The sequence below is a fragment of the Bos indicus genome, chromosome 27, assembly GCF_029378745.1.
Source record: "Bos indicus isolate NIAB-ARS_2022 breed Sahiwal x Tharparkar chromosome 27, NIAB-ARS_B.indTharparkar_mat_pri_1.0, whole genome shotgun sequence".
Taxonomy (NCBI): domain Eukaryota; kingdom Metazoa; phylum Chordata; class Mammalia; order Artiodactyla; family Bovidae; genus Bos; species Bos indicus.
Window position 1 is genome coordinate 41,305,332 of NC_091786.1, and position 1,029,911 is coordinate 42,335,242.

General features: G+C 45.2%; 5 protein-coding genes and 3 long non-coding RNA genes across 20 annotated transcripts; 3 read left to right on the top strand and 5 right to left on the bottom strand.

Moving 5' to 3' along the window:
• Nucleotides 1-168,554: 168,554 nt before the first annotated feature.
• Nucleotides 168,555-605,022, top strand: THRB (thyroid hormone receptor beta). Of its 4 annotated transcripts, XM_070781684.1 has the most exons (10): nucleotides 168,556-168,821; nucleotides 354,231-354,302; nucleotides 488,602-488,665; nucleotides 525,341-525,595; nucleotides 576,439-576,539; nucleotides 582,013-582,160; nucleotides 585,134-585,339; nucleotides 590,543-590,689; nucleotides 595,867-596,125; nucleotides 600,221-605,022. In XM_070781684.1, exons 3-10 carry the CDS (start codon nucleotides 488,644-488,646, stop codon nucleotides 600,460-600,462), a joined length of 1,380 nt encoding a protein of 459 aa, XP_070637785.1. In that variant the 5' UTR covers nucleotides 168,556-168,821; nucleotides 354,231-354,302; nucleotides 488,602-488,643; the 3' UTR covers nucleotides 600,463-605,022. The 4 variants fall into 4 exon arrangements, with proteins under 4 accessions (XP_070637786.1, XP_070637785.1, XP_070637783.1 ...); XM_070781685.1 differs by lacking the exon at nucleotides 525,341-525,595 and having other exon boundaries at nucleotides 168,555-168,821; XM_070781682.1 differs by lacking the exons at nucleotides 168,556-168,821; nucleotides 354,231-354,302; nucleotides 488,602-488,665 and adding an exon at nucleotides 522,268-522,300.
• Nucleotides 581,691-720,419, bottom strand: NR1D2 (nuclear receptor subfamily 1 group D member 2). 3 transcript variants are annotated; one of them, XM_070781680.1, is made up of 9 exons: nucleotides 720,118-720,419; nucleotides 711,343-711,609; nucleotides 710,418-710,506; nucleotides 708,500-708,644; nucleotides 706,095-706,720; nucleotides 704,000-704,185; nucleotides 701,681-701,891; nucleotides 584,136-584,183; nucleotides 581,691-582,059 (listed from the first exon to the last, which is right to left on the bottom strand). In XM_070781680.1, the coding sequence occupies exons 1-8, from the start codon at nucleotides 720,131-720,133 to the stop codon at nucleotides 584,146-584,148; spliced, it is 1,578 nt and encodes a 525-aa protein (XP_070637781.1). In that variant the 5' UTR covers nucleotides 720,134-720,419; the 3' UTR covers nucleotides 581,691-582,059; nucleotides 584,136-584,145. The 3 variants fall into 3 exon arrangements, with proteins under 3 accessions (XP_070637781.1, XP_070637782.1, XP_070637780.1); XM_070781681.1 differs by having other exon boundaries at nucleotides 584,119-584,183; XM_070781679.1 differs by lacking the exons at nucleotides 581,691-582,059; nucleotides 584,136-584,183 and adding an exon at nucleotides 691,640-695,013 and having other exon boundaries at nucleotides 720,118-720,417.
• Nucleotides 720,420-721,808: 1,389 nt separating this feature from the next.
• LOC139180144 (uncharacterized) lies at nucleotides 721,809-724,261 on the top strand. The gene is made up of 2 exons (XR_011564450.1): nucleotides 721,809-723,421; nucleotides 723,909-724,261. It is a non-coding gene; the product is annotated as an uncharacterized lncRNA (long non-coding RNA).
• A 35,058-nt stretch (nucleotides 724,262-759,319) lies between these two features.
• Nucleotides 759,320-761,850, bottom strand: RPL15 (ribosomal protein L15). Its single transcript, XM_019953401.2, has 4 exons — nucleotides 761,746-761,850; nucleotides 761,152-761,334; nucleotides 760,891-761,027; nucleotides 759,320-759,674 (listed from the first exon to the last, which is right to left on the bottom strand). The coding sequence occupies exons 2-4, from the start codon at nucleotides 761,321-761,323 to the stop codon at nucleotides 759,369-759,371; spliced, it is 615 nt and encodes a 204-aa protein (XP_019808960.1). The 5' UTR covers nucleotides 761,324-761,334; nucleotides 761,746-761,850; the 3' UTR covers nucleotides 759,320-759,368.
• A 99-nt stretch (nucleotides 761,851-761,949) lies between these two features.
• NKIRAS1 (NFKB inhibitor interacting Ras like 1) lies at nucleotides 761,950-781,771 on the top strand. Of its 7 annotated transcripts, XM_019953390.2 has the most exons (7): nucleotides 762,395-765,775; nucleotides 765,923-765,961; nucleotides 766,256-766,313; nucleotides 767,544-768,163; nucleotides 770,119-770,229; nucleotides 775,918-776,159; nucleotides 781,269-781,771. In XM_019953390.2, exons 4-7 carry the CDS (start codon nucleotides 768,025-768,027, stop codon nucleotides 781,509-781,511), a joined length of 735 nt encoding a protein of 244 aa, XP_019808949.1. In that variant the 5' UTR covers nucleotides 762,395-765,775; nucleotides 765,923-765,961; nucleotides 766,256-766,313; nucleotides 767,544-768,024; the 3' UTR covers nucleotides 781,512-781,771. The 7 variants fall into 7 exon arrangements, with proteins under 7 accessions (XP_019808954.1, XP_019808958.1, XP_019808956.1 ...); XM_019953397.2 differs by lacking the exon at nucleotides 767,544-768,163 and having other exon boundaries at nucleotides 762,394-765,775; XM_019953391.2 differs by lacking the exon at nucleotides 765,923-765,961.
• LOC139180146 (uncharacterized) lies at nucleotides 766,876-777,686 on the bottom strand. The gene is made up of 2 exons (XR_011564451.1): nucleotides 776,585-777,686; nucleotides 766,876-776,495 (listed from the first exon to the last, which is right to left on the bottom strand). It is a non-coding gene; the product is annotated as an uncharacterized lncRNA (long non-coding RNA).
• Nucleotides 781,772-785,233: 3,462 nt separating the features above from the next.
• UBE2E1 (ubiquitin conjugating enzyme E2 E1) lies at nucleotides 785,234-846,453 on the bottom strand. Of its 2 annotated transcripts, XM_070781547.1 has the most exons (6): nucleotides 846,301-846,451; nucleotides 845,216-845,400; nucleotides 841,627-841,677; nucleotides 788,486-788,618; nucleotides 786,956-787,103; nucleotides 785,234-786,025 (listed from the first exon to the last, which is right to left on the bottom strand). In XM_070781547.1, the coding sequence occupies exons 2-6, from the start codon at nucleotides 845,365-845,367 to the stop codon at nucleotides 785,928-785,930; spliced, it is 582 nt and encodes a 193-aa protein (XP_070637648.1). In that variant the 5' UTR covers nucleotides 845,368-845,400; nucleotides 846,301-846,451; the 3' UTR covers nucleotides 785,234-785,927. The 2 variants fall into 2 exon arrangements, with proteins under 2 accessions (XP_070637648.1, XP_070637649.1); XM_070781548.1 differs by lacking the exon at nucleotides 841,627-841,677 and having other exon boundaries at nucleotides 846,301-846,453.
• Nucleotides 846,454-912,533: 66,080 nt separating this feature from the next.
• On the bottom strand, nucleotides 912,534-923,792 carry LOC139180147 (uncharacterized). The gene is made up of 3 exons (XR_011564452.1): nucleotides 923,632-923,792; nucleotides 913,868-914,003; nucleotides 912,534-912,736 (listed from the first exon to the last, which is right to left on the bottom strand). It is a non-coding gene; the product is annotated as an uncharacterized lncRNA (long non-coding RNA).
• Nucleotides 923,793-1,029,911: the final 106,119 nt, after the last annotated feature.

Genomic DNA, 1,029,911 nt, shown 5'->3' on the forward strand with positions numbered 1-1,029,911 from the left:
AAGTCAGATGGTAGCTGCCTGGTGCTGGAGGGAGGCAGAGTGGGGAGCTACGGTTTAGTGGCCACAGGGTCTCAGGTTTACATCATTTCTCGAGATGAAGAGAGGTCTGGAGACAGATGGTGGTGGTGGCGGTACAGCTTTATGGGCATATGTCACACCACTGACATGTCCGCTTCAAAGTGGCTAGGATGGCAAATTTTATGTGTATTTTATCACAATAAAAATGGGAAAGAAAACCTCATAGACCTAAAGTCTCAAGTAACCTGTGCCAGTAAATAAGGATCTGCTTGTTGATTTTCAATGTTGTTATTAATATCAGTGCCTCAGCTATATTTTACATTTCAGGTTGTTATTTATATATTCTGCCATAAATATACATACATATTTATATATGTATACCTACCTGAATGGAATCATTGAGTAGTACCAAAATAAAGTTTACAAGTGCCTTATATGTCACGAAACATTATGTAACCACTGGGAATGTTTACCTTTCAAAAGCAATAGACAAACACTACACAGAGAAAACTATGCTAATTATATTTAGTAATCCTTAATGGAAAGTCCACTAGACTAGAAATTAATCACTGTTAATATTAAGTCAGTTCAAATGTTTCAAATTCTAAGATAAAATATTTTTCCTGATGTAAAATAGAAAATTTTGTATAGAATCAGAAAACAGAAAATGGTATGATATTAAAGAGAAGAATGAAAAGTAATAGTTGTATTAAATACATTCGGGGGAAATATCTGGAAAGCAAAAACAAAAAAAGAAATTACAACAATTACAGCTAATTTCTATTCATTAATTTCCAGAATTTTTATTTTTAGAGCTAAAAGCTTACAGTTACATCATTAATGGAGTAAATACCAATTTATTTTCTAACTGAATCTCAAGGAAAACTGTTCAAGAAAAAAAAAAAAGACCCCATTAAAAATCAGCGTTCTTTCTGCTTATTGAAGTACATGACAGTGACCTCTCGTTGACTGCTATTCACTTCAAGCATGAAATTTTAATTTTCCGAAAGACAGAATTAGATAAAAAAAATCAGAAAACATATTAAATAAATATACTTCTAAGAATTCTATGTGCTAAATTTTGGGGGGGATTAAAAAAAGACAAGTTTTGGCAGCAGTATTTATCATATATTCTTGGTAAAATGAAGAGTCCAAGTGGTCTACGGTTAACAATCTGCCCGTCGGTGCAGGGGACTCAGGTTTAATCTCTGGTTGGGGAACTAAGATCTCACATGGCGTGGAGCAGCCAAGCCCGCGTGCCACAGCTGAGACCCGATGCAGCTAAACACATAGAAACATATGTTTAAATTTATGCTAACATTTAAAGTAGAATTTTAAAATATCTATTAATGCTACAGAACAAGAAAGGTAAAAATCATACTGTGCGCTGCTGCTAAGCCTGATTCCGTTTTGTTGTTGCTGTTATACATATAATCTATATTTTACCATCTCACCCATTTTTAAGTATGCAGTTCATAGTATTAAGTATATTCATTGTGTTTTGCAACTGTCTTAGAATAAGGTCAAAAACTACAAGTATTTCTATATATCATTCTCAACATATGTCATCAACAGTATAAAACAGACAAAAATTACTGGCAGAGCTGTGGTTTCTCCAAGAGATAAATATTTCATTCTGTGAACACTTGGGGGATTTTGTGCAGCAGAACAGCATGATCATACACACATAATAGTAGATGATTTTTATAACCAAATCTAAACAAAATAATCTATGTTTCCAGAGATACAAAGTGCCACAAATGTATGTGGAAAACATAAGAACTTGTAACAAAAAATCCTAAAAAAAAAAAAACAAAAAAAACAATGAAAGAAAAAACCCTATAGGAAATTATTTCTTCATTTTCTGTACAATTCAAAAGTGAACAAGAAATCAAAAGTCTCGGCACCACTCAGTTTTTATAGCTTCTACCAACTGTACACCATGATGTATGAGCTGTGCTAAGTCTTTGGAGTATATTGAATGAAAGTACTGATTTAAACACTTACGAAACATACCTTTGAAACGGTTACCAAATACACAATGAAACTTCAACTAGCGACATGAGCACTGCTTTTTCTTTACAAATTTTTGATGTTATTTAAAAAGTATAGATAGTAGGCGGAGAAGGCAATGGCACCCCACTCTAGTACTCTTGCCTGGAAAATCCCATGGATGGAGGAGCCTGGAAGGCTGCAGTCCATGGGGTCGCTGAGGGTCATGACTGAGCAACTTCACTTTCACTTTTCACTTTCATGCATTGGAGAAGGAAATGGCAACCCACTCCAGTGTTCTTGCCTGGAGAATCCCACGGACGGGGAAGCCTGGTGGGCTGCCGTCTATGGGGTCACACAGAGTCGGACACGACTGAAGTGACTTAGCAATTAGCAATAGATAGTAGAATGAATACTTTAGAAAACATGACTGTATTCCTTTTTAAATTTAACTCCTTGGGACTAATTTGGCATAATGACCAAGCATTATACACAAATGATGGAAGAATAAGAGTTCAGTATACCTAAATACCTTGAATATATCAAAGAGTTAAGAAATTATTCAAAGAAAAAATAAAGCTATAAGAGTATATTACTGATGATATAGTGGGCTCCACCCTGTACTCCGTCAGCTGTTAGGGTAGGGATCTACCAGACAACAGCTGTCAGCTATCAGGCCCCTCCCTGAAATGCCTTTGCTGAAGGGACCCACCTTATCTAAGCACAGACTTCCTTCCTGAGGCAGCCGGCACTCCAGCTTTGATCAACAGAGGGCTATAATCACTTCAATTCAGTTCAGTCACTCAGTCGTGTCCGACACTTTACAACCCCATGAATCGCAGCATGCCAGGCCTCCCTGTCCATCACCAACTCCCAGAGTCCACCCAAACCCATGTCCATCAAGTTGGTGATGCCATCCAAGCATCTCATCTTCTGTTGTCCCCTTCTCCTCCTGCCCTTAATCTTTCCCAGCATAAGGGTCTTTTCCAGTGAGTCAGCTGTTCCCATCAGGTGGCCAAAGTATTGGAGTTTCAGCTTCAAAATCAGTCCTTCCAATGAACACCCAGGACTGATCTCCTTTAGGATGGACTGGTTGGATCTCCTTGCAGTCCAAGGGACTCTCAAGTCTTCTCCAACACCACAGTTCAAAAGCATCAGTTCTTCAGTGCTCAGCTTTCTTCATAGTTCAACTCTCACATCCATACATGACCACAGGAAAAACTTAACATTCAGAAAACTAAGATCATGGCATCTAGTCCCATCACTTCATGGCAAATAGATGGGGAAACAGTGGAAACAGTGGCAGAGTTTATTTTGGGGGGGTTCCAAAATCACTGCAGATGGTGACCGCAGCCATGCAATTAAAAGACACTTACTCCTTGGAAGACAAGTTATGACCAACCTAGACAGCTAATTAAAAACCAGAGACATTACTTTGCCAACAAAGGTCCGTCTAGTCAAAGTATGGTTTTTCCAGTAGTCATGTATGGATGCGAGGGTTGGACTCTTAAAGAAAGCTGAACACCAAAGAATAGATGCTTTTGAACTGTGGTGTTGGAGAAGACTCTTGAGAGTCCCTTGGACAGCAAGGAGATCCAACCAGTGCATCCTAAAGGAAATCAGTCCTGAATATTCATTGGAAGGACTGATGCTGAAGCTGAAAGTCCAATATTTTGGCCACCTGATGGCAAGAACTGACTCATTGGAAAAGACCCTGATGCCAGGAAAGATTGAAGGTAGGAGGAGAAGGGGACGACAGAGGATGAGATGGTTGGATGGCATCACTGACTCGATGGACCATGAGTTTGAGTAAAGTCCGGGAGTTGGCGACGGACAGGGAAGCCTGGTGTGCTGTAGTCCATGGGGTCACAAAGAGCTGGAGACGACTGAGCGAGGGAACTGAACTGAACTGATTACTTTACAAGAAAGACTGGTGTATCTAGTCACTTCAGATGTTAGAGTAAATAAATTCTGAAACTATCATAAGGAAATTTTATTTCCATGAAAGTAAGACATGTAGATGTTTTATAACAAATTGTCAAATCATAAGACTTTGAATGCCTAATTGTGACTAAAATTTTGCATTTTATGATCAGTTCGTGTTTAATGATTTGGTCTATATAATTCATATATAATAACATTGTGTGTTTTCTAGTTATTATTGGTAATGTGCCAATATTTTCAGGTGTTTGGGACTAATAGTGATCTTGGTAATTACTAAGTATTTGAGAATTTTTAAGGGGCTAATTTGAAATCTTATTCCGAATGAAGTACTTAAATTGGTTAAATTTTTAAAAGATAAAAAATTAATTCCCACAAATCATACAACTCCAAGCCATGTTATCAATGGCAAACTTCATTCTGATACAAGCAAATAATGTCACAGAAGTTGAGACAAGTTAACTGCAATGGATTGCTAACATATGAATCACAAAACTTCAAGACCTTTTGTTCATTTAGTCCTCACTCACATATTTATTTAGCACTGAATCAGGTATCTATTAGTGCTTAATAAATTACCCCAAATGCAGCAGTTTAACTCAACAAGTATTTATTACCACACAGTTTCTGGGGATCAGAATGAAGACCCTGAGTCAGGGTCCCTCCAGAGGATACAATTAGTGGTCAGCCTCCAGTCTTCTCAACTTTCAACTTAGGCTAGAGAGTTCAGCTCTCAACTCTCTCCAGCGGCCAGGCCTCAGGTTCTTGCCACATGGGCCTCTGCACAGGGCCTCTCACAACATGGCAGCTGGCTTTTCACAGAGAAGAGGGAAGAAGTGAGAGCCCAAGGCAGCAACCGCAGTGCCTCAGCCTCTGATTTCCACAGGGACATACCATGACCCCAGCAATATTATACTGGTCACACAGACCAAGTCTGCCACGTGTGAGAGAGGATTGGCCAGGATGTGGATGCCCGCAGACACGGAGCCTGGGGGATCCTGGAGGGTGGGTCACACATCCCTTCCTATGGCCGAGCAATGCAGGAGGTCTAGAGAACAAAGCCATGAGCCTGTAGGGGAGCAAAACCTGCCCCCTTACAGTGTCTCGTTACTGTGAGAGTTAGTCTAGGATGATTACAGTTAAGAAGCAGAAAATTCAAGACGTTTTTCTTGTTACCTCCTCTTTAACTGTCTAAGAGAATTTAGATAGAGGGCCTCTTCCCAGAATAGAGCTACCACCAGAGACAGCTGCAAAGAATATGGGCTAGGTGTCCTGGGGACATGGCCCAGAAAACTTTTGTTTACCAAACATTTGTTTTTCCATCTCCATATGAACTTCCTCCCTCCCCTTTAAAGTCCCCCAACATCCTCTTTTGTCTTTACCTGAAGATGACACTTCAGGTGAGAATTTCAGCCACTTTGGTGACTTACTCACGTTCCCTGGGTCTCTTCCATGTATACACATAATAAAACTTCTGTTTGCTTTTCTCCTGCTAATCTGCCTCATGTCAATTTAATTATTAGACCAGCCAGAAGATCCAAGCAGGGTAGAGGAAGAATTCTTGCTCCCTGACAAATCTTTCTTTCATGAGGTTTCTGTTTTGAAAGCAGAAGTGATCTTAAACAAATTATTATGGTTCTACTATTATAGAACTTATCTGAAAGAATGAGCTTATGGTCCCATAGGCAAGTATGACAGGGAAATCACTCAAGGCTTCACTGAGGAAGTGTCATCTCAACTAAGCCCTGTAGGATAAACAGGAATAGCTGGGAAGAAGCTTTAAAAGCAGTATGAGGAAGTAAGTCAGAAAAACTATCGTATATTAATGCATATATCTGGAAGCCAGGAGAATGGCACTGATGAATCTATTTGCAGGACAGGAATAGAGCCTCAGGCATGGAGAGCAGACTTGTGGACACATGGGGGAAGGAGGAGTGGGACAAACTGGGAGAGTAGCTTTGAAACATACGCATTAACATGTGTAAACCGGGAAACTGGTGGGAAGCTGCTGTAGAGCACAGGAAACTCAGAAAGGGATGGGACTGGGTTAGGAGAGAGCTTCAGGTGGGCGAGGATTTACGGACATGTCTGGCTGATTCACACTGATAAATCCAGAAACCAACACGGCACTGTACAGCGATTACCCTCCAATTAAATAAAAGTTTAAAAAAATAAGTAGGAAGATTACATTATGAAATGTTTTTTAAAAAGGAATATGAGGGATTTAGTTTTGAGGGAAGATGGTGTTGAAATGAGCTTCAAAGCTGAGAGAACATAGAAGGAAAGGTTCTATGCTCTTCTTTAGAAAAATATGGGATGAAAAATAGTTTCTCTACTAAGAATGGAAGCCAATTTCTGAACTATAAAGAATTTGGGAGCTAGATTCTGAAGGCTGAGAGACTCAGAGCAGCTACAGGTCTGATCTGAATAAATTTGCTCATCTCAAGCTCTGGACTCCCAAGGACAAGAATTTTCCCAGTGCCAATAAACCTGTAAATTTACGATCTCCCTACACACCTTAAGGCCCTCGATATAACCAGTTGTTTAAAATGGTTGTGAAACATTGTTTAGTTAATTACTTGAGTCATAAAGCAACAGCTATTGTGAAAATTAATGATGGGTTAAAAGCTGTAGCTGTGTTGTAAATGATTCACAAGTAAGCTTACTCATCTGTTTCTAAAGGTGTGTTACACGCAAAGGCTATAAAGAGAATTTGCAACTATGGCATAAAAGAACTATGCTATAGTTCTTGCTACAGCAGAAATTTTTTATAAGGTAATTTCTAAAATCTTTTTATCTACAAAATTGAGACTTGATGCTGGGTGAGGGGTGGGGAGGGTGAGAAAATTTTTTCTTAACATATAAATCTTGGCAGTTTTTCATATTAAGTATTACTATACTTTTAAAATTTATATCTGACCTCCTGAACTCTCCAACCACGTGAAAATTCTGCCCTGTGCGCACGTGTGTGTGTGTGTGTGTGGCACTGAGAGAAAGCAATAGTTTTCAAAGCACGATCCTAGGCCACCAGCAACAACCTGGGAATTTATTAAAAATGCAAGTTCTCAGACTCATCCCAAACTTACTCAGAAACCTTGGTGGGGAGCGCAGGGGTCTGGCTTTTAACAAGCAAGGTGATTCTAACGCACTGTGCTGTGCTCTATCGCTCAGTCGTGTCCGACTCTTGGCGACCCCACGGCCTGTAGCCCGCCAGGCTCCTCTCCAGTCCATGGGATTCTCCAGGCCAGAAGCCTGGAGTGGGTGGCCATTTCCTTCTGCCATTTCCTTCTCCCTCCTTCTTCTAATGCACTAAAGTGTGGGAATCGCTTTAAAGTGGCAGTGCAGTGCCACTTACTGCTGTCAACTCTGTGCTCACGTCGGTGACTCACCAGGGCAGCTGTGACTCAGCAGCTCAGGGACTCACACCCTCCCCAAGGGCAGGCTCAGGGAGTCAGGAGCAGCGGGCCTCCCCGTCTCCTGGGGCCCCGTCCATGTACACCGGCCATACATGTGTTAGCAAACGGCAGCTTGTTTTCCTCTCCAAAAAAGGTGATAAAAATAGCAGAAATAGACTCACAGACAGTGACAACAAACACGGCTGCCAAAGGAGAAAGGGGGATAAACTAGGAGCTTGGGACAAACAGCCACACACTATTATATATACAACAGACAAACAACAAAGCCCTACTATATAGCACAGATACACTCACTATCTTGTAATAACCTATAGTGGCAAAGAATCTGAAGAGGAATATATATATAATCATGTATATATGTGTGTGCACATATATATACATATGAAGAGCTTCGCTGCATACCTGAAATTAACACAACACTGTAAACCAACTCTACTTCACTTTAAAAAAAAAAGAGCAGAGATGTGCTAACAACAAAGGATTATTCATGACTCTCCCATGCCTTTCACATATTTAGCGTTAAATTTGGGGAAAATACCATTTCTCACACATGATGATTTAATCAATGTTTCCAGCCTTGGAAGCAAGGGAACTGAAGAGGAGCCTCCGGGCTGATGGCCAGGCCCTCTGGACAGGCGAAGGGGGACCCTGACTCCACAACTCGGGAGGGCCCTGTGCAGTCCTCCTCTGAAGGCCACCGTTTAGATGGCTGCATTTCATTTAAATATTCCTATTTGATTCTGAGCTTATTCCAAATTCATATCAATTTTTCTAAGGACCTTTAATTTTAAAAGGAGGGGATTTGTTTTGTTGTTTTATTTTTTAAAGCTATAGATTGAATTAAAATTAAGGCAGATGGTGACTGCAGCCATGAAATTAAAAGACGCTTACTCCTTGGAAGGAAAGTTATGTCCAACCTAGATAGCATATTGAAAAGCAGAGACATTACTTTGCCAACAGAGGTTCGTCTAGTCCAGGCTATGGTTTTTCCTGTGGTCATGTATGGATGTGAGAGTTGGACTGTGAAGAAGGCTGAGTGCCAAAGAATTGATGCTTTTGAACTATGGTGTTAGAGAAGACTCTTGAGAGTCCCTTGGACTGCAAGGAGATCCAACCAGTCCATTCTGAAGATCAGCCCTGGGATTTCTTTGGAAGGAATGATGCTAAAGCTGAAACTCCAGTACTTTGGCCACCTCATGCGAAGAGTTGACTCTTTGGAAAAGACTCTGATGCTGGGAGGGATTGGGGGCAGGAGGAGAAGGGGATGACAGAGGATGAGATGGCTGGATGGCATCACTGACTTGACGGATGTGAGTCTGAGTGAACTCCGGGAGTTGGTGATGGACAGGGAGGCCTGGCGTGCTGCGATTCATGGGGTCGCAAAGAGTCAGACACGACTGAGCGACTGAACTGACTGAAGGCCATTTCAGCACTGAACCTTTAAGGCTCAATATTTAAACTTAAATATAACATTAAAAAAATCATATTTAGATTTGGTAACAGTAGCGTGACTTTTTATGACTGTCTTCTCCAGTCAGTTTGGAAATTAAGCCCTATTCTACCAAGGAGTGTTCATGATAATCGCTTCAGATCAGATCAGATCAGATCAGTTACTCAGTTGTGTCCGACTCTTTGCAACCCCATGAACTATAGCCCACCAGGTGCCTCTGTCCATGGAATTCTGCAGGCAAGAATACTGGAATGGGTTGCCATTTTCTTCTCCAATACACATAGATATTAGGGTGACTAGCCTCCTGGTTGGCCCTGATGCCCCCCGTTTTGGTACTAAAAGTCCTGAGTGTGAGGGTGACCCCATCAATATATTTGACTGTTGAGGAATATGATCTTAAGTTTTGAGCTGAAAGTTCTCTTTTTTTTTTAAAATTCCAATTAGCTAATTATGGTCACTTTCCCTTTAGTTAATTAGACTTTAAACTAGATAGAGTGGAACGAAAATGTTAAACACTATGACTCAGAAGAGTGGTTTTGGAATGCTTCTCTTACTCACAATCTTTGACTGCAGTCAGAAAACTCTACACTGTTGGTGGGAATGTAAACTGGTGCAGCCACTCCGGAGATTTCTTAAAAAACTAAAAATACAACTACCAATGATCCAGCAGTTTCACACCTGGGCATATATCCAGAGAAAACCATAATTTGAAAAGATATGTGCATCTCAGTGTTCACTGAAGCATTGTTTACAATAGCCAAGACATGGAAGCAAGTCAAATGTCCATTGTCAGAGGAACGGATAAAGCAGACATGGTGTATATATATATATACACATATATATATTAATTAATATAAATAAATTAAAATAAAGTAATATAAAATAAACATATAAATATATAATAACACATTAATATAGTATTACATTATTTTATATTATATATTATTTATATTATCTTTATTATAATAAAATATAATGTATTATATAATATATAATATATGAATAAATATAATTATATTATATAATATTTAATATATTTATTATATTCAATATATTATAATAAATGTAATAATATAGAAATAATATATAATGTAATATACATATTTATATTATATTATATATTATTATAATATATAATATTTAATATATTTATTATATAATATTTAATCTATATTATAATAATATATAACATATTATATATTATAGTTACTCATAATAAAATAAATATATAAATATTTATTATAAACATATTATAAAATATATAAAATATATTTTGGGTTATTTTATTATATATATTGTTATTATATTATATACATTATATACATTAATACATATGTTCTATATAGTATACATATTAAATTATGTATATTATATAATATAAATTAAATTATATAATATATGATTTTATATATTATATAATATATATTTTAATATATATTATCTGGAGAAGGAAATGGCAACCCACTCCAGTACTCTAGCCTAGAAAAATCCATGGATGGAGGAGCCTGGTGGGCTACAGTCCATGGAGTCGCAGTCAGACACGACTGAGCGACTTCACTTTCACTTTATAATATATATTATAGAATATAATTATATAAATATGTATAATTATATAATTATACAAAAATATTATATATTTTTGTATATATTTCTATAATTTATATATTTTATAATATATATAATATACATATTTATAATTTATTATATGTATAATATAGATTTATAAATTTATATAGGATTTATATAATATATAAATTTATATAATTATACATTATAGACATACTATATAATACTATTTAATATTATATATTTTATAATTTATAATTATTATTTTTGCATATTAGATATAAAATACATTTATATACTTATATATTATTTTATTATATAATTATATGTAATACAAAATATATTTATATAAAATATACTTATATATTTTATATATTACACATAATATATAATGTATAGTATATAAAATTATATATAATATATTATATTATATTATATATATATTATATTATATATATATATATATAATATATTATATATTATTTCATAATATAAAAATAATATTATGTATAGTATATAATATATAAACATATATAACATATTATATAATATAGTATAACATATTATATATTATATGTTATATATATATATATATATAATATATATATAACATATAATATATATATATATATTATATATATATATATATTATATATATATAACATATTATATAATATATAATAACATATTATATATTATATGTTATATATATTATATATTATATATTACACATATTTATATAATATTAATTTTGTAATATATTTATACATAATTTATACAATTAATTTATACAATTTATATACTTATTATACAATAATTCATATATATTTATTATATATATGGTGGAATATTACTCCGACAAAAAAACAGATGAAATAACGCCATTTGCAGCAACATGGATGGACCTGGAGATGATCAAACTAAGTGAAGTGAGCCAGACAGAGAGAGACAAATACCATGTGATATTGCTTATATGCAGAACCTAAAAAATGATGCAAATGAACTTACTTGCAGAACAGAAACAGATCCATAGTCAGACAAAACAAACCTGTAGTTTCTAAAGGGGAAAAGTGTGGAGGGGTATAAATTAAGTGCTTGATTAACATATACACACTGCTGCTGTTGCTGCTAAGTCACTTCAGTCGTGTCCGATTCTGTGCGACCCCATAGACGGCAGCCCACCAGGCTCCACCGTCCATGGGATTCTCCAGGCAAGAACACTGGAGTGGGTTGCCATTTCCTTCTCCAATACATGAAAGTGAAAAGTGAAAGTGAAGTTGCTCAGTCGTGTCCAAGTCTTAGCAACCCCATGGACTGCAGCCTACCAGGTTCCTCCATCCATGGGATTTTCCAGGCAAGAGTACTGGAGTGGGGTGCCATTGCCTTCTCCAATATACACACTACTATATATAAAATCAGAGAAGGCAATGGCAACCCACTCCAGTATTCTTTCCTGGGAAATCCTGTGGACAGAGGAGCCTAGCAGGCTACAGTCCGTGGAGTCACAAAGAGTCAGACACAACTTAGTGACTAAATAATATATATTAATAAAATAGATAAGAAGGACCTACCATATAGTACATGGAACTATACTCCATATCTTGCAAAACATATAATGTAAGAGAATGTAAAAATATTATATATATATATATATATATATATATAAAACTGAATCACTTTGCAACATACCTGAAACTAATACAACATTGTAAATTACAGTTCAACCAAAAATTTTAAAATATGTGATAAATCAAATAAAAAGTGAGACCCAGGGAGAAAGGAAGAGAGGCTGATACCAACACCCAGGCTGCCTGCAGAAGGTCCCAGCAGCTTGGTCTCAACTGTCAGGAGCGTTGGGGTCCACAGCTCTCAGAAGTGGAGATACTGCTTGGTGCTGGCCCATCTTGGGTGGCCTGCTTAAAGTTTTATTTCTTAATGGAGACACGTAATCAAATGCTCCAAACCCTGAGCTCAGTGGTAAAATTCCTAGTTCCCAAGAGTTGGGGTGCCATATGATGTAGGTTTCATCTTGGCTGTATGGCAGCTGTTTATTCCTACTTTTGGTCGTTTCTAAAATGAGTGTGTCTTTCTTTCCCATGTACTCTGACCATGTAAATAAATTTCTGCATTCAGTTTCCAATTATTCATAATGTTCACAGACTGTATTCAACCCTCATAATAAACCCTTTTAAATCGACGGTGAAATTAGTGCATGGCTCTGTGAATAGCTGGAGGAGATCCTGGTTGTGGTAATTTCTTCACAAACTGCCTTCCTCACAGCACTACACCCAGTGCCGGGTATTTTTAGTGAAGCACTGCTTCAATTATGCTAATGGATGAGTCATCTAATTTAAACTGGGCATGACAACTGATAGCTGGCCTGGTAGAAAGAACACTTAACTCACAGATCTGAGGTTTTATTCTGATTTTTCAGGTCATTTAGCCAGTTTACATTGGCAAGTCATTTCATCTCACTGGGTTTCAGCCTATTATTACAAAATATTAAAATTAATCTTTGCTTTCATGCCCAGATATTATAGTATGAATTGGAGGATATATACTAGAAACAGTATAAACATTAGGAAATTATTAAAACTTAGAATGATTCCAAGCAAGGAAATTTAAGATTATTGTGTTCCTTTTGTATATGCAGAAGTCCTAATCTTTAGAAGTAAGGCAAAATAATCTGTTACTATTTGATGGGTTTTCTAAAATCTAGCTAATTGGCTCTACTCCAATACTGCTCCTACAGAATGAAGTTCCAGTGTCAACTTGGACAGAATATTCTTGTTTGAGCATCTCTTTGAGGTAGAGGAAAAAAATGCACATCGCTGGTGCCTATCCACTCTGTTCCCAATTTCTTCTGGTTCATTATTCCTCAAGGCAGTACCTATAGCTTAGCCCATGTTATTTTAAAGTCTGCAGCTCTAATTTAATAGAGGCCATGTATATTGGGAAGGGGGAACCTCACTCAGTAAAAAGCTCACTGATGTGTCTGTTCCTTATCGTCAGCACTGACACGTGTTCAGCCTCCCTTGACTTAATTGCTCTATCTATTTCGGGTTAAAGTTTCCACTTGAAGGTGCAGCCACCCCTGTTTTTACGTGGTAAGCACTTACTAAGACTGGAAATAACTACAGTTTATTCTGTTGCTGTGGAACTGAGCCTGAGCTTCAAGCGAGGTTCCCCCACTACGGTTAAGTCCCCTACATGCGAACTTTCAAGCTGTGAACCTTATGATGTGAACGTGCGTTCATATGTCCAGTCACAGGCGTGAGTTCAGGGGTCTGGCGTGCATTGTCGCGTGCGTGCATCCTCCGCAAGCAGTTGTGCGTCTGTGTCCTTCTGTGCAGTCCTGTGTGAAGTACAGTAAGGCAGTCTCTTTGTTCCAAGCCCAGGATGTCCAGCAGCAAGGGTAAAAGTAGCCATGATGTAGCTGGTACTGGTGTACTTTTCAAGGTACGTACTGTAAGACTTAAAATGTTTTACTTGTTTTTGTGTTTGCTTTCTATGTATTACTTATGCAGAAAGCATTGTAACCTATTACAGTACAGTACTATATAGTCGGTTGTGATAGCTAGGTACTTGGGATAACTTTGTTGGACTCAATGAACTTGCTCTCGGAATGGACCTCCTTCATATGCAGGGGACTTACTGTACCTGGAGAAGGTAAAGTAGGACTTCAGAAGTTTCTCTCAGGACTGGACCGGGTTGGGAAGGGAAATAGTCAGGTAGGTACAGCCCACGACTCCTCCAGAACCATGGCAACTTCAGACTCTGCCGTGCCAGGTAACCCAGCCCTGACTACCTCTCTCCTTGTGTGTCTCCACTCAGGAGTCTCATTCCAGACAGAGGCCATACGGTTGGTGGGGTGGTGTGGTGAGAGGCTGGGAACTGTGGACGGCAGCCCCACATGACTGACAGCGGGGTGAGATGGGATGGAGGTGCCGTTGCTCTAAGCAGGGTATGATAGAGAAGTTTTACCAAGTTTCAACGCTCACTTTCCACTCTCAGATTATTCAGCAAAACATGAGATAAGAGACAAGCATGCAGACCCTCCCAGGCAATCCTGGATCCCAGATCTTGAACCTCAGTTGCAAAAGGGAGAAAAGTCATCATTCTTATTTCCTTCAAGGACTCTGTCGTTAATTTTGGTAGATAAAAGTAAAAGAGGAAAACTTCTTGGTGAATTTCAGGAAAAAAAAAACAAACACATAGATCATTCTTTACAGAATACAAAGGATGAGAAAAAAGTTAACACAGATTTCGAGAGGAGAAATACTAAGGATGCTGACACCGAATGGTTTCCATTTTCACATTAAACTAAGAAGTGATTCTTCAGCTGGGACGGAGGTGTGATGAGATGAGTGAAGAACATTTGTAAGACCTACTATTTTCCACCAGGAATATCATTAAGCCTTTGTCCAAGCGTTGGAAAGGACAGAACATTCAAATTTAGAAATATGCATTCTAATGGGCCTAATTATCCACAGGCACGTAATGGTTAGTTGAAATCTGGGATTTATGCTTGAAATAATTTCTGTTTACTTCATTTCTGATTACAAAATTAGTATGTGTCCTCTCTAAGAAATTAGGAAAATACAAAGTCCTAATGCTAAGAAGTAACTATCATTACCATTTTGTCTTATATCCTTTCAAGATTTTTATTCATATGTGCAAATATTAAAATTTAAAATACCTGTTTTTATTTCATGCTACTATATTCCCATCGTCTAAAAATCAGAAAAACACCAAAACACAGATAGTATAAAATAGACAACACTCACCATCCAACACTTAATGTGTAGACAGGGGGTTTTCTCAAATAGAAAGAGGATCACGGTGTGCAAGCTGTTCTGTGACCTGCTTTTCCCGCTTACGGATATCTTCTCACTTATAAACTATCATCTGTCGCTCCTCCAGTGGGTCTCAACCAATGTGATTTTGTCTGGGGAACGTCTGGCGATATTGGAGACCCTTCTGCTGTCACACTGTACTGGCAGCTAGGGGAGAGAGACCAGAGATGCTGTGGCATATCCCACAATGCTCAGGGAAGCACCCACAATGCTCAGGGAAGCCCCCCACCACTGTTGAGAGAAAAGAATTACTCCCTCAAAAATGTCAACAGTGCCTATGTTCTCCTCTAGGAGTTTTATAGTTTCTGGTCTTACATTTAGATCTTTAATCCATTTTGAGTTTATTTTTGTGTAAGGTGTTAGAAAGTGTTCTAGTTTCATTCTTTTACAAGTGGTTGACCAGTTTTCCCAGCACCACTTGTTAAAGAGATTGTCTTTAATCCATTGTATATTCTTGCCTCCTTTGTCAAAGATAAGGTGTCCATATGTGTGTGGATTTATCTCTGGGCTTTCTATTTTGTTCCATTGATCAATACTTCTGTCCTTGTGCCAGTACCATACTGTCTTGATAACTGTGGCTTTGTAATAGAGCCTGAAGTCAGGTAGGTTGATTCCTCCAGTTCCATTCTTCTTTCTCAAGATAGCTTTGGCTATTCGAGGTTTTTTGTATTTCCATACAAATTGCGAAATTATTTGTTCTAGCTCTGTGAAGAATACCGTTGGTAGCTTGATAGGGATTGCATTGAATCTATAAATTGCTTTGGGTAGTATACTCATTTTCACTATATTGATTCTTCCAATCCATGAACATGGTATATTTCTCCATCTATTAGTGTCCTCTTTGATTTCTTTCACCAGTGTTTTATAGTTTTCTATATATAGATCTTTAGTTTCTTTAGGTAGATATATTCCTAAGTATTTTATTCTTTCCGTTGCAATGGTGAATGGAATTGTTTCCTTAATTTCTCTTTCAGTTTTCTCATTATTAGTGTATAGGAATGCAAGGGATTTCTGTGTGTTGATTTTATATATCCTGCAACTTTACTACCTGTGGCAGATTCATTTCGATATTTGGCAAAACTAATACAATATTGTAAAGTTTAAAAATAAAATAAAATTTAAAAAAAATGTCAACAGTGCCGAGGTTGAGAAATCCTGCCCTGTTCCCCGAGGGCTCCCTCTTTTCAGGTTACAAGGTATCAGGGAACCGTTCTAGCTGAAGGGTCAGGATACATACATATATATATCTCTGAATCACTTCACTACACACCAGAAACGAACGCAACACTGTAAACCAACTACAATTTAAAACAAAAGGCAGCAGGGAAAAGAGTATCGGACTTGAAAGGGCAATTCATGGTAGAAAAAACTCAGATTACCAAAAGCCAGCTGGTTACCAATAACTCAATAAATAACACGCTATGCTATGCTTTACTAGTATTCTCAGGGAGACAGAACCTAAAACCGCCTGGCGCACTAAGTCGCTTCAGTCGTGTCCGACTCCGTGACTCCATAGACTGTAGCCCCCCAGGCTCCTCTGTCCCTGGGATTCTCCAGGCAAGAACACTGGAGGGGGCTGCCATGACCTTCTCCAAAAAAACCACCTGGAGAGACCACTGTAAACACCAGCAAGTGTACGTCAGAAGGCAGGGCTCTCCCTCACTGTACCTTTATCACTGAGAAGTGGTACAACCACTTGACAAAACAATTTAGCATCCCTCGAACCTTGCAGTCCTACCATCAGGCATCTGTACAAACACATGTGCATGTGTCCACATGGAGCCGCACTCCAAATGTCCACAGCAGCCTTACGTGCAATAAGCCAAGTACTAGAAACCAACCCCGGCTTCATCAACACTAGAAGAGACAGTCACACAATAGCATGTGTGACTACCATGCAGTGAAAAACACATGAATTACGACCACATGCACACATTTCACAAGGTGGTGATTTTAGTCCCTAAGTCATGTCTGACTCTTGTGACCTCATAGACTGTATAGCCCTCCAGGCTCCTCTGTCCATGGGATTTCCCAGGCAAGGACACTGGAGTGCGTTTCCATTTCCTTCTCCAGAGGATCCTCCCAACCCAGGAATTGAACCCATGTCTCCTGCATCGCAGGTGGATTCTTACTACTACTGAGCTACCAGGGATTTACATAACATTATGCAAAAGATACACAAAGGAAGAACATGATGTGTTTATTATATAAAGTATAAAAATAGGAAAAATGAAATAGTATTTTTAGATATACATATATAGATGATAAACTATAAAGAAAAGCAAAAGAATGATTATGGACTATTCCTAAAAAAAGTAGAATGCTAGTTATTCTTAAAGGAGAATAAGAGGAAAGCACTGCAAGACAGACATGGGGCTCGTAGACTATCGGTCATATTCTTCAGGCTCATTTTCAGCAATAGTGAGGTGCATGTTCACTTTTTTATAATTCTTTAATGGCCAAATACATTTTACGTGCTTTCCTGTATATGTATTACATTTTGCAATTTTTTTACCGAGAAAAATCAAAGTACCCAGCCCACCACAACCTTCTCCAAGCATCTCATCAGATGGGAGGCATCTGTTTCTTCCACCTTCTCCTTCACACATGGAGTCAGAATTTTCAATCTAATATAGAAGAAAAAACAACACCCCAAATAATTAATGCCTAAATCTGGGTAGTGTATGCATGGTTTAAAGAAAGGCAATGGGAAGAGGACTGGCATCTCCAAAGCAAGTATCTCCTGGGCCCATAAACTTTTCAGATTTGGGGAACACAAGATATTTGTAGCAAGACTATTTATTTATTCTCAGTGAAAGGCTTCTAGAGCTCTGGATACAGGTCCCTCAGTCACTCCATAGGACAGCTTCTGAGGGTCCTTTTGAGGTCCCAGGAAAGATCTCTAGTTCAAGGCCTGCCTCCCCCAGAGGCAGTTTTAGCATCTTAGACCTCTTCTGTCCGATTAAGTTTATTCATGACATAGACCAGCTAGAATAAGCCAAAATATTTCCACTTCCCATATACATAAACAAAGGCCATGGGTGTTTTCTTACTTGGGATTCTTATTTGCAAGCCTCAGAGGCTGCCTCTGGTTTATATAACAGCAACGGAGTTCATGAAAACATACTGGATCTCCCAGCATCCTTGTCAGGAATGGAGACCCACATCCGAGCTAAGCTTCCAGGATCAGCGCCCAAAAGGCTGCAGCAGAGCTGGCCTGGTGAGGAGCGCAGGACCCCTCCAGGGCCACCGGTCAGTGCTACCCCATGGACGGAAACTCAGGCTCACAGTTCCGGCCACCCCAAAGCCGGAAGCCGCTGCTGTCTCCACGGCGGAGCGAGATGGCATTGCCTCCTCGAGACCCTCACTCCCAGGTGGAGGTCTCATATTCAACGCCTCTGACTGGTGGCACGGAAGCACGTACACCAGCCATGACGGAAGCTAAGAAAGAACGTTCTGGGTTCCCCCGATGGCCTACACATTCAGAAATCGTAACGATGTCTGCTTGATGGTCTGTGGTGTTTTGCTTAAGGAACTTTCTGTCTGGTAATGACTTATGGAATCTCAGAACTTCAGTGACTGCCAATTTCTAAGTACATGATTGATGATATTTTTAACTCTCCAGAAAAAAGCATGAAATTGCACCATCTGCTTTGCTCTTTTGTCCCTGGTGGGCAATCACAGAGTCCCCGTGATTCAGAGGAGACAGAGGTGGGGTCTTTTTCTGAGGCTGCCTATTTTATATCCACTTCCCACATCACTTAGAAGGCGTTGGGTCACCAGCAATGTCCCATTCAGCCATTTGAAGGAAGAGGTTGGTGTAGAAGAGCCGTGCTATGGTGAAAACCCACTTTCCAGGGATTCTCAGGTCCTGGAGTCTCGAGGGGAGGGTTCTTGGGGAAAGGTCACAGGCTTGATTGGACGCCAGGTGGGTGACGACAGCCATGTTGCTCCCGCACCAGCTGCTGTGTTCCGAAGCTGTCTTCAGAGAATTTCTACTACATTGGAGAGGGATTTGAGAGCGTGAAGTCAGGCTAGTTTTTTTTTTCCTCTTCTTGTTAGCAATTTGCGACATTTGCTTTCTACCCTGGGACCTTCAGCTTCAGAGCACACCATCTCTCTGCACACTTAAAATCTATTTTTACGTAGGAACCTTAAGATACCTGGTGGGAGTGAGGTGGGTGGTAAGTGGCAGGGGGAAGAGAGAGAAAGCTGTGGGGATTTTTTTTTTCTTCCTTGAAAACAATTTAAAGCAATTTTATTCATCTTGGGGCATATTACTATTATCATCATTATTACCAATATTACACTTTTTTTTTTTTTTTACCTTAGAAACTGGAGTTCAGAGGTGATCATCAATTTAAGTTGTAAGATGTTTTTCACAGGAGGGCTTCAGATACTTGGGGAATTTTTGCTTTATTCCTGATTTAACTAAGCTTATTTTTTGTGGGCTCCTTACATTCTGTCATGTCTGATTGATAGGGGACAGCTGGACCAGGGTGGGTTGTATGGGTGGCTGAGAGGACTTGTGGGATGCACAAGACTTCAGATGCAGATCAGGGACCAATACGATTAGGGTAGGCCTGGATGCAGGAAGGGAGAAGACAGATGGAATGAGGGGTTTGACAGAAGAGACGCTGCCCTGCCACTCATTTTCCTAAGAGGAAATCTCCCTGTCTTCCTTTTTCAGAACACTGACATGGAAAGTCAATGTTTATCCGAAGTTACAGGGAAGTAGAGGGCTTTGCGCAAAACATATGTTTACATTCCTAAGAAATACACTGAATCCAGATGGAAATGAGAAAATGTGTTACCTAATGAGGCCATCCATGAAACAGGAGTTAGGAGTCGGAATAAGCTTCTACTCTGGAGACTTTTAAGAGGAGGAAGCTACCAAATGAGCCGCTGAACTGATGGGTGGCACACGAAGAGCTCAAGATTGTATCCTATGATATTTAGGAACTTAGTACATGATAAATCTACTATTCCAATTCATTGGTTATTACACTAGATGCCTATCCATCTGGAAGAAATAAAAGTATACCCCTTCCTTACACCACATGTGTACTAAAATAACAGACAGGTTAAAGATCTAATATTTTAAAATGAAAGTATAAAGAGAAAGCATAGACAACAAGGTGAGTGACACAGAAATAATACAAAAACAAGACTTCACAGAAGAAGCTGACTAGTGCACATCAAAATGAAAAACTACACAGCAAAGACACTATAAACAGAAATGTTCAAATGCTGGATAGGAGAAACTATTTGCCACCTGTATGATCAATACTCCTGATACATTAAAAGCTGCGATATATTGATAAGCAAAATATAAAAATGAGCAAAAGGTATGCAATACAAATAATGACTAAGCCTACAAAAAATGCTCAGTGTTACTCTAGTTTGGGAAATTAAAAAAAAAAAACAACAACAACAATATGATGAGACGTTTTACAAGGAAAAAAAAAGCAAATTATGGCTTTTTACTTTTTAGTATAATATTTTTTCAAGAAAGGAAGGCAGGTCCAATCTATAGGCATAAATATGTTTTGAAGGATAAGGATACTGAGGAAATACTGAACCAAAAGACAAGAGATTTGATTTTTCTGTTCATGTATCTTTGCAGTGTTTTACTTATACTGATGAGGACATTACTTTTGCGATATAAAAAAGTCCAACAATGAAGCATTGTCTTAAAATTAACTGTTTAAATGAATTAGGACAAATAAAGAGTCAAGAAATATTTCTAGACTCTGGTCTGGCCAATTGATCCACTATGTTGTAACTTTCGTTGACATAAAGACATTTTCAGTGACAATAAATAAACATTTCCACATAATAAATACTTGTTTGTTTATACTAAAAGTAAATATCAGCTTACAGGCTAAGATTCAATAAACGTTCATTTCTTTCAAATCAAAGTAATTTTGACTGTGAGTTCTTCCTCACATGAGGTGTGGGGATATTCTGTCTCCGTTACGATTGGGCCCTGATCTCACCCAAGGTCTCTCCAGACACTTGAGAAATGGCAGCAGTCTGGAGACAGAAGATGTGGGTTGAGATCAGTCTTCCACCCTTTGATGACCCCGGGCATGCAGATGCCATTCTTTGAGCCTTGGGTTCCTCATCTACAATATAGGGTTGGTATCATTGTTCTGGGGGGTTCACAGAGGCATCATGGGATCATGGCTCTTTAATTCAAACCCCAGGGTCCTCATGATCTGGTGAAAATGCTCTGTGCTGAAGCTCAGGGTAACCTAGAACTTGGTGGAATGATCGCCAACTGCAATGTGTGAAGAAAGCCAAGTCTTTGAGAGGATAATGTGTTTACAGTTAAATTTTAGAGAATGGAGCAAGCTGAAGGAAGTGGGGAGGAAAGAGTCACCTGGAATTCAGGTCTCAGCAAGTTAAAGCATCAAACACGTCAGCAGACCTTCCTGGGACAAGATCTCCAAATATCTAAGTCAGCGCTTTCTCCAACAAAACTGTTGGATGGAATGGTTTAATTTATGGTTTTAAATTAAATGATCCTTGCTTTTTGTGCTCATCACAGAAAAATTCTTGCAGAATGACTAAAGACTTCATTAAATATCTTGGATAGCTCTTTAGAGACATGTTTTTCATCCAGATACTTGTCGCAAAAGTCTGAGAAAACAGGGAGATGGTTTATGAAATGTTTAATGAATGTCTGTAACAGCAACGGGTGTGTTTACAGCCACGAATCCATGTCGTTCAGCGAGTGTTTCCTGGATGAGGGGCACCTGGCTACAGTACTTGAATACTGCTTTGTCTATCCTACGGGGACGTGATGTCAGGGGAAGGTAATGTGCTGTTTAGGAAATAAGAGGCTGGTTTTCTCCTAAATCGGTCATTGAACCAGTGACTTTCCCTAGGCCTTTGTTTACTCTCATGGTAAATAAGGCAATTCTACAACCTGACCTGGCATTCAGATCATTAGTTCCTGTTGTCACGTGATAATTGAAGGCGCCAGCTCGTAGAGAGATTTTGGCTTTTGAATTGATTGTCTAGGTGTTGCATTTTGTGTTTCTTGGCAACTTTCAATTTCTGTGTTTCATGGTTTGATTTCAATATCCATGAAATGTAACTTCGTATTGTATGTATTAGAGAATCATTGCTTTTAAACTGAAACTAAACCAATTATCCTAATGATTAACATTTACCTCCTTGATTAGTAATGACTAATAATAAGGATAGCTGAAACATATCCTAAGCTATACTAATCAGCAAGTTGCTTTACTTGAAGCCCTCTTACTCACTGTGACCCCCTAGTGCAAAGGTCAGAAAACCATGCCCCATGGGCCATATCTAATAAGACACTTGTTTTGTGGACAAAGTTTTATCAGAACACAGCCACACTCATTTCTTGACATACTGTCTATAGCTGTGTTCATGCTACATCAACAAATGCGTCACTGAGACAGAGACCTGATGGCCCCCAAAGTCTGAAATATTTCCTATTTGACCCTTTACAGAGAAAGTTTGCCAAACCCTGGACTAATGTATTTCTCACCTTAGTTGGAAGGCCTGCTCTATAGGGGAAAGACTGTATCTCCTGGGCTGACATTTGGGGCCTGACTGGCTCAGCCAATGATGTTCCATTTTCTTCTTCTGTGAAGACTCTATTCCATCCAGTCCATCCCAGTCGCTTGTCTATTCCTTGCAGGTGAAGTATCCTCACCTCCCCACTCCTTGGCTTAAGCATACAGCCAGCAAAGTGGCTACATTAATTCAGAGTCCTTGCCTCTCGAAGTACAGTCCATGAAACAGCAGCACTGATATCATCTGGACATTTGCTAGAATTACAGAATCTCAGGCCCCAACCCAGACGGACTGGATAAGAATTTGTATTTTAATGAGATCCTCAGATGACTTGATACGCTGACCTAGAGCAGTGCTAGCCAACAGAACCTTCTGTGGTGATGGAAATGTTCCCTCTCTGCAATATCCAACATCACAGCCCCTTGTGACCCTTGGGCAACTTACTTGTGGCTAGTTCAACTCAGAGACTCCATTTTTAACTTTTACTTATATTAATTCAGGTTTATAAAGCAGGAAGCCACAGGCAGCTGGTGGCTACCACATGGTAGAGTACAGCTCTAAACCATACCCTGAGAAAAGGATCCCAGGGGGACAGTGGTAGTTCATTTCCGTCAGCCTCCAAAGTCACCTGGAGCATTCCAACACTGGTCTGAGCCTGGAAGAGGAGACGCCTAGAGGGATGTCCCGCAAGGCCCCTGTGGGGTTCTTACGGCTGAACTGCTCAAAGGGTCCCCCAAAGCCTGAGACAGGCAGGGTCATTGACTATGCCTGGAAACTTCAAGGGCCAAATCCTCCCAAGACAACTGTTGGTCCCAGTTAGTAGTTGAGATGTGGAGAGGATCAAGCCTGAGGATTGATCCCAGGGAGGTGGTAGAGGAGGAAATACTTCCATTCAACCATCGTATCCAGCTGAGGGAACCCGTCCAGGAGACAAAGGCTTGCAGGCTCAGACCTGACTCTCCCCTTATCCTAAACACACAGGCCTAAGGACCAGAAGGCTGCAACCACAAGGACCTTTAGAGCTTATCTTACGCAATCTTTTTAATACACGGTTACTACTGCCGAGGCCCTTAGAGGGTGGGCAGGAAGGACGTGCAGGGACTCAGTGAGGGCTGAACTCAGGCCATCTTTTCAGTCTCACAGTTCAGCATGTCCACCTTAAGTAGGAGCAAAGACCCTTCCATCCAGTCTTCTCAGAGTCTGTATCATCACCGATCCTGAGGCCTCCTATCCACCTGATCCCAGGGCTCATTGCCTCATGCCCTTTTCCTCTGAGTCTGGGGTTGCTATTAAAGAAGGAAGAAGGCTTCCTATCTCTCCCAAGAAGAGCCCTGACTGTCATAACCCCAACATTTAGTTTCTTAGAACTTCCTTAACAGATTACCATAAACGTCTTGGCTTAAAACAGCAGAATTGCATTCATCATGGTTCTGGATGTCAAAAGTCCAAAATCAAAGGCTGTGCTTTCCATCAAGTTGCTTCAGGAGATCCTGCCCTTTCTCCCAGCTTCTGGTGTTCCTTGGCTCGTGGTAGCAAAACTCTGCTTCTATCTTCATGGGTCTTCTTCCCCGTGACTCTCTGTATTCTTCTTTCCCACCTCTTAAAGGCTTCTTAGAGTGAACTTAGGACTTATCCGAATGAAAGATAATCTTGTCTTGAGATCCCTGCCTTACTTACACCTGCAAAGATCATATTCAAAGGTAACAGAGTTTAGAACATGGACATTTCTTTCTAAAGCCATGATTCAACTCACTATATCCAGTGTAGGATCCTTTCCAGACAGTCTTCACGCCTTCCCTCATGTGGGTTTCAGCCTCGTTCTCTTCTGTGCTGTCCTGTCTGTCCTGCAAACACCCTGCAGAGGCTCGACAAAGCTTGCTCCCTGGAGCAGGGAAGCTGGAGCGCCCTGAAAGTGCTCTCTGGTTTCCTTTGCTGTGCAAAAGCTTGTAAGTTTGATTAGGTCCCATTTGTTTATTTTTGTCTTTATTTCTATTGCCTTGGGAGACTAACCTAAGAAAGCATTGGTACAATTAGTGTCAGAAAATGTTTTGCCTATGTTCCCTCCTAGGAGTTTTATGGTGTCGTGTCTTGATTTAAGTCTTTGAGCCATTTTGAGTTATTTTTGTGCATTGTATGAGGGTGTGTTATAACTGCGTTGATTTACATGCAGTTGTCTAACTTTCCCAGCACCACTTGTTGAAGAGACTGTGTATTCCCATTACTCCTTGCCTCCTTTGTTGAAGATTAATTGACGGCAGGTGTGTGGGTTTACCTCTCTATTGTGCTCCACTGACTCGTGTGTCTGTTTTATACAATACCACACTGCTCTGATTACTATAGTTTGAGTCTAGGAGAGTTATGCCCCCAGCTTTGTTTTTTTCCCCCCCTCAGTATTACTTGGCAATTCTGATCGTTTCATGGTGCTCTATAAATTTTTGGATTATTTGTCCTAGTTCTGTGAAAATGAAAGATTTCTCTGAATGCTGGTGTTCACTTTATCTGTACACCTTAGAGGCAGGGGAACCTCCAGGGTTCCGCCCCCTCTTTCCTGCTCTGCCTCCCCGCCATATGCCTCTGTGGCACAGTGTCATGTGGAAGCCATCCCTCCCACTGCCCCCTCAGTTTGGTCCTGGTCCCACAGCCCCCACACAGAAAGCGTCTGTACCCACCAGGAGGATGCTGAGAGGATGCCGCATAGTCACCAACGTGATAGGTGCCCTTCCACCGCCCCCCACCTGCACTCCCGGCATTCATAGAACATCTCCAGCCTCTAGAGCTCAGGCCCAGGGAGGGCACACTGACTGTGATTGGGCCAGACTTACACACTCAGCCTTGGGAAACAGCCATAGATTGAGCCAAAGACCTTTCAAGAAGATACGAATTCTGAAGCCTAGAGACAGCAGACTGAGTGGGAAGGGACACTGCCACTGGCCATGAAGCTTTGCCGCTTCTGAGCTGGTGATCCTGTAAGGGTGGCTGCCATGTGGGGCTGCATGCAAGCAAGACAAGCCCGATTACCCAGGACCAACGTGCGGAGGGCTGTGGACATGAGGCCGTGTGGTCTGAGAGCTCAAGAACAAGAGGGAGGCGCCTCATCAGTTGCCACTTTCCTTAGTTCCTACACTGCACTTTGGAAGGTGTCTGTCAGTTTCCCAGTAATCCCCTTTTAAAGTCTGCAAGCTTGAGTGGGTTTCTGCTCTTTGTGACCGATAATCTTCCCCCAAACTTGTCTGGGTTTAAAATCTGTTACACTGTGAAAACCAGCATGGTGGGAAGAGTATCTTATAAGAAAGTTACTCAATTAGTTTGCTATTGAAAGACTAAAGGGCAAAAAGCAACAAGATCCAACGAGCAAATTCTTTCCGGGCCACTGTAATTAAACAGATTGGCATTATGATTTATAAATCAATTGCTTGTGCGTTTTTGTCAATGCAAATTATTCTTCCCCTCCAGAACCTGATCCTTTGTGGATAAGTTGATAAAGTTGTGCTTTTGAATCTGAAATTTGAGGTGACAGCCACAACAATCACAAGGACTTGATTAAGCATCTTGGCAACTCTGCACATTCTCAGTACATCTGCTGCTGGCAGCTTTGCCAGAGCACAGATGAAAACCGGGAGGAAAGAAAGACAGAACGTGCTTGATCCTGGATGAAACTGACCTACCGAAGGCTCAGGCTTAGACTTTTACATTTGGATTATTATTTGGGTTTTGAGGATGCAGGGGGGTTTAGATGCCCCGGCAATATTTTGTCTGTTCGTCATCCTCCTCGGAGCAGAAGATTCAAGGGAGATACTCGGCCATAGTAATGGTAGATATACAAGAGCTCATACTGTACATTTTTTTAACGAAAGAGATTGAATGTCAGAGAAAAATGGCTTGAATTTTTCTTTTCTATAAGTTAGAAAGCATGTGGAGAAGACGGAAATGCCCATTCCGCCTCTTTGTGCCCTCTTTATAAAGTTCACCCACTGGGCAGGTAGCAAGGAGGAGAGAAGGTCTGATACTGCAGTTCTGGCTTTTTCAGGGTGATGTTATGTAAGCAAGTAAGATACATTAAGCTTTCCCTCAGGGCAAATGTATAGCACTTGAGGGAATTTACTCAGCCTTAAATAAATCTTCTAAAAATGGAAGATTTTTAGCCTAACCACTAGAATTGAATTTTCTTTTCCTTTGCTCTCACAATAGTTATGAACATCTTTCTATGAAAAATCTTTGATCTCACTAAAAGTCTTAAAGAAATCTGAACTGATGAGAAAAGCAAAGAGTTAAAAATCCTAAAGACATGAATTCAACTCTTAGTGTTAAACTGAATGTCAGTTTTTTGATATACAAAACTGTAAGGGGAAAGCCTTACTAAGGTGATGAAAATGAAATGAGGTAGCTTTTATCTGTGGTTCCCAATCTCAGGTTCTCATTACAATCACAATTTAAATATAAGAATGCCTGTTCCTGTTCCTGCCCAGTTGACACAGACTTTGTGAGACTAGGCCTGGGAATCAATATATACTTTTAAAACATTTTGGGTTTTAGAATGTTCAGGCAGCCAGTACAGGGCAAGAACAAGGAACCAGTGTTTAAATCATCTTTAACTTGAGATTTTTTTAGAAAAAAAAAAGTGTATGTGTGTGTGTATAGTCTTTCTTGATTAGTTAACCCATACTGAGGGAACAGGCTGCCAGGGCCTACCAGTGGATGAATGTGGGAGTACTTTATCCCATTCACATGTTCTGCTAGCAAGATTGTATCAGGTGGTAATCTCAGCTGACACAGAATATAATGAATGATGTAATTTCAGGTTGGTCCAGTTCAATTCCCATAAAATTACATCAGGAAACTAGAACATTATGACACATTTCTGACTAAACAACAATAGATGGGACTGCAAGAAGATCCAACCAGTCAACCCTGAAGGAAATCCACCCTGAATATTCATTGGAAAGATTGATGCTAAAGCTCCAATACTTGGGCCACCTGATTCAAAGAGCTGAGTCACTGGAAAAGACCCTGATGCTGGGAAAGATTGAAGGCAGGAGAAGGGGGTAGCAGAGAATGAGAAGGTCGGAGGCATCACGGACTGAACTGGAGCAAACTCCGGAAGATAGTGAAGGACAGGGAAGCCTGCAGTCCATGGGGTCACAAAGAGTCTGAAAAGACTTAGTGACTGAACAACAACAAGAAAACTCTTAGGGATACTTCATTTCCATTTGTAAGCAGCTTTTGGCAGGGAAGAGCTCTCTGCAGCAAGCCCCTTTGTCTTGTCACCAACCTTAAACCAGGCACCCTCCACTCATCTCTGGCCCTAGCACACATATTCAATCTTTTGATCACACAATACTTGGCTTAACGTGTTAATTCTTCCTGTAGATCCAACAGAACTAGAACAGAAGTAGACATTTCAAATAGAAATGAACTTCAAGTAGCAATTAACAGGTGACCAGATCTCTTCCCCAGCTCCCCCTTTAGTAATCTTGTGAACAAACTGTGTGAACAAGACATCTAAAGAAAGATCACAAGAAGTGGACCTGCCTGCCTGCAGTTGGGGTGGCGATGACTCGACCACTCATCTCAATGATTAACTTGGATTACTTCCCTTTTTACTTTTGAAAATTTCCATGGCTGAGCAGAATCTTTGAAGATGGTTCTTGGGGGCCATTGAATCCACTATCTCCCCAGGTTGCTCATATTCTGATCAAAAGCAACTTTCCTTTCTACCAACATCTTTGCAAGCAGAGAAGGCAATGGCACCCCACTCCAGTACTCTTGCCTGGAAAATCCTATGGATGGAGGAACCTGGTGGGCTGCAGTCCATGGGGTCGCAAAGAGTCGAACATGACTGAGCGGCTTCACTTTCACTTTTCACTTTCACGCATTGGAGAAGGAAATGGCAACCCACTCCAGTGTTCTTGCCTGGAGAATCCCAGGGACGGGGGAGCCTGCTGGGCTGCCATCTATGGGGTCGCAAAGAGCTGGACATGACTGAAGCGACTTAGCAGCAGCAGTAGCAGACATGCTTCAGTAACACACTGAGGTCATGGGTTGTATTTCTTCACTAAATATGGGATCCTTTTAACACCATAATGTGTGTATGTGTGCTAAGTTGCTTCAATCCTGTCCGGCTCTCTACGACCCCATGGACTATAGCCCACCAGGCTCCTCTTGGATTCTCCAGGCAAGAATACTGGAGTGGGTAGCCATTCCCTTCTCCAGGGGATCTTCCCAACCCAGGTCTCCCACATTGCAGGTGGACTCTTCACGAGATGAGCCACAGTGGCCAGTTTAAAATCTCATGCAGCTCATGCACAGGTGGATTTCTGATCCTATGAAGTCTGCTGACAGTGGGTAGAGCCCCCAGGTTAGACATGAAACGTTTGATGCCATGTTGTTCTTTGCCACACAGTCTTTGACCTCGTATAAAGCAACAGATACACTCATCATGGACCTGAGAAGGGCTATCTGGGGGCTCTAAGTCTAGTTACTCATCACCAGAACTGTATGAGGTCCAACCCAGAGTCATCTTGGTTTGTGATTTCTCTGAACCTTCAAGACCTATAGTTCGCAAGGTGTCCCTAGAACATAGATTACACAGAAAGGAACTGAACTGTGGATCTTGATGAAGTTCTTGTTTTTTCTCTATTACCAAGTTTTAGATGTTTCTGAAGCTTTTTTTTTTTCTCTTTCTCATTTTTACCAAGCCAATAGATTTTTCTTTTTAATACCCTGGGGGGAAAAGCACAGTCATTGTCTTCAGGAATACTGAACTTCTGCATGCACTCTGGCACAGAAATGATTCCAAAAGCAAAGCACAGACTTAAAACTTGCTCATGTCCTGCACATCACACATGATTCACTAATGGTATTTTTGAAGCTTGAAAATTTTAAAAGGAAATTCAAAAACAAAAATAAAATTATTGCCAGAGATATCCATCCATTACTAACAGCTAGTCAGTATACTTACAGGACAATTTGATTCAAGTGAAAAAAGATTTAATTTCATAAATCTATTGTCACCATTCAAGGGATATAAAATACCAGAGCTTGAATTTTCTAAAACAAATAGTTTTATAATTTCAGTTGCTAGGATAAGACTGTGTTTATACAGCCACTTATTACCTCAAAGCAACCTGCAAGTTATTTTACAGCTCTGTTAGTGAATGGATCTGATTAAAAACTCACTGTCATGATAAACACTCCATATTATTCTCACATTTATTTACTGAAGGTGTTACTAGCAAATTACCTAATCGAAACTCCTGTTCCTCTATAAACATCACCTGTGCCTTGACCCTTATCCCAGTGCTTGTAAAATGATTCCATTCTCATGAGCAGTATAGTAATTGCTAAAGGAAAGAAAGAAGGAAGGGAGGGGGTACACAGAGGAAAAGGTGGAAGGGAATGAAAAAGGAGAAAGAGAGAGAAAGAGAGAAAAGGGTAATTGCTGTATTTTCTCAGTTACCTCTTCTAATAACTTGTTAACTTATCTCTAACTTTGTAGTCTCTTTGGTGAACTCTTCAGAAAACACCTTTCTTCCTTACATCTTTGTCCGTGTGACTTTGTTTTTATTCTCTGCCTGATAACATCTCTCAGCGTTCTACACCATCTCCATCTTACATCCAAGGCTTTTTGCTGCCTTTTCCCCCCTGATTTCTATTCAACACTTTCCATTATTAAGTCCTCTTAGCTCCACTACTTGCCCTCAATAAATGACATAATTAATAGACAATCAAACACAAACTCAGGGTAGTCCATCTGACAACGGTATCAGCCTCAGTGATGAATTCCTCAGTTCCTGTGCCCAAATACTTGATATTAAAATACTCAATGTCACAATAGTTTGCAGGTATTTCTAAGACACTGGTCAGCAACAGTCATCTTGTATGACTGTTGGGTTAAAAGCTTAATATCTGAAGCTTAGGCAAAAATGTTTAATGAAACATTATTATGTGCTTACAGAGACCAGACACCCTGCTAGGAGGTGGGAAACGGTGGCAAATAAGAAAGATCCAGACTTTACTCTCAGGAAGTTAACAACCAAGTGTAGGAGACAGACTTTAAGAACCAATTCCTTGATACAGTTATGGGGGTGCAGTTATGGGGGTGCAGTTATGGGGGTTCTGGGCAAACGACAATGCCATGAAAGCTTGTAACCTGACAGCCAAGCCTCCGCTGGTATCATGGAATGTTGCTCCAAGAAACTGCCATTTACACCAAGCCCTGAAGGACAGTTACCAAGTGAAAAGTGAGAAAAGAAGGGTTCCATCTGGAAGAATAGCAAGCCCCCAGGTCCTGTTGAAAGTTAGGAAGGAAGGGATGGTGGATTGGACTATGTGGGAACTGTAGAAACAAAAAGAAATAGAGTATTCAGGAGATGTTTAGGAAATGAAATAAGCAGAAGCAAGTGGCAAATATTTGATTTATTTTCTGAGCTTCTCTGATAGCTCAGTTGGTAAAGAATCCACCTGCAATGCAGAAGACCTGGGTTTGATCCTGGGCTGGGAAGATACCCTGAAGAAGGGAAAGGCTACCCACTCCAGGATTCTGGCCTGGAGAATCCCATGGACTGTATGGTCCATGGAGTCACAGTCAGATGCAACTTTCACTCTTTTTCTTACAGAAATCTTTGTCCACTTTTTATTATTTTTTTCTGTGTTTTATTAAATTTAAATTTTATTTTCTATTGGAGTATAGTTGATTTATAATGCTATGTTAATAGTTTCAAGTGTACGGCAAAGTGATTCAGTTATACATATATATGTATCTATTCTTTTCAGATTCTTCTGAAGTACTCTCTTTTATCAAAGACATATAAACTATGGATTGCCAGCTTTCCAAGAATAAGCACATAACGAAATGTGGAATTTAAGTACTCCTGGAATACTAGAGAACACAGAGATACCTTTTTCTCACCATAGGATCTTGGAAAAATTACTTTTAATTTCTCAGAACACCATTTTTCTTCATCTGTAATGTGAGGATAAAACAATCTATTTCTTTCTGCTACTTAGTAGAATCCTCCTGCTACTTAAACAAGATGGGATGAAAGTGAAGAGAAGTGAAAGTCACCCTGTCATGTCCCACTCTTTGTGGCCCCATGGACCAAACAGTCCATGGATTCTCCAGGCGAGAATACTGGAGTGGGTAGCCTTTCCCTTCTCCAGGGTATCTTCCCAACCCAGGGATCAAAACAGGATCTCCTGCGTTGCAGGCAGATTATTTATCAACTGAGCCACAAGGAAAGCCCAAATAAGATGGTATATTACACTAGAAATGATATTAAGACTTCTGGAATACAATAGGTATAAAAGAAAAGTTAGCTAAGACTTTTATCCTGAGAGTCATCACTGTGAATATAATTATCACATTATAATTTTCCAAGCTGCTTAGGAGCTCCAGGTGGCTAAATGTTGGATCCCCCAGCTTTCGTGTGTGTGCGTGTGTGCACGTGCAAGCTCAGTCGCTCAGTCGTATCTAATTCTTTATGACCCCATGGACTGTAGCCCACCAGGCTCCTCTGTCCATGGGGTTCTCCAAGCAAGAATACTGGTGTGGGTAGCCATTTCCTCCTCCAGGGGAGTTTCCTGACGCAGGGATCGAGCCCCAGTCTCCTGCGGCTTCTGCACTGGCGGGCAGATTCTTTACCACTGAGTCACCTGGGAAGTCCCCAGCATTTATCACATACATTTTCATCCCTGACTCTGGTATTTGGGAATAACTAATTTTGGGAAACTAGAAATCCGGTTGTTTAAAGCCAAGTTTGTGATACATTATTGCGAGCACAACATACGAAATGCTTGGCTGGATGACTCACAAGCTGGAATCAAGACTGTTGAGAGAAATGTCAACAACCTCAGATACGCAGATGATACCACTTTAATGGCAGAAAGTGGAACTAAAGAGTCTCTTGATGAAAGTGGAAGAGGAGAGTGAAAAGCTGGCTTAAAACTCAACATTCAAAAAACGAAGATCTTTGTGCCTGGTCCCATCACTTCATGGCAAATAGATGGGGAAACAATGGAAACAGTGTCAGATTTCATTCTTTTGGTCTCCAAAATCAATGCAGATGAAGACCGCAGCCATCAAATTAAAAGACGCTTGCTCCTTGAAAGAAAAGCTATGACAAACGTAGACAATGTATTAAAAAACAGAGATATCACTTTGCCAGCAGAAGTCCATCTAGTCAGTTTTTCCAGTAGTTATGTACGGATGTGAGAGTTAGACCATAAAGAAGGCTGAGTGCAGAAGAATTGATGCTTTTGAACTGTGGTGTTAGAGAAGACTCTTGAGAGTCCCTTGGACTGCAAGGAGATCCAACCAGTCAATCCTAAAGGAAATCAGTCCTGAATATTCATTAGAAGTACTGATGGTGAAGCTGAAACTCCAATACTTTGGCCACCCGATGCAAAGAACTGACTCATTGGAAAAGATTCTGATGCTGGGAAAGGTTGTGGGCAAAAGAAGGGGATGACAGAGGATGAGATGGTTGGATGGCATCACTGACTTAATGGACATGAGTTTGAGCAAAATCAGGGAGATACTGAAGGACAGGGAAGCCTGGTGTGCTGCAGTTCATGGTGTTCCAAAGAGTCAGACATGACTTAGCCACTAAACAACAATAACAACAACAATATTTGTGAATTCTGGTACATCCCCACATTTTCCTAAAGCATCCGTAGAATTTTGATTTTCATCTTTGCATTTTCAGTCGATGTCAAAAGCTACCAAACATCACAATTTATGGAACTTGTGTAGTGCTAAAAATGTTTCCACTAGAAATTATGCTACTGAATGGGGTTCTTCTTAAAAGATGTAACAGGTCTGAACAAAAAATTTTCAGGATGTATTACTATATTTGGGACTTCCTCAGTCCCAGCAGTAAAGAATCCACCTGTAATACAGGAAATACAGATTTGATCCCTGGTTCAGGAAGATCTCTTAGAGGATACCATGGCAACCCACTACAGTATTCTTGCTGGGAGAATCACATGGACAGATGAGCTTGGCAGGCTACATACAGTCCATAGAGTTGCAAAGAGTTGGGCATGACTCAAGTGACTGAGTACACATTACTATATCTAATGTAAAGATTATGTATACATAATATATGTCACTAGTCTGCTTACATAGTCAAGAGGACAGCTTATGAGAGTTTAAACCAATATACATAGTTTATACTCTTTAAAAGCCATATATATATATAAAATAGTTATGTTTTAATAGGGCTTCTCAGGTGGTACTAGTGGTAAATAACCTACCTGCCAAAGCAGAAGACATAAGAGATGCAGGTTTGATCCCTGGGTAGAAAAGATCCCCTGGAGGAGGGCATGGTAACCCACTCCAGTATTCTTGCCTGAAGAATCCCATGGACAGAGGAGCCTGGCAGCCTATAGTCCATGGAATTGCAAAGAGTCAGTCACAACTGTGGTGACTTAACACAGTACAGCATATATACTTAATAGCACACATTTAGCTATGAAACATTAAACTATCTCATACAGTTACTAAATTATTAAATTATAAGTATTTCATGTATTTTATTTGTAGAAATAAAAACAATAATCACAACTTATATTGGTATTTTATATTCTGAAATTTAATGTTTGAAGTCAGATTCAAGTAAATAAATGCATTTTTGAAATTGAAGAATATACAAAAATTTGTGAATATCCTTTAAAACCAGTGTCTACTACATTATTTTTTCATGCTTTTCTCTACAATGGCCATTTTCACTCCTTTGATTATAGAAAACATATAGCATAATAAAAATAATATATAATTCAATTTAAGAGAGGGGTAAAAATAAACTGGAATACATAAATGTTTATAAAATCATTTGGCTAGGTGAGGATTACCCAACAAAATAATACACTCATTTTGAATATAAGCTATTTCCACAAAACAATAAATTCTGTCTCCTTGCTACGTTTGTAAGCATCCTCCTATGTCCTGTCCACCCAACCCTGCTGCCCAAGCCTATTTTTTTCACAGGTGACCGAGACCTCACCTCTAATTCCCCACAGGCATCAAAAAGCCCATGTTCCACTCAGCCATAAAGAAAAGAACAAAATAATGCCATTTGCAGCAAAATGAATATAATCAGAGATTATCTTCCTAAGTGAAGTCAAAAACAGAAAGACAAACACCATATGACATCACTTACATGTGAACTCTAAAATGTGGCGCAAACGAACCTATCCACGAAGCAGAAAGAGACTCACACAGAGAACAGACTCGTGGTGGCCAGGGGAATGTGGGAAGGAGAGGGACGGATCAGAAGAGTGGGGCTAGTAGTTGCTAACTATTGCATCAGTTCAGTTCAGTCACTCAGTCGTGTCCAATTCTTTGTGACCCCATGGACTGTAGCACGCCAGGCCTCCCTGTCCATCACCAACTCCCAGAGTTTACTCAAACTCATGTCCATTGAGTCGGTGATGTCATCCAACTATCTCATCCTCTGTTGTCCCCTGCTCCTCCCGCCTTCAATCTTTCCCAGCATCAGGGTCTTTTCCATTGAGTCAGGTCTTCGCATCAGGTGGCCAAAGTATTGGTGGCTTTGGCCAATACATCAGGTGGCTGAAGTATCAGCTTCAGCATCAGTCCTTCCAATGAATATTCAGGACTGATTTCCTTTAGGATGGACTGGTTGGATCTCCTCGCAGTCCAAGGGACTCTCAAGAGACTTCTCCAACACCACAGTCAAAAGCATCAATTTTTCCGTGCTCAGCTTTCTTTATAGTCCAACTCTCATGTCAAGAAAGAATAAATAACTTAATGAACAGCACAGAGAAATACATCCAATCTCCTGGGAGAAACCATAATGGAAAAGAAGAGCAAAAAAGAATGTGTGTATAACTGAGTCACTTAGCTGTACAGCAGAAATTAGTACAACATTGTAAACCAGCTATATTTCAATTAAAAAAAAAAATCCCATGTTCCATGCTCACAAGATTCTGGCCTGGGAGGCAGTGGGTGGCGATGGTTATTAATCAGGTAAATGTGTTCCTTACGTAAGATGCATCAGCCAGCTAACATGTGACCCCTCCCAGGTGGCAACATGCACACTCCTCTTTGGGAGAATTCTAAGACATGAAGCTGACGTCACTTTCAGATAATGGGGCAGGCCACAGAAAGAAACACCTGGAGTCACGTAAGTGACAGTCTGGTTCCGGAGAATACTTTGCCTTCTCTTGGAATCTGCATGAGTCTTTGCCATCTTTAGGCCTGAACTGGCTGCCTTCTCCCCTAAGCTCAACCTGCAGGCATCCGCTATTCCCCAGACCACAGACATTCTCTTATGAGCGTGATCCCCAATCCTTATCTCTAAGTTTACCTTCCAGTATGTTCCAGTCTCCAATTTCTTACCACTTGCTGAATATTTCCACATACGTGTCCTACTGGCATTTCAAACCCAGTACGTCTAAAATGGAACAGCCCTTCATTTCCTCATCTTCATTTATTTTGTATTAACAGTATCTCAAGTTTCTAGACAGTTAAGCTCACGTGGTGCGACCACTATGGAAAACAGTATAGAGGTTCCTTTAAAAAGCAACCTCGATGCCCATCAGCAGATGAATGGATAAGAAAGCTGTGGTACATATACACAATGGAGTATTACTCAGCCATTAAAAAGAATACATTTGAATCAGTTCTAATGAGGTGGATGAAACTGGAGCCTATTATACAGAGTGAAGTAAGCCAGAAAGAAAAACACCAATACAGTATACTAACCCATATATATGGAATTTAGAAAGATGGTAACGATAACCCTGTGTACGAGACAGCAAAAGAGACACTGACGTATAGATCAGTCTTATGGACTCTGTGGGAGAGGGAGAGGGTGGGATGATTTGGGAGAATGGCATTGAAACATGTATAATATCATGTATGAAACGAGTCGCCAGTCCAGGTTCGATGCACGATACTGGATGCTTGGGGCTGGTGCACTGGGACAACCCAGAGGGATGGTATGGGGAGGGAGGAGGGTGGAGGGTTCAGGATGGGGAACACATGTATACCTGTGACGGATTCATTTCTATATTTGGCAAAACTGATACAATATTGTAAAGTTTTAAAAATAAAATAAAATAAAAACCACTAAAAACAGAGTTGCCATATGATCTAGCAATTCCACTATTGGGAAAAGAGAGAAACTCTAATTTGAAAAGATATGTGCACCCCAGTGTTCATAGCAGCACAGTTTACAATAGCCAGGATGTGGAAACAACCTCAACACCCATTGACAGATGCATGGATAAAGGAGATGTGCTACATACATGAGCGGAATACGACTCAGTCATAAAAAAGAACAAAATACTGCCATTTGCAGCAGCGTGGATAGACTTAGAGAGTATCATACTAAGTGAAGTAGGTCAAACAGAGAGAGACGAATACCACATATCATTTATATATAGAATCGAAAAAGAAAAAATGATACAAATGAACTTATTTACGAGACAGAAGTGGATTCACAGGCTTTGAAAACAAAGTTACGGTTACCAAAGAGGAAAAGAGGGGGGAGGGGGGATAAATTAGGAGGTTAGGATTAACAAACACACACATTGCTTTATAAGGAAGGAAGCAACAGGGCCCTACTGTATCACACAAGGGGCTGTGTTTAATGCCCTAAAGTACGCCATAATGGGAAAGAATACGAGAAAGAAGACTCGTGTGTGTGTGTGTGTGTGTGTGTGTGTGTGTGCATGTCTGAATCACTTTGCTGTACAGCAGAGACTAACACAACATTGTAAATCAACTACACTCCATTTTCTGAAAAGATTACACATTTATTGCTTCCTCCCTTTCCCCCCTTTTTTTTCTCTCCCACATACATTCAACTGCCAAGAGCATTAATGAAGTTACACACATAGGGGATAGAAAAACACCACCTTAATAAACTCTGGACTGGGAGAGCCTATATGGAATTCTGTGTCTGATTCTAGGTACCTTATTTTAGGTAGATTATGCACAAATGAGAAAGCATCTAGAGATTGGTAAAAATTCAGAGACCATATTACATGGAAACAAGATGCTTATCACAGAGAAGAGAAACACAGAGATGCACTGCGGTTCATGAGATACCAAATTTAGTTTTGAGCACAGCCACCAACATGTAAATTTTCAAAAGAAATATCTGGAACTGGTTACAGGATATACGGCCCTTCACCCAGACTGAGAATGTAAAGGAGTTCAATTATTGACTAAGGATAGAGGAATTGTGAAGCAATTTCTTACAAGAGAGTTATTCTGTCAGTTTTAACCACTCCTTCCAATCCTAAGCCTAGTGTGTGATTTTCAACAGCTCCACGGGGAGACCCCTACATGCACTCCCTACATCTGGGGGGCAGGGGGGTGGTACCTGCCCCCTTCATGGAAAGCTACAGTCCTCTGGGGCTGAGAGGCAGATGTCTAGGAAGTTAACTGTATTCATGGTGAAACGAAGGTCAGAGGTAGGTATGCAAAACCGAACCTGATGACATATTGAAAGGTATTCTGACCAGGGGGGTGATCTATCACTTCCCCAGTAGTCAAAGGCAGCGGTTTTTTAAAAGCAAAGGAGTAAAAGCCCCAACCAGGGGCTATAGCTGAAAGAGAGTTACTGAATTCAAGGAATCACATTAATTAGCTGCATCAAATGAATTGCAGGGGAATCTCTAAATCCTTGTTACTCAAAATATGGTCCATAGCTTAGCATCATCTGTGTCGCCTGGGAGCTTATTAGAAATGCAGAGGCTTAGAGGTCACCCTAGGCCTACTGACTCAGAATCCTGATTTTAATGAGCTCCCCCTGTGATTCATGGGCTCATTAAACTTTGAGACTTAGTAAAAAAAAAAAAAAAAAAAACAAGGACCTACTCCACAGCACGGGGGACTCTGTTAAATATCCTGTGATAAACCATACTGGAAAAGAACATTAGAAAGAATGTGGGGACTTCGCTGGTGGTCCAGTCGTTAAGAATTCACCTTCCAATGCAGGGGATACAGGTTCAAACCCTGGTCAGGGAACTAAGATCCTACATGCCACAGGGCAACTAAGCCCACTCACGGCAAGTACTAAAGCCCGGGCGCCCCGGAGCCCAAGCTCACAACTGGAGAGAAGCCCACAGGCCCAAACAAAAGATCTCACGTGCCACCATGAAGCGCCCGCATGCCGCAACTAAAATCCCATGCAGCCAAATAGATATTTTTTAAAGAATATACATGTATGCATAACTGAGTCACTTTGCTGTACAGCTGAAATTAACACAACACTGTACATAAAGTATATTTGAATAAAAAGCCAAAAACAAACCAAAAAAAAAAACCACCCCCAAATCTTTGAGACTTAGGAGCCAGTATAGGGTGGCACCTGTCAAGTAAGAATGCTCCTGTCTCCCTTAACTTTTCTTCCTCTCCCTGCTTAGAGCTGCTGGTCTGGAAACACCAGGTACACATCGGGGAGGTGAAGACAGAGGAAGAGCCACTCCTCCCAGGCAGGAGATGGGAGGGCGGACTGGAAGACTTCCTTCCAGTGGAAACTGAAGGACCGACGAACTGACTTGACTGGACGCTGTTCCTCTGTTTACAGCTTAACAAGAAGGGGGCAAAAGAGGATGAGACAGTTGGATGGCATCCCTGGCTCAATAAACTTGAGTCTGAGCAAACTCTGGGAAATGTTGAAGCACAGGGAAGCCTGGCGCGCTGCAGAGTCCATGGGGCCCAAAGAGTCAGATACGACAACAGCAGCAACATGCCAAAAAGCTCTGAACAGTGGACAGCTGGCAGCCATGGCTCCGAGACTTTGCTGAACAGAGTATAAGAATCTTCTGTAAATGCCAACAGCTTCTAATCCGAAAAAAGATGTGCATCGTCACGCTCCTAAAATGGTTCCTGTAGACACAGGAGTGACCCTCTGGTCCGGGATGTTACATGGATGCTTTGTCCTTTAGGCGGGAGATGGCGTTTACCTTGACTCCTAGGGCTACGCATTGTGCTGTAATACAGTCATGCCTTCAAGAACCAGTGGAGTCTGGGACTGTCTGCCCCTACGTTAGTGACCAAAACAATGACTGCCGCTTCTTGACTTCTACACCTCGGGCTCTCTTTACATCGTCCCATCTCGTCCCTTGAAGTCAGCTTGTGAGCTATGAGATCTCACTTGCTTCCCAGTCATTCCTGACATGTTTTTAATCGTGTGTGGGCTGCAGAAACATATGGCCCAGCTGGAGAGAATTGTATACAAACAAAGTCAACCAGGATCTGCATATTACATCTTTTTTTTATTTTTTATTTTTCCAGAGAATTAGTGTCATCTACCTGGTCACTCAGAGATCTTCTCTGCTTGCCCACTGGTTCTACTGACCTCATTCAGTGGGCAAAGCATGTAACTGGAGAAGGCAATTGATCATCTACCTGTACATTCAGCAAACCTGGGGGGAAGTAAATGGTAGATTAAACTCCATCAGGCATCCTTGAGGTCCAAGTAGTTGAGCATATGAATCACCCATCTTTGGATGCAAATTCAGATTCCGCTCATTGTAGCTGACAGAGGAGTTCCTTAATCTCCAGGGCTTTATTTTTTTCCATTTCTAAAACAGAGGTAATAATACTTAGTTTGCAGGATTGTGGTAACTAAATGAACCAATGTTTGTGGCGCACTTGGCATACTTAGGGGCCCAGTAGCTTTCAGGTCTCTTTCCCCACTCCACCTCACCTTTTCTTTAACTCTTGACACCCCACTGCCTGTGGGAGAGAACTCAACCAAGTACTTAACAGAGAGAGAGGTGCAAAACCGTGGCATGTGAACAGCAATTCAAAGACCTGGAGAGACTTTCTTGGTTGCCCAGCAGTTAAGACTTCTTCCAGGGCAGAGGTTGTGGGTTTGTTCCCTGGTTGGAGAGCAAGATCCCACAGGCCTTGTGGCCAGGAAACCAAAACATAAAATAGAAGCAACATTGTAACAACTCAATGAAGACTTTAAAAAGGTCTACATAAAAAAAAATTTTTTTTTAACAAAACAAATTTTAAAAAGACCTGGAAGTGTTTGCTCTAACTACAACTCAGCAAAGAACCGTTGTCTTCAAAAGGTTTGAGGGAGAAGTTGGTGGCGCAGAGAAAAGAATTTCCTCCTCTTGTTTTTGGACTCTGTCCTGAGCTGTCCCCCAGCCACCACCTCCTGGCACCACCTGGCATCACTGCGTCTCCGCTGGGCCACCGCAGCCGCCTGCACCCTGGTCTCCCCAGCTCTACGTTGGCCCCGTCTCATCCTCCACACTCCAGCCAGAGGAACCTCTTGAAAGCACCAAGCTGGCTGTGTTTTTCCTCCATCTAAAATTCTTCAGGCCCCTTTGACACAAGCCGAGCTCCCTAGCACTCACGGGGCATCCAGATCTGTCCTTTGGGTTCCGACCCACCTAATGTTCAGCACTCCCCTCCACCCCGCCTACTGCTTACATTCACCAAGACCAAACCACATGAGTTTCCTTAAGAGAGGTTTATACGTCTCAGTGTTTTCATGTCTGTCTGCCTGGAACAGCTTCTTACTTGCCCACAGGGTGAAATTCTTAAAATCCAGTCATCTTCTCTGGGAAGCCGTCCTCTGCCCCACCTTCCACCCACAGAACGACCTGTGCTTCTGTCCGACTGTATCTCTGCTGGCAACGGTGTGTGGCATGTGTACAAAGACCGGCGTGTCTCTTCTCTGCCCATGAACTGCCTCACCACACACCCACCACGCTCCACTCCCGGCACCAGGCGGTCACTTCGTCAGCACCGTTGCACTTAAAACCTTGAGCACAGTCTGAGCTGCCAGCAGGATGCCCCGCAGTAAATGCAGCCATCCTGGTGCTTCTGCCTTGGGGATTCACTGTCTTCCAATTATCACGGTATTTTCTTTGTTGTTGTCTAGTCACTAAGTTGTGGCCGACTCTTTGCAGCCCTACAGACTGTAACCCGCCAGGCTCCTCTGCCAATGGAATTTTCCAAGCAAGAATACTGTACTGGTTGCCACTTCCTACTCCAGGGGACCTTCCCAACCCAGGGATCTCACCCACGTCTCCTGCATCGGCAAGCAGGTTCTTTACCACTGAGCCACCAGGGAAGCCCAGTATTTTTAGATACCATAATTTATAAAACCGAAGTCTGAGTTCATTTTCTTTGGAAATTCTACCAGAAGGTGGAAGGACTAGGTCAGAATTGAGTTTCTCAACTTCAGTGTGCACAAGGTTCACCTAGAAGTTTTGTTAAACGGCAGCTGCTGGTTCTGCGGGGCGGGTGAGGCCCGAGACACCGCATCTCTACCAAGTTCCAGGCGAGGCTGATGCTGTGTGCTTATACAGTTGGGTTCAGGAAAAAATTAAAGCAGAAAAACTGACAGTCATTTTAAAAAGCCAAGCCAAACAAGATCAGTTCAATGACAATATCCATGATAGAGAAATGGAAACTGCTTTCCAAAAATGGTGTTTTAATGCAACATTTCAGAAATCCAAATATTGTGTGTGACATAAAATTTAAAACATGTATATATAATCTGTAAACTTGTTGCAAAGGCACTTTTGATTGATTGAGTAAAATATTCCTTTCTCAGGAGTTGGAAGACTGTAGAGGTGAAAGTTCAAAGAGACAAAAAGCTGGGAAAAAAAATAAGTTACTAAATGATAATTTTCAACTATTAAAGCCGTTCATTTGACTAGAAAAGATGTTAAGTGAATTATTTGTTTTTAAAAAGAAATGAAGCTGCCTCTCCTCCAGAGGTTTCTATGGTTTCATTTAATACTTTGACTATTAATAAACACATAAAAAGGGTTTTTAAACACAATGGACACTAATTAGGCAGAGTGTAACAAAAGGTTTAAATGATTTAAAACTGAAAAACTGGTTTATGCTCCTGGGGTCAATGACTCATACACAGAAAAGCTGTGCAAAATAGTATTCATTCATGTTGCCAGGTATTCAAGTGATGAAGAAGCATTTCCAGATCTTCTGTCTTGGAAAATGTTTCAGTTCACTTCAGTTCAGTCTCTCAGTCGTGTCCAACTCTTTGCGACCCCATGAATTGCAGCACACCAGGCCTCCCTGTCCATCACCAACTCCCGGAGTTCACTCAGACTCACGTCCATCGAATCGGTGATGCCATCCAGCCATCTCATCCTCTGTCATCCCCTTCTCCTCCTGCACCGAAACCCTCCCAGCATCAGAGTCTTTTCCAATGAGTCAACTCTTCGCATGAGGTGGCCAAAGTGTTTGGCTAGGTATAAAGAAACCAAGAATCAGAGACTAAAGAGTGTATAACTTGCCAGGCTAGAAAGACAGTGGCATTAATAAAACCATTCAGAGTACAAGAGTCTACAGGACGTTCATCAACCACATTTCTATTAATGAACTCTTACAGCAAACACCTCTCATATGGAACCAGGGCTGACACAAGAGGTTGGTCAGTAATACCGAACCACAAGGAACACCATCTGGGATGTCCTTACAAGGATGTAATAACACCCTAAAATACCCAAAGAACAATGCCAAGCACTTGATGGGGAAATGCCACAGGCTGCCACCAACCGTGAGCAGCAGACGTGAACTTCTTCATCAGAAGACGTGTACTTTGAACACTGCTCTGAAAGCTGAGAGTTTTTAAAAGACATTGCTATTGTTCTGGTCTTTTTCAGATCAACAAAGCCCACAACAGCTCTCTGTTCCAGGAAGAAGAGATTTGTTTACTCACTAGAGTCATGTATGTCTTCTCAAATGGTCTGCTGACATCCACAAACACATTCACTATTGGATTCTAAAGAAAAATCCTTCTTCCTTGAGTTCAGCTCTACTCTGTGCCCATAATGAATCCCTTCACCACAATGTCAAGTGGGATTCTATGCCAAATATCTGTCTTCTACTTTGAAAACCCTTCCAAATCCTGGGCCAGGAAACAATGATTATTTCTAAAGAGACTGAATTTACTTAATAGTGTCTTGACAGATAGAAAAGCCAAGAATGTTTACATAAGACCACATGAGATTTGAAGTGCAGATATCACCAAAAACACTGATTTTAGAAAAAAATTGAAAATAATATTTCTTTCCAACACAAACGCAAACAACTCTTCCTGATTTTTGCCCATCATCTAAGTCCGGAAACTAGAACATTGTTCCTCAAACATCTGCTCCCAAAGGTACAGTCGATGGGAATTGGGAGCCCTGTTTCTGCCACCTAGAGTGTTATGCTTACCCAGGTCATGTTTTTCCCATTAGAAAACTCGAGTGCATTTTGTTCTTTGAAAACTATGTTTTCATCTTTCCAGCAGAAGGGATTAGGTTGAGTCTTTGTCACTCCTTAGAATAAGTGCTTATTAGCTAAGTTAGCGAGAGCCAGATGATGAGCTCAACACTGTGGAGAGTCCTGGGAGAGGCAAGGAAAACTTACATTCAACCTTTGTAACCTAAACTCTCCTGCCAAATTTGAACACCCAAACCTGCTGTTCTCAAGCTTCTGTACCTAGGAATCACTGGGCCTCTCCCCAAAGTTGCACTGAATCAGTCAGTGGCGATCTGATTTTCAAACACCATCCCACAGGGTGCTAATGCAGGTAGTCTAGGACCTTGCTCTGGAAAATTCTGCAAAGTCATTGATCTGTTCAAAATGACATGTGCTGGGCACACGAATGACTGAGGAAGAGTAAATACAGTTCACAGCAAAGCTATGGTCCCCGTTGAACAAGAAGTTTGAAGAATGATCAGCTTAGAGTACAAACAACATGTAGGATAAATCAGAACAAGATAGCTCTTGATTTACATCCAAAAGTACCTGCTTAGAAATGAATTATATACTCTTTCTACCCAGTTCTTTGCCTTGGAGACTTTTCCAATTAGAGAACCCAGAGAAAGCTGTCAGTTTTGTTCGGAATTACAGCAGTTGGTTTAAGCGTCAGGCCTCCACAGTTCCAGGAACTGGTGGGCTAGAGGTATTTATAGAAAGTAATCACAGAAGCAATATATCAGAATTGTAAAAGCAAAGTATTTTAAACAGTTTATTATCTTCGAGTCAGGGGAAGAGTGGGTGGTGGATGTAGAATCAGAGACTTGCTCTGCTTACTTTTATCAAAGCTGCAACAATCCGAGGAAATGTCTGGGTTTCCGGATGTTCCTCAGAAATCCTGGGCTGAGGATGGGAAAGGTGCATAGCGACTTCCTACATCCAACCTGTCTTTCCAGCTGCTATTTTATCAGTTTAGCTTCGTTTGTTTAGAGCAAAAATTAGCAATTCTTTTCATCCTCTCCAGGAGGAGTGTGGGCTTACAGGTGGGGGATTAGGAATTGGGTCCAGGGAGGGAAGGACGAGGGAGTGGGTTTCAAGTGGGACTGCGGTGAACACGAGCTAAAAGAGAGAGGGCAGCCAAGGGCTCTGTTTTACCTTACGCTCCCGAGATGACTGGAGCGGGGACACAGGTGGTGGAATGGGTGAAATTGGGCCTTGTATGGATATCTTAGGTTGCATTCCCCAAAACCATGTCCTGAGACAAGGCACAAGAGTTGATTCAGCAGGTAGCCCCAGATTAACAGGGCAGAGAACAAGAGACCAGTCCTTTGGGGAATTCTCACCATGCTGACTCCCACCAGCACCATTCTAACCAGGGAGCCAGGCAGTGGGGTTATTTTCCCACCAGCCTTCCTCAGTCACTGGATGAGGGTGGCTCCAGAAAGCGTTACCTCCTAGGCATTTCTAGTCGGGCTTGATCAGAGATTAGGTAGACCCTTGTGGCTGGACAAAACCCCCAAGTAAGGAGTCTCAGGAGTGCTCAAAAATGTGAGAGCTGAGGCTATGTGGGCAGAACAACAATGGTGCCTGCTACTGCAGAAGATACTGGATGGATTGTGCATCAAAGATCGAACAAGCCAGAGAGGGTATGCCATTTGCCTGCTGCTGCTGCTGCTGCTGCTAAGTCGCTTCAGTCATGTCCGACTCTGTGTGACCCCATAGACGGCAGCCAACCAGGCTCCTCTGTCCCTGGGATTCTCCAGGCAAGAACACTGGAGTGGGTTGCCATTTCCTTCTCCAAAGCATGAAAGTGAAAAGTGAAAGTCAAGCCACTCAGTCATGTCCAACTCTTTGCGACCCCATGGACTGCAGCCTACCAGGCTCCTCCGCCCATGGGATTTTCCAGGCAAGAGTACTGGAGTGGGGTGCCATTGCCTTCTCCGATTCCATTTGCCTAGAAAGGCCCAATAATGTCATTTGTTGAAAGTAGGTTTTCAGGTTAAATTCATTTTTTTCCCACTAATTTTTTTTTCCTTAGAAATAGAAAATACTTTCTATGGTCAACCTGCCCTCATAGTTTTCCCTTGGTGAAATTCTGCAGCCAGCCATATAATTTTAATATGGTATAAACTATCATACTACAATACTAACATAGTGTGATATTTCATTACCTGCTGCCATGACAGAAAATGAAAGCCACATTATTTTGTTGTTTGACTGACATAGCTCCTTTATTACCACCATCATTTAAAAAGCTATGTGGATGACAGTAATATTTGATAACAAGTTAAATTATTATTTAATGACAAGTTTCAAAAACTAGCTGAGGACATCCTCCTGGTAGTTTCCTGGTAGAGAGGCATTGCTTCCTCCTAGAATGGCTGCCTAGTAATCGTTTTCATGTTTCATGTTTCCTTCTTTCTTCTTTTATTTATTTGTTTTTATTTGCTTTTAGGTTGAAGGTGTTGGGGAATTGGAAATCTTTGGAAATTCAAGTCATCTTTGAATTTCTCTGGGTTTCTGGTTTAAGTCTGGGTTTGCAATGCAGATGCTATTCCAGGACTTCAGCCTTTTTCACTGGCCTCCTTGGACTGTTGATGAGTTTCCTGACTGCTATTATATGACTCATTTCTAACAGGTGTATGTAAGGTGCTGAGGGGAGCAAAGCTGGCCACTCCGGTGACTGCTGGGAGTTTTGTGTAGACTGTAGAAAAGAGACTGTTTCTGGAAGCATCCCTAGACCTTGTTACCAAACTGTCTGCCAGAGTAGCTTCATGGCTGAGATGGGCAGAGGGGAGATGAGCCCAAGGACAGGACTCACATCACGCCGCCCCACAATGAGAGGACCCCAGAGGATGCGATGAAGGCAAGAAATCACACCAGATCCTGCTAAGTGGGCATCTCCCAAAGGATTTCATTTATCACTAACTGCTTGGGTCCCCTGGAAACTCCCCAAGACACTGAGGGGCTTGATGGACGGCCATATCAATTGGAGGGAAAGATTTTAGAGGGATGAAGGACCCTGTCGTCAAAGCCAGATCTCAGTAGTTCCTATAACTCCTTGCAAAATCCAGAATGTTGAAAAGATGAAATGGTTATGATGACTCCAACTTTTCCCTGGGTGCCCAGGTATAAAGCAGCCTTGATGAGCCAAGTGTATTGAGATTCAGTTATTCCGTATCATTTCTTTTTTTTTCTTCTTACAATTTTTTTGTTCTGTTTCAACACTTTACATTTTTTTTCATTTGCTTCTCAATAAAAATCTCAAGGGTAGACATTCATGTCATTTCAGTGCTTAGAATGGATCATTCTGTACATATTTTTCACCATCTAGTACTTTTGATGCAATTAGACAAGTCGACCTGCATGTTAGATTCTGAATAAACACCACAATCAGCTTCTTATGCATGGTTATTTCTTTCACACTCTAAACTCTAGGCAATTCAGGATTGTCATGAGTAAGGATGCAAGGAATTGGGGTTTTGCTGTGGTAATGTGGTCCTTCGTTGATTTATCCTTGCTTATGAACTATGTTAGACATGATTTTAAGAGTTTTTCACTTGCTCACTGCTTCCTGATCAGGTCCTGATCAGGTGCCTCAACGGCGAGGCTCTGACTTTATTGTTGGTGGTGCCTCTGTCGCTTCACAGGCTTTTCTCTGGCTGCAGTGAGCGGGGCTCCTCTCTGGTTGTGGGGCATGGACTCCTCATTGCAGTGGCTTCTCCTGCTGGGGGAAGGGCTTTAGGCATGTGGGCTCAGTAATTGTGGCTCCCAGGCTCCGAGCACAGGTTCAGTGGTGTGGCCGTGGGCTTAGCCACTTTGCAGCACGCGGAATCTTCTCTGACCAGGGATTGAACCTGTCTCCTACAAGCAGATTCTCAGCCATTGGACCATCAGGGAAGCCCAATGCTCGGAACTGAGTTCAGCACCACAAATGTGTCCTGAACGTCTGCTTGCCGGGCACTGAGCTCATCCCTCCCTGCCTGCCCGTCTCATAGTGCTTGGTCTCTTGGGGTTTCTGCACGTGTGACAGGCACACGCGTGAACCATCTGCACCGTCCCACAGCGTCAGCGACTTGTCACGCTGTTTCTTTCACGTTCACTTCTGAACATCTCCCCAGGCCCAAACATGGCCCAGACCGCTCTTCCGTTCTCTGCTACAGAGGTCAGCATTTTCAACTTTTAAACATGGTGACGCTTTTGGATGCCCAGGATTAATGGCAGCCCCAGAGGAATCTGTCTGCATTGCCCAGTGAAACCGTGGAGGCACATGGGTGTGAATGCTCCAGAGGAAGGAAATGTTTGGTCCCTTTTATAATGTCCTCTGGTGCAAAGGTGGGGTAACCAGTATTGAGTCAAACTTTTTAAACTTTTTTTTTAATATAAATTTATTTATTTTAATTGGAGGCTAATTACTTTACAATATTGTATTGGTTTTGCCATACATTATAAACACGAATCCACCACGGGTGTACATGTGTCCCCCATCCTGAACCCCCCTTAAAAACTTAGGCAAATGTTTCTTTTATCCCTTATTCTCTAAAACTAATGTTAAAACTGTGAGTCAGTATTGTATCATAAACTCACAAAGTATAGCAAGCTCTCTTCTCTGAATTACGCATGAAATTCTTTTGAGAAGAGGCATTCAGACTCCCTTAGCAATAGGTGAGAACATAATAAATCCATCTCTGCCCCAGGGAAAGGAAGAATAAACACATGGGCCATATTATAAAACCCCTTTACCTGTAAAGGGTGTTTTCAAGAGTTTTCACAGTTATAAATCAATCATGTGGAACTTGAAACATATTTTCCTATAAATTAAGTACAAACAGCAGTGGTTTCAGGTAGGAATTCCTTCCCAGAATTTCAGGAGAATGGTTTTACAAGTTCCAAAGTTAAAAAAAAAAAATAGTTGAGAAATTGGGAGAAATAATTATAATTCTCCTGTGAGAATTAAATCTTAATAATCAAGGCAAAAACCTTATTGGTTCTGAAAGGAGTCAAGATGGCAGATGAGTAGGTAGATGTGAGGTACAATTCTCTCCACAGATGTATCAGGAATATATCTTCAGATGCAGAAGATCTTGCAGAGCACCAGCCAAGAGCTGGCAGGAGTCCCTGACCATTGGAATGGAAACACACACTGGCTGGAAGCTGGAGGGTAGAGATTGGAGAGCAATCCCAGGATGAGGACTACTGTTGACTGCAGGGAAATGGTCCAAGCAGACAAGAGGGAGGAGACTGCTGTGGGGAATGCCTTTGGAGGAAAGCCAGGCAGCCATGGAGGCAGGGTGCTACTGCTGAGTCACACAGGGTGGAGGGTGGAGCCACCACGGTAGTCTCTCTCCCCACGTGGCAGGGCCTGCAGCCTACAAACAGAGAAAGACTCCAGAGAGGGCAGCCCTTTGAGTGGCTGATGTGCCAAGCAATAGAGAAGGACCCCAGCCAGGGGTGCCCTTTGAACACTTGGCATGCCAAGCAGTAGAGAAGGACCAGCCAGTGAGGCCCTTTGAATGCCAGGTGTCAGAGGTAGAAAAAGATTCTAATAGTGCCAGATCTTCTGCACCCGTGGCTTCTGGCTTCCCTGCACACTTGCTGCCACCAGGGTCCCTGCAATCCAAGCAGCTATGCCAACTCCTCGCTTGGTCCTAACCAGGGAGAACAGCCAAGAGTTACCAAAAACCCTAGTAGCGCCATACCTCCTGCACTGCTGGCCACTGGCTTCCCTGCACACCTGGTGCCGTGGGGCTCCATGCGATCCAAGCAGCTGCACCACCTTCACACCTGGTCTTCTCGGAAGCAGACTCAAGTCCTCCAGGGCTGCCTCAGGAGCAGACTCCTGTGGATGACCCATCAGCAGAGGTGGGGATAAAACCACAGTTGAGCTCCACAGGCAGAGTGGCTAAGGAAGGGGATTGAAAACATTTCCACCAGCTGTACAAGCTGGAGATTAAAGTCACACGATCAACTACGTAGACTCTGTGTCCGTGGAATATATAAAAGGAGAATGAGTGTTCCCACAAAAGAAAACACTCTCCCTCTGGCAGCCATGGACACTGGAGGCAAGAACACTCAGGAGCAGGGCCAGATCAGTCTGAGCTGTCCCCACAACAGGTCCAGAGATGAGCACACACACACACACCCCGCAGGTATCGGAGGGTCTCCTAGGGAGGCACAGGTGGGCTGTGAATCACGGTGGGGAGAAGATGCTGACAGCTGAGACCTGAGAAAAACATTTATTGTTATTCTTGTATTTTGATTTGTTCTGTAGTTGATTCTGGACTTTTTCCCTCTTCTTTTTTTCTCTGTTGCTGTGGTTATTGTCATCATCATTATTATTATATATTATTATATCTATTTAAGCTTCTAAGAATGGTTTTAAATCTCAATTTTCATTTTCTTTATATACCTGTACCTCTACATTGGCAGTTCCATGGGGGGGTTTTGGGTGCATTTTTTTTTTTGGTATTTTTGTTTTTATTATTTTTTTCATTGCTCTTTTCTTGGTGTAGTTATTTTTTAATATACATAAAAATATTTTTATGTACTTCTATTTAACTTAGCTTTTCTATTTTTTTTCTTTATTTTTTTCACCATGTTTGTTAGTTTCTTTTGTTTTCTTTGCATCATTTCCTCGTTGGCTCTCTGCTTTGGTCTTGTTTTCTATTTTGGGTTTTAGTGTTGTTTTTAATTGGTTGATACCATTTTTGGTTTCCTTTGCTTACCAGATCAGTCTCTTATACTTTGTTTACTTTGGACTGTTTTGGTTTTGTGTGTGTGTGTGTGTGTGTGTGTGTGTGTGTGTGTGTGTTCCTTTGCTTTTACTACTATATGACTGATTTTGCATTTACCATTTGCCAGGGGTTCATTTTTTTCCCCTAGGTTTCTGTTTGTTTTTTCTTTTTAGAGTGTTCATTTTAATCCTCTTTATTGCCATAACAAATGCTTGTGGGATCTTGGTTCCCTGATGAGAGATCAGTCCTGAACCTCTGGGGGTTGCAGCACTCAGTCCAGGACACTGGACTGCTGGAGAATTCCTGACCCAAGGGAATATTAGTGAGAAGTCCCGTGCAGGCTTCCACCTGTATCCAAGACCTGGCACCACCCAGCTGTCAGCAGCACCCAGCACAGGATGCCTCACCCAAACAACAAGCAAGATGAGAACACAAACCCAATCATTAGCATAAAGGCTTCCCACGGAAACCCCAAAATGCAACACCTCACACAACCCTACCCATCAGAGGCCAAAAAAAAACACCTCCTCCTCCTCCCAGGAGAACATAGGCACCAGTCCCTCCCAACACAAACCTACACAAGCCACTGTACCAACTCCATTTAGCAAGGGCAAGACCAAAAACAACTGGAACTGTGACCCTATAGATGGGGGAAAGGAGACCTCAAACACAGAAAGTTAGATGAGATGAAAAGGCAGAGAAATAGTGTGCAAATGAAGGAACAAGGTAAAAATCCACAAGACCAAATAAGAGGAAATAGGCAAACTACCTGAAAAAGAACTCAGGATAATGATAGTAAAGGCCTTCCAAAAATCTCAAAAATAGAATGGATAAAATTCAAGAATCATTTCACATATATAATGAGGACAGAGAAGAAATAAAGAATAAACAGTGATAAACAACACAATCACTGAAATTAAAAATACTCTAGAAAGAATCAATAGCAGGATAACTGAGGCAGAAGAATGAATAAGTGAGCTGGAAGACAGGAAGATGAAAATAACTGCTGAAGAAGAGAGTAAAGAAAAAAAGACTGAAAAGAATTGAGGATCATCTCAGAGCTGCTGGGAAAATATTAAATGCACCAACATTTGAATGTCCCCCCCAGAAAAAGAAGAGAAAAAAAAAAGAACTGAGAAAACTTTTGAGGAGATTATAGTCGAAAACTTCTGTAATAAGGGAAAAGACATAGTCAAGGCCAAGAAGCACAGAGAATCCCAAACTGGATAAACCCAAGGAGAAACATGCCAAGACACATATTAATCAAACCAACAAAAATTAAACACAAGGAAAAAATATTAAAATCAGCAAAGGAAAAGCAACAAATAACATACTAGGGAAATCCCATATGGTTAACAGCTGACCTCTGCAGGCCTTAAGGGAACGGCAGGAAATAGTTAAAGTAAGGAAAGGGAGAAATATACAATCAAGATTACTCTATCCAACAAATCTCATTCAAAGTTGATGGGGAAATCAAAAGCTTTACAGACAAACAAAAGTTAAGAGAATTCAGCATCACCAAACCAGCTTTACAACAAGCGCTAAAGGGGCTTCTATAGGCAGGAAACACAGGAGATGGAAAAGACCTAAAAAGGCAAACCAAAAACAAGAAAAAGACAATAGGAACACATATATCAATGATTACTTTAAATGTAAATGGATTAAATGCTGCAACCAAAGGACATGGACTGTCTGAATGGACACAAAACAGGACCCATATATACGCTGTCTACAAGAGACTCACTTCAGATAGAGACACATACAGACGGGAAGTGAGAGGATGGGAAAAGATACTCCATGCAAATGAAAATCATAAGAAAGAGTAACAGTTTAACAGTTCTTCTATCAGACAAAATAGGCCTTAAAATAAAGGATACTACAAGAGATAGGGATACAACATAATAATCAAGGGATCAATCCAAGAAGAAGACATAACAATTGTAAATATTAATGCACTCAACACAGGAGCATCTCAATACATAAGTCAAACACTGACATTCATAAAAGGGGAAATTGGCAGTAACAATAATAGCAAGGGACTTTAACACCCCACTTACGCCAGTGGACAGATCATCAAAACAGAAAATTAATAAGGAAACACAAGCCTTGAGAGACACAGTAGACCAGACGGACAAGATATGTTCAGGACATTCCATTCAAATGCAGAAAACAATTTCTTCTCAAGTACACACAAACATTCTCCAGGATAGATCACATCTTGGCTCACAAATCAAGCCTTGGTAAGTTTAAGAAAACTGAAATAATATCAAGCTTCTTTTCTGACCAAGACACTATCAGATTAGATATCAATTACATGAAAAAAGCTGTAAAAATACCATGAGATGGAGATTAAACAATACATTTCTAAATAATAAGCAGGTTACTGAAGAAACAAAAGGCAAAATCCTAAAATACCTAGAAACAACTGACAATGAAAACATGATGACTCAAAACCTATGGATTCATTTTGATATTTGGCAAAACTAATACAATTATGTAAAGTTTAAAAATTAAATAAAATTTTAAAAAAAAGAACTAAAAAAAAAAAAACCTATGGACTGCAGCAGTTTATAGCAATAGAATCCTACCTCAAGCAAGAAGAAAAACACCACATAGACAACCTAACCTTACACATAAAGTAACTGGAAAAAGATGGAAAAAAAAAAAAAACCCCAAAGTTAGCAGAAGAAAAGAAATCATAAAGATCATAGCAGAAATAAATGAAAAAGAAATGAAGGAAACAATAGTGAAGATCAATAAAACTAAAAGCTACTTCTTTGAGAAGATAAAATTGACAAGTCATTAGTCAGACTCATCAAGAAAAAAATGGACTCAAATCAACAAAATTGGAAATGAAAAAGGAGAGGTTGCAAGAGATAACACAAATACAAAGGATCATAAGAGACTATTATGAGCAAGTATATGTCAATGAAATGGACAACCTGGACAAAATGGACAGATGCTTAGAAAAGTTCAACCTTCTAAGACTGAACCAGGAAGAAACAGGAATTTTGAACAAGCCAATCACAAGCACTAACATGGAAACTGTGAACAAAAATCTCCCCAAAAGATGAAAACCCAGTGCCAGATGGCTCCACAGATAACTTCTATCAAACATCTTGAAAACTGCTAATACGTATCCTTCTCCAACTCTTTCAAAAATAGCAGAGGAAGGAGCACTTCCAAACTCATTCTATTAGGTCACCAACACCCTGACACCAAAACCAGACAGTTCAGTGAGGTTTAGTTATTCAGTCATGTCCGACTCTGCGACTCCTTGGGCTGCAGCATGCCAGGCCTCCCTGTCCATCACCAACTCCTGGAGTTTATTCAAACTCATGTCTGTTGAGTCGGTGATGCCATCCAATCATCTCATCCTCTGTCATCCTCTTCTCCTCTCACCTTCAATCTTTCCCAGCATCAGTGTCTTTTCAAATGAGTCAGTTCTTTGCATCAGGTGGCTAAATTATTAGAGTTTCAGCTTCAGCATCTGGCCTTCCAATGAATGTTCAGGACTAATTTCCTTTAGGATTGACTGGTTGGATCTCCTTGCTGTCCAAGGGATTCTCAAGAGTCTTCTCCCAAGACTCTTCAATGATTACTTTAAATGTAAATGGATTAAATGCTGCAACCAAAGGACATGGACTGTCTGAATGGACACAAAACAGGACCCATATATACGCTGTCTACAAGAGACTCACTTCAGACATAGAGACACATACAGACGGGAAGTGAGAGGATGGAAAAGATACTCCATGCAAATGAAAATCATAAGAAAGAGTAACAGTTCAAAAGCGTCAATTCTTCAGCACTCAGCTTTCTTTACAGTCCAACTCTCACATCCATACATGACTACTGGAAAAACCATAGCTTTCACTAGATGGACCTTTGTTGGCAAAATAATGCCTCTGTTTTTTAAAATGCTGTCTAGGTTGGTCATAACTTTTCTTCCAAGGAGCAAGCGTCTTTTAATTTCATGGCTGCAGATACCATCTGCAGTGTTTTTGGAGCCTAAAAAAATAAAGTCTGTCACTGTTTCCACTGTTTCCCCATCTATTTCCCATGAAGTGATGGGACCAGATGCCCTGATCTTGGTTTTCTGAATGTTGAGTTTTAAGCCAATTTTTTCACTCTCCTCTTTCACTTTCATCAAGAGGCTCTTTAAGTTCTTCTTTGCTTTCTGCCATAAAGGTGGTGTCATCTGCATATCTGAGGTTATTGAAACCAGGAAAAAACATCACAAAAATAGAAAATCACAGGCTAGCATCACTGATGAACATAAATATAAAATCCTCAATGAATTTCTAGCAGATAGAATCCCACAACTTATTAAAATGATCATACAGAATGATTAAGTCAGGTTTATCCAAGGATGCAAAGATTCTACAAGATATGCAAATCAATCAATGTGGTATGCCGTATTAGCAAATTAAAAGATACAATCATATGACAATCTCAGTAGATGCAGAAAAAGCTTTTGACAACATTCAGTACCTATTAATTAAAAAAAAAAAATTCTCCAGAATATCAGCATAAAAGGAACCTACCTCAGCATAGCTCAATATTAGAAAAACAAACAACGCAATCAAACAATGGGCAGAAAACCTCAACAGATAGCTCTCCAAAGAAGACATCTGGATGGCTAATAAACACATGAAAAAACGCTCCACATCATTTAATTAATAGAGAAATGCAAATAACTGCCGCAATAAGATATCACCTCACACTGGTCAGAACGGCCGTCAAGATCTACAAACAATAAATGTTGGAGAGGACGTGCAGGAAAGGGAGCCAAGCCTCTTGCACTGTTGGTGGAAACGTAAACTGATGCAGTCGCTATGGAGAACAGTGTGAAAATCCCTTAAAAAAAAAAACAAAAACCTAGAAATATAAACAACCATATGACCCAGCAACCCCACTACTGGTCATATACCCTGAGAAAACCATAACTGAAAAAGGCACATGTACCCCAGTGTTCACTGCAGCCCTGTTTACAACAGCCAGGACATGGAAGCAACCTAGACGTCCACTGACTGACCGATGGATAAAGGAGTGTGGTACATACGTACAGTGGACTATTACTATTACTCAGTCTTAGAAAGGAACACATTTGAGTCAGTTCGAGTGAGGTGGATGAACCTACAGCCTGTTATGCCAAGTGAAGAAAGTCAGAAAGGGAAAAAACAAATGTTGTATATTAACGCATATATTTGGAATCTAAGAAAACAGTACTGATGAGCCTATTTGCAGGGCAGGAATAGAGAGTCAGATGTAGAGAACAGACTTATGGGTATAGAGGGAGCAGGAGAGAGTGGGCCGAATTGAGAGAGTAGCACTGGAATACACACATTACCATATGTAGAATAGGTGGCTAATGGAAGTGGCTGTATGACACAAGGAGCTCAACCTGGCGCTGTCTGACAACCTAGAGAGGCGGGGGTGGGGGGGAGGCGGCTGGCGGGGAGGCAGGTTCAAGACGGAGGGAGCATGTGTGTGCCTGCGCCTGATTCATGCTGATGCTTGGCAGGAACCAACACAGCACTGTAAGGCAGTTATCCCCCAGTCAAAAGTAAATGGAAAGAAAAGAACGCTTACTGGTTCTAAGAGATTCACAGACGTGAAGTTGATTTACAGATACCAAGTTGAAAGCAAGAGAAGTCAGAGCTTACACTTATAAGTCAAGGTTGGCTTTTCCAGGAACAAGGACATTCGCATTAAAAAAATATACCAGTCTAGGGCTTCCCTGGTGGTCCAGGGACTAAGGGTCCACCTGCCAACGCAGGGTATATGGGTTCGGCCCGTGGCCTGGATTCCACATGCCACGGGGCAACTAGGGCTGTGTGCCATAACTACTGGGGCCCACGCACCGAGAGCCCGTGCTCTGCAATAAGAGGAACCTCCACAGTGAGAGGCAGAAGGCAATGGCACCCCACTCCAGTACTCTTGCCTGGAAAATCCCATGGACGGAGGAGCCTGGTGGGCTGCAGTCCATGGGGTCGCTAAGAGTCGGACACATCTGAGCAACTTCGCTTTCACTTTTCACTTTCATGCATTGGAGGAGGAAATGGCAACCCACTCCAGTGTTCTTGCCTGGAGAATCCCAGGGACCGGGGAGCCTGGTGGGCTGCCATCTATGGGGTCGCACAGAGTCGGACACGACTGAAGCGACTTAGCAGCAGCAGCAGCCACAGTGAGAAGACCACACACCAGAGAACAGCCTCCACTCACCACAGCTAGAGAAAGCCTGCGTGCAGCAACAATGACCCACTGAAGTAAAAAAAAAATCAGTCTACTCAGTCACTCTGGCTCGTATCTGTTGATAGATTACATGTTCACAGCCTATATGCACAGGGTACTTACAGCTTCTCTGGAAGGAGTCCCAAAGAACAATAAGTACAAGAAACAAAACAAGGCCTTAATTTACAATTCAGGCATGTGATTTAGTGGGCTTGGTAGCCTTGCTAGAAGATCTGGATGTTACGTTATTGGAATGCTGTGTTGTGCTTCACCGCTCAGTCGTGTCCAACTCTTTATGACCCCACAGACTGTAGCCCACCAGGCTCCTCTGGCCCGGAATTCTCCAGGCAAGAATATTGGAATGGGTTGCTATTTCCTTCTCCAAGGGATCTTCCCAACCCAGGGATCCAACCCAGGTCTTCCACACTGCAGGCGGATTTCTTTACTATCTGGGCCACGAGGGAAGCCCAACGTTATTGGAATACTACCTAATAATGCTTGCTAGCATTTTCCAGTGTTTATATATTCACTGCAGGCTATGATTCTTGGTAAATAGCTTCCCAGCTTAATTTCTTATTAATCTCAAGTATTTTAGATATCTATAATAATGAGTTTTAAGATATGAAGAACTTTGGATGTATTTTTAGAATAATTTATAATTTTGGAAATTCCCAAGAATTGTAAATTCTTTTCGTGAATCCAAATATTAATATAAATCTGGAACTTGGAAACCATAGTGGTTTGCTTTACAGGCATCACAAATAGACATTTATAATATCATGTGCCCATCACTCCTGCCCTCACCTGGGAGATGCCCTTCTTCCCACCTCCATCATGTGGCCATAGTGGAAGCTGCCCCGTCTGTCCCAGGACCACAGGTAACTGGTCCAGAAATGATAGCTGAATTCTTCTCTGAGCTCTTCCGGATTGCCACTGGGAAACAGTCTATCGCTGCCTGATGGCAAAAGCTGTACATGACATAAAGAGCACAGAGAAACCACTAGGAAAGGCATGGAGAGGAAGGGAAAGAGGAACACAGCCAGGGACTGAGCTCCTGACGTCTGTGAATCTGCCTCCACCTCTGTCTTTCCCTTGGGTTGATGGTCCAACCTTGTTCGTGGGTCCATGGTTTCCTCCTCTTTGCTTAAACAGTTCAGGCTGGATTCTGTTTCTTACAACCACAGGAAGTTCCAATTAACATAGAGAGTGAATTTATTTAATCACAATGTAGTTGGTATATTTGACCTCTGAAAAGAGGTAATCATAATAGCTAACCTAATAATAATAGTGATTTGTTTAATAGCAATGCCTGTGGGAGCTGAAACACAGTGACACCAAGTATTAACGCCTTGGGGTAAAGTATTAGAGCTTGGGGTTAGCAGGGTAAGCTCCAGGTTCCCTGAGCATTCTGTCTTTCTTCTTCAAAATAGGACTTGGAGCCAAGTTAGACGTTGGATTTACAGCTCTCACCTCCAACGCTGTATCCCCAGGGTCTCACACAGTGTTGGACACACTGCAGTTGCTCCGTAAATATTTCTGGAGTGAACACAATTAAACACACGAGCACAGAAAAGTGTGAGGGGTCCAGCATGTGAACAGGGGAGAGGTGGAACTGGAGACTGGACTTGACCCAGATATCTGATTGGAAAGGGGACGGAAGCAGGCCTGTGCACTGATCAAACTGAGCCAAAGCTCAGACAGCCAGACAATATCAGCTGCCTGAGACCCAAGGTCCATGGTCTTGAAAGAAGAGATGAGAGCGCTGCCCAGAGAGCTGTCCCCGACTCCACAGCCATCTGGACAGGCCCCTGGGTCCAGGCCACTGGGTGTCCAGATGACTGTGGGTCCAGGCCACTGTAGGGTCCAGACCATGGTGGGGTCCAGGCCACTGGGGGTCTAGACCACTGGGGGTCCAGACCACTGGGGGTCCAGGCCACGGGGGGTCCAGGCCTCTGTGGGTCCAGGCCACTGGGGGTCCAGACCACGGTGGGGTCCGGGCCACTGGGGGTCCAGACCACTGGGGGTCCAGGCCTCTGTGGATCCAGACCATGGTGGGGTCCGGGCCACTGTGGGTCCAGGCCACTGTGGGCTCCAGTAAATCCCCTTTGGGGAGGTGGAGGAGCTCTTCCCTCAGCTCCCGACTCCAAACCACTGCACGTTGAACTGGACCAAGGGATCCAACAGAAGGGCAAACAAATTCTGCCAACAAATCCCCTTGGATTCATTTGAAAGCAAAAGCCATGGGAGGGCAGGATGGATGCTGAGGTTGGAATCAGCTGCCTAGTGGCCTCTTAGTGACAGAATGAGGAGGGCTGACAAAAAAATGTCTGGTAATTTTAAATATGGGATTTCAGCTTAAGTGAACTTTCTTTTCACACATGTTAAAGCTGATTGGCTTAGGTTGGAGGGTGTAGAAAATAGATAAGCAGGTTCAGCAGATTGGAGATGAAGGAAGATATGTTTTAAGGCTGAGACCTAGAGAGAGGCTGGGTCAGTGTATGCCACTCTAGGGGGTGTGTACCTTATCCCCTACAAATCTCCTACTGAAAATGTGGTAGGGGCAAGCAAGAACACAACCATCTCTCAAAATATAGGGGCCCAGACCTACTGAACCAGAATCTGCACTTCACAGTAGCCTCAGAGTATTTGAATTCACATTAAACTTGGAGAAGCGATGTTCTAAGAAATATGGACTTGTTAAAATTTTGTATGGGCAAGTGCCATAAATACACATGTGCTTCATAAAGGTGGGGGGCGGGGGGAAGATTAGAGAACTACTAAGGAAGCAAAGACGAGTTATAAAAAAAAATGATGATGGTTTAGGCATGAAATGACCTGGGCTTGACCATCAAGATAAGATGAAATAAACCATCTAGAATTAATATATATTTTAGAGTAGAATCAGTGGAGCTTGGTGATACATCAGATAAGGGATTTGGAAGTGAGAGAGGGAGGAGATGAGGTGGGTTGGTAGGTAGGTTGTCTCCCAGGCAGGCGGATGGAGCAAGTGCTGATTCACCCCTCTCTAAGCTCAAGAATACTGAGACAAATAAAAAAGCACAGAAAGGAAGAATCATCATTTTAGCTTTGAACATACTGACACCGAAGTGTACTGTGAAGAAAGTGGAAAAGTGGTTGGAGAACTTCACAGATCACCATGAAAGCTAAATAAAGTATTGCAGCAAAAAGACATGGAAAGCTATAAAACACTATATAAATTTAGTAAATAGTTCTTAAACAAATTGTAGCTTTTCCATCTTGGTGCTTTCTTTTATTATTATTATTCTGATTTTGTCAAGGTAAGAAATGAATTCAGAGGGATAATTATTGTCCTTGTGAAATCCTCATTTGGAGCCTAACAGTGGATATGAAATTGAAAGAGCAGCGATGAAGGCAAGAAGTAAGAAACCTGGAAGATGGGGAACAGCAGATGGATGGTTTAGTGATGACTGAGAGGCAATGTGAACGCAACCGCAAGTCACTGATAGTGTGCAGTACAGACCTACACTGCTCAGCACGGTAGCAACCAGCTACCTGTGGTTAAAGTATACGAAGTGTCATCAAACTGAGATGTGATGTGAATAAAAAAATATGTGCTGGAATCCAAAGACTTGATGTTAAATAAAGAATGCAGCATATTGTTAATACTATCTCACCTGTAGCATTCTGTGTATGTAGCTTGCATTCAGGTTTTGTGTTATATTTCCACTCGACAGCACTGGTGTAGAACATGACTATGGGCCTTCCCCAGTGGTCCAGTGGTTACGAATCCCCCTTCCAAAGCAGGGCGTGTCGGTTTGACACCTGGTCAGAGGAACTAAGACTCCACGTGCTATGGGGCAAGTAAAGTGATGCACTACAACTGCAGTCCACGAGCCACGTCGAAAAGATTCCTGTATGCTGCCACCAAGGTCCTGCATGCTGCAACACAGCCAGATACACAAACACACATTCAAAAAGAAAAGAATACGACTAGGAAACTGCCTGATACTGAGCCCTTGGTTCTTGCCCCTCATTTACACACACTTCCTCTGTGTCACGTGGACTGGCTCTCCAGACACTCCTGGTTCCACCTTGACCCCCCTTTTGCTCATTGCTTAACACGAGAAAGCAGGGTAAGTAACGGAAGGAGCTGGTCTCTAAATGCATGATTCTTTTGGACAGATCTTCCCACACAGCCTGTCCTTTGCCACGAGTGGTCTCTTGAAACTGGTTCCAGATGCTAGGATTGGAAGTAAACCTGAAGATAATCCAACCCGACACCTTTCATTTATGAATAAAAAAATCCAGAGGTCCAGAAATGCCAGTAAGTACACCTAAATTACGTTTTTTCCACTACCCAACACTTTCCCTCCAGAGGGGCTCGCGGACCTAAAGCCGAGTTTTATCTTCAGAAACATATATTTGCACAAAGATGTGAGAGGAGATACAATGCCAATTTGAACTCTTCCTCGAAGATGATAAGAGAAGAGTTGAAGGGATTCATTTTATAAAAATGAGTAGGAAGACAAGTCATCTGGAATCAGTTTGCTTGAAAGAGGATAAACTAATAATTTGCAGAGCATAAAAGACACTTAGGGAAAAAACGTAGGAAAATGGAAAAGGATTCAACAAGAGATGAACCAGGTTTCCAGGCGGCAATGAAGGCTTTGTCTCTAACCATACATTATGGTGAGTAGGTGTCCAAATAGAAAATATTATCAAAAGAAGCATGCGGAAGGCTTACAGTCCTGTGTTCCCACCTCTAAAAAAAATTGTTCATGGCTGGTAAAAATTAATTTGGTTACAGGCTTGGAAAATATGTGATACTTCTGAGATCCATCAATAGTTCAGTTTCATAATCTGACCATCTTTCCTCTGGCCAGATGGGACTTTTTAAATACAGGATGTATTAGGTTTCTGGAGCTGCTGTAACAAAGTACCACAGGCTGGGTGACCTAAAACCACAGAAATCAATCGTCTCACAGCTCTGGAGGCTGGACTCTCAGATCAAGGTGTTGGCAGGGCTGCGTTCCCTCTGAAACCTGAAAGGGACAGTCCTTCCTCGTGTCTTCCTGCCTCTCGTGGTTCACTGGTGTCCGTGGCATCCCTTGACTCGCAGCTACAACACTCTAGTCTCCGCCGTGTTGTCACTTAACGTTCTCCCCTGACGTGTCTACGCCTCTGTGTCTCTCCCCCCTTCTCAGTGACCCCAGTCATACCCTGACATGTCTACGCCTCTGTGTCTCTCCCCTCTTCTCAGTGACCCCAGTCATACTGGATTAAGGGCTCGCCTACTCCTGTAGGACCTCATTGTAAGTGATGTAACTGCAACACACCCATTTCCAAATAAGGTCACATTTTGAAGCGCTGGGGGTTAGGCTTTTAAGAATACTTGAGGAGGATAAAATTGAACCATAATATTAGGTATTCCTTCTTTGCATACACAGTACATTTGAATTAAATGTTTACCTAAAACTTTGGGTCCAAGCAAGATGTCGTAAAGCCATGTCTCTCTGCTCCTCCCTGCCTAGTAAAATTATAAACTCTGAAGATAACAAAAAGAGGCAACAAAAGCAGAACTCTACAAGGTGACAAGAAGAAGGCAAGCCGGTTTGGGGCCCAGAACCTGGAGGAAAAACACAGCAGCAGCACGTCTCACATTCCTCCACCCAGAAGAGGATGATGCAGACTCAGCATTCCCTGACCTCAACTAGCACAGGAAGACAGTCTAGGTAGGCTTATTCCTCCTGAGGTCAAAGACCCTCTGACAACACCAGCTGAACCTCCGGCCCCTCTAGAGCGGGGAACCGGTTGAGAGCTCCACTCACAATCAATGGCCAGGACGAATGCTCTCCTTTTTGGTGGGGCCTTACCTCCCCCAGCCAAAAGATGCTGAGGGCGTCCAGCAGCTCAAAGACGGGTCTCAACACAACAAGCCTGGCCAGAAGTCTCACTGTCTCCCCAGGCCTGAGACTCCCTCCCCTGCCCAGAGACACAGGGGTGGCCAGTGGGCCCCATTAGGGGAGATCCTGCCACAACAAGCTTCTGGCCCGAGAAATGTTCTGCATCTCCCACAGCAGAAATTTTAATGCTGTCACTGCAGGAGTCTGGCCAGGGAAGCCTCTTTGATACGAACCCGAGACTCCATCCCCTACTAAGAGAAACCTCAGGGCCCAGTACGGAGAAACCTTTTCCACTCCTTAGGCAGTATCAGTAGGGGCGCAGGGGGTCCCAGTGGCACCAGATAAGCCAGAAGACCAAAACAACACCACAAACGCCTTAAAAATTAAACTGTCATTGGGACCACAGCCCACAGATGTAGGCGGGCTCTACAAATCAACCTAACCAGAGTGACTGCATGAGAAATTAAAAGAGTTGAACAGGACCCACAGCTTCTTGACATAATAGACAAAATGTCCAGGATACAATAAAATAAAATTACTTGTCATACCAAGAACCAAGAAAATTGCAACTTGAATGAGAAATGACAGTCAGATGATGCCAACACTGAGATAAACTGGATGCTGGGATAATCTGACAAGGGTTTTAAAGCAGCTGACATAAAAATGCTTCCATAATCACGTACAAATTTTCTTGGCCTGAATAAAAAATTAGAAATGATCATCCAAGAAAGAGAAGTTATTTTAAAAAGTATCAACTGTAAATCACAGAACTGAAAAATACAATAACAATTTTTTTTTTAATCTGCATGGATTTAATAGTGGAGCAGAGATGACAGAGAACAGAATCTATGGATTTGTGGACAAAAAAACCCCTGAATTTTGCAATCTGACCACACAAAGAAAGAAAAATGAAGAGAACCTAGAAATCTGTGGGTCAATAAGAAAATATTCACATCTGCATCCTCAGAGTTCAAGAAGGAAAAGAGAAAGAGAGTGAAGGTGAAGAAATATCCAAAAAGAGACTGAAATCTTTCCTAACTTAGTGAAAGACACAAACCTGTAGATTCCGGAAGTTGAGCAAATCCGAAATAACATTTCTTTCCCAAAGAAATCCATGCCAAGGCATCATTATTAAATTTCTGAAAACTAAAAACAAGGGGAAAAAAATCTTAAAAGCAGCTGAAAGCAACATATTATCAATAGAGAAAAGCCTATTTGAATAACAACAGATTTCTCATCTGAACCCATGGAAGCCAGAAGGAAGTGCTGCAACAATTTCTATACAATGAAAAAAAGAACTGCCAACTACGAAATTTTTATTTGGCTATATTAGGTCACTAGGGAAGCTGTATTAAACTGAGTGGTTTACAACAGAAACTTATCCCTTGCAGTTCTGGAGGGCAGAAGGCCAAAATCAAGACGTAGATAAGGCTGCACAGCCTCTGAGTTCTAGAGGAGAACTCACTCTTTGCTTCTCCCAATTTCTGGTGGTGCCAGGCGTTCCTAAGCTGCAGCCTCTTCCTCTATCTTCACATCTGTCCCTCTGCCCCTATTCTGTCTCTTATAAGAATAACTGTCATTGAAGGTAGGTTTCACTCGAATGATTTCATCTCACAATGCTTACCTCAATTATTAATAATCTGTAAAACATTTTCTTCCAAATTGGGCGACATTCACAGATGCTGGGTATTAGAACATAAACACCTTGTGAGGACCGCCATTCAACCCGCCGCACTGGCAAAACCACCCTTCATGGATAAAGGGGAAATAATGACATTCTCAGAAGAAAAAAAAATTAAAATATTTTGTTACTAGCAGATCTATCCTTAAAGATCAAAGGACATTCTTCAAACAAAACTGAAATTAGAAAATGAACAAAGTTTTCTTCTTCGTCAGAGGCAAGAACCACAGAGACAAGAAATATAGGTACATACAGTAAGCTATCATTTACTTCATGAATTTTATGAACTATATTTGATGATTAAAACAAAACACCCAAACCACCTGATATTTAATGTAATGATATTTAAAAGGAAGGAAGGAAAATGAACCTAAATGCGAGTGAGCTCCCCACACGTCTCTGACAGTGGTAGAGTGTTGGCACCAGTAGCTGTTACCAATCACATACATATCATATTGTACCCAGAGCAGCCTTCTGAAAGCTCCACAAAGACACCCAAAAACACTATAAGTAAGTATAAAAAAAATTAGTTCTAAATATGTTCAAGTTACTTATAAGAAGGCAAAAAAAGAGAAACATGGGAATGGGAACTAGAGGCAAAAACCAAAGGGGAAAAAAAGTAAATAAAACACTGGGCAATTCTATCATATCACTAACTACTGGGATGTCAAGTATTTAAATACATCAATCAAAAAACAGAGAGTAAATAGTTGATTTAAAAAATAACCCAACTTTATGCTGTTTACAAAAAACTCACTTCAAATTCAATACAGGTCAGTTGAAATTTTTAAAAAATAGCAAAAGATATCAGGCAAACATCAATTTAAACAGTAATAAAAGAGCAGGGGTGACTTTATATATGTGATAAAATTGTACAGAAGTAAACATACACATAAAAAATCCAAGTACAAGCTGAGGAATCTGAGTAAGGCAGGTGGGCCACAGCCATAATCAATACCCGGGTTGTGGTATTGAACTAGAGTTTTGCAAAGTATCTTCATTAGGAGAAAGAAATTAATAAAAGACGCACAAGTTCATTCTATAATTTCCTACTGCTGTATGTGAATCTACAATTATCTCCATGAAATTGTCAATTAGGAAAAAAGTTTCCCTCGAAATAAAACAAACCTACAGAACTGAAATGAGCATTCTTCTAGCTCAAGTTTAGAGCAAAAATGGCGAGAGTGAGTGTTTACTTTCTCTCCCTTTATTTAAAAAGTCACACAAATCATATGGAGTCAACATTTATCTGTTGCTTATATGCAGCATCACTAAGAAAACATTTTTACTTTAAAAGTAAGCCTCTTGATAAAATAACAATGACTTTATAAACAATAACTGTCTTTGTGAGCTAGATAAGTTACAGTGACATTATTAATAAACAGACCCAGAAAGAGAGACTGAAAAGAAGCCCAGTCTGTGAGGATTTCTCAGGTTCCTAGCACATCACTAATTTTGTTTTAAAGGATTCAGACCAAAACTTGCTACCTAGACATGATAAGGAGTGAAAGATTAATATCTGCTTCTGTGTAATGCACTGAAATACAGATATCCATTTTTTATTCATGACATGAACCCAGTCCTGTTTTTTCTCCAGGCATAATTCATGATTGAGCACCATCTTCACTTCAAATCAAAATTAATGGGAAGCTAGTGATAGTTTTGCTTATGAATATTGACACAATCTGTTCTACATGGCAAGTAGTTACACCTATAGTATCACTTTATGGATTTTGTTTCTTTAAATTATTACCCTATTTAAATTACAGTATTAACACGGGCACATAACTAAAAATACTCTAAAGATGTAAATAAAATAAACCCTGAGAAAAATATGTGCTGTCATTACTAATGAGAGAGCCTGCCTTTGGGAAATGTTATTTACAACAATGCACAGAATGAATGAGAGACAGTGAACAAGGAAATAATCCCACATAGGCCTCACTAGAAGGACATGTGCAGTGGGTCAGGGAGTCCCCACCCCAAAGCTATGGACTCAACACAGGCTGAAACTGCTCCACAGCCATGAAACAGGACTGTCCAAGGGACAGATGGCAAGTCTGCATTTTGCTTTTCTTAATTTTGATGTATATGTTCTACTGAGAAAATTAGAGAAATCAGCATACTAAATCAGAGTCAGCAAAGTTTTTTCTGGAAAAGTACAGACAGTTCCTATTTTGAGAATTGGGGTCAAATGATCCCCTAGCGATCAATGCCAAGAAATAGAGGAAAACAACAGAATGGGAAAGACTAGAGATCTCTTCAAGAAAATTAGAGATACCAAGGGAACATTTCATGCAAAGATGGGCTTGATAAAGGGCAGAAATGGTATGGACCTAACAGAAGCAGAAGATATTAAGAAGAGGTGGCAAGAATACACAGAAGAACTGTACAAAAAAGATCTTCATGACCCAGATAATCATGATGGTGTGATTACTGACCTAGAGCCAGACATCCTGGAATGTGAAGTCAAGTGGGCCTTAGAAAGCATTACTATGAACAAAGCTAATGGAGGTGATGGAATTCCAGTGGAGCTATTTCAAATCCTGAAAGATGATGCTGTGAAAGTGCTGCACTCAACATGCCAGCAAATCTGGAAAACTCAGCAGTGGCCACAGGACTAGAAAAGGTCAGTTTTCAGTCCAATCCCAAAGAAAGGCAATGCCAAAGAATGCTCAAACTACCGCACAATTGCACTCATCTCACACGCTAGTAAAGTAATGCTCAAAATTCTCCAAGCCAGGCTTCAGCAATACGTGAACCATGAACTTCCTGATGTTCAAGCTGGTTTTAGAAAAGGCAGAAGAACCAGAGATCAAATTGCCAGCATCCGCTGGATCATGGAAAAAGCAAGAGAGTTCCAGAAAAACATCTACTTCTGCATTATTGACTATGCCAAAGCCTTTGACTGTGTGGATCACAATAAACTGTGGAAAATTCTGAAAGAGATGGGAATACCAGACCATCTGATCTGCCTCTTGAGAAATTTGTATGCAGGTCAGGAAGCAACAGTTAGAACTGGACATGGAACAACAGACTGGTTCAAAACAGGAAAAGGAGTTCGTCAAGGCTGTATATTGTCACCCTGCTTATTTAACTTCTATGCAGAGTACATCATGAGAAACGCTGGACAGGAAGAAACACAAGCTGGAATCAAGATTGCCGGGAGAAATATTAATAACCTCAGATATGCAGATGACACCATCCTTATGGCAGAAAGTGAAGAGGAACTCAAAAGCCTCTTGATGAAAGTGAAAGTGGAGAGTGAAAAAGTTGGCTTAAAGCTCAACATTCAGAAAACGAAGATCATGGCATCTGGTCCCATCACTTCATGGGAAATAGATGGGAAAACAGTGGAAACAGTGTCAGACTTTATTTTTCTGGGCTCCAAAATCACTGCAGATGGTGACTGCAGCCATGAAATTCAAAGACACTTACTCCTTGGAAGGAAAGTTATGACCAACCTAGACAGCATATTGAAAAGCAGAGACATTACTTTGCCAACAAAGGTCCATCTAGTCAAGGCTATGGTTTTTCCTGTGGTCATGTATGGATGTGAGATTTGGACTGTGAAGAAGGCTGAGCGCCGAAGAATTGATGCTTTTGAACTGTGGTGTTGGAGAAGACTCTTGAGAGTCCCTTGGCCTGCAAGGACATCCAACCAGTCCATTCTGAAAGAGATCAGCCCTGGGATTTCTTTAGAAGGAATGATGCTAAAGCTGAAACTCCAGTACTTTGGCCACCTCATGGGAAGAGTTAACTCATTGGAAGAGACTCTGATGTTGGGAGGGATTGGGGGCAGGAGGAGAAGGGGACGACAGAGGATGAGATGGCTGGATGGCATCACTGACTTGATGGACGTGAGTCTGGGTGACCTCTGGGAGTTGGTGATGGACAGGGAGGCCTAGCGTGCTGTGATTCAAGGTGTCGCAAAGAGTCGGACACGACTGAGCGACTGAACTGAACTGAACCCTCTTGACACTATTCAACTCTACATGAAAGCTGCCACAAAAGTGAAAGTGTCAGTTGCTCAGTCATCTCCAACTCTTTGGGACACCATGGATTGTAGCCCACCAGGCTCCTTTGTACATAGAACTCTCCAGGCAAGAATACTGGAGTGGGTAGCCATTCCCTTCTCCAGGGGATCTTCCTAACCCAGGGATCAAACCTGGGTCTACCACATTGCAGGCAAATCCCTTACCATCCGAGCCACCATGAAAGCTGCCATAGATAATGTGTAAACAAGCAGTTGAGACTGTATCCAATGAAACTTTATTTACAGATGCTGAAATTTGAATTTCATATAATGTGCACGTCATGAAATGTGCTCCATTTGATTTTTTCCAGTCATTAAAAAATAAAAAACACTGTTAGGTCTCAGACTGAACAAAAATAAGTTGTAGGCAGGTCTGTCCTGCAACCTAGATTTGCCGACTCCTGTGCGAAATTATCAATGATATTAATAATTAATATTTCCTTCATGAGTAATGATGATAATTTATTTAATATTGCTTCAGATCAACCAGAAGAACTCAGTATCCATTATAACTTTTTCCCCCCTTTTTGAGTTAATATTGTCAAAATAGCTCAAAATCCTGTGTAACTTGAAAGTTAAAGATAGAAAAGATTGAAATAAATCTGTCTACATAAATGTTGATTCCCGAACTCCCTAATTATGAATGGTTAACTAACAAGGACTTACTGTAGAGCACAGGGAACTCTGCTCAAAGTTATGTGGCAGCTTGGATGGGAGCAGGTTTTGGGCGAGATTGGATATATGTATAAGTATGGCTGAGTTACTCTGCTGTGCATGTGAAGCTATCACAACATTATCAATTGGCTATGATCTAATATAAAATAAAGAGCTTTAAAAACAAACGAAATGAAAAAAAATAAAGAAAAAATTTTTAATAACTAAGAAATCTGTCTATACACGCAGCATGGCCTACCCAGGCAGTATCTGAAGTCTCTGAATGACAAATAAGAGGTACTTAGTGGGTAACTCAACCAATTTAAGGAACTTCACTGACAAATTTTTTTAATTCTATTCAGTTGATTGTATTTGTATGAAGTTACTACATAATGTATGATGGCCTATTTTATGTAATGGAACTTTAAATGGTGTTGGTGTAATTTGAGTAGCTTTTTAATTAAAATAAACCAACATTTGCTGCTTTATTGCCTAACAAAATTAATTGAGAGTGAGCATTATGCATGAATATGAAAATATGGATAATTTAAAGATAACTCAAGATCTTCTCCCATATATTTTCTCTTCCACAAATGAGGCTTTGAACTGTTCTGTATAACCATGGAGTAGGGCTTAAGCTATCTCTTTATGCTACTATAGGTAAATATTTGGGCTCCTCAGGTGGCACCAGTGATAAAGAATCCGCCTGCCATTGCAGGATATGCAGGAGATGCAGGTTCAATCCCTGGGTCAGGAAGATTCCCTGGAGAAGGGCATGGCAACCCACTCCAGTATTCTTGCCTGGAGAATCCCACGGACAGAGGAACCTAGGAGGCTACAGTCCATGGTGTCACAAAGAGTCTGACATGACTAAAGTGACTCAGCACGCACGCAACGCAGGTAAATATTTAACCTTGAAGAAGGAATTCACATCACCAGTGCACTCTCATCTGCAGCTAAATGGCCTAGATAAATTAAAAATCCCAACAAGTAGCGGACGACAGAAGATGAGATGGCTGGATGGCATCACTGACCCAGTGGACATGAGTTTGAGCAGGCTCAGGGAGTTGGTGATGGACAGGGAGGCCCTCTGTGCTGCAGTCTGTGGGGTCGCAAAGAGTCAGACATGACTGAGCAACTGAACTGACTGAGGGGACTTGTAATCATTGAAAAGCCATTTGGTTTTTGTTAACAGAATTCATATTATTAAATCCGAAAAGGTATTCGACAAGCACTTTTTGAATGCCCACTATGATTCGGACAGAGTTACAACACAGCTGAGCTCTCTCCATATAGATATTCCATTCTAGTCTAGAAAGAGGCAGATAACAAGCAACAATCAAATAGACAGCTTATCATACGGTGATAAATATTATTGAGAGGGGTAAGGTAATATGGTATAGAGATGGCCACTATTTTCTATAGAATAGTCAAGAAACAGATTCTGCAGAAGTGATGCTTGAATGTAAATGAAGTGAGGGAGCAAGCTGTGTGAACATTTGGGAGAAGAGCATTCCCAAACAGAGAGAGCAACAGACACGAAGGCCAGAGACGGGAAGACGCTTAGAAGGCTTCAGGAACAGCAAGGAGACCACTGTGGATAGAGAATTGTGAGCGGGAGTGGCGGAACTCCACAAAGACAAGCGTTTTTCTTCACTCCGGTCACTTATTCTCTGCACACGAGACAGTGCCTAGCACACAGTAGGCATTAAGTACATACTTGCTGAATGAATGGACGAATGAACAAATATATAAGAACAGGGAGCGAGAAAGCAGGTGTACATCACATCAGGCATCATAAATCATTGTAAGAATGCTGGGTTTTACTAAAGTAAGAAGAGTAGACACCAATGGGCTCCAGGTAGAGAAGTGTCATAGTCTGAGGGATTTTTAAAGGATCACTTGATTTCCAGTTGACTAAACTGTAGAAGGAAGGGCAGAAGCAGGAAGAGGAGTATTTCAATAATAAATAGCACTGACAGAAGTATCAGCAGATGTTGTGCAACAGTTACTTAAGATCTGAGTTACACAGGGACGCATAAAACTGGAGTGGTGTTACAGGATTAAACACGTGGTCCAATGGCTCCCCACTCCAGTACTCTTGCCTGGAACATCCCATGGACACAGGAGCCTGGTAGGCTGCAGTCCATGGGGTCGCTAAGAGTCGGACACGACTGAGCGACTTCACTTTCACTTTTCACTTTCATGCATTGGAGAAGGAAACGGCAACCCAGTGTTCTTGCCTGGAGAATCCCAGGGACGGGGAAGCCTGGTGGGCTGCCGTCTATGGGGTCGCACAGAGTCGGACACGACTGAAGTGACGCAGCAGCAGAGCTGTATAGTGAAGAACTGGGCCAGCTGAGAATTCCAAGCAGATTTCTACCGAAGTGGGAGTGCAGCGGGTGAGCTGAGATTCAGAGTGTGAATGTAGATTCTTAATCAGTCACACATGGCAAAGACTCGAACTCAGGTTAACCAAGTTCCCACTGAGAAGACTGTCGACATACCTTGCAGCAGCCAGTATGGGTTATCAGCATGAGGAGAGCCTGAGTAAGGAGGAGGCCAACCAGGAGGTTTCTAAGGTGCCAACTGATAAGGGCTGCAAAAGCATCACTGGGATTACAGCAGGATTGAAACAATTGTTTTCATCTAACTCCTCTCAGAGAGACTAGTCTCTAAGGACACTTAGTGAACCGTGCCCTCCCAGTTCATGATCTTGTGTATTCATCCACCCTTTCTTTAGATCCGGACTGGGCCTGTGACTCGCTTTTTACTAATAAAGTTGCTGCTGCTGCTTAGTCGCTCCAGTCATGTCCGACTCTGTGCAACCCCATAGAGCCCACCAGGCTCCCCAATCCCGGGATTCTCCAGGCAAGAACACTGGAGTGGGTTGCCATTTCCTTCTCCAGTGCATGAAAGTGAAAAGTGAAAGTGAAGTCGCTCAGTCACGTCCTACTCTTAGCGACCCCATGGACTGCAGCCTACCAGGCTCCTCCATCCATGGGATTTTCCAGGCAAGAGTACTGGAGTGGGGTGCCATTGCCTTCTCTGACTAATAAAGTTAAGTGGAAATAATCCTGGGTGACTTCAGGGACCGGGTCAGAAGTCTGCCTCTTTCTTTCTTCTTGTCTCAGAACATTCACTCTGGGGAAGCATCAAGTATGTAAGAAGTCCGTCTACCCTCCATAGTGACCACGTGGAGGGCTTAGCAGGACCGCTCTGCTAAGGCAGCTGGCATTCTTAGACCCTCAAGGCCACCAAGTGACTCTAGTCAAGTATCAGCTCAGAAGCTTCCCTGCTGGTCCAGTAGTTAAGAATCCTCCTTATTTTATCCCTATGTTTAGGGGACGTGGATTTGACCTCTGGTTGGGGAAATTAAGCCCTTACATGCTGTGGAGCAACCAAGTCTGCACCACAACCAGAGAGACCCAGCACCACAACAGAAGACACAAGGCAGCCAAATAAATAAACAAATATCTTAAAATAAGAATCAGCTCTCTCAGTCCTGCCTACATTTCTGGCTCATAAAAGTCATGAAAGAAAAAAGGGTCATTGTTTTCAGTTTTGATGTAATTTGTTACACAGCGACAGCTAACCAGAATAATAGTATATGTAGTTGATAGGAATAGTTTAATAAACCCCTTTAGTAGAGGTGGGCTTCCCTGATAGCTCAGTTGGTAAAGAATCCGCCTGCAACGCAGGGGACCCTGGTTCGATTCCTGGGTCAGAAAGATCCGCTGGAGAATGGATAGGCGTCCCTAGTGGCTCAGCTGGTAAAGAATCTGCCTGCAATGCAGGAGACCTGGGTTCAATCCCTGGGTTGGGAAGATCCCCTGGAGAAGGGAAAGGCTACCCACTCCAGTATTCTGGCCTGGAGAATTCCATGGATTCGATAGTCCATGGGGTTGCAAAGAGTCGGACACAACTGAGCCACTTTCACTTGAGTAGCAGTAATACCCCTGTGGGCATAATCAAATGGCCACTGAGGACCATTAACCAACTTCTGATGGAGAGGGCTGGGTGCAGCACCTACACACAGGGCGGCAGAAGAAAGGAGACTCACCACCAGCAGTCTTCACGCACCTTCCTTCACAGCACTGAGTGTCCTCCAGCGAGGGTCTCACCCAGGGCCTCCGCCCCTGCTCCCCAGTCAGGAGACCCGTGCAGAAGAAAAATAAACCAGGTATCAGAATGCCGCTCTTGGAAGAATGGATTAGCACAGGGAGAGTAGATGTCTCTACAGAATAATTCCTCCATTTAGTCATCTGAGGTCGAAACTAGACGTTTGAGATGGAAACATGATCTTTGAAACTGCTGGAAGGACAAAATTCTGACTTCTCTTTAACAAGAGCTTATATCATGTTTTTTCTTATTGGTTTAAGATGGAAAATACTAAGAAATGGCTATTGGTTCCCATACCCGAATGCTGCACGTACTTCCATTCTCAATACAGGAAACATAACACGATCACAATGTGATGTGGTAATCTTCCTCTAAGACTTCAAGAAGCACGCGTGTTTTACGATTTTCTAAGTCCCTTCCAAGACATCCTTCAGCAAAACTAGTTAAGCTTTGCTTTTTTTCCCTCACTTATGGGCTCCAGTGTATAGAAATGTTATTAGTATATACAATCATTTGGTTTGGAAAATGCTATTTTAGAAGATAAAAAGTAAAAATTTGATTTAATCTTTGTTCACAAGGACAGTAATACTTAACAGTAGCCATCTTTTAAGGAATGTTCGTTTATGGCAAGCACAATGCCAAATAAGTCTTGTAAATACTGTATGAACACTATAAGGTAGGTTTTACTATAATTTACATTTTATGTATAACAACACTAAAATTTAGAAAGCTTTAGTTATTCACTCAAGGTTAAAGAGAAGTGCCTGATTCCAAATCTTTGTTCTTAAAACACTATACTATATATCATTGCATGCTTGCGTGCTAAGTCGCTTCAGTCATGCCCGACTCTTTGCAGCCCTGTGGACTGTAGCCCACCAGACTCCTCTGTCCATGGGATTCTCCAGGCAAGAATCCTGGAGTGGGTTGCCATGCCCTCCTCCAGGGGATCTTCCAGACCCAGGGACTGAACTTGAGTCTCCTGCAGCTCTGCACTGCAGGCAGATTCTTTACAGCTGAGCCACAGGGAAACCCACCATGGGTCATGACAATAAGGCAAGTCCTTCCGCACTACAAGAGTTTATCAAGAGAAATTTCGAACTCTAAAAAGATGGAGCTTTTTCAGTTTAGAGAAACACTATCTCAGTCTTCAAAATATGAAAGATAAAATCCATTTATATAAATTGTTTATTATCAACACTAGAAACTATGGAAATAATAATTTTGTAATAGATTGCCGTCACAAAATACCATATGTAATTGAAGAAGAATTTCTATTGATCAAAACCACAAAAGAGTTCACTATCCAGAAAGCATTTAACAGAACTATTGTACTCTTGAGATAAATAGAGAAAAACACTAAAATCTTGAAAAACATCCAAACCCATTTCAATATAATTTGTGATTCTGGCAGACTTCTCTTCATTTATTTGGCCTGTAGAATTTTCACAGTACTGATGACATACCCACAAAAAAGAAAAAAAAATAGCTATGATTGAAAATATGGATTTTATTTAAACACTCATAAAAATTCCTATTTCAACACCCAGTATCCTGGGTATTTTGTTTTGAGATTTTTTTTGTGTGTGGCCAAAAAACATAAATTTACTTCATATGAAAATGGGTAAATTTGGGCATTTCCATTTAAAAGGGTGTTGAGCTAGCCCCTTCGCCTTCCAACTAAATATCTTTGAAGTTAGAAAAGCTTACAACAATGCTGAAAATGAATACAACTGATTTAAGCCCAGCATCTGGAAGAAGTTCCTAACCATAAAGCTGATGGAACTGGATGGGGAAAAACCAGAGTGTGATCAACTGATGCTTTGCCCTGTGAGAGAGAGCAATCTCTTCCTGCTAAAAGAGTAGAAAGAGTGGCATGAACACTTAATCTGTTTTCCACTTTTCCCAACTGGGGCTGGAGCAGTAAGAAAAATGAGCAAAATTCTCCTGCCCTGTCCTGCACTTTTGGGTTTCAAAAGGAATATCCTTCAAGCACTTTCACAACCATACTGAAATGGAGCTGCCACAGCGTGGTAGGATGAGGACAAGAAGGAGTTCAGCTGGGGGAGCGAGTCGTGGCTGGGCGGGCTGTGCTGCCTTTTATCTCTAGTTCCAAGGAACAAAGAGCTACCAGGGGAAGAGCTTGGGATGCTGTGGCCTGAACTGTGTTCCCCAAACCCATATGCGGAAGCCCCAGAGTCCACGGTGGTTACATTTGAAGACAGGGCTTTTATGGAGATAATTCAGTTTAAATGAGATCATAAGAGAGGGGCTGTGATCCCAGAGGATTAGTTTCCTTTTTTTCTCTCTCCCTCCCTCCCACTCCATCCCTCTTCTCCCTCCCTCCCACTCCATCCCTCTTCTCCCTCCCCTCCTTCCTTCTCTCCCTGCCCACCACAGGCATAAGAAGGCAGCTGTTCGAAAGCTAGGAAGAGAGCTTTCACCAGAAATCAAATCAGCTGGCACCTCTGTCTTGAACTTGTAGCCTCCAAAAAAGGAAAGGAAACAAGCTTTTGTTGTTAAGCCACCCAGTCTATGATATTCATTATGGCAGCTCAAGCTGACTAAGGCACACTGTATATAGGGGGTCATCTTGTAGTGTGTTTATCACTGTAGCCCTACAAAAATTAGGCATTGATGGCAGGAACAGCTCAGTACCCTAAGTGATGATTCCTGGTATGCAAAGAATTACAGAAATTTAGTGAATAACATTAGAGAGGACCGCAGCACATGAGGAAAACAGTCACGTGCATGAACACAAGACGCAGTGCTGTCAGCGTGTTAGTCTGAGGCATTCCGAAAAGGAGCCCACAAGACTTTCTATAGTTCAACAAGCTTTTTCTAAAACTTATATGGCAGAACAAAGGATCAAGATACAAAGAACGTTCAGGAGGTAAAAAAAAAAAACAAGGAGGACTTGCTGTACATGATATTAAGACTCGCTATAAAACTAGTAAGTAAGACCAATGTATTTGGAGCAAAGACAGACAAACAGAAGTGAACAGGAATCCCAGAACCAGTACAACATGCGTATGGGAACGTGTTATTAAATAGAGCTGACATTTCAGATGAGTGACGGAAAGAGCAGACGGCTGACTCGGTGGAGAAAGTATGAAATTAGGTCCCTATATCACACTATATGTAAGTATCAATGCCAGATGGATTGATGATTTACATGTAAAAGGCAGAATTTCACAACTGTTAGAACCAGTGTAGGAGAGTACCTTTATGAAGATTAGTTTTATCAAGATTAATAAAGCAGAGAGCAAGTCAAATGAAAGCCTGAGTAGCAATGTTAATATTAGACAAAATAAAGGTCAAAGCATAAAAGATAAAGAACAAAAACATGTGGTAGAAAAAGGAAAAACATGAACATATGCACCTAAGAATATAGACTCAAAAAATGTAGAGCAACAACTGTGAAAAGAACAGGAAAAATAGATACAACTGGAATTGCACCTGGAATTGAAGATTTCAACATGTCTCTCTCAGACCAAATAAATAAAACAGCAAAAATGGGGGAAACTGCTATAAAACTAATTTATAGATCTATACAAAAATTGACACAGATTTCTTGTAATAGACAACAGTCACAAGTTAACTATATCAAGTAACAAAATGAAAACCTCCGTAAATTAAAAAAATTAGTATCAGGACATGAAAGGGATGAGTGAAATAGGTGAGAGAAATTAAGGGGTACACACCCCCTGTTACAAAATAGTCACTGAAATGAAATGTACCTCATGAGGGATATAGTCAGGTCAGTTCAGTTCAGTCGCTCGGTCGTGTCCGACTCTTTGCAACCCCATGAATCGCAGCACGCCAGGCCTCCCTGTCCAGCACCAACTCCCAGAGTTCACCCAGACTCACGTCCATCGAGTCAGTGATGCCATCCAACCATCTCATCCTCTGTCCCCTTCTCCTCCTGCCCCCAATCCCTCCCAGCATCAGAGTCTTTTCCAATGAGTCAACTCTTCGCATGAGGTGGCCAAAGTACTGGAGTTTCAGCTTTAGCATCATTCTTTCCAAAGAAATCCCAAGGCTGATCTCCTTCAGAATGGACTGGTTGGATCTCCTTGAAGGCCAAGGGACTCTCAAGAGTCTTCTCTAACACCACAGTTCAAAAGCATCAATTCTTCGGCGCTTAGCTTTCTTCACAGTCCAACTCTCATATCCATACATGACCACAGGAAAAACCATAGCCTTGACTAGACGGACCTTTGTTGGCAAAGTAATGTCTCTGCTTTTGAATATGCTATCTAGGTTGGTCATAACTTTCCTACCAAGGAGTAAGTGTCTCTGAATTTCATGGCTGCAGTCACCATCTGCAGTGATTTTGGAGCCCAGAAAAATAAAGTCTGACACTGTTTCCACTGTTTCCCCATCTATTTCCCATGAAGTGATGGGACCAGGTGCCATGATCTTCGTTTTCTGAATGTTGAGCTTTAAGCCAACTTTTTCACTCCCCACTTTCACTTTCATCAAGAGGCTTTTGAGTTCCTCTTCACTTTCTGCCATAAGGGTGGTGTCATCTGCATATCTGAGGTTATTGATATTTCTCCCGGCAATCTTGATTCCAGCTTGTGTTTCTTCCAGTCCAGCGTTTCTCATGATGTACTCTGCACAGAAGTTAAATAAGCAGGGTGACAATATACAGCCTTGACGTACTCCTTTTCCTATTTGGAACCAGTCTGTTGTTCCATGTCCAGTTCTAACTGTTGCTTCCTGACCTGCATACAGGTTTCTCAAGAGGCAGGTCAGGTGGTCTGGTATTCCCATCTCTTTCAGAATTTTCCACAGTTTATTGTGATCCACACAGTCAAAGGCTTTGGCATAGTCAATAAAGCAGAAATAGATGTTTTTCTGGAACTCTCTTGCTTTTTCCATGATCCAGTGGATGTTGGCAATTTGATCTCTGGTTCCTCTGCCTTTTCTAAAACCAGCTTGAACATCTGCAAGTTCACGGTTCACATATTGCTGAAGCCTGGCTTGGAGAATTTTGAACATCACTTCACTAGAGTGTGAGATGAGTGCAATTGTGCGGTAGTTTGAGCATTCTTTGGCATTGGAATGAAAACTGACCTTTTCTAGTCCTGTGGCCACTGCTGAGTTTTCCAGATTTGCTGGCATATTGAGTGCAGCACTTTCGCAGTATCATCTTTCAGGATTTGAAATAGCTCCACTGGAATTCCATCACCTCCATTAGCTTTGTTCGTAGTGATGCTTTCTTTCTTTTTTTTTTTTTTTTTCTCTTTTTTTTTATTTTATTTATTTTTTTTTTATAAATTTTATTCCTTTATTTCTCATGTGTTCCCCATCCTGAACCCTCCTCCCTCCTCCCTCCCCATACCATCCCTCTGGGTCGTCCCAGTGCACCAGCCCCAAGCATCCAGCATCGTGCATTGAACCTGGACTGGCATCTCGTTTCATACATGACATTTCACATGTTTCAATGCCGTTCCCCCAAATCTTCCCACCCTCTCCCTCTCCCACAGAGTCCATAAGCCTGTTCTATACATCAGTGTCTCTTTTGCTGTCTCGTATACAGGGTTATCGTTACCATCTTTCTAAATTCCATATATATGCGTTAGTATACTGTATTGGTGTTTTCCTTCTGGCTTACTTCACTCTGTATAATAGGCTCCAGTTTCATCCACCTCATTAGAACTGATTCAAATGTATTCTTTTTAATGGCTGAGTAATACTCCATTGTGTATATGTACCACTGCTTTCTTATCCATTCATCTGCTGATGGACATCTAGGTTGCTTCCATGTCCTGGCTATTATAAACAGTGTTGTGATGAACATTGGGGTACACGTGTCTCTTTCCCTTCTGGTTTCCTCAGTGTGTATGCCCAGCAGTGGGATTGCTGGATCATAAGGCAGTTCTATTTCCAGTTTTTTAAGGAATCTCCACACTGTTCTCCATAGTGGCTGTACTAGTTTGCATTCCCACCAACAGTGTAAGAGGGTTCCCTTTTCTCCACACCCTCTCCAGCATTTATTATTTGTAGACTTTTGGATCGCAGCCATTCTGACTGGTGTGAAATGGTATCTCATAGTGGTTTTGATTTGCATTTCTCTGATAATGAGTGATGTTGAGCATCTTTTCATGTGTTTGTTAGCCATCTGTATGTCTTCTTTGGAGAAATGTCTATTTAGATCTTTGGCCCATTTTTTGATTGGGTCATTTATTTTTCTGGAGTTGAGCTGTAGGAGTTGCTTGTATATTTTTGAGATTAGTTGTTTGTCGGTTGCTTCATTTGCTATTATTTTCTCCCATTCTGAAGGCTGTCTTTTCACCTTGCTAATAGTTTCCTTTGATGTGCAGAAGCTTTTAAGGTTAATTAGGTCCCATTTGTTTATTTTTGCTTTTATTTCCAATATTCTGGGAGGTGGGTCATAGAGGATCCTGCTGTGATGTATGTCGGAGAGTGTTTTGCCTATGTTCTCCTCTAGGAGTTTTATAGTTTCTGGTCTTACGTTGAGATCTTTAATCCATTTTGAGTTTATTTCTGTGTATGGTGTTAGAAAGTGGTCTAGTTTCATTCTTTTACAAGTGGTTGACCAGATTTCCCAGCACCACTTGTTAAAGAGATTGTCTTTAATCCATTGTATATTCTTGCCTCCTTTGTCAAAGATAAGGTGTCCATATGTGCGTGGATTTATCTCTGGGCTTTCTATTTTGTTCCATTGATCTATATTTCCATCTTTGTGCCAGTACCATACTGTCTTGATAACTGTGGCTTTGTAGTAGAGCCTGAAGTCAGGTAGTTTGATTCCTCCAGTTCCATTTTTCTTTCTCAAGATCGCTTTGGCTATTCGAGGTTTTTTGTATTTCCATACAAATTGTGAAATTATTTGTTCTAGCTCTGTGAAGAATACTGTTGGTAGCTTGATAGGGATTGCATTGAATCTATAAATTGCTTTGGGTAGTATACTCATTTTCACTATATTGATTCTTCCAATCCATGAACATGGTATATTTCTCCATCTATTAGTGTCCTCTTTGATTTCTTTCACCAGTGTTTTATAGTTTTCTATATATAGGTCTTTAGTTTCTTTAGGTAGATATATTCCTAAGTATTTTATTCTTTCCATTGCAATGGTGAATGGAATTGTTTCCTTAATTTCTCTTTCTGTTTTCTCATTATTAGTGTATAGGAATGCAAGGGATTTCTGTGTGTTGATTTTATATCCTGCAACTTTACTATAATCATTGATTAGTTCTAGTAATTTTCTGGTGGAGTCTTTAGGGTTTTCTATGTAGAGGATCATGTCATCTGCAAATAGTGAGAGTTTTACTTCTTCTTTTCCAATTTGGATTCCTTTTATTTCTTTTTCTGCTCTGATTGCTGTGGCCAAAACTTCCAACGTAGTGATGCTTTCTAAGGCCCACTTGACTACACGTTCCAGGATTCTGGCTCTAGGTCAGTGATCACACCATCATGATTATCTGGGTAGTGAAGATCTTTTTTGTAAAGTTCTTCTGTGTATTCTTGCCATCTCTTCTTAATATCTTCTGCTTCTGTTAGGTCCATACCATTTCTGTCCTTTATCGAGCTCATCTTTGCATGAAATGTTCCTTTGGTATCTCTGATTTTCTTGAAGAGATCCCTAGTCTTTCCCATTCTGTTGTTTTGCTCTATTGCTTTGCATTGATTGCTGAGGAAGGCTTTCTTATCTCTTCTTGCTATTCTTTGGAACTCTGCATTCAGATGCTTATATCTTTCCTTTTCTCCTTTGCTTTTCGCTTCTCTTCTTTTCACAGCTATTTGTAAGGCCTCCCCAGACAGCCATTTGATATAGTCAATCACATTGTAATAACCGGTGACACGTGGTAAGCAGGCATATTGTGGTCATCATTTTGTAATGTATAGAAATATTGAATCACTGCACTGTACACCTGAAACTAACATAGCGTTTTAGGTCAATTATACTTCAACAACAAAAAAATGTAACTATATGAGGTCGTGGATGTGCTAATTAACTTGATTGTGGCAATCATTTCACAATACATACATACATACATTAAATCACGTTGTACGCCTTTAAAAATCACATTGTACAACTAAGTATAAACAATTTACTTGTCAACAATACCTCATTAAAGCTAGAAAAATTAAATTTAAAAGATTAATATCTTACCTATTGTATTATCTGGACATTAGGGGAAAACCGGAGAACAATAACAGAATAAGTTTAAAAGCCATATGAATGTACAGAAACGAAATAATTTGTTACTGAATAGCCCCTTCAAAGGAAAAGAATCCTAAGGGAAATGTAAACCCACTAAGAGGTGGAGAACTATGTAAACACTTAATAAAAACGTCTGCGTCATTAAAGCAATAAGCAGTGGGAAATTAATAGCCGTAAATGCACACAGCAGAAAACAAAAAAGTATTTTAAAAAATTAACACTGAAGGAAGTTGGGAAAAGAACAGCAAAGAAAACCCAATGACACTAGAAGGAAGGCAATAGTTAAAAATAAGTTAAATGATAAATAAAAATACACCAAAAGAATCATAAAGATTAATAAAGTCAAAAGCTAGAATTTTGAAAACTTTAATAAGATAGGATGCAAGATAATTAAACATTTCATTCACTTATGAACATGGAACCAAAGTTAATTAAATAGATGACAGAACAAAACCTTCTGGCTAATGTGATCAACAATATTATAAAAAGAAAGTCATGCATAAGTAGGGTTTATTCCAGTAATGCAAGAATGTTTCATATCAGGAAATCTATCAATGCAATATACCATAGCACCATAGTGAGGAATTGAAGAAGGAAAATTACATGATTATTTCAATAGATGCTAAAAAGTAATGGTAAATGCCTATTACCAATTTTTTATTAAAACAGCCAAAAAGCTAGAAATAGATAGAAATTTCCTAAATTTGTAAATATCTATATATTTTTAAAACTGTAACAAGCATTATACCAAAATGGAAAAACCATAGACCATAGACACATTTTAATTAAGACGGTAATTAAAAAAGAATGCTATTACCACAACTGTCAAACATAGGACTAAAGTCTTATCCAACGGTACACGCAGAGCAAAAGCAATAAGAAGTGTAAGCATTGTTTCAGACGATTGTTTCTATTGAAAACACAGATGAATCAACAAACACTTAAATTAGTAACAGAGTACAGCCAGGTTGGTAGATATAATGTCATTCTTCTAACTCTTTTATACTGTTGATGGGAATGTAAATTCGTGCAGCTACTGTGGAAAACAGTACGGTTGTTTCTCAAAAATCTAAAATAGAACTACCACAGGACCCAGAAATTCCACTCTGGGGTATATATCCAAAAACACAAACACGCTAATTTGAAAAGATACAGGCACCTCCATGGCTCAGAGCAGCACTATTTACAACAGCCAAGACATGGAAGCAACCTAAGTGTCCATCTGCAGATGAATGGGAAAAGACGCGGTGCACGCATACAATGGAACGTTACTCAGCCATCAAAAAGAACGACATCGTGCCATTTGCAGCAACACAGATGGACTCAGAGGGCATTGCGTTAAGTGAGATCAGTCAGACAGAGAGAGACAGGCACTGTGTGGTGTCACTTACATGAGGAATCTGAAGTGAGATCAGTCAGACAGAGAGACAGGCACTGTGTGGTGTCACTTACATGAGGAATCTGAAAAATACAACAGAGTACTAACTAGTGATTATAACAAAAGAAGAAGCAGACTCACAGATACAGATGACGAACTAGTGCTTACCAGAGGAGGAGAAATTTAAGGGTAGGGGAAGGGGACGTGCAAACTATCAGCTATAAGATAGGACCAAGGATTATTGTACAACACAGGGAACATGGCCAATATTTATAATAACTGTAAATAGAAAGTAACCTTTAAAAACTGTATAAAAAATTTAAAAATTCAAGTCATTCCTCTACACCAGCAATAACCAAATAGATAACGATACAGACTCTAAATAGTGCAAGGAAAAATAAGACATCTGTTCGAAATAGCAATTAAAAGTATACAGTATCTATCAAGATCCAACAGGGAAAGACAATTTTTCATTTTTTAAATAGAGAGGATGAAAGCTGTGGGCTGGTTTCAAAAGTGATGGAAGAGCTGAAGAGGACCAGGGTGCAGTGAGCTACTCAGAGACCAGCGTGAGAAAGAGCCCACGCCCCCGCTGAGTGGGGGAGGGGTGGCCCACCAGGCAGCAGCTGCGGCCAGAAGGGCCCACCCAGAGGGAACTGCAGCCTCAAGGGGACAGACGGACTCACTGGGGCTTCTCCCTGCTCTCTCCGTCAATTTCCCACACTGCGTCAGGTCCCCCTATCCGAGCAGGAGGCCAGCTGACACCAGAGCTGAGAAAACACCTCTTCTAGCACTGGGAGCCACCTCACGAGGCTTGCCTCCCTGGTCATCTCCAGCTTCCTCTGATCGCCCAGGTCACGGCAGGCTTCCAGCTCCTGCCAGTATCTTGCTGCTGCTGCTGCTGTTGTTGTTCAGTTGCTCAGTCGTGTCCAGTGCTTTGTGACCTCGTGGACTGCAGCAAGCCAGGCCTCCTTGTCCATCACCAACTCCCGGAGCTTGCTCAAACTCATGTCCATTGAGTCGGAGATGCCACCCAACCATCTCATCCTCTGTCGTCCCCTTCTCCTCCTGCCTTCAATCTTTCCCAGCATCAGGGACTTTTCCAATGAGTCAGCTGTTCACATCAGATGACGAAATACTGGAGTTTCAGCTTCAGCATCAGTCCTTCCAACAAGTATTCAGGGTTGATTTCCTGTAAGGTTGACTGGTTGGATCTCCTTGCAGTCCAAGGGACTCTCAGGAGGCTCTCTAGTTCTTCTTCACTTTCTGCCATTAATGGCAGAAAGTGAAAAAGAACTAAAGAGCCTCTTGATGAGGGCGAAGGAGGAGAGTGAAAGAGCCAGCTTAAAACTGAATATTTAAAAAACTAAGATCATGGCATCGGCCCTATTACTTCATGGCAAATAGAAGGGAAAAGGTGGAAGCAGTGACAGAGCTCCTCTTCTTGTCTCTAAAATCACAGCAGACAGTGATGGCAGCCATGGAATCAGAAGAGATCGCTTCTTGGCAGGAGCGATGACAAACCCAGACAGTGTTTGGAAAACAGAGATATTACTCTGCTGACAAAGGTCCTTAAAGCCAAGGCTATGGTCTTCCCCGTGGTCATACATGGTTGTGAGAGTTGGACTGTAAAGAAGGCGGAGCTCTGAAGAATAGATGCCTTTGAACTGTGGTGCTGGAGAAGACTCCTGAGAGTCACCTGGTCACCTCCAGCTTCCTCTGATCGCCCAGGTCAGGGCAGGCACACCTGAGGTTGTTGATGTTTCTCCCTCCTATCTTGGTTCCAGCTTGTCACTCACCCAGCCCAGCATTTCTCATGATGTGCTCAGTGTATAGATTAAACAGACAGGGTGACAGCAGACAGCCCTGTTGTATTCCTTTCCCGATCTTGAACCAATCATTTGTTCCATACAGGGTTCTAACTATTGCTTCTTGAACCACATACAGGTTTCTCAGAAGACAGGTAAGATGGTCTTGTATTCCCATTTCTTAAAGAGCTTTCCGCAGGTCATTATGATCCACACAGTCAAAGGCTTTGGCATAGTCAATGAAACAGAGGTAGATGTTTTTCTGGAATTTCCTAGCTTTCTCTATGATCCAGAAAAGTTGGCTTGATGCTTCCCATATCTCTTTTGGTTTTCCTTAACCCTGTCTGCATTCATGCTAAGTCACTTCAGTTGTGTCTAACTCTGTGCGACCCTATGGACTGCAGCCTGCCAGGCTCCTCTGTCCATGGGATTCTCCAGTCAAGAATACTGGAGTGGGTTGATATGTCCATCTCCAGGGGATCTTCCCAACCCAGGAACTGAACCCATGTCTCTCTCCTGCATTGGCAGGGGACAATGGAAGGTGCTTCCAGAGGAAAACACAGTTTGGGGGCACAGTGCAAGGAGACTGTGATTTATTAGTGGAGTATGTGTTAGCTAACTTTTCTTACTTAGCATCTGTAAGTCAGGATGGCACCCTTAGAGGGTTTAACTGAAAAGTTTAATGAAGGGGCAGAAAAAAAAAATGTATACCCCAGATGAACAATGAGAGGATTCGTTCCTAAAATTTGAAATAAGATACAGTTTAATCTATTAAAAATGCAACTCTCATTTCAAATCTTCTTCCTCCAGTTAGGAAAGTACTTCAACAGCAGTTTGACACTTGTGTTTCCTTAAGTAGCCTGGAGGGGGTGAAGAGCTTTAAAACCAACCAAAAAATAAAATTTAAAAAGCCCTTTGTAGGATACACTATACAAAGTGCTTCCAGTCACTGGTTTCCAATAACTATCAAACAAGAATTCTATTTAAGTTCTTTCTTTTTCTTTTTTTATCTTCTTGATGCTGATTTTTTTTAAAAAAATGAATAATTTAGAGAGAGCTGAAGTTGTCATTAGTAAATTTTATTGTTTCTTGTTAAATAACTATACTACTTGGAATAAGTGCATTCATAATAGATATTTTGATTTCACTATAGATATTCTCAATTTCTGAACAAATGCCTTGAAAAGAGTCATGTGTCAATTTCACAGAAGACACTGTGAATTAAATCATTTCTATATGCAGGAAAAAATCCAAATCTACTAATATTAATGCTGTTAGTAGCAGTATTAGAACTCTACTCCTATTCTTGAACTATTTCCTTCTCTATTCTCAAAATCTTGATACTAACCCAGTCAGGTTCCTTGTCTAAATTTACTTTCTACCTGTATCATTGGCTATTATATTGATTTTCAATTTAGAAAAAAAATGAAATTAATTTTATAGAGTTTGGTGGTACCTGTTCAGGCTTTTCCTGACAGAACTTTCATTATATACTCTCTTGGTGAGACTTAAAGTTACTTGGGTCGTAAGAAGGACAGAGAAAGTCTCTGGATCCCTTGTGAGTCTCTTTATTTCCTTTAAGGAATACTCTCAAATGCCTTTTTCATTGAAAAAAATAATAAATTGATCATTATTTTTTTTTAAAAAAACTAATGCAGTATCTTCATTAAATGTTGTAAAATGTCTAAACTCCAAGCCACACTCCTCATCACAAGCTGTGTTCTCATACTGGAGACGGGCTTCCCAGGTGTTGCAGTGGGAAAGAACCCCCCCCCCTCCCCCGGCCAGTGCAGGAGACCCTACACCGATCCCTGAGTCAGGAAGATGCCCTGGAAAAGGAAATGGCAAGCTGAACATTTCTTTTAAATATGTTGAATAATTCAACCTTGCAAGTTACTCTCCATCATTATGATGAAAAATTTTACCCAAGATTTCCCCTTATGATATTTCATTACTTTTCCTCCAAGAAGGAAAATAATTCAATTCTGACTTGAGAGATTGCAAGTAACTCCTTCAACTGTCTCTGCTAGTTACAGAATACAGGAAGAAGTTAAGGTTATTTTCTATTTTACTAGAAATGTGTTGTTTTGTGTGTGTCTCAGAGTATCCTACTCTAAGACAGAGAAGCAAATGTTTTGGACAAGGTGTCTCCTTGAATGGTGCCATATCCACTGATGTTTTCAAGGGCACCACAGCCTCGTGTGGGGAATCACACCCACAGTAAAGCTTTACAGATCTCACCGTATCTGTATAAGCAATCTATTTTTTACTTGATTCTATTATTTCTGGAAAATATGCATATATTGTAAAAAGTTATGCGATTGGACTTCAAATACATCTTTAATAATGTTCACTTCAAATAGCTATAGCCTGGTGTTTCTCAACACAAAAATCAGCAAGGATAATTTTTTATCTACCATACTTAAACAAATGTTTAAATATGTATCTAAGTTCAAGGTCAAGTGTTCCCAGATGCTTCATTCACTTCCAAGCTCATTGTGATGAGCTCAGGGGAAAACTGATTCTGTTAAAGATCTTAATAATTTTGGGTGAGTCATAATTTTCATCATCATCATGTGTTATTCAGTGATATGAGTGGAAATTAAGGGAACTAAGCCAACAAGCATTGACTTTCATCCTAGAAGATGATGAAAAAGTAGGAGACAGAGGAAGGAAAAACTCAAAGAAGTAAACACAGTCATAAAAGCATTTGAGTTTCCTGGAGGGGCAAAACTTTGGTTTAAATTAGGCTTAGAGCAAGGTTCTTCCACTATGGCCCTAGTGACATTTTGGGCTGGGTGGTTCTTTGCCAGGGGCATCTTGCCCTGGACACTGTAGAATGTTGAACAGGATCCCTGGTCTCTAGTCAATAGGAGACAATAGCACCCCACGCTACAGGTTGTAACACAAACACACCTCCACTCGTTGCCAAATATCTCCTGGAAGAACGGCTCACTCCACATAGGGAATCACTGGCTTAGAGAACAGAATATTTCCTTAGATAAAGGAGTAGGTAAATCCAAGAAGCTGACCATGAAAGAAAAGTAAGAGGTGGAGCAGGGTTAAAAACATGCAGATGAGAGCAAAAGTGCTCGTACAGGAACTCAAAACTGATAGAATGATAGAGGAACAGAGACAGAAGGGAGAGGACAGGAGGATAAGGGAAGAGGTTTTAGATGAGACAGGAAGAAGCAACTTCTTACTTGAGAAAAGCAGACACAGGGGGCCCAGGTGGGAATCAGGACTTGAGATAGGCGTCGCCCTCCTGGAAAATAAGGAGGAAAAGGAGAAATAACTGTCGAATAGGTCATGGCTCCATGAAAACATGGAGGCTCTCAGGAGTCGATCAGGAAAAACTAATTTACCCTCTTGGGATGCTCAGCCAATCATAACTGTCCTGTCACCGTCTCCAGAAAAAACTCAGCTTTGAGACACACAGCTAACAGAACTTGTTTTGTTATTCACCAGAAATTGGGAATTAGCAAAGATCAAAAGCCAGAAAGTCAAAGGAGAAACTATTTCTGTATAGCTATTGCAACACTGCAGAGAAGCAGCAAGGCTCAGGTAAGCAAGGCAGTGGTGGAAAATGAGGGCGGAAAGGTTTCTCAGTGAGAGAGAAGGGCAGGTCCTGAACAAGTAACAGTGAGAGACAGAAATGGACATCATGGTCCAAACACCGGATTTCAGAGCTAGGAATCTTTACCAGTTCCAGATGAAACTAAAAGCAGAGAAGCTGTTAGAAAAATGAGGAGGAGTCACCATATTGGAAAAGCCATGAATACTGACATTAAAATAACCAACCAACCAAACAAACAAACAAAACATTAGGGAAAGAAGGGCAGAAATATTCCAAGTAAACAAATATAAGTGATAATAATAAAAACAGTGCCCTTAATTCAAGAATCTTTTAAATTTTCAAATCATTAACTACATTGACTTTCAAAAGAAGGAATTTTAATCCATCATCTGTATCCAAAAACACTAAATCAAAATGTTCTATAAAGTTCCCGCAAAATAAATTACTCAAACTTTAAATACACTTAACAATTTTTCTTCAAATTTGGCTTCCTTTTCCCTTCTCATTAAGAGCTGAAATTCTGCCAAAGTTGAAATGTATAGTTTTACCTATTTTTAGTTGAAGTTTAAAAGATATTTTAATGTTTTCTTTCATTATCTCCCCATGCAAAGAAAGATTTTGGATAACCTGTTCAAGGTTCCCTCAAGCAGGCAGGATTTTGTGAAAGCAGGAAAATTTTAACCTCACATCTATTCTTGAGTTAATTTTTCCAGTAAAAATGTTTCATTATTTCTGACCCTTTTCATCAGTGAAGAGGAGCAATATGGGAAAAACAGTCTAATCTACTTCTTTAAACTTACTCCTTTACATTTAGGTTAAACTACTTAGTCTTTTAACTACTTCTAATGCAACATTAAAGACTAGGTTTGGATGAGACTTAGCTTATAGAGGAAAGAACTGATCTCTAAAACTAGGCAGGTGGAAAGGAAGCTAGTCTGATATTTCTCTTTAAACTGTGTCTATAAATGGCAAACTCATACTCATACTTCAAACTCATACTTGGGCCACCTCATGCGAAGAGCTGACTCATTGGAAAAGACTCTGATGCTGGGAGAGATTGGAGGCAGGAGGAGAAGGGGACGACAGAGGATGAGATGGCTGGATGGCATCACTGACTCGATGGACGTGAGTTTGAGTGAACTCCGGGAGTTGGTGATGGACAGGGAGGTCTGGCATGCTGTGATTCATGGGGTCACAAAGAGTCGGACACGACTGAGCAACCAAACTGAAGTTAGGCTCTCTCACTCTTAAGAAATGATTCCAATGTTTACTTTCTACAGTTTGTTAGAAAAACAGTCTATTGACTATGCTTTTTAAAGCTAAATATTTTCCTCCCCTTATTCTGAATCTTCGTTATTAGCTGTCTAATGTCCTTATTTAACTTATATGCAGAGTACATCATGAGAAATGCTGGGCTGGATGAAGCACAAGCTGGAATCAAGATTGCCAGGAGAAATATCAATAACCTCAGATATGCAGATGACACCAACCTTGGGCAGAAAGCAAAGAACTTAAGAGCCTATTGATGAAAGTGAAAGAGGAGAGTGAAAAAGTTGGCTTAAAGTTTAACATTCAGAAAACTAAGATCATGGTATCTGGTCCCAGCACTTCATGGCAAATAGATGGGGAAACAGTGGCAGATTTTAGTTTGGGGGGCTCCAAAATCACTGCAGATGGTGACTGCAGCCATGAAATTAAAAGATGCTTATTTATTGGCAGGAAAGTTATGACCAACCTAGATAGCATATTCAAAAGCAGAGACATTACTTTGCCGACAAAGGTCCATCTAGTCAAAGCTATGGTTTTTCCAGTACTCATGTATGGATGTGAGAATTGGGCTCTAAAGAAAGCTGAGCATTGAAGAATTGATGCTTTTGAATTGTGGTGTTGGAGAAGACTCTTGAGAGTCCCTTGGACTGCAAGGAGATCAAACCAGTCCATCCTAAAGGAGATCAGTCCTGAGTGTTCACTGGAAGGACTGATGTTGAAGCTGAAACTCCAATACTTTGGCCACCTGATGCAAAGAACTGACTTCTTGGAAAAGACGCTGATGCTGGGAAAGATTGAAGGTGGGAGGAGAAGGGGATGACAGAGGATGAGATGGTTGGATGGCATCACCAACTCAATGGACATGAGTTTGGGAGTTGGTGACAGACAGGGAGGCCTGGTGTGCTGCAGTCCATGGAGTCACAAAAAGTCAGATACGACTGAGTGACTGAACTGAACTGAACAGTCCTGAACACTCATCATGTTAAATGTAGTCTTTTGTAATCCTTTCCATTTTTTCAATTTTGATAAATACCAATTAGTCACTAATAGATTGAGGTCATATCTCTAAGAAATAACTCAAGCTGGTCATTACTACAATCAAAATATGGAAAAAAAACAAATTATCCAAACTGACATAGAGTTTTGCTGAAGGTATGTTGACTATAATATGACCCAGAAATTGCACTCAGAGGTATATATCTGAGATAATGAGTATCTATGTCCACCAAAAAGCATATTCAAAAATGTTCATAGTAGTATTATACAGAATATTCAAAAACTGAAAAGAACCCAAATGCATATTTTTTCCAGCAGTAAAAATATTGAATAATAAATTCAGCAGTGTGGCAGGATATAAGAAAAATATTTTTCAAAATCTGATAAGGCATTAATAACCAAAAGATACATGTTGACATCAAAATCAACAACCCAATTTTAAAATGGGCAGAGGATCTGAATAGACATTTTTCTAAAGAACAAATGGCCTAAAAGCACATGAGAAGATTTCAACATCACCAATCATAAGGGAAATACAAATCAAAGCTGCAAAGAACACTCATATCTGATGAAATGGCCCTTCAAAAAAACAATGAAAAACAAGCGCTGGTGGGGGTGTGAGAAAAGGAAATCATCACAGTTAGTAGGACTGTAAACTGGTGCAGCCCGGAGAACAGTATGGAACTTCCTCAAACAATTAAAAATAGAACTATTATACAAAGTAGCAATTTCATACATGTACAGCCTTGACCGTACTCCTTTCCCAATTTGGAACCAGACTGTTGTTCCTTGTCCAGTTCTAACTGCTGCTTCTTGACCTGCATACAGATTTCTTAGGAGGCAGGTCAGGTGGTCTGATATTCCCACCTCTTTAAGAATTTTCCACAGTTTGTTGTGATCCAAACAGTCAAAAGCTTTGGTGTAGCCAATAAAGCAGAAGTAGATGTTTCTCTGGAATTCTCTTGCTTTCTCAATGATCCAACAGATGTTGACAATTTGACCTCTGGTTCCTCTGCCTTTTATAAATCCAGCTTGAACATCTGCAAGTTCATGGTTCATGTACTGTTGAAGCCTGGCTTGGAGAATTTTGAGCATTACTGTGCTAATATGTGCGATGAATGCAATTGTGCAGTAGTTTGAGCATTCTTTGGCATTGCCTTTCTTTGGGATTGGAATGAAAACTGATTATTTCCCAGTCTTGTGGCCACTGCTGAGTTTTCCAAGTTTCCTGGCATATTGAGTGCAGCACTTTCACAGCATCATCTTTCAGGATTTGAAATGGCTTAACTGGAATTCCATCACCTCCACTAGCTTTGTTCACAGTGATGCTTCCTAAGGCCCATTTAACTTCACATTCCAGGATGTCTGGCTCTAGGTGAGTGAACACACCATCATGATTATCTGGGTCTTTAAGATTGTTTTTGTATAGTTCTTCTGTGTATTCTTGCTACCTCTTCTTAATATCTTCTGCTTTTGTTAGGTTCATACCATTTCTGTCCTTTATTGAGCCCATCTTTGCATGACATGTTTCCTTGGTATCTCAAATGTTCCCTTGGTTTTCTTGAAGAAGAGATCTCTAGTCTTTCCCATCCTATTGTTTTCCTGTATTTCTTTGCATTGATTGCTGAGGAAGGCTTTCTTATCTCTCTTTGATATTCTTTGGAACCTTGCATTCACATGGGTATATCTTTCTTTTCCTCCTTTGTTTTTAGCTTCCCTTCTTTTCTTAGCTATTTGTAAAGACTCCTCAGACAACCATCTTCCCTTTTTGCATTTCTTTTTCTTGGGGATGGTCTTGATCACTGCCTCCTGTACAATGTCATGAATCTCTGTCCATAGTTCTTCAGGCACTCTGTCTATCAGATCTAGTCCCTTGAATCTATTTGTCACTTCTACTGTATAATTATAAGGGATTTGATTTATGTCATACCAGAACAGTCTAGTGGTTTTCCCTGCTGCTGCTGCTGTTGTTGCTGCTGCCACTAAGTCGCTTCAGTCGTGTCCGACTCTGTGCGACCCCATATACGGCAGCCCACCAGGCTCCCCCGTCCCTGGGATTCTCCAGGCAAGAACACTGGAGTGGGTTGCCATTTCCTTCTCCAATGCATGAAAGTGAAAAGTGAAAGTGAAGTCGCTCAGTCGTGCCAGACTCTTAGCGACCCCATGGACTGCAGCCTACCAGGCTCCTCTGTCCATGGGATTTTCCAGGCAAGTGTACTGGAGTGGGCTGCCATTGCCTTCTCCTAGAGTTCCTGCTCTGAGCCACAGTCAGCTCCCGGGCTTGTTACTGCTGACTGTATAGAGCTTCTCCATCATTGGCTGCAAAGAATATAATAAATCTTATTTCGGTATTGACCATTTGATGATGTCCATTTGAAGAGTCTTCTCTTATTTTGTTGGAAGAGGGTGTTTGCTATATGCAGAGTATATCATGCAAAATGGCAGGCTGGATGAAGCACAAGCTGGAATCAAGATTCCTGGGAGAAATATCAATAACCACAGAAATTCAGAGGACACCACCCTTATGGCAGAAAGTGAAGAGGAACTAAAGAGCCTCTTGATAAAAGTGAAAGAGGAGAGTGAAAAATTTAGCTTAAAACTCAACATTCAGAAAACTAAGAGCATGGCATCCTATCCCATCACTTCATGGCAAATAGATGGGGAAACAATTACAGACATTATTTTGTGCTCCAAAATCACTGCAGATGGTGAGTGCAGCCATGAAATTAAAAGACACTTGCTGCTTGGAAGAAAAACTGACCAAAGTTAGATAGCATATTAAAAAGCAGAGACATTACTTTGCCGACAAAGGTCCATCTAGTCAAAGCTATGGTTTTTCCAGTACTCATGTATGGATGTGAGAGTTGGACTATAAAGAAAGCTGAGCGTTGAAGAATTGATGCTTTTGAACTCTGGTGTTGGATAAGGTTCTTGAGAGTCCCTTGGACTGCAAGGAGATCAAACCAGTCCATTGTAAAGGAACTCAGTCCTGAATATTCATTGGAAGGACTGATTCTGAAGCTATAGCTCTAATACTTTGGCCACCTGATGCGAAGAACTGACTCACTGGAAAAAGATCCTGATGCTGGGAAGGATTGAAGGGGGTAGAAGAAAGGGACAACAGAAGATGAGATGGTTGGATGGCATCACTGACTCAATGGACATGAGTTTGAGAAAACTCTGGGAGTTGGTGATGGACAAGGAGGCTGGGAGTGCTGCAGTCCATGGGGTTCCAAAGTGTCAGACACGACGGAGCAGCTGAACTGAACTGAACTGATATTATGCTACAATAAGGATGAATCTTGAAAGCATGATGGTAAGTGAAAAAAGCCAGTCACAAAGGACAACATTATATGTACATCCATTCTATCGAAATATGCAGAATGGGCGTAACTATAGAGATGGAAAGCAGATAGATTCATGGGTTTGGGGGCTTTGCAGGCTTGGGAGGGGAATGGGGAATGACTGCTGATGTGTATGGGATTTCTTTGATGATGTTAAAAATGTTTAAAGGTAGATTTTGGTGATAGCTGCATAACTCTTTGAATATACTAGAAAATGCTGAACCGTGTACTTTAAAGGATGAACTGTATCCTTTGCAGAATAAATGTCAATAAAGCTGTTTTTTAAAAAAGAACAAGACCTTGCAATGATATACACAACATTATAAGTGAATCTCACAGACATTTTTATGAGCAAAAAAAGCCAGACATAAAAGAGTATACATAGTATGAGTCTATCTACATAATGCTCAAGACCTGATCAAGTTGATAATAATATAAGCCAGAATATTGGTGATGTCTGGGAGAATAGTGGAGAAGGAAATGGCAACCCACTCCAGCATTCTTGCCTAGAGAATCCTGTGGACGGGGGAGCCTGGTGGGCTGCCGTCTATGGGGTCGCACAGAGTCGGAGACGGCTGAAGCGACTTAGCATGCATGCATGCATTGGAGAAGGAAATGGCAACCCATTCCGGAATTCTTGCCTGGAGAATCCCAGAGACAGAGGAGCCTGGTGGGCTTCAGTCTATGGGGTTGCACAGAGTCGGACGCGTCTGAAGCAACTTAGCCGCAGCAGCAGCAGCAGCAGCAGTAGCTGGGAGAATAAATGTTGACCAAGAAAGGGCACGAAAGAAGCTACTGGGCTACTGGAAATATTCTGTATCTTGATTTGGATGGTTGCTACACAGTCACAGCCAGATATAGTTCATCAGTCTCTACTGAGTCCACATTATGCTCTTCACAGTTTATTAAATGTTAAAAGGAATAAACAACTGTGTTAGCATTTTCTTGGTCACCTAGATGTAGCTAATGGAGACTGGTAAGTTGTTAAGAAGACAATATCTAGAGTTAAAAGTTCTTTATTCCAATATTGGTTTCTCATTTCTTGGCTAGGATATCTTGTGTGAATTATTTAATATGCATGATTCTCTGTGTTAAAAAGATGATGATAGTGACAACACCCACTGGAAAGTTGCCTTAGTAGAGAATGCATGTGAAACAAAGTATTTTGTAAGCTGCAAATATTGGTAGATTTATTATAACCTCACAGAGAATGAAAAATTCACATATTTTTAAACAAATATGTAGAAGGGTTTTCTAGAATTTTCTTAATTTAGACTCCTAGTATAACACTCTTACTAAATTATACTTTGCGCTAACACAGTTGGACTATAGTAAAGACGTAAGAAAAAGTAGTCCAATGGAACTCACTCTTGTATTTTCTTTAAGAGAAAGTCAAAGTGTAATGTTTACATAATTCTCTTTGTTTATTTCTGGCCGTGCTGGGTCTTCGTTGCCACACGGGGCTTTCTCCAGTTGCTGTGAGTGTGTTTCTTGCTGTGCTGGCTTCTCTTGTCACAGAGCACGAACTCTAGAGCGCAGGCTCCGCAGCTGCGGCACAGGAGCTTGGCTGCTCTGAGGCACGTGGGATCTTCCCTGAGCAGGGATCAAACCCGCGGCTCCTGCACTGGCAGGCAGATTCTTTATCACTGAGCCACCAGGGAATCCCTGTGGTTTTTTGTTTTTCAGTAAGGAAGTTTTTCACTCCATTTCTTAATGAAGATCCTTTTGTGAAGATCCACAGGCGAAACTTCCATATTTTATGTGCGTGAGTGCTAAGCTGCTTCAGTCGTGTCCGACTCTGTATGACTGTATGGACTGCAGCCCCCAGGCTCCTCCGCCCGTGGGATTCTCCAGGCAAGAAGACTGGAGTGGGTTGCCACGCCCTCCCCTCCCCCAGGGGATCTTCCCCACCCAGGGATCGAACTGGTGACTCAGGTCTTCTGAACTGACAGGCAGGGTCTTTACCACCAGTGCCACCTGGGAAGTGCCTATATCACCTGATAACTGATTTTTTTGACTTCTGGAAATCAGTGATGTTTTTCCTTTAAAATACCAAAAGAAATAGAGGGAAATTCGTAGTCTGTGCCTAACGAGGAATGGGTCTTGTCTGCATTTTGTTCATTGTTGTCAGTCTTGGCTTTATTCTATTTTCCTGTTTGTATTCTCCCTCTGCTTCAGTTCTCTGACTTTAACTTTTTTTTAATCACCTTTGTATGTACCTTGGAAGCCTATTTCAAGTCATCTTTAGAAGTGGATGTTATAATCAACACACAATAGCAACAACAGGAAAATTTAAATAAATCTGAATACAATGTTAATCTCGCTGCTACAGAAGTCAAAAACACAGATACAAGAAGAAATACCCACAGGTATAAGCACAGGTGCCCTATTTCACAGAATTTACTGAAGGAGTTTTTGGTGCCCTTTATGTTGGTTTTGATATCAGAAGCCTGCTGCCTGGCATGGAATCCTCAGAGGGCCAGGGATCTGGGTCCATTCTGTTTCAGAACAGTGCCTGCCTCACGGTTAACTCTCAATTAAGGCTTGTTAAATTAATTAGTACTGCCTCTAAAATGTATTCTTTCACTTCCTCAGAGGCATGGTGACAATTACGCCAAATTTCTTTCTAACTACCATGAAGACCTAAGTTATAAATGCACGGTTTATGTGAGAGGCAGAATGGAGAGAAAAGTGGCTCACTGGTATTGGGTAAACCAGACACTCTTTTAGTTCTTTATTTTTTTCACTGCAGATAATAAAACCATATTACTATTCCATCTGCTTCCATATGGAATTTTCCATGTGAAATGCTTGTTACTTTAAAGCCTACAAATGAAATGCCTGATTATTCTTCCCTTACATAAGTATAAAGTATTACTAAAATGTAATATATAACTTAACTTTTTATAAAATAAGTCATTCCTTTAAATCAGTGATCTTGATATTTCAATTTCACATGAAGTATCCTCGCTGTACTTTATGGAAAAGATGAAGAGGTTTCTCACAAACACATGTAGGAATGGAAGAACAAGAGAAGGGAGGATAACAATAAAAATATTGCATGCCTGGAAGCAGATGGCTGAGCAGTCACTAGTTTAGCAGGACTGGAGCCTGATTGGCAGCGGGGAACACTGAGAACCCACTTTATCCCTGCACAGAGTTCTCAAAGGACTCAGACACTGGTAGCAACAGGCACTTCTGGAGCTGGGGGAGAGAGAGAGGCTCCAAATTAAAACGCCCACGGAAGGGGACTGAAAGAAGCAGTCACACACCTCAGGGGAGACCCTACCCCTCCGGAGGGAGAGTCCTTCCCTCGTCCTGGTGGAAGACATCAATCGATTCTCAAGAGAGGGTAAATGTACCAGGGATGCTAGGCAAAAAACGAGGAATCAAAAAATGGGGATTAAGTGGAAATATGTGTACTGATGTTCCTGAAATCCCCAACCTCCAGAGCACTGGCAGCCAGAACACTATGGTCTAGACAGATTAGAGAACTCTTCTCTGAGGCATCAATCAGCCCAAGAGTAAAGATATGAAATATTTATAATGGGCTGTCCCTGTAAACAACCAAGACTACCTTTCACTGAAGCTGAATGTCACCCAGTCCCTTTCATGCAAAAAGGGTACGGTCAGCTTTCAGTACATAAAAATGCCATTTTTTGTACATTGACATTTGACCCTATAACCCCTCTAAATTAGTTTAATAGTTGCAGATAGCAGTTGTTTATAGATTTCTTGTAATAGTCTACATAGTCAATCATGACTTCTTCAAGAAGAGATAGTTTTACTTACTTTTCAGATATTTTTGCATTTTATTTCCCTTCGTGCTTAGTTGTGAAGGCTACGCTTTCTGGTAAAATGTTGAACATAAGGGGTGCTAATGATCACCCTTGCCTTGTTCCTGATCTCAGGGAGAAAGCATTTAATTTTGAAACATTACGTATAATATTAGCAATAAGTTTTTCATATGTACCCTTTATCAGAACGAGGAAGTCCCCTTTTAACTTGATTAAATGTTTTATCATGAATGAATATTTTCAAACATTTTTCTACATTGATTGAAATGATAATTTTTTCCTTTATTAAGTGAATTATACTGATTGATTTTCAAATATTAAATCAACTTTGCCTTCCTGGATTTATTTGTTAGCATTTTGTTAAAAATCTTTGGGTCTCACGAGGATTACTAGTATGGATGGATGGATTTTTAGTGCTTTTCTCTGGCCTCATATTTGGGTGATACTGACCTCAAAAAATGAGTTTAGTAGAACCATCATTCTCTATATTCTGAAAGACTGTGTATAAAATAGTGTATTATTTCTTTTTTAAATGTTCAATAGAATTCACCAATTGAATCATCTGGGCCTGAGTTTTCTAGTCAATTTTCCAGTCTTCCTTGCTTAAACAGACCCAGATATAGAGACATCCAAGGGCTGACTCATTTGAAAAGACTCTGATGCTGGGAAAGATTGAGGGCAGGAGGAGAAGGGGATGACAGAGGATGAGATGGTTGGATGGCATAACCAACTCAATGGACATGAGTTTGGGTGGACTCTGGGAGCTGGTGATGGACAGGGAGGCCTGGCGTGCTGTGGTACATGGGGTCGCAAAGAGTCAGACACGACTGAGCAACTGAACTGAACTGAACTGAACTGAAGGATTCCCCAGATCTGAACAGAGATCAACTAGTAAGCTTTGAAGAAATATGTCCCAATAGCAGAGGTTTGGATTTTATTCATCTGTGGTCCTGAGCATCAGTATTTTTTTAAAGCCCTCTAGGTGTCTTTGGTTATATTCAGAGTTGAGAACCTTGGCTACAATATAAAAGGCAAAAACAAAAACAATCAGAAAAAAGTGGAAAAAATGGAGACTGTAAAAGGAAATGATAATTCTAAAGAAACTAATAGTGATATTATCAAAGACATCAGAGATGACATTGAGACCATAAAACAACAAAAAATAAATTTAAAAAAACAGCTTGTTAGGACTAAGAAGTTAAACAGAACTGATTTCAAACACTGGATCTCCATATCTACTGGCTTTGTGAAAAGTGAAAGTGATAGTCACTCAGTCGTGTTTGACTCTTTGAGACCTCACGAAGTGTAGCTTGCCAGGGTCCTCTGTCCCTGGAATTCTCCAGGCCAGAATACTGGAGTGGGTAGCCTTTCCCTTCTCCAGGGGATCTTCCCAATCCAGGGAATGAACCCAGGTGTCCAACATTGCAGGTGGATTCTCTACCATCTGAGCCACCAGGAAAGCCCAGGTTACTGGCTTTGTTCATTGAGCTATTCACTTAAGTTCTTGGAGACACTATTTCCTCATCTCCAAAACAGCAATAACAACATAGCACCTTCCTCATGCTTTCCTGTGAACAGTAAGATGATACTCGGAAAGTAGTTAGGAGAATGCCTGCCATGTGAATTAACTAGTCCATAGCAGTCATTCTATTAGGAACTCTTTCCATTGTTATCTGTTATACTCAGTCAATATACTGAGTCAATAGCCATTGACAGCATTCAATTAAATAAGCTATCGAAGTAGGAAAATTAATATCCAGATCTGAAAAGCAGACAATGCATCAGTCAGTGGAGAAGAGTGGAATCAGGGGAAAGGGTGTAAATTTAAATTAGTTTAATGTAGTGACTATTCATTTCTAAAAAGTGTCTTCATTTATAAAAATTAGCTTGGAAATGCTTGCACACATTTCCTCAACGTTTGGTACAGGTTCAAATGTTCACAGAACCATGGACCCTTGACGGCATCTGTGCAGGAAATCAGCACAAACTAGAAGGGTGGCTCTACAGGCGCTTTTCTCAAGCTTTAGTCTGGCTCCATTTTCAGGATTCTCTAATTCAGTAATATTTCAGTTTTAAAATAAACCACCATTAAACCTAAAATTCTCTGCTTCTGCTACAGATTATTTAGACTTCTCAAAACTACGAGGATTAAATAACAGTACATTGATTAATAACAGTTTGACTATACCCTCAATAAATGTTAATTGACATCATCAGCATCAACATTACAATTCAGGGTAAGACTAGCTAATGATGAACTTAAAATCCCTCTCAGGGAATGTGAGAATGTTAGCTTAGAACAGCTCTGTAACTCCTCACCTCAAGAATAGGACTAAGAACCTGACAGTGACTTATTCTCGGATATATTCTGTTTATGGCCTCTCAGTAGCATTCATTGTGTTACCAAATGCAAGCTCACATGCCTGATGCACAGTGAGGCCAAATAAATCGAAATGCTGGAGCCTGGAGCAGAGGAAGGTTTTTGCAGAGCTGAGCAAGGAGAAAGCGTGGCTTGTGCTCAAAAACGCCCAAACCCCTTGAACAGTTCTGGCAAAGCATTTTTAAAAATATTTAGTTTTATTTGTGTATTTATTTGGCTGTTCTGGGTCTTAGATGAGGCACACAGGATCTTCTAACTTCACTGTGGCCTGTGGGATTTTAGTTACGGCAGGTGGGATCCAGATCCCTTACCCAGGGCTTGAACACAATCCCCTTGCCCTGGGAGCATGGCTTCTTAGCCACTGGACCACCAGAGAAGCCTCAGCAAAGCATTTTTTAAAGCCACATTGAGGGAGGGGCATCGAGGATATGTGATCAGCTCACGCACAGCTCTCTGATCAATCCTTAGCCACAGGAAGTTCTGGGAGCTACCTGCCCATGATCATCAGGTAGTTAATTTCTTCCATTTGGTGGTAGTTTTAGCAGCTGAAAAACTGGGAAATGCACACGGGATACTGTTATTCGGGTCCTTCAGAGAGGAGCAAAAAGCAGGAGAGACGGGGAAGGCGTCTGTCCCCGGAACGCCCCTGTGGGACCCTGCTCAGTTACAGTTGCACTGATGAATGCAGTTTGGGGCCAGAATCATTTGGTCACTCCCCATTCGCTACTTCAACATTTTGCTTTTGGAAACAGCAAAAATGTGAAAAATAGCTTGTTCAAGAGTGAGCTCAACCAAGAGAACAGATTCTTAAACAGACTTAAATGGCAAGGTGCTTCCCTGGCAGTGTTTAATCTACTGAAACTTTGGGGATGAGAAGAATCAATTTCCCAAGGTGGCATGAGTCTCGGCGCTGGTGTCATCTCACTTAAATTGACTACTTTCTCAGGAATCTACGTACGGCCTCTCATCTCTCCACGGGATGTTAGACAGATTAGACATCAGTAAAGCTCCATAAAGCTCAGAAAGAGACTTGACTGTCAATACACCTCATTTGGAATTTTCAGACCTGAAATTAATAGTGCTTAGATAATCAACAAAATGTGTTTCAGAATCGTCTTTCCCAGAAATTGGTAATAAAGGAAAATAATATCTCAGGGTACAAAATACTAACAGGAAATGGCCCACTTTTCACGCTCCAACAACTATGACTTGGGAGAACACATAAAGTCTAGAAATTGTCTGTTCTAAATAATCTCTGCTGGCAATCAAATAAAATTGTCGCTCACAAAGAGACGTATTCTTAAAATCTTGGTTAGTGCCACTTACAGGAGGTGCCATCAGTTTAGCAGAAGCACCTTCAAAAGGCTAAAATGACCAGTGGAGCGAGGTCATTACACAACAGGTATCTGGGCAAGTGAAGGAAATTTTCATCTTTTCTTTATCTTTGTATTCTTAGGAGCACCTGGCCTGTTTAGAAAAAGTAAAACAAAAATAACACCAGGAATATAACAATCATTCTAACATCAGGTGAAAGGCCTGAAACAATATTTTTAGAGCTACTCAAATGAAAAATGCAATTGCACCTTTTCACATCAAGAACCCTAACTTTGAGACTGCATTTCTACTTAGGAAATGTCTCTTTGGTGACTCAGATTTCTCCTTCTTTGGAGGGAGACTTGTTAACTTCAGATCCAGCACTTTCCATTCGTGGACCCCCTCCCAATGCTTTTGGAGGCCAAACAGTTCCTGCAAGGGCTCCCAGGGGGATATGCCCACCAAGATTTATCCAAAACACTGGAAAGTTCAAGAACCACTGTTTTCACCCAAAGGTTAAAAACTGTATGACTATTTTTTCCCTTCTACTCCTGTGGTGCTTTATTTATTCCTTCTGTGCTTTCCTTTCCTCAGAGAATCTCTAAGGAGAGATTTCACCAAGATGAGTGATTGCCCGGCCATTTGGAAGATTCCTTCCCAGTGGGGAGGGAAGACCAAATCTGGGCAAAATCCGTGGCTTGCATGACTTCTCTCATTGATAGCGCTTTCCCTGGAAAATCAGTAAGTAGATGACTTGATCCTTTGTACCGTGGATACATCAAACATTGCCATACTTTCAGTTGTCCAAGAAGAAGAAAAATCTTAATAGAAAACTCAGAAGGTGTTTGTTGCTTTAAACACTAGTGGTTTTGTACAGGGGCTGTAAATCATCATGTAAAATGATTCTTAATGGGCGGTTCCTTGCAGAATGACTTCCTGTTTTGCTCTTCAGATAAATAGCAACTGTGTTTCACATGGGCTTGGCCAACAGTGCAAGGATTCCTTATGCCACTGGATTCTACTTTGTTTCTTCCACACTTGCTACTCACAGATACCTCTGAGACTCACCAAAATGACAAACTAATTTCCAAAAACAGGCTTATAGTTTAGAGGAGTAATTTTTTAATTTTTATTTTTAGAGAAGACAGAAGGGCATACTCCCACCTAAAGAGAGGTCAGCTGGCCTGAAAATTAGCCAACTGCTGTTGTATAATGGAAAGTGACCCTGGCTCAGAAGGCTCACTTGGAGGTTTCCAGCAAGATTTCATCACTACATGGGTTGTGGCATTTAAAGGGATGGGCTGGTTTAATGAGCTGTTTCACCAGCTTAACTTTCATTGCAAGTATTTCTCCAGAAGCCAAAGCCTCCAGTCCCCTCATTTTGTGGACCTGAAGTATTAATTAGGGCTTAGATTCTATAAAAAACAAGTGGGAGAGTCATAAACTTCTGGGTCTCTTGGCTCCATAATTGCTCAGCCATGACTGTTTTTTAACGCTGTTAGCCCCAGTTAGCAGTGCACTCAGTGTTTAGAAACTCAACACAATCTGTGTTGAAGTTTTCTGTGATCAAGTTCCTCACAGGTCCGTTTGTGTCCTTTGACAATACATGCCCCTGGTTCAGGTTCAGGTTTAAGGCACCGTGAGGAGGAAATGAATTACTCTGTGTGCAGAGACCGAATATATCTCCAGTCTCTATTCAAGTCACCTGAAGGTGACTTTTATGTCAAACTATTTTTGTGACTTGTTGTTTTAAAATTTGTATGTCAAACATTTATTCCTTTTATTAAAAGAAATAAACAAGAAGTGTTTTACCATCTTGCCCCAATTATATGAAAATAAAGTTTTTTCCTAAACCTCCATTGTTACATATTTATGCTCATAATCACTGTGTCCTTACTATATGATTGCTATTTATTATTTAGCAGAGTTTTCTGTGTATCTCTAAAGTCCACATATTGTCAGATTTATAGGTAATAAAATGTTTTACTGATATACCACAGTTAACTAACTCACTTCCCAGTATTTGGGCATTTGTCATGATTTTTAAATAATCATGACTGCTCTATGATTATGACACGTGGTCAGTTCTTAGGGCTGCTGTAACAAAGCGCCACAAGTCGGTTGGCTTAAGACACAGAAGTGTATTCCCTCCCTGTTCTGGAGACCTGAAGTCTGAAATCAAGTTGCCGGCAGGGCCATGATCCCTCTGAGCCCCCGGAGAAGGCTCTTTCGTTGCCTCTTCCAGCTTTGGCATCCCTGGGCATTCTGAGACTAGTGACATCTTAATTCCACTCCCTACCTTGGTCTTCACGTGGCCACCATCCTTCTGCGTCTCTTCTCTTCTTTTTATCAGGACACCGATCATAGGAAGTAAGGACTCACCCTATCTACAGCTTAACTAATTATATTTACAACCACCCTGTCTCCAAACGATGTCTCACTTGGAAGTTCCTGGAAAGACATCAAATTTGGGGGGACACTTTCCATCCCAGTGCAGGTACCCTAAACCATTATTTAAACCTATGTAACAGTCTCCATTTCTAAGGGACAGGAAAATAAAATGCTCTCACACTTTCAAAATACATGATTTAAAAAAAAAAAAACGTTATGCATATGTGTGTGTTATTTGTCTTAACTCTCCAATCTGTAATTTCCAAGAGAAAATGAATTCTACTTTTCATATTATTTCTCAAAATCCTGATTACCCCACAAGCACAAAAATTCAACACTATATATTTGAGGAAATAAAAATGTTTTATAGAGATCATGAATTTACTTTCATGTCCTATTTCTTCCCAGAGACAACAAATTTCCCCACAGAGTCCTATCTTTGTGAGGCTTTCTAGCAAAACAAATAGCTTTCTATTCCTCAAAGTCTATAGAGGGGATCCCACATCCCCAAAGAGAAGAGGAGCTTACAAACAGAAGAACAGAAAAGGGCTTCCCTAGTGGTCCAATGGGTAAGACTCCAGGCTTCCACTGCAGGGGGTGTGGGTTCGATCCCTGGTCAGGAAACTAAGATCCCGCATGCTGCACAGAGTAGCCAAGAACAAAACAAACAAGAACCTGTGGAAAAAACATTTGTGTTTCACCCTTCGCCATTATTCAGCATTCAGTGGTATTTCTTGATCTTTAAGTAACCCCCACGCACACTTGTCAGGAAAGGGAACATCTGTGTAAGAAGAGGCAGCAGACTCTTCAATGTGGAGTCTGACAAGGTGAAGTGCCCAAGCCCTATCAGCTGTGCAAGCATCCCATGAGAAAGTAGGTCCACCACATGTACTTCCGTTCAGTTCAGCTCAGTCGCTCAGGCGTGTCTGACCCTTTGTGACCCCATGGACTACAGCACGCCAGGCCTCCCTGTCCATCACCAACTCCTGGAGTTTACTCAAACTCATGTCCATCCAGTCAGTGATGCCGTCCAACCATCTCATCCTCTGTCGTCCCCTTCTCCTCCTGCCCTCAATCTTTCCCAGCATCAGGGTCTCTTCCAATAAGTCGGCTCTTCACATCAGGTGGCCAAAGTATTGGAGTTTCAGCTTCAACATCAGTCCTTCCAATGAATATTCAGGACTGATCTCCTTTAGAATGGACTGGTTGAATCTCCTGCAGTCCAAGGGACTCTCAAGAGTCTTCTCCAACACCACAGTTCAAAAGCATCAATTCTTCCATGCTCAGCTTTCTTTATAGTCCAACCCTCACATCCATACATGACCACTGGAAAAACCATAGCCTTGACTGTCTTTAAAAAGGAGCAGACATGGAACACCCCCATTCCTTTCTCCCCGACTCATCCCCTGTCAACACATCAGAACACGTTTTCAAGGGTCTGGAAGGAGCACAGGACGCTGTATGAGGGAAAGGAAGAATGACATCATAGTTACTCTGAAGATCAGATCACTGGTAAAATATTACGTTTGTTGGGTTGTTTAATTAAGACTTTATTCATTCAGCTGAGCCAGGTCTTCCTTGCAGCATGCAAACTCTTAGTTGCAGCATGAAGGATCTAGTTCCCTGATCAGGGATCTAATACGGGCCCCCTGCATTGGCAGCACAGAGTCTTAGCCATGGGATCACCAGGGAAATCCCAAGACTTTACTTTTATAAAGCAGTTTAAGGTCCCTGCAAATCTGAGGCGCAGATACAGAGAGTCTCCTGTACCCATTGTGCATCCATGCACAGCCTCCCATGGTCAGCATCGCCCACCAGACAGGACATTTGTTACAACTGATAAACCTACCTTGTCACCTCACAGTCGCCCAGAGTTCATAGTTTATACTAGGGTTCGCTTTTGATATTATATTATACATCCTATGCTTTGGACAAATGTATAATGACACGAATCCATCATTGTGGCATCACTCAGGCTGCTTTCTGCCCTAAAATCCTCTATGCCCTGCCTATTCATCCCTTCTCGCACCCTCCAATCCCTGAAGCCGCTGGTCTTTTCACTGTCTCCTTAGTTTTGCCTTCTCCAGAATATATCATGGTTGGAATCAGATGGTAGCTCACCTCTTCCAACTGGCTTCTTTCACTCAGGAATACGCATTTTAAAGTTTCCTCCACATACTTCCACATCTTTCTTTTTTTTTTGGCCATGCCACGTGGTATGTTGGGTCTTAGTTCCCCAACCAGGGGTTGAACCCAGGGCAGAGTCCTAAGTGCTGGACCACCAGGGGACTCCTCTGTCCATGCCTTGATAGTTCATGTCTTCTCAGCACTAAGTAACATCCCATCGTCTGGATGTGTCACAACCACTCACCTGAAGAACGTTTAATTGTTTCCAACTTTTGGCAATGTTGAATAAAGCTGCTATCATCACCTCTGTGTAGGTGTTTTGGTGGATAAACCTTCTCAGTTCCTTTGGGTAAATACCAAGGAGCATGACTCCCAGATCCTATGGCAATAGGAGGTCGAAATTGTAACATTAAGCCCGTGGCTTGCTCTGACCACACTGGGAAAGGAATACCCCCCACCCCCGGCATGGGAGCATATTCATGTCTTCACAGCAGCTGTTTCCCAGATAATGCTAATGATGTGTCAAAGAGGATTACATCCTATAGCTTTAAGCTGTCCTTCTTCCAAAAAGAGGACTTCCTTAGTGGCTCAGAAGGTAAAGCGTCTGCCTACAATGCAGGAGACCCAGGTTCGATCCCTGGGTTAGAAAGATCCTCTGTAGAAGGCAGTGGCACCCCACTCTAGTACTCTTGCCTGGAAAATCCCATGGACAGAGGAGCATGGTAGGCTACAGTCCATGGGGTTGCAAAGAGTCGGACACGACTGAGTGACTTCACTTCACTTTTCCAAAGAAATAAAGTTCTCCCATAGCCGTGTATAATCACTGTGCATATGCTTGTTCTACATATCTTATTCCCAGGAAGCCCCACATGTGAAACATATATGATGCTCATAATACTTTCGATTTCAAAATAATGGAATAACTTTCACCGGAAGACATTTTTTTAAATGCATTTTAAAATGTACCCTTCCCCAAGGGACACCCGTGACACTTCCAAAGACAGGGCACTTTTAGAATGAGAGGTCAAGATAAGACCTGCTGCTCTACAAGGAACTGGAAAAATGAAGCTCTGCACAGTTATTCGGGAATCTGGCTCTCCAAGAACAAACAGCCAGTCTCTTTTTATTTTCCCGTCTCAATGAGGAAAGGGAATGCTCGGCTTTGAGGTATACAATGTTCCTTTTGTTCTGGAGGAGTTAATGTAAACTTTCCACAGTTGCATTGCTAAGATGAAATAGAAAAATAGGAATCAAGAGTTCACCAGTAAATAGACTGCTTACAATCAGAATTCTATAAAGCTCAGAAGTAACTGTTTTCCTAATATGTCAGACCAATATGGAGCCCTTTTCTTAAATTATGGGGGGTAAAAATGTATTCTTGAGTTATTCTGGTCAATTTACTAGTTCAGCTGGATCCAGTGTAATAGTGAAATAAATAGTGAAATAAATCACTTTCTGATCAGCAATTATGGTGGCCAAAAAATTCAAAGAACCAAAAAGCAAGTTTCTTCAGCCAAGAATGTGAGGTCCTGCCTTCCCCTCTCGTTTTGTGGAAGATCGTCTCTCCACTCTGACACCACTTAAGTTACGACGTCAGTCTCTGGTTCTCTTCACTTTATTTTGAGACTTTTTCCTTTCCTGTCAATTTGGTTTCCCACCGTTCTCTTCAAACTGCTCTTAAAAGATACCAGGGTCCTGGGATTCTCAAAGATGCCCCGTCACTGATGCCTGCCCCTCCTGAAAGCTCCCTTCTCTCCCAGCTCAGTGCGTCCTCTTCAGATTTCCCTGAGGACTTTCCCTGTGTGCTCTGCTGAGGACTGGGTTCCTAGGCCCACGTTTCTTGGGTTTATTTCTTCATGCATTCCACACATTAACTGTCCAGTGCCTTTTAAGTGCCTGGCAATGTCTTAAGGTTCTGACTTTAGCTCCATTTTCTCCCTTACAGCATTTTCTCTGTGTAGCTTCTCCCTCTGCATGTCAGCCAGCCTCCAGGCTTCATCCGCCCTCCTCACCCTTCCCTTTGGGGCCACTGCTTTAATATACATTCTTTTTGTCTCTTTCCTGAACTTTGACAAATCTGCCTAGATAATCTTTCTGCTGACAATTATATTAACTACCACTCATCATACAGAAAGTATCTTTCCCCTGTCTTTCCTTCATTGACTTCTCTTATATTTAATATAAAATGTTTCAAAATTTCCCCAAATTTAGATAACTAGGAAGATGAGAAAAATGGATGATAAGCCCACACCCAAAGTCAACCATTTCACCTTTACTGCGCTTTCTGCCAGAATTTTTGCAGGTACACTTTTTTTTTTATAAAGGAGTTGAGAGGGTAGAAAAATTATTTCAACCTTCAAAAGTTACCAAAACATGAAGAAGAAATCTTTCAAATACCTTTCCTGAAGCCCGCAAAATGCTGAAAAGAAACTTGATATAGATATCTCACTCTCCAAAAATTAGAAAGAAAAACCAAATAAAGATCAGTCTCACTTCTAGAAAGTATGCAGCGACTTCACTTTCATTTTTCACTTTTCACTTTCATGCACTGGAGAAGGAAATGGCAAACCACTCCAGTGTTCTTGCCTGGAGAATCCCAGGGACAGGGAGCCTGGTGGGCTGCCGTCTATGGGGTCGCACAGAGTCGCACACGACTGAAGCGACTTAGCAGCAGCAGCAGCAATAAATAAAACATAAGCAAATATAATATAGTAGAAAAATTAAAAATGGTAAATAAAATACTGAAAAAATACCTAAATAGTAATAACTTTATTGTATTAAAATGGCATGTTACAAGGACAAGGATAAATTTTAATCACTTATTCAAATAATGCCGAATTTGACTTCTGATAAAATTCAAATTGCACTTCTAACTTAAAAGAAATTTGAGTAAAAATAGGAACAAATGATATGTTCTTGACATGATACTAATTTCATTTCAGCTTAATAGTTAAAAATGAGAAAAACTTCCCTTGATAAGGGAAACAATAAAAGAAATTTCAATTTATTCTTGTTTGCAAAACACCAGACAATGCATTTAGAAAAGAGAAATATAAGGTATAAATACAAGAAATAAAGTAAACCTATGGCTATTTGCAGATGATTTGCTAATATCCATGGAAAACTTAAGATTATCAACTAAAGGAAAGTAATAGAAACATAAGCTCTTATTCAGTATTTTTTGCATAAATTTCACAAAAAAGACTATAGGTTTCCTTCAGAGGAGCAATCTATGAAATAGTGCTTGCTGGCATTGCAAATAGAATTTGGAAGTGATTCTTCTTTTTATTTTGAAGCCATTCAAATAAACTGAATTTATCTGATCTTTGAAGGTTGAACAATTAACATGTTAAAAATGAAAAAAACAAAATCCTACGTCTGGTAAAAAGTTTGGTGGGAAGCTAGTAAAGTAGTTACAAAACAACTATACAAAAGACAATAGCTTTTTAATAAATAAAAATTATTAAAATTTTATTTAATAAATAAATAACAATTGCCTTTTAATAAAAACAATAAGCAGACAATAGAGTACATTTAAGGATACTATCTATAATAGCAAAAGATGTACAGATAAATTTAAAATGACAAATGCAGAGTGTAAAAAAGAAAATAAAACTTTAAGATTCTGCTGAGATCCATAAAGGTCATGAATAAATAGAAAAGCATATCTTAATATTGGATAGAAAATGTCAAAAATAATAAAGAATGCTAATAATTGAATTTCTAAATTTGATGGGACCCTAAGGAAAACTACCGAGAAGCCTGGGGAACAGCAGGGCTTTAAAAATACTGGGTGTGCAAACAAGATGTCTGATGGGGGTCCCTGTCTAAAAACATATATCATACAACTTAATAGCAAAAAACTATATATAGTTAACCCTTGAACAACATGGATTTGAACTGCACAGGTCCACTTACACTCAGATTTTTTCCAATGTTGCTACTGCTAAGTCGCTTCAGTCGTGTCCGACTCTGTGTGACCCCATAGACAGCAGCCCACCAGGCTCCCCTCTCCCTGGGATTCTCCAGGCAAGAACACTGGAGTGGGTTGCCATTTCCTTCTCCAATGCATGAAAGTGAAAAGTGAAAGTGAAGTCGCTCAGTCGTGTCCAACTCCTAGCCACCTCATGGACTGCAGCCCACCAGGCTCCTCCATTCATGGGATTTTCCAGGCAAGAGTACTGGAGTGGGGTGCCATCACCTTCTCCGTTTTCCAATAAATACTACTATAATACTACACAATCTATGGTTGGTTGAATCCAAGGATGCAGAACAGCAGATATGGAGGGCCAACTGTTAAGTTACACATGAATCTTCATCTGTGTAGGAGTCTGTGTCCTTAACCTTCTTGTTGTTTCAAAGGTCAACTGTCATCTAATTAAAAATTACACAGAAGATCTGAATAGACATTTTTCCAAAGAAGTCATACAAATGGCCAACAGGTATATGAAAAAGGGCCCAACACTGCCAACCATAGAGAAATACGAAGCAAAACCCCAGTGAGGTATCAAGTCTCACACCTGTTAGGACAGCTTTTATCAAAACATCTAGAGGTAACACATTTTGGCCAAGATGCAGAAAGAAGAAAGCCCTCGTGCACTGTTGTTGGGAATGTTCATTGGTGTATCCTATATGGAAAACACTAGAGAGACTACTCAAACAATTTAAAAGAAAAAAATAAAAGACCTACCATGTGATACAGGAATCCCACATCCAGGTATATATCTGAAGCAAACAAAATCAGTAAGTACCTCAAGAGATAGCTGAGCTCCCCTGTTCATTGAGGCATTACTCAAATAGCCAAGATAATTTAACAACCTGTCTATTGATGGATGAATGGTTAAAGAAAATATGAAATATGCATACGATGGAATATTCAATCCAGTTCAGTTCAGTTGCTCAGTCATGTCCGACTCTTTGCGACCCCATGAATCGCAGCACACCAGGCCTCCCTGTCCATCACCATCTCCCGGAGTTCACTCAGACTCACGTCCATCGAGTCAGTGATGCCATCCAACCATCTCATCCTCTGTCGTTCCCTTCTCCTCCTGCCCCCAATCCCTCCCAGCATCAGAGGAATATTATTCTGCCTTAAAAAGATCCTGCATTTTGTAACAATATAGATGAACCTGGAGGGTATTATGCTAGGTGAAATAAGCCAGAAGGAAAAAGATAAACACTACATAATCCCTCTCATATGTAGGAGGGAAAAAAGCCTAACTCATAGAAATGGAAAATAAAGTGGTGGTTGCCAGGGGCTAGGAGTGAGCAATATGGGAAGATATTGGTCAGAATCCTTTAAGTTGTTAAGATGATTAAATTCTGAGGGTCTAATGTATAACACAAGGACTGTAGTCAATGAGACTATATTGCAAACTTGAAATTTGCTAAGACAGTAAATGTTAAGCATTCTGACCACACAAAAAATAAATAAAGAGGTAATTATGTGAGGTGACAGGTATGTTACTTTTAACATGACTATGGTAAATAATTCACAATGTATATTTGCATAGTATCATCACATTGTCCACTTTAAATATATGCAATTTTATTTATCAGTATACCTTTAAAAAACTGGAAAAAAGAAGAAATTTTTTTCAATTTTAAAAATAAAAATACTAAATTACTCTGAAATTCATTTGGAAAAAAATGAATATGTTAGAGTAGCTAAGAGAAACCAGAAAAGATAGGAGTGATGATGAAATAATAGATATGAAACTATAGATAGGTAGATAACTGAATCACTTCTGCTGTACACTAGAGACTAACACGACATTGTAAATCAACTATACTTAAAGTTGAAAAAAGACAGGAGTGATAAGAAAAGACAAGCACCGTCAGCATTTTAAAATCTTTAAAATCATAATATTCAAAATAGCATTACACAGGTGGAGGGGTGAGCAGACACAGCAATGAAACAGAATCCAGAAATGGATACAAATGCATCGGGTGATTTTGTGAGTAAAGACAGAATTTTTAGTTAACGGAGAAAAGATGAATTATTTAATAAAAGGTGTTTGAAAATAGGCTAACCGTTGGAAAACTTAACTGGATCACTGCTCAATTCCTTATAAAAAATTAAATCTAGAAAAATAAAATTTTCAACATTTAAAAAAAAAATAAGACTTTAAAATATCTAGAAGAAAACTGGTGAATACCCAAGAGTCACATAGGCTGGCTGTTCTATTTGATTAAAAAAAACACATTTTATCATTTTTTCAGGCAAAAATGACAGTAAACAAAGTCAAATGACAAACGAAAAGTCATTGTCTTTATAATACATCCAGCGGAGCACTAGCTGTAAAGATCTATTTGACAAAGTGCCATTTTAATAGAAAAAAATGCTATTTTTGTTTGAACTTTCATTCTGTAATTATGAGTGAACTTGAACTTCTCTCCATGTGTTTACTGGCCATTCGCATGTTTGACCTGTTCTGATAACTGGCCCACTTTATGCCGTATATTTTTACTGCTGTGCAGGAGCTCTCTGATTGTCAGCGGTACTGTTGGTCTGCTAGATTTAAGTGCTTGTCTTTCTGTACCAGCGTATAACAGTACAGAACTGTAAATTCTATCAAATCTACAATCTCTTTCCTCATGGATTCTAGATTTCATACCTGTTTTAAAAGGCATCTCTTCCTATCCAAGTTAACAATATAATATTATAGCAGATGTGTGATATACATGCAATAAATTTATGTGTCTTGTGATGTAGGAAGGTCTACATTTATTTTCTTTGCAAAAAGCCAAGCATCCTAATACAATTTACTGAATTATCTGCCCTTGCTTCACTACAGGCAAACTTTTGATATATTCAGTTGCTACACATCCTTAGATCTGTGTAGGACTCTTAATACTGTTGCATGAAATTATTTGTCTGTTTTCATGCCATCATTATAAACACCAAATTACAATAACTTTTTGTTTTCTATACTGTCCAAGAGGACAAGTGCCATATGCATTCTTATTTTTCAAAATATTCTGGTCTATTTTCACACAGGTTTGCTATTGGAGTTTTTTTCTTGTTGTTTGGTTTTTGCAAATAAATATTTGAATCAGTTTGACAGATTCTCCCAAAATTCCACTGAAATGTCATTGGATTTAAGAGTTTAATTGAGAAGACTGACATTGGCCCAATATGGTCTTCCTAACTGGAAGCATCACTTGTCTATGCATTTACTCAGCTCTTCTTTTACATCTCTCTGTAATGTTTTATAGTATTTTTTTTCCCAGAAAGGTCTGGTACCTTAAATTAATTCATACATATTTGGTGCTTTTGTGGTCAATACAAATGAGCTAATTTTCATTTCATTTTCTGAGCATTTATTCCAAGCACAGAAGGAAGCCTATAATTTTGTATATTTAGATTATGCCCCTTTAGGGAATTGCCTAGTTTTAAATAAATTATCCTACCAACATCTTGTATACAGTGTGTGGGTGCTTATCAGTTGCTTCAGTCGTGTCTGGCCCTTTGTGATCCCCCAGACTGCAGCTTGCCAGGCTCCTCTGTCCAAGGGATTTTTCAGACAAGAAGACTGGAGAGAGTTATCATGCTCTTCTCCAGGGGATCTTCCCAACCCAGGGATCAAACCAACACCTCTTCTGTCTCCTGCACTGCAGGCAGATTCTTTACTGATGAGCCACCAGGGAAGTTTCTTGTATTCAGTATATTACAACAATTAAACAAGTATATTGATCTATCTGTAATATTTCTGTGTCTTCCACAAATAATGTCTGATTTGCCATTGTGTTAGTAACACACAGAGCTGTTAAATAAATATTGGTTTAATGGGTAGTGCTTCCTGAATATATATTCCAATCCTGTCCATAAGTTGCAGACTGAATTTCCAACAGCGTGCTGAACATCTTCATACTGGTTTTCCTCTGGCACCTCACACTCAACGACTGTCACTAGACATCTCAACATCCTCTTTTCTTCTCTCTTCCTACCTCCTCTCTCACATTCAATCATTTATTACAGCTTCAAAGTTCTACTTCTGGACTTCCCTGGTGGCTCGATAGTAAAGAATCCACCTGCCAGTGCAGGAGACCCTGGTTCCAACTCTCATCTGGGAAGACCCCACGTGCCACGGAGCAATTAAGCCCGTGAGCCACAACTACTGAGCCTGTGCTCTAGAGCCCGGGACTCGAAACTGCAGAGCCCACGAGCTGCAACTACGGAAACCCTTGCTTCCTAGAGCCCACGTTCCGCGGTGAGAAGCCCAAGCACAGCAATTCGAGAGCGGCCCCTGCTCGCCGCAACTAGAGAAAGACCCGAAAAGCAACGAAGACCCCACAGCCAAAAATAAAACATAAAAAAAAGTTACATTGCTGCAGTGTTTTCACCTCATTTTCATATAAAAGAAGCAAGTCCCCCTCCTATTTAAAAACCTTCCGTGGTCAGTTCCCCACTGCCTAAACAAAACCTAAACTCAGGACGCAATCCGAGACCCTCCCCACGCTGGTTCCGCCTACTTGCCAATTCCATCCATGTTCACTCTGACTGCCTATAAGCAGAGACTGAGACGGGGGCTCAGATGGATTGGGGAGCTGGTGCTCCCAGGGAAAACGAATGACGGGAAGTAGGATGGGGAAGGAAGGGAACTAAGCTCGGGCGTGGCCTAGCTGGAGTCTGTGTCCGCCGCGTCCCTAGGCTGCTCCCGACCAGAAAATTCAGTTGGTCCCCCTGAAAGGGGCTTGCTCTTTGGTACCCTGTGCCAGTCAGTCACATGAGCCGAAGATGCAGCAGAGGTGCAGGTGATATCTCTCTTGAGGGGCGTTCCGTTCACCAGAGGGTGATTCTCTGAACAAGGGCAGACCTGTGGCCTCATTAGAGCTGGGAGAGGGGTGACCTGCCAGCAGGGATGTGGGAAGGGCAGCAACAGCATCTCTGGCCAGCTCGAAACTGTGTCCCCTTGCTGCCCTGAGCTCCAGCCACTCAAGAACACTCATGTTTCCTAAATATGTCCAGCACCTCCATCATTCCACATTATTCCAGGTTGTTTCCTGGAACAACCTTTCTACCTTGTCCAACTATCAAAGACCTATTCAGATTGCAACATATTCCAAACCCTTTTTCATCTGCGATAATCTCGTGTCTCCTCTCAATTCATTAGACTTGTGTCTTCCTTGGAAGTTTCTTTGTACCTCTCCTGTAGCATTTATTTGTGTGCTTTTTAATATAGTTTAATGTTCACAATTTTTTTTCCTCCAAATCAATGTAGAAGTCATTCATTTTACCTGCTCTCATTTTATCCTCCTGCTTGTAACAAATAATTAGAAGCATCTGCTTCCTCAAATTTTATAAGTGCCTTTGGTGTGAAAATACTCAAAGCCATCTTTTTTCTTTTTTTTTCATTTTGTAAGTACCTAGCGTGAAACCAAAGAAATGTTGAATTGAGTTGAATCCAGAATAATATAAAAATAAATAAATAAAAAGCAACCTTTTTTCTTTGTGCCCCACCTGGCAAGGAAATAAAGAGACTTGTTTGTGGCCTTTCTTTTCATTCTGCTTCTCTCCTCCGTTTTATGACTCTACTAAACCTTCACTATAAACATTTATTCACTGTCTAGATTTTTTATGTACTGATAAATATCATAATGCAATTGACTACCTTCTATTATACGTCAATCTTTTCTATCTTTTAATGGTGATAATTGAGAAATCAAAGGTTTTGTGTTCTGTTTTTTGAGTTTCACCATCAATTTCCTTTATTATGTTGAGATCACTTTCTCTCTCAGAAAAATATGTGGTTCAAAACATTGTTCGAAAAGCATTATCTTTTCAAGGACCTCTTATATTAGGCATTTGACACTGGCTTTTGATATAGATACAGACTTGAATCCTCATGTAAAAAGTAGACTCATTTATTAGAGACAATCGATGCCATTGTTTCCAACATGCTCATCCTATAGTCAGGGAAATGGAGATTCAGAGGTTACGATCAAGTTTCACAATCGCTTAAAATCCTTTAATAGCTTTCCAAGGCCACAGGATAAAGTGAAGACATCTCAATATGACATGCAAGGCCCTCCATGACTTGATTAATGATGCAGTATAATTCCAGCCAAAAAAAAAAAAACTTATATTCTGCCAAAGTGTGCTCTGAGCCTCTCCCCAATCTTGAAACACACGTCAGCGCTCTCACTTCTATCCCATCAACCAGTGAGCTCCTACTGATCCTTCAGCTCTTTAGCAAGATACGACTTCCTCCGTGCAGTCTTCCCAGACACCCCTGGATGGTTTTAGGTGACCCTTCTTCTTCAGATGCTCAATATACTCTCAACTTATACACATCATGCTGAGCTATAATGCCTGCTTCCTGGTCTACGACTCAACTCTGTGCCTCCCTCACCCAGCATTATCCAGCCTCCTTACTGTGTTCTATTTATTTATTTTTAATGCTCATTTTATTCTATTTTTCCCCTCTTTTGATCAAACCAAAAGGTATGTGAGATCTCAGTTCCCCAACCAGGGATTGAACCCACTACCCCTGTACTGGAAGCATGGAATCTTAACAACTGGACCTCCAGGGAAGTGCTTCTATTATTTCTTTCATAATACTACCTTCTAACATCCATCTCTAGTCTTTCCAATTCTGTTGTTTTCCTCTATGCACAAAGACTTAGGTGTGCAGGACAGGGTACTGGAGAAGAGGGAGCTCTGCAGAGAAGGAGCTCCCTGAGGTCCCAGGCAGAGACGGGGACGACAGAGGATGAGATGGCTGGATGGCATCACCAACTCGATGGACATGAGTTTGAGTAAGCTCCTGGAGTTGGTGATGGACAGGGAGGCCTGGCATGCTGCAGTCCATGGGGTCGCAAAGAGTCGGACACGACTGAGCGACTGAACATACCATCTAATTACTCAGTGTTTACTGCTGGTTATGATAGAGTAACTCATATTGAATTAGCACTACTGACATAAACAGTTAGAAAACTGGAAAAAATATTACACAAATATGTTCAGATATTGGACAACAGGCAGTACTGGGTTATGGTCCCTGGGAGAAGGAGAATTCCAAAGCAGGCCCCACAATAGCCCTGGCTTTCTGCCTGGAGTCACTGTCCAGACTGCAGTGCAAGTGGGGTGCAGCCCAAGCAGACCTTGGGGGTCTTGCTGACCTGAGGAGAGAGATTAGACGTCAGGGCTGCTGAGGGGACTTGGGTTTGCAGGACAGAGTACTGGAGAAGAGGGAGCTATGCAGAGAAGGAGCTCCATAAAGTTCCAGGCATTTCCAGCAGTCATAAATTGAATACTAGGCTGTGCATGTGAGGACAAGACCCCACAAAGCTTGGAATAAAGAAGCGTGCAAGCGATGAGCTGAGCACAGCCTGCAGAGCAGCACAGCACTGGGTGTCACAGGGATTCTGCCAGCAAGTGGCCCCTGCGAAACAGCAGCCAGGCAAGCATACCTGCCAACAGGTCTGCAGAAGAAAAGGAAGAATGAGGACAAAAAAGCTTTTCAGAAAAAACAATGGCTCAGAAAAAAGTGTTGCTGTTGTTTAGTTGCGAAGTCATATCTGACTCTTTTGTAACCCCACGGCCTGTAGCCTGCCAGGCTGCTCTGTCTGGGATTTCCCAGGCAAGAATACTGCAGTGGGTTGCCATTTGCTTCTCCAGGGCATCTTTCCTACACAGAGATCAAACTTGAGTCTCCTTAAGTATTGGTAGGAGGATTCTTTACTGCTGAGCTACCTGGGAAGCCAAGAATAAAAAAACACAAAGCTACCAAAACAAAAAGCTCAGCTAATCCTAAGCAATATTTTTAAAAATAAGAAGAAACAAAGAAGAACAAAAACTACATCCAGGCACATTCTACTCCAATGTTCAAACCAATGCAAAAAGAAAAATCTTTAAAAGTAGCCAGAAGGAGGGACAAAGACACATGTCAAACAGAAACAACGTAAGGCAGAAGACAATGGGACGGCATGGATAAAGTGCTGAAAAGAAAAGGCTGTCACCCGGGAATTGTCTAGTGGCTCAGACAGTAAAGAATCTGGCAGCAATGTGGGAGACCTGGGTTCCATCCCTGGGTTGGGAAGATCCCCTGGAGAAGAGCACGGCAACCCACTCCAGTATTCTTGCCTGGAGAATTCCATGGGCAGAGGAGCCTGGCGAGCCATAGTCCATGGGGTCGCAAAGAGTCAGACAAGACTCAGCGACTCACACTTTCACTTGCTCACCAGAAACAGAGCAAGGCAGAAGACACGGCGGCGACATCAATGAAATGCCAGAGGAGAAGGCTGTCACCTGTGCATCATCTATCTAGAAAAAAAGCCCTCCCAAACGAAAGCAGAGTAAAAATATTTCAAGATGAACAGATGCTGAGAGAATTTACTACCATCAAATCTGTTCTACAAAAAATTTTAAAAGAAGACTTTTCAGGCTGTAGGAAAGTGATGGTGTGCAGAAACTCAGCTCTGCAAAAAGGAAGGAAGAGCACTGGAGACTGCGTGACTGTGACGCAAGTGGGAGGAGGCCCCAGAGGAGCTGACCCTAGGATGTGAGCTCAGCGGCTGAGTGAAAGACGAAGAATCCAGGACAAGAAAAGCACGGTTCCCAAGACTGGACAGAAGAAAAAACAGACAGACTTGGAACTTTTTGTCGTACCAAAATCAAGGACATGGTCAAAGAAAGATGGGGACATGTCAAAAGGACCCAGAAGCCAACTAGAAAGTCAACAAAATAATTCTTAGTGGCAAATGAATCATGGCAAACATTAATTGTATCCTGTTGATTAAAATGTGAAGCCATGAGTCCATACTGATATAAAGAAAAGAACGAATGAATTCAAAGTTTATGAAGAGATGGAGAGCTGCTTAATGCAAAAGTACATCCTTGTAAGATGCTTTTGAATCATGAAGGAGACAAAGTATAACTTCACATAGCCGCCAGACATCATCATAATCAGGTAACCAATGCGAACGTCACCAGTAAGGGACAAACTGAAATTGTGTGCCACTTGATATAATACAGTCAGAACATAGCATCGCCTCTTTGGTATTCTTGCCTAAGATGCATAATCTGAACCATAAGAGAAAACGTAAGGAAAAAAATCAAATAGCAAGTCTACAAAATAAACATAACGACCTTTCCTCTTCAAAAGTGTCAAGGTCACAGAAATCAAGGAAAGACATAAAAACTAAAGACAACAGATGATACTGAAGGGAAACTTCTGCTCTATATAGAGGATACTATTAGAACAACTAGGAAAACTTGATTGAGGTGTGAAGGTTAGGTGGCAGTAATAAATCAGTGTTAACTTCCTGATTCTGATGGTGGTATTGTAGTGTGTAGGAGGATGTCCTGGTTTGTAGGAAATGTGCAATAATGGAAAGTATAATTGTACTAAACCCTCCTAAAGGTAGAGATTGTCATTCAAGATAAAAAACCAAGATCCTGCTATACCCTACGGACTAGAAACACACTTTAATATAAATAATGCCTTCCAATATTATGTTCACTGTTAGCTTTCCCCCAGTATTTTGTAAAGCTCATGAAGACAGGGATTTGGCACATAGTAGTCACTTTAAAAAGAAGTTTGTCATATGAATAATTAAGTACTCCTCTAGGACTGTACACTTGAGGACACAGCCCATGTTTCTGGAATCACTGTTTCTCCATGGCCTGGCAAACAGAAAGCCCTCAATAAACACTGGTGGAATTGTAACTGAAAGTGAGGTCCAGATGCTTGCTGCCCAGAAGCCAGTGAAGAGGTAAGGTTGGTGGAAAGGAGAGTTTGTTTTATTTCGGAGGTGATAACCTGGGGCAGAGGGGGGACGCTGCTCCAAAGGCTGACTCCTCCCACCCCCACTGTCCCCAGCCACTGACAATCAGGGGGCAAGAGCTTTTAGTGGAGGTGTACTGCCTGCAGCAGCCATGCAGTCAGCTCTGACAGTCATCTTGAAACTGGTCATGTGATGGTCTGACCAGCATCATCGTGAGTGTTTCAAGTTCAGCTAGTCTTTAGTTCCAAAGCTGATGTGCTCCCATTTCTGTGAAGCCAGCTATTGAAATTGAGGCAGCTCATGTCATGGATAGAGTCTGGTCATTATATAGTTAACTTCCTCCATCTGGTAGGGGTTTCAGTATCTAGAAGACAGCTCAAAGGATACGGCTCAGGATACTTTCCATAGCCCTTGAGAAGGGACTAAAAGTCCTTGACTTTTCTTAATCACTAAACCATAATTATTTAGTCTTGTTGGAGAGTTTACCCTTGCTTCTGCCTTTTCTCATTTCTTTGGTTAAGCTCATGATTTTGCAAAATTTTTTCATGACAAAAGCAGGGCTGAGGACGTGGAGGGAAGGACCATATGGCCCTGCTCGGTTTCACTCCCCACTTTTCTTTGATACTCCTTAATCTTGAAGAGGGACAGGTACCAAACAAGAGAGGGAATAAAGTTTTGCATAAAGGTTAGTCATGAACTTGGCAGAGAACTTGGCTTCTGTTTCATTGCTATTCCAATTTCCCCCAGTTATTTGAGAGAATGGTGCTCATGTGACAACTGCTGGCTACTTTCTATGGAAGCAGGGCATGGTCCTGCCTAACTGGGGAATGGACCCAGAGTTGGAAATAGTTTCAAGTTCCAAGCTTAGCATCAATATTTTATATTATGAAAATATTATCTCTCTCTGATTACTTTGTCATAGATGACTTGGACAAATATTTGAAAACTAGTAGACATACTGCAGTGAGAATAATCATCAAAATGTGTTCCCCCCCCCCCCATAATGGTCAAAGTAGGTGTACAATGTTTAATAGGCCACAAACAGGCTATCTTTGTTATCTTAAAATTCAAATTAAATCATATATATGCCAGAACGACTTCCCCATGCCTCAATATGTGAACATTTCTTCCATCATTTGCCCCTTTTAATTGCAAATCTTTCCACAGAAAGCATTGATAATATATTTTCCAGTGTTGCCAGAGTGGCTTGTTGCCTACTCTGAGTTCACTGATGGCCCTTGGTGCTAGGCTTACTACTTGTTCGTACACTGGCCTTGTTATCCACACTGCAGGAAGACTAATCAGACACAGCAAGCAAGTCCAGAGGTGTGCTGATGGGGACACGCTTGTACAGGCTGTTCACTTTATCACGTATGCACACACGCCACACAAGCACTGAACATGTGCTTTTAGTTCACTTTATCACGTATGCCACACGTCACATAAGCACTGAACGTGTGCTTTTAGCAGTAACCTTAAAGCCAGCAGTGATACATAAGTCATTATATTTTGTGATAACTTTACTAGACATTTTTCTCCATCTGAACTCTGGAGTCAAAAATAGTCCAAAGCAAAACAATAGATTTCCATTAGAAATTTTTAAAATTTTTTAACCAGTTCAGCAGTATGACCTGAAAGTTCTCAGATGTTTTCCATGTAAATTAAAACACCAAATAATCCTAGTTACTTTCATATTTCTTCCAAGATGCCTAGGGGCTGTTTGAAACGCTCAGAGTTAGCTCAAGAGAGAAACTTACAATCTGTTACCAAAAGCAGCTTAATATTCCAGGAAAATTTTATTCTCTTGACAGGAAGAAATAAAACCAAACTCCAGTCTTGTACCAGCTTACTATTAATAACAAAGTTCATTTACCTAATTAAATCCAATCTAATTTTAATCACTCCTGACAATATACAAAGTTTTTTTCTCAAAGTTCCCTTTACTTTCACAGACTTTTTATCACTTTCTGGATATTAATTTGTTTATTATTTTCCCCCAAACACAAGCAACCAGCTCTAGGATAAAATTATTCTCCTTTTTTTCCTCAATAAAAATATCTCCAGTCTTTTTTACCTCTCTTGCCAACAAAACATATCCCACTTGCTTTACATACTGAAATGTTTCCCTTATAATTCTAGTAGTTTTAATTACATATCACAATAATTGTCCTTTAAAAGACCCTAATAAGTGCTAACTGACAAAGGATTAACTTCCAAAATACATAAGCATCTCATACATCTCAATATTAGGAGAACAAAAACCCAACCAAAAAATGGGCAGAAGACCTAAACAGACATTTCTCCAAAAACATATAGAGATGGCCAGTTAACACATGAAAAGATGCTCAGCATCACTCATCAGAGAGACTCAAATCAAAACTACAGTGAGGTGCCACCTCACACCAATCAGAATGGCCATCATCAAAAAACTACACGCTGGAGCGGATGTGGAGGAAAGGGAGTCCTCTTGCATTGCTGGTAGGAGTGCACACTGGCACTGCCAGCATGGAGAACACTCTGGAGACTTCTTAACAAAGTAGGACTAAACCACCACGCTGCCGCTGTTTAGTCCCCAGGTTGTTCCTCTTTGCAGCCCCATGGACTGCAGCGCGCCAGGCCTCCTGTCCCTCACCATCTTTTTCTCAGAGTATATCTGCATCAGTGGGACTGCTGGGTCATAGGGCAGTTGTTGGTGTTTTTTTTACAGGTTTTTTCTTTTAACTGTATATAAAAAAACTACCACATGGCACAGCAACCCCACTAATGAGGATATACTCTGAGAAAACCACAATTCAAACAGGCACATGTACCTCAATGTTTATAGCAGCACTATTTACAACAGTCAGGACATGGAAGCAATCTAGATGCCCATCGACAGATGAATGGATAAAGAAGTGGTACCTATATACAATGGAATGTGTTACTCAGCCATAAAAAGGAACAGATTTGAGTCAGTTATAATGAGGTGGATGAACCTAGAGCCTGTTATACAGAGTGAAGTAAGTCAGAAAGAGAAAAACAAATATCATATATTAATGCATATGTCAGAGAAGGCAATGGCACCCTACTCTGGTACTCCTGCCTGGAAAATCCCATGGATGGAGGAGCCTGGTGGGCTGCAGTCCATGAGGTCGAGAACAGTCAAAACACGACTGAGCGACTTCACTTTCACTTTTCACTTTCATGCATTGGAGAAGGAAATGGCAACCCACTCCAGTGTTCTTGCCTGGAGAACCGCAGGGACAGGGAAGCCTTGTGGGCTGCCGTCTATGGGGTCGCACCGAGTCGGACATGACTGAAGTGACTTAGCAGCAGCAGCAGCAATGCATATGTATGGAATCTAGAAAAATGGTGCTGATGAACCTATTTGCAGGGAAGGAAGGGAGACGCACACAGAGAATGGACTGTGTACACAGGGTGAGGAAGGCGAGGGCAGGACGACTGAGACAGTGACACCGGCGCACGCACACGGTCACGTGTGAAATAGCGAGCGGGGCGCTGCCAACAGAGGCCCCGCCTGGTGCTCTCTGATGACTCAGGGGGGTGGATGAAGCTTGGAGAGAAGGTCAAGAGGGAGCGGATATATATAATTATGGCTGATTTGCACTGTTGTATAGCAGAAGCCAACACAACATTGTAAAGCAATTATCCTCCAATTAAAAAATACATAAATAAAAATATATTAAAAAGTAAAAGTCCTTAACTAAACCAAGAAACAAGCAATTGCACTGTTATACCAGTATTTTCTGAGTGGCAAACTTAAGAACACGCTCTATAACCTCTAAAAACATACATTTCTTTCATAGCACAAATTCTCTTTAATGGGTACAAGATGCATGTTTAGTAAACCCAAACACCTTTTAAACTTCTACTAATTAACCCAAAGCTGATGTCTCAAGCAAAGTGGCCTGTGTTTGTGTTTCAAGGACATGATAAGAGTTAACTTCAAGCTTTCTCATAAGCATATTTTTGTTCTATTGGGGTCAAAATTCAGAAAGCAGTTTTATCAAGTTAGCTTTCTCCAAATGCATATGCAAAAAGATCTAGTTTGGGAATTTCAAGAGTTTCACCTTAAGCAATTTTCTCTGGAGAATACTGTTGCCATACATTGTTTTAAAAAAAATCTTTTTCCCTAATCATAATTGCGTAACTCTGCATCCAGTTGGGTATATTCTTCCCTCTCTCTTTTGCCTTTTGCTTTTCTTCTTTTCTCAACTTTTTGTAAGCCCTCCTCAGACAACCATGTAGGCTTCTGTCATTTCTTTTTCTTGGGGGTGGTCTTGGTCACCACCTCCTGTGCAGTGTTACTAACCTCCGTCCATAGTTCTTCAGGCACTCTGCCTACCATATCTAATCCTTTGAATCTATTTGTCACCTCCACTGTAAAATGATAAGGGATTTGATTTAGGTCATACTGGAGTGGGTAGCCTATCCCTTCTCCAGGGGATCTTACCGACCCAGGAATTGAACTGGGGTCTCCTGCATTCCAGGCAGATTCTTTACCAACTGAGTTATCAGGGAAGCCTCATACCTGAATTGCCTAGTGGTTTTCCCTACTTTCTTCAATTTAAGTCTGAATTTTGCAATAAGGGGCTGATAATCTGAGCTACAGTCAGCTCCAGGTCTTGTTTTTGCTGACTGTATAGAGCTTCTCCATCTTCAGAGGCAAAGAATATAATCAATCTGATTTCGGTATTGACCATCTGGTGATGTTCATATGTAGAGCCATCTCCTGTATTGTTGGGAAAGGGTGTTTGCTGTGAGCAGTGTGTTCTCTTGGCAAAACTGTTAGCCTTTGCTCTGCTTCATTTCGCATTCCAAGGCCAAATCTGCCTGTTACTCCAAGTATCTCTTGACTTCCCACTTTGACATTCCAATCCCCTATGATGAGAAAGGAGATTATGTTCAAAATCCTTCAAGCTAGGCTTCATCAGTACATGAACCGAGAACCTGTGGATGTACAAACTAGATTTAGAAAAAGCAGAGGAACCAGAGATCAAATTGCCAATACCTTTTGGATCACAGAAAAAGCAAGGGAATTAATTCTGCTTCATTGATTACGCTAAAGCCTTTGACTGTGTGGATCAAACAATCTGTGGAAAAGTCTTACCAGACCACTTTACCTATTTCCTGAAAAGCCTGTATGCAGGACAAGAAGCAACAGTTGGAACGGGACATGGAAAAATTGATTGGTTCAAAATTGGGAAAGAAGTACATCAAGGCTCTATATTATCCTGCTCATTTAACTTATATGCAGAGTATATCATACCAGGCTGGATGAGTCACAAGCTGAATCAAGATTGCTGAGAGAAACAGCCACAACCTCATGGCATCTGGTCCCATCACTTTATGGCAAATAGAAGGGAAGAAGTGCTAACAGTGACATATTATTTTCTTGGGCTCCAAAATCACTGCGGATGGTGACTGCAGCCATGGAATTAAAAGAGGCTTGCTTCTTGGAAGAAAGACCATGACAAACCTAGGTAGCATATTGAAAAGCAGAAACATCACTTTAGCAACAAAGGTCCATCTAGTCAAAGTCGTAGTTTTCCCAGGAGTCATGTATGGATGTGAGAGTTGGACTACAAAGAAGGCTGAGCACTGAAGAATTGATGCTTCTCTACCTGGTGTTGGAGAAGACTCCCGAGAATCCGTTGGACCACAAGGGAATCCAAGGAGTCCATCCTAAAGGAAATCAGTCCTGAATATTCATTGGAAGGACTGTTACTGAAGCTGAAGCTCTAGTACTTTGGCCACCTGATGCAAAGAGCTGACTCATTAGAAAAGATCCTGATGCTGGGAAAGATTGAAGGCGGGAGAAGGGGGCAACAGAGGATGATGTGGCTGGATGGCATCAATGACTCAATGGACATGGGTTTGCATAAACTCCAGGAGATGGTGAAGGACAGGGAGGCCTGGCGTGCTGCAGTCCATGGGGTCGCAAAGAGTCAGATACAACTTAATGACTGAACAACAACAACTTGAATAGCTAAAATTTTTCTAATGAATTGAACCTGAATCTCCCATTTTACAAAAGACGACAAAGTTACCAACCCTACAAATGGAACGGGCGCTCACAGAAGACAGACCTGCCATAAATCTCCCAAGAGGGTGAGTGACAGGGTCCTAAGCAAACATGTCCCAACACAAATGGCCCTCGAAGTCAGAGACATAATCAGAACCAGCAAGCAAAAACGCCCGAACAGCACTTTGTGCCCCAAAGAGAAGTTTGCCAGCGTGCATACCAGAGGACTTGCTGGGCCTCCTCTCCTCAGCTCGTCCAGACGCATGTTTCCATTCCACCAAGGAAAAGCGTCAGCGGGCAGCCAGTGCCAAGCAGGGGAGACACGGGGATGATCCCTGAGACAAGTGGTTGAGGCAGCTGCTCGGAACAGGCCGCCCAGCCCTCCGCTCAGGGCGAGCGAGCCACCAGCGTCGGGACCCTCGCAGCATCCCGGCCAGCGGTAGTAACGCCGAGGCTCTGCTGCTGGGGGTGGGGTGGGGGACTCGGGAGCCAGGTATCGCGAGAGTGCGGCGGCCTCGCGTTGGGCACCAAAAAGACCGTCACGAACAGTGGGGGTCCATCTGCCTGTAGTTTTGAAGCCAATACAGAGGCAAGGTTGGTGGAAAGGGAAGTCTGTTTTATTTCAGAGGCTAGCAACCAGAGACGGAGAAGGCAATGACACCCCACTCCAGTACTCTTGCCTGGAAAATCCCATGGATGGAGGAGTCTGGTGGGCTGCAGTCCATGGGGTCGCTAAGAGTTGGACACGACTGAGCGACTTCACTTTCACTTTTCACGCACTGGAGAAGGAAATGGCAACTCACTCCAGTGTTCTTGCCTGGAGAATCCCAGGGACAGGGGAGCCTGGTGGGCTGCCCTCTATGGGGTTGCACACAGTCGGACACAACTAAAGTGACTTAGCAGCAGCAGCAACCAGAGGGCGGGGGGAAGGGGGGGCGGGGGGGAGCGGGAGGGTCTCCATCCAAAGATTCACTCCCCTCGACCCGCCCCCACTGACAATCAGGGGACAAGAGCTTTTATAGATGGAGGCTACATGCAGAAACGGCGCAGTCGGCTCTTACAGTCATCTCGATATCGGTCATGTGGTGGTCTGATCAATATTATCTCGATTTTAGGTGCAACATGCAGGATCTTGGTTCACTGACCAGAGATGGAACCCAGGCGCCTTATACTGGAAGCATGGAGTCTTCACCACTGGACCACGAGGAAAGTCCCAACTGTTGTTTGTTTAAAGTGCAGTCAGTCTTTAGTTTCAGGGTCCGTTTTTTCCCATTTCTTTGAGGCCAGTTCTCAGAACTGTGGCAGCTCAGGTCATGGCTACAGTCTGGTCGTCATATAGTTAACTTCTTCCACCTGGTGGGGGTTTTAGCATCTATAAGACAGCTCACAGGACATGGCTCAGAATATTATCTACAGCCCTTGAAAAGGAACTGAAGGCCCTTGATTGTGCTCGATGAGCACATTATTATTATTTGGTATCCTTTGACTGTTTCTCTTTGTTTTTACTTTTTCTCACTTCTCCGATTAAACTTATTCTTTGGCTAAAATTTTTCTATGGACAAAAGACAGGCTGACGACACAGAGGGGAAGAACCATAGTGTCCTGCTCCATTTCTCAATGAATATACAGAGGGGAAGAACCATAGCGTCCTGCTCCATTTCTCAATGAATACACAAATTAAGAACTAAGTCATCTGCGTCAACGCTATGGAATGAGGCTAAATTCACATGGAATTTCTTGCCATTAAAAAAAAAAAAAAGAAACTAAATTAAAAAATTAACTTAAGCCATTATTTATTAAAAACTGTAAGGCTCCTGAACCATGAAGACATACATTTACTAAGTTATCTATTATCTACTGCCACCTCTCAAGAAAAAAAAAAAATCCTATAAATGGAAACATTTTACCAAGGTTTTTATTTCTGCTGGAGTAGATATCCCAGGTATTCATTACCAGATGGTCATGATAACGGCTGTGAAATTTCATTACCACTAAAAGTGCTGGGCCCAGCAAAACCTTGCTCACAGAGGTTTTAGGTTTCTTATACGATATACTGATAACATGAATTAAAATATCTTCTTTTATTTTTGCCCTGATTTTATTCTTGCCTGGACTTTCATGCATGAGAAAAAAGGATTCACTTTCCCACTGCAATCCAATATATATTAAACCATTTTCCTTCCATAGAAAATGCAACTGTTTTAAAAACCAAAATAGGAAATAATCTCAATTTGTATTTTGTCACTACAAAGCTAATATTTGACTCAAAAATGCTTCACCCACATTCATATTTATTTACCACTCTTCTTTCTGGTATTGATTCAGATACTGAGAAATAGAGTAGTTAAATCAGACTATAATAAAAGCATTCACACCAGGGCTCAGCAAAGTGACCAGCAACACTTCACAGAGACTTTGTCTCCATTATAAACCATTCTACCTGAAAATGATGGCAGACCCATCACATGATACTTTGTCAACCCTCTGGATACTTCATTGCTATCCGGTGTTAGATTTGAAGCTGGTTCTTTGCAGCAAGAACTATTTCTCCGTGTATCACTCAACATATACACTCTACTGGGCCATCTCTTTCACTCAGCTGTCACTGATACTATGGAGTTGTACAGATTACAAGTTCTGCCTAAAGCCCCAGTCAGCTCTTACCCAGTAATTGGATAGACAGATTTGGCCCAGCTCAGCAAGTCTGTACTTCTGAATGCAGAAGCAGCCCTGAATTGAAATGCAGCAGCCTTGCCGGTTCAGGATAAACAGACTTCCGTGAGGGAATTTAGAAAATCGCCTTAAAGAGCACATTGAGTCCCCTTTCTACATCTTTACCAGTTGAATTTCATAATTTACGAATACATATGCACCCTTACATATTAAAATAATAATCCAGAACATCAACTTTGTTGAAAAGGATTTCTAAACTTTAAATTTCAAAATGTTGGCTTAATTAAAAGTAGATGTTTTCTAACTTTCTGCATCCAGGTGTGTACAGACTTGAAGCTGATTTTCACACCATGATTTTTTGTTGCTGTTTTCAGGACAAAGCATTGCTATAAAAGAGAAGCAAATTACATGGACGCTGCAAGCCACTATTTAATTTCAAGAATCTACAGTTAATGTGATCATAGCACGCTTGCTCCATAATGAAGCTTAAATCTGGGCTATTCTAAGTAATACATTTATGTTCAGTATGGGTACACCAGCACTTTGGCCACCTCATCGAAGAGTTGACTCATCGGAAAAGACTCTGATGCTGGGAGGGATTGGGGGCAGGAGGAGAAGGGGACGACAGAGGACGAGATGGCTGGATGGCATCACTGACTCGACGGACGTGAGTCTGGGTGAACTCCGGGAGTTGGTGATGGACAGGGAGGCCTGGCGTGCTGCGATTCATGGGGACGCAAAGAGTCGGACACGACTGAGCGACTGAACTGAACTGAACTGATGACACCATGAAAAACTCCACTTTTTCACTTCATAAATATACTGCTATATTGATCCTAATATAAGGTTCTGTAAGGCTGCCTTAATTTTCAAAAGAGGGGAAAATTTCAACTTGCAAAATAAACTCTTGTCACATAAAACTTTCCATTTCTAGCGGGTAGGCAATGGAAGGAGGGGAAATGTGTCCTGACACCCCTTCCTTCCTTCTGCTTTAGGTGGTTCCAGCCAGCGTTACTGATACTGAAATTTAAATACAATTGATACCTTAGCTTGCCAGTCAGTCTGTTAGAAGCTGCATTCTGTTTCTCTCAGTTCAGTTCAGGGGTAAGGTCTCTCACAGAGTCAAGTATTGTTAGAAACAGAAAGCCTTTGGAAACGGAGATCTTAGAACAGATTTAAGGTGATTTAATCACCTCTCTCCTCAGAGTCTCCAGGGGGAGGCTTGGTGAGGAAGGGAGAGGGAACAAGTCTTTGCAAAAGTGGGGAAGGCATTTGTGAGCTGTTGTTTTTTGCTCCCTGTCCATGTCAAATCTTTAGCTTGAAGAAGAATCCTGACCCTCTAGACAGGCACCATGTTAAGTGTGAATCCTGGCTTTCCACTGACTGTGCAGCTTTAAGTTCTCTAACCTCTCTAAACCAGTTTCATCATCTGTAAAATGGGATTACTGCTCCCTACTTTACAGGCTTGTTGTGAGGATTAGGTGAAAAAAATGTATATGAAACAACCTTTCCCTCAGGAGAAGCACTAAGTCGTATTAGCTATTATGACTACGATATCTGAAAGGACACGGAAGTGTATCCCAGGCTTTACTGTCCACTGCAACTCCATTTCCTCTTCTCCACCACACAGCTAGGCTGTTTATCCGAGGCTTCCCACAGGAGGAGGGCGCATGGCTGAGTTCTAGGAAAGATGTAAACAAAAGGAACATGTGCCTTTAGCTCAAAGCTTTAGGTCCCTAGCTCCCTACCGGAAAAATGCTGGAGGAGCCCGGTTGAAAGACACTGAGGCTTGTTCAGCTGAAAGATGCTCAGTGGTTAGGGAGGAGGCTGACCTGATGTCTTTCCTCAAATTAGCTACCTTGAAAATCACTTGTTGGGATAAAAGTGAAAATATTACACGTGAGTTGTCGGCTCCAGAAAAGGGACATCACCTTCCAGCCGACAATGGCTTTTCCAGGCAACTGAGAAATTAGCAAGAGTGGTGAAGATAAGTCCTCGCCGCTTCCAGCCATCCCTGTAGAGAAACTCACCCATTTTTATCTTAAAAACTTGCTCTGCCAGGTACACAAGTAAGAACTGGTCACTCCATGATCTGAGCACCTACAGTGGTCTCATACAACCAGAATCAAAACACACGAAAGGAGCTGAAACAATTTTAAGGTAAAAACCTAGAGGATTTAAGTTCATGAGCAGCATACTGGCCCACCACACAACTTCACTAGTGAATTTTATCCCAGACAAATTCAACTTTAAAATGGGAAATAAATCTCTAACAGAAATGAGGGGCATCAGAAAATTAGCCTATAGCTAACATCCTGGCCAGATTCATATAAATATATATATATAGATGGAGCTCTTTTTTGCAAGTACCCACTTCATTGGGAATTAAAGGAAACCTTGCCCTGAAAATGACTAAGATGGGGCTCTTATTGCATATGCAGTAAAGTGGGAGAATGCCAGCTTGATAAAAGATCTTTTCAGAATTCTGACCTTAAAGAAGCAAAGCTCTTCCTGGGAACTTGCACCATTTCTCTTCATGTGTCTGAGATGTAAATGCTCTACTAGATCTTCTGCATTTTGTCTATGTATGTGCGCTTTGAGAGCTTGGTCTGTTCCATCTGGAAGGCACACGCATGGTGTTCATTTGGCAGCCAATCAAATAAGCTGGGGCTCTGAGCAATCTTCTGTCTGATTATAACAATTCTCAGGGGCTGTTTACCATCTTAACCTTCTTTGCATCAGCTTGTGCAACAAAGGCCTTTACTTTCTTAGACTATTTTGGGGAGCAAACTTTCTAGATCTTTGAAAACTACATCCTTCACACTCTGTGGTAGGAAGACTCTTGGAACTTACTGGTTTGAGTCACTATTAAGATATACTTTATCAATGACCAGAGGATAGATCCTTTATATTGGAGAAACTCCTAAATTAGTAAATGTTTGAGAGCTTTCATTATCAACAGCTGTTTTATTGGTAACCATGGGGGCGAATATAGCTTGTCTTTTTCCACCTTCTAGCTGGTTTGTCCCCATAGAGTTACCATAAAACAGCTGTTGATAATGAAAGCTCTCTTTTCTCAGGGGATAAAAGAAAGGAAAGCTTCTAGGACTCTTTGAAAAATCAAGACTTGTTGGTTGGGTCCTAATGAAAACCAAAGTCAAAGGTATAAAACTTGACAGAACTGAGATGAACATTTATAAAAATTGGTATATATAAATGGACTTTGTATAAGATGGTTACATCTCTTTGGCTTAATTATATTAGGAAATAGATATGCTTTGCTGGGAAATATTTCCCCTGCCTGGCATTATAAGACAGGGTATATATGTGTCTCAGGAAATATACTTTACAATATAAAGTAAAACTGGGGACTAACATTCAGGGGTTAATAAAGGTAATAATGGAGATTTTGCTCTGGGTCTAACCTGTGCACTCAGAAAGAGGGCCTTTGTTGAAATGCCAGCATTTGAAGGCATGATAAATCCTAAAGTTCTAGAACACGGAACTCTTAAGTTTCAGTTTAGTTGGAAATCTCACTGATATAAAAAAGCAAATTAAGGAAAATCTGATACACTAAATCAATCTTTTAATATCATTTAAGTGACAAAAGAGTTCTATGGAGAATTAAAAGCAACTACCTTTGTCTTGCTAATCTCTCCAAATCAGAAATGTAAATATAAACCACAATAACCTGAGACTGAGCCTAATTAGCTCAATCAGGTAAAACCTGAAACCAAGAGGGGAAAAAAAAGAGAGAGAGAGAGAGAGAAAGGCCTTTTAAAACTCAAATTGCTGAAAAGGCTCCTTCACCCAAAATCTTCCATAACCTCCTTAGGGGGTTTATCAAGGAAAAATACAAATCTTAAAACTCTTTTCCACAGCTAGTAGAGCCTTAGTCATCTGAGCAAATAAAGTTAACTTATTCCAACTTTCAAAATAACTAGTAAGTTTATATTGTAATATATTATAATTCTATAATTCTATTTAAGAATAACTTAAAAAGTTATATGTCACAAGAATATCCAAGTTTTTTGTAAACTGCATTGTAATCAGATCTCTAACCATGTCATTTTAAGCCTTCTGTCATTTATAGACAGTTTACTAATTTAGTAACTGTTTGGTGCAGGAGACGGAAAGGCAAGCAAAAGGCAAGCACACATCTCCAGGAGCTGTGCGGTGTAGATAGTATTGGAGGAAAATTCAGCTCAGGAGAGGAACTACATGGAGATGCAAATGTGGAAACCAGACCTTTCATGAATTGAAAATTTCTTATTTGTTTTATAAATAATAATAATTTATTTGTTTAAACTTTTTTTAGTAAATTGTTTTACCCTGATGCTTTCATACAATGAAGATATTTAAGAAGGTTTGTAAAAAGGACTTCTTGACAAATACAAGTTTCTGATAGCTTTTAGAAAATACCACTGACCTGGGTAAAAAATTACAAAACTCTACTGGAAAACCTGATGACTTCATCCAGATTAACAGAGATTAACTTCATGGGACTGAATGAACTGATAAAAATAATTTACAATTTTATGACTTTTTCTGAAATATCCTGGCTTTAATCTTTGTTTTCCAGAAAAACCTTTCTTCTTACATTCTGACCTACAAGTTCAAGCATACCTTTGTGAATAAAGATAAGACATTTATCTTTTTCTCTTTACCTGATCCTTCCATATCCTGGCTTCTGCAGCTGGCTCCCCTGCAGACCTGAAGTCTTACTGTGACCAGATTACAACTAAATTATACATTAGTATTGTTTTAATTTGCTCTCTCTTGTTGCTTTCGAATTATTTATGCTTTGTGTATCTCTCCTCTGCACTATGATTTTATTAATGTTACTAGCTGTATTACTTATACCCTGTTTTATAAGACTGTTTCTTATATACCCAAATGTAACCACGTCTTTGACAAAATTTATGATGACTTGATGTTTTCAAACTGTGGTGCTGGAGAAGACTCTTGAGAGTCCCTTGGACAACAAGGATCAGCTGATCCTAAAAGAAATCAGTCCTCAATAGTCATTGGAAGGACTGTTCTGAAGCTGAAGTTCCAATATTTTGGCCACCTGATGCAAAGAGCTGACTCACTGGAAAAGACCCTGATGCTGGGAAAGATGGAGGGCAAGAGGAGAAGGGGACAACAGAGGATGAGATGGTTGGATGGCATCACCGACTCAGTGAACATGGGTTTGAGTAAACTCTGGGGGACAGTGAAGAACAGGGAAGCCTGGCGTGCTGCAGTTCATGGGGTCACAAAGAGTCAGACGCAGCTTAGAGACTACACAACAACAAGTGTTTTGAGACAGTTGATCATACAAATAACTCTACATAGACTAGCCGTTAACAGGGCAACTCTAGATATGGAAAGAAGCAACAAGGGAAAATATTGTCTGGATTATAATAGACTAGTGAAACAGGTGATCCAAGAATTTTGGATTATCTATAGGACCTGGTCCAAAAATTAACACACTGAGTGGCCTATCGGTAGAATCTTCACATGATCTAGGAATGAGTCTTCCTAGCACAGTGGGACAAAATTGGTCATGAAATGCCTCACAAGTATCAAAGTTATGAGCAAAAGGAGGCACTGCCATATCAATAAACAAAGGCTATTGAGGCCATCAAGGCAGGAGCCACTGCAGCAGACCCCAGACTGTGCGCCCTGAGGGTATGCAGAATGGACAAAACAGGTCTGGCCCTAGATAGTTGAGTTCCATGTCAAAGAAATGATTTCAATGAACTCAAACTTTGTATCTTCCCATACACAGAAAGGCACTAAATTCATTTACTTAATATGTCTAGTTTTCTTTAATTTATAGTAATCTTTTGACGTTCTAACTACCTGGGATTTTTTTGTTATTGTTTGATTGCAAAAACTCCTATATATCCTGGATCCTCCCTTTCCTCTTCAGAGTGGTCCTTCAGAGTGATCTGAGAGATTCTTTTCTGGGCTACGTTCTCAGAAAATCTGCCAAATAAAACATAATTCCCAATTCTTAGGCTGTGCATTTTTGCCACTGGACAAAAGTTAGTGCCCCCTCCACTCTGCTTTCTCCTTCCACCTGGTTGTAGCTGTTCAGTCACTCAGTTGTGTCCGACTCTTTGTGACCCCATGGACTGCAGTACCCCAGGCCTCCCTGTCCTTCACTATCTCCCGGAGTTTGCTCAAAATCATGTCCACTGAGTCAGTGATGCTATTTAACCATCACATCATCTGCTGCCGCCTTCTCCTTTTGCCTTCCATCCTTCCTGGCATCAGTGCAAAAACATATAAGCCCCTAGGACATAAAGAAGCCACAAGAGGCAGAAGCCAGAGTCGCAGAATAACTGCGTGAAGGATTACAGCCACTATTACACTGCAGCCAAGGCTGCACTGCTCTTTTGTGCCATGATTTGGGGATCTATGTGTTACTACAACTTACCTTGATGACTAAAACAGCTACCTTCACATTTAAAACACTCTTCATCTGGTGGGTCAGGAGTTCTCACTATAAAACAAATAAAATTTCAATTAATAAAAGCCAGCTTAGCCTTTCACCTTCACATGTCCATGTAGTTTCTATACCCTTCATCAAAATGTCAACCTTCTTGGCCATAAAACAAAAAATTGTCAGTGGTGGAACTGTTCAGCCTGACTAGAGATTAATAAGTATCAACTATTTAGCAATCACAAGCCTTAAGTGAAATGTAAGAACTCAAACAGTATGGTATTTCTGTAGCATGTCATCAATGACAATGCTAAATCAAGGTTGCTTTTTCAGTGTAAAATACTTTGGAGCAAAATAGCAAAAGCTGAATTTCATTACCCAAGGCAAATGCTCCTGTCCTCAGCCTTTTAGAAAAGTTAAGATTTCCCAAATGCCAGATGTGGTAGATACAAATGGCCTCTGAGCCCATGCATAGCTGTGCCAGTGATTTGAAGATAGCAGAGTGAGGCAGTCCACAATCAACAGAAAATTCAAATTTGAAGGCAAGTTTGGATGCTTTAAGCAATTGCCCAAGACCAATCTGAAAGCCACTTAGGCTTTAGTATATTTCTAGGCTCAATGGAAAAGAACCTGCCTGCCAGTGCAGGAGACACAGGAGACACTGGTTTGATCCATGGGTCAGGAAGATCCCCTAGAGTAGGAAATAGCAACCCACTCCACTTTTCCTGCCTGGATAAATGCCATGGACAGAGGAGCCCTTGCAAGTTACAGTCCATGGGGTCACCAAGAGTCAGACACAACTGAGTGCACACACACAGACACACACACAGCAACAGCAAGCTAAGATCACAACCCAATTTGCAAAAAAACCCAGTAGCTTTCTAATGTGCTATTAACATCCAGGAATAAAACCCTGAAAGCACATAACCAACAACATGGAGGAAGCCATTATCTGAGGTTTTTTAATTATGCATCATGGGCAAACTGTGATTGTGTCCTTGCCAGTATTTATTAGCATGTCAATTCAACTGCATTACATCCCATGGGAAAGATTAGCAAGGATTTTAGCACGGATGTGTGAAAGTGTTGCTGTGCTCAAGCCAACTTTTTAAAGTTGTGTGCTAATTAGAGTGAAAATGGAAAGAGAAGTGTGAGTGTCTCAGGTCCAAGAAATCTATAGCCGCTCTTTCCACCATTCCACCGTTCCGTGGTAATTCTCACTGTGTTTGCAAATGGTGCAAACTGAACACAAAGCCTGCCAGACATCAGCACTGCACTGTGAGCATTAGGAGGGGATAAGAGGGATTTCAGGATGAGGAAATGTATGTTCAGACATCTACTCCTCAGCTTAAAGTGGAGAGGGAATTAAATATTAAGCCATACACCTGGTGGAAATTCATTTGAATCAATTCTTTTAATCTCTCTCAAGAGAAACTTGGAATCTGGGGTCACCTGTGGTAACACCCATATTTTACTAAAGAAACAGAAGCAGAGAAAACGGGATCACCTGACAAGTGAATGAGTGGCAGAGAAAAGGGCTCAGATCCCCCCAGAGTCACTCCAGGACCTTTCTTTTCTACCATCATTACAGTAGTTTCTGGAAGAGAAAAGGGCTCAGATCCCCCCAGAGTCACTCCGGGACCTTTCTTTTCTACCATCATTACAGTCGTTTCTGGAAGAGAAAAGGGCTCAGATCCCCCCAGAGTCACTCCGGGACCTTTCTTTTCTACCATCATTACAGTAGTTTCTGGAAGAGAAAAGGGCTCAGATCCCCACAGAGTCACTCCGGGACCTTTCTTTTCTACCATCATTACAGTAGTTTCTGGACGGGGCACCAACACTTTACATTTTGTCTTTTTTTTTTTTTTTTTTTGAAACCTGTAATTAGGGGGGAAATCTGAGTACATAATACAGGCAGATGAGTATTTTTTCTTGGCCTATTTTCAAGTAAAAATAGGACCAAGTAAAGGAAATGGGTAAAAATAAGGGAGGGATGTATTGGTATACTCTTTTTTTCCCCCTCCACCAGACCAAACAATGCTTATAGGTTCAGTTCACTTCAGTCCAGTCGCTCAGTCGTGTCTGACTCTTTGCGACCCCATGAATCGCAGCAAGCCAGGCCTCTCTGTCCATCACCAACTCCCGGAGTTCACTCAAAACTCGAGGTTACTCATCCTCAAAAACTGGCTGAGCCAGTCCCTAGGAAAAGGCTGTGAGCCTCTCTACCTGCCGCCCTCCACCTCCTGCAGGCTTCTCTGATTTTAATCTTTGGTATCTTCAGGAGTTGTCCCTGGCTGCCCAGATGAAAATTATAATCAATTGAGAAAAACTCGAGTAAAGAATCCCGCCTGCAATGCGGGAAACCCGGGTTTGATCCCTGGGTTGGGAAGATCCCCTGGAGAAGGGAAAGGCTACCCACTCCAGTCTTCTGGCCTGGATAACTGCATGATCTGTATAGTCCATGGGGTCGGGTCGCAAAGAGCTGGCCACGACTGAGCGACTTTCACTTTCTGTTACTTTCAAAATAGGATCCCCTCCTTTGTGATGACTGGGACATAAATGGCCCTTTAATGATGCCTTCACAATTAAGTAGACACACCAGAACCGGCGACCTCGGCGGACCACCCGGCCTCTGCACTCTCCCCTCGTACTGACCCCGGGAGAGAGGGAAATCTGGTCGGTGGAGGGGAGGTTGGCCCAGCGAAAGAGAAGCTTCCCTGTAGAAAGAAACTCGGGGTGTGCCATTGTTCAGGCCGCGAGCTCCAGCAATTCCCTCCGTCCGCCCCCAGCTCCCCGCCCGCGCCCCCGGACCGCGGTCCCCAGCCTGAAGCACAGGTGAGGGCCTCTCGCCCCGCGCCGGGCCCAGCGAAGGACCAGGTAAAGGGCAGATGGGCACAGCGGGGTCGGGCCGGCCGCGCGCGGACGAAGTCAGGCCCTCGGAGAGGATCAGGGCTCCGGAGCCCGCGCAGACGCCGCTCGCCCACCGGCGGCCGCGGCTTCGGGAAGCCTGGGGGCATTAAAGCCCAACTTGGCAACGCAGGGACTCTCCGCGCGACAGACTCCCGGCCGGCCCCTCCTCCCCGTCCCTGGCCACGCCACCCCGACTCCGGGTTCCATAGGTTCACCTTTCCCTCCCACCCAGCCCCTGGTCTCCAGCCCGCGGGGTCCCCCAGTCCCGCAACCACCCTCCCTGATGGGCTAGAGGAGCGCTCTCCCCAGACGTCCCGCGCAGTCCAGTCCTAGGCCTGGGCTCCGGGGAGCCACCCACCCTTTCACCCGCCAGCGCCGGTCTATGGGGCCCTCACCCCCGGGCCGTCCCCGCAGCCCCGCGCCCGCCCGTCCTCCGCCGCGGGGTCACGCGGGGCCAGGCGCCGCCCGGCCCTCCTGCGGCCGAGCGGGGTCCAGCCCGAACGCCGGGCGACCCCGGCGCCGACCGCCGGCCCTGGGGAGAGCAGATCCCTGGGCCCCGACTAGGTGGAGGGGAGCGCGGGGCACGTGGCTCCCCGGACGCCGGGGGCGGGGCCGGGGTTCGAGGCCGAGAAGCACGCGGCTCCGAAGGGCGCGCATCCCGGGCAGGCTTGCCCCGAAGCCCCCGGGGCCCCCCGCGCGCCCTGCAGCCCCTGGAGGCTCAGCATCTCTGTCCCCGGGCGCTTGGGCCGCCCTGAGCGCAGGCCGCCGGGAGCAGCCAGGGCCCGCCGGGCGGACGGACCCACCCGCCCTGAGCGAGACCCGACTCCAGGGCTCCAAGCCCCGGGCACTTTTTAAAAAGTAGTTATTATTGATTGCTCCCACACTCTCCCGGGCAGTCCCCCTGCGATCGTTTCAGTGTCGATTCCATTCTCTTCTGGACTGTGTGAAAGGCGCACAGTGCGCAGCTGGACCGACGTTCCCGAAGTGCACACACCGGTGTGAATAGCCGCCAGACCAAGACACAGCAAGACCAGCACCTCTGACACCTCGTCATCTCCTCCTACTCCTCCCCCATCCATCCATCCCCCGCGGCGGCGACCTCTCTCCTGATTTCTAAGGCTGAGAGTTTTGCCAGGTTTTGTACTTTACATACACGTGATCCTAGACTGTGGGTTCTGCTGTGTCTGGTTTCTGCTCGTTCAACAGCACATCATCTTGTTAGTGGGAGTTATGCCTGGTTTTGCTCTGGTTGAGGGCTCTCATTTCTGTATAGTATTTCTTTGTATGGATGTACCACAATTTGTTCATCTATTCTGTCTGCATGGAAATTTGGGCAGCTTCCAGTTCGTGGTTCTTAGGGAAAGTGATACTGTGAACATTCTGGTAAGTGCCTTTTGGTGACACATTTGCACTCTGGTGGATGCACACCTCGGAATGGAATTGCTGAGTCTTGAGAAGGCTTGTGTTGGGCGTTACTAAACGTGGCCAAAGGGATTTCCGAGGAGTTGTACCTCCCACCAGCAACGTGTGAAAATTCCTAGGGCTCCAAGACCAGGGATTTATGGAAGACCTGTTACAGCACAAATAGAAATGAGTCAGCAGCCTTTGGCACATACCAGCCAAACAGGCCTGTGAGAGTTAAACAGTCTTGGTTTTTCTTTACCTCTTACTGCTAACAAACACTTATAGCTGGACTTGTCCTTCAAAAACATAGTTACTCTCTGACTCCATATAGATTATACTCTGCACCTGGCATTCTCCTCCCCCACACACTCCTTTGTAAGATTCTGCATTTCAGAAGGAAGGTCACAGGCTGATAACTTCAGGGATACCAAAGCAGGTTGCTGAGCCACCTGAAGCCAGCTTTTCACTCTCAACTTGCTTAAAAAAATGCAAGACCTTCATGAGGATATAAAACCTCTCCGTATTTATGAGAGAGGGGAGCACAGTTCTTGAGGCACTAGTCTGCTGTTTGCCTTTTGCCTGGCAAAAATAATAAAGCTACTCTTTTCTATTTCCTCCAAACTTTGTCTCCTTCTTCCTATTTGGCATCAGTGGTCAGGGAGCCAAGATTTTGGCCACAGACCTACTGTGTGCAGTGAGCGGAATACACTGAGCCCCTATGCTGAAGGAGTTCTAGCAGAGAGAAACAGTGCCCACATTGACAACTACCTGGACAAGCTAGTGCCAATGGTTAAGTGCTGAGAAAACAGTAAAACTGGGCCATGCCATCGGACAGGGCACTTAAGATGGGCTTGTCAGAGAGGCCTCTGTGAGGAGGTGACAACTGAATCCAGACCTCAAAGCCGAGAAGCAGCTCTGCGTGGAGACAGGCCACAGGCATCAGGCACACAAACTCCCTCCTTTTTCTGCTTCCAGGTGAGTCCACCAGGCTTGGGGAGCCCAGGTTGCAGTTTCCAGGGGCCTCATGTTCACAGTGCTGCTATTTGGGCAGGAAAGTCCCAGGAAAGGCCCTGGCTGGACCACCCATCTCTCCTGGCCTCTGAACTCCCAGCTGCTTCTCTCCTATGGCAGTTCCACCCTCGGTTGTACAATTAATGCTCATTATGCTTTATGCTTGCACTCTGGTTTTTGCCAAGGACTTTACCACTTGAAAAATATTTCTGCCTTCCAGTCATTGATGAGGCAGTCGGCTGTTAGACACACACGGAGTTCCCACAAAGGAAGGAGACGGAGCAAAAACATTAACATGCCCAAGGCCAAAGGGCAAGTCAGGGAAAGATCAAAGCCTGCTCTGGGCAGTTCAGCCCATGCCCCAGGCGCTGTGCGGAGTGCTCTTTAATTCCCACAACACACCCGCCACGTGAGCAGCAGTAGCTCCTTTTATCACAAAAGGAAACTGAAGCATTTACCTAACTCACCTGTAGTCCCTGAGTTCATTAGCAGAATCCAGTTATAGCCCCAGAACTGTCTGATTCGGAAATCCAGTGTCTCAAGTCTAGAAACAGTCTGTGACCATGATTCTGGTTGAAGCAATTTTTGTGCAAAGAGCTTTCAAGAGAAGAGGAACACCATTGATGGGAAAGTAAGTTGGTAAAGCCACTATGGAAAATAGTATTTGATGGTTCCTCAAAAAACTAAAAATGGAGCTATGCAGCAGTCCACTCCTGGGCACACGTCCTGATGAAAATACAACTGAAAACCATGCAGGTGCCTCTATGTTCACAGCAGCACTCTCTGCAGTAGGCAAGACATGGGAAGAACCTAAAGGTCCATCAACAGATGAATGGATAAAGAAGAAGTAGTGTGGGGTGTGTGTGTGTGTGTGTGTGTGTGTGATGGAATATTACTCAGCCATTCAAAAGAACAAAATAATGCCATTTGCAGAAACGTGGATGACCTAGAAATCATCATACTAAGTGAAGTCAGAGAAAGACAAAAACCATATGATATTGCTTCTATGTAGAATCTAAAATATGACACATAAGAACATATTTACAAAGCAAAAACAGACTCACAGACATAGAGAACAGACGTGATTGCCACGGGTGGGGGTGGGGGAGGGTTGGATTGGGAGTTCGGTATTAGCAGATGCAAGCTGTTACATATAGAATGGATACCATAAAAGTCCTACTCCTGTATAGCACAGGGAACTATATTCAATATCCTGAGATGAACCATAATGAAAAAGATATAGAAAAGAGAATGTATATATGTATAACTGAGGCAGTTTGCCGTACAGCAGAAATTAACACAACACTGTAAGTCAAGCAAAAGTCAATGAAATAAATTTTTAAATGTTAGAACAGTGGGAAAATGTCAGCTTTCTATGGTTGTTTGAATTAACCATGTGGTCTGAAAAATGTTAGAAATAAGTATCACTTTTTTTTAAGGAGACAGACAAAACAAACACTTCTTCAACTACAGATCTTAATTAGCCACATTTTTAATGGTGAGTAGAAAATCAGAAATTATTCAACATTGTAAACACCCCCAAATCCATCTGATTTTAGACAGTTGGGTGGCAGGTAAGGTTGTCTACTCTGCTTTTTTGGTCTGCCTGTCCTAATAGTGTTTATTGTTCCGTGTAACAGTGGTTAACTCCAGTTTTTAGGCCGAATCCCCTAAAGTAATAGTAGAAGATAACCTATTAAAGTATTCGGATTTATAATTGGCCCAAGATACACCACAAAGTAGATAATTTTTAATGCAAGTTATCCAGCCCTGACCTTGGTCCATAGACTCTTCATAAATCTAGCTGGCCATAGAAAATAGCCAAATGATAACACTGACTCTAATTCCAATTTTCTATTGAATTAATTGAGTTAGTATTAGAGCACGATATTTCCCATTTAATTTGTATGCAAAACTTTTCTGATTTGATTTGCTGCAATTAAACACTTCCAAGAACTGTTGGCATAAAATAGCGTTCTACCTGTTTCCCATCAATTAGTGGTTAATTCTGTTAAAATTTGCTTAAGGAATATTAAAAAGAAGGCATTGAAAGTATAAATTTTATGAAAGCACTGTTTAAATTATGAGACACATTTCCTGTTAAATTTATTTAAATACCAAATTTAGCAAACAAGGTACCTATTCTTTAGAAGTATCTTTTCTCCTCAAATAAGAGTGATTTGAAAATTAGCAGAAGACATATTTTCAAATTTACCTCTCTTCATTGCTTCTCAACCTAAAATTCAGGCAAAAGGCTTTTAATACAAGTGTGTGTGTGTGTGTTGTGTATGTATATATATAAAGCGATAGAAATGTAAATATTTTCACCTATTTTCCTGCATAAGGTTATTTTCACTGTAAGAAAGCATGGTTTATATCAATTTGACCTTTGAAATAACTTTTAAAATGAGATAATTTGAATACAGCTGGTTTAAAAACTGTTACCTTTCTGATAACTTCACCAATGCAGTAGCAGATGATATATTTTATGAAGTACAAGTTGTCAACTTTTAAGATATGGGTTGAACTTGCTTGTTCAGATTGGGGCATAGATAAGAAACCCAAATGTTTAAGCAAGACCTACTCCAGTTTTACAGTTGCTCAGAGATTTATAGAAGGCGGGATGATTGTCTATTGCAGCTCATAATAATGCTCTTAAATTTAGAGCTCCAAATACCCCCACTCACCAGTCGGCATGCTTCTCAAAGCTTCCAGACTGAGAAACTGCAGCTGTGTTTATGCAGTAATTTAGAGCCCCTATTACATATGCAAGCAGCCAGTCTCCATGGCTCAATCACAATGCATTCAATTTGCTTTTTTTGTACCAAAGAAATAAAATCAGAGAACTATATAGCATTATGACCAGCTTTAAAAAAAAATCACAAAAATCAGGAGATTGAAAATTATAGTCTCACAAAAAAAAAAACACCAATCCTTTCCACTCCCTATTAAGTTCACAACAGAAATTCCTGATATGAGTAGCTAAGGTGTGGTAGTCAGCTCAGCAAACATTTATTAAGGCAAAAAACCCATGTTACAGTCATGAGAAAAATTAAAGCACGAATAAGGCAGGCCTCTTACCTTGAGGGTCTTGGAGCCTAACATAAGATACTTGGAATTAAATACTGTGTGTGTGTGTTCATGCATGAAAATCTCCATAAAGGCAATATTCTTTATGGAAAACACCAATAAACAGACTAATTTCATTTCCAGATATAAATAAAATTCTGGACTATTTTCCTTTGCGGATATTACAGATCTGTGCGATTGCACTACTTTCGGATTCATAGAGCTACAATTTCTAAAGTGTCTGTTTACTATCTAGATGCACAGTGACCCTAGAACAAATATATGCAGTTCATTTCACTATACGGGGCAGCCCTGTTGGCTCAGCAGTACATAATCCACCTGCCAATGCAGGAGACGTGAGTTTGATCCCTGGGTTGGGAAGATCCCCTGGAGAAAGAAATGGCAACCCACTCCAGTATTCTTGCTTGGGAAACCTCGTGGACATAGGAGCCAAATTCTGAAAAGTTGTGTAAAATGTGCTTTTGCATAGATAACATGCTATTTTAACAATGCTTAATGATTAAATCAAATTTAAATTTTTAAAAATCATTCTAATTTAGATATTTTTCTAAATCCATGCTTTCTTATATTATTTTTGCTTACCCAATATATGTGTGCATGGAATGAGATGAATGCATTGGCTTAGTGCAAGAAAAATTTTATTCTGAAACATTCAAATACTTGTTTAAAGGTGCTCTGGAGAAGTGAAACTTTTATAATTATATTAGAATGTCACAAAGAGTGTTTCCAGTTTACTCTTGGGTTACATTTCAGATGTGAAGATGATTGAAATACAGAAGTTTCTACTGGAAACAACCTTTTGCACGCTGGCTTTTCAAGAAAACCACACAAAAGCAATTCATTTATCTAAGATCCTCAGTGGTGTGTGACAGTTTGTGACCCCATGGACTGTAGCCCGCCAGGCTCCTCTGCTCATGGGGCACTTTCAGGCAAGAATACTGGAGTGGGTTGCCATTTCCTCCTCCAAGGGAATCTTCCCAACCTAGGAATCAAACCCTTGTCTCCTATACTCTTGCATTGGCAGGCGAATTCTCTACCACTGAGCCACCTGGGAAGCCCAGTTTATATAAGGTATCAGTACAGTTCAGTTCAGTTTCTCAGTCGTGTCTGACTCTTCACGACCCCTTGGACTGCAGGACACCAGGCTTCCCTGTCCATCACCAAATCCCAGAGTTTACCCAAACTCATGCCCATTGAGTCGGTGATGCCATCCAACCATCTCATCCTCTGTCATCCCCTTCTCCTCCCACCTTCGATCTTTCCCAGCATCAGGGTCTTTTCAAATGAGTCAGTTCTTCACATCAGGTGGCCAAAGTATTGGAGTTTTAGCTTCAGCATCAGTCCTTCCAGTGTATGTTCAGCACTGATTTCCTTTAGGATGGACTGGTTTGATCTCCTTGCAGTCCAAGGGACTCTCAAGAGTCTTCTCCAACACCGCAGTTCAAAAGCATCAGTTCTTTGGTGCTCAGCTTTCTTTATAGTCCAACTGTCGCATCCATACATGACTCCTGGAAAAACCATAGCTTTGACTTGACTGTCTAAGGTCCGGCTCAGTAATGACTGTCCTCAGTCCTTGTTTTCTTCAACATTTGAGTGCTCTGGGGAGGGAGATGGATCCACTTCTTATTCCTCCACTTTACTTGTCAGGGGTGTCACAACCTCTTAAGTGCACAGAACTCGAAGCCAAAGCTCCTAAAGTGGTGAGAGAGGTGATAGGGAAGAGATCTGAGAGGTAGGACAACTGAGCTGCAGGGCCTGGAAGGATGGTCAATAGTAAGGGAACTTTTGCTGGCTTTTCCAAGTAGCTATTGAACTTATTGTTACCAAATTGGTCTGGTCAAACCTGCGCTGGGGTCCTAGCCCAGCCCAAAGCCCCTCATCTTGGCCAGCGAGGTTCTTTTCCCAATCAGATTTGCACAGCCAGTAATGAAACTGATGCTGAGACAGGAACAGCACAAGCTTTATTCAGTGGCCAGAGAATGGAGAAGCGGGAACCTAGTTCACAGATGAACTTCTCAACCCAATTCAGGTGAAGGCACCAAATCTCGAGGAGAGTTAAGGTAAAGGGGAGGGATTTGGAAAGAGTGGGAGGAATAGTCATGAGTTATCCAAGAACAGGGGTGTGGTTTTGACCTGGAACTAATGCAGCTCTCCTTTTCAGTCCTTGTAAGGGCTTTTCCAGTTGTTGTCATGGCAACAACTGTCAACTGTCTTGGTGCTGGTGGGTGTGTCATTTAGCTAATGAATTTCAATGAATAAATATATCATGAGACTCAGGGTCCACTGGAAGTCAAATCCTCCACCCCCTTGGGTCTGGTAGGTTCTAGCTAGTTCTTATTTTTTTCTCTTTGCACTTTCCTTCTGAAACTTAAATAGGAGTGATTGGTTTCTATTTAAGGGAGGGGCTGGGATATGATTCTGGGGTGACAGGCTTGGTAACACTATCACTGAGATTAATGAAATTAAAGAGACATCAAGCAGAATGCCTCCGTCTTACACACTTTCTGATCTTCAAACAACTAATGGATGATGAAGAAGATAATGATGGTAGAGTGATAGATGGATGATGGCAAGGCAGAAGCTTTGTGACTCAGAGGAAAAGACAGGGTATACATGCAGTATATATCTGACAGCTACAAGCCTGATTTCAAAGTCGGACTATGTGAATTCTAATCTCTGATTCACTACTTGGAAGTTGCATGATTTGGGACAAGTACTTAAACCTCTTTGGGTTTCTGGTTCCCAATCAGGAAAAAAAAAAAAGCAAAGCTGCTACTGAACTCTCAGGATGTGGTAAAGGATCAAATGAGATACTCCATGTAAAGTGATGAGCACGCGTTCAGAACCTAGGAAGATCTCAATAATCAGAGCGGCAGCGGCAGCAATAGGGTTGGCATAGAGTTGAAGGCTGCAGGGATCTGGAGAAAAGCAGATTTCTTTTAACAGGATCAGATCCGATTTAACTAGATTTGTGACCCTGCCTAGGTCATTCAATTTCCTTGGGTCTTGGTTTCCTCAGGTCAAATAAGGGGGTATTTCTAAATAAACCAGTGCGCCTCGGATTTCAGTGTGCGTAGAATCAGCTGAGAATCTTGTGAAAATGTAGATTTTGGTTCAGCAGGGGTTGGGGTGGGGTTTAAGATCCTGCACTTGTGAGAAGCTTCCAGAATGAGACGCTACTGGCCTGCATATCGTGCATGTGCGTGCTAAGTCGCTTCAGTTTTGTCCGACTCTTTTGCGACCCTGTAGACTGTAGCCCACCAGGCTCCTCTGTCTATGGGATTCTCCAGGCAAGAATACTGGAGTGGGTTGCCACGCCCTCCTCCAAGGGATCTTTCCGACTCAGGGATTGAGCCTGACCCGTTTTCCTATGTCTCCTGCATGGGCAGGCTCTTTGCCACCAGTTAGTGCCTGGGAAGCCCACACGGTTATCATCCTTGGTAGCAAAGGTGTAGGCGGTACCCAGCAGAGTCTCCTCTAGCTTCAGAACTGTAGTTTATAATCGTGATAGTGGCTTGTTTGTACGTAAAGAAGGGATAAAGCTCTGGGTTCATTTGAGGGGAAAACCAGTCTCAGTTTATTCTGGGTGTTATGTCGTTAGACTTCCAGTGGATCTTGGAAAGAAGGGATGGGCAGAACAAAGCTGAGGGGCTGGCTGGGGGTGGCTGCTGAGAAAGGGTTTTCCTGATGTGGCCCTCAGGATAGACGTCGTAGGAAGTGGAGGTAAAGAGGGAGAGAAGCTTGAGGGAGCTGAAGTTGGGAGAGGCATCATGGCATGCAAGTGAAGAGTGAGAACTTGGTGTGTGTGTGTGTGTGTGTGTGTGTGTGTGTGTGTGTGTGATCAACCAGACTTGGGCTAGTACCCCAGGTCTGCAACTAATGGCTACCCTGGGGAAAACTACTTAACTTTTCTTGACTTCATTCTCTCATCTGTACAATGGGATAATAATACTTTATTGAGGTTTTGGGAGAATTAAAAAAGATAGCACCAGGCTTCAATGCACAGAAGTGAAAGAAAGGATTACTTGCTCAGTCATGTCTGACTCTTGGGACCTCATGGCCTATAGGCTGCTGGGCTCCTCTGTCCATGGAATTCTCCAGGCCAGAATACTGGAGTTGGTAGCCAGATAAACCCAGGTCTCCTGCATTGCAGGCAGATTCTTTACCATCTGAACCACCAGGGAAGCCCTTCAATGCACAGAAAGTGTTCACAAAAGGTTATCTATTAAAACTGCCATCATCATCACCATTTTCATTAAGTCAGGTGCCCTGGAAGGCTGAGCTTTACTATCCTAATTCTGTTTTCTTTTCTAAGGCAGTGGTTCTCAAACTTCAGCACACTGCAGAATCAACCAGAGGGCTTGTTATAACACAGATTACAGGACTGTACCCTGCAGAAACTCTGATCTAGTAGCAAGGTCTTGGGGGCACCTTTCTAACATGTCTGAAAACAAACATTTCTAACATATCTGAAAACCACTGATCTACAGAATTACTTCCTGTACCTGGCGTAATAAGCAGATGAAGAATCCCTGGCAAGTGAATTTTCCATGTAAATGAAGCCGACCTCACATGGGATGCGTTCTTACTTCTACCCATTTCTGATGAAAGTTTTTTTTTTTTTAAGTGTCATTTTTATCTTATCTTTCTGAGCAAGGGCTGTTACATACAAGTTAAATTTTCCTTTTGACCAAAGTCATCAAGTAGTTCATCTGGATTTCAGAAGGGATGAGAAAAGTGTGGCCTTTGACTTATGAGCATAAAATGAACCTGAGCGTTTCTAGAGTGTGTTTCTGAAGGAACAGTCATAGATGATCCCTTAAAGAGACAGTGGCATTGCTTATCAATCAGCATGAGTTCCCAAAGAGGAAGTATCTCAGGCTAACCTTATTTCCTTTCTTGTTGTGACTGCTAGGTTGGCAAATTGAACAAGTGGTGCAGGTGTAGAAACTGGACTAGCCAGTAATATCAGCTGATACCAATGTGATTTGAGGCAAAAGAGTATGGTTCTGAGCAGATGTTCCTCGGAGAGTACCAGCCAATTCTGTCCTCCACCTTTCCTTGTTGTTATCATCATTGTTGTTTAATCACTAAGTCGTGTCCGACTCTTTTGAGACCACGTGGACTATAGCCGGGCTCCTCTGTCTGTGGAATTCTCTGGGCAAGAATACTGGAGTGGGTTGTTACCATTTCCTTCTCCAGGGGATCTTCCCGACCCAGGGATTGAACCCACGTCTCCTGCATTGCAGGCAGATTCTTTACTACTGAGTCACCAGGGAAGCCCTCGCCTTGCCTTACTCTTTCTCAATTAGATTAAACAATTCTGAGCCAGATTATAACATATTACCATTCCCCATGGGGTTAAAACATTGAGGAGAAAACTGACGGGAGCAATGAAGGGTTTGAAAGTCTGGAAGGGGAGGGCAGGGTAGACTTTGAGTCCCCTTCCCCTCCACCCCACCCAGAAGTCTGTGATTCTCTGATAGTCAGGATCGCTTCTCACAGTGACTGTGGCATAATATCCAGTGGTAGGCCACCGCCTCAGAGTATGTGGTCTTTGTTGACAGCACGATAGCAAATGAACTCTAATCCCTGGTAACAGCCTCCTTGCTGCCTGCAGTTTTTACCCCTCACACATGCCTTCTCTCTTCAGCCTGTTCTTAGATTGCTCTTCCCACTCTACAGAGGTCTGTGAACCCAGCAACAAAACTTGATAAGAAATGTAAGTACAGTGAGAGGAAGCAGACCAATGAAGAGTGTAAGTGACCATTTGTGGGGTTTGGCTTGAGGGTCTCAGAGGGTGTTTTCCCTTCTGGGTCTGTTCCAGAGGAAAGAAACTACCCAGACCTTGGCCTCCAGAGCCATCCTGTGTCACCATGAGACTCGGCCGGCTGGTCAGTGGTCAGTCACATTTCAGAGATGACTGTGTTCATTGTATTCAAAGGTGACTCTGAAAAGGTTGCTGCAAACGAACAGAAGGTGAAATAGCATAATGCTATATATTCTGCTTGAATACATTTGTTGTTCAGTTCAATTCAGTTACAGGACTTCCCTGGAGGTTCAGTGGTTAAGACTCCAGGTTTCCAACGCAGACAGCACAGGTTCGATACCTGGTTGGGGAGCTAGGATGCACATGCTGAGCGACATGGCCGAAAAATAAAAAAAAGAATAAAGAATTTAAAAAATTAAATTTGGCTAAAGCTCAGTGTTAAGCCAATGTGTACATATATGTGTACACACCCTACAGTCCCAGTCTCTCATTTGCTATTGCCAAGGAGTTGACTCCTAATGACAGATGGGAAGGTGTTTTAATTAGAGAAGAGTTCAGAAAACAAACACTAACAAGGCGTTACTGTAAAGCACACAGCACCCTATTCAATATTCTGTAAAAGCTGTATGAGAAGAGAATCTGAAAAAGAATGGAGATGCATGTACATGCAGAACTGACTCACTTGGCTGTACTCCTGGAACTAAGACAGCATTGTAAATCACCTGCTGCTGCTGCTGCTGAGTCACTTCAGTCGTGTCCGACTCTGTGCGACCCCATAGACGGCAGCCCACCAGGCTCCCCCGTCCCTGGGATTCTCCAACTACATGCCAATAAAAATTAAAAAAAAAAAAGAAAGGAAAAGAGTTCAAAGGAAACAAGTAAATCATTCGCATTTGATTGACTGCTTTGATCCCCTTCTGCTTCCCCTGGGCGGCACCCTGTCAGTCAGGACCCCCTTAACCATGCGTCAGCTTTCACTGGTGGCTTGTCTGCTGGCACTTATGTCCTTTGGTCAAGGAGTGTCTTCAGTCAAGGCTAGGTTGGGGTCTGATGGGTCTTTATTCCTAGTGACCTGTGGAGTAGCTGCCTGACCTGGGCTTTTATTTCTGGGGTAAACAGTTTGCTAACTAGCCATCGGTCATGTGGGCACTTGATAACTCCCTCCTTGTTTATCCTAATTGGGCAGCCGCCCTGCACTGGGTGAACCACGTCCTTTGCGCCCTCGTGATTTTGTGATGTCGGTCAGCGCTAGCGACGAGTATGCCTCACTTTCTCTAATCCACAGCCTGAGAAAAGGAACTTCTTTGTAGAGTCCCTCGAGTAGGTTATTTATCTGCTGATGTATTCTGAAAAGATGAATTGTTTTATGTTGCAGTGTTTCCACCGAGTAATGGGGTAGCATGTGAGCAAGGCAAGAGAAAGTCTAGAATGACAAATTTGAATGCACAGTTTCTGTATTCAGAGTCATCTATGCAAGGGGGTAAGATATTCAGATCCATTCTGGGGGTGGTGCGTATTTCCTAGGTTATTAATTTTCTTTCCTACATTTTTAGGAACTTACTGTCAAACAAAAGAATTGCAGGTGATTATAATTAGTGAATGTGCTTTTTTTCAAAAACGTTGTGGCAACATTTGTAAAATCGTATCATTTTTTGCTATGTTTATTTCTGTCTGTTGGGCAGTTTGTGAGACATATATTAGTTAAAAGTGTCAGCTTGCTGATTTTTTATTTTCCCGTATTTTGAGGAAAACGTTAAGTTTTTGAGTCAACTAAATGGCTTTAGGATGGAAATGGATTAAATAATATGTTCTTAGTAAACTTCGCATTTTCTCTCTTCTCTATCATGCCAGTAAGCAGTTTCTTAATCTAGAAAATCATTTCAGCAGTGGTCAAACTTTCTGACAATAAGGGAGAAAAATAGCTCTCAGCTGGGAATGAGTCTGCTCCCTAGGGCACCTGTGGCAAAGTCTAGAAGACAGTCTTCATGGCACAGCCTGGGGAGGGGCAGGGAAGGGAGGATAAGGCAGATGGATACTCTGCTGGCATCAAGGGAGTTCAGGCTAAGGCCGCCTCTCTGCTCCCAACAGTGCAAGGCATGAGAAAGGTTCGCCAACCCAGAACATTGCTGAGACTGAGAAAGCCTGGCTGCAAATCTTGTTTTAAATGTAACAGCAACGGAAAACCGTTGAGAGGGTTTGAACTTGACATGCTGGATCACGATCCTTTTTGAAGGGGAGGATGTAGCAACCCTAAAGGTGGAACTCAGTCTTGGAGATAAGAAGGAGACTTCTATTCCTTTGGGTTCAACTAAATGGCTTTAGGCTGTAAATGGATTAAATAATATGAGATATTTTTAATATCTCATTAAAAAATGCAAGTGCGTGAACATTTCCATAACACTGAACCATGACCACTTGTTCATTTAGTTCCTATAAATCATTTTATTTGTTATTCCCAACTTTAAGGTTCTGTAAAATCGGGGTACGGCATAATCCCACACCAGGAAATTTGTTTTTTCCTTTTCTAACGTTGAATAAATGTATGGTTAAATATGGTCTTGCACTTATAAAAGTATATGCTACCCTTCTGTTTTTTTATCCTGTTTATGGAGCACAGAGTTTAAAACAGGGTGATAGTTAAAAGCAAGTGTTCCTCTAAATTATGTTTTGTTCAAATCCAGCAATGTTATAAAACAAACAAACAAATAAACAAAACCAGGGAAACCTTGATGGGGCTTCAGGATAAAGGGTTCTACATACAGCACAATGATTTGAGTGTTGGTTCTCTTCTTTTTCAGGATACTTCCTGGAGGATTCTCTTGCCATTTCCTTCTGTCTTACCCATTGCTTTACCCTGACTCACTCCTGGTTTCTCATATTATATGTTATACATGTATTCTACTATGCCTGATAGCCTTTCCTTAACATGTCCTCCCACTGCTGCTGCTGCTAAGTCGCTTCAGTTGTGTCCGACTCTGTGCGACCCCACAGATGGCAGCCCACCAGGCTCCCCCGTCCCTGGGATTCTCCAGGCAAGAACACTGGGGTGGGTTGCCGTTTCCTTCTCCAATGCATGAAAGTGAAAAGTGAAAGTGAAGTCGCTCAGTCGTGTCCGACTCTTCTCGACCCCATGGACTGCAGCCTACCAGGCTCCTCTGTCCATGGGATTTTCCAGGCAAGAGTACTGGAGTGGGGTGCCATTGCCTTCTCCTTCCTCCCACTAGATACTGCCATATATTATAAAACCCTTTCTTATAGCTTAGAGATTAAGCAAATTATCTTAGGCAGTTTGCTTAATTTCTTACAAGTTTCAATTTTCCCATCTGTAAAATGGGAATAATACTCTCTCTCTAAGAGGGTTGTTGTGTATAATAAGTGGGAGCTTAGAAGGTGTCTGGCACATAATAGATGCTCAGTAAGTAATAGCTTTTATTCCTCTTTTAAGAAATCAGAGCAGGATTGTGAAACCATATAGTCACCAAATATGTAGTAAACCTTTTCCTTGGGTTTGGCCCTGTGCTAGGTGCTTGGGATATGTTAGAAAACTTACAAACCCTGCAGTCATGGAACTTAGACACACGCACACCCAAAAGCAAACACACACACATGTAAAAACACACACACACATGATGATATAAACCCCCAGTGGCTCTTCCCTTACTCATTTTAGACCCTTACTGAAAGTAAACACCCCCTCCAGTGGGCCAAAATGGCACGCTGAAGAGCAATTACAGAATTCTAAAGAAAAGCCCTTCTTTCGAATATCGTTTCCTTCAGATTTTAAAGACGCTAAAGGCATATTTCAAAAAATGAACATGGCCTGTCTTGAGAAGAATATCACACAAAATGCAGTCAGTACAAGGCCATAGGGAAGTGGAGGGAGAAGATTATTCAGATACTATTTCAATTGTTCCAAGAAAGATTGAAGAAGAAATGTATCCACAGAAGATCTACTTACTACTTTTGAACGTGAAAATTAACAATTCCTAGACGGCAGACCAAGTGAATGATGGTGCAGCACAATTGCTAAAAAATATATGAAAAGGGAATAAAACCTCATCAAACAATCTCTGAGCCTCCCGTAACTCCTGGTAGGCTCCTTTTTTTCTGCCCGGGAGCTCTGCTATCCCTTTGCCTGGAATGCTTCCCCACCTGCCTTCACACTGCTGCCCTCTGCCCACCCCTCCTCTCTGAACCGAAAAGTCCTCGGAGAAGCCTTTCCTGGCCACCCCGGGTACATTAAGTGCCTTCATCTATCATCCTTTTTTATGCAGCCTTCTGTTTTTCTTTGCTTATCTATCTATGTGTCTATTTATCATCTATCTATCTAACCAAGTAGGGAAGCCTGGCGTGGTGCAGTCCATGGGGTTGCAAAGAGTCAGACACGATTGAGCAACTGAACTGAACTGAACCCAACTATCTATCTGTCTGTCTATATGTACACCTACCATATATCTATGTCTGTCTATATATCTGTCTATATCTATCTATATGTCTATTATCTATCTATATCTGTCTGTTTACAGGTCTGTATCCATCTATCTATATGCCTATCTATCTGTCATCTATATTTATTTGTCTATCTAACTATCATCTGTCTACATCTATTCATCTGTTAAGTCTGACTCTCTACCTATCTGTGTCTATCTAACTATCTGGATATATTTTTCTACTCCACTTGACTCAAAGTTCCATGAAAGGAAAGATTATCTTACTTCCTTCACTGTGATCTTTAAAAGCCCAGTTCCTGATCCCAACTTTGCCCTCAATGAATGTTTATAGGTGAGATAAAAAGCTATGCACTCAAGGCATATTGACTGCTATTGACGAGAGCCTGTCTTTCAGGCTATAGTCTTCAGTTCAGTTCTAATGAAACCATTTTCTATTTTTATTATATATTGTTGATTATTTTCTATAATAAAAATAGAAAATAATTTCATTTGAACCAAACAGAAGACTATAGCCTGAAAGACAGCCTCTCTGATTACTCCGAGGAACTTCTGCAGAGAAACACGGTTTTCAGCACAGTTTTATATCTTGTCATAATAAAGGACATCAAAGAAGTCAGGCAGATATCCCTTCAAGGTTTCAAAAACTAGACCAGCACACACACAGTGGGTCAGTGTGGGCTCAGCATCTGAGAAGCGAGCCTTCTCATCAAAGGAGGACCAGCATTGGCATCCCAGAAAGAGAGGTGTGTCATCTTTAACATGGACATTTGTTACTTCTGGTCAGTGGGCCCTTTTCTTTTATCGTTAAAGCAAGAGAAGGCAATGGCACCCCACTCCAGTATTCTTGCCTGGAAGATCCCACGGACAGAGGAGCCTGGTGGGCTACAGTCCATGGGGTTGCTAAGAGTCGGACACGACTGAGTGACTTCACTTTCACTTTTCACAACGTACATTTGATAGACCACAAACAGGGTGTTTTAGTGAGCATAAAATTCAAGTTAACTTTATGAATTTTTGCCTAGCTAAAAAATGTATGACAGTTTGATTCCACTTGTTTGCTTTAGTATGAATAGAATGCTGCTGCTGCTGCTAAGTCGCTTCAGTTGCTAATTTTTAAAAAATAGATATTCAACAAGCAACAGCAGCACAGGGAGCTATAGACAGTATCGTGTAATTACCTATAATGGAAAATAATCTGAAAAGTAATATACGTTTGTACATATAACTGGATCACTTTGCTGTGCACCTGGAACATTGTAAGTCAACTATGCCTCAATAAAATATTTATGTGAAGGGAAAATAAAGAAAAACAAATCCTAAAGGAAATCAACCCTGAATATTCATTGGAAGGACTGATGCTGAAGCTGAAGCTCCAGTACTTTAGCTACCTGATGTGAAGCACCAACTCATTGGAAAAGACCCTGATTCTGGAAAAGACTGAAGGCAAAAGGAGAAGAGGGTGGCAGAGAATGTGATGGTTAGATAGCATCACCGACTCAATGGACATGAACTTGAGCAAATTCCAGGAGATAGCTAAGGTCAGGGAAGCCTGGCATGCAGCAGTCCATGGGGTTGCAAAAGAAGGACATGACTTAGCAACTGAACAACAGTAAGTCCTGCTCTTGGGGGAACGCTGATAGCAGGGGAGGCTGTGCTTGTGTAGGGGTAGAGAGGTGTGGGGCCCCTTTTTCTGTTTTGATCAATTTTTTCTGTCAACTTAAAACTGTTCTAAAAAATAAAGTCTATTTTAAATGGGGGGGGGGAAATTTCAAGTTAACTCACGCATAAGCCAGAATGACGTTCCTGTACTTCTGTATGTGAACATTTCTCTCATCGCTGCTAAGAGCACTGAGATTGTCACAGGAGGCTTCCTCCCTTCAGCTGTGATGAGGTGAACACACACGACCACCTTGTTCTGTGTGCAGATACATAACATTATTTGACCTTGGTTTATTTTCTCCTGTGTGTGTGTGTAGCTTAAACTGAGGGGGAGCTCTGACCTGTGGAATGTGGCACAGTTAAGATTGGTTCACAACTCCACACACAGTGACCTTTGCTCTTGGCTTTTGGTATCAATCTCTGAAGCCATGTGGGAAAAATTTGGCTCATCTTGATACAGAAAAACTCCTGGCATGGTGCCCTAAGCAAAGCAAAGAAGCAGGGATAGGTTAGGGCCCTTTGAAGATGTTGCTCAGTTACAAGGGGAAAATGAAAGGAACCTGTGATTATTCTCGTTTAAAACTTCTCAAGCCAGACACTTGGCTCTGCGCCTCTGAGTGTCAACCATTGGCCTCAGTTACATCCTAGAAGAATGACCCTGCCCATCACCTGCTTCAACAGGTAGAGCCTGCTTTTCCTTCCCTCCAGTCCAAAGTGAACAAAGAGCGCGTTTAAAGTGGGATTTGAGTTAGTCGCTTCGGCATCGAGGTTTTTTTTTTTTCCATCTTGTAGGTCAAAATAACTGAGACACAGGAAGTTAACTGATGAGTCTGACGGCAATCATATGAGTGCCTCAGCATCGATTCTCACAACTGGCATTTCCTCACCAGCCACAAAACCTTCTTTCAGACACCCCACTAAAGCCTGAGGGAAGAACCAGGAAGCAGGGACACACGGGGCAGTATTGAGACCCTCCTGACAGGACAGTTTCATGGCAGTCAGTCCAGAAGTCACGCTCCTGGTGGCTCAGATCAGTCAGTCCAGCAAGTCACTCCTATGCTCCTGGTGGCTCAGATGGTGGAGTGTCTTCCTGCCGTGCAGGAGACCTGGGTTCGACCTCTGGGTCAGGAAGATCCCCTGGAGAAGGGAAAGGCAACCCACTCCAGTATTCTTGCCTGGAGAATCCCATGGACAGAGGAGCCTGGAGGGCTACAGTCTGTGGGGTCTCAAAGAGTCAGACACAACTGAGCGACTAACACTTTGGCACTTTTCAAAACGGATTTGAGAATTAACCTAAAGGGAATGACCACCACCTGCTTTTAAAAAAAACTCAAATGTCCTCATTATCATTATTAATGTAATTAAACCTTTATTTCTAGAGTAGTCTTAGGTTCACAACAGAATTAAGGGGACAGTACAACGTTCCCCATACACCACCTGCCCCGAAACACGCACACCCCTCCCGCATCGTCCCCATTCCCCACCAGAGTGGGACGCCGGCTACCATCAATGAACTCGCACTGATGTAACCAAAGTCCACAGTTAAAATTAGGGCTCATTCTTGGTGCTGTACCTTCTGTGGGTTTGGGCAAATGTATGATGACATGTTAGAGAAGAAAATGGCAACCCACTCCAGTGTTCTTGCCTGGAGAATCCCAGGGACGGGGGAGCCTGGTGGGCTGCCGTCTCTTGGGTTGCACAGAGTCGGACATGACTGAAGTGACTTAGCAGCAGCAGCAGCAGCATGATGACATGTATCTATCATGATAGTATCACCGGGGGAAATTTCACTGCCCTAAAGTCCCCTGTGCTCTGCCTGTTCATCCCCTTCCCAACTGCCGGTTCTTGGCAACCCCAGATCTTTTGACTGCCTCCATAGTTTTGCCTTTTCCAGAATGTCGTATACTTAGAATCATACAGTAAGTAGCCTTTACTAACTGTCTTCTTTCACTTAGTAATATGCATTTAAGTTTTCCCCAGGTCTTCCTGTGGCTTGGTAGCTCATTTCTTTTTAGTGCTGAATACTATTCCATTGTCTGGATGGACCACTGTTTATCTTTTCCCCTACTGAAGGCCATTTGGTTGCTTCCAAATTTTGGCAATTATGAATAAAGCGACTATAAACAATTGTGTGTGGTTTTGTGTGTGTGTGTGTGTGGACTTAAGTTTTCAACTCCTTCGGGTAAATACCAAGGAGCACAATGGCTGGATAATATCTTACAAATATGTTTAGTTTTGTAAGAAACCACTACTTTGTCTTCCAAAGGAGCTGTACCATTTTGCATTCCCACCAGAACTGAGTGAGTTCCCGTTGCTCCACATCCTTGTCAGCATTCGATGTTGTCAGTGTTCTGGATTTCGGCCATTCTGACAAGCGTGCCATGGTTGTTTTAATTTGCTTCTTCCTGATGACAGAAGATGTGGAGCATCTTTTCACATGTTTATTTAGGTGTCTGTTAGGGTCCTTGGCCCCCTTTTTAATTGGGTTGTTTGTTTTCTCATTGTTGACTTTTAAGAGCTCTTTGTATATTTTGAATAACAGTCTTTTATCAGATATGTCTTTTGCAAACATTTTCTTCCAGTCTGTGGCTAGTCATCTCATTCTCTTGACATTGTCTTTGGCAAGGCAAGAGTTTTTAATTTCAACGAAGTTCAGCTTATCAGTTCTTTCTTTTGTGAATTATACCTTTGACGTTATAAAAAAGTTATGGGTCAGTTAGGTTTTCTCCTGTTATCTTTTGGAGTGTTATAATTTTGTGTTCTACATTTAGATTTGGGACTCATTTCAAGTTAATTTTTGGGAAGGGTGTAAGGTTTCTGTCTAGATTCTTTTCTTTTTTTTTTGCATATGGATGTCCAGTTGTTCTAGCACCCTTTGCTTTTAAATTTTTTTTTGTTGTTGTTATTTAAAAAAAAACCTTTTATTTATTTGGCTGTGTTGGGTCTTAGTTACAGCACGTGAAATCATCCTTGCTGCACATGGAATTTTTTAAATATATTTATTTATTTATTTTTGGCTTTGTTAGGTCTTCATTGCTTGCATGGGCTTCCTCTAGTTGCAGCAAGCAGGGGCTACTCTTTAGTTGAGATGCATGGGCGTCTCACTGCCATTGTTTCTCTTGCTCCGGCCTCTAGAGCACAGGCTCGGTAGTTGTGGAGCACAGGCTTGGCTGCACTGAGACTTGTGGGATCCTCCCGGACCCAGGATCCAGCTCACGTTCCCCGCACTGCGAGGTGGCGTCTCAACCACTGGCCCAGTCCTGGTTACTCTTCAATAAAAGATGTTATTTATTTTTAATTGGAATAAATTGCCTTACAATGTTGTGTTGATTTCTGCCATACAGCAACGTGAATTAGCCCTAAGTATACATATATGCCCTCCCTCTGGAACCTCCCTGCCACCCCCAGGTGGTCACGGAGTAGCAGCTGAGCCCCCTGTGTTTTACAGCAACTTTGCACTATTTGTTAAAGAGACTATCTTTGCTCCGTTCTACTGCCTCTGTAACTTTGTCAAAGGTCAGTTGACTACATTTATGAGGATTTCCTTCTGGGCTCTCTGTTCTGTTCAGTCGATCTATTTGTCTGCTTTTGCCAGTACCCCTGCCTTGACTACTGCAGTTCACTATAGTCTTGGTGTTGGGTGATGTCAGCTCTCCAACCTTGTTCTGTTCCTCCCCTATTTTATTGGCTATTCTGGGCATTTTGCCCCTCCATATAAACTTTAGAATTAGTTTGCATTGAATCGACAGGTCTATTTGGGAAGAACGGACATCTTAGCAACACTAAGTCTTCCTATCCATCAGCATGGGCTATCTCTCCATTTATTTAGTTCTCTGATTTGGTTCATCATCGTCATTTTTTAATGTCATGAACGAGTACCAGAATGAGTAAGAATCGTTGAAAGAAATGCCAGAAAAGAACATTTGATGATCTAAATTTTTAGATTCTCTTGCCATTAAGTAAACCAAACTGTGATGCCAAATTCACCCTGATTTTACCCAAACAAGCAAATAAAGCTGCCTGCCATTTGTCTTACACGTCTAATGGAAAATGCCATTATGACAATCGAGATAAAGAAGCTTCTTTTCTCTTTCCCTCATCAAGTGGAGGACAGTATCGGATTCTGCTTTAAAAAGTTAAATTTCCCAGTTTAATGAGTACAAAAATATTGTTAAGAAAAAGTAAAGTGCTTTCCATAAAATAAAGGTCTTTCTCTGGTCATTAAATGGGGATGAAAGTGCATTCACTTTTAGAAATTAAGTGCTGGGATGGATTTTAGGAATTGCGTATTCCAATCCCTTGCATGTCTTTATGTGAGTGGAATGACCGGAAAAGACACAAATGAGTGGGTCGAGGTAACACAAATAATTATAATTACGGCTCAGGTAGATCAGCTCAGTGCCAGACCCAGCATTTGGAGATTTGTGAATGACTGCATTTTCACCTATTGGGAAAAAAAAAGCCCAATCATCCTAGAAACTGGATAAGTTAGAGAAAGGTATTTTAACTTCAGAGTTTAGTTGCAGCTAGGAAATGCTATGGGAAAAAAATATTCACGAAAAGATTTTTCTGAGAACTGAGTCATTTCCCTTAAAATATCATCATTAAAGGCTAGAACTGGTAGATCAGCAAAGAAGTCTGTCGCCAGAAGCCATTCTCTCTGCAAGTCTGAATTCAGCCGTGTATCTGGTTTGTGCTTAGTCTTTGCCAAGACAGGAGCGTTCCTCCTCCTTCAGAGAATTTACATCCTGCTCAATGAAGTTCAGCCCCGCAAGGGGAGGAGGGGCTGGACTACCCTGCTGACTGCTCTCTCTCCAGAGCCCATAATAGTGCCAGCCCAAGCCAGGGGCAGCTTGGAAGCAGTGTTACTAATTTTTGTTGAGTTAATAAGCTTATGAAGAGAAGATTTTTAGCATTTGGCATTTTTCTGAGTTTTTCCAATAACATCAATTTATTTTTTTTCCAAAATAACAGATCATACTCCGTGACCACCTGCTGTGTGCCAAGCTCTGTGTACAGCACATTACTTTCACCATCCCTCACGCCGTCCCTACCAAGCAGGCATGCTTACTTTCCCCACTGTTACAGGTGAGGAAGCGGAGACACACAGGAGCTCACTAACCTGACCAAAGGGTTCAGAAAAGACATAGACCTAAAGCTCATACCTCAAGCCCATTATCTGGCATGATCACAGAAGAAGGTTTTGCTCTAAATCTGTATAAATGGTAATTCATGTGGCAAATTTGGGCTAAGACAAGTTTATTGTGAAAGAGAGCTATGATAATGGAAATAGAAAGCAACGATAAGACCTGTGCTGCCCTTAAACTGAGCATCTCTTTTAAACTGACAAAGACAAATAAATTCAAAGTTATGACATTCACAGCAGGTATGACTCGGGGATTTTAAGAATCTGAAAATAACCCTTAATACTAAGCATTGTATTATATGAGTTATTATTTACAGATGAATTAGAGTTGATTTCCATGGAAATGAATAAGATTCACTTTATTCCCTTCCTAAATAGAAATAATATTTTCACTGAATTTTTTAAAATTACATTTCCACTTTTGATAGATATAAACAGAACTCAAAGAAAGTACACTTAACTGACATGTTTGGGGATGATGTGTCTTAAACCCTAGATTTCCTCTGTGACTGACAAAGAATTTAACACCACAGCATATTTTTGTGTGCTCACAATGAACATAGGTTATTACAGCCCAATTAGCAATTACTCAGCTCATCTTAAATTGACCTTTCAGATAGCTGAAAAATCAAGATTTAACATAGAAGTGTTTTGGTATTCTTACCTTCCTTTCCCTACTCACCTTTTTTCCAAATGCACTTTAATTAATCAGCATCTTCATTTATGCATACTTAGGTTTTTAGTGGCTTAGTTCATAGGAAATAATTCAGTTCAGTTCAGTTCAGTTCAGTCGCTCAGTCATGTCCGACTCTTTGTGACCCCCTGGACTGCAGCACGCCAGGCCTCCCTGTCCATTACCAACTCTCAGAGTTGACTCAATGGACATGAGTTTGAGTAAACTCTGGGAGATAGGAAATGATTGGTGGCTGCAAACAGAGCTTGTAATTGGTATATAAGGTACTGCTAGTTTCGAATATTATGTTGAGTGTTTTCATACTTGTGATACTATTTGTTCATTCAATTTAGACTTCACATGATTCTATTTGAATATTTTATTTGTGATAACTGTAAGAATGAACCGAAGTCAGCAAATGCTAATTGCCCATCTACTTGTCCATCACTGTGCTAGAGCCTCAGAGACCCTTAACGGAATGATTAAGAAATGATATACGACCAGCAATTCCACTCCTAAGCATATTCCCAAGAGGGATGAGTGCATGTATCCACAAAAAGAATTGTTCAAACACAGATGCTTTATTTGTAATAGCTCCAAACTGGAAACAACCCATATGTTCATCAATTGTGAAATGATCACACATGTTTATGAAAAATAGAAAACTTTTCTCATTCACACCCATAGTGTGAATTGAGCTCAAAAGCTTTACCTTGAGTAAAAGAAAACAGGTATGATGTGATCCTCTTTGTGTGGAGTCCAAGAACTGGCAAAGCTCATAACTGATGACAGGATTCAAAATAACATTTCCTCTAGAAGGGAAGGGTTGTCAAGAGAGAAAAAACACAGAGAAACTTTCTGACTTGCTGGAAACATTTTTTATCTTGTCTGCATGTTGATTACACAAGGATAGAAAAATATGAAACTTCATTCAACTGAAAACTGAAGATCTGTCTATTTTACTATTATGTAAGTGTTAGTTGATTCACTCCTGTCTGACTCTTTGCAACCCCATGGACTATAGCCCACCAGGCTCCTCTGTCCATGGGATTCTCCAGGCCAGAACACTAGAGTGGGTTGCCATGCTCTCCTCCAGGGGATCTTCCCGACCCAGGGATCCGACCCAAGTCTCCTACATTGCAGGCAGATTCTTTACCATCTGAGCTACCAGGGAAGTCCTAATTAAATGAAATTTGAATTGAAATTACATGAATTTGATTGAAATTATATAACTCAGTTGATAAAGAATCTGCATGCAATGCAGGAGACCCAGGTTTGATTCCTGGGTCAGGAGGATCCCCTGGAGCAGGAAATGGCAACCCACTCCAGTATTCTTGCCTGGAGAATCCTGTGGACAGAGGAGCCTTGCAGGCTACAGTCAATGGGGTCACAAGAGTGGGATACAACTTAGCGACAAAACCACCACCATATTTCAATTAAAAAGTTATCGCTAAACTTTTTCAACACAACATTTTATTGTAGGGCTTTATGCATGTTGAAGTACCTAGGCCTGTTTCACTCTTTGCACTGTATCTGTTTACAGCAAAGATGGTTTATGTTCTCGTGGAGTTTGGCTTGGCTGATGGGTGTGTTGGGATAACACTAAGTTACTGCAACAAATAAAGCTTCACTTTTCAGCAGCTTCATACAACAGAAGTGGATGACTCAGATACCACCCAGGTCAGGGTGAATGTTCTCAGATTCCTCTGGACGGTGATGCAGGGACCCAGGCTCCTTCCAGCTTGTGGCTTACAGCTTCCTGCCCAGGAGCCTCAGAATTTGCTACCGCCAGTTGGAAAACAAGGAGAGACAACGTAGCCAGGGAATTTTCTAGGTTACTGCTGGTAACAGGCATGTGCTATTTAGGCCTCTTCTGGATGTCCCAGAGAACAACCCCTCACAGGAGGAACTAGAGAGCCGTCTCCTGACTCCCAGAACACGTGCATGTTTTCTCCACCCAGGAGCCTGCCCACCGCTTCCTCTCCTGCATACATGGAGCAGGATGGGCTGGTTAAGGGTGCAGCCTCGGCCAGTAGTGTCTGGGCTCAAGCAGACGACGTATTCTTCCAGTGTCTTAGCTCCCACATCTGAAAAGTGGAGTGCAGAAGAATACTACTCCTCAGAGCTCTAGGGCAAACTTTAAAAGGGTTTGAAGCATTTAGGACAATACCTGGAACACAATACGAGTTTAATAAATGTCAACTGTATCACACACTCCTTGCTATAACCAGCCATTTCAGAAGTTCTGCTTACTCTCCAGCACGCCCTAGGCTCCTCCCAGAGCAATCAAGTCCTCTCCCCCAGCCAGCTTCACGGGCATGGAATTTGTGCAGTCACACGGGGCCCCATGCTTGGGGCCTGGCAGTTAATTTAACACTCTGACTGTACCATTTTGAAACTACTAGTAATTTCTCTCTGAATTGTGTTTTGTAAATGAAGTCTGGAGCAGCGGAGATCCACACAAGGTACAGGCCCACGGTGGTCTTCCCCGCCCCGCTCGCGTGCGGCAGTCTTGGTGCCCCTTGAACACAGAATTCTGGTGGCTTCACGATGTCTGGGAGGTGAGCAGAGCTCAAGTCAGGTACCAGGCAAGCGAGTCACATCTGTAACTAAGTGGGACACCCCACGAGGCCAAGCTTCCTATTCCAAACAGAACATGTTCTAAATGCAAAAAAAAAAAAAAAAGACAACAACCAAGAAAACCTACCATGTCTTTCTTACTTGTGTTCCTTCCCTCTTTTAACTAACTGAAGACAGAGAAGAAAAGGGCAACCCAGAATTTGTTTTCTTATCAGTTCTTCTTAATTCATCAGTAAGTCAAAGATGGAGTATGGATAGAATGGGCATATATAAAGAAGCTAAGACGTGGAAGCAACCTAAATGTCCATTGACAGAGGAAGGGATAAAGAAGACGCGGTACATATATATAATGGAATATTAGTCGTTGGAAAGAATGAGACAATGTCATTTGCAGCAATACAGGTAAACCTAGAGATTATCACTCTCAATGAAGTCAGTCAGACAAAGACAGGTATCATATAATAGCAGGTATTTGTGGAATCTAAAAAATGATACAAACGAACTTATTTACAGAACAGAACACATACAGACATAGAAAACAAATTTATGGTTACCAAAGGGAAAAGGGATGGGAAGGATAAGTTAGGAGTTCGGGATTAGCCAAGTACTATACCTGAAACAAACAAGGTCCTTCTGTATCGCACAAAGAACGTACTCAGTACCTTGCAATAAATTATAATGGAAAGAATATATGTGTGTGTGTATTATAACTGAGTCATTTTTCTGTACACCAGAAACTAACACAACATTGCAAATCAACTATACTTCAATTAAAAAAAAAAAGTGTTGAGTCAGTTTTGTGCTGTGTTTCAACAGTTCTGGCGAGAACAAAACATATCTGCATATGCAAACCACAAAGTATCTGCACAGACTTGCTACAAAATACAGATTGAGTAATTGTGTTGATTTTGCAATGAGTTAAATGCTCCTATATTTTCCCTTAAAACTAGCATTGCACGATCTAAAAATGAGCAGTAAAATTGATGCTAGTCACTTAAAATGCTTGTTTTCCTTTACTTAGAATGATATTAAATAGCAAATAAAAAATACCATAATCATTCCAAAGAGAGAACATGTAACAAAAGAGAGAGCTTTATATATTTTTGTCTTTAGTGTGGCACTTTTTTTTTTCCTGCTTCTTGAATAAAGGGCTCTGCATTTTCATTTTCCACCGGGTCCTGCTAATAATACAGCTGGCGACATCCTTTCTTTACTCCAGCTTCTCCCCACAAGTGTCACCCAGGACCTTCTACAGAAAGTCTCACCAGATCACCCCAGTCTTCCTCACCGGCAGCTACCTAGTAATTTACATTTATATATTTCTCATTGCACCTTGACTTTTAGCATTAACTTTGAGCATGGTATCTCCCTATTAAGTCTGTCTTTTCTCTGAAGGGCAGGGACAGATTTGGCATTCTTATTTGCTGGCCATGAACCAGAATCACTGGGGCCCTCATAGCCAAAGTACATTCCAGGAACTGACAATCAACAGAATCAAGAGCTCCAGGGTTTGCTCCAGGTAATTTGGTTGCACAGTGAACTTGAGAAGCAGCTGTTGAACGAACAAGCAAAAACCACTGGTTCTGGGACCTACAATGGTACTTCTGGTTCCAGCACTTCATGGTGAAATCTGGTCCGTCCTCAACAGACTGGTTTACGAGCAGCCCTGTTCAGTGAAATCTCCCAATTTTTCCATCCCCACACACCTGTATTTCTAAACCTGACATCAAGTTCCTTTGTTGCTGCTAGTTACTAAGTCGTGTCCGACCCCCATGGACTGTAGCCTGCCAGGCTTCTCTGTCCATGGGGTTTCCCAGGCAAGCATTCTGGAGTAGGTTTCCGTTTCCTTCTCCAGGGGATCTTTCCGACTCAGAGATCAAACCAGTGTCTCCTGCTTGGCAGGCAGATTCGTTACCACTGAGCCACCTGGAAAGCCCTGAGGTTCCTTACCATATACTAATTATCTTAAATACTAATACAGTTTAAATTGAAATTTACTTCTCTGATTAGACTCTGCTAACACTGAGGTCACAGCAGAGGGAGCCCAGGATGAGATAAATGAGGCTCTTGCTTCATTTTGAGGGCAACATTTAAAAGACCATAAAAAACTCAGTAGTTGAGAGACAATATTTTAATGCCTTATTGTAAACATCAAAATGAATGCAACAATTATCCAAGATGAACAGTGCATGAAAATTTTCAGTAGAGAGGCTTGGATGCTGTTTGGCACCACCGGCCCCGTGGCCTTCAGTGTAACCCCAGCCCCGCTGGCTGCTGTGTCTTATTTGTCTTCTTACCCCAGCAGTTGATGAATACATGAATATATGAATGATTGGCTTCCTTGAACCAAGCCACCAGCCTGAAATTTGTAGACCCTGCTAATGATGGTGGCTACGGTGAAAGGTGAGCCTAGGTCACGAGAACAGCGTTGGCGTGCCGTCTCAGATTGGGACATAGGAGCCTGTGGTCTACAATTTGAATACGAGTTTCTGCCTTCAATCAGGTACCTATAAAATTCTCCTCCAATGTACCCCCGTGTGCAAAATTAGAAAAACAAACAGCATGTCCTGTTGGTAACCCTTCCTCACTGTGACGCAGCCTGGAAGACTCAGTGGGCTGATTTCCAATGGAAGCACGCTGTCTCAACACTGCACAGCACTGCCCTAGCCTGGGGCCTTCCCTGGAGGCCCAGTGGTGAAGACTCTGAGCTCCCAACGCAGGGCACAGGGGATGATTGGTCCGGAAACTAAGATCCCACGTGCCAGTGTGGCCAAAACAATAAATAAATAAATAAAATTACCCTCACTTATTGTTATATAACATTGCTTCATTAATTGCTTGAATAATGCCACATTGTTTATTTAGCTTTCATTTACTCTTTATTTCAGAAGTTTCCAGGCCAAATGAGATCAGAAAAACAAAGTCAGGGAACAAAGGGAAGCAACAGCTTTTATTCCGTTCTCTGTATGATGTTTCCTACTTAAGAAGGAAGCGAGCTCCCAGTTATACTAGGGAAGAGGATGTAAACTACAGGCTAGATAAACATAAGGTCCTGCATAGAGAACTATATTCAATATCTTATGATAAACCACAATAGAAAAGAGTATAAAAAAGCGTTTATATGTGTAAAACCGAATCTCTTTGCTGTACAGCAAAAATTAAACACAATATTTTACATATGTATACTTCAATTAAAAAAAAAAAAGCCCCAGCGGATTAGAACCTAGCACCCACCTCCTGTCCATTCAAAGCAGTTCTAGGGGCTCCAGGGCCCCCGAGAAGGCCAGCTGTCAACCGTGCTGGCCTCTCAGGGCAGGCTTTTCCCTCCGTGGCCAGCTTCTCGCCCACAGTTAGCCACCAGAGGGCCGCCTGTTTGGTTCAAATGGTGCAGACGCCACAGCTTTCCTCCAAACCAACCAAAACATCCCGGGCTGCTTTGGAGCAAAGCCCAGGAACTTCCCTGCAAAAGGAGAACAAACCCTGCAAGTCCTAGGGTGCCGCCTTGTTCAGCGTGAAGGAAAAAAAAAAAAAAAAAGCTCGGATTTCTTGCCAAGGACCCAGGGGGAAAGTGGGTCCGCGGACTCTGAAGCGAGAGGTCCCTCCATCTCTCCAGGGAATCCTGGGGTCTGCAACGATGCGCCCCGGAGCAGGGCAGTTTCTGAATTCTTGACAGTTCTGTCAAGAGGCTTCTCATCCCTGTCCCCGGAACGCTCACAAGAATTGGGACTAAAACACACGTCACTGGCTGCAGATCTAGAAAACTCTCCAATAAATCATCGTTCAGACAGTTGAGGCTAAAAAAAGGTCAAAGCTCTGTCAAAACAGTTGGTTATGTTAATACATGTGTACATTGAATAATGAAGTCGGAATTATTTTAATATTATCTGTAAGAAAATCATTATACCCTGACGTCCAAATAGCTTTCTGGCAACCCGAGCTTCTGACCGATGACATTTTCGTTTTCTGGGTACCGAGGATTTTCACAAGCACGCTTCTAGCCCAGAACCGCAGAAGCCTGCTTCCTCTTGTCCCAGCCTGGACCCTCGGCCTTCAGGACTAGGGTGGGGAGTGGATTTTAGAAGTGCGTATCTGACTCGGGCAGGACTTTTCAGGAGTATAAATTATTTTTGTCTTCCGGGTTTTATTTGGACGTGTCCCGGGCAAAGACAAACGATCCAGGCGGTCTTTCTGGACCCGTGCGGGGTCTGCACCCCGCGCCGGGCTCCCAGGATGTGCGGGGTGGTGCAGAGAGGTGTCTCCCTCAAGCGCAAGCCAGGTATTTTCCAAAACTTCCAGTCCCGGGGTTGGCGATGGGGGGGACCGCCAGACGCCCGGCGGGAGCGAGGCCCCAGGAGGAGCCAGAGCGCCGCGTCTGCCCCGACACGCGCCACAAGTGGTTTGGAGGAGGAGGCAGGAGCGCGGCGGCCGGGGCCCGGCGGAGCCCGGGCTTCTGGAAGTCACCCCTCCCGGCCCGTGTCCCCGTCCCCCGTCCCTTCCTCTCTGCCGACTAGAGGAATGACGCCCGAGCCCGAACCTCCCTGCGCACGCAGCCGGGTGGGTGGACGCGCGGCCACCAAAACGGCCGCGACATCGCCGCCGGGGGGAGGACTCCGGGGTGGAGGGCACGGCCGGGACGGGGCCCGGGGCGCCCGCACCTGGGGCGGCAGGTGCGGAGGCGGTGAGCCGGGCGGCGCGGGCCGGGCGCGCGGGGCTGGGGGGCGCGGGCCGGGCGCGGCGGGCGCGTCGGGGGCGGGGGCGTCGGGGGCCGGCGGGCGCCCGGGAGGCCATTTCCTCGCGGCGCCCCGGGAGGATCCGGGCCGGCCTGCTCCGGGCCGCCGCCGCCGCCGCCGCCGCCGGGCGGGCCGGAGGGGAAACCAGGTCACCGGCTGGCAGACGCGGCGCGGGCGCCGGGGCCGGAGGAGGGCAGCGGCCCGGAGCGGGCCGGGCGCGCGGGCCCGAGAGGCGGGGACTCGGCGGCCGGGCCGCGCTCGCCGCCCGCGCCTATAAAAGTGGAGCGGCCCCGGCGGGCGGCGCGGCCCCGGCCCGGCCGCCCCTCTCCGCCCGGGGAGTTGACATTTTGCAGGACGCGCTCCCGGGACCCCGCCGCCGGGAGGAGGGGGCGGAGGAGGGTGGAGACTGCGGGGCTCGGCCAAGGCGGGCGCGCGTCCTCGGGCGGGCGGCCGTGACGCGGCGGGGATTAACTTTGCATGAATAAGGCGAGTGCGCCGGGGAAGCGGCCCTCCAGCTCCGGGCTCGGGCAGCGCCCGCAGGCTGCCTCCCCCAGCGGGGGCGCCCCACCCGGCCGGCTCCAGCGCCCCGGTAATTCGGCGAGAGGACGGCGCGGAGGCGGGGGTGCGGGGGCGACAGTCCCGGCTGTCCGGAGGGCGGGCGGGCGGGGGTGTCGCGGGAACCCCTCGGGGTGCGAGCGGCGACGCCGAGCGCGCGGGCGGGCGGGCGTGGGTGGGGTGTCAGCCGCCGGGCGCCCGCCCCCGGGGCTCCGCGCCCCGCCGCGGGGAGGAGGTGCCCTCCGGCTCGGGCACCCTCGGGGAGCCGCGGCGTGGGCAGCGGCGGAGCGGGGCGGCTGGGGCGGCCGTGGCCCTCGGACCCCGAGCCCCGGCTGGTTGCCAGCCTCCTTGTGACCCGGAGTTTGGCATCCTCGGCGCCGAACCCAGTGGAAGTTTCCATGATGAGGAAGTTCTATGACACGAGGGTTCGGAAAAGGTTGGCAGACAGCGGGGCTGAGGGGTGGGGGCGGGGGGGGGGGTGGCGGCGGAGCCGGTTTAAAGGGACGGCGGGTCCCCCAGCCCCTGTTCTGCTGCCCCGCAGCTCAGGGCTTTGCAGGCGGCACGGACCCCGCGGGTGGCGTGCGCCGGTGCCCGCGCCTGGCGACTTGGCGTCTGCCCACCTCCTCGGGGATTTGCGGATGATTTCGCTTGCCTCCGGGTCGCGCTTCTTGCTTCGCTTCTCTTGACGCAGCATCTTCCCCTGGGCCATCTCGAGTCGGTTCCGATCCGCGCAGTGGTGCCAGCTGCGCGCTTTCCCCCACCCCCGCCACCCCTCAGAGAAGGTCTCATTTGGGGGAGTTTTTACTCCTGGTGGATGTGGTGCTTTTTATTTCCCAGCGACCATCATCAGGTTCTTATTACTGTTAAATCTTAAGTCTTCTGATTTGTTTTCAGTGGAGGTGGGGTGAGTGTTTTGGGTCTGGAAGGTTCAATGTAGAATTTTCCCCAAATGGGAAATGTTCAAGGTGGGGTCTGGAAGCATTACAGTTTCGTCAAGTGAAGCGAAGGAAGAGAGGAGCGTTTACCTGAGCAGACATCCGCCCTTCTCACACACAGAATTTGTGAAGATTCAAACACTAAGCCTAGTAAATACATGAAACAAAGTCTTCTCCTTAGCATGTTATTGATCCTAGGTGCTTGTGAGAGTCAGTCAAAGACCTGTTTTGAAGTTCAAGAAATTCAGCATTCCTTGGACAGTGTATTAATAACAGAGCACAGCAGTTTCTAATAGTATCAGTATATTGGGTAATGTAGACCTTTGGGGCAATAATTTTATTTGACCTTCTTTTAGTATGAATATTTACATTGCAGTAATATATAGCATGCTCTGGATTGCACAGTGATACAAATTGCATGTTAGTCAAAATATTTCACGGATTCATTCTGGATATTCACAGTGACAGATCAGCTCCCTGATTCACTGCTGCTTGCCTCTCCGATTCTGAAACAAGGCAGGGACTAGGAAACAGGAAATAAAAAGGTGTTTTAATGAAAGTTATTCTAAGCAGTGGATGTTTTCAGGAGTTTTCATGCCAGCTAGCTAAGCGTTTTAATTGACTTCGACAGAAATTCAATATCAAGCAACTTATTCAAGATGAGATATGTGAAGGCTTTGGTGAACAGTCACTTATTATTTGTGCATGTTGAATAGATATCATCAGAATCTTAATGAATTTCAAAGTTTAATTGTGTGTTGAAGTTGTGTCATCTGCTAGTAAATGTGATTTGCTTCTATTTTTCAACAAGTGAAAGCAAATGATACTGAATTTAGCCATAGACTTTTCCTAAATAAAGCAATTCCTGTTGGCATTACAATGCAAAGGCATAATTTTATTGACATTGAAAAATGCTTTTTATAAAGTAACTGACATTAAAAGAGAAATTAGCATTCCATTTACCCCTCTTTAGACTCTTTGTAGCAAATTTAGCTATAGAGGCAAATTAAGAAAGATCCCTTTTAATTTAGCAACTTTGGGAAAAGGAGGTTTCTTGAACTTTCCTTCCCAGTGGAGAAAGTCATGGATCCTTTTCCTTTCCTGGGAATTTTGCAGTTGCTGAAACATGGTGTGTGGAGCCACAAATGACATTGCACATTTCGTTTTAGTATGCTCATCTTTTTGAAGGAAATCAGAGTAAAGATGATTGGTTTCTTGAGCTCCTTTTTGTCATTGTACTGTAAGACTATGTGTTGCTTCTTTTAAGAGCGCTTCCCTGATGTTGGAGCAAAGGCAGGCTCCCATTGCTTCTCAGAACCCTTGCATTGTTTTTGCTTACCTTTATCCCTCTTCCGTGGTGTTATTTGGTATATGAATTGTTCATTTCAGTTGCTACTTGTTGAGTACTTGTCTCCCCTGTCTAGAATATAGAGTCCATGAGAAAAAGAGTCTTGACTACCTTGTTTACTCATAATTATCTAGCATCTTGACCGGTGCTTAGCACACAAGTAGGTGCTGGATAAATCTTTGTTGAGTAAATAAATGGTTGTGCCCAAACCCCGTGTTCCCACAAATACTTAAGTAAGCATCTGAGTGAGTGTGGATGGGGTGTGCCAAGGTCTGTACCTGTGTGTGCGCCACGTGTAAATGGCTCAGTTTCTCTCCTTTGATATGAAAGCTGGCCCTGTTTTGTGTTGTGACAACTCAGAGTTATTTCTGTGAGCTCTTCCTGGGGGCATTTGCCTTGAGTGCCTGGAAACCCTCAGCAGCGGTTTGTCTTACATGTTACCTTCATTCCCTGAAGACACTGACCTTCAGCTCCCTGGGTTTCAGCAGACGCTTATGAGTTCCAGAGGCATTGTCAGTGCTGAGAGTGAGATTCCAGGGAACAGACATCGCTGGATGATCGCAGTGCCTTCTCACTCAGCGAGTTCTGGCAGCGCCTTTGGCCTTGGCAGCCCCAAGGGGCCCAAGGGCATGTGGTGGTGTCACTGGTCTGCAAAAGTAGCTGTAGGGGAAGGGGCGAATGGGACTTTCAAGACCCAGCACACAATACAAGTATCCCCTTGCTGGTAGATCAGGAAATACCCTGGGCCGCTACCCTGCACGTAAGTTCAGTCAGTCAGCCTCTTTCCTGTCTCCTTGCCCCGTTTCATAAACAGATTCTGAACCTGATAATTACGGCAAATATTACACTATCTGAGTTTCCAAGTGACGGAGGTATGATACCCAAGGGGGCGTCTTCAAATTAGCTATTCATGAAAACTCTTGTGACAGTTGAGACTAAAAGGAGATTACAATGGATGGTTCTGGTCATTTATTTTTGTTGACAGAGTATTGACTTCCAGAAACGTGTATCAGTAAATGCAGAGTAAAAAAAAGCCCACAAAGTGATGAGACCAGTAAAAAATGATGAAGGAAGAGAGATCAACATCTTAGGCATAAATTAAACTGAAATAAGTGCTTATTGCGTTTCAGTTTTTAATTTAGCTCTGAACTTCTGTGTCCAAGTTAACAGAAAAGAAAAGGCGGGGAGGGGGCCACTGAGGTGGCAAGTATGTACAGAACCTGTGAGGATAAATCAGATAACATTTGTAAAGGGTTACCTCTACACGCATGCCAACCAGTTATACTCCCATGAAATATCCTGTCACGTAACTTGAACTTCATTTCTACAGAAAATGAAGTAAAGCTCTTTATATGGTAAAGTCTTTTGCCAACCTGCAAGAGAAAAAACGATGCAGAAAGTATAGTAATGGAAAGTCACCTGGTGGGACTTTATTTGTGGGGGCCTGAGCTCCGATGCTCAGTGGTGGAGATTTTGGACGCTGTCTCTAGTGCAGAAATAGAGCTCAGACCTAGAGGAATGAATGGTTAACATGTTCTTTAAGCTGACTTTCTCAAATATCCAGTGTCTCAGCCAAGCTTTTGAACTGGAGCAGTCTGAGAGGGCGGTTCAGGTCCAGGTTCTGGAAGATGGCCCTGCGGCTATAAACCTCTCTCAGCAGGTGGCCCTGATGCTTTGTGCGTTAGTCTGTATTGCCAGGCGGTGCAGTGACAGAGAACCTGCCTGCCAGTGTAGGAGACACAAGAGACGCAGGGTCGATCCCTGGGTGGGGGAGATCGCCTGGCCTAGGAAATGGCAACCCCCTCCAGTATTCTTGCCTGGAGAACCCCATGGACAGAGGAACCTGGCGGGCTACAGTCCATGGCGTTGCAGAGGGTCAGACGTGACTAAGCGCACACCTGCAGGACAGTTTGTTTGTTTCTGTCTGTTTCATCTCTGTCTTCCCCTCTGAACCGTGATGATGGGTTGTGGGTTTCCTCATCCTTGACTCATAGCGCATCTAGCCATGGCTCTGACATCTGGGCTCAGGGAGATGCTCCTTTGGAAGAATGAATGGGAGGGGCAGAAGGGAACGTGTTTCTCTGTCCTGTCTGGTACTGTGTCTGATGTCATCTTCTGACTTAGTTTTGTTCAAGTGAATGTTTGCTGCCTGGCTTACATTGTATGTCCATATCACAGCAGAGAATTTTGCTGCTGCTGCTGCTGCTAAGTCGCTTCAGTCATGTCCAACTCTGTGCGACCCCATAGACGGAAGCCCACCAGGCTCCCCTGTCCTTGGGATTCTCCAGGCAAGCACACTGGAGTGGGTTGCCATTTCCTTCTCCAATGCAGGAAAGTGAAAAGTGAAAGGGAAGTCGCTCAGTTGCTGAGAATTTTGCTAGAAGAGTTTATTCTCGTGTCTGAGCTGCTTGAACGACAGACGGCAGGTGAACTCCTTGCTTTATTTAAATTCATTTTAATTACCTGACTTGATTTCTCTTTTAGGCTACAAAGATTTGTGTACCTACTGTGTGCCTGGCCCCTCTAGCTGCTCTGCAGCTCAGCATGCAGCCTAGTGAACTGTGAGACACTAGGTGATGTTCATGCGGAGAGACTCTGAAGTGGTCTCCACTGTGATGGAATGGAATGCCTGTCGGGGTCCCTCACGTGGCCCCCTAAATAAAATAAACTTCTATTAATCTGAGGAGGTGATGGTTTTGTGAGGTTTCCCACCCATGTGTATTAGTGTAAGTTGCAGCACGATTCACCCAGGACTCTCTTGGGATCCATGTGGTCTGGGATTGAATACATTTAGGCTGGTGCATCTCTGATTAAGGATGCTCACTCTCCACCTTAAGGGCCTAAAGTGTTAGTCACTTGTGACATTTAGGCCAGTGCGGGCGAGAGGGAATGTGCACATTACCGAGTCACAAATAGTATTTCCACGTCTTCTCAGGAATCTGCCCAACTGACAGCTAGAATCGTGATCTACATTTAATGCTCATGTTGTTTGGTCCTGCTGCTGCTGCTAAGTCGCTTCTGTCGTGTCCGACTTTTCGAGACCCCGTGACTGCAGCCTACCAGGCTCCTCCGCCCATGGGATTTTCCAGGCAAGAGTACTGGAGTGGGATGCCATTGCCTTCTCCGTTGTTTGGTCCATACTGTCCTAATTTCAAGGCACTTTGGAGACTTTATGTCCTGGCAGCTCTTCTTCTGTGGTACTATTTTTATTGAGTGAGAAACTGAGCTCTGCTCTGAACTTAAGTATCCTTTTCAAGTGACAAGTCAGGAGACCCAAGAATTAGGACCCAGGAGCTTGGCTGTCTCCCAGGAAGCATACTGTAGCTTTTCCTTCATGACAGATGCTCTGACATACACATATACATGTATGGATATGTATAGGTGTATACACGGCATACAGTAATATTTGTATTATTTGCATTGTGTAGATAACTGTATGTAATATGTGTAATAACATATGCATGTGTGTTCCTGCATGTGTGTGTGTGTATGCCAAAACTGGACTGTAGACGGGGCACATATAACAATTAGGAAAGGACTGAACTGAACTAATTACTCAACTTCCTAGTTTAAAAAAAAAAAGAGCTTTCAGGTATCATGGCTTCTCCTCTGTGATCAAGAATGCAGGGTTTTTTATTCAGAAAGTCATGAATGATGAGCTGATGAAAGCAAAAGCTTGGACAGATACGCTGATCGACCGCAGGTGTATCTTCTTCATTTGAGAAGTACGCTGTCTGACTCCTCTGGAGGCCCAGGAGTGTCTGTGTTGAGGAGAGTGGAGAAGACAGCCCTTGTTTGGATGGCAGGCTGTGTGATCGTCGTCTTCGGAGCCCATTGCGTCTTCTGACACTTGTGATGTAGGTTGTTCAGTGGTTCCCGGGAAGGTCCTGATACGCTCCTCCTTTCTTTCGTTTGTCTCAAGACTGTTTCCCCAGATTTAAGCCCTGGTTGTTCAGAACAGCTGCTCAGCAGTTCATGATTGAGGTTAGCGATCGTGACATTTTTGGGCTCGGGTCAGCGTTTTCCTTTCTCTCTCCCGTCTGCATCAGTATCTCCCCACTTGCATGTCCGTACTCGCAGAGGCTCCTCTGACAAGTCTGTGTCCTGTTCTCACGTACAGCGAGAAAGGCACTGCTCGTCTCTGGCTGCAGCCGCGGTTCCCACAGAGAGAGACGCCACAGCCCTGCTGATGTCCCCAGCTGCAAAGCCTGTCATCAATTTCCGTCCTCCTCCACGCTCCTGAATGTCTGGGCACATCCTGATTTTAGTTTATACTGGTTACTCTATGGGAAGTCCTCAGGTTAACAACTTAATGCAAGTGTTTCCAGAGCCTGCTTTTTATGCTCGTATACAGGGGCAGCATGTACCAAAACGTATTTGATCACCATATTCTCATGTGTGTGTGTGGCCACAAATGGCCAAAGTTGGATGCAAAAGGTTGTGAGGAATAATTCATGGTGTTAGTCACTCAGTCGTGCCCGACTCTTTGCGACCCCATGGACTGCAGCCCACCATGCTCCTCTGTCCTTGAGATTTTCCACGCAAGGATACTGGAGTGGGTTGCCATTTCCTTCTCCAGGGGATCTTCCCAACCCAGGGATCGAACCCGGGTCACCTGCACTGCAGACAGATTCTTTACCGAAAAAATAGTCCCATCTGCTTTAGAGCATGAGAACCCACTCCAGTACTCCTGCCTGGAGAATGCCATGGACAGAGGAGCCTGGGGAGCTGTAGTCCATGGGGTCTCAGAGTTGGACATGGCTGTGGTGGATTAGCAGGCAGGCTTTAACTTCTGCTACATTTTTTAATTAAAATTACTTAGTTATTTTTGGCTGTGCTGGGTATTTGTTGCTGCCGGGACTTTCTCTGGCAGTGGCAAGTGGGGGCCACCCTCTCGTTGCCATGCACAGGCTGCTCACGGCAGTGGCTTCTCTGGGTGCAGAGCACATGGGCTCCAGGCACATGGGCTCAGAGGTTGTGGCTCCCAGGCCTCATTACTCCTCTGCACGTGGGCTCTTCCAAGATCAGGGATAAAACCCATGTCTTCTGCATTGGCAGGCGGATACTTTACAACTGAGCCACCAGGGACGCCCCTTCTACTGCATTTTATGACAAGCGATCACTCACAGTGAACCTTTATGCTCTTCTGTAGAAAAATCTATCAGTTTGTATTCAATAGTATTTAATGCTGCCACTGTGATGATATAAAGATTAGGCTAAATTGCTGTTACTTTAAAAATGTTATAACCGTAAAATATCTTTTCTTGACTTCATTTCTGGTATTTAGATAAATTAATTGACTCCAGGCATAGAATGGTTTATTTCTGCCTTATATATTTTTGTTTACTTTTCTGAATTTCGCCTCAGCTTCATTGTAATTTCTCCTCCTTATTTTACTCCCAGCATCTGGAAACCTAGAATAATGTATTTATATCTGAATTGTAGTTACAACAGGAGGAAGCATACAGTTGTATATCTTTGTATTATTTGTGTTTTTTTTTTTTAAAGATACCAGGGGAACCTTATACAGGAAATCTAAAAAAAAACCAATGTAAATTATGGCCTGTGTGGATGATGAACATATCAATTTATCCTGTAGTATAGTACCTGTGAGGGATTCTTGAAAGATACTCCTAGGCCCTTAGCTTGTTAATGTGATCTCACACTACAGATTCATACACGTGAGGTATTGCTAAGGCTAAGGCATCCTCTGGAATGTACTCTATATGAATTCATTTACTGTTAATTAAAAATGTGTTTTCCAATTTATTTTTATTTCAGATGCCACAGAACCAAGCCTTAAAAACGTCACCTTGTTTCTTTTCTCCTGAAATCTATCCATTCCTCAATCCAGCCCTCTATCTCTACATCCACCCCCATCCACGCACCCATCCATCCATTAATCCCTCCATTCCTGCATTCATCCGTCCACCCATCCATCCTATATGCACTGGGCATCTACTGGGTACCAGGCTCTGTGGTGGATCCCCATGGTGAACATTTAAAGATCCTTGCTATAAAGATGCTCAGTCTCCTGCGTCAGTCTACAGGCATTAATTTAGCATAGAGCAGAACACTCCAGTGTTCTTGCCTGGAGAATCCCAGGGACGGGGGAGCCTGGTGGGCTGCCGTCTATGGGGTCGCACAGAGTCAGACACGACTGAAGCGACTTAGCAGCAGCATCAGCAGTGTTTCTCAGCCTCTGAATCATCGACATTTGGGACTGAACAATTCTTTCCTATGAGGAGCTGTGCTGTGTATTATAGGATATTTAGCAGCATTACTGGCCTCTTACCCCACTAGATACTTGCAGCCATTGAAAAATGTCTCCAGATATTGCCAGGTGTCTCATGGGAGCAAAATCACCTCCACTGAAAACCCCTGGTGTAGAATTAAGAACCTGGCTAAGAGTGGTGATGTGTGGGTTCCTGTCTTGTCTTCCCCTGACTCTGTTGCTTGTGCCCCATCTCCTCTATAACACAGTGAAGATTAAATGAAGTAACGTAGCACTGGACCTGCAGTGAGGTGTTAAATATTAACTGCTCCCACAGAGGTAGAATTAGTGCTTCCACAGTTACAATCAATTACAATATAAGTAAGTTCTGTGATGGAGTAAGTACAGTGTATGGGGGGTGGGGAGAGTTCTAGGAGTAGGAAAACCATCTGCAAGTGTATGAAATGGGATAGAAGTATGACACATTCGGGGATTGCAAGGAGCTTACTTGGATGTGCAGAGGACCGTAAATGAGGCCATGGGGGCAGGTGGGAGCCACATGATGAAGGCTTTCGAAGCCAAATAAGGAAAGTGGGTTTTATCTTGAAGAGACTAAGGGTTAGTGTATGAGAGTTTTATTTTGAAAGGGTTTTTTTGGAGTAGGTCTTGAGTGGGATGGAGACTGGAAATGGCGAGCCCAGTGAACGGTTCTAGAATAATATACTGACATGAGGGTAGCTGCTAGAACGAGGCAGTTATATGTTGCTGTGAAGTCTTGGGGAACAGATTTCACTTTCTCCAAGATGTGGCAAATTTTTAACATTTAATTCCAATAAGGAATATTTTTAGCAAGCTGGCTCTACGTTTGGGGTAATTTCAAGTTTAATTTGAAAGCAGATTACATGATAGGTTCTCTTTAAAGTATTTTCAAATGAAGCTTAATTTAAAAACTATCTTACAGCCTATTTGTTGCTCAATATTACTCAAGGGTTCCTCTGCTATTACGTGTTGATTTTCTGATAGGGATTTTATTACTTTAATGATGAAAATTAGAGATGGGTGGAGAGTATGAATCAGTGAGTGAATGAATGATAATGACCTTATGGAAATACCACTTAATTTAGAGTAAAAATATTTTGGACAAGTCTCTTCACTTATCTGAGCTTTAATTTCCTTAGTCATGAAGTAGTTAGAGTAGGTGAATTAGGCAATTTCAAAATTATTCTTTATCTGGGTATTATCAGGATTAAGTTCTTCATATTGCAAATTTTAATTTTCAAAAATATTGCAAATATTTTACAAGGACAACCCTTGTAAGTCAAGGACAGCCCTACCTAGGCTGATACAAAGACAAACAATGATTTCTTTTCCTTCTCTATGTCCTTAGCATGATACTTCTTATCATTGGTCTTATTTCTTAGTAACCCAAAACAGATCTTCTACAAACACTTTGTATAATAAGCCATTATAATACAAATGTTGAGCTTTTCAGGACTACTCTGAGAGTCCTACTTTTCAGCTACTCTGTAGTGGAAAAGCAGCCACAGGTAGTATGTAAATAGTCATGGCTCTGTACCAATAAAGCTTTATTTATAAAAACAGTGACATGTAATTTGCTGACACCTACTCTCCCAGCAGGAGTCCAATAGAAATATAAAGTGAACCACGTATGTAGTTTAAAATCTTCTAGTAGCCACATTATAAATTAGTAAAAAAGCAACCAGTGTGTTTGATTTCAACAGTATATTTTATTTCATCTAATATATTCAAAAATTACTGACATAATATGAAATAATAATGAGATTTTTACTTTTTTGTATTAAACCTTCAGTATCTGGTATATATTTTACACTTGTAGCAGATCTCAGCCTCAGCTAGCCACATTTCAAGTTTTCAATTGCCATTGGTGGCCAGTAGCTGCTAGAATTGGGCTGTACAACTTTAGCCTTAAAAATCTATGATTCTATCAAATTCCATGCACAAAGAAACTCTATGCATTATTTCAAGTGATTGAGACACTTACCTTTTCTCTCCATATGTGTTGGTTAGGAAAACATCAAGCTTTGGAAAAAAAAAAAAAACGGGCAGGGGCTAAAGAAAGTAAAATTGTATCTTTCATTGCTGTTCCGGATTCACTGGGGGCTCTGCTCTGTGTGAATTTCGGAGACTCCGGATTTCCTGGGTCTTGGTCCCTCCGTCTCCAGCTCAAGGCTTCCGAGGTCACGTCCTCACTGTGTCAGACCCCTAGAAGGGAAGAGACGGGGCAGAACGGGCCTCTTCCCTGCCTCGGCTTGGAAGGGACACAGCATCGTTTTGCTCCACTTCCACCAGCGACAGCGATCGCCTGCCCACACCTGGTGAAGTGGGAGGGGACATGCAGCCCCGCCTCCCGGACGGCCCTGGGCTGGGGCGGGAGTCATCTGCCCCTCTCTGCCACTCTTTTTCAGTTCTTGGGAGGCTCTCCTCAGAGAGCTGTCTTGGTGCGTTTGGAGGCATTGCTGCTGCTGCTGCTAGGTCACTTCAGTCGTGTCCGACTCTGTGCGATCCCAGAGATGGCAGCCCACCAGGCGTTACGTGGTGGAAACCTCTCCATAGTGACGAGGTAACCCACATCTGGGTTTTAGTGCAGGATCGCCCTCCTAGCTGACCCAGATCTGTTTTCTCCCTTCCTGCTCGCTCTTACGGGGTCACTTTTAATCTGCCTACACCTGCCTTTTCCTTGGAGTCTTTGACTGTCATCTGGAACTTCTTAATAAATCTGTGTGGGTCATAATATGTATATAGTGTTGGGAGTTTACCGATCAAGCCTGGTGTAACTGGCACATTACTAATGATGCTGACACATTCTAAAATTTTTCACTGGAGAAGAGTTGCTTACAATATTGTGTTAGTTTCTGCTGTACAGCAAAGTAAATCAGCCTTACATATACATAAGGCCTTCCCTGGTGGCTCAGATGGTAAAGAGTCTGCCTGCAAAGCGGAAGACCTGGGTTCAATCCCTGGATCAGGAAGATCTCCTGGAAAAGGCAATGGCAACCCTGTCCAGTGTTCTTGCCTGGAGAACTCCGTGGACAGAGGAAGCTGGTGGGGCTGGGCTACAGTCCACAGGGTCACAAGGAGTTGAATACGACTCAGTGACTGACAGATAGGTACATACATACATCCACTCTTTCTTGGATTTCCTTGGCATTTAGGTCACCACAGAGCACTGAGTAGAGTTCCCTGTGCTATACAGGAGGTCCTCATTTGTGCTGGCATTTTTTTTAAAGGAAACTAAAATGAAAAGTGGAGCTATCAGGAAGCAGAGGGCAGAGCTGATTCTTGGTGTGCTGACAGAGGAGTTGAAGCCATTTTCCTGGAATCGTTTTACAGAGCTTTAGACAGTTTAAATAAATGACTCATTACATAATATCTTGACTAAAAATAGCAAGTTTCCTAGTATTTATTCTATTTATCATTCCTTACTACAATGGAGAAGCCCAATGTTTTTTAGTCAAAAAGGATATTTGCTTGTTTTCTTCCCAAATTATAAATGTATTAATGTGTTTGATCAGATATTCAGCCTGTTCTGTAGAAATGCATCTGGTGAAGGAAGTGGAAGAGAGAAATGAATAATAAAAGTGAGGTCAGTGAAGAGAACAAAGAAGCTCTTTCCTTCTGACTCTGCATATTTTACCTTTTTGAAAACTTATCGTTTAATTATTATTAAAATGTCTTCTTCTGAGAGTAAGGGACCTGTACTTCATTAAGAACTGGGACCAACCAGTGATCAGAGGTATCATGCTAAAGACATGTAAAAAGTAAAAAAAGAATCATTTGCCTTTATATTACCCTAAGCAGGGCTGTCTTTGATGGCACAGTCTATTTTTGTGAAATATTTTTCAGTAGTTATGAAAATTAAAACTTGCAATATGAAGAAGTTAATCCTGATAAGTGCCTCTCAAGTACAGAATCCAGCTAAGACTTTTTTTTTCATTGAAATATAGTTGGTTTACGAGGCTGTGTTAATTCCTACTGTACATAAAAGCGATTCAGTTATATATATATTTATTTATTTAAAATATTCTTTTCCACTGTGGTTTATCATAGGATATTGAGTGTAATTCGCTGTGCTCTAGAGTAGGACCTTATTATTTATCCGTCTATATAGTAGCTTGCATCTGCCAATCCCAAACTCCCAATCCATCCCTCATCCGACCCCATCCTTCTTGGCAGCCACAGCCTGTTCTCTGTGTCAGTGATTCTGTTTCATAGACAGGTTCATTTGTTCCGTATTCTTGATTCCACATGTAAGCGGTATCGTATGGTATTTGTCTTTCTCTTTCTGACTTACTTCACCTAGTCTGATAATCTCTAGTTGCATCCATGTTGCTGCAAATGGCGTTAGTTCATTCTTTGTTATGGCTGAGCAGTATTCCATCGTATATATGTATGACATCTTCTTTGTCCATTCCTCTGAAGGTGAATATTTAGGTTATTTCTGTGTCTTGGCTGTTGTGAGTAGTATTGCTTTTGGGGTGCATGTATCTTTTTGAATCCAGCTACTCCTTGCTATCCCGTCACAAGAAAAAACTACTTCTCTCAGTCACGCCCCACTGGTTACTGCCCCTCACTAGGATCCCTGGGGCAAAGGGTAGCCTGCAGTGTGGGCACCAGGAATGTCCTATTTTAAAGTCCTGTCACAGAGCAGGTAGGAGAGACATCCCCCTTCTCTGAGAGACAAAGTGCGAATTGCAGGGAGGGTGGAAACGGGGGGCCTGGGGTCCTGGCCTGGTTGAGAGCCGGGGCGCTGGGGGGAGATCAGGAGTTATGGGTAGAGGGGTGGCATCACTCAGGCACTGAGTTGGATGCCAGCTTTGCCACCTTCTAGCTTGCGGTCTCTCTGACAAGTTACTTAACCACTTTGAACTCCAGCCACCCCATCTGTACAATAAAAATAGTATTGATACTTCACAGCCTTGTTGAGGACACTAAATGAGATTGTGGTTATGAACTGTGTAGCCAGTCCAGAGTGCCTGGGAGGGCGCGGTACATGGGGAAACAGTCTTATCGTTATCTTATTATTTCAGAAGTTGTAAAATTGATTGTGTTACGTCAACCTGCACCCTAGAAGTATGGAGCCTGATTGTTCCAAAGGCAGGAAATCAAATTTCCTTGATCACTTTGTATTATTAGTTACTCTTTTTTCAGTTCTAAATCATTAGGATGCATTTACTGGTAACAGTCTCCTTTTTATAGTCACAGCGTTTGTCACTCAGTCGTGTCTGCTGCTTTGCGACCTCATGGACTTAAGCCCACCAGGTTGCTCCATCCATGGGCTTTTCCAGGCAAGAATACTGGAGTGGGTTGCCATTTTCTTCTCTACTTTTTAGAGATGTCCTGGAATTTTTCAGCCTCAAGAGATATGTTCTGTGGTCAGTCGTTGAACTCAGGGAACCCTCAGGGTTTGCATAAAATAAAAATAATAGATGGTCAGTTACCTGCCCAGGGCTCCAGGCTCTTGAACACAAAGTTGGTTCTCCCACTTGGACTGAGTGTGATGCTGAAGCTGACTAACGTACTGACTTTTTTTGTAGCATCTACTCTTGCTTCTTGCTCTGATGTTTTTCTGCTGTCCAAAAACAAACTTCTGTCCCTTGTCTGTGTGTGCTAAGTCATGTCCAGCTCTTTCCGACTGTAGCCTGTCAGGCTCCTCTGTCCATGGGATTTTCCAGGCAAGAATACTGGAGTGGGTTGCCATTTCCTTCTCCAGGGGATCTTCCTGACCCAGGGATGGAACTTGGGTCTGCCGCACTGTAGGTGGATTCTTTACCATCTGAGCCGCCAAGGAAGCCCTCTGTCCCTTACAGTCTAGCATATATTTTTTCCTGCTTCTGTTTCAACCCAGCTTCCAAATATCCTTCATGCAGGGAGCTCCCCAGGCCTGCCCTGGTTCATTAGGATTGTGATCCAAATGATCTCTGTTTCTTCCTTGCTGAAACGTACCCCTTTAATGACAGTTTCCTTCAACCCTTTGTCCAAAGGTGATAGTACATGTTAAGTCTCTTACTATATGGATTTCCTCACTGTTCATTGCCCAGACCTCACATTGGTCAATGAGGTGGCGATTTCTCTGCTGGATTTGAAGTTCTAAGAGGGCAGGGGCTGTGTGCTAAAGAAGTTTAGTGGAGTCTAGATGGCAGGCTCAGAAGGTAGGTGCTGAGTAATGCTGTCCTGCTGTTTTGACCAACCACATGCAGGCTGTTTTTGTATAATTAGGATGAATCTAATTTTAAAATGAACAACCGTGTGTCCTCAGATGAACCAGAATATACACTTACAAGGCGCTGCTGTCCTGCATTATAAATAAGGGAATAGATTGCCCGGCAGAAAAGCTCTGCTGTTCTTTTCCCTTTTTTAAAGAAAAGAGAAAGAAGGAAAGAAAAAAAAGCTCTACACAGCTAAGAACTGAGATAGAAGATCTCCTGTCCCCCCCACCTACGCTGGCGAGAAATCAGGGCCCCAAAGTGGATGTTCTCAGCAGAGATGAAACCCAGCCGGCACCCACAATCAGAGAAGACTGGCTTCAGAGGACTCATAAAGAGCCACCCTTAGGAGTGGCTTCCTGTGGACAGACCCTGAGCTGCACGCCGGTCCTCAGAGACTGTGGGACCCCCTCAGGGCAGGGCTCGGTCCCCGAGGAGTCAGAGTCCTTGGAAGGCGTCGGGTGCATCGCTGTCTACTGGCCTGCTGCTGGTGGCGTGGGGAGCCCTCGATACACTGCCGCCATCACATGCCTCAAGCGCCGAGCATTTTCTTGAGATTCCTTAGCATCTCGGATGCCCGCTGTAGGGAAGATGAGTGATTTAGCATCGCCCCGAGGGGGCTTACAGTTCACGTCTCTCCTTTGTCTCGCAGGGGTTTGAAACGGCTGATCCATGTTGCTGTTCTGTGGTTTTCGGTCCCCCCTGGTAATCCGTCCAAGTTCGTTTGACCCTCGGCCGCCCTTGTTTCCAGCTTTGCCTGTTCCCGGCACTAGAGTAAGACCTCCCTCCCAGAGTCAAGTGTTACTTATTTAAGTTCTTGCAGAGGTTTGACTTCAGGGGCACTTGAGACTTGTAGGGATTGTGCTTGGGTTCCCTGCCAGCCTCAAGCTAACGATGTGGGAGAGACTGGAATGTACTTGGCATGAGCCGCGTTTCTGATGGTCTGAAAGGAGTAAGTCTAGAGCCCGTGGCTCAGCAGATCCCGGGATTCTGTTCTCAGGACCAGGGGGTGGGAAGGTCGGACCCTCTGAGAGAGGGCGACTGAGAACCCAGAGATCTCCCACATCCGAGGAACCTGAGGATCAAGTGACCGACACCCCCAGTGTCCCTTCCAAAGACTTGCCATTAGAGTTTGGGTTTCCCAGAAGCAGACCCTGAGCTGAGAATTGAAATGCAAATTATTTTAGGGGGACGGTAAAGAAAGCACCCATATGAGAGTGGGGGGAAGGGGGGCAGGACAGGAACAGCAGCCAGTGAGGGGGTGTTGCCAAGCACCTCGCCACTGTGGGCACACTGCAGAGCCCTGGGAGGCAGTGTGAAGCGGGTCTGCTGGTTGCCCAACCCAGAGGCAAGGGGGCCGGGACCTATTCATCCAGACCTGCCTGGCATTGGTGCAGGGCTGCCTGCAGAGGCAGTTGATTTCCTGGCATTTCAGGACTGCCACTTGGGCAGCCAAGAGCACGCCTCAAGGCAAAGGAATGCAGTTTCTGGCAGTTGGAAGCCCAGCCGATGGGCGCCGTGGCGGGGTCCACACCCACCGCAGGGGAGCCTTTCTCGCCAGAGGTGCGTCACCCCACAGGGCAGCCCATGGTGTGTTTCCACCCGAGGGTGGCTGCCTTCTCTCCAGCCTGTGCTTGGGAAGAGGCGTAGGCTGCCTTCAGCGGGAGCAGCGGAACCGAGCCCACTGGCGATTGACTGGGGATCCAGTGGAAGGGGCGGGTAGCCGATGCCGGACCCCCTTCTTGAGCTCATCTCCATCCACACTGTCTCCCTCTCTCTCGCCCAGTGCCCTAAATAGCCCAATGGGCCTGCTGAGTGCATTGTCTTTCCTAGTAGCTTCTCCTCTGGCTCCTGTCAGGCTTACCTTTGTACCCCTGGGTCATGGTCTCAACCTGGGCACTGCAGACATCTGGGGGCTGCCAGTTCTTTGCTGTAGGGGCTGCCCTGAGCTTTGTAGAATGTTGGGCAGCCTCCCTACCCTCCACCCGCCGGAAGCCCTGTATTCCACTCCTGAGTGATGAAGGTGAAAAATGTCTCCGGACCTTGGATGCCAGTTGTCCCTGGGAGGCATAATTTCCACCACCAGCCCCCCCGCCAGAAAACCACTGCCTTAGACCTCAGTTCCAACCCTCATCCCCTCTCTCCCCCAAACTCCGCATTAATTGTCATTACCCTTCATGAAGATGCTGCTCCTCACGGGGGTGGGAAGAGGCATCCGCAGTCAGCTGCCTCTTCCGCCTGCCACCCCATCCCCCGGGGGTCAGGGATCGCTGCCCTGCTCTGTCTGTCTGTCTCTCTCTTTTGCCTCCCCTCCCCTCCCTTCTCCCTTTCCGCATCGTGAACACATGTGATTTGGAAGGTGCCATTCTTCATTTCTGCCTCCCTCTTATTAAAGCGCCCTGCTCAATTCAAGAAAGCAAATGCTGTAATGAGAAATCAGCTAATAAAGTAAGTTGTCCCATTTAAAAAATCACACTCATAAGTTCACGTTTTTAATCAAATGTGTATGTGCCAGGTACATGCTTGGGTGCAGTGGGTGAGCCCACTCCCCGTCCCTCCAGATAGGTGCACAAAATGATTCCACAAAAGACAGCCTCACCAAAATTAAGACTATTTTCATTTTATCAATGCACGTATCCTCCGAATTCTGGAGGCGGAGGTGCAGAAAGCCAGTATGGTACCAGGAACAGTAACAGTGACCATCAGTGTTTCCTAGTGTGGGGATTCTGACTCCGTGGCTTAGAATTATGAAATCATGCTTTGAAAGCCAGGACTTCCTGCCGTCACATTCAGAAGTGTGTTATGAGTGTGTCCACCTTGATGAGCAGGTTACACAGTTTAACAGGTGCCTGAAACGAAAGGTTAGTAAGTCACACTCTGGTTGGCCGGCATCATCTTTGGTGCCCCTGCTTTGCTGAGACAGACAAAGTAATTGTCCACAATTTGGGGTGATCCCATCCAGAAGGCTTCCCGGCAGTCACCAAAAGAGTGGCCTTGTCCCTGCTTGTTTTGGCGGAGGTTGGTTCTGGAGGAAGGACACAAGAGTCCAGATCACAGAAGAGAAGATGAAAGCGTAAGGGGGCCTCCTCTGCAGTGAACGCAGGCCACCCCCACCCCGCTTGGAGGCAGCAGGGCTGTGTGGTGGTGGGGAGGTGTTTCACACCGCCCTGCTCCTCTGCACCCCCTCTTCTTAGCCTGCTACCCCCAGACTGGTCCATCCATACCTCCCCAGGCACAAAGGCAGAATCTCGCACCCCAGTCCAGCCCAAGCAGACTCTGCGTTTCAGTACAGGCCCCCGGGGGCTCACTGCAGTAGGAGAGGAACTTCTGTTCTGCCTGCATCTTGTCTATGAAAACACATGGGGTGCAAGCATAGAAAAGAGTTACAGGGTGACCCCGGTGGGCATTGACTAACTTGTTATACCTAGTCTGTTGTTTTTCAGACTTGATAATCGATACGTTAATGGGCCCTGAATTCACATAATGAGTCACAAGCAACAAATGTTGTTAAGTAAAACAGACTAGAAGAGAAGGTCTTAGAGGAAGCCACAGTTTACAAAACATCTATTTCATTAAAAAAATACGGACACACACACCCCATCTTTATATGTATGTTCTGATAGGTGAATAAGAATTCTGGCTGGGGTTATGGTTAAGAAACAAACAAGCAAAGAAATCCTCCTAAAATGAATGTATCACTTTATATATGTAGATCAGTGTTGTAAAAACTAAAATCTAACATACGCATCTGATGAAAGGTGGTCACTTGACTCTTCCCCAAAGGTAGTGCGATTACATTCCCTAAATCAGATTCCTGAACTGGGGAAACGTTAATAGCATATAGGAATAGTAAAGTGATCTCAGTGGCATATGCATGACAACAGCTTTTACATTTCACACTCAAGTTCAAGAAAACAATGCTCTGTCAGAGAATATTACCTCAAAATCTTGAAAAAGAAACCAAAGACAAGCTCACTTTAAATCAAGAGAAGACAGCTGTAGAGTGATGGAAGGACATCGGTTAACTGGAAGGGAGTAATTTAGAGCCCCAGAGAAACTCGCCAGGTTATGAGAGGTCCAGGGTGTCTCAAAAGTAGCGGTGCTATTTAAGTGTCAGCGTCTCCAGAAGCGTGAATGCTGCTGCCGCTAAGTCGCTTCAGTCGTGTCCGACTCTGTGCGACCCCATGGACGGCAGCCCACCAGGCTCCCCCGTCCCTGGGATTCTCCAGACAAGAACACTGGAGTGGGTTGCCATTTCCTCCGCCAATGCATGAAAGTGAAAAGTGAAAGTGAAGTTGCTCAGACGTGTCCGACTCTTTGAAAAAAAAATATATATATATATGTTCAAATTATATAATTTGAGTATATATGAGCATATGTATTTTGAGCATATGTTGAATATATATTAAATATATATCATTGGAAACCAATATGAGAAACGATATTACAGATATTATAAATGGGAGCACCTTATAACAATCTCTTATATTTTATTTCTGAATGGAATAAATTGCAGTTCCTCAACATTGGGGTTTGATGTTTTTCCATAAATTGTATTTTTACTTAAAAAAATAAAATATTAATTTGAATAATATGAACTTGAAGATATTCGTATTTGTCATAATGTATTGTTTGCAATTTTCTGCTCCTTTGAGAAGAAATCCGGTACTTCAGGCTCTCCGTGTTGCGTGATGGTTAGAATTGTATAAAGTACCACTGTTGCCCTCAAGACTAATGAGAACGTGACAAATTTTGAGGTCCGTGCCAAAAGAACATTTTGTTTTTAGAACATTAGCTGTAGAAAACCACATATTAGTGTCATGGCTTTCCTGTGTGATTTATCATAGATGTTGTGTTTTTTTCAGTTGAAAAGCACAGCTCATTGTATTAAGCCATTCTTCTATGCATAGCATTTTAGACAGCTTTCATATGTACCGTTTTCAAATCAGTAAGAAAGGTAAAGGTTTCAGCACGCCCTGGTCTGATACAGATCCACCCGGTTGAATCAGCCGTGCCCATCTGTAAGTGTCTGAGGCTTGATTCCCTCCAGTTCCATGGTCAGCTATGCAGAGCATGCATGGTCTGCCCAGTCCTTGGTTCTATCCAGAAATCAGAGACATTTTTCCTGTGAAGTATCAGAGAATCTTTGCTGGATATGTTTGAATTACTGTAGCCTTCTCTTTTTCACATAAGAAACCTTAACTATCAGAGCAGCCATTCATCCTGCCCCAGAGTCAGGGTCAAGTAGCTCTGTGCCAACTGAAATAGGTTGTGGTGGCTGACGTGTCTGAGCTTGGCAGTAGTGTGTGATTGATTAGTAATACCTGCTGTGGGCTAATTAGGAGTAATGGCCTGAGTGTCAGGTATCGTTTTTTATCCTTGTCCATACCTGCTGCCGCTAAGTCGCTTCAGTCGTGTCTGACTCTGTGCGACCCCATAGACGGCAGCCCACCAGGCTCCCCCGTCCCTGGGATTCTCCAGGCAAGAACACTGGAGTGGGTTGCCATTTCCTTCTCCAACGCATGAAGGTGAAAAGTGGAAGTGAAGTCGCTCAGTCGTGTCCGACTCTTCTCGACCCCATGGACTGCAGCCCACCAGGCTCCTCCGTCCATGGGATTTTCCAGGCAAGAGTACTGGAGTGGGGTGCCATTGCCTTCTGCGAAGGAGGATTGAATCTGCAAGACATTTTCCCATTGTGTGGACTTGGACTTTAGTCTCCCTTCAATGGAGACTGTATTTATTCTGAAGATTTGTTCATTTTCTAGTCAATGTTAAATGAGAAAACTCATTTGTAAGTCAGGGAGCCTATGTAAGAGTGTTTCCATATTGGCAAGTTTATTGTGATATCACAAAACAAAGCACAAGGTGAACTTTTGTTTTTTAATTGTCTCTTTGGTTTTCTGAGTCTTGACACTCAAATATTTAAATATATTATTAATGCTACTTTAAAACTGAAATATCAAAATTGTTGGAACTCTTTTGAGAAGATGCTAAGTTCTCAGAATTGAAGACAGTATTTTCTATTATATTTTAAAATGGCAAAAATGTGTGTATGTAATTTGTCATTTGAACTTCATGGTCTATTTACTTTCTCAATTATAATATCATCCTCTCAGAAGGATTTGGCCAGCCCCTTAACATGGAGAACAGGAAGGAAATTGATTGTATATGAGAAGATAAAGCAGGTGGGTGATCCCAGTGAAGCTTCTGCTGGGTCTACCAACCTAGGAAGATGGAAAGTCTGGGACTTGAGCCCAATAGTGCAAAACTGAAGTTGGAAGGTCAACAGAGTGTGTGTTTCTTATTCCAAGTAAAACTGAGTCTTTGCTAATTAGTTTGATTGGACTCGTTGAAATCTCCCCGTGAGAAGACCTGAATAGTCTTTCCTTCCATTATTACTCACCTACCAAATTTCCAGGTCTACCAAACCTGGAAGGTCGTAATTGCTTACATTACATGAAGTGATTATAACGTCCTCGGGAATTGATGTAAAGAAAGAAATCTTTTGTACACGTGGTGTCGGCATTCTTTGGAGAGAGAGATGAATCATTTTCTTCAACAAGTCCAGGCCTTGACTTTGTGAAGACTGGCAGAGAGGGCAGTGGGGGACAGCTGGCTTTGCACAGCTGCCTTTCCTTTGTAGGGGCTGGTGTTCTTCAGGATGAAATGGCCTGTGGCTAGATATGTCTTCATAGGGCTTCCCTCATGGCTCAACAGTAAAGAATCCGCTGGCAATCCAGGAGATGCAGGTTCGATGCCTGGGTTGGGAAGATTCCCTGGAGGAGGGCATGGCAACCCACTCCAGTATTCTTGCCTGGAGAATCCCATGGACAGAGGAGCCTGGTGGGCTACAGTCCATGGGGTCCCAGAGTCAGACACGACTGAGTGACTGAGCACGCACACGTGCACATGTGTTCATACCTTAGAGGATTCTTGTAGAAGGGAACCAAGTGCGAGGTCCCCGTGGATGTTTTAAGATGTCACCTTCTGGGCAGCTGTGATATGTGTTATTTTGACCATCAGTAATTGAGTTTAATATTCTCTGGAACAAATGGTGGGTTAAGAGGGTCTCAAAAATCACAATGAACATCTTTTTAAAGTTCCCTGCCATTTTCAGCCACAATAGTTTTAATGTAACATAGCAGGTATGATATGAACCTTGGACAGACCTGAATATAAATATGAATGTTCCCACTCAGCTAGCTGATACGGCATTAGGAAAAATTTATTAACTTCCAATTCTATAAAAATATTAAAAAAGAAAGCCTGCCATGTAGGACTATGGTAGAGTAGAAATATCTGGAAAAGAAATTCTTAGTGTAAAATGAAAGGAAAAGCAGAGCTTTGCATTTAATATGAAAGCTTTGAGATGTGCCTGCTTCCAGGCCAATCCTTGTTGGGGGAGAAGAAGGAGTAGAAAAAATTAAACTTAAGAAGCCTACCAAAAAGCTGTTCTGTTCATCAGGAATTTTTTTTTTTTAAGCTTTTATTCAGGGTTTTAAAGCAAAGCTAGTCTCTCGTGGTTTTCTGTTGGGCGAAGTGGAGATACGCAGGTTGATAATAGGAAATTTCACAAGTTGAACAACCATATGAACTGATGTTCCCGGGGATCAATGTCAGGCCAGCAGAGGGAGGAGGGTCTGCCAAGGACGCCCAGCCTTCTGCCCCACCTCTGGGTGGATGCTGTGGGTGACACCGTGGAGACACAAGCGGCACGCTCATCAGATGTTCAGAGTCACAGCTGGAGGCGAGAGCCAGGAAGCCCACCCCAGAGTGTGGATTCAGAGAGATCTTGAGGGGCTGGAGAAGTCAGATGTTCAGAGTCACAGCTGGAGGCGAGAGCCAGGAAGCCCACCCGAGTGTGGATTCAGAGAGATCTTGAGGGGCTGGAGAAGTCAGATGTTCAGAGTCACAGCTGGAGGCGAGAGCCAGGAAGCCCACCTGAGTGTGGATTCAGAGAGATCTTGAGGGGCTGGAGAAGTCAGATGTTCAGAGTCACAGAGCTGGAGGCGAGAACCAGGAAGCCCACCCCGGAGTGTGGATTCAGAGAGATCTTGAGGGGCTGGAGAAGCAGCTCCGGATCAAGAAGACCCAAAGGAGGGTTAAAAGCACAACACTACATTAAATACAGGTTGGGGGCCCAAATTCCTGGAGACCACCCATCGTCAGTTTAGTAGGAGCTGACAAGCAGTGTGATGTCTCAACTTCTACCATGGTCATAAGTTTGATGAATACAATGGTTCTTATCACCTGGAGGGCTTATTGACATAAGACTGCTGGGCCCATCGCTAGGGTTTCTGATTCAGTTGGTCTACACTGGAGCTGGAGAGGCCATGTTTTGAGCGAGATCCCAGGTGGTGCTGAGAAACTACTGCTGCTGCTGCTGCTGCTAAGTCACTTCAGTCGTGTCCGACTCTTAGCGACCCCATAGACAGCAGCCCACCAGGCTCCTCTGTCCCTGGGATTCTCCAGGCAAGAACACTGGAGTGGGTTGCCATTTCCTTCTCCAATGCATGAAAGTGAAAAGTCAAAGTGAAGTCGCTCAGTCATGTCCAACTCTTAGCGACCCCATGGACTGCAGCCTACCAGGCTCCTGTGTCCATGGGATGCTCCAGGCAAGAGTACTGGAGTGGGGTGCCATTGCCTTCTCTGGAGAAACTACTGAGTTAGAAGAAAAACCTTGCTCAGATCTGGGAAGATGGCTGTCATCTCCTGAAGTATGGAAGCAATTTTGCATTTCATTCTTTCAGTTAGGTCAAAAGCCAGAAGGATGAAAAGAATTCTGGCAACCAGGTAATATTAGGGGCCACGGAGGACAGCAGAGTATATGGAGAAGAGAAAAACTTCAGGGATGTAGTTAGTCCTACCTTCCAACCCTTGAGAGATTAACATGCTGAAGAGTCTTGGTTGAGTGTATACGTTGGAACCGGATAAACCTGGATTTGATTGAGAATTCTGCCATCCTTTTCTGCATTTAACAAATACTTCTATGGGGCTAAGTACCAGGCACTGTTGCAAATGAAGTGAAAGTCGCTCAGTGGTGTCTGACTCTTTGCGACCCCATGGAATTCTCCTGGACGGAATACTGCAATGGGCAGCCTTTCCCTTCTCCAGGGGATCTTCCCAATCCAGGGATGGAACCCAGGTCTCCTGCATTGCAGGTGGATTCTTTACCAGCTGAGCCACAAGGGAATTCCCTTTTCACATAAAAGCTTATTTAATCCTCATCACACACACACAAAAGAATCTCATGAAGTAGGTTCAGAGAGGCTGAGCAATGTTCCTAAGGTCACAAAGCTCGGGAGTGGTAGGGCCGGGCTTCAGATTCAGGCAGCCGCTTCGGAGCCCATGTTCCTAACTAATGCACGACGCTGTGCCTCTTCTCTTCCCTCCTCTCCAGTTAGTGACTGTGAGTCCTTAGTGACATCCCCGACTCCTCATGACTGAGTTCCTTCATCTTTGAAACAGACACACTCCTTTTCTCATAGGGTTTTCCAAAGAGCCGAAAGGAGTAGTGTTTGTAGAGCATCTTGCTTGGGTCTGGTGTGTGGACTTTTGTGATACTCAAAACTAGGAGCAGTGGGTAAAGTTAGGATGGGTCACACTGTGACTTGGGAGTATTAAAACCTATCTTATCAGTTCCTGGGTTCAGCTTTGGTGGGGGACAGTCTTAGGACCCAGATGGCCCTCCAGTGGGACCATCAGCAATAGCATTCACACCTTGATGGGGAGGCTGGACTAACGGATACTCTGGCTTTAAAAAAATTCTATGACTGTGGAAAACATTGACTTCTTTCATTGGAAGTATCAGCCTTCGTCAGATGGTTTGGTTATTTCCCCTTTGCTCACTGAAAGACTTATGTAGATTCTCCAAGATTCTGCCTGTCACAGATAAGGTGGTTATAAAAGTCAGTTACCCAAACTATTTCCTATTTTCAGCCATATCTCATCTTTACCAGCACAGAACCTGCTCATAGATTGTTGCTCTTCAACACTTTCTTCTAAGTGTCAACAATACGTACTAATATCTAGTAGCTATTTCTTGCCTGATTTCTTTGTACCTCAGTTTTCCTTAGTAACAATGCAGTTTGATTTTTTTGCATGCACCTGAAACCTTCATATTTTAAAGCACTAGTGATTATTTTCAGATCCTAAGAAGTAGGTTGAATGCTTTCCCTGAGATACATGTACAAATATGATAAGGAATACAAGACAACCGAGAGAAAAAGCTTATCTGGGCGCCATGTTCTGTCGGGGAATTGCACAGCAAAGGGGTAGTACTAATGTTGATGCCCAAGGTTTGTGACAGTGGCGTTTACCTGAGGTCCTTTCCTGCCTCCCGTGTGGCTCCTGCATGTAAGAGCAGCTCCCTTAACTGGGCTGCCTCCAGAATTAATTTAATAACATAAATCTATCAGGTTTATTAAATACTAGTCACTGTGCCAAGAGCACAGTGTTCTGTGCTATAGTTCTGTGACCATAGTTCTATCTGTAATTGGATAGAACTGATTTTGGAGAAGGACAGATACCTAACTAGACAATTACAGAGGCAGGGGGATACCTGCGAAGATAGAGGGAAACTCTGGTTCTGTGAGCTAGCTCAGACTGGGTGTCTACTAGGAAGATCATGGAGACATTCCCAGAGGAGGTACTGCTGGGTCTGTTTTGAAGAATTAGTAGTAGTAAGACTGGGAAAGTCATGGGCGTCTGTGTGTGTGTGTGTAGATTGGGTAAATGTATGCATACTGGACACATGACTCTCAGGCCTCCTACCCCACTAGGTTTCCAGAATCCTAGAAGCTGGGCCTTCACTCTTCAGGCAGCAGTTTGAAAAAAGCATTTTTCTGGGAAATCTGAGCTGCCCAGAACCAAGGATCTAAAGATATTGAACCAGGGGTACCTGAATCTGCCTGCAAAGCAGGAGACCTCAGTTTGATTCCTGGCTCAGGAAGATCCCCTGGAGAAGGGATAGGCTACCCACTCCAGTATTCTTGGGCTTCCCTTGTGGCTCAGCTGGTAAAGAACCCACCTGCAATGCAGGAGACCTAGGTTCAATCCCTGGGTTGGGAAGATCCCCTGGAGAAGGGAACGGCTACCCACTCCAGTATTCTGGCCTGGAGAATTCCATGAATTATATAGTCCATGGGGTCATAAAGAGTCAGACATGACTGAGAAACTTTCAATTTCTTCTTTTCACCCTGAATCATGCTCAGCCTTATGAATCTTCAAAGTAAAAGATAAAATTCAGAAAATCTCCTTGAAGGGAGAAGAAAAGGATGCTGGTGGTAAATAGAAGAAAGAAAATAAATGAAGGGTCAGTTTTGTAAGTCCAACATCTTAAGAGATGTATCAGAAAGAGAAAACAGGAAAAATGAACAGAAGGAACCCACTAACAAGCTAACTCAAAAGAGTCTACAAGGGCACAGAGATAGGGGAGCTGACTCTCATCCTCTCTGATGGTAAAGAAATAGGTGCTGCCTGAAACTGAAATGTTGGGTGGTAACATTCATGCCTTCAGGAACATGGAGGTTAAAGCCTTCTTTTCCATGAGTACGTGAAAGCGCTCAGGGTGGTTATCCCTAGGGATAGTGGAGGAGATGGGAGGAGGAGTTGGGAGAGAAGTTTTCCATAGTATGTCTTATAAAACTATTTGATACTTTATGTGGAAGTATACATTTGACAAAAATAAAAACCAAAAAACTTTCTAAAAATGTCTGGTGAAAGAACAGACTGAACACAGATGTGGGGAAAAAAATGACTGAGCTTGAAGATAGCTTGAAGATGAAGTTGCCCAGCATACAGGTAGGATGTGGCAGTTCAAACTAAAAGACAACTCTGAGTCCTGGACAGGATAACTGAAAGTGAACCACACGGAGACTCATCCTGATGAGAAGGCATCTGGTCAAATGTAAAGGGAGTGGGGATGACATTACTTGCAAAGTAACCATCCTCAAACAGCCAGGTAACCTCCTCCCAGCAATAGCAGTGGCTGGATAGCAGCAGAATGTGATTTTCAAAATGCTGAGCAAAGTTATCAACCCCGAATTCTGGGCTGGCTAAGGGAGAACTCAAAACTGAGGGCAAATTAAAAACCTGTCAAAATAAATCAGACCAGGCTAATTAACCATGCGGAAAGAACTGTTAAGAGATACACTTGAAGGAGAAGAAAATTAAGCAAGAATAACGGGGAGAACAATGAGCAAAGAAACTGGTAAATATTGTGGGAAATTTACGGAAAAGGCACTGGCACCCCACTCCAGTGCTCTTGCCTGGAAAATCCCATGGATGGAGGAACCTGATAGGCTGCAGTCCATGGGGTCGCACAGAGTCAGACACGACTGAGTGCCTTCACTTTCACTTTTCACTTTCATGCATTGGAGAAGGAAATGGCAACCCACTCCAGTGTTCTTGCCTGGAGAATCCCAGGGACGGGGGAGCCTGGTGGGCTGCCATCTATGGGGTCGCACAGAGTCGGACACGACTGAAGCGACTTAGCGGCAGCAGCATGGGAAATTTAAATAAGCACTGTTGGTAAAACAATTGCAACAACAGTATTAGTAAGATTTTTTGATGAGTGTTTGTAAAAAATAATAGAGAACTTAACTGTTGCACCATAATAGCATGAAGTGAAGGGGAAATGGAAGTAGTAACTTCCACATTCCATCTATTATTTTAGAGAAGAATAGAGACAGTGATTCTCTTTAGATTTTGGTTGGTATACAGATTTGGGGATGAACTCCATAGAAATAGAATAACTTATAAACCAGAGGTAGGGAATAAAGAAAATTTAATCAATTCAATAGATAGCAGAAGAGAAGAGGGGAAAGGACCAAGAAAGAAGCATGGCCAATAGAAAATAACATCAAGAAATAGGTCCAAAGAAATAGGTCCAGTTGGAATAGGTCCAGATATATATTTAACCACAGTAAAAAGGAGGAAGAACTGAACTCTCCATCTTGAAGACAAAGGTGGCCAGAGTGCAGAAAAATTTGAGCTCCAGCTGTATATATCCTGTTACAAACATCATGCCTAAAACACAGTCTCAAAAACTTTGAGCATAATGGGATGGACGTTGATATATCAGATAAATAGGAATTAAAGCTAAAGTAACAATATTATGTTAAGTAAAATATTAAGGTGAGACTTAAAAGACTCTGTTATTACCATTGATCATTTGGACCAAAATTTAATGACATAGATTTATCTTTATTTGTGTTGAAAAGCACCATATTTACCAAGTTAATTCAGCCATTTCTCAGGGATGTTCTTGGACACTTTAAAAGTGTCAGCAGTTCTTTCATGAAAGATACCATTGAACAGATCACCTCACTGGCCTCCTATGTGGTGGTGGTAGCTGCCTGAATGTGACCTACACGAGTAGTTCTGCATCCACGTTTGTTCATTATGTGTGTGTGTGTGTGTGTGTGTGTGCGTTCAACTCTTTGTGACCCTACGGACTGTGGCTCGCCAGGCTCCTCTGTCCTTGGAATTTCCCAGGTAAAATTACTGAAGTGGGTGCCATGTTCTATTCCAGGGGATCTTCCTGACCCAGGAATCAAATCTGCATCTCTTGGGTCTCCTGTGTTGCCAGGCAGATTCTTTACGACTAGCGCCACCTGGGAAGCCCATCCATATACGTATATCCACTCTTTTTCAGATTCTTTCCCCACACAGGTTGTTACAGAGTACTGGGTAGAGTTCCCTGTGCTATATGTAGGTCCTTACTAGTTATCTTCAAGAAGACAAGGGCAACCCACTCCAGTACTCTTGCCTAGAGAATTCCGTGGACAGACAAGCCTGGTGGGCTGCTGTCCATGGGGTCGCACAGAGTCTGTCATGACTGAAGCGACTTTGCATGCATGCATCCATTGGAGAAGGAAATGGCAACCCGCTCCAGTGTTCTTGCCTGAGAATACCAGGGACGGAGGAGCCTGGTGGGCTGCCTTCAGGGGGTCACATGGAGTTGGATATGACTGAAGCGACTTAGCAGCATCAGCAGCATTAGTGATCTATTTTATATACAGTGCAGTAAGTTCCCTGCATGTGAACCTTCAAGTTGTGTACATTCAAAGATGGGAGCTGTGTTCGCGTGTCCAGTCACATGCTGGTTCACGTGTCTGGTATGCATTGTTCTGTGCGTGGCTGTGTGTGTGTGCACTTTACTGTACTGTATACAGTACGATAGTGCGGTATCTTTGTTCCAAGCCCAGGGCGGTCGGAAGCAAGTGTAAAAGCCGCGGTGATGTAGTGTGCTTTTCAAGGTACTCTACTGTAAGATTAGAAATGTTTTTTTGTTGTGTTTGTTTTTATGTATTGTTTGTGTTAGACGTATTATAAACCTATCGCAGTACAGCATTACATAGCTGATTGTGTTAGCTGGGCCTAGGCTGACTTTATGGGACTTACATGCCCTGGAAACAGAACTCATTCGTCTGTAGGGGAGCTACTGTAGCTGGTAGCGTACTTGACTTTTAAGCTTCCTTCATGCAGCAGTAACGTAATTACCTGTGCCTTTAAAATGATGATTATCAAATTTTAAAATGAGATGGGTAAAGAGAGCTCTTTCCCACCTCCTTCAAAACACTTGTTCTACTAACAAAGTTATGCAGAAATCTTAATCCGTTTAACATTCTGTTAAGGTTTCAGCTACTTCTTCCTCCCCTCATAAGGAGCCCTTGCTACAGAAATCAGGCCCAAGTTCTTACTAATCAGGCCAAGGCAATCTCTTTGTCAGTCGCTGAGCCCCAGCAGATCCTGTGGACGAGCACCCCTCCTCTGTCCAGGAGGGAAGCCAGGTTGTGTAACCCGACTCCCCGGCGGGAGCGGGGTTACCGACGACGTGGGTGGAAAAAGCTTCTTGCTCCTGCACAGAAGCAGATCAGCTTTGGGGACTAGCGCCACTGGGCTAGGTGCCTTGTCCAGAAGGGGGTAGGGCTGGTAGCCTGAGAAACTGGGTATTTTTCCCAGGCTTCTGGGTCACCGCTACCGCCTTTCAATGCCCTTTAAAAAGCACCTCGAGGAAACTTCTCGTTGGCAGCCGAGGAGCCCACTAGTTCCAGGGGAACAATCTGAGCAGGAGGAAAGAAGAAGCGTCTCCCCTCTCTGTCTTGCAGGCTCCTGAAAAGTGGGATGTTGCACATTTGTTTTAGACCCGGGACGGAAAGCAGCAGTTGAGAACGTGTTTTGTTCTGTTTGGATTCTGAGGCTTCGAGTAATCTGATTTCCTTGCTACTTATTTCTGTGAAACCATTTTAATCATGTAGGTATTTCCCTGACATTTAATAGTTTGGACTGGGTTGTGCTCTTACTGATACCTTGCTCCCAAAATGCTTCAGGCGACAGTTCTGTTTGTTTCAAAGGACTTCACGTCTGAGACTTTTCTCAAGAAGACCATCTCCTGCGCATAACCGTCTATTCTGTTTGACATGAGTCACTTATTCCAGGACTGTGGCTGTCACTTGTGTGACTTTTTGGTTTTTTTGCATTGATTTGTTTAGATCAAATAAAACGTTAACCCTTGGCAAAGGTACAATACCGTGTACCAATTGCTCAGCTTGTTTGTAAACACGTATTTATGCTGAGCCCCTGACCCATTTCAAATATTTTTTTTTTACCTTTTATTGTTCTTAATTATCAAAGGAATAATTCTTATTATTTAAAAAAAAAAAACAATACTGGAAATGTTGAAAAACAAGAGGGCTTCATCCCAGGCTCACCGTGTGGCACTATTTAGCATCTGTGGGCTGGCTCTAATACAGGCCAGGGTCCCTGACCATTCCCAGTCGACGAACATCGACCAGACGCCAAACAAGAAATTCAGGCAAGGTTTTGTTGGGGCTCCTCCTGCATGGGCGCAACAGGAACAAGTAACAGGTTCCCTTACCCGCTCCCCGAGGGGACGGTGAGCTTGTGCTTTGTAGAGGGTGAGGGTAGGGTGTGTCTCGGGGGGAGCTGGAGGGGTGCCTTAGGTGGTCCGCCTTTCCCTTTGCGGATGTTGAGTGCAGGGGGCATGTGCAGTACCCTGCTTTTGCCCCTGACTCTTCGGAAGTTGGGCTTTCTTGGTCTTTTTGTCTCTTTTGTCCGTACTTTGCCCCAACTGCACACGCACTCATTTAGTTTCAGTCCCTTGTAGGTTCTTTGTATTTTGTTGCTGGAGGAAAGGTCTGTCCAGGTAAAACTGCTGCAGCAAAGGGTCCCAGCCTGTCTCAGCTTGAAAACAAAAAAGTTTTATGCAACATGTGGTCACACATCCAGAATGCTAGAATGTCAGACTGGAAAGATGGAGGTTATTTGTTCAAAGCATCTCAATTTCAAGGAACAATATTTGGCCCCTAAATGGGGAGGTGGTTTTGTTTGAGGTCATCATTTTAATGTGTCAGGGCCTTGGCCTTTAAAACCTAGTCCCTGACACTTAGGATCCTTTCTGGCTATCACACTGCTGACAGGGTTTTAACTTGTAATCATTCACTTTTAAGACCTTTTATTATTATTCTGATCACAAAAGTAAGAAATGCTCTTCATGAATACTCATCTGTCATCTCCCCACCCACCACTGAAATGGTGGAGTCTTTTCTTCCAGGAATTTTTCTGTATCATATGTGTACAAAAATGGGATCAGACTTCCCATAATTTTCTACACTGCCTTATTGTCTTAATATATGATGAATTTATTCCATGTCTTCAAACAGAATTCCTTAAAACTATCCTTAATAATTGCAATGGCAGTCTGTCCTATAGATTACCATAACATCTAAGAAGTCCCATTCAGAGCCATTTGAGAAGGTACCCTTTCTTCAACAGAAAGATGTTGTCTTGAACCCAGCTGAATGTAAATCCTTCCTTATTTTGCAGGCTGTCTAGAAACCCCTGAGCATAAAAACCATAGTTGGTCTATAATTTAGGAAATTCTTGGAGGGCTAGTGAATTGCTAAAACCCAAAGTTACTTCATGTCACTAGATTAGATACCTTTTATTTAAAGTAAATAAAATCAGATCTCTTTAGAGAACAAATCTATTAACTCTGACTTGGTCAAAGATGACTTCAGTTCAGTTCAGTTCAGTCGCTCAGTCGTGTCCAACTCTTTGCGACCCAATAGACTGTAGCACAGCAGGCCTCCCTGTCCATCACCAAATCCCAGAGTTCACTCAAAGCCGTGCCCATTGAGTCAGTGATGCCATCCAACCATCTCATCCTCTGTCGTCCCCTTCTCCTCCTGCCTTCAATCTTTTCCCAGCATCAGGGTCTTTTCCAATGAGTCACCTCTTCGCATCATGTGGCCAAAGTATTGGAGTTTCAGCTTCAGCATCAGTCCTTTCAATGAATATTCAGGTCTGATTTCCTTTAGGACAGACTGGTTGGATCTCCTTGCAGTCCAAGGGACTCTCAAGAGTCTTCTCCAACATCACAGTTCAAAAGCATCAATTCTTTGGCACTCAGCTTTCTTTGAAGTCCAACTCTCACATCCATACATGACTACTGGAAAAACCATAGCCTTGGCTAGACAGACCTTTGTTGGCAAAGTAATGTCTCTGCTTTTTAATATGCTGTCTAGGTTGGTCATAGCTTTTCTTCCAATGAGTAAGTGTCTTTTAATTTCATGCCTGCAGTCACCATCTGGAGTGATTTTGGAGCCCCCCAAAATAAAGTCTGCCTCTGTTTCCACTGTTTCCCTGTCTATCTGCCATGAAGTGATGGGACCAGATGCCATGATCTTCGTTTTCTGAATGTTGAGCTTTAAGCCAACTTTTTCACACTTCTCTTTCACTTTCATCAAGAGGTTCTTTAGTTCTTTTTCACTTTCTGCCCTAAGGGTGGTGTCATCTGAGGTTATTGATATTTCTTCCGGCAATCTTGATTCCAGCTTGTGCTTCTTCCAGCCCAGTGTTTCTCATGATGTACTCTGCATAGAAGTTAAATAAGCAGGGTGACAATATACAGCCCTGATGTACTCCTTTCCCAATTTGGAACCAGTCTGTTGTTCCATGTCCAGTTTTATCTGTTGTTTCTTGACCTGCATACAGATTTCTCAGGAGGCAGGTCAGGTGGTCTGGTATTCCCATCTCTTAAAGAATTTTCCACAGTTTGTTGTGATCCACACAGTCAAAGGCTTTGACATAATCAATAAAGCAGAAATAGATGATTTTCTGGAACTCTCTTGCTTTTTCAATGATCCAACAGATGTTGGCAATTTGATCTCTGGTTCCTCTGCCTTTTCTAAATCTAGTTTGAACATCTGGAAGTTCACAGTTCACATACTGTCGAAGCCTGGCTTGGAGAATTTTGAGCATTACTTGAATCCCACGGATGGAGGAGCCTGGTAGGCTACAGTCCTTTGGGTTGAAAAGAGTCAGACATGACTGAGTGACTTCACTTTCACTTCACTAGCATGAGATGAGTGCAGTTGTGCGGTAGTTTGAGCATTCTTTGGCATTGCCTTTCTTTGGGATTGGAATGAAAACTGACCTTTTCCAGTCCTGTGGCCACTGCTGAATTTTCCAAATTGGCTGGCATATTGAGTGCAGCACGTTCACAGCATCATCTTTTAGGGTTTGAACTAGCTCAATTGGAATCCCATCACCTGCACTAGCTTTGTTCGTAGTGATGCTTCCTAAGGCCCACTTCACTTCTCATTCCAAGATGTCTGGCTCTAGGTGAGTGATCATACCATCGTGATTATCTCAGCCGTGAAGATCTTTTTTGTATAGTTCTTCTGAGTATTCCTGCCACCTCTTCTTAATATCTTCTGTTTCTGTTAGGTCCATACCATTTCTGTCCTTTATCGAGCCCATCTTTGCATGAAATATTCCCTTGGTATCTCTAATTTTTTTGAAGAGATCTCTAGTCTTTTACATTCTATTGTTTTCCTCTATTTCTTTACACTGATCACGGAGGAAGGCGTTCTTATCTCTCCCTGCTATTTTTTGGAACCCTGAATTCAAATGGGTATATCTTTCTTTTTCTCCTGATTTTCAATTCTTTTCTTTTCACAGCTATTTGTAAGGCCTCCTCAGACAGCCATTTTGCTTTTTTGCATTTCTTTTTCTTGGGGATATTCTTGATTGCCTCCTGTACAATGTCACGAACCTCTGTCCATAGTTCTTCAGGCACTCTGTCTATCCCTTGAATCTGTTCTTCACTTCCACTGTGTAATCGTAAGGGAGTTATTTTAGGTCATACCTGAATGGTCTAGTGGTTTTCCCTTTCTTCAATTTAAGTCTGAATTTGGCAATAAGGAGTTCATGATCTGAGCCACAGTCAGCTCCCAGTCTTGTTTTTGCATAATCATTGTTTATTAGCCACGTGTCTGTCTTATTAGCCAACTGCAAGAAGGTTTAGAATAATATGCCTCATTGCTTGGTAGATAAAGCCTCTGTCTTCAGAGTGTTATTTTACAATGCTAATAAAGCAAATAATAGTAATTATAGTAACAGCTAAAGAGATCCAACCAGTCCATCCTAAAGGAAATCAGTCCTGAATATTCATTGGAAGGACTGATGTTGAAGCTGAAACTCCAGTACTTTGGCCACCTGTAACCAAGAACTGACTCATTGGAAAAGACCCTGATGCCGGGAAAGGTTGAAAGCAGGAGGAGAAGGGAACAACAGAGGATGAGATGGCTGGATGGCATCACGGACTCAATGGACATGAGTTTGGGTAAACTCTGGGAGTTGGCGATGAGCAGGGAGGCCTGGCGTGGTGCAGTCCATGGGGTCACAAAGAGTCAGACACGACTGAGTGACTGAACTGAACTGAACTATTTCTTGAGCATATGCAGTATAATAGCTAGGTTGCAAGTTCTTTACAAACATTATACTCAGTCTTCATAAGGACCCAGCAAAGTAGGCACTAGTCTTATCCCACTTTATAGAGAAAGAAACTTTAGCCCAGAGAGGTTAAGTAACTTGCCTGAGGTGGTACAGTATATGAGAGGCAGAATGCAGACTGGAAGCCAGGACTGCCTCACTCCAAAACCCAAGATTGGGGTCAACTTCTCCAAAGCAGTTCTGGGAATTAGTTTTTTTGTGATGATTTAAATTCCTTTCTTAGCAGTGGTTTTTAACCTTTTGAAGATTGTAGAGCCATTTGAAAATCTGTACCGTTGCCTAGAAAATGGTCTATTTGAAAAGATTGTTGCTGTTGCTGTTGTTTAGTTGCTAAGTCACGTCCAACTCTTTGTGACCCCTTGAACTGTAACCTGCTAAGCTCCTCTGTCGGTGGGATTCTCCAGACAAAAAATACTTGAGTGGGTGGCTGTGCCCTCCTCCAGGGGATCGTCCTGACCCAGGAATCGAACCCCTGTCTCCTGCATTGGCAGGCAAGTTCTCACAATTATTTAGTGAAATATGAAGTAAAACCTTCATGTTCTCCCTGCTTAGTTTGATTAGGGTAGGTTAAAGGAACAGGGGCCAATTATTTAAATATTAGTCTGTTTGACCTGTTAAGAAAATGAAAAAAAAATCTGGTGCAAAAGAAAATCATGAGCATTATAAAACCAACACAACGGTTTAAACATTTTCTATGCCACTACTCCCCACATTAATGCATATAATTGAGAGTAAATTGTTTTTTAGTGCAATTTTTCTGATCATCTCTGAACTCTCTGATGCTCCTGATGATGTTAGCTTTAGATTTTAAACCAGTAGACTTATTTTCTTAGTGTGCAAGAAAACAAGAAATAGTAACTTCAGCTTAATTTTAGATAGGTAAGTCACAGATGGATAAGCCTGTCATTTTAACTTGCCTATATATTTTGCTCTTCAAATGACAGAGTGCACCATGTAATACATTCTAAAATGCCACTGAGATAATGTGCTCAATGAAATCTGTTTAAATTCCGGGGAAGTAGTAGCAAAGTTGTGGGACAGCCGGTAAGGTGTTAGGCAGAAGCTCTCTGGTGTATGCGAAATGACTTCTTAGACTTGAAAGCCTAAAATTTAACTCTTCTGCCCTATTGACTTCAATGTATTTTGAAAGTAAAATGTGATATTGAGCTTCTCAGAATGCAAATAAGTATGTTCTCAGTTAATATTTGCATTATAAGTACTTGTCTAAAAACTAGGTACAGGGACTTCCCTGGTGGCCCAGTGGTTAGGGCTCTGCACTTCCACTGCAGGCGGCACGATTCAATAGCTTGTCAGGCCCCAGGTGGCACAGTGGTGAAGACCCGGCCTGCCAATGCAAGAGATGTAAGAGACGCAGGTTCAATCCCTGGGTCAGGAAGATCCCCTAGAGGAGGGCATGGCAACCCATTGGAGTATTCTTGCCTGGAGAATCCCATGGATAGAGGAGCCTGACAGGCTATAGTCCGTGGGGTCACAAAGAGTCAGACACGACTGAAGCAACTTAGCACACACACATGCAAAGATCCCACATGCTGTGTGGCATGGCAGAAAAAAGAAGTTAATAGAAACAAAAAAGAAAAATTGAAAAATATTACTTGCAAGAATTCTTTTCCCTTTAGCATATGTATATTCTAAAGAGGATTAAAGGCCATGCCACATGGGTATCTGAGGCTCTATCTAAACATCACCTTGTGTTACTGTGGGTTCGGAGTTGGGTTTTTCTTGTTGAACAGTGTGAGTCTGATTCTCCGTAGACTCAAGTCATGGCTCGGCCATCAGTTGGATGTTCTTTCAGGCTACTGATACAAGATTTACTGCAGTGTGAGGGAAGGAGAGGACTCTTGACTTAGTCAATTTTGCCGTTTGTAATAGGTTTGATAGAGGAAATTGAAAGCAAGAACTAAATTATTAGCAGCCAATGCATGAACTGGTACCCTACTGAGTGGCCTGAAAGAGTTGAAAATATTTAACTTACTGAGAGTTAATGAGATTGCAGTTGGGGAGAAGGAAGTTGTTCTTGTTCTTCTTTTTTTTAATGCCCAAAAGCAATTGAATGTAAAGTAAAGACCATCATTTCAGCCTTCTGTCAAAGTTATAGGGTCTGGAGCCTGGGAAACCAGCTGACCAGAGCTCCAAAGCCATCAACCAGACACAGCCACTGCCTCTTTTAGGGACAGAAAAATGACGCCCAAATACATTATCAACCCAAAACGACCACTGTCACTTAGTCTCACAGTTTTCTTTTCTTGTATCTTGCTCCATTTCTTTAGAACCCCACTCTTCAGATGTGGGCCCTGGCCCAGCCCCGTCGACAGCCCTCTGAGCTTGTTAGACGTGCAGAGTCTCAGCCCCCCACCCAGTCCTGCTGGCCCGGGGCCTGCATTTGACGGGACGCCCTGGGCACGTGTTAAAGTCCACCAGGCTTTGCTGTGAACGAGGGAAGCAGTGAGTGAATCGCTGCTCTAAAGAGTTCTTGGAGCTTCCAGATGGTCCCTGCTCTTCTTTCAACGTGGTGTCCTCCGCAGGTGGAGAGGGTGGACTTGTACACGCGGAGCGGGGAGCAGGATGAATGGAGAAAGTGGTGTCCGTGCGTATACGCTGTCGGGTGTGAGACGGACAGCTGGTGAGAAGCCGCCTGTAGCACAGGACGCCCAGTCTGATGACCCGGAGGGCTGGGGTGAGGGCGGGCGGCAGGGGTTAGGGAAGGAGGGGACCCACGTACAGTTATGGCTGCTCTGGGCTGTTGTATGGCAGAAACCACAGCATTGTAAAATTTAAAAATATATATATTTAAATTAAAAATAAAAATAATTAAGAAAAAGGAAAGCCATGTCCTCACCAGGAAGCCCGACCTCTGGCCTAGAGAGATGTGAGGCCAGAAAGCTCCTTTCCACCAGGAATTCCTTCCCTGCCCCCCTCACGTCTATCCAAAGAATGTGTAGTCCATCAAAGCCTAGTCAATCCCACAGATAGGTGAAATTGCCAATTTGTGACACTAAAAAACTGGAACCCCACATTTTTTTAGTTTTATCCTCTTTCCCCAAAACTACTTCTAGAAGGACCAGCTTTGCAAATCACCACCTTTGCCCCCTCACTGTCAACCAAGGATAAATGCTAACTAATGGCTCAATGAATACAAAGTCTGAAAGAGCCTTGTTAAATGAACCTGGAGAGTATACAGGCTGGTTACTGAAGGAGGAAAGCGGGTGAACGCTTCTATTACTACCATGTACAAAACTGTTTCAGAGGTTGGGGTTGACACACACACTGTGTATAAAGTAGGTGACTAATGAGAACCTGCTGTTTAGCACCTGCCTCAGTGCTCCGCGGTGACCTAAATGGGAAGGAAATCCGAAAGAGAGGGGATATATGTGTACATAGAGCTGACTCACTTTACTGTACAGTAGAAGTTAACACAACATTGTAAAGCAACTATACTCCAGTTTTTAAAAAAAGAAAACAAACCTCTATCTCACAGTCCCACAAGGTGCAGAGAAAACTTGTTTTCTTTTCCTTTTTTAAATTTTTACTGGAGTATAGTTGCTTTACAATGTTGTGTTAGTTTCAGCAAAGTTTCAGTGTACAGCAAAGTGAATCAGCTTATACGTATCTCCACTCTTCTTTATATTCTTTTCCCGTATTGGCCATTACAGAGTGTTGAGTAGAGTTCCTGTGTTCTACAGTTCAGTTCAGTTCAGTCGCTCAGTCGTGTCCGACTCTTTGCGACCCCATGAATCGCAGCACGCCAGGCCTCCCTGTCCATCACCAACTCCCACAGTTCACTCAGACTCACGTCCATCGAGTCAGTGATGCCATCCAGCCATCTCATCCTCTGTCATCCCCTTCTCCTCTTGCCCCCAATCCCTCCAAGCATCAGAGTCTTTTCCAATGAGTCAACTCTTCGCATGAGGTGGCCAAAGTACTGGAGTTTCAGCTTTAGCATCATTCCTTCCAAAGAAATCCCAGGACTGATCTCCTTTAGAATGGACTGGTTGGATCTCCTTGCAGTAGGTCCTTATTGTCTATTTTATACATAGCAGTGTGTATGTGTCTGTCGGAACCTCTTTTTCTTTGAAGGCAGTTTCTATCCGGTGACAGCCAAGACAGATGGAATGAACGCATTCCTATAAGCTTCAAAAATTCTTTCAACTTATTTTTAAATGACTTGTTTTGAGAGTCTAAAGGGCCATGTACTTTCTTACCAACTTATGTGAGAAGATAATAGTTTACAGAGAAATTCAGTGAAGCAGTTAAAAAAAAGCTTAAAAAAATTTTTTTAAAGAGTAGAGCAGTAATAGTGATGTCAAACAGTATCCCTGAGTTTCCACTCCCACTTAAACCAGCCCCAGGCCCAGCATGGCCGTTTCTCCTCGTCAGCCAGAAGGAACAGGAGAGTGAAAATCAGTCCTGTATTTCACTGACTCTTAGACACACTTCTCTTCACCACCTGTTAATAAAATATCCCCTTGGAAGGGAGCCAGTCTTCTCTCAGGCAGTTCAGACTTTCTGAAATAGAGGAAAATTGCAAAGGGAAGGTAGCAGAGGAATATAGAAGTAAAAAATTAACTTTGGGGGGTCAAAAATTCTTTTCTAGACAGATTGGCTTGATTATTTTTTTAAAGCATTGTGTTCATACCAGTGTTTAAATTGAATCACGGGTAATGATTTAACTGCAGTTATGCTGCGTCGTCAACTCTCAGGGACACGGGGAAACAAAACCAGTTCTGAATGCACATTTCTCAAAAAAAAAAAAAAGAATGAATGCACATTTCTCAGGGACAGAAGATCACAGGTGTCTCTGAAGGCCTCCGTTGGGTGAGATCGCTCAGGGTCTCAAAGGCAAGGGTCTGGGGGAGAGGGGAAGGTGGGAACAGACGGGTTTGCTGAGTAGGTTGAAGAGAGGAATCAGAGTCAATTTCAACACCCCATTTGCTTCTGTCTCTGCTTAGGACCTGGGTAATGGAGGCTGGGCTTCCCTGGTGGCTCAATGGGTAAAGAATCTGCCTTCAGTGCAGGAGACCCAGGTTTGACCCCTGGGTCAGGAAGATCCCCTGGAGAAGGGAATGGCAACCCACTCCAGTATTCTGGCGTGGAGAATCCCATGGACAGAGGACCCTGGTGAGCTACAGTCCACAGGGTCACAAGAGTCAGCCAAGACTTAGCAACTAAACCACCATCAATGGAGGTGCCCAGCCCAGGAGATCAACATCATGACAGCCTAACTCTTCATATTTAGAGACCCCAGATCTAAATTTCCCAGTTTTCTTCTGTCTTAAAAAAAAAAAAAAATGTGTGTGTCTTTATTCCCACAGTGCCTAGGGTGTGGCTGGGAGCTCTGCAGTGCTTACTGAAGGCATGAGCCTCATGCCTGTCCTTCTCAGACTTTGAATGGGATCTCCTTTCCATGCAGGAGACTCAGTTGTGCAGAGCTCTGGGCTGGGGCCACCTTGGAAAATGCCACTCACGGCTCTCCATTCTGTATGGTGCTGCCGCAGAATAAAAACAAACCTTTGGCCTGGCAACCTCTGATTCTCCTTCTCCTTACCTTTCTGATCTTGGAGAAGGTATTTATTCTCTCTGGAGCTTAACTTCCTTCCCCTAAAATGATCATTTCTTCATCTCGTCCCACTCTCAGTTCAGTTCAGTCGCTAAGTCTTATCTGCCTCTGAGACTCCATGGACTGCAGCACGCCAGGCCTCCCTGTCCATCACCCACTCCTGGAGTTTACTCAAACTCATGTCCTTAGAGTCGGTGATGCCATCCAACCATCTCATCCTTAGTCATCCCCTTCTCTTCCTACCTTCAATCTTTCCCAGCATCAGGGTCTTTTCCAATGAGTCAGTTCTTCACATCAGGTAGCCAAAGTATTGGAGTTTCAGCTTCCCACTCTAACATTCTATTAACCTGGCCCTGTGTTTCAAGTCTGTCTCTAAACAAGGACAAAGGTAGGAAACTAGGAATGATGAGAAGCGAGGGAGACCATAATTTCTTCGTGAGAACATTTCATCTAAAACTCATCTGTGCTTGAAAGTAAATTATACTCTTTAGTTAAGTCACACCTACTGTTGTAAATGCCAAACATTGGTCCAGCTTTAAAGTGTTATAAAAACTGTATTCCATCAGTTTTATAACAACTTTATTGAGATGTAATTTACATGCCAATGCAGTTCACTCATTTCACGTGAATTAAAGTTCTTCAGAGTTGTGTAACCATCACTGTCTCGTTTTAGGTCATTTGTATCTCCTCCAAAAGAAACCTGGTACTGATTACCCATGGTGCCTCATTCTGCCTCCAGCCTTAGGCAACCACCAATCATCTTTCTGTCTCTATGAATTTACTTGTGAACATTTCATATCTGTGGGATCACACAATATGTGGTCTTTTGTGGCTGGCTTTTTTTTGCTCAGTGTTTTCATGGTTTATTCATGCTGTAGCATGTATCAGTACTTCATTTCTTTTTACTGCTGAATAATATTCTATTATGTAGATGTGTTGTGCTGTGCTAAGTTGTTTCAATCATGTCTGAGTCTTTGCAACCCTCTGGACTGTAGCCCTCCAGGCTCCTCTGTCCATGGGATTCTCCAGGCAAGAATACTGGAGTGGATTGCCATGCCCTCCTCCAGGGGATCTTCCAAACCCAGGGATCAAACCTGTGACTCCTGCAGCTCCTGTACTGCAGGCAGATTCTTTACAGCTGAGCCACCAGGGAAGCCCATTACTTGGATATATGATAGTTTATTTTGCATTCATTAGTTGATGAATGTTTGGGTTGCTCCATCTTTGGCTATTATGCATAAATGCTGCTATGAACATTTGTGTGCAAGTTTTTGTATGTTTTTATACGTTTGCATTACTCTTAGGTGTATAGCTAGGAGTAAAATTGCTTGTCATATGGTAAGTTTTCCAAAGTGCTACAACATTTTACATTCCCCTCAGCAGTGTATAAGGGTTCTAACTTCTCCACATCCTCTCCAATAATTAATATTTTCCTCTTTTTCCTGGATTGTTACTATCCTAATGGATATGAAGTGATATTTGTTGTGGTTTTAGGTTTGCATTTCCCTTATGGCCGAGGATGTTGAGCATCTTTTCATATGTTTATTGGCTATTTTTATATCTATCTTGGAGAAATGTCATCAAATTCTTTGCTTATTTTTAAATTGTGTTGTCTTCATATTATTGAATTCTTTTTATATTCTAGATGCACATCTCTTATCAGATATATGATTAGCAAAATTTTTATCATAGTTCATAATCAATTTTTTGGATTCATTCATTTTCTTTTTAGAAGTATTGAAATCTGAAAGAACAGGCCTTAATCGCAAACCAAATGATTATCTATTATATAGAGAAAAGAAGTATCTGTATATATTCCTAGAACTTCTGTGACACAGCAGAACAGTAGAAAAATCGCATGCAGTGAATGGTTTGCTGTTTCCTGATAAAAGATTTGGCAGCAATGGGAAGTCAGCCTCTAAAGTATGAAGGGAAATAAGTTGTCAAAAGATACGTGATTGAAATCGCTCATCACTTAGCATTAATATATATTTATGGAACACCACTCTGTATTGGGATTAAATAAGAACAGTCAGGAGTTTGATCCTCATCTTATTGGGATGGACAGTCACGATGACAACACAAGAACTTTTTAAAGGCCTAGATGTCCTGTAAGACTTTTAACAAAATAATTCTTTAGAAATGTCCTTTTTTGTTTGCTTCTGTGCCTTTTCCAAAATTGAATATTTGATTTAAGAATTTTTGTTCACATATAGGAAATAAAAAATATATCATACATACATATATTTGTTCTTTTTGAGACTCAATGATGTTTATTAAAGAGCCTTCTTCGGTTAATGTGTAGAAACCTTTAAAATATTTAAAGATCTTTAAAAGAGCTGCCCCAGAATTAATTTATTCTCTGAATGAGTAATTACACTGTTTATATTCATAGCTCTGGAAAAAGGGACAGGGAGTAAAGTGGTGGATGAAACACCTTGATAGTACCTCTTGGAGCTCACAGGCAATCAACAGGTAAAAAATACAAGTAAATGTAGAGTTAATACATTTTAGGATTGCTGTGAGGGAAAAGGAGAGGGTGCTGAGAGAGAATAATGTGGAGATGTCTTTAGGCTGAGGGGTCAAGGAAGTAGGCTAGGATACATGGAGGGTTAGACAGACCAGCCAGAGAAGGAAGAAGGCCCTGCAGGAAAGAACGTCCCAGGGCATGGGAGTGCAAGAAGGCTGCTCAGTCAGATAGAAAGGTAGGAAGTGGCGAGGTCTGGGAAGAGCCAGTCCATAGAGGAGGTCATAGCCCACACTGAGGAATTTGAATTTCATTCAGAAAGTAGTGAAATGGTGTTGAGGGTTCTAGCAGAGGAAATGACATGACCTGACATAAACTTGAAAAAGACCATGTCGGATGCTTCATGAAGACTGATGAGTAGCGATGAGGTAGAAGTGGAATCTCGGTGACCCTTTAAGAGGGATTTGCAGGTGTCTGAGTGAGTGATGATGGTGGCGTGGACGGGGCTGTGGGAAACCAAAAAGGTGAATGCATTTGAGATTATGTTGGAGACAGGATGTCATGGTTAAGAGTGTGAGTTCTAAAGCCAGACAAACTGGTTAGAATACCAGTTCCCCCTCTTACTCGCTGTGTGACCATGAGCAAACAAGCTTCTCTATAATAGGAATCCTTTCACAGAGTCATTATGAAGACTGAGTGAGTTATTTATTCTCTCCAGGCATAAGAGTACACGCAGAGTGAATGCGTTAGTAAATGCTGTTGTGGATATTGTTTTGGTTTTTAAATGGACAGGTGTCGGTCACAGCTTAAATGGGGAGTTGGCAACGGGTGGTGTCAAAGGCAGCTGCCAGGTTTCTGGTCTGAGTGCCCACCTGGTGTGGATGGTGCCAGGTCCTGAGATGGAGGAAACCCAAGAGAAGCAGAGTTGGAGGGAAGGCAGGACAAGAAGCCCGTTTTGAATGTTTTAGTTTCAGACATGCCTGAAATCCTCAAGTGGAAACATCGGGCATTTGGAATCTGGTGCTCAGAGCAGTGTCCTGGGCCAGAGATAGAGCTTATATTTTAGATTATGCTCCTTGCCATGCGTAAATTTGTAGAACAGTCAGCACTTGGAAATAATTTGACCTTCTCCTGGACGGGCCCACCCAGGACCAAGATACTGAAACAGTGTAGTGACCCTGACTACTTTCCTTGAAGAAGTAGCAGATAGGGGGAAAGGGGTGTGGAGATTGTCATCAAACAGGCCATCTTTTGATGTTTACTCCTCCACTTACTATGTAGATGACCATGAACAGTTACAGGTGTTGGCGACGAATTCATCGAATCACAGAGGAGGAATGATGGACATCTCCCAGGATCCTGTCTTCAGTATCAGGTACCTGGTAGGTCCAGTCCCCGAGAGGGAAGAAAGTGGAAAGGAAGACTGCTTCTCAAAGCCTCCACTTCCTCAGCTGGAGATTAGTATACTTTCCTCTTAGGTAAGGACCCAAAGAATGTACCTAAGACGCCTCGCATAGTACCTGGCACACAGGAGATGCTTCGGGCTCTTCCTCTCTTATCTCACCTGCAAGCATTGCAACCTTCTTGCATGAATCTGCTTCCATTTCCAGGTTAAGATGTAAATGAGAGCAGTGTGGTGACAGAGCTTGGCCAGGAACAGGGTGAGGTGAATGACACCCTCAATGAAGGCACCAAAAAAAAAGAAAAAGAAAAAAAATGAAGTAATTAGGATAAATTTTTCAATGCAATATTTTGAAAAATGAAAACACATGCCCCAGATCCATGATGACTAAGATCTATTTTTAATAAAGCCCAGGGGAAGTAGTCCTGATTTCTCCTTTTGCCTGAAGCTCCAGCACCCCACTGAGCTTCCCTCGTAGCTCAGTTGGTAAAGAATCTGCTTGCAATGCAGGAGACCTGGGTTCGATTCCTGGGTCAGAAAGATTCCCTGGAGAAGGAAACTGGCAGCCCACTCCAGTGTTCTTGCCTAGAGAATCCCCATAGACAGAGGAGCCTGGTGGGCTGCAGTCCATGGGGTCACAAGAGTCAGACACGATTTAGCGACTCAACCACCACCACCACTCAGTATGGAATAATACTTTGACTAGGTAAAAGCAAAGAAAACAAAGCTTTGGTTCCTGGGCCCGTAGGACTCTTTTTCTCCTTTCTTCCAAAGTTGGTGGCTAAGAGTCCGTCAGCTGACTTGTGTACTCCCAAGATCTCTCTCTCTCTCTCTCTCTATGGATAGCAGGTGTGGGGCCTCTGCTAGCCCAGCCCCCAGCCCTGCTTGGTCAGGGCCATGTGGGAGCTGGAGCCTGGCTCCTGGGTTCGCCCCACCTCGGTACACGCAGACCCTGCTGACCCGGAATGTTTGGGCAAACACGGAGTGCTCTATTAGAGGCTGGGGTTTAAAGGTCAGCTCTGTGCTTATCGGGTGAGTCTGATTCACTCTCTCAGTGACTCTCAGGGAGTCTGATGCTTGCAGTGTGGACCGAGGAGGTAGATGAGCCTTTCCATGCAGAGCGGGGAGCTGTTTGCTTTGCAAGGAGCTGTCTCTGCCCACAGGAAGTCCGCAGGTCAGCCGCAGGTGGGAGACGCGCGGAGGTCCCCTGTGTCGCACGCTTCCTTCTGACACGGACTTAGAAAGCGCGAGGTACCTGTGGTCGTTGGTGGCTTGTGGCTTTCAGCTTTTTCCTGTGAAAATCAGAAGATTTCCAACTGAGACAATTTGGTGATTTCAACATGGTCAGCAGGCAGGCAGTGAGTGAGGAAAAGACAGATTTGTCCAAGCCCATATCTACCATGCAGAGACCAATGGTGGACGTTTTGAGCCTTTGGGTCACTTTAACAAAAAGCTGGGAATGAGAATATAATTTTAAAAAGTTATATTCAGGATTTTTATTTCAAAGTAAGGAAAAGAATGTTCCTAATTTTTTAAATGTTTTACTGTAAATGTAGCATACCCTTGTCATGTATGAATGATTTGGGCTAAGACAGTAATTAGCAAAGGGGAAGATTGTTCCAAGCTGCTACTGGACAGTCTGCATGTCAATGGCACTTTAAGATTGCAACATTTTGTTTGGTGACCTTCATACCAGTTGACTGCATGCCCCTTAATCTCTCGCTCTCAAAAAAAGCTGAGCCTGCTATAGATTTGGTCAGTTGTGTGGTTTTCTTTTTTTTGGTTTGTTTAACCCAGTTTTTCATTTACCTACTGCTTTATGACTCCTGGTTTAATTTGTACAAAAGGATGAAGTTCATTATTACATAACTCTGAAACTCATCTTTAGGGAAAATAAGTGCAAGGGTTGCCATGGATTGAGACTGAAAACCTTCTGTATGTGTTGGGGGTACACTTTTAAGAGTGTAAGAATGCTTTGGAACAGCTGTCCGCTAGGTACACAAATGCACAGGGGGAGAAGAAATGCCGTGTGGGGGGAGTAAAGTATCTTCCAGGCTTGAACCTACAGCTGCAAGTTCAAAAGCAGAGGGAATGTGGGGACTTTAAGCTTTGGTGAGGGCTGTTAACTTGTAAATATGGCTTCTGTGTAGATAGATCTCTCTCACTGTGCAGTTCCGTGTCCCTCTGTTTCTTGAGCATCTTGTCTTTATTTGTCAAGAATTAATGCAAAGACTTTTCAGACTATAAATAAACAGTACATGGTCCCAAACAAGATTTTCAGTTGTCTACAGATATTAGGTAATTGAGTTGTGATACTTGTTCAAGGGGGTCTAATGTCATCCCTTTATTCTTCCCTCCCTTCCTCTTCTCTCCCTTCCTCTCTCCTCCCTTCTTTTCTTGGCTCATTTATTCTTATCATGTCTACTGGAGTGCTTAGATTATCTTACTTCTATCTCTGTGAGTATTAGTTTTAAGTCAAAGCTATTAGTTCCACCAAGAACCTGAAAGCCAAGTGAATATCTTTTTTTAACCTACTATTTTTCATCTAAACGTCTTCTCTCTTGCCCTGCGATTACAGTTCAGTTCAGTTCAGTTCAGGCGCTCAGTTCTGTCAGACTCTCTGTGACCCCATGGACTGCGGCACGCCAGGCCTCCCTGTCCATCACCAACTCCTGGAGCTTGCTCAAACTCATGTCTGTCGAATCGGTGATGCCATCCAACCATCTCATCCTCTGTCATCCCCTTCTTCTCCCGCCTTCAACCCTTCCCAGCATCAGGGTCTTTTCCAATGAGTCAGTTCTTCACTCAGGTAGCCAAAGTATTGGAGCTTCAGCTTCAATATCAGTCCTTCCAATGAATAGTCAGGACAGATTTCCTTTAGGATGGACTGGTTGGATCTCCTTGCAGTCCAAGGGACTCTCTCAAGAGTCTTCTTCAACACCACAGTTCAAAAGCATCAATTCTCCGGCCCTATTATTACAGTAGTTACTAAATCTAGCATTTGGACAGAAAGTCACACCTCCTTTGGGTAAATTGCCTCCTTTGGGTTCAGGTATTCTCATATGTATACTATTCAGCTAAAAGATAAGGATAATAAGCTATAAACTGGCTACCCTATTTTGAAAAATCTTCACTTACCTCTCTAAACCAAATATGGATAGTCATAGAATTTGTGGACAATAGTATGCAGAAAACCTTTAACATGACATTCAGTTTTCAGGAGAAAACGTCAAAAATTCCACTACAAATTGGAGCTGTTGGACTAAACATTGACCTGTTAATAATCAGGGAGAATGATCTGACTACTTTCCTGCTGGGCTAAAATGCAGTGCTGCCATGCTTTCTCCCATGGTGCCCCCAGCGTGGGTTAGTTACTTGCTCCTGGGAATTTCCGGTCGATAAGCGCATTTCTGTCCATCAGCCGTCACCTGTTCCTGGGAATGGCTAACGGCAGTGGTATGGCATGCTGAATTTTAATGTGCGAGTGGCCCTCTCTGGTTCAGAAATGGGTCCCGCAAATATGAACCCATTAAAACCTTTGGGAGCAGTTTTAGAGTCAGGAAAATTCATCATACCTGGTATAGACAGCGTTCACCATGCTGCTACTGACACACGTCCGTAAGTAACTTGCGTTCAGGAATAGGAAACCCTCATTTCTAAAGAACTTGAGGTTTCTCTTTATCCTTCCTTTACTTTTCGTTGACCATCTTTGCAGCCACCGCTCTGTCCCCACTAACTGACTGGGTACCTGCCCACTGCTGGTATTAAATTCAGAATTGGACCCAGGCCTTCAGACTCAAGCCTTTCGGCCCTTACTTCTCGTGCCTTACGCGTGTCCTTGACCTTAATTTGGCTGGTTGGTTTGCCGTTCTCCACACTCGTCCCTCCCTGGCCTTTGTGTGGGCTCCTCTGTCATTTATTTTTAACTGGTGGCACGTGGCCCTTCTCTGTCACCCGCCAGCCTGTAGTCTCCCCTCCTCCAGAGCCAGCCCAGGTCTTGTCTTCTCTGGAAAGACCTTCCTGTATCTGAATCTAGATTGTGTACCCAGGACTTGCTCACAGTTTTATGTGTGTGTGTGTTTAAGAAATTAAAAAAAAAATTGAAGTATAGTGTTGATTTTTATATAATCTCTATATAATTAATTTTTATATAATCTATAATGTTAATATCGCCAGTATTCTGGCCTGGAGAATTCCATGGACAGACGAGCCTGGTGGGCTGCTGTCCATGGGGTCGCACAGAGTCAGACACAACTGAAGCAACTTAGCATGCATGCACGCATTGGAGAAGGAAACGGCACCCCACTCCAGTATTCTTGCCTGGAAAATCCCAGGGACGGGGGAGCCTGGTGGGCTACAGTCCATGGGGTCGCTAAGAGTCGGACACGACTGAGCAACTTCACTTTCACTTTTCACTTTCATGCATTGGAGAAGGAAATGGCAGCCCACTCCAGTGTTCTTGCCTGGAGAATCCCAGGGATGGGGGAGCCTGGTGGGCTGCCGTCTGTGGGGTCGCACAGAGTCGGACATGACTGAAGCGACTTAGCACCGGCAGCAGCAGCAGCATAATATTAATGTATAAAAATGTTAATTTGTATATAATCTATAATGTGTTAATTTTGGCTGTGCAGCAGTGATTCAGCTATACACTAAATGCACTCCTTTTCATGTTCTTTTCCACTACCGTCTATCAGAGAATATTGAACATGGTTTCCTGCTAACAACCTTAGAACCTTCTCGTCTCTCCATCCTGTATGTAACAGTTTGCCTCTGCTCATCCCAGACTCCCAGTCTTTCATCCCCCCTCCCCCACCTCTTGGCAACCACCAATCTGTTCCCTCAAGCAGGGATCCCCAACCTCTGGGATCTAATGCCTGATGATTTGCAGTGGAGCTGACGTAATAATAACAGAAATAAAGTGCACAATAAACGTATTGTCCGAATCATCCGAAACCATCTCCTCCTTCCCAGTCCATGGAAAATTTGTCTTCCACGAAGCTGGTCCCTGGTGTTGGGGCCCACTGCCCTGTAGGACTTGCAAACTCTTGACCATCCAAATACATATGTCGTCAAACAACCTGAATCTGTTGAAAATATTCAAAGACTGAGACTCTCAGACTTCGTTTTGTGTGGTAATCTCATGGCAGGTACTTTGTAGAGTGTGTCTCAGCCTAAGAAATGAACCTCCAGCTGATGGCCCTGGCAAAATGGGAGGTAACCAAGTCTGTTTCAATAAAGATCCATCTCTAAAGGCTGCTTTTTGATGGAACAAGCCAGAGAAAGAACTGCTTATCTGTGTATTTTAGTTTTCCTAATTGCTAACAGTTGTCTCTGGAAAATTGCTCACATGGTTATCCAAGGTGATCATTAATATTCTTAACATTGTAAATTTCATTGTCTAATCTCTTTGGAAGTTTTTATTGCCTTGCTCAGAGTTAATCAATAACAGTTTTGCTAAGGGAAACTTTTTTCCCCCTATCTTAACCATTTTTAAGCATACAGTTAAATGCTATATGCGTTTATGCTGACTATTTCACATGCGCAGGTCTTGTTTTTTGTCGTTATTAGGTTATAGCCCTTTGATCACTGAAGTTAGATTATGAAACTATTAACTTGATTTTCCTTAAATCCTCAAAGTCCTAAGACATTCACAATTAATAGTAATTTTCTATTTTATTATAAATAGGACAAGATACATTTCATATCTTTCAGGGAGAAAAGATTTTGTTTAAAAAATTGCTATTTTTAATCACCAAAATGTAGATTACATTAGTCACATTTCAGAATTAGACACATTTTAGGCATTTACAAAAATATAAAATCATTTTAAAACATACGAATAAAATGTTTTCATTATTAAAATAATCATATTACAAAACACTTGAAAAGGCACTATAGAAAGCCTAGAAAAATTCCATCTCTTAAATATAAATTAGAATTTTAGAGTCTTCCCTCTAGTCTTGTTTGCTTGCACATATTTCTATTTCAGTTCAGTTCAGTCTCTCAGTCGTGTCTGACTCTCTGCGACCCCATGGACTGCAGCACGCCAGGCCTCCCTGTCCATCACCAACTCGCCGAACTTACTCTTGTCCCTCGAGTCGGTGATGCCTTCCAACCGTCTCATCCTCTGTCGTCCCCTTCTCCTCCCGCTTTCAATCTTCCCCAGCATCAGGGTCTTTTCAAATGAGTCGGCTCTTCGCATCAGGTGGCCAAAGTAGGTTTACATGGTTTCAATCGTGGTATGTTATTAAATGCCTTTGTATCACTAAGAAGGAAAAGCTGTCCAACAGAAATCAAGGCAGCTTCACAAAAGGCATGAGCACTTGTTCGACTGAACTCAGAAGTTCAGCGTGAGAGAAGGTCAAGCACTGTGGGACAAGCGCAGTTACGGCGCGTGTTTGGACACCGGGCTCCTTGCGTGGGGAGTGACGACCGGGTGGGGCTCTGCTGGGGCTGGTGGGGCCTCGCTGTGACTGGCCGCGTTGATGGGAAACGCTGTCTGCCGCTGCGGAGGGAGACAGACGGGGACGCGGCCGAGCAGAGCGGGTAACGGGAGACCCTGCGGGCATCGGGGCAGCACGGAGCTCCCGGCTCCTGCCGCCCTTCCTCAGGGACTTCGGGCGCCCGAGGACCCTCCGGTCTTCTCATTAGCATTTGAACATCGAGGTTCTGTTTCTTTTCACTGAAAGAAACTTGACTGGTGCATCCGTGGTCCTGTTTGTGTCTTCTGAGTGATTTACTGGCTTCAGACGCCTCGAGCTGGTGCCCTGCTCGGTGGTGAAGCGCACCCAGCAAGCGGACCGGCACGCTTTCCCTGGGCCTCTGTGACCGGGGCCTAGAAGGCCCTCAGGAGATGCTTACTAAATGAAGCGGTCCTGTTTTCATTTGTTCTTTTAAATGCCGTCGAGTTGATATGGAGAATGATACCATATAAAATTAATTTTTAAAATAATTTCGATGAGAACTTAAGTGAGAAGGTTATGGCAAAAATTCAATTTTTATAAAGTTTAAATATAAAATTAAATACTAAAATGTGGAATTTTTAAATACCCAAATCTGGATATTAGTTACTTCCTATTGAAGAAGAGTCAGGGAATCATAAAATGGTATGTATTCAGGACTCATTAAGTGCATTGTCATATTTTTTTTTTAATTTTTTAAAAATTTTAATTGAAATATAGTTAATTTGGGCTTCCCTGAGAATCTGCCTGCAGCGCAGGAGACCTGGGTTCGATCCCTGGGTCAGGAAGATCCCCTGGAGAAGGGAATGGCAACCTACTCCAGTATTCTTGACTGGAGAATCCCATGGATAAAGGAGCCTGGCGGACTGTAGTTCGTGGGGTCACAAAGAGTCAGACATGACTGAGTGAGTAACACACACACACATAGTTAATTTACAATGGTGTGTTAGTTTCTGGTGTACAGCAACACGATTCAGTTATACACATATATGTATATATACACGTGTGTGTGTGTGTGTGTGTGTGTATTTCACGTTCTTCTCCATTATAGGTTATTATCAGATATTGAATATTGTTTCCTGTGCTGTACAGTAGGACCTTTATTGGTGATCTGTTTTGTGTACGGTAGTGTGGTGATATTAATCCCGAACCCCTGACACCCTGTCCATCCCCTCTGATAACCATTGATCTGTGTTCTCTGTCTGTGAGTCTGTTTCTGTTCTGTAAATAAGTCCATTTGCATGATATCAATAAACTTCACGTATACGTAATATCCTATGGTATTTGTCTTTGAATGAAGTAATTTTGATGGCAAATATACCCATTCCTTAAAACCTGTAGCTATCTTGTTGGGCACCAAGAAGCAACTACTTGTGTTTTCATCGTTCAAAATCTTGTGATACCAGTAGGTGACCACTGAATATGAATCCTTCTTTCCACATCTCCTGTTTGCAGAGCACTGACTCCTGACAGATTCTAAGCACAGAAGTGATCAGATTCTTGACTTTCGTTGGTGACTCATCATCTAGCCCCCGCCCACTCCTTTTATTTTTTTTAATTTATTTTTTTAATGAAGGATAATTGCTTTACAGTGTTTTGTGGCTTTCTGTCATACATCAGTGAGAATCAGCCGTGGGTACACCCATGTCCCCTCCCTCCCCATCCCACCCTTCTAGATTGTCACAGAGCACTCGGTCCTTAGATGTGTGGTGTCTAGGACTTTAAATTCACATTGGGGTGACCACCGTGGTTCACCCTGAGAGGAGGGTCCTCGAATCACTGATTATACACAGGATAAGTAGAAATAAATCAGAAGAAGTAAAGATATCCTTGTGTCATAACAGCTGAAAAGTGAACTTGGAATTAATATATTAACAGGACAAAATAAAACAAAGCATACTCCCTCTGGGATCATACCTTATTACTGCGAAGAAGGGCATGGCATGAGACAGCTCTCTCCCTAGGTTTACTGCAGCTTCACTTAGACTTGTGTTGTTGAAATTAAGTTCAGGAGTTAACTTTTTTCTTATGGCTAAACCTAGTTGTTACAGGCTGGTGGATTGCATAGAATACTCAACAATACATAAAAAGCCCTGATGTAGATTTTTCTCATGCTAGTTTATTATAACATTTATTAAATGTTTCAGAGCTTTTCCTACTTGAGTTTAAAAATAAATAGTTCTTTGAAATGTCATTGATTTGAGTTGAAAATTAGTTGGAAATAGGGTACTATACTTGCTAATTTTGTAATTAAAATATACATTGCTGAAAAGTTTTCGTCTACTTTTGTTTTAAAATTACTTGATTTCTTATTAAAAAAAATACAGAGTCTGTATTTGCATAAGTGTGTTCCCTATAATGATGGGAGACTGGAAAGCTGCAAAAAATACTTTGCAGGGAGAACAAGAGGGTCAGTCATTGGCAGCTGGACTGGCAACCCACAACAGTATTCTTGCCTGGAGAATCCCATGGACAGAGGAGCCTGGTGGGCTACAGCCCATGGGGTTGCAAGGGTTGGACACGACTTAGCGACCACCAGAGAGAATGTAGAGTATGTTGAACTATTGCTTAGTCCCTTTTGGAAAATAGAGGAGTAATTAATACCCTAACAATATTATTACTTGATGTAGTGATGATCCCAAACAGCCAACTGTACCACTACAATAATTTATAAATCAATGAAATATTGATACTTATGAAGGTTCTTGGCCTTTCCCAGTCAATAGAAACTGATCAGAGGCCAGACAAGAAATTCAGGCAAGGCATTACAGGGACCCCTGCTGCAGCAGGAGGGAACAAAGACAAGGATTCGGTTTCCTTGCTTGCTCCTGAAGCGGGTGAGCTGGTTCCTTAAACGGAGTGAGGGTAGGGGCGGGTCCAGCGGTTGGGCTGGAGGCGTGGCTTAGGTGGTTTGCCCGCCTCTTTGTGGTAGTGTGTGCAGGGGGCCTGTGCTGCTGCTGCTGCTAAGTCGCTTCAGTCGTGTCCGACTCTGTGCGACCCCATAGACGGCAGCCCACCAGGCTCCCCCGTCCCTGGGATTCTCCAGGCAAGAACACTGGAGTGGTTTGCCATTTCCTTCTCCAGTGCACGAAGGTGAAAAGTGAAAGTGAAGTCCCTCAGTCGTGTCCGACCCTCAGCGACCCCATGGACTGCAGCCCACCAGGCTCTTCCCTCCATGGGATTTTCCAGGCAAGAATACTGGAGTGGGGTGCCATTGCCTTCTCCAGGGGGCATGTGCAGTACCCTGCTTTTGCTCCTGATGCCGTGTTTTTGTTTTTTTGCTTTGGCTCTTCAGAAGTGGCGGTTGGGTTTTTTGTTTGTATCTTTTGGTCTAGAATTTGCCCTAACTGTGCACGCGTGCGGTTATTTTTAGTCCTTAGAGCTTCCTTGTATTTTGTAGCTCAAGGAGAGGTATGTCCAAGTGCAGGCACTGCAGCCAAGGGTCCCAGGTCCCAGCCTGTCTAATATCACTTCAGGACTTCAGACTTTAAGATCAGAAGGAAAAGAGGGCCATGCAGTGAAGGAGGAGAATGTATCTGTATACTCTGGGTTACATCAAGCTAGATATCAAAAATCTATTTGCCTTCCCAAAATGTCTGTTTTTCATATGAATACATGCATGTCCTATCAACTGGAATGTGAGCTCCCTGTGGAAAGATGCTACAGAAGATGGGTTTGTAAAGACATACACTTACCCTCTGGGAACTTAACTTCCTGATGGGTGGGTAAAAATCCCACCTATGAAGACAGCTAAAAATACAGCATGTTTTAAGTGTCATAGAGATTGATAGAGTCTACCAGTTTGTTAAACTTGTTTCAGTTACAGGAAGTAGTTTAATCACTGGATTCATCCCTATAGCCTAAGGCTCAGGGATGCAAAACAATTTGCTGCCATTAATGTTAATATAAACAGATGTTGAAAAGTTTCTATGGTCAAATAAGTTTAGAGAATTTTGGATTAATCATAGTGAAGAGTATTCAGTCTTTAAGATACTAAAGTACATTGTGACTTTCCAAAAGGGTGACACAGTGTATTCATCTGCCTAGAGAACACTTTAAAATTGTGCAGTGGCTTGTAGAACTTGCATTCACTGTAACACAGTTTGGGAAATTCTGGCAAAAATAAGAAATAAGAAAAATAAGGCGATACATGTTCAATGTGGAGTCTATAGCTTTCATTGAATATCACTTGTTCACTGGCTGTTGCTGTTATAACAAATTACCAGCAATTCAGTAGCTTAAAACAAATTTCTTATCTTATAGTTCTGGAAATAAAAGTTCAAAATAGGTCAGCCAGGTTTTGTTCCTTCTGGCTACTGTGTGGGAGAATCCGTTTCCTTGCCTTTCCAGCTCTTAGCGATCGCCTGTATTCCTTGGCTTGTGGCCCCGAGTCACCTGACTTCTACATCTTACATCACGTCTTCTGATCCTCCTGCCTCTTTCCCTTATAGCAACCTCTGTGGTTATCCCTGTCTCAAGATCCTTACCTTAATCACATCTGTAAAATCCCTTTCGCCATGTAATATAATATATTCACATGTTCCAAGCTGAAGGTGTGGACATCTCTGCAAACTATTATTCCCCAGACCCACACCCACATTATGTTTCCCAGAACCCTAGATGGTACCCAGGCTTCCCTGGTGGCTCAGCTGGTAAAGAATCCGCCTGTGATACAGGAGGCCTGGGTTCAATCCCTGGGTTGGGAAGATCCCCTGGGGAAGGGAAAGGCTATACCCAGTCCAGTATTCTGACCTGGAGAACTTCATGGACTGTATAGTCCATGGGGTCACAAAGAGTCGGACACGACTGAACCACTTTCACTTTCAATAGTTGGCACCCAGTAAATATATGGTGAATATCCTTCATTAAGAGACCAATTCAATGATTTTAGTAAAGCTCCCTGAATTATGCTGCTGAAGGAGAAATGGACTTCTGGCATCATCATTGCAAATAGATTTTACAAGAATTTTTAAGAGCGTGGGTTTTTTTTGTGTGTGTGAAAAGTCCTCCCAATGTAGAGAGTGTTATGAAATGATGATTTAGCAGAGGCAGACTGCATTTCTGCAGAAACACACATCATTCCCTCAGTAATCACTCAGCATGCTGACCTCCCTCCAGACCTGCTTCCTGTGTTGCGACTGTTTTGTTGTGGCCAGACTTTGAGTGGGAAGAAGATGGAGGTTGGCAGAGTCTAGGGGGAGGCGGCCAGAGAAGGAATTAGCCAGATCTGATGGAGAGATGGTTTCTGGGATGCCTTTGAGAAGAGGAGGTGGCTTATGACGCACTTGCTTCAGCATTTCCTTAAGATAGAAGGACAGAAAAGACAGTCGTCTTCATTTCCTTAGAAGGCTATTTCCAATACGCCTGGCTTCTTATTTTTCTTGTCAATCATTGGTTTGTTTTTATTCTTTCAGAAATAAATTTTATCCTGATATTTATCGTAGAAAATAAAAGTTACCTAGTCGAATGCTCAGAGATAAGCCCTGTAACATTTTATAACATTTTCTTCCAAGTTTTTCCTGTATGTATTGTTACTTTATAAAATCAGGACTGTGGTCTAGATACAGTTTTGTATCTTATTTATGTTAACTTGACCAGGAGCATCTTCTTGTGGCATTAAATAGTCTTCAAAACATGATTAATTAATAACTATATAATATTGTACTTAGGAGTGTATAAGCGTAGTTGAATGCTCACGCTTCGCATTCATCTTTTGCCATTTTCTTAATTGTTTCTGCATGATAGTAGATGTAATCAAAGGGCATGAACATGTTTATACTTCTTAGACGTGGCCGAAGGTATTTGTTCATTTGCATTCCAGCTGGCAGTGTATGAGACTGTCTTCGGGTCCTCCCATTCAGCAGCAATAAGCATTAATCATTTAAAATTTTTGAATGTTAATCGGATGTGTATAACAATTCTTTTGTAACTTGTTGATCCATGTTCTTTGCCCATTTATCCACCGAGGTGTTAATATTTTGCTTATGAACTTTCATGGCAACCCACTCCAGTATTCTTGCCTGGAGAATCCCATGGACGGAGGAGCCTGGTGGGCTACAGTCCACAGGGTCACAAAGAGTCGGACACGACTGAGCAACTTCACTTTCACTATGAACTTTCTATTAAAGAGCCTTTCTATGCCACTTCTCTGGACATTATTTTCCTAGTTTGGTGTTTGCGTTTTAATCCGAGTGTTGTGCTATCAGATGTGATTTTTTTCATGTTTATTGCTACAGTTAAATCTATTACTACTTTCTGATATACTCTACTACTTCTGTGTTTAGAAATTGTTTGGCCCAGTATCTAATAAATAGCCACCTATATTTTTCATAATCTTTTATAATTTTATTTTTAAATTTAGTATGTAATCCATCTGTAGTTCAGTTTGACATGTTGTATGAAGGAGATATGTAATTTTTTAACTATTCAAATAGTTACTTCAGTATCATTTATTGGGTAATCCCTTTATTGTATGTTGAGATGTGATTAGATCTATGTTAATTAAATTAGTATATACATTTTGGTACCTGGGGTCTTCATTCTATTTCTTTAATACCTATTGGTTATGGAAGCAGAACCATATTATATTTTGTATGGCGTTTTCCATTTCTGATATAATAATCCCTAACCCCTTCACTATTCCATATTTTAAATGTACCTTAGCCAGTTATCATCTGAGCATTCTTCCAGCTGAATGTTGGAATTCATTTTCAAATAAAAAATTCTGATGTATCTGCATGGAATTATGTACAAACTATGAAATATTTTGGAAGAGTTTGCATCTTTACAATTTTTGATCATTTCATAATCTGCCTGTTTTTTAAGTCTAATTAGATACAACAGAAAAATTATTTCTTCACACAAGTTCTGCATATTTATAAAGGTTATTCCTAGGTATTATATGCTCTTTATTTAATGGTACTTGGTATTTTTCTCGTGTTTTCTAACTGGTAGTTACAGTTATATAAAAGCTGTTGATTTTTTCTTACTAACTGAAGTATAGCTGAGTTACAGCATTGCAAATGTACAGCAAAGTGACTCAGTCATATAGCTGTTTGTTTATCTTGGAAATTTGCATATACTTTCTCCCATTCTGCAGGTTGTCTTTTAGTTTTATTTATGGTTCCTTTACTGTGCATAAGAAAAAGAGATGAATCCAAATTGGAAAGGAAGGAGTAAGACTGTAACTGTTTGCAGATGACATGATATTATAGATAGAAAATCCTAAAGACATCACCAGAGAACTACTAGAGCTCATCAATGAATTCACTTAAAGTTATTGGTTTTATATATTGGTTTTGATTCTGTTTATTAATGATAATCATTTTTTCATTTAGTTCTCCTGAGATTTCTTAGCAAAAGTTATAATATACAGAAGAATGATTCTAATACCTTTCTAAAGAGGCTATTTCTTATTCTAGAACTATGTCTTATACCATTAGCCCGAATTTCCACAGCAGTGTTAAATATATTTAATGATATTATCTTGCTTTTTAATAGCTAGGATAGAATTTTCCAACCATGTTAAAGAAACTTCATTGCACTCCTAATATGCTGAGAGTATTTTTAGTCAAAAAGGAGTTTTGAAATGCTATAAAATGTCTTCATTATTTTGGTAGATTCAGTCCCTGGGTTGGGAAGATCCCCTGGAGAAGGGAACAGCCAGCTACCCACTCTAGTATTGTGGTCTGGAGAATTCCATGGACAGAGGAGCCTGGCAGGCTACAGTCCACGGGGTCGCCAAGAGTCAGACACGACTTAGCGACTTTCACTTTCACTTTTTCATCCTCTGTGAGGAGAGCATCACGAGGAGATCAGATCATAGAATTTATGACCAGACAGACCTGGGATCACAGTGCACCTCTTCCTCTTAAATTGTTTATCACTCCATGAGTTATTTGTTGTCTTCCAGCTTCAGCTTCTTACGCTGTTAAATGAGGATAGAGTATTTTGTAAAGATACTGTGAGTATCCAATGAGAATTGTTTACAATTCACCAGATTTGATACAGAGTATCATATTCTTTTTGAAAATTATTGTGTAATTTTTGCCTTTGATCTGTTAAAATGGTGTAATATAATATAAAACTTCTTAGTATTTACTTATTTTTTTTATTCTTGGAGTAAAGCCTACTTGGTGTGATGAAATATTTTCTTAACTCACTGCTGTATTCAATGTTTGTTCCAGATTATTGCATCAATTTTTACAATAAGTTGGTCTTTGGATGAATGTTATATTGTCTTTCTAGTTTTGACACCAACATGTTAAGTTCTTATAATGATCAGAACTTGTTAATCTTTTTTTGTGCTTTGGACCTATGGGGATTATATTTTCTTTGAGAATGCAAAAGAAGTTCCCTGTGGAATTCTCTATACCTGGGTTAGTTTTTGAACCAGATAATGCATTTACAACTTTTTACATTATTTTTAAATTTGTAGTTTATTTTCTTTAATCATTTTGTCTGTTCCGTGTGTCTGTTTAAGCTTGTGCCATTTTAGTAATTCAAACTATATCTAAAAATTATCTTTTGTTAGTATTTTTAAATAATAACATTGAACACAGTACTCACTCATAATTTCTAAAATTTTAGTATCTGTGCTTCTCTTTTTCTTGTTTGTTTGTTTGTTTTGTATAATCCTGGGTTTTATTTGGCTTGTTTTAAAGAACTACCTCTTGGATTTATTATTTTTTGTACCCCTCACATCTGTAACATAATCTCACAGTGATTACTTTAATTATTATACAGTTTTGACTCTGCCACCTCAAAAGTCATCACTTATTAAGTGGTCAGCAATCATTTATCAAGTACCTCCAAGGCCCCCCCTTCATAGAGGAGCTGGCGTCTGTTTTCACCCCAAGGCTGGGAACTGTGGCAGAACATTCTGTCTAGGTTCAGGGCCAAGCTCCCCTGCTAACCACCTATGTAATCGCCAAGCTACTTCAACTTTCCGTGCCATGGTTTCCTCACCTGAGTATGAGGATATGAAGCTCTGAGAACAGTCTCTGGCATGTAGTCAGTAGCTTTTAGTTAGCTCTTGTCATTATTATATTTTAGAATAAACACTGTGATTGTCCTCAAGGTTACAGCGTATAGACAGAGTTGCCAATGGAACTCAAAGACAAATGGAACATACAGGGTTTTCACTTGTAATATTTGGAAAGATTTTAGCCTTCAGAAGAACCAGAAGTGAGTAAGAACGGTGAGTAAAGGTTACAGCAGACCATGACGTTCTAGTTCATCCGTTCAAAATCCATATTGGTGGAAAAACGGCAATTCCTCACATGCTTATCCCATCTGTGTGGGTCCTCACATGTCTGCTGACTGCTGTCCAAAAGTCAGAGATAAACGTGTTTTCTTTTTTAAAAAGTTTTTATTAGAGTATAGATGATTTACAACGTCGTGTTAGTTCCAGGTGTACAGCAAAGTCCACCAGTTATGCATATACGTGTGTCCACTCTTTCTCAGATTCTTTTCCCACATAGGTCATTATGGAGTACCGAGCAGAGTCCCTGTGCTGTGCAGTAGGGCCTTATCAGTTATCTCTTTTATATATAGTAGTGTATGTATCGGAGAAGGCAATGGCACCCCACTCCAGTACTCTTGCCTGGAAAATCCCATGGGTGGAGGAGCCTGGTGGGCTGCAGTCCATGGGGTCGTGAAGAGTCGGACACGACTGAGTGCCTTCACTTTCACTTTTCACTTTCATGCATTGGAGAAGGAAATGGCAACCCACTCCAGTGTTCTTGCCTGGAGAATCCCAGGGATGGGGGAGCCTGGTGGGCGGCCGTCTATGGGGTCACAGAGTCGGACACGACTGAAGTGACTTAGCAGCAGCAGCAGCAGTGTGTGTATGTCAATCCCAATCTCCTAATTTAACTGCCTCCCCAGAAGTTTGTTTTCTATATCAGTGACTATTTCTGTTTTTAAATGTGTTTTTTAAACAATATTTATTTTTGGCTGTGCTGGATCTCCAGTGCAGCACCAGGGCTTTCTCTAGTTGCAGCACACAGGGGGCTGCTCTCCAGTCACGGGGTGCGGGCTTCTCACTGTGGTGGCTTCCCTTGCTGCCGAGCTCAGGTGCGGGCGTCTCTCTGTGGTGGCTTCCCTTGTTGCCGAGCTCAGGTGCGGGCGTCTCTCTGTGGTGGCTTCCCTTGCTGCCGAGCTCAGGTGCGGGCGTCTCTCTGCGGTGGCTTCCCTTGCTGCCGAGCTCAGGCTCCAGGGCGCTCAGGCTTCAGTAGTTGTGGTGCAGGGTCTTGGGTGCCCCACAGCATGTGGGATCTTCCGGGACCAGGTATCAAACTGGTGTCCCTTGCGGTGCAAGGTGGATTCTTAACCACTGGACCAACAGGGAAGCCCCTTAAAGGTGTTTTCTTGAGGGAGCCAGCAAGTTAAAGAAATAGGCTCAAGTCTTAAAAAAGAATTTTTTTTTAAATTTTAGGGATTTGCGTTAGAATGTTTCTGTTTGGAGAGGGCTCTCTAGTGATGTAAGTTACTTGTGTTCTTTCCTGTCTGGTGTATGAAGGGCACACTTCATCCTAACAGCAGCACAGCAAAGCACCGTGTACCTTTCTCACATTGTCGGGTAGGCAAGCGAGGGGATCAGTTACAAGCAGGCGATTCACGTGTGTATGTAGATGATACTGTGCTTTCCGTGCATTGCCTCAGCTCATTGCATGGTGTCTCTGGCACTGCTGTGCTTCCTAGAATACCGTTCTAAGCCCCGCCACCTACGACATTTTCCGGCACCTTCTCGAAGGCACAGGTGTCCGTCAACACGCCCGCACTGCTTTCAGGAGAAAGCTGAAACTGCAGCAGGGCACCGGGGGCCTCTCCAGCCTGTGTCCTGCTCCTGACGGTCCCTGCGGCTCCCTGAGTTAATCACTGTTGGGGGGAGGTCTTAGGGGGCTCCAGGATTCCCACGCCCTGCTGGGATCCCCCTTTATTCGCCGAGGACTGGACCTGGGAATATGATGGGATTGTCACTCTCTGGGCCACTTTACACGGGACCGCACCCCAGCGGAAGGCAGAGAGAGAGATTCTGCCGCTGGCCTTGAAGCAGAGTGCCATACAGGGGCCACGGTGGAGGCAGGGGCTGCAGGAGCCTGCAGGAAAGTGCAGATCTCAGTTTTGCAACACGAGGAACTGCATTCCACAGCCAGCCAGTGAGCTTGGAAGAGGACCTGAAACCTCAGCCAACACCTTGGTTTTGACCTGATGAGGTCTGAGCCGGGGCTGGGCTAACCTGGCCCATGGGACTGACCCACGGAAACTACGGGATAACAGATTTGGTTGTTTGAAGCTACTACATTTGTGGTCATTGGCTAAGGAAAGAAGTGAAAGTGAAAGTCGCTCAGTTGTGTCCGACTCTTTGCGACCCCGTGGACTATACGGTGCATGGAATTCTCCACGCCAGAATACTGGAGTGGGTAGCCATTCGTTTCCCCAGGGGCCATCTTCCCAACCCAGGGGTCGAACTCAAGTAAGCAGATTCTTTACCAGCTGAGCCACCAGGGAAGCTATGGGGCATTAGAGAAATAATGCAGTTGGTTAGTCTTGTCACCTGCTTTCCTTGGATCAGGTGCGTTCCACGTGCCCCCAGCCAGGGCTCCCCACGGCCCCTCCCAGACTCAGCATCCTCTTCTCCATGGGAGAAAACAATGTTTAAATTCTAAAATCATCTCCTTGGATTATTTTCAATCATCAAATGAGTACCAGCTTGATATCCTATTTTTCTATGGAATGAAGTACAAATATTTTATTGGAAATTAATTATCCTTTGAAACTCAGCATATCAGAATATATATCTGAAAGAGTCAGTTGACGGTCAGATTTAGACTGGGTCTGGGAACAGGCATGAACGAAGCTGTGGGAGAACTACAGTGGTCCTGGGAGGGAGTCATTAACAGTGGGCTTTGAGAATCCACTCTTAGTCCTATCAAAGTGTTCCTTTAACAAGTCATTTTTTGGAGACTGACTTACCTGGTTTTGGCTGTGCTGGGTCCTTGGTGCTGCGTGGGCTCCTCTCCAGCTTCGGTGGCTCCTCGTGTTGTGGAGCATGGGCTCTAGGGCACGCAGGCTTCAGGAAGCGCTGCCTGGGCTCGCTTGCCTCGCATCATGTGGAATCTTCCCGGACCAGGGATCAAACCCGTGTCTCCTGTACTGGCAGGCAGATTCTTAACCACTGGAATGCCTGGGAAGCCCAAAGTGTTGTTTTATATCAACAAGTTTAGTGAAGATACAGACTGCATATTTATCAAAGTTGTGGTGGACGTAAGGCCTTAAAGCACAGCATGTACTTTGAGTAACACAATTAGGATCCAAAGAGATCATTTCAGGTCGAAATGACGGTGGGCCAACTCATCCAAGATGGACTTTAAGCTAAATAGGTGTCAAAGTCTGTAGTTAAGTTAAAGGACATCAATCTAGAAAGTAGGCATGGGGTGAGACAGACAGTATGTGCAAAAATATTCACACGAGTTGTTTACAAGTTGGCATAAATCAGTGATATACTGGGCATGTCATGGAGCTTATTCGAATCATGAAGTTAATTTTTGAAACTCTGTTAACTGAACGGCTGTGTGCAGAACAAGAAGACTAGTTCTCCTTTGCTCATGGGGGTCAACGGCACTCCTGGAGGGTTGGGTAGTTCTGGGCACCTGTTTAATGTGGTCAAAGACAAACTGGAATTTCTCCAGTGGGCCGGAACCAGAAGAGTAAAGAGATCTGAAATCACACATGATATAGTGGGACAATCTGAGCATGGACATTTACCTAAGGATTAGACTCCCTGTCCATGACTTTGGCAAATGTAAGTTACAAGGGAATAGATTCTTTGCTTACATTGAAGACATAATCATTGACATGCTTTGAAACTTCATACCAAAATATACCGGGCTGCCTTTGGGACTTATTGACCCCTCCATCCCTGAGAGGCACGCTCAGAGGCTGGGGCAGAGGAAACCAGATGCATGGAGTCTTGTGCGCGCACTGTCACCACGTGACCACGATGAACCAAAATCACCCACACAGTTAGAGGCTACAAAGTATCATGAAAGGTAGAACACAGAAACTTACGTTGATGGTTTTCTAAAGTCAGAGGTTAACTCAGCCTGTTTCTGGGCAGAGGATTGGCTCCCTGAGGCTGCCCAAATCCCCCACGAAAGGGCAACAACCTGTTCATCAAGCCAGTCTTCTAGGCATGAGAAGCTGCCTGTAACAGGTATGATCAGTGGGCCCCCAGGCCCCATCACTAGGCTGGCATGCCCATCCTCCAGTGGCTGCCAGCTCCTCGCCCTGCCATCCTCCCCTGTAGCACTGCCCTTGGCTGATGACACCTGTCTCATCTGAAGTCGCCTGGGAGGTGGTGGCCCCATCCCTGGGGACAGCCCTCAGGCCCTGCCTGGCATCCTCTGTCGTCCCTTTCTCCTCTGGCCCTCAATCTTTCCCAGCATCAGGGTCTTTTCCAATGAGTCAGTTCTTGGCATCAAGTGGCCAAAGTATTGGAGTTTCAGCATCAGTCCTTCCAATGAATATTCAGGACCGATCTCCTTTAGGATGGACTGGTTGGATCTCCTTGCAGTCCAAGGGATTCTCAAGAGTCTTCTCCAACACCACAGTTCAAAAGCATCAATTCTTCGTGGCTCAGCTTTGTTTATAGTCCAACTCTCACATCCATACATGACTACTGGGAAAACCATAGCTTTCACTAGATGGACCTTTGTTGGTAAAGTAATGTCTCTGCTTTTGAATATGCTGTCTAGGTTGGTTATAACTTTTCTTCCAGTGAGCGTCTTTTAATTTCATGGCTGCAGTCACCATCTGCAGTGATTTTAGAGCCAAAAAAATAAAATCTGTCACTCTTTCCACTGTTTCCCCTTCTATTTCCCATGAAGTGATGGGACCAGATACCAGGATCTTTGTTTTCTGATGTTGAGTTTTAAGCCAACTTTTTTAGTCTCCTCTTTCATTTTCATCAAGAGGCTCTTTAGTTCTTCTTCACTTTCTGCCATAAGGGTGGTGTCATCTGTGTATCTGAGGTTATTGATTCCAGCTTGTGCTTCATCCAACCTGGCATTTTGCATGATGTACTCTGCATATAAGTTAAATAAGCAGGGTGACAATATACAGCCTTGATGTACTACTTTTCCTATTTGGAATCAGTCTGTTGTTCTCTGTTCAGTTCTAACTGTTGCTTCTTGACCTGCATACAGATTTCCCAGGAGGCAGGTCAGGTGGTCGGTAGTCCCATCTCTTGAAGAATTTTCCACAGTTTGTTGTGATCCACAGAGTCAAAGGCTTTGGCATAGTGAATAAGACAAAAGTAGATGTTTTTCTGGAACTATGCAGACCTTTGTCGGCAAAGTGATGTCTTCGCTTTTTAACACACTGTCTAGGTTTATTATAGCTTCCCTACCAAGAAGTAGTTGTCTTCTAATTTCATGGCTCCTCATAGCAAAATTCAGGCTTAAACTAAAGAAAGCAAAGGCATCTTAGTAGAGTGTAAAGTCCATGAAAACACAAGCTGTTATTCAGATATTACATTAAAATGCAGTCCTGCTCATGTACAGCTTGCCAAATATTGGTTTGGCCAAACAGTTCTTTCGGGCTTTTCATAAGATCTTCGAAGCTCTGAGGTATGAACATAGATAAGAACTGTTTAAGGTGGGGATGGTTTGCTCCCTCAGGGAGGGCCAGAGCTCTGTAGGAGTTCAGAGGAAGATGAGCCCATTTCCTGTTGAACATTTGTTCTTGGGGCCCAAAAGCATGTTTGTCTTCTTTCCTGCAATCCCCTTCTGGCTTCGGGTATGAAGACAGCAGGACCTTGCATAAATTCAGAGAAATAAAAAAGATCATTTACCCTATTCGATGCTTCATGGAGCAAAAGGGCCTGGGCCACATACACAGGATCGCTGTAGGGATGGAGTCATCTCTTTAGAATTAACCCTGTGTTATGATATTTAAGGATGTTCCCTTTCCAGTGGATTTTATTAGACCAGTCAGATGTGAGAACTTGACATTTTGTATATGGATCTTTGTTTTTAGTATTGATTAGCAATGGCACCCCACTCCGGTATTCTTGCCTAGAAAATCCCATGGACGGAGGAGCCTGGAAGACTGCACTCCATGGGATCCCTGAGGGTCGGACACGACTGAGCGACTTCACTTTCACTTTTCACTTTCATGCATTGGAGAAGGAAATGGCAACCCACTCCAGTGTTCTTGCCTGGAGAATCCCAGGGACGGGGGAGCCTGGTGGGCTGCCGTCTATGGGGTCGCACAGAATCGGACACGACTGAACCGACTTAGCAGCAACAGCAGCAGCAGAGTTCCTGGAGCAGCTGAAAGAAGCTGGACAGACACAGTGAGAAGCACGTGATCGTCCAGGCCACCCATTCGGGGAATAGTGGATGCTCTAAGCTTGGAACAACAACCTCAGCGAATCAGTGCCCCATGGTGGTACCAGATGCCTGACACATAGAATGCTTTTCTGATAACCAGTATTCTGACAGCCAAACTCAGGGTGAAACTAAAAAATACTAATTGCTGTCATTGATCTTCTAATTTACTCAAGCAGAGTAAATATAAACTCAAAATACAGAGATGGAAGATTTAAGAAACCTGACCCTTGAGTTCTGACTCTGCCTTTCCTAGTCCAGCAGTGGGTCAAGCCTGTGTCTGTCACTGATGCCATGTGTTCAGACAGGCCACGTTCCTGACCTGAAGGCCCGGGTGAAACACTTTCATGGTGCCTGCGGCCCTCCAGCCTCCTCTCCCACAGCACCCGCCCTTCCTCTCTGCATCACCCAGGCTCAGTACATCAGTGTGGTTTTTCGTCTCTCCCCAGCCCTTGCTCTTAAAAGGCATATTTAATGATTATTGTGTCCGTAAGTATTACTGTAGTTCTTTGATTTCTCTAGTCATTTAGGCTGTAATTAAATGAACTGATTCACAAAACGGAAATAGACTCACAGACAGAAAACAAACCTATAGTTACCAAAGGGAGAAGACGGGGAGAGAGAAATTAGGAGCTCGGGATTAACATATACATATTACTATGTATAAAAAGATAAACAATAAGGACCTACTGCATAGCCCAGGGGCCTATAGTTAATATCTTATAATAACCCACAAGAGAAAAGAATCTGAAACAGAATAGCCATATATGGGTAACTGAGTCACTTTGCAACTAACACAAGTAAATCAACCATACTTGAATAAAATGTACTTCTACGTTTATGCAAGACAACAGTTGTGCATAGGCCTGGCTGTCTGCTCTTCTGAACAGCTTGGAGAGGTGAGGCGCGCACGGCTGCGGGCGTCACGGTCACTCCTGGGCCCGGATGCTGTTTCCCATCTTGCTGGCTCAGTACTTCAGGCGCGAGTTCGATGTTCACTATTTCAGCGGTTGCGGCTGGAGCTTGGCTGTGCTCCTGGTGTCCTGAGAGCCTGGGAAACCTCAGTCCCCGCGGCTCCGAAGGCAAACATGGCGAGCTCGGAGCTAACGCGGGGAAATAGGGCATTGGGGAGAAACCCGAGTCCCAGAGAGAAGGGCCCGCCCCGCGCACGCGCAGAGGCCGGGCTCTGGGTGCGCCGCTGTCCTGCCTCCGGGTTGCCCTTGATGCCTGGACGCCGCGCTCGTCCGGCACCGCTGACCCGCCCGGCTCCCTGCCCGCTCAGTTCCCTTCCTTCTTATCTCTGCGCCCCTGCCCACGCGTTTCCGGTCTCCTTTGCCTCACTTGGCCCCGGTGGCTCTGTTGTCTACTTTTCTGAGTCCTCACCTCGCATCTGTGCGGTGTCCTCCGCGTAATGTCTGTGGCCCCGGACTGTGCTCTCTCCCTCTGCTCTCGTTTCCAGTGACTGGCTGGTGATGTCGCCCAGTACGTGCTGAGCCAAGCCAGAAACCCCCAGGCCATCTCTGACTTCTCCCCAACATCCACGTCTTTCATGACAAGTTCCACCCACGCAGCCCCTTAGGTGCCTCCCACCGCAGAGCCCTCATCCAGGACTGGACTCCTCCAGCATCCTGGAATTGTCTACCGTTTTTTTATTTTCCAAAAAAAAACCCCAATCTGAACATGCCACCTCCTGGATGATAGCTGTTCGTTTCATGGCAGAACTCTCTGTAAGAACACTCGCAAGCCCAGCGTGGACCTCGGCCCCCTCTCCTGCTGCTGTCTGTCCCTCCGCACTGCATGCCAGACACACCAACTTCTTACTATGTTTAGAGGAGGCTTTTCTGCTTTTGCACATACCATTTTTTTTCTCCCCAAAATGTCCTTCTCATTTTCTCTAGCTAAGATCTATTCTTATTTTGCAACTGTTTTATCAAGTTTTCTGGATTTTCTCAAGTTGAAGTCACTGCGCCTCTGTGTGCCCAGCTAAATATTGGCTGTGTCTCTATCATGACATCTAACCCCACACTGAGTTTAAAAAAAAAAAAAAATGCTTTGCATGACAGAATAATTTATAAATGGCAAAGCATTTTTCACAGACTTTCTCTCCATGGTGAGTTGGAAAACGCAGAGATATGAAAGAGCTTGTGTTCCAGGGCACTTCGGTGGTGGTTCTATTTTGGTCATTTTTGATCCCCATGTACAGCTATCTACACCTTTAGCAACAAGGAAAGTGTGTCAAACGTCCTGCCACTTCGGAGGATAAGAGCCTGGGCAGGGTGCTTGATGAGAATGGACGGCCAACTCTGTTCTCCAAAGTGAGAGCCTTGAATTAAAGACAGAAGGGCCCCGGACTCTTGGAGCTACGATTTTTTTTTTTTTTGCTAGGAACAGTCTTTGTGAACCATTGAATACCTTTTTTTTTTTTTGAATACCTTTTTTTAAGTATAAATTTAAGCTAGGAACTGCTTGACCTCTTTTTGTCTTTTTGTTTTATTAATCGCAGAATTAGGCCTGCCTGGTTAATCAGTGTCCTGAGCAAAGATAAGCTAGGGGCAGTTGGCACTAGATAATTCAGCCACTGGCTACAGGTTCGACCAGAAGGTGGGGGGTTGGGAGGGGTGGACTCAGGAAGAATGTATTAGGCTACCTAAGTGAGCATATAATTCTTCATTTTTGAGCTTGAAAGGATCTAGCCTCTACTGATGGCTGAGGAATGAGGCCTGGAAAAGTCCAGCATCCAGCCGGACCCTCACCATTAATGGCTGTTGAACGCCTGACTCTTGTCCAGAATCTCTTCTCAGCTTCCTCAGTATACAGGAAGATATAACCATGGCTTATGAAGGTGGATAACTGAGGGTACACTAATACAGCGGACTGTGAGACTGAGCCTTCCCTGGGGGCAAATTAGATGGATGATAGCGGTAATAGATGCCAAGAACTTTTACTGAATTATCTCATTGGGGCCTCACCATAATCCTGTGACACAATGAGTTTGCATCTTATTGCTGCTGTAACAAATTACCACAATGATGTGTTTAGTGACTTTAAACAACTCCGCTGGATCATCTCAGAGTGCGGAGATCAGAATTCTGAAATGTGTCCCGTGGTACTGAAGTCAAGGGGTCGGCACACCTGGTTCCTTCTGAAGGCCGTAGGGGAGAATCCATTTCCTTGACTGTTTATAGCTTCTAGTGGCCGCTCCTTTTCTTTGGCTTACGGGCCCTACCACCATCTTCAAAGGATATCCTTCCGATCTCTGCCCCCATCATCGCCCAATCTTCTCCTTGTCTCTCATCCCGCTGCATCCCTCTTCTAAAGAACTTGGGCCTTTGTGATTGTATTGGTCCAGTTGAATATTCCTGGATGATCTCCTCTTCATGAAATTCTTAATCCCATTTACAAAAATATGGTACTGTACTCACAGGTCCCTGGGACTAGAATGTGGATGGATTTGTGGGGCAGTTGTGCAGAGGGGTACTGCTCTACAACTGAGGAAACTGAAAGTCAAAGAGGTTAAGTAGCTTCCGTAGAGCAAGATGGTTACTGAGGACCAAAGTCACTTATCCTTTGCCATTGTCCCTGGAACTGGATTACAGGGAGTGAAAGATAAATGATGCAACTGAGCTCACAGTAAACATGATCTACTCTTATTAAAAATTTAGACCAAAAGCATACTATAAGCCTGCAGTCTGGATTATAAAATATAATCCATTATAAGGGAAAAGGTTCTAAGCTTTGTTTTCCTCCTTTTCGAGCATAACATTCCATAACAGCTCTAGGTAATTCTTGGACTCTAATAGCCACCCTCTACTTAGTCATCTTGCTCGCAGCTGTGAGCTGATATTTTAATTTTCAAAGCTTAAGCAGGCTTCAATACATTTCTATCCATTGGTAGTAGGTGGCCATTCTGCAGGCAGAATAAAGCTGAAAATGTTTATACCTGACAGCGTTTCTTCTTCATTTTTGAAGTCATCTGCCTCATTTCTCTTAATTCCTGTTTCCTCTCAGTTGAGTGACTCAAGTTCAAATTTAGTTAGCCATTCATCTGAAATGGATATCTGACAGCCTCATGTCTACATTAGCTTTCCCGAGAAACTGCCTAGTTTGTCTAATACTTCTCACAAAATATAGCTCCAAGATGATACACAGCTGCAGTGAAATAGCACCAAGTACTGCTGAGATGCTCCCTTCTCTTAACTACGAAGTGTGCCGCTGGAGCATTGCCCTGCTGACAGAATTAGTGGAAAGTTGGGCAGACCAGCTCATTTCCAGAAAGACAGAAAGAAAGCTTTTTAAACTGTCATTTGACTGATAACCCACTTGAAATCCAAAGAAAGCAGCAAAACCTTCCTTTACACCTTGACCCCCTGGAAGTGATGCCTGGTCAGCTTTGATGCAGTTAAGAAGGCCCACTTTCCTTGGTGTGTGTATGTGTCGCTCTGCTGTTTTCCTTATAATTACTTACATGTTATACCATGTATGTAGGCTGTGAAACTTAGTCATGAAGTAAGACTTCCATGGAACTAATGCCCAATTTAAGGAGTCGAACATCACAGTATGGTTGCTATTGAATATATATAGAATGTTCCTTGCTCTTCCTAAATCTTGCTTCCTTCCCCTGAGATATACTTTATAAGTATAATATTTATCATTAGGAACTTTTTAAAGTTTTATGATGTGTGTTTATCTCCCTAAATAATAAATATCTTAAATTTGTGCTTGTCTGTCGGCTTTGTAAAAATAGTAGCATGCTGTATCTAATGTGCTGTAACTTGCTTTTTTGTTCACAATTGTATTCCTAAGTTTTATCTACCTACTCCTTAAGGCTGGGATTTGCTCACTTACCCCTGCTGTATAGTATTCTGTTGGGTGAACATATCACCGTATTTGTCCTTCTGTGGATGGACCCTGGGGTTATTTCCTGTTTGAGGAGTTCATTTCCAGTGATTTGCTGATACAAACAACGCTGCTATGTGAATTTTCTTGCACACGTCTCTAGGTGCACATGAGTGAGGGTATCCCTAGGAGCAGAATTGCTGGGTCAGAGAGCAAATGCATTTTTTACTAATTCGAAATTATTTTTCAAAGAGATTGAACCTGTTGACACTCCCCCTAGGTTGTGTTAGAGTTTTGTTGCCCCGTGTGCTTGACAGTACTTGGTAAGGTGACCTCGTGCATTTTACCACCTAAAGTGTATCTAATCGTGGCCTCAGAAGGCACTGTCTTTCTAAGGAGGTTGAATGTCTTTTCATACTTATTTACCACTGATGCTTCCTTTTGTGAAATGCTCATTTCATCCCTCCATTTGGCTTTTAGTTCATAAGTGTGTGTGTGTGTGTGTATAATGTGGTCAGATATATTAATCTCTTCTTTTATACCAAGTGATTTTTAAATTTTGCTTAATAAATCCTTCCATCCATATTCTTCATTGTTTCTAAATATTTTTTCTTCATTTTACCTTCATATTTTAAGTCTACAGTGCATCCTGGAATGGATTTTTCTCTTCGATGGCATGAGATAGGGATTCAATTTCATTTTTTTTCATGTGAAAAACAATTATACTAGTGTGATTTCCCCCCTTCATCTTCAGTGCTAAGGATTTCGTGAATTAAAATGTTGATTCCGTGGGACTTCTTTTGGTCTTTCCTGTTTCGTTGGACGGTCGGCTTCTGTGTCAGCACCTCATCCTTCTCTCCTCGCCCCCTTTGGTTGTCCATTCTTCTGCCTTCCTCGAAGGACCTTGGATCTTTCATTCTGTAATTCACTACATCGAAGGTCAGTCAGTTTCTTAGGAGTGTCCCGACAGATGCCTTGGTGGATCGATAACAAAATGAACAGGGCTGTCTCTTGCCCATGGTGATTTCCCATCAGAGCACAGACCAGAAGGTTATCAAGTCCCCATTGCACCCAGGGTGACCATGGAAAACGGGAGGAAGGGGAGCAAGAATATGTTCTGTCACTCCTTCTCTAAGATTGCACTTGACTTTCTTTCTCATAGTTGCCACCAGATCACTCTGTTGACTTAATTTGTTTCTTCTATACAGCCGTCATCCAAGGCTGCCCTAACTCAGCACCATGCAACTTCCTATTTACACTTTATATTAAATGCAGAACTCAAAAAAATAAAAATAAAAATAAATGCAGAACTCTATATTGTGCTCTCTAAATTTTATCTGACTTTTCATCAGATCATCTTATATACATGATTATGTTATCTCCACTATTCATAACCATTCAATGATGGTAATCCACTCTGTCTTCATCCAAATCAATACAGTTTTTTCACAGGAAAAACCTCAGTAGCTCAGTTGACATTAATGAATTAACTAACAGTTGTTCAATTCATGTATTCATTCTTTGCCATTCAGGTCATATTCTACTATCTCACCCCAGGATACCTTATAAGACTTTGTCAAGCATCTTGCTAAAATAGGTCTATGATGCCATTGGTATGTTTGTGATTATTCAGTTGCTAAGTTGTGTCCAACTCATTGCAACCCCATGGACTGCAGCATGCCAGGCTCCCTCCACTATCTCCTGGGAGTTTATGTCCATTGAGTTGGTGATGCTGCCTAACCTTCTTATCCTCTGCCACTGCCTTCTCCTCCCACCTTCAACCTTGCCCAGCATTAGGGTCATTTCCAGTGAATCCACTCTTCGCATCAGGTGGCCAAAGTGTTGGAGCGTCAGCTTCAGCATCAGTCCTTCCAATGAATATTCAGGGTTGATTTCCTTTAGGACTGATTGGTTTCATTTCCTTGCAGTCCAAAGGACTCTTGAGAGTCTTCTCCAGCACCACAATTCAAAAGTATCAATTCTTCAGCGCTCAGCCTTCTTTATGATTCAACTCTCACATCCATACATGACTACTAGAAAAACAATAGCATTGAGTGTATGAACTTTTGTGGGCAAAATGATGTCTCTAGGCTTACCATAGCCTTCCTCCAAGGAGGAAGCATCTTTAAATTGCATGACTGCAGTCACCATCCACAGTGATTTTGGAGCCCAAGAAAATTAAATCTATCACTGCTTCCACTTTTTCTCCATCTGTTTGCCATGAAGTGATGAGACCGGATGCCATGATCTTAGTTTTTGGAATGTTGCGTTTCAAGCCAGCTTTTTCACTCTCCCCTTTTCATGCTCCTCAAGAGGCTCTTTAGTTCCTCTTCACTTTCTGCCATTAGAGTGGTATATCATCTGCATATCTGAGGTTGTTGATATCCATATACCTTGATATAAATGCACATAAAATATAATTTGATGTATTTGTTGTATCATATTGTCAAATAGCATGTATGATGTATCATATATTTGTTTATGTCATATGTCCTGTATCATTTATTTGTTTATGTCTCCTCTCAAACCCATTGCTACTCTTCATTGATTACCTCGTTTACTTTCTTTCAATAGTATTCATAAACCATGAATTTACATATAACTTCTGGAAATGTAGGTTTGCCTACAGTTGTGGGAGATAATGGGATGCCGTTATTTCCCACAGCCCCATTTCTCCCCTTGCTGCCCTCAGATCCCTTTTTCAATAATCAAGACAAAATCTACTTTCCTGATCTGCAACAACAAGGAAAGCTTTGTGTGCTGTTGGTTTGTTTCTCTCCATTACTTCTGAGGACCTGATGCATCTGAGCCTGGAAACCTCAACACAATTAGGTACTCACTTTCAGTCTTCTCATTTTTCCAGTCTACTGCTAACATTAACGGGCTTCCTTGGCAGCTCAGGCAGTAAAGAATCTGCCTGCAATGCAGGAGACCCAGGTTTGATTCTTGGGTCGGGAAGATCCCCTGGAGAAGGGAATGGCTACCCACACCAGTATTCTCGCCTGGGAAATCCCATGGACAGAGGAGTCTGGCGGGCTACTGTCCACAGGGTCACAAAAAATCAGACATGACTGAGCAACTAACACTTTCACTAACATTAACCATTTCAGATCTCTTCTTTACAGTTTGAAGACCATTCTTCCTGATGAAAATTACAAAAGCCACAAGGAGAGGGACTGTTTTCCTTCCTCCTTGTCATATGCTAACATTGCACCATCTGGCTCAAGCCAGGGGTCTAGCCCTTCCTGTTCTTCTTGCCCTGAACATAATCAAAATGCATTTTTACTTACTCAGCGTTTTCTCAGCAAGCTTCAGTTCATCCTTGACTTCAGCTTTATTGATGTCATTCGGACATGTGACTGTGCTGCCAACAAGCAAATTATGCTTGGAAAAGTGGGGGGGGAAAGCTTGTCCAGACTTAGTGAAGCTGAACCTCAAACAAACACCAATATTGTTAGTGAATCTGGTAATTATTTTTGCTGAGAGCTTGTTCCCAAAGGGGGACTGGGGACTAAGAGATGGGTTTGATTACTTGAGATCGAGACACCCATCCACTCTATATGTGGTGCAGCTACCATATGGCAAAGAACATTCTTTGCAATATCTGTGGGATGTCTCTGAAATAACAGCTGTGTCTAAGAATAGCAATACTGTCCATTGTGTTGATTTTCAGTAGCCATTGCCAAGCACATAGTAGTCCTCAACAGAATTTTATTGGCAAAATGAGAACAATACAAATCGGAGGAGAGGAAAGAAAGATTATTTCCTTCAAGTCACCTGATGGACTAAAATTGATAATGTGGATTTAATTTCTTTTATTACCTTTGGACTGACCTGACATTTTTCACTGTAAGATTCTGGCCACTTTGATCCACAGGGAAACATTAGTGGTGAAAACATGGAATCTGCTTCTTGGAAAATTCTTTGCTTCAACAGATTAGAGACATACAAGCTAGAGGGAATATGCAAATCTTCCTTGTTTGAATGGAAAGGAAAGGAAGCAATAGAAAGAATTAATAGAAATTTTCAAATCTGGGTCTCTTTCTGATATTTTTGATAAAAGCCTCTGGGAGTGAGTCAAGAAGAAAGAAGACTGACAAAGTCTTCTGGGCTAGAGATATTTTAATACTAATGATGCAAGTTCAAAACATCCCAAAACAACTAATATTTTCTCTTGAATATCAGTAATTTAAACTGTTTACTGAGAGTACTCAGTTAACCCTCTGTGTTAAGTTTGCAGAAAAGTGTGTATATGTGTAGACATATGGGAGAGAGAATCATTTTTCTTTTCCTAGGGTTCCATGTATTCCAGAGCTTTGCAAAACTTAGCTTGTTTAACAACTCCTGGTTCCATGTGTAATAATCTCTTAAGTTTGTTCAAATCCTTTTGGCAGAAATGATAGATTACTAATCAGTCCCCTGCATATTTATATTGATTCTGTATCTCACTGGGCTTCTCTGATAGCTCAGTTGGTAAAGAATCCGCCTGCAAAGTAGGAGACCCCAGTTTCATTCCTGGGTTGGGAAGATCTCCTGGAGAAGGAATAGGCTACCCACTCCAGTATTCTTGGGCTTCCCTTGTGGCTCAGCTGGTAAAGAATCTGCCTGCAATGCGGGAGACAGTCCCTGGGGTGGGAAGATCTGCTGGAGAAGGGAAAAGCTAACTCACTCCAGTATTCTTGCCTGGAGAATTCCATGGACTGTATAGATCCATGGAGTCCCACAGAGTCGGACACGACTGAGCAACTTTCACTTCACTGTATCTCACTGTTCATACTTGCTTGAACATTCATTTAAACAGAGACCCTTTTTTGGTTAAAAACAAAAAAAAAAGTACTCAATGATGTGAACTATGTTAACCGGTGACTAGCTGGAAGGAAGAGGTTTTCCTCAGTCACAGATCCAACTTCAGTGCAGGGTTTGCTATTTTTAATCACAGAACTTTGAAGCATAATTCAGTTAAAGAGGGAGGAAGTTGTCAGGGGAGGGTAGCTAAAAGTTCATGCTAAATTTGCTTAGAACCAGATTGCGTTCATTAATATTTATACATCTCTGGTTGGGAAGGGCGATTATGCTCCTTTAAAAACATTGGGTATTCATTTTCCGCGTATTGCGTGGCCTTCTGATCGGGGAAGGTGGGTTTTCATTGTACGATCAATGGAGATACAGATGGGAACCATCTGGCGCCTCATCCCTCGTCTGTCAAAGCCTTGTCTTGTCTCTCACATGTCAATGATGAATGGAAGGATTTCAATCTCGAGCTGAACAATGCAGCTTGAATCCCTCAGCTAGCCAAGGGGTTTTTTGGCAAGCGCTGATGGGCTTAATATTTTAAAGAAACCAGCAATCATTTTAATTCATTAGTTGAGGCCTGTTGTTCTCGGCAGTGTTTTTGATTTGTATTTTGGGCATTGGCTTTGTTTTTGACTCACAAGCGTATTCCATATGGGTGTAGCTTCTTTTATACGGTGCGACTCATGGGGACAGAAGTGGGAATTTTATCAGATAAAATGACCAAAATGCTGAGAGTTTCTTTGAATCATCTTCTGTATTATGATTCATATTATGAGTTACCAAAAATCTCCTTGTTAGCTGAGAGCATAAATCAGAGAACACAGAATTTAATTAACCCAACTACAGACAATGCGTCTAAAAATCCATGTCTCTGCTCTGCCTTGAGGTAGGAAACTTGGTGCCTACCTGTCTGAGAGCGCCTTGGGTCCACGCTCTTGTGGCTGTCTGTCTGTGAGTTCTGGGCTGGAAGCAAAGTGACCAACCCACATGGTTAGCTTTGACAGTCATAATCCAGCTAATAAAAAACAGGTTGGTTTTCCTGCATTCCACGTTGAGAAGAAAGAGGTGAATCACAGAAAAGCAAGTTGATGCTAGAGCCTTATTCAGAAACTCATTTCCAGGGTACATCCTGGGTTTGGTAGAGACTCAGCCCAGCTTATTCTGCCTGCCAAGACTGTGGTGGCCTTTGCAGCAGTTATAAGCCTACCCCTGACATGTGTCGGGGCTCTGGTTAAGACAGCATGTAACAGGCAGGTTCTGTCATTGAACTGGAATGATGGTTGTGTTAATATGTAGTGCTTACTACTTGCCAGGCCCCGTTCTACAGTGCTATATAGACTTTCATTCATTTAATCCTTGTTACCACTCCAATAGGTAAATTCTATTATTATCCTCATTTGACAGATAAACTGAAGACCAAAGAGATTAAGATCTAGAGATTGTCATACTGAGTGAAGCAAGTTAGACACAGACAAATATCATCCGATATTGCTTATATGTGGGATGTTAAAAAAGGGGGCGTACAAACAAATTTATCTACAAAACAGAAGTGGAGTCACAAATATAGAAAATAAACTTACGGTTACCCGGTGGGAAAGGGAGGAAGGGCTGAATTAGGAGATGGGAGCTGACATTTACACACTATTATATATGGAATAGATAACCACTAAGGCCCTACTGTACAGCACAGGGAACTCTATACCGTCCTCTGTAATGGCCTATATGGGAGGACAGTCTGAAAAAGAGTGGATGTACGAATGTGTGTAACTGATTCCCAGGTGGGGCAGTGGTGAAGACTCTTCCTGCCAGTGCAGAAGACGCAGGAGACGTGGGTTCAATTCCTGGGTGGGGAAGATCTCCTGGAACAGGAAATGGCAACCCACTCCAGTATTGTTGCCTGGAAAATTCCATTGACAGACGAGCTACAGTCTGTGGGGTCACAAAGAGTTGGGCACGACTGAGCAACTAAGCACATAACTGATCGCTGTGCTGCACCCTGCAAGCTAACACAACATCGTAAATCAACTGTATTCCAATAAAAGCTAAAGAACTTGCCCAAGCTCCATAGCTTTTAAATGGCAGCATGGGGATTCCAGTCCAGATAACCAGGCTCTGAAATCTGTGTGCTTATCCTGCAAACTGTCTCTCACGGTCACCGTGGGAGATAAAGGTCATTCTTGTTATTTCTGTTTTAAAGGTGAGGAGACTAAAGCATGTCCTTAGTCTACAATTTTTATATAAATTGTAGCTATGGAGCCAGGACTCAGACTTTCTGAATCCCATTCTTTTCATACAATGGAGAATTCAGAACAATCACCATGAGGCCCCACAGGATGATCATCAGAGAAGGACTGTATTTGTTCAGTGGAGTACAGGCCTAGGAAAAGGAAATATACTGATTCTATACAGATTTACAGTAACGTAACTTGACCAAATGATTCGAGTTTGCTTCTGACGAACATGGAACTGGAATGAACTCCTGCTGATGCCACTCAATTGAGTGTTTACTCTATTTTTCTTGCCTCTAAGTATTGATGCAAGAAATCCTTAGTATGCAAAAGACTTTTTCAATTCAACAGGAAGAAAATGGAATAGTCAGATTTTTTAAAGAATGGATAAAGAATGAAAATAAATACAAGTGAGCTATAAATTTTTATAATGAAGAAAATAATTAACTTCATTAAAGAACAATAGGAGCTCATCCTGTTACTAAAGTGACACAGATTAAATAAAGCTTTGATATATAGTATCACACACCATGGTGTGAGGGGCTTCCCAGGTGGCTCAGTGGTAAAGCATCTGCCTGCCAATGCAGGAGATGCAGGTTCTATCCTTGGGTCAGGAAGATCCCCTGGAGGAGAACGTGGAAACCTACTCCAGTATTCTTGCCTGGACAATCCCATGAACAGAGGAGCCTGGTGGGCTAGTCCATGGGGTCACACACAGTCGGCACAACTGAGCACGTGTGACCACGCATGGTGCAAGGGAACTGGTTCTTTCTTCCACTATAAAGAAAGGACAGTTTGTCAGTGTGTATCAATACCTTTAAAGGGTACACACACTTTGACCTATGAATATCACATCTAGGGACTGATGCCAAGAATGCCATCGTGAATGTGAACAAAAACTTCTTTAGTAATCAAAGAAAACATTATCTGTAAAAGCAAAAATCTGAAACAACCACTGAAGATTCAATAAAATATATTTGGGATATTCCTATGATGGAAAAGGGGCTTTCCAGGTGTCACAGTGATAAAGAATCGACCTGCCTATGCAGGAGACTTGGGTTTGATCCCTGGGTCAGAAAGATCCCCTGGAGGAGGAAATGGCAACCCAGTCCAGTATTCTTGCCTGGAGAATCCCATGGATAGAGGAGCCTGGAGGGCTATAGTCCATGGGGTCGCAAAGAGTCAGACACAGCTGAGCCACTGGGCAGAACAGCATGATGGAGAAAAGGCAGCTTTAAATATGTCTAAAAATATTCAGTAATACAGTAGGACATAAAGGATGTGTTAAGTGACAAAGCAGGTTAAGAAGGTTATAAAACAATGTGTATAAGACAGTCCTTTATGTGAAAAGCAAATTGATATCAAAATAATAATGTTATTTCAAAGTAGTAGTGTATTTTTATTCTTTATGCTTTTCCTTTGTGTTAAAACAAAAAATGAATTAGAAATTAGAAAAGAAATAGTACTTTTGATTTGTTAAAAATTTTGCTACCAGATTTTTATAATCCTGTAAAAAAACATTACTTTAATGAGTGTAAGAAGGGCTTCTAGATTTATGAACATTTAATGAGGTTTGAGGCACAGTGAAGGGACAGAGAATCAGTTGGCCCTTTTAATTTGTATCATAGCACAGCAGTTCTCCTGAGGTCTACTTTCTGATCCAGGAGGTGTGGACAGGGGCCAAAAATGTGCATTTCTAAGAAGTACCCCAAAGCCTGAACTATTTCAACCATGTTCTCAGTCATAGCTGGACGTCAGAATCCCTAAGGGAGCATTTAAAAAAAAAGCCCAGAACAATTAGGTCAAACCTCTGGGTCTTGGATTGGAAGGACTCCAAGTGCTTCTAGCAGTTGGCTGGAGCTGAGACCCACTGCTGCCACCACGCTTCCAAGCCACCATGCTAATCCTGTATTGCAGAAATTAAAATGCTGAAGCCCTCTGTCTTCAATTAACCGAACTATACATACTTTGAATATCCTCAGTCACCAAGCACGTAGTTTTAGTAGAATGAGTCTCCACTGACAGGCTTAACGTATCCCTGGAAAGCATTTTACAAAATGTCTCTATTTAAAAATGTTGTCTTCTGCTGGATTAGGGTAGAGAATTTTCCTCCGAGAACCATTTGTGGTGAAGTAAATAAAAGTTTTCTTGCAGTAGGCCATATATAGCTGGGTGTTCATTCTTTTTTAAAAATTATCTTATATCAGAGTATAGTTAATCTACAACGATGTGTTAGTTTCAGGAGCTGCTCCGTTATATAGCACTGTGACGTACCCCTTTGTGAAGGCTGGGCTAAGGCGCTATTAAATGTCTCCCTTACACTCAAAGCGAGAGTCCGACACGTGGTTGACATTGATACTTGGAGGTCAGCAACGGGTGGCTGAAGTGTCTGAATAGGCTCCACCCCCAGTATGTTGGATTCCAAATGTGTCTTGTGGGCTAAATTCTTGGGGACACAGAATTTACATCCGCATGGAAATAATGGTTGTTGAGCCACCCTTTTCAAAACTCACAATGGAATCGGGCGAACTGGCAGCAGAGCAGGTTCTTCTCATCCACCCTCCCTTTCTTCACTTCCTGAGAGCTCTCACATCTACAGCAGGAGACCCTCCCCGGCTATGTCGCTTACTGCTCTATAACAAACCACCCTGCAGCTCGGTGGCTCCAGAGAACAGGGGCTTGCCATTTCTCACAGTTCTGTGAGGCAGACTTCAAGCAGGGTTGGCCAGGCAGTTCTTTTGCTCCATTTGGCATTGGTTGGGGGTCACTCACTCAGCCTGTTTAGCCTGTGGCTGGGCTGGGCTGGAAGCTCCAAGAAGCTTTTACTCAACTCTGGCTGAGCTGGTGTTTCTCCTGAGGCCTTGCCACACAAGCTGGGATGGGTGTTCTCACAGTGGGTGGTGGACGGGACTCAGAATTCTCCCATGGGAGCGGGCTTCCAAGAAGGAAGAAGCAGAAGCTTCCAGTCCTCTTAGGTCTTGTGCTAAGAAATCCAAGGAGAAGGGGGTGGAAGAGGAGGAGATGGTTAGGTAGCATCACTGACTCAGTGGACATGAGTTTGAGCAAACTCCGGGAGATGGTAGAGAACAGGGAAGCCTGGTGTGCTGCAGTCCATGGGGTGGCAAAGAGTCGGACAGGACTTAGGACTGAGCAATAACGAGAAGTCCTGGGACCCAGCGCATCTCTTCTTCCACATTCTACTGGGCAAAACAAGTTACAAGGCTGCCCCAAGTGTCAAACGGAAGAGAATGGCATCCTGCCTTCAGTGGGGGAATGGCTCATGCTCTCAGGGAGGAGAGCGTTAGTGGCCGTCTCTGCAGACTGTCCCCTGAACCACCCCTTCCCTGGTGCATTCTGGAAGGGGTTGAGATGTGAGGTCTTAACTCTTCCAAGTAGGACCCACCAGCATGGGCATGTCCCAGAAATTCAAGGGCAGCCAGAGATGCAAAAATTCCTCTGCAGCAGCTAAAAGAATAGTGAATTCATGCCTATCCATCTTGCAGCTCCTGTTTTGTCATAAAAGAGCGGGAAATCTAAGTTTGCATCTGGGAAGGAGATGCAGGAGAGTAGCCATTTCGGGGTTGGTTTCTGTTGCCTCGGAAACCCCAGTAACAGTGAAGTAAACAGAAGTTTGTTTCTCCTGTAAAGTTTGAAGGTCGGCCCTGCAGGGCTGGCATAGCTTCCTTAAGCCCACTGCTCTAGCCCAAAACAAAATTGGAAAAATGGCAACTCTTGCATAACTCCCACTCAGATCAATTCCGTATCCTTAATTCAGATGTCCTAATTCCTCACGCATGGATCTTTGACTCTGGGCAATTGTCCGTCCATGCCACCAAGTTTCCTAAATGTCCACTTTTTATGGAAATAATACTAACATAGTGTACAGGCTTCGTGAACAATTGCAGATAGAATTTCAAGCTTTACAAAATTTGCCAAGCTCCCCAAAGATACCTAAATGTTAAATGAGTGATTACCACCAGGTTGCATTTCCCTTTTTTATGAAAACCACATGAAATTGTTGTTATAATCACGGTCAGTTGAAGCAGCGAGACATTGTACTCAGGAGGAGAAGAGACAGACTCATCAGTGCTGCTTTGACTGTATTTTTATTGACGGGGCAGAAGGAGCACCGGACGAGGAATCGGATAAGGAGAGGATCAGAGAAGCACACGTCTTCAGGAAAATCACTACATTTTTTAAATCTTATTTTTATTTTTTTAACACCAAGAACATTTTGTTTTGTGGCCAATTAACAATGTTGTGCTAGTCTGAGGTGGACAGTGAAGAGACTCAGCCGCACATACACGTGTGTCCACTCTCCCCCAAACCCCTGTCCCACCCAGGCTGCCACATGACATTGAGCAGCGTTCCCTGTGCTGTACAATAGGTCTTTGTTGGTGGTCCATTTTAAACACAGCACTGTGCACATGACCTTCCTAAAGTCCTTAACGATGCCCCCCCCCCCGCCCCCGCCCCGGCAACCATGAGTTCATTTTCTACCTCTGTGAGTCTCTCTCTGTTTTGTAAGTTTGTTTCCTTTTAGATTCCACATAGAAAGGATGCCATATGATATTTCTCCTTCTCTGTCTGACTTACTGCACTCTGTATGACTATCTCTAGATCCATCCATGTTGCGCAAATGGCCTTATTTCCTTCTTTTTAGCGGGTGAGGAATATTCCATTGTATACACGTACCGCATCTTTATCCATTCCTTCGTCAATGGGCATGTAGACGGTTCCATGCCTTGGCCACTGTAAACAGTGCTTCAGTAAACATTGGGAGCATGTATCTCTTCAGGCCATGTTTCTCTCGGGATACACACCCCGGAGTGGGATTGCAGGGTCATTCGGTAGCTCTGTTTTTAGCTTAAGGACCCTCCATACTGTGGCTGCACCATGTACATTCCCCTGGTGCAGGAGGGGTCCCTTCTCGCCACACCTCTCCAGCATTTGTTGTTTGTGGATTTTTTGATGAGATCCATTCTGACCGGTGTGAGGTGTTATCTCCCTGTAGTTTTGATTTGCGTTTCTCTAATAATTAGCGGGGAAATCACTAAATTTTATTTAAAAAGAGAGTCTTGGGATCTATCAAATGGGGACGGTAACCCGTGGTCTGTAGACACTGGGTAGGAAAGGAGGCATCAAATGCAATAATAGTGGAAAGCGATGCACCGTATCATTGCCACAAGCGTCAGACAGTTTGCTTTCTTTGATTGTGAATAGCGTCGGCATCCCTGTGTTGTCGGTACACGTCATTCTGAGTGGTCCGGTAAAACCAGTGGGAATGTGGACTCTGCCCGTTTTGCAGCCTTTTTACTCTTCAGCACGGGTGCTGTGGCTGGGCTCTGAGTGGCACCTCCGGGGGGAATTGTGACTATGACTCCACTGGAGTCACAAAGCCTGAAGACATGGGAGAGGTTCAAAGGAAAGAAAGCCTTGGTGACAACGGCCGACCTGTGCGTCCTCAGGGCTGGGCCGGGTGGGCGCCCTCCCCAGCTCCCACCTCATCCGTCCCTCACCTGGGCCCTCCACGGCCCACGCATCATTAGGCCCGTTCCCAGCAGAGGAACCAGCCTTAGAGAGATGGGTGACGTAAGAGCAAAGTACTGGAGCCAGATTTAAGTCCCATAAACTCCTGAGCCCGTGTGCACTCCCCGTGCCCACCAGGGACCCCAGGACCAGCTCTCCAAGACCAGGGAGTGGACGAGAGAAGACCCAGTGCAGAGAGAGTCTGGTACCCAGACTGACGGTGCAGGCCTGGGACCTGGGCCAGCGCTCATGCCCCGCTCAGAAGGGCCCCACGCTCCGCCTACCCCTCTGCTGGCGCTCTCTCAAAATTCCTAATAATTTTTGGACACGTGACTCTCCTTTTCATGTTCTACCAAACCTCATAAAGGTAGCCAGACCTGGGAGACACTTGGGAGAGAGAAAGGCTGGAGAGACTAGCCTACCTTTTTTCTCCAAGGTGACATAGATGAAGCGAAGGAAAAGGAGAGAAACATTAATACTTATGGGAACGGACTGTGTGCCGGGCACCCATCCAGTCACTGGTAAGCCTGCTAATCACTTTCACCTCCAGAACATTTCTCAGAGGTAAATAAGTTCTTCCTGTCATAGATAAGGAATCAGATTCTCAGGGAGATGAAATCATTTGCATAAGATTCTGCCTCTGGGAGGAGCTGGGGTTCCAGGCCAGGTGTGTCTGAAGTCACAGCTCTCCATGCTGTTGAGAATAAAAACAAACAAACAAAAACCTTCTCAACGGTTTGTTATTATGAGGTGACTTTCCACCTCTGCAGGAATAAACTATGATTAAAGTGTACAATAACGTAGAATCATTATCTGTAAAACTTACCAACTTATTTCTGGTTGAGCCTGACCTAATGAAAGATTCTCAAAGATAGAAGCTATGATAGGTAAACATGATCAAGATATGATGTTTGGAATGACTAGAGGTGGAACTAGGCAGTGTTATTTTTAGAAGCTCGTTGCATCAGGATTCTTAAATCTATGAATAGCAGTCAACCAGGAGTCCAGGGACCTGAATTCTACTCTTGGCTCTCAGCAAGCATGCTTGGGTAAGTCATTTGACTTCTCAGAGTCTCAACGATGAACTGAAGAAGGCGGCTCTTACAACTATGATCAAAAAGCTTCCGTGGTAATCAGAACCCTAAGTGGAATTCTTTTTTTATGCCCAGGGCAGGAAGCTCTAATGGGCTTTTCATTTGGGGGAGGGGGGAGGTGCTTAAGCAAGTGGGAGGAGGGAGAAGAGAGAGGAGGAAGGACCTTCCCCCAGTGCACTGGGGCTCCCCGAGCATGCTGGCTGTCTCACCCTGTCCATGGGCTGCGGTCTCTGTTTCCAGGAGCTTTCTGGGGTTGCCTGATGACACCGAGCCTGCCTTCAGGCTAGGAGAGGCGGTGCAGTGTGTTTGTCAGCGGGGAGATGGGAGGAGCTCTAAATTCGCCTCCTGCTTCTCAATCGTGATTTGACTCTTCTGCTTTCTGCTCCGATGCCCTGTGGTCCAGACTTGACGGCCACGTCCTAGGAAGTGCCCTGCAACTGACTAGGGGAATGGCTTCACAGACATGGATCTCGCTCAGCGGACAGAGTGCTGTGTTGATAAACGGTGTCTGCCGTGGACCCTGGATGTGTGGAGGATTGCACTCAGGTCCCATCTGTTAGCTACTGACCATCCCTAGTGGAACGTAGACTTTAAAGCAGTATTTGTTAGATGACCGAGCAAGCATTTCAGTCAGTGTTAACTTTGTTGTATCTATGAGAGAAGTGTAGTCCCAGAAGTTGGCTAAGAAGATTCTTGAAAATTTAGGGCATTGCTCTATGGAAGTAAATACATGGAGTTTCTCTTGATTTCTCAGGGTGTGGGTCACAAAATATTTGTATCAGACTTGCCTAATGAGCGTGCTTAAAGTACAGATTACTGGGCTCCATCTAAGACTCCCTAAGTCAAATTCTTTGGAGGATAAGACCCAGGGATCTGCCTTTTCACAAGGGTCCTCTGTGATGTTGTGTGTGGGGGTGCTGAAGTTAGAGAATCATTGCAATGCAAAATTGGACAACTTTTTAAACTGGCAGTATTTTCTTTTTTGGTTCTACCGTGTGGCTTGCAGGGTCTTAGTTCCCCTGACCAGGGACTGAACCCAGGCCCCCTGCAGTGGAAGCACAGAGTCCTAACCACTGGGCTGCCTAGGAAGTCTCTAAACTGGCAGCAGTTTCCTTCAGCATAGTACCGTGTCAGCTAAGAAGCCACTTTGTAAAATGTGCTGTGAAGAGAATTACAAATACACAGTCTAAGTAAATTCTTCAGTATTCGGTGGAGGGAGGGAATCTAAATACATAAAACTTAAAGACAAGGAATGCCATTTTGAAAAGTTTCATAGTTGTAGCTTAACCAAGTAACAACTCTAGATAAGGTCTTTTTATGAAAAAGAGGACTCTTTTCATTTGCGTGTCTTTGATGTGTCTGAGGGTGGGGGGTATGGGGGGACAGAGCTGTGTGTTGGGGGGGATGTGAGTGTGTGTCCACACAGACGTGCAGACTGTGAGAAGGGAGCGGGGTGCAGAAGGCCACACACAGGCCAAAGGGCAGCACCAACTCTAAGGACAGCCGGCTCCTGGGAGACAGACAGGTGGACAAGGGTGAGAACAGGGAAGCAAAGGGAAGGGTGGGACGAGCAGCGCAAGCCTTGAGAACACTCACTGGCCCTCCAGCGCGACGGCAGACAGCGTGAGTGTGAGTCTGCCCCGGCCACTCGCCCAGCCCTGTGGTCGTGGGTGAGGTACTCAGTCCCTCTGGGTCCCCCTTTCTGCATTTGTGAAGCGGAACGAAGACAGAACCGACATCCTCAGTGGCACAACTGCTGGGGGAGTTACAAGGAAAGCAGCAGGAGACAGTGGACTGTGATGGACACTCAGGCTCACCCACAGGGGACAGGCCGGAGCTAAGACGGCTCTCTCTTTTGAAGGGCAGCTCACTAACATTGCTGTTTTTAAAATTAATTTTTTTGGCATGTAGTTGATTTACAATGTTCTGTTCACTCCAGACGTACAGCGAAGTGAATCAGCTGTGTGTACACATATATCCCCTCTGTTCTGGATTTCTCTTCCATGTAGGTCATCACGGAGCACTGAGCAGAGTCCCTGGCTGTGCAGCGGGTCCGCATCAGCTACCTCTTCCACCCAGAGGATCAGCAGTGTGTGTGCGCCAATCCCAACCTCCCGGTTCACCCCACCGCCACTTCCTCCCTTGTGTCCATACGTCTGTTCTCTATACCTGTGTCTCTATCTCGCTTTGTAAATAAGGTCATCTGTAATTCCACATATATCTGTTAATATACAACTTTTTTTATTTTTCCTGTCTCTCACTTACTTCACTCTAATGTAACAAGAGGTCCAGGTAACGCTGGTAATAAGGTGCATTACTGGGAAAAATCCTGAGTTGGAGGAACTCAACTTTTTAGCTCAGCGGGTAAAGAATCCACCAGCAGTGCAGGAGACACAGGTTCAATTCCTGGGTTGGGAAGATCCTCTGGAGAAGGGATAGAGAGACCTGGGTTCGATCCTTGGGTGGGGAAGATCCCCTGGAGGAGGGCATGGCAACCCACTCTGGTATTCTTGCCTCGAGAATCCCATGGACAGAGGAGTCTGGTGAACTACAGATCATGGGGTTGCAAGGAGTCGAATGTGGCTGAAGCAATTTAGCACACAGGCATGCAGGATATCATCTCCATGCTGCAAGTCTGTTCAGCGTGCCAACATCCTAAAAAAGCTAGTCTGCAGCCAGGCAGGCCGTATCTCTTCTTATAAGACCTGCAGAAACTTGAAAGACCCATACAGAGCTGTCCTCCAAGAATGCCGTGAAGAACACTTTGCTCTTGATCATGTTTGAGTCTTTTGTTAATAGGTTTCAGCAGATGTCATTCTATTTTAGATATGCTTATTGGCAAACAGTTTTGTCAGAAATCACTCTTTCTACTAACATGAATTCCATGTATAAAGGGCATTGATAGCACAAGACTCATGGAAATCTTTACTTTAACTTATTTCCCTCCAAATACAATGCATCTGTACCCAGAATACAACTAATGGGGTGACTATTCCATTTTTGTCCTTGATACTAATACTTTAGTATCAGAGATTCCATGACTGCTACACGATTGAGTATTCTCAAAGACAGAATTCAAAGCTGATTTTTCTAGATACGTGGAAGCACACCCTGAAACAGCAATGTTTCTTGTTTCTGTGCTTGTTTTCTTTTTTTACATTAGGTAATGTAGCTTTGCTTAGATAACCAAGGAAAAGGTTTTATTTATTTAACATTTTCTTGGTCTGAATTATCACACAAGTACTCTAACCTACTTTCCTGTTGTCAAGCTTCTAAGACACAGATATGTGCTGTTTATTTAGCATACTTGGAAAGACACAGGAGAAAGGATACCAAGTAAGTTCTCACTGTTAACTTTGGACTTCCTGTCACATTGACTTTGTCAAAGTAAACTTGACATACTTAGGCTGGGAGTGATTATTTAACTGTCTTTTAAATCAAGATAAAGAATTTGCAGGCAGCTTTTTCTTCCTGGAAACATAGATTTTATAACGATGCATGTTCATGGCTGTATTATTTTGCTTCATTTTTACAACATCGTCATTGAATTCTCCCAGCGCTGATGGCTGGGCAGGGTGCTGGAATTCAGTGTTTCTTTTTCCTGTTCAAGTGCATTACTGCTTCCTGCCATAAGAGATGTCCCTGAAAAGGCAGATGCACCCTAGGGATCCGGGACCAGTGTGGCTTCGTGTGCTTCTTCCACTCGAGGTCAGTTCTGGGTCCCTGTTGTTGGTGTTCATCGCTCAGTCGTGTCCGACTCTCTGTGACCCCGTGGACGGCAGCACGCCAGGCCTCCCTGTCCATCCCCAGCTCCCAGAGCTTGCTCAAACTCATGTGCATTGAGTTGGTGATGCCATCCAACCATCTCATCCTCTGTCGTCCCCTTCTCCTCCCACCTTCAATCTTTCCCAGCATCAGGATCTTTTCCAGTGAGTCAGTTCTTCTCATCAGGTGGCCAAAGTATTGGAGTTTCAGCTTCAGCGTCAGTCCTTCCAATGAACACTCAGGACTGATTTCCTTTAGGATGGACTGGTTGGATCTCCTTGCAGTCCAAGGGACTCTCAAGAGTCTTCTCCAACACCACAGTTCAAAAGCATCAATTCTTTGGCATTCAGCTTTCTTTATAGTTCAACTCTCACATCCATACATGACTACTGGAAAAATGATAGCTTTGACTAGATGGATCTTTGTTAGCAAAGTAATGTGTCTGCTTTTTAACATGCTGTCTAGCTTGGTCATAGCTTTTCTTCCAAGGATCAAGCGTCTTTTAATTTCATGGCTGCAATCACCATCTGCAGTGATTTTGGAGCCCCCCAAAATAAAGTCTGTCACTGTTTCCACTGTTTCCCCATCTATTTGCCGTGAAGTGATGGGACCAGATGCCATGATCTTAGTTTTCTGAATGTTGAGTTTTAAGCCAGCTCTTTCCTCTTTCAGCTTCATCAAGAGGCTCTTTAGTTCCTCTTCATTTTCTGCCATAAGGGTGGTGTCATCTGCATATCTGAGGTTATTGATATTTCTCCCAGCAATCTTGATTCCAGCTTGTGCTTCATCTGGGCTGGCATTTCTCATGATCTACTCTGCATATAAGTTAAATAAGCAAGGGTCCCAGTTAGGTGAAGTCATATGTAGATGTGAAGCAGAGATTAAAAAAAAAAAAAGAGCAACTAGTGATATCTTTCATCCTTGGGTTGGTCCAGAGATGGCCCAAAATATTCCTTTTCCATCTTCTTTTTTCCCAGTTCACTCTGCTAAGTGTGCCTATTTAATTCAAACGTGACCAAAAGCAAGGTCAGTCCGGTTTTTAGAGTTTCCTGATGTTTACTGTCTGCAGCAGAATGATCTGAGCCCAGGGCTAGAATATTTGTAGGTAGAAGAAAACTTCAAGAGGAGCTAATATCTGAAGCCCATCATTTTGATTGTGCAATTTCTAAGAGGTAAATGACAGATTGTTGGTGATATTGCTCTCCCTTTCTATACTAGCAAGTCCTTTTTTTTTTTTTTTTTTTGCTGGTTGCAGTCAGAACATGAGGGTCACATGAATTCACTCAAGAAATTATTCATACTCGGGGGGACATGAACTCAATTCTACCCAGTTACATTTAGATCTGGAGGGGCGCTAGGAGATAGTTTAGGCCTGTTTTATAAATATTTATTGTTAAACCAGAAAGAAAAGACTCACCCAAGGCAGGTGGCTGTCCTCGTGATTCAATGTTCTTCCTCCTCTACCATGATTCTTTTGCTAGGGAGTCTGAACCAGCCCTTTTTTAAGCACCAGTAATAAGTGCCTGAGCTGTGCTGTGCTTAGCTGCATCCGACTCTTTGCGACCCCCTGGACTGTAGCCCTCCTGGCTCCTCTGTTCACGGGACTCTCCAGGCAAGACTACTGGAGTGGGTTGCCATGCCCTCCTTCAGGAGATCTTCCCAACCCAAGGATTGAACGAGGGTCTCCTGCATTGCAGGTGGGTTCTTTACCATCTGAGCCATCAGGGAAGCCCAAGAATACTGGAGTGGGTAGCCTATCCCTTCTCCAGGAAATCTTCCTGACCTGGGAATTGAACTGGGGTTTCCTGCATTGCAGGTGGATTCTTTACCAGCTGAGCTAATAAGTGTCTACAACTCTGCTACGTTTAGGGGGCACTGCTTTGAACAGCACAGACATGGTTCTGTGCTCAGATTGCTCACCAGCTAGGAAGACCCCTGAAACAACAGTTCACTGAATTTTAGCCAAAAGGATCATGTGAGAGTATAACAAAGAGACATCAAGGAAGGACTTTCCCGTTGAGCTGAGGTCAATAACCAAGAGGAAGAGAGGGAAGATTTAATGGTGTGAAGCAAGGGAGATGGGACAGACCACAGAACCTGCAGGTCCTGAAAAGCCAGTGGGACAGGAGCAGAGATCGAGAGAGCAGGAACGGGGCAGGCAAGACCAGAGAGGTGGGCAGGAGCTCTGCTGGGGACAGGGCCTCTATCTAAAGGCTTACAGGGAGTCACCGATGGGTTTAAGAGAGCCCGCACGCAACCTGTGTGTCTGAGCATGCCACACAGTGGGGACGGACGTGATCAGAAGGAGGATAAGAGGGGTTCTGGGGGTGCGAACAAGCAGGAAACGGATATGCTCCGTGCCATCTGATTTGTTCCATGGAGCTTTGCTTTGTTAGGGGATTAGTAACAGTATTTTTTAAAAATAAACCTTTTCACTGGATAAAAACAATACATAACGTATTGTAGAGAACCTAGAAAATAGAGGAAATGTGCAAGAATAAAATCACCCCAAATTCCACAATCACAATCAAATAGCATTTTATACTTTGAGAATACTTATTTCCAATCTTTTTTCTAAGCATATTCTAATATAGTAACATATAGTATAATCTTAACATATTAATAATGTATTTTAATATATATTATATAATATGTTGCACCAGGATGAAAGTTTTTGTACCATTTTTACAAAAATATTGTTAGCCTTTCTGAGTGCTCATTGTATACAAGACTCTGAACAGAGTACTTTGCCAGATTACCACAATTTAATCCCACAGTAACCTCATGAGGTGGGATCTATTACTGCCTCCTTTTATAGATGAAGAAACTGAGGCTTAGAAGGATTAAACAACTTCTTTAACAGCTTTACCAAGGTGTAACTGACATACCATGAACTGAATGTATTTAAAGTCTACAGTTTGATAACATGTAAAGTCTACAGTTTGACAACATATAAAGTCTACAGTTTGACACTCATATATACCTGGAAGTCTTCTCTGTAGTCAAGACGATGAACTTAAATGTCACCCCCAAGTTTTCTCTTCTCCTTTAATTATTCCTTCTCCCCACTTCCCCACCCCTAGGCAGCCATAGATCTGCCTCCTGTCACTGTAGATTAGTTTGACTTTTCTAGAATTGTAGACTCCTACAGTATGTATAATGTTTTTGATCTGGCTTCTTTCACTCAGAAAAATTATTCAAGTCTAATCCACACAGGATACATAAGAGATGTGGGTTCAACCCCTGGGTCAGGAAGGTCCCTTGGAGGAGGCCATGGTAGCCCACTCCAGTATTCTTGCCTGGAGAATCCCATGGGCAGAGGAGCCTGGTAGGCTACAGTCCATGGGGTCACAGAGTCAGACACGACTGAAGCAACTTAGCACGCACACAATCCATGTTATTGTATGTGCCAGTAATTCGTTGATTTTTGTCACTGAGTGGTATTCCATTGTATGGGTGCCACAATTTGTTTATCCATTCAACAGCTGATGAACATTTGGGTTGTTTCTGGGTTTTGACCTTTACAAACAAAACATCTATGGACATTAGTATACAAATCTTTCTGTGGATATATGCCTCGTTTTTCTTGGATAAATACCTAAGAGTGGAACAGATGGGTCTTAGGGTAGGTGTCTTCAGAATACAGGAAGAATGCTCAAAACCCAATAATAAGCAAAAAGTAAACCAAAGTAAAAGTAGGCAAAGGTTTGTAAACATCGACTTCTCCAGAGAAGATATACAGATGGCAAACAACCACATGAAAAGATACTTAACATTATTGGTCATTCCGTCCTGTTCAGTTCAGTCGCTCAGTTGTGTCACGCTTTGCAACCTCGTGGACCGCAGCATGCCGGGCCTCCCTGTCCATCACCAGCTCCCAGAGTTCACCCAAACTCATGTCCGTTGAGTCGGTGATGCCGTCCAACCATCTCATCCTCTGTCATCCCCTTCTCCTCCTGCCTTCACTCTTTCCCAGCATCAGGGACTTTTCAAATGAGTCAGCTCTTCAAGAAATGCAAGTTAAAACCATAGTGAGTGACCACTGTACTCTGATCAGAATGGCTCGAGTGAAGGAGACTGACCATTCCCAGTGATGGTGCCATGTGGGGGAGCTGAGTCTCCATACTCTGCTGGCGGAAATGGAAAATGGTACAGACACATTAAAAAACTATTTGGTGGTTTCCGGAAAGGTTGAATGTAAACTTACCATATAAGTTTCCTGTGGCTGCTGTAACAAATTACTATAAAGTTGATGGATTAAAATAGCAGACATTTATTCTAATTTCTGGAGGTCAGAAATCTAAAACCAAGGCGTCCGCAGAACTGTGCTCTCTTCAGAGGCTTTAGAGAGGATTCAGTTGTTTGCTTCTGCTGCTGGCGGTTGCCCGCATTCCTTGGCTTGAGGCTGCATCATTCCAGTTAGTTTCCATCTTCACATCCCCTTACCTTCTTCTCAGCATCTGTGTCTAAACTCCCGCTGCCTTTTCTTATGGGGAGACATGTGTCTAGATTTAGGGCCCACCTACACAATCCAGGATACTCTCCCCCTCTCAGGATCCTTCATTTAACATCTTCTGCATATATGAAAATATGTACAAGTTCTGGGGACTAAGACATGGCCGTATCTCTTGGAGGACTGACATTCAGCCCACTATACCTACCATAAGAAAATTTTCAACCTCATAACACAAGTGGCATCCGATTTTGTTAAAACGCTTAGTGATATCTTTTCCGATTGTCACAAAATACTTGCTGCATCAGCGGATGCATCGCAATGAGCTACGGTTCAACTATTGAACATTAAGGAGATTCAGGAGAAATTCTTTCTTTCCTTCTTAACTTTTCTTCTTTTTTGCCCCACTATGGGGCACACAGGATCTTAGTTCCCCAGCCAAGAACAAAACCCACGCCTCCTGCAATGGAAGTGGAGAGTCCTAACCACTGGACTGCCAAGGAATTCCCAGAAATTCTTTATTAAATAGCACTGCAGTGAACATCTTTGTATGTAAAGCTGTTTTTTCTATATTTTGAGATTTTCCCCCCTCTTAATCCTCCTAAGTGAGTTCAGTAGGTCAAAAGCTATGAATGTGAACTTCTTTGTGTATCTTCCAGAAGGGTAGTACCAACAGATATTCCACCTGTAGCATAAGAAAACCTCTTTAACCACTTCTTCCTGTTGAAAGTGAAAAAAAAAAAAAAAAAGGCAAATTGATAAGGAAAAAATGGTATATTATTTTAATGTATATTTCTAGTGAAATGAGATGTTTTCCTGAATGCTTTGTTTTAAGTTTCTAAAATTGTGTGTCCTCTGCTCAACTGTCATTTGGTTGATGCTTTTTTAAAATGATCTTATATGAAATCTATATAGTTAAACATAGTGACACTTTAAAATGTGTTACAAATGTCTTCCTGAGTCTGTGGTTTGCTTTTGAATATTGACAAGGTTTGCTTTTGGGGGGTTTAATAAGCAAAAGTGTAAAATTATCTCACATAGTTCAGTTCAGTCATTGAGTCGTGTCTGACTCTTTGAGACCCCATGGACTGCAGCACGCCAGGCCTCCTTGTCCATCACCAACTCCGAGAGTTTACTCAAACTCATGTCCATCATGTAAGTGATGCCATCCAACCATTTCATCCTCTGTCATCCCCTTCTCCTCCTGCCTTCGATATTTCCCAACATCAGGGTCTTTTCAAATGAGTAGTTCTTCACATCAGGTGGCCAAAATATTGGAGTTTCAGCTTCAACATCAGTCCTTCCAATGAATATTCAGGACTGATTTCCTTTAGGATGGACTGGTTGGATCTCCTTGCAGTCCAAGGGACTCTCAAGAGTCTTCTCCAACACCACAGTTCAAAAGCATCAATTCTTTGGCGCTCAGCCTTCTTCACAGTCCAACTGTCACATCCACACATGCCTACTGAAACAAACAAAGCCTTGACTAGATGGACCTTTGTTGGTAAAGTAATGTCTCTGCTTTTTAATATGCTGTCTAGGTTGGTCATAGCTTTTCTTCCAAGGAGCAAATGTCTTTTAATTTCATGGCTGCAGATACTATCTGCACTGATTTTGGAGCCCCCAGAAATACAGCCTTTCATTGTTTCCATTGTTTCCCCATCTATTTGCCATGAAGTGATGGGACCAGATGCCATGATCTTCGTTTTCTGAATGTGGCATTTTAAGCCAACTTTTTCACTCTCCTCTTTCACTTTCATCAAGAGGCTCTTTAGGGACATTCTATTGAGGCTTTTCCTTTGTAGTTTTCCTACTGCCACAGTAAAATTTGAGAAAATTGTCTCTCATTCAGAGAGCAGATAACTATTCATCTCATTTTCTCCTAGTTGTTTTTAATCCATCTGTACTTTTATTTTGATATACAAAGAGAAGTTGAGATAATAACTTTTTCCTAATTCCTAAATAATTATCTCACAATCCAATTTCTTGAATAATCAATCTCTTTATTGTCTATCTGTCTTTATCATTTTTTAAGGTTCACCTGTAAACTGGAGTCTGTTTGGAGGACAATTTATTATACTCCGCTCATCCATTTTTGGCCAATATAAGAGATTTTTATTAAAGTTTTAAGATATATTTTATTATCTGGGCAGATTGGGACATGATGCTCTCATTTGTCTCTAATCAGAGAAGCCTGTTGCTTATATCCAATGCAGTCAGTGCATGTTACGAAAGCAAACAGGCTAACACACAGATTGTCTTGCCAATAGTTTATGTCAGCATTTCCTTCTATAAATAAGCACATCTATTTTTGAGTCATTTGATGGAGTACTCTCTGTGCATACAGTTTGCATCCTTCTCTGCCCTGCTCCTACCCTATCCTTGAGCTCATTGGCAGAAGATACAATGTCTTTAGAAGTATCCTTGATACTTTGAAACGACTTGACCAATACTCTTTCAGCAGGCTGATTTTCTCCTCCTCAGCCACAGAAATGACCAGCTGCTACTCAAGGACTCAGATCCCAGATCCCTGCATTGTGATGTGTCTATTTAAATCAGGGTTTCTCAGCCTCAGCACCACTGAGATTTTGGGTAAAAGTGTCTCTGTTGCGTCCTATACACAGTGGAACCTTCCTCCCTGCTCCACTTGTGGCGAACAAAAATATTTCCAGATGTTGCCAAGTCTTTCCTCTGGGACAGAAGTGCCTGAATTGAGAATTATTCATTTAGCTCAAAATATTTAGGTGGCATGCGGCATAATAAATGTATTAAACTTTTATCCATGTATGATCATTCTTTGGTAATCTTAGTAATACAATCAGGTGGAACCTAGAGCAGTCTAATGAACCGCACAATGGCTCACTGTCATTAGGCTTAAAAAAAATCACCCTGAGGGCATTATGCTTGTTCATGTGACTTAAACGTGACCCTAGAAAGAAGAATGGCATTATGATTGCTCAAAATAAAACATCTCGCAGATCTCTTTCGGCTCATCCCTCCCTGTCGACGGAGCCTGTCCTGATGGTAAATTTGGAACATTGTCAATTTGATAAGCATATTGGTGTATGTAAATGAATGATGCCCTGCATTTGAATCCTATATTTTGACATTTGGAAAATGACCTGAACTCTCCATCCATAATTCTTTGACTCATCTTGCCTTTGATTTTAGCCTATAACCATGGCTGTCTGAGCTGGTTAGTTCAGAGGGGTTTTACAAGATGGTAATGAGGCCAATGTTGCAGTTTCAATTAGCTTCACAGAAGAAAAACCCAGCTTCACAGAAGCAGACTGAATTGCTAAGCCTGCCACCACTCAGCCAACAGCCAAAAGGAAGAGCAGAACAGACGGGGCTGCTGACTCAGCACTCCCAGGGCCACGTGGCCTGGACCAGCCAAGGTCACTACTCATTGATGGGCCATCCGTGTTGTGTTCCTCCACCAATGCACAGCAGAAACACAAAATGAAGAGCACGCTGTAAACCAGAGCTGCTCTGACAGTCAGTGTGGATCATCGGCAAAGTCCTTTTTTATTCTAAATTTGGGCGAGATTAACAAATAGGACAGCTGCAGTTTTGGAAGGTGACCAACTCTTATTTTTGTTTTCAGATTTGCAGTTTGGGCCATATATTTGAAGTACGTTTTATCCACTCATGAAATTATCTTCTCATCATTCACTTAGAGGGATAGATGATCACACACATCTTTCCCTGGTGCTGTGTAACTAGTAATAAAAATGGCTAACTCTGGCCATTTTTCATTGGAATGGGAAGACTTTTATAAGTATTGAAATGGAGATTAAATTTTGTTGCTATCGTTTAATTACTGAGTCGTGTCCAACTCTTTTGCAACCCCGTGGACTGTAGCCCACCAGGCTCCTCTATCCGTGGGATTTTCCAGACAAGAATATTGGAATGGGTTGCCATTTCCTTCTCCAGGGGATCTTCCCAGCCCAGGGATCAAACCCATGTCTCCTGCATTGGCAGGCGGATTATTTACCATTGAACCACCATGGAAGCCCAGATAGAATTTTACTTGCATTTAATATGACTTTTGCATTGGCAAAGAGATATGAACAAGGATTCCTAGCACCAATATACCTAATATTAACTTTTATATAAAAATTAATCTCCATGGCAACATGGCCCTCAGCATCTGCCCTTCATCCCTTCATTCTGCTTTTGAAATATTTGCATTGTTCCTACTAAACAGCCTGTATAATAATGGATGTAAACGACACCTGGCCAGTTTGGTTCCAGCATAAAGGTACATTTGCTTCTTTTCATTTTCTTCTGGTCTTTGATTTCTGATCATACTTTTCAATCCTGGGCCACATTTTTCCTGTAGGGAGCATCTGGAGCTTAATATTATTTATACAATGGTCCTTCTCACTGCTTCCTGAATTTTTCTTCTGGCTTTTCAAGAGAGCCATAGAAATTTTCAACAATGTAGGTAGATATTCTGGTGATGAGCAGATACTTAATTTCAAGCTCTTCCATTCAAAATGCATTCATCAAAATGCAATCAACTTTGATAGCCAATGGGAAAAATAGCTTTTAGGTATTGATATTAACCTCACCTCAACAAAGTTCTGCTAAACATACTGACTCTCAAATGAATAGTGATGGGCAAGCCAAACAGATTGAGCCTTGAGTGCAAGAGTATCAACAGATGTTCCATGCTTTTCAAGTTTTAAGTTTTGTTTTTAATGGAAGTATAGTTGATTTATAATGCTGTGTTGGTTTCAGGTGTACAGCAAAATGATTCAGTTATATATATATTCATATATATATGTATACACACATGTATATTGTTTTTCAGATTCTTTTCCACTATACGTTATTAGAAGATGGAGACTCTAGTTCCTTGGGCTATACAGTAGGTCCTTGTTTATCTTTTTTGTATATAGTACATGTTAATCCCAAACTCCTGATTTATCCCTGTTCCCCTTTGGTACCTGTACGTTTTTCTTCAAAATCTGTGACTCATAGGAGCTTATGCCTTTTAAAAGTTGATTTCTATGATTGCGGTGGCATGGATACCACATTCTCTGTTACTATTAGACTTGTATTCAAAATCTTTTGTTCCGAAATGCACGATATTCTCCTCTTTCTAAGAATTTTAATATTTATCAAGCATTTCTGGGCATCCTGCACTGTGCAAAGTGCTTTAATGAATTGTTTTATTTAATTTTTTTTACCATGGTCTTATGACATACACTAGATGCTATTTTTCTCATTGTACAGCTAAGGAACTTAATAGTAAATATTAGTCCATGGCCCAAGAGCAGACAGCTAACACCAACATATGGCAAAACCAGAACTTGAATTTGATCTGTATGAATCCAGAGTCCACACTCTTAACTGCTATAGTACTCTGCCGCCCAGAAGTCATTGTCACAAAAAAATGTATATTATTTTTAATTTCCAAGAAGAATAATATAATTTTCTTTCTGTTATCATACTTGATTAAAAACAAATAAACATGATACCCAGATATCTTTCATGTCACCTAAACCTGAATTCCTACAGAAATTTTGTCTGTGCTAATTTAACTTGAAGTGGGACATTCATTCCTCTGTTTTCCTTAAATGAGTCTTAAGTTTGTGTCTGGAGAGGGGTTCATGTTTTGAGTAATTGTATTTCACTGTCTGTGGCAATACAGTACTTAGAACATGTTCAATGATGTTTTAAAGAAAGCAATGTACACCACTTCCTTTAGAAGACTATAAGTTAAAGAATGATAGAAGGTGTCAAACCATAATTATATCGAGGGTTTTAGTAGCCTCATAAACCACAAGAACAGAAATACCAAGAAAATTTTTTTCAACTGCTGCCAACAAAGTTTCGTTTGCTGGTTCTATTTTTGCAGCATTGATGGAAGTAATACAGTTAGGTTGACATTTTTATAGAGGATGGTTTAATGTTCAAATAAGCTGTGTTGTTTCATCAGCTTTATTTTCTTTATGGATAATGTTTTTTCCTTCTGTAATGATTTGAACTATGAAATGAAAATGTGTCTTGTGGGTTGGATTATGGCTCCAGAAGACACAGTTTAGCTGATAGAAAGGTCTTTGCCACAACCACAGTTGATGTTTACAAATACACATCCCTTCTCGTTTTTAATGCTGTTTCTGTATTTCTTAATGAATCTAATCACAGAAAATGTGTCAGATGGAAATGAAAACTTGGTCTCAAACATATGCTTGGGTTTCTGTTAGCAGGAAACAAATGTCCAAATGCAATTGCAGACAGGCTCGCACACGTCCTTATACACACACTCAAGTTTGGATCCAAGTAGGAACCTGGGGACACGCAGGCACTCAGAGCCAGATACTAAACATATGTTGAAATTCGGTGTGATCACAACAGCTGAGTGGCACAATATTGTTTCATTCCATCTGATGCTGGGGGAGAAGCCAAGTGACAGCGAGTCATAAAACAAATGCCATCCTCCTTACGGAAGCATGAGGTTTGAATAGTGGAGGAAATAATAGATCAGTGTGTTTCAGCGTGACTTTCTTGTTATTGGCAAATTGATAGATACAGTTCTGTTCTGTAAGAGAATGTAGGCTAACCTTTAATGGTTGAGATATGTGACATAAAATTGCTGATTCTTGATATTTCTGTCCTATAGGACAAAGTATATCTATCACACACCATAAAAAAATAGTATCTGCAAATTCATAGAGTTCAGTATGACAAAATAATATCTATTATGTTCCTTTCCCCCTCAATTTCTTTATGTGTTTTTTTTTTTTTTTTAAAGATGACAGTGTTAACCATCTAAAAAGGCATAACTGAAAGATGGGCCTTACTGATACAAATAACTTGTGTATGGGTCAAGTTTTTTTTGCAACTTATGAGATATAATTAACATGCAGCACTGTAAAAGTTTAAGAGGTACACAGAATAATTGACCTGCCTACATCATGAAATAGTTACTGCATTAAGATTAATCGTCTTGTATAGACACAGAGTTAAGGAAAAAGAAAAAGGCACATTTTCCCTTGTGCTGAGAACTCCTAGGATTTACTGTTTTAACAATGTTCATGTATAATGCATGGCAGTGTTAATTATATCATTAATCTTACAACTGGAAGTTTTTACATTTTGACTGCCTTCTTTGCTACACAAAGATATCACATTATTATTGACTGTTCCTCCACACTGCACATTTCATCCCCAGGACTGATTAATTTTGTAACTGGAAGTTTGTTTCTCTGAATTTCCTTTACCTATTTCATTCATCCCCACAGCACTGTCCTCTATGGCAACCACATGTTTGTTCTTGGTATCTGTGATTCTGTTTCAATTTTATGATGTTTTCTCATTTGTTTGGTTTTTGTTCACTTGTTTTACAGATTCTCTATGGAAGGGAAATCAGGGTATTTGTGTCTCTGACTTATTTCACTTAGCATAAAACCCTCTAGGCCCACCCACGTTGTCTCAAATGAGAGAATTTCACTTTTATGACTGAGTAATACCCCATTGTCTGCATATGCTACATCTTTTTCACCCATTCGTCCATCGGTGGGCCCTTAGGTTGATTCTGTATCTTGACTATTATGAATAGTGCTGCAATGAACATAGCGATGCATCTATTTTTCCCAAATTAGTGTTCTTGTTTTCTTTGGCCACATGCCCAGATGTGGAATTTCTGGATCATATAGTAGCTCTATTTTTAGTTTTTTGAGGAACTTCTGTATCATTTTCCACAGTGGCTGCGCTGATTGACATTTCCACCAGCAGTGCGTGAGGGTTTCTTGTTCCCCACATCCTCACCAGTGCGTGAGGGTTTCTTGTTCCCCACATCCTCACCAGCACTTGTTATTTGTGGTCCTTTTGATGATACAAAATCTGCCGGATGTGAGGCGATGTCTCCCTGGGGTTTTTATTTGCATTTCCCTGATGAGTCCCTGATGAGTCTTGCTTCTTTTCACGTGCTTGTTGGCTGTCTCTATGTATTCTTCGGAAAAAATGTCTTTTCAAGTCCACTGCCCTTTTTTAATCAGGTTGCTTGTTTTTTTGATGTTGAGTTGTATGAGTTTTTGTATATTTTAGATAATAACCCCTTATCAGATGTTTATAAACATCTTCTCCCATTCAATAGGTGAATTATAGAACTATTTGTTTTGGTTCTGTGCAAAATGCCATTGGTATTTTGATAGGGATTGCATTGAATCTTCAGATTGCCTTGTGTAGTATGGTCATTTTAATAATATCAATTCTTCCATCTGTGAGAATGGAAAATCTCCCCATCTGTTTGTCTCATCTTTAATTTCTTTCACCAGTATCTTAAGGTTTTCCAAGTATAGGTCTTTTATCTCCTTGGTTAGAGTTATTCCTAGGTTGTTTATTCTTTTTGATGCAGTTGTCCATGGGGTTGCTTTCTTAATACCTCTTTCTGGTAGTCCATTTTTAATGTATAGAAATGCAGCAGATTTCTGTATTCATTTTGTATCCTACAACTTTATTGAATTCATTTATTAGTTCTAATAGTTTTTTGGTGGTGTATTTAGTGTTTTCTATATAGAGTATCACGTCATTTGCAAACAGTGACAATTTTGCTTCTTCCTTTCCAACTTGGATTCCTTTTTCTTTTTCTTGTCTGATTGCTGTGGCTACGACTTCCAATATCATGTTGAATAAAAGTGGCAGGAATGGGTGTCCTTGTCTGTTACTGAATTTAAAGGAAAAGATTTCAGCTTTTCACTGTTGAGTGTGATATTGGTTATAGGTTTGTCATATATGATCTTTATTATATTGAGAGATGTTCCCTCTGCATCCACTTTATAAAAAGTTTTTATCATCAATGGATGTTGATGTTTCTGCACCTACTGAAAAGTTTTTCAAGACATTTTTATCCATGAATTCCCTTATAAAAGCCAAAGTTAGAATAGTTATTCATCACTGGCACATGTCACAAAAAATGAGAATTAAAATTCTTTCAGACCTTTCTCCTTTGAGACTTTTGGCTAATGGGCAAAATGTAATCCCAGGGAAAAGTAAACAGGGGCCAAATGATAACTTCTTGAAAAAATTATATATCATGTTAATAAGTTACACGTAGATGAAATGCTCTGTAAATTCATGGGATGGACATGCCATTGGAATTATTCAGCCCAACAGTTCTCTGCTATCCAGTGAGAGGGCCCAGCTCCATGTGGATTGGTTACCATAAGCAGTGAGAGGGCCCAGCTCCATGTGGATTGGTTACCATAAACAGTGAGGTATGTTTTATGCAGTTTGTGTCTAGTACTCAAAGTACTAAAGTTAACAAATTATTTTTTCTTTTATAAATTAGAATAGATTGTAAATTATCCTTCTCAAAATGCCACACTAACTGAATAGCATTTCAAATCGGAAAGAAGTATACCTGCAGATGGCAGGTCTAGTGCTGCATATGTGTCCCTTGGAGATACCCATGGAACACAAGATATTTTCTTGTGTGAAAATAGAGGTGATGTTTCCTAGCAGAAAAAGTTTACAATCTGCACATCTAGATACCTCCTTCAAACTTTTCTATGATCAGTAGAGATGACTAAATTCATAAGCAAAAGGTTACTGGTGTTCATGGAATCAGCAAAGGGCCATAATCTTCCAAGGCATTTCTCCAGGACATGGAGAAGCCTGAGGAAATGACTGCCCACTGTTTTACATTTTTCATAGCTGACTGCTTAGAGCTCTTGGATTCTGTCTCCTTCCTACGAGGAGAGCCCAACACCACTGCCCACCCACTGCCAAAGTTTGTTTTCTCTGAGCTCAGTTTATCTAAAGTGGCCATGCTCCAGGAGTTGACCTTTTCTTTCTTTGGATGTGCTAATATCATGGATTAAGCTCCGTGGTTGGTCTCAGTCCAGTGGCTATTCCCATAAACCCAAGGAAGTGTTAATTAATTCAGTGCTTGCAGGAGAACCTTATTCCTTTATCTGCAAGCTGTTATTTGGAGGGGTGGGGACCCTCCACCATTGTTCTCATTTACCAAGAAACTTAAATCTAAATCTGACTCTAATTGTTAATGTTCTTGTTGCTGTCACTATGCAATTTTGATACCTCTCTATATTATTTAGTGGGGCAAGTTGACACCGTATCTCATTCTCGTGATCTTCATTTTATGTAACTTCTTTTATCACTTAAAATTTGTATAAATTTATCATCTTAGCAGCTGTAAACTATTCTAGGGATAAAAGGTATGATCATTCCCCTTTTGTTTCTTTTGCAATACAGGAAAATCCTAGTAAAGGTAACACCAAAACCTTATTAATCAACCTAGTAGGTTGAAAAATCCCAAGTAAAATGCCAGTGGATTCAATCAGGTAAACCTTGAACACAATAACAAGCTATACCCAGAGGAGCTGGTTCTTAGGAACACAAGAAATTTTACTAATAGAGAAATTTATTATGAAATTCATGTTATCAATAGACTAAATGAGAAAAAATGTTATTACCTCTATAGATGCTCTCCAAAGTGCTTGATTTAATATATGTTATTGATGAAAACTCTTAATGAAACAGAGAAGGCTAATTACATAAAATTGTAAAGATTATTTGAAACAAAGATTAACTATTTCATTTAATCTTTGTATTTACTTGTAAAATTCTGTACATATTTTCATTAAAATGAGAAACAAGAAAGTTTTAAATTTATTATTTTTTCAATAAAATTAGGTAAAGTGATCAGAAAGGAGAAGTTAAATAAGTCCCTATTTGTCTATATTATAATTTTAGAAGAATCAACTGAAACAAACAAACAAAAGTATTGGAACTATAAAAAATTCAGTTGGGAACTATTTAGAAAATATACAGGAAAATACAGAGTACTTATTTGCCTTAATCAATGTAAAAGTAAGGAAGAAATCACTGTAGCGACCCTAAAACAGAAAATTACTAGAAATAAATATAAAAAGGAATTTATTAGGATATATTGAAAAATTATAAAATAATTTGGAAGAAGATGAGATTTAACTGGGAAACATTCTATACCCCTCGATAAAAAGAATCAATATTTTAAAAATTAAATTCTCCCCAAAGTAACACAACATTATAATGCAACTGCAGTCAGAATCACTGAAGGCTTTTTCAGCTATATGATAAAATGATTTTTAAATTTATGTTGAATAAAATAAAAACAAAAGTAACAAGTCATTTAAAAATCAGTGTCTCCAAAGTTTAAGAACAATTATATTAAAAGAGAAAATCTGATCAAGTTTTTATATCCAATATAGAAATTTTTGCAATGGAATAAAAACCACAATGTTAAAAGGTTATAAATGTGATGGGAAAACATCCACAAGACAAGATTTCTTTAATATACCAAGGTATCTTACAAACAGGAAAGAGAAGGAAAGAGACAAGCATGCCTATGGAAGCCACAAGATCAAGGGCCAGCAAACCTTTGCCAGAAGAGACGGACAGTAATTTCTTGGCTCTGCAGGCACCACAGTCTCTTTTGCAGCTACTCGGTCTCCCCTTGTAGCACAGACGTAGCCACAGACAGAGTGTCAACAGACAGGAATGACTGTGTTCCCCAGGAACTTTATCTCCAGTAATGGGAAGTGGGCTGCAGTTGGCTCACGGGGCAGCAGTGTGCCGAGTCCTGCAGCAGGCCTTCTGCAACTTGTTTACTGCTGTATTCTAGACACACCTAGAAGCTTCTCGATACATCTAGAAGCAAGTACGGTATGTGCAAGATGTTCGGCCAACACGTGGTGCACGAATAGAAAGAGGACAACACAAAAAATCAACAGTAAAATAATACAGAATTGTTCAAACTGACATAATGAAAGAAAGGCAAATTAAAGCTATGGCATATTTTCTTACTCTCAGATACACTGGCTTGGTTTGTTTCTCTTAAGCAGTAATTCTTAAGTTTGGCGACAATATGCATGCTAAATCACGTCAGTCGTGTCCGACTCTTTGTGACTCTATGGACTGTAGCCCACCAGGCCCCTCTGTCCATGGGACTCTCCGGGCAAGAACACTGGAGTGGGTGGCCATGCCCTTCCCCAGGGGATCTTCCCAACCCAGGGATCAAACCCAAGTGTCTTATGTCTCCTGCATTAGCAGGCAAGTTCTTTACCACTAGCGCCACCTGTGGAGAAGGCTATGGCACCCCACTCCAGTACTCTTGCCTGGAAAATCCCATGGACGGAGGAGCCTGGCGGGCTGCAGTCCATGGGGTCGCTACGAGTCGGACACGACTGAGCGACTTCCCTTTCACTTTTCACTTTCATGCATCGGAGAAGGAAATGGCAACCCACTCCACTGTTCTTGCCTGGAGAATCCCAGGGATGGGGGAGCCTGGTGGGCTGCCGTCTATGGGGCCGCACAGAGTTGGACACGACTGAAGTGACTTAGCAGCAGCAGCAGCAGCACCACGTGGGAAGCAGGTTTTTGCTATCCTTGTGTGCTGCTAGTAGGTTTTGTTTTTTTTTTTTGCTCTTATCTTTTGTTACATATACAGAGAAAAGTATAGAAAGTAACAGAAGAGTAGACGAGTATCTGTGTATTCACTCACTCCCTAGATCAGCAGTTCTGAAATTATTTGATCTCATTTATAAAAATTATTGAGAACCACAAAGAACTTTTGTTTGTTAATGTTTATAATGTTTACCACATTTAGAAATTAAAACAAAATTTTAAATATTTAATTCATTTAATATAGCAATAATAAAATCTTTATGTGGTAACATAAAAAAAAACATTTCTTGACAGTACAATTTTCAAAGTCAAAAAAAAAAAGCAATATTGAGAAGGCTGATGCTGTTTTACACTTTGGCAGATCTTTTTAATCACTGGCTGGAAAGAAGTCAGCTAGATCCTCATATCTGCTTTTGAATTCATTCTGTTGTGGTATTTTTTATTGTTGAAGTATATGAAGAAAATCAATCCTCAAGCAGTTATGTAGTTAGAAAAGGGAAACATTTTAATAGGCTGGTAACTGAAAATTCTATTGGATATTACACCAACATTCAACAAATGGTAGCTGCAGTGAGTAATCTGAAACCCTGTCACTGAACTTTTCAGACTCTGTGACATTAAAACCCACTCATTTACCCTGCACTTTGAGTGGATCTTCCACTCATGCATGATTTTTTTAACATCATGCGCTGACTGAAGCCTGGCGTGCTGCAGTCCGTGGGGTCAAAAAGAGTCGGACACGACTGAGCGACTGAACTGAGTGAACTGAGCATTTGGAAAATGCTTTCCTGATGTACACATGTTACATTATACAATATTTAAGAACCCACCTGCCAATGCACGAGACACAAGAGACATAGGTTCAATCCCTGGGTCAGGGAGATCCCCTGGAGTGGGAAGTGGCAACCCATTCCAAAGTTCTTGCCTGGAAAATTCCATGGACAGAGGAGCTTGGCAGGCTACAGTCCATGGGGCTGCAGAGAGGCGGACACGGCTAAGCGGCTGAGTACTCCTTGTATCACATCTGCACTGACCTCAGAAAAGTCTCTAACAGTTAGGCATCTGCCACGCCCACGTGGTAGATACAAGTTTTCTCAAATTCTAATTTTCATTTGCAAGCTCTAATTTTGTCATGGGCAACGACTGTTACCGGTTGTTTTCTTGGAAGTGACAGGCGGTTCAGCCGAGTCTGAATAACCGTAATTGGGCTCTCACGCATTCTTTCAAGAAAAATGATGTTCTGTGGAGAAAAGCAGGTAGTTCGGTTCACAGTTCAGATGATCACACAAGTACTTTTCCCTGAAGGCAACAATCCAGCATAGAGGAAGAGTGCTGTGGGCATATTTGCTTTTCTGTTACTCAGCGCATTACTGAAACAGCATTCGTAAGTTGGGAATTAATGAAAAGAAATGTTACTGCTTCAGCAAGGAGCTGTTTGAGTAAACCTGGCTTATCTCATTTTGTCTGGGGTTTCTGCAAGGGCCTGGGGTGAGGAATGCAGCCCCCTACTCACCTCGTTGGCTCCAACAGCTCGGTTTGTGCTGACACCACAGTTTTACCCAACGCTGATAGTGAACCGTCAGTGGCAGATGTCAACACGCGGGAAAAGACAGATCAGGTCTTGGTATTAATGTGAAAATTATTTTGACCTCAAGGACATCCTGCAGTAAACTTGGGGCCCCCAGAGGTCCTCAGACTCACTTTGAGAACTGTGCCCCAGGTTGGGCATCTGTTGATATTGACTTTGTTTTCTTCAAACCTGTTTATTAAGAAAATAAAATATTATAGATCTTAATAAAATCCCTACCTCTCTTCTCCCCCCCATGTTGAAGTTAGTGTACCCTTTCTGCAGGAGGTTTCGTAATTCCCCTGTGTGTGTAAACACAACAGTATCTCTTTATAGTTCTTTCTTATTTTACAAAAGTAATTTCATTCCGTATGTATGCTTTTACCAAGATTTTTTTCATTCAATATTATGCCGTTTTGCTTTTGAGAGAGATCTCTGTTGATGTAACCTAGTTCATATGTTTTACCTCATGTATTTTTCTCTCTTTATTCCTGTACTGATGTAGCCTTAGACTATTTTCAGCTTTTTGCTATTAGGAATATTCCCTTAAGCAAGAGTCGCTTTAGGTTGTAGACCATGACATGGAATTCCTAGATACAGAAGCATGCACACAGTCAGTTTTCCATTCCTATATTCCTAAATTTTCTCCAATACAGCGATACCAATTTACAACCTAACGTGGTTCTTGGTTTTGCATTAAAAAAATTACTGATTTGGCTATGTAGGGTCTTAGGTGAGGCATTTGTGACCTAGTTCCCTGACCAGGAATCAAACCCGGGCCCCTTGTGCTGGGCATGTGGGGTCTTAACCCGTGGACCACCAGCGAGGCCTTCTAAGGAGGCTGTTCACTGGTCTTCTCATTCTGGGAGCAGTTTGGCGATGTATGTCAGATACCTCAGGGGAAAACACACGTTTTGAACCAGAAATTTCAATTCTAATAATTGGCCATTAGGGATCAATGCAAGGATTTTTTTTTTTTTTCTTTTACAAAGTTGCTTGTTGTATTGTTATTTGTAGAGGGGAAAATCTGGACAACAGCGTCTAGAGGATCAATATGTACTTGCTGCTATATGTGGAATGGATAACCAGCAAAGACCTGCTGTAGCACAGAGAACTCTGCTCAGAATGTCATGTGGCAGCCTGGATGGGGAGGGAGGTTGGGGGAGAATGGACACATGTATATGTATGGCTGAATCCCTTTGCTGTCCACCTGAAACTCTCACAGCAATGTGAATTGGCTATACTGTAAAATAAAAAGTTTTTTAACATAGATGATTAGTTACATATATTTTAATACCTTTGTATGAACTATGATGTTATTTATGTCCTAATTTTGTTTAATATTATTTTATATCATTTTATTTATCAAAATGGGCAATAGGAATACAGTTAATTTTTATTTTCTTTTTTTGCGTGTATTTTTATTGGTATTTTTGAAGAAACAGAAAGCAAGGAAGGAAGAGCAGACCATAGGTTAGCAAATAAATCTTAAAACTTTATCCCAAGCTAAGTGTCAGTCAGGCCAAAAAAGTAGAACGTGTCCCAAACTTGACACTGAAGAGTTGTCATTTGAGAGCTTGTTGCAACCCTCAGAGGTTTTGATTCTGTGGGAGCAGGGATCAAGGAGACCCTGAAATACATAGACCTCACACCTTAAGAAATACTCATTTAGAAACTGTAGCTAATTTGATCGGATGAGCCCGCATTCATGAAAAATCAGGAGTCTTGTCGTTTTCAAATTCCCGCAGGAAGAGACCAGCAGTGTCTGGGGACAGTTCTGGTGGGGCCCCCCTCTTCTCACACAGGCCTGGAGCCAAAGGCCGGAGGCTGGGCAACCACATCCTGAAAGCCTGCCCTTGGCATTCTTTGCTTTCTCTGGGCTGTTGGCAGCCTGCCCGACACAGACAAGGTCACGCCTGCAGGTGCTGGCCCCAGGTGCTCGGCCTCCATTCTCTCCCATCCCTCCTGCCTGTTCTCTGGCACCTGGGTCGCTTTCTCTGCGGAGCTAAGCTTCACAACTTTGAGCATTAGAAGATACAAATTCCTGGCCCCCAACCCCCGTGCTTCAGATGCCATAGGTCTGTGCAGGGCCCAGGAATATGCACTTGTAAGAAGCTGCCAAGTGATACTGAAGCTGCTGGCCCTGGAATGCACTGAGGTCAAGGCCGTCAGGGACTCAAGGGGCTGAACGATCAAATGTGAGTCATTAGAGTTCCTATCAGATGGCCATTCGGAAATGCAGGCATGGATGCAGTAGCGGTAATGGCGTTCCTAGTGGTGGTAACAAGTGGAAAAATGGCAATCGTGAAAATAGTAACATTAGTAATAACAAAAATAAATGAGAACCATTTGTCTTTCCGTGTCTTGACAAAAGTCTTGAATATGGTCTTAGCAGAATAGGGACGAGATTTCCAATGCAAGAAATGTTATGAAATCACTCATTTAAGAAATATGTCTGGTGGTCCAATGGCTAAGAATCCGCCTTGCAGTGCAGGAGGAGACATGGGTTCGATCCCTGATTGGGGAGCTAAGAGCCCACCTGCCAGAAAACCAAAACTTAAAACAGAAACAATATTGTAACAAATTCAATAAGGACTTTAAAAATGGTCCACATCAAAAGAGAAATCTTTAAAAAAAAAGTCTCTTTAAATGGATATGTTATATTTCCAGTAAAAGCAAGGTCTTGAAAAACATACCAGGCCTTATGGCCCAGAAAAAGCTGTTTCTTTTCCTCCTGCAGGTATTATTTATCTTTGGCTAATAGATTCAGCCAAGCCATTTTTATAGCCTCATATGCTATCAAAAAAAGTGTTTTTATTCCTCAATCTAACTACCCTTTTTCTCAACCTATTGCATTAATCCTGCCTTTGGAAGCCAAGTATAAACTAAAGTCTAGATAAAAGGGATTTTTTTTTAAAACCCATTTGTGTTTTTCCTTTTTGTGTTAAATTATGAATACGGTAATTGGCAGTTAATGAGATGTAAGTGCGGTAGCCTCGGACACTTTGGGTTACGCAGGCCTCTGCACCATTTTCCTCTGGCCCTCATTTCCCAAACTCCAGACCTATAATTATGCCAAAATTTATCCAAGCCAGAAAATATTTTGTTTTTCCTTGTTGCTACCTACAGACCATAAAGTTATGGAAAGCAGACACGCAAAACTAATTTTAACCCCTCAGTGAAAATTCTGAGAGGCAACTCAATAAGATATAATTAAAGGTGTATGAATCATAGATGTCAGAATCTCTGAGACGTCTAGAAAGCATCTGATTCAGCTGTTTGGCTGAATGTATCAACCCCATTTTGCAGATAAGTTAGCCAAGGCTCAAACAATTAAAATACAGATGAAGCTCAGATTTGAACTGAAGATCTATCTGATCTTAAGACTTGCGCCATGTCGAAAGGGGCATGGCCGCTGCTCTTTGCCACTCTGAAGGGTTTTCTTTCACTGCAGCCTACCTCGAACTCTTTTTTTTTTAATAGGCTTATAAAGTTGAATCAAATATTTGATTCATGTAGTATCTTCTAATGACCGTGTCCTTGCATGAGATATTTTGACATACTAAATTTATACATGTACCTGAGTGAGGAAGATACATGCATTCTCTTTGTGTAAAAAAGTCCAGGTCTCATGTTTACATTGAAAATGTCAATCTTCATTTCTCCTCAAGTGCTAATCTTTCTAAAAATGTCCCTGACATTGAAGGACAGCCAAAAGGCAGTAACTTATTAGAACCTTGGGTTCAGATTACAAATGTGTCTGGCAAGCTCTGTGTTAAAGTTCAGATTATCTCGGAATTATTTTAAATATTTGTGCAGGAACACTGATTAGTTTCCTAACATGTTGCCTCATAACCATCCACTAACAACCACCTTGGTCTCCAATCGCTAACTCCAAGGGCTCGAGTCAGTTCTCAGCAGAGCTACTTGCTTCAGCGTTTGGAAGTCATATGATGTCTTTACACTAGGACTTGGGAAGCGTTGGCTCAGAAAAGGAATTTGACATCTATTTTCACTTTGTTCTTTGCACAGGAGAGCTGAAAAGGAAGTTCTGATGAGGTAACGTCCTTCCCTACCCCTCCTTTTTTGTAGTTACTATTTCCTGATGATTTACCTTGAAACTGGAGACGAGAGTGTGACGTTGGGGAGAGAATGCTGGTGTGGGAGTCAGGATACCTGGGATTGCGTTCTGGCTCTTTCAACTCATGATCTTAGGCAAGTCATGGATTTTCTCTGGGCATTGGTTTCTATAAATGCAGAAGTGACACAGGCCACTGTTAAGCTGTGAGTTCAGCCAAGAGAAGTCAAACCAGCTCTCAGACCACAGATCCAGCGATGGGTTAGGCAGACCACCGCCTCCCTTCTTGCTTATCTTTTGGCAAGACTGGCTTCCTGGGCAGCAGCCAGGCAGTGATCCTGGCCTGCACTCTGCGGGACTCCATGCCTGGTCCAGAGCCTTTCTGTCACTGTCTTGAAAGTCTTACTCATTTATGAACAAGTACCCTGCATTTTCATTTTTCTATGAATCAGACAAATCACGTCTCTGGCTCTGCATTTTGGAAATACATTTCTTGCCAGGTGTCTACCAGTTGAAAAAGAAAAAAGAGTCATTAACTTCAAATTTGCCACTTTCGCCACCATTATTTCTTTTGGGTGGGGCTTCCCTAGTGGCTCAGATGGTAAAGAATCTGCCTGCATTACAGGAGCCACAAGAGACACTGGTCAAGATCCCTGGGTCGGGAAGATCCCCTGGAGGAAGGCATGACAACCTAATCCAGTATTCTTGCCTGGAAAATCTCATGGACAGAGGAGTCTGGCAGGCTACAGTCCTTGGGATTGCAAAGAGCTGGACACGACTGAGCAAAGATAATAATAATATCTTTTGGGTAGACTGGGAGAGTAAAGTATTTGCAAAAATATAAATGTGGATTGTTTGGTTATTTTCAGTGATCTGAGGTTTGTTGAAGGGTGTTTGTCTTTTTAATTAAAAAAAAATTATTGAGGTATAGTCAGTTCACAGTGTTTCGGGTGCGAGGTGCTACAGATGCATGTCGTTTCCCAGATTCCTTTTCATTATAGGTGATAAGAAGATCCTGACTAAGTTCCCTGTGATACACGGTAGATCCTTGTTGTTTGTCTATTTTATATATAGCAGTGCTATGCCCTGAGTGATCGTCTAAGTTTTCCTTCTTCCGTTCCTCGTTGCCCCGGTTCAGTCCTGCTAGAGCCAGGCAGTCAGTTGTAGTACAATGTAGAAGACCCTGGACAGACTAGGGAGGAGGCTTCTCTTCCACCAGCAGTGACTTTATCTGATCAAGTGAGCTTCTCTCCGCTTTGAGGCTAGGCCAGCCACCTCGCAGCGGAAGAGGTCAATTCTAGGTGAAAAGGGGCCGCTGTATGTGGTGACGTGTGCACGCATGCAGGGCCACCTTGATTGCACGTGTTAACACTGATGAAAATGACTCTTATTGCAAAGAAAATGCACATTCTTTGTTTACTCATCACTGCATGCCAGAGATGAAAGAGCAAAGCAGACAAAGGGAACGCTTCTAGGTACTCACTGAGCACGGGATGGTTTTACACTAGGAGTCTACTTTCAGAAGCTTGGAGGAGGTCTCCAAGCAACCAGACAGGCAATGGACATATCACAGCCCTGATAACACCCTTCTTTGATGGGCCACTCCAGAGTGTGTTCATTCAAAGCATTGAAAACACCAAACCAATCTTCGAACACTCCTTTTTTCTTTTACAAATGCAGTGTTCATAAACTTCCAAGGGGCTGTCTTTTTCCCCTCAGTTCATAAAAGTTTTCTTCTATTTACTTAAAACTTGATAGTAGCAGACTTTTAATTATATTAACAATATCTGAATGTTTTAAAGTATTTAGTTTTTTCCCTTCATAAAACTAAATTTAAGTGACTGTATGGTGAGTTCTAACTGCTGTCTGACTTTTGACTTAGATATTGGAAAACGTGTCATTTTTATTCTTTAAATCACATAAACCGGTATTTTGATTCACAACTGTGCTTAAAAAACAGGGTAGAAAGAACTGGTCAGTTTCTAAAGGGAACACAATTGGCCACTCAACATTTTTCTATGTGGTATTGATAACCAGCAAAGCAATAGTCCCAGCTTGCATTTTTGGGTCCCTGTATTCAATTGGGTCAATGTATTCAATGCAAAGAAAGGCAATGCCAAAGAATGCTCAAACTACCGCACAATTGCACTCATCTCACATGCTAGTAAAGTAATGCTCAAAATTCTCCAAGCCAGGCTTCAGCAATATGTGAACTGTGAACTTCCTGATGTTCAAGCTGGTTTTAGAAAAGGCAAAGGAACCAGAGATCAAATTGCCAACATCCGCTGGATCATGGAAAAAGCAAGAGAGTTCCAGAAAAACATCTATTTCTGCTTTAATGACTATGCCAAAGCCTTTGACTGTGTGGATCACAATAAACTGTGGAAAATTCTGAAAGAGATAGGAATACCAGACCACCTGACCTGCCTCTTGAGAAATCTGTATGCAGGTCAGGAAGCAACAGTTAGAACTGGACATGGAACAACAGACTGGTTCCAAATAGGAAAAGGAGTTCGTCAAGGCTGTATATTGTCACCCTGTTTATTTAACTTATATGCAAAGTACATCATGAGAAACGCTGGACTGGAAGAAACACAAGCTGGAATCAAGATTGCCGGGAGAAATATCAATAACCTCAGATATGCAGATGACACCACCCTTATGGCAGAAAGTGAAGAGGAACTCAAAAGCCTCGAAAGTGAAAGTGGAGAGTGAAAAAGTTGGCTTAAAGCTCAACATTCAGAAAACGAAGATCATGGCATCCGGTCCCACCACTTCATGGGAAATAGATGGGGAAACAGTGGAAACAGTGTCAGACTTTATTTTTCTGGGCTCCAAAATCACTGCAGATGGTGACTGCAGCCATGAAATTCAAAGACGCTTACTCCTTGGAAGGAAAGTTATGACCAACCTAGATAGCATAATCAAAAGCAGAGACATTACTTTGCCAACAAAGGTCCATCTAGTCAAGGCTATGGTTTTTCCTGTGGTCATGTATGGATGTGAGAGTTGGACTGTGAAGAAAGCTGAGTGCCGAAGAATTGATGCTTTTGAACTGTGGTGTTGGAGAAGACTCTTGAGAGTCCCTTGAACTGCAAGGAGATCCAACCAGTCCATTCTGAAGGAGATCAGCCCTGGGATTTCTTTGGAAGGAATGATGCTAAAGCTGAAACTCTAGTACTTTGGCCACCTCATGTGAAGAGTTGACTCATTGGAAAAGACTCTGATGCTGGGAGGGATTCGGGGCAGGAGGAGAAGGGGATGACAGAGGATGAGATGGCTGGATGGCATCACTGACTCGATGGACGTGAGTCTGAGTGAACTTCGGGAGTTGGTGATGGATAGGGAGGCCTGGCGTGCTGTGATTCATGGGGTCACAAAGAGTCGGACACGACTGAGTGACTGATCTAATCTGATCTGATCTGATTCAATGCACTGAATCAGTCCGAGATAAATCATTTTGATGAAGTTAATTTATTTTTGATCTATTGCTTGGGCTTTTGGTGTTTTATCCAAAAAAAAAAAAAAAAAGGCTTTGTATACCCCCAGATAATGAAAATTTTCTCCTCTAGTTTCTTCTAAGATTTTACAGTTTTAGCTTTTCCATTTAGGTCTGTAATCCACTTTGAGTTACAGTTTTTGTACACGGTGTGAGGAATATATCCAACTTCATTCTTTGGATGTGGATATGCTAAATGAGTTTTGAAATAGCCTCCTCACTGGTGGGCCGTGACCATCTTGCTGGAAATCAGCTGTGTGATGAACTTCACGGGGCTTGGCATATGGGGCAGCTAATTCCAGAAAAGAATCACCAGCAAATTGCAGCTTCTTTCTGCTCTACCCCAGTGAACCCATATTCTGGCTGGAAGCCCAAACACACACCTGGGACCCCCAGAGAACACCGTTACACAGTCTCTGGTCTGAGGTTTCCCTGCTGGGGGCACCTAGGAGTCAGGGGAAGAGTGATAGCCACCATCACCAAAGGCGTCTGAAGGAGCTGAGTCATTTTGCATGCTGAGCCGCACAAATGCACGCCGGGCGCAGGCGTGCCCTGTCCAGCAGGAAGCGCCAGGCGCACCCCTTTTGGTCAGGAAAGGCTGTGCTGCCATCTGAGGAGGTTTCATTGCCTTGTGCTCCTTCCTGTGTGAATGAGAGAAGGCTCCTGACAGCTGTGAGGCAGCCATGGTTTCCTGGAGGGTTATGAGAATGTGTTATCTAGAAACGCTTAAGGAAAGAGTAGACAGGTCCCTGGTGGTCCAGTGGTTAGGACTCAGAGCTTTCAGGGCTGTGGCCCCAGTTCAGTCCCTGGTTGGGGAACTAAGACCCTGCAAGCTGTGCCACTGGAAAAAAAGAAAAAGTAGGCAAATCACCCCTCTGGAAGCCCCTCGAGTCAAATAGTGCCCAACGCAGAGGGGAGTGTCGCCCATCCCAGAGCTCTGTGCTGCTCGGAGGGTGGCAGGCAGGACGGAGAACGGTCCCACCAACAGGAAGGGAAACGGCCCGCAGTCGGGCCACCGACGGCAAGCCCACGTTTAGGAGCGAGTCATGTTCCTTCCTTCTCTTCAGCTCGATGGGTACTGATACTCATGCACAGAGGTTCATCTTTCCCAAACAGCCTCTGCATGCTTGTTTAGGAAGGGAACGTACCTGGCAAGGGTCTTACTGCGTCCTCAGCTTTAGGCGGGCACGTTCATGCCTGCTTTCGGGGACTGTGTTAAACTTCCATCGCTTCCTGGGAATCCTCCCAGGCAAATCCCATTTTATCCCAAGAAGGCAGCAAAGATTCACATAGAGCTGGGTCCATATTATACAGTCAGGGTAATTTGCAGTGAAGTATTTAAATTCTTTGAGCCTCATCCTCCTCTTTAAATTATAGGAATATAAAAATCTTTATTCATGGTCATTATTGGATAAACTGAGATAACGTGTAAAATCTGTGGCCCACATTGTGAGTTATATACTTTATTCCTTTCTCCCTTTCAATACCAAAGATAAAATGGGCCTCCCGTTTCAAAACTCATATTTTGGGCCTTCAATCCAAAGAATTAAAAGGACTGTCAGCCAAAATGGAAGTTGGGTTTATGTGTGGACACGTCAGATCTCTCTCCTGTATCCTTCTTTTCCTTCAGTGATCTTAAAGCCTACAGGACCTTGCTTCACAGGGTCTTCCTGAACCTTAAGAAAAACATTATTACTCTCCATAACTTTGGTGATCTGTCAGCATTTCAGAGAACTACCCAGTGATTTAAAATAACAAATATATATTTTCTTTGGTCTGAATATGCAAAGGTGAAATGCAACTGCCTGACCTAAGGTATCTGGTCAGGTTAAGCACTGAGATATATGACCTTGATGAGTACTAGCTTTCAACTGGTGACCCAGAGCTTGTTTATGCAGGTATTTGTTGGCCACAAAGCTGAAACCAAGCCCAAGTTTCCCTGTTGGTTTTTGTTTTTGGTGGAGGGCGGTGGGTTCATTGTTCAGCAGGAATATTTGTTTGTCAGTGGGAGGGAGCATTTCTCATGACAAGGATGTCAGGTCTGGCACAGGGAGGCTGTTCTAAACAGGCGTGGGATCTGGTTCTTCAGGCGACCTTGGGTGTTTAATCCTCCCGAGTGCTTCCTTGTTTTTCTGCGTGATCTGGAGGTCCTGGTCTTTTGTCCCAGTGCCACCCTGTAATGTCCTAAAGGTCATCTGTAGGATAGCAGACGCGAGGCATTTCGTTCCAGGAACAGTGTAGACATTCAAGTCACGGTGTCTCTAGGATTTGTATTCCTGTGTAATTCAGCCCAGTTGTTCTCTGCAAAACACTCATGTTTCCCTAAGGACGATGTGTCAGAAATTGGGAACAATGTAAGAACTCGGAATGAGTAAGCATCCAAAGAAACAGTAATCCAGTAACAAATTTAGCATTTGTTTTCATTAGGCCACATTATCACATATGTCTTTTCTTAAAACTTTGTGCATGTAAGTAGAGATATTGGAAAAGTAGAATAAACTACTTATTTTTCCCATGAAGAGAGGGCAGGGGTATACATAAATTCCCAGCAGTACATGTTCCAAACCTCTGAACGTCCTTTCTGGAATTTGGCCTGGTATATATAAATGTAGACATATGAGTACAAACGCTACTCATATAACTATAAATATGTCAAGCCTAAACTATTTGATTCTGCAGTGCAGTCAGTTATAACTTACAACATTTAAATATACTCCCTATTTCTACTGGAGTTCAGAGCATCCCCCTGAAAAATGTAGGACTTTGCTTTATAATAGGAAAAAAAGGCCATAGAGAGTTATTTGAGGATGATTTACAATTGAATATAACTTTAACATTTTTAGGTAGAGAAGTCCATCATGTTACTTTAGATTCAATTCAGAATTTTCATCTGGAAAAAAAATTAGCCAAATCCTTAATAATTCAAAAAAATAAAAAATACTACATATTTTTCTAAGACTTGGAAGAAATAAAAGGGGGGTTTCCAGGTTAAATAAAATCTAATGTGTGGTTGTAAGAATCAAATAAAAAGATTCACCGAAAAAAATGCTGTGGAAATGGCAACATACTCAAGCAGGATAGCAGGAGGGTTCCACTGAGAGCCTAGTGCTAAGGAGTCTGGCTTTGTGACTACGTTCCTTACGTCTCAGTTCCAGCATGACTGCTCGTGTGTGAATTACTCAGTCTCTGTGTCCCAGTCTCCACATCTGTTAAAATAGGGATCTCAGTCATTCTCATCAGCACATGTACAATTTTCAGGGTGATGCCTGGCTATTCAGTTCAATTCAGTTCAGTCACTCAATCGTGTCCAACTCTTTGCAACCCCATGAATTGCAGCACGCCAGGCCTCCCTGTCCATCACCAACTCCCGGAGTTCACTCAGACTCACGTCCATCGAGTCAGTGATGCCATCCAGCCATCTCATCCTCTGTCGTCCCCTTCTCCTCCTGCCCCCAATCCCTCCCAGCATCAGAGTCTTTTCCAATGAGTCAACTCTTCGCATGATGGGGCCAAAGTACTGGAGTTTCAGCTTCAGCATCATTCCCTCCAAGCCTGGCTATTAGGACTCCTATTTCAGGATGATGCCTGGCTTATAGGAAATGGGTGATAAAAATGATGCTGCTGATGAAATGATGGCAGGAGATAGGTCAGCTGATCCTAACTGTTTAAAGAGAAGTAAACAGAATACTAGAAACAAATTAGATTTGGAATTGGAATGCAAAGGGACACCTCGTTCATAAATAATTTCTAAGTTGAGACAATTGTCTTTCTTGATATTAGTGGAAATATTAGTGCCAAAGAACTGATGCTTTTGAGCTGTGGTGTTGAGAAGACTCGTGAGAGTCCCTTGGACTACAAGGAGATCCAACCAGTCCATCCTAAAGGAGATCAGTCCTGGGTGTTCATTGGAAGGACTGATGCTGAAGCTGAGACTCCAGTACTTTGGCCACCTGATGTGAAGAACGGACTCATTGGAAAAGACCTTGATGCTGGGAAAGACTGAAGGAAGGAGGAGAAGGGGATGACAGAGAATGAGATGGTTGGCTGGCATCACTGACTTAATGGACATGAATTTGAGCAAACTCCAGGAGATGGTGAAGGACAGGGAAGCCTGGCGTGCTGCAGTCCATGGGGTGGCAAAGAGTCGGACATGACTCAGTGACTGAACAACAACATAGTTTAAAAATGAAAGATATTTTTGAGCAATCATTGCACATTTACTACAAAGTCATGAAGTGGCAGAAGATGCGGTGTACACACACACACAAACACACACACACTGTGATAATATGCAGATGTAAAACACAAACACACACACAGTGTGATAATGCTCAGACGTAAAAAGGAACAAAACTGGGTCATTTGTGTTGCTGTGGATGAACCTAGAGTCTGTCAGAGGGAAGTCAGTCAGAAAGAGGAAAACAAGTATCATATAGCAATGCATCTAGAAAAATGGTACAGATGAACCTATTTGCAGGGCAGGAATGGAGCCGCAGAAGTCCAGGATGGACTTGTGGATGTGAGCGAGGGCGGGGCGGGGGCGGGGGGACGAATTGAGAGAGTGGTGTTGCCATATATACTCTACCACGTGTAAAACAGACAGCTAGTGGGAAGCTGCTGTATAACACAGGTTGCTCAGCTCAGTGATCTGTGATGACCTAGAGGGCTGGGATTGAAAGGTTGGAGGGATGTTCAAGAGGGAGGGGAGATATGAATACCTACAGCTGATATGGGGCTCCCTTGGTAGCTCAGCTGGTAAAGAGTCTGCCTGCAATGAGGGAGACCCCGGTTCAATTCCTGGGTCAGGAAGTTCTCCTAGAGAAGGGATTGGTTACCCACTCCAGTATTCTTGGGCTTCCCTGGTGGCTCAGATGGTAAAGAATCTGCCTGCAATGAGGGAAACCTGGGTTCAATCCCTGGGATGGGAGGATTCCCCAGAGGAAGGCATGACAACTCACTCCAGTGTTCTTGCCTGGAGAATCCCATGGACAGAAGAGCCAGGCAGGCTACAGTCACAGAGTTAGACATGACTGAGCGACTAAGTTGGAGAAGGCAATGGCACCCCACTCCAGTACTCTTGCCTGGAAAATCCCATGGACGGAAGAGCCTGGTAGGCTGCAGTCCATGGGGTCGCTAAGAGTCGGAGACTACTGAGCGACTTCACTTTCACTTTTCACTTTCATGCACTGGAGAAGGAAATGGCAACCCACTCCAGTGTTCTTGCCTGGAGAATCCCAGGGACGGGGGAGCCCGGTGGGCTGCCGTCTCTGGGGTCACACAGAGTCGGACACAGCTGAAGCGACTTAGCAGAGCAACTAAGCACATAGCTGATTCAGGCTGTTATATAGCAGAAACTAATACAGCATTGTAAAGCAATTATACTCGAATTAAAAAAGACCAAAAATGAAAAAAGTTGACTATATCAAACACTGAGTTTATCATAGTCCTCTGGACTTGGGTAGGAATTGCATCTTTCAGAATTAATTTAGGATAATACAACATTCAGGAGGTCCCAATAAATACAGTCAAAATTTTCAGTTTTCAAAAAAAAAAAAAAAAAACATAGTAAGAAATCACTGTCCATTATGAGATGATGACTTTGGATCATAAACAATTATCCCACAATTATGAGCTGATGACCTTATTCACGAACATTAGACCAAAAACAGCCCGACTCCAAGGAGAGAGGGACATCTCTCCCCAAGTTTGTCAAAGCTGAACTACAGTTATTCCTTATGACTCTGACCATACTTTGCCACCCATTTTCTAAGACAGTGGTTAAACCCTCCCCACGGGAAAGCCAGAGTCTCCGGGTCTTCACCTTCCCGTGGCTGGGATGCGTGTTGTAGCGGACACACAGCCTGGAGAGGTCCTCCATCAGCCTCCAGTGGAGCTTCCGAGTCCCAGCAGCTCTGCCCACTCGGGCCCCGCCTCACATCTCCGCAGGCCCCACCCAGCTGGCACACACTTGAGCTTCGTGCGGGGCACCTGGCCCTCCTCCTGCCTCGGACACAGGCTAAGGCCGGCCCTGGACCGGCTCAGCGCTGCTCCCTACCCACTGAGGCACGTGGTCTGTGGGGCTCTCAGACCTGCCAGAGTCGTCCCGGCTGGCCCGGAGCCCAGGCTCTGAGCGGTTAACGCTAAAAATGGAGAATTGGAGCCAATATTCTTCCTGGGATTGTCTTAACTCCAAGCGTTTAAAAATAATGCATGTATACATTATATATATATATATATATATATATATATATATTCAGGGAGAGCCTCGGGAAGCAGCTGGGCTGCTGAGAGGCTGAATGGAAACAGAGCAGCTGTGTGGGTCTTAAGCCCTGGCTGGCTGTGTACCCCACGATTTCTTTCAACTCTGGACCTGGGAATTCAGGGCCATTAAACAAAGCTAACAAACGTCAGGCTTCCCTGGTGGCTCAGACAGTAAAGCGTCTGCCTGCAATGCGGGAGACCTGGGTTCAATCCCTGGGTCAGGAAAATCCCCTGGAGAAGGAAATGGCAACTCACTCCAGTAGTCTTGCCTGGAAGATTCCATGGATGGAGGAGCCTGGTGGGCTACAGTCCATGGGGTCGCAGAGTCAGACGTGACTGAGCAGCTTCACATGACAAATGTCAAGCTCTCTGATTTCTTGGGAGACATCAAGGATAGAGTTGATTGTTAAGCAGTTTGCAAGTGGACAGGACTGCAGAAACACTTACAATGATAAAAGGCTAATGGTAGCACGTTTCCAGGTTCTGGAACTTCGGTAATGGGGAGCACGGCACGTGCACGACCCGACATGTGGATCTGGGATCTCTGGCGATGTGTTTACCAGAGTCAGGACACTCTTGGACGTGTGATAGCTCTTCTGCTGATCAGCATGATAAGTCTCACTGGACAGCTGCTTTCAGATAAGCAAAGCAAGCCTGAGAATGTTTTAAACCCATTTATGCTTGAGTGGGCTTCCCAGGTGGCTCAGTGGTAAAGAATCCACCTGCCAGTTTGGGAGATGTAGGAGACACGAGTATGGTCTCTGGGTTGGGAAGATCCCCTGAAGGAGGAAATGGCAACCCAGTCTAGTATTCTTGCCTGGAGAATTTCAGGGACAGAGGAGCCTGGCGGGCTACAGCCCACAGGGTCATAAAAGTCGGACGTGACTTAGTAACTGAACAACAACAACATTTACACCTAAAATAGGTTTCCACTGGAGACTAGGGAGAGTGTCTCATGCATCATCTTATGATTATTAAAGTGACTGGCATTCTGCCCGGTCCATAGTAACTGACCAAGAAATGATCAGTTCTCACCCCTCCGCCTAGCATTTTGTCTTCAGTGGGAAATAGTTTGGTGGATGGTCCTTGGGGAGCGTTGAGTGCTAAGAGTTCACAGCCTAAAGAAAATCAGTGGGTTCAGCAGAGAAATGCAGCCTCGGGATAGCTCTAGCTCATCCCTCCTACCAGGTTGTCACCTCCATGGCATAGCTACAAAGACATTTTGGAACTGTCATTACTTCTCATTCAGTGAGAGCTGCAAAAGTACCTGCCGATTCAACTGCCTCTCTTATGGACACTCCAAGATGGCGATCCCCTTTAGTAAGTGCTGAATGGATTTCTACTTGTTGAGTATCACTTATTGCTGTGGCTATTTGTATAAACACCGCCAAAAGCCTTTAATCTTCTCTCTGTTGAGTGTATCTTTGGGGTTGTTTTGGTTGTTAAAAGCCACCTTTGGCAGAGAGTGGAGCGAGTCAGGAAAAGGGAATCTAGGTAGGAAGCCGTCTGTGGAAAGCTCCTTGAAAAAGCCCTGGCCCCTGAGTTACAACTTGCATTCCACTGGAGAACCACAGAGTAGAGACAAGCACAAATCTGGCTGAGAACCTGAAAGGCAAGTTTCAGCATGAGTGAATTTTTAACAGCCTCCAAGAGGGGGATAAAGTGAAATTCTGACAGCCTTAACTACCCTGCTTTCTTAAAGCCCTGCTCTAACAATAAAAAAAAAGAAAAGAAATGTCAATAGTCACGTATTATTTTCTCTAACAATAGTTGATAATTTTTCCCCCGTAGGCGTGCTTGCCGTTGTATAGTTTCAATTCTGCATTTTGACTGGCTGCCCAAGGACAGCAATTACTTAAGCCCATTACCTACACTTGGGCAGCAAAGCCAGAACCTCTTCAGCATTGCTGGCTCCTCCAGGGCTTGGCTCTTGGGGACTTCAGCCAGGCAAATGAGTCCTGTGATCGGCACATCTTCCTTAGTGCTTCTTAAACCATTCCGATTACCTGGACTCACCTCTAAGACTTGGAAGCACACTAGTGGCCATGTCTTCTGAAAAAGAAAGCCCAACTTCTTTCTGTGTGTCCAGGAAACATCTTACACACAGAAATGATGGAATAACTGAGGAGTAAATGCAGCCCTAAGAAGACACTACTGATAATTTAGATGCCGTTTAGTACTTCGTAAACGTTTATAGAATTTCTTCCTGTGAAATAAGGCAGGCAGTCATTAGCAACTCTCAGCTACGTCATACTTTGATAAATGTAATTAGAGGCATGGCCAGTGTCCTGTGGAAGGACAAAGGAGAGGGGGGTTTTCATTTCAGTTGATGACACAGGAACATCTTGAAGTCAATAATAATGATGATGATGATAAGATCAGTGGGGATCAATGGGAATGACAGCTTCTATGGATGCGTGTTGAGTATGAGGGTTGTGTTAAGTGCTTTCTCATTTTAAAACTCACTTGTCCCCTCCACAGTCCTTCGATATAGATCCTGTACTATCATCCTCTCTGCATACAGAAGAGGAAAGTGAGGCTACCAGAGACATTAAGCAATTTGCCTAAGAGTTGATGATGAGAAAGTAGTGGCCCTGGAATTTGAATCCAGCGTGTATGAAGCCAAAGTCTGGTATCTTATCACAAAACCATTTGCTCTCCTCTTTGAAACGGACCTGGAAATAAACATGGCAGAGGGGAGCTTTCAAACGGAAGGAACTGTTTTTTAAGGACAGGATAATAGTTGGGGTTTGGGAGGAGATGCAGGAGGTTCGGGGTTTCCCAGGTGACTCGGTGATCAAGAATCCACCTGACAATGCAGGATACTCGGGTTCGATCCCTGGGTCAGGGAGATTCCCAGGAGAAGGAAAGAACAACAACTCCAATATTCTTGCCTGGGAAATCCCGGCAAGAGGGATTCAGAGCCTAGCAGTCTGCAGTCCCTGGGGTTGCAGAGTCAGACATGACTAAGCAACTGAGCACGCAGAAGTTTGACTGAATGTAAGGCATGGAAGTTGGAGCATGGTTTGGAGGGTAAATCTGCAAAATTAGATTACAGTCTCTTTGTAGATGGCTTTAGGTACTGAGTTAGGGCTTTATTCTGTGTGAAATGGGGAACCGAAGAGGTTTGTGAGCAAGGGTGTGGTCAGGGCTGCGCTTTACCAGTGACTCTGACTGGGGAGGCGGATGGATACACGGAGACCCTGGAGTTGGGTAGACTCCGAGGAGGAGGCGAGGGGCCCCGAGGGCCGGCGACGGGATGGGAGCAGCGCCAGTAGAAGGAAACGGAAGAGAGCCTTCCTGGCGGAGGGAAGAGAGGATTTGGTCATTGCATCAGCTCAGGTTTTGCGTTTATATTACTGAAACCGTGGGATGACATAAAGCTGGATGCGGAGAGAGCATGCGTGCATCTTCAGGACGTGAAAACAGAGGTCTGGACCTTGGGAGAGGCTATGTCTAGAAATCTCAGGAACCTCCATCTGGAGGGGTTGATGGACCCTGGAGTTTGGATGGCGTGGGTTTGAGGTTATTGAAAATAAAAAGGCATCCAAGCTATGAAGTCTGAAAGTAGACATTTAAAGAGAGGGGACAAGAAGATGATTTTTTAAAAAGTCATATGGTACATCAAATGGACTGCTGCCGTGGCCACAGGCTGTACAAGAAGTATGTGACCTTACAATTGTAGGATGAGAATTAACGTATAAGGCTGGGTACAGTGTTTCAGGAGAAGGGCAGGGTTGACATAAGATTTATCTCAGAATCTTTCCAAACCCTGGTAGGTCATTTCCACATGGGAGCGCAGCCTGACTTCCACGGCCTGGATGAACTTGGAGAGCCAGTTTTCTCTGTTGTTTGTCGGTTACTTGGTCCATTCATCTTTCTGTTAAACCATCATAGTCTGCTATTTAGTTCCAACTTGCTTAAAGTGTGGGTTATAACTTTTGTTCTAATAGTTATAATTGCAGGATTCATTTTTACAATGTATAGGTCAAACCTCTAAGGATTTACAGGCAGATTATGCTGGATGTAAAAATAGGAAGCAACTCCCAATATTTAGAGTGTGGCAACACCTCCAGCCCGTCCAGTGCACACGAATGAGTGTGTGTGTGTGTGTGTGTGTAAATGTGTACACGTGCAAACTGTAGTGCATTTGATTGTTTTCTGGGAATTCTTTAATAATATGGGTGCTCCCCTAGATACAAGTGGGAATGTCAAAACCAGGACTAAAAAAGAAATTTCTGTTGCAGAAATTTTCAACTTATTTGATTCTCCCAAATAGCATGCTGGTGGTCAGTCATCTTTTCCTGATTATAAATAAAAATTCAGCATTTCGAATTAAGTTCTCACTCTCCAGCAGGTGAGGCCCCATCTTTAGGACATCTGTAAGAAATCATTTATGATAAAATTCTTATTAGACCATAAAATTCTTATTAGACCTTAGAAATGACAATCAGGGTGTGTCATTTTTCTTGCGAAAGGTTACTCTGCCCTAGCCTTTCAGAGGACAGTTGCGCCTTTCCTTGCCTTCCATCTTGATCAAGGTGTTACATTCATGTAGTACACAAATCGTAAAATGAGTAGCTGATGACTTTTTACCATGTATATACCAGCCAGGTCATGTGATAGAACACCCCAACACCTGGAGGCTCCCCCCACCTCTGCCCACGCACTCGTTAAAGACGACCTCTGTTCTGACCCCTATGACATTGACCAGGGATACACGCATTTTAAGTGCAATGCTTACATATTGATGAATTCTGAAATGTGTTTGTTGGCATGTGCTAAAGTACTAGGAGAAGGCGATGGCACCCCACTCCAGTGCTCTTGCCTGGAAAATCCCATGGACGGAGGAGCCTGGTGGGCTGCAGTCCATGGGGTCGCTAGGAGTTGGACACGACTGAGCGACTTCACTTTCACTTTTCACTTTCATGCATTGGAGAAGGAAATGGCAACCCACTCCAGTGTTCTTGCCTGGAAAATCCCATAGATGGAGGAGCGTGGAAGGCTGCAGTCCATGGGGTCTCTGAGGGTCGCACACAACTGAGCAACTTCATTTTCACTTTTCACTTTCATGCATTGGAGAAGGAAATGGCAGCCCACTCCAGTGTTCTTGCCTGGAGAATCCCAGGGACGGGGGAGCCTGATGGGCTGCCGTCTATGGGGTCACTAGGAGTTGGACAGCCCATGGGGTCGCTAGGAGTTGGACACGACTGAGCGACTTCACTTTCACTTTTCACTTTCATGCATTGGAGAAGGAAATGGCAACCCACTCCAGTGTTCTTGCCTGGAGAATCCCAGGGACGGGGGAGCCTGGTGGGCTGCCGTCTATGGGGTCGCACAGAGTCGGACACGACTGAAGTGACTTAGCAGCAGCAGCAGCAAAGTACTAGGAAATTCTCTTAGCTTCTTTCCCGGGGTCACTGTATAAGAGGAACTCTTTATAGTCAAGTGACTAAGCCTTGGGCTTCTGCAGTCCGCAGTGGCACACTCTCGTTGCACCAGGGGTGAGTGATACCGAGGGGGGAAGTCAAACTAAGGTGAATAACTGGAGGGAGCTCTGCCCTCTAAGCAAGGTCATCGGTTTTCACCATTTTCACAGAGTCAGACCTCTCCTAAATTTCCCCTTCCTCTCACCATCTTCCACCCCCAAGGGTTCTAGTGGCTATTGTTTTCTCCCTTTTCTTTTTTTAAAATTGAAGTACAGTTGATTTACAGCCTTGTGTTACCTTCTGCTCTACAGCAAGTGATTCAGCTATACATGCATATTTCCATTATTTTGCATTCTTTTCCTTTATGGTTTATCGTAGAGTATTGAATATTGTTCTCTGTGCTGTAGAGCAGGACCTTGTTGTTTATCCAGTCTGTATATGAAAGCTAACATGTGCTGACCCCAACCTGCCACTCCACCCGTCCCCCAGCCCCTCCCCGTAAATTGCCACAAGTCTATTCTCTGAGCCTGTGATTCTGTTTCTGTCTCGTAGGTAGGTTCATCTGTGTCGTATTTTAGATTCCACACGTAAGTGATATCGTATGGTGTCTGTCCTTCCCTGTCTGACTTCCTCCACTTAGTATGCTCATCTCTAGGCCCATCCCTGTTGCTGCAAATGGCAGTATTTCCTCCTTTTCGATGGCTGAGTAATATTCCACTGTGTGTGCGCGCCACATCTTCTTACCTTCCATCTGTCAGTGGACATTTAGGTTGTGTCCATGTCTTGGCTACTGTGAACAGTGCTGCTGTGACTGTGGGGTGCATTATCTTTCTGAATTACAGTTTTGTCTGGATATATGCCCAGAAATAGGATCGCTGAATCATATGGTAGTTCTATTTTTAGTTTTCTGAAAAGCCTCCATACTGTTTTCCACAGTGGCTACACCAACTTACATTCTCGAGTGGGTGTTATCTGATTGAGATTTCTTTATAATTATGTTAATCAATTTACATTATATGAATCAGTGCTACAGTGCTCAATTGCTCAGTCATGTCCAGCTCTGTGACCTCATGCACTGCAGCCCACCAAGCTCCTCTGTCCATGGGATTTCCCAAGCAAGAATACTGGAATGGGTTACCGTTTCCTCCTCCAGGGGATTTTCCCAACACAGGACTCGAACCCCGGTCTTTGGGTCTCTTGCATTTGCAGGTGGATTCTTTACCACTGCACCACATGGGAAGGCCATTTATATGAATAATCAGTTCAGTTCAGTTCAGTCGCTCAGTCGTGTCCGACTCTTTGCGACCCCATGAATCGCAGCATGCCAGGCCTCCCTGTCCATCACCAACTCCCGGAGTTCACTCAGACTCACATCCATCGAGTCAGTGATGCCATCCAGCCATCTCATCCTCTGTGGTCCCCTTCTCCTCCTGCCCCCCATCCCTCCCAGCATCAGAGTCTTTTCCAATTTTCCAATGAGTCAACTCTTCGCATGAGCTGGCCAAAGTACTGGAGTTTCAGCTTTAGCATCATTCCCTCCAAAGAAATCCCAGGGCTGATCTTCTTCAGAATGGACTGGTTGGATCTCCTTGCAGTCCAAGGGACTCACAAGAGTCTTCTCCAACACCACAGTTCAAAAGCATCAATTCTTTGGTGCTCAGCCTTCTTCACAGTCCAACTGTCACAGCCATACATGACCACAGGAAAAACCATATCCTTGGCTAGACGAACCTTTGTTGGCAAAGTAATGTCTCTGCTTTTGAATATGCTATCTAGGTTGGACATAACTTTCCTTCCAAGGAGTAAGTGTCTTTTAGTTTCATGGCTGCAGTCACCATCTGCAGTGATTTTGGAGCCCAGAAAAATAAAGTCTGACACTGTTTCCACTGTTTCCCCATCTATTTCCCATGAAGTGGTGGGACCGGATGCCATGATCTTCGTTTTCTGAATGTTGAGCTTTAAGCCAACTTTTTCACTCCCCACTTTCACTTTCATCAAGAGGCTTTTGAGTTCCTCTTCACTTTCTGCCATAAGGGTGGTGTCATCTGCATATCTGAGGTTATTGATATTTCTCCCGGCAATCTTGATTCCAGCTTGTGTTTCTTCCAGTCCAGCGTTTCTCATGATGTACTTTGCATATAAGTAAAATAAGCAGGGTGACAATATACAGCCTTGATGTACTCCTTTTCCTATTTGGAACCAGTCTGTTGTTCCATGTCCAGTTCTAACTGTTGCTTCCTGACCTGCATACAGATTTCTCAAGAGGCAGGTCAGGCGGTCTGGTATTCTCATCTCCTTGAGAATTTTCCACAGTTTATTGTGATCCACACAGTCAAAGGCTTTGGCATAGTCAATAAAGCAGAAATAGATGTTTTTCTGGAACTTTCTTGCTTTTTCCATGATCCAGCAGATGTTGGCAATTTGATCTCTGGTTCCTCTGCCTTTTCCAAAACCAGCTTGAACATCAGGAAGTTCACGGTTCACATATTGCTGAAGCCTGGCTTGGAGAATTTTGAGCATTACTTTACTAGTGTGTGAGATGAGTGCAATTGTGCGGTAGTTTGAGCGTTCTTTGGCATTGCCTTTCTTTGGGATTGGAATGAAAACTGACCTTTTCCAGTCCTGTGGCCACTGCTGAGTTTTCCAAATTTGCTGGCATATTGAGTGCAGCACTTTCACAGCATCATCTTTTCAGGATTTGAAATAGCTCAACTGGAATTCCATCACCTCCACTAGCTTTGTTCGTAGTTATGCTTTCTGAATATATATATGAATAATACCTTGTAATATTTCATCTTCTCCCAATCATTCTTAAGCCTAACTCCAGAAGTTCTCGGAGTTGTTACAGTTTCCAACACATAAGAATGCAGAGTTTGATCAGTGATCAAACAAAATCATCCCTCTTTTCGAATGATTCAGAAAAGCTGAAAACAACACAGAATGGTCTGTTTTCTTTCTGCTCTGTTAGGGCTCCTTCCATAGGGTTGTTCTGTGATTGTGTTGTAAGTCCAAACTTGCCCCTGTCTAGAAACGAAAATTAAAAGTCAGAGGCTCGTGTATTCAACAAAATCTGATGAATGGAAAGATGATTGGTGATCACATATTAAGGTGGCAAGACTTCGTGGGGCCCAGACTGCTGTTGCTCCCAAGAGAACTTTCCAAACTAAACCAACATCAGAGAGAGACTAGTGGTATCTCAGAAATAGAGACCAAGAAAGATCTCTTTGGTTATGTATTTCAAAAATCTTCCCTCGTTGTTGAGTGTTTACCTTATCAAACTGTTGTTTAGGAGCTGTAATTCCTTCAAGGGAAGGTGCTCTAAGGTGGATTGAGTTTAAGAGATCCCTTTCAGAATCAAGAGAATCTTGTTTCCTCCACATTGTTCCTTTCTGTGAAAAAACGATGACAATGTGACCGAATTTCCCAAGCAAATTATCTAGCACCTTTAATGGGGAAAATTGTGTGTTTGCATGAGTATACAAACACACATAAGAATGCTTTTGAGAAGAACTATTTACTCTACACTTAACAATAGACCTGAATTGAGTTGGCAAGAAAAGAGAATTGTGTTGATATGAGTGTTTGTCAAAGTTTCTGTTGTAGTCCTAGTGACAAGATATTAAAAAATTAGCATCACCAACTCAATGGACATGAGTTCGAGCAAGTTCCAGGAGTTGGTGATGGACAGGGGAGTCTGGCATGCTTCAGTCCATGGGGTTGCAAAGAGTCGGACGTGACTGAGCCACTGAACTGAACTGACTGAAGTAGAAATGTTCAAGATAAACTTGATCTCATGTCATCAACAATATTTTTATTCCATGTACCTAGTATAAATGTAAGCTAGTGCAAATGTTTAAAAGAAAAAAAAATAAATCTTTTTACTTTTCACTCTCTTCTATTCCCTCAGCCTCAATCTGTAGATAATAATAGTGTCTTCCAGATATTGTTAATACAACTACAGAATGGATGGATGGAAGGATGTATGGCTGGCTGGCTGGACAGATAGACGGATGGCAGGTTGGATGGATGGATTAATGGATGGATGGATCGATGGATGGATGGGTGGATGGGTGGATGGATAGATGGCTATATAGACTGAAATACATACTTATTTCATTTCTAAGTCACCTACCTTATTGAGGATTCAGTGATGAGCAAAATAGGTATACGATCAACTTTCCTAGAGATTATAGTCTAGCAGGGGAAAATAAATACTAGTCACACATAGGTAATGTATAATGCATGTTAAAGCGTATAAATTAAATGCAACCAAAGAAGAACATGTGAGTTTCTCTGTCCCTAAGGGATAGTTGTACTGGAATCTGAAGGAAGAATGGAAAGCTAAGTTGGATTAGAGGAGAATGTTCCAGAGAGGGACAATGGTGTGTGCAAGTCTGTGTGTGTGCCGAGGGACCGTAGTTTGTTCCAAGTGCCCAGTGTGGCTGCAGTGCAGACTGAGCAAAAGTGAGGAGAAGCACCTGGTTGGACCAGGTAGGAGGCTCCTGCAGAGTGTAAGGGAAGGAGCAAAGGCAGCTTGGACTAGCACGTGGTTGAAGAAAAACGGAGACATTTCATTGTATTTTGGAAAATAAATTCCACATGTTTTAGTGTTGCATTGGATGTCAGTGGTAAGGAAGGAAGGAACAGATGCTCTTTGTTGGCTTATATATGTGAAATTACCCTCCTTCATTGTTCTGACTTTGCATTTTTCTCTTAATAATATGTTTTGAGGATAGCTTGTCCGCCCCAGTTTCAATAACATCCTTTTAACAATCTTACTACATTTCATGATACAAGTATGTCATAATTATTTTCACAAGTAACTCATTGATAAACAGGTTGTTTTTGTTTAATTTGGGGGAGAGGTATTTCAGACACTATACAATTTAACATGACACACTCATACTGCATGCTTCCCTCGTAGCTCAGTTGATAAAGGATCTGCCTGCAATGCAGGAGACCCAGGAATTGAACCTGGAGAAGGAAACGGCAGCCCGCTCCTGTATTCTTGTCTGGAGAATCCCCATGGACAGAGGAGCCTGGTGGGCTTCAGTCCATGGGGTCGCAAAGAGTCAGACACGACTGAGCGACTAAACCCCCACCGCCACCTCCTATGCTGTGTATTTGTGTTTGCAGATTAGGCAAATGTAGCAGGCTAAATTTCCACCAGGCCCTCCCTTGTGGCTCAGTAGTAAAGAACTCACCTGCCAAAGACATAAGAGATACGGGTTTGATACCTGGGTTTGGAAGATCCCCTGGAGAAGGAAATGACACCCCACTCCAGTATTCTTGTCTGAGAAATCCCAAGGACAGAGAAGCCTGGCTACAGTCCACGGGGTTGCAAAAGAGTCAAACATGACTTAATGACTAAACAATAGCAACGGCAAATTCTCACCAAGGTAATTCCTGGGTTAAAACATGGTACACTTAATATTTAATTGATATATTTTAATTGCTTTAAAGTAAGTTTACAACATTTTATACCATTACCAATAATTTGTAAGACTGCTTGCTTCCCCATACTATCAACAGCTTTAACAAAGTTTCAAATGTTTGCCAGTCTGATCAGTACTAAATCTTTGTGTGATTTGTCTTCCTTCAAAATAAATTCAAGTGTATGTGCATGTATCTATTTATGTGAGAATGTTATTGGCCATTAGTACTTATTTTTAGTGTGACCAGCTTGTTCATAATATTCATGAAAGTGAAAGTTGCTCAGTCATATCCGACTCTTTGCAACCCCATGGACTAAACAGTCCAGGGAATTCTCCAGGCCAGAATACTGGAGCCTTTCCCTTCTCCAGGGGATCTTCCAGACCCAGGAATCGAACCGGGGTCTCCTGCATTGCAGGCAGATTCTTTTACCAGCTGAGCTATCGGGGAAGCCCATAGTATTCATGCATTTGTCTAATGATTTTTTTCTCTTTTAAAAAAATGATTTTTATTAAGGACATAAATTCTTTGTCTAGCAAAAAGATTAAAATATATTAGATTATATAATCATAACCATAGTTGCCATAAAAAGACATTTTAAAAAATTGATCAGCTATTTCCCCCTATTTCATAGTTCTCCATAACTGGTCATCTGGCCTTTCTTTTGCTTTCTGAGCTCAACTGTCTCTCTTTTCTCCATATTCCACTATCCTTGCATCTCGTCTTTGCTCCATTCTTGGTCAAACTCATCATTTTTTAAGTCTTCTACGCAAAGCTTTTGTTGTGGAATTTTTCTGTTTCTCAAGACTTTTTCTGGAATGTATTTTTTGTCAATCTTTGTTTTATATCATTCTCTCCCTCCCTGTTTCCTTCCCGTCTGTATTTCTTCTTCTTCTTCTTCTTCTTCCTTCTTCCTTCTTCCTTCTTTCGTCTTCCTTCTTTCTTCTTCTTCTTCCTTTTTTGCATAGTTGCTATGCCATTGGTTTTTATGTTTCTTATATTCTTGTGGGGCATGCTAACTAAATATTGTGTCCATGAACCATACTTCTCATCCCATCTTCTCTGAGATCTGTTTATATTCTCTTAGAGATGTTTGAAGACTGGGTATCACTGATTTTACTTTTGCTTGAAGGCAGAGTCAGGGATTTAACTGGGAGACATGAACAGTAATAGTTGATGAATTTGAGCTCTACTTTTTGTTCTGCAGCTTTAGTTAGCATTGAATGCTGCTTTTATTTTTAAAGAAGGGACATGATTTGTTTCAGTCAGTGGGAACCCTTTGGTGCACACTTTGCTGTAATCTGAAAAGAGTTTTCAGAGCTTCTGATTTGACAGAGACAGCCCCATGCACTTACTTGCCCACATTCAGCTCCTTCCAAAGAGTCATTCCCACTTTGAGTCAGTATCATGGGCCAAGACTTCTACTCTTAAAGCTTTTTCTGCAAAAATATTGTTCCTACATTGCCTAATGACTCTTTGGAGTGCTGCTCTCTGAATTCTGGGACTTTATTAATATTTCTTCCAAATTTGTGCAACTCTCTTAGAACTGCTTTCCCTCCTAGAATCGCTTTGGAGTTAGTAATTCCTCCTGAGTCCGTACATATTGTATCATCCTTTCCCTAAACACCTTCTTTAAAATGTTGTTCTGCTAGTTTGTATTTCTTTCTTTGAATGATGTTTTTGATGTTTGAAATGTTTATTCATTTTATTAAATGTGGAAGAAGGGAATTTTGGCTGTGTGACCATGACTACCTCTTTTAACCTTTGAGGGTCAACATATTTATTTGCAAAATGGGAACAAGTAATTGCTCCCCTTTCTGCCTTTTGGGGGGTTAAATTAGATAATCTATTAGAGTGCACTTTGTGCATTGCATTACTAACATTACATCACAAGGAACTGAAAAGGAAACACATTATGCCCAAAGTTAGAAAAAGGAAAGAAATAATAAAGATTAGAGTAAAATTAAATAATATAGAGAGTAGGAAAGCAATAGACAATATTAACAAATCTAAGAGATGGTTCTTTGAAAAGATTTTTTAAAAGCTGGCAAAACTTTAGCTAGACTAACCAAGAAAAAAAGAGAGAGGTCTCAAATAAATAAAAATTATAAATGAAAGCAGAGAGATTACCATAGCTTCTACAGAAACACAAAGGATCATAAGAGACTACTATGAACAATTATAAATCAAAAAATGGGACACCTAGAAAAATGGATACATTCCTAGAAAGATATAACCTACCAAGACTGAATTATAAAGAAATAGAACATCTGAACAGAGAGATTATGAGTAAGGAGACTAAGTTCAGTAATCAAAAACTTCCCAACCAAGAAAAGCACAAGACCAGATGGTTTCACTGGTGAAGCATTTAAAGAATTAATGCCAATCCTTTGTCATCTCATCCAAAACACTGAAGGGAAGGAAGACGCCCAAACTCACTTTACAAGGCAGACATTACCCAGATACCAAAGCCAGATAAGAACACTGCAAGAGAAGAAAACTTCAGACTGGAATCCCTGACTAATATAGTTGAAAAATTCTCAACAAAATATTAGGAAAGTGAATTCAACAGCACATGAAATGGGTCATAGACCATAATACGTGGGATTCATCCTGGAAGGCTAGAGTGGTTCAACACAGCCAAACCTGTGCATGTGATACACCAGATTAATAGAATGAAAGGTAAATATTATACGGTCATCTCAATAGATGCAGAAAAAGCATTTGAGAAAATTCAACATGCTTTCCTGATACAGTAGCTCAACAAATGAGGCATAGAAGGATTGCAACACCACACAGTAAAGGCGATATATGACAGGCCTGCGGCTGGCGTCATACTCGACGACGAGGGATGGAGAGGCCCACGGCTGGCATCATACGAGGGACAGAGAGCTTTTCCTGTAAGGCCAGGAACAAGGCTAGGGTGTCCACTCTCCCCACTCCTATTCTGCCGAGTACTGGAAGTCCTAGACAGAGTCATCAGGCAAGAAAAAGAAATAAAAGGCTTCCAAATAAGAAAGGAGGAAGTAAAATATGGTCTTACATATAGAGAACCCTACTGCTAAGTCACTTCAGTCGTGTACGACTCTGCGACCCCATAGACAGCAGCCCACCAGGCTCCCCCGTCCCTGGGATTCTCCAGGCAAGAACACTGGAGTGCGTTGCTATTTCCTTCTCCAGTGCATGAAAGTGGAAAGTGAAAGTGAAGTCGCTCAGTCGTGTCCGACTCTTAGCGACCCCATGGACTGCAGCCTACCAGGCTCCTCTGCCCATGGGATCCTCCAGGCAAGGGTACTGGAGTGGGGTGCCATTGCCTTCTCCGAGAGAACCCTAAAGACTTCATTTAAAAGCAGTTAGAACTAATAAATGGGACTTCCCTGATAGCTCAGTTGGTAAAGAATCCGCCTGCAATGCAGGAGACCCCAGTTTGATTCCTGGGTCGGGAAGATCCACTAGAGAAGGGATAAGGTGACAGCATACAAAATCAATTACTTTTCTATACACTAACAACAAACTATCTGAGAAAGAAATACAGAAAACAATCCCATTCAAAATAGCATCAAAAAGAATAAATAAGAATAAATTTAACCAAGGGGACGAAAGATCTGTACACTGAAAATGATAAAGATATTGATAAATCTAAAATAAATGGGAGATAAATAAATGGAATCATAGTCTGTGTTCAAAGATCAGAAGAATTAGTATTGTTAACATATCCATACTACCAAAAGCCATCTATAGATTCAATGTAATTCCTGTCAAAATCTCTATAACATGTTTCATAGAAATAGAAGAAACAGTTCTAAAATTGGCATGAAATTACAAGAGTCTAAATAGGGCAAGCAGTCGAGAAAGAAGAACAAAGCTGGGGGCATCACACCTCCTGATTTCAAACTATTCTATAAAGCTATAGTAATCAGAGCACTGTGGTACTAACAAAACAAAACACCACGAGGGTCACTGGAACAGAATCGAAAGTTTAGAAATAAACCCACACATGTAAGGTCAGCTAACACTTGACTTCATTAAATGGTTCTGGGAAAACTAGATATCTTTATGCTAAAGAATGAAACTGTACCCTATCTTACACCATGTACAAAATTAACTAAAAATGGCTTACAGACGTAAATGTAAGACCTGAAACCATCCAAATCCTAGAAGAAAACATTGGGAAAAGACTTCTCAACATTAGGTCTTGATGATGATTTTGGGGGTATGGCACCAAAAGGACAAACAACAGAAGCAAAAATAAATAAGAGGGACTATATCAAGCTATTAATAAAGAGCTTCTGCGTGGCAAAATAAGTGATCAGCAAAATGAAAAGGCAGTCTACGAGATGGGAGAGAATATTTGCAAATTATGTATCAGCTACAGGGTTCATATCCAAAAAAAGAAGAAATGCATACGACTCAAAAGAAAAAAAATTGAAAGAAATTTGATTTTAAAATGGTCAAAGGACCAGAATACGTGCATACTTGTATCATGCTTTGCTGTACTGTGCTTCACAAATATTGCTTTTTATTTTTCAGATTGAGTGTTTGTAGCAAACCTGCATGGAGCAAGTCTATTGGCACCGTTTCCCAACAGCATTACATTTTTTTCATTTGGCTGCACTGGGTTTAGCAGTGGCACATGGGGTCTTTAGTGGCAGCATGTGAGATTTAGTTCCCTGACCAGGGATCAAACCCAAGCCTCCAGTGTTGAGAGCACAGTCTTAGCCACTGGACCACCAGGGAAGTTCTAGCATTACTTTTTAATTAAGGTGTATACATTGCTTTTCAGACATAATACTATTGCATACTTAATAGCTACAGTGTAGTGTAAACATAATTGGGAAACCAAAACATTTGTGTGACTCACTTTATCGTGATACCTGCTTTATTGTGGTTGTCTGGAACCGGACCCACAATATCTCCAAGGTATGTCTGTAGACATTTTTCCAAAGAAAGTGTACATATGGCCAACAGGTACATGAGAAGGTGCTCAGTTACGCTAATCATCGGGGAAACGCAAATCAAAGCCACAGTGAGATATCATTTCACATCTGTTAAAAGCGTTATTATCAAGAAGGCGTAAGTGCTGATGAAGATGTGGAGGGAAAGGGAACTCTTAGGCACTGCTGGTGGGAAAGTAAATTGTTGCAGCCGCTGTAGAAAACAGTCTGGAGCTTCCTCAAAATCTAAAAATAGAACTACCATACGATCCAGTAATTTCACTTCTGGGTATATAGCTAAAGGAAATAAAATCACTATCTTGAAAAGATGTCTGCACCCTCATGTTTGTTGTAGCATGATTTACAATTAGCCGAACATGGAAACAGCCTCAGTGTCTATTGATGGATGAATGGATAAAGAAATGTGATGTATCATTTGACCCCTCCCTAACTCTCTATTTGACTCCTCCTACTGTTTCCCAGTTTCCTGTGATTTCAATAAAATACACACACACACACACACACACTAACACTGACATGTTATTCAACCACAAAAAAGGAGAAAATCCTTCTATTTGTGACAACATAGATGAAACTTGAGGGACTTATGCTAAGTGAAATAAGTCAGAGAAAGATAAATACCGTATGACCTCACTTATATGTGGAATCTGAAAAAACAAACTCATAGAAACTAAGATTAGACAGATGGTTGCCAGGGGCAGGGGTTAAAGGAAATAAGTGAAGGTGGTCAAAGCTTACAACTTTCCAGTTATGAGAAGTCAACTGTGGGATCTAATGTATAGTGTTGTGACTGTCGTTAATACTCTTGGATACTTGAAAATTGCTGAGTGGATCCTTAATGTTCTCACCACAAAAAATGTAACCAGAAGCAGGATGGATGTGTTAACGGACCTGTAATCATTTCACTATATATATACTGTTGCTGCTGCTGCTAAGTCGCTTCAGTCGTGTCCGACTCTGTGGGACCCCATAGACGGCAGCCCACCAGGCCCCCCCACCCCGCCGCCCGTCCCTGGGATTCTCCAGGCAAGAATACTGGAGTGGGTTGCCATTTCCTTCTCCAATGCATGAAAGTGAAAAGTGAAAGTGAAGTCGCTCAGTCGTGTCCGACTCCCAGCGACCCCATGGACTGCAGCCTACTTGGCTCCTCTATGAGAGTTTCCAGGCAAGAGTACTGGAGTGGGTTGCCATTGCCTTTTCCTACATGTATATATATGGATCTTCCCTGGTGGCTCAGGCAGTAAAGAATCTGCCTGCAATGCAGGAGACCTGGGTTCGATCCCTGGACTGGGAAGATCCCCTAGAGAAAGGAATGGCCACCCACTCCAATATTCTTGCTTGGGAAATCCCATGGACAGAGGAGGCTGGTAGGCTACAGTCCACGGGATCGCAAAGAGCTGGACACTACCGAGCAACTAACACACACATAGTGTGTATATATTTATAAATATATATATGTAATCATTTGTACACTTAAATTTACATGTCAGTTATATCTCTATAAAGCTGGAAAATTAGCAAAAAAAGATGTTTTGTGAGCTGTAAAGATTTTAAAAGGTGTAATTATTATCTGCTTAGATAGGACACACAGAGACAAAAGTAAAAACTAGATGATATATTCTGAGCACCAAAGTAATAGAATGTGTATTCATACAGGTAAGCATTTAGGGCTGGTGTTTAAAGTGAAACGGGCCCAACGGGGGAATTCTGTGACGGACAGGAGTAGGGAGGGGGCAAATGAAGACAGAGTGGCTGGGAGCCCCCAGTGTGTTTAGAGACCACTGAGTTCCATTGAAATCACAGGAAACTGGGAAGAGGAAGTGGAGACAAACCCTGAGAGTTAGGGAGGGGTCAAAAGCTGTAGACCTGACCCAGGAACAGAGAAATCAGTATAAACATAGAATAAAGTATGGGTTTGACTCTGAAAACCTTAGCAGGAAGCTCATTAGGGGTGATTCTGTGGCCGTGCGCTGCCGGAAACAGTAAAATGCCGGGGGTGCAGGCGTTCACACGAGCGTGGTCATGTGTCACTTAGTGAGACGCCGTGGGTGCGGGCGTTCACACGAGTGTGGACGTGTGTCTAGTGAAGCGCCATGGATGCAGGCGTTCACACAAGTGTGGACATATGTCTAGTGAGACGCGTGGGTGCGGGCCTTCATGTGAGCGTGGACGTGCATCTAGTGAGATGCCGTGGACACGGGCGTTCGCGCGAGGGTGGACGTGTGTCTAGTGAAACGCCGTGGATGCGGGCGTTCACACAAGCGTGGACGTGTGTCTAGTGAAACGCCGTGGGTGCGGGCATTCACACGAGCGTGGACGTGTGTCTAGTGAAACGCCGTGGGTGCGGGCATTCACACGAGCGTGGACGTGTGTCTAGTGAAACGCCGTGGGTGCGGGCATTCACACGAGCGTGGACGTGTGTCTAGTGAAACGCCGTGGGTGCGGGCATTCACACGAGCGTGGACGTGTGTCTAGTGAAACGCCGTGGGTGCGGGCGTTCACACGAGCGTGGACGTGTGTCTAGTGAAACGCCGTGGGTGCGGGCGTTCACACGAGCGTGGACGTGTGTCTAGTGAGACACCATGGACGCGGGCATTTGCGCGAGCGTGGACGTGCGTCTAGTGAAACACCATGGGTGCGGGTGTTCACGTGAGCGTGGACGTGTGTCTAGTGAGACGCTGGGTGCGGGCGTTCACGTGAGCATGGACGTGCATCTAGTGAGATGCCGTGGACGCGGGCGTTTACACGAGCGTGGACGTGTGTCTAGTGAGACGCGTGGGTGCCGGCGTTCACGTGAGCATGGACGTGCGTCTAGTGAGACGCCGTGGATGCGGGCATTCACACGAGCGTGGACGTGCATCTAGTGAGACGCCGCGGGTGCAGCATTCACACGAGTGTGGACGTGTGTCTAGTGAGATGTGTGGGTGCGGGCGTTCACACGCGCGTGGACGTGTGTCTAGTGCTTACACCAATGTAAACCTGCTGTCCGAGAGTGGATACCTGCAGCGGCCCCCTTCCCTCCTGACGCTGCTCATGATGAAATGATGGTGTCAGCACCAAATGAAAGCATCGTCAGGACCTTGACCAAGGTTCCAGAGACCAGCAGGTACATGAAGGAGCCGGTGGCGGGACATTAAAAAAAAGAACTTGTAGAATGTGATGCATTCGGGTAGGATGGAGGAACAGAAAGGAGAGTGTGAGAGGTGGGTCCAGGTGCCCTACCAGAGAAACTGGGGTCATAGTAGTGACAGCGATTTTAAGAAACAGGTCGACAGAAATGAGAAATGCCGTAGATAAGGAGAACAAGCATCAGTTTGCTGCGGACTGTTGAGTTGTAGGAGTCAGTGACAGTGCACGCTGATTTATCACTCCTGTGTTGGGTGCTGATGCGGAATAGTTATTCATCACATTTATAAGACATTCACAGACCGTGCTCAGCCCTGTGGGGCCGAGTGCAGACGGTGTGAATTATGGAGCGTGTCCTAGAATCCTAGTGCCGAATAGGGATCACCTGCTCGTACTTTCGGAGAAGGCGATGGCACCCCACTCCAGTACTCTTGCCTGGAAAATCCCATGGACGGAGGAGCCTGGTAGGCTGTAGTCCACGGGATCTCGAAGACTGGGACACAACTGAGCGACTTCACTTTCACTTTTCACTTTCTTGCATTGGAGAAGGAAATGGCAACCCACTCCAGTGTTCTTTCCTGGAGAATCCCAGGGACGGGGGAGTCTCGTGGGCTGCCGTCTATGGGATCGCACAGAGTCGGACACGACTGAAGTGACTTAGCAGCAGCAGCAGCAGCAGCAGCAGCAGCAGCAGCTCGTACTTTCCCTTCCTACACAGATCAAGTAAGCAAACACCCAGATACCTTCTCTTATAGCTCCAAACCCTGTACACATCAAGGATCCAGGGTCAGGCGTTTCTCTCGGCTTTGGACTGGGTCTGTTTTCATGTCAGAAAACATTCTCAAGATTTTTGTCCCCTTGGACCTTCCAACTGAGAGCTCAGCGCCTGACAAATAGAAGTTGACCGTTCTTATTTCTCCGTTTGTGACTTTCGGTGACCTAATGGGCCACCTTTGCTTGATAAGTTGCAAGAAAAGCAAATTACAAAATATTACTGATAGTTGTAACATACAGGGTGCAGTTGTGGAAATGTGCGCATACATGAATGTATAAATGAGCACATAAACATCTGTATAAATGTATATGTGGGCTATATATACATGAATACACATGCACCCATACGTGTCCAAGGCAGTGTTGTGCTTAAAATTCAGACACGTTAATGAGTTCTTGAGTTCAGCATTATCAGTTCACGTATTTCCCACACACATCACCTCCCTCGTGTCTCTCTGAAGCCCTTTTCAACTGTTTCCCTTGGAAAAAAGAAAGACTTGGTGTCCTAGGACCATTGCCACCCAGCATTGAAGAGGTGACAGGCCTTTGGGGCAGAAACTAGATTCCCAGTATTTTATAGACTGTTTGGCTATATCTTCATTTATCTTTCCATCTTCTCACTTCTTAAGAACCAACCTTTCCCTGGTAACAAGGCTAAAAGGTGAGCAGCATTGTCTCTTCAAATACAGTAGGCATCTCCCATTAAACATTTGTTTTCGTTAAAAATAAATCAGAAGCTACCTTTGAGTCTGAAGCAAGTGCTTATTCACTGTGAGACTTTAAGATTCCAACAGATGCATAGATGGCCATAGTTTTACTATTATATTTTTGCCATTTTACTATTATTTGCTATTACTATTTAGATAATTTTACTACATTTATCCAAATATTTGCACAGTCTTTTTTCTTTTTGCCCATACCATCAATCCTAAATCATCAGGGGTAATTTTACTTATTAAAAAGTGGAGAGATTTTAGGGGATTGATTCAAAATCTTCAAGAGATAGCAGGACTAAGGGAAAGCAACAATCCCCTTGCCCAATTCAATCTGTGCCTCATTCACACTGAGTTCCTCTTGAGCCTGTGCTTCTGGGTGATAGAATTGGTTTAATTCAACCTTGTGAACAAAAGGAGGAAACTCTGTCTAATAATCAGCAAATAGGGGCATTGGGAGAGTATGTGAGCTTTTTCTTCACTTGCCTACTGGATTCCCGTATCTCTCAGCTTTCTTTACACCCTTTCTTTGTGGGCTTGAACAAGACACTTTTATAAATCACCATTAGCCTGTAATCTAGCTGACTTTGGAAAGTCCCTTATTTCATAGACTCATGAAATGTTGTAGCTAGAAAGAGCCCTAGAAGGCCTCCCTTCTCAGTTTACGGGCTGAGGGGGAATAGTGGGAGGTAAGAGATTTGCTCAAGATAATCCAGCTCTTTACCAACGAGCCAGGACTATCCGTTTTCAGCTGTCAGATGTTGACACTCTCACCAGTGAGCCACACTCCAGGTCTCAGTCTGCATGGTCTAGCGTCCATGCTCCCCGCAGCCTGTCCGGCCCTGTCAGAATGGTTACTGCTTCATAATCTAGGAGGAGACCACTTCTGAATTCCACCCTTTGATGGAGCTTTTGATGCAGCTAAATCCTAGGTTAGGAATTCCACATGTGTCTTCTCTGGAAGATCATGGCTTTTGTTGTTGTTCAGTCACTCAGTCACATCCGACTCCTTGTGACCCCATTGACTGCAGCACGTCAGGCCTCCCTGTTCTTCACCATTTCCCGGAGCTTGCTCAAACTCATGTCCACTGAGTCCATGATGCCATCCAACCATCTCATCCTCTGTCACCTCCTTCTCCTCATTCCTTCAGTCTTTCCCAGCATTAGAGTCTGTTCCAATGAGTCGGCTCTTCACATTTGGCTCCAGCCAAAGTACCTGAGCTTCAGCTTCAGCATCCATCCTTCCAGTGAATATTCAGGACTGATTTCCTTTAGGATGGACTGGTTGGATCTCCTTGCAGTCCAAGGGACTCTCAAGAGTCTTCTCCAACACCACAGTTCAAAAACATCAATTCTTCAGTGCTCAGTCTTCTTTATGGTCCAACTCTCATATCCATACATGACCACTGGAAAAACCATAGCTTTGACTAGACAGAACTTTGTTGGCAAGGTGATATCTCTGTTGTTTGTTGTTGTTTTTTTTTTTTTAACACACCATCTAGGTTTGTCATAGCTTTTCTTCCAAGGAACAAGTATCCTTTAATTTCATGGCTACAGTCACCATCTACAGTGATTTTGAAGCCCAAGAAAATAAAGTCTGCCACTGTTTCCACTGTTTCCCCATCTATTTGCCATGAAGTAGGACTGGATGCCATGATCTTAGTTTTTTGAATGTTGAGCTTTAAGCCAACTTTTTCACTCTCCTCTTTCACTTTCATCAAGAGGCTCTTTAATTCCTCTTCACTTTCTGCCATAAGGGTGGTGTCATCTGCGTATCTGAGGTTATTGGTATTTCTCCTGGCAATCTTGATTCCAGCTTATTCTTCATCCAGCCCAGTGTTTCTCATGATGTACTCTGCATAGTACATAGTTAAATAAGCAGGGTGACAATATATAGCCTTGACGTACTCCTTTTCCTATTTGGAACCAGTATCTTGTTTTCATGTCTGGTTCTAACTATTGCTTCTTGACCTGCATACAAGTTTCGCAGGAGGCAGGTCAGGTGGTCTGGTAGTCCCATCTCTTTCAGAATTTTCCACACTCTGTTGTGCCACACAGTCAAAGGCTTTAGCTTAGTCAATGAAGCAGAAGTAGACATTTTTCTGGAATTATCTTGCTTTTTCTATGAGCCAATGGATGTTGGCAATTTGATCTCTGGTTCCTCTGCCTTTTCTCAATCCAACTTGAACACCTGGGAGTTATCAGTTCACGTACTGCTGAAGCCTGGCTTGGAGAATTTTGAGCATTACTTTGCTAGCATGTGAGATGAGTTCAATTGCGTGGTAGTTTGAACATTCGTTGGCATTGCCTTTCTTAGGGATTGGAATGAAAACTGACCTTTTCCAGTCCTGTGGCCACTGCTGAGTTTTCCAAATTTGCTGGCATATTGAGGGCAGCACTTTCACAGCATCATCTTTCAGGATTTGAAATAGCTCAACTGGAATTCCATCACCTCCACTAGCTTTGTTCACAGTAATGCTTCCTAAGGCCCACTTGACTTCACATTCCAGGATGTCTGGCTCTAGGTGAGTGATCACACCTTTGTGATTATCTGGGTCGTGAAGATCTTTTTTGTACAGTTCTGTGTATTCTTGCCACCTCTTCTTAATATCTTCAGCTTCTGTTAGATCCATATCATTTCTATCCTTTATTGAGCCCATCTTTGCATGAAATGTTCCCTTGGTATCTTTAATTTTCTTAATGAGATCTCTAGTCTTTCCCATTCTTTTGTTTTCCTCTATTTCTTTGCCTTGATCGCTGAGGAAGGCTTTCTTATCTCTCCTTGCTATTCTTTGGAACTCTGCATTCAGATGGGTATATCTGTCCTTTTCTCCTTTGCCTTTAGCTTCTCTTATTTTCTCAGCTATTTGTAAGGCCTCCCCAGACAACCATTTTGCCTTTTTGTATTTCTTTTTCATGGGAATGGTTTTGATCACCACCTCCTATACACTGTTACGAACCTCTGTCAGTAGTTCCTCAGGCACTCTGTCTATCAGATCTGATCCCTTGAATCTATTTGTCACTTCCACTGAATAATAGCAAGCGATTTGATTTAGGTCATACCTAAATGGCCTAGTGGTTGTCCCTACTTTCTTCGATTTAAGTCTGAGTTTGACAATAAGGAGTTCGAGATCTGAGCCACAGTCAGCTCCCGGTCTTGTTTTTGCTGACTGTTTAGAGCGTCTCCTTCAACTGCAAAGAATATAATCAATGTGATTTCAGCATTGGCCGTCTGGTGATGTCCGTGTGTAGAGTCGTCTCTTGTGTTGTTGGAACAGGGTGTTTGCTATGACCAGTGTGCTCCCTTGGCAAAACTCTATTAGGCTTTGCCCTGCTTCATCTTGTACTCCAAGGCCAAACTTGCCTGTTACTCCAGGTATCTCTTGACTTCCTGCTTTTGCATTCCAGTCCCCTGTGATGAAAAGGACGTCTTTTTTTTTTTTTTTTTGGTGTTATTTCTAGACTGTCTTGTAGGTCTTCATAGAACCGTTCAACTTCAACTTCTTCAGCATTAGTGGTTGGGGCATAGACTTGGATTACTGTGATACTGAATGGTTTACTTGGAATCAATCAAGATTATTCTGTTGTTTTTGATATTGCACCCAAGTACTTCATTTCAGACTCTTTTGTTGACTATAAGGACTGCTCCATTTCTTCTAGGGGATTTTTGCCCACAGTAGTAGTTATAATGGTCATCATGGCTGTATCTCTGCTTCCTCATGTTTTGACCAAGCTTACTTTGTGTAGCGGTGGGAAGGGGGTGCCATCAGACCCCTGCTTTCACATCACACTAGTTGAATGCCCACAGTCTTAGGGGATAAGTACCCCAGGGGACTCTCATTGGCCTGACTTGGGTCATGTGTAGTGCTCTGTGTCCAAAAGGTCTGTGTTTCCTGGTCACCTGGCCATGGTGAGCGTGGAGGGCCCTGGCTAAACCAAATGGAATATGTTCCTTAATAGGAGAAAAGTCCTCTTGTGATACATCCAAGTTCCTAGAAGTAGGACAAAGCTGTGTCCTGCAGGCAGAAACAGCTATCTGCTTCAGGTGTCGAGCAGAGCGCTTGTGCAGTAAGCTTTTATTTGATGGTGAGCATCGTGGATATGACAGTGTGAAAGCAATGGCTGTTGTCTTTTCCAGAGAGGGGTGAATTTCTCCCTGGCAGGCATTTAGTCTTCTGGCAAGTGAGCTGGAGCTCGTCTTAGCTTTAGGCTCTGTTGGGGCCAGTCTCGAGTGCTCATCACTCTAGAGTCATCCTTCTAAGGTATTACCCTTTTGGGGTCTCAGCTGAGTCTCAGGAGAGTTGAACAAGGTCTCTTTCCTCTGGCTGGTTGGAAACCAACCTCCTGGTAGTCTGCATCCCTCAGAATTTCTCTCCCTAGAAGAGCTATTTTGGCTAAGCCTTGGGTATGATTTTCTCCGTGTGCAGCTAAAAGCTCAAGGGAAGCTCTGCATGTGTTTCTGGAGTTCTTTTGTTATGCAGCTTCTTCAATACCATGCTTCAGGATTCCTGCCTTATCCGGCACCCAGATCTCAGTTGCCTCCCCTCATCTTCTCTCTGCTTGGACTCCACTTCCCTGAGCTGCAGCCTGAGAAGCGCCCCCAGGCAGAAAGCCAAGAGAGCTCACGTCCCAGCTCCATCGGCCTTGCACTGTCTGTGGTCCAGTGCCTGCAAGTGTGGCCTCCAGACTTGGTCCAGGTTTATCGCTGCGTACATCCATTCATCCTTTAGAGCCAGGTGTGATGCTGTAACTGAAGTACGCATAGATTTGATCCATCACCAAGCTAGCTCTGTATGCAAGGCTACTTTATATTCACAGAAGGTTTCCCCGAAACGCTGAGGACAATGGGTTATGGAAGCTGGTAATTTAATCTGCAGTCAGTCCTTTAATGAAAAGGGAATAATTGCTTTCTAATTTATCTATACTTCTGTAAATTCTCATATTTAGTTATCTCTTTATTTTCTTTTAAATGGGATGTGGTCATCCTTTGAAACAACTTTGAAATAAGAGAAAGAGAAGTGGACTTAGAATCACAACATCTTGGTTCAAATCCCAGTGGACCTCAACATCCTTGGGCTTGAGTTGGTTGTAAAATGGGGTAAAATTACCACTTTTCAGAGCTGTAATGATAATGTTGAGAATGTTTTCCAGATTCTTGTTATTTCCTGTCAATTATAGTATAGAAGACTAGACAAATTTAGAATTAGGTGACATGTAAGCATAGTCTTGAAATAGCTTTTTTCTTTTTTTCTGTTGGGTGAAATGTAATATTAATAGAATGTTTGAACATAAAGCATTTCAGAGAAACCAAAAAAAAAAGATGATTTAAAAGGAATACAGTATATGCCTCTTTAAAATATGTCTGTTAGCACTTGGCTTTGCTTTAGAGAAATTTACTTTGCTTTGCTTTTCTTCTGTATTAATCCCTGAGTCATAAAATCTGAGCCTTTGTAAAAGAAAAGTAAAGCAGAGGGGAAAAATGTGTGCAAAAGAATTTGTGTATTTGACTTTTGAATCTCAAGTGTTTAACAGTTTCATAATCCAGGTTTATAACTTGTTGAGAACAATAGACTAACTATTTTAAGCACACTGGCTTTGCTAAAGATTAACTTTTTACATGCCAGGCAAGTATGGTCAAATTTGAGCTTTGAGGGTAATAGAGAGGAATATTTCCAATCACTGCCTGTGTTTGAGATTTTTAGTAATATACACACACCCGTCTTCGGTGAGTGTGTTCTGTTCTTTTCAAACAATGTGATTTAAACCCTGTGTCTTAGTGCACATACTCCTAGAGAAAAGTGAAATAAGCGGGCCTTGAGAAACGAAAACTTCATTTATCCTGGCTTTACTTTTCATATCTCTTTGGATTCATTTTAGATTCTCACTGAAATAAAATAAAATATTGAGAAATATTGAGAAAAGTGAATATTGAGAAAGATAAAATATTTAAGAATCCTCATCCTAATATACATAGGCTGACCTGGATTCCACAGGTGCTTTAATTCACAATCATTTTGTAAGATTTGAAAATTTTATAACTACTTAATATGTTTTTGCACTTTGGCAAGATAGCTCAGCAGTCAAGAATCCACCTGCAGTGCAGGAGACTTGGAGACACGAGTTCAATCCCTGGGTCAGGAAGATCTGGAGAAGGAAATGGCAATCCGTTCCAGTAGATTTCCCAGGGGCCTGGGGGGCTGGAGTCCACAGGGTTCCAAAGAGTCGGACACAACTGAGTGACTGAACAACAGCAACAAATTTCTTTTTAAATCATAGTATCAGTCTTAAAGACATTTTATTCCAGCAAGAAGTTATACACTGTTTTGCTAATCTTAAAAGGAACATTATAAATATATACACACATAAACAGACACTGAAACACTTTACACATTCATTTATGGGGCTTCCCATACACGTGCTCAAATATTATAAGGCATAATAGGAACAAATAATTATATATATATAATCTTTCTACATACTTCTCCATTGTAGCTTCAGGGTGAATATTTGTCTTAAAAGGCGTGCACTTTGGTATTAGGTCTGTCTATACCTATAAGTTTATAATATTATCTTAGGAAATATTTAGTGTTTAAAATTTGTTCTCAGCAGACCCGAAGTTAATAGGATGTTGTGCAAATTAAGTCTGTTTGCACAGCATTGATCACCATTTGGTCAGGCACATCCCATGTGTCTTTTTCTAATTAAAATGGTTGACTGACTTTGGCTAATGATTTATTATTAGCCAAAATGATTCTCTTTGCTCCTTTGGTTTTTCATCAGCAGTGCCTCAGAAGGTGGCTTCGGGTGCGTAGGTCTGACAACCTGGTATCCGTTTATTGTGATGCCAGCTGCCTTGTCTGCCTTCCCCAGGGGCTTGTCACAGATCTGTGTGGCCTGTGCACGTGTCACCCTGGCACGTGTGGGTGAGGCAGCTACCTTTGCCAGGTGTTCACAGCCGGGAGTCGTGCTGGCCTCCCGGGCGTTAGCGGAGGACCCGGAGTGCCTGGACCGCTCAGGAGGTCGCGTGATAGAAGCATCTCCGGTGGATGCATGGCATCCGCTTGCTTCCAGAACAGATCAGAAGGAGGCGAAAGGACCCACACTGACTTCTCTGCAGTGTGTCTGCACGTAGATTACCTCCCCGCGTCTTGGGAAAGAGCGACCAGAAGGCTCCATTTGCTTTAGGAGAGCCAGTGTCTCACACCAAGGAGCTTTGTTTGAAGATTAACAGTCTAGACTTTGGTCTTCGCTGGGGTTTTCCAACTCTTTTTTTTTTCTAAAGTCACTGACCTCCTTCTTCAAAAGTAATCTTCATCTGACTCCCAATATATAAAACAGATGAGTGCTTTAATTCACCTCTGGATGGGAGGGTCCAAGGTCTTTCCCTCTTATGCCTTAAACGCTTCCCTGGCCCTGAGAAAAGCCTTAGCCCCCTTGAGGCTCCATGAAGCACAGTCTGAAAACCACAGCCCAAACAGACCTGGAGGTTGTCTGTTGGCCACAAACACTCCCACTTATATTGCATTTGACAGGAGTCCTGAACGTCCTGCCACGGTTTTAGAAGGCTTTGTTTTTCACAGTGATGAGGAGGTGCCGTGGTGCAGGAGTGAAGCCCCCAGTACTGATGGACTTCGGGCATGTGGTCTGATTTCCAGCACTTTGTCCCCCGCCATCTGTAAAACGAGGACGGCCAGACAGTCGTGGACGATACCTGGAGATCTTTGGCTGAAAGATTCCATCTCTATGCGTGCGTGCTTAGTCGTGTCTGACTATGCAACCCCATGGACTGTAACCCGCCAGGTTCCTCTGTCCATGGGATTTCCCAAGCGAGAATACTGGAGTGGGTTGCCATTTCCTTCTCCAGCGGATCCTCCCTACCCAGGGATCGAACCCAGGTCTCCTGAATTGCAAGCGGATTCTTTGAGCCACCAGGGAAGCCCCTCCAACTCTATGGAATGGGACCAAAAGGGACTATTGCTGTCTGACACATCCCAATACACACGTCTCTGGATGGCTTCAGCGGCAGCTTCTCAGGTCCATTCGGTTGTAGCCAGGGTAGGGTCATCACCATGCCGGTAGTAAGCACAGCAGTGTCAGTAGGAGAAATGTCTGCAGATAAGTTTCCCATCAGCGAAGTCTGCATCCTATGAGCTTACAGTCTTGAGGCTTCCTCTCCGATACCTTGGGCTAGAGAGGGGTTTTAAGTTCTTTTATTGTTTTTGTAATTTCCATTTTCTATTGGAGCATAGTTGATGAACAATGTTGTGTTGGTTTCAGATGTACAGCAAAGTGATTGAGTTATACACATACATACAGCCATTCTTTTTCAGATTCTTTTCCCATTTAGGTTATTACAGAGTATTGAGCAGTGTTCCCTGGGCTGTACAGTAGGTCCTTGTGTGGTGCGTGTCAATAAATTAACACCGAGCTGGCAGGTAAAGAAGCCTGGGTTAGGAGCAGAGGGATCCACGTGCTGGAGCTTGGCTGCCAACTTTCCACGTGTCTTCTCAGCTCCACGGATGCAGCAGCATCATATTGGGAGCTTGGAATGGCTGTGGGGGACCTATTTACACTTGCAAATCAGCCAGTGCTGTAAACTAGGGCTTTGTTCTCCCTGAGATCTGTTTCCCCAGCACAGAGAGTGGAGGGATTCGAATCACAGACCCAGGGAGGCTCCTCAACAACACTTTCTGCCCCCATGTTTCCATCTATTAACCTCGGGAGACAATACCTGCTCTGTCTGTCTCGCGGATTTGCTGTGGAGGCCCAAGTGCGTGCGAAGGAAGCTTGGAAATGGAAACAGCTCCAAGGAGAAGTGGCAGCACTGTCATTTCCAGCATTTACTGGAAAGACCAAGAGAGAACACGATGAGTACGAACTGAGCCTGTTTTCCTTCATTAAACAGAATGAGTGTCATCAGAGCAGGTCTTCTAAGTGTAAAATTAGATCTTGCTTTTAAGGAGTCATAAATATCAGCCATAGGTGGTAGTGCTTTTAAAGCCAGTCTTTGAAAATGGAACTGCGGACTCCTAAAGGACTAACAGCTGCCTCACTTCCCAGGGCTGGAACCACCGGGTGCTGAACGGGTTCTGTTGGGCACCAGCCTCCAAGATGCCCTGATTCCAGCCCCGAGGGTGCTGCTGGTTGCTGGAATTGCCACAACACTGCACAGCTGAGGGGCTGGGAATGGCTTTCTCCTTAAGGAAGGTGCAGGAACTTAGACAGTCTCTGACATTGAGGGTCACCATGATCCAGGAAATCAAGGATCTGCATGAAAAAGTGTTCATGGATAATTCTAGCCCTGCTGGAAATTTCTCCAGGGGCTTTCCAATTACACCTAAAAGAAAACCCCACAGTAAAGCAAGTTAGAGAAAAATTATTATTATTAATAAGATAATGGCATAAACTGTCTACCAAGTATACGTCAAAGACTGTGATCTGTTCACCTCTTGATTGAAGACAGGGTGGGAATCATATCTTGAACCTTATCTCACGCTCCACAGCTGTATTTTGTTGTTCTTGTTGCCATTTAGTCACTAAGTCTCTCTGACTCTTTGCTACCCCCGGACTGTAGCCCTGCTCTGTCCATGGAATTCTCCAGGCAAGAATACTGGAGTGGACCGCCATTTCCTTCTCCAGGGGGTCTTCTCGGACCAGGGATCGAACCCATGTCTGCTGCATTGGCAGGTGGATTCTTCGAGCCACCAGGGAAGCCGACGTTTAGTTATAATCTTTCTCTTTTATTTTTGTGGACCAGAACTGTGGATGATGTTGCCCTAGGCCTCTATGGTTATTGGGTCAAAATATGTTCATGAATGGTGCAGAGGCAGACATGTATCTTTTATTTTGTACTTTAATCACAAGCTAAATTTATCCCTTTGAAGTTGTGTTTGCCTTAGTATTTTTAACCTCTTTTTGGCTCATAAACATACTGTAAAGGTTAAGAGAACAGGCTTAAGCATTAGAACTGTCTTGGTGTTCCAGCTGTATACCTGCTGTTCCCCTGACCTTGTTTAAGTTTCTTATCCTTTCTAAGCCTCTGTTTCGTCAGCCAGCAAATGGGGCCAAGAATAGCCTTTCTTCCCTGAGGCTGTTTTGAAAATTACACGAAAGCAGAGCTCAATTAATGTAAAGGCCTTAAACAATGAGCTGAATTATGATTTTCTCAGGGTAATGCACAATACTGGATTTGCACAATACTGTATATGCACAATACTGCTGGGCCATATGGTAATTTTATTCCTAGTTTTTAAAGGAATCTCCATACTGTTGTCCACAGTGGCTGCAGCAATTTACATTCCTACCAACAGTGCAAGAGGGTTCCCTTTTCTCCACACCCTCTCCAGCATTTATTGTTTTAGATGTTTTGATGATGGCCATTCTGACCGGTGTGAGGAGATCACTTATTGTAGTTTTGACCTGCATTTGTCTAATAATGAGCAATGTTGAGCATCTTTTCAGGTGTTTGTTGGCCAACTATATGTCTTCTTTGAAGAAATGTCTGTTTAGGTGTTCCACCCATTTTTTGATGGGGTTATTCGTGGCCTGTCCTAGCACCGCAGGCAGTGAGGGGCACACTGTTTACAGAGAGTCTAAAAGTAATCAAACCAATGAAATGTCAGTTGGCTCTGATCATCCTCATGCCCTGTTCTAAAGAATCTCAGTAATTAAAATAGCTGTTGTTGTTTAGTCACCAAGTTGTGTCCGATGCTTGTGTGACCCCATAGACTGTAGTCCACCAGACTCCTCTGTCCGTGGGCTTCTCCAGGCAAGAATTCTGGAGTGGGTTGCCATTTCCGTCTCCAGGGGATCCTCCTGACCCAGGGATTGAACTCGCATCTCTTGCGTTGGCAGGTGGATTCTTTACCACTGAGCTACCAGGGAAACCCTCTGGTATTAAGACACTCGCCCTGAAAGATACATCATGTTGATCTAAGTCCAAACAATTGCTGCCGTTACTGTTGAGTTTTATTAGCATGTATTTCAGTTTCAATGTAGCACATTTTATAATTTATATTTTGGTAAACATGAATTCACTTGAAAGTTAATTTAGAGAACTCCTGGGTACCCCGTTGGTACCAACATACAGGACTCAGCTGTACACCTCGGTTTTGAGAGTCAGTCCTTAGCAGTTGGAAGGATGCTCAGTGTCTTGAGCACCATTTCTCTCTCCAACCCTTGGGGCAGTATGTAGTTAGCAGTTAAATAATTCCAGAATAAACCAAGATAGCCTGAGGACAACAGTCAAAGAAGCAGAACCTGAGTTACTTCAGTTCTATTATACTATGTGAACACGTGGAATTTTCATTTGTGTTTTAAACATAAAACAGTGAAACAGAGTGTACACTGCGAGTTACAATATTGTTGTTTGGTCAGTATGATTTTTACTGACGTGAAATATACATGTTATGATTATTGTTAGAAAAATTGTTGTTTAGAGGAGGAGAGTGTTAAAAATGCCCCAGCCTGGGGTGAAATAGTGTCCCCGTGGTTAAGTTCAGATGAATGGACATTTATCATCTGATGTCTTACACAGAAGTTGATTTCACTAATATTTTCTCTTTATCCTTCCTTTCCGCCCTTCCTCCCAAATGCAGAGTTCCTGCATTGGAAGCAGGCTGCACACACAAGGTACCTTGAAGCCAGTAGAGACCTGAATTCAAACCTCAGCTCAGCCACTCACCAGCTCGCAGGGCTGGAATGCATTGCTGGATCTCCTCACCCTCTTTTGCAAAATCCCAATACAGCCTGGAGACAGATAATTAAATCAGATGCTGTGTGGAAGGGGCCCTGCTTTGCAGGCGGATTCTTTACTGTCTGAGCCCCAGGAAAGCCCCTCCACTGGTGCCACACTTGGCAAATCTGAGGCTGCCTCCCCGTCCTTGCTTCTTTACTTCCCGCTCTGGTGTGTATCCGTGTTTGCCAGTGTGCTTAGGAGTCTGATTCACTGACGGTGATATCTACATGATATTCACAGTGCCTTATGTACTCAACAACTAATACATGACCACTGTTTACGGTCCAGTCTGTCCCTCTGAACCTCTCTCGGCTCCACTTACAAACACAACAGTTAAACGAGGCAATCTCTGAGTGGCAGTTCAGGTCTAATATGCTGTGTGTGCGTGCTTAGTCCCTCAGTGTGTCTGACTCTTTTGAGACTCCATGGACTGCAGCCCACCAGGCTCCCCTGACCATGGGATTCTCTAGGCAAGAATGCTGGAGTGGGTACCCATTCCCTCCTCCAGAGGATCTTCCCAACCCAAGAATCGAATCCATGTTTCCTGCATTGGCAGGCAGAATTTTTTAACCACTGAGCCATGTGGGAAACCAATATGCTGTGTAAATCCCGCCAAATGAGGGAAATCTTCCTTGCACATACAAAGTGCGGAGGGGAAATCCTTGGACGTTGAGTTCAGGTGACGTGAATTTTGTATTCTTCATGGCCATTGCCAGGGAAGCAGTGTAGTGAAGGTGGCCACAAGCCACGTGTTGAACCACAGCTTTTACTGGCTTCAGCAGTAAAGGACATCCATGTTTGAAGACAGGAAAGAGGACATGACTTGGTCGAAACAGGTGATCTCATTTTTGTGGGTAGTTCAACTGATGCTCATAGTGGCACCGAAAAGAGCACTGTCCACTTCCCCTCAACCTCTCTGTTTCCTCCTTTTATGAAGCTATAGCAGTGTAGAGTGTAGCTAATCTCTGGTTTATACCTAGCATTAATTTTTTTGGTATTGTGTGTTTTATTGGTTGGTACCTTGTGTCCAACAGAACAAAGGTTTTCCCGCCTTTGACTTAGTTTATAGGATTTGTTATACAGATCAAATCAGATAACACGCAGGAAAGCTTTTCTAAATCATAAAGCAGTTGTAATGGTTAAACATGATTATCATCTTATATCGGGGTTCAGTAAACTGTGACCCACAAACCAGGTCTAGCTCTCCACCTGTTCTTATGCCAACTAGAGGCTATTCGAGTCCCTTTGAGGATTTTGGCTTCGCGTCAGTCTCATGTTTAAGCTCTCCCTGGTGTTGAGTCCAAGATGCCGTTTCTGTTTCCCCATGCTAGTTCAACATTTGGCCCCAAGGCATTTGCAGTTTATTCATCATCTCACCCCTTCCAGATTTTCTGCAAGTCCTGCCTGAGTGTAGACACTTTACTGTCTGTGCTCTGTCTGCTGGGAGGAGTCTTTCCAAATACCACCCAAGGGGGAAACCTTCAAACGTGCTACATGCCCTGGTACTCCTGTCACAGGTGAGAAAACAGGAGACTCGAGCACTTGGGCCACAGTCTCTCGGCCTACACGGCAGAGCAGGACTTGAACCCAGCCAGTCTGAGCCCAGCACAAAGGCTGGCCTCCTATGGCCCACGCACCCTGCTCTAGCAAGCCTGACTGCTGGGGAGCCTGGAGGATGCTTATTTCATGCCCCTGTTAATCCCAGTGTGGTTGATAAAGACCACAGGGTCTTCACCCCCTTTGTAGTTTCCAGCCTAAACTGCAGCAGATTTTCTTTTTTAATATATGGAAGTGTTTTCCCATCCCTTCTTCTGAGTTGACCAGGTCTGGCTCAGATGGTAAAGTATCTACCTACAAAGCAGGAGACCCGAGTTCAAAGCCTGGGTCGGGAAGATCCCCTGGAGGAGGGCATGGTAACCCACTCCAGCATTCTGGCCTGGAGAATCCCATGGACAGAGGAGCCTGGCGGGCTACAGTCCTTGGGGTCAGGAAGAGTCAGACACGGCTGGGCGACTAACACTGTCACTTTCTCCACGTCACCACCGCCCTGACCTCTGCCCCGTGTGCACGTTCCCTCCCTCCTCAGGGTCTTCACTGAGCTCCGCCCATGCCCTTCCCAGTGGTTCCGGAACAGTGCAAGTTCCTCCCAATCAGCTGAGTCTCTAAAGGTGAGGACCATCAGAGTCAGCTCTACATCCTCACCCACCAGCTGACTTCCTAGTGGACAACGGAGGCTCACTACACAGTCGTTGAAGGAAATCTGACTGCGCCATCGGTCCCATAAATGCTGGCAAGTGTTGGTTAAGAAGGGCAGCTATGGAATAGTCACTGGATAAGAAACCCAAGAGCTGAGGAATGCCAGTGCAGATCCTGTAACTCCAGGTCCTTAAAGCGATCGGCGTGCACAAGCTGACAGGTTGGTGGGCCAGAGGCGGTGATGACGGCCAGCCACATGGGCGGCCTCAGCCTCTCACTCCAGGGCCCCCAGCTGGCTGTGACCTTCCCCAGGTTCAGGGTGGTGGTGGCCTGCGGGAGAGGTGGGTGGAGGGGAAGCTCCGGCTGGTACAACTCACTCAGATCTGCCCTAGACGGGCACTTCTGAGTCCCCAGGAGCTGCAGAAATGGCCACAGTTAGAACGTGTGGAAGATGCTTGATCCATGTAGACTGAGTCAGCTATGACTCAGCCATGGTTGCGTGTGGAGTGTCCCATTGACTCGGTGGGTGTATCTCTGCTTACATCATCTAGAACTGGACAGAGCTGTCTTTTCAGGGCTGATCTCTACCTTGATGGACACCTTCGGATTGGAGTGAAACTCTGTAGGTAGAATTACATGATCCGGTTCTCCAAGAATGTTTTTTTTTTTTTTTTTAATTAATTTCTATTGGAGCACAGTTGCTTTACAATGTTGTACTGGTTTCTACCACAGCAAATGAATCAGCTATATGTATGCCTATGTCCCCTCCTTTTCGGATTTCCTTCCGGTTCAGTCACCACAGTGAGTTAAGTAGAGTTCTCTGTGCTCTGCAGCAGGTTCTCACTACCTATCTGTTTACTTCTCTGTTTCACACGGAGTTTCAGCAGTGTGTGTATGTCAGTCCCAATCTCCCAATTCATCCCCCCACCCCTTCTCCTCCCTTGATGTCCATACATTTGTTCTCTACGTCCGTGTCTCTATTTCTGCTTTGCAAATAAGATCATGTATACCATTTTTATATATTCCTCCTGCATTGGCAGGTGGACTCCTTACTGTCTGAGCTGGCAGGGAAGCCCCCTAGATTCCACATACTGTATATGTTAATATACAGTATTTGGGTTTTTTAAATTTTATTTTATTTTTAATTGGAGGGTAATTACAATATTGTACTGCTTTCTGCTGTACATCAGCATGAATCAGCCACAGGTATACACACATCCCTGCCCTCTTGATCCTCCCTCCCACTTCCCATGCCTTCCCACCCCTCTGGGTTGCCACGGAGCACCTGATTTGGGCTCCCTGTGTCACACAGCAAGTTCCCACTGGCTGTCTCCGATACATATGGCGATGTATGCGTCTCAGTGCTACTCTCTGAATTCATCCCGCCCTCTCCTTCCCTGACTGTGTCCACAAGTCTGCTCTCTCTGTCTGCATCTCCTTTGCTGCCCTGCAAATAGGAACATCAGTACCATCTTTCTAGATTCCATATATATGTGTTAATATATGATATTTGGTTTTCTCTTTCTCTTACTTCACTCTGTATAATAAGCTCTAGGCTTACCCACCTCCTTAGCACTGACTCGCATGTATTCCTTTTTATATCTGAGTGATATTCCATTGTATATATGCTCCACATCTTCTTTGTCCAGTCGTCTAGTGATGGGCATCTAGGTGGCTCCGGGGTCCTGCTGCTTAGTCACTTCCTCCGTGTCCAACTCTGTGTGACCCCATGGACTGCAGCCGCCAGGCTCCTCTGTCCCTGGGATTTTCCAGGCAAGAACACTGGAGTGGGTTACCGTTTCCTTCTCCAATTCCATGTCCTAACTATTGTAAATAGTGCTGCGATGAACATTGGGGCACATGTGTTCCTATGAATGTGGTTTTCTAATATATGATGTTTTTCTCTTTCTGATTTGCTTTACTCTATATGACACTCTCTAAGCCCAAGAACAGTTGTAATTTCAAATGTCTCCTCCCATTTTATTTAAGTATTCCCATACTTGTCAGTCACATTTGGATTTTCAGTTTGGAAAAGGTAATAATAGGTTTAACATGCAGATGTCTGCCTAGCCCAGTGGATTAATATTGGAAGTAGCCAGTTAAATAATTCTACCCTTCCAACTACATTATATACACTTTTAGTTAATAAACGTGTTGAGGTCAAAATACCTTCATTAGAAGTTCTTGTGTTCTTCTCTTCTTTCTAGGTTTACCCAATGTGATAAAAGTACTATAAGTTTCTTTATAATGCTTTGCCAATACATCGAGATTATTAGTGAGGAGAAAAATATACTCAAGATGAATCTGTTTATCTCATGAACTTCCAGAAGCCACATAAAAATTATTTTGATATTTTAATGTTCAATAAAGAATTTTTTTAAATGATAATGAAATATTCCTGCCCTGCAGATAGGTTTATTTTATTTTATTTTTAATTCTTTTTTGAATTTGTTACAATACTGCTTCTGTTTTTTGTGTTTTTTTTTGGGGGGGGGGGGCTGTGAGACTCAGACAGAGGACAGACTTATGGACACAGTAGGGGCAGGAAGGGTGGGACGAATTGAGAGGGTAGTGCTGAAATACATACATCCCCGTATGTGAAACGGGTGGCTAGTGGGGAGTTGCTTTGTGGCCCAGGGAGCTCAGCCTGGTGCCCTGGGGCAGCCTGGAGGGGTGGGGGGTGAGGGGGGTCCAAGAGGGCGGGGGCCTGCGTGGACCTATGGCTGATGCATGCTGACGCATGCAACACAAGGTTGCAAAGCAATTCTCCCCCAATTAAAAACAAATTAATTAAAAATAATAATAAAATACAGTAGTTTAAGCACTTCTAGCCTGTGGAAGAATTGAAGGCAGAAGGAGAAGAGGGCGGCAGAGAATGAGATGACTGGATGGCACCCCCAATTCAACGGACATGAACTTCAACAAACTCCGGGAGGTGGGCAGGGACAGGGAGGCCTGGTGTGCTGCAGGCCACGGGGTCGTGAAGAATCGGACATGACTGGGCAACTGGACAGCAGCAATGACAGTCTGTGGAGGAGCTTTGGTATGTGTGTTTTTGTCGAGTCCAGCGACACAAAGTTGGCTGGCGACTGTGGCACTCGAGGCTTCCTCTCTGCAGGCTGTTTCCAGCATGGCCGAGGAGAACCCCCCTGCACCCCAGCCTGTTCCTGCGCCCCCCGAGCGCCTTGGGTTCACGGGCCTGACCTTGACGCCATGGCTCTTTGCTGGAATGCTGCCCTTTCTCCAGTAACTGTTGGTGGAAAAGGCAGGAAATAATGCTCCTAGATGAACAAAATTGGTCAGGCTAATCAGGTGGCAGGTAAATGATTTTTCTTGTAAACACAGAGCTTGGAAATATGTTTCTGAATGGAGCCATTCACCTCTAATATACTAGACATGAGGAATCCTTCACTTCTGGCATATGCTATGCATGTCTAAATAAGATACTAGGATGCGTAAAATCAGAAAAACATGCCCTTTCTGGTATGGAAAATACGGACATAGATGTACACACGTCTATACGTTCTTATCTCACTGCAAAGTGATGTAATTTGCGTATTTGTTATTTCTCTGAAGCAACACCAGAAGTTTCTTCAGCATTTAAGTTATGCCCATCAGATTTTCCCAAGGCCTACTTTTTCCAGTTGTTTGTCATCAAAGGTATAAGCTGCAATGGTAGACCTCTCTTATTTGCTTCTTTTTATCTTTGTAGATTTTCTTGTGAACAGTCTCAGTAGCCCTTTCTCTGGGAAGCAGTGTAAATCACATAATTTGTCTTGTTTCAGACAAGTGGCAAAGCAGAAGGATTTGAGGCTGTATTGGATTCTGATTTGCTTATAACTAGGAAATGTGGAACGAGTTATTGGACCTTTTCAAATCTCAGTTTTTACGTCTGTAAAATGCCACTAACTTCTGCTTCCGAGGATTGCTCATTGTAAGCAGTGGAAATAATTTGTGGGAAGTTGAGTCTTGAAGGCTCTCACTGAATATTAGCTATTATTATTATTAAAATATGAAATGCCCGACACATAGCGGGCATTTAGAAAAGGTGATTTCCCTCTGTCCTGAAGCCCTACGTTATTGCTTAATGAGGTCATCGCTCCATGACGATCGGGTGACTGAGGATGCTCGTCGGAACTCTTCACTGTAGCTGGTCTTTGATTCGTGTCTGCGTTTTATGCATGTTCCTATGCCACCGTCCCTGTAAGTTCTGTCTCCCTGGTTTCTTTTTCTTTGGTTCTTCAGTTATTTCTTCCTCCTGACTCTCTTTGCCCTTTCTCTGGGCCTCCGGTTCCATCAGGTCTTCATTAGTAAGCTCCTCGTGTCATGCAGCAAGGAGTTCAGTGAAGTCATCCTCTTGCGGATCCAGCTTGAAAGATACTGTATTACTGTTCTCTATACAGTACTATGAGGAGGGCATGGCACCTGGCTCCAGTGTTCTTGCCTGGAGAATCCCATGGACAGGGGAGCCTGGCGGGCTGCAGCCCGTGGTGTTGCAGAGAGTTGGACATGACTGAGCAATGCAGCATGCATGCATGCATGCTGCTGCTGCTGCTGCTGAGTCGCTCAGTCGTGTCCGACTCTGTGCGACCCCATAGATGGCAGCCCAGTAGGCTCCCCCGTCCCCGGGGTTCTCCAGGCAAGAACACTGGAGTGGGTTGCCATTTCCTTCTCCAATGCATGAAAGTGAAAAGTGAAAGGGAAGTCTCTCAGTCATTCATACTCTACTGTAAAGTACACAAAAGCACAACCACGTACAGAGAATGCACGCACGGGACCGTGCACACACATGACAATGTACGCCAGACACGTGGATTAATAGTGAGCTTAAAATGTCAAGCCACCAATGTATTTCTTGTCTTTAAATTATATTAGAAACTTAAGACACATCTTATCTAATTCATTATGTATTTGCCAAAAGATGTTTTCTGCTGTGTATCTTTTCTCAGACAATTTTTGAAAGGTCTTTGAAAGCTTTTTTTTTTTCCCCAGAGAAAATGTCTCAGTCCTCCTTTCTTTGAACTTCGCTTTTTGGTTTGGCCAAGCACTGTATAAAAGAATGCCTTACAGACTAAGCACTTTGACCCACTGAAAGCTGTCTCAAGTAGATGGCTTAATAATTTACCAAGCTCCCCCAAGGCTTTGGGCACATTCAGCCGCCTCGGGCATCCTGTGTTTGGCATGAGTTGAGTTCTATCCAATTTATTCTTAGATCGGGGAGTGCTGGAATGGTCTTCAAGGCCAAGTTAACGGACTTTCTACAGAATCCTTTAAGACTCCCACCGCCATGTTTGCATTACATGTGGTCATTTTCTACAATGTCTTTGGGTTCAAATTCCTGCCACTGGCTCGTAGGAGATGAAATTCTTGAGCAATTTAAGGTTCAAAGTGGCCCTTGGCTTACTTACCCCAAGGAAATAGGACTTGCTAAACCTTGATTTATTTCCCATCACTGTAATACTTCAGAAGGTCCAATTTCTCAACACATGATCACTCAGGAAATGGTAGCAACTGCTCTAAAAATTAAGAATTACCCTAATCAGAGGGAGCAAAAATAGTTTTTCCTTTTCTCACTGGCTTCCAGTAATTGCCCTAGTTCCAACTACATCAAATACAGCTCCACTTCTAGATTATAATTATTGTATTTATTATTTCCCAAGAAAGGCCCAGAATGGTTAAAATAACAACAGAGTAGGTCAGGAAGTGTTTCGAACTTTGGTGTCAGATGGTCCAAGGTTCACATCTCCTCTCTAGGAATTTCTCTTTGTGATCTTGGGTCACTGCAGCCTCTTTAAACTTCATACATTGGTAAAAGCAGGATTATGAGAGAGCCTATCTTTTAGGACGGTTGTGGGGATTGAATTCATTCACTTATTCATTCTAAAGGCATTTACTGAGCATCAGTTATGTGCCTAGCATTCTTCTGCTGCTGCTGCTGCTGCTGCTAAGTCGCTTCAGTCGTGTCCGACTCAGTGCGACCCCATAGACGGCAGCCCACCAGGCTCCCCGATCCCTGGGATTCTCCAGGCAAGAACACTGGAGCGGGTTGCCATTTCCTTCTCCAATGCATGAAAGTGAAAAGTCAAAGTGAAGTCGCTCAGTCATGTCGGACTCTAGCGACCCCATGGACTGCAGCCTACCAGGCTCCTCTGTCCATGGGATTTTCTAGGCAAAAGTACTGGAGTGGGATGCCATTGCCTTCTCCGAGCATTCTTCTAGGCACTGGGAATACAGCAGTGAACACAACAGAAGGAAACCTCTGCTTTTATGAACCTTACTGCATAGTGGATGACAGACAAAAAAAAATCAGTAGAGTACAGGATGTCAGGATGTGATGAGGGGAGTACGGAGATGCAGTCTTAAAGAGTGGTCTGAGAAGAACTCAGTAAGATGACGTCAGGAAGGATGCTTGTGACGTCAGGAAGGACGCTTGTGACTTCTGGAGAAGAGCATCCTAACTCGGGGCACACAGTGCAGAGACTTCATGTTTGAGGGATAGCCAGAGTTCCTTGACGTTAGAGGAGTTGGCATTGGACGGGGAAGGGGAGGAGGTGAGGTCAGAGAAAGAATGGGTGGAGAGGGAGGTGTACATGTGTTCCCCATCCTGACCCCTCCTCCCACCTCCTTCCCCATCCCATCCCTCAGGGTCATCCCAGTGCACCAGCCCTGAGCACCCTGTCTCATGCATCGAACCTGGACTGGCGATCTGTTTCACGTATGATAATATACATGTTTCAATGCTATGCTCTCAAATCACCCTGCCCTCACCTTCTCCCACAGAGTCCAAAAGTCTGTTCCACCCCAGTATTCTTGCCTGGAGAAATCCCACAAACACAGGAGCCTGGTGGGCCACATTCCATGGGGTTGCACACACACGCTGATTATCAATGGTGGCATCGTTATCGTTACTGATGTCAATGCTGGGCTTGCCTCTGCATCCTTAGCTACCATGAGACAAACGCCAGGATGTGGGTTATTAGTGTTAGAGTTGGGGCCCCTGTCATCTCGCGCCCCAGTTAAATCCGCAGAAGGTGCTGGTGCCTTCAACACCTGGAAGTGTTTCCCTGAGAACATCATGGGCAGTGTGGTCCAAGCCCCCGGTACTTCATCTGTGCCCCCCACCTCCCTGCAGCTCCAATAGAAGCCCTGCTGTTCATTATCCAGGCAAACAAACCCAGACAGAGGGAGGCACTGGTGATGCAGAAACCAGGCAGAACACTTTCCCTCTGACCGTGATCTTTCTTTTGCATGTCTTTATTTCCTGTCCTGGTTTTCGTCTTGGTCTCTTTTCCTTGGTTTTGCTTTGTCACTAAGCGGTGCTCAGGCAGCGGGCGGAGATCGTGACGAGAGCGCCTGTTGATACCGACTTTCTCTACTGAACTGCAGAGCGCCGCCTGCCCCCTCCCTGTTGTCACGCATCCCCTGGTTCTGTTGGCACATCCAGACATTGCGCAGAACACAAAATTAGGCACAAAATTAGGTACTGATTCTCCGAGGTTTGACAGTCTCTGGTTTGGGCTGCGTCTTACACCGTTGACAGGAACGCTATAATGACTCTTAAGCGAGGCTAGTGAAGTGCGATGATTATGACGTGCGTTTTCCAAGGCGGGAGTGGTGGCGTTTATAACCATCAGATTCTGAGGGGGTCATGGACCCCCCAGGGAATGACTTTAAACCTTCTGACTTTCCTGTATCCCTAACCAGATGCACACGTACAGACAGACAGATGCGTTTTATTTTACTTGCATGCAGTTTTTTCAAAAACCTAAATGTGTTGACAACATTTGTTCTAAACTCTGGGTTTTGAGGCTCTTCTTCAGAAATCAGAGCATTTGGCTCCCCTCCGCCCGTTTCTCCAGAGCAACCGTCAGCTGGAGCTTCAGGAGCCAACCCAGTCGTGTTCAACCTTGACGACACAATAGAGTCACGTGAGGCACCTTGCCAAAAACAGTGGTGCCCCGGCCCCACAGCAGACCAATCAAGGCACGGTTTTCACCAAGAGCAATAGCAGCCAGTGTTTACTGAGTGCTTATTTTCTGCAAGAAACTACCCTGGAAAGAGAGCTGTTATATAAAATATATTTGTGTTGGGGACATAGACCATGTATAAAAATGCTAAAAAGCAAACTGGCAAGATACAGGATATACTTAGTACCAAGTGAGCTGTATTAGCCATGGTTCTAACTTAACTGCATGTTACAACCACCCAGGAAGCTTTGAAAAATCCTAATGCTTAGGTCACACCCTAGTCCAATTAAACAGGCATTGAGAAACAGGCAGGGAACTCGGGCATTAGTGTATTTTAGCAGCTCTGCATGGAACTCCAGCCAGAAGATCTTGGGGACACAGAGCGGTGGTCCTCCAACTTTAAGGCGAGTCCACCTCACCTGGGGGCCTTGTTACAATGTGGCTTTGATGCAGTAGGTCTGGGTTGGGACCCAGGTTCTGCATTTCTAACAAGTTCCCAGGTGATGCCAATGCTCTTGGTAAGAAGGCTGCGTTTTGTATCGCAAGGATGTGGGAATAGCTCACTACATTTGAGCTCTGAGACACTCAGACAATTCAGTTCATCATTCTGAGCAGCAGTGCTCTCAGCTCTAAAATGGACTGGGCAGTTCCCACCCTTGAAGTTAGGGTTAAATGCAGTAATATGCACACACTACTGTATATAAAATAGATAACTAATAAGGAGTTGCTATAGAGCACAGGGAACTCTACTCCGTGTTCCGTGATAACCCTTATGGGAAAAGAATCTGAAAAAGATTGTATATGTGTATATATACATATATATATGTATATGTATGTATATCTGAGATGGCAAAGAATCTGCCTGCAATGCAGGAGACCTGGGTTGGATTCCTGGGTTGGGAAGATCCCCTGGAGAAGGGAATGGCAACCCACTCCAGTATTCTTGCCTGGAGAATTCCATGGACAGAGGAGCCTGGTGGGCTACAGTCCATGGGTCCTCAAAGAGTCAGACATGACTGAGCGACTAAAACTTTGTATATATAACCTTATTTACTGTGCTGTACACCTGAAATTAACATAACATTGTGAATTAACTATTCCCCAATACATTTTTAAAATAAATGCAATGATAAACATATATAAAGTACTTTTGCAGTGAGTATTCAGTAAATATTGCTGCTATCCCTGGAATATAGAAGAAAAGAGGATGATCTAGTAGGGTACCCAGTGAATTAACAGGGCACATCTTTAAGGTCTTTAAAAGAAGGCCATGGATCAATAGAAAGAGCAGCCAGCCCTGGGAGTGGGGAGGGTCTTTGGAATGAGTGGTTGCATTTCACAATGAATTCTCAAAACATTTACTTTTCATTTTAGTTCCCTTTCCAACATATACAAAATTGATGCCAAATAACAAATTGCTAAAAATTGATGAGTTTGAGTTGACTCTCTCTGCCCCTGCACACCTCTGGTAGGGAGATCCCAGCAGCTGTCATGTGGGTATCGGGGGAGGGAGCAGAAGGCGCTGATAGAGAAAGCCAGAGTCACATTGGGGACATGGCTTCCCCCTTAGGCATGGGTTAGTAATGCAACTCAACAGAAAACTTCACTTCAAAAAGCAGTTACTTTCCAGTTCTGAACCATGTCAGTGTTTCCAGAGTAAGAAATGGGAGACATGGAAGAAAAATGGTAGAAAAGTCAGAAGTAATTAAGAAGGAAACTGTCCAATTTTCTACTAATAGATGCTGCAATAGTTTTAAAACATGACCACAGATTCTCTGACCCTCTCCTAGCAAGAGGTGGAGGTCTTTGAATTTGGTGGCATGTGAGCACTTTCACCAGTAGCAGATGGGGGAAGGGGACTCCTGAGGCCACAGAGCTGCCCCTGTGTTCTCTGAGCACTTGCTCTTGAGTCCAGCCACCATCTAAGAAGTTGGACGACCCTGCAGATGCCAAACGCTAGAGAAGCCACACGGAGGGTGTCTGTGGGATAATTCCAGCTGAGCTCCACCTTCCGGTCGTCTCTGCCAACGTCATATGCAGGCAAATGAAGCCATCATCCTTTCATTGAAGAGAACTGAGTTTCATTCGGGTGTATCAGGAGCTTGGGAGAGCATAGGAAACATCCAAGAGTCAATAGAGCCACTTCTTGTATTGATGTCATTTCTTTCTAAATTAATCTGTAAAATAATCTGGTTGCAATAAAATAATGAGCTAATCTTTTGGAAGGAGGGTTGACTGGCTCTGTAGCTTCTGATATTCTTATGAAAAAATAAGCACGTGAGGACAGACAGGAAATCTAGGGCGGAGAGAGGACAAAAAGGAGTACCCAGCCCCACCCAGATGTGAAAATCACTATATTGCAAAGCGAATTAAGATAAATTAGTACCAACCAAGGAAGGGACAGGCAAGTTAACAGAGCAGACTAGAGACGAGATATGATGTAAATATTTATGGGAGTTTGATATATGATAAAGATGGCATTTGGAGCAATGAAGAAAGGATGAATTGTTTTTTAATTCATGTTGAATCGACTGGCTAACTATTTGGGAAAAAATAACAAAGCTGATTACATAGCCACTACCTTTGCCAAAATAAATTCCAAATGAATCAAAGATTCCAACGAGAAAACAAACCACGAAAGTACCAGACAAGTTTTTAAAAATAACTCTGGAGTGTATAAAGCCTTTCAAACCAAGACACAAAACATGAAAGTTATAAGAGACAAATATGTTATGCTTAAGTATATAATAATTAAACCATTCTTTAATGGCAGAAAGAATTCCCTCAACAAAGTGAAGTGATAGACACCACACTGGAAACCATGTGAGTAAGACAAACGGCAAAGTCTTATTTAATTGCCGTATAAAGAGCTTTTATGAATCAGTAAGACGAAGACCAGTAATCCAGTAGGAAAAATGTGTGAAGCATTCATTCACTGATTCCTTATTTATTGAGCGCCTACCAAAAGCCAATCGCTGTTCTCTGTTTTAAGAACACAGCAGCAAATAAAGGTAAGTTTCTGATCCTATGGAGTTACTATTGTATAAAGGATTCCAATCCCATGGAGTTACTACTCTAATAGCAGCGACAAGCGACAAAAAGTGAACAAGCAAATGCGTTCTGTTTCAGGTGGTGATAAATCCTGTGGAGGCAACTAAAGCAAAGTGACAGATAAGAATGATGGAGAGCAGTTGCTAGTGTAGGAAGTTTCCAGAAAAGTGGTGGAAACAAGAGAGAGAGAAGTGTATTAAATGATGCATACAGTTGAAGTATATTTGGTCGGCACAGCTTGGCTTGTGGTGCGAAAGAACAGCAAACATTGGAAAGAACCTCATTAGCAAAGAGCTTTAATAAAGTATAAACAGAAGCAGTCCAGAGAATACGACGTAGCCCGTTTAGAAGAAGGAAGGACATTTGAATATATCAATAGGAAAGAATTCAAACCAAGAGCCAAACAAAGTGAGCCAGCGAGGGTTTATCATGGTCCTTCTTCTATGAAAAAAAAAGGATGAACAGATATCTATGCGTGTGTGTACAAACACTTCTGGGAGGATGATCCAGGCCCTTCCGACGGAGGCAGCTCTAGGGTTTCCCTCCCCATAGTATTTATTTTAGCCCCACATAGATTGTATATCTATTAATATTCTCACAACAAAAGAGACATGGCTCCCAGCACTGGCAGTGTTAACACTGAGACAGTCGCTTCCGCTTGCTGATCCTCCCTCTCCCCAGTGGAGGAATTTGAGCGAAATGATCTCTGAATATTCCTGGAAGCCTGGAGATTTCGAACCTGAAATGTTGGTATTCTCTTGTATATTATTTTATACTAAGATAAAAATAGAACCGAACAGCAGAAGAAAAACTGACCACAATGTTGGTTCAAGGCTACCAGCCCACTGTCTGTATTTTAATCTTCAGTCCAGGTTCCCCAAACCAAGAAAGAACCTTATGTTTGGTTACCTTATTGACCACGGGTTGCTGAGAATGGTAGCTAGTGATGACATTTTTTTTTAAGATTCATTTAATTAACTAATTTATTTACTTTTTGACAGTGGTGGCTTCGTTGCAGCACGCGGGCTTTCTCTAGCAGAAACGACTCTCTAGTTGCGGGGTGCAGGCTTCCCCCTGCGGTGGCTTCTCTCGCTGCAGAGCATGGGCTCCAGGGGCTCGGGCTCCAGGGGGCTCGGGCTCCAGGGGCTCGGGCTCCAGGGGGCTTGGGCTCCAGGGGCTCGGGCTCCAGCAGTTGTGGTGCTGGGGCATAGCTGTCCCATGGCACGTGGGACTCCTCCAGGACTAGGGTTGGAACCCCTGTCCCCTTCATTGCAAGGTGAATTCTTTACCACTGCACCACTAGGGAAGCCCTAATGCTGAAGTATTTGAAAACATAAACCGCCGAATATTGCCAAAGGGTAATTTATTACGTGTCGTCGCATTCCCCTCCTCCTCTCCCAACTAGAAATGTTTTGGAATTGTGGTAACCAGAGCCCGTCTTTGCTGTGTTAGTCTGAGGTGAGCTCAGAATCAGGAAGGCTTCAAGTACTCTCGGTATTCTTGAAGAATGCCTCGAGTATTCTGTTTTCTTCTGTTTGCATATTTGTTTGACATCGTCATCACTGGCACAGCCCTGCTGATACAGCCCTTCTAATGACTTTGACCATGAATTCACATCAGGTTGATAAAGTATTAGCATGAGTGCTAAGTCACTTGAGTCATGTCCGACTCTTTGTGACCCTGTGGACTGTTAAAGTGGAAGGGTCAGAGCTATTTATTGCTTAAGGATTCAAGGTGTTGTTGTTGTTTAGTTGCTTGGTTGTGTCCAACTCTTGTGACCCCCATGGACTGTAGGCTACCAGGCTCTTCTGTCCGTGGGATTCTCCAGGCAAGAATACTGGAGTGGGTTTCCACACCCTTCTTTGGGGGATCTTCACAGTCTAGGGATTGAGCCCACATCTCCTGCAGTGGCAGATGGTTTTTGTTTGTATGTGTGTGTTGTTTTTACCACTGAGTAACCAGGGAAACTCCAAGGTGTTGGCTGAGTTGCAAAAACTTCTTTTAAGAATTTGCTTACCTCAGCAGTAGTAGGAGTTCAGGTGTTTGAAAAGCAAGCAAGAAAGGACTGTTCCTTTAGGCATCCCTCTAGAAAGTGTGGGTGGACCCATGGTTACCATTTCTGGAGGACAAATTTTATGGGATCCTCCGGAGAAGGCAATGGCACCCCACTCCAGTACTCTTGCCTGGAAAATCCCATGGACGGAGGAGCCTGGTGGGCTGTAGTCCATGGGGTCGCTAAGAATCGGACACGACTGAGCGACTTCACTTTCACTTTTCACTTTCATGCATCAGAGAAGGCTATGGCACCCCACTCCAGCACTCTTGCCTGGAAAATCCCATGGACGGAGGAGCCTGGTGGGCTGTAGTCCATGGGGTCGCTAAGAATCAGACACGACTGAGCGACTTCACTTTCACTTTTCACTTTCATGCATTGGAGAAGGAAATGGCAACCTGCTCCAGTGTTCTTGCCTGGAGAATCCCAGGGACGGGGGAGCCGGTAGGCTGCCGTCTATAGGGTTGCACAGAGTTGGACACGACTGAAGCAACTTAGCAGCAGCAGCAGCAGGCCCCCTCCTACAGATTGGATACCACATATTCTTATCATAGGAGCCCATAGAGGATTTCAAGAGGTCCATAAACCTCCTAGGACTCTCTGTAGAACTGTGCACCTTCTGGAAAGCACCTTCCAGAAGAGTGCCTTCTGGGAACAAAGCAAAACAACAGCAACCACAGAATTTCCCATATTAGATTCCCCAAGGGACCCAAGGGATGCATGACCCAGAAAAGATCAATAATATATGCAATGTAATCAACAGGGATTTTTTTAGGATATGGAGAGATGGAGAGGGATACTTGGAGGTACAGTCTGTGACACTCCAAATCTCTAGTTCTCCAAAATTTTATTGTATTTAAATGTGCTCACAGAAGGTAGGATATGTACAACACTAATTATCAAATAACGAAGCTAACGCTTTAAAAAAAAAAAAAGCACAGTAATACTATAACACAATCAGAAAATTGATCACTCAATAGGTTTAGCTTTAAACTATATATTATTCTCTGAAAATTATGTATTTATAACTTTCTGTGTTCAAACTACCATCCAATTGAGTTCATTTCACATGCTAGTAAGGTAATGCTCAAATTCCTTCAAGTTAGGTTTCAGCAACATGTGAACTGAGAACTTCCATATATACAAACTAGATTTAGAAAAGGCAGAGGAACCAGAGATCAAATTGCATTGGATCAAGAAAAAGCAATTCCAGAAAAACATCTGCTTCATTGACTGACTAAAAACCTTTGACTATATGGATCACAATAAACTGTGGAAAATTCTTAAAGAGATGGGAATACCAGACCACCTTACCCATCTCCTAAGAAACCTATATGCAGATCAAGAAGCAACAGTTAGAACCAGACATGAAACAACAGACTGGTTCCAAATTGAGAAAGGAGTATGTCGAGGCTTTTTTGTCACACTGCTTATTTAACTTCTATGCAGAGAACATCATGTGAAATGCTGGGCTGGATGACTCACAAACTGGAATCAAGATTGCCAGGAGAAATATCAACAACTTCAGATATGTAGATGATACCACTCTAATGCAGAAAGGTAACAGGAAGTAAAGAGCCTTTTTATAAGGGTGAAAGAGGAGAGTGGAAAACCTGGCTTAAAACTCGACATTCAAAAAACTAAGATCATGGCATCTGGTCCCATCACTTCATTGTAAACAGATAGGGGGAAAATGAGGAAACAGTGACAGTTTTTATTTTCTTGGCCTCCAAAATCACTGCAGATGGTGACTGCTGCCATGAAATTAAAAGATGCTTGTTCCTTGGAAGAAAAGCTTTGACAAACCTAGACAGAGCATTAAAAAGCAGAGACGTCACTTTCCAACAAAGGTCCGTCTAGTCAAAGCTATGGGTTTTGCTGTAGTCATGTGTGGATGTGCGAGTTGGGTCATAAAAAAGGCTGAGTGCTGAAGAATTGATGCTTTCAAATTGTGGTGTTGGAGAAGACTCTTGAGAGTCCCTTGGACAACACGGAGATCAAACCAGGCAATCCTAAATGAAATCAACCCTGAGTATTCATCAGAAGGACTGGTGCTGAAGCTGAAACTCCAATACTTTGGCCACCTGATGGGAAGAGCCAACTCATTGGAACAGACCCTGATCTGGGAAAGATTGAAGGCAGGAGGAGTAGGAGACAACAGAGGATGAGATGGTTGGATGGCGTCACCGACTCAATGGATATGAGTTTGAGCAAGCTCAGGGAGATACTGAAGGACAGGAAAGTCTGGTGTGCTGCAGTCCATGGGGTTGCAAAGAGTCAGACATGACTGAGGACTGAACAACAACTTGCTGATAGCCTCTTCTAAACACTGAAGAAACTATTTTAACTGTCCAAAAGCTCAGGGACTCAGTTGCTGCCCACGTGGCTGAGACTGCCATCAGCTCAGCAGTCCCCCTCCTGGCACCCATGAGGGCGGCTGTTCTCTTGGGAACCTGGGTGAGGATAGGGGACAGGACCCTGGAGCAGGGTGATCTGGTGGGAGAGGCTGGAGTTTAAATTTTACCTTTTATCTGCTTGCCTTGTCACCTTGGCAAAGTGATTTGGTCACACTGAGCTTCAGTTTTCTCGTCTTTAGAAACAGACGTAAGCGTGCCGCACTGCCCTGGTGTCGGGTGCTGACGTCAGAGGCGACCAGGACCACGGTCTTTGAGAAGCAGGTGGGCGGAGTTGGCAGGTCCTGGTGAGAAATGCAGAACCTCAGGCTCCACTTAGAGTTACTGGGCCAGAATCTGCACTTTAACAAGAAACCTCCGGAGTCTAGATTCGCTGGTACTTAAATTATTGACTATGTTAAGGCTTATGGTGATGTGTCTGGAGGAAGTTTCAGGTCCTGTCATCTCTGCCATGTACCCTCTTCTCGGACTGCTTCTCTGGGACGTGTCTGTATTTCCACAGGGCGTGCTTTAGAGAAGGATTCCCGTACAACCTAGTCTAAACAGAGCCCCACACAGTCTGCCCAGGCAGGCAGGGTGTCTTCCCCTGCAGTGGGGAGAGAGGCGAGAGAGGGCAGACAGGGAGCCCGGCGGGGAGGCAGCTTGGGAAGCCCCTGAGGTCACACGCTTCTGGGATGGCCGTCACCAGAGCTGCGCCTTCAAGCCAGCTCTCAGAACAAACAAGCAGACAGACGAGGAGAGGAACTTACGGGAACTATTGCCCTCAGCCCAGAAAGCAGCAGTGCAATACCAGGCACAGCGCTGACGTTCAGGGGTTTCCAGGCTCAGCCGGACTCCTGCAGACATTAACATGGCTGAGCATATAGAAACTCCCCAAAGCCCTAGGCTGTCCTTCGTTGGGGCTGTGTTTGCGTGTGTGTGGGCCTTGTGCCGTGGGGCATGGTGGGAGTGTATGCGGTGTGTGTGTGATGTGTGTGTGTGTATAGTGTGTGTGTGTGCAGCGTGTGTGGTGTGTGTGTGCAGGGTGAGTGCGTGCAGGGTGTGTATGGTGTGTGTGTATTTGGGGTGTGTGTTTGTATATGCAGGGTGTGTCAGCGATGTGTGTGGGGTGTGAGTATGTGGTGTGTATATATGTGTGGGTGTGTATGTGTGTGTATAGTGTATGTATGCAAGGTGTGTGTATGTGGGGTGTGTATATTCAGGGTATACATGGTGCGTGTGTGTATTGAGGGTGTGTGTGTATGCAGGATGTCAGCAATGTGTTTGGGGGGTGTGAGTGTGTGGTGTGTATGTGGGGTGTATGTGTGGTGTGTGTGTGTATGTGTATAGGATGTGTGTATGTGGGGTGTGTATATTCAGGGTGTGTGTATGCAGTGTGTGTGTGGTGTGTGTGTATGTGATGTGTGTGGGGGTGTGAGAGTGGTGTGTGTGTGTGGGGTGTGTGTTTATGTGGTGTGTGTATGCGGGGTGTGTGTGTATCTGATGTGTGAGGGGGTGTGAGTGTGTGGTGTGTGTGTGTATGTGGTGTGTGTGGTGTGTGTATATATGGGGGTGTGTGTGGTGTGTGTGTATCTGATGTGTGTGTGGGGTGTGAGTGTGTGTGTTTCGGGTGTGTATGCAGGATTTGTCAGCGATGTGTGTGTGGGGTGTGAGAATGGTGTGTGTGGGGGGGTGTGTGTTTATGTGGTGTGTGTATGCAGGGTGTGTGTATATCTGATGTGTGACGGGGTGTGTGTGGGGGGTGTGTGTATGTGGGGGGGGGGGGGTGTGTGTGGTGTGTATGTATGTGGGTGTCTGTGTGTGTGTGTGGTGTGTGTATGTGGGGTGTGTGTGTACGTGTTGGGTGTGTGTGTGTTTTAGGTGTCTCTGTGTTGGTGTGACCCTGTTGGACACACCCTTTCTCCCTTTACTGGAATGTTCTGGGCTTTACTTCCCGTTGACCACCCCCCGGCCCCCTGCAGCAGGCCCCAGTCTCTGAGAGTCCTGGGGAGGAGTTTCAGGGTGGAGAAAAGACTGGTTTCCTATCATCAGATCTCTGTTCCCCACCCTGCTGTCTCTTTTGCCCTCGTTCTTAGCTGCTTCGGCGTGTATTTTCTTTTTTTTTTTTTTCGGTGTGTATTTTCTAAGAACAAGGGCCGTCTCTTACAGCACCGCAGTGTGGTTATCAAGCCCAGGAAGTTCAGTGTTGATATGATACTGTTATCTAATCAACATTCCGTATTCTGATTCTGTCAATTGTCCAGTAGTCTTCCTGGTAGCAATGTTTTTCTCGGTCGAGATTTGTTCCACAATCTCCTGTTGCATTTAGTGGTCCTGTCTCTGTACTCCGAAACAGGTCCTCAGGCTTTCTTCGTGTTTCTTGATGTTTTGGAAAGATACAGACCAATTCTTCTGCAGAATTGGATCTCTCACGTTTCCTCGATGTTGGATTCGGGTGGTGCCTGTTTGGAAGGGAGACCACAGTAGCAACCTCGTGTCCTTCTCGGGACACGTGAGGCCAGTTCGCTGCACCGGTGGTGATGCTGGTTCCCATCACTCAGCCGAAGTGTTGTCGGCCAGGTTCCCCGTGCAAGGATACTGCTCTCCTCTTTGGAATTAGTATGTTACTTGGGAGGAAGCACCCAAGACAATACAAATGCCATTTTCCTCCTCAAATTTTCAGCCACTAGTTTTAACGTCCATTGATGGTTTTCTGACTCCATTGCTCCTTCTGTATCAGCTGGCATTCTACTCTGCGGAAGAGCTTTTATTTCTCTCCTATGTTTGAGTCCTCATGATTATGTGTATCCGTGTGTACCTGTGAAGAAACCCTTCCCCCTTACATCATGAGCCTTTTCTGGTCTCCTCTGTCCAGAGTCACCGAGAACCAGCCGGAGCACCCAGAGCAGGGAGCTGCCTGGGGTGGGGCCGTGGGGGATGGGGGCCCAGGAGAGCCTTCACAGCTGGGGGTGGGAGGGGTCATAATCTTGGTTCCAAACTGAGGTCTCCATACAGCTTGGAAGTGTGGATTTCTTCACGCTTACTCACAGACACTAAAACCCCTTCTCTGAGAGCAGAAACCCGGACAGAACACAACCACATTCCCCCTCCTCTTCCGTTCAGACACCCTTCTCTTCCCACCCCCACCTCCGCCTCCACCAGCCACCCCAGGGTGTCTGTTCCAAAGTCAGTAGCGAATGTCTCTGCCTGAGGACTGGAGAAGGCCTCAAGGTGTCAGAAAGTTTGGTGTTGTTCAGTTGCTCAGTCGTGTCCAACTTTTTGTGACCCGTGGACTGCATCACTCCAGGCCTCCCTGTCCATCACCAACTCCCAGAGTTTACTCAAATTCATGTCCATCAAGTCAGTGGTGCCATCCAACCATCTCATCCTCTGTCGTCCCCTTCTCCTCCCACCTTCAATCTTTCCCAGCATCAGGGTCTTTTCAAATGAGTCAGTTCTTCACATCAGGTGGCCAAAGTATTGGAGTTTCAGCTTCAGCATCAGCCCTTCCAATGATTATTCAGGACAGATTTCCTTTAGGATGGACTGGTTTGGTCTCCTTACTGTCCAACGGACTCTCAAGAGTCTTCTCCAAACCACAGTTCAAAAGCATGAATTCTTGGGCACTCAGCCTTCTTTGGTCCAGTTCTCACATCCATACATGACTACTGGAAAAACCATTAAAAGAAAGTATACCTTACCATTACAAACTAGAAAACCGAATGGATAGGTCCCAGTAACCCTTTATGCCTCTTGTTTTTCCAAAGTAAACAAGCTTCTATCCAGTCTGTGATAGCACTGGAAACTTCTTGAACACTCTTTATTTAGGAACTTTAATCAAGAGCAGGGCATCGGCTGCCAAACTGTAGGAGATACCCCATCCACGTTACTGAGAAACTGGCTTTAAAATTTCAGCAGAGTTTAGAGAGGGATTGGGGTCGCTTTGTTGCCAGAGCATCTGTACTTACAGTTTGCTTCATGCACTTGCTTTATTCAGTTTTATTTTAGCTCAATTAAGGAATGAAAGAGAAAATCTCTTAATTGGTCAGGTGGCTTGCTAGGAACAAGATTTTATGGAAGTTTTCTTTTTGGCCATATGGAATTATTTGTCAAATATACAAAGTCAGAGAAACAAATGAGGAAACAGATTAACGTGTTGTTTTCTCTCTGAATCTGCCAGTGCAACATGGTCTCCCATCCTGAGCTGGTGGGCTGGCTGAACTCACAGTGACTGTCCCGTGACCCAGGCTCGAGGGCGGCAGCCTCAGGTTTTGGAACTGCCTTCATTTCCTTTTCAAATAGTGTAGAGATTACTCTGGGAGTCCCAGGTGGCACCATGGTAAAGAATCAGCCTGTCAATGCAGGAGATGCTGGAGACCCAGGTTTGATCTCTGGGTGGGGAAGATCCCCTGGAGGAAGAAATGGCAGCCCACTCCAGTATTCTTGCCTGGACAATCCCATGGACAGAGGAGCCTGGTGGGCTACAGTCCATGGGGTCGCACAGAGTCGGACACGACTGAGCGACTGAGCACACACACACAGAGATTACTCTGTTGCTCGCTTTTGCCTTAGCCAGCTGGACGACATCAGTTGCTGTAAGGCTGGGGAAGTCTGCCAAGGGAATTCATGCGTGTGTGTGACATTTACATTAACTGGGTGGGCTTGCAGATGGGTCATCTAAAGCCTTAATATTATTAATAAGCTACAGTATTAAGTTGGTCCACACAATCCACATGAAAAAGATATACATTAGAAAAACCAGGTCTTTTAAGCTGGTTTTCCTTCATATAAATACGTTCAGAGGGTAAGAACCTGTTTCGCTCTTTTTTGTCTTTGCGTAAGATTCTCTGAGGCATCCGGTCTTTCTGTTCTCCGTGTTAAGTTAGAAATTTAACTCCTGAAGTTGTCATGAGTCAAAAGAAAAGGAACAAAGTTTCCAGATATTTATGAGTCAGTGAATGAACAAATTACAATCGTTTAAAAACCATTTAGAATTTATAAAGAAATACATCAATTACATTTTTTACAATGGCTTTTATCTAGTTGTAAAAGCAATCCATGTGTATAATGGAAATATTGGGGAAAAAAGAGATAATAATAAATAAGAGATAAATAAGTAAAAAGATATAAATGATAACTAAGAAATAAGAATAAAAAATAAATTTAATGTTCACTCTTGATTTCACTAGCCAGTGTTCGTAGCTCCTCTTAATATTTTGGAGTGTTTTTTCCAAGTCTTTTTCTGTGCAAATGTAATGCATACATGCTTTAACATGGTTTGTTATCTGTAGTTTTCATCTTGCTTTTTACATTGAACGTTTTATTGTGGTTATTTCTCACGTTGTTAAGAATTAGTTTTAATGATTGCACAATACTAAATTTTAAAAGTCTTCCTGCCAGCCTGGAACTTAAGGACTGCTTCTGACTTCATGCCAATAAGACAAATACTTCTGTGGAACCCGTGCATGTAAATCTTAGTTTGCATGTTTGGTTATTTCCTTGGGAACATCCATGGTCTCTTGGAGTGAAAGCAGAAACTAAGCCTAGGCCCCACGTCCTAGGAAAGAATTAAGCCGTCTCAGCCCTGTTAGATTCCTCAGGATCCTTTTTTTTTGCTAAAGGGAAAGGACCAGTCATATTCACACCCCTCTTTAGCCCACAATGTTGTCCTCACAAAAACAGCACTACCAAACTGAACCGGTGCTCTGGCCCAAAACATATTTTTCTTTCTTTGGGGCGTGGAGGATAAGCCAAGATGGCAGCTTGCCCAAAAGTGATACAAGAACCTTGTGCAGGGAAAGTTTTGTTTGATAGGACCTGAGAGAATATTTTTTTCTTTTTTAAGTTTTATTAAGGCAAAATGTGTTCCCCGGGTTAGAAAGATAAAGTTTCTTCCCACATGCCTGGACTGGCTCCTCCCAACATGCTGCTCGTTCTCCTGTAGACACACCACTTCGATGACCTGAGAAGGACTTTACACCCTGAAAAGAGAGATAAAGGGAACTCAAGAGCGTGAACTCCTTTATCACAGAGATGCAGAGATGCTCATGCGGTTCTTCACTGTCAACTGTAGAACCCTTTGTTCCTCTTTCTAAAGTGCCTTTGTATTTCTTGGAACGAGCCGGCTCGCTCTCTCCCAGCTGTCGGAAATGCAGGAGAACTTCATGGAAAGCAAGAGTGTCTATTGTTCCCTGGAAAGTTAGAGGTGAGCTCCCGTCACGTGGTCCCCGTCACCACGTGCCCTCTCTGCAGAGAGTGTTGCAGTGGCCACCGAAAGTGTCTGTCCTACAGGAAGTGTGCTTCCTGTTCCCAGAGGAGCAGGCCCTGCTGCCTTGGGAGGACCTTCCTGTCCTGGTTCTGTCTTGACTGATTATCATGTGACTTTGAAAGCAGTTCGGGGAGCTTGTTCTGGAAAAGATGATAGCTTAAAAAGATCCATATACTAGAATAAGTTAACATAAGTTATGAAGGATAAGAAAAAGCAAAAAGCAAAAGAAAACAGAGATAGACACCAATAATGAGCTGGAGATTTGGTTGATATGCAAGTGTATACCATTATATATTCAGTAACTTTTTATATTTGCCAGGAACTCTAGAAAATATTTTTCTTTTCTTTTTTTTTTTTTCCTAATTGTATTTTATTTTTAAACTTTACATAATTGTAATATTTTTCCAATTCAGTGGCAGCCTTGGTCCATGAAATCATTTAAGTGAGTGGTCACAATTTTTAATGGAATAGGATATGAAGGGCTAGAATAGAAAATGTCAGAGGATATTACCCAAAGTAAGGGTATTATTTGCCAAATTGTATGTTAACAAATGTATGTGTGTATATGTATCTTGGGTTATGATATAAAGCGTGTTTCTTACTGTGGCCATAGTAAAAACAAAGTTTGAAAACCAAAATTTAGGGCTGAGTTTTCTAGAAGCCAGTGGTAAGAGGGAACCATTATACAAATTTTGCTGGTCATTTCCTGCAGCTATGCACACATACACAAATTTTTTTGCTATTCTTTACAAAAAGGAAAAATGAATAACATGCTAAACAACCTCTTTACAGAAGACTCTGGTGATTTAAGGCTGTTTCTTTCCATGTCACATAAGTGACAGCATTGCTCTACACTCCACGGGATGTCTGAAATTATCCCATGTGTACTTTAGGTCCAATCACGGCTTTTTACCGTGTATGTCAATGTTTTTATGACTGCTGAGTGGGAAACATGAGCTATTTATTAAAGTCTCATAAATAAACTTATTTTTGAAGCAAAATGAACATGCGTTCCATTAAAACATACTGTAAAATGCATGCATCCATTCCTCAGGAAAATGGTTCCAGGGACTCATTGTTTTGCAACTAAGTATACAAGTCATCCTCACACTACCTGATACATTTTCACAAAGTACAGGCACCCCCGTAGCCAGCCACCGTTCACATCATGAGATTGAGCACTGACAGGAAGAATAAACTGTCCCTCTTCCCCCTCAGTTTCTGCCCCCAAAGACCGAACTTTCCTGAGTTCTAAAACTACAGATTAGTTTTGCTATTTTTGAGTTTTATGTAAGGGGATCATGTAGAATGTACTCTTTATGTCTGACTTGTTTTTGCTTAATATTATGTTTGTGAGGCATTACATCATTTGTGATTTATATTTCATTGTGGGCATATATCCTTTCTACTGGAGGATGAATATTTTAATTGTTTCCAGCTTGGGCTATGAGAAGTACAGCTATGGACATTTTTGTATAGATCTTTTGGTGAATATGTGTATGCACCTCTGTTGAGTTTGAGGATGAAATTGCTGTTCATAAATATATATGTGTGTATATACACACATATATAGATAGATATTCAGTTTTATGAGATATTATAGTGTCTCAGAGCCTGATCATACTTGTGCCTGGAGATTCACCAGTGTCTCAGTAATAAGAACAAGCACAGATGTGTTCTTTTCAATTCCTTTGTCTTTATTTGGGAAAATTTGGAAAATATAGGTATACAGAATAAATGGGCTTCCCTCATAGCTCAGTTGGTAAAGAATCTGCCTGCAATGCGGGAGACCCCGGTTTGATCCCTGGGTCAGGAAGATCCCCTGGAGAAGGAAATAGCAATACCCACTGCATACCACTCCAGTATTCTTGCCTAGAGAATCCCATGGACAGAGGAGCCTGGCAGGTCCATGGGGTCACAAAGAGTCGGACACAAGTGAAGTAACAGCATATAGAATAAAATTTGAATCCCAATAACCCGCCACTCAAAGATGACCACTTTAGCAATTAATTGTATATTCTTTGAGCTCTTTGCCATTATAGATAACATTACATGAGCATCTTTGTCACTGAGGCTTCATGTGTGTGAATGTGTGTGTATGTATATATATATATATATATATAAATGATATATATCCATAATCATTTATATAAGATAAGATATATATCCATAACCATTTATATAAGATAAATTCAAAGAAGAAGAAGTGCTGAATAAAAGAATGTGGAAGTGAAAAACTTCAGGCTTTTGATGCCCTCACTAGCATTTTACTAGCTAGATGTGTGGGAAAGAGCACGCAGTACGTGGGTGAAAGTCAAAGAAGTCACAGGTAAGAAAGAATATTCTGGCACCAGAGGACTGGCAAGAAAGCCTCTAAGGATTCTCCTATGTGATGATTCTGTAGTCCTTGTTTGCTTTTTTCCTTTTAGAAAGAGGAAATCGTTTTTAATCTTTTAAGAAATAGATTTTTTTGGGGGTAGCTGCCACTGAATTTGGAGGCATATGTCCTCTTACAGTTTGTCTTTACAGTTAATTATGTTGCTCCAATTCCAACCATGTGCCCTTGGTCAAAAGAATCATTACAAAGTTCGTTCTGGTCTGTAATCCAGACAGACATCCTCAACACTCGGTTCTGCTGTTGCTCCTTCGTGGGTAGTGGTTTTCCTGCCAGGCTTTGTTTGCAGATCCCCTGGGGGTGGTTTTCCAGAGGGATGAATGCCATCTTTGTTCAAAGGGGCAGGAGAGAGAATAATTGAATTCTACTGAAGAGAGGAGACAGTAAGCCGATCCTGCGTTTCCATTGCTGTTGGAAAAAGAACAGTAAATGACAGCAAAATTGAATAGCTTGATACTTGCATGGTACAAATGACCCAGCGGAAGAGATGTGTTGAGAAGGAGAGAGGATTTGATCTCTGCCTTTCAGTTCTCAGTCATTGTCAACCACCAAGTACAAAAATTGGCTCAGCAAACCTTAGTTTCATCCAGGATACTAGACAGAGAGCCAAGGGATTTTTTTTTCCTGCTAAGTTGCCCAGGATTGATCTTTTGTGGATATGTTTACATTGGTGAATGAAGTCGGGGTACTTTATTTTGCTACAGTAGTGCCTTTTACACTGTGGGTTGGGCCCTATTTGTGGGTAAGGAAATCAATTTAGTAGGTTATTAGTAATTTTTCTTTAATGAAATAGTATGTTATAAAGAATAGGATAGCGTTAATGAAATAGAAAATATCCAAATACACCACATGAGCAAGAATATGATCTTACGGACCTTTCGTTTTAGCTAGATATGCGTGTGCGTGTGCGTGCTACGTCACTTCCGTCGTGTCTGACTCTTTTCTGTCCTATGGACTGTAGCCCACCAGGCTCCTGTGTCCATGGCTACTTCAGGCAAGAACACTGGAGTGGGCTGCCATTCCCTCCTCCAGAGGACCCCTGACCCCGGGATTGAACCTGAGTGTCTTGCATTTCCTGGCAGGCAGGTTCTTTACCACTAGCGCCACCTGCGACACGTCCGAATATACGGACATGTGTTATAGATTAGGACAAGCTTCTTATTGTGGGTCATGATCAAATAATTACTGCTGGGAATTTTTTACACTAGAGATTTTTTTTTCTTGGAATATTTTTATATATACACAAGTTTCTAAAAGGTGTATCTTTGGAATTGAACAGATTAAACTGTGGGGTTTGGGGTTCAAGGGAACAGGGAGTCTTCGTGTTCATATAGATAGCAATTACCTTCTTGTTGATCAAAAGTACAAGTAGAAAAAGCTTGGCTTATCCGAATCTGTCTTTATTATGGTCCCATGTAGAAGGCAACTGATAATGACACCTCAAATGTCGTATGGAAAACACCCAAAATTAGAAAACTGCTCTAGTGATTTTCAAATACCGACCAACCCATCATACTTTGATAGAAGGACGGCTTTTGGTAACATTACATACCCACTTGCCTGAGACTTCACCAGACAGGGGGATCACTAGCAGTTGATTATGATGACATGTGCTAATTTTCAACTTCTACTATGATTATTTAATAATAGAGTAAGTTTTCATGCATACCAAAATTTCCCCCCTAATTCAGCTTCATTCAAATGTATATTTAATTGCTTTGAGTTAACATTAAGTGAACTCAAGAACTTGAATAAGATCTAGCAGGTGACCTGATTGTGTGTAAGTTTCCCATATGTGGGAGATATGCATATAAATATGTATATACAGGTCCTATTAGTATTAATACTTTATGTTAAGTACATCCATTCATTGGTGCTTCCTCCTTATGGAACCAAAGAAAGTGAATGCTATAAATAAAGATAATCATTCTAGAAAAAAACAGTGGCTGCCTCGGAAGGGAGCTAGTTGAGAGGGGTTTGGGGATGGTGTTTGGACTGGCAGGATGGAAAGTTTGGGTTTGATTAGTAGTATCTGTGATGGCATGGGAAGGGGACAGCAGTGACATCCATACCTTGTGTTTGTCTTTGAAATTTTTAACCTAGGAGCTCTTTATGGATCTTGGAAACATGAGTTGCTTCCTCCATTTCACTGGGAGCAGAAACGAACAGCAGGTGGAAATAGCCCAGAATTAAACCTTTTTTTTTTTTTCTCTGTTCCCTTTTTTTTTTATTAATTATACTTGATTTGCAATATTGTATCAGTTTCAGGTGTGCGGCACAGTGATTCAGTATTTTTATACATTATACTTCATTTACATTATTCATTATACTTCATTGCTCTTGTTTCATTTCTCTTCCTATCCATCTGTTAATAGATTATGTGCGATAATGCCTGACGCATGTTTATGCCTGTTTGCCCCTTTCCATTCCCATTGCCACTGGTGCGGTTGTGACCCTGCTCTCTAGATCATGCCCTGCTTCTGGAGTTTACAGTGTTTGATAAGGTCAAGGGTCATGGGCTCCTTTGAAAACCATGTGAAAGCTCTGTCCTATTTCTAGGAAAACTGAAAGTCTACACAGACTCCCTTCAATGTGCTCAGGAAGGCTGTGAGCTCCCTGAGGTCTGTGCTGAATTACAAACCCCTCATCTGTTTCTCTCCCTCCCATCTACCCCATAGGTTTTATCAGAGTAACATTTCTAACACACATTTGGGTCATATTGCTCTCTGCTTAGAACCAATTCATTTCCCCATTGCCTTCAGAACAGAAAGAAGTCAAATCTGCTTGGATTGGGCTCCAAGCTCTTTTTTTATTTTTAGCAAAATGTATTTGGCATATAACATTGTGTCAATGTAAGGTGTGTAACATGGTAGATTGACACATTTATATATGGGATAATTAGCACCTGTTACATCACATAATTGGAGAAGGAAATGGCAACCCACTCCAGTGTTCTTGCCTGGAAAATCTCATGGACGGAGGAGCCTGGCGGGCTACAGTCCATGGGGTCACAAACATCACATAATTATCCTTTCTTTTCAGTGGTCCCAGCTCTTTCCAGTTCTCACCTTTGCAGCTTTTTTGCCTTTCTTCCTTCTCTGCGTCTTCCTCCCAAATACACAACCTCTGAGTCTAACCAGAACACTTGCTCCCTCCCTCCGTGGTTCGTGCACTTTGCTTCCACGGCTCTTGCTCCCTAAACATCCTTTTCTGTCTATTCAGGCCCTTTCTAACCTTCAAGCGCAGTGTCTGCTCTGACTCTCAGATATTCCTGCAGATGGAGCTCTCTGTGCCAGTGAATGCCTTGTGTAGCGTCCTGTCCATCACAGGGGGGCCCAGGTGTGACTGAGAGGCTGCCCCCGAGGGCAGGACCTGAACTGGAGGATAAGAAGGACAACAAGCCTCAGGGATTGATTTTTTGCTAGACTTTATGCATTCACTCCTTTTTTATGATTATACGATAACCGGTAAGAGAGGAACTGAGAAGGCTTACTAACAGATGCAAATGAAAGATATAAAGCATATGAGAAGTCAATTGTTGGAATTTGAATTTATAAGTCAAACAAACAAACAAAAAAAAGCAGGGCTGCCCTTGTTCCTGGACACCTGGGGCCGGCTGAGTGGTTCTGAGCATCTTGGGTGCGCTCCTATGTATGGGGCTTGGCTGCTCTAGGCTGGTCTAGAATGGTCTTGGTTGAGGCATGAGTCAACTCCTTCCTGTGTTTCTCAGGCATGACAGGCTAGCCCCGGTGCGTTCTCATGGCAGTTACAGAGGAGCAAAGAAAGCACATAAACGTAGCAAGAACTTTTCCAAACTTCTCCATGAGCATACTTGCTAACATGCCATTGGCTGAAGCAAGTCACATGACCAAAACCAAACTTAAAGGAGGCAGGACCCAACCTCTTTGGGAAGAGGAGCTCCAAAGGGCAGGTAGGGCTGAGGATGCGCCATGAATGCAATGGAGTTGGTCAATATCAGGCTCTATGGGATCAGACAGGAGACCTGAGAACAAAGATAGAGAGGTAGATGATATTCATTTTCTGCTGTAAGAGTAACCCTTTTTAAATGAAAACTTTGCAATAAAATACACATTATGTATTCTCTAGTTCATTCTTTAGAGTTCATTTGTACATAGTTATGGGCTAAAAAAAATAGACCAAGTAAAGAGTCATTTATAAATAACATATTAATAAACCAAGTTAAAGGAGCTTTATTTATCCTTTAACCTTCAATTTGCATTAATTGGGAGCAGTCATGGGAAGTGGTGCCAACCTTACCTCAGGTCAGATGGCTTAACAAAATGAACTGTTTCATGCCCAGAAATAAATGTCTTCCAAACATAAATATGAATCAGTTATAAAAAAGAATCTTTTGGAAGTACAAAATAACCACACTGCTAATATATTTGTGTCCCAGTTGAAAGCGTGTCAAGAACACACATTCTGGGCTAAAGTTGTCCCAAGGAGTGATTCTCATTTTTGCTTTGAATCTTGTATAAACAAACCGGGATGCCTTCTTTGAGCCATGAGCAAATCCACAGCTCCCTGTTTTCTGAAGAGAAGAAGAATTAAAGATGGGACTGTTTAAGTTGGAAAGGTCTGGGGCTTGACCTTGCTACTTTAAATTTCCTTCATCACTAGGAAATTGCTTTGAATTCGTCTGCTTGGAGAACTCTAATTTAGTTTGTTCTTGGTTTGAACCACACCATGAAAGAGATGCTGTCCATTTGTATTATAGCAAAACTTGGAAGCCGCCTCAGTGACACTGTTCTCCAGTTTTCCTCTCTGCTGTTTTCATCTTTAAACCTGAGCTTGTTCTCAGTAATTCAGAATGAGACCCCTGACATCTTACTGCCTGAGTGAGCGTCCCAGCTAGTCTCTGCTTCACAGTTTGCCTTTGGACAAAATTTTACACCTTTCTCTGCCTCTCTTTTCCTCGTGTGAACAATGGGGTTATTAATAATGCCTACCTCATACAAGCATTGTGGTTATTAAATTAAATGAAATTCTGAGAAAATTAGCAAACCCAGCCCACAAAACGTGCTTAGGAAGTGTTATGTATTAAACTGCTTATTGTTGTTATTAATTATTGAGAATGTTTAGCTTGTTTTCACTGACTTGGATTCACAAATATTCTCTAAAATCCAAATCAGATTTATACCCTCAAAAAATAAATTGAGATTCAATATTATTTTCATACAAAGGCAAAGTTTGTTTTTAGGTATTAGTGTTGAAGATAGTGGTTGTCTATCTACTCACATTTAAAGCCACAACAGTTACAGACACAAACTTCTTCCTGCCTTGTCAACTCCTTAATATTGATTGAAAAGGGAAGAAGATTTATAATAAGCAGATGAATTTTTAGCAAACGTTTTGCCTTTTACCACACCTAATGTTCACTCTGCATGGAGCCAGAGTATAGAAGAAAGAGCAGCATCTTGAGAAGCTGAGTGGAGTTGCCGAGAAAACTTACACACGCACACCTACATACGCACACACACACACATAAGTAGCACACAGTTTAATGCCATGACAGCGGCTTTGATGGTGCTTGGGGGAAAGGCAGTGAGCTAAGACTAAGCTAGAGCGCTCTCAACATGGTCAGGTCACACACATAACACTGAGTCCAAATGTAGAACAACAGATACATGTACTTAGATTCATACCGTACACGCAAACACTGTTCCTTGTCCTGGGGACTCATATTGTAAGTGTTTAAAGGAAAAAAAAAAAAAGCCTACTGGAAACATGCAAACAAATTGGTGGTCTGACCTTGGAGCAGGTCGTCAAGGAGATTTACCTATGCTCCATTTTGTTTGACTTTTTTTAAAAGAGCGGATAATAACAGGTCCGTGGTCCATTCTGGGTAGAGGGGACCCAGATGTTTGTCTCACCCTCGCCAACCTCTGCTTCCCCGTGATTTCTAAGCTCCTCACAACAACAGCCATGGGCCCACAGTCACTGGAAGAGCAGCCCCTCACTTGCTGTGCAGACAGGCACTGGAGGCGTCATCTCTTGCGAGAGCAAATGCCCTAGTTTCTCTTTCATCTGTTTAGAAGACCCGGGGGAAGTGTCCCCAGCATCACCGCACTTGCCACCATCCAGCATCTCCGTGGGGTCTTCTCGGCCCCGCCTCCTGCCGACTCACAGGGGCACAGCCGCAGCTGGGGCGTGTTAGGACCCACCCTGGGGACCGTCTTCTGACACCCAGCTGCACAGTGTTTAGCACAGAAGTTCTAAATTGTTTAAGTTCACGTTTGCCTTTTAGACCTCTTCCAAGGCCGGGAATCCTGTGCACAGAAAAGTAGGTCCTTGGGACTCAGAAACCCTGTCCCATCCCAAAATGTGTTATTAGAATCCTTGTGTTAAAGTCCCTTTCTCTGAAACCGGCTCCTCTTTGGAATGGGGTTTTATCTAAGTCTATTTGCATGTATTCAAAATCAGAGACAGCTCTGAAACCAGACCCTATTCAAACATAGAAGAACAGTGGCGGATTAAGCAAATGTTGGGGGACTTTAAAACAAAAAAACACTTTTGTTTATCTTATGTTTCTCTTTTTCCAGATCTGCAGTCTCCCTCCCACTGGCCGTCCTGCGTGGGTGCCAAGTTCCACACGGGGTCTCATGGATCGGCAGGTCAGATGTTGCGCTTGTTTGCAGATTCGTGATTTTATGATTGTCACTTTGCGGCATTCTGGGAATGATCTTCTCGCTTATGCATTGCTGGTGTTATTTAAGATAGTTTTGAACTCTGTAGGTATTGAGGAGAAATACAAAGCATTCAGCCAGTTAAAAATAAACATAATGGAGAAAAGGATGCTTTGAATTCCCTTGGGGAAAAAAAGTAATAACTGGGAGCAGAGAGAAAGGAGCCCGCTTGTCATTTGTTATGTGGGAAAACGGTGGATGCAGAACCAGAGTTCCCTCCAACCTCCCTTCCTTGAGTGCTAAAGAAGGCAGAAGGATCACATCTCTACCCTGGGTCGGAGCGAGTCAGGTAGACGAGAGCAACTGTGCAGTGAAGACCCGCTTTCTACACGGACAAGTCTCCCAGCCTCCCTCCAGTCCCCCACTGTTGATATTTGGAGTGCTGGATGGCATTTGGAACCCGGTTTGTTGACGTTATTATAACAAGGGTTTCAGTTTGTCTCCGCAGTTAAGATCGTGTCAGCACTTCCCTCTCTGTGTTTATTATTTTTAGCAGTTTAAAAGCTAACCAGGAAAGATGGCTTTCTGGCGGCGAGGTGACATTCCGGCTGGGCCGGGGTCTGTGGCGTCTGTGCAGCCCCGGCTGGCGGTGGAGCCGGGCCTCCTGAATGCTGTCTTTGTGCCTGCCATCGCCAGCGCCTCTGGCCTATTGTCCAGCCGCCTCGGTTGGGGTGGCGCTATCTGATTGTCGCCAGTGCTAATATTACAGAGCTCGGGGCCCTGGCCTCCCCGGGGGCCCCTCGTCTGGCTGCCACTGTCTCCCAGCCTTCCCTCCAGGGGGCCAGTCCCGGCTCTCATATCAGAAACACGATTTGTAATTTATAGAATGTTCCAGGGAGAGGGATCGGTAAGAATCGGCTAGACCTGCACTTCTCCAACTTAAAAATTTTTTTGTTTACAAAGAACACTTGAATGCAGTCTTCCAGTGAAAGGCAATTTGTAAGACACGGAAAAGTACAGCTGTTCTGCTGGGAGGAGAGAAGCCCACGCTTCTGCTCGCATGCCACCCACCCCCAGTCAAGGTGGCTTCTCAGGCCCCCAGGAAACCTGCAGCTCCTCAGAAGACTTGCCCACTGTTTTCACAGGGCAGGCCCCTCAATTTGCAGATAAGAAAGCCAAGAGGTGTTTTATAGATGCTTAAAACATGAGACATTAGTCACTTAAAAACTACACTGTATTCATCCATTTTTACCTTGTTCTGAAAAAGGCACAATGATTCTGTGATGATAGCAATCAAAATAGTGGTTACCCTGGGGAGAGACCAGCTTGGCTGGGCAGGGGCACGGGGAATTTTCTGGGGTGATAGACACGTCTGTCTTCATAGACGTGTGTGCTACATGGCACTTGTCAAAACCCGTTTCCTTTTTGCCATACGTAAAGTCTACCTCTGTTAAAAAACGAAAGCAACAAAGGAAAATGAAGCAAAAAAACAAAACTAGCTGAGAGCAAAAAAATTACTGAGAACTTCCTGAAATACTGAAAATACTGATGGTCTTTCTTAAAGCCACGTGCACTCTTTGCTGAGTGGGGTTTATAGTCATTATGCAAAGTTGGAGAAGACAAGAGGCCACGCTGCTTTTCCAGCACTTTCTTTGTTCAATAACTACCAAAACTAGAAAAAAAAAAAAAACCTCAGAGAATTTCAGACAACAGAACCCCTGAATACCTTCTGGCCCGTAATGCAGCTAAAGGAGAATGTAGGGGATTTCTAGGGGTTGAGGTCCCAAGTACAATACTTGATTCATGCATTTCTTGGACATGGACTCTGGATAATGCTCAGGGAATTGTCCATAATTTTTTAACCTCTACTCTTTCATCTGAATTGTCTTTGGGGACCTGTGAAATGCAAGAGTCCTTCTTCTGTATCTTTTCAGAGTGGAACTTCTGGTGAGAGGTTGGAATTCTGGCCTTTAGTGACCTGAATAAAGCATCCTTTAAAATGGGCTTTTCTCCCCCAGAAATACTTGGAGCCAAGTCTATTTGAGTTTTTGTTTGTGTGTTTTAGAAAGTCTGGCAGTAACATGGAAGGTTATCATTTGGGTTGAAACGCTTGCTGGTGTCCTGGGCCCAGGAAGATATGACCCAGTGGCCAAGCCTGCCCGTTAGAGCTTGATGAGAAAGCTGGACTGAGAAGAGCCAGGAGGTTTTAAACAGTGTCGGGTGATGGTAAGAGAGGGTCACGGGAGGCAGAGGCAGCAAGGATTTAAAGGCACAGCGTAGTCCTGGTCCCCCGGTACACCCAAATCCACAGGTGCCCAATGCTCCCAAGTCGACACGATGATGTAGTACAGTCGACCCTCCTTATCCCTGGGCTCCGTGTCTGTGGGTTCAGCCAATCTCAGAGTGGTCCAGAGGGTGCATTGTGTCCAGTGTTCTTGCCTCCGAGGCCGTGTGGCTTTCTTCAGGAAAAAAACAAACTGCTCCTTCAGTGATTTCCCAGCAAAGGGCCATGATCTAGTTCATTCACAAGATGTATCCGCAGGACCAAAAATTTAGTTCACTCTTGAAGTTATGGCAAAGCTGAATCATTCGTCAAAGAACATTTAAAATAACATTTGAAAAACCTACACATACTGCACTCTGCCTGCACGGACACGCAAATGTTCTCATCAAATCAAATTTAATTCAGCAAGATTTGTATCCAGCCAATTTAGGTTAATGTGCATAAGAGCAGAAATGAAATTGCAGGATGGAAGAGTCTGAGCAGAATTTGCTTCTTTGCAATTCAGTGCCATTTAAAAGGAACTATTTCTTCAAGTCATTCATTATGAGTTAATTTATCCAAATGGCAAATACCAAGAATTGTGTGACTTCTCCATTCCAGGGACTTAGGACAAGTGATTCCCCCAGAGCCAACGTTCTTGAAATCTTTGTGTGTGTGTATGTATGTATGCATTTATCTACAGGGAAAGGGGTGTTTGGAAAATGCAACATATGTTTACTCAGATTTCAGTTATGCATAAAATATCAATAACTGAAGTCCAGTTGGTTGATATTTTTTCCCTCTGACTTTTGAAACTTAGCAACCTGAACCTTTTCGACCCCTAAATTGCTGACAAGGGCTGTGAACAAGTGGGAACACATCCTGGTTTGAATTTTATCTCCTTCTCCCTCCCTCAGTTATTGTCTCTATTGATGCTTTGGGGCCAATAACAACCAAGAAACTGGGTGAAAGAAAAACATCAAAGCCTTTAACGTGCATATTCTTCTTCTCAGTTTCCAGACAAGGTAACTGAGCGGGAGGAATAAGGAACAGGGCCTGAGGATGTCGTAGCGGTCAGGCTGGGTGCGAATGCAAACCTTTCTATCTGTAAGCTCTTGTCCCAAGACGATCTGGTACTCTGTGACAAAACAGATGGGCGGAATGGATTGGAAAATGAGAGGGACGTTCAAGAGGGAAAGGACATATGTATACCCATGGCCGGTTGGTGTTGATGTGTGGCAGAAACCAACACCATCTTGTAAAGCAATTATCCTCCAATTAAAAAATGAATAAAATTTTAAAAGAAGAATAAAAAACTGATCATCATATTACACTGGCCAGAGCAGGGAAATAGCTAGAATTGGAGAGAGAACAAACTACTATGTTGGGCCTGCCTTTTGCCAAAAATCTTAAATAACAGTAAAAAAACACAAAATTTATTTTTCTCTCCAGGGCAGTTGGGGGTGGTTCTGTCCATCAGGGACTCAGGTACCGTCTATCTTTCTGAATTTCTGTTCTCAAGCATATGACTTTATCTTCAGGGTTACCTCCTGGGTGATCATAGCTGCTAGACTTCTAGCCCTCCCACATAAATTCAAGGCAGCAGGGAAGATGGGAAGAGGGGGGCAAAAGGCACCCATTTACAGCTGGTTTCACTCTCTAGGAGACTTTCTCTGAATTACCCCTCATGGTTTCTGCCTGCAGTCTCATCTACTAACTCCTGGTTGCAAAAGAATCTGAAAAATGGAGCTGGAAAACGTACTTTGCATCCACAAGTGAGATCTGGTCATAATGGAATGGAGGCACCTAGAAGATTGGTCACAATCAGGCAGCTGTTGAAGGCTTTTCCGTTTTGGAGAGGCACGGTCAGGGTGGTGCTTTGGAGGAGCTGATTTTGCAGCCAGCTGGAAGCAGTGGAGGCCTCCAGTCTGTAGTGATGAGCTTTGTGTTACTAAGGTGACATTAGGGTCAGGAGAGACTGGTGTGATGGCCTTTGTGAAGAATGCATTGACCAAGGAGAATTTATTAATTTATTAGCCATGCAGTTCAAAACTGCATTTTAACAAACACATACACACACATGTTTGTGAGGTGTGTGGATGTGTATAAAAATACATTATACACATATTCATATGCCTGTACACATATGAATATGTGTGTGTGTACATTGCTGCTGCTGCTGAGTCACTCAGTCGTGTCTGACTGTGACCCCATGGACTGTAGCCCCCCAGGCTCCTCTGTCCATGGGATTCTCCAGGAAAGAATGCTGGAGTGGGTCCCATGCCCTCCTCCAGGGGGGTCTTCCTGACCCAGGGATCAAACTCGGGTCTCCTGCACTGCAGGCAGATTCTTTACCCTTGAGCCACCAGGGAAGCCCATGTATGTGCATATATATGAGTAAATATATATGTGTGCATATATACTATGTACACACACACATACATATATATATATGAATGGAAACCCAGGAAAGACATTTAGCTAAATTTCCAGGAAACAGGATCTGGATAAACAAAAACAAATCTCATGGTGTTTTTACATACGGATCATTGGCTGGGAAGGTAGTGATGCAGTCTATGGGCAATAGGTAAATAATGCACAGATGGATAACGTACGCATACGCACAACACAAACTGCATAAAACTTTTTGAGGGCCCCTCCCACCAACTGCAATGATTTTCAAACTTTGGCATCTCTAAACAAAGAAAAAGGAAAAATAAAAAGGAGCTAAACTGTAGACTTTTAAAGGAACTAAGCGGTGAAGGCATTGTAAATATCACTAAGAAGGGGTCATAAGAAATCAAGCTGGGGGAAACGGGAAAATCGAGGTTGAAAAGGAAACCAGATTTTCTTTCTTTGTCTCTGTCTCTCTCCTCTCACTCACTCTTCTTTCTTTAACTTTAGGAGGAGAAGGATCATACATTTGTAACTGTACAGACTTTTCATTGTGCTGTGCTAAGTCACTTTAGTCGTGTCTGACTGTTTGCGACCCTCTGGACTGTAGCCCGCCAGGCTCCTCCGTCCATGGGATTCTCCAGGCAAGAATACAGGAGTGGGCTGCCATGCTCTCCTCCAGGGGGTCTTCCCGACCCAGGGACTGAACCCTCATGTCTTACCTCTCTTACGTTTCCTGCATTGGCAGGTGGGTTCTTTACCACTAGCGGCCCCGGGGACGCCCCAAGAGCTCTTCCCAGTGAGAAGCAAGTTCAGCTCCATGCCATCACCACATCCATTGTTAAGCCAGGGGACAGCAGGTCATGTCTTGCCATTTTGCAGATATCGAATTCAAAGCCCGTCTGTGGTGCTGGTAGGATGTAGCCGGGTGTTTTGGAACTCTTTGCGTCCACGGGACATGCTACACCCACACCCACACACTCACCTTGTGCGGGTGACACACCAGACCGGGCACGGTGACCGAGTTCGTCAGTGCCTCTGTCTTGGTCCTGCCCATTTGACAGCTTTGACTGCAAGGCAACGTGCGTTTTCATTTTCGCTTTTAAAATCAGCTGAACAAGCAGAACGTGATTTTCTGATTCACAGCCCTCTCCCCTGACCCCCTGCTGCACCGCCCAGTGGCATCATGCGAAGCTAGCCCAAGGCCTGCTTCTTCCCACCACCCAGTGGAGAGGAGCTGGGCTGACGGGGCCCTGGCTGCCTGCTGCTCCCTGTCTCTTCGCAGGAAGCCTGTCGAGGCAAGCGCTGTAATTTCTGCTGTAATGTCCTGGACAGAGTCTCTCATTAAGATGTAAATGCCTGTGCACTTACGTAGTACAAGTACAAAATCATGCATGGGAAAAAGACGCCAACTGTAAAATAGTGGCTAGCTTGGTGAAGCGGGGGAGGGGAGGGGAGGGGTGGGGGAGAGACAGGGAGATAGGTTGCTGTGTTTCCTTGTTTTATTTCTTATAAAGAGAGAGGTGGAGCTAATAGAGCAAGGCTGAATGGTGGACCCTTGTGTGTCTGTAATATTGTTTCATATCCCTTTTAAAAACACTGTTTCCTTGATGCCAGAGCATAGTTGATTAACAATGTTGTGTTAATGTCAGGTGTACAGCAAAGTGACTCAGTCATACGTGTCTATTCTTTTCCAAATTCTTTTCCCATTTAGATTATTATAGAATAGTAAACAGATTTCCTACGCTGTACAGTAAGTTACCTATTTTATGTATTGTAGTGGGGACATGTTAACTCATCTTCCTGATTTATCCCTCCCCTCCCCACCTTTCCCCTTTGGTAACTGTGCGTCTGTTCTCTAAGTTTCTGAGTCTGTTTCTGTTTTGCATCGTATTTTTTTTTATTTCTTTTTTTTTAATTTATTTTATTTTTTAACTTTACAATATTGTATTGGTTTTGCTGCATCGTATTTTAGATTCCACATAAATGCAATGTCATGACGTTTGCCTTTCTCTGTCTGACTTACTTCACTTCGTATGATAATCTCCAGGTCCATCCATGTGGCTGCAAATGGCACTCTTTCATTGTTTTAATGGCCGAGTAATATTCCATCGTGTGTATATATATCACTATATATGTATATATACATGAAATATTTCATTGTGTATATGTGTGAATATGTGCAATATTTCATAATTTTAAAAAATTTCTTCAAATTAAGCAAATGCCCCTCCTGTTGGACAAAGTGAGTGGAGGCCTTGACATTCTTTTCTCCGTCCATAGCAGTCTACTTGCAATCGCATATACTGTGTCTCTGTGTCTCTACTGTGAGGCTTCCTTCCAGCCCTGCTGTTCCCCCTCCCCTCTAGTAACGTCTCCTCACCCTTCCACGCTCACTGAACGCATCACATCCTCTAGCAAGCTTCGCCTGACTCTTTTGCCCAAGTGCATAGCTGGGTTTGGAGGTTCTGCTCGTGTCTCAAAGAAAATCTTGCCTCTTTGTATAATGACATCCATCACACTGCTCTGTTAACCAAAGGCTTGTTTCTCTGAGGGCCAGGACCGTCACCTCTGGCTTAACTGCAGTATGTCACTGGGAACCATTTACACAGTGTCCAACCTGCAGAACTGTACACATCAGTCCTGCCTCCTTCCCGTCAGAGAGAGAGAGATTCTCTTGATACCTCTATGCAGAATACCTGACCTAATTCACAGGCTGGAGTAGACACATATTCACAGAGCGAACACTTGTTTAATGAATGAAAAAGCGAGCAGCCAGCCAAACTTGAGTTTCTTCAATGAAGACTTCTCCAGACAAGTGGTTCTCAGAGTGTGGCCCTTAGACAGACAGCATCCACGTCACCTGGAAACTTGTTAAAATACAGATTCTCAGGCCCCACCCCAGACCGACCAACTCAAAACCTTGGGTGGTGGAAACCCTGGAAACTTTAACAAGCCATCCAGATGACTGATGCATGCTTAACTTTGAGATACACTAACTCAGGCTGATCAACACTAAAAGCAAAGATTTTATCTTGTGCCAATTGAGTCTGAAAAGGGAAAGAGACGTTGTCTGGTGAGCAGTATAGGTTGTGGGGTGGTGGTGGGGGCAAGCAGAGACAATGGCATAGATGAAGGCAGGGAGGTGTGGTGTGTAATTCACAGGGAAATTATGATGGACAGAGTGAAGAGTTTAGACTGGCAGGACATGACAGCTGATGATCAGGGATCAGCTCACACAAGTCTGCCTCTACGGCGCTTGGATTCTAACCTGACAGCAGTAGGGGCCACTTGGAAATGTAAATGAAGTAGTGATTTGACCCAGTTTAGTATTTTAGAAGGAGCCCTGTGGTAATGAAGGGGCGGATGAGGTGGAACTGAGATTGGCTATCGAGGGCCAGGCAAGCAGCTGTTACTCAGCTTAGGTGTAAAATGGTGAGAGCTGAGCAAAGACCATTCTGGTGGAAATGGAGAGGAAGGGATGGATTCAGGAAATATTACAAAAGTAGCGTTGATGAGACACGGGAATGATGGAATTCAGGAAGCAAGAGAGAAGCTGTGAGGATGGGTCTGTGTCTTAGGCACAGATATACATTGGTACCATTCGCTGAAACAGAAGGCGAGCTTTGGGGATTGGTATTGTGGCTGCAGGAAATCAGTTTGGACATTTGGACTCGGAGGTGTTTATGGAACATTCATATGGAGGCTTCAAATGCCCGCAGATGTATGCTGGGCCAGAAACCAGTTTGGAGGTTACCTAGGTATTAATCATTTACATGTCATGGTAAATATACCTTCCCACAGATGTTGTCTTAACATTTGACAAAATGTTGTGTTGTTTTATGCTTCCACGAAGAGAGTCCAGTTCATCACATCTTTACTGACTATTTAATCTTCACAAATTGGATTTCCCTAGAGTGAGGTTACTTTAATGTATACTTTTTCAATTCCTTGTAAGACTGGATATATTTCACTTTTATTGACTTTCATGCCAAGATTTCTGTTCATGCCATTTGCCCATTTTCTGTAAGATACTGATGTTTTTAACCAGTTTCCCAAAATGCTTCTCCCTATTAAGGATATCTCTCAGCTCATCTCATGTGTCACAAATGTTTTTCCCATTTTTCCTTTGCCTTTGCTTTACTAGCAGATGGCTGTTCCCTCTTCCTGGAACGCCTCATCCACCCCCAGGACACTCACTGGGCTCATTCCCGTACCTCTTGAAAGTCTTTATTTGAATCTTCTCCTTCACTGATGTCTGGCCACCCTGTTTAATACTTCAGCCACCCAACAAGCACAGCCCTTGGCACTTCTAATCCTCTCTCTTATCTCTCCTTTCCTTCCCATAGCACTCTTCATCTTTACCCATGCTAAGTGTTGAGAATGTGTTTCGTTAAACATCAGCCTCTCTCCACTAGAGTGTAGACTCCTTGACAGCAGGGCTGTACAGCCCATGCTAAGTGTTGAGAATGTGTTTCGTTAAACATCAGCCTCTCTCCACTAGAATGTAGACTCCTTGACAGCAAGGCTGTACAGACCTTTATCTGTTAGATAAATGCATGGATGGATGGATGGATATGTAGGTAGGTAGATAGACAGATAATTACCGAAACCTAAATTATGCCTGGAATATAGTAGATGCTTAGTAATATCTATTGAATGAGTATGGGTTGCTCTTATATTTTTATCTGTTGTCCTAGGGTTTCAAAATTTAATTCATATAAGTTTATCCTTATATGAACATATCTTTATATGAACATATCTTTATATGAATATCCTTTCCTTTGTAGTCTCTTTCATTATTTTCATGTTCATTTTTCCCAAGCAAGGATCCACTACTCAACTTGAAATGTTTATGTTATTAAATTTTATTTAATATTTTCTCGAATTTTTTAAGTTTCCTTAAAAGGATTACTTTCTAAATCCATCCTGCCTTCTCTAGAGTACATAGTGTGAGATGCAGCTCTAACTCGTTATGTTTCCCCAAACTGTCAATTTTATCTTATTTTTTAAACTACAGCATCACTCTGTCATTACTTTATACATCTATCTTTTAAAAATTCTATTTTAAATTCATACAATAGCATCTGATTAAAACCTAGAATAGTTTGATGGGAATTAGACCATTCCATTATCTACTGATGGATGTTTTAAACCTTTATCTTTAAGATTTACCAACAGTTTTTATGATAAGTTTTTGGTTGAACTAGGTGCAAAATTCAAATTTCTTAATCCATAAATATATCCATTAGAATCAGTAAAATGAGAGGGTTCTTCAACCTTTATTTGAAAGAACAAAAATTCATCCAAAATGTACAAATTACCTGTTTGTGTTAAACACAGTTTTTGTGATTGTTGATTTCTGTGTTGTGTCAACTTATTTCATGAATACCCTTAAGACCATGTTGATTAGACAGCTTTTTCTTGAGATGTTTGGAGATCATACCAAGACACAATAATTTCTGGTTTGGAACTGTGCTTTCTGCTAATAATAGGTGGAACAGCTAGTGTCCACGGCCCTTTGGGAAAATATGTTGTAAAATATGTATTAAGCTTTTCTCTATGCAAAACACCATGCTATGCCAATGGAAGGTACAGAAAGTACTGCCAATATGCTTCCTCAAAGAAACTTAAAGTTAATTGGGAAGTCAACATACAGATGCCAGAAAAGGTAAACGGTAATTTTAGTTAGTCATTATTTATGCTTTTGGTGAAATGATTCATAATTCATGAAAGAAGAGGAAGAAATGATCGTAGTTGCAGTGACCTATGAAACCTTTACTGAAGGGACTAGAATTTGAATCGGGCCCAGAAGAGTAAGCAGAATCTGACTGGGAGAAAGGGAGAGCAGGCTTCATAGTTCTAAGCTCTATTTCCAACATTTAACGGTTGGCTTTGTTTTGTTTTTTCCACGTCTCCATTGTTGTTGCGCTTTCATTTCTAGACCGTTGTATTATGCTTTAATATGTGTCTGAACAGTTTTTCACTGCTGTTTCAAACATTTTCTATACTCACCTAACACTGAAGTTGAATCGATGGGGAAAATCTAGTAAAGACAGTTATATTTAGTTGTTGTTTTGCCGATCAATCACATCCAACTCTTTGCAACCCCATGGACTGTAGTCTGCCAGACTCCTCTGTCCGTGGGATTTTCTAGGCAAGAATACTGGAGTGAGTTGCTGTTTCGTTCTCCAGGGGATCTTCCAGATCTAGGGATCGAGCCCGTGTCTCCTGCATTGCAGGCAGATTCTTCACCACTGAGCCACCAGGGAAGCCAGTCATATTTAGACTGGTACCAAAAGATAGCACCAAGCATGCTCCCTGCTCTGTTAAAACCAGTTAATGGAGGATGGGCCAGTCTGATAGGATGGGCCTATCAGAATTCGTCTGATAGACTAAGTATGTGACTTCTTTCTCTTCTACTGCTTCATATTATGGCCTGAAAGAGAATCAAAGGCAGACAGCCATTGATTGGTTAAAACCATTATTAATTGGCAATTAATGGAGGATGGGCCAGTCACCTTGATTTTCAGTGTCGTTTTTCCTTTGAGAGGAAGCACTTGGTGAGGTAGGTATCATGCCAAGTTTAAGTTATTTAGTGATAACCTGTCACAAGAAGCAGTGGTGAGCTGTTTATCTCACATAATCTAGAGAACTTCATTTAGTAAGGAGCCTAATATTTTTCTCTCAGGAAATCTTTTATGATAGTGATTAATAAATTAATAAATAACAGTCCATCTAAAGGAAATCAGTCCTGAATATTCACTGGAAGGACTGATGTTGAAGCTGAAACTCCAATACTTTGGCCACTTGATGCAAAGAGCTGACTCATTTGAAAGGACCCTGATGCCGGGCAAGATTGAAGGTAGGAGGAGAAGGGGACGACAGAGGATGAGTTGGTTGGATGGCATCACCGACTCAATGGACATGAGTTTGAGCATGCTCCGGGAGTTGGTGATGGACAGGGAGGCCTGGCATGCTGTAGTCAATGGGGTCGCAAAGAGTCAGACACAACTGAGCGACTGAACTGAAAACTGAATAAATAACAGAATTGCTCTGATAGACTAAGTATGTGACTTCTTTCTCGTCTGCTGCTTCGTATTATGGCCTGAAAGAGACTCAAAGGCAGAAGACAGCCAAAAACTGGAAGCAGGAGTTGACTCCACAGTCTGAAGACACAGACCGTGGCTAAATCAGAACTTGCTGCAATTATTCATTTTATTCATCTCATCCAGATGTCCTCCTTTAATACAAAAAACTATTATACGTATCTTGCATTTTTCATTTAATCAGAAATACTTTAAGACATATTTTGCAGCAAGGTAGAGGTAGCATTGGAATATGCTTATTCTAAGAGTGCTAACCTACTTGATTTTCTGGTAATTTCCGAGAGTCAGAGACAGAAAGTCTGACCTATTGCACTTAGCAACCAGTAGAGACCTTCCGTTTTCTCGTTTAAGCTTGGCCTCAGTTTGTTTGAATCTTGGATCTCTGGGCTTCCAGAAATGGCCATCTTAGTAAATGATATGGTTCATATTTTCATTTCATATTTTGTTAATGAAAAGCAATTGTTTTCTGCTTTAAAAGTCAAAGCTGGTAGGAGCTGAAGGTGAAAAGCTAACCCACATACAGTGCTCTGCATATGGAGCACGCATGCCATGTGCGTGTCAAGTCCCTTCAGTCATATCTGACTCTGCAGCCCCGGGACTGTAGCCTGCCAGGCTCCTCTGTCCATGGAATTCTCCAGGCAAGAATACTGGAGTGGGTTGCCATGCCCTCCTTCAGGCGGTCTTCCCGACCCAGTGGTCGAATCTGCGTGTCTTACATCCCCTCCATTGGCAGGCAGATTCTTTACCATTAGCGCCACCTGAGAAACCCATGCGTATCATATTTCACGATTTAAAAAGAGGTAGAGCAGAAGAAATAACTGTAAGAAGATGGGAAAATGATATCTAGTAACAACTAGCAACAGAATTCCTCTAAGGAAAGGAACTGTATTTACTTGGGAAATTTGACCAGTGTGCTTGGAGGTGGAAAAAATAAATCTGCAAGGAATCTGGCTGAGAGTGAAACTGTTTTGCTGGAGGTGAGGGGAGGTTTGCGCCATTACTCCAGAGAAGAGAGGGAGATAGAGGTGGAGTCAGAGGTGGACTTGGGGGTGAAGCTCAAGGTGGAGGGAGACAGAGGGACAGAAGGAGAGAGAGGAGATGAGTGAATGAGTGAGCAATGGTGGGCAGAGCAGCAGAGAGCTGACAGAGGCTCTCAGGCAGTGATTCCAAGGCCAGGGGAGCCTGGCGAGCTACGGTCCATGGGGTCACAGAGAGTGGGACGTGATCGAGCGATAGGGCACACACACACACACACACTCACAAGGTCGTGAAGTGACTCCTTCACCCTGACACACACACACACACACACACACACTCAAGGTCGTGGAGTGACCCCTTCAACCTGAGATCCTCAGCAAAGAAGCGCAAATGTTTGGTGCTTCTAGATCTGTTCTAGAAAGAACCCACATCTGACTCAGGTCCTGGGATGAAGCTGAGGCTGCTCAGGTGCCCACACATGCCTGAGGGGCAGATGGTAGCAATCTTTCAGAATGGGGCTTCAGGCCAAGGGGGAAGGTGGCGGGGCGGGGGGCTGGTCTTTCATCAACCGATGCTGCCTGTGGCAGGGGTGCGTCTCAAGGTTTATCATGCGATCAACTGGGAGCCTTGTTCAAAATGCTGGTTCTGAATCAGGGCCTGAGCTGCTGGATTCCTGGCAAAACTCCTGAGATAAGCTCGTGATGCCGGTCATCACACCACACTCAGAGTAGCGAAGTGGCTCCAGGACCAGATTCCCCAGTTCAAATCCCAGTTTTGCCACGTATTTACCATGTGACTGTGAGGAAATGATTTCACTTTTGCCTGTTTTCTCAACCGTACCATGGAGACGATACCCCAGAGGGTTGCTGTGAAGATTAAAGGAGTGAATACATGTAAAGTGCCTGACGGCTGAAAAGCTATATTAGTGTTCACTTCGGCCAAAGTCCCCTCCCACTCAGGCTGCCGCATAACTGTGAGCAGAGTCCCCTGTGCTGAACAGTGGGTCCTCGTTGGTCACCCATGTTAAATGTGGCATGTGTACATGGCCATCCCAGACTCCCTCACGTGCTCACTTGGAAATGAAACCAATCGTACAAAGAGTTAAGAATTTAAGACTCAGTCTGTGACCACAGTGTCAGCGTGGACTTGAATGTGAAGCAAAGGTGAGTTCAAGTCCCACCTCCATGACCCAGATCATTCACTCCCTTCTGCTCTTGCAGTAAAATAGCTTAAATTCCAAAACTTGCTGAGAAGTTAGTTAGGCAGACATGCATACTAATTTTTCCCCCTAAAAGTTTACACTATGTAAGTATGTGTACTGTGGGGACACAGAGGCCAGCATTCCCATCCAGGGAACGCCTCTGTTCTCCACTGTGTTTTATAGGTACCTCTGCTTAAAAGCATATTATGTTGTAAATACCGAGTTAGATGCCCATCCCCCACCCCCACCCCCACCCCCACTCATTTGAGGCTAAAATTCATTCCTCTTCTCCCCCCTCCCAGCACGTGGTGTGTGTGAACATTCAGTTAACATAGTGTAAACTCATCTGCCTGCAGTCAAGAGACAGAAAAGTCATACATTGAAAGAAATCACATATTCATTTCATTTTGACTTTCGCTGAGTACACCGAGGAATTTATTATCAGCATCAATTACATAGCTGTACACGTACTTACTTGGTTTGAGAAGCAATGGGTATGATGGAAGGATCCTTGATCCTGCTATGAATATAAATTATTTTTTCATACTTATCAGATATGGAATGAGAGAATTGTGTTCCACTTTAAGCAAACCTTACATGGGAGCGTGTTGTATTTACAGAACAGATAAATTGAAGAGCAAATATTTATTTAGCAAAATTCTTCTTTGCATAAGGATTCAAGATAACTGTTTTATGTAACTAGTCACTGAGTAAACTTAGGTGTGTTTTGCATCCAACATTATTAGCCATCCAGCTGAGGCGTCAAGGGGGCTCATTTGTAGAGATATTCTAGGAAGGCAGGAGCTAAAGGTGCATTTGACAGAACGGCTAGATAGTAACTTGATCCACTGCAAGATTCTAATGTGGCTTGGTGATAGACTCTCACATTTAATTTCTAAATCCCCCTACTTTGATGAATTTCTGCAGCTGGTACTATGACTGCTGGAGTATCCTAGCAGAGGTTCTCAAGAGAACCAACTCCTATTTCTGTCAGCTCTTGGTTGCTGGTCACCAAAATTACGGAATCCTAGAAACGGGTGATTTCCTGGAGACGGAAGATTTCTTAGAGATGGACTCCTCTGCGTCTCAAAGTGTGGTTGTGGTCAGTCCCGTGGGACCAGGCGGGATCTTGCTGGAAGTGCAGAATCACGGGGCTCACCCTAGACCCAGTGAATCAGAATCTGCACTTTATAAACTCTGCAGGGGATCCTGATACACAGTAACATCGGAGAAGGCTGAGTCCATCCTCAGTGGACCCCTTCACCCCTGCATGGGCTAGCTGCCCTGAATGATCCTTGTCATCATCCTGAGAACGTCCCAAAACGAAACCGAGTCCTTAACAGCTCTCGTCTTGGCTTAGGGGCGCTGTCGTCATTTCAAAGGGTAGAAATGCTGTTCCCAGGAAACAGAGAACAGGATCCAAAGAATACGCTTAGGAACTTTGGTTGCCTGGGACCTGAGTTTGTTAGAACAAGTCAGCTTGTTAAGGAAAACCTGATGATGGTCACTTCATCTGCGGGCCACCTCACCCTCATCAAAATGAATGGCATCGTTTTACGGAAATCTTGGATACCGGCAACACTGAACAAGAGTTGGGCGAGGAGTAAGAAGAGGCGTGATGGACTTCCCTGGACATCCAGTGGTCAAGACTCCATGCTTTCACTGTAGGGGGTACAAGTTCAACCCCTGGTCGGGGGACTAGGATCCTGCGTGCTGTGAGACCAAAAAAAAAAAAAAGTCTTGAACTGAATAAACATGAAAATACAACATATCAACTTTAAAAAATTATATGGAAACTTATATTACCGTATGTAAAATAGATAGCCAATGGGGATTTGCTGTATGGCTCAGGAAACTCAAACAGGGGCTCTGTATCAACCTAGAGGGGTGGGATGGGGAGCAAGACTGGAGGGAGGTTCATGAGGGAGGGGATATATGTACACCTGTGGCTGATTCATGTTGAGGTTTGACAGAAAACAGCACAGTTCTGTGAAGCAATTATCCTTCAATAAAAAATAAATTAATTTTAAAAAAGATTACCAAAAAACAAGTATATAGGAAAAGTAACAAATTAAAAAAAAAGAGGAAATGGAGTGAATGGGAGACATAGGGGACATAAGTGCAAATGCTCATGAGAAAAATGCGTTTATGGCTAAATTCACCCAAGTTCCACGTCTGCACTTGGGAGATTTAAAGCAGCCGTTAAACAGCACACAGACGCACTTGCATTGGCAAAAGTGGCAGAGTATTAGAGAGAGGACATGGAGCTAAAGGCTTTGGTCATTTCTGTGATAGGTTCTGTGCAGGACTGTGAAACTATAATGCATGTTGTTCAGCCCCAGAAGAATCAAGCTCCTGTGACAGGAAGTGTCTTTCAGTAGAATGTTCTAGATGAATCACAGCCTTGGTGACAACGATGGAAGAGAAAAAAAATTAGCAATAAAATTTCTTTGCTCCTGGGCAACACAGTCATAGTTTTCAGCTCCAAAGGAAAAGCTAAGGAGAGATTCTGGTGTCCCTGAGATGTGCAGACCCAAAGAAGAAAGCTGCCTTCCTGGAGTTCCAGGCAAAAAAAGGAGCTTCAAGAATTTCTCTAACAGACTTTGTACATTTACTTACTCCTCGGAAGGGTCACAGGACAAAGGTGCGAGCTGGACCTGGCCCAGAGCAAACACAATACAGTCTCTGTTATTTGGTGTGTGTCGATTAGATTAACAAAAAATGATACTTAACCCAGTCACCTACTTTTCCCATGAACTTTTTCAAATCCTTCGTTTGAACCTATGGAGGCTGTGGTTTTGATTTAAAAAGATAAAAGGGTTTAAGCTTCTAATACTGGTTTGTTTTCCTGGCTCAGTGATTAAGGGGACAAAGTGAAATATATACGTATGATGTTGTTTCTATCTAAACCAGCATTTTACAAAAGCTCATTTTTTTCCCTCCAAATCCACTCTAGCTTTTTTACTTTATAAATGCGCTTGAAAGCATATTCTTCGTTGTGATTTCTCGGGGACTTCTGAGATCCGTTTCACTTGTCCTGCCCTTATGCTGTAACCCAGCACTGCCCACTAAAAATAGAATGTGAGCCAGGAATGCAAACCCATATGTAATTTACAGTTTTCTAGTAACTGCATTCAAAAAGAAAAACAAGTGAAATTTATTTTACTATATATTTCACAGAGCTCAGTATCTAAAATAGCATTCCAACAAGTAACCGATATAAAAATCATTGAGCTATTTTGCATTCTCTCTTCCATGCTAAATCTTTGAAATGCTGTGTGCACCATGCACTTAACAGAGCATCTTACTCCAAACAGCCACACATGGCTGGTGGCTTAGACAAACCTGAAGAAAGCTGTGAACTTCCTTCCAGAAAAATGCTCACCAGCACATGTTCCCCATAACTGTCAGGGATTCATGAACTCCTGGAAGCCACCTTGGCCTTCCTGTCATAAAGGAATCCCAAACTGCCCAAGTTCCATCACTAACCTCACAGTTTTTCTTACTGTTGTCCTTTGGGGGTCCTATAAACTATTTAAAAAGAAAATTTTAAATCATTTCTGCGGACAAAAAATGTGTCATTTACCAAAAGATAACTGTAAAAAAACATTTAACTATATTTTTATTACTTTTTAATTTGAAGTATAGTTGATTTACAGTGTTTCAGGTATACAGCAAAGTGATTCAATTTCACAAGTATATATTTATATATGTTTGTATATGTATATCTTCCTGATAGCTGAGTTGGTAAAGAATCTGCCTGCAATGCAGGAGACCCGCTTCAATTCCCAGGTCGGGAAGATCTGCTGGAGAATGGATAGGCTACCCACTCCAGTATTCTTGGGCTTCCCTTGTGGCTCAGCTGGTAAAGAATCCACCTGCAATGCGGGAGACCTGGGTTCGATCCCTGGAGAAGGGAAAGGTTACTCACTAGTCCATGTGGTCACAAAGAGTTGGACACAACTGAGCAACTTTCACTGTATATGTATATATATATACTTTTTAAAATTCTTTTCCATTATAGGTTATTATAAAATACTGAATATACTTCCCTGTGCTATACACTAAGTCCTTGTTGGTTATCTTTTTTATGTATAGGAGTGTGTATCTGTTAATCCCAAACCACTAATTTATCCCTCCTTCCTTTCCCCTTTGGTAACCATTGGTTTGTTTTCTATGTCTATGAGTCTCTTTCCATTTTGTAAATAAGTTCATATGTATCATTTAAAACTATTTAACTATTAATTTGTTTTGGTTGTTCATCCATAGACCTACCTCCTAAATTCATCTTTCCTAACACTTACCCTACCTGGGGCTATAGGAACCAGATGAAGAACTTGCTCTAAGGCTTGTCGGATCAGGTGCAAGAGTAAAACAGGGTCTCTGGAGACACAGTACTAAGTCATTATAGTAACTAACTGGTTGAGCTGTTAAGTTTGTAACAGAGGGGTAGGGATCAGAGGCAAACAGCTGGGCAGAGTCATTTACTTGGGTGTGGTTCATGGACAAGAGTGTCGTGGGGCTTTTTCCTTCTACTCATGAATTTTCTTCAGTAATTCTGTTTGCCAGGATAGAGTTTGAGCTCTGAACTTGGGAGAAATGGGGCTGCAGGTGAGGGTGAGCCGGGTGAAGGCTCAGATGAGGTTTGCTCTCAGCTTCAAGGCCTGGGCTTTTGCTCTCCCATCTCCACTGGCTTCCTCCTGTCCCAGTGCCTCTGGTGGGGTCCTGTGGACAGAGGGGAGAGGCAGCCAGTGACTGGCCCTTGCACTTCCTGCAGCATTGATCTCAACCCCAGGCTGAAAATTCAAACGCCAGCAAAAGCAGAGCCGGTAACTTAAATGAGACACTTCTTAAGGAATTGGAAGTTTGAGCTTTTGAGTTGACGTGTCCTGTTCTTTCATATGTTGACTTTACTAGTTCTTTCATATGTTGACTTTATTATTATTATTTAACACTAGATACACTTAATCAGGACACTGATTCAGGATGGACTATGCCAACAAGGTGCCAGTTAAGGCTTCAGTCCAAACATCAGTGGTGGTCCTCCAACAGGACTGGCTCCCTGCCTTTAGTTGATATCACAGAGGGGGAGAGGGGCACAGGGATGTCTCTAGCCTGGGGGACCTCGTAACAAAGGACAGTTCTGGCCCCAAAGATCTGTCCTGCTGCTGATGCTGGAATGCCCCAGCTATTGTTCTTGTTCAGTCGCTCAGTCATGTCTGACTCTTTGCAACCCCGTGGACTACAGCACAACAGTCCTCCCTGTCCTTCACCATCTCCCAGAGCTTGCTAAAACTCATGTCCATTAAGTCGATGACGCCATCCAACCATCTCATCCTCTGTCGTCCCCTTCTCCTCCCACCTTCAATCTTTCCCAACATCAGGGTCTTTTCCAATGAGTTGACTCTTTGCATCAGGTGGCCAAAGTATTGGCAGTTCAGCTTCAGCCCCAGCTGAGAAACACTAAAAGAGTAATGGGAATTCTCTGTGTTCCCAATAAGGTATCCAAGTTCAACTTGGGTTTGGGGCCAAGGCCCTGTTTGGTAATGAGGAGGAAATGCATTTTCTGGGAGCATCTATTTTCTTTTGGTTGCACAGGTGTGACAGACAAAGTAGGTTTCAAAGATTGGAGGTTTCTGCCACAGCAATCAGAGCAGAAAAAGAAATAAAAGGAATCCAAATTGGAAAAGAAGAAGTAAAACTCTCACTATTTGCAGATGACACGATCCTCTACATAGAAAACCCTAAAGACTCCACCAGAAAATTACTAGAACTAATCAATGACTATAGTAAAGTTGCAGGATATAAAATCAACACACAGAAATCCCTTGCATTCCTATACACTAATAATGAGAAAACAGAAAGAGAAATTAAGGAAACAATTCCATTCACCATTGCAACGGAAAGAATAAAATACTTAGGAATATATCTACCTAAAGAAACTAAAGACCTATATATAGAAAACTATAAAACACTGGTGAAAGAAATCAAAGAGGACACTAATAGATGGAGAAATATACCATGTTCATGGATTGGAAGAATCAATATAGTGAAAATGAGTATACTACCCAAAGCAATTTATAGATTCAATGCAATCCCTATCAAGCTTATTCTTCACAGAGCTAGAACAAATAATTTCACAATTTGTATGGAAATACAAAAAACCTCAAATATCCAAAGCGATCTTGAGAAAGAAGAATGGAACTGGAGGAATCAACCTACCTGACTTCAGGCTCTACTACAAAGCCACAGTTATCAAGACAGTATGGTACTGGCACAAAGACAGAAATATAGATCAATGGAACAAAATAGAAAGCCCAGAGATAAATCCACGCACATATGGACACCTTATCTTTGACAAAGGAGGCAAGAATATACAATGGATTAAAGACAATCTCTTTAACAAGTAGTGCTGGGAAATCTGGTCAACCACTTGTAAAAGAATGAAACTAGAACACTTTCTAACACCATACACAAAAATAAACTCAAAATGGATTAAAGATCTCAACATAAGACCAGAAACTATAAAATTCCTAGAGGAGAACATAGGCAAAACACTCTCTGACATACATCACAGCAGGATCCTCTATGACCCACCTCCCAGAATATTGGAAATAAAAGCAAAAATAAACAAATGGATTTCACCTTTTTCTCAAGCGCACATGGAACCTTCTCCAGGATATATCACATCCTGGGCCATAAAGCTAGCCTTGGTAAATTCAAAAAAATAGAAATCATTCCAAGCATCTTTTCTGACCACAATGCAGTAAGATTAGATCTCAACTGCACACTGCTGAATAACCAACAAATCACAGAAGAAATCAAGAAAGAAATAAAAATTTGCATAGAAACGAATGAAAATGAAAACACAACAACCCAAAACCTGTGGGACACGGTAAAAGCAGTCCTAAGGGGAAAGTTCATAGCAATACAGGCACACCTCAAGAAACAAGAAAAAAGTCAAATAAATAACCTAACTCTACACCTAAAGCAACTAGAAAAGGAAGAAATGAAGAACCCCAGGGTTAGTAGAAGGAAAGAAATCTTAAAAATTAGAGCAGAAATAAATGCAAAAGAAACAAAAGAGACCATAGCAAAAATCAACAAAACCAAAAGCTGGTTCATTGAAAGGATAAATAAAATTGACAAACCATTAGCCAGACTCATCAAGAAACAAAGGGAGAAAAATCAAATCAATAAAATTAGAAACGAAAATGGAGAGATCACAACAGACAACACAGAAATACAAAGGATCATAAGAGACTACTATCAACAATTATATGCCAATAAAGTGGACAACGTGGAAGAAATGGACAAATTCTTAGAAAGTACAACTTTCCAAAACTCGACCAGGAAGAAATAGAAAATCTTAACAGACCCATCACAAGCACGGAAATTGAAACTGTAATCAAAAATCTTCCAGCAAACAAAAGCCCCGGTCCGGACGACTTCACAGCTGAATTCTACCAAAAATTTAGAGAAGAGCTAACACCTATCCTGCTCAAACTCTTCCAGAAAATTGCAGAGGAAGGTAAACTTCCAAACTCATTCTATGAGGCCACCATCACCCTAATACCAAAACCTGACAAAGATCCCACAAAAAAAGAAAACTACAGGCCAATATCACTGATGAACATAGATGCAAAAATCCTTAACAAAATTCTAGCAATCAGAATCCAACAACACATTAAAAAGATCATACACCATGACCAAGTGGGCTTTATCCCAGGGATGCATGGATTCTTCAGTATCCGCAAATCAATCAATGTAATACACCACATTAACAAATTGAAAAATAAAAACCATATGATTATCTCAATAGATGCAGAGAAAGCCTTTGACAAAATTCAACACCCATTTATGATAAAAACTCTCCAGAAAGCAGGAATAGAAGGAACATACCTCAACATAATAAAAGCTATATATGACAAACCCACAGCAAACATTATCCTCAATGGTGAAAAATTGAAAGCATTCCCTCTAAAGTCAGGAACAAGACAAGGGTGCCCACTTTCACCATTACTATTCAACATAGTTTTGGAAGTTTTGGCCACAGCAATCAGAGCAGAAAAAGAAATAAAAGGAATCCAAATTGGAAAAGAAGAAGTAAAACTCTCACTATTTGCAGATGACATGATCCTCTACATAGAAAACCCTAAAGACTCCACTAGAAAATTACTAGAACTAATCAATAACTATAGTAAAGTTGCAGGATATAAAATCAACACACAGAAATCCCTTGCATTCCTATACACTAATAATGAGAAAACAGAAAGAGAAATTGAGGAAACAATTCCATTCACCGTTGCAACGGAAAGAATAAAATACTTAGGAATATATCTACCTAAAGAAACTAAAGACCTATATATAGAAAACTATAAAACACTGGTGAAAGAAATCAAAGAGGACACTAATAGATGGAGAAATATACCATGTTCATGGATTGGAAGAATCAATATAGTGAAAATGAGTATACTACCCAAAGCAATTTATAGATTCAATGCAATCCCTATCAAGCTACCAACAGTATTCTTCACAGAGCTAGAACAAATAATATCACAATTTGTATGGAAATACAAAAAACCTCAAATAGCCAAAGCGATCTTGAGAAAGAAGGATGGAACTGGAGGAATCAACCTACCTGACTTCAGGCTCTACTACAAAGCCACAGTTATCAAGACAGTATGGTACTGGCACAAAGACAGAAATATAGATCAATGGAACAAAATAGAAAGCCCAGAGATAAATCCACACACATATGGACACCTTATCTTTGACAAAGGAGGCAAGAATATACAATAGATTAAAGACAATCTCTTTAACAAGTGGTGCTGGGAAATCTGGTCAACCACTTGTAAAAGAATGAAACTAGAACACTTTCTAACACCATACACAAAAATAAACTCAAAATGGATTAAAGATCTCAACGTAAGACCAGAAACTATAAAACTCCTAGAGGAGAACATAGGCAAAACACTCTCTGACATACATCACAGCAGGATCCTCTATGACCCACCTCCCAGAATATTGGAAATAAAAGCAAAAATAAACAAATGGGACCTAATTAACCTTAAAAGCTTCTGCACTTCAAAGGAAACTATTAGCAAGGTGAAAAGACAGCCTTCAGAATGGGAGAAAATAATAGCAAATGAAGCAACTGACAAACAACTAATCTCAAAAATATACAAGCAACTCCTACAGCTCAACTCCAGAAAAATAAATGACCCAATCACAAAATGGGCCAAAGAACTAAATAGACATTTCTCCAAAGAAGACATACAGAGGGCTAACAAACACATGAAAAGATGCTCAACATCACTCATTATCAGAGAAATGCAAATCAAAACCACTATGAGGTACCATTTCACACCAGTCAGAATGACTGTGATCCAAAAGTCTACAAATAATAAATGCTGGAGAGGGTGTGGAGAAAAGAGAACCCTCTTACACTGTTGGTGGGAATGCAAACTAGTACAGCCACTATGGAGAACAGTGTGGAGATTCCTTAAAAAACTGGAAATAGAACTGCCTTATGATCCAGCAATCCCACTGCTGGGCAGACACACTGAGGAAACCAGAAGGGAAAGAGACACGTGTACCCCAATGTTCATCGAAGCACTGTTTATAATAGCCAGGACATGGAAGCAACCTAGATGCCCATCAGCAGATGAATGGATAAGAAAGCTGTGGTACATATACACAATGGAGTATTATTCAGCCATTAAAAAGAATACATTTGAATCAGTTCTAATGAGATGGATGAAACTGAACCTATTATACAGAGTGAAGTAAGCCAGAAAGAAAAACACCAATACAGTATACTAACACATATATATGGAATTTAGAAAGATGGTAACAATAACCAAAAAAAAAAAAAAAGATTAGAGGTTTCTGACCACCTTTGGCTTATCTCACATTTCTGCAAGGTTTTGCGAAAAAACTTTAGAGAAACACTCTGCTCTCTCTTCTCTGGCTCTAGTGTGCTTCCACCCTTCAGAGCTCTGAGTTTTTCGTTCAAAATGACTTTCAAATGGGGGTACCCGGAGGAAAGGACTTGATTCTAGGTTTATAGATAAGTAAAGGTCTGAGTTGCAAGATTCTGTTATAGGACAGTTCAGCTGAACTGTTTTATCCACTCATCCTTCAGAAGGAGTTATGCTACAGATACAGCCTTCTGGGATGGGTACATCCTTGCTCGTCCTTGTCTGAACAAACTGAGTTTCCCCTGATTCTCTGCTCCACACCCATTCCAGTTCAGCTGAGGTGTTTCCTGTGTTTTGTTCAGTGATAGCTTCCTTCCCTGAACCTGCAAGGATCTATATGATCCAGTGTCTGAGATTCATATAAATGATGGAGGGGTTTTGTCCCTTAGACTTATCAGTTCAGTTCAGTTCAGTTGCTCAGTTGTGTCCAGCTCTTTGCGACCCCATGGACTGCAGCATGCCAGGCTTCCCTGACCATCACCAACTCCCAGAGCTTACTCATACTCATGTCCATCAAGTCGGTGATGCCATCCAACCATCTCATCCTCTGTCATCCCCTTCTCCTCCTGCCTTCAATCTTTCCCAACATCAGGGTCTTTTCCAATGAGTTGACTCTTCGCATCAGGTGGCCAAAGTATTGGAGTTTCAGTTTGAGCATCAGTCCTTGCAATGAATGTTCAGGACTGATTTCTTTTAGGATTGACTAATTGGATCTCCTTGCAGTCCAAGGGACTCTCAAGAGTCTTCTCCAACACCACAGTTCAAAAGCATCAATTCTTCAGCGCTCAGCTTTTTTTATAGTCCAACTTTCACATCCATACATGAGTACTGGAAAAACCATAGCTTTGACTAGACGGACCTTTGTTGGCAAAGTAATGTCTCTGCTTTTTAATATGCTGTCTAGGTTGGTCATAACTTTTCTTCCAAGGAGCAAGTGTCTTTTAATTTCACGGTTGTAATCACCATCTGCAGTGATTTTGGAGCCCCCAAAAATAGTCTGTCACTGTTTCCATTGTTTCCCCATCTATTTCCCATGAAGTGATGGGCTCAGATGCCATGATCTTAGTTTTCTGAATGTTGAGTTTTAAGCCAACTTTTCACTCTCCCCTTTCACTTTGATCAAAAGGCTCTTTAGTTCTTCTTCACTTTCTGCCATGAGGGCGGTGCCATCTGCGTATTTGAGGTTATTGATATTTCTCCCGGCAATCTTGATTCCAGCTTGTGCTTCATCCAGCCTGGCATTTCCCACGATGTTCTCTGCCTAGAAGTTAAATAAGCAAGGGTCTATATGAGCAAGGGTGACAATATGCAGCCTTGACGAACTCCTTTCCCCATTTGGAGCCAGTCTGTTGTTCCATGTCCTGTTCTATCTGTTGATTCTTGACCTGCATACAGACTTCTCAGGAGGCAGGTCAGGTGGTCTGGTATTCCCATCTCTTGAAGAATTTTCCACAGTTTGTTGTGATCCACACAGTCAAAAGTTTTGGCATAGTCAATAAAGCAGAAGTAGATGTTTTTCTGGAACTCTCTTGCTTTTTCCATGATCCAACAGATGTTGGCAATTTGATCTCTGGTTTCTCTGCCTCTTCTAAATCCAACTTGAACATCTGGAAGTTCATGGTTCACATGCTGTTGAAGCCTGGCTTAGAGAATTTTGAGCATTATTTTGCTAGCATGTGAGATGAGTGCAGCTGTGTGGTAGTTTGAGCATTCTTTGGAATTGCTTTTCTGACAAAATGTGGTCCACTGGAGAAGGGAAAGGCAAACCACTTCAGTATTCTTGCCTTGAGAACCCCATGAACAATGTAGATTTATCAAGGCTTCTCATAATCTCTTATCTATCTATCTCTAAGTTTTTAGTGAGTGTCATGTGGATATATTAAAAGATATAAGACAATGAGTTTTTAAAATAGATATCACTCATGCCACCACCACTCAAAAGAGAAGATAGAACTTTTCCACACCACAGAAGGTTTTCTCAGCCTCCTCTGCCCCCATCAGAACCTCACCCTCACCCTAAGACCTACCACTATTCTGATTTCTATCATCATTGACTCATTTGTTACCTGAGCTTCAACTTCCTATGCAGGTAATTACATAAGTACTCTTGTATTTGATGCTTTTTGCTGAACTGAGACGTTCTCACGTATCGGTGTGGGTATCAGTGTTTTCTATTTGTTACTGAGCAGCACTGATTATATGAATATATCAATACTCAGTCACTCAGTCGTGTCCCACTCTTTGCAGCCCCATAAATTATACCCAGCTCGCCTCCTCTGTCCATGGAATTCTCCAAGCAAGAATACTGGAGTGGGCAGCCATTCCCTTCTCCAGGGAATCTTCCTGACCCAGGGATCGAACCTGGGTCTCCTGCATTGCAGGCAAATTCTTTACCATCTGAGCCCCCTATTTATTCTCCTGTTGGTAGAATAAATTTGGGTCGTTTCTGGTTTGGGGCTGTCTTTTGGAGAACATGTACATTTGTGTTGGATGTAGACCAAGGAGTAGAAATGCCGGATCATAGAGTGGGTGTATGTTTAATTTTATAGGAACTTTCTAACAGCTTCCTAAAGTGGTTGCATAAACTTACAGTCACATGAGACTTCTAGTTGCTCCGTTTCCTCTCCAACACTTGATAGTGTTGGTCTTTTTAATCTGAGTAATTCTGATTGGTATGTAGCAGTGTCTCTTGGTGTCTTTGATGTGCATTTTCACCTACAATAAGTGAGTCATAAAAACTCATGAATTCATGAAGAAGCTTTTAAAGTCTTGGCTCAGTCAGCTACACGTATAGTTGAAGTAACCCTTTGCACGAATCCTAACTACTTCTCCTTCCTGAGAGATGTGGTGCCTAATTGTGCAATCATCCTCACTTTCTCAAGTGTGAAAATGCCTCAGCCACAATCCCAGTGCGATATCGCCAGAGTGTGCCCTGATAAACAGTGTGCAGTGCACACCCAGCACTGATGCGTAGGCACCTGGCGGTGAGTCAGACCTGCGCCACAAGTGCTCAGAGCACACTTGTGGAGCACCTGCTCTGTTCCTCTCTGCTGAGGAGAGAGGAAGCGATGGGAACCGAGGCTTGGTCCCCCTCTTGAAAGGCTCACAGTCCCGAGAGGGAGTCAGAAAGTGAGCAGATGAGTGGCATGCAGTCTGCTTGCTTTGACAAATCGGTGTGGCAAGGTGCTGGGAGAGCACGAGGAAGAGGGAGAACCCCGACCTTTGTTTCAGAGAGAGAGGGAGGGCCCCCCAGGCAGGGCAGCCGCAGTGAGAAGCCAGGAGAGGAGCCTCTGGACAGGGGGCTACTGCTGCTGGGGCAGCTGGAGCATCAGGCTCGTGCAGGAGGGCGCTGGCAGAGACAGAGCCAGGGTGTCAGCCAGACCAGATCATGCAGGGGGTACCTAGGTGATGATGGACTCTGCAGAGTCCCAGACTGGAGAATCTCCTTCTCTGTTTGCCCACCAGCAGAAGGAGTCAAGACTTCCCTTCAGCTGTTGTCTCTGAGTTTGACTTCTACTCACTTTTCGAAATTAAATTGCCTGGTGTTCGACATCTTTCTAACTACTTACCTGGACCTGAACACATTTTCTGTTAAAACAGTTTGCACCCAGTGTGTACTTCATCATAGATAGTAGCCTGAGAATTGCATTTTCTCCTCTCGGGTTACTGTTTTTCTTACATGCCGTCCAGACCCACATCCCTAGCTGCACAACAGTGTGGCATAAGCCCAGTTTCAGTTTTCCTGCAGAATGCAGTTTTCTTCTCAGTGTTAAAATCTGTCCTTAAAAAAAAAAAAAAAAAAAACTTTTGACTTTGTATTCAGGTATAACCAATTGACAATGCTGTAATATTTTCACATGAGCAGCGAAGAAACTCAGCCATACATGTACGTGTATCCGTTCTCCCCCAGACTCCCCTCCCATCCAGGCTGCCACATAACACTGAGCAGAGTTCCTCCTGCTACATACTAGAGATTGTCGTGCTGAGTGAAGTAAGCCATACAGAGAAGGAGAAATGCCACGTGACATCCCTTACCTGCAGACTCTAAAAAGAAATAATACCAGTGAACTTACCTACTCACAGACTTAGAGAACAAACTTATGGTTGCCGGCGGGAAGGGAAAGTTAGGGAACTGGGGATGGACGTGTATACACACTGCTGCTGCTGCTGCTGCTGCTAAGTTGCTTCAGTCGTGTCCGACTCTGTGTGACCCCACAGACGGCAGCCCACCAGGCTCCCCCATCCCTGGGATTCTCCAGGCAAGAACACTGGAATGGGTTGCCATTTCCTTCTCCAATGCATGAAAGTGAAAAGTGAAAGTGAAGTCGCTCAGTCGTGTCTGACTCTTTGCGACCCCATGGACTGCAGCTTACCAGGCTCCTCTGTCCGTGGGATTTTCCAGGCAAGAGTACTGGAGTGGGGTGCCATTGCCTTCTCCATTCCAACACCCATGCTGCTGCTGCTGCTGCCAAGTCGCTTCAGTCGTGTCCAACTCTGTGCGATCCCGTAGACGGCAGCCCATCAGGCTCCCCCGTCCCTGGGATTCTCCAGGCAAGAACACTGGAGTGGGTTGCCATTTCCTTCTCCAATGCATGAATGTGAAAGTGAAGTCACTCAGTCCTGTCTGACTCTTAGTGACCACATAGACTGCAGCCTACCAGGCTCCTCCATCCATGGGATTTTCCAGGCAAGACTACTGGAGTGGGTTGCCATTTCCTTCTCCAATGCATGACAGTGAAAAGTGAAAGTGAAATCGCTCAGTCATGCCCGACTCTTAGCGACCCCATGAACTGCAGCCCACCAGGCTCCTCCGTCCATGGGATTTTCCAGGCATGAGTGCTGGAGTGGGGTGCCATTGCCTTCTCCGTGTAAACACACTACTATATTTGAAATGGATAACCAAGGATTGACTGTATATGTCCTTCTGATTGGAGGAGGGAGGCAGACATTCATGTTTCTAATCAAGCATCTTTTCATCTAAACCAGGTCAGTCCTGATCATGTCCAAAACCTCCTCCCTTCAGCACAGCAGAGGAGGCTGTTGGGTACCAGAGTGCCCTACTCGCTCATATTTAACAACACTTATATAACATGTATCCCTTTCCATTTTCTAACCACATGACACATCAGATCAGATCAGTCGCTCAGTCATGTCCGACTCTTTGCAACCCCATGAATCGCAGCACGCCAGGCCTCCCTGTCCATCACCAACTCCTGGAGTTCACTCAGATTCACGTCCATCGAGTCAGTGATGCCATCCAGCCATCTCATCCTCTGTCGTCCCCTTCTCCTCTTGCCCCCAATCTCTTCCAGCATCAAAGTCTTTTCCAATGAGTCAACTCTTCACATAAAGTGGCCAAAGTACTGGAGTTTCAGCTTCAGCATCATTCCCTCCAAAGAAATCCCAGGGCTGATCTCCTTCAGAATGGACTGGTTGGATCTCCTTGCAGTCCAAGGGATTCTCAAGAGTCTTCTCCAACACCACAGTTCAAAAGCATCAATTCTTCGGCACTCAGCCTTCACAGTCCAACTCTCACATCCATACATGACCACAGGAAAAACCATAGCCTTGACTAGACGAACCTTTGTTGGCAAAGTAATGTCTCTGCTTTTGAATATGCTATCTAGGTTGGTCATAACTTTCCTTCCAAGGAGTAAGTCTTTTAATTTCATGGCTGCAGTCACCATCTGCAGTGATTTTGGAGCCCAGAAAAATAAAGTCTGACACTGTTTCCACTGTTTCCCCATCTATTTCCCATGAAGTGATGGGACCAGATGCCATGATCTTCGTTTTCTGAATGTTAGCTTTAAGCCAACTTTTCACTCTCCTCTTCCACTTTCATCAAGAGGCTTTTGAGTTCCTCTTCACTTTCTGCCATAAGGATGGTGTCATCTGCATATCTGAGGTTATTGATATTTCTCCCGGCAATCTTGATTCCAGCCTGTGTTTCTTCCGGTCCAGCGTTTCTCATGATGTACTCTGCATATAAGTTAAATAAACAGGGTGACAATATATAGCCTTGACGAACTCCTTTTCCTATTTGGAACCAGTCTGTTGTTCCATGTCCAGTTCTAACTGTTGCTTCCTGACCTGCATACAAATTTCTCAAGAGGCAGATCAGGTGGTCTGGTATTCCCATCTCTTTCAGAATTTTCCACGGTTTATTGTGATCCACACATGACACATAACAACTCTCTTAATCCTCACCCCTACCCTAGAGCTGGACAATATCATCTCCATTGACAGATGGGGAACCGAGGAAGCAAAGAGGGTGGTTAACTTGCTCACATCACAGTGGGACGTGAACCCATGCATTCATTCTTGTAACCAATGAACCGCGATGCTGCTGTGGCTTCCTAGTGAAATCTTGAAGAGAAACTCAGAGAAACAAAGTTCATCCAGCAAACATTGATTGAGCAACTGCCTGGGGGGTGAGTCAGCAACATCTTTGCCCCAGAAATTCTTCACCTATTTGACATGACAGGGGGAAAAAATGTTCGCAATGCAATGCAGACCCGAAGAGGAAAGACACATGAAGTTAACCAAGCCTGGGGAAGGGAAAGAAGGGCTTGAGCTTTAAAGACAGGTTTAGCCTTTGTGAAAAGGTGTAAACAGAAGGGATTTGGAGGGGGTCAATGTGTGATAGTGGTGGGAGGTGTACGGTGTGTGGGACAAGGTGAGGTGGGAGACAGGACGGGTCAAGGAGCAGCTGTGGGGCTGGATCGGAGGGTCTCCTTTGCGGACTGGAGAGCAGGGCTCACCTGGTACCCAGGGCGAAGCCTTGAGGGTGTTGTGCAGAGGGCAGAGGTGACGGACTGTCGTCACTGCTGTGACCCAGGAGGGGGTGAAGCTGCAGTGCAGGGCATCTGGAATCTAGGCACGTCGGGTGGGATGGCCAGAAAATATGGCATCTGAACCATAACATGCAGAGAGGACATGTGATGGGAAGGGACAGACAGGAAGAACGAGAGAGGCAAAGAGGAAGAAAGGAGAAAGAATGGTGTTTGCTGAAAAGGAGCAGGGGGAAAGAGAATAGAGAAAGCGTGGAAGGTGCAAAAACAAAAAGAAAATATGTCAGTATCGGTACCTTAAAAATATCTCATGATAACCTTACTGGCAAAAAATCTACATATGGCTGAGACTTTGGAAAGTGTTTCTCAGCCAGCTTTTGTGTTGGTGGCTCTCCGGCCCTTACCAGTCACACCTCTGTAACCCCGCCCATTGAGATTACTTCTATCTGTAGATAATTTGTCAGGCTTATGTAAGACTTCATTTAGGAGCATTGCCTTGGCATGCAGAGAGCTTCCAGACTTTACACACCAGCAGAAACATGTTATCTGAAGAGTGCAAGAAAGCAAATTAAATTCATTTCTCAGCACCCCAGCAGCAAACAAGTGCTGCTCTATGGGACATTGGCAGAATAATGCTCTTTTTTTTTTTTTTTTTTTTAAAAAGACATTTGAAATTCAGCCTCACCAGTCTGAATTCTCCAGCCCCAAGAAGCTTCAAACAGACAGGCATCGCAAGCCGGACTTATTCGAGTCCGATTACTCTTGTCCTCTTTGCCAGCATTAAGCAGTGGAATTAGTGGAAGGAATGATTTCTCTCTGCAATGATGCTCCTCTGGCTGGGTGGCAGCAAAAGTTCTCATCGTCACAGGGCCCGTGGACATGGATAAGGTAGCATGTCAGGTGTTAGCTGTCCAGGCAGCCTCCTGGTGTTAGAGGCGTCTCCTTTCACTGTGGGTTTAGGTTACCACCAGCTTCGCTCATCTTCCTGCTGCAGGGCTGGCTTCTGGGAGCGGGCTGGAGGCATGGTGTGGAATCCCAGAGCCAGACAACAGCCCCAAGTCATGAACTGTTGGCCTGGGAGCGTTACGTGGCGAAGCCCGGACAGTCGTGACGCCAGCCTGGCGTCACTCCGCACTGGCATCTAAGATGCATTTCAAGAGCGTCTAATTGGGATCACTCAGCCTCAGAAGCGCGGGATGTGGTGATGGGTCCCAAGCAGTTTCTTGGCTGAGAAAGCCTTCTTTCCACCTGGCTTGGAGGCAGACGAGGAGTAGATCATACTGAGGGTTTGGAGACATGAGAGATCCTGAAAGCCGGGAGGACTGCAGGGTAAGTGTCCAGCTCTCCGGGACAGCTCCTCTCTGTGTGGATGCTGGCGGGGCTTTTGTTACAATTCAGGTGTGGGGTCAAGGCCTCTTCCATCTCAGGGCACGCGCTTCCAGTAGCCAACTCTCCTTAAAGTTCTAACATGTCATTGTTGAGGGTGAGATTCTGCAAATGTACTTTGATTGGTACAAATAATGTACCAGTAGTTCCCAGCTGTCTTGAACTGGAGTTCAAAGATAAGGCAAAGAAAATATCAGTCCTGGATTTCAGGCTTTTTCAGTGGAAGATCGGGGGGAAAAGAATAGTAAAGGGATAGAGATCGTAATGCTGTGTTTTCTAAACTTTAAATTTTTTAAGGAGATTTATAAAAGAAAAACTATCTTCTGTTCTTAAATAGAATATGGAAGGCATGTATGAACAGACCATTGAAATCAGTTCCTAGTGCAGCACTTTGTGGGACATTGAATTTCCTGACGAGCCACACCTGAGGGGAGTGCGAGGGGGCGTCCCATGGAGACTGTGGCTTCAGAGGTGCTCCATGTTCTCCAGGAAAGGCGGGGAGACCTGGGGGTCTTCAGTCTGGAGAAAAGGCTGCCAGATACAGCTGTTTTCAAGTTGAAGGATGAGGTCCAGGGTAAGGAGACTGCTGGTCTTGTATTTCTCTAAGAAAAGGATTTCGTTCTTTGGAGAAGGGGATGACAGACATCTTTGAGACTCTGATTTTTTGAAAAACCACGTGGACTTACTTCCCAGAAAGTGTACTTATATAAATGCAAGATCGAACCATAATATCTGGGGTTTCATGGAGCCTTATAAAGCCTGTGTGAAGAACTCCCATTTCAGGCAGTGGGACTGAGTGAATGGAAATTTCAGGATTTGGTTGGAGAGAAGGAAGAATTCTCAAAGCGTTTGGCAAGTCCTCCCGTGGAGCTGGGTTTTTTGTCATGGGATTTCCTTCCCCATCACTGCGTGAATGGGCATGTGAGCTTTAGATGCTCAGAGGAAGCGATCTGGATACAGCTGATGCTGTTTCTAGCTGTGCATCCTCAGACAAATTATTTACCCTCCTAGGTACCCTCTGCTCCACTGAGAAGCTGAGGTCAAAGCTCTCATGGAGTGGCTGGGCTTACTTCATGACAAAGGGTGTATAAAATGCCTATCCCAGTTCTAGAGAACATGAAGAGCAGAAATCAACTTTTCTAAGTAATTCTCGAAGATAATGAGTTGAAAGAGCAAGAAAAAGCCCAATTCCTGCCTGTGCATAAGTTCTTTATAATTATGTTCTTTTCTGACTCTTAAGAATATTTGAGGCCACATTCTTGCTTTGCGTGGGAAGTTACAGTGAATGCCTAACTCCAAATATGTACCAGATTTGTATTAAAAAAAAAAAAACAAAAACCTTTTGAAATGCATTGAAAGGTGATAATATGCTATACTAAGGTTTTGTCTTTTTTTTTTTAAGCATTCTGACCAAAGTGTGAATGAACACTGTAGAAAATGAAAGGTTTTTGAGATGATTCAAGTGTTTTCAAGCAGCAGAAACTTATCCTAAATTTCTCTTTAACAGAAGAGGGGATGAGGTTGCATTTTATGGTAACACTTAATAATGGGAAAGAAAAGTAACTGTACCTCAGGTGAAAGGTGATAATGCTAAATAATCACAGAGTATGGAAGTTAAAGCCTGGCTTTACAATGCTAGAAAGGCACCGAGTTTCGGTGCTGGGCTTCTGAAAACATCCAGTGGGGTATGAACTGGAGGAGACAAACATTTAGTCCCGTGGGAGGCAGGATATTCTTAGCAGCTGACGGCTCCACGGAATAGCTCCAGAGTAATTTGCTGCAAATGTGAATCATATTTAATTCCTCAAGTATGTGTGGCACCCCAACTACATCCAGAGCTGTTCTGGGGGTGATACTGCATGAGAAGGTGGGGGTGGGGGAGCAGGGGTGACCCTCCCCTACAAGGACCATAAGCCAGATTGGCGCCTTGAGCACACGCTCCTAAAAGAATGAGTAGGGCAGGCAAGGAGGTCCCCGCTTGCTGAGAGGAAAGAGGGAAGATGGGTTGAAGTTGGTGACAGCCTTCCTGGAGGAGGTGAGAACCGGGCTGAAAATAAGTAGGAGTTTCTGTCTTTCCATCTCAGTTAATGGAGGCCCCATTCATCTGAGTGTTCAATCCAAAAACCTAGAAACCATACTTGCTTCCTCCTTCCCTCCCCTCAAAATCCAAACCCTTGGCAATTCCTACATCTTCTGCCCCCAAAATGCCTCTGGAGTCTGCACGTCTCACATCTCCGTTGCCATCAGCCTGGGTCAAGGTGCATCATTCTGAAATGCTTCGACGGACTCGCCCTTTCCACGCGAATCCATTTTCCATCAAGCAGACAGAAGCCACCACTGCTGTTTCAACTCTTCTGACGTTTCCACTGGGCCACAAGCAAGGACCTCACTCCTTGCCACAGCCGACGAGGCCTGTAGGATGTGGTCCAGCCACACAGGTCTCACGTCCAGCCACACTGCCTTCCAGTGATGCTGTGATCCAGTTAGACTCACAGCAGAGAAAAAAGAATGTGAACATTCCTGGAGGCCATCTAAAGAGATCAGCTCCAAATTAGTCAGGAAGCTAGGTTTGATGATGATTCTTCCCCACAGACATGGGTGTATGAGTAGAAAATGTCAGCCACATGGTTTGATTTCAAGGATTTCCCAAGGAAGGCTCCTTTTATATTTCACAATTTATCTCCCCCTCCAGCTTCATTTAACTCTTTCCCCAGATCACAGAGCTTATTAAATTCCCACCAGGAAGTACAACCAGTATTTACCATTTGTCAGGTACGGGAGCTCTAAGAAAAGAAGAGTGAAGACTTACCTCTGGGCTTTCCTGGTGGCTCAGTGGTAAAGAACTCGCCTGGCAATCCAGGAGACACAGGTTTGATCCCTGATCTGGGAGGATCCCACATGCCACGGAGCAACTAAGCCCATGCTCCAGGGAAGCTTCCCGGGAAAAACGCTCTTTCAGCTGAGACTTGAGGGAGTGGGTGTGAAGCAGAAGGCAGAGGCGAGTGTTCCAGTGTCCTCAGCAGGGGAAAGAGTACATGAGAAGGATGGTGTTTAGGGGTGGCATGACTTTCAGGGAAGCCAGGCATGTTTGGCAGGGACATAGTGGGCTGGTGGGGGTGGGCTGAGAGAAGGGGAACCAGCTCTGAGAAGTGAGCAGTGGTCTGTGCACACTAAGCCTTTCCAGCCATCAGAAGGTCTTCTGACACATCTGTAGCTCCTGACAGGTTTCAAACTGAGATGAGGCAGGTTTTAGAGAGCTCACTCTGGAAAGGGTCTGCAGAGGCGGCAAGCCAGAGGCTGGCAGGCCAATGGAAAGGCTGTTTGGAAATCCGGAAGAGAGATGAGATTGGTACAGGCCCGCAGAGAGGCAGAAAGAGTGGAGAGAATCTGGAAGAAAGGTTTGGAAAGGCTCGTCTGGAAGACTTGCAGATACACTTCATGCAGAATGCACGGGTGCGTAAGGGAAGAGCCACAAGGCAAACTCATTACATTTCCACCGTGGACAGCCTCTCCCGTAGTGAAGACAGGGGACTTGGGCATAAATGAGCCATTGGGAGAAGATGGGGAGAAGCCACAGCTGATAGTGAGGTATGCTTCTTCTTTATCAGAGAGCAGGTTTTCTTTGTGGTGTGGGCTCTGTAAATTCTGAAAATCGAAGGCTGGAAGAGTCCATGAGAGGTGGAGAGAGAAGGTACCTTAGAGAACCATTGAGGCCTCCTTAATTTTAGGTTCTTCTGCCATTCAAATACAATATTAAAGAGAAACACTGGTCTGCTAGGGAATAGTCAGGCTCTTTCCAGCTCTATTACTCTGGGATATCTGTGTTTCCATTTTCCACAGTCACGGTACGCCCGGAATCTTCTCTGCTATAGTAAGTTGCTTGCAGCCCCGTGGGGACTAAAAGTATTTCCTCATCCCAGTTGGTTTCACATCCCTACCTAAGTCCTCATTTACATTTTGGATGAGTGAACGTCTGGACCACGGGGTGTTTTATAAGCTTTGTGGACGTGTGAATGTGAGAGAGACAGGAGGCGCAGAGAGAGATGACTTGATATGCTTGAGCCAATTAAGTTAATTCCTGTGACATCATCCCACGGCAGCTGAAGCCTTCTGAGAAGAGGTCCTCTTGTTTCTCTTGTGGTTTAGACTCGTATTAAACAGTGGGCTTCCATGGGAAAGACAGCTCCCTTACCCAAAGGTGTCCCGGTCTCAGCATGCTGACCTTTGGGACTGGGTAATTCTTTGCGGTAGGGGCTGTCTTGCACATCGTAGGGTATTTAGCAGCATCTCTGGCCTTACAACAAAGGTCCGTCTAGTCAAAGCCTTAGTTTTTCCAGTGGTCATGTATGGATGTGAGAGTTTGGCTATAAAGAAGGCTGAGTGCTGAAGAATTGATGCTTTGAACTGTGGTGTTGGAGAGGACTCTTGAGAGTCCCTTGGACTGCAAGGAGATCCAACCAGTTCATCCTAAAGGAGATCAGTCCTGAATGTTCATTGGAAGGACTGATGCTGAAGCTGAAACTCCAGTACGTCGGCTACCTGCTGCAAAGAACTGACTCATTTGAAAAGACCCTGATGCTGGGAATGACTGAAGGTGGGAGGAGAAGGCGACGACAGAGGATGAGATGGTTGGATGGCATCACCAACTCAATGGACATGAGTTTGAGTAAACTCCAGGAGTTGGTGATAAACAAGGAAGCCTGGTGTGCTGCAGTCCATGGGGTCACAAAGAGTCAGACATGGCTGAACGACTGAACTGAACTGAACTGACCTGGCCTCACTTACTAGACGCCAGTAAAGACCTCCCCAGACCCAACCGTGACAATTGAACATGTCTCCATACATTGCCAAATGCCCGTGGATCATCCCAGCTGAGAATCATTGTTCAGAACCATTGTTCTCAAAACACCGTGCTCAGATCAGAGTATCCACATCAAATGAAAACTCATGCTGTTTAGAAGACCTGGTAGAAGTATACAATGGAATATGACTCAGCCATAAAGCAGAGAATGAAATAATGCCATTTCTACAATATGGGTGGACCTAGAGATGATCATCGGAGAAGGCGATGGCACCCCACTCCAGCACTCTTGCCTGAAAATCCCATGGGTGGAGGAGCCTGGTGGGCTGCAGTCCATGGAGTCGCACAGAGTCAGACACGACTGAGTGACTTCACTTTCACTTTTCACTTTCATGCATTGGAGAAGGAAATGGCAACCCACTCCATGTTCTTGCCTGGAGAATCCCAGGGACGGGGGAGCCTGGTGGGCTGCCGTCTATGGGGTCGCACAGTCAGACATGACTGAAGTGACTTAGCAGCAGAGATGATCATACTAAATGAAGTAAGTCAAAAAGAGAAGGACAAATACCATGTGGTATCACTAATATTATGTGGAATCTGATTTTTAAAATGATAAAAATACACTTACTTATGAAATAGAAATAGACTTGCAGACACAGAAGAAAATCTTAAGGTTATCAAAGGGGAAAGACAGAGGGAGGGACAGACTGGAGGCTTGTGATTAACATACTCACACTGCTATATCTAAAATTATAACCAATAGGAACCTACTATATGGCAGAGAGAATTCTACTCAATATTCTGTAATAAGAAATGGAAAAAGAATCTGTGAAAGAATAGATATGTGCATATATATATATATAACTGTATGTATAACTGAACCACTTTGCTCTACACCAGAAACTAACACAGCAGTATAAATTAGCTATATTCCAATGAAATTTTTTAAAAAAGAAAACTCATTAGAAGTGCAAATTCTATGAGAAAAAAACTCTAGGTGTGGGGCCAGTGATGTGTGTTTTAAAAGCCATCTAGTTGATTCTGATCAATACTAAAATTTGAAAAGCGTGGCTTTAGAGCAAATGAACAGTCACTAAAGTCTCACCAGAAATAGTTACTTATGTTAGAAAAAAAAAAAAAAGATTTTGGATGAAGGAAGATTTTCTCTCTTTTCCTTTCCCTTTAAGAAAGAAGTTAAAAAAAGTACAGTACATCATTTATTTCTGCAAGACAAAGATTTTTTTATTTATTTATTTTAATTGGAGGCTAATTACTTTACAATATTAAGACAAAGATTATTGATAAACAGTTCCCTGTCATGGGAAATTCTTTTAGATAAACAGTTTTTAAACCACATGAAGCGTGTGCTCCTCTGAGCAGAGTTCTTCTTACCTTAGTTCACAAAGATCTAATAGGTGATTGGGTATCAGATTGACCAGGAGAGATTTTAAATAAGCACATGGAAAAACTTCCTGCGAGTGGAATAGAAATGTGATACAGAACTCGCTCTCAGGGCAGCGGGCCAGAGGCCTGCCCAGCACCCTACAGCGTTTGAGAAACAGGCCGATGTCCGTGTCAAGGATGCTTCCCCTTCGCTCTCTTTCTTAGCTTACTTTGTCAGTCAGTTATTCGGTCGCCCCTTTTCCACCCAAAACAGGACCACACGAGAGGGTGGAGTCTTCTGATTCATTTAAATAGCAGGTGGGTAGCACATCATACAAATTGTAAACATTCAGATAAAAGTTATCTTCTTCAAGTACATTTCCCATTTCTAGGAGTTGCTAAGAAACTCAGTGATGTTGACATCTTTAAGAAATGCCTTGGGACCCCAAACATTAGATTGGATTTAAAAATAATTTTATCAGAAAAGGAAATGATGTTCCACGTAAATAGTTGTTTATAAGGGGCAAGTATGCCAAATGAAGGAAGATACATTTAGTAAGACTTTGTTCATGAATTTATTTTTTTATGTGTTGATTTGTTAAAAAAAATATTTTTGTCGACTGGATAACAGTGAATAAGACAAGTATTTGTTCTCTGACTTCGTGGAGCTTACTTTTTTGTAATCAGAGGAAACAGAAGGCAAATAACCCAATAGTTCAAATTCAGGTTCGTATCCTGTTCATGGATTATAAAATTGACTTAACCAGTCTCAGACAGCTTTCATGATCGTTTCTTTGAGGAACAAGCTAGAATAAAATGAAGAAAGTAGGCCTCACTCTACCATACTTCTTAAGTGTGTTATTTCATGAGACTGCCATTTCTGTTGTATGTGAGGGTGTAAATCAAAGTTAAACACTTCTTGTTATGAGTTTCAAAAGTTTGAAAAATGGTGAAAAATTTAAAATAAATGAATAACTGAAACGATTTCAATTGCAATACCTGCTGTAAAAGAGCTAAAGAGTGAAGATAGAAAAATCACAAAAAGATGCCAAGTGCAGGGAGGCAGAACCAACGTTAGCTATGTGGCCACACATGGTCTGTCTGCTGAAGGGCCCCACCACCTGTCCCCAGCCAGGACAGGGGCTGGCATAACCGAGGAGACAAGCCTTCCTGACAAAGGAAACTGCAAGGGAAAGGGTTCTGTTGAGGCGTCAGTACCCGCGGGGTGGCGACCCACATGGCGGAGAAAAAGGACAGTTCATCTCCTTCCTCCATAGGAAGGAAAATTCAGAACTTTAGGTTGATAGAGTCACAAAGACAAAAGGGAGACATGAACCTATTCCATAAACACAAAGAGGTCTCACTTCAAAGACTTGGAAGATCCTCAATTTAAGGAACTCGTAGTAAAGAAACATACATTCAGTTAAAATTCAGCAAATATTTATTGAGGTTTTACTATGGGCAAATAATTTACTTCTTGGCAAATAATTACTCTAAAGGTGAATTTGAAGATAAACAGGAGTTTCAAGATATAAGTGTAAGGGTCTAAACACACATACACACAAAAGCCAAAGATCGTAATTTACCTGTTAATAAAACAGCTGGCCCTTTCCTTTTCGAGCATATTGATTCCACATGCCTGGAAATTTACTTTCCTCAATTTGGCTTTATAACAAAGACTTCATTTACTCCAGAAGAGTCTCTGCCTAACAGAATGGTTTCTGCCTAATTAGATTATCTGGTCTGCTATTTATTTCGAAAGATAGAGATGTTCTGTATCCAATGGTGATTTTTCTGTTTCAGGGCCTCAACAAAGTATTGTGACTTAGGGCCTCTGTTAACACCTGAATCCTGCACCCCAAGGCTCCCTGCTTCTTTCTGAGAACCCCAAGTTCAAAAGCAGCCCTTCGAAAGGCATTAAGCCTGTGTTTGCCACAAACTTCTGGTGGCTGTGGTCCAAGCGAGCAGCATTATTTCAGTGTCCCCTGTCTCCTTGCCACCTCACTCAGTCCGACTGCCCAAGCTCCGTGACAGCCCCTTGGAGCATCCTTTACCTTACCTTCCTGCGGAGTTCCAGTCTGCAACTTCTTTAGCACCCAGTCTCCCACTTTCTCTGCCAAGTGGGCAAAGAAATTCACAGACGCTGCAGCAGTGACCACAAAAGCTATTTCTGTAGTTGACAACATAGACCCGTAGTCCTACCTTGACAACAGCAGACTGTGGAGTCATAGGCCTTTGGCGAGTGGTCTGGAAACTCCAGAGATGATATTTATACGTTAGCTTAAAACAACTAGAATCCAGTAAAAACTTTAGGACTGGACAGAACAAAGTCACAGGGAAATTCTTGAAGGATTCTTTAAGCACAGAGTTTAAGACACAGTTTTGCAGTCATATCAAGAAAGTACTTCGTATTCTTTGAAGCGGTAATTTGAGAAGCTTCTAGAACACTTTTGAAAATTTTTTGTAAAGAAAGAACTCAGAATTCAGAAATAGATTTCAGGTCAGAAATGTTATTTGTGGCATTACTTGTGTTCGAAAGTCAACCAAATATCCTTCAATAGGAGACTGTTAAATATTTAATGCTTTATCTATATGGTGGGTGTGTGTGTGGGGTGGGGGCGCTGTGTGTGTGTGTGTGCTCAGTCGCTCAGCTGTGCCCAACTCTCTGTGACCCCATGGACCACAGTCCATTAGGCTTCTCTGTCCATGGAATTTTCCAGGCAAGAATACTGGAACAAGTTGCCATTTCCTACTCCAGGGAATCTTCGAACCTGGGTCTCCTGCATTTCCTGCGTTAGCAGGTGGATTCTTCACCACTGTACCGCCTGGGAAGCCCATGTCTATATAATGGAAGGTTTTCGCCTTCAAAGTGCTATTTATGAAGAGAGACTCACATAACAAAATGGTTAATGTTAGAGGGAAAACAATACAAATCAGAATGTACGTACAACTTCATCTCTATTATATTTGCATAGAAAATGCATAACAGATGCGTAGAAAGACTAGAAAAGAAATAAGAGTTGAGATATCTAGATATATTATAAATTTTTCTTATACTTGTCTATATTATTAGTATCTTTCTACAATAGCATGTATTCCTTTTAAGTTCTAAGTAAATAACCTTTAACTCAAACATTATCATGTTATTTCTCCCCAGTAAATGTAAAAATAATTCATGGTTTCATGTAGTATTCAGCATACGTATAGTGCTGGGTAGGCTATTAAAAGTTGCTTGCCTACATCCATGAGTATATACTTGTTTAGTTTCATCACAAATCATTGCCAAGTAATAAAGCAACATGAATATTTTATAATTTATTGTTGGTTATATTTATAAAGCAATCAAGAAGTCTCATACAAGATTTTCATTTTTTATTGCGAAGAAAAAGAGAAGGCTCTATAATCATGGTTTGCTTTAAGGATGGGACCTTTATTTAGAACAAGATGTTATAGGATAATAAACCAGCTCATAATAAATAATATGCCTCCTGAATTAATTACTAAATTTTGTGAATTAACTGTAGGAAAGTGCAGAGAACTATTTGTATGCAGATGGATTTTAGCTTTCTGAAAGTTTCATCAGCCTTCCAAGCCCTGCCATGGTTACAAATTACAAGGTCATATATTTGATCTACAAGAGTAATGTGCCAATTTAAGGACTTTGAGCCTGGACTGGAAACAGAGGGTTGAAGCCTAACAAACACTTTTATTTCACTCAACTGTCAAACCATTTGCTTTGCCTTAGGGAAAAAAAATCAAGACCAGTTCTTCTGATCACCTTGAAAAGTTGGTAATACATCCACCTCCATCCCTAGAGGCCCAGTTAGTCAGCTAAGAGCAGGCAAACACTAAGAAAACATTCACTCCTCTGTTCCAGAGAATTTTCCCTCGTTCTTGAGCCCCATTTATAATTTCTGTTCTCAGGGAGTATATATGACAACACAATTATCTTGGCCGGGTGCTGTGCCTCAGAGCGAGGGACCAGATCCCTCTGGGGAAGACTGCTTTGTCAAGGACACTGTTGACAGATCCCTGCATCCTCCCACGGGTGGTCCAGCCCAGGCCTGTGATGTGCCAGGAAATGTAGATTCAGGGAGCGCTTATCATCACAGCGATGAGCCTCCTGGAAACCAGAATTCCAGGTCACTAGTATTCCTCCTGTGTGCCAAAGTAAACCCAAACTCCTAATCCCCACATGGCGGGGGGTTAATATTAAAACGTAGAATGATCTGTTAGTCTCTGGGCCAACGCAATACAAACATCGCTGAAGGGCTTTCATTCTGAATCACGTCTAAATGAACAAGCGAGGAAGTATGTTATCTACTAGAAAGACCTCTTCAGGAGGAGTCGCCCACTGAAGAAGGAGATAGACTCAGATTTCTCGGGAGCCAACTCCGTCTGAGAAAAAGAATTCTAAGAGGTTTTAGTAGAAGGAGCCAAAGCAGCAAGGCAAACCTGAATAGAATCAAGTGTCCTAGAGCAAGTCCCCAATATTTTCTGTCAGTTTTTTTTCTTGTTAAAAAAAAAAGGAGCAGAGTTCCCTGTGCTGTAGAGTAGGTCCTTGTTGGTTATCCACTTTGTATATGTAGTGTTTGTATGTGTTAATCCCAAACTCCTGATTTATCCCTTGACCCCCCCGTTCCCCTTTGGTAATCGTAAATTTGTTTTCAAGGTCTCTTTGTAATAACCAATATGAGAAAACACTCTGAAAAAGAGTGGATACATGTGTGTGTATAAATGAATCACTTTGCTATATACCTGAAACTAACACAGCATTGTAAATCAACTATAGTCCAATATAAAATAAAATTAAATTTATAAAAAAGGGGTTCCTAAGAACAACTTTCTATGGTAGATGTAGGAAGAAATGATACAATGGATGTGAAACGCCCGGCTTTCGTGGTGTGCCTTTCACGTACCTCTTTGCCTCATTGTTAAAGCAGGTTAAGGGCTTCAAACCAACTGTAGCTTGTCCACCCTTACAGGGAAAATGTACTTCTTCTCATTTGGTGAATAGAGTGCAGCAACATGCAAATACCCATGTTTACCTTAGTTTGGGATGAGTTATCACCTGTAATTCCTACCAATATATAAGCCGATACAAGAAGGCAATGGCACTCCACTCCAGTACTCTTGCCTGGAAAATCCCATGGATGGAGGAGCCTGGTGGGCTGCAGTCCATGGGGTCGCTAAGAATCAGGCACGACTGAGTGACTTCCCTTTCACTTTTCACTCTCATGCATTGGAGAAGGAAATGGCAACCCACTCCAGTGTTCTTGAGCCTGGTGGGCTTCCGTCTATGGGGTCGCACAGAGTCGGACACGACTGAAGCGACTTAGCAGCAGCAGCAGCAGCAGCAGTCCTGGTACTTGAACCTTCAACCTTGACCTCACCCAACATGTGCAGCAGGAATCCCAGGACCAAGGAGGAAATACTACACGCCTGCTCCCACCAACACTACCATACCCTGCTCTGTTCGCTCATTTTTACCTCCAGCCACCTCGCACTCCTAAGAACTGACTTTGCTGGTGATCATAGAGTAAACGTCTCGATATCTCTATACATGGAAGAGCTTTGTTATGCAAATATATATATATATATATATATATATATATATATATATATATAGTGGTTGTGGGAGGGAAAAATTATGTGAGCACATTTGGAAGGTAGATTGAAGTTGAGGAAAAGAAAGGAGAGCGGGCAATCCAGCAGACGTGGTCCTGAGGATGAAGCGACGTTCGTAGCCTGTTGTATGTAGCGTGTGTGCCAGCCGCATCCATGGCAGTGGTACTCACAAGTTACCATTTGAGGACCTCCAGTTCTGGGAGCCTCACCCCTGAGTTTCTGATTCAGGAGGTCTAGATAATCTTTATTTCTAACAAGGTTCCAGAAGTTGATGGCCTAAGAAACACACTAGAAGAACCAATGATCTATACAATTCATATAAGGAATTTAGGAAATTTTCATCTTTTTCACTGGTCTGGAGTAGTTTTAACAGCATTGGCATTATCTGTTTTCTAAAAGTTGGAACTTCCTCAGCTGTAAAATTATTTAGCCTTGATACTTTTCTCCCTGTTAAATGATAGACTTTGAGTCACTGTTTCAATCTCTTTATTACATTTTTTTTAATTTCTTCTTGTGGGAAGTGTTAGTCACTCTGTTGTGTCTGACTCTCTGCGACCCCGTGGACTGTGTAGCCCACCAGGCAGGCTTCTCTGTCCATGGGGACTATCCAGGCCAGAATACTGGGGTGGGTTGCCATGCCCTTCTCTAGGGAATCTTCCAAACACAAGGATTGAACCCAGATCTCCCGCATTGTGGGCAGATTCTGAGCCACATTTCTTAACTTGAAGTTAATTTCTATTTTATTTAATAAATAATCCATTCCCTTTAGGTTTTCATATCTATGGCAATGGGATTAAATGTAGTACTTTCTTATAATTATTTTATTCTTTTGTATGTGCTTCTCTCTTCTCTCAATTCTAATAATTTCTTCTCTTCTTTCCTCAATCATATTCATGAGATGGTTATATATTTTATGAAAGAACCATATAATTTGAACGTATTTCTTCTTTCTACCATGCTTGTTTTCCATTTTATCTATTTCAGTGTTTATCGATTTCTTGTTCATACTTTATGTAGGTTTATTATTTTGTTCTTCATGAAATTTCTTAATACAAATACCATGCTCATTTATAATGTCTTTCAATAATGAAGTTATCATAGCTATAAGCCATACATTTTCCCCTGAATGTAGTTTTGGCTGTGTTACATAATTTTTAGTAGGAAATAGATATTTTCCTTTGATTGGGTCTGCTGCTGCTGCTGCTAAGTCGCTTCAGTCGTGTCCACTCTGTGCGACCCCATAGACGGCAGCCCACCAGGCTCCTCTGTCCCTGGTACTCTCCAGGCAAGAAAACTGGAGTGGGTTGCCATTTCCTTCTCCAATGCATGAAAGTGAAAAGTGAAAATGAAGTCACTCAGTTTAACTTTTGCTTTTCTCATTAATCCTAGAGTTATTTTGTCAAGTGGTTAAGATTGACTAGCCATTGCTTTAGTATTTAACACTAATTTTACTTGCTTATGATCTAAGATTATGATCTATTAAAGTATATACTTTTTAAAGTAAGCTAAAATTATCTTTTTAGACTTGTAATTTATATGTTCCATTATGATGTGGGTTCTGTGTACAAATCTACTAGATTGTATGGCTTATGTTTTTCAAATTTTTATGTCATTTCTTTTATTTGGGCTTCCGCATCAATTCTCAAAGTTCTCAAATCATTTCATAAAGCCTACATAATCTTTCTTTCAAAGCCTAATGATAAACAAAATACAGACCAAAGGAAAAAAAAAAAGGACCAATTTCACTTACGCATGTAATATTTAATAAAATATTACCAAGTAAAATTCAAAGGTATCTTGAAAGAATAATACACCATGACAATGACCAAAAAGGACTTATTTATAGAATATAAACATAGTTAAAAATAAGGAAATCTATCAAAATAACTTGTCTCATCATTAAATTAAAGGAAGGAAAAAAGATTGGAACAATACATGTGGAAAAGCCATTTGCAAAATTTAGCCCTTTTTAATAAAATAAAACCTTAATCACTTTCTACTTATCTGTTTCTGTTTTACTTACATGTGATAAAGACTGTCATCTAAAAACTAACAAAATTCTCAGTGGTAAAACTCTTGAGACTCTGTATTCTAAAATAAGTTTACAAATGGAGAAGTAATTGTCACCCTAACAACGCGCTGTACAAGACTTAGGAACGAGCTTTAATGAGAAACACTAATTTGAAGAACATCAAACAATATCTGTAAAAACCCAACAAAACTATTTTTAAAAACAAAAACAGAGGCAGCTAGCTTGCCTACTGGATACTTGAACATATTGAAGGGACTGTATCAAGACTATATGATATTAGCAAAGGAATAAACAAACTGATCAGCACAACCTGTTGGAAAGTCTATCTAGAACCAAAGCTGTACTCCTACTCGCTAACATACTCAGAAGTAAATTATGGATATAATAAACAGTAAGGTCTTACCACATAGCACAGGGAACTATATTCAATATCCCATAATGAAATATAATTGAAAAGAAGATGAAAAGAATGCATATATGTATAACTGAGTCACTTCACTTTACATCAGAAGTTAACACAACATTGTAAGTAACTATACCTCAATAAAATTATTTTAGCGTAAATTATACATGGATAAAGGTACACATGTTTAATCAAGCGATAAATATGCATTCATTTTCTACTGCTGCCATTACAAATCATCACTAACCTAGTGGCTTAAGGAAAACAAATTTTTCCCCCTAATATTTCTATAGGTGAAAAGTCTGGCTTGGGTCTCACAGGACCAGGCAGGGTTGCATTCTTTTCTGGAGGTTCTAAAGGAGAATCCACCTCCTCCCCATTCCCAAGGCTTGTCCACGTTCCTTGGCTTTAGATTCTTTCTGTCCTCAAAGCCAGCAGTATTGCAGCTCTCTGATGGTCCTCCCATGGTAGCATTGCCCTCTGACCACACCTGGAAAAGGATCTCCTTCTTGAGGGCTCTTAGGACTAGATTTGGCCCACCTGGAGAATCCAGGCCATTCTCCCCTTCTCAGTACCTGTATATTAAAAAAAAAAAAATTATTGGAGGATTAACACATGTGTATGGAATCTAGAAAGATGGTACTGATATTCCTATTTGCAGGGCAGCGATGGAGATGCAGTCAGAGAGCACAGACTTGCGGACATGGTGGGGGAAGGAGAGGGCGGGACGGGCTGAGAAAACAGCATGGAAGCATGTACACTTCCCTGTGTGCAATAGACAGCCGGCGGGGATTTGCTGTGTGACACAGGGAGCTCAGCCCAGTGCTCTGTGACAACCCAGACGGGTCGGGTGGGGAGGGTGGTGGGAGGGACGTTCAAGAGGATGGGGACATGTGTATACCTGTGGCTGATTCATGTTGATGGATGGCAGAAACCAACACAATATTGAGACACATGTACTCCACTTTGCAGCATTTTTTGCAATAGCTAGAACATGGAAGCAGCCTAGATATCCATGGACAGATGAATGGATACAGAAATTATGGTATGTATACACAATGGAATATTACTCAGCTATAAAAAAAAAAACGAACACATCTGAGTCAGTCCTAATGAGGTGGGCCCGTACATTTAATCACACCTGCAAAGTCCCTTTTGCTGTGGAAGGAAGTATCTTCACAGGTGCCAGAGATGAGAGCATGGGCGTCTTTGGGGACCATCTTTGTGCCAACCACAGGCATTTCAAAGGAGAATTAGGAGAATATTTTTATCATCCAGATATCAGAGAGACGTTTGTAATCAACAGGAAACTAACTCATGAGGGATAAAAGAAGAGTATGCTGTATGTACCCTATAATTTCTTTTCACCGTGTGACCCAACAGCCATAAACAAACTTCAACAGATGTCTTACAACACATGGCAGACAAAGGGTTAATATCTGCCTCTTTTTTTTTTTTTTTTAAATAACATTCATCAGAATTGTTAGGAAAAAAAACAGCCTTTGAAAAGTGGAAGAAAGATCGGAATAGTACATTTATAGGAAAGCAAATTCCAATGGCCAATAAAAACCACAAAAAGATATCTAACTTCAGTCATTTTCAGAAAAACATGTGATAACAATGAATACTGGTTGCCCAGGGATGCCATAACAAATTGCCACAAACTTGGTGGCTTAAAACAGCAGAAGTAAATTCTTCTCAGAGTCCTGGAGCTGAAAAGTCCAACGTCGAGGGCAGGGCCGTGCCCCTCCAGAAGCTCTAGGAGAGACTCCGCCCTTTGTCTTCCAGGGTCTGGTGGCCTTAGGTTTCCCTTGGCTTGTGGCTGCTTAACTCCACCCTCTACCTTCTCTTCACTCGGTCCTCACCGCTTCCCCCACGTGTCTCTTACAAGCTTACCTGTCATTGGGCTTGGTGGTGGTGGTGGTGGTTTAGTCACTAAGTCGTGTCTGACTCTTTACAACCCTATGGACTGTAGCCTGCCAGGCTCCTCTGTCCATGGGATTCTCTAGGCAAGAATACTGCAGTGGGTTGCCATTTCCTTCCCCAGGGCTTAGGGCCCATCAAATAATCCAAGAAGATCTCATCTATATTTCCTTAGTTATATCTGCAAAGACCCTTTAAAAAATTTTTATTTTCTTACTTTTTTATTAAAGTGTACAATGTTGCATTAATTTCTGTTGTGCAGCAAAGTAATTCAGTTATAGATTATACGTTCTTTTTCCTATTCTTTTCCGTGATGGTTTATTACAGGATATTGAGTATAGTTCCCTGTGCTGTCCAGTAGGCCTTTGTTGTTTATCCGTTCTATCTATAATAGTCTGCATCTGCTGACCCCAAGCTCCCAATCCATCCCTCTCCCATCTCCCGTCCCTTTGGCAACCACAAGTGCAAAGACCCTTTTTTAAAATGAGACCATATTTATAGAGTCTGGTGATTAGGTTATGATCACATCTTTTGGGGACGCTGTCATTGAGCCCTGCAATGAGATATTATCCCTCCCATCAGATTGGTTCTTTGGTAGATGGAGAGATTGGCAGAGGGGGTGCAGACATAGTGCCCTACTGTGGTCTTGTGAGTTTTTGAAAAGCAAACTATTAATACACACACACACACACACACACACATATATTACATGACTCAGCTTCTGGGAAACTAGCCCATAAAAATAAAAGCACCAGTATGCACGATTTTGTATACAAGATTGTTATGGCATCATCCTTGCAGTGAAAGAAAGAAGTATCTGGAAACAAAATGAATGCTGGTCAATTGGGAGATGATTGCAAATATCGTGGTACCCCTCTATCATGGATTTGTATAGATGAGAGATTTGAGAGATACGTGGAAGGCAAAGCATCAGCTTGACTGATGCGTAGATCATGCCAGAATTCATGTTGGAGGGTTTAAGCAGAGGAGATGACTTTCCTTTGAGCCGCCGTGTCTGGGGTCCTGCAGGAAGCCTCGGTCCCCTCGTTCCTGGTATCACAGAGCACAGCCCTGGGTGCCCAGCCGCCCTGGACTCCATCACGTGGGCTCAGGGCGGGCGGTACCTGACTCCTCTCTCAAGCTCCCCAAGCAGAGTGCTTTGGTTCTGCTCTCCCCTGAGGCACAGGGAGAAGACCGTACGTCTCTGAACAGATTCAGAGATGTAATCAGTGGCTTTAGACAGAGTTGTTGCTGACTGAGAAAATTCCTGTTTAGTTCAGGAACTGAGAGGCAGGGTTGGGATGGGCCGTTCCAAGCCGCCTGCCCTTGCTTCCTGTAATTCCCCCAGCATATTGTGAGCCATGGGAACACACTGAAAAAGGTACACAGTTTCCTCCCCCGGGGGGGTGGGGGGGTGGAACTACATGCATTTAAAGGTATAAACTCTGCTATGTTTGCTTAAAAAAAAAAAAATGTCTCATTTGCCCAGAAACCTCAAGGCTTCTTGGAATCTCAGTTAAGAATTCAGATGTCCTGATGATAAATTTCTAAATACCATAATTTCAGTCAGTACTATTGAGATGTAGTTAAAAAAAAAAAAAAAGTAAAGTTTCATTGATCAGAGGAAATGTTTTTTAAAAATTGTGGGGAAATGCAGTATACCTGGTCATCGATGAAAACCTGAAATCAGATAGCTATTGATCCTTTCAAATTGTATGAATCATGTACTGAATGGAGTATCCAACTCCAGGATACTTCGAATTGCTTAGAAATAAGTTATTGACATCAAATCTCCTGAAAAGCATCCAAATATCAAGTAACTGACTTCTTCCTCCAGGCAAGGCTGGAGACTTCCCAGCCAAGTTACTTGAAGTCCTTCTTGCCTTTAAACAACCCTGACGTGTGATGCCGAGTTCTTCACTTCTTCTATATTGTTATCTTATTCTACAATGAATATAACATGCTTTTCTGATTAGAGAAAAAAAAAACCCACATTAACTAAAAACTCATCTATGTGATTTAAAAGTGACAGTTTATGCAGTGTTTGGGGAATGGATTTTTAAAGAAGCAGCCAAAGCAGTTGCAGTGCATGATCAGATTTTTGCAGTGTGAGTGAATACCTGGGGACCTTCCTCATGTTTATATTTACAGATTAAACCGTTGATTGGTTATAAATGCAGGAGAGAGTGTGGGACGGAGGGGTGTTCCGCATAAGAGGGACCGACTGTGTGTCTTGGCTCCTGGCTTCCAGCTCAGGCTCCGAGCTTTCATCTCTGTAAGTGGAGGTGACTGCAGCTCCGACCACTGCAGCCTCATCACAGGCTGAGGGCGCGTGTTATAGGGAATTGGGAAACTGTACCCAATGAGTCACATCTACGAAAGCCTGGGCAAGTATTTTTTTCATTTTCTTCTTTCTTATTTCATTGGGTTTTTTTTTTAATTTACTTATTTAATTGTATGGCGTATAGTTGTTTACGATTTTCAGGTGGGCAACAAAGTGAATCTGTTATACATAGACACATGGCCACTCTTTTCAAGATTTTTTTTTCCCATATGGGTCATTACAGAGTATTGAACTCAGCTCCCTGTGCTGTGCAGCGGGTCCTCATTAGCTATCTAGTTCATATACATCAGTATGTATATGGCTTCCCAGGTGGGGCAGTCGTCAGCAAGCTGCCTGCCAACACAAGAGATACAAGAGATGCACGTTCAGCCCCGGGTCAGGAAGAACCCTTGGAGTAGGAAGCGGCAACCCGCTTCAATATTCTTGCCTGGAAAATTCCACGGACAGAGGAGCCTGGCAGGTTCTACAGTCCATGGGGTCATAAGGAGTCAGACATGACTGAGACGCAGCATGACAGCATGCATGTGTTAATTCCAGCCTTTTTTTTTTTCCAGTTTTTTTTTGGGGGGGGGTGGTGGGGGTGGGGCGAGGGCTGCTTGGCATGGCTTGCAGGATCTTCGTTCTCCAACAGGGATTAAACCCAGGCCTTCGTTAGTGAGAGCAGAGTTCAAACCACAGGACCACTAGGGAATTCCCTCTTATTTAAAATAATCACAAAAAAGACCAATATAAGATGTATTAGGCCTGTGCTGTGCTTAGTCACTCAGGCATGTCCAACTCTTTATGACCCCATGGACTGTAGCTCACCAGCCTCCTCTGTCCATGGGGTTCTCTAGGCAAGAATACCGGAATGGGTTGCCATGCCCTCTTCCAGGGGATCTCCCCAACCCAGGGATGGAACCCAGGTCTCCCACACTGCAGGCTTATTCTTTACCGTCTGAGCCACCAGTCTTAGAAGTCTGTGTATCAGGCCATTTGCCCTCAAAATACAACTGACCTCTTAACTATCTGTCAACAATTATTTGCATCTAAATAGGCCAATCCTCTTGCAATTTGATAATGGAGACAAATACAACTCCCAAAAGCAGAAGCGATATTTAAAATCAGGCATGTGGTTCCCATGGGTCCTGGGGGCTCCCGGGAGAGGCTTCTGAGTGATTAGGCAGCTTTGGTGTTTGATCTGAGTACTGATTGCATGCTTTGTATGCTTAGAGTCTGTGTATGTGTCTCTAAGCGTGTTACACTTTAATAAAAAGTTGAAACCAAAAAAAAAAAAAAAATAAGATATCCCAGAAAGTAAATAGCCCCTTCATAGTTTTTAGTGGACCATATTCTTTTATTTTCTTCTTTCTCACATTTCATATGCACACCAGAGGAGAAGTTGAAATTCGGTGCTTTAGACATAGGTTTTCAACTAAGGGCAGGCATCAGACGGGCTTTGAAGTGTTTTAAAATTAAAGGTCAAAATTCACCCTTGGAGATGGTGATTCAGTAAATGCGGAGGAGGGGCCCAGAAATCTGTATTTTTTTAGATCTCCAAAATTAGGAACCACTGCTCTGAAGTCTGCAGCAGAGGGTCTTAAACTTAATGGCACCCCACTCCAGTACTCTTGCCTGGAAAATCCCATGGACAGAGGAGCCTGGTGGGCTGCAGTCCATGGGGTCGCTAAGAGTCGGACACGACTGAGGGACTTCCCTTTCACTTTTCACTTTCATGCATTGGAGAAGGAAATGGCACCCCACTCCAGTGTTCTTGCCTGGAGAATCCCAGGGACGGGGGAGCCTCGTGGGCTGCCGTCTATGGGGTTGCACAGAGTCCGACACGACTGAAGTGACTTAGCAGTAGCAGCATCACCCAAGGAGTTTAAAAAATATTGAGAGCTGAGTTACCCCAAGCTTCTAATTTAATTGGTCTGGGAAATGACCTGGACATCTAGATTTTTTAAGCCTTCCCAGATGACTCTAGTGTACAGCAACATGGGTGAACGACCGTCTAAAACAGAGGGAAGGAGGTTGGAAACCTCCTATAGGGATTTATCAACAGCAGGTGAGAACAGCCTGATCTCTCAAGCCAAACCTGCCAGCATCCACCCGCCACTTACCTTCACCTGTGGCTTTCACGTAAAGCAAGTGTTTGTTGCATGTTTCTGTAACGAGCATGTATTCGTTTACAGGGCCTTAGTATCCTGTCTGGGCCAGCACCCTCCTTGTCATTGTTCGGTTGCTCCGTCGTGTCGGACTCTGCGACCCCATGGACTGCTGCACGCCAGGCCTCCCTGTCCATTATGGACATGAGTTTGAGCAAGCTCCGGGGGTTGGTGATGGACAGGGAGGCCTGGCGTGCAGCAGTCCGTGGGGTCGCAAAGAGTCGGACACGACAGAGCGACGGAACAATGACAAGGAGGCCCTGTAAACGAATACAGCTCGTTACAGAAACATACAACAAACATTTGCCTTCTGTCAAAGTCACAGGTGAAGGTAAGTGGCGGGTGGGTGCTGGCAGGCTTGGCTTGTAAATTTCTAAACGGCAGGAGGGAGGGCGAGGTAACTGCTTGTACAGCACCTACTTGCTGCAATTAAATGGATGATCACAGTAACACAGAAACAGCTTTCCGCAGCTCATCAGGGAGGCGGGCACCAGCCGTATCTGTTCATCTGCCCCAACGGCGTCACTAAAGGAAAGGAAAATGCAGGCAGGCAAACTTCTCGGAGACGAAATGTCCATTTCCCAGAGGCTAGCAGCAGACTCTGAGAAGTGAGGTTGCAATGCCAAGATTCAGTGACTCTGGTGATGAACGAGGATTTTATTTGGATGGGAAATCAGCCTTACAATGACTATACTTGTTGTTTATCTGGCCTCCTCCTTCTTTTCCTCCCTTCTAATCCGTGAATGGTGCCTTGCACTCCATACCTTCAGAATGCTGCTTCTTGTCAGCGATGCCTTACTATACCCAAGAGTTAGAGATGAGTGGGATGGGAAGAGGGAAAACTCTCATCCTTTATCAAGAAAGGGAATTTGCTCCTTGAAATAAGCAGAGATTCAGAACAGTTCTGAATCCGTTTTACCTACTTGAGAAAGTGGTTAGCTGCAGGGCTAGTTGGTGAGAGATGGCAGAATCACTAATCGCTAATGTTTTGCTCTGTTCTCCGCAACTTAAAATGGTAATGAATGAATTTAATGATAGCCCCAATTAGCTGACAGGACTGAAGGAGCCCTGTCCTCCATCCTGACCACCTTCATCAACTTCACCACCCTTCACGTGGTATTCCCTTTCTGGAAGCTTCCCTAGCTTGCTCTCTCCTCGTAGTAACATTGATTATGGGATGTTCACAGTGTGTTATAAACATTTAGCCCCTGGCCAGGCTCCTCTCATAGACTTGGGCTCTTTTTAGAAGAGGAGGGAAGCTTACTCCTATTCTCAGTCTCAGATTAGTTCTGGGTCTTGGCACGTGGTAGGAAGCACACCACGTAATTACAGGAGACGAAGCTTGGCAAACGCACTGCCCCTCCTGACAACGTGGCTAATGTTTATTAGCAGAGCCTTCGGACAGCAGCGCTTCTAACTGAAGCAGGCATTATCCTAAAATAGGAAGCCGCATCAGTGCTGCCTTTTGACTCAATAAATGTCAGCTCTCATCCCATCCAAATAACTCCTGACTCTCCAGTGGGGCTCTAATGGAAGATCAAAGAGGCTCTCCAGACCTGTTTTTTCCTCCATCTCAAGAATCGAGTTAATGCTGCAGGTTAATTCGGAGCTCTTGACTCTATGGTGGAATGGTACTGGAGGCGTATCTGACCTTGAATTCTAAGCAAAATACAAAGACAGTGGAGAGTCGGTGGGTGGGGAGCAGATGAACAGCGGAATGAGAAGATTAAGTGGAAGGTTGGGGCAGTAGGAATAAATAACATTTGCCTAAGAAGGATTTGTGCCGCCCAATATTGCAGCCACTAGCTATGGTGGCTATTTGAAAGTGAACCTGAAGTCACTCAGTCATGTCCAATTCTTTGCAACCCCATGGACTGTAGCCTACGAGGCCCCTCCATCCATGGAATTGTCCAGGCAAGAGTGCTAGAGTGGGTTGCCATTTCCTTCTCCAGGGGATCTTCCCCACCCAGGGATTGAACCCAGGTCTCCCACATTGCAAGCAGACACCTTTGCTGTCTGAGCCACAAGGGAAGTGGCTATTTAAATGTAAATTAATAAAATGAAGCAAAATTAAATATTCAGTTCTAAAGTCATACTAGCCATATAGCAAGTGCTCATCCACCACTAACTGGGACCAGCGGCTACCATGTTGGACAGTGCTGCTGTAAGGCACTACCGTTATCAGCATAAGTTCTGTCGGACAGCACTGGCTCCATCCCATCCCCTTGCAGACAGGAAGCCGGACTGCTGGAGAAGTTCAGTGACTGGGCCCAAGGACACACAGTGGGCCTAAGCTTGGGACCCCACGCTCAGGAACCCCTGGCTGGCCTCGCAATGCTCCATGCTGTGAGAAGTCCCCACTTTCACTCTGTCTGTTCGTATGGGTCAAAGAAAATGAGGGAGGCAAGCAAATTTCAGTGGATTTCAAATGTACAAAATAGCCCTTCGGTGCTGTTCTACTAAGCAAACTTACCAGAAGAAAAATTGTAAGTAGAAAGTTCGTAGCACAGTAATTACCTTAAATGGAAAACTTGACTGCTGAACAAAACGTGCCTTTATACTTAAAATGCTAAGCTATGTGGCCATCAAAGCACCGTCTCATCACTCAACTTAATACCAGTTAAGGAAGTTGCATGCAAATCAAGACCTCAGCACACATACTTGTCGCCATTTAACTGCCCGGTACTTACCGTCCTGTAATTGTGTATCATTGTGTTTTAAGTATTCCCAAAACAAAAACGCACGTGTACATCTTTTACTTACACACTCGTGGTGTGGGCTGTCAGACATCACCCATTAACGTGCATTATTTAATATTTGACTTCTCAAAAGGTTTCTTGTGTGTGTTCAGATTTGTCTCGCATCTCGAGCTGGTTTCAGTAATAGAGTGATGTGCCCACATTCGACCAACTGTAGAGAGTATCAGACTTCTTCATACATTTAAATTGGGTTTCCAGGAACTGAGGTGATGAGTTCTCAGACCTGAGGCAACATTGAAAATACCAATATGTGAGGAACGTGTGTTGCTGTCGTAGTTACAGGGACATTTTTTGGATGCGGTATTTCAGACAGCTAACAAGGATTTTATTGAACTCCCAGGCCATCCATCTTCATTCGTTTGGGTGAAGACATCCCTCTCCTGTTTCTTTTAACACTTGGCTGATGGTGCTGAGAGCTAGACTCTCAATGAGAAAGTAATATCCAGAGAGTGTTAAGAGGAAGCTTCCTCTCTATTCACTGGGGTCACATATCAATAGTGTTAGAGCTATTTGACAGAAAGTTACAGAATTCCAGACCAAAAATGACTCAAAGGCGTGTGATCCCACAAAGCAGGAACTGTGGAGGTAGCTGGTGTTCGTGTCTGTTACTTCTCCAGCTGGCCTAGACCTCCAGATGCCATCTTCTTGGTCTGCCCCCTACACCACCCCACCAACGCCTTTCATCCCCAGGATTGTCCCCTCAAAGAGTCACAGATTATCACATCTCCAGAAATCCTGTGGTTTGCACAACTGCATCCAAAGCCCGGAAGAGAAAAAATTTCTCTTCTGGTGTCTTCATTACAGGGAGAAACATCTCTTCCAGAAACCCACCCACCCCCACAACTACCTCTAGCAAACTGCCTCTGACATCTCATCGGCCAGAGCTGGGCTACATGCTTGTGTAGTTTTGAGTCACTCAGTCGTGTCCAGTCCCTTTGTGACCCCATGGACTGTAGCCTCCCAGGCTCCTCTGTCCATGGGATCTCCCAGGCAAGAATACTGGAGGGGGTTGCCATTTCCTTCTCCACGGGATCCTCCAGACCCAGGAATCGAACCCGGGTCTGGGCATGGGCAGGAGGGTTCTTTATCACTGAGACAGCAGGGAAGCCCCTAACTCAGAGGGAAGGGACGTCAGCTCCAGATCCTGATGGAAGGAGTGGCAAAGTCAGATCACCCAGGACACACGTGGGAGGGGAGGGATTGTGGAGAATCGGCCGTTAGGATGAACTGATGTTTCAGACTTCAGATGGCATCAGCTTTGCTGCCCTGGTCATAGCCTGGGCATAGCCAGCTTAAATGACCTTTGAGGACACAGGACCAGCATTGCCAGGCTCAGGGAATGATACCATCTGCCTAAATTCCAGTTGAGAGAACCGAATTAATCAGACCTCATCTTCTCTAACGTTGAATTAGTGAAAGAACAGATTTCCATATATTTAAATAGAATAAAAATGTGCTTGGGGCTGACAAACAATAAATCCAGCAGAATGGTAAAATTTTGATTCATTGATAAGACTTCATCCATTGAAGAGGCACATCCTTGGGTTTTGTTATACTGACTTTCATGCTTATTCCATATGTTGAACATGACATATTGTTTTAAATCAAAATAATAGAGTACTGTGGTGGCTCAGGTGGCCTAAGTGAGAAAGAGAAGGGCTTTCCTGGGTGATTTTCACTGCTCTCTCTTTCTCTGTCCCCAGGGGCACAGCCCCAGATGGGAGGGACCTGTGTGTGATTGGATCATGCTGGTAGAAAGCTCCATAGCCTAGTTACCAGCCTGACTCTATGGTCTCAAACCCATGAAGCTCTCAGAATGTCGGGAAGCCATCAAACTCTTAGATCAACAAAACATAGTGATGCGGGAAACATGCTCAAGTCAGGCACCTAACTTGGGGTGAAACCAGCCAGGATTCTGCCTCTTGATTCTGGGACAGGCCTGTGAGTGGTGGGAGGTGCAAAAAACATGAGGGCCAAACACACAAAAACTCGGCAGTGGAGCGGTTCTAGCCCATTGTATATTTTTTGGAAAATTGGTAAATTTGCTCAGTTTTAAATAAAATGCTTGCCTGCGGCCAAACTTCTGTTTTTGCTTTGAAATGCCTCAGTGTGTTTTATGGGACCCCAAAGTTTCACACGGTCTGAGAAGCATGAATCACTGAAAGGGCCGGGAAGCAGAAGGAACTGGTCCAAATTTGCGCTAACATCCCGTGTTTATCATATTCTAGTGTCGTTTTATCCGGATGTACTTATACTGTTGGGCTTCCCAGGTGGCTCAGGGTGAAGAATCCGCCTGCCAGTGCAGGAGACGTGGGTTCAACCCGTGGTCAGGAAGATTCCCTAGAGATGGAAATGGCACCCCACTCCAGTATTCTTCGCCTGGGAGATCCCATTTACAGAAGAGCTTGGCAGGCTACAGTCCATGGGATCACAAAAGAGCCGGACACGACTTGGCAGCTAAAGAGCAACAACGACTTACAGTGTTATTTACAAACACGAAAGCATGGCCCCTGCTACGATTATGGTACCTGGGAGAAACTTCTTTTGTTCTTCAGACTGTAGACTTTTTCTTTTGTATTGGGGTACAGCCAATTAACAGTGTTGTGGAAGTTTCGGGTGGACAGCGAAGGGACTCCGCTGTCCATATACATGGATCCAATCTCCCCCAAACCCCCAGGAGAAACTTCCTACAGATGGCTCCTTGGACCTTCACAGCCCCCTGTGAGGCGAAACAGTGGTGACCCCCGTTTTACTGATGGGGAACTGAGAGAGGGTAAGTCAGCTCCCCGAGGTTGCACAGTAAGGAAGTAGTGATGTTGGATTTGAACTCGGGACACCCTGACTTCATTCACCCACTACAAGGCATTCACCCACTACAAGGCATTCACCCACTACAAGGCATTCACCCACTACAAGGCAAGGCTTCTCAAGCCAAGTCCAGGAGAGCCCCTCCACCTGGCTTACAGGTCCAGGACCTCAGGGCCAGCTTGCCCCCACCAACCTCGACCTTCCCTCCCACAGCATTCTGTTGGTTTTCTGCTCCACAGAGTGGTGGTTTTCCATAGTTCATTTACCCTGTGCTCTTGAATCCTCCTTCCTCACTCCCCACCCCATCGAATTCTGCGAAGGAAGTAATTTAATCAATGTAAATGAGCATTTTGCCAAAATGCTTTTTCCCAGAATTGCTAGGGGAACAGTTGGATTCCTGCAAGCACAGTTTTTACATCTCAGTGAAACACATGTTGCAGAAGTAGCTGCCCTTTACTGGGGAGAGAGAGAGAGAAGGCTTTTGACATCCAGAGAACTGAGACAATGAGAGCAGAGTCTCAAAAGTCTTCCAAAGGGTGGGTTCAAGGACCTCCAACCACATGGAACCCACTCCTTCCTTTCTGCATTTTTGGTTTATGACTAATTTTGCTAATATCGTCAAAGCAAGTTGCCCTCCTTCCCTTGTTGATGTTTAGATCTAACATGTCATGGCCCTGTTAGAACTGTAGCTGGGATGAGGCTGCTGGCTTTTTTATCAACCAGATCTATTGGCTGCTCAGTATCTGCCAGGTGCTGTGCTGAGAACCAGGGACTTATTCATGAGGGCAAGACAGACCCCGTCCCTGAGCAGGGGCTTAAAGCTTCCAGTTGGGGAAGAGGGCACAGGGCAGGTTGCCCCTGGTGAGCAGGAGCTCAGAGGAGGGACCAGATCTGCCTCTCGGTTCAGAGCCTCTTCCCTCCAAAATACATGGATTAGAGTCAGATGTTAGGTGAGTCCTTAATGCAGTTTGCGCAGTAGCTGAGTGAGTTCATTCGCTCAGTCGTGTCCAACTCTTTGCGACTCCATGGGCTGCAGCACACCAGGCTTCCCTGTCCATCACCAACTCCTTGAGCTTGCTCAAACTCATGTCCATCAAGTCAGTGATGACATCCAGCCATCTCATCCTTTGTCATCCCCTTCTCCTCCTGCCTTCAGTCTTTCCCAGAATCAGGGTCTTTTCCAATGAATCAGCTCTTCTCATCAGGTGGCCAGAATACTGGAGTTTCAGCTTCAGCATCAGTCCTTCCAGTGACTATTCAGGACTGATTTCCTTTAGGATGGAGTGGTTGGATCTCTTTGCAGTCCAAAGGACTCTCAAGATTCTTCTCCAACACCACTGTTCAAAAGCATCAATTCTTTGGTGCTCAGCTTTCTTTATAATCCAACTCTCACATCCATACACGACTACTAGAAAAACCATAGCTTTGACTAGACGGACCATTGTTGGCAAAGTAATATCTCTGCTTTTTAATATGCTGTCTAGGTTGCTATGACAATGGAAGTCAAAAGTATTTCCCAGACCTACTGGTAACATTTTCTTATATAATTTTAGGAGTTTTGCATGCATACCATTTACATTACATAATTATAGATATAGATGTAGGTAAATATTACATGAAACACAGGCATAGATAGATACAGAGATGGATAGATAGATCCTAGATAAATAGATAGACATATTGGGATAGATGGGTACATAGTAGATATATATAAATATATGCATCTTATACACAAATGGATCATACTCTATATATCATGCTGTGACTTACTTTTTCCTTAAATAACAAAACTTCAACATCTTTCCATACCCCTCCATACACCTTTAAATCACACTATGTTGCTCTCTTTTGAATCACCACATTTTAGTAGAATGATCAGATGTGCAGACACTTACTCATCAGGTCTTCTGTTAATGAACATTTGTTTCCAGACTGTTGTCATGTCACACAAGCCATAGCAAATGTGTATGCCATGTATACATGAATACATATGTGAATAATATGTGCCTGTGGGATAAATGCCAAGAGGTGGAGTCGTGGGGCTGGAGGCTTTGTGTCCTGGGAATTTCGGCAGATGTGGCCACACGCTGGCTAACGTGCACCCTTACTGACAGCGAATGAGGGAACACCCCAGGTGTTCACAGGAGACCGATGAGCTTTGAGGGCAAGTGTGCACCTCACTTCTGAGGCAGGTCCAAGCGGAGCCCTGTGTCATTTGCTAATAAAAGGAGGCGACAGAGCCCAGGGTTTAAAACAGCTTTCTTCTCAAGTCTTTGAACTGCTAAGTGGTGGCGATTCCGTTGAAGAGTTTCCCTGAACTCCGGGCTCATGTGTAGTTTGGCTTCTCCCCTTCTGTCTCGGGAGGAAAGCAATCTTGTGGACCTCCCTACAAGTTAAGAGAGGTCCCCAGAGGGACGCTGAGGGTGGTGACGTGTAAAGAAGACACAGGTGTGATCATCCGACATCTTTTGTTTAGCCAATCCCAAGTGAGCGAACAGTCTGGCTAAGCTCAGTTCGGTGACATCCTGAGTCCCTGCGGTGCTTCCTTACAGTAGGATAGCCAGAGACATTTCAAGGACCATGTTAGGGTCCTTTCTTTCACGCCTGGGAACATAGAAAATCTTAGCTTCTGGAGCCAGCTGATGGCTTGGGGATCCCCACGTGAAGTTTCCGAGGTTAGTCGTCATCGCTGTGTGATTCTGCTGCGGGGTCTGGTTTGAACACCAGCCCAGGAGCAACAATTACTGGAAAAACCAGGCTCCTCTTGGCAGAAAGAATGTTTGTTTCCATTTCTGATTAATTAGGGTATTTTAACCCCTGAATATGGCACAGTGGTAAAGAACCAACCTGCCAGCGCGGGAGATGTGGGTGCTATCTCAGGAAGGTCCCTGGAGAAGGAAATGGCAACCCACTCCAGTACTCTCGCCTGGAGAATCCCATGGACAGAGGAGCCTGATGGGCCACAGTCCATGGGGTTGCAAAGAGTTGGACACGACTGAGCACACATGTATACGCATAAACACTTTATGGTGCACCACGTCTCCTAGAGTAGGCACTGAATTGAGTGGTCAGGAAAATAGCACCTTTAATGACAAAAATACTCTGAATATCTAAGAAAGATGGAGAAGGAAATGGCAACCCACTCCAGTGTTCTTGCCTGGAGAATCCCAGGGACGGGGGAGACTCATGGGCTGCCGTCTGTGGGGTCGCACAGAGTCGGACACGACTAAAGCGACTTAGCAGCAGCAGCAGCTAAGAAAGAATTTTTGTTTCCAAATGTTTTTGAATATGGTTGTTGAGGTTCACAGGGAACATGCCTAGGACGTGATCTGACCTGAAAGAACATGTTGTCAACAGATGCCTTTTTTGTCAATTCTGACATTGCAGAAGGGCCCGGAGCAGGCAAACCCCTCGCTAAGGGCCCCATGGCCTGTGAAGAGAGACATGTGTGGTGTTGTTTGTGTTGTCGTTGTTCAGTCGCCAAGTCACGTCCCACTCTTTGCAACCCCATGGACTGTAGCACGTCAGGCTCTCTGTCCTCCACTCTCTCCTGGAACTTGCTCAAACTCATGTCCATCAAGTTGGTGATGCCATCCAACCATCTCATCCTCTTTTGCTCCCTTATCCTTTTGCCTTCAATCTTTCCCATCATCAGGGTCGTTTCCCGTGAGTCAGCTCTTTGTATCAGATGGCCAAAATATTGGAGGTTCAGCAACAGTCATTCCAATGAATATTCAGGGTTGATCTCCTTTAGGATTGACTGGTTGGATCTCCTTGCAGTCCAAGCGACTCTCAAGAGTCTTCTCCAGCACCACAGTTCAAAACCATCAATTCTTGGGCACTCAGCCTTCTTTATGGTCCAACTCACAAATCTGTACGTGACAAATGCGTTACATTTCATTAAAGTAACTTAGCAAACTGTCTAGAAGATTTCTTTCCCCTCCCTCCTATCAAAAAAGAAACACAACTAAGCACCAAATATTTTCCTTTCTGCCAGTGTTTTTGGGATTTTTCTTGGCTCACTTCTTTTTCAGCTCAGACATTATGGAAAACTTGATTGCCTTGCAGACACGTTTCTGGGCAGCTGAGGAAATAAAAAGGAAACACAGCTTGGTTTATTTTTTTTCTACTAGGAAATAATCTCCAAAAGAATAAATGCTGTCTGCAACAGTGAAAAATCAGGGGGTAGAAAATGAGAAAAAATTCCAAGAAAATTGCCTTGGAAAATAAGGAAGTTTCTTAAGAGAGACAGCAAGCGTCTTCGCTGGGGGGTGGGGGAGGGGAATCTCTGGGTGAAGTTGTGGGTTGTTAGATTTTTCATCACGACAGGGAAAAGCCCCAAACTCTGAATTTTTGTCTCTTTAAGTGCAGTTTAAATAAGGTTTACATTTTGCTTCATTTCTGAAAGGCAAACTTGTATTTTAATGCTTATTACCTTGCCCTACTCCCCCAAAAAATGACTGATAGATAGACATACACTGCGCATTTTACAAACTGAAGAAAGATTGGAAAGCAAGTTCTTTGAAGGCAGATCCATATAAAATTGCCCTTTCTGTGGGTGAAAATGACCAGGTGGTGGGCATCTTTGACATTTCATCCTGAAAGAAGATGCATCTCAGGCATACCTACACCTTGGTTTGCATTTACTAAGCATTTGGAACTTGGTGCAAATTGTCAGCCACGCAGTTTATGAACGATCACCCCCAAAGTGAAGTGGCGTACCTGGGGCTCTAGTTGGTGCTTACTATCCTACATGCTCGATTGCTTTAAAAATCCCTTGGTCTTCATGCAGCTAATAAGCAGCAGTAATAAACCCTTGTTTGTCCACTTGCCAACCCTCCCATTTGGCCAACAAGCTGCTGGCTTGAAACCCCATCCTGGGCTTGTGTCCAGTTTTCGTGAGTCTCCGGGTCCCCTCCCTTTTCTTAGCCAGCACTCTGGACAACAGTCAGGAATCAGAAGGGCTTTATTTCCTTATGCAAGTCACTCCTTTCAGCGTTTCTGGCATGGCTTTGGCGCAGTGGCCTTCAAAATGATGACCGCAGCCCACAGTAAGAAAGACGTTTTCCATAACAAGACGGAGCCTACAAGCGGTTTGTCTGTGAACTCAGATGAGAGTTTCACAAAACACTGCTGACTCTTAGTAAATGCAGGGAACTCCGCCGCTTTCCACTCCACTCTTTCATTTTTTAAAAAAGGTGCTTCTCGCTCCGCGCTAAATTGATTCACAACCATGGGTGGGTTGGGACTCCTAGTTGTTCAACTAGGAGTTTAGTATACTGGCCTCAGCCTGGGAATTTTCAGCTTGGCAGTCAACCTCGGCTCACGCATATCGGCAGAAAAAGGCAGGCCTATTCACTGCTAGGAGCACAGTACGAGACATCCTTCGGCAGCCTTCAGAAGACTTTTCATGTTTGTGGAGTAAAAAAGGTATTAAGTTTATTCATGGAAGAGTCCCTCACCGAATAATCACAAGGAGTTAAAAATACCACGGCCAGAGTCTCTGAGAAGGTAGGTGGGATCCCAGAGACTTTAACTCCAGGACTTGATTCCCGGAGAGCGGAAGAGGGGAGGCCTGCTTTCCAGGTAGTCAGGAATGCAGATATTCAGATACAGGCAGCAGAGAAGACTCATGATGTTGATTTAGAAAGCCTGGCGCGGACCGCCGAGCGTGCCTGGTTTCCTGTCGGACCAGGAACCAAGTCTGTGGCGGGTGCGCAGCCCCGGCCGCTTCCTCCGCCTCCAGGCTTCACTCAGACGTTCCTTCACCACGTGCGGCCACAACTTGCCCGGCTCCGGCCACCCAGGTGAAAACCTGCCCTCTAGATTTGGGACAGACTAAAAACCGTGCATCAGGGCCTCCTGATACCACGATGTATGTCTTCAAGGCCCGGCTTAGAGCCCTATTCCATGCAGCTTCGGAGCTACAGCTTTCGGAAAAGCTGCAAGCGTAGAGCAAGGCCAGGAGCCGGACACAGTCAATCCTATGCTTGGCGGTTTTCATTAGTTCTCCCCTTGGTCTTTGGCTACTGACATCTTCGTCTCAAGCTCGCGCCAAAGGTGGATGGGAATGTATCTGGTGACAACAGAAAGTGAACTGGATCAAGTTGCCCCAGGAGCCTGAATTTGCGTTGCTTCCCATGAGACGTCGTCAAGTTTTAACTTCAAAGAGGCCACTGCAGGTGTTCTCCTTTGTATTTTTCATGTTCCCAAAAACATCTGAAAGCCATTGGGAGAAAAAAAAAAGATTGCTGGGCATTCTTCAGGATTGCAGAAGAAAGCCACACATCTCTCACCTGAAAGGCGGTGTTCCGATCTCTCCCAAGCAAGTCGGAAAGACCAGGAGGGTGTTTGCTCCACATGGTGTCAGAACCAACAGGGTGACTCCCATTCCACCTACAGACCCGGAGACAAGCGCAGTGATGCTTCCCTACAGCTGAGGTCTTGCTTCTCTGAACTGGGAAAACCAGTCTGGGCCTGCACTGCTCAGAGCGGATGTGAGCATCAGTAGAAAACTACAAGATTCTGTAAAGCAATAATCCTTCAGTTAAAAGTAAAACAATAAAACACACACACACACGAAAACACCGAGAAAAACCTGCATGCGAGCGCTCGGTTCTCTCCCGTCTCAATCATTGAGACCTAATGCAGGTGCTGCAGTGGGGGAGTTAAGTCCTCATAGCCCTAGGAGTCTGATTTTTATGGCAACTGTCAGGGGCTTGGATCCGAATAAAGGAAAAGAGGCAAAATCAAGGGCACCAGGTGGGGGGAAGCCAACCAGAGGGATTCAGTGACAGAGGAGAGGGGAGGTAAAGGGACCTGTCTCAGGGGCTGTGTGGCTCCCACCCCACCCCCTCGTCGTCTGCAGGTGATCCTGGGTCTTCAGAAGCTCTTGGAAGAGCCTGGATTTTCACCATGAGCTGATGGGCCTTTAAGGGGTGGCTGGAGCACCTCCATCTCATGAATGTTGAATATTATTCATTGGAATTAACCCAGCTTGAAATCCTGTCAGTCTTGATCTTCAGCTTCTTGATTTTCACTGACATTGGAAGCAAGATGGGCCACTGAAGCCCCAGTCCTGTGTTCCTCCTGGCTGGCTACCCCATCCCACCCTGGTCCGAGGTGAGAACATGCATCTTTCAATACAGACATGACTATTTAGCAGAGGAAGAAAGGTAAAGAAAAATATTGAGAGAGGTGTTTCATGGGAAGAGAGAGATGTTGTGAAGAGGCAATTTTACTTTCATACAAAATTTCTGTTTCTTCTAGTTACCCTGAGTTATTCAGCCTTGAAACCATTGTGGTTTCAGTAGGAATAAACAAAGCTGCCACTGAAGGGCACTGGGCTTGACATAGTGAACTCAGCCTAAGGGTGGACCAGCTTCAGTTCTATCTGTAAATGATCTAGCCATTTGTCCAGATGCAAAATTTTGAGATGTTTAGAGAAATGTTAAACCGTATGCATTAAGCTGACTGCACCCGAAATTCCTCCCTTGCCTCTTAGCTGGTGATGGCAACAGGATTGAATGATGAAGAAATGGAGAATGTGGGATTTCTTTTTTTTGCATCTATGGGCATCTTCTTGAACCATGCTGAAAACAGTATTTAGAAAGGAATACTTTCTTTAAATGGAATAAATATTTCCAACAACATGGATGGACCTAGAGATTATCATAGTAAGCAAAGTAAGTCAGGAAGAGAAAGATATAAGTCATATAATATCACGTATATGTGGAATCTAAAATACAACACAAACCAACATTATCTGTGAAGCAAAAACAGATTCACAGACATAGAGAACAGGGCAGGAGTGTGGATGAGAAGGGGAGGGAAGGGTTGGGATTTGGGGATTAGCAGAGGCAACCTACTATGTAGAGAATGAATAAACAACACGCTCCTACTGTAGCAGAGGGAACTGTATTCAGCATCCTGTGGCAAACCATGATGGGAAAGAGTGTGTGTGTGTGTGTGTGTGTGTGTGTGTGAGACTTTGCTGTACAGAAGAAATTAACACGACACTGTAAATCAACTGACTTCAATAAAAATTTTTACAAAGTGATGCTTCCTTTAGAGAGTTGCTGTTTTATAAAAGCGTGTGGCCCTGGTGAGCCCTGTGTTCCTGATAAAGACCTGTAAAGGAGAGGAGGCTTGGCCTAATCAGCCCTGGATGCTATAACAGAACACCATGGATTTGGGTGGCTTAAACAACAAAAATTCGTTTCTCATGGATCCGGAGGCTGGGAAGTCCAGTAGCAAGGAGCTGTAAGATTCAGTGTCTGGTGAGGGCCCTCTTCCTGGTTTGCTGACGTCTGTCTTCTCTTTATGACCTTTGCTTCGTGCCTGCCCTAGGAAAGAGTGACATTTCCCTGTCCTCCTCTTATGAGAATGCTAATCCTTTCATGAGGGTCCCAGGGTTAGAGCTTCAACATATAAATCTGGGGCAGGGGGAACACAAACCTTCAGCCCGTAAGAAGGCATAACCCTAAAACTAAAAATTTTTGAATGCTAAAGATCTTCTAACCTCAATGGTCAATGTAACGCAGAATTACTTTTACTCCAGATAGACTGGGGACGATAATTTAGCGATTGTTTAAGTGATGGCAGGAGTACCGTTTTCTGGGAGTGTTTGGTTCTATTTGAAACCTAGGAAATGATCAGGGCTAGATAATCAATCTTCTGGGAAGAAAATGAAATATGTGTGGTATGAGAAATTGACTCTGGCTAATGAGGAATAAAGGTAATAAAGTTGCATCCTTCAGCCAAGGCAGCTTGATGTTTGTAGCTGTTTTTGTGCTATGGTCCCTTCTGCCATCTTGATGAAACCTACAGATTTATTCTCAGAGTAATTCTTTCAATATGAAGTAAAACACAGAGGATTACAAAGGAAACTGATTATACTGAAACAGAGCTTCATCCCTGGACCGTTTGTGGAGTGTGGTCCATGGACCACAGATTGAGAGCCCCAAATCGTTAAAGCCCAGAAGATGGGTAGAGGAGAGTGATGAGGTACAAAGAGCAACGTTTCCAGTGTATATAATGGCCATTTTACAAGGCAATGTGAGGAGGAAATACAGAGTTCTGACTGGTCTAAAAGTCGTGTAAGAGGGGCTTCCCTGGTGGTCCAGTGGTTAAGAATCTGCCTTGCGACTCAGGGGACACAGGTTCGATCCCTGGTTGGGGAAGATCCCACAAGACATTGGGGATCACACCTCAGCCCATGTGCCGCAACGACGGAAGCCCATTCATCTGGAGCCAGGCTCCGCAGCCAGAGACGCTGCCACAACCAGAGGCCCCTGCGCTGCAACTGCAGAGTAGCCCCCACTCGCCGCGACCAGAGAAAGTTCCGCACAGCTAAAAATAAATAAAACAAATAAATAAACATTTTTTAGGAAGATAGCATAAGAAAGGAAAAGAAATTCCCACACTTGGAAATATATTCCTCTGAGAGCTTTAGAAATGAGCTGTAGCAAGTGCTCTGATATCCTGGGGATAGAACTGTACATTCACTGAGGACATGTTTCAAAGAATATTTGCCAATATAAATCAAGAGCCTGAAATGATCATGAGTGGGTAAATAGCTGTGAGAGACAGCAAATATAGGAAAATACTACTGTTAGAACTTGGGTGGGTATATGAGTGTTCAGAAAATTCTTTTGATGTTGCTATATGTTTGAAATATTTAATAATAAAGCACTGGAAGGTGGGAAAAAAAAAGTAGCATAAGAGCTCTTGTCACAATGTTTAGGCAGAGAGTGCCTGAGAACAGCCAAAACTGGGTCTGCAGAATCTCTCATTTTTCATTGATTCTTCTCTTATGAGCTTTGCAGATGTTTTTCAACATTGGGAGTTTTTGTTTTTGTCTTAGACAAGTCCACATGTTCACTCTTCCTAGTATAAATATTTTCAGTTCCCAGTACCAATCAAATGATGTCCTGTGAAAGCGGAAAGTCCATATATAAATACAAGGGACAGACAGTGCATCTTCCTGTTGTGAGCCGTTCTGAGCTCCTGCCATGCCAGGTGTGAGCTGCTTGCTGGAATCACAGGCCTTCTGAGTTGAGGCTCCTGCTCATGAGAACTTCAGAATCTGGAGGCAGCGAGACGAGCAAAAAGACAATTTCAATACTCTGCTGTTACTGATTTTTTTTAACTTGTTTACTCACATATTGTAGCTTAAGTAGAGAGTTGTGATATAACATCTCTTTTTCACAACCCTGGGTTTGAATAATAGACCACCCTTTTGTGCAAAGTATAATATTATTCTGCCTGTTCAAGAAACAAAAATTGGCCTTTACTGAAGATGCCGGCCTAGTCTTTCATGCCCCTGCCTCTGGGCAAGACGATCTCAGATTTAAAAAACAGAATGAAATCTGCTTGGTGTTGTATACATTATCCCACCTATCTCAGCAAATCTTACCCACTTTAACAATGCTCAAAGTATTTCTCATTTCTCTCATCCCATTTCTTTACAGTATACTTTATGCCTCTTTTCTATAAATCCTAAAAATGGAGATTAGACACCATAACCTCACATTTTATATATATGTGTGTGTATATATATATTTAATATATTTTCTTGAATAAAAAAAGAATGAATTAGTGAATAAGTGTACTTGCAAGGCATTATGAACCTTTTCTATTTTTGTGCTGTGTGATTCTGATCCTTGTACTCTTTGCCTATCTTCCATGTTTCAACATCATTATGGATCCTTTTCAGTTCAGTTCAGTTCAGTCGCTCAGTCATGTCCAACTCTTTGCGACCCCATGAATCACAGCACGCCAGGCCCCCCTGTACATCACCAACTCCCAGAGTTTACCCAAACTTATGTGCATCAAGTCGGTGATGCCATCCAGCCATCTCATCCTCTGTCGTCCCCTTCTCCTCCTGCCCCCAATCCCTCCCAGCATCAGAGTCTTTTCCAATGAGTCAACTCTTCGCATGAGGGGGCCAAAGTACTGGAGTTTCAGCTTCAGCATCATTCCTTCCAAAGAACACCCAGGGTTGATCTCCTTTAGAATGGACTGGTTGGATCTCCTTGCAGTCCAAGGGACTCTCAAGAGTCTTCTCCAACACCACAGTTCAAAAGCATCAATTCTTCGGCGCTCAGCTTTCTTCACAGTCCAACTCTCACATCCATACATGACTACTGGAAAAATCATAGCCTTGACTAGATGGACCTTTGTTGGCAAAGTAATGTCTCTGCTTTTGATTATGCTATCTAGGTTGGTCATAACTTTCCTTCCAAGGAGTAATCACCTTTTAATTTCCTGGCTGCAATCACCATCTGCAGTGATTTTGGAGCCCCAAAAAATAAAGTCTGACACTATTTCCACTGTTTCCCCATCTATTTCCCATGAAGCAATGGGACCAGATACCATGATCTTATGGATCCCTCTAACCCACCTTAAATCCCCAAACCCATCTTAAATGAGAAGAACAGAACTAAACCACTGCCTATTTGGAAGGAAAATCAAGCTTAATAAAAATATATCCGTGCAAACTCTGCTGAGTGTCATGTGGCAGCCTGGATGGGAGGGGCGTTTGGGGGAGAATGGATCCATTTGTATGTGTGGCTGAGTCCCTTTGCTGTCCACGTGAAACTCTCACAACATTGTTAATCAGCTATACTCCAACACAAAATTTAAACAAATATATATCACGCACTGTTCAAATATCATAGCATAACTATTGGCTAGTGAACACATTATTAATGACTAGTTCCCACTTAACTGAGAGCATCGATTATTTGGTAAGTGACAAATGGCTGACTTATTGTGACAAAATTGAATTTCTGAGAAATTCCTTCTATCTAGAACTTAAATGTAATGTTACTTTTAGCCAAAAAAGCCACTGAGGAAAAGGACATCCAGAGGCAGCAGCTGAAATTTGGGACAGCACACCGACGACTTACTTTTAAAGTTTTATAACTGGCTTACTTCTACACATTTCTCTAGCTGCCTGGGCCTTTTTGGCAAGTGACATAAATATAAACTCAGTAACTTTCCATTCAAAATTTTAAGTAAGTGAAAAAAACTCATATAACTCAGAGATTTTAAGCTTGAAAATGAATATAGAGATTATACAGGCCAGAGTCTCCAAAGCAGCATTGTCAGCATCACTTGGGAAACTGTCAGAGATGCAAATTCTTGGGTCCTTCCCCAGACCTACAGAATCAGAAATTCTGGGAGTAGGGCCCAGAAATGTGGGTTGTAACAAGCTCTCCAAGCAGTCTTGATGCACACTATAGTCTGAGAACCGCCGATTGAGACTGACACTATTGCTATTTTGCTCCAGATCATTCTTTGTTATGGGCGGCGGGGCGGGGGGGGGTGCCTGCCCTATGTGTTGCTGGATGTTTAACAGCATCCCTCGCCTCAACCTATTAGACGCCAGTAGGACCCCCCTCCCCAGTCACGACAATAAAAAATATCTGCAGACATTGACAAATGCCCCTTGCATGGGCGGGTGGGAATTACTCCCTCTGGAGAACCACTGCTCTGGAGCATGGCCCCCAGCCTTTTCAGAACTGGTTTCCTGGAAGACACTTTTCCCACAGACCGGTGTTGAGGGGGTGCTGGTTTCAGGATGATTCAAGCGCATTACGCTCATTGTGCTCTTTCTTTCTGTTCTGATTCCATCCGCTCCACCTCAGGTCATCAGGCACAGAGGTTGGGGTCCCCTGTTGTAGAGCACCCTCCAGCCTTGACTGACAGTTCCCTCTGCTACAAGTATGAGCTCTTTTCTTTCCCTCCTGCCTTTAGAAGCCATGGCATTGGTAACTCACCCACTCACCCTCAAAAACAAGCCAAAGATTATTGCAGAGTTAAACATTTTGAAGATATTTTGTTTGAAAGTATTCATATAATTCTTATCATTGATTACGAGACAACGATCTTATAACGTGTGGTGGATTACCAATCTTTGTTCAGAACTTTGCTGCAATATCTATCCCTCGCTCTCTCTGAGTGCGAATGTCTCTCCCTCCCCCACCTCCCATGGGAGCCCCTGGCTCCACGCAGCTGTGCCCTGCATGCTTCCCCCACATGGCACTTGGCATTGGACTTTCACTTCTGTACTCCTCGTCGTTCAGTGTTGCCGTCTCTGTATCCTCAGGCGCAGCGCCTTACACCCTAGGATAATAGTGATGACTAGGCTTGACTGCATCGTTCTCACGTCCCAGGCGCTGTGCTGTTTTTAGATTCATTTTCTCCTACCACCGCCAATGAGGAATATTCCGTCATCATTCCGGTTTGCAGAAAACGAAAGGGAGATTTATAAAATTAGAGACTTTATTCAAAGTCAAAAAGCTGAGAAATAGTGGAGTTCCTTGGTTTTAGGCTGTTAACCCCTGTACTACTATTCAGTTCAGTCGCTCAGTGTCCAACTCTTTGCGACCCCATGGACTGCAGCACGCCAGCCCTCCCTGTCCATCACCAACTCCCAGAGCTTGCTCAAACTCATGTACATTGAGTCAGTGATGCCATCCAACCATCTCATCCTCTGTCATCCCCTTCTCCTCCTGCCTTCAATCTTTCCCAGCATCAGGGTCTTTTCAAATGAGTCAGCTCTTCACATCAGGTGGCCAAAGTATTGGAGTTTCAGCTTCAACATCAGTCCTTCCAATGAGTATTCAGGACTGATATCCTGTAGGATTGACTAATTGGATCTCCTTACAGTCCAAGGGACTCTCAAGAGTCTTCTCCAACACCACAGTTCAAAAGCATCAATTCTTCAGTGCTCAGCTTTCTTTATAGTCCAACTCTCATCCATACATGACTACAGGAAAAACCATAGCCTTGACTAGATGGACCTTTATTGACAAAGTAATGTCTCTGCTTTTTAATATGCTATCTAGGTTGGTCATAACTTTCCTTCCAAGCAGTAAGTGTCTTTTAATTTCATGGCTACAGTCACCAGCTGCAGTGATTCTGGAGGCCAAAAAAATAAAGTCAGCCACTGTTTCCCCATCTATTTGCTATGAAGTGATGGGATCAGATGCCATGATAATAGTTTTCTGAATGTTGAGCTTTAAGCCAACTTTTTCACTCTCCTCTTTCACTTTCATCAAGAAGCTCTTTAGTTTTTCTTCACTTTCTGCCATAAGGGTGGTGTCATCTGCATATCTGAGGTTATTGATATTTCTCCCGGCAGTCTTGATTCCAGCTTGTGCTTCTTCCACCCCAGAGTTTCTCATGATGTACTCTGCATAGAAGTTAAATAAGCAGGGTGACAATATACAGCCTTGACATACTCCTTTTCCTATTTGGAACCAGTCTGTTGTTCCATGTCCAGTTCTAACTGTTGCTTCTTGACCTGAATACAGATTTCTCAGGAGGCAGATCAGGTGGTCTGGTATTCCCATCTCTTTCAGAACTTTCCACAGTTTATTGTGATCCACACAGTCAAAGGCTTTGGCATAGTCAATAAAGCAGAAATAGATGTTTTTCTGGAACTCTCTTGCTTTTCCGATGATCCAGCAGATGTTGGAAATTTGATCTCTGGTTTCTGCCTTTTATAAAACCTGCTTGAACATCTGGAAGTTCATGGTTGCTGAAGTCTGGCTTGGAGAATTTTGAGCATTACATGTGAGATGAGTGCAATTGTGCAGTAGTTTGAGCATTCTTTGGCATTGCCTTGGGGTTGGAATGAAAACTGACGTTTTCCAGTCCTGTGGCCACTGCTAAGTTTTCCAAATTTGCTGGCATATTGAGTGCAGCACTTTCACAGCATCATCTTTCAGGATTTGAAATAGCTCAACTGGAATTCCATCACCTCCACTAGCTTTGTTCACAGTAATGCTTCCTAAGGCCCACTTGACTTCACATTCCAGGATGTCTGGCTCTAGGTGAGTAATCACACCATCGTGATTATGTAGGTCATGAAGATCTTTTTTGTACAGTTCTTCTGTGTATTCTTGCCACTTCTTCTTAATATCTTCTGCTTCTGTTAGGTCCATACCATTTCTGTCCTTTATTGAGCCCATCTTTGCATGAAATGTTCCCTTGGTATCTCTAATTTTCTTGAAGAGATCTCTAGTCTTTCCCATTCTATTGTTTTCCTCTATTTCTTTGCACTGATCACTGAGGAAGGCTTTCTTATCTCTCTTTGCTATTCTTTGGAACTCTGCATTCAGATGCTTATATCTTTCCTTTTCTCCTTTGCTTTTAACTTCTCTTCTTTTTCACAGCTATTTGTAAGGCCTCCTCAGACAGCCATTTTGCTTTTTTGCATTTCTTTTTCTTGGGGATGGTCTTGATCCCTGTCTCCTGTACAATGTCACGAACCTCCGTCCATAGTTCATCAGGCACTCTGTCAGATCTAGTCCCTTAAATCTATTTCTCACTTCCACTGTATAATCATAAGGGATTTGATTTAGGTCATACCTGAATGGTCTAGTGGTTTTCCCTACTTTCTTCAATTTAGGTTTGAATTTGGCAATAAGGAATTCATGATCTGAGCCACAGTCAGCTCCAAATGCTTGCTACATGTCTGGTAAATGCATTCACTCTGTACTGAAGGATGAATGAACCAGTGAATGAATGAGTAATTGACAATTATTTTAGCACTAACGATGAAAGCTTTCAGATGAATTACCTAAAAGTTCAATCATCGACTGATTCTACAATGTGTCAATTATTATAGATTAACTGGCAACATTGCAGGAAAATGGTTTCAGTTCAGTTCAGTTCAGTCGCTCAGTCGTGTCGTGCCCGACTCTTTGCAACCCCATGGACTGCAGCATCCCAGGCCTCCCTCTCCATCCCCAACTCCCGGAGTTTACTCAAACTCATGTCCATTGAGTCTGTAATGTCATCCAACCATCTCATCCTCTGTCCTCCCCTTCTCTTCCTGCCTTCAGTCTTTCCCAGCATCAGGGTCTTTTCCAATGAGTCAACTCTTCACATCAGGTGGCCAAAGTACTGACTAGCAAAAACAGTACAACTCGATGAAGTCATATTCAGTGAAGACGGTTGAGTTTGGCATCAAGTCTCCAAGGGCAGCAGTGACTTCCTCCAAGGGGCTGTCTACAAGAGCTAGGAGGTTAATATGGGAACCAGAAGCACAGAGGGAGATTTCCCAGACTCTGAGTTCTCTTGGCAAAGTGGCAGTTTAGGGGTGAGAATGAAGCCCCATGATGTGTCCCAGCCTCTGCCGGACATGAGATTACCCAGGAGAGCATTTTCAAAATGCAGAGGGTATGGAGGTGTGGCGGGACCCCAGGACTCGGACATCTCAAAGCATCTTTGGCGCGCAGGGAGAGAGCCACTGCCCTGCGTCTTTCCCCGGGCAGTTCCTAACGTCCACAGAAGCTGCCAGAAAAGAAGCCCTTGAGAGTCAGGCTGCCCTCAAAGCATAAAGACACGCCCTTCATCCTGCTCCAGTGGGAGACGAGGAAGAAATAGGAAAGTGGCCAAGAGCCATGTGATGTGATGATGGCCATGAAGCAGGGCTCCCAGGACCACTGGTAGCTTGCTTTTCCCTGACTTCTTCCCTCTCATAAGAGAAACCATCAGACTGTGGAGTTCTCAGTAGAAGGTAAAGTAACAGTAAGGGTGCCTGACTGTAGACTGCCTTTCACAAGAGAACTCGCTTCAAAAGAGCCAGTGGTATTCTTGGGGTGATCTATTTCAGCTTCCTCATTAATAGATTAAGAGGGTGAGACCAGCTGATATTGTTCACCTGTAAAAGTTTCATAAAATCAGAAACGATTATTAATGCATGGGGCAAACTGCCAGAGCCTTCTTCAAAACATAATTTTAAATTAATTTTATTCATTTAATATTATTTTATTCATTCAATACTATAAATAGAATGTTATAATAAACACATTAAAATGTTTATTGTAACATTTTAATGTGTTTATTATACTATAAATAAAACCTAATAAACATATTAATATGTGTATTATAACATTTTGATGTTGTTATAGCATTTTAATATGTTTCTTGTAATGTTTTATTCACCCTGTGTGAATTGCTATGTGTCACCTTCTATGTTCCTTTTCCAAATATTTATGTCTGTATTGAAAACCCAAGATGCAAACTGCCTGTTTTGAAAATATTTGGAAGAGGAAAGTACTGGCCACGACACAAGTGATTTGCTAGGAGAAGCAGAGGAGGAGACCTGGAAGATTTCACATCCTCTGATGCTTTGAGCTTATCACTCAGACCCCCTGAGTCTGGGTTTGCAAATCCCTAAGCAGTGCATTTCCTTGGAGAAGGAAATGGCAGCCCACTCCAGTGTTCTTGCCTGGAGAATCCCAGGGACTGGGGAGCCTGGTGGGTTGCCGTCTATGGGGTCGCACAGAGTCGGACATGACTGAAGCGACTTAGCAGCAGCAGCAGCAGCAGCAGCAGTGCATTATATGAGAGTAGACAGAGTGCTTGGAAGTGAAAATAAAGCTGACCTGAAAGTTCTAGGTGGAGAATGTTAGACATCAAGGCTACTTTGGTCCTTTGAAGAATTCTCTTCACGACTCACTGGACTTGGAGATGGTGCCCGCTGTCCATGCAAAGCATGGCAGTACTCTGGTCCAGGATGCTCTACCCACGAGCTGTGACAAGCAGTGAGAATGAAATGAGTGACATGGTCATAGCCAGCATTTTGTTCATGCAAAACAATAGAATAGAAGCGACTTTATGCATCTCTCACGGAAAGATTGAATACTGTTTCATGTGACTAGGGAGTGTGGCAGTGCAAGATAATTTCTTATTACAGACCATGTAGTCCAATACCTTCACTTTATAGGAAGAAAAAATAGACCGCAAGACATTACATAACTTAAAGTTGCACTATTAAATAATATAAACTGAGAAAACAACTTTTTTAAAGATCCTTCAAAAACTCAGCTGTTCCCCAAATCTTAGTTCTGCCAACAAGGACACAAATTTTCCTTAGAAGACACCGCCAGGGTTATTGGCAGAACAAGCACATCCCTTCCCATGGGCTCTGGGGGAAGAATAGTTTTGTGGGTCTCAGTGAACCGGACTCTGTGTCACATGCTATGTATGAATTGCATCATTTCATTGTTCCACAACAAGGCAGGTGGCCCCTTTTACAGATCAGTAAACAGGTTCAGAAAGTGCGCACTCCGCTAAGTGGAAAGGCTGCTGTGTGAACTCAGAGCCTGAGCTTACTCGTGTGAATGTGAGCTTAGCTGTGCTCACTTTCTCGTCTTCAATAAACAGACGGGCAAGTAAAGAAAAAGAGACGGGTGCCCAAATTCTAATATGTTCACATATGTTTAGATATTCTAAAAGTATAAACCTGATCACAGAGTATAAAGATTCCGAGAAAAATAAATGGAAAATCAATGTAAGGTATTTGAGCGAAAACTTTGCTGGCAGTGCAATTTTCTGTTAGACTCAGGGTTTCTTAAAGTTTAGTGAAGCAAAACCAGTACCTGGGAAAGCAGCACTCTGGTGTTTTTGCAGTGATTTAAATACAAGGAGGGACATCCCTGGCGGTCCAGTGGTTAGGACCCTGTACTACCACTAGGGACTTGGGTTCAACCCTTCATCAGGGAACTAAGATCCCTTATGCTCAAAGAAGTAAAAATAAAACAACAGCAAAAAATACAGTGAATCTTTGCTTCACTTTCTCGAGGCAGGTACCCTGTGAATTTCAACTTCCTGGTATGTCACAGCTAAGATATAAATGTTTTTGATCATGAAAATAGAAGAAGAAATGGGCAAGTTAGGAAAAAAAAGAAAGGGAGGAAAAGGAAATGGTGAGAGTCAGAGTTAATCAAAACTGGTCCTTATGTCCTTACAAAGGCCTTACAAATTATTTACACATATGTTCTTTCCTGGTTTCTTGAGAATTTTTTTGGAAAAAAGTAAAATAATATTATACATGTATGAGACCCACAGTGAAAGAGAACACAAATGCATCTATAGGAACTTGAAAATAGTTAAGGTTAATGTGCTTCCCCAGTTAATCACGCATCTCTCTGTTTTTGCTGTGAACATTTTCCAGTGTCAGTCCATATAAGCAGTGTTTCAGTGTAGTATATGCTATTTGGCCTGTGTAACCAACATCGGATGCAGAGGAGCAAAGCTTCGGATAACTCATTTGCCACAGACGCAGTCACTGGATGGAAATAAAAATAAGTCTGTGCTCTTGCAATTACTCTTAGGACAGCACTCTTTGAAATTACGGGGCCAGGGAGAATGGCGGAAAGCCCCGGAGATCACCTGGCCCATCCGGTCCCCCCAGTCACCCTGCCAGCCCCATCGCCAGAGGCAGCAGTGTTCCTCCGAGTGTGGTCCAGAGACCAGCAGCAGCCGTACCACCTGGAAGAAATGCAAGTCTCAGCCTCCACGGCAGACCTGCTGAGTCAAAGTCTGCCTTTAACAAGGTGCTCAGAGGGGTCGAGTGCCTGTGGAAGTCTGAGAAGCCTCGGGCCATACCCATGTCAAAGGAAAGGCATTCAGGACCAGACTGGAACAGCGGAGATCAGAGTTGGGGGATTGAAACCCAAGATGTGATTGATGATCAACGTGAGACATACGAAACACTTGGAAGATGTTTGGTGACACGCTTGCAAATCAGAACAAAAGGAAATGAAATTTTTGTTTCAAGAGAGATGAAGGTTAACAGTCAGAACATAAAAAAACCTGAAATGCTCTATATCTGACCCGTTTCAAGGATGGATGGATGTGTGAAATCCCCCAGTGGTTTTAGATGGGTCAAGAGCATTTTGTTTCTTCCACATTCATTTTTCAGTGATCTCCTGTTTATGGCAAGCGAGACAGGTTTTCCACTTACAGAAGTGATCTAACTTTTCTTATAAAGAAGTTTACTTCAGCTTTTTAAAATGGTCAATTTAAAGAACTATAGTAATTAAATAATGGGGCAGATGGATTGCGGGTGGAACTTGGGTGACGAGGAAGCAGACTTGTTATTCCAGGTCAGTATCACCCTGAATTTTATATTTCATAGACAAGCATTGTGTCTGAAAAGAAAGAGGGAACTGCCAGCCTTTCTGTTTCGCCAAATAAAGATATTTGAAGACAGAGCAAACCAGCTTTTACTATCTGCTCTCACCACATTAAAGAAAGAATATTTTTAAAACTCCCAAAGCAAGAAAGTAATTTCAGGGGAAAAAACGATAGACCTTTCCAAGATGTGGTTGGGGATTTTACAAGGATACACACAGACAGGTCCAAAGTTCTTGCCGGACAGGTCTCAGAATTTAGTGTTTTGGTTTTTGGGGGTTTTTTTTAGGGGGCGCCATTCTAGAAAGATGTGTGTGTGTGTGTGTGTGTGTGTGTGTACCACTCAGTCATGTCCAACTCTTTGTGACCCCGTGGACTGTAGCCCACCAGCCTCCTGTGTCCATGGGATTCTCCAGGCAAGAATCCTGGAGTGGATTGCCATTTCCTCCTCCAGGGGATCTTCCCAACCCAGGGATCAAACCCCGGTCTCCCGCATTGGGGGCAGACTCTACCATATGAGCCACCAGGGAAGCCAAAAGTTTCTCTGGCCCTTAAGAGGCATGAAAGTAACATTGTGGCATCTGAGGGAACAGCCCATCCCATTAATATTTCTGTAGTGAAACATGAATAATATGCATGCTAAATTGAATTGATAAAGACTTATAGAGCACGCATATGAAATCAGGTCAGCTTTTACCACCAGATAAGCTCCAGTTTCCAGATATTTTTAGGCTTTGAAATTACAAGTCAGAAGTTGTGCTCCTGTATCCTTCCCCCTTTCTTCTCATTTTGCTGCGAAGCGGGGAGCCCCCCTGCCCCTTGCCACCACTGACAGAGGTCTGAGAATGATGGCCTGAGAATTCTGTGTGGCGTCTGCTCATTCCTTCTCATCCTCCAATTATAGCTTTAGCCCTGTGGTGAGAAGATACATTCTACTTGGCCATTGATGAAGAGACTTCCAAATGGTCAAATGTAAACTCTATGAAGGACTGTCTGTTTTGTTCACTGATGCATATATACCAAACACTTGGTAGTGTTCCGGACACATTACAGCTGATCAGTTATTCGTTAAACAAAGGAAAGGCTTGCAAGTTAACAACCCATGCATATATTAATACTAAAACTACCAAAGGCAGCTCACAGATACAGAGAGTTGAGTTGCAATATGTGTGTATGTGTGTGTTCAATTCAAAACAACCTGTTACATTCTCTTTTTTTATTTTTGTTGGAGTCTAGTTGCTTTACAATGGGTTAGTTTCTTCTGTACAGCAACGTGAGTCAGCTATTAATACATGTGTATATATGTATCCCCTCTTTCTTGGATTTCCTTCCCATTCAGGTCACCACAGGGCAGTGAGTAGGGCTCCCTGTGCTGTACAGCCAGTTCTCATTAGTCATCTATTTTATACACAGTAGTCTGTATATGTCAACCCCACTCTCCCAATTCATCCCATTCTTTCTATGAAAAACATACTTGTATATGCGAATGCCTCTCACTGGTTATACAGCTGTAAATAGAATTTGGCCAAGGGAACCCAGATGCTGATGTCATACACTGACTCATCTGAAATTGAGTCCACACAAATAAGTATTTGGTACTGATGCTTATTTTTTAAAGGTAGACTGTTTAATTTGCTTTTCTATTTTGGATGCAGATGGTCTAAGATAAGTGAGAGTTCAATGAACTTTAGTAGGAAAAAAGACCATAAACACAGTACAGTCATTCAGCATAAATAATAAAGTAATGCCGTGAAATTTTAAAACGAAACTGCTTAGCGACTGAGGATCTGAATTGGTTTTCATGGTCACAACAAAATATGACTTCAGCTGGATGCAATGTGATAGCAAAAAAAAAAAAAAAAAGCCTAGTGTAATCATGGCTTAATTCTTCCGGAAAGATAGTTTGATTTTCTTTCCTCAACGCCTATGGGTATGGTTTTGATAAAAGTATGATTAAATGAGCAAAAATCCTTCTCCAGGGAAAATGTTGCCCTCAGCAAAGAGTAAGGCCGCATCACTGTCTGTGAAGTAGAGGCCACATGCAAGCCCGTTGTGAATTATTGGTGATTGTTCAAAACTAAGAAAACCCTACAGGCTCTTACCAACCATGGTGCATGGTGAAATTTTACATGGCTCATGATCCTGTTTATCCCAGAATTACAGATTTCAACTATTAAGAAGTCACTTTACCTTCTAACGCTACCACCCTCTTGACCATCATAATCATAACAGGTCACACTTGACAAGTATCTGCCATCCGCCAGGCCCTATACAATAAATATTAGTCATCCTACTGACTTAGGAGGTTGGCATCACTGCCTCCACTCCCATTCTACAGTTGAGGAAATTGGAATTCAGGAAGTGGTCAAGGGGGGACTGCAGTCCAGGCGCGTCTCGCCCGTACACCGTCCACGGCAGCGTGCTGTGCGCCTTCGTGGACATCGCGTGAAGCACTTTAAAATCCATGGCTCTCCGGTGTAAAAGTAACGGATACACTGCAACAAGCGATTCCAGTGATTATGATGCATTTTTCTGCAGAGTGTTTCCATCTGCTTATAACAACGTGCCCATAAAGATAAACAAATGTATTCAGATCATCTTTCAACTTTCCATTCTTTTCTTAGCGAGTTACTGAAACTGTTCCTTCTGAAATAGATTTGTGGGATTTTAACTGTCCAGTCGATGGTGCCTTTGCACCATGTGACATCTTAAACCATGAAACTGTTAGTTATAGCTTTTCCAGGCGCTGCCAGAAAGGAAGTATAGAATTTCTGTAATACAACCTAATTTATTTCAAGCAAAGACTCTCCTTAGGAACAAATCAAAGAAAGAAAATACTCACATGGAAGTTAAGTGTAATTAAAACTATAAGTCATCAATTTATTCCTTTAACAAATGCATTCAGTACCCTGGTATGTATTAGGAATTGGTAGAAGTGCTTGACTGGTGCGTGCGTTGTTAAGTCATGTCCAACTCTTAGCGACCCCGTGGACTGTATAGCCCATGGGATTTCCCAGGCAAGAAGTGTTTGGGGGCATATTAAATTTGATTTGGTAAAAGGATGCTGAGTCTTTAAAATGAAAAAAGCCTTTAAATCATCCTGTTAAGGCTGATGTTTGAAATAAGACCACCAAGGTTAGGGATTGTTCCTTCAGTCACAAAATTCGGGTAACCTAGAACACTTCTGTATTATTTGTTCCCAAAATACAGGCTCTGCACCCCTGAGGGTCTAGGAGATGGTTCTAGCTGGGCCCAGGATGACTGCAGGCAGAAGAGCGCACAGCCTTAACCTGAGCACACCTCTCCAGCCACAGTCTGATTAGACCCTGGGCGAAGCCACAAGGCTGTGCTCACCGCCCTGCTAACCTTTAATTCCTGCCCATCTCCTCGCAACAGCAATCAGGCCTCAGGCCTCTGGCTGTTCTTCCACAAGTGAATCCCCCTACAAATTAATAGCCTTATTTCATTTGCTATATTTTTACAGCCTAGACAGGTTTTTCATTAGAGTAGTGCTCCAAAGTCATCTTCGTCAACAAATCTAAGCTTGAAGAAAAGTGTAAGTTGATTTGGTGGGAAACACCCAGCAGAGCTGGAGAAGGAAATGGCAGCCCACTCCAGTGTTCTTGCCTGGAAAAACCCCATGGGCAGAAGAGCCTGGCGGGCTGCACTCCATGGGGCTCACAAAGATTCGGGCACGTTTTAGCGACTGAACAACAGCAACAGCCCAGCACGATTGCTCTTCAGCTGTGGTCAAAATGATGAAACTTGTACTTGAATGAGTAACATTCCGAAACGTCCGTTTTAAAGAAGTGGGGCTGAGACGCCAGTGTCCTGGGACCCATCCGCCATCGGCTAACCGTCTAAGCTAGACATTCCCTGCCACCTCCCTACCCCCGCCCCAGGAGGCCTCAACGTTTTTTAGAGAGAGAGAGTGTGAGAGTTGAGCCAGATAAACCTTAACAGCTTCCCAGTTTCAAAATTCTGTGCAGGTGACCCACCAGGGGGGTGACCCAGGGCTGACATCCAGGCATTCAGCAGGCGCTCCTGGTAGACAGGGAATTCATGTCCCCAGAATGACACTGTGCTTCTTTGGGGGACTTCGGGTCTGTTTAAAACATCAGTTAAGCCTATTCATTTTCTACCTGTAGAATGCCTCCATTCCAAAGAGAATAAAATAATGGACATCATTTAAGGAAAAATTACTAATGATTTTTGTCTCAAGGGTCTGCCTGAGAGCGTGGTGGCTCCCCTGGGACTCAGTGATCTTAAGAGCAATCAACACCCTCATGTGAAGCTGGAAAAGAAAAGATTCCCAAGGCCGGTGCTCTGTCTCTGTTTTAGACTTCCTGCCTTTCTTTTCCCAACATTTTAGAAAGTCCTCGTTTACGATACCTGCTTAATACTAATTGTAGCTAATAAAATGCAAATGGGCTTTGCTATGCCATGCCTTCCTCTAAACCCTCGCTCTGCACATTCGTTTGAAAATAATTCCCATTTTCTCTTCTGACTTGGAGTGTCCTCTGGCTCCTTTGAAGTGGATCTGGGCTGGGTGAAGAGTCAGAACCCTGGAGCCCTTCTCCCCACCGCTTCCTGCCTCCTGCTGATTTAGCTCAGGCCCTGTGGACCCTGCTCAGTCTCTGCTTCTGGCCATTTGCATTGTCTATCATCTGACCCCCACCTGGGGTCATGGGGGTCATCGCTCCTTTTGCTGGTGCCTCTTGACTTTTCTGCTCAGCAGCGCGCAGACCATGCTGTTCTGGGCCTCCCTGGGTCACACCTGTCTGGGGATTCCAACAAGCAGACCAGCCCTGCAAGAAGTCTGCTCCTCACCATGCCTTTCACCGTTTTGCTAAAGGACTTGACTTTACAGCCAAGTGCTGTGCATGATGGGGATACATCATGGGGCTTCCCAGGTGGCGCTAGTGGTAAAGAACCCACCTGCCAGTGCAGGAGACATCGGAGACAGGGGTTCGATCCCTGGGTCAGGAAGATCCCCTGGAGAAGGGCATGGCAGCCCACTCCAGCATTCCTACCTGGAGAATCCCATGGACAGAGGAGCCTAGCAAGCTACAGTCACAAAGAGTTGGGGTTACATAGAACTAGCCTTATAACTTGCTCTCTGCTCCAAGAGGTCGTGTTGGGTCTGGTGCATGATCATGGGTCGAGCTGGAACACTCACACCCAGTGGGAGAAAGAAAATCCCAGGCAGACTTTGGCTGCATGCCAGAGCATCCCCGTGTTGACCACAGAGGGACCAGTGTCCACCGGCCAAGGGGGTCGCTGTGTGCTCCCCTCCTCCTTCCAGGGACCCCGTCTGTCCGCACGGGCCGTGGCCTGTGTCCCTCCATACGTTCATCATAAGCAGATTGTACTAGTTTGTCAAAAATATATTCAGAGATATAATCTAAAATATGATGTCTTGACCAATTAAAAAAGCATTCATTCATTCAGATAGTAGCTGGTCTTCTCCTAGTAGTATAACAAATCATGTTATACTTGGCTTTTTCCGCCTATTTTTGTATATCATTCTGGCTGCCCTAGACAAGGTACCCCCAATATAAAGTAAAACTTCAGTTACCTGGAATGAAAATAACCAGGACACTCATGTAACCATAAATCCCCCTATCAATTTTTATGAGGCAAATGATAGAAACTTCGCCACAAAAATTCAACCTATCATTTTGTACTAGAACAAGTGTACAAAAACCAGATTGATTCTAGAGAATTTGGAACTCTAATGGTTATGGTTAAGCATCATTTATTATTCTAATGTTCGGAAATATTAGTTCAATAAATCTCTGTTGAATGCCCAAGACCCTGAATCATCTCAGAAAGATTAAATTTATTCTGCTAACTGAAGGAATTTCCGTTTTCTAACCCTCTCCTGTCTCTTGCTTGGAACTTTCTACGGCTTTCCTTCAGGGCATGTCTCTCTCCCTACCTTGTGTACTCATTTCATCCACCCTAAAGAGCCAGGGTCCCTGGTGTCTCACTGGTAAAGAACCCGCCTGCCAACGCAGGAGGCTCAGATTTGATCCCTGTATTGGGAAGATCCCCTGGAGAAGGAAATGGCAACCTGCTCCCGTATTCTTGCCTGGGAAACCCCATGGATAGAGGAGCCTGGCGGGCTGCAGTCCACGGGGTCACAAAGGGTCGGACACGACTTAGTGACTAAACGACAGCAAAGAGCTGATGGCAGCTGAGGGCGAGGTTAATAAGCATGACTTCCATCACTCTCAGAGCCGTCAGCGAGGTGCGAGGTGAGTGGCCACAGCACACCGAAGCTAAGTGTTCCCCTCTGCTGTTCTCCCAAATAATGAGAAAGAGGGGAAGAGGAGAAAGGCAGGGGAGGGAAAGCCAGGGCAGGGAAGGGGGAGAAACGAGAGGAGGAAGGAAGCGAGCTCGAGATTCACAGAGTGTGCTGCCTCGGCAGCACCTCCTGGGAATTTGTTAGAATTGAAAACTGGGGGCTCTCCCTGGTGGCCCAGTGATGAAGACCCCATACTTCCAGTGCAGGGGGCCCGGGTTCGATCCCTGGTCTGGGAGGTCCCACGTGCTCTGGGGTGCAGCCAAGAAAAAGAAAGTAAATTGGGGGGATTACCCATCCTCCGTGTACAGCCTCAGAAACTCTAGAGGAGGAGACCCTGGGGTGCCCTGGCCTGACAAGTACTGTAGGTGATTTTTAATGCAGCTAAATTTGAGAAGCGTGGGTGCAGACCTGCCTCTCGCTCATTCCCTCTGTGAAATCCCTTTCACTCTTCTAGAGCAGTGCCCATCAAACTTCAAGGTGCATGCAAATCACTGGGTCTTGTGAAAACTGCAGAGTCAGATTCAGCTGGCCTTTGGGGCGGGGGCTGTGGGCATCGGGGTGGGGGCTGAGAGTCTGCATTTTTAACCAATTCCAGATGAAGTTCTCACCGCTGTTCAGTTCTAAAAAAAAAATACACATATATATATGTATATATATTTATATATGTGTGTGTATATAAGTGTATATATATGTGTATATATATATATATATATCTATATATATATATCAGCTCATTTCAGTTCAGTCACTCAGTCATGTCCGACTCTTTGCGACCCTATGGACTGCAGCCCGCCAGGCCTCCCCGTCCATTACCAACTCCTGGAGCTTAATCAAACTCATGTCCATTGAGTCTGTGATGCCATCCAACCATCTCATCCTCTGTCGTCCCCTTCTCCTCCCACCTTCAATCTTTCCCAGCATCAGGGTCTTTTTCAATAAGTCAGCTCTTCACGTCAGGTGGCCAAAGTATTGGAGTTCCAGCTTCAACATCAGTCCTTCCAATGAACACTCAGGACTGATCTCCCTTAGGATGGACTGGTTGGATCTCCTTGCAGTCCAGGGGACTCTCAAGAGTCGTCTCAACGCCACAGTTCAAAAGCATCAATACTTCAGCACTCAGCTTTCTTTATAGTCCAACTCTCACATCCATACGTGACCACTAGAAAAATCATAACCTTGACTAGATGGGTTTGTTGGCAAAGTATGTGCATTTTGAAATTGTCGTCTTTCACTCCTTTGAAAATTGTCTTCTCTTCTAATGAGAACCCCTGCCTTTCTCTGGTAAAAAATAACAGGATTCTGTTCCATCCAGGTCAAGGTCGGAGGGCTGCTTCTTAAAGGGTGTCAGAGATGTTTTCCGTGTGCCCCCAGGGAGTCCCTTTCGGTAATCTCGCACTGCAGTGTGGGCTCCCACTACTCTCTGCTTTCCAGATTTATGCCCAACTCAGGAATGGCACCCCACTTCAGTACTCTTGCCTGGAAAATCCCATGGACGGAGGAGCCTGGTAGGCTGCAGTCCACGGGGTCTCGAAGAGTCGGACACGACTGAGCGACTTCACTTTCACTTTTCACTTTCATGCACTGGAGAAGGAAATGGCAACCCACTCCAGTGTTCTTGCCTGGAGAATCCCAGGGACGGGGGAGCCTGGTGGGCAGCCATCTATGGGGTCACACAAGTCGGACACGACTGAAGCGACTTAGCAGCAGCAGCAGCAGTAGGAATGGACACTCTAGAAAAGCCCAGATCTTGTCTTCATTACTGTCTTCCCTCCTTTTCTACAAATCTTGGGAAGTGGAACAGGGGCAAAAGAACAAGTTCTTATTTCTTTGGTTGTTTCGTAAGCCACATGCATTAAATGTTCATGTAAACACCCTGGTTGGGGGAAAATATATATATATATATATGATGGTTTGATTTTTGTAAAAGAGGGAATTGCGCCAGATACCTTCCCCAGGTATAGAACATTTTTATGACTTAGATTGTACTCTGCACTCAAATATACTAATTAAGTAAAATATCCAATAAGACTTTATTACTCAGAGGAAATGGTGACAAGTTACCCATGCCTGCCAGGGAAGGCTGTGTTTTGAATGCATATCTCTAAAAGGAAATCTTAGACAAGAGCATCAGGGAAGAAGATATTTTGGAAAAAAAAAAAAAAAGAACCTTCCTGACCCTTTTGAATTGAACAAATAAAGTTTTTCCGGGGAGTCTCAAATAGGTAGGATTCTAAACATTTCTATGCAAGACTAGATGAAAATTCGTGCTCTTAATAATCAAAGGATGTTAAAGAAGAAAAGAACTTTAGAAATAAACTAATCAAGACTACATTGTACAAAGAGAGCCAAAGGGAGGAGAGACTTGTCTCAGAACTCCGGGCTGATCGGCCCACAGCTGAGGCTAGAGTTCATGGCTGCCAGTTCCCGGCCCAGTGCGATTTCCAGGACGCCGTCTGACTTCAACCTACGTGTCCTTATGAACTGACCCGCCGTTAGCTGCTACTTTCGTGCCTTTTCAGACCCTTGCAAGAATGGCACAGATGCTGGCAATGCTTCCATTGAGCTCCAGCTGGAAGGGCCAGGAAGTATCTAATTTCTAGGCAGCCTGAGTGATAGCATTATAGACAGATGCTCATAATGTTAGCACCCAAGACTGCAGGCTCACTTGATTAAATGGCAGTGTGGATCCCTTTACGTTCTTGTTATTTTGATAATTAGATGGGATTTCCAGCTCATCTTTGACCTGACACTTGTATTTCATTTTTAAAGTGAGTCAGGGAGTGAGTAATCCATTGTAGTTTTACAGAACAAACTATACCTGTAGCCTATTAAAATTTAATAAAATTGCTCCCCATGCAGTAATAAACCTAGTCAAAGTGTCTAGCACACCATGCATGCTTTTCACGGCCTGTTTGCTTTCAGACATGTGAACAGAGACACACTGGGAAAAAGGAAGACGCAGCGCCGCCTTAGAGCGCAGTTTTAAATTTGCCATTTTCGTAGGACTATCTGTTTCTATGTTTCCAAGGTATAAAACCCTATCTTATTATCATATTTTTTAAAAAGTCTAGCCTTATTATCATATTTTTAAAATATTTCCTTTTCATTTCCTAATGTGAGTAAATACCCCCCATTTGTAAGAAGTTAAATAGCTTTATTTCTTCAGTGCTCAAATGCATTAGATATTGCACAAAAGAAAAAACTAGCAGGTTTAGAAAAAAATAGTTCAGAAAAATCCAACCAAAGAAGGATCAAAGTTATTGTAGGAACCACACACGTATATATCAAAAGTTAAAATTTTCACACTTAATTGCTTACTCAATTTGGCTTTTGTGCCCAGATTGTCAAGGTGAATAAACCAGAGCTGGAAAACAGAAGGTTTTCTGATTACCCTTAATCCGAAATAATTTAAATATGTATATTTTAATATACAATATATATTACATTATTTATCATTTTGCTCACATAATTTACATACATACATTTAGCCTTATTTCTTATATTTATATTTCTATATATATATACATATGTATTCATTTTAATAAGCTATGTCTGCCTGGTTGACTAAAGGGCAACATTGACTTTTTAAAAATTTTTATTGGATTGTTAATTTCCAGTGTTGGGTTAGTTTCAGGTATACCATAAAGTGAATCAGTTACACATATACATATATGCCCTCTTTTTTAGATTCTTTTCCAAAATAGGTCATTACACAGCACTGAGTTGGGTTCCCTGTGTGATATAGTAGGTCCTTGTTGATTATGTATCTTATATATAGAAGTGTGTGTGTATGTTAATCTCAAACTCCTAATTTATTCCACCAACATTCCCCTTTGGTAACCATAAGTTTGTTTTCTGTATCTGTAAGTCTGTTTTGTAAATAAGTTCATTTGTATCCTTTTTTTAGATTCCACATATAAGTGATATCATGTTATTTGTTTCTTTGATTTACTTCACTTAATATGATAATCTCTAGGTCCATCCAAGTTGCTGAAAATGACATTATTTAACTCTTTTTATGGCTGAGTAATATTCCCTTGTATGTATATACCACACCTTCTTTATCCATTCATGTATATTTAGGTTGCTTTCATGCCTTCAGTTCAGTTCAGTTCAGTCGTGTCCAACTCTTTGTGACGCCATGAACCGCAGCACACCAGGCCTCCCTGTCCGTCACCAACTCCCGGAGTCCACCCAAACCCATGTCCATCGATTCAGTGATGCCATCCAACCATCTCGTCCTCTGTTGTCCCCTTCTCCTCCTGCCCCCAATCCCTCCCAGCATCAGGGTCTTTTCCAATGAGTCAGTTCTTCGCATCAGGTGGCCAAAGTATTGGAGTTTCAGCTTCAACATCAGCCCTTCCAATGAACACCCAGGATTGATCTCCTTTAGGAAGGACTGGTTGGATCTCCTTGCAGTCCAAGGGACTCTCAAGAGTCTTCTCCAACACCACAGTTCAAAAGCATCAATTCTTCTGCACTCAGTCAGCTTTCTTTATAGTCCAACTCTCACATCCATACATGACCACTGGAAAAACCATAGCCTTGACTAGATGGACCTTTGTTGACAAAGTAATGTGTCTGCTTTTGAATATGCTATCTAGGTTGGTCATAACTTTCCTTCCAAGGAGTACTACTGCTAAGTCACTTGAGTCGTGACTGACTCTGTGCGACCCCAGAGACGGCAGCCCACCAGACTCCCCCGTCCCTGGGATTCTCCAGGCACAACACTAGAATGGGTAGCCATTTCCTTCTCCAATGCATGAAAGTGAAAAGTGAAAGGGAAGTCGCTCAGTCATGTCTGGCTCTTAGCGACCCCATGGACTGCAGCCTACCAGGCTCCTCCATCCATGGGATTTTCCAGGCAAGAGTACTGGAGTGGGATGCCATTGCCTTCTCCGTGGAGTAAGCGTCTTTTAATTTCATGGCTGCAGTCACCATCTGCAGTGATTTTGGAGCCTGAAAATAAAGTCAGCCACTGTTTCCACTGTTTCCCCATCTATTTGCCATGGGATGACGGGACCAGATGCCATGATCTTAGTTTTCTGAATGTTGAGCTTTAAGCCAACTTTTTCACTCTCCTCTTTCACTTTCATCAAAAGGCTTTTTAGTTCTTCTTCACTTTCTGCCATAAGGGTGGCTGCTGCTGCTGCTAAGTCGCTTCAGTCGTGTCCGACTCTGTGCTACCCCATAGACGGCAGCCCACCAGGCTCCCCTGTCCCTGGGATTCTCCAGGCAAGAATACTGGAGTGGGTTGCCATTTCCTTCTCCAATGCGTGAAAGTGAAGTCGCTGAGTCTAGTCCGACTCTTAGTGACCCCATGGACTTAGGCCCACCATGCTCCTCCATACATGGGATTGTCCAGGCAAGAGTACTGGAGTGGGGTGCCATTGCCTTCTCCAGCCATAAGGGTGGTGTCATCTGCATATGTGAGGTTAGTGATATTTCTCCCGGCAATCTTGATTCCAGCTTGTGCTTCATCCAGCCCAGCGTTTCTCATGATGTACTCTGCATATAAGTTAAATAAGCAGAGTGACAATATACAGCCTTGACGTATTCCTTTTCCTATTTTCTATTGTAAATAGTACTGCAGTGAACATTGGGGCACTTGTATCTTTTCTAATTATGGTTTTCTCTGGATATACACCTGCAATTTTGACTCTTTCCTGAAGATAATATTAGTGAATCATTAAGACTTTAATTCCTCTCCCACTTCATTACATGTTTCTGTTACTTTAATTCAAATCACCAACATGTATTACCAAGCAGACAGCATCTGAAATTTGTGGAGAAATGACTAAGATGGCTGCTGGCCACAAAGCAATATACTGATACTGTCATAATCCCGTGTCCCCAGAGGGACTGACTGTGTCTGTCACTTTCTCCCTCTCCTCCCCCAGAGGATCGTGCTCTGTCTTCTAATCGTCTTCACACGTGATGAGGAAGCTCTGTCGAGACCTTCTTTTTACTCTAGTAGAACATGGCAGAATCTTTCTTGATCTTTGTCCCACATCTCCTACCTTTGCTCTCCTCTCCGAATACAGCTGTGGTCTGAACGTTGGTTTCCAAAGTCTTGTCTTTGCAAGGACACACAAGTGCGGCAGGCCTAGTTCAGCAGGTCGCTTTGCTGGGGACCCAGGCTCAGCCCCCACTTCTGAACTCCATTAGGTCTCACAAGCCAGGGTCCCTTCCACCACTGGGAGTGGGCCCACGGCTGTGGACGTCAGTCTTTTCCTGGCTTGGATGGGAGCCCGGTCTTTGCCAGCCGGCCGTGACCATACTCAAGAACTACTTTGCTCTGAGGTGTTTCTCTTGCCACTTCCCCAAGGCTCCCTCTGCACCTCCCGGGGATCATTACTTTCCAAGTCTAAAGATACCATGAGACGGTCTCTGGATTCAGCCTGTTCACCTTCCTTTCTCTGTATTGTCTCAAGTGGAGAGGTGGAACTACAGTCCGCTAGTCCTCTGGCCAGCAATTTTTAAGACTAAGATACGGAGTTATCCTGCTCTCTTTGTTTTGTGGCTGCTGGAATTATTTTGTTTTGCTTTGTTTTATTTGAATCTATGTTTTTTTTCATTCCTTAAGTGTTAAAGGAGGCAGACCCCATGATCCAACCTCACACAATGATCTTTTCTCCACATCACCTCAGAAATCACACACACGTCTACACAAAAGTGGCAATACAGATTTGGTGACGTTTAAGTGAAGATTAAAACTTCCATGCCAAACATTCATTCATTATTGCTGTTATGATTATAAAAGAGTGTAATCTTTGGAAAAAATAAGATAGAAAAGTGCTGTAGAGGACACCTTCATTCTCACATCATTTGGTGTGTTTTCCAAAGTATTTTGCTTATCTGGGATAGTTTCCAAAAATAGGATTACACAACATATGTGGCTGTTTACTTTGTTGTTTGTTTTGCCTCTAACCATATGCTAAAAGCATTTAATATAGCATCAAGTATTTAAAAAAAATTTTAATCGTTTAGAAGCATGCTATGTATTTAAATAATCCCCTATTATTGGACACTTACACTATTTATAATTTTTATTAACATTAATGCTGGGATCTATATAAATCTTTGGGTGTATTTCCTTTATAATGTTATTAATAAATGTTAAAAACCTTGATTGTTATACAGTGCTATGAAGGAGATAAAAGAGAAATCCTGCACTATATTAATGGTCAGGACCCAAAATTCTGAATAAATTTAGTTATACGTCTTTTAGTGCTTGTGCCTCATAAATTTAAGGTGGAAAATCATGTGAATTCTGGTGAGTTATTTAATGAAAGCCACTGAAGCATTTCCTAAGTTGTTTTTTCATTGTTTTCAGACAGTATCGCTTTTGCTGTCTGGATGAGTGCCCTTTGGCTTTTTCTGCAGAGTTGAGGGTAGCAGAGTAGTTCAGTGCACAGACCCTGGGATCAGAAGGACCTGAGACCTACCCCAGCTGTGTCTGCTGCGGAGCCTGGCGGCCCCTGCACACCACCCCCTGCCCCTCCTTCTTCCATTACGTTCCAGTGACGGCCGCTTGCCTTCTGTCCCCTAAGCCGGCCACGATCAAACCCAGCCTGGCCCCTGCCTCCTTCCGTCGCCACACTCTTCCCCGCGGCTGCTCGCAGGTGGCCTTGTTCGAGGGCTGGGCCTCTGCTCAGATGATGTTTCTGCTAACTTTCCCCTGGCGTCATTCTCCATTCCATTCCTCTGCTGTATTTTCTTCTTAGTACTTCTCATCACTTATAAGTATCTTAATAATAGCTCTAAAAATAGTAATAAGAAAATATTGGCCCTAATGGATGGTTTTTATTAGCTTACCTCAGCACCCATAATTCCCTTCTGCCCACCTACAGCTTTGGAGCCCTTCTGCGGTGAGGGAGACTGCCCTCTTGTGGACTGTTAGGATATTGCTACTAAAGGCACAAAGTTTCATTTTTTTCAACTGCAGTCTTGTTTTGTGGGGGCTGGGAAGGGGTAGGGTGTTGGATCTGGAGAGGCGGGGAGCTTATCTCCAAGTGTCAATTACCTGAGACTTACTGATTTTCAAGTGGCAAACAAATGCATTTCTAATCGACCTGAAACAGGAATGACCTAAAATGTGAAATGGCCTTGGTGTATTAGTGATAGTTACTCTTCAAAGAGTGTTTTCTCAGTACCAAGCACTATGCTAAGGAATTTTCTATTATCTCATTTAGCTTAAGCATCAGAGCTGGGAAAAGACAACAGCTTGAGACATATAAAGAAAGCTTTCCCAAGCCTTGGAGCAAGGCTGATTCTGTATGTCCAAGCTTTGTCTGCAAAGTTTTGGGGAAGGGGGAAGATGGCAAGATGGAATACACGTTCTTTTGTTCAGCACCAGAGGGGCCTGAGTACTGTGAGTCCCGTGGGGGTTCGTTTGTCTTGTCCAGACCTTAGTTTCCCCAGATGCAAAATGAGACTGAGGGCTCTTCCAGGCGGGAAGCGCTTTCATCGGTTACGCTCAGCCAATGCCAAGGGGGGTCAAAGCATCACTTCATCATGCTTCCCAGGAATGTGGATCTGAAACCCTAAGATTAGGACATCGCTCTGTGTGTTGATTACATGCGATGTTAACCGCAGGTTAACACCTGAAAATTGTCTTACAACAGAGTTACTTCTGTAAAGCTTCTCAACAGAGTCCTTCATGAATGATAGCTGTGTTTTAAATGTAGTTGATTATGCGTTACTGTAATTATCCATGTCTGGGTTTTGTGCATACGGTTTTCTTTTTCATCTTTTATTGGGGTAGAGCTGCTTTGCAATGTTGTGTTGGTTTCTGCTGCATAACAAAGTGAATCTGCCATACAGATACTTACATCCCCTTCCTCCTGAGCCACCCTCCTCCCCCTCCCCCACCCCACCCTCTAGGTCATCACGGAGCACCAGCTGAGCTCCCTGTGCCATAGAACAGCTTCCTACCAGCTGTCTGTTTTATACCTGGAAGTGTATATGTCAGTCCCAATCTCCCAACTCATCCCACCCTCCTTCCCTGCCATGGCCACAGTCCATTCCCTACACCTGTGTCTCTATTCCTGCCCTGCAAATAGGTTCGTCTGTACCATTTTTCTAATTCCACATATCTGCATTAATACACAATATTTATTTTTCTCCTTCTGCCTTACTTCACTCTGTTTGACAAGCTCTGGGTCCAGCCACATGTCTACACATGACCCAGTTGTTTGATTCAATGAAAATCTATTTTGTAAATATGCATTGAGCACCCACTCTGTCTTGGTGCTGGCATGAAGGAAATATCAACAAAAGAGATGACCGTAACCCCATCCTCATGAAATCTACTTTCTAGGGTCTCAAGACATCATCTCCAGTATTATCTTCAAAAATAATCGGGGGCAAAATGCCAAAACTTAAATTCTGGAAAGTGGATTTATTACTTATATTATGCATATTGATAGCATCATAATATACAATTTTAAAGCATCTGCTTTGGGGGGTCTGACAAATTTCTTTTCAACCTCTTATTAGCTGTGGGGTCTTAAGCAAGCCGCCTTACCTCTCTGTGCATTGGTGCACTCCCTCAATAATCAAAAGTTTTATAAAAATTAAATAAGATAGTGCTTGCAAAGAGTCTGGCATACACACTCCATCCATGGCAGCCGTTGAGTGAAGAAAGAATGAGAAAAGAAAGAAAAGAAAATTGGAAGCAGTCCAGCAGGCAAGTCAGTATTGGCAGAATGCCAAAAATGGCAAATATTTTTAACATTATACATAAATGCTGGAAGTTATAAAAAAGCTGAAGAGTAATATCTTCTGTCATGCTTAAAACTGAAAATAGAATTTGTTACCTGACTATATCATATCCACTGTCTTTCTGTTCTGTGCCCAGAAACTCTAGAAGACACGTTCAGGGCTTTTTTTGTTTCGTTTTGTTGGTTATAGTGGTGGTTTTTGTTCGTTTGCCATGCCACCATGTGGCACGTGGGATCTTAGTTCCCAAACAAGGGATTGAACCTGTGTCCTCTGCCATGGGAGCCTGAAGTCCTAACCACTGGACCACTCAGGAAATCCCAAGACAAGTTCAGTTGTAACCCATCACCTAACAGAGCTGAAGAAAGGTTTTCTAGAAGTACATTCTACAAATGAATATGCCAAGTGTGCCCAGCACTGTTTGGGGCCCTGGAGCTACAGTAATGAACAAAACGGAAGGGGGAGAAAAAAATCCTGTCCCTGGTGTTTACAATCTAGCAGGCGAGAAACAAACAGAAAATAAATGATCTAAAGAAATAAATCATGTTTCCAGAGAGAACATGGTCCAAGGTCCTGAGGCAGGAGCAAGCCTGGTGTGTTGGAGGGCCAGCAAGTCAGCTGGACTGGAGTGAAGTAAGAGAGGAAGAGAAACAGCGGTGAAACAGGAGTCGTGGGGGACTCAGGCGATAGGAACCACTGCAGGCTTTGTGCAGGGGGTGAAATGAACGCACGTATGATTCAACCAGTGGAGTCCACCGACGCGTGTTTCAAAAGGATCACCTCTGGCCGCGTGTTGAGAATTAAATGTCTGGGATGGGGTTGAAAGCAGGAAGACCCGGCTTAGTGCAGGTGAGAGATGATGACTGTCATGATCAAGATGGGAAGCATGCTTCGATGCTGAATCATTTAAACATCATTTATAGTGACGAGGAAGATAGTGGGTGGAACAGGTTTGTCTGAGGTTTTCTGGCGGGGAGCAGGTGGAAGGTCCGTGATCTAGTTTCGGACATGTCGGGTTTAGTATGTCCACTAACGCAGACAGGTAGACACACAGGGAGAAGTCTGCCCTGTGGAAACGCATTTGGGGATGGTGTCTGAAGCCAGGAGACAAAATGAGATCTCTGAGGGGGTGACTGCAGATCAAGAACCCGTGTCCCGGGAGTGAGTCTCAGAGCATCTCAGCAGGCAGAGGAAGAAGAGCCAGAAGAGACGGAAAAGAAGCATCCAGGGATTTGTAAGGAAAATCAGAAAGATGTCTTATCCTGGGGGAAAACAGAGGCAAGAACTTCGAGGCAAGGAAGCAACCATTCGTGTCAAATGCTGCTGAGAAGTCAAACAGAATGAGGCCCGAGAGTTGGCAGTAAGAGCCAGCGGTGTGGGGACCATGGGTTGCCCCGCCTTGGTTCAGACAGCACGTGGGGGTCCTGGGGGCCAAGGCGGACTGGAGAGGAGCAGGGAGGACTCCCGGGAGGGAGCACAAGCCTGCTGCTGTAAAGGGGAGCAGAGCGGAAGCTAAGGAGGAAAGAGGGGTCCAGAGAGAGACTCTTAACATGAAATAACGTGCTGGTCAATAGGCTGATTCAATGAATAAGGGGCAAATGCTGAGGCCGGAAGGAAAGGGGAGAGTCGGTGGAGCTAGGTCCCTGAGAAGAAAAGCTCGGGATGGAGTTCGCGCGTGGAGAGGTTGACCTCGGCTGAGACTACTCCCAGGCTCCTAGCATCAGCCCCACTTGGGAATTATTACAAGTGCACGTTCTCAGCTCCTGCCCCAGCTCTGCTGATTCAGAAACTGAGATTGGAGCCCACTCAGTATAGATGCCAGTGTGGTCCTGAAATGTGGGAGACCCCCTTCTGGCTGCTGCTATTTCCTCAGAGAAATAGGAGGGACGTTAGCCGAGAGGGAGGGTTAGGAAGAGGTTCTTGGAGACAGGAGGAGACGGGAAAGCTTATCCAGCAGCGGTTATCGGGGACACCAGGAGGGTCCGTGGTCTGGGGGTACAGTGAGGTGGCTGCGAGCACCAAGTGACCACCCAAGGGAGGGTGGCCATGTGGAGACGGTCAGTTTGATTCTGTTTTTTCTCCAGCCACGTCCAGCTAGAGCTGAGAAGGTAAAAGAGAAAATCAGTGGAGGAATAAATGAAGAACATGGCTAATCGCTCATAAATATGAGCGTTCTAAGTAAACCTTGCTTTCCAGCTTGGAAACTGTACGTTTCCTGAAGGCCAGTTTATGTCTTATTCTCAGGGCCCAGCACGGGGCCTGCAGGCCTGGCCTGTTCGCTTCTTGGTGGGAGAGTCAGGCTGGAGTCCTGCCAGCCCCACAGGTCAGGAGTCCAGCTGGTGCGTCCAGCAAGGGTGGCCTCACCAGTCAGGTGGCGGGCTGGTCAGGGCAGAGGGGTGCACCCAAAGAGCACCCCAGAAGAACTGTTTCTTCATTTCCTCCCCTGCCCACCATGTTCCTCTTCAGACAAAGTTATTATTTAAAGAAGAGCTTGCCCAGATCATGGAAAACCACATATTGTATGATTCTATTTATGAGAAACGTCCAGTGTAGGCAAATCTCTAGGCAGGGAGTAGAATAGTGGTTGATTGGAGCAGGGGAACAGGGGTGGGGTAAGGGGTGTCAGAGTCTTTTTTTGACGTGATGAAAATGTTCTAGGGAGTTCCCTGGTAGCCCATGGATTCTGGGCTTCCACTGCCGTGGCCAGGGTTCAATCCCTAATCAGGGAACTGAGATCCAGCAAGCTGAGTGACTAAAACATAAAAATTAACACGATAACCCTGTATGTGAGACAGCAAAAGAAACACAGATGTTTAGAACAGTCATTTGGACTCTGTGGGAGAGGGAGCTGGGGGATGATTTGGGAGAATGGCATTGAAACATGTATAATATCATATAAGAAACGAATCGCCAGTCCAGGTTCGATGCAGAATACAGGAAGCTTGGGGCTGGTGCACTGGGATGACCCAGAGGGATGGTATGCGGAGGCAGGTGGGAGGGGGGTTCAGGATGGGGAACATGTGTATACCCGTGGCAGATTCACGTTGATGTATGGCAAAACCAATACAATATTGTAAAATAATTGGCCTCTAATTAAAATAAATAAATTTAAATAAAAAAAAAATAAACATCTAGGTTGAAACAAAAAGAGAAATGTTCTAAAAATGGCTGTGGTGTGTATATCTATGAATATATGATAATCCGTTGAATTGTGCACTTTGTAAAGGTAACTTATGTGGCGTATGAATGATATCTCAGGCTTGCATACCCACACGTCTCACTACTTATCTGTAGAGATGAAAACCAAGGACTTCTTATTGAAAATTAACCAAGTCATTCAAACATGTAGCTGAATTCTTTTGTACCTTTCTTTAGGCAAATAGAAGAGCCTCTCCTTCAAATGCTGAGGACTTTCTAATACATTTTTTTAAAAAAAACACAGTCTCTGATATGGAAAATAGCTGCCAGGAATTAGGCTTTTGTTTCCTTTAAAAAAAAATTACACAAAATAAATTAAACAAGAAGGTAAGAAAGAAAGCCAAGCCCTGCTCTGTTGTGAAACACTTGGACTCAAAGCTGCCGTTAGGTCTGCTTTTCAAAGGAGGATCCTCTCTGAACTGAATGATCAAAACGAAGGCCAGGGGTCTTAAGGTATAGTGTCTCTTCCATCAAAGCGGCACGTGCTGAGAGCAGGCTCCTTTCTGCTTCCACCAGCTTCGCGGCTGAACACTAACAGTGTCCCTTGTTTCACTTTTTTTGCACTAACTTTCTTCTCTAGGCTTAGAGACCACACTCCTTTTCTTGCTATTGTCAAAATGCACCCCTTGTCCCCGTTTTAAAGCAGGCTGGCACTTGGCTCTTTTTCCCAGTGACTTAAAGGGACTCCTCCCTCATCCATCTGGGTTAGTTTGTCTTGGAGTAGAAGAGTCCCAAGGCCGTGCGGCCCTGTCGTCCAAGGCAAGACGTGTCTCGGGTGGATGTTTACGGCAGAGTCACTGCACCCTCCCCGAACAGCCTGGGACTTGACAACTGGAGCAAGAGGAATCAGTGGGAGGCCATGGTAGCTTTTGAGCCAGGGGCTCTGGGATGTTTCACAGGCCACAGGAGGACGTTTCATCCTCCACTTCCACATCTAAAACTAAAGGGATGAATCAAGTGACCTGTGAGGTTCTTTCCAACGCCAGCCTCCAGACAAGGCATGGGAGGTGGAGAGCTGAGGCCCCAGAGTCCGAGTGAGCTGGACGGAACTCTTCCGGGCGCCTGCACCCTACTTCTTCAGCCCCTCTGTGCCGGGCACTTCCAGGCTCAGACCGGCTGCCGGGTGCCTCCTGTGAGCAACTGTCTCACCCGGGGTCAAGGCTGTCGGTAGTCACAGCTGTGATGCATCTATGCTCAACTCAACACAAAAGCAAAAGAGCTGGCCCCGCACACTTCCAGTCTCCCTGGGGAGCCAGGCTGGCGTACGCGAGGTTATGGACCACGTGATACTGACTACAAAGCTCCAGCCCAGGAGAGGCGAGGTGACGCCGTGAAGCTTCAGGCGCCAGAGCTCAGGGCTGACTGTCGGCTGGGAGGAAACATACGTAAAGCCCCCCTGTTTGTTTCTTTCTCTCCTCCCTCCCATCTGACTCTCCCAAGTTTATTTTGATTCTGAAACCAGGCCCTCCCAGGGGAGCTAACGGAGGGCAGACCCTTCGTCCACTTCCTGTCTCCAAGTCTCCGGGCCTAGGCCTGGGGAGCCTGGTGGGCTCTGCGATGTCGCCTGCCTCAGTGGGTGCCCTTTTCAGGTACCCCCCACCCTTCCTGCCCACGATCTGTGGGCCTGCTTCTTAGGAGAAGCCCTTCCCTCTCTCCCCTCCTCCTCTGCTCTGTTCAGAGGAACATCTCTCCAACCCCGGAAAGAGAGCAGTGCACGCAGAGGGTTTTCATTCATTCCACCAATCAGAGCTCGAAACCCTGGAGACCGTGGTTCTTCACAGTCTGCTCCTTGCCACCACAGTCAGTGGTGTGGAGGTGTTGCGCTGGTGCTGACCCACGTGACCGGCCTCTCCTGGCAGCTGAAGCTGGATCCAGGGCTAACCGCGTAACTGGGAGATGGCTCCTCTGTGCTCACAGGGCACGTCCGCGTGCCCCGTTAGTGTGACTTCCGTTGTTGTTCAGTCCCTAAGTTGTGTCCACCTCTTTGCGACCCCGTGGACTGAAGCCCGCCAGGCTCCTCTGTCCTCCACTATCTCCCGGAGATACAAATTCATTTCCAGGCATGTTTCATCTGTAGTCAGAGGGTCAGATTCCACCCAGGCTGAGACGTGATGAGCCCCTCTTCCCTGATGGCCTGCCAGTCCTTTCTGGAGAGCTCTCGTAACACTACAGACATCACTCCGCTTTTCCTCTCCCACCTCCCTCCTCTGCTGGCAACAGCCTTCCCCCTCCACCATCCCCAGGTGTGGGCCGGCCTCCCTGTCCTCCCCATGGGGGTTCCACCACCCCCACGTGTGGGCCGGCCTCCTTGCCCTCCCCATGGGGGTTGCCCCCCCATTCCCCGGCCTCCCTTCCCTCCCCATGGGGGTTGCCCCCCCCATTCTGGCTGGGCCACTCCTGCTCATTTGTTTCATCTCATCCCAGTGAGCACTTTTAAGAATCTCATCCCATTCACCACTTCTAAGACTTCCTTAAGTCAAGTTCTGCCTTTTCGTCTTTCCTTTATATTAGTTAGCATCACTGTAGTTTTCCACTGAATTAATACTAGCATAGCTCTAGTACTACACTCTATGCTCAGTTGCATTACTGACTTGATTAATGTCTGTTCTCTCCCCCGAAGATGGTAAGCACTGTAAGCACAGATACTCCGGGCTGTTTTTGTTTGCCTAGCACCTGGCACAGGGGCTGATCAGCATTAGCTGCTCAGTAAATATTTCATGAAAGAAATGGATAGAGGGAGGGAGGGAGGGAGGGGAGAAAAGGGATGGATAGGTGGTCAGGTGTGGCGTCTTTGGGCTAAGACATGGGCTTTAGCTTAGGTACTGGGCTGACAGAATGAGCATTATGCAAATTCTCCACGAACTCAGAGCAGCGAAGCATAAGCATTCGACAGTGGGATTGTTGAACTTGATACCTTGGACATCTCTCTGCTGTTTTGCACTCTTCCCAGGGACACTCTATTTTTATGGGAATGTAATAATAATAACAAGCATAGTACGTGTTTCTTAACCACCGCAAATATCTCTCAAATGCAAACTTGCGGCTTCTGATTCATCCATGTTGTTAGGGAGGAAAATCCAAGTTGTCACAGGCTTATGAAAAGCCCTGCATTCTTCCTCTGTGTGATTTTACATGACTAATGTCCTTAAACAACCACAGAGACATTAAACAACCCACTGGTCACAGGAAAATAAAAACGGTGCTGTGTTGGTTGTGTCTGGCACGAAGCCTTTGTTCAGGAGGATATGCATCTGCGTGTTGCGCATCCTAGAATTAACTGACTTATAGCATTCAGTCACGTCCGAGGGATCAAGCCCTTACTTTAAAAAATTAAAACACGCACGGCGCCCTATAGCAATCAACTGGCTCCAAGGAACTTAACCTTTTACTAAATACCTAGGAGACGAGAACACCTGGGTTCGACTCCTACACATTTAAGTGCATGCTCGAAAACGGTTATCTTAGAATGAACAGAAGAAAACATTCTTGTTTTAATAATTCTACCGTTCAGTTCAGTTCAGTTCAGTCACTCAGTCGTGTCCAACTCTGCGACCCCATGAATCGCAGCACGCCAGACCTCCCTGTCCCTCACCAACTCCCAGAGTTCACTTAGACTCATGTCCATCGAGTCAGTGATGCCATCCAGCCATCTCATCCTCTGTCATCCCCTTCTCCTCCTGCTCCCAATCCCTCCCAGCATCAGAGTCTTTTCCAATGAGTCAACTCTTCACGTGAGGTGGCCAAAGTACTGGAGTTTCAGCTTTAGCATCAGGCCTTCCAAAGAGCACCCAGGGCTGATCTCCTTCAGAATGGACTGGTTGGATCTCTTTGGAGTCCAAGGGACTCTCAAGAGTCTTCTCCAACACCACAGTTCTACCCTTACTCTATACCAATATATACCAGTATATATACCACTATATACCCTTACTCTATACCAATCTTAAAGGAAATCAATCCTGAATATTCATTGGAAGGGCTGAATCTGAAGCTCCAATACTTTGGCCACCTGATGCAAAGAGCCCACTCATAGAAAAGACCCTAATGCTGGGGAAGATCGAAGGCAGGAGGAGAAGATGACAGAGGATGAGATGGTTGGATGGCATCACCGACTCGATGGACGTGAGTTTGAGCAAGCTCTGGGAGATGCTGAAGGACAGGAAGCCTGGCGTGCTGCAGTCCATGGGGTCACAAAGAGTCGGACGCGAGAACAACAGCAGCAACAATCCTTACTCCAAGTATTTGCAAGTACTCTCTGGGCTTGCCTTCAAGACCAGAAGTCCATGATTAAACACACCCTTAGTCTTTTGAGGGTAAATTTGGTGTTTCGAAAACCCAGCATTATGAAGAATCAAATCTGGTAAAGAAAATCAGGGATTAAACTGAGAAGTCACATTTGATCCAAACAAGACTTAAGTCCACAATGATACAGGTTTTCTTATGTGGTGAGCAAACTGTAAGGGGTTCCAGAAACGTTTCAAGAATTGAAAAAACACGCATAGCTTCATCAGATGGCAGGGCTTACAAGTTTGGTGTGTTTGTTTTAAAAGCTCAGTCCTGTTTCTTCAGGGATTTGAGCTGGCCGTCCCAAGGGCCAGCGCTGGGTAGCAAGTCGCGTTTTATTTGGAGAGCGTGGTGATTTATTTTAAAGTTGAGTCAGGATTTTAGAATCTGGAGATTTCAAGTACAAATCTTGTATTTCTGGTGTCCTCTGAAGATCTGGCCAAACTGAAATATCTGGCAAAACTGTTTCCCCAGCTGGGCATGACCACCCCTTTCTGGAGAGAAGTACCTGCTGTCTCCTCCATAAGGGAGGCAGCCGGGCCTACCCCTCAGTGCTGTTGTGACCCGCCTAACTCACTATTCCTGACTCAATTCCCGCCCCCTTGGCTGTTTGTTGTTCTTTTTTTATATGTAGTTTTCTTTTTTAATCGGAATATAATTGCTTTATGATGTTGCCTTAGTTTCTGCTGTACAACGACATGGATCAGCCGTAGATATACATATAGGCTCCTCCTTCTTGAGCCTCCCTTCCTCGCCACCTTCCCACCCCCTGGGTCATCACAGAGCATCAGGCTGGGTCCCCTGTGCTTTCAGCAGCCTCCCCCCAGCTATCTGTTTTACACGAGTAGTGTATATATGTCACTGGCTGTGCGTGCATCTGTGCTAAGTCGCTTCAGTCCTGTCTGACTCTTCGTGACCCTATAGACTGTAGCCTGCTGGGCTCCTCTGTCCATGAGCTTCTCCAGGCAAGAGAATTGCTATGCCGTCCTCCAGGGCACCTTCCCGACCCGGGGGTCAAGCCCTCGTGTCTTATGTGCCCTGCACCGAAAGGCAGGTTCTTTGCCACCAGCGCCACCCTCTCAATCTGCCCCAGCCTCTCCTTCCCCGCTGTGTCCATGGGTCTGTTCTCCACATCTTTGCCTCACTCATCTCCTGCAAATGGGTTCATCAGTACCGGTTTTCTAGATTCCCTGTATCTGCTTTAATGTATATTTGTCTTTCTCTTTCTGACTTAAACTTCACTCTGCATATCTGGCGCTGGGCTCACCGCCTCACCACCACTGACTCACACTCATTCCCTGTCTGTGGTCCTGAGTGGTGCTCACCTCCCTCCCTCTCCACCACTGACTCACACTCGTTCCCTGTCTGTGGTTCTGAGTGGCGTTTGTTTCCTTGTCTGTGTCATCTCTCCAGGCTGGATGCTCACCAGGGCAGGGATTTCTTCCGGTTTGTTTTCACAGCTCCGTCCCTGCTGCCTGGGGCATGGCTGCCTCTGATGCTGTTGAACGGAGGAATGATTGAGTCGTTCCTGTGAGCAGTTGAGTCACACTTCAGAGAAGACAGATTCCTACCTCATTATAGTCAAGAACACTTCAGAGCATGTCTGCTTTGCATTTTCTTTGCTATACGATTTATTTTCTGCCACCATCACAACGTTCTTGAATTCAGTCTTCACGACAACTTTGTAAAGTGTATGTTATCTCTGAATTTTCCCTCAAATTTTTCTACCTTTATGTTATGTTCGCCTGTATTTATTTCATTCTTTGAACAGACACTAAATTCTGTACATGGTTCAGAATTGAAAATGTATTAAAAAGTCTGCAGTAAAGATTCCGTCCACCCATCATGCCCTAATCATCAGGTTCGCTTCTCATAGGCTAGCACTGTGGTTAGCTTCCTGCATGTCCATTCACAGACATTCTTCACATGCACATTTGTATATTCTTATATTCATTACTTTTTCTTCTTGGTTGCGCTGAGTCTTGATTGCTGTGCTTGAGCTTTCTCAAGTTGCGGCGAGCGGAGGCTCTTCTTCTCTACGGTGTGTGGCCTTCTCCCTGCTGTGGCCTCTCTGTCGGAGCACAGGCTTAGGTGCACGGGCTCCGACAGTCGCGGCTCACGGGCTCAGTAGCTGTGGCTCAAGGGCTTGCTTGTTCCCCGGCATGTGGAATCTTCCCAGACCCAAGATCGAACCCCTGTCCCCTGCATGCACAGGCGGATTCTCATCCTCTGGAAAGGATGAGGACCAGGGAAGTCCTCTTCTTTCTCTCTACGTTCATAGACAATCTGTGTCATACACTGTTATGCACTTTGCTTTTCTCACTTAATAAGGTTTCTTAAAGATTATTCCGTATCACCTCATTTTACATCACATAGCACTCCACTGGGTGAGTATCAGCTGGTTTATTTACCTAGGCCCTATTGATGGACACTGAGATTTGACTCATCTCCTTCTACAGGTGTTCAAGATATGGGTGTTCTAGGTGTTTAAGAAGTGAGACTGTGGATATTTTCACGTTTTGTGCCATTTAGAAAGTCTCTGTTTTAAAGCTTTGAAAGGATTCTCTTATTCTTCTAAGACTTTTATTTGTTACATTCAAATCTTTCATCCACTGAAGTTATCTTATAAGGTATAAGTTATGGATTTGACTTTTTTCTCTAGATGGTTTACTGGTTGTCCTATCTCCACGAATTGAAGAAGCCAGCTTCTATCATATTCTCAGCTTCCGTACAGGAGGTCTGTTTCTGAACTTCAGTGCTGCTCTGCTGATCTGCTAACTGTTCATGTACCATAGTGCATTGTTTTAATCATTAAGGCATCATACAGTGTTTTAATATCTAATAGGGTTTATTCCTTCTACGTACTGTTGTTTTTAAAATTTTTCCATATATTTACTGTTATGTCAAGATAATATTCATATAGTGTTCCTTCCATGTGGGCTTTTAAGTCATCAAGAACAATCAGTGAGTATTATCACATGCCATGGTAGCATCCTTCAAGATCAAATACCTTTCACTCAGTGGACTTATTACCATGATTAGCAACTTAATGTTGCTCATATTGAGCCATCCTTACTTTCTAGGAAATATCCCATTTTTTTCTGAAATATTGCTCTTTTAATTTTTTTTTCAATTTTATTTTATTTTATTATTTTTTTAATTTTATTTTTAAACTTTACATAATTGTATTAGTTTTGCCAAATATCAAAATGAATCCACCACAGGTATACATGTGCTCCCCATCCTGAACCCTCCTCCCTCCTCCCTCCCCATACCATCCCTCTGGGTCGTCCCAGTGCACTAGCCCCAAGCATCCAGTATCGTGCATTGAACCTGGACTGGCATCTCGTTTCATACATGATATTTTACATGTTTCAATGCCATTCTCCCAAATCTTCCCACCCTCTCCCTCTCCCACAGAGTCCATAATGCAAATCAAGACCACTATGAGGTACCATTTCACACCAGTCAGAATGGCTGCGATCCAAAAGTCTACAAATAATAAATGTTGGAGAGGGTGTGGAGAAAAGGGAACCCTCTTACACTGTTGGTGGGAATGCAAACTAGTACAGCCACTATGGAGAACAGTGTGGAGATTCCTTAAAAAACTAGAAATAGAACTGCCTTATGATCCAGCAATCCCACTGCTGGGCATACACACTGAGGAAACCAGAAGGGAAAGAGACACGTGTACCCCAATGATCATCGCAGCACTGTTTATAATAGCCAGGACATGGAAGCAACCTAGATGTCCATCAGCAGATGAATGGATAAGAAAGCTGTGGTACATATACACAATGGAGTATTACTCAGCCATTAAAAAGAATACATTTGAATCAGTTCTAATGAGGTGGATGAAACTGGAGCCTATTATACAGAGTGAAGTAAGCCAGAAAGAAAAACACCAATACAGTATACTAAAGCATATATATGGAATTTAGAAAGATGGTAACAATAACCCTGTGTACGAGACAGCAAAAGAGACACTGATGTATGGAACAGTCTTATGGCTCTTTTAATTTTTATCAAGACTTTTTTGAGGTTTTATTTAAGAGTTTTGCATCCAGTGATCTGGACAGATTACTTTTTCATATTTTTGTATCATAATTACAGTGGTTTCACAAAAAGCACTTAGAATATTTCTTCTCTCTTTGTGCTATCAAAAAGTTTAAATAGCATTTTTTTAATCTATGAAATAACCCATACATAAAATCATCTGGATTTTATACTCACAGGGAAGGAGTAGGGGAATTCCTTGACAGTGTTTTTTTTTTTTTCATGACTATTAGTCTATATGAAATTATCTTTTATTTATTTTCCTATTTTATATTTTTTGAGAAAAATCAATTAAGGTATTAAACTATTTGCACAAAATTATTCAAACTCATCTATTATGATTATTCTAACTCTCAGCATCTGCAACTAATTTCCCTTTCTATTCTATTTCCCTTTCTATTCACAATTCAAAAAATTGTGAATTTTTTATTTCTTGTTTTTTAATCCAGTTAGCTGGTAGTTCATCTATTTATTGTTCTGTTTTTGTTTTTTCCAAAAGAACCAACTTTTGAATATCTTTACTTATCAGTCCCGTTATGGTATTTTGTAATTGGATTCTTCTGACATTATTATTTCTTCTTTCAACATTTCTTTACTTTGTGGGTTTTTTCCTGCCTTGTACTATCTGTGTTCACAACCATTTCTTTGTGAAAAAGCATTATTTTTATGCTACAATTGTATTTTGTTGAATTCAGTCCTTTGAAGTCTTCCTAAAGGGGCTTGGGAGCTATAACCTCTCATGCATGCTCAGAGGAGCAGTCCTGTGGAGTTGGCACTCAGAGCCAGAAGAGAGGACCCCAAAAGGCTGCTGCTGGAACCTCTGAGGGGGCAGAGAGTACTCCTGGGAACGCAGCCGGAGACCAGCGGCTGGGAAGGGCCCTCTCTCTCTCACTTCCAGTCTCCCTCTAGGGAGAATCAGAATCAGACAGAACATCCTCTGGCAAGGCTCTGTGGGGAGGAGTTTGCCCCCAGGATCTCAGAGAAGAGAAGGGTAGACTCGGAGCTGAGGAGGACAGGTAACAGACTGGCGCTCCGTTTGGCGCTGCAAAGTCTGTAGTTTTGTAAGTTGCAGTCAGCCAGCTCTACTTTCTTATGAGTCCGCCTTTCCTTCCAGCTACTGATGTCCCAAATTCCCAAGTATCTCTTGGCTTTTTAAGAAAATCACCTTTCTTTTATTAAGGGGGCCTTCACTGGAGATCCCTTTATATTCTTTTGTGGCAACACTAACATGAGATTGAGCTGCGCAGCCCCCGAGGGTCAGTTCATTTTCAGACACTCATACCCAGTTGGTACCTGTGCTAAGGCGCTTCAGTCGTGTCCGACTCTTTGTGACCCTATAGACTGTAATCTGCCTGCCTCCATCTGGAGGCTCTGGACTCGATGGAGAGTCCATGGGATTCTCCAGGCAAGAATACTGGAATGAGTTCCCATTTCCTTCTCCAGGGGATCTTCCCAACCCAGGGATTGAACCGGTGTCTCTTACATCTCCTGCATTGGCAGGTGGGTTCTTTACCATAAGTAAGGCTTATTCTCATCAACTCACCCACAAAATCCTGGGGATAATTTCCTTCATCAGGTGGACGAGTGATTTTTAATAGAACTTCTAATTTTATGAATGACCATGTCACCTTTTTTGAACTCAGGAAATGTCTTATATCTAACAGGAATTGTTTGCCTGCAATCTAGGTAATATGTGTCTCATAGATACTGGGCTGGGTTTGAGAATGAGCATCAGACTGAGCAAGGGTGAACTTTTCCAATGACGTGCGTCAGCCTGATCACACTGTGTGTTCTCTGTGTTAAAATTTCAGCTACTTGATATTCTGAGCTAGAAATTTCGTGTTTTTTTTAAAGCATGCTGTCGGTGTCGGGCTGTGCTGGAGCTGAGAGGTTTTAAGGTATAACCTCTCTGCAGTGTTTTGCCCTGAGCACAGAAGGAGGAGGAAGGAAACATTTTCTTTCATTTCTAAAGGGAATATCCCAGGAGTCAGTGAAGTTTAGAGACGTGGCTGTGGTCTTTTCTCCGGACCTGTGGGCTCATCTGAGCCTTGAGGAGAGAGAGCTGTATCGGGATGTGATGCTGGATACCTGTGCTCAGCTTGTGTTGTTGGGACGCTGGACTTACAAAGCGGAGGTGATATCCTCCTTGAGGCAAGGGAGGGACCTCCGGATGCTGGAGGGAGAGGCGACCAGTGCTGCGTGGCCAGAGCCCCAGTGACGAAGCTGAAATCACCCTTATCTTCGAGCGCAGCATCTTTTTCCCCCTCTGGTTGACTCTGCAGGTTTCTCTGTATCGCTGACTTTGAGCAGTTTGACAGTGATGTGCCTCGGTGTGATTCTCTCCACGTTCCCTATGCTTGACTTCATTGGATTTCTTGGATCTGTGGGTTTATAAGTGTTCATTGGGTTTGGAAACTTTTTGGCCATTATTTCTTTAAGTATTTTTCTTTCTGGTTCTTCTTTCTCCATTTCTCATCTCTTTCCAGAGATTCTAGTTGCCCATATATTAAGCCATTTGAAGTTGGCAAATCTAATGTTTTTTTTTTCCTGTTATGGGACTTATATTAATGGGTGGTAATGCTTGTCTTTGAATCCTGTTCTAACTTTTGAGTTGAATACTCTATTTCTTCAGTCCTTCTTCCTCTGGCTTCTCCTGCCGGGTTTCCCATGTTACTCTGTTTCTTTGTATAATTTTGTCTTTGGTACAATGTTTCTATGCATGTGAACTATTAGGTTGAAATGTTGTATTTTCAAAACCAATTTTCACCACTAGAATCCATCTTAAGTGCAGTGTCTTATTTATTGTTTAGACAGTATCAATCATGCGTGTCTTAAACTGTTCCTCTGGATTCATACATTTTCTAATAACTTAAGTAGCATTTTAAGATCTAGAATGATAAAGGTAACAGAAACCCATACTAGTTCTCCATTGTCAGTTAATCTTTTTAATAAAAAAAAATCCTAGCAGTTAAAAAATATATATCTTGTAGGTGAAATTGTTGGTCATCTTTTGCCTTCATTAGATACTGCTGTGGACAGTCATCAGAACCTTCCATTCAAAACAGATTTAAGCTCAGATTCTTTAAGAACACACTTGGCTTAGAGGTCAGGAAGCAGAACTTTGAGTGTCTGCTTTTCCATAGACCAGTGTTTATCTTTAGACATTTAACATCTGTGCCTCACTGTCCTCATCCACGAAAGATATAAGGAGGTTGTGGGCATTGAGTGAAATGACCCTTGTAAAAAGGCATTGTAAACGCAGGTTGCCTTTATTCTTGCAAGGAACAGTCAAGTGTAGTCGTTTAGAACAGACTGTCTGGATTCATGGGACCTGGGATCAATCCCTGACCTTCCCACTTAAAAATCTTCACAACCTCTTCACTTTAGTTCCCCCAACTATAAAACGGGATAATACCGCCTCCATCATAGGTTGTCAAGAGTCGTAAAGGAGGTTGACCAAAAAAGTTTGTTCGGGTTTTTCCATAACATCTTAATGGAAGGAACATTTTGGTCAACCCAAAAAGGGCTCTAGGACACCTGCAGAATGGCAAACACTCAGTAAGTGTCAGATGCTATTAATGTTATTGCCTTTATTACTATCATTATTATTTTCTTACTTTTTACAAAACCATATACACGTGTGTGGGGGCTTCTTAGGTGGCGCCAGTGGAAAAGAACCCGCCTGCTGGTGCAGGAGACCTAAGAGACGCAGGTTCGATCCCTGGGTCGGGAAGATCCCCTAGAGAAGGGCATGGCAACCCACTCCAGTATTCTTGCCTGGAGAATCCCCTGGACAGAGGAGCCTGGTGGACTACAGTCCATAGGGTCGCAAACAGTCAGTGATTAACATAGTAACATGTTAACATAAATATCGTTATCTTCTTTTTTCTCTGTTCAATTTCACTGAACACACAAGTGAAAGCTCTTTAGCAATTAGTTGCTGTAAATTTTACTACAACCAAGAGCCATCTGTTCGGTCTAGTTGCCTCTGCCTTGGAGCTAAGAGATAGCTCAAGAAACACTTTCATGCACTTCATGTGGGATTTGCATCATTTCCTAGATGTCTGAGAAACTGACTGCTTTCCTTTTCTCTGGAAATCCTTCTTCCAAATCATATGAATTCATTTTCCCCAAAAATCACAGGCTCTGTTTTCACAGGTAGAACCAACAATACAGGTTGATGACCAAGGCTCACTGTCTTTAAGGGGGTCTTGTTTGCAATACGCAATGACTCTAGTGATGGTTTGACCAAAGTGCTCCATCTCATAACTGTAAAAACCATTTGGGGACCAGAAAATATGCCTTTTGGGAGAAAGCAGATGTTGTGAAAATACTGATTCATATCTCCCAACAGAGACCACTCAACTGGTAGCCATTAATTGTTGCAATGCTGCTTAAAAGAGTCCGTTTTATAAATGCCACGGTCCCCAGAGAAATGGGCTATCCTCTAATCAAATAGCTTTTACACAGTGTCACACAGAGGACAGAAATCCCAGGCTTTCCTAACGTTACCAATTATTTTATTAAAAAATTATACCGTGATGAAAGGATCTCTAATGGCATGTATGCTCGGTCATGTCCGACTCTTTGCGACCCATAGCCTGGAGCCTGCCAGGCTTCTCTGTTCATGGAATTTTCCCAGCAAGAATATGGGAGTGGGTTGCCATTTCCGTCTCCAGGGGATCTTTCCAATCCAGGAGTCAAACCCAGGTCTTTTGTGTCTCCTGCATTGGCAGGTGGATTCTTCACCACTGGTGCCACCAGAGAAGAAGAATGTGTGTCTAATACTGTGCCCTTTTTATAAGCTACAACCTGCGTGAAGTCTGTCAAGCTCTCAGCAGATAGCAGTGACGCTTGGGGAGACCCACCAGCTTCCCCACTCGGGGAACACAGCCTCACTTGCCAGCTCTTCTTTCCTACACAGCAGAAGCATTTATCCTGTAGGATCCTCATAGCAGGTCTGTAAGGATCATACTCTCCTCTTTTAGGACAGATGTTCAAAGGACATTAAAACAAGCTGATGGACATATTCTGTCCAAGCATCCAGGTTGCATGGTCAGGATGATTTCAGCCCAATCACCTACACTTTGTACTGCCCACGTTCTCAAAGACCCTCCACTCACAGCTGAGTCTGGGCCAGGAAGATCACATAACCGCTGCTCAGAGTGGAGGGGGGATTAACAGAGCATGTGTGTTTTGTAGTCGGGTTGTCTCAGTTCCATGGCCTCTGCAGTTCTGTTGCTGTTCAGTCGCTAAGTCCCGTCTGACTCTTTGTGACCCCCATGGACTGCAGCGCCCCAGACTTCCCTGTCCTTCATTATCTCCTGGACTTTGCTCAAACTCATGCCCATTGAGTCAGTGATGCCAGCCACCCATCTCATCCTCCACCACCCCCTTCTCCTCCTTCCCTCAATCTTTCCCAGCATCAGGGACTTTTCCAATGAGTTCGCTCTTTGCATCAGGTGGCCAAAGTATTGGAATTCAGCTTTAGCATCAGTTCTTACAATGAATATCGAGGACTGATTTCCTTTAGGATGGATTGGTTTGATCTCCTTGCAGCCCAAGGGACTCTGAAGAGTCTTCTCTAGCACTACAGTTTGAAAACATCAGTTCCTCATCACTCAGCCTTCTTTATAGTCCAACTCTCACATCCATACATCCCTACTGGAAAAACCATAGCTTTGACTATGTGGACCTTTGTCAGCAAAGTGATGTCACTGTTTTTTAATACCCGTCTAGGTTTGTCATAGCTTTTCTTCCAAGGAGCAAGTGTCTTTTAATTTCATGGCTGCAGCCACCATCCACATTGACTTTGGAGCCCAAGAAAATAGAATCTGTCAGTGTTTCCACTTTTTCCCCTTTTATTTGCCATGAAGTGATGAGACCGAATGCCATGATCTTTGTTTGTTTGTTTGTTTTAATGTTGAGCTTTAAGCCAGCTTTTTCACTCTCCTCTTTCACCCTCATTAAAGGGCTCTTTAGCTCCTCTTCACTTTTTGCCATTAGAGTGGTGTCATCTGCATATCTGAGGCTGCTGATATTTCTCCCAGCAATCTTGCTTCCAGCATGTGATTCATCCAGCTTGGCATTTCACACGTATATGCACTTCAGATAGAGTACCAAACAGGACTTCCTCTAGTTAGAATTGCTTGTGTGTGCTCTGTCATCTCTGCCAGGCAATGCTCCCCCAAGGGAAAGGCATAGGGCTTAGTCATCTCTCTTCCCATCAAGGCGCCCAGCCGAGGGACGCTCACAGGGCAGGTGGGAAGGTAGCTTGGTGACTAAGAGCACTGGCTCTGGGTGACTCTCTAGCTCCTCCTCTCACCGGCTGGAAGGTAAAGCTTCTCTGCTCCCCAACTCTCTGTTTTGTCCATCAGCAGAGACAACTCTAAGTGTCTGTTCCTCCAAACAGCCTGCTGATTAATGACAGAGTGTGTGTGTGTCCACCTCGGGAATTCTCTGCAGACAGAGCAGTCCCCAAGGGTCTTCCCTGTCATACCATCGCTCAAGTCTTAGGGAATCCCTAGTGAGAATGTGGAAGCTAGGACTCTGGCGGCCTCCTGACCTCCATTCAGCCAGACCCTCTGTGCTTGGGCAAGCGCGTGTCAGTATTGTTAGCAGACACACTACTGTGCATAAAATAGATAAACAGCGAGGACCTACTGTGTGGCACAGGGAAGTACATCCAATATCCTGTAGTAAACCATAAAGGAAAAGAATCTGAAAAATAATACATATGTATACGTGTGTATATTTACAGTATATAGTATAACCGAATCACTTTGCTCTACACCTGAAACTAACACAACCTTGTGAATTAACTATACTTCAATTTTTTCATGGTTAAAGATAAAGAAAAAGAAATGAACAAAAAATTTTAAAACTTTTGGAGATGGTAAGCAGAGAAATGGGCAGAAGAGGATAAGAGAGGTTTTCCCCTTCTTAGCCTAACAGTGCTGTTGAGCTCTTAGGGGAGGGAGAAAGGTCCTCAGCGAGTTCTCCGTCTTTATCATTTTAATCTCAATGTGCTGTCATTGTTCCACATCTGGTATTAGATAACCATGGCATCCGCAGGTTGGAGGCAGGTTCACCGTGCTGCCAGCCAAGCAGCGTTTCAGTCCACATGCAGACAGACTGAACTCTGAGATGTACAGGGCAATTGGCCGTCCATCGGTTGATGGTAAATGTCTGCATGGATGGAGTTTTTCTGGGCGCTATAATATAAGTTCAAAAGTGTCAAATGTGTACAAAGACCAGTTTCATAGAAAGTGGCTACTTGTTTCCCAAAACTTCTGGTCCTGAAAAGACCAGAATTTGGGGAGACGTTGAAGTTATTAAGGGAAAGCTGTTGAGTCCAAATAAATTACTCTTGAATTAAGCCTTGATCAAGAATTTCCAGTTGCGTTATTGATTAATAGATGTCTCTTGGAAGCAAACAAGGGATAAGGAAGACTCTTCTATCTCAGATTCCAAACCTAAGTCAGAAAAAATCCACATGCCTGATACGTAATAATAATAATGCTCTGTGTTTCTTTTTCAGCTTTAAATTGGATAATTTGTGATACTTTGTTTAAGTATGCATTTTTAACAATTTCATTGAGACATAATTTACATAACAAGGTTCACCCATTGAAAGTGTTCAATTTAGTGGATTTTAGTGCATTTCAGAGTTGTGCAGCCATCACTATAATTTCATTTGTAGATGTTCCCATTAGCCTCTCCAAAAAAAAACCCTTGTACCCATTAGCAGCTACTCCCTACCCTGCACCAAACCCTCCCACTGCTCCCCTCACTGCCCACCCCCTGCCCAGCCCTGGATAAATCACTCATCCACTTCCTGTTTCTATAATTTTTTTTTAACCTAGACATTGCCTGGCAGTCCTTCCCTTGACTTATAATTAGAATCAAATGATAAGTGTTCCCTCAAAAGCTGTCATTTTTGAGAAAATTCATTTTCTTCATGCATCCCCTGAAGAAAACTCAGCTCACATTCAGCCGGCATCTCTGTCCACCACCCTCAGACGGGCCCACCGATGGTGCAGTGGTAAGGAATCTGCCTGCCAGTGCAGGAGCCCAGAAGATCCGGATTCAATCCCTGTGTCAGGAAGATCCCCTGGAGCTGGAGACGGCAACTCACTCCAGTCTTCTTGCCTGGAGAATTCCACGGACAGAGGAGCCTGGCTACAGTCCACAGGTCGCAAAGAGTCGGACACGACTGAGCATGCATGCTGCCTCTTGTTCTTCATCTAACAACGTATGTTAACACGCTACTGAGTGGGGGATTTTTGCAGAAACAAATGCCTGTGGCTGGCGATCTGTTATGCAAGTGAAGATTGAAAGGTCTCCAGTCAGTAACGTTTGGGTAACAAACAAGCATATTAATGCACTGCTGTGTTGAGGCCCTACTGTGTGCCACACGCTGTCTCCGCACTCGGGGAATCAGTGAACAAAAAAAGGCCCTGGACCTTAAGGAGTTTACTTCCCAGCAGAGGGAGACAAAACAGTAGGCAACAACAAAAAGCAGCAGGAAAACCAGAGATAAACTGTGCAGCTGTTACAAGATGCTGCAGCCCATGGGAAAAGAGTGGGGCAGGATAAAGAGCGTCGGAAGGCTCGGAGCGTGGGGAAGGGGCAGGCCACAGCAGGCACTGGGGGGTTCAGAGGGTGCATCCCAGAGAAATCAGTTTCACTACTTCGTGGAGGTGAGGGAGGGACTGAGCAGGTGTCTGGGGAATGAGCATTCGGGCAGAGGAACAACCCTGGTACAAAGAGAAGGAGACCACAGCAGAGAAGAGATTGAGGGCACGCCGGGGGGTGACGGGGGTGGGGCACAGTCCACACGAGCAGGATTATATTCTCAAAGGGCCACTCTGACCGCCGTGTTGAGAAGAGATGAGAAGGGAGCGGGAGCGGGGTAGCGGGACCCCTGGACACTATTTTAGAGCCTCTATGGGGCCGTGCTTCTCCGCTTTGGTTGGACCCCCGAACGCCCCTGCGGCTTGACAGAACTGAGGCCTGACTCACAAAACACTCAGTGGCATGGGGTGCAGCCTGGGCACTGGGACTCTGCAAAGCCACCCAGGGGATGTGGACGTGCCGCTGAGGGGGACTGAGTTCTAGGAGCGTGAAGCAGTCCCACCGGTTTGATTTTGCCATTGGGAAACAAAAACCCACAGCTGGCCCCGGCTGCCGTTGGCAACGCTGTGCTCAGGGGCGACCCAAGCCTCACTGCTATGGCCGGGCCGGGAGTGGCCGAGCAGACAGTGTGCACACGGGGTCAGCGGTGGGCAGAGACCGCCGACCGTCAGACCTCAAGCAGGTCACACCCATTCTTTAATGATGCAAGCGTGAGCCTGAACATGAGCACTGTCTTGCCGCCATATCAGGGCAGGATAGAAGGATCGGGTTTGAACCCCAGGAGGTGGGTGTGTGATTCACCCTACGGGCATTTTTTAAGAATTCTGGTTCCAGGGTGCCAGGCATTGTGCAAGCAGCAGCTAATAAAAAGATAAGCTCTCTTGGCCAAAGCCAACTGGCTCAGAGTGAATGCTGTATAGTATTTCAGAACGTGTCATTTGTGGGAAGGTTTTAAATAAGCCAAAGGGGAGGGGGATTTTCGGCTGCCTCTCTGAGCTGCTGGCATTTCTAACTCAGAGGGATGAATAGAGCATCATCGTGTCCCAGCCGCACTAGTACAGCAGGAGAAAAAGAGACGCCTGGAGCCAGCCGCGAGCCAAACATGAATCAGCAATCTCCTTCTATTGTTCAGAAAATGAGCTGGAGGCTGGCAGAGGGGAACTGAAGCACCCTGCAGAAACGCCCCTCCCCCTGCAGGAAACAGACCCCGGTTGAAACACGGCATCTTGTTCTGGACTTCCTGAGCTGAAAGGAGTGTAAAAAAAACCCTGGAGAGGATTTAAGGGGAGCTGATTTGTGAATATGGAACACACAGCCCATAAGAAATGAGAGGATTTAGACACAGCGTTGGCAAACCCTCAGAGGCAACACACCAAGGGTTACTCTCTCCGATGAGCAGGAAGTAGGGCGACCCTCGCTTCGGTGCCCAATTAATGTTCTGGGCTGACCACTGGACGAGCTGCTGAGAGTGGGCACAGAGGCATGCCCACCTTGTGAAGACCTTCCGGCCTGTGGCAATGGGCAGGGGGGTTCGAACTCCAGCGGCATCGGAATCATCACCAGAGGGCTTCTTAAAGCACAGCCTTCCTCTCACAGGTTCTGACTCAGTGGGTCTGGGGAGGGGCGTACGGGTCTGCATTTCTAGGGAGATCCCCGGTGATGCTCTGCTGCTGGTCTGAGCCCCCGCTGGAGAACCCTGCTCAAGGAAGGCAGTCATGTGCAGGAGCGAGGGCGAGTGTGACTTGAGCGCAGAAGTCCAGGTAGGGTGCGCTGGCATGCTGCTGCTACAGCGGGCCCTTCGGTGCATATAGGTGTCGCTTTGGGTGTGCATAGCAATGCGATTTGGATCAACCACTCAGGGCATGATTTTGCCCCCCAAGAAAGCATGGCCAGAGGCAGGGAAGGAGTTCTCTGCAGGCCTGTGGCAGTGAAACGGCACAGAGGGCGTCCAGGAGCTCCGAGTCTCATGTGTGGGCGGGTGCACACAGGGGCATGGCTTCAGGATGACAGCAGGGTGATCCAGCTTATACTCCAGCGCTTCTCTCACCGCAGAAGTTCTCAACAGTCAGCCGGAAAGCCTTTTCTAGGCATGTCTTCCCCGGACCCAGACCCAGAGATGGTGGCAAGGCTTCTCAGCTGATCCCTCTGTGAATCCTTCCTCGAGATTAAGACCCGCTTTTCCTGCAGCCTCCATGGTTGGGCCCCATCCTTTCAAGTAAGCAGAGTGCAAATCCGACCTCTTTGGAAATGCAAGACTTGAAGGAAATCCAGAAGAGAGGGAATATATGTATACGTGGTCTTCCCTCGTGGCTCACTGGTTAAGAATCTGCCTGCCAATGCCGGGGATGTGGGTTTGATCCCTGAGTCAGAAAGACCCCCTGGAGAAGGAAATGAAAATCGACTCCAGTGTTCTTGCCTAGAAAATTCCATGGACAGAGGAGCCTGGCGGGCTATAGTCCATGGGATTGCAAAGAGTCAGACACAGCTGAGTGACTAAACAACAAATATGTGTACATATGGCTGATTCACTTTGTTGTGCAGCAGAAACTAACACAGCAGCTTACACACAGTTGTAAGGCAGCTGTGCTCTGTTGACTTAAAATAGTCACAACCTACAAACTGACAGGTGTGTTTTATTTGGTGGGAAATTTTAGGGCTCAGATATGCAGACGACACCACCCTTACGGCAGAAAGTGAAAAGGAACTAAAAGCCTCTTGATGAAAGTGAAAGTTGAGAGTGAAAAAGTTAGCTTACAGCTCAACATTCAGAAAACGAAGATCATGGTATCCGGTCCCATCACTTCATGGGAAATAGATGGGGAAACAGTGGAAACAGTGTCAGACTTTATTTTTTGGGGCTCCAAAATCACTGCAGATGGTGACTGCAGCCATGAAATTAAAAGACGCTTACTCCTTGGAAGGAAAGTTATGACCAACCTAGATAGCATATTGAAAAGCAGAGACGTTACTTTGCCAACAAAGGTCCGTCTAGTCAAGGCTATGGTTTTTCCAGTGGTCATGTATGGATGTGAGAGTTGGACTGTGAAGAAGGCTGAGCACTGAAGAATTGATGCTTTTGAACTGTGGTGTTGGAGAAGACTCTTGAGAGTCCCTTGGACTGCAAGGAGATCCAACCAGTCCATTCTGAAGGAGATCAGTCCTGGGTGTTCATTGGAAGGAATGATGCTAAAGCTGAAACTCCAGTACTTTGGCCCCCTCATGCGAAGAGCTACTCATTGGAAAAGACCCTGATGCTGGGAGGGATTGGGGGCAGGAGGAGAAGGGGACGACAGAGGGTGAGATGGCTGGATGGCATCACGGACTCAATGGACATAAGTTTGAGTGAACTCTGAGAGTTGGTGATGGACAGGGAAGCCTGGTGTGCTGCAATTTATGGGATCGCAAAGTGTCGGACATGACTGAGCGACTGAACTGAACTGAACTGAAGCCCAGGAGACAGGATCTCCAGTAACCCTGAGAGAGTTGCTCTGAGGAGGGGAGGGGAGGAACCAGATCATATAGAAGTTTGCAACAAGAGGCTGGTAGTCTGAACAGCAAAAGATTATTGTTAATGAAGGAAAACCAGATATCACAAATGAATGAATTTAGGGCTTTTCTATGTATGGGAAGATGCAAGAGTCTGGACTCACTGAAATGTTCCTTTCATATGCATCCCAGCTATATGGGGCCAACATCCTGCAGTTTGATTTTTCACATCCTCAGTTCCTCACTCACGGCTGGAAGTGGTGGCATTGCTCTTCCTGGGTGCCTGCCAGGCTCAGAAATTTGCATTTGGAGGGCCGGAATAGCTGATGATCGTGACATCCTTGTTTAGTGATATGGCAGGAAACATTCCATTTCATAACTCCAATAAAAATTAGTTTAAGAAAAGAAAATGCAAAATTCCTTCACATCTTCAGGTCTCCTTGTTCCTCCATCACCGGGAAAGTTAAGTATCTCAAATTCCAGGGTGCTCACTTAAAGTGCAAGTGGCCTTCAGACAAGGAAATTGTCCAGCCGCAGAGCTGGGGGCCTTAATCAGCACCTCTTCACTGGTATGTTCTAGATGGTTGACCGGGCTGGTCAACAGTGGAGAGATGGGGCTGCCCATCCAGCATCCAGTGTAGCCCAACAAGAGGTCGCCCCAGTGCCTCTAACAGGCTTCCAGGTCCAGTAGGCTGATGGCTCCCAACACGTGGTTCCTGGAAAGGACAGTCCGATCACCTGGGACCTTGTCAGACATGCAGACTCCCAGACACCCTGACCCCACACCCCCACCAGACCGGCCGAATCAGAAACCCTGGGGACAGAGCCCAGCAATCGGTTGTAGGAGCCCTCCAAGTGTTTGCCAAACTTTGAGAACCACTGGTTTAGTTAGCGGGCTTCCCTGGTGGCTCAGACGGTAAAGAAGGAGACCCTAGTTCGATTCCTGGGTTGAGAAGATCCCCTGGAGAAGGGATTGGCTACCCAAGTCCAGTATTCTTGGGCTTCCCTGGTGGCTCAGATGGTAAAAAAAAAAAAAATCCTCCTGCAATGTGGGAGACCTGAGTTCAATCCCTGGGTTGGGAAGTTCCCCTGGAGGAGGGCATGGCAACCCACTCCAGTACTCTTGCCTGGAAAATCCCATGGTCAGAGGAGCCTGGTCGGCTGCAGTCCATGGGGTCGCTAAGAGTCGGACACGACTGAGAGACTTCACTTTTCACTATGTGTTCTGGGGTGTTTAACAGGCTGCTCATCATATTCTCCCCTAAGAACTTAGCTTCCAGCCGCTTTCTTGGCACCCTTCCGTGTTTCTGCCATTCCTGGTGATGACGTGGCTTGTTGCATCTCCCACCTAAGACAAGGCAAGAGCTGTGCTCTTCTCCTATTTCGAGTCTGTATTGCAAGTTCACGGTGTGACAGAGGTTCAGGAGACTCCGTTAGATGATGGTCACATCTTATTTATTCCCCGAAATGAGCTTACATCTAGCCAGATTTCATTCTCTGCTCTCTCCTCCACAACTGACACCAGGCCAATTCACTCAGCAACGTGAAACTGAAAGGTCGAATTGTGTAGCCCTGGGCTCACAGAGAGCGAGGTCTGAGAAGAGATTCGGAAAACTAGACGCTCGAAATAGTTACGGATTGCAAAGCTGCTACAGCCACAGTCCCCAAACCCTGTACCAGGGCCCCCTGGGAGTGCCGCAGCAAACCCAGAGGAACCCAGTGCAGTGCCTGACGTTTGAGGAAGATGTAGCCACCGCTGTCAGACACCATGCAAACACTGCTGTTATGATATTTGGACCTACTTACTTAATAAGCGGCTTCCCTGGCGGCTCAGTGGTGAAGAACCCGCCTGCCAATGCAGGAGACACAGAAGACGTAGGTTCAATCCCTGGGTCAGGAAGATTCCCTGGGGAGGGAATGGCAACCCACTCCAGTATTCTTGCCTGGGAAAATCCCATGGACGGAGGAGCCTGGCGGGCTACAATCCATAGGCTCACAAAGACTCTGACACAACTTGTAGACTGAGCATGCACACACTTAATAAACAGAACATGTGTTCCTTTTACCTGGGTCACTGTGAAGCAGTTACTGAAACACTAAGCGTGCCAGCTAAGTTGAGAATTTCCTGTCATATTTCCAGATCACCTGAACTGCTGATCATGGGAGGAGGTATATTTTGACTGTACACCTGATGAGAACCATACATACAAGACAGCACATTTAAGGAAATACATATTCTAAATGTAACTTAGAAGTTGGGGGGCAACTATAGCATAAATAGGAAAAGAATTCGAATTTATGTATATGTGTAACTGAATCACTTTGCTGTCCACCTGAAATTGACACATTGTTAATCAACTATATTCCAACATAAAGTTTAAATATTCGTGGATTTAAAAAAAAGAAAATTGCAACTCCATGAGTCTTTTAGGAGGTTCTGTTTTTTTGTTACCTTCCTAGGTAGATCTGTTCACCCCAAGTGATTCAACCCTTAACCAAGGCTCCTGTAACTAATGTTATGTGTTATGTTATGTGATGGAGCGGAGTTTGGGGGCAAATGGATATGTGTATACGTATGGCTGAGTCTCTTTGCTGCTCACCTGAAACTGTCACCAGCGTTGTTAACTGCCTATACCCCAATACAAAATTAAAAGTTTAAATTAAAAAAATAAAAGAACCTTTCTTCAAGGCTTAAACATAAAAACATAATGGATTACTTCTTACCCATTTGAACTAATAACTGCCCTGATGCATTCAAATCACCTTTGAAACACACTGTTGAAAGACAAAATCTGGGCTGTGTATGGTATGCACTGTCCTCATTCGAAACCAGTAAGTCTGCTAAAATAGTCAGACTTCATCAGGCAGCGTTAACTGAGAACCCAGTGAAGGGACAGAGACTGTACAATGTTTATGAAGCCTGTTTCTGCAGGAACTCTGCAGTGCAGACTCCCTTCCTGCCCCACACGTAGCATCTAAGTAGTAGTAAACCATTACAATACTATTAAGAGAATTTTCTTGGCATCTTCAAGGGATTTTAGGAGCAAAGCAGTCCTCATAGTATCTCCTTTGGAAGAATATTCCTTCTATCCCAGGGTTAAAAATCTGCAGGGAGCTCAAGGCAGATTCCAGAGGAAGCAGAACCCGAGTTTCTCCTGGGTACCGCCGTCTCCACGGCTTGAGATGGGCAGGCGTTCAACGGTAGAGTCGTTTCTTAGGCAGCTGTCTGGGGCAGGGTGCGGAGCTGCCTTAACTCGCCTTCCAACGCTTTTTAAGAGACCAGTAAAACATGATCCGCTTTGGTGTTAACATGTTTTTAAATTAAATTACTTTATTTATTTTAATTGGAGGCTACTTACGTTACGATATTGCAGTGCTTTTTGCCGTACGGTGTTAACGTTGTATTTCCCCTCGTGTCTGATGTGTTCCATGCCCGCGTCGTGGGGAGTCCCCTCACCGCCCGTAAGCACTTGGGCGTCGGGTGGGTCTGCGTGGGACCCTCGCCCCCCGGCCTGGTGACGGGTGCCTCCCGGCCCCTCAGCACGCGCGCCCGCCGCTATCTGTGGCTCAGGGATGCCGCCTGCCTCTCCACCAGGTGTCAGCAGAGGCAGCTTGAACCGCTTGCTTTGGCCAGCGAGACCTCTGTCAGGTTGCTTCTGCTGCGGTGTCCGAGGTGCCCTCAGACCAGCCATCTGCTCCCTCTTAGCAGGGGGACTTCTTAGAGGCACTCAGGGGTGATGTCCACCTCTCGAGCAGGGGAGCCACGAGCCAGTGTGTTACAAACACAGCAGGCAGCAGGTCGAGCCTCTCGGCGTTGGCCCCATAGAACTGTTCCTGGCCGGTCTCTTCCTGACTTTTCTGTCGCTGGGTTATGCAGCTCGAAACGGGTCCAAGTGCCACTCAGGGTGTCAGTAAGTTAGAGGGAATAGAGGGCTTTAGATTCCTCGGGGGCTGGGGCGGTTTTCGGAAAGCCCACTCTGACCCCAGGAACCTCAGCCCTCCCGCTGCTGACCGCGCCTTAAAGCAGAGGTGACTGTTTCACAGGCTGTGACCCCAGCCCCTCCTGCGTGAGGATGCAGGAACACCCGCAAAGGGCAGGCACGTCAGTCCTGTTTCATCTGCCCGTTCCCTTTGAGGTGGGTGACCTTACCCACCTGGGGCTGTGGCTCTTGAACACTCCCATGTCATTCTGTTGATAATGGCAGGTCCCATGCTCCTTCCAAGCCTGGTGACTGCGCACAGGGAAAGTGAAAGTGAAGCTGCTCAGTCATGTCTGACTCTTTGTGACCCAATGGACTGTAGCCTACCAGGCTCCTCTGTCCATGGGATTTTCCAGGCAATAGTACTGGAGTGGATTGCCATTTCCTTCTCCAGGGGATCTTCCTGACCCAGGGATCGAACCCGGGTCTCCTGCATTGTAGACAGACGCTTTACCATCTGAGTCACCAGGAATTCAGTGTTGTCGTCGTTCAGCCGCTCAGTCATGTCTGACTCTGTGACCCCATGGACTGCAGCACGTCAGGCCTCCCAATCCTTCAGCTCAGTCAGTTCAGTCGCTCAGTTGTGTCCAACTCTTTGCGACCCCATGAATCGCAGGACGGCAGGCCTCCCTGTCCATCACCAACTCCCGGAGTTCACCCAGACTCACGTCCATCGAGTCAGTGATGCCATCCAGCCATCTCATCCTCTGGTGTCCCCTTCTCCTCCTGCCCCCAATCCCTCCCAGCATCAGAGTCTTTTCCAATGAGTCAGCTCTTCGCATGAGGTGGCCAAAGTACTGGAGTTTCAGCTTCAGCATCATTCCCTCCAAAGAAATCCCAGGGCTGATCTCCTTCAGAATGGACTGGTTGGATCTCCTTGCAGTCCAAGGGATTCTCAAGAGTCTTCTCCAACACCACAGTTCAAAAGCATCACTTCTTCGGCACTCAGCCTTCTTCACAGTCCAACTCTCACACCCATACATGACCACAGGAAAAACCATAGCCTTGACTAGACAGACCTTTGTTGGCAAAGTAATGTCTCTGCTTTTGAATATGCTATCTAGGTTGGTCATAACTTTCCTTCCAAGGAGTAAGCGTCTTTTAATTTCATGGCTGCAGTCACCACCTGCAGTGATTTTGGAGCCCAAAAAAGTAAAGTTTGACACTGTTTCCACTGTTTCCCCATCTATTTTCCATGAAGTGATGGGATCAGATGCCATGATCTTAGTTTTCTGAATGTTGAGCTTTAAGCCAACTTTTTCACTCTCCACTTTCACTTTCATCAAGAGGCTTTTGAGTTCCTCTTCACTTTCTGCCATAAGGGTGGTGTCATCTGCATATCTGAGGTTATTGATATTTCTCCCGGCAATCTTGATTCCAGCTTGTGCTTCATCCAGCCCAGCGTTTCTCATGATGTACTCTGCATATAAGTTAAATAAGCAGGATGACAATATACAGCTTTGATGTACTCCTTTTCCTATTGGGAACCAGTCTGTTGTTCCATGTCCAGTTCTAACTGTTGCTTCCTGACCTGCATACAGATTTCTCAAGAGGCAGATCAGGTGGTCTGGTATTCCCATCTCTTTCAGAATTTTCCACAGTTTCTTGTGATCCACACAGTCAAAGGCTTTGGCATAACCAATAAAGCAGAAATAGATGTTTTTTCTGGAACTCTCTTGCTTTTTCCATGATCCAGTGGATGTTGGCAATTTGATCTCTGGTTCCTCTGCCTTTCCTAAAACCAGCTTGAACATCAGGAAGTTCACGGTTCACGTATTGCTGAAGCCTGGCTTGGAGAATTTTGAGCATTACTTTACTAGCGTGTGAGATGAGTGCAATTGTGCAGTAGTTTGAGCATTCTTTGGCATTGCCTTTCTTTGGGATTGGAATGAAAACTGACCTTTTCCAGTCCTGTGGCCACTGCTGAGTTTTCCAAATTTGCTGGCATATTGAGTGCAGTACTTTCACAGCATCATCTTTCAGGATTTGAAATAGCTCAACTGGAATTCCATCACCTCCACTAGCTTTGTTCGTAGAGATGCTTTCTAAGGCCCACTTGACTTCACATTCCAGGATGTCTGGCTCTAGGTCAGTGATCACACCATCGTGATTATCTGGGTCGTGAAGATCTTTTTTTGTACAGTTCTCTGTGTATTCTTGCCACGTCTTCTTAATAGCTTCCTCTTCACCCAGTCCTTCACCATCTCCCAAAGTTTGCTCAAACTCATGTCCATCGAGTCGGTGATGCCATCCAACCATCTCATCCTCTGTCATCCCCTTCTCCTCCCGCCTTCAATCTTTCCCAGCATCAGGGTCTTTTCCAATGTGTTGGCTCTTACATCAGGTGGCCAAAGTACTGGAGCTGTGATTTGGTGTGGACATAGATTAAAAGGAAGAGTAGGAATGAGCCCTGGAATGAGATGGTTGCACTTGAGTTAAAATCATTTTACCAAGAACTGAAAAATCAGCCACAGCCATTTGAGCTCAGTTTCAACCGCAGAGCCTGGCTGTGTTGTGTTAGGCCTGGAGGAGAAACGCTTCCGGTGACTGCCGTAAATCAGAAAAGGGAGTCGTAGGCTTGCCACCGGGAGTGCCCTGATGCCTCCCTGACGCGGGGCCCTTGGCTCCTACAGAGCCCAGCGGAGGACTTCTCCCAGCCCGCACTCCAAGGGGCGATGCCCTGGGACAAACACCTGGGCCCCATCACAGGGCAGAGCTGCTACTATTGCCGACGTTTTAATTAAGTAACTCACAGTCTCATGTTCCGTTTTAATCAACCTAATCCCTAGTCTACCAGTGCTGGCTTTGTAAATATTTTCCTTGTACTGAATTTCAGGGTGTTTTTTTGTTTGTTTGTTTTTTATTTTAATGTCTGTGTTTGTGTTTAGTCACTCAGTCGTGTCTGACTCTTTGTGACCCCATGGACTGTCGCCCACCAGGCTCCTCTGTCCGTGGGATTCTCCAGGTCAGAACACTGGAGTGGGTGGCCGTTCTCTTCTCCAGGGGATCTTCCCGACCCAGGGATCGAACCCAGGTCTCCCACACTACAGGCAGACTCTTTCCTGTCTGAGCCACCAGGGAAGCCCTAGCTGCTGGGTAAGTGTTGGCTAGAAGAATGTGTGTGAGGCCTCTCCGAATTTGTGGACACAGAACCAGGTAACCACCATGTCTGAGGCGGACAGTCATTATACTCTAGGGAGTTTGTCATTGAGAGAGGTGTCCTACTTTTAATGTTCACCTACCTATCTGTCTGCACCAGGTCCTAGCTGCGGCCGGCGGGATCTCTTTAGCAGTGACCTTTAAACTCTTAGCTGGGGCATGTGCCATCTAGTTCCCGGACCAGGGGTGGAAGCCGGGCCCCGGGCATTGGGAGTGTGGAGACTGGACCACCAGGGATGTCCCCTTGCACTGATCTTGTCATACTACACTCCCAAGTGGAAACGGTGGGTCACAGTGTTGTATGGCTTGAATAGCCTGGCCGTCTCTTCTCTGTGAGTGCTTAAGTTAATGACAATCATCAGAAATTCAACCGTTATGCATTCACTTCATTGGATCCTAGACTCACTATTAAAATGCAAAGACCTCAGGAAAGGACTATTGGGCCTGCATTTGGGATGCTGTAAAAGTAGCTACAGATTCACCTGTGTACCAAACCTTCCTGGATCCCTGTAACAATTTTAAATGAACTTGAAAGAGAAAAAAAATTCACAGAAAGTAAAATTCAATCTGGAAAGATGAGACAGGAGCAATTCCACCTCCGTTTTATGTTGGGGTCTCAGGAGGTGGGCATCATTTGATATTACATCTTTTCAACCCACCTCGGGGCACCCCTGAGTGTGAAGTCACTCAGTCGTGTCCGACTCTTTGCGAGTATGCTCTTTCCAGTATACTTGCCTGGAGACAGGGCGCCCCTAGCAGCCAGATAATAGCTCCAGTCTCCCACCACGACTGGGGCTGGCCAGGGGATGAACGGGTGTTGATGGTAGTGACTATAATAACAAAGAGAGAGACTTCCCTGGCAGTCCAGTGCTTAAGACTCCAAGCTTCCATTGCAGGGGACACGGGTTCGATCCCTGGTCAGGGAACTAAGATCCCACATGTCGTGCAGCGCCACCCCAGAATAAATAGATAAAATAATGAAGACATCCTGCCAACACCGTGGGTCAGTGTCTGACTTTTTAAATTTACAAAACATTTTCAAGTTCCCTGGTCCTCATCATAACCTGAAGGGTTGAGGGACGGTGGTCTCAATTGACAAAGGTGGCTCGGAGAGTTAAGACACCCAGCCAAAATGTGCAGACTGCAACCTGAGACTCAAAGCCATCCAGAATGGCTCTCAGCCCAGGTGTCTGTTTGCCATACTTGGGACTGGGCTTGTTCCTACAAACGATTCCCAAACATCAGGGTCAAAATCAGACACTCCAGCGGGGAGAGAGGGAGAGTGGTGACCACCCTGCCTTCCAGGTGGGTGCAACCCCCTTGGAGGACACAGCCTCCCCCCAGCCGTGGCTCCAGACCCAGAGACAGGTGGTGGGGGGCCAGGCCAGCGTGAGGCTGGGAAGGACACTGGCCCCACAAACCCCCGTGGTGCCTGGCGCCCCACAGACCTAGTCAACACCTCCCTGGCCGTCCACACACACCCTCACGACACACCCCGAGCTGCTGCCTTCCTCACGTCTCCGCAGCCTCTGATGGCATTCTGCAGGGGAAGCCCAGGGTGTCCCCACGTCAGCGATGTGAGCGCCGGTCGGTCCAGCACTGAGAACCTCCCCGGGATTCGCCGTCTCAGTCTGGAGCCTGTGCTAGCCCGAGACGCGAGCATCTGACCTTGTAAACCAAGCCGAGAGAGTTGCCTGTGGATGGGACCCCTGCCCACCCCGCGCGGCCCGCTCTCAGCTTCCTTGGGCGGGCCGGGAAGCACCCCCAGAGGACACAACAGATGACCGTGCATAACTCACTGTCCAGATGCCCTGAGGCCAAGGAGAAGCGAGCTAGGACCGCAAACACCCTCCCCGGAAAAGGCAGCCGTGGAGCCGTGAGGGGGGCGCGTGTCTCGTTTATTTTATTGGCGCATAGCTGGCTTACAGTCGTGTTAACTGCCGATGTACAGCAGCATGATTCAGTTATGCGTGGGTATACATTCTTTTCTATATTCTTCTCCACCATGGTGATGCGTGTTCCATTTTCATAACATGCAGACTCTATAAGCAATGACTCACGCAGTCTTTGTGGAAAGACTTTTCCCTGGGGGAGTTTGCACGGTTGTCCCTTCAGGGTTGTGGTTTTGATAAGGACGAAAGGATCCACCAGGGGACACAGGGCGTGCAGTCAAGGCTGGGGCCTCTGACAAGGCGGGGTTCTCTCTGGTCTAATTTGGTGACTTTGGACACTGAGACAGGAGGGTAGCGATGACCCCCTGCCAGCAGGTGCCACCAAAGGGATCAGGCTCCTTGGCACCGAGGCAGAGTTAGCTTCTCAAGTCAGGTCACTCCCCGAAGGATCTCCCACGGTGGCCCAACCCCACCCGGCATCACCGCCCCTGTGCCAGGATGCAGTGCCTTCTACTCCTGCCGTTCACAGGCCACACCTGGTCCCCTGCCGGGAAGGTTCCTGGCTTCCTTTTTAAAGCCAACATCCAAGGTCCCATCTTGCAGACAGAATCATCACATTCTCCCCCAAGCCTCCAAATGTACCTTTCTCCCTCCTGTTCAGCTCTGCTGCCCCGAAGGTTCAGGGTTGGTCTGCTCCCCAGGGGCAGGCAACATGAGTGGTTCATCTCGAACGATCTAGGACTTGGGTTGGTTTCTGAGGTCGTGGATGAGGCAGCCCTGGACCAGGGCTTCAGGTGAGGGGCCTCTTCAGCCTCCAGTCTTGCTTCTCAGAAACCATTCTCCTTTCACCCACAAAGGAATCTGCTTCTGGGAGGCCCTGTCCTCTTTGCTATGCACCAAAATCATCTCTCAGATCTCCTTTTCATTCTTTGCAAGCAGCTCAGAGGTTAAAGCGTCTGCCTGCAATGCGGGTGACATAGGTTCGATACCTGGGTCGGGAAGATTCCCCTGGAGAAGGAAATGGCAACCCACTCCAGTACTCTTGCCTGGAGAATCCCATGGACGGAGGAGCCTGGTGGGCTACAGTCCACAGGGTCGCAGAGTCGGACACGACTGAGCGACTTCACTTTCACTTTCACTTTTCTTTTCGTATTCAGTTTACTTCTTTTCCATGCGTGTCTGCGTTTTAACGGGGATCACAGTCTGCAGCTGGAGCGCCGTGTGGCATCTGCTGACGGGTTGTGTATATGTGTGTCTGCGGAGCCCACAAAAATAAACACTGATCTGTCTGTCTGTGTCCTTCATATGTTCCTTGAGTAGACCACACCCCCAAATAGTCGAGATCCACTAAGCTAAAGGAATGGAGCTCTAGAGGAGAATGTTGAGGGGCTCTGTTAGGGAGTTTTAAGGGTGGAGTACCCCCGAGCGTGGAACGCATGCACCTCTTTGTTGCATAATAGAGACGCTGGTTCTCTCCTGAGAGGCTCCTTGGCCCTGAGAACAGTGGCAGCCCCGGGCAGGCTGTGTGCCCTTTGTGTGTTTGCTCTGCCTCTGCGTCTTCTTTGCCAGAGCAGGGACAGTCCCCTTCCGCCAGGCCCAGCAGCACCTCTGCCCCCGTCCTCCACCCACTGACTCACTGAAATTCTCCAACTCTGTGGACTGTAGCCCGCCAGGCTCCTCTGCCTGTGGGATTCTCCAGGCAAGAATACTGAAGTGGGTTGCCATGTCCTCCTCCAGGGGATCTTCCTGACCCAGGGATTGAACTCAGGTCTCCTGCATTACAGGCAGATTCTTTCCTGTCTGAGCTACCAGGAACCCCATGCGGCATAGTCTGGCCACAGTCCCCAAGCCCACAGGGGAGGCGTGGACCCAGAGTCTTCCAAAGTCCCTAAACCTAATTTTTTTTTTAACCTTAAACTTTTTATTTTGTATTGGGGTTTAGCCGATTAACAATGTCGTGATAGTTTCAGGGGAGCAGTGAAGGAACTCAGCCATACCTACACGTGTATCCATTCTCCCCCGACTCCCCTCCCATCCAGGCTGCCACGTGACACTGAGCAGAGTTCCCTGTGCTGTAGAGTAGGTCCTTACTGGTCATCCATTTCCAATATGGCCGTGTGTACATGACCTTCTCAAAGTCCCTAACTCTCCCTTCACCCTAGCAACCATAAGTTCGCTTTCTAAGTCCACGAGCCCCTTTCCATTTTGTAAGTTCCTTTGTATCTTTTCTTTTTAGACTCCACACAGAAGGCCTATCATATGTCCATAATAATCCCACTCTCTTTTTAGTTTCGGAGTTCCAGATGGCAACGTTCCATCATGTGTATTTTTAAAATATAAACGCATTTCGTGTGTTTGAGGGGCGAAGGCCCACTTTTTCCTTCCCTCCAAGGGGAATGTTTCGCCCCGGGGGGCCCTGGCCCAGGACAGGGAATGGTGGAGCAGGCAGAGGAGGTCCCGGCCCCCAGCCACTCTCGGCGCCGCCTCCTGGCACACGGGTCGCTTGGCTTGGATTTTCAGCCGCTCTTTGTGGGCGGCGTCCGCCTTCCCCCAGCTTGTAAAACGGCCTGTAAACTCCATGAGTGCCCAGGGCCTCTGGGGTGAACCTGTTTGCATCCCCACTGTTTATCTCTGGATTAAATACTCATGTCACGTTAATCTCCATGTCTTCTCGTTTCTACCTCTTAAATGTCATGAGAGTCACTCTCCTATCAGCACCTTCACCATCATCCACCAAGTTCCAGCTCCCTTCCTCTCTCCCCCAGACCTAGCACGGCTTCCTGGCTGGTCTGCTGTCACTCAGCAGCCACTGAGAAATTTTTAAAACTCAGATAGCTTTGGATCACTTCCCTGCTTCAACCTGTATGATTTGAGGGAATTTCCTAGTTTTTCTACACAAGGCTTGTTTCTTGCAGAGAGGTTCATGGACCTCAGGGGCAAAGGGAGGAGAATAAAGCACTAAATCCTTTGCTGAGGAGAGGCCTGTCATAAAGAAGAGTCTTCAGATACCGGGTCACCTCCACCAAGGAGCCTTCCCAGATTGCCCCCAGTAAAAATGTCTTCTTCCCTCGTGGCCCAGTCTGCCCTGAAGAAGACACGTCAGGTGAAACCTGTCTGCACATTTCACTGGTGTAGTGCAGTTCTCTCCCTCTGGTAGATTGGAAGCTCCACATGGACAGGCTTAAGTGCTGTCTTTGGACAAAGCCTGGGGCAGCGCCTGGACAGAGTTGACCCTCCGTTAGCCCTTTGGGCTAACCAGTCAAACAAATGAATGTCTCATGGGAAAGGAATGTTCAGGTTCAGCAGCGGTTCACTAGAGACTAAGCTAAAGGCACACTCGGTGCTGAAATGCTGTGGCCGTCAAGGGATCCTCAGCTCCGCCGGGCGGCTTGCAGACCCTCAGCTCTGAGGGGCAGCTTGCAGACCCTCACTGGGTCTCGCTAGAGGCCCCTCTTCCCGGGAGCAGCGGGCCTCTTGTAACGGTGGCCTGGGCGGCACTGTGGTCAGTTCTGCTCACATCGCCCCCCACCTCCTCCCCACACCCATCACCCTCCCAGGGAGAAGCCCCAAGCTCTTTCCACTTTCCCACAAGTGAAACACTCGGCTTCCTTCCTCTTCAAGCTCTTTGACTTGTTTTCCTCCTTGGATAACGTGATCCCTGGGATGGCTCCGGAGGGGAGGTTCTGTGCATCCCCCTCTGCACAGAGCACGGGCTGAGACCCTCCCCGTGCCGGGGGCGACCCCAGAGCATCCCTAGGGTGCCTGCCTGCTCAGAGCGTTTAGCCACCATCTAAAGCTTGAGAGCTCGTTGCAGGAAATCAGCACCAAATAATATGAAACGCTAGAGTGCTGTAGGAATAGGAACAGAAATACACTATTAATGCTACAGGAGTATTAACAGTTTAGTGCAGTAATAAAGTGCTGTAGTAATAGGAATGGAGTATACTATTAATACTCTAGGAATGGTACCAGTATAGTATAGTGTAGTCATACTAAAGTGCTATCGTGATAACAGGAATGTGTTGTTTTTTACTGAAGCATAATTGAGGTACAGTGCTGTGTTAGTATCAGGTATACAGCAAAGTACAGGAATGTATTCGTGCTGGGAAAATGGAAACAGTGCACTATATTGCTTCTGTGGTGGCTCAGATGATAAAGAATCTGCATGCAATGCAGGAGACCTGGGTTCGATCCCTGGGTCAGGAAGATCCCCTGGACAAGGAAATGGCAGCCCACCCCAGTATTCCTGCCTCGAGAATCCCATGGACAGAGGAGCCTGGCGGGCTGCAGTCCATGGGGTTGCAGAGTCAGACACGACTGAGCGACTAGGCAGGGCACAGCACCCACAGTATAGTGTGGCGACACTAAAGTGCTCTGGTAACTGGAACGGGGGTGATTACTTTTTATTGGCGTATAATTGATTTACAGTGTTGTGTTAGTTTCAGGTGCACAGCAAAGAGCAGAAATGTGCTATTGGTGCTACAGTAGAAGGAAAACAGTGCTAAAGAGCAAAATCAGGACTGAATCTCATGGTGGTGACAATATATTTTAAGCCTTAATAAGATGTTTTTCCTCGTCCGGGCTACTTTCTGCTTCACATACAATAACTTTCTACAGTTCCTATGCTGTTCTATTGAAGTTTTTAAAAGAGAGCTATTTTTAAAGTGTTGGTATAGCAAGAATATAACTGGGATTTTGTAGCTTCACCTTCAAGATGCTTAAAAGGACACAGAACTCTTCTGACACATTTGTATTAAGGCTGTGTTTTGATATGGGTGTTATCAGTCGGGATCCCTTTGGTGGCACGGGGCGGAGATCTACCTGGACCCAGCCTGGGTGATGTCTGTCTTGCTCAGGAGGGTTGAGGGGGTGGGGGACACAGCTGGGCCTCCAGGAGATGTGCAGGCAGGGGTTCCAGACCAGAGGGCTTCCTCGTCCCTGCGGTATTCAGTGAATGTCATGCCCGTACTCTCTCTCATGTTCAGGCTTTTGCCTAGCGGCCGAGAGACATGGCCTCAGGCAGTCTGAGAGTTTTAGCTTCTGATAAATTCTGCCACCGCAGGGACTTGCCTGGTGGTCCAGTGGTTAAGAATCTGCCTGCCATTGCAGAGGACAGGAGACGGATCCCTGTTCCGGGGAAATCCCCCATGCCACGGGGCAACTCATCCAGCAAGCTGAGACCACAGAGCTGGCACGCCCAGAGCCTGCGCTCCACGAGAGAAGCCCCTGGAACGAGGAGCCCACCCTCCACAACCAGAAAGTGGCCCCCGCTCGCTGCAGCCAGAGAAAGCCCACCCAACAACGAAGACCCAGCACGGCTAAAAATAAATAGATATTTACAAACTTCTGCCCCCAAAGATGGAATACACAACCCTCCCCCTTCCTCTCTCTTTCTCTTCCTGTCTCCAAACATCCCCCAGAAGCTAGGTGGAGCACTCCGGCTGGCCCAGCAGAGACAAGTTCTTCATCCTCCCCTGGAACATTCAGGAGCCACGTCCAGTTAGGACGTGGCTGTGTCTGCAGGGTGGGAGGGGGTTAAGGGTGGCTCTATCTCTAAGCACAAGAGGTCTGGACGGTCGCTTCTAGAGGTGTGATCTGAGCTCAGGGGCTCTCAGAACCTGGTTCTCTGATTCCCAGCACAGCTGGTAGTTGAAGGAGACAGCACGGGCTTGCGGCTGGCGACCCTTGAAGTGTCCATCGACAGCAAGAATGTGTTACCCTAATAGTTAATCCTCACTCTTGTACCAGACGCCAGTTCAGGGATCCCATCCCATGCCATATCAACTGTCATTCATTTGATTTTATTCACTTGTTCAGCATGTGTTTCCTGAGTGTCTGTTTTGTATCTTACACTCTGCACATGTCAAATATAAAAATGACAAAGATATAGTGCCTGCCACAAAGAGCTTACAGTCTAGTGGGAAAGGCAGCCTCGGAAACATGTGATGACCAACGTGTGACCATCAGAGCGTGAATTCAGGGCCGTGGGGTCAGACGTGGAGACAGTGAAGGAATGCGTGCCTGCGTGCTGTCCTGTCCAACTCTGTGCGACCCCATGGTCTGTAGTCCGCCAGGCTCCTCTGTCCATGGGATTCTCCAGGCAAGAATACCAGAATGGGCTGCCATTTCCGCCTCCAGGGGATTCTTCCCAACCCAGGGATCGAACCCACATCTCTCATGTCTTCAGCCCTGGCAGGTGGGTTCTTTACCGCCAGCACCCCCTGGGAAGCCCCAGAGGAGAAGCCGCAGAAAATAAACTCAGGTTGCAGGCACAGGCCCCATGCTCTTCTTCTCAGGATATCCCCTCCCTCCTCCAATGACTCGTGCTTACCCGGCACTTTCACTCACACCCTTTTTACACTCAAAAACACCAACCTTGTGACACAGGTAGATCAGGTGTTCCTCTCCTCACTTGGACGTGAAGAAATCGCAATCGCACAGCGAGCTCGTGACAGCCGGCCCTTGAACTCTTGCCCTGGGCTTCCGCACAGTGCCTGAGCCACCCTCCGACGCGGGATACGGCAGCCCTTCTAGAAAAAGAGCTCTCATCCTGCTCTGTCCCGGGCAGCACGTAGAAGGGCTCCGGCCCACGCTCAGCAACCGCCGGGGTCATCATCTGTGAGTCCCTCAGCGCTCCGCTCCGCCGGTGCCTCTGGTTCCTGATCCTCCGCGCCTCCGGCCCGCGCTCGTATGAGCCCACCTCCGCCTGCTGCCCTCGGACCTCACGGATCCGGTGGCGAGAAGGGGCCTCCTCACTGACCGAGGAAAAGCCTAAGATGAGGACATGGATCCGGTTCTCTAGAGCAGGCTGGCTAAGAGGGCACGTGAATCACGTCCAAATGCAGATTTGATGGGGTGGGTTTGACGGAGGACCCAAATTTTCTATTTCTAGCAAGCTCCCAGCGATGTTACACTGCTGCCCCACAGGCCACACCTGGAGACGCAAAGATCTGGGTTGAAGACGCTAACACATCTGAGCCACTCTTGGGAAAAACAGCAAGTCCACTCGACTGGTGCTTTCTTAAAAACTCGAGATGGAAAATAGGCATGTGACCTTGAATGAAATGTTACTATAGACATGTTTATAGAAGGATCCCTGAGATGAAAGTTGAAAGGTCTTGTAAGCTTATGTGTATGACACAGCCCACCCCTGTTTCACGGTCCTCTGTCCTGAGTTGAAAGTAACAAATCACCTCAAGCTAATTAATGCACGTGCTATTGTTTGGAACAGAAGCCTTATGGAAAGCGCAGGTTCTAACCCATGCTGTTTCTCTTGTCTTTTTCTCTATAGGAGATGTCAGTGAAAGAAGGGGCGCAGAATGATCACTAACCCATGACTCCCAACAGTATGACAGGTACCTGGTTTCTTTTTTCTTTGTGATCCCTCTTTTCTGTTCCACCCAGAGAGACATACAGGCTTCCTGAAAGGCCAGCCTGAGTCTTAGCAACAGTTATGTCCAAGTCAACGAATGTTATTAAATGCAAATATATCCATATTCTAGTTTCTCTTGAGCTTGTATAAATCTTTTACCTTTTACTGAAGATTTCCATGAAGGGTGGGGAGGCGGGAAGAAAAACATCCAAATATATCCCATGACTACATCCCAACGAACACGCTTCCGGGTTTCTCAGAAGCTGTGAGGTGCAGCATCACCAGAAACATGATGAGAGGAAATGGTAATTCCCAGTGAAAGCCTAGTTTTTCTCCTTCTCAAGGTCATCCTCTCACACCCGATACGTTTCCTCTCACATTATATAAGAAGTGGCTCTATGTACTCAGTGACTGCTGAGTTCAGGCCTCCTCCTAAATGGAAGACCCAGCAGCAGAGTCAGGATGGAATATGTTCAGAGCACGCAAGGCAAAGTGAGCCAGAAACTCTTAGCAAGGGGCAGAGGAGAGAAAGAATGCCTCCCCACCCCTAGGAACAGAAGGTTGCGATAACACGCATTCTCTGTGCAACGCACAGAGCTGAGATTGCAAGCTCAGAGGCCCCAGCGGCCAGGCAGAAAACACCCAGGCCTGAAACAGCTGGGTGTCAGGAAAGGCAAACGCCCAGGACAGGAGAGCCAGGTTCTCTCCGAAGAGAAAACCCTCCTCCACCCCAGACCATCACCGACAGCAGGGAGGGAGCCCAGTGTGTCCAGAGATTTCAAATTTTCAAGGGAAGCTGGAAATCCAGATTTAGACTGAAATATCCCCGTTTCTAAATATAAGCAGTTAACATATTTTAAAAAAAATCAAGGATCCATAGGCCAGTCAAAATATATCTGCTGACTGGACTCGGCCATGGACTGTCAGTTTATAACACACCTTCCAGCCCAGCCCCAACCCTGGGACGTTCGTTTGGTTACCATGGCAGCAGGGCAGGTCCCCACAGACCTCAGCCCTCTGCAAGCTTACACGCTCACAAATGCCCGTAGCGTACATCTCCAACATCATTCCCTGCCTCTCTGCCCATCCACACTCGAGTTCCTGGAGCAGCCAAAAGACGGAGCACCCAGGCACACCAGAGCGATTCACACCTGTAGGAAGTGAGGGCCTAGGAACCCATCTCATCTTCCCAGCTTAGTTCTCAGGAACAGGGACCAAAACACACCCAGCCCCATTTCTATGCCATGGGCAACTCTACCACCGTAGCATGAAAAGCCATGGGCGGTACATAAATAGGCTTGGCTGTGTCTCAATAAAACTTTATTTACAAAACAGGCAGCAGGCCAGCATTGGCCTGAGGACCATCGTTTGCTGACTCTTGGTCTAGAAGTCAGGATAGTCTTTGGTTGAGCAGAATCCCCAGGCCGAGCCAGCTCATCTCCAGGACCAAGCTGGGAATTCCGGGCTCAGTGTAGGATGGTTCTAGATTAAGCCAGCTTTCAGCCAGTCTGGGGATGCAGAATGCCGTCCCTGCAGGCTGGGCTGGAACCCGTTACCTCCCCGTGGAGGAGGAAGTTTTTGCTTCCCAGCATTTGCTTCATGGCACAGAAACGAACGGCAGTTCTATTTTCAAAAGAAATCGATCCACACACACATATGCTCAGTCTATGCTAATGGGCTCAGCAGAGAAAATCATTGCTTTAGACGCCCTGTTTGTGGATGAAATAAAAGTGTCCTTTTTCCTCTGTCTTTTCCTATGGTCTCGAGCTGCGTGTTTATTTTAAGAAATCTAAAAGGAGACCGTAATAAAGCTGTAAGTCATCAGAACTAAGTGCTGGCTTTAGAAGCATAACTTAAAGGGCAAATATGCATATTTTCTGTCTGAAACACATAATGGGCAATATCGCTGTTATGCAATACAGGAAATCAATTAACCTTTATGAAAAGAAAACCAATTTTTAAATTGAACAGGAGTAAGAACATTGAATCTGTTTTGCTAAAACAGCAGACCAGCATTTTCAGATTGGAAAAAAAAAAAAAAAGCCTTCAGCCACACCACTTATGAAATTTCTGTATTTTTCATTCACTCAAAAGAAGAATTGTTTATTTTTTGGAGCTACTTAATATCAGCTGCAGAGGAGTCATGTCTTGCTGCAGTATTCTCATTGCTCTGCCTTAACCTACTTAATATCAGGACCACATGAAATCTCCGAAAATACAGATTCTTAGAGGGGAGGAAGGAAGTGCCCTGATACCATATTTTATTGCAACGGTTCCCATCCTTTTTGGCATCAGGGACTGGTTTCGTGCAAGACGGTTTTTCCACAGACCAGGGCGGGAGGATGGTTTCAGGATGGTTCAAGCACAGTGGCTTTCATGCTTTTACGATCCTGTGAGTGCTGCGTGCTGAGTCACTTCCGTCATGTCCAACTCTGCGACCCCATGGACCGTAGCCCTCCAGGCTCCTCTGCCCATGGGATTCTCCAGGCTATAATACTGGAGTGGGTTGCCACGCCCTCCTCCAGGGGATCTTCCTGACCCAGGGATCGAGCCCACATCTCTTACATCTCCTGCACTGGCAGGTGGGTTCTTTCCACTAGGGCCTCCTGGGAGGGCCTGGAGCCTATAGGAGATCCTCCTGGGAGGGCCTGGAGCCTATAGGAGATCATATATGATCCTGCGTCGGATCGTGCTGAGCTGACAGGAGGCAGACCTCAGGCGGTAACACAAACAATGGGGGCAGCTGTGAATACAGACCAAGCTCTGCTCTCGCCCCTGCTCACCTCCTGGTGCCTAACACCCCATGAACCAGCACCGGCCTGTGGCCCTGGGGGTTGGGAACCCCCGTTTTCCTGGTCTGGTATTAAGCACAGCTTCCTAGGCAATCTGAGGGGACTCTGCTAACATTTATGTCGTTGTAATGAGCTCCACTTTGCATAAAATAATGATTCGCACCATAGGAGAGTTGGTTCTAAGATATGAATGTCTGTAATTTTAAATACCCAAGTGAGAGGCTTTGAGCCTTGATGAGATGGGAACTAAGAACTGGGACTCCTAGAAACGTGCCTGGAGAGGCAGAAACGGGGCTGTTCCGTGTGCTCCGAGCTGGTTCAGGGAGTCAGGGTGGGACAGGAGGTCAGCCCGCGATGAGGCTGCCCCGTGAATCACAGGCCTCCCAGCGGAGGGACCCATGCCTCTTCTGCGTGGCCCATTGTGCGTCCAGCTGACCCGCGGCGGCCTTGGCCCTCTCCTTTCTCTCGCTTGGGGAATCCTATTCTGTGTGTCCTGGGGCGAGGGGAGGAGGGCGGGATGGGACAGACCAGAGCCCCCGGTCCTCGGCCCAGGGCGTTCACCGTGAGAGCCTCAGTGTCTCCACGCTTGTGGTTGTGTGTGTTTGCTTTTTCAAAGAGGAGAACAAGCATATTTGTTGGTGATGTAGGCGGGCGTGAAGGGGAGCGTTCTTTGACCTCCCCAGCATCTTGTGTAGGGGGGAGGTTGGGGGCAACAGAAGAGGCAGTAGGTGGGGCGCAAGCCCCGCTCTGCCCTGCAGAGAAGACTCTGACCTGATACCCTCCGTCACGGCCCTTGTGCTCGTTTGTTAAATAGGATGAAAATTTACATTTCTTACTGCTCCCGAGGTTGAAACGCTTTTGCATGTTTGTTGGCCACTGTGTTTCTTCACCCATAACTTGCTGGCCCATATGCATTGTCCGGTTGCCCACTGTGGATTATGTATTCTCATTACTTGAACAAGCATTTATTATATTCAAGATAATAACCATGCAAGTCACCTAATCTCCCTAGAGCTTCAATCCCTTATCAATTAAATGAGAAAGTGAGACTAGCTCATCTCTAATTCTGCCTCCACTCTTAAGATTAGGTTGCACTTAGATTTGAACATCTATAAATCACATTTTCATAAAGTCAGGCATGAGTACCTTAATGGTTGAGTGTAGAGAAAAAAGGCACCCTGGAGAAAGGTTTTTTGTATTTTGAGACTATGTTAATGGATAGGTTTTTATGAGTCAAACAATACATCTAAGTTGGGAAAGGTCGGTGTTTTATCGTGAAAGAAAGTGAAGTGCTAGTCACTCAGTCGTGTCCAACTCTTTGTGACCCCTTGGACTGTAGCCCACCAGGCTCCTCTGTCTATGGAATTCTCCAGGCAAGACTACTGGAGTGGGTTGCCATTCCCCCTCTCCAGAGGATCTTCCTGACCCAGGGATCGAACCTGGGTCTCCTGCATGGCAGGCAGACTGTCTACTGTCTAAGCCACTAGGGTTTTATTGTGAAGCCCATGGCATTTTCCAAGGTGGCCGTCTTAGTGTAGACTCTCCCTGATGACCACTCCATCCCTTCAGAGATGGAACCACAGATGAGCTCCTGTCCTGTGACCTCTGTGACCTCTGTAGGTTACCCCCTCACAGGGTCAGAGGTTGTTCACAGCCAGATAAGGACACCACTCAGAGAGAGCCAATGCTAACAGCTTGCATGTTGTTAGCATTTCCCATCAATATAAATGCTCTTCTAAAATAAAATTCTGTTCACAGCTACTTAGTGACCCATAAAACAGTGATACAGACCCTGCATGTCTGGCTTTTAATATAATGTTATTATAAATAATGTTATAATGAACCTCAGTATAAATAATTTGACATCAATCATTATTTTCACAGGATAGATTCTCCTAAGTTAAAAAAAAGAAAGAAATAAAATTCTGGGTCAAAGGAACTGAACATCTTTAAAAACCTTTTCTATTGACAAATTGTAGCCAGGTTACTGGACCAAACAGCAGTGCAATGTCCATTTAATCACATACCCTCTAACTTTGGGGATTTTCAGTAGTTTACTTTTGAGAAAGGCAATTAATTAGGCAAAGTTTTATCATAGTTTGTATCAAAGTTTTCCAAAACTTTACATGTTTCTTATTAATAATAGATTTGACTATACACACACACACACACACACACACACAACTGGCCACTTAAATGTCTTCTTTTGTAACTTTTCTATTGTACTGTTAGTCTTTTTCTTATAATTTATATATTAAGGATTTACCATGTCATAAATGTTACAAAACTTTTTCCCATTTCAGTATCCATCTCTCCTTTTTGTTTATGGCAATATTTGACCTTTTAAAAATGTGTCTTCTTTTGAAGTAATTTCACACTAACAGAAAGTTTGTGAGATGAGTTCAGAGAATACCCAGAGTCCTCCAATGTTAACCTTTTATCCCGTTTGCTTAATTCTTTTCTCTCTCTTTCTTGGTGTGTATAATTTCTATTTTGTACTGTTTACAGGTGAGCTGTGAACGTGATGCTATGACATTCCTGACAAACAGAAATTTCCAGTTTAGATACAGGGAGCTCTAGTGAGATGTCGTTTTAGGACTTCTGTCTCTGTTCTCCAGCTAAGAAATCTCTTGGGGCAGAACTCAGTGGGTCCTTGGGATGTGTTAGTACTTCTACTCCAACACATACTTCTTTCCACTTAGACACAGGCATGACTGGTTAAGGGGGAAGGTTATCTCAACAAGCACCCTTTATGCACCAACCACACCCCCATGGCACCCTGGCCCTAGCCTCAGAGGGCAGGGCGGGGAAACCTGGCAGAGCTGGCTGTCCGTCTGTCCCTCCTGCCAAAGTCAGGACAGCCACACCCAGGTCTGAGCACTGGTCTCCCAGCAAGGGCCATGCACAGAGGCCAGACGTGGCTTCGCTTCCTTCCCCACGTTGCTCCGTGAACGAGGAGCTTGAACTGTCCGGTTATGCACTCCTGGTGTAATTATTCGGAAGGGGCATCTGAAGCCTTAGTGCATTTTCTTCTGAATTCCTGTTTCCCCAGTCGTGGTCAAAAATAAAACGTGGCCTCAGATTTCAGAGAGCCAGCTATGCACATGACAATGTGGCCACAGATAGTTTTGGAGAAAGAAAAATATCAATTTGCCCAGATAGCTAGCTCTGCTGTCGGAGGTGGTTGTTGTATGTGTGTGTTAAGTCATGTCTGACTCTTAGTGACCCCATGGACTGCAGCCCACCAGGCTCCTCTGTCCACGGGATTCTCCAGGCAAGAATATTGGAGTGGGTTGCTATTTCCTCCTCCAGGGGATCTTCCTGACCCAGGAATTGAACCCGTGTCTCTTATGTCTCCTGGTGCCAATCACAAATGGAAACCTGGCTTTTATCTCTTGGGTATTTAGCCCAGGAAGCAATGGGGCCTCTTGCCCCCTCCCCAGCATGATGGTGATTGTGGTTGCTGTTGTTCAGTCCCTAAGTCCTGTCTGACAGGTCGCCACCCCATGGACTGTAGCACGCCAGGTTCCATGGGGTTCTCCAGGCAAGAACACGGGAGCGGGTTGCTATTTCTTTCTCCAGGGGATCTTTCCTACCCAGGGATCGAACGTGGGCCTGCTTCATTGGCAGGTGGATTCTTTACCACTGATCACCAAGGAAGCATGGGTCCCCTCCTCAAAGCAACCAAAATCTCACCACAGGTCAGCAAGAAAGGAAACGCCAGGCTTCCCAAATACATTGAGGGCAAGGAGGAGGCTGCAGCAGACGAATCACAGAGACCTTTTAAATTAAAACCCTCCCCATCCATCTCTTCTCTTCACTCCTCAGGTAGCTGCAGAAGCCCCAGGGAAGTGGGGGGACTGCAGACCCCGCCCGGAGCCGGGAGTCCAGCCCCCACGCTGGGAGCCCCGCCCCCAGCCAGGAGCCCCGCCCCTTCAAGCCGGGAGCCCCGCCCCCAGCCAGGAGCCCCGCCCCCACACCGCCCCTTCTCCACTGGCCCACTCCCTCCGGAGAGGGTGGCCCCTCGCACCGCTTCTCCGGTGTCGGTCCCCCTCTGAGACCCCGCTCAGCAAAACAGAGCTTCCTGTCTAAGGAGCTCACCTGAGAAACGAATGGAAAACCATGACTGCTTATCATTTTACATTTTCCCCCATCACACACCAAACAGAAGAGTGAGAGCCCCTGCCGGCTGTCCCGCCTCTGGAAGAGAGGAGACCAGCACCTCAGCTCTAGGTTCCCTCCAGGTTCCACCATAACAAGGGAAAATCAGGAAACCACACACCCACACACACACACATACACACACACATACACACACACACACACACACACACACACACACGGGTTCCATCCTGGCTTGGGGAAGTCCTGCATGCCCTGCAGCCAAAAATAAAAAATAAAAAACCCTTCACACACAGAAAGAGAATTTCTGTGCAGCTCACACATTCTTTTCTTTAACACGATAGCAAATACTTTTCTTCAGGGCCTAGGAGGCACAGTGACACTTTCTACAATAGGAATGTAGATGGACCTTGGTCCATCATCCTCCTGAGGAAGAGCTGGCCTCTTGGACTCTGTCTCTTGTCTCCCTCCCATCCCTCACCTCCTTAACTTCCTGAACTGCTCCCGGAAGAGAGACTTCCTCCCGAAAAATACGGGACTTTGTGAAGGAAACCAAATTCATGACATCTCACCAAATTCAACCAGATTCGTGAAAACCTTCCCTCAAAATTTCCTGGGCACCCAAAGACATTTGCTTCTGGACCACTTTCCAAATTTGAGCTGCAGCCAGAGGGGGGTCAGAAAGATGACATGTTAAAAAAAAGGGGGGGGGGACTTTATGAATTGAAAGGTGGGAACATGAGAGTAAAGGAAAAATGTATTTCCTGTTCAGCAACCCCTGTACTGCCGCCCAGAAGCCCCTTTACAATATTTGTCTTCTAGACCCCCACACCTGGCCCTCTCTCCCTGCCCCACCCCACTGTCGCCAATCTCCCCTCAGCATCCGCCATCCTGACAAATTCATCTCTGCTCCCCCGTAACCAGGAACTGCCCACAGCTCTCAACTCAGCTTCTGCTGATGGTCACAAATATCAACCCTAACCTGGCAGAGTCCTGTTCTTTCAGGACGGATCTTCCTCCCTGTTCTCCCAAAGTCCTTCAAAAGAACTGAAAGTTGTTTTTTTTCCCAGCAATAATTTGGCCCCTAATGAACACGTGATGTATTTTTGTTTGAAATGAGCCAAGAGTTACTTTTCTGTGCCACCCCCAGCTGACAGTCCCAGGCTCATGTTTTATCCCTCTTGGCTTTTAAGTCATGGCCATCTTGACATTCTTGCTCTGGAATTTTCTGTGCTGTAGAAGGGAAACCTAGAGCAGACGTCCAGCTGTCCAGCCTGTGGGATGCAGGCGCATCTGTCGTGGTGCAGATGCAGAGCTGAGAGTCATCCCTCCAGCCCTCACACTTCATACATCAGCAGGCAAAGGGGACCACAGTGAAGTCACCTGCCCAAGGTCACTATGGCAGACAGTTGAGTGTTTGGACACTCTGCTCCCAAATCGTAGTAAACTGTGGGTTAAATGACTTTAGTTATGAAGTCTCATTTTTTTTCTTTTCAATTTATTTCCATTACATTTCCATCACCATTGCCTTGTTTATTTCTTTATTTTTTACTTTTTTCCTGTGCCATGCCACATGTGGAATCTCAATTCCCTGACCAGGGATTGAACCTGAGCACTTTGCAGTACAAGCACAGAGTCTTTAAAAAAAATAAAATTATTTATTATATTTGGAGGCTAGTTACTTTACTATATTGTAGTGGTTTTTGCCATACATTGACATGAATCAGCCATGGGTGTACATGTGTCCCCCCGTCCTGAACCCTCTCCTGCCTGCCTCCCCACCCCATCCCTCTGTGTTGTCCCAGAGCACCGGCTTTGAGTGCCCTGCTTCATGCATTGAACTTGGACTGTTCATCTGTTTCACATGTGGTAATATATATGTTTTGATGCTATTCTCTCAAACCATCCCACCCTCGTCTTCTCCCACAGAGTCCAAAAGTCTGTTCTCTACATCTGTGTCTCTTTTGTTGTCTTGCATATAGGGTCATCATTACTATCTTTCTAAATTCCATATATATGTGTTAATACACTGTATTGGTGGTTTTCTTTCTGACTTACTTCACTGTGTATAATAGGCTCCAGTTTCATCCAACTCATTCAGTTCAGTTCAGTCACTTAGTCATGTCCAACTATTTGCAACCCCATGAACCGCAGCACGCCAGGCCTCCCTCTCCATCACCAACTCCTGGAGTCCACCCAAACCCACGTGCATTGAGTTGGTGATGCTATCCAACCATCCCATCCTCTGTCGTCCCCTTCTCCTCCTGCCTTCAATCTTTCCCAGCATCAGGGTCTTTTCAAATGAGTCAGCTCTTCGCATGTGGTGGCCAAAGTATTGGAGTTTCAGCTTTATCATCAGTCCTTCCAATGTATATTCAGGACTGATCTCCTTTAGGATGGACTGGTTGGATCTCCTTGCAGTCCAAGGGACTCTCAAGAGTCTTCTCCAACACTACATACAGTTCAAAAGCATCAATTCTTCGGTGCTCAGCTTGCTTTTTAGTCCAACTCTCACATCCATACATGAACACTGGAAAAACCATAACCTTGACTAGATGGACAGTTGTTGGGAAAGTAATGTCTCTGCTTTTTAATATGCTGTCTAGGTTGATCATAACTTTCCTTCCAAGGAGTAAGCGTCTTTTAATTTCATGGCTGCAATCACCATCTGCAGTGATTTTGGAGCCCAAAAATAAAGTCAGCCACTGTTTCCACTGTTTCCCCATCTATTTCCCATGAAGTGATGGAACCGGATGCCATGATCTTCATTTTCTGAATGTTGAGCTTTAAGCCAACTTTTTCACTCTCCTCTTTCACCTTCATCAAGAGGCTTTTTAATTCTTCACTTTCTGCCATAAGGGTGGTGTCATCTGCGTATCTGAGGTTATTGATATTTCTCCCAGCAATCTTGATTCCAGCCTGTGCTTCCTCCGGCCCAGCATTTCTCATGATGCACTCTGCATATAGGTTAAATAAGCAGGGTGACAATATACAGCCTTGACGTACTCCTTTTCCTATTTGAAACGAGTCTGTTGTTCCATGTCCAGGTCTAACTGTTGCTTTCTGACCTGCATACAGGTTTCTCAAGAGGCAGGTCAGGTGGTCTGGTATGCCTATCTCCTGAAGAATTTTCCAATTTATTGTGATCCACAATGTCAAAGACTTTGGCATAGTCAATAAAGCAGAAATAGATGTTTTTCTGGAACTCTCTTGCTTTTTCCATGATCCAGCAGATGTTGGCAATTTGATCTCTGGTTCCTCTGCCTTCCCTAAAACCAGCTTAAACATCTGGAAGTTCACAGTTCACATATTTCTGAAGCCTGGCTTGGAGAATTTTAAGCATTACTTTACTAGCGTGTGAGATGAGTGCAATTGTGCGGTAGTTTGAGCATTCTTTGGCACTGCCTTTCTTTGGGATTGGAATGAAAACGGACCTTTTCCAGTCCTGTGGCCACTGCTGAGTTTTCCAAATTTGCTGGCATATTGAGTGCAGCACTTTCACAGCATCATCTTTCAGGATTTGAAGTAGCTCAACTGGAATTCCATCACCTCCACTAGCTTTGTTTGTAGTGATGCTTCCTAAGACCCCTTTGACTTTACATTCCAGGATGTCTGGCTCTAGTTGAGTGATCACACCATTGTGATTATCCAGGTGGTGAAAATCTTTTTTGCAGTTTTTCTGAGTATTCTTGCCACCTCTTCTTAATATCTTCTGCTTCTGTTAGGTCCCTACCATTTCTGTCCTTTATTGAGCCCATCTTTGCATGAAATGTTCCCTTGGTATCTCTAATTTTCTTTTTTTTTATTTAAATTTATTTATTCTAATTTTCTTGAAGTGATCTTTAGTCTTTCCCATTCTATTGTTTTCCTCTATTTCTTTGCATTGATCGCTGAGGAAGGCTTTCTTATCTCTCCTTGCTATTCTTTGAAACTCTGCATTCAGATGCTTATATCTTTCCTTTTCTCCTTTGCTTTTCACTTCCCTTCTTTTCACAGCTATTTGTAAGGCCTCCTCAGACAACCATTTTGCTTCTTTGCATTTCTTTTTCTTGGGGATGGTCTTGATTCCTGTCTCCTGTACAATGTCATGAACCTCTACCCATAGTTCATCAGGCAATCTGTCCAACTCATTAGAATGGACTCAAATGGGTTCTTTTTAATAGCTGAGTAATATTCCATTGTGTATACGTACCACAACTTCCTTATCCATTCATCTGTCAATGGACATCTAGGTTGCTTCCGTGTGCTAGCTATTGTAAACAGTGCTGCGATGAACACTGGGGTACATGTGTCTCGAAAGCACAGTCTTAACCACTGGACTGCCTTGGGAGTCCCACCATTGCTTTCCAAGTATATCTTTAAAACGCTGCCACGCAGAGAGTTACTTTTAAAGACATTTTTCTCACCATATAACCTTTTAAAAGTCCAATCTTACAGAGCTTTTGATTGCCCACTATTTTGTTTTTGGAATTAAAGACAATAATTAATTTGTGGAGAAACAAAAAAGAAGGTAATAGTGGGGTTTACATTACATTGGAGTGAAGCAAAAGTGTTAGTCGTTCAGTCATGTCTAACTCTTTGCGACCCCATGGACTGTAGCCCACCAGGCTCCTCTGTCTATGGGATTCTCCAGGCAAGAATACTGGAGTGGGTTGCCATGCCCTCCTCCAGGAGATCTTCCTGACCCAGGGATCAAACCTGGGTCTCCTGCATTGCAGGTGGATTCTTTACCATCTGAACCCCCAGGGTTACTGAGGTCTCATTTTGTTTTTCTTAACTGAAGTTCTTACTCTTTATCATGCTAAGATGTGTGTTTATAATGAGTTTCCATGGAAGCTGGATTAAGCAGTTTGCCCTCAACTTATCAAAGCAGAGTCCCCTTTTTGGTGGAGGACAGACAGCCTTGTTCTGCTCAGATCTGCATGCACATTCCAGTCCCCCTGGGAGCTTTGTAAGATCTCGATGCTCATGGCACCCCAGACCAACCTAATCAGACTGTCTAGGTGTGGACTCAAGATCCAGTGTTCTTTTAAAACTGTCCAGGTGCTTCTGAAGCATAACTCAGTCTGAGAACCTCAATCTGGACACAGTGGGTCTCAGCCCAGGCTTCCCACCCTAGTCACCTATTTGAAAATACCAATGCCCACACTCTGCCTGAGAGAGTCCAGCCCACTGGGTCTAGAGTGGAGCCTCTGGCATCTTTGTGTTTTTTTTAACTCCTCTAGTGCACATCTAAGTGTTGAGAAAAGAACAGGTGTTCTCAAACTTGGTGGTGAGGTATCAGAATCATTGGAAATTTTGGTTATAAAAAAAGGCAAAACCAGCTCCATTCCTACAGCTTAGGTAATGACAAGGACCTGGGCCTCTGGGTTCCTTACTGGCTCTTCAAGTGATTCTGATATACACAGAAGCTTAGCAATCACCCATCTAGCAGGGTGTGTTTTTTTTCCACATGTTTTCCACATGTCTTTGGGGAAATGTTTTCTAACATTCATTCTAACATTTATAACATTCTGGCGTTTCCTCTGAGGACCTACAAAAGACATCTAAAATATCACCATTAATCTAAGGTTCCAGGCTTCCCAGGTGGCTCAGTGGTAAAGAATCCTCCTGCCAATGCAGGAGACACGAGTTAAGTCCCTGGGTCAGGAAGATCCCCCGGAGAAGGAAGTGGCAGCCCACTCCAGTATTCTGGCCTGGGAAATCCCACAGACAGAGGAACCTGGTGGGCTATAGTCTGTGGGATTGCAAAAGAGTCAGACACAACTTAGCAACTAAACAGCAATCTAGGGTGAACAGGGACAAACTGAGATATGATCAGCGGTGCTCTGCTCTTGTTGGTGACTCGTCACACTCACCCAGGAACGACAAGCCCGCTGCATCTGCAGTCGCGTCTGACCAGCGGACTGCAGCGTCTCATTTGCCTCAAAGGCCTATCGGGGCAGGAGCCCCTCCATATCACACGGTCATCAAGTCCTTCAGGAATGGACTTCAAGGGCAGCATTTTTCATTTCAGGAATGGAGCAGCCACAAGGAAACTTTCTTCTCTGTCCTACAAATTCTTGTAAATGATCAACTCATGCACTGAGCTCCGAAGGCCACCCCACGCTTCTTTAGTGAGTAGCTTGGGTTGTTTGAAACTTTTAGTTATGGAGTTTGTTCCCCACCAAGAGAGTTTTTTTTTTTCATAGACTTTTTGCAACCCCCTGGACTGTTCCTCAGAACCTGCCAGGTTCCTCTGTCCATGGAATTCTCCAGAAACCAGAATACAGGAGTGGGGTGCCTTTCCCTTCTCCAGGATGTATATTAAATGACTACCATTTTAGGCCTCAAGAGAATGTGGCTGTGTGGGGGCAGTCCCCATGGCATTATGGTTCTGGACTGCGCCTTTGACTCACTCGATGGTGTTGTTGTTGTTTAGTCTTTAAGTCGTGTCCAACTCTTTTGTGACCCCATGGACTGTAGCCTTCCAGGCTATAAGGATTTCCCAGGCAAGAATAATGGAGTGGGTTGCCATTTCCTTCCTTTCTGCCAAGACCCTCTTGTTAATCCTTAACCTTCTACCTCCCTTAAACCCTGTGCCTTTAAGCATTTTATCTGCCAAATTGCATTTTCCTTTAATCCCAATCCAGGGACTGAACCTGGGTCTCCTCCATTGGTAGATGGATTCTTTACCACTCAGCCATTAGGGAAGCCCTAAGGAGCTTGAAAGACTCCTGATGATTTTTCCAGTAGTCAAGTATGGATGTGAGAATTGGACTATAAAGAAAGCTGAGCGCCGAAGAATTGATGTTTTTGAACTGTGGTGTTGGAGAAGACTCTTGAGAGTCCCTTGGACTGCAAGGAGATACAACCAGTCTATCCTAAAGGAGATCAGTCCTGGGTGTTCATTGGAAGGACTGATGCTGAAGCTGAAACTCCAAACTTTGGCCACCGGATGTGAACTGACTCATTTGAAAAGACCTTGATGCTGGGAAAGATTGAAGGTTGGAGGAGAAGGGGATGACAGAGGATGAGATGGTTGGATGGCATCACCGACTCGATGGACATGAGTTTGAGTAAGCTCCAGGAGTTGGTGAAGGACAGGGAGGCCTGGCATGCTGCAGTCCATGGGGTCGCAAAGAGTCGGACATGACTGAGCAACTGAACTGACTGCCTGATGCTGAAAATGCTGAACTTTTCTCAAAAAAGGTGATGAGGATGGTGGATGGAGGTAAATCTTCTAACACAGGGTGAGGCCCCTTGGGGCTCAGCTGAGACTAGTCATCCTCAGGCTATACCTGGCCCAGGTAGGCTCTAGACATTAGAGACAGTCAGTTTAATGGTGAGAAGTGGCCCATAGAATTACTGCACCACAGTGGAACAAAACAGACGTAAATGAATGTTTGTAGGTTTTTAAATGCAGGTGAGCTTACGTTTTTCCAGCTTTGCTTGGCTCAGTCCCATAATTCCTGCCTTCTCTTTAGGATCCCATTCAAATTCCACTTCTTGTTTAGGATTTCCTGAAAGAACTTTCTGTACCAAGTGAGAGCCAAGAAATACCTTTGTTAGTCTTTATTATTTTATGGAATGATATATTGAATGAAGGAGTCACCTAAACATAACATATGAGACAAACAATTCCTGCAAAAGGAAGTAGATAATTTTTAATACAATCTCTTCCTTTCTGCAGTCCCTGATAAAATAAGCATCTAAAAACACTGGTTGGCAGTATCAATATTTCATTTCGATGGGCATGGGTTCCTATGCCAGCAAGACAAAGGGTCCATACCGCTCACATGTTCCTGGACGGCTGCACTCCCCAGGAGGTGGGACAGAGCAGGACATAATCACACAGAGGGGTAGAAAATGGGAAGAGACGCACATCCCCGTGCAGCTGCTGCTGCTGCTAAGTCGCTTCAGTCGTGTCCAACTCTGTGCAACCCCATAGACGGCAGCCCACCAGGCTCCCCTGTCCCTGGGATTCTCCAGGCAAGAACACTGGAGTGGGGTGCCATTGCCTTCTCCCATCCCCCTGCAGCTGCCAATAAGTCTAACAACGCACTGGTTTCCCATTGTTAGATTGCATTCTGTCTGTGCAGTGTCAAATCGTGGTTCCCACTTTTCTGCCAAGACTCTCTTGTTAATCCTTAACCTTCTACCTCCCTTGAACTCTGTGCTTTAAAGCATTTTTATGCACCAAATTGCATTTTCTTTTTTGGGGGTGGGGGGTGTGGGGAGGCAGCGAATGGGATAGTAGTTCCCTGACCAGGAATTGAACCCTCACCTCTGGGAACACGAAGTCTTAATACTGAGACCCCAGAGAAGTCCCAAACTGCATTTTCTAAGAAACATAATTCATTGCCTATTTTTAGTCACCGAAAACATATATAATCCGATATTTTTGATGAGCAGGATGAAATGACCAATATTTCCATACAACCTATAGAAAAAAATTATTTTTCCAAAACCAGATGACTTAAAGGTCTTCATGAAAGTGCCATAAGCTACCTCGTATTATTCTATAGTTTCCCTTGGGCCTTATTCAAACTTTTTAAATTGCTCTTAGTTTGCCCAATACTACTTTTATGAACCTCAGGTTAAGGGCCATTCAGAATGATAAAATCCTGAATGCTCTGTACTCCAGTTTTCTCAACTCTAAGTAGGAATTATGCCCCTATATTATTCAACTAAATAGAACTGTAAATGAAGCCATCAGAATACCAATTACTGCTGGCACCACCTTTAATCAAAAAAGTCTTTCAGCTTTATTATAAAATCATTCTTCAAAGATTACGTCTATGCAAATGAATATAAAATAGCCTATCATACTTAGTAATGCATAATAAAAATATTCATGAGAATTTCAATCATTTGATGCTGTGCTCCGAATTAGATCAAGAAATCACTGGCATAAATCAGAACATTCATAAATTCTTTGAGTTTTTTTCGAACAAAAAAATTCTAATTAAATTCAACCTTAGAGCATCTAAGAGATTAGATTCTAGGCATATAAATGTAACTAAGAAATAATCCATACCTTTGAGGGGTTCACAGTATCAGGAGATAACTGTCTGAACACCTGTGGCCGTACACATTTGTCAGCCTCGAAAAAGACTTATAGAGCCTTAGATTTAGAAGGAAGCTAGAGACCATCTGACATAATACCTTGAAACTACAGGTGGGAAACTAAGCCAGTAAACCTAACCAATGGGCTTCTGCCCAGGCAGCAGGGTACCGCCCAGATGCTTTGATGGTTCCCACACGCGATTCTTCGCAACTCTCTTTAAGCTTCCATTGACTTGTTGCATTTGTCAAGAAAGGAATAATATCATAGGCCAGAAAGCTATTTGCAATCCTAAAAGGCCTATTAGTAAAACAGTGCTCTCAGCTGTAGCCAGGCAAACCGTAAAATCTCAGTGACATGATACAAGAGAATTACATACCTGACTCATATTAAATCCAGGGGCTTCCCAGCTGGTGCTAGTGGTAAAGAATGTGCCTGCCAATGCCAGCAATCCCTGGGTCAAGAAGATCCCCTGGAGGAGGGCCTGGCAGCCCACTCCAGTATTCTTGCCTGGAGAATCCCATGGACAGAGGAGCCTGGGGGGCTACAGCCCATGGGGTCACAGAGAGTCAGACACGACTGAAGCGACTTGGCGTGCACACGTGTTTAATCTAATGCCACGTGTTCTTGGCTGGTAGGTGATGTTGGTATGGTCCTCTGGGGGACCCAGACGCCTTTCCTCCAACCATGCTGACCTCTAGGACATCAGAATTTTCTCTTTTCAACTGGAGAAGGGAGAAAAGAAAGTGAAAAGATACATGGAGTCGTTTCAAATGCCCAGCTGGGTGGCCAGTGTGTTCATTCATTCCATTGCCTAGAATGCAGCCACACAGAAGTGCAGTCCAGCTGTCCACCCAGGAAGCAGGGAGGCGCAGATTCAGATACGCATCTGTGTCGCAAAGGGCTGTGCACATGCGTGGGAATATTCCGTAAGTCAGGGAGGTCAGCAAGGACTTGGTCTTTATCCGGAAGTCATCTTCTTCTTCAGAAATGTGTTAGAGTCCTCTGCACCTGCCCTAGCAGTGTCAGCCTCTCCAGACAGCGCTGGGGTGATCTGTTTTGCCCACTGGTTCTAGTTACTTCTGGAGGTGGCATACTATAGTGAAAAGAACATTGGAGTCACATGTCCTGGGATCCAAATCCCCAGTATGCCACTTATTGAAAGTGAAAGTCGCTCAGTCGTGTCCGACTCTTTGTGACCCCATGGACTGTATAGTCCATGGAATTCTCCAGGCCAGAATACTGGAGTGGGGAGCCGTTCCCTTCTCCAGGGGATCTTCTCAACCCAGGGATCGAACCCAGGTCGCCCGCATTGCAGGTGGATTCTTTACCAGCTGAGCCACCAGGGAAGCCACTTATTAACCCTGTGAATTTGAGCAAGTTGCTTAAGCTCTTGGAGTCTTGCTTTCCTTATTGTCAAATAGGGGCAGAAAGAATCTAGATCCATCAGCCAGCATTAATGGAGGTGGTGCTCTGTGACAGGTTCTGTGGTCCACAGTGAAACGGCAGAGATCTAAAAAATAAAAAACAAAGGTCGCACACAGCGCTGTGCAGACAGTCATTGTCCTGGAGGGCACTCAGCACACACGTTGTCTGGCCTCCCCTCACCACGCTCTACTGCATGCTCTACAGATTTGATGTGACTTTTTATTTCCTTCTGTCCCTATGCATCTAAGCCAGGAAAACAGGTTTGTCCCTAGACATTCCAGATTGAATAAATCAGTGACTAACGATGCATCTGAGAGATGAAAAGGTCCCGTGGAGGATGTTTTCCTGTGGTTTGGAACTGAGTTGATGAGGTGATGATTCTAGGAGGCATGTTGAAGGTACAAGGGCTTAAAACAGAATGATTTGAGCTACCAAGTCCTTGTTCAATTCCAACAAGAGTAAACAAAAAACATGAAAGCAGGAAGCCCTCCTCAAGGCTAGTGGTCTTTGCTTCACAAAGCATCCTTTACAAACCAGAGAAGGAGCATCTCAGAGGCCGTGAGTGGGTCCCTCCTACTTGCTAACAGATCAGGAAGAGCATCAGAGCCCCCCAACCGCGCCTGAGAGAGGGGGCGTTGCAGCTCTTTGCTGAGACACCCCCACCCCGGCGGGGGGGAACAGTAGCTTCCGGTCCTCCTTGATCCCCTCTCTCTGGCTCTTGTTTTATTGCTTTCAATGATTTCTACAAAGGACAGAAAAGCTATCTTTTGTTTGCTGGAAAGCCTGCCTCATTTTTTACTCCCTTGCTTCATTCTTTTCATGAATCTCTGTTTTATTTCTCCTTGTTTGCTTTTATGTTTTTCTTTTAAATGCAGAAGAGGCTCAAAGGGAGGAAGGGGGTAGGTAAACAATGGAGACACTGTCTCCAGACCAGAAACATCTATACCATCAACTCCAGTTAGCTCTGCACCAGCCATTCCTAACGCCCCAAACCACATGGACACTGCTGACCCCATACAAGGCAGTGGGGGCGTTGAGGGCACCTCTGGTTGCGGCCCTGGGGATCCAGTATGGTTCTTCAGCTGTGACATTGGGCACGCGGCCTTCTCTTTCTTAATACTCAGTTTCCTCATCTGTGAAATGGGCATGACTATTGTTTATCTCAATACGAAGGTAAAGGTGGAAAGAAACAGCGTGCTTAGTGCCAAGGCTGGAGCACTGGGAGCACAAGCGCTAGATGATAAACGCCGTCATCGGGACGTCCCTGGTGCTCCAGGGGCTACGACTCCGAGCTCCCAACGCAGGAGGCCCCAGTCCCATCCCTGGCCAGGGGGTGAGATCCCATGTGCCACAGCCAAGGGTTCGAATGCCACGATTAAAGAACCCGGATGTACAATGAAAACCGAAGGCCCCATGTGCTGCAGCTGAGACCCAGTTCAGCCAAGTAAATAAACAGATATTATTAAAACAAACGCCACCAGCACCGCCACCCACCACCGTCCCCCTCATATCTCCAGGCCGGATGCACTGCCCCACCAGGAAAGCTGAAGGGGACAAATGCAGTGACCTGGTCACTTGCTCAAGCACATTTGCTGAATCCCATAACCAAATGCCATCCAGCTTCCCCCCACAATGCATTTCACAGTCCAGGAAGTAAAGAGTCATGGGTGTGACTCAGAAATGGGTCTTCCAGCCCTACGTTCCAGGCCTGGTCCTTGAGAACTGCCCATTTGCTTGACTTTTTTAGTATTTATTTTTCTTTCTTTCTTTCTTTGGCTGCACCAGGTGTTAGCTGTGGCTCATGGGATCTTCGGTCTTTGTTGCAGCCAACTCTTCACAGTGTCATGTGGGATCTTAGTTCCTGGACCAGGGTTGGAACCTGGGCCCGCTACACTGGGAGCACAGTCTTAGCTACCCATTCATTTTAAACATCCTTCAGGATGTCTGTGAAAGAAGCATCACTGAAAATCTATTACTAAAGCTTCTGGAACACTTTTGCCACTGACTGCCCCCATAACAGGCTTCCCAGGTAGCACTGCTGGTAAAGAGTCCGCCTGCCAATGCAGGAGACGTAGAGGGTCAGATTCAACCCCTGGGTCAGGAAGGTCCCCTGGAGGAGGGCATGGAAGCGCACTCCAGTGTTATGGCCTGGAGAATCCCACGGACAGAGGAGCCTGGCAGGCTACAGTCCATGGGGTTTTAAAGAGCTGGACACGACTGAAGCTTTTTGAGCATGCATGTATGCCTGCCTCCATAACACACCCAACTCTATTGTTCCCTCTTCTCCAGACAAGGATTTCTTACCCAGTTCCTTCTCTTGGAAGACCTCTTAGGAGGTTGCTTCATCGGGATGAGGGCTACCTGCCTTCACCCAGCTTCACCCCAGATGGTCTTGGTGCTGCCTATGTCACCTGGGAGGCTCCAGGCGGAACTTGGTGGCAGAAGTCAGCACACTCATGGAAGGTCAGGCTTGGTTTCGCTTGCGACTGTCCAAACGACCTTGATCGTGGGACTTCCCTGGTGGCCCAGTGGTTAGGACTCCATGCTTTCAGTTCAGGGGCACAGGTTCAATCCTTGGTCGGGGAACTAAGATCCCACATGCCCTGGTGAGGCAAAAAACAAAACAAAAAACTCTGACCTTGACCAACCTAGGCCACCTTCTCAGACTCCCATTTCCCTTCCTATATATGAGGTGTTCGAACTAGTGTGAGCCCAAAGGACCCTTTACCCACCACTGTTCCTTGAATTGTACTATTCAGAAGCCATAAGCTGAGAACCAGTTGGGCTAATTTGCCTCTGAAACTTGGCATGGAATAGTGCTACCCACCAACCTACCATATGTGTCCCCTTGATGACGGTCAGAGGGACAAAGAATCCAGAGAGTAGAGTGGAGTGACCAGGGAAGCCACCCTAACGGAGGTTTGCCCAGGGAGAAGCATTTCTATCTGGTACCATCACATGCTTTGCAAACAGAAGGGCAAAACTTTCCGTTTCTGAGCCTCAAAATGAGAAGAAATGACTCTGAGACTCCTCCCCACTGCTAATTATTTCACTCAGGCTGTGTCTGCTTTGCTGGCTTTAAATAAAAACGTACACAGCCTGCCATCCAAATATAGACCTGCGGCGTCTAGAGAAGAGACAGCGAGGGACTTATGGAAGCAAAGGCCCCTCAAATAACCAACAAATGGGCCCTAATCATGTCAAACCCACAAGTCAACATTAGAGATGAAGAGAAAGCAAATGAGTTTTGTTTGGGGCACAGGAAGGCTTTTAATAGGGTTTCTTCTCTTGATGAAAAGCAATTGTGATCAATACCAAGAACAAATAATTGCTCGTAATAAACAGTACCCGGCGAATTCCCTGGCGCTCCAGTGGTTAGGACTCCACTTCTCCTTTCACTGCCAGGGTCTTGCATTGGAACCTGGTTGGAGACCTAAGATCCCACAAGCTGTGTGGCACAGCCAAAAAAAAAAGTTAAAAAAAATGAGTATTCATGGCTATATCCCAGTGGAACCACATCACAGATTTGTTTATGACTTTAAAAGGTGTGCAATGCTTTGTAAATTTCGTCACCTCACCCATCTACTAAAAATAAGTGCTTGCGTTATTAATGCCTCCTGGCTAACATTTCCCAGATTGGAGCTGAATTTACCCTAAATCCATGAGTCACTTAAAATACAGCTGTTCCTGCTCGTGCTGGCTCCGTCAGTCGTTCATACCTTAGTGCAGATTAATCCGGTCAGACCCTGCCCCCAGGAGTCACTCACACTGACTGGGGGGGCAGATGGAAGGAGGTATGGAGGAGGGACTCCAGGGCCCTGCTCGGGCCAGAGGAAGCGCGTTTTGAAACAGAGGCCGTGAGAACCTCACGCACCCAACAGATTTGCAGGCAGGTTTCTCGATCTCGGCACCAGTGACTCAAGGGTATGGATGATCCTTTGCTGTGGAGGGCTAACCTGGGCACTGTAAAATGTTCAGCAGCATCCCTGGCCTGTCTCCAAACATTACCAACTGTCTCCAGGGAGACAAAATCCCGGGTGTAGCCTAAGGGCAGCCTAAGGTGCCAGCCTAAGGGCAGCCTAAGGTGTCAGCCTAAGGGCAGCCTAAGGTGCCAGCCTAAGGGCAGCCCTGTAGGTGCTAATGGCCCCTTCAGTCTGTGTTTCTTTGTGAGTCTGTACGGATCCACTGAGTGACCCTCACGTGGAGGTACCTGCAGAACCGGGTGTTTCTGCCCGAGCGTCTTCCTCACTGGGGCGGTTTCTTCCTCCCCACCTTTCCTCATCTTTCCAGGCAAATGGACCCCTAGAGATGAGGCAGTTGTAGGCAAGGCAGCCCCAGGAAGTGAGCTGCCCCTCTGGCTTGGGGGAGCAAGTTTGGTCATTTTTTGATACCTTCCACTTCACTTGCCATCTTGTCTCAAGTAAATCCACGAGAATACTCGAGGGAGCACGCCCTCTCTGGTCGGAGAGCACGCTGGCTCTGCCATCTTGGTGACTCAGCTTCTGCGCAGAAGCTGTCAGCTGTGGACGTGTGCCTGACACACGGGGTGATTCCCAACAGCACAATGGTTCTTCTTCTTTTGGTTACTATTCGGCCAGACTTTCAGAGAGCCAGAAATGTTCGTATCTCAAATATTTATTATTCTATGGTCAAAATCAGACAAGTGTGTTCATCTGGACAACATGTCCTTCCTACATTTCCAAAGAAATATGCTCTTGAATTCCACTTTTTAAAAATTTTTGTTGGCGCATAGTTGCTTAACAATGTTGGGTTGGTTTCTACCGTACCGCAAAGGGAATCGGCTGTATGTATATGTATACCCCCTCTCTTTTTTGGCCTCCCTTCCATTTAGGTCACCACAGAGCATCGAGTAGAGGCCCCTGCGCTGTATGTCGGTTCTCACTAGTTACCTGTCTTACACATGGTATCTATAGCGTACCTATGTCCATCCCAGTAAGGAGAGGCTCGGCTTCCTGAAGCCAGGTTTCCTGAGCAAATAGATGAGCCTCTCTCAAAGCACTGTTTCTGCTAAGAGATGCTCCACTGTCATTCCCTAGGATTTTCCATTTGTCATCAGGCCAAACTTGGCCCATCAGAGGACGATTCCAGGCACAGCACTGCCCTTTAACTAGCTGTGTGACAGGCAAATGGTTTTCTTCTCTGGGGAACCATTGCATCACCTGCAGAAAGCAACCTCGGTCGCAGGGGAGATGAGAAGAGCTCCCCGTTTACCATCTGTGACTTTTGACAGTATCTTCAGTTCTCGGGGCCAAAGTTTCCTCACCTACGAAATGAAGCGAATCACAGCATCTCGCTCACGGCATCGTTCTAATGAGCAAATGCAATGCTAGACACACCATGCCTGGCACGCAAGAGACCTTTTATAAGGGTTACCACTCAATATCCTAAACTCCAAATCAGTTATCCTGTTGCCAGTTATAAACTATTAGGTGGCCTTTTCACCTTTGGGATGGGCAGCTACAACAAATGTCAGTGCTTCCTTACCTTGATTGGTTGTTTTTGTCTTCCAAGTTTTTTGGCCACTCGGTACAAACATAAACATGTGCCCTTTGAAAAACTCACTGGCAGCCGGTGTGAGAGTTAGAAGCAGTCCCTGCACAGCAGTCTTGTGTTTGGTAAGTTTCCTGGAAGACAAGAGTTTTAATTAGAGAAACTGCTCCTAATTTTGAGCTATCGCGTGGAAATGTCAGAATTTGAAACAGTGTTTGAGATAGAGCAACACATCCTTGAGGTATACCAAAATATGAATGTTTTCAATTTAGACCATGGGATGAAAAATCAGAAGACCCACCCCAGCACTTCCCTCGTCTGGGTGACGTTGAGCAGGGTCGTGACCTCTCTGAGCTTTAGTTTCTTTATTTCAAACCTATAATTCAGTATTTCAGTCCACAGAATTCCATTTTCCAGCCTGAGAAGGTCACCTAAGTCATTTGGTGGTGCTTTCCCGCAACAGGTGGATGTGTGGCGGGGTCAGCTAGACCTCTTCGGGTTTGCTTCCTGACTCTGTCACTTACTCACCGTGACCTTGAGCTTGTTGCTAAACCGCTCTGTGCTCCAGTTTCCTCATCTGAAAACTGAGGGTAATATTTCTGCCTCATAGAATTATTGTGAAGATTAAATTTTACATTTAATCGCAGAATGGGTGCTTGGCATCTGGTAAGCCTACATTCAATGTTACCTACTGCTTTTATTATCTTGTTGGCTGTCTCTAGAGAGGAAGTCCTACAAAAGATGAAATTATAATCAGAAATCTTTGTGTTTGGATTTTTCCACCTCATGAACCAAACTGAACAACTCACCATTTAGGAAATAGAGACATTAAAGGCTTGTCCCTTCACCTTCCCTGAGCTTTGGTTGCTGTTCAGTCGCTCAGTCATATCCAACTCTTTGCCACCCCTCAGACTGCAGCACGCCAGGCCCCTCTGTACTCCGCTGTCTCCCAGAGTTTGCTCAAATTCATGTCCATTGAGTTGGTCATGCTATCTAACTATCTTATTCTCTGCTGCACCCTTCTCCTCCCACCCCCAATCTCTCCCAGCATCAGGGTCTTTTCCAATGAGTCATCTCTTCACATGAGGTGGCCAAAGTATTGGAGCTTCAGCTTCAGCATTATTCCATCCAATGAATATTCCAGGTTGATTTCCTTTAGGATGGACTGGTTTGATCTCCTTACAGTTCAAGGAACTCTCAAGAGTCTTCTCCAACACCACAGTTCAAAAGTATCAGTTCTTTGACGCTCAGTCTTATATATATACATACACACACTGGCTTCCCTGGTAGCTGAGTGAGAGAATCCACCTGCCAGTGCAAGAGATGCAGGAGACACAGGTTCAATCCCTGGGTCAGGAAGATCCCCTGGAGAATGTAGTGGCAACCCACTCCAGTGTTCTTGCTTGGAAAATTCCATGGACAGGGGAGCCTGGTGGGCTACAGTCCACGGGGTTTCAAAGAGTCAGACACGGCTGAGCACACACACAGCAGTGCGTGTGTGCATGTGTGTGTGTGTGTGTGCGTGTGCGTGTGTGCATGTGTGTGTGTGCGCGTGTGTGTGTGTGTGCATGTGTGCGTGTGTGCGTGTGTGTGTATTCCTTGACCTGCAATTCATCAAATACTACTTTCCCCTCTGATTCCCAGATAGGAAAATCATCCGTCTCTGTAGTAAATATTAAATCTTACCCAAGTTTAAACGGGGTGACTACACGTTTAACCAATCCTATCTACTCTCCATGGAGACCATGCCCTAAAGCAGACTGTCTTAAACCTCAGTGTGCGCATGAATCACATGCGGATCTGGTTAAAATGCAGATTCTGCTTCTTCAGTTCTGAGGCCAGCATCCCGTGTCTCTAACAAGCTCTGGGTGCGGCTGATACTGTGAGTCCTCAGACCACATGTGAGTAACAAGGTCTTAGATGTATGTTTACAAGCCATCTGTGGATGGAGGAGGCGGGGGACAGCCTAGCCCCGGCTGGGGGCACGCAGGCTGGAGACCGGCAGACCTACAGGGGCGGATGGTCAGGCACCGCCCCAGCCCCAGCTTTACCAGCTCTGTTTCGGTGTGTTTGGCTCCCTGGCTCTTAGCTGCAGCACGCTGTATCTTTACTCGTGGTGGGCACACTCTTAGTTCTAGTCTGTGGATCCCGACCCCCATCAGGGCTTTAACCCGGGCCCCCTGCACCGGTTGTGTAGAGTCTTAGCCACTGGACCTCCAGGGGAGCCCCTCACCAGCTCTGTTTTGAGTAATTGAAAAGTTTAAGGGAAACGCCAAAAGGTATGAAAAAGACAGTGGAAATCACACCGCCTCTTGATTTTCCTGAACTCTTGAAACACTGTAGAGCAGGCTAAACCAGATTAACACCCAGAAGACATGCAGGTTGAAAACAATTCGATTCTACCTCGGTGTCTGCTGTTGGACCAGAGCTGTGAGCGGCTGATGCTAAACCAGGTTTCCAGAGGAAACATTAGAGACCACACAAGGCAATGTGTTTTTGATGTGGTTAGTGGTGTCCTGAGGGCCCAGAAACACCCCCAAGTACCCGCCTTCTCCCCGTCCCTGAGGAAGCTTGCTGCCGTCATAATCGAGGGTAAGGAAGATGTGGGTGACCTCCCAGCCCGCTATTCCTGAAAAAAGGGAAAACCCAGCTTCTCCAGACTGAAACGTCTCCTCCGTCAATGAAGGGACTGTCCACACTGATCTTGATCCTCCTTACTTATGTGCACAAAACAATATCTGGAAAACGGTTGTGAGATTCTATGAAAACCCTGAGAAGGGACCTCTGTCAGCCTGTATGACTGTGTTTCATCCATACCAAGGTATATTCTTGTCCAGTCTGTTCATCTCTGAGTGTAATTCGTTAATAGAATGTGTGTGTTCTGCTGCATGTAATGGCTCCTTTAAGCGTGATGTATAAAGTTGTTCGGTTTACCCGAGTCATGTTTTGTCTTTTTACGTGGTAAATCTCAAAATTTGTTCTTTACCCACAAATGATGCCCCCGTCCTAGCTTCCAAAGTTAGAAAAGATGCACACGCAGTCCCTCCTTTTGAAAGAGGTATTTCAAGTTTGGGAACGAAAAAACGAGGCCAGAGTTACAGATGACCTCATGTTTTTTTCAAAATTGTGGGTTCAGACTGGCAACAAGAATAAACGTTATGATCTGAACTTTCACACAGGAGAAACTTAACCCTGACAACAAACATCTGTTCCCTTTTCTGTGCATTTGTGGCTCTTTAATGGGAATGTTTCTGCCACAGCTGTAGCCTCTTTAATATCCTAAATGGAATCTCTGTGGCCTTTAAAATAATTACCTCAATGTTGGAGTCATCTGACCTGAGGATTCTCTGATTAAATCCAGTATGAATTATGGAAAGCCAGTGACCCTTCCCAGGGGAAGATTCCGCTGTGTTCTCTAGAAAGCCCTTTTCCAGCCTTTGGGGCCTGTGGTCAGTGCTCTAGCAGTCGGCTTGTCCCCGAGTCGGTCATTCTTAGACGTAGCTCGTGGTCCTGCTCACTGCCTTGTTTCCACGCAGGGACTCTCCAAGCGGAGTTTCCACCAGGCTCTTTGAACACACGTTATTTTGTTGTTTGGTCTTTAACTTTGTTTCAGGCTAAACTTTAAAAGACATGAATGTGCATTTCGTTTAAAGGTTATAAACACACACTTGCAAAAAACGTTAATGGCTTACTAGGAGATGAGCTTTGGAATTCTGTTTCAGAATAATTATTGCGATTTCCACAGCTACGCTGATTGTTTTCCATGGAGATAGTGACTTCTTAATGGAATACGTAGGAAAACTGGAGAAGTGAGACCAGCCAGATAAGGAAAAGGTTTGTTTCTCTCTTAGCCATTTCCAGATCTCGCTCCCTTTATGGACTGAGAACCGCTGCGGGAGAAACGAGAGAAAAACTTCTGAGATAGCAGACCTAAATTCACCTGCACGCGTGGGCAGAGAGGCTGGGCTCAACAAGAGGGAAAATTAATAGGCGGGTGCTCAGGAAAAGAAGGCCAAAACCACACAGCGATGGAAGGCAGTCTATCTGAACAAGGAGGCTGATTTTGCAAGACTTTGCCCACAAGACGACATTTCTGAGGATGCGTTTCAAATAACTAGATGATGGCAGAACAGGGTCCTTCGGCGATCTTGTTTATAAAGTTTCCAGGAGTAAGCCCTAGTGGGAAGGTTTGAGCACAATTTCCCCCATCTCAATATTTCATTCATTCATTCTGTATGTATATCAATTCAATCTAATAAAAGGTTTTCTCTCTAAATTTTCAAATAAAATGTTACTATTTGTTTCTCACACTGTGAGAGGCAGATGCTAGGGCCCTCCCAGTGCCCAGTTTCTTTGGAGACCTCTGCTCATATCTTGAAATAACCATAGATACATGTTGTTCAGTCGCTCAGTCCTGTCCAACTCTTTATGACCCCAGCACGCCAGGCCTCCCTGTCCATCACCAGCTCCCAGGGCTTGCTCAAACTCATGTCCATTGAGTGGGTGATGCTTTCCAACCATCTTATCCTCTGTCGTCCCCTTCTCCTGCCTTCAATCTTTCCCAGCATTGGGGTCTTTTCCAATGAGTCACTTCTTCGCATTAGATGGCCAAAAGATTGGAGTTTCAGCTTCAGCATCAGTCCTTCCAGTGAATATTCAGGACTAATCTTTAGGATGGATTGGTTGGATCTCCTTGCAGTCCAAGGGACTCTCAAGAGTCTTCTCCAGCACCACAGTTCAAAGGCATCAATTCTTTGGCGCTCAGCCTTTTTTATTGCCCAGTTCTCAGAAACCATAGCTTTGTCTCTACACATAGCACACACACATTGCACTTGGAAAGAGAAGGAAGTAAAGGAAGAAAAGTTCAGGGGAAAGAGTGTGAGGACCACAGGAAAGGACCCTGAGCTGCACCGAGGGAAACCAGAACAAGAGCAAAGGGAAGAAGGATGTGCTTACTGGTCCCAGTTCCCACTGGGCTGTGGAGGGGAGATGGGGGGTGGGTGCGGGGAGAGCTGTGCTGCAGTGCAGTGGGCCAGGCCCCACGCTGCATGCTGGGTGTGCAGCTGAACAAGCCGTGGTCCCAGAGGTTAAGGAACTCACAAATGTAAACATTGAACTAATAATTATAGGACATTGTGAAAGTGAAAGTGTTAGTCATTCAGTCGTGTCTGACCATTTGTGACTCCATGGACTGTAGCCCACCAGGCTCCTATGTCCATGGGATTCTCCAGGCAAGAATACTGCAGTGGGTTGCCATGCCCTCTTCCAGGGGATCTTCCCCACCCAGGGATCGAACCCAGGTCTCTTGAATTGCAGGCAGATTGTTTACCATCTGAGCCACCAGGGAAGCCCAAGAGCACTTTGTAGCCCATTCTAAGTAGAAATATAGGAGTCAGTTGACTTCCCCACCCCCGACCCTTATTTCCACATTGGTTTAAATGACAGAAACAACACCTACTTCTTGATTATTATTATATGATGTAAATGAGATAATGTGTGGAAAACACTTAGGATGTTGCCTGGCACACAGTAGGTGCTCAGTTAATCGTAATTTATATTTGTGGTGCCCAGTCTGGCATAGAGTAAGTGCTCAGTATATTTTTAGTGTTACTGAACTTAGGTCTGGCTGCTCACAGCTTAAAAACCAATATTTGAAAGGCAAGTGTTGGTAGAATCAAAAAACATTGCTTTTAATCAGAAAGCCAGAAATCTGGGGAGAAGGTGGACTCATGTCCCAAAACCAACTCCAAAGATCCTTCTTGGCCATGAAAGTGTTTTTAAAGTGAAAAGGGGAAGTAATCTCAGTTAGTCACCGAGATGAGGAGTCAGGCTGGTAGCCATCCCCAGCTGTCTACAGGCTGGTAGAGCCACCTAGACAGATCCCTCCCCCCACCACCGGGCACCAGGAGACAGGCCTGCACCCCCATCCCAGCTGCTACTAGGCCAGGGCTGGGGGGCTGTGCCAGGCCAAGGGGCCTGAGAGGATGGCCCAGAGATGCCCCAGCCACACGATGGCACCTTCGTGGAGCTCTGCCATTCACATCATCTGGGCAGCAAACTGGGCTGCACGCCTGTGGCTTGGTCAGGAAAAAGAGGGCGCTCACCCAGCCGGGGCTGGAAGGAACAGAGTCACTCAGCTGCCCTTTCTGTCTTCTCTGAGCACAGAGCTCCCCTCAGCCTGCACCCCACATCTCTCCCTAGCGGGCTTACCCTTGCTACTGATGCTGAGCAGGCTAGCCAACTTGTCTCACACAGAACACACTATTGCTCTGTAGGTCGAAATTCCTGGATAGATGAGAGTCTATGGTCTGTTCAGCTTCAGGGGTAATTTGACCTGTCTAGATTACATTCAATTATTTCCAAATAATACTTATTGAGGTCCTGTCATGTTAAGACTGCGCTTAGAGCTGTGGGGTGTAAGAGATGGATAAGTTGGTCAGAGGCCAGTAAAGAAGAAAAACCTGGGGGATACCACTGACACACGAGGAGGCCGTGCTAAGTCCTTGCCTTATGGAAGAGACAGAGCAAGTAAGACAGATATTCCAGGGACAAATCCAATCTTCCCAAAGTCACACAGCTGATAAGTGGAAGAGTTAGAATTTGAACTTTTTTTTCTTCATGTTTATTTTTATTCGTTTATTTTTGGCTGTGCTGGGTCTTCACTGCTACATGGGCTTTCTCTAGTTGCGGTCTGCGGGCTTCTCACTGTGCTGGCTTCTCTTGTTGCCAAGCACGGGCTTCAGGGTGCTCAGGCTTCAGCAGCTATGGTTCCTGGGCTCTAGGGCTCGGGTTCAGTAGCTGTGGCACTCAGGCTTTGTTGCTCCATGGCGTGTGGGATCTTCCCGGACCAGGGATCAAACTGGTGTCCCCTGCATTGGCAAGCAAATTCTTAACTGCTGAGCCCACCAGGGAAGCCCCAGAATTTGAACCTTGACTAGCTGAGCCCATAGTCTTATCCACTAACCTATCCCTGCCTCTAAGAAGCAAAACAGTTTTCATTTTCACCAGCAGTTTGGGAAGATAATACTATTGGTGGTAGAAAATCTGCATTGAATTGGTTTTAATAGAAATGAATCTACCTTGTGACTAACCAATGGCTTCTGGATAAGAAATTAGGCAGAGTCTGTGCTTAGGAAGCAGTTTTCTCTTTGCAATTATCAGACTATTGGGGAACAAGGGATATTAATTGTTATAATTGAATTGTGCTAGGCAATGTAAATGTAACAAAAAAAATAAAATTATACATTTATGTGAATGATTATATCATTTGGTAAACAGTAGCATGCAGGGCAAGGGAGGTAAATTTTGGAATTATGGAAGTGTGAGGGTGGATGGATTGGTTCAAGCGAGTTTAAACAGTAAGCCAGGTCTTGAAAGTTGAATAGGGGTCAAAGCTGTGTCTTCACCATTGTGTTGTTTGACTGACCAAGCAAGCTAAGCAAGCCGGGTATGATGACAGGCCAGCCTTCACAGGAATGCCTGTTTCATCAAAACGTCTCTCCCATCTGCCTTACACAGCCATCAGAAATCCAACTTTAGACATTCATTCCCGGGCTGTGGACTTACACTCCTCAACCATCCTCTTTAAGTCACAACTTCAGCTGAGAGGGGTGACTCAGCCCAGATGCCAAGCCAGTAACATAGTGGTGTGAAGTCCTTTGGGCTTCCCAGGTAGCGCTAGTGGTAAAGAACCCGCCTGCCAATTCAGGAGACATAAGAGACGAGGGTTCAATCCCTGGGTCAGGAAGATCCCCTGGAGGAGGGCATGGGAGCCCACTCCAGTATTCTGGCCTGGAGAATCCCACGGATGGAGGAGCCTGGCGGGCTACAGTCCATAGGGTAGCGAAGAGTTAGACGCAACTGAGGCAGCTACGCATGCCTGTGAAGTCATTTGTCAAGCATTTTTTCTGGAGATGTTTTTGAAAATCTTGTTTAGAGAAGACTTGGGCTGGAGGATGGGGCAAGGAAAAGAGATCGTTGAGTGCCTGAATGAAGAGCTAACACTTACTGAGTGTTTACACTGTGCCATGCACTGGTCCAAGACCTTTTTGTGTACGAACTTATTTAACCATCACAGCGTTAGAATGTTCCCATCTTACGGACGAGGAAACTGAAGTGCAGAGCAGAGACGTGGCTTGCCCAAGGTCACTAAGAGCTCTGTGAGTAGGCGATCTGCCCACAGTGGGGACCGAGCACCCAGAGGACTCAGGAGGAGGGAGAGAGATGGCGAAAAGGCAGCCAGAAGTAGGAGGCCATCAAAAGCAACCTCACCTGCACACACGTTCTGTTGAGGACAAGGTGGTGATGGTAGGTGTGTTGCTGGCAGTCGTGGTGTTGAGGGTAGAGGTCAGGTACCTGTGTCCATTGAGCATAGTACAGGTAACATGAAAAGTGAAAATGAAAGTGTTAGTCACTCAGTCATGTCTGATTCTTTGCAACCCCATGGACTGTAGCCCGCCAGGCTCCTCTCTGTCCATGGGATTCTCCAGGCAAGAATACTGGAGTCGGTTGCCATTTCCTACTCTAAAGGATCTTCCCGACCCAAGGATTGAACCTGGGTCTCCTGCACTGCAGGCAGATTCTTTACTGTCTGAGCCACTGGATGCTCAAAAGTAACATATTATTTTATTAATAGTATTGTTCCCTTTGGAGAGAAGGCAATACGTATGGTCAGGTTACACATGTTCACCTGAAGAGCACTTAATCCACATACATTATGTCATTTGAGTCTTAGAAAAATCCCATGAGCAATATTATGTTGCCCTTTTGCAAATGGCAAAACTGACACTTAGAGCCAGGAAGTGATCTTCCCAAGAGTAAGACCCTTCAGGCCCTCTCGGAAGACTTGGACTCCAGGCTTCCAACCTCATCCCGTCTCCCTCCACCAAGGTGGACACCGGTCCAGCCCATTTGGTTTCTCATTTAAGGTATCTTCCTGGAGAAATGTAACCCAATAGGTTCTTCAAAGGGGAAATCTAACCTTCCTGTAAAAGGGAGAAGGCGAGGTGGATTCTGGCGGTTTTCTTGGGAAAACAGGAGGTGGTTGTGTAAGGACTGGGAAAGGGCACCTCGGCCATAGGAAAGAATCTCTACAAAGATTCTGCGTTGGGAATGAGCTTCCCAGGTTTGATGTCCACGTGTCCAGAAGACAGAGAGCTGGAGGCGGAGGCACAGGAGCGAAGCTCAGCGGGACAGGCTGATAAACACCACAGAGCCTACAAGCTGCAGCAAGACCTGAGTACTTCATTCCAGTATTGATGGGAAGTCACCGGAAGATTCTCAGTAGCAGGGAAGTCTACTCTGATGTACATTTTCAAAGGTTACTCTGGCTGCTGCCTGGACCATGGATTGTAGGTGGTAGAGAGTGAAATCTGGGAGACGAATTTAGACATCAACAAGTGGCTGGGAAAATTGAACAAGGCAATAAACATAGTGTGTAAAGCACTTTCAAAGTCGTCATCAAATGCTGGCTATTCATAGGTCAATGGCGACTCATCAGACTAAGGCAACCAATGAGACCGTATCGGTTAACAGTACAGAAGATATGAAGCAGCAGATGAAGCGCTTCTCCGGATTCTAGTTTCCCCGTCAATCAGGCGGTAGAACAGTGTGTACTCCTGGGATGTTCAGGAAGGTGAATCAAAGTGGCTAGTTCTGTACCTGGTCCGTAGTCAATGCTCAGCCAAACATGAGTCTCCTGTTCTACGTGACTCCACAAATAAAAGCCAGTGGATGTGTACACAGTCTGAGAGTTCCATAAGGCTAAAACTTAGGGTTGGAATAAAACATGTGAGCAGAAATCAGAGACCTTAGCGGCCTCGTGCTTCACAGTGATAATTGTACACACTCGCTGGGTGTGCAAAGCGTATTATATATACATCCCCTGAACACAGAATATGGTTGGGGTCTCAGTGCCTTGCGTTGATGGCCTTTTAATGCAAACTCAACACTCATAATCAGTGCCATGGAACCCCAGCCTGCTCAGCAGCCCCTTGCTGAGCACTCTGGCATAATTCTGTTTCCCTTGCCTTAGCACTTTTCTGTGATATCAGCTTGCTTTTGTGTCCTGAAATACTTGCATATTTTCATATAATTCTTTTTTTGCATGGACACATTTATTTTCTATTGTCTTTAATGAAATTTCCAGAGATAGGATGTAGGTAGTTCTGTGGGATTTATGTTTGTTTCTTTTTGGGAAAAAACCCTTTAAGGTCAGTTCTAGTCATTTGAGCCCTTAGAATTATGGTCCTCTAACACAAATGCAATCATTCAAATCTAAATGCCCTGAGACACACAGGTCAATGTGTGTCTAGTTATTTTCATAGCAGTTCACAGGCCCCCTCTAGTTTTTTTTTCTTTGATTCTACTTATTTATCAATTTGCCTCATAACTGCCCTATTAAATTAACTATCTTGATGCCTAGAATATGAAATATTAAAAGCCAGATGTTAACTGAGATCCGTTTAGGAGCTCATACTTCAGGAACTATAAGATATTATCATTGCCAGACTCTCCCTTTTAAAAATGTATTTCCACTATTGTGCACATTTGTATCCCAGGTAATCCTCAGAAGGACAGGTTTTTGAAAAAACATTCAAGTCTGAGAAGGAAACTGCACCTTTATCTGAAATCTGCCAATTATTTGTTTTCTTACCTTAGATTTTCTTAACCCTGTGGATCTCAAACTCTGCTGGGTATCAGAACCTTCTGGAGAACCTGGTAAATATCCAAATTCCCAGGCCCCATCCTATCTCAGTAAGCCTGGTCTCATTGGTTTGAGTTTAGGGGGAACCAAAGGATATGAGTTGGCAGAGAAATAGCAGGAATCCTCATTGCTAAGCAAACATGGAAGTAACACAGTGCACAGCACCCACAGTCAGCTGAAGTGAAGGAGCCTGGAATGGTGTCTCATCCCTCCTTGGGAATGGAATAGGAATTATATTTGCCCTCTTCATCTTGGGAACTAAAATCCCACATGCTGCCTGGCACAGCCAAAAAATTTGGGGCTTCCCAGGTGGCTCAGTGGTGAAGAACCCACCTGCCAGAACAGGAGACGTAAGAGACATGGGTTCGATCCCTGGGTCAGGAAGATTTCCTGGAGGAAAGAATGGCAACCCACTCCAATATTCTTGCCTGGAGAATCCCAAGGACAGAGGAGCCTGGGGGACTACAGTCCATGGGGTCGCAAAGAGTCGGACACGACTGAGTGGCTAACACTTTCTGTTCATCTTGGGAAGGTAACCGAGAACCCTCCTTAAGCAGTGCCCCAGCCAAAAAACCTGCCAACTGAGCAACGGAATATCACTATCATGAGTGTAATTGCAGACCGTAATTGCGAGCTTGGACATGGCTCCAGGGAATGGAACTCTTTTCCCAGACCACCTCGGCTTCTTTTCTTAGGAAAATGGAAGGAAATCTTATTCCTTGTCTCAGCCTCCAAATAACATCTCTTGCTTGTAAGAAATCCCCACTCTTGCTGGCCCAGGGGACCTGCTGAGCAAGCTTTAATGGGCCATGCTATAAAGAAGAACGTCCCCTTGGTGAGATCTCTTCCAGCGTCTCTCATCCACGAGTGCTGACTAGCTCCCTTCACTGGGGAGCACTCTCTACCCATTAGGCTGTATTTCTTAATTTCTGTGCAGTCAAGGGAATTGATACCACATTTTAAGAATTTCTGCAGAAAAATCAAATGTTGGAGGCTCTACAAAACCACTGTGATAACTTTAACATTACTTACAAAGGAACATTGCACAATATAATTTACTGAGGATTTAGAGTCCGTGACGATTGAGTAGACATCCTAGAAACACACATGGGTGAGAACACGTCTCACATCAGTAGAAGCAATGAAACTCCTTTTGCAGAGTTAATCCTCGCATTCAGTGACTTTATATTCAGCTCATGAAAACACCCTCATATCCATGAAAGGTCCTTGAAAGAATTCTACGTAGCTGTGTTTCATCTGAAATGCCATACAATCTCCCAAGATCCTAATCTTTTGTTTTCTTTTCATGGGAAGTGAGAATAAGTGCCCATAACTGCACCAGTAGCTGGCATGGTGGAGTCCTGACCTTTAGGATTCACCATGCATTGAATCATGCCACCTCAACTGAGGAGAAAGGCCCCGGGCTATGTCACCCCCTCACACAATGCCAAGCACAGATCTGAGCACTGAGTGAATTTTCAGGGCTCCTCTCTGAATAACATCAAATGTTACATCCCAAGCATTGTGTGATTTTTTTTTTAAGGGGATCATTTCTTACTGGCCAAGTGAGGTTATTTCAAGCTGCAGTATTTCCACTTACTGTGACAGAGAAACTGAGTGTTGGTTATTACTGCCTTGCTGTGATTTTGTTCGCAGTCTTCTCCTGTACTAGAAATGAAGTGGACGGGAGTCAGGACTTCCACAAGGTAGTCCCAAGACCAGAAATGGTAAACGCAGCTTCCAAGGAGGTCTGGGAGCAGATGACACCTTTAGAAAAACCACCCTAACCAACATCTCTGAAGACATCTAGCAGCTTTACAGAGGGGGCTGGTGAAAACCAAAAGCAGGTTTAACTCTTGCATTTAACAGTTTAAAATTTATCTTAAATGTCTGAAAAGCAGCTTTCAATTCCCAGTACCGTACATAGATCAGGGCGGACCTCTCTGTCCGATATGGATATCTACAGTCCTTTGGTCATTTCAGCATAAAGGAAAATTCACTTATCAGTTAATCATTCCACGTCTCTAATCACTTAAAAGTAGAACTCTATTTGTGTTTTTTCCTATTTTGACAGAATTTCTGGAAGTATGGGTGAGCAGATGGACTATGCTTTTTAATGTGAACGCATCTACAAATCACCTATATTCGCTTACTCTTTTTACTCTCTTCCTTATATCCGTGTTCAGAAAAGATATTCAAGGAGGTAAAATTGGCCCCCAGGGAAAGTTGGTGTGAGAACGTTTTCATGATATTATCCAGTTGTTTCCCGTTTTCTGGAGGGCAGACCTTCACGCCCCTTGAAACTGAGTAGAGAAAAGAGCGTCACACACAGAAAGCGTTAACTGCCTGCTTCTCAGCGCAAGAGAGCGGGGCTTTTCTTCTGTCATCAGAGCTCTTAATTTGCCCCAACTAAAGCACAATCTGCTGACCTCCTCTCCTCTCACCTCGCCTGTTCCGGAGGACGTGGAAACCACTGGCACAGTTTCCCTTGGAAGACCCAGCCCCTTATGCCAGCCTGTCGGCAGTGGAAGGTGCCAAGGAGCCCGAGTTGTCGCTCTCATGTAGCCACGTGGCACGTCCCTCTCAGGGAACAGGGTGCCCCTCAGGTCAGCCGGTGATAACACCCAAGTCAAACAAGGCCGCATCCTGGACGTTGTATGTCCCGAGGATCTGAAAAGTGTCCACGGCCAGCCCTGACCCTCGAGACCTCACATGGTCATCTAAGCAGTATCATAAATCGGTGCCCACTTGCTCCCTAGCCATTGCCATCGGGAGCGGGGCTGGCGAGAGGGCGGCCCTTCCGTGGAGGAGCCCACGTCTTTCTAGGCGCTAAAAATTGGGGGAAACGCGTTGACTCCTCCGCAGGCAGTCCAGCGCCGGGGCTCCGTGCCAGAGGCCGCTCAGTGCGTCTTATCGCCGCCGTTGGGTGGAAGGGTCCGGGAACGCTGGCAGCCCCCACGAGCCGGGGAAGCGCTTGCCTTCCAGACCTCTTCCTCTCGGCCCCGTCTTGACAGTGCCAACAGCCCCATCATGTCGTGTTTTTCAACCCTCCAGAAAATGGCCTTCCAGCCTGGGACAAGCCGAAGCCTTGTCCAGACGGCGAGCCGGAGTGGAAGCTCGTGGGAATGTCTGAAGCCTGCCTGCATCGGAAGAGCCATCCGGAGCGGCGCGGGCCCCTGAAACATGAGCAGTCGCCCCTCATCCAGGCCTCCTGGACGAGCTCCATATTCCATCTGGACCACGACGACGTGAGCGATCAGAGCGCACCCAGCGCCCAGACCTTCCAGACGGAGGAGAAGAAATGCAAAGGTAACAGCTGTTTTGAGACCCGGGTGGCCGCAAGGAAAAGGACTCTCTGTTGTGACTGTGTGCTGGGTCTCCCCTGAGCCCAGGTGTGCGGTCCACGTGGCTCCCCGGCAGCTCTCTTCCAAAGAGCCTGTGCCCCCAGACCTTCTGTGGAGCAGAAAAGAAGTGGGTTTCTGAGGAGAGCAGCTGATTTCAGCTTCCTGTTGGGGCCGCTTGGGGGAGAAGACATTTTTCTTTCTCTAATGAGCAGGAGGGCTGTTAGTTTTGGCTTCAGTTCTGTTTTTGAAGCTGAGTAGAAACAGACACTGCTAGCATTACATAACTACTTGCTTTGAAGTGTGTGTGCGTGTGTGTGTGTGTGCATGACTTTTCCCAGTTGTGCCAGTAGCTAATAGGATCTCCAAATCTACCTTTAACCTAAATAGACAATTCATGTTCAAAAGAGAGGTTTGAAGTTGTTTTCTTTGACTCATTAAGTCCTGTGTCATCAACCTGAAAGGCGAGATTATGGTGTTAGGGGGTTGTCACCTCATAAAAAATGTTAAACTGGCCTAAGTTTCTGATTGCATTAGATTTAACTGGTCTTTACCTCGGGTCGCCTCCGCCCTGACAGATGTCTTTGTGTTGATCGCTTTATGGTCTTAGGGCTTCCCAAAATCTTTACTTCTTAAATCAGTTAGTGTCTTTAAATGTCCAAGTTCATGTTGACCCTCCGCCCTTTCTCAATTTAGCATTTTTAAAAAATAAAGTCCTTTTCCATTTTCTTTGAGGACTTTGATTCATGATCAAGTTTTTATGTGAATGTATGTTGATTTACAATATTGTGTTATTGTGATAAAATTTCAAATGGTGTGTTTGAAAATCTGCCCAGCACATATCAAGATTTATTAATGAACGTTTGTAGAGAGCCCTAGATTTCAGCCACATAGGACCTTTGCAAACTGTTCTAAATTGAGCGTAAACACGTGATTCTGTCATCCTTCTCAAAAGACTGCTGGTCCTTTAACTTTTTTGAAAACTTGAAAAGCCGCTTGGAAGCACCAGTTGACCTGGGCAGCTGGGTGTGCAGATTGTCTCAAATGAAAAACGGGATTATCTAAACAAATAATAATATGGTGGTATAGGCTCTTATTTGATGCAGTCAAAACCATCCGTGTTCTCTTGGGGAGGATCTGGGTTTGAACTGTCTCTCATCTTTATTACTTAGGAGACTGAGAAATTGAAAGGGATATTTAGAAAAAGAGCAAAGTAAGTTTTTCCAAAGGAGTCGGGATATAGAACAGGTGTGTGTGTGTGTGTGTGTGCACATTTGTTTGAAATACAATCGAGAGTTTATCTTAAAATCCGTAACCACATCGTAGCTTCAAATTTTAGGAGCTGGCATCAAAAACACGTCAGGCTTTGGTTTACAGGGCACTGCAGTGTCCTCATGACCTAAGGACCCACAAACTAAATTTGATTTATTCCTGATTGGTATCCGTGTTCGTTCACTCATTCATGGATCCGTCTCTGTCATTTTGAGAAAACTTGGCCTTGCATATCTAGGGTTTTTGACAACTGTACACTTTCTGGTTTATTGGGAAACCTTGAGAGCAAAAGGAGAGAGTTTCTATTTGGTTTCCAAGACCCTACTGCTTGTAACACAGTGATTAAGATTGCGGATTTTTGAGTCTACTGTATTTGGGCTAGAGCCTCACCCTTTCCACTCTCCATCCTTGAGCAAAGCTATGTGATTGCTGACAGAATTGAATTAGAAAATGTATCACTATTGAAGTACTTAGCACAGCACCCCTCATTGTGGTCTCTGAACGTCAGCGTCATCCTTGCTATGATCACTCTTATTGGCTCAGCATCATTAAATCACACATATCCCCTGGGCCGCGCTCTGGTGAGGGAGGAGACCAGGACATTTGGGTGTGGCGTAGGGTGGGAAGTTTCGGGGAGGTTAGACTTGACCATCCGTTTTGCATTCATTCAGCACTCTTTTGCTGCAAGGCAGAGAATTGTTTAATAGGAAAATGTAATTAAACTCTTGAATGAAAGCCCTTCCTCCAGATTCTAGTTGTAAAAGGAACACAACAAAGGTAAATGCTCCTGCAGTTTCCAGAGCAACCGCCAGGATTCTCGTCGGCGTGGAAGCGAGGCAGTGCCTTGGTTCAGCATGGAGAGTCTGGGGATGCCTACGCGGTCATGGCCGAAACCTTGTAACTTCACTCCTTGCCAGTGGACACCCGTGTCTGATGAGGCGGCGGAGGGGCCAGGGAAACATCTGGATTAGATGCTTTTCTTTTCGGAGTTGGGTGCTCTCTGTGTACTCAGCTTGCCAGCTGCCTCTTCACAGGCACTGTGAGAAGAGCTCTCTCACCCAGGCTGGGCACTGATCTCCTGGCTCTCTCTGTCTAGCCCGCAGGCGCACTCGATATCTGTTTCCTGGGCTGCCATTCTGTGCATCCCATCTGTGTTTATTAAGTGGCTACTAACTGCAGGACATTGTCCTTCACAGCCTTGAAGAAAAAATAGCAGCAGAGCCAAAAATCCATCCAAGTCCCCCCATTTCCAGGACCCCAAGTGGAATTGAGGAAAACCAAGTAACACTTTGGCCACCTGATGTGAAGAGCCAACTCACTGGAAAAGACCGTGATGCTGGGAAAGATTGAAGGCAGGAGGAGAAGGGGACGACAGAGGATGAGATGGTTGGATGGCATCACCAACTCGATGGACATGAGTTTGCCCAAACTCTGGGAGATGGTGTAGAACAGGGAAGCCTGGCGTGCTGCAGTCCATGGGGTTGCAAAGAGACGCAACTGAGGGACTGAACAACACTAACAACTAACCCTTAAAGGATACAAAATGTCAAGAGTCTGCTGTGAAGAAGCCAAAAGAACAAATAGATGGCTTGAAGTTGTGCTAAAACTCATCTCCCAAATCAGTGATCTAGCCGGTCTAGACCAAGGCACCTCTGAGTGTGGTTTGTGGTTGGATTGTTGTTTAGCTGCTAAATCGTATCCAACTCTTTTTGACCCCAGGGACTGTAGCCCACAAGGCTCTTCTGTCTATGGGATTTCCTGGCAAAAATACTGGAGTGGGTTGCCATTTCTTTCTCCAGGGGATCTTTCAACCCAGGGATGGAACTCACGTTTCCTACAAGCTAATTCTTTACTTCTGAGCCACTGAGGGAGCCCTTGTGGTTGGGGCCCCTGCTGCAAACCTACTTCTTACCTGTGTCTGTTGATGCAAGTACAGAAACTGAGAGGAAGCTTTACAAACTGCCATTGCCAAAAAGCGCTGCGGCTGGCGTTCAGAGCTGTGCTCGGTGGATCCGTCTTCCTGGGCAGTGTAGACTCTAGCTGGATGTTGTCAAACTCACCAGTCAGTCACGCAGTCCAGAGCCCAGGCATAAGCCTGCTGCAGCAGAACCAAGGACTGGGCCGTCCTGGGCGGGCTGTTTTGTAAATTGTTTGAGATTTGCTGATTTATGCTTCAGAGAAGGCAATGGCACCCCACTCCAGTACTCTTGCCTGGAAAATCCCATGGATGGAGGAGCCTGGTGGGCTGCAGTCCATGGGGTCGCTGAGGGTGGGACACCACTGAGCGACTTCACTTTCACTTGTCACTTTCATGCATTGGAGAAGGAAATGGCAACCCACTCCAGTGTTCTTGCCTGGAGAAGCCCAGGGACGGGGGAGCCTGGTGGGCTGCCATCTATGGGGTCGCACAGAGTCGGACACGACTGAAGTGACTCAGCAGCAGCAGCGTTCTTAATGTTTTTCTTTAGGCTGATTTTTGGTAGGTACCAAATGTCTTCTTTCTCGGGTTGATCTCAATACTGTTCTTATTTCAGTCTAGGCGTATGTGTGCTCCTGTGTGTTACAGTCATTCTAAGGAAACTAACTGGTAACATATTTCAATAAAAAGAGCGCCCTGGAGCCCTGACATTCTGCTACAGATCTCACAGTTGAAATCTGCTCTAGTGCCGGAGGCTCTTTCCAACCCGAAGCAAGCCATCCCGTTCCCTCCCCGCAGCCAAGCTCCACCTCCGCGGAGTTTTTTTTGCCACAATGTGAATTGATTGCTCAGCTCGCGCCCACCTCCTCCCCTCCCGGAGTCTGAGATGGTGCAGTACCTGGACCTTCTTAGAAATGCAGAATCTCAGGCCCCAGAGAACTGAACTGGAAGTTCTGGAAAGGGGCCCAGGAATCTATATTTCAGTCACTCATAAGAGATCCTTAAGACGTGAGCATCAGGAGGTGCCTGCGATTACGCACAACCTCTTAGCAACAGTAAAGGAAAGGGTCTGCCACCTAGTGGACACCGGGGAATGTGCATCCATAGTCATGTACGGATGTGAGAGCTGGACCATGAAGAAGGCTGAGAGCTGGATGAAGAATTGATGCTTTTGAACTGTCGTGTTGGAGAAGACTCTTGAGAGTCCCTTAGACTGCAAGGAGATCCAACTAGTCCATCCTAAAGGAAATCAGTCCTGAATATTCATTGGAAGGACTTATGCTGAAGCTGAAGCTCCAATACTTTGGCCACCTGATGCGAAGAGCGGACTCGTTGGAAGAGACCCTGATGTTAGGAAAGACTGAGGGCAGGAGGAGAAGAGGGCAGAGGAGGATGAGGTGGTCAGACAGCACCACTGACTGACAGACATGACTCTGGGCGAAGTCTCAGAGATCGTGAAGGACAGGGGGGCCTGGTGTGCTGCAGTCCACAGGGCTGCAAAGAGTTGGACACGACTTAGCGACTGAACGGCGATTCCCTTCCTTGAGTGCACCAGGGGAGCCCCCAGGTCTCCTTCTCGGTTTGTCCTTCCCTTTAGATGTGGCTTACCTTAATTGCCAGCTGGGTGTGCTGCTTACTCACTCCATCCAGTAACATCCTTCTGGGACTTGAGCCCTTCTTGAGAATCCCACTTTGTCTGACTGGAGTCCAGCTTCTCTTTCAAGTTCTTGCAAGGCTTCTCCTTTCAAGCTTCTGTGCCCCCCTGAGCTTCTCCCTGGGGACCACAGTCTCACTAGCCCCACGGGGATGGGTCCCGGACAGGTGCATGCACCCCTGGAGCTGGATCTTGCCAGCCCTGCGGAAGCCAGCCAGCCAGCCCTCCATCCCTGGATGTTTGGCCTTGGTATCCGTCAGGGAGCTTCCTGAAACACTCGGACCTGGTGGGAAAAACAAGGAATAGAATGACCCATTTTTTTCCTGGAATTAGGGAAAAAGCAACAAACTGGGGAGCTCCCTGAATTTTCTCTGTAGGTCTGCTCTGTGCTTGAAGCAAGAGAAGTGAACCTCAGATACCCGGGAAGACAAGAAAAGACAGTCAAAATAATCTTACTGACAAGGTGCTTTCTCTCACTATAAAAGCCTCCCATGTTCAAGGAGTGAAGATTTCCCAAAAGTTCAACAGAAATGAGTTTTAAAAATCATTTGTAATTCCATCCTCAAAGGATATGAAGATCTTGATTATATTTCATTCTTTCTCCTATGTGTATCTATTTTTTTACAAACTTGGAATCACTTTTAACCAACTGTTCAGGCTTAACAATATATCATCCACATGTTCCTTTGTCATTAAATATCCTTCTGAATCCTGACTTTTACTGGCTATAGACTATCCTTGCTTATAGGTATCATTTGTTAAACTAGTCCCCAAGACTTAGACGAGTTAAAGTAATTTTTGAAACTATTTCTTATGTTCACAAAGGACAGACTATTAACTCATGCTCTTCAGAAGGAGGCAGGAGGGGGAAAGGACTCAAACCAGTGACGACCATTTTAAATGATGTATGAGTCTCATCTACCAAAATAACAAAGTGGTCTAAAACTAAGAAACATGAAGTCAAGTCATCGCGCTTTATAATCCTTCAAGTTAGACATTCAGGATCTCAGCACATGACCGCTGTCTTTGTCCTTAAGTGAAATACAAGGACATCTTCAGGTTGGCGAGTGTTTGAGAAGGTGGGGGATTAAAAGGCTTGAGCCCTTCCACCAGGAGACCATCTGCTTATGCATCTCTGCTCTCGTCTCTGCCCCGGCTCTCCATCCATCAGGAGGCACGGCTCCACGAGAGCACGGGGACTCATATGCCTCCAGGGCACTGGGGAGGCTCGGCCATCAGCAGGAGAGTAAGTGCTCTCCACCAGCTTCTGGTGCACGGAGAGCTCTGAGATCTGATACTTCAAAGGCAGGGAAGCACACCCACCAGTGGCCCAGGACAGGCAGAAATAGGAGGGCAAGCGAAGAAATAAAAGCCCTCATCTCAAGTGGAGGGGAGGGAAACAGAGAAGGGCACTGGCAACGTCGACAGCAAGCAAACCTCAGAAGCTCAAAGCTCCGGTCCACTGACCGCAGTTTTCACTGAGATGCGGCATCGGCAGTGGGGGGACCGTGGGCTTTTTGAGGCCAGTGAAGCAGCATCTGCTGGGCTTCCCTGGTGGTTCAGACGGTAAAAATACGCCTGCAATGCAGATCGACCTGAGTTCAATCCCTGGGTCAGGGAGATCCTCTGAAGGAGGGCATGGCAACCTGCTCCAGTGTTCTTGCCTGAAGAATCCCCATGGACTGTAGCCTGTCAGGCTTCTCTGTCCATGGGGTTGCAAAGAGTTGGACACAGCTGAGTGACTAAGCACAGCCCAGCAGCGTCTGTTACAACGTAAAATGCAGGTATGCTTCGACCCTGCTGTCCCTCTTAAAATAGTCTGTCCCATGGAAATACAGTACCACGGGCACAAAGTTCTGTATTCCAGAGTTTTCTTTGCGCCTTTGTTTTTATAACTGAGAAATTGGAAACAAGCCACATGTTGACCCAGAGGGGAATGATCAAACAAATTATGGTATATGTAAAGCATCCACTGGAAAACAGGTTTTTTAAAAATAGTGGCATTAGGAAAACTTAGTGGAGAAGCAGCCATTCGTGATCATGTGATCCCACATCCAGTTTTAAAAGTCAGTAATTGTGTGAGCACAGATGTGCAGAGAAAAATGTTCCTGAGACACATCACCCTGTGACAGCAGACAGCTGGAAAAGGGAAGCGCAGAATAGAGGGTATTATTAGCTTAGTATACAACAGCGGTTCATATTTCTTACAATTCCATTAATGGAGAACTGGTGTAGTTCTTTTTTTTAATGTTAAGCTCCTATGCTTCACAGTCAGACAGACTTAAGTTGACTGCTGACTCTTTCATTTAACCTCTCTGAGCTGAGTCCTCTTAATTTTGAATGAGGTAATAATACCCAACGGCTTCCCCAGTGGCCCAGCAGTAAAGAACCGGCCTGCCAATGCAAGAGACAGGGGCAGGAAATGCGAGTTTGACCTAAGGGTCAGGAAGATCCCCTGGAGAAAGGAAATGGCAGCCTAGTCCAGTATTCTTGCCTGGAAAATTCCAATCCATGGGGTCACAAAAGAGTGGGCGCCTAGACAACAACAATAACAATAATACCAAGTTATCAGATTTGTTGTAAAAAGGAAAGGTAATGTGTGTAGAACACTGTGCCCACCACTTAGGAGAGATGAGTGATGACTTATTCTGATAACTGTTCTGAAAATATCAATAATTTCTTGGCTTGGTGCCTCCCTCCTCCTGCAGTTTTTGTTACCCTTTTGCACCTTGAAATACGTTGATGAGCTTGTTGTCGTTCAGTCGCTCAGTTGTATCCAACTCTTTGTGACCCCATGGACTGCAGCATGCCAGGCCTCCCTGTCCTTCACCAACTCCTGGAGCTTACTCAAACTCATGTCCATTGAGTCAGTGATGCCATCCAACCATCTCATCTTCTGTCATCCCCTTCTCCTCCCACCTTCAATCTTTCCCAGCATCAGGGTCTTTTCTAATGAGTTGGCTCTTCTCATCAGGTGGCCAAAGTACTGGAGTTTCAGCTTCAGCATCAATCCTTCCTATGAATGTTCAGGACTGATTTCCTTTAGGATGGACTGGTTTGATCTCCTTGCTGTCCAGTTGATGAGCTAGATACACATGAATGAAGAGAAGCAGAAAGAACTGTCACATATACAGCTAGAAGACAGGCTTGAACGACCAAGAAAAAATCCATAGCAACAACCAAGGTATTTTTTCAAGCTCTTTAAATAGTTTAAAAAATTAAGTACAAAACCAAGAAAGTATGCAAGAGCTTAAATGAAATTTGCACCAGGCAGTCTGCTTCAGCATCAGAGCTGTTTACCACTCTACCTTGTACCCATTCATTCCCTTCTCCAGGGGATCTTCCTGACCCAGGGATCACACCCACATCGCCTGCATTGCAGGCAGATTCTTTACTATCTGGGCCACCGGGAAAGCCCTAAAAGTTAGTTGCTCAGTCATGTCAGACTCTTTTCAACCCCATGGACTACAGCCCACCAGGTTCCTCTGTCTGTGGAATTCTCCAAGCAAGAATATTGGAGTTGGGTAGCCATTCCCTTCTTCAGGAGATCTTCCTGACCCAGGGATCAAACCCCGGTCTCTTGTGTTACAAGCAGATTCTTTACCATCTGAGCCACCAGGGAGGATACCGTATAACACAAAAGGGCAAGAGGATCCGGGTGCCCTGAGGAAGAAACTAAAACTGTGGAGAAGATGCTGGCCTGCCCGGAGGGGAAGCTGCAGGGCAGTGAGGCCTGCCAGGACGGAGTGGGGGGCTCAGCATGTGCCTAGCTGCACAGTCTAAGGTCACATTCCGGTGCTGCCGCTTATCAGCTGTTGAACCCTGAGCTAGTCGCTTAGCCTGCCTAAGCCTGTTTCCTCATCTATCAAATGGGGACCCTCCGCCTCTCTCATCCAACTGTGGAAAGAAAGAAGCTCTTAGATGATTTCACAGGGCGACTGTGAGTGCTCAATAAATAGAAGTTATTTTCTCATCATGAAGCTTGGAAACAATATGAGAAGCAGACAGATTAGGGCCGTAGAATGCCCATTTGAGAATAACCGCTAAGCAGACACTAACAGGACTGAAAGCGCTGAAGCCGAGGGTGTAATGGAACAGGGGGAGCAGACACAGCAGCCAAGTTCCACAATGCTCCCCACAGGTGGTTTCAGACAGAACCGGGGACAACATGGGTAACGAGCTTATTGACCTTGTATGGAAGCTGAAAAGGTATTATTGGGAGAGTCACTCTTACAAAGACACCACGGGTGACCACTGGAATTCAGAGTCCTTTACTTCTCCCGTGCGTTGCCCTGAATGCCTGTAATTCCATCGTGGCCCTTTCTCTGTCTTTCAAAATGCAGACCTCCTGGTTGGATATCTTATCGAGTCACTAGCATCTCCAAGTGGAGAACTGGATCAGATTTCTTTCCTCCTTGACAGGATCCAATAAAGACAGTGGAAGGAGGACACGAAAAATGTGAGGATCCTAGGGAAATGGATGCGAGAGAGGAAATAAGGAGCAGCCCCCCTGGCAGCACTGTGCAGGCTGTCGGGTTGAGCACTGCACAGTACCTAGGGAAATGGATGCGAGAGAGGAAATAAGGAGCAGCCCCCCTGGCAGCACTGTGCAGGCTGTCGGGTTGAGCACTGCACAGTAGGAGTGCGTTCACTGCAGACTTGGCACCTGAAAACAAACGTCACCTGCTGAGGTCCTGTAATGGACTGGAACCTGGTGGTCCAGAGTCAACCGATAGGAAAGTAAAGGAGAGAGAAAGAGGCTGATATTCCTTGGTTTACACAGAAAGCCAATAAAGCCCCTGCACGGGGCTTGCTCTGTTCACGGAGGCCTCAGGCGCCCTCTCGATGGGGTGAAGGCGCAGAGCGCCTTCTCGAGAGGGTCTTAGAAGGCCGGGCAGGAAAGTAAGCTCAGAGGGCCTCTGCGCTCCAAGGAAGTAGCCTGAGAGAGAGAAAGAAAGCAAGACACGGGGACCAAAGCTCTGATGGAGCAAAGATGTTTTAATCAACATGGTGTGGGCATATATACTGTAGTTATTCTCAGCAAAGGTAAAGATTAAAATTCCAGACTTACAGAACATAGGCAATCCATATTAAAGAGACAGAGAGTTGTAAACAATCACTTTTACCATATGGTTCACAAGAAGGAAGAGGGCACTTATCACCGTATAGAAAAACTAACGGAGGGAATGCCTGGATCCCTCAGCCCCCGGGAGAGGCTTGCCTCTCCTCTTAATTCCTGAATATTCAGGAATTAATAAGGAACAGAGAAGTCCTGACAGATCCAAAACAGCACACAGGAAGCCTCCTGTTAAATGCTTCCTGACAGGCACCCACCTCACCGATGGCCAGGAACTGACCCTGACACAGGATGAAAATACAGACATTCCAGTCACATTTAGACAGATGTGTGAGTGCCATATTGATCATTGGCTGTCAATGTATTCCGAGACTAATAACACTCCTTTGTATAATTTAAATTCGCTAAAGGAATTTCCTGGTGGTCTAGTGGTTAGGACTCTGCACTTACACTGCCGAAGGCCCAGCTTCAATCCCTGGTAGGGGAACTAAGATCTTGCAAGCCTCACAGTGTGACCAAAATTTAAAAAAAAAAAATTGCTAAGAGAATAAAACTTCAATGTCCATGCACACACACATAATTAACTAGATGGGAGGAATCCTTTCACAATGTATTAAAATATCAAATGATCACATATGTTTTAAATATCTTGCAACTTTATTTGTCAATTATACCTAAGTAAAGTTGGAAAAAAGACATTCTGAGAACCCTCACATTACACAGCAGGCCGACAGCATCAAGTCTGGGGGTGTTGCCCAGCCTGTAGTAGGCATGTAGGGAATGTTTAGACAGAAGACCATGATTTGGTTCTTGGCTCTGACACTTTCCAGCTATTTAACCTTGGACAAATCACTAATTCTCTCCAACAAACACCATAATCAAAGATTAGTCGACCACAAAGAAGCAAGGACATCAACCTACCCTCCAACCTAAATATCCATTGACAGAGGAGTGGATAAAGAAGATGTGGTGCGTATAACAACGGAATACTGCTCAGCCACAACAAGGAATGAAATAATGCCATTTGCAGCAACCTAGATGGACCTAGGGATGATCATACCAAGTGAAGTCAGACAGAGAAAGACACATACCATATGATAACACTTGTGGAATCTAATTTTTTAAAAAATAAATGAACTTATTTACAAAGCAGAAGCAGACTCATAGATGTTGAAAACAGACTTACTGTTACCACAGGGGGAAGGTGAGGGGAGGGCGGGATGAACTAGGAGTTTGAGATTAATATACATGCACTATTACATATAAAATAGATAACCCACAGGACCTACTAGCTCTACTCAGTATTCTATAATAACCTATATGGGAAAAGAATCTGAAAGAGAATGAATATATGGGTATGTATAACTGATTCACTTTGTGGTACTCCTGAAACTAGCATGACATTGTAAATCAACTACACTCCAGTAAAATTTTTTGAATTAAAAATAAATTAAAATTTTAGAGAGTTCCCAGTGGTCTAGTGGTTAGGATCCCAGGCTTTCACTTCAAGGCCCAGGTTCAATCCCTGGTCAAGGTTCTGAGATTCCACAAGCCATGCAGGGCAGCCAAAAAAAAAAGATAGAAACAAATATAAAATAATGACAAAAATAAAATACAGTAAAGCAAAGTAGCCCTCCAGTACAATAACCATATTACCCCTTATAGGGAAAATGGAGCAAAATACATTGAATCAGTGAAAGTGAAAAACAGTAGAAGTGAAGTCGCTCAGTCGTGTCTGACTCTTTGCAACCCCATGGACTGTAGCCCACCAGGCTCCTCAGTCCATGGGATTCTCTAGGCAAGAATACTGGAGTGGGTTGCCATTTCTTCCTTCAGGGGGACCTTCTGGAGGAAAGGATGAAGAAGACATTGTACATATATGTACAAGATAATATTACTCAGTCAAACCTGGGTCTCCTGCATGGCAGGCTGATTCTTTACCATCTGAGCCACCAGGGAAGCCCAGTAATGGCCCCCCAAACCTAAGCTATTAGCATCATAAAAACACAGCCCCACCCCCAGGACAGATTGGGAAGGGTCAGTCACCTTCTACTGCCTTGGTCAGCGTTCTTACCAAACTCTGGGCTGGCTTTCTCCAGGAACAGAGGAACCTCAAGCTCAGTTCTTGAGTAGGTCTGGGCCTTCTCCCCTTTCTGTTTCTGAAAACCTACTCCTGCCTGTAATAAACTTCTCCCCGAGAAGATGTTGGGAACCAGTACTGCCCTCTCTCCTTCCCTCTGCAGGGCAGAGCCTCTGGGTTTTGAGAGCCCTAGAGAAGCAGAAACTCCATTCCAAGAGCATTACCTGGTAGCAGCGTCATAGACAAAGCAGGCAGGTCTCCTGGGGGCCATTCCGCCTGTACTTGTCACCTACACTGACACGCGAGTGGTTAGTCCTGTCTGTGAGGGTTAGCCCTGTCTATGAGGGTTAGTCCTGTCTGTGAGGGTTAGCCCTGTCTGTGAGGGTTAGCCCTGTCTGTGAGGGTTAGTCCTGTCTGTGAGGGTTAGCCCTGTCTGTGAGGGTTAGCCCTGTCTGTGAGGGTTAGCCCTGTCTGTGAGGGTTAGCCCTGTCTGTGAGGGTTAGCCCTGTCTGTGAGTGGTTAGCCCTGTCTGTGAGGGTTAGCCCTGTCTGTGAGGGTTAGTCCTGTCTGTGAGGGTTAGTCCTGTCTGTGAGGGTTAGTCCTGTCTGTGAGGGTTAGTCCTGTCTGTGAGTGGTTAGTCCTGTCTGTGAGGGTTAGCCCTGTCTGTGAGGGTTAGTCCTGTCTGTGAGGGTTAGCCCTGTCTGTGAGTGGTTAGCCCTGTCTGTGAGGGTTAGCCCTGTCTGTGAGGGTTAGTCCTGTCTGTGAGGGTTAGCCCTGTCTGTGAGTGGTTAGCCCTGTCTGTGAGGGTTAGTCCTGTCTGTGAGTAACGCCTTTAGAAATCAGCCTTGGTTCTGGACCAGTTCAGCCTCTTTGACCCGAACTATCTCTCTGCAAAGATACCAGAAATCCAGAACCAGCCAGGCTTTGGAAAGGGTATCAGAAATCCTCCACGGACCAAAGCCCTGCTCCACGGCATCGACTGAGACAGAACTGTTGCCTCTGGTGAATGGCTGTCCTCATGACATCTGTCGATTTGGCTTAAACGAGAGACTTGACTTCATTCACACTCACCGCCTCTTAAAATATAGAGCTATATTGCCAACATGACTATTTAACTCAATTAGCCATGCTGTGAAGTCACGCAGCCTGAGCTAGAATGCTGTCTGGGGACGGATGGTTTATCAGTGAGTGGCAGGTTTTACCCGACTCCCTGCTTATACTTGCCCCGTAATGTGCAGCTGCAAAGGCCATACTATTGTAAGCTGAGCCTCAGAACTAATGAAAAGATGCTTATATGGTGCTTTGTTTGCCTGGCTCTGGAAAGAACGTCTTATAATAAGCCTAAGATATAAAACTAAAGGTCAAAACTATGTAAGTAAAAGAAGCTTCTGCCCTTTACAGGGAAAAAAAATACATGTTAATTTTTACAGGAGTCTCAGATGACTGTTTCCAAGGGAACAAGTGTCTGAAATGGGTTCATCTCATTTAATATTCATGACTGGACATGGGGATAGTCCTTTCCTATTATCCCTTTCTGGTTACACATGATATGCTCATTCTTAACTTGCTTTTGAAGTGATCATTCTATGTTTGAATCTCATTTCTTCCACAAACAAAGGAAATAAATGTTCATTCTTATGTTTTAAAATATTTTGTAAAATTAAGAATATAAGCCTTTAAGAATGAAGAATATTATAAATAGTGGTGATCACTACAAAAGTAAGAAAATAACAGTAATCAATCTGACATACTTTACACAGATGAGTCAAAGGCTATTGAACTTGGCTTCTTGTTTTATTGCAAATTGGCTTACTTTTCAATTTTTTCTTCCACTTCTGCTGCTGCTGCTAAGTCGCTTCAGTTGTGTCCGACTCTGTGCGACCCCATAGACGGCGGCCCACCAGGCTCCCCCATCCCTGGGATTCTCCAGGCAAGAACACTGGAGTGGGTTGCCATTTCCTTCTCCAATGCATGAAAGTGAAAAGTGAAAGTGAAGTCGCTCAGTCATGTCTGACTCTTAGCGACCCATGGACTGCAGCCTACCAGGCTCCTCCGTCCATGGGACTTTCCAGGCAAGAGTACTGGAGTGGGGTGTCTTCTCTGCCTCCACTTCTACTGAGGTGTAATTGACACACAGCACTGTATCAGTCTAATGTGTACAGCATGATTTGACTCTCATAATGAAAGGATGACCACAAGCTTAATAAACATCCCTCATCCCATACAGGGACAAAATAAAAGAAATAAAAACAAATATTTTTCCTTGTGAGGAGTATTCTTTGGATTTACTCTCTTAACAACTTTCACCTATAACATACAATGATGTCAGTTATGGGGCCCTAGTGGCTCAGATGGTAAAGAAACTGCCTGCAGTGCAGAAGACCTGGGTTTGATCCCTGGGCTGGGAAGATCCCCTGGAGAAGGGAATGGCTATATTTGCCCTGGTGTACATAACAGCCCTGACACTTATTTACCTTATTGCTGGAAATTTATACCTGTGGCCACCTTGATCCAACTCCTTCCCCGCACCCAGCCCCGCTGTCTCTGGTAATGGCATATCTGATCTCTTTTTCTATGAGGTTTTCGTTTGTTTTTGAATTGACCCTAAACACTGTGTCAGCTCCTGGTACACAGCTTAGTGGTTCTATACTTCTGTGCCTGTCAGATCGATCACCACCAAATCTGCTTACTTTTGAGGTTGGTTTCTGTTTTTAAATGTTGAATTGGAAAAAGCAAGTTGGCGGCAGGAGACCATCATGTCTGAAGTTTGAATGAGTTGTGTGTTTTCTTAGAAAATCTGCTAAGGCAAATCTATAAATTTCTCCCCATTTGATCTTAAAGTGATCTCAGCTTTACCAAACAGTGGAAATGAATGGTGCAGAGAAGGCCCGTACACCCTGCACTTGGACTCACCAACTATGAACCTGTTGCCACATCTTCTGTATCATTCTGTGTGTGAACTCTGTGTGTTCGTGTATATACATATTATTACTTTTTAGAACCATTTGAGAGTAGGTTGCAGATAGCATGCCCCTTTAAATATTTCAGTGTGTCTTCTAAAAGCAAATAAATTCTCTTAGAAAACCATGGGACAATGATCAAGATGAGGAAATGGAACATTGATGTGTACAATTATCTAAACCTACAGACTTCATTCAAATTTCACAAATTGTCTCTCCCCACTCCGCCCTCATAGCTCAGTTGGTAAAGAATCCACCTGTAATGCAGGAGACCCCGGTTCAGTTCCTGGGTCAGGAGGATCCCCTGGAGAAGGGATAGGCTACCCACTCCAGTCTTCTTGGGCTGCCCTTATGGCTCAGCTGGTAAAGAATCTGCCCGCAATGCGGGTGACCTGGGTCCGATCCCTGGGTTGGGAAGATCCCCTGGAGAAGGAAAAGGCTACTCACTCCAGTATTCTGGCCTGGAGAATTCTAAGGACTGTAGAGTCCATGGGGTCGCAAAGAGTTAGACACGACTGGGAGACTTTCACTTCACCCCCCCCCCCCCGGAGGAGAGGTCACGGCTGAGACCAGAACCGAGAGAGGACGTGAATCCGAATCATAACTCCATCCCCCTCAGTCCTGCGCCCAGCCCCCACCGCTCCTCAGACCAGCCTTGTTTTCCGGCCGGGCCGGGCCCGGAGTGCACCTTTCCTTGGGTTTCCGTGTCTGCTGGGTCTGCTTTACTCTGTCCACAACCTTCCACGGTTTGCAGGGCGCTTGTCGTTTGTGGAGAACGCAGGCTGATTCTTTTGGAGAATGTCCCTCCGTTTGGGTTTGACTGACGTTTCTTCATGATTAGGATCAGACTGTGCATATTGGGCCAAACTGTTTTAAAAATTATATCACCTGATATTTGTTCCTATAAACATTTGAATTTAAGTATGTGATTTGGGAAGTTTCCCATCTTCCAAACCACCTGCATCTTTCTGTCTCTCTTCTTGAATTTTTTTTTTTTTATTCCCCTTCGGCTGCTCTGGGTCTTCATTGCTGCGCGTGGGCTTTCTCTAGTTGAGGGGCGGGGTTCCTGTTTGCAGAGCACTGCCTCTGGAGCATGGGCTCAGGGGTTGCGGTGCACGGGCTTAGGCGCCCTGCAGCGTGTAGGATCTTCCCGGACCGAGGATGGAACCCACGTCCCCTGCGTTGGCGGGAGGGTTCTCAACCACGGCGCCACCAGGGAAGTCTGACTCCTCTTTTTTTCTTTTTCTTTTCCATTACGGTTTATCCCAGGATACTGAATAGCGTTCCCTATGCCACACAGTAGGCTTGCTGTTTCTCCACTCTCTATAGGCTAGTTTACATCCACTGACCCCAGCCCCCCACCCAACCCTGCTCCCACTCTCCGCCCCCCTTGACAAGCACTGTCTGTTCTATGTCTGAGTGCTCTTGTGAAGCATCCATTCCGTGTTCTGAGGGCGAATGTCTCAGGAATGAATGTTATTGGTGGTTTTGTCACCTGTGACCTTTTTAAGGTTGGAATGAAAGAGGGATGCTTGCCTGGGGCCGTCTCTATTTGTAGCAGGACAGAAAGCAGATTCTCTGCCATCCAGAGACTTTTCTGAGGATAGCAAGGACATATGGCCTCTTTGGTGTCTTGTCCTGTTTAACTGGACATTCGTTTTTTCCCCCCACAACTCAAACCATAGTAAATTACAAAACAACCAAGATTGGGATATATTTTAGGTTAACCTTGATAATTGTAGTATATCTTTCTCAGCTATTTTGACACTTGAAGCAGAATGAAGAATTTTGATTCACCAGTTCTAGATCTGGTTTTCAGTGTACCAGCATGAAGTAGGTTTTCTTTTTGAAAATATTTACAAATCCTACTTTATTCCCCTCATCCTTCAAGGCCCAGTTTAAACTTCACCTCCTCTGGGATTCTCCACTGCCCGTCACAAGGAATCATGTCTTTCTCATGCTGTTGTGAAACTTCATTAAAGTATTTTATGCTTCCTGGGCTCTGCCTTCTTGTATCATGGCTTTGAACATGCCTGTTGGGCTCCTCAGTGACTGTGACTTTATCTCAGTTTACACCAGCTGTGTTTTCGTGTGTTCTCCATGCCCAGCACTAAGCTGTGTGCTGACGGTAAGAAGCTGGATGAACCATCCTGCTTCCCGCATGAGATTTCCAAATAGAAATGTTGGAAGAGCTTTCAGCTTAGGCTTGAAATGAGCAGCAGACCTATTGATGACCAAGCAGTGGTGAAAATGCTATTGGCTGGCCTTTATCTTAGAGAAGACTAAGGAAGAGCCTAACCTATGTTGCTTCAGAAGTAATAATTCCATTTTCCTCCATGTTTACCGTCTGCTTGCTGATGTTCTTTTAGTTGGGTTGCAAATTTCAAAGCAAAATCATGTCTTCCTCTTAGGATGTATCCTATATTAAATCAAGGAAACTTACATAGTATTGATATATAAATGGTATAAGCTTATTAACTTTCTTCCTGTTGACAATAAGTTTTAATTACCTCAAGCTATTTATAACCTCACATCTCTCTTGGTAAAGCTTTGTTGAGATGTAGTTTACCTATTGTGAAATCCCTCCAAGTGTACCATTCCATAACTGTGAGTCTCTTTACAGAGTTGTGTTAATACAGCCGTGACCACAGTCTTAATTTAGAATGTTTCCATCTCCCCCAGGGAAACTTTGAGCTGATTTGCAGTTATTTTTCATTCCTGGACCCAGCCCCTGGCGACAACTCACCTACTTTCTGTCCACACTGATTCGCTTTTACTGAACACTGCACAACAGTGGAATCCTATGATGAGACTCACCTACTGCTTTTGAGGTTCATCCATGTTGTTACATATATCAGTACTTTGTCTGAACTTTTTACCTTTAATCATCCTTCATAATACTTTCAAGTATAAGTGAAGAACTGGAGCCTTTAATGAACAAAGAATAAACCTTTTGAAATCGGCATCAATTGTGACACCATCTAGATTTTGCATTAGTTGTTCTTAAAGGTGAAAAAGCAAAGTAAATGCAAATGACTCAATCACTCATTCATTATTCCTATTGTTAAGGAAATTTGTTACAAAATTAATCTCTGATATGTTATTCTAGAATAAAACATACTATAGCTGTTAAATGTCAAAGTCATTCCACTCAAACAAGCACTCAGCTTTCAAACCAAGTCCATCAGTGTGAATTACAATGAAATAATCATCGTAACACAGTAAATTAAGGGAAAATGGATCTACATGCTGCGGGTGATTAAATTACAGCATACGTGAAGTGAGCCGCTGTGTGATATTCATGCAAAGCATAAATGATATTCATAAAAAAACATAAAATGTTAATGAGCATTTTTTTATTCTAAGGAAACATATTGATTAAAATAAATATATGAAGTAGCATTAAATTAGGCACATCTTTGGGAAAACAGATAAATCATCACAGTGATCTTAGAATTTGTGTTGAAACACATACGTAGTTGCCGAAAACTTTCAAAACATTAAAATAATTCTCTACTTAGAAAAGCAGTTGGGGGAAGTAAGACAGGCAGGTTGTACAATAGCAATTCAAGAGCTGAAATGTCAATGCTAACATCTTCCCTTAGTAACTACATCAGGGTGAAAAAACCATCCACTTAGTTTCCACTCTGTCAAATGAATGGAAACACCTCCTGCCACCCTGGTGGCTCAGACAGATAAGAATCTTCCTGCAATGCAGGAGACCCGGGTTTGATCCCTGGGTCAAAGATCTCCTGGAGACAGGCATGGCTACCCACTCCAGTATTCTTGCCTGGAGAATTCCGATGGCAGAGAAGCCTGGTAGGCTACAGTGCATGGGGTTACAAAGAGGCAGACACAATTGAGCAAATAGTACACGCACCAGTCTTGTTGTTTAGTGATGAAAATAACACTCATCACCTTTATATAGCCAGGGCTCTAATTAAAGTTACACCAAAACTGAAAGTTGATGGTGTATTTTCTAGACTCTGATGCCCAAGCTCCATCAGACGAGAGTCAGGAAAGATTTGCTTTTGAGTCCAGTGTTCATTCATGAAAAAGAACAGAGATCCCACTGTTAGCTAGAAAAGAGAGGAGTTCAGTGCTGATAATGGTGGTCTAAGTAAGTTTTAAAAGCCTGACTTTTTTTCAGTCTCCAGCCTTCAGAGTGCTATTCGGTATTCACTTTTGTGTATGTGCGTTTCTCGTTTGGTCCGGATGCGGATCTCTTTCTGGATATTATCTCATTCCTTCAAAGCACAAGGAAGCTTCATGGTTTGTCTCTGGTCTTAGGAAATCGCAGTGAGAATCAAACACTTGGTCTTCATCCTGGGAGCTCTTAGATGCCAGCCATTGTGCTGCAGTGTCTGTCATTCACCGTCACACTCTCATTCACTGGAAATGCTTTGGGAGAGAGGCTCTGACATTGCACAGGTATCTCTGGGACTTTTGAGCGCATTTAATGAAGTAGCATTAAATTAGGCACATCTTTGGGAAAACAGATAAATCATCACAGTGATCTTAGAATTTGTGTTGAAACACATACGTAGTTGCCGAAAACTTGCAAAACATTAAAATTATACCCATCACTGGAAGTGGGGGCAGTTTCTACTTGAATAGATCTGGGTTTGAATCCTGACTCTTCAAATGGCCAGCTGTGCCTCTCAAAAAAATGGGTTTTTTATCTATTAAAAAAAAAAGATGTGGGTAGCCACGGCTGTCCTGAAGTACCATGATAAGGATTCAATAAGGCGATGTTTATGAACACCCAGCCCAAACTCTTAGAGAAGTTCAGTCTTGGTGTGTGGAGTACCATGGAGGCATCGCAGAGAGGAGCTGGGTAGGTGGCTGAAAGCGCAGGTCTCGGGGCCACCGTGGAGCACCACCAGCGTACAGGACGATGGTCAGAGATTCGGACCCTGCTGAGGTCACCCAGTGAGAACACACCCAGTTAGAAGGGTTGGGATGAACCAAAGGGAAAGCCAATTTTAAAGGCAGACAGAGGAGCCATCTATTGAAGAAGGCTGGGACAAATCAGCCAGAGGGGGAGGAGGTAGATGAGAAAGGTATCGTGTAGTAGAAGTTTCTGGAACACCATCAGCAGGTGTGGCTGTGGAGGCAGGCAAAAGCAGGTACAACAGTAGTCTGTCCAGAGACCCAGAGATACTGGAAGTCATGCTGCTTAGGAGAGTCCCAAGGGGCAATGATAAAGTGCTGTTATGCTAGCAGTGACTGGCCACCCAAACCCAAAGTGGAAGCTAGGCAAGTGGAGTGTGGCTGGCCGCACAGAGCACACCATTTCTCCTGGGCTAATTAGACCAGAAAAGGTTGCAGATTAAGGACAAAGCCAAGACACCAGCCAGGGCATCAGGAAGCAGAAACAAAGAAAAGGCGCTCTGAAAATCCAGGGCTCTGGGAGACAGCCGGTGAGCCTGGAAAAGTCGGCGGAGACCAAGCTGATGGACCACTTGAGCCTTCCTGGAGGGCAGTGGCTCTCAGCCTATAGCCGGGATCAGAATCCCCAGGAGGGCTTGTCTACACCCCTGTTGCTGGCCTCGACGGAATTTCTCTTAATGCTTCTGGGGTGGTCTGGCAAATTCGCATTTCTGAGAGGTTCCAGGGGATGGCAATGCTGCTGGTTCAGGATCCATATTTTAAGAACCACTGACTTAAGGATTTTGGAGTCTATTTTTTCATCTTTGTGGAACTTCAAAGGACTGTTTTCTTTGACTTGTATATCGTCTAAATTGACCTATTTCATCTAGTTAAAAAACTGCTATAACTGAGTTGGTGGTATCTTTGGCATGAATATGCTGGGCAACCATTCCATCTTCATGAAATAAAACTTGCAGCCTTCAAACCATAGATCTGGAAAGACTGGCCAAATAAGGAGGCCACCAGGAATGTCTTAATGAGAGCCTCCTCCTTGGAAATCCTACAGTTCAAGTATTAGGCTGCTTCCATCAGCTTGGGTCCCGAGTCCCAGGTTCCTACCGCAGTGTTCTCAGCACAGCCATCTCTTTTCCATTGCACCAGGTCAGAATCCATTCTGTTTGTGCTAGGAAGCCACATTGCCAGTTTTTCAAGCACATTTTTGTAAAAACAAATTCTGCTTGGTGATGGATTGTGCCCCAAAGCCCCCACTTCCCTCAAGTATCCTTCAGTAGAGCCATCAGGGCTAGAAGTATCGAAAAGTTTTTATTAATCATTAAAGGAGAAAAATTAGAAAGGAATTCAGAATACAAGAAGTTTTAAAGAGAAGAACTTTGAGTTTCTTACTCCTCAAAATATCAAAACAGACTCAATCCCAGAGCCCCAAGGCTTGTGTGGCCCCTGGGGATCTGCACTTCCTGGGTCCAGCCTGCTCTGTCTGGCCAGGAGTTTTCTTCTTTGGTAAAAATGAGAGAAAAGGACACTCACCTTTGGAAGCTTCCCAGGCTCCTCCTCTCTGTCTTTGGTCTGTAATCTGAGAAAAAAAAATCCATTCTTTCCAGTGATAAATCCTGCAAACAGTCTCACCTCTTGCATATCTTCAACAGAACAGACTTCTGTATATCTCAACATATATTTCACGGAATACTTGGAACCAATGTTACGAGATATACGATGAGGACTTCCCTGGCAGTCCAGTGGTTGAGAATCTGCCTTCCAATGCAAAAGATGCAGGTCCAATCCCTGGTCGCGGGACTATGATCCCACATGCCTGAGGACAACTAAGCCCACACCTGAAGAGAATTCCACACGTCTCAATGAAAGATCCTGTATACTGCAGCTAAGACCTACCTGATGCAGCCAAATAAATAAATAAAAACAAGATGCACAGGGTTTTATGACCAGGTGTGTTCAGAAAATGCTGAGTTACACAAAGTTCAACAATCAACTTGGGTGAATCTTCAAGAGAAGGATTTACAGTTTCCCAAACTCACCTTGACCATAGAGCCCGTTTTTATTGCTTTTTCTTCAAAGCATCTCTTGGGATTGATTTTTGGACCACTTTGGGAACACCATCTGAATGCTGCTCCAGCAGCCATAGCGTTCATTTACTAAGGATCCCAGACATACAGTAGCCAAGGGGAGAGTGCTTCACGCCAGTGAACACATCTAGGACTGAGGAAGTAAGCATTTCCAACATGGTTAGCTTGACACGGTCCTACAAGGTTTCAGATCATTTAGTAGAAGTAGGAAGGAGAGAGAGTCCATCCCAGGCTTGGGATGAATCTCCCTAATTCCTTCTTTCCCTTTAGGGCAGGTTTGTTCTTGTTTGTTTGTTTGTTTTGAGCCTAAAGCACTATTGGAGAAGGAAATGGCAACCCACTCCAGTATTCTTGCCTGGAGAATCCCACGGACAGCCAGGCTACAGTCCATGCGATCACAAAGAGTCAAACACGAGTAAGCAACTAACACACACAAAGCTCTATAGTCAGTTGGGGAAATAAAGGTGCCCCTGGCATAGGAGACCTACTGTGCACAGAGCAGAGGTGGGTTCTGGTCCCCAGGACTACCACCTGCTATGTGACAGAAGTCAGTTTATCCTCTGGAACTGTTCCCTCACGAGTCAAATAAAACACACGTGGAATGCAAAGCTCAGAAGTTCTAGTTGTCATTTCCTTGGATCCTGGGGAAGCCTCCATCATTTACCAGCTGTCGGCAGGAGGGAAAGCACTTGACGATAGAGTGATCCTGGGCTTCCCTGGTGGCTCAGTGGTAGAGAATCCACCTGCCAATGCAGGAGACAGGTTCGATCCCTGATCCAGGAAGATCCCATGTGCCGTGGAGCAATGAAACCCATGCACTTCAAGTATTGAGCCTGTACACTAGAGCCTGGGAACTGCAACCACTGAGCCCACGTGATGCAACTACGGAATCCCATGCACCCTAGAGCCTGTGCTCTGCAAGAGAAGCCACTGCAATGAGAAGCCCACGCACCACAGTAAAGAGTAGCCTCCACTCGCCGCAACTAAAGAAAAGCCCGAGCAACAATGAAGACTCAGTGCTGCCAAAATTAAAATAAGGAAAAAATTACTAAAAAAAAAAAAAATTTGTCCCAGTGTGCCCAGAGCTTGCCTTGCTCTCATCTCTGGAGTTGAACTAATTTGGAATCTTTTTCAAAGAGGAATTCCTTGGCAGTGCAGGAGATGCAGCACTTCCACTGCCTGGAGCCCAGGGTTCAATCCCTCCTCTGGGAACTAAAATCCCACAAGCCACATGGTACGCCCCAAAACAAACAAAGTAAAAAAATAAGTAAAAATTGGAAAAAATAATTTAAAAAATAAAATGGTATCTCATTTGTTTAAAAAAAGAGACGAACAAGTCAGAATATCCCACACATCAAAAGATGAACAAAGCATGCTCAAAAAAATTGTTTGCATCCCTTTTATTTCCCCTAAATATGTAAATATGTCCCCTAACTTTTAACTACACTCAGCACTTGGATAGTGAGAGCTGAATGCCCACTCCCTTATATCTACAAAGGGATCTTTCCTCAATTTGGGTGGCTCCTTCAGAGGGCAAGCGATGTCCCTACCCTTTTTACAACCTCTCTTGGAGCAGAGATGTTTGGGAGTGATGACACCCATTTACAATTCCAAACCTCCATAGAGGCAGTTTTCACATAAGCAGGTCTACCTCTAGCAGCAAAATATAAGAGTAAACTGACTCAACTTGAGACAGACGGATGCCTCACTGGAACTCCCAAGCCTAGGAGAGTCCATTTAGGGTGACGGATGCCTCACTGGAACTCCCAAGCCCAGGAGAGTCCATTTAGGGCGACAGATGTCTCACTGGAACTCCCAAGCCCAGGAGAGTCCATTTAGGGCGACGGATGCCTCACTGGAACTCCCAAGCCCAAGAGAGTCCATTTAGGGCGACAGATGTCTCACTGGAATTTCTAAGCCCAGGAGAGCCCATTTAGGGCGCTAGATAAACTTGCACCTTGCTTTTGAAAATGCAGAGAGTTTTGGGTGCACTGAGTCTCCTCCAGCTTTCTTCTAAGAGGTTGGACAACCGCGGTCACATAGGCGATGAGTGTCAAGAGCCTTCAGCCTGTGATGGAGTCAAGAGGTCCCTGAACTGTAGAGAAAGTGACGTGAAAGCAAAGTCCTAAGGCTGAGAAGGGCCCCACCCTGGGGAGAGACAGAGGAAGGGGGGCTTTTCAGACAGAGAGGAGCACACCAGTGCCCCTGAGTCAGGCAGGCACAGGACAGCATCTGGGTTGGAGTTGATGTAGGAGAGGGTGAGACGGAGCCAGGGTGGGGAGGGGTTGACAGGAGGTGGCACATCTTCTGGTGAGGAGTTTTAATTTTATTCTGAATGCAATGAAAAGCCACTGAAGACTTTAAGGGGGGAAGCGACGTGGTCAGGTGTGCCATTTTTCAGACGTGACGCGTTGCTGTAGCAAGAAAGAATTGCTGCCACAGGGCAAGGCCAGCTAGGAGGCCACCCGGAGAATCCGGTGACAAGGCGGGGACAGAGAAGTGGCTGGATTAAAATGATGTTTTGGAGGCAGTACCGATGAGCTTGCTGCTGGACTGGCTGCAGGTAGTGAGGAAAAGTGAGGGTCCCGGAGGGCTGGGGGCTTTGGCTGAAGCTCCCAAGTGTTGGTGGAGCGGAGATGTGAGGACTGCAGGAGGCAAGGGTGTTAGAAAGGACAGAGTTGGAGATGCCCACTTTTGCACAGTGGAGCATGAGCGGACAGCAGGACATAGATCCTAGAGAAGACCTCCGGGCTACAGTTACACGCTGGGATCTTCCGCATTTAATTGTTATTCAAAACTATGAGAAAATAGACTCACAGAGAAAACAAAGCTTTGGTTACCAAATGGGGAGAGGGATAAATTAGGAGTTTCGGATTAACAGACACACGACTGATGTATATAGAATACATAATCAACAAGAATCTACTGTATACTGCAGGGAACTATGTTCAATATCTCGTAATAACCTAGAGTGGCAAAGAATCTGAAAAAGGATACTTGTATATGTGTAACTGAATCACTTTGCTGTACACTTGAAACTCATAGAACATTGTCAATCAACTGTATGTCAATAAAAAATTTTAAATAAGTAAATTTTTAAAAATAAATTTATGAGACAGGATGAGATCACCTAACGCAGAGATGGCAAACTTCTAGAGTGCCACATACTATATATTTTCACCAAGCCACACGGCCTCTGTCACAACGACTCCACTCTGCCATTGTAGCACAGAGTAGATTTAGAACCAGACAACACATGCACAAATGAGCAAGGCTGGGTTCCAATAAACCTTTATCACAAAACAGATACAGGGCCATACTTGGTGTGCAGACCAAAGCTCATTGACTCTTGACCTAGTGACAATGTAGGCTGAGAAGAGAAAATATTCCAAGATAGAGATAAGGCATTTCAATAATAATTGTTACTATGGAGAAGGGCATGGCAACCCACTGCAGTATTCTTGCCTGAAGAATCCCATGGAAAGAGGAGCCTGAGGCAGGCTACAGTCCATGGGGTCACCAAGAGTCAGACACAACCGAAGTGACTTAGCACAGCACACACATGTATAATTATATTCACTCCTGCACCTGTCACTCTTTTACGAGCTTTACTTATATTTAACTCACTTAATCTTTACGATAACCAGTGAGGTGAGTACTGTTATTTCTGTTTTACAAATGAAAAAACTATACCCTTTATAAATAAAAAGTTGATTTCTCCTTCCCAAGGGGGGGAGAAAAAAAACCCAGAGGTTGGCAGTCTAGGCTCGTATGGCAATCCTCAGCAACTTAAACTACCTCCGGTTCATTCCTTCACCAGCCCCAGAGTATGACTCTCATCCTCATGGACCAAAATGGTGGCTAGGGTTCCAGACATCACATATACATTGCAGGCAGCAGGAAGAAGGAGCAAAGGAGAAGAAGGAAAATGCATGCACCAGTTGTTATGTTAAGTTGTCTTTTATGTTCCCTGGAATCTGCCTTACAGTATGTCTTCTGTTACATCTCGTTGGCCAGAAGTTAATCACACAGATGCCTGCACACGCAAGAGAGACCGAGAAACAAAGACCATGTGCCCAACTAAAATTTAGAGGCTCTGTTACTAAAGCAGAAGAAGAGCAAGCGCTAGAGTAGAGGCTCGAAGTCTCTCATACCCCTGCCTCCATCGTTGGAGTTCAATGGGCTTCCCAAACGCCAGCTCACGGGTCATCTCTTCTGCAAGCCATCCACAGCCCCCGAGCAGATACTTCCTGTGTTCCCTGTCACCACACTTCCTTAGATTTACTTTGTCCTGGTGTATCTCCTTGATCCATTTCCTCTACGTGACCAAATGACTCAAGGGTATTGAGGCCAGCTTGAGATAGGGAAGGTAAACTTTGAGAAACAAAAGGAAATACACAATGAAGCTGCCAATGAAGAAAAGGAATGAGTCTTCAGGACACCCCGGTCCCTGTTGAGGAGCTGGGCTCAGACAGTTCTCCAAGTTCACTGTGTGCGTGCCCAGTCACTTCAGCCATTGTCAGCTCTTTGTGACCCTGTGGACTGTAGCCCACCAGGATCCTCTGTCCATGGGATTCTCCAGGCAAGAATACTGGGATGGGTTTTCATGCCTTCCTCCAGGGGATCTTCCCAATCTGGGAATCGAACTCGTGTCTGCCTGTGTCTCCTGCACTGCAGGCAGATTCTTTACCCACTGAGCTACCTAGGAAGCCTGACTTCACTGCCTGTGAATTAATCTGGGAAAACTTGAAAAAGTCATCACAATCAGGTTCTACCCCATATTGATTAAATCACAATTTCTGAGGATGACACTTGAGCGCTGGTGTTTTTAAAGTTTGTGGGTGATTCCAATGTGCAGCCTTCTTTGAGAGTCAACACAGCTGAAGACAGAAGAAAAGAAAGACCCAAAGAGAGAAACAAGTCTCCTCCTTCAGAGTCCTTGAGGGTTTGCTGTTTACCTACCAGTTTCCCCAGCAAGATCATTAGTCTTGTCCTCTTAGGTTATTTCCTGAAGGACAAAGGTGTACTTAGATAATAAATTATTATTGATTGAAACACTTCTAATAAAAATTATGAAAGCCCTCCTGAGTTTATTTCAGGCTGTTTGATGCTCTGTGAGTCAAATAACTCGTAAGCTTGTCTCTCGGTAACTAAATTAGACTTGTCAGCCAGGGAAATAAGAGAGCAGACTTACTAAAGCTCACCTCGTTCGTGACATATAATATGTTTAAATTGCTTTGTTGACTTCACAAAAAGACAGGCTGGATCGATCACGAGTGGCAACGCTAAGATTGCCTCTGTCAGGAATGAGGGACTGTATTTCAACTTGAACTCCACTTCCAGCTCCTAGTCATCAGTTTCAGACATTCACTCGAAGAGTAACCCCACTTGGTACAAGAAGAAAGCATCATTTCAGAAAAGTCTGGTTCTATATTTTCCAAAAGATAAGAGTAAGTGAAGAACCCGTTTAAACATGTCTTGAAACTTTTTTTCTGTTCAAAGATTTCTGGGAGAATTCAGGATTGTTTTAACTCCATCCAAATGCTGTTGAGAATTTAGAGGGGGAAAAACTTGTTCAGGAATTGTTCTGTCTTTCTCTGCTGCAATATGCAGATCAGTTCTGAGGCAGAAGAAAACTTTGATTTTCCAAACACATTTAGAGATCTTGGAAAAATGTTTAGAAGTGTTCCTTTGTAATGAAATTTGAGATTCTGGCTTGAGTTGGTACTGTTACTGGTGAAAAGCAAGGAATGGCTTGGACTTGTGCCTCCAATGAACTAGAAAGGGAGCCAGGAAATGCACTGGGCAAAACTGCAAAACTGGATGGTTTGACACACAGCTTCTAACCAGAAAAGGAGGCAGAAAAAAAAGGAAAAAAAACTGCTTTATTGAAAGGTTAATTTTCAGATTAGTTTTGGGAAATTTGAGATAAATACACGAGATCAGACAAAGAAACATAAGGCCTGGATCCTTTTTCCTGGGGTTTTCAGAAAATAGTCATTGCTTCCAGTGAAATGTTTTGACATTTTCAGTAGGGAGAAAATGTTAATTGTAATGTTGTGTGTATGTGTTCTTAAAAACACTTGGGAATAAATCTTTTAGTTGTTTGAAGAGTAATCAGAGAGTGAAAACACTGTTAAGATGTTAGCTGCATTCCTTATTCCTTATGGTAACGCCTGTGCTCTCTGCTGCTGCGGCTAAGTCGCTTCAGTCGTGTCCGACTCTGTGCGACCCCATAGACGGCAGCCCACCAGGCTCCCCTGTCCCTGGGACTCTCCAGGCAAGAACGCTGGAGTGGGTTGCCATTTCCTTCTCCAATGCATGAAAGTGAAAAGTGAAAGTGAAGTCACTCAGTCATGTCTGACTCTTAGCGACCCCATGGACTGCAGCCTTCCAGGCTCCTCCGTCCATGGGATTTTCCAGGCAAGAGTACTGGAGTGGGGTGCCATTGCCTTCTCCTAGGATGTTGGAATTCATTTTCTGGGTTCAAATGTAACAAGTTGAAGAACATTCCTTTCCTTGTTCAGTTGCAATTTTTTGAGGAGTCTTATCACTAAACATCCACCCAGGAGCCTGTCTGCCTAGGTTTCTTCCCTCATCTTGTCTCATCTGCTGCTTGTTTTCTAATTTTTCATCTTCTTCCCTGAATCCATGTCACCTTTACTTCATGCATAAAACCATCAGCTCTTACAGACTCTTGACAGTGGTCTGCTTGACTCTGTGTTGAAAACACCTGCTATTAAGCTACTTGGTGACAGGGCCCATCAACACCTCTGCTCCCACCCACTCCTTGCTTTGTTCGGAACAGATACCCTATAGATGTTTGTTGAATGACTGTAATATCCTCCTTTCTCCAGTCCTATGTCCCTGCCCCAAATTCCACATTGCATTACGTCCAAAGTGGAAGTGTTACAATGGAACATTGCAACATCACATTGCCTGTGGTCCCTGAGGAGGGAAATACCAAGACGTCACCCGTTCAGGGACTAACAGGATCCCAAGTGTACACATTACCTCCTGGGGCCAGCCCTCCCAACTAAGTCTTCCCAAGAAAAAGAACCTCCAACTACAAAGAAAGCAGCTTGCACCCTTCCTGAATCGTGATCTAGAACACAGGTGCTCACTGCCGTCCACATGGGGAACACACCATAGGTCCTCTTTGTAGCAGGCTTTTTATCTCTAACTTGGTATTTGTTTGTGTCTTAAATGGCGGTTCTCCTAGAAAATGCCTCTCCCTTTTGGATCACTATCTTTAAATGTCAAGCACATGACTACCACTTAAATCACAGTTTTAAGCTCAAAGATCATCTCAAAAGCAGAACTGAATGAGAATGAAATGACAGTTGTACATTCTGGAAAAGAATGGATGTGTGTATCTGTGCAACTGAATCACTTTGCCGTACACCTGAAACTAACACTGCAGTATAAATCAACGACGCTCCAATATGAAGTAAAAATTGAATTAAAAAAAATAAAAACTGGTAGCAAGCGTACTATAAAAAGCATCCCCCCGGGATCAGAAGGGGGACGCTGCTCTTCCAGAGGGGTGCTCTGCACACCAGGTGTGACACACACTTCCCCCTCGTGCGCTTTCCAGCACAACCAAGGCAAAATGAGCAGAGCGAAGTTCAGCTCCAGGCCGCATGTCGATTAGGCTAATGATGTAGAAAATCACCAGCGGCAAGGAGCAGGACCGAGCTCACAAACGCCAGCGGTGCTCTCAGATGGGCCTTGTGTGGAATCTTTTAAAGACCTGTGGGCCCCCTGTGTCCTTCTTCCTGCCTTGGAAGCCCGTGGGTGACGTTCAACAACAGATGTAACCTCTAACGTTTGTGTGACTAGATTAATGTTCCAGAGTCATCAGGCTCGTTATGGCTGGATTTTCTCTGGTCCCTGCTAATAAACTAGATTATTGATTTTCGGATTTTCTGTGTATCCAAGGATAGACTCTAAGATGTCTTTATAATGTTTCATGCTTAAGTTGTCAACCAAAATGACATAACAATGAGTAATCATTTTCTAATCATGTGGAAAGGAGTTAAAAACAGCATATAAAATGGATCTTCCCAGCCTCAGAGCCACAGACACGTCCTGGCTGTCAGTCCTCCAGCTGGGCAGAGGTCAATGCCTACCTGCTTGCCATCTTCTCTGGGAATTAGGTGCGTTCACAGCTTAAGACCTTTGATAGTCAGAAATCTGCTTTCCAACATGTTTGAATGGCAGCAGAGCTCCAAAGACACCTCCACCTAAATAGGATTTTAGCACATCAGGTGCCGTGGCAAAGTACAGCAGGCTGGGTTGCGTGTGGCTGGTGTTTATTCATCTCGGCTTCTCCCTTCATGTGTATGTATGTACGCTTCTTGCTGTATATGCCCGGCACGCGGGGCGTATGGGCTGGGGACTGCATCCATAGAGTGTGTGTATATGTAAAGTAGAAACAGAGCCCGGGCACCAAAATGAACTTCTGTATGCAAGAACTCTACGAAGTACACCCAGCTGCCGGCAGCAACTGCTACATGCAGGCCACTGATTATTACGCGTATTTCGAAGATAGTCCAGGTTACAGTGGTTGCAACGCTCAGGCTGTGCCCAGTAAGAACATATATATGGAACAGGCCTGGGCAGTGAATCAGCCTTATACCTGTAGTTACCCTGGAAACATGCTGAAAAGCAGGGACTCGGACTTGGACATGGCCCTGAATCAATACAGCCAACCTGAATATTTCACTGAAGAAAAGCCTACTTTTTCTCAAGTGCAGTCGCCATCGTACTCTCAGAAAAAAGGTAGGGACCATTTTTCTTCCGTTTGATCCAAGTTTCCGTGTTTGTCTCTGGGGTGTTTTAAAGGGACCCTTTGCATCCGCTTTGTCAAATCTTTGACTTTGAACGCGGAACGTTTGAAATTAAAAATAGCAGGAAAGAGAGGTTGCTAAGTGATCAAAAGAAGTCCTTGAACGACGAAGATTTCCAAGCACTTTTTTCCTCCAGTACACAAGCTGGATGGAGTTGGTTTGTTAGGCTGTGATTTTATTATCTATATAGCGTGTGTGCACGCGTGTGGGTGCACACTGCCCACAGGGAATACTGTCAGCTTCTTTGCTAAAGAAAATGCGTTAAGGCTTCGCCCTTGGGGACTGGCACTGTTGCATTTGAAACGGGATCATTCTCCTCGGCTCTGGTTCAGATTAAAAACTCATTTGACTTTTTCTTGGCACTTTATATTGAAAGTTTATTTTAGGTAAGTAGTAAAATATTTTCACTATTTTTTTTTACCATATTATAACGTTGAGATGTTGGGATTTGTAAGTGTTCTTTTTAATATATTTACTTATCCACGTAAACTGTAAAGAATCTACTTGTAATCATAACTAACTGTAAGAATATAAAACTCATTAAGAAACTGATACATTTTACCTTGCCATCATGTGCCTAAAGGTGGACGTGTTTGCCATCATGTCAAATAAACTGCATGAAAGAGAATGAAATAGCCTTCAAAATATCCAATATTCAAACAAGTGCAATATCCATTTAACAGACGCTGCAGCTTTCCAATAGTGTTTAATTTTCTATCGGTAGAACCTATCTCGTATTACCAAAAGCTAAAATAAAAGAGGCAAACTGGTCGTACTCAAGAAACTTAAAAGCAGTTGCCAGATAGAAATGCTTTTGAAAATAGCTTAAATTCTAGTGCAAATATGCCAGAAACTCTTTTTTTTTTTTCCTGTGTACAATCCACAGGATATTTCAGTGGAAACCAAATTTATAGGTCTTCATAATTTGCAAGAATATAATGCCCTCTGATCTTCAAAGATGAATTTCTCCATGAAATTATCTTAAAACATAAGATAACTTGATTGTGGATCCTATAAAAATTTTATTTGCCTTCCTTAATATGTGTTCACAATTAAAAGTAGCCCGTTTAAACAAAAATTTAAAAAACAAAACCCCATTTAGTTTTTACCATATGCTGTGTTTTTATTCTCTGTGTTATCCTGTAATATCCAGATACGAAGGAAATTGAAGCATAAAACATTTTCAGAGTCATTCATCTGCATTTTCATTTAGTTTCATATTTCTCTTGAAAGGCATCAGAAATTCTCACTTATTACAAGGGACACTGCATGTAAGTCCCTAATGGGAATTTTGAGATAGACTGCATGCTATTTCACTTAATATTATAAGTAATTTATCTTTGAAAAGCAGTTAACATTGTTTCATTAGGCATGCCTGGAGATATGCTTTCCTCATGCTGTAGGATCTCAAGAAAATATTGGTTTGTCTCTATATTTGGGCATTCCACTATTATTAAAAACTCTTGCAAAACTTTGCAGGCTTTTACTCTTTTTTTGTTTTATCTTTTCACTGTATTTTCTTCCTCTAGTGCTGTAGAATATTTGCTTATAAAATGCTAAACCAATGATTCTTTACTAATTAACTTGACGCATGAACTAGAGGCTAAGACATCATATGCATATATTGATGTAATTTCTCAAAGCCATATGCCATTGAAAGGCCACTGCCACCTGCCAAACTCACTAAATCAAAGCAGGCAAATATTCTTAAATGCACCATTATTTACTGTTACAAGTCTTTAAGTAAATCCCAGTAAAACTAAACCCAGCTGTTAACTGTCTCTTAGGACAAAAGGTCAGACCCAACACGTTTATCCATATTGATCCATTATTGATTTTTGTTGTTGTTGGAGAACATCAGTCGTATCTCCTTAAGGCAAAATTAAGACTATAAACAGGTGTTCAGTGGGGCAGGCCTCATTATTCCAATTGGATTTTTATCTATTTTCATGAAATTCATAATTGCTTCATCTGTGCTTGTTGCTGTCAAAACAGCTTTATAAACTCTTCAATAATGCAGTTGTCTTAACTTTTTCACAATTTTTTGAAGGATGACTTATTCTCTAGCCTTTAATTGGAGTTTTCTAGTATGTAGAAAATGATCGTAATCTTGTAAAAAAAAAAAAAGTGTGTTATAAGTACACATAGATGAAATAAAGGAAGGCTGCATAACCCAGTGACAAGACTGATTATTTCAATAATAGACTTTAGAATGACTTAGTTCCCTTTGCATTGTTTTCTCTGTCTTTACATGTATAAAATAGCCAAGGGGGGAAAATGTTATCAAGCTCCTGAAGCACTGAGAACGTGAATTAACAAAGAGTTAGAATACAATTCACTGAATGAAATTTAAAATAAAACTTTAAGAAGGGGAGTAAGTAATTTCCACGCTGCGAGGGGCTGAGATCCATAGTATGCATTTACTTTTACCTAGATGAATCTACTTTTCATACAGTATGTGAAAACACGTTTTCAATTTTTGAAAGTTAGGGACAAATCAAAAGAACTCGAGCAATCACTACGAAGATACAGCTCCCTACTTCTTATCTTTCAAGGAGCCTAGCCATGGTTTGTTATGTCAACATCAGCCAACAGAGCCGGTTCTGCCCCACACTTTCTTCCTAGTCCCAACTCAGAAGAAATAGGAGGAGCACATTTAGAAACCAGACAAAGGGAAGGGAAATTGGCAGGCAGGGTGCTGTGTCTTCTCCTTTGTGGCCGAGCTTTCAGCAGAGGTAAAAGTCAATTTTTTTTTTTTTTTTTGGCACGGGGTGCTGGCTGTTTCCACCAGAAATTCCAGTTACATTCCAGAGTCCCCAAAGAGCTTGAGTCTGGCCGCGCTGCGGGCAGCTTGGCCAGTCCGCCTCTGGGTCTGCTTCTACAGACTCCTTCCTCGCACCGTGTGTGTCCTGAGCAACTCAGCTCCCCTGGGTTCCCTGCTTCACATCCTCCGTGCCATCTTTGCAAGATCTGCACGTCCAAAACGCAGCTAGTGTGTTTGAATCAAGTTGGTTATCATGTCCAAGAGCGTAAGAATTGCCTGGATTTGAACCAGGATCAAGGGGATGCGTGTGTCTGTCCTGTTTCGTTTGGGGGCTGGACTGCACGTGTACTCGTTCAACAGCCGCCTTCTTACTATCACAGAAAGAAGACTTCATACCTGAAAGCAACACCTTCACACAGAGCCATCGTTCCTGAATCTGTTTCCATTGCCAGTCTGCCTCTAGTCAGGAATCTAATTTTTCCATGTTCTCTAGCTCTGTTGACTGTGTGTGAGTAATTGTGTAGATATTAGAAATGGAAATGAAATGGTAGGTGGAGGATGTTTGAAATGGTCCACATCAAAGAACACTGGATTAAAAACAAGAGTTAAGCCCTAAAGAAATCCTAATTAGAATTTCCTTGTTGTTTAGTTGCTAAGTCGACTAAACATGAACTGTAGCCTGCCAGGCTCCTCTGTCCATGGGATTTCCCAGGCAAGAATACTGGAATGGGCTGCCATTTCCTCCTCCAGGGGGTCTTTCTGACTCAGGAATGGGACTCACATCTCCTGAGTTGGCAGCAAATTCTTAACCACTGAGCCCCTCGGGAAGCCACAATTAGAATTTCCTTAGCGTCTGTTAAGGTTGAAGAAGGATTGCTATACAGTAGAGTTGAGGATATATAGGCCCCAGAGTCTGCCCTGAAAAAAAAAAAAAAAATGTTACATGAGAAACAAGTACCCTTAAACCCCAGAATGGCACCCAGTCCAGGGAGAGGCAGGCACAAAAGGAAACAAAGAAAGGGAAGATTTACGGTCAGTCCACCCAATGAACCAAGTGCTGCAGGGGTCCTGTCTTTACAGTGGAATCCTTAAGAGGCCAGTGCAACTGCAGATCTTTCTGCAGTGCTTATATAATTGTAGGGATGCTGGTACCAGTCAGGATTTCCACTTGGGCACCACCACCCACATGCTGCAAAGAGTCGACACCACTCCAGAAAATAATAGGCATTTTTTCTTTTTTAGTACGAAACACCTTTGCTGTTCAACAGGTTAAATGAAAGTGCCTCTCAGCACCTAGAAATGCAAGCAAAGGAAGGAACAACAGTCGTTTCCAAAGCAAGCCCAAGTGCCGAGGAAAGCTCGAGCCTGCCCTTCTGTCTTCTCTTTGCTGAGATTCAGGGGTCTGTCTCGTCAGAGGCGTGTCCTTCAGGGGTTTCACTGGGTGCCCTCAGGCACCCACTGCCTCTCGAGGCGACAGTCATACCAGGAGCCCAAGGTCTTATGAGACACTTTAGTCGGGGGCTGGCAGGCTGGGGAAGGAGCGTTGGAGCTGTGTACTTGCTGCGTGCGGGCTTCGTGTCCACCGGGTCTCATCCCTTCATGAAATGCTTCCGGTAGACTCTGTTTTCTCTCAGCTCCCGGCATTGAGGGCCATTCAGCCTGAGGCCCAGTGGCCTCCCGCTCTGCCGTCGGCTCCGGGCCAGCTTTTAGGACCCGCCTCCTCCTACTAAAGCACCGGGGACCTGCCTTCTCCCGTGTCCACGCCCTGGTGGCCGCGGCCGTCCTTGGTCCCAGGCTCCTCTCAGGCCCGAGAGGATTCCCTCAGCCCCACACTCCCGGGGCGGTCCTTCCGCCCAGCCGCGCTGCCCCGTCTCCGCGTGTCCCCCCTTCTCCCCCAAAGCCTCTCTTCCGGCCCCCCCGCCCTCTCCACCCTCCACAGGCCCCTCCTCAAGCTGTCAGACCCTGTCTGTGACCTGGCGGACCAGACACCCGCTCCGCCAACTGTCCCCGGCCCTGAGGAGCTCCCTCGGGATTCCGGCCTCTGTGCCTCCTCCCACACCCACTGTTCCAGAAAGCTCGCTCGTTTCCTCACGCCCCTCACCCCTGAACCGATCCCGCTGCCAGCCACACCCTCGGCTTCACCCTGCGCTCCTCCGCCGCCTCCCTTCAGGTCAGGACCCACCTCACAGCGCGGCAGCCTTTGCAGTTTAACCGGCCCCGCGTTCTCTCCCAAAGGCCTGCTCCCCACCGGCCTTGACTTCGCAGACGGGCATCCCTTGCTTAGTACAGTAGTGCTGAATCATTTGCGTAAGTCACCTTTTTGGGGAAGGAAATAAGTGATACATAATAAGTATCATCTTTCTAAATTCCATATATATGCATTAGTATACTGTATTGATGTTTTTCTTTCTGGCTTACTTCACTCTGTATAATAGGCTCCAGTTTCATCCACCTCATTAGAACTGATTCAAATGTATTCTTTTTAATGGCTGAGTAATACTCCATTGTGTATATGTACCACAGCTTTCTTATCCGTTCGTCTGCTGATGGACTTCAAGGTTGCTTCCATGTCCTGGCTTTTATAAACAGTGCTGCGATGAACCTTGGAGTACATGTGTCTCTTTCAATAGTGGTTTCCTCGATAACCCTGTATGCAAGAGAGCAAAAGAGGCACAGATGTATACAACAGACTCTGTGGGAGAGGGAGAGGGTGGGATGATTTGGGAGAATGGCATTGAAACAGGTATAATATCATATATGAAACGAATCGCCAGTCCATGTTCAATGCATGATACAAGATGCTTGGGGCTGATGCACTGGGATGACCCAGAGGGATGGTATGGGGAGGGAGGTGGTAGTGGGGTTCAGGATGGGGAACACGTGTACACCCGTGGTGGATTCATGTTGATGTATGGCAAAACCAATACAATATTGTAAAGTAAGTAGCCTCCAATTAAATAAATTCATATATATAAAAAAACATAATGAGTATCAGACTAGAGTTTCCCATCTTGGCATGCACGGATGACTTTTGAGGCCGGCTCCTCCCTGTTGTGTGGCTGTCCTGCGCCTCGTGGAACGTTTAGCAGCGTCCCTGGCCTCCAGGCACCAGATGCCAATAGCCCAGTCGCGACAACAGCAGTGTCTCCAGATACTGCCAGGTGTCCCCTTGGGGTAAAACCGCCCCAGTTGAGAACCACTGCCTTGAAAGAATTGAATATTTAGAAAACATCTGAAAGAAAGGGTATATTGTAAAGGTTCTTTTTTGTCATGTGAAATAGGAAAAGCCTCCTCAGCTTTCAAATGGAAAAGTTTAGATTTTTGAGTATTGAGTCGATTCAAAATGGAGTACACTTGAACATCCATTTACATGTATACCTGCAACATGCTGCTTATGCATGTGTGTTAAAGACAGTCCGCATGGTTTGGACTGTGTTCCTTCCATCAGGTAAGCTTGTTTAGGTCAGCTCTGTGTAGACATAAGCACCCCCTCTCCTTTCCACTCCATGACTACAGGGGTGACCTCAGGGAGACCAGTGCAGCTTAGAACAAGGATGCCATCCTGATGCCAAACCCAGCTGCCCCTTCCTTCATGAGACATCAGACTAAAAAGCTGCTAGCCCGCATTCTTAGATCTAGACCTTGACTCTCATTCTGAAGGGTATTCAGATAAAGAAAAGGCACCCATTTTCCTCAGACCTGCAGGGCATGAAATAACTATGGTTGCTCCTGGGGAAGCCCAATACCATAAACTGACTCTCAGAGCAAAACCAGAGATCAGAGGCAGCCACTATGCCCATTTCTGATGACCTTTTCTGCTGCCTCCTTTCCCTGTTCTCCTAAAACACTTTACCTTCCTGCTTTCTAACCAATCACCTCTTTAAAAAAAGGAAAAGATTGGGGATTCCCTGGCGGTCCAGTGGTGAGGACGCAGCACTTTCGCTGCTGTGACCCGGGTTCAATCCCTGCTCGGGGCTAGGGTCAGGATTAGGGTTAAGCTCTCACAAGCCATGAGGCACAGCCAAAAATAAAATATTTAAAAATCTAATATTAAATAAAATGGGAAGTGATCTCATTAGTACCAGAGTTCTGAAACACCAATGTCCGTAAGAACCAAAGAGCCGACGTCAGTAACTGAGAGACACAGTTGTTCCGTAAAGACAACCCAGTTTAAATTTTTTAACCATCGCACACATTGTTTACTTGTCGCAGGATCAGAATTTTCACTTCCATAAAGAAATGCATCATTTAACTTTTCTTGAATTACTTGTGTCTTCCCACTTTGGCCAAAGATACAAGTTCTGTGAAATATTTCTTTACTCATCAAAAGATGATGAGAGACTAGACCTAAGTGGTCTAGTGGTCTAGGTCTAAGAGGTCACTGACACTGGCCACTTCAGGGTGCTGACTGCAGAGAGCCAGGGGTCTCTCTGTTAGGAGGGGGGCTGCCTTATTGGTGCTTTGGGAGGATTTGGGCTCAGTACGCCAGATCTTCCCATTTTTCACACGAAGCTACATTTTATGTGAAATCCTGGTTTTAAAAACTGGCTGAGATTTTTAAACACTCTGAAAGCCAAACAGTGCAGACTTCTAGTGTATGTATCCTTTTGGTTAACATTTTGACGGACTCATTATACCGGTCTTTTCCCTTTCTTCGTGATTTGCATCTTCAAGTGGTTTAGCTCTAATTGTAGATTGAAAGGTTGTGTCAGCTCCTGAGGGTTGGAGTCCATGGGGACTGGGAGAATAAAGGTTAGTTAGGGACTTCTTGTGTGTAAAACTGTATTATGCCCCTTGCATGAGTCATGTCTGACTCTTTTGCGACCCTGTGGACAATAGCCCTCCAGGCTTCTCTGTCCGTGGGATTTCTCAGGCAAGGATACTAGAGTGGGTTGCTATGCCCTTCTCCAGGGGATCTTCCCAACTCAGGAATTGAACCTGCATCTCCTGGATTGCAGGTAGATTCTTTAACCACAGAGCCATCTGGGAAATCTGTATCATGCCCTAGCCTCATCCTAAAAATGATTTATTTTAGTTTCAAGAACTCTTGAGTTAGAAGAAACCATCTAAACCTTGTTTTGGCCCTTTTTCTGCCTTAAGATTCCAGAAAAAGGAAATCCAGAGACCCTTATGTTCATGTCCTCTCCCCTTTATGGACTGACACCTCTGACCCGGCCTCCTTTCTGCTTCCCTCCCCTTTTCTTCCCCTCCCCCGCCTTCCTGAGTAGAGTTTGAAGACTTGCACCTCTTGTATCTTCACCCCAGCCAGTCAGAGGGCAGGATGTAAAGAAAAGACACGCTGTTCTAAGGAAAGATTCCCTGAATGGGAGTATCTGGGCAGCTCTGTTGGGAAACTGCAGACCTTGAAAGTTAACACTGCTTCAAGTTTGAACCCCATTCCTTACACACTGGAGCATACATGTTTGTTAAGTAAATGGATGGATGGATGAATGAATATGGTGTTTATCAAAGGGTTACATACTAACATGATGCAAAACTTGGTATCTAATACCAAGAATTAAACATAACATAAATCAGGATTATTATGTTGGGAAAAAGCTAAGCGATGGACTGTTCAAGATTTTTTTTAATATATAAAGAAATAACATGATGTTGAAGGTCCTGTGGGGGGAAAGCTTCAATCAGAAAGACCTAGCTGTGGGATAATTTGAGAAAGTTCCAGGTAAAATTGGAAGAGTGACCGAACATGCTAACAGTTTAGCTTCCTTGGGGGTATAAAAATATATTCTTATCCGATAGCCCCACCCTAACTGCTCAGGGTCCACAGCCTTAACCTCACCATGAACCAGCACCTTTCTGAATGACCCAAGGGGTTTCCCACCACCTGTGATAACCGCTGCTCCTTTCAGACACCAGGACGGCTGTGCCAGGCAAGGGGTCTTATCTGAAAGGGAAGATGAGCAGATGGTCTGGTCTCAGCTCCCCTCTCCTTCTGCTGGGTCGACCCTCCGAGGCAGCTTCTTCTCCTTTCCACCTACCAGCAAGGTCTGCCTTACGTTCTGTTCCTAAGGACTGTGTGTCCACCAAGGCGATGAGGGGTTTCCTTCTACTAGGGCCTGAGATGCTGTTATAATCCACTCAAAAAAGTTAGACTAGCCAGCCCTCTGCTCTTACCCATTCATTAACTAGAAACCAAGTGAATCCCACCCAATGCAAAACAAGAAGCCAGGCTTGCTTCCGGTTGCATGATTTCTGACACGAATGCACACAGCTTTCCCTTTCACGTTCTAAGTCCCTCTGAGAACCAAATTTTTAAAAATTAAAATCAAACTTTTAAAAACAACAGGGATAAACTTTTAAAATATTGTGCTCAGTGAAAACCAGTCATCAAAGAATACATGTGGTACAATTCCAGTTATACAGAATGTCGAGAATAGGCAAATAGGTAGAAACAGAAAATAGATTAGTGGTTGCTTGGAGCAGAGCAGATGGGGAGTTGAGAGGGATAGGAAGTGATTTCTAAAGGTACAGACTTTCTTAGGATGAGGATGAAAATGCTCTAAAGCTGATGACAGTGTGATTTTACAACTCTGTGAATATATTAAAAGCCGTTGAATTGTATGTTATGTGAATTAGATCTTAAAGTTCTTAGCCAAAAAAGTAAAAAAAAAAATGTTAGTAATATTTTAGCATGTCGATCTGTTTTAGTGCAGAGTAATGCTTGGCAATTAGTCAGACTAATGCTTGGCAAGTGTTCACTAAAAAAAACTCTCCTGGTCCTTTGTTGAACGAACAGACGGAGTTTGCTTTCATACTAATATCCTTGATAAAGTGACAGCACAGTTGATTAGTCTAGGATACAGTGCATCTGAGAACATAAAAGCTAGGCAAAATGCATCGTCCTTGGACTGTCACATGTGGTCATGGGCCTTGTTTAACCATGCTTCTTTAGCAGTCAGTCCCTTGGGACAGTTCACAGATGCAGTGCTCAGGTGAACAGCGAGGCCTCTGGGCTGTGTTTCTCACATTTGTTTCCAGGCAGAACTCCGTACCGACACCAGTGAGCGCGCACTCCCGGCAGCATGCATTTCCTCAGCTGGGCATATGTATCAGCCAGCATGTGGCTGCTTGGCGTGCACGAGGAAGAAAAAGGATGGAGACCCCGAGAGGGGAGAGAAGGCAGTGGTTACGCAGCTAGGAGAACTGGTTACCGTGTGATGTGTCAAGTGTATTCAGTAGCCTAAAGAGACTCCCCACCCACCTCTCCACTTGCTGGGATCTCACTCCTGGTGACAGTTATTTGATGATGAATGATGGACCCAGGCATAGTGACTGATGTCCTGTTGCCTGTGGTGACTATTTTGGGTAAATAAGATGGTTCTGAGTTAATATTTTGGAGCAAAGAAGGACATGGGTGGGGTGCACTAGTGTGCAACTGCTACCACTTAAGTAGATGTTTCTGTAGAGGTTTTGATGTTTTAACTACAGACATAATCACCTATTCACCCACTCTCCATGAAGATAATCTAGGAGAAATACAAGAGCAAAGCAAACCACTCTTCAGACTCACAGTCAGAACACAGAAGGCATCCATTCCACCCACACATTGAATTATCACGAGACTCCAGGGTTCCCAAGAACTTTAAAGGCCAGACAGTTCAACCTTCCACATAAATTGTTGAGCTACAGACAGGAAGAAATCTTCAGTGCCCTACTGCCAATGGCAAAGAGTAAAGCAGAAAGGTAGTGATGAGGTTGTGGGGGAGGGTCCTACATCTTTCTAGTTCTGCCGGGTGGTCTCCAGCCCTCCCAAGGCGTGTCCCTCAAGCCACAGAGTGTCCAGTTGCACTACGATTGGTTCTCAAAGATGAGAAGGAAAAGACCTGTAGCTCTCTCTCCTTTATCTCTGCCATCTTCACTTGATCTGACAAAATGCACATCACCTCTGGGTGTAAGAAGTCAAGATGTAGCTTCCCTATGCAGATGGAGAACAAGTATGTGAAAAGATGCTCCACATGACTAATCACCAGGGAAATGCAAATCAGAATCACAATATCACCTCACACCTGTCAGAATGACTGTCATCAAAAAGAACACAAACAACAAATGTTGGCAAGGATGTAGAGAAAAGGAAATCAATCCCTTACACTGTTGAAGGGAATGTAAATGAGTGCGGCCGCTATGGAGAATAGTATGGAGCTTTCGCCAAAAAAACTAAAAATAGAACTACTATGTGTATCGGTTGCTCAGTCATGTCCAGCTCTTTGCGACCCCACAGACTGTAGCCCAGCAGGCTCCTCTGTCCATGGGATTCACCAGTCAAGAATACTGAAGTGAGTTGCCATTCCCTTCTCCAGGAAATCTTCCTGACCCAGGGATTGAACCTGGGTCTCCTGCGTTGCAGGCAGATTCTTTACCACCTGAGCCACCAGGGAAGCCCTAGTATTTAGTAGCAGTACTACTATATTACCTGGAAATTTCGCTCCCAGATAAGTACCAGAAAAAAGCAAAACCCTGGGGCTTTCCTGGTGGTCCAGTGGTTAAGAATCCACCTTCCAATGCAGGGGACACAGGTTTAATCTCTGGTCTGGGAACTAAGATCCCACATGCCGGGGCAAATAAGCCCATGTGCTACAACTTCTGAGCCAAAAAGAGAGAAGCCTGAGCACTGCAACCAAGTTCCCAAGTGCTGCTGCTAAGACCCAGTGCAGCCAAATAAGTAAATAAATAATGACATTTTTAAAAAAACAGAAACTCTCATTTTAAAGTATATATGCACCTCAATGTTCTTAGCAGCATAATTTGCAATAGCCAAGATACGGAAGCATCCTCAGTGTCTATAAACAGATGAATGAATACAGAAAACGTGGTATATGTACACAAGGAAATATTACTCAGCCATAAAAAAAGATGAACTTTTGCCATTTGCAACAACATGGTTGGACAGCATTATGCTGAGGGAAATAAGTCCGACAGGGAAAGACAAAAATTGTATGAGATCACTTATATGCAGAATCTAAACAATACAACACACTAGTGAGTATAATAAAAAAGAAACAGACTCAGAGTGAACAAACTAGTGGGGAAGGGGGGAGGGGCAAAATAGGGTGGGGGAGGGGCACAAATTATTAGGTATAAGATGAGACCAATCTAGATAGCATATTGAAAAGCAGAGACATTACTTTGCCAACAAAGGTCAGTCTAGTCAAGGCTATGGTGTTTCCTGTGGTCATGTATGGATGTGAGAGTTGGACTGTGAAGGAGGCTGAGCGCTGAAGAATTGATGCTTTTGAACTGTGGTGTTGGAGAAGACTCTTGAGAGTCCCTTGGACTGCAAGGAGATCCAACCAGTCCATTCTAAAGGAGATCAGTCCTGGGTGTTCTTTGGAAAGAATGATGCTAAAGCTGAAACTCCAGTATTTTGGCCACCTCATGCGAAGAGTTGACTCATTGGAAAAGACTCTGATGCTGGGAGGGATTGGGTGCAGGAAGAAAAGGGGACGACAGAGGATGAGATGGCTGGATGGCATCACCAACTCAATGGAGGTGAGTTTGAGTGAAGTCCGGGAGTTGTTGATGGACTGGGAGGCCTGGTGTGCTGCGATTCATGGGGTCGCAAAGAGTTGGACATGACTGAGCGACTGAACTGAACTGAACTGAACTGAAGCTACAAGGACATAGTAACAACACATTAAATATAGCCAATATTTTATAATAACTATAAATGAAGTATAACCCTTAAAAGTTGTGACTCACTATATTAGACACCTGTAATTTATATAATATTGTACAGCAACTGTACTTCAATAAGAAAATTTAATTTCACAATAAGATGTAGCTTTCCTGACAACATGGATATGTATATTCCATCTGACTTTACCAGGAAGATGCATTTTTTTAGTAATTGGGTGACTGTGTTTTGTGAGTATGCATTTCAGTGCACACAGGCGCATATGTCCACATACAGTCAAAGATCCTAATTTAAGATGTAGAAACATCAAAATGCTACAGTACTTATCTCTGTGGGAGAAAGTTGCTAGGTAAGTTTGTTTTTTGCTAATTTACGTCTTTCGATTTTTCTACAATAAATTCTATTATTTGTATAATTTTTACTTAAAAAAATCTGGACTTTATAAGAAACTAATGTACACAGTTTTTAATTCTTTTATATCGCAGTCATTTTGTTTACTTGTTTAATTATGTGTTTGTCTATCTTTGGCTGCGAGGGGTCTCTGTTGCTTGATGAAGGCTTTCTCGGGTTGCGGCGGGGCTGCTCTCCAGCTGCGGTTCGAGGACCCCTCCCGGCAGTGGCTTCTCTTGGTGCGGAGCTCAGGCTCCAGGCGTGAGGGCTTCAGTAGTGGGCTCGGTGGTTGTGGTTCCGGCCTCTCGTGTCCAGCCTCAGTGGTTGTGGCACTCAGGCTTAGTTGCTCTGCGTCATGCGGGATCTTCCCGGATCAGGGACCGAACCTGTGTCCCCTGCGTTGGCAGGTGGATTCTCTCCCACTGTGCCACCAGGGACGTCCCTGTACATGTTGGTTTTGATCCCTAGAGACTGATCACTGTAATGTAACATATTTCCAGAGTATGTCTGACTCCTACACACCTGATCACTAGTTGGTTCTCTGGACACAGATCCCTGTTGGAGCTATTGTTTCTTTTTCCTAAGAATGAACTCCACCCCTCAAAAACTGTGTGTAGAGTAAATCAACACCTTGTGAATTTTCCTGTAGATTTTGTTAGTATTTCTCCTTAGATTTGAGTTGCCTAGCAGACAGTGGCATCGGAGAAGGTGATGGCACCCCACTCCACTACTCTTGCCTGGAAAATCCCATGGATGGAGGAGCCTGGTGGGCTGCAGTCCATGGGGTCGCGAAGAGTTGGACACGACCGAAGTGACTTAGCAGCAGCAGCAGCAGCAGCAGACAGTGGCATACTACTTTGGGGTTTGGGGTTTACGATCATGAAAAGGAGAGACCTAACCAGCAAGCAATGACTCTTTTTGAGTGTGATGAATAGTGGATTTTTAATGCATGGGAAGTTGCAATATTTATCTTATTTATCTACTTTTAGTTTCAGTTTCTCTGGGTCTTTGTTGCTGCATGTGGGCCTCCTCTAGTTTCTGCGAGCAGGGGCTGCTCTCCAGTTGCAGGGCACCGGCTCCTCTTGCTGTGGAGCACGGGCTCTGGGGCACGTGGGCTTCAGTAGCTGCAGCACTCGAGCTCAGTAGCTACAGCTCCCAGGCTCTAGAGCACTAGCTTAACGGGCTCAGTTGCTCCGAGGCATGTGGGATCTTCCCAGACGTGCGATCGAACCCGTGTCCCCTGCATGGGCAAGCAGACTCTTACCCACTGTACCACCTGGGAAGTCCCAACAGTGGTTTTCATGGCCCAAAGTAGACAGTTGAGCAAGATGTATAAGACTCAGACTTCAGATCTCCATTTTCGGTGATGGTGTCTCAACCGAACTGGCCTAGACATAGTGATTTTCATTTCTCCATTGTGGGAACACATATGGCCCTTCAGCTCTCCTTAGCCCTGTGTCCTAGCCCTAGTAAACCCTGTGATGAGAGCTATCAAAGCAAGCAGGAATCTAGCTGATCAGTAAGCATGCTTGCCCCCAGATCACCACGTCTTAGATGAGCTTGAATCTGGACATCTTCATTTGAGTGGAGTTTGGGGGTTTTTTAACCAAAGTTCAAACATCCTAATGCAGTTTTCATGAAGCTGGAAGCCGGGCCCTGCGTCTGCGTTATTAGCTCTTCTGGAAGCCCTCGCGGAGACCCTCAGCCTCTCGGGCACCGCTCCAGACTGCCACCCTGCCTGTCTGCACGTGCTAGATACAGGCCTCCTCCCCGTGTTCTCCCCTCTAGAGGGCTGGCAGCAGTGATCTGCAGAAACTGTGATGCTGTCCATCAGAGGAACCAGGGGCGGACACCAGGGTTTCAGCGTGGACGTATGATCCCTGCCCCCTCGCTGGAACCGTAGCACTTGCAGTGAACCAGAGACCATGTCTAAGGAAGGGGAAAGCTCACGCCTGTTATGCCCCAGGTGCTGAGGGCTGCCACTGACAAGCACGGGGAGGGTTGAGAGTGCCCATCCTGGACTTGGGCCGCGGCTGGGCAGGAGGGCGACTCGGAGACTTACCCCAGCCCTGACCATGTCATAGGCAGGTGACCCATGATTGTCTGTTTCCCCCAAAACACTGAAAGCTGCCCCAAGAATTAAGACTTGGTTGTCTTCAGCTCCTTGGCATGTTGCCTGGCATGGGATCCCCTCATATATATGTTTGTTGAATGGAACCTCTTTTCTCTCCTGGTTTCTTTGCTTTCTACTAGGAGCTTTATGGAGACATGTTTCACATACTATAAAAGTCATAGATTTATGCAAAATATGTCCATACAAAACAATGGTTTTCTTTTTTAATTCCATTTATTTCTTTTTTTTTTGATGTTGTTGCACCATGCAGCATGTGAGATCTTAGTTTGTGACCAGGGACTGAGCTGCAGTCCCCTGCAGGGGAAGCACAGAGCCCTAACCAGGGAAGTCCCCAAAACAGGGTTTTTTTCACTCAGTGGTTTCTAGTATATTCACAGAGTTGTGCAGCCATCAACACTGCACAATTCCAGAACACTTTCATTACCTTGAAAAGAAACTTTGTATCCTTCAGTAGTCATCGTCCATTCTCCCCTCCCACCAGACCTTGGCAAGCACTAATCTAATTTCTGTCTTTATGAATTTGCGTAATCTCGATATTTCACAGAAATAGAGGTAGATGATACATGGCATTTCGTATCTGGCTTCTTTCATGGCGTGCTTTCCAGGTTCTTCCATGCTGTAGCGTGTAACAGTACTTACTTCCTTTTCGTGACTGAATAGGATTCCATTGTACAAATATACTATATTTTGTCTGCCCACTCATCATCTGATGGACATTTGGGTGGTCTCTACGTTCTGAATATTGTGCATGGTGCTGCTTTGTCCAAGTTTCTGTACAGACACATGTTTTCAGCTCTCTTGAGTGTGTATCTCAGAGTGGGATTGCTGGGCCATAAGGCACAGACACATGTTTTCAGCTCTCTTGAGCATGTATTTCAGAGTGGGATTGCTGGGTCGTAGGTCACTTTGTGTTAACCTTTTGAGGAACTGCCAAAGTGCTTTTCCAAAGCACTTTTCACATTCCTACCAGCAATATACGAGTGCTCTGATTTCTCCATATCCTCACCAACATGTGTTATTATCTGCCATTTTATCGTAACCAACCTAGAGGGTGTTAAGTAGTACCTCAGTATAACCCTGATTTGCATTTCCTTGCAATGACATTGAGCATCTTTTCATGTTTTTTCCTTCATTTTCAGCTGTTTCTCTCTCCTTGAGAAATAACCAAGACTGGAAATACAGAACTCAGTTGCTTACACATATGCTTCCGCAAGGATGAAACCGTGTCTTAGTTGTTTTTATATTACAAGCACTAAGTACAGTGTTAATTGTTCAGTCGTGTCCAACTCTTCGCGACCCTGTGGATTGTATATAGCCCGCCAAGCTCCTCTGTCCATGGAACACTTGAGCAAAGGATACTGGAGTGGGTGGCCATTCCCTTCTCAGGGGATCTTCCCAACCCAGGGGTCAAACCCAGATCTCCTGCCTTGCAGGTGGGATTCTTTACCGTCTGAGCCACCAGGGAAGCCCAAGCGCAGTGGCAGCTGCTAAAATAAATGTTTTCTAAATTCACAAATAGACGACTGATTGGATGAACACACAGATCTCTCAGTTCTCCTTTTTCTCTGCCCAGATCCCTCCCAGAATTCTCTTTTTTTTTAATGTCTGATGAGAATTTTGAAACATTTGAAGTGAACTCAACAGATGATTCATGTTTGCATGATGCTAAAGTAAACTAAGAAAAGCTGTGATGTTTAAAAAGATAATCCTTGTGCCTTACCAAATCTTGCTTTGAACTCATTTCTCTCCCTCCCAAAAGGGAGAATCTTCTAAAATCAAGTCTGAGCACAGTCATTATGAAAAAGGTTCATTTTTTTCTGTTTCCTCAAAGGTTTTTTTCCTGAAAAGTAAGCCCTCCGTGACCCAGTTTAATGAAAGATTGATGAAAATGTCATGATAAAACATATAGTAAGTCATCTGTCATTTCAACCTGGCTGATCTTTTTTGGACACAGTAAGGGTTTCCTGAGTCAAAGACGTTCGTAAAGACCATGATCAAGAGAAAGAATGATTTTGTTTTCTCAGCCTCTCCACATCCCAACAAATCAGGCCTTTTTGGTTTTCTCTGAAGCTCTGTGTGCTTCTGTGATGAACCTGTGGTACCTATGAAACTGGATTTGCTCTCTGAAGCATTTCTTGTGTTTCGACATTGTGTACAAGGAAAGGAAAGAGGCAGACACGGGTGGGAAGTACATAGCTTCTGTTCGTGTCTTTAATTTCCTGTGTCATGGAATTTAATAAGCTCAGAGTGCAGTAATAAAAAGTGTTATCACAGTTGGATTTGTTTCGTAATAAGCAAAACCACTATTTACTGCAGACATGAAATTAAAAGATGCTTGTTCCTTGGAAGAAAAGCTGTGACCAACCTAGACAGTGTATTAAAAAGCAGAGGCATCACTTTGCCAACAAAGTTCCATCTAGTCAAAGCTATGGTTTTTCTAGTGGTCAATTACGGATGTGAGAGTTGGACCATAAAGAAGGCTGAGCACTGAAGAACTGATGCTTTTGAACTGTCGTGTTGGAGAGGACTCTTAAGAGTCCCTTGGACTGCAAGGAGATCCAACCAGTCCATCCTGAAGGAAATCAGTCCTGAAATTCATTGGAGGGACTGATACTGAAGCTGAAACTCCAATACTTTGGCTACCTGATGCAAAGAACTGACTTACTGGAAGAGACCCTGATGCTGGGAAAGATTAAAGGCAGAGGAGATGGGGATGACAGAGGAAGAGATGGCTGGATGACATCACCAGCTCAATGGACATGAGTTTGAGTGAGCTCCGGGAGCTGGTGATGGACAGGGAGGCCTGGGGTGCTGCAGTCCACGGGGTCACAGAGAGTCTGCCACTACTGAGCGACTGAACAACAACAACAACCCAGTTGCTGAGCTGTGTCATCACATCACGAGTTTGCAGAACCTTTTCTTAAAATGTATTTGTTTATTCACTCTTATTTTTGGCTGTGCTGGGTGTTCTGTGGCAGTGCAGGCTTTCTGCAGTTGCAGTGAGCGGGGCTGCTCTCTAGGTACGACGTGCAGGCTTGTCTTCATGGTGGCTTCTCTTGTTGCAGAGCACAGGCTCCAGGGTACACAAGCTCAGTAGTTGTAGTACATGAACTTAGCTACTCCTCAGCATGTGGGGTCATCCCGAACCAGGGACCCAGCAGGTGTCTCCTGCATTGGTAACTGTGTCCAATTCTTTACCACTGAGTCACCAGGGAAGCCCTGCAGAACCTTTTTTTTTTTTTTAGATGGCCTTATTCATTCTACTTTTGAAGTTATTTTTAGAAAAAGACCAAAAGAAAAAAAGAAAAAGACCAACACCAACACTTTCGGAGAGCCAGAAGTCAAGATCTGGGCTTTCTTCTCTGCTGTTAATTTCTGGTTTGAGCCTGAGGAAGGCCAAACTGATGAAGACCGGTTCATCTCAAAATTACTTGCTCTCTCAGAGCCTTTCCAGCTATAAAGTTTTCTTAATTTATTGCATGGTACGTAGATTGCCAAGGGATCAAGTCCCCTAAGCACAGGTTCAGAAATAAGCCTTTCGAAAGAGACTGTGATCCACGGCACCCCATGTGTCTCATGTCCTGGCCTCTCTGGATCCCTCCGTATAAACCCAGCCCAGGGAGTCTCAATTCTAGATGTGCATAAGAATCACCCAGAGAACGTTTAGGAAACTCAGTGCCTGTGTTTCTACACCCTAAGACCACTGAAATAAGATTCTCAGGGGGCTGGTCTCAGATTCAGTATTTTTAAATGGTTGGTTCCAAGATTCAATTTTCTTTTTTGACTGTACCATGTGGTATGTGGGGTCTTAGTTCCCTGACCAGGAACTGAACCTGGGCCCTCACCAGTGAAAGTGCAGAGTCCTAACCACTGGACCGCGTGGAATTCCCCATAAGATTCCATGGTTTTAAGCAGGATGATTCTAAGGTCTAATCAGTGTGGAAAACCCATGGTTTACCCAAGGGACCTATTGTATCACAGCATTAGGACGAGTAAAGAAACTGTTTCCCCAGCTCAGTAATCTAAGTTGTGATTGGGGTGTGATCATGGAACAAATCTTTCAGGAACAAAGAACAGGTAGCTCTTAAAAGACCTTATGTTTTCTTTTTAATAATTACTCATAATGTTACATATAACAAAAATGATGAATTCACTTATATTAAGTATTTTAAAATAAAATACTGGCCTCTTTGCTGCACCCGTTGGCTCCAAGGGCCATTCCTGCCTGCACAGCGAGTGTGCACAGCTGTTTCCAAGGCACTCAGAAATCCTGGGCCTGATACTAACTCTGCAAGTGTGACCTAAGATCCTGGAGAAATCTACTGAGGAAGTGTATTGTCAGAGAAAAACTTTTTAAAATTTATTTATATTTAATTGGAAGATAATTGCTTTACAATATCGTGTTGGTTTCTGCCATACATCAACGTGAATCAGCCACAGGTATACATATGTCTTGAGAGTCCATTGGACTGCAAGGAGACCAACCAATCAGTCCATCCTAAAGGAAATCAGTCCTGAATAATCATTGGAAGGACTGATGCTGAAGCTGAAACTCCAATACTTTGGAGTTGGACACGACTGAGCCACTGAACTGATTACATATGTCCCCTGCCTCTTGAGCCTCCGTCCCACCTCCCACCCCATCCCACCCCTCTAGGTTGTCCCAGAGCCCCGGTTTGAGTTCCCTAGGTCATACAGCAAATCCCCACTGGCTGTCGGTTTTACCGATGGTAATGTACATGTTTCCACGGTGCTCTCTCCATTGGTCCCACCCTCTCCTTCCCACAGACATGGAGAGCAGACTTATGGACATGACGGGGCGGGGCGGGGCAGGGCAGTGTGGGAAGGAGAGGGTGGGAAAGACTTTTAAAATGTTTTCTTGTTCAGTGTTTTATTTACTTTCTATATTTAAAACTAAATGATCACAATGTGCAAACCATAAAGCAAAAGTTGTGTTAAAACGCATAAAACAACTCGGTCGTGCCGTCCTCCGCCCTCCGTTGGTCCTCCCCAGTCCTCCTCCTGGCTGTGGCATCTCTGACTTGAACATGATGTCTTTCTCACCTCCTCTTCTGTCCTCCCCACAGGCTACATCCCCAGTTACTTAGACAAGGACGAGTTGTGCGTCGTGTGCGGTGACAAAGCCACAGGCTACCACTACCGCTGCATCACGTGCGAAGGCTGCAAGGTAACTGCGGGACGGCCCCTCCCCGGAGCTTCCGGAACGCAGCCGGAAGGTTCGGTTTGAATTCGAACCAAACCCCGACATTCATGGGCTGTGATCACCCGGGTGTCTGATGGACCTCTTCATTTGGGGGGGGAGGCACATATTCAAGACAATTTTTTTTTCAAATTGAAAATAACTAGATGAAGTTTTGCGAGAGTGTGAGATCTGGTGGCGCTGTTACTCAGTCGCTCAGTGGTGTCCGACCGTTTGCGACCCCGCGGACTGCAGCACGCCAGGCTGCAGCAGGCACGCTGGCCACTGTCTGTCAGAGTTTGCTCAGACTCACGTCCACTGTTGTCTATGATGCTATCCAACAGGTAGAAAAATGGATTAAATAAAAAGAAATTGATAAAGGCTCCTTTTCAGTTTAAAAACGCATTGATATTTTATAACGTGTTACCCTCCCAAGAAATGACCATTTCTCCTCCTGCTTTATCTCGAGCATTTCCGGGGACAGAGTTGGCCTCAACCCCGAGCCGTTTGCCAGTGTGAACCCGACTGAATATGCTCACTTTCCAGGGCTCCATTAGGGACTATCTTTGAGGCTGCTTAGGTTCAATTCTGTGCTGAAACTGTCCAAACCGGCTGTTGGCACAGGCTGCAGTCCCTGGGTGAATGCTGGTTGTCCCTCAGTAATCACATCCTCTCCAGACTCACCTGCAGGAGACACTGGACAAGAATACGCCGGCAAACAACAGTCAGTGTGCTTGAGGAAAGTGACCCTGAATTTGCAGACTTACATCTTCATTATCAACATGACGTTGAGTTTCTGGCAAACACGTTTTGGTCCAACAACCTAGCCTAGGAGATACGTGAATGAAGTTGCTCAGTCGTGTCCGACTCTGTGTGACCCCATGGACTGTAGCCTACCAGGCTCCTCCGTCCATGGAATTTTCCAGGCAAGAGTACTGGAGTGGATTGCCATTTCCTTCTCCAGGGGATCTTCCCGACCCAGGGATCAAACCCGGGTCTCCCGCACTGCAGGCAGACGCTTTATCATCTGAGCCATCAGGGAAGCCAGGAGGTAAAGTTCACTGTAAAGGTAAACAGAGCTTAACCCAGGGCATTCAGCTGATGTTTTATAAAAGAGGTAGTGAAAAAATAAATAAATAAAAATAAAAGAGGTAGTAAGTCAGAGAAAGACTTTAATTTTGTTGTTGAACGTTTTATTTACCTTATTTTAAATGAAATGATCACAAACTTTGCAGCAAAAATCATATTAAAATTCATAAGTCAGTCTTCCTCATTCATCACCTACCTCACCACCTCTCCTCTCCTTCCCTTCCTCCAACTACCTCCTTTTCTCCTAACCTTTGACCCTAGACCCCCAAATTCAACGTGTTAGCTCGGTTCATACTGATGGGTGTCATTTCCCTCGTGGAAGATTTTCCATGCAAACTCCCTTCTTTCTGTGCACAAAATTAGGAAACATGTAGCCTGCTAAAGTGTTAAGATGATATATCCAGTGAAAAGAGGTCATTTTTAAGGTCTCAAGGCAAGACTCTTTTTTGGGAATGTGATATAATATTGCTCTCATTCATCCAGACCCCTTTGATCTAGAATTTGTAACCTTTTAACAAAGATTGGGCTAAAGGTTGCTATTACATCTATGAAAATAATATCATAAGGAGTTTGATGACATTATTTACAAATAAGTTGTGGCTGCTTATGAATTGGGAAACTTGCAGACTGTCTCTTGAAAGGCCAATTTTATGGGCTTTGTTTGAAACTGCTAAAACCATTTCTGTAGATGCTTTCCCTCATTCCAAAAGCTCAGCGATTCAAATGGGTTTTTTTTCTAAATTAGCCCCAGTTAAGAAGGCTTTTACCTACCTGATTATGCAGTGTTGAGATTCTCTCAAATCAGTTTTTAATGACAAATTTTGAATTCTAGGAGCGACTCTAATGAAAATTCCATTTAACATTCAGCTCCCAAAGTGACTCTAAAAACCCAGTGTACCTTGCAGAGGACTTGATGCTCACTGCTGCTGTTTGCTGTTTAGTCATTCAGTTGTGTCTGACTCTTTGTGACCCCATGGACTGCAGCCTGCCAGGCTTCTCTGTCCATGGAATTTTCCAGGCAAGAATTCCGGAGTGGGTTGCCATGCCCTTCTCCAGGGAATCTTCCCTGACCCAGGGTTCGAACCCATGTCTCTTATGTCACCTGGGAAACCCAAGGGCAGTTACACAGATCACTTAACATAAGGACAGAGCATCTTGGAAAAAAAGCAAAAGAGATGTTCAAATGAAACAGGGCTTTTAAAAGTGGCCAAAAATGAAAAAAGTTGCACTTCAAATCTTGTTTATTCAAACCTATAATTTACAAGCATTTCTACCCACTACTCACAGTGTGCCGAGGGACTCTTTTCTTCCTGTTTTTGCCTGGAAGACAGTGGAAATCTTCCAGATCAGATGTTCCGTCCGTTGGGATAGGCCAGTTTTCATGCATCTTTTGTAGAAAGAAAGTTTATGCTCCTACAATAAATCACTTTTTAGCGCTGATTACGGCATCATCTGGACCACTAAGAAATGGATTCAGTTCTTCTCAAAATGCAGAGAAACGTGTCTAATGTCAATTTATAAAAGCAAAACCTCTGCTCACCAGCAACTCATCAGTGAAAGATATGTCCTTACTCTGTCCCTGAGACATCTCTTTTGTCTCAAAAAGATTTTTTTATAAGTAAATATTTTCTATCCAAGTTCACTCGCAAAAGTTGATGTTTCTCCCTTTTTAAAATTAAGGAACCTACCATCTTGGACATTTATTCAAATGAAGTGTTCCTTCATCATGTGTCAAAATTTGCTTCTATCATGCCTCAGGGGAAGCCTGAGCCTTAAAAATGATCTGGTCCATGAAGTGCCCAAGAAGAAGCAGCGAGATGAGCCACAGAAAAGATGGCACTAAGAATGGCACAGCGTGCTACCTCAACTTTTTTTTTTTTTTTTTCAAAATAAGCCATGCATCAGTTATTTCATTCATTCCTTCTAAAGGTTCCCAGAGAAGCCTTTTTGGAAAAATGCTCATTACGTCTGCTTCTGGTTCATCACCTCGTCCCCTCCCTGCTCCTGTCTGACTCCTCCGTGGGCCCCGCCCCAGGACACGAGCCAGTGTGAGCAGATGAGGGAGGAAGGGTCTCCTGACTTCAGGGCAACAGTCTCCCAACTTCAGAGCAGCGGTCAGCATGCTCGTGGAGGCCCCGGCCTTCAGTGTTGCCACCTCTAGGGAAACCAGAAGGAGGATGCCAGCCAGTGGCCCTCCTCCTTGCCTATGACATCTGACTTCTTGCTAGCATCTCTGTTTCTTCTGCCTTTCAAGTGAGTGCAACCCTCGAAGGGTAGGGGTGGGGGGTGGAGGGAGGAGTACAGGGTGGAGGGGGCAGGCGGGGAAGCTTGTTTCCCTCTGCAGGCCCTGACGTCCAAGCCTGGCAGGACAGCCCACCATGGACACCCAGGAAACACATGTCAGCCGCTGCCCCATGTGTGCTTTCGGGACTCTTATGACAGTTCGTCAACGTCATTCAAACTAATGGGCTCAGTGTTTAAGGATGCAGAGCCAAATATAATACAACAGCTCTTCTGTTAGGACTTGAGTAACAGAAGTGACCAGGGATGAGCACACGCGCCCTGACGCCGAGTCCCTGAGTCTCAGTCCGCCATTCCTCCAGGTTACTCTGCTTTGCCCGATGGAAAACCCTTCCTCAGACCTTTTCCTTGTAAAGAAGAGTTCCTGAGTCTGAGTGAGGAATATGCAGATGGTATATGTACATAATCAAAGCCAGGGCCGGTTAAATGGGATAATTACAATTTGGGCTTAATCCTGGTGGATCAGCTGGTAAAGAATCTGCCTGCAATGCAGGAGACCTGGGTTCGATCCCTGGGTTGGGAAGATCCCCTGGAGAAGGGAATGGCTACCAACTCCAGTGTTCTGGCCTGGAGAATTTCATGCACTGGATAGTCCTTGGGGTCGCAAAGAGTCGGACACAACTGAGCGACTTTCACTAGATCAGCTGGCATCTAAGTCCAATTTATGCAACCAAGTTGGAGGTTCCTTTAAGCTTTAACAGGCAACGTCCTTTAAAACCTGTTGTGCCTTGCTAATATATACTAAAACATACAACGATGTGGTTTTTTGAGAGTGGGTGAGAAAGGACAGTTTATAGTATGTTCATCTAAAACATTTAAATAATACAGTAAAACTGGACTAAGTTTATATCATATGAGCAGTTAAATAAGTAAGACTTGCAGTCCAGTTCCCAGGTTCCAGTTCCAGCGTGTACTTGCCATGTGATTTGGGGCAAGTGATTTAACCTGTCTGAGGCTTAGTTTTTTAATCCCCACAGTGGAGATATTAAGAGTGCCTACCTCAGAAGGTTGTGGGAGAGACGGAGGCCGTGGCACTTGTCTGCAGCACTCTGCGCCGCGCCACTCACAAGGAGTGCTTTCTGCTGTTATGACTTGAGTACCATGTCCAGAAAGGGTTCTCATGTGACACCGCCTTGAGGGTGTTACATAAGTCACCTAGGCCTGGAACCTCCTTCTTTCCTCAGGTGGCCCTCTCCTGTGCCTTGAGAGGAAGAAACACTGAACTTTAGGGCAAGTGTCTATAGACCCTGGAGAAACAGGGTGCTAGAAAAGGAGAAGTCAATGCCTCGAGCTTTGGGGAAAATTTGGTAAAGAATTTGGAATTTTCTCCTCCCCAGTGACTGTTGTTTTAAGGGCTATCTGAGCTGGTCACGGCCATCTCAAGAGTCAAAAACCAGAATTAAACTAAATCTCTAAAGGCAGTTAACACGTGCATTTAAATACTAGATAATTATATTACTAATTCACAGAGCATCACAAGTATCTAGCTTTTTTGTTCTCCAGTATAAAGAGCAAACCTCTTCAAAGCTTGGCTCAGACGGTAAAGAATCTGCCTACAAGGCAGAAGACCCAAGTTCAATCCCTGAGTGGGGAAGATCCCCTGCGTGGGGAAGATCCCCTGCAGGAGGGCATGGCAACCCACTCCAGTGTTCTTGCCTGGAGAATCCTGTGGACAGAGGAGCTTGGTGGGCTACAGTCCCTGTGGTGGCAAAGAAACAGACACGATTGAGAGACTTTGACACTGTGGCATTCTATAAAATGAAATAATATAATTTATTTATATGATTCACTGTTTGCAAAACATAAGTGTGAACACCAATTTTCCCGTTAGCTTTGAGTAAATGCCAAAAAGATGATGACTCCACAGCTTCTGACCTCTCCCTCTCCTCAGATTGAGACCTACTTAGATTCACTTTGGGTCAGCTGCCTGTACTGGAACAGGTAGAGCTACAGGCCTGTGTACAGGTGAGGTCCAAAACCAGCCACCGTGGTAGGAAGATGCAAAATGCTGGCGGGCCTTTATTTCTAGACAATCTGAAATGGCTGTCTTGGGTCTTTCTTTTTCATGTAGGGTTTCTTTAGAAGAACCATTCAGAAAAATCTCCATCCATCCTATTCCTGTAAATATGAAGGAAAGTGTGTCATAGACAAAGTTACAAGAAATCAGTGCCAGGAATGTCGCTTTAAAAAATGCATCTACGTTGGCATGGCAACAGATTGTAAGTAACAATTTGCTTCCTTTGCTTCATATTCAGGGAGTGGCGACTGGGGAAAGCGTGGCTCAAGGACAACAACCAGGCAGGAAAGAAAGCAGGAATGCTGTGGACAGGGGGCAAGCACCCAGCCCTTTCAGGGACCCTCACTCCCACCCATGGCTGGTCGGTTTCCATCCGACCTTCGCCATCAGTGCCTGACTCCAGAGGCATCCGGATGATGGCTGAGGGACAGAGGTTAAACTGTCCCCATCACCCTTGCAGGACAGGCAGCCACACTCTGTTTGCACAGAGGTTACACATGAGGGGTCTTTCCACCCACCTTGATGAGGTGTAATTTTCCACACAGCATTCATGTGGTCAGAACCGCATGGACTAATTCTCTTTTTTTTTCAAAAGCAGAGACAGGAATTTATTTTGTGGGCATTTTTGGAGTCGGGGCACTGGCAGAAAACATCGTGTTCAGAAATTTCTAAAGAATGTGAACTTGAGTCCTATTGCATGACTCGTCCTGCCGTTGGCTTTTTGTTGTTGGTATATTTTTAGCCCATAAAAACATTCCAAGCTGAAGTCATCCTCCCCAGTTTTCAAAGTGCCACAGCATATGGCAGTGAGATTAGCCGTCGGGGTCTCTTCTCCACACTGTGCAAGGGATTTACACCAGTCACTTTAATTAATCTAATCATGAAATAAGAATCGTGCCATTCAGAATGTGTGCCCTCCCTTTTGCTAGGTATCTGGGTTACTAGTTTCTTCTGGCATAAATTTTTTGCACATTGGTGAAGGATTTCAACTTTTAGTTTAAAGAAAAGAGGAAGGAAAAAAGAATGCAGTGAGGACCTCATGAAGAGGAAAGAGTCACAGCCACATTTATGTGATAAACAGAGTTCTCTAAGAACAACAGCAAAAATCTCTGGAACGTCCTTGGTTTGCCCATTAAAGAAGACAGAAGGGGAATCTTTTATATAGAAAAAAAGGAGGAGGGTTGTGTCAGGGCGTGAGGCTGGAAACCATGGGTTAATCCCCACCTCTGGCTGAGTTCTTTGTCTCAGAAAGGCTTTTACCGGTTGCCAACAAAATGTCTGCTAAGGTTCTGTGGAGAGAAGGGACCTGCTGAATGTCCGTTGCATTGTTTTATTGGAAGTTAAAGATGCGAAAGTTGATGAGCTTTAAAAACTCAGTGTTAATCCACACTAGGTGGAAATTCATTTTGAGTGCAACTTGCTTGCGTGTGAAGCATTCATTATAAGAGCTCAGGTTTTATAATCAGAAAAACTGTTGGCGTCCTGGGCCTGCCACTTACTAGCTGTGTGCCCACTGACTTAACTTCAGGTTTCCCTTATGTGAAGTCATCGCTGATCTTAGGATTCAACTAGAATAATACACGTCCAATTTGCCACGGTCCCTGACACCAGGGAAGCATTTGGGGGGTGGGGTTATAAGCACAGCCCTCTCCTTGCCTCCTTTTACTGGGTGAACCATGCTGACTTCACGGGGCTCACCCAGCCCGCCCACATTTCTAAGTGCCCCCCTCACTGTAAAGATCCAACCACGTCTCCACGATCAGGGTCTCATACTGTTTATGGATTCACCAGGCACTTTTGGTTCCCTTCCTCTGCTATGCCTGCTTTTTTTTTTTTTAATTTTTCTTTTCCTAGCAGGTCACACCTTCCTCAGGAAGTGGCCCTAGGACAATGATGTTCTAGGACTGCAGTCAGAGGTCCTGGGTCTTAGCTTGGTCCTGCCATTAACTTGCTGTGTGACTTTTGGGAAGTCATGATCGCCTTCTTCCTCCTCTGTGAAAGAGGGAGTTGGAGTAGATCAGAGCTGAGATCCAGCACTGGTAAAACACTACGACTCTGTAGTATGAGCCCGGAGCCTTTCCGTGCCACTGAGAGCTACTAAGCGTCTGGTGAAATGCTTTCCTTTTGGAAATTAACCACAGAAGTATAGGTTGCTCTTACCTGCACTTCTGATTTACCTTTTGCGTATCAGGGGTCCTCAACCTCTGGCCCTGAACTGGTACCACCTGTCAGACCAGCAGGAGCGTTAGATTATAAATGACATGTGCAATAAATGCAATGTGTGTGAATCATCCCCAAATCACCCCCCAACCTGCAATCCACAGGGAAAAAAAGAAAGTGTCTTCCACAAAATAAGTCTCTGGTGCCAAAAAGGTTGGGGACCACGGATAAATGATACAATTCATGGCTCTATTTACTGAGCACGTGTCCAGCATCATCATACTGATACCCTGAAAAGTAGGTCTTATTGACCCCATTTTATACTGGAAAAATCAAAAGCTCAGAGACCCTCAGTAAGCTGGTCACACAGCTAGAATGTGGTAGTCTCAGGATTCAAGCCCCAGTCTTTCTAGATTCCAAAGCCTGGGCTCTTTAATCACTTTGAGGGTTGACCAGGAATACAGCAATGCAAAGAAAGTATCTGTGAGGGCTGAGCTTGGCCTAGCCAAGCTCCTAGCCACTCCAATCAGCCTTGAGTAAACAAATGAAGAGCAAGACTCCTTTTCCCTCTGAGAAAGGGATACCAGCCTCTGTTAACTGCTCCAGAATTTTTTTAACCTGAAGTACTTACTAAGAGCCGTTTGGGGAGGCTAGGGCTGAGGGGAAGAACAGACACCTTAAGAGTGAACTCAGATGACTGGCTAGACAGACCCACCTATGACCCTCTAGGTGGGATGGGCTTTACCTGGCTCTGCTTCATTCTTATTTAGGGTCACCCTCTGTGGAGCTAAGATGCCCGGTGTCCAAGTGTGTCTCCCCCACCCACCTTCGTTTAGGAAAGCTTGCTAGGCTTTGGGGAATTGGTGCTGGGGCTTGTGGTGGACAATGGCTAGCCGGTGGCAGTTTGCCCCGAAGGAGAAAGGACTCGAGGTGACCCCCTCTGAGCCGCTCAAGCCCCGCCCTGGTCTGCCAGCTGTCTGGAGAGCATCTGCTCTGTGTCCCTCTCCCCCCGCAGTGGTCCTAGACGACAGCAAGCGTCTGGCCAAGAGGAAGCTCATCGAGGAGAACCGGGAGAAGAGGCGGCGGGAGGAGCTGCAGAGATCCATGGGGCACAAGCCAGAGCCCACTGACCAGGAATGGGAGCTCATCAAGACCGTCACCGAGGCCCACGTGGCCACCAACGCCCAGGGCAGCCACTGGAAGCAGAAGCGGAAGTTCCTGGTAAGATCCCGCCCCTTCCGCTTCCGCTTCCGCTTCTGTTTGCCTCTGTGCCCTGGGTGCTCAGAACCTGGGATGGTGGTGTCTCCCGCCTGTTATTGATGGGAGTGCAGGGCCAGTCTTCTGCATGTGAGTCACTGAATTCTAATGCAGTTAGCTCTTTGCTTCTACTGTGAAGTACGCCAGCCCTGGGTCAACTGATTAGCAAAATTCTTTACCTGCCAGCTCTCCCTTTTTATACTCAGGTCTTCCCTCAGATGCCCATTTATATACATATTTCATCCCCTAAACTCACTCCAAAATATCCCGTTTAGAATCACCTCTATAAAGAAGTGACCCATATATTGAATGTATTTTTACATCAATGGAAGTCAAAACGTTGAGTTTTAAATGCTGTCAGGTCCAGGGGGACGATGAGAATCTGGAGTAGGGTTGGGGGAGGGGAGTGTAAAGAAAAACAGGCCTTTCCAGACCCTTGGAATATCCATGTTTGACATTTTTATAAAACTAGGCATTTTATGGTGGTCCAGGGCTTAGGACTTGGGCTTTCAATGCAGGGAATGCAGTTCAGTCCCTGGTCAGGGAGCTGCGATCCCACATGCCTTGTGGCCAGAACATCAAAACATAAAATGGAAGGAAAAATGTAACAAATTCAATAAAGACTTTAAAAATGGCCCATGTCAAAAAACAAATGAACGAAAACTAACCATTGTGAAAGGTCTTCCTCTCCATTGCTTCTTTGGACTTCATGACACTTTGGGTTAGATAGGCTGGAATCACCATCCTCGCTTTACAGGTATGCAAACCAAGCCCCAGGCCTTCCAGTGTCCCACCTGAGGTTTGCCCAACATAAAGTGGCCAAACGGCCAACTTGGGTTTTTGGCCCAAGTCTTCAGCCAAGATAGCATGATTTTAATGATTAAAACAGCCACATCCATACCTTTAACTCAAAGGCTTGTAATGCTTTTCTCAATCGTCTATAGAAAGAACCAGGAAAGGCATTGCACAGAATGATTTGCCAGTAGACTTTCTTCAGGCTGTAAGGTTACCCAGGCGCAAGGTTCTGTTCAGGACGTTGATGTTTACAGAGCCACTGCTTCACCCACCTGTCTCCCCCCCCGTCATGGAGCTGACGTGAAGTGTATATTTTTTAGATCCTTGATATGTTCAAGAAACTGTCCCGCTTGGTCCAAATGCAAATAACTGTTTCTCCAGGATATTTTTTCCTCGAGGGATGCTGGGGGAGACAGAACGCCTCCATCATCCCGTCTGTCTCTACAGTGAGCTTTGTTTCTGTCAGCCAGTCCCCTTCTGTGCCTGGGCCACCCCCGATCTCCTTGAGGGAAGGACAGGGTTCCATTCAGCTCTGTCACCTTCAGTGTCTGTCACATGTGTGGTTGAAGCTGACGGTAGCTTTTCCCTAAGGTGACTGCCAATCAATTCTTTCCTCCCTTTCTTCACCAAGGAGTGGTAGCATCTAGTCCTCTCTTCCCTTGAATCTGGGCTGGGCTGTGATTCCTTGAAACGACAGATTTGGGCAGAGTGACTCCTAAGGCTGGGTCATAAGAAGCCTTGCAGTTTCCAGTTGGTTATTTTGGAGAGGGATGCCATGTGGTCTCTGAGGGAAGCCAACTGCCCTAACAAACTAAAAGAGTGAGAGTTCCCCTGCCTTGAGACCGCCATGCTGGGAGGAAGCCCCAGGCAGCCATGTGGAGAGACTTCCTACCCGCCCAGGCACCAGTGGTGTGACTGGACTCATCTACAGATGACAGCAGTCTCTGCTGAGATTTCATGAGGGACCCCTGAAGAACGACCCAGAACTCTGAGACTCAGTGAAAATGTATTGTTTTAAATGAAAAAGTAGTGTTTCGGGTTTGGGGAGAGTTTGTTATGCAGCAGTAGATAACCAGAACTGAGCGCAATAAATATCTGTGAAATGGATCATCGAGTTCCATGGATCCACCCTCAGAGACAGCACAGCTAAGCCCGCCGTCTCAGCCACTGGACACACTTACACATGCTCCCTGCAGCTGGGTCGTTGTGACTGAGTGTTTATGCTCAGGATTAAAAGTGACTCTTGGGGGTTGTGAATTATTCCTGCAAGGCCGTTAAAAATCCTTCATTAAAGACAGCTTTGCTTCATAAGTATCCATGTACGGAACTGGCTTCTATACACGAGGACTTGCATCTCCTGTGTGGCCGATACCATTTTTTTTGCTTACAACACCACTACATATATTATTTCATTCATTTTTATGTGATGATGGCCCATCTTGTCTGGAAAAATATTTGAAGAGGCCAGTACTTTGACCACCTCATGTGAAGAGTTGACTATTTGGAAAAGACTCTGATGCTGGGAGGGATTGGGGGCAGGAGGAGAAGGGGAAGACAGAGGATGATAGCTGGATGGCATCACCGACTCGATGGACGTGAGGCTGAGTGAACTCCGGGAGTCGGTGATGGACAGGGAGGCCTGGCATGCTGCAATTCATGGGGTTATTAAAATTTTATTTTTATTTCTTACAAAGATCACCTTATGTATGTGTGTATCCAACTCTCTACGTTTTTACCATCTTCCTTTTATTAGTTGATCTTTGTGAGAGAGTTATAAAGCAGACACGCAGGTGAGCCCGGCCACATTTCAGAGTGGCAGGGATCAGAAAGGCCAGCAAGGTGGTCTGCAGGGTGGCAGGCTGCTGTGTGCATCGGAATAATCACCCCCAGACTTCCTGATGTACCTTTTCCCTTGTTGTTGTTGTTCAGTCACCCAGTCGTGTCCAACTCTTTGTGACCCCATGGACTGCAGCACGCCAGGCTTCCCTATCCATCACTCTCTCCCAGAGTTTACTCAAACTCATGTCTATCAAGTCGGTGATGCCATCCAACCATCTCATCCTCTGTCATCCCCTTCTCCTCCTGCCTTCAATCTTTCCCAGCATCAGGGTCTTTTCAAATGAGTCAGGGGACTCTCAAGAGTCTTCTCTAGTACCACAATTTAAAAACATCAATTCTACAGCACTCAGCCTTCTTTATGGTCCAACTTTCACATCCATACATGACTACTGGAAACACCACAGCTTTGACTGTATGGACCTTTGTCAGCAAAGTGGTGTCTCTGATTTTTAATGCACAATCTAGGTTTGTTGTAGCTTTTCTTCCCAGGAGCAAGCGTCTTTGAATTTCATGGCTGCAGTCACTGTCCACAGTAGTTTTGGAGCCCAAGAAAATAAAGCCTGTGACTCTTTCCATTTTTTCCCCATCTCTTTGCCATAAAGTGATGGGACCGGATGCCATGATCTTCATCTTCTGAATGTTGAGTTTTAAGTCAGCTTTTTCACTTTCCTTTTTCACCCTCATCAAAAGATTCTTTAGTCCCTCTTTGCTTTCTGCCATCAGGGAAGTCCTTGTCCCTTAACTCAGTATAAGAGAGAGATAGAGACAGGAGAGAGAGGGAAGCCCTACCTGTGATTATCCCATCAATTCCATTTGCATCCGGAGAACCAGCAGCCTTCCATGGGCTTGCTATGCTGACAGTTGCCCCAAAACATAGTCACTGATATGAAACAAGACAGAAACCAGCTTTCTTTCCCATCCACTTGCTGTCCCCCAAAAGTGGAAAAAACAAAAGAACCTCCTGGAGAATCCAAAATAGGTCACTGCTGTCATAGTTTGCTATGTAGTAGATTGGAAAATCCCATGGACGGAGGAGCCTGGTGGGCTGCAGTCCATGGGGTTGCTAGGAGTCAGACACGACTGAGCAAATTCACTTTCACTTTTCACTTTCATGCACTGGAGAAGGAAATGGCAACCCACTCCAGTGTTCTTGTCTGGAGAATCCCAGGGATGGGGAGCCTGGTGGGCTGCCATCTATGGGGTCGCACAGAGTCGGACACGACTGAAGTGACCTAGCAGCAGCAGCAGATTGAAAAAATCCCCCCGCCCTCGACCCCAGTCTGTACATCTCCAGTCACACCTTTGGACGGCCTGGGCCACCCCTCTGACCTGGTGCCGTGGCGGTAGGAGAGTGAAAGAACCATCCTTGCTTGTCTTTGTGCTAAAAGGAGGCGAGAGCAGCAACAGGGGCGACGGGGGAAGCCAAGCAGGAAGTGGGTCCCCAGGGTTGGGTGTGGTCACTGCTCTCCCACTGCTGCTCAGCGCCCAGGCTCAGGCCAGCGGCACCCGTGCCCTGGGGAGCCGGTGGAAAGGCAGATTCTCTTAACAGGTACCTATTGAGTCGGCAATTCTGTGGGTCACTCAGAGGCACAGTCAAGTCTGGGGCCTGTAGAGGCAGATGCAGTCTGTCCCCAGCGGTGGCCTCAGCAGCCACTCTGCGGTGAGGGGTCGGACTTGCTGGACCGGCTCCCGGAGCCCGTACCTCCTGCCCTGTCTGCCCTCTTCCCGCCTCCCAGCCTGGCCGCCTCGCCCCTACATGTCCACCGCGACTCTGGGCAAAGGACACCACCGTCAGGCAGTGTCGGCTCCTCTGACCCCAGGCACGGCCTTCTGGAAGAGCAGGGACCAGTCCTGGCCTCGGAACGGTCCTGAACCTCCCTGGGCACTCCTTCTCTCACCTGTCCATCTGGGACTGGGTGAGGACCACCCAAGACAGTCATTACCATGGCAAAGACCAGAAAGGGCATCGGGGAGGACTGTTGCTGGCAGGGAGCACCAGTGAGCACAGGAGATAGAAGGAGAGGCCACAGCCTGTTGCGGTCCAAGCTGAGGAGCTAGCTTCGGGCTGGCCTCTGGAGGGCAGACTGGGACCCAAGCAAAAGGCATCGCAAGCAAGAGTGAATCCTTGGGTCCTGTGTGCGGGGCTCCCCCTCCCCTCCCACCGCCCACAGGAGGACACCCACAGAGTGTGCCCTGCTCTGAACACGGCACCCAGAGCCACAGATGTAGGTCCCCTTCATGCACTCAGAAACAGAGCGAGATTCTTGTTTCTCCTCCTCCCTCTTTCTCTCAGTGCCTTTCCACAGCAACAGCCCTGTGACCGTGATCACTGGGGGCCTTTGAAAGCGACAACCAAGAACATATATCTTTGCTCAGAGAACTCAAGGTCTTGGAAACTGTACGGTCTCTCACGGAATGACGTGGAAACCGTACAGTATATGTCAGTTCAGGAGAGATTTCCTGCCGCGGGAGAACCGTGATCAATGACCTGTTCGGTGTCTTCATTTAAATCCTCCTTGTCTCTCCTCCTCAGCCCGAAGACATCGGACAGGCACCGATAGTAAACGCCCCAGAAGGTGGAAAGGTCGACTTAGAAGCCTTCAGCCATTTTACAAAAATCATCACACCAGCAATTACCAGAGTGGTGGATTTTGCCAAAAAGTTGCCTATGTTTTGTGAGGTGAGGAGATTGCTTTTCCTTCTTTGTTCGTATTCATGATTAGTTCCATTGAGTTCCTATTACGTGTAATTTAATTGTAATCAGTTGGGACTTATAAAAAGTCATATGAAAACCACAGCAGCACGAAATGACAAGCCACTGTCCCGCCTGTTTCCCCGCCTCCTCTGTTTGTCATCATCCATCAGCTTATCCATGTGAGGCTGATAAGGGGCCTCCCCACTGCCTGACTCCAGGCCCAGGAGAACCAGACAGTCTCACCTCCTCTCAGTTGGCATTGTGATGTCCTGGTTGCCATGCTCAAGCCTGCCTCATGAAATCCAGTCTCTAACAGATTGGCAGGATAGCTTTTGTTAAGCCCACTTTACAGATGGGGAAAATTAAGATCAAAGAGATGAAGTCTACCTGTGTGGCATGGGGCCACTGTTCTTTGAGTCTCTGTCTGTATTATTTCCACTTTATATCCCAGCAGGCTGGCTTTGTGGTGGTTTCTTCATCCTCAAGAATAAGTGAAATGGGGTGGGGTGAGGTGAGGGGTGTCCCTGGCAGTCCAGTGGTGAGATTAGGCACGTCCCCTGCAGGGGGCATAGGTTTGAGCCCTGGTCAGGGAACTAACATCCCACCTGGGATTCTCCAGGCAAGAATACTGCAGTGGGTTGCCATTTCCTCCTCCAGGGGATCTTCCAGACCCAGAGATTAAACCCGTGTCTCTTGTGTCTCCTGCATTGGCAGGTGGGTTCTTTACCACTGAGCCACCTGGGAAGGCCCATTCTAAAGAACAGATCTCCCATAATTTAGGTTATCTGCCTTTACGGGATATCTGATTTTTAATAATATAAATATTCTGCAACGAGCGTTCTGGTGCCTAAGCCCTGTTCACAGAACAGCCTGTTTCCTGGTGCAAATCCCAGAAGTGGAATTTAAGGACCTAAGCTGCTCGTCTGAGGACTTTCCATGCGTTGCCAAATTGCCCTCTAGAAAGTGTGTCTACAGTCCCGTCTGTGCCAAGGACGCCTTTCCTCTCACTCCCAGTGTCAGCTCTTGATTTTGGTGCTGGGTTGAATCTGTTTTCCCAAACCTCTCTTAGTCCTCTATCTCTGGGCTGTGTCCTCTTTCCTCAGTCCTTGGCGTCTGAGAAAAAACTGGAGTTGGCTACTCCTACAAGGCAAGCTAGCCCATCAGTCCTGTGTTCCCCTTGGAATACCCACCAAAAAAGTTTTCCAGAAAATGTAAAGCTTAAGGCCACCAGCCACTGAGAGCTATGTAGTGAATGAAGGAAAAGAAGCCATTGCCACCAGCAACAAACACACCGTGCTCTGTGTCCTTGGCAAGGGTGAGAGCTCAGCCTGGAACTTTCCAGGCCCGAGTGTGGCACGCTTCTCCCGTCAAGCTTCCCTCGGGAGTTTAAGCCTGCTTCAAAGTCGTGATTCCACCTCTCTTTCAACCTTGATATTTTGTAGTCTCCAAATTGAAAAAAAGTGAGGGGAGACCATTTTGACAGCAGCGGTACATATGTTTCTGGTGCCTGTGGCCTCCTGAGGGCCTTTACCCTTTGACACTATCTTTTTTTTTTAATCTTTTGGTGGTGCTGTGTGGCACGTGGGATCTTAGTTCCCCACCAGGGAATCCACCAGGGATCAAACCCAAGCCCTCTGTATTGGAAGTGCAGAGTCTTAACCACTGAACCACCAGTGAAGTCCCTTTTGACACTCTAGAACCCCAAAGAGGGCTGTGAAGGGCGCAGGCCGTGAGCTACCTGTGGAGTGGGCTCCAGATCCCAGGTGGGCCCAGAACCGGAAGTTTCTGCCAGAGGCAGTTTGATGCAGCTGCTGTTCAAATCGAACTCGGATAACTTTCTGCTGAGACTCATGCCAGGCCACCAACCAAGGGTTTCGAAAGCTCTGAAATGGCTGCTGGCAGAGCTGCCAAGAGCACGTCAGAACCGTTTCTTGAGCGCAGGGCACGGGCACTCCTGCCAGTCTGTGGGCGCCCCCGCCTCTCCCCCGGGCGGGCCCCCTGGGCCTCCCCACAGTGGAGGGTTCTTGGGTGACTTAGAGACTGTCTGCCCACATGTGGAAACAAACCTCACCATAAACCCCTCTTTAAAGAACAGGCATCTGGCCTAGTTTTTAAACTGCTGGAGACCCTTGACAAATCTTTACTCTGCTTTTACTTACATGTGAACTCACAAATAGGAACTTTTCAAGAGAAAACTTCTACTTCATCTATCATCAGACTTGGCTATAAAGATGGGGCCTGCCCAAGTCTATATACTCTAAAAACAACTAAAATCAATGGTTTTATCAGACTAGTCATTTCTCTTTGCCACTCTATGTCCATGGTTCTCAAGAGCGGGTCTCTGAACCAGGTGCAGGGGCATCACCTGGGAACTTGGGCACATACAGACCCTCAGAGGCGGGGCTGCGATGTGTGTTCATCGAGCCGTAGGTGTCGGTGAGCGGGCTGCAGACAGGACCTCTGCCCTAGGCAGTGAAGCCAGCGCTCACCCACTCCAGCCAGCTTTCCGATTGCCTGTGGAGGCGCCAGCCAAGTTCCTGTCTCCTGTTCCCCACCAGGCCCTGAGCCCAGGAATCCAAGATGTAATTGAGGAGTACAAATCAGAAACTAAATAAAAGCAAATCATAGTCATTTTGCTTAATGAGTAGAGGGGAGAATTCACATGAATGGATTCCAGAACCAAACACAAAATGCCTTTTATTATAGAGAAAAAGCAGAGCAATTTGAAATTAAACAGTAAGGCAGGTAGGCTGAGTTAGTAAAAAAAAAAAAAAAAAAATATATATATATATATATATATATATGAAATACTCTGTGTTTTAAAGGTAATTCCAAATACTGCTTTGTCATATGTAGTCACCTGAACTGAAGTAGTTGTGTTGCCAAGATCATTTCTCAAAATAGAATTGGAACCTGCTTTAATAAAGAGAGAAACTATGTGTCGTTTCATATTCATTCTTTACGGAAGCTTACACCCAAATCCCTTCAGAGAGGGAGCTCTCCAGAGCTGGCTTCCAACTCTCACCTCACCCACTCAGGGACCCCCTAGCATGTCTCTCAACCTCTCAGAGCCTGGATTTCCACACCTGTCAATAAAATTGGAATTAGAATATTTACCTCACTGCATCGTTGCAAACATTAAACAAGGTGATGTATGTCAATCTTAGCCCAATTCATCAAAAACACCCATTAACTAATAGTGTTTCAACCTACTTTGATAATGGCATTTAATTAAACATTCTCCCCCTCCAAAAAATCAAACTCTAATTTTTTGGTATTTCTCTTCACAGAGTTTTTAAGTTTATTATTAATGTTATCAGTTCAGTTCAGTTGCTCAGTTGTGTCCAAATCTTTGTGACCCCATGGACTGCAGCATGCCAGGCTTCCCTGTCCATCACCAACTCGTGGAGCTTGCCCAAACTCATGTCCATCGAGTCCGTGATGCCATCCAACCATCTCATCCTCTGCCATCCCCTTCTCCTCCTGCCTTCAATGTTTCCCAGCATCAGGGTCTTTTCAAATGAGTTAGTTCTTCACATCAGGTGGCCAAAGTATTGGAGTTTCAGCTTCAGCATCAGTCCTTCCAATGAATATTCAGGACTGATTTCCTTTAAGATGGACTGGTTTGATCTCCTGGCAGTCCAAGGGACTCTCAAGAGTCTTCTCCAACACCACAGTCCACAGCATCAATTCTTCGGTGCTCAGCTTTCTTTATGGTCCAACTCTCACATCCATACATGACTACTGGAAAAAAACATAGCTTTGACTATATGGACCTTTGTCGACAAAGTAACATCTCTGCTTTTTAATATAATGTCTAGGTTGCTCATAGCTTTTCTTCCAAGGAGCAAGCATCTTTTAATTTCATGGCTGCAGTCACCATCTGCAGTGATTTGGGAACCCCAAAAAATAGTCTGTCACTGTTTCCATTGTTTCCCCATCTATTTGCCATGAAGTGATGGGGCTGGATGCCGTGATCTTAGTTTTCTGAAAGTTGAGTTTTAAGCCAACTTTTTCACTCTCTTCTTTCACTTTCATCAAGAGGCTCTTTAGTTCTTCTTTGCTTTCTGCCATGAGGGTGGTATTATCTGCATATCTGAGGTTATTGATATTTCTCCTAGCAATCTTGATTCCAGCTTGTGCTTCATCCAGTCTGGCATTTCGCATGATGTACTCTGCATCTAAGTTAAATAAGCAGGGTGACAATAATGTTATCACGTTATCACAAATCTTAACAGGACACCCAAATGAGTTTAAAATGAGATTACAACACTGACAAAGAGATCCAGTGTGTGCAGTAATTCTGATGCTGGAGACTCTGAGAACATAATAACCCTAGGAGCCAGGAGGTCCGGATTCTGGGCTCACCTCTGCCTCTGATCCACTGGGTGACTCTGAGCAAAGTTGTGACATCTCTGGGCCTCAAAGGTCACATGTGTCTGTAACAGACCTTCTAGTCCTCTACCTTTTAAGAGATTCAAGGAGCAAACTTTCTTCAAAAAACAGAGCGGCACAGTTGCCAGCTAAACAGTGGGGTCAGCTCTTAGAGCTACCAGACCAAAACAGTGGTACATTTAGGAAGGTCTCAGTTGGTGGCTACTCCAGTATTCTTGGGCTTCCCTGGTGGCTCAGACAGTAAGGCATCTGCCTGCAGCGTGGGAGACCTGGGTTCTGGGTTGGTTGCACTTTCAATGCAGGGGGTGCCAGTTCAATCCCAGGTCAGGGACTTAAGATCCCACATGCCATGCAGTGCAGCCAAAAAAAAAAAAAAACTGGTGAAGATGATGAACAGTGTGGGTGCTCAGTCGCTCCAGTTGTGTCCAACTCTGCGCCAACTCTCTGTGACCCCATGGACTAGACGGCCGGGCTCTTCTGTCCACAGGGATTCTTCAGGCAAGAATACTGGACTGGGTTGCCATGCCCTTCTCCAAAGGATCTTCCTGACCCAGGGACCGAACCCAAATCTCCTGTGTTGGCAGGCAGACTTTTTACCACGAGTGCCCTGGGAAGCCCAGGCTTAGAGTATGGGGAGTGGTTGTGGGAGTCTGCAGCCGCGAGCAGACAGGGCAGGGGCTGCTCCCGTCGCCCCTGGGGTCCTGCAGGCGGGTCCTAGCAGACGTCTGTGCCCTCGCTCCGTGCTGACGTGGGCTGCTTCTTTCCAGCTGCCATGTGAAGACCAGATCATCCTCCTTAAAGGCTGCTGCATGGAGATCATGTCCCTCCGTGCGGCCGTGCGCTACGACCCGGAGAGTGAGACTTTGACCCTGAACGGGGAGATGGCGGTGACGCGCGGCCAGCTGAAAAACGGGGGCCTCGGGGTAGTGTCCGACGCCATCTTCGACCTGGGGATGTCGCTGTCCTCTTTTAACCTGGACGACACTGAGGTCGCTCTCCTTCAGGCCGTCCTGCTGATGTCTTCAGGTGAGTGTGTCCAGACCGGCCCTGGCGCGCGTTCAGAGAGCCTGGGGAAGCTTCCGGTCCCCGGCTTCCGGTTCGCATCCCGCTGCCCTCCGGCGGCGGGCGGTAGGTTTCCGGTCCCCGTCGGATCGCGTCCCGGCATCCTCCAGCGGCGGGCGGGGCTTTGCGGACTGCCGGGGAGCTGAGAAGCGGTGTCTGCCGGCTCCTCAGGTCTTGACAGGAGCCCCCGGAGCTCCTCTCCCAAGGCTCGGTGAAGCGGCTCCCTTCCACAGACACTCCTGGCCCGCCTCGGGGCAGCAGGCTCTTCTGGGTCCGCATGCTCTGCACTGCACCCACAGCGGTGGGGTCCCCCAGACCCGCCTCTGGTGTGGTGGGCAGGCTCTGTCTAGCGCGGCCTTCCCCGTCCTGCCCTCCCGATGCCTACGCCGTGTGCAGTCCCCTCCTGTCGGGAGCCCATGACTGCCCTTGTAGGATCCTGAGAATTCCACGTCCACCCGGTGACGGCCTTGTGTTCTGTGATACTCCGGCTTCTCTTGGGAGCGGACTTGCTCACAGGACAGGAAGCCGCTTCCAAGAAGGAGGAAGCGAGGCAGCCTCCAGCAGACAGCCAGGTCAAGGTCGGGGTGCTCCCTGCCAGTAGACTTCACTATCATTTCAGTCACTTGCGACCCCATGGACTGCAGCACGCCAGGCCACCCTGTCTATTGCCAACTCCTGGAGCTTGCTTAAACTCATGTCCATCGAGTCGGTGATGCCATCCAACCATCTCATCCTCTGTTCTCCCGTTCTTATCCTGCCTTCAATCTTTTCCAGCATCAGGGTCTTTTCCAATGCGTCAGTTCTTTGCATCAGGTGGCCAAAATATTGGAATTTCAGCTTCAGCATCAGTGGTTCCAATAAATATTCAGGACTGATTTCCTTTAGGATGGACTGGTTTGATCTCCTGTCGTCCAAGGGACTCTCAAGGCAAGCAAGCAAGCAATCACTCAGTCGTGTCCGACTCTTTGCAGTCCCATAGACAGTAGTCTACCAGGCTTCTCTGTCCATGGGATTTTCCAGGCAAGAGTACTGGAGTGGGTCGCCATTTCCTTCTCCAGGGGATCTTCCTGACCCAGGGATCGAACCCAGGTCTTCTGCATTGCAGGCAGACGCTTTACCCTCTGAGCCACCAGGGGAACCCACGTATCCTTAAAAAATAATAATAATAAAACATGTAATTTATCTAAGGACTCCCTGTGTGACCCTGAGCAAAGCTTCCAGTGTCTCTGGTCTTCAGTGTCCTGTAAAATAAATAAACTGAGCAAGTGCAGAGTAATATGTGGACTTTCTGTTTGGATCAAAAGTTAAACGATCCTGTGGAGAATTTATCTAGCACATTCAGAGAGAGAGAAGATGGGGCGAGCCACAGAGCAGCAGCATCAACTATGAAGGAAATCACAAAATTAAAATGCAAAAATTGCAATCTGAGCTGGATGGGGGATGCCAAAAGCCGGATTATTTTGTCTAAGCTCAGAATGGTGGGCTGAGACATTAACCCTGATTGTTTCTTTCAAATTAAGCACAACTCTATTTAGAGTTTTACTGATACAGATATTTCAATAACTAGACACTTGAAGCATGAATATATTTATTTGATCAAAGCCACAAACAGGAGAACTGGGCAGGGAGGTGGTAGGGCTCCCCAGAGTTGTATGAGGAATTCATTCAGGTTTACAAATTTCGTGGGTTTTTTGTTTGTTTGTTTGTTTTTAGGTATAACTTACATAACATTGCATTAATTTCAGGTGTACAACATAATGATTGGATATTTGTATATTATTTTGAAATGATCATCAGTATTAGCTAACATATCTCCCCATATACAGCTGCACAATTTTTTCTTGTGATTAGGACTTTTAAGATTTACTGTCTTAGCAACTTTCAAATATGTAATACAGTATTATTAGCTAGTCACTATGCTGTTCACTACGTCTGCATGACTTACTGGGTTTATAACTCGAAGTCTGTATCCTTGGACCCCCTTCACCCATTTCACCCACCCAGACTCCCAGCCTCTGTCAGCCACCAATCTGCTATGCATATGAGGTCGCTGGGATTTTGTTTGTTTTTGAGATTCTACCTATAAGTGAGATTATACAGTATTCATCTTTCTCTGACTTATTCACTTAGCATAGTGCCCTCAAGGTCCATCCATGTTGTTGCAAATGGCAAGATTTCATTCTTTGTAACTAAACAGCATGCCAGAAAGTGTGTGTGTGTGGGGGGGGGGGTTGTGACAGCTTCTTTATCCATTCATCCATCAGTGGACACTTAGCTTGTTTCCATACCTTAACTATTATAAGAATGCTGCAGAGAACAGGGGGGTGAAGAGATGTTTTTGATGTAGTGGTTTCGTTTTCTTCAGATGAATACCCAGAAGTGGGATTGTTGGGTCATGTGGTAGTTCTATTTTAATTTTTTAAGGAATCTCTATACTGTTTTCCACAGTGGCTGTATCAACTTACATTCCCAAAAATAGTGCTCAAGGGTTTTCTTGTTACTTCTTTTCTTTTTGATGATAGCCATTCTGACAGGTGTGAGGTGATATCTAATTGTTTTGATTTGCATTTCCATTCATCTACATACCTGTTTTTATGCCAATACAATACTGTTTTGGTTGCTGTAACTTTGTAATGTAGTTTTAAATCAGAGAACGTGATGCCTCCAGCCCCGTTTTCTTTTCTCAAGATTCCTTTGGCTATTCAGGGTCTTTTATGGCTGAAAATACAAACTCTATCATTGTTTATTCTAGTTCTGTGAAAAATGCCATTGAAACTTTGATAGGGATTGCACTGAATCCACAGATGGCTTTGAGTAGTATGAACATTATAACAATATTAATTCTTCCAATCCATGGGCACGGGATATCTTTCCACTCACTGTGTTTTCCTCAGTTTCCTTCATCAGCGTCTTATTTTTCAGTGTAAGTCTTTCACGTCTTTAGTTGAATTAGTCCCTAGGTATTTTATTCTTTTTGATGCAACTGGGAATGTTATCAGCAAATAGTGACAGTTTTTACTTTTCCCTTTCCAACTTGGATGCCTTTTCTTTCTTTTTCTTGCCTAATTGCTCTGCATAGGACTTATAATGCTATGCTGAGTAAAAGCCACAAGAGTAGGCATCCTTGTCTTGTTCTCTGTCTTAAAAAATGTCTTCAGCTTTTCACCACTTAGTATGCTCTCAGCTGTGGACTTGTCATATATAGCTTTTACCATGTTGAGATACAGTCCCTCTGTATCCATTTTTGCAACCCAAGTCCTCACAGCCTAGATGTTCCCCAATCATCCGGCTTTCTCTTGACATCCTTTTATCAGTTTTTTTTAAACTGCCTTGAGTCTCCTATATATTGTGGGAAGACCAGTGGTTTTCCAAAATTTGGGAAGATTTTTCTGGGCTGTACATGATCATGATCTCCTCCAGCTCCATCTTCCCACCGTGACTCTTCTCTTCTCCACACAGGATGATGCTAGTGTCGTTCACATCCCCTTTTCATTATAACTTCCCAAGACACCACCAACACAGGGCTTCTACAGAAGCAATCAAAATAAGGGAAGGGAAGGAGTGGTTCACTGAAGCCAAGTGAACAATTAAAATTAGATATTGTGCTGCTTTGTCTTCACCAGAGTCTCTTCCCATCGGACATTCTTCCTTTGCATCCAGGCTGCCTGATTTCCTCCCAATCTCTTTTCACATCTCTCTTTTCTCTGTAAGTCCCATGCTTGTCAGAATCCCTCCTCATTATGCACAGTATTTCAGTTCTCTAGGTGAGGTTTCTCCTTCTGTACCCTAGGAGGGAGGCATCACCCTTCACACCCAAGGAGGTGATTTGTGTAAGCCAGAGACATTTATCTGAACAAAGCCTTGACACCCTTCATGTAAGTTACTCCATTCGCTGGCATCTTGGTCCCTGATGCCCCAGAGTTCATACTGCATCCGTGCCCATTCCTAGGAGTCAAAAGTCCCCAGATTGACCCACTTCACACTAAAGGACTTGAAGTGGACCAGGCAAGCCTTCTCATTTCTGCCTGCAAATTAACATCCTTCTTTCTTCTCCCTCAGATCGCCCAGGGCTTGCCTGCGTTGAGAGAATAGAAAAATACCAAGATAGTTTCCTGCTGGCCTTTGAACACTATATCAATTACCGAAAACACCATGTGACTCACTTTTGGCCAAAACTCCTGATGAAGGTGACAGACCTGCGGATGATCGGAGCCTGCCATGCCAGCCGCTTCCTGCACATGAAGGTGGAATGCCCCACGGAACTCTTTCCCCCGTTGTTCTTGGAAGTGTTTGAGGATTAGACCGACTGACTCATTCTCATAATTCCAACAGCACTACTGGGTGTCATTTCATTCCATTGCCTAGCTCTTTTTTGTTTGTTCCTTTATTTCTTTGTGTTGGGAGGGATTGTTTTGGGGTAAAGGGAGGTAGTCCTTGGCATAGACATGGATGAAATTGCCCCTCGAATGCGGGTACTTGCTAACTATTGCATTTTGTTCTCCAGTCCTTTGATGTGAATATGCTTTGGAGGTTTTACAGTTGTGGAGGTGAGGTGGGGACAATCATTAATTCACCAGCACCAAGCCGTCACCAGCTCCCATCTGTCCCTGGTCAGTGACTCGAGCAAGCAAAATGGCACAGCAGGAAACTAAAGAAGACTTAAAACCAAGACAATGTGGTCATCTTGATCCAATCCTGGTTTTTGCAGGGCTCGAATTAGCACAGCAGAGACAGCCTTTGATGAGATGTGGCTTTCAGCTTCCTAGAGAAAGTTCTGAACAAATTGTTATCTATTCAAGAACATACTGTTTTCAGCACTCTGTTCTCTCCTAGCAGCCTAACCTGGAATGTATAAGGATATGTGTTTCCCCCAAATTAGCTGTCCTTTCACTGTAATTTTCATAATCCTGTGATTTAATTTGAGTTATACAAGGGTGTGACTCAAAGATGTGCAGGTGTTTGACTGATTGAGGCCAACAAGGAAAACAATTTCCTTAAGTGAGCCCAAAGAAATTCAAAATCTTCACAGATATCAGTGACTCAGTGGTTTCCAAAAATTCATAGTGTCACTTCATAGCAAGAAGGCTTCTTACTGCTCAAAGGAAACTCCCACAAAAATCAAACCTACTTACAGAGGGATGTCACTGTTCAGTGACATCAGACCCTTCAACTCTCAAAGTCCTCAAGTCATTCAACCTGATTCCATCTCTGCTGAGCCGACACCAGATTTCCCTGTGGATTGACCTTCCAGTCAAGGAGCGGTAACAAGCTGAAATGTTTGAGTCTTGTTCTGGGGAGAGACTAGTGATGTCACATTCTATGTTGAAGGAAATGCAGGGCCTCAGAGCCTCCTCACGCCCTGATGCTGAGGTTCCCCCCTTCTGCTCTTGGATCCTCGGGCTCTTTGCTCTACTCACAAGTGTTTCCTAATCTCCTTTCCCTCTGGCTCTGAGGCTTGACTACCACCAAACAAAGCCTGCTCCAGCCACTGACTCTCTCTGTCCTTCTGATAGCATCGCCCTGATAGATACTCAGCAGAAAACAGCTGCAGACCACGCACACAAACCCTCACTCACCTTCCCTGCCCAGCCCACCTCCCCAGTGACCGACACTGGAGTACTGTGTGCCCAGAAAGCATATGATGCCCCTGGTTGCTTCAATGTCAGAAGACGGGCACAGAATATACCCATGAAACTGAATGTATCCCACTCTTCACTGTCATGGTAGACATAAACTATTTCTCTGCCTGCCTTGTACTGCCTTATCCTGGAAGTGTTTGGGAAAATAAGCCATATCAGTGAAACTTGCCTAAAAACCATGTAGATTCATTCTTTTTTAACTGGCCCAGAAGTTGGGGTGCCTGAGTTCTAGTTTGTGCTCTCGAGTGGTAGATTTGTGACCTTGAGTCATGAACTCAAAAATCCTTCCTGTCCTTAACACTGTACTAATTTTAGGGGGTGAGGGAATCAAGTTCTTTTGATGGTTTCTTTCACATTCTAATTTCTAACTTTATTAGAAATGATGACTCTCCTGACAACTAAGGAAAATATATTTGGTGTTGATTCAAAATAGAAAGTTGATATACGACATATCAGTTATTTAGAGAAAGGCAGGGTAGATTTGGGAGAAGGAGAGGAGTGCATTAAAAATCCTGAGAGTGACCAGAAATAATCCGGGAGAAAAATTACGTGTTTGATGTGCTAAAGCAATTACACAGGCTTCCAGGGAAAGAAACCAAGAGCGGTGCACTAGAACTTACTACCCAGAGAAAGGAAATAGGTGAAGAGAATAAAATTATCAACATGAAGTTCATGGGCAGATTACCTGCTTTGACTTCCCTCAGTTCAGTTCAGTCGCTCAGTCCTGTCGGACTCTCTGCGACCCCCATGGACTGCAGCACGCCAGGCTTCCGTGTCCTACAGACAGTTTTTTGGTTTTGTTTTCTCCAGGTAGCCTCTAGCCAGTTTCCTCTGGTCCTCACTTTGTTACCATCTCAGCTTCCTCTGTTGACTCTCTTTGGATAACTGCTCTTTGAAACAAAGCGTTTAATCACCTTCTCTGCTCCAGGGTAACTCTGAGAAGCTTTTCCGGGTGGGGCAGGTTTTCCTTTGGAAGGGAAGGCGAGCAGGCAGGTCCTGGAATCTCACAGACTCCTCAGGCAGTAGGCTCCCCAGGAAAGTCTCCTCAACGTGTTGAGATTCCCCAGGGCATCAGACAGCCCCAGATTCAGTGCAAGTGCAGAGCCTGATCTAAAGCCGCATGGGAACGCCTTAGGGATTGACATGATTGACCATTGGCTAAATGGTTCAGCAGATCTACAGCAACCCAGCCAGCCCCGACTAAATGTGTGTTTGATCCTTGGCCTCTTACATGGTAGCCTTAAGCAGGCAAACTGCGGATCTCAAAATCTTGCCGAAAGCTGGCTACTTCCTGCTGAGTAGACTAAGCCTCGAGGACTTCCGGTTGAAGGAAAGGCTGTCAAGACTGAAGGACTCACAACCCCGGTGGTCAAGGTGACTCATTCCTTCTGTAATTGACTGAGGTACTTACTGCATCTCAAGACTCCATCCCATAAAACTCGATTAGAAGGGACTTGCTCTGGATTTTTTTTTTTTTTTTTTTTACATTTTTCTTACGTCGTCCAGACTTTCAAATCAAATGTGGACTGCCTGAAACCTTGCCCAGTGGGCAGACGTCCCAGAAGAGGAGAACACGCCCTACAACTGGGATATCTATTTATAAATCACTTATATTTGGGGGGTGAGTGGTGTCCAGTGTGCGTGTGCGTGTGCGTGTGCGTGTGTGTGTAGCCCTCAAGTGTACTTCACTCTTCAATTAGATGTGCCGTGTTGGTAGAAATAGTGAAAAAAGTAAAGATCTTTTCTTCTTTATGATTCTGCTCCAAACACCACGTGCCGCCTCTGAGCTTTCCTCGTCCGTGAGCCTCGGTCCTCAAGGATACCCGCGCCGTGTTGCTGCCTCAGCCCGAGAGCCGCCTCTTCCGCCCACAGCATGGCCGGCGCGGCCCGCCCCGCGCCTCCGCGCTCGGCCCCTGCGGACGCAGCCTCCGTGAACTGCAGACGCCCTCGAAGCATGTCACTGTCCGTGATACATTCTTATTCTACGGAACTCTAACCCGTTCGTGTCATGTTGACCTTTGGCTGCATGAGTCATAAAATATGAAACTGGTCTTATGGTTTTTGAAACGTAGCCAGCATTTGTAAGGCTAAACCTTTTTCACAAACTGAGTTGAGATGAATCACCACCAGGCCACCATTCCTCTTCAGAAGGAGAGTGCTTAACAGACGTTTGAATCCCTTTGCCCTTTCCGATGGCTACCGCATCAGGTTCCAAAATAAGCTCGTCATTTTTCCTGTTATTTTAATAATAAGGAAATATTAGCATAGTGTTTCTTTTGATAGCGATAGACTATAATCCGTATTTAAATTTTATAGAGGAGAAATTTTATTGTACTGTGATGTAGATATTTATTATCCAGGTAAGGATTTGCCCGGTGTGTATTTTTTACAATTGAAACACTTTAATCTTTAAAAAAAAAAAAAAAAACTTTAAACACACACACACACACACAGACACAAAAACAGACTAGGGGAAAAAAGGTTTGGCCTTATCACAGAATTTGTACTGTGCTGTACAAATGTTTGAAAATGCAAAATGTGTGCATTTCTAGCGTGTTTCTACATTCATTAATGCCGCCTTCAGGAGCAATATCGTGCAGGTAAAATGCTGTTTGTGGCTTTCTGTTGCACAGTTAAAGCTGACCCACCTTATGCACAAGACAATCAGATATAAATCTGTCCTCCTCAGGATGCAGACAGGACGTTCCAGAGCACAACGCACGACAGAAGAAGACCCTTAGGAGACAGGCAACTTGCTGACACAGACGCTAGCAGGGCATGAACGAGCAGACATTATGCCACTCCCCTCTTTTGGTTCTTCCTATTTGGCATTTTTCATTTGATTTTAGAGCCAAATTAGTTATGAAAGCTTTCTTTGGAGAAAACACCTTTATTCCCCCATGATGTTTTCATGCCCTGAGAATCAGAAAAGGACAACAGAACAGGGAAAGATTTACAGTCATCGGAAGATTTGTGTTTTGCAAATGGTGTTAAGTGATATTGCTAGATTGGTAATATTTTTTTCAGCCTAAAATTCTATTGAAATCTGTGATCAAAATGTTTTAAACTATCCAAAAAGAAAATTTGTATATTTGGGAAAAATGGATTTTTACATAGCTTTTGTATGCAGATATTAAATTGTAATTATGACTATAGCAGGCATAGATAAACTGATAAGCTACAATTCTAAAAAAGAAACAAAAAAGAAAAGCTTATAACAGATATACTTTTCTGCCTCTTTCTTTAAATATTATTATTTTCTACTTAGGCACAGGGTTACCTGCTTGTCTCATCTTGCTGCTTCCAAAAGAAGGAAAACAGAGATGTAATGACATTTGTTTCATAAACATCTACTAAAATAAGCAAGTTTTCTTGAGAGGAGGGCATGAGGGGGGGATAGGGAGGTACTCGCTTTGGAAGGGGCCACAGAGATGGGGTGAGGAGGGAAGAGGGAAGTTTTTGCAGCTAAAAGACTGCATTCATCTTTTTATCTCAAAATGTCCAAGAACATTATTAATATTAATGAAATTATACTAATACCAGGTATCAATATATGGCTCACATGTTAGGACTCATGCTGTGATGGGTGGCAAAAAAAAAAAAAAAAAGCCTAATGGGAATTTATTGTCCATAATATCTGAAAAATTCAAGAGTGCCATGGCTTCAGGTGTGGCTGGATCTGGGTACTCAGTACCTCAGGGTGTGCCTTTTTTCATCTCTCTGGGCAGATTTCTGTCTGTACAAATTCCCTTCACATGGACTTCATGTTCACATAGTCTTTTGTCCTATGATGGCCACCAGTAGCTCCAGGATGAGTCTTCTAGCTCCAAACCAGTGGGAAGAGAGTTTCTTTTCCCCAACAGTTCCAGTAAAAATCCTGAACCTACTCCTCATTGGTCCAGATGGAGTCATGTGCCCATTCCTGAGCCAGTCGTGTGGCTGAGGAGCACAGATATGCTAATTAGCTGAATCCTCTGAAATCCTGGAACTGGATGGAGGAAAAGAAGGACAACCAGCCCCATCTAAACTAGACAGAGTTGAGTTAGGAATGGTTCCCCAAAGAAAAGTCTGTCTTGCTACTATAAGAAATGGGAGGAACAGTGAGCAAGTAAAAAAAAAGAAGAAATGTCCACACCAATCATTAAGTCTGAAAGCACATCCATTTTTGGTACAGCGACAAGTCTCCTGAACAGAGAGGAAGCTCAACACCATTCGGCCAGGACATGAGCCAGATAAACACTCCAATGAAAGTATTTGATGATATCCTACCTAGCTCATGAAAGAGGCCAAGATGTGGCTAGCATTTATCATTTCCCCAGACTAGATCAGTTCAGAGTACCATTCTGAGAGTCTCCCCACTCTCTGTTCAAAGGACTGTGCATAAATTTTATATCTGTCTCTTTTCTACATTACATACCTTCTCAACTCTACCCTAATGAACATATTTCCTCCCCCCCAAGAAATTTATTCATTCTCTTTTGGAGAATTGTTTACACATACATTCCAGCTAGGTACTATTCTTAAGCCCATTATACAGGCAAAGCTGATGCAAAACTGATGTAGTAGCTAACAGCTTGACCTGAGTAATGGAGCTGCTGTCATGGCACAAACCCGCACAGTTCTATTGATAATAATCTAAAATGAAGAGAAGCCAAAGGCCAAAGTTGGTTTGCTTTCCCTTCTTGAGATGACAGTTCATCCTGGTTTCCTATTTAGGTACTCAGGCATGGTAGCTCTGTAAATAAGTGGAATTGTCATTGAGTTCATGTACACAAATTCTGACACATTAAATGTTGTTCAAACTGAAGCAAAACTCAGTAGAACTACTGAAATGGAGAGTTTTCCAGATATCTAAGGATCTGTAAGTGATAAATGTTTTACGTTATACTTCTCAAAGACAGACTCCATTTACATAGCATAAAGGGAGGTCAGAAATGAAGTCTCTACCAGTAAAATGGTATTGCCTGAATGCTATCTCAAAACGAGAAGCAAGTTGTCTTAGCCTTGGTTCCCCAGAAAGCAGTTTATTTGCCACAGTTTTATTAGAGATAACAGCTCCAAAGGAAGCGGTAATGGAGGGGAAATTAAGGAAGGAAAGAGACTAAACACAAGAGCTGGCCACCCTGAGTGCAACTGACTACTCAGTCATGCAAGACCATCTTCTAAGGGGCCAGGCAGATCGCTGCCTCCCCAGACGGCTCCCATGGGCCTGAGGGAATCAGTTACCTGCCTGCTGTCATCTCCCACTCTCTGTTCAAAGGACTGAACTCCCCTCTGCTCGGCTGGACATGCCTGGCCACGGAGCAGCTCCAGTGGTGCCTCATGCTCCAGGAGCAAAAGCAACCTCCCAAATGGAGAAAGTTCTCTCCACTCACCACAGCTGGGCACAGTCCATCTAGACTGGGTGACAGACCAGGCGGCAGGTGAGGTGAAACAAATGGCCCTGGGCCCTGGGCAGGTAAACAGGACTTAGAGGGTCAGCAATGGTCTGATACAGGGGATCCTCCAGCCAACAAGTTCCACTGATTGGCCAAGTTCCAAAGAGAATGACAAAGTTCCACAAACAAACCTGTGTTTCACTGTACCGTGACTTTGAATGTGCTGTTGTTTAGTCACTAAGTCATGTCCAACTCTTTTGGGACCCCATGGACTGTAGCTCACCAGACTCCTCTGTCCATGGGATTTCCCAGGCAAGAATACTGAGGGGGACGGGGAGGAGAGGGGTTGCCATTTCCTTCTCCAGGGGGTCTTCCCAACTCAGAGACCAAACCTGTGTCTTCTGCATTGGCAAGCAGATTCTTTACCACTGCACCAGCTGAGAAGCCTTTGGACATGTAGGGGTTCTTAATTTCATATAAACTTGTCATGCAAATTGTCCACTTATCTACAGTTACATAGCATAGCTGAAAAAAACTAAGCAGACTATTGATTTAATTATACAATATTAGCTTTTCTTACAGGCGACTCATTTCAAGGCCAAATTTTTTTCCATATAAATATCTGGCTAAAAATTTTGTAGAAGTCAATAGAAATTTGGTATTTTTTTCTGTACAAAACTTCACTTTGGTGCAAACATTTTTAGAATCAATACATATGAAAAGTGGAGTCAGATGATTTACAATGAACACTCTTCTTTTTTAGGATAATCATCTTTGACTTTTTTGGTACTAATTTCAACGAGAGAGGGAGATGCATACAGAGTAGAGCATCTTCAAGTTAGCAAATTTGAAAATCCTTATGCCCTTAAATCCCAACAGATATATAGACATTAAACACACCCCTCAATTTTACTATGAATCCTAGAAAGATGCTTTAGTCTTTTTGTTGTAGATATGAAAGTTTATTTGAATTTTAAGGATTTTAGAATTTTCTGTAGGGGTATCATTAGCCTTGAAGAGAGCTTTTAGGATTTCTTTCCATTATTCAAAGTCAAAGCCAAATAAAATCTTTGTAACAATGAATTATTTCAAAAGACGAAGAACCCCAAACCAAGGATCATTCATTCATACATGAGCTGCTAATGAAAATCCAATTGCACATTTCAGGAAATTCATCTTCATTTTCTCCAGCACTGACAAAAATAGCACTTGTCATTTACTCTCCACTCCAGAAGCCCAGCAGTCATCCCAGAGGGTGGGCTGGGTGTTGGTGCTGCCTTCCAGAGTTTTCCACTGCTGCACGGAGTATACAGCAACAGCCCACCAGGTAAGGAAACCTAATCAAAAGCAGGAGTCGTACCAGACCCTCTATATTACTGTTAATCCTCCAAATAAACCCAAAAGGTAGGTGTTCACACCCTCATCTGACAACAGGGAAATGGAGGCTCAGCGTGACTAAGCAACTCCTCCAACATCCTGCAGTTGACAAGTGTCAGAGCACACAGGGCCCCAAGAGCCACGTCATTCTTACAACTTGCCCCAATAAGACCATCATGGACTTAGTTGATGACAAAAGAGCAAAGGAAACCCTGCTCTGGAAATGTTTTCCATTCCCCTTCCCAAGAGGCTCCTCTGCTCTACCCGAAAAAAACACATGCCCTCTGAAGACTGGCCATGGTCTCATTAGGTTGTGTCTACTGCAAAATCATCATTGGTGTTGCAACACTGAAGAGTAATTTCTTTTCAGTTCACTTCAGTTGCTCAGTTGTGTCCAACACTTTTGAGCCCATGGACTGCAGTACCTCCACTTTCCCTGTCCTTCACTAACTCCCAGAGCTTGCGCAAACTCATGTCCATTGAGTGGGTGATGCCATCGAACCATCTCATCCTCTGTCATCCCCTTTTCCTCCTGCCTTCAATCTTTCCCAGCATCAGGATCTTTTCAAATGAATCAGTTCTTCACACAAGGTGGCCAAAGTATTGGAGTTTCAGCTTCAACATCAGTCCCTCCAATGAGTATTCGGGAATTATTTCCTTCAGGATTGACCGGTTTGATCTCCTTGCAGTCCAGGGACTCTCAACAGTCTTCTCCAACACCACAGTTCAAAAGCATCAGTTCTTTGGTGCTCAGCTTTCTTTATGGTCCAACTCACATCCATACATGACTACCGGAAACACCATAGCTTTGACTAGATGGACCTTTGTTGGCAAAGTAATGTCTCTGCTTTTTAATATAATGTCTATTGCTCATAGCTTTTCTTCCAAGGAGCAAGTGTCTTTTAATTTCATGGCTGCAGTCACCATCTGCAGTGATTTTGGAGTCCCAAAAAAATAAAGTCTGTCACTATTTCCATTGTTTCACCATCTATTTGCAAGGTAGTGATGAGACTGGATGCCATGATCTTAGTTTTTTGAATGTTGAGTTTTAAGCCAGTTTTTTCACTCTCCTCTTTCACCTTCATCAAGCGGCTCTTCAGTTCTTCTTCATTTTCTGCCATAAGGGTGGTGTCATCTGCATATCTGAGCTTATTGATATTTCTCCCTGCAATGTTGATTCCAGCTTATGCTTCTTCCAGGCCAGCGTTTCTCATGATGTACTCTGCATGTAAGTTAAATAAGCAGGGTGACAGTATACAGCCTTGATGTACTCCTTTCCCAATTTGGAAACAGTCTGTTGTTCCATGTCCAGTTTTAACTGTTGCTTCCTGACCTGCATACAGGTTTCACAGGAGGCAGGTAAGGTGGTCTGGTATTCCCATCTCTTTCAGAATTTTCCACAGTTTGTTGTGATCCACATAGTCAAAGGCTTTAATTTAGCATAGTCAACGAAGCAGATGTTTTTCTAGACTTCTCTTGCTTTTTCTGTGACCCAGCGGATTTTGGCAATTTGATCCCTGGTTCTTCTGCCTTTTCTAAATCCAGCTTAAACATCTGGAAGTTCTCGGTTCACATATTGCTGAAGCCTGACTTAAAGAATTTTGAGAATTACTTTACTAGTGTGTGAGATGAGTGCATTTGTGTGGTAGTTTGAGCATTCTTTGGCATCGCCTTTCTTTGGGACTAGAATGAAAACTGATCTTTTCCAGTCCTGTGGCCACTGCTGAGTTTTCCAAATTTGGTGGCATATTGAGTACAGCACTTTAACAGCACCATCTTTTAGGATTTGGAATAGCTCAACTGGAATTCCATCACCTTCACTAGCTTTGTTTGTAGTTATGCTTCCTAAGGCCACTTGACTTCACATTCCAGGATGTCTGGCTCTAGCTGAGTGACCACACCATTGTGGTTATCTGGGTCGTGAAGATTTTTTTTGTACAGTTCTTCTGTGTATTCTTGCCACCTCTTCTTGCCATATCTTCTGCTTCTGTTGGATCCATACCATTTCTGTCCTTTATCGAGCCCATCTTTGCATGAAATGTTCCCTTGGTATCTCTAATTTTGTTGAAGAGATCTTCAGTCTTTCCCATTCTATTGTTTTCCTCAATTTCTTTGCATTGACCACTGAGAAAGGCTTTTTTATCTCTCCTTGCTATTCTTTGGAATTCTGCATTCAGATGGATATATCTTTCCTTTTCTCTTTTGCCTCTCACTTCTCTTCTTTTCTCAGCTATTTGTAAGGCCTCCTCAGACAACCATTTTGCCTTTTTGCATTTCTTTTTCTTGGGGATGGTCTTATTCACTGCCTCCTGTACAATGTCATGAACCTCTGTCCAAAGTTCTTCAGGCACTCTCTCTATCAGATCTAATCCCTTGAGGCTGTTGGTCTTGGTGGGACCTATTTATAACTCAGCTGACTTCTAGAGGTGTCAGTCAACAAGAGGACATTTTGTTTTGCTAAGCATTTGGGGGCCTGAGTGAGTTGTTAAATTTGGAGAGAGCCAAAGTGCTGTGCAAAATGAGAGGAGAATTTTCAGCAGTGGAAGCAGAGAGGCTACAGAGAGGACACAGGGAAACACTTAAGTTTCATGATGTCATCATATGACAACTCCCTGAACTTCAAATAGAACTTCAGATGATCATGTGGCAAATGATTAGATAAAATCGGCAAATACATGGCACAAGTGAATGCCTCACAGAAACAGATAAAAAGGGTCTTCAGTTACCATCTTGCTATGGAAGAACAGAAGCCCAGGGCAAAGGGCTTCATGATAAAACATTATCCCAGAACTCATGGGAGCTCCTTTACCTGGTTTCAAACACTTGAAAGAAGAATTTTCAATGCAATTTCACCTAGCTCTGAAGACACACCTCTACCTGACATCTGGACAATACATTTAGTTAAAACTGCACACAGACATGAGGATAAGTCACTAAACGGAAGGCCCTTGTGGAATTTTCCACAGGAAAGCAATAAGAGCCTCTTCTACCCAACTTTCACTCTAACCTGCAAGTAAAGGAAGACAACGAAAGCCTTCAAGCCAATAGTAGCCAGCAAACCCAGATAGCATCAGAGAGAAAATTTTTACAATATTGGCAATGTCTGAAATGTCATGAGATTAGTATCAAGAATAAACATGCGGGTTTTCCAAATCAATAAGAAAAAAAAAAAGAAACACGAAATACAATAGAAAAATAGAACATTTATAGAAAGAGAAGCCCAAATGGTTAACAAGTATATAGAGATCCCCTAACTTACTAGCCATCAGAAATAGGAAAATCAACACCACTTTATAGCCGCTAATTAGGTAAATAGAAATACCAAGTGTTACCCCGCTGAGAGTGTCAACTGGCCCATTCCATTTTCCTATAGCCAATGACTCTACATGTAATTCCATCCCTGGGAGCACACCCTGAGCTCTCACATGGGTCTGGAGGTATGGTCATCTGAGCATCCCAGATTCTGCAGTTCAGGCTAGGGAAGAGGATACTGGGCGGAGGGCTTCCTACCAAAGATATCCCCGAAGCATCAGAAGCACTGAAGCAGACCTGCATACAGAGACACTCACGAAATGAGACAGCACCATAGCACGGATATAAACTACAGACACATGCAAGGGGACACCATATTTACTTATACCAAGAACATTAGACTGAGTGTCTACGTGGACGAGACGAAGAGAGAAAAAGAAAGAAAGCAGGAGAAGGGTCATGGCAGACTGACGATTTTAACCACCATGAAACAAAGTGGATGCTAATCTCAAGTCCTACCTAAGGGTCCCCCTCCCCATCCCGAAACTGCCAGGTTTTAATTATCTCTTCCCTGAGTCACTCCTATTATGGTATTTCCCATGTGATGATGGGCATTAAATGATGAATCTTGGTGAGGCACACAGCTTAGAGCTTCAGAACCCAGAAGTGAAAGCAGAGATAGTCTAGAGGTGACTAGGGAAAGAAAGGAGAGAAAGGGGTCAAGTCCTTGGTGTTAAATCATCTTCCAGCTGCCAAGCCTATTTTCCAATGAACGACATCTAATGTGAAACTAAAAAAAAAAAAAAAAAAAAGAGAGGCAAGGCTCTGGTTAAATAGGTCTGTCCATCCAGCCACCCCAAATCCCCAAAGCAAGTCTGTCTCTAAGGAGTCCCTAATCTCCATCCAAGTTCTGGAAAACTCTGATCTAGAAACCTATGCATTCATAAGCCAAGCTGGAGTGATGAATGGGAGGGGCGACTTTATTTAAAGGGCCCCAGTAGAGCCCCTACGGCTCCTCAACAGGAGGCAGCAGTCTTCAGAGAGACAGGCCTGGCCTGCGGGGAGCCTCCTAGGATGGGAACGGGAAGCCTGAGAGGAGCCTGCTGAGCCCACCACCCCAGCTCTCTCCTTTAAAACCAGGTTCACACACCTCTCTCATTTTTATGAGTCTGGAATTGAATACTCTGTTTGTTGTGCTACATAAGGAGATTAAGCAAATTTGCGCCAAACAATTTCCATCCCTTTTGAGTTCCTCTGATTTGGAGGGCTCGTGAACCAGGACCCAATCCATTTCAAATGGGGAATGATCCAAGGAAGCGGGAACACTTACTCTGCAGAAGACCTGAGACTCGCATCTGAGACACCCTCGGTGAAACAGAAAACCAACTAGTTCCGTGTTGCTGCCGAAGAGCACAGCTAGAATGAATGGATGGAAGTCATTCGGAAGTTAATATCACCCCAGAAGAAGACAGAATGATGTCACAGTTGAACTGTCAAAAGTGGAAGTAGAGAAGATTCCATCACTCAAGGAGTTCAAGCCAAAACTACACTCTCATCTGAAGGTGAGGCAGCACAGAGACCAGAAGGTCAAAGCCAGTGACCCCTCAGACCTCAGCTTCAGCCTCAGGCCACATCGTGACCATGTCCTAGGGGGCCGGCTCCCTGCACTTGCTGAGGTTTAAGCTGTCCCTGAAGCCATATTTTAGGTTCTCCGAAAGGAAACACGTGAGATGAACCTTAGATAGATTCGACTTCTGGTGCCACTTACTTTGAATATATAATCATCCCCTGCAAAAGCAGATGAGCCAGTAAAATAAAGTCTACCATCTGTCTCTCCACGTTTTCTTTTTCAACAATTATCTGACTAGCTCCGGAGAAAACCTCCTCTGTGCAGCCATGAATCAGACAGGCTGATCTGAAACCATCAGCAGAGGGAATCATGTGCCAGAACCAAAGAGCAACTCTAAAGTGAGAAGAAAGACAGCAAATAAATCCTAGGATCGCCTTGCACACTGGGAACATCGTGTTGCCGGTCGCTCATCAGGATGAGCTGAATCCCACAGTAGTTATTAAGCATCTCCATAAGATGAGTCTTGATTTCATTGTCTCTGGCTGGGACTCTGCACACTGGTTGTCTGCCCAGGCACAAATTTATTTTGATCAAAATTAGTCTTAAACAGCTTGGCTTGAGTAATGACGTGGCCAAAAATCGTGGCCAGCAGACAACTTGAGAGGCTTCTCTGGCAATTCAGAGACCAGAGAAGAACAGAAGTTTGAAAAAATACTTTGCAAGGAGTTGATCCCCCTCCCACTTCTCAGAAAACCATTTCTTAGTCCAATCAGTGTTAGCAAAAGCCATGATCATCCCCTGTGGAAAGTACCCAGGGAATGAAAGGAGCACGGTGGACAGTCAGGAGAGAGGTCTGGACTGTCCTGAAGTCCTGTGGTTGGCGCTCGGCTTCTTCTGCCTGCCGCCTTGGGAGATTCAGAGCCAGGAAGATGCCTTACTCTGAATGTCTGTCAAAAGCAGGCACGACTAGACTCTGAGCACTCCAAATCACTGCGGGTTACAAGCAAGACTAAAAATGTGCTGGCACGACATTTTTCCTCCAAATGGAGATCACGAGTCACATGTTTATAAGGATGGGTGACAAGGAGTTTGTCACTAAAACGTTTCCATTGCAATCAGCCTCATCTTTCCCAGGAATTCCTTCATTTCACATCCAAGTGCTGGCTTTTTTCTCTCCAGAAATAAGACCACACTCTCTCCCTGAAAGCATGCACAAATACATCTCACAGGGACAGAGGAAAGTGGGGCGGGGGGCACGGGCAAGCAGCACCATGATCCCAACATGATCCCAAAAGCCTGGTGTCTGCGGCACATCAGTATAAGTCCACTGGTCACTGACTCGGTGGACATGAGTCTGAGCAAGCTCCAGGAGACAGTGAAGGACAGGGGAGCCTGGCGGGCTACAGCCCATGGGGTTGCTAAGAGTCAGACACAGCTGAGCAACTGAACAACAATGACCCCAGACTTTCAAAGAAAGTTTATTCTCAACTTGAACCCAAGGATCCCTGGGGCAGCTAAGCACATAGTCTCAGAAGAAGACAAAATTTTTATTTAAAAAAAGTTTTAATTTCTGGTTTCATAAGTAATTTAAAAATTTCCCCTAAAGCTAGTCTGGATCATCCAGATCATCTCAAAACCAAATACTAGGTTTTAGTCATTCGTTTGCCTTCATATTTGTAACACCTCTGATGTCAGATAATAACTTTAGTTGTTGCAACATAATTAGGACCAAAAAAGCAGACTTACTATGTGAGTGATGCAGTCACCACCAAACCCACAGCATCACGGCTCACTCGCTCATGAAGGGCTTGGCAGTGGTCAAGGACACCAAAGCAGTGGGCAACCTGAGTCACCACAATCGAGGACAGAGTCCAGGCTTCCCAGATTCGGGGCATCGAGAAGCATTAGAGAGGCATTTGGCACATAAACAGGTAAAGTTCTTAAAAGAAGATACATCAGTCATAGTTCCATTTTTCCATTGATTATTAAAAGCAACATGGTTGCTTTGTCAATAAAGGGAGTGAAGATAGTATTTGCAATCTTCCCCCAAGGTGCCTTTATTCTTCCCTGATGATGGATGGCTTGTGCGGTGAGTGAGGGACATCTAAAACTCGGCAGGCTTTCTTGCCTGAGCCTAAAGAACATTCCCTTAATTGCTGAGGGAAGACATGACGTGAAATGCGTTCAGACTCCTATGGGTCCTGAGAAATCCTGCACCTGTCCCATCAAGGAGTCCAAAGTAAGAACAGAAACTGCAGTTAAGTTTGGGGCAATCAGAGCAGAGAGGACTTGGCCTCCCATTCTTGAATGAAGACAGTGAAGTCAAGACCTTTAAGAGAAACAGACACGTATGGACAAGTTCCCCAAGCCTCAAAGTAGCAAAGATGTGGCAGGATAATTTTGTGAGGCTGAGAGAGGCCAGCCACAAGGTAGCCCGTGTTTAGATAATGCAGCCACAAAATTTCCCATAACCCGATAAAATAGAACCATCATGGTCAGAGCGCATCTAAGGACCTCGCAGAACTCAGCCGAGAGAGAGACAGAGACTGACTGCAAAGAGCTTGCAGTGTGGAATGAGGACCCTGCTGGACCCGTGTGGACCACCAGAGGGGCACTGGAGGCCTCAGCTGCCCCCTGTGGACTGAGGGCAGTGCAGACCAGCCGCCCCGCCCAGGACGTGACACCATGATGGAGTTATTCTCCAGTATTAGCAGGGTTGGAATTACCCAGAGTGCCTGCTGATGTACAGATTTATGGAGCCCGCCCCCGGGGTTCCTGATTCTGCAGGTCTGGGATGGGTAGTGAGATCCTGCATTTCTGACAGCTCCTCAGGTCATGCTGAAGTGGTCTAGGAACCACACTTTAGAAAGTCACTGCTGGGATGTATCCGAGCCCCCTAAGTTACATGACACCCAGATCTAAGCGGAACTGCCCGCAGAAGAGAGCTCACATACGCGTGTACTTGTGGGAGGAAACTGACATTGCTCACACACCAGCACACACCTGCACATGGGAACCAAGATCTGGGTCCATCAGGGAGACGCGAGCCAATAGCTTTCTAAGTCTCCACTGGGTTGTTTCTGCCTCCGGAAGGCATCACTTCCTGTTCTATTGGCACTGAATAGAATTCTTAAATATACTCAGTAATAACATGTTAGTGACTAATCTCTTCAACCCATAATGAAATCAAGGTCATCCATGTTGGAACCCATGTCCAGAGTATTCCGAATAAATTATAGACAGGATAGCAATGATTCTTTTAAAATACATTATATCAAGTCACCTTCCTGCTCAAAATCCCCGTGGCCCCCAGTGGCTCCCGGGTCACTCAAGTACAGGCTACCCCTCCGTGGCCTGCAAGGCTCTCCAGGGCTCAGCCACCCCGTCCTGCTCCCCATGCTCTCAGCCGGCGCCCCAGCTCATCCCCGCCACGCGGATGCACTGAGCAGCTCCTCTTCGTGGCAAGGCTGGGGGCCGCCCGCAGCTCTGGACCTGCGTGCACGTCCTCACCCACACCCCCACCACTCCCTCCGGTCTCTACTCAGACCTCACCTATCTCAGAGATGCATTCCCCTTCCCGGGTCCCATCCCTGGTCGGAGAACATCCCACATCCCATGGGGCAACTAAGCCCGTGGGCCGCAACAAGAGAAGCCACTGCAGTGAGAAGCCCGAGCACCCCAGCTAGAGAGCAGCCCCTGCTTGTGACAATAAGAGGAAGCCCACACCAGCAATGAAGACCCAGGGCAGCCAAAAATAAGTAAATAAATACATATATATATATAGAGAGAGAGAGAGAAAAGCATTTTGTTTTTATGAAATAAATGTGGTTTTGATCATAAAACCTAAAGACACCATGACAAAAATTAAATGATAGCTCAATCTTTTGAATTTAAATACAAAAATCCAGAATAAAATCTCGGACACTGGACGTGAGCTTCGGGGACCAACCATACCAAGGGGACTGGGTCCAGTCAGGAGGCCAAGGCACCCCCAGAGGGTACAGCCAATAAGACGTTACAACAGGGACAGCACAGGCCTGCCCCAAATCCAGAGGTGCAGACCCCAGGCGCCTTGCAGGGCTGGGTCACAGGGCCACAGGGTCCCCACACCGAGGGGCCTGCCTGCTGCTGGGCTAGAGTCCTTCCAGGAGCCTTCTCTATCTTTCCATTGATGTGCATGCTGAGTTGCTTGAGTCACGTCCAACTGTTTGTGGACTGCAGACCACCAGGCTCCTCTGTCCATGGGATTCTCCAAGCAAGAATACTGGAGTTGAGTGCCATGCCCTCCCCTAGGGGATCTTCCTGACCCAGGGATCGAACCTGCGTCTCTTACGTCTCCTTGCATTGGCAGGCAGGTTTTTACCACTAGCGCCACCTTGGAAGGCCTTTCTATTGATAGTTCTATATATTTAAGGCAATGATACTTTGTTTTGTTTACAAATAGATTGAGTACCTGTCAAGAATGCTATCTTGTTATTACCCTTTGTCAATCTTCTTGTCTATTTTGCTTGCTTATTCTTTCAGTTAAAATTATAAGTCAAATATCAATTACGATAATAAAACAGGTTTTATTTCCCTATATCATCTTTTCACCAATAACATGACATGTTTTTAATTTTACTTAATTTTTTATTTAGTACCATATGTAGGCTCTTTGCCTTCCTGTCAACTGCATTTACTTTTAATTTTATTGCATTGGGCAGAATTCCTAAACAACGATATGTAAATGTACCTTTCTGTTCTTAGTTTTAATGAGAAATGCTTTACCATTAAGAGTAATAAGTATATTGCTTTAAAGAATAAAATGAGGAGATACACATTTGTTAAGAAAAACAACTCAAATATTAGAAATAAGGCATAAAGATGACTGCATGTCTTTTCGAAGCCATGCGGAAGCTTGACCACCACCCCAGGGACTACTTCATTCTTCAGCAGAATGTACTTTTATTTGGTTTATTATTTAGCACTGATAAAGCCAAGACCCTGTGAGGTTATATATTAACTTGTAGGCTTAGATCTACTGGAGAGGCGAATGGTTTTTGTCTAAAACATAACCCCACAGGCCTCGGTGTTACTGCCTGGCAGGCATCAACCTCTTTTGCCTGGGAGGCCGCAAACTAGCTTCAGCAGGCCTAACCTGGCTGACAAACACTCTGTAGACAGCCCCATCCTGCTTCTAGTCTCCTGACTTAGAAAAATCGTTGACACAGACTCACTACACACTTAGAGGAAAGTCATGTTTCTAACTTCTTAAAAAATTACATTGTTTACACATTCAGTAAATAATGACCTATATCACAGCCAATTACAATTGTGGCAAGGGTTATGAAAGAAATGGGGGTGGGGGCACTTATCTTGGACTGAGAGTCTCTGGAGGAAATGCTGTTTTAACCATGCCCTGGAGGCTGGCTGCACTTCCAGGAGACACGGGCGCGGGAAAGAGCGGCCACTGGGTGGTTCTTCCTAGGGTGATCTTCCGACTACATCCAAAGGTTCCCAGAGTCACAGAGGAAGGTGACCAAAAATTACTCCCTACGCTTGCTGGGCAGCTGCTGCTGTTGCTAAGTCGCTTCAGTCTTGTCCGACTCTGTGCGACCCCATAGACGGCAGCCCACCGGGCTCCCCCGTCCCTGGGATTCTCCAGGCAAGAACACTGGAGTGGGTTGCGATTTCCTTCTCCGATGCATGAAAGTGAAAAGTGAAAGTGAAGTCGCTCAGTCAGGTCCGACTCTTCGCACCCCATGGACTGCAGCCCACCAGGCTCCTCCGTCTATGGGATTTTCCAGGCAAGAGTACTGGAGTGGGTTGTTGCTAGGCAGAGCTACCTCATATTTCCACACCAATGCAATTTTCAAAACAAACATAATAAGCAACAGTGGTAATTATATCCATTGCTGACTCAGAATGCATCACAGCGCTCCAAGCCTGGTACTAAACACTTGAAGTGTGTTATCTTCCGTCCTCAGGACAATCCCACAAGGTGGTTACTATTATCATCTCCACTGTACAGACGAGCAAACTGAGGCCCCGAGAGGTGAAGTTATATGCCCAGGATACACACGAAGCCTGCCTGAGATCAGACCTGAGCGCCTTTGCTGTCCCACCTCCCCCAAGGTTATATCCCTTCAAGTTTGTGCTCCTTTACAGTGGGGGAGGAGGGCATGATTCTCATGCTCTCGCACCATGGCAAGGAAGGAACGGGCAGGTGAAGCACGTGAAGGACCCTGGGACTCGGTGTTTCTTTGCTGGCCCAGCTCATTTTCTGAAGCTTCCTGCTGCACTGATTTGGAAGTAAAAAGCAGGGTTTGCTAAGAGTGGCTTTTCAACAAGCAGAGTGTCTTGTTGAAAACCTGTTTACTCCATGCCTCTGCTTTTATTCCCCAACACAGCCCCCGCTGCTGTTTTCTCTTGTCTGTAAGCCCTGAGCTCTTGTCCAGAAGCTGTTAGCCCAACTGAGTAGGCAAAACGCCTCCTCCGCCATTTACCTTACAACTGGCTTTGAGCTTCCCTTAAGTGTTTATCTGCCTGCTTAGTCAAGGATTGAGAGTCCATTGTGAACAGAGTCCATCTGCCTTGATCGCGCATAAGCTTTCCAGAGTTCGCTGCTTGGTTTCTGTTCCTTTTCTTTCTCCATTGGTTTTCTCTGCTTTTAAGCTGAGAATTATATAAAAATGTAATTATCCTGTCATCTTCCTTTATCTTATATTCAAGGAGACTACCTGGGTCTTTTGTGTATATTTCCCAAGTGACCCAGAGGTATATTAAATGCTGTCCTGGGTTCCTGCAGCTTGGAATCTAATACCAGTCACGGCCCTTAGTGACTTTTTAAAAATCTTAAATAGCCCACAACAAAATCACAAAATCTCTGAACTAAAGGCCCCTTAGAGATCATCTAGTCCAATGTCTATATTTTATGCAGTGGAAAAGAAAGACTAGCAAGGCTCCTGTGCTAAGACCTCACCTGAGTAGGTCATATTTACTTTGGATTATATATTTTGCCTTCCCAAGTGTACACTCTTTGAGAACAAAGACTTCTGAAAAACATTTTTCATACATCATCTGTAACACGTGATATATTGATCCTGATAGAAAGAAGAGAGTAGCATTCTCTCCACTTCAAAGATGAACGAATTGAGGTCCAGAGAGAATACCTTTTCCAAGATCACATTTCTAGCTAGGAAATGGCAGATGTAAATTCAGACCAACCCACTCTGAATCAAAGCCCTTCTCTTACCCCATGATAATGTCCCAAACCCTGGTGACTCAGGCAGTAAAGAATCTTCCTGCAATGCATGAGAGCCAGGTTCGATCCCTGGGTCGAAGGAAGAAGGAAATGACACACCACACCAGTATTCTTGCCTGGAGAAGCCCATGGACAGAGGAACCTAGCAGGCTACAGTTCATGGGGTCACAAAAGAGGTGGACATGACTGAATGACTTAGAGAATGCATATTACCTTGCATTAATGATAAAAAAATGAGATAAAATCAACAATATTTTTAAAATATTGAGTACCTCATAGATGCCAGGCACCATTGAAAACATTGAGGCTAAAGCCAGGAACAAAACAAAGATCTCTGTTCTTATTCCTGAAGATAGTCAATGAGAGGATAAATGGGTGAGATACACAGTATGTCAAATGAAGGAGAGCACTAAGAGGAAAATGAGCTTGGGAAACAGGAAGGGCTGTGTCCAGGGTTAGAGGACTGAGTATGGCTTTAGATATGACGACCTGGGTCAGCCTCATCGAGAAACTGACCCTTGAGCAAAGATCTGAGAGGTGAGAGAAGAGGGCAGATGAACATCTAGGGAGAGCCATCCAGAAAACGGAAATGGGAAGTGGAGAGGCCCTAAAGTGAGAGCATGCTGAAAGGTCCAAAGAAGAACAGGGAGGCCAGTGAGGTGGAGGCGGAGTGAGCCAGGAGAGGGGATGACTCCATGAGGGCAGAGAGGTCACAGGAGAGCACAGCGGCCGCCGCTGCAGAGCAGGCAGCACTTCAAAGGACGCGTGCTGCTGGAGGGCTTTGTGCAGAGGGATGTTGTGGTGTGACATGTTTTTGTTTTAAATTCTATTTTATTTGGCTATGTTGGGTCTTAGTTGTAGCATGTGGGGTTGAGCCCGCTGACCAGGGATGGAACCCGAGCCCTCTGCACTGGGAATGCAGAGTTTTAGCCACTGGAGCACCAGGGAAGTCCGTGGCTTATGTTTTAAAGGCTCGCTCTGGTTGCTGTACTGAGATGAGACTACAGGGAAGAAAGGGTAGAAGCAGGGAGATGTGTCAGGAGACTATTATGAGAGAGAGAGAGGCTGGCAGCTTGGGCCAGGATAAGAGCAGGGCATGGAGGGGAGAAAGTGGCCAAATTTTAGATAGATCCTATTTTATTATGAAAATTTTCAAACACTGTGAAAGCAGGGAGAGTGATGCAGAAAACCCCCATAAATCCATCACTCCAATACTCTTGCCTTGAAAATCCCATAGACGGAGGAGACTGGTAGGCTGCAGTCCAGGGGGTCGCGAAGAGTTGGACATGACTGAGCGACTTCACTTTCACTTTTCACTTTCATGCATTGGAGAAGGAAATGGCAACCCACTCCAGTATTCTTGCCTGGAGAATCCCAGGGATGGGGGAGCCCGGTGGGCTGCCATCTCTGGGGTCGCACAGAGTCAAACACGACTGAAGCAACTTAGCAGAAGCAGCCACCTTTTCTTAGTCCAATTTTATTTCCTAAAGTGTTTTAAAGTAAAATGCATACATCATATTATTCACTGCCACATAGTCCATGCAATACACATATCTTTAGAAATATGGATATTTCAGGGATGTGGCCAAAATGGCGGAGTAGACAGACCCTGAGCTTGTTTCCACAGGCACCAAAATCCCAACTCTTGATGAAGCAGCTACAGTGAGAAAGCACAGAACACTACTAGCTGAATAGATCTTCTAGAACTAAAGGTATAAAGAAGGAAACATAACAAGATGGGAGGAGGGGCAGAGTCATGGTATAGTCTAGACCCATACTCCCAGTGAGGGATTCACAACTGGGAGAATAATTGCAGAGGTCTGCCCCAAGGAGTGAGGGGTCTGAGCCCCGCATCATGCTCCCCAGCCAGGGGTCCTGCACCAGGAATATAAGTTCCCAAAACTCTTGGCTTTGAAGGCCAGTGGGGCTTACTTTTGGGAAAGCCAGAGGGCTGTGGGAAATAGAGACTTCACTCAGAAGGGAGACACAAAACCTCACCCACTCCAGGACCCAGGGAAGAAGTAGTGATTTGAAAGGAGCCTGAGTCAGAGCCACCTGATGGTCCTGGAGAGCCTCCTGGAGAGGCAGGAGGTAACTAGAGCTGACCCTGGGGAAATAGACATTAGCAGCACACAATTAGGGGAGCTGGTTCTACCATAAAGACACTGATGCTGACTGACTTCACAGGTGAATTCTAGCAAACACTGAGAGAAGAGTTAACCCCTGTACTTCTCAAACTATTTCAAAATATTGCAGAAGAAGGAATGCTTCCTAACTCGTTCTATGAGGCCAGCATCACCCAGATACCCAAACCAGACAAAGATACCACAAAAAAGAGAGAATTACAGTCTCATATCACTGATAAACAAGATGCAAAAATCTTCAATAAAGTACTAGCAAACCAAATCCAACAACACGTGAAAAGGTTCATGTACCATGGTCAAGTGAGATTTATCCCAGGGATGCAAGGATGGCTCAATATTTACAAATCAATCAAGGTGATTACACCATATTAACAAATTGGAAAATAAATATCATATAGTCATCTCAATAGACATAGAAAAGTTTTTTTTACAAAATCTAACATCCATTTATGATAAAAAAAAAAAACTCTTGAGAAAGTGGGCATGGAGGAGACACACCTCAACATAATAAAGGCAGCATATGAAAAGCCCACAGCTAACATCATACTCAACAGTGAAAAGCTGAAAGCAAGATCAAGAAAAATACAAGGTTGCCCAGTCTCACCATTTTATTCAACAGTCCACTCTCATCACTTTTATTCAACATAGTACTGGAAATCCAAGCCACAGCAATCAGACAAGAAAAGGAAGTAAAATTCAAATCACAAAAGAAGTAAAATATCACTGTTAGGAGATGCTTTGATAGTATATATAGAAAATCCAAAATATGCTAGTAAAAAAAAAACTATTAGAACTCATCAATAACTTTGGTAAAATTGCAAGATACAAAATTAATGTACAAAATTTGTTGTGCTTCTATACACTACCAATGAACTATCAGAGAGAGAGATAAAGGAAGTAATCTTATTCACAATAATATCAAAAAGAACAAAATATCTAGGATAAATCTAATCAAGGATGTAAACAATCTGTTTCTAGAAAACTATGAGATACTAATGAAAAAAATTGAAGATGACACAAACAGCCAGCAAGATATATCATGTTCATGGATTGAAGGATAGTATTACAATAACCGTATTATCCAAGGAAATCTACAGATTCAATGCAATTCATATCAAAATACCAATGGTATTCTTCACAGAACCAGAACAAACAATTATAAAATTTGTATGGAAAACTAAAAGACCCCAAATAGTCAAAACAATTTTGAGAAAGAACAAAGCTGGAGGTATCATGCTCCCTGATTTCAGGCCATATTACAAAGCTATGGCAATCAAAACAGTACATTACTGGCACAATAAGAGACACAGAGATCATTGAATAGACAGCCCAGAAATAAACTCACATACTTATGGGCAACTAATCTATGACAAAGGAGGAAGAATACACAGTGGGAACAGACAGCCTCTGCAATAAGTGGTGTTGGGAAAACTGGACAGCTACATACCAAAGAAAAAACTGGACTACTCTCTCACACTACACACAAAAATAAACTTAGATGGATTAAAAACTTAAACATAAGACCTGAAACCATAAAACTCCTAGAAGAAAAGAAGCAGTAAAGATCTTTGACATCAGTCTCAGTAGTATTTGGGGGGATATGTATCTTCAGGCAAAGAAAACAAAAGCAAACAAATAAATGGGACTACTTCAAACTGAAAAACTCTTGCAGAGTGAAGGAGACTATCAACAAACAAAGAGTCACCTAACGAATGGGGAAGACGCTTGCAAACGGTGTATCCAATGAAGGGTTCATATCCAAAGTACACCAGAACTCATAGAATTCCATATAAAAAAACCACACCAAACAATCCAATTTAAAAATGGGCAGATGATCTGAGTGGGTATTTTTCCAAAGAAGACATGCAGATAGCCAATAAGCACATGAAAAGATTCTCGAAATCACTAATCATCAGGAAAATGCAAACCAAAACCACAATGGAACATCACCTCGCATTTGTCAGAATAGGCTGTCATCAAAAAGACAACAAATAAATGTTGGCAAGGATATGGAGAAAACCCTCACGCACTGTTGGTGGGATGTAAGCCGATGCAGCCGCAGTGGAAAACAGTGAGAAGATTCCTCAAGAAATTTAAAACACAACTAATATTGACCCAGCAATTCTACTTTTGGGTATTTACCCAAAGAAAACAAGAACAGTAGTTAGAAAAGATGAACATATGCACTCCAGTAGTCATTACAGCATTATTTACCAAAGCCACGACATGGAAGCAATCAGTATACAAAGAAAATGCGGCATACACATATACAATAGAATATTCGGTTCAGTTTAGTTCAGTTGCTCAGTCGTGTCCGACTCTTTGCGACCCCATGAATTGCAGCACACCAGGCCTCCCTGTCCATCAACAACTCCCAGAGTTCACTCAAACTCATGTCGATCGAGTCAGTGATGCCATCCAGCCATCTCATCCTCTGTCATCCCCTTCTCCTCCTGCCCCCAATCCCTCCCAGCATCAGAGTCTTTTCCAATGAGTCAGCTCTTCGCATGAGGTGGCCAAAGTACTGGAGTTTCAGCTTTAGCATCATTCCTTCCAAAGAAATCCCAGGGCTGATCTCCTTCAGAATGGACTGGTTGGATCTCCTTGCAGTCCAAGGGACTCTCAAGAGTCTTCTCCAACACCACAGTTCAAAAGCATCAATTCTTCGGCGCTCAGCTTTCTTCACAGTCCAACTCTCACATCCATACACGACCACAGGAAAAACCATAGCCTTGACTAGATGGACCTTTGTTGGCAAAGTAATGTCTCTGCTTTTGAATATGCTACCTAGGTTGGTCATAACTTTCCTTCCAAGGAGTAAGCGTCTTTTAATTTATGGCTGCAGTCACTATCTGCAGTGATTTTGGAGCCCCCAAAAATAAAGTCTGACACTGTTTCCACTGTTTCCCCATCTATTTCCCATGAAGTGATGGGACCAGATGCCATGATCTTCGTTTTCTGAATGTTGAGCTTTAAGCCAACTTTTTCACTCTCCTCTTTCACTTTCATCAAATTACTCAGCCATAAAAAACAATGAAATCTTGCCATTTGCAACTATATGGATGGACCTAGAAGGTAATATGCTAAGTAAAATAAGTCAGACAAAAAGATAAATACTGTGTGATCTTGCTTATATGTGGAATCTAAAAAATAACTGGACAGCTACATGCAAAAGAATAAAACTGGACTAAAATAAATAAACAAAACAGAAACAGAGTTATAGAATCAGAGAACAAACAAGGAGTTTACAGAAAGGATGGAGTGGGACAAAGAAGGAAATAGGTAAGGGCGATTAACAGGCACAAACCTGCAGTTACAAAATAAATGTGTCACAAGTATGAAATGCACAGAGCAGGGAATACTATCAATAACTAGGTAATATATCTGTATGGCAACATATTGTAATTAGACGTATCACGATGCTCACTTTTGCAGTCTATAGAAATATCAAAAGACTAGGTTATGTAATAGGAAATAACATATAGTGTTGTGGTTCAGTTATACTTTAAAAACAAACACACAACCAAACTCATAGAAAAAAGAGATCAGATGTGTGGTTACCAGAGGCAGGGGTGGGGGAGGGGGGACTGTCAGTTCATAAGATAAATAAGATAAAGACAGTTCATAACAAACTGTCAGTTATAAGATACATAAGTACTAGGGACGTGATGTACAATGTGATAGATATAACTAACACAGCTCCATTTTATGTATGACAGAGCAAATCATAAGAGTTCTCAACACAAGGAAGAAATTGTTCTCACTTCTTTCATTTTGTAATTACATGGAATGATGGATGTTCACTGAACTTACCGTGGTCATCATTTCATGATGTATATAAGTTGAATCATTACACTATCCACCTTAAACTTACACAGTACTTTATGTCAAGTAGATCTCAATAAAATTGGAATAAAAATGAACATCTCTTACATAAATATAGTTATCATGTCCATAGCATCACCCAACTCAATGGACATGAGTTTGAGCAAGCTCCAGGAGATGGTGAAGGACAGGGAAGCCTAGCATGCTGCAGTCCACGGGGTCGCAAAGAGTCGGACATGACTGAGCAACTGAACAACAGCAACAATAAAATTATAAATAACTCAGTAACTCTCAGACCATAATCTAACTTTCCCAGTTGGTTAGATTCAGTTTCCTGTTTTTCGTCACGAATATTTCACAGATGAACTGCATTTCCTAAAGTGTTACATCAGGAGGTGCCCAAAGCCTGGTGGCCCCACGTACGGTGAATTCAGAGAGTGACCATTCCCCGTGCCCATAGTTAGTAAGGAGTAAAGGTGGCATTTAAAACCATGCAAACTGACCTCAATGTCCAGACTCTAGTCACAGCACTGCTTCCACTTTGAGCTTATGAAGGGGTAGAGAGACCTGGATTGTCAGTGAGCCTTGGCATCTAACCTTTGCATCTATACTTTTCAACATATAAACACTCAGGGAACTCTCTGGAGCAAAATTCCTGTCTGCACAATGGTTATAAAAACAACTCGTCTTGGAACAATGAATGAACAGTCATTCATCATTGAACTATAAACTGTGAAGAACTGATTCAGTAAGAGTCCACTTAAATTTAAGATGAGCTTTAACTAGTCTATATTTTCCTGTGCAAAATCAATTTTCAGTTCAGTTGCTCAGTCATGTCTGACTCTGAAACCCCATGGACTGCAGCATGCCAAAAATTGATGTAAATCAATTTTATATCTCTGTTATTAATATTCTATACGAAATCTCTTTAAATATAGATATGAGAATCTTCAGGGAAATTATTTTGCTTTTCTTGAGGTCAAAATGGAAGTAGAAATAAAGTTCTCACTAAAATTATTTTGTCTCTAAGGATAATACAGACAATATTCCAGAATTTATAGGATTCCCAGTGTGGCTTCAAGATCATGCTCAGTCAGTCCCACACCTAGAGGAAGCCCATGCTACAGAAAGCTGGGCACATTTGAGGAAGAAAAAATTTCTCTGACATAAAAGCAAACTCCAGATGTGCACAGCAGGTTGAGAAATTGTGAGTTAAAAGTTTGAATATTTTGGAGTCAGGTATCTTTAGAAAAACACTTAGATGGAAGGCCTTAACTGTAACTTCTCGTAACAGAATTAAGCTGAGCCAAACAGAAACCCAAGCATCTGACAGTGGACCTCAGTCTGCATTATTTCCTTTATTTCTTTCCCAACTTCTGCTTATCCAGTAAAAGTGAGCAGCTATAAAATAAATCTTAAAAGTAAAATAAAAAAAAGGTTAGTTTTTCATGGTCCTCAGGATGGAACACAGAAATGTGTGGGCTGGCTCTGGCCCGAGTACAATTGAGAAATGGGTTTACTAATCCCTAAATCTTACTTTTGTCTGCCCATGTAATTTTGCTTTATTAATAGATGTTGTCTTAACCTGGGTTATCCCAGAGGCAGACTCCAAGCCAAGGATTTGTGTGTATGTTATTTATTAAGGATAGTCTCTCAGGAGAAACATGTAAGAGAGTGGGGAAAACAAGCTGCCCACAATCTCACAAAACTGGGAAGATAAAAACTGGAATTCATGACTATTGAGTAAGCATCCCCAGATTTAATTAGGACCTTTAAAGGATTATACCTTAAAAGTAAAACTGAACTTAAATGGATGAGGCCTTTACAAACACTGAAATCCAACCTCAAATCAACTAATGATGGAAAGCAACATACCCCATTTTAACTATCTGGCAAAAACTGGGAGGAATAAAACCTTTTGACAAGGATATCATCATTCAAGCAGCTATAATTCTTCATACATAATGTCTGAGAATTAATCAAAATTGTAATGTATGCCAACAGACAAGCCCAAGAGAAAAAAACAGATAATAGAAACAGGCCAACAGATGACCCAGATATCAGTTATCAGACATGGGCTCTAAAATAAAAATAGAGTAGGAGACATCTGTTCTGCTCCATCCACTCTTGAATCCTGCATTCCAAAGAAATACTTTAAACACTTTCAATTCTTCTAATATTGACTTTCACTTTCTCACATGACATGCTCATGTTGCTATCTCTGAATTCATACATTTCAGTTATTATTGATCGACCTCCTATTATAATTGATATGACTGTAAGCTCTCTTTGCACTTTCCTGTCTTACAAATCTCTCTCACATACCTCATTATTTCCCCTCCTCTTATAGAATACAGTTACAACCAATATATAGTTAAGCCAACATTCAGGGTTCATTTTATTAAGGTTTTATGAATACTGATTTCCACTGAGCCAATTACTGTACAATAGTTCCTTTCATGTACAAGTCACAGTTTTCCAGCAGTTAATAATTGACTCATTTTTACCTAACATTGATTCTGATAGGTAGTGAAAGTGAAAGGCACTCAGTCGTGTCCAGCTGTTTGCAACCCCATGGACTATACAGTCTGTGGAATTCTCCAGGCCAGAATACTGGAATAGGTAGCCTTTCCCTTCTCCAGGGGATCTTCCCAACCTAGGGATCGAACTCAGGTCTCCCACATTGCGGGCAGATTCTTTACCAGCTGAGCCACAGGGGAAGCCCTCTGATAGGTAAAAACTATACAAAAAAAGATCTTAATGACCCAGATAACCATGATGTTGTGGTCACTCACCTAGAGCCAGACATCTTGGAGTGCAAAATCAAATGGGCCTTAGGAAGCATCACTACGAACAAAGCTAGTGGAGGTGATAGAATTTCAGCTGAGCTATTTCAAATCCTAAAAGATGATGCTGTGAAAGTGCTGCACTCAATATGCCAGCAAATTTGGAAAACTCAGCAAAGGCTACGGGACTGGAAAAGAAAAGTTTTCATTTCAATCCCAAAGAAAGACAATGCAAAGAATGTTGAAACTACAGCACAATTGCCTCATTTCACATGCTAGAAAAGTAATGCTCAAAATTCTCCAAGAGAGGCTTCAACAGTATGTGAACAGAGAACTTCCAGATGTTCAAGCTGAATTTAGAAAAGGCAGAGGAACCAGAGATCAAATTGCCAACACCCACTGGATCATTAAAAAAGCAAGAGAGTTCCAGAAAAACATCTACTTCTGCTTCATTGACTACACTAAATGAAGTCTTTGACTGTGTGGATCACAGCAACCTGTGGGAAATTCTTAAAGAGATGGGAATACCAGGCTACTGTACCTGCCTCCTGCAAAACCAGTATGCAGGTCAAGAAGCAGATACGGAACAATGGACTGGTTCCAAATTGGGAAAGGAGTATGTCGAGACTGTATATTGTCACCGTACTTATTTAACTTATATGCATAGTATATCATGATAAATCCCAGACTGGTTGAAGCACAAGCTAGAATCAAAACTGCCAGGAGAAATATCAATAAACTCAGAGAAGCAGATGACACCACCCTTATGGCAGAAAGCGAAGGGGAACTAAAGAGCCTCTTGATGAAGGTGAAAGAGGAGAATGAAAAACGTGGCTTAAAATTCAACATTCAAAAAACTAAGATCATGGCATTCAGTCCCATCACTTTATGGCAAATAGATGGGGAAACAATGGAAACAGTGACAGACTTTATTTTTTGGGGCTCCAAAATCACTTCAGATGGTGACTGCATCCGTGAAATTAAAAGACACTTGCTCCTTGGAAGAAAAGCTATGACAAACCTAGACAGCATATTAAAAAGCAGAGACATTATTTTCCGACAAAGGTCCATCTAGTCAAAGCTATGGTTTTTCCAGTAGTCATGTATGGATGTGAGAGCTGGACCATAAAGAAAGCTGAGCACCAAAGAATGGATGCTTTTGAACTGTGATGTTGGAGAAGACTCTTGAGAGTCCCTTGGACTGCAAGGAAATCAGACCAATTTTAAAGGAAATCAACCCTGAATATTCACTGAAGGGACTGATGCTGAAGCTGAAGCTCCAATACTTTGGCCACCTGATGTGAAGAACTGATTGACTGGAAAAGACCCTAATGCTGGGAAAGATTGAAGGCAGGAGGAGAAGGGGACGACCGAGGATGAGATGGCTATATGGTATCACTGATTCATTGGACAGGAGTTTGAGCAAGCTCTGGGAGACAAAGGACATTGAAGCCTGGTGTCCTACAGTCCATGGAGTCGCAAAGAGTCGGTCAAGACTGAGCAACTAAACAACAGCAACAAATCACTGATTCCCCCTTGAGCACCCAATTTTTTAAAACCTCTATCAATACTATTTTCAACATAGTTAAGATGCATATGGTTAACCATCAGTTCCATTTTATTTGCTCTAGAAACTACTTCCTGTCTAAAGTCTTCCATATCCCCCTATTCAAAGTGTGCTGACTGATTTCGAAGACTACTGATAGCTATCACCTCACAACCTCATAAATTATAAAACTAGAAAATCCTTTATTTATCTCTTATACTGATTCCCGCATTTCCCGGATCCACGTGTTGGTCTACTCCCTTGTTTTGGCATACCTCCCAGGAAACTTCACATTAGAAATAAAATGCCTAAGAGTCTGCACGTTCTGGGCCCCTCTAGCCTGGGCCCCTCGTGACACCACCTGCTGTGAGCCGGGCAGGCCCCCACTCTGCGGTTCCATCTATCTGTCCACGTGGGCGCGGGCAGAGTTTACACTGGACAAGCCAGTGGCCAGTGTACGCCTTTGCTGCAGGGACCTCCCCTGCAATCATCACATCTGTTTCATGTTTATTCACCTCAGAGGAGTCACCATCACGTCCCCCAGTATCACACAGGATTCTAGTTTTGTCTTGGGCTACTTGAGTAATACAGCACAGATTCCATCTCCAGATAATGGAACCGAACACCTCCCTACCTCGGGACAATGGACTGCATCCTCAAAAGAAGGTTCCTTGTTTCCAGCAGACTGACAGGTTACCCAAACCATGTACTGACATTCTGGACGCGGGGGAATTATCCAGTTGCCTAGAACATGTGCAATGACTGAGATCTGGGACAAAGTTTGAGCCTTTCAAACACCATGCAACTTAACAGAGACAGTAAACCTCTGGAGACGACAGCTGTACAACTGTCTTTGGAGACAATCATTTACTAGCTGGCGATCTAGGACAGATTACGTAACCCCCCTGAACCTAGATTTCCCATCTGTAAAACGTGAATGATAATAGTGCCTACCTCACAGGGTTTTTATGAGGACTCAGTAAGCTATTATTTTATTTGATGTCTGGATTTTACCTGTGACATTTTCTCATGGCCACAAATGCCTTCCCCTGTTTCCTGTCGAGACATGAAGTACAGGTCCTCTCCCTTTGAGTCTGAGTGGACTTGTGACCACTTTGACCAGCAGAGTGCAATGGAAGTGCTCTCTGTGGCTAGGTCAGGAAAGGCCATATAGGTTCTGCCTGGCTCTCTTGGGACCCTGGCTCTTGGAGAAGTCAGTCCCCATGTAGGGAGTCTGACTAATCCAGCTCGGCATGATGGAGCATCCACAGAAAGATGCTTCAGGGAATCAGCCCCGCAGAGCTCCCAGCAGACAGCCAGCAAACAGTCCACCACGTGAGGCAGCCCGCGTGGCCACCTAGCCTAGGAAAGCCTTCGGACGACAAGCATCTGACTGCAACCCACACAAGAGCCACCCCGCTGACCCCTTCCAGATTCCTGACTCACAGGCAGGGGCGAAGTGAAACAGTTTCTGGGCTGACGTGTTATGCAGTTTACGACACAGCAACAGCCACCAGGAGAGTGAGCGGCGGGCAATGGCAGTAACGCTAATACTGCCGCCGCCCTGGGTCCCTAAAGCCCTGGGATCCGGCCTCCTGCTCTCCACAGCGTGAAGGCCCTGGGCTGTCCCGGTTCAACCCTCGGGCTGCACTGAAGAGATGCTCCTCTTCAGAGCCCGGTTTCTTTCAATTCTTTGCTAGATTGCCTAACTTCTAGATCAAGAAAGTCTGAATAAACTTTAGATAAACACTTAAAATTATTTCCTGGAAGCTCAGCAAACCGAACATGTGAATCCTCCTAGGCTGCGCAATTGAAAACAAGTTATATAATTTCTGTTTCTCGGGCGGAAAGGGCTGGTGAGACGCAGAACACTGGGACTGCTGCCTGTCGTCTGGAATCACATTTTAAATAAATAGATGAAGTGCACAGAAACATGAATAATGAAACGGTAGGAATAGAAATTAAAGAGCAATGGGAACGACAGGCACTATTTCTGTCTCTCGCTGAGAATTCCTAACGACTTAGCTTAGGTGTTTGTTTCTTGGTGAGTGGGTTATTTTTAACGCCATTGACTGTGATGCCTCCATGACACCTATTATTTCCAAATGCCTGCAACGTACTTCTCAGACCTCAACACTGCTGCAGAGTCAAGGTTCACATGTGCCTGCTTTCCCTTCAGCTATTTTAAATGTTCCATCAGCTATCTCAGTTATTTCTGGAATTCCTTCTTCAATGAGGAAGTTATTTTCTTTAAGAACTGTAATTTTTTAAGCTTGGCTTTTTTCTTCCTTGCTGCTTTCTTCACTACCAGCACTTTCCAGTCCATCCATTTAGGATGGTATCATCTGGGATGGCATTACAATCTTCGTGAAGATGTATAATAAACAGAGATCAGATCTGAACTGTACAAATACCATATTTGTGGCCATGCCTTATCCTCCTGCTCCACATGCTCTGGATGTCTTGTGGCACATTTAAGGAACACTTGCTAATATGTAAGATTTCCTAATGTAAGATCTGAAATCTTTATGGCAGTCACTATTATTTTTAAAATTCAAGGAAATATTTGGAAAATTCAGCTGTTGGTGCTGTGTGTCCTGGTATCTACACTTGACTAAACAGAACAGAGAGTCTTAACCACTGAACCACCAGTGAAGTGACATTCTGGAACCCCAAAGAGGGCCATGAACGGCGCGGGCCGTGAGCTACCTGTGGAGTGGGCTCCAGATCCCAGGTGGGCTCCAGAACCAGAAGTTTCTTCCAGCGGCAGTTTGATCCACCTGCTGTTCAAATGGCACTCAGGGTAACTTTCTCTTGAGACCCGTGCCAGCCCACCAACCAAGGGCTTCAAAAGCTCTGAAATGGCTGCTGGCAGAGATGCCAAGAGCACACGTCAGAACTGTTTCTCAAGTGCAGGGCACGGGCACTCCTGCCAGCCGACCGAGCGCCATGCTCCCGGGGCAGGCGGGTCTGTGGGCACCCCCACCTCTCCCCCCAGCGGGCCCCCTGGGGCCTCCCCACAGTGGAGGGTTCTTAGGTGACTTAGAGACTGTCTGCCTACATGTGGAAACAAACCTCACCCTAAACGCCTCTTTAAAGAAGAGGCATCTGGCCTAGTTTTTAAACCACTGGAGACCCTTGACAAATCTTTACTGTGCTTTTATTTACATGTGAACTCACAAATAGGAACTTTTCAAGAGAAAACTTCTACTTCATCTATCATCACACTTGGCTGACTCTTTGTGATGCTGGGAGATTCTAGATTTAGATTTAGAGATTCTTGAAAAAGTGCAAATTCCTGGATTTTGCCCAAAAAATGGAAGAAGAGACACTGGGCAAGGGGTTCGAGAACTCCTCTTCCCAGTGATCTGAGGGCCGGCCAGCTGCAGCAGGCCCCACCCAGCTGCACCCACGCCCTCCATAAAACACCAAGAGGAGGGAGCTGTGAGCAAGCAGACAAGGCCTAAGTCTCAGTACTGAGGTTCATCTAGAAACTTCCCAGGCCTGGACAGGACTCAACAGACCCTCCTTCTTCCATTTGTTCAACTAACAAACAAATACCTGTTAAGGATCTAGTATGAATGAATTATAAGACAGCAGGGAACAGAGGAATATGACTTCTTCCCTGCCATCAAGAAACTGAGAACCTACTTATTCATTCACCAAATATTTACTGAGCACCAGATTTGTGCTGGGTACCATTCCAGACACTAGCAATACAGGACCTAACAGACATAGTTCTGGTCCCTGTGGGGTTTGGTATTCAGCACAATCTACATTCCTTTGTAGGAAGGCTTCCCAAATGGCACTAGTGGTAAAGAACCTGTCTGCCAATGCAGGAGACTTAAGAGACATGGGCTCAGTCTCTGGGTCAGGAAGATCCCCTGGAGAAGGGCATGGCAACCCACTCCAGTATTCTCTCCTGGAGATCCCATGGCTGGAGGGCTCCAGTCCACAGTGTCGCAAAGAGTCAGACACGACTGAGCGACTTAGCACAAGCACGCACACAGGTAACACATGAGCAGGACTTTGACAGCTGCATCAGGCAGTTCATTCAGAAGCAATACAGCATCTGCGTGAACCTGACATCGAGTGCCTCCCTAAATTCTGCAGCCTCCACATTCACTTGCCTCACCCTAGCCCCAGTCACGAGGTTGGGAGGTGTCCTACATGGGATCACGGCAGGTGCAAAGGCAAGAAGGTGCTGGAGATTACTCAGAACCTAGGGTGGCTCGAGTGCAGAACACACCAGGCAGGGAGATGGTTGAGCGTCTGCTCTAGATGAGGGGAGAGTCCATTTGCAGCCTACAGACAGCTGTGAAGTTCTCTGCACATCAAATGTTTCTTCTCTGTCTGTACAACAATCAGGTTATCCATTTTACTTTTTAGAAAGATCACCCTGACAGCAAAATAAAAGTGAACACTGATGGGGGGTGGGGGGATGCTTGGACCAAGAAAGAAAGCAGCTATTATAGTAGTGCCAGAAAAAGGAAATAAATATTTGAATCGAAGCAACAGCCTAAGTGGAAAGGAAGACTTGGTGCTCAAAGCTATAGGGAAGTAGATAAGAAAAGAGAATTTTAGGGCCACTCATATAAAGAGTCTAACTATACCTTTTGGTGGAAATACACAGAGAGAATAAAGTAGCCTTGCCTGATTCATTCTCAGCCCTGCCTAAAATTTTTTACATTTTTAAAAATTCACTACCACAGACCAGCTCTCACACAGGTTTGTGGTCCAAATTCACACTAATTGTGTGATAGATCCACACACACGTACACTCACACACATGTCTCAAGTACAGAATTTAATTTAAAAGTTAGCCTTGTATTAGCAATATGCCAAGGTAAATGGCAGAAGTAAACACAAACCCTCACTGGAGTAACACCATCACAAGCCTCAAAAAACTCTCACAGATAAAGCTCCAAGGAAAACAACCGGCTTACTGTTTAAAAGTACAAAACACAGAGAAACAACACACCATGAGTGAGAGCCAGGACAAACAACAGACTGTATATGGAACTCCGCAATACAAAATGAAAAATGTTCTGCATGTTTAAGGAAAACAACGACTTTGAAAAATACGCACCAGGATGCATTCCAGAGAGACAAAGAGATAGAAATACAGAGGTCTGAAAGCACAGATGATATGAAAGGGTCCAACTTAGGTCCCATTTAAGCAGGAAATAACAGAAGCATTAGAGTGGAGGCACCAGTCAGGGAAACCATGACTGGGAATTTACAGAAGTGGTAAAAGACAGTAGTCCTCATACCACCGGGGTTTTTAGAAATTCTCAGTAAGACAGACCAGTGAAGCTTCCAAACACTAAAGAAAAAAGAAGATCATTAAAAGGGAGGGAAAAAAAATATCATCTACAGAGGAGTGGCAATTATAGTTCAACTCAAAGAAGCAAAAGTGAAAGCTGAAAGACAATGAAACAACATACTTACTGTGCATAAAGAAAAGAAATGTCATCCTAGATTTTTATGCCCAAAGAAATTTCTTTCAAGAACAAGAACAATATAAAAAAGAATTAAAGTCAGTTTCTTGAAGGAATTTAGGTCAAAACCTGAATGAGTTTACCCCAAACAGACCTTTGGTAAAGAAAATTCTAAAGGAAGTACTTCAGCCTAAGGGAACATATCTCTGATCAAAGATCTGAGACTCAAAGATAGTGGTCAAACATGTCAGTAAACATGGGAGGAAATCTAGACAAATATGAACTGTTTAAAACAAAATTAATAATGGACAATGAGAGAGAAGGGAGGACAGAAGTAAACTGGGAGACTGGGATTAACAAACTACAGTATATAAAACAGATAACAAGGACCTACTGTGTAGCACAAGGAATTCTGCTCAATACTCTGTAGAGATTTATATGGGAAAAGAATCTCAAAAAGAGTGGATAGATGTATAACTGACTCACTTTGCTGTACACACTAAACTAACACAACATTGTAAATCAATCATACTCCAATTTAAAAAAAAGTTTTTTACATAATTTGTTCCAGATGAACGAACAAAATAAAACCCCAGGAGAAAATCCTAATGAAATGGATGTAAGTAATATACCTGATAAAGAGTTCAAAGCAACAGTACTAAAAATGCTTTCCAAACTCAGCAGAAGAATGGAGCAACACAGCGTGAACTTCAACAAAGCATTAGAAAATAAAAGAACCAGTCAGAACTGAAGAATACAATGACTGAAATGAAAAAGATACTCCCAAAGAGCCAAAGCAATCTTGAGAAAGGACAGAGCTGCAGGTATCAAGCCCCCTGACTTCAGACTATACTACAAAGCTACAGTAATCAAAACAGCATGATAATGACACCAACATAGACACACAGACCAATGACATGGAACAGAGAACCCAGAAATATAGCCACACTTATACGGTCAGTTAATCTACAAGGGGGCAAGACTATGCAGTGAAGGAAAGACAGCCTGTTCCCTAAGTGCTACTGGGAAAACTGGATGGCTACATGTAAAAGAAGGAAACTGGACTACTTTCCCACACTGCATACAAAAATTAACTCAAAAGGGATCAAAGACTTACATGTAAGAACTAAAACAATAAAACTGTTAAAAGAAAATATAGGCAGTGTGCTCCTTGATTCAGTTTAGCAATATTTTTTGGACTTGTCTCCTCATGCAAGGGAAACAAAAACAAAAATAAATGGGACTACATCAAACTAAAAAGCTTTTATACAGCAAAGGAAACTATCAGCAAAATGAAAAGACAACCTACTGAATGGAAGAACATTTACAAACAATATATTCAATAAGGAGTTAATATCCAAAATATACAAGAACTCAGACAGTTTAGCATTGAAAAAAAAAACACCTAATTAAAAAATGGACAGAGGATCTGAATAGACATTTTTCTGAAGACAACACACATGGAAAGATGCTCACCATCACTAATCATCAGGGAACCGCAAATCAGAACCCCAGTGAGCGCCTCAGGAGGCTGACAAGCCCACTGCTTTCTCTTGTGCTGGCTTCTAGGCCTCCTGCTTTAGTCTGTCCACACTCAAGGCTTATTCTAGGGCAGACTTTGAATTACAAGTCAGTCATCTACCCTCAGTAGGAATAAAGTATGACAGAGATTTGAAGTATCAGTGGCAAATTGGCGTTTGTTTTTAATTGCAACAACTGGAAGATTCTGTGAAAGACCAGACGATGTTGTGAAATCCTTAAGCCTGTTAGAGTGTCTCACAATCTATTTTTACCAAGGTCCAAGCTCCTTAAGAATGCGAAATCAATAGAATTCCCAAGAAAGCATGATTGAGCACCAGCTACAAGTTCATGAAATTAATCTAATTTATGAAATGGTATTCCATAAGCTCAATATTAAGACATTGTTCATTTGGACTAATAAAAGTTCCAATGAATAAATCAAAATTAAAAAACCACAATGAGATATCACCTCACACCTGTCAGAATAGCTGCCATCAAAAAGACTACAGATAACGAGTGCTGGTGAGGATGTGGAAGGAAGGGAGCCCTCTATACTGTTAGTGGGAATGCAAACTGGTGCAGCTGCTCTGGAAAACAATGTTGAAATTCCTCAAAAAATTAAAAACAGAACCACAATACACTCCAGCAATTCCACTTTGGGGTATTTACTCAAAGAAAATGAAAACACTAATTGGAAAAGATATATGCACCTTAATGTTCATTGTGGCATTCTTTACAACAGTCAAGACATAGAAGTGTCCATCAACAGATAAGTGGACAAAGAAGATATATATATGTTCATCAATAGATAAATGGATAAAGAAGATATGACATATACATGTGCATCAGCAGATAAATGGATAAAGAAGATATGATATATATATATATATATATGTCCATCAGCAGATAAATGGATAAAGAAGATATGATATATAGATATATATATGTTTCTCAGCAGATAAATGGATAAAGAAGATATGATATATATATATATATATATATGTTCACCAGCAGATAAATGGATAAAGAAGATATGGTGTATATATATATATACATATATATATATATATATATATATATGTTCATCAATAGATAAATGGATTAAAAAGATATGATATATATATGTTCATCAATAGATAAATGGATTAAAAAGATATGATAGATATATATATGTTCATCAATAGATAAATGGATTAAAAAGATATGATATATATATATGTTCATCAACAGATAAATGAATAAGGAAGATATAATATGTAATATTACTCACATATATACATAATGTATATAATGAATATTAATCAGCTACAGAAAAAAAAGAATGAAGTCTTGCCATTTGTGACAGGATGAACCTAAAAGGTACTATGCTAAGTGAAACAAATCAGACATGGAAAGAAAAATACTGTGTTTTCACTTATATGTGGAATCTAAAAAACAAAACAAATACAATAAAACAGAAACAGACTCACAGATCCAGTGAACTAGTAGTAGTCAGGGGAGGTGGTTGAGGGGATGGGCCAAACAGTTAAGGGGATTAAGAAGTAAAAACCGCCAGTTATAAAATAAAGGTGTCATGAGGATATACTGTGCGACACAGAGAGAATACTCAATAACATTGTAATAACTGTGTAAGCACGCAATAATAAAAATATCAAATCACTGTGCTGCACACCTGACATTGATATAATACTGTAAGTCAACTATACTTCAATTTAAAAAAAGGACAACTCTACTCCCTTCGTAAACTACATTCCCAGTTTGGGGCAGAAGAGCCCTTACGATGCCTTCCAGGGCCTCTCCCAGCCGTCTCCTCAGGCCTGGCTCAGAGGGACAGCGTCATCCACAGAGAAGAGCGGCCCGAGAGAGCCACCCTCCTGAAAGACGGGCCACCCTGTCCCCCGCCTCCCAACCTCCTCTCCCACAGACCCTTGCAGGCAGATATTTATCCATAAAAGTGGCTGCACACTTAACACTCCCACCCCCAGCAGTGACACCAGCTGTCCATAAGGGGTCATCCATGGACTCTGAGAAGGTGACGTTAGATGGATGTTGGAAGTCACCTGAAAATGGAGGGAACTCATCCAATTTAACTCCACAGTTATTCATTCTGTGCCAACTGAGTATCTAGATTCTGATTCTTACAGTTTTTGTGCCTTTTTAAACACACAACATTTAAACATTGAAAAAAATTCCAGAGAAACAATAGATAAAGATAATCCTAATGACTTCCTTCATATATTGAGCACTGACTTTGTGCCCGGCTTCATATGACAAGCTTGTGTTAGTTGTCTTTGCGACCCCATGTAGCTCATCAGCCCACCATGGGATTCTCCAGGCATGAATACTAGAGTGGGTTGCCATCCCCTTCTCCAGGGGTTCTTCCTGACCCAGGGATCGAACCCAGGTCTCCTGCATTGCAGGCAGATTCTTTACCATCTGAGCCACCAGGGAAGTCCATGAAGAGCTTGACTTTTATTAATTCTAGTCCTTAAAGCAAAGCTTCAAGGTTGCCAATGATACTGCAGATGAGTAAGCTCCCGTCCAGGGAGGATAAGTAAACCTCTCAGATCACACAGCTAGTAAGTAGCAGAATCAGTATCTGGACCCAAGTCTGTTAATCCCACAGGTCACACACGTGCCACTAGACTCTGGAGCTCACAGTAAAGGACAAAAACTGTCCTTGCAGGCTGGAAAATCTTCACGTAGGCGCACTCAGTGCTGCCCAGATTCCCAAGGCCCCAGAGAGCCTGCCTCACCTCTGCATTCTGCCTGCCTTGTGGAAAACCCATTAAGCCTAATGTTTCTAATGTAGAATCTTCTGGAGATTCTAGCATGATGGAACCTGAGGTCAATACTAAGATAATGGGTCCAAAATACAATCTTATACAAAGGAACATTAATGCTATCCCTCCACTAATAAAAGGCTTTGCTCTAAGGACAAAACACTGCAAATATTTTCCTCCCAATCCCCACAGGTATCTTATTCAATTGTAAAAATGTGCTTCAGACAAAGTTTAAAACAACAAAAATCAGCTCCTTAGGTATCAAATGTCCAAACAATACTCACTTTACATTTTCTTGATTCATAATACATCATTCAACCCACTCTTCAACTTCTAGGAAATAAAACTCGAGAAAAGAATTACTATAAAAACAACATTAAAAATTTTAAGCAGACAAACTTACTCAAAGTTCAAAATGTGTTTTTTTTCTATCCCTTGTCTAACTCATATTGAAATCAATTTCCTCTCCTCTCCTTTGTCTCCTTTTATTAAATCATCGTCTCTCCTAATTCAGTTTCTTCCAAGTACGTATTTCACCAGCTTTTTAGAACATCATTCTGGCTTGAAGTAACAAGCTGGAAATACAATGCATTCCATGGCAGCTTAATGCAGATGGATGAAACCGTGCAATAATTAAACGGAGATCAGGGGTTTCACCTCATAATAAGCACAAAGCCAGGACAAAGCAGGCACCGGCTAACGATAGCAGGATTAACCTGCACACCTGGTACCAAAGGCAGGAGTCTTACTAATTTGGTTCCTGGCAGATGCACACTTGAGTCTTGAAGGACAGGGCAGTGGTGGAGGCTGGGGATTGAGAAAGCACAGGAAAGACAACCTCGGTGTCACCCACTCTGGACACACAGGAATTCCCTCACTAGTCTATACCAGTGGGGTAGCGGGGTGCTCAGGAAAGCTGGAGAAGGAGAAGGATCCTCTTTCCCGTTTTCTGACAGCTGACGGACAGTATTGCTTTGAAAGGGCTTCCCCGGTGGCTCAGTGGTAAAGAATCCACCTGGCAAGGCAGGAAGTGTGGGTTCTATCCCTGGGTTAGGAAGATCATCTGGAGAAGGAAATGTCAACCCACTCCAGTATTCTTGCCTGGGAGACCCCATGGACAGAGGCGCCAGGTGGGCTGCATGGGATCACAAAAGAGTTGGACATGACTCAGCAACTAAACAACAACAAATTGCTTTAAATGAGACAGAGAACCTGAGGTATTCTGAATCTTTATGAGACTAGATAACAGCACAGTACCTGCCAAGGTGAGCAGGTGGAAATCGAATGCTTCCCATCTGTCATCTCACTGAACCACTCTGCACCGTGAAAACTGACACCGACGTCACATCCGAGAAAGAGGCCACGCCCAGCAGGCGGGGACGCTGCCTGCCAGGCAGCAGGTAACATGTTGTGTGCCGTGGCCCCTTTGGGCAGTCTTGTGAAGTCTACCAACATCTTCTTAGAAGTATATTATTAAACATATAAAACAAAGCAAACCAGTTGTACTACATCACGGTTCTAACCATGGACTCCATGGAACATTCGGGGCTTCCTGGTAGAGTTCGGGCTGGTTCCACCGGAAGCACATGTAAGAGCTAGATAGGCCACGTGCTACAGAACCATCCCACCCCACAGGCTCGCGCTGGGAGGCTGAGTGTGTGTGAGAAAGAGCCACCAGCCGCCAAGCTGGGCGAGGCCAGGCCGGCATCACGTGTGCGTTGCATGCCCAGGGGCCAAAGACCGCGGCAGGGAGAAGGCTCCTGAGGGTCTCGTCCCCGGGCGGCATTTGCGTGCCCCCTCCCCCGGCTGCTCCACAGGCACCGGCTGGGTCCCGCCAGGCTCCAGAGAAGCAGGACTAGAGATGGATTGACGCGGTTCACTCCAGGAAGGAACACAGAAGGGAGGCACCAGGGTCCCTGTTTCAGCAGCAACAACCCAAGCCTGCTCACTGAGCGGTGCCAAGCAGGACTCCATCGGGAATTGAGAAGGCATCTTCAGGGGCCCATAAGGAGCTCCAGGGGGTGGCTGTCTCCCAGCAGGCTCCCAGCAGGAAACTGGCAGCCTTTCAGATGGGACGGCCTGGCAGAGTCTCACACAGGCACTGTTTACAAAGATGGAGGTGGGCTTCAGGAAAACCGAGACAGGTGAAGGAGCCTCGACTAGCTGGGGACACCTGCCTTCACCACCCCTAAAGGGGTGAGAAAGACCAGCGAATGGGAATCGTAGAGAAGAACCGAAGAAATACCGTGAACACTCGTCCCTCCACTAGGCAAATCTCCCTGGCGCTTCCCATCGGCTGAACCCCACCAAAGCCCCGAGTCCAGAAAGTTCACAACTATAAGCCTCACAGGGCAGAGCAAGGTGATGCTGGATGAAGAGTCAATCTAGAAAGGCAAACAGGAGACTTTTCACAGGGCAGGGCTGGGAGGGGTGCTCCAAGCCATTTGATTAGTAAAATAACTTTTACCCCACGGTAAAATATGGATCAGAATATCAACAGGAGGACCTCCCTGGTGGTCCAGTGTTTAAGAATCCACCTGGCAACGCAGGGGACATGGGTTCAATCTCTGATCTGGCACCCAAGCCTGTGCACTACAACCACTGAAGTCCATGTGCCCTAGAGCTCAAGCTCGGCAACAGGAGAAGCCCCTGCTCACCACAAGGAGAGAAAGCCCAGGCACAGCAGCAACAAAGACCCAGCACAGCCAAAAAATAAATAATTTTTTTTAAAAATCAACAGGATACCACTTATATTCTTGTTTCTGACAACGAAACTATGTCGGAGGAAAAGTGACTTGTTAAAGATAAATAAAAAAAAGAAAAATGTGTGTGTTAGTTGCTCAGTTGGAGAAGGCAATGGCAACCCACTCCAGTACTCTTGCCTGGAGAATCCCATGGATGGAGGAGCCTGGTAGGCTGCAGTCCGTGGGGTCTGGAAGAGTTGGCACAACTGAGCAACTTCACTTTCACTTTTCACTTTCATGCATTAGAGAAGGAAATGGCAACCCACTCCAGTGTTCTTGCCTGGAGAATCCCAGGGACAGCAGAGCCTGGTGGGCTGCCATCTATGGGGTCGCACAGAGTCGGACACGACTGAAGTGACTTAGCAGCAGCAGCAGCAGTTGCTCAGTCGTGTCTGACTCTTTGCAACCCCATGGACTGTAGCCCGCCAGGCTCTTCTGTCCATGCAGTTCTCCAGACAAGAATACTGGAGTGGGTAGCCATTCCCTTCTCTGGGGGATGATCTTCCCAACCCAGGGATAGAACCTGGGTCTCCTGCATTGCAGGTAAATTCAAAAAATAATAATAATAATTAACAAAAATTCGATTCAGACTCCTGTGTGCTTGACAACAGGGCCCACACTCTTTGCCACACTGATTACTGCCTCTAACAGTTATATTTAAAAAGTGGGATTTTCATTCTGCACAAGGACTTGGCTATAACCCGTTTCCATCTCACTGCTCCAAACATTTTTTGCTAAAACGACAACATATGGACAGTTTCATGTAAAACCCTCCACGAGAGAAGTATAAACCCTTGTATGAGGACAAGCAGTGCAGAAAGGGGTCTATGTTTGGAAACAGTCCCCCAAAATAAGAAATAAATTAACATTTGAGAGGGGAGAGTCGCTTGTCTCAGTCTGGGCAAAACTTCAGTTTCCAGAAACCCAGGAAGATTAAAATGAGCCTCAGAAGAAGCCAACATTACTGATTGCATGAAAGCTTAGACAGCATGGCTGATTAGGCAAAATTCCATTCTGCAGACTTTACATTCGGTGGGCAATGGGGAGGGTTCTTGTCTTCCTTTAGCAACTTTTTTGAGAATGCATTTGGTAGCTACTTGACACCAAGGAGAAAGCCTAGCTCAGAAAACATAACACTCTCAGTGTGTTTCAGTAGATTAACTACAGTTTATTCTGTTCTTAAGTATCTCCTGGTCTCACAAACAGCATAGGCTAATTTATGCCCAATTCCTTTTCACACTCACAGCAATATCCCCATGCATTTCTACATGTCTGTATACATACATTTCAAGGCAAGCTTGGAGCTTTTTAAATTCTGCCACAGAGAAGATTCTAAGTAGAAAGGTATTTAGCAGGCCACTAGGAGGAAATGGCAACCCACTTCAGTATTCCTGCCTGAAGAATTCCATGGACAGAGGAGCCTGGTCGTCTACAGTCCATGGGGTCGAAAAGAGCCAGACACAACTGAGTGACTAACACCGTGTCACTATGTCACATTTGGTTTATCCATTCATCCACTGATGGACGCTCAGACTGTTTCCTGAAAGTGGAAGTGAAAGTGTTAGTCGCTCAGTCATGTCTGACTCTTTGCGACCCCATGGCTCCTCTGCCCATGGGATTCTCCACACAGGAACACTGGAGTGGGTTGCTATTCCCTTCTCCAGGGGATCTTCCCAACCCAGGGGTTGAGCCCACGTCTCCCACATTGCAGGCAGATTCTTTACTGTCTGAGCCCCAGGGAAGCCGCTTTCCCTGGCTTGGCTGTTGTGCGTGCTGAAATCTTCAGGGGCCTGGTGGCTGGGCCAGCCTTCGGTAGAGCAGGACACTGGGGACCTCAGTGGCCTCCACAACGTGGCTGATTCTGGGGGCCCCTGCTCTTCCTCCCTGTTCCCAGCCATCTCTACATGTCTCAGCTTTCCTCCGAAGAGGATGAAACTACAGTGCGTCCTCCACATGGTGACCCAAAACGCTGAGAAGCTAGTAGCTCATCTTGCCTCCCTTTCCGGGTCAGGGAAACTCTTTCTGGGTGGGGAGCTCCCTCTCGGAGTGGAGCAGAGGGGAATGGGATGATGCAGGCAGACTGAAACTGCTTTCTTTCCTTTTTGAGCCGTTTTCCTCCGGTTTTTTGATCCACTGTGTTGCTGAAGTTTCTTAAGTGGACTCCTCACCTCTTCTAGAGCTATTTCTGTTGGTGGATAGCTGTCTATTAGCCTCTGTTGGGGGACAGAGGATGGGGTCCCCCCTTGGCCATCCTCATGATGTCCTGTGTTGCCTTCTTCAATCAAGTTCACAGGCTTGTTTCACACCTTTCAACACCTGTAATAAACTAAAGGCTCTAGAATTTTTTTTTTTTTATGAATTACTACCAAACAGGGTTTGCTTCATTCCATGCTGGTTATAATTGCGCTATTAAAGCTAAATTCCAGGGCCTACATTTATTTCTATTATCCTCAAACTGCAAAATGATCTTAACAGGTCTGAATTCTGGGCTGAAATTAACAATCAAAATTTCCTGTCATGCTGTCATGCCAGCTCTCAACTCCAGGTTATATTTTTATCCCAAGACATTTTTCTTAAAGATGAATATATCAGGAAAAGACAGAAAGAAGATGCCATCAGATCACAGAAGGAAACCCCAGCACAATTCATGATGCCAGAGGGCTTCTGTCAAGGTGCCCTCTGACCTTGGACCCAGGAGGTCACCCTTGGAGGTGACCAAGAAAAAGGTGAGCCAAGTTGGGATCTGGAGGGGGCAACTGACCAGATGCCTGGTGAGATTAACAGGTAAGGCAGCCAGGTGGATCACCACACATCATCTGTGCCAAGCAGAGTGAAACCGAGGGATGCCTGCTTGGATGAAAGGGATCACAGAGTGCCTGGGGGAGCTGGAGAGACCCAGCAGTGACATGGACTCTCACCATCAGGTCACTGGGCACCAGCACCACATCTTAGCTCTCCTTGAATGACATCATAAGACAGGAAATCTCCAATATCCAGAAGCAATAATGTTCTAATATTTGTAGGAAGTAAGCATCAGGAAAAAGAAGTATGAAGTTCAATAAACAGCAGTAACACCTAAGGAAACAGAGTTAATGGAATAAACAGAAACATTAAAAGAAGTACTGGGAAAAGAACCAGCTAGTGATCATGGAAAAACATAAAAACAAATAGCACAGTGGATACATCTGAGGAGTAATTAATAAACCAAGAAATTCTCTTAGAATGCTGCCCAAATTTTCCAAGAGATCAAAAATATGAAATGACAGTCACAACGCTGTTTCTGCTACATTCTACTGGTAAGAAACGAATCACAGGTTAGTGACCGAGCCCAGAGTGGAGAGGAGGGGACCACACAGGACTGGGAGGGATGGCCCCTGGGGAGCATCTTCGAGACATCCACCCTTCCACACCCCCCATTCCTCTGTGTGTGCTTCTGTGATCACCTCCTCTATTATCACCATATTATAATCTGTTTACAGTATGGCAGACTTAAATAACATATCCATCAGACTTAAACTAAAGGTGAAAAAAAAAGACTTTTTTAGCCAACAATCTGTGTGCCAACACACATGACACGTTTATAAAAACTATGTGTATCGGGCCACAAAGACAGCCTCAAACACCCCAAAGAGCAAAAAACATCCAGATCATATAGTAACATAATCTAAAAATCCACAAAACAAAAAAAATGGACAGTTTCTCCCTCCCCATCCAGCCAAGAACCTATCCCCAGAAAAATGCAAACTCTTAAAAAAAATACCCAGGTGAAAGAAAAAATAAAATAGAAATTATAAACCTAAATAGAACACTAAGCACAAAAGATAATCCAATGTTCCCTCCCTAAAACTGCATAGGTCCATAGGATGTTATAAGTGGGTTCTGCCAGACCTTAAAGGTTATAATTTCCATGTTATATCAGTTCAGTCGCTCAGTCGTGTCCGACTCTTTGCGACCCCATGAATCGCAGCACGCCAGGCCTCCCTGTCCATCACCAACTCCTGGAGTTCACTCAGACTCACGTCCATCAAGTCAGTGATGCCATACAGCCATCTCATCCTCTGTCATCCCCTTCTCCTCCTGCCCCCAATCCCTCCCAGCATCAGAGTCTTTTCCAATGAGTCAACTCTTCACATGAGGTGGCCAAAGTACTGGAGTTTGAGCTTTAGCATCATTCCTTCCAAAGAAATCCCAGGGCTGATCTCCTTCAGAATGGACTGGTTGGATCTCCTTGCAGTCCAAGGGACTCTCAAGAGTCTTCTCCAACACCACAGTTCAAAAGCATGAATTCTTTGGCACTCAGCTTTCTTCACATCCATACATGACCACTGGAAAAGCCATAGCCTTGACTAGATGGACCTTTGTTGGCAAAGTAACGTCTCTGCTTTTGAATATGCTATCTAGGTTGGTCATAACTTTTCTTCCAAGGAGTAAGCGTCTTTGAATTTCATGGCTGCAGTCACCATCTGCAGTGATTTTGGAGCCACAAAAATAAAGTCTGCCACTGTTTCCACTGTTTTCCCATTTATTTGCCATGAAGTGATGGGACCAGGTGCCATGATCTTAGTTTTCTGAATGTTGAGCTTTAAGCCAACTTTTTCACTCTCCACTTTTACTTTCATCAAGAGGCTTTTGAGTTCCTCTTCACTTTCTGCCATAAGGGTGGTGTCATCTGCATATCTGAGGTTATTGATATTTCTCCCGGCAATCTTGATTCCAGCTTGTGCTTCTTCCAGCCCAGCATTTCTCATGATGTACTCCACACAGAAGTTAAATAAGCAGGGTGACAATATACAGCCTTGACGTACTCCTTTTCCTATTTGGAACCAGTCTGTTGTTCCATGTCCAGTTCTAACTGTTGCTTCCTGACCTGCATATAGGTTTCTCAAGAGACAGGTCAGGTGGTCTGGTATTCCCATCTCTTTCAGAATTTCCATGTTATATAACCAAGTTCAAATCACAGGTAAGGGTGAAACAATTTTTAACTGATATTATGAAGTGAGCATAAGCAATATCAAAACCAGGAAAAGAATATACAAAGAGAAAGACCACAGGCCAGTCTTTTGTATGAACATACATGTAGAATGTGTATGTACCAGAACATTTAAATAATATTTAATTAATCAAACATTTAGAAAAAATATGACTGATTCCAGGAATTCAGTGTTGAGTCACATTTTAAAAATCTATTATACACTGAGTTATATTAACAAATCAGAGAAAAAAACACATATAAACATTTCAATAGATGACAGGAAAGTAGGAGATAACATTTAGTACATATTTCTTAAAAAAAAAAAAAAAAAAAAAGCTCAACAATGTAGAATGGAAAAAATAACCCAAAACCAAAGCAAAGATTATACTTAATGGTGAAAATTAGAACCCTTGGCACTCAGATCAGGTTCAACTCAAGGATGCCTACTATTGCTGCTACTATTAAAAATCACACTGGAAGGAACTTCCCTGGTGGTCCAGTGGTGAAGAACCCACACCTGCCAGTTTCAATCTCTGGTCTGGGAAGATTCCACATGACTCAGAGCAACTAAGCCTTTGTGCCACAGTCACTGAGCCCCCACATCCTGAGCCCATGCTCCGCAACAAGAGAGGCAACAAAGACCCAGCAGAGCCAACAAATAAATTCATTTAATTAAAATAAAAATTTTTTTTTAATTTAACAAGGTAGCTAGATACAAGACACAAAAACCCAGAGCTCTACTATAAACTAATAATAACCAGTTTGGGGGGAAAAAAAGAAAAGAAATATCCCATTTACACTAGCAATTAAAACTATTATCACTATAAACAAAAAATATATAATACCTACATAGAGAAACCTATAAAATTTACTGAATTTACTATTTAAAAGTAATCTTCAATATAGCTCTCCAAAATAACTTACAAACACAAAGAAATCCCAATTAAAATCCCCAAACAATTTTCACAGAGGATACACTAATTTTAAAATTTGTAAGAAAATGTCCAAGACAAGATAATTTTGAAAAAGAGCACTGGAAGAGGAATTTGCCATACTAATTGTCAAATGTATCCTGTGAAATGGAGTATTTTCTGCCATATTAAATAATAAGGATGTCACGGCCATCAGGGATTCCAGCCCTCCAAATGTGAATTTCTGAGCCCAGGAAGAACAATGCCTACTATTTGTCAGCCACCCAGCTGCAGTCACTCCCTATAGTGAGCAAGGAGCCAAGGATGTGAATAATCAAATCACAGGATGCTGGCCCCAGACAGATGTGGTGTGTACGAAAGGAACGAATCAGTGAGCCCAGACTCCTGCATCTTCCCATACAGAGGAAAGTGCTAAATTCTTAACTTGAGACATCTGGTTTTCCTTAATCAACAATAATGATGTTGATGTTCAGACTACCTGTCCCTTGCTGCAAGCTTCTATATAACCTGACTCCTCCCTCTGCCTCCTCAGAACAGTTTTCTCAGGGTCACTTGAGATGCTGTCTCCCAGACTTAAAAGTCCTAAAAATTCCCATCAAATAAAGCATCACTCTCAACTTCTAGGCTGTGACTCCTTTTTAAGTTGACAATACTATAAAGCTTTTGGTGAATTTTTTTTTAATGGGGCATTGGAGCAGATAGACAAAAAGAGAAAAACCCTAAATATACCTACAAGTATGACAGGAATTTAGTATATGATTTAATGTTGTATATAAAATCATTGGCAAAAAGATCAAGAACGCAATAAATAGTTCTGAGAACAATTGACTGTCAATTTGGAAGAAAATAATTAGACTTTCTACCACTTACAAAAATAAATTCCATGTGAATTCAAGATTTAAAGTTTAAAAAGAAAATCTAGAATGTGTTTATAACCTTGAGTTCAAAAAGACTCTTTTAAATATTTTTAGATAAGTACTAAAACTGGAATGTTGAGCAACATAAGTCAGACAGAGAAAGTCAAATACCATACAATCTCACTTACACGTGGAATTTTAAAAACCAAACAAACGATACAAGAGGGAAAAAAAAAGCTCACAGATACAGAGAACAGACTGGTTGCCAGAGCAGAGGTCAGGGGCGCGGCGGGGGCAGGGGGGAAGGGGGAGCCCATGGGCGGTGAAAAATAAGTAAGTCATAGGGATATAATATGCATGCATGTGTGGTAAGTCACTTCAGTCGTGTCCCCATGGACACGGGGACATGGGGTCCCTCTTTGTGACCCCATGGACTGTAGCCCACCAGGCTCCTCTGTCCATGGGATTCTCTGGACAAGAACACTGGAGAGGGTTGCCATGCCTTCCTCCAGGGAATCTTCCTGACCCAGGGGTCAAACCAGTGTCTCTTACGTCTCCTGCCTTGGCAGGCAGGTTCTTTTCCCCTAGTGCCACCTGGGAAGGCCAGGAATGTAATGTAAAGCACGGCAACTATAGTCAATAATACTGTATTGCATATTTGAACGTTGTTAAAAGAGCAGATCTTAAAAGCCCTCATCAGGAGAAAAACAATTTTTGAAACTGTATATGACAGATGTTAATTAGACTTACTGTGGTGATCATTTCACAATATGTAACAAACGCTGATTCGTGATAGTGTACACATGAAGCTGTTATCATGTTACATGTCAGTTGTACCTCAACAATAATAACAACCTGGAAAGTAAAATGTTAATCAATCTGACAACAAAAGTTTTAAATTTCTATACCACAAAAGCACCATAATTGAGTTTAAAAGGAGATAGACTGCAGAAACTGTAACATTTATCACAAATGAGAAATATCCATTTGTTACACTAATGACTTCTACATATAAATAACACCAACAACCTATAAGAAAACAGCAGAAGAGTCAACGATTTGTAGAAGCAGAAAAACAAACGAGCAGGCTTTGAGCACATGAAAAGGCTTTGAATCTCACTAATAATCAGTAAAATGCAAATTAAATAACAACGGAAAACCATTTGAGGCCCATTTGATTAGTAAAATTGGAAAAATTGTATAACATCAAATGTCAAAGATGAGGCAAAACTCACCACTCTAGTGAAATTACTAGATTTTGGTGAGATTACTTAGGAGAATGTGCTAACATCTGAGAGGTGCTTTTGTTACAGCAATTCCACTGCTCAGTCCCCACACCAGAGGAGCACTGGCCAGTGTCCACAGGACCGCAGGGATGAGCAGACTCTTCAGAGCACTATTTGCGATGCAGGAAACACTGGACATTACCCACCACACACCACCTCCCCTGATGGAAGTAATATGGGAAAACAGTTTGGTAGGGAAGGAAGGAGGGAGGGAGGGAGGAGTATTTTTGGTCCTTTTTTTTAATAGGAGTTTTTTTTAATTGTTGTTTTTCGGTTGCTCAGTTGTGTCCGACTCTTTCGACCTCATGGATGGCAGCATGCCAGGCTTCCCAGCCCTTCAAGAGCAAAAAGCAATTTTCAGAACATACATAAAGAGTGATATCATGTTTGTAAAAGCAAAAACTATACATTTCTATATGTCCATCTATTATGTAAATACTTAATAAAAAAAGATACTATGTAAAAAAAAGAGCTGTGAAAAAAAAAACCACCCTATGTGACGGAATTTTATTCACCCCTGAGAAAGAAGGAAATCCTGTCATTTTTCACAATATGAATGCACCCTGAGGGCATTAAGCCAGACAGAGAAAGACAAATACTGCTGGTTATCACTAGTTTGTGGAATCTTAAAAAAAAAAAAAAAAAAAAAACCCCGCCAGGGGCTGGGGGATGGAGCACATAGTGAGAGCTGAGTCAAAGGGCACAGACTCTCAGCTATGAGATGAATCAGGTCTGAGAATCTAAGGTGCAAATGGTGGCTATAACTGATAGCTAAAATTTACTAAGAACTTAAATGGTCTCACATGCAAAAAAAGATTTTGGAAAACAACAATAACTTTCTCACCCTGTTCAAAGTTATCTGATGTTGGGTTCATGTACCACCTAAAATTATCTCCCCACACCACCAGTGGAACATGTCCTTAAGTAAAAAACTTCTAGGTAAAATAGATAATAGACATTAATATACAGATACACAGATATAGATACAGATAGACATGGGCTTCCCAGGTGGTGCTAGTGAAAGAATCTGCATGCCAACACAAGGGACGGAAGAGATGAGGCTTGATCCCTGGGTCAGGAAGATTCCCTGTAGAAGGGCATCAATGCACTCCAGTATTCTTGCCTGGAGAATCCCATGAACAGAGGAGCCTGGCAGGCTATAGTCCATAGGGTCGCAAAGACTTGGACATGACTGAAGCAACTTAGCATGCACAGATATAGGGAGGTAAGTAGGTAGGTAGGTAGATGATTGGTAGATACTAGTAGATAGATCAATAAATCCAACACCAAATCAGTAACAGCCATCACCTCCAGGGAAACGGTCAAGAGTAATTTTAGTTTATCTGATGGACTACATTACATTGAGAATATATTCTTCCATAGCTTGCGTAATTAAGAAAAAAATTTTTTAAGAAAATAACAAATAAAAACATTCTAAGGAAAAGGCTAGAGTCCTATGACACACTGTTGGAAACCTTGCTATAAACTGGTCCAGAAACATTTTCCATATCATGAGACCTGCTTTGAGCCAGATATGTCGCCCATGCTTCCAGTCTTCACACTTTCTGAGGAAGATTCTGGAATCACTGACAGGTAGAGGATTCTGGAATCCAGGTGAGGCGAGAGCCTTTTATTATGTGCCAGGCACTGCTCAAGGAACTTTTCATACAGTATTGACTCTATTGGCACAGCAGGCCTAAGCAAAAGTCGCTCAGTCATGACTACAATCCATGGGAGTCCTCAGGCCAGAATACTAGAGTGGGTAGCCCTTCCCTTCTCCAGGTGATCTTTCCAAACCAGGGATCGAACCCAGGTCTCCCATATTGCAGGTGGATTCTTTACCAGCTGAGCCATCAGGGAAGCCCAACAGGCCTAAAGGCATTATTTTTTATATTTCACACATGAGAAAAATGAAACCCAGCAAGGTGAAGCAACTTGGTCAAAATCATGGTTTTTAAGTGGCCCACCAGGATTATCAAATTTGACTCAGACTTCCAAAGCCTGTTCCACTCCTCCCATAACAGGTGACTTCTTGCTCTACCACTGAGAACAAAGATCCTCAGTTAAACTGCCCTTAGGTGGATGAAGGGACTCTGGTAGAGAGAACCAAAGGCAGGCCGATGTGCTTCAGGGGCCTCTCAAGGGAGGATTTGCTGCTGAGCCATGAGAGTGCCTGGAGCTGCAGCAGAGGGCCCGGAGGGGGAAATGATCAGAGGAGCCTGGTGTGCGTTGGAGGAAGCAGCGTCCAAGACGGACCTTAGAGGGCAGGCCTGTACACTAGGGAGCATCTTTGGAAGGACAGCGGTGGAAGGCATCAGCCAGAGAGGATGTCAAGTCCGAGAGGCACTGCCAACCCCAGTGAGTTCTGAAGCTGAGATGGCCAACAAGAGCTGCCCACGGAGAGGTGGCAGGGCCAGTGTTCATGACCCGTCTCCATCCTCCATCTGTCACTGGAGGCGGGCCACCAGGGAGAGGCACAGCCTTGCCCTGAGGCAACCTGTAAAGAGATGGAGGCTGAAGGCTGCCAGCTGGGACACCAAGTCCTTCCTGCAGGGAACCTGGGTGGCATATCACCAGGTACAGTCAGTTCTCTAGGGGCTCAGACGGCAAAGAATCCGCGTGCAATGCAGGGACCCGGGTTTGATCTCTGGGTTGGGAAGATCCCCTGGAGAAGTGAAAGGCAACTCACTCCAGTCTTCTGGCCTGGAAAATCCCCTGGACAGAGGGGCCTGGAGGGCTGCAGTCCATGGGGTCGCAGAGAGTCGGACACGACTGAGCGACTAACACTTGCACTTTCACATCACTGGGTACACAACAGACGGAAACAAAAGTTTTGACTGAAAGGCTACACAGGGGACACCATCACCTCACTTCACTTCAGTCGCTCAGTCGTGTCTGATTCTTTGTGACGCCATGGACTGCAGCACGCCAGGCCTCCCTGTCCATCACCAACCCCCGGAGTTTACACAAACTTATGCCCACTGAGTTAGTGATGCCATCCAACCGTCTCATCCTCTGTCGTCCCCTTCTCCTCTTCTCCTCCTGCCTTCAATCTTTCCCAGCATCAGGGTCTTTTCAAGTGAGTCAGTTCTTCGTTTCAGGTGGTCATAGTACTGGAGTTTCAGCTTCAGCATCAGTCCTTCCGGTGAATAGTCAGGCCTGATCTCCTGTACGATGGACTGGTTGGATCTCCTTGCAGTTGGTGATGGACAGGGAGGCCTGGCGTGCTGCAGTCCATGGGGACACGATTGAGCAACTGAACCAAACTGAAGATTTCTGGGCCCTACCCATCCCTGAACCCTGCAAGGAAGAATCTACCTTCAGGAGAAAGGCCCCCAGGGAGACTCGGACTCGGGCAGACCGGGACGGCGGGAAACGGATGAAGCACTGGGTTTGCCGTGGAGGATGCGGTGAAGTTCTGCGACCTGAATAACAAGAGCTCTTCCCCAGCTCCCTTTCCCAGACCAGCTTCCAGAACACCCACAGCCAAGGAGGACAGCCTCCAAAGCAAGGGCAGAAAGAGCCTTCTCAGGAGAACCTGAACAGCTCCAGAGAAAAGACGTGCCGACTGACAATCTCAGCGTCTCCCGGTGGGAAAGCCAGCTCACCCTCAAGTCACCCCGCAAAGGAGGTCACCAGGCAACAAAGTTGCCCCACCACCCACCAGCACACAGGTCTCCCAACCAGTTTTCAGGGCCTCGCTTTTCGTAACAGATCCCTGGCTCCACAGTGCCTAACATTGAAAGGAAGCATCACACATACAGAGAGAAAAGCAGAGAAATAGAAAAAGAAACTGGAAGAAACTGAGCTATGAAAGACATTTAAAAAGCAACTTGAAAAAAGAAATTCTAAAGAAAAGCTCAAAAAGCACCTTGTAGAAAAGCAAACTTCAAATGATATGCACAGAATCAGAAGAGGCACGGTCACCTCCATAAGGGAAAGGCAGGCAGCTATTTCTGAAGAGCAAGAAAGAACAAGAAAGAGAAAGAGCCCACAGAAAGTACAACTGTGGCCGGAAAACCTGAAAATTTGTAGGAAGGCTAGAAAAGTCCACCAGGGAGATCACCTGGATGATGAATAAAAGGAAAGGAAATAAAATGAGCAAAAAGGAAAGAAAGGAGTAAAAGGCTTAATCTGAGAGGCCCAGTCTCCAACTATGTGGAGTTTCAGAAAGGAAGACAAGGAAAAAAATGAGAGAAAGAAATTAAAATAGAAGAAGAAAGCTTCCAGAACTGGAAGCCACTTATAACCCAGACCAATACATGAAAAAAAATACACCCACAATATATCACCATGGAACTTCAGAACACCAGGAATAACAAAGAGACTGTAAAAGCCTCCAGAGAGAAATGGAAAACAGTCAAGACAGGGGAAGGTACAGAACCCAGGAAACAGAGGACCCAACAGAGGGGAGAGCAGAGAAGCTTCTAGAACAAAAAGAAACCCCAGGACGATAGAGTTCAGGCTCAAGTAGAAAGGTGAAGGGCCCCAAGAGGGGGTCTGGGCTTAGTGGGTTACCTGCTCCGGGGTGTAAGACAGATCAGCAATAGGTACAAAGAAAACTAAGCAAAATGAATGGATGCAATTAACACCTCTGGACAAAGAATGAAAGGGATTGTAATCTGAGTGCAGTACTAGGTGTAGCAGTAAACAGTATTTGTACTGGGGCTTGCCAGGTGGCTGCTAGTGGTAAAGAACCTGCCTGCCAATGTAGGAGACGTAAGAGACGCGGGTTTGATCCCTGGTTGGGAAAGATCCCCTGGAGGAGGGCATGGCAACGCACTCCAGTATTCTTGCCTGGAGACTCTCATGGACAGAGGAGCCTGGCAGGCTACAGTCCACAGGGTTGCAAAGAGTCAGGCATGACTGAAGCAACTGAGCCCACACACGCAGACATGTAAACGCTGATACTCCTATAAGCAGAAACACTGCCTAGACTGAAACAGGAAAGCAGAGTAGCTGGGTGACAGGATAGGATGGGAGTAATTAGCTCCCAGAGCTAAATGCTCATCCTAAGAGGAAATCAGCAAATCAAGAAGTGAATGACCACAACCGAAATGAATCAAGGTAGAACTGAGGAATATGAATATTTAGGAATCCCAGAAGCAACCACAGAAAGTGGCTCCCTCCCAGAAGCAGGGGCAGGGCATTGGTTAAGACAAAGAATCATTTTTAAGCTCTTGGGTCCTATTTGACTTTCTTGACTTTGTTAATGAAATAAATTTAATTTTTAATAATGAATGGAATAAAGAAAGAGTTCTTTATAAGGAAAAAAGGCATCACTGCCATTTTTTTCAACCCCAAAAAGCCTGAAGGTGGGAGGGGTGGCGGGGGGTAGCAGGGCGGCATCAAGGCAACCTAATTACGGACTGCTCTTTGGAGCTGACTGGATCAATACCTTCCCTTTAAAGCAAGCCCAGGGACTTCCCTGGTGATCCAGCAGTTAAGGATCTGCCTGCCAGAGCAAGGGACAGGGATTCAATCCCTGGTCTGGGAAAATCCCACCTGCCACAGAGCAGCTAAGCCCGCACTCTAGAGCCCATGCTCCAACAGCAGGAGTCACGGCAGGGAGAAGCCGGTGCACCGCAGCCAGAGAGTAGCCTACCCGCTACAACTAGAGAAAGCCCCCGGGCAGCAACCAAGACACAGTGCGACCAAAAATTAATTAATTACTTTTAGAGATTTAGGAGTAAATAAATAAAACAACCCCATCCTCCAGTCAACGGCTGCACTAGCACACACTTGCATACATGTGGTTCCTCCAGGTTCAAGTTAATTAAAGACACTGTCTACTGCACTTGAATTTCACACGTCTCGTCTTTCTCAATCATTTAGTTTGCCTTCTCCAGACAAACATTTACTCTTCGGTATGCATTTACTGCCACCCTGCAAAGAAGAGGAAAGGAAGCAATGTATCAGCTGATGAGAAGCCTTAAGGTGAGCACCTCATCTATCGAAATCACACTTAGATTAACAGAAAGCCAACAGGCTGGAGCGGGCAAGTCAGCTGACTGCTCTTCTGTGCTCCACTTTCAGGGGACATCCTGAGGCCTGTCTCACACACATACATGCACACACAAGAAGAACTGATACCAGAGATAGAACTGTAAAAGACCAGATTCCAGACACACTCGAGTGCTGCGTGTACAGACACCTCCAGTTCCCCAGCTCACACTGCTCAGCCTCCCTTTCATTTCAGACCTCTGTGGGCTTCTCCCCACTTCACACAGAGTGTCTGGCCTCAAGTAAGCTATGGGGCTCCAGCATTTCAAACACCAGAGGCTTCATCAAGCCCCCACATGGGGCTCTTATCAACCCCCAGGCAAGTGTTAACTAATGGGGGGAACTGATGGATAGACTCTCTCCCAGTCACTCCTCAGGCAGATCCTTCTGAGAGGCATTCGAAACACTACCCAGAACGTGGGTTCGATCCCTGGGTCAGGAAGATCCCCTGGAGAAGGAAATGGCAACCCACTCCAGTATTCTCACCTGGAGAATCCCATGAACAACGAGACTGCCAGCCTACAGTCCATGGGTTCACAAAGAGTTGGACGTGACTGAAGTGACTTAGCACGCACGCACCAGAATGTTCCAGGCGGGACCACGTCCCAGGTACTCTCAGTGATGACCTCATTAATGCACCTTTTCCCTTCTTCCCATGCTCACCCAGGTCCCTCACCTCTGCTCCTTGGCTGCATCTTCCAAATAAACTACCTGCAGCAACTCCTGGTCTCAGGCTAAGCTTTAGCAATGACTCAAGCCAAAAGCTGGGAAGATCAAATGTCCCCATTTGGCTGCACCTGAGGGATTTCTCAATCCTCAAATTTTGCAAAGAGTCGGACACAATTGAGGGACTGAACTGAACTGAACTGAGGGATTTCTCAGATCATGGAACTTTTAGTGCTAAAACTGGGGAAACCCCTGGCAAACCGGGATGAACTCACACTAGTAAGACACTGAAAATGAAGAGATACCAGAGAAAAAGTTGCAAAAAGGAAACTGTTGAAGAAGGGACAGTGTCCTTCCATTGTCTATGCTATAAGCTTCACTACATCAAGAAATACCTGCCAGGCTGTAGTTGGCTCCCCTTAACTCCACTGTTTTTAAATACTGTATGGATGCAGATGGTGGCCATTTTAAATAAGAGAAGACATAACGCAAAGTGTAGAAACAGTGGAAATAAAAAGGCACTAATACAGACTCTAGAAGAAAATACTCCAGAAAGCAACCTCGAAAACCCATACACAGCAACCGAAAAACTATGAAAATAGAATTCAGTAATTAAGCCAGTAAAATAAACAATATGTAAAAAAACAAACATGTTCTTGAAAAAAAAGGAATGCTCCTACACTGCTGGTGGGAATGTAAATTGGTGCCAACACAATGGAAAACAGTAAGAAGGGTCCACAAAAAACTAAAAATAGAGTTGCCTTAGTAACCCAGCAATCCCACTCCTGGGCGTATATCCAGAGAAAACCGTACTTTGAAAAGACACACGCACCCCTGTGTTCACTGAAGCACTATTTACAAAAGCCAAGACATGGAAGCGACCCAGATGTCCTTCAACAGACGAGTGGATAAAGATGTGGCCCGTATATATATGATGGACTAGTACTCAGTCATAAAAAGAGTGAAATAACGCCATTTGCAGCGATGTAGATGGACCTAGAGATTCTCATTCTAACTAAAGTACGTCAGCAAAAGACAAATATCACATGATACCACGTATATGTGGGATTTAAAATATGACACAAATGAACTTACCTGCGAAACAGACTCGCAGACATAGAGAGCTGACATGTGGTTGACAAGGCGGGGGTGGGGTGGGAAAGGGGCAGAGTGGAGTGGCAGATACAAGCTATTAGCCATAGAACGGATGAGCAACCGAGTCCCACTGGACAGCACGGGGAACTATATCCAATACCCTATAAAAACCATACGGGAAAAGCGTCCGAAAAAGAATGTGTATATATCTGTAACTGAGTCACTTTTCTGTAGAGCAGAAATTAACAGAACACCGTAAAAGAATTATAAACAAAAAAATAAATTAAAAAAAAACACATTCTTATATACCAGCAATTAGAAATTATAATTTTTAAAAATTCCATTCACTGTAGCAAAGGAAATTGTTACATGTCTAAGAATATACTTAAAAGAAATCTGACTTATGTGAATAAAACTATGAAAAATTACTTTAGAATTTAAAATGTAGCCTGAATAAAGAGAAATACATTCCATGCTCCTAAACGTGAATCATTTTTTTTAAATATATTTTTATTTGTTTATTTATTTGGCAGTGCCAGGTCTTAGTTATGGCATGTAGGATCTTTAGTTGTGACATGTGGGATCAAGTTCCCAGTTCAGTTCAGTTCAGTCGCTCAGTCGAGTCTGACTCTTTGCGACCCCATGAATCACAGCACGCCAGGCCTCCCGGAGTTCACCCAGACTCACGTCCATCGAGTCAGTGATGCCATCAGCCATCTCATCCTCTGTCGTCCCCTTCTCCTCCTGCCCCCAATCCCTCCCAGCATCAGAGTCTTTTCCAATGAGTCAACTCTTCGCATGAGGTGGCCAAAGTACTGGAGTTTCAGCTTTAGGGCTCAAACCTGCACCCCCTGCTTTGGGAGTGCAGAGTCTTAACCACTAGACCACCAGGGAAGTCCCTGAATCATTTTTGTAAAAGACATTTTATTTGCAAATTCACCCATAAACTCTCAATGCAAATTCACCCAGAGTCCCAATATTTTTTAATGAAAGTTGACAAACTGATTATAATCCTCTGCCTGAGGAAAAAAAGCATTTAAAGTCAACAGAGAAAGAAAAGATTGTTCAAGAAATATTTTAGGAACAACTGGATACTCATTCAGAAAACATTAAAGTTGGACAGAAATACTTACTGAAGATCTAGTGGGAAGCCGCAAAAAAGGAGGCATTTTCCCATTGTCACAGGGCTAACAGGTGAACAAACAGATATTAAATCTAAGAATCACGTGGCATAGTGATAAAGAACACATCTGCCAATGCAGAAAGTGCAAGAGACTCAGGTTCTATCCCCAGGTTGGGACGATCCCCTGCAGTAGGAAATGGCACCCCACTCCAGTATTCTTGCCTGGAAAATACGTGGAAGAAGGAGCCTGGAGGGCTACAGTCCGCAGGGTCACAAAGTGTCCAACAGGACTGAGCACACATGCATCCCTCCTGTTCTCACAGAGCTAACAGGTGAGACAACAGATATCAAGTCTAAGAATCACATAGATAAATAATAGCGACTACTGTGACCAGAGCTACTAAAAAGTGCTACTTCTGTTCTGAGAATTCCAGAGAGTGGGAACTGACTTCGGAGGTGACGTTGGCTTTGAAAAGAGCCAGTGTGGCTGCAAGGCAGAAAAATGGGTTGCTTCAGAGGCAGTCCTGGGTCAGGGGATAAGCAGAAGGTGGACGGTGGCAGTGCGGTCCTCTCAGAGGCTAGGCCTAGAGTGGTCGGACTGAAAACAGACACGGGGGAAGGCGGACGAAAGGCACACCTGGAAGGTAAATGGACCTGAGGTGACAGTGGACTGGACGCTGAGGCTGAAAGAACAAGAGGTGCCGGGAATGGCTGCACGGCTCCCCCCGGCTGAGATGAGGCGCATAGGACCAGGTTCGTGCTGGGGATGTACCGCGAGCTCAGGCTTAGACAGGCAGGGTCTGGGGCATCTCAAGATGCCCCCTGGAGCTACCAAGGGGGCGGTGTAGGGCCTGACGGAAAATACGCCTCACTTTTCCAACAGGGCATGAGATGCAGCAATACCAGCTGCTCTCAGAAGCACCCTCTCGGCTGTGCTGACGACACCTTGGAAGTGGGTTTGGCCCTCGTCGAGCCTTGATGGCGACCCCTGCGAGCCCCTCAGGGTTTCGCTCCTCAAGGGCCCGCCAGCCCAGGCGGAAGCGGAAGGAGAGGCTGCAGAACACACCCCCGAGCCCTCTCCCCGGAAGTGACGCATCACAGAGTGAACTCGGGTCGTCACGTTGCAGAGAGGGGGAGTCGCAAACTGCGACTGCTGGTGAAGGGCAAGGGGGAGATGCAGGGTTTCCAGGGATTTGTTCTTAGGTATGAGAAGGAGCCTAACGTGAGTAAGGCTGAATGAGGAGCGCTCTTGGCGAACTGTCAGGTCAAATGTCACAGTTGCATGCAGTTGCCTCACTGTCAGTGAGCGTTTATTGAGCGCTTGCTGTCTCCTCTGTACCTTCCTAGGGCCGGAGGCGCTGGGCTCTTGCTGTCACTCCCTAAGATCCTCGTAGTTCTGGTGGGGCTGGGGGTTAAGTGAAAGGAGCTTGCGGGCAGTGCCACGTTGCTTCAATCGTGTCTGACTCTGCAACCCTATGGATGTAGCTCGCCAGGCTTCTCTGTCCATGGAATTTTCCAGGCAAGGATACTGGAATGGGTAGCCATCCCCTTCTCCAGGGGATCATCCCAACCGTGGGATGGAACCCGGGTCTCCTGCACTGCAGGCAGATTCTTTACCAGGGAAGCCCCATAAAGGAGCACAAATGAGCTTAAATGAGCAGATGACAGTGTAGTCCTTAAGTCAGATTATTGGAACCCAGAGAGGTTTTCCCAGGAATCGAATGTGTGCCTCCTGCATTGCAGGCAGATTCTTTACCACTGAGCCATGAGGCAAAGCTCCACAAAGACAAGATGACTGCCAAGTAGGTAAAAGCTGAACAATTCTCAGAGCCAGCTTAGGGCTGGGAGATGTTTTGAGTCCCCCAGCCAGAAGGGAGAGAACTCACTGTTCAAGGACCTTCGGAGTGACCTCAAAATTGTCATGCCTTAGTGGGGGGTAGACCAGATGCAACAAAGCTTAAAAACAAACCTGGAAAGGATCAAGCTGATCTGCAAAATAAGTTTACTGCCTACCAAAACAAACATCAACATTCTGCTTAGACAACAGAATCCAAACACACAACAAAGTATCACTTATATGGTCAACATCTAAAAATTCACTAGGGGTGCAAAAAAGCAGGAAAATGTGAGGCACATCCAGAAGAAAGATTAGTCAAAAAAACAAAAACAAAAACAAAAACCCAGACTTAGAAATAACAGAAATGGAATTACAAGGGAAGGTGTGTAGGAAGGAGATGGAATCCAAGCCAAGAGAGTAGCCGGAATACATGGGGTTTCTGGAGAGCTCATCTGCAGAGTGTCCAGTTCCTTTTGGTGGCTTTGGTGAGAATAGGTCATTCGGGACAGACAGCCACTATTATCAGAGAGGCTAGGTAACATGTGGCACTTATAGTGGCATCTCCACTAGAAAAAGGAAAATGTCGAAGACTTGTGTAGGTCTTTCATCGGACAGAATGGCTACTTTCCTTCCCACTGAGTTACAGAATTCCCTGGGACAAATCAGAACGTGAGTGTCTCTGTTTTCATTACAGCTGCTCACTTATGTCTCAGATGAACCTGGATTAAATACTTGCATTTTGAAGAAAAGAGAGGTAAGCTTTAATGAGACCCACTATGTGCCAGGCACTCTGATGTACATTGTTTCACCTAATTCTTCTGCGAGCCTGAGAGACAGATACCTATGCTCCTTAGAAATGGAAGAACTTACGTCCAGAAATTAAGGAGTTTGCTTGTGGTCGGTTAGAAGTGAAATCTGTGAAAATTTGATACAGCAGTGTCGAGTGTTTTGAAGTCCTCTTGAGGCAAGCTGTCTTTGCGGTCAGGCACACCTTTGTCCTTACCTTGGACAAGGGGTATCTCCACACCGCCGCCCAGCTCCCCTAGGCCCTCCTGCGCCTGCACAGCCACGGCTCTTTGGACGTGGGTTTGGTCCTCCCAGCCGCCACCCCTGGCCTCAGGCTTAGGGGCGTGGGGTAGCTCCTCCCGGCCACCACCCCTGGCCTCCGACGCGGGGTAACTCCTCTCATCGCCACCCCTGACCTCGGACGCTGGGTATCTCCTCTCAGCCACCCCCCCTGACCTCGGACGCAGGGTAGCTCCTCTCGGCCGTTCCTGCGCCGTCGAAGTCTGGTACTCTCGGCCTCTGCCCCTGACCTCGGATGTGGGTAACTCCTCTTGGCCGCCGCCCTTTGGGCATGGGGTCCTCCCAGTTTCTGCCCCTGACCTCGGAGTTGGGGTGGCTCCTCTCAGCCGCACTCTGGCGCGCCCATCGCAGCCGCCTGTGCGCCGGTAGGTGTTGCAAGAGGGCATGAGAGGGCAGACACACTGAAACCATACTCACAGGAAACTAGTCAATCTAATCACACAGACCACAGCCTTGTCTAACTCAGTGAAACTAAGCCATGCCCGTGGGGCAACTCAAGACGGGCGGGTCATGGTGGAGAGGTCTGACAGAATGTGGTCCACTGGAGAAGGGAATGGCAAACCACTTCAGTATTCTTGCCTTGAGAACCCCATGAACAGTATGAAAAGGCAAAATGATAGGATACTGAAAGAAACTCCCCAGGTCAGTAGGTGCCCAATATGGTTCTGGAGATCAGTGGAGAAAAAACTCCAGAAAGAATGAAGGGATGGAGCCAAAGCAAGAACAATACCCAGCTGTGGATGTGACTGGTGATAGAAGCAAGGTCTGATGCTGTAAAGAGCAATATTGCATAGGAACCTGGAATGTCAGGTCCATGAATCAAGGCAAATTGGAAGTGGTCAAACAAGAGATGGCAAGAGTGAATGTCGACATTCTAGGAATCAGCGAACTGAAATGGACTGGAATGGGTGAATTTAACTCAGATGACCATTATATCTACTACTGTGGGCAGGAATCCCTCAGAAGAAATGGAGTAGCCATCACGGTCAACAAAAGAGTCCGAAATGCAGTACTTGGATGCAATCTCAAAAATGACAGAATGATCTCTGTTCGTTTCCAAGGCAAACCATTCAATATCACAGTAATCCAAGTCTATGCCCCAACCAGCAATGCTGAAGAAGCTGAAGTTGAATGGTTCTATGAAGACCTACAAGACCTTTTAGAACTAACACCCAAAAAAGATGTCCTTTTCATTATAGGGGACTGGAATGCAAAAGTAGGAAGTCAAGAAACACCTGGAGTAACAGGCAAATTTGGCCTTGGAATACAGAATGAAGCAGGGCAAAGACTAATAGAGTTTTGCCAAGAAAATGCACTGGTCATAACAAACACCCTCTTCCAACAACACAAGAGAAGACTCTATACATGGACATCACCAGATGGTCAACACCGAAATCAGATTGATTATATTCTTTGCAGCCAAAGATGGAGAAGCTCTATACAGTCAGCAAAAACAAGACCAGAAGCTGACTGTGGCTCAGATCATCAACTCCTTATTGCCAAATTCAGAATAAATTGAAGAAAGTAGGGAAAACCACTAGACCATTCAGGTATGACCTAAATCAAATCCCTTATGATTATACAGTGGAAGTGAGAAATAGATTTAAGGGCCTAGATCTGATAGATACAGTGCCTGATGAACTATGGACTGAGGTTCGTGACATTGTACAGGAGACAGGGATCAAGACCATTCCCATAGAAAAGAAATGCAAAAAAGCAAAATGGCTGTCTGGGGAGGTCTTACAAATAGCTGTGAAAAGAAGAGAAGCGAAAAGCAAAGGGGAAAAGGAAAGATATAAGCATCTGAATGCAGAGTTCCAAAGAACAGCAAGAAGACATAAGAAAGCCTTCTTCAGCGATCAATGCAAAGAAATAGAGATAAACAACAAAATGGGAAAGACTAGGGATCTCTTCAAGAAAATCAGAGATACCAAAGGAACATTTCATGCAAAGATGGACTCGATAAAGGACAGAAATGGTATGGACCTAACAGAAGCAGAAGATATTAAGAAGAGATGGCAAGAATACACAGAAGAACTGTACAAAAAAGATCTTCATGACCCAGATAATCACGATGGTGTGATCACTGACCTAGAGCCAGACATCCTTGAATGTGAAGTCAAGTGGGCCTTACAAAGCATCACTACGAACAAAGCTAGTGGAGGTGATGGAATTCCAGTTGAGCTATTCCAAATCCTGAAAGATGATGCTGTGAAAGTGCTGCACTCAATATGCCAGCAAATTTGGAAAACTCAGCAGTGGCCACAGGACTGGAAAAGGTCAGTTTTCATTCCAATTCCAAAGAAAGGCAATGCCAAAGAATGCTCAAACTACTGTGCAATTGCACTCATCTCACACACTAGTAAAGGAATGCTCAAAATTCTCCAAGCCAGGTCTCAGCAATATGTGAACCGTGAACTTCCTGATGTTCAAGCTGGTTTTAGAAAAGGCAGAGGAACCAGAGATCAAATTGCCAACATCCGCTGGATCATAGAAAAAGAAGAGAGTTCCAGAAAAACATCTATTTCTGCTTTATTGACTATGCCAAAGCCTTTGACTGTGTGGATCACAAGAAACTGTGGAAAATTCTGAAAGAAATGGGAATACCAGACCACCTGACCTGCCTCTTGAGAAATTTGTATGCAGGTCAGGAAGCAACAGTTAGAACTGGACATGGAACAACAGACTGGTTCCAAATAGGAAAAGGAGTTCGTCAAGGCTGTATATTGTCACCCTGTTTATTTAACTTCTATGCAGAGTACATCATGAGAAACGCTGGACTGGAAGAAACACAAGCTGGAATCAAGATTGACGGGAGAAATATCAATAACCTCAGATATGCAGATGACACCACCCTTATGGCAGAAAGTGAAGAGGAACTCAAAAGCCTCTTGATGAAAGTGAAAGTGGAGAGTGAAAAAGTTGGCTTAAAGCTCAACATTCAGAAAACGAAGATCATGGCATCCAATCCCACCACTTCATGGGAAATAGAAGAGGAAACAGTGGAAACAGTGTCAGACTTTATTTTTCTGGACTCCAAAATCACTACAGATGGTGACTGCAGCCATGAAATTAAAAGATGCTTACTCCTTGGAAGGAAAGTTATGACCAACCTAGATAGCATATTCAAAAGCAGAGACATTACTTTGCCAACAAAGGTTTGTCTAGTCAAGGCTATGGTTTTTCCTGTGGTCATGTACGGATGTGAGAGTTGGACTGTGAAGAAGGCTGAGTGCCAAAGAATTGATGCTTTTAAACTGTGGTGTTGGAGAAGACTCTTGAGAGTCCCTTGGACTGCAAGGCTATCCAACCAGTCCATTCTGAAGGAGATCAGCCCTGGGATTTCTTTGGAAGGAATAATGCTAAAGCTAAAACTCCAGTACTTTGGCCCCCTGATGTGAAGAGTGGACTCATTGGAAAAGACTCTGATGCTGGGAGGGATTGGGGGCAGGAGGAGAAGGGGACGACAGAGGATGAGATGGCTGATGGCATCGCTGACTCGATGGATGTGAGTTTGAGTGAACTCCGGGAGTTGGTGATGGACAGGGAGGCCTGGCGTGCTGCGATTCATGGGGTCGCAAGGAGTCGGACACGACTGAGCGACTGATCTGATCTGATCTGACACCTATGTCCAAATCCAGTTCAGCAACTTGCCGGGTGTTTGCCTTTGGGAAATTCCCCATCTCTTGAAAACTTGGGTTCTACGCATGTTGAGTGGAAAAGGGAAATCAACAGGGAAGATTAAGTGAGAAGATGAAGAATGTAAAGAACCCAGAAGACAGCCAGGAACACAGTAGGTGTTCAATAACGCCTCTGTCCTCCTCCTCCTCTGGTAGCTCTTTTACCTTGGGTAGGAAGGTGCATTGCAGAGCCACACAGAAGGCTTTTCAGCAAATGCATGTGCCAATGGTTCTCACAGCAAGGTCCCTGGACCAGGAGCGTCAGCATCACCTGGAATTTGTTAGAAATGCACAATTTCTGACCCTACCGCACAGGTCCTGAGTCAGAAATGCTGGGAATGAGCCCAGCAATCTGTATTTTCGGGCGCTCCAGGTGAGTCTGAGACACGCTGAAGGGTTCAGAACCACCAGCACAGTCGTTCCGCCTTTGCATTAGTTTACTTAACTGCATAGACTGGGTGGGGATCCTAATAACCAATCTGACGCTTGCTCGTCCTCGTGTCTTTCATGGATTGTTTTCAGATTATCTAACGTTTCCTGCTGATTCAAGCTCTTTGCAAGAGTAAAGAGTAAAACCAGGTGAAATGATGTTGCATCAAGAACATTCTAAAAAGAGGTTCACCAAGCTATTGATTTGAAACAAAAAGAGAAACGGAGAGTTCTCCTTGAGAAAAGTCATTTTAGTGGCACAGGGGAGAAAGTGACTAAATTGGGAGCCTTTCCTAATCCTAGTGAGAGTTTAGCACAAATGACACAAAAATTCTACCATTTTCACAGTGAATACTGTTTTAATTTAGCTATTCCTGCCCCCAACCCTTTTAACTAAAACTTATTTCCTAATTCAGCTGTCTTGTTTTCCTAACCTGAAGATCTGGGAAACAGAGAAGCAATTTTGATCCAGAAATTAGGCACTTGTCATTAGGTGCAGAAGTTTCTGTGCTGAAAGACCTCAAAATATTGAAAGCTACAAGACAAAAACCGATGCGGGCTGGGCAGCTGAAACCAATTATGCAGGAGATTTGGCATCTGAAGTAAACGGTACATCTGAATACTTGGAATGATTCTCAGTTATATTTAAGTAGTTTTCATTTTTTCCACTTGTACAGTCCTCCTCCTCATCCCCCTCCCCAGAGTGCACTCATGCATTTTTGCTTGAAGATGATTTCAGTTGTTTTCCATTTTCTTTATCTTTTATCTCTGCCGTTTTTCTTTGCTTCCTCATTTCATGATTTTCTTTTTCCTTACAAGGCACTCACAGAGCATGTGATGCCTGTACAAATGACGGAATTTTTCTTCCTATCCTTGAAGTGACAGCTTGTCTTTCCTCTCGAGTGTCTTTGTCGCACTGCCTGATAAACTGTTTATTTTTCCTAACAGCTTTCCTTTTTTGCCTGAAAAACAAACATTAACCAAAAAGTCCTTGTTTCACTAGCGACCCTTTCTATGCAATCCCTGGTGCTGGAGCGCCCCCTGCTGCATAAATGGGAATTAGCCTGCCTTTTGTAATCCTGCCTTTTGTCCCCCAGAGGATGAGAAACTTGAATTTGGGCGGCCATGCTCTCATCCGAGGTGCAGATTCTTCAGAATAATGTTCAGTCTGATGTTCTTGATGTAGTCCCTCGTCTAATCCGCAGAAGTCACATGATCGCCAACAGCTCTCCAACTATCATACCACAGTATGATAAAATTATACTTTTCACCACTGTCTGCTTGGTACTTACTAGTAGTAGTATGTCTGCTCGGTACTTACTAGTAGTAGTATGTCTGCTCGGTACTTACTAGTAGTAGTATGCCCCACATAGAAGAGTATGGCCAACAAGCGGGGTGGGACCCTTCCCTCGGAACCAGCTAATGATATGGAACCTATGACCTCATAAGGCAGGGAGCCCAGATGATTCCAAAGGTCCTTCTTATAGTAAACTGAACTCAGCTTTTTACGGGGCTTCCCAGGGAGTGCTAGTGTTCAAGAACCCACCTGCCAAGGCAGGACGTTTAAGAAACCCACAGATTCGATCCCTGAGTCTGGAAGCTCCCCTGGAGGTGGGCATGGCAACCCTCTCCAGTACTTTTGCCTGGAGAATCCCATGGACAGAAAAGCCTGGTGGGCTACACTCCACAGGATCACAAAGAGTCAGACGCAACTGAGGTGACTTAGCACACGCGCACACAGCTGTCTGTAGTTTTCCATAGCTTTATCTATGATTGTCCAGCCCTCTTCAGAGACACTGCAGGGCTTGCTTACTTTTCCACTGTGTTCTGTGTGCTCAGTTGCTCAGTCGTTTCCGACTCTTTGCAACCCCATGGACTGTATCCTGCCAGGCTCCTCTGTCATGGATTTCCCAGGCAAGAATACTGGAGTGGTTTGCCATTTCCTCCGCCAGGGGATCTTCCCAACCCAGGGATCAAACCTGCATCTCCTTTGTCTGCTGGATTGCAGGCAGATTCTTTACTCGTTAAGCCATTGGGGAAGCCCCTTACTTTTTCACAAGCGTTGTTATTCAGTCACTCAGTCATGTCTGGCTCTTTGCGACCCCATGGACTACAGCCCACCACGCTTCCCTGTTCTTCACCATCTAAATATTTGAAATGTGTTACCATGTCCCCTAAACATTCAAAATACTTCTCACTCCCCAATTAACATAAACCAGTGTCTGCAGGCCAGATAGTGGGGTGCTCACCAGAACCCAACTATGCACACACTCTGATCTCAGACCTCCCAGCCTCTGGACTGTGAGAAATAAAATTCTGTTGTTTAAGCCAGTGTATAGGGAAAGACTAGAGATCTCTTCAAAAAAGTTAGAGATACCAAGGGAACATTTCATGGAAAGATGGGCTCGATAAAGGACAGAAATGGTATGGACCTAACAGAAGTAGAAGATATCAAGAAGAGGTGGCAAGAATACACAGAAGAACTGTACAAAAAAGATCTTCATAACCCAGATAATCATGATGGTGTGATCACTCAACTAGAGCCAGACATCCTGCAATGTGAAGTCAACTGGGCCTTAGAAAGCATCACTACAGACAAAGCTAGTGGAGGTGGTGGAATTCCAGTTGAGCTATTTCAAATCCTGAAAGATGATGCTGTGAAAGTGATGCACTCAATATGCCAGCAAATTTGGAAAACTCAGCAGTGGCCACAGGACTGGAAAAGGTCAGTTTTCATTCCAATCCCAAAGAAAGGCAATGCCAAAGAATGCTCAAACTACCGCACAATTGCACTCATCTCACACGCTAGTAAAGTAATGCTCAAAATTCTCCAAGCCAGGTTTCAGCAATATGTGAACCGTGAACTTCCTGATGTTCAAACTGGTTTTGGAAAACGCAGAGGAACCAGAGATTAAATTGCCAATATCCGCTGGATCATGGAAAAAGCAAGAGAGTTCCAGAAAAACATCTATTTCTGCTTTATTGACTATGCCAAAGCCTTTGACTGTGTGGATCACAAGAAACTGTGGAAAATTCTGAAAGAGATGGGAATAACCAGACCACCTGACCTGCCTCTTGAGAAATTTGTATGCAGGTCAGGAAGCAACAGTTAGAACTGGACATGGAACAACAGACTGGTTCCAAATAGGAAAAGGAGTTCGTCAAGGCTGTATATTGTTACCCTGTTTATTTAACTTCTATGCAGAGTACATCATGAGAAACGCTGGACTGGAAGAAACACAAGCTGGAATCAAGATTGACGGGAGAAATATCAATAACCTCAGATATGCAGATGACACCACCCTTATGGCAGAAAGTGAAGAGGAACTCAAAAGCCTCTTGATGAAAGTGAAAGTGGAGAGTGAAAAAGTTGGCTTAAAACTCAACATTCAGAAAATGAAGATCATGGCATCTGGTCCCATCACTTCATGGGAAATAGATGGGGAAACAGTGGAAACAGTGTCAGACTATTTTGGGGGCTCCAAAATCACTACAGATGGTGACTGCAGCCATGAAATTAAAAGACGCTTACTCCTTGGAAGGAAAGTTGTGTACAACCTAGATAGCATATTGAAAAGCAAAGACATTACTTTGCCAACAAAGGTCCATCTAGTCAAGGCTATGGTTTTTCCTGTGGTCATGTATGGATGTGAGAGTTGGACTGTGAAGAAGGCTGAGCGCCGAAGAATTGATGCTTTTGAACTGTGGTGTTGGAGAAGACTCTTGAGAGTCCCTTGGACTGCAAGGAGATCCAACCAGTCCATTCTGAAGGAGATCAGCCCTGGGATTTCTTTGGAAGGAATAATGCTAAAGCTCAAACTCCAGTACTTTGGCCACCTGATGTGAAGAGTTGACTCATTGGAAAAGACTGATGCTGGGAGGGATGGGGGGCAGGAGGAGAAGGGGACGACAGAGGATGAGATGGCTGATGGCATCACTGACTCGATGGACGTGAGTCTGAGTGAACTCCAGGAGTTGGTGATGGACAGGGAGGCCTGGCGTGCTGCGATTCGTGGAGTCGCAAAGAGTCAGACACGACTGAGCGACTGATCTGAACTGAATAGGGCTTCCCTGGTGGTGCAAACAATAAAGAATCTGCCTGCAGTGCAGGAGACCTAGGTTCAATCCCTGGGTCGGCAAGATCCCCTGGACAGGGAAACGGCAACCCACTCCAGGATTCTTGCCTGGAGAATTCCGTGGACAGAGGAGCCTGGAGGGCCACAGTCCACGGGGTCTCAGAGTCAGACACGACTGAGCGACTAACTTACACTTTCAGTTTTCAAGCCTGACTATGGTATTTTGTTATGAAGTGAAGCTCCTCTACAGAGTTCTGCTATATCAGTGCAGTCGTCCATAGTATATTCTGTACAGGTTTTGTTTCCTGGTAGTTATATTTCCAAGTAAGCTGACCAGACATTCCTATCCCACAGCTGAGATGCTGAAGATGTATCATCTCACAGGGCAAATGATCTGTTTGTTTATAATGTCACTAAGGCACGTGACCCAGCAAGTATTTGGGGGTTTGGGTTTGTTTTTTTTTTTTTTTTGGCTATACTGGGTCTTCATTGCTTGCTCGGGCTTTGTCTGATTGCAGCGACCGAGGGCTCCTCTTCGTCGCCCTGTTGCCTGTGCAGGCTTCTCCAGGCGGCGGCTTCTCTGTGGAGCACAGGCCCAGGCACTGGCTCAGCAGTTGTGCCCTGTGGGCTCGCTAGTTGCCAGGCTTAGTTGCTCAAAGCATGTGCAGTCTTCCCAGACCAGGGATCGAACCCGTGTCCCCTGCATTGGCAGGTGGATTCCTATCCACTGCGCCACCAGGGAAGTCCCAGAATGGTTTTTGAAACTATTGAGATGGCAAGTCACCAACTGCTGACTTGCCATCTCAACTGAACTCGAAATCCTCATTTTCAGGACTTCTCTGTTACTGTGACACATTACATTTTCAGTAGCATCTGGGACATCTCCCTGCTGGTGCCCGTATATAAGCTATGGGCACTGTCCAAACACGCATTGCCCCAGATTCCGAACCCAGCGTGGTAGACTGGAACACTGGCCATGCTTTCCCTCCTTGCACCTGTGCCCTGGCAAGATGACAGATAGCTCCTTCCATCAGGAAGCAGGGTCTTTTTCTCCACTCTGAGCTGGCCTCAAGATGTCCTTTGACTGAGTGCTGTTGTACTAGTTCAGAACCGGAGGCTTTGTGTGCTTTTGCTCTTGCTCTTGGGACCCTGGCTGTGGGTGAGTGAGCCCACACCAGCATCATGTGGATCTCAGTCACCTGAGTGCCCCAGCCAAACTCATCATAAGCCAGGCAGCCCAGCCAAACCGCCAGCTGACCAGAGATACATGAGTGAACACAGCCAAGATGAGCCAAGACCAGATCTTCCCAGTGGAGCTCAGCCCAGATGGAAGACTAACTTCAGGATCATGGGCTACATAACTAGCTATGGTGCTGTCTGAAGCTGTAACATCTCCTTCCGTGTGTTGTAGACATAAATAGTTAACTTGTGTCTAATCAAGTCTTGAGATCCAATTTCCATTTTACAGGAAATATACAGGATAAAGGAACAACCTAACTTACGTTTGGGGATGAGGCAGGTCTGCACGAACACTCACATGCACCCTCCACACACACGTCACTTTACATTCTTGCTGCAGTGGTTTAAGTCAGAGAGGACCCCGAGAACTTTTGGGGGATATTCTCCCAGCGCTTCTCCTTGCTTGTGCCTAAAACCTAAACAGTCTTTTAAAACAAAAGATCAAACCAGTGTCTCACACTGCTACATTTAAAATGGATAACCAGCAAAGACCTACTGTATAGCATGGGACCTCTGATCGATGTTCTGTGCCAGCCTGAAGAGGAGAGGGGGCACTGGAGGAGAATGGACACATGCATACGCATGGCCGAGTCCCTTTGCTGTTCACCTGAAACTGTCACAACATTGTTAATGCGCTGTACCCCAATACAAAATGTTTTGGGTGTTAAAAAAAAAGTAAAATTATAAAAAAAAAGTCTCAGGAGCACTGTTTATAGTGTTCTGTAGACAAGAAAGGTGCATTTCAGGGATCCTAAGAACGCTGACGTCTAGCCACTTTAGAAGCTGTGACAGAGGTTCATCTATATACAGTCTCCGAATTGATTACGTCTCAGTTAAGTCTTTTTTAGGACCATTTTAACAGTTTCTGAAGCCTAGATGTACAGGGTCTATGACTCACACAGAGTCAGGGAACACCATCAAACTGACCGATTTTCATCTCAAAATTTTTATTTGCATTGACATAAGGAAGGATTTATTATCAGCTTCTGCAAGAAGCAGACAATGAATCAGCCTTAGGGGTCTGAACTAGAAATGGATAAATATGACCAGAGTCTGGGTTCATCTGATGTCAGGAGTGGTTGAGAGCTTTAAAATTCTTTTTAACTAATACTATGCTTTTGAACTGTGGTGTTGGAGAAGACTCATGAGAGTCCCTTGGACTGCAAGGGGATCCAACCAGTCCATTCTAAAGGAGATCAGCCCTGGGTGTTCTTTGGAAAGAATGATGCTAAAGCTGAAACTCCAATACTTTGGCCACTTCATGCGAAGAGTTGACTCATTGGAAAAGACTCTGATGCTGGAAGGGATTGAGGGCAGGAGGAGAAGGGGACGACAGAGGATGAGATGGCTGGATGGCATCACCGACTCGATGGACGTGAGTTTGAGTGAACTCCGGGAGTTAATGATGGACAGGGAGACCTGGCGTGCTGCGATTCATGGGGTCGCAAAGAGTCGGACATGACTGAGTGACTGAAGTGAACTGAGTACATTTTTTAAAAATCCGAACATATTTTCTTAGGGGTTTTCTCCTTTATTTCTAAATCCAAGTGCCTTATCAAGCAATATGGAACCCACGTGCTGTTGAATGTATTTAAACCTGTTACAGGTATTGCATGGTATGACACTCACATTCTCTTCTGTAGGAGTTATTTCAAGGCTCAAGTGATTCTGAGGCTCCAATGTTAGAGAACTTTCTTCTCCTGGTCCCTCAAAGAGTCCCAGAATTTGTAAACCATACTCTTGACTCCTTACTGCACATCAGGTTCTTTTGTTATTATTATTATTGAAATATAGTTGATTTACAATGCTGTGCTAATTTCTGCTGTACAGCAAAGCGATTCAGTTGTACATGTATATACACTCTTTTTTATATTATCTTCCTTCATGGTTATCCCACGACATTGAAAATAGCTCCCTGTGCTATATAGTAGGACCTTGCTGGTTTTCATTCTATATATAATAATTTGCATCTGCTAATCCCAACTCTGGACCCATTCCTCCCCCACCCTCCTCCTCCTTGGCAACCACAAGGAACTTCCAGTTCTTCAATTTTTGTCCAAGTCTGATTGTCATGTGATGGAAGGATTTCCCAATTAGTAAAACCAGTCCTTACCCCTTCTTTTCTGTCCTTTGTCCTTGATTCTAAGACAAAGTAGACATTAGTAAAACCAGCCCTGCCCCCTCTCTCCTTGCCCTCTGTCCTTGATTCCAGCTGCTTTGGATAGAGAATGAAACGGCTTCTCTACGAGGCAGCAGAGAGTACAGTCTTTCAACCCTGTCCGCAACTGAATGGAACAAGATGACCCGGAGAATTCCACAGTAAGGAGAGAAAGGGCACCATGTGAGTGTAAGGCGCCACTGGACTGTTCACCAAGCCCCTCTCAAAACACTGCCTCCCATTATCGCAGCCTCTTCGGAAGGCAGCTGGGGGACGGCTAATGGTACCGCTGGAAACACCTGCCAGTGTGCACCCCCGGCTTCCACAGTTTTCTCCGAGAAGGGGCAGGCTGTGCCCCACAAGGGGCCACGTGAGCAGTATTCCACTTACTATTACGGCATCACAAGGTGCTTCAAATGTCAGCGTATAAAACGATGATCATTTTATCTTGCTCCCAGTTTCTGTAGGTCAGGAATTCAGGCAGAGCTTGACGGGGACGTTTCTACTGGGGGTCCCACAAAAGACTGCAGATATCTGCAGGTACAACAGGGTTACACAGCCGAGGCGGCCCCCCCACACGGCCAGCAGCTGACCCATCAGATCAGGGGGCACTCCGTGGAGACTGGACCGAAGAGCTTCCCCACGGCCCCTCCCTCGCGGCGGCCCCAGGACAGCTGGGCTCCTTACATAGATCACTGCCCCAAGTGCAGGCATCCTCGAACCAAGGCAGAGGCGGCATGGCTTTGGATGATGTAATCTTGGAAATGACAGAGATGGTGACCGAGTGGGGCCCTATGGGGACTTCCCAGAATAGACCCCTCTCTCCACCCATGTCCTCCACCTGGCTTTTGTCTGCAGGAAAGCTTCAGTCAAAGAATAATCCAAGAAGTGAGAAAATGCAGAAAGAAAGGAAAACAGTCAAGCAAGACAAATTAATAACACTTTAACCATTGACTAAAGTCAAGGAGCGTTAGCTCTTCTGCCAGAGCTACAGACAGTATTCTGAGCCGTGTCCTGTGAGCTGTTCTGCAGACACACCAAGGTGCGGAAGTTCACTGTGTGCTGCTGCTCACAAGCACGGAGACCCCAGACGGGTCGGAACCAGAAGGCTGATGACACTGACTCCCGACGGCATCGTCACCAGCCAGTCAGAAGAGCATCCACGAGATGACCACGCCCTGCTCCTCGAACACCATAACTCTCCACTACCCCCTCTAGGGTTGGGACACGTAGTTTTGAGGGCATTGGCCTGCTGTGGCCCCCTCTGCCTGACAAAGCGATAAAGCTATTTCTTCCTACTTCACCCCAAACTGTTTCTATTTGGCACTGGTGAACAGAGGCCAAGTTTTGGCAACAAGTTCACTTTGTTCTAGTCTCCTGACGAAAGCAGTCACAAGCCTGCCTGGATTCTGGGGAAAGAATCCATTGAGCCCCCACCTCTCGATGGAAGGGATGCCAAGAATTTGCAAAGGAGACTAAAACCACCCCAAGAACTCCGGATACCAGTCTGTTCTGTAGCTGAAAGGCACCCTGGAGGCCGACGCTGCTACGGCCCCTTCCGGCTCCAGAGGGGCGGGGGTTCTGGGGGTTGCTGGCCGTGGCCCTCCGTGGGGGCTCAGGCCGCTCAGTCTCACAGCCTGAGCGCTTTCCCTGGGCTGGGGGAAGGAGCTCAGTCCTAAGGGGCAACCCCCAACCAAGAAGAGATGGTGTCAGGGGGTAAATCCCCAACTTCCTCACCCCTTGCAGGGTCAGTGCTATAGCCGTGTCAGGCGGTGCCGCCAGGGCAGGCGGCTGGCCTGGGGGCGGACAGCTCCTGAGCACAGCCTCTCCGGCTCTTCCTCCTCACTTCTGCTTCCTGACATCCCTTCCCAGCACCCAACGTCCTGTCCTCAGCTTTTGGTCTAGTCTCTGAGTCCTGTCTAACTCTTACGTGACCCCATGGACTGTAGCCCTTGAGGCTCCTCTGTCCATGGGATTCTTCAGGCAAGAATACTGGAGTGGGCTGCCATTTCCTCCTCCAGGCAATCCTCCCGACCCAGGGATCGAACCCATGTCTCCTGCATTGGCAGGCAGATTCTTTACCACTGAGCCACCTGGGAAGCCTGTCATCAGCTTTTAGGAGGATGCAAACTCAAACACCCATTGCGCATGTCCTGGCGAGAGCAAGCCCTGAGCACCATTGCAGCAGGTGGTCTGAAAGCCCTTCCCCAGCCTGAATTCCTGCTCTTGTCATCATTCATTTCATGAATGGGGCCAGCCGAGAAGGTCTGAGATCACCCTGCATTCTCAAAGAAATCACGGGTAAAGCCAAAATTGCCCCATTGCAGGGGGTGGCGGGGGACAGTCAGGGTTCCCTTAGTGGCTCCCACTCTCCCCATGAAATGAAAAGCACTGCTTGCACCCCAAGCCCCTCCTCCCAGACAGCAGCCCTAAAAGTCAGCACTGAGCAATGGCCTGAAGCCTGAAAAGAAGTCAAGCAAGACTGAAAGCAGAAAGAGCCCAGTAAAATCTAAACTTCCAGCAACCCTCGAGCAATTAGTTTCTACAGAGAAGGGTGGGATTTAGGAATGGATGTTATTTTCTTCTTTCGTTCTTCATCCCCCCTCCTGGAATTAGCTTATCAGATGATTCAGTCTCCCCTTGGCTCTCAGGACACATGTGACTGCAGGCAAAGCTCAGAAGAGTGAAAAATCTATTTAGAGCAGTTGCCAGAAGTCCCAGCGTTTTCTCAAGCCTAGCTGGCTAATTCAGTTTCTTGGCATAGCCAAGAACAGGTCTCCAGATCTACCAGGCTGTTCTGGCTCCCCTGAGTGGGAAAATGTCTTAAGAACTCTTCTTTCGCTTCTCTGGATCCTTCTTCTGTATCCTACCTGATTGAAAGAAGTGTGGTCACAGAAGTTTAACATGTGTCCAGTCTTGGACTGGAGCTGGAGTTTAATACCTCCATGCCAGCCACCCCCAAAACACTCAGCTCCCACGTAGTATCTACCAACAGAAGAGGTAACAGACCTGCCTGGAGACAGCAAACTGGTTGTTTTCTTGAAAGAACTCCGGAGACCAAATTATACAATTTCTAACACTGGGCTATTCAGGGGCCTGAGAAACACGGAAACCACAAGAGGGAAGGGAAGGAGAGAGGAGGGAGCAGGATAGGATGGCTGCCCTAATTCCACATCCGCCTGGCTCTGCTCCGTTTTACAACAATGTCCACTCTACGGAATGAAACCAAATGTGGTGTCTATGTCTTTAAGACCCAGGCAATTTGGCCAACGGAAAGGTTACCATGGCAACCTGTAATTCTGCTGTCAACTAAATGAAAAGCAATAGAAAATCCCTAGCAAATAAAGTGTGCTACCTCTCAGTGACAATTATCTGTTTATTACCGACTGGCTTTGAGTGCTGAAAAATAAAAACATCTAGAATCCTTGGCCATGTGTGAATGAAGCAGGGCTATTTTTTTTTTCTTTCAAAAGCTCTCAGAAAAGAAGAAAACAAACAAGTTTCTGAGAGAGTTTAGATGTCAAGCCTCTGTGATGGCCCCAGAAGAAGGAGCCCACTGTATACACACACACACTGCACTAAGGCGAGCGGGATTAGGCAATTCAGAGCTCCATGTCCACAGGCAGAGGTCAGACCTCACCCAAGAAGTGCCTTCAGGAGACCGCCTTGAAAATGTCTAAGACTCAACGAAGCTTCAACATGTGTGCTCTGCACACCAAGAAGTGTTTTGTTAAGATTATAATCCCAATGAAACATCAAAAAGCTCCTCCACCAATAGTCAACCAATTTAAACAACCTTTATTTAAAGACTATTGGGGCATTTTGTAAGACACTATAGCTGTAAGAGGGCTTCCCTGGTGGCTCAGTTGGTAAAGAATCTGTCTGCCATGCAGGAGACCCCAGTTCGATTCTTGGGTCGGGAAGATCCCCTGGAGGAGGGAATGGCAACCCACTGCAGTACTCTTGTCTGGAGAATCCCCAAGGACAGAGGAGCCTGGTGGACTGCAGTCCATGGGGCTGCAAAGAGTCGGACATGACTGAGTGACTAAGCACAGCACAGCACAGAGCGGTAAGAACAGGGAAGGACTTCCATGGTGGTCTGGTGGTTAAGATGCTGCACTTCCACTGGACGGGATGTGGGTTTGATCCCTGGTTGGGGAACCAAGATCCTGTATATCACGTGGTGGGGCCAAAAAATAAAACTGCAAAAAACCAAGACCGTCTCTGACCACTGTGTACTGTACGTGTTCAGTCACTGAGTCGTGTCCAACTCTTTGTGGCTCCCTGGACTGTAGCCCACCAGGCTCCTCTGTCCATGGAATTCTCCAGGCAAGAATACTGGAGGGGGTTGCCATTTCCTCCTCTAGGAGGTCTTTCAGACCCAGGGATCAAACCTGCATCTCTTGTGTCTTCTCCATTGGCAGGTGGATTCCTTACCACTAGCGCCACCTGGGAAGCCCTCTGACCTCTACAAGCTCACATTTGGGGAATGGGGGGTTGGGGGGGTGGGGATAGATACATAAATTATATGACAAGGTTTCCCAAGTGCTATGGGATGAATCATGTCCCCCCAAAAGTCCATCCGTTCAGTCCTAATCCCCAGAACCTCTGAATGTAACCGTATTTGAAGATACGATCCTTAAAGTCGAAATCAAATGAAAGCTAAGTCATTAGGGTAGAGCCTAATGCAATCTGACTGGTATGTTTACATGAAGGAGAACTTCAGACACAGCCAAGTGCAGAGGGAAGCTGGCATGAAGACACAGGGAGAGGACGGCCGTCTAGAGTCCACAGGAGCGGCCGGTCAGATCCTCTCCTCACGGGCCACGGAAAGAACCAAGCCTGCAGACACTTGGATCTTGGACTTGCCTCCGGAACCGTGAGAAGGAAGCTTCTGTGGGTTACCGCCCAGTCTGTCATGCTCTGTTTCAGCAGCCCTGCAAACTAACACACCAGACTGTACTCCAGAGCTGTGCTGTGCTAAGTCGTTCCGGTGGTGTCCAACTCCATGTGACCCCAAGGACTGTAGCCCGCCAGGCTCCTCCGCCCAGGGGGTTCTCCAGGCAGGAAGACTGGAGTGGGCTGCCGAGCAGCAGTGCTCATTCAGCTGCTGCAGAGTCGCCCGGAGGATTTCTTGACGCAGACTGGTAGGTCCCAGCTAGAGTGTCTGGCCCAGGAGATCTAGGGGAGACTCTAGAACCTGCCTTTCTTTTTTCCTTTTTTGGCCGTACTATGCCACTCTGTGGGGTTTTAGTTCCCCAACCAGGGATGGAACCCAAGCCCTGGGCAGCGAACGTGCAGAGTCTTAGCCACTGGACTGCCAAGGAATTCCCTGGAATCTGCATTTCTCACATGTTCTAAGGTGATGCAGGTGCCAGTCTGAAGACTGCGTCTGAAGAACCACTGTCTTAGGGGTACAAAGTCCAGATTAAGGCTATCTCTAGTCAGGCAGAATCAAGATAGGAGTCCTCTTGCTCCCTCCCCCTGAGTCTAAAATGGGAAGTTTTCAAGTCTGAGTGTCACTCGGGTGCAGGAACAGGAGGGGGGCTGCCCGAGTGTGCTCGTCCCAGGGGCGGTCACGGCCACAAAGGTCTCAATACTGAGGACACGGCAGCCGTGTCCATTCCTACAATTCCTACATTCCTACATTCCTACAATGTCCATTCCGGCCATGAGCGAGTCTTGGTTCTGAGCAGTAAGACCAGCAGTCCTCCCTGCATTGACAAGGTCATCGGGGGGGCAGACTGGGACTGAGCTCGGTCCTCCCTGTGCCACCGAACCCCAGCTCGTGTGCCCAACACACAGCGAGGCCAAACTAACCAAAACGATGGAGTTCGGAGCAGAGAAAGGTTTATCGCAGGAACATGCAAGGAGACAGAGAGCTCATGCCCCCCAAAATCCTGAACTACCCAAACTTCAGCAAAGCATTTTTAAAGGCAAGATGAGGAAGGGGGATGGTTGGTTTCTGCAAATTTTTTTGTGTAGGAATCCTTTGTTCTTGCAGCTGTCCATGTAGGTACAGCTACATGGACACGATGTTCCTGTAGACCTCCACCAAGACAAACGTTATTCTTCATTCTGAAACTTTTTATTGCTATACAAATGGAAAAGTGTTATCCCCTTAAAGCCTTGAGAATGGGCTGTCCTGTCTATTTCAGGCTCTAGGCAACATTCTTTACGTAAAGCAAAAGCAATAGAATACAAAGGTTAGATGAATGGATAAAGGTGTGGTACACACACACACACACACACACACACACACACACATAAAGGAATATTACTGAGCCATAAAAAGGGATGAAATTGTGCCATTTTCGGACACATGGATGGACCTAGAGTCTGTCATATAGAGTGAAGTAAGTCAGAAAGAGAAAAACAAATACTGTAGATTAACACATGTATGTGGAATCTAGAAAAATGGTACAGATGAACCTATTTTCAGGTCAGGAATAGATGTGGATGTAGAGAATGGATGTGTGGACACAGGGAGGGACGGAGGAATTGGGAGACTGGAAGTGACACGTATACAGCTGTATGTAAAACGGCTAGTGGGAACCTGCTGTAAAGCAGAGCAAGCCCAGCTTAGTGCTCTGCAATGACCTGGAGGGGTGGGGAGGGGGCGGGGGGAGGCTCAAGAGGGAGAGGATTTATGTGTACATATAGCTGATTCACTTCACTGCACAGCAGAAACTAACACAACATCGTAAAGCAATTATACTCCAATAAAAGAGAGAAGCAAAGCTCATGTGGACTCAGAGTTGTTCCTCCCTATTATTACACCGGCTTGAGAAGGCCATCAGGAGGTGTTGCCCCGTTCAGCCAGAGACAGTGGACTGGAGGGAGGGGACAGAAGGATCGCCCTCTCTTGACCTCCCTACAGCCCAGGTGACTCTGGGCCCTGACCCCAAGTCACACTTCAGAAGGCCCAAGCCAGTCCCTCCTCTGGCCCCTCCCCCGCCAAGGGCGCCCACTTCTGGATCATCTCCAGATCTGAGCCCCCTGCCCGAGTGGCCTGGACTGCTTCCAGGGCCTGCACAAGCCTCTCCTTGGCTGTAGTTGTCAAACCACACGGCCAGTATCCAAAGCTCTGAGCAGTGCGTTGCTATCTGGGATGGGGAGCCCTAATCTGTAGTATTACTGATTTCCACAGTATCAACATTCCTACTGGGGCCAATTTCAAGACACCAGTGTGAAGTCAGCAGGGTCACAAAATTCCTTTAAAAAAAAAATAGCTTCTCTTGCTATGGAATAAAAGCTGGAGTGCAGAAAACAGGGAACAGGCTAGCGGCCTTCATTTGTACTTTTGCCTCAGTCCTGTGTTTATTAGCAGCAAGCCAAGAGCACCATCCCAGACAGAGTACTGAAAAAGCAGAGACATCACTTTGCTGACAAAGGTCCGTACAGTCACAGCTATGGTTTTTCCAGTATCAAGTACGGAGATGAGACTTGGGCCACAAAGAAGACTGAGCACTGAAAAACTGATATTTTTGAACTGTGGTGTTGAGGACTCTTGAGAGTCCCTTGGACTGCGAGGAGATCAAACCAGTCAATCCTAAAGGAAATCAACCCTGAATATTCACTGGAAGGACTGATGCTGAAGCTGAAACTCCAGTACTTTGGCCACCTGATGCGAAGCGCAACAGAGGATGAGATGGTTAAATAGCATCATCGACTCGATGGACATGAATCTGAGCAAGGTCCAGGAGAGAGTGAAGGACAGGAGAGCCTGGCATGCTGCAATCCATGAAGTCATAAAGAGTCGGACACGACTTAGCAACTGAACAACGGCAACAAAAGAAAATCACTCCTGCATCCACAGGGAGGCTGGGCCGGTCGCCCCCGACCGTGGCCGTCGTCGACGCGCTCACAAAGGAGGGCCTTCCGCCCTAATTGGCCTCCATGCAGAAGTCAGTACCTCACAGCCACCCCCAGCCCCTTGTTCTTTCCAGGAGAGCCTGGTGCTCTCCACAGAGAGTCAAAGACCCTGTATATATGTTTGTTTTCCAGATTCACTTGCCAAATGAGACCCAACTGGCCAGTGGCAGCTGAGATGCATAGTCTGCGGGGACCTCCTCCTGAAAGAAATTTCCCCTCATACACAAGAGGAAGGTTTCTCCTCTTCTCCTCTGGACATAGTAATTCTGCTGTGATGCCTGACAAGGTGCCCACTTGCAATGTTACGAACATGCACAAGATGACAAAGAAACTTCTTTTGTTGTTTTGTTTTTATTAATTGTGATAAAATACGCATATCATAAAATTAACCACTTTCAAGCATATAGTTCAGTAGTGTTAAGTACCATCACATCATTGTGCAACCAGTCTCCAGAATTGTTTTCTTATCCATTTTTTGAAGTGTACTTGCTTCACAATGTTAATTTCTGCTGTACAGCAGTGACTCAGTTATAAAAATACAGACATTCTTCTTCATATTCTTTTCCACTGTGGTTTACCACGGGTTACTGAATATAGTGCCCTGTGCTCTGCAGTAGGACTTTGTCCCTCCCGTATAAGTAGGTCACATCTGCTGACCCAGCCTCCCACTCCATCCCTCCGCTGCCCCTCTTTGGCAACAGCAGTCTGTTCTCTGTGTCTGTGAGTCTATTTCCATGTCATAGGTAGCTTCGTTTGTGTCGTAGTTTAGAATCCACATGTGATATGGGTGTTTGTCTTTCTCTGACTTCACTTAGCACAATAATCCCGAGGTCCATCCGTGGTGCTGCACTTGGCATCGTTTCGTTCTTTTTTTCTGGATGAGTAATATTCCATTGCACAGATGCGCACATGTCCTTTATCCACTCGTCTGCCAGTGGGCATCCAGGTGATTTCTGTGTGTACTGTGAAGAGTGCTGCTATGAACGAAGGGGTGCATGTATCTTTCTCAATTATGATTTTGTCTCCAGAACTTTTTTCATCTTGCAAAACTGAAGCTCTGAAATACCTCACCATCCTGCCCTACCCCGACCCTTCATCCCCAAACACCATTCTACTTCCTACTTTCTGTCTCTGTGAATGTGACCACTCCAAGTATATAAGTGGAATTATTTAGTATTTGTCCTTTTATAACTGGCTTATTTCACTTGGCATAAGGTTCATCCTAGTTGTGGGACGTGCCAGAATTTTTCTTTTTTATGACTGAATAGTATTCCCATCACATACATATAATGTATTTTAGAATGTAAAATTATATAAAAGTATAATTATTATAATAAAAGTATATAGAAGTATAATTGTCTCGTATTCCCATCACGTACCCATAAACATGAGCTGTGCATCCTTCAGACGCCAGTGAACACTCAGGCTGCCTCCACCCTTTGGCCACCATGAATAAGGCTGCTATAATCTGGATGTACAAATCCTTTTTCAAGACGCTGCCTTCAATTCTTCGGGGGTACAGTCCCAGAACTGGCACTGCTGGATCATACGGTAACCCTATTTTAAAAGTGTGAAGGGCTGCCATACCATTTCCACAGCAGCTGCACCACCTAACACCCACAGTGCACAGTGGTTCCGAAGCATCACGTCTTTAACAACACTATTTTCTTTTTCTGTTTTTCTGTTTGTTTGATAAACAACCACCACTATCTACGGGGAGTGAGGGGTGCTCTCGAGTTCTTGATGGCACTTGGAGCCACGGAACCAGCCTGGAACTACCCTGCCCTCAGAGGTCTTATGCAGGAAATAAGTAACAAATATCCTTATTGCTTTCATCCCGTTTAGGTAAGTCTTAAGTATCTTCTAGTTGATGCACTGCTCCTTCCATGAGACCCCAAACAGAAAGGACTAATTCAGGATTTTAATCTGTTTCTCATACAGGAAGTGCTTTAGATACAAACCTTCAAGTTTTGAATTTTCACAGATGTGAAGTTGCACTCTCACGTCCAGTCGCCTGTCAGCTCTCGTGTCTGGTGTGCGCCGCCACCCGCGTGCGTCCGCCGCGCTCTCGTGTCTGGTGTGCGCCGTCACCCGCGTGCGTCCGCCGCGCTCTCGTGTCTGGTGTGCGCCGTCACCCGCGTGCGTCCGCTGCAAGTGGCTGTGCTGTGTACTTGCTGTACGGTGTTGTCCAAAGTAAAGCAGCACAGTATCTTCATTTCAAGCCCAGGGTGTCCAGAAGCAGATGTAAAAGCAGCAGTATATAGCTGACTGTGGTAGCTGGTACCTAGGCTAACTCTGTTGGCCTTAGGAACAAGTTGGACTTAATAGATGTGCTCTCAGAATGGAGCTCGTTTGCACGTAGGAGGCTTACTGTACTTTCCACTATGTGCTGCTTCCTGCACTCTTGGAACCTAACTCGAATTCTAGCCCAGGATCAAGTCATTCTGTAGAGCTATGCAAATACAAAGGAGTGCTCATAACCAGCTTTATCCATAATAACCCCAAACTGGAAACAGCCCAGATATTCATCAACAGGAAAAATAAACCGGTACACCCCTACAAAGGGATACTATGCAGCAACATACAGATCAGAGCAATAGTTACTGTCTCCTTAGCAGCGGGGATTGTCTGGAAAGGGGTACAAGGAGACTTTGGGGGTGATGGTAACGTTCTGTCTCAGCTGGGTTTGGGGTTGCAGGGGCAGAATGCCTGTCACGCAGAGTGGAGACTGTACCCAAAGATGTGTGCATTTCCTTGTAAATTTTACATCAAAGGAACAAACTGTGAATTAATATTCACCTCTAGCAAAATGTATGCAAGCTGAAAATCTTAGGGGGAAGTTTCCTGGTGACTGCAGTTTACTTTATTAAAGTATTTTTGTAATAGATGAGGCTTCCCTGGTGACTCAGTGGGTAAAGAATCCACGTGCCAATGCAGGAGACACGGGGTCACAATCCTGATCCAGGAAGATCCCACATGCCGTGGAGCAGCTAAGCCTGGAGTCCTAACCACCGAGCCAGTGCTCTAGAGCCTGGGGGCCGCAACTGCTGAAGCCCCCGAGCCCCAGAGCATGTGCTCCTCAGCGAGGCGGGCCGCAGCACCGAGAAGCCCATGCACCGCAACTGGAGAGGAGCCCCGCCCTCTGCAACCAAGAGCCAGCACTGCCAAAAATAAATAAAATGATCTTTAAAAAATCAAGATCGGTGGGTGAATGGAAGGGTGGACAGATGTGTAAGAAGTACCGAATGATGATGGTAAGATACGGGTTTCAGGCGTCTGCGTGTTTCCTGTAAGATTCTTCTGACATCACCAGCTAAGAGCGTTGGAAAATGACAGTAGCTGAAGTTTTGGTTTCACACGGTAAAAAGTTTCTCTGAATTCCATGAGGGCTGGATAAAATTAAAAGGATGAAGAATACATTTGAATCAGTTCTAATGAGGTAGATGAAACTGGAGCCTATTATACAGAGTGAAGTAAGCCAGAAAGAAAAACACCAATACAGTATACTAAAGCATATATATGGAATTTAGAAAGATGGTAACAATAACCCTGTACACGAGACAGCAAAAGAGACACTGATGTATAGAACAGTCTATTAGACTCTGTGGGAGAGGGAGAGGGTGGGATGATTTGGGAGAATGGCATTGAAACATGTATAATATCATATATGAAACGAGTCGCCAGTCCAGGTTCGATGCACGATACTGGATGCTTGGGGCTGGTGCACTGGGACGACCCAGAGGGATGGTATGGGGAGGGAGGAGGGAGGAGGTTTCAGGATGGGGAACATATGTGTACCTGTGGCAGATTCATTTTGATATATGGCAAAACCAATACAATATTGTAAAGTTAAAAAAAAAAAAAAAAGATGTAGGTGAGGCGATGAGAGAATCAACAGCAAACATTTTACACTCTTTTACACTTCTACTACAAATACTTATTCTTTGGTTAGGATCGAAGACGCAAGCGCTGCTTGCTGTGCAGGAAAGTCTGAGACAGAGCGCCCGGGGTTCACCGAGAACTCGAGGAGCCCCTGAGCCGACAGGTGAGCCGGGCGCCCTTCACCGGGTGCTCCTGACGTCTCTCCCACCCTGGGCCCTCCTCCGGTTTCACTGGAACCTCGGGGGAATGAAGCTCCTTGACACAACCCCCAGGCCCTGCACACTTCTGTCCCCAAGCCCCGAGAGGTGACTTGGAGCGAAAGGCAGCGGCAGGCCGGCCGGCAGGGCGCAGTCAGCCGGGCGGCCCCCTGCGGCGGCGGCCTCTGCCCAGCCGCCCCAGCAGTCGCCACTCGGGCGGCTCTTCTGTGTTGTTTGCAGACCATCACAAAGGTCAGCCCTGGAGGCGACGCTGGAGGGCACAGGGGTCGACGGCCTCGACTCCTCCAAGAGCCGAACTGTGAGGAGAAAGGTGTCCTCCAACCTCCAACCTCAGTAAACGCTGAGAACATTCGAAACTAAGACACGGAATGCTTCCCTTTCAGGACATGGAAGTTGCCTGTACCGTCAAGAAGCCGACGACCGCAGCCTCTGAGGTCGAAGTCCACCCTGGGCAAGGCCAGCACCGACCGGAAGCCTAAGGCCCCTCCCTGAGGGGCAGGTGACAGGACACGGACCTGGTCATCCTCTGGCCCTTGCTTCAGATGCTCCTGGGGAAGTTACAGGAATCGGCCGTGTGCGAAGGCGGAGGTCCCCGCCGGGTCAGTCCTTCCTGACAGCGCAGTTTCCAGCTGAGGAGGCGTAAATCAGGAGCTACCGCTCAGTGCCCTTCTCCTCACTCCAGCCCGAGGGCTTCTGAGAGACCCGCCCCGGGGCTGAGCCCCAGAGAGCCCCCCAGGCCTCCTCCCCTGGGACCAACCCCTCTCTCCTCCTGCTCACGGGCAGTGACCTCATGTCTGAATAGGTTTCACTGTTGGCAGCAAGATTTTACTACCTTTCATTTAGTCTCGCAACCACCCTGTCCTTTTACAGAAGAGAGAACGTTTTACTGAAGGGTTGAGGGGATGACATTAGACTATTAGGTTTTCACTCCTTGCCTAAGAGCTTCCCCTTTAGCTCCTCTCAACAGCCCACATCTGCACAGAGCCAAGCAGACTTACTAAAAACCACTCTGCAAGGAGGGGACCCCAGCCCCGGCCTCTCTCTCCCACAGAACACCTGAGAGCAGACTCCAAGGCCCAGACATCTGGGTTTTGCAATCCGACTCTCCACTCAGTAGCTGTGCAAACGTGAATAAGTTACTTAAACTCTGAGCCTAGGTTTCTTCATCTAGAAAAACAGAATTACCTCTTGGGGTTAAGTAATAGTGGTGTGCTGGGAGTGTTTAACAGCTGGCTCCCTGAGGAGGAGTATCATACATATGAGTGTGCATCTACTGTTCTTACTGAAAGGCTATATAGTGCACAGTATACAAAGTGTACGATCCTCTTTACTGTTAACTCCATATATACAGTTCTCACAGAATGCATGCCTTTATTTTTGCCAAAGTTGCAACTGACAAATGTAGTTCTGGCATGCTGACGGACATTTTAAATATATTAATACAATAAATGTGTCCATGCTCCATCACTTCTGTCAGGTCCGACTCTTTGCAACCCCATGGACTGTACATGGGATTCTCCAGGCAAGAATAGTGGAGTGGGTTGCCATGCTCTCCTCCAATACAATAAAACAAACAATAAAAACGACATCAGAACTTGTGTTGTTTATCAATGATGTGAGAAATTTCTTTGCTGAACCAGGTAATACTTTTCAACTACTGGACTATTTCTTCATTTTTCTATGCTATTTGCAATGGTTAACAGCAACAGACGTGAGACACTTGTAAGTTTAATCTGTATCCTTAACATTTTCTCCATCACTTTCTCAAGCCTATAAAATCAACAAAACAATAAATCAAGCCCTGATTCAGAGCATGTGCAGATTTTCATGGTATAGATAATCCCTTGGCAGGGAGATGGGAAGGTGTGCAGAAACACGCTGACATAAAGGATTCCCACCATGCACTTACACACACATAAAGCATTAATAATACGTTTAAAATAAGTAGGGAGAGATGAGCTTTAAGTATTACCCCTTCAAATATAACTCAATTGTAAACTTACCTAACTTAATTTTTAATAATGGTTGTTTCTACCAACCAGGTGGCTAAATCCCTGACCAGGTCACACCAGACCTCAGGAGCCCCCGAGCTGGGCCCCGCACAGCAGGGCAAGAGCAGCCCCTGCAGGACTTGGCTGCTGTGACTGGGGACCACCTGCTCCACAGGCATACGCCTTTACAACGCTGTCTGGATTGGTGCCCTGGATTTTCATGGAACCTCACTTTGCATTAAAAAATAAAAAATCCTGAGACACAGATGTTCAGTAAATGTTAAGTAATGAGGAAGTAAACCATCAGTTTATTCCTCAAAAATCCTGTCCGACAAAATAGCTTTGAAAAAGAGCAGCCACTTCGATGGTGGGGGGCGGGGGGGGACACAGAAAAATGATCAAGACAGAACGCAAGTGCGGGTGCTTTCCAGATTGGAAACTACCCTACTTGTGTTTAACTGTAGAATCTGCACAGGAAATGAAATATCTTTTGTAGGAGGCAAAAACAGATGAAAATGTACAAGCAAAGCAACAAAGTAATGGGGCAGGGGGAACCGCTGAGGTTAAGGATAAGAAGAGTTCAGAGAAAAATGAAGCAGCAGATGAGAAAACAGCTTACCTCAGACACCTTAGAAGGTCATATTCAGTTCCGTGTGCCAGCTTCGCTGGTGGTTCAGGCAGTGAAGAATTTGCCTGCAAGGTAGGAAACCCAGGTTCAATCCCTGGGTCAAGGAGATCCCCTGGAGGAGGGCAAGCAACCCACTCTAGTATTCTTGCCTGGAGAACCCCATGGACAGTGGAGCCTGGCGGGCTATAGTCCATGGGGTCACAGAGTCAGGACAAGCGACTTAGAACACAATTATCCTGGGTTTGTGCCGGAGTCTTTAACATTGGGCTCACTCTCTTTGGTTATCTGTGTTAAAATGCAGGGGCAATGCTCATCCTGAGAGCACGATCACCTTCTGGGGAATGTGCCCCACATAAAGGGCTCTAGAGAGGCTCTGAGCTTCCTCCAAGCCTGCACTCATGGTTCCTGCTGCTGCTGCTGCTGCTGCTGAGTCGCTTCAGTCGTGTCCAACTCTGTGCGACCCCAGAGACAGCAGCCCACCAGGCTCCCCCGTCCCTGGGATTCTCCAGGCAAGGACACTGGAGTGGATTGCCATTTCCTTCTCCAATGCATGAAAGGGAAAAGTGAAAGTGAAGTCGCTCAGTCGTGCCTGACTCTTAGCAACCCCATGGATTGCAGCCCACCAGGGTCCTCCGTCCATGGGATTTTCCAGGCAAGAGTACTAGAGTGGGGTGCCATTGGCTCCTACACACGCTCAATTCAAAGTGTTGTTTTAAATGAGCTTACTACTCTGGTGTCTAAAAATCACCCCGAGGCCAGCAACTTTCACACTGTGAAGGGCAACTCTGACAAGGCTCCTAGAACACAGGCCATAGTTGTTCCTCAACTCTAGAAAGAAAGAAAGTGAAGTCACTCAGTCATGTCTGACTCTTTGCAACCCCATGGACTGTATCCTGCCAGGCTCCTCTGTCCATGGGATTCTCCAGGCAAGAATACTGGAGTGGGTTGCCATTTCCTTCTCCAGGGATCTTCCTGACTCAGGGATTGAACCCGGGTCTCCTGCATTGCAGGCAGACTCTTTACTGTCTGAGCCACCAGGGAAGCCCCCAGACTAAGAATTAAGAAAAGCAAATGTAAGAAGTTTTAATAGGCCTGCTGCTGCTATGTCGCTTTAGTCATGTCCGACTCTGTGCGACCCCACAGATGGCAGCCCACCAGGCTCCCCCATCCCTGAGATTCTCCAGGCAAGAATACTGGAGTGGGTTGCCATTTCCTTCTCCAATGCATGAGTGAGTGTTAAAACTAACACCAGATCCATGAACTGGCTGTTTTTACTCAGTTACTCAGCAGCAGTATTTCCAAAACTTGCAAGGATTTCCATCTGTTTTGCTTTCCATCAACCACACATTTATTTCAAGTTCATTGTTTCTCACCCTGTGCAAAAAAGGGGCAAAACCTGATATAAGTTTGTACAATACTCAACAGAATATGATCAACATCCTGATCAAAACTTGAAGTGGGTTACCAGGGACTTTCTCCTGAAAGCATACTTTCCAAAGAGCCTTAGAAGAGCTCAGCACAGAAAAAAACGGGGTGGAGAGGGTGGTGTTTATCTGGTGGAGAACCTTTGGGAAAAAAGCTGCATCCTCCTAAACCCTTCCTTAAAGGACACACGCACATCTGCTCATCAGAGAACACGAATGCCGTGAAGGCCTCTCGGTCACCTTGGTTAACCCAGTGTTTCCACATTCATTTCATCAAGGAGCCCATGTCTCCCACCTGACATCAACTAACATTCACAGCAAAGTAGGGGATATCACCGGTCTTGGAAACAACTGCGGGAAACGCTGGTTTAAGTGGCCCACACGGCTGCATACCCTGTAAGGCGAGAGGAGGCGGTGGTCGTGCAGAGGCTCCCGACCCGGTTCATGGTCACCGCCGAGCCCTGTCTACACCAGGTCCCCTACCCACCTCTCCACATTCCCTAACCAGGAAGACCACCTCATCTCACACAGCAAACCTCCATTCAGCTGGCATCATAGAAAACTAACAGTCTTTTCTGGAATCTCTAAACAAACTCTGAAGTCTCCTTTTTTAAAAAGTCCTACATATTTATACCCCCCCCCCAACCCACCCCATGCTGAATCAGAGATCTACATAAAAGAGACCCTGCTCTGCTCAAGGGAACGCAGTAAGGTAATTATAGATGGTCTTACAAAAAACTCGAGATAGGAAAATACCAAATATCACACCTGGTTAGAAATAATATTTATTATTCCCTCCCGCCATGTACAGATTACTTTTCAGAAACATGAACGTATTATCCATGTCTTCATCAATAACAGTTTGTAGAAAATAAACTTAATTCATATCTTGTCAACAATATAGTTCTATCATTTTTTTGAAACAATAGCCATTTTATTTTTCCATGTTAGTTCAAGAATAGCTTCAAGTTTTACATTTCAGATCAAACCAAGACAATCTTTGTTTCTAGGTAATTGCCTGACAGAGCCCCCCCCCCCTAAAAAATTCTATACCCTAAGTGATAAACTCTTCTTGTACATTCAGCAAACTTTATATTGGAAAAGAAAAAGAATAATTGAGATAGGTACTTACTCTCGTGCACAGTAATAAATCTAGCTGAGCTTCTACTCCTTGCTTTGCAATGATGTTTACATAAAATAAATCGTATCTTATCAAGTTACAATGGTAATTTCTTGAAATGTGTTTATGGAAGCTATACACTTAATCCACTGAAATTTCCTTCTGATTTTTGAATCTGCAATTAAACCATCGCCATAAGGAAAAGCTTCATCCCAAGAAGATGTTTCCCCTTTTCCTCAGCTATTTCTCTCTAAAGGCTTGAATCGTCTCTCAGATCATGTAAAGAGATACGTTAAAAGCACAAGAAAAAAATGTTTTAGCTTGCTGACATAATGCCCTTAAGTTTGCTGACATAATGCCCATGTCTTAACTTTAAAATGTAAAATCAGAGTTAAAGCATCACTTAATTCATACAGTACATTGTTAATCGACAGTATCCCACCAACTTAGAAGTTCCCCAAACTGGCTGTCTTCTCCGCTTTTATCAATAGTAAGTTTATAACCAATGACTCAATCAAAGAATGTGCTTGTAGTAGGCTGCTGGTTTAACTTTAGAATTACAAGTTTCAATCGTGGGCTATTTTCAGATATAGAAACGCTAAGAGTGGCATATGAACTATTAAATTTGTTTCCCATTACCTACAGGAAGAATTTGTTCAAATAAAATTTTACAAGACAAAATGCAAATCTCTATACCTATATATAGATGTATACATGTATATATTGAACCTAACTAAAGTTTTATAAGCAATACTAACATAGTTCTGGTTACACATTCCTAAAGACTTAGTAACTGCTTTAAAGATATATGTTATAAAGAGGCTTATGCAAAAGGCAAAAATTAAGAAACAACATGATCTTTGAGGTTCTCAGTATTACGTCAAAAAGCTGTTTCTATTTCCCATAGAAGAAAACTATGCATTTATCTTCGGAAAAAAATTATAAAAAGATAATGCTATCATGTGAAGAATTCACAAAAACTATACTGTATATCCCATAAAAGTCATACCTATTTAAGGTAAATCACAATTATGGTTTACATTGTACTACAGACATCACCATCACCTTTCCTCTTTAATAAAGAGAGGGTTTAATTCTTTCTTAACTTCCTTAACTAGTGCCACAGAAATTCAAGTCCTAGTAGCAACAAGTTAAACAAGGTTACAAAATAAGGCATTCTGCTCACATGTCATTAAAGTAACAGGCTGAGATAGTAAAGGGGACCTTTTCATTTTTGTAATTTTATATAATCTAAAAATTATACAGAAGGCAATCTTCACCCAAAAAATCCAATTAGCTGCTATCTTCCAGGGCAACAGAAAAACATACATAAGATCCTCAACTTTCTGGTGATTTTCTCCAACTGCCATAAAAAGGCCAATCTTACCTTCTAAGATTGTAACTGTAAGATGTAATAAAGCCCAAGAACAGAAATAAGGATGAAATGTCTGACTGTTCTTAAGCCTGCAGGTCACACACTAAATGATTTTTCAAATTATAGGTGAAATCTAATTTGACAAAATCCCTGTAGTGTTATTTAGGGGAAAAAAAAAAACAAAACAAGTGGCTTCAGAACACACTTGCACACCTGCATTCACACACACAGGCACACATCGACATGTGAAACGGTCTTCTTAAACATTGGTTCTCCAGAAAGAATCAAAATGTTTATCATCAAGCTGCAGCATGTGTATTAAGTGGCAGCAATGAAATCTTTTTAGCACAAGGTAAGAATCTGAATGAACTTTTAAATGACCAGTACCTGAACCAAAAATTTTACTAGAGATGAACTCTAAAATACTTATTTTTTGAAAATCTGGACTCAACTGCCTGTTGCACTTTTACATTAAGTGTTGCTTAAATAAACAAAAATAGAGCATAAATTCAGCCTCTACTCTCTAAACATTTAAAGCAATGGTTATGTTATCAACAGGTAAAATGCACCTAATCTGGGTCTTTTGACACCTCTTGTTTTAAGTTTATTGTATGATAAAGTTCTTCACAGTTTAAAATATTGTGAAGAGATATATTTATGTATAACTATATTCACATGGATATTATGTACACTGCTATGTACTTAATGTACCCATAATCTTTGAACATGTGTGTGCCAGAGGATACCCCACACCTACGCAGGAACCCTGAATAGCAGATTGGTGTGGACTGAAATGATTTCTCAGAAAAGAGTAGAAGTTAAAAAAAAAAAAAAAGATAATTATTATGAATAATTATAACAAAAATTTTACCGTATTTACATAGTGCCTATCTCCCAAGAGGTAAAGATGCTTTACAGACGGTGGTTAGGCCGTGTGGGGCGGGCCTGGGGAAGGATCGGCTCTCATTTCCACAAGCAGGGAGCCTCCCAGGCCCGCGCACGCTCAGACGGCGGGGCCCCCACACCGAGGTCTCCTAACTCGCGGGGCCTCAACCGGCAGAGCAGAGTCCCGTGGTGAAGTCAAGCTTCCGTCTGACAGAACTTCCACCGCAGAGGGTACCTTCAGGCCCTCAGATCCTTGTGGTTACGCATTACGTTTATGTCACAGGGAGATCAAAATGGTTTTTGGTTTTGGCAGATGAGCAAGTCTAACATTCAGTGTGAGTGTAATTCAGTGTAGCTTCTCCAGTTAAGTGCTGCACAGCCGGCGGGTCTCGGGACGGCGCGCGGCCTCCAGCCAGGGCTGAGGAAACCCGGCGGCGGCTGCGGAACGGCCTGCGGCTCGTCGGCCGCGAGGTCTCCTCCACCTCCCTGGACGGCGCGCACAGAGAAATCAGCGTTTCAGCACATGTCCAGTTAGCCTGGGTCGATTCGTGTCTAAGTCAGCGAAGGCCTTAGGGGTGAACTTTAAAGGCCAGGAGCTCCTCAGAGTGCATGTTGTTTAAAGAGCGAAGATCTGGCAACTTTAGGAGAAGTTTTGTAAAAATAGAGGCCTCGTTTGGGTGGTTTTTCATTATTAAGGTCCTGAGCGCGCGGATGAGCGTTTCCTGCAAAGCCTCCACGGAGTTGACGTTTTCTATCCCCGATCGATCTGCGGAGAGCCAGGAGCAGAGGGAGAGGAGACGACAGTGTTACTAACCATAACAGTCATAACTCATACTTGTCAGTCTCATTAATGAGCTCAAACCAAAGTTTTACACATGGGAACAAAGGCAAAAGATACCTGACAGGGTTTTTTAAAGCCCAATGGCAAATGTTTGTAGCTATTAATCATATTATAAAATACGTACCACATAGTACACCTGAGAAATTAAAATTCTTTGTACCGCTTAGGTATCTTTGCTCACAAAAATCTAGAGGTTCTGATTTTTTAAATACAATACCACCTAATTTCAACTGCTTCTAATGAGCAAAACGAGAGGAGTCGTGTGGTTTGGAAGTGTATTTTCACCCCATACGGAACACTCCACATGTGCCTGTTACCACGGGCGGCAGGCACCCGGGACCCACGCGTGGACCCCTCTCCCCGTGAGTGGGCCAGACTCACGACTGAATGCAGTATCACAGGAAAAACCATGGCTTCCACCTCAGACAGTCCCACTGCTCGCTCTGAGGAAAGCCAGATGCCATGTGAGGTGCCCCAAGATGTGGCCCAAGTGCTCAGGAACTGAGGGCTGTCTCCAGCAGACAGCAACCAAGACACCCAGTGGGACAACTCACAAAGAACCGAGTCCTGCCAACCACCACGTGAATAAGCCTGGAGGGCAATCTTGCCCGAGCGAAGCCTTCATATGGACAGCCGACAGCTTGAACACTACCTCCTCAGAAACCCTGAGCTGAGCGCACCCATAGCCCAACCCTCAGAAACTGAGAGAGAATAAATGGACGCGTTTTTAAGCCCCGGAATCTCTGGGTAACTTGTTATGCAGTAGTAGTTATCTAACATAGCACACAACTTTATTATCTGTTCAGCTCAGTTCAGTTGCTCAGTCGTGTCTGACTCTTTGCGACCCCATGGACTGCAGCACGCCAGGCCTCCCCGTCCATCACCAACTCCCTATTAATAGTTGTATTTACTTTCATTTAGCATACTGTGTTTATTAAATTCATCATACAAAAATGTTAATAAGTTAGTGATTTAATATAAATCAGCAATAAAGGAAACTACCTTTAAAAGAACCAAACCATGGGCTTTTTTCATCAGCAAGGGCTATTTCTTCCCTTTACAACAGGAGACAGTCGTACACAAGAAATATTCAATGGCTCCAAGAAAACGGGGTTGTAATTAGCAAGAAAAAAACTTCTTCAAGGAAACAAAATTCTCTGGCCATTTACACCCTTGTTTCATTTTTTTAACAAGGAAATCAGGGAGGTCTTCCATTGTGACTGGTAGCTGAAAAAGGCTACTTGGAATGGGAACACTCAAAACAAGGACTAAAATTTAATAGTAAAGGATGGGAGGCTGATTAACTCGATGCAGGAAAAAAATGATGAAAACAGTTTCATATTACATTTAATAAAATTTGGATTATTGCTACAACTGTGCTAATTAATAAAGAAACAGAAACAAACTGAATGCTGACTACTGCTTGGGGGTGGCAGGGAGGGAAATCAACTTTTCACACAAAACTGTAAGATGGACAAAAGATCTCCTCTCGACACCAGACTTTGGCCATACAATCACAGGATCATCTCTGGAAAACTACTTAAAGCTTTGTAATAATGCTTCCAAGACCCTCCCTTGCCTTTAATGGTCAAGCAATTGTTTTCTTTAACGGTCTTGCAATTCATTAATTCATTCACCAAACACCTGAATGAGTGTGGTTACCGGTATATGTGTGCGTAGTTGCTCAGCCGTGTCCAACTCTTGCGACCCACAGACCGGAGCCCGCCAGGCTCCTCTGTCCATGGGGATTTTCCAGGCAAGAATACTGGAGTGGCTGCCACTGCCTTCTCCAGGTTACCTGTATGGTGCTGGGGAATACGCAGTGACCGTGACACACTGCAAGTCCTCATATTTAGAGAGCTGGCGTTCTGACAGAAGAAAGGAGCTGGTTTACACTACATCATCTGTAATTTACAACAACAACTGGGAAAAAATGAGAACGATCCCCAAACAAAACATCTACATGGCAGTAGTACCAGTACCAAACAGTGCGTGGAAAAGGACATTTGAGTGAGTTTTATATGGGGTTGATCCCCAGTGATTATCCTGACTTTCAGTGGCCCATGCCTCTCTATTCAACTCCCTCCACTGTACCTAAGAATGTTAATCATAAAAAACCACAGTTTCATGATTTCGAGGCCAGAGGACCTAACTACAAACCCAGCTGATCATAAACAATCCCCTAGCAACCGCGACACTAGAGGCACAGACTGAAACGGAAACTCATCTTCCAGACGGTGCACCACGAGCTGTACTGCTGGTCGGGACACAGCTTTCCGCGTCCTTCACCATTTCTCGAGAACTCCTTGACTGTCCGCCTATAGACGGACGTGAAATCCCCTCCACCAGCCCCACGTGGGGACAACTGACACCGCACCCCGACGAGCCCAGCCTGACACCCGCAGGCCAGTCTGACCTCCACCTGGGAGGGATTCTGCCCTTCCACACAGCCTGAAAAAGAACTAGCCTTCCAGGTGCAACTGCTCTTCTCCTCACGGTATCAAGATCCTCCCCATCACTCAGGCAAGTAAGTTTGAGACTTCTCTCTGAACAGCTAGAGCTGTTCTGTTAACAAGCAGTACAGGGCAAAGGCTTCTGAAGCCAGACTGGTAGGGGTGCACACACCTGATCAGCTGATTATTGAAATGTGACCTCAGACAAATTATTTAAGCCCCCACCCCTGCCGTTCCTCAACCTCCTCGCCTGTGTAACTGAAGACAGCACGTCCTAGCTCACAGGCAGGGTCTGTTGTGAAGACAAAATTACAAAACGAGACCGTTAACCAGCACGTCATCTGACAACAACCAAAACAAAGCAAAAACCAGAAGGCAAGGGCAGATTCCAAGAAAAACAAAAGCTATTTTGAATATAAAGCAAACCGTAATGTTGCTAATTCTAAGCGGTTAGCAGAAGATACGGAAAGACAATCCATCTGTTACCTGACACCTGAACGTCCCGTCAGGAAGCACAGGTTTGGGGGAGAGTGAGTCTAAGCTGCCTTGTTACCCTTGCAGCCCCACTGAGGGAACACTGTGAGTACCATCCCCATAATCATAACACTTAAATACGGATGCTTTCCTGTTCAGTTTTTAGAATCAACTGATGAAGCACGGAAGACAGTCACATCTCTAGAACAGGATGTAAACGTTTTCATTCTTGACAACACATAAGAAACGCTAGGACCAAAGAAGTCAGGCTGCAGAAAAAGTGGGATGCGCCTCCCTGGACGTGGGGATGCACGAGCCGAACTCCTGAGGGTCACAGACAAGCGAAGGAGCAGAGTGGGGGGCACATCACAGTCATTAAATAACTAAAGTAACCGGGGGGAGAAAACAAACATAAAAACTGAGAGGGAAAAATGAGAGGGTGCTTTCATTTATCAGCTGAAAAGTCAAAGACGCTCAGTCGTGTCCGACTCTTTGCAACCCAATGGACTATACAGAATATTGGAGTGGGTTGTCTTTCCCTTCTCCAGGGGATCTTCCCAACCCAGGAATCAAACCAGGGTCTCCTGCATTGCAGGCGGATTCTTCACCAGCTGGAGCTATCATTGATCCGTTACATCTACTAGATAAAAAGGCATAAGGATAGTGTTTCGAGTTGTATCAGCAATCATCAGAATAAGCCTGAAGAATAGGCTAGCAAGAGAATAAAGAGACTTTCCATTTTATACCCTCCCACCATTACTGGATTTTATTTTCCTGCTTTAAAAATAACAATAGTCGTTTTCTAAGTGACAAAGATTTAAATTTGATATGAACATTATCATCAAGTAGAACAATATCATTTTAAGATGCAGGTATTTCTGTGTTGCTTGTATATCCTCATGTATAAACCTAAATAAGAAGGCCCATCTTCTTTCACAATCTGCCCTTCCCCTTCCTTCAGTACTATATACCCACAGGCAGGCAAAGGGACAAACGGGTTGGCGGGTAAATGGCGAGAGAGATCCCTAATGTCAATGGTGCTCTTTTTTGGTGGTGATATTATCACCCCTTATTTTCATCTTAGTATTGACACTGTCTAATTTCTCAAAGCACCTGTATTATTCTTAGAATCAGAAGACAAAACAAGGCTTTCTCCAAGTTAAAATCTGAAACAACAGAGAAATCACATTCCTGGTGAAAACTACAAAGGAGCAGGGTGCCTGGCGAGCGGACCGTCTCCCCCCTGACCTGCCTCGGGAGCGCCCCCCACCGGCCGCGTTCCCCCTCACCTGCCCCGGGAGCGGGGGGCCACCGTCTCCCCCCTGACCTGCCCCAGGAGCGGCCCCCGTGCCCAGCCGCGTCCCCCCTCACCTGCCCCAGGAGCGGGGGGCCACCGTCTCCCCCTGAACTGCCCCGGGAGCACCCCCCGCGCCCAGCCGCGTCCCCCCTGACCTGCCCCGGGAACGGGGGAGCCACCGTCTCCCCCTGAATTGCCCCGGGAGCACCCCCCGTGCCCAGCCGCGTCCCCCCGACCTGCCCCGGGAGCCGGGGGGCCACCGTCTCCCCCTGAATTGCCCCGGGAGCACCCCCCGTGCCCAGCCGCGTCCCCCCGACCTGCCCCGGGAGCCGGGGGGCCACCATCTACCCCTGACCTGCCCCGGGAGCGCAGCCCCTCCTCCCCGCCTCCTCCGCCACGGCCACCTCCTCACCCCTCAAGTCACCCGCACAGCCTGTGAAGCCGACCCTCCAGCCGTTCCGGCGCCCCAGGGTAAACACAGGACCCACGTCACAGTAGCTCAGCACTCACGCCCGGGGGCCCCCCCACCGTGGAGTCACACAGCCGCTCTGCTGGGGCTCACAACGTCACTCAGCCCGGGGCTCCCCGTCTCCCGCCTCCCGCCCCTCGGGCCGTCCTCACCTTCCGCTGGGGAGACCTAACACTCCACCCGCACGGTCCCGCTCCACCACCATCCTGCCCACAAAGCCTTCTTCCTTCCCAAGACGCCCATCTACCGCAGGCAGAGCCTCACCGGTTAGAACATAAAGCTTTCTGCGTTGGTTCTGTCTCTCCAAATGGAACCTACAGCCTGTGTCTTCAACCTCGTCTGTCACCCTGAGGGCCTCGCACTCCAGGCCCATTCACTAGATAAATAAGTTAATGAGTATGGAGCACCTGCAGTTTCACGATTATAGATTTACTGACCTGATGCCAACTCAAACTATTACTAATTACTTATCAAGAGACTCTGCAAAACAGTGGCTTATGTGCAAGAGGCTTCCCAGGTGGCACTAATGGTAAAGAACCCACCTGCCAATGCAGGAGATGCAAGAGACAAAGGTTTGATCCCCGGGTCAGGAAGATCCCCTGGAAGAGGAAATGGCAACCCACTCTGGTATTCCTGCCTGGAGAATCCCATGGGCACAGGAGTCCATGGGGTCGCAAAAGAGTCCAACACGACGAGCGATTGAACACACACATGAGCCAGAGGCATTGAAAAGCTACTGAGAAACCAGGCCTCCCTCCCTGACAGGATCCATCATATTATCCCGTAACTGCAGGTAGAGCAGGTCAGAAAAGGTGGCCAAACAATGCTCGTAGATGGCCTAACCACCGACGTCCAACAGGCCCTTCAAGATACACAAAGAACTTACCCTCTCCAGGGATCACTGGTGTGAAGAGTCACTGATTGACAGCTCAGCCAGTAACCAGGGGCCATACTCACATTTCACAGCCCTCCCTGTGTTCAGCACAAGGGCTTTTACACAGCACAAGTCAATGGGAAACTTAAAGTCAGTCACGTCAAAATACTGTCTAATTCTCCACGAATGATTTAAAATAAAGTCAGGGATACCTAAAAATGGCTGGCACTTTTCCACACGTTCCCAGGAAGTGACTGTCTCAGTCCCGAATTCTTACTGGGGGTAATCCCTCTCTTACTGTCCGAGCTGAGATACGTGAGTCAGAAACAACCGCAATGTAACACCAGGTGGCAGAGAAACTGGGAAACCCCACCGGTGCCTCACGAGCATCAGGAAACGCTGGAACACAGCAGCCGCAGCACTCGCTCAGGCAGAGGCTCGCGTCTGCCCTGTGCCGAGGGCATGTGAGGCTCCCACGCACAATCGCTTCCCTTCCCAGGAAGAGGAAACCGAGACCCAGAGAGACAGGTACTTACCGAGCCACACAGGGAACTCAGGAGCAAAGCTGAGTGAGAGCCTACAACTCATAATTCTGATTTTTGTAACAAAAGACAGTAATATCATACATCTTGATACTTACAACACTTTCAAGTAACCCACATGGTATTTTTAATTAAAACTTAGATTTGGATTACCACCACCTACCTGGTGATATACAATCTTGCAAAAAATAAATCCATGAGATATTAAGACTTGTAAAAAAAAATATGAACAAAAGCTAAAGATTAAGAGAGGTAGACATGAGGCCCAGATCTCAACATCCGTTTATCACTATACAGCACTTTTGACTTTTACTGTCATGGCAAAAAAAAATTCATCATGCAAACATAACAGACCCCTAGTTCAGCATCTTCCCTAAGGCCTTCGTCCCTCTACACGACTGGCCAGAATCTAGGCAACTGCAGCCTTGTCCCCAGGCTGCTCACTGCATTCCAAGTGGCACGACTGGGAACCGGCTTCCTTACCTGCAGAGACCAGGACAACTGCTGTGAACAGACTCATCTCTTCATCACTGAGTTGGAGGGCATTTAGCTTCTCACTGAATTCAAACATAGAGTTTAGCAGATCCCCGGCTCCCATTGAGTGTAAATCATCCACACTATACTTCTTTCCACTTAAAAAGGTGACAGTACGTTCCTTTGCATCAAACAATGATGCAAACCGTACCATTAAAACCTGGAAAAAGAAAAAGACTTAAATGTATATGGGGAAGTTCAATCGTAATATGAGAAAATAATTCAGTATTCAAGTCAGTTAAGGGATAACCTACGTATTTTAAAAAGCTGTAGACGAAAACCTGAGTTTATTTTTACCCAGAACCATTTGCTTAAGGAAAATTCTCCATCAAAGCAATACTCTAGGAAGAGCATAAAAAAAAGAAAATTATAGTCAATATAGTCAATATAGCAAAATAGTCAATGCCTATGGTGCTCTGACACTATTAACAAAGATTCTGAAATGCAGATTCAAAATTAAAGCAGGCCAGAAAACCCCAAATTAAAGCAGGCAATAATGCTAAGAAGTCTGAAACTGGGCCTTGGGCAAGGGTATTAAAGAAAGTCTATTAAGCTATCACGTACATCACACGGTCTCTAAGCCTGAAGTAAAAAGAGCAGTATTTCAATGCAACAACACCTGGAAACATCCAAACACCAAATGCAGACAAGCAAAGATGACCTCTAGTCTATTTCAAGAAACGGTAACACAGAGAGACACAAACTGTTACAGCAGGTGTTGTAGATATCAAGTTATGATGGAAATCCAAACCAAGAGTCACTGCAGACTCGCTCCACCCTAGTCAATGCTAACGACTATGTCCCTTATTTCTCACGTAACCAGAGGAACGCTGAACTAACACCCGCCCTTTGCAGAGCTCCCAAGCAAAGACTTGCTTCATCCAAGGCAGCCCGAGAAAGAGGGAGCCTTCTAAGAAGACAGTGCTAGCTCTGCAGCCAGCTGTCTCCAGACAGATCACAAGGGGAACAGAACACACGTCCTGGACTATGAGATCTGTGTTCTAGTCCTGACTGTCATGAATATACTGGTAACCCAGGAAAGAAGTCTCTTCACCTCTCTGGGCTATAGTTATATAACCTCATAACTGGGTGAACTGAACTTGATCTCTGACATCCCCTTCTGACTTTAAATCTGGAGGTCCACTGATCAACAGTCTGTCTTCCAATGCAGGGGACATGGGTTTGATGCCTGGTCAGGGAACTACGATCCGACATGTCCCGACTAGAGGAACCCACGAGCTGCGACAAAGGCCCAACGCAGCCAAAGACCCTCACGTCTAATGTTTTCCTTTAAACTGAAAATTCTAACCTATAGGTGTTTCCTTGGAATTATATCACAGCTATTTTATTTGTGAAAACATCTTCTTCTCTATTCTAGTCCAAATGGCCCAGAGAACAGAGCCAAAGGCAAGGGGTTTTGTGGGGGGTGCATGTGTGAAAACGGGCGTGAGGAAGAAGGAAATGCGATGAAAGGAAAGTCAGTAGCAGAGGACGTGTCACCAAGCTGGACACCACCTGACATCCAGCACAACCGAGATCTGGGCCATGTGGGGCCATCCAGGGACATGAAGCTCCCCCCACTTCTTCTGCTGATCAAAGGCTGGGGCCGCCCAACATCAGCTCCCACCCTCCCGTGCACTTCAGGACAAGGCCCACCTGAGCTCCAGGCCAGTTCTGCGCCCTCGCCCACCTCAGCTGCGGCAGGGAAGCCCTGGGCCAACAGATGAGAGGCACCTAGCCAAGCACAGGGAGAGGCTCTGTCTGGGTCCTATTCAAGTTGGCAATAAGAGCTGCCCCAGGCCCAGGAGACAGCATCCCAGAAAGAGAAGCTGGAGTCAAAAGAGCAGCCAAGGATTCTGACGAGGCCAAAAGGATTGTGGTAGTACATATGAAACATCTGCTACATGGACCAAATATTTCACCATCTCTTAAGAGACAAAACCACGATCTGTTTGCCCTTTGGTCTGGTACTGAACCCAGGAAATGCTGGGCTGGGCTTTTGGTAGGAGTCTAACTCCGAAGAACCTGCCAGGTTTACACGTAGAGGCGGTTCCAGGACTTGGAGTTTCTGTGCTGTGAAGCCAGCACGTTTGCGTTTCAAGCCTTGAGTCACGCAGGGTTTACCTTGTCTCTCCCCAAGATCCTGGGATGGTCATGCTTTTGTTGGTAGTTTCAGCCTCTGGACTACAAACACTTGTTGAGAAAAGAATGAAAATAAAATACTACCCTGCCCTGTATCAACAACATTCAAGATAAATAAAAACCTACCTCAAAAGTCCCAGCCTTTAAAAGGTTGACCTGGTCATGCTGCGAGAGATCTCTGAACCCAGGAATGCGCTTTGCAAACTCCACCACTTCCTTCACTGCTGGGGTGAAGCTCATGGAAAATTCTTCCCAGATTTCATGCCCCGATTTATGAGGATCTACGTATGGAGACTTACTCATCGGACAAACCTAATATGCACAAAACAGAAGAAATCTTCGATTATGAGAGGTGGGAAAGAAACTTCAAAGGTAGCATATCAGTCAGTGGAAACCCCAACAGGAAAATACTCTCCGACACATAGAATCTACTGATATTAGCTAGCACTTTCTCTACTGGCTGCTCCCCTTGTGACACAAAGGCTCAGAGCAGCCTAATTTAAACAGCAGTCAACTTATCGTAAAAGAAGTAGCCTAAGCAAAAAGTTCATCTGTTACAAGCTGGTTCAAAACCCTGGTGCACAATCTATAGAAACATAAAGTAGCTGAGCGGCTGGGGCTGGGGCAGGGGCTGTTTGCCAACAGGCACAAGGGATGGTTTTGGGGGTGATGGGGACGTTTTAACACTGGATTATGGCAATGGTGCGCAACTAAAATTACTAAAAAGTACTGAGACTGGACACTTGCCTGTTGCACAGGTTTGAGAGTGTACTTTGTAACACTACTATCGTCTTACACTGGTTTTACGATTGCCAAGCAAAGTCACACATATGCACTTGACTCTCAGGCCTGTTACTTAGTTATGGCAGACATATAATTACCATCTCTTAGATAAGGAAATGGGACTTTAAGAGGGTTAGTGATCCATCCAAATACAGCTAGAAGTCAAGGCCTAGAGCCCAACCCCACACTTAGTATTTCAAAACTCACTGTTTCTTAAATAGGCAAAATTACATTGCTGTAATTTCAGAGAAGAAAAGATCTGAGATGCTTCATTTTTAAAAAAGAGGTCACTGACCACTTATTTCATATATAATGGTGTGACCACTGGCCTCCACTTGTTCAGTGAGGACCCAACGGCTGGACACACAGGTGCACCTTCTAAATGAGGATGGGGAGGCAAGAGGAGGAGGCCAGAGGAGGGACCGGCACGCCATGCAGACACGACAGGCAGACACGCTAACAAAATCAGCCTTCACGTGTCAACTAAACCCAGGAGATCCAGAGATGGGACGGCTCCATAACCATGGAGAACATCACAAATGAGAACCTAAACCTTTACATATTTTCCCCTCCTTACGGCAGTCACTAAGCCTAAGGAAAATAAGGTTACCTTCCAGATCCACGGACTCAAAAACTTCAAGGGACCAAAACAAACAGACATTTAACGTTAGGACTGGGGTAACTGAGTCAACTATTTTGAAAATGAAAAAAGAAGATCTGAATTACCCAGCTGTAGAAAACACCAAGCACTGTCAAAGGACCTGATGGTGTAAACAGAGCCTGGGACCGCTGCTCTGGATGAAAGTCTGGCTGAGCATAAACAGCGTGCTTTCACGCAGACTGCTGGATTTGATGAGACACTTAAATGACGTTAACACTGACTCATCCCACAGGATGAAGTCTAAGAAAATTCTTAGAAACCAGCGGATTATCTTAAACTATTCCCAAGTCTTCAAAGCATGAAACATCCATGCTCTATATCCAAAGACCTTTTTATATCATGATGGTTGAAGAAGACACTTTCCATCCCAATCAAGGAATTACTGACTGTGGCAAGCTAAAGGATCAGTCCCTTGAGGAAATCCCAACGCTAGTAAGGCCAAAACTAACTTGAATGCCTACATTTTGAAAGGGTTTTCTAAGAATTAAAGGATCAATTCTTCAAACCCATATTTTACATAAAATTCTAATTCTGATCATAGTATCAAGCAAATAACATGCGTGTGTACCTAGCTCTGTGTGCAATCAGGTCATTCCACAAATGCTGTTTATTCAAAATATTTGATCTAAAATACCACGCAAAAGGGCTTCTAATAAATCTCCTAGCCCTCCTGACCCTCACCCCCTGCCTCTGAAGTTGGAATGGCCTCCAAATAAAAAGCAAGCCTTCACAGTTTTCCTGGACACAAAGTGAGCAAAAAACATGATTTCACTATACCAGGTGCATCCTCGCTCCAGTGTTGCACAGGAAACCGTTCTTGTTCTCGTTCTGAGAAAAGCCATCTATGGAAACTCTATCGCACGCTCGTTGAGTATAAGCGCCGGAGAAGCTCACGCAGTGTCCGCCCGCGACACAGACGGCGTGCCCGCCGGGGTAGTGCACGCCGCTCCGGCCCTTGTAGTGTCCGCCGAGGTGCTGCGCGCTGTCCGCACAGGGGAAGCGGCCGTGCGGGCCGCCCACACAGCGCTCGTGGTTCACGCTGTACTGCTCCAGGCTCTTAGGGAGCCGCTCTCGCGGCAGCGCCGCGGTCTCCGCTGAGCTTTCGCGCGGCTCCTGATTATACATGAAGGTGTCCTTGTGCGCTCTGGTTACCATGCCGATCACTTCCTCCTTCGCAAAATCGGAGGAGGAGGGAGAAGAGCTTTTGCTGCTGTCTGACTCCAGCTGGGGTTTGGGTCGCGGTTGTTCCTGGGCTGGCAAGGCGATCTGCTCATGGTGGTCTGCTAAAGGGTCACTGTGCAGACGACCACTGAGCTGGCTGTCCATCATGGTCCTCATCGCACTCTGCATCTCGATCAGCATCCGCTGTTTCTCACGCTTAGGAATACGCCCAAACCGAACAGCTATTGCAGAAAAAGATATTCAACATCTACATGTTAAAGAAGACCCGTTTATTCCAAAGAGTAACACAGAATTGGCTCTGACAGCTACAGCTTCTGATCACACAAGAATGCCCACTTGAGTCTGGCCAAAAATCACTCTAAACTTGCCGGTTACGTTTTTGAGGTACCACAGGAAGCAGGAGTGGGGAGAGAAATTTTTCACTTTTCTCTCAAAATAAAGCTAAAGAGAAGACTTCTTGGGTATTTTATAAGCAAAGTCTAAGAAAGAAATCTGAAATTAACTAATGAAAATCAGTTTGAAACAAACCAGCACTACTACACAGCACCTTACTAATAAGGCTGAAGGCTGTGTCCTCAGGGAGGCATTCGGCTACCCACATCCATCAACGCTGGATGGATAGGTACAATCACTTCCTGACCTCTGTCCGTTCACTTCTGTAACCTTATCCTCAAGACCCAGCTATTAAGTGATCACCGACCCAACTATTAAGTGATCACCTTTTCCAACTTAAGAGAAAATCTTAAAAGGAAGAAAAAAATCACAGTCGATAGAAACGTAGTTATTGGAAAATAAACTGGCTGGATTTTAATTAAAATCAATGAAACAAAAATAAAAGCTTTAGTCTCAGAATGAGTCCTGTCTCCAACATTCCTATCCCTGAGGGAAAGAAAAGCTTCTTTCTATTCTAGTATTTATACACAGATAATAAAAATTCAATACATCCACCCAGCAAGGGAGTCTCACTGCTCCAACTGCAGCCTCTTACCCTGTCGCAACCACAGACATAACTTTATCCTTTTGCACACTCTACCTTCGCTCCCCTCTGCACGACTGATGGCCATTTTTACTCTTGTGGAAATCACAATATCCATCAAGTTTGGATTAGTATTTCTAGAGCCATAAAAAAAAAATTTTTTTTTTAAGAAACTGAAAACATAGAACATCAATTGTTGAAACCTGTCATTCAAGAACCTACTTATTACAACACTATTTCTGTGTCAGTACATACTAGCTAGAGTAACCTAAGGGACTGCTTAAATCACCCTTCCCTAGATAAATACAAGGCTCATTCTTAGCAGTTCTCAATGAACTCCTACCCTGACCCCTCTGAAAGCCTCACAGTCCTCAGTTAGGTTACTTGGAAAAGAATGAGACTCCCCAAGCACTACAGAAGAGTCAGGTCCCAGTGAGGCCGTCCACACACGACACTAAGGTCCCGCCAGTCACCACCACTTCTGCTTCCCACAGGCTTCTGCTTCCCTGGCGCACGCCAGGACCGAGCAACCACCTCCACACCAGGCCACAACGTGTCTTTCAATTCTGCATCACCTTTGAAAGTACAATCGGTGCCGAAAAGCACGGTGTCATCTCAGGACTGAGAAGTCACAGAGCTAGTTCACAGTGGGAGAAATGGGTTCCTCAGAACGACTAAGAAAGAAATCAGGGGGAAAAGCCAAGAACTCCTATATCAAGAAAAACTGCACCTTTATTTTTTGAAAAAGAAAAAGTATTCAAATCACACAGAGGAAAAGTGGGTCTTTTCACAGGAAGAAACAAAAAAAGAAGTGAGTCAAAAGCTGTTTCTGAGATGATGATGCTAAAATTTGACTTGAATCAATTTGGCATCCTGTAAGACAACAAAATGTGTTTTTGAAAATCCATTTCACCCTGAGCACAAGGGGGCCTTTGGCAATTGACTCCCCACTCTGGCTCATGCTGAGGAATAAAGCCAAGCCCCATAGGCTTTAAGAAGAGCACTCTTTAGATTGGGGACATACCATCTCTTGACATTCCGACAGACAGACACTTTTTGAAGCGACACTGCTGGCATCTGTTCCTATTCATTCTCATTATAGAGCAGTTTTCATTCTTCAGGCACTTCTTATACTGAATGTTTTGCTGAATGCTTCTCCGGAAAAAACCCTAAGAACAAAGGAAGATGTAGGGATCCGATTAAAAACATCCAGGGGAACTCCTTCTAAGCGTCCCCCACACCTAATTAGCCAGTACGCTACCGGGGACCCGAGAAGTCATCTGGCTGAGAGCAGGGGAGAGATAACACTGGCACTCAGACCATCGCTGAGCTCTCTGGTACCCGCGAGCGCCTGCTGGCCACGCAGAGCCCTTTCCCCCTTCCCTCTGAGAGTCTCAGTGCTGCCAAAGCCCCCGTGTCCTACGCTCTGTTCACCTGTTACCAGCCGGGCCTGCAGCCACGCTTTCCAGCTCATATTGGAGTCACTTACAAATTCCCAAACTCTTGCAATATGAAGGACATCCTCAACAAGATGACAGAGAACGGTGTTCCATACTGCAATTCCCTCGCTCGATCTAAGGATCACGTTAGGAGAACTGGGTCTTTCCTGGATTATCCTCTGCTGACACCTCCTTATACATTCCAGATGTCCCAGTTACTTATCAGCTACAGGTTAAGTGTCATACACACACCCACAGCTCCCAGCTGGATGATCGCACACAGCTGCCCGTACTTACTACACAAACAATTCAAGTTCATGCTCTGTGAGTGGTCTGCAAAGACCTCCACTTGACTTTTTCAGGAAAATCAAAATCACCAAAATCATTTTAAACTGCAGTTTCCTTGACTGTCATAACTAACCACATTATTAGATGAATCTGTGTTAGTGATTGTGGGATATAACATTTTTACACTTTGTTACTGTAATACTATACTTGGGCACTATGATATGTGAGCTAGATCTTTAAGAGTAATTATGTGTGGCATTTATCAAGAATATGCACTTAGGTTCATTTGCTTGTGCTTTGGTTTCTCTAGCTATAAACATAGTTATTTTATATCTTTTGTAAAAAGAAAAAAAAAAGAAAAACTATTTATAGAATTTTTAAAACAATGAAAAAGTGCTATTTCTGAATAAAATACAGTAGTCCTGTGGAGTGATGGAGCCATAAAGAGCACAGCTCATTCGGAGCCGCCCTAGGAAGTGCTTCCCCTTCACGTACAGGTGTTGTTTCGCTCACCCACCACATCCCGCCAAACCGGGTCCCTGCTTCTGCCCCTCAGTCAGAGAAGAGCGCGAGCACAAGTCTTGGCCACATTAGTTTTAGACGCTCAGGAGGAAGGACCAGATGAGAAGAGAGGCTCCCTAGATGTGAGCAGGAAGTACAGACTTCTCACTTGGAACTACCTGACTCAGGAATACTCAAAGCAACTTACAAATGAGCTTACCCAGGGCTCAATTTATACTTGAGACTCTTTCACTTACTTGGCATTGCTTCCGAAGGTATCACATTTTTACAAGCGTCTAGGAACTGCTCCCCGTTCCCAGCACCTGACAGGTCAGAGTGTCAAAGGACCTGATGAGATCTGCTCCAAGCCTGGTTCCTCTCAGTCTCCAGAAGGCAGCAGCCCCGCCCACATACTCCCTGCCCTCCTCTGCCACCCAGGACACTGCCTGACACGTCGGTGAGTGAACACTTCACACCAGACTCAAGTTTGAGATAACACATTTATTTTGATCAAAATCTTAAAGGAAAAAGAAATACTACATATATTTAAAATGTAGTTTTAAAATATGCTTTTCAAAATGAGTTATGTTTGTACACGACATAAAATGCTTAAAACTTTAAGGAGCAGCTGACTTCTCTTCCTCCCGGATCATCAACCATGTAATTTCTTTAATCCCAGAATTGGCAGCTTAAACAAACGAAAGCATGCATTACCTTACAGCCTTCACAAGCATGAACGCCGTAGTGGAATCCTGAGGCCACGTCCCCACAGACTTTACACAGGAGAACCATGCCACTGAATTCTGAAGCACAAATAGACACAAAAGTGAAAAGCTGGAAGAAAAGCTAAAACTGTTTCTTTCCAATGGAGTACTGTATTTTGTTTAACTTGTAAATACTTTAAAAAACATACAGATATGTACTGTCAGAGAAAAATCTTTACACCAAATTGACGAATCAAAAGAAATCATGCCTTATGGCACTGCCAAAACTGAAGATCCGAGACAGACACTGAAATTCTGTAAATCTAGAATTATTCTATATCAGATATGCAACCAGAACTAAGAAACCAATTCTGTGGGGTAAGAGTAAAGAAATCAGTGCCAGGGGCATCAAGCAACAGAAGGTGCGAAGTGGGGTCTCCACAGGCCGCTGTGCAAACAGTCTGACCCACCTTCGGGCAGAGCCAGGTGCCAGCCCTTCCTGACCCTGTCCTGAGCCAGCCGATGACCTCTGCACTCACTCAGGAATCCACATTCCCACTATTCTGTGGGATATTCCAATCCTCCAAATGTTCCTAGTGCCAGCTTCATGAAAGCAAACTCCTTTCCCTGAGTGAGTGCTCCACTCCAGAAACCAGACTCAGCAGGAGGAGTGCAGAAGAAAGACAACCACAGAAGGTTAAGAGGGCGCCCGAGAGGAAACACGGGCAGATACACCACCTCACCACAGAGAACCGATTAAGACAGGCCCTAGGCTGTGGTCATCACTGATTTCTGAATAATTACTGAACTATAATTACCCAGAAGGGAATGAAAAATATACCCAGAAATAAAATGGTCCCCACCAAATGAACAAGTGATAAAGTAAGCCCTGCCTGCAATTAGTGGCATCAACTGTCAAGAACTAGACAACTCACTTGTCACTCCACTGTGACTCTTTGTCACCCCAGGGGCGCTCGATTTGCTGGTTTTCATAGAACAATCTATTCGATCATTCTTCAGGATGCCTTCAATACTGGAGAGATCGCCATTTTTGGGGTTCCCATTGCTATCGGAATGAGTGCTGTTTGGAGAAGACGGGACAGAAGAGGACGCGGACTGGAAGCTATTCTCAGAGCCCTCACTGTGACAAGACGCAGGGCTGGACGCCGAGCTGGAAGAGCTGATGTAGGCAATCACACCTCCTGGAGCAGAGGGGGGAAACCAGGTAATTAGACACATGGTAGCGCATATTTTCTATTTTCGCAAATCTCAACAGTAAAGTCACTAACTCTGGAAAACAGATTAATGATCAAAATTACCGCAAAAGGGAAAAGTAGCTTATTTTCTTCCCTATTTCCTACTATTCCTGCTTCCACAAAGTTCAAAGCTATAAAATTCCCACTGGTTTACAAAGTGGGCAGGCTCTCACTGGCTCTGTTATTCTCAGCATGTACTGATCTGAACTTAAAAGCTTTCATTTTCCAAACTACCCCTAAAAGGGGATGGAAGACCTTCCTGAGCGACAACAAAGCCAGTCGTCACATCTCCTGGGCCATGAGGAAATCTGGTTCTGGTCCCGCTCTGCCTCCTTCTCTATCCCTTTACACGACACCGTCCCAGAACAATGGGCTCATCACTCACCCACCCCACTCCCCAGCATCGGGCTAAAACACAGGTCAGTCAAGCACAAATGTAACATTTGGAACTCCGGATAAAGCAATCTATCCGAAACACAAAGCCTTTCACAGCTGTTCCTCTCACAGTCTTTGTGTTCTGATGCTCCCCAAAGACCCCACGACTACAAACTGAACCCCAGTTCCGCACCTGCCTTCTCCCTACTCCTGCCATCGGACTTGCAGACACACTCCTCTCCAAAGCAGCTCTTGAGAAACCCAGACGCACCACTTGTTCTCCTGACTCACTGTTTACAGTGAGTGTCAAAGAGGCTAAAAGGCGGAAGGCATGCTCTGAGCTAACTCTCCCTTCACAGAGCTACCTTCAGAACACTCTTCACCACTTCATTACGATAAACCCCACAACTCCCCCTGAAACTGGCCATGACCTCTTAACAGACTGCGAACCTTCCAGCTTAAGAAACAGCACTTAAAATGACTCTCAGGGTGTAATTTCAAACTTCTTCCCTGAAAGTGATAAAATGCTGCAAGAGGAGCCTCATGGCCAGAAGTATTGTTTTTCCAAATCCCAGGCCAAACAAGTAATTTTCATCTTCTCTGCCAAGGCCTCCTGTGGTTTCTTTTCTTCTCTCCTCCATCATCAGCCAACATTTATTGGCTTTTTTCAATGTGCATCACATACAAACGTTAATTATCTCTCTTCCATCACTGTCTTGAACTCTTATTTAAACCTACTGTTTACCTGTTTCCATCTACTTCTCAACAAGAAGGATTACAAGCACCCAGGTGCAGAGTGTCCTTTAAGTCTCTATACATGCTTTACGGATATAAGTCTGACATAAATTGTTTCTTTCTTTTTCTGGCTGTGCCATGTGGCATGTGGGATATTAGTTCCCCGACCAGGGATCAAACTGGTGCCCCCTGCAGTGGAAGCACGGAATCCTAACCACTGGACCGCCAGGGAAGTTGCAAGACATAAATTATTTCTAATATCTACTTTTCTGCCTTTGTAAAGCCCACATCTAATATCATGGACAGATCCAAAACAGTATAAGGTATCACTGCTGCTGTTGTTGTTGAGTTGCTAAGTCGCATTTGATTCTTTTGAGACCCCATGGCAGTAACAAGTAAAACAGACATTTCTGAGAATAACCTGAGATGACTATTCTGAATTGGAGGATTTTACAGGTTCCCAAAGTAACAACTGCAATTTAAGCACTCACTCTGAAATAAACGCTTTGTCTGCTAAAGGGAAAAGCCTCCCCAGTCTTTTTTTTAAATAACAGCCAGACTTTATAGGTCATTCAAGTGTATACACACACACACACACACACACACACACAGAGCAAAATGCTAAGGCCAAATCAATTCCAAAGAACAGAAAGTCATTTCCACTTACAGAGAAGGGGAAAAAAGGCAGAGGGATAAGTCACTTTTAGTCTGTCATGATGGTGTTAGGAACCAGACTTGTATTTAAGTACCAATTACACAAATCCAGACTCGGAAGCCCCTAGAAGTAGAGCCACAACCACAGTGCTCTGTTTATAACCCAGAAAAGAAGAACAGGTGCCAACTGTGCCATGAGAAACACAACAGTGTTCATCACACACAAACTTAAAATGCACAATGCAGCTAAAGGCACTTGAGTCTTTTTAATCGTCTTGCTTGTTCATCTTTGAAATTTATTTTTTATCGAATATATTGATTTACAATGTTGTGTAAATTTCTGCTATACAGCAAAGTGACTCAGTTACACACACACACACACACACATCCTTTTTCAAATTCTTTTCCATCATGGTTTACCCCAGGATACTGAATATAGTTCCGTGTGCTATACAGGAGGACCTTGTTGTTTATCTGCACTTGAGTCTTAAAAAGACAAAAATACAACGTGGATAGTTCCATCCACTTTTCCATTCCAGAAGCATACGCCTGACATTGGCACTGAAGCTGGAGGTGTGAATCCGCTTTTCCTAAAGTCTGACCCACTTCCAGATGCCCTTAACCTGTGCTTCCCACCTGCCCAGAGTGAAGCCTGGGCTTTAGGATTAATACCTGTCCTGCAACCTGGTCCCTACCCACACACACCAGTCACTCTCAAAGCGTGGTCCTGCACCAGTGGCTTCAGCATCGCCTGGAACTCGGCTAGAAACCAAGTTCTCAGGCCTCACTCTTCCGATGCACAGTGAAGTCTGAGAGTCACTGTCACAAGTCAATGACTTCATCTGTGCTCAATGGGAGAAAAAGCAACCAAGGGTAATCTTAGTAACAGTAATTTTATCTAACCACTGATTTTAAAATCTGAAGACTCTTCAATACTCCAAACACAAGAAAGAGTCCTAACTTTGAGTTTATTCTCACTATCCAAAGAGATTATGCGAAATACGCATCGTCAGAACCGCCCCTAGTGTTTTTCTCAAAACACACATTTCCAAGACCCTGGCCCGACTGGAGAAGGCACCCTCAGGAATGAACTTTCTTTTGGCTGTGCTGCACTCGAGCTTTCTCTAGTTGCGGCGAGCAGGGTCTACTCTTGGTTGCAGTGTGTGGGTTTCTCATTTCAGTGGCTTTTCTTGCACAGGCTCAGGGGCACCTGGGCTCAGAACACAGGCTCAGCAGTCGTAGCTCATGGGCTCAGTTGCTCCCTGCCAAGGCAAGTTCTTAGCCACTGGGCCACCCAGAAGTCCAGGAAGGAGCATTTTGAACAAGCTCTCAAGGCAAGTCTTTGCAGGCAGAAGTTTAAGAATGGTTACAATTAGTAAATTCAAGCACAAATTGGCCCGTAATTTTCAAGGCTGATCTTCTCACTAACTGCCTGAATATCCCTAACATACTGTGAATCCAAAGAAAAATGATTTCAACCTTGAAGTCTCTCAAATGTCATGTTGCTAGGTAAAATCACCACTGCTTTCATAAAATTTTAGAGATTTGAAGATCACATGAGAAACCCCAGGTGGTAGCAACGGATATTTTTTTCATCTTTATCCCCACTGAGAATGGATACAAAGAAAAAGATTATCCTTAGTCCTCACCAAATCCCCAGAGGAAGCTCTCACAGCTATTTATCTTTTCTAAAGGACTACTTTAGGTAGTGGGAGACTTCCCTAGTGGCTCAGGGGTAAAGAATCCGCCTGCCAATGCCGGAGACATGGGTTCAATCCCTGGGTCAGGAAGATCCCCTGGAGAAGGAAATGGCTACCTACTCCAGTATTCTTGCCTGGGAAATCCCATGGACAGGGCAACCTGGTGAGTTATAGTTCCTGGGGTCGCAAAAGAGTCAGACATGACTTAGAGACTACACTACTACTTTAGGTAGCAAATTCACTAATGTCTCAAGAGGATAAAAGGTCAGGAAGTTAGACCTTTCCAGGGCCAGGATTTCAGTCAGCCATTTACATCCCCAAGTTCTTCTGAGTGGAGATCTGAGCTGTTCTGATGGCTTGAGAAGTGTTTTAAACCTGACTGGGCAATGGAAGGTACTAACTACTCAAAACACACCTTCCTTTGCAAAAGTTCCAAAATCAAACCCAAGAAAAATTACTGCGCTATTATCAATTCAGTTAAGATCCAACTCCTGTCTTTTAGGGAATCAATAATAATTTACAACCAGCAATTGTGCCAGGAACCATGGAATCAAAGATGACCCATCAAGGAGCAGGTACATTCTCTAAGCAAGACCTTCAACACTGACGTAGTTGTCTTAGCATCAACCAGACATCATGCTACCAACCTGATGATTAGCAACCCAAGAAGGTTAAAATTTAATTTCTTAGAAGGTAAGACATACATCTAGCAGTTCCTCAATCCAATGAAGAAGGGAAGTGAAGATTACAAGTTAGCAAGAATACTGAAAATAAGGAGTTCCCTGGAAGTCCAGTAGTTAAGAATCCACCAATTCAGGGGATACTGGTTCAATCCCCAGTCTGGGGAGAATCCACCTGTCGCAGAGTAACGAAGCCCGTGTGCATAACCACTAAGCCCATGCACCACAGCAAGAGAAGCCACCACAATGAGAAGTTCAAGCACCGCAGCCAACAGTAACTCCCACTTGCCACAACTGGAGAAAGTCCATGCAAAAGCAAGAAAAACATAGCCTGGCCAAAAGTAAGTGAAATGTCGAGAATAAAATGACACGATTTCACACCACGTTTAGTCCTCATAAGAACCCTATAAAATTAACTTCCATTATTCCATTCTACAGAAGAGGAGGTCAGAGAGGTTAATACAGCTACCAAGTGGCAGGGCCAGGGTTGAACGTCAATTCCAAAGCACAGATTATTATCTCTTACTGAGAAGTCCTCAGCATACAAGTCACTTTCAATCTCTCTAAACCTGAGTCATCTTCTATTAATATAAAATGGGAATATCTGCCAGAGTTAGTATAAGATTGAAATGAAATGATGTTCATAAAAGGGAACTATTAAAATAAGTGCCTTTTTACAGAGAGTTTTTAACGAAAATGCAAGAAAGGTAAAATCCCTGAACCAGCAAGTCCTAACACCTCCAAAAACAGGCAGCATATACTTCTCAGATGCCTCAAGCTAAAATTAGCTGAGGCTGAGTTGTCTCTATTTTTAGTTGAAAAGAATCCTGGAGTTGGGCCAGGTTCCCAGGCTAGGGCTTACCTACTGGTCAGTTTCAGACAATCCCGAAGTCAACATCCAACTCTGTACCGCTGGGAGGCACTTGCTGTCCTCACACAGCCTGGGCTTTTCTCACCCGGATTCCAGGCTGGCCCAACATTACCACCACCCAACTCCCTCTGCCCACCATCCTGGAAAATACACGCTTGAGATCAAGTCATGACTGGACTTTTTTTTTGCCTTGTGACTTAGAACAAAACATGTTTACTCAAGAAGCTTTATGAGTTTTCTCATTTTAAAAGCAGGTTTTCAATACCTTCTACTCACGGTATGACACAGTGGACCTAACGAAGCCCTAAACTTCTGGTTGGGTCCCACTGTCAGGGCTCTGGAGAGCAAGATGGCGCCCTCCCTAGAGCACTTCACAGACCTGGGGAGACAACCCTGTCCACCTTTCGTTCCAACACAACGTGAGCCACAGTTCACACAAGGTACTGAGAGTACAAGGGTGCCGAAGAAGCCAAGGATCAAGAGCGAAGGGAACAGACAATACGCGGAGTTTTAAAGAATGTGAAAGCGATCAAATGATGTTCCACGTAAGAGACTACTTAAGAAAACAAAAACAAATAGGTCTTATTTTGACAAACACAGTTCTTGTCTCCAAGTAAATTGCTGGAAAGGTGGGGAGGGGACAAGAGTAATCTAGAGCCTGGGAGTAAAACCCTGTGGACCAGCAACAAGATTAAAGAAGAGCAATGATGAAACTGGGCGGCTCTGCTGACCCTTGTACCATGCAAACTTCGGGCATCTACTCAGTGTCCCCTCACCCCCAAAGGCAGGACCCCAAGCCTCGCACGCACCTTTATGAGGGCCGGGGCTTCAACCCCAACTGTGACCACAGCACAGCCATTGGTTTGTGCTCCGAGGGGACTTCACAGACCTGCCCCTAAGGGTAAGTTATTCACTTCGTGGAACTTAGACCCTCCCCTTCGACAGTGACAGCATTAAGGGGAGGCTCAAAGTAGTAACACATGTACAGGGCCCATAGAGAACACATAAATGCTCCACAGATACTGGTGATCATTATTTCACCATCATTATCCTGGGAGAGTTGGATCCCAATAGTTCAAACAAATCTAAACCTATCCATTCTTTGTCCTTCAATTCTGAATGTCATGTGGACCCAGATTTCTCTGCAGGTTCTTATTTCCAGGCCACCTTATGAATTCCTCAACTCCACCGTCTAGTCAGGCAACTTCCTTCTTCACTTAGAATTCTTCCCATTATCTTACTGTTTGTCTCTCCAAGTGAGAACAGAATGGTAGTATGCAGTTACCTTTACAGTAAAAACATCAAGCAGAATGGTATTTAAAGAACTTCAGTCAAAATCTGTGACAAAAATGTATCGAGTCCATTTCCACAGCTTCACTATTTCTCCTCCGTATTTGTCACAGAAAGGGTCACACAATGAGTCATGATATATAGGGCAGTTACACCAAATGGTCACTGGGTGAATATGTGTTGACTAATAAAATGATATCAACCTAAAGGGAGGGGCCAGAGGCCTGCCACCAGAACGGAATTTGTCCCCACCCTGGGAAAGTTATATGTTAAGGAAATGAAAGGGAATGCTTATTTAAGTTCCCTCAGACAGAGGGATGGCAGAAACACTATTCCGGATAACAGCTTGAACTTAGAGCCAAGTGGAGAAAGAGAAAATTTAAGAAAGATAATTGCAAGTTCCTACAGTTCAGGGCAAACAATTATCTGCACAAGGGATGAAACTTAACTGCAAAACAGTTCACACGAAAAGGGTCTAGTTGATGGCAAGGTTACTGTGAGTCAGCAAAGCAGTATGCCACAAAAGCCCAACCTGCCAGACAGCTCCTTTACAGCAGTCATTAATCGTTCTACGACTTCCACCTTTGGATGCCACATCCCAAAGGGCAATAAGGATGATGATCAGGGGATAAAAAAAAAAAACCAGGGAGCAAGGACCAAGGGATGTGAACTGGATATGGAAGAGGGGTTGGGGGAGTCAGCAGTCATCCCAAGAAAAGGTTAGTTTGTAATCACACCGTAAAATCAAAATTAAGATCAGTGATAATGTTCCAGGAAGGTTCAAATCTGAGAAAAACTTTCTAACCTTATCCGCTCTCAAAACTATAAGAATTCATTCACACCGAGGTAGACGAGGATGAATTTTTTAATCTTGAAATCCCTAGCAAGTAAAAAGTTTTATTCCATAACAAAGTTACTCAAATTCTTAAACTATCCTGAAGGCTATATAGGCCCACAGGTAATTAAAAGACAAGAAAATGACTTTATTATTTACTGTTGGTGGAAGGTTCACAATTTGTTACCAGGAGCATGGTTTTTCCAGCATAATCACTGGCTGCTTCCGCTGCAGCCTCACTGGATTCAAGCAAAGGGCTCTCCATGGCAGGCGGGGGACAGACAAAAGGGCAGAAGGGACCCTAACACTGCTCCCTAGTGGGGAAGCAACAGGAAATGGGACAAGAAAAGGATTAATAAGGTCACATCTGTTATCATGGGAATTCCCAGGTTGTCCAGCGGTTAGGGCTCTCACTGCCCGGGTTCCAACCCTGGTTGAGAAACTAAGATCCCCAGCCCTCATGGCGGGGCGGGGGGCGCGAATCTGTTATCGGATTCAGGAAAGATCAGCAACCTGGGGGTCACTGGGGGGTCACCGGGCGAGACCGGCCAGGATGAGGCTCCCGGCCCGCAGGCGCCGCGGGCGTGTTCGTCACCGGAGGTGTTTCACAAGGTCGACCGCGTCCCAGAGGAGGTCGTTGAAACGGTAAGGGTTCTTCTTTGTTGTGGAGACGAGGCAGCGCCACCCTCGGCGAGCCGTCCCCAGGCGACCCCGGAGGGTTCCCCTCGGCGCCCGCCTTCCCCGCTCCGCCCGGGCCGAGGACACTGCGGCGTCCGCGCCCTCCCGGCCGCTGGGCCGCGGGTCCCCGGGGCGCGCGCACGCGCGGCCTCCCCTCAGCGAGCGACCCCCGCGGGGGAGGGGCGGCCACGTCAGAGCCCGAGGGCGCGGGGGCGGGGCCTCCCGCGGGGCGGGGCCTCCCGCCGGCGCGCGCCCGCCCCCAGGGGCCCCCGCGGCCGGCGAATGTGGGTCACGGAGCCGCGCGGCCTCACGTGTCCCCGCCCGCCGCCGCCGCCCCGGCGCCCATTATGTAATGCCGCGTCACGCGCCCGCCCAGCCAACCGGCGGCCGCGCGCCGCCGAACGTAAACACAGCGCGCACGTGGCTCGCGCGGCCGGGCCATGTGAGGGGGGGCCGGGCCGCCGCGCTGCGGCGCTGCGGGCGGCCGGGAGGGCGGCCCGGGGGGTGCCGAGCGCTAGGCTCCGGGCGGGCCCCCCGCGCCGCCGCCCGTGAGGGGCCCCGCCGCCGCGCTCGCCCGCCCGCCCGCCGACCCAGCGCGCCCGCCGCCGCCGCGCCCCCCGCCCTGTAGGTTCTTACCCGCATTCACCTCCATGGTGCCCTCGGGGAGGCCCGAGGCCGCCCGTCCGCAGAGCGGGCAGCGCCCCCGCCGCCGCCTCAGCGCCGCGCTGCCCCGGGCCGCCGCCGGCGGTGGTCGCGGGGCGCCCTCATGGGCGGGGCGCGCGGGGGCCCGCAGCCGGGCCCCGGGGCCGGAGAGCTAGCTCGGGGAGAGCGCGCGGCGGCGGGCGGCGCTCCTCGCGGGCCCCGACAACAAAGCGGCGGCGCGGCGGCTTCCTGCAGCCAGCGCACCGCGGCGGCGAGGGCGGCTGACGGGAGGGCAGCAGCGACCATGTGACCCGCGCACACACCCTCCCCCGCCCGCGGCCGGCCGCTGCGGCGACTCCGCCCTCCCGCCCGCCCCGCCCGCCGCCAGCACCCGCGGCCACCGCGCCTCCGGGTTTCCCGCCCGGCCGGGGTGCCCAACCCTGCACCCCCCCTCCCGCCCCCCGAGGACTCCGCAGGTCACCACCGATGGTTACCTTGCAACCTCCACCTCACCTGGTGACTCCGCGGGTCACCCCCGATGGTGACCTAGACCCTCCTCCCCCCCCCCGCCCCCCGCACCGGGTGACTCCCTGGGTCACCTCCCATGGCGACCTGGGACCCTTCCCCCACCTAGTGACACCTCAGGTCACCTCCCATGGCGACCTAGCACTCCCCCCACACCTAGTGAGTCCGCGGGTCACCCCCGATGGTTACCTAGCACACCCTCCCCCGCCACCCGGTGACTCCGCGGGTCACCTCCCACGGGGACCTAGGACCCCCCCCCCACCTAGTGACTCCGCAGGTCACCCCCGATGATGACCTAGACCCCCTCCCCCCCGCACCTGGTGACTCCGCGGGTCACCTCCGATGGTCACCTAGGACCGCGGGGTGGCGCGGAGCAGACCCGCTTTTCAGGATCCAGGCTGGGCAGACTGCTGACCGCCCCGGGGGTCGGCGCTCCCACAGACAGCTCTGCCGGAATCTTCTTCCTCTGCACCGCTCGGTGACTTCATCCAGTCCAAGAGCTCAGACATCTGTGTTCTGAATGAGCTTCAGGCGCTTGCGTCCAGTAGCCCGTTTGATTATGCCACCTTGATGTCCTTTGGCAGCTCAAGTTTCAGGTGTAAACAGGTGCCTTTTTCTTCCCTTCAAAAGGACGAAACTGGAAAAACATGACCCGTGTGCTGAGGTATGAGGAGGGAAGTGTGGTGCTGCCTGCAACTGAAATGAATTGTGAAAGTAAGGGAACTCCCTGGTGGTCCAGTGGTTGAGACGCTGGGCTCCGAATGTAGGGAGCCCAGGTTCGATCCCTGGTCAGGGAAATAAATCCTGCATGGCACAGCTAAAGATCCCATGTGCTGCAACTAAGACCCAGGGCAGCCTAAATAAATATATTTAATAAAAAAGAAAATGTGTTTAAAGTAAGATGGGCTGAAGAACGTGGATAGAAATATAGTAAGATGGCCCTTGTAGATGTCATATGTGGGTATTCACAACTGGTAAATGTCTTCCCCAGTTGTTCCTTGGAGAAGGCAATGACACTCTACTCCAGTACTCTTGCCTGGAAAATCCCATGGATGGAGGAGCCTGGCGGGCTGCAGTCCATGGTGTCGCTGAGGGTTGGACACGACTGACCGGCTTCACTTTCACTTTTCACTTTCATGCATTGGAGAAGCAAATGGCAACCCACTCCAGTGTTCTTGCCTAGAGAATCCCAGGGATGGGGGAGCCTGGTGGGCTGCTGTCTATGGGGTCGCACAGAGTCGGACACGACTGACATGACTTAGCAGCAGCAGCAGTTGCTCTTTGAAAATTTTCAGTGTACAGTGTTGAGGGAACTGTAATGTTCTCCCTCCACCACCCCATCTTAATCTTCACATTTTGGTAAATTTGCCAGTTCCTGAAGCCAACAAGTCAAGTTTCTCTTTTCTCTCCTTGTCCCTCTGTCTGTCTCTCTCACTGCCTTTTATACATCTATTCAATGCATTAAGAAATCTGAGCTATTCTGTCATCCATTGCTGTTTAGTGGATAAATCATGTCGCTAAGTTATGTCCGACTCTTTGCAACCCCATGGACTGTAGCCCACCAGGCTCCTCTGTCCTTGGGGATTCTCCAGGCCAGAATACCAGAGTGGGGTGCCATTCCCTCCTCCAGGGGATCTTCCCTACCCAGGGATCGAACTCCTGTTTCCTGCATTGGCAGGCGGATTCATTACCAGTGAACCACCTGGGAAGCCCTCTGCGGTATTCTAACTTCAGTTCTAATACTTCTCACCATCAGCATGGATATTACTCTGCATCAAACCACCGTCATCTCTTGCCTGCTGCTGCTGCTAAGTCGCTTCAGTCTCTGACTCTGTGCAACCCCATAGACGGCAGCCCACCAGGCTCCCCCGTCCCTGGGATTCTCCAGGCAAGAACACTGGAGTGGGTTGCCATTTCCTTCTCCAATGCAGGAAGGTGAAAAGTGAAAGTGAAGTCGCTCAGTTGTGTCCATCCCTCAGCGACCCCATGGACTGCAGCCCGCCAGGCTCCTCCATCCATGGGATTTTCCAGGCAAGAGTAATGACTGGGGTGCCATTGTCTTCTCTGCATCTCTTGCCTGGGCTACTGTAATAGTTCCCTAACAGAGAAACGACTCCTGTATCCACCTACAACCACTTCTCCACAATTGGAGTGTTATTTTTTAATATGAGATGTAAGTACTCTGCTCAGAACCCTTCAATAGCTTCCTATTGCTTTTTTTTTTTTTAATCCAGTGCCTTAAGCTGCCCTGCAAAACCCTACACAAACTCTGAGCCCCGTCCCCAGCACTCTGCACAAGGGGGTCCTCTTTCCTTCCCTACCTCAGGGCTTTATCACCCTCTGTGATGCTGGAGCAAGACTTCAGGCTACACTTGGTAGCTTGCTTTTTCATTTTCTGTATCAACCACCATCTGCTTCTGCATAGGTAAAATTAAGCTGACCCAAAGAGTACAGAAGGCAGAAATCACAAAGAGGACATCACAGCGGTCCCCTCAGTGTCCTCAGGGCATCAGTTCCAGGACCTCTGTTGTTTTTGTTTCCCTAAGTCATGTCTGACTCTCTGTGACCTCATGGACTGTAGCCCACCAGGCTCCTCTGTCCCTGGGATTCTCCAGGCAAGAACACTGGATCGGGTTGTCATGCCCTCCTCCAGGGATCTTCCTGACCCAGGGATCGAACCCGAATCTCTTACATCTCTTGCTTTGGCAGATGGATTCTTCACCTCTAGTGGGAACCCTAATATAAGCTGTGGACTTCGGATGTGTCGATATAGGTAACAGATGTACCCCTGTGCTGTAGAATGTTGATCGTGGGGGAGGATGTGTGTGTCGGGGGACAGAACATTTATGGGAACTCTGTACTCATCATTCAACGTTGCTGTGAACCTGCAACTGCTCTAAAAAGTAGAGTATATTTTAAAGAGAGAGAGAGGAATGAATGGAGAAAGCAGCGGTGACTTCCATACACTATCATGTGTCGAACAGGTACCTGGTGAGAAGTTGCTGTGCAACAGGGAGCCCCGCCTGGTGCTCTGTGATGAGCAGGGGCGGGGTGCAGGAGGGGAGGGAGGCTCAACAGGGAGGATGGCTGATGGGGGTGGTTGTAGGCAGAAACCAACATAACACTGTAAAGCAATTGTCCTCCAGTTAAAAACAAAACAATAATAGAGAAGGTGCTACCAGTTAAGTTGGAAAAGAAGAATGGAAAAAGGCTCTCTCTTCCATGATAATGCCTATGAAATAAAATCTGTTATCTTCAAGCCTCCCATCCCGAAAAGGTCGCCTCCATCCTGTGCGGCTTGCTGGTTAACTGTCAGAGCCTGCGAAGCTATAGATGGCCCTGGTCGGTCACGGCCACACCACTGGCCCCTGGAGTCGTGTGGGGCTCCTCAGAGCCAGAGGAGGAGCGGAGCGGTGCCCTGGGGGACGGTCCCCAGAGTTCCAGAGCTGCCACGGAGACCACCTTTTGCTGCTGTCTTCTAAGGAGCCTCCGTTTTTAACCCTATGGAGCCTGTGACTAAGTCCACAGGAATTCCCAGACTATTCAGAGTGGGTTTCTACCTACTCCTCCTTTCTCTTTCCTCTGACAAAAATAATCACTTTCTTGAACAAAGTGACTGTGTCTTCAAATGTCATCTGTTAAAAGAGGCAGATTTCCTGAGAAAATCACCTTATCAACCCTTATATTCCACTGACACTGAGGGCCTGGGAAGCTGCACACAGAACCATTCAGTCTGAATGCAGATGAAGAAGTGGAGAGCCTGAATCGGGCTTCCCTGGAGGCTCTGTGGTAAAGAACCCACCTGCCAAAGCTGAAGATGCAGGTTCGATCCCTCAGTTGGGAAGACCCCCTGGAGGAGGAAATGACAACCCCCTCCAGTATTCTTGCCTGGAGAATCACAAGGACAGAGGAGCCTGGTGGGTACAGCCCAAGGGGTCACAGAGAGTCATTCTCGACTTGGTGACTAAACAGCAGCAACAAACCCACCGTTAGTCCTCTGACCGCACACTCAGTGCAGCAGGCCAAGGAGGGCCCATCCTTCGAGGGGCTGGGCGCAGGAGAGACCTGAGGAGACGGGGAAAGGGAACAAGAGGAGGTTTCCTAATAGTTAAGGCCAACTGGAGATGTCTACTGTTTTTCCTCATTTTCAACTGTTCTGATGAACCCTGCTGGTTCCCAGCACCTCAGTACCTTTCCACCTTAGCTTTGCCTTCTCTGTGCCCTGGATCAGCAGTTCCCGAACATTTTATCTCAGAACCCCTTAGTGTGTGTTAGTCGCTTAGTCGTGTCCGGCTCTTTATGACCCATGGACTGTGGCCCACCAGAATCCTTGTCCATGGGGTTCTCCAGGCAAGCACACTGGAGTGGGTTGCCATTTCCTCTACACTCTTAAATTATTGAAAACAGCAGAGCACTTTTTCATGGACTATATTTGTCCTATCCACCTATTAGAAATGAAAACAGGGAAATGTTTAAAACCCAAGCACACACAACACATAAGTCACAGAACAGCGACATCATCAGATGTCAACAGACAGCTTTGGCGGTTTCCTCTGCTCACAGCAAATTGCAATTGCTATTCAACCTCATGATAGCTGTGATGTAATTTCTTGAGGCTTTTTTTTTTCTTTACTGCTCTGGTCACAGCACTAGCTCCTAGTGTCACAGCCCTAGCTCCTAGAGTCATTGCCCCATCATGCCTCTATTGTAAACAAAAACGTTTGAATACTTATTTTTTAACTAGAAGCATAATTTCATTATGTTATACATACATAATAAACATTTCAACATAATGACCAATGATGACTTACACAGGTATCAGTTCAGTTCAATCTCTCAGTCATGTCTGACTCTTTGCGACCCCATGGATTGCAGCACATCAGACTTCCCTGTCCATCACCAACTCCCAGAGTTTATTCAAACTCATGTCCGTTGAGTAGGTAATGCCATCCAACCATCGCATCGTCTGTCATCCCCTTCTCCTCCTGCCCTCAATGTTTCCCAGCATCAGGGTCTTTTCCAGTGAGTCAACTCTTCACATCAGGTAGCCAAAGTATTGGAGTTTCAGCTTCAGCATCAGTCCTTCCAATGAACATTCAGGACTGATCTCCTTTAGAATGGACTGGTTGGATCTCCTTGCAGTCCAAGGGACTCTCAAGAGTCTTCTCCAACACTACAGTTCAAAAGCATCAATTCTTTGGTGCTCAGCTTTCTTTATAGTCCAACTCTCACATCCATACATGACCACAGGAAAAACCATAGCCTGACTAGATGGACCTTTGTTGGCAAAGTAATGTCTCTGCTTTTTAATATGCTGTCTAGGTTGGTCATAACTTTTCTTCCAAGGAGTAAGCATCTTTTTATTTCATGGCTGCAGTCACCATCTGCAGTGATTTTGGAGCCCAGAAAAATAAAGTCTGACACTGTTTCCATTGTTTTCCCATCTATTTGCCATGAAGTGATGGGACCGGATGCCATGATCTTAGTTTTCTGAATGTTGATCTTTAAGCCAACTTTTTAACTCTCCTCCTTCACTTTCATCAAGAGGTTTTTTAGTTCCTCTTCACTTTCTGCCATAAAGGTGGTGTCATCTGCATATCTGAGGTTGTTGATATTTCTCCCAGCAATCTTGATTTCCAGTTTGTGTTTCACCCAGCCCAATGTTTCTCATGATGTACTCTGCATATAAGTTAAATAAGCAGGGTGACAATAGACAGCCTTGATGTACTCCTTTTCCTATTTAGAACCAGTCTGTTGTTCCATGTCCAGTTCTAACTGTTGCTTCCTGACCTGCATACAGGCTTCTCAAGAGACAGGTCAGGTGGTCTGGTATTCCCATCTCCTGAAGAATTTTCCACACAGTCAAAGGCTTTGGCATAGTAGATGTTTTTCTGGAACTCTCTTGCTTTTTCTATGATCAAGCAAATGTTGGCAATTTGATCTCTGGTTCCTCTGCCTTTTCTAAAACCAGCTTGAACATCTGGAAGTTCACAGTTCAAGTATTGTTGAAGCCTGGCTTGGAGAATTTTTAGCATTACTAGGTATCATCACTATGTAAATCATATCTTCTCATTTTATCTCTTCATAAAATATCCAGTTAAACACATTACAATATTACCTCTGTGCATAGAAAAAAATCACTCAATGTGAATTAATCCATTGACACCAAGATGAGTGAAGTGTTTATGCACAATCCTAGAAATGAGGCGCACACCCAACACCCTCCAATGCAGTAACAATATCTTATGAGATGCAATAAAGCAAAATACAGTCCACCAAAACAGTGAAGTTTAATTATTTAACACTATTTAATACTTTAACACTATTCCAGTTTTAAAATCTAAGTTAAAATAAAATATAAAATTCAGTCCGTCAGTGTCACTAGTTACGTTTCAAGGGTCAAAAGCCACACGTAATTCACGGTAACCATATCCGTCATTACAGTTTTAGAGACTTTCTTATTCTTCCTGAGTCAGTGTGAGGAATTATTATTCTAGGAATTCGTCTGTGATGTTTGTTTTCAGCAATTATTTATTATCTTTTAAACCTCCATCAATTTTGTGGTTTCTCATTCTTAATTTTGTTTATTTGTGCTTCTGTACCCCCGTCCCCCAATTAGTCCTACTAGAAGCATGTCTACTTAACTGGCTTTTTCAAAGGCCCAATTTGGGGCTTTATTGATTCACTATACAGTATTTGTCTTCCATTCTACTCTGATTTCTGCTTTTTGTTTTGGTCACCCTCCTTCTGTTCTATTTTCATCTACTTTTTCTAACTTCTTAGTTTGGACTTGTATCTTGTTAGAGGCTTCCCAGATGGCTCTATGAGTAAAGAATGCCCCCGCAATTCAGGAGATTCAGGAGACACCGGTTTGATACCTGGGTCAGAAAGATCCCCTGGAGCAGGGCATGCATCTTGTTAAGTTTGCTTTGGTTGGCCAGAGCCTGTCTTTCCTGTTAGTGGCTAAGGAACCTCTCACTGACAATGCTTTAATTCATCCTTTCCTCCTCCAGGGAGTATTCTGGTTGCTACCGCAGTGCAAGAGAGCCCCTCAGAACTTAGTGGTTTTAAACAGAGCAATCACTTCATGACCTTGGATGGTTCCTGTGGGTCAGAACTTGCAGGGAGGGCCTCCTGGCTGGGCATTTCCGGCTCGGTCTGTATTCCTGACAATCAGACAGTGGGCAGGGCCTGAGGAACCGGCCCCCTGAGGCCCAGCCCAGCCTCTCTCTAGGGGGGTTACTGGGCACCCCATCCATCGGGCCACTCAGGGCTCCAGCACAAGTTCTTCCGGGAACAGAGCAGAAGAAGGTGCATCACCTGTTCTGTGCAAGCCTCAGACGTCACGCAGCACCAATTTTGCTGCATTTTTAGTCAGGAGCAAAGGAAGTCAGGAGCACACCTGCAAAAGTCCTGCAAAGGAAGTCAGGAGCACACCCAGATTTGAAGGACCAGCACACACAGGTCACCTCTTCATAAGAGGACCATCAAGGTCCTGTTGTGAGTCGCATGTGAGATGGAGGCTGTCGTGCCGCCATCGTTGTTCAAACGGGGAACAGGGACACACACAGTCCACCCTGATCGAGGGCCTTGTTCCAAGTGTCATCTGTAAGACGCTGTACTTCTCAAGGTGAACGTTTCCACAACCTCCGCCTGGCAGCATTTTCTACGGCTCAGAATAAAGAGAAAGGAACGAGTCGGGTAACAAGTGGGCCTGGAAAGGCTCCCACTCCAAATAATGGCTCAGTTGTTGAAGTTAGATCCCTCATAACACAACAAAGACCCCATATGCCACAAGTGAGACCCAACGCAGTCAAATAAATAAGTAAATATTTAACAAAATACCGTCTGATGGCACTGGAATGGGAGAGCTCCCTCAGAGAAGACTCTGGTGGGAAGAGTGTGATCCACACATAACGGGTGTAATTTATGCAGCACTACAGAAAACCCAAGACCACCCTCAACAGAAGTCATCCAGCCAAGGGGCCTCACTGAGTACAGTCGGAAACTATCTAGTGCCATCTGGACACCCGAATCGAATTTTGTTAAGTACTCCACTGATTTAATAACACACTAAACAGATCTTTAAAAAATAAGAAAATGTTGCATGACAGTTCAGTAAATAAAAATGCCCAATCATCTTCAATACTCTCTATCATAGTTTGAAAAGAAAAAAACCTCCAGTAAGGGAGCAGGGGAGAAATAGATTGGGAGTTCGGGGTTGGTAGATATGAACTATTACATACAGAATGGATAAAAAGCAAGGTCCTTCTGTAGAGCACGGGGAACTGTATTCAACGCCCTGTGAGAATCACAGTGGAACAGAGCATAAAGAATGTATGTATGTATGAAACTGTGTCACTTTGCAGGACAGCTGACATGAGCACAACATTGTAAATCAACTACACTTCAGTAAAAAATAAATTTAAAAATAACAGAAAAATACCTACAATAATTTTTCCTGGGGTGGGGGTGAAGAAAGCAAAACCATCAGGTACAAAATATAGCTCTAGGGCTTCCCTGGTGGCTCAGTGGTGAAGATTCCACCTGCTAGTGCAGGAGACGCGGGTTTAATCCCTGATCTGGGAAGATCCCACATGTCGCAGAGCAACTATACCCATGCGCCTCAACTACTGAGCCTGCGCTCTAGAGTCCGCCTGGCCGCCACGAAGAACTGCAGCACCTCACCCCTTCTGCAGTTACTGGATCGGGCCACGTGCTAACAAGGGCTCCCGGGCACAGTGAGGTTGGGGAACCCGGCCCTCTGCTACAGGAAGCAGAGACTTTGCAGCAGAAGCGCTCTCCGTAGGGACGGGGTAGGCAGCCTTCTAAGTCCCCAGTGATCCCTGCCTCCTGGTATTTACCTCCTTGTGTAATCCAACCTCCCCGTCCAGTAGTGTGAACTGGACGGAGTGACTTGTTTCTGAAAATAGAATATGGCGAGAATTCCCTGAAGGTCCAGTGGGTTAAGACTTCTTCCAATGCAGGGGGTGTGGGTTTAATCCTTGGTTGGGGAGCTAAGATCCTGCATGCCTCAAGCCCCCCAAAACTGAAACATGACAGGGAAACAATGTTGTAACAAGTTTAATAAGGCCTTTTAAAATGGTCCACATAAAAAAAATCTTTAAAAAAATTAAAATAGAATACGGAGGAGGGATAAGTTGGGAATTTGGGGTTAGCATACAAACACTACTATATAAAAAGTAGATAGCCAACCTACTATATATAGCACAGGGAACTCTGCTCAATATTCTGTAATAACCAAAATGGGAAAAGAAACTTAAAAAGAAAAAAATGAGTAGACACATGTATATGTGTAACTGAATCACTTTATTGTACACCTGAAACTAACACAGCATTGTAAATCAACTGTACTTCACTATAAAATAAAAACAAAAGTAAGAATAGAATATGACAAAGGATGGATGCCGCTGCTGAGATTCTGTCATGCAAGACTAACATATCTTCCTCACACTCTCTCTTTCCAGCTCTTCTTATCTGCTCACCCTGATCAATGGTTAGCTATGTTAGGAGCTGCCCTGTGGAGAGACTCCTGTGGTCAAGAACTTGCTGTCCGAACAACAATCAGCAAGGAACTGGATAACAACAACCAGCAAGGAACTGGATGCTGCCAACAAGCAGTGCATGAGGTCAGAGCGGATCTTTCCCCCAGCTGTGCCTGGAGATGACTTCAGCCACACCCGGCACCTTGACTGCAGCCCATGGAGACCCTGACACAGAGAACCCGCCTAAGCTGCATGCAGATGTCTGACCCGCAGCAATGTGAGATAATAAATGTCATCATTTAAGCTGGTAAGTTTTAGGGTAATTGGCTACTCAGCAGTTGATGACGACTAATAAAGGGGACAATCAGCAGATCAGGACACTGAAAATTCCTACCTGTCCAAATCCTCCCAACGTCACAGGGACCTAACAGACCTGTGGATAGATAAACACCAGCCAGTACAGCCAACAGGCTTCCCAGGTGGTGCTAGTGGGGAAGAACCCGCCTGCCAGTCCAGGAGACCTAAGAGACTGTGGTCCAGTCCCTGGGTGGAGAAGGTCCCCCAGAGAAGGAAATGGCAACCCACTCCAGTATTCTTGCCTGGAGAATTCCATGGACAGAGGAGCCTGGAGGGCTACAGTCCACGGGGTCGCACAGAGTCAGACACGACTGAGCGCACACACTGAGCAGTAGATCCGACAGCTGGGAATTTCGAAAGGAAATCTGCGAGTCCACAGTGAGTATGAAACTGAAAACAATGGGATTGGTTCAGCGTTTGCATAAGTGAAGCAGTAGGTCCCACCCAGATCCCACCCTCCATTGAGGCTTTATAATAATCAGTGCCGCTCCCTAGAGCTTCCCAACACACACACACACACACACACACACACACACACACACCCCTCCAATCAGCTTTCTAATGCTTCACTCAGATATAAACAGAGAACAGTGGATCACTAGACTTTTGAGGGAAGAGGCTACCATATGGAAAGGAAACAGAAACTAAGAACAATACAAGAAGCAAGAAAATCACTTTATTATAGGAGAGAGAAGAGAAGATAGACCACCCGTGAACTAGGATGCTACAAAAAAGAAACAGAAAAAGCAAGAATTACTGAGTAATAAAGACAATATATGAAATTTTATTGGAAAAATTAGAAAGCAAAGAAACAATTATACAGAACAGAAATACAAAAAAAAAAAAAAAAAAAAAGGACATTACAAGCAGTTTTTAAAAAAAAAAAACTTAGAGATTAATCCAGGAGGGACTTCTCTGGCTGTCCAGAGGTTCAGACTTCACTTTCCAGTGCAAGAGTTTGTCCCTGGTTGGGGATCCAAGATCCCAAATGCCTCGCAGCCAAAAAACCAAAACATGAAACAGAGCAATATTGTAATAAATTAAATACAGACTTTAAAAATAGTCCACATCGTTTGGCAGAAACCAACACAATACTGTAAAAGAATTATGCTTCAATTTAAAAAAAATCTTAAAAAAAAAAAAGATTAATCCAGGAGATGTCGTAGGAGTTCTGGAAAGAAAATGATCAAAGAAATAATTCCAGAGAATTTTCCTGGAATTAAATGAAAGAGTTTCCAGATTAGAATACTCTCAGATTATGCTGCACAGGTAATGAAAAAAAATTAACTTCAAGGCACATCATGGTGAAATCTCAAAGCATCAGGGACAAAGAAAGAATAATAAAAAACATCCAGAAAGAAAGATCAAATCACATGCAATATGATCACACAGAAATCAGACTATCATGAGACTTTTTAACAGTGGCACTGAATGCCTGAGGAATGCCTTCCAATTTTTGAAATAAAAATACTTCACCACAAAACCCAACTGAACCATCAGTCACGTGCAAGGGTAGGATAAAGATAATTTAAGACAGATAAAGTTTCCAAAAACTCCCTTTCTAGACATCTTCTCCAGAAGGTTACTAAGGTGATGTAACATAGATTAGAAGGATGGGGGGAAGAGGAGTGTATGACGTGTGTGTTGCGGGGGGAGGAGTAGACCCAGACATGTCAAGGCACAGGAGGAAGAAATGTGTGTGATAGAGAAGTGTTATTTACTTCATTCTCATCTTTACAGAAAAAAACAAAACCGTACAAACTTTTTGGCCAGTTCAATAGAAAGTCGATAGATAATACCTGAAACTTGTGAGTAAAAGCAATAGCATTATAAGGAAATCATTTAGAAATACTAAGGAGATACTGTACAATGTCACGAACTTCCGTCCATAGATCATCAGGCACTCTGTCTATCAGATCTAGTCCCTGAAATCTATTTCTCACTTCCACTGTATAATCATAAGGGATTTTATTTAGGTCATACTTGAACAGTCTAGTGGTTTTCCCTACTTTCTTCAATTTAAGTCTGAATTTGGCAATAAGGAGTTCATGGTCTGAGCCACAGTCAGCTCCCGGTCTTGTTTTTTCTGATGGTATAGAGCTTCTCCATCTTTGGCTGCAAAGAATAGAATCAATCTGATTTCGGTGTTGACCATCTGGTGATGTCCATGTGTAGAGTCTTCTCTTGTGTTGTTGGAAGAGGGTGTTTGTGATGACCAGTGCGTTCTCTTGGCAGAACTCTATTAGCCTTTGCCCTGCTTCATTCCGTATTCCAAGGCCAAATTTGCCTGTTACTCCAGGTGTTTCTTGACTTCCTACTTTTGCATCCCAGTCCCCTATAATGAAAAGGACATCTTTTTTGGGTGTTAGTTCTAAAAGGTCTTGTAAGTCTTCGTAGAATCATTCAACTTCAGCTTCTTCCGCATTATTGGTTGGGGCATAGGCTTGGATTCCCATAATATTGAATGGTTTGCCTTGGAAACAAACAGAGATCATTCTGTCATTTTTGAGATTGCATCCAAGTACTGCATTTCGGACTCTTTTGTTGACCATGATGGCTACTCCATTTGTTCTAAGGGATTCCTGCCCACAGTAGTAGATATAATGGTCATCTGAGTTAAATTTACCCATTCCAGATTATTGTCACCCTGCTTATTTAACTTATATGCAGGGTACATCATGAGAAATGCTGGGCTGGAAGAAGCACAAGCTGGAATCAAGATTGCAGGGAGAAATATCAATAACCTCAGATATGCAGATGACACCACCCTTATGGCAGAAAGTAAAGAGGAACTAAAAAGCCTCTTGATGAAAGTGAAAGAGGAGAATGAAAAAGTTGGCCTAAAGCTCAACATTCAGAAAACAAAGATCATGGCATCTGGTCCCATCACTTCATGGGAAATAGATGGGGAAACAGTGGAAACAGTGTCAGACTTTATTTTTTGGGGCTCCAAAATCACTGCAAATGGTGATTGCAGCCATGAAATTAAAAGACGCTTACTGCTTAGAAGGAAAGTTATGACCAATCTAGATAGCATATTGAAAAGCAGAGACATTACTTTGCCAACAAAGGTCCATCTAGTCAAGGCTATGGTTTTTCCAGTGGTCATGTATGGATGTGAGAGTTCGACTGTGAAGAAAGCTGAGCGCCGAAGAATTGATGCTTTTGAACTGTGATGTTGGAGAAGACTCCTGAGAGTCCCTTGGAATGCAAGGAGATCCAACCAGTCCATCCTAAAGGAGATCAGTCCTGGGTGTTCATTGGAAGGACTGATGCTAAAGCTGAAACTCCAGTACTTTGGCCACCTCATGGGAAGAGTTAACTCATTGAAGAGACTCTGATGTTGGGAGGGATTGGGGGCAGGAGGAGAAGGGGACGACAGAGGATGCGATGGCTGGATGGCATCACCGACTCGATGGACATGAGTTTGAGTGAACTCTGGGAGTTGGTGATGGACAGGGAAGCCTGGCATGCTGTGATTCATGGGGTCACAAAGAGTCAGACATGACTTAGCGACTGAACTGAAGGAGATACTGAGAGGTTGAAAGCTGGGGACTGAAGGATGGGGAGGATAGGGCAGGGTATTTCTGTTATTTATCATAAGCCAGGTAGGGCCATGTGATTTCTTAAAATAGGTGAATTCATTAGTTTGATGAAAATAAAAGTTGCTTTAAAAACAAGAACTTTCATTAGTGAACTCTGGGAGTTGGTGATGGACAGGGAAGCCTGGCGTGCTGCAGTCCATGGGGTCGCAAAGAGTCGGGCACGACTGAGCGACTGAATGACAACAATATATTACTGTAAATCTGGCAAATCTTTAACTGCCCAAACATAAGAAAATTTGAATTCTCCTCAGTCTTTAAAAAGAATGTTTATGAAGGTGAAGTAATAACATGAAAATATTGATAATTTACTGTTAAGTGACAAAATCAGTGCAAAAATTACATATGAAATAGTATTACAACTATTTTTTTAAATATCTGTACATAAAAAGATTGGGATAATATATCAAAAGATTTACAATAGTCTTGTTTCAATGATATTATGGATAATTTTTTATTTTTACTTTGTATATTTTCAAAAATGTTTCAGAATTTTTACTACTACTATAACAAAAATTTGAATTAAAAACACTTGAAAATATGAATTAAAATCAATTTTTATATCTTTAAAACTTTGGAGCTTACCATTTTGATTTTGCCAGTTAAAGTCTATTGAAGTACAATTAATTTGCAATGTTGTGTTAGCTTCAGGTGTACGGCAAAGTGTTTCAGTTATACATATACACATATCCACTCTTTTTAAGATTCTTTTCCATATAGGTCATTACAGAGTATTGAGTAGAGTTCACTGTGCTATAGAGTAAGTCATTTTTAGTTGTATGTTTTATTTATAGTACTAAAACCTATGGACTTTTTAAAAAGTCTTATTGGAGTATAGTTAATTCACAATGCTGTATGAGTTTCAGGTGTAGAGAAAATGATTCATTATACATATACATATATCCACTCTCTTTTTTAAAAAAGTTTTTCTCATATAGGCCATAACGGAGTAATGAGTAGAATTCCCTGTACTACACAGCAGATGCCTGTTCGTTATCTATTTTATACATCAACATCAGTTCAGTTCAGTTCAGTCGCTCAGTCGTGTCCGACTCTTTGCAAACTTATGGACTGCAGCACGCAAGGCCTCCCTGTCCATCACACAACTCCTGGAGTTTACTCAAACCCATGTCCATTGAGTAGGTGATGCCATCCAACCATCTCATCCTCAGTCATCCCCTTCTCCTCCTGCCTTCAGTCTTTCCCAGCATCAGGGTCTTTTCCAATGAATCAGTTCTTCACATCAAGTGGCCAAAGTATTGGAGTTTCAGCTTCAGCATCAGTCCTTCCAGTGAATATTCAGGACTGATTCTCTTTAGGATGGACTGGTTGGATCTCCTTGCAGTCCAAGGGACTCTCAAGAGCCTTCACCAACACCATAGTTCAAAAGCATCAATTCTTCAGTGCTCAGCTTTCTTTATAGTCTAACTCTCACACTCATACATGACTACTGGAAAAACCATAGCTTTGACTAGACAGACCTTGTTGGCAAAGTAACGTCTCTGGTTTTTAATATTCTGTCCAGGTTGGTCATAACTTTTCTTCCAAGAAGCAAGCGTCTTTTAATTTCATGGCTGCAATCACCATTTGCAGTGATTTTGGAGCCCTCAAAAATAAAGTCTGACACTGTTTCCATTGTTTCCCCATCTATTTGCCATGAAATGATGGGACCAGATGCCATGATCTTAGTTTTCTGAATGTTGAGCTTTAAGCCAATTTTTTCACTCTCATCAAGAGGCTCTTTAGTTCTTCTTTGCTTTCTGCCATAAGGGTGATATCATCTGCATATCTGAGGTTATTGATATTTCTCCCAGCAATCTTGATTCCAGCCTGTGCTTCATCCAGTCCAGCATTTCTCATGATGTACTCTGCATATAAGTTAAATAAGCAGGGTGACCTTATGCAGCCTTGATGTATTCCTTTCCCGATTTGGAACCAGTCTGTTGTTCCATGTCCAGTTCTAACTGTTGCTTTTTGACCTGCATACAGATTTCTCAAGAGGCAGGTCAGGTGGTCTGGTATTCCCATCTCTTAAAGAATTTTCCACAGTTTCTTGTGATCCACACAGTCAAAGGCTTTGAAAGTGAAAGTGAAGTCATTCAGTCATGTCGGACTTTGTGACCCCTTGGACGGTAACCTACCAGGCTCCAAGGTCCATGGGATTTTCCAGGCAAGAATACTGGAGTGGGCTGCCACTTCCTTCTCCAGGGGATCTTCCCAACCCAGGGATTGAACCCTGGTCTCCTGCATTGCAGACAGACGCTTTACCGTCTGAGCCACTAGGGAAGCCCTCATCAAAGGCTTTGGTGTAGTCAATAAAGCAGATATTTTCCTGGAACTCTTTTGCTTTTTCTATGATCCAACGGATGTTGGCAATTTGATCTCTGGTTCCTCTGCCTTTTCTAAAACCAGCTTGAACATCTGGAAGTTCACAATTCATGTACTACTGAAGCCTGGCTTGGAGACTTTTGAGCATTACCCTGCTAGCGTGTGAGATGAGTGCAATTGTACAGTAGTTTGAGCATTCTTTAGCATTGCCTTTCTTTGAGATAGGAATGAAAACTGACCTTTTCCAGTCCTGTAGGCACTGCTGAGTTTTTCAAATTTGCTGGCATATTGAGTGCAACACTTTCACAGCATCATCTTTTAGGACTTGAAATAGCTCAACTGGAATTCCATCGCCTCCACTAGCCCTGTTGGTAGCGATGCTGCCTAAGGCCCACTTGACTTCACATTCCAGGATGTCTGGCTCTGGGTGAGTGATCATGCCATCTACATGTAGCAGTGTGTATATGTCCATCCCGGTCTCCCGAATCATCCTCCATCCTTGCCCCCTCTCCTTTGGGAACCATAAGTTTGTCCTCATGTCTGTGAGTCTGTCCCTGTTCTTTAAATAAGTTCATCCATATCATTTATTTGAGATTCCACATAGGAGTGACATTTTTCTCTGTGTGACTCACTTCACCCAGCATGATTCCATAGGAGTTTTTAATGGCAGTCATTTCAAACCCATAGAGAGTTGATTCTCTGACAAGCTTATGAATACATTTTAGTCAGAATTATCTTGACATGGATACATTTTCAGCAGGAAAGTATTAACTGGACAAATCCATGAGGTTAACTTGATTTGAGTAATTTATTGCTGAACTAATCAATAATTGACCAGTTTTGTGTATGGTGAAGTTGAACTATTTCAAATAGTTCCCATTTTCACTTTGTTTGCTGGAACTATTTTCATAAAAATCAAATTTCTCCCTGAAAATCTTAAAAGAGTTGATTCATTGATTATTTTTTTTCCCAATCAGAGTTTCAACTATTAAGATTTCTGTCAATGACTTATTTTGTCCGTCTGCCTTATCAAGTTTTGCAGATTTTCCTTTTGCCAAGATTTAATTCTGTTATTTTTGAGTCAACAATAAATCCTACCATGTTTAGTTTTAGCCATTGTCAGTTTTATTTTAAAGTCATTATGAATTTTTTTTTGTAGCCTACTGGTTATCTGTTTTTAAAAACTCTAGGGAATTCCCTGGCAGTCCAGTGGTTAGGACTCCTAGGTTCCACTGCAGGAGACAAGGGTTTGATCCCTGGCCAGGAAACTAAGATCCCATATGCCATGGAGCATGGCCAAAATGTTAAAAATAAAAATTAAAAAAATACCTCGCCTTCCACTCTCTCTGACTTCCTGTTTCCCTGGCTTCCTTTCCTCATCACCAACCTCCCAAGCTCATTCCCAGCTCAGGGCATTTGCATCTGCTGTTCCTTCTGCCTGGAATACTTTTCCCTCAGATCATCATAAGCTGACTCCTGTCCTCCACATGGCATCTCAACGTCCTCTCCTTCTGGAGAAAGGCCCGATTTCTATTTAATTCCACCCTTGCTGCACCATTCTTGTCCCTGCCTGAAACTGTTTCTCTTATTTACCTGTGTATTATCTCCACTACTAAATACAGAATACATGGGAGCAGGGACATTTCATTCTTCTGACACATGTGTATTCCTCAATACATCTTTTTTTTTAACTTTACATAATTGTATTAGTTTTGCCAAATATCAAAATGAATCCACCACAGGTATACATGTGTTCCCCATCCTGAACCCTCCTCCATCCTCCCTCCCCATACCATCCCTCTGGGTCGTCCCAGTGCACTAGCCCCAAGCATCCAGTATCGTTCATGGAACCTGGACTGGCATCTCGTTTCATACATGATATTTTACATGTTTCAATGCCATTCTCCCAAATCTTCCCACCCTCTCCCTCTCCCACAGAGTCCATAAGACTGTTCTATACATCAGTGTCTCTTTTGCTGTCTCGTACACAGGGTTATTGTTATTAATAAATGCTTGTGGAATAGACAAATGATGTATAGAAAGACCAGCAACGGAACAAGGAACAAATGTCATGGAAGAGTCAGAAATGCCATCACTAAAGAGGTGTCTTGTGATTGAAGGATGAGGAGAAATTCAGGTGGTGGGGGCAGGCAGTTCAGAAGGGGAGCTAGTGCATGAACAGAGATGAGAGAAAGGAACACAAGGTCTGGGAAGGTGAGGTCTGTGCAGATGTGTCTAAATGAGAAAGAAGGGAGAGCTTTACTGAGCACTGAGACAGCAATATGGTTGAAGCTTAAACGGTTTCATTACTGCCTGACAGTCACGGCAGCAAGCAGAACAACACACTCAAAGGCATGCTCAGCTGCGCCACAATTCCCCGGAAACTCGGAGCATCTTACAGCTCACGAGAGCAGGGGTTAAGCTTGCAGTGGCATTCAAGTTGCACATCAGCTGACCTTAAACCTAAGAGGTTAGTCTGGGTTATGCAAGTGGGCCAGTGTAATCACCAGAGTTCTTTAAATGAGGAATTACGGGGCAGGCTGAGAAAGACCTGGCTGGCCGTTGCTGGCTTTGAAGATGGAAGCGAACCACCACTGAGGAATGGGGGCAATCTCTGGAAGCTGGAAACGACAAAAAAAGTCTTCCCCTAGATGCTCTGGAAAGAAACACAGCCTTGCCAATACCTGGATTTTCACCTCTCAAGACCCTCTTTGGACTTCTGACCTCTGAAACTGGAAGATCATAAATTTGTGTTGTGTTACGACACTGCGTTGTGGTTCCTCGTTACAGAAGCAGCAGAGAACAAATACAGACACCAAACACAGACGCTTCATCACTGCAGCCAGATGAGGAAGGGAGAAGCAATGCTCACAGCTCATTTGAGCCCACATTCTGGGGGATGGAAAGTCTTCAGTAGCAGCAGAGAAGCAGAATCCCACTACTAGAATGCTGACTTTACCCCGTTCACCTGTGCTTGCATAAGCTGCAAGAACAACCTACAGGGCCTGGGAATCTCAGATCACCTTGCAAGGGTCAAGAGAAAAAGTGAACCAGTGAGCCCGGATGGGGTCCTTGGGGGCAGTCAGCACCGTGTAACCTTACAGTTTCCCCAGGATTTAGAAATCACTTATTACATGCATCCCTTAAGCAATCTTTTATCAATTTTTATCTATCAAATCTATCAACATTAGATAATAAGTCTTCTGATAGTCTGAGTTTGTTTTGTTTTTTTTTTTAAAATAAGAGAACAAGAGTGGATGCTTTCATTGAAAGAAGAGGAATACAATCTCTGAGGACTGTTTTATTCTCTCAGGAAGATGGGAAAACTGGGACTGATCACCATTTTGCACTAATTCTTGCAGAGTTGGTCCTTGTAGATCCACCGGATCCCTCTCTTTTGCTTTGTAAATTGAGCCGAAATTGTTCCTGCGACCGGAGAGTGCTGGCTGCCTGCCCAGAAGGGTTGCCTCTGCAGGCTCTGTATAACGAGGCAACCCACACGGCTGACCTCAGCATAAATAAAAGTTCAAGCTGGGACCTAAATTGTTAGCACATTTGCAGTATGAAAGCCAAATAGCCAGAGGAACTGCAGCAGGATGACATCATTCGAACAACTCGAATAATCCTTCAGTCATTCAGAGAACCAGTATCACAGGTGTCGTTCCGCGCTTGTGAATGACAGCACGGGCCACAGCTGCCCAAGGGGCAGGCTTCCTTCTCACTGAAGACCCAGGACAAAACGCTAAGGATGCAGTCACGCTTGCTGTTTGCTTTTGGTCTGTTGGAATGGCTTGTCTGGAGGTGAGGAAAGGTACAAAGATGTTTCATTTCTCTTCGTGAAAAAAGGTTTCTGCAGGTGAATGTGGCAGGAAGAAAGCCCAGATGATACGCTGCTCGCTGCACGACAGGCCTAATCGAGAGACAAATTATCGGGGCAGGAAAGAGCGACTTACATACGTCTTTATTTTTGATTGTTTATTTGACTGTGCCGTCTTAGTTGTGGCACTCGGAATCTTTGATCGTCATTGCAACATTCAGGGTCTTTGGTTGCAGCATGCGAACTGTTAGTTACAGCATGTGGGGTCTAGTTCCCTGACCGGGGATTGAACCCTGGCCCCTGCATCGGGAGCTTGGAGCCTTAGCCACTGGACCACCAGGGAGGTGGCCCAGGAATAGTGACTTTATCCGGAAGCCAGCTGACAGAGAAGATGGTACTCTCATGCCCCCAAAGACCCATCCTTCCTGAGTTAGAATTCAGGGTCCTTCTATACCAAAAGGGAAGGGAGTCAAGTCAAACACTTCCTGGTTTCATCAGCCTCTATAGGAAACGTGGTAAATTTTTCTGCCCTGCAGTCATTCACAGACGCGCCCTGTTAGGATGTTTCATGCTCATGACCGGGAGGCAGGATTCCCAGAGATGGGCCTCTGTGTATAATTTAAGTTTATAGGCACAACCCTTTTGTAGCAAAAGCAATGGAAAGGCTAAAGTAAAAGAAATGGATCCAATATGGAGTCAGATTTGTTCTTCCTTATTGCACACAAGTACAAACCCTCCACATTTCTTCTGGGCTAATAGAAAGTTCTGGTCATTACTTTGCCTTATCTTGAGCTAACTTTAGAAACCTCTGTTAACCTCCATCCATTCAACTACTGATGTCGCTGAAAAAAAAAAAAAAGAAGGAAACCTTTCTTAAGCATGTTAATAAATATTATATAAATAGGTAAATTTTGAAGTATTCTTAACGGAAAACAAGAGTATATTGTGGTGTGAAACTGAAAATATTCTATTTTAGAATGTCTAGTATTTGTGATTATATTCATTACTGTGACATTCTACTAGATTTTCCTTCTTCAAATTAATGACCTGTCCTAGAAGAAGAGGTGAAAAAACAGGAGAAAACATCTTAAATTAGATGTTAGAATTTGAACGGCATGTTTGTATATCTTTATGTCCATTTTTTAAAAATCCATAAGCATACACATTTTAAACAATTTGCTAGCTTGCAAAAACATTTATTCATGTTCTTCGCTACACAATACAGCAATTACTCTAAAAGCTTATGGCTACATTTCCCTGGAACCTAACAAAAAAAACACAAAAGATCAGAAGAAAAGAACATCACTGGAGAAGACTGATGGCACACTTTCAGTGGAAGGCAGTGTTTCTCAACACTTTTTTTCATTGTCATTCACCTACAGGGAAAAAACTAAATATCATTTAAATTGTCTGTGATGGAAACAATGAAATACCAAGGAATAAGATTTTGTCACTTGGGCTTGAGTTTCAGAGGGCCACAAACCATTGTAATATTTGTGTCTTTTTTGCCCCTCAAAACCAATTTTCATCCCCTTGGAGGCACTATTTCCTTCCCCACTTGGGAATGTGTGGAGTAATCAAAGCAAGACAACATTCTTGCTCCACCTACCCACCCACTTCAAAAAAGGCAGGGGGAAGATGAAGGAAGGGATTTGAATGTAGGCCCTTCTCCCCTAACCCCATCTATTCTGTGTATAAGCTAATGTGTGTGTTGAGCTGGGTTTTCCAGGAGTCATACTATTGACATTTGGGGCTGGATAATTCTTGGGTGGGGGTGGGGGGGGCGTGGAGAGCTGTCCTGTGCATTATAGGGTGTTTAGTAGCATCCCAGGCTTCTACCCTCTAGAGATGCCAGTAGCAAAATCCCAACTCCCAAGTGTGACAAAAGTATCTCTGGTGGCTCAGATGGTAAAGAATCTGCCTGCAATGCAGGAGACTGGGGTTCGATCCCTGCGTTGGGAAGATCCCCTGAAGAAGGGAAAGGCTACCCACTCCAGTATTCTGGCCTAGAGAATTCCATGGATTGTATAGTCCATGGGATTGCAAAGAATTGGACACAACAGAGCAAATTTCACTCAATCATGCATCCAAAATATCTCTCAGTTCAGTTCAGTCGCTCAGTCATGTCCAACTCTTTGCGACCCAGCACGCCAGGCCTCCCTGTCCATCACCAACTCCCGGAGTTCACTCAGACTCATATCCATCGAGTCAGTGATGCTATCCAGCCATCTCATCCTCTGTCGTCCCCTTCTCCTCCTGCCCCCAGTCCCTCCCAGCATCAGAGTCTTTTCCAATGAGTCAACTCTTCACATGAGGTGGCCAAAGTGCTGGAGTTTCCGCTTTAGCATCATTCCTTCCAAAGAAATCCCAGGGCTGATCTCCTTCACAATGGACTGGTTGGATCTCCTTGCAGTCCAAGGGACTCTCAAGAGTCTTCTCCAACACCACAGTTCAAAAGCATCAATTGTTCGGCGCTAAGCCTTCTTCACAGTCCAACTCTCACATCCATACTAGCTGTTGCCAAATGTCCCCTGGCAGGGGGGTAGGGGGCAAAATGACCCCCGTTGAGAAACACTGGCCTAGAGTGACTCACAAAGCAGCCACAGTGGGGAGAAGCGGAGCTATGGGGTCTGGAGCGGGAGAGAGACCCAGGGACATATGCAGACGGCAGGACCGCTCTGCGGAGTGCCTACCACCACTGGAACCAGGGGCCGCGACTTGGTGGCTTACCAAAAGGCACACTTGCTGTCTTATAGTTCTGTAGGTCAGAAGTCTAGCACGGCTTTCCCCAAATTTAAAATCAAGGCATCAATGGGGCTGCGGGCCTTTCCAGGGCCTTGAGGGGGGAACCTGTTTTCTGGCCTCCCCCAGCTTCCAGAGGCTGCCCCAGGGCCTTAGCTCATGCTCTGTCCATCTTCAGAACCAACGATGTCCGGTCAAGTCCATCTCATCTGCCATCTCTCTGCCTCTCAGGCTCGTTGCCCTCCCTCTCATATTAAACAGACTCTTGTGACCACACCGGGCCCACCTGGGTCATCACCCCGTCGCCAGGTCAGCCGATCAGCAAACTTATTCCACCTGCACCCTTAATCCCCCTTTGCTTTGTGACTTAACGTACGCGCGGGCTTCAGGCATTAGAAGGAGAAACCTCTGTTACTGTTGTTTGCTTATGTATCGGGGGCTTTGCTGGGTCTCGGTTGCTGCGTGCAGGCTTTCTCTGGTTGTGGCAAGTGGGGGCCTCTCTCTAGTTGGGGTGCATGAAGTTCTCACTGTGGTGGTTTCTCTCATTGCAGAGCACAGGCTCGGTCATTGGGGTGCACAGGCTTAGTTGCTCCTAGGTCTGTGGGGACCTTCCTGGAGCAGGAGTTGAACCCATGTCCCCCACATTGGCAGCAAGATTCTCATCTACTGTACTACCAGGGATGTCCAGGATGGGATATCGCTGGGCGAGGGCATGAGCCCGCCCACAACAAGTCAGTCTGCAACGTCCCCACGAACAGCGACCCTCCTGACGCCCAGCCCAGAAATGCACACTGTTTTGAAGGAAAGAGAGTAAAGCACACACTGATTCCTGCTCTTCATGGTAAGAGACTCTCTGTCCCTTTCTTTATAAAACAACAGAAGTCATTTTTCATCAGGTGATAATATATGGGCATCGTGTGGACTGTTTCACTAGGGTGTACACTTGAGCTTGGGAAGTCTCAGGTTAACGCAAAGACCACCAGACAGAGGGGTGGATAAAGAAGGTGTGTTACGTATGTACAACGGAATACTACTCAGCCATAACAAAGAACAAAATAACGCCATTTTCAGCAATATGGATGGACCTAGAGATGCTCATAATTGAAGTAAGTCAGACAGAGAAAGACAGGTATCATATGATATCGCTTATATGTGAAGTCAAAAAAAAAGGATACCAACAAACTTATTTACAAAATAGAGTCACAGATGTAGAAAACAAATCTGTGGTTACCAAAGAGGAAGGGGAGGGAGGGATAAACTAGGAGGTCGGGATTAACATGTATACACTGGTGTGTGTATGTATTATAGTATATAACATATATACACTGTCTATAAAATAGGTAATCAACAAGGACCTCTACCCACTACTCTGTAATGACCTCTATGGGACAAGAATCTAAAAAAAAACCAGTGGATATATATATATGCATATATGTATATGCATAACTGAATCACTTTGCTGTGCACCCAAAACTACACAACATAGTAAGTCAACTACAGTCCATTTAAAAGAAAAAGGACGGAGGCCTCCAGGCGTCGTTTAGTGTGTAGTATGGAAATGGCTGGGATTTCACTGTGTAATTTCTTTAGTTGTTGAATACCCCTTAATTAAGCCCAATTTAATAAGCATTCTCACGATAGCTGTTATTGGAAGGCTGCCTCCCGCGACCAACTCAAAACACCCCTCAAGGCTGTGCCAGGTCTGTGATGACTTCTGACACTTCTATTTAGCTGTGGGGTTCGGGGGTCCATAAACCCCTCACATTGCAAAGAGAATCGAGGGCTTTAAGCCGTTCTGACTTCTAAGCACCTGCCATCAGTTGGCTATGGGGTGATGTAATGTACAGAGGCTCTTCCCTATCTCTCCCCTCAAAATTAACCTCTCCACTTACAAGAACCACAGAATCCAGCGGCAGGCCCCACCGACCAATAATAAACAACACTGTGGTTAGTCGCTCAGTCGTGTCCGACTCTGTGACCCCCCTGGACTGGAGCCCACCAGGCTCCTCTGTCCATGGATTCTCCAGGCAAGAATACTGGAGTGGGTTGTCACACCCTCCTCCAGGGGATCTTCCTGACCCAGGGATCGAACCCAGGTCTCCTGCATTGCCGGAGGATTCTTTATCAGCTGAGCTACCAGGAAGGCTCTCTATTTACATATGTATACTTTTTCATATTCTTTTTTATTATGGTTTATTACAAGATATTGAATATAGTTCCCTGTGCTGTACAATAGGGTTTTGTTTTTTATTTGCTCTGTGTATAGTAGTTTGCATGTGCTAATCCCAAGTTCCTAGTTTAACCCTCTACATCCTCTCCCCATCGGTAACCACACATTTATTTTCTATGCCTGTGAGTCTGTTTCTGTTTTGTAGAGAAGACCACTTGTATCGTATTTTAGATCCCACATATGAGAGATTTCTGTGGTATTTGTCCCAAGTGTTTCTGAACTCACTGGTTGGCTGAGGGCAAGAAGATGAATCTGAGTCTGGTGACCCTCTGTCGCTTCCTGAAGCCCACCCTTCTTTCCGTTCCCCGAGTCCCTCTCCTTGCTTCTCCTTGGCCATCCCTCTCTTTTCTTAACTCTTTGAAAGACACTATATTTAAAAAAAGGCAAGCCACAGACCAGGAGAAAATATTTATAATACGTATTATCTAGGGAAGGACTTGTATCAAGGATATACAAAGAGCTCTTCCAACTCAACAATAAAAAGACAAACAACTCCATAAAAAATAGGCAAAAGATTTGAGCATTCAAAGACACGTGAATGCCAAATGGACTCATTAATATATGCTCCATAGCATTAAGGAAACACGGATGGAAACAGGATGTTCTCCTGGTGCTGGGGGTGAGTCACAGCATCCTTGGGATCTGTTGGAGAAAGTCAGATATCGAAACATGTTTGGGGCTCCGTTAGGAAGGAAGAGACGGGGAATGGCTGAGACCTGGCAGTGTCCCCGTGCTTGCCAAGTTCACAGTCTAGTTGGGGGTAAAGTCTACAGTCTTACTTCATAATCAATCACCACCTCCACAAACATGACACCCAGCTTCCTCATAAAGAAGGAGACAAAAACTGTGCTATCTTTTTTCTGAACAACTCTGACTTTTTAGAATGAAATTTTCTTTATTATAAGTAGTTATGTGGATTGCCTACTGTGTTTCAAGTTCTAGGTGTAGGTCCATTTGGCTTGTGCTGTGCTCAGTAGTGTCCGACTCTTTGTCACCCCGGGAACTATAGACCGCCAGGCTGCCCTGTCTATGGAGTTTTCCAGGCAAGAATACTGGAGTGGGTTGTGATTTCTTCCTCCAGGGGATCTTCCTGACCCAGGGATGGAACCTGCAGCTCCTGAACCGGCAGGCAGATTCTTTACCCGAGACACCTGGGAGGCCCGTGGGTCCATGCCTCCGTGTGTTGACTGCAGCAGCACATGCGTAAACTCCGCAGCAGCACATGCGTAAACTCCGCAGCAGCACATGCGTAAACTCCGCAGCCCCTCTCCTTCTGTAACACTCACTGAGCTTCGCAGTGGACAAAACAGACAGGACGCCAGGCTGCACCAGGCCTAGAGCCTCTGGGGGTGGAGGGTGGCCAGATAGACAATAAATAAGCAAAACAAAGAGAATGTCAGGTGTGCATGCCGAGGGGGAGAAAGAGAGAGGGGAAGAGAGGGAAGGCCAAGGTGCAGGGTGAGGGGGTTTTATATGAAGCGTCCAGGAGGGCCTCGCTGAGAAGGTGATGTTTAAGCAAAGACCTGAAGGTGAGGGAGGGAGTCATGTCTGCATTTGCAGGAGGGGTTTTCCGGGTGAAGAGAAGACTGCACGACCACTGCAAAGACCCGAAGCTGGAGTGTGTGTCATCGATTTGAGGAACAGCAAGGAGCCCAGGTGGAACAGTGGTAAAGAATTTCCGCCTGCCAATGCAGGAGACACAAGAGACACGGGTTCAATCCCTGGGCTGGGATGATCCCCTGAAGAAGGAAATGGCAACCCACTCCAGTATTCTTGTCTGGGAACTTCCATGGACAGAGGAGCCTGGTGGGCTACCATCCATGGGGTCACAAGAGCTGGACACGACTTAGTGACTAAACACACACACACACACACACACACACACACACACACACACACACACACACACGAGGAGGCCAGGCTCAGAGGCAGGAGCAAGGGAGAATGCAGTGAGAAATTAGGTCAGGGAGATAACTGTGCCCCGGGTCACTCTCCGAGCAGCTCTCAAAGACAGTTGTCCCTCCATCTCAGGGGTTTTCTTTTCATTAAAAAAACTTTTCTGGCCACACCACAAGGCATGCAGTCCCCATGGAACCCCACGGATCCCAGCAGGATCCAGCCCTTGCCCCCTGCAGTGGAAGCACAGAGTCTCAACCACCAGACCTCCAGGGACGTCCCATCTCAAGGACACTTTAAAAATTTGTGGGAGTGTTTTATCAAAAACATTTTGTCACCATGATGACAAAGACGCTCCTGGTATTTTATGCGGAGGGGCCAGGGAAGACAGAAGCCCTGCCAATATGTGGGACAGTCCCACTCCTTGGAGAACTGTTTTGTGTTTAACAACTTTCAAATATCTTGCTACATTTTTAAAGGGGAAAGACAAATCAATTTTGTTGTATTTTAAACGTTTTTACTGGAGTGCAGTTGATTTACAATGTTGTGTTAATTTCATGTGTACAGCAAAGTGATTCAGTTATGCACACACACATCCCCTGGTTTCTAGATTTTCTTCCCACATAGGTCACTGTGGAGTATTGAGTAGACCTCCCGGTGCCATACAGTAGGTCCGTATTGGTTATCTATTGTGTATGTAGCGATGTGTGTATGTCAATCCCAGTCTCCCAGTTTATCCCGCCCCCCTTTCTCCCCGGTCACCATTATATTGTTTCTACATCTGTGACTCTATTTCTGTTTTGTAGATAAGTTGAAAAATCTGTCTTATTATATGAGCCTGGGACTTAACTTCATTTCACGTATAAACACAAACTGCTTTTTGCACAGTTTGAATGTATACTGTGATTTCTAGGAGTGTGACTGCCTTGTGAAGCCAGTGAAGCTCCCTGTGGGTTTTGTTTGGAACTTCACCGAGAGGTTTTTTTAATGAATTAATTTATTTGTTTGTGGCTGTGCTGGGTCTTCATTTTGAGCGCGTGGGCTCTTCGTTGCTGCGTGCGGACTTTCTCTGGTTGCAGGGAGCGGGGTCTGCTCTCCGGTGGGTGAGTGCGGGCGGCTCTCTGGTTGCGGTGCAGGGGGTCTCACTGCGGGGGCTTCTCTTGTTATGGGGCACGAGCTCTAGAGTGCAGGCTCAGTACTTGTGGTGCTTGAGCTTAGTTGCTCCTAGCCATGTGGGATCTTCCTGGACCAGGGATCAAACCCACGTCCTTTGCATTGGCAGGTGGATTCCTAACCACTGGGCCACCAGGGAAGTCCTTACCAAGAATTTTGAAACCATTCAAAAATCAGAGCACCGGAGGCAACACTTTCTATGGTATCTAAGCAGCTTAAGATACCCGTATCGGCTTATAGTCACAGGAATTCTGTACAAAGGAATGCATACCTTCTTAGTGTTTCATAGTACATTCCGATCGAGCTGTATGCAGAAATCTATATTTTGCAATACATATTGTTTTATTATACTTTTATTTTTACTCATATTACAGCTTGGGCACTACATTGATTTTTCTGAAATTATATTTGTAGATTAGTTGTCATACATAAATTTCATGATAGTCAAGAGGGCACTATAAATTCCTATTATAAAAGAGGGTGTTGAGTCCTTTGGACACAAAAATAGGGTTGAAAACTGCTAGTGTAGGAGTCCTGTAGTCCTTTTGTCGTTTAAAAATTTTTCTTATATTTTCCTCTGAGAATTAAAGTTACTGGTGAGTTTCAAGCCCAGGAGTGCCGTAGTCTGTGAGTTTCAGCAAGGCCACTCTTGCTGCTTCTGTGGAGAGCAGATCTGGGGGACGCCCAGCGCATAGAGTCGCACACGACTGAAGCGACGCAGCAGCAGCAGCAGCAGCAGCAGCTAGTGTGGACGGACTGTCGGCCTCCTGCTCCCGTCATGCCTGGGCCTGGGGCTCTCCACCTTTCCCCTGTCGCCCAGCAAGCGTGTCAGAGCGCCGCTCAGCCTCTCTGCCCCTCAGCTGCCCCTTCCAGAAGCAGCTCTGTGTGCTTCCCACTTTCTCAGCTCCCTCGGTCGTCCTGGGTCCAGGCTCTGTGATTCTCCACTGCTTCTGAGCTCATATATATGTGTCTGTGTGTAGCCTATATATGCACATATATTTACTTTGTCTATGTGCTTATATTTATTTTACGTACTTGTGTGTGTGTGTGTGTGTGTGTGTGTGTGCGCGCGCGCATAAATATATCCTGGAGAAGGAAGTGGCAACCCACTCCAATATTCTTGCCTAGAGTTCCAGGGACAGAGGAGCCTGGTGGGTTACAGTCCATGGTGTCACAAAGAGTCAGACACGACTTAGTTACTGAACATGGATATATATATAGAGAGAATATTATATACATGTAAAATGTACTCTACTTCTCTTAATTGTCCTCAGAGAGAGAGCTTGTCCAGATTACCTATTCCACCAATTACTGACTGTCATCATGACAGGTGGCAATTTTATAATTATTTTTTAATTTACAAAAAAGAAACTAGAAGAAAAGAAACCAAAATAACATGGTTCTCTCTGAAGAATGGCATTCACAAAATTTTTAATTTTCTATACTTTGCATATTTTCTATAATTAAGAAAAACACTTGCTTGTTTCAGCATTATATTTAAGAAGTTTGAGAGTCCCACACATTGTAAGCATATTTAAAAATAGAAATAATTTTATAGATCATCTAGAACATGGTTTTTGAAGTTAATTTACATTTTAAATATTCCCTTAAATATTCATGTGAAAAATTTAAAGCAACTGAACTATTCCTTAGAATATTCTCCACACTTGATTGGCCAGTAAGTCAAACATATGTTTACCACTTACTCAAAATTAAAAGTGATTTACGGTAAGCTTGTTAAGAATGCTTTCATTCATTTTGAGATATGTGAGAGCTTCGTGAACATCCTTGGCTTAGAAATTACAATATTTAGTTGACTAGAAACTTACTGTATAGATAAATAACAAGGTCCTCCTGGATAGCACAGAGAAGTATACATTCAATATCCTATAATAAACCATAATGGAAAATGACACAAAAAAGAATACATATACATGCATAACTAAATCACTTTGCTGTACACCAGAAACTAACACATTATAAATCAACTGCACTCCATTAAAAAAAAAAAAAATTCATCGTATATAGGAGAGACTGCTGCTGCTAAGTTGCTTCAGTCGTGTCCCACTCTGTGCGACCCCATAGACGGCAGCCCACCAGGCTCCCCCATTCCTGGGATTCTCAAGGCAAAAACACTGGAGTGGGTTGACATTGCCTTCTCCAATTCATGAAAGTGAAAAGTGAAAGTGAAGTCGCTCAGTCGTGTCCGACCCTCAGCAACCCCATGGACTGCAGCCTTCCAGGCTCCTCAGTCCATGGGATTTTCCAGTCAAGAGTACTGGAATGGGGTGCCATTGCCTTCTCTGTAGGAGAGACTACATGTACCTAAATAATTTTACTCCCCCACTGGAGGCAGGAATGTAAACATATTTGTGGAAACACCACATTCAAATATTTACCTAAAACTGGTTACTTTTACAAACAGCTTCAAAACACCCAAAGCTAGTTAATTCATGCAGGACTGTTTGCTGATTTTATTATACTTGAAATGTTGGCCAAAGAACTTGTTGATCATGACAATGCTTTCTTTAAGAAGAAAAACAAAAGCAGCTACCGAGGGGGCAATGGAATCCCTGTGTTGCTGGGGGTGGAGTTGTGGGTGCTGCGCCAGAGGCGTCTGGATCTCGCTGATGCCTGCCCCCCAGCTTCTGGGCACCTGTGACCCTCAGCGAGGCTGCCTTGGACTTACAGGGGCCGCTTGGCCTCCTGGGTCTCCTTGCCCGGGGTAGCCCCAGCCCGTGACCAGCTAGTGCAGGGAAAAGTGTGAAAGCCCAGTTTCCCTGCCATGTGTCAGGATGCACTCCGAGGCATCACTCCCTCTCCAGTGCTCCCATGGAATCGGGCAGAACCCCCGCTGTGAGACTGAGACCCCTGGGACTTGGCTTCTCTCTCTCTGTCCACTTCCCGGACAGTACACACATCTGTGATAAACCACACACGGGGGCTCCCAAGCTGGAATCCGCTTCTGTCTCCAAGTTCAGCTTCTTTAGGGAAAAATGTTAGGATAAAAATTTCTTCTGATTGTACTGAGGACACAACAGGATTTATTTTTATATCCAAGTCGATTATGACATACGCTAGAGTTAGAGACATTTTACATATCTAGAAACAATGCTAGGTCCCTGAGGAATTATTAAGGATTAGAGGGTTACTGAGAATTAACAACATTTGGATAAGAGCATTTTATATCAGTGATCCATAAATTGACAATCCAGGTCTTTGGTCTGCAGAAAAAGGGCTCTTGGGACCCACTGTTGGGGGCTTCCCTCGTAGCTCAGTCAGTAAAGAATCTGCCTGCAATTCAGGAGACAACCTGCAGGAGACCTGCAGAAAAAGGGCTCTTCCTGGTCCACTTGGAAGACTCAGTATTTGACGAAGTGGTAACCTGGGGAAAACCATAGTCAAGGGAAAGGGAATCGGCTCTTAAGAGAAGTTTCACACAGGTCGTCATGACATAATAGACCCCTTTGTTCGCCTACAGAAATGCTTCTCTCTACCAAGTCTCACTAGACACCCAGACTCTTGGAGTATTCCTTCTCCCCAGGTGGCACTGAGAAATGCTGACTGACCCTGGGTGGACTTTTACCTACTTGACAAATGACAGGGTTTATACTGAAAGACGCGAAGCCACTTCCCCAGGATGATTTGTCCAGGAAATGGGAGTGCAGGGGGTGAACTCAAGCGGTCTGACTCTGGCGTCCTTGTCTTTAATTAACCGCTGCCCCCAAAACTCACAGCGTCGTCTCATGTTTATCGTGAGCAGTGCACGCACAGGCGGAGCAAAGAAGCTTGCCGAAGGCATTGGTGATGTAGTTGCTCAGTCGTGTCCGACTCTTTGCGACCCCATGGACTGTAGCCCGCCAGACTCCTCTGTCCATTGGATTCTCCAGGCCAGAATACTGGAGTGGGTTGCCATTTCCCTCTCCAGGGAATCTTCCCGACCCAGGGATCAAACCCGAGTCTCCTGCATTGCAGGCAGATTCTTTACCGACTGAGCTACCAGGGAAACCCTCAAGAGTGGGTCCCAAAAAGTATTCTTTGTCTTGTAAAACTAGTTGGGTGTATGCCTTTCCTTCCTCTAATTAATTAAACCCTCATAATTAAACCCTCTTGGAGAAGGAAATGGCAACCCACTCCAGTATTCTTGCCTGGAGAATCTTGTGGATTGAGCAGCCTAGTGGGCTACAGTCCATGGGGTCTCAAGAGTCGGACATGACTTAGTGACTAAACCAAACCAATTAAACCCTCTAGATTCAATAAAAGTTTTCTTAAAATAATTTCTCCTGGTCCCATCTACACTACAGAGTACTATCAGGGTGGGTGGGGGCGTGTCAAGGAGGTGGCCATGGTGACCACTAAAAGCCCTCAAAAGTCAAAGGAATCTCGGCTAGTCCAGCCTCCCGATCCTACTTAAAATCTGTTACAAGTCTGCCAGACCTCGAGATGAGAGTTTTATTTTATTAAAAAAGGCAGCGACTTTCCTAACACCTCATGATATTCATGAAGACCAAAGGCACCATTTTGAAACAATGAGAATGCTGTTACTCAAAGCATTTCCAGAACTTCAGACTTATTTTACAAATCACAGAAAAATAATCAGTGAGGGACTTCCCTGGTGGGCCAGTGGTTAAGGCTCTGTGATTCCAATGCAGGGGGCGCTGGTTCCATCCCTGGTCAGGGAACTAAATCCCACATGCTGCATGGTGGGGCAAAAAAATGAAAGAAAAAAACCACCAAAAACACCCAAATAGAAAAAAAAAAAAATCAATGATATTGTTGCATAACTAAACATATCAATTTCTACTGTTCCATTAGGAAAGCGTAAAGCTTTTCTGTTGGCAGCTAACAGCTTTTATGGTGGTTTCTAGCTTTGGGTTTGGCCCTTCCTAGTCTTGCCCTAGGCTTTTTTGTTGATCTGACTCTGGAGGCCTCCAGTTCTCCACTGATGGACTGTTTTAAAAAAAAAGAGAGAGAAGAAAAGAAAAGAATGGAGCATAGAGGGGCAAAATCTGTGAGCAGTCACTGTACCAACATATCTCATACAAAAATGAAATAAGAATGAACAAATCAGAGAACTGCTAAACTGGGAGGAAGGCAGAGAATTTACACATTTTTCGTTCTGGCCACACTGTTGCACTAGACGTGTTGACAGCAATGGATTCTAACAGGTCCTCCCCACAGACTCTACCTACCTAGAAGCCAATGGGCTGCAGATAATCAGTTCAATTTTCCTTTCTGATAAGTGACGTTTCCTCACTCAGCTAATAATCAACCTCTGGAACCTAAACAGTATGTTTGTTGTCTCTGCAGAAAGAAGTTTAGTGATTAGATAATTATATTACCCATCAATTACTGTTTCTAAACCAACTAGGACTGCCAAATAATGAAGCTGTCTCTAAATGACAATGAGAATTGCAAGCGCCTGAGTTCAGATGTTCCTAGCATACCAATTATATTAAATGATTAATCAATTTCTGTGGGCGGAGGCAGGGAATTGCCCTTTCCGAGGATTTGAGAGTGAGCTGTGAGCTGCGTGTTTTAGCTGCTTCATTAAATCTGAGTGCTTTGACGATGTGTTTTAAAGGTACAGGCTAACTGTGCCACCTCTGCAGCAGATTTTGTTTTTTAGGAAACTTGATCAGTGTTTCCTAGCAGGCTCTAAGTTTATTTTTCCTATATGGAAATGGTTGAAAACTACATATATACTGATTATTTTCACTGCAGCATGAATAGCAACAGCTAAAAATCTACGAACAGGCTAAACATCCAACCCACATTCCCAAGGCTGAACTGGAGGAGGATGGTGGAGAAAGGATTCCTGGGTAAAAACCCCCAAAGCTGAACTGGAGGAGGGTGGTGGAGAAAGGATTCCTGGGTAAAAACCACCACTGTGGGTGAGTCTCTGTCGGGTGGTCAAGACGTAGCTAGTGGCATACAGATGTCGCATGTCACCTCACTGCTGGTATGTCAGGCTGTGTGATGCTTCCAGGACAAATCCAAATAATGCAAATTTTTCTCCAAATGATGGATATTTATAAAAGCTCAACTGTTCACAAATATTCGGTTCTCTCTCTTACCTGGTGAAATCTCACTTCCCTACATCGAACTCAGGTAGAGCCATGGAACTTGCTTCAGACGACGTCCTGAGAACAAGCTCTGAAGGCTCGGGTATGCTGTACCACGCTCCCTTTGCCCTTCGCCACGGAAGGCTGGTGATGTGCTACAGTGGCCATTCCAATAGCCTGGTTTCTGAGATGAAGACCATGACCAGCCCTCCATGAGCATGTAGTTTGTTCAAGAAAGAAACCTTTTTAATTTTAAGCCACTGAGATGTAGAGGTTGTTACTGTAGCCTAATCTAGTCTACCTGACTGATGCAATATACCTAACTAATTTCCCTTAGGGATTTCAGAATTTGGAGATGGAATGAGAGCTTAGAATTGAAAGGATAAAACAAACAGTTGAACTTTTGAGAACTTATTCTACATAAGTGAAGTAAAATGAAGGGAAAGTAGCTCAGTCGTGTCCAACTCTTTGAGACACCATGGATTATACAGTGCATGGAACTCTCCAGGCCAGAATACTGGAGTGGGTCACCTTTCCCTTCTCTAGGGGATCTTCCCAACCCAGGGATCGAACCCAGGTCTCCCGCATTGCAGGCAGATTCTTTACCAGCTAAGCCACCAGGAATACTGGAGTGGGTAGCCTAACTCCTCTCTAGCGCACCTTGCTAACCCAGGAATTAAACCTGGATCTCCTGCATCACAGGCGGATTCTTTACCAACTGAGGTCTCAGGGAAGCTCATTATGTAAAGTCACCCTCAAGAAACTTAAGAGCAGAGAAATGATGCAACGTAGCAACAGTAAGGTAGCAGCCACCCTACAATTCATTTAATATAGCATGGTACTTAAAGGTTATGGATTTTAATAGAAAAATGGCCAAAGGATTACAACAGGTCACCATAAGACAAAGTAAGACAAACATAAAAAGCAGGCTCGACTTCCTGAATTCGTCAGCATCAAAAGAGGCTATGCTATCATAAGAAAGAGTGCAATTAACAGTAGCTTAACGCAACAAAGCTTTCTGGTTCATGCGGACTGATGGGGTTGAGCAGCTTTTTCTACCACTTTCTAGCTACGAGATCAGAATCACTGGCCTTCATTGACTCACCAGCTCTTGACTGCCTTGGAAGGAGATGTGTCATTTGTTTTCACATATTGGCAAGAATGTCACTAAGACCCCTACCTCAAGTAGGGCCACTGGGTGAAACATAGGTCAGGTGTATACCCAGGAAAAAGCTATGGCGTGTGGCTTTGCTTCTGCCACACTCAGAAGAGTAAAAATAAAAGTAGATGACAATTCTATCAGACTGGACGAGATGTCTCTGTCAGTACATCCTTTTTTTTTTTTTTTTTTTGCTTGCTTGCTATTTATGATAAACAGTTTTTTTAACAGTTTTAAGTTCACAGTTAAATTTCTCATAAACCCTCTGCCCTTACATGCATATAGCCTCCCCCATCATCAGTATCCTCTTCCAGCACGGCACATTTGTTACAGCTGATGAACCAGCACTGCAATATTATCACTAAATACCATAGTTCACAGTAGGGTTCGCTCTTGGAGCTGTACATTCTGGGGGCTTAGACAAACGTATAGTGATATTACAGAGCATCATACAGCGTGGCTTCCGGCCGTAAAATATCCTCGGTACTCTGCCTATTCCTTCCTTCCTCCCTCTGACCATTGGCAACTGCAGATACGCAGATGACACCACCCTTATGACATAAAGCAAAAAACCAAAGAGCCTCTTGATGAAAGTGAAAGAGGAGAGTGAAAAAGTTGGCTTAAAGTTCAACATTCAGAAAACTAAGATCGTGTCATCTGGTCCCATCACTTCATGGGAAATAGATGGGGAAACAGTGGAAACAGTGTCAGACTTTATTTTTGGGGGCTCCAAAATCACTGCAGATGGTGACGGCAGCCATGAAATTAAAAGACGCTTACTCCTTGGAAGAAAAGCCAAGACCAACCTAGACAGCATATTAAAAAGCACAAACATTACTTTGCCAACAAAGGTTCGTCTAGTCAAGGCTATGGTTTTTCCAGTGGTCACGTATGGATGTGAGAGTTGGACTGTGAAGAAAGCTGAGTGCCAAAGAATTGATGCTTTGGAACTGTGGTGTTGGAGAGGACTCTTCTTGAAGAGTCCCTGGGACTGCAAAGAAATCAAACTAATCAATTAGTTCTGAATATTCATTGGAAGGAAATATTCAGGAACTATTTCAGGACATGAACTGAGTGACTGAACTGATCCTGTTTACTGTCTCTGTAATTTTGCCTTTTCCAGAATGTCATATAGATGGAATCATACAGTAATATACATACTGTACATTAACTCTGCTTCTAGGAATTAATCCTACAGATAAACGAAGATACACGCAAAAAACTTTGTAAAAGAGACTGGAAAAAAAAGATATTCAGGGGCCACATTATGACAAAATACTGTGCACTCATAAAAAGAACAAGGAAGCCCTTGATGAACTGGTGTAGAGTAAGCTCAGATATGTTGTTTTCAGTCACTCGGTCATGTCCAACTCTTTACGACCCCATGGACTGTAGCACGCCAAGCTTCCCTATCCTTCACCATCTACCAGGGCTTGCTCAGACTCATGTCCATTGAGTGATACCTTCAGAGATATAGAACTACATGAAAAAAAAATCAACATGTGTAACATCCTACCATTTGGGTAAAAAAGGAAAAATACATATATATTGTATTTATGTATCTCCTGATGGGAAAAACATACTGATCACATTACCTCCAGAATGGGAACTGAAGAGGCAGAGAGACTTCTACTGTAGTCCTTAATTTTATTTTGAATTTTTAGCCATGTCAGTGTATTACATAACCAAACTTTAAATGTTTAAGAGGCTAGTAATTCAGACTGCCACTGGGCGACCTTGAGCGATTGCTTCATGTCTGCTTCCTTAATGACAAGTCTTCATCTTCTGGGGTTGTAAAAACCCAACTGCCCTACTGCTGAAGAAAATCCTAATAATCAATTGGGGTGTATCTGAACCAACACAACTTATGGGCTTATCAGGGAAAGCTTCTGAGGTGACATGTATTACCTGCTGAGTGTTCCTGTATACAGGCATTAGAAAGGGCCTGAAGTGCCTGAGAAACTGCCAGGAGAGTGGGATGAGCTATTACAGAATGAGGTCAGCTGTGAGACTACAGAGTGGGGCAAGGAAGACCGTGGAAGCTATTCACACTGTGATCTGAATATAGGGAACCCCGACCTTTGACCTCCCCTCCCCAAGTGGCAACCCGAATAGTTGGGAAAAAAACTTTCAAACAAGTTTTTCTAATTCATGCAAGGACCAAAGAGATGTGAGAAAAACTAAATACTATACATTTCCCCTGAAACCGTTGACTGTTTCTGCCATCATTTTGAGGTCTTCTTGCAGGCTGGTTTGCGTTAAAGCCTACTAGTATTAAATGACAAAAGATAACAGAAAGTCCATTTGTTTTGGTTTAATAGACATTTATTCTGTTATTATGTAGTTGAACAACCTCTACACACAAAATAGTATGGTTTAAGATTTTTTTGAGTTGGAAGGAATTCGGGTCTTAAAAGGTTTTGCAAGCCTGTTTTCTGGAAATCACTTAAGCGGGCCTTTTTAAAGACCCTTGAAGAAAAAAAATTGGTTCAAGAAAGCCAGTTTCAAAATCAAACTATTTATGCAGATAGCAAGCCAAGAATTGGGGTAATTCCTCTTCTGTATTCCCTACACTCACATCCACCCTGGGAAACAGAAGCCTGGTCTACGGGAAGACATGACGGAACCAGAAGAATGAGGCAGTAAGGGCAACCACAGCTGGCGGCCCAGCAAGTCTGGACTGTGAGGCTGGTTTGCGCAGGGATGGGAACTGTAGACAACATGAAGTTGGAGGCCAACTGAACTTGCATTGGCACCAACGATGAGTTTTCTCAATAGCCTTTTAAGAATGGAGTGACTTGACCCTAGAGAACAGATTACACTTAGCAATGATACTTTTAAATATAACCACCCTGATTTCCCCCATCCCCTAATGTGGCTTAGAGAGTTCATGATGGTCACAACTAATACTACAGAGAAAACACTGAACTTTTGGATCCAAGTTTTTCCTATTGTCCTACACTTGAAAGGGATCTGATGAACACCAAGCTCCCAATCCTATCACTACCTTACAAACCTTAGGGCTAATTAACTCCCCCCTCACTTATCTAACGTTCTATTTCCATCAGTTTTAATCACCACCAGTGTAAATACGACCATTTGCACGAAGTTCAGTATTCTACAGATCCCAAAACCTGAACCAGGAGCTTTATATGAACTTCAGTGGTACCACGGAGGCCAAGGCCATTTAATTTAGGTAAACCAGGATTGATTCGTCAGAACCCTCTTGCAACAGGTCTATTCAATTCTCTTAAAAATGGTGGCATTACTTTACTTTTTGCCTTTCAGAAGCAGCAGTTACACAAATGTAATATTAGATTAAGCCTAAATGTGGGCCCTACTCACAAATATTATTTTTCTGCATATGATCATGAGAAAGGATCAGGACACCCTTCACATTTCCAATGAAAATCCAACTGAAAATGTTGTCCCTGCCAAACTCCATAAAACTGCAGAGTGTTGCATCACCCCAATAAGCTGCAGGTCTCACCACATGCATCAACAAACCTACAGGGTTAAGCGTCTGCACTCCTCTTTTACAGAATTTTACACCTATTGTACCAAACAGCACTTTAAACACAGACACATCAACTCCCTAATAAAGCAAACACAAAGGCATTTCCCTTATTAAAGACAAGATACACCATCACTTCATATACACTTATATGTGTAAGTAACTTCAGTAAGTCTTCAAACATTATTGCACTTTAACTTTCATAATTTGACAATGCATTCAATGAAGCAATCTGCAGACTAGTTTTAACAGACAAATTAAAAACACTTTTAAGCAGACAAGCACGTCCTAAATTGTTTATTAGGTGAGAACTTTACAAACATCACGTGTGTTAGCGGTAGCGGTGGAGCTGGAGAGTATTGCGCCTTCTCCACGCTGCCCGGCGAGAGCCACCAATAGTGTGGTGGAACTTGTGGCCCTTGCCCAGGCCGCGGCTCTTTCTGCCTGCAGACGTCAGCCCCCGCATCTCCCTGTGCTTATGCACTGGTTTGGTGATCCATTGGGTGTCAGGGTTTCTTCTGATAGCTTTATGGAATGGATCAATGAGGATAACCTCAAAGAATTTGTACGTAGAATCTTCACCAACCCAGTAGGAATTCAGGACCCTCAGGGCCCCACAGTGGCGGCCAGCACGCTCCTAGAACAGGAAACAAAGGCCCAAGGTCAGCCTTCCACACATCCCAGGAACAAATCAGTCAGCAAATTCACTAGACAAGTGACGAAGGCTTCTGACTTAAACTACTCAAATACTCAGCATCTCCCCATAGGCTGGGACCCCAAGTAGAAGGAAGACTTACTAGAAAATAACACAACATGCTTATTTGAAACCTTTCTTATTACCTTCTTGCCAATTAAGGTGTGAAATATTAATATCTAGCTAACCAAACTTAGTATTCTGGAACCCTGCACTTTTCTAGTACAAGAAGGGTTAGCAAACTTAAGAGAATTCTGAAGGCTACAAAGGTCTCTTGCATGGTCTTCTATGCCTTTTTAAAACAAAATACTTTTAGCTTATGGCGGGCAACAGGCCCATGTTGGCCAACCTCTTCAACAGAGCATAGCTTAATTTACTAGCCAAGAAAGACAATTCATAACCAGTAACACCTGGGGAGACTTCCTCTTTAAGATGTTTAATTGCCCTTTAAAAGTTTAGGCTCCACAGGTTCACATTAATTTATATGACCTATGAGAGATTCCCAAATGAAAACTAAATTCTGGTAGCAACTCAACTAGATTGCATGTTTGTGCTTAGTCCTTGTCTTTGCAACTTTTTTGTGGCCCCATGAACTGCAGCCCACCAGATTCCTCTGTCCATGGGATTTTTCACACAAGAATACTGGAGAGGGTTGCCATTTCATCCTCCAGGGGATCTTCCCCACCCAAGGATCAAACCTGTATCTCCTGCACTGCAGGCAGATTTGTTTACCACTTAAGCTGGGAGGAGGGTCGGGGGAGATGGGCGAGAAACCCTTTTCTGTATCATGTCAGAACCTAATTCCACCTATTCATTTATGTGTTAGAAAATGGGAATTCTATCATTACAAACCAAACTGGATGACACCTAACACAGTGTTATGTATTTCTCTTCCCCTTACAAAAGGCTTTATCTCCCCACGTGTCCAATTTTAATGTTGATGGAGAGTTGTCTTTACAAAAATACTGCATCTATAAAGATCTTGCACTTTTTTCCCTAAGTAGGTGTTGGAGAAGATTTACTGAGGTTATCAAAAATAAAACTCACCAAGCCACATTCCAAACGCAACAGGGCTCACCTAGGTACAAATGAACCACCGAACAGCGGCCCACATCCTTCTCCATCACCTCCAGGAGGTGACCAGCTCTCAGTCTCTTACCTCCGCAACCGACTGCAGGCTTCGAGCAAACTTGAGCTGGTTGACACCATGGTGGACAGGCTTGCCGTAGGTGGCACCCTTAGGAACTGGGCGTTTGCGGCCCCCGCGGCGCACACGGATCCGGTATATGACATAGCCTATATGAGTGGAGGGCACGGAGGCCGTGAGGGTGGCGGCCTCGGGGCGGGTTTCGCACGCCGCCCGCTCAGGCGCGTCCCCGGCCGCCGGACGGTCAGCGCCCCCCGCCCCGGGGCCCCTCACCTTGTTTGGCCTTGTAGCCCAGCCTGCGCGCCTTGTCGGGCCGGGTGGGGCGCGGGGCGCGGTGCAGCGCCGAGAGCTGGCGGTACTGCCAGCAGCGCACCCGCAGCAGGAAGCGCATCACGTCCGACTGCTTCTTCCTCCACAGCTCCTGGATGTACTTGTAGGCGCCCATGTCGGCTCACCCTGGGGACACGCGGGTGTCAGCACGCGCGGTGCGGGCAGCCGCCCGCCTCAGCGCCCGCCGACACAAGGCAGGCGCGGTGACGGCGCGGCGCGGGTCAAGACGCCTGCTCCTCCCGGCCCGCCGGCCTCGCCTTCGGACGCCCGAGGCCCGGCTTCCCGGACCTCAGCCCCCGCGCGTCCCTCTCCTCCGCGCCCCGGGCCCAGCTCGGGTCCGCGCCGCCATCACTGCATCCCCCCCAGCCCGCTCCGGGGGGCCGCCTTTCCGCGCCCGCGCTGCCCCGCGTCGCAATCGAACCCGCGCCGCGCAGGGGGCAGGAGAAACTCCCAGGACGCAGGGCCCCCAAGCCTGGATGGCCGACGTGAAGGGAGATCGGCGGCGGATGAAGCGGCGAATATCCTGACGCTGCCTACCTGATGGCTGCCGCCTGACGGAAAGGACTGAACCTTTCTCCCACAATCCTTTTGGCGCTCCGCCCCCCCACCCCCCACGACAGCGAGCCTCCTTCCGTTGGAAAGCGGCTGTGGCGCAGGGCCTCACGGGATATGTAGTTCCGGCAGCGAGCCCGGGTGGGCGGAGTTCGGCCAGGATTGGGCGCGACCTGCCTCAGGGTCCCGCCCCCTGCTGCTCGGGACGCGCGTCTCAGAGCCGGCGGCGACGGTCCGCGGCGAGGTTCGGGCAGCCGAGCATCTGCGGCTGAGAGGCAGGTTGGGGGCGGGGCTCCCGGGGCCGCGGCGCTCTCGGGCGGGTTTGCTGGGGGCTGCGGGCGCCCCCTCTCCCTGGACGGACGCGCGCACAGGCCGGGGGTCCTGCCGGGTGGGCCGCTGGAGGCGCGGGGGCTTCGCGGCGGCGGCTTCGCCCCTCCCGGAGCAGTTGGGGTCGCAGACCCCGCTCTGAGGGGTTTCCTCCAGATGGGGTTGCGGGGGCGCGGGGCGCGGACGGGGCTCGCCCGGGTGGCGCTTTTCCTGCGTGCAGGTTTGGCCCTGGGTTTGCTCCGTCAGAACCACGGGTTTGGTTTTGTTTTTTTTTTTTTTTAACCTATTTATATGCCACAATCTGGTCGGCAGGTGCGAGCGTTTTCGGGGGTGGGGGGAAGCCGAGAAAATGCAGACATTTTGTGTTGCGTTCTTCATTGACAGTTTATATACTGGCTTTTTTTTTTTTTTGCACCTCCAGAATATTTTCATTTTAGAGAAATGAAGTGGTTAAACTCTTTTACACATTCTGAGTTGAAATGGGGCGAAGGTGTAGGAGACTCCTTTGTCGTCTAAATTAACGGGTTTGGTTGGTCTCCAGCCCCGTTCCCGATCTTGCTTGTGTTCTTGCCTAGTTGCAGTGGTGCCCTTGTAAAAGTCCTGACGGGGCTTTGATTTATGAAGTGCCTCGTGTGCGCCCAGCTGCTGGGAAGGTGGCTGGGGTCGTGGCAAAGACTCGAGCTTCTTGGAATAGGGCAATCAACATACGTATATTGTGTTCTGTGGTAAGTGCTAAGGACAGATGTTGACGGCAGCGAAGCGGTAGGGAGTATTGGGATGGGGGTAGAAATTTCGGCCGGAATCTTCAGGGTGACATTTGAGGAAAGACTTGAGCCCCGGGCCCTATCTCGGTCAGAGGGAACAGTGCCACAGCTGGCGAGTGCCTGCGTTAATAGAACAGCCGTGTGGCTGGAATCGAGCCACAGAGCAAACTAGCAAGCGACATCAAAGAGGTGGAGCTCCTTATGAGGACTGTGGGTTTGCAGACTTTCTGAGATTGGAAACCGCTGGAAGCGTTTGAGCAGAAGGGTGACTTCATGTGACCTACATTTTAAAAAGGATCGTTTGGGGGAATTCTCTGGCTCTGCAGTGCTTTCAATGCTATGGCCCGGGTTCAGTCCCTGACTGGGGGGAATTATTAGAAGATCCCACGAGCAAGCGCAGCCAAAAAAAAAGATCATTTGAGGCTAAAAGGAAGAAGGGAAAAAGTGGCCAGTTAGGAAGTTGTATTCATTTTTCTATTGTTGCTGAAACAAATTACAGCAGTTTCACAGACTTAAAACGGTACCCATTTGTTGTCTTACAGGTCTGTAGGTCAGAAATCTCACTAGGCTAAAATCGGGTTGTCTCTTGGGCTGTGTTTTCTCTTAGAGGCTCTAGGGGAGAATCCATTTCCTTTCTTTTCCAGCTTCTAAAGGCCACCTGCATTCCTTGGCTCCTCACTTCTTCATTGGCAAAACCAGCATTGTAGCATCTTCAAATCTCTGTCTCTCTCTTTCTGACCCTCTTGTCCCTCCTTGTAAAGACACTTGTGATGACGCTGGGTCCACTCAGATAATCCGGGGTGAACTCTCCCTCTCAGGTTCTTAATGTAGTCATAATCTCAGAAGTCTTGTAACCTAGAAGTCCAGGTAAAGAACACTCACGGACTTGGGGAATGTGACACGGGCATCTTTGAGAGACCACGTGAGAGAAGATGGTGCCTTCAGCTACTTCATTAGTGATGGAGGCTCTAACTGGTCCAGCCATGGATGTATTCCAAAGGTTTACTGATCAGATGTGGGGTATGAGAAACATTAGTCAAGAACTACGGCAACCCACTCCAGTACTCTCGCCTGGAGAATCCCATGGACGGAGGAGCTTGGTGGGTTACAGTCCACGGGTCACAAAGAGTCGGACACGACTGAGCGACTTCACTTTCACTATTGATTGCAAAGTTGGAATCATCATTTGGAAAGAGGATTCTGGCAATGTGATTAATCACCGCTAATTTCTTAATTAGGTTTTGCAGTTTTGTTTCTTAATTTGCAGTGTCTCGTAGTAATTTTGCAAGATTTGGATTGGTATTTTCAATTGATTTTGAAATTTCTGAGGGCAGTGATCATTTCTGGTTTTGCACTCTGCTTTATCCCTAATGCTTGTCATTATGGTGTTAAGTGTTAGTGGCTCAGTCGTGTCCAACTCTTTGCAATCCCATGGACTGTAGCCCGCCAGGTTCCTCTGTCCATGGAATTTTCCAGACAAGAATACTGGAGTGGGTTGCCATTCCCTTCTCCAAAGGATCTTCCCAATCCAGGAATTATGGTAATCCCTCAGTAAATATTTACTGAATGAGTAGAAGAATGGTAAGCTGGAATGTGCTCATTGTATTTAGTATGTGTAATGTTTGCAAAACTCTTAAATATATATTTATGTAAGTAAAATTATTCATATATGGGTAAGTGGAAGTACTACACACAATCCATTATGTTTACATAAACCAATGCGCAGGAGTAGAAATTTTCCTCCTGCTATGCTTACATGATAAGATCCCTAACATCTCTTTATGAAGTCAGCAGTGTTGCAGTGTTAATATTTTTCTGGTTACATAAAAAAGTTGTATTTTACTTTAAAACTGGAATGATTTCCTTAGAACAGCGGTACTGACAATTTGGGGTTGTCAGCTGTCTCCGATGGCTCTTCAAAGACAATACTGACAGGGCTCAGTGTTTTCAATAGGATGGATTAGATCACATTTTTATTCTCTAGCCATGTTATTGAAGCCTGGAAGGCAAACCAATATGTATTTAAGACTATCGGACTTTGTCTGTTAAGCACATTTTCTTAGTCATTTATTAATCCATCAGAGTATTAGGGGTGCATAGATCCCAGATTGAATTTTATTGTCCAGCAGTTTCTTAGGGTAGGGACCGTACAAGCATCCTTAGCTACCGCTTTTGGTGTTAACCTTGTGTTAACATGGTTTCTGGGTAAGTAGTTTCCGCGCTCGTAGCTTCAGTGTTAGAAGGAGCCTTGGAGGTCAGCTGTCTACTCTGGAGCCTTTCAGACTTTTCAAAACCGGGTTTTAGTAAGCGGCTGGGCCACCCTGTCTCTTCCTGTGACTCCCGGCCCATTTAGGGCGTTGAAGATGACCTCCTTTTATATTTGGAAGGAAATGGTGCATATTTATTATGTTTGGGAATTATGAAATATTATAATGCTTAGAGAACTAAGCTTTTAGTAATTTTTGTTTGTAAATATGAGTATATATAAATAAGTGTGAGAACAGGCTCCTTGTATGTCATGAGAGTCCCTGCCATCATCATGCATAGAAAATGGGGTGTTTTTGTGTGTATTTAATGTTATTCATTCAGAATCTTACCTTAGATGTTAATTTTTTTGAAGGATTCATACTTTTAAGAAATGAATTTTATAGAGGCATGGTTGACGTACAATATTATATGAGTTTCAGGTGTACAACAGTGATTTGCAGTTTTAAATTATATTCCATTTATAATTATTAGAAAATATTGGCTATATTTCCTATGCTGTACAATGTAGCCTTATAACTTATTTATTTTACACACAATAGTTTGTACCTCAGAATTCATGTTTTTTTATTTGATGATAAAGCAGGTCACTGATCTTCAGGTTTATGTATTATTATTGTTTTCCACGTGAAGACAGCTAAGAACCTGGACTATTTCAGGTATGTTTTAAGTAATCACACTCTCATCTTTGTTTTCTTTTTGGTGTAAGATATTTACCATGGTCTGTTCTGTTCTCTTTCTTTCCTTCTCTCCTTCCTAAAAAACCTTAAAATCCTTATCTAGTGTCTGAATCACCTCTTTTTCAGTTCCTTTTGCTGTTTGCCCTTGATGAAGTTTCCTCTGAGGTATTGAAATAACTCCTGCAATTTCTTATACACAAATACAAAATAATGCATATTTTTAACATACTTTATCTGCCAGTCACAAGTGATTAAAGTACAATTGTAGTATACCACTTTTAAAGCAGATAATTAAGACTACTTCCAAAGAGTCTCAGGAATATTTGATTTCTGGATTTCTCAGGAGTCTGTCGATTTCAGCATTTTCTCAGTTTTCTACAGTCCCTAGCACTCATACCCACCTCCCTTTCACAGAGTCTGTTGCTGTTAATCACTGGGCTTTTTTTTCTTCTAAAACAGCGGCTTCCCTCAACTGTAGTATGTACCTGCCCTTTTACAGCACTTGAATTGTGTGAAGGTTGGTATAGTCTGTGGCAATGGGGGACTTTTTGATTGGACAGTAGGGGAGAGGTGAGGACTGGTATTTACACATTCTGTGGGACTGTTTTGGAGGAAGGCAAGTAACAATAGAAAATAGTAGAAAAATCAGAATGTAGATTCCACCGGCAAACTTTTCTGACAACAGAAATAGTTTGTGCTGCCATCAATTTCTTGTTCTCTTCTCTCATAGGTGGCAACTTTCTTTAAATTTTAACTATTAATATTATTTTTTTAAATAATTCTCACTTGGCATGCAAATCCCATTTTAAAAAAATTTATTTGGCTGCACCAGCTCTTAGCTGCAGTATGTGGGATCTTTCGTTGTGGCATGCAGGTTCTAATTCCCTGACCAGGGATCGAACCCGGGGCTCCTGCATTGGGAGCACAGAGTCTTAGCCACTAGACCACCAGGGAAGTCCCAAATTTTAACTAATACTAAAAACCCTTTGAAAGAAAGATTCAGTAGTATAACTTACAGAAGACCACAATATGGAAAGAGGATAGAATCCTATGATAAAGGAAATGACATTAATCACAAATTCAGAAGTATCTGTAGAAAACTTTTAATATAGGCCATGGTCGCTGACATAGGTGTTACCATACCATAGATGATTAGTGTTACACCAAACCCTGCCCTTATAAAGACAGACTGAGAATTTTTCTGTTGCAAGTACTCTGAAACTGAAAAGAAAGTCCCCTAAGAGAAGTGGTTCTCCTGGAAGTAGGTGATAAATATTCTTGGGAAGATTTCTCAGAAAGATTGAGAGCATGCCACCTAAGAAATAATGGTTATATCACGTAAGTGATGATTATTTATCTACTGGTAAAATGTAGCATACCGCTCTGGAAATGAGTACTGTGTTATTACTGCACTATAATAATATTAGCTTTAAAATGTTCCATGTGGTTAGTGTTGTGGCTGATTTGGGTTATACATAGTTGTAGACTTTGACAATCTATGACAAAGGAAAGAATATATACAATGGAGGGGAAAAAAGTCTCTTCAGTAAGTGGTGCTGGGAAAACTGGACAGTTGCATATAATAGAGTGAAATTAAAACATTCCCTAACACAATATACAAAAATAAACTCTAAACAGATTAAAGATGCAAGATTGAAAACTATAAAACTCTTATAAAACATAGAACACACATAGGCAGTACACTGACATAAATGTTAGCAACGTTTGTTTGAATCTGTTTCCTAAGGCAAAGGAAACAAACAAACGGAATCTGTTTAAACCTGAAAGATTCTGCTCAGCAAACAAAACCATTGACAAGATGAAAACAACGTACTGAATGGGAGAAACTATTTGCAAATAATATGACTGATAAGGGTTAATATCCAGAATATAACAATTCATTATCAAAATACCCACACAATCCAATTTAAAAATGAGTGATGGATCTGAATAGACAGTTTTTCAAAGAAGACATACAGGTGGCCAACAGGCACATGAAAAGATGCTCAGCGTCGTTCATCATCAGAGAAATGCAAATCAGAACCCCAGTGGGAGATCACCTCTCATCTGTCAGAATGGCTGTCATCGGGAGGTCTCCAAATAGCACGTGTTGGTGAGGAACTGGAGAAAAGAGGACCCTCCTACACTGCTGACGGTAGTGTAAATTGAGGCAGCCACTGTGGAGAACGACATGGCGGCGTCTCAGAGAACTAAAACAGAACTAGCATATGAGCCAGCATTGCCGCTCCTGGGTTCCCATCCTGAGAAAACAAAACCACGCGTTTGAAAAGACACACACCACAGTGTCCACTGCAGCGTTATTTACAACAGCCGAAACACAGAAGCAACCCAAGTGTTCATCCACAGGTGAGTGGATAAAGTCGACACAGTACACACACACAATGGAGTGTTACTCAGCCAGAAGAAAAGAATGGCGTTTTGCCATTTACCGCAACGTGGGTGGACCTGGAGGCTATAAGAGACAAGGACAAATACTGTATGTTACCACTTACAGGCGAAATTAAAAAAAACAGACTAGTGAGTATAACAGGAATGAACTCAGATCCAGACAACAAGCTAGTGGTTGCCATAGGGAGAAAGAAGGAGGGGGCAACGCAGGAGGAGGGGGTTAAGAGGAACAACTGTTACACAACTTACATAAATATAATCTAAAAGGGTATACTGTACAGTACAGGGAATATAGCCAGTCGTTCATAATAACTTGATGGAGTATAATCCATAAAAATTTCGAGTCACTCTGCACACTTGACACTACTGTTGGAAACCCGTTCCGCACCTTGTGCGTGCTCGGTTGTGTCTGACTCTGCAGCCCTGTGGACTGTAGCCTGCCAGGCTCTTTGCGTGGAATTTCCCAGGCAAGAATACCACAGAGGGATCTTCCGGACTCAGGGGTTGAACCCTCACCTCTTGTGTTTCCTACATTGTCAGGTGGATTCTTTACCACGAGTGCCACTTGGGAAGGCCCAAGGAAATCGGCTATACCTCAGTTTAAAAAAATTAGACTTTGAGAAAGTAGAGAAGGCTGATGGAAAGTTCGTTTTCGCTTAGTGTTTTAGATGTTGGTTAAAAACAAGTGGTGTGCGACATGCACATACAGAATGATGTCCACGGGTCTCCCTTATCAGATGCTTATTTGAACACGTTTGTTGTTTTCTGCCTTGGAGTTGTGGCACCCTTTTTAAGTCAGAGTTGCCGCATGCTCCACACTTCTGATTTTGTTGTTATTTAGTCACTCAGTCATGTCCAACTCTTGTGACCCCATGGGCTCTATCCCTCTAGGTTTCTCTGTCCATGGGATTCCCAGGCAGGGATACCGGGGTAGGTTGCATTTCCTGCTCCAGGGGATCTTCCCAACCCAGGGATCGAACCCACATCTCCTGCGGTGGCAGGTGGGTTCTTTACCACGGAGCCCCCGGGAAGCCCCTCCACACTTCTAGGTAAGGGAACTGGAGGACATGATGATTAAGGTTTGTGTTGGAAGGTGACAGAAGGCAATGTGGAATCTGAATTCTCTTGGCTGTTTTGTTGTAGTTAATGAGTCTTTTTTCCGTTTCTGCCTTGCCTTCTGGAAGATAAAAAAAAACCTTGAGGAAAATTCAATAAAATGTTTGTTACCTGATCTCTCTCTTCCTTGGATATGTGAGGAAGCAAAGAGGAATGAGTTTTCCTTTTCTTTCGGTTTAAAGTGCCTGAACAATTTTTCTATCATGAAGAACCATGACTCAGAATTGTAACTAAGACAGCCCCAAATCCAGTGTCTTACTCTCCTGAGAAAAGACTAACGTTGGCATTGATGGTGTTAATGCTTCTTATAAAAAATGACGTCCATTCTCTATCCACATTTTTAATGATGTCCATTCTCTATCCAAATTGTTATCTTCATGGCTCCTTAAAGTTTTACTTAAATGCTTGTTTCTCCAGGTAGACATTGATGAGCAGGCAGTCTTTCAAGGATTGGATTTATCTAGGATTCTGTTTGGATTGCTGTAGACTTAATTAATATTAAAATAGTCTTTAAGATGTCTCTCTTCTTTTTGAAAACAAGCGTGTTTATATGTGTATTCTTGCATTTCTCTAGGTTACCTCTGCAGGGATATATACTGAACCATAGCACTGATTGCTCTAAGGGAGCATGTGGGAACCAGGGAATGGGGTTTGGAGGAATAAACTTTATTCTGTATTTCTTTTTTATACTTGAAATACCCAGTATCCCCCTGTGTACATATTACTGATTACATTTAAACATAGAAAAAGGAAAGGATTTTTTTTTTTCTTTTAAAGATCTTCTCTTCTCTTCACAGCGATCTCTGAAGAGAAGATGGGGAAAGGCTGCAAGGTGGTGGTCTGTGGCTTGCTATCTGTGGGGAAGACAGCGATTTTGGAGCAGCTCCTTTATGGGAATCATACTATTGGTAAGATTTTTTTTCTCTAGTTTCTCTGTAGGCTCTGGGAACTGGCTGGGGTCTTTGGTTGGCCGCGCTGACCTAGAGATGGGTGAGGTGTCGTCTAAAGGGACCAGGAAGGTTGTAGAAGTCGACAGAGACTGAAGGGGGATGTAGGGGCAAGGAGAAAATGTTTTTATATTGTCGATATTCAAGAGTGCTCGCACTTACTCTGTTAAAACAGGAGTTATAACAGGCAAGACAATGTTGTCTGTGGTTTCCAGTAGAGTATTTACATCATGAATAGCAGTCTTGGAGTCACAGACTCACTGACTTCAGGATACACTGATCCCTCATTCTCATTTCATACACGACTTTCCAATACCGCTGAATGGGTTTTAAGAATGGAAGAGACAGCTGTTTGCTGCAATATGACCTACTTTTGTGAATTGGATTATCTCATTCATCTATCCATTCATTGAGTTAAAAATTGTTCTGTATTTCCTCTGTGATCCAGGCTATGATGAGGCCTCTCTGGCTTTAAGGAGGTCACAGACACAGCTGAAGGAAATGAGGCTTCTCTTAGGTAGAATCATGGATCTTTGAAGTGTTTGTCAGTGGCAAGAACCCTGGAGCACTTTTCTATCTTATTGTTATTGACCATTTTGATGCGGTCTGATTCTCTTCTGCCTTCTTCCCAAAATAATATTTAACAACTCTGGTTAACTCCACATTCGGTTTTTATCATGATGTGCCTGTGTCAGAAATTCTGAAAACCTTTTGATTTCCCCAAAACCATCACTCCTGTCATAAATGCTGCATTAACGGTTCTGAATTTTTTACCCTCAGATTCTAATTTGTACAAAAAACAAATTATGCCCAAGGGGGAAAAAAGAATCCCTTTATCCTGTCAAAACCCCCACAGCTTTTGTTTATGTAGGCTGTGTCTTACGACATTTCTATTACATTAGAAATTAAAACTGAGGAAAATTTTAAATGTACTACTTAGAGTAAGAACAATAAATTTATTACATGCTAAGGGAACACATTTTTATGAAAAATAATTACATTTTCAAAAGCAATTTAGTGAGATGATTGTGGATTTACATTTCTGAAAATCGAATGTCCAGCTTAGTAGGAAGCGGCTGGATTATCGTAACCGATTGTGTCTGCATTCAGCCTGCTGTTGTGTGCTGTTTTAGTTGAGATACATGAATAACATCTGGCCTTACACAAGTATGTGGTTGAAAAAGATAGGAGTATCTTAATAGCTTTGCAGATAGTTCAGGATTTGCTTTGGTATTTCACTAAAACTCGGTCATTGATGGTTATGCAGTGTGAACCCCGAAACCACATCAGTGAGCTTGTATTACATTAAAATCACATTGATCTGTCTTGCACATCAAATGGGTTTTTTACCCAAGCATAGTTTTTTATCATGAATGGGTCATTTGGAAAATACTGGTTAACCTAGATAAGCAGATCTTCCGAATAACATTTGTTAATGTCATCACCAATGTCATTGCCATTGGGAGGCTATCAAGTTTATGCCAATGGATAGAATTCTCCTTTTTGCTTGAAAGCTCACAAATCTTATCATTAACCACATATATTGTCAGTTATTTTCCTTGAAACGATAGATTCCATTTATTCATCTTTGAGAAAATGTCTGTCAGATACCCAAAAACCCATGGTTTTTTGTGTGTCATTTAAAAACAAAAAAGCCTGGTTCAGCTTGCAACTCGGACACAAGAACTTTTCCTCCAGTCACCATTATTCATTAAGTGAAATACTTAATGCAGTCTTCCCATTAATCACATAGAATATTGAAAAGATAAAGAAACATACTCAAAGATTGGGATTTAATAAATTTGGTAATTTTTCCTGCTTTCTCAAGGACATTCTTAAATGAAATTGATTTTTTCTTTTTAGAGTGCAATAGGAGGTGGTGAGGAACTCAGCCACTAACACAGTTGGTACCCCTGCCTGAATTTGTACTAAGCCAACTCTGGTTTTACCCACCGTTACCTTTGCATCACCAGCAAATGTCAACATAGTGCAAAAGGTGAACGCCTTAGTGTTGTTACGAAAGAAGTTTTCCCCATGTCGTTGTGTTTGGTTGCTCACTCTTGTCTGACCCTTGGCCCGTGTGGGTTCCCTGGAAGGAGGCCTCGGGGGGTCTCTGGCAGACCACACTTTGAGCTGCTGGCACCTGTGGGTGTTCTCAGCTGAGCAGCGTCATGCACTGTCTTCTTTCTTCTTTTTCTGTTTATGGAGGCTAACATTTGCCCTGTTTATCATTTCTTTAGTTTGTTTACATCTTTCCCTAACTCTTATGCATGTCCTGATGTTTCTGTTTCCTTTGAGGTCTGCTGTGTCAGATAACCCCCCACCACACACACACACACACACACACACGCACGCTCTTTGGTGAGACCTTCTGGGACCTGGCATCCTCTGGGCCTGTTGCACAGCTCTCACCGCAGGACTTCCCCTGGCTTCTTTCTTCTCTCTGGGTTTCAGTTCCCCTTTCTAGACCTGTTGTCATCTTTTGTTTACGCCTTTCTTCTGCTGGAGCACATCTTCCAGTCCTTTCTTTGGGTGAAGAATGTTTCACGATGAAATGGGGCCCTGGGCGATGACAGCCTCAGATGGCCCTCTGTGCCTGGGCACAGTTGCGACCCTGGGGCTTCCGAGTAAAGCTGTTTACTATTGTCCCTGTGACTCTCTATGCTGGAGACGAGGCTTCGATCCCTGGGTTGGGACGATCGCCTGGAGAAGGAAATGGCAGCCCACTCCAGTACTCTGGCCTGGAGGATCCCATGGACAGAGGAGCCTGGCGGGCTACAGTCCGCCAGGGGGGTCGCAGAGTCGCACACAACCGAGCGCATACACGCTGAGGTGGTGTTCCGAATCTAACGTCTTCCTGTGATCACATGCTGTCTTTTAAATGCTTTGGCCACACCGCATGGCGTGTGGGGTCTTAGTTCCTGACCAGGGATGGAGCCCTCGCCCCTGCGTTGCACGCGCCGAGTCTTAGGCCGCGGGGCCTCCATGGAGGTCCCAGAGCTCTCGTTTTGGATGCTGGGTCTTCTGGCCTCACCCCTGGTGTTAGTTTCTCCTCTCCTGTTTTCTGTCTCGGTGTTTGGTTGTACTTTATGGGGATTTTCCTCATCTTTACGTTTTGGCCCTTATATTCAGTTTTTACTTCTTCGTATCCTGTTCTTATTTCATGAATGCACCATCTTATCTCTCTAAGTGTGGTATTTGGTAGTTTTTGGTTTGTTTTCTTCTCTTTGCACAGTCTCTTTCTTTCCAGGCGCTCTTTCCTGCTTTTTGGTCTCTTTCTCAGGAGTCTGGTAACCCTTGGTTGTCTGCTTAGTAATTAACAATGGCGAACTGAAAAGCTAAAGCTTTTAAAGCTTTTAAAGCTCTGAGCACGTGGGTAGGATTCGTGACTTTGCTTCATTATAAGGTGACCTGGGTGGGGCATTTGTTATTAATAGTTAACCCTAGAGGTTAGCATAGTTAGGGTTTTTAACTTTTTCGGTGGTCAGATTCCCCAGATCCCTCTGCCTAGAGGGTGCAGAGCTGGCCCCACAGTGTGGGAGCAGGCCACGGACTTGCCTGTTTTCACTCTGCCCTGTTTCCATCCCAGCAGCCTCTATTTTGTGCTTTGCAGGAGTGCAGCTTAGTCTCCCGCTGGGATGGGGCAGCATGGAGGGGGAGAGGTGATCGGAGAGCTGGCGAGGAGTCTGACTTCACACGCTTTATAGGATGACAAAATCTCAGAAAGTCTAAGCCTAATGGGAGGAAGGGAACCAGACTGGCTTTTGGTGGATAAAACATCCAACATGACCAAAGTCTTGGTAGTTTTTGTTTTAAAATTTTTTTGTAATCGAAGCCCTGCCACGTTTGTGTCTTCATGGACTTCCCATCACACTAGTCATTGAAATCAGAGTGTTCATCTTCTCATCTTAACCTCCTTGTCAGCAAACTGTTGTTGAATACTTGCCGTGTACACCAAATGGGTGTTTCTCTCAAGGAAGTTACGGACGAGTTGCAGAGACAGAACGCACCCCGATGGAGCAGAGTAAGATGCCCGTTTCAAGGCTCATCATTCCCGGGAGCAGGGGGTTGAAATCGGGGCACCAGGCGTGAGCTCACTCACTCATTCATTCCACTCAGATGATCTCTGAGGACTTTGTACATCCGTAAGTCAGTTTGTTGGTCCTCAGAACTAGAGAGAGATTAACCACAGTCCTGGCTCTCGAGGAGTTTACCCTCCAGTTTCAGAGGGGACAGATATGAAAAGATGGACGGGTGAAATGGTCTTACATGTGCAAGACACAGGAAGCACAGGATGGAGAATAGAGGATAATCCAAAGAAAACCTACAGAGCTGACATTTCAGCAGAGTCTGGAGAGGATGAGGGGTTGACCAGGTGTTTCTTGAGCTGTTGGCAGTGGTTCAGGAGAAGGGCGCAAGCCAGGGGAGTGGGAGCAGGCGGTGGATTGAGCAGAGCTCGTAGCAGCTGAGGGGCTGATTTGGGACCGTATTCACCCATACGTCCATCCATGTTCACCAGGCTTCCCTGGTGGCTCAGTCGGTAGAGTCTGCCTGCAATGCGGGTGACCTGGGTTTGATCCCTGGGTTGGGAAGATCCACTGGAGAAGGAAATGGCAACCCACTCCAGTATTCTTGCCTGGAGGATCCCATGGACAGAGGAGCCTGGTGGGCTACAGTCCACGGGGTCACAGAGAGTCGGACACGACTGAGCGACTAACTTTCACTTTCACCCATACTTGCTTCATTCAGAGAGAACACTCAGGACTGAGCAGATGGATGGCGATCACGGGACAAAGCGGGGAGGAGCGACAGGTGTGGGCGGGAGGGTAACAAGTCTTGTCGGTGCGAAGGACATGCAAGACGTCACACAAAAGTGCACAGTAGGTACCTGGGAATTAAGGCCTGGTGCTTAGACCCAGACTGGACATGTGCATTTTTGAGTCCTTTAAACAGACCCTGGAAATGGTGGACATTGTCCAGAGAAAAATCAAGATTACCCAAGTCCTGTCCTTGACTCTGATGAAGAAGAAAACAGGGCCACTTAGTTGTTGAAACTACTTTAAAAATCAGACTTTAATTACCATTTTAGACATTAAGTTCTCTGACTCTTGTAAGTTACTTTTTAAAAATAATAGTAAATGTCATTGCCAAATTTTTATCTGTTATTCCTATATGGAGATATATATTTTATAGATATATATATCTTTTTATCTTTTATTCCTAAATATTCCTATATGGAAGAAAGAATCTTAACTACTTTTCAATTTAAATAAGTAAGTGGAAATAGGATTCTTGGGTATAGTAAATAAGGAACCTAGAAAGCCAACTTGTACACAATGACAAAATACTCAAAAATTGGTGGAGTTGTCCAAAAACGAATAGCTTTTTCAAAAAATGGAGATAAAGTTGACATAACATTATTCATTTCAGATGAATGACGTAATGCCTTGATACTGGTATATACAAAAGTAGTTTCTGGGGACTTGCTGGTGGTCCAGTGGTTGCGGCTCCGCCTTCTGGTGCAGGGGCTGCGAGTTCAGTCCCTGGCCGGGGAGCTGAGATCTTGCACGCCAGGCAGCCAAACAGCAGAGGCAGCGTGGTAACAGGTGCAGTAAAGGCTTAAAAGAGAATGACTGGCCTCTCGCCCAGGACTGGGGGACTGCGAGACGCTGGAGGACGTGTACATGGCATCAGTGGAGACGGACCGAGGCGTCAAGGAGCAGCTGCACCTCTACGACACCCGAGGCCTGCAGGAAGGCGTGGAGCTGCCCAAGCACTACTTCTCATTTGCCGACGGCTTTGTTCTTGTGTACAGTGTGAACAACCTGGAATCCTTTCAAAGAGTGGAGCTTCTGAAGAAAGAAATTGATAAGTTCAAAGATAAAAAAGAGGTAAGTGGGTTGTTAAAAAAAAAAAAGCCAACTGTGAATTCTGTTTAAATTGTAGCATGGACTTCCGGGCAATTAAAATGTTTTAAAAGCATTCAGTTGTATTCATAATATCTGTAGTCGTCATGACTTTTTTTTCCTAGCCCAGGAAATACAGGACTGACTGGGTTCAACCAGGACCAGAGCTTGACTCTCTGCCTTTGCTTGTTTACATGTAAAGTTGAACTTTAATGACTCCATATCTCACATACATAGTTCATTTCATATCATTTGGGACCACTGTTTCCTAGGACTTTTTATTTTTTATTGTCTTCTTGGATAAATACGATTGTCTTCAGCCTTAAAAAGAAAAAAAAAAGGAAAGAAATGGAAAAAAATGAATAATTACTGGGTTCTATTGATGTACCACTTGAAAATAAGATTCTTACTACAGACTGTGAAGCCCTTGATGATCTGGCCCGTGTCTGTTTCTCTGTCCTCGTACCCCAGGGCCGCTCCAGGGGTCTGCTTTCTGCACACTTTGTCAGCAGGATGGTTCTGTTCCCTTGGCAGTCCTCCTCAGCCACTGGCTCCCCGCCTGGAGCTCTCTTGTTGCAGGCTTTTCTCCAGGTCAAGACCACCTTCTCAGTGCCTCGGGAACCGTGTCATGAACCTGTTAACATCACCGGATGGTCTTAACCTAATTCTCATATATTTTTTCATGTCAAACTTTTAATTTTGAGATGATTGTAGATTGACATGCAAGTTTAAGAAACAACAGAGATCCCTCACCAGTTTCCCCCAATGCTGGTAACACCCTCCAAAACTATTGTAGTCCCTGCTGGCTCAGTGGTCAAGAATCTGCCTGAAATGGCAGGAGACACAGGTTTGATCCCCGAGTCGGGAAGATCCCCTGAAGAAGGAAATGGTAACCCACTCCAGTATTCTCGTCTGGAGAATTCCATGGACATCCTGGTGGGCTGCAAATAACGGGGTCACAGGGAGTCAGATACGACTTAGGGACTAAACGACAGCAGCAGCATCGTAGATAACACAGCTGAGACACTGACGCTGATACAGCTGGGGGGCTTCCCAGCACTGCAGGGGGTCCCTCAGGAGAAGGAAACAGCAGCCCAGTCCAGTGTTCTTGCCTAGAGAATCCCAGGGACAGAGGAGCCTGGTGGGCTGCCATCTGTGGGGTCACACAGAGTTGGACACGACTGACGCAACTTACCATGCATGCATGCATTGGAGAAGGGATGGCACCCCACTCCAGTACCCTTGCCTGGAGAGTCCCATGGTCAGAGGAGCCAGGTGGGCTGCAGTCCACGGGGTCGCTGAGGGTTGGACACGACTGAGCGACTTCACTTTCACTTTTCACTTTCATGCATTGGAGAAGCAAATGGCAACCCACTCCAGTGTTCTTGCCTGGAGAATCCCAGGGATGGAGGAGCCTGGTGGGCTGCCATCTATGGGGTCGCACAGTCGGAGATGGCGGAAGTGACGTAACAGCAGCAGCAGCTGGACCTCTTATGTCCACAGGCATTCCCCACCCAGCCCTCCCTCCTTAGTCACTGACTCACCTGTGCTCCATTTCAGTAACCTTGTCATTTCAAGAGCGCTGACGTAGGTGGAGCTGTGGTTGGTAACAAACTGCTGTGCGGCAGGACCTTATTTCTCCGATCTGTGCATGAAGGCTGACCCCTTCCATCTGCTGACCCCGCCCCCCACCCCGCTCCTTCCCCAGTCGTCTCCCCTCGACAGCCGCAGGTCTGTTCTTCGAGAGGCTGCTTCTGTGTCAGGTCATGTGTCATATTTTAGATTTCACATGTAAATGATTTCCTGTGGTATTTGTCTTCTTCAGACTTCAGTTACGACAATCTCTAGGGCTATCCATGTTGCTGCAGACGGCATTATTTTGCCCTTTTTATTCATTCATTCCTGCCCGTGTTGGGTCTTGCTGCCGCAGGGGCTTGCTGTAGTTGCAGCGAGCCGGGCCGTTCTGTAGTTGCGGCGCGCGGCCCTCTCCCTGCGCTTCTCCTCCTGCGGAGCCGGCTCTGGGGCGCGCGGGCATAGCTGCTCTGTGGCGGGTGGAACGCGTGTCTCCCGCGCTGGCAGGCGGACTGTACCGCCGAGCCGCCAGGGAAACCCATCTACAGACTTTTAGTGACAGCCCTTCTGCTCTGGCCGAGGTGGTAGCTCCGTGTAGGCGAGTTTGGACCGCAGACGTTTCCCGGGCTGTGGGCCGGCACTGTTCTGGTGAGGGGCCGGGGACACGGGAGACATGAAACAGTCTGCTCCCACAGAGCTGCTGGCGGGAGGCGGGAGGCCACGCGGGAAGGCCTCCCTCCTGCGGAGACTGCTCGCCGAGACCCGGGACGTGAGGGGCGCCTGGCCGGCCTCCGGAGGGGCTGCTTCGTGGGGCGGGGATTGGGGGGAGTGCCGGCTGAGGCCCCCCCGGGGGGGAGGTGCCTGTCACGCTGGGGGCGGGCGGGCGGGAGGGGAGGGTGGCGGCAAAGAGAGGGCAGGGTGTAGCCTGGGTTAGATGACTTATTTTCATGTTTTTAAGAAAATGAATGTTTGCACATGGTTCATAAATAAAAAGGACTCCAGTGAACTCTGGTTCCCACCCATCCTCAGCCATCCATTTCTGGTACCCAAGTGTGTTTTTTAAATATTTTCCCACCTTCCTAGTCGAGGGGCACCCTTGCAGGGTTTCTTCATATAAATACAAGCAAATAGAAAGGTACATATTTTTTTCTTATTCTTCTGTTATACCTGAGGTGGCTTATCGTTCTACACCTTGTATTTTTCACGTAATACATCTTGGAGTCCTTTCCCTAGGAGTACTCAGGATTCCTTTTTTTTTTTTTTAAGTTTGCCTCGTATTCATTGTATGACTATAGATGTATCATATGTAATTAGCCTCCGGTTGATGGGACACGGGTTATCTCGGGTCATGTGGTATTATGAACCATGCTACAGTGAATAATCTTAGACTTTTATTGTTTTGTACATACATTTTAGCCGATAGTTGAAGATCCACCAGCACAAGTTAGGATCTCGAGTCGAGGGTAAAGACGGTGCGGAGCTGCCCTCTGTAGGAATACAGTGAGAGCGCCTGTTCTGCAGCCTTGACAACCCTGGGCTTAAATGTCTGGATTTCGTGACTCTTCTAGGTGAAGGGTGTTTTTGTAGCTTCATTTTTGCTTCATGTGAAGGAAGCTGAACCTCCTTTTGACTTAGTTTTAAACTGATTGCTCTATGCTGACTCTGACCGTGGGGGACAAGGTGCAAAGCCGTGTTTTAGTGCAATAGCTCGCTCTCAAGCACACTGACCTTTAGTGGTTAGCACTGAGAAGACCGCGGCTGAGGAGTCTGCACAGGAAGTGGCCTCTGAAGCAGGAGGAAGACAGGGATGAGGGCAAAGAGACCGGAAGGCAAGTGAAGTCGGCGCTTTAAAAAGGAGGGAGTGACCAGGCTCTGTCAGATGCTGAAGGCAGATCAACAAAGCCGAGAAGTAGTGTTTAAACGCGGAGCACTTCAAAGTCTGCTGGACTGGCTGAGGGGGCTGAGCACAGCAAACACAGCTCTTCAAGAGCCTGGAGTCAGAGGATAAATGTTCTGTCCCATAGAGGGGACAGGGCTTCCCAGGGGCACAGTGGTCAAGAACCCGCCTGCCAGTGCAGGAGACACAGGAGACCCGGGTTCGATCCCTGGGTGGGGAAGATGCCCTGGCGAAGGACATGGCAGCCCACTCCAGTATTCTTGCCTGAGAACACCATGGACAGAGGAGCCTGGCAGGCTGCAGTCCGCAGGGGCGCACAGAGTCAGGACTGAAACGACTTGGCACCCAGCACAAAGCGGGACGGGAGCTGGAGAAGGATGTTGAGAAGGTTTGTTTCTCAGATGAGACAGTTGTTTGTGTGCAGGATGGCTCAGTGGAGAGGTGCAGGAGCGAGGGGATGGTTGGTGGAGCGACACCCGATCCTAAAGGGTGGACGTGGGCTTAGAGGATGCGGAGGGCGGTTAGGTGCGGTGGTGGAAGTACACAGAAGTTCCCTTCCCGTTGCTTCTGTCTTCTTGCTGCGAGCATGCCGGCGGGTCATCCACAGGCTGAACGCATCCCGACGGGCGGCGCGTGGGGTGACCAGGGGCCGCTCGGCGATAAGCGGCGGGGACGGATCGGGGAAGGACGCGGGCGGGGAGGGCGCGGAGCCGAGGGGACCGCCTCCCCCGCCGCTGGCACCACAGGGCAGGGCCTGTCCCATTGGCCGCAGGGCAGGCCTCTGTGCAGACGCCGGCCGCGGGGACGTCTGCGGGCAAAGCGCGCTGCCTCTGCTGTCCTGTCGGGAAGAGCAGACGACAAGGACAGGCGCAGGTGAAGCTGGGGGGCGGGGAGCGCGACGGGAGGGCGGCTCCTGCTGAGAGGCAGGCGTTACAGACCAGCCAGGAAGACCGGGCTCCGGGCGCTGCTCCGTCCCGGCTGGACGGCCTCTGACGGTGGGACGGGCCGGGCCGCCCAGGGCTCCGAGCTGTGCCCCCGCCGCCTCCCCACCTCCGGCTTGAGTCAGCTTGGCAGGCGCCTCAATACCCGGATGCCATTTCCTCCCCCGGGCTTTGGCTGCCCTGTGACTGCTGCCTGCGTCGCCCAGCGTAGCGAGTGTTCGCTCTGAGAGAAGGCTCGCTCGCCCTGCCTTTAACGCACAATGTTCCCGTTGGGGCACGCGCTCAGCAGGGATTTCAGTGCCTGCCTCAGGCACTTTGCTGTGATTTGGATGAACGTGAGTGGAGAGTCAGCTCCCCCGAGTGCAGACCTCCCCTGGTCGGGGCGCCCTGTTGTGTTTTCAAGGACATCTCGCAGATTTCCCAGACAGCAGGTAAGAGCTAAACTGAGACGCAGGCACGCTTGTCAGACCGTTATCTGTACCCCAGGCATTGATTTCCCGTCTCCCTTCCATTCACACCCCAGGCATTTCACAGGTTACAGCATTCCTTTTTTTTTAACAAAATGCACAGAAGCGGCAGTGAGGTGCTGCCCCGCCTTCTTACCACGCAGGTCACGTACAGTCTTCCTTCTCCGTTTGGTCTAGGAGCTCCTAAGTGTGACCTCTCCCTCCGTCCCTCCTCCAGGTGGCGATCGTTGTTCTAGGGAACAAGATCGACCTTTCGGAACAGAGACAGGTGGACGCCGAGGTGGCACAGCAGTGGGCCAGGAGCGAGAAGGTGCGCCTGTGGGAGGTGACGGTCACTGACCGCAAGACCCTCATCGAGCCCTTCACCCTGCTGGCCAGCAAGCTCTCGCAGCCCCAGAGCAAATCCAGCTTCCCTCTGCCCGGCAGGAAGAACAAAGGGAACTCGAGCTCGGAGAACTAGGACTCGAAGCACGCCGGCGTCCTTCAGTCGGGACTGCCTCTAGGTACCCGTGACCGTGTTCAAGCCAGGCCGTTTGTCTGCCTTGGTCCTTAGGAAGCCTCTGATGCGCTTTCAGTTATCATCAAGTTACTTGGGCTAAGTTGTATTGCCTGATTTGAAATCATGTATTTGCACCCTCATTGTTTGAAACTTGTCCCTGAATCGAGCACCTGTGCCATTTACATCACGTTGTACTTGAATAAAGCTTGGCTGTACGCAGAGGACCCGAGTAGCTCTGCTCACCTTTAACTTTTCTCAGAAGCGGTCATCCTGGGTCACTTTATGCAGACTTCTAATCGTCTCATGTCTAGGGTTCTAAAATGACACCTCACATGTGTCCAGATTGGATCACAAACAGTAAACAATTGGAGTACTGAGTTAAGCTAAACTTCATCTGGTGGAGATCTTGCTGAACAGAATAAAATGCATGATTTAACTTTGTTGAAATTTAGCATGAATTGAGTAGGTGGTGTAAATACGTTCAAATTGCTTCTTCCTTCTTTAGGAAGCTGCTAAACACTAGTAAAGCTTCCGCCGTGAACAAGTCAGTTACCATATAACTACTTGAAAAGTAAGCAGCAAGCCACTCAAGTCGTTTCAACCATCGAAGCAGTTAAGTATTGGTTTTAAATGTGAGGTACGTGGTCCAACAACAAACTAATGATTTAAAAGGTCCAGTAAACAGCAGTTACCTGGGGTACTTTTAAGATGGTGAAGCTCAGTGAATTTAAACTCAGTTGGCTGTTAAGTGACTGGAAGGCAAGAACTACAGCATGTAAGATACAAAACTTATGTGATGGCAGCTCTGGCCGATTTATAATTACAATTTCTCATTACTTATTTTTGGTTAAAGAACTATCACTCAGATGGTTAAATCATTCCCTGCCTTCTCTTATAGTTACTGAGTGTTGAACCTCTATTTTTTTTTTCTTCCTCCCAAACACAGATAAATACTTTTACAATTATTTAAAGCTCAGACGGTAAAGAATCCGCCTGTAATGTGGCAGACCTGGGTTCAACCCCTGGATTGGGAAGATCCCCTGGAGACTGGAAAGGCTACTCACTGCAGTATTATTCTTGCCTGGAGAATCCCACGGACAGAGCTGCCTGGTGGGGTACAGCCCATGGGTCACAGAGAATCAAACTGAGCGACTAAGCACAGCACACAGCATTTACAAGGATTATATGGGGGGGGGGGGGGGGGCTTCCCTGGTGGTCCAGTGGTTAAGATTCCACGCTCCCCCATGCAGGGGGCACAGGTTCAAGTTCGGGAACTAAGATCCCTCATGCCACAGTGTGGCAGAGAAACCCACAAAAAACCATCCTGCAGTCTGCTCCTCTGCTGAACTCAGCTTGGCTCTGTTAGTGTGCAGCATGACTATGTTCTTTTTAAACATGTAGTGAATGGATATGAACCTCCACTCTGGACCCTACAGCTCCTCCCACTGTGGCTGTAGTTACTTCTCCACGAGAGCCACTTCTCACGTGGAGATACGAGGTTGGTGCAAATGTGATTCGGACTTGTCACCCCAACAGAACAATGAGCTCTTTGAAGGCAGTGACTATCTTAAAATCATTATATATATATATATATATAGCTTTATATTCTCCCTAATCTAAAGAGGGGAGGGGACGTCCCAGGTGGCCCAGTGGCTGAGACTCTGCTCCCAATACAGCAGGGATCCGGGTTCGATCCCTGGTCGGGGAGCTAGCTCCCACATGGAACAACTACAGACCCAGAGCAAACAAATAAATAAATATCAAAAAGGGAGATGCTGTCGGTAAGGGGACAAACTGACACGGTGCCTTGAGAAGGACAGCATCACCTCAGGGTATTCCTGCCAAAGGTGCACAACCTGAATCAAGTCACAAGGCAGCGTGAGAGACTCACATCAAGAGAACAGCTGCAAACCCAGATCTAGGCGCTTCAGGAATGGCGCTGTCGGCAAAGACCACACACAGAGAAAAGGAGCTATCGATGGTTATCACACCAAGTGAAGTGACTCAGAGACAATCTAGTGTCACTAACATGAGGAATCTGAACATGACACAAACGAACGTACAGAACAGGAACAGACTCACAGACTTAGAAAACAAACTACAGTCACCAAAGGGGAAAGGCGGGGAGGGACAGATTAAGTTTAGGGTGAACAGACACTCCTGCATGTAAAACAGGGAACCGACAAGGACCTACTCTCTAGCACAGGGATTGTATTCAATACCTTGTATTAGGTCGGTGCCAATGCAACTGTGGTTTTGGACCGTGAATTTTAAATCATTATAACTAGGCTCAAACACATCTTCATCAATCAAAATAGGAGCCAGTACAATCAACACATTTTTGCCAACAAAAAGTAACTTTGTTTATTCCCCAGAGCATAAAAATCTGGGCTTCGGGATTCCGTGAACTCTGGGAAAGCATTTTCTGCCTCCTGCTGATTGTGAAAGAGTTTTCCCTGCAAGAAGTTGTCGCGATGCTTGAAGTGATAGTCGGTTGGCGAGAGTTCAGGTGAATGTGGTGGATGAGGCAAGAATGTGGGCCACTCTGCGCTACGCGGCGAGTATCGGATGGAGAGAATCGGGCCCTCTCTGAGGACCAGTGCCGGCTGCAGGCATCGCCGTCTTCGGTGCATCTCACCGATTTGCTGAGCGTACTTCTCGGATGGAATGGTTTCACCAGGATTCAGAAAGCTGTAGTGGGTCAGGCCGGCAGGAGACCACCAAACAGTGACCAGGACCTTCTTTTGGTGCAAGTTTGGCTTTGGAAGTGCTTTGCAGCTTCTCAGTCCAACCACTGAGCTGGTCATCGCCAGTTGTGTAAAATCCACTTTTTGTTGCACGTCACTGTTGCACTGGATTGAGAAATTGAGTTTTTGTTTGCAGTCAGCTCATAAGGCACCCATTTACAGAGCCTTTTCACCTTTCCAGTTTGTTTCAAGTGCCAAATCACCATAGAAAGGTTGACTTTGAGTTCTTTGGAAATTTCTTGTGTAGCTGTAAGAGCATCAGCCTCGAAGATCTTCCCAGCTGGCTGTGGTCAGCCTCCGCTGGCCGCCCACCGTGCTCCTCGTCTTCAAGGCCCTCGTCTCCTTTGCAGGACTTCTTGATCCACCCCTGCGCTGTGTTAGCAGCTCCTGGGCCAAGTGTGTCACTGATGTTTCGAGTTGTCTCTGCTGCTCACAACTCATTTTGAGATCGAGTAAGAAAATTGATTTTATTTTTTGTCTAACATCATTTTGTTAGCAAGTAATAAGTCATTCGCAAAAAAAAAAAAAAGTAAATTGAGACATGCACATTAAAATGATGTATCACATAACCACATTTAAGAATGTGTTCCAACATCAAATGGCAAAGCGCAACACTGCAAAACCACAGTTACTTTTGCACCAACCTAATTCTACCACTGCATCTACAAACTGGAAAATGCTTTTAAAAAGATGTAGCAGAACTCTTATCTTTGGAAGAAAATGACTTAGATTATCTAACCTTTTCTAAGGCACCTCAGTAGTTATCCTGCAAGGCTGTTGGATAAATTAAGAGTAACATACCAAGCCCAGTTGGTGCTGGGTAAATGAAACCAACGTGTTCAGTCTGCATTAACTCTAGATTGTTTTAATAGTAAAAGATCTAGCAAGAAGAAAAACTACCAAAAAGGCAGAAGAAAGTAATGAATGCAGCAGTGCTGGTGGTTGTTGTAATATTGTTTATTAGCACAGTAACAAATGCAGACTTGAGTAGTCCACAACATAGAGCCAATCCACTGAGCAACCTACTCCACGCCTGACAGTTAACAGCTTAAGGTATTTTACTACAGGTTTTCAAAAGTCCTGATTCAAACCTCTCTCTCTTCACAATAAAGTAGATTGGCATATAAAATAAAATACATAACTACTCATTTTCTGTATTGGTATCCTATAGCCACGTGTCCATTTTATATATGAGATGACAGTCTCTAAAAGCCGTTAAATATCAATGTTCCCTTTCAAGGAGGGAAAACAAATTCCAATTTTTCAAAACAAAAAAGTGTGTAGTCTTGGAAGGACTTTACATAAATGGCCATGTGTAACCTGTACGAAATTAAGCTGTTTTAAATTTACAGTCTACAAGCAACTGAACCCAAATGTCTATTCTTCTCTGTACTGCATTTCAGCTAATATTGCAGAACTAATGACAGTTTTTAAAAGTTGCTATTACCAATTCTGTCTACTGTAGCAAGATACCTTAAGTTACAACAAAATCTTAGGAAATAAGACTGAATAATATCTGTTATAGAAATACCCTACTCTTTACCAATTCCCACCCTCCCCCACCCCTTCAAAACCATAAGCAGCTCTCTCTGTGACAGACAAGTAATGTGAAGACCTGTGAAAACCCAGTTTATGTAGCGTATCTCTTGGTCCACTGTCGGGCCATTCTGTCGTGCTCTGCTCTGTTGGTCATATACTGAGTGGCAATACTTCCCACCAAGGGGTCGGCTGGAAGAGAAGAATGCACATTACTTTGAGGGAAGGAAAAGGACATTTCAATCTTAGCCAGTAGGTCAGTGCCAGCCTGGGAGAATGTGGACAGGTGGCTGTCATCCAACCCCTCCTCCATTCTGGATGCCTTTCCTTCCAGACTTTCCTCTCCCCCCACCGCAGGGTTTGCTCCTCCGTGTCAGGGTCCAGGAGGCTCATGGCCCTGACTACCGTCAACACCCAGCTCCGTTCACAGGACCACCTTCTGCTCAACGGCACCACGGTCTTGACACTGAACACGGTGAGGCCCTCGAGGCTATTGCAACATCAAACTATTGACCTCTCCACTGTTTACCCAGAAAGGGCCAAAGCTGCCAGGTCGAAACCTGTACTTTCAGTTAAGCAGTGCTTCTCTGAAACCTAAACAGAATCTTTAGTAATTAAATTTGTATTTGGCTTATCTAGAAAAAAATTTAGTTAGAGGAAAATGAAGGTTCAGAAAGCACCACAGTCTGGTCATCACTAAGTATACAGCAGGGAACCACTGTCCAGTTAGGGGCAGCTGTGGGGTGGACCTGCAGGCAGAGGGCAGGTCAGACGCAAAAACACTCACAAGCGTGTCGTTTTAGGAGAACTTCGTGGGAAATATGCAAAAGCAGAATAGAAATAAATAAAGGAGGGAATGACTAAAAATGTAAAAATCTAAGGCAATCTGATGTGAAGCCTGCAGATTAAAACACCTTGTTCCTAGAGCACATCAGCTGGGGAAGCGGCTGCGTTTTTCAACAACTGTTGACTAGATATTTCTTTGAAAAACAATTAAGTTTTTCTCCTTTGAAAGCTTGTACAAAAATAAAATCTGAACTTTAGAAAATCTTAGTTTAATGGAAAAAACCACTATTTCCCAGGTGAGGAGGAATAAAACAAGGTAAACGGCCATAAGCTTACCAGGATTACAGTCTGTGAGAAGTGAGCAGATAGAAAGAAGGACTTTAGAAATGGTTAGTGCTGGGCTCCAATTATCTTTCAAAATGTCCAAGCAAATAACTCCTTGACTGTTAATATTACAATGATAGATTCTTGTCCGAAATGTAACCTAAAAAATAAGGTAGTGTTAAACAAAATTTAAACAGCACAATGAAACTTTTTACTAAAAAACCTTTTCAATGAAATGGCTCTAATTAAAACTTTTAAAGAAAGACATTGGTTTAAAAAAAAAAAGTGAATAAAGTAACAATTTAACTTAAAAAGGCCTGTGTTAAGAGACGATTTAATAAAATTGAGATTAGAAAGTATTCACAGATACAATCTCATTTAAGAAGTAATCACCAACAAAAAGCAAGGTAACTTCAATTTTTCATTTTTTGCCTCTTAAACTGAACTATAGTTGATCTACAAATTTTGTGTTAATCTCCCCTTTTCAGCAAAGTGACTCAATTATACATACATACACACAGACACATAAAAACAGTCTTTTTTTTAAAAAATATTCTTTTCTATTATGGTTTACCCCTGGAGGCTGGATATAGTTCCCTGTATGTTTCTTGAATTCATCTTCAGCAGTTTTAATGTACATATTTTCCTAACGTTTTAGAGTTTGAATAGCTAGTCGTTTGCTGACCTCTTGTGTTAGCTGGTAGAACTACATGGCCTCAAAGCAAACTTCAGCACCTTATTCAAACACCGTAGTGGGAACATGAAGACAAACAGCTTAGCAAACACTGATCACACACCCAAAAGGCTGAAAAATGGATCAGCGGATGCGGTTTGTTTCTGCTCATTTCTGACCTTTACATCAGATCCTGCAGCTGTCTTGCAGGCCTACATCACAGAATTCACTTTAACAGTTTCCGGGGGTGGAGCCAGAAACGGGTAAGGACCACAGCAGCAGGCAAAGCAACATCAGCCACACGAGGGTTGTTTTGTCTGCTCTCTTAGTTCTCACTTGTGAAATACACTGGCTCTGCTTCCGACTCTGAAGAGGCCCTGAGCCTCCCAGGGGACAGTGACTGGCAGCCCCCACCCTGGAGGAGAGCCCGCGCCGGGGTCTGAAGGGCCCGAGGGAGTCCGAGGCTTGGTCGGTAGGAGCGTCTCCAGCTGCCTTGCTCTAAATATGGAGCGCTTCAGGGATCTGCATGTCATCCGCGCCCTGGGGCCACGCTAACAGTCCCTGTACTCGTCCGTGTGTGGAGACCGTGACACTGTTTTTACTGGTTAGAAACTTTTCCTGATGAGTGGGAAATAGGAGATTACTTATGGGGAGATGTGCAGGATTTTAAGCCCCATGGAAACACACTTACTTAGAAATGGTCTTTGCCAGAAGAGGCAGTCAACCCAAAGATGTGTTTTATGTATGTTCAAATGTACTTAAGAGATTTGTCAGGATCTGCTTTTTATGGTTAAAACCCCCATTTTAAAAGCCGGATCCATCTTTCATAGGAATATCTGAACGTCAGCGTCAGTCGGGGAGCCCCTTACCTTTGGAGGCTTGAAGGGGTACTCCGGTGTGAAGGTGATATCGAGGAAGAACACGCCGCCCTCGTACACGGAGCCCGGGGGCCCAAGGATGGTGGACCTCCACTCGTAGATGTTGTCGCCTTTGGGGCCAGCGCTGCGGACAACACACGGCGGTGAGAGGGCGCCGGCAGCCCGGCTCCGGCGGCGCAGCCCGTGAGGGCCCGTCGCTGCACCCGCTCCGGTAATGCAGGCGCTCCGCAGAGCACAGGCCCCCGTCCTCCAGACCCGCGGGTGCGGGCCTCCAACACGTCTCCGTCCAGGAACACGGGGAGGGGCGCCGAAGCCTCCACACCGGCCCGGCTGGGAAGGAGCCAGAAACCCTCTCCTCCGTGCACCGCAGGAAACGCAAACCACACTTACGAGAAACACCTCTCAGCACACAGAGCTCTTCAGAGCCGCGTCACCTCTGGTGAAAGCGTCATTTCTGACCCTCTGAAGGGGGCTCTTCCCCCTTTCTCCATAATCTTAAACAGAAAGGAGTCCCACAGGTCGCAGTTCTCTGAACAGCGTCAACCATGCATGGGCGGCGGGGGACACGACGACCCGACAAGCATGCCGCAGCCGGGCAGCCGGGCGTGGGGGCGCGCGGGCAGGCGGGTCCCGGGACGGCAGAGGCGGGTCGGCCCGGCGCGTTCTTCCCAGAAGCCGCCACGGACCCGCGGGGTCGCCCCACAGGACAGTGACCCGTGTTTCAGAAGGACAGGCGCCTGGAGGCACCCACACCCCCGGGAAACGCGAAGACTGGACGGGCTGGTCCCGTCTCTCCTCCTCTTCCCCGCAGAAGGCGCGTGACAGCAACGAGTTCCGCATACAGGGCACCGCTGCCCTCACACAGGCCGCGGAGCCCACACCCGACGGGAGCCTGAGAGCCGCGCTCTCCGTGGGTGACGCCGTCTGAGGAGGGTTCTGCATGTCGCAGCCGGACAGGAGTGTGCGCGTCAGTGGGAAAGAGAACCGCGTCTGTCTGCAGCCCCACGCGCTGTCAGACGCCACCACCATTCCCGATCACTGTTCTGCTGCTCAGTGCCCAGTAGAGAGAAAGCAGGCGAAATGCGATCCAGACGGCTGTTACCAATCACTGTTGGATTGAGGAGTTCCCTGGCGGTCTAGTGTTTAGGATTTGGTGCTTTTACTGCCACGGCCTGGGTTCCATTCCTGGTTGGAAAACTGAGATCCCAAAAAAGTAGATATGCACATACCCCAGAGTTCTATAGACCCCTGCTACTCAAAACGTGGTCCCTGAACAAAAGCAACATCAGCATCCCCCAAGTGTCTGTTAGAAAAGCAGACTCTGAGGACCCAGACCTACGGCAACAGAATCTGCATCTTAACACAGTCCCCGAACGATGCCTGAGCACATCAGAGTCTGAGAAGGCAGCCTTGGAGAACACAAATGGCAACAAACATCAGCTCCACTTTCCCATCTTCTAACAGATTCAAATGACCTGCTGTGTTCTCTAGGTCTCTCCTTCTCCATCTGTACTTCTTTGCAGTAAAAAAAACAAGTATCAACCCTGGTGATGCTTAGCTCTGTTCAGTCTGTAAGATCAATAACCAAACACAGAACTGAGAAGTGCTTACAGGAAGAGATCTGCCATCAAATCTATGTTCCCTACAAACATATGACTCAAAGTCCATTCTTAATTTACTCTCCTTATGCTAAGAAATTCAAGATGAATATGAGAGAATAGCAGGAATCTTTTCTCAGTTGACCAGAGGGACTCCTCATCCCCCACAATCACTCCCAATAGACATCGCTCCAGAGAATGAAAGCAACCTTCTTGGTGACAGCTACTGAACACATCCAGAGGAATTTTATAAAAACAGACCCCAAAACCATGCTGTTCTGGCACCCCTTCAGAAAACAGTAACCGTCTAGACACAGGGCACCCGGCCGATCTCCTCACGGGCTCACACGGCGGGGCTGCCTGGGGTGCCCTTCAGCACCGTCCCTCGGGAAGAACTTTCAGACCAAGGACCCACCTAAAGGACTGCCCAGGAAAGCTGGGGTCCATGCAGGAGCTCACGTCTGTGTACCCAGGCAGTCACTCTGGAACGGTAAGTCCAAGCAGGGGGCACACTGTCCTGCACAGGAAGGGGAACTCACTCAGACAAACTCAAGTGGAAACCACCACGGTCCACGCCCACCAAGGGAGGGGCCTTCCCACAAAGCCCAAGGCTGGCTGCACCCACACTGAGGACAGCGACCCCCCGTCTCCCGCAGGAGAGCAGCCAGCCTGTCAAAGGCACTCGTGACACTCTCCACGGAGCACGGGCTCATCTGGGCCTGCAGAGCTGGAGAGCTCATTTTTGAAACGTGTTTCCAATCAGAAAAGCCTTGTCTGTGGATTAAACTGCTACAAGCTACGTGGGTGCACAACCTCTCTCACATCAGACTAAGTCTCTACAGAGTAATTTCCTACATACAGTACAGGTTTGTAGGCCTGATAGCAATTAACACCGAATTAGCTGGTCAAAATATATACCACTGTTCAGGATTATATGACAGTGTTTCCAAGTTAGGTGAAATAACAAAACCCCACAAAAGCTCAATCTTGCCCAACTGGCCATCAGCTGTAGTTTTATCTTACATGCTACTGCTTTAGGAAAAAGCAACATCCAGTCCTTCCGGAAATTCACATTCCAATATTGAAAAAACGTAGACACCGAATAAGGACACAACTTTTTAAAGAAAACTATTTTAAGACAATTTGAAAGAGACTCCAGCAGGGACACTGAAAGAACTGCAGGCCTCAGAAATCAAGGCCCTCAGAGGTCCCTTCCTCTCAATGAGGGGCAGCTGAGTTTTTAGAGCTTTTGGTTAACTGAGCCCAGAATCGGGCTTTAACCTCTGAACTACCGGGTAAAGAGTGAGGGCAGGCAGCGAGCATGTGAAATGACGAATTAGCCCCAAATGAAGGGCCTAAAAAAAATCAGATTGCGGAGGACAGGGGGGACAACACATTGGAAGGATCACGGAGAATTAGACAATCAGCACGCCCAGACTCTCAGAGGCCGTGTTCCTATACGGTGTCAAACAGGTAGCTATTCAGGATTAAGGTGGACCAGACAATAGCTCTTTTCTGCAGGAACCAGACAAGCCTGACTTAGAACAATTCTAATTTATTTTTCCCAGAGAAATTGAGAGAAATGGTCTGAGCAGGTCAGGCTCTCAGGCCGTTACCCCTCTATTTCCACTGAAGCAGCCAGAGCCAGGGTATCAGCCTTGGAGCCCTGAGTTTTCAGGTGCGGTGTTCACATTAGCATCTATAAAACTGCTATTCGAGTGAGGACTCCTGACCCCTGAACAACACGAGTTTCAACTGCGGGGGTCCACTTATGCACAGATTTTTTTCAATAGATACACTGGGAAATTTGGGGAGGATCTCTAACAATCTGAAAAAAACTCACAGCCTAATTGCAGAGCCTAGAAATATCAAAAAAATTAAGAAACAGGTATGTCATGAAGGCATAAAACAAACGTAGGTACACATACAACGGGCTTCCCGGGTGCGCTAGTGGTGAGAGCCCGAGCCACCACCAACGCTGGAAGACGCAAGGGACGTGGGTGCAATCCCTGGGTCAGGAAGATCCCCTGCAGGAGGAAACGGCAACCCACTCTGGTGTTCTTGCCTGGAGAATCCCGTGGACAGAGGGGCCTGGCGGGCTACAGTCCAGAGGGTCGCGAAGAGTCAGACTCGACTGAGCCACCTGTATGTATGTATGTATGTATGACTGAGCATACATACAACATACAAAATATATGTTAATCGATGGTTGTTATTGGTAAGGCTTCCGGTCAACAGTAGGCTGTTAGAAGTTTTGGAAGGAGTCCAAAGTTGTACTTGGGACCCCCAATCCCCGCACTGTTCAGGGACTACTGTAAGTAGAAACCAGCGATTAGTCGGGCTCTCCCTGGGGCAGCGGAGCACAGCCCGCTTGTCCACAGAGACGATAGCCGCCCTGCAGGTCAGTGAGAGGCAGCCAGTGGAGACAGAGCCTCCTGTTTAGACTTCGGTGGGTGGGGGTAAGGCACACCTGTTAATACGTGCACCCTCCAGACATTCAGTGCTAACCCTCAACAGCAACAGGGCCACAAGGAGAAGCTACTTACTTACAGGACACCAACATCTTCAAAAAGGAACTTCCCGGGCTCTACTCGGTTCCAAGACAAGACTCTAGAACATACCTCTGGCTACAGAGCCCTCACTGAGGTTTCCCCCCACTCACACTGGCCGTCTGTGCCGCCTCCACACTGCAGGCGGGCGAGCAGGGAGCCGTGGGCAGGGGGCGCAAGGCCCAGCCTTGCCCTTCCAGAGTCAGACGAAGACCTGCCTCAACTGTCTCACAGCAGCGGACTTTCTGGGTCACTTATTATGTGGTGTGAATTCTACAATTATTTTAATTGCATTGTTTAATAAAGCTTTTACTTAATAATTAAAAATTTTCACTGCCCTTGAAAGTACTCCAGTTTGGCTCATTTGTGGCTAATCCACACAGAGGGGATCTGAGACCGCATGCCCGCACCAGGCTGGGGCTGGCCGGCCAGGCTACTGATTCCTCTCCTCCCGCACCCCTCCTGGGCTCTGAGCAAATGCCCCATGCAGCTGCTGCACGTCCTCGGTCCAGCCCCTACCGCTTTCCTCAGCACAGACCCAGGGGGATTTGGAGGACAAACGCGCCTTGAGCTCGAGCTGGCTCTGACACCATCAGGGAAGAAAGCAGAAGAGCAGTATCCCGAGTCCCTGCGGCAGCCCACAGGTCAGAGCTACCCACAGCCCTGAACCACCGTCTGCCTCTTCCCCTCTGCAGCTCTCGCATCTGCACCGTGGAGCTTTCCCGACAGGATGATCTGAGGACAGTCAGTGCAGAAGCAGAGAGAATAGTACAGCTGCTGCCTTAAGTCTGACACTGAAGGAATCTGCAAATACGTAAAACAGTGACCCTCATCTGGGTTTTTGGATTTGGAAAATCAGACTTGCACGTTAACATGTCCTGGGTTATTTCTAAATGAGCTTTTTTTTTTTTTTAATGTTTCAGCTCTAATCTTGAATGCAATAAAAATCCGTAATTATTAACTACATGAACAAAAGCTCTTGCTTATAATAATTTTTAAAGGTATAACGGGGTCCTGAAACTTCTTTAAAAACTTGAGAACTGCTGGGGAAATTATTTTAAAATCATATTAACACAACTGGCTAACCATTAAAACAAGTGTTTGATCTTTAATTTCATCAGGTATTTAAAACAAACAAAACCTTAGAAGTTTGAACAGGAACTGGAAGAAAATATGCGTGAGGGTTTTCTACCTGAGGGTGGGGACATGTCATGCCAAGCCCTGCACAGAGGCCGCCAGCGCCTCCGGGCAGCCCTCAAACCTCGTCTGGGTCAGCTCCCAGCGCTGGGTGGTGCCTGAGAGAGGTTCCTCGTGACTGTCACAGGCAGGAGGTGCGGCAGACGCTCCCTGCAGCGAGCTCACCGCACAATCCACAGACCCCCGACACTCCTCCCCCAGGCGTCTGGTTCCCACCCCTCTGGAAGTGGACCGGGGGCAGCCTGCGGGACTCCCCAAGCTAGGGCCTTTTTAGAGGAGAGGGTCCTGCCTTCCCCCACTGCCACCTGACTGCGGCAGAGACCCTACGGCAGGTGTGGGGGGACCCTGTGCAGAGACCGCATGACAGGTGCGGGGGGACCCTGGGCAGAGACTGCACAGCAGGTGCGGGGGGACCCTGGGCAGAGACCACACAGCAGGCGCAGGACGGGGTAGGGGGAACCCTGTGTAGAGACCGTATGGCTGGCGTGGGGTGGGGGGGACCCTGTATAGAGACCGCACGGCAGGTGTGGGGTGGGGAGACCCTGTGCAGAGACCGCACAGCAGGTGCAGGGGGACCCTGGGCAGAGACCACACAGCAGGCACGGTGGGGGGGGACCCTGTGCAGAGACCATATGGCTGGCGCGGGGTGGTGGGGGGGGAACCCTGTGTAGAGACCGCACGGCTGGTGCGGGGGGCCCGGGCAGCCCCGGCATCCCGCTTGGCCCTTGGTCCCTGACGGGTGGTAACAGGGAGCCTCAGACTCCAGCCCCAGACACACTGCGTGGTGAAGGTGGTTTTGCACCCTTTAGGATGTTCCTGTCAGGCAGGGATAAACTGCAGAAACACCCTCCAACAGCCGCCTCACCACCAGCTGACGGCTGGGTGGGTCGTGTCCCCGGCGCGTCCCGAGACTCTCGCCTGGTGGGCTCTGGCCAGGAGGCATCCTTCGTGGACAGCCCTTCCTTCCCAGACTGACTCCCGCCTCTCCCTCCGTTCCTAACACTACAGAAACGGCTTGCGTTCCAATTCTCAAGGGCCTCCTTCTCGGGGAACCAAAGCTGAGACACCAACGAAGTTACACAGGGAAAGACAACAGATGTGATGACAGCAAAACTGAAGACCCTTCAGAGAAAGAAGTCATGAACAGTTTATCAAGGGTGGGTGCAGAGACCTCCGGTACAAGACAGGGTTAGTACCTCGACTTCAGAAAAACGTTCAAAGTACACAGGCACTAAAAGAAACCCGTGAGGCCAATAAGCAGATTTCCAATCTTATTCAGACTCAAGGAAATGCAAATTCAACACGAGGCACATCTCAGCCTGTAAGGACTGGCAAAGATTCAAATGACTGACTGGCTCCGTGTTAACTGCAGGAGGAACAGGCGCTCTCCTCCACTGCTGTGGACAGCGAGTTGGCAGTCTGTGATCAGATGCAACTTATTCAAATATAAATCCAGGATACCCTTTGACACAGAAATTCTGCTTCTCAGAAATTAACCTAAGGGAATGAATGGACATGTGCGCATGGCTATAGTATTAGGATATTTATAAGGACCTTATGTATCATAGAAAAATATTTGTAATGAACTAAATTACCACTAGGAGAGAGGTTAGAGAGACCACGGTACAACCGTATAAAGGCAGACTCCACAGCTCTTAAACGAGATGAAGCACGCATCCTGCTTAAGACGAAAGACACCCACAGCGTAGTGTTAACTGAAAAAGCAGGTGTGTAATGGTATGTAAAGCAATCTCATTTTTGTAAGACATACCATACAAACAAACTGTAACAGTGGTTATACCTGAAGAATGAGGCAGGGGATTTACCTTCTCCTTCAAACAGATCTAAATTACTGGGATTTAAAAAACAATCATGTTTAACTTTCACAATAACGTGTGTTTCCATTTTAGAAAGAGTAGACAACACGGAATCGAACCCACCGCTAAGACAGAAAAGTATCAGAGAAGGTGAGTCATGTGGAGGTCCTGGGTAAACAGGATTTCTGAGCAGAAAACCAGCGCTTTAAGGGTTTCAGGGGTGGGGGTACTCAACCCGGGCTACGGAAGCCCAGTTTTCATAGATTGTGGTTTAGAACAGAGTCACCAAGGGGAGGAGAGGAGATTTTGACAAGTTCATTCCTGTGCCAAAACCTAAATACGTTTTCCTTGGGGACCTCCTGACTCGCTGCATCTTTGGGTGACGACGTGAAACGGTCTTTCACAGGAAGTGACTGTGGTCGCTGCCACCTCTGGCCCTGTGACGAGGCCTCCTGACTCTCAACACGGAGCCTGGGGAAGCCTGGGACTCTCCCCCCTCAGCCTGGGGCTCCTTCCCGCTCCCTTCCCCACCCTGCCCCCCATGTGGAGTGGAGAGAAGGCTCAGTGCCATGCCAACCCAGGAGGCTCCAAGAGCAGGAAGCGAATCCTTTTCAAATCAAGGCAGGGGACCTGACAGGCCACTCAGCAGACACGTTAAAAACGTCAACCGCCAGCTGAGACGACCTGCTCACATCACCGAACACCCATTTACTCAATTCAGCTGAAGAGTCAAAACGTGGAAGACTTGGAAGCGGGTGAATTTAATTTTATGTAATGTTACGCCTCAATAAATTAGATAAAAATTTCTCCAAGTATAATAAGCAAAATAAAGTTTGAATTCAATTCTCCAGGATTTATTAGGTATCAGTTTGTTCTGACCTAACATATGCACATTTAAAATATCGTTCTAAGAACCAACCGACAATACCCAACATTTGCAGAGCAGCGTATCATTTCATAAACTTTGAATTCTCTGATCTTCACCCAAATCTTTTGGATCAGGAAAAGTCACATTATCCCCATTTTAAAGATGGGGAAACAGATTCCAGAGGTGAAGTAATGTGCCTGAATGACTGAGTCCTAAAGGGGAAAGTCCCGGCTCTGGAAAAGGCAGCTAGGCTTTCCTGCTAACACGTTTCCTGCTGTGTGTTTTCTTTCCGCTATAATCACGGAGCTTCTGATAAAACTGCCTCCGGACTCACACCACTTTCATCTAATCACACCAGCCTGCCTCTGCTACCTGCTGCTGCTGCTGCTAAGTTGCTTCAGTCGTGTCCGACTCTGGGTGACCCCATAGATGGCAGCCCACCAGGCTCCCCCATCCCTGGAATTCTCCAGGCAAGAACACTGGAGTGGGTTGCCATTTCCTTCTCCAGTGCATGAGACAGAAGAGTGAAAGTGAAGCCGCTCAGTCGCGTCTGACTCTTGGCGACCCCATGGACTGCAGCCTTCCAGGCTCCTCCATCCATGGGATTTTCCAGGCAAGAGTGCTGGAGTGGGGTGCCATTGCCTTCTTCTGCTACCTAATTATCTCATTTCTCTTCCACGTTGGGATGGACGCTGGAACTAAACAGGAACAAGAAAATCTTGTCATCTGCTAAGAAGTGTTATTAAAATTCCTTAAAAAACGGATCCACTTTATTTGCAGAAATGAATTAACTGAAAATACATACACCCTACACAGTACATACTTAGTGAGGAGGACAGGGGGTTTTTCTAACAATGTGACAACTCCAAAAATGGTAAGAATCCTCAGTTTAATGAAAACCGAAGATGGTTTTGAGAAACGAGCATCAGTTCAACCAACTTAACAGTCTAAATGTTATGTTCCTCAACTGCAAAGAGAAAAAAAGGAACACAATTCTTCAGGTGGAAATAGAAAAAAAAAACCCAAAACTAAAAAGCAGGTGTATTAGCACATGACACCTATTTTTGCAGCTGAGAAGTGAGTTGGGTCCCAGGAGCTCAGAACCACTCCGGCTTCCGGCGGCCGGGGGGCTGGCAAGCGCTGAACTGACCTGCGATGAAACGCGGGGCAGCCCCGCCTGGGGTGCCCTGCACAGCGCTCTGTGAAGCCGGGCATCTGAGGCCTTTTCTTCCCTCCCTCTCCATCGCCACTCAGAGCCACCAGGAAATCACAGGTCAGGAGGTGAACGGAGCTATTTACTGCGCTGGGGAATCTCTGGCTTCCTTCTCAGTCCCAGCTGGTGAGGGGTGAACAGGGGAAGGCTGCTGATGTCTGCCAAGGGCTGAGAGACTGAACAGACAGGGCTGGGGGAGCCCCCGGCTCCTTTTTCACTGCCAAACCTCATCGCCAGATCCGTCCTGCTACCTACACACGCCCTCCTGGCTGAGCAGAGGCAAGCTTCCTCGGGCTCAGGCGCTGCAGCAGCTGCTGAGGTGACCCAGGTGTGGCGTCCACACGTGACGCTTCACAGCTGCCCGAGACACACGCGGCCAGTGCTGCGGCAGTGACAGATACTCAGGGCTCTGCCCCGGGGCCACTGGCCAGCCACCATTCTGGCTCCCAAATCACCACAAGCAGCGCACACACATGTACCTCAGGCTAACATCAGTCGCCTCCGAAAAGGACTCTAATCGTTCAACACTGAAGCGCATTCTCCCCGAAAAGAAAAGGGTCCTAACAGAAATGTCGGCTGGTGACTTCCAACTGTACATGGGATAAACTTTCAGAGAACTAACTACTGAGAGGACATGCCTATTCAGGATTAAGTTTTAGAGAAAAGATCAAAAGGCAAGAGAAGTTCTGATGACGAGCAAAGGAGACACCTGTGGCAAGCCCAAGGCTCAGAGCAGGATGCAGCTGAGAGCCCAGTATGCAGCTGGAAAGGAAGGCTAAAGAAGAGACAGACGCAAAAAATGAAGGAGACATTTTCAATTTCTCACTTTTAAGGAAAAAGAGAAAACCCAAACCTAACGTGAATACTGGACCAGAGGAGGGAAACAACCGTCTTGGAGCACGTGCGTGAGATGGCAGTGTGAACACGTGCGCCAGAGGCTCCTCCTCCTCCAGGCGCCACCTGCACAAGAGCAAGGGGATGCTCCGAAACGGCCGAACCTACAAAGATGGGACACAGGACAAGAGACGACACCAAGGGGGAGCCGGCAGGCGAGCAGACAGTGGTCAAGGACGTGCCGTCCAGGACTGATCCCTACACGGCCATCACAAGAGGGTTCACACCACGCCCAGCGACCCCAGAGAGGCGGGCCGTCAGACCACGTCCACTCCCTGAAGACCCGGAGCCTACGCCTGGGGCAGTGCCAGGCCAGGCCGAAGGGCTGGCTCAGAGTGCACCCAAGGGACCCGCATCCCAGGGCTGTCTGTGAGGCTGCTGCTGAGCCGGGCAGTGCCGTCCCCGCCTGGACAGTCACCCCACAGGGTCAGGCCATGTGTGCCCAGCGCACGAGACCGAGGCTCAGCCAACCCGGGGGGGCAGGAGCCCAGCTCTCCCCCTGCCTCTGAGTCAGAAGAGAACCGGGCCTGGACCGCGGCCTCCAGAGCCCAGCAGCCCCCTCACCGCAGGACAAGCGCGTGCTCTTCCAGGCTGCTGACGCTGTGGTCACTGTCACACTGGACAGAAAGCCCACTGGCTGGGGGTTCGCATTCTGAAGAGGTTAAAACTGAGGGTGCTCTGAAGCAGGGGCCTAGCCTAGCCGAGGGCGTCTGCACACCCTGGGCGCCCCTGAGTCCCCAGCCCTCCTCCCTGGCACCAGAGGAGCACTGATGGCCCAGGAAGACCCTGATCACTGATCCCAGGGCTTGCCTGAGGAACTGTGACCGAGGGGCAGGCTCCTCCAACACTGCCAACAAAAAGCAAGACAGACAGGAAGGGGGAGAACCAGAGAACACAGAGATCACAAAAAAGCCCAGAGTAAACTCACCATCAACATCCAGAGACACAGAAGATGCTGCACCCAGCAAAGAACACTGCTCAGATGAAGCCGCTGGGAGAAGACGCGGGGGCGCGTATGGGTGAAGGTGGTCAGGGAGCACAGACCTCAACAATAAGCGAGCCACGGGGCATCACGGGCAGCAGGGCAACCACAGCCACCACCTCCGCACACCTGAGAGCCGCTGGGAGAGCAGCCTCCGAAGGTTCTCACCCCTCCCTCTGTGCGGCGGCGGATGCTACCTGAACCTAGTGTAGTGACCATTACGCAGTGGACACATCTACCTGTCTAAGCTGGAGACCCGGGTTCCATCCCTGCTGGGGAAGATCCTCTGGAGAAGGAAATGGCAACCAGCTCTAGTCTTCTTTGCCCGGAGAATCCCCATGGACAGAGGAGCCCGCTGGGCTACCGTCCACGGGGTCACAGAGAGACTCGATTTACCAACTAAACAGCAACCTAAAAACAGGGAGGTAAACAGCAAAACAACTAACTCAAAGAAGTGTGGGTAGCTGCCTCTGGGGGCGTCCCAGCAGTGAGGAGAGTGCCTGCTGAGGCAGGAGAGCCGGGTCTGACCCCTGGTGGGCGAAACCCTGGAGGAGGCACGGCAACCGCCCCAGTGTTCTCGCCTGTGAATCCTGCGGACAGAGGAGCCCCGAGGGCTGCAGTCCACAGGTTCACCCAGAGACAGACACGACTGAGCACACAGGCAGCTGCCTCTGGAGAGCAAAACGTGGGAAAAGTACTGGAAACAGTCGTTCCTTTGAAACAAACCTTAAAGAAATACTAGATCCTTTAAATTATGCTGGTGTATAGTTTTAATAAAAACAAAAACCAAGAAAAGATGGAAAGGGAAACAAAGTTAACATTTTAAAACCATGTGACACAAACCCGTTTTTACCAATTCAAGTTCCTCCAAGTACAAGACGGTATGTATTAGCTATTTTTCCAAGGGATCATCCACTTAGCTCCCAGAAAATAAGCATAAGATACTGGCCCAAGAGTATGCATTATAGTTTAATGCACACTGTACCACTGCAGTACAGCATAAACTGGCTACGAAAACAGAGAACTGGAACAGACGTGGAGCAGAAGCTCGTCCCAGAGTGAAATGGGAAGGCTTGTGGTGACGCGCCATCTAAGTCGTGCTTGGAGGGCCAACAGGCTTTTTCCGGGGGAAGGGGCGACTGAACACAGGTACGACGTGTGTGTGACGGGCATCTCCTGCAGGAATATAGTTGAAAATGGAACTGGAGAAACAAGGAGAACAGACCCCAGAGAACCTTAAATGCCTGGCGAGCTGTTTAGATTTTAATGGCTTTGTACTGCCTACGGAGTACAGTGAAGACACTGTCACAGTTTTAAGAAGTGGAAAACCCCAAACAGGGAAAACGTCAGCCCATTCAGAAGCTGGAAGCTACACTTTCAACGTTCAATGACCAGAGCAGAGCGCCTAATCAAGAGACGATGGAAACCGAACAACCTGGGTTAGAGCAGGCACAGGGAGAACAGAACCGTCCCTGGGAAAATCACAGCTACTTCACGGCGGCGACCCCAAAGGGTTAGCAGTAAAGCAGAGAGCCTCGGATACATCAACACACACACACAAACCCCAGCGTGCCCAGCACAAATCCCAGGTGCCTGCCCCAGCACATGCAGACACATCATTATTTTATCTGTGAAAAAACGAAATGCTGAGTTTATGTATATAATCCAGCATGCTTCAGACAGTAACATTTCAGAAAACTATATACCCTGAATTTAGCTCATAAAATGTCATTACGTATATGCTTGATTTGTTTGCTATTTATGCAATAGTTATAAACATGTTATTGTCTATTTCAAGAAGTTAAAAGTATCAAGTTTTGATTCATGTTGACATTTGACAAAACAGCAAGATTCTGTAAAGCAACTATCCTTCAATAAAAAATAAATTAATTTTAAAACACATCAGGTTTAACATTTTTTAAAAACACTTATTTAAATGGGTTTATGCCTTACCGCAGGTAAAGCAATACTGGAAGGAAACACTTTTGAGCAAAATGGATCCTTTTAATCAGTTTATCTGGCAGCATGGTTTGGCTGGACTGGGCCTTGATGAAGAACCAAGACAGCAGGTGTAAGAGACCCGCAGACAGGCACAGTCCACACCACGTACGCACAAGGCACAATGAACTGCAGCAGCAACCAGGACGCTCTGCCCGTGCAGCAACCCACACGCGGCTGAGAAAGCAGAAGCAGCCAGAGCCGTCGGCAGGCTCAGCCAGAGGCAGGCGCAGTGGCGGCCCCGGAGCGCCAAGAAGCCCACAGAGACCCGATCGGGGACGGCTGCTGGGGCAGAGGGTGCGCCCGAGCCTGAGCCCCCAGAGCCACCCTCCTCTTCAGGGGATGGGCACACGGCCGAGCAGAGCTCGCTCAGAGGCCTCGGTCTGGGAGGACGGCTGACTTCTCAGGGAGGAAGGAGAGCTTCAGCGGCAGCAGGGGCTGCTCAGCACGGGGCAGGGGAGCCTGACAAGATAAACCCCTGTGTGCTCACATATCAGCCACTTAGAAACTACTTATTTAGACAGGAGTATTTGTTCAAAATTCTTACAAGATTCACAGAAGTGTCAAAGTGGGTGCCTGCTCCCATGACAGTGCCAGCCAAGAGAAGGGCCGACAACAAGTGATTAAAACACAAGGCCGGGCCTCCCCTGGGGCCCAGGGCCAAGGACCCCACGCTTCCACTGCAGTGGGCACAGGCTTCCAGCCTCGGTCCTGGTCGGGGAATGAAGATCCCACATACCGTGAGGCACAGCCAGAGGAAAAAATCCCGTTCAAACTTCCCGAGAAAGAAAAACAACTCTTTGGACAAAGGCTGAAATAGTCCCCCACGAGCTACAGTGCAGCGTTCTCCTGTCCTCAGTGCCGACTTCTAATTCTGCCCTCCCCGCACTCACCCCCCTGCCTGAGAGGCAACCCCGCCTCGCCCTCAGTGTTCCCCGGTAAACCCTCTTAACGGTGAACAACGAGCTGCCAGTCTCAAAACTAAAGGGCGCTTCTCACTGTCTTCCTCTTGCCCATCACAACGTGACTTATCTGTTCTCCTCTGACCTCTGAACTCCCTGCCGCTCTTTCCAAAGCCCCGTCCCTGCTAATCTGTGGGGGCCCCGGGGCCCAGCCAGCAGGAGCTCCCCGGGCAACAGTCTAATAAAGCGGCAGTGCGCATCTATGAGGTGCAGAGCGGCTCTAGCGGGCGTCAACGGAAGCAGAGAGGAGAAGGCAGCTCAGAATCTGGCCCAAATTCAGTAAGGAGTCCCAGGCTGCTGTCCTACAAGAGCAAGTCAGTGGGCCTCGGTAACGTACGGGGAATACCTACTGCAAGCAACGGTGTTCCAACTGTACCCCAAGGGGAGAGAAGGCTTCACTGTTGTAAATGATTTACTTCCCTGAAATCTGTCTCAAGAAAGGGTTGCGCTGCTTTCAAAAGCTTTGCAAATACCCTTCACAGTATGATACAACCAAACACACAAGGGATCTAAAGCCGGAGCCCCGTGCCAATCCCAGTCGGCCCTCATCTGGAGGGTGTGGCTGAGACACAGCCCTGAACTGAGCCTTGAGAAGAAAAGGAAAACTACATCAAGGGGCTCTGGGCCTTTAACCACTACTGAACCCACACAAGTATTTTAAAAGCAATAAAGTCATCAAATTTCCACAGAAATAGTGGCTGCTCACTTGCTTACTTGAGTATCAGTTAACGGCTGCCATAAAAATCTAAAGCTACATTTTGGCTTTCCAATAATCAAGTTAATCTTTTCACTTTAAAGGTCAAAATTACAGTAAAATCCCACATAATTCATGAAGGCATTATATTGAAATCAAATAAATAAAAGCTACCTTCAGTTCAGTCGCTCAGTCGTGTCCGACTCTTTGCGACCCCATGAATCGCAGCACGCCAGGCCTCCCTGTCCATGACCAACTCCCAGAATTTACTCAAACTCAAGTCCATCGAATCGGTGATGCCATCCAGCCATCTCATCCTCTGTCGTCCCCTTTTCCTCCTGCCCCCAATCCCTCCCAGCATCAGAGCCTTTTCCAATGAGACAACTCTTCGCATGAGGTGGCCAAAGTATTGGAGTTTCAGCTTTAGCATCAATCCTTCCAATGAACACCCAGGACTGATCTCCTTTAGGATGGACTGGTTGGATCTCCTTGCAGTCCAAGGGACTCTCAAGAGTCTTCTCCAACACCACAGTTCAAAAGCATCAATGCTTCAGCGCTCAGTTTTCTTCACAGTCCAACTCTCACAAGCATACATGACCACTGGAAAAACCACAGCCTTGACTATCTCACATCAATTATTAAGATATGCACTAATTCAATAAAATTTAAAATAAAAGACAAACTAGTAAGAACATAGAACTGATTGCTATAGAGAGGGCTACATATCACACCCTTTAACTACCCAAACACAGGAAAGGAGATGTTTTAGAGATCAACCTTTTTAAGCCCAAAGACTGCTTTAAGCATGTTTGATTTTTACCACCACATAATGATGCTGTGACAGTGCTGCATTCAATATGCCAGCAAATTTGGAAAACTCAACAGTGCCAAAGAAAAGAAAGAAAAGCAATGCCAAAGAACGTCCAAACTACTGTGCAACTGCACTAATCTCACACACTAGTAAAGCAATGCTCAAATTTTTCTAAGACCGGCTTTTAACAGTATGTGAACCGTGAACTTCCAGATGTCAAGCTAGATTTAGAAAAGGCAGAGGAACCAAAGATCAAATTGCCAGCATCTACTGGATTATCGAAAAAGCAAGAGAGCTCCAGAAAAAATCTACTTCTGCGTCTTTATTGACTATGCCAAAGCCTCTGACTGTGGATCACAACAAACTGTGGAAAATTCTTCAAGACATGGGAATACCAGACCACCTTACCTGCCTCCTGAGGAATCTGTATGCAGGTCAAGAATCAACAGTTAGAACTGGACATGGAACAACAGACTGGTTCCAAATTGGGAAAGGAGTATGTCAAGGCTGTATATTGTCACCCTGCTTATTTAACTTATATGCAGAGTACACCATGAGAAACGCTGGGCTGAATGAAGTACAAAGTAGAATCAAGATTTCTGGAAGAAATATCAATAACCTCAGATACACAGATGATACCACCCTTATGGCAGAAAGTGAAGAACTAAAGAAGTCTGTTCATGAAAGTTAAAGAGGTGAGTGAAAAAGTTGGCTTGAAACTCAACATTCAGGAAACGAAGACCACGGCATCTGGTCCCATCACTTCATGGGAAATAGATGGGGAAACAGTGGAAACAGTGAGAGACTTTATTTTCTTGGGCTCCAAAATCACTGCAGATGGTGACTGCAGCCATGAAATTAAAAGACGCTTACTCCTTGGAAGAAAAGCCATGACCAACCTAGATAGCATATTAAAAAGCAGAGACATTACTTTGTCCACAAAGGTCCATCTAGTCAAAGCTATGGTTTTTCCAGTAGTCATGTGTGGATGTGAGAGTTGGACCATAAAGAAAGCTGAGCGCTGAAGAATTGATGCTTTTGAACTGTGGTGTTGGAGAAGACTCTTGAGAGTCCCTTGGAATGCAAGGAGATCCAACCAGTCCTTCCTAAAGAAAATCAGTCATGAATATTCACTGGAAGGACTGATGCTGAAGCTGAAACTCCAATACTTTGGCCACCTCATGCGAGGAACTGACTCACTGGAAAAGACCCTGATGCTGGGAAAGATTGAAGGCAGGAGGAGAGGGGGACGACAAAGGATGAGACGGTGAGATGGCATCACCGACTCAATGCACATGGGTTTGAGTGAACTCTGGGAGTTGGTGATGGACAGGGAAGCCTGGCGTGCTGCAGTCTATGGGGTCACAAAGAGTCGGACACGACTGAGCAACTAAACGGAACTGAATGAATGCTCCAATCATGCACTAGCTACATACCCCCAATAACTGCTCTGTGAATCTGTAAGTTGAAAAAGAGTATTCCTTATTTTAATTTCAAGCTATTATCTCACAAAATAATTAAAGTAGTAAAAATTACACTCAAAAACTCTAACCTGTTCAGGGAACACTGCTTTCATAAATGTGAAGCATTTATTAAGCATATAACTCTCCCATAAAATACCATCAAGAGGTTGGTCAAATGAATAATTAACCCATATATTCATTAAAAGCAGATACTTAAAAGATGTACTTCTCAGTTAATTCTCATTTAACCTTGGGACTTAATTCAGTCTTCCACAAAAGCAGTACCACAAGTCTACGTATTTAATAGGATTCATAGCTTTTGAAAAAACCACCAGAACTGGCTTCAGCCCACACACAGCACACACACAAATCACAGTTCCTTTGCTGCTACCGCTGCTGTTTAGTCGCTTAAATTGCGTCCAGGTCTTTGCGACCCCATGGACTAGAGCCCACCATGGGATTCTCCAGGCAAGAATACTGGAGTGGGCTGCCATTTCCTTCTCCAGGGCGTCTTCTGGACCTAGGGATCAAACCCACGTCTCTGCTTCCGCTTTATACTATGGGTAAGAACTGAATAGTTTTAACACAGCCTCCAAGTCCTAAAATACTTACCATTTGGACCTTTTCTTTAAGTTTTGCCATCACTGCTCTGAGGCTTTCAGAAAAAAGGCAGATCCTTTCCACTCCACATACTGAGACAACAGGGGAGGGAGACGCGGAGAAAAAAGAATATTTCTTTTAAACAGCCACCACAAGTAATTCTGCTGCAGACCTTGTACTGTTCAGAAGGCTGATCTGGACTATTCCTCCACAGGTGCTCAGGGGAAGGGGAGCACGCCACGTGCAGGCTTCTAGGCTCAGAGCCGCGCAGGATGGCAGAACTGAGCGCAGAGGCTGCCACCCGCTGCACACAGTATGGCCGCGCTCTGCCGACCCAGGCCCTCCCCCAAGGGTCCTGCCGTGCACCCCGCCTGGCGTCGGAGCCTGAGGCAAGGAGCAGTCCACGACCCGGAACATTTTACTTTCATGTGGTAACCTTATTTCATTTCACCTTAAGGTCTGCGCTTTTGAATATATGCTGGAAAGGTGCTTCCTGGGCTGGGGGTTACACGCTCTTCTCTGGCTCTACAGCTTACCTCCCACCGCAGGCCTTTAATCCATCCAGATCTCCTCACACATGGTGCTGAGTAGGAACCCACTTTTATTTGCCTCCACAGGGTGAGTTAGTCTCCCCCACATCATCTATTAAACCAATCCACTGTTTCTCCCACTGTTTTCCTGTGTAGCTGTAACATATATTAAAATGCTATACACACACAGCTGTATCTTTTACTTATTTATTGATTTTTTGGCTGTACCGTGTGGCATGCAGGATCTTAAGTTTCTGACCAGGGATCAAACCTGTGCTCCCTGCATTGAAGCGCAGAGTCTTAACTACTGGACCACCGGGGAGTTCCTACACGTCTCTATCTCTAAGCACCCTAAATCCACTTCATTTCCTTACCTTACCACAAGGCCAGGGCAATAAAACAGTTTAATATTGGGGCATGCCTTCACCTCTGCCAAAACAACAGATCCTACCCTCCACCCAACGTCTTACACAAACTCTTGACTTGGGGGGCGGCTGTTGGGAGTGGAGGGAACGCTCACACACACCACACTAGCTACTGGAGCAAGGAACCCGGAGAGCCCACCCCAAGTGCAGCACACAAAAAACAAGTAAAAATATACTTACAATTTTTTCAACTTCATGTCATAAAAACTGCTATTCACCCCAAACCAGAAAAAAACCCCAATGAGCCATGAAAGGTGACCACAAAAGGAAATCCAGAATGAGCTCCCCAAAGGAGCACGAATCCATCTTCTTAGCTGATCCTAGAAACAGAGCCTATTACATCTGAGATTTACCACCTGTTACAACCAAACTGCAAGTCACACCATCCTTACTTTTATCTAGTTACACGTTCCCCGGTAAACTAACTTTCTGGTCCAGGGTAACAATCCAGAGTAATCACAACATGAAGTCTTCTTTTTTGCCCCCGACAGCAGCTCTCCCTCAAAATGCCCTCAGCCCGCTCCTACCAGAACCCCAAACCACCACCCACAAACACACTGCCACAAAACAAGCGCATCTGGCACGGTGGTGTGACACTGGGACTCTTGGCTCCACGCGGTTCTTTCACTCACCAGCCCATAGGATTCCAAATTTGAGTCAGAAGAGTATGCGCAACACTGTGTTCAAAGCAGAAGTCGTGTGGCTTCTGGGCTACTGGCGACCACAGCAGGAGCTCCAGAACCCCAAGCTGACGGCCCTGGCTCAGAAGAGGCAAGTTTTAGAAATGAAAGAAGTGTGAGAGTTGAGTATCTGACATTCACATCTTCTATCGGATTCAGAACACTTCATCTGCAAATCCAACAGAAATCCGTGGAAAACAGAACTGTAATCTCCAACACTGTAGCCATTTACAATGTCTTATAATCAACACACATTTCCTGATGTGATCTGACCTACAGTCATATTAGACCTAGTATACTCTCAAAGCACACTTAATCTTAAGTCAGTAAAAGGAGGAGTAAAAAAGAAACCAACAGTCCAAAATAACTAAAAATTCTCTAAGTGCAACGTGCAGTTGATCTGGCCAGAACCAGTACTAGTCTCCAAATGTCAAGATAAATTTTAAATAAAATCTTTTATTCATTTATAGCAGACAAAATCTGAAACACAAGCCACTTAAGATGAACTTAATTCCCATCCCTCCATCATTGCAACAAGAATCCAGTAACTTTGTATCTTTTCAAAACGGTTCACCTACATTTCTGAAAGTATTACTATAATAAATGTATAAAAACTGGAACAACATAAAAAGTACTGCTTTCTAATGACTTTTATTCATGAAAAAAATATCCCGGCCTTTTTATGTCACTTCAGCTTCTGGTCAACATGGATGAGACAGGGACAAAATGTTCCCAAACACTGTGAACAACAGAGAAAAAATACATGAACAATGAGTTTTAAACACTGGCCATCAGGCAGCTCAGGGCAGTATTTCCAGAGAAAGAAACACACACACACACACACACTCAGTGTTCCCTATGGTGCAGACCCTGAATGAATGAATGCACGCGCACGCGCACACACACACACACACACAGACTCAGTGTTCCCTATGGTGCAGACCCTGAATGAATGAATGCACGCACGCACGCACACACACACTCAGTGTTCCCTATGGTGCAGACCCTGAATGAACGAATGCACACGCGCGCGCGCACACACACACAGACTCAGTGTTCCCTATGGTGCAGACCCTGAATGAATGAATGCACGCACGCACACACACACACACACACACACACACACACACTCAGTGTTCCCTATGGTGCAGACCCAGAACGAACGAATGCACGCATACACACACACACACACACACACACACGTTCCCTATGGTGCAGAGACAGAACTCAGGTAGCCAGGGCACACGAGTGCTGGAAGGCAGAGAGCTGCCCAGGGAGAGAACCTGGAGGTCTGGCACACGCACCAGAGGCGCCACCTTACACCACCAGGGAGAGCGCACACACAGGGAACGAGGGTACAGCCCCAGGGCTCCCTCAAGGCTAAGAGGAGTCTGTGTTTCCACTTGCCAGAGAAGAAAAATCTCCTAATCCCCAGGGCACTCAGAATGGTACTGCCTCTGCAGAGGCGACAGAAAGTTAAACCTTCAGCTGTTCTTATCACTTTAAAGTAAAGTAAAGTGAAGTCTGAAGAATGTGGTCCACTGGAGAAGGGAATGGCAAACCACTTCAGTATTCTTGCCTTGAGAACCCCATGAACAGTATGAAAAGGCAAAATGATAGGATACTGAAAGAGGAACTCCCCGGGTCAGTAGGTGCCCAAATTGCTACTGGAGATCAGTGGAGAAATAACTCCAGAAAGAAAGAAGGGATGGAGCCAAAGCAAAAACAATACCCAGCTGTGGATGTGACTGGTGACAGAAGCAAGGTCCGATGCTGTAAAGAGCAATATTGCATAGGAACCTGGAATGTCAGGTCCATGAATCAAGGCAGATTGGAAGTGGTCAAACAAGAGATGGTAGGAGTAAACATCGACATTCTAGGAATCAGCGAACTAAAATGGACTGGAATGGGTGAATTTAACTCAGATGACCATTATATCTACTACTGTGGGCAGGAATCCCTCAGAAGAAATGGAGTAGCCATCATGGTCAACAAAAGAGTCCGAAATGCAGTACTTGGATGCAATCTCAAAAATGACAGAATGATCTCTGTTCGTTTCCAAGGCAAACCATTCAATATCACAGTAATCCAAGTCTATGCCCCAACCAGCAACGCTGAAGAAGCTGAAGTTGAAGGGTTCTATGAAGACCTACAAGACCTTTTAGAACTAACACCCAAAAAAGATGTCCTTTTCATTATAGGGGACTGGAATGCAAAAGTAGCAAGTCAAGAAACACCTGGAGTAACAGGCAAATTTGGCCTTGGAATACAGAATGAAGCAGGGCAAAGACTAATAGAGTTTTGTCAAGAAAATGCACAGGTCATAGCAAACACCCTCTTCCAACAACACAAGAGAAGACTCTACACATGGACATCACCAGATGGTCAACACCGAAATCAGATTGATTATATTCTTTGCAGCCAAAGATGGAGAAGCTCTATACAGTCAACAAAAACAAGACCAGGAACTGACTGTGGCTCAGACCATGAACTCCTTATTGCCAAATTCAGACTGAAATTGAAGAAAGTAGGGAAAACCACTAAAGCATTCAGGTATGACCTAAATCAAATCCCTTATGATTATACAGTGGAAGTGAGAAATAGATTTCAGGGACTAGATCTGATAGATAGAGTGCCTGACGAACTATGGACTGAGGTTCATGACACTGTACAGGAGATAGGGATCAAGACCATCCCCATGGAAAAGAAATGTGAAAAAGCAAAATGGCTGTCTGGGGAGGCCTTACAAATAGCTGTGAAAAGAAGAGAAGCGAAAAGCAAAGGAGAAAAGGAAAGATATGAGCATCTGAATGCAGAGTTCCAAAGAATAGCAAGAAGAGATAAGAAAGCCTTCCTCAGCAATCAATGCAAAGAAACAGAGGAAAACAACAGAATGGGAAAGACTAGAGATCTCTTCAAGAAAATTAGAGATACCAAGGGAATATTTCATGCAAAGATGGGCTCGATAAAGGACAAAAATGGTATGGACCTAACAGAAGCAGAAGATATTAAGAAGAGGTGGCAAGAATACACAGAAGAACTGTACAAAAAAGATCTTCACGACCCAGATAATCATGATGGTGTGATCATTCACCTAGAGCCAGACATCCTGGAATGTGAAGTCAAGTGGGCCTTAGAAAGCATCATTACGAACAAAGCTAGTAGAGGTGATGGAATTCCAGTTGAGCTATTTCAAATACTGAAAGATGATGCTATGAAAGTGCTGCACTCAATATGCCAGCAAATTTGGAAAACTCAGCAGTGGCCACAGGACTGGAAAAGGTCAGTTTTCATTCCAATCCCAAAGAAAGGCAATGCCAAAGAATGCTCAAACTACTGCACAATTACACTCACCTCACACACTAGCAAAGTAATGCTCAAAATTCTCCAAGCCAGGCTTCAGCAATATGTGAACCGTGAACTTCCAGATGTTCAAGCTGGTTTTAGAAAAGGCAGAGGAACCAGAGACCAAATTGCCAACATCCGCTGGATCATAGAAAAAGCAAGAGCGTTTCAGAAAAACATCTATTTCTGCTTCATTGACTATGCCAAAGCCCTTGACTGTGTGGATCACAATAAACTGTGGAAAATTCTGAAAGAGATGGGAATACCAGACCACCTGACCTGCTTCGTGAGAAATGTGTATGCAGGTCAGGAAGCAACAGTTAGAACTGGACATGGAACAACAGACTGGTTCCAAATAGGAAAAGGAGTACGTCAAGGCTGTATATTGTCACCCTGCTTATTTAACTTATATGCAAAGTACATCATGAGAAACGCTGGGCTGGAAGAAGCACAAGCTGGAATCAAGATTGACGGGAGAAATATCAATAACCTCAGATATGCAGATGACACCACCCTTATGGCAGAAAGTGAAGAGGAACTCAAAAGCCTCTTGATGAAAGTGAAAGTGGAGAGTGAAAAAGTTGGCTTAAAGCTCAACATTCAGAAAACGAAGATCATAGCATCTGGTCCCATCACTTCATGGGAAATAGAAGAGTAAACAGTGGAAACAGTGTCAGACTTTATTTTTCTGGGCTCCAAAATCACTGCAGATGGTGACTGCACCCATGAAATTAAAAGACGCTTACTCCTTGGGAGGAAAGTTATGACCAACCTAGACAGCATATTGAAAAGCAGAGACATTGCTTTGCCAACAAAGGTCCATCTAGTCAAGGCTATGGTTTTTCCTGTGGTCATGTATGGATGTGAGAGTTGGACTGTGAAGAAGGCTGAGCGCCGAAGAATTGATGCTTTTGAACTGTGGTGTTGGAGAAGACTCTTGAGAGTCCCTTGGACTGCAAGAAGATCCAACCAGTCCATTCTGAAGGAGATCAGCCCTGGGATTTCTTTGGAAGGAATGATGCTAAAGCTGAAACTCCAGTACTTTGGCCACCTGATGTGAAGAGTGGACTCATTGGAAAAGACTCTGATGCTGGGAGGGATTGGGGGCAGGAGGACAAGGGGACGACAGAGGATGAGATGGCTGGATGGCATCACTGACTTGATGGACGTTGAGTGTGAGTGAACTCCGGGAGCTGGTGATGGACAGGGAGGCCTGGCGCGCTGCGATTCATGGGGTCACAAAGAGTCGGATATGACTGAGCGACTGGACTGAACTGAACTGAACTGAAAGTGAAGTCGCTCAGTCGTCTCTGACTCTTTGCGATCCCATGGACTGTAGCCTATCAGGTTCCTCCGTCTATGGGATTTTCCAGGCAAGAGTGCTGGAGTGGACTGCCATTTCCTTCTCCAGGGGATCTTCTCAACCCAGGAATTGAACCTGGGTCTCCCGCATTGCAGGCAGATGCTTTACTGTCTGAGCCACCAGGGAAGCCCTGTCACTTTAAACAAAGTTTGAAAGGATCAGTTTATTTCCAAGTAACTTAATTGTACCTCAACATAAAGCTCAAAATATATTTAAGGGCTTTCTGAGTGTCCCAGTGGTTAAGGATCCGCGTGCCAAGGCAGGGGACGTAGATTCAATCCCTGGTCCAGAAGATTCCACATGCCATGGGGAACTGAGGCTGTGAGCCACAGCTGCTGAGCCCACATGCCCAAGCCCATGCACTGCAACAGGAGAAGCCCCCGCAATGAGAAACCGGAGCATGACTAGAGGAAGTCCGCGCACAGCAACGAAGACTCGAGACAGCCAAAAATAAATACTTAAGAAAGAAAAACCAGACTGTGCTTAATAGTACAAAAATATCCAGCACCCAAAACGGTAAATTCACAATCAACAGAAAACTACCAGATACAGAAAAGTCTGAAAATGCAAGGAGAGAAACCAATCACCAGAAACAAACCCAGCAACGACACAGACAGCAAAGCTGAGAGACAGTGTGCTGTCGCAGCCATCCTCCAAGCTCGGGGTGACTGCGCTCAGCACCGAGCGTGTGCTGGGGAGGCACGGGGCTGGCTCACGAGGCCACTGGCGGACTGCTCACCGGAGACAAAGCCAGACGGAAGCAGAGGAGCCACAGTGTAATACGTGAAGAGAAAACTGTCCCAGAGTTCCATACCCAGCAAAAATGTTTCAAGAACAAAGGCAAAACAAAGATTTTTTCAGATATACAAAAGCTGAAAGAATTCATCACCAGCAAATCTGATTGTAAGAAATGTTAAAAGGCAATCTCTCAGCTGGAAGGAAATGATAATAGGTGTGTACCTGGAATTATAAAAAGGAATAAACAACACCAGAAACAGTAATATATTTGGAAAATATAAATTTTTAATTTCTTAAATCTCTTAAAAGGGTAATTATTTAAAGTGGAAATAGTAACAAAGTATTATGGGGTTTATAACCTGCAGAAATAAAATTTATGATAACACTAGCATATCAGTAGAAGGAATAAACACTGAAGGACTCTGTACCATAAAGGGCATAATTTCACTTGAAGGCAGATTGAAGTACGCTAAAGACGTGGCTCATAAACTCTAAGTGAAAGTGAAGTCGCTCAGTCCTGTCCGACTCTCTGCGACCCTGCGGACCGCAGCCCACCAGGCTCCTCCATCAATGGGATTTTCCAGGCAAGAGTACTAGAGTGGGTTGCCATTTTCTTCTCCAAGGGATCTTCCCCACCCAGGGAACTCAAGTCTGCTGAATTGTGGGCAGACTCTTTACCATCTGAGCCACAAGGGAATCCTATAAACTCTAAAACAACCACTAAAAAAACAGAGTTACAGCCAGTAACCCAACAAAGCATATGTTATCACTGAAAGATTAACTGAACCTAAAAGATGGCATAAAAAACGAAACAGGCAATAAAGAACACATGGGATAAAATGAAAACAAATACTAAGACAACAGATTTTAAACCCAATCACATCAACAATAACACTAAATGTAAATGGGCTAAACATTCCAATTTAAATACAAAGACTGTCAGATTAGAAAAGAAATCCCAACTCCGTCCTGCTTAAAGGGAAGCCCTGAAAAGTGAGAGTCAGTCACTTAGTTGTGTCCAACTCCTGTGATCCAGGTACTGCAGCCCACCGGGCTCCTCTGTCCAGAGTACTACTGGAGTGGGCAGCCATTTCCTTTTCCGGGGGATCTTCCCAACCCATGGACCAAACCCAGGTCTTCCGCACTGCAGGCGGACTCTCCTGACTGAGCCGCCAGGGGAGCCATAGGCTGCTTAAAAGAAAGCCTTATTGAATATTAAAAGTCATGCACCAGCTGTCACTTATATACTAGCAGTATGAAACACTTCACCCACAGAGACTTAAAAATATCAATGTGTAATATAAAGCAAAACCAATAAATGGGTAGGTGGAAAGGAAAGGAAATTTACAAGAGATGGACAAAGATTTGTAATTTTCAATTTTCCACATTATCAAGAGTCTGTCTTCTATTGAAACTACATACTATATACTATCAACATTTAATCCTCAAAAGTTCCTCAAAAAATAAATGCTATTTATTAAATAAACCATTCTCACTCAAATCAGATGTAGGCGACCCTATTAAAAAAAAAAAAACAAAAGCCAAAACCAAAACCAACCAACCAAATACTTTCCTAGTATTGGTAGTAAGTCTGGAACACACTTTGGCCTGGGTCTACACAGAGAGCACTTGGTTAGATTCCCAGTTTGTAAGTCCTGGCTCCCCAGACTTCCAGCTGTGTGATCATGGGCAAGTTATCTAACTTTATGCTTCAACTTCTTCTTCTGTAAACTGGAGGAAAACCAGAATAGTATAGCTTTTAAAGAGAATGCTTTCATTAGTTATCTATTTAAGGTCTATTTATAGTACAGGGAACTCTACTCAAAACTCTATAATGACGTATCTGGGAAGAGTCTAGAAGAGTGGATATACGTATATGGAAAACTGATTCACTTTCTTGGACATGTGAAACACAACACTGTAAAATCAAGTACACTTTGATAGAAAAAATGTTTTTAATTAAAAAACAAACAAACAAAAAACAGTGGGGACTCCCCTGGTGCTCCAGTGGTTAAGGCTCTGCCTTGCAATGCAGGGGACACGGGTTCAGATTCCTGGCCAAGGAACAAAACTCCCACAAGCCATGGGGTAAGGAAGCCCAAGTCTGCCCACCCCAAAACCCCGTGCACTACCACCAGAGCTCCTATACCACACCAAAAGGTCCCGTGTGACACAGCCAAATAAAGAAATATCAAAGACAAAAGATCCCACGTGACAGAGGCAAATAAAGAAATATTTTTTTTAAAAAGTGGAGATATGTGCATGATTAACTCACTTTGCTATACCTGAAATTAATACAACACTGTAAATCAACTATACTCCAATAAAATTTTTTTTTAAAATACTGCGTTTTTAGTATTAGAAGCTATTGCATGTTAAGGGCTCACTATGAATAGAGCACTGTTACAAGTGTTTTATGTACAATACATACTTAAATCCTAAAAACCTATGAGGTCATAAGCACTTTTATCTCCATTTGACAAACAAGGAAACGGAGGTGCAGAGATTTATGTTTCTCCCAAATTTACAGATCTACTAAGTGGGGAGCTACAACTTTAATTCGATCTAATTCAGAACCAATCATCTTAATCCATATGCTAAACAAATAACTGCTTTATAAACCTGTTTTCAGTTGCCAGTCTTTCACTCTAGACTATGAACTATTTAACGTAAGAGCTTTGCCTTTGTTCTGAGTGAACCGAGACTGGTACACAGAGAGCGTGAAGCCCTCCAGCAGCGGCATGCACGGTCCTGTCTGTCACTGACTGGGGCGTGGGCAGCAGGCAGAAGCCTGGTGTTCGCTCCCAAACACACGGGTCCTCGGCGCTGCCACTGCAAGCAGGTCACACCACCTCCCCAGACCCAAATGTTCTCATCCATAACGTGAGGAACTGGACTGAAAAAACTGAACTCTAAAATCTCCAAGAAAAACCTGTATCATGCTTTGGCAGAAAGAACCAGAGTTGCCTCTGACCAGGAAAATCGAAACAGCTTAGTTTTCCGCGTAAAATTTATAGCCCTTTTATTTCTCGTTTAAAATTCCTTGCTCCTCCAGACTAAGACCTTCCATGGGGCCTCGGCCTTGCCTGTGTCATTTACACATGTTACAGGGATGGTATCTGATGTTCAATGAGTGAATGCATTATCGGTGAAAATTTATGAGCAATAAGTGAAATGAAAAAATATTTTTATGGAGAACTCTAAATCAGCTGTTTCCAAAATTTTTTTGAATGGATGGCTACTTTTATTAGCTGAATGTTCACTTTAAATATATCTATTTATTTTAAGTTATAAAAACTGCTCTAAAAACTTGTTCACAAGACTTTAATAAAATGCTTCAGTTCTCGCTGTCTCAATATATTTCAACTATATCTAAGCAGCTTTTTTTCCAAAAGGCCTATGAACATAAAGCATAGTCTTATAACATCAGTAGTGAACTCTCAGAAACTTTTTCCTGAGATACATGTATCTTGTCTGTGCTACGACTAGACCACGAAAGCAGCGGCTGAAGTCATCAGACACAGCTCAGAACTCAGGGAGAACAGGTGCCGAACCCCTCTGCTCACCTTCTGCCGAATGCGTTTGAGTACAAAGCCACTACAAGCTGAAATAAACCGTTTACTTTGTGGGTTGTTTCTGTTGATGGTGCACAGAACCACACACTGAAATTTAACAGTCTCGATTCACCAGGGTTCAATTATTTATGAACTGATTAAAGCTATACAGTTACCCTGAGGTTTTCCTTCTAAAAGTTCAAAAAGTGAAGACAAAAACGTTTCCCAAACTGACCAACTATCTTTTTATTTTGTTCAGTAATGTATTATGCCATGAAAACAGAAATCAGGACTGAAGTATACTACAGGCAACACGCACACTATCTGCCTGCTGGCGAGTGGCCTGTGCACAGTCTTAACACAAGTGTCTGAACACTCCCCAGCGATGACAAGTCACTCGGGTGGGCTGTGGCTTCTGAATATTTTTTAAGATGTTAAATATAACTGAGAAAGAAAATGGTTCGAGAACCAGGGCACTAAACACACACCACTCGAGACTTCCCGGGTGGCCCGGAAGCTGAGGCTCTGCATGCCCAGCGCAGAGCACCCAAGTTCGACCCCTGCTCAGGGAACTAGGTCCTGCATGCCTCAATTAAGCCCCAGCAGAGCCAAATAGATAAATACTAAAACAAAACACACACTTAATGCTCAGTTGCTTTGAGCAAGTAATTAACTGAGCGTCTTCTAAATTTTAAGTATTATTGATTCAAACACTGATTCCTCATACTGATTTGTATGTATTCCAGGAAATACCACAAGTCCTAAAACAAAATTCAATATAAATTTACTTTAATTTTTAAAAGAAATTCCTCAACTTAAAAGAAGGGAAAGGGAACCGCATAGCTCCTTTTTAAAGTTCCGAGATATGGCAAACGTCAATGGCTTTAGTAAACCCAAAGCCAACTAACGACATCTAACATAATTACCCTCCTAAAACTACGTTTCTGAAACACGTCCTCCTCATACACTACAAAGTTAGAAAAGAAATAGGTTCCAGGCTTGATCTGTCTTTTCCACTTACCTATTAGGTAAAGACATACTGACTCAAAAGGGCTTCCCTGGTGACTCAGCGGTAAAGATTCCGCCTGCAATGCAGGAGATGCACCTAGACGCGGGTTCTATCCCCGGGCCCAGGAGATCCCCTGGAGGAGGGCATGGCACCCCATTCCAGTGTTCTGGCCTGGAGAATCCCATGGACAGAGGAGCCTGGAGGGCTCCAGAGAGGGTCCACAGAGTTGCACACACTTCAAGTGACTGAGGACACACGTGCATGCACTCAAAACTGTGGGGCTCTGGGCACTGCGTGCAGTGAGCACCCAGGGCACATCCAGACTGAAGGACCGTTCCCGAGGTGAATTCTCCATCATGAAAATAGTGTAGGTTAAAACATTCATAGAAGAAAAATGTAAGAAAAAACCATTATCCAGTTTCTCATCTCAAAGGGACCAGCAGACTAGGGGAAGGAGGTTAGCAGTGACTTCAAAGGGGCGGCTTGAGACGGGCCTGAGGTTCCCGAAGGGCTCCAAGAGACAGAATGAAGCGACTTGATATGTTTTAGAAAAACCACCCGAAACGGTGACGAATGCCTGCCCTCCGCATAACTTGGTTGGGGTTATTATCTCCAGTTCACTGATGAGCAAGCTGTAAGGGCTTGAGTGGTCTGCCCCAGGTTAGAGCGCTAAGGGGCAGAGGTAAGATGTGAGTCACATTTTGTGAGACTAGAAAGCCAGCTCTCCTCAGAGCACAGACAACAGGTTGGCTTTGTAATAATGAGGCAGTGCGGCTCTTGCCCCAAGACATCGCAAAAACCATCTGTACACAAGAGTTAAGCTGTTAGGTCGCCAACATCAAAAGTTGACAGCGTCTGATGTAGAACTTTCGGCATCTTAAGGCAGCCTCTTTCTTCACTCATGCCCACAATTTCTTCCTATGGGCAGCAAAGTCTGCGGCCGCACGCAGAAGCTCACCCTCCCGCCAGCCCCGCCGACACGGCCACTGCTCTGCAGCGCCCTTCTCTACGGCTGACACTTCGTACTCGAACCACTGCTTCAGGATGGCTGTCAGAGCAAGCGCTGCCTGAATCACTGTTAATCACCTAAAAATGGGGAAAACAAAGGTTCTCGAAAATAAGAAGTCAAATAAGTAATTTATGTATCGCATGTAAATTAATTAATGTAGTTGCTTCCAAAGGTATCTAGGAAACAAATTCTCCCACTGGGATAGTCTATTAAATTCTTACTTTTTAATATATGACAATCAAATGATTCATTCTCAAGGGAAACACACCCACGACTTTTTTTTAGCTTAGGAACAACAGCACAAAACTTCTCTTCAAGTAGTACAAAATAAAAAATAAACGTCTCCACTTTACACTAGGCAGTCCTGAGACGCAAACTGAGGGAAGAGAGAGGAAGGGAAAGACGGGCAGCGCTGCAGTTAGAACAACCACTCCCAGCCCAGGAGAAACGGCACTTCTCCCCGGCTGAGAACGCTCCAACAGGCTATTTGCATCCTCGGCACTCCCTGGACAGCCATCAGAAAACTGAAGTCTATTTTTAGACGTGCTCCTTTTTCAGGAAGATCATTCACTTATTCCTTTCCCCACTTGGTAAACATCTGAGCACCGACCATCTTCCAGGCACTGTGCGGCTGTGTGGCTGGCACAGTCCCATCCTCAGAGGGCGCAAAGTGCCCAGGAACCTCAACGGCCAGTTATTAGGAACCAAATGGACAGGTTCCTTCCATTTTCTTAAATTAATCATCAACACTAGTGTTATTTGGACCAGTGACCAAATTAGCTGGTTGGTCCAGGAGTCAATCAAACAGCACTAACCCGGGCCCTCACCCAGAAGTTTTGGAACTGGCCAAAAAAAAAAAAAAAACAAAAAACGGCAGCTTCTCCCTGAGTCCCTGTGGTGCTGTTGCTGCAGGCAGGGGGGCAGGCAGCAGCGACCTGCAGTGTGAGAAAGAGGAGGCCCGCGTGCAGACAGCAGCGCAGATGAGACGGAGGGCAAGGACCCTGCCTCCGCTGTCACCCAGAACGTCTCAGGTCAGACTGGTAAAGTCACACACCTGCGTGTCCTTGTAACAACCCCTTTTTATTTCAATGCATTAAAACTGAATTATCGTTACCTGCAACATAGAGAGCCTTAGGCAGTAACAAAGCAGAATGGTGGAGAACACGGGTCCTGAGCTGGAGGGCCTGGCCTCTTCTTCAGCCCTCCACTCACTTGCCACCTGGAGCCTGTGCCTTCACCCTATCATCTGTAAAATGGGCCTGACAGCACCCCCAGTACAGCGCTTCACATTTCAGATGGTGTCTCTACATTTGAAGCAAAGCTTGCCCCACAGCAACCGCCTCACAGGACTTCCTGCTTCTGCTGTTCCAGTGGCACAGCCCTATGGGGCAGCCAGTGCTCCAACCGGGGCCCGTGCCACACACCCCTGAAGCTCTCGGCGGGGGGTGGGGGGAGTGGGCACACACCCCTGCAGCTGTCAGGGGGCGGGGGGCATCACACACCCCTGCGGCTCTCAGGGGCGGGGGGGGGTAGGGGGGCGCACAAAGGCAGGGCCACATTCATGCAGGGGCAGGTTCCACGCCAGTGAATGGAGTGGAGCAGTGAGGGGTGATCCACAGCCCCAGGTAACACACAACCAGAACCCAAACTGCCCCACCCCAACGTTCAGTCACACGGCCCTTCCTTACGTTCTGTTCATTTTCTAAACCTAAAGATTTCAGCACGTTTTCAGATTCAACAGATGATTTCAGCTTGCCAAAAACAAATTATCCCTGACTGGTATAAACTTTACTTCATTATTTGTGATTTTGTTTTTGCATATATAATGGGAATTGGGCAATTAGACTACCGACATCTGTGAAACGTAAATCTATTTACAGTATCTAACAACTGAGACGCTACACCCATCCGTGGTCCTGTCAAGGGGATATCAGAAGCCCTGATGCAAAGAGTTGAGAATAAAATTGAATACCATCCTGCAGGGCTCATTGAACTAGACTAAAGCATGGCCCAAGCACGGTCCAGAGATCAAGCATTTAAGAAATACACAGCACTAATAAACAGCTAATACAACTCAGTATCAAAAAATGCTATTAAGAAATGAGCAAAGACCTGAGCAGAAATTTTTCAAAAGACATACAGATGGCCAACGGGAACATTAAAAGATGCTCAACATTACTAATCATCAGCGAAATGCAAATCAAACCCACAATGAAACAGTACCTCACACCCATCAGAATGGCCACATTCTGAAAGTCTACAAGTAACAAGTGCCGGTGAGGGTGTGGAAGAAGGCGATGCTCACGCACAGTGGGTGGGTGTAAACTGGGGCAGCCACTGCAGAGAGCAGGGTGGAGAGTCCCTGAGAAACCAAGAACTACTACAAGACCCAACAACCCGACTCTCAGGCACAGACCCAGAGTACGCCACAATTCAAAAAGATACATGCACCCCAGTGCTCCCTGCAGCATTATTCACAAGAGTCAAGATATGGAAGCAACCTCAGGGTCCATCAACAGAGGAATGGATAAAGATGTACAAAACACAACGGAATTATTACTGAGCCGTAAGAAAGAACGAAATTCTGCCATTTGCAACAACATGGATAGACCACAGGGTATTACGCTTGGTGAAATAAGTCGGACAGAAAAAGGCAAATATTCTACATTATCACTTTCATGTGAAATCTAAAAAAAAAGAATGCATGTAACAAAACAGAAACAGACTCACGGGTACAGAGAACTAGTGAGGGGTTACCGGTTGGGAGGGGCATATGGGGGAAGTTAGGGGTGTGGGACTAAGATACAGATCCCCATGTATAAAAGAGATAAGCACCAAGGATATACTGGGCGGCACAGGAAACAAGCTATTACATGTAGTAACTTTCAATGCAATATAATTTATAAAAATATTGAACTACTATACCTGAAACATAGTATTGTGAATAACCACACTTCAATTAAAAAAAAAAAAAAGGAATAAAGGGTCCCACCTTGTGTACTGTTGGTGGGAAGGAAGGCAGTTGTTGAGGATGGAACTTCCTCAAAAAACTAAAAATAGAACTATCCTATGATCTGGGAATTCCACTTCTGGGATTGTCTAAATGTACCCCAGGTCCACTGCAGCATTATTCACAACAGCCATGATACAGAAACCACCTAAGTGCCCCCTTGAGAGATGCACGAAGATGCGTCAGCGCACAGAGGAATATTACTCTGCCATGAAAAGACTGCAGTCCTGTGAATGGACCTGAGCACACGATGCTGAGCCAAGTCAGAGAAAGACAGCGCATGACCTCACTGACACGTGCAATCGAACGCCCCAACACCAAGCTCACAGATAGAACAGACTGGGTGAGGGCATCATAAAGCACAAGTTCTCAGCAAGAATGCACAGGGGGGTCACAGACAGCATGGAGGCTGCAGTCACCACCGCTGCACACTGAAAGCTGCTAGGAGAGGACATCTCAGAAGTTCTCATCCCAAGGAGAATCACCAGGAACTACATATGCTAACACGTTAACTGGACTTGCTGCGGTGATCATTTCAGAACACACACCAACGTCCAGTCACTGTGCTGTCTTCCTGAAGCTAATATGCTGCATGTCAATTACGCCCCAGAAAGAAATCAGGAGAGAGACCAAGAGCGGGGAGGGGAAGGAAAGCGCAGAAAACAAAGGGTTCTGAAGGGCCAGAAAACGAGTTTAACAATACACGATTTTTTCCAAAGGTATTTTCTTGGCAAAACTGTTTTCAAAATTACTCTACAGCTCAAGTGTGTCCAGAGTGATGGCAAAGTCCAGGGCGCCTCTGCCCGGAACCCAGCTCCGCGGTTTCTCCTGCGCCCTTTTCTGCTTCTCTTTCAGATGGATCTTATTTATACAAAAGAGCACATGTGGGGATGTAAATGTAGTCTGTGGGGAGAATAAGCGAGGCCCCATTTCTAACCTCAAGAAACAAGTCAGCCCTCTTCAGACCCCTTCCCTTCGCAGGGCAGAGCCTTCCAGAGCCCCAGCCTCCCTCCACGGACGCCCCAGCCCGTGAACCCTAACCCCCCCATCCTCCCTGTTGGCCCCTAGCAGCGAGGCTGGGGCTGCCCCTCACGCCGCCGGCCGACCCCCTCCGCCCTGGCTCAGGCTGTGGGACTGCTGGGGCTCTTCTCTCCTTTCCACCCTCAGCTCTGAAGGCAGGCTCCCCACCCCCGAGGTGTGCTTGGTTAGAGGCACAACTGGGAATCACTGCCGTCACCGGACAGAAAGCTTAGATGGAAGAGAGGCATGATGAAGAGAAAACACTGAACACGGCTCTGTCCTATGAACCTTATATACGGTGTCCAGCTCACTACCTGCTTTATGACATTTTATGCTGAGAACATCCATCTCCATACAATCTAACTCATTGCTATATGTACAAAGACACAAATAAATGCTCAGTTTATAATTTTAGTCAAATAACTTTCAGGACTTCCCTGGTGGCACAGTGGTTAACAATCTACCAGCCAAAGCAGAGGATACAGATGGGATCCCCCCGTGCCACAGGGCGACTGAGCCTGTGCCCCACACTGAGCCCGCGGGCCGCAGCTGCTGAAGTGCGCACCCCGAGAAGCCACTGCTCAGCAGCGAAGACGGGCCTCCACTCGGCCAACTCGAGAAAGCCCACACAGAAGCAACGAAGACGCCGCACAGCCAAGGAAATGTTGTTCTTAATTTTTTTTTTCACATTTTTTTTCCTGATGGTGCCTGCTACTCTTAACATTTTATTGCAAAAAGTAATTTACATCTACCTCTTTTAATATAATGCAGCAACTTCGATGCCTTCACCAGCAAATGCTTTGACCAGCACTGCTAAGTATCCAAGTCATGATCCCATTTTCCCATTTTGATCTGAATTTTCAATCACTGGATACACTGTGTATTTTCTTAAAAACCAAACCTATATTTAAAATCTTAGGGATATATATTACATTTATGTGAAGTAGCAGAAATAGTCCTATTTCCATCCATGAAAGATTAAAATTGACTGTGGTTTCATCACTTCAACTTGACTATAATCTCTTCAGTGACTAAAGGAACATTTATACAATTACTGTATAAATATTATACAAATACTGTATAAATCAACCTTTTAGGCATCTCCTGGTGTTAGGCTCAAGAAATAAAAAGGCATGCGTGTGCAATTGCACCCTACTCTCAGCAACCTCACGGACTGTAGCCCTCCTCCAGGGGATCTTCCCAACTCGGGGATCAAACCCTTGTCTCTGTCACTGGCAGGTGGATTCTTTACCCCTGAGCCACCTGAGGAGCCCAAGAAATAAAGCAATCAGGTCTTAAAGAAAACATAAACGGCGGTAACTGAGTGTGATCCATGTTGTAAAGAGGAGAGTATACAGTGCCAAAGGGCACAGATGAGAGCACCGCACGGGATGACTCACCTCCGTCTGGGCTGTAAGAACAGTAGGGATGGAAACTGGAGAGGGAATGCACCAGGGAGTGAGATGAACATGGCTAAGTTACAGAGGGGAGCAACGAGCAGGAGCCAGGCCTCCTGGAGCCAGCCCGTGAGGGCCTTCTATATGGCTCAGTCAGTAAAGAATCTGCCTGCAAAGCAGGAGACCCAGGCTCCATCCCTGGGTTGGGAAGACCCCTTGGAGGAGGAAATGATAACCCACTCCAGTATTCCTGCCTGGAGACTCCCCATGGAAAGAGGAGCCTGGCAGACTGCAGCCCATAGGGTCAAGAGCGGGACACGACTTGGGACTAAACCACCGCCATGCACAACTACGGAGCCAGGCACTAGAGCCCACACTCAGAAACAAGGAGACGGCCCACACGACACAACAAAGAACCAGCGTGACCCCTCAGAGAGAATGGGGGGTACTTAATCTGAAGGGCAACTGGAGTCCTTCAGGTTTTTAAAGCGGAATGCACTGGTGATTAAACCTATGCTGGAGAACACACAGAGGGGTAAATGGCCAGCCTGATGAAACACAGTCAGTGGCTAACTTGTGAATAACCCCGTCTTTTTAAACCTCCACAGTTTAGCTGAGTAAAAACTGAATGGGCAGTATCGTTAAGTGAGGTCTAACTCAGAGGACGGTTAGGGAGGAGGCTCTAATGGGCCAGGGCCTAAACACCAGCTCCCCCAGTTAAGAGCCAAGTGATCTTGGGCTAGCTACCTGACCATTTTAAGTTTCTCTTTCCTCATCTTTAAAGTGGGAATAAAAATCATACTGATGTGTTAGCTGCTATCATCACTAAATTTTAAGCTATTTTCAAAATTTCCACAGCACAGAGTATGAGGCAGAAAGAAGCTGAATTAAGATACGATATGTATGTGAACTCTAAAGAGTTGTCCAGGGGACTTCTCCTGGTGGTCCAGGGCTAAGACCCAGCACTCCCAACGCAGGGAGCCTGGGGTCCGATTCCTGAACAGGGCAGCTAGATCCCACGTGCCACAACTAAAACCAGGCACAATCAAAAACATAAATATTAAAAAAAGGAAAAAAAAAAAAGAGCTGTCCAGAGTATCACAAATCAGGCTTTCCCACTGTTCCTTCATTATTTTCCATAAAGTGAATGCCCAAAATATCGGACACGTTCATTCATTTTACAGTATAATTACTACAGTTCATTTAAAAGTCAAACGTAATTACTTGATGCGTTTTTGTATTGATTATTTTGTATTACTGGTGTAGCTTCCCTTCGAGCAAAATACCCATGTTTCATTTGCGCTGAAATTGTGCCCCCTTTTAAGAATTTTGGATGACATGCATAAATTTTAAGTGTGTAATTTTTTCTTTAACAGTAAATAAGAACAATTTCCTAGAAGCCCTTAACTTAGCTGTTATTAGGTCAGTCGAAAAAAATCATGAGGACCATTTCTTCAGTAAGAAAATCTACTCTTCTGTAAGAAATTGTGTAATTTCTTACCAATGCAACGCCAAACCTCCCGAAATCATTTATTAAGATAGGCTGGAATTACATTTCACAGGTCATATCTATAACATCAGAATTTCAGTAGCTAAAGCCTCAAACACACACCTGAGAATGATTTTAACTCTAATCAATTTATTAGCAATATTCCCTGGGTTTGGCCTACATGTCCTTTTTAGTCCAAGTATTTCCACTTTCATTAACTAAAGGTACGGCAAACTATCACTTCACTAAAGAGTCTACCGAATCAAGGACACCCCACAGTCCCATCGCACAGACGCGAGGCCTCCGGCTGCGGAGATCGAGCCTGGAAGGGCCGCTGGGAGACCACCAGGCTGCACCCAGCCCACCGGGGCCGCCGCACCGCCTGCCGGCCCAGCTCTGTCCACGGCCCCTGCTCTGCTGGGGAGAGAGGCCGAGGTCCTGAGGCTTCCCCCCAGCAGCCCCGCACCACCTGCCCTTCCACTGGAAGCTGGGCAAGCAGGAGAGACCCAACCAGGAAGCTGCTTCTGTCAGCTACGCAGACGGCACAGGGCAGTCACACTCTGGCCCACCCGGCATGTCAGACAGGCGAGCGGAGCGCCGTGACACGTCCCCTCACGGGTTCGGACACAGACTCTGGGCAGCACATCTTTCACTTTTATAAAATTTCTAGATATAAGACATCTAGATACAGTAGGTATGACAGATCTATCCTATCCAGATGTAATAGAAAGCTACATAAAGAAATGTCAGTGAATCTGTTCATAAGGCAAAAAAACCCCAAAAAACAACAGGGATATTTATATTTACAAAGAGTAACTCCATAAGCTCTCTTTTTATGAGCTGGAAATTCTGTGAGACTAGGCCAATCACGGTGGTACAGATCATTCCTCTATTTAAAACTTTGCAATGGCCTTCTGAAATCAGTACAATCTGGTGGCTGCCCACCTCACCTCCTACTGCTCTAGACCCTCACGCATAATGTCTAGTCTTCTATTTGTTGTCTTTGGGCTTAAAAATGTCCTCTGGTGGCTGGCTCCTTGTCCTCACTCAGGGCCCTCTCTCCCAACTGGCATCAACCAATGCTCCCACTGGCCCTGTCACTCACTACGCCATTACTCTAATTTCTTAGTGCTGCTACCTGAAATTACTCTTTTGTACACTTGTCCTTCCAGTTTTATTGAAAAGTAATAGGCATACAGCACTGCATAAGTTTAAGGTGTACAGCATAATGTTTTGACGTATGAATACATCACGGAATGATGATCACAGTAAGTGAACATCCATCATCTCATACCGGACACAAAATTAAAGAAAGAGAAAACATTTTTTTTCTCGTGATGAGAACAATTTTATACGTTTTTAAAATTGTTCCTCCCTCCACATGCACGTAAGCTCCATGAGCGCTTTTCCACTGCTCTATCTCATGTACCTGGCACAACAGGAAATGCCCAGTAAATGTTAGACGAGCAACTGAGTGTGGTGTAGAGCAGCCTGACACAGCTGTGTTTTAAGTCAAAGGGCCGCCGGCTAGTACGCCACGGCAGACGCGGAGCAGAGACTTGCAGAGCGCTCCACGGGCCCCAGGGCAACAGGCAGGCAGGGTGACCCGCACACCCCAGCTAGTCACTCATAACCATGCCAGGCCTCAAGACACTTGCAAAACTAGTAGTGAGATTAAACTGGAACAAACAAAAATCTGTCTTTATCACAGACGATTCTTCTGATGCAAATCACGTGTATTCAGGATGTCATATGTTTTAAAAAGTCATTCAAGGAACATTTACTAACATTTACTAACCTACTGGGCCTGGTGAGCATCTGTTGGGGAACGAACCACACTTTCAAACTTCCGGCCAACAGCGATTCACAGAGTCTAGAGACTCACAGTTACATCTCTTCCTCAACAAGCCCAGTGTCACAAAGCCTTTCTGGTTCAAGTGCACGTGCTCAGAACAAACAGAAAACCTCCCCCAACTGGCCAACTTTTTTGTTCTGAAGGGACGGGGGCGGGGGGGGGAGTGCACAGCAAGGAATAAGGAAGCCAGAAATGCCAGAGCAAAGCGACAAAGATTTCAGCCCGAAAAGAAGTGGCAGACTAAGCCTGCATTGTGTCATTAAGACTCAAGATCTGACTTAGCCTTTAAACAACAAGACGGCATGTCTTTTCCGGCACCTCCAGGTCAGACGACAGGTGTTACCATCGCACTGCGTGGGCTGGTCCGACCAGAGGGGCTTACTACCAGGTTCTAAAGTTTAACCTTTGGAAAGCCACGGGAGTTGGACTATAGCCTCTAACTGTAGAAAGGTTTCAAGAGGAGCCCTGGAAAAAGACACACACAGTGCCTGTCACCTGTGAATGAAACGTCACTCATCTCACAGTAAACGGGACACAGAAACTCAGAGAAGGGAACGTCCAATCCTCCAAGCTACAGAACTTCCATCGTAACAACTGACTGGGGCTCCAAGAGCCTAATGACTGTTTAGGGTTTCTTTCGTAACCATGGATTTTAACTTGCAGGCCCTGTAAGACAGGAGTTCCTCCCAGTATGTCTAAATGCAAACAGTTATAGTACACGGCAGTAAAAGAAATTCTTATATCTACACAGCATCCCGCAGCCATGGCCAGGAAGAGCAAAAAGCAATTTCAAATTTTGGTTCTAACAAGAACTGTGTCCTTAATGTACGGTTTATTTTAAGACTGGCCCAAATTATTTGCCAGTCTGCTGTTCACTTACTCAGTTGTATCTGACTCTACGACCCAATGAATGCTTCCCTGGTGGCTCAGATGGTAAAGCGTCTGCCTGCAGTGCGGGAGGCCTCGGTTCGATCCCTGGGTCAGGAAGATCCCCTGGAGAAGGAAATGGCAACCCACTCCAGTATTCTTACCTGGAGAATCCCCTGGATGGAGGAGTCTGGTGGGCTACAGCCCACAGGGTCGCAAAGAGTCGGACATGACTGAGCGATTTCACTTTCATTTTCTTTCACTACGACCCCATGGACTGTAGGCCAGGCTCCTCTGTCCATGTGATTCTCCAGAGAAGAATACTGGAACGGGTTGTCATTTCCTTCTCCAGAGAAGCTTCCCTACCCAGGGATCAAACCCATTATCTCCTGCAATGGCAGGTGAACTCTTTACCACCTAGCCACCTGTGAAGCTCTTGGCAATGTTTACTATGTAATAAATAAATTTTGGATGTGAAAACATCTCAGTATTCTGAGCTACAGATCAGCAGCACTTTCTGGGGGCTTGCCAATCAGGCTGAAGAATAAACGTATGCATTCTGAGGACTTTCCTTGAAAGGGTTACTCAGGAAAAGGACCAAGGCCAAAGCAGAATCACACACTATCAGTAATACAAGGCACTGCTGCCTTTACTGCCAGTCTCTGCTCACACATTACTATCACCACTTAGGGCACATCTGCTCAACTGCTTACTTAGGTTAGAGGAAAAGTTCGCTCTCGTGTTCATATATATATATAAAATCCTCCTGGGTGCTTGTTATAAAACAAATGTTTTCTTTCAGAATCTTTGATGGACACCACTTTAACCATCTTCTTTTCTTTAGGATAAATGTGTTCTAGCAGAGTCAGCTAAGAAATAAAATTTTACAAAGCCAATTCCAGTAACTTTCCTAACACTGACATACATTTCCATAAAAGAGGAAGGGCTTTGATGGTGGCAGGAGAAATTTAAGTTATTTGGGGAGCAAAGTGCCACGTAACCAAACCCCTTGTGGTTCCACAGTTCCTGTCGGTCTTCCTCTGCCAGTACCTAATGCTTCTGTGACACCAACAAATACTCTCAACTAGCTGAATGTCTCCCAACCCAGAAAATTTCTTTATTCTGTCATCAACTCCCAGACCTTTGCTCTGACTCTTCCAGGTGGTCTAAGCCACTAACTTATCCAAACGACCCCATCTACTGTAGGCCAGGCTCTTCTGTCCCTGTGATTCTCCAGAGAAGAATACTGGAACGGGTTGTCATTTCCTTCTCTGGTTCGACCCAGGAATCGAACCGAGGCCTCCTGCCTTGCAGACAGACACTTTACCATCTAAGCCACCAGGGAAGCATGGAGTCGTAGAGTCAGATACAACTGAGTAACTGAACAGCAGACTGGAAAATAATTTGGGCCAGTCTTAAATGAGACACCTCCATCTCCCCACGTGAGCCAGCAGCGGGACTCAAGTCGGAAGCCCCCCACCATGCAAGTGAAGGTAGTCTGTGTCATCAGTGTTACCTTACAAATTTATCAAAATTATTTGAATAAGAGAGATCATAAATAATTTCTCCTCCAAGTACTCATTTACTATAATGACCTCTGACTGTTTTAAAAAGTGAAAAATAGCAATCATAATCCAAAATTCCATTTTTGAACAAAGTGGAATAATGTCAATGAAATACAGTGTATTTTGGAGCTAAAAGCGTAGTGCTTTGACTGACAACTTTTGTGAGGTGAGTAACCAGACACCAACTAGATCCCTTAGGACAGCTGTGCAACCCCCCACCCCTGCTCCCACCCGGAATGGGAAGCTGGCATCTGCTTCTCTGCGTGACTGCTGCGTGAACACGTGGCTCTGATGGGAGGAGCCAGGGGAGACCAACCTATCGCCCACGCGCAGCAGTAACCCCAGGCGCCTTACTGTCTGGGCATACGGTGTGCAACTTACAAGTACGTGTCTGGAGAATCAACCTCAGAAAAAGGGTCAGTTTCAATTATCAAGTTACACAGCCCCAAGAGTGCCTGGGATAATCTGAAACAAATTAATAAAATGGGGCTGGAAGATGATTGGAAAGGTGATGCTTGTAAGATCTTTAAGAGTTCCAGGTACATTCAATGTAAAACAACGTGACAGTCAACCTTAAAAGGCTGAAAAAAAATCAACTATGATGAATAACTCCCGGTGTGTTAAAAGTAAACACATAAACCCATTTATTCTAGGGCATTCACAAGTGTGAAAAGCACAAACCACTGCAAATCAAAGCAGGTAAAAAAGTTGAAGGATGTAAGCAGCAATTTACTGATTTTCCAATTTATCCACTGCCTAGTATTTTCAAACCAAGTCCAGCAGAAGGGATTTATCAAAATACAACATATGAACCTCTGCACTGTTTACATACGGCATCCACGCCACAGTTGTTAGCCGCAAAGATCACAAAGGCCTTGAATCTAGGAAAGCAGGAACTTTTCTAGTGAAGGAAGGGAAAAGGAACCCCCCCCAGTCCTTTTGAGAATTCATTGAAAATGACAGACCCCCTCCCAAGAGAAATAATATACACAATGTTAAGAACAATTACACTAGTGTAAAAATCTGGCAACACCGAATCACTTCCCTGGATAAACACAATGAAATCTGCTAGTTGGGAAAAGTAACACACATAAACACCTTTTCCTTCTCCACAGTCAGCCCCTCTACTGGCTCTGTCTCGTGGAGGTCACCGACAGCGAGAAGGTGTAAAACCCGACACACACCTGCCGGTCTCCACGCCTCCCACCTCAGCAGCACTGCTTCAGAGCTGATGGCCACTCCACTCAAAACTCTTCCCACTCACTGCTTCCTGACCCCCTGCTCTTCCTTTTTCTCCTTTCTCTCTGTGTCCTCCTCTGGCTTCTCTTTCAGCCTCCACCACCTCTGTCTAGAAGGCATCCCAGTCTTCAGCCTGACTCTCTTCTCGTGCCTTCCTCTCCAGATGAGCTGGAGGCCTCGGAGAACCTCTACAAGCTGGCTTCTCCCAAGTGCACACATCTCAACTCTCTGTGTCTCAAGTCCACGCTCCTCCTCAGGAAAAGGAAAGGAAGTCACTCAGTCGTGTCTGACTCTTTGTGACCCCTCTGTCCATGGGATTTTCCAGGCAGGGATACTGGAGTGGGTTGCCATTTCTTTCTCCAGGGAACCTTCCCGACCCAGGGATCGAATCCAGGTCTCCCGTGTTGCAGGCAGACGCTTTACTGTCTGAGCCACCAGGGAAGGTGACTGATGCGCCGAACTACCAAAAAAACAGCTTAGGCCTGGCCCAGGAGAGCTCTGCACCCCCTGTGATTACAGTATTAATGAACAGTATGCTGCCCAGGTAACAAAACCCAGTGGTAACTTCAGTTCAGTTCAGTTCAGTCGCTCAGTCGTGTCCGACTCTTTGCGACCCCATGAATCGCAGCACTCCAGGCCTCCCTGTCCATCACCAACTCCCACAGTTCACTCAGACTCACATCCATCAAGTCAGTGATGCCATCCAGCCATCTCATCCTCTGTCGTCCCCTTCTCCCCTGTCCCCAATCCCTCCCAGCATCAGAGCCTTTTCCAGTGACTCAACTCTTCGCATGAGGTGGCCAAAGTACTGGAGTTTCAGCTTTAGCATCATTCCTTCCAAAGAAATCCCAGGGCTGATCTCCTTCAGAATGGACTGGTTGGATCTCCTTGCAGTCCAAGGGACTCTCAAGAGTCTTCTCCAACACCACAGCTCAAAAGCATCAATTCTCTGGCGCTCAGTTATGCAAAGTCAACAGGACCTTCCTGACGGAAACATCACCTTGGCCTCCTGCAAGTTTATCATAAGCTACGTAGTGTGGCACAGGGCTTCCCCGGTGGTTTAGTGGTAAAGAGTCCACCCAGAACGCAGGAGACGTGGGTTCAATTCCCTGTCAGGAAGATCCCCTGGAGAAGGAAATGGCAGCCCACTCCAGCATGCTTGTCTAGAGAATCCCATGGACAGAGGAGCCTGGCAGGCTACAGTCCACAGAGTCACAAGCAGTGGGACATGACTCCGTGATTAAACGACAACAAAGCGTGGCCAGGACTCTACAACAGCCCACCATCACTGGCACGCTCCAGCAAGGAGCCCTGCTGAGTGCCTCCGCCTCTGGAGGAGGAGGTTTCCCAGGGGTGAGGAGCACACTCTGACAGCAGGTTCTGGGCCTGCTGTTTCACTCAGGGCACGACTGCATAGGAGAGGCGGAACAAGCACGGGCTCATTACGCAGCCCTACCTCACTCGCTGGTGGTGGGGAATCTGTCAGATGCCTCTAGCAGGTGCCAGCACCTCCACATACCCCACTCTGGAAAGGCTCTGGGCACAGGGAGCCGCTCAGGGAAGCCCAATTTACTCAGCACCCCTAAACCCATGCTCACTTCTTGGCAAACTAATCTTCTGAAGTCAAAACCCGTGAACATTGGTACTGGTATTTTCTGCATACATCTTCCCAAACTAGCTGTAGCACCGTCTTTCATACCACAAAGAGTTCCTCTGTGATGCCGGGAAGGTGAAAATTGCCGAGAGAGACTGGATGCCATCTTGGAAAGACAGCCAGCAATGGACAGCTGTAAACTGCGATGGCCGTTTCTCCAGCTCTTTCCAGTAATTTCTGAAGAGGGTAATGAGGGCATCCCATTAAACTATCAGACTCAAATTGGGTTACTGTGTTTGTATTTTAATTTAACAAACATGTATTGTAGTTTATCTACTCTCTCTTGGACAATGTAGGGATGCAAAGACGTAATCCCTGCTCTCAAGGAACTTCAAGTCTCCCAGGAAAGAACGAACGGAAGGACACGGGGGCGGGTGCTGCTTTTCCAGCAGCTGGAGTGGAGTGTTCCTCGAGGGCCACAGAGGCTTCAGTCCTCTAGACACGGTCACTCCACCATCAGGTTGGGGGCAGCAGCCTTCCAAAACACACGCTTTTCCACTCACCATCTCCCAGGTGGCGCTAGTGGCAAAGAATCCACCTGCCCATGCAGGAGACAGGAGACAGGGGTTTGACCCCTGGGCCCAGAAGAGCCCCTGGAGAGGGGCACGGCCACCCACCCCAGTGTCGGTGCCTGGAGAAGCCCGTGGACAGGAGGGCCTGGCGGGCTGCGGTCCATAGGGTTCAAAGAGTTGGGCGCGACCAGCGCTCACTTTCCCATTTCAGTTCTGACCCTATTGTCTTCCCTACAAACTGTGTTCAAAGAACCCTGCCGCTCCCTCTCCTGCCTTCTCACTCTTTTCCTCTGCGTCTACAGAGTGCGCTTTATACTTCACGACCACAGGAAAAACGTCCCTGCCCTCCCCTACAGCTCAGAGCTCCCCCTACTTGGCATCTGTGTTGGCCAGGGCCTCGCTGCTCCCCCATCCCTCAGAGTGCAAATCTCAACTCTCCTCCTCCCGGGGCGATCGGGTGGATGTCATTACCCACCTTCGCATCTACCGGAGTCGCCCACGGCCAGCCCCAGCCTCGGCACCCCGCCAGCCCACACACACAATGCACAGAAACCCACACACAGGCATCCCAACTCACTTCCAAATGGTTCTGCAAAATAAATATATGGAGATGTTGCTGCTGCTGCTAAGTCGCTTCAGTCGTGTCCGACTCTGTGTGACCCCATAGAGAGCAGCCCACCAGGCTCCCCTGTCCCTGGGATTCTCCAGGCAAGAACACTGGAGTGGGTTGCCATTTCCTTCTCCAATGCATGAAAGTGAAAAGTGAAAGTGAAGTTGCTCAGTCGTGTCTGACCCTCAGCGACCCCATGGACTGCAGCCTACCAGGCTCCTCCATCCATGGGATTTTCCAGGCAAGAGTACTGGAGTGGGGTGCCACTGCCTTCTCCGTATTTAGAGATGAGATGGAGGCAAAGCACAGGTACAGTTTTAACAGTTGATGTATGGGGGTGAAGGCTGGTGCTCCCTGTAATATTCTTTCAACTCTTCTGTAGTTTGAAAGTTTCCAGATTTAAAAAGTTGGGGGAAAAGAATATGTAGGATCAGAATAAAAACAAGAATCGTGGTTGCTGTCCTTTGGGCAGTTTGTAAGTCTAACTTGTCTAATCTCAATAGGTGAGATAGATTTGAGAGCTCGATGACTGATAATAATAAGCCTAAGCGTACCATCAACATGCAAGTCCTGACTGACGGCCTACCAAGGAGCAGCAGGGCGCTCAGCGCTGTGTGTACAGGGTCCACAAAGCATTCGCCCCGGGAGCGGGAGCCAGTCTCCCAGCCTCCCCAGCCTGTGCTCACGGCACCACCGTCTTCCCCGGACCCCTGAGCCCTCTCAAGCAGCCCACACCTCAATCAGTGGCCAAGGTCTCTGCCTCCAGTACTCTGCACCGCTCTCCCCTCTCCACTCTGAGGCCACCACCTGCCCCCATCCCAGGCCCACCTGCCCTCTCACCTGGACTCTGCGGCAGGAGTTCCATGCAGCCCTTGCTTCTCTGTCTGGATGCTCAGCTCTAACTGGATCACACTTCCGGTTTGAAGGGTTTCTGGAGACCCTCCAGCACCAGGAAGTCACACCCGAAGCCTGCCGGTGACCCCGAGGAGCACGTGTTTCATTGCTGCTTCTCCCACCCCTTCTCACTGCCTCGTTTGCTGTTGTCTAGTTGTCAAGTTGTGTTCAACTCTTTGCAACGCTATGGACCGTAGCCCACCAGGCTCCTCTGTCCCTGGGTGCTCCCAGGCAAGAATACTGGAGTGGGTTGCCATTTCCTCCTCCAGGGGATCATCCCCAAACAGGATGGAACCCACGGCTCCTGCTTGTCGGGAAGGTTCTTCTCCACTGAGCCACCCGGGAAGCCCCTGGCCACACACTGGCTCCCTGGCGCCCAGCAGTGCCCTGGCTGCTTTCCTGTGACCCCGTGGCCTGCACAGGCACCCCCTGTCCCGCAGCAGGCTCCCTCACTCTCTCCACTCACTTCTGTTCTCCTGTGCGGCCCCAGATACGAACCCTCATGCCAGGTAATATCGCACTCCTCTGAACCTTTAAAAAAACGTCACATGCACTTACTACTTTGCAAGTACTACTGACACTTCCGAGTACAACCCAAGATCTATATGTGCATTTCTTACCAAGATTCCGAAACAATGAAGTCCCTGAAGGCAACGACTTTTACCTGTGACAGGCACTAAAGGTTTATGACAGGAAGCTAACATTCCTTTACACAAATCCAAAACCTGCAGTGTTGCCCCCTCAACCACAAGCAATTTTCCCTTCAGATGCCAACAACATTTTAACAGCAATATAGTCTTTTTCTTTTTCCCTCTTTTAGTGTGGTAAAGTATATAATACGAAATTTGCCATTTTAAACCACTTGAAAGTGTAAGCTTCAGTACCATTAATTACAAGACAACATTGGGCAACTATCACCGCTATCTGGTGGCAAAATTTTCATCGCCCCGAACGGAAACTGCCCCTCAAGAGATAACTTCCCATTCCCCCTCCTCCTGCCCCTGGGAACCCTCCAATCTGCCTGTTCTAATTAGCTCACCATGTAAACGGAATCATGTAATAATGTCTGTCCTGCTGTCTAGCTTATTTTCCAGCTCATTCATGGTGTAGAGCGTGAATCAGAACTTCACTCCACGGGGCTTCCTTGGCAGTCCAGTGGCTGACTCTCGCTTCCACTGCGGGGGGTGAGGGTTCAATCACCCCTCACCCCCCCGGGGGAACTAAGATCCCACGTGCTGTGTGTGCAGTGCAGCGGTGGGTGGGGACAGCTTTTCGGGGCTGAAAAATATTCCATTATACGGATAGGCCACATTTTGTGCATCCACTCATCTGCTGATGGACACCTGGTTATTTGCACTTTTTGACTACTGTGAGCAGCTATGAACACTGACTCAATGCAGAGTCCCTGCTTTCAATCCTTTTGGGACAACACTTAGGAGTAGAATTGCTGGGTCACACAGGAATTCTTTTCCGCTTTATGGGAAACAACAGCAGTATAGTTTTACAATTTACAAATGTGGTCCTTTTGGGAAGCACAACACCCACAAGAGTTCCTACTCATCTGGGAAACAATTCACTTTTAGACAGGTAACAGATAAATTAAAGATATATACAAGGAAGGCTATTTTTCAGCAGGTGAGACAGGGCTTTGTGCAGGAAGACTTCTGTTGAACCTGTTTCTTAAACCCAAGCAAGCATACAAAACATGCTTGGATGAAATGATCAGCCTTTACTATTCAAAGAGGATCATCTCTTTTCAGTCCAAGGTTAGCAGCCTGGGATTTCTAAACTGACATCTCACTATTATTACCACTAATGCCAGGAGATTTTATAAAACCACAGAATACAAAATGTAAAGTCGCAGACACAATCAGTGCTGACCCAGAGCACCTCTCTAAGGGCAAGGTCAGAAGAGACCACCAGGAGTATCTTTCACTCTTTACTCCACAACTTCTGCATCTCAGCCTCTCAAAAACATACATTCTTATAATCATGTAACAGCCTAAAAGTGTACTTAAAATACAAGCAATAAAATACAAGCAATGTTAGGAAAAATGATGAGCTGTTAAAGGCAGCTAAATGGGCAGCTCTAACAGTATCACCATCTAACACGTCAGGAAACTCTTACTCTCCTGTGAGCTTCACAACACTGCAAGGCAGGCCGGCCAGGTGCTCAGCCCTTTCAGTCAATGAGGAAAAGAAGGTTGAGAAAACTGCTTTACATTTTTTTTAATGCTCCTGACATTAGCCTTTGTATCATACTAAAAAAAGGGTAAGTGTAGCTGTAAAACTTTAAAACCACTGTATCTGGTTTCATTCTAGGTCTCCCCCCAAAATAAAAAGCACTGACTTAGTTGGGTTCATATATTTAGAAAACACAAAAATAATGCTCAAAATGTAATAAAGTCATCTCATATAAAAGGAAATTTTTATTATTCTCACCCATGCCTGAAATGTTTAATGACTTCTCTAAGACACTTTGTCCTAAATAGCACCCTGCCTCAAATCTTAATTTTTAGGTTTTGAGGCACTAAATGAGTATTTACTCAAAATTCTGATATATCTAATAAGAGAAATCTGAAGTTTAAAGGACTTGTGCAAAATGTGTCATTTATTATGTGCAGACATACAGGCTACAGACATTTATGGCTACAGGTTAGTTATATAGCTCTAACTAGTCAGTTTAGCAAAGCTTGAGCCTCAGGCTGTAAATAACAGCTACAAAACTGACTCCAGGGGCCCAGAGTTCACCAGCTATCTAAAAGGCATAGTTTTACAATCCAATGCTTTAGGAAATCATTACAGTAGTTAAGACAGCACTCTTCTCCTAAACGAGAGAGCGCCAAAATGCAGGGGAAAAAGCCTAACCGAAAGCACAGTACATGAACTGGGAGACTAGTTATGATCATATTTATATGCACAAATGTAATAGTTCAGAGATACCAAGGAATTTTATTTAACTGGCAATACACAGTAATTTTAAAAATACAGTTTAAAACACTTTTGAGGTCACTGAATGTATGAAAGAAGAGAATGAGAAAGCTGGCTTAAAACTCAACATTCAAAAAACTAAGACCATGGCATCCCATCCCATCCCTTCATGGCAAATAGATGGCGAAAAAGTGGCAACAGTGACATTTTATTTTCAGGGCTCCAAAATCACTGCAGACGGTTACTGAGGCCGTGAAATTAGAAAACGCTTGCTCCTTGGAAGAAAAACTGTAACACATCTAGACAGCATTTTAAAAAACAGACAGAGGTACATCTAGTAAAAGCCATCTACAGTTCTCCCAGCAGTCATACACAGATGTGAGAGCTAAACCACAAAGAAGGCTGAGCACCAAAGAATTGATGCCTTCGAACTGTGGTGCAAGAGAAGACTCTTGAGAGTCCCTTGGACAGCAAGGAGATCAAACCAGTCAATCCTAAAGGAAACCAACCCTGAACATTCACTGGAAAGACTGATGCTGAAGTGCCAATACTTTGGCCACCAAATGTGAAAAGCCGACTCACTGGAAAAGACCCTGATGACTGGAAAGACTGAGGGCAGGAGGAGAAGGAGGTGACAGAGGATGAGATAGTTGGATGGCATCACTGATTCAATGAACATGAATTTGAACAAAATCAGGGAGACAGTGAAGGACAGAGAAGCTGGGGTGCTGCAGTCCATGGGGTCACACAGTAGCACACAACTGAACAACAACTGAATATATTCCTCATTTTGTTCTTCAAAATAACATCTACTCAATATGAAACGCTGAGAATTTAACTTGATGTGCTCAAACATAACTGTTAGAAACTGCATTTCACACAGGTTTGGAAGCTCAGTAAGTTCACATATATTTGTCAAGTGCTAAAAATACTCAACACATCCAGTGCACCTTCAGGAGAAGCAATTCTCCCATTGATCTGCAATAATCAATGGTTTACTGAGAGGTTACTATGCGCCAACTACTATACTTTAATAAAGTAATGTAGCTAAATTTAAAGCCACACACTCAATAGTGACTGAAGAAAGGCAGTTCTACAAAAGCTTAATATACATCAATTGAAAGCTAATTATTTAACTCACTCAAAATATAGTTTACAATTGTCGAAATTAAAAAATTTTAAGAACCAAGCTATCAAGTTTTCATGCTGAGTAACACTAAGAAAATTATAAAGAAATAAACATGCATACATTCAATGTATCATTTAATTCACACATTTTAATTGGAAGCTAGCTTCCCTGGTGGCTCAGAAGGTAAAGACTCTGCCTGCAATGTGGGAGACCTGGTTTAGATCCCTGGGTGGGGAAGATCCCCTGGAGAAGGGAAAGGTTACCCACTCCAGTATTCTTGCCTGGAGAATCTCATGCACAGAGGAGCCTGGTGAGCTACAGTCCATGGGATCACAAAGAGCTGAACACGAACTTCAAAAAGTAGCTTCAAATTACCCATTTCCATCTCAAATAACAATATACATTAAAATAGTAAATGATTCAATCCTATAAGGTACCAACACAAAACCTAAAACCAAACTCGTTTACGTTAGCTGACTATTGGGGTACTGTATAACACTCTATCAGTAACACTAGTAAACCAACCAAAAGTAGAAATCACAGTTCACAGCACTTAAACAGCCCTACTGAAAAATGTCTTCAGAAAAATAAGGCAGTCTTTACTTTTGAAATCAACATAATACACATTTCCCTCCCAAAATAAAAATGTCTTGTGTTTTCTCTGAAACTGAAGAAAAATTTTTTCAAAATGTTTATGTTAAAGCTTGTGTCCCCAGCGTCCACAACCCAACAACCCATCCAGTTTTAGGTGATTGATGGTCAGAGGTTTCACCTTTAAGGGTCTTTAGGAGGGTTTTCCAAGGATAAGAAGTTCTACATGTTGAGCAACACAAATCTCTCACACGGGAGCTCAGCTAAAATGCTAGGAAACTAAAGTGTACTGACAACTGGTTTCTTAAAGAAAATGATTAATCCCATGAAAACCTTCAAACTGTTTACAATTTTAAACTGTAAATTTAAGAAAGAAGTTTATGCCTTGATAAACATTATTAGTTTTGAAACTATGCTTTAAAAGCTTGGTTTTAAAACCTAGATCAGCTAAAGCTGTCTGAATCCACAAGACATGCATGGAAAAGACGTGATATCAAATATGTGGGTGATAAGGACAGGCAGCAGACATACCTTGGGGAATGCCCATGGGTTCAATACAACCAACCAAGGGAGCCACAGGCCTCCAGCCGAAGTAAGCTGCCACCAAGATGAAAAAGGAAAATATCCCAGGCCTAAGCCTGGCCCATTTCTCAACTGTTCAGAAAGACAGTCTGAAAAGATTCTTGAAAGCCAAGAGAGAAATCCTCCAGAACGATTAACTGGCTACAAACTATAGTTTAAGGGCATTTCAAACTCAGAAAACAGGACAAGATTTTACCAAGCAACACCCCACACTTGACCGAACGTAAGAACATGTTACAAAAACGGCAGTGTTAAAGCTTTCCCCACTTAATCCATTAACCACAGCTTAGAAAGTTCAGTGTTCATAAGCAAAATATTCCCTTTCGTTTTTCAACCTGAATATTTCCACAGGCGCATTTTAAATTCTGTTTATCACCCCTGTTACTCGCTAGTAACAACTTCTTCCTATGCTATATAAGTTTAGTACACTTCTAAAACACCTCACCCTATTCCAATTATCAATCCTGAGAACTAAGATTTAGCTTAACTGTTACAGTTAATTTTCAGACTGTGGGAGTAAGACAACGGAATAATTAACCTCTCTCAAACGGCGCTACTGTAGTACCTAAGTCCTTCAGCGGAGAAGGTGACAGCACCCCACTCCAGTTCTCTTGCCTGGGAAACCCCATGGACGAGGAGCCGGGTGGGCTGCAGTCCATGGGGTCGTGAAGAGTCGGACACGACTGAGCGGCTTCACTCTCACTTTTCACTTTCATGCATTGGAGAAGGAAATGGCAGCCCACTCCAGTGTTCTGGCCTGGAGAATCCCAGGGACGGGGGAGCCTGGTGGGCTGCTGTCTATGGGGTCACACAGAGTCGGACACGACTGAAGCGACTTAGCAGCAGCAGCAGCAAGTCCTTCGTCACTTCACGTTGATTTAGTAAAATCATCCAGTCTTCCGCCTTGACCCAACAAAAGCCAAGTGGCCATTTTAAATAAAATCAAGTTATCACCAAATCCTTCAAAAGCGTGTATCAAGTTGTTTTGAAACTGAAACACGCATGATATACACACAGTTCAAGTAAAGCAATTTTGAGGAAAAACATCTCTACGGAAGAGTTAATATCTATAAAATAAAGTAAAAACGTCTTTATCAAAGCCACAAACTACATCCTGAATCGGTCAGCCCAAAGTCCAACACAAAAATGCACACAACGTAACTTGTGAAGATGCAGTGTTACCGCTGCATTAACTTGAAGAACAAAGACGGCAGTTTTCTGAACTGAAATGTCCCTAAGCGTCTGGGTCCCACGCACCCTCGGGAGCCCTGAGGGGGTGTCCCAGAAGCACGCGGACAGGCGTCCCCTCAGAGGGCCCGCCGCACGGCGGCCGCAGACTCGGCGGAGCCTCCGCCCAGGCGGGATTCCAGCGTGAGCTCGGGGTCAGCGCCCCACAATCACCGGCCAATGAACAAAAGCAAAACTTCGAAACAAGGAGAAGAGGCGACTTCTACAGTTCAGAAGGGGGACCAGGGGACAGGCGCTCACCTGCAGTTGGGCGGAGGGTCTAGAGTGATGTCCGCCAGCTCCTTCTGAATCCTGGATCGGGAGGCGAGGGGAGAGAAAGACAGCGCGTCAGGGTGGCCGCGCGCAGGGCTGACAACCCCCGCCCGGGTTCGAGGCCCGCCTCGCGCACCGCCCCTCGGTTCCGCTCGGCGCCGTCGCCGCCGCGACCCTTCCGGAGCGCCTCGCCCGCGGCCGGTTTCCCGACCTGCAGCGGACCGCGCGGGGCGCAGCCCGCCCGCCAGCCGCCCCGCGTCTCCCCCGCCCCGCACGGCGCCCCCCTCAGGCCGCCCGCGTCCCCAGGACGCAGCCAACATGGCCGCTCCCCGCGCGGCCCCGCGGGCGCTGACCGCCCTGCCGCCTGACCGTCGGGCGGGGGCGGGGGCGGCGCAGGCCGCGCGGCGCCCCCGGGAGGGCCCCGCCCGCGGCGCACGAAGCCGCGACCCACGAAGCCGCGGCCCGGCCGGGGACCCCGGCGGCCCGCCCCCGCCCCCTGCCCGGACACCCCGCCCGCGGCCCGCAAGGTGCACCGGCCGCCGGGCCCCGCTGGCCCGCACACCCCGGCGGCCCCCGCACTTCCCGGCAGCCCCGGCCCGCACCCCGCACGGGCTCTGAACCCGGGAGCCCCCCCCACACACACCCGCGAGCTCTCGTCCCCGCAGCGCCCCGCCACTGCACGGAGCCCATCCCCCGCCCCGGGCCGACGCCGCCCGGCCTTCACGCCGGCCCGGCCTTTGTCTTGGGCCTACCTAGGTGCCCAGAGCATCAGTTCAGACCAAAGTTTGCGGCCATGAAGCCTCCGCCACCTTCCAGACCCAGCCTGGTGTCTTTATCACCTTTCCTGACCCTATCGAATCAAGCCCTAAAGGGCTGTGCTACAATTTAAAAACCCCACATAGGCAGTACAGGAGTACAAAACATACACAGAGTCTAAAAGCAATCAATCCCAATGGATGCTCTTCTCTTCCCAAAGGTTTTCTGAGGGTAGGATGACAGGACTAGCTAGCTACGATTGCAAAAGGTTTTATGAAAGCAGTTTTTTTTCATTTATAAGTCAAGAGAAATTTACTTCGGATTGGGGTGGTGATTAGGGAAGTTCCTTAAACTTTCCAATTGGAGGACATTTCTTGTCGTGAAAGGGCTTTGCTATCTCTGGTATCTACTTATCTGCGTCCTGCTCTTTTGTCAATTCTTTTGCGATCATCCTATCAGCTCTGGGGCCTTGGCATCCCCGGTGTCTGACTCATTATTGTATGTCAGGCAGTTTGGATCGTGGGCTTCCCGATTCTTTACCTGCATCTACCAGAATGGCTGTGTATGTATGTACAGGGGCAAAATCACCTCCCTCTAAGCACAACTGGCATAAATCCTCCTTGTCAATCCAATCTCTCTGATAAAACATTCACTGAAAAGGGAGCTGTTTCTTTAACACCTAAAAAAGATAATACCAGACAGCTTTATGGACTTCACTTCTACAGCAAACATTCACACTACTTCCAGAATACTGGGAAAAGATTTGTAAGAGTAATCCACACATGTTCCACAGAGTATTTCTTATCCAGTCCACCTGCAGTGGGGGCTTTCCCTTCAGCTGTAGACTAAAAACCAACAAGTGGTTTCCTTCTAATGGGCAGTTAAGTAACCTCCTGTCGGCCAACTCAGGCTTGTCTTTCTTCCCATCTCCTAGTATATGTGCCCGCCCCAATTCTATTCCCACCTTCCAGATCAATTTCCCCGAGCAGCATCTACAGGGTCCCAGCAACCTCCCTTTTCCCCTTGTTCTTTCGTGGATACGAGGCCCCCTGTTTTTTCACCTTTACTATTAACCACAGCTCTGCTTTATGGTAACAGCCACTCCTTCAGCAAGATTCCCAGGGAGCTAAAGCTGATGTTAACCTGATAAAACTACTGTTGGAAGCTTCCCGCCTTTCATTTATTTTACACCTACCATCTCTTTCCCAGGCATTTCCAAATGAGTTTTTAACTTCCTTAGCATAAATAGACAAATTGTGTCTAATGAAGAAAAAGAAACCGTCTCTAATTTGCCTACATAAAGCAGACAATTTTATATTTGACACCTGTGCCTTTATCCCCAAATATATTCCTGTACACTAGGGTAATCCAGCAAAATATAAAAATGCTAGTGAACTAACACAAATATTCTGCCTTAGGTCGGGCCAAAAGCTGCCCCCAGCTTGGATCAGAGAGCCCAGAGAAAGGGAGGGGGAATAAAGAGACGGCTCCGTCCAAAGTGGGCAGGGGAGACGCCAGGCTCGGGGAGAACCAGCACAGGGCTGACCGCAGAGGGCCGCTCAGGACTCCTGGGAAGCTGAGATGCGATCAAACGACCTCTCTGAAATGAGAATCTTGCCAAGGCACCTTGCCACTTAACTCTACACGTCTACACTGTTTACAGCAGCCAGAGCCTTTTCTTGGTCTCCTGTGCTTTGGTCACCAAAGCATTTCATCAACTTTCCAAATTTCAAGTCAGGGAAAATGACAGAACAAACTTTCTAACTCAAAGTTCTGGCTCACTACTCAGTGGAGAAACCTAAAGCCTCCTTTTCTTTTTTTTACGTTCTTTTAAGACAGACATCTTTATCTAAGCTACCATTTCGATTCCTTACTATCTTCCTGGTTTGCCACTTTAAAGTTTAATGACTGTACACCGGACAGCAGGATTTATGAAAAGGAAAGGGGGCTCCAAGGAATCTGCTGTAGACTAAGGCTTGTGAGGATCAGAGGATACTACTGAAGGATGATGGAGGTTAAAAGTAACTTCTATCAGAGACATAAGAGGGAGAGAAAAAAGAAAAAGAGCTACTGCGTGAATTCAGCTTGTGTTGACAAAAGTGTTTTTGTTTTGTTTATAGCATAAAAGAAAATAGCATGAAAAAAAAATTTGAGCGTCCCTGAAATTTAAGTGGAGGTTCTCAAAAAGAACAAAGAATCCCCAAAACAGCCTGGAATAACTAATTTACATCATTTATTGATTTATTAATTTGCCTCAACTCTCTAAATCAGAAAAACCTCTTTAAATCCCATTTGAAAACATCCATTTCCATCTATTAAATTTTTTACTCTGCTAATGTGAGTTAGTTATTCCTTATGCAATTTGTGGAGAAAGCACTATTCAAAGAAAGATCCTATGTGCAACAGGTGAGAAGGAAGTAAGACGGTGATAGAAATCGCAGTGATAGAGCTGTCCGGGCAGGTATTAGTAATTAAGTGGGATGACAGTCTTGGGGAGGGTCACAGATTAGTGATTAACAGGACAAATAATTTGAAATCAGATTTGGAGGTCACTAGCAACACTCATGCGGATTCTTACAAACTGCAGCAAGATACGGGGAAGGCAAGCCACAACAGCTGCATGGAGACAATGATCAGAAGAAAAAACAGAAGCAGCAACAGAGAAATAATTCGGGCTTTCAAGGTCCTTTTTTCCCTTTTTATGAACACATAAGCCCTGAGGAGCGAGTAAGCTACCCTCACTGGAGGCGGACCCAATGCAGCCGGAGGCCGTGCGGGCAATAGGAAGCCTGCTTTGGGGGGCGGGGGTGGGGTTCGGTACCTCTTGGCGCTGGTGGAGAGTAGTTTGGAGTTTTTGCTCATGCTGACTTTGCTCTCCTTCTTCTTGGGGGTGTTTGCTTCTTTCTCAGTTTGCTGGTTGGAGGACGAAGACGAGGAGGAGCTGGTGCTGGCCCTCGAATCGTCATCCGACATAGCGAACCCCCCGCCCCACCCCGCAAACAGCCCCTGCAGGGGGAGGGAGACAAAATAGAAAGGCCGGTGTAGACGCGGAACTCGGGCGCTGTCAGGAGGGCTCGGGCCCCGGCCGCCCCCCGCCCTCCACGCGCTTTCTCGAGTCTCCAGGCCCATCACGGCCTCCGCGAGTCGGACGCGGGCTGTTTGTCTGTATTCCCGGCCCCGAGTGGGGGCCGCGGCGGGGACCGGCCGGGAGCGCGGCGCGCCGCCCCTCCGCCGCCCCCGAGGCTCCCCTCCGGGCGGGGGCCGGGCCCGCCGGCCTCGAGCGGTGTGCAGCGGCCCCCGGGGGTCGCGGGGGCCGGGAGCGGAGTTCGGCGAGGTGGCGGGGCGGGGAGGCCGGGGAGGGGCGAGGGAGGAAGCCGAAAGGGGGGACGGGGGCGGGGAGCGGGCGCCGGTGGGTGGGGGTGGCGGGCGGCGGGCGGGGGCGCCGAGGCCGGGCCCCCCACCCAGCCCCGGGCCGGCCCCCGGGGGCGCGGCCGGGCGGGGATCCCAGCACTCGCGCGGGCGCCGCCGGGGTAGGGGTGCGGGGCCTCCCCGGCGGAGGGGTAACAATGAGCGCGGCCGCCCCGGGGGGCTAGTAGCCCCGCGGGCCCCCGCCCCGGGGGCACGGGGCGCCCCTCCCCTCCCCCTCCGCGGGCCTTGGCGGCCACGGGGGGCTCCCGGGGCCGCGCTGACAGTTCGAGCCCCGGCGGCCCCCCCGACCCCCGCCGCGGGCGGCCCCCGCGCCCCACGCGGCCCGGGGTCCCCGCCCATCCCCCCGCGGGCGGGCCCGGCCCCCCGCCGCCCCCCAGTCCCGGCCCCGCGCCCAGCGGCCGCCCGGGCGGCGAGGGGCGGCCCCGAGGCCCGGCGGCGCAGCCGGGGGCCGGCGGGCGGCGGGGGGGATCCCCGTACCTCTCTTTGTGTCTGGCTGCTCCGTGCCGCCGCGGCGGCTGCTGCTGCGGCTGCGGCTGGGCCTGGCCACTCGTGTCTCTCTCTCGCCGGGAGAGAAGCGGAAGTGCAGCAGCAGCAACTATTAAACAGGCAATGGCTTCCCCCGCCACACACGCTCGCCCGCGCCCCGCCCCGCCCCGCGCAGGCCCCGCCCCGCGCAGGCCCCGCCCCCGCCCGCGCAGGCCCCGCCCCGCGCCCCTCCCCCACACCGCGCACCTCAGCACCTCGGGCGCCGGGCCGGGGGCCGAGGTCTCGCGTGGCCTGGGGACCCCGCCCCCGCCCGCGCTGGGAGAGGGTGGGGGTGCAGAGAACTGCCGGGAGTTGGGAGGTGACCTGAGGAAGTCCTCTCCCAAGGGGCTTTTGCCAAGGGGACTCGAGGGTGGCCGACTGGTTTAAAAAAAGTGATCCGGTAGCCAGGACTTTGGACGAGAGAATGCCCCCGGGAACTGCTCCTAAAAAGTGATCAGCCTAAGGGGAAATGAGGAACCCCACGACAGGCTTTTCTGTGGGCTGACCTGGCTTCTCCCTCTGACGGTTTACCTGCTAGGAGCAGAGGTCGGTGCAGGCTCCCCTGTGAGAAACGGGACTTTTCTGCCCAGACACGTGCTATTTTACAATGTTAAATATTTCCAGTCATTTTTATAGACAGAGGTGGTGTTTTCTAAAAGTGATACAAAGGATTTCGTTACAGGTAAAACCAACCAACGTGCGACAGTCTCATGAATATGAGAAATCACTGGGAATAAACTCTGTACTACATTAGACTGGATTTAGAATTTTTGGTGTCAGAATTTAGATTAAAAGTTTGGGGGACCGCTGTACGTTCTTCAGCTACAATACAAACGCCATTCAAATAATCATACTATTTTTATAAAAGTCGCTCTAATTCTGAATTGTTCATTTAGTATTCTTACCAAGATTAATTTTTTTAACCATCAAATTACAGTTCTGTTTCTCATTTATTCCTCATTTCAATTGAAGGAAATTGAAGAAATACGTATGAGGTTACACGTACTAGGTGTAGTACATTAAGCGACTGTCCAGACAGATTTCCATGGGCCACTCTAAATTATCTCATTCAAATTGCCATCCTTTTCCATGGCAACAGTGTGGCTTCAGTTACCACAGTACAACACAGTTTATAAAGCCCATGGCATATCCACTAACCAGGAAAACAAGCATGCTTACCACCCACCTAAACCCCTCCTAGCCCTCAACATGAAACTCCAACTTTACTAAGACTCATAAAGTAATTGTGAGGTACCAGGAAACATGTACCTACCAAGAATTGTCATGGTATCAAGGGGTCTAAAAGCTGAGAAAGAAAATATATATAGGGCATCATTTCAGCCTCCTATCTCCAGACAGAGCAATCCCTTAGTCACTCAGATGCTTAGAAATTTTGAAAAGATCCCACATGTCTGTCTGATTTCAGGAGTCCTGGTAGAGCATATAAGAATAACATTCTCTGTTGTATGTTATACGAAAACAATCCAAAAGAATCTGCTTAAAACCAGGCCGTATACATGTACTTTGGATGTAAAAGATATAAATTTAAGGGAAAACAGTAAACAAACATGAACTCAGTAGGGATGAAAAAAATAATATGAAGACAGTTATTAAAATTGAGACTTCCTCTTAACTAAAATGTGGGTTCCTGATTATTTAAAATACATGTTCACACTGTCAGTGTCATCGACTCGATGGACATGTGTTTGAGCAATTCCGAGAGTTTTGGTAATGGACGTGGAAGCCTGGCCTTCTGTAGTCCACGGGGTCGCAGTCAGACACGACTGAGCGGCTGAACTGAACTGTGTGAATACAACCAGTGAAGAATGCAGGAAAATAAAAGGTTTGATTTGCTCATATGACTAGGATGGTAGCTGAATTTTTTCTTTAATTTTGGTTTGCGTAAATCGTATGTTTGGAGACTAACTATAATAATATTTTTTTAAAAAACCGAACATGGTATTTTGTGTTTCGTTGATGCTTGAATTAGACTGTTCCCTGGGGAAATAAATCATGACATGGAAGGGCCCCTCCTCTGTAGGGGAGTGCCTTCCCAACCACCAGTCCGGAGGGACACTAGCTCGCATTTGAGTCCTAGTCTTTCTTATCTCTAACCCTGATTAGCGCTTTATGGTTCAGGAATGACCTGCCTGCCGAGGGGGGAATAAAAACCTCAAAATGTTAAGAAAAGAATCTGCTGCTCTCGGAAGACTATTCTTTATGTCAGATTATTTTAAATCAACAGTTGTCTCTGTCATAAAAAAATAATAATAATTCATTTATAACCATCTAGCTCTTCTGCTTATTAGCTGCAAGGCCTAAGGAGCCAAATTGACCTCTCTAAGCCTCCCTTTCCTCATCTATGAAGGGCCATACCTGTGCCGTACTGACCGGTGAGTTGTAAGAAAGAACAAATATGTATCTATAATTAGATGGTTTGTTAACTGTTGCTTAAAGTAAAGTATTCATAATCCCACCCTGATCCTACTTCTCAGGAATTTTGTCAGGACACGGGGTCTTTATGACTCGGAATTGACGATAGTATAAGAGACCTCCTCAGGAGAAAGATAAGAGTGGGGGAGTCAGAGGATTTTATTTACCAAATGGGGCCTAAGATATAATATCTTTGAGTTCAAACTCCTCATGTTGCAGATGAAGAAATTCAGGCCAAGAAACCCGGTGTCTTATCCAAGGTCAAGCAGAAAGTCGGTGGCAGAATTACGGCTGTGGTCCATGGTGTCTGGAGATGATTTTGTTTCTTCTGGCAATGTTTGGTAGGGGGAAGAAGGGAGAGTCTCAATTATGTTAAAGAACAACATATTAAATATATTCAATATGTAAAGAACTTTGATAATATTTTAAAGAACATAAACAATCAGCATAGTTGGGAAAGTGGAAAAAAATGGAAGCAAGTGAAGGGAATCGCTGAATTTATAACATGTATTGTACTTGAACCAATTAATGATCACTATTGAAGTTCCCTGCTCCCCACTCTGAGAATAATCCTTATTATGTCTTTATTTCATATTGATTGGCATATTTTAAGTAGGTACTACATTGTCATGCTATATTATCCTGAAGAAACCAAAGGGTGTGCCAGGAAAATCTCCCTCCACCCCTCCCCCCAACTCTGAAAGTCAAGGGCAGGCAAATGCACATGTATACAGTGGCTGCTTTGATAAGAAGGCTCAATCTACATTTAAAAGATGCATTCAGCCAAAAGGCCCGCGTGGTGCAGCCCTCGGCCATCCCTGGGCTTTGAAAAATTGGGCTCCAGTTTAGTAATGCCTCTTTCTGATTCTCAAAATGATCCAATTCTCTTTCTCAAGCCAAATTCTCTTCCTCAAGCCATCTTTAGAGTATCAATTATCTTTAAGTAGAAGCACTTGAAGTTCAATGTACTGACTGATCCCCAGGAGGTGAAACGACATAGTTGATTCAAAAGAAAGAGACCCCATCGAACTTTCGAGTACTCCTGTTTTTGGTTTGTTGCTTGCACGGAACTTCAAATATTTCATGAAGCTGATCGTTCTCTTTGGCCAACGTCACATCCAAAGAACTGTCAAACAAATTAACGTTTATTACTATGACTTTTTAAAGCTACCTTATGACTTGATACAAAGACTTCCTTTTTTTTTTTTTTTTTTTGGTCAAAAGGAAAAAGCTCTTATGTTGGGAATGTAAAAAGAATTTCTTTAAAGGTTTTCCGAAAAGATGGACTCACTGCAGATTTCATTCAACTTGTTTTATTTTATGTTGCTCCTTTGCTTGAAAAAGTCATTCCTTATATAGAAGGATAGAAGGATAAAGAAGGTTTGCAAAGAAGATCAATTCCATGAGGCCTAATGAGATCTGGGGTTTTTATCTTCAATTTGGGTTGTCTTTTCCACAGGCTTTTTTTTTTTCCCCCAAAAAAAACACTAATTCCTTTGAAGGACTCTATTGGCCCTGAAGGTTGCTATCACAAAGCTAGGGCAGAGCTAAATTATTTTTTCTACCACATGGAGGCATTGAACAACCATGTGATTTTCAAAATTTACCAAGATTTGATAAGAGTTGAAAGGTTTCTCAGGCAACAGCAAAAAGGTGGGTTTGATGTCGACAAATGACTGGCACTTAGTATGGAAGCATTCTTCCCCGTTTATAATTTAGCATCTCCTCTGAGGAGCCTGTTCTCTAAACACACTAGCTTTCAGCCTCCTACACGTTGATAACATAAGGACACACTGTATTTGAACATACTGGATTGCAGCTTGAGCAGGTTGGTCCATTAGTTTCTGAAACCTTTTCTTGAACGGAACACATTTTCAGTTTCCTGAAATTTGGAGGGATGAAAGAGTACGGGAAAATTGTTTTTTATTTCACGCTCTTAAGTAGCTATTGTGAAACTTTTTTAAAAAGATCAACTCCCCCTCCATTCCCTGGTGTGGCAAATCTCAAGTCAAGGATCCACTTTTGAATCCAAAAGTTACCTCAGTAACTGCAAGGCCCAGAAGCAGTTGGCAGCAAAGATACCAATGTGAACTTGCTAAGCCTACTTGATGAGTTCTGTCTTTGCAGCAGACAGGACTCAAGTCTCAGCCCCAAATTAGTCAAACAGCAAATACGTATTAACTGCCTGTGTGTGCTGAGCACAGCGCCCGGTGTCGTGGCAGAAATGAAGTCTGAGAGGCGTTCTCTGTGTGCTTCGGTTGCGTTGCCTCTTTGGGATACCTTGGACTGTAGCTCGCCAGGCTCTTCTGCTCCTGGGGTTCTTTCTCCAGGCAAGGACACTGGAGGGGGTTGCCATTTCCTCCTCTAGAGGATCTTCCCGACCGAGGGATCAAACCCCAGGCTCCTGCTTTGGCAGGCGGAATCTTTACCACTGAGCCACCTGAGAAGCCCGTGCCTTCTTTCAGTACATTGTAAAAATCAAACCGCTATATCTCTAAATAACAAAAACAATATATAGAGGCAGAAAAACTCCGGAAGTTACAGGAGAGACCACGAGTAGACAAATTTGTTCAAAAGAAGTGAGTGGTGGCTGGAAGGGTGAAAAGAAGTCCCCTGGCTTTTGCAGAGGGCTCCACGGTGAGCATGGACGGGGAGCCGGGTGGGCTGCAGTCCACGGGGTCGCGAAGAGTCGGACACGACTGAGCGACTTCCCTTTCACTTGTCACTTTCACGCATTGGAGAAGGAAATGGCAGCCCACTCCAGTGTTCTTGCCTGGAGAATCCCAGGGACGGGGGAGCCTGGTGGGCTGCCGTCTATGGGGTCACACAGAGTCAGACACGACTGAAGCGACTTAGCAGCAGCGGCCAAGGTGAGCTGAGAAGCCCGGACTTCACTACAGGATCAAAGTACAAGAGAAAGACACTAGAGGCATTTTAGCCTAAGGGGTGTCTTAAGAAGATTAGTTTGATAGGAAAGCCAGGAAAAAGAGGAAAAAGTCTGCAAACCATGAGGAAGCCACTGGGGGAGCCTGGGCTTAGGGAAGCTGCTCCTGAGTCCTAATTCTCTGCACTCATTTTAATTAATCACATTTAATGCCGAAGCTCTGGGAATTTAAAGCCCGCGATAGCCGAGAACACGTCTGCTTAGAAGTATTCTAGAACAGTGCTTGGCACTTAGTAGGCATGCAATACACAGCCATAGGAGAAGGGGACGACAGAGGATGAGGTGGCTGGATGGCATCACCGACTCCATGGACATGAGTTTGAGTAAACTCCAGGAGTTGGTGATGGACAGGAAGGCCTGGTGTGCTGCAGTCCATGGGGTCGCAAAGAGTTAGACATGACTAGCGACTGAACTGAACTGACACAGTCATAGACGGCAGGGGATGGACATCATCCTTGGCGTTGATAGTGTCCTCTTTCCCTTCTCCCACCTCCTCCAGTGGCCCATGGTTCACAGGTGTGGGATGACGCTATCCAACTCTCAATAAGGGACATGTGGGGTCTGTGTTGCTTTTCCCAGGAAAGCACGCGTGGCCCCAAGGTGAGGCCTGAAACGACGCCTAGCCACCTTCCGGAAATGCTGGATGAGTTTTCTAAGGTCAGGCAACTGGTTAGCTGCAGAACTTTCCCTTGAAGGAATTCAAGTGGACTGTGGGGTCTGGTGGCATGCACATGGCTGCGCCTCAAACGTGGGGTGCCCGTGGGGACACTCGCAGCCAGAGGGAACCTCCAAGGGTTGAGTGTGCCGTTGTCCTAGCCGGTCGGCACTGCTCTCCGTAGACTGGGCCGAGTCATCCGCTTCACAGACCCTCCGCTGCAGACATCAGGCCAGGCACAGACTCACTTCTCCACTGCGTGTGCGTGCCCACACAAACCACTTGCTTCCTGAATTACACTCACGGAATGGAAGACAATCTGTAATCTCACAGTGGAGTGGGGATGGATGTGGGCCCTACATGACTGTGAAGCTAGAAGCAAATATCCCAGCTTGCCTTGCCTCATCCCTGACTTCAGTCTCCTTGAAAAGTCTCTTTAGGAACAGACTTGTGGTTGCCAAAAGGGATGGAGTGGGAAGTTGGGGTCAGCAGATGGAAGTTTTAAAGTGTAGGATGGATGGACAACAAGATCCACTGGATAGCACGGAGAATCTTCAAAGTCCTATTCGTGTGTTAGTCACTCAGTTATCTCCAACTCGTTGTGACCGCATGGACTGTAGCCCACCAGGCTCCTCTGTCCATGGGATTCTACAGGCAAGAATACTGGAGTGGGTTGCCATTTCCTCCTCCAGGGGATCTTCCTGACCCAGGGATCGAACCCAGGTCTCCCGCATTGCAGGCAGACACTTTACCTTCTGAGCCACCATGGAAGTCCTACGATAAACCATCATAGAAAAGAATATATTTCTTAAAAAAGGAATGTATATGTATGAACACCTGAATCACTGTTCTGTACAGCAGCAATAAACGCAGCATTGTAAATCAGCCATGCCGGGTTTTCCCGTGGCTCCGACCTTCCCCGCGACTCCATCCCAGGGAGGAACACAGTTAAGGAACAGGCAGGCCTCTTCCCAGGCCCACACTCCCTCTGATGGATGGTGACGTCTGGAAAGTTCTTCAACCTGCCCAACTTTTGCTGCTGCCTAAGTAAAACTGGAATAATAAACCTGATTTCTTTTTTTTTTTCATTTTTTATAGAAGTATAGTTGATGATTAGAAAAGACCCTGATGCTGGGAAAGATTGAGGGCAAGAAGAGAAGAGGATGACAGGGCAGGAGGAGAAGGGGATGAGATGGTTGGATGGCATCACCAACTCAATGGACATGAGTTTGACCAAGCTCCAGGAGATGGTGAAGGACAGGGAAGCCTGGTGTGCTGTAGTCCATGGGGTCGCGAAGAGTTGGACCCGCCGGAGCGACTGAGCAATAGCATGGTTGATTTATAATGGGTTACTTTCTGCTGTACAGCAAAGTGATTCAGATATATACATTGTTTTTCATATTCTTTTTCATGATGGTTTATTGTAGAATCTTGAATATAGCTCCCTGTGCTATACAGTAGGAACTTATTGCTTATCCATGTAAGATTTTTTTTTTAAAGGTTAAATAAGAAACGTCTATAAACTGCTTAGTCCAGGGCCTGGCATGACCAGAGCTATCATTGTTGAATCTAACACATTATTCTGGTCTAATTAGTATTTTTCAGGACTTAATCCCGCGATCTCAGACTTCCTTTGGCTGTTCCAGAGTTAATAAATTAGAAGCACACGCAGCCAACCCTGTACTCGTACACTATTTTGGTTGCTTCCTGTCACCAGGGGACACTGCCGTGGGGACCTCTGCCCCATTCTAGCTCGAGCCCAAGGCCGCATCCAGGGAGCCGCGTGGCCACCTGCTGAGTAGGGGTCATTGTAGCACGAGTCTGAGAGGCTGAACAAACAGGTAAGTCAGAAATCATCCGAGTTTGCCCAGAAGTGCTCCTCTCTCTCAGTGAGTGAGTCAGAACAGCCGAGTATGTGACGCTTTCGCTTCAGTTGTTTGGAGAGCTGTCAGGTGAAGGATCATTCCAGAGGATTTGTGTCTCTTAGGCGGAATTCATTCTCTTTCTTTGTAGATGGCAGGTTAGTCCGGCCCCTTCAAAGTGTTAAATCAAGAGGTCTGAAAGGAAACTGGCGGTGGGCAAGCTGGGGTTTTCAAAGATGCTTGAAACGCAAGGACGTGTCTCAGGGCAGCCTGTGGATCACAGTGTGGACGAGTGTGGGAAATGGTGGTGAAACCGCTCACTGTTCACATGCTTCTCTGCGTCAGATTCTCACACTGGATTCCCAGAAGCAATTACACCATCAGCAGCAGCAGTTTGGGTTTGCAAAGGTCGTTTTTTGCACCATCTATAAGCTATTTAGGTTCCATCTGTTCTAAGACAGAGATTTAGAACTGGGTAACTGGGGGGAATATTTGTCCTCTTCGAGTTCTAAATTTTTACTATATTACAGAGTTGAGAACATAACATTTTTTGAAAACAGATTTTTCTTTCCATATAATTGTATAGAAATTTGTATTCAGAAACCCTTCAACAGTGGAAAAGCTCATTACTCACAACTCTGGGTCACCCCTTGGCACTGCTGTGTCCTTCAGCGACAGAGGGGAAAACGAGAAGGATCCTTTCTAAGCCTGAGATTTATGTTCCGATATTTAGAGTTTATTTAGTTCCAGTTGTGTCTTAGCTTAAAATAAATCCTTGGGATGGTGGTTGGTCTAAAGAGGTATATATTTAAGATGTTATTTTTGGAAGCTGCTAGAGAATGAAATGAAAACTTGTGATTTTCCTTGAACTTGGCTTGAGAGTAAGATCAAGATTTTATGAACTTGGAGGTGCATACATTTACTCTGCTCAGACTTTCTAACTTGTAAACGAATGGCTTAGAGCAGAGCCCAGCCAGAATAGGGAGCTCAAATTCTATAGAGATTTTCTTAGTTCTGTCCCCATTTATGGATCCATCGTTACCAAAATCGTCTGTCATCCTCTTATTTAAAGAAAATAATTATTGGCACTCCAATATATTTGCATCATAAACACATATTATTGATACATTCCATTGTTTATTTATTGTACATAAATGCTACACAGATAATTTAGGTTTGGCCCTTTATAGGAATGGCTGGAGAGGTTTTCCTTAGTAGTATAGGGTGTTTTAGTTTAGTTTTTTAAATGGGACTTCGAGTCCTCTCCTTATGAAACCTTCCCTGGGTTGGGATGATCCCCTGGAGAAGGGAATGGCAACCCACTCCAGTCTTCTTGCCTGGAGAGTCCCACGGACAGAGGAGCCTGGCGGGTTACAGTCCATGGGGTCGCACAGAGTCGGACAGGACTGAGCGACCAGCACTCATGAAACATGCGTGATGTGGAAGGCGTGGAAGGCAGAGCTGTGTGTGTGCCGTGGCCGAGTGGTGCACATCTGGTCACGTGTGGCACTAGGCCATCTCTGCAACATCTTTAACACACAGCTTCTGCTTTCTAGAAAAGTCCTTTTTTGTCTGTTTCATTCGTTTCCTTTTTATTATGAAAAATTTGGAACATTCATAAAAGTAGAAAGCATAGCACAAGGATCCCCCTACACTCACCTCAACACCCACATGGAAGAATTGATAATATTTGTCTTTTAATTTACTAAAACAGTTTAAAGTAAACCGATGTCAAGACGAATTACCCTAAATTCTTCAACCTGCTTCTTCTTCAAAACACAAAACAAAAAACACATACCATCGTTACACTTACAGTTACAGTGGCTCAGCTGGTAAAGAATCCGCCTGCGATGCAGGAGATCCCGGTTCAGACCCCCTGCAGAAGGGATAGGCTGCCCACTCCAGTATTCTTGGGCTTCCCTGGTGGCTCAGCTGGTAAAGAATCCGCCTGCAATGCAGGAGACCTGGGTTGGGAAGATCCCCTGGAGGAGGGAAAGGCTACCCACTCCGGTATTCTGGCCTGGAGAATTCCATGGACCGTATAGCCCATGGGGTCAGAAAGAATTGAACTTGACTGAAGCACTTTCACCCACTCTAGTGTTCTTTCCTGGAGAATCCTAGAGACAGCGGAGCCTGGTGGGCTGCCATCTATTGGGGTCACACAGAGTCGGACACGACTGAAACGACCGACTTAGTAGCAGCAGCAACAGAACCACTTTCACTTTCATTATTAACTAGCAATAATTCCCTAGTTTTGTCTAAATATTCTGTACATGTTCAATGCTCTGATTTCCCTTTAGGATCAACTCAAAGTCCTCTTCAAGGCCACACATTCTGGGTTTGTTTCGTCCCTTTTTACCCAGAGCAGCGCCCAGCTGTCCCATGTCTCTTGCCTTCCCTGAACCGCAGCACTGGCTTGTCGAAAAGACTCGGCCAGTTTGTTTTGCAGAATGTGTTTTAGATTTGCTTGATTGTTTTTCTCGTGGTACTGTTTACATGACCCCTTTATCTCTTCTGTATCTTGTAAACCTGAGTTTCCCTAGAAAGGTGTGATTCATTCCAGTTAAACATGGGGAGCGAGACAGTCCAGACCTGGGTGACACTGGATCCTTCCTGCTGCGTGACATCAGGAGGCGAAGATTTCTTCCTTCAAAGGCATCTCTGGAGCAGCTGAAACACGTACCATTTCTCATGTGTCTTAAAAAACACCTCTGGACCTGAATCCAGAGCTGTGAAGTTCATTTAGCCTCTCTGATCTTCAGTTTTCTTGCAAGAGACAAAACCAATACATTTGGCACTCGGTGGCACTCGGTACGGCTGGGGGATTGGTCCCCCACTGATGCCAAAATCCAAGGATGCTCAAGTCTCTTTATGTAAAATGGCGTAGTATATACGTATAACCTGCACATCCTCTCGTACACTTGAAACCATCTCTAGATTACTTGTAATACCTAATGCAATGTAAATGCTATATAAATAATAAATAAATGCTATATAATTGTAAATGCTATGTAAATAATTGCCAGGATACAGCAAATTCAAGTTTTTAAAAACTTTTTTTTTAATTAAAAAAAATTTCACCTAGTATTTAGGCTTTTTTTTTTTAATTAACTCTTATTGGCGTGTAGTTGCTTTACAACGTTGTGGTGGTTTCAGGGGCACAGCAAAGTGAACTGGCAATGCGCACACACATCCCCTCTTTTCTGAATTTCCTCTCATTCAGGTCACCACAGAGCACCGAGCAGAGTCCCCTGTCCTATGCAGTAGGTTCTCATTAGTGATCTATCACCACAGAGCACCGAGCAGAGTTCCCTGTCCTATGTAGTAGGCTCTCACTAGTGATCTATTTTATACATAATATCAATCGTGTGTGTATATAAGTCAACCCCAATCTTCCAGTTCATCCTCCCACCCCTCCCCCACTTCCTTGGTGTCCATCCATCAGGTTTTGCTTTTTGGCATTCCCCCCCTCCCCCGAGTATTTCTGTTCTGCACTTGGTTGAATCCCCTGATTCAAAACCCAAGAGGTACTATTCTTATCATCTCCGTTGTATAGCTGAGAAACTGAGGCACAAAAAGTTTAAGCAATTTCAGTTCAGTTGCTCAGTCGTGTCTGACTCTGCGACCCCGTGGACTGCAGCATGCCAGGCTTCCCTGTCCATCACCAACTCCCGGAGCTTGCTCAAACTCAGTTTACCTGCGGTCAAAATGCTGGTGAGAAGGGGAGATGAGTGTAAACTCAAGCCGCCTGACTGCAAGGCCCCGGGTGGGAAGCCGCGCTATGAAAGTGCCCTATAGTAGCAAAGCAGCGACCAGAAATACCATCAGGCGTTGCATTAGCAGATGGAGAAGACGTTTTTCTGTTTCTGCTTTTTTCTTTCTTTTTTTTCAGACTTTCACTGATGTCTTCCGATTACTTGTATAACCACAGTATGAATAGGTATTTATGAAGGAAGACATACAGCATGGATATAAAATAACAATCAGAATCATTTCTTACTTACCTGCACTCTGCTCGTGGTACAGAAAATGGAATAAAAAGAATCACATCAACAATAATAAAGAAACTTTGCCTAGAGGAAAACAGACGTATTAAGTGATGCCATAAACAGACACTCTGTATTTTCTTCTTCCCAATTGTATTCCTTTTGTCCTTTCTCATTTGACGTATGGCTCACTTCATAAAAACGTTTACATATTGATTTCCAAATAGCTTCACGTGGTCCTAAAACAATATTGACACACCATGTGGGTTTTTGGAAGGCTCTGTTCTGCTGCTTCTATAAAAGATGTTTAGGTTTTTCTTCCCCAGGATTTTTGAATCAAGAAAATTCGTTGGTCAATTATACCCAAACACAATGACCATGCAATTTCCCTTTTAAAGGCTGTGGTTGAGTCCATTTTAAAAGGCACGGCCGTCAGTGGGTCCTCTGGGTTAAACCTCTCAGATGAGCATCTGTCCTCTCCAAGGTGTGAAATCATACTTGGCAAAAGGCATCTCAAGCCCCAGAACCCTCAGTCAGAGCCGTCGCGTTTTTCGTCCACACACAGTAAAGATAGCTGTGAAAACTGCAGTCTTCACCGGATTTCTGCCGCTGAAATCGCTGGTAGGTTTTTTTCCCGCCCTTTTCATTCTGCTACAAACATCAGACATGACAGTATGTTTACTTTGATAACTGTAATAATCCCAATCCTGGAAATGTTTACTGTAACTTGTATAAAAGCCAATAAGATATTTGAGGGCTTCCAGGTGGTGCTAGTGGTAAAGAACCCGCCTGCCAATGCAGGAGAAGTATGAGACGAGGGTTAGATCCCTGGGTCAGGAAGATCCCCTGGAGGAGGGCATGGCAACCCACTCCAGTATTCCTGCCTGGGGAATCCCAGGGACAGAGGAGCCTGGTGGGCGACAGTCCATGGGATCACAGAGTCGGACACGACTGAGCGACTTAGCATGCACACATACTCAAGATATTTGAAATAGATTTAAAATGTGTATACATCAGCCTAATATGGGAGAGAGACAACAAGATCTCAGCAAACTGTGGTTAAGATAACTATGTCACAAAATTGAAAGAGCATCTTTTATCATGCCTGGGTGTTTCCAAAAAGAAAAGTTTCCTGAAACTTTCACATAGCCTATTTCTACTCTAAAGCTACTAAACATGATCATTTGGGGACTTCCCTGGTGGTCTAGTGGTTAAGAATCCACCTGCCGATGCAGGGGACACAGGTTCAATCCCTGGTCCAAGACTCTACATGCCTCAGGGCAACTAAGCCCATGAGCCACAACTACTAAGCCTGCCCGCCAGGCTCCTCTGTCCATGGGGATTCTCCAGACGAGAACACGGGAGTGGGTTGCCATGCTCTCCTCTAGGGGATCTTCCCAACCCAGGGATCGAACCCAGGTCTCCTGCACTGCAGGCTGATCTGTTACCGTCTGAAGACCAGAGTATAGATTTAACTAAACTTACTTCCCTGGTGGCTCAGACGGTAAAGCGTCTGCCTACAATGCGGGAGACCTGGGTTCGATCCCTAGGTCAGGAAGATCCCATGGAGAAGGAAATGGCAACCCACTCCAGTACTCTTGCCTGGAGAAATCCATGGATGGGGGAGCCTGGTGGGCTACAGTCCATGGGGCCTCAAAGAGTCGGACATGACTGAGCGACTTCACTTTCACTTTCATATGAAATTGGGCAAGATTAATCTATTCTTTATTAGATATCATATTATTTACTCACACTGCATACTTGGCTGCCTCAACGTTACTCTTTTTTAAATTTCATTTATTTATTTATTGGCTGTGCTGGGTCTTCGTTGCTGTACAACGACTTTCTCCAGTTGATGAGTGAGGGCTACTCTCCAGCTGCAGCATGTGGGCTTCTCGCTGCGGTGGCTCCTCTCATTCTGGAGCACAGGCTCTAGGGTGCTCAGGTTTCAAGCGTTGTGGCCCGTGGGCTCAGTGTTTCTCCTGGGCTCTAGAGCACTGGCTCAGTAGTTGTGATGCCCAAGCCTAGTATCTCCGCGGCGCGTGGGACCTTCCCTGACCAGGGATCGAACCAGTGTCCCTGCGTTGCAAGGTGGACTCTTAACCACTGGACCACGAGAGAAGCCCTCTATGTCATTCTGTATGTTACTTTCTGTGTGTTTGGGGCCAGACACTTAATCTCTCCTCCTTGTTTCCTGTTGTAAAATGAGGTTGTGATTATTGTTTTTTAAAATATTTTCTTGGCTGTGCCACATGGCTTGTGGGATCTCAGCTCCCTGACCAGGGATCGAACTCTCGCCCCTTGCATTGGAAGCTGAGTCTTAACCATTGGACTGCCAGGGAGGTCCCCTAAAATGATGCTATTCAGTTATCCTTCCCAAAAATTAAAAAAAAAAAAAAAAAACCTGCTTTAAAAAAATGTACATTGTCATATTAAAAATATCTGGAATCATAAATACCAAGATAATGATGTTATTGTCTTTGATAACTGTGACTTATTTACTTTGTATCTCCAATATCTCCATAATAATATAAAAAGAGCAAATAAACCATGTATCATAGAAAAAAGTTATCCTCCCCAGACTGCCCTGGTGGTCCCGGTGGTCCCGTAAGGGCACCTGGGCCGGAGCGCTGATGCTGCCTGTCCTGTGTTCCCTGGCCCCCGCGCCCCCCCCACCACCGCCGGCTCTCTGCAGCCTTTGTGCTTTCAGTGGGGGTGGGTGACCTGTCTGCCCGGGGGGCGGTGCCTCGGAGAGAATTCAGGGCTCCCTGATGCCACTCACTGGAGCAAAACTAACTAGGGCCAGACTAGGACGTCCCTGAAGCCAGGCCCTGTGTGTGCGTCCAGGAGCAGAGGAGGCCAGCGGCCCGCTCCCACCTGGAGGGGGCCCAGAAAACGGCGCCTGGATGCCTCAGAGACCTCCTGAGTCCCCTTGCTCTTCCTTGTCTCCATCTCAGCCTTCGCCACCCTCGCTGTCTAGACGGAGCCAACAATCTGACTGTGTAATTAAGCCGTGCAGTCACCCTGGAGACAGCAAGGGCTGAGAGACACACTGGGCTCCAGCCCAGCACCTGCCCAGGTGGGCGGTCCAGGAGCCACGAGGAGGCAGCGCCCCACCTTCCCCTCCCCATCCATCCTTTTTTTTAAAAAATGCATTTAATTAACATAGTTTAATTGGAGGATAATTACAATACTGTGATGGTTTCTGCCATACATTGACACAAATCAGCCGTGGGTACACATGTGTCCCCCTTCCCCTGCCCCGTCCTGAACCCCCTCCCACCTCCCTCCCCACTCCATCCCTCTGGGTTGACCCAGTGCACTGGCTTTGGGGGCCCTGCTTTATGCATCGAACTTGCACTGGTTATCTATTTCACCTAGGGCAATTCCATCCCTATAGAGCAAAAAGGGGGACATAAGACTCAGATGGCTCCCATTCTAAGACGCTTTCCTCCTTGCTGGGTTTCCCCGCGCATGTGTGACCCCCAGCCTTGGCTCTGACCGGACAGCCCAGGGAGCAGGGAGCTTGCGCATAAATGATACCTCTCCCTTGGGTCTTCTTTACCCCTCCCTGCACCCCCGTCCCCGCCTGTGCTCCCTGTCATCACCCTCTTCTTCCATCTGTGTCAGAGGAAACCCCTTGAAGCATCTGCGAAACAAACAAAAAACCCACAAGTCTGTCTTCTTTCTCCAAGGTTCCTGGCACTCCTTTTCAAGACTGAGATTGTCACAGAAAATGATTTTGGTGGGTTCAGGAACATATTTTAATTCTTAGCCCCCAAGCAAACATTTCAACCAAAGATCCCCTTACCTTTAAAAAAAAAAAAAAAGTGCCAAGTAAGTTTCTGCAGCAAAGAAAGATCTAGTATTTTCCCAAGCTTTCCTGCAAACAGAGGCCCCTTAGACAACATTTACATCTACGTGTGGGTGGGTGGAGACTGTGCTCCGGGCACTTTGAATAAGAGAGGCTTTGAGAGTTTCCAGTAAGGCTGGCGGGCATTGAGGCGTGAGGATGCTGTAACCCGGGGAGCAAGCCCGGAGTGGTGAGAAAGATCTCACAATCGTGGAGTGTGCCCGAGGACCACGCCCTGTGCCAGGTGCCCTGCGTGCGTGCGTGTGCTCGGTCGTTCAGTCGTGTCCGATTCTTTGCGACCCCGTGGACTGCAGCCGGACAGGCTCCTCTGTCCTTGGGATTCTCCAGGCAAGAATACTGGAGTGGGTTGCCATTTCCTGCTCCAGGGAATCTTCTCGACTCGAGGATCGATTCTTCGTCTCTTGTGTCTCCTGCATTGGCAGGCGGGTTCTTCACCACTGCAGTCTGGGAAGCCCATAGACGTGAGCTTCCTGTTTGACCTTCATAACCACCCCACGAGGCAGAAACGAATCTTCCTGATGTCCAGGTGAGGACACCGAGGCGCATCTTGGAGCGGGGCTCCTGACACGGGTCTCTGCCCCCAGGCCCTGCTTCTCCTGTGTGGTCCTGCCTCAGCCGTATTTGCAATCTGTGTTTTCACAAGCCCCCTAGGGCGATCCGTCTACACCTTCCCCTCTGGCACTGAGCCCAGTTCTTATTCTGACTCTCTGGGGTTCTCAGAAAGCTCAGTTGCTTATCTCTAACATGAAGATGGGCTTATGATTGTCGTGGAGAATTCAGTGGGACTTAGCAGCCCCTTTCTAAAGGTTTCTGTGCAGCATTTTTGAAGTTTGAGTAAACGGCACTATGCAAAGGGAAGCAATAATTTAAACCTGATTTTCAAAAAGCTACATTTGAATGACAATAGAAGTAACACACACTCAGCATAGGAGATTTGGAAAATAATAATGGAGAAAACATAAAGTTCTCCTGTAAATCCACAATCCTGAGATCACCAAGGAAACATATAGTTGACTTTCTTCCCAGTATTTTCTCTCCATGTATATGTTTATGATTAAATATATTATTTTTCCCAAATAGGGATCATTTTATATGTATACATTCATATCCTGAATTTATGTCTCTTCACATTTACATGATGAGCACTTAAAAATTACTTTAAACTCTTGAATACAAAAACTGCCTTCCGGGGCCCAGACTCTGGGTCAGAAAGTTCTTTTCACCTAGTTTTGTTTGTTTTTGTAAGTTTTATTGAAGTGCAGTTAATTTACAATGTTGTGTTAATTTTCACTGTCCAGAAATATATGTGCCTTTTCATATGCACAGGATATTGTATCATATTATGGATTACTCTTAATTTTTGTTAAGTATACACAAAGTATGGCAAAATACTAACAACTGGTAAATCAAGATGGAATATTCTAGGCTTTTAACATTCTTGGATGCCTGAAAACTTTTGTAAGAAAATGTTAAGGGAAAACAAAAGCAAATGATTTAATCCAGCGCTTCTCACAAGTCAGATGGGCTGAGCCATCATCACCCTGAAAAAAAATTTTTTAATAAAAAATTCTGAGTACTAAAAAAAAAAGAATTAAATCCATCAATTCAAGAATTAAAATTGAAACTGCCCTGTGCTTGAATATTTCAGAGATAAATCCATGGGTTTAGAGTGAAAAGCTCATGAAAAGGGGGTGAGGGGCTGGAGGCAGGTCCGGAGACTGTAGGAGCCTGCGGGAGCCCACCTTTTTTCTGGGCATCGCAGCCCCTCCACCTGTTGGGTGAGGAATGAAACCTGGGGCTCCAACTGTGCGAATTCCTTCCAAGTAGGAATTGTCTGGTTTTTGCTTTTAAGTCTCTGTGTCCCAGTGCTCAGCATATGCCTGGCACACGGTAGGGATGGAATAAATCTGATGGATGAATGGATGGGTCAGTACATGAGTTGGTGAATGAATAAAGGAAGGAGGTGGAGAAGGTGGGCAGCTGCCTAAGGGTATACACGAGGCATCTCTTCTGCTCTCCCTTGGCCCTGCGTTGGGGCTTTCCAGATGGTTCAGTGGTAAGGAATCTGCCTGCGATGTAGGAGACCCGAGTTCCATCCCCAGATAGGAAAGATCCCCTGGAGAAGGAGATGTCAACCCACTCCAGTATTCTCGCCTGGAGAATCCCATGGAGCCTGGTGGGCCTCTGTCCATGTGGTCACGAAAGAGTCAGACATGACTGAGCACACACACCACACACCGGTGTGGCCTCTCTATGCATCAAGCTCCACCACGAGATTACTTCCTTGCAGCAGTCTTCAAGGGCCTGCTTTCACAATGGAGCATCCCTGGGAGGGCTCCCGTTACATTTATCAGCCTTTGCAAATATGTTGATGTGGGATTTTAGGAAAAGCTTTCCTCCCATATGCCATAGTCAATAACACTATAGGTAAACCAGCTTCCTAAGCTGAGTACTCTGTTCTTTTGAATATTCATAAATTGTCTGCCCTTTAAGGGTATTGTCTCCAGGAGCAAGGAGAATTTGCCTTAGAAAGCTCAAGGAATGTCTGAAGCAGAGAGATCATAGAATCTTTGCACTGAAAGGTCTTAGGGTGTGACATTTTGTTCCCTGGTAAGGATGGAATCATCTGGTTAGGGCCCTGTGGCCCCTACAACCTGGAGACTGTGTGTGTGTGTGTGTGTGTGTGTGTGTGTATGTGTGTGTGCACCTGGAAATGGTATTTATTTATTTTTAAAAGTTTTAAATGAATTTTTGTTGACGTATAGCTAACCTGGAGACTTTTGCTCTAGGAAGGACTAGTGGCGAGCAGAACTGAGCGAATACACGCCTGAACTGAGATGGGGCTCATGAACTTGGACTTGCCGCTTGTCATGTCTTTGTGGGAGAATCTTAAAGCTCTCAGTTGACAGCCAAGAGGAAGCAAGACGGGGACATCCCCCGCCACCTCCCCGCCACCCCTGCAGCCAGCAGCCAGCGGCGCACCCGCATCATAAACCCCTCTGCTTCCACCCGCAGCCTCCGACCGTTTGCACCTACAGATTCTGAGTCAGATCAGCTGGTGGCTCTGCCCCAAGCCCTGCAGTGGCCTCCCGCCTCTGAGCAGAATCTGACCTGACATCGACACAGTCCCGTGTGACGTGGCATTCTCTGCCAGCCTTCTGAGCCATCTCCTGCTTCTTTGCCCCCTGCTCTCTCTGCTCCTGCTGCCCTGTCCCCACCCCAGGCTCCGCCCTGCCTCACTCCTGCACTCCTCTCTGGTCTCTGCTCAGATGTCTTGCCTGGTCCACCCAAAAGCAGGAACCTTGCCCCACACCCTGCCCCACTTTCTACCCCATGCATGCATGCGTGCTAAGTCACTTCAGTCGTGTCTGACTCTTTGCGACCCCATGGACTGTAGCCCACCAGGCACTTCTGTCCATGGGATTCTCCAGGCGTGAATACCGGGGTGGGTTGCTGTACCCTCCTCCAAGGGGGTCTTCCCGACCCAGGGATCGAACCTGCTATCTTAGTCTCTTGCACTGGCTGGCAGGTTCTTAACCACGAGTGCCACCTGGGAAGCCCTCTCTACTGCCAAACCTGCTTTATTCTTCTTCATTGCATCTCTCACCACACGACACTTGATATATTTGTTTCTTTGTCTTTTTCCCAACTAGAATAGAAGCTCCCTGAGACCAAGGATGCTTGCTCAGTTTACTGCTGTGGTCCAGGGCCTAGAACCTTGCCTGGATTCTAATTGTTTTTTTAAGTGAATATTGAATGAATCTTAAAGAACAATGGTATGATTTTATTTTATTTTTATACTATTTTTGTACCATTACCATTTTTCCAATTCAATGTTCCTATTATTTTTTATTACAGTGTTTTTTATTTCAAAGGAAAATCCAGACTCAGAAGGAGTAGGCAGTTGTAAATCGATTCTGAAATGTCATAAAACATGAAATGAGTCTTTCCATTTGCTCCACAAACAAGGCTCAGGAACAGTGGCCGTCTGACTCTGCCCTGTGCGCCTGGGTTTCCTGGGTTATTTAAGGAAGGCCGGAGAGTCCGAGTTTGGGTTCAGGAGGGCATCTGGCATTGTTTTCCATGTTTAGCCGCGGGACTGTAAGACTGGGTATGAGGCCTAAAGTTGAAATGCAAAGGTTCAAAACATTCAGGGGGTTGAGAGATGACTTTTCTCAACTTGATTTAAAGAAAAAACTTTGAAAATTCACAAATTCGTGCAAAACTCAGTATAACAGATAGGTTGTGTTGTTTGGTTTTCGTGTGTGCTAAGTCGCTTCAGTTGTGTACGACTCTTTGAGACCCTATGGACCGTAGCCCACCCGAGCCCTCTGTCCATGGGATTCTCCAGGCATGGACTCTAGAGTGGGTTGCCAGGCCCTTCCGCAGAGGGCCTTCCCGCCCCAGGGATTACACCTGTGGCCCTGTTGCCAGGCCCTTCCCTAGAGGGCCTTCCCGCCCCAGGGATTACACCTGTGGCCCTGTTGCCAGGCCCTTCCGAAGAGGGCCTTCCCGCCCCAGGGATTACACCTGTGGCCCTGTTGCCAGGCCCTTCCCCAGAGGGTCTTCCCGCCCCAGGGATTACACCTGTGGCCCTGTGTCTCTCCTGCATCGGCAGGCGGGTTCTTTGCCACTTGTGTCACCTGGAAAGCCCGCCTTTTGGTTTAGCCTATTTAAAAACCTCGTCTAGAACGTCCCTGGTGGCCCAGTGGCTAAGACTCCGAGCTCCCAGTGCAGGGGGCCGGGGTTGGATCCCCGGTCAGGGAACTAGATCCCACGTGCTGCAACTAACACCCAGTGCAGCGGATAAGTAAAAATAAATGCGTTAAAAAAACTAAGTTCACTGACAATGCAACAGTGCACTGGCCTGACAACTTCCGTTCCATCTTTCTATGTATTAAGTCTACCTTTTGATTTCATGAATGGCATCCGTCAAGCTAGAAGCCCAAGAAAAAGGGAGCGTATTTATTTCACGAGCGGATGTTATGTCTCTGAAATGACCCTTCACAACCTCAGTCAAGCCCCTAGGTCAATATTTCTCAAACTTTATGAGGCGGAAAAAATTACCTAGGGAGTCCTGTTCAATGTGTGTGGATTCCTGGGTGCCACGCAGCGAGACCTGGATCCCTTATGGTGGGGGGAGGCCGAGAGGGGGCTGGTAAAGCTGGTGCCCTGGAGTGCGGTGCAGCAGAGCTCCCAGAGAGCCCGGAACCCCTGGAGGCGAGGACGGCACCGCCTGATGCCACAGACTCCACCCAGGGGCTCCTTAGAGATTCTGAGGGAACTGAATGTTCTTCTTCTGGAATGTTCTCCGGGAACTAACTGAGGGATCGCCCCAGAAAGGAGGGCAGACCAGGGCCTGAGGAGAAACAAACACCCCATGATACAGCACTTTAATAGAGACTGACTTGGAAGCCTCCTACATTTTGTGAACTCTCTTTGGCAATTATCAAAAGATAATTCTCGTTAATCCTGTCAAGACAAGCTTTCAGATGACAGATTGATAAGGACACCTTCTTTTAATATTTGAGACTGTCTTGAACTTGCCGCATCAGTTCCAGCAAACCCTCTGGACCCGTTCTGCTTTCTTACTGCTCGTTTCTGATGCTAGAAGAGTGACCCGGAGCTGAGCCCAGCTCCTCCATCAGAGACGTCCAGTGGCTGATTTCAGGGGGTCTGGGGAAACGGCCTGCAAACCGTACACCCTGAGAGCTACTATAGCCTGTGAAAATTCTTCAGTTAGGAGTGAAAGAAAGGGAAAGTGTTAGTCCCTCAGTGGTGTCCAACTCTTTGCTTCCCTATAGACTGTAGCCCGCCAGGCTCCACTGTCCATGGGATTCTCCAGGCAAGAATACTGGAGTGGGTTGCCATGCCCTCCTCCAGGGGATCTTCCTGACCCAGGGATTGAACCTGGGTCTCCTGCATTGCAGGCAGATTCTTTACTGGGTGGGGGTGGTATAGACTTTATGTTGGCTTTCTCCCCGTGAATTGTTTTAAAAATGTTTTCATTGTTTTAAAAATGCACATATCATGCACAGACATTCCTTGTTCAAACAAACAAAACACAAGTATATCAGTCAAAACAGAAAATCCCCACAACCCCTTCCCTGGGCTAGACCCATACACAGAGCCCCACGCTTCTAGGTTGGGTCCTGTCGTTCCAGACCGTTTTGAAGAGTTGAAAACAATATCCTTTGGGCCAGGGAAAGGAACAGATGTTCACTTGGCTCCCCAGACTTCCCTGGGGGCTCAGACGGGAAAGCGTCTGTCTACAATGCAGGAGACCCGGGTTCAATCCCTGGGTTGGGAAGATCCCCAGCAGAAGGAAATGGCACCCCACTCCAGTACTATTGCCTGGAAAATCCCATGGACAGAGGAGCCTGGTAGGCTACAGTCCATAGGGTCACAAAGAGTTGGACACAACTGATCGACTTCACTTTCACTTTCTGGCTCCCCAGAGAGCTTCCCTTGTGGCTCAGCTGGTAAAGAATCTGCCCGCAATGTGGGAGACCTGGGTTCGATCCCTGGGTTGGGAAGATCCCCTGGAGAAGGGAAAGGCTACCCACTCCAGTATTCTGGCCTGGAGAGCTCCATGGACTGTCCATGGTGTTGCAAAGAGTCAGACACGACTGAATGACTTTCACTTTCACTTTGCTCTCCAGGGCTTTGGCCGAACCAACCTGCCTCCTTTCTCTAAGACCTGAATGGCTTTGGAAGGTCGGGACAGCATCACTCCGCTCCGTAGCATCTCTCCACACAGCCGTCAACCTGCTGCCTTCCTGCTGCACTCGATTCACTGAGGATCTACTCTCTCAGCTTACTGTCTTCCTCTGCATCTGACTCCTGTCCCTCTTCTGGGTCATTTCAATACACCTCAGGGTCTCTTAGTTCCCTGACCTGTCAGTAACTTGTTCCCCGTCCGCAGCATCCATCTCCCATCACAGCTTTGTCTTGGCAGCACCAGTCACGGTACCCAACCCAACCACAGACACCCTGCTCTCAGACCGACACCTCCCTCCCGCTCTCCCCAGCTGCCTTTGGCTCGGTTGCTTCTTTCTCTTGCTTGGACATACAAGCCCTTTTCCTTTTCCAGGTGTCTGCTCTTACTTTTCTTCAACCTTAGTGGGTCTTCTTACAGCTCCTCACTTTGCTGGATGATTCTCTGGTTCTGTGTCTCCTAAAGATGTCCCCTCTCCCGGGAAGCCTTCCCTCCCTCAGTCTCTCTTTAACACCCTCTTGCCTCTTTCACAGAGCTCATCACAGTCTGTAGTTCTCTTGCTGTGTATTGTTTTATATAGGATGAGAACTCTTAGGGTTTTCTCTCTCAACAACACAGTGAAGTTTTCTTAAGTTAAAAAAATCCCAACAATGCAAATGAACTTCTTTACAAAACAGAAATAGACTCACAGACATAAAAACCAGCTCATGGTTATCAAGGGGGAGAGGGGGAGGATAAATTAGGAGTTTGGGATTAACATACACTGCTATATATAAAATAAGTAAACAGCAAGGACCTCCTCTATAGCACAGGGAACTCTACTCAATGTCTTATAATAAACTATAATGGAAGATAATGTAAAAATGAATACATGTGGCTATGTATATATGTATAAGGGCTTCCCTGGTGGCTCAGTTGGTAAAGAGTCTGCCTGCAATGCAGGAGACCCAGGTTTGATCCCTGGGTCCGGAAGATCCCCTGGAGAAAGAAAAGGCTGCCCACTCCAGTGTTCTTGCCTAGAGAATTCCATGGACTGTATAGTCCACAGGGTCGCAAAGAGCTGGACATGACTGAGCGACTTTCACTTCACTTCACCCGCTCCAGGATTCTTGCCTGGAGAATTCCAGGAACTTAAGAGCCTATGGGCTACAGTCCATGGGATTGCAAAGAGTTGGACATGACTGAGTGACTAACAGCTTCACTTTTTCATTTATGTATAAATGAGTCATTTTGCTATACATCTGAAGCCAGCACAACATTGTAAATCGACTGTATTTCAATTAAAAAAAATTTTAAACCACTGGAAAAAAAAGTTTTCAGCTCTAGTAATGAAAATACTTAGTGGGAATTCCTGGTGGTCCATTTCTGACACAGAGGTCCTACCCAAAGCCTCCCTACACAGCGGTCCTCTCAGCCTCACCCTGGGCTTCCCGAGCCCGGGAAGTGCTGACGGGGCTACCTGGATTAAAAACTCCTCCCCGCAAACAGACCCAGAATCTCTGAGTCCTGAGCTCCCTGAGGAGTTTTGTAGAATGGCTGTCGGGAGCGGAGGTGGCAGGCATGTCCAGGGGAGGCCTTGTGTTTCCACGTCCACAGAATCTGCAGAGTGCCTGGCACTGAACAGGCAATACAAACACCTCTCAAATTTGGCAGCTGGATTTATGCCCACGTTTGCAGATTTGTGAGCACAATAAAAGTTATTCTAAGCCACTGTTTTATGGTCGTTTTTATGCAGTCTTACACAACGAGACCAGATACATTGAGGTTCCATGGGCCTCACAGTCACTCAGGAGAAAACAGGTCTCACAGGGGAAAAAATGGGGTGGTGGGGAGGGATTCCTGGGCCCCAGGGGAGGGACAGGGAGCTGCCAGGGACGAAGGTACCAGCAGGCAGGGCAGCCAGGGTCTGCTGGGGGCAAACAGGTGCATGAGGTGCTGAGGGCAGGTCGACAAAGGAGAGGCCCATTCAGGCTTATAGAGCCAGGGAAGCCGTGAGTTACTTACCCCCAGTGGAGAGGTTCTGCCTGGTCCATTGCTATCAGAATCGCCAACATTTATTGACCGTTTTCTATGTGCCAGCCACTTGAGAGTCCTTTGCAAACATGCTCTCTAATCCTTGCACTCTAAGAGTAGGAGTTATTTTTTCTCTTTTACTTCAGTTGTAGGGAAATTGAGCCTAGGAGACTTGAAACAGCCTGCCAGAGGTCACAGAAATCAGAAGTGGCAAAATCAGGGCTCAAACAGGACCCTGTTCAAGGACCAAACCACTGTTGCTGCTGATCCCGTGACAGGCCACTATCAGCTCTGTGCCTCAGTCCCCTCCCTGGACAATGCGAGTGGTGCTGGTCCTCATCCAGCAGAGAGGAGAAATAAAATCAGACTCCTTAGACCAAGGCTGTCTGGTATGCCAGCCACTATCCAGACGCGGCTGGTCTGAACCGGGACACGCTCTCAGTGTAAAATCCACACCAGGTTTCAGAGTCTCCGTGAAGAAAAGATGACCATGACCATTAAGCCCGTGGAACCTGAACATATCTGGTCTTGTTGTGTATGACTACATAAAAATGACCATAAAACTTAGTGAAAAAAAAAGATGGTAAATGGTCTCAATAATTTTTTATATTGATTCCAAGTTGAAGGTATAATATTGGGCTAAAAATATGCCATTAAGGTGGATTTTACCTGTTCCTTTTTACTTTTTAAAATGTGGCTGCTAGACAATTTATCATAGACGTGGTTTGCATCATGTTTTCTGTAGAGGGCTCTGCGTTAACCCCTCGTGTGGGACCATAAAGGGGTGGCGAAGACATTTCAGCTTGGCTCAGCCCGTATCACAACCTTGCAATTCTACCGTTTCTCTTGTCTCCTCGGATTGGATACTTTTCCTCTATAAACCCTTTTGAATCCTCACAAGAGCCATTCTGTAATTTGATGATGGTTAAAAAAAAAAAAAATCTTCTTTCCCGTGTCTGTGGGTCTTCTTCCTCCTCGTGTACCTGCCTGCAATCTGTGATGTGAGCTCGCTGTGAAAAGGGCCCGTGGGCTTTTCTAAAGGGCCACAAGCAGGGGGCGGCTGGGAGGACAGCGTTAGGCTGGAGAGACGGGGCTGCTTCCGAGAGTGGGAGAGCGCATGCGCGCTGGGAGGGGCGGGAAGGGGCCTGCCTGCCGGACTGTCTGCGGCGTGGTCTCTGCTGGCAGCAAGGCCTGAGCCCCTGCTGCTGAAGGTTAGCCTGAAGGGGTCCGTGCAGGTGCCCAGTGGCTGGTGGCACCTGCTGGCCTCTGAGAGGAGGGCTGCGTCCTGCCCACCTGGGGACTGCGTGCGTGTCTGACTCTCTGAAACCCCACGGACTGTATGTAGCCTGCCAGGCTCCTCCGTCTGTGGGATTCTCCAGGCAAGAAAACTGGAGTGGGCTGCCGTTTCCCACTTCAGGGGATCTTCCCGGCCCAGGGATCGAACCCGAGTCTCTTGTGTCTCCTGCACTGGCAGGCGGGTTCTTTGTAGAGGGCTGCCTACCGCTCCATGCGGACCTGGGTCCTTCCTGCAAATCCAGAGTCCCTGGGCGCTGCCGTCGGGGTTGCCACAACAGACTTCAAGGCATGCCCCACGCGAAAGCAGATTTTAATGTAAAATAGAGATGTGTACCTAAAATGGATCTCTCCACAATCTGAGATAGTAATAACGTTCCCAAAACCCGGAACCCCGTATCCCTTCCTCTTTCAAAGAGTCTTGTAGAGTTGGGTGCCTTCTGTTTTGTGATAAGAGGGGACACTGCTCCGGTATATGTTTAAGGTACTGACTCTAACTCTGTCACTCGGAGAACAAAGCGGACTTTTCTGGAATGAATCATGCCTTAGAGAAAAAAGTCACATGCGTTCCTTGGGAACCTTGCAAGCTCACCCCCAGTCCCAGAGGGACAGAGGATAATGATTTCGTGTTGTTGGCTGTTTACTCCCTAGGGGTTCTGAAACACGGGTTTTCCTTTGAAAGGAAAGATGCCTCTCTTTTTTTTTTTTTTCCCTAAAAGCCATCACATGGCTCTCCATGGCATGGTTTGGCCCTGGCACCCACCACAAAGACATCTGTGTGTCCTTTGGGGCTGTGTGCCAGGCCCAGAGACTGCCCAGACTTTCTGCCCATCTTCCGTACGGAGGGCAAAGCCCCAGCTTCTGCCAGCCCAAGGCCACCGGAAGGCTGTCTGGGAACAGAGAGAGCCTTGCTGCTGCCACTGCAGCAGGCCCGGGCCTGGGTGTGACCTCAGGCCTCCACGCCCTCTGGCTGCCTGGCTCCCGGTGTCAGGTACCACGAGGTTGGAAAGGCCTGGACAGGCAGCTTCGTTTGACAGACAGAGGGACCACATGTGGCCTGCCAAGTGTGTGATCAGGGCTAACCAACAGTGTCTCCTTTGCTGGGAGAGCCTTGAAGGTGGTGACTGCTTTTTTTTCCCCCAAATGTTTGTTTCTTTGGCTTTGCCAGGGCTTAGTTGCAGCATGTGGTCTCTCTACCTGCGGCAGGTGGGATCCAGTTCCCTGACCAGGGGTCGAACCCGGGACCCCTGCACTGGGAGCACAGAGGCTTAGACCATCCTGAGTGAGAGGTGGGGCTGGGGAGGCCAGTCGGAACAGTCCCTATTTGTATACTGGGAATCGAGGGTAGGGAAAGATGCCCTTGCTCCCTGACTGGGCCTCCGAGGACCTGCACGAGTTCTGGTGGGAGAAGGATGGGAGGGTGGAGAGATGAGCTTTCGCTTTTCATGGGTTTTGCACACACACGTGTCTTTCACATAGAAAGAGAACACAATGTGCCTTAAAAGTTTCACCCCTGCAGTCACTCCCGTGAGATTATCCCTGGTCCCCCCGCCCCGCCCGTCACCCCTGCAGTCACTCCCGTGAGATTATTCCTGGTCCCCCCGCCCCGCCCCCCGCACCGTGGGGCCTGTGGGATCTTAGTTTCCCAGGCAGCGATTCTGGGGCCCTAACCCCTGGACCGCCGTGGGGGTCCCTACGAGATGATTTCTGGATGGGAACGGTGAGTGATTTGTTTCTTTTATTGTGCTGTATTCTACCTTTTCTATGGTGAGTATATAGGACTTTAATAGTACAAAATAAGGGCTGCTTTCAAAACGACATCAAAGCTGACAGATTTAGAAATGTAACCAGAGCTATGCGAAGGCAGGTTGAGAGCAAATAAACATTTTTTACATTTGAAAAGTGGTGACTTAAAATGCCCATTGACCCCTCCCTTCTCTGGGCTGTTTACTTGTCTCTTTTGTCAGGTACGAGGTGGTTGTTGTGCCCTTTTCTAGAAAAAGTCATGGAAAGCATGACTGACCAGTGCATTTATTCCAAGCTGCTGTCCAATCGTTAGCCACTGAGCCTCCATTCTGTTAAGTGATTTATCTATATACGCACACATACATATATATTATGCAGTAAAATAGGTAATTTTATAGTAAAATTGATCTGAAATTATGAAAATCAAGCAAATAATAGAGTGGGAACTCTCAAATATCTGAGCCATATATATATTGTTATTTAACTCTACAAGGTATCATCGTGTTTCTAGCCCTCAAGAGGAACAAAGTACCACAGTGTGAGAAGTACTTGCAAGAAGCACAAGAAACGTGTTTTTGTCAGTGTCCTCCTTGAGACAATGCACGTGGAAGACGAGAAAGATGAGTCCCATGGGGGAAATGAGGAGAAAATAAGTCTGCTTATAGGCATGAGGCAGCCCTTTAACCCACCTCTCGGTGGGACTCACTAGACTCTCAGTTCCTTTGAAGTTTTATTCCAACAGGTCAAAGAATCAGTCCACTAAAAATATTAAAGAAAAAGTATTGATCATTTTAAAAGCACACAATATTGAGACGGTTTTTACAATAAAACTCTGTGCGTTGGCCTGTTTAAGATTATTTCAGTTCTTCGCTCAATCTAGTGGAATATTCTAAACCAAACAGTCCTACTGTTTGGAAGAGGTTCAACAAGTGCTTGGTTTTCATGGCCATCCGGACTATATATCCGTCCTTGGTTTTCATGCAGGTCTCTCTTGCTTTCAGCTTGTTGTTCAGTCGCTCAGTCGTGTCTGACTCTTTGTGACCCCATGGACTGCAGCACACCAGGGTTCCCTGTCTTTCACCATCTTCCGGAGCTTGCTCAAACTCATGTCCATTGAGTTGGTGATGCCATCAACCATCTCATCCTCTGTTGTCCCCTTCTCCTCCTGCCTTCAGTCTTTCCCAGTATCAGGGCATTTTATGCTTTCAGCTATAAAATTGAGAAAAGAAGTAGTTAATATAATGGACAGAATCACTCCTCCAGAATTTGGAGACTTTGAGACTTGTCACCCCAACAAAACAATGAGCTCTTTGAAGGCAGGGACTACCTTAAATCATTATATATATATGGCTTTATATTCTCCCTAGACTAAACAGGGGGCTTCCCAGGTGGCTCAGTGGTGAAGGGTCCACCTACCAAAGCAGGAGCCGCAGGAGACGAGTTTGATGCTTGGGATCCCCTGGAGGAGGGCATGGCAAGCTACTCCAGTATTCTTGCCTGGAGAATTCCGTGGGCAGAGGAGACTGGTGGGCTACATCCATGGGATCAGACATGACTGAGCAACTAAGCATGCACACATGCAGACTAAATAGAGACTGAATGAATGAATGGAAAATAGCACCTGGCACCAAAAAATGATTTTGTGAATTAGTAGTTTTTCTAGGCTAACAACACCATACAGTGTTATTAAATGCAAAGAGGAAAATGGTAGCTTTAGAATGGAGAGCGCTGGCAGACAGTGCCTGAAACGCGTGATTAAGGGGAACATCAGGGGCGTCCCAGGCGCCCAGTGGCTGAGACTCTGCTCCCAATACAGGGGGGATCCGGGTTCGACCCCTGGTCGGGGAACTAGCTCCCACATGGAACAACTACAGACCCAGAGCAAACAAATAAATAAATATCAAAAAGGGAGATGCTGTCAGTAAGGGGACAAACTGACACGGTGCCTTGAGAAGGACAGCATCACCTCAGGGTATTCCTGCCAAAGGTGCACAACCTGAATCAAGTCACAAGGCAGCGTGAGACAGACTCACATCAAGAGAAAAGCTGCAAACCCAGATCTAGGCGCTTCAGGAATGGCGCTGTCGGCAAAGACCACACACAGAGAAAAGGAGCTATCGATGGTTATCACACCAAGTGAAGTGAGTCAGAGACAATCTAGTGTCACTAACATGAGGAATCTGAACATGACACAAACGAACGTACAGAACAGGAACAGACTCACAGACTTAGAAAACAAACTACAGTCACCAAAGGGGAAAGGCGGGGAGGGACAGATTAAGTTTAGGGTGAACAGACACTCCTGCATGTAAAACAGGGAACCGACAAGGACCTACTCTCTAGCACAGGGATTGTATTCAACACCTTGTATTAGGTCGGTGCCAATGTCACTGTGGTTTTGGACCGTGAATTTTAAATCATTATAACTAGGCTCAAACACATCTTCATCAATCAAAATAGGAGCCAGTACAATCAACACATTTTTGCCAACAAAAAGTAACTTTGTTTATTCCCCAGAGCATAAAAATCTGGGCTTCGGGATTCCATGAACTCTTGGAAAGCATTTTCTGCCTCCTGCTGATTGTGAAAGAGATTTCCCTGCAAGAAGTTGTCGAGATGCCTGAAGAAGTGGTAGTCGGTTGGCAAGAGTTCAGGTGAATGTGGCGGAAGAGGCAAGAATGTGGGCCGATTTGTTCAACTTTTGAGGCGTTGGTAGTGCTACGCGCGGTGAGTGTTGGATGGAGAGAATCGGGCCCTCTCTGTTGACCAGTGCCGGCTGCAGGCATCGCTGTTTTCGGTGCATCTCACCGATTTGCTGAGTGTACTTCGCAGATGGAATGGTTTCACCAGGATTCAGAAAGCTGTAGTGGGTCAGACCGGCAGGAGACCATCAAACAGTGACCAGGACCTTCTTTTGGTGCAAGTTTGGCTTTGGAAGTGCTTTGCAGCTTCTTCTCAATCCAGTCACTGAGCTGGTCATCACCAGTTGTTGTAAAATCCACTTTTTGTCGCACATCACAATCCAATCGAAAAATGGTTTGTAGTTGTTTTGTAGAATAAGAGAAGATGACACTTCAAAAGGATGATTTTTTGACTTGTGATCAGCTGAGGAGGCACCCACTTATCGAGGCTTTTCACCTTTCCAATTTGCTATTTCAAATGCTGAATGACTGTAGAAAGGTCAACACTGAATTCTTTGGCAATTTCTCTTGTAGTTTTAAGAATATCAGCTTCGATGATCCTCTCAATTGGTCACTGTCAACTTCCCATGGCAGTCACTGCCCTACTAGTCTTCAAGGCTCTTGTCTCCTTTGCAAAACTTCTTGAACCACAACTGCACTATACATTTGGTAGCAGTTCCTAGGCCAACTGTGGATGTTGCAAGTTGTCTCCAGTGCTTTATGACCCATTTTGAACTCGAGAAAATCTCTCAATTTGCTTTTTGTCTAGTATCATTTCCCTAGTCTAAAATAAATATAAAATAAATAGCTAGTAATAAGTCATTAGCAAAAAACATGAATTGAGAAATGCACATTAAAATGATGTATAACATAACTACATTTATTTAAGAACGTAATCCAATACCAAACAGAAAAGTTTAACAATGCAAAACCCTAATTACTTTTGCAGTAACCTGATAATAACCTATAATAGAAAATAATGAAAAAGTATATATATATGTGTTATTACTGAATCCTTTTGCTATACACCTGAAGCTAACACAAATTGTAAATTTATACTTTAATAAAAAGAAATAATTTTTTAAAAAGACTTGAAGGTTGAGAGAGTGTTCCAGATTAAAGGAGAGCAAAGAGACTTGGCAACTCATACATTACGTGATCCTGGATCCAGCACTGGGAGAAAAATTGCTGTAAATGACATCATTGGGAAATTGGCAAAATTTGATTATGGACTGTAGCTTAGATATTAGTATGGCATAATATTAAATTTTCTGAATTTGATCATTTTACTGGAGTTATGTAAGCTGTCTTTGTTCTTAGGGGATACATGCTGAACTATTTAGTTAGCGTAAATGGTTCAGAGAAAGAAAAAAATAGAATCCCATAAATTTTAGCACAATTTTTAAAAATCGAGGTGAAATTCCCACGACATAAAGTTGCCCATGTAAAAGTGTACAATTCAGGGACATTTAATAGAGTCACGGGTCTGTGCACCCACCACCTCTCTCTAGTTGCAAGTCGCTTCCATCATCTCAAAAGAAAACCTCCAGGCCGCCTCTGTCATTCAGTGGTTCAGACTCCGAGACTCCGCTGCTGGGGTCTTGGGCTTGGCCCCTGGTCAGGGAACTAAGTTCCCACATGGCAGGTGGTGTGGCCAAAAATCCAAAACGACAGCAACAACAACCAAAAAATCCCTGCTACCCATGAAGCAGTGCGTGTCCATCTTCCCTGCATCACTGGTTTATATTTTCTACATTTATGAATCTACCTGTTCTGGAGTTCCTGCAAATGGAATCATACAATATGTGGATTTATATGTCTGGTTTCTTTTTTTTTTTTTTTACTTTCTTACTATTGTGTCTTTGAGGTTCATTCCCATTGCAGCATTTATCAGAACGTCAGTCCTTGTCTTGGCTAATATCCGTTGTACACAGAGGCCACATTTTGTTCATCCACTTGTCCATTATGGTTGCTTGTGTTGTTTTTCCCCTTTGGCTACTGTGAATAATGCTGCTACGTGTTCAAGTCCCTGTTTTCACTTGCGGAATATACCTAGGAGTAGAACTGCCCGGTCCGATGGTGAATGGGGGCTTAACTTTTTAAATGGAGAAGGCAATGGCACCCCACTCCAGTACTCTTGCCTGGAAAACCCCATGGACGGAGGAGCCTGGTGGGCTGCAGTCCATAGGGTCGCAAAGAGTCGGACACGTCTGAGCAACTTCAGTTTCACTTTTCACTTTCATGCATTGGAGAAGGAAATGGCAACCCACTCCAGTGTTCTTGCCTGGAGAATCCCAAGGACGGTGGAGCCTGGTGGGCTGCCGTCTATGGGGTCGCACAGAGTTGGACACGAATGAAGCGACTTAGTAGCAGCAACTTTTTAAAGGAGCTGCCACAGCCTGTTTTCAAAGGGGCTGCGTCATTTTACTATGTCTACTGCTCTTACAACTCTTCTCAGAGCTTGAAATTATTTCAAAGTAAAAAGTTTAAAAAAAAAACAAAAATTAGTGTGTGCACCCAGGCGGAAGGGAAAGGCAACCAAAATTCAGGAAAGTGGGAAGGGCCGAGCGCTTAACCTCACCGAGCAGACAGGCGTGGAGACTGGGAGGGTGAGAGTCAGGTGGGGCAGCTCGAGGGGAGATTCCGGAGTGGAAACTTCTATCAGGGGTGACACAGTCTGAAAGTGCTACCCCAGCACTTCCAGGACCAGAAACCCAGCCCGGGGAACGCGGAGGGCGCACAGTGCGCCCCACCGTCTGGGCGGAGGTTCACTACCGCCCTGCGGACCCACGGCGGTGGAGTGAGCTTGCACCAATACTGGACTTTGATCCGTGCGCATCCGTGGGCACTGCTGTTTCCCCTGCAGAAAGCTGCCTGGGTGTCGGGCTGCTGGGACCCTCGTGGGTAGAAAGAGGGTAAAGTTCCCCCCATGACTGCTCCGATACTTAAAGCAGACAGTGCAAGTCCTGGAAGGCGCTGACAGATCTTGAGGATTATGACTAAAGCCTGTAAATTCCATCCACATCCTGCTCCGTCATTCCTCTTGCCCCTCAGCCTGTGGCTCCCTAACCAGCCCCATGGGGATCCCCCAGGAGCTTGTGAGAAATGCAGACTCTCAGGCCCCCCCCCCCCCCCCGAGTTGGAGGAACCAGAATCTGCATTTCAACAAGATCCGCAGGTATTTGGCAAGCTCACCAGAGATTAAGGGCCTTCCCTGGGCAGACGGTAAAGAGTTGGTCTGCAGTGCAGGAAACCCGGGTTCAATCCCTGGGTCAGGGAGATCCCCTGGAGGAGGGCATGGGAACCACTCCAGTATTCTTGCCTGGAGTATTCCATGGACAGAGGAGCCTGGTGGGCTACAGGCCATGGGGTTGCAAAAAGTCAGACATGACTGAGCAACCAACACTTCACTTAGAGCTTAAGAAGCACTGCTTCTGCACCCACTATATCAAACATGACTTAGCAACCGAACAGCAACAAATATGTAAAACAGAGAATCAACAAGGCTCTCTTGTGTAGCTCAGGGACCTCTATCCAGTACTCTGTAATGACCCGTATGGGGAAGATTCTGAAAAAGAATATATGTATGTATACGTATAACTGAGTCACTTTGCTGTACTCTGAAACTAACACGTCACTGTGAATCAACTATTTTGTCGTTGTTTAGTCGCTAACTCATGTCTGACTCTTTTGCCACCCCCATGGGCTGTAGCCCACCAGGCTCCTCTGCCCATGGGATTTCCCAGGCAAGAATACTGGAGTGGGTTGCCATTTCCTTCTCCAGGGGTGAATCAACTATATACCATTATAAAATTAAACATTCTTTTTAAAAGTGCTGCCTTAGTGCAGAGATTCCTAACTTTTTTGATTTGAACAACCATCTGGGATCGCTTATGAAAGAATTCAGATTCCTAGGCTACCTGGGAGTAGAGGTTAATCCAGTGCACCCAGGGCGAGGCCCTGGAATGGGCATTTGTACCAAGCCTCCCTGTGAGTCTTTGGCTCAGAGAACTCTGCTAAGCAATACTTGAAACGCATAGTTTTAAAGGCAAAGGGGGAAATCCCGGAGAGAGACTGTTAACACGTCTCAGAGCAGCCTGGGCCCTGAGGCTTTCTGCTTGCTCATACAAGCCTCGCTGGACCTCTGCACCCTGCTGAACAGAGTTCTGCCTTAATCCTAACGCCAGACGAGGAGCTTTCTAATCCCATCGCTCAGGAGGGGACAGAGGCTCTGAGAGGGTGAGTGGTGGCCAGAGATCCCTCAGCCAGGAAGGAGAAGAGGGACCCGATTCAGACCAACTTCTTTCCAGCTTCCAGGGGGCCGGCACGTGTACCCGATCCGATGAGTCAGCATAGCCTACCAGGACCTCTCCCTCTTTCCCTCTCCTCCTCTGCCCCAAGAAGTGGGAGCAGAGAACACACCCGGCCTTGGGGCTGGAGGGCTTCCTCTGGCTTCCAGCCCTGGTTCCCTCTCTTCTCCAAACCTCCATCTCCTTACCTATGAAACGGGAATGGCATGAGGGCAGGGTTAAAGAAAAAGGCTTTTGGTGAGGGTTAAGGATAAAACACATTACGTTTCCTGGTACCTAATGCGTGCTCGGTGCATGGGAGCCATTTCTGTTATTTTCTTGCAGCTGCAGCAGGACGCAAAATTTAGGGATGAAAACTAAGGAGGTGTTTAGGGCATGGCTCCTCAAAGGGAAACTGTCCCTGAGTTCTGACACATCAGCTGTAGTCAGATGGTTTTGGTTCACAAGATGTTTTAGCTTCCTGTGACCTCTGGTACAGATCACCGCAAATGTGGTGACTCAAAGCAACAGAGATGTGTTACAGAAGGGGAAATGTGATGGGGTGGGCAGGATCAATAAGGACTTTGGGATTAACATACACACACTACTGTACATAAAGTAGGTGATCAACAAGGACCTATAGATAGCAGAGGGAACTCTACTCAGGATTCTCTAATGGTCTGTATGGGAAAAGAACCTGAAGAAAAAAAAGATTTTGTTGTTGTTCAGTCGTGTCTGACTTGTTGCGACCCCGTGGACTGCAGAACGCCAGGCCTCCCTGTCCATCACCAGCTCCTGGAGCTTGCTAGCTTCTAGAACTGAGAGAACACACTTCTGTTTCTTTTTTTTTTTTCATCACTGAGTTTCATTTTTTTAATTTAATTTTCATTTTATGTTGGAGTATAGTTCATTTACAATGTGTTAGTTTCAGGTGTACGGCTAAGTGATTCAGTTATATATATATATATTTATATGATTCACTTACATCAACTCTAGTCCAACCTGAAATAAAAATTAAATTAAAAAATAAAACTCAATGATCAAAAAAAGGAAACAGAAATGTGACAGGCTAGAAGTCAGAAATAGACATGTGGGCAGCCCTGCCCACCTCCAGGGGCTCGAGGGGGCCATCTCCATGGCCCGCCCCCAGCCTGGGAGGGGGTGTGCTCCAGGCCGCCCTGTCTCCTAGGGGCAGAATTCCAGGCCTCGCCTTCCCCTGCGTGTCTCTCTGTATGTCTTCTTTTCTGTCTCCTGGAAAGACACTTGTCACTGCATTTAGGGTCCACCCATATGATCCAAGGTGATGTCACGGCCAGTTCCTTAATTATTAATCCATCACAAATAAGGTTGCGTTCACAGTTTCCAGGCGTTAAGAGGTGGCCCTGTCTTCCCTGGAGCCCAGGTCAGCCACTGCCCCAGGCGTGGGGTGCGCCTCCCCTCTCTGCCCCGGGAGAAGGGCGCTCCGTGGTCGGGGACCAGTGGGGGGAAAGGGGCCTGAGAACCACTTGCCTGGATGCTCCATTCCTCTGGATGCTCCCGGTTCCCACCATGCTCCCCGCAACCCCCCCCCCCGCCGCCCCCCTGCCAGCTTCCCGACCCTCAGCTTTGGATCCCCTGCTTCACCCAGGGCCTTCAGGTTTCCCCTTCAGATTCCCAAGTGTTGACAGGCGCTGGCCAGCCCGGGACAGCCTGATCTTGGCTCAAGTGCTTTTCCTTGGACTGGTCACCTAGGGCCCTGTGGGGCGGGGATGGCAGAAACACGTGACTCTGAAAGGGTCCCCCAGGCCTGCTCCTTGAGGGGGTGGAGAGCATCTCCTTAAGAGGGGGTGGCGTGGTATTTGGGTAGACAGCTCTTGCATGGGCCCTTGGAGGAGAACATGGTGGAATCCTGGGTTCCGCACTGTACCTGGGTCTGAGCTCCATTCGTTGAAGTGCCAAACTCCTTTTTACAGGGAGACACGTTTTGGGGAAGATGTCAGCCTGAATCCTGAGGTCACGTTATAAGGGAGGCTCTGGTAATGATGTAATCAGAGCAGCCCTCCCACTGATTCATCATCCCTCTCGTTTCTCATTGAAGTTTTGCAACAAAACTGCACAGGAGTCCCCAGCCCTGCCCCAACCCCACGGATCCATCGAGGACACGGAGGCCTAGAACCGCTCAATGACTTGCCCGAGGTCACCTGGCTGCCAAGTACAGAGCCCGATGAGTCTGCCGCCTTCTTCTCAGCATCCCATCACCTTCTTCTCAGCATCCCATCACCTTCTTTTCAGCAATGACTGCTTTCGTTAATGCCACACATTAGTCACTCCCTTTGGAAATCAGGTTGGCGTTAATTTAATGCCAAGGGTGCCGTGGGCTTCCCAGGTGGCGCTAGCGGTAAAGAGTCCGCCTGCCAATGCAGGAGACGCAGGAGACGCGGGTTCGATCCCTGAGTCAGGAAGATCCCCTGGAGAAGGGCATGGCAACCCACCCCAGTATTCTTGCCTGGAGAATCCCATGGACAGAGGAGCCTGAGGGCCTACAGTCCATGGGGTTGCAAAGAGTCGGACTCGATTGAAGCGATGTAGCACACATGCACAAGGGTGCCCTGTTAGGAAAGACGCCTGAATTCTTCGGCGCTCGGATCTGGCACGATCATAGGCCTGTGTAGGGGAGTGGGGGTGGAGGACGGGCCCTCCTGGAAGTGGGGGCTCCGCCGGCCCCAGCACAAGCCTTGGGAACCTCAGCCTCTTTGCCTCCATCTTTTCTTTCTCTTCCGGTATGATCACTGAGGGCTGGATGCCTGTAAATCTTGTGAAGGAAATTAATCAAAGTTATTTATCTTCCCCCAGCCAGGGATTAACGGTGGGGGACTCTAGCAGAGCACAGGAAGGACCCCTGGCAGCTCTGAGATCCCTGTTTGTGTTTGGAGATGAAACTACACGGAGTCAGATGCAGAAATGGGAAGGGGCGCCTTTGCCAGGCAAGCAATAGGATGACTGCCCGGGAAGAGGCTGGGGGAGCCCCTGGAGGTTTTATGGCGGAGTCTGCCTCTCCTTCCTCCCAGGCGAGGTTCACGGTGACCTTCAGGAAATGACACTTGGGAAGACTTCTCTTTTCCCAATACCCCCATGCAGTCTTCATTTTCAGGAAAATAATTAATTTTGGAAATAACAAGGTAATAATGAAATGAACTCCATTTTTGGTGGGCTGCCCTCACCAGACACAGAAGCAGCAGGGCTGTGCACCCTGGGTCTCCATCACCTCTCTCTGGAGTCTGCACATTTTTTTTTAATGCTTCAGATGCATCTTTGGCGAAGGATATGAACTCCACCCGTCCAACTCAGGACGTCATTAGGGCCTCAGCAGGCCTGCTGGGCTCTGTGGCTGCAGGTGCTATAAATAACCGGAGAGGTTAAAAAAAAAAAAAGTGGAAGCAGATTTAAGGGCTCTTCTGCAAAATGAAACCCAGAAGCTGAGCCCTGGGTGGTTCTATTTAAAGGCGATCACCATCTCACCGTTCCCGTGGAGCTACACGTGAAGCCTGTATTCCTGGCGCTGAGCCGGGCGGGCGGGGACCGCTCCTCCCCCGCGCTTGGCGGGGCCGCCCCCGAGAGGGGCAGGCGGCCGACCTCGGCGCAGCCCTTTCCTCCCACAGGCGTCCCTTTGAATTGAGGAAAGTGAAAATAAAGTTTTTGAGGCCAATGTCACAATTTTATCTTCTGTGAAAAGCAAAATCAACGAGGCTCTGAAAACTTACAAGCGGTTAGAAGACTTAACGTGTGGCCCTTGCCTTAGAGAGGGAAACAGAGAGAGCCAGAGGCCCAGAAAGAGACAACAGACAGACGGAGAGAGAGAGACAGAGAGAGAGAGACAGAGGAAATCGGGCTGCACTGTTCCAAGCAACAGCCAGCAGAAACCTTCTTCTTTCTTTCTTTCCCCTGCTCGCTGCCACCCTTTTATTTATTTATTTTTTTAACACATCTGGTCTCAATCTTTATACACCAGTGGACAAAAGCAATTAGACAGCTCTGCTTTCCACGTCAAATGAAAGTCATATATTTTCCACGGCTGTCTCATTTGGTTACCCAGCTCTGCAGAAAGAGCTTAAATGGAATTTCAATTTCAGGCCTTTGCTTGACAGTCCTGTTAGTGACGTGAGAAGTCAGTGCAGCCGCCTCTCCCAGAACCAGGAGAGGAAGGGCAGAGTGACAGGTGTGAGCTGACGCGTGCCCACTGCCCAGTCTTCCTAACAAGCAGGCGGGCGGGGTGCCTGTGATCACTGGCTCAGGCTTGACTGACCCAGTGGAGGAGGCAACAGGAGCCTCCCTGGAAGGTGAAACTCTGACGGTCACTCCAGTGGTCGGGACTCTGCCAGAGACAGAACGCAGTACAACCCAGCCTAAGCAGAGAAGAGAGTTGGTTCCTAGACCTGGGACATTTAAGAGAGCGAATCTGGCCAGACACAGTTGATTCTGAAGCACCAAACAGCGCCATTTGCTTTCTTTCTTCCCTTGACTCTGCCAAGAAGAACAACTCCAATCAAAGGGCTGCCTGGGATACTTCCTTTTCAAAAAAGATTTATTAAAATTTTTAAATGTTATGTATTTATTTTTGTAATTTTATTTGTTTATTTATTCCCTGTGCTGGGTCTTCATTACTGCGAAGGCTTCTTTCTAGTTTTGATGAGTGGGGGCTGGTCTCTAGGTGTGGTGTGCGGGGTTCTCACAGCAGTGGCGTCTCTTGTTGAGGCTCCAGGCTCTGGAGCATGGACTTCAGTAGCTGCCTAGGCTTAATTGCTCCTCGGTATGTGGGATTTTCCAGGATCAGGAATCAAACCCACGTTCCCTACATTGGCAGGCAGATTCTTACCTACTGAGCCACTGGGAAAGCCCTGCCAAGACTTCCGGGATTGATTCTGGAATACACTCTCATTGAGTGAGGCGCCCGACCTTAAACTGATCACAGCTGTGGGTCCCTGGTCCATTCCTGGAGATGGGAATGAAGTCCGCTCCACGAAACCCGAGGACTGAATTTAGGTTGAGGTTTCTACAGAGAAAAAAACCTTTCAGAAGAAGGGTGAATGGCTGCAGAGCACTGTAGCTACCCTCCATGGGAGCCCTTGTGAACCACAGCTGGCACCCCCTGTGAGCTAATGCAGCTTGGTGCGCCCACCATTTAGGGGGCTGATGGCACCCAACTTCCTTTGGGCGGAAAGCCACTCCAGGCCCAGGACACAAGGTTGAGTGGGTGGCGATAAAGCCAGGTATCAGCCCACTGGCCTCCTCAGCCAGACACTCTTGCACAGTGCAACACCTGAACAGCTGTATTTGGCGGCCCCGTTGGGTAGGCAGATGTCCTGACAACCAGCCAAGACATCTTAGAAGAGCTCCTTCCCCCGAGGGTCCTTATCTGACAGGCTTAAGCTATGGCTTCTGCACGAGGCCATACACAGTATTCATTGTACAGCTTCGTGTTTGTTCAGCCTTGAATGTGTGAGGTTAACCCATGGTGGGGGCGTGCTGGAGACCGGGCCAGACCTGGCTCGGTTGCTGGTTCTGTCCTTAAGCATCTAAGCCTTCCTGTTCCTGTCCTGATGCTTTTCTGGGTCTCAACCTCCCCAGGGGGACGAGAAAATGAAAGTGAAAGTGTCAATAGCTCAATCGTGTCTGACTCTGTGCAACCCTGTGGACTGTAGCCCACCAGGCTCCTCTGTCCATGGGATTTCCCAGGCCAGAATACTGGAGTGGGTGGCCTTTCCCTCCTCCAGGGGATCTTCCCGATCCATGGATCAAACCTGGGTCTCCTGCATTGCAGGCGGATTCTTTACTGTCTGAGCCACCAGGGAGGCCCCTGCGGGACAGGAGGACCCTCCCCAACGCTCCCCCCTCCCACCCAAAGCCCTGATTGGGAGGACGTCTGGCGGTTTGGGGGTCTCTGCTTTCCTCCCAGCCTTCCAGAGCCAGTATCAGCAGAAGCAAGTCTTTCTCCTACCTGCTGGCCCCCGTCCCTCAGATGTGTGAACCTCGTGGTTTTACTGCCTTAGTCAGATCCCGCAGCTCCAGGGCGTCCTCGGGGTGTTACTTCCCTTCGCCTCTGTGCTGATGACACACAACCCTGCCTTTCTGCCTGTTAGGCAAATCGGCGCCCACTCACCAACGGGCCCTGCAAAGCTGGGGCCGGAAGAGGCAGGATGCAAAGCAGAGCAGTGGGACTTCTGTCCGGTGGGGTCGGGCACTCGCTGGCTGGGCAGAGGGAGGACCATGAAACAGGGGTTTTCTGTAGGGGAGGGCAGGACGCTGCACTGACACCCCAACTTCCCCCGCTGGCCCCGGGAGCCCCTGAGGGGCAGATGGATTCATACAGATCCCATAGGTGGGCATTTAACACACAGGTTTACATGTAATGATAGCAAATTCTAGTGCCAGTACAGAGCTCCACAAGGATCTTGATGACTCTGTTATCTGACAGAAACCAAACTTCCTTTTGGGTCCCTCTGCCTGGTCCTGCCCATCTCAGACCTGGGAAAGCCAGGGCACAGTGGCCAAGATTAGACCCCGAGGAGCTGCTCTGGGCGGGACTGGGGTCTGCGCAGTGTCCTTCGGGGTGAGCTGGTCTGCTTCTACTTTACTACTCACAGCCAAACGGGTGTCCCAAGGCTGATGGGTCAGGGTCATGGGTCTGGGTGGGGTTAAGCAATGCCTGTGGGTGCCACTGGGTGCCACTCGTGGAGTGTTCTGGGGGCTAAACAACCTGTCACACACACGAGGAAGCATGATGTCTATCATTCGACGTCTTCGGGGATCAGATCATACACAGGGAAGCGTAATAACCACGATGACCGTGATGCCTACACTCAGGGAGCCTCGTTCAGTTCTCAGAAGCTCCCTCCTTCTTTTTGGCTGTGCTGTGAGGTTTGCGGGATCCTAGTTCCCTGACCAGGGGTTGAACCCAGGCCTTCGGCAGTGAGAACATGGAGTCCTAACCACTGGACCCCCAGGACATTAAAAAAAATTTTTTAATGATTTATTTTATTGAAGTGTAGTTGACTTTCAATAGTTACTTTCTGCTGTACAGCAAAGTGACTCAGTTATGCACGTAAATATTCTTCTTCATGTGCGTTTCTGTTGTAGTCTACCCCAGGAGATTGAATACGGTTCCCTGTACTATCCAGCGGGACCTTGTTGTTTATGCATTCTTGATATAATATTCGATCGTATGCATCTGCTAGTTCCAGACTCCCAGCCCTTCCTCTCCCCACCACCACCCCTTGGCAACCACAGGCTAGAACCCTTTTATACAGAGGGTAAAGCCTTGCAGTTCAGAACTTGAGCTACTGGACTCAGATCTTCACTCCTCCAGTGAGGAAACCTCAATAAATTATCCTCCTGGAGCCTCCATTTGCTTATCTGTAACCTCCAAGAGGATATGGCCTCTGATCTCAGTTTCAGAGAAAGTTCATTGCAGTAGTCCATGTGAGACTCTTGAAAGCTTCCCCAGGTGACTCAGCAGAAAACAATGCACCTGCCAACGTGTTAGACACAGGTTCTATCCCTGGGTCAGGAAGATGCCCTTATAGAAGGAGATGGCAACCCTCTCCAGCATTCTTGCTTGGAGAATCCCATGGACAGAGGAGCCTGGCAGAATACAGTCCATGGGGTTGGCAAAAAGGGGTCGGATGCGATTTAGTGACTGAGTGTGCACACACATCATATGAAGTTCTTAGCTCATGGTCAGATGTGGAATAAAGTTTCAATACAAGTTGGCAACTGCTGTTAGGATCTGTGAACTCATTTGACTGTAATAACCCCGTTAAGTCATTTTCTTCTTTTGAAGATATTTTCTTCTTTGGCTGAAGGAGGAAAGTAAGACCAGAAAGTGAAAACACAAGCCTGGGGGCTGGGGAGGTCATGGAGTGAGAAAGAGGAGATTTGGGGTCGGGAGGGCTTCCCTGGTGGCGCAGGTGGTAAAGAGTCTGCCTGCAATGCAGGAGACCCAGGTTTGATTCCTGGATTGGGAAGATCCCCTGGAGGAGGACATGGCAACCAACTGCAGTATTCTTGCCTGGAGAATTACATGAACAGAGGGGACTGGTGGGCTACTGTCCATGGGGTCATAAGGAGTTGGATATGACTGAGCGACTTTCACTTCACTTGGCCGGTGACACATTGCCAGAAGCATCGTGGGGGCAGAGACTCACGCGCTGGGTGAGTCTGAGTCCCCTGCGGAGTGTGCAGGAGGGGCCCCGGCCCAGAGAACTGGAACAGAGCGTTAAGGGGCCACTCAGGCAAGGGACCGAGACTTTACAGTGAAGAGAGGAACAGACTTGATTGGCATTTTATCTCGCCAAAGAAAAGAGGCTATTCCCTCGTGGTCCAGTGGTTAGGACACCAAGCTTTCACTCACGGATCCCTCATCGGGAAACCGAGATCCTGCAAGCCAAGTGGTAGAGCCAAAGAAAAAAAAAAAAAAACAAAAAAACAGCAACAACAACAAAACACAAAAGTATGAAAACAACTTTCAGTTCAGTTCAGTTCAATCGCTCAGTCATGTCCGACTCTTTGCGATCCCATGAATTGCAGCACGCCAGGCCTCGCTGTCCATCACCAACTCCCGGAGTTCACTCAGACTCACATCCATCGAGTCAGTGATGCCATCCAGCCATCTCATCCTCTGTCGTCCCCTTATCCTCCTGCCCCCAGTCCCTCCCAGCATCAGAGTCTTCTCCAATGAGTCAACTCTTCACATGAGGTGGCCAAATGAAAACAACTTTACCCTCTAACAAAATTGAGAGTGTAGTCTCAGCCGTGCGCTCATTCTGAGAACAACAAAAAACTCTGAACCTTTTTTTCTGATAAAACTATAGTCTTCTTTACTGCATTTTTGACTGGCATGTCACATTCATAGAGGAGTACTTCCCTCCTCCCCCCACAAAAATATTTGAAGGCCTGGTCAATTTTTAAGGCCTTTCCTGAATCCTTGATATTTCTGCTATCTTGTCTTATTTTTGGGTTTTCCCTTTGGTAATTGTTAACTGGCCTCAGTCACGGTGGTCGTTCACAGGCCTGCTAAGTGAGTTTCAGCGACTTCAGGAAACCCGGAGACTCTGCAAGATTTGCAATTTCACCTGATGAACTGATTTGCATTGAATTTGAATTGTAATTTTGGATGTTGCTACAAACCACACAAGTGTCGATGTGATGGGTGGGGGTGGCCGCTGGTGTGAAACAGGGAGAGACTGTGTTATGGTCCATGAGCACAGAGTTTCACCTTACGACAACTTTTGCTTCTTAAGCAAGTCATAACTGTAGGCACTTAGGCAACAAATTCTCAAATAACAACCATATTCCGTGTAGGCATGAGGCACATGGTTTTGATAAACACAGGGCTCCACGGCCAGAGATGCGGCTAAAAACTTCCTTATACAGGTGCTTGGTGTGGGATGAGAGAGGGCAGAAAAGCCATGATGGTAACGTTATACATAACAGTGAATAAAATAGGAAACTACAAGTCCCTACTGATATAAATAAATAAATGACTCAATTGCAAGTTTGATGAGAAATGAAGTATTTACATGGTTTCAATGGCGTCCACAGAATACTGATGAAAGAGGAGAGAATCACTTTTGAGGAGCCTGGGAAACACCATCAAAGAACCGAAAGACTGGCATATGGCTTGTATAAAACTGATAGCTAGTGGGAAGCTGCTGAATAAGGCAGGGTGCTGGACTCAGAGCTCTGTGATGACCTAGATGCAGGAGGTAGGAGGGAGACGCAAGAGAGAGGGGGTAAATGTACACCTACGCTGATTGGTGGTGTCCTACAGCAGAGGCTAACATAACATTGTAAAGCAGTGATACTCCAGCGCAACAAACAAGCAGACCAACAGAACATCACCAGCACGGGGCAAACTGAGACCACGCCCCACACAGCAGGACTCGGAGAACGCAGCCTCACTCCGCAACATTCCTGCCAAAGAAGCATTCTTCCTTCCCAAGTCTAGTCCAGGGGAAACCTCGAATCAAACCCAAAAGGAGGGACATTCTATACAAGTCTGCACCATCATCTTCAAAAGTGTCAAGGGCATAAAAAACAAGGGGAAATGAGCTGCTCCAGAATGAAGCAGCCAGGAGAGGCAGGACGACCTACGCATGGGTGACTCTGAATTGGATCCCTCTGCTGGGAAAAGGATGTTTTCGAGCTAGTTGTTAAGACTTGAATGGGGCTTGAGGGTTACATGGCAGCAATGTATCAGGTTAATTTCCTAACTCTTCAAAGGGTTGGGCTCCATGTAGGATGTCATGTGGAAAAGTGTGCTGAAGTTGCAAGGCATTGGGTCTGCAGTGTGGTGGCTGAGTCACTAAGTCCAGTCTGACTCTCTGAGCCCTTCAGGCTTCTCTGTCCATGGGATTCTCCAGGCAAGGATACCGGAGTGGGTTGCCATTTCCTCCTCCAGGGGATCTTCCCAACCCAGGGATCAAACCCGCCTCTCCTGCATTTGAAATCCTGGTGTGACATTTTCACAGAGATGCCAGGAAGCAATTAGATATGATCTGGAAACAGGAAGAAGGATCCCAGTGAGCAACATGAATTTGGGGTTTATCTGCTTGGAAGCCAAGAGAGCAACTGAGTTTAGTGAGGAGGGGGTGAGAGAGTGAACAGAGGGAGGCGAGAGGAGTATGGTGGAAGGGAAGAGAGTATGGGGAGGGGAGGGGAAGGAAGAGTATGGGGGAGGGGAGGGGGAGTATGGGGGAGGGAAGGGGACAGTTTACCAGCCCTATGACCGTGGGACTTTAATCCATCTGTGCCTCAGTTTCCCTGTCAGTTAAGTGGGGATCATACTAGCTCCTATTCCTAGGATCACTATGGAAGTTAAAGCTGTTGAAGCTTTTTTTCCTCCCCCACCCTTTATTTTATTTTATTTTTTTTCATTCTCCCCCACCCTTTAAAGATGCTGAAGCTTGATAACCATTTGGAACCACAGACAGCACTGTGTAAGTGTGTGCAGTTCAACAAGTGTGAACCCCAGCAGCAGTCCAGCCACAGACACATCCCTGCCCCTGCTGCAGTGGGAGTGATGTTCGCGTTACACCCAGAGGCCAGTCTAGCTGTTTGTATGTTGGCAGCTGGGGGAGCCTGTGCGATCGCTCACGAGAATCCACGTCGGCTTTGGCACATGTGGCCCTGGAGGTGACCGCAGAGGGGGCTGCGGAGGGTAGCAGAGAAAGCCTGAGTTTCCGCAGGTCTGCCCTGGACATGCTGTCTCCCCATCTCAGCCTAGTCGTAGGAGAGCCGGCAGGTTCTTCTGCAGCGTGGACGAGCCTCGAAGACCTGATGTCACCAAAGGACAGATAGTGTGTGCTTCTCTCTCTGGGGTCCCTGAGTGTCTAGCTCATCACGACAGAAGGAGAATGGCGGTTGCCAGGGGCTGGGCAGGCAGGAATGGGGAGTCAGTTTTTAACGTGGGCAGAGTCAGTTTTGCAAGATGAACAGAGTTCTGGAGGCGGTGGTGGCAGTTGCACAGCAGTGTGAAAAGGCTTCATCTCACTGAACTCTTCTGTTACTTTTTTGGCCTTGAGGCACGTGGGGATCTTAGTTCCCTGTCCACCAACTGACCATGTGGAAGCGGGAGTCCTGACCACTGGACCACCAGGGAGGTCTCAATTATAGTCTCAGAAATCGCCAAGAGGGAAGACTTTAGATGTGTATTTTTACTACGTTAAAAGTTCTTTAAAAAAATCCAGATTTTGGATTTCCCTGGTGGTCCAGTGGCTAGGAATCCGCCTGCCAGTGCAGGGGACACGGGTTTGATCCGTGGTCCAGGAAGATCCCACAGGACGCTCAGGGCAACTAAGCCCATGCACCACAACTCCTGAGCCTGTGCACAGAGAGCCTGCGCTCGGCAACGAGAGAAGCCTGGGCATGACTGGAGAGCAGCCCTCACTCCCTCCAACGAGAGGAGCCCCACGCGGCAACGAAGACCCAGGGTGGCCAGAACAATTCTTAAATAAATAAATACATTTTAAAAATAGGCAGATTCTGATTCCGCACTTTAGGAGTGGGGCTCGAGATCTTGCATTTCTGTAAACCTCCCAGGGGAGGCAGGCGACACATGACCAAGCTCTGTGCCAAGAGCCCACCCTGAGTTCCAAGCTGCCACACTGCCGAACCAGTGCCTTTAGCTCCTCTTTAACAGCCCTGGCACCTGCTTCGCATTAAAGCTATAGGAATGGCTTGAGTGAAATGCAATTGGACTCTAAGCCCTTTGAGAGCTCTGGCCTCCTCATTCGGCACTCAGAGAAGCTGCCAAGAAAGCTTCCATCACAATGGACACAACCGCAGCGAAATGCTTCTAGAGCCAGCCAGGGATATTTTCTGATTCTCTTGGGCTGGTCTGGTCTGTTTCTAAGGGAGCTCTTCCAACGGGTCTGAGCCTGCGTCTTTCCTTTGCTTAGCCCTCCAACACAGGGACCTCCCCTGTGATGCTGCCTTCCCAGCACAGCAGCTGGTGCATCATAGGCGTTCAGTAAACGCGTACTGAAGGGAAACAGCTAACTCACGGATAGTGCTTATAAAGCAGTGCTCTGAGAATTTTATACAGTGGGTTACATCTTCCCCAAAAGGCCATAAAATATCTTCAGTCCTACATGTTCTTCTTACAATGTGACCTGGGTGTTCTTCCTATTGAGAAATGGAGTTTCGGTCCCTCCGCTTGAACCTGCGAGGACTCGGTATGGATCAAACCCGCATGTGAAGGCGAAAGTCAAGGACCGTTTGCGCAAGTTTTCAAATGCTGTATCTTTTTTTCCTAAGATTTTTTTTTTAATGTGGGCCATTTTTAAAGTCTTTTTAAAAATATGTGTTTATTTATGTTTGGCTGCGCTGGGGTCTTCACTGCTGTGTGCGGGCTTTCCCGAGTTGCAGAGCGCGGGGTACTCTCTAGCTGCGGTGCCTGGACTCCTCACCGCGGTGCCTTCTCCTGCTGCAGAGCTCGGGTTCTACAGCACAGGCTCTGTAGTCGTGGCGCACAGGCTGAGTTGATCAGACGCACGTGGGATTGTCCCAAACCGGGGATTGAACTTGTGTCCCCTCCACTGGTAGGCAGATTCTTAACCACTAGACCACCAAGGAAGTCCCCGTTTTTAAAATCTTTATTGAATTTGTTACAGGATTGTCTCTGTTTTAGGTTTTGGGTTTTTTGGCCATTAAGCATGGGATGTGAGCTCCCTGACCAGGCATCAACCTGGACGCCCTGCATTGGAAGGTGAAGTCTTAACCACTGGACCACCAGAGAAGTCCCAAATGCTGTATCTTTGAATTTAAATTTTGTTTTCACTTTATTTATTTTTTTTGGCCATGCGTTTTGTGGGATCTTAGTTCACCGAGCAGGGATCACACTCAGGCCCTGTGAGTGAAAGCAGTGAGTCCTAACCATTGGTCCACTAAGGAATTCCCCCCAATGGTGGATCTTTGGAGAAAAGATCTTTCTAGAATCGGAGCAGACCCTCTTCCTCTATTAGCCAACGATGTCAGAAAAGGGCTGGATGATGAAGCTCCCACCAGTAGGTGTGCGGTACGTTATTCCTAGGGATCTGTGGGTTTGCTGGGGGTGGGTTGAACCAGGCTGTGTTCAGCTGGAAGGAAGGTCTGGTTTAGCTGCACACATCTGCCGTCCTTTTCTAGAACCAGGGGGCTCACCTAGGTTGTTCTCAGGCAAAGGCATTGGCTCAAGAGAGGCACCCAAACCCTGCCAGTGCTTCGGAATCCCCTCCAGCATCTCATTTACTTGTATCCCTGTGGTCAAAACACACCTCACAGCTGAACCCACAGTCGAGGAAAAGAAGGAGAGTGAATATTTTTAACAATAGCCACACATGTTCCAACGTTAACATATTTAGAAGTGTTCGGAGATCTTACGTATATGGTGACCATGCCCTCATTTCATTCAATACCCTGAACACACTATTTTCAGAGTCTACCTGGTAACCCATCCCATAAATGTGCTCCAGTGAATTTCATCACTCCCCAGTGGTTGAACATTTAGCTTGTCCTTTTTTATTGCTGCTATAATTAATATTACAACAGCCCATGAATCTTGGCTCACATTTCATGATGATTTTCTTAGAAATGAAATTTCTGATCAAAGTGATTCAAAATTTTAAGCCTGTGGACAGAGAGTTGATGGCAGAGAGCTTTGTTCAAACTCCCTCTTCAAAATATTACACACAGACTGGACTCTATAAGCGGAAACTCACTCACTAATTAGATTCTTCCTTGTAGAACATGTGAGCCTCAAGTGAGTTTGGGTTGCATAAGCCAATTTTGCCCAGGATTGGTTACCCATGAAAATGGGAAATTTACATTTTACCGGGACAGAAACCCAATGCTGAGACCCTTAGTCCGAGACAGCACATTTATTTTGCAAAACACTGTGGAGGAACATAGAATTAAACCACACTTTCTGTGAAAAGTATTTCTTTTTTTGTTATAGAATTCAATTGCTAAACCACACATGATGACCAAGATGTGTTACACTTTTTAAAATTGAGTTCACGTTCTGGCCCTCAGCATCGAAGTTGGTGAAGAGTCCAAACTGGTCATTTTTGAGAGGACACACGCGTGCACCACCACTATCCCCAGCCAGGGTCACTGTATATGCAGTGACAACCACGGGGGGAGTTAGTCCAGGCTGGGGCCCTTTCTGGAGTTGTAAAGTGACGCCCTCCACGCCCAGTTAGTTATGCAAGAACCGTGGGCCTTATGCTAGGCAGAGGTGAGACTCGAGGGAAGCGGCAGGGCACAGCCTTGAAAAGAATGAGTAGCTGTTGAGGACCTAACAAACTGCTTAGAACCGACCCGGCCCAAGATGGCCAAAGATTCAACTTCCAGTGGATCTTGAGCCTCATTACATGCTAACTGAAACTCATCAGCATCCGAGTGACACCCTCAAAGGCACCAGTACCGTCTGAGGCCAACCAGGAAAGGCCAAAAGCGGGTGGTGGCCCAATTCCTGGAAACTCCGCCCCTTCTCCCAAGTAGTTGGGATAATCTTCCCACTCAGCACCCGATGAAATTTACCCAGTCCATAAAAGCTGACCACCCCGTTCGGTGGGGCCTCTAGCTCTGAAATGGCCTGCAACCAGTCTATGGGGGGGTGTCTCCCTGGATAACTCTGCTTCCACTCCACTTCCGCTTGCTCTCGCATTCCTTCCTGCAGGAAGCCAGGGACCCTCGCTTGGCCTCCCGTGCCAGGGACTCTCCTGCGACTGGGCTGTGAGCCTCCTCCTGCCCCATTTTCTTCCTGCAACAGAAGTATGCCAGGCTTCTGTTTCATGCGATGCCTGATGCGTTTCTTTCTTGCGTGCACGCTCAGTCGTTCAGTTGTGTCCGACTCATTGCGACCCCATGGACTGTAGTCCGACAGGGATTCTTGCTACGGGATTTCCCAGTCAAGAATACTGGAGTGGGTTGCATTTCCTCCTCCAGAGGATCTGGCTCACCCAGGGATGGAACCTGCGCCTCTTCTGTTTCCTGCATGGGCAGGCAAGTTCTTTACCACTAGTTCCACCTGGGAAGCCCCAAATCTGGGCCTTGGAGAGCCTTGCCCATGTCTGTTTGAAGCTGGGTATCTCTGCAGGCAGCTCTGAGGGTGACTCCACTCTTTCAGGCCCAAGCTCAGAAATGGCACTCTTCACCAACACTCTCAAGGTGCAGTCAGGTACAGCTCAGTCCTCCCGGGCACCTGCCCGGCCATCTCTATGCCTGGTCCTGCCCCTCAGGCAGGGGTGTTAGAACAGGCCCAGGTTCTAAGGCCTGCAGAGCCACCATGCTCTCTTCCACTCTTGAAGCTCACAGCCACCATCTCCTTTGCCTCAAATATCTCAGATTAATCCCCTTAGTGGGCCTAGGCATGCTACGAAAATGCAGACCCTCACCAAAACTGGCCCGTACATAAATGAAAGACACAGTGACATTGTTACCCCCAAACTGGATGTGTGTCTTGGTGAGTGCGGAGCCAAAAGACACAATCACGCCAAAGATCGGGAGAAGGGAGAATTTATTACTTGCAGCCAGTAAGGAGAACACCAGGGATCTTTCCCAAAACAGCGTCTCCAGGAACAACAAAATTGGGGAAGTTTTTTTTTTGGGGGGGGGGAGTTTTAAACTATGAGTACATGCATATTCATGAAGGAGCTTGAGCAGAGGAGAATCCAGCATAGAACTGGGGCAAAGGTCGACAGACTCCAGGTTTTAGTTGATGGAAGCCACCAGGGTCAACACCATCACCCGCCCTCCTCTTGGGTGGGGCCCTCAGTTCCTGTAGAACTCAAAGGTACTATTATGTTTGATATAATAATAATAATACCTTCCCCCTGAGGAGGAAGCAGGACTTGCTTTATCACTGCACTGTGCTCGGACTGCCTCTTCTCTGTCCCTTCATTCCTTTGTTCCTTTAAGATCATTAATTACGGAGAGCTGTTAAGGGATAAGCACAGTGACCAGGCCTAGGCCAAAACGGCTTCTCTTAGGTCAAGAAATCCAGGCCTCGTTCTCTTTCCCTGGGGACCCCTAACCTGTCTATTTACAGTATGAGACCTTAGGGAGTGGTGGGATTGCGGCAGGCCAGGGAGCACATGATCTGTCTAAAGGGGATCACGCGACTTGGATTTTGCCCATTTTTGCCACGTGAACGTAGGGGACCAGAGGTGCTCCATCTTTGTGTTTTCCAAGAGAACCCAGAAATTTAGATTTTCATAAGAAATCTCCCACTGTTTGAACATTGCAATGCATGTTTAAAATTCATATTAAATTCTTCAAGGCCAAATAAGGATTTTCTGGGCCTCCAATTTCAACTTGTGGCCTCAACCTCAGAAAACATAGGGGGAGGCAATTGCACCAAACAGCTTCCCTTTTTCCCACAGAAAAAGGCTGTGTTTTTCCTCTGGGGCTCGGGGAAGTCAGAGTTCCAGGTTCAAAGGCTGGTTACCTTCTCTGCAGGGATGCAGGTGAAGAGGGTGGGGAAACACCTTTCATTCTTTCTGGGGGAGTCAAGGAGAAAGGAGTCCTTTCTCAGCCAGGATGGCTGATGGAGAACGCTACAGGCTTGAGTTTGGATGACTGCTAGTTGGAAAGTCAGACATAAATAACGTGCAATAATTACATTTATTTATTTAAAAATTAAAATATATTGGAGTACAGGTTTTTTAACAAGAATATTTATTTATTTGACTGGACCAGGTCTTAGCTGTAGCATGTGGGATCATATTCATCACAACTCTTAGTTTTGACATGCGCAATCTAGTTTCCTGACCAGGGACTGAACCCAGGTCCCCTGACTGGGAGTGTGGGGTCTTAGCCACTGGACCACCAGGGAAGTCCCCGGAGTACACTTGGTTGACAGCACTGTGTTAGCGTCAGGTATACAGAAAGCGCTTCCGTTGTACGTATATTAATGCGTGCCTGCATGCGTGCTAAGTCACTTCAATCATGTCTGACTCTTTGCGATCTTAAAGACTATATCCTGCCAGGCTCCTCTGTCCTTGGGATTCTCCAGGCAAGAATACTGGAGTGGGTTGCCATGCCTTCCTCCAGGGGATCTTCCTGACCTGGGGATCGAACCTGTGTCTCTTATGTCTCCTTCACTGGCAGACAGTTCTTTACCACCAGCGCCACCTGGGAAGCCCTCATAATTAATGCATCTATGTATCCTTTCTTCATTCTTCAGGAATGAAGGACCAGCGAAGGCTTTCTACCTGGGGCGTGGTGTGACCGGGCCTGCAGTTTTGCAAGTCATGCTGCAGATTGGGGCCTGTGTCAGGGTGGATTAGGAGGCCAAAGCGGGTGTGTGTGGGCAGACTGGTCCGTGGAAGACCTGGTGCAGTGTGAGTGGGGAGAGAGGAAGGGGCTGTCACAGGCTCAGTGACACAAGAAGAATCGGCAGGAAGTGAGGCTCCGAGGAGGGGAAGCAATCAAGATCACAATCTGGGTGGCTTCGCTCTCCCTTCCTCTCCTGGGTCCCTCAGGACGCTGCTGGGGAAAGCGACGGTTTCAAAGGAGGAGGTGATGCTACCGTCAGCAAGGCTTGCAGCCTGAAGCCGCTCTTCCCCTTGCAACCCATGCAGCTCTGACATGCACTGCAGTTTACACTTTAACATCTCTGATGCTAGGATACATCAAATGACCCACGGCATGCTGGAGTTTAATTGGTGTTTGTTATGGGCTAAATTATGTCCCACACAGTTCTTCTGTTTAAGCCCTAACCCCCAGCACCTGGGAATATGTCTGTATTTGTATTCCTAAGGTGCGGGGGGAGGAGTTTGGGGTTAGCAGACCCAAACTGTTATACGTAGAATGGATAAACAACCGGGTCCCTCAGTATAGCACAGGGAACTATCAACTTCCTGTGATAAACCAGAGTGGAAAAGGATACATATGTAACTGAGCCACCTTACCCTGCAGCAGAAACTAACACGTGATAAATCGACTTCAATAAAAAACAATGTGTCTGTATTTGCAGGTAAGGTCTCTAAAGAGGTAATGAAGTTGGAACTTCCCCGGTGGTCCAGTGGTTAAGATTCCGAGCTTGCAGATGCAGGGGGTATGGGTCTGAGTCCTGGTCGGGGAAATAGGATTCCACATGCGGTCTGGCCAAAAAGCAAAAGAACAGATAAACGGATGGGGTAATGCTTGTACCGTATGTTAAAAAGTCACATCTGTACACATCAGAGCAGAAAACCAAATACATAATAAAGAGATCTTTAAAAAAAAAAAAAAAAGAAGTGACAAAGTTAAAAATAAAGCCTTCAGGGTGGGTCTTGCTCCGATATGACTGGTGCTTCTTACAACAAGAGGAGATTCAGACACAGACACGTAGCAAAGCCCAAGCCTGTGGAGGCACGGGGAGAAGTCGGCCATCTGCGAACAAGGAGCGAGGCCTGCAGAAGAGCCCAGCTGACACCTTGATCTTGAACCTCTAGCCTCAGGACTGGGAGACAGTAGGGCTGTTGTTTAAGCCACCTGGTCTGTGGTTCTTGGTGACGGCAGCCTTCGCATTTGAATACAGTGGGCTTTTTCTTTCTCAACGGTGCGTGGCATAGTGGTGGATCTTAACACTGATGCGGGCTAAGCGTCCTGGAGTCTATGAACTCGTGTGCATCATCGTTTTCCCTTTTGTTACTTACGGTCCTCACTCATGTGTGCATGACTCTGACCAAGGTCACTATACCGTTTATCACCCTCCTTGGGATGATTTTAAAAGTGGAAAGGGAGCTTCTATTAGTAATGATTCAGGGACTACACGGGGGTAGCCTGGCATGTCCTGGGCGGATATGGACCCCAGTCCCCTCCACTCCCCCTGGAGGGTGTTAGAAGGAAAGCGTGGCACTTACCCCAGGGGGACCTCATCCCCGCGTGCCAGAGCCCAGGCCACCGCCTGCCCGACAGCAGCACAGATGATGCCGCCCACCGAGACAGAGGAGCCAGGAGTTCCTCACTTGCTCAGACAGCCCTGGATTCAGGGTGGATCTCTTTAAAAAGGCCGGAAAAGGTATCTTCATGTCGTAACTGGTTAAGCTCTCCGTCTCAGGCGTGTCTTTCTCAACTGGTCTGCCACAAGGTGGGAAATTCCCATGGCGCTTCCTTTTTCGAGTTCACGCATCACGGAGTCTTATAAAAATGCGAAAGCAAAAATTACCCTTGAAAAGTGACAGCTTATTCAGCGATTAAACCATAACTTCTGTGAGCTAATTAGGAAAAACCGTTGACTGAGCACCAACTACGTGTTTTATATACATCGTCTCACTGGACTTTTCACAGTGAACCCAGTGGGGTGAATGACATGCCTCCATTTTCCACAGCAGGAAGCTAGCACTGCAAGCGCTTTGGGGCCTGTTCAGGGCCACGCAGCTGGAAGGCGGGGCCAGGATTCGCAGGGGGTCCTTGACTCTGATGCTGAGTTTTTTCTGCTCTGCTGTCTGCGTTCTTTCTCCCTTCTGTCAGCTACAAATTGGAGCTTGCCAAGGGCATTTGCCTCCCGCCTCTGCTGAGATTGAACCCTGAGCTGCTGCAGCTGCTGACCTTCGACACCCCCTGAGGGGAATTCAGGGTGGAGAGTGAGGCACCCTGTGCCCCAGGGAAACTGGTGGGACAGGTCTTCAGATGGTTAGATATTTTCAGGAACTGATTTCAGGATCCCAATCCTTGCATCTCTTCATACCTAGAAAGGCACTAAATCCCTTTGTGGTGACATCAGCTCCTCGTGACTAGCAGAAAACCTTTCGTAACGTAAGCTCTTGATTGCACTGAACTCCCCCTTCACCGAAATCCTACATACCGACCTTCCCCTACAACCTCTTTGGAGCGGACTGTCAGGGCTTTCTGAGGTGCTGTCTCCCAGGCTGCAGTCCTCGCTTTGCCCCCAATAAAGCTTAACTTGCGACTCTCACATTGTGCACCTTTTTAGTTGACATTTCCTTCTTTTTAAAAATTGTATTTATTTTTTTATTGGAGTATAGTTGACTTACAACATTGTGTTAGTTTCAGGTGTACAGCATAGCAACTCAGAATACATATATATATATATATTCTTTTTCAGATTCTTTTTCCTTGTAGATTATTACCAAATCCTGAGCGGAGCTCCCTGTGCTATACTCCAGGTCCTGTTGATTATCCATTTTATGTACAGTAGAGTGCATCTGTTCATCCCAAACTCCTCATCTATCCCTCCTCCCCTTTCCGCTGTGTTATCCATAAGTTTGTTTTCTATGTCTGTGAGTCTGTTTCTGTTTTGTAAATAAGTTCATTAGCACCACTTTTTTAGATCCCACCTAAAAGCGATACATTTTATTTGTCTTTCTGTGTCTGGCTTGCATCACTAAGTACGATCATCTCTAGGTCCATTCATGTTGCTGAAAATGGCATTCTTTTCTTTCCTTTCTTCCTTAACTAAGTTTTATATGTTTACCCAGCTTGCAAATGTTTTCCGTGTTTTTCAGATGCAGCATTTCATAACGAATAAGGACTGGGAGGAGAGGCAGAGAACCGAATGGAATGGGCTGGATGTGGGAGGTGGGAGGACTTGATTTCCGGTTCTGCCGGGTGGTGGCCCCGAGTTTCCGGTGCTGCGTGTCCTAGACCCTCATTCTAACTCTATTAGTCGGTAGCGACAGGCAAATACCACCCACATTTCGCCTTTATTTCAGCAGGCAAGTATCTTATAGTTAACGGTTTTAATGTTATTTGGGTAAAAGGCACTCAGAGTACGAATCAATCACTAACATTGCTTCACCTTCTAAAACTGGACAGGATTGCTTATTTTTTTCTTATGTCAACGCTCTAGCGAAAAAATGTATTTGACTTAAGCAAAAAAGATCACTCTAACACATTTTCAAAGTTACAGGTGCTGATAATAAAGTGCTAGGGTGGAAATCAAAACAGATACCTGGAAATCAAAATAAGGGTTTTTCTTGAGGAAAATATGGGCTTTTCTATATTTCTCTGCCTCTCCTCCCAGTCCTTATTCGTTATGAAATGCTGCATCTGAAAAACACGGAAAACATTTGCAAGCTGGGTAAACATATAAAACTTAGTTAAGGAAGAAAGGAAAGAAAAGAATGCCATTTTCAGCAACATGAATGGACCTAGAGATGATCGTACTTAGTGACGTAAGCCAGACACAGAAAGACAAATAAAATGTATCACTTTTAGGTGGGATCTAAAAAAGTGGTGCTAATGAACTGATTTACAAAACAGAAACAGATTCACAGTAAGGCAAATCTCTTATTATTCCACTTGTTACATCTAGAGCAAAATCTCCAAATGCTTCTTACATGCATTATTAGTTCTGCGTTTTCTGACTTACTTAGGTTTTAAACCTTTCAACTTATGTCCTGTGAAGAAATTTATATTTAAAGTTCTTGCTCATGGATAGGGAGCTTTTTTTTTTTTTTTAAAGAAACTGCTTATTGAAAAATGGTTTCACTCTGCTCATTCTTCAGGGACCACATTGAAAGAGACAAAGTTCAGCTCTCAGATGGAGTCAGAGCAAGCGTTCTAGGTATTTAAGGACGTTTAGTAATAGTAGTTCCCAACAGAGACAAATGATGCCAACTGTGAGCTGTCCTTTCCTTCTGGAGTTCACCAGGGGCCCAGAGTTCTACGTCTTGGCAGAAACACTGGCAATTCCACACCCACTCTCAGGTCCCTGGCATTCCAGTGTACAACTGCGGGGTGACTGGCACTCTGGAAGTGTGCAGCCCTGCTGCTGGGGGGCGGGATGGAAGGCAGGCGGGGGGAACCAAGGGAGAGGACGGGGGAGGGCAGCAGGGAAATACTTTCTTGAAGACTCTGTCGTTTTTAAAAAATTCTTTGGCTGCAGTGGGTCTTCGTTGCTGGGCCAGGCTTTCTCTCCTTGTGGTGAGCAGGGGCTACTCTTCACTGGGATCTTCCGGGACCAGGGATCAAACCCGTGTCCCCTGCATTGGCAGGCGGATTCTTATCCACTGAGCCACCATGGGAGTCCCACTAATTGTCACTTCTAATGACTGATGAAGCCTGGAGAGATGAAACCCAGACCAGATTTGACTGCAAGTCTAAGCCAGCCCGATCCCCCTGTGCCTGCCCAGCGGCCCATGGCCCATACCTCCACTCTGCTCCCTGAGGTTCCTGCTCCCCGCGGGCGCCTTCCCCAGGCAGCAGGCTGTGAGGAGGGAACCTATGGTCAGTCATTTGTTTCTGATGTTTCAGCAGTTCTTGAATCTTCCAGTGAAGAAAGGCTAAAATGAATTGGTTATTTGGCTGATAACCTGAATTAATTATGTGGCTTATCCCCGGCTTCCACGCACACAGTTTGTTATTCCTTAGGTGGGCTATTGAGAGTTGGAAGGAAGTTTCCCAACTTTAAATGACTTGAGGCAAGTGGGACCTGGTTCAGATGAGAAGGCTGGTGTAAGAAAAGGAAACGAGAGGCAGGTATCCGAGCTGGGACCTGCCAGAGAAACTCCTGCGAAGGCAAGGAGACGGGCAACTCGACAGTTCACGGCAGAGTTGCCCCAGGTCTCACCATTTCTACCTCATTTGTCTTCATTTCTTGGCTTTGGTCTCTTAACTGTTGGTGGCTATCGGACAGAGCTAAGAGATGAGGCAGACAAGGGCAAATTTTTTTTTTAATTGGAGTATAGTGGCTTTACAATGTTGCATTATTTTCTGCTGTACAGCAAAGTGAATCAGCTGTGCATATACATATTTCTCCTTTTTCTTTTTGGACTTCCTTCCCATTTAGGTCACCGCTGAGCGCTGAGTAGAGGTCCCTGTGCTGTGCAGGAGGTTCTTCATACAGAGGCGCGTCTGGGTGTCAATCCCAATCTCCCAGTTCATGCTCCCCGCTTTCCCCCTAGGTGTCTATGACGTTGTTCTCTCCTGTGTTTCTGTTTCTGAAAGCTTAAGTTTAAGACCTCTGAGTTTTAAGCATTCTTTTCTTTCCAAAGAAAAGCAATCTACCAAAATCTGTCTGTGGAGTACTGGATTTTAGTGAAGAAGTGAAGTGAAGTGAAAGTTGCTCAGCTCTTTACAGCCCCATGGACTATACAGTCCACGGAATTCTCCAGGCCAGAACACTGGAGTGGGCAGCCTTTCCCTTCTCTAGCAGATCTTCCTGACCAGGAATCAAACCGGGGTCACCTGCATTGCAGGCAGATTCTTTACCAACTGAGCCATCAGGGTTGGTGAAACTGTAGTATTAATTGAGGATTCCGTTTCCCATTTTTGTAAAAAGTGGAGCTTCACCTCTGCAGCTCTGCAGTTTTATCAGGGTGGGTGTGTATGCTTAATTCTTATCAAGGTTGTAGGCTAGGGTGGGTCATGTGTTCAAAGGTGGGACAAATTAAGCCTTTCTTCTCACTATCAACTGGAAAAAATACACCACCTGGAGGTGGAGAATCATGTTTTATTTTGTGGACTTTGTGAGGGTTTAAGCCCGGGACATGGCTTGCCAGATGGCGCTGATCCACTGCTCTGAAGAAGTAAGGGAGGAGCTAAGACATACACAAGCTTTTGCAACAAAAATCAGGTAATCAGAATATCAAAAGATTTTGCTGTTGCTCAGTCGCTAAGTCGTGTCCAACTCTTTGCAACGACATTGACTGCAGCACACCAGGCTTCCCTGTCCTTCACCATCTCCTGGAGTTTGCTCAAACTCACGTCCATTGAGTCGACAATGCTATCTAACCATCTCATCCTCTGCCTCTCCCTTCTCCTTTTGTCTTCCCAGCATCAGGGTCTTTTCCAATGAGTCGGCTCTTCGCAGCAGGTGGCCAAAGTACTGGAGCTTCAGCTTCAACATCAGTCCTTCCAATGAATATTCAGGGTTGATTTCCTTTAGGACTGATTACAAAAGATTTCTGTTAAAGAAAACCAGATAACCCAAGTTAATGAAGTCAGAGCTTTTCTAGCTCTGGAAAGATGCAAGAGTCTGGGCTCACTGAAATCACTCTTCGATATGCACCTTAGCTATCTAGGGCCAGAATCCTGTTTCTCTCTGTCGTGAATCCCCTCAGGGTGCACAGCTGGGGAAAGGGGGCGGGCAACTGCAGTGGCTATGGGCTTGAGGGCTGCATCGTCTTTTGTCCGTATCACCCTCAATTTGCTGCCACTGGAAACTTGAAAAAACAAACAAAAGATTAGGAATCTGGGCGAATGGCAAAGCCACAAGATTCTGCCATCTGCCTTTCTTCCCCTCCAGCTATCACCATGACTACGCACACCCAAACAGCGTGCCCAGGCTCAGAAACGTGGTCCTCCCCTTCTGGCCCGCCTCACGAGAAATGTGGTCCTCCCCTTCTGGCCCTCGTCACGAGAAATGTGGTCCTCCCCTTCTGGCCCTCCTCACGAGAAATGTGGTCCTCCTCACGAGAAATGTGGTCCTCCCCTTCTGGCCCTCCTCACGAGAAATGTGGTCCTCCCCTTCTGGCCCGCCTCACGGCTTTGACATGAAGTCCTTGGCATCAGACCAGCCAGCCTTTGTCCGAAGCCCCAGGTACAGGTGCACACTGACCCCCTGAGACAGTGGCTCCTGGCGCTGGGGAAGGCAGCATGGGGTCCTCAGGAGACGAGGGTTTCCCCAGTCTGGAGTGATGGGTAGGGAGGAGGAGGAGTGGGTGGTGAGAAGGGGGTAGGGGCCTCTGCATCTGGGCCCCATGGGACCTGCGTGTACTCCGGGGGCAGCAAGCAAGGCCCCTTCCCCTCACCTCCAGCTCCAGCTGTGGATGCAATCGCAGCCGGGAACTGGTGGGAAACAAACACAGCTCACTTGAAAAAGTCAAAGTGTGTCAGCCGCTCAGTTGTGTCCTACTCTTTGCTACATCACGGAGTAGAGTCCGCCAGGATCCCCATCCATGGAATTCTCCAGACAAGAACATTGGAGTGGGTAGCCATTCCCTCCTCCAGGGGTCTTCCCGATCCAGACATGGAACCCTGGTCTCCCGCATTGCAGGTAGATTCTTTACCGTCTGAGCCACCAGGGAAGCCCCAATTTATAGAAGATTCACTAATCTCTGATTTAAGTTTCCACTCTCCCTAGAGTGCTGGAACCTGAACCTGAATCAGTTTTGGCCTTCCTGAGGGCCACAGGCAGCCTGCAAGGCACAGTGGGGGGTTCCCAGGGGCCGCCTCTCCTGGTCACCCCCAGGGCACAGAGCTGTACCCCCAGCAACCCGGGTCCTGTGCTGGGCAGGGGAAGCTCAATCTGCCGTGTCTGTGACATGTCAGGGGCATGAACCTCAGAGACACGCAGGAGGACCCCCCCCAAGTCTGACCCCCTGTGTGGGCCCCAGGGAAGCTGGTGCCCACCCGACTCGGGTCTCTCAGGCCTCTTCCGGCTCCTGCTAGGAGGCAGGCAGGCGGCTTCTCGCTCCAGCGCCCCCGCCCACAGATCTCTGCTGTTTCCAGCTGCAGGAATTTCCTTTCCTCAAGGATCAGCTGGAACATGTCGCTCCTACAGACGTTTTGCTGGCTCCTGGAGGTGAAGCAGGGAACGCTCCTGCTCTGGGGCACCGCCCTCTGCTGCGGGCCAGGAGCTTGTGCTGGGGGGTGGGAGGGGGGCAGGGAAGCCCGGACTAGGAACAGGTAAAGAGGACCCCCCAGAAGGGCTCCCCCGCTCCCACGTGATGAAACTCACTGGTTTCCTTCTGCTCCAAGGGCTGGGCACCCAGGAAGCTGGGACTGCGTCTGCATCTCTGCGTGTATCCTTGGTGAATTTCAGACGAAGTAAACCAGGGTCTGGTGCCTTATATGGGAAACCCTGAATCCCAGAGGGCTCCCAACTGCACCCTCGCTGCCAGAGGGGACCGGGGGAGTGGGGAGGGGCCGGTTCTGGGGAGGAAGGGATGGAGTGGGGAAGGGAGCCATTCTCGGGGAGCCCCACGTAGGGAGGGGTCATCGGAACCATCATGAATCTGCATCTATTTATGAGCTTGGTGACAGTTTTATTACATGGAGGATAGGAAATTCCAGTGGGACACCAGTTCTCCAGAGGAGAGGTCCCAGAATTGTCCACTGAAAACCAAGCGAGTGAATGAGTGAAAACGTGCTCCAATTCCAGTCCTTCAAGACCTGTGAGCAGCAGCAGCATTCGCTTGTATTCTTTAGGTAGTTGGGTCAGCAGGATCACAGTTCTCTGCATCTACTTAAATATAAACCACAGTGAGACAGAATCAACGCCAAATTAAAACCGAGCGACTAAATATAACTCAGATACCAAGTATCTTTGCTTTCATCTGGGAAGACAGCCAAATGACACATGTTTGGATTTATTTTTTTTTTTTAAGGGGAAACAAATTAATTACTTGGTAAATATAGTTTGCTAGGCCAGATTGCTTGGAACGTGAGAGAAAAAGATAAAGAATGGTTGCTAGTGATTCCAGCAAAGTCTATTATTTAAAAGCTGGTTACTTTCGCACAAGGGGCAAATATTTGCCTTTTTATGTTGGCCTTAAACGTATTGATGTATTTGAATAAAGATTAGGCTGACAATTAATCAGTATCAACATCTAAGGTTTACTTGAAGCTGGAATTAACTGGAGTCAGTAAACTCTGCCACAGAGTCAAAAGCCCGAGCCTTATCAAAATGACGGCAAGGTTTGGGGTTTGCAGCATTGATGGGCCTTTCTTGTCTGTTTGTTGTCAGCCTCTGAGCTAGCTGAGTGAGTGGCTCTGCTCAGGGACCCCACTGTCTGATTCTTGCCTTTGGTGTTTCTGACCTATTTAAGGAGAGCAAATTTCTGGCCTGAGACTGCTACCCTGAGTTCTCCTGAAATACCCCTTCAAAGTTTATTCTCCAGCAGCAGGATGGCGAGTGCCCGCTTGGGACTGGCATACTGGTAGACCAAGATCCCTTTTCCCAGGCACCCACCAAGGGAGGGTGGTCACTAGGGAAGGAGAGAAGGGATGAGCCACAGGACCCTTGCATGTACCACTGCTCCCTACTCACTCTACAGACCCGCGAACAGGTAAGTAGAGCGCAGGGTCCCCTTACTCCTGAGGCTTCCAACCCCGTCTTCCCGAGCCCCTCCCTCTCGGCTTCCTCAGAACCCCTGTTTCCTAAGATATTAACAGATGCCACCCCTTGCCCCCTCAGGGAGGGGCTCTGTGGTTGAAGGGTGCTTGAAACAAATTTAAACAACTGTTTTTCTCTCTTGCAAGAATTCTCAGAACCTTTAATATATTCGTTTACGTCGAGAATCTCTTAAGAGGAAAAGACGTGACCTGTGACATTTAGAAATTTTCGTGATTTTCTACGCATGTGTTTTCCCTCGAAAGGGTTTACAGCAGAGCTGGTAAGAAGCAGGTCACCAGATGACACGCAGTTTGTTTCACAAACTGGGGAGCCCGCTAGAGCAGTTCCAGTTGCCCAGAAACAGGCCAGTTCCTTGCGGGGAATGGTGGAATGGGGAGTCGAGGAAAAGGGGGCCCGGGACCCGCTTTGAAGTGATGATCCTTTCTAGCTGCCCTTGCTGCCCGTTGCCAGTCATTTCCAGCGGATCCTTCTTGTAACTTGGGAGGCTGGAGAAGCCGGCCGGATACGTCAGGGCAGGAAGCTGGGCTGTCAGAGGCCAAGCCCAAGTGTGAGTGCCTCCCGAAACCCTGCCCTGCGGCCCCTCACCTGCCTCTGAGGGGTGGGAGGCATCCACGGGGCCATTGAACGTGGTCCTGGGAGAACCCACGAGGCCCCTGGGACTGGGCAGTTCAGGATGTGCTGCGTCAATCCCACTCCGGTGAACAGAGGAAAGTCAGGCCGTCGGGCCTACTCCCTGGGACCCAGGAGCATCTAGAGACGGCGTGATGGTGGAGAGTAGCTGGTCTGGGGACAGAGAAAGAAGTTGACACCACTTTAAGAAGTGTCCTTGTCTCAGCTAAAGCCCGTTAGCTGAAAGGAGACAGGTGAATTAGTAGCTGAGTCCTCAGGTTTCTCAGCACTCACGGATCAGCTCTGAGAAGAGCCATAGGGTCTGATGAAGTTATTTTTAAGGTTTCGCCATGGGGAGTCTCCTTCGAGGCACAGATGACTCAGAAGTGGGCCCTGTGTACAGATTTTATTAGATAACCTCCAAGGCTTATTTTTACAAAGTAGAACGTAGCACTTTGCATTTGCAAAGCAATTAATAGTGCACATATTAGTTAAGAGCCCATTTTGGGTTCAAGAGCAACATTTTGTTACTTAAAAATTAATAGCAATGTCACAAAGGGCTTATAAAAAGAGATGGATTACCCCAATTCTGTATAATGCTATGCTTTTATTTGCTATTACTTTAATTACTTAGATATTATTTTATATGTTTTCATTATTTTAAAGTGCCTTGGGAGTATGAAAGATGTCTCACAGATAATGTATTCCACTTTAGCCCGAACAGCCTAATCATAAGTAGCTGTAGATTAATGCATTTATCACTTAAAATTTCGTTTTAATGTTCTGTAAGCAAGTGAAATGGACGTCTCAGAGAAGACGGATACCTCACATGCCATGGAATTCCTCCTCAGAGAATAGATTACGAACAGTCCTGGGGAAGGAAAAAAAAGAAAACAGTAGAAAGAGTTGTACAGAAGCTGACAAACCCCAGTTAAGAGCCAGCGCTGAGAAAATAGCGCACATCCTTTGGAAATGGAATATTTATTCTCCACTAAAGTGGGTCTTCCAATTTCCACACGTTCACGTTCTTCTCTATTTCCTGCCAGGTGAGCTGGGGTGACTGTCCTGCAGACGTGGCCGCTGTGGTTTTCCCTCAGCAGGCAAACTCCAGATAAACGTGACTCATGGTCAGGGATTCCTCCTTGAGGGTTTTTAAAAATAACCTACAGCTGCTATTTTTAGCCAACCTGCCAGCCCGCAGGCCTGAGGCTCCCTCTTTCACAGAAAGTAATTAACGATCTCTAATCCCTCAGGAGAGGGAGACACTGAAGATCCTGATACGGAAACAAAAAATCCGCTGTCTTCACCCATGGACACAAAGCCGGCCACCCTCCTGCCGGCCCTGGTTGAGGCTCAGACTCATGGAGAAAAGCAAACAGTTTTAAACTTCTGAAAGAGGTGTTATAAATGGGGGAGGGGTGGGGGGGGGATGAAGCAAAAGGTTCAAAAGCAGCTGCATCCTCTCTTTTCAAACAAGACTTTCCCCCCTGACTCCAGCTCATTTGTTATTCAATTTCACTTCCCACTCGATGCTAAAGGTTTGAAAGCTTTTGGCAGGTCTCCGTGGAGTCATTTAAGCGCTCTAATAGAAAGACCAGAAGGGCAAATTATACAAATTCATTCTGAGTCAAACACTCTTATTTTAGAAAATAAGAAAATCTGTGGTTTCAGAAGACAGAATATGGACCAGTGAGACCGTGTTGTGCAGGATGGCCTTGCAATGCACGAAGGCTGTTGGGCCAAGTGGACAAGTCCCTGGGTCTGGAGCTCCGGCGGGACCCTGGTGTCACACCCCATCAACCCAGTCACCCTCTTGGCTGCGGTGGACCTGTCTCTCTGCATGCACCAGTGCCCAGCAAGGTTCCGTAAGATGTTACAGAAACGTTTGCAGGCTTGACTCTTTGAAGTTGATGGTAAGCAAACTTCCTATTTGTGACACAAGTTAAATGTGTTCAATAGATGGAACTCCTGGGGATTTCCCTGGTGGCCCAGGGGCTAAGACTCCTCACTCCCAATGCAGGGGGCCTGGGTTCAATTCCTGGTCAGGGAACTAGACCCTACATGCCAACTAAGACCAGATGTAGCCAAATACATAAATAAATATTTAAAAAAATAGATGGAACTCCTTATGAATACTTGTTTTTCTTAACATGACACTTTAACAGTTATTTTCTCTTTAGCTCCTGATTGTTTCTCTAGAGTCTCGCTCTTCCTAAATTCCTTTTTGTTGTTTTGTAGAGTACAATCTCCAGCGATCCTTTTAAACGGGTCCTGTGAATGGTATCTTTTCTGAGTTCTCACTTGTCTGAAATGCCTCCATTTTTTCTTACACGCCTGCATGCGGAGTCACTTCAGTGTGTCCGTCTCAATGTGACCCCAGGGACTGTAGCCCACCAGGCTCCTCTGCCCACGGGATTCTCCAGGCAGGAATGCTAGAGTGGGTTACCATGCCCTCCTTCAGGGGATCTTCCCAACCCAGGGATCGAACCTGTGTCTCCTGCATCTCCTGCATTGGCTGGTGGGTTCTTTACCACTGTGCCACCTGGGAAGCCCATCTTTTCCCTACGAGAATATTTTCACTTGAAATCGATGTTCATAAGTCTTTTCCATTAGAATTTTAAAGATGCAGCTTCATTGTCTTCTCGCATCAGCTGTTATTGATGAGAAGTGTGAGGTCAAGGTGATACTCCTTCCCCCCACCCGCCATACAGTGTTTTATTTTTATTAAAAAAAAAATCATCTGCTTTTTCCTTTTTCCTCAGGGAGATCAAGGCCATGTCCCTAGTATTCTGAAATCTCACCACAATGTCACCATTAAGCACATGGCATCTTTTCTTTCTCCTATTTTGGTCTTTGGGGCACTGTTGTTCAGAGGACTCGTGCATTTCATTAACTCTGGACATTTTTCTTCTTTTGAGATATTTGATCCCATTTATCCACTCTGTCCTCCTTCTGAAACGTGTTCAGGTGGACGTGGGAAGCACGTGACAGTCTCTTCCACGTTCCCAACTTTTCTTTCACGCTTTTCATCTCGTTTCAGGGAATTCCTTAGTTCAGTCTTCCTGCTTTTTGGCCAGTCCTTGTAGATAGTAGGTGCTCAGTAAATGTTTGTTGAGCTGAAATGAATTGCACCGCTTGGGGTGCGGGGAAGGGGGTCCAACACATGTGAAGCCTAGAGCTGGATGGCATTGTAACAAAGGCAACTAAAAATAAAGCACGTTGTGGGAGGACAATGAATGTGGGCTGATTCCCTGGGGCAGAGATCACCTACTGGCTAATCTCTGAATATCAAGAAACGCTGAGAGATTTGGGGAGGGGCCAAACACATGTCTGGCCCCTCCCCAAACGTTCTATAATTCTGGCAACAGGACAGTGATTGATCAGAACCAAATAAAAGTGCTCTTCTGACTCCATGGACACTCCACTGCCAATTCCGCCCCAAGTCCCACCCCTCCTGTGGTTGGCCTGGTCTGAGTTCTGCCATTTAACGTTGTAAGAAAGATGATACCAACTTGGAAAAAAAGCCAACAGTATATCCTTTATTTAAAAATTAATTTTTATTGTATTATAGTGCATGCGTGCTCAGTCGCTTCAGTTGTGTCCAACTCTCTGTGACTCTATAGACTGTAGCCCACCAGGCTCCTCTGTCTGTAGGATTCTCCAAGCAAGAATACTGGAATGGATTGCCATGCCCTCATCCAGGGGATCTTCCAAGCCCAGGAATTGAACCCACGTCTCCTGCATTGCAAATGGATTCTTTACTCACTGAGCCACCTGGGAAGCCCATTGGAATATAGTGGATTTACAATATTGTGTAAGTTTCAAGTGTACAGCAAAATGAGTCAGACATATATATATATGTGTGTGTGTGTATATATATACTTTTTAAGATGCTTTTCCCATGTAGGTAATTACAGAGTATTGAGTAGAAAAATAAATTATTTGTACCATTGTTTTAGATTCTATATATAAGCGATAACGGTGTATCCTTTCAATATTCCATTGTCTAGAGGTCCTGTGAGGGGTTATTGAATTCTTTAGGGCTGCACCAGCCCACTGCCACTGGTGGCTTTCTATTTAAACTTTAATTACAATCCACTAGTATTCAAAATTCAGTTTCTCAGCCATAGTGGCGGCATTTCAAGTAGCCCATGTGGCTACTGGGCTGGACAGCCAGATACGGAATATGCCATCACTGCAGAAAGTTCTATTGGATAACGATGGTCTAAGGGATGAACTTTGCTTAATTTTCCATTCACTACTGAACTTGTGAGTCACATGCTAACTTGAACATGCTTGTCCAAATAGATTTCCGTCTGTAGGAAACGACAACCCGCAAGGTTCCAGTTTTATTTTCCCGTGAGACATGAACCGTTCGGTTCATCCCTAAGTTAGCAAAGTTCTTTCACGCACCTTAGCTAACTGACTAGGTAAACCTCTGTTTCTCAAATTTTCCTTTGAAAGAACTCATTCTCCTGCTGGCTCCATCATTAACAGGCTTAGTGGATTGAATGGTGGCAGGTGAAGGCCCTGTCCCAAGGCCACAGGTGTAACCCTGTACCAAGGTCATCTCCGGCACTGACCAAGCTCCATAGCAACCGTTGCCATGAGCCCCCCGACCCCATATTAGGTAAAAATAGCCACCCTGTGACCCACGCTATAGCCTCCTAGCCCATGACCTAATGCCATCCTTCCAGCAGGAGTTTTCTTTGTCTTGCGGCTATAAAAGAAATTGGCTCCAACCCCCCAAAGCGTTGACTCTCCCTTGAAGCTGCCTGCTGTTCTAACAGCGTCTCCCGCTCTGATAAACTCTATTCTCCTCTCATTCTGCCTCATGTCTGGAAATTCTTTTCCAGCCCACACACAGACCTGGGTTCCTCGCATGGGCCTTTAATCCAGTGATGAGGGGGGCTTCCCTGGCCGTACAGAGATGAAGACTCCAAGCTTCTACTGCAGGGGCGCGGTTTCAATCCCTGGTTGAAGAGCTTGAGAGTCCTCATGTGGCCTGTTGCAGCAAAAAAAGAAAAAGAGAAAAAGAAAGAAATCCAGTAATGAGTGGCGTTGCGGAGGACAGGCGAGACTGGGAGGAAGGCTCTCCTTTAGAGGCTGGATGTGGGGGCAGGTGGTGCCACACTGCGGACCCTCACTGGGCCTTCTGGCCCCCAAAACTGGGGAGAACACCTTCATACTGGTTTAAACCATCTGCTAAGTGGTAATTTGTTACATTAACCCTAGAAAACTAATACAATCAGTTCAACAGAGGTCTGGTATATGCTCATTTTATATTTCTACCTGAGTCATGCTATTTCAAAAAATAGTTAATTTCCTTATTTTTGGTTGTGCTGGGTCTTTGGTGCTGCTCATGCGTGTCGGTTGCCTGGAGTGGGGCTGCTCTCCACTTGCGGGGCTCAGGTTTCCTATCCGTGTCTCTCGTTGCAGAGCTCAGGCTCTGGGGCACAGGTTTCAGGAGATGGGCTGTGGGCTTAGTTGTTCCAGGGCGTGTGGGATCTTCCCAGACCTGGATCAAACCGGTGTCCCCTGCATTGTCAGGTGGATTCGTAACCACTGGCCCACCAGCGACCTCCGAGAGACACGCTTTTAACTAAAAAAAAAAGAATGTCTTTTGAGATTTGCATTTCTATTCAAGCTCTGCTCTTCCGTTGTCTCATCTTCCTATCCTTCTTTGTTGCCTTCCTGTCCCCGGCAGGGACCGAGACCAGACCACCTGCCCTAGCCCCAGAGGAAGACCTAGCCCGTTGGCAGGGGAGGAGGAGGACTAGCCCCGGAGGAGGACTAGCCCAGGAGGAGGACTAGCCCAGGAGGAGGACTAGCCCTGGAGGAGAACCTAGCCCCGGAGGAGGACCTAGCCCTGGAGGAGGACTAGCCCCGGAGGAGGACTAGCCCAGGAGGAGGACCTAGCCCTGGAGGAGGACTAGCCCAGGAGGAGGACTAGCCCTGGAGGAGAACCTAGCCCTGGAGGAGGACTAGCCCTGGAGGAGGACTAGCCCTGGAGGAGAACCTAGCCCATTGGCAGGGGAGGAGGAGGCGCCTGGTGTGGGAGCACAGACTCTGCAATGAGCCTCCAGGGTCAGCCGCAGCGTAGCCACGAGCCGCGGTGCCCTGAGCGAGGACTGTGTTCTCCCTGGTCCTCGGTCGCCTCATCTGTAAAATGGGGGAACAGAGTAACCACCTCTCAGGACTTTTAATCTCTGCATGATGGACATGGAGTCGTGCACGCAGGCCCGAGGGAACTCACTGATGCCGTGTGCTCCAACTCCACATGGAACAGTGACTTCATCATTGTCCCCTGAAAGGACAACCGTAGCGCACTGTCTTCTCGGGTGTTAGGGCGTTCACCTGTTGTGCCAACGGTCTCTGCTTCCCAGCTCGGTCTCCCCGGGAAGTGAACTCAGAGGCTTTGTGAACAGCTGTTTATCAGGGAGCACCCTCGGGACCTGTAGCTGCAGGAGGAGTGAGAGGCGTCATCAGGTGCCCTCTCCCGCCCTTGGTTCCTGCGTGGGGCCGCCCTGGCAGGGCCCCGGTGGCAGTGGCTCCCCGTTGTGGCAGCCACGCCCGGCTGCCTGCCCCCTTCCTGGCAGCTGGGTGGCTGGGGTGGTGGCACTGTGTCCCTTCCTTCGATGACGATCCCCCAGCAGGGTGCGGTCAGGCCTCAGGGTCCAGGGTGAGCCACCTGCTTCCGCCTCTCTGTCCCCCTGCACCCCCTACCCCTCCCTCCTCTTTTTCCAGGTTGCCCTTGGTGCCAACCCAACAAGAAATGGGAGGGAAGCTGAGGGAAGGGGGAGCCAGGGTGCCTTTGCCCGGGGCGGTGAAGGGGTGGGGCGTGTTTCCTCTCTGCAGCAGGGTGGCGGGCTGCCTTTCCATAACCAAGGAGGTGCTCTTTAAAAGCTCGAATTCCAAAGGGATTAGGCCTGTCTGGGGAAAGGAATAAAAGGAATCTACTTCTGTAAACACAAAACAAAGATCAGAATGAGGGTTTAAAAGTAATGCTCGGCTAAGCTGAGGAAAGGCCAGGAAGACCGTGCGGTGAGCTGGAAGGGGGTTCCCTTCGGACCCAAGACAGAGAAACGGTGAGGCCAGTGTCGGATGTGGGGCCGGGCAGGTGGCAGAGATGGAGAGAGCATCTGGTGAGTGCCTCCTCCTCGGGCAGCGCACGCCTTCCCTCTCCTCGCTGGAAGCCACCGGTTTGCTCTTGGTGGCTCTACGCCTGCTTCTTATTTGCTACTTTCACTGTTTTGTTGCTGTGAGACCACACAGTGTTTGTCTCTTTCTGTCTGACCTACTTCACTTAGCATGATGCCCTCTGAGTCCATCCAGGTTGCTTCAAGGGGCAAAGTGTGGTTCTTTTTTTAAGACTCACTAATACTCCATTGTCGGAGAAGGCAATGACAACCCACTCCAGTCCTCTTGCCTGGAAAATCCCATGGATGGAGGAGCCTGGTGGGCTGCAGTCCATGGGGTCGCACAGAGTCGGACACAACTGAGCGACTTCACTTTCACTTTTCACTTTACTGCGTTGGAGAAGGCAATGGCACCCACTCCAGTACTCTTGCCTGGAAAATCCCATGGACGGAGGAGCCTGGTGGGCTGCAGTCCATGGGCTCGCACAGAGTCGGACACGACTGAGCAACTGGAAAATCCCATGGATGGAGGAGCCTGGTGGGCTGCAGTCCATGGGCTCGCACAGAGTCGGACACGACTGAGCGACTTGGCAGCAGCAGCAGTGCTCCATTGTACGGGCTTCCCTGGTACCTCAGATGGTAAAGAATCCACCTGCAATCTAGGAGACTCAGGTTCGATCCCTGGGTCGGGAAGATCTCCTGGAAAAGGAAGTGGCAACCCACTCCAGTGTTCTTGCCTGGAGAATTCTATGGACAGAGGAGCCTTGCGGGCTACAGTCCACGGGGTCGAAACAAGCAGGACACGACTGAGCAACTGAGCACATGACCAGCACGCCTTTGTGTATATATATATTCCGTACCTTCTTTATCCACTCATCTCAATCATCGTTTTATTTTTTTAAATTTCATTTTCTTTCTTTTTGGCCGCACTGGGTCTCTGCTGCTGCGCGGGCTGTCTCCACTTGTGGTGAGCAGGGGCCACTCCCCGTGGTGGTGGGCAGGCTTTTCAGGGCGGTGGCCTCTTGGTGCCGAGCGCGGGCTCTTGAGCACGCAGGCTTCGGGAACTGCAGCACACGGCCTCCCTACTTGTGGCAGTGGGGATCTGTTGCCCCGCAGCGTGTGGGGTCTTCCCAGGCTGGGCACTGAGCCCGTGTCCCCTCCACTGGCAGGTGGACTCTTAACCACTGGACCCCCAGGGAAGGCCCCTAAGCATTGTTTTAAAAGAAAATAAAAACCTACCAAGGTGTAAGCAGTCTGTCTCTATGGACTTGCCCATATCAGCAGGATGATCCGACCCCCAGCTCTCCCCAGACAGAACAGACACACGGAGCACGTTTACAGAGAGCCGACACTGCGACCCACAGGTGTGTGTGCTGAGGGTCTTCTCCAGCAAGGAGGACACTCGGCTGGGTGTTGAACTCCTGTGGTCGTCACGACAGGAGCCCATGCTAGTCCGCTAGGGGCTGGAAGCAAGCCACATCTCTATCAATGTCCCGAGCTGCCTTCCCAGCGGACAGCCACTTGGGGAAGGGCGTCCCGCCTCCTGGGCCCGCAGGGACCGTTACTGCACCCCTGTGGGCTGCGTGCAACATGCTCAGTGGGTCTCTGCACATGTGTCTTTTCTTCAGCCTGACATGCATGCTTAGTCGTGTCCAACTCTTTGCAACCTCATAGACTGTAGCCCACCAGGCTCCTCTGTCCATGGAGTTCTCTAGGCGAGAATGCTGGAGTGGGTAGCTATTCCCTTCTCCAGGGGATCTTCCCAACCCAGGAATCAAACCCCAGTCTCCCGTAACAGCAGGCAGATTCTTTCCCATCTGAGCCACCAGGGGGAGGGATATGGTGGGACTTGATGTCTGACTCTTCTGGACCACACTTGCCAGGACTGGGCTCTTCCAGTCCTTAGGACGGTCCCCCACCCGGGAGAGGCCTAAAGGAAGCAAGCATTCTTAAGAGAGCCGAGAACAACGTCAGACCAGATCTTGCAAGGCCAGTCGTGACCTTCACGTCTTGCCAAATGCAGAGACAGGCTGACCGCCGCCCCCAGCATTCCTGCTCCGCTCACTCCTCACTTCCTCTTTGTTTGCCCCTATTTTTAACTGGGCACATTGTGACCCAGAGTGAAGTACCGATTTGTCAGCTGTGTCCTTGTGATTTGCCTCTGGCAATGTGATGCAGTCTGTGGGACTTCCCAGAAGGCGGTCTAAAGGGAACTGACTTGGCAGGGTGGCGTCTCCTTTTGCATTTACTTCTCTTCTTCTGGCAGCCTGTCTGGGACCCCGAGGCAACCCTGAGGATGGAGGCCAGGTGCAGGGCTGCAGTTCCAGAATGCATATGGAGTCCACATCCCACCAGCTTCGAATGACTGCCTTTGTGGAAGGAAGAACTAGGCTTCTAGCATGTCTAAGCCATTCTTATTTTGTTCTGTTTCATGCAGCTGAATCTCACCCTCATGGATCCGTAAGACAAGGTCTCCCTTTTCTCCTTCTTTCACTGATAGTCATCCATGGAGCAGCCTTGGCCTGTCCATTCTTCATCCTAGAATTCACTGAGGCCAGCGGGCTGGGAGGACCTGCTCTCAGGCATATTTGCGCTTGTAGGAGGACACCAGGAAAAGCAACACTTCTCCCCAGAGAAGCGCTGTGGCACCACTGGAAGTAAAATTTGGAATCCTGTAACTTGCCCCTGTAGATCCGGATACATGTAGGGACTTTTGTCCTTCAGTCACTCAATTGTGTCCAATTCTTTGCGACCCCATGGACTGCAGCACACCAGGCCTCCCTGTCCATCACCAACTCCTGGAGTTTACTCAAACTCATGTGCATCGAGTCAGTGATGCCATCCAACCATCTCATCCTCTGTCGTCCGCTTCTTCTCTTGCCTTCAATCTTTCCCAGCATCAGGGTCTTTTCTAATGAGTCGGCTCTTCGAATCAGGTGGACAAAGTACTGGAGTTTCAGCTTCAGCATCAGTTCCTCCAGTGAATATAGGGGATTGATTTAAGGATGTATCAAGTGCGTCCTCTGATCTTCAGTGGCCCCAAGCAAGCACCTGGCCACAGGAGTGAGAGGAGAAATAAAAGTTAACTAGTTACAGGTTTTCGTTTTTTGGCTGACTTCATTTTTTTTTTTTTTTCACTTTTTATTGGAGTATAGTTGATTTATAATGTTATTTGTTTCAGGTGTGCAGCAAAGAAGTCTATTTTTTATACATACATATGTACTTCCCTGGTAGCTCAGATGGTAAAGTGTCTGCCTACAATGCGGGAGACCCAGGTTCAATCCCTGGATCGAGAAGATCCTCTGGAGAAGGAAATGGCAGCCCACTCCAGTATTCTTGCCTGGAAAAACCCATGGACAGAGGAGCATGGTAGGCTACAGTCCATGGGGTCGCAAAGAGTCAGACACCACTGAGCGACATCACTTTCATGTACATATATATATATATTTCATGGGTAGCAAGGAGATTAAACCAATCAATCCTAAAGGAAATCAATCCTGAGTATTCACTGGAAGGACCGATGCTGAAGCTGAAGCTCCAATACTTTGGCCACCTGATTTGAAGAGCTGACTCACTGGAAAAGACCCTGATGCTGGGAAAGATTGAGGGCATGAGAAGGGGGCAACAGAGGGTGAGATGGTTGGATGGCATCACCGACTCAATGGACATGAGTTTGACTAAGCTCCGGGAGTTGGAGATGGACAGGGAGGCCTGGCGCGCTGCAGTCCATGCATTCGCAGAGAGTTGGACATGACTGAGAGACTGAACAACAACAACTATATATATATATATATATATATATTTCATATTATTTTCCCTTACAGGTTATTACAAAGTATTGAATATAACTCCTGTGGTATACAGTAGGTCTTTGTTGATCATCTATTTTATATACCGTATTGTGTATATGTTAATCTCAAACTCCTAATTTAGCCCCCTACCCCTAACTAGTTATGTTTGAGATCCAGGCAAATGTGTTTGGAAAGACTGTAAATTTATGGCTCATTGGAAGGTGTCATTATGCACATTAATTTTCTCTAGGCTTTGGAAAGCAATTTCAAAGGAAAATTATATTTTCTAACTTATATGTAGGTTCACAAAACAACTATATCTCATATGAAACATTTCTAAAAATGCTGGTCATCTCTAGCACAATTACACATAAGTTTGAACTTTTCTCTTAACAGTTGAATGGTTGGCAGAATTAGTAAGAAATAAGGAAATTGCTTTTGAAAACAAAAGTTGAAAGTTCTTTGATTTAGGAGCGATTAGAGAAATTTATTTGCTGAGAAGTGTCGTATAACTATAATAAAAGTCATTATTCCTCCAAATACTGTAATTTGTATACAACACTTGGGCTGATTTATGAAACATTTTTGTTCCCTATGAACCATGAGTGTATTACAAAAAAAGTATGTATATTGAATTTTTTGATAGCTTTGTTTTTACCCATGACATCATTGTCTCCACAGTAAACTAACATATTTTCCAAAAAGTCACACATACTCACTGCAGCAATCACTTACTCTTTCTCTCACAATCAGTCTCATGTAGGGCTGAAAGGGTTTAAGAGTATTCTAGATGATTCTAACTTTAAAAGTGAATGATTAAGAAATCTTGTATGGGGACTCCCTGGTGGCCCAGTAGTTAAGACTTTGCCTTCCAATGCAGAGTGTGAGGGTCAGATAGCTGGTTGGAAGCTAAGATCCCACATGCCTTGTGGCCAAAAACCAAAACATAAAACGGGAGCAATATTGTAGCAAATTCAAGAAAGACTTAAAAACAAGAGAAAGAAGTCTCATCTGATTCACTGTACTTCTAACCACCTCTGAGTAAGACCATGGAAATTTCATCACGAATCTTTAGAGATCTGTGGAAACATATGTGCCTACACCTTTTTCCTCTGCACCGCTTGTTTAGTTAACTTCTCATGCTTGCTGCATTGATAAAAGTCAAGTTTCTCTGTGGTTGGTACCTGGGAACTAATTTTGATAAAATCGGATGAACAATGATACCATCAGATGAACACGTCAACACTGGGAAGGCAGCGTTTCTGCCTTGTGCTGCACCTGGCTCTCTACTTTTGTAGGTCACTGAGACCTTCCTTCTAAGTGGACTTCTTCCATCTGAAGGATGTGTGTCAGTCGCTCAGTTGTGTCCCGCCCTTTGCAACCCCACGGACTGTAGCCCAGCAGGCTCCTCTGTCCATGGAATTAATTCTCCAGGCAAGAATACTGGAGTGGGTTGCCATGCCCTTCTCCAGGGGATCTTTCCAACCCAGGGATTGAACTAGGGTCTCCCCCCCTGCACGCTGGTTCTTTACCATCTGAGCCCCTAGAGGAACATAAAGAAAGGGACAGAGGAAAGAACTCGGACAGAACGCTGGGTAGAACCTCTTGCATTGGTGTTAGGTGATGTACATTCGGCTTTCCCTGTTTATTTACTAGACAGTTTTTGGTTGATATGGTTTCCTGTTGAACTGGAGATTTCCTGCAGTTAATGTCCGTTAGGAAAGGAGGAGTAATAACAAGTTAAATACCTCAAAGAAATGTTGCACATTCAATGAGAGTTGCCTAAGAGAAGGCTGGAAATGCAATTTCGTCTGTGATATCTGCCTTCTCGCAGGTAGGTCCCTTCAGTTCTGTGAGCTGGCATGCTTAGTGTCTGATCCAAAATACAAGACAAATATGACGTTCACCTTCAATTGCTTAATCCTATAAACGAGCTTGGAGTGTGAACATAAATGTCATGACTTTTGTTATGATCACAGATGAATAGGCTTGGCTGGACTTCGGCAGCTCGTGTTTGAGAGCAGTTCTTAGACTGAGCCCAAGCCCACCACTGGGGACTCCCCGCCCCAGCTCTGGTCAGTGTGGCAGCTCTGAGGTCTTGGGTCGTCAGCACCACCATACCCCTATTTGGACTGGCAAGACTGGCAAGACTGGCAGACTGAGTGCCAATGATCACAATGTTGCTCCCAACAAACACATTCTGCCTGGCTCATTGCTGCCTTTCAAAAACGTCATTTGTTGTTTCTGTTTGATTGCACTGGTACTTTACAGGAATAAGACATGAAATACATGAATATATTCTCTTTGTAAAAACTAAAATATGTGAACTCAACACACCATTAATTGACTGGATACCCTGACAGCTATGGGCTTCCCAGGCAGCTCAGTGGTAAAGAACTTGCCTGCTGGTGCAGGAGACATGACTTTGATCCCTGGGTTGGGAAGATTCCCCCAGAGGAGGAAATGGCAACCCACTCCAGTATTCTTGCAGGTAAAATCCCATGGACAGAAGAGCCTGGCTACAGACCATGGGGTCTCCAGTTGGACATGACTGAGTGACTGAGCACGAGCACACACACACACCCCTCTAGACTACTTCATCCAACGACCGCAGAATACACATTTTTTTCCAAAGCTCACTTGGAGCAGACACCAATATCTGCCACGTTTTGCCCTGAAAATACACCTTGCCAAATTTAAACAAATGGAAGCCACATGATGTTTGCTCCCAGACCACAGTGGAATTACATTAGAGATCAGCAACAGAAAAAGAGCTGGAAAATTCCCAAATATTTAGGGATTAAACAACACACTTCTAAGTGACATGTAGGTCAAAGAAGCGATCTCAAGAGAAATTTCAAAGAAATACAACTTATCAAGTTGTGTGGAATCCAGCAAAAGCCGTGCTTAGAAGAAAATGTATAGCGTTGAATGCATATATTAGAAAAGAAGACGATTTAAAATCTGTTATATAAGCTTCTGTTTTAGGAAAGCAGAAGAAAGGCAAGTTAAATCCAAAGTTAGCCAAAGAAAAGAAATAACAAAAATTAGAGCAGAAATCAATTAAATTAAAAAAAGGAAATCAATAGAGAAAATCAATGAAGCCAGAAGCTGGTTCTTTGAAAAGATCAAAAAAAAAAAAAAAATCATAAGTTTCTAATCAGGCTAACAAAGACAGAGAGAGAGGAAGCACACAAATTACTAATGTGAGAAATGAAACATCACTACAGATCTCATAGACACTAAAAGACAGAGAATAGTATGAACAACTCTATGCCAGCAAATTAGATAACCTGGATGAAATCAATCAGTTCCTTGAAAGAGGCAACTTGCCAAAACTCACACAAGAAGAAATAGACACTCTGAATAGGCTTATATTTATTAAAGACATTGAATCAACAATTCTGTTTGCTTCCAAAACAGAAAGCATCAGGCCCAGATAGTTCTCTGATGATTTCTACCAAACATATAAGAACGAAATTATTACAATTCTCGACTATTTTTTCCATAAGATCAAAGTAGAGGTAATACTTTGAGTTAATACTAACTCATTCTGGGAGGCCAATATTATTGTAATACCAAAAACAGACAAAGACTTTACAGGAAAAGAAGACTACAGATGAATGTCTCTTATGCACAGACATAAAAATCCTCAACAAATATTAGTAAATTGTATCAACAATTGCACCCAAGGATTACATACCATGACAAAGTGGAGTTTATCCCAGGTAAGCAAGGCTGGTTCAACAAGAGAAAATCAGTGAATGTCACCCATCACATCAACACGATCAATAAGATGCAGAAAAAGTATTTGGCAAAATTCAAAATGAAACTCTCAATAAATAAGGAACAGAAGAGAACTTCCTCAACTTGATAAAAAATATCTATAAAAAACTCTGCAGCCAGATGCTGCAACTAGAGAAAACCTTAGCACGGCAGTGACGACCCAGCACAGCTGAAAAAAGAGTTAAAGAAAAGAAAAGGGACAAGGCAAGGATGTTTGCTCTCTCACTCCTTTTGAATGTTGTACTCCTTAAAATACATACAGCCGATGTTTCTTCCTCATCTTCTGTCCAGGAGAGGCTGATGCTGTCTGAAGCCACGGGCCTGTCTTTATCAGGTGTCCTGAGGATAGAGCTGCTCTGAGGATTGTCCCATGAACACCCTCGTTCCATTTCGAGTTTTGACCCATGTCTGATTACATGTCTTCATTCTTGTCATCTTCCAGGCCTTTCCTTTCACCATCTTGCACTCTGCAAGGGCTGGGTAGGCCTCCTCCGCCTCCTCCCCTTCCCCAAGCCACACCCGCCCTGCAGCACTCAGGGGTGTGCTGGGCCTTCCAAGCCCTTCTCAGCTCTACCTGCCCACAGCGCCGACCTTCTAAGGATGGAGGGGCCTAGCTGAGCCCTCCAGCAGCCACAGCGGTTTTCAGATGCTGGAAGACCGCCTCTGACTTGGACCAAATGTGGCAGACGGGACACCCGCCTGAACTCTGCCCTCTCCCACAGCCTGGTAAATGACAGCAAATTAAAAACAGTGATACAACCCATAAGGCCAAAGAAGAAGAGAGAGGGGATGGCAGAGATGAGCCACAACAATGAAATTTTGGACAAGCAAAAGGAAAAATGATAACTACTTCCTCAGAACTGGGAAACTGAAACCTACTTCTTACAAACGAGGGGCATGTTGGCTTGGCAGAACTCTAGAATTCTAGTCTCAGGATCGGAGGGTCAAGGACCTCTAAATCCTGGTGTGTGGGGTGGGGCTACACCCGCGGTTGACCGAAAGTTTAGCTGGTGAGCAATTGGACACCCAGATTACCTTCGCTACCCAGTCAGCCAACTACCCTTCCTGTGTTAGTGACCTATTGCCGTGTAATAAGTCGCCTGGCGATGCAGTGACCTAGAACAGAAGTTGACGGTTATTACCTCGCCATCAAGAATTCTGGAAGGGCTCAGCTGTGTGTTCTGGCTGAAGGTTGCTCATGAGGTCTGACTGCTGATAGGAGCTGGAGGTGCCCCCTCGCAGATGGCTCCCTTCCGTGGTGTCTGTTGGAAAGAGGACTTGGCTCTTCTCCACAGACTTCCCACGGGCCGCCGGACTCTGTGCACAGAATGGCAGTGAGTGGTACCAGACAGCAGGCTGGGAGCTGCCGTGTCTCTCCTGACCTAGTCCTGGAAGTCACACTCCATCACTTCTGCTGTATCACGTTGGTGACCCAGGCTGCTCTAGCCACCTTGGGAGGGACCTACGTAGGAGGTGCCAGTACCAGGGAGTGCCAATCGCTGGGTACTGTTTTGAAGGCTGCTCACACTTCAGTGTGCACACAGACACCCAGACCACCAGACATTCAAGGGAACAAAGAGAGAGAGCAAAAAGAGAAACAAAGGAATTCAGAGAAGACAATATGCAGGGAGCAGAAGAAACTTAAAAAAAAAAAGGAACTAAATCTTCAGGGAGAGAAGTTAATCTATCCCAACCGTGAAACAAGTCTAGGATGCAATACCAATGACAGTGAAAATCACAGCAAGGACCTCACAGGGTCTCCCCGCCCAACATTCATGGAGGTCCGTACAATGGAGCAGACCTTCTCCTTAACAGGACTATGCTGTATTAGCGCTTTTAATCCTGCAAAGAGCCACCCAGAAGGTAGCGTCTGTGACTATGCTTGTTTTATAGAGGAGGCACTAGGTCACTTCTCCAAGGCACAGTCGGTAAGCAGAAAAGTCCAGGGACTTTCCTGGCAGTTCAGTGGTTAAGATTCCGAGCTCCCACTGCAGGGGGCATGGGTTTGACGTAATCCCTGGTTGGGGAACTAAGGCCCCACAGACTGAGCTGCACTAGAGCTGAGCCCTGAGCCAGAACTCAGAGAAGGCGTGAGCTGCTAGCAGATCCTTCACTAGAGAAGGAAGGAGCTTGGTTCCAGAAGCAGATGTGGTTGAGAGCGACTCAGCCTTGCCTTTGCCGCAGGGAGGGGCGGCTTGTAGCAGGGGCTGAGCCTGTCTGTCTGCTGTTCCTGCCACGGGGGGCAGGCTGCAGGGTGGGGGGTCAGAGTCCAAGGGGCAGCTCAGAACAGGCCCAGTGCCCTGCACACTGCCCTGCTGAACCCACACCCCGGTTCTTGGTACACCCCGCTGGAATCCCTGGAGGAAAATCAGAAGTTTATAGATGTTAGGAGCTGGACTCTGGCAGTCACGGCTACACCATGGCCTCCCTTGATGACCCCTGTTCTCTTCTTTTTAATTTTAATTTTATATTTATGTTGGAGTATAGTTGATTTACAGAGTTGTGTTAATTTTAGGTGTACAGCAATATGGTTCAGTTATACATATACACACATCTATTCTTTTTCAAATTCTTTTCCCATTTAGGTTATTATAGAATAGCAAGCAGAGTTCCCTGTGCTACACAGCAGGTCCTTGTTTATTATTATTTTATATTTAGTAATGTGTACATGTTAACTCCAAATTTCCAATTGATCCCCCCTGCCTTTCCCCTTTAGTAACCATAAGTTTGTTTTCTACATTGGTGACTCTGTTTCTGTTTTGTGTATAAGTTCATTTGTATCATTTTAAGATCCTGCATATAAGTGATGTCATGTGAAATTTGCCTTTGACTTACTTCACTTAGTATGATAATCTCCAGATCCACCCATGTTGCTGCCAGTGGCATAATTTCATTCTTTTTAATGGCTAGTGGCACAGTTGGTTAGCCTGTGGTACGTATATTACCACTGTTCTAGACCATAATGATACGGTGACCATTTAGTGGTCCCTTAGTCAAGTCACTCTAAACCTTTGCCAAAGCTCTGTTTCAGGGATAAGGAAACAGTGGTTCAGAGAGACTTTTCCTGGGCTTCCTGGCTGCTAAGTGGCAAAGTGGGGTCAGAGCTCAGGTGGCACGAGTGGTGAAGACCCGCCCGCCAGCGCAGGAGGCACAGGGACGTGGGCTCGATCCTCAGCTCGGGAAGGTCCCCCAGAGGCGGGAATGGCAGCCCACTCCAGTATTCTTGCCTGGAGAATCCCAGGGACAGAGGGGCCTGGCGGGCTACAGTGCATGGGGTCACACAGAGTTGGACACGACTGAGCAACTTGGCGTGCACGCCTGCCCACTGGGCCTCTTCTCATAGGAGAGAGTGTTTGGCTCAACTCTTCACCCTCCCTTGGATCCACATTTCCCGGTCTTGTGAGTGTGTTTGGTCATGTGACATTAGCTTGTGATGTGACCCAGGGCTTGATGGTCCTGTGCGTCTGGCTTTGCTCTCTGGTGCCTCCGCTGACCTGCCTGGGCAGGCTCACGGGTCTCAGGGAGGGAATGAGACACCTGGGGCAGCCTACCCCTGTGGGCCTGACTCTGTACGACCCCATAGACTATAGCCCACTAGGCTCCTCCATCCATGGGATTCTCCAGGCAAGAATACTAGAGTGGGTTGCCATGCCCTCCTCCAGGGGATCTCCCCAACCCAGGGATCAGACCCAAGTCTCCCTCACTGTAGCCAGACACTTTACTGTCTGAGCTACCAGGGAAGTCCCCCTTGGGCCCATAGGCCCACAAGGAGAAAGGAATGCTGTTTTAGGACACTTAATTCCGAAATCATTGGCCAAACAGCCTTTTGGTGGCTTCGGCTAACTGGTCTACCAGGCCTTAGACATGCCTGCTGCTGAGATGCATCGGAGAAGGCAATGGCACCCCACTCCAGTACTCTTGCCTGGAAAATCCCGTGGACGGAGGACCCTGGTGGGCCTCCGTCCATGGGGTCGCTAAGAGTCGGACATGACTGAGCGACTTCACTTTCACTTTTCACTTTCATGCACTGGAGAAGGAAATGGCAACCCACTCCAGTGTTCTTGCCTGGAGAACCCCAGGGATGGGGGAGCCTGGTGGGCTGCCGTCTATGGGGTCGCACAGAGTCGGACACGACTGAAGCGACTTAGCAGCAGCAGCAGAGATGCATGCAGGTGCCTCGTGGTTGAGAGTCCGAGAGAGAGGCTCAAGGCCTGCTTGGCTGAGAGGAGCAGAGGTAGCAAAGCAAGACACAGGACACAGATCATTTTAAATTTCAGATAAACGTCCAGTCTCTTTTAGTATAGCTACCTCCCAGGAAGTATTTGGGAAAGACTTAAACCAAAAATGATTCAATATTTATTTAAATGACACATTTAATTGGGTCTCCTGTATTTTGCCCGGGAACCTGATTCTGGCAGATTTGCAAGAGTCAGTCTACACAGACAGCGCCCGTGTGTAGACACGGACCTGGGGACGTCCCTGGTGGTCCAGTGGATGAGCATCCACCTGCCAATGTAGGGGACACGGATCAACTCCCGGTCCAGGAATGCCCCACACGCCACGGGGCAACTCAGCCCACGCGTCACAGCTGCTGAGCCCGCACTCTAGAGACCGGAGGCCACAGCTACTGAAGGCCACGGCCCAGAACCTGCAGTCCACAGCAAGAGAGGCCAGCCCAGGGGCAGACCACACGCGCAACCAGGAGCAGCCCCTGCTTGCTTCAACTAAAGAAAAGCCTTTGCAAGGCAACAAAGACCCATCACAACCAAAAAGAGGTAAATAAGTAAAATTATGGTAAAAAAAAAAAAAACAGGCCTGAGCTAGAGAGTAAAAGAGATGGACGAAGAAATCACCTCCTGGACTCGGCATCAGGTAGTAAGTATATTCATAGGGCAGGCGCTAAGTCTTCTGAGGTTCACTCTACCTGGAGGACTGGGTCAGAGAAGAAGGTGCCTAAAATGTTAAGAAAGGACAGGCTTGCCAGTGGCTGGGGGGAGTCTCTTCCAGCTTTATCATTCAACCGCTCCACACTTGGGGGAGCTCTGGATTTCCTAGTTCCAGAGCCTGCTGGAAACACAGAGAGCACCCCTCTCAGCAATGTGACACCTGCCTCCCTTTTGCTGGGCTCGGGGTGCGTTTCCCAGGTTACGGCCCCATTTTTCTCTGAGGTGCCTGCAAAGAAAGGCACTCCAGGTGTGGAAGACAAGGCTGCAGCCCAGGGCCCAGGAAGGAACTGCCCAAGGATGGTTGTCAAGAGGTCAGGCCAGCGGGCAGGCAGTCGGTGAAGTCAGGGAGCCAGGTGAAGCAAAGAGAGGAAAGGGACCTGGGGAAGTCGGGGAGGAGCCGCCGCAGGCGGCCAGGGATTCCGTCCACCTCCGCTTTCAGCTCTCTTTAGCAGATTTGCACAAGCCTCTGTTCTCAGTCTTTGCACAATCCGTGAATAATCGCCAGCTCAATCCAGGGAGAAATTCCACTCTCTCAGCCAGCAGCACAGATTGTTGCAGGAAAAATGACACAACTCCATCCTCTGGGCAAACTTGCAAATTATTACAAATTTCCCCGTCTCTCCTGCAATCACACAGCTGGCTGGAAAAGGTGTCAGTTTTTCCATGGAGATGGGAGGCTCTTCCTCCTGTGATTCTCGTGATCAGACGCATCGCTGTGGCGCTCTGTTGGCTTTCATTCCGGGCTCCCCTTTCCCCTGACATTGAGACGAAGTGGCCCAGGCCCTGCGTCTGATCACTCCGCAGGACTCAGGCACCAAGCTTGCCTACGCCCAGCCCAAAGGTGGATGCCCAAGAGAGGAACCCTAGCCAGCGAAGATTCCCATCTCTAGATGAATGACATCACGCAGACGATGTCGATCACGTGTGTTCAGGGCAGAATAGTTCTGTGAACCACAGCCCACTCATCTGAGGCCATCTAACCTCTGAAGCCTGCCCTGACCGTTGTCAGCACTGGGGTCGTGCTTCCTCTGGATGCAGGCTCCTGCTCCCAGGTGGCTTGTAGATTTCCAAGCTGCTTTCCCACTGGGATTCAATCCAGCGAATAATTACAGCACCCCAATGGGGCTCATCCCCTCTGCCAGGCTCCAGGCAGTCCAACAGTTAACGAGACACGGGGTCTAGTTTCAGGAAGCTTGCCATTTGGAAAGGAGACCCATGAATTGCTATGATGCAAGAAGAGACTTCAAGAACCTGCATGGTGGCAGTGACCACTGGAGGAGGGGGTGTGGAGAGATGCTCCCAGGCAGGGAAGGTCTGGAGAGGGTCTTGTGGAGGAGACAGCCTTTGAGCTGGGCTTCAGGAATGGCCTCTGGGAGGTCAGGAGCATCCAGGCACCAAGACAAGCAAAGGGGAGAAGGGAGGGTGATCTCAAAGAACGGGGTTTGCAGGGAGAGGATTAAGAAGTCTGGTTTTAACGTGAGACAAGGAATCAAAGCCTCAGAAGCACTTCCTCCAAGGAGCAGTCACTCTGGTTTGTGTCCACAGCTGGACTTCAGATGCATTTGGGGTCTCTGTCCCACCATGCTCAGCCTAACACCTAATGCCTTCCCCTCATATTAAGTAGCTAAATTAAAATATATATATATATATATATTTGGCAGTGCCAGGGCTCAATTTCCCCAAGACATGTGGGGATCTTAGTTCTCCTACCAGGGATGGAACCAGTATCCCTTGCACGGGAAGGGGGATTCTGAACCACTGGACCACCAGAGAAGTCCCGAAAGGCTAGATTCTAAAATAGTTTACCCTGCTAGGTTAAAGGATGGATCTTATGTTTACCAATGTTAGTTAGTCACCATGATTCTTCAGGCTGTTTCTTTAGAAGAAAGTAGCTCTGAGCTTTGACTGTCTCTGTTGATAAAGAGAAAGTAAATTCTCCCCGTTGCAAAACCTTTTCGAGCAGCAGGAAACCAATCTGTCAACTGAAATTGATTTATTCGCTCAACTGGAATGGCCTGAGCCACTTAACACATTCCCTGAGAGAGGGCTGTTTTCATTCAACCCATAGGATCGGGCTGATCATCACATGATAACTAATATCTTCATGAGGAAGTCTGGGTAGAGATATCCATTGCGACTTAATAGATGGAGAAAACAAAGTACAAATTTCACAGTCACGCAGATAGATATTCGCTTCTAGTTGGATGATGTATTTACCAGGTCATCCTAGCGTAGTTCCCTTAGATACAGGATGAATTCCATCTGAACGTGCATCTCTAACCAGAAAGCCAGAGGCAAGGGCTTCCTAATCATCATAGAGAGGGAAACCCAGTTTTGCAATATTCTCCATACTCATTTTTAAGTTTCCAGTAGCCTCTGTTTTCTTCTCCTCAGGACAGTTCTTTACAGCTTCTTTTGTTCTTGTTTAGAATACAGTATAGCCTTGAACAATGCAGGGGTTATGGCCTCCGACCCCTCAAAGCTGAAATCTACGTATACCTTTACAGTTGACCCGCGTGTGCGAGCTTCCACATCTGTGAAAGGAACCCGCTGGGGACCGTATTTAGTGATGAAAATCCAGCTGTCAGTGGGCCTGCTCAGGTCAAGTTGCTGTTGGAGGGTCAGCGGTCCTTCCTCACAAGCTCTCCCCGGATCTCAGCTCGGAGGCTGGGGATAGTTCAGAGCTCAGAGGGCCACGTCTGACTCTGACACTGACCCCTCCGTCCGTGAGGAACTGACGCGTGACGCCATGTCAGCTTCTAGAACCTCCCTGTGGCCTGGACCGCCCGGGCCCTCGAGACACTCGTGTGTGTTGATCTCAGGTGCAAAACAGCTGCTGGCCTCGGAGGCGTCTCGGGAGCTCTGGAGCCGGGAGCGCCAACATCCTTGATGCTGCCAGGAGGCAGGCAGTGGTCTCAGAGTTAGAGCGCCTTCCGGACGGATGCGCTGTGGTTGGCTTGTGTGGCGAGAGCTGCAGCGGGACTCCAGGCCTGTCGTCGTCAAGCGGGGAGATGGAGGCACTGGAGTCAGGGCCCTCTTCTGCCCCTCCCTCATCCAGGGGCTCAGTGACTCACTCACTCACTCGGCAAAGACTCGCCAAGGGGCCGCCTGTGCGTGTGCCCGGCACTGCTCAGTCTGGGAAGACAGAGGTGGGGAACCAGTGCCTGACCTCCCAGAGCGTCCCGGATGTGGGGCTGCGTCCCCGGATGTGGGAATCTGCAGGTAAAACTGCGCAAGGCTTGGGATCCCCTGGTGGTCCAGTGGTCAAGATGTCCCCTTCCGATGCAGGGCGTGCAGGTTCCATCCCTCTCGGGCGAGCTGGGCCCCACATGCCTTGTGGCCAAAAAACCAAGACGTAAAACAGCAGCGATATTGTAACAGATTCAATAAAGACTTTAAAAATGGTCCACATCAAAAAAAAAAAAAAAAACTTAAAAAAATCAAACTGAGTAAGTACTGGGTAAACTGGGACAAACTGGTGGGGGGCAGACCGTTAGCAAGGGCACAAGAAAATAAATATGTTAAGTTCAGACAGTGAGACAGGCCAAGGAAGTAAGGCGGGCGATGTGGTAACTGTCAAAGGGAGGAGGAGGCGCTTTTTGTTTGTTTGTTTCCACATATACCTGTATCCATTTTCCCCAAATCCCCCTCCCAAGCAGGCTGGCTCATGACACTGAGTAAAGTTCCATGTGCTACACAGTAGGTCCTTCTTGGTTATCTGTTTTGAATACAGCATTTACCAAGGCCCCACCCGCCATCAGTGGCTTTGCTTGTGTTAACTCACTTTACCCTGGTAACAAACATAGGTTTATCTCATTATCCTGCCCACGTGATGAGGGAGAAACCCAGGTACAGGAGGTGTGAGAAATTAGCAGTATATCCATGACCTTCCCAAATTCCCTAACTAATCCCCCCCCCCCCCCCCCCCCCCGGCAACCATAAGTTGGTCTTCTAAGTCTGTGAGTCTCTGTTTTGTAAGTACGTTCATTTGTATCATTTCCTTTTAGAGTCCACATAGGGGATGTCACAGGTTATTTCTCTCTGACTTGTTTCCCTCGGTATGACACTCGGAGGCCCATCCACGTTGCTGAAAACGGCACTGTCTGATTCTTTCTAGTGGCTGAGGAACATTCCATTGTACACCTGTACCACATCTTCATCCATTCATCTGTCGGTGGACACTTTGGTTGTTCCCGTGTCCTGGCTGTTGTAAACAGTGCCACGATGAACACTCGGGTGCGTGTATCCTTTGGGATTATGTTTTTCTCTGGTTATTTGCCCACAAGTGGGATTGTAGGGTAATGTGGTAGCTCTGTTTTTAGTTTTTAAAGGAAACCCCATATTGTTCTCTAAAGTGGCCATACCAATTTACATTCCCACCACCAGGGTAGGAGGGTTCCCTTCTCTCCACACCCTCTCCAGCATTTGTTGTTTGTGGATTTTTTGATGATGGCCGTTCTGACTGGTGTGAGGTGACATCTCATTGAAGTTTGGATTTGCATTTCTCTAATAACTAGGATGTTGAACATCTTGTCACGTGTGGCCACCTGTCTATTTGGATGTCTAGGTGATGTCTAGAAATGTCTATTCAGGTCTAGGGAGGAGGAGGCTTTTGTGGACAACAGGGCAAGGAGGCTGAAGTGTCGTTGGCCAGTTGATGGAACAGGGACAAAGCGGGCAAGTCAGGGGTCAAGGGAAAGGTTGAGGCTGGAGGGGAGGGGAGGGAGGGGAGCAGTCAGGAAGGCAGGGGAGGAGCTGGCCTGGGATTCCGCGTCAGCGTGAATACAGCCAATTAGCTTTTACCAAGGCCCCGTCCGCCATCAGGGGCTTTACTTGCGTTAACTCGCTTTATCCTCACAACGAAGGTAGGCCTATCTCATTATCCTGCCCACGCGATGGGGGAAGAAACCCAGGGACAGGAGGCGTCAGAAGGTAGCCAAGGCTGATGCTCTCTGGGCATTTGGACCAAACGCCGTCTGGGGCCTCCGTGTGTGACCCGCCCAGTCCAGACGCATCGGATCCTGTGGCTCCTGGACCGTGCTAAAATCTCAGCCTGCCCGAGGGCTGTGCCAGTGCAGTATTTTCACAATAGGCTTCGTAAGAAGAAACCAAGGAGGCGAAAAGATTATGGCATATTGCCTTTTTAACTTCCACTCTGCTTCTTTATAACCACCCTCAATATGTTATTCTCGCCCCTTGATGAATATAGAAAACAACATAACCATCCAACTGCAGAAGCTGTAATCTCGGCAACCAAATCACTTACTCGGCTGTGCTTAACAGTGGGGATTTCTTCCCTCCACCATTTCTGATAAAATGTTTGCACAGCATTATATGGGGAAACACAGAGCTACAGCAATAAAACACGAACAAGGATAATTTGTGTGTTGGCATTTCCACAATAGAATGTCAAGCGTTTCATACCCCAGTGATATTGAGCCTTTCTAAGCTGACTGCTTTGAAAAAAAAATGCTTTATGTTCATTTTATTATTAATCTTAAGCTGTACATATATATTATAGACACTCTTTTTGTATGATATGTTTCTCAAACAATATTTTAAAGTCTGTAATAAAAATAAACATGCATTGAAAATGACTGCATGGAAATATGCATTGAAAACGATGCTGTCAGGAGAGCTAACAGGCAGTTTTTATTGAGGGAGAACTTTTTTTTCCTAAGACCTGCCCTCATTTCATTTAATGCCCTATCCTTCTCAGAATTCCCTGCAATGATCTTTTACAAAGGGACTTTGTTCCTTTTGTGGGACCTGATGATTAATCAACGTGGACTCATTTCTCTCATTATTCATAGAGTTCTGCTTCAGACACTTTCCAGGTGGTAGATAAGGATATTCAGATCCCAGATTTAACTGGAAATCATCATATCTTAAGAGCACTTACAAATCACACATTGTAAAATGAATTGAAAAGTAATCTGTATGCATTATTTGAATTTTAGGGATTTATTTATTGTTAAGAAATAGCTTTTTTATTAAACCATCATACATAGTTGAGACAAAAGTTTCAAAAGGGGGAGGGGTAAAGGGTAGGAGAAACCTGTAGCTCACTCTGGTTTTGCATTTCAAAAAGACCCTCAAAAGCAGAAGGGACCAGCCCTCAGGTCCCGCCCCTCCCCACCATGGTGTGTAGGAAACCCAGTGAAGACCTTGCACGGTCTGTGCAGATGTTTGATCTCAGGTTCCCATCTGGTCCACATGGGGTGTGATGGGGATTTAAGCAGCCTCCAGAGGGAGAGAGTTCTGGAAACTGAGGTGACTTATCTTTGGAACTGCGTACAAGATTAGGAAATTGCAGACATGAATATGGACTAAATAGATGTTTTAGTTTCTTCATGTCAAAGACAAGAACAATTCACTTTCGTCTCAGAGTGAGCCACTGGTAAAAAGGTTACAAATACCTGCCATCTGACAATCGGATCCCTGGTGCCCAGGTCACAGGAAGGAGGCACGTGGGCAGTGGGTTGAAAAATGGTCTCCTAAAGATACGCCCATGTGCCAGTCCCCAGAACCTGCAGCCACAAGCCAAGAAGCGCCTGGACCACGGAGCCTCTGTAGGAGACGTGCCTGTGCTGACTCCTTGACTGCAGATATCTGGCCTCTGGAACTGCGGGAGGATGAATGTCTGTTATGTTAAGCCACCAAGTTTGTGACCACCTGTTACAGCAGCTGCGGGAAACTAATAATACAATGTGTCATAAGTAGCGGGAGACAGAAGGAGAGGAAATTATTTTTTAGCTGCAGGCTCATGCGGGCTGGATTCTTCCATCAGGGCACTGTGCAGTGACTCCAGGAACTGGCAAACAACAGCAACATCCCGAGGCAGGCAGCCTCGTAGGATGGCCACGGCCTCCACCCTCTGGAGTCGCTTTCCACGGCACAGGGATATTGCAGCTGTAATTAAGGTAACTAATCAGTTGATTTTATTTTTCTAAGTATGTGTGTACTTGGCGGTGCTGGGTCTTCATTGCTGTGGGGCTTTTTTCTAGGTGAAGCGAGGGGAGGCTGCTCTCTAGCTGCAGTGCGTGGGCTTCTCACTGTGGTGATTCTCATTGCAGAGCACGGGCTCTAGGAGCTCAGGTTTCAGTAGTCGTAGCACACAGGCTCGAAGGCGCAGGCTCCGCAGTGCTCTGGGTCATGTGAGATCTTCCCGGATCAGGGATCGAACCTGGGTCTCCTGTACTGACAGGCAGAGTCTTTACCACTGAACCCCCAGGGAAGCCCAAATCAGTTGATTTTTAACTCATGACTGTCTGGGGATTTTTGCAGAAACCAGCACCTGTAGCTGGTGATTCTTATTTTCACTGACCAAAACTTAATTCTGTTACCTCACTAATACTCTGTGAGTTATTACATTCAGTAGTAACACCTGACATGACTGTAAAGTCTTCTAATTTTTGTGAAAGGTTGTTTTCAATCCAGTCTTCTGCAGAAGCTAAGGAGCAATCTCCAGCACCATGAGTTTCGTTTTTACTTTCCCTATCAGAACCAGTCACTAAGGATTTTTTTGGTCTAATATTCACATCATCTGAATCAGAACTATATTCTGAAGAACTGTCATCTTCTGAGACACTAGTATATATGTTGCTCGGATAATCAGAGAAAGTATCTGCATAAAATTCACCAAAAAAATTCTTCACTGAAAATTTCACGATATGTCATTTTTGAAAAATTTCCGTTTATAAGATACACAAGGTTGGAACAAAAGCTTAACAGAGCAAAATGTGAATGATAACGACAATCATAAGTTGTACAATAAACCTTTGATCGATTTTAAGCTCTAACAGCTTTGCATGGTGATGTTAGTTGTTTCACTGTCTGAAAACATATTGAAACATCTCTGGTCAATAATGTGTTAAGATAGAGAGATTGTTCCCGTGGTCCTAACCTAATCACACCAGCTTCTTTAAATGCAGAGAGTCTTCTCTAATTGGTAGCAGAAGGGGATGTCATTGAGACACATTGCTGGCTTAGAAGAAGCAAACGTCCATTCTGTGAACTGCTGATGTAGGGAAGTGGGGAGAATGGGGACCGCGGTCCCGCAGCCATGAGAAAACGGGTTCTGCCAACAAGCAGCGAGCTTAGAAGGGGACCCAAGGCCTAGCTGAGAAGCACAAGTCTCAGCCAGTGCCCTGATTTGACCTTGGGGCATCCTGAGCAAAACGGCCACACCACGGCCCAGTTCTGCCTGCAGACCCGTCAGCTGATGAGTGGGCATTGTGGTGAGCTGCTTGGTTTGCGGGAACCTGTTAGGCAGCAGTGGATAACTAGTGTGCATCTCCATTACTGGAGCAGTGAGGAGTGGGCAGAGATCACAGGTATGACAGCTCTCTCCAGTCAATACCTCCACTCGTCTCCACCTTCTTCCACCGTCCACCGCCTGCACATCCCCTATGTGCCTGACTGTAAAGGATCTGCCAAAACCCAGGACGCATCTTCTATGATCTGACGCATCCAGGTGAATCCTGAAGAAATCAAGTTCTTGGTCCAGCAGAGGTTCTTGTAGGCAGGTGCTAAAGTCATATAATATGCAGAATAAACCTGCCTGTTCCCAAGTGAAAGTGAAAGTCGCTTAATTGTGTCTGAGTCTTTGCGACCCCATGGACTTTTTCACCAGGCCAGAATACTGGAGTGGGTAGCCTTTCCCTTCTCCAGGGGATCTTCCCATCCTGGGGATCGAACCCGGGTCTCGCACATTGCAGGTGGATTGTTTTCCAGCTGAACCACCAGAGACTGGGTCCAGTGCACACACACAAACATACCCACACCTACACCTGAATGCTAAGATGTAGTATGCTGATTTTCAAGAGGCAAAAACTATAGGCATTCACTTTAACCAAGAGGAAGAAAACTGCTCTGGATGTGATTCAGAGACTAAGCCTCATCTCTCTGTACACAGCCCACCCCTCCTGGGGCTCACCTCCCTGCTCTCGGCTCTTGCACACGCTTTCCCTCAGCCTGCATTTCCACTTTTCAAACGGCAGACTTCATCTTTAAGGTTTCAACTTAAGGATAGTCTCCCCCAAGGGTCTTCTCCCTGACCTCCCCTTCTGCAGTTGGTCTCCACTGTCACTCTCTCCAAGTTTATCTTCCTTCTGTCATGGCACTTCACAGTTTATAATTATATATTGATTTCTTTTTCTGTTTGCTTGACTACTAGAGTATGATTTTCTATATTATTCAGGAGTCTGTTGGTTGCAAGCAACAGAAATCCCTTCTGACTTGCTTAAATTACAAAAGAAGGGTAGCTTTTGTAAGAGTCAAGGAAAAAGTCTCAGCAAGGGTGAGAATGGTGACTCCTGTGTGACTTTTTAGTCCTTCTCTCACAATTCCAGCCACTTTGGAAACCTGGGTGTCTGCACTCACATGTCAAGTTCTGGGAGAGGGAATATGGTGGGTTAGGTTGGGTTGACTTTCCACCCTTGAACTTTACTGTGAGCTCCTGTGATGGACGTGTGTCCTGTGAAAGCCCCTCTGTTGTTTTTCTAACACGTTACTGACTATTATTAACTGGAGACTACCAGAACTTTCTCAGACAGTGATACAATGAAAATCACCAAACGAAACTGTTGGAGCTTAAAACTGATCAAGGGTTCGTCACACAACTTACGATTGTCATTATCATTCATATTTTGCTCCGTTAGGTTTTTGTTCCAATCTTGTGTGTATTATAAACATAAAAATTTCAAAACTGATGCATTGTGAAATGTTGAGTAAAGGAGATTTTTTTTGGGGGGGGTGAATTTTATGCAGCTACTTTCTCTGACTATCCAAGTGACATATATACTAGTGTCTCAGGAGATTATAGTTTGTCAGAATATAGTTCCTGTTCAGATGATGTGGATATTAGACCAACAAAAAGACAAAAAACCTTAGTGATTGATTCTGATAGGGAAAGTGAACATGAAATTCACACAGTGCTGGAGAATGCTCCTTTGCTTCTGCAGACGAGTGAATCGAAGACGTTTCATGAAAATTAGAAGTCTTTACAGATGTGTCAAGTGTAACTATTGGACGTAATAACCCACAAAATGTTAGTGAAATAATAGAATTGATTTTTGACAACAACTTTTTCGAGCTGATCATTTCACAAACAAACTTGTATCACTAACAGAATGAAAAACCGTATGGAAAGTATGATAAGGCTTTAAAATGGACTTATGTAACCAATAGTGATATGAAGAAGTTTCTCGGATTAACAGAAGGGAAGTGGGGTTGGTTCTGGGCAGGGAGCAAACGAAGTGAACACAGATTGTGTGGAAGGGTGTGGACAGAGTGATGTCAGCAGATCTGTGGGCCTCTGACCTCCTTAGTCTCTGATTGGCCCAGATCTGTGGGCCTCTGACCTCCTCAGGCTCTGATTGGCACAAGGCTCCAGCAGACGTCACCACCGTCAGGAGACCCTGTCACCACACCTAGGTGTTCTGGACTGAACGTCTGTGTATCCACAAATTCATACGCTGGACCCTAACCTCCAGTGCGATGGTGTTAGGAAGTGGGGCTTTTGGGAGGTGGTGACGTCATGAGCACAGGGCACCCGTGGGTGGGATCAGTGCTCTCATCAAAGAGGCCCCCAGGAGCATTCTCGCCACCCGTCATGTGAGGAGCTAGTGAAAAGACAGCCATCTATGAACCGAGAAGCCGGCTCTTCACCAGACACAATCTGCCAGCACTTTGACCTTGAATTTCCCAGCCTCAAGCACTGTGAGAAATACATTTCTGTTTATAAGCTTCCCAGTCTATGGTATTTGGTTGTAGCAGCCTGAATGGAGTGAGAAATTGGTAAGGAGAAGTGGGGTGCTGCTGTAACAAACACCTGTGTGGAAGTGGGTCATGGGTGGAGGCTGGGAGAGTTTGGAGGTGACTGCTAGAAAGAGCCACTTTGCTTGGAATGGACCGTGAAGGGTGATTCCTCTGAGGACCTGGGAGAAAAGAAGGGAGCTGGAAAGACAGCCTCCCTCCTCTTGCCCGTGGGTGCAAGTCCCCTCGAACCGCAAGGGCCCAGCCTGAGCCTGGCAGGAAGGTCCACCCTGTGCCTGATCCACGATCGTATTTTGAAAGCACATGACTTGTTTGATTTCATGCCCTCACAGCTGCAGAGGAGCCTCCTCTGCATAAATTGCACCTTAAACCTCCCCTGGATCTAATTTGGGTGCTATTTAGATGGAACTTGGACTTCTGAGATCTTTCTGGGAGGAGTTAAGACTCTAGGAACCACTGGGATGGCATGGAAGTATTTCATAGGCAACAGGGGCGTGAATGTGGAGGTCGGGGCAGAATGCTGTATTTGTGAGCACCAGTCTATAGTGGTTTTCAGACCATGGCACAAAGTAGACTAAAACAGTAGGTAAACCGGCTGTCACAGGCTCATCCCATCTGTGTGTTCTACGGACCTGGAGACATCCAGCATTATGCTCAATAAGGCAATCCGGACGAGATACAGTGAGAAACACTGAGGCTGCAGCTCAGAGAGGCGGGATGGGGAGGTGGGAGGGAAGCTCAAGCGGGACGGGATGTGTATGTATGGTTATCACTGACTGGAGCTGTTGTATGGCAGGAGTTAACACTACACTGTAAAGCAATTATACACTAATTTTAAAAAATGGAGGCTCCAGAGAGAATCTTAAGCATGAATCTGGCCTTACCACTGTGACTCCAGCCAAGTCAGCCTGCCCGAGCCTCGACTTCCTTATCCATAAAATGGGCATCATTATGTACATTTGTGAAGACTTTGCTTTCTCAAAAAGTTTTACATTAGAGTATAACAGCTCGCTGGAGGGGATGTAAGATGCCCTGAGAGCAGACCATCTGCAATGTAACCTAGCAGTTCTTCTACAGAGAAGTGAAACACGCCGTGGAATGTCTGGCCCCTTGTTCTGAAGGTTTTCTACTTGCTTTGTAATTAAACACCCTTTTATGGTCCTGGGGGTAAAGACCGGTGAAAGACAGTTAGTTTTCAAGGGAACTTCTTTTGTGACCTGGCAGGATCCCATAACTGTCCGGGAGCCCCGTCGCTGGTTCCTGGGACAGAGGATGCTGCCTGTGGAGTTGAGTCACTGCCCTGCCAGTGACCACCTGCCGGCTGACAGGGACAGTCTCGGAGCAAATACGGCAGAGATGTAGCAAGTCACCTTTCAGCTCGGGGCTTTAGGAGTGCTTGAGATGTTTTTACTTTTTAAAGTACTCAGCCTGTTTTATCTGAAAACAGTTCCTGCAGGACTTCATTGCATGCATGTGTCAGTCACTAAGTCGTGTCGGACTCTTTTCAAGCCCACAGACTGTAGCCCGTCAGGTTCCTCTGTCCATGGGAATTCCCGGGCAAGATGACTGAAGTGGGTTGCCATTTCCTTCTCCAGGGGATCTTCCCAATCCATGTGTCATCATTCAAGAAACCCTCTGTTCTCCCCTTTTCACTTCCTCTGCATTGCAAAAGACTTATCTTCGTTGATTGAGTAGGAAATACAGGAACACAATTTTAAAAAAGTCAAATGTATTCACAGATTACAGTGAAAAGACCCCCCTCTCACGCCTAACCTCCCCTCACCCTCTCCCTCCCCACTAAAATGTCATCAGCTCCTTGGAGTCCTTCCAGGTGCTCAGCGAGACTCGTCTTTGTTTGTATATGTGTGCACTCTAAAAGTGAATGGGGCACACCATGCACTAGTATGCTTTTTTTTTTTTTTTAATCACAGCCTTAAGATGTAATTCTCACATCGTGGGTTTCCCAAGTGGCTCAGTGGTGAGGAATCCCCTGGCAGTGCAGGAGCCGTGGGTTCGGCCTCTGGATTGGACAGCTGCCTTCCCCGCAGGGGGTCCCCACTCTGTGTGCACATGCCCCTGGTGTTTCTCTGGGTCCTCAGCCCCTCGTCCAAGGACTCCAGTCACACTGCACTAGGGCCACCCCAAAGGTCTCATTTAACTCTTTAAAAGCCCATCTCCAAACACAGTCCCTTTCTGGAGTACAGGCGGTGAGGGCTTCATCATATGAATTTGGGGGGCACAGAACTGGATCATAAGAGTGGAGGAACACCAGCCCGACGGGCCTGTTTGGAGGGGGCAGAAACAGGGCACAGAGACAGTGTGCACAGCAGGCACCCCATAACAACTTTCTGTGCCACCTTGAGGACCGGTGGGGCTGTACCTCCCCAGCGTAGTCCTCAGCGGGTGAGGACCACAAGGAGGGAATCTGGAGGACTCCTGGGAATCCTTGCCCGCTGAAAGGGGGCGGGAGCAGCCTCCATCCCCAGGGCTTGCCAGACGCAGTGGTTCTCAGACGCGGACTCGCATCTGAATCCCCTGAAGGGCTTGTGCATCGCCCCCAGATTGCTAGTTGTTGGTCTTCGATGGGAAGATGGAGGAAGGGTATTTCCAACCAGCTCCCAGGGCTGTTTTTGGTCCGACAACCACACAATGGGAGAGTCATGAACCTCGTGTGCTCCTGGTGCATCGGAGGCCAAGAATGAAGAATGGGTGGAGAGGGAGAGAGCGTCCTGGGAAATAATGGCTCGCACAGGTGCGGGGCTGCATTTCTAGGGCCAGTGTGATGACCCCAAGTTAGCTTTGCCCTCCATCTTCACTGACTCCAAGGTCAGAGCCGGGACAAGCTTCCAAGCTATTCTGCCCCCAGCTGGACGGGCTCGGCCTCTGCCTCCTCTTCTGACTCCCTCCCGTCCCCAACCTGGTCCGCTTAGTCAGCTGTGGTCACCCGCGAGGAGGAAGGGTCCCCCGGGAGGAGCAGGCCCCTGGCAAAGCAGCAGCTCCGACGGGAGGGGGGCAACGCCAGAGCCTCCAGAAATGTCGGCTTCCCCCATGGAGTCAACTGGATGACGGGCGAGGAGAAGGCTTTTCTACTTCTCATTGAAGTAGGTTTTATGTGTCTAAAGATGTTTTATGGAAACAGAAATTGTACCTGATAAAGTGCCAGCATTAATCCATTTGATGTGTTTAAGGGAAGCATTTTCACAGCAACATATCATGTTAATGTAAGTCTGATGGATGAGAAATGGCAGAGGATGATTTAAAAAACTCTATTTTTTTTTTTTAACACGATGGAGAAAAAAGACTGACTTTCCATTTTATTTTTTCCTGTGAGTAAGTGTATCTCTGATCCTAACAGTATTTGCTGAAATAGAGTTTGGGCTAAAATCCAAAGGGAGTTTTCAGAGTGGGGCAATTTCTTTCTACATCTGCTTCACGGGCTCAGCCATCAGACCAGCAATTCAGTTCAGTAAACATTTATTGAGCGCCTACGGTGTTGGGCATTATCCTGCAGTTGGAGGGAACACACAGATGGCGGTGATGGGAGGTAGTTGGACACCCCCGCCCTCACCCCATGCCATTCCACCTACCCCACCCCAGTCTACTCTCAATGCCTGATTTGTCTTATTAAACAACTCATACTGGACCTCTCTGGCGTCTCAGAGGTGAAGAATCCGCCTGCCAATGCAGGGCATGTGGGTTCAATCCCCAGTCCAGGAAGACTCCATATGCCAAGGGGCACCTAAGCCCGTGTGAGCAGCTACTGAAGCCTGGGCTTCCCAGAGCCGGTGCTCCACACCCAGAGAAGCCACTGCAATGTGAGGCCCTCGTACCGCAACTAGAGAGGAGCCCCGACTCGCCACAGCCAGAGGAAAGCTCGATGAGGCCCTCGTACCGCAACTAGAGAGGAGCCCTGACTCGCCGCAGCTAGAGGAAAGCTCGCACAGCAACGAAGACCCCGCACAGCCAGAAAGTAAAGAATTTCAAAAAACCTCACCCTGAATGCCCTGTTCTACACTCTTCTCTGCAATAAGGAAGCACACCATCTATTCAACTTTCACTAAAATCTAAAAAAAAAAAATGTGTTTAAAGATATGTCTCTCCCCAACAAGCCCCTGAACATCTTCCCCAAAGCACAGATTAAAGCACATTTTCAAAGGTGTCTCAGAAGCACATGCAAGTTGAAGCGCTCTCTGGCTTCAAATACATGGACGGGAGGCACTGGGGTTCATCAAGGCATCAAGTCACTTACTACTAATGGTAGTTAAAACCACACTTGTCAGACGATTGGCTGTTTATTTAAAAAAGATATACTCGAGGGCATTCCACGGCTGTCTCATTTGCTTGCCAGAGCTGAGGACACTGGTGGGAAAGCAAGAAGGAGACACTTTCATCACGAGCAGCCAGGGCCGCTGACCCCACCAGGACTGGGGTGTGTCCCAGATGGCGTCCTCCACGCAGGACTTGTGATCAGATCCAAAAGCAGGGCTAAGGCTCCGCCTAAAATTTTACCAAGAAGGGTGGTGGCGAAGAATCTGCCTGCCAACGCAGGGGACATGGGTTCGCTCCCCGGTCCGAGAAGATCCCACAAGCCAGGAGGAGCAACTAAACCGCTGGGCCATAGCTCCTGAGCGTGTGCTGGAGGGCCCGTGGGCCACAGCTGCTGAGGCCCGTTCATCCTAGAGCATGGGCGCAAGGAAGAGAAGCCCCCCAGTGAGAAGCCCGCACAGGCAACCGGAGAAAAGCCCCAGCTGCAATGAAGACAGCACAGCCAAAAATAAATCAATAAATAATTAAAAAAAAAAAGTATTTGGGAAAAAAGGTTTTAGCAAGAAACACTGCAAAGCCGTGTGCAGAGGGGAGAGGGAAGGCGGGCCAGCGGAGGGGACAGAGGGCGGGTGGACAGGAGGGGCAGGACGGGGAAGGTCGGGGAGCAGGTGCAGAGGCGGGGAACAGCGTTCGCTTCACCTCCCTTCTGATCCCACTCTGCCCCGGCGGAGAGGCTCCTTCTGAAGACACAGCCCCCAGACATCGGGCTTCAGGAGTCTTCCCCCCTAGTGGGGTTCCTGCATGCTCGGTTCTCATGAGAGGCTGAGTTATTTTTGAATTAGCACGGGGCCTTTTGACAGTCCCCAGACAGAAAGGATGTTGTTTGGCTAAACAAGTGTGCCGATTCAGCTTTACACTTTCTGGTGGCCCTTCGGGAGGACCTGGGGCCCCAGCCAGAGCCACTGTCTGCTGCGGGGTGTTTTGCAAAGAAAGAAACGCCCGCCTGCAGACTCAGAACTGAATGGCCAGTCGAAGCTCTGTTCTCTGCTTTAGTGAATTTCACATCCCGCCCCTGGATGGCCCGTTTCTCTCGTCCTTCCTCTTCCTTCTTGCCTTTCAAGCCCTCTGTGAGTGGTTGCAGTGACTAGAAGGTCAGACGAGTGGGGGCCCAGACTCTGACCTGGGGCGTTCCTCTCTGCACTGTGTCGAGTCCAGGGGGAGCTGGCCTGAGACACAGGTGGCGGGCCAGGTTCGGGGCCGGACCACGCGGCGGAAACGCGGGTGTGGCGGTCAAGGAGGCCCGCGGGAGAGCGCTGGCCTCGGGTCCTGAGAGAGCAGCGGAGCAACGGCAGGGTCCAAGCAAGGGCCCACTTGAGTTTATGTTTTAGGAAGTGTCATCTGGTGGCATTTTGATGACAGAAGCGGGGCGCTTGGAGGCCGGGAGAGTTTTCTGAGATCTGCTAGAGATTTTATGGGCTTCCCAGGTGGCGCTAGTGGTAAAGAACCCGCCTACTAGTGCAGAGACTCGGATAAGAGACTTGGATTCAATCCCTGGGTGGGGAAGATCCCCTGGAGGACGGTATGGCAACCCACTCCAGTACTCTTGCCTGGAGAATCCCGTGGACAGAGGAGCCTGGCGGGCTACAGTCCAGGGGGTCACACAGAGTCGGACGCGACTGAAGTTAACAGCGTGCACGCAAGGAGATTTCATGTGCTACTGGTCTCAGGAACGCTCTACTTTGAAATGTGATTTATTTGACTTTATTGATTTATTTTTGGCTCTGTGGGTCTTTCTTGCTGCCAGCGGGCTTTTCTCTAGTTGCATCGAGCAGGGGCTACTCTCTGGCTGTGGTGTGTGGGCTTCCAGGAAACAGAACACACAGGACCCACTTTGAGATGCGGTCACAAGGTCTCCAGCTCCCTCTCCACCCGCTCCTCCGCTTCTCGGAGCCCTGGTTGGGAGGGAAGCAGGCTGCCATGCTTGGGAGGGGTGCTGTGGCGAGGCCCATGGTCAGGCCCCCAGGCACTGGAGAGAGCGGGCCGTGACCCGCAGTCAGGTCGTGAGACGCAGCCACTTGGGAGCAGGTCCTCAGCGCCCTCCCGGCACCTTTAGACACATGCAATATTACCTGGCTCCTAAACCCGCCCCCAGGGCTCCTCAGCTTAAGTCAGCGTTCATGTGTGGAATCAACAGCTCCCACAGAGCAGACCCTTTCCACCCACACGGAACCTCTGGCTTATACTAAGATAGTTGTCCGTCTTTGCAAAATGTGAGCAGTCACAGAGCTGCTTCTGGGGTCTCTGCTGTCCCTTGAAGTAGCAGCATCCTCATCTTTCCGGCCCAGGGTGGGTGGTGAAGAGGGAAATGCCTGACCCGGGGCTCTGGGGCAAGGAGGGCCTGGGCTGGAGCCTCAGGATGGCCTCTCACATAGGTTCAACCTCAGAGATATTGCTTAACCTCTTGGAATCTCAGGATCTTCACTTGTAAAATGGGGATTCTTATGCCTGCCCAGCGGGGTGGTTTCTAAGGATGCAGGACGTCTGTGAGGTGTCAGGTTCACAGACAGAGGGAAATAATGGCCGGGTGAGGTCGGAAATGCCCTTCCCAGGGTCGGACTGGGAGAGCTTGGGCTGAAAAGTCCAGGCTCATGTGTCTTTCCAGTTATGGTTTTCTCTGGATATATGTGCAGGAGTGGGATTGCTGGGTCATATGGTAGTTTTAAATTTAGATACATGTACCCCAACGTTCAGAGAAGCACTATTTAGATGAGTCAAGACATGGGAGCAACCTAAATGTCCATTGACAGATGAATGGATAAGGAAGATGTGGTACGTATATACAATGGAACACTACTCAGCCATGAAAAGAATAAATAATTCCGTTTGCAGCCACATGGGTAGATCTAGAGAATGCCATACTAAGTGAAGTAAGTCAGACAGAGAAAGGCATGTATCATGTTATATCACTTATACATGGAATCTAAAAAGAAAGATACAAACAAACTTACTTACAAAACAGAAATAGAGTCACAGATGTAGGAAACAAACTTATGGTTACCAAAGGCGAAGGGAGGAGGAGGGATAAATTAGGAGTTTGGGATTAACACACACATTCTATTAAATGTAAAGTAGGTAATCAACAAGGATCTACTGTATAGCATAGGGAACTGTACTCAATATCTTGTAATAACCTATATGCCTACATGGGAAAAGAATCTAAAAAAGAACGGATATGTGTAAACGTATAACTGAATCCCTTTGCTACACACCTGAAACTAACGCAACCTTGTAAATTGACTATACTTCAATAAAAAAGAATAGTACATTAAAAAAAAGTCCATACTCACTAAAAGGCCGTGGGGAAAACACCCAGCCCAGTCCAGTGCGAGCCTGAAGGGTTAAGGTCTGGATACAGCAGTGAGTCCTGAATATTCAGTCCTGTATATTCATTGGAAGGACTGATGTTGAATCTGAAGCTCCAATACTTTGGCCACCTGGTGCAAAGAGCTGACTCATTTGAAAAGACCCTGAGTTCAGTTCAGTTCAGTTCAGTCGCTCAGTCATGTCTGACTCTTTGCGACCCCATGAATCGCAGTACACCAGGCCTCCCTGTCCATCACCAACTCCCGGAGTTCACTCAGACTCACGTCCATCGAGTCGGTGATGCCATCCAGCCATCCCATCCTCTGTCATCCCCTTCTCCTCCTGCCCCCAATCCCTCCCAGCATCAGAGTCTTTTTCAATGAGTCAACTCTTCGCATGAGGTGGCCACAGTACTGGAGTTTCAGCTTCAGCATCATTCCTTCCAAAGAAATCCCAGGGCTGATCTCCTTCAGAATGGACTGGTTGGATCTCCTTGCAGTCCAAGGGACTCTCAAGAGTCTTCTCCAACACCACAGTTCAAAAGCATCAATTCTTCGGCGCTCAGCCTTCTTCACAGTCCAACTCTCACATCTATACATGACCACTGGAAAAACCATAGCCTTGACTAGACGGACCTATGTTGGCAAAGTTATGTCTCTGCTTTTCAATATGCTATCTAGGTTGGTCATAACTTTCCTTCCAAGGAGTAAGTGTCTTTTAATTTCATGGGTGCAGTCACCATCTGCAGTGATTTTGGAGCCCCCAAAAATAAAGTCTGACACTGTTTCCACTGTTTCCCCATCTATTTCCCATGAAGTGATGGAACCGGTTGCCATGAACTTCGTTTTCTGAATGTTGAGCTTTAAGCCAGCTTTTTCACTTTCCACCTTCACCTTTATCAAGAGGCTCTTTAGTTCCTCCTCACTTTTTGCCATAAGGGTGGTGTCATCTGCATATCTGAGGTTATTGATATTTCTCCCAGCAATCTTGATTCCAGCTTGTGTTTCTTCCAGTCCAGGGTCTGAAGCTGGGTCTTTCAGGCAGGAGGAGAAGGGGACAACAGAATGAAATGGTTGGATGGCATCACTGACTCAATGGACATGAGTTTGGGTAAACTCCGGGAGTTGGTGATGGACAGGGAGGCCTGGCATGCTGCAGTCCATGGGGTCGCAACGAGTCGGACGCCGAGCGAGCTGAACTGAATCGCAATGGGGGCGGAGGTGAGGGCAGGCGGGGAGGTGAGCCTGCCTGGGTCCTGTGAGCAGGCAGCCGGTCCCAGGCTCAGCGGTTCCTCCTCCCAGAGCCAAGGGAGAAGCTCAGAGACACTGGTCTGGGGTCATTCAGTGGGAGCTGTTCCCTCTGATTTAAATCAAGGAGGAGCCCCTGGAGGAGGGGGTTCATGAGCCATGCGATCTAATTAACTCCATTGTTGTGTTTCGTTTTCCAGGTTAGAGTCCCTGGAGTATTGGAGTACTTTCTCTCCCAAATACATCATGCCCCAGTGTATCCAAGTTTCTGCCAGTACCTTGGGCAGAGGGGTGTGGAAGCAGAGATGGTAGAATTTTGTGGGCCAGGATTCAGGTGGAGAGACCAGCTTCAGTTTAGGGAGAAGCTGACCTTATACCGTAACCAGAATCTTCTTTGAATTTTTCATTCCACTTAAAGTGCTCTCCAGCTTCCTGAGTTATCCTCTGTTTTAATGGTCAGAGCTTTTTTTGCAAATGAAAGAGAAAGGAGGGGGAAAAAAACCATGACCCAATGAACTAAACCTTGAGAGAATGGGAGCCACGTGGTGTGGCTGATTCGCTTCTGCCATATACCCTGCAGAAATGATTCCAGAAAACTCCAGCTCCCTCTGACAAGTGCCAGGCTGTCCAGGAGCCAAGAAGGAAAAGAGGGACCAGATGAGACACGCTGGCAGGGAGCCCTGGTTGGTTGGGCAGAACCGATTACCCCAGTGTGATCTGCTCCCCGGGTGGATCGGGTGATTCAAAGGCTGGCCGGGAAGACAGCTGTTCTGGAGCTCCTGGATTACTCATCGTCCTGCCCTGACTCAGCGGGCTGGACCCACTCCAGGCAGAGAGGCTCAGGGTGAACCCACGGAGCTGGTCGCCCAGCCCCGGGCAAACTGAGATCCGGACCTACACAGCAAGACTGCGGAATCTGGGTGTTCGTCCTCGGGGCAGAAGGCGTCTGAGGCTGGTGAGGCCAGTGCTAACCCTCCCTCTTCCCCCAAGGCTGAGTTGGGGGGCGGCTCAGGCACCCCAGTGACTGACTAGCACCCGAAAGGAGGCTCACGGTGGGGGTCTTTCCGGGTAGGAAGGAAGTGCAGCCTGGCTCTTTGGGTGACCAAGTGTGACAGAGAGAGTCTTTAGTCTCGAGCTACCACTCTGGTGGCTTCCCAGGTGAAGCAGTGAAGAATCCGCCTGCAGTGCAGGAGACGCGGGTTCGATCCCTGGGTCGGGAAGATCCCCTGGAGGAGGGCATGGCCACCCACTCCAGTGTTCTTGCCTGGAGAATCCCATGGACAGAGGAGCCTGGCGGGCTGCAGTCCATGGGGTCACAGAGAGTCAGACACGCCTGAGTGACTGAGCACACACACACACACACACACACACACACTCTGTCCAGTAGACACAAGTACGACTGAGCACTTAAATATGGATAACCTAAACTGAAATGTATGACATAGTCGCCAGATTTCAAAGACTTTGTGTGAAAAGACGTGTAAAGTCTCTTATAATTACTTACCTTGATACATGTTGAAATGATAAAATTTTGGGTATACTGGATTAAATAAGATAATTATTAAGAATAGCTTTAGTTTTCTTCTTTTTTTTCCCCCCAAAAGGTCGCTACTAACATGGATGGCCCTAGGGACTTTCATACTAAGTGAAGAAAGTCAGAGAAAGACAAATACCATACGATATCACTTATGTGTGGAACCTGGAAAACTGGTACAAATGAACTTATTTACAAAAGAGGAATAGCCTCAAGACTTAGGAAACAGATGCATGGTTACCAAAGGGGAAAGGAAGGGGAGGAATACATTCGGAGTCCGGGACTGACATACACACACTGTATTCAAAATGGTTAACCAGCCAGGACCTGCTGTACAGCACAGGGAACTCTGCTCAGCACTCTGTAATAAGCTAAATGAGAAAAGAATGTGAAAAAGAATGCATATATGTAGATGTATAACAGTCACTTTGCTGCATGCCTGAAACCAACGCAGCATTGCAAGTCAATTATACTCCAAAATAAAATGAAAATTTAAGGACTTCCCTGGTAGCCCAGTGGCTAAGGTGTCCGCCTGCTAAGGCAGGGGACAGGGCATGTGTCTGGAGGGTCCCACCTGCCACAGGGCAGCTAAGCCCAGATGCCACAACTCCTGAGCTCACGCGCCTAGAGCGTGTGCTCTGCAACAAGAGGACCCGCTGCAGTGAGAAGCCCACACACAACAACCGGTCTGCTCGCCGCAGCTGTAGAAAGCCCGCCTGCAGCAATGAAGACCCAGCACAGCCAAAAATAAAAAATATTAAAATCTATACAGAATAAAAATTTTAAAAATGTTGCTACTAGAAAAGTTAGAATTGCATCTGTGACCGTCCTCGTAGCTCACACTTTGTTTCCTGGGACAGCACAGCTTTACCCCCACTCAAGTCTCACCTCCTCTAAGGCAGAGAGTTCATGAACACGGCTGGATCCGGACTGCTGAAATCCTAGACCCGCCGCCCTTTGACTGTGAGACTCGGCTCAGTTACGTAAACCCTCTGAGGTTCAGTTTCCCCATGTCTAGGATGGGCTTAAAGTAGCACAGGGCAGGTGAAACTCAGGTAAGAAGATGGACTCAGAATACAGAACAGGGTTTGGGACGCCTAGGTTTTTAATACCTACGTGGTTTCCTTATGAACAGTTCTTGAACGTTTCTCACCAAAGAGGCAGACTGGAGAGGTGGCAGTATGGACTCACGTTCTTGCTACCCACCTTCAACCACTGGCCCTTCCGTATTAACCAGAGAGGAGAAGCTCCCCTTTCACATGGATTTCACTTGCAAATTTGGAGACTGGGGGTCAGAGACGCCCTCTGACTTTCTCAGTAAAGCAGGATATGTCAGGCAACTCCGAATGAGACCCGTGGGTTCTGCCTGGAAACTGGAAACCGCGGGTACAGGGAGCTGCGTATCTGACTTCAGGAGACCTGGGTCTGAACTCTGTCCTTTGATCCTAGCGAGATGTCTTAACTGCCCTGGGCCTCTGGGGCCTCAGCTGTGCAGCAGGCTCCCTGGGAACCCTTCCAGGTCTTTACATCCCTAGGAGGGACCACAAGCTTTTCATGAGCATCTACTGGGTGCCTGACACTACAGGACGCTAGGGGTTCCAGGAGGGCTTCCAGCCCGACAGAGAAGACAGGCTGCAGTTTGTTTCACATGTTCATTTGAGTGCTGTTTTTTTTTTTAAGCACACAAAAGATGGGAAAGAAAAATGTGACAAGCCGGGTAGGGGCATACCAGGGGGTCCTAACCAAGTCAGAAGAATCAGAGCAGGTTTTTCCAGGGGTAAGTCTTAACCTGAGACTCTAGGTGACTAGAAAGGGGAAAGGTCTTGCAGGCAAAGAGAGTAGAAAGAGCCAGAGACAGAGAAAGTCCAGGAGGACAGGGCACGTGGAGTGCGTGCGTGTGTGTGTGTGTGTGTGCGTGTGTGAGTGTGCGTGTGTGTGTGCGTGTGTGTGCACACGTGTGTGTGTGCAGGTGCACACGTGTGTGCGTGTGCGTGTGTGTGTAGCGGTGGTGGTGGCTGATTTCACAAGACAACTTGGCTCTGCTCTGGGGCCCTGACGTTTGGCCAAGCACTAGTCTAGATGCTGCTTACGGGCAGGGTTGACCCTGGCTCTCAGCAGCCTTGTGTGAAGCAGATGACCCTTCCCTCTGCGGGTGGGCCTCACCCAATCAGTTGAAGGCCTCTACAGCAATACCTGAGGTTTCTTGGAGAAGAAAGAATTCTTCCTCAAGACTGCGACATAGAGATCCTGCCTCAGGGACTTCCCTGGAGGTGCAGTGGCTAGGAGTCTGGGCTCCCAGTGCACGGGGCCCGGGCTTGATTCCTGATCAGGGAATGAGAGCCTGCAGCTACGATCTGGGCAGCTGGATAAATGATTAAAAAACATCCTGCCTGCCCGCCTGGGTTTCCAGCCCTGCAGACTTTGGACTTACCCATCAACCCATAGTCACCTGAAAAAAATTCCTCTTTGGACAATAATCTTTTTTTAATTTATTTTTTTATTGAAGGATAATTGCTTTACAGAATTGTGCTGTTTTCTGGCAAACCTCAATATGAATCAGTCACAGGTGACATATATCCCCTCCCTCTTGAACCTCCCTCCTGTCTCCCTCCCCATCTCACCCCTCTAGGTTGATACAGAGCCCCTATAGGGTTTCCTGAGCCATACAGCAAATTCCCCTTGGCTATCTATTTTGCATATGGTAATGTAAGTTTCCATGTTACTCTTTCCATACATCTCACCCTTTCCTCCCCTCTCCCCATGTCCATAAGTCTGTTCTCTATGTCTGGACAATAATTTTCATACAGTATGCATTTGCTTCCCATAGCTGATAACCCAAAGAGCCATACACTGCGTGGCTTTAAACAACATTAATCTGTCCTCTCACCATCCTTGAGGCTGGAGTCCAGAATCAGGGTGCTGACAGGGCCGTGCCTGCCGTGGAGGCTCTAGAGGAGAACCTGATGCACGCTTTCCTCTTGTTTCTGAAACTGCTGACCGTGTTCTTGGCTCGTATTCACATCACTGCTCTCTCATCATATGGCATTCTCCCTGTGTGTCTGTCCGTGTCTCTCCTCTACTTATAAGGATACCGTCAAAGGGGATTAGGGTCCACTCTAGCCAGCATCTCAGTCTGATGACATCTGCAAAGATTGCACTTCCAAATAAGGTCACATCCACAGGCCTTAGGGGTTAAGACTTGAACATTTCTTTTGGGTGAACACGATTTAACACACAAGACAGTGTATCAGCTTTTTAGGTAAAATTGTATCCTGTAGTTAGGGACATGGGCTTCCCTGGTGGCTCAGATGGTAAAGAATCGGCCTGCGATGTGGGAGACCTGGGTTCGATCCCTGGGTCAGGAAGATCCCCTGGAGAAGGGATAGGCTACCCACTCCAGGATTCTTACCTGGAAAATTCCATGGACAGAGGAGCCTGGCGGGCTACAGTCCATGAGGGCTGCAAGGAGTCGGACGTGCCTTAGAGCCTGAGCATGTATCACACATGCTCACTAGCTCTGATTCATAGCGAGGAAACTGGAACTTGGAGAAGTAACCTGGTCCCTCAGAGAGGAAGCGGTGGGACCTGGGCGTGAACACAACGCTTGACGTTTGACTTGCTGCCTGTGTCTCCATCCCTGAGGTCTCACCTGGTGGCTGCCGAGCCCGACCCGCTCTGCAGGGACCACCATCAGGAGGGTTTTCATCTGGATACTCCTGGCAGACTCTCACTTTCAAGGTCACCCTCATCCCCACTCCCTAGACCAGGCTGCGTCACTAGTTTGTGCTTGACCTGGGAGTGCACTTGACTCTGCCTCTATCCACTCCTACGTGCTGATGCAAGAGTTTAACACAGTTTCCTGTTTTTCTCCCATTTGTTCAACTATTTCAAGATGGTTAAACGCAAAACACTGCATGTTTCCACTTGAAATTCATTTATGACGGTTGTTGTCACTATAGTTTCAGACAATTCTGTGTGTAGATACGCTCACTTGTGGGAAAGGATTTTCCTTTGTGTTTTTGGATGTGTTGTCTGTTCTTATTTTTACCTGGTTAGATCTGTCATTTAACAACCTACATTTCTAGCTTTATTTTAAAGGAAAAACAGGAAGTTGGAGAGTGTCTAGCCTCCCAATGCTTGGATTAGGTTATGGGTAACCACACAACTGGGGATTTTACACAGAAAGATGTATCGGCTGATGGGCTTCCCTGGCGGTCCAGTGGTTGAGACTCCGCCTGCCAATGCAGGTTGGATCCCTGGTCCGGGAAGATCTCACATGCTGAGGAGGGACTAGACCCACACTCTCCAACTACTGACAACTACAGCCCATGCTGTGCAACAAGAGAAGCCACTGCCCCAAGAAGCCTGCGTCCCACAGCTGGAGAGTAGCCCCCACCCCCACCATCATGGAGAAAGCCCACACACTGCGATGGAGACCCAGGGCAGCCACAAATAAATACATATTTTTAAAAAAGTATATCAGCTTAGACAATAATCCTCTATATATGGCTTGAGAATACTGGGAAATCAGTGTGACACTATTTTTTAAGCTCATAGAATGGTCTTTTCAAGCCCACTCAGGTTCAACAAAACTTGGACTCCTCAAACTGTCCTGCCACCCACAATCAAGGGGAATGGAAGAATCTGGCTTGGTGCCATTTATCAATAACTTCTATCTGGACTAACTCTGGCAGTCCAATGGTTAAGACTTCGGCTTCCAATGCAGGGGGTGGAAACATGATTGAATTTGTGACCTCGAGGCCAAAAAACCAAAACATAAAACAGAAGCAGTACTGTAATAAATTCAGTAAAGATTTTTAAAAATAATAGATCAATTTTAAAGATTCTCCTGGTTCCATAAGACCAAGAGTCCTTCATCCCATGATCTATGTGTTATATAACATATGATTCCATACTGGCTCAATATGGGTTTCATATGGGTTAATTATCATTTTATTTTTAATTTTAGTTTTTGGCCCAGCTGCTCAGCATGTGGGATTTTAGTTCCCTAACCGAGGCCTGAACCCATGTCTCCTGCATTGGAAGCACCGTCTTAACCACTGGACCACCAGGGAAGTCCCTGATACAGGTTAGCTGTTGATTACTGGCTTAAATCGTGGGTAGTGGGTTATCTGAAAAGCCCCAGGTTTGAAAGGACTGCCTTTGAAAGCCATGACAGTCCTGTTGAAAATAAAATGTCCAGGCATCTCAGTGACATGAAGGGCTCCCTACAAACATCAGGAAAGGTCACTGGATGAACTCAGTCCAGAGGAGAAGTCGCACATCACAACTGCTGCTAAGTTCCCAGCCAAGCAAGCAAGGTCTTCACGTCCTTCACAAATCTAATCGTGTTTCCACAGGGCTCTGAATGAAAGTTACTACTAAAATGTAAGCTGTGTACTTTTCCTTGCCAGTTGTGTTACAAAGCAAACCAGACTAATCAGTTTCTTCCCTCAACCAAACGCATTTAATATCTCATTAGCTTTGGAAGGTTTCACAGCAAATTGGCATAAATGAACACTCTAGAAAGAGCATTATTGTCCTTCTGTCTAAATAGCTACTGACAGTCTTTGTGCTTTTTTCTTTTCTGTTTGGACAGTGCACTCTGCAGAGCAGATTTGTAAAAAGAGAGCGTGTAGCATGATTAGTGCCCCATTTCTCTCTGTCTCACGGCTGAGATAGACACACAGGTAGTCAGACAACTGCTCTTCCTTCCACTTCTCTGACTTCAGTGGGACTGTGGAAAATTAACTTGAAATATTTTCAAGAAACTTTTTGCTCCTTTCCCTCCAGGGAAAGGAGTTAGGCTTCATTGTACTTACTCATCCCAACCCCTTGGCTCCTCTCCATGATTTTCAGGTGAACACGAATTGCTCAGCAATCGTTCATGCACACACAGCCATCCCAAAGTGAAACTCCAGTGAAGAGCTCTCCACTTGGGTGCGTCCTCCGGTGGAGGGATACCAATATATTTTAAGAAAATGCATTAACTGGAGAAGGGGTGGAGGACAGGGAGCCCTCCTTCACTGCTGGGGGCATTATAAACTGGTGCAGCTGCTGTGGAGAACGACACAGAGGCTCCTCAAAAAAGCAAAAATGGAATTACCATATGGTGCAGCAAGCCCACTCCTGGGCACATATCAGGAGAAAACTGTAGTTTAAAAAGGTCCATGCACCCAACGTTCATAGCAACACTATTCACAGTAGCCAAGACACGGAAATCAATGATCCGTCAATAAAATTTAAAAAAAGAAAATGTCTAAAAGTCAGGCTCTTCCCCGAAGAAGAGCTAAGTGAGAAGTAAGAAATCCCGAGATAAAGCTGGAAGAGAGAAGGCTTCTGGGGTTGCAGCGAACCCGGCTTTATCCTCATCCTGGTCTCTAGAGAGAATCATCACAGATTCGGGAACCACTGGCGGAAATCTGACAGACCAGCCCCATGTTGTTGAGGTGGGTGGTTTCTCCACCATCTGCATTCAACTCACATGTGTTTATCAGGGTTTAACACGCCTGGGTCATCATCTTTGTTGTTCTAAGAGTCTTTAGAAAAAAACACGCTGATGATCTGAGTCATACGTTGCAGCAAACCATGACTCAGGAAGAAGAGGTGGCTGAGGAGGGCGGCCTCTCTGGAAGGCGGATGTAAGAACTTCAGCTGGAAGCACGTTGCCGTGGCTGTAAAGCTGGTTGACAGCACCATCGTTTATGACATCCAAGGCCTATTAGTTCAAAGTTCACAAGATAAATTTCCACTCAGATTTGGAGCCGGAAACATTCTATCCCTCCAAGTAAACTTGTTTGCTTTCTATTCAAGTGGAAAGGAAACTGTTTGCAACATAACGCTGAGTTTAGTCAAAGGCAGTAATAAACCAGTCCAGTTGTTTGGCAATACTCATTTTGTCTTCACGTCAATCAATTTGGTTTCTGGTTTTTCTATCCTACTGCTGTGTAGTTTAATAAGTTATCTCAATTTTGGGGGCATAGAGTGCCACAATCAAAAAAAAATCATTCCAAGTAAAACGTTGAGTTAGCTACTACACTTTGGATCTTAGAACGACTAAGATCCAAAAACTTATGATACCAGTTTCCAGGAAGGATTTGGCACAGCTGTCTTGTTCAACTCTTTGTGACTCTATGGACTGTATAGCCCACCAGGCTCCTCTGTCCATGGGATTCTCCAAGCGAGAACACTGGAGTGGGTTGCCATGCCCTCCTCCAAGGGATCGTCCTGATCCACTGATGAAACCTGCATCTCTTGTGTCTCCTGCTCGCTCATTACTGGTGGGAATGCAAAATGGTTTGGTCACCTTGGAAAAGACAGGGACAGTTTCTTGCAAGGCTAAGCACTGCTGTATGATCAGCAGTCATGCTTCTCAGTAGTCACTCAACTGCTATGAACACTTACATCCACATAACAACCTGCATGTGAATGTTTATAGACTCTTTATTCATAATTTCTAAGAAGTGGAAGTAACCAAGATGTCCTTCAATAGGTAAATGGACGCATGAGCTGTGGGACATCCATATACAGTGGAGTATTATTCAGTGATAAAAAGAAATGAGGTCTCAAGCTGCAGAAAAGCAGGGATGAATCTCAAATACATATTGCTAAGGGAAAGAAGCCAGTTTGAAAAGGGTACGTAATGGTTCCAATTATATGAAATTCTGGAAAAGGCAAAAACAGAGACAGTGAAAAGATCAGAGGTTGCCAGGGGTCAAGGGGAGGGGAGGAGGATAAAATGGGTGGAACACAGGGGGTTTTCAGGGAAGTGAACCCAATCTGTAAGACGCTGCAGTGGCGCACGCATGGCACCATGCACCTGTCATGACCCACAGAACTGTACAGCGAAAATAGTGAACCTTAATGTATGGTGCCAAAAAGAAATCATTTAGGAAGCTATGGAAAATCCCAGGATGGATTCAGAATGTGACAGAACAAACTGTATTACAAATATATGCAGAAGTTCACTGAAGGAGTAAGGACGAGTGTGCACCTAAGAACGCTGGAAGTGAGCCGGATCTGTGGGATGAAAGGCAGAAGAGGCTCCTGTGAACATTGTCCTCCAGTGAGACAGCATCTTGCAGGGCACGGGTTAACCATTCTGACACTGCAGTGTAGGCACAGTGGAATTGAACAATTCCATATCACTTCATGGGAAATAGACGGGGAAACAGCAGAAAATTTTAATTTTTTGGGCTCCAAGATCACTGCAGATGGTGACTGCAGCCATGAAATTAAAAGACGCTTACTCTTTGGAAGGAAAGTTATGACCAACCTAGACAGCATATTGAAAAGCAGACACATTACTTTGCCAACAAAGGTCCGTCTAGTCAAGGCTATGGTTTTTCCAGTGGTTGTGTATGGATGTGAGAGTTGGACTGTGAAGAAAGCTGAGTGCCAAAAAATTGATGCTTTTGAACTGTGACGTTGGAGGAGACTCTTGAGAGTCCCTTGGACTGCAAGGAGATCCAACCAGTCTATTCTAAAGGAGATCAGTCCTGGGTGTTCGTTGGAAGGACTGATGCTAAAGCTGAAACTCCAATACTTTGGCCACCTCATGTGAAGAGTAGACTCATTGGAAAAGATTCTGATGCTGGGAGGAATTGGGGGCAGGAGGAGAAGGGGATGACAGAGGATGAGATGGCTGGATGGCATCACCGACATGATGGAAATGAGTTTGAGTGAATCCGGGAGTTGGTGATGGACAGGGAGGCCTGGTGTACTGCAATTTATGGGGTCGCAAAGAGTCAGACACGACTGAGCGACTGAACTGAACTGAACTGATAAAAAGGTGGTGGATGGAGACTTTCCTGGTGGCCCAGTGACTAGGACTCCACACTCCTGTTGCGGGGGGACTGCATTTGGTCCCTTGTTAGGGACCCCTCGATCCCACGTGATCCCGTGTGCAGTAGCTAATATCCAGCGAAGCCCAATAAATTAAAAAAACATTTTTTTTTTAAAAGGACGGTGGACGGAGGATGACACTGTGAGGGTGAGATGGCCCCTGGGGTAGTGAGTTAGAGGTGGAGACATCAGTGTGGATCATGCTTAGTTTAGTACACATACAGGCAGTCACATATAGAAACATTTAGAGGTATGACTATATACACAGGTTAGTATGCATACATTTCCTTCCTCTGTCAGCTGAGAGTGTCCAGAAGCAAAGACACCCCAACAGGAGCAAGTACACCCAATGCCCAGATATTGGTTTCTAATGCCATTCCAAAAGGAACCAGAGCCCCTGGAGAAATGGCGGATTCTAGTCCTGGAGCAGGGAATATACAAAATGAGCCTGGAGCACCGTGAATGCCAGAAAGCAAGGAAGTGTCAAACAAAAAGCAATCCCACAAGGATGAGAGTACGCCAAAGGGACACAGGAGACAACTGGAGAAGTTCCCAAGAGCCAGACCTTGTGGATTTGAGCAAACACCGACAACAGCCCCTCCAAACCCCCAAGCAGAGAAATAACCCCCCAAGACTAATATCTGACTGTAATCCAAAATATAAAGTAAGTAGCCATGAGTCTGTCCTGGTATGAATGACTGAATATGTAAATAAACTGGAGGGAATAGATGACTCTACCATGCAGAAGGGGCCTGGATATTCTGTGTCAATGCTCTGCCCTCAAGGCGATGAGCATAGCTCTACTCCTTGAGTGTGGGCTGCACAGAAGGGGCCTGGATATTCTGTGTCAATGCTCTGCCCTCAAGGGGATGAGCATAGCTCTACTCCTTGAGTGTGGGCTGCACAGAGTGACTTCCTTCCAAAAAGCACAGTGTGGAGAGGGGAGGAAAGTATGACAGCAGAGACAGGCAGCGAACAGAACCTAAGCCCGGTGTCACGGCAACAAGGATGCCATGCTGAGGCTGTGTCCCTTGATATGGTGTGATAAGAGCAGCCCCTCACTTCTGCGGTCTCCCTGCCCCAGACCCATAACCCGCGTCTGATCATGAGAAAAGCATCAGACGAGTCCCAGTCAAAGGGCATTCTAGAGCACCCGAGTATCACCTCTTGAATCTGTCAAGGTCACGAACATCAAGAAAGCCTGAGAAACTGCCACAGCTGTGAGGAGCCTGAGGAGGCGGGGTAGCAACACGGGACGCAGTGTCCTGGATGAATCCCGGGACAGAGAAAGGGAAATTTGAATCGAGTGTGAACTGCGAGTTAGCAGATGCAAACTATTACGTACAAAGAGTGAATAAACCAGAGCCTCCTGTCGCACAGCATAGGGTACGCTCAATATCCTGTGAAAAGCCGCACTGAGAAAGAATATGCAAAGAATATATATATGTATGATTTATATATAACCGAATCATATAACTTTGCTGTACACCAGAAACAAACACAACTTTGTAAATCAACTGTACTTAACAAAAAACAAACTCATGCTGGATAAGCAAACACAGCTGACGGTCTGCTCAGCCCGGGGCTCCTCAGTCAGTGGCCGCTCAGAAAGAGCCCTCCTGACAGCCCTCCAAGCCTCAGATTATTTCTTTAAAGTGCAGGAAGATGGAGTGAAGGTGGGATGGGGGGTGATGTAAGACTGAGCTGTCCATTGCAAACCACTTGCCACCGGGACGTGTGTGGTTATTGACATTTAAAGGAAAATTGGACGAAAGTCTGACTTGGTGAGTTACACTAGGCATGTTTTAAGGGCTTACCAGCCTTTTCCACCATCATAAAAAGTTCCACTAGAGAGTGCTGCTAACCAGAAAGGCTCTGTTGCAAAATTTGTGTACAAAGTGTATATACATACTTAAACACACACACACATACATTATATATATATATATATATATATTTTTTTTTTTGGCAGTTCCTGAACCAGGGATTGAACCCACACCCTCTGAAGCAGAAGCAGAGTCTTAACCGAATGTCCTGTTACCAGGATGTAGTTGTGAAGACATTTAGGGGCTGAAGCCGATGTGCCTACCACTTACTCTCAAATAATTCAGGAAAAAAATATGTATGTGGGTGTAATGAGAACCCAAACGTGGCAACATGCTAACAACTGGTGGATCTGGGTACACTTCTTACAACTTTTCGGTAAATTTGCAATTATTTCAAAAGTCAGTTTTAAAAGTAAATTAAAAAACCCAATCAATCAAGCAAACAAAAAGCCCCAGGGAAGCGGGTAAATTTATCAGGTTGACTTTTCTGAAACACAAGGAGTGAGTGAACGGAGGCCCTCAACCGTGGGAGCAGGGCCACCCTCCGGGCACACTTCGGAGGGTTTAACTGGACAGGACCTCTGTCCCCCCACCCTTGGGTAGGGGAGCTTCAGGGCCTCTCCCTCCCTCGCGGTGCCCTCTGCACACTCCCTAGGCTGGATGTCCCCGACGCCAGGGAACGCCACTCCTGGTTTCTCCAGGTCAGGGATGCCTGGCTCTCAGCTCCCTCCTCTGAGCCTCCCTGCTCAGTGTTCCACTTGGAATCGCTTTCATGACTGCTCCTGTCCTCAGCTGCAGCCCGGATTGTTTTTATACGTTAAAACTGGGCGGTTCCCCAGGAGGGGTTCTTTGTACCGAGGTGCCGCCAGGTACCCATGAAAGATCACTGCTCTAAGAGCTTGGAAACATTGCTTTGCATTTACCTCGTTATGTACCTGCGTGCGTGCTCAGTCGCTCAGTCATCTCCGACTCTTTGCCACCCATGGGCTGTAGCCCAGCAGGCTCCTCTGTCCACAGGATTTCCCAGGCAAGAACCCTGGAGTGGGCTGCCATGCCCTCCTCCAGGAGATCTTCTCCCAACCCAGTCATTGGACCCATGTCTCCTACAGCTCCTGCATTGGCAGGCAGATTCTTTATCATTCTGTATCACCTGGGAAGCCCTCGTTACGTACAATTGCACTTAAATGCACACGTGTGGTGATGACGTACGGGGATTCAAATCAGCGTAGTTGCCTTTCTTCCCCTCTTTCTATTGTTCTCCCAACAACATTTTTTTCTCTTCTTCCTCCCCGCACTCACCTCTCCTGTGACCACAGAGCCCCCAGCTTCCTCTGGGCTTTGGGAGTTGGGGGGAAAGGATCTGTGGTCCCCGAATCCCCTCCGCTGGTTTTCTACATCTGATTTTTCTTAGGAGAGCACTTTCTTGTTATCCCCTAACTTTTAAAAAAAATTTTAATTGGAGAATAATGGCTTTACAATGTTATTAATACATTAGTTTCTGCTGTACAACAGTGCAAATCAGTCATAACCGTACATAGATCACCTCCCTTGCACGCCCCCATCCCACCCCTCTAGGTCATGACAGAGCTCTCTATTTACTCATGGTTGTGTAAGTAAGTCAGCACTGCCGTCTCAGTTCGTCCCACCATCTCCATCCCCTGCTGCATCTACAAGCCCCTTCTCTGTGTCTACATTGTATCTATATCTCCCTTCCTTCCTTGCAAATAGGTTCATCCCTACCGTTTTTCTAGACTCCATATATATGCATTAATAAATGATATTTGTTTTTTTCTCTTTCTGACTAACTTCACTCTGTATGACAGACTCTAGGTTCATCCACCTCACTAGTAGTGATTCACATTCATTTTACTGGCTGAGTAATAGTCCATCGGACATATGTACACAACTCGTTATTTCCCTTTGGTTGGTGGCAGGGTCCTGGGTGTTGGGGTGGTCATAGATCCTGCATGGTGTTTGGATGAAATGCAGCAAACACTTCTGGAGAGGCTACTTCGGGATCCAGGCTCTTTGCCGGGTGCTGCTGATACAGCATCATCAGGAAGACCTTGTCTCTGATGAGTTCCCGGCACAAAACCCCAAAATGTGCTATGTGCAACGCCAGGGTGAACCAGGCATGGTGGAGAAGCCTGATCTCATCTGGCGGCAGGGAGAAATGGGGGAGGGGGAACCCCACCTTCCTCACCACCCCATCCTCTCTGTCTTAATACAATTTCTAACATCATAATCTAACACCTTTTAAAAATTGAAGTATAGTTAATTTACAACCCTGTGATAGCTGCTAGTGATTTAGCTGTATATAAACACACACCCATATATATAGTTTATTTCTTAATTTTACTTTATTGAAGTATACATTTAATCTACAATGTTATTTTCTGTTCCATAGCAAAATAATTCAGTTATACATATTTATATTTGCATTCTCTTTCATATTCTTTTCCATTATAGTTTATCACCAGATATTAAATATAGTTTCCTGTGCTGCACAGTAGAAGCTTGTTGTTTATCTGCCCTATGTACAACAATTGAGAAGCAGTAGTTTATTTAATTTATTGAAGTATAGTTGACTTACAGTGTTGTTTTAATTTTTGCTGTACAGCAAAGGGATTCAATTATACATTTATTATAAGTTCTTTTTCAGATTCTTTCCCATTATAGGTGATAGATTATAGATACGCATTATTGATACCGCGCAGATCTTGTGTCTGTTCTGTATGTAGTATAGTCTGTTTATTGTTAATCCCACGCTATGAGTTTATCCCCTTCCCCACACATTTCCCCTTTGATAAATTTGTTTTCTATGTCTGTGAGTCGATCTCTGTACTGATGTAATTCCTCCTTAAACTTTTACCTCACACTTAAACCCCTATTAGACTCTCCAGCTCCCCAACCTGCCACCTCTCCCAACTAAAGGCAGTTTCAAGTTCAACCAATTCGAGTTGAAACGAAAGTGTCTGAGACAGGATGGGGTCTGCTCCCCGAAGCTGCTCTTTGTGCGGAGAGAAGCAGCATGCGGCTTCAGCTCTCTCCTGAGTGACCCACTCTTGTCTTTTCAAAGCAGTCCGCGTGGTTCTCAGAGTTCTCTGTTAACCCACTCGCAGGCTGAGGATGTGGACAATCCAACACCGCTTCCCCGTGTGTCGGAGAAGCACCTTTTGGGGCCTCCCTGGTGGTCCGGGGCTTAAGGCTCCACGCTACCAAAGCAAGGGGTGCAGGTTCGATCCCTGGTCCGGGAACCGGGGTCCCACATGCAGTGTGGTGTGGTTGAAAGAAAAAGAGAAGCCCCTTTTGTGGACATCGGATAAAGCATTCAAGGTCAGGACTCGCGCTTCCCGTAGCAGCTCAGCCAGCAGCAGCTTGATGGTCTGAGGAAGCCGCAGCGGCTTCGCAGGCCCAGCCGCCGGGGCCCAGATGAGCCATATTCTAGGCTTCATGTCCTCTTACCAGCATTTCCAAAAACACCCTCAGACCCTCCAACACTTGCCTCTTCACAGGAGGGGAATTTGGAAAGGAAAGAGACAGGCATCTGAACCTATGGCGGTTAAACCACTGTCGCTTTTGTAGAACTGGAAAACACAGTCCTGCGGACACTGACTGGCCCTTCCAGGGACCCTCAAGGCCAGAGGAGGCCTCCTTCGAAGGTGATGCTGCGTATGAATCAGGCATAGCAGCTGTGGGGCAGAGAGTGGGAAGCAAGCTCTGTGGGTCGCCTGCTGCAGCTACATGGAAAGCCGGCCCTGCCTTACAACGTCAGGAGGGACCCGAGCTGCGATGCCCAGGATCTCACGGACCGAGAGAGGGTGGCCCGCCTGGACGGCCTCCTCTGCCCACATCAGCACACTTGGGATGAGTCACTCTCATCACTGAACGTTTCCTTTGATTTCAGGCCCTCTCTGCGGAGGGCCTTCCTGGGACCCGGCTTCTCACCAGGACCTATTTATTCATGAATCCTGTTACTTACAGCTAACTGGACGCCAAAACTGTCCTACGTCCACAGGCTCATGCTAGGCTGACCAACCATCCAGCTTTGCCCAGCACATCCCAGTTTTAGCCTCAAAGTCCCACATCCTGGAAAACCCCCGGGTCCCAGGAAAACTGGGTGATGGGAGACCCTGGAGTGAGGAAGCACGGAAGGTGCAGATTTCTCCACCGTGTGGGCTCTGGGGCTGCGTCCCTGAGGTGTGGGTACCACCTTGGACATCTTGACCTTGGAAACCGTGGGAACTGGCCCTGAGTGACTTAGGCAGAAAAGGGACTTTTTGAAACGATATTTCCCTCTCTCTGCTTCTTGGTCTCCCAGCTCCAGATTCAAAGTCTTGCCTGGGAACATTGTATGTGGCAAACTGAGCCACGTGTTAACGAACACATGGATGAGGCAGGAAGGCAACCCTGTTCTGCCTGTGATGAGAGGTGAACACGTTCGGGGTGAGAGGGACTGCCCCCAAAGTTGGGGATGGGATTCAGGTGATCGCTACCCGAAGCAACAGCAAAGTCAACGATGAGGAAGATGCTACATATAAATCAGGCATAGACAACTGTGGGGCAGAGAGTGGGAAGCAAGCTCCGTGGGTCAAGGTCGCCCACCGCAGCTTCACGGAAAGCCAGCCCCTACCTCACAGCGTCGGCAGGGCCGGGAGGAGGGCCTGGGCTGTGGTGTCTGTGCCCAGGGTCTGACGCAGCGAGAGAGGGCTGCCTGCAGGGAGGGCTGGTGGTCGACCGGCTCAGGAGCCAGTGGCCGTGTTCTAATCCTAAAGCACCCGAAGGCTTGAAGGCAGGGGCGCTGATATTCAGGGGAACCAGGGTGAAATTAAATGAGGCATTTGGCTTTCCCTGGGGAGCCTGCCCAATTGCTTGGACATGTTAGCTGAGGATCTGGCATATAGTGACATGGAAAAGCAAATGGCAACCCACTCCAGTGTTCTTGCCTGGAGAATTCCATGGACCGAGGAGCCTGGCGGGCTACAGTCTATGGAGTCGCAAGAGTCAGATACAACTTAGCGACTTAACTACTACTACTAAAATTCGCATTGGAGAAGGAAATGACAACCCACTCCAGTGTTCTTGCCTGGAGAATCCCATGGACGGAGGAGCCTGGTGGGCTGCAGTCCATGGGGTCGTGGAGAGTCGAACACGACTGAGTGATTAACACACACACACACACATATAGTGACAGTGTAATGGGAGAGGAGAAAGGGAAGCTTATGTGTTCTTTTCCCCCAGAGTAGCTGTTGGGTATTTTTGCTGCTTTGGGCTTGTCCATTTCTCCCCTGCCCCACGCCCAGGAGCCTCCGTTGAAGTTGGCACTTCCGGGTGTTTCAAAACCCACCTTGCTCTACTTATCCAGTCAATTTCCACATCCTGATGTCTGTTGTCTGCAGAGCCTCCGTGCGTAACTGCCGGAGTGTGTTTTTACCTTTAGCTGTTTAGTTGCCCAGATAAATCAGTAGATGTTTCCAGAAAGCTGCCCTTCATGTCAAAATCTCATAGACATTCCAGGGCAGCTTAAGCCTGGATTCTAGACCTAGTCTCAGCTCAGAACATGCTGCCCGTTGCCTTTCCAGCTTCCACCCTTTGCAGGGAGCCACTTTCGCCAAACACATACCTTTTCTGGGGTAGGGAAGGGGAGAGTCTCTGTGGGGACAAGAAATGGGTGTTTTCCTGTTGAAACACACTCCTGTCCTCCCCACCTGTCCTCTGCCTGAGATCGGCCCTCCCAGCCAGAAGGAAACTTGCAGGCCCTGAGCCTCAGAGAGCATCACATGACCCCTTGATAAGCAGGATCTCTTGGCCCCTTCAAATCAGACCAGCAGAATAGCTGCCACGTAGAAATGCAGAATCTTAGCCCCACCCTGTGCTTGTATGCTAAGTGGCTCAGTCGTGTCCAACTCTGTGTGACCCCAGGGACTGTAGCCCACCAGGCTCCTCTGTCCATGGGATTCCCCAGGCAAGAATGCTGGAGTGGGTTGCCATGCCTTCCTCCAGGGGAATCTTATCTGACCCAGGGATTGAATCTGCGTCTCACGTCTCCTGCATTGACAGGCGGGTTATTTACCACTAGCGCCACCTGGGAAGCACCCCCCAACGCAGACCTGCAGAATCAGGATCTGCATTTTAGGACTCCTAGATTCTTTGTACACGTGTTAAAGTCTGAGAAGCACTTCTTAAGATCACTGGTCCTCAACTCCCCCTGCACTGGAATCCCTGGAGGAGTTTTAGAATATCCTGAAGCCTAATATTATTCAGTCATGAAAATACTAAAATCTTGCCATCTGCGATGCACCTAGAGAGTATTATGCTAAGAGAGAGAAGTCAGGCAGAGAAAGAAAACACTGCATAATGTCCCATATACATGGAGTCTAAAAATCAAGAGAAATGAACACACATCACAGAACGGAAACAGAGCTATAGACACGGAGAACAAACAGGTGTTTGCCGGACGGGAGACAGGGGTAGGAGAGGAGAGAAATAGGCGAGGGAGACTAGCAGGTGTAAAATTCCAGTCACCAGTTGATTGTCACAGGTGGGAAATGTACAGAAGGGGAATATAGTCAGTAGCTATGCAATATCTTTGTATGGTGGCATGTAACTAGACTTATCATGGTGATCATTTTAAAATGTGTAGAAATACCAAGTCACCCTGTTGTGGAAAAGGAACTGACTTAGTGTTGTAGGTCAGTTATACTTCAAAACAAGCTCATAGAAAAAGAGACCAGACTTGTGGTTGTCCAAGGGAGGGCTAGAGGAGGGGAAGTGGCAGGATGTCGGTCAACACGCACACACCCCCAGTGATAAGATAAAGAAGCACTGAGGGTGTGATACACAAAGTGTTAAATATAGTCAACACGACGGTGTTACAGACACAGCCGCGAAGAACGCAAATTGCAAGAGCTCTGATCACAAGGAAAAACATTTTTTCCATTTATTTGATGTTGTATTTATGGGAGATGATGTTCACTAAACCGACTGCGGTCATCATTTCATGATGTATGTAAGTCAATTCACTGTTCATACACCTTAAATGTATACATTGCTATATGTCAATTATATCTCAATGAAAGTAGAAGAAAAATAATTCCTGAAGCCTAGATCCCACCCCTGGAGATTTCAATTTAATGGATTCAGGATGTCTAGCAAGTTTGCGAGTGAGTCTAATGATCAGAAGCATTTGAGAACCACTGGCCTAGATGTGACCAACTCAGTCCGTGCCCCATCCCCCGCCCCTCAGAGTCTAACGCCCCTGGTGAGATTTCCGCTCTGCACCTGTCTTGAGCAGGGGTGGGGGTATGAGGCGTGGGCACATTCTCACCATCACCTCTTCCCTCTTAGCACGCAGCTCTGGGGACACTGCACCAGCCCAGCCGCTTCGAGTGATTCACATTCTACCTCTGTGAGCGTGGGTGACGGGGGGAGGGTTTTGTGCACAGCAGTGCAAACAGCTTCAGGAGGGATTCTAGCCCCACTGGTCTGCTCGATGTAGTTAGGTCTGTATGTACGTAACAATTCTGGTTCGACTTTATAGCTCCGTGGGTATATTTCCTACGTGGATTCAAAATCCTTGAGGGCAGGAACCAGTGTCTCCCAGTTATTTTTTTTTTAATTTTATTAGAGTATAGTTGGTTTACACTGTTGTATTAGTTTCTGCTGTACAGCAGAGTGACTCGGTTATATATAGATTATACATACATATTCTTTCCATTACGGTATCATAGGAATTCAAGGCAGTTCCCTGTGCTAGACAGCAGGACCTTGCTGTCCGTCCATTCCATATGCAACAGTTTGCATCTGCTAATCCCAGACTCCAGTCCACCCCTCCCCACCCCCACCTTGGCAAGCGCAGGTCGGTCCTCTGTGTCTGTGAGTCTGTGTCTGTTTTGCAGACAAGTTCATTTCTGTCCTATTTTAGATTCCACATATAGATGATATCATATGGTATTTGCTTTTCTCTGTCCGACTTGATCCTCTTAGTAAGACAGTCTCTAGGTCCGTGTTGCTGCAGATGGCATTATTTCACTCTTTTTGATGGCTGAGTAATATTCCATTGTACATGTTACCACATCCTCTTTTTACACATTTTTGTTTGCTTGTCTTTGGCTGCGCTGGGTCTTCGTTGCTGCATGCGGGCTTTTTCTGTTTGCTTATCTTTGGCTGCGCTGGGTCTTCGTTGTTGCATGCGGGCTTTGTCTGTTTGCTTGTCTTTGGCTGCACTGGGTCTTCGTTGCTGCATGCGGGCTTTTTCTGTTTGCTTGTCTTTGGCTGCGCTGGGTCTTCGTTGCTGCATGCGGGCTTTGTCTGTTTGCTTATCTTTGGCTGCACTGGGTCTTCGTTGCTGCATGAGGCTTTGTCTGGCTGTGGGGAGCGGTGGCTTCTCTCGCCATGGACCACAGGCTGTAGGTCACACGAGCTCAGGAGTTGTGCTGCGTGGGCTTAGTTGTTCCGCAGCCTGTGGGATCTTCCCGGACCAGGGCTCGAACCTGCATCCTTTGCATTGGCAGGTGGATTCTTAGCCACTGGGCCACCTGGATTTATCCATTCATCTGCTAATCGACATTTAGATTGTTTTTAAATAGAGATATATTATAAAAACGAACGTGACTGTTCCTGTATACTCTTTTAATGTGATTAGTAGGAAGTTTAAAATGACACGTGTGAAAAATGACATTTGTAGCTCACAGGACACTTCTATTAGTGCTTTTAAACCACTGCCCTCTGAGAGGAAGATGCATCAGCTAGGTACTGAAAGGAGACTTCCGGGTGGCCAGCTCTGCACGGGGGCCCCTGCACCCCGCTGTGTGCCCGGCTGTCTCATCCCCTGCCACAGAGGACTAAGCGGAGGCTTCCAAAGGCTAAAGGCCACGCCACGACCACCAGCTGAGAGAGGAAGCAGTGGGTTGGAATTTAGGTGTATTGAATTGCAAAGCCTGAAGTTAGGTCCACCCTAGGGAAGAAGGAATTTGACTCCATATTGGATCTGTTTCTCTTAAACCTTTGTATTCTTTTGTGTTTGCTTTGAATTAAGAGTGTTGCCTAGAGCCTGAAATAGACAGGACAGCCCATTCTCAAGGCTCTGACCTTTAAAGGGATAGCACTTTTCCATTCATAAAGAGATAAAAAACTGCAGAACAGAGAATAACATTTGTCTTGCTGGAGGTTTACAGGAATGTGGCAACTTGACATACGTGAATAGCTCCAAGAACAAAGGATTCCAGTATGAGAAGTCTGCAACACCCAGCCACACTTCTAGTGTACAAGAAGCCTGAATTCTGACTCAGGTACTAGGTTCTTTGGGACAGCAGTCCACCATCTTTTCAGATTCCGGCTTTCCAAATAGAGTTGCTACTGTCCCAACACCTCGCCTCCCAATGTATTGGTCTGGTGCGAGGTGGGCAGAATGAGCTTGGACTTGGTAGCAGAAGCAGAATCAGCTGGAAGAAGCTGGAAAAAGAAATGCTTCCGCTGAGACGGAGCAAGACTTTTCAACAGTCAGCGCTGCCCAGATTTGGCTAGTTTGGAAAGCAGAGAGGGCCAGGAGCTGGAGGAGACTCGGGAAGGCTTTGATACCTGCCTGAGTTCCCCTGCGCTACCGGACACACGGCGGCTCTGGAATCCTGTCCTGGGGAGTTGCTGCACCTAAAATCCCCTGGGTGTTAACCAAAGTAAACAGGTCCACCCCAGGCATACAGAATCAGAGTCCCGAGGCGGTGAGGCCAAGTGTAGTCATTTTGAACAAGTGCCTTGTTACCCTGATGTTCAACCAGGTGCTGGAGCCCCTAGTGCCTGGAGGATACTGGAATGTCATTGGATACTGGGACTCTGAAACTTTTCAGATCTCTTCCAACGTTGAAATTCTATTGCTACATGTCGATAAGGCTTGCCAACAAAATTAGGGTGAGTGAACTTGGCAAGTTGGGTCACTTCCTTATTTGGCCTGTGTACTATGTAATGGGAACATTTCTTCAGCCAAAGTAGTAAAATTGCCAGCTGCCCACATGAGTCAAGATGAATTAGATTTTACTTCTTTTTTTATTTTTGGTGAGTCAGGGTTTCGGGGGAAGGGGCAAGGGAAAAGGAAATCTTTTCTCCTCTCTCTGGCTAATAGAAATGCCAAATGTCAGCACTCATTGCTGGGAACTAACTCCAGCCTCTTCTGTAAAGCCAGTTGGGGGAATTCCCTGGCAGTCCAGTAGTTAGGACTCAGAGGAATTCCCTGGCAGTCCGGTACTTAAGACTCTGTGTTTCCACTGAGGTGGCCTGGGTTCAATCCCTGGTTGGGGGACTAAGATCTCACAAGTCCCACTGTCAAAACAAATAAACAAAAACCCAATCTGAAAAGTGCAGAGCATTGCCTGTGGGATGAGATCCTGTTAATCTCCAGGCAGGCAGCTTTCACAAGCTTGCTTCTAGCACACTGTGGCCAACGGTGACAAGTGCCAAGTCCCTTCAAGTCTGGAAGCGTCGTTAGGAACACAGCTGGAATGCAGACCGAGTTGGAAAATGCAACAGGAAAAAAACCAGCAGCAGCAAAGGGAGAACCAGAAAGGGGGCCTTTCGTTGCTGAGCAAGAAATCCCCGGTACTCAGCCCACACGGGGGCGATGGCGGGATGAACCCGGTGCTACGGAATATCTGTGTCACTGGCCCCAGGGGCTGCAGGCTTCACCCGGTCACTATGGGGACTGTCCTGGGGCACCTCGGCAAAGGCAGAGGAGGGTTCCCTTTCGTAAAAGCAAATGAAATCTTCGCTTCTTGACTCAGAAGGCTAAAGCAAAGTTCATCATCTTCCTGTCATTTTCATTAAAGCATCGCCCAGAGGACAGGTACTAAACTGAAGAAGTTAACTAAGGAGCTGACAAGAGTCCCCGTAAAAAGCGAACAGGGCAGCAGATGTCAGACCAAATCTGAGCCAACTGAGCCAATGACTGCTCGCCAGGAAGTGTCATGAATGCAGGACAGCCAGCGACTGGTTCCCACTTCTCCCCAAAAGACATCACTTTGTTCTTTGCTACATTCAACTTTTAAACATGGTCTTTTGAGAACAATGTCTGGATCTGGGACACATGAAAGTGAAATGAAAGTTGCTCATTTGTGTCGGACTCTTTGCGACCCCATGGACTATACAGTCCCCGGAATTCTCCAGGCCAGAACACTGGAGTGGGCAGCCTTTGCCTTCTCCAGCAGATCTTCCTGACCAGGAATTAAACCAGGGTCACCTGAATTGTAGGCAGATTCTTTACCAACTGAGCCATCAGGGTTGGTGAAACTATAGTATTAATTGAGGATTCCGTTTCCCCATTTTTGTAAAAAGTGGAGCTTCACCTCTGGATCTTCCCAACCCAGGGATGGAACATAGATCTCCCGCGTTGCAGGTGGACTCTGTACCAGCTGAGCCGCCAGGGAAGCCCAAGAATACTGGAGTGGGCAGCCTTTCCCTTCTCCAGCCCAGGGATGGAACCCAGGTCTCCCGCCTTGCAGGTGGACTCTACCAGCTGAGCCGCCGGCGAAGAGGACGAATGGACTCCATTTTTTCCCCTCCTATAACTTCAGGAAAAGTCACACGTCTTCACTCCTTCTAGCTTATCCCATTTCTGGCTCTGTGTTGTTGCGCTTTCCAGGCTAATTCGGTTCCGGAGCTCAAAGGCCTCAGCAGTTTGTATTCAGATTATCTGCTTCAACACAGGCCAGGGGCTGCCATCATCTCGGAGTTGTGTCTGCAGTTTGTGAGCCTAGGTAAGCGACTCTCACGTGGTCTCAGTTCAGAGACTTGTCCACCTGTAGGAAGACTGGGGAATCGACAGTGCCTGCGTGATCCCAAAGGAGGAATTCTACCGGGGATTGAGAAATGAAATATAGTCTGACTTTTCTTTTAAGGAAGTAGTTTTTGTTGCTAAGGGAGTAACTCCTAAAAGTTCTCATCACACACACAGAAATTGGTAACCTTTTTATTGCTGACGGACGGTAACTGAACAGTGATGATCATTTCGCAATACACACAAATACTGAATCTTTAGTTGCACACCTGAAACTAATAGAAGGTGGGTTTGGGTTTTTTTTGTCTTAATTTTTTTTTAGTTTTATATTGGAGTTTAGTTGATTTATAATGTTGTGTTAGTTTCAGCTATACAGCAAAGTGATTCAGTTATCATATAATGTTATAATATATATGATGTAATGTTATGCATAATATAATATTATAATGTCAATTAAAAAAAAAAAAAAAACTCTTTTCAGGGGAAAAAAACTTTCCCAGAGTGAGATCTCTAGCAGCTGTGAGCTAATCCAGAATCTCAGCTCCTTTCACTGGTTTTTATTTCTATGTGTCTCTCAGACCCACTTGCTGCTGCTGCTTACGAGTAATTTATACTTGAGCAGAGAACTCTCTCAGTTCTCAGAGGTCTGGCTGTGACAGCATTTGGCCACTACTTTGACTTATTTTTTTCCTAACAGTGATTTTATGACCTAACACGTGTTATGGTTTCAATATGAATTAGGCATAGCTACAGGTAAATACAGGGCTTCCCAGGTGGCGCCAGCAGTAAAGAACCCGCCTGACAATGCAGGAGGCGTAAGAGACATGAGTTCAATCCCTGGCTGGGGAAGATCCCCTGGAGGAGGGTATTGAAACCCACTCCTGTATTCTTGCCTGGAGAATCCCATGGACAGAGGAGCCTGGGGGGGAGGAGCCTACAGTCCACAGGGTCACAAAGAGCTGGGCACGACTCAAATGACTTAACAACAGCTAAATAAGACATATCAATGGGTGGATAAGAGTCCCTTGCTGCTCCACTGGGAGGCTGAAGCGCTTGGGCCTTTGGCATCTTTGGTCTCAACCAAGCGGCCTGGAACCAGAAAAATCGGGGAGGCGCTCGTCTCAGACGATGAACAGGATGGAGGAGAAACAGAACAAGTCTTGGCGTCAGACCACTTGGTGTTCCCGCCTGTGGCTCCACAGGGCACCGGGGAGGGGCTCGGGGCTGAGTCTGCCGGCCAAGCCCCTCCACCAGGCTGGGTCTACCCGGGCGGGGAAGGGCCAGGCGCTGTCTCCTTTCTCAGATGCACGTGAAGGAGTACAGGACCCAGGCCCTGCCGTACATCTTACAGCAGAGGGAGTGGGAGAACGCGTGTCCTCTCTGCCGCTCAGGCTTCCTGCCTGCAGTTGGAGAGTCATCTTTCCTCCCCGGCAGGGGTGGTATCAGGAATCCAGATCTCGTGAGTGAGTCACCTGGTCCACAGGGATACGGGGATGGGCCGGTCCCGGCCCTGAGTTCCGACGGCGAAGGGTCTTCTCCTGAGCTGGCCCAGTCCAGCTACGTCTTCTGTCGTCTCTGTGGCCAAACAGAGAGGAGCAGGTCTCTGGAGACAGACGGGCTGACGGTTCAGCCCCAGTTCTGCTGCTCGCTCATGATGACTCAGAGCAACTTACAGAACTCCCCTCGGTCTCCTGTTTGCTCATCTGAAAGATGAGTACAAATAGAACCCATTTCGAAGTGCTGCTGAGAAGAGGCCGTGAGGTGATCAGCCCACCCAGCACGTTTTAGGTGAGCGGCTAACTTGAGCTCTTTCCTCCAGCCCCCCCACCCCCACTCCCAATCTATTTTATTTGACTTTTCAGTTCAGTTCAGTTGCTCAGTTGTGTCCGACTCTTCGCGACACCATGGACTGCAGCATGCCAGGCCTCCCTGTCCTTCGCCAACTCCTGGAGTTTACCCAAATTCATGTCCATCGAGTCGGTGATGCCATCCAACCATCTCATCCTCTGTCATCCCCTTATATCCTGCCCCCAATCTTTCCCAGCATCAGGGTCTTTTCTGATGAGTCAGTTCTTCCCATCAGGTGGCCAAAGTATTGGAGTTTCAGCTTCAGTATCAGTCCTTCCAATGAACACCCAGGACTGATCTCCTTTAGAATGGACTGGTTGGATCTCCTTGCAGTCCAAGGGACTCTCAAGAGTCTTCTCCAACACCACAGTTCAAAAGCATCAATTCTTCGGCGCTCAGCTTTCTTTATAGCTTTATATTTGACATTTACATGATTGCCAATCAAAGAGAGGTGTACCCCTACCTTCGTCGGTGATCTTTCCTTAAGCCAAAAAAAAAAAAAAATTACCTTGGCTTTTCATGTACAAATTTTTTTTGGCCACACCGTGAGGTCTGTGGGATGTTAGTTCCCAAACCAGGGATTGATCCCAGGGGCCACTGAAGTGAGTGCCATGTCCTAACCACCAGGGTTCCGGAGAACTCCCTCCATGTAAATTTTAACTGAATCAAATAACCACTCCGTAGACTGACTATATCCTGACAGCCATGCAGATTAACTGGATAGAAAAAGTAGGAAGAAGATTAAAAAAAAAAAAAAGGTACCAAAGAAAGAGCCCAGAAAAAGAAAGTGTTAGTTGCTCAGTCATGTCTGACTCTTTGAGACCCCATGGACTGTAGCCCACCAGGCTCCTCTGACCATGAATTCTTCATTCGAGAATACTGGAGTGGGTGGCCATTCTCTTCTCCAGGGGATCTTCCCCACTCAGGGATCAAAGCCTGGTCTCCTGCATTACAGGCAGAGTCTTTACCGTCTGAGCCACCAGGGAAGCCCCAGAAGTTATTCTAAATATGTTAGGGGCTTGAGATATGATAGCACTGTCCCTACAAACCAGGGACATAGAAACACTGGCTATCCCAATGGAAAAAATAAAACAAAGCTAGATCTTCATCTCACCCACACCGATGGGATGGAAAACAAACCCTGGAAACATTTGCATAACCTTAGGGACGGGCAATGATTTCTTAGAGATGGCACACAAAAAGCAGAGCTCAAATAAAATGGATACATCTCAGTTCATCGACATGAAAAACATCTGTACTAGAGCAGACATCATAACAAAGTGTGAAAAGGCTGATGGCAGGCTAGGAGATTTTTTGCAACAAATAAAAACAGATGAAGGATTATATTAAGAATATGCAAAGAACTATAAATACATAAGAGAAAGACAACACAGCAGAAAAGCAGCAAAGGCCAGGGGTAAACAGTGCCTGTAAGGAGCCATCAGGGTGGCCAGCATCCCAGGTGAGTGTGGGTCCAGGCTCTGAGCAGCAGGGAAATGAAGGCTAAAACCCCAAGACTTTCCACTGGGTTAGTGGAGATGAGAAGGTCTGACAAAACCAAGCAAAAGCAGGTGGGAAGGCAAGCGTGTTCAGGCAGGGCTGGAGGACTGTAAACCTGCTTAGGGCTTGGCAGAACCACTGGGCCAGAGACGCTGAATCCAGCCGAAGTCCGGAGAATGCAACATCCTTTGAAATGTCAGTGAACTGGGAACCACTTGAACGGCCATCACATTGCAAAGAACCACAACCGGCACGTTGGGGGCGGGGAGATGAGGGGATTGGAGGGGGACACAGGGCCTTTGAGCGTGAACTCTCCTGCCTGTGCTCACCTGGCCGAGGCTCAGTGAGGAGCAGAGACAGGAAGGAACAGCTGGAGGTGCACTCGGGCAAGTGAGGACGCAGCGACCCCGTGTCCCGGTTACAGCGCACATCTGCGCAGGGGCAGAACCCGGCCAGAGCAGGGAGCGCGCACGCCAAGTCCGCGATTGTGCACGCCTTGGGGAGGCGCTGGAGGACGCTTTCATTTCTTAATAACATTTTTGCTTTTTAATTGGGCTTCCCTGGTGGCTCAGCTGGTAAAGGATCTGCCTGCAATGCTGGACACCTGGGTTCAATCCCTGGGTTGGGAAGATCTCTTGGAGAAGGGAATGGCTACCCATTCCAGTATTCTTGGGCTTTCCTGGTGGCTTAGCTGGTAAAGAATCCGCCTGCAATGTGGGAGACCTGGGTTCAATCCCTGGGTTGGGAAGATCCCTTTGAGAAGGGAAAGGCTACCCACTCCAGTATTCTGGCCTGGAGAATTCCATGGACTGTTTGGTCCACGGGGTTGCAAAGATTTGGACACGACTGAGCAACCTTCACGTAATTTTAATTAATTAACTTTTGGCTGTGATGGGTCTTCCTTGCTGGACAAGGGCTTTCTCCACTTGCCCCCGGTGGGAGCTGTTCTCTGGGTGAGGCGCACTGGCTCCTCCTTGCAGTGGCCTCTCTCGTTGCAGAGCCCCGGCTCAGTAGTTGTGGCGTATGGGCTTAGTTGCTCTGCAGCGTGTGGGATCTTCCTGGGCCAGGGATCGAACCCGTGTCCCCTGAATTGGCAGGCAGATTCTGATCCACTGTGCCACCAGGGAAGCCCGGAGGCTTTCGTTTTATCTGTAATGTTTATTCTGTTGCTTTTAATTATTTAATGACAAATGCCAACGTCTGTTTGTTCCTTCTGGGTGGTGGGTATGCTAGTGCTTTCACTGTTTATTGTTAAAAATTGTACTAAAAAATCTTATGTAGAAATATGGAACTTTGAAAGCGAGCCATGAAGATCAAGTTTGAGGTTTGCCGGAGGGATTTAGAATAGTTAGAAGATTTTAAATTATTAAAAAATTTATTGGAGAGGAAAAAATAATTCATTGGAGAGGAGAAAAGAAAGTGAGGACCCAGTACCTAAAAGCCCTTCTCCGCTTCTGTGCCAGACAGGCGTGTGATCCTCACAAGCTCATACAATAATGAATGATACTCATCCCAGAACTCAGAGCTCCGATTCCTACCGTCTGTGGTCAGCAAATGGCTTCATCTGGTTTCTCTTTCCTCTTCTTTTCCAAATAGCAATTGAGCCTCGGCCTAAAGTCACATTTTTTACCCCTAGGAATTGTGCACCCCACTCCAGTACTCTTGCCTGGAAAATCCCTTGGACGGAGGAGCCTGGTGGGCTGCAGTCCATGGGCTCACAGAGAGTCGGACACGACTGAGCGACTTCCCTTTCACTTTTCACTTTCATGCATTGGAGAAGGAAATGGCAACCCACTCCAGTGTTCTTGCCTGGAGAATCCCAGGGATGGGGCAGCCTGGTGGGCTGCCGTCTATGGGGTCGCACAGAGTCAGACACGACTGAAGCAACTTAGCAGCAGCAGCAGCAGGAATTTGTGACCAGCGTTTTTACAACAGCTCGCATAAAATTATTCTGAGCTTCTTAAAATGCCACCAGTTCCCGCTTACGATCCTTTTATGCTGACTTCCAGCGAGGCGGGGTGAATCCGAGGGCACCCCACCATCTGCAGCAGCATCCTGGCGTGCCCGGTGGCTCTCCGCTCCTGGTGCTGTGAGTGAGACCCAGCCTGCAGCCCTACAGGGGCACTGCTTCTGCTGTGTCTCTATTCACACGAAGCACCTTCCCTCCAAAGGTCCCAGGGATCCAGTCACCTGATTGTAGCCCAGGATTCAGGTGTATAACAGATCCAATACTTGTTATTAAGGACGTGGATATACTAACTACCTGCTTAGAGAGCTCAGAAGCACCATGGGGGCTGGAGTGACAGGCAGTGAACAGGAGCCCATCAGGGTGCAGGCGGTGTGGTTGAGAAATGGCACACAAATAATCACAGCCTTACTCAAGTATTTCATGCTTCAATACGCTGGTCATTGGCCAACGATTCTTTCTTTAGTTTAATTAATTTCTTTATGTATTTACTGTAGGCTGAGCTGGGTCTTGGCTGCTGCCCAGGCTTTCTCTGGCTGCAGCAAACAGGGGTTGCTCTCTAGTTGCGGTGCTGGGCATCTCATCGTGGTGGTTCCTCTTGTTGCGGGGCACAGGCTTTAGGCACATGGGCTCGGGAGTCGTAGCTCGTGGGCAGGAGCACACACGTTGGTGGCTGGGGCTCGAGGACTCCAGAACACAGGCTTGGTAGCGGCTCTGCAGCACGTGGGATTTGCCTGGACCAGAAATCCAACTGGTTTCTCCTGCATTGGTAGGCAGATTCTTTACCACTGAGTCACCTGGGAAGCCCAGTCAGTCATCTTTTCAGGTCTTTTCTCCCTGAGAAAACAATGATTGCTAAGGACGAACACCTTTCCCCACTCCCGGCAGAGTTCTATTTAAAATACAACAAAACCCCCTACATTTTATTTATTGTTTAAGAAGATGAAACTTGACTTAAAGAGTGCATCTTTATTGCATCTATCTTTTTGATCATATTCAATGCTTTTGGGGGAAAAAAAAGGAAGAATGGGGAAAGAAATATTCAAAGTTACCATGAGCACGCTCTCTTTCCTGGAATACCAAATGATAAAATATAGAAGGTGGGACTCTTCCAATCTTCTAAGACAGTGACTTCATCCACATATGTAATATAGTTGTGGCTTGATGCCCATAAACGCAAGATATTCAACTGCTGTGATGGGTTTAGCTCAGCTCCTCTACCTTGGGCTGGGGACCCCCTACCCCTAGCCCCCAGAGCAGAGGAGGTGGGGGCTTTGTAGGGCTGAGAAAAAGCAATGATCCCACCCCACCTCTGAGGGTGCACCCTCTGCAGAAATGGGCAAACCCTCAGGGCCCATGAGGGCTCCCCCAGCCTGGTCCCCCAGCATGCCAGTACTCCCGCAAGAGACGTTGTACCAGGAGATCAAAGTCTTCAGAGAACAGGAGTTAGGATCTTGAGTGGTAGGCTTCTCACAGGTGCTTTCTTATGAGAACAGCTGGGAGTCCTGAGGTCTGCACGAGGTGCACTTAGGAAAGGGAAGAACACGGAGAGCGTGACCTCCTTCGGTGACAACACTACGCCTGCCTGCAAATGTCTCAGGCCGAGGCCAGAGAGCCCGAGACGAGCCCAGGCTTGGCTGGCACCTCTGGGTTTCCATCCACCTAGTGCCGAGCGTGCCTGCTCGAACCTGGGAATCCGGCTCCGACACCTTGGCTGACTCTGCCTGAGGCCACAGAGCCCCCCAGGACAGAGGCAGGTCTGAGCCTGGAGCCCCGGCTCCCTGCCCTGCTCTGTCTTCACCCCCTCACTCGTCTACTTGGCCCAGGCTGGGGGCACTTTGGCTGCCGTGGCCAAGTGTCCAGAGCCTTCTGCCTGAGCGTCCAGCTTGGACCATAGCTAACTGGACTTGGCACATAGACGGGAGTGGTGGGTGCTGGGAGGGCTTTGTCTCACCTTCTTCGGCATTTCCCAATCTGACAGGGCAAGCAACGAGGCAGCTGTGAGTTAGGCAGACGCAGATTTTAATTCTGAAACTGCTGCTTACCAGCTGTGTATCCTAGGAACCTCTTGGGTCTCAGTTTTTTTCCTTTGTACAAATGAGGCTATGAATATCTCCTTGGAGTTGTGACAATTAAATAAGTTAATGTAGGTGAGTTGCAAGTACATAATAGTCACACATGTTTTCCCCTTTCTTTATTGCATCCCCCCCTACTCCTCTTCAGAATACTTACATTTCCGTCCCATGCACCAAAGGGCAAAGAGGTCTGTAATGGTACAGTGTTAGTAGATTTCTTTTTTGTTGTTTAGTCGCTCAGCTCAGTCAAGCCTGACTCTTCTGTGACCCCCGTGGACTGCACCCGTAGATAACTCTAAATAGTAAAAACTTCATTGGTTGGACTCCATTCAGCCTTGGTAGAAACTTCACCAGCACAGTCTCCTTGTGTTTGTAAAGCGAGGGTTTGCTGAGCTGAAGTGTGTCAGTCAGGAAAGGCTAGGCTTGTGCTGCAGTAACAAACAGGCCCAGCTTAAGGAGAGGTTATTTCTCCAGGATGTGAAGTTGATGGCAGGTCAAGGCCACTGCTTCCATCTGCTGACTGAGGGCCCCACCTGGTCGATGGTTCTACCAGCTAATCACGGCCTCCCCTCCCCCTGCAGAAGGAGGAGAGAGAGACTGGAACTTGCAGAGACAGCTTGCCTCCTCCACTGGGGAAAACGTCTCATCTCCTCTGCTCATACCACATCGGCCCAGAATGGCCACAGGGCCCTGCATACCCAGGTGCAAAGAGGCTGGGAAGTACATTTTTTGTGCTCTTGGAGATACATAGCATTACCCTGCTATATCAGGGTGATTAGGAGTTCAGGAAGAACATGCAATTTTTTTCTTTTACTCCTATGTTATTTATCCTATTATGCTTTTTTATTTTATTTATCATTTTTTAAACTTTTAATTTTATTGGGATATAGCCAATTAACAAACGTTGTGATAGGTTTTCGTTTTTTTTTTTTTTAGCAAATGCCTTATAGCACATTTAAAAATTTGTTTATTTTTAATTGAAGGATAATTGCTTTACTATATTGTGCTGGTTTCTGCCATACATCAACATGAATCAGCCACAGGTATACACGGGGCCCCTCCCTCCAGAACCTCCTTCCCATGGTGTGATAGTTTCGGATGAGCAGAGAAGGGACTCAGGCATCCATATGCATGTGGCCATTCTCCCCCAAACTCCCCTCCCACACAACATTGAGCAGAGTCCCCTGTCCTGTACAGGTCCTGCTGGTTATCCATTTTAAGTGTAGCAGTGTGTACGTGTCCCTCCCAAACTCTGTCTCATCCCACATTCTTCCCTGCAGCAACCATAAGTTTATTCTCTAAGTCTGTGAGTCTCTTTCTGTTTAAATGAACATGTAATTTTTTAAGCTGGTTAAAGTATCTAAAAATCTATCATTTATGTACATAAAAATATAAGATACTGAAAACAAACATCAGGTGACTGCATAAACAATTGTACATCCATACAACAGAATACCACCCAGCAATAGAAAGGCAGGCGCTGTTGATGTACATCCACACAACAGAATGCCACCCAGCAATAGAAAGGCAGGAGCTGTTGATACTTTGACAGCATGGATAAATCTAAAAACAACTGTGCTGAGGAAAAAGAGCTAAAGAAAAAGTCATTCATACTGTATGAATTTATTTATTTAAAATACTAGAAAATGCAAACAAATCCACAGAGACAGAAAGCAGGTCAGCAGCTGCCTGGAGTCAGGGCTGGACGGATGGATGGGTTACAAATGGGCACAAGAAAATTTGGGGGATGAAAATGCTATCTTGGTGTGGGAGTGATTCCACAGGTGCCTGCTTCGGTCCAAACTGACCAAATTTTACACTTGAATATGGACCTCAATAAAGTCGAAAAAATGATCTTAAGGGGCTGCTTCAAAATTATTTTAGGTGCTATTTACTCCCGAAGCGCTTGTCTGTTTTGGGTTTTCTTCCCACTGAAAAGCCGTCACGTGGAACTTCAAGCCATGCTGAAAGCCTGTCCAGCAACGCCATGCTCTCTCCTGTTTACCCCTGTTTCACTGCAGACAGACCACTGCCCCGCCTTCGCCATGAAGAGAGAATCAGACTCAGATCCTGGCTCCCAGCCTGCTTCCTGTTTGGCCTTGAGCAACTCACTGAGCTGCTCTGAGTTCTCTTGTGTTCAGAGTGTCATGCAAGGGTGTCGCACCCTCTCCGGGACCCAGGCAGAGAGGGCAGCACACGGTGGGCGCCTGCCCAGGGTCCCGCCACCCTGCAACTGCGCCGTGTGCAGCTTCATATTAGGGTTATTCCTGGTTTTGAAAACACCTCATCTTCACCGATTTCCGGGCCCTATACTAGATGCAAACGAAACTTACCGGGTTGCCCAAGACTCAGTAATCAAATAATACGCTTTTAAAATTTTATTTTTAGTTCTGGCTGTGCTGGGTCTTCACTGTTGTGCTCAGGCTTTCTCTGCGGGGAGTGGGGGCTACTCCCTAGGTGGGGTGAGCAGGCCTCTCACTGCAGTGACTTCTCTTGGTGCAGAGTGCAGGCTCCAGGCGCACGGGCTCAGAGGGTGTGGTCCTGGGCCCTGGGGCTCACGGTCTGAGGTTGTGGGGCACACAGGCTTAGCTGCTCCTTGGCACCTGGGATCTTCCTGGATCTGGGATCAAACCCATGTCTCCTGCACTGTTAGGCGGATTCTTAACCACTAGACTCCCAGGGAAGTCTCTCAAATAATATTTTTAAAAATCAAAATTAATACAGAAATCCATGGGGAGCACAAAATCAAACATTTAAAGAAAAGATAAAGCTGAGTCCTGTCCCAATTCTTTTTTAAGTCCTTTCCCCAATCCTGGCAATTCTCACTGAATCAAATTCCTTCACGCCCGAGGTATTAAATGTAAATACCCTTGGAATAAATGATTCACACTTTACGATTTTCAAGTCTTTCTTCAAGAGCAAGGCATGAAGAAATTGAATAACTAAGAATTGCCAGAACTGGGGGAAAGTCTTGAAAAGGCATTTGGGACTGGACTGAGATGACTTTTATTTAAATTGTTGATATCCCGATTATAATTTTTTGAATTAATTTTGTAAAATTTGCATCAAATATTATATTGATTTTGATTAAAAATAATGCATAGCTATTATTCATTTTGATGATGGAGTTTTTTGGAGATTGCTTCATTTCTGTGCCTCGGGTGAATGCCCTCGAGTCCCGGTCTGCCAGAAAGACAAACGGGTCCCCGCCAGCTTTGCCTGGTAAGCTAGGTGATGGGGGAAGGTGGTCCGATGTGTGGGTTCACCAGACTTGGAGCTAGACCCGAGAGTTTTAACTCTTTTTTCTGCCCCCTGGCTAGCCGTGTGGACTTGTATAAGCTAGGCTGTGGGTCTCTGCTTTGAATTGTGAAATGAGCCGGACACCCGCCCTGGAGTGGGAAAGGAGGACTGCCTGATAGTGGGACAGTGGTTAAGAATACAGACCCGGGGGCCTGGATGCTGGGGTTCAAGTACCAGCGCAGCCTCGTGTCTGTCACGTGACCTGTCTTCCTCTCTGTGGTGATTATGTTCATTGTGCTCAGTCGCTTCGTCCTGTCTGACTCCCTGCGACCCTGTGGACTGCGGCCCGCCAGGCTCCTCTGTCCATGGGATTCTCCAGGCAAGAATTCTGGAGTGGGTTGCCATGCCCTCCTCCATGGGATCTTCCTGACCCAGGGATCGAACCCTCGCCTCCTGCATTAGCAGGTGGATTCTTTACCACTGAGCCACCGGCGAAGCCCCCGCCCACTTCTTTAGAGGTGATTGGAGCGGATGCCAATACTGAAGGACCAATCATGCGGGTCAAAAGAGTTAACCAGGGAAGGCGCGTTCGCAGGGCCTGACGCAGTCAGCACTCAGCAAATATTCCCCACTGTTCTTGTCACCACGCAGCTGTTCAAAGAACTTAAAATTTCAACGTTTGTAAAAGCCCCTTTGCAGGCCGCAAAATCCTCTTGTGAACTCTTATTACCACGTGGCCTCAAATCCCATCTCAGATGGGTTCTTTCATCACCTCTGCCACTGGCTGAGTTTTAGTCGAGCCCAGTTGAGTGCCAAGGGCGAGCCCTAAATCTGACCCGTCCGTCATGACTGGGGCGAGGTCTGCTCATGTCTCATGAAGACAAGAGGAAGGTCTGCTTTCTCAAGAAACAGTCCCCACGGCCCACGTGGCTTTTTTTCACATCCACTTCTGGCTTCCCCTCCTTTGAAGACGGCACTTGTAACCTCCTTTGCATAACTGAATCTTCACAGGTTTAGAGACCCGGAAAAGAAAGCCGCTAAAAGGGAACCGCTCGAAGGAAGCTGCTTAGAAAAGTAACTGTGAGTTTCAGAAGCGGAGGACTTTTGTTGTTTAGAAACTGAAGCTGAGCGTTTGAAAATGAACAGGGACACTCAGGTGCTTGTTTTTTGGGTTTTTGTTTTTTAGGTAATTTGAACATTTCCATTAATAGAAAAGGGAAAAAAAGGCAGTGAGGTGTTCTTGGGTTCAACTCCTCCCTATACATCTTGAAAAATAACTCTTGGACCAGAACTTATAATTAAATCCCTAGATATTTCTATTTTCCCATCAAGAGACTGCAGACTAAAACTTAGGAACAATACGGAGAATTTCTTAGGGCAGAAATAAAAGTGATAGGCCCAGAGACTGCATCCTCTTGTACAAACACATATGCGGAGCTTTAGTAAGTGAGGACTTCTTAAAGATTTAGTCCACTGTATTTGGTAGACGTTAGAGGAACTTACATTTGGATGTGAATTCCTAATTCCTTGTGGCAACATTAAAAAGATTTTTTTTATTGAAGTATAGTTTATTTACAATGTTGTCTTAGTTTCTGCTGTACAGCAAAGTAACTGAGTTATACATACACGCACACACACGCACATATATATACATTCTTTTTTATATTCTTTTCCATTATGGCTTATCTCAGGACTTTGAATATAGTTCCCTGGATGGCATCACTGACTCAATGGACATGAGTTTGAGCAAGCTCTAGGAGATAGTGATGGACAGGGAAGCCTGGCGTGGACCCTGCAGTCCATGGGGTCGCAAAGAGTCTGCCCGACTGAGCGCCTGAACAGCAACAGCCCTGTGCTACGCAGCAGGACCTTGCTGTTTCTCTGTATAACAAACAGTTTGCATCTGCTCACCCCAATCTTTCAAGCCATCCTTCCCCTCCCCACTCCCCCTTGGCAGCCATGGGTCTACTCTCTCGTCTGTGAGTCTGTTTCTGCTTCCTAGACAGGTGCATTTGCGTCCTGTTTTAGACTCCACATGTAAGTGATATCAGACGGTGTTTTATTTATTTAAGTTGAGGAAGAGTTGATTTCGTGTTGTGTTAGGTCCACATTTGTCTTCTCTTTTCCAGAGTCTGTTCCATTGTAGTTTATTGCAAGACGTTGACTACAGAGCCCTGTGCTGTTCAGCAGGCCCTTGTTTTACTATTCTATGTATGCTAATGGGTGTCTCTTAGTCCCAAGCTCCTAAGGCATCTCCCCACCCCCATTCCCCCTTAGGTAACCGTTCATTCACTTTCTTTGTGAGTCTATTTTGTAAATAAGTTCACGTCAGTTTATTTTATAAACAGACCCCCCTGACTCTTTAATCCAAGTGAAGGCAGACGAGCATAAGCCTCCCCTTCCCCGCAGGCGTGACTCCATGTCAGGGCTCCTGGAACTCCCCCCGCCTCCGCCCCACCCCGGCTGCCCCAGGGACCCCCGAGGAGAGGTGCTGGCCCGGGGCGCCCCGGGACCACCGGAGGGCGCGGAGCGCAGGGCCTTGCTCCCGCCGCCGCGTCCACGGCAGAGAAGCACACGGAGGCTAGTGAGTCACTGAAGGGCGCGAGGACGGGGAGTCGCCTGGAAGGAGGAAAGCGCTCCACAGGATCCTTGTCTGCCGTTGCCAGAGCCCGGGGGGAGGAAGAAGTCTGCGGGCGGAGGGCGCTGGGGCGTCGATCCGCAGCCTTCGGTTTCCCTGCGCTCCTGCTCTTTGTTCGGCTTCTGCGCGGACCGCCACCTCCGCCTGCCCTCAGGAAGGAAGCCCCACCTGCCTCCCCAGGAGCCCGCCTGGTCTGGATCAGGGCAGACAGGGGCAGCCCTGCCCCGCGGTCCGGGTGACTGTCGGGAACATTCCAGAGAGCCCTGCGCACCCGGCCTGCACCCGAGCTCGCTCTGCCCGTGAGGTCAGCTCGCACCTCTTTATTCCTTCTGAATTCCGTGGCCCGGCTCAGCTGTGAACAAGATCTACATCGTCCTCAAAGTGTAAATACTCCACGTGGACTCGCCCAAGCCTGTGCCGTCGCCAAGTCTGGAAGCCAGGAGAGGGCGGGCCCGGCTGTGCAGGGCGGGGAGACAGCAGGCGGGGCGGGGAGGTGTGCGCACCCTTAACCCTCGTTTTCTGCACGAGGGGAAAAAACAGATGACGTGTAAGAGGGAAAGAAAGCTCACGGTTTTTCTATTTTGGGTTGTCCGTCCCTGTTGGGCAAAACAGAATGCTTGTTTTTTTTTTTTTTGCAAGTTTCGTAATTGTTGATGGGATTCCAGACATTGTAAACTTTACTTTGTGGGCCGCTGCATAGTTCTGCGTATTCTTGTCACTAGTCCCGGACTTTCCTGGAGGCTCAGGCGGGAAAGCGTCTGTCTACAATGCGGGAGACCCGGGTTCGATCCCTGGTTCGGGAAAATCCGCTGGAGAAGGAAATGGCAATCCACTCCAGTACTATTGCCTGGAAAATCCACTGGACAGAGGAGCCTAGTAGGCTACAGTCCATGGGGTCGCAAAGAGTCAGACACGACTGAGCGACTTCAATCAAATGATCAGTAGTCCTAACTTTTTTCTGGCACGCAATTAAACTACTCAGTTTTGTTTGGTTCCCTCGACCCCACCCCCCACCCCCCCCCCAAAAAAAGGAAAAATCAAGAGATAACAATATTGACACAGGATGAGAAATAGAAGTACAAACACCAGAAGAAATAGCTAGAAGATTCGAAAGTGCTTGCCTCTAGAGAGCATCTTTAGAGACAGGGAGAGTGTGGGTGGAGACTGCTGGTCTGTGAGCGAACTCTGAACACCAAACCCATCTGTGCTTTGGTAGACAACGGAGGTAGTTTTTAGAAGGTCATCCTTCCCTCTCAAAGGTCACCTTTGAGTCAAACAACACGTTGAGGTAACTCCTTGTGTGCTGTGCTTAGTCACTCAGTCGTGTCTGACTCTTTTCAACCCCATGGAGCCCACCAGGCTCCTCTGTCCATGGGATTCTGCAGGCCAGAATACTGGGGTGGGTAGCCTTTCCCTTCTCCAGGGGATCTTCCCAACCCTGGGATTGAACCCAGGTCTTCTGCATTGCTGGCGGATTCTTTATCATCCAAGCCACCAGGGAAGCCCAAGAACATTGGAGTCGGTAGCTTAGCCTATCCCTTCTCCAGGGGAACTTCCTGACCCAGGAATTGAACCCAGGTCTCCTGCATTGCAGGAGGATTCTTCACTAGCTGAATTACCCGGGAAGCCCAAAGTAACTCCTCACCTACATCCAGTTCATAGACAGGTTGTGTATCCATTTCTATCTCAGGTTAGCTCTGGGTGAAGGAGTACAGGATTGGTCACCTGGTTGGTGGGGGGCACCTCCTGGTGGCTCATCATGGCATCTTCTTGGGAGTAAACATGACAAAGGCTTTCCCACATTTGCTACCATCTGTCTTTTGACAAGCTGCTATCCACTGTGTTGTGAAGAAGACCGACATTGTTTATGACAAAATGTGCAATCAATACAATATCAGAAGCTTTCGGACAGGAAGGATGGGGAAGGCTGTCCTCACCCGGAATGTTTCCGAGGGGCCACTCCTGGGGTGTTGGAAGGACTCCTGTCACGGCGGGCAGGAGGCTAGGACAGCTGCTCTCCTGATTCCATCCAGGTCTCGGGCCGTAAGCTGTTTGAGAAGGAGGTCTTAGACTTTTGTTGATTATACTGCTGCATCCACATCCTTTTATTCACAGTATGAGAATTCACAGATGTTCAGCAGCCACTCCCTGCCCACACCGCTCCCACAGGTAGGGCACATTTGTCCACTGAAATAAGATAACATTGGAACTCACTATCCAGCATATCTTTGTTTTATATCCAGGCATCATTACTGCCTATTTAAAAACAAAACAAAACTAAACAAAACTGATGTCACCCTGAAAACTAGTAATAAATCTGCGGATTTGACTTGAATGTGATTTGTGCAAGTCTACTGATGTTCTAGAGAACCCGGTTCCACAGGAAATGGCCCAGTCCTGAACTCATGGAGGAAGCCCGAAAAGTCAAAGACAAGTTTTTGAGTAAGTTCGGCATGTCTGAGCAGTTCTTAAAACATCAGAAGTATGTGAATCAGCGATGGCAGTGAAAAGCTGGATTAACTGCAGGGTGTGGAGGCAAGAGTCAGCCCTTGGTCCCGAGCCCAGCTCTGCCGCGTCAGCTACGCGACCTCGGTCAGGTTCCGTCCTCCCTTCGGATATCAGCCTCCTCGTCTCTAAAAGGAGCATCACGTTAGGAGCCCTTGGAGACGTTCAGGGTAACAGAACATTCAACCCAATTGACTGAGCGTGAGAAAGTTGCTAACCTCCTGTGCCTGGGAGTCTGTAGACGGTCAGGCGAGGGCTTCTGGGCAGCTGCGGGCACTCAGCGATGAGCTGAAGGACCCGGTCCGACTCTGTGCTGCTATCCGCAGTGCTGACTCCATTCCCAAGGGGCCCTGCTGGGTCCCGAGATGCTGGCCAGAGCACCCGGTCCTCCTGTTTCCTTATTCACATCTGACCGAGCAGCGGGGGCTGGGCCCGCTCCGGGCAGGGAGGATGGTCACATCCTCAGCTCTGGCCACTGAGATGCGAGAGGGAGTGGTGGCCGGGCTGCTGGGAAGATCTGTGCGTCCTCGATGGAAACGCTGTGTCCCACCTCCCCGCTCCCGACCACAGACACGGTGGCCACGGCGGCCGTGACAGCCCCAGGCCACGAAGGTGACCCTCAGCAGAGCAGCGATGCCAGCCCTGATGCCAGCAGACGCCCACCTTGTTCTAACCTTCTCCTGGATGAGCCCTGGTGCGGCCTCTCCTGCTGCAGGGGTGTTGCCATAGGGGGGGCTTCCCTGGTGGCTCAGACGGTGAAGAGTCTGCCTGCGATGCAATTCCATCCCTGAGTCGGGAAGATGCCCTGGAGAAGAGAATAGCAACCCTCTCCAGGGTTCTTGCCCAGAGCATCCCAAGGACGGAGGAGCCTGGCGGGCTACACTCCACGGGATCACAAGAGTTGGACATGACTGAGCAACTCTCACTGGCCCACTCAGCCACCCCTCTGGCCTGAGCCCCGGACCCACCCCTGCAGTCACCATCTGGGGGACCAGCTTGCACCACCAGGGAGCGGGCTGGGGAGCCTGGTACTCGTGCTCAGGGCCTGCTGTGCGGCGGGGCCCCAAGAAAGCCTGGCCTGGGTTTCTTGTCTGGCGTCTGACCTCTTTCTCCTGATGAAGGAGGCCAGGAACCTTGGCTGGTCAGGGTGGGAGGCTGTGCTTGCCGCAGGCCTGGCCAGCGGGTGGCTGAGGCACAGCCCTGTGGGAAGGGGGCTGCCTTCCACGGGCCAGGCTGGATCGGGGATGCCCCCCACCCTGATGGGCCTGGTGGGGACGGCCCTGCCGTCCGAGGCTTCCTACAGGCGAGGGTGGGTCCAGGGATGCGCGAGGGAGTCCCCCGAGAACCCCAAGGGGCCATGGGGTGGGGCTTCTGTGGAGGCGGGGTGGGTGCAGCGGGGGTCCCTGCGAGACAAGGATGGGGACAGGATGGGACAGAGGCCCGAGGGAGCCGTCCCAGTCAGCGGCTGTGCCTTTGTGCTGTTGGGAGTCCTTTGTGAACCACCAGGGACCCTCCTGTTCTAGAACCAGCCCTCCCAAGTGGAGATGAAACAGCCAATGCCCAGGAAAGAGCGGCTCCGGAGTCTCTAAGTGCCTACTGTAACCCGGGCACCGCGGTGATCCGCTTGCAAACCCACCAGGTGCCTCGGAAGAAAGGAAAGCAACTCCTATCTGAGCCCTGCGTGCGTGCTAAGGCGCTTCGATCGTGTCTGAGTCTTTGGTACCCCATGGACTGTAGCCCTCTAGGCTCCTCTGTCCGTAGGATTTTTCAGGCAAGAATATTGGAGTGGGTTGCCATTTCCTCCTCCGGGGGATCTTCCTGACCCAGGGATTGAACCTTCATCTCTTATGCCTCTTGCATTGGCAGGTGGGTTCTTGACCACAAGCGCCGTCTGAGAAGCCCATCTGAGCCCTAACTGTTGCTAATTCTGTCTGAGACATTCTGTAGAAAGAACATTAACAACCGGGATTGTTGTGGGTTTCTCAAAAGCCTAGAAATTCAACCAATCTCCCTCAGCTAGAGGAACTGGGCCCTCTTGTTTGATGTGCAAATTATAATGAGTGTTCATTACACCAAAGCAGGAATTTATAAGCTGCCGAAGCATATCTGAGAGCGTCAAGTGAGAAGCAACTTGAACACACACGTACACTTAAAGCTATTCCAATGTCTTCCAGAAATAGAAACACCTATGAAAACTCAGTTTAAGATCATGAAAACTCTTTAAAAGCCCTAGCTGGGGCATTGGAAGATTCCACATCTTTTGGATATGGCAATTATCTAACTTCTTCCACTGTAATCACAAGGAACAGGGTTGAGCAGGTGAATCACACTCTTTTTACAGTAACGACCCTGTAATCACTGGAAAAGACCCCGATGCTGGGAAAGACTGAAGGCAGGAGGAGAAGGGGACAACAGAGGATGAGATGGTTGGATGGCATCACCGACTTGATGGAGATTGAGTTTGAGCAAGCTCTGGGAGTTGGTGATGGACAGGGAGGCCTGGCGTGCTGCCGTCCATGGGGTCGCAAAGAGTCAGACACGACTGAGTGACTGAACTGAACTACAGTAATGACAAGACGGAAATTACCATGAAAACTTCCAATCCCCAAATTCCAAAGTACCGTCATCTGATAGAATGTGCTCATTTTTCTTTCCACTTGTAATTCACAGAACTCAGCTTCCACGACTAGGATTCAGGTGGGAACCAAGGCCCTTCTAACACAGGGCCAGGGAGGCCAGTTCTACTGATTTTCCAAGAGAAGCTGGAAATCCTCTTTTTTGGGGGGAGGGGTTGTTGATAAGCATTGAAACGTTTTTTGAATTTCTGGAGTCTAGTTGGTTCACAGTGCTGTGTTAGTTTCAGGTGTGCATCAGTGACTCGGCTATGCATATAGTTCATCTATTCTCTTTTGGGTTCTCTTCCCAAATAGGTGGAAATGAAATGCGTGCATGATTGGTTTGTCTGACTCTTTGTGACTCTACGGACTGCAGCCCACCAGGCTCCTCTGTCCATGGGATTCTCCAGGCAAGAATATTGGAGTGGGCTGCCATGCCCTCCTCCAGGGAGTCTTCCTGACCCAGGGATCAAACCCATGTTTCTTGCGTCTCCTACGTTAGCAGGAAGATTCTCTACCACTGGGCCAAGGTGATCACAGGGTAAAATCCCTTGTTTTCAGTGCTGGCATCTAATTCCAGTTTGTGTAGGCACAGAGAGGGCTCCACGAGGCTCGGCCGCATCTCCCCCGTGCGACCCCATCTGGGTCTCAGGACCCATGCCCCGTCAGCGTCCACACCAGCCCTGGGGCCTCCAGCAGCGCTCCTGGCTGGAGGCCTTCCCCCGACTCCCCGGGGCCCCTCCCGCAGGCCTGGCTGCCCTGACAAAACACCACGATCCTTGTGGCTTAAACAGCAGAAGTTGTTGTCCCAGAGCCGCTTTCTCCTCGCTGGCTGTGGTCCCCCTTCTGTTGCCTCTGCCCACGGTCGCCCCTCTGTGCAGGGCCCCCGCGTCTCCTGCGTGGCCTCAGCCCCTGCTCGGGACACCGGCTGTGGGTCAGGCCCACCCACAGCCTCCTCTAACTTCATGGCTCTCTTATTATGAATTATGATTATTATTATTCACATTGAATTTTATTATTATTCACAGTGGATATTATTATTATTCACTCCCACTGGATTGGGATCTTCTTTTTTTTACATTGAAATACAGTTGACTTACAGTATATAGTTTCAGATACACAGCACAGTGATTTCAATATTTGTATCGATTATACTCCCTTTAAAGTTATTTCAAAAGGTTGACGGTATTCCCTGTGCTATGCATGTATCCTCACAGCTTATCTCTTTTACACACAGTAGTTGTTCCTCTTAATCTCCTCCTGATCTTGCCCCTCCCCCTTCCCTCCCCTCCCGGGAGCCAGCACTAGTTTGTTCTCTGTATCTGAGTCTGTTTCTTTCTTGTTTCGCTCGCTCTCCTGTGGAATCTATTATCCAGTATCTGTCTTTCCCTGCCTGCCTTACTTCACTAAGCGTGATCCCCTCCAAGTCCACCCATGTTGCTGCAGGTGGCAACACGTCGTTGTTTCAGTGGGTGAGGAGAACACCATACTCGTGTACCCCATGCGTGTGTACTCCATACACGTGTACCCCATGCGTGTGTACTCCATAGGCGTGTACCCCATGCGTGTGTACTCCATAGGCGTGTACCCCATGCGTGTGTACTCCATACACGTGTACTCCATACGCATGTACTCCATATGCACGTACTCCATACGCATGTGTACTCCATACGCGTGTACTTCATTCACATGTGTACTCCATACATGTATACTCCATGCATGTGTACTCCATGCATGTATACTCCATACATGTATACTCCATACGCATGTACTCCATATGCATGTATACTCCATGCGTGTGTACTCCATGCGTGTGTACTCCATGTGTGTGTACCATACCTTCTTTATCCCTGCCTCTGCTGATGGGTAGACATGGGTTGCTTGCATGTCCTGGCTGTTGTAAATAATGCTGCTGTGCACCTTGATGTGCTTGTGTCTCTTGGAATTCGTTTTCCAGGTTCTTCAGATATATACCCAGGAGTGGAATTGCTAGAGCCTGGTGGGCTGCAGTCCATGGGGTCACTAAGAGTCAGACACGCCTGAGCGTCTTCACTTTCACTTTTCACTTTCATGCATTGGAGGAGGAAATGGCAACCCACTCCAGTGTTCTTGCCTGGAGAATCCCAGGGACAGGGGAGCCTGATGGGCTGCCATCTATGGGGTCACACAGAGTCAGACACGACTGAAGCGACTTAGCAGCAGCAGCAGCAGCAGCAGCAGCAGGGTAGTTCTAATATTAGCTTTTTGAGGAAAAACTCCGTATTGTCTTCCAAGATGGCTGTATCAGTTTGCATTCTCACCAGCAGTGTATAAGGGTTTTTTTTTTCAGCACATTCTTACCAACATTTGTTCTTGGGATCTAACAGGCTTTTCGGTGTTAGCCTTTCTGACACCTTCTGGGGTGCTGAGCTTTCAGACGTGAACCTATGAATTTTGAAAGGGACGCAGCTCCATCGCTGATACTCTCTACCTCACTTAGCCCTGTTTCGGTCCCTGCCCAGGGTGAGGGGAGTGGGAATATGGTGGTGCCGTCCTGCTGAATTTCCAGAAGACCTCAGAGCAGGTCACTCCCTCTGTTAACTAGAAGTGCCGAGCTGCAGTCTTCAGAGCTGCTGGAGCCTTCTGACAACTCTGCAGCCTCTCCCAGCTCCGCTACCTCGTCTGCAGGTCTGGAGTTTGAAAACAGAGGTCACAGGTTCCCATTTCCTAACTCCCTCTGTGGGAGGGAGCCTACAAAGACAGCCACCCGTGACGGCTCCCCTTTCTGAAGGAGCTCATCACTTCCCCCATCTAGAGCTGGGGCCTGCTGGCCCCCTCTCGCATCTGAGTTGACTCTGGCAACGTGCTTTGACCCACAGCCTGCAGTGGGGGTGCGCCCTCGCCAGCTTTTCCCTAAGAGGCCTGCCTGCATCCACGGGGGCCACGTAAGAGGCCGTGGAGGACGAGGACGCCCCTGGCCAATAGCTGCGGCCGACAGATGACAGTCACCCATGGGACCCTGCTGAGACGCCACTTTCTGAGAAATGATAAAGCGTGCTTGACTGAAGCCATTACGTTCTGGGGTGTTTTTGGCTGTGCTGGGTCTTCGTTGCTGCGGGGCTCCTCTCTAGCTGCGGTGCTGGGCCGCTCGCTGTGCCAGCTTCCTTTGTTGCAGAGCGGGCTCCAGGTGCACGGGCTTCAGTCGCTGGGGATCCCCGGCTCTGGAGCACAGGCTCAGTAGCTGCAGCTCAGGGGCTTAGGTGCTCCGTGGCAACTAAGGGATCTTCCCGGACCAGGGATCGACCCTGTTTCTCTTGCATGGGCAGGTGGGTTCTTTACCACTGAGCCACAAGGGGAGCCCTGGGAGTGGTTTTTTATGTAACATTACTGAAACGCTCGTTCTCAAAGACAACCCTCCCCTGTTCTTTCTATTATTTTACCACTCTTGACCACTGTGCTCTGTTCAGTGTTAGGAAATGAACTAATTTCCTTCATATAAAGGAGAGGTGACTCGAATTGCAGAAATTCCCGGCAGTCACGTCTTTTCTTACCCTCAAAGCCTTTGTTCTCAATGCACATGGGGTTGTGTTCAGTTCAGTTCAGTTGCTCAGTCATGTCCAACTCTTTGCGATCCCATGGACTGCAGCCCGCCAGGCCTCCCTGTCCATCACCAACTCCCGGAGTTGACCCAAACTCATGTCCATTGAGTAGGTGACGCCATCCAACCATGTGTAGATACGATATGAGAGTTATTTTTCATAGAGAAAGATACAGGCTACCCAGACAGAGACTAAGACGTCTTGGTGAGACTAGACTCAGTGTGGACTTAGTCCAGCGGAGAACAAGGGCATCGTTGTGCAGAGATGCTGGGAGAGTGTTGCTCATGGCGCCACGGGCCACTCTTGCGCATTAGTGTTTTGTATTTGTGATGTAATCAGCTGGTCTTTGCTGCTCTTTATTATGGTCAGGAGTGCTTTGGTTTTAACTTAAAACATTAAAAATTTTTTATATTGAAGTGCAGTTGATTTACAGTCTTGTGTTGGTTTCTGGTGACAGCAAACTGCTTCGGTTATGCACGCCCCTGTGTCCTTGCTCAGACTCTTTTCACTTTTGGGTTGTACAGGTCACTGAGCAGAGTCCCGCATGCTGCCGGGGGGTCCTTGCTGGTTCTCTGTTTTCTGTGTAGTAGAGTGTGTGTGCCCGTCTCAATCCCCAGATGCATCCCTTCCCCCACCGACCTTTCCCCTGTGGCAACCATACCTTTGTTTGCAGAGTCTGTGAGTCTGTTCCTGTTTCATAAGTTCATTTGTATCAGTTTTTAGATTCCCCATATAAGCCATGTCACATTTGCCTTTTTCTGACTTCACTTAGTTCCACAACCTCTAGGTCCGCCCATGTTGCTACAAACGGCATTGTTTCCTTCTTAACGGCTGAGTCATATCTCAGTCATATTTAACGGCTGAGTCATATTTCATTGTATGGATACACATGGACCGCGTCTTCCCATAGACCACGTCTTCTTCATCCATTCATCTGCCAAAGGACACTTAGGTAGCTTCCATGCTTTGGCTAGTATAAAGAGTGCTGCTATGAATATTGGGGTGCATGTATCTTTTCAAATTATGTTTTTTTTTTTTTCTGGATATATGCCCAGGAGTGGGATTGCTGGATCATAGGTTGGGAATGTTTAGCTTTTTTAAAAGTGAAAACCAAGGCACGGAGAGATTGAATAACTTACTCCAAGGTAAAATGTTGGCGGACTTTGACTGAGGCTGGGAGAGTCTTGGTGGCAGTTTCGAGCCGGGCGTGTGTGGTGTAGATACACGCGATGGGAAGGCGTGCGGGAGGCTGGGTGGGTGTGCAACATGGAGGGCAGGGCTTGTCTGGTGCATCCATGTGGCTCCTGTAGCACCTCGGTCATCAGTGTGCACTGGGTCCCACTCAGGGTCTGAAACACTCGTGTGGGTGGCAGGTCTGGGTTCAGACTCTGGGCCCCCTGCCCCCACCAGTGTGATGCTGGGCAGACCCTTAAACGAAGCCTCACCCTCCTTGTCTTCACAGTGAGACCGTCAACACTCTGACGACAAGCACCACTGCTTCAAAGCACCGTGCAAGGAGAAAGCTTAGGAAAACCCTATCAACTGAAGGGTCAAAAACCCATGTTACCATTACGGGATGTCTGCTTGCATCCTTTTTATTATTTCAGGACATAATGTGTCTGACTTAATGTGGGGAGAAGCCACCAGAGGAAATGGGGAGACCTGGGTTTTAGTTTTGTCTCCACCAGTTATTGGGCTTCCCTGGTGGCTCAGCGGTAAAGAATCTGCCTGCAATTCAGGAGGTGCAGGAGACGTGGATTTGACCCCTGGGTCAGGAAGATCTGCTGGAGGGGGTCAGGAAGATCTGCTGGAGGAGGCCATGGCAATTCACTCCAGTATTCTTGCCTGGGGAATCCCATGGACAGAGGAGCCTGGTGGGCTACAGTCCATGGGGCCGCAAAGAGTCAGACACGACTGAAGCGACTGAGCATTATTGAGCCTGGGCTTTGGGAAAAATTGCATGATTTTCCTGTCTCAGTTTCCCTGGGGTTTACAATCTTAGCATGCTATGGCTTTCCACGAGCCAATTGCTTCTGAAAGGTTTACAGGATGCTGCCAGGCATTAAGGAACAGCTGCCCAGTCACCTGTGGCTGAGATACATACGGCTGTGGAAATGGGCAAAGCTATTAGAATCACCTTCAAGAAACTTTAGTCACAGCTACATACCACACTCCTTACAGGTTATGAATAAAAGATTGGAAGCTCTGTGAATGGAAGTTTATTAGTACACCATTAGAGTTACATTGATATTTTTAAAAAATAATTCACAACTTATCAGACTCAAACTCTCGCATCCCAGTGGAACAAGTATGGCTGCTGCTGCTGCTGCTAAGTCGCTTCAGTCGTGTCCGACTCTGCGCGACCCCATAGACGGCAGCCCACCAGGCTCCCCCGTCCCTGGGATTCTCCAGGCAAGAACACTGGAGTGGTTGCCATTTCCTTCTCCAATGCGTGAAAGTGAAGTCGCTCAGTCGTGTCTGACTCTTAGCGACCCCATGGACTGCAGCCCACCAGGCTCCTCCATCCATGGGATTTTCCAGGCAAGAGTTATTAAATATGGTGGTTTTATTTTTCCCTGGAGAAAATGAAATATGATTAGTTCTTTTAACATGATAACTGTTTAAGTATAAAGTTATCTATCTTAAAATGTTATATTTGAGTGCTTTTCATTTGAAATTGTATTCTTTCTCAAGTCCAAACTTCGACATTGTTGCTGATAGGAGGGAAAGTCTTAATTCAACTCTTTGTCTACTGGGGCCTGTGTATTGGAAAAGAAAATGCATTCCTTTGAGAACATGAAGCTTGCTATGACCCTGCTGAGTTATGAATAATTTGTGATGCCCAGAAACAGCACTCAATTTTAAAATACCATTTTAAAGACATCATTTGTTGTTTGACTACCGTTTCCTATTTCGCACAAAAATTGGAAAACTAGAAGAGCAAGTTCTGCTCTCCTGGGAGTTACGCCTTCAGTTGTCTGATGTCTCCTTCCAATTTGAAAATGCGGCATGTCACATATTCATGGTATACAATGAAATGAGCCGCACACATTCTGTTTGATAACTTTGAGGGGGAAGAAGCAAAAATATATGAATCATTTGAAATCTGAAGAAGCACCCGGCGTTTGTAAGGCACTCTTTTCAGGTACCGTCCACATGTCACTATTTCCCACGGTTTCTCATCTCACAGCCTCCCAGATGGAGTGGTCAAGGGCTCATCGCTCGATTAAAGACAGAGGTAAAGAAAGTATCAGTGAAGAACAGGACTTCCCGAATGAAGGAGGAAGGCCTCAGCAGACCCTCTCTCCAGCAAAGCAGAATTTAACTGGTGAAAATTACAAAACAAGCAATCATTTAGAGTCTCTAGAGACTGCTCAAAAGGTGGGCAACAAATGAAAAATTAGTCATTCAAGAAAACCTTAGAAAGAACAGTGAACATTAGTGGCGTTTGGAGTGCACCCACTTCCTGGCCTGCACCCACAGCTCTGTAGTGGGGCGGGCCTCCCGGGACCCTCTGCTGCGGTGGGCCCCACTCCCAGGTTGAGGCTGCGGATTTCCCTGGGGGGCAGGCTCAGGCCGCCTGCTCCCCTGTTGCAGGAGGGGAGCCCTCCTCTGGTCAGGACAGCCAAGAGCACCAGAGTCCCTCTCCCTGCCCGCCTCCTCACAGTCTCTGGAGGAGAAAACTCGGGGTCACTGTCACCCCACCCCAGCCTAGCTTATGGGCTAATTGGGCAGAGGCTCCCTGCTGCAAGGAAGAAGCCAAGAAACCAGAGCTGCCAGGGCCGGCCCCCCAGCATATGGTTGTAACATGTGTGCACACTCAGTCGTGTCCGACTCTGTGAGACCCCAACGACTGCAGCCCCCAGGGCTGCAGCCCCTCTGTCCATGGGATTCTCCAGGCAGGAATACTGGAGTGGGTTGTCACGCCCTCCTCCAGGGGATCTTCCTGACTCAGATATCGAACCCGTGTCTCCTGCATTGGCAGGCAGATCGTCTACCATCTGAGCCACCTGGGAAGCCCATACAGTTGTTAAGAGGCGGGGTTATTACTTTGGGGAAAGTGGGCCCCTGACCCCAGGCCTGAGTAGTGGTGCAGAGCATCAGCTCAAGGGTGGAGGGGAGGGTGAAGGGAGTGGGGAAAGTAAGCTTAAAGATACAGAGCTCAGAGCTCTACTGGGAGGACTGCTTGACTGGAGTGGAGTGGAGAGCTCCACACATCAGGGTCTCGTCACCCATAGGTGGGGGAGGTGACCTAGAGGACTCTGCTGGGAGGACCGCTTGAACCGGAGTGGAGCGGAGAGCTCCATGTGTAAGGATGTCGTCACCCACGGGGGTCCTGGAGGAAGTGGAGAGGCTGGTAAGTCTGATGCAAGAAAAGCAGCCACGCGGACCGGAGTTTAACAGAAGCAGGCGGAGGCCTCCCTGGAGACCTCCGGGGATCCCAGTCAACTCTGTGCACGTTCTCTAGGCCCCAGGGGGCCGGGGTGGGGGTGGGCAATGACAGCAGGATGTGAGTGGACCCGAAAGCATTCCCCAGGTCTCAGACAGACCCAGGGACTCGAGGGGCTTAGCCACAACCCCCGACCGAATACGGACTGACAGCGGAGTCCCCTGACACAAGGGCAGCTCCCAGGAGCCAGGCTCAGAAACGCGAGCCCAGTGGCCCCGGCAGGCTGAGGACTGTGTGATGCCTAAGGCGCACCCCCGCCCCTGGGGGCCGTCAGAGAGGAGCAGTCACGGGACTCTAAGGGACCCCCAAACTAACAGCAACTCCCAGCCCCACATGAACCACTGTACCGGGTCAGAACCTGAGCAGCCCTGGGGGATCAAGCACAGCTTCTGTTTTTGCTTTGTTTTTCATTGTTTCTATTTAATCTCCCATGATAACAAAGCACCGCACACCAATGGAATAAATCTTTCAGTTTCCATCCGTCAGCCATCCATCCATCTAGGTATCCAGTATTGGGTCAGTAAATGACGGATTTCATGTTTATTTTCAGTTTAAAGTTTGAAATCTGAAGGACAGTTTCTAGAACTTGAATAATTATTTAAAGTAATGTGTGCTCAGAGACCAAGATTGCAGCCGTGTTTTTGCAACTTTAGGCAGGTTCCTGTTTCTTTAGTAAGATTTCATCGACATCTCACAGTTATTAGAGAATACTGAGCATAGCAGTAAGTCAGGCACAGCTTTGACCAATAACTAGCTTATATACAGCAGAAGTGACTTCTTGGGGGCCCAGGCCAAAACGGAAGAGCAAGGTGGCAGAAAACCGAGCAAGTGCATGAAAGGCTGGCACAGCCGGAAGCTAGACTTTGCAGGATCATTTCAGTCGGGTCAACCAACCAACCAACCATCCAGCAAACACGGCAGCAGCAGCTACAGGGTGGGGCGGGTGTGTCTGTGTCAGTATCCAGACACACACGTAGGACTGAAAACCAGACTTCGAAGGGTTTCTGGAAAACAATAAATGAGCAGAAAACACCTTATTTGTCCTAAAAATAACACAGTTACCCGGAAGCCTGGGGTCTATATTTGAAAGAATCGTTTTACATGACCAGCTCTTGCTATGAAATAAAATCTCTTTCAACTAAAAAGTCTGGTAGATTATTTTTTGCACCCCTCATGGGTATTTCAAAATTTTATTCACACACTTTTTAAAAAAGAGAGAGACTCCTTTGTCAACATGATCTCTTTCTCATACTTTCCAGTGTCTTATTAGATCCACATTGAAAGCAGATGGCAGTTGAAGATATTAACAAAAAGAAAACACGCTTTAATTTTCTTTATTAAATCGATGAAGGAAGATTGTCTTGGGATGATTACATTAGAGTGCTTAAATAACTCATTCCTTAGGAAAAGCGTGGCCACGTCACAAAGCTGTTTAAGCAGGGACAGTGGAAGCCGAGTGGTCGCAGGACGAAGAAAGGCTGGCTTGCCTTCAGAACGAGCAGCAGTGATGCTGTCTAGACACGGCCTTCTCCCGCGCTCAGTCTAGGAACAGTTCCAGATAAGGCAGCGCTGCCCCGAGCCTGGGTGTTTCATATACTCAGGGCACCGAGAACCTTAGCAGATCATCTCCAACTCAGCACACTTAGCACTTTCTCTGGTTGCAACCGAAGAAAACACGAACCACTCAGAAGAGCCCCAGGTGTGCGCTGTGAGTGTGAAAACCTATCTGCCCCTCTCCTTCTGAGCAAAGATGTCACAACCTCCTCTTTCAGAGGCTTTTCCACTTTATTATGTTTCCATGCTCCATTCGGGGAAGCAGGTATTCTCTATCAGGACACAGAGAGTAACTGGCAAATAGGCTTGCTGCCTTTACTTCTTCGAGGTGTGGGCTACTCTGCTCCATCGTGGGAGCGTGGACCAGCCAGGCAGCCGCTCTTGGCGTGTGGATGAGGGAGGTGCAGCACCCTGATCTGCACCAGATCCTGAGTCAGGTTCACTGATGAGACCGTGGGTGGGGCTGGCACCATAGACCTGCAGCCTCACGACCTTGGACCTGGGTTCAGGAGACAAAGTGAAGCGGAGGGAGGAACTGACCACATCACTGCAGAGAAAAACACTCTGGAAGGACGGAAAGGGAGACTGGCGAGGACTTCAGCAGCCTGCAGGTTCAGTGTCTTAAGGTCTGATAGCGTTTGAACAGGGAAAGAGAAGAGCATGGAACCAGCTGGACTGGAGGTGACCTTACGGTCGGTTTTGCTCCTCCTCCTCTAACAGTGGACACGCTGATCAAGTCCACTCTAGTGTATTTTATTTACTAAATTTTTTCCCCATGGTAATTTATTTTTATTGAACTCCTGTTGCCATACCACTTTCTGCTACAGAATGACTGACCTCTGCATACATTATGAAATGACCACCATGGAAAGCCTAATGACCGTCTTCCCCACACAAAGTTATCACCATATTATTGATTGTATCAATTGTGCTGTATGTTACACATCCACGGGACTGAAGATTCGTATATTCTCATTCATTTTAATGGGATCCAGTTCAGGCTAGGAATCAAAGGTTCTCCAGTGGAAAGAAAACCGGAACAGTGTACGTTTCTGAGCCCCGCGGTTCACGTCTGCCTCCTGCCTGCTCTCCTGACACTGTGAGGGCGACGTGCGCCCACCGAGGGCAAGCATCTGCCTTCCCTTCCCTTGAACCCAGGCTGACCCTGGACATTTCCCTGCCCAGGAGAAGGAGGTGGAAGTGATACCACGTGACTTCTGAGGTCATCAAAGACCACACGGTTCTGCCTAATTCTCTGAGTCCCTCGCCCTTGGGCCCCAGCCTCCATGCTGTAAGGAAGAGCCGGCTGACAGCGCCTCAGCCACAGCCGCCGTGCAGGTGAGCGGATGCCCGCTGACCCGGCTCCCAGTCCTCCGGGACCCATCCCGGCTCCGGGGAGGTGGAGCAGGGGCCCGCGTCCCCCCTGAGCCATGGTGACCGCGAGAGAGAACGGGCCCCTTGCTTTCAGGCACCTAATACTGGGGTGAGTTGTCCGGCAGCAACAGCTAATACAAGAGGGACGGCTCTCCCTGCAGGAAGCTGCCAGACGAGGGAGACAGAAAACATCCGGGAACCAAGCTAGCTGCGTTTCAACAGAAAATGTACGATCCTTACGGCTTGGGTGGTCTCACAAAGAGCTCTGATCACCTCCTCAAGCTTGATTCTCCCAGCACTGCAAGCCAGTCATGGATTTATTGACTCACTAAATTAATGAGCTTTATTCATTCCTTCAACAAATATTTGTTGGGTAATTATTATATTCTAAGCATAATAATACATCAAATATGATTCCAAAATTGGATCTAGTCTAGCCTGCCTGGGCTTACAATTTGGCTCATATATTTATATATCTCTTTAAAAATAATTTTTTTTTTTGGCAGCAGCCTGTGGCATTTGGGAACTTAGTTCCCCAACCAGGGAGCGAACCTGGGCTTTCTGCATTGGAAGGTGGGGTTTTAACCACTAGACTGCCAGGGAAGTCTCATTTATTAGTAACTTACCACTTCTGTGCCCAGGTTCCTTGTCTATGAAGTGGGACAATAGTAATACATACTTCACAGATTTTATGAGATTTAAAGGGGTTGGTACATATGAAGTACTTAGTACATAGGCTGGCACATATTGAACACTCTATAAGTGTTGAAATTATTGTCATTATTATCAGCTGTAATAATTTATTTCTCAAAAGAAGATTCAATCGTGTTACCATTTGTTAAACCTACATGGTTTTTCGGTGAGTGTTATTTTGGATAATTTTCTATATTTTTAAATGATTTGTAACAAAACTGAATTATACATGGAAAGATAGAGTCCCAGTTTTGAGGAGTTTGTACATGTCGGGGGACGCTGAGCACCCTGCCCTTGAGAACCGTTGCGGTGGCTGCTGCATGTGCTTGCAAGGACCCGTGCAGTGAGCTGGAATCTCGAGCTTACCACCTGGCTCCAGAATTCTCCTGGGGGCGGGGAATGGTGCTGGTCTGGAAAAACAACTTGATAAGGCCTTTCAACTTGGGGTTGAGGGTGGGACCTTGAGGGCTGGGCGCTGGCAGGAGGTCAAGTGTGAAGGAGACAGAGTTACGCTGCTCTTTAGGAGACAGTGAAGGGAGGACGGGGGAGGGGAGAAGCACGGGTGTGGGGAGGAAGGAGGGAGGAGAGAAGCCCCGCAGCAGGGGCGGGGCGGGCTTCGTGGGGGCAGTGACGGGTGTGTCTGTCAGGAATGCATGCAGTGAGGCCAGTTATAGAAGATAGGACATTGCATCTGCAGATGTGTAGGAACTTATTTTCTCTGATAGCCAATGTTCCAGAGGAAGTTAGTTTGAGGCGACGGTTCAAGTAATGCAAAGATTGGTGTTGTGGCTGTGGGAATATGCCTTCTGGTCCTGTGCTGCAGGGAGCATAACCGACTAAGGGTTCCATCTGTTGCATTTAAAAATTCATCGCAATGTTTGTGCCCAAGCCATGGGCGACTCCCTCCCAATGATGGAGCATCACAGGTACCAACATAGACCCCTCCTAGGAGACCTGGGTCTCCCCTGACGGCCAACTTGGGTTTGAAGACTCCCTGATGGCTTCACTGGACTTTTAGATGTTAGGTAGTTAGAATAGGAAACAGGAGTCCAAAATGGCGGTGGCTAAAAGACAAGGAAGGGAAAAGCCCGCGAAAATAGAACAGAGGAAGGTCAAGGGAAGATCAAGGGAGTGAGGACTTCACGTAGAACAAACCGCACTCCTGGCTAGCCCAATTTGCATAGGGCAGGCCCAGGGAAAACATATAAAAAGAGCCAAAAAGCTCGCTCTCTTTCTCTCTCCCCACCCCCGCACGCTAGCGGGCTCCTCCAGGCTCTTCTCTTCCCGTCTTTGGGTTGGCATGCCCTCACGCTTCGAGGGTGGATTCTCCTGCTATCGTCTAAATAAAATAGAGCTGTAACACTGATTTGTCTAAGATCTATAACACGGTCTGTCCAAGACCCGAGAGCTGTGACGCTCCGAGGGCTTTAATGTCCGTCGCTCCAAATCTTTGTTGTGACGAGACAGAACCCAGGAGCATACACTCGCCTGACAGGACAACCTTCTCTCCCTCTCTTCTTCATTTGGGGTCAGACTCAGTCAAAGCCTGACGTCTCTCCCTGTCTTCCTCAGATCGCTTCCTACTTCCCCTCGTGCAGGCCTCTCCCCTAGTGAAATCCTTGCACGTTTAATCCCATTTAAGTGAGTGAAGTCGCTCAGTCGTGTCTGACTCTGCGACCCCATAGACTATAGCCTACCAGGCTCCTCCGTCCATGGGATTTTCCAGGCAAGAGTACTGGAGTGGGTTGCCATTTCCTTCTCCAGATCTTCCCAGCCCAGGGATTAAACCTGGGTCTCCCACATTGTAGGCAGACACTTTACTGTCTGAGCCACCAGGCACCTGCTTTCTGACAGGCCTAGACTAACACAGTGTGTAACTCTGAGACTTCCTTGGGTTTTCCCTCATGGTTGCAAAAAGGTGGCCAGGGCTCCTGCCATCCCATCCACAGCCAAGACTAGAAGAAGAGGTGAAGAAATAAGGGCTGTCTGCTTGCATCTAATCCTTTTATCAGGAAAGCAAAAAGTTCCTTAAGAACTTCCACAAACTCATATCCTCACACCCAGTGGAGTCAATTGGAATAGCTTCTCTTGGACATCTTAACAGCACATGAAGCAGGAAAAAGAAAAAAGCGTCAATGCAGAGTTCCAGGAGCACTTTCCACAGGGAAAGAAACTGTCTTCAAAAGAGTATTGTTAGATTTCCGGGAACAGTAAGACAGAACAGCGTACCTTGAGCCTGAGACCGAATGTCTCCATTCTGGGCAAAGTCAGGGTGGAGTCAGAGCTGAGTAAATTTCATGCAGTGACATAAACTGTGCCAGGGATTCCCCTGGTGGTGCAGCAGTTAAGCCTCCATTTTCCTGAGGCAGTGGGCACGGGTTTGACCCCTGGCTGGGGAAGTTCCACAAGCTGCAGGGTGTGGCCAAAAATAAATATAATAAATAAATTAAAAAATAAAAATGACTGTGACATGCATTACACACCAAATTGAGGGTTTGGGGCTCATAAGCCCACAGCCTGAACAGAGATAAATATTAAAAACCTCATGGGCACAGAGAGAACTAAATAGTGACATAAGAGCAGATGGGAAGCTGCCCACGATCAAGGACCCAGTGAGGAAGACCTGGGCGGGGGTCCCAGGCCCCGAGGGCTCCGGGAGCCCCCAGAGCACAGCTGCGGTCCTGTCTGCGGCCCGCCCAGCCTGTCCACGCCCACCCTGGGGCTCCGGTCACAGACCCAGCCCTGGCACGTCTTCAGTCTCAACAGGCTAGCCCCCTGCAGTTCTCTCCCGGGCACTCTCTGCTGAGACACATCCCGCTGGTCATAAGTGCACGGATTCCTCGCTGCACCAGACCCCGGGGTCAGGAGAGTGCCTGTCCTGTTTTCTGGGGCTCAGAAGCCAGGCCTCCCTCTGAGCTTCCAGTGCAGAGGGACTCTGTCCTGAGACAAGGCCGGCATCATCGGCCAGTGGGTCTTCTTTCCGGGCAGCTCCTCCGTCTCCCACCACAGAGATGGGCTGAGGCTTGTCCAGGACAGAAAGAGAAACCTATCAAAACTAGAAGCAAAACTCCTGACGACAGGAAATGTCTCAGAGTGATGGAGCGGTTTTATCATCTTGGCTGGGGAGCTGGTTTCCTGGATGCTTGCTGTTGCTGATGCTAAGTCGCTTCAGTCGTGTCCAACTCTGTGACCCCATGGACGGCAGCCCACCAGGCTCCTCTGCCCCTGGGATTCTCCAGGCCAGAACACTGGAGCGGGCTGCTGTTCCCTGGATGCTCACATAAGTCAAAATTTATCAAACAGTACACTTTGCATACCTGCAGTTGGCTGTGGTCCATCACCTCTCATGAAGGCTGCTGAAATGAAGTGTGGCTTTCAGCCAGCTCTCAGCTTTGACTACATAAAGTGGAAATAAGTTTTGAAAGCCTAGTTCTTAAAGAAGAAAAGTGCATTTGAACTCCAGACTTGCTTATTTTTTTCTTTTGCTGTTGTTTTTGGCTATGCGTCTTGTTGGATCTTAGTTCCCTGACCAGGGGTTAAAGCCACGCCTTCAGCTGTGAGAGACAAAGTCCTCTCTGGACCCCCAGGGAATGCCCCAGGCCTGGTTTCCAATGTCAGGAGCTGGAGGCGGGGTGCCCGGGACACTGGAAACAGGGTGGACCCAGGGCCTGGGTCTGGCCTCCGGGGCCGGGTGCTGCTCGGGCTGGTCCAGAGAGCATATGTCCAGAACCATCCTCTGGAGCGTCCAGGAGAAGCGGCGATGGAAACACCGCCTCCCCACCTCAGGAGAGGAGGACAGTGTGCAGAGGACAGGACCCGAGTTTTGAGGCGGGGTCCCTGAGACGTCCCCCAGCGTTCTGGGATTCTGACTTGGAGTGAGCCCCGAAACACAGTGGAGGTGTGGACACCTTGGACAGGTCAGGGGATTGGAGAGCAAAGCACTGACGGCCTGCCTCTCCATGCTGTGGCCGGGGACACCAGCCATCCAGGAGAGTCCCGCTGGAGAGCGCCGAGTGGTCCTGGGCGCACCTCTCGAGCCAGTCCTGGTGGCCCAGCTGTGGTCACAGAGGCCACGCAGAGGCTGGGGTGACAGGGGCACACTCTGGGGCAGCCGCCTATCACTTCGGCCACTTGAGGAGCAGTTATTCCAGGAGGGCAGGGTTTTGATGCTGAAAGCAACCGGTTGTTTTGAATTGGCAAGATTAGGTTTTCCACCTTCAGCAGAAACAAGGACAAGAGCCAAGTTCATTTTGTGGTTGTTGTTCAGTCGCTCAGTCATGTCCAACTGTTTGTGACCCCATGGACTGCAGCATGCCAGGCTTCCCTGTCCATCACCAACTCCCAAAGTTCGCTCAAACTCATGTCCATTGAGTCGGTGATGCCATCCAACCATCTCATCCTTCAATCTTTCCCAGCATCAGGGGCTTTTCAAATGAGTCAACTCTTCGAATCAGCTGGCCGAAGTATTGGAGTTTCAGCTTCAGCATCAGTCCTTCCAATGAACACTGAGGACTGACTTCCTTTAGGATGGACTGGTTGGATCTTCTTGCTGTTCAAGAGACTCTCAAGAGTCTTCTCCAACACCACAGTTTGAAAACATTAATTCAGCACTCAGCCTTCTTTATGGTCTAACTCTCATATCCATACATGACTACTGGAAAAACCATACCATAGGGTTTTTCCTATAGGAATTGCCTATAGGGACTTTGTTGACCAAGTGATGTCTTTGCTTTTTAATACCTTTTCTAGGTTAGTCATAGCTTTTCTTCCAAAGAGCAAGCATCTTTTAATTTCATGGTTGCAGTCACCATTGGCAATGATTTTGGAGCCTAAGAAAATAAAATCTGCCACTGTTTCTGCTTTTCCCCTATCTATTGGATTAGTCAATGTTCAACCTGTTGGAAAAGAATGTAGGCGGCCCTGCTGGGGGCTGAAGACGACTAGCCCATCTCCAGGGAGGAGTGGGAGTCTTGGAGATTCAGGAAGGTTGGGGGGCATGGGAAGGGGAGATTGAACAGCACAAGCCCAGACCTTGAAAGCCCAACCCCCGCCTCGGTGTGGGTGAACTTGACCAGGGGCTTGAGCTCAGCTTTGTCCCTCCAGCCCCCGGGGAGCAGGTGCAGGCGGCCGTGGGCCGCGGCGGGCCTGAAGCAGGGGCCAGGGGTGCGAGGCGGTGCTCTGATCCGCCTCTGGCCTCGCCAGCTCAGGAGGCCGGGCCACGCGGTGGCAGCCCTGCCGTCCGCGCGTGTGGCTCGTGGGGCGTGTTGGGGCTGCAGTGAGACGGGGTGGGGGGGGTGGCGCAGAGGAGGAGTGCCCGAGAGGACAGCCCTCTGAGCCAGTCCTCACTATCCACTCATTACTCACATCGCGACCACAGAGAACGCATCGTCCGCTGCTAAAGGGGCAGACTTAGAAATGAGTTGTGGCACTGCGTCAATCAAGTAGCGGATGTTCGGTCTTTGGGGGAAAAACAGTTACATCCTATCTTGCAAACCTTCTTTGATGACCTACACAATGAGATATAATTGAAAATATATATTCACAGAAACACTTGTACCTGAATGCTCATAGCAGTATTACTCACAGTAGACTCATTATTTAACTTATATGTAGAGCACATCATGAGAAATGCCGGGCTGGAAGAAGCACAAGCTGGAATCAAGATTGCTGGGAGAAATATCAATAACCTCAGATATGCAGATGACACCACCCTTATGGCAGAAAGTGAAGGGAACTAAAAAGCCTCTTGATGAAAGTGAAAGAGGAGAGTGAAAAAGTTGGCTTAAAGCTCAACATTCAGAAAACGAAGATCATAGCATCTGGTCCCATCACTTCATGGCAAATAGATGGGGAAACAGTGGAAACAGTGTCAGACTTTATTTTTTTTGGACTCCAAAATCACTGCAGATGGTGTCTGCAGCCATGACATTAAAAGACACTTACTCCTTGGAAGGAAAGTTATGACCAACCTAGATAGCATATTGAAAAGCAAAGACATTACTTTGCCAACAAAAGTCCGTCTAGTCAAGGCTATGGTTTTTCCTGTGGTCATGTATGGGTGTGAGAGTTGGACTGTGAAGAAAGCTGAGTGCCAAAAAATTGATGCTTTTGAACTGTGGTGTTGGGGAAGACTCTTGAGAGTCCCTTGGACTGCAAGGAGGATCCAACCAGTCCATTCTAAAGGAGATCAGCCCTGGGATTTCTTTGGAAGGAATGCTGAAGCTGAAACTCCAGTACTTTGGCCACCTCATGCGAAGAGTTGACTCATTAGAAAAGACTCTGATACTGGGAGGGATTGGGGCAGGAGGAGAAGGGGATAACAGAGGATGAGATGGCTGGATGGCATCACTGACTTGATGGATGTGAGTCTGAGTGAACTCCGGGAGTTGGTGATGGACAGGGAGGCCTGGCATGCTGCGATTCATGGGGTTGCAGAGAGTAGGACACGACTGAGCGACTGAACTGAACTGAACTGAGACTCCAAGTGGAAGCGAGCCACATGGCTACCACCTGATGGACAGATAAAGTATGTCTATCCACACAATGATTGCTCAGCATAAAACCAAACGGATGGATACATATGGATACATGCTCCTACCGGGACCTGCTAAGTGAAAGAAGCCAGAGAGAAAAGGCCACGGGGTGTGAGTCCACAGGGTGTGAGTCCACGGGGTGTGAGGCCACGGGATGTGAGTCCACTTGTGTGAAACGCCTGTAACACGTGAATTTTTCCAGACAGGAAGCAGGCTCATGACTGCCAGGGTCTGGGGGTGAGGGCGGATGGACAATAACACCTAAGGGGTAAGGGGCCTCTTTTTGGAATTGTGGGATGTTCTCGAATTAGACAGTGGTAATAGTTGCACAACTTCATACTAAAGCCCACTGATCTGTACTCTTTAAGAAGGTGAGTTTTATTGTACGTGAATTATACCTTAATTTTTAGAAAGCTTTCTCCTGATGAACACATTTGCACTCAAAGTTACACACCCCCCCCACCCCATAGTCTTCTATGATTGTGACAGTGGCGACTTCTATTAATATTTTTTTCCCTCCTCTGGCAAAACCCACAAGCGAGGAAAATGTTACAACTTTCTAAATTGCTCCCTAGAGTGACTGGAATAGTCACTTCTTCCAATAAATTCTTCTTCATAATGAAAAGGCAAGGAGTTTCTTTTATAGTTTGAGGCATCTGTGAAAAAGGGGGATTGACATTCAATCATGTTCCTGTCTTAAAGATGGGTTTAAACAGTTCCTCTGATCTTTTAAATGTGGAAAAAGATTATTTTTGAGACTGATGTTTAAAAAGAGAAAGTAAGATTTCAGAAGTTGCAGCTTCAAAGTCAGAATTCATGAAGCCATATAGAAGTTTTAAAGCAGTATCATAGAGTAAAATTAAAGTGTTTCTAGCAGTTATGAGGGAATTCTTTTGTGAATAAAAGAATTTCTTACAGGGCTCAAACATATCTTGGACTAAAGAGAAAGGCAAAAACATTGAAATCGTAGATTTTGTTTTATAAGAATGACAGGGCTTGATCTTTCTTCACAGGAATTTTGTAAATGTCTTTTTTATCTGATACTGGAGTATAGTTGATTTGCAAGTTGTGTTAGTTTCAGATGTATAGCAAAGTGCTTCCGTGACACGTATAGCCACTCTTTTTTCAGATTCCTTTCCCTGTGCTCTATGTAGGTCTCTGTTGATTATCTGTTTTATATATAGCATTGTGAGGATGTTAGTCCCAAACTCCTAATGTATCCTTTCCTCCCATCTTTCCCCTTTGGTAATTGTAAGTTTGTTTTTGAAGTCTTTGACGGGGATTTTTTAAAAATCAAGGGGATATATATGAGTGTGCTTTGCTCCCTCTAAAAATATGTGACATATAAATTCAAAGCACTATTATCTTAATTCAATAAAAGTTTATGGCAATGATATAAAATCACCTGGAAAAATCTAGCTTGTGTTCAAATTACCTACACAAAACATTTTCACTCCCGCCATAAAAAGATTAGGGCCCTGTTTCTTTTCATTTGTGAGAGCCTGAAATGAGATAAATTGCCTTCCTGAGGAAGGAGGTAACGAGCTGTCAGTCTTAGGAGAGAGCTGTTTGGACAGTGAAAGCTGCATATCACACTCTGAAGCCAGCAACCTTTAGGAAGAAAATTCTAAATTTCTGCTTGAGAAGTTTTATCTCTGAAATTTTAAATAAGCTAATTATGAGCTCATTTTCACAACATGAACTATGTTCAGGCTTCTCTCCCTCTTCGCCCTTTTTCTTTAACAGAACCTAATTATTGCAAGGAGATCAAGCCAGTCAATTCTAAAGGAAATCAACCCTGAATATTCATTGGAAGGACTGATACTGAAGCTCTAATACTTTGGCCACCTGATGCGAAGAGCTGACTCACTGGAAAAGACCCTGATGCTGGGAAAGATTGAAGACGGGAGGAGAAGGGGACAACAGGGGATGAGACGGTTGGATGGCATCTCCGACTTGATGGACATGAGTTTGGGTGAACTCCGGGAGTTGGTGATGGACAGGGAGGCCTGGCGTGCTGCAGTCCACGGGGTCACAAAGAGTTGGACATGACTTAGCGACTGAACAATAACATCAACAATTATTGCAAAGATACCTTTTTCTTTCTTTCTTGTTGTTGGCTGCACTGCGCGTCTTGCAGGATCTTAGCTCCCTGACCAGGGATTGAACCTGGGCCGGGGCACTGGACCACCAGGGAATTCCCAAAGACGATTTTCTTAAAACATTTCTGGAGCAGAAAGCTGCTGTCTTCCTCGCCTCTCCCTCTGGCTCTGAGCAGAGGCAGCCAGCTTGGCGTGGGCTCTACAAGGGGACCCTTTGGGCTCCTTCCTGGGGGGACACAGCGGTGCCCCCGACTAGGCAGCAGGTGACCCTGTGTCCAGGGCCTTTCTGCTTCACAGAGACCCTGCACTTGCCCCCTGGACCTCACATCCACACTGGCTTTGGGTCCACCCTGGGGTGCGAAAAGGGCTTCCCTATTGATCAGCTGTTCCTTGTTGCCCCCTCCTCACCCCCAGCTCATCGGTTCAGGTTGGCCTTCTCCAGCGAAGTCAGATCAGGAGGTTCGGACCCTTCAATATGCCAGCAAACGGCAGCAAACCAGCTGGAACCGCCCCCCACCCCCCTGCACTGGTCGGAAGTTTCACACTCACCTGCCTGGCCTTGAAACCCACTCCCCCTTCTCAGAGGAAGGCCACCCACTCAGCCGGGATTCTGGGATTCCGTAACAGGGCTGAAGCAGGCCTGCCGCGGGGGAGCCCCGGGGCACGACACCCAGCCTGACGGACGCGGGCATCACAGACCGGCCGTCTGCAGCCCAGAAAACACCGCTTGGCGGCGGGAGGGGCTGTCCCCACGCTTAGGGACACAACAAGCCCCCAGCCCAAAGGAGCTTTCTCTAGAAGCCCTTTCTCATCGTAGCCGGCTGGCCGCAGCGGGGAGCCGCGCGCCCAGGCCTGCGGGGTCGGCCTCCGCGCCGGGAGGTGGTCGGGTTTCCTTCCGGCCTCGGCACACGCCGGCTGGGGTCCGGGCGCGCGCTGCCCGCTAAATAATAATGCCAGCAAGAGCAGCGATGAGTAATAACAATGGTCGATCGCACAGACTCAGCGCCTGACAGGGGCCCGATCTGGGCTCAGTGTTTAAGCTAACTGTTCTCGTTTAATCCTCAATACACTCACAGACGCTAAACAGCCACCCCAAACCCAAGCCAGCTGGGAAGCTCTGTCTGAAACCCAGACCCACTGAAGCCTCTCTCCTAGGCGCATGGCCTGGGCCCTAAGAGTCCGGCTGCATTTCAAATTCCTGGGGGCCGGGGCCGGAAAGGCTGTCGCAGGCCTGCTGGCCGTGGTCCTGTGGGCTGTCCTTGCTGGTGAGGGTCTGCCACAGACGATGGCAAAGCCCTGTGCCCACCTCTTCGTGCCAAAGGGTCAGGGAAAGGTCACGCTCTCTGCAAGATCAGAAGGAAAGCCATGCAGTTGGTAAATGCGTACCAGAGGAAGGCAGAGGCTGTCCTTCCCGGGGTGGACACCCAACATCGTGCTCTGAACTTCCCAGAACTCTGTCTTTGGGTTTCGTGGGCATGGTCGCTGTCCCTCGGGGGAGGTGTTTCCCACGCTCATTTTCTCCAAAATGTCTGTCTCAAGTTCTTTTTTTTTTAATGGAATAAACTTATTTTTCACTTGGTTTCCGTGATGCGGGGTCTCTGCTGCTGCCCCGGCTCTCCCTAGCAGTGCTGAGCAGGGGTTCCCCTTCTCTGCGGTGCACAGGCATCTCATTGCAGCGTCTTCTCTTGGTGGAGAGCCCACGCTCTAGGCACACGGGCTTCAGTAATTGTGGTGCACGGGCTTAGCTGTTCCTTGGCATGTGGGATCTTCTCAGACCAGGGATCGAACCTGTGTCCCTTGCACTGGGAGGAGGATTCTTATCTTCTGAGCTACCAGGAAAGTCTTATCTCAAGTTCTTGAGTCCTAGATTTTCAGGCCATGTAAAATGTAGGTGGAAAAACAATTCCTCCCTTAATTTCTTTTTCTCTATCATCTCAGTACTTAAAACACCCTGTGGAACCTGAATGACTGAGGTGCTGGCAACACATGCGTGTGTGTGTTAGTCGCTCAGTCATGCTCGACTCTTTGCGACCCTATGGACTGTAGCCCGCCAGGCTCCTCTGTCCCTGGGGCTTTTCCAGGCCAGAATACTAGAGCGCGTTGCTATTTCCTTCTCCAGGGGATCATCCCGACCCAGGGATCGAACCTGGGTCTCCCGCACTGTGGGCTGATTCTTTACCGACTGAGCCACCAGGCAAGCCCATCATGTTAACCAGAATTAGCAGTAAGTTTGGCCAGCACTGCAACACTGATTGAGGTTTCAAAGCTTACACATTTCCTGAGAACCTCTGTGAATTAATACCAGCAGAGTCTTTAAATCCCTTCTTAGAAATAGGTAGTGAATGAGCCCTAAGTATATAAACAGTAGAAACCAGGACAGGACAGCCTCTCATCAGTGTTTATTTTAAAACCACTCCAGGAGCCTGGGCTCCACTCTGGTCGGGAAGACCCCCGGAGGAGGGTGTGGCAGCCCCCTTGAGTGTTCTCGCCTGGAGAATCCTGTGGACAGTGGAGCCTGTCGGGCTGCAGTCCGTGGGGTCACAGAGTCGGACAGGGGAAATGGCAGCCCCCCTCCAGTATTCTTGCCTGGAGAATCCCATGGAAAGCGGAGCCTGTCGGGCTGCAGTCCGTGGGGTTACACAGAGTCAGACTCGACTGAGTGACTCACACTTTCACTTTGCAGACGTGAGATTTCCATATGGGAATTCTTGACAGCACACCCTCCTTTTCAGGCCCTGCGCCCGTGAGTGGGCCTTCCCTCATCTGCACTGTCTTAGCTTGGGAGCAAAATTAACCCCCTTCCTCTCGGTTTTTCTCCCTTCCCTCCTAAGAACCCTCGGTAGTCGTACCTAATTTTCCCAGGGCCTCATAAACCTTTCTCTCTGTTTTGTTTCTTTGGCTCCATCTGCTTTGCTCTCGTGGGGCCGGCAGGTACAGGCAATAATGCAGACAGTTCAGACCACGCTGCCCTCTGGACGCAGGGACATCAGGTGGAAGGCAGGCCCCCTGCCGGGCCCACCTCCGCCCGGCTGCTCTGTCTCCCGGCTCCACTGGGCCCGAGGCCCGAGCCACGGCCCTGGCCCGTGCTCACACCCTGGGGTCCTGCACCTCCTCCTGAGGCCTGGGCCCTGTGTGACCCCCTTCCTAAGTGCCCACCACCTCTTTCCCATCTTTCCTTACATCCAACTACGGAGAGCCTCAGCCATGTTCAGAAATGTACCAAACAGTACCAGAACCCTTGTGTTCCCGCTGCCCAGGTTTAGCAGTATGAACACACAGCCCCTGGTCTTTTATCTTTCTTCTATAAACTCCCTGACATTGATCACTTTGAGGCAAATCCCAAATACTACATCATTTCATCCACAAACGTTTCGTGATGTATCTGTAAGGATTCTTAAAAAATAAAAATAAAAACTATCCTACTATTATTATACCAAAGACGTGAAAGGTCCCCCTTAAACTCATTACAACTCCCTTTTCTAAGATTTTTTTTTTCTTTTTTTTACAGATTGTTTAAAATGAGAACCCAAATAAGGTATACGTGTTGGATTTGTTCTCTAGCTGCTTTTAATTTAGCCTGTATGCTAATGTGGGCATCTGCACACATGCATACACAGAGACACACACCCACCCCCGGCCCAGGGGTCTCTGTTGCCTGGGAGCCGGGTCACCTTCCCTGAGCGTTCCTGGAGCTGGGCTTTGCCGCTCACTCCCCAGCTCTCCTTGGACGCCCTCTCGGCCCCAGGCTTGTAGGCTCGGAGTCTGTGGTCCCCGTGCAGGGCCGCTGTCCTGGGGCGTCGCCTGTGGGCTGTGTGTGTGCTCAGTTGCTGTCGTGTCTGACTCTGTGACCCCAGGGACTGTAGCCCACCAGGCTCTTCTGTCCGTGGGGATTCTCCAGGCAAGAATACTGGAGTGGTTTGCTTTGACCTTCTCCAGGGGATCTTCCCAACCCAGGGATCAAACCCAGGTCTCCTGCATTGCAGGCGGATGCTTTAACGTCTGAACCACCAGGGGAGCCCAAGAATACCGGAGTGGGTAGCCTATCCCTTCTCCAGGAGAACCTCCCAACCCAGGGATCGAACCTGCGTCTCTTACATCTCCTGCATTGGCAGGCAGGCTCTCTCCCACTGCAGCCACCTGGGAAGCCCCCAGTAGTGGGTGAGGGGCCGAGGAAGGGCCAGTGAGGTGCCCACATGGTGAGTGCCTGCTGAGCGTTGGGGGTCTGCCCTGTGGTGGGGTCCCCGGGGTGAGGTTCTAGGGAAATGTCCTCTGAGGTCTGGGCAGCTGTGACCGAGGACCCCACGCCGGAGGTGGCCTCTCCAGTCCCGCGAGACGGGCCTTGAGCCCCTGGGCGCCGGCTGCAGAGTCTGTGGACGCCTCAGGAGCTGACCGCCAGGGCCTCCCTCCTGCGGGCCTGGCCTGGGTTTCTTCCGAGGAGCCAATGCCCAGTGCTGAGACAGGTCCCAGGCTGGGCCCTGGGACCCCTGGCTGCAGTGCTTGTACCTGGACACACCTCTCCTCCAGCGACAGAATACAAAGAAACGATAAAGGACTAAAGATAACTCTGTGCAAGTACAGTTGGGGCAAATTATGGACAATAAGGCCTGAAAAGACCAAAAACTCAACTGCTGCTTCTGAAGAGCCAGGAGCAAAGGCAGGGTACTGCGCACGCGCCCTGCCCTCAGCATCACCAACCAAAGGGGCGGGCGGACCCTAAGGCACCCCCACCCTCACCCACACAAGGCCCAGCTCCCCTCCGCCCCCCGGGAGTGCGTGAACCAGGGCACCTGCTGCTTGCTCGCCCTCCCTCCTGCTGAGCAGGGGCCCCAGTAAAGCCTTGCCTGAATTCTGACTTCAGCCTTGATCAATTTCTACTGACTCCCAGTGGGGAAAAAAGTCCAATGAAACAAAAGAAAAAAATTTTTTCCTATTGATTAAGGAGGCCAATGGAGAAGGCAATGGCACCCCGCTCCAGTACTCTTGCCTGGAAAATCCCATGGATGGAGGAGCCTGGTGGGCTGCAGTCCATGGGGTTGCACAGAGTCGGAGACGACTGAAGTGACTTAGCAGCAGCAAGGATGCCAAGAACTTTGCTGGTCGGTGGCAGTGGCCCCTGCATGTGGTGAGCCCTGGCCTGGAGGAACACGAGGCTTCTGCACATCTTACGTCTCTCTCCTCTCCTCCCTGCCTTCCTGCCTCTGGGAGGGGAAGGAGCTGCTGTTCTTCACGGGTGCTTTCTTCCTACATTGCTTTTACAAAAGTCCCCGCTCATGGACAGACCGCAGGAGCTTAGTGGGATAGACAATTCAAGCTCATTGTCGGCAGATCCCAGTTTTGAAATCTAAAGCCACAGGTCCCTGCTGAACCAACGAATCCATCCCTGAGAATTTGCTACTAGGGGCAAAGTCATTCAAGAAACAATTGTTTTCTCACCAATTTTAGTGGGAAAAGAATTATGATGTATCCAAGATATGTCAACTGTTTCCACAGGCAGAAAACTGTCAACTGAACAATTAAAATAAGTGCACACAGGTAAGGGCTTCCCTGGTACCTCAGACAGCAGAGAATGTGCCTGCAGTGCAGGAGACCCGGGGTTCAATCCCTGGGTTGGGAAGAACCCCTGGAGCAGGGAATGGCAACCCACTCCAGGATTCTTGCTTGGGAAATCCTGTGGACTGAGGAGCCTGGTGGGCTACAGTCCATGGGGTCACAGAGAGTCAGACACAACCGAGTGACTAAGTACACACACTCGTACAAGTAATAACACACGAAGGTACGTAAATCTAGTTTGTACACAGAATGCAAAGGAATGAAGGTCTGTTTTGAACTCACCAAAGGACTAAGAGGGGTCTAGGGAAGAGGACTGGGGGAGGATCATTCTTTCCAAGTTCATCCTTCTCTCTTCATGTCTTTATCTCCAAGTTTTCAACTCCGAGCTCATGGTTACTTTGCTCTCAAGCTGCATCTCGAGGAATACATAGATAACATCATCAGAGAGAAATAAAGCGTGAGCTCTCAGGTTCTTAGGGACTAGGCAGCTGTAACTAGAAAGCTGAGGGTCAGAGGAGGTGCGGTTCTGCATCTTCTTGGCCAGCTGGGTCCATGCAGGTGAACACTTCAAATCTGTGCCATAGGGTCATCTCAGACAAGACGCTGCTGTGTTGACCAAGTTGCTGATGTGTTTTCGTCTGCTTGGAGGTCAAAATATCACAGACCTCAGCATATTTACTCAGTGTGCCTTTGGATAAAAGGTTATTGCATTGGAAACAACACCATGACCACCAAGAAGCTGTCGTCCAAAGTGTGGTCTGAGAGCCGTGATGTAGCCAAGTTAATTCAAAAGCTGTGCCCGAGGGAAAGCAGTCACTTTGTGCCTTCTCCTGGATTTCCTTCTGCAGGCGACGCTAACTTCCTCTCATGCACATGGACTAGGATGCAGGTCAGCTTCTGAGAAAGCCAAGAGGGACAGCCCACGGACACGCTCAAAAGTCTTACCAACACAGTACTTACCTGCTGATCAGGCGCTCAGAGGTAAACAGCGCTTTGAATTACTGATACTCGCAATAACACAGATGAATCCCTCCGAACGTGCTGAGAGAAGCCAGACAGAGCAGATTAGGCCCTCACTTCAGACGGACTTGACACAGGCAAACTGCAGAGATAGAAATCAGAATGTGTCCCCAGGGGTTGGGAGGGGAATTGGCAGGAAAGAGGCAGAAAGGAATGTTCAGGGACGAATGAAATGTTTTACATCTTGTTTTGGGAGGTGGTTACACAGATGGACGCAACTGTCAAAATTCATCAGAATCAACATCCAAGATCTGTGCATTTTTACGGCATGTTTAGAAAGTTTGAAAGAAGTGTGAAAAAAAAGAATTCAAGAGTCTCTTACATTAAATTGTTATTAAATATGTCTTTGAAAAAGTTTTATGGGCTTTGGGGTTGGCGGGCCTGGGTTGAATTCCAGTTCTACAACTCCCAGAAGTAGGATGCTGGGCGAGTTCATGAACCTTTCTCAGCCGCCCTTTTCTCACCTATAAACCAGGGGTAAAAACCGTCTTCAGCCCATAAGGGCTTGTGAACGTTTCCCGCAAAGCTCTCAGTCATGGATGGGCGAGTGTTGCGTTCCTCTGCTTCCCGGAGCATTTTGAGGTCCATTGTGGCAGGCTGTCCCCATGCCCGCCGTCCCGAGACCTTACCTCCAGGCCATTCCGCCATCCCCAGAGGCTCTCCTGGGCCCAGGGGTCCCTCGCATCTCGGCACCGCTGAGCTCAGGCCCTGCCATCTCCGGCAGTTTCCAGTGGGTTCTGCTGCCTGCACTCCAGCCGCTCCTAAGTCTGCTGTGGACAGAACCCTCCTGCTGGTTCCCGCCCCTATGAACCTGGGCTGGCCTCACCCAGCATCTTTGTTCAGTCGTCTTTCTCCATGGAATAGACTCGTTTCCATTTCTTCCGTGTCTCAAGGACCAGGAAGCCTTCCCTGATCCTCTAGCGGGCGATGACTCCTAGCAGAGTTAGCGGAGGCAAGAGAAAACTCTTTTCTTTTTTAAACAACAGTGTCATCTTTATTTTTAGGAATTTATTGGTTTCATTTGATGATCAATAATCAAGTTACAATTGTGGAGACCAGATACATTACCAAGATCCTTGTAGTTAAGCATTCATCATTTTTAAGAATTTGTGTGCAGTAATAATATTCATATTATTTTATCATATTTGACAACAAAATAACATGCATAAAAGATTCTCTTTAAAACTAATAATTTTTGCAAAAGTAAAAAGATCTGATTATATATGCTATTTTTTTTTAATTTAATGGAAAAGAATCCAAAAAAGAAAATATATATATATGTAGGTATATATGTTATTTCATTATAGGCTATTACATAATATGGAGTAGAATTTCCTGTGCTATACAGTAGGACCTTGCTATTTATCTATTTTATTTATTTTCTAAAAGTTAATTTATCTATTTTAATTGGAGGATAATTAGTTTACAATATTGCGATGGTTTTGCTATACATCAGCATGGATCGGCCACAGGCATACACAGTGTGTGTGTCCCTTAACCCGATCTCCCAATTTACTTCTCCCCCGCTTCCCTCTTTGGTAGCGGTGAGTTTGTTTTCTATGTCTGTAGGTCTATTTCTGTTTCGTAAATAAGTTCATTTGTAAGAAATTATCAGACTAAGTAAAGCGAATGAGACGGAGAAAGACAAATATCATACAGTGTTGCTTACATGTGGAATCTAAAAAGAAAAACATACAAGAGAAGGTTCCAGAGAGGCCAGCTCAGGCGTCCCACACCAGCCGCCAGGAGGGGGTCTCAGCGAGCTTCGTCCGGCGCTGAGCGTCACCTGCTCAGACCTCTCGGCCCGCGGCGTCGGGGCCTGGACGTGGGGAGCTGCGCTGGGGCCACAGGGATGCCCCGAGAGCAGCCCTGCGCCCCGCTATTCTGACCCCAGCCCCCTGAGGCGTCAGGGAGACGCGGGTTATTCTGAGCCGCGCCGCCTGCTCGCGTCCCAGGCGGCCCCGCTCCCCGCTCCCGGGCCGTCTGAGCCCGCAGGGCCTCCTGAGGGGCCGCCAGTCACTCCAGGGGACCCCAGCACAACCTCACAAAGCTCGACCGCAAGAACCTCGTTCCCAAATGAGGTTCCGCAGGTTCCACCGGGTTTAGGACTTGCACCCCTCAGGTTTGGAAGGACACGATTCAGCGCATCGTGTTCCTCTGACTGCAGTCATTGCTTCTCCCTTTTAAAAATGATTTTATTTATTGATTTTTGGCTGCGCTGGGCCCTCTTCGCTGCAAGCAGACTCCCTCTGGCTGTGGACGGTGGGGCTGCTCTTCGGTGCGACGCTCCGGCTTCTCACTCCTGCGGCTGTTGTCCTCGCTGAGCACAGGCTCTGGACCCCGGGCTTCGGTAACCGCGGGCCTCGGGCTCAGCTGCTCCATGGCGGGTGGGACCTTCCTGGAGCCGGGAACTGAACCCGCGTCTCCTGCACTGCCGGCAGGTTCTTATCCTGGGACACCAGCGAAGTCCTCGTTCATCTTCCTTTCCTTCCCTCCTTTCTGTTTTTTATTTTTTTAAACTTCTTGGCATGCGGTTAGTTTCCCAACCAGAGATTGAACCCACGCCCGGGCAGTGGAAGCCCAGAGTCTTAACTGCTGGACTGCCAGGCAAGTCCCGAACTCGAGTCACATTTAAGGCCACCTCTGTGACGGCTCTCCTGAATAGCCTGCACCTGTACTACTATTTGCTATTGCCTCCGATTTATTTATTTTTATCAAGACCATAATACTCCATACCATAAATGGAGAGCCAGGATCACACAGCATGAGGCTGTTAATGGTAAACAGAATACACCAATATAGTAAACAGAAACACACAACTATTAAAATCAGTCTTGTCCGCAAATTACCCCGAATCATTTTCCTATCTAGCCCCTCTGGCTGGAAACGCCCTGTGGAAAACACATTGTCTAACCTGGATGGGGGCTGGCAGGCATTTGGACAAATAACCCCAAAATCGGAGCAGGAAGGCAGCCTCCACATGAGCGTTTCAGGCTCTCTGGGCGGTAGGGGCAGAAGCTGTGTCTGCCGGGCCTGTAGGGAAGCCCGCCCTGTGTCCACACAGGACCACAGATCAGAGCCTCTGAGCAACCTTACAAGTCACACTTTGTAGAAGAGGAAAAGGAGCCACGGAGAGGTGATGGCCAGTCCGTGCCGGGGCAGGGCCGGAACCCATCCTCTCACTTGAGTTCAGTTAGCCCTTTGGTGGCCTGGAGCCTCTAGGGCCCGAGCCAGCGCCCATTTCTTGGCATCCTAAAATTAGTCAGAAACGAGGTTTGCAAAAAAAAAAAAAAAAAAAAAACACAAACGAAAACAGAATACCTCCCCCGCAAACCACGTGAAACTAACACAGCTTGTAAATCAATTACTCTTCAATATAAAATCAAAATTAAAAAAAAAAAGAGCTCTGCACATCTGTGCTCCGTCTTTGTGGGTGACAAGGCCGACCTGGTGTTTCCAGCATCTTTATGAGCTCATTTGTGCTGTTATTATCCAAAGGCAAGGTGTTCTGTGGGTGAAGATGGTTCACCTAACTGCCCTCCGAGTGTCTGCTGGAGAGAATTTTGTATTGGTTGGGTGGTGGCTTTTATTTTCTGAAAGTATGGCAGTTGCATATGGTTAAAATTCACACAATGCTAAAGGAAGCTGGTAAAATGCTTTCTTCCCAGTTCCAACCTATAATATCCTGACCCCCTTCCTGGAAAGCAGCGGCTGTTATGGCTTCTTGTGTCCTGCTGGAGATAGGAAGGTGGGGTGAGGTTTAAACAGAAGCACCTGTGAAATACCTGAAATAAATTTCACCAGAGCTAATTATTTTGGGAAAACCTGTGAATCTCCACTGATCCAGGGTTTCTGCTCTGTCCCTATTAGACTTTTCTCTTCCTCTTTTTTTTTTTAAGTGAAAATGTTTTATTGGAGTGTGGCTGATTTGCAATGTTAGTTTCCGGTGCACTTTTCCCCTTTTAATTCAGTTTTTAAAAAAACATTAAAATTTTTTATTTGCTTGATTTTGGCTGCCCTGGGTCTCCGTTGCTGCACGTGGGCTTCCTCTAGTTGCAGCGGCTCCTCTCTAGTCGCCATGCGAGGGGCTTCCCGTTGCAGCAGCCCCTCCTCGTGGCGGAGCACTGGCTCGAGGGCCCCTGGGCTTCAGTAACTGCAGCACTCGGGCTCAGCAGTTGTGGTGCAGGAGCTCAGTTGCTGCGGCACATGGAATCTTCCCAGACCAGGCATAACCTGAGTCCCTTGCGTCTCCTGCATTGGCAGACAGATTTCTTTACCACTGAGCCACCAGGGAAGCCGGTAACTCAGTCTGAACCCTTTCCTATTTCTGGGTTAAGAACGCAGGATAGGAACAAGGCGGGTGTTTTCCCTTCCAGCGGGCAGACAGGCACGTGGCTGGAGGGAGGCCGTGTGCCTGCCTGGGGCCCAGCTCACCGGCTCCCATGCCCTGGCTGGAGCTAGTCACCTGGCCGTCCCCATTCGGGGGACAGAACGTACCTGGTGTTGGGCGACTGGTTCCTGGCGGGATGTACTTGGCCTTTTATCTCTGCGGGTCCTGCATCTGGACACGGTTTAGGGATGGGACACAGGCAGACAGTGCATGAGTTCAACTTAAGATACACAGTTTGCTGCGCCCGTGGGGTTTCCACGCACCCATCCTTGGGAGGAAGGTGGAGATGCGGAGCTGGTGTTTGCAAGAGACACTGGGTGACGGACATCAAGGTCGTCAGGAAGCACGTGAGATGAGCGAGGAGATCCTCCCAGGAGGGAGAAGGCGAGATGACAGGGCGGGAAACACCGGAGTGTGGACACGTTCGGAAGGTGAGCCCAGAGGGAAGGGAGCTTTGGGAGCGGGGTTACAGCGTGGGGGGCTCCGGGGGTGTGAGGGGGGCTGCCAGGAAATGCTGTCGTCTCTGGGGTCAGTGGGTGTGCCTGAGGGAGTGCGTTCAGGAAGGCAGCAGAGAGGGAGCCAGATTGTCTGAGTGTGCGTGTGCGTGTGACAGAGAGGGAGACACACACACACTCTGCTCCTCCCGCTCCTCTCTGCCCTGGTTCGGGCCTGCGCGGCTTCAGGAGGCTGGACGGGCCAGGTCTTTACTCTGAAGCCTGGCATTTCTGCTGAGAGCGCCAGTGCCGCCTGCTGAGGGCGACTCGACGGGATCCGCAGCAGGGGAAAAGGAGGGTGACGGACGGGATCCGCAGCAGAGGAAAAGGAGGGTGACGTTTTAGTTTCATCCAGCCTGACACACAACCGGCTGCGAACTCGACGGGATCCACAGCAGAGGAAAAGGAGGGTGACGTTTTAGTTTCATCCAGCCTGACACACAACCGGCTGCGAACTCGACGGGATCCACAGCAGAGGAAAAGGAGGGTGACGTTTTAGTTTCATCCAGCCTGACACACAACCGGCGGCGAACTCAACGGGATCCACAGCAGAGGAAAAGGAGGGTGACGTTTTAATTTCATCCAGCCTGACACACAACCGGCTGCGAGGGGTGCGCCGTGATTCTGAACCGTGAACATGTTGACACGGTATTTCATGGGATAGAGACATGTTCTGGCCAAATGGGCCGCAAAGTGAATAAACATTATTTTTCTACTGAATTCAGCTAGAAAATGACTAGAAATCGTCCCATGGAGACTAGGGCGGTGGGGGGGGGGGGGGGCGGGGGGGGGAGGTAAGACAAGAAAGTAACAAGCACAAACCAGCTGCCGGAAGGCAGAGAAGGGCTGCGGAGCTGCTGATAGCTGGCTCCAGGGTGGGGTCTGTGCCCGACCCTGTGGCTGACTGGGGGGCCGGGGACCCCGGAACTGGCTGCTGGTTGACCAGGTGGCTGGTTTGGTGGCTCCCTGGGTGTCTGACTGGGAGGCTGGCCTGGTGTCTGATCGGGTGGCTGGCCTGCTGGTTGACCAGGTGGCTGGCTTGGTGGCTCCCTGGGTGTCTGACTGGGTGGCTGTCTGGCTCCGTGTCCTCCAGACGGACTGGAGGGTCCCCCTCACTTCCTCCTGCTTTGTCCCCCTTGCTTTCCTCCCAAGGCTCTCTCAGACCTGGTGGAGCTACATATAGTATTTTGCTTGACCCGAGGTCCACTGAACACAAGTTTTCAGGGTTCTGGTTGTGTAAACACAGTAATTTCTTCCTTCACTAGCTGGGAGGTCTGCAGTGAGGGCCACCGCGTTTCCTTGGGCTGGGAGATGGTGCCCCAGGGGTTTCCACGCCTGGTTTTCACAGCCACACAGGTCTGGGCTTGAGACCCAGCTCTGCTGCTGAGCAGTTACAGGAGTCTGGATCTACTGGAATCTTTGGTCAGTTTCACATCTATGTGATGAGAATAACACACATCTTGGGAGATTATAGCAATGGCTGAGTGAGATTATACATCACATACGTATATTCACACAGTGTTTTCCACAGCCTGTGCTGAAGGAGGGGTCACCACTGAGATGATAATGACAATGATGAGGATGAGACATCACCCTTTTAATCCAGCAAACAGAATTAAAATGAGCTTGTGAAGAAGAAACAGAAGCCCTAAATGTTCCACTACAGAAATCTACGTTTGTTGTCCAAAGGCACACAATTTTCACAGACTTCTAGAATCTCAAGCCTTTCACAACTACTACTTATAAAAGAATTTTACCCCCGTCAGAAGGCCAAGATTTTTTTTGTCATCTACAGATAAGAAATGCTACCATATGCTTGATAACTCCCACTCCAGCAAGCAGGCTGGGCTCCACAGCTGCCTGAATTCTCTGGTTGGGCTCACTGGCTGCTATGTTCAGTAGTGGCCATAAAGAAGAATGAAATAACGCCACGGGCAGCAACGTGGACGGACCTCGAGATGATCCTCTGTAAGTGGAGTCAGAGAAAGACAAACATCACATGATGTCGTTTATATGTGAAATCTAAAAAAATGGTACAAATGAACTTATTTACAGAACAGAAATACTCACAGATGTAGAAAACAAACTTCTGGTGACCAAGTGGGGGATGGTGGTGGGGGAGGGGTAAATTGGGAGGCTGGGATGGGCAGACATTACCCCTCGTAAAGCAGATGACTAGTAAGGCCCTCTCCTCAGTACTCTGCAATGATCTACATGGGAAAAGGACCTAAGAAACAATGGTTATATGCATTTGTGTAACTGACTCACTGTGTTGTGCCCCTGAAACTTACACATCTGAAACCAACCACACTCCAATAAATTTTTTTTAAAAATCCACTCGAGAGAAAAAAAGAAAAAAGATAGGAGGTCACATTATCTCCTCTGTTCTCCGGTCTGGGCCCCTATATGAGAGATCTTTTAAAATTCAGGAATTTGCCTTTTCAAAAAATCCTATTGAAAGGCGTATTATGTTTCAGACCACTCATTAGGAGTAAGCCTCCTCGTAGGAAGGCAAACGCACTTGAAGCCAGGTTTGAAGACGTAAGGAAAGGTCGCAATTAGCTTCAATTACTCACATTTGTTTCCAGAGCAGGGACTGAGAGAAGGTGGCTGGATGTGAAAGACAGAGAGTGGCATATACAGGAATGCTGCCAGCCATGGAGGGCACATCTTCTTTCAAAGTTTTATTTTAACTGGAGGATGATTACTTTACAGTACTGTGCTGGTTTCTGCCATACATCAAACATGAATCAGCCACAGGTCTGTGTGTGTCCCCTCCCTCTCGAACTGCCTTCCACTCCTTCCCACCCTGCTGCGTTGTCACAGAGCACCGGTTTGAGCTCCCTGCCTCATACAGCAGATTCCCACTGGCTGCCTACTTTACATCTGGTACCGTATACATTTCAATGCTACGCTCTCAAATAATCCCACCCTCCTCTTCCCCCACTGTGTCCTGTCTGTTCTTTATGTCTGCAAATAGGATCGTCAGTACTTTGTGGATTTCACATATATGCATTAATATTTGTTTTTCTTTCTCACTTCATTTTGAATGATAGGCTCCAGGTTCATCCATCTCATTAGAACCAACTCAAACATGTTCCTTTTTTTATGGCTGAGTAATATCCCATCACATATATGTACCACAGCTTCTTTATTCATTCATCTGTCGATGGATATCTAGGTTGCTTCTATTGAGGGCACATCTTTTCTAACAGGATCTCTGTACATTGAGTAAAACGCAGCTTCCTCAAATAGTGTTTCTGTGGAAGCAACCAGCCCTGTGTGATACATAAGACTTTTGCTTAAATTCAGTCCTGGCACAAAAGCTCCTGTGGGTCTCAGACCAAGGGCGTCCCTGAGACACGGGCCTTTCTGTTTTAAAGGGGAAGTCCCACCAAACTGGGGTAAGCCTGACCCCCTAATGCTTATCGTCAGCGCTCCTGGTGAAATGTGAGTGTGAAAGAGGAGATAGAATGTCCCAGGCCCAGGGGACCGGGAGCTCCCCCGGGACAGCCTGGATGTGGGAGGTGCTGGCTACCACAGGAGGTCCTTGGATGTCGGCCTCAACTCCCAGATCCTATGCAGCAGGAAGTGCTCGGCCTGCAGCAGACGTCCTCTGAGGACGATGACGGGGTGCCAGGTGCCTGTGTGGGGTGACCATGCCGCAGGCCTGCAACCTTACAGAGGGGACGTGTTTACATGTGTAGGTCAGAATCCTCTCGTAGGGCTATTTTGTACAATTTCAACTGCTTTCTGTATTAATTACAAACATATTTCTTTTTTAAAAAAGACTGCATAAAGTATCAGATCAGATCAGTCGCTCAGTCATGTCCAACTCTTTGCGACCCCATGAATCGCAGCACGCCAGGCCTCCCTGTCCATCACCAACTCCTGGAGTTCACTGAGACTCACGTTCATTGAGTCAGCGATGCCATCCAGCCATCTCATCCTCTGTCGTCCCCTTCTCCTCCTGCCCCCAATCCCTCCCAGCATCAGAGTCTTTTCCAATGAGTCAACTCTTCGCATGAGGTGGCCAAAGTACTGGAGTTTCAGCTTTAGCATCATTCCTTCCAAAGAAATCCCAGGGCTGATCTCCTTCAGAATGGACTGGTTGGATCTCAAGTATGGACTGCTGTTATTACTTTATTGATAGTTTAAGCAAAACACAGGTGATTTACACCATTGTGTGAGTTACTGCTGTGGTGTGGTGATGGTGTAGTCACTCAGTTGTGTCCAACTCTTGTGACTGCATGGACTGTAGCCCTCCAGACTCCTCTGTCTATGGGATTTCCCAGGCAAGAATACTGGAGTGGGTTGCCATTTTCCTTCTCCAGGGGATCTTCCCAGTCCAAGGACTGAACCCGCATCTCCTGCATTGTGGGCTATCTTCCACATTGCAAGCAGATTCTTTATTGCTGAGCCACCGGGAAAGCCCAGTTTCTGCTGTACAGCAAAGTAATTCAGTTCTACACATGTAGTTCTACACATGTATACATTCTTTTTAAAATGCTCTTTTCCGTTATGGTTTATCACAGGATGTTGAATGTAGTTCTCTGTGGCACGCAGTAGGCCCTTCTTGTCCCTCCATTCTATATTTAAAGCTTGCGTCCGCCAACCCCAGGCTCCTCCCCACGCCTCCCTCAACCCCTTTCACCTTGGCAGCCAGGAGTCTGTTGTCTACGAACGTATCACTTTTTCAAGCACAAAGTGTAGAGACATTAAAAACTGCCCAGCCTGGTAACAGTCAGCAGTGTTTTCACTGCAGGGCTGAGATGCAGAGAAACTGGCGGGTGTTTCACGTGGCGTCTCCCCAGGGCTGGGCGTTCATAAAGCAGCCTCTCCAAGACTGGAAGTGCGTTTTGATTTCTCATCTGACACCAGGTCCACATCTCCTTCAACAACTTCTCCCACTTCCTGAAGATGGCACCCCACCGCCCCAAACTGTGCAGACTGTAAGACTGAATGAGGCCAGTTCTCTCTCCAGTATGGCTCCGTGGTTAGAAGAGAGGCGTGTTGGGCTTGGTGGTCGACAGGAGGGGCTCTGCTGTCAAGCCTGGGTGGGAATCTCACTGTGGTACTTTGTTAGCTGTGCGTGACGTGGGGCCACGGTCTGACTCTGTTCAGGCTGCTACACAAGCCACAGGCCAGGTGGCTCATAAGCAACAGAAATGCACTGCTCACAGTTCTGGAGGCTGGAAGCCTGAGACCAAGTGCCAACAGGTGCTGGGTTCCAGTGGAGGCCCTCTCCCGGCGAGACTGCAGCATCTCACTGTGTCCTCACGTGATGGAATGGGGCTTGGGAGCTGTCTGGGGTCTCTTTTATAAGAGCACTAATCCCAATCACAAGAGCCCCACCCTTTTGACCTAATCTCCTCTTAAAAACCCCACCTCATAATATCATCGCCTTGGGACTTAGGATTTCAACTCAGGAATTTTTGGGGGTTACAAATGTTCAGATTATGATAGCCACCTGCACCCTCCAAAGCTGGGCTGAGGTTTTATTAGGTAACACATGGCTTGGCATATAGTACATTCTGAATAAATACTTCCTTTCTCCCGAATTCCCAAATCAGTATTCTAGGATAAACTTCTGGGTTTACACTCTCATCATAAGAAGAAAAGATTGACTACTGCATTTGTTGTCTTCAATTCTTGTAGATTCTTGTAGAAGAACAAATGAGCAATGCTTTATTTATCTTCAATTTTAGGATAAATTAAGGCCACAGCCTTCTGAATGATTTAAGATCAATAAATATCATTTCAAACTACTTTCTCAATGACCAATGGTCCTGCCTCAGTCAAGGATCTGCCAACATTTTATTTAACAAAGCTACAAAAGACGACAACTAGCAATAACTGGTTTGGAATGTTAAACAATATTAGGGTACAAGGCCAATATTATCTCCATAATTACTAGCAAAACTACTTAGGTTTCTGACTATTAAACTACTCCCAAGTCTTATTTTACAAACAGTACTGAAAACTTATTAAAACTGTATTGCCTGCTGTTATAGATTTCAAGTAAAATTACCATGTTATCTGAAATCTAGACTTAACAGGCTCAACTAAAAGTTTCTTGGTCTCTCTGGAGTTTGTCCAGCTTTCAGAGTTTGAAGGGAAGGTACATTTGTTTGTCATTAAGTACTTGAAGTTCATAACACTAAGGAAAGGAGTTTTATAAACTCTTCATATCAAATTGACATAATACCTGAAAATGCCTCATGGAATAGCAAACACGGATTTGTGGTTGGTAGGATTTCCTACTAGAATTGTTGTAATTTCTGTCTCCTAAAAAATACATATTTTTAAATGATCTAAAGTACAGACAGACAGGAGATGTAGATGTAGTATACTGGAGAGACCATCAAAATGTGTATTCCATGCAGCTGATGCTTTAAGAGAAGAAAGGCAAACTGAATTTAAATACTGTCTATAAAAGTCACTATTAATATCATGAGACTGGTTTAATCAGTTAAAAGTAACAAAAATCCGTTTAATAAAATTTCATGTGAAAATGAATTTAATGCTTTTAGGGTTGAATTTTTTCACCTAAAGCAATAAAGTCAACATAAAAACCTTATGGTGAGAAAGACTGCAGGCAATAAAACGGTCTGGGTAATTTTTTAAAAATGTCTTGTATTATATTAATTAAGTTTGTATTATTTTAAGTAGAGAAATGTTAAACACACAGTTATCTGATTCTTTTCACACCGTCTATGGTGGTCTGTAACAGGCAGGGACAGGCTACAACTTGTGGGCCAAATCTGGCTACCAACTGCTCTGGTCAATAAAGCTTTATTGGAACACAGCCGTGCCCATTCATACACGCTGTCTGTGGTTATGCTCGCTAGACTTGAAAAGCTCGCTAGACTTGAAAAAACAGAAACTGTATGGTGTTCTGTAAGCTGAAAACTGTATTTAAATACAATGGATGGTAAAATGGTTATTAAAATATCCTTGAGTACACTGATTTCAAAGTGTCATTTACAGTGTTTAAACATCATTTTCTTTAGGATTTCTTTCCAACTGCTAAAAAGCAACAGAAAGTACACCTTCTGAATCAGATGTTTAAGATGTTTCTGATAAAGTTACTAAAATTGAAGTTCAGAAATATTAACATTTAGAGGTAAAAACCTTACACTTGTAAATCCTACTGTTTAACAGTAACGAAGTTCCTTAAATGAGACTGAGCTGTAAGGTGGGCTTGTAACTGTAATTAGCTGAAGCAGGAGTTTCCAACAGGCCTTGTCAACACAAAGAAACCTGAATATTAATAAGCACGGCAGTGTGGTTTTCAAGCCACACCACACACGTTTCCTCTGCCTCCTGTAGCTGCAAACTTAAAAAAGCCTGAAGGTCAAAGCCAGACAAACCTTGTCACTGAACGTGCTGACCACGGCTGATACAAGTTGAGTTTGCCTTTTCCGCTAAAACTATAGAGGAAAAACAAACTCCAAACCAAGGGCAATCACTGTAACCATCTTAAGACGAAAAAGAAGGGAG

Coding starts and splice junctions, on each gene's coding strand:
- THRB (XM_070781683.1), top strand. CDS start 556,016: ATGAACTTCTGTATGCAAGAACTCTACGAAGTACACCCAGCTGCCGGC. Junction 556,344..576,438: donor ATCGTACTCTCAGAAAAAAG/GTAGGGACCATT, acceptor TCCTCCCCACAG/GCTACATCCCCAGTTACTTA. Junction 576,540..582,012: donor TCACGTGCGAAGGCTGCAAG/GTAACTGCGGGA, acceptor TTTTTCATGTAG/GGTTTCTTTAGAAGAACCAT.
- UBE2E1 (XM_070781547.1), bottom strand. CDS start 845,367: ATGTCGGATGACGATTCGAGGGCCAGCACCAGCTCCTCCTCGTCTTCG. Junction 787,104..788,485: donor ACCCCTTCAAGCCTCCAAAG/GTAAGGGGCTCC, acceptor CTTATTTTTTAG/GTTACATTTCGGACAAGAAT. Junction 786,026..786,955: donor TCTCACAGACTGTAATCCTG/GTAAGCTTATGG, acceptor CTTCTCTTCCAG/CCGACCCCTTGGTGGGAAGT.
- RPL15 (XM_019953401.2), bottom strand. CDS start 761,323: ATGGGCGCCTACAAGTACATCCAGGAGCTGTGGAGGAAGAAGCAGTCG. Junction 761,028..761,151: donor GGGCTACAAGGCCAAACAAG/GTGAGGGGCCCC, acceptor CCACTCATATAG/GCTATGTCATATACCGGATC. Junction 759,675..760,890: donor GCCTGCAGTCGGTTGCGGAG/GTAAGAGACTGA, acceptor TTCCTGTTCTAG/GAGCGTGCTGGCCGCCACTG.
- NKIRAS1 (XM_019953390.2), top strand. CDS start 768,025: ATGAGCCAGCATTGCCGCTCCTGGGTTCCCATCCTGAGAAAACAAAAC. Junction 770,230..775,917: donor TTATGGGAATCATACTATTG/GTAAGATTTTTT, acceptor CCTCTCGCCCAG/GACTGGGGGACTGCGAGACG. Junction 776,160..781,268: donor AGTTCAAAGATAAAAAAGAG/GTAAGTGGGTTG, acceptor TCCCTCCTCCAG/GTGGCGATCGTTGTTCTAGG.
- NR1D2 (XM_070781679.1), bottom strand. Junction 706,721..708,499: donor TGTCGGAATGTCAAGAGATG/GTATGTCCCCAA, acceptor TTTCTGCAATAG/CTGTTCGGTTTGGGCGTATT. Junction 695,014..701,680: donor AGTTGTCCTGGTCTCTGCAG/GTAAGGAAGCCG, acceptor GGCTCTCCGCAG/ATCGATCGGGGATAGAAAAC.